Source organism: Neoarius graeffei, chromosome 1 (genome assembly GCF_027579695.1).
Source record: "Neoarius graeffei isolate fNeoGra1 chromosome 1, fNeoGra1.pri, whole genome shotgun sequence".
Lineage (NCBI taxonomy): Eukaryota > Metazoa > Chordata > Actinopteri > Siluriformes > Ariidae > Neoarius > Neoarius graeffei.
The window spans coordinates 114,278,484-115,431,916 of record NC_083569.1 but is presented as its reverse complement, the minus strand read 5'-3'; the positions used below and the strand labels follow the sequence as shown (position 1 = coordinate 115,431,916).

The 1,153,433-nt window shown below is 42.3% G+C and overlaps 6 protein-coding genes, 3 long non-coding RNA genes and 9 pseudogenes across 11 annotated transcripts; 3 read left to right on the top strand and 15 right to left on the bottom strand.

The window, feature by feature from the left end:
- Window positions 1-31,220: 31,220 nt before the first annotated feature.
- LOC132885990 (titin-like) lies at window positions 31,221-206,279 on the bottom strand (annotated as a pseudogene).
- LOC132897923 (U2 spliceosomal RNA) lies at window positions 65,036-65,149 on the bottom strand (annotated as a pseudogene).
- Window positions 177,595-177,713, bottom strand: LOC132898018 (U2 spliceosomal RNA; annotated as a pseudogene).
- A 20,337-nt stretch (window positions 206,280-226,616) lies between the features above and the next one.
- On the top strand, window positions 226,617-236,424 carry LOC132885982 (uncharacterized). The gene is made up of 13 exons (XM_060920522.1): window positions 226,617-226,877; window positions 229,030-230,863; window positions 231,420-231,611; window positions 231,727-231,817; window positions 232,364-232,473; window positions 232,727-232,837; window positions 232,999-233,055; window positions 233,149-233,217; window positions 233,474-233,635; window positions 234,558-234,614; window positions 235,022-235,245; window positions 235,868-236,027; window positions 236,137-236,424. The coding sequence occupies exons 2-13, from the start codon at window positions 229,099-229,101 to the stop codon at window positions 236,280-236,282; spliced, it is 3,144 nt and encodes a 1,047-aa protein (XP_060776505.1). The 5' UTR covers window positions 226,617-226,877; window positions 229,030-229,098; the 3' UTR covers window positions 236,283-236,424.
- A 10,930-nt stretch (window positions 236,425-247,354) lies between these two features.
- On the bottom strand, window positions 247,355-266,948 carry LOC132885977 (B-cell receptor CD22-like). The gene is made up of 8 exons (XM_060920513.1): window positions 266,759-266,948; window positions 264,746-265,012; window positions 262,782-263,072; window positions 255,769-256,041; window positions 250,652-250,909; window positions 249,714-249,962; window positions 249,369-249,485; window positions 247,355-247,407 (listed from the first exon to the last, which is right to left on the bottom strand). Exons 1-8 carry the CDS (start codon window positions 266,946-266,948, stop codon window positions 247,355-247,357), a joined length of 1,698 nt encoding a protein of 565 aa, XP_060776496.1.
- LOC132897927 (U2 spliceosomal RNA) lies at window positions 254,193-254,336 on the bottom strand (annotated as a pseudogene).
- Window positions 266,949-398,448: 131,500 nt separating the features above from the next.
- On the bottom strand, window positions 398,449-600,466 carry LOC132882153 (Fc receptor-like protein 5). The gene is made up of 18 exons (XM_060915425.1): window positions 600,436-600,466; window positions 600,051-600,086; window positions 595,822-596,088; window positions 523,099-523,434; window positions 513,694-513,951; window positions 512,763-513,011; window positions 477,666-477,701; window positions 435,593-435,847; window positions 432,249-432,296; window positions 413,240-413,497; window positions 412,334-412,592; window positions 412,125-412,246; window positions 411,651-411,743; window positions 411,421-411,471; window positions 409,488-409,562; window positions 405,699-405,788; window positions 399,950-400,005; window positions 398,449-399,514 (listed from the first exon to the last, which is right to left on the bottom strand). Exons 1-18 carry the CDS (start codon window positions 600,464-600,466, stop codon window positions 399,512-399,514), a joined length of 2,523 nt encoding a protein of 840 aa, XP_060771408.1. The 3' UTR covers window positions 398,449-399,511.
- On the bottom strand, window positions 429,899-430,012 carry LOC132897903 (U2 spliceosomal RNA; annotated as a pseudogene).
- LOC132882388 (uncharacterized) lies at window positions 467,335-470,152 on the top strand. Its single transcript, XR_009654208.1, has 3 exons — window positions 467,335-467,381; window positions 469,683-469,709; window positions 470,111-470,152. It is a non-coding gene; the product is annotated as an uncharacterized LOC132882388 (long non-coding RNA).
- On the top strand, window positions 495,195-739,207 carry LOC132882167 (uncharacterized). Of its 2 annotated transcripts, none has more exons than XM_060915445.1 (4): window positions 495,195-497,828; window positions 497,945-498,035; window positions 498,582-498,691; window positions 739,198-739,207. In XM_060915445.1, exon 1 carries the CDS (start codon window positions 495,231-495,233, stop codon window positions 497,472-497,474), a length of 2,244 nt encoding a protein of 747 aa, XP_060771428.1. In that variant the 5' UTR covers window positions 495,195-495,230; the 3' UTR covers window positions 497,475-497,828; window positions 497,945-498,035; window positions 498,582-498,691; window positions 739,198-739,207. The 2 variants fall into 2 exon arrangements, with proteins under 2 accessions (XP_060771428.1, XP_060771420.1); XM_060915437.1 differs by lacking the exon at window positions 739,198-739,207 and adding an exon at window positions 498,945-499,014.
- LOC132897846 (U2 spliceosomal RNA) lies at window positions 521,945-522,101 on the bottom strand (annotated as a pseudogene).
- On the bottom strand, window positions 722,758-904,261 carry LOC132882146 (obscurin-like). Its single transcript, XM_060915420.1, has 22 exons — window positions 904,231-904,261; window positions 901,341-901,376; window positions 898,643-898,921; window positions 884,520-884,855; window positions 874,547-874,804; window positions 873,604-873,852; window positions 810,765-810,800; window positions 806,263-806,529; window positions 803,037-803,312; window positions 779,556-779,846; window positions 763,310-763,582; window positions 762,851-763,186; window positions 743,431-743,688; window positions 742,157-742,405; window positions 741,938-742,051; window positions 741,464-741,556; window positions 741,223-741,273; window positions 737,227-737,301; window positions 733,438-733,527; window positions 727,684-727,739; window positions 723,395-723,500; window positions 722,758-723,164 (listed from the first exon to the last, which is right to left on the bottom strand). Exons 1-22 carry the CDS (start codon window positions 904,259-904,261, stop codon window positions 723,118-723,120), a joined length of 3,807 nt encoding a protein of 1,268 aa, XP_060771403.1. The 3' UTR covers window positions 722,758-723,117.
- Window positions 758,355-758,468, bottom strand: LOC132897942 (U2 spliceosomal RNA; annotated as a pseudogene).
- Window positions 855,697-861,363, bottom strand: LOC132882350 (uncharacterized). 2 transcript variants are annotated; one of them, XR_009654205.1, is made up of 3 exons: window positions 861,299-861,363; window positions 855,897-855,995; window positions 855,697-855,783 (listed from the first exon to the last, which is right to left on the bottom strand). It is a non-coding gene; the product is annotated as an uncharacterized LOC132882350 (long non-coding RNA). The 2 variants fall into 2 exon arrangements; XR_009654204.1 differs by lacking the exon at window positions 861,299-861,363 and adding an exon at window positions 856,627-856,894.
- Window positions 880,348-880,482, bottom strand: LOC132898059 (U2 spliceosomal RNA; annotated as a pseudogene).
- A 31,601-nt stretch (window positions 904,262-935,862) lies between the features above and the next one.
- On the bottom strand, window positions 935,863-1,152,733 carry LOC132882162 (sialoadhesin-like). The gene is made up of 16 exons (XM_060915433.1): window positions 1,152,703-1,152,733; window positions 1,150,334-1,150,369; window positions 1,146,257-1,146,523; window positions 1,105,981-1,106,316; window positions 1,092,655-1,092,912; window positions 1,091,716-1,091,964; window positions 1,017,374-1,017,409; window positions 1,011,915-1,012,191; window positions 1,010,858-1,011,111; window positions 978,832-979,122; window positions 947,710-947,823; window positions 947,251-947,343; window positions 947,022-947,072; window positions 943,174-943,263; window positions 939,156-939,211; window positions 935,863-938,717 (listed from the first exon to the last, which is right to left on the bottom strand). Exons 1-16 carry the CDS (start codon window positions 1,152,731-1,152,733, stop codon window positions 938,715-938,717), a joined length of 2,442 nt encoding a protein of 813 aa, XP_060771416.1. The 3' UTR covers window positions 935,863-938,714.
- LOC132882410 (uncharacterized) lies at window positions 1,054,345-1,055,296 on the bottom strand. The gene is made up of 2 exons (XR_009654210.1): window positions 1,055,070-1,055,296; window positions 1,054,345-1,054,592 (listed from the first exon to the last, which is right to left on the bottom strand). It is a non-coding gene; the product is annotated as an uncharacterized LOC132882410 (long non-coding RNA).
- Window positions 1,104,832-1,104,988, bottom strand: LOC132898105 (U2 spliceosomal RNA; annotated as a pseudogene).
- Window positions 1,152,734-1,153,433: the final 700 nt, after the last annotated feature.

Here is a 1,153,433-nt window from a genome sequence, read left to right as displayed (position 1 = left end):
CATCATACCTTCAAAAATGTTCATCATAGTGTGGCACTGTATTATCTAATTCTCACTGCTTATAACTATACACCTACCCGGTGGAGATGAGCTGGGAAACTGAAGACTGAAGGAGCAGTATTGAAAAGTATTTTTCCAGTCTCACCTGTGAAAGGTAATCCTATGTGATCCCGTTTGGATGGTAAACCTGTTGGTACAGTTAAACGCAGCACATGAATGAGGCATCTTTATTCTCGGCTTTCTCGGCTACTGTCTAGATGCTATACCAGAGACGGTTGAAGAATCTCCACTTTGCCACATCCAATATGGCGGCGAGGATGACGTATGATTCTACGCAGAATGCGGCGTCTATGTTTATATGTCTATGTCCGCATCCATCTCACCTCAGAAACTGAGCAGATCGAACGCAACTTTGCCGTGCTTCAAAGTGATGTAAGCACGTTAGGGCAAGCCCCCCTGGAACCCATAGAGCTTGCATTGAAGTGTCAGTCAGGAGAAAAAAAACTATATTAACATGGGACTCTATCAGTGAACTCTTGGGCGATTTTCAACGTGATTGAAATCGCCCCAAAAGGGGCAGTACTCTAGAAGCAAGACCACCCTGATTGGACAATGATACCCAGAGACAGATTAAAACGGCCTCGGGCAGCACTGGTGAAAATTTGTTTTAAAAAAAGAAAAAAAACTTTTTTTTTTTTTTTCCGTTTTGGCAGTGTGTCGCCCAATCGCCCTTATGCACCAGCCGCCCTTGCATCTTTCTCTCCTTGGTTCACTTGTTCTGACGTCTTTTTAAAGTGTGTATTAAAGTGTATTATATACTTCTCCATCAGTATCTAAATCAATACTCTAACACTAGCATACACTTGTACACTATAGTACTGACTAAATGAAACTAATAGCATAACGACTGTGACAGTAGCATTAAGCTTTACCTCACTCAAATATTACACAAAATTGGCAGTATACTGGTACATGTCAGATTACATGTTACATATGGTATGGCTCTGCTGATATTTTCAGTGCTCACTGGTGAAGGTACCTTTTTAGTATTAACAACACGGGATGCACACCGATGTCGGCCAAACATTCATATCGATCAAATTATTTTAAATACCTGTATTGATCAAGCATTTCACAATTGATGTATCCCTAACAACACATTTTCCACAGTAAAATGTTAATACTGAGATTTGACATTTTTCAAACATTTACATTCTCAAGATTATAACAATAATAGATAACACAGCAATTTAATATCTCCATCACATTTTGTACTATTAACTGTAACTATATCAGTAGCATTAATATTACTGCTTCAAACCACCTCAGAAATCAGTAACTTTGGCTCTGGGCCCTGCTTCCACCGAACCCAGTTACATGCAGGTCGTACAGGGCCCCACACACAATTAGCAAAATATTACTAGTTTACTGAAATAGATGGAGAAGGAAAAACAGGACTTTCCAAACTCCAGGTCACCTCAACACATGTCAGTGATCTGCTGTTTTGACTAGTCCGCTTGTAAATACTTTTTTTTTTTTTTTTAACCTTTTACTTTGAACTTTCTCATCACAAGCACATCATCTCTCTGTCTCTCACACAGATCTGATCATGCAGATGCATCATGACCTGTCAATCATGTTCAATTAAGGCAGGACCTGACCAACTATGTGCTCTGAGTGGCTGATCATCTCTCTGTTGGGTCAGATGAGAAAACAGTAAAACTATATGGCTGATCATCTCTCTTACTGTGTGACACAGAAAACAGGAACATTATATTAATACATCATTAACATTTTTAACCCTTTATTGTCACTGGGTTACATGAGCTCCGTATTTCACTGTAGGAATAATAAACAGAAAAAAAGACACAATGTTTTGAAACAAATTTCTTTATTTTACTTCAGCATATATTATTCAACAATAAACCAAGTGAATTCTCACAAAGTATTCCTGAAGTGCTTTAACACGTGTATTCAGCACTATGAGCAGCTTGAAATGAAAGTCCCACTGCACACTCAGAATTGAGGTATGAAAATAACACCATGGTCTTCAAATCCACAGGTTTAGATGCAGGATTAAACTGGCCATTATAATGAGCTACAATCATTATAGAGCCTCACACTTTATAAATTTATATTCACGCAATAAGCTTTCTGATTTTTGCAGAAAAGAATGAGTTGTCGGAAATCTGATGCTACAAAGCAGACTAACCAATCACAGTTGTTGCGGCCTACATTAACCAGGGTGTCCGTGGAGTCTAAAGTCTAAAATTACACATTTTCAATTTTAGGCCTAAAAAAATCTAAAATACAGAGATATTTTGCACTGTTGGTCTAAAATCTCATTTGGGTAATTTAAGACCTAGGTTACGTGCAGAATTATTCTGCACGTAGAAAATCTTCCCGGAAGTTCCTTTCAGCACCTAGATGTCACCCGGGATTGGTTGGCATCTCGGTGCTGAAAGGAACTTCCGGGAAGATTTTCTAGTTTCGGTTGTGTTGCCAGATTGGGCGGTTTTAAGTGCGTTTTGGCGGGTTTTGAACATATTTTGGGCTGGAAAACGTCAGCAGTATCTGGCAACACTGCCGGCGGGAAGATTTCCTGGTTCCGGTTTACAGCGCTGACTCAGTTCGTGCAATCGCTGGTGTTGCGTAGGCTACCGTGTAAGCTCTGTCAATTTCAGCGACACATTAAAAATGGAAGCGGACGAATTGGTTCCTAAAAGAACTAGTAAGGGGTCAGTCACCTGGCATTTTTTTGGATATCGCGAGGAGGATGTGGAACAGCAAATGCCAATTTGTAAAGTGTGCAAAAAAACCTGTCATCATGAAAGGCAGCAGCACGACAAATATGTTCCATCACCTGAAACTCACCCAGTACAGTATGAAGAGTCTCTTAAACTCCGAACTACTTATCCACGAGCTAAACAAATGACCATAGTGGCCTCGTTCTCCAAAGCCATCTCATATGAGAAAATGAGTCAGAGACAGAGAGCTATAACGGATGCAATCACTAACTTCATTGCCGAAGACACGATCCCAATTAGTATAGACCCCTTTCACATGATGTCACCGCGCCGTGAGATTTTGTTAGGCACCATATTGGAAGACCAAGTACATGCACTCACAATATAAAACAAAGTACGAGCGAGAGTAAAGTGACACGATGGATGATAATTCTGGTTATGTGAGTACATTACCAGTTGCAGAAAGGGCACGGTATGTGCAGAAACTGGCTGTGATTGATGGGTTTGACCCATATGATAAGACTCGGGGCAAGGGAGAATGGAAACATAAGGAGGACCGGACACCAATTCTGTTTGCTACCCAGACATTGTAAACTATTTGTTGTTTGCACCCAGTGCCTACACTCAGTGTTTGAACTATGCCGATATTTTCGGGGGGCCCCTTTTTTCCCCTTGGGGGTGTGTGTGCTTGCGCTTGTCTCGGAGCGCGGATCTCCAAACACATGAGAAGCCTACCTTACGCACATATCACGCGGACTCCACACCTCCACACACGCCTCGCGTCTGAAGTCATAACTCATCAGGGGAAATCGTGTCCGCATTGGCATGTTCAAAAAACAACCTCGCGTCAACAATGATGCCACACGCAAGAAAAAAAAAAAGTCAGGCTACTCAACAACCAACCTGGCAGCAGCGAGCAAGCCCCAAACCATCCTTTATTATTATTATTATTATTATTACATTGTAGAAGTCTGGGAGGCTTTCTCCTCATACAGTTATCAACTTGGGGCCAATTTAGCATGTTTTAAATCTGAATTTCTTGCGTTTGCTTACCTCAGTGTCCACAGATCATGCACAGACTTATCCATTATATCCACAGTTTTTTGCCAAGTCTCACACAGGTTTCTTTCAAGTCTACTGTTGGGCCAATAAATCATAAATAAAACAGCTCAGATTTGTTTAAGTCGTTTGCCACTCCACTTTATTCTCGTGGGTTCACATACCGCTGCCGTTATTATCCCCTTATCACGAGTTTGTTGGTCTTCCAAAATAGCGCAGGGTCTGTTTACTTCCGGTTTTGGGTGACGTCAGTGAAAGGGGTCTATAGTGGAAAAACCAGGCTTCCAAAAATTACTAAACGCACTCAATCCCAAACATGAGTTGCCTGGTCGCAGACATTTTACAGAGAAGGCAATACCGGAATTATACACATCTGAGAGGCAGAGCCAGAAAACATTCAGTTCAAAAGTGTGCAAAGAGAGAAATTGTTTTGCAGATCTCTCTCTTCTCTCTCTCTCTCTATTGTGAATGTTCCAGTGGTTCTCAGTAGTCAGGTTAATAGCTTGGAGATCTACCTCTATTTTTTTTTTTTTTAAATAATTTAATGAATGAACACTTTTCTTATTTAGGCTAAATGTCTTTCTCAGTGTTGAGCTTGCACTGATTTGAGCTCTGAGCAGCTCTGTATTGTATTGCCCCTTTGTTGCAATTTTCAAGATGGTTTTTGCAGTTTGTGCCACACCTTTGTTGAATAAAAATAGTCTTATTTCAATTCAATTGTGATTAATCACCAACATGAAAATTTAAAATGTGTTGTTGAAAACCACATGTAAAGTTAACCAAGAATGTTATTTCATCTGCAGGGATTGTAGTGAAAAACAGTAAAGAGTAAAAGTTAGATTATATGGGGTCCTTTAGAGGAGATTTAAATATATCGAGATATCGTGAAATGGAGAAAATGTATCGGGATATTCATTTTTTTTCCCATATCGCACAGCCCTATTGTCACGGTTTGTAGCAAAATGGGCAAATGCAAGTTTAACGACTGCTGGCTTGAACGCAATGATTTCGTAGACTGGTTAAAATGTGTACCAAACAATCCGTTTGAGGCGTACTGCACATTGTGCAAAAGAACACTCAAACTCAGCATCCTGGGTGTAAAGGCACTGGAATCGCACGCGAAAGCGGAGAAGCACCAGGCTGCCTATAAAAGTTTGCAACAATCGCATGCCATCACTCAATTTTGTTCACCGTTGTCAGGTCGAAGCACATCTCGAGACGGTGTATCAGCTAACTCTGTGCGAACTGTAATGCTACAACACGCAAACCATACGGAATCGAATGCCTCATCCTCAAGTGATTTGCTGGATGTCTTTGGCTCCACTGCAACTTAGTTCCTCATTAATGCAAGAGCGCACCCTAGGGATGTAATGAGTTCATTGGTGAATGATAATTTTTGTTATTTCGAAAGTAATTCAGCCTCTCCCAATTTTCTTTATTTTTTTTGTGCGGCATACGTCTTAAATTTAACCTGTTATGGTCTTAAAAAGTCTTAAATTGAACTTGTTCAAGCCTGCAGACACCCTGATTAACACAGTATGTTGCTAGATTTCTGGAGAGGTGTACATCAAGCTAGGATTTGACACAGAATTATAAATTGGTCTTTTTTTCTTTCCTGGCCAAGCATTAATTATTTCTAGTCCCTTCTTTCCTCTGCTTTTGTCCTGCCTTTCCTTTCAGTTCTTTTTCAAATGTGTTTTTTAATTTTTATTTCCATTTTTTGTTTTCCCATTATAACCTTTCCTTGGGCAAAGACCTGACATACCATACTAGTCACCTCTCTACAAAGGCATGACAGATGGCTGTGTGAAAGGCTGGCTTTAAGTATCCTGCTTGGCAGGTACAGGCAATTCAGGATCATCAACCTGGAGAATTCTGGGTAACTGAGTTCTCCTGAATGGTCTCTCTCACGGTGTGCCGCTGTTCCCCTCTGCTGGCTGCCGGTGGTGTAGCATGACCTCTGACAGTAACAAAATGGAATAAATGTTTATTTAGATATTAAAATATGCATGAAACTATTTTCTTGTTACAATTTTCCCTTGGAAGAAGTGTGATGGTCTTCCCTGCAGACACCTTTCAAAAATTCTCCCCAGTTGTGTAGACTGTGTTCGTGCTCATATACAGCATTGATTTTGATACAAGCTTGATTCACAAACCTCTAATCTTGACTGTTTAATTCCTCTGCCAGGACTGGGAAGTTATCTAGCAGGGTTTAACGGTGAAACCTTGTAATTCACTTCATGAGGAGCTTTGATTGTCTGAATCACTGCTGCTGCTGTAATGTTAATGTCCTGTGTTGTGGACATTTTCAGTGTGATGTTGTTCCTGTACATCAGTGTAGCAGTATGTAGACATGCAGTAAGAGTAATAACACTTCTCTTTGATTCCTCATTTAGTCCTGAACTTTACTGCACTGAGATCCTCTACTTACACTGAATAATACTGCAGGGTCCAGTTCCTGTATCTGCTTTTAAGAGAACACTTTATTAATCCCATGTGGGAAATCCCAGTGTTACAGCAGGAGACAACAAAGACAATGAAAAGACAACGATACAGCAGCAGAAGGGTGTTTAAAACGTGAAATAAAAGAAATTGAAATAAAGTAGACATTGTCTTGTGAGGCGGCACGGTGGTGTAGTGGTTAGTGCTGTCGCCTCACAGCAAGAAGGTCTGGGTTTGAGCCCCGGGGCCGGCAAGGGCCTTTCTGTGTGGAGTTTGCATGTTCTCCCCGTGTCCGCGTGGGTTTCCTCCGGGTGCTCCGGTTTCCCCCACAGTCCAAAGACATGCAGGTTAGGTTAACTGGTGACTCTAAATTGACTGTAGGTGTGAATGTGAGTGTGAATGGTTGTGTGTCTATGTGTCAGCCCTGTGATGACCTGGCGACTTGTCCAGGGTGTACCCCGCCTTTCGCCCGTAGTCAGCTGGGATAGGCTCCAGCTTGCCTGCGACCCTGTAGAAGGATAAAGCGGCTAGAGATAATGAGATGAGATTGTCTTGGTGAAATTTTATTATTTTGGCTCAGTAAATGTTTTAATGCCAGTACATCATTGTATAAAAATACAAAATAGTAAAAATGCTGATATTGGCAAAGGCACAAGAGTTTTCTCAGTGTATTGCTTCATATGATGCATGATTGCGAGTAGGTTAATAATTCAGTCTGTTGATTTATGATGCATTTATTTAATTGATCATTTCATCCACAAATCTCCTCACACAACTACAATTAAACTTCACACAGCTGAAAAGTCAAACAAAATATAACAGTATCTAACAGAGATTGTAAGTCTACTCCTCATAATTCATCTAGAGCTAATCTCACACAGAAATAGAAGAAAACACAGCAGGACAAATACAGTAGTGGAAGAACTAATAGTGAGAACACAATGTTAGTTCCCCACCATGTTTCCGATAAGTCAATTAACTTGTTTTTATTTTGCAGACACACAAAGCTTCACTTATTAACTCCAGTATCACTGGACTTTTCACCAACCGCCCTATTAAAATTAACATTAAAATGACAAATCAGGAATCTTTTAAAATCCTCAGAAAACCCTAAAGAAGACATGATGAAATTATTTCAGTAAATTCATCCTCTTTTTATTGATGAACTTTGCTCACTCCTCTATGACTGCATTCTCAATTCTCTCTTCAACAGTGTGAGCTGTGAAAGACATTAAAAAATTCATTTAATTCATTTCATAGTTTATTTCAGGTGTTTATGGCAGAAAGTTAACCAAACTGTATTTGATCTCCCCTTAAACACAGTTTAAAGGGTGTTTTGTTTTAAGGTTTATTAATGACTGTGAAGTGAAAAGTGACATCTGTGTATGAAACACTCTCTTCTGGATGATTTTTTTAAATAAATTGTACTTGATATACTTTATTAATGAAGTGAAAATGTAACTCCACTTGAAGCATCTGTCCCATGTAAATTCACTCTCAGAAACAGATGTGCTGTGTTTTATATCAAACTTACATTTAAATCTTATTGTAAGAGCATTTTCAAACAAGTGCTTTAACACTGAAGTCTGGATTTTTGCTTTTAAAATGAAAAGTGAGTCAAATAATTTCTAATTTTCTGAAGGTGAAAATGTTTTCCCCCTCACACTACTCAAAGTTAGTATGATCATGATGTGAAACATACTGAAAGAGTTCTTACTTCGAGCTCTGTAACATTTGACCAGCAGAATGATGGTCGCCAGCAGATACGGAGAGGCCGTTACGACACTGCAGATCAGCATGAGCACTGAGAATGGAGCTTCTGCACGTGATGGACCTGATGATGATGAATAAAGTAACTTTTATTTTTGAAGTGTTTGGATGTTTTAGTTCAAGCTGCAGTAAAAATAAATTAATTTATACCTGTGTGAACAAGTGTAACAGCATATTGTACACAGACTTAGAAAAACTAAGCCCTATCAATCACACCATATAAAGATACTGTGTTCAACACAAAGTCACAGTTGTATTAAAGTGAATATTTAAAAGGTTTCTCACGTTTGACGGAGACCCAGCTTTTCAGTGACTCTCCTCTGTCTGGGTGTTTACAACCTTCATCTGACTTTGAGACCTTCTGGATGATCATCTCTCCTGTAGTGTCTGTCTGGAGGACTGATCCATCTTTATAGAAATCAGCTCGGAGGTTTGAGGGCTTCGGGTTTCGATATAAACAGCGTAGAGTCAGAGGATGTCCCTCAATCACAGGATGGACAGGACTCTCCAGGATCACAGCACCATCTACAACACAGAAAACCACGTTTACAAAATAAATATTTTCTCTCATTCATCAATATTGAATGTGTAAATCTGTATACAAACAGAAGATGCAATTATTTATGGCAGCACAAAGTTATCTGTGAGAGTGAACAGTGAAGAGAGTGTGTAGAGAAACTGTCACACATGACAGCACTGAGCCATGTACACTTCCTTTCCCCTCGCTCCACACCGTCTACACTTCACTTGTGAGTGAAGGTGAAATTCACAGCGCATTTCTAATCACCAAACTCACTGATATGACTCAGGTTGCCACCTTGCACACTCTATTACACTGTTTTAATACCAGAACATATTAATCAGAAATCAAGCACAATGAGTTCAGTGCACACAGCAGCAATCAACATAAACAGAGAGAAATAAAATGCTTTGTGACATCCCTGATTGATTAATACTCAATAAAATACTCATTTCATTATCAGTGTGGGTATCTGTAAGCATGAACTCGTACTCAGTCTGGAAAGTAACAGCATAAACATATCCATACTCACACCCGGATCACCACACAGGCTTCATATGGATTCAGCCTAGGGGCCCCTATGCCCCCTGCCTCGCAGGGGGGCCCCCAATTGGTCAAAAGAAAAAAAAACCTTCATATTCATTGGCTCAAAATGAATATTTAAATAAACGGACGCTGATTGGGTGAGGCAAATCCGCCTTCCATATATAAACATTAGATGTCACGCACGACGTCACTCCACAGTTGAACAGTGAACATGTGTGACAGAAAATACGAGAGTGGTGCTCAAAAGCGCAAGGCGCAACGGCAAAAAGCCCAACGTGACAAAGCTCTATTGAGCAATATACCAAAACTAACAGGGTTTTTTAAAACCTAATGAAACCCAACTGGCAAGTGCAAGTCATCATGACACTAGCGTAGCAAACGTTATGTTAGCTGCAGCTGCAGCCAGTAGTACTACTAGCTCTGGTGAGGGTGAAGGACCATCCCTTTCAGACCCCGTCCCATTTGTGGATGAATGTGCCACTGCCACTAGTTTGCCACTAGGAGGACAAACTTTTAAGAATGATACTGGTTGTTGATCATTAGTTTACTTTGTCTTTATTGCCTTTCATTATAGCCTCTTCATCATGTACTTGAGAGGTTCAGTTGCCTAAAAGGCCTACAGGCACATTCAATTGACAGTTGCATAAGTTTGTGATAAGTTGTTGTCAATCTAAACCTTATAGTTTTTGGTGTTCTGTTTTTGCTGGCCCAGCTGTACAAAGTTTAATAATGAAAAAAAAAACTTTAAAATGTAGAAAATAGACCGTTCTTTACAAGTAGATGGGATAAGATGGTGGTGGCCGGGGGGCTACAGCAACTTGTAGCCTAGGGGCCCCTGGCCATGTTAATCTGGCCTTGTCCATACTCAGAATTACAGAAATTACAGGGAATGTACTGAGAGAAAAAATTCCAGATGTTTTTGTCTTCTTGAACAGTTTTTCCCAGTTGGAAACTCAGAGTTCTGAATATTCTGTAATGAAACATTTCCCTTTTCCTTGAATAATAAACACACTACATGAAGACTCACCCTGCACTGTGATGTTAACAGGATTCCTGTTTTCTCCAGATTCAGAGTGACACCAGTAAACTCCAGTGTAGGATGCGGAGAGGGAGCTGATTTTACATGGAGAACAATCTAACACTCCCTCACTGTGTGTGTATCGTCTCACTGTCCATCCAGTAGAACGACTCTGGTCAGTAGAGTTACAGCTCAGTGAGAGAGAGTCAGAAGTAAAGTGTTGAGTTCTGTTGGGATTGATGATCAGAGAGACTGGAGGAGATTCACCTTAAACAGAGAAGAGAGTCATGTAAATAAGAATAAGTGCAATATGCAATAAGGATATACAGTAAGTGCATGTGTGTTCAGAATTCTGTTTATTAATCCAGTAATTAAAGCCACAGTCCATAAAAGTTTAACCCCAGATAATCCATAAACACTGCAAAAAGGTAAAGGTCAAAACCAAGAGACAAAATTAAAACTGGGATGAGGAGCACAGGAAAGTCTTACAATTGCTGCAAAGGGACAAAACAAATGATCAGAGACACAGGACAGCAGGGCAATGCCTCCTCACCACCAGAGGGCACTATCATCTCAGTATTAGCTGAGCTCTAACACACCACCTCCAGATCACTTCCTCATTGTAGATTACATTCGACCAGCACCAGTGGCGGATTTAGCAAATTGGGGGCCCACTCATCTGATCCGAAACAAAAAAAAAACAATGTACCGACTGCATGGTGGATAGGCAGGTAAAGCTAATCTATAGGGAAGTAAAGGTTGGAGAGGAGAAAAAAAACATTCCCCTTTAAACCCTGCATACACTTCTTTACTCCAAAATGAAGATGGAAAGCAGAGAACACACAAAGTGTAGCACTACACAAACTAATAGTCATGATGGAACCCAACAGAGAACAAGATTTCAGATAACATCTGTCTTTGCCAAAATGCCAGGAAAACCAGCACTGTTTATTTTTTTTAAAGATCAGAACATTTCAAACATTCTATAAATAAAACTATGTATATGATTGTGTGTGTTTGTGTGTGTGTGAGTGTTTCTCTGTGTGTGTCAGTGTGTGAGAGTGAGTGTGAGTGAGTCAGTGAGTGTTTGTGTGTGTATGTGTGTGTGTGAGTGAGTGAGGGGAGGTAAGAAGTGTGGACTAAGGAGAGATGAGGTGGCATTTGGCTCTAAGCAACTCCATATCCATGTGAATGTATGTGTCAGTGAGTGAGTGAGAGAGAATGAGACAGTGTGAGAGAGAGAGAGTGTTCTCTGTGTGTGAGACAGAGAGGGTGAGTGAATGAATGAGTCTATGAGAGAGAAAAGAGAGATTGTTCTCCACATCACAGAGTCCTACTTGTTGATGTCTTCTCACAGGTCTTCACACGTACATGATGCACAGCCAGATGTAGGAAAATGTAAAATAATAATAATAAAAAACATTGTCACCAACTAACAGTATGGTCATTATCATCGGTGTCAAAATGGCCATCACTGGATAACTCTTCCACCTCATTTGTGTCAACGTTGACACTGTCGGTGATGGAAGGTGGCAACAATGTGTCTTGCTTGATGTTATCCTCCTCAGCTAGTGCCACTTCACAGCAGCTAGCTGCTGCTGCTGTACCGGCATCATGTTCAACATTTTGAATGACGTTGACGTTGTTGTCGCGGTCACTATTGCTAACAGTAGTTGTAAAAAAGTTTCCCAACTTAGGCAGCATTGTCACATATTTCTCAGCGTCTTTTCCCTTTTTTTTTTTGATCCGCTTGGGTAACTCCTTTTCATTTTCGCGTTGTTCAGACTCTGGTCACTCTGTGTTTACCTTTCGTGCTGCGCTGCGCAGCGTTATGGACTAGTCCATTTCATTGTGAAAGCATGGGGTGTATGTGTAGGGACAGATAACCATGAACTGGACATTTTAACTACTACTTCAATGTATTTCTTAGGAATATTAGTAAAATGTACCATACTTTTGAAGTGTTCATGAATCATGATAAGGGGCTTTTTCTTTTTTTTTTTTGAGGTTGGTTGGGGGCCCCCCTACTACGACCGCTGGTGGGGGGCCCCAAGCAGCCGCCTACCTATGCTTCTATGGTAAGACCGCGCCTGACCAGCACATACATTTACACAGTGCAAAGTTCAGAGCCATGTTTAGTTTGTGATTGCCATTGCTGTGTTTAGACCCTTTGCTTTTGATGACTCTTTTGGATTTTCCCTCTGGTCTTATATTGTACTTTACTGTGTCGGACTCTTACCTGTTTTCCAGCTCTGCTATTTGTATTGTGTTTAATAACAGTCTAACATCATGACATCATCTGTAACTGTGTGGTTCTCTGAATATCCATATCTGTGTTTGTATTAGTGTTTAAACCTGAAGTATTTATGGGTCTGTCTTTCTGAAAAGTTTTCTGAAAACAAACAAACAAAACAACCCCAGAATCTTGTGCCTCTTGTTAACATCTTTGTATCTGTTAAGAACAAATGATCAGGGGTGGGTTTTCCAGTAATGCTGCCTTTTAGAGCTAAAGAGCGTGTTGAGAGACTGAACTCACTTGTAAGAAGGAATCTGAAGAGCATCTTTGTAATGCGCGTCCCTGATATAGGCATTAGTAGTTGCTAAATCCAGTCGATAAGGTCACATAGCATTAGTTTTTAACCAAAATCTAATGAAATATAAAGTGTTTAAAATAAGAGAATATATAGTATCATCTGGAAGCATTACATATATAATCTCATCATCTCTAGCCGCTTTATCCTGTTCTACAGGGTCGCAGGCAAGCTGGAGCCTATCCCAGCTGACTACGGGCAAAAGGCGGGGTACACCCTGTACAAGTCGCCAGGTCATCACAGGGCTGACATATAGACACAGACAACCATTTACACCAGGGGTCACCAAACTTTTTTCTCTGGGGGCCACATTGTCGTTCCTGACTGTGATGGGGGGCCCGGGTCGGGTCAGCTATATAACAGAATTGTATGACCCAGACAAATATGACCACCAGCAGGCCTCATTGTGTAGTAGAGATTACTGGCCTGGCACAGCCATCCCCACTACTATATCCACACTACTATATCAACACTTGATTCCTGGCACATATTTGTTTATCTTTACTAGTGGTTTGCAAAAGTAGTAATCGAGTCTTCACACTTGGTTTTAATTTGAAATACCACAGATATTCCATTTATTTATTTTCTAATAAAAATAACGGGCGGCACGGTGGTGTAGTGGTTAGCGCTGTCGCCTCACAGCAAGAAGGTCCTGGGTTCGAGCCCCGGGGCCAGCGAGGGCCCTTCTGTGCGGAGTTTGCATGTTCTCCCCGTGTCCGCGTGGGTTTCCTCCGGGTGCTCCGGTTTCCCCCACAGTCCAAAGACATGCAGGTTAAGGTTAACTGGTGACTCTAAATTGAGCGTAGGTGTGAATGTGAGTGTGAATGGTTGTCTGTGTCTATGTGTCAGCCCTGTGATGACCTGGCGACTTGTCCAGGGTGTACCCCGCCTTTCGCCCGTAGTCAGCTGGGATAGGCTCCAGCTTGCCTGCGACCCTGTAGAAGGATAAAGCGGCTAGAGATAATGAATGAATGAATAATAAAAATAACATCAAAGCTGTCAAGGTAAGAAACATCTGCCTAGTTGAGGAGATTGACACTGGCAAAGGTGAGTGGAAAATTATAAATTGTAGGTAGGCCTGTTGATACTGTTAATAATATTAATAATAATTGTGTGCAGCACTTAATAAAGGTCAAATAAATAGGCCTATAAAATAAATACATTTAAAAAAACCAGTGAAATTATAATAATATGACCAATAGATCACAGCAGTTGTGCTGTGTCCTGCATGTCATTGCTCTCATCCATGGCCAAAGCAAAAAAACTCAAATTCTGACGCTTTCTCATTCAGCTGGTCATACACGTTGTCCCCCAAATCTTCGGTTCGCCTGGTCATAGTAGGTGCGGAGAGACTCACTGCGTTGAGCGCATCCTTCTTGTCAGGACACACCTCCTTGGCCACAGCAAGCATGCATACTTTAACAAAGTCCCCATCAGTAAACAGCTTTCCATGGGTAGCTAGTAGGTGAGCTACTTTATAGCTAGCTCGGACAGCAGCCTGGTTGATCTGGGTGTGGCAGTGGGGGCGTGGTCAAGCTTCGGTCTGTAACCGGAGGGCAGAGTCAGGGAAGGTAAGTGGCAGAATCACTACACCTGATGTGAATTAACCTGTGTTTGTGTGTCTTCCCAGCAACCACGTCCTATATAAGGAGAGAGAAGGCAGAGGAAGGGAGCTCTCCCGAACCAGATGGCTTATGTGTGTGTGCATGCGTGTGGCTAGGAGAGTGCACGTGTGTGTCACTGAAAAGTGCAAAAATAAAGAGTTTTTGGAACTTAGTTCTGGCCTGCCGCCCTTCTGTGCTCCACCCACCCGCTCTGACTTCTACAGTAGTGCTGAAACCCGGGATCCGAGCACAGACGAGAACAGCCCCATGGAGTCCTCCCCCTTTGCGGACCTGATCCATGCCCTCACCACGGCCCAACAGAGCCAGCACCAGGCGCTGCTTGCCCTCCGAAAGGAGCAAGAACAACAGTTCGAGGCCCTGGTGCTGGCGCAACAGGAAGATCGTCAGGCGCTCCGGCACCTCCTCGCATCGGTGGGGTCCACCGCAAAGATGGACACAAACATTTGCAGCTGTCGCGTTTGTCTCGGCTTCAGCCTTTATTTCACTCAAGTAAGTATGACTTCTGGAACAAAACTAAATAGATACTCTAGTCAAAAGATAATTTGTCATTATTTTTTACATTTACAAGTCAAAATATTCTGTTAATAGCAAACATTTCTTAAATCTCTTTAAAAATGCTACTAGCCTCAATCACATATGCTATAACAAATAACTGACACATACATCACAAAAACATAACGGCAAAAACAATATATCATTTAATTCTCATGTCAGAAAAAAAAGGACTTGGAGATGCTGCTGAGGAGGAGGCTTTCTTTCTTTTTTAGATCCCAAAGTTTCACCCTCAGGTTCCAGAAGCATTCGTGCTCTGTATGTGAATTAGATCAAACAATAAGTTAGACAATCTCTATCGCAAATTAAAAAAAAAGAGCTGTCCACCACTTTTACCTTGATGCAAGAGAGCTAACATTATTCCTACATAGCTAGCGATAACTTTCAGCTAAGTATGTTTGCAAAAACCACTGCTAGTTAGCTAAATCCCATTCAGTTTCTATGGATCGGTGATTAGGTAACCACAGTTTACACTTAGGTCTTGTCTCTCTTTTTCTTTGCTCCACTGCCGTTGAGACGCTGCCATCTTTGTTGAAAATTTCAGAAGCTCTCAGGTGGTCGTGTGATTCGCTGCTAGCACTCTGATTGGATGATCTTAAAGTTGCCCGAAATTATCAAAATTGTTCAGATAGAAATTATGTTGCCCAATCTCAGTGGGAAAGGTGTCGGTCTCCCTGGCAACAGATTTGCTCTTATCTGATTGGTTGTTACCAATTGTCTGTTGCCCTAATTAGTTGCTCGGTGTCTCACCTGGTTGCCTGTTGCTGGGAACACTGCCCAAAAAGTTGCCCCATGTATCATCACCTGAAGAGATGCTCCTTTGTATAAGTCTGATGGCCATGTTGAACTTGGAGGAACTCATAGTTGAGAATTCACAACCAGGAATTTCAAGTTGAGGGGATGTTTTATGACCTGTAGGCAAATGCAGCAGATCTGAAATAGCCACTCTGAACAGAAACACATCTCACAACACACACACACACACACACACAAAACAAAACAAAAAAACTGTGAATACTTTTGGCAGATGGGCCACAACAGCAGAAGATCAGTCCTGTCAGCCAAGAAAAGGAATCTGACCCTAGAGTGGGCACAGGCCCACCCAAACTGGGTGTTTGGAAATTGGACTCCTGATTTTTGCTGCATGATGCAGATACTAGGTTCAGAATTTGGCCTCAACAACATGAATCCCTGCAACATGCAAATATTTTCAGTTTGGACAACTTTTGGCTTTAAAACAAAACAATAAGTGTCAGTGGGGTTACAGTTGAAAAGTTATAAGTCAGTTATTGCTTTAACAAAACCATCTTCACACCTCCCCCCTGCTGAACTGATGTCACTGAATTAAAAAAAAAAGAAGAAGAAGAAGCAAAACCACAACTGTCAACTTGTGTCTGTTCTCTGAAATGGTCACTGCCTTGTGTGTGTGTGTGTGTGTGTGTGTGTGTGTGTGCGTGTGAGTGTGTGTGTGAACAAGGCTAATGAGACATGTTTATTTCTGCATAACTGCTTTTGTAGTTTTACACAAATAAGTAAAGAATGATTGATTATTATTCAAACACACACACACACACACACACACACACACTAGTGTGTATTATAATGAACTTGCTGTAGTAAGGTATTTCCCTGCTCAGGAACACAAACGGAACTTTGGTATTGAGTTATAAGGCATTTTCTCAGTAAGTCCGGTAAATGCAAACATGGTTTTGTTAAAGCTTCTCTGTTCACAGTAAAGTCCACCAGTTACAAAGTTAAACGTTAGTTCTTGCTTTCACATGTCCACTTTCACACCTCCCCCCTTCTTCACAGCTGAATTTGCACCTTGATATTAAAATAGAAAATAAACCACATCCTTGAACTGGTTTCTGCTCTCAGGCCTCTCACACGGTCACTGCCCTGTGTGTGTACAGGACTAATGAGAAATGTTTGTTTCTGCTCTTATTTTCTATTAATTTTCACAGAAAGGTAAATAATGATTAGTGATTATTGGGGGGAAAAAAGTTCTGTGCATTACTGTGTATTATAATGAACTTCCTGTGGTAAGATGTTTCCCTGCACAGACCATAATAGGAACAAAAATGGAAACTCGGCATTTAGTTCTACTGCATTTTCTCAGTAAGTCTAGTTAATGCTAACATGATTTTGTTAAAACCTTTCTGTGCACAAGAAAGACCACCAGAGTCTCACCACAGCAGCTAAAGAAATCAGTTCATCACAACCATGACTTCCACTGATGAAAGTACAAACACCATCCAGTCATTTTCTTTTAGGAGATCAAATAATCATGAGAGGTTGTCACTGAACAGCAGATGACAGCAGGACACAGAAGATCAGGAACAGATTCCAACAATACAGACTCGTTTACACTCATTAGATTATTTAAACCCTGTGTTTTAAACTTGGTCTACTTGTACTCTTACCTGTTGATCTATCATCGTTACTGAGAGTAGTTACACATCAAACTAAACCCATCTCATAAGAGATATGGATACACTGATCCACCTGAGCAGTCATGCTGAAGTACACACAATGTCCTAATGACACAATAAACTCATCACTCAGGACATTCAGACTGCAGATGAAGAACTTTATACCCCACCACTCACTCTAATGAAGACACAAAGAGAACATTTGTGACCCCTCACCGAATCCAGGGACACATGTCAGCTGAAATGAATCAGAGATAATCGCAAAAGAAGCATTTTTTTTCGAAAATTGTGATTTTTGTTTTTTTCCATCATGTGCAAGTTGAGATCTTGAAGAATGCAATCAGTATTTCAGATAATAGATTGTTTTGTTGGAAAAGCATACATTTTTTGTTGCAAATTGTCTCGTTTTTGTCAGGACTGTAGCCTGCTGGGGTGTGTGGGTAAATTACCATATGGGCCATTCACATGATGATTTAAGTCTTTTGTTTTTTTTTTTCCGCGAATCAGCTGTATGATACGGGCTGAGCGCATGGCTACTTAACTGCATACAGGCGTGTGATTTCACTATGGAATGAGTTACTAAACAGAGCGCAGAGGAGCTGACACACCACGAAGCAAACAGACACACGGTATTTACATTGGAGATAAGCATTTCTAGCAAAAAAAACCGCAACCTCGTTTTCCAGATTGAATGGAATACTTGAATGATCGGATGATACATGGACCGTTCTAGGACTACATTCCATCGGAGGCATTGGTGTGTGCAAGGCGCCGTTTCTCTTTCTGATGGGGTAAGTTTATTAATCTAAGGCTGTGTGGTTATTTTTGCATGTAACGGAGAGTGTTGTGGTTTGGTTAAGCCTAGGTCACAACCGGACGTACGATTTTTTGGCCATGTGATTTTTGGCGTTTCCCAAATCGCTGCGTTTTTTTTTTTGTTCACGGAGAAAGACGCGCGTTGGCCGTAAGTTTGTCTTGCAACCTGAAAAAAATGTAAGCGCCCGTAGAGTTTGTTTGACATGACAAAGAACCTCTGCGGCCGGTCTGCGGCTCGAAAATCAGCACATCACGCGCGCTCTCGTGCGTTTCATGCGCGCTCTCCGTGTGTTTCTTGCGTTTTTTGCATGTAGACCGGCTGTAGGAGCGCGTACCGTATGGCCGGTTGTGACCGAGGCTTTACATGAAACTAGTGTTGTGTTAGTTGTGTCATCATCGTGCTATCTTTCTTTCTTACGGTGTGAGTAATTTTTCAACCACAAAACGTTAAAGTATACTTTAGGACTTATTTTTGTACTTCATAATTGTGTTGGGCATACTGTGCATGGAAGGAAAATTGACGTGGTGATCTTTGTTTACATGAAAGTAGTATCGTGCTAGCTAGTAGGAGGTCGAGCTTTCCTTAATGTTATGCAAATGAGCACCATTATGTGCCCGCCCTGCACCCAGAGTAACTGAGAAAGAAAACTTTGAGGGCGATTTTCTCCCTTTCCTGTTTTAAGAGGTATAGACTTTCAAAAGGCCACACATTCTTCAAATATTGTCAGATCTCCACATGGAAGGCATCATTGGAAAGCTTAGAAACTGTACTTTCTGAATCTGTCAATAACTCAAAATGCCCCCGGGCAGACATGTGTCCCTGGATTCTGTGATCTGCCACATTTACTCACAGAGCATCACAGGGAGTGGACTGAGCTCCATCCTGTGACTCTAATGACTGACTGACAGAGCAGTGGTGTGTTAAAGCCTTACCACTTCCTGTGACAGACAGAGAGAGAGAGTGTATGTATGTCAGTTTGATATATTAGAGTTGACACAGACATGGTTGCTCCTGTCCCTTTATTTTTGACATTAAGCCTGTTTTAAGGCTAACACTGTAAAATCCATTGTTTTATTTTGCTGGAATTAAAATAATTTGTACTCAAGAATAACACACTGAATAGCAGTGCTGTAAATAGGCAAAATATTAAATATTTATCATATTCACACTGTCCACTTTATTAGGAACACCTATGCACGTGCTGATTCATGCAGTTATCCAATCAGCCAATTATGTGGCAGCAACACAATGCATTAACTCATGGAGTGATAGAACATTTCTCGGAAGTCGTTTTATATTTTCATTTGCATTAAAGAAGCTATCGCTCCTGTGAAGGACGGCCCCATGAGGACAGTTGAGGGTTATAGCTGGAGGACGCTCTGGACTCTTATAGTAATGCTTTTATGGCTGAGGACTACAGTTGACTTGCTAACTTTAGGACTGCAGTTGTCATGAACAGTTTTGCACTCAAGTTTCCATCAATGAAGAGTTATAACATCAACGAAACTGTCTTAATGTTAAAACTGTTAATGTTATAGTCATGCTGTCTGTTGTTGCCCAAATGAGGATGGGTTCCCTTTTGAGTCTGGTTCCTCTCGAGGTTTCTTCCTCATGTCGTCTGAGGGAGTTTTTCCTTGCCACCGTCGCCACAGGCTTGCTCATTGGGGATAGATTAGGGATAAAATTAGCTCATGTTTTTAGCCATTCAAACTCTGTAAATCTGCTTTGCGACAATGTTTATTGTTAAAAGCGCTATACAAATGACTTGACTAGAGGTCATCTGCTAAGGTATATGTCTGCAAAAATACTACACGGGACTGATCACTCTCTCTCTCCCTCGCTCTCACTGTTTCCCACTCGCACATTTCACTTGCGAGTGGGAGGAGCCACCAGAACCAGCGGCAGCGCGAGTGAGTGACTGTAGCTCATTATAATGGCCAGTTTAATCCCGCATCTAAACCTGTGGATTTAAAGACCATGGTGTTATTTTCGTACCTCATTCCTGAGTGTGCAGTGGGACTTTCATTTCAAGCTGCTCATAGTGCTGAATACAGATGTGTTAAAGCACTTCAGGAATACTTTTAGTGAGAATTCATTTGGTTTATTGTTGAATAATATATGCTCAAGTAAAATATAAGGAACTTTGTTTCAAAACAACATTCTGTCTGTTGTTTTCCGTTTATTATTCCTACAGTGAAATATGGAGCTCATGTAACCCAGTGACAATAAAGGGTTAAAAATGTTAATGATGTATTAATATAATGTTCCTGTTTTCTGTGTCGAACAATAAGAGAGATAATCAGCCAAATAGTTTTACTGTTTTTTCATCTGACCCAACAGATCAGCCACTCAGAGCGCATAGTTGGTCAGGTCCTGCCTTAATTGAACATGATTGACAGGCCATAACGCATCTGCGTGATCAGATCTGTGTGTGAGACAGAGAGATGATGTGCTTGTGATGAGAGAGTTAAAAGTAAAGGTTAAAAAAAAGTATTTCCAAGCTGATTAGTCAAAACAGCAGATCACTGACATGTGTCGAGGTGACCTGGAGTTTGGAAAGTCCTGTTTTTCTCTCTCCATCTATTTCAGTAAACTAGTAATATTTTGCTAATTGTGTGTGTGGCCCTGTACGACCTGCATGTAACTGAGTTTGGTGGAAGCAGGGTCCAGAGCCAAAGTTACTGATTTCTGAGGTGGTTTGAAGCAGTAATATTAATGCTACTGATATAGTTACAGTTCATAGTACAAAATGTGAGGGAGATATTAAATTGCTATGTTTATTGCGGCTACCAGATCCAACTAACCAAATGTTCAGAAGCCGCGGTGGGCTAAGCAAGGGAAACAATTGTCTTACGTGCACTGAATGATCCAACAATGATGCAACAAAAGGGCTGATTCCCCAAATATGGAAGAGCTCCACTATAATACCATTAGCTAAATTAAATAAACCTAAGGAGCTGAAAGACTTTAGACCTGTAGCTCTTACATCCTTGGTGATGAAGAATTTTGAAAAAATCCTCAAAAATGAAATTTTGTCCTTGGTCACTGGGAAGCTGGATCCACTACAGTTTGCATATCAAACAGGCAGAAGTGTGGATGATGCAAAACTTTTTATTTTAGATAAAATATATAAACACTTGGAGAAACCTGGCTCCCATGCCAGGCTTTTATTTGCAGATTTTTCTTCTGCTTTCAATAAAATGCAGCCGCATATTTTGATTGAGAGACTGAAAAATGACTTTCAATTACCAAATCAATTACTGCTTTTGATTTTAAATTTCTTAATAGATAGAAGTCAGAGAGTCTTAGTAAATGGTCATTTGTCTCAACCAACACTTCAAATACTTCAAATAAAAAATAAGGATGTGTACTCTCTCCCCTGCTATTTATTCTATATACAGACAGCTGTAGGTCTTCCCAGCAAGGAAGCTACCTGGTTAAGTTTTCAGATGACACTGCACTGCTATCCCTGTTCCAAGGTCCACATTCCACTCATGGGCCAACACTGACATCATTTGTGAAGTGGTGCGACGATAACTTTCTAGACTTGAACGTAGATAAAACAAAGGAGCTCATAATAGATTTTAGGAGAGCGAAGGCCGAATCAAAGGCAAGTGTCATACATGGGGGGGAAGTTGAAATAGTTGATTCTTACAAATACTTAGGCACAATATTTGATAGTGACCTGAACTTTCATTTAAATGCAGAGACAATTGTTAAAAAGGGACAGCAGAGAATTCATCTACTGAGGAAGCTTAACTCCTTCAGTGTCTCTAAAACCATTTTGTGTAATTTTTATCAGTCTTTTATTGAAAGTCTTTTAACGTTTTCTTTTTTATGTTGGTTTAACACTTTATCAGTCAAAGACAAAAACAGTCTTAGTAGTATTGTTAACACCTCATCAAGGATTATTGGAACACACCTTAACGGTTTGAGCGCTCTGTTTAACAAACAGGCAGTCCAAAAGGCTAGAAGTATCATTAGCCAACCTGACCATGTGTTAAGTGGTCAGTTTTCTTTAATGCCCTCTGGGAGGCGCTATTACTCGGTCAGAGCGAAAACAAATAGGTACTCAAATTCTTTCATCCCTGTAAGTATTAGATTATTAAATAAGATGGTAGGGATAGAGTACACCAATGAGAACTTGATTTTTTAAATGCTGGCTATCACTGTCAGGGTAGGGTGTGATGTTTGACTGGATGTGTGTATATTGGATGTATGTGTATATGTCTTGTGTTCTCTTAATTATTTTTAATTTATTGTTGTCTGATGGAGACTGAGCTGTAAACTAAATTGCCCATTGATGGGACAAATAAAGTAATCTTGAACTTGAACTTGAACTTGATCCAATGTCCACACAATTACTCCCGTTTCTGTAGTTTATTGCTCTCCATTTCATTTAGACTCCAGTAGTCTTTCCACGTGCAAGGCAGAGCAAAAACATCCAAACAAACAGAAGTTTTAGGTGAGTCCATGCGATGTGCTATGTGCGGTACACAAAAGATAGCCTTACTGTGGAAAATGTGTTATTAGGGATGCATCAATTGTGAAATGCTTGATCAATACTGGTATTTAAAATAATAATTTGACCGATACGAATGTTTGGCTGACACCGGTGTGCATCCCTAGTTGTTAATACTAAAGGTACCTTCACCAGTGAGCACTGCAAATATCAGCAGAGCCATACCATATGGAACATGTAATCTGGCATGTATACTTCCAATTTTTTGTAATATTTGAGTGAGGTAAAGCTTAATGCTACTGTCACAGTAGCTATGCTATTAGTTTTGTTTAATCAGTACTATAGTGTACAAATGTATGCTAGAAGTATATAATACACTTTAATACACACTTTAAAAAGATGCCAGAACAAGTGAACCAAGGAGAGAAAGATGAAGTGAAACCTGGGAAGAGAGAGAGTTTTGACAGAGGAAGAAAAGGAAAAAAGCGGTGAAAGGCCAAGAAATCTTTCACAAGAAAAGCCACAAGCTGAAAGAGAAAGAAAACAGGTAAAAAATGAATGAATAGAAATGATGAGTTGTAGGAATTTAATTCTAAATAGTGATGTTGCCGTGGACTTTGGTGAAATGGTGCTCCGCATTACATCTTTTACTGATGGGCACGCTGGCACCGCAGATCAGACACACACTTGTTTTTGTTGTTAGTTTGCACTTTTTGTTTACAAAGGTCCTAACTGGCAGTTTGTTTTCCCTGTCTGAGCCTAATGTTTAATATCTTTTAAGGGCAATTTTGTTACAGAGACTTAATCATCCATTTTATTTATTGTTTTGGTTGTGTTTGATTTTTATTCAAGTGCAGTTTTTTGTTAAGTCCTTGCTGTAAGCCAGACTACATTAGGCTATTCTTATGTTAACAAGTCCATTTTATTTAGGCCTATTTTTGGTTGTCTTGCAGTTCCTGTGTTAAATGTTCTTTAGAAAGTAAAGTTTATTGATCTTTGAAAGGGTGTATTTGCATTATTATTCCATTATCATTATATTAGTTGAAAATGGTCTTAAAATGTCAATATTATCGGTTATCGCAATAATTTCTTGGTCAATTAATCGTCCAGCAAAATCTGTTATCGTTACAGGCCTATTTGGACCAACAGGAATGGCTGACATGCCCTTGAGCAAGACACCAAACCCCCAACTGCTCCTCAGGCTGCTCTGGGTATGTTGTAAGTCACTATGGATAAGAGCATCTGCAAAATTATTGGAATGTAATTATGAAGTATATTTAACAAGATAAACATGGCCAATGAATAGTCAGAGATAAACAAGTATCTTCATCAACAATCTTGATTTAAATACACATAGAGATTGCAAAGATTGAAACGGGGTTCTCCACGAGGGGTTTTAGAGGGGCAGGCCGCCCCCCCCTTTCTGTGATTCCCGCCCCCGTTTAATTTCTGCCACGCCTTTACAAAAGGAAGAGACGTCCCTTTGTTTTCTTTGTGACAGATAGCCTTTCTCTGTTGGAGTACCGGCAATGTGACAACACCCGAGTGTGAAACTCATTTACCAGCAATTAGTTTAGTCAGTCTGACGATTATAGTCTAAGAAAAGCATTTCACACTTCGGCATTTTTGACACATTGTTCTTGCGCCGGGAGATAACACACCTTTATAATAACATGTGAATCGACACTAGGGCTGAACGATCTATCGTTTTCGACCGAAAATCGCGATTTCAGACAACACAATTTTGGGATCGTCAAAGCTGCGGTTTTTCTCAGTGCTCCTAAACTGACCCATGTTTTGTTTCATCAATAAATTGTCCATTTTTTACAGTACAGACAAAAAAAATTACATCACTGTGTTCAAGAAAGCCTTATGGCGCTCAATGTGAAAGAATTTTGTGAATATCTCCTTCCGTTTTCGTGTAAATCCCCGTTGTTTGGAGGGAGCACTCTGAGGAAAAAGTGCGCTTTCTGTGTGCTACTCTGTCTCTGCACTCAGCGTGCGGGTGGGGAGGGGATGCTCGCTCTCTCTCTCTCTCTCTCTCTCACACACACACACACACACACACAGGAGGGAGGGGCTGCTCCCTCTCTGAGAGACACAGGCTTGTAGCATCAGGGCAAGTCACACATTCACACAGTACAGCTCAGCTCCTGCAATAGCGGCTGCTGTGCGCACTGCATCACTCTCACAATTTCCCACAGGGGAATTGTTGGCTCTAGTTATAATTTATAATGCTTATGTACATTCTTTTACAAAAGTGCAATATTTTGATGCTGCTGAGCCATTGATCAACCTTTTTTTTATGTCTGATATGTTGTAGATGGGAAAAGTAAAAGAAGCAAAAGTTTACTTAAGAAAGATGGCCCTCTCTTTATTTTAAGTTATTATAACTTGTTCCTCAGGCACTCAATGTTAATAAACAGACCTACATTTGAAATCTGTTGACCTCAGTTTTCATTCTTGCATTAGCTTTATGGAATTCATTGTATTAATTAATTTGCATTGAAGTGTGCAAATTAATTAATACAATGAATTCATGTGTAAGTGTGTAATGTTTGATGTATGATGTGTTTTGTACCAGTCCAATTGATTCCTCTATTCTAAATGATTACTATTTGAGAGTATTTTATGCAAATTTTATGCAAATGACATATGTAAATTTGTGCAAATCTGTTTCAAGGTCATCCAATTGACCCCCACTCCCCTATATTTTCAATCCATGGAGAACCCTGTTGAAACACTATTCCAGAGTTTGGGAGCGATGCAACACAAACATTTCCACCAACTAAGCGGCCCTTGAGATTAACCTGCTGGATGGAGTATACTGCTTTTCAAAGAAGGTATACCAAAGTGAAACAACTTTGTAGTCATTGTAGAATTTAAAATCTTGCCAAACTAGATTGAGTAAGAATGGAATAATATGCTCACTTTGTTCTTTTCTCATAAGGACTAGCTGAGGCTTTCTAAAAGAGACAACACCACAGCCAGTTATTTATACTTTATGCAATAATTAAGTCTAGAAGTTACGAGAGTCTTTATACAACAAGGTGACATTAGTTCAAGAAAAGGTTCTGTTCATTGAAGCTTTGACATATTTTGTTTAGCCTTTCATTTTGCATAGCTGTGCAGTTAAATCCAGTCAAACATTACTTTTTAGTGCTGCTGTACTGAACAGTCATCCCATTACACCATGTTGGGCAAAATGGTCCCCAGCTGGAGGCAGGCTGCCCCTTTCCATGGCCCAACTGGAAGTCCAGATACTGTACAAGCACCCATACAATGACAAACTTGGCATAAGAGATGGGTAATGAATTGCTCAAATAATATCTGTTCAGCCACCTTCTGTGGTTTCCTGGGGTTGGGCCTCAGAAAACAAATCACAACTGAATAAAGAACCTCTTTGGTCAGGAAAGCTTCTTAGGCAAGTCACACTCTCCTGGGATTTCACCCTAATAAGAGCAAGGAAGCCCATTGATGGGATGCTAGGGCATTAAACCAGGCATGAAAACGGGTCAGGGGTGAAAAAGGTGAGAAGGGTGTGCGAGTGGTGACATGGCCTCTGGTGTTGTTTTGTTTGGGGGGGTCCTCCCCCAGAATAAATATTATAGCCTCCTTACTAAGTATACTATATTGACATTTGCACAAGGACATACAGTACAAATACAAATTCAAATACATGTAGTTATAGTGAAATTATGCCCTGGGAAAAAAGCAAATAATAGAACGAAGAAAGTGGAGAACACACAAGGAATAGTGATCATTTTTTCCTTTTATTTGCCTGGACCACCAGTGTCTCCATGGCCCACTTTCGCTGAGTTGCCACATGTTTCAGCCTTGCTCACTTCTCTCCTTCAGCATTCTGTTTCTTGGCCTGCTGAGCACTGCAAGTTGCTTGAGAGCCATACTTGCTCTGCTGCTGCTGCTGCTTTTCTTCCTTGTTCACCCTCTGCTGGTGTTTGTATGTGGCTGCTGCAGAGTTAATGTTCTTGCACAATGTTCTGTCCACTTCCCCAAACTTCATGTCCTCCCTTCTAAAGAGCTGCATAGCTGTCTTCCCCCTGGACATCAGCGTGTACTTGACCGTCTGTATTGCATTAAATGTTTCCACATTCATGTTGCCACTCCTTTGATCACTTACATCATTCATCAGACTAAATGAGGACTCGACTCTAGGTCCATGAAAGATGGAGAGGCAACACTTAACCAGTGCACCCAGGGAGGGGTACTTGTCTGGTTTGTCGAAGACATGACCCCACCACTCCACGATGCTTTCTCCCTCCTCGAAGCTGGGGATAGTCAGGTCAACACTGAACCGCACAAGTTCCCTCTGGATATCCTGGTCTGCTGGCAAGAGGTGCCCCAGCATACCACTCAGCCTGCCAAGATATGGAAGTAAAAAGCTTTCAGTTCATTTTAACCCATTAACACCGGATGCTGCATCGCGCAACATTGCCCCTAGCGCCAGTTGTTGCATAACGCAACATTGCCCCAAATGTCAGTTGCTGCATAACGCAGCATTGTTGATTTGTCATTATTTTCAAGATGCATGCGGCATGTAATGCACAATCATTGGTTCAAATACACATGTGGTGGGTGTTTTCAATTTAAGACCATGTGACCAAAAATTTGTGTGATTTGTCGACAATAACGTCAATCAATCAGCCATACTCGCTGTTCTGCACACGTGCGTTTGTTTAGCTATTTGACACCCGCGAAAATGGCTGCGGTTACTGTGGAGACATGCTGTGACAGCGATGGAAGTGATGTGGAGTTGGAGGGGGTGAACAGATTTTAATTGAGGAAGAGATAGAGGGAGATGTGCCAGAAGACCCCTTAGATAGAGAGCAGGAGTGGGATTTGTTTCGAGAGGATGAGGAGGAGGAGGAATTCCAAGGCTTCCAAGTGGACTGGCAGTCAGATGGATTTTGCCCCCCACGTCAACAAAAGTTCACTCGGACACCTGGGCTGAAGGTGCCGATATCTGAAGATGCAAGCCCTTTAGATGTATTTTCGAATATTTTCACTGAGGAAGTTTGGGATATGTTGGTGACACAGACAAATGTATATGCTGATCAGACGCGTGGCCACACACCATCAAACTTAAAGTGGAGCCCCGTCTCAAAACAGGAGATGAAATCGTTCATCGGTCTCTGCATAACTTTTGGGATAATAAAACTACCAACTCGCCGGGATTACTGGAGACAGAGCAAGTGGCTGTATCAGACAAATGTCCCCCGAGTGATGGCACGAGATCGCTTCGACATGATCTGGAGGTAATTATTTATTCTTGCGCTCTCTTCTGACGACTTCTGTGTCTTATTGCGTGGCGTTACCCTTATGAAAAAAAAACCCTCGGCGAATTACTGCAGTATGAAAACTATGAAAACTAGAATTTTTTAACTAGTGTTACTGCAGTATACAGTATAATTGCATAATGCAAGACATACGATGCAGGTTTTTATTTATTTATTTATTATTATTATTTTGCAATGACGTCTCCATCATGGCCAGTAATGTACCCGAAGTGGTGTTAGAGCCTTCTACTAGGCCTACTACTACTACTACTACTAATAATAATAATAATAGTAATAATAATAGTGATTATGCTTTAGTTATAGTATAGTAACAGTATATAGCAATAGTAATAGTAGTATAATAAATAGCAGTATTGGGCAGTAACTTTACTTTATCCTGAATCGTAAAGCAAAACTACATGTCCCAAATACCTAAATGTCCCAAATGTCCAACATTGATAAATAGTAATACAATTATAAATAAATAACTTAAATAACAATACATATGGAATAGATAAATAAATTCATAAGCATAGCACAATACACAAAAATAAAAACAATAATGGCCAACACGTGCACGTCATAAGTTTACATGGACACCAAACATCATAAAGAAATCCAGCCAGCAAAAACTTTTTGAATTTTGAATCTTGAATCATGTTTTTTAGATATCTACATCTCCAAGACAACACTGACCCTGCAGTGGACAAATCGGACAGGCTATGGAAACTGCGGTGCTTCTTGGACCTCCTCCTGAACCAATACCAGGCCCTTTATGAAGTTAATGGTATCGTGACCGTGGACGAGTCCATGGTCAAGTACAAAGGGCGGCTGGCGTTCTGGCAGTACCTCCCCATGAAGCCAGTAAAATGGGGAGTGAAGGTATGGGTGATGGCTGAAAGTACAACTGGCTACATCACCAGCTTTCACGTGTATACTGGGGCCACAGAGGGCAAGGTGGAGATCAACCTGGCGCACCGCATCGTCACCGACCTGGCCAGCCCATACTACAGATCACACCTGTCTGTTTACATGGATAACTTTTACACAAGCGTGCCCTTGCTGGTTTACCTGAAGGCAAGGGGAATTCAGGCTTGTGGGACTGTGCGTGCAAACGGAAGGGGCCTACCGAAGACCAAGGAGCTCAGCAAGCAGGCTGGCATGACCAGGCATCAGTATCAGGTGGCTCAACAGGATGAGCTGACCTTGTGCGTGTGGCAGGACACCAAGGCAGTGATGGTCCTGTCCAACCACCATGACCCCATGGCTTTGGGGTCAGTGAAAAGGAAGGTCGAGGATCAGCGTCAGGAGGAGGTCGAGGTGCCAGCCTGCCTTGCTGACTACCAGCAACATATGAAGGGTGTAGACCTGCTCGACCAGATGGTGGGGTACTACCAAATCGATCACAGGTCTTTGAAGTGGTGGAGGAGGCTGTTTTTTTTTTTTTTGTCTCTGCCGTGCTACAATGCATTTGTGGCTGCCAGATCTGCTGGTGGAGATGAATGGAAGTACAGGAAGAGTGGCTACAAAGCCTGGTTGGAAGACTTAACAATGGAGCTGTGCATCCCAGTAACCAAGAGAAGTGCTCCCCACCAGATGCTCCCCACCAGCCTATCTGGAGCTTCAGCTGGGCATGATCTGGCCCAGATCAACAACAAGAGAAAGACCTGCAGGGACTGTGCCAAAAAGCACACTGGCACCAATGTGCGCCCGGGGTCTACACTGATGGGATGCAGGCAGTGCAATATTCCCCTGCACCGCGAGTGCTTCATGCACCACGTTCTACAACAGTAGTGTATATGGGTGTGTGTGAAGTCAGTGTCAGTCTTTGGAAATTTGTTCCTCCGGTCGTTTCCCCCGGTCATTTCCTCCAGTTCCTCCTCAGGACTTTCACCACCTCTCCTCACTCCTTTCCCACCTTTCTCCCATGACAAAGTGCCTTGTTCCATGTTAGATGAATTAATCTATGTGTTGACATGTTTTTAGATCAATTGATCTGTGTTGATATGTCGTTCTTTATATGAATGAATCATATAATACTTATTTTTACTCATCTGACTGAGATTTGTTTTTTTATAAAAATGTGTTAGTGTTAATGCTGAATGAGCATGATCCAATAAAAACAGAGAATTTTATCTTTTAAACGCAACTTATTTCATGTCTTTATGTGCTTCCGAGGCTGAGATATTGAATTTTTCATAGGCGTTTTCAATTAATTATTTTTATTTCAGAAAACCCTCAGGCAGATGGGGACCTTTTCTAAAAACTGGCTTAGGCATTTGCAGACATTTTTTTGCAGGTGTTTCAGGCGTCAATGGGTTAAATCAAGGCGGAATACTTTCTTCTTTGCTGCTGTCTTTTATTAAATCAAATTTGAGACTTTTAATTTGACTTCTTTCAGCACGGACAGCACTACAAAATGGCGTCTCCACTATACAGTGCCCTATATAGTGAGTAGCAAGCAATTTCGGACACAGGGATTGTCAAAAGGCGCGCACCCTCTTTCGAATGCTGACGTAATCAAGCCGGACGTTTTGTTTGTTTTGATAACAATCAGGAAAGTTTGAAAAAAGTAGGAAATTCAGTCCGATGACTCAATCCAGCTTCTGGTGGTCTGGTCTGCACTCTGACTGATGCGTGCACGCTCTGGCCAGCAGGAGAAGAGGTGCAAAATGATGCTGCTTGCCCTTTGCAGCGAGATGTACTCGTCGCTATGGCATCAATATCAAAGCAGGAGGAGGAGGCGCAAACTGGCATGAACTGTCTATAGGTGTGTTGGGTTTCTTCACCTCTTGCCCTCAGCTGGAGCGATTACACCATCTCGAGATCAGTCCCCCCGTGTCGCCCAGAGCCGCTCTGGGGTGAGTCGCGAAAAAAGACAGGAACCCCATAAGTTCGCAATCTTTATTCACAAGTCCCCAACGAGGCAAGAAAATACAGGGGATTTTATGTGTCTGTTATCTGTGTGGATGAAGTGACATCACTGCAGATGTGTGTGTGTGTATATGGGGGGAGGGTGTGAGTGAGTGAGTGACATCATTTTGATATCTGTGTCTATGCGTGTGTGTGTATGACATCATTGCATGCTTCAGAGACTGTAGGAAACCTTGGTCTGAGCAGGTCACATCTTAACTACATCACTGTTCTGATGGAATGTTCAGATGTGTGTGTATGTGTGTGTGTGAGAGTGAAGGTGTGACATCACTGAAGACCTTGGCGCTGTGTGTAAATCTTGAATCAAACATAATGACACATTTCTGATCAATAAACAAAATGTTCTGATATGATATGATAGCAATGTGCAGACAGAATGGAATTTTTAAACAAAGATACTGTGTCTAGCTGAGACAGAAGGTCTGTCATTTTAAACAAAAATACTGAAGAGGGTCACAGACTAAATCCTTTACAATTAAGAATAAATCCTTACAATTTATCCTTACAAAGGAATAAATCTTTTACAATTCCCCTCTTTGATACTAGAGATTACAACTAGTATCACACCCCGGTATTCTGATCATATATGTGATTACATCAAGAATTAGGATTAGATGTATGAGTTAATCCTTGCTCTTCTTGACGTGTATTGGTGCTCAGAGGGCAGGCATGCCCTATCAGCCCTCGTCCCACCTCACCGGAGCTTAGAGAAACTCAAAACCTCTTAATTTGTCCCAAATACACGCTATTTCCTTCAGAGTAATTTGTTCTAAAATGGTGAGGGAAAATGAAATTAGAGGGCATATCAACCTGCAGAGTAGTGAGAACAGAGTCCTGTAAGAATAGAGCTTCAGAACAGAGGCAAAGGTGGACGTGTAATAATAGTAGAAGGCGGCATCAGATGACAGACATAACTTCCATTCGTGTGCGCTCGTGCAGTCCAGTTAGCAAATTGCCAAAAGATGTTGTCTCGAGGTCCAGCTTGAGCGGGTAACCCTGCTTCGAGCAGCAGTAGAGTGGTCACGAAACTCGTGATGAGGACTTTCACGGTTGTAGTGAGGGTGATTGGTCCCAGACAGGGCGTGAGATCCCCTCTTTGTTCACAACGTCTTGCAGGGAGTAATCTGAGGATTCTCAGTCGGCCAGGGCTGCACAAATGTCACGTCAAATCTATGTAGAGCTCAGAGATAGAAAGAGAACAGAGACTGGATAGGGACACGGAGAAAACATTAATAGCAAACTTGTCATTGTAACACAGCTTTGTTATGGAGCCTTCTTCAATCGCGTGGCATGGATCCACTGTGGAAAAAGATCAGTTAAAACAGCAGTACAAGTAATGGCGACTATTTCTGAGCGTTTACCTCATGCACAATATCAGGCAGTGAACACACAGAGTAACTACAGAGGAAAACACCATCTGAGGGTTTAGAACAAGAACCATCAACAAAGAATACTTCCCCCACCCCTAGAGGGCTGGAGGAGAGATCGGGCCTGATACTAGTAGTATGTACGATTTCAGACAGACAATCAATGTCACCCAGAGTGTCATCCCGAGAATTAAGGAGGCGTGCGAGAGCATGACCTACAGTATCAAAAGAGGATGTGGCGCTGTGCAGTCATATGTTGGGTCTGTAAATTTTGCAACACCTGTTTAACTTGATGTGATGAGTGCAAGATCAGTGAGTGAGACAAAACCAATTTTTCCGCATCTAAAACCATCAAAGCACATGCGGAGACAGCCCTTAGACACGCAGGTAAGCCTTGAGCAACAGTGTCTTACGTTTTAGATAAAAACTGCACAAGGACGCATCCCCCCCCCCGCTCCTGGGCCAACACCGCAGAGGCTGTGCCTTGGTGTTCACAGGCATAGGGATGGAAGGGCTTGGAGTAGTCGGGTAAACCCAGGGCCGGGGCGGAACAAAGAGCGCTTCTGAGGGAGTGATAAGTGTCCACCATAGCGTTAGTCCAGGTCAAAGGGTGTTGCAGTGGATCGTGATGAGAGATTGAAAAACGGAGAATCTTGTCATATAAAGAGCAGTCAGGGATACATTGTCTGCAGTAATTGATAAAGTTCAAACCCCAAATACTTAAGTGTCCATGCAATATTGCAGCTTGGTCCTGGAAACCTTAAAGCCCTCGTGCGCCAGATGTTGGAGCAGGCGTAAGGAGGCGTCTTGGCAGATTTCTGGTGACTCAGCAGATACCAGAAGATTGTCTGCATACTGCAGGACCACAGAGCCCTGGGGGAGGTCACAGAGTGCGTTATGAATTACGGTTGAGAAAGCAGCAGGATAATCAATAAAACCTTGAAGCAAACGTGTCCAAGTATACTGTCTCCCCCTGTGCGTGACAAAGGCAGAACAGAGATCAATAACAGAAAAACAGCAATAATGAGCAGGAACCTGTGACATTACAGAAGAAATGTCAGGTACAATGGGTGCAACAGGGACAATCAATTCATTAATCTTACATAAATCCTGTGTAAAATGCCAGGTGCCATCAGGTTTAGGTACTGGATTGACAGGTGTATTGTACGAGCTGGTACACGGTCTCACCACGCCTTGCTCGAGAAGAGACTGTAGGATGACATCAATAAAGAGAGAGAGGGTACTGCTTAACATAAACAGGATGTAAGCAATAAGTTTAAAGAAAGAAAGGGAGATATAAAACAGGGCAAATTGAAATGACAAACAATTTCACTGAATGTAATTTGAATAAAATTGAATAGCTGATAAGCACTTTTTGTTGGATTCGATATGTGACAGACTCAATACATTTTTAATTCAATTAAAAATAATGGAAATGAGGGGGTTGGTTGCCTTGGACATTGACTTTATGTATATGGAATTTACCTAGTAATATAAAGAGATTAATTATGTTAAATGTATTATTGTGTGAGAAAGTGCTAAAAAATCTGTGGCTGCCCATTTATATCTGTGTGTCCTTGTCTGCTGTGCTTGCATGGATGGTTGTTTTGTTTATATTGCTTATCTGTAACTGGGTCAGTCTGTTTTTCTTAATGGTTAAATAAAGATAAACCCAAGTCTCCAATTTATAAACACCACTGGAAGGACAAAAATTTTTTTTCAACATTCTTCAAGTAAACGTTTGTTAACTTTGTTTCTTGCTGAAAAAATTATGGTTAACTAAACATTAAAGGCCTATCCATTCCATATCCTCCATGGGTTTTTAAATGCAAAAGTATGGAGGTTTAAAATTCAGCAAACAGTTAATCAGAACATTTCATATCAATAGTTCAAAATTGTTCAAAATTAGGAGGAACATGAATGAACTAAAATGAAGAAAACAAATTTTAGATTTAGCAGATTACACTTACTTATTGACTCATTCATTCTTCTAACCCGCTTGAAACACACTTCGTAAGCATGCCTTTTAACAGGTGCCATTTTGGGGATCCTTTTACGTACACACGAATGTACTGTAATATAATGTTGAAGCACAGTACGTATAGACATTACAGTCAGGCAGTCTTGTAGACTGCTCAGGGGTCCTGTTACGAGGACCGTAATGCTCGGAATATCCATTGAGCGAAGCGGCTTTGTTGCTTGCCAAAGTCGTACTTACACATTGACAAATTTTTGAGCGCATTGTACCACATAAAATCGGTCAGTAAGCACAACAAGTAATCATACATAAGGTGCGCTGGATTATAAGGCGCACTGTCAAATTTTGAGAAAATTTAAGGATTTTAAGTACGGCTTATAGTCCCAAAAATACGGTAATAAGAATGATGAAATTACAGGCCCATTTGTTTGCCGTTAAAAACAAGATTGGATAAATTTAACTTTCTAATAATGTTACAAAACATATGCTAGCTTATCTTGAAAATGCTGACTACATTTGTAGATCACCTCACGGACCACTCGTGACTTTACTGGTATCTTTCCAGTTACAAGTTTCGGACTATCGACACACAGTGAATATAAAATAAAATACAGATGATCTACTCACCAAACGCTGAAACTAATTGATTAAGAAGCAGATTTTTCCTCTGACAATTCCATTCTGTATTGAGGGAGGAGGATCTCTCTCTCTCCTTCAGTAACAGTGATGAGATTCACAAACGATTCGGATCTTTTTCGAAACGAAACATAAAAATGACTCGATCGAGCGACTCGATACAGACGCATACGAGTTTGTTCTAAATTCAGTGAAGCTTTCGTTGAGATTATAACGCACACCCATGTCAACCTATACAGAATGTCCATATTTTATACGGATTTGATTCAATAAACGTAGTATACGGGCGTACAAATAGTTATACGGATTCTTTAAAAAAACCTTCAATATTTATTTAGAGCTATAATCAATTCCCACGATGATAAGAGAGTACAATTCAGAACATTAGAGTGACACTGTGTTTTTGTCAAACATTGGAGCTTTGTATTCATTCTGAAGGTTTATTGTTATCAATATTGAATAAAAAGTAACTGGGATATATCATTGTTAATTATCACTTTAGGTAAATGATACAATGGTATCATTTGGTACAAATTTTAGGTAAATTATTTTAATTTGCATCTTATAAGGATTTTATAAGGGAAATAAGGATTTTGGAATTTGGTTATACAGGTTTGATTGACCAAAGGTTGACATGTATGAAACATAGTTCTAACTGTTCATGTCCAGAGTACTGATTTGTTGTTTCATTATTTTGTGCATATCCAGTAATGCCATATATAAATGCTGAAACAATTAAAAAATAAAATATACATTACACAGCTCCTAGAGATTGCAAATGCCTGCACAAGGATAAATCAAAACTGAGGCTGGGATTCAATCCAGCCGGCCAGATTGTCTAGAATTTGTGTAGAATGCTAAACCACAGTGATTCATCCAATCCCGTGGGGTTTCCTCGGGGTCTACTCTGAGTACCTTAACGCAATTTCCCCCCATGGTGACACGAGAGAATAGTCTCAAGATTAATTATTCTGTGTTAACTCACACAGATGCGCGCGCTCTAATCGTCCCATGAAACTATTCACAGGGATAAACAAATCGGCCCGTGGCAACTCGCACACGGAGATAACTGGGTTTTCGGATACTACCAACCAGGCGGAAGTCCCTTAAAATACCTTAAGGTTCTTACCTGATTCGGAGTATCCCAGACGAGCCCCCAAAAAACTGTTAGGTTTCTTCACCTCTTGACCTCAGCCTCAGCCAGAGCGATTACACCATCTCGAGATCAGTCCCCCCGTGTCACCCAGAGCCGCTCTGGGGTGAGTCGCAAAAAAAGACAGGAACCCCATAAGTTCGCAATCTTTATTCACAAGTCCCCAACGAGGCAAGAAAATACAGGGGATTTTATGTCTCTGTTACCTGTGTGGATGAAGCGACATCACTGCAGATGTGTGTGTGTGTGTGTATATGGGGGGGGGGGTGTGAGTGAGTGACATCATTTTGATGTCTGTGTGTGTGTATGACATCATTGCATGCTTCAGAGACTGTAGGGAAACCTTGGTCTGAGCAGGTCACATCTTAATTACATCAGTGTTCTGATGGAATGTTCAGATGTGTGTGTGTGTGTGTGTGTGTGTGTGTGTGTGTGTGTGTGTGAGTGAAGGTGTGACATCACTGAAGACCTTGGCGCTGTGTGTGTAAATCTTGAATCAATCATAAACATAATGACATTTCTGATCAATAAACAAAATGTTCTGATGATATATGATAGCAATGTGCAGACAGAATGGAATTTTTAAACAAAGATACTGTGTCTAGCTGAGACAGAAGGCCTCGGTCATTTTAAACAAAAATACTGAACAGAGGATCACAGACTAAATCCTTTACAATTAAGAATAAATCCTTACAATTTATCCTTACAAAGGAATAAATCTTTTACAGGGTGCGAAGCGACCTCCTTGCCCTTTGGGTCAATATCAAAACCCCCACTCCCCCAATTTTTTTTCTCATCGGATCTACACAATTCACGTAGGTCACCCATTTTGGTTTCAAAACGGCGAATTTCGCCGAAAGGTGAGGGATTTTCATGCATGTTAAACTCTTCAGACTGACTTGATCCATGGCCTGAACTTCTGTTATTTACACACATCTCCAGTAAGAGCCTGATGTTTTGGCTTCTGCAGGTTCATCAGAGCATGGTTGATATGAGCAAGTTCTCAAAATTGCTGGCAGGTTTGGCATTATCCAAGCTTAGACCATAACAATAGCAGTTTAAAGCTAACAGCTGAGCATTTTGGGAAGAAACAGAAGACAGACACAATTAACAGTTTTCCACTGATCTGTTTGATGACTGTCACTTCATCAGCATGCACAGACTCACAGCTCACTGCAGAGAGAGAAAGGGCTTGCATAAGTATTTTTAGAAATACATTTCTCCTGATATTGACATCAATGGTGGTACAAACTACTAAACAGTTTGAAGCAATGACCACAGCAACAATTTAGGAAGTTATGAGGCTTGTTCGTAAGTTCATAGTGAACTATGATGTGACTGACCAAGCAGAATGAGATGATGGAAAGTTGCCTAGATAGCAACTAAACTAACACAGATGAACTCTTCCAGTCACCATAGATTCTGAGAGGCAGGTTTTTGTGGACATGGATATGAGGGTCAAGGAGAAACATGAACACAATATTTTTGTTGTCACCTCATAACTGCTTGTGGTCAAATTCTGCCCAATGAGCACCCACCTTTAAACATGTTTTTTACCTCATGGTGTTTGGATTGTCTTTTAGGCATTATAAATGTCATGAGTTTTACCTTCATGTTCTGCTGAAGCTCTGAGTATACAGTATCCTCAGCCAGACTGGCTCTCTCTAGTTGGGAACAAGAACCAAATCCTTGATTAATTTCCTGAATAAAACTCCAGCTCATCTAAACTGCTTAAGGGGGGAAAAAAAGAAGACAAGAAACACCCGACCCAAAAATAGAGATGACCTGAAGGCTGCTGTCAGAGCAACCATGGCTTCGGTAACACCTTAGCAGTGATCACCTCCATGCCACGCCACATTGATGCAGTAATTCATGGTAAAGGAGCCCCCACCAAATATTGAATGTAGAAATGAACATACTTTTCAAAAGTTGGACATTTCTGTATTGTAAATCATTTTTGATTGATCTTAAGAAATATTCTAATAATTTGAGATACTGGATTTCTGATTTTCATGAGCTGCAAGCCGTGATGGATTTGGATTTAATGTATGTGAACACCAAGGATGCATATAGCTCATCACCCCTCCCCCCGCTGGGCTGTTCTGACCACAATCTGGTTCACTTGTCCCCTACATACATACCTATGGTGAATAAACAACCACCCACCAAGAGGTATGTAAGGAGCTGGTCTGAGGAGACCAGTATGGCACTGAGGGACTGCTTTGACACCACGGACTGGGATGTGTTGTGTGAACCTCACGGGGATGACATTGATAGCCTGACAACCTGCATCACGGATTACATTAATTTCTGTGTTAACACTATGCCAGTCAGGAAGGTACGGTGTTTTCCCAACAATAAACTTTGGGTGACCTCTGAACTAAAAGCCCTAATAACGAGAAGAGGGTTTTTAAATCTGGCAACAAGGAGGAGAGTGCAGAGGGAGCTGAAGAGGGGGATAACGAGATGCAAGGACAGCTACAGGAGGAAGCTGGAGGAGCAACTCAAGGGGAGCAACACCGGAGAGGTATGGAGAGGCCTGAAAACCATCTCTGGCCACACAAAGGACAGTGGGATGGGGCATGTATCTGGGGCCAGGACTGGGCAAATGAGCTGAATCTCTTTTTTTTTTTCAACAGATTTGACTGTGCCACCCCACCCTCCCCCACTCACCATAGTCCTGACCTGTCTGTGATATCACTTCACCCCCCCCATAATACCTCTGACACCAACAGCTCCCTCCTCACACCACATCACCCCCCTCCGCTCCCTGCCAGACCAATCCACACACTCCACCTCCGACCTCACTCTACAGGAGTCACACCTTGGCTACACCCCTCGCCTCTCCATAACAGATGATCAGGTGTTGAAGGAGCTGAGGAGGATCAAGACGAGGAAAGCTGCTGGCCCTGATGGTATCAGCTCCAGACTGCTTAAGGACTATACAGATCAACTCTGTGGGATTCTTCTGTACATTTTTAACCTGAGCCTCAGTCTGGAGAAAGTTCCACTTCTGTGGAAAACATCATGTGTGGTTCCAGTTTCCAAGACTGCGCACCCCAGGGAGCTCAACCACTTTTGGCCAGTAGCTTTAACGTCTCACCTAATGAAGATCATGGAGAGGATTGTTCTCTCCCACCTCCGACACCTGGTGAACAGCAAGATGGACCCCCTGCAGTTCGCATATCGACCGGGCATTGGTGTGGATGACGCTGTCATTTACCTGCTCCACCAGTCACTTTTGCACCTGGAGGGCACTGGGAGCACTGTGAGAATCATGTTCTTTGACTCCTCCAGTGCTTTCAACACAATCCAGCCATCACTGCTTAGGGCAGGGGTGTCCAAACTGATCCATAAAGGGCCGTGTGGCTGCAGGTTTTCATTCCAGCCATGCAGCAGCACACCTGACTTGGCTCATTCAATCAACTGAACTGTCTTCACACAGTTAAATACTTGCAGCCACACCCACCCTTGATTAAAGGGTGGGTGTGTCAGTTGATTGAATAAGCCAAATCAGGTGTGCTGCTGCATGGCTGGAATGAAAACCTGCAGCCACACGGCCCTTTACGGATCAGTTTGGACACCCCTGGCTTAGGGGGAAGCTGGAGGGAGCTGGTGTCGACTGCCACCTGGCTGCATGGATCATCGACTACCTCATTAATAGACCACAGTATGTGAGGCTCTGTGACTGTGTCTCTGATGTGGTAGTCTACAGCACAGGGGCTCCCCACAGGGTACAGTGCTGTCTCCTTTCCTCTTTACACATCTGACTTCAGCTACAACATGGACAGCTGCCACCTCCAGAAGTTCTCAGCTGATACAGCCATCGTTGGACGTGTGTCAGAGGGGGACAATCTGGAGTACAGAGAGGTCATCACCAACTTTGTCACCTGGTGCGAACTGAACCACCTGTGCATCAACGCCAGCAAGACGAAGGAGGTGGTGATCGATTTCAGAAGGACTGCTCCTCAAATTGCACCAGTGAACATCCAGGGTTTGGACATTGAGATCGTGGAGGAGTACAAATACCTGGGTGTTCACCTCAACAACAAACTAGACTGGACTAACAACACACATGTCCTGTACAAGAAGAGCCAAAGTAGTCTCCACCTGTTGAGAAGACTGAGGTCTTTTGGTGTGTGCAGGACACTGCTTAGGACTTTTTATGACTCTGTGGTAGCATCACTGATTTTCTATGCTGTGGTCTGCTGGGGCTGTGGAAGTTCAGAGAGGGACAGGAAGAGACTTAATAAACTGGTCAGAAGGGCTGGCTCAGTCTTGGACTGTCCTCTGGACTCCATTGAGGTGGTGGGTGAGAGGAGGATGTTAGCCAAGCCGACATCAATCATGGATAATCCCTCTTACCCCCTACATGAGGCTGTGGGGGCTTTAAGCAGCTCTTTTAGTAGTAGACTGCTACACCCACAGTGTAAGAAGGAAAGATACCGCAGGTCATTCATACCTGCTGTTGTCAGACTGTATAACACCCACAACTTGTAATGTAGCACCAATAACCTGTTTGTCGTTATACTTGCACTACTTCACCACTACTACCTCTGCCATCTCTCATCGATGCAATTATGTGCAATAATATAGGCCTTAAACTATTTTTATGCATACATATATATTACACGCAGAGTCTACCTGTAATGTGCAATTTTTCCGAGCCTCTCAATAAGGCAATTTTTCTATACTTTTTCACGGTAGATAATGCAAATAGCCCTCTGTATTTAAAGGATATGGGACATGAAACATAAAAGCACGCTATATCAGTTTCTTTCCATTAAAAATATGAATTAATTGCATCAACAAATACAAAATAATCTATTAAATTCAGCAAAATCATTATATTCGTGATGATTATATGGCATTTCTGCTCGACTTCCGATATGCATTTTTTGCAACCGGAAGAGCCGCTGTCACGTGATCATACGTCACAAAAACTTTCGGGCACAGCACAAGCGGGTAGATGAATGGAGAAGTGGATGACAAGAAAATTGTTTTTATAGTCTTTAAAGTACATTGGACATCATACATTGGACATCATGGTGTATTGTGCTGCTTATGGTTGCAATAATTCCAATGGGAAATGCCCTGGAGTAAGTTTTTTTGCATTCCCCAAGGACCCGAAGCTGAGGAAAGTGTGGGCTCACCTGCGCATGCGCAGTAGGCTTCGCGCATGCGCAGTAGGCTTGGTAGGACAACTTTACAGAACACCTGTTGAAAAAAACTTTGCACCTACTGTTTCCCACAAACTGTATTCGGACCATTTCACTGAGGATTCTTTCAACATTAATACTCAGGTACTGAGCGATATTAATTCATGAAACAGGAAGCATAAGGATGAGAAAAAAAAAAAAAAAACAGTTCAAATCGGGAAGCCGCGCACACCTGCGCCAGGCTGCACAAATGCGCGCAGCTTCCCGACCCAAACCGCCTCTCTCTCATCCTTACACTTCATGCCTCATGTTCCATGAACCAACATCGCTATTTTTATTTTTTTTAAATCGGATCTGCGCGATTCAGCCGTGAAAAAGGCGGCATCCGCCGAAAGGCACGCTGGATGCATCCCTGTTTGCATCCGTGACGGAGGCCAGGGGACAGGGCAGGAATATTTTTGTTGATATGAGTGATCCGGTGCGATTTCGCGACCCCCCTGTTGAAGACCTCTGCGCTAAGCGACTGAAAGCCGAGGTAAGGATTAGTATTATAATTTTGGGTGTATCAATTATTGATTATCATAATTCTGATTCGTTTCGCCATTTTGAATGTTTTCATCTCGGACTCTGGAAGCATTGTATCTCAATCAATCTCGAAAAATATCAGCAAAAAAAAAAACTAGCTTGCAACGGACTTTAGCTAGATCTATGATGAACTTTCAATGTATGATACAAAAATAATACTTCTTTCAACAGATCATTAGCCTTTGAGCAGAATTGTTTTTAACTTACCAGGAAGTGTTATCCAGCTGACCGCTTTCAGTTTCATGAGGGCTGAATGAACTAACTCTCTCAGAATCATCTGACCCGTCAGAGTAAAGACAAGATCCATGTTCATGTGAATTTCCAGCTATCGGTTCAAATTGATAGGGTCTAACTTCACATCTCTGTGAAACATCGGGAATGTCACTGTCGATGGTGTCCATTTCGGTAACCTGTTTACATTAGATTCCCAAGCGCTGGCTCCTTGGAAAGTTTTTGTGACGTCACGGGTCACGTGACCACCTAGCTCATTAATGAATCCTTGTTTTACGCTGATGTATAGAAAAACTTGAATAATGTGATGATTTTCACATTTTTGATGCCCTGCAGTGATTTAGATGGCATTTCTTATGTCCTTTATACATAATTATGCCCAGGTAAAAATCCATGTCCCATATCCTTTAATCTTTCGTTTGCCTTATTTTTATTTCAGTGTTATTTATCTGTATGACATTTTCTTGCTACTGTAACACATGAATTTCCCCGATGTGGGATGAATAAAGTGAAATCTAATCTAATAATCATCAAAATTAAAACAAAAAAAAAGGCTTGAAATATTTCACTTTGTGTAATGAATATAGATATGAAAGTTTACCTTTTTGAATTCAATTATTAAAAAAAATGAACTTTTTCACAGTATTCTAATTGTTTGAGCTGCATTAGTATTATGTCAATAGTAAACCTAATATTGAATTATTTTATGATAACGGGCTGCCTAGCCAAGCCTTTTGGGTTAATCAATTCTCACTGCCTCTGTCAAAGTTGGTGTCATGTTCACGCACGTGCACTGTAACGGATGTCAGATTAAACTTGGGTTCCAATCCTCTCCTCAGCATCGACTGAAAATGCAGCAAAAAGTGCACTGTCTGCTGGTTTATTCTGTTACTTTTCAGTCCACCACATTCAGTCCACCACATTCAGTCTGCCACTTAGTACTGTATCACTTTCAATATTAAAGTGCACATGAACACCAGACCACTCTTGTGAGATTGCTACCTTTGAAAATTCAACCCAGAGGTGGGCAAAACCGTGCCAGGTTGACACTGGTATGATAAAAAAAACAAAAAAAACAACCACAGCTACCTGTACAACTAATAAAATTGAAAATGGGTATGTTAGATTTATGGTAGATATGCAAACGATCAATCATCAACAACAGTCAATAGTATCAGCGGTGCCGAGGTGGTGGGGGCCCCAAATCAAAATCTGCTTAGGGCCCCATAAAATCTTGGCCTGGCCCTGGGGGAATAAAACCCTCAGGGATGTGCTATTATAGGAAATGAAAATCCACTACTTCACACTATCCTGTTCTTGATGTTTCCCTGTAACAGCACATCAGTGACTGTTTTGTTCGTGACATCATAGCATGAAACAAGAGTAGTGTGCAGATGATCCATGATACAAAATACATTTTCATTATTTCACTCTACCTTTTACTTTCTTCGATTTTTTTGGTGGTTTTAGTTCAATCTCAGCATAAGTCACATCACCAACACCTGCACCTTGTTCAGCATCAGCACCTGGAGTAGCAGAGAACAAAACCATCCCAGTGACCTTTAGCCGTGTAATACATCACTCATAAACAGAAACACAAGTCATGATCCATCTCTGGCTAAATCTACACTGAACACGAGCTGCTTTTTTAGAGAGTAAATCTTTAAAGGGACAGTCCACCGTACTTCCATAATGAAATATGTTCTTCTCTGGATTGAGACGAGCTGATCCGTACCTCTCCGAGCTTTGCGCGACCTCCCTGTCAGTCAGACGCGCTGTCACTCCTGTTAGCAATGTAGCTAGGCTCAGCATTGCCAATGGTATTTTTTGGGGCTGTAGTTAGATGCGACCAAACTATTCCACGTTTTTCCTGTTTACATAGGTTTATATGACCAGTGAAATGAACAAAGTTCAGTTACACAAATTGAAACGTGGCGATTTTATATGCTCTGGAAAGTCCGCACTATAATGACAGGCGTACTAACACCTTCTGCGCGCTTCAACAGCGCATTGAAGGTATCAATGCGCTGTCGAAGCGTGCAGAAGGTGTTAGTACGCCTGTCATTATAGTGCGGACTTTCCAGAGCATATAAAATCGCCACGTTTCAATCTGTGTAACTGAACTTTGTTCATTTCACTGGTCATATAAACCTATGTAAACAGGAAAAACGTGGAAGAGTTTGGTCGCATCTAACTACAGCCCCAAAAAATACCATTGGCAATGCTGAGCCTAGCTACATTGCTAACAGGAGTGACAGTGCGTCTGACTGACAGGGAGGTCACGCAAAGCTCGGAGAGGTACGGATCAGCTCGTCTCAATCCAGAGAAGAACATATTTCATTATGGAAGTATGGTGGACTGTTCCTTTAAACTCTTTTAGTTTCCTTTATCATTCAGTTTGTGGCATCTTTTTAATGTGCGATATCTTTATGACTTGTACTCGGTAGATCATATCACTGCTTTTAATGGAGCCTGTGATGGAACTGATTCTTCTGATCTGGAGGAAAAATGCAGACCCTGGATCCTGATATGTTTATGTATTAAATTATTGAATGTGCTGAAAATTTCAGGTGTTATTTGCTGACTTTGTTTCTCAACAAATGCATGAAATGTCCCAGCATTAAAAACACTCTACCATTGTTCCTGTTTGCCTTCTTTTTCTTCGTGACCTTTGCGTAAGTGGCTTCGCTGCTCTCAGTTGCAGCTTCACCTGAACACAGTGCAGTGTGTTAATCACAAGACACTTCTGTACTTTACTGTATCAAGTTAATCTACAGTTAAGTCACCTAATGTAAGAGGAAATGTCTGATATGAAATAAAGCTACATTGGTGCTTGAAAGTTTGTGAACCCTTTAGAATTTTCTATATTTCTGCATTAATATGACCTCAAACAATCAGATTTTCACACAAGTCCTAAAAGTAGATAAAGAGAACCCAGTTAAACAAATGAGATTAAAATATTATACTTGGTCGTTTATTTATTGAGGAAAATGATCCAATATTACATATCTGCGAGTAGCAAAAGTATGTGAACCTCTAGGATTAGCAGTTAATTTGAAGGTGAAATTAGAGTCAGGTGTTTTCAATCAATGGGATGACAATCAGGTGTGAGTGGGCACCCTGTTTTATTTAAAGAACAGGGATCTAGCAAAGTCTGATCTTCACAACACATTTGTGGAAGTGTATCATGGCACAAACAAAGGAGATTTCTGAGGACCTCAGAAAAAGCATTGTTGATGCTCATCAGGCTGGAAAAGCTTACAAAACCATCTCTAAAGAGTTTGGACTCCACCAATCCACAGTCAGAAAGATTGTGTACAAATGGAGGAAATTTAAGACCATGGTTACCCTCCCCAGGAGTGGTCGACCAACAAAGATCACTCCAAGAGCAAGGCGTGTAATAGTCGGCGAGGTCACAAAGGACCCCAGGGTAACTTCTAAGCAACTGAAGGCCTCTTTCACATTGGCTAATGTTCATGAGTCCACCATCAGGAGAACAATGAACAACAATGGTGTGCATGGCAGGGTTGCAAGGAGAAAGCCACTGCTCTCCAAAAAGAACATTGCTGCTCATCTGCAGTTTGTTAAAGATCATGTGGACAAGCCAGAAGGCTATTGGAAAAATGTTTTGTGGATGGATGAGACCAAAATAGAACTTTTTGGTTTAAATGAGAAGGGTTATGTTTGGAGAAAGGAAAACACTGCATTCCAGCATAAGAACCTTATCCCATCTGTGAAACATGGTGGTGGTAATATTATGGTTTGGGCCTGTTTTGCTGCATCTGGGCCAGGACGGCTTGCCATCATTGATGGAACAATGAATTCTGAATTTTACCTGCAAATTCTAAAGGAAAATGCCAGGACATCTGTCCATGAACTGAATCTCAAGAGAACGTGGGCCATGCAGCAAGACAATGACCATAAGCACACAAGTCGTTCTACCAAAGAATGGTTAAAGAAGAATAAAGTTAATGTTTTGGAATGGCCAGGTCAAAGTCCTGCCCTTAATCCAATTGAAATGTTGTGGAAGGACCTGAAGCGAGCAGTTCATGTGAGGAAACCCACCAACATCCCAGAGTTGAAGCTGTTCTGTACAGAGGAATGGGCTAAAATTCCTCCAAGCCGGTGTGCAGGACTGATCAACAGTTGCGGGAAACGTTTAGTTGCAGTTATTGCTGCACAGGGGGGTCACACCAGATACTGAAAGCAAAGGTTCACATACTTTTCCCACTCACAGATATGTAATATTGGATCATTTTTCTCAATAAATAAATGACCAAGTGAAATATTTTTATCTCATTTGTTTAACTGGGTTCTCCTTGTCTACTTTTAGGACTTGTGTGAAAATCTGATGATGTTTTAGCTCATATTTATGCAGAAATATAGAAAATTCTAAAGGGTTCACAAACTTTCAAGCACCACTGTACCTGTTCCACTCGTATCTGCCTGAGCCACAGTGTCGTAAATGTGTTCAGTTCCTACAGAAAAAAGAACAAAGATTCAGTGAATTTGTTATAAATGTGATTGTAGATTACAAAACATAACAGATTTCAAACAAATAAAATGTTTTATTATTATGAGATTATAATTTTACAATGGATTTCAAAGAAAGATGTGAGTTTCTATGAATAAATGTAGAAATAAACAGTCACTGAGACAGTGTCTGACCAGCCTGAAGTGGTGTGTGTCCTGCCTGAGAGTCTTCAGCTCCTGACCGCCTCTGATTCTGATCTGATGTCTGATTGGTTTTCTGCTGCTTTTCTATAGAGGGAGACAGATTCTACATCTGAACAGGGTGTAAATAGGAACAGAAACACTTTATTTTACACAGCCCTGATTACAGCGTAATGAACAGGGAGAGTATGATATAATTCTAATAACAATATGGAGTTAGAGGAGTGAAACTACATGTATGAACTGCACAACCTGTAGTAAAGTCATATTTACAACTAAACTTAATGATTTAACAAAAACCCAGATTCTATTATGAAACCAGGTTCAGTATGACAGATCTCACACCCACAATAATTACTGAGAATTTGCCCAAAACAATCAAACTATTATGTGATGCCTCATAATTTTCTTTATTCTTTAGAAATTCTGATGATATTCAACATAAAATCGCTAAATCAGTTATCAGACCTTTCTTTCTTTTGTAGGACCACAGTAGGATCATTAAGATCAGTAACGCAATGAACAAAAATCCCAAACCCACAGCCACTCCTACTGTTCCACCACTGGATCTAAATCCTGGGACTGAGGAGAGAAAGAGAGCAGAATTTAAGCTTTAAACACTGTACAACTAAACCATGTTATTAAAACTAGAATCAAATACAGATAAATTCACACAAGGTTTCTCACGTCTGACTGAGACCCAGCTTTTCAGTGACTCTCCTCTCTCTGGGTGTTTACAGTGGTAGAAACCTTCATCTGACTTTGAGACCTTATGGATGATCATCTCTTTTGTAGTCTGTGTCTGGAGGACTGATCCATCTTTATAGAAATCAACTCGGAGGTTTGAGGGCTTTGGGTTTCGATATAAACAGCGTAGAGTCAGAGGATGTCCCTCAGCCACAGGATGGACAGGACTCTCCAGGATCACAGCACCATCTACAACACAGAAAACCACATTTACAAAATAAATAAATATTTTCTCTCATTGATCGATATTGAATGTATAAATAACCTGTATACAAACAGACGGTAGAGAAACTGTCACACATGACAGCACTGAGCACTGAGCCATGTACACTTCCTTTCCCCTCGCTCCACAACGTCTACACTTTACTGGTGAGTGAAGGTGAAATTCACAGCACATTTCTCATCACCAAACTCACTGATATGACTCAGGTTGCCACCTTGCACTCTCTATTACAAACACTTTTAATACCAGAACATATTAATCAGAAACCAAGCACAATGAGTTCACTGCACACAGCACCAATCAACATAAACAGACAGAAATAAAATGCTTTGTGACATCCCTGATTGATTAATACTCAATAAAATACTTGTTTCATTATCATTATCAGTGTGGGTATCTGTAAGCATGGACTCGTACTCAGTCTGGAAAGTAACAGCATAAACATATCCATACTCAGAATTACAGAAATTACAGGGAATGTACTGAGAGAAGGGCGGCATGGTGGTGTAGTGGTTAGTGCTGTCGCCTCACAGCAAGAAGGTCCGGGTTCGAGCCCCGTGGCCGGCGAGGGCCTTTCTGTGCGGAGTTTGCATGTTCTCCCTGTGTCCGCGTGGGTTTCCTCCGGGTGCTCCGGTTTCCCCCGCAGTCCAAAGACATGCAGGTTAGGTTAACTGGCGACTCTAAATTGACCGTAGGCGTGAATGTGAGTGTGAATGGTTGTCTGTGTCTATGTGTCAGCCCTGTGATGACCTGGCGACTTGTCCAGGGTGTACCCTGCCTTTCACCCGTAGTCAGCTGGGATAGGCTCCAGCTCGCCTGTGACCCTGTAGAACAGAATAAAGCGGCTAGAGATAATGAGATGTACTGAGAGAAAAAATTCCAGATGTTTTTGTCTTCTTGAACAGTTTTTCCCAGCTGGAAACTCAGAGTTCTGAATATTCTGTAATGAAACATTTCCCTTTTCCTTTAATAATAAACACACTGCATGAAGACTCACCCTGCACTGTGATGTTAACAGGATTCCTGTTTTCTCCCGATTCAGAGTGACACCAGAAAACTCCAGTGTAGGATGTGGAGAGGGAGCTGATTTTACATGGAGAACAATCTAACACTCCCTCACTGTGTGTGTATCGTCTCACTGTCCATCCAGTAGAACGACTCTGGTCAGTAGAGTTACAGCTCAGTGAGATAGAGTCAGAAGTAAAGTGTTGAGTTCTGTTGGGATTGATGATCAAAGAGACTGGAGGAGATTCACCTTAAACAGAGAAGAGAGTCATGTAAATAAGAATCAGTGCAACATGCAATAAGGATATACAGTAAGTGCATGTGTTCAGAATTCTGTTTATTAATCCAGTAATTAAAGCCACACAGTCCATAGCATGGGTCATAACACAGAAAAGTTTAACCCCAGATAATCCTTCCTCATTGTAGATTACATTCGACCAGCACATACATTTACATAGTGCAAAGTTCAGAGCCATGTTTAGTTTGTGATTGCCATTGCTGTGTTTAGACCCTTTTGGATTTTGCCTATTTGTATTGTGTTTAATAACAATCTAACATAATGACATCATCTGAAGAAAGAAACCTTTATTTGTCACATGCACACTTCAAGCACAGTGAAATTCATCCTCTGCATTTAACCCATCTAAAGCAGTGAACACGCGCACACACACGCACACACGCACACACACACACACAGCAGTGGGCAGCCCAGAGTGCAGTCAGGGGTTCATTACCTTGCTCAAGGGCACCTCAGCCCAAGGCTGTCCCACATCAACCTAACTGCATGTCTCTGGATTGTGGGGGAAACCAGAGCACCCAGAGGAAACCCACACAGACATGGGGAGAACATGCAAACTCCACACAGAAAGGCCCTCGCTGGCCGCTGGGTTCAAACCCAGAACCTTCTTGCTGTGAGGCGACTGTGCTAACCACTACACCACCATGCCCTGTACCTGCAAGGTCCTCTGAATATCCATATCTGTGTTTGTATTATGGGGCTTTTCCACTACCAACGCGGCTGAGTTGGGCTGAGCCGTGCGGTGCTGAGTCGAGCTGGGTGGGGCTGTTGGGGTTGCATTTCGACTACAACCGTGCTGAACCGTGCTGGCTGGAAGTGGGTGGACACATTGGGTGGAGTTAGCGAAAGTGGGTGGACGTCACGTGATGTCGTTAGGCGGCGCAAACAGTGACATCAGTGACCTTTTAAGTGGTAGTCTCACGACCCAGATCATAAACAATAAACATGGAGGACATGGAGTCGTTAGTGTTGCTGGTCTTGGTGCTAGTTTTCTGATCTTCTTCTTCTTCTTTGTCGTAATTTTTCTTCTTCCGGGTTTACGGTGTTTACAGATGGTGGTTAAAGATCCCAGCGTGCTCGCGGGGCATGTGAGGACACTCCTCCTCACTAATCAGTGCACAGGGGAGTGTCTCCTCACGCCCCTAGCCCCACTCGGCTCGGTTGGGCTCACTTCAGCCTCACTCCAAAACCGTGCGAGTTTTGGGTGCTGAGTAAGGCTGAAGTGAGCTCAGTCGTGCTGCTCTGAGGTAGTTGAAACGCGAGCCTGTTAGGACTGGGACTGTTTTGGCCTCTAGAGGCCGCTGTTATGTTTATCTTGTCATGTTTGTTTTGGCCTCTAAAGGTCGCCACTGTGTTTTGTGTTTGTCTTGATTGCCTGTTTCCTGCCCCGCCCTGTTCCTTAATTAGTTTGTGTATAAATACCCCTCTGTTTGTTCCCTTGTCACGGAGTCTTTATGCTATGCTGTCTAGTGCTAGTTTCCTCTGTCCCATGTATCTTGCCTGTGCCCTTGTGTTTTTGATATTTTTGCTTTCTTTGGACTTTGTACCTTTTTGATCTTCTGAGCGTTCAGCATTTTGTCTTTCCTTTTGTTTTTGGACATTTAACCTTTGGATATTTTTATTTTTGGTTTATCTTCTGAACTTTTGGATTTTCTTTTTGTTTTTTCCATTGGATTGTAAATAGTGTAAATAAACTGTTTTTTGATACTCTACTTTCGCTTCACGCCTCTGCACTTGAGTCATCCCCCTGGTGGCCTAGTGGGGGTTTGCTGGATTATCACACCAATGACCTGGGTTCGAATCCCAGCAAAACCCTAACAGAAAGACTCCGTCATGACTGACTCAACAGAGGCTGCTTCAACTGTCTACCCAGCCAACCTTCAGGGAATTATGGCAGCTTCGGAGCGACCATGAGCCTTGCTCGCCATGAGGTACTGCTTCAGCAGATTGGGAAAACCCTGGCACAGCTGACTCCTTTGCCCGCATCTCCTGATCCGGCTCGTGCTCCACCATCTGCTCCCGCTCCAGTGCCTCCCGCCATGCTGCCTCCTTCACCTCACGAACCCAGCCTTCCTGCACCACAGAGGTATGATGGCAAGCACAGTGAGTGCCGGGAGTTCCTTACCCAATGCCAACTCACCTTTGAGCTTCAGCCTACCACCTACACTATGGATCGCCGCAAGATTGCCTTTGTGATAACCTTGTTAGCTGGTAAGGCTTGGGCAATGGCCATTTGGCAGAGACAGGGACCTGAGTGCTCTGATTTCAAGCTGTTTATGGTGGAGATGCTTCGTGTCTTCGATCAGGCAGACACCAGTAAAGATGCAGCCAGGAAGCTCATGTCCATCTGGCAAGAAGGAAGCGTCGCAGACTACACCATCGCGTTCCGGATGCTTGCAGCAGTCAGCGGATGGAACGAAGCAGCCCTGGTTTCAGCCTTTCACCATGGTTTGTCTGACCCCATCAAAGACGGCCTGGCCTCTATCGGATGCCCAAGTGACCTCGAAACTCTGATCTCACATTCTACTCGTCTTGACAACAGGATTAGAGAGCGCCGCCGAGTCCTGAGCTTCCCCGGCCTCACTGCCTCGACCTGGAGCCCGTCTACCTCCTCCAGTGACTGTCCAGAGCCCATGCGAGTTGGCCGTACTCGTCTCTCCGCAGCTGAAAGGGAGCAGAAGGAGGGACAAGTGCTGCATCTACTGTGGCAAGCCTGGCCATTTCCAAGCTCTTGGGAAAAGGACCGCCCGTCCAGCCGAGGGAGGGTTGTGACGGGGCCTACCCTCTCTCCCGAACTCCCTGGCCAAGGAGTCTACATTCCGGTCTCCATCTCCTGGGGTGAGTCTGTCCACTCTTGTCAGGCCTTGTTAGACTCCGGGGCGGCTGGAAACTTTATGGATGTTCACTTCGCCCAAAGTATCAATGTCCCGACTGCACCTCTTGAAGTCCCACTGTCTGTGTCTGCCCTGGATGGCCAAGCCTTAGGTGACAGAAGAGTCACCCAAGTAACTCCTCCAGTCTCAAGGTCACAAGGAAGAAATATCCCTGCACCTGATTCCTTCACCAGAGTTCCCAGTTATTCTAGGTCTTCCTTGGCTTACCCACCACAACCCTCGTATAGACTGGGTCACTAGCCAGGTTGTGGAGTGGGGTCCTGCTTGCTATGCCTCTTGTCTGCTCTCTAGCTCTACTGTGTCTCCTGCCGAGCCTCCTGATCTCACTGAGTTATCTCAAGTTTCCACAGAGTACTGGGATCTCAAGGAAGTTTTCAGCAAGAGCAGGGCTGCCGTTCTTCCTCCGGACTGTGCCATCGACTTGCTCCCTGGGACTACCCCTCCTCGTGGCAGACTGTTTTCCCTCTCTCAGCTAGAACGCAAGGCCATGGAGGAGTACATCAAGGAAGCCTTGGCCTCTGGGTTCATTCGACCCTCCACCTCACCCACTGGTGCCGGCTTCTTCTTTGTCGGAAAGAAGGATGGGGGGCTCCGGCCATGTATTGATTACAGGGGTCTGAACAAGATCACTGTACACAACCGCTATCCCCTTCCGCTGATGTCCACAGCGTTCGATCTGCTCCAAGGTGCCACTGTCTTCACCAAATTGGACTTACGGAACGCATACCACCTCATCCGTATCCGTCAGGGAGACGAGTGGAAGACTGCCTTTAACACCCCGTCTGGGCACTACGAGTACCAGGTGATGCCCTTCGGACTCACCAATGCACCAGCTGTTTTTCAGGCCCTAATCAACGACGTCTTGAGGGACATGATTAACCAGTACGTTTTTGTCTACCTCGATGACATCCTAATCTTTTCCAAGACCATGCAGGAGCACCGCCACCATGTCCGCCAGATTCTCCAGAGGCTGCTACAGAACAATCTGTTCGCTAAGGCCCAGAAATGCGAATTTCATGTTCCCAAGGTCTCCTTTCTGGGTTTTATTATACGGACAGGCCAACTCCAGATGGATCCAGCCAAGACCCTGGCCGTCCGGGACTGGCCCACCCCCAAGTCCGTCAAAGAGGTTCAGCGGTTCTTAGGATTTGCTAACTTCTACCGCAAGTTTATCAGGAACTTTAGTTCTGTAGCAGCGCCCATATCGGACTTCACCAAAGGGACAGGTGGATCGTATGTCTGGTCTCCTCAGGCGGAAAAGGCGTTCAAAGACCTCAAGCACTGCTTCTGCACGGCACCCATTCTGGTCCTCCCGGACCCTTCGCAACCCTTCATCGTCGAGGTGGACGCCTCGGACAGCGGCGTCGGCGTGGTCCTCTCTCAATGCTCGGAAGGAAGGCTGCACCCCTGCGCATACTTCTCCCACCGCCTGAGTTCTGCGGAGTCCCGGTATGATGTGGGGGATCGAGAACTGCTAGCAGTTAAACTGGCCCTTGAGGAGTGGAGGCACTGGCTGGAGGGAGCGCAACATCCATTTTTGGTCTGGATGGACCACAAGAACCTGGAGTACCTCCAGCAAGCAAAGAGACTCAATCCACGACAGGCTAGGTGGGCCTTGTTTTTCAGTCAGTTCAACTTTACCCTATCATACCGCCCCAGCGGTAACCAAAAACACCAAACCTGACGCGCTTTCCAGGCTGTTCGCTCCCACCAACAGGGAGAGCGAAGTTGGGCCTATTATCCCTGTGTCCCGGATTGTGGCCCCTGTCCGCTGGGGTATTGAGGAGGCCATCTGACGAGCCCAACGCCAGGACCCCGGTCCTGGGACAGGGCCACTGGGCCTCTTGTACGTCCCACATCAAGCCCGGGCCAAGGTTCTCCAGTGGGGTCACTCGTCCCCTCTCACCACCCACCTGGGAGCTCGAAGGACCCTGGACTTTTTGAGAAGACGCTTCTGGTGGCCAAGCATGGAGAAGGAAGTGAGGTCATTTGTCCTTTCCTGCGAGGTGTGCACCAGAAGCAAGAACCCACGACAGCATCCCCAGGGCCTCCTGCATCCTCTGACCATTCCCCGGCGTCCCTGGTCCCACGTGGCAGTCGACTTCATCATGGGTCTCCCTGAGTCACAAGGTAACACTGTCATTTTTGTCATAGTTGACAGATTCTCCAAGGCCTGCCACTTTATACCACTGTGCAAGCTCCCTTCTGCTCTTGAAACAGCTAAACTATTGTTTGATCACGTCTTGCGAGTCTTTGGTCTCCCACAGGATATCGTCTCTGACCAGGGGCCCCAGTTCTCCTCTCGAGTGTGGCACGGGTTTTGCAAGCTCATCGGAGCCACTGCCAGCCTCTCCTCTGGGTTCCACCCACAGTCCAATGGCCAGACGGAGAGGCTCAACTAGGACCTGGAAACCACCCTGCGAGGCCTGGCTATGGATAACCCGACACCTGGCTGCCATGGGCAGAGTACACCCACAACACCCTGCAGTCATCGGCCACCAAGCTGTCGCCATTCCAGTGCCAATTCGGGTTCCAGCCACCTCTGTTCCCGGACCAGGAGGAGGATGCGGGGGTGCCCTCGGTCAATCAATATGTGAGATGGTGTCGCAAGACCTGGAGCAAGGTCAGGAGGACCCTCATCCAGACCTCCAGAACCAACCAGACTCAGGCCAACCGCCATAGAAGACCTGCCCATGCTTTCCGCCCTGGGCAGCGGGTTTGGCTGTCCACCAAGGACCTTCCGCTGTGGGTGGAGAACCGCAAGCTTGCTCCTCGCTACATTGGCCCCTTCAAGGTGGTGCGCAGGGTGAACCCTGTCGCCTACCAGCTCCAGTTGCCCCGGACTCTGAGGATCAACCCCACATTCCATGTTTCCCTGTTGCGGCCCGTACTGACGTCCATGTATGCCCCTGCCCCTAGGAATCCCCCACCCCCCCGCATCTTCCAGGGTCAGACTGTGTTCACTGTGCATCACCTGCTTGACTTCCGCCGAGTCTGCGGCAGGCTTCAATATCTGGTAGACTGGGAGGGCTATGGCCCTGAGGAACGCTGTCCCCGCCTGGGACATTTTAGATAAAGGACTTTGTCAGAACTTCCATTCAGCCCATTCGGATCGCCCTGGGAACGTCAGGAGACGCTCCTGGGGGGGGGGGGGGGGGGGGGGGGGGGGGGTCCTGTTAGGACTGGGACTGTTTTGGCCTCTAGAGGCCGCTGTTATGTTTATCTTGTCATGTTTGTTTTGGCCTCTAGAGGCCGCCACTGTGTTTTGTGTTTGTCTTGATTGCCTGTTTCCTGCCCCGCCCTGTTCCTTAATTAGTTTGTGTATAAATACCCCTCTGTTTGTTTCCTTGTCACGGAGTCTTTAGGCTATGCTGTCTAGTGCTAGTTTCCTCTGTCCCACGTATCTTGCCTGTGCCATTGTGTTTTTGATATTTTTGCTTTCTTTGGACTTTGTACCTTTTTGATCTTCTGACCGTTCAGCATTTTGTCTTTCCTTTTGTTTTTGGACATTTAACCTTTGGATATTTTTATTTTTGGTTTATCTTCTGAGCTTTTGGATTTTCTTTTTGTTTTTTCCATTGGATTGTAAATAGTGTAAATAAACTGTTTTTTGATACTCTACTTTCGCTTCACGCCTCTGCACTTGAATCATCCCCCTGGTGGCCTAGTGGGGGTTTGCTGGATTATCACACCAACGACCTGGGTTCGAATACCAGCAAAACCCTAACAGAGCTGTGTTGGGCTGAAAAAGGGTAGTGGAAAAGGTCCATTAGTGTTTAAACCTGAAGTATTTATGGGTTTGTCTTTCTGAAAAGTTTCCTGAAAACAAACAAAACAACCCCAGAATTTTGTGCCTCCTGTTAACATCTTTGTATCTGTTAAGAACACATGATCGGGGTGGGTTTCCCAGTAATGTTGCCCTTTAGAGCTAAAGAGCGAGTTGAGAGACTGAACTCACTCGTAAGAAGGAATCTGAAGAGCATCTTTGTAATGCGCATCCTCGATACAGGCATTAGTAGTTGCTAAAGGCAATTGTACTGTCGTTGCTGAAGGCATTAGTAGTTGCTAAATCCAGTAGATAAGGTCACATAGCATTCATTTTTAACCAAAATCTAATGAAATATAAAGTGTTTAAAATAAGAGAATTTGGCAGCAGGGGCGTGGCCAAGCATCGGTCTGTGACCGGAGGGCGGAGTCAGGGAAGGTAAGTGGCAGAATCACTGCACCTGAGGTAAGTGGCAGAATCACTGCACCTGAGATTGATTAATGAGGTTGATTCTCTCTCTCTCTCTCTCTCTCCTCCTGTGTCTCATCCTCGCCCCGTTCCCCCACCGCAGAGGCGGGGGCCGGCCCCAGCCGGCCCACCGCACCCATGGTGCCCTCCTGTTTCTCCCTTCTGTGTCTGTCTCCCCCCCCCCCCCCCCCCCCCCCCAGGTGAGTGAGCCCCAGAGCACCAGTGCAGAGAGGAAGCCCGGGCCGGTTTGCTGGTGCTGCGGGGAGCCGGGCCATCCCCAACAGCAGTGCTCAGTAATGGAGGTGGGCGCAGTGGTTCGGATCCCCAATGCGCCAGGAGCCGCCCTCGATCGGGCCGGAGCGTATCGCATACCGGTGAGTATCCAAGGGGATACACATCAGGCGTTGGTGGATTCTGGTTGTACTAATCAGACCTCAATCCACCAAAACCTGGTGCAAGACGAGGCATTGGGGAGAGCACAATTGGTGAAGGTGTTGTGTGTGCACGGGGATGTTCACAACTACCCTTTAGTGTCGGTCCACATTTTTTTTCGAGGGGAAAAATTTATAGTGAAGGCGGCGGTTAATCCTCACCTTACCCACTCGATAATTTTGGGGATGGATTGGCTGGGATTTGGGGAATTAATGAGTCACCTAGTGAAGAGTGGGTCCTGCCGTAGTTTAATAACGGGAGGTCCCGGTGTCGTGTTGGCGGGAGCAGCTGTCACAGAGCCGTCTACGTCATCTCCGTGTCAGAGTGAGGAGCTGCCAGCTCCTCCTCTCTCTATTGGGGAATCCCTCACGGATTTTCTATTAGAGCAGCCGCGAGACGAGACTCTGCGGCATGCATTTGACCAAGCGAGAGTAATCGATGGTCAAATGCTCCAGCCAAACACCACCCCGTCCTTCCCCTACTTCGCAATTATGAAGGATAGATTATACTGAGTGATGCAGGACACTCAGACTAAAAGAGCAAGTCATGCAGCTTTTGATTCCGAAGAGACACCGGGAATTCATATTCCAGGCGGCTCACTTTAATCCCATGGCTGGACACTTAGGGCAGGATAAAACACTAGCCGGAATAATGGCCCGGTTCTATTGGCCAGGGATTCGCGGCGATGTCCGTAGGTAGTGTACGACATGCCGCGAATGCCAGTTAGAAAATCCAGTGGCCATTCCAAAAGCGCCTTTGCGCCCTCTCCCATTAATCGAGACCCCGTTCAAAAGAATTGGGATGGATCTTGTCGGTCAACACGAGGGTACCGCTTTATATTAGTTCTGGTGGACTATGCAACGTGATACCCGGAAGCAGTGCCTCTTCGCAATATCTCAGCACACAGTATTGTGGAGGTGCTCTTCTGCGTTATCTCCCGAGTGGGAATCCCGAAAGAGATTCTGACTGTCCAAGGCACCTCGTTTATGTCAAGTACACTAAATGAACTGTATAGGTTGTTGGGTATTAAGCCGATCCGCACCAGCGTGTATCACCCACAAATGGACGGTTTAGTTGAATGGTTCAATTGCACCCTCTAGAATATAATTAAAAAATTCATAAGTGAGGATGCACATAATTGGGATAAGTGGCTTGAACCCTTGTTGTTTTCAGTGCGAGAGGTCCCCCAAGCCTCCACGGGGTTCTCCCCATTTGAATTGTTATATGGGCGTAAGCCGTGCGGCATTCTAGATGTGCTGCGGGACAATTGGGAGGAGTGATCTTCACCAAGTAAAAATGAAATCCAATACATTATTGACCTGCATGCAAAACTCCACACACTCACCCACCTAACCCAGGAGAATTTGCGGCAGGCCCAAGAATGACAAACCCGCCTGTACGACAAGGGTACGCGTCTCAGGGAGTTCACACAGGGAGATAAAGTACTCGTACTGTTGCCCACATTGAGCTCCAAATTAGTTGCCAAGTGGCAAGGACCCTTTGAGGTCACACGGCGAGTTGGGAATGTTGACTATGAGGTGAGGCGAATGGACAGGGGTGGGGCGTTACAGGTTTACCACCTCAATCTGCTCAAACTCTGGAATGAGGAGGTCCCCGTGGCATTGGTGTCGGTGGTTCCGGAGAAGGCAGAGCAGGGGCCGGAGGTTCAAAAAGGAGCATTGGCATCACGTACCTCTCCAGTCCCCTGTGGAGACCACCTCTCCCCGACCCAACTCGCAGAGGTTGCCCAGTTGCAGACCGAGTTTTCGGACGTATTCTCGCCCCTGCCCGGCCGCACCAACCTCATAGAGCACCACATGGAGATGCCCCCGGGGGTGGTAGTGCGTAGCCGCCCTTACAGGCTACCCAAACACAAGAAAAAGGTGGTTTGGGAAGAACTCGAGGCCATGCTCGAAATGGGCATCGTCGAGGAGTCCCACAGTGACTGCAGCAGCCCGTTGCTCTTGGTACCCAAGGCCAACGGGTTGGTCCGGTTCTGTGTAGACTATAGGAAAGTCAACGTGGTGTCTAAATTCGACGCGTACCGAATGCCTCATATTGATGAGTTACTCGATCAACTAGGCACAGCTCGCTTTTACTCAACACTGGATTTAACAAAGGGTTATTGGCAGATCCCCTTGACTCCATTATCCCGAGAAAACACGGCCTTTTCCACACCGTTCGGCTTACACCAGTTTGTCACACTTCCTTTTGGGCTGTTTGGGGTGCCCGCTATGTTTCAGCGGCTGATGGATAGGGTCCTCCGCCCCCACGCCACCTATGTGGCAGCCTACCTCGATGATATCATTATCTATAGTAATGACTGGCCGAGGCACCTCCAACATCTGAGGGCCGTCCTTAGGTCGCTGAGGCGAGCGGGTCTCACAGCCAACCCCAGGGATGAGAATGAAAAATATTTAAAAAGTCTGAAAAAACCAGGGCGGGGCCCATGGCCCAGGGGGGTGGGGCCCAGGGGTTCCAGGGACTAATGATTTTTGGCTATTTTATTTATTTATGTACTTATTTATTTTCTTTATTATTAGACAGGGAGATTATTATTAGACAGGGAGATTATTAGACAGGGAGATTATTAGACAGGGAGATTATTATTAGACAGGGAGATTATTAGACAGGGAGATTATTAGACAGGGATATTATTATTAGACAGGGAGATCATTATTAGACAGGGAGATCATTATTAGACAAGGATATTATTAAACAGGGAGATTATTATTAGACACGGAGATTATTATTAGACAGGGAGATTATTATTAGACGGAGATTCTTTTGTGTAATCTGAGCTGAAGTGGGTTTTACGCTTTGGTTTTTTGGGGCGCACGCATGCTCTCTCTGCCATGCCGATCCTGTAGGCTGCACTGACTCAGCTGAAAACTCCGGTCCTCGAGAAAAGAGATAAAAGCCCACCCACACTGAAAGCTGATTGGCTTATTTTGCTGAGTAACCCAATCAGGATGCTCTTTGTCTGGCATGCGCTACATGAACAAGCACACAGTCTCCCTCGCGCGCGCACATTCTAAGATGCGTGATGCAGACCTTAATTTCGTGCGCGCACTCTCAAAAACGATCATTTTGGTCTGAAAAATTCGGAAATCCGCCGATCGGTGGAAAATTCTCATCCCTGCAAACCGAAGAAGTGTGCGATTGGGCAGGTGGAAGTACGGTATCTGGGCTTCCACTTGGGCAGCGGGCAGGTGCGTCCCCAAATTAACAAGACAGCGGCAATTGTGGCCTGCCCGAGGCCCAAGACCAAAAAGGGGGTGAGACCATTCCTGGGGCTGGCTGGCTATTATCGTAGGTTTATACGTAACTATTCGGACGTCACCAGCCCGCTGACTGATCTGACTAAAAAGGGGGCACCAGATCCGGTCCAGTGGACAGAGCAATGCCAGCGGGCTTTTTCTGAGGTAAAGGCTGCACTGTGTGGGGGGCCACTTTTACACTCCCCTGACTTTTCTCTCCCCTTTATGTTACAGACGGATGTGTCGGACAGAGGGCTGGGGGCGGTTTCGTCCCAGGAGGTGGAGGGGGAGGACTGCCCAGTGTTGTATATCAGTAGGAAGCTGTCGGTGCGTGAGGGGCGCTACAGCACCATTGAAAAGGAGTGCCTAGCGATCAAGTGGGTGGTCCTCACCCTCCATTACTACCTGCTGGGACGCCCTTTCACCCTCTGTTCAGACCACGCGCCCCTCCAGTGGCTCCACCGCATGAAGGATGCCAACGCACGGATCACCCGTTGGTATCTGGCACTCCAACCCTTCAACTTCAAGGTGATCCACAGGCCGGGGGCGCAGATGGCCGTGGCGGACTTCCTCTCCCGTCGGGGGGGGGGAGTTGGCTGGAGGCCGGACAGCCGCCCGGCCTGAGTCGGGCGGTGGGGGTATGTGGCAGCGGGGGCATGGCCAAGTGTCGGTCTATGACCGGAGGGCGGAGTCGGGGAAGGTAAGTGGCAGGATCACTGCACCTGAGGTTGATTAATGTGTTTGTGTGTCTTCCCCAGTGACCGTGCCCTATTTAAGGAAGAGAGCGAGAGCAGAGAGGGCTCTCTCCCCAACCAGACGACGGGAGTGTGTGTGTGTGTGTGTGTGTGTATAGTTAAGGCTGAAAAGCTAAAATAAATGGGTTTGTGAACTCAGTTCTGGCCTGCCATCCCTCTGTGCTCCACCCACCCATCCGAACGGCTACAATATAGTATCATCTGGAAGCATTACAAATATAATGTGGTAATTAAATAATGAAACCATTTTATGTTTTTGGGCAGTATTTTTATTCCAAGTGTGTTTTTAATTAAATGAACAAACGTTCACACGAAAGAATGAGCAAATAATAAGCTAAATAATTTAGTCAATGTGTTCCCCATGCTCACTCATTTCACTGTTACCCCCTGATCATGCAGTCAGGATTATTTCAACTGTTATCCACAGTGCTGAGTGGGCAATGATCTCCTTTATAAGTGCACACAGAGAGAGAGAGAGAGAGAGAGAGAGAGGTTTTGATCTGTGTGTAGTGTGTACCTAAGGAAGTTGTACTGACCTCCTTATATATAAATTGACCTCCTAATCTGTCTATAAATATATATATATATATATATATATATATATATATATATATATATAATCTCATTATCTCTAGCCGCTTTATCCTGTTCTACAGGGTCGCAGACAAGCTGGAGCCTATCCCAGCTGACTACGGGCGAAAGGCGTGGTACACCCTGGACAAGTCGCCAGGTCATCACAGGGCTGACACATAGACACAGACAACCATTCACACTCACACCTACGGTCAATTTAGAGTCACCAGTTAACCTAACCTGCATGTCTTAAGGGGAAACCGGAGCAAACCCATGCGGACACAGGGAGAACATGCAAACTCCACACAGAAAGGCCCTCGCCGGCCACAGGGTTCGAACCCGGACCTTCTTGCTGTGAGGCGACAGCGCTAACCACTATGCCACCCCATTTTATATATATATATATATATATATATATATATATATATATATATATATATAAAAAGGAGGTCAATTCAACCTCCTTTGGTACACATTACACACAGGTCAAAACCTCTCTCTCTCTCGGGGACACACACACACACAATGTTAGAGGTGCAGAAATGTGTCTCATTTATGACACTAAATTAGTGAATCACTCGCCTAATGGAGTTACATTTGATTAAAATGTGGCGATATCAATGTGACATTATGATATCCATATATAATTCCATAACATATTGAAATATACAGTATTCATAAAGTTTTGCTTATTTATTTAAGAATTAACTGGATGTACTTGCACCAGAAAAATAATTAAAAGAAAAATAATTTAACACAGGCAGCAGATTCAACACCAATTTCCCCTGTTGACTGTGAGCGTCCCTCTACAGTGCATGCGCAGTCGGTGTATTCGGCTGTGAGAGAGTCGCTCTTTGTTTTGAACGAGTAGTCTGGGTCTCTCATAAATTTCGAGCAACTAAAGGACTACTTAGGCAACGATGTTGTTCGGGAAAGCCACATTAGCTTGACGATGGCTCTTAAAAGGTAATTTAAAGGTGGAGTATGAGATTTTTTTCAGGAGTATTTTTTACCATATTGCTTGAAAAGCTCCTCACACCCATGTTGCAAGCAGTACAATAGAAGGTTTGACCCAAAAATGAAATATTTTAATCCAGTCTACAGTGTAAAATAAAGGAAAAATGCCATCCAATCATATCGAGGTACCACCTCAAAATGATTGGATACTGACACGTCAATCAGACTGAAGCCCGAGCAGCCCGTCCCTTCTGTGTGTGTGAGAGAGAGAGAGAGAGAGAGAGAGAGCAGTGTCACACAGAGCGCAGGATTCTCTCAGTGCGCTTCCTCCAAACAATGGGGATTTACACGAAAACGGAAGGAGATATTCACAAAATTATTTGACACTGAGTGCCACAAGGATCTCTTGAACAAACTGGTGTAATGTTTTTGTCTGTAGTGTAAAAAATGAGGTCACTAGAGCGAGTTAAAAACGAGTGACTTTTCTGCCAAGTTTATAATGGCAGTCTATGGGGCTGGGCGGCTGTGCTCTCCTCACTTTCAGGCTTCTCATTCAAAAACTGCAAGTCCTATCGTGTAGGTAGACACATTGTGTAAATCAGGACAAGCGTGGCTACTACTTTTGAGAAAATTACAGTGGGGCAAAAAAGTATTTAGTCAGCCACCAATTGTGCAAGTTCTCCCACTTAAAAAGATGAGAGAGGCCTGTAATTTTCATAATAGGTACACTTCAACTATGAGAGACAGAATGGGGGGAAAGAATCCAGGAAATCACATTGTAGGATTTTTAATGAATTAATTGGTAAATTCCTCGGTAAAATAAGTATTTGGTCACCTACAAACAAGCAAGATTTCTGGCTCTCACAGACCTGTAACAACTTCTTTAAGAGGCTCCTCTGTCCTCCACTCGTTACCTGTATTAATGGCACCTGTTTGAACTCGTTATCAGTATAAAAGACACCTGTCCACAACCTCAAACAGTCACACTCCAAACTCCACTATGGCCAAGACCAAAGAGCTGTCAAAGGACACCAGAAACAAAATTGTAGACCTGCACCAGGCTGGGAAGACTGAATCTGCAATAGGTAAGCAGCTTGGTGTGAAGAAATCAACTGTGGGAGCAATTATTAGAAAATGGAAGACATACAAGACCACTGATAATCTCCCTCGATCTGGGGCTCCACGCAAGATCTCACCCCGTGGGGTCAAAAAGATCACAAGAACGGTGAACAAAAATCCCAGAACCACACAGGGGGACCTAGTGAATGACCTGCAGAGAGCTGGGACCAAAGTAACAAAGGCTACCGTCAGTAACACACTACGCTGCCAGGGACGCAAATCCTGTAGTGCCAGACGTGTCCCCCTGCTTAAGCCAGTACATGTCCAGGCCCGTCTGAAGTTTGCTAGAGAGCATTTGGATGATCCAGAAGAGGATTAGGAGAATGTCATATGGTCAGATGAAACCAAAATAGAACTTTTTGGTAAAAACTCAACTTGTCGTGTTTGGAGGAGAAAGAATGCTGAGTTGCATCCAAAGAACACCATACCTACTGTGAAGCATGGGGGTGGAAACATCATGCTTTGGGGCTGTTTTTCTGCAAAGGGACCAGGACAACTGATCCATGTAAAGGAAAGAATGAATGTGGCCATGTATCGTGAGATTTTGAGTGAAAACCTCCTTCCATCAGCAAGGGCATTGAAGATGAAACGTGGCTGGGTCTTTCAGCATGACAATGATCCCAAACACACCGCCCGGGCAATGAAGGAGTGGCTTCATAAGAAGCATTTCAAGGTCCTGGAGTGGCCTAGCCAGTCTCCAGATCTCAACCCCATATAAAATCTTTGGAGGGAGTTGAAAGTCTGTGTTGCCCAGCGACAGCCCCAAAACATCACTGCTCTAGAGGAGATCTGCGTGGAGGAATGGGCCAAAATACCAGCAACAGTGTGTGAAAACCTTGTGAAGACTTACAGAAAACGTTTGACCTCTGTCATTGCCAACAAAGGGTATATAACAAAGTATTGAGATGAACTTTTGTTATTGACTAAATACTTATTTTCCACCATAATTTGCAAATAAATTCTTTAAAAATCAGACAATGTGATTTTCTGGATTCTTTCCCCCCATTCTGTCTCTCATAGTTGAGGTATACCTATGATGAAAATTACAGGCCTCTCTCATCTTTTTAAGTGGGAGAACTTGCACAATTAGTGACTGACTAAATACTTTTTTGCCCCACTGTATGTGTGTGGAGTGAAAATTGGGGCTAAAAACACAGTTTAAATGAGAAAGTTTGAGCTATTTTTCCAAGCTCTCTACACTCTGCTCTAAGGGGGAGGAGGGTTGGAGATGCGCGGGGGGGGGGGGGGGGAGCATGGCGAGGGCGGGCGTGTTTCTTTTCAAAATATGGCTTGCAGGAACCGTTATTCCAAAATTTCATACCCCACCTTTAAGAGACTTTCGGGAAACCCACCCCTGTTCATTCTAAATAATATATTCATATTCAGTTACATCTCTAGTGTTGACCTGCTCTGGCTTTCTGGATTTTATAATAAAACCCTCCAGCCCATAGATCCTCAATCATCTCCTTCATTCTCTTTATTTCAGGGAAAATAAACCAATGACAAAATGAGGAGCAGAGACGGCACAAAAATACAGCACATGGCTCTTGTCATCAAACTCAACCAGCATTCAGAAGAAGAAGAAGAAGACGACGAAGAAACCTTTATTTGCCACATGCATGTTCAAGCACCGTGAAATTCATTTTCTGCATTTAACCCATCTGAAGCAGTGAACACATGCACACACACCCAGAGCAGTGGGCAGCCATACTACAGCACCCGGGGAGCAGCTAGGGGTTGGGTTAGGTACCTTGCTCAAGGGCACTTCAGCCCATGGCTGCCCCATGTTTACCTTACCATATGTCTTTGAACTGTGGGGCAACCGGAGCACCCTCAGGAAACCCATGCAGACACGGGGAGAACATGCAAACTCCACACAGAAAGGCCCCCCATCGGCCACTGGGCTCGAACCCAGAACCTTCTTGTTGTGAGGCGACAGTGCTAAACGCTACACCACCGTGCTGCCCAAAAACTTGCTCATTTAGAGAACATATCAGATATTAAACTGATAAGAACAAATACTACACTTGATCTTAGCCAAAAGGCTGAGAAGTGAAGGGTTCTTTAACTGCCTTATACATATTAATAAATGTTGAATTAATCTCAACTGACATTCACACCACCATAACGTCCTCTATTTAACGGTGCTGACTGCAAAGTGATCTGAAATGTTCAGTTTTTTTCCATGCATGGCATTTTCCTACATCTCACAAGAACAATATAATGCTGACAAGATGTGATCATTTTGATGTTCCGAGGGTCACTTTTCTCTGTTATGGGACCATTTTCCTCCCTCTTAAGGTATACGGTACGGCCCTACAGAAACAGGAAACAGCTGAATGTGGGGAGCTTTAACTAATTACCATAACTATGGAACTGCGTCACACCAGGATGATGACGCGCAGAAAACATTGTGACTCTGCATCAACCTCGGAGAGTTCTGAGTCACAGGGATGTAATTTGTGGTTGACCTTCATGAATAGATCCATGAAAAAAAAGACAAATATATATTTTCTCTGTTACTGCTTTTGTGTTATCATTTCTTTCTTTATAAGATCAAAACATTAGGTGTATGGAGCACTTGCATGTGACGTCACAGCCGATCCAGATTGTGACAGACGCCATCTTGTCAGTCAAATGCCATATTTCTGCCTTCTACTTCTGGTTCTACTTCTGCTTTTACTTCTACCTTTTCTTCTGGAAAACCCTACTATATACAATTCTACTATAACGGCTGCGGCTACAAGCTTTCCCTACCTGTGCACGTTTGTTATGTTTTTTGTGTGTATTTTTGCGTGTTGTTTGTCTGTACCGGACTTCAATATCCACTACAACCATATGGACTTACTGGACATTGGTTTCCAGCAGAAAATGACGGTTTGTAGCGATTTCCATCGCATGCACAACATTCCGGACAAGATAGCGAGACCAGCGGGGTCTCCGTGGATTGTTATCGGAAGCAAAGCGAAGGAGGCGGCGCCGGGAGTGGAAGCAAAAGTGAGGCTGCAGAGCCGGCCTGTTGACTAAGCTCAGAAAACAGCCACTCAAACCTCCACTGCTAAGCCTCTATCTCTCCAACGCCAGATCCATGGTAAACAAGACGGACGATTTGGAATTACAGCTGGAATTACCTTATTCTATTCTATAATCGGCTGGTCAGTGCTATACTCAATACTTAAGTGACTTACCCATCCAATGAGGATTGTTATTTTCTTGTTTACAAGATGCCACATCTGAGTTGCTGACAAATCCTGAATTTCTGTAAAGATAACTGTCCAGAGATTTATAAGCACACAGTGCTTCACCACTGAACAGCGAGGGAAAGTTGATGAGGTAATTATACACGTCCGGGTATTCCGCTGGCAGTTCAATATCCACTGACACGGTCCTGAAAACTCTGTCCGGTAAGCCATAAGGGTCACTAATCTGTAGATCGTTTATTTTAGACATATATCTAGTTATCTGTTCATTAGAAAAATGAGCCGTGTAGTCCGTCGGTTGAAATTGATCCATTCTGTACACGAGTGCAGCAGTATTCAGCGGTGTTTTTTACCAACAAGATGGCGGCTGTGTACTTTCCGGTCATGTGACTGCAAGATCTCTATAACTCCATAGACACTACCGTGGAGTCGAGCTCATGGGTTCTAAGGCTAAGATAGCAAAACGCTAGCTAGAAAGATTTAGTTATCTGTCCAGAAAAATGACATGTCATCTAACCTTGCTCTATCTTGCAGTCACACTCACTAGGCAGGCTTTCCTTTTCATTTACACTGGCTTTTAGCTGGCAGGAGAGCCGAGTCCATCATGTTTGCCCACACTGACTTGTTTTGGTTAAAAGTAGGCAGGGCTCTACATTAACTTTTGAAACCACTTGTCCTGTCGGGCAAGTTGAAAGGAAATTTACTTGTCCGAATGTGAAGTTGACTTGTCTGAAGAAATATTTGAGAAAAAAAAAACAATTTGTAACCCAACAATCTTTATTGCATTTGTTGCATTTGCATCACACCGCTTGTGGCTTGTACTCTTGCCATGAGACACTAGAATGTCTCGCCTATATGAAGCTGTACCTTTAAACATGCTGCTCGAGACATCAGCATAAGTAGGATGCGATATGCACAGAACATTGCATTCCATCTCCGGTGTCTTGGACCCATTCAAATTCATCCTTCCAAGAATTGAGAAATTTCCGCTCTCTCTTGCTTTCATAGTTCTGCTGTGATTGTTTCCTCTTCTTTTCAGCACCAGATGCTTCGGATTCACTAGACTTCTTTGTGAAGCCGAACTTCAGGAGGGACATTTTCTAAATGTCTAAATTTTTATCATGAACACCATCAACAACAATTCAAAGATTTGGAAATTACCACATACTCAACGTAAATATACAGTTGAATAATGATCCCACCAACAGAAATGTCAACAAATCCATGTGTATGACATGATTAAAACCAATCATAAATGACTGTTTACTTTTCAGCTCAAATACACGAAGCGGTATTGGCCGGTTTCGCAAGTGGAATATTCAGTCCCCCCAGGATTTCGCGGGCCTTTTTTGTGATTGTTGTGGGCTAAAATGTCTGATGTTGTGGGGGGTTTTCCAAAAAATTGCAATGAAAGTTGCGGTGTTTTTTCAGTTTTTGTTGCGATTACATTGCGGGAGGAAGTGAAAGTTGCGAAAAATTGTTGCAATTTTCTCTTTTTGTGATTAAAATTGAGTGATATGTTAAATATTAAGTTATTACTGAAAAACTATTGATTAAAAAAACAAAGACACTGAGAAATGGTCCTATAAACAACTTTACCAATATAAAAGATTACCAGGACTACAAAAATGCAGAAAAAATAGGCTTTACTTATCCAAATGCACCTGTTGGTTCAAAAGTTAAAGTGCATAGAACCTCACAGCACAACATGAAGTTACCTTAAAATATAATATAATTGCCTCAGCTTTCATGCAAGAAAAAAAAAACTATTAATACGAGTACTGTGTGCAGGCAGTCTCTCCTGAAGACTAAATTAAACAATAATTATAAACTAATAAAATAAATGGCTCAGGTTTCAAAGAAGAAAAAAAAAACAATTTGAACAGGATCTCACAGTATGATACTGAAGCTGCCTAAACAATGGAAAATTAAATACCTTTTTGGTAAAAATGTTGGCATCCATTAATTTCTTGTCTCATCTCATTATCTCTAGCTGCTTTATCCTGTTCTACAGGGTTGCAGGCAAGCTGGAGCCTATCCCAGCTGACTACGGGCGAAAGGCAGGGTACACCCTGGACAAGTCGCCAGGTCATCACAGGGCTGACACATAGACACAGACAACCATTCACACTCACATTCACACCTCCGGTCAATTTAGAGTCGCCAGTTAACCTAACCTGCATGTCTTTGGACTGTGGGGGAAACCGGAGCACCCGGAGGAAACCCATGCGGACACGGGGAGAACATGCAAACTCCACACAGAAAGGCCCTCGTTGGCCATGGGGCTCGAACCCGGACCTTCTTGCTGTGAGGTGACAGCGCTAACCACTACACCACCGTGCCACCCGCTTAATTTCTTGTATTAAGTAAAAAAATAAAGTGCACACAGTCCTTCACCGTAAACATAACACACTTTCAGTAACAGAATTTAAGCCTATATAAACACTGACTCGCACATGCTGCTTCTCTTGAACGTATACACAGAAGTAAGGCGGAAGGTATTTTGTCGACGTCACCTCAAGACGACGCCAACGATTGGTCAAATTTGCAGGAAAGTTGTCGTGATTGGATAAAATTGCAACACCGCCCTGAATTCGCGGGGATTGGTTGAATTTGCGTTGAAGTTGCAAATCACAACATCGCGAAATCCTGGAGGGTCTGAATATTGCGCATGCGCACATCGCTCTTTCCAAATAGAAACATCCGGCGATTCATCAAAACAATATGTCGAGTGAGATGCTTCGGAAATCATGTGAATAAACTGATAAATTTGATATGTAACCCGATTATCGGCGTATTTTGGCACTTGTCCGATCGGACAAGTAACAGACGATGAACTTGTCCGACATAAAGGATCACTTGTCCCGGACAAGCGGACAACTGTTAATGTCAAGCCCTGGCATTATCTTGCAGTTACACTCACTAGGCAGGCTTTCCTTTTCATTTCCACTGGATTTTAGCTGGCAGGAGAGCCGAGTCCGCCATGTTTGCCCACACTGACTTGTTTTGGTTAAAAGTAGGTCCAACACGCCCCACAGTGGTCATGTGATATTGTTGCACACTTGCTTCAGCGATCTCCGGAATCGTAAAATGTGGGACGTATTTTATCTCGGCAAAATATTTACACATAGGAGACACAGTGTGTGCAGCAACAAAGCATCTCAAAATTCCAACAGCAATAGAAATAGAACATTTTACCCAGAATTCAACTTTGCAGTCAGAAACTTTAACCCAAACCCATTGTTAATGTTCCTCACCAGTGATCCATAGAGGCTGTGGATTGCTGTACTGTGTGTGAAAGGCTGGTTCTCCTCTCTCTCCTCTGCACATATAAATTCCTGTGTGATTCAGAGCAGCAGGACTGAGAGTGTATTTGCCTTCAGATCCTCTGCTGCTGTTTGAGAGGAGCTCCACAGACATGTTATAGCCACGACTATTTGTTATTTGAGTTAATCCGGATCTGTAGGGAACAGTTGTGTACCAGCTGAATGTCCAGTCTGTAGAGGAGCCTGTAACCTCACAGCTTAGAGTCACTGAGTCTCCTTCAGTCAGCCAGCTCTGTGGAGATATACTCAGTACTGCCCGTGGTCTCTCTGTTACACAGGAAACACAAAACTAGGGTTTATTTTCTGAGATTTATTTAATACACAGTAAGAAGTTTTTCATGTATGTCTAATTGTACATTTTCAAAAAAAAAAATCATCTTCCACACTCACCGGATACAGTCAGTGTAACAGCATCACTGAAGTGTGATGAGCGTGAGCCTCCTCTCTCTGCTCCTCTACAGGTGTAGTTACCTGTGTGGGTCACTTTAACACCACTGATTGTGTACACCTGTTCACTACTGACATGACTGTGTGAAGGATCTTTATACCAGCTGTACTGCCAGCTAGAGACACTTTCATCCTGTATGTCACATCTCAGAGTGACGGCGTCTCCACTGAACACCTGTTTATCAGGATTCACGGATGCCACTGGTTTAGGTCTTACTGTAGAAAAATGATAAAATATCAAAGCTATCATTATTAATTCATCATCATTCATATACAGTGGGTACGGAAAGTATTCAGACCCCTTTAAATTTTTCACTCTTTGTTTCATTGCAGCCATTTGCTAAAATAAAAAAAGTTCATTTTATTTCTCATTAATGTACACTCAGCACCCCATCTTGACAGAAAAAAAACAGAAATGTAGAAATTTTTGCAAATTTATTAAAAAAGAAAAACTGAAATATCACATGGTCATAAGTATTCAGACCCTTTGCTGTGACACTCATATTTAACTCACATGCTGTCCATTTCTTCTGATCCTCCTTGAGATGGTTCTACTCCTTCATTGGAGTCCAGCTGTGTTTAATTAAACTGATTGGACTTGATTAGGAAAGGCACACACCTGTCTATATAAGACCTTACAGCTCACAGTGCATGTCCGAGCAAATGAGAATCATGAGGTCGAAGGAACTGCCCAAGGAGCTCAGAGACAGAATTGTGGCAAGGCACAGATCTGGCCAAGGTTACAAAAGAATTTCTGCAGCACTCAAGGTTCCTAAGAGCACAGTGGCCTCCATAATCCTTAAATGGAAGAAGTTTGGGACGACCAGAACTCTTCCTAGACCTGGCCGTCCAGCCAAACTGAGCAATCGTGGGAGAAGAGCCTTGGTGAGAGAGATAAAGAACTCAAAGATCACTGTGGCTGAGCTCCAGAGATGCAGTAGGGAGATGGGAGAAAGTTCCACAAAGTCAACCATCACTGCAGCCCTCCACCAGTCGGGCCTTTATGGCAGAGTGGCCCGACGGAAGCCTCTCCTCAGTGCAAGACATGTGAAAGCCCGCATAGAGGTTGCCAAAAAACACATGAAGGACTCCCAGACTATGAGAAATAAGATTCTCTGGTCTGATGAGATGAAGATTGAACTTTTTGGCATTAATTCTAAGCGGTATGGAGAAAACCAGGCACTGCTCATCACCTGCCCAATACAATCCCAACAGTGAAACATGGTGGTGGCAGCATCATGCTATGGGGGTGTTTTTCAGCTGCAGGGACAGGACGACTGGTTGCAATTGAAGGAAAGATGAATGCGGCCAAGTACAGAGATATCCTGGAAGAAGACCTCTTCCAGAGTGCTCAGGACCTCAGACTGAGCCGAAGGTTCACCTTCCAACAAGACAATGACCCTAAGCACACAGCTAAAATAACAAAGGAGTGGCTTTGGAACAACTCTGTGACCATTCTTGACTGGCCCAGCCAGAGCCCTGACCTAAACCCAATTGAGCATCTCTGGAGAGACCTGAAAATGGCTGTCCACCAACGTTCACCATCCAACCTGACGGAACTGGAGAGGATCTGCAAGTAAGAATGGCAGAGGATCCCCAAATCCAGGTGTGAAAAACTTGTTGCATCATTCCCAAGAAGACTCATGGCTGTACTAGCTCAAAAGGGTGCTTCTACTCAATACTGAGCAAAGGGTCTGAATACTTATGACCACGTGATATTTCAGTTTTTCTTTTTTAATAAATTTGCAAAAATTTCTACATTTCGGGTTTTTTCTATCAAGATGGGGTGATGAGTGTATATTAATGAGAAATAAAATGAACTTTTTTTGATTTTAGCAAATGGCTGCAATGAAACAAAGAGTGAAAAGTTTAAAGGGGTCTGAATACTTTCCGTACCCACTGTATAAAGATTATTTCAGAACAGTGGAAATTATGTTTATCATCTAATTTACAAAGACATATTTTTGAGAAACTAAAAAAAAAAAAAAATCTACATTTTTCAATGAATTTATGAACAGGCATCATCTGTTTCCAAACTGAACTGGATAATGTCGGCTGTAGTCTTTATGAACCATATACATTATGATTCATTCTTACACACTCGTCTTTCTGTCACTGGTAAAAGGAAGCAGAACAGGGCTGTGAAAAACAGCTATATCAGCAATAAGTGGTGATCGTGATGTGAGCAGTTCCATTTTGTGTGAATGTGATTAAAGTGATTTGTCAGCAGTTATGGTTTCTTACAGAAACACTTTATTTTACAAAGCCCTGGTTACAGAGTCACAGAGTAACTACAAAAGACCAAATACACAGTCAGGAAAAGTTATAAATAATTCATAATTACACCAAGACGTTAGATGAGTGGAACTACACATCTGAGTTTAAGGGTGTTTTCACACCTGGTCCCCTTTAAAGGAATCAGACTCAGTCCTCTTTAAGTGGACCAAAAAGTGGACCAACAGAAAAAGAACTCTGTTCTTTTTGTGCTCACACTGTGAATTTATTACAAAGAGGACTGGGTTCTCTTTCTGGTCCAGTTAAGCTTTGATGGGGCCTCAGTCCTCTTTCTGTTCACACCAGGTCCTCTAGAGCCCTCAGACCCCCAGTGCACGGAATTCTGGGTAATTTTCTCTTGAATCAAAATGTCTGCTGCCATGCTTGCCCTGCTGTATTCTTTGATCAAAATAGTGTGGATTAAGGAAAAAAAAAAAAAAAAAAAAATATATATATATATATATATATATATATATATAAAATATAGTTATATTATTGTGGCCGACTCGTCAGTCAGTAAGTTCAGAGAACTGTAAAGCGGCTGTGGTAAGTTCCAAAAGGAAGTTGAGTTTCCCTGCTACAGTCACGTGACCAACTATGGCAAACGAAGAAGGTTAAACTACAGTGAAAAAGGCGAAGTGAACCCGGTGCGCTTTTTGTTCACAATGCGCAGATTAGGCGAACCGTACTGCTGATTTTTAGCAAACCGTACTGAGACCACCTCCTGAGGTGGTCTCAGTTCGGTTCGCTTTAAAGGGGTCTGGGTACGGTTGGAGTGTTCACATATGCGCAAAAAATGCTGAGTCATCGATCTGAGTTCGGTTAGATGGCTGAAAGGGACCAAGTGTGAAAACACCCTAAGTGATATTTACAACTAAATAACAATAATTTGGAAGAATTTGCAAAAGTTGAAATGAAATATTCTGATTCAGATTACATCTTCAACCAGGTATAGGTGTACTATTTTTATTTAAACACATTAAAGGAACAGTCCACCGTACTTCCATAACGAAATATGCTCTTATCTGAATTGAGACGAGCTGCTCCGTACCTCTCCAAGCTTTGCGCAACCTCCCAGTCAGTCAGACGCAGTCAGACGCGCTGTCACTCCTGTTAGCAATGTAGCTAGGCTCAGTATGGCCAATGGTATTTTTTGGGGCTGTAGTTAGATGCGACCAAACTCTTCCATGTTTTTCCTGTTTACATAGGTTTATATGACCAGTGATATGAAACAAGTTCAGTTACACAAATTGAAACGTAGCGATTTTCTACGCTATGGAAAGTCCGCACTATAATGACAGGCGTACTAACACCTTCTGCGCGCTTCGGCAGCGCATTGATATCTGAGCTCCATATCAATGCGCTGCCTAAGCGCGCAGAAGGTGTTAGTATGCCTGTCATTATAGTGCGGACTTTCCATAGCATAGAAAATCGCCACGTTTCAATTTGTGTAACTGAACTTGTTTCATATCACTGGTCATATAAACCTATGTAAACAGGAAAAACATGGAAGAGTTTGGTCGCATCTAACTACAGCCCCAAAAAATACCATTGGCCATACTGAGCCTAGCTACATTGCGAACAGGAGTGACAGCGCGTCTGACTGCGTCTGACTGACTGGGAGGTTGCGCAAAGCTTGGAGAGGTACGGAGCAGCTCGTCTCAATTCAGATAAGAGCACATTTCATTATGGAAGTACGGTGGACTGTTCCTTTAAACCCATGTTTTCATTACAGTGAATTTGTGTTTAACTCTCATTATCTTTTGTATCATAGTTTATGAAAATTGCTTTATTCAACAAAATAAATGTGACTTTACAACACTTGATGGAGGTCAGATGTTTAGTTAGAAACATCATATTATAATGTTATATAACCAACCCCAAATCAAGTTCAGAAATGGAAAATGCAAATAAAAAACAAATCAGTGATTTCTAAATTTACTTTGACTTGTAATTCATTGCAAAGAGAATGAACCCAAGATATTTCATGTTTTGTTGGTTAACTTCATTTCATTTGTTAATATACATCCATCCATTCCTGTGTTTCAGGCCTGCAACACATTCCAAAAAAAGTTGGGATGAGGCAATTTAGGGCTAGTAACGAGGGAAAACAATTCAATAATGATGTGATTTGAAACAAGTGATGTCAACAGGTGATTGTAATCATGATTTGGGACAAAACTAGTATCCACGAAAGGGTCTTCTTTGAGGAGCAAAGATGGGCTGAGGATCTCCAGTTTGTCAAGAAATGTGTGAGAAAATGACTGAAATGTTTCAAAACAATGTTTCTCAAAGAAAGACAGAAAGGGATTTTGATATTTCACCCTCTATGTTGCATATCATCATTAAATGAGTCAATGAATCTGGAGGAATTTTGGTGCATAAAGGGTAAGGGCTCAAGCCTAATCTGAACACCCGCGATCTCCGATCCCTCAGACAGCACTGCATCAAGAACTGCCATTCATCTGTCGCTGATAGAACCACATGGGCTCAGGATTACTTTGGCCAACCTTTGTAAAGCTACAATACAGAGTTACATTCACAAATACCAGTTACAATTTCACTGTGCAAAAAGGAAGCCTTAGATTAACTGTGTCCAGAAGAGCCGTTGACTTCTCTGGGCTCGGAGGCATCTGCAATGGACCATCACACAGTGGAAACATGTATTGTGGTCAGATGAATCAGTGTTCCAGGTCTTTTTTGGAAGAAATGGAGACTGTGTGCTCTGGACCATCCAGATTGTTACCAGGAACAAGTCCAAAAGCCAGGGTGTGTCATGGTATGGGGTTGTGTCAGTGCCCTTGACAAAGGTAACTTACACTTCTGTGATGGAGCATTAATGCAGAAAAGTACACTGAGATTTTGGAGCAACATCTGCTGCCTTCAAGACAAAATTTTTTTCCAGGGAAATTTCAACAAGACAATGCAAAACCATATTCTGCTCACATTACAAAGGCGTGGCTGTGGAAGAAGAGGGCGTGTCCCCTCTGTCCCCAATAGAGAATGTGTGGAGAATTTAGAAATGGAAATTATGCCAGTGATGACTCCGTACTGTTACACACCTTAAGACCTGTTTGCAGGAAGAATGGGACAAAATAACACCTGAAACACTTCATTACTTGGAGTCTTCATTCCTTAAACATCTTAAGTTTTGAGAGAAAGAATGGCAACATTACAAAGTGGTAAATGCTTTACTGTCCCAAATTTTTGGACATGTGTTGCAAAAATCAAAATTGAAATAAGTGTTTATTTTGAAAAATAAATAAGTAAATAAATAAATCAATAAATAAAAATTAATGAGTGAAAAACTCAAATAATGTGCTGTTGTTTGGTTTTGAGTGTAATGCAGACCAAAATTATTTACAAATCATTGTTTTCAGTTTTAATTTCAATTTCAACACGCCGTCCCAACATTTTCTGACCTGGGTTTGTATTAATTACTGTGTATTTACATCTAGAGTATTTATAAGTTATTTATTGTCCAATCTATGTTGTATTTACACTGTAAATCAAGTGAAGATGATTTCTTACATTTCTCATATTTGAGACTTCTAGTTTCAGAGACAGTGTATTATACTGTACATGTACACTTAAGGAATAAATCACACCATGTTGTGTTGTTCCAGAAAAATAATCAGTGACGAGATGGAGTTTGTGTTACTACAGATGATTATTTCCTGATAACATCATGCACCAAAGTGTTTCATTCCTCCGATACTAAAGCAATTTGCCAATGATTACCATTTTTTAATTTTTTATTGAACAACATCGCACTTATCAATTTGTAGTTACCATTTATGTTGTGGAGCATCAACAAAACAAGCATGTCCCTGTTATCACATGCGTTATATTGTAGCTATAAACAGGTATTTCCTCACCAGCCTTGATTTGTTTCTCTCTCATTTAGTTAATAAGGCAAAAAATCAGCTTGTCCTATTACAGATAAACTGCAAAGCATGAACTCCTCTGTCCTTTTCAAAAAACTTAAAGCATATACGCAGAGCCATGTCCTCACTTTCGTTTATAAATGCCTTGAGACCTCGAGAATGGCACAGGAATAGTTTTAAAGGATATGGGACATGGATTTTTACCTGGGCATAATTATGTATAAAGGACATAAGAAATGCCATCTAAATCACTGCAGGGCGTCAAAAATGTGAAAATCATCACATTATTCAAGTTTTTCTATACATCAGCGTAAAACAAGGATTTGTTAATGAGCTAGGTGGTCACGTGACCCGTGACATCACAAAAACTTTCCAAGGAGCCAGCGCTTGGGAATCTAATGTAAACAGGTTACCGAAATGGACACCATCGACAGTGATATTCCCGATGTTTCACAGAGATGTGAAGTTAGACCCTATCAATTCGAACCGATAGCTGGAAATTCACATGAACATGGATCTTGTCTTTACTCTGACGGGTCAGATGATTCTGAGAGTGAGAGTTCATTCAGCCCTCATGAAACTGAAAGCGGTCAGCTCGATAACACATCCTGGTAAGTTAAAAACAATTCTGCTCAAAGGCTAATGATCTGTTGAAAGAAGTATTATTTTTGTATCATACATTGAAAGTTCATCATAGATCTAGCTAAAGTCCGTTGCAAGCTAGTTTTTTTTTTGTTGATATTTTTCGAGATTGATTGAGATGCAATGCTTCCAGAGTCCGAGATGAAAACATTCAAAATGGCGAAACGAGTCAGAATTATGATAATCAATAATTGATACACCCAAAATTATAATACTAATCCTTACCTCGGTTTTCAGTCGCTTAGCGCAGAGGTCTTCAACAGGGGGGTCGCGAAATCGCACCGGATCACTCATATCAACAAAAATATTCCTGCCCTGTCCCCTGGCCTCCGTGCAGGGATGCAAACAGCACGCCTTTCGGCGGATGCCGCTTTTTTCACGGCTGAATCGCGCAGATCCGATTTTAAAAAAATAGCGATGTTGGTTCATGGAGCATGAGGCATGAAGTGTAAGGATGAGAGAGAGGCGGTTTGGGTCGGGAAGCTGCGCGCATTTGTGCAGCCTGGCGCAGGTGTGCGCGGCTTCCCGATTTGAACTGTTTTTTTTTTTCTCATCCTTATGCTTCCTGTTTCATGAATTAATATCGCTCAGTACCTAAGTATTAATGTTGAAAGAATCCTCAGTGAAATGGTCCGAATACAGTTTGTGGGAAACAGTAGGTGCAAAGTTTTTTTCAACAGGTGTTCTGTAAAGTTGTCCTACCAAGCCTACTGCGCATGCGCAGGTGAGCCCACACTTTCCTCAGCTTCGGGTCCTTGGGGAATGCAAAAAACTTACTCCAGGGCATTTCCCATTGGAATTATTGCAACCATAAGCAGCACAATACACCATGATGTCCAATGTATGATGTCCAATGTACTTTAAAGACTATAAAAACAATTTTCTTGTCATCCACTTCTCCATTCATCTACCCGCTTGTGCTGTGCCCGAAAGTTTTTGTGACATATGATCACGTGACAGTGGCTCTTCCGGTTGCAAAAAATGCATATCGGAAGTCGAGCAGAAATGCCATATAATCATCACGAATATAACGATTTTGCTGAATTTAATAGATGATTTTGTATTTGTTGATGCAATTAATTCATATTTTTAATGGAAAGAAACTGATATAGCATGCTTTTATGTTTCATGTCCCATATCCTTTAAGCATTAATAATAAATCTAATATAGTAATTTTTATGATTAAAGTGATTCATATAGGTAGCGGTCTAAGTGAAAGACCTTGACGTCCATAACGTCACAGCAGGAAGTCTATTGGTCTCATCACCACTTCCGCTATCCTAAAACACAGATCTGACTGCAACTCTGATCCTCCATTTTGAGCTAATTTATCGCCATGACATGTAGATGTGTTGCTGCACCTGCCAGCAACACGACAGAAGGTGGATTTACATTGCATTCATGGTCCAAGAATGTTCAAAATGCAAAGATTTGGACGCGTTTTGCGAGAAGTTCACGGGCACATTGGTCTCTCCTCTGCTCTGCAGATTTTACTGAAGACTCGTACGAAAACTCTGATCTGTTGAGGAGCGTTGGCTATAAGCCCGTATTGAAAGAGGGTGCAGTATCAACAATTAAAGAAAAAGAAAACTACAAGAAAAGGAAAGTATTTATTTTGTTTATTTTTTTAAAAAAGCAAAGTTCAGTTGCACCAGTCCTCCCGGGGTGAGCCGAAGGTTGTTGCTAAAACCCGGGATGGAATGGGACGTGACATATCGCTCGGGCAGTGACCTCCCCGCAGTTGTTGCTAAAACCGTTGATGTCCTGTTCCATCCCGGGTTTTAGTAATTGCCTGAGCCGAGCAGTAATTGTGGAATACACCATATGGACAAAATAGAGAATGAGTGGAGCAGCCGTCTTATTTCTGCACTGGATATTGTTGCCATCTCGCCCTTACGTGGAAGAAGTGAAAGAACGGAGAACTGAACGAACAACTGAAAGTCAGATTGTTTCAAAACACTCGGCCACAAGATCGGCCTTCAAGAAGTGAGTACACAGACGGGTAAGCTCCGACTCTCATTTGGATACAAAACAACAAAAACAGCATGTTGTTTACCTGCATTTAGATTAATACATGTAACTTGTATTGTGTGTTTCAGTTACCGGTATAAGATTATTTAATTTGCTTCAGAATGTGATTGTCTCAGTTCATCTGATTATTTAATTAGCCTTTTACGTTTTATCAGTGAAAATGCATGCATGTACATGTATGTTGCATAAGTTGTAACACCTAATTTCCCTGAGGGAACCCGCCCAAAGAGATCAATAAAGTTTTATCTAATCTAATCTAATCTAATCTAATCTAATCTAATATAATATAATATAATATAATATAATATAATATAATGTAATATAATGTAATATAATATAATATAATATAATATATCCTGTTTTAATGAGAGTCAACCCACAATCAATGAAGTCAAATCAGTCTTAGTTGGGCAAGTTGGTCATGGTATTTCTTACTTTCACCATAAATTTTTATTTATATGACTGGTCTATAGCTGTCAAAGGCCTCGGCCTTAAAACCGGTTACCGCTGTGACGTCACACACTCAGGGCTGGCTGGCTCAGCAGGGCAGCTCGAATACCAATTTTGTGGTCGATTTTAATTCTCAAAAAAATATATATATTTTTTTATTCCCATTTATACAGCATGCAAGAGTCAAGGATGGAGATACTATCCACTCAGAAATGTATTTAAAAATAAAGGTTCTGCGTCTCTCCTTTAAAGCTACATCTTTAGCTCTGACTGTTTCAAAGCGCTGACACTGGAGACTCCTTCCATAAATTAAATTAATTTAAATAAACATCTTCGAACAGAAAACTTCACCATATCAACAATTATACACTTTTTTGTAGTTTTGTTAAATTAGATGTTTTTAATCTCTTTATCTTTGGGTTTAGATTATGTGAAGCATCCACCATACAAGTCCCTCTGAATGAGCTGTTACTATAGAAACAGTACCATATTAGGATGAGTGTGGCACACCTAAAATAGGGTGACCACATTTAGGTGGTAAGACTCCTTTAATTAGTATTATAATTATTTTTGTTCATGTATACATTTATGTTTTGAATTAGAAGTCGTATATTGCCTTGAGGTGCTTCGCTTATGTTGGAAATGGGAGGGGCGGAACGTTTGTGTTGTCACTAGTTGCTCCGGGGAACAGTAAGGGAGCGGAACTGACGCTGTTTCCTCAGAAGCAATCTGGGAAGGAAACAAGGCGCACTGTGTCCTCATTCCTCTGCTTTATACAGGTCAGTAAACGGTTAATGCACCATGAAATGTTATGTTATTCTAACAGACCATATTAGCGTGAGTGTGCATGTAGAGTCTGTGACATGCTTTAATGAGTTATTTCTGTTTAAACGACATTAATAAGTGGGAAAGTTTGCCCGCGCGGACGCCATTTTGTGCCGAGCGCGACTGCAGTTGCACTAGTTAAAGTGGGAATAAGTGACATTAGAGCTCCTGTACATGATGCATTTCCAGCTAGTTATGATTTGTGTGTGTTTACTGTGAACGTCATTGTTAAAATGTAAATATTTCAGTTTACAAGTGTTTCCCCGCCTGTTTCCTGGTAAATATAAGTTTAAACTGTAACACAAGCACTTTGCTAGTCACACATTTCAGTGCTGTTTTACAGAAGCAAGGTTTGGAGTCTGCTGTATTTAAAGGGGTCTGACACACTACTGTAAAATTACACTACATGGAAATAGTGTTTTGAACCAGTTTATACTGGGAAAGGGAAAAGGAAAAATGTAATGTATTTACAGAAACTGTTTATTGATCTAAATTATAGATGTGTTGATTAGAAAACAGAAGGTGAGAGAAAATGTGTTATTGAGATCAAAGAATTGATTTAAGTGAGATAAAGGACTGAACTGGGAAAATGTGAAATTGAACAGCATAAAACTGAAATGAGGTAAACATATGTTGTACTTATGAGACTGTTATAATCCATGTTAAATAAATCATACAGAGAAGCGACTCTCTCCCTGATAAACACACACTCAACTGTTTTACTGACTTTACTGAGCCTTGTTCGACCTCACTGACCACAAATAACACCTACCTTTTAAAACTTATTTCAAGATTATTTAAAACATTATAGAATAACAAGGAATTGCAATAATTATGCAGTATTTTTATTCACACCCCTCCTAACTTCAAACCTGTTGAAAAAAGTGAAAATTTTATGATGTACCTCTTACTGTAATCCTGACTTCATTACTGTAGGCTGTGTAGTAGACTGTGTTTGTCCATGTGCCATGCCTGTGTGCTCCACACAGATACACGGTTTCTCCTGCAGTATCAACTGTCACTCTGAGTGTGTTGGTGTTTGTAGCTCCAATGTTCACATACTGCGAATTCGGATTCTTTTTGTACCAGAGAAACTCCCATCCAGTCTCCTGCTGCAGCTCACAGCTCAGAGTGATGGTGTCTCCAGTGTAGACGGAGCTCACAGTCAGTTTGGGTTTTTCTGTTGGTATGAAATGATGGTGTCAGAGCTGCTTTTCACTTCACAACAGAAGCAATAGATTCACTGTGTTCATTAAATGCTTTCAGAAATATTTCTAACAAACATGTCAAATAAACATTTATATTTAACATTTGATTATACTGTAAACATATTATAAAACCCAGAGACTTCTGCAAAAGACATGATGATGATTCTTGTGAAAGAAATTGATGCCGACGAGACAAACTAAACAAACAGGGACTCAGTTACTGACAGCTCAAAATCTGAACCCTAAAAAATAATGGAAACATATTAAATTAAAACAAAACCCCCACAGACTGACCTGATACAGTGTACCAGCATCACCAAGCACAGCACCAAACACTCCTCACAGTAATGAACAATGCTGTCCAGATCACTTCGACATCTACAGAATCCCCTCTGAATATATACCGTGTGCACTGACTATCAGCATCAATACTTTACAGCAAATTGTGAGCTACACATGGTTAAAATGGCTCTTGTGCAATATACTGACTGACTTGTGCAGTACTACCTGGGCAATACTCACATGTACAATTCCACCTACATAATACACTTGTGTTAACTATATTTCTGCAAACCTGTTATTTATACAAATTAAGGTTTTTTTTTCTCTCTAAATTTTGTAGTTTATTTCCTATATATAATATCCTTTATTGTATACTTGGTATTTTTGCACTACTCCTTCACTGCCTTATCTTTTTCTCTTTATATATTTTGCTGCTGTAAGCCAGTGTTGAGGTTACTTTAGAAAAGTAATTCGTTACAGTTACAAGTTACCCTGTTTAAAATGTAATAGTAGTGTAACTATTTCAATTACTATATCTGAGTAATGTAACTAATTACTTTTTGATTACTTTTCTAATTTTTGAATGAGTATTCTGTGCCGTTAACCATTTTTCAAATTTTTTTAAACCTGGCAATGTTAAGCTCAAAACAATACTAAACACTGTCTACTGAACCCCTTTTAATGCATGAATTAACATATCTTTTATAAAGATAATATAATAATAACCACCACAAGGTCAGACTTCAAGACACATTTTACTGTAAAATCAATCTGAGTTGACATACAAAGTCACAACCAGGCCTGGAATTTTTGTCATTTTAGGGGCAAGGCCACTTGGCCTTTTGTGCTGTCAATTTTTTTGAGGGCACGAAGGCCAAAAGCCAGGGCACAGAGGCCATAAAATAAAACAATGATTATGAATTCACATCTATAATAAATTTAATTTAAGGACTAATGACTCTTCTGAGGAAGATTGGAGTCCCAGTCGAAACTATCAAGCAGGTAAAGAAGCATCTACACTTATGTCTGAAGATAAGAAAATATTGAACACATCTAAACTTATCAATCCATCACTCACTTCAAAAATTGTAAAACTTATTAAACCTATATCCTCCCATAATTTTTGTTCAATTGACACCAAATGTGCAAGAGCATCTTCAGACTGTACTACTACGCAGATTTTTGATTAATCAAAATTGAGCCTGGAGTTCATCAAAATGTTTGACTGTAAATGGAACATATACTAGCATGCAGGCTACTGATTAACCCATAAGAGCCCACACCGATTTCTCAATCAAGGACAATTATTGAGGAAATAAAATGAACTAAATAGACGACAAAGAAAACATTTCTGACCTTTTATTTTTTTAAATAGCACGTTCATGTCTCAAGATCTGAAATTGCAAATTTGCAGAACACTGCAACACAACTTGTCTTGAGTTTTGAGCCGATCACAGCAGGGCAGCACTGTGGCCTGAGGTAAAACATGATAGTTTAAGTTTGTTTAAATTACGAAAATGAGTACACCCAATGACTGTTAACCCGAAAGTTTATTCTATACAAACAGTTTGAGTAAATACCACTTTTAAGGATTATTTTTATTGCATTACTTAAACAGTATGAGTATATGAAGAGTATATGAGACAGTCATTGGGTGTACTCATTTTTGTAATTTAAACAAACTAAAACTATCATGTTTTACCTCAGGCCACAGTGCTGCCCTGTTGTGATTGGCTCAAGACAAGTCTGTGCTTGTCCGTTGACGGCTACAGAGGAAGTTGCGCCATTTTCTAATTTACACAGAGCAATTTAAGGTCTTTGCACTTTTGACAGCAAGCTAATTAGCATATTAGCGCCAACAGTCGGTACTCGGCACGTTAAAAGTGGGTCAATGTTGTAACGACATAACGTTACTGTACAAGCAATGCTTATTTAATGGTAACAAACCTAAGCCCTATATGTTGAAATTCCGCTCTTATTCATTCGTTAATTTATCACACAGTCTTACCTCAGTCAATTTCTTCCCTCCTTCTGTGAAAATTCAACGTCTCAGACGCGGACACGAGTGGGCGGGGGATGCGTTTAAGTCTCCTGATTGGCTGGTGATAGATTGGTGGGCGGGGGATGCGTTTGATTAAGTCTCCTGATTGGCTGGTGATAGACTGATGTCATTATAGCGCGTCAGAGCGGTTCATGCCAGGCTCGAGTCCGAGCCACCACTGATGAGTTGCCCAATAAGAATCCAGAATGTCAGCAGAAGATGTATTTTTTCCTCAATAGACGCAGGTGATGTTAAAGCCTATTGGCAGTCACGAGGCAGACTACAAAACCACAGGGCATCAAGGACACTGTGGCCTTATGGCAGATATTTTTTTTTTCCCAAGGGCACAAGGCCAAATTGAGAGGGCGGCCATGGCCCTCGCGAAATTCTTGCCTTCTTCAGATGTAATTCAAATTGTAATTCTGAATATTTTCGTAAGTAACTGTAATTGAATTACACATTTTTCTCCAGTAACTAATATATTACTGTTACATGTATTTTGTAATTAAATTATGTAACGCCGTTACATGTATCTCGTTACTCCCCAACACTGGCTGTAACAATGTAAATTTCCCCTTGTGGTATAATAAAAGGCTATCTTATCACTGATCTCTGAATCCTGTCCTCTGCAGGTGTAGGAACCACGGTCAGAGTTACCAACAGACCAGAGAAACAACTCCTGGTTTGTGTGGACTCTGTAGACTACGTCAGACCCTCCAGGATTTCGCGATGTTGCGATTTGCAACTTCAATGCAAATTCAACCAATCCCCGTGAATTCAGGGCGGTGCTGCAATTATATCCAATCGCCGCAACTTTCCCGCAAATTTGACCAATCGTTGGCGTCGTCTTGAGGTGATGTCGGTAAACTACCTTCCGCCTTACTTCTGTGTATACGTTCAAGAGAAGCAACATGTGCGCAGTGTTGCCAGATTGGGCAATTTTAAGTGCATTTTGGCGGGTTTTGAACATATTTTGGGCTGGACAACGTCAGTAGTATCTGGCAACACTGCATGTGCGAGTCAGTGTTTATATAGGCTTAAATTCTGTTACTGAAAGTGTTATGTTTACAGTGAAGGACTGTGTGCACTTTATTTTTTTACTTAATACAAGAAATTAATGGATGCCAACATTTTTGCCAAAATGGTATTTTATTTTCCATTGTTTAGGCAGCTTCAGCATCATACTGTGAGATTCTGTTCAAATTGGTTTTTTTTTCTTCTATGAAGCCTGAGCCATTTATTTTATTAGTTTATAATTATTGTTTAATTTAGTCTTCAGGAGAGACTGCCTGCACACAGTACTAGTATTAGTTTTTTTTTTCTTACATGAAAGCTGAGGCATTTATATTGTATTTTAAGGTAACTTCATATTGTGCTGTGAGGTTCTATGCACTTTAACTTTTGAACCAACAGGAGCATTTGTATAAGTAAAGCCTATTTTTCTGCATTTTTGCAGTCCTGGTAATCTTTTATATTGGTAAAGTTGTTTATAGGACCATTTCTCAGTGTCTGTTTTTTAATCAATAGTTTTTCAGTAACTTAATATTTAACATATCACTCAATTTAAATCACAAAAAGAGAAAATCGCAACAATTTCTCGCAACTTTCACTTCCTCCCGCAATGTAATCGCAACAAAAACCTAAAAAACACCGCAACTTTCATCGCAATTTTTTGGAAAACCCCCGCAACATCAGACATTTTAGCCCGAAACAATCACAAAAAAGACCCACGGAATCCTGGGGGGACTGATATATGTCCTCCCTCTGTGGAGAGTGGATCTTTGTTTTTATACCAGCTGTATGAGCTCTGAGAATCTCCTCCTTCCTGTGCGTTACATCTGAGAGTAACACACTCTCCAATGAACACGTGTATCAGGATTTATGGACACCACAGCTTTAGGTCTCTCTGTAACAAAATATGTACGTGTAGGTAGGTTTAAAAAAAAAAAAAAAGACATATAGTAATTCCCAAGTGTACAGAGGTGGAAAGAGACATTTTAAACACTATAAATAATTTTGCAAACTATAGATGCATCAATGACATTTTTTTTTCAGACTGAGTATGAGTAAATAGTTTTGGTACTTCTTGATACAGACATGAAAATTTGGTACTTTGTTAGTATTGAACCAAATGTTCACAAGTTTTTTAGGCAAATGGATGTTGTGATTTTTCTGCACCTGCAAGCTTTAACCACCCAATATTTCAAAAATAGCTAATATAATGTTGGCAAAGCAATTCTTTGTCAGTTTAAGTTGAAATTAAACCACAGTAAAACATTCTTGCCAAAAGCATCTTTTTTTTTCTGTCATTCATCCAGATATCCTCCTCTGAATCATCTGAACTTCTGTAAGGATTTAATTACAGTGTATGTTTCATTTGTAGAAATGAAATCACACAGATTCGATAGATTAGCAATACATTCCAAAAAAGTTGGGACAGCGGCAACAAAAGAGAGGGACGGATGTGGAGTGTTCCCAAAAAAAAACCCCCTCCTGCCTGGAACATTCTACAGGTAAAGAGGTGAACTCAATTGGAAAGGCTCCATCATTCACAAGCAAGGATGGGGCGAGGTTCACTACATTGTGAAAAACTGCATGGACAAACAGTCCAACAGTTTAAGAATGTATGTTGAGAAACAATCGCAAGGAATTTTGGGATTTCACCATAGACAATCCATATCATCAAAAGGTTCAGAGACTCCAAAGAAATCTCTGTAAGTAAGGGGCAAGGCTGAAAACTAATATACAACCCTGTGACCTTTGATTCCTTGGGTGGCAAGACATTAAAAACCAGCATGATTGAATAAAGGATATGACTACACAGCAAATTCCCCAGTGTTGAATTAACACCTTCAGAGTTCATTTGTGTATATATGTATAATATTTATATTATATATAAAATGCATGCACTGTGGCAGTGTTGTAGTACTCGAGACCACTTTTTTGAAGGTCTCGTCTCGGAATCGACTGCATTTTTACTCGGTCTTGTCTCGGTCTCGGACAAAGTGGACTCGGGATTTTATTTCAAGACCACAACTGTGGGGATATCAATAAATTGCCTGTGCATTTTTGGATTTACTTGTTAATATCATTGCTGTGATTTTGCATAAATCTTATTGCTTCGAGTACAACCAATAACTTGACTCATTTATCATTTGAAATTGTCACCGTTAACAGCTGTCACCCCTCCCGCCCCCTTTCACACGCCCCCCACAAACGTGCATGGGGAGTGACAGGAGAAGAGGCCGTGTGAAGATGTCAGCCAACTCGTCTGTAATAAAATTTGGTTACCTGAACCACAAAGAGTTTTTTTTTTTTTTGCACAACTACAACCAAAAGAGAAAACAGCGCAACATATAAATTTTGTAAAGCAACGCTAACGGAGATGGCTGGGACCACGTCCAACTTTTATCGGCACTTGGAGAGAGCATAAAGAAAGGTAAGCCAAGTGTAAGTGAGATTTAGTGAATACTAGCTAAACACGTTTGCTAACCATGTGTATACAGTATGTTTCAGGACACCGGTTTCATTGGCTTGCCGGTTATTTACCCCCTAGCTAGGTGCGCAAGCATATTGGCACATTACCTCACTGCATCAGATAACTTAATGTTACAATGGATGTAACATTAAGTTAGCTAAATGTAGTGTTAACTTTGTGTGAGAGTGAGGGGTCAGGACATGTCTTATTCCTACGTTACTTTTTTTATGTGATAAAAATGACGAGACAGGTGACGTAAAGCTATGTAGCTAATGTGTATATAGTTATGTTACATCAACGTCAACTCTGACGTAAACGATACACGCCGCGCTCCCTCTCCTGGGTGAGAGAGCTAGAGTCAGCAGTCTCCAGAGTGGAGACAGGGTAACATTAATGCTCCACTTCTATGAAGTTACGCATTAAATATGCTTTGCCTGGCTATACATAGAATAGAATAGAATAGAAAGCCTTTGTCATTATACAAGTACAATGAGATTTAAAGCTTCACCATACAGTGCACACACGCATACTAAAATAGACATAGGAAAATATGTACAATGAAACTAATATAAAACTACTACTAAAAAAAAACTACTGACAACTATACATAAACTTGTGCAAGTCCCTGAAGGAACACAAGTGCATAACAGTAACAGGGTTGAGAATAAAGTGACAAGCTGCATTAAGTGATAGAGGTAGCATTGGCATGTACAGATGCCTATTTTCAGTATGTAGGCAACCCCCCCAAAAAAATCACATACTTAGAGTGCTAATTTGGGGGTCACATACACAAATATATAACTTTATGCAGTCAAACACTAGAGCTTGTGTGTGTAAGTAAGTCTGCATGGATTAAAGTTTTCCATCGCTACGACGGATTTCCATCAACTGGGAGCGCTAAAGGTCAGTAATGAGAGTGATGCAGATCCGAGGGGAAAAAAGGGGGGGGGTAGGCCCATAGGTCTGACACCGATGATTTAGAACTTCACCAAACTGCTGTGATTGCCTGTTGTTGAACCCTTTCTTGTGCTATGTTTGAGTATATGTAAAGGAATAAGTTGTTGCGCTAGATAGGCATAAATAAATAAATACAGCCTCCACTACTGTCTAGTCCCGGAGAGGCTCGGCGTAGGCCACTGATGAAACTATTTGGCTGTCCTACTACTAGGCAACTAGGCTACTTGTCTACTACTAATACCAGGCCTTTTTGTAGTAGCAGTAATAATGATATTTGCCTATTGAAAGGTGATCAGGTGAAAAGTTGAAGCCGCAGCAAGACCTTTGCTATTAAGCGTTTTGTAGGCTTCGGCAGACAACGTTCTGGAAAGGCTGTATTTTTCTTTGGTTTGATCAGCCTACGATTTAATCTTTAAACATCATGGTTTCAGCAGTTCGCTTAAACATTGGAGGCTGCAGAGTCGGGCTGCAAGATTTCCCGACACTTGTTTAAGATGCCAAACTTCAGGAGAAAATAATTCCACAGTATTTACTGCCTCGTCAGTCTCAAAAATTAATAGTGAAGGAGCAACGCGAATTAAGTCCCAAAAAAAATCTCATAGGCCTATATTTTACATTTTCAAAAAAGTCCGGAATTGGAAGTCGGTCAGTGGAGTGTAATGAAGTGTCTCATTCACCAAGCACAAAAGGTCAGAAAACAGTGGAGAAAACAGCGATTGCTTAAATAGGCTACGAATGTTTTACATTAGTAATTTAATGTATGTGACAAATTCATTGATTAAATAGATAAAGAAGCCAATACTCCGAAGCTCAAAATTCAGGAAAGTGGCTCCGGTGTCGCAAGTGCACAAGAACAGTTATTTGAAAGTTAACCTGATGAATTTGCGCGTGCGATTTCATGAAGAACCGGGACAATTGGCATTCGGTGAAAGATTCACACCTATGACTCATTATATTCGCGCGCGCCCTCTCGCCCACTGTTGCTTCGTTTTCCCGATTTACACGCGTGTCTGAAGATGGAGTTTTCAGAAATCTCCACTCTGCCCAGAGTTTGCGAAAGTAGCTGTTTTCAGTGACTGAAACCTCCGTATAGGTGTGAATGAGCGGTGCAACCGAATAAATAAATATGCGTCTTTTTTATCCGGCTACATGTAGCCTATCACTGCGCAAAGCCTCTTATGTTGAAATGGTAGTAATATTTGTTAAAATAATAGTAGGCTAACTTCCACATTAATCGGTAAAATGGCACAAGGGATGTGATGGGGGGGATGGCCGTTTTATAAGGGGAATGATTTGAGATTTTTATTTCAGAAGGGGGATGCCTCCCCCTACACCCCCCCCCCCCCCCCAACTCGAGTACTGCGTATAAGGCCACCGGATATAGGCCCTTCGATTTCCATCACTAGAGCGCGTCAAATTACTTTCGGTTTTGCCAGCATGGACGCGCTTCTTTTAAATGAAAGCACAGATGTGTCAGACATCGACAAAACGGTAAAGAATAAGTGGAGATGGGCTTGGCTAAATGAAATGGGCGATAATGGCAAGCCATTTAGTTCATGGTGCAAAAAGATGAAAATGGCAGGTGTGTGCTTTTGTGTAGTTTGCCATAAAGTCTATGGAAGCAATGGCAAAAAACTAGATGCCTTTGGCTTCACTGCGAAGAAGCAGAAAAAGTGAACTTTCACTTTACTTTTAGTTCTTTCTGTTCCACTCTTTTGAAAGCATGGTTCAAGTTCAACTGCACTTGCACTTTTCTCTTAACCACTGTTGTGCATTACTAAAGTATTGTTGAAATAAATTTGCACTTTGCGCTGAAAACTTGATGTTTCATCATTTATAGCCAGTAATGACAATGGTAAAGTCTTGCTTTAGTCATTGTTAAAATTATGTAAATGCACTATAAGTAGGGGCCGAGGGGATAATGGACAACACGGTGTTTAAAATTTGACGCATCGCTGATGTGGTAGGGGCCAATGACAAGGAGCTTTTTTTTTTTCAGTCAGATTTTTTTTTTTTTTGCTTTAATCCATGAGTCTGGCTCGCTCAATCACTCATCACATCTGTCCCTTTTTCCCTTTTTTAGTATTATCCAGGGAAAGAAATGGTAAAAAAAAAAGTCCTTACATAGTCAAAGTTGAATTATGGTTTTAATCCTGTCATTGTGTATTTGTTTGTTTTTCAGACACTTTGTTGTCAGAGGTGGAGAACATGATCGACAGTGAAGGAGATGCAACTGACTCTGGGGCCATGAATGTGGATTCATCTAGAGATTCACCACCAGTCAAATGCCCACGCCTTCTGTCCCGCTACAAGGCTCACAAGAAGTGCAACTCAGCCCTGGATTCAAGTGTTATAATAAAGATAAGCAAATACTTCGATGCCATCAATGACTCTGACACTGACAATGCACTGATCTTCTGGGCCAAAAACCATGACCCATTCTCACAACTCCACAAGTTGGCACTGAAGGTGCTGTCAGTCCCTGCCTCCTCAGCACCAGTGGACAGGGTTTTTAGTAGAGGGGGCATCATAATGAGACCCCATCGTGCACGTTTAGGTCACAGAATGTTGCAGTCTCTGATATTTCTAAAATGCAACCAAACTCTAAAGTCCACGTTTTTGTGGTCTTTCACAATGTCCATATCATGTGTTTATCATTCGTGGTACGCATGGACTTAAATGTTTCAGCACTGCAGTTTGTTCTGGTTTGGCATATGATGTCATGATTTTTGAAACTACTTGCACAAAAAAATTGTACTGTATTAGATGGATGGTAAATCATTCAGTACAGTGTTAAAGATGGTTAAGTTGATTTCAGCTTAGGAAAGTTCCCACACATGAAACTCATCTCTGCAGTGCCTTTTGATTATTTTATCAAGACATTTCATTATACAGACATATAATATAGGTCAACAAAAGAGGTGAATGAACAAGAATCTTCATTTGTTTTCTGTGGGTGTTTTTATGGGAATGTGGATTACTTACAGGTCTATTTGAGGGGTGCCTATGGTTTGCACGTTCCACATTTTATCATAAGTGTATCATGCAGTTTGGGACACTGGTCTGGTCTTGGTCTTGTCTCGGTCTCGACCCCTCAAAGTCTTGGTCTTGATACACTGTGGTCTTGTCTTGGTCTCGGTTTAGGCAGTCTTGACTAGAACACTGTGCTGTGGTCTGACAAGAACTGTTTTTAGAAATCATGGATGTTACGTCCTGCAGGCTGAAGAGGATAAGGACCATCCAGACTGTTACTAGCACAATGTTCAAAAGCCAACAGCTGTGATGATATGGGGATGTTAGTGCTTGACTAAAGTTTGTCGGTGAACGAATGAACAAAGACTACCAGTGGAACTGGTTCACTGCACAAAGTGGATGGAATAATTAAGGAGGACTACCTCAGAATTCTTCAGCATAACCTCAGATCATCAGAAGCTTGAACAGAGTTGGGTGTTCCAACAGGACAATGACCCCAAACACACATCAGATCTGGTTGTGGAACGGATAAAGCAAGCTAACATTAAGCTTTAAGCAAGTCCTGACCTCAACCCTCTCAAAAATATATTTCAAAGTTGGGTTTTTGCTGGAAACATACAAAGCAACTTGAACTCAACCAATTCTGCCAGGAAGAGTGGTCAAATATCCAACCAGAATTCTGCCAGAAGCTTGTTGATGGCGACCAAAAGTGTCTGATCAAGGTGAAACTTGCTCAGGGACATTTAACCAAATATGAGGGTGTTGTGTGTCTATATATTTTTGACTGCGTGTTGATTTCAGAAATCCCCAAATAAATTAAAAGTAGTGCACCAAATAATTTTTTCTATGAAAGTTATACAATCATTCTGCCACAGAAAAAGAAAAGGTCTTTTGTAAAATTCTGACCACAACTTCATTTCTAATAAAGTGGCTGGGAATTGTATAGGTTTTTACAGTGCTCTGTGTGTGTGTGCGCGCACCAGAGGTATGCACTCTGCCGAGCGCCTTTCTAGTTTATTTTTAATGACTTGGGTGAAATGATTCGTATTCAGAAATTAATCAGCAGGGTTTTTTCTGCATGTTTCCAGAATTAATGCTGAACATTAAGTGGTTTTCACACAGTGCCTATTGTATTACTTAGTGTATGCATTAGAAATAATTTAATCTTAACATTAACATTTGAAAAATAAAGAATACACACTCTACTTGTCTTTGCTATGTGTTACAAATGTGTTTTATTTGTATTCTTAGAAAACATTTACAGAAAAAAGATGACATTTCAAAAATTTCCATTATTTGAACCAATAAAATCCAATGCATTCCTGGGATTTTCATACAAAACCAAACTAATGGACTTGGCAGTGTGATGCCACTCGGAGCCTGCTGTGGAAGTTAGTGAAACTAAAGTGTTGATGGTGCTTACACTATAGCCAGTGTTCATAAATGTACCAGCTCATAGACCAGGTCACTGCTGCCAGGCTGAAACTGAGCTTGGTTTAAATAATGGAAATTTATCAGACTTTGCAGTGCAAAACTGAACAGAAACAGGCCAGAGAAGAAAGAGAGATAAGGAAGAATAATCTTACTACACTGGATAATGAAAATAACCAGCGAGAGCACAGATATGAGCTGAGGTCTGGTGTTCAACTTTCCTCCTGACCCTGATAAATGTTGAAGTCATTCAGTTCAATGATGATGATGATTTTCTGTACTTTCAAGCAACACTTTAATTGTACACTGCTTTTGATATGAATAACGGTGCCATGAAAATTCCAATATAGAAATACAAAATCACCATCCTTTTCCTTAACATAGCTCAATCTGGCAACCCAATCATTGGGGGGTGAGAGAGAGAAATCTGTGCCTCAGTGCTTGTTGCAGTTCCTATTTTTAACCAGTAGGTGCAATAATAACTGTAATCCAGCCACTGGGGGTGCATAAGCATACTCTTGGTGCTGATCCCAAGCCTGAATAAATGGAGATTGTTTCATAAGATCTTCGAGAATGAGAAAATGCTGAATGAATGGAGAAAGAGTGTGCTCGTCCCAATATACAAGAATAAGGGAGATGTGCAGAGCTGCGGTAATTACAGAGGGATAAAATTGATGAACCACACCATGAAGTTATGGGAAAGGGTATTGGAGGTGAGACTGAGAAGAGAGGTAGCAATCTGTGAAAACAGCAGTACAGGTTTATGCCAAGGAAGAGCACATCGGATGCAATTTTTGCTTTAAGAATGTTAATGGAGAAGAGAAAGCTACGTTGTGTTTTGTAGACCTGGAGAAAGCATACGATAGAGTGCCGAGAGATGAGTTATGGAATTGTATGAGAAAGTGTGGAGTGAATGAGAAGTATATTAGAGTGGTGCAAGACATGTATGAGAACAGTGAAATAGCAGTGAGGTGTGCAGTTGGAACGACTGAATGGTTCAAGGTGAAGATGGGACTTCATCAAGGATCTGCTTTGAGTCCTTTCTTGTTTGCTTGATGGACGAAGTGAGGCAAGAGTCACCATGGAACATGATGTTTGCGGATGATAGTGATATGTGGTGAAAGTAGAAAGGAGGTTGAGCTGGGTTTGGAGAGATGGAGGTATGCACTGGAACGAAGAGGAATGAAGTTGAGCAGTAGCAAAACAGAATACATGTGCATCAGTGAGAATGGGGATGAGAGTGTAGTGAAGATGAAAGGAGTAGATGTAAAGAAAGTTGGTGAATTCAAGTACCTGGGATCAACTGTGCAGGAAAATGGGGGCTGCGATAGTGAGGTGAGAAAGGGAGTGCAGGCAGGGTGGAGAAGTTGGAGAAGGATTTCGGGAATCATTTGTGATGGGAAAGTCCCAGCAAAAGTGAAAGGTAAGATGTATAAGACCGTGAGACAGCTGTGATGTATGGATTGGAGACCAGACCCTTAACGAAGAGACAGGAGGCAAAGTTGGAGGTGGCGGAGTTGAGGATGTTGAGGTTTGTGATGGGAGTGACAAGGTTGGACAGGATAAGGAACGAACACATCAGGGGGACAGCACATGTGGAGAGCTTGGGAATTAAGCTAAGAGAGATGAGACTGAGATGGTATGGGCACATCCTGAGAAGAGATGCAGAGCATGTTGGAAGGAGAATGTTGATGGAGCTGCCAGGCACACGAAAACAAGGAAGGCCAAAGAGGAGATGCCGTGCTCAGCGTAAATGAATACACCCCCTTTGAAAAGCAACATTTTAAACAACATCTCGATGAACACAAACAATTTCCAAAATGTTGACAAGACAAAGTTTAATATAACATCTGTTTAACTTATAACATGAAAATGTAAGGTTAATGATATAACTTAGATTACACATTTTTCAGTTTTAATCAAATTAGGGTGGTGCAAAAATGAGTACACCCCACAACAAAAACTACTTCATCTAGTACTTTGTATGGCCTCCATGATTTTTAATGACGGCACCAAGTCTTCTAGGCATGGAATGAACAAGTTGGCAACATTTTGCAACATCAATCTTTTTCCATTCTTCAGCAATGACCTCTTTTAGTGACTGGATGCTGGATGGAGAGTGATGCTCAACTTGTCTCTTCAGAATTCCCCAAAGAAAATAATTTATTTCCACCACAAAGGTGAAGGCTACAAGAAGATCAGGAAAGCTTTACTCATCAGTCAGAATACTGTAGCAAAAGTGGTACAAAAATTTAAGAAAGATGGAACTGCAACCATCTCACAGAGACGTCCAGGTCATCCACGGAAGTTAACACCTCGACAGGAACGTCTTCTGATGAGAAGGGCTGAAGAAAATCGACATGCAAGCTCACTGCAGTTATCTAAAGAAGTAGAAAGCCAAACTGGGGTGACTATGTATGTATTTCCCGTGACACAATACGGTGTACACTGCAGAGGAATGGCATGCATGGATGCCGTCCACGAAAGAAGCCTCTCCTAATGCCCAGGCACAAAAAAGCCCACCTAGAGTTTTCCAGGGCCCATGCTGACAAAGATGAAGACTACTGGGACTCTATATTCTGGAGTGATGAGACCAAGATAAATGTTTTTGGAACTGATGGCTTCAAAACTGTATGGCGTCGCAAAGGTGAGGAATGCAAAGAAAAATGCATGGTGCCTACGGTGAAACATGGTGGTGGCAGTGTCCTTATGTGGGGCTGCATGAGTGCTGCTGGTGTCAGGGAGCTGCATTTCATTGATTGCATCATGAACTCACAGACGTATTGCTCTATACTGAAAGAGAAGATGCTACCATCACTCTGTGCTCTTGGTCGTTGTGCACTTTTCCAACATGACAATGATCCTAAACACACATCTAAGGCCACTGTTGGATTTCTGAAGAAGAACAGGGTGAAAGTGATTCAGTGGCCAAGTATGTCTCCTGATCTGAACCCAATCGAACACCTATGGGGAATTATGAAGAGACAAGTTGAGCATCACTCTCCATCCAGCATCCAGTCACTAAAAGAGGTCATTGTTGAAGAATGGAAAAAGATTGATGATGCAAAATGTCACCAACTTGTTCATTCCATGCCTAGAAGACTTGGTGCTGTCATTAAAAATCATGGAGGCCATACAAAGTACTAGATGTAGTAGTTTTTGTTGTGGGGTGTACTCATTTTTGCACCACTCTAATTTGAGTAAAACTGAAAAATGTGTGATCGAAGTTATATTATTAACCTTACTTTTTCCCGTCATAAGTTAAACAGATGTTATATTAAACTTTGTCTTGTCAACATTTTGGAAATTGTTTGTGTTCATTGAGATGATTTAAAATGTTACTTTTCAAAGGGGGTGTACTCATTTATGCTGAGCACTGTACATGGATGTGGTGAGAGAGGACATGAAAGTGGCAGGTGTGGTAGAGAAGGATGCGGAAGACAGGGAGCAATGGAGACGAAAGATCCGCTGTGGTGACTCCTAATCGGGAGCAGCCAAAAGAAGAAGGTGCAATAATAACTGTATTTAATCAAACTAATGAAATTGGCCAAATGAATCTTATCCCAGTCAGTAGATACCACTCCGGAAGTCCAGAAAGACCATGAGTTATTTATTCTTTTCTCAATTCTGTTATCTTGATATAATGACTTTCTTGATTTTGAAATAACAAAAGGTATTTTCTTCGGAACTTATTTTTTCTCATGATATCAAAATGTACAGTGAAGCCTCACTCACAACCTGCTGTAAGTGTTTTGGACACGCACGGGCCACAGGGTTTGGTAGCTCACAGCCGTGCCGCAGGGTCGCGGTGAACCCAGGGGAAAGTTTGGGGGAGGAGTACGGGCAAAGTACTTGTCAAGTACAGGTTGCACACCTGACTTCCTCGAGGCGTGGGAAAAATTGTGCCGTTACCCCATGGAACGTGTATATCTGACGCGTGTGATCAGTGCGTGTTCAGTGAGGGTGGAGTGTATGAGACTTGCATTTTACCAGTTTCCTGCGCTCCGAGTTCGGGCCGCATTTGTGAAGCGCGTGTGATGCATGTGATTAGCATATTACAATCACTCATAACTTGCGTGTGACGCAAGCCAGGAGTGGGTATAAAACCACTCCTGCAGCATTCTGCATCTGTCTTTCGACTGAAGAACATTGGATATTTTGTGGGAAAAATTTAATTTTCAGTTTAAAGTTTACACTAGATAGAACTCGACGCTAACGGCGTCGATGGGGATGTCTCCGCCTGGTAGACTACACACCTTATTAAGTTGTGACTTGGGGATGGACATTTGACCTCTCAGTAATCTTGACCTGGTGAAATTACTTGTATTAGCCTTGGAGATAGTGTTCACAAGATTTTCGGACAGACATTTGACTTCACAGTGACCTTGACCTTAGACCTTTTGATCTCAAAATCTAATCAGTTTATCCTTGTCCCCAAATGCACAAATCGTGAAAGTTTGGTGAAATTCCTTTCATCTGCCTTGGAGATAGTGTTCTCAAGGTTTTCAGACAGACATTTGACTTCACAGTGACCTTGACCTTTTGATCTCAAAATCTAATCAGTTGATGTTTGTCCCAAAGTGCACGAAAGTTTGGTGAAATTCCTTTGATTAGCCCTTGAGATATCACGTTCACAAGGTTTCGGGATGGACGCACGCACGGACAGACGGACAACCCGAAAACATAATGCCTTCTGCACCTTACGGTGGCGGAGGCATAAAAATGGGACCCAAGAAGAAGCGAGCAAAAGTGAAGTAACCCAGCCTGAAACAGCAGAGGGGGAGGAAGAGTTTGATGATGATGGTAGCAGCACCGGTGAGCCCTGCACGGACAGGGAGAAGTTTGCCTTCAAGCTGGCAGAAGGCACAGCACCCCGCCAGAGGGATTTTCACAGGTAAATACACATGCTTTAAACATTCATTTCAGTATCTATATGCTTATGTAATTAATATTATATATGCTGATTTTCATGTATGTTTCAGCTAACGATGCTCAGAAGTGAGGACACTGCAATCCCATCATCGCTGTCAGGCCATCGTGCCATGCTCAGTGATGAGGACAAGGACATCCAGACACCCCGTCCCACCACTCAGCAGGAGTAGGAGCAGGACAGCAGCTCAGAGTCCAAGTGTGTTTCAGTGCCCAAACTGTTGGGCTATTTAGTTGGGATTTTTTACAATGTAATAAAATGCATTATTCCCTTATGTTTTATTATTTGACATTTGCATGGTAAATTAATATATACTCAAAAACAGCAAATGAGGTGGTCTTCTTCCCTTCTACAATGCTACTGCAGTGTTTCCCACAGACCAGGTAGCAATTTGTGGTGCTCCACTGTGCTGATTAGGGAATCGTGCGCGGCGGTCGGTGGAGTCGGTCATTGGGGTGTATGCAAAGTGTTTACAGCGGGCGGTGTTCAAACACACAGTATTTTTCTTCAGAGTCACCTGCTGGGACTATTTTAAAGCTACAAGAAGCATTTGAGATCATTCAGTTCAATCTAAATTCTTTTAAGTTCTCTAGACAGCTAAAACAATTTTTACCAGAACCCTGCCTGTTTTCATGCCTTGACCCAACTTTACATTACAGGGAAGGCCATTAGTTTGCTGGGCTTGATGTTGGTGGAAAACCTGTCTTTTAAATTTATGAAAATTACTCACCAAAACTGAAGTTAAAGTTTAGTTTTTACTTGAGATGCACCGATTGCAATTTTTTTGGGCCGATTCCGATTTCCGATGGAGTGTGACCTGCCGATACCGATTTTGGCCGATTCCGATTTCATTTTTTCAAACCACTTCACAGCACACACAAAGACTATTTTCTTTTTATCTTTTCTTTAATAGAACATTCTGCCAGATTTTCAGTAATAAATTTAACACCTCAAAGGTTGAAAACAAACAAAAAGACATTGTTCTTTGTAAAATCTTTCTTCGTGTTTGGTATTAACACATTAATTCCTGAAATAGGAAATTCACACAAACATTTTTTTCTTTTCCCATCCAATATTTGGCACAAAAACAACTTCCCCCTCATATATTATTTGCCTATGGAACACACTTTCATAAGCCTATTTAGATCTGAAAACTTATGCCTTATAGAACAACCCATTTCTTCATTCAGTATCAAAATACAAAAATAATTTCCAGTCATACTTGTACCATAGCCATTCTATCATCTTTGTCAAATGTGTATTTCTAGAGTAATTTCCAGTGGAATCAAATGCAACCAAGGTCGTAAAACAAACAAAAAGGCATTTTTTTCTCTCTCTCTCTTTGTACAAATCTAACTAGATGTTTGGTAATAGGCTAACATTCCTGTAATGGGAAATTCACACAACCACAAACGTTTTCTTCTTTTCACATCCAATATCTGGCACAAAAAAAATTCTCTATGTGGATATCCAAATATAGTTAGGATGCAGTGCTGCAGCACAGCAACCTATGGGCTCCCCTAGGGGAGCCCATAGGTTGCAGTGCAAAGCACTGCAACTATTGTTCTTCTACGTATTTCTTCTTCTTCTTCTTCTTCTTCTTCCTCCTACGCAAATTTTGATTTCGAATAACTCAATAACCGTACGTTGCACACAGACAAACAATATATCAAAACGTGCGGCTCGATCGGACTCGCTATGCTATTACTTTTCTCTACAGAATACGATTTTTTCGCGACGTAGTCGCGAAAAAATCGTCCAAAAAAACCCCATTCATTTCTATGGAATTAATTGAAAAAAAAGCACTTTTTCAACGTTTTTCAAACATCCGCTGCTCTGGCATGCTTTCACCTAGAGACGTGATTCAAACTCTAAAACGTAGGAAAACTTCTCCTCTGTGGATCTGGCATTCAACTTTTCTGCTAGGTTCTACACTTTCGGATCAGTCCCGGCTCAAACGCCATGTGGGTTCCGGGAGAAAATCCGGCTTTTGAATGGGTGTCTATTGCGTTACACACCAGTGAGGGTCGTTAAGCTTAGAGTGCAGACAGTTTGAAAAAAAAGCTCAAACTTTCTCGCTTAAACTGTGTTTTCAGCCACAAATTTCACTCTACAGACATGATTTTCTCAAAAGTAGTAGGAAAACTTGTCCTGATTCACACAGTGAATCACACAGTCTACCTAAACGATAGGACTTACGGTTTTTGAATGAGAAGCCTCAAAGTGAGGAGAGCACAGGTGAGCGGCCTCATTGACTTCCATTATAAACGTGGCTGAAAAGTCACTCGTTTTTAACTCCCTGTAGCGTCCTCATTTTTAACAATACAGACAAAAAAATTACATCAGTCTATTCAGGAGACCCTTCTAGCGCTCACTGTGAAAGAATTTTGTGAATAGCTGCTTTCGTTGTCGAGTTATTTGTGATTGTTCGAGGCCTACTCCTTAGCAAAACACAGCAGACACCTGACAAAATCTTGTGTGTGTGTCTTAACTCTCCTGTTCAGGCCCGTCACCATGCCGATTGGGGCCAGTGACGGGGCAGAGGGAAAAGCTGTCTCAAGCACACACACAAATCATGCTCAAAATTTCAAACTTAAACTGTGTTTTCAGCCACAAATTTCACACTACAGACATAATTTTCTCAAAAGTAGTAGTCACACTTGTCCCAAAAAAAACCCCATTCATTTCTATGGAATTAATTGGAAAAAAAAGCACTTTTTCAAACATCCGCTGCTCTGGCATGCTTTCACCTAGATACGTGATTCAAACTCTAAAACGTAGGAAAACTTCTCCTCTGTGGATCTGGCATTCGACTTTTCTGCTAGGTTCTACACTTTCAGATCAGTCCCGGCTCAAACTCCATGTGGGTCCCGGGAGAAAATCCGGCTTTTGAATGGGTGTCTATTGCGTTACACACCAGTGGAGCTCGTTTAGTTAGTGTAGACAGCTTGAAAATAAGGTCAAACTTTCTCGCTTAAACTGTGTTTTCTGCCACAAATTTCACTCTACAGACATGATTTTCTCAAAAGTAGTAGTAAAACTTGTCCTGATTCACACAATGTGTCTACCTAAACGATAGGATTTACAGTTTTTGAATGAGAAGCCTCAAACTGAGAAGAGGGCAGCCGACAGGCCTCACCTTAGCCGCCCACTTTATTAGGAACACTTCTGTTCGTACATACAAACTACAAACACTCTTCTTAGAGTTTATTTTATTTTTAAAAGGGACAGTGCACAAATTAAACATTATCCTTGTGGTAAGGACAGATGTCTGTCCCAGGTTATAGCAGTACATGCTAATTTCCGCCTGTAGTCACTTTGTTTATCCTCTTGAAAAGCTCTTCTTCATGACGGCTGCTGTCTCAAGCACACACATAATCATTGCATTGAAACATCATTGCGGGTCACACATTCACGGCCAGCAAACATGCGTGACCGAATTGCTTCGCGCACTGCATCCTCTCACAATTTCCCCCGGGGAATTGTCCGGTCTAGTGAATTTTGTTGTTGTTAACGGCGCACGCGCCGGAGCTCGTTAGGCGCGCAGGACTGACACTGTTCTGCGCAAGCGCAACACAGTCGCACTAGAAAGCATGTTCAAGCTGCCAGTGGAGCTGCAGTCTTTTTAGTTGCGAATTACGAGTATTTCCACTTTCATCTCTATGTGATACACGAGTTTTGATCGGCAGAAAATCGGCATATTTTAATTTTGACCGGCCGGTCGCCGGTCATGGCCGATCACGGGAAAATCGGCCGATTCCGATCAGCAGCTGGTCAATCGGTGCATCTCTGGTTTTTACCTTAGTTTTTTGCCTTTTTGGTGGCAATCATTCAATCATTCTTTAGTTGACATTCAAGGAATAAATTGCAAAAAACAAGCTGGAGGTTTTTATTTTAAATACTGAGCTCAACACTTACCTCAACCAACACTAAAATGAAATAAATAGTATAATGTAACAAAATAATAATAAAATAAAATATCATAATTAGATGCAAGAAACCACTTAAGGTAACACCAAGGCAACTAACAATAATGAAAAAGCATTACCCTAATTGGTGCAAAGCCTGCATGCCCTATTTAATTCTGCGTGGCTTCCTGAAAAAAAAAAACAACAACTCCAGTGCCCTATCGTAAGGGAAGTGATTTCTTAAACGGGATAATGCAATAAGGCCGGTTCCTCGCGTCAAGCTGCTACTGTATGCATCAAAATTGGTTTATAGCCTGACTCAGGGATGTCCGTTTCCTGTAAGCCAAGAAGGCTATGATGAAGCTCATCACGAGCACGACGTAGGCTACCTTGCGTTATTTTTAATTAGCCTAACAGGCCTACCTGCAGTCCGGGTATAGACCCTTTTCACGTGACGTCACGACAAACGCGGCCGCCATTTTGGACATGTACTACCAGTAGTTTACCACAGCCAGCATTGAGGAACGGCAGCAAAGAAAGTGTTTATTTTCAGCAAGACTTCCATCATGCCACTATATTGTTGTGCACCTGGATGTAGTAACCATCAACAAACAAGGCAAGGGTTATCATTTTATTGGATCCCGGTAGATGCTGACCGACGGAGAAGATGGATAGCGGCACACCAACGCTTGTGTAGTGACCACTTTGTTGGCGGTAAGACGAATAAAATTGGCCAGAAAAGGCATTACATTGCTGTTAACATTCTGTGGCGGCGAGTGTGTAACCAAATAGGCTAAAATAACCCATTGTAACCTCTTTGTTCTTCTGTAGTAGCTATTAGCTAACGACATTAGCTAGCGTTGTGTTCCTTTGCTGTTGGTAGACTGTAGGACAGATCAGAGGCAGTGTCCTACAAACAGCGCTTAATTTGAGGGGGAGCAAGCCGGAGCGCGCTCTGGAACCTCGGCCGTTGGCTCCGGCAGCTATTTACACTGGATCCGGTGATCCGACACCTCTTTTGACTATGTAACAAAAAAAAAAAAAAAACAACCCAAATAATTAAATTTAAAAAATGCAAGTTTATTTAGTGTTAATGTCTGATTTTGATATCTGTCTTGCTGGTGATTTCTCTCATGAAACGACATCCACAAAATATCTGCAGATGAACTTAATTTGCAGTGTTATTACAAAACATGCCCAGAAGCGCAGCGCCGTGCCCCCCTCCCCCCCTCTTTTTTTCCGCACCGGAGCCGCTCATCCTCTGCGCTCCGGGACCTCCCACTTTACAAATTAAGCACTGCCTACAAATAAGTGTTCAAAATAAGAGGAACATGTATTTGTCTCTTAAATCCAGGCCGTTCCCTGTAATCTGTAACAACGGTTGGAGAAAGTAATGGCAAATAATGAGTGCACAAACCATAGAAGGGAAACTGTACACAGCGCCAGGGCAGTGTGATGGTATGTCTACTTTTAGATTGTGTTAGCTTATCAATGAACACTCGTCACTTGATGAGTTTCACGTCTTTACGACAGATACTTAAATGTGTGCTAGGTATTAATTTTGCAGTCTAAGCAATCATTGTAGCAGCTAGATGAGCGAGAACCTAAAGGGTCTGTGGCATAAACCGTTATTTCTGTATGGCGTTGCTAATGTGTCGTTACTGTTGTTATTTCTCCCTCTGCTCGCCCTGTAAATGCCCTACGTCGCTGGATAGCGAAGGTGTTTTCTGCATCTCGCTCCTTTTTCTTGTATGTTCTCCGTTTGTCGCCTTCCTCGCATTCAAACCAATTCGAGCCGAAGTCTGCTACATGTCCAAAATGGTGGTCGCGTTTACGAAGGTCACGTGACTGAAAAGGGTCTATATGCGCACCGGCAGGCCTGTGGACACGCCTCTCCATCTCTCTCTCTGTGTGCGCGCGCATGAACAAGAAGAGCGAGCACTATGAATGAACGGAACGATACGCAACGGATTTTTTTTTTCAAAATCGCGAGTCTGATTGTGTGGCGCTAGGAATCCATTGTGTGGCGCTGTGCCACACAATGGTCTATGTATGGGAAACCCTGTACTTACTACATGATTGGTTCCTTGGTTCCTCCCCACTATACAGTTAGGTCCATACATATTTGGACAGAGACATTTTTCTAATTTTGGTTCTGTACATTACCACAATGAATTTTGAAAACAATTCAGATGCAGTTGAAGTTCAGACTTTCAGCTTTAATTCAGTGGGTTGAACAAAATGATTGCATAAAAATGTGAGGAACTAAAGCATTTTTTAAGCACAATCCCTTCATTTCAGGGGCTCAAAAGTAACTGGACAAATTAAATAATTGTAAATAAAATGTTCATTTCTAATACTTGGTTGAAAACCCTTTGTTGGCAATGAATGCCTGAAGTCTTGAACTCATGGACATCACCAGACGCTATGTTTCCTCCTTTTTAATGCTCTGCCAGGCCTTTACTGCAGCGGTTTTCAGTTGCTGTTTGTTTGTGGGCCTTTCTGTCTGAAGTTTAGTCTTTAACAAGTGAAATGCATGCTCAATTGGGTTGAGATCAGGTGACTGACTTGGCCATTCAAGAATATTCCACTTCTTTGCTTTAATAAACTCCTGGGTTGCTTTGGCTTTGTTTTGGGTCATTGTCCATCTGTATTATGAAACGCCGACCAATCAGTTTGGCTGGATTTGAGCACACAGTATGTCTCTGAATACCTCAGAATTCATCCGGCTGCTTCTGTCCTGGTCACCTCTTCAATAAACACTAGTGAACCAGTGCCACTGGCAGCCATGCATGCCCAAGCCATCACACTGCCTCCGTCATGTTTTACAGATGATGTGGTATGCTTTGGATCATGAGCTGTACCACGCCTTCGCCATACTTTTTTTTCTTTCCATCATTCTGGTAGAGGTTGATCTTGGTTTCATCTGTCCAAAGAATGTTCTTCCAGAACTGTGCTGGCTTTTTTAGATGTTTTTTAAGCAAAGTCCAATCTAGCCTTTTTATTCTTGGGGCTTATGAGTGGCTTGCACCGTGCAGTGAACCCTCTGTATTTACTTTCACACAGTCTTCTCTTTATGGTAGATTTGGATATTGATACGCCTACCTCCTGGAGAGTGTTGTTCACTTGGTTGGCTGTTGTGAAGGGGTTTCTCTTCACAATGGAAATTATTCTGCGTTCATCCACCACTGTTGTCTTCTGTGGCTGTCCAGGTCTTTTAGCATTGATGAGTTCACCAGTGCTTTCTTTCTTTCTCAGGATGTACCAAACTGTAGATTTTGCCACTCCTAATATTGTAGCAATTTCTCGGATGGGTTTTTTCTGTTTTCGCAGCTTAAGGATGGCTTGTTTCACCTGCATGGAGAGCTCTTTTGACCGCATGTTTTCTTCACAGCAAAATCTTCCAAATGCAAGCACCACACCTCAAATCAACTCCAGGCCTTTTATCTGCTTAATTAAGAATGATATAATGAAGGAATTGCCCACACCTGCCCATGAAATAGCCTTTGAGTCAATTGTCCAATTACTTTTGGTCCCTTTAAAACAGGGTGGCACATGTTAAGGAGCTGAAACTCCTAAACCCTTCATCCAATTTTAATGTGGATACCCTCAAATGAAAGCTGAAAGCCTGGACTTTATCCATTATATAACTATAACCTGAATATGTTTCAGTAAACAGGTAAAAAAAAAAAAGAAAATTTGTGTCAGTGTCCAAAGATACATGGACCTAACTGTATATACCCAGAGTCTTGCCCCTCATGTCGCATGCGCACACCACACATAGGGGTAGAAAGTGAGATGTACTTCTGTCTTGCAGGCCGCACAAATAGCAAGTGTGGAATACTTATGTAGTACTTCTGAGGCACGTCACTCATACAATGACCGTGTGTCACTCATGCGTCTGACTAGTATCCACTAAAAGAGAAGCTGAAGACATAAACACATCTCTCTCTCTGAAGATTTCAGCTCTGACAGCGCTCACTGACTCACCGTTGGAAGCGGTTCTCTTCTACACGTCCTCTGTCTTTGTCAGAAAACTTAAAGCTACAGTTTTACCTCTGACTGTTACAGTGAGCTGACACTGGAGACTCCTTCTTTAAGTTAAATAAACAAACATCTTCCGACAGAAAACTTCACCATAACAATTATACAATTTTTTGTTGTTTTGTTAAATTACATGTTTTTAATCTATCATCGGGCTTAGATTATGTGACTCATCAACCGTACAAGTCCCTCTGAAACAGCTGTTACTATAGAAACAGTACCATATTAGAATGAGTGCACTGTCAGAGCTGCTGTTATAGAAAATTAATCAACACCTTTTGACCAATCAGAATCCAGAATTCAACAGTTACATGGAATAATGTTATAGTGAGTATTTCTGCATTTCTCTGTTTCCATACAGGTATAAACACCTTTATAAGAGATTAGGAATGTGTTCATCCTTCTCATCATCACTGAATGGTTTATTATAATAATATTTTGTGAAATAAAAGTTTTATCACCTGTATCCACCAGTCTGTATCTCACATATGAGAGTGAATCTCTCCCTGATAAACACACACTCAACTGTTTTACTGACTTTACTGAGCCTTGTTCGACCTCACTGACCACAAATGACACCTACCTTTTAAAACTTATTTCAATATTATTTAAAACATTATAGAATAACAAGGAATTGCTATAATTATGCAGTATTTTTATTCACACCCCTCCTAACTTCAAACCTGTTGGAAAAAGTGAAAAATTTATGACGCACCTTTTGCTGTAATCCTGACTTCATCACTGTAGGCTGTGTAGTAGTCTGTGTTTGCCCATGCGTTCCGCCTGCGCGCTCCACACCGATACCCGGTTTCTCCTGCAGTATCAACTGTCACATTGAGTGTGTTGGTGTCTGTAGCTCCAGTGTTCACAAACTGCCAATACGGATTCTTTTTCTCCCAGAGAAACTGCCATCCAGCCCCCTGCTGCAGCTCACAGCTCAGAGTGATGGTGTCTCCAGTGTAGACGGAGCTCTGAGGATTCACTCTCACAGTCGCTTTGGGTTTTTCTGTTGGTATGAAATGATGAAGGTGTCAGAGCTGCTTTTCACTTCACTGCAGAAGCAATAGATTCACTGTGCTCATTAAATGCTTTCAGAAATATTTCTAACAAACATTTATATTTTTTTCGCGGTCCAAATCCTGCGCTCTGATTGGCTGGCGAGCGGGTCTGCATCCTAAATGTTTGGCAGCATTTCTCAGGAGAATAGCATTAATTTTACAGCATGGATAGCGATAACGACAGTGTTCACAGCGAGAGCGAGTTTCACTACCCTGAGGAAGAAGAAATAAAATAAAACATTTCAGCAGAAAGCTAAAAACCTCTAACTTGCTCACAGTTTGATCTCATTAGTTAATGAGGCCCATTTTGGACCATGTTATCCTCATACATAATATTACGTTCGGTAAAAACTTTAAACCAGTATAATCTCTTCTTCAAAGTTTCACCAAATGGCTTTATTTATGCAATATAAAGGTCATAATACTGGATAACTTTGGTCGAGCAAAAACATGGCTGAATCCTGAATGACTCCTATTTGTATAAATAGGGCACTACATAGGCGGCAGAATGTAGTGTTTTTCCTGCCATGGAAGTGCACTTGTATACCGAGGAGGAAGCCATTTGCATTACAGGCGTGAATGAGGATTCAAAATGGCGGCTCGGCTCGGTTTCCCCTTTCAGGCGCTCTCGCTTTCTGTTAGAATTTGGGAAAGAAAAATAAATAAATATATTAAGAAGGAAATTGGTGCCGACGAGACAAACTAAACAAACAGGGACTCAGTTACTGACAGCTCAAAATCTGAACCCTAAAAAATAATGGAAACATATTAAATTAAAACAAAACCCCCACAGACTGACCTGATACAGTCAGTGTAACAGCATCACTGATCTCTGAATCCTGTCCACTGCAGGTGTAGGAACCACCGACAGAGTCACCAACAGCCCAGATACTGAACTCCTTTGAGGCTAGATATCTTCCGTCTTTGTAGAGATATGGCCACTGAGTGTCTCCTCCTCCCTGTGTGTCACATGTGAGAGTAACACGCTCTCCAATGAACACATGTGTATCAGGCTGAATGGACACCACAGCTTTAACTCTCCCTGTAATAATAATAATAAAACGGAGTATATTACATTATCTTTATTTTGTTTTCTACAGCAGTCTCACATAACATTTTGTTAAAGTGCCATTCCACCATTGGATGTATTCTTTGGCATAAAATACAATATATTTTATGACAACATGACTAGACAGAGAAATCTTTTAGCTTCAAAATGATATATCAAACATAATTTTTTGACAACGACAAGTATATTAATTTTGCGACCAAAGTCACCTACCCTTTTAATTTCCGCGTGGTAGTGAAACGTGATGTCATCGGCAGGTTCCCCTTCTCGTGTACCACGTGTCGGTCTATTTTTAGACCAGGAAACCCCCAAAGTGAGAGAGTCATTTCTCCTCGTATATGGGGGCCAAAAAATTGCGAAAAATTTTGAGTTAATCTTTCAGTTAGCTAGATTTATTGGTATTAGCTAGATTTATTGGTATTATTTTTATCGCGTTCTATCCGCCATTGCTGATAATATGTGCCACGTCACACATCACGTGGTACACAAGAAGGGGAACCTGCCGATGACATCACACGCGGAAATTAAAAGGGTAGGTGACTTTGGTCGCAAAATTAATATACTTGTCATTGTCAAAAAATTATGGTTGATATATCATTTTGAAGCTAAAAGATTTCTCTATGGCGGCACGGTGGTGTAGTGGTTAGCGCTGTCGCCTAACAGCAAGAAGGTCCTGGGTTCGAGCCCCGGGGCCGGCGAGGGCCTTTCTGTGTGGAGTTTGCATGTTCTCCCCGTGTCCGCGTGGGTTTCCTCCGGGTGCTCCGGGTTCCCCCACAGTCCAAAGACATGCAGGTTAGGTTAACTGGTGACTCTAAATTGACCGTAGGTGTGAGTGTGAATGGTTGTCTGTGTCTATGTGTCAGCCCTGTGATGACCTGGCGACTTGTCCAGGGTGTACCCCGCCTTTCGCCCGTAGTCAGCTGGGATAGGCTCCAGCTTGCCTGCGACCCTGTAGAAGGATAAAGCGGCTAGAGATAATGAGATGAGATTTCTCTATCTAGTGATACCATTTATATATGTTGTCAAAATATATTGTATTTTATGCCAAAGAATACATCCAATGGTGGAATGGCACTTTAAGGGCCTTGAGGAAATTGGTTCCGGGGGGAAAGTGACCATGGGGGAGGAGAAAAGAGGAACACGGGGAGAGAGGAGAAAAAGACGTGAGAGGAGTGAAGAAGTTGTATGCAAGTGTTCGGTCTGCAATAAACTGAATTTCTGTAAACCACCTGTAGCCCGTTTATTCCATGCCCCGGTAAGGAGGACGAGAGTTTCCACGCACTTGCGCCAACTTTTAGGGTTACAGGCTGGTGTCAGCGGTGTTTTCGTTGTTATTGGAAGATTCGTGGGGTTTTTTTCGACCGAGCAGTGGGCTAAGTTACTGGGGCTAGCTGAGTTTGACAGTGAGTGCATTTTGGATGAACATTGCTAATCACTGAGTGCTTATGCAAGTCACAACGTTTATCAGCTGCTAGTCTTCCGATCTCAGGCGACGAAACATGAGCTCCTATGAGGAAGTTGTGCTGTTTGCCCCACAAAATGCATCTACAACTGAAGCAAATAGGAGCGAGGATGCTGCTAATGTTAGGCTGGGTGAGTCTACTGCTGGGGACCAATGTAATTCAATAAAAAAAAACCTTTTTGTCACATGCACACTTCATGAACAATGAAATTCATCCTCTGCATTTAACCCATCTGAAGCAGTGAACACATGCACACACACCCAGAGCAGTGGGCAGCCACACACAGTGCCCGGGGTGCAGTCAGGGGTTCGGTACCTTGCTCAAGGGTACTTCAGCCCCAGGCCGCCCCACGTTAACCTAACTGCATGTCTTTGGACTGTGGGGGAAACCGGAGCACCTGGAGGAAACCCACGCAGACACGGGGAGAACATGCAAACTCCACACAGAAAGGCCCTCACTGGCCACTGGGTTTGAACCCGGAACCTTCTTGCTGTGAGGCGACTGTGCTAACCACTACACCACCGTGCTGCCCACGGTGACAGTAAGGACAAAGAAAGTTTTTCTCTGTGTAAAGCCAGATTAGAGCTCGCTGTACGAGCGTGTCCTGCGTCTCAGCAACAGAATTTAGCTACCATTTTGCCAACTAGGCTAAGTGGCGATGCCTTAGCATACTGGTTATCACTGCCACCCGCCACACAGAAGGACTATGATGCGTGTGTTTCCCGACTGACTGATGTTTTTGGCAGCAAGCAGTTTTTGCAACATTTTCAGACTTTTGTGAATGCCCGTCAGCGCATGCTGAAGGACCCACTTGAAGTTTTTGCTGCAGAGATAACTAGGCTAGTTTTTGAAACGTTTCCAAATTATGGAAAGCTGGCTATAACTATTTAGCAGTTCTGACGATTTGTTGCTGGACTAGACCCAGTTTTGCAAGTGAAGTGCCACAAACATGGGGCTACCACGTTGGAGGAGGCCCTAGCAGTGGCGTGTAAGTGGGAGCGAGCACAGGAAGCACTTCGGCTTGCACAACCACAGAATGCAGCCACCACTATTTCAAGTTCTAACACCGGCTCACAACCAGTTGCAAACCTCACAGCAATGGTGTCCACCAAAGCAGCAGCATGCTCAGACCAAACCCCTGATGTATTATCAGCCATCAAACAACTGTCAGCGGAAGTCCAGACCTTGAGGTTGGCGGTGACCGACTTAAAACGACACAAGTCTTCACCATCCAGGCATGAGGACTTCAGGCAGCACCAGCGCTCACCAGAATGGTCCCCTCATCAGCGGGGAAGAGCAGCTTCACGCTTCTTTCCGCATGCATCACTGCAGAGATATCAACATTATGCTGGGTCACCAAGGTGTGGCTTCTCGCCGGAGCAGGGGTATTCTCACCGCCATCAATCCCCAGACCAAAGGGGACGACGCTACCCCAGCTCACCCCCATCTTCGCCACGTCAAGGACCCCAGCGTTTCTCCAGTAGCCGGGACAGCTACAATAGCCATCAGAGCCCGGAACCAATTTCCTCAAGGCCCTTAACAAAATGTTATGTGAGACTTCTGTATAAAACAAAATACAAACAAAATAAAGGTAATGTAATATACTCTGTGACAATAATAATAATAATAATAATGATTTGTTAAAATATACTAAAGTAATTCCCAAGTGTGCAGAGGTGGAAATAGTTATTTTAAATAACACTATGAATTATTTAATTAGACATAAACTAGAGATGCATCAATGCCATTTTTACAGACTGAGTATGAGTAAATAGTTTTGGCACCTCTTGATACACACAATAAAATTTGTTACCTTGTTAGTATTGAACCAAATGTTGACAATTTTTTTTTTATTTGGGGGGGGGGTAAATGGACATTATGAATTTTCTGCACCTGCAAGCTTTAACCACCCAATAATTTAAAAAATATCCAGATTTAGAATTTAGACCGACTGTAACATTGAAACATTTTATTACATCAGTAACATGTTCATGTGTAACATATCTGAGTAAAAACCACAGAAATATTCCGTGTCCTGACTTACCAGGCAAGTGAGAAGTGCTGTTATAGAAAAAATAAAAATAAAAAACTCTGGTGTGGTGTGATTTGGCCTGGTGTGAAGCAGAGGGCTCTGATTTATACTTTGTACCTTCAGATGCAGCAGCACACTCACTGTGTATCTTATGGACATCCAGAACATTTAAAAACAACATGCACGAGATACAAGAGCCAAAAAATCTCTGTCAAGTTTCCAAGTCAAACTGTAAAATGTTTAATGTCACTGTGCATAAAAATCCCTAAACACACTGATGCACTCTGTCTCTAAGGGAACTTTCCTCTGCTGTCGTGATTATTGTCATGAGCTGCATCTCAAATCTAAAATTCAGACCTTATATTCAAAAGTATTTACTAATCTAGAAAATCTTGATGGCTGGTACACAAATCAGACCTTTTGACCTTCCCAAGCTACTTTGATTGTTTGCTAAGATCATACAGTCAATTAAAAAAAATTGCTTTGAAATTTTGCTCATGTTATCTGCCTTGGTTTATCCCATCGCTTCATTCACTCATAGTTATAATGTCAGTACAATAAGCTCGCTTAGACATCAGAATGAGCAACATACTGAAAAACTGCAGAGAATTTCCTGCTGAGGGTCTGTTAGAAGAGTTTACAGCAGAACAGGACATGACTTTGCTACAGAACTGTAAAGAGATTCAGGTGTGTGTTGGAAAGTGAATGTGTGTTCATGAGGCTCGATTGTCATGTCCAAAACTGTCAATCAGCTCATCAACCACACCCTGTTTTATCACCAAATAACACCAATAAAATTCATTGATCATGAGATAAGATTTTGAGGTCAATCTCAGGGTCCATTTATAAAAATGACAGCACTTTTGCTGAAAATAATTGGGGTGAGATGTAACTTAAAATGGAAGTTTGACACTTTTCCCATAGAGTAACATAGAAATGGGCGGGGTTACAACTGTACTGCAGCCAGCCACGAGAAGGCCTCAGAGACAATTTTGGCTTTACTTTTGAATCCCTGTTACTATGACAACCCATATATACAGTCACTGGTTTTGCTGGGATCATAGTTTGTGAAGTACGTCCACATCATTGTTGTTTTGTGTCGTCTGTTCATTAGTGCAACAGCATACACTAAGCTCATGTCACATGGGATCACCTGGCTTTGTCTGTTCATACTGGAGCATTTTTAGTACCAGTATTGATGCATCTCTAAAGTAAAGGGATTTTTATGTCAAATTAAAGAATCACAGTGAAACTCATATAAAACTATGTATTCACGTCAGAATTTTTGTTGGTCATTGTTTTCTTATTTTATTACCATTATTTATCTGAAATGAACATAATTCTTCTGAATGATTATTAAACAACGAGTAACAAATTCTACACAACCTTTATAGCCCCATTAGAAAGAAGAAATTTACACAATATAAAGGATCAAGTGTATACAGTATAAATCACCTTGAACATGGGCCACTGGTATCAGTGAGACCAGCACTAAAAAGGGAACAGAAACAGAAAACATGTCGTAAATCTGAAAATTATTCAGTCTGTTCATGGAAACAGCACACTGTAGACACAAAAGATTCAATCTTATTCAGAAAATCTAAACTACCAGCTGTAAGAAATACAAAAGTCAATATTCTGCTCATTAATGCCTTTATTTAATGAAAATTACTTTATTTAAAGCAAATATTATGATTAAAAGTGTGATAATCTCAGCACTGGGACATAAACCCATGTCCTAATGACACAAACTCATCACTCAGGACATTCAGACTGCAGATGGAGAACTTTATACCCCACCACTCACGCTAATGAAGACACAAAGAGAACATTTACTCACAGAGCATCACCGGGAGTGGACTGAGCTCCATCCTGTAACTCTAATGACTGACTGAATGAGGTGTGGTGTGTGTTCAAGTCTCAACACTTCCTGTGGTTTCTCGCTTTCAATCACACTACAAGGAAAGAAAGAGAGGATGAGTGTATCCCAGATCTTTAACTTCTCTTTTAGTGTGTACAGGCACTGTATCTGCTCTTCCTTCCTCTTTCCTGAAAAATCTTCAATACTTTTTGTTTTTCTCAAACTCTCACATACAAAAAAGAGCGCACAGTAGAGACTCCACTGCATTAAATCAAGAGAAGCTTAAAGCTTTACAAGTTACAATTTCAAGGTTGCTCATCTTTCATCCAACTTCAAGCTCCTTTGAGTTTAGTGTTTAATTTTCAAAGCATTACTGGGATATTTATGAATGTTAGTTTCAAAATGATGTGGCCATCTAAGTCAATCCATCCATTATCTGTAGCTGCTTATCCTGTGCAGGGTCACGGGCAAGCTGGAGCCTATCCCAGCTGACTATGGGTGAGAGGTGGGGTACACATTCAAACATAATAACATTCATAAATTATTCAAAACCTAGATGTTTTTGGACTGTAGGGGAAACCGGAGCACCCGGAGGAAAGTCACACAGTGAGAACATGCAAACTCCACACAGAAAGGCCCCCATCAGCCATTGGGCTCGAACCCAGAACCTTCTTGCTGTGAGGCGATAGTGCTAACCACTACACCACCATGCCAGGCTATCCAAGTGTGAAAGATATTTATTTCTGTACATAGTTTCTCAGAAGCCCAATTCATGTGTGTATTATTATTGTTCTTCTGTGTTGGTTTATAAATAGAGTAGTAAATATCAAAACAGTTCAACTGAAAGAAAAAGTGGAAATAAAGTAAGAGTGTCTGTTTAAGCATAAATGTCTAAGACAGATCACTTGTGAGAGGGAGGTAATACATAAACTCACAGAACACTTTACAGACATCCCAACTTGCCAAAATTCATTTCAGGGACACCCCCCGCCCAGAAAATTTTGGATTTGGTTGATGTGATTTCCTGCATTCTGGTGGATTTTGGGGTGGCCTTTTGGAGATGAACAATACCCGAATTCACTCAATTCACTCAGATTCATAGCTGACACCCTGGCTTGGGGACTTAGCTGCCCCCAACCCATAAACTATGATAATTACAATGTGCCATATATTAAGCTCCTTACTGATGCCCCTTTTCCACCAAATCAGTTCTAGGGCTGGTTTGGGGCCAGTGCTGCTGCAGGTTCACAACTCGTTCAACTTGCGAGCCAGCTGAGAACCAGTTTGCTTTTCCATTGCTCGGGGTGCTAAGGGGAGCCACGTCATTACGTCACTGTATGTCAGTTACGTCGCTGCGTTTGCATAAACCTTGGCACAAACATCGAAGCAACAACACCACGGAGAAGAAGAAGCAGCAACAACAACAACAATGGATGACTTCACGTTTGTACAGCTGCTGCTTCTGGCTTTACGGTGCTTCATTGGGATCATAAAACGGCAGATCCAATGTGTTTGTGTTGATCGACAGGTTTTGATTGGATGGTGATTACGTTCTAGGAGACAGGTAATAACCTAATAACGTTTTGACTCTTACTTACACTGAATGTGAGATGGTTATGTTAGCCTTTGTTATGAGCTAACGTTAGCCGGTGTTATGTCCCTGCTGGAATCATCACAAATTCACAAACATATTACTGGCGATTTTTAAGTTGCCGCTCATATCTACCACAGCAGTAGATATGAGGATGCTTAGCTCTGTAATGAACTTAACTGACTGAAGTGAATGTAAACAAACTGCATGGAAATACAAGTGAATGATTTATGTTTAACCTCGTTTCTTTAACCCTTATGCCTCACTAAGGATATTTTTGGCTTGTCAGTTGTTAATTTTCTTTATTATTTCTGTGTTCATACATATAGAAATATAATAAGGTCAATAGAATATAAAGTATGGCAAATGTGCTGTACATTAACGCCATAAGTAAATGTAACACTTATGTTTCCAACACTCACACATGCACATTTATTTCTCAATACACATCCCACTCTAATCTAAGGGGAAAAAGAGGCACAAGGGTTAAGTACCATGATGAATATTTGTTTGAGTATTGATGACTCTCCACACAACATGTTTATTTACCTATACATTTTTCTCTTTACAGGTAATCTTGCGACTGATGGCAAGGCGGAGATCCCATGTTGTCTGGGCACACCCAAGATCTCGCTACTGGTGGGACACAATTGTTCCTGATTTCACCTCTCACCAGTTCGTGCAGAATTTCCGTGTGTCCCGAGAGTCATTTGAGTATATCTGCAGTCGGGTGAGGCATGTCTTGGGGAGAAGGAACACAAATTACCGTTTGTGTCCCCCAAACCAGAAGCGGGTGGCTATTGCCATCTGGAAGCTGGCCACTGGCGGTGAATACAGGACCATCAGCCATCTTTTTGGAGTAGGCATGAGCACCGTCTTTAATTGCATTCAGAATTTCTGTAACACAGTCATCAAGGTGCTGCTCCCTGCCCACATTACATGCCCTGATGCTGAGAGGTTACTGGAAATGGCTGCTCTCTTTCAGAGTCGTTGGAGAGTGCCACAGTGTGTTGGTGCAATAGATGGAAGCCACATTCCCATTATAGCACCAGAACAGTATCCCTGAGACTACTACAACCGGAAGGGATGGCATTCAGTTGTTCTGCAAGCAGTTGTAGATGGCAGAGGATTTTTTCTGGGATGTGTGTGTTGGCTTTCCAGGGAGTGTGCATGACGCAAGAGTCCTAAAACAGTCACATTTGTGGGAAGTCCTAAGTGACGGGGAATTTCTAGGTCAAAGCAAAGTGACCATCTCTGGCTGTGAGGTTGGACATTACCTGATAGGTGATCCAGCCTACCCCATGCAGAACTGGCTGATGAAACCCTTTTCTGACAGTGGCAGATTGACCCCTGAACAACACACCTACAATTACAGACTCAGCAGTGCACGATCAGTTGTGGAAATGGCATTTGGGAGACTGAAAGGACGGTGGAGGTGCCTACTAAAAAGAAATGACTGCAAGCTGGAACTGTGCAAGAAAATGGCGCTGACCTGCTGTGTCCTTCGTAACATCTGTGAGGAACATGGCGACAATTTCACTGAGGAGCACCAAGACAGACATGCCAACATCCAGCCTCCTCTTCAGGCATTACCTGAACATGGCAGTCAAGAAGGGGCTGACATTAGAGCCGCTTTAATGGCCTACTTTAACAGAGGGAACAAGTAATTTGTTTGGTTATTTTGCTATTTACTTCATGTCAATGTTGTTTAATTGTTCAGTTCGATAAGTTCATAGAAATGAGTCATTTATTTGTAAATAAAGTGACTGAAAAAGGTAGCTTGTTGAGTTCTTTCATTACATGTTTTCACAAGCTCTAACCAGCTTTACTTGTACTTATTACACAGTTAAAATAATTTTACATCACTAGTGAAAACATATACAAGCAGACATGTCTCTTTAGAAAAAACATTTATTTACATAGTGCATAGAAACACAACATAAAGTGACATGAACAGTGCAAAGGTGCAAAACAAGAAAAGTGGCGTGATTATTTTCTGGCTTGCGCCTCCATTACAGACACTATGCGCCCCATTATACTGAGGAACGCACTGTTGTCTGCCTCCAGCTTGTGCAGCAAGGTATCGTTCATTTCCTTGCTGTGCTGCAGGAACTTCTCGTCCGCCCGCTCAAGGTATTCCAGGAGCTCAGTGTTGCTGTCTTGCTTCCTCTTAGCTGTGTACAAGAACAGAATAATGAGTTTAAAAGTTTTTATTAAGTCATAAGTAGATTAACACAGGTTCAGCAATACAATATAAGAAACATGTCAGCTCAGCAATAAGAGCATTAGTTAACTGTTTACGGTTGGTAGGGGATTTTATATGAATGACTGGTCACTTATTACAGCATGTATTTATATTATAAAGTCACACTATTAGGTATATATCCATGTTTGCATAGTATCCAGTGAGACAGACTACTGGATACTCAGCACAACAACTGACCAGGTCTGGTCTGCTACGATTGTCCTGAGCTGCTGGATGATGCAGGAGAGCTGCAGTGGCGTGGAGACATCAGGTCCTCGTCCCCGATGGTGGACAACTCTATAAACCACATAAAAACAGCCAGTGTTGGGAAAGTTCACTTTCTACATAAATTATTTCAAAGTTCAGTTCACAAATTTTAAAATGAGCTAGTTCAGTTCATACCGTAGTTCATAATGAAAAATTTGGAACTAAGTTCACAGTTACAAAAATGAACTAGTGAATGAAACTATGCGTCAGATTTCATTATAACATTATACAAACAAACATTAACTGAAGTAACTAAAACTTTATGCAAGGCGAAAATGTTTGAAAAGAAACTTACCAGGCTCTGATTGCGGCACCATCACCTCCAGCATCGCCGTCGCTGAATTTAAGGCTCCGGTGGCGTTATTTGCCGGTCTATCGCTGAGGACCGAGTCCAGAATATCGAAGGCGTTCTTCCTCGGCCGCCCGTTGCCGCTTCGACCGAGGTCCTTTTTTGGTCCCTGTAGTCTTTCTTCAGCTTCTTTAATTTGTTGCCGATCTGCTCAAGAGTACGTTCGTACCCCGCCGCAGCCATCTCTTTTTGTATTTGGTGTAATACGGGCTTGGTCCGCGTAGCACCCTCCAGTTTCGCCTGGACTTCATCTGTGGACCATATCGCTAGGAGACAGATTGTCTCCTCCACAGACCACTGCTGCTTTACTGCATCCATGATATCTCGTTGCTTAAAAATGGCGACCTTTCACAGTCTTGTTATTGTTGTTGGTCTTAACAACTCCACCCCGCCGCTGACGTAAGCGGTTCTTTCCTCTGGCCCAGTAAAGAGTTGGTGCTAGCCTGGAACCGGTTTTTCTGGCCCCAGAGCCAGTTCTTTGTCAGTGGAAACAGAAAACCCGGTTCCAAACTAAGCACTGGCCCCGAACCAGCCCTGGAACTGATTTGGTGGAAAAGGGTGAATCTGGACACCCCGCCCTCCATAAATAAGGAAGGATGACCAGGATGGATGGATGGATGGATAGATAGATATTTCACCACAGAACATTCCTTTACTTAGATACCAAAACACAGATGAATATAACAGAACAATGAATGAATTGCATGAATGACAATGAATCTAATTGTACATGTAGGCCTAGGCCTAATGGGCTCTTTCCTTTCCTCTGTTCTGTTCTATGCCTGTTCCTTTTGCAAGCTTTCATTGTATTTAGAGGCTGCTTGCTTTGCAGATTTGAGCAATTTTCCAGACACCTCCACCTCATAGCACTCTTTGTCAATAAACTTGTGAATCTGATGTCTCATCTCATCTCATTATCTCTAGCCGCTTTATCCTGTTGTACAGGGTCACAGGCAAGCTGGAGCCTATCCCAGCTGACTACGGGCAAAAGGCGGGGTACACCCTGGACAAGTCGCCAGGTCATCACAGGGTTGACACATAGACACAGACAACCATTCACACTCACGGTCAATTTAGAGTCACCACTTAACCTAACCTGCATGTCTTTGGACTGTGGGGGAAACCGGAGCACCCGGAGGAAACCCACGCGGACACGGGGAGAACATGCAAACTCCGCACAGAAAGGCCCTCGCCGGCCACGGGGCTCGAACCCGGACCTTCTTGCTGTGAGGCGACAGCGCTAACCACTACACCACCGTGCCGCCCTGAAGCTGATGTCTTGCAAGATTAACAAGTATTTGGTAAGACATCTGACCCCTAAATTCTGTCTTGATGTGACGCACCATGTCGAATGCCCTTTCCCCGTCACAGTTAGAATTTGGCAGCACCAATAGCAGCTTCATCAGCTGATAGAGCTCCCTGAATCTCAACAGCCCTGAGCTCACAGATGTGACTTTGGACAGCTTCCCCTAGCACTCATCAACTGGTACATTCTTATAATTTGGTGCCAGTGCTTCCAGGTTAGATGACACATAATCCAGGACTTCTATGGAGCTGTTCTCTGGCATCTGCCTTCATTACATTTGGAAATCTTTCTGCCAAAATCAAAATCTGCTCTGGTTTCACATCATCATGGTTCTCAGGATTGACCACTGACAGATTCATCAAGATTTGATCTCTCACTGGGAATTTTTCCTTTATTTTTTGAAAGATTCTGACAAAGAATGCTCTCGCATCTCTGTAGAATTGCTTTGTCTTGTGAGTGGAGAGTGCTGATTTTCACATCGGAAAATCACATATTTGATGGAAGATGGGTATGATGTGTTAACAGTACCTGAAGATACAGTATTAATTGAACAGCGGACATTTTGCTCATGTTGTGAGAGAATCTCTTTCAGAGCCTATAAACACAGAAAAACCCGATGAGTTAGTTGAGAGAGATAACAAGATGGCGTGTCCATTCATTTTGACTGTAGATGGCTCTGGCAAAACCAGAGGTGGAGGTTTGTGCATTTATATAACTAGAGCTTGGTGTACAAACTCTGTTGTTGTCGAGAGACACTGCTCACCTATCGCAGAGTTTCTCATGGTTAAATGTAGACCTTTTTATCTCCCAAGAGAACTCACATCAGTTATAGTTACTGCTGTATATACACACCACCAGACGCTAATGCTAAGCTTGCAATGGGAGAATTGCATGCAGCCATTAGCAAACAGCAGGAAATGCACCAAGAGGCTGCCTTTATTTTTGCGGGTGACTTTAATCACTCCAACTTGAAGACAGTACTTCCCAGACTGCATCACCATGCTACCTGCCACACAAGAGAAAATAAGACACTGGACCATGTTTTTTCAGTGGACAAAAAGGCAATGACAAGACTCAGAAATATACAGGGAAGTTGATCACAGAGTGATAAATTATAAATTAATCTTGTAATGGCTTATTCCTTCGTGCTAATCCCGTGATTATTGTAGGGACTTGACCTTAAAATTTCAAAAAGGTTCAATTCACCTGAAAATCAGCCCTCTGTAAAGGGACACCGCAAGAAGATCATAGGCTTTGGAATTTTGAAAAAAATATATTTTATGGTTGCAGAGATATGATGATTTTAGTAAAAAATAAAAATAAAAAATAATGGTAATTTCGCACTGACCCCCAACACACACACACACACACACACACACACCTCTACTTAACGTCGTAGCACAAAATAGAAAGGGTGTATATGGTCCTAATTGGCTCTGTTAGAACCAGAAAAGTTTGTAGTTTTATGAGCGACTTAGTTTTGGAGGTGAATCCGAACAAATTCTTGCCTGTTGCGGGACACCTGCTCCTGCCGCTCCAGCACTGTAAAATGAAAGTAATTTATTGCCATTATTTAGCCTTGTGCCTAGGAAGTGAGCTTACAAAGATGACAATTACAAAGAGACACTGCTTTATCATAACTGTGAAAGTTGAACACAAAAAAACCCAACAATAATGATTTGTACCATGTATTAATTTCCTGGGGTGGCACGGTGGTGTAGTGGTTAGCACTGTCGCCTCACAGGAAGAAGGTCCGGGTTCGAGCCCCGTGGCTGGTGAGAGCCTTTCTGTGCGGAGTTTGCATGTTCTCCCCATGTCCACATGGGTTTCCTCCGGGTGCTCCGGTTTCCCCCACAGTCCAGAGACATGCAGGTTAGGTTAACTGGTGACTCTAAATTGACCGTAGGTGTGAATGTGAGTGTGAATGATTGTCTGTGTATATGTGTCAGCCCTGTGATGACCTGGCGACTTGTCCAGAGTGTACTCCGACTTTCGTCTGTAGTCAGCTGGGATAGGCTCCAGCTTGCCTGCGACCCTGTAGAACAAGATAAAGCAGCTAGAAATAATGAGATGAGATGAGATTAATTTCCTGGGTTCCAGAAAATGGCTGGAGCAGCTGTTACTCTTCTTCATGCTCTATGCACTGACTGACTGGTCGAAAGGTTTGGGATGAAGCTTGCTCGCTTGCTCTAGATTCCGTGAGATTGTATGTAATGTGCGGGCATCAGGGAGCCGCTATCAATATGCGGGAGACTCCTGGAACTTCCGGGAGACTTGGGATGTCTGAGTTTATGAGGAAAACCTGCTCATTCATGCAATTATCCATCATCCAATCAAGTGACAGTAGCACAGTGTATTAAATCATGCAGATACAGGTGGGGCCACAGCTAGGAATTCTGGGCTCCTCTGGAAGAATAGTGCAGTCGGACTAATGAACAAATATACAGAGAAGTTCAATAGGGGAAAATGTGTTCTTAGAGATTTTAAAGTAATTTCCTCATTAACACTGTGTGCTCTCAGTTCACAGTTCATACTTGAAACTACTAATAGTACCTACTATTATTTGCATGATCATGCCCAGCACATAAGACGAGCCAGCTAACCTCATTGACTTGCTTTTTAAAGCTAGGGTAGGTAATTTTTGAGAAACCAGATTTTGAAAGTATTCAACTGAAAAATCCCACCCCCTCCCTTTAGCCCTCCCTCCAAAAACACATGAAAGTTCACTGTAATCAGATCAGAGTCCAGCTCAGAATGAAACATGGACTGTGGAACACATTTTGAATTGGTCAGGCCCATCAGTTCCCCAACCAATAAAATTAAATATTTTTAGTGAATTTGATTGGCTTATAGAGCAGTCACATTAATACAAATGTTTCTTTGTTTGTTTCTTTATTTCTAATCACATTTTCCTTTGCAACTGATTCGAAGACACACTGGCGAAATGGTGGATTTCTCAGGTATGTTTATAACTTATAATTTCTCCTTTTCTACCTTTATCATTTGCTTAATGTGTGAAGATTCTTGAAAATAAATACAGATATATAAATACAGATATATCTGCCATTTCGCATGTGAATTTCTTTCGGCGGTGACCAACTTGAGTTGAAAAAAAATCTCTTTTATGGCCAATGATTCACTGTAACTTACGACAGAAGTTAAAACCACCAACTTTTTCCAAGTACACACAAAAATGCGGGTCAAAAAAGACAGTAGAAATGGTAAAAACAGCTATTATAGAAATGGATTGCTTCGCATCACCAGTCAAACTATTATGGTTGTCAAGGAAATTCAAGTTAGCTTGCCCACCACAGGCTTGTTGCCATGGAGAAAATTGACAATTCCTGCAAATGGCCTATTGGATCAGACTCCAGCTCAGAATGAAACATGGACTGTGGAACACATTTTGAATTGGTCAGGCCCAATAGTTCCCCAACCAATAAAATTAATTATTTTTTTCATGGTCTGGTTTCCATCAAATCATGCGCTCCGATTGGCTCGCGAGCGGTCCAGAATCCTCTGATATGGACCCTGGTTATAGACCTTTGGAGACTCGCTCGTTCACAACAACAAACATAGTAGCAATTTTTGGCAATGTTTATTTTTGCATTTCTCAGTATAATAGCATTAATTTTACAGCATGGATAGCGATAATGACAGTGTTCACAGTGAAAGCGAGTTTTACTACCCTGATGAAGACAAAATAAAACATTTCAGGAGAAAGCTGAACACCTGTAACTGTTGCTAACGCCGAGCAAAAACATGGCTGTCTCCTGAATGACTCAATTTTGCATAAATAGAGGACTACATAGGCGGCAAAATGTTTTTGTTTTTTTTTTCCTGCCATGGAAGTGCACTTGTATACCCAGGAGGAAGCCATTTGCATTACAGCCGTGAATGAGGATTCAAAATGCCGGCTCGCCTTGGCTTTGTTTTCCCTTTCGGTCGCTCTCATTTTCTGTGAGAATTTGGGAAAGAAAAAAATAAATATATTATTTACCAGCTTAAGGTCGGTCTGTATGGTGAAATACCATGACCTCGGCCTTGAAAATACTGACCTCGGCCCAGAGGGATTCGGTCAGTATTTTCAAGCCCTCGGTCACGGTATTTCACGATATGGACCTCCCAGCTGGTAAATAATATATATATGGGTCCGTCTCAGAAACTGGTCTCTCATTTGGGACATTCTAATCAAAAAATTAATTTTCTAATTTTACTTTTTTTTTTTTTGCATTTACCTAACACTCAATGTTTCTTTTGTCATGTTGAATAAGAACAAATATCATATGCTTTATCTGGCCTCCACTGTGGAAATTTTTTTTGATTACAATCCAAATGCTTTTGTAAAATTTATTTCCATATAAAATAAATACATCATGAAGAATTAAAGCCCCTCCTTCACAGATGAGTGAAAATATTGAATAAATTTTCTCTTTTTGATTGCTTGGGTTAAAAATGCCAAGTTATGATGACGGAATTGATTATTCACTTAAATATGAATAATATGATACATTTTGGGTATTTGATATGGCGAAATAGGACAATAGGACACAATGGAAAAATCAAGAACACACCGTAAAGATGAGAATAATGGCGGTGGTAAAAGAACAGCGACTGGACCGGCTAAAGGTCGCACGGGTCTCTGCTGCGGCGCGCGAGCAACGGGACATCACTACCGCACCGGATGGAGCCCGAGGCGGGGGTGGGGCAAAATGGCTGGCCGTAGATTCTATCAAAAGTTTGATCCAAATTGATCATCGTTGCAAAATATTGGCCAAAAATATGCAAACACTATGAAATATGAAAGTAAGAAGAAAAAGAAACATTCTATTGCCTTATACTGCAAGACTAAAACAAAATAAAACTGTCAAAACTCACCTTTTCAGTGATAACGTCCGAACAGATCACTCGCGTAAAAGAAAGACCGCAAATGGAAGCACGATCAATTTCTAACTGTTGGAGTGGAAAATTCCATTCTACACATGCAAATTATTAATGTGTGTCCTTCCCCGCACACAAATAACACGTTACGGTACAAAATAGACCACAACTCATTTCATAGCTCAGAAATTCGTACAAGACCAGCTACTATCGTAACATATTCTAGAAGAAACATATTCTATACCTAACTTTCAGCTTTCATTTTAAAAAACAAAATCGCAGATTTATAACTAAATTTTTATATGGCGTAGTGATTTTAATTTACTATTTTCGGTGAGGTAGTGACCTTGACCCTGAGGCTTTCCTATCATGAATTGTATTTTAAGTTGTAACTTTATACACCTAAAGATTGGTGTGCTCACAGAATAGTCATAACCATAATAAAACATCATGCAAAATATTTGATCACCATTGTAACTCCATTTTCCGCATACGCAATACGATCGTATGTTTTGATCTAAACAGTAGACTTCTCAGTGGACTACAACCATTTTAAGGGAATGCGATGTAGTCAACCATTTATCATGTCCCAGATCAAGCCGCCATTTTTCCACAAATTTGCAGAATTTTTGCCAAATTCTGAATATTCACATCAAAGATTTAGTTTTATCTGTATTATTTCTTTCATCATTTTATTTCAAATTAAACCCAACATCACCATTCAAAACTGTATAGTTTATTGACTGAGTATATTTAATGGGGTATCCCCACAGTACCCAGTTTCTGAGAAAGACCCATATATAGATATAAGTGAACTTTGATTGGCTTATAGAGCAGTCACATGAATTCAAATGTATGTTTGTTTCTTTATTTCTTTGTTTCAAATCAAATTTTCCTTCACAACAGATTCGAAGACACATTGCCCATGAGAGGAAAGGACAGTGAGAAGGGAGAGCAGTTGCTATAAAAAATATTCATTCCCCTAAGTCGAGCCCTACCGTTTCCATGGTCCATGATATGAAAAGTCATCTACCACACTATCTATTCAGTAAAAGAACTAACACACACTTAGTTCACTGCTTAGATGTTTGTTTGAGAACCAAAACTGTTGTGAAAAGTCCTAAATAAGCAGTAAACTGTTTCTGAGAACATTTAGCTGTGAGAGCACAGGTGCACACAAATATCAGGACAAACACCAAACCGATACGACTGCCTGGGCACTTCACAAAGATATTTTTAGCAATGTTCAAATAAAATAACACTAACCAGTCACCTTAGCGGCGGCACGGTGGTGTAGTGGTTAGCGCTGTCGCCTCACAGCAAGAAGGTCCGGGTTCGAGCCCCATGGCCAGCGAGGGCCTTTCTGTGCAGAGTTTCCATGTTCTCCCCGTGTCCGCGTGGGTTTCCTCCGGGTGCTCCAGTTTCCCCCACAGTCCAAAGACATGCAGGTTAGGTTAACTGGTGACTCTAAATTGACCGTAGGTGTGAATGTGAGTGTGAATGGTTGTCTGTGTCTATGTGTCAGCCCTGTGATGACCTGGCGACTTGTCCAGGGTGTACCCCGCCTTTCACCCGTAGTCAGCTGGGATAGGCTCCAGCTTGCCTGCGACCCTGTAGAACAGGATAAAGCGGCTAGAGATAATGAGATGAGATGAGTCACCTTAGCCAGAGATGTTCCTCTCAGAAAATCTCTGCCCTAACATCAGAAACAAGATAAAAGTAGCCCAACTTTAGCAGGTTTGGAAATTGTAATGTGTTTCATCAAAGCTGATGGTCTTGCTTAAATTCTGTTTCAATCAGCGTGATTTACTGAATCATGCACACAACAATTCAGTGATAACAAGGAGCCTGTGAACTACTGGAATGCAGTGGGTCCTTATCATTGTCACCACCATTCACTTCACCAGCAGCAGCCCAGGATACAGGTCAAGATCTTCAGTTAATGTTCACATCAAACATCATAATGAGAAAAACTGTGATCTCAGTCACTTTGACTGTGATATGGTTGCAGGCAGTGTCTAGACTTTACACAGAAATGGAGGGAGGGGGGACCCATACAACCCAACAGGTAGAAATGCCTTGTTGATGAGAGAGGTCAGAGAAGAATGGCCTGACAGTAAAGTTACAGGAATTCTACATTCGACTGACCTCAGAAAAGTTAAATTAGAGATCGGAATGACATCATTTTAACCTCCACTGATTCAAAGTACAGAGGGGGAAAACATGGGTGCCTCCATCTTCATCTTTTGTTAGCCTTCCTTCTCAATACAACAAACTGTATGATCAGTGTTGTAGACTTCACTAAAGCAAATCCTTTTTATATACAGCATAACTCACTGAAAAGTAAAGGTGATGATACACAGGGCAACATTTTCGGCAATGTTGCTGGGCAACTGCACTTCAACACTTTCCCACTGAGATTGGGCAACATAATTTCTATCTGAACAATTTTGATTATTTCGGGCAACTTTTTAAGATCATCCAATCGGAGTGCTAGCAGCGAATCACACGACCACCTGAGAGCTTCTGAAATTTTCAACAAAGATGGCAGCGTCTCAACGGCAGTGGAGCAAAGAAAAAGAGAGACAAGAGCTAAGTGTAAACTGCGGTTACCTAAACACTGCTCCATAGAAACTGAATGGGTTTTGGCTAACTAGCAGTGTTTTTTGCGAATATACTTAGCTGAAAGTTATCGCTAGCTATGTAGGAATAATGTTAGCTCTCTTGCATCAAGGTAAAAATGGTGGGCAGCTCATTTAAAAAAAAAAAATTGTGATAGAGATTGTCTAACTTATTGTTTGGTGTAATTCACATACAGAGCACGACTGCTTCTGGAACCTGAGGGTGAAACTTTGGGATCTAAAAAAGAAAGAAAGCCTTTCAGGGGCTCTGTCACCCCTTTTCCTCCTCAGCAGCATCTCCTGGTCCCAGTCCTTTTTTTTTTGCCAAGATGAGAATTAAATGATATTGTTTTTGCCGTTATGTTTTTGTGATGTATGTGTCAGTTATTCGTTATAGCATATGCGATTGAGACTAGTAGCATTTTTAAAGAGATTTAAGAAATGTTTGTGATTAACAGAATATTTTGACTTATAAATGTAAAAATAATGACAAATTCTCTTTTGACCAGACTGTCTATTCACTTTTGTTCCAGAAGTAATACGGACTTGAGCGAAAAAAAGGCTGAAGCCGAGACAAAAGTGACAGCTGCAAATGTTTGTGTCCATCTTTGCATGTCTGTCTCACTGACAAACAGATTTGCTCTTATCTGACTGGTTGTTACCAATTGTCTGTTGCCCTAATTAGTTGCCCAGTGCCTCACCTGTTTGCCTGTTGCTGGGAACACTGCCCAGCAACATTGCCTAAAAATCATCACCTTTAGAGATGCTCCTTTGTGTAAGTCTGATTGCCATGTTGAACTTGGAGGAACTCGTAGTTGAGAGTTCACAAGTAGGAATTTTGAGTTGAGGAGGCATTTTATGACCTGTAAGCAAATGCAGCAGATCTGAAATAGCCACTCTGAACAGAAATACATCTCACAACACACACACACACAAAAAAAAAAAAAAAACACAGTGAAATCTTTTGGCAGATGGGCCACAACAGCAGAAGATCAGTCCTGTTAGCCAAGAAAAGGAATCTGACCCGAGAGTGGGCACAGGCCCACCCAAACTGGGTGTTTGGAAATTGGACACCTGGTCTAATACACCTTGATTTTTGCTGCATGATGCAGGTGGGAGGTTCAGAATTTGGCCTCAACAACATGAATCCATGCAACATGCAAATATTTTCAGTTTGGACAACCTTTGGCTTTAAAACAACAATAAGTGTCAGTGGGGTTACAATTGAAAAGTTATAAGTCAGTTATTGCTTTAGCACAACCGTCTTCACACCTCCACCCCTTCTTCACTGCTGAACTGACATCACTGAATTAAAAAAAGAAGAAGCGAAACCACAACTGCCAACTTGTGTCTGTTCTCTGAAATGGTCACTGCCTTGTGTGTGTGTGTGTGTGTGTGTGTGTGTGTGTGTGTGTGTGTGTGTGTGTGAGTGAACAAGGCTAATGAGACGTTTATTTCTGCATGACTGCTTTTGTTGTTGTTGTTTTACACAAATAAGTAAAGAATGATTATTATTCCAACACACACACACACACACACACACACACACACACACACGCACAACTTGCTGTAGTAAGGTATTTCCCTGCTCAGGAACACAAATGGAACTTAGGTATTGAGTTATAAGGCATTTTCTCAATAAGTCCAGTTAATGCAAACATGGTTTTGTTAAAGCTTCTCTGTTCACAGTAAAGTCCACCACTTACAAAGTTAAAAGTTAGTTCTTGCTTTCACACGTCCTCTTTCACACGTCCCTCCTTCACAGAAAATAAACCACATCCTTGAACTGGTCTCTGCTCTCAGGCCTCTCACATGGTCACTGCCCTGTGTGTGTACAGGACTAATGAGAAATGTTTGTTTCTGCTCTTATTTTCTATTATTTTTAACAGAAAGGTAAGTAATGATTCATGATTATTGGAAAAAAAAAGTTCTGTGCATTAGTGTGTATTATAGTGAACTTCCTGTGGTAAGATGTTTCCCTGCACAGACCATAATAGTAAAAAAAAACTAGAGTCGACAATTCCCCTGCGGGAAATCGTGAGAGGATGCAGTGTGCGAAGCAATTTGGTCACGCATGTTTGCTGGCCGTGAATGTGTGACCTGCTACGATGCTACAATGCTGTGATTATGTGTGTGCTTGAGACAGCAGCCCCTCCCCTCTCTGCCAGGGGCGCTTTATCAACACCCGTGGCCCAGGGGCTACTGGGTTTTTTGAGGCCCCTCATAGGCTACCTGTCAACCCTACCCTTACCGTTGGCCAGGAAAACACCCTTATTTTATTTGCAATACGTGTCAAGCATTTACAGTGTAAGCACGTAATTAGCCTAGAAGCCTACGATAGGTTACGTTTGGCTCAGCGTAGCTGCGCAAGGCCCACGCTCACATCGCTCAACACATCTGACCACAGAGGGAGAGAAGAACGCACGCGTTATCATTACAGAGCCGGTTCTGATTATTACCACGGACAGGACAGTGATACTGCGTAACTTTCACACAGGGGCATGGCCAGAGATAACCACACAAGCATGCGTGCGCTATAATGTAGACCTATGTAAACATAAAACACACACACCTACAGACAAGTCCTTTTAAAAAATAAAATACATAAAAATAGCTCAGCGGCATGAAAACAAACATTCACTGCAAGTCAAGGTACTTGGCTCGGCGGCCACATGAAACGTAAACACCATGGACAGCGGCCAAAATCATAACTCTACAGACCGAAATACACGAAACCAAGTCCTACTAGGGTCTATTTTACCGATCTGTGTTCAAGCATCATGCAAGTCTTCCTTCTCCTTTGACATGACTGCATCGAAATACCACTTGCAACAATATTTCACGCACTCCATCAAGAAAAAAGTTAAACATGATGAACACGGGCATACTGTTTTGAGCATACGATTTTAAAAAAAGAAACTAGCTACATCAAAGTCCTTCAATAAACACATCCTTTAGCGCAAATGAGCTTAACCTAGTTCAAAGCATGACGCTAGCAGTAGCTGCATAAGGCAAAATCATGTGGGCCTTTCGTCAACAACAAGCCACGGCGGGGAAACATTAATAATCAAGTGTCCTTACCTTGGGACTTCCGGGGTGACGTTGGTCTGTGATGCACGTGTAGCTTACCAGCTCTTCCTCGACAAAACCCTAACTACATTATTCTTCCATAAATTCACCCAATTTTCGTCACTAAAACAGGCAGTATGGCACAGGGAAAAGTTGGAGCCAAACGAGAGGGCGATAGCATGTCGCCACTGAAGAAAAAACCCATGGTAACTATGTCGAAGGAAGACATCGAGGACGCAATCGCTTCTGCTGTCAAAATGGCTCTACAGGAACAACAGAGCGCGCTAAATGTGCTAATTCAGGCAGCTGTGAAAGATGCTATCAGCAGCATCCTAATCCCACAGTTAAACGAACTAAAATTGCAGCTGACTGACGCGGAGACAACTTTGGGACTGCTAACCCAAGACGTGGATTCCTCACAGAAAAGTATTCAAAATAATACGACCAAAATTGATTCTCTCCAGGCGGCACTAAGAGCTAGCAAGCACCAGGCTAATGCTCTACACATGGAGGTGAATGAACTGAAGCTAAAGCTAACCCAGATGGAAGATCACAGCCGAATGTCAAACCTAAGATTAGTAGGTCTGAAAGAAGGAGAAGAAGGATCGAATGCGATTGTCTTTTTAACAACACACCTCCCGAAATGGATCCCGTCTCTGAAAGACAGAAGCATTCGCATAGAGCGAGCCCACAGAGTCTACAGCCCCAAACAGGAGGAAAACGCTCGCCCTCGAACTTTAATCTTCAAGCTACTCGACTATGCGGACCGCCAGGCGATTCTGAAGGGAGCCAGACAACAGCGGATCAAACACGGGGACCTGGAACTGCTGTTTTTCCCCGATTACAGCCAGGACACCACAAACAAGAGGAAGGCTTTCACTCCAGTATACAAGAAGATGACATCAGCCGGATTGCAGCCCTTTCTGCGCTACCCTGCTCAACTTAAAATTACCCACTGTGGACGGAGCGTGGAGTTCAGCAGTCCAGCCGAAGCAGAGGACTTTCTCCGCTCTCTACAGATGCCATCCATCGCTAAGGTTCATGCCGCCGCCCCCACGTCGGATCCGGCTACGGAGATGATGGACGACACTCCTCAACAGACAACCTCCAGCTAGGTAGTCACATCCTGCGATCTGATATATTTAGTGTCACGACTTATTTGCTTTTGTAACTTTCTGGCTAACTAACAAAAATCACTTGGGGTTGGGACTGTGTTTACATGACTGAATTATTGGCTCTATGGACTGTCATCGCATTTCATATATTACGTTCTGACAGACTGACGGATTGGTCAGCCTAGGTTGTCAGATAAGCTGTCTGAGACTTGTATCCTCACTTCTCTCCTCATATTATATTATTTTTTCCACTTAGTTCTCCGTTTCATAACGCGCTTGGCAAATTTTCAGAAAATGGGACTGAATGCTTACGTTGAGCAGACAGCTATAAAGGATAATGCCGCGTCTCGTACATGGGGGGAAAGGGGGGGGCAAGGAGAAAAAGGGGAAAAAGAAATAAAGGGAGAAAAAAACAAAAAACCGTGGACTGTTTACCATGGCTCGCCTAATAGGCTTTCACGTAACGACTTCTGCCTTGTTTAAATATTTTCTTCATTTTTTCATATTACTTTTTTGGGTGACTTATGATCGCTCAATATCATCAGTAATATAATGGACTTTTCAGTTTGGAGAGCGATATAACGGGAAACAGGGTGGTTGAGCACTGCCTCGCAGAACCACACATCCGGAATGTATAACTCAACTGTGTTGATGCAATCCTTGGGCTCTGCGGGAGCCTGGCGGATTGCTCTTTTGTATATAGTTTTGTTGCGCATGTTAAAGTGCGTCACATTTATTCTCCAGACAGTACAATGTATGCCATGCATTCCCTTTTGGACGTTATGTGTTTGTTATTTTGTGTCTTTTTGTATCCTATGTTTTTTTTATTTTTTATTTTTTTTATTTTTTTATTTTTTTTTTTTTATTATTATTATTATTATTTTGGATCTTTTCATATGCCTTTCTACACATCTCTCCTACCTAAATGGCTGACTTAAATGTAATAACTTGGAATGTAAGAGGGCTAAACTCACCCATTAAGCGTACCAGGTGCCTGGAATTTCTTCACCGTAAAAGAGCATCATTGGCATGTATCCAGGAGACACACTTGACAGAGTCCAGTGTTCAACGTTTTCAAAACAAACATTATAAAGTAATAGCTCATTCTTGCGCCACTTCCAAGACAAGGGGTGTGCTTATCCTGGCTGATAGGAAACTACAATTGGCCATACTGGATAAGGGTAGTGATCAGCTAGGTAGATTTGTTTATGTTTTACTTTCTGTTAATTATTCCAAGGTCTTACTTGCTAATATATATGCTCCCAATACGCATGAAGATGACTTCCTGCCATCCATTAGTAACTCCTTATTGAAATACCACGACTGCCATTGTATTGTAACAGGTGACTTCAATGCAACTTTATGCCCTGGCCAGGATCGGTCGACTGTGCCACCTGGTACACTGCCTCTCTCATCATTGTCACTAAAGAGGTTTGTTACTGATCTAAATTTAGTGGATATCTGGCGCCTCCAGAATACAGATGTCAAAGCATATACCTTCCACTCAGGTCGGCATGGCACTTCCTCCCGAATCGATTATATATTTCTCAGTTCCTCCTTGATCAACAACGCGAGTCAGGTGAACATACTCTCCATATTAATCTCTGATCATGCCCCTGTTACTTGCACACTAACACCTATTGTTAACCATCCGAAAGTGCAGAGGTGGAGATTTAACACCACTCTCCTCAGTAACGAAAAATTCATCTCACAAATGAAAAAACAGCTGGACGAATTTATCAGTCAGAATAAAGAAAGTGCTTCTAATGCACAAACCATGTGGGAGGCAACTAAATGCTTTATTAGAGGTGTATGCATTGGGTTTTCCTCCAAATTAAAAGCTGACCGAAATAATCGACTCAACGACATAGAAAAGCAAATAGAACAAATAGAAGCAGGTCAAACAAAGAAGTCTCAGGGGACAAACACAAGTTTACTCACTGCACTTAGAGGGGAATATAAAAATCTTTCAATAGAAAAAGCAGAATTTATAATACATAGAACAAAACAAAAATATTACTTCGAAGGTGACCGGCCGAGCAGACTACTGGCACTTAGATTGAAGCAATGTGAGTCTAAAGCAATGATCAATGCGATTCGAACAACTGAGGGCAAGGTTGTAACACAACCCAATGATATTAACAACGTATTCAAAGCCTTTTACAGCAATCTATATAAGACAGACAGTAATATTAATATTGAGGATTGCAACACATTTCTTCAAAGTATGACATTGCCTACTTTGGATGAAGAAGACAGAAATGATCTGGGATCGCCTGTAACAATAACAGAGCTGGAATCAGCTGTGAAATCTCTGAATGCAGGCAAGTCACCTGGTCTTGACGGTCTACCGCCAGAATTCTATTTAACATTTTGGGAACAGGTAGGCCCACTGATATTAGACTCTATTAACTACGCTCATGAAGAAGGATCATTTCATAGAGACCAATGCAATGCACTAATTACTGTTCTTCTCAAAAAAGGTAAAGACCCACTAGAATGTGCCAGCTACCGGCCCATTTCCCTTATCTGTGGAGACATGAAAATCTATTCTAAAGTCCTAGCCACCCGATTAGAAACAGTAGTTGATAAACTCATACACTTTGACCAAACTGGATTCATCAAAGGCAGATTTGCTTCAGATAATATTAGAAGACTCATGCATATCATCGAGGCAGCTGACACACTTAAAGAAGACTCTGCAGTATTTTCATTAGATGCGGAAAAAGCGTTCGACCTCCTGGAATTGCGCTACCTATGGATGGTCCTAGGGAGATTTGGTTTTGGTGAAAAATTCATATCTATGTTACAAACGTTGTACAGTGGGGCAACTGCTTCAGTCATCACAGGCTCTGTCCGATCACCTTCATTTGCACTGAAGAGAGGAACAAGGCAGGGAGATCCGTGCTCACCACTATTGTTCGCCCTATCTCTAGAACCTCTGGCACAGGCTATCAGAGAAAGTAAGGTCATCTCCCCCATAACTGTTGGCCTTTCAAGACACCACGTTTCATTGTATGCTGATGACTGCCTTCTATTTTTCTCCAACATTCAGAAGTCTTTAACCAACCTGCTCACTCTCTTTCATGAGTTTCATAAGGTATCTGGTTACAAAATAAATTGGACTAAATCTGCTCTTCTTCCCCTCAACACAGCAGCTAAAAATACTCCTCTACCACCTAATATCCCTATCTGCACATCTTTTACTTATCTAGGTATAAAGATTTTCCCTAGCATAAATAGAATCATAAAAGAAAACTACTATGGAGCAAAAAAGAACATAGAATTGGATCTTAGGAGATGGGGTTCTCTTCAAGTATCAATGCAAGGTAGAATATCCACTATTAAAATGAATATTTTACCACGTATTAATTTTCTATTTTTTATGATCCCTGCTGCAGTGCCCCCTAAATATATTTCTGAAATGCACTCCATTATATCAAAATTTATGTGGGGAGGGAAACGAGCACGAATCAGACTAACAACACTGCAAAGAAGCAAACTCGAAGGGGGATTGGCTGTTCCGAATCTACATTTTTACTATCTTGCTTTTCAAATAAGATCTCTACAAGTATGGAGGCGCCCAGATTCCAAAGTCTCATGGAGGGCTATAGAAGCAGAAAAAGTTAAGCCACATAGATTAGAAGATTTATTGTATACAGGAATAGGACTCAAGAATGTACATTTAAGGTATGGGAGTATTATATCCAACTCACTTAATACTTGGAGAAAAACTGAGAAAGAACTAGATATTACATGCTTATTTCATAAAACTTCTCCTCTGTGGAATAACTACCGCTTTCAGTCAGGTGGGGCACCCTTTGTTTTCCCTCCATGGTCACAAAAAGGGGTTGCTGTTTTTGGTGATCTTTTTGATCAGAAAGCCCTCTGCACTTTCCTAGATATAAAGTCTGCTTTCAGCTTACCTGGTACATCATACTTTCTATACCTTAGACTAAGATCAGCCATGAAGGCTTATGGGGTACCCTGGGATCAGCCACTCCCTGACCATCCAATGGAGCGATGGATAAATCCTATGCAATGTTCAAGGGGAACAGTGAGTAAAATTTACAATGCTTTAATTGCTTATAAATCAAAAATCCTACCTATAGAAAAGATATGGGAAAGAGAATTAAGCTCATTTGGAGTAGAGATAGAATGGGAAAACATCTGGGAAAATATTTGTGACTCCTCAAAGAACTTAGCACATCAACTAATACATTATAAACTGATACATAAAGCTTATGCTACCCCTTTAAAACGTTTTCAGATGAAACTAGTGCCGAGTTCGGAGTGCACTCTCTGTCAAGATCATAAAGTGGGAACGACGATACACATGTTCTGGGAGTGCACCCCAATCCGGGAACTCTGGACAGAAGTCTTATGTGTTTTATCAGAATTACTTGGCATCAAAATACAACCCAATCCATGTCTCTGCCTTCTTAATGATGACTCTGAGCTATCCCTTAATCTCACTCAACGTAAATTACTAATGGCAGGATTCACAGCAGCAAAAAAAGCTATTTTGAAACGCTGGTATCTCCCCTCACTACCTTTGAAAGAATACTGGCTCACCTCTTATCAGTATGTATTAGCATTGGAGCGCACAACTGCACGTCTCAACAAGGCCAAACCAAGAACTGTACAGGCATGGTCATACATGCTACAATCCATTCAAGACATTCTGAAAGAGATTAAGACCCGTGGTTAAATTTCATTTGTTTTACTCCCTTTTTTTTTTTTTTTTTTTTTTTTTTTGGTTTGCCTTTTTTCTCCCCCCCCCCCCGGGGAATGCCATTATTTTGATTTGACATTCTGTAGTAGCATACGCTTACTTCAGCAGAATTTGTACTATTTGTACTGTCAAAAAGATTTTCAATAAAATAAAAATGTTAATCTCAAAAAAGTGTCCTTACCTTAAAATGTTGTCTTGACCACAGAACTTCTCAAGTATTTCACTTAAATCCACACGGGTTAACAACACACCCAACACAGCTAGCGAGAAATGTGGATATGCGCTAGCTTTGTATTGCTATTCCCCTCAGTATTGCTTACTCTGTCTGCTGCCCGAACTGTGAAAATTATAGGCTACAATCTTTTCATCAATTTCTTCAGTAGATGCCGTTTTAGACATTTTATTATCCCCATCATCCCTCCTCCTCACTGTTTCATTTGAGCAGTTGACACCCTCCTCTTCCTCAGCACAGTTCCAGTTTGTCTCATCTGCCTCGCTGACTTGGTTCTCCTCCACCTTCACAAACGTAAAAAACAGTAGCTATCTTAACGTAATAATATGCTATCCGTTACCTCATAGCATATCTAGCCTAGCTACACATAGCCTAGCTGCTGGTACGGCTGATAACTGATAAGTAGCTGATATTCTGAACAGATTGGTGATCCTTACCTTTAAAAAGTCTGTGACTTTAAGCAACGATTCTATCATTACCTGCATCTCTCTCTTTTTTTCCTTTTATGCGCCCCGCTAACATGTGAACGCTTCATCTTTCAAAGCCTCTAAATTTGTGTCTCAGTAGTCTGTAGTCTGCAGTCTTTGGCGCGCTTTCATGTGTGACGTTACATTTTGTTACATTTTATTCTGGTACAGTTGTGGGTGTTCGTTTCGCGAACCACATCCACCATGTCTCTTACAGCAGGCTACCGTGTGCTCATTTATTTCTAACCTTATTTCTATCCGTACATTAATGGAGGCCCATGATTCCGACAGTTTATTATTTTATTAATATTACAAGGCCCCTTTACGAGGCCCCTGATTGGCTGTGGCCCAGGGGATTGAGCCCCCCGAAGCACCCCCCTTAAAGTGCAGGTGCTCTCTGCTCCCTCACTGGCCCCAGTCGGCATGGCGACGGGCCTGAGCAGGAGCGCTGAGTCACACAAGATCTTGTCAGTTTTCTGCTGTTTTTGCTCAGGAGCAGGCCTCGAACAACGACGAATAACTCAAAACCGAAAGCAGCTATTCACAAAATTCTTTCACAGTGAGCGCTACAAGGGTCTCCTGAACACATAGATGTAATTTTTTTGTCACTAGTGTAAAAAATTAGGACACTAGAGCGAGTTAAAAACGAATGACTTTTTTGCCAGGTTTATAATGGGAGTCAGTGAGGCAGACTTGCTGTCCTCTCGTTACTTTGAGGCATCTCATTCAAAAACTGTAAATCCTATCGGTTAGGTAGACACATTGTGTGAATCAGGACAAGTGTGACTACTACTTTTGAGAAAATCATGTCTGTAGAGTGAAATTTGTGGCTGAAAACACAGTTTAAGCGAGAAAGTTTGAGCTATTTTTTCAAGCTCTCTACACTCCTAACTAAACGAGCTCCACTGGTGTGTAACGCAGTAGACACCCATTATAAAGCCGGATTTTCTCCCGGAACCCACATGGCATTTGAGCCGGGACTGATCCAAAAGTGTAGAACCTAGCAGAAAAGTCGAATGCCAGATCCACAGAGGAGAAGTTTTCCTATGTTTTAGAGTTTGAATCATGTCTCTAGGCGAAAGCATGCCAGAGCAGTGGAGGTTTGAAAAAGTGCATTGTTTTTCAATTAATTCCAGAGATATGAATGGGAAATTTTGGACGATTTTTTCGCGACCACGTCGTGAAAAAATCATAGAATAACAAACAAAGTAATAGCACACCGAGTCCGATCGAGCCGCACGTTTTGATATATTGCTTGTCTGTGTGCGACGTACGGTTATTGAGTTATTAATCAAAATTTGTACGGAAGATGGGGTTTTTTGGACCTGCGACTTTGAGCTGTTGGTGGCGCTAGACAGTTTAAGGTGGTGACTCAAAACTTGCTGAGAAGAACCTTGAGTTTGTCAAGAAGCAGTGTGCAAAATTGCAGAACTTTTCCAGAATATGATGTCAAGATATGAGATAAAGGACACTTTTCCCAGCTGTAGCGCCCCCTAGCGGCCAACTTGTTCCACTTTTTTTGTGGGCCTTCGTGGAGGGGTGGCGCATAAGGCCACCAAGTTCTGTTAAGATACGCCAAAGCGCGGCCGAGATATGAGCACACTTCCTGTTTCGCGTCTGCGCAGCCAAATTTGATTGTCTGCCACGGCCAAACGCTTATGAAATTCTAAAATCCGGGAATGTCTTTTGTGCAGCTTAGTCCAAAGTTGGCATGTACCAAGTTTGGGAGAAATTGGTCAAAAATTGAGGGAGGAGAAGCATTTTAATTGATTTTCACAAAATTCAAAATGGCGGGAAAACTTTCCCGGGTTGAAAATTACGTCATAGGATGCACTGGATTCGGCTTGGCCCAAGGATTCCAGGGATACCAAGTTTTTGAAAATTGGACCAACGGTTCAAAAGTTACAAACAGAAATGTACCTGTGACTTTGAGCTGTTGGTGGAGCTAGAGAGTTTAAGATGGTGACATGAAACTTGCTGAGAAGAACCCTGAGGTTGTCAAGAATCAGTGTGCAAAATTTCACAACTTTGCGCCAGACCGTTCTAGGGGTAGCTATAAATATGTGTAGCTTTTCAAATAATTCCATATAAATGAATGGGAAATTTTGGGTGATTTTTTCGAGACTATGTCGCGAAAAAGCATTTTTGGAGGCCCATATTTTTTGTTCTAAGGGGAATATAGACCTGTAAATTGCTATATCTATGTATTCTGGCCCTGTCTATCAGATTCTGCACCTAAAAATAGCACAGGTTTACTAACTTTATAGATATTAACCCCTTAAAAGTGGATTTTTTAATGACAAATTTTTTTTGACATTTTGGGGGTCCATATCTTGGAAAGGTTTTATGTAGATGGGGTTTCAACTGATTTATCATCATATTTGGGAACTCTACTGTGTACTTAGAGAGTTTCAGGGCACTCAGAGGTTTGGTAGGGGTACAGGAGGGCCCAAAATATGGCTTCGGGACAAAATTACCATTTGGTATGCCCTACTTCAGGCCATTAGTTGGCCATGTGGGCACATGATGACTGGAATGAACCTTTAACCCTATCAACAGACACCTTTTATCAAACTTTTAAGCCAATAAAAACTTTGATTATCCAACTCCTTCAATATAAACTAAGCATTTGTATATGGTACTCATGTGGGGAAAATTAGCATATCAATTAGTAAAAAAGGATATATATATATATATATATATATATATATATATATATATATATATATATATATATACACTGATGAGTCTAGGTTTAACTTCCAGATCGGATGTCAGAACAAATGTAGTAAAGCAACCAGGATGTTTTTCTTGGGATCATCCCCTTGTTTGCATCTTTCCCTTTCTTGTTTGAAAGATGCATTTAACTATTAAGTGTATAGTGGTCAGAGTTTGGTTGGATACAGGGAAAGGTGTCAAATGTAAAAATACCAGCATCGTGAAACAGCCGGGAAAGGGTTTATCCCTTGTAATTGTCAATATAACTAATGGGGTATTGGGTATAAATAATCTTCCCATAGATTAAAATCACTATATGGGTGTGCTTTTACTACCTTAAACATGAATAGGCAGTCAAAACAACAGTTGACCTTTCCGGACTTAGGATTTTTCAGAAAATATGCAAAAATAGTACCATATACAAATACTTGGTTTATATTGAAGGAGTTGGATAATCAAAGTTTTTATTGGCTTAAAAGTTTGATAAAAGGTGTCTGTTGATAGGGTTAAACGTTCATTCCAGTCATCATGTGCCCACATGGCCAACTAATGGCCTGAAGTAGGGCGTACCTAATGGTAATTTTGTCCCGAAGCCATATTTGGGGCCCTCCTGTACCCCCACCAAACTTCTGAGTGCCCTGAAACACTCCAAGTACACAGTAGAGTTCAAAAATATGATGATAAATCAGTTGAAACCCTATCAACACAAAAACTTTCCAAGATATGGACCGCTGAAATGTCAAAAAAAAATTTGTCATTAAAAAAATCCACTTTTAAGGGGTTAATATCTCTAAAGTTAGTAAACTTGTGATATTTTTAGGTGCAGAATCAGATAGACAGGGCCAGAATACATAGATATAGCAATTTACAGGTCTATATTCCCCTTAGAACAAAAGATATGGGCCTCCAAAAATGCTTGCAAATTAAGTGTACAATTCCCAGACCCCAAAAGTGGGCGCGGCACCCAAACTTTGAAGGGCCAAAATTCAAAAACCGTTCCAGCTAGGAAGCTAAAATTTTGGATTCTTTCTTTTGACATCATAAGGCACTAATAAAATAAATATCAGGCAAATTGAAGAGGTGTCACTGGGGAGGGTGTGTGAATTGACATGGAATGACCCATTTGCATGATCATGCCCAGTACAAAAGACGAGCCAGCTAACCTCATTGACTTGCTATTTAAAGCTAGGGTAGGTAATTTTTGAGAAACCAGATTTTGAAAGTATTCAACTGAAAAATCCCACCCCCTCCCTTTAGCCCTCCCTCCAAAAACACATGAAAGTTCACTGTAATCAGATCAGAGTCCAGCTCAGAATGAAACATGGACTGTGGAACACATTTTGGATTGATCAGGCCCATCAGTTCCCCAACCAATAAAATTAAATATTTTTAGTGAATTTGATTGGCTTATAGAGCGGTCACATGAATTAAAATGTTTCTTTGTTTGTTTCTTTATTTCTAATCACATTTTCCTTTGCAACTGATTTGAAGACGCATTGGCGAAATGGTGGATTTCTCAGGTATGTTCATCTCATCTCATCTCATTATCTCTAGCCGCTTTATCCTGTTCTACAGGGTCGCAGGCAAGCTGGAGCCTATCCCAGCTGACTACGGGCGAAAGGCGGGGTACACCCTGGACAAATCGCCAGGTCATCACAGGGCTGACACATATGGCCCTTTTCCACTACCCTTTTTCAGCTCACTTCAGCTCGCTTCAGCTCACTTCAGCCCGACACGGCTCGCGTTTCGACTACCAAAGAACAGCACGACTCGGCTCGCTTCAGCCCTGCTTAGCCCCTAAAACTCGCACCGTTTTGGAGTGGGGCTGAAGCGAGCCAAAGCGAGCCGAGTGAAGCTGGGGGCGTGAGCAGACACTCCCCTGTGCACTGATTGGTGAGGAGGAGTGTCCTCACATGCCCACACACGCCCCGCAAGCACGCTGGGATCTGTAAACACCGCAAACCCGGAAGAAGAAGAATTACAAATTACGAGAATTTCTGAAGCCTTATGCGCCTCGCCTCATCTATATGCTCTTGCCAGTATCTGTTGGCATTGTCGGTGACAACAAGCCACAGCACCAAGACCAGCAACACTAACGACTCCATGTCCTCCATGTTTATTGTTTACTATTCGGGTCGTGAGACTACCGCTTAAAAGCTCACTGATGTCACTGTTTGCGCCGCCTAATGACATCACGTGACGTCCACCCACTTTCGCTAACTCCACCCAATGTGTCCATCCACTTCCAGCCAGCACGGTTCAGCGCGGTTGTAGTCGAAATGCAACACCAACAGCCCCGCTCAGCTCGACTCAGCACGGCACGGCTCAGCCCAACTAAGCCGCGTTGGTCGTGGAAAAGCAGCAATAGACACAGACAACCATTCACACTCACATTCACACCTACGGTCAATTTAGAGTCACCAGTTAACCTAACCTGCATGTCTTTGGACTGTGGGGGAAACCGGAGCACCCAGAGGAAACCCACGCGGACACGGGGAGAACATGCAAACTCCGCACAGAAAGGCCCTTGCCGGCCACGGGGCTCGAACCAGGACCTTCTTGCTGTGAGGCGACAGCGCTAACCACTACACCACCGTGCCGCCCTCAGGTATGTTTATAACTTATAATTTCTCATTTTCTACCTTTATCATTCGCTTAATGTGTGAAGATTCTTGAAAATAAATACAGATATATAAATGCAGATACATCCGCCATGTCGCATGTGAATTTCTTTCGGCGGTGACCAACTTGAGTTGAAAAAACTCTCTTTTATGGCCATTGATTCACTTTAACTTAAGACAGAAGTTAAAACCACCAACTTTTTCCAAGTACACACAAAAATGCGGGTCAAAAAATACAGTAGAAAAGGTAAAAACAGCTATTATAGAAATGGATTGCTTCGCATCGCCAGTCAAACTCTCATGGTTGTCAAGGAATGTCAAGGTAGCTTGCCCACCACAGGCTTGTTGCCATGGAGAAAATTGACACGTGACCAATTCCTGCAAATGGCCTATTGGATCAGACTCCAGCTCAGAATGAAACATGGACTGTGGAACACATTTTGAATTGGTCAGGCCCAACAGTCCCCAACCGTCTCGTCTCGTCTCGTCTTCTTCCGCTTTATCCGGGACCGGGTCGCGGAGGCAGCAGTCTAAGCAGGGAAGCCCAAACTTCCCTTTCCCCAGACACCTCGGCCAGCTCCTCGGGAAGAACACCGAGGCGTTCCCAGGCCAGCCGAGAGACATAGTCCCTCCAGCGTGTCCTGGGTCTTCCCCGGGGCCTCCTCCCGGGGGGACATGCCTGGAACACCTCCCCAGGGAGGCGTCCAGGAGGCATCCGAAAAAGATGCCCGAGCCACCTCAGCTGATTCCTCTCGATGTGGAGCAGCAGCGGCTCTACTCCGAGCTCCTCCCGAGTGACTGTGCTTCTCACCCTATCTCTAAGGGAGCGCCCAGCCACCCTGCGAAGGAAACTCATTTCGGCCGCTTGTATCCGCGATCTTGTCCTTTCGGTCATTACCCAAAGCTCATGACCATAGGTGAGAGTCGGAACGTAGATCGACCGGTAAATTGAGAGCTTCGCCTTTTGGCTCAGCTCCTTCTTCACCACAACGGACCGGTAAAGCGACCGCATCACTGCGGAGGCTGCACCGATCCACCTGTCGATCTCACGCTCCATCCTTCCCTCACTCGTGAACAAGATCCCGAGATACTTAAACTCCTCCACTTGAGGCAGAACTTCTCCACCAACCTGGAGAGGGCAAGCCACCCTTTTCCGGTCGAGAACCATGGCCTTGGACTTGGAGGTGCTGATTCTCATCCCAGCCGCTTCACACTCGACTGCAAACCGCCCCAGTGCATGCTGAAGGTCCTGGTTTGAAGAAGGTACTGGAGAGGAGAATTCGACCAATAGTCGAACCTTGGATCCAGGAGGAACAATGCGGTTTTCGTCCTGGTCGCGGAACACTGGACCAGCTCTATACCCTTCATAGGGTGCTCGAGGGTTCATGGGAGTTTGCCCAACCAGTCCACATGTGCTTTGTGGATCTGGAGAAGGCATTCGACCGTGTCCCCCGTAGTATTCTGTGGGGGGTGCTTCGGGAGTATGGGGTTCGGGGCTCTTTGCTAAGGGCTGTCCGGTCCCTGTACGAACGGAGCAGGAGTCTGGTTCGCATTGCCGGCAGTAAGTCAGACCTGTTCCCAGTGCATGTTGGACTCCGGCAGGGCTGCCCTTTGTCACCGGTTCTGTTCATAATTTTTATGGACAGAATTTCTAGGCGCAGCCAGGGGCCAGAAGGAATCCTGTTTGGGAACCACAGGATTTCATCTCTGCTTTTTGCGGATGATGTTGTCCTGTTGGCTTCTTCAGTCCCCAACCAATAAAATTAATTATTTTTTTCGTGGTCTGGTTTCCATCAAATCATGCGCTCTGATTGGCTCGCGAGCAGTCCAGAATCCTCTGATATGGACCCTGGTTACGGACCTTTGGAGACTCGCTCGTTCACAACAAACATAGTAGCAATTTTTGGCAATGTTTATTTTCGCATTTCTCAGTATAATAGCATTAATTTTAAAGCATGGATAGCGATAATGACAGTGTTCACAGCGAAAGCAAGTTTTACTACCCTGATGAAGACAAAATAAAAACCATTTCAGGAGAAAGCTGAAAACCTGTAACTGTTGCTAACGCCGAGCAAAAACATGGCTGAATCCTGAATGACTCAATTTTGTATAAATAGGGGACTACATAGGCGGCAAAATGTTTTGGTTTTTTTTCCTGCCATGGAAGTGCACTTGTATACCCAGGAGGAAGCCATTTGCATTACAGCCGTGAATGAGGATTCAAAATGCCGGCTCGCCTTGGCTTTGTTTTCTCTTTCAGGCGCTCTCATTTTCTGTGAGAATTTGGGAAAGAAAAAAATAAATATATTATTTACCAGCTTAAGGTCGGTCTGTATGGTGAAATACCATTACCTCGGCCTTGAAAATACTGACCTCAGCCCAGAGGGACTCGGTCAGTATTTTCAAGACCTCGGTCACCTCCCAGCTGGTAAATTATATATTTGGGTCCGTCTCAGAAACTGCTCTCTCATTTGGGACATTCTGGTCAAAAAATAAATTTTCTAATTTTATTTATTTTTTTTGCATGTTTCTTTTGTCATGTTTAATAAGAATAAAGATAGCATCTTGCTTCATCTGGCCTACACTGTGGAAATTTTTTTTTATTACAATCCAAATGCTTTTGTAAAATTGATTTACATATAAAATAACTACATCATGAAGAATTAAAGCCCCTCCTTCACAGATGAGTGAAAATATTGAATAAATTTTCTCTTTTTGATTGCTTGGGTTAAAAATGCCAAGTTATGATGACGGAATTGATTATTCATTTAAATATGAATAATATGATACATTTTGGGTATTTGATATGGCGAAATAGGACAATAGGACACAATGGAAAAATCAAGAACACACCGGAAAGATGAGAATAACGGCGGTGGTAAAAGAACAGCGACTGGACCGGCTGAAGGTCGCGCGGGTCTCTGGTGCGGCGCGTGAGCAACGGGACATCACTACCGCACTGGATGGAGTGCGAGGTGGGGGCGGGGCAAAATGACTGGCCGTAGATTCTATCAAAAGTTCGATCTAAATTGACCATGGTTGCAAAATATTGGCCAAAAATATGCAAACACTACGAAATATGAAAGTAAGATGACAAAGAAACATTCGATTGCCTTATACTGCAAGACTAAAACAAAATAAAACTGTCAAAACTCACATTTTCAGTGATAATGTCCAAACAGATCACCCACGTCACAGAAAGACCGCAAATGGAAGCACGATCAATTTCTAACTGCTGGAGTGGAAAATTCTATTCTACACATGCAAATTATTAATGTGTGTCCTTCCCCGCACACAAATAACACACCACGGTAAAAAATAGACCACAACTCATTTTATAGCTCAGAAATTCGTACAAGACCAGCTACCATTGTAACATATGAAGAGCTCTTTTCCAAAACGCGATAAACGCCAAATTAAAAAAAAAAAAAACGAGTTCGTCGTGCTATTCTGCTGTGTACTGAGCCTATTCACTGCTCCATTAATGTTTCATGCCAAATCGCTATATTTCCTTGTTTATATGTGCTGCAAATTGTAGTTTCTCTCCAAAACGCGATAGGCGCTACACCTGTTTTTTTGGCTGAGTGCGACATTTCCTTGAGACCAATCAGAGTTCGGTCAGTGTTCTACACTATCCCACATGGCAGTGCCCTGAAGCGAGGAGTTTTGTTTGCTTGTGCAGCTTCTTGAGCACAAATAACTTTTGCAAATGGTGGTTGTGAATACTTTTTGATGGTTCTGAAGAACATCCGAGACCTACACCAGGTGGTAGAAGACGCCGTTTAAACAAAGATCACCATGAACGAGAGCAAACGAAGAAAATTCGCTATGCTGGTGGCGGGCTGATTATTGTTATTTAATTAGTGGTTTTGTCATGCTATTTAAGGTGACACTTTGAATGGATTGCATTTAAAAAATTGAACTAACTGGCCATTTGTTATTTAGTTAGTTGTTTTCTGTGGTGGACAGTCTTAAAATGTAAGGTTAAACATAAATGAATGTTATTTAAGTGTTTATATAATTTATTTGATTTTATTATAAATTGTATGATGAAAGTTCTTGATATTATATATCTACAGCATGTTCTCTTGTTTTAAAAACAAAGACAGAAAAAAATGAGTGGATTTATAGTGTTTTGAAAAAAAAATATAATAAACTTTGGAGTTATAATCAATAATTGTTGTTAGATTTGTCAATTATTATTGAAAATGTTCAGACTGAACCAACTATCTATTATAACAGGATAAACTAAATATTTGCAAAATTTATGGGTCTGGGTAAATGTCATTTTTCTGAAAACAATCAAAATGGATTTATAGCATTTTGGAAAGAGCTCTACATATTCTGTCAGAAACATTCTATACCTAACTTTCAGCTTTCGTTTTAAAAAACAAAATTGCAGATTTATAACTAGATTTTTATATGGCGTAGTGATTTTTAGTTACTACTTTTGGTGAGGTAGTGAGCTTGACCTTGAGGCTTTCCATTTAGATCAAAACACACGATCGTACTGGGTATGCGGAAAATGGAGTTACAACAGTGATCAAATATTTTGCATGATGTTTTATTATGGTTATGATTATTCTGTGAGTGCACCAATCTTTAGGTGTATAAAGTTACAACTTAAAATATAATCAGTGATAACTGTAGACTTTTCAGTGGACTACAACCTTTTTAAGGGAATGCGATACAGTCAACCTTTTATCATGTCCCAGATCAAGTTGCCATTTTTCTACAAATTTGCAGAATTTTTGGCAAATTCTGAATATTCACATCAAAGATTTAGTTTTATCTATATTATTTATTATGTAGTGAAAGTTCATTATGTCTAATTATTATAACTATTCTTAAAGTTCGTTTCTTAAGATACGTATTTTTTAGGATGTTACCTCGTTTGTTGACAGTTTCGGCGAACACTTCCGCCTTCTTCAAAACAGTCACCAGATGTCGAGTGGTGACGTGCCTTATCAGCTGATGTACTCTATGGAGGCATGAATGTCCTGCCCAATTTGACAGGTAGTCCACGCCTCCTGCTGTCAGGTCCACGGGCGCAGATAGAGGGGGGGACGGGGGGATTCGTCCCGCCCAGATTTAAATTCACCTCGTTCGGTCCCCCCCACTTATAGGGAGGAAAAAACGTCTATGCTGTCTTTCTTTGCATAAGGCAAACCTCACGGAAAAATCAAAAGACTAATTACCATTCGGTTTATTGAGGTACACAGCAGCACATACATAGTTGCAACTGCGCAGACTGCACAGGTTGCGAGCTCGAGCTTGGTTGCTATGGTTACCCATAACAAGTTTGACAGGCATATCAGGGACAGCTCCTAGTTCAGGACCCCAACACGGCATGATAAAGGGTGCCAAAAGGCAGAAAACGATTGCATTGTTTTAAAAAAAAAAATGACTGTAAGTAAACTGTGCCTTACTTTATCATATCACCTTGCAATTTTTTGATAGTCTGTTCAAAGTAATGTCGAAGTGAAAGTAAAATCGTACGGAGTAGAGATGCCTTTCTGGTAGCCTCCTTCTTTCGGTGGCAGCCTGTAGATACAGTGCTCAGAAGGCAGTTTTAATGTTTAATCTGGTGTTCCCTGCCATAATTTCAGCGAGCATATTGTTTCATAAGGAAACTTTGCAAAGAGTTGTTGACTGACTGCCGCTCACGCAACACACAGGCATAGTTAGAAAGTCAGGATGCACTGGTTTACACTTTACACACACACACGTAGCCCAGCCTCTCGCTATGTTTAACAGTTGGAACTTAGCGGTTTTAAAACTAGTTTTGCAGTTTCTGTGCGTGATGATAATGTGTAAACTTTGGATTTCCATAGGCTATGTTAAAATGTTATCATTGTCCTGGCCTGCAGGTAATTCCTGGTGATGGCAGTGAGGGAGGTGAAATAACATGTATACACACTACCATTCAAAAGTTTGGGGTCACCCAGACAATTTTGTGTTTTCCATGAAAAGTCACACTTTTATTTACCACCACAAGTTGTAAAATGAATAGAAAATATAGTCAAGACATTTTTCTGGCCATTTTGAGCATTTAATCGACCCCACAAATGTGATGCTCCAGAAACTCAATCTGCTCAAAGGAAGGTCAGTTTTATAGCTTCTCTAAAGAGCTAAACTGTTTTCAGCTGTGCTAACATGATTGTACAAGGGTTTTCTAATCATCCATTAGCCTTCTGAGGCAATGAGCAAACACATTGTACCATTAGAACACTGGAGTGATAGTTGCTGGAAATGGGCCTCTATACACCTATGGAGATATTGCACCAAAAACCAGACATTTGCAGCTAGAATAGTCATTTACCACATTAGCAATGTATAGAGTGGATTTCTGATTAGTTTAAAGTGAACTTCATTGAAAAGAACAGTGCTTTTCTTTCAAAAATAAGGACATTTCAAAGTGACCCCAAACTTTTGAATGGTAGTGTGTGTATATATATATATATATATATATAAAATATACAAAATGGAATCATTTGCTGACAGCTCAGTCCCCCCCAGTTCAAAAATCCTATCTGCGCCCCTGGTCAGGTCGCTGCCCCAGGACTGCGCTCCAGGTGTGTGACAGCGCGTACGCTCCCTTATCCCGGTTCATAGTCCTCTGTGCCCGCTTACGTATCTCCACTGCCTCCAAAATCCAACGCTGGTATCTATTCTCTTCAGCGCGAATGACTCTGGCCTCTTCCCAATTCATAATATGATTTTGCCGTTTGCAGTGGTCTGAAATGGCTGATTTTAAGTTTTCTTGGTTTGCTTTTTCTTTTTCGGATCTTGTGAGTCTTTTTGTTGTTTCTTTTTCACGTTCTAATTGGTGTTCTTTCCTGCGAGTGTGGAAGCATCTGCCCGTTTCACCAATATAGACTTTATTGCATGAACGGCAAGGGATTTCATATATGACGTTACATTTATTGTCCAGTTGTATTTTGTCTTTGGGGTGAACTAGCAGCTGTCGGAGGTTCTTGTATGGTTTGACCGGGGTGTTGATGTGGTATTTCCTCATGGATCGTTGGATGCGTTCTGTAACTCCTTTTATGTATGGTAGTGACAGCAGGAGGCGTGGACTACCTGTCAAATTGGGTGGGACGTTCACGCCTCCATAGAGTACATCAGCTGATAAGGCACGTCACCACTCGACATCTGGTGACTGTTTTGAAGAAGGCGGAAGTGTTCGCCGAAACTGTCAACAAACGAGGTAACATCCTAAAAAATACGTGTCTTAAGAAACGAACTTAAAGAATAGTTATAATAATTAGACATAATGAACTTTCACTACATATTAAAAATAAGTTATGGAGAAGATTGTGCCAAAGAGGTACGCTACCTGGAAAAACTAAAGAAAAAACTGGCGCGACAAAGAAACCATCTCCGCTTTAATCTCCACTGCCGGGACGAAGGCATCATTCCAGCAAGCCTCTACATAAAAAAATCCAATTCCAACAAGAAACGCGGAAAGGACCATCGAAAGAGCGCGAATGACTCTGGTAAGAGAAAGAATTAGATGCACGACAAACAAAATCAACAACTTAAATACAGAAATAACACAAAGAACACAAGATTTCAAACGCCGGTTCAAACTCAGCAGTGACATGGAAAAAAGTATGGAAGAACATCTAAATGCAATCCAAGAACAAGAATTCTCAAAAACAAAAACACGCCATATTAAAAAACTAAATAGGCTTATCAAAAAGAAACAAAATAAATGCAAGGACAAGCAAATAAATGAAAAATGGATTTGCAACCTGTCTAAACACACACTAACAACAGCAGAACGCACTATACTCTCATGGGGACTAAATTATGCCATCACACCAAATAAAATCCCGAATGAAGAATTCATACTGGCTACAGAACTAGCATGCAACATGTTACAGGACCAAGGACAGAAGGCTGCATTAAGGAACGAAATAGCAGGCATCCTCACCTCAGCTAAACCGCCACCCAGAAACACAACTAAACAGGAAATGGAAGCCATCAGAACACTCACAAAGAACAAGAAAATAACAATACTACCGGCTGATAAAGGGAGGACCACAGTTATCATGGATACTAATCAATATGAAAAACAAATGAATGAAATGCTCAAGGACCCAAACACATACGAAATACTCAAAAAAGACCTGACAGAGGAAAAGAAAAAAAGACTAAAACTATTACTCAAACCGTTAATGGACGACAACAAAATCGATAAACAAACATACAACCACCTCATCCCCACAGCAGACATCACCCCCCGGATATACGGCACACCAAAAATTCATAAACCCAGAGCACCACTAAGACCCATAGTAGACAGTATAGGATCAGTTACTTACAACCTTTCCAAGACACTGGCAGACATAATTAAACCACTCCTCGGACTCACGGAATACCACTGCAAAAACTCAAAACAACTGTCGAAAGAACTAAAGGAAATCAAGATAAAAAAGGATGAGATCTTTGTATCACATGATGTCATATCCCTCTTTACAAAAACACCAGTCACAAACACTCTCAACATAGTAGAAAACCGGTTAAAAGCAGACAGAACCTTGAAAAAACGTACAAAACTCACAGCACAGGACATAACAAAACTATTACATTTCATTTCCACGTCCACATATTTCCAATTCAGAGGTACAATCTACAGACAAAAAGAGGGATTTACAATGGGGGACCCGCTATCTGCCACTCTATGCAACTTTTTTATGGAGGATCTGGAAACCCGAGCCATAGAAACAGCACCGGACGAATGCAAACCTATCTTCTGGAAAAGATACGTTGATGACATTCTTGAAATAACCAAAACAGGCCACACACAACAACTCACGGATCATTTAAACTCCATAGACAAGACAGGCAACATCAAATTCACACACGAAAAGGAAACGGACAAGACAATAGCATTTCTGGACCTAAAAATACACCACACAAAAGAAGGTAATATCAGAATTACAACATACAGAAAACCTACACATACCAACCAATATCTTCTCTGGACATCTGAACATCCCATAGCACATAAAATGTCAGTAATCAGAACACTATACGACCGAACACAGAACATCACGGAGGAGAAAGACAGACAGGAGGAGGAACAACACATCCAACAGGCATTAAAAAACTGCCAATATCCACCGTGGGCAATTTGAAAAGGAAAATTACAGACACAAAAAAAGGAAAAAAACAAACAAACAAGAAAAAACACAGAAAAAACAAACCGGGGGTTTGTCACACTACCATACATAAAAGGAGTTACAGAACGCATCCAACGATCCATGAGGAAATACCACATCAACACCCCGGTCAAACCATACAAGAACCTCCGACAGCTGCTAGTTCACCCCAAAGACAAAATAAAACTGGACAATAAATGCAACGTCATATATGAAATCCCTTGCCGTTCATGCAATAAAGTCTATATTGGTGAAACGGGCAGATGCTTCCACACTCGCAGGAAAGAACACCAATTAGAATGTGAAAAAGAAACAACAAAAAGACTCACAAGATCCGAAAAAGAAAAAGCAAACCAAGAAAACTTAAAATCAGCCATTTCAGACCACTGCAAATGGCAAAATCATATTATGAATTGGGAAGAGGCCAGAGTCATTCGCGCTGAAGAGAATAGATACCAGCATTGGATTTTGGAGGCAGTGGAGATACGTAAGCGGGCGCAGAGGACTATGAACCGGGATAAGGGAGCGTACGCGCTGTCACACACCTGGGGCAGCGACCTGACAGCAGGAGGTGTGGACTACCTGTCAAATTGGGCGGGACGTTCACGCCTCCATAGAGTACATCAGCTGATAAGGCACGTCACCACTCGACATCTGGTGACTGTTTTGAAGAAGGCGGAAGTGTTTGCCGAAACTGTCAACAAACGAGGTAACATCCTAAAAAATATGTGTCTTAAGAAACGAACTTAAAGAATAGTTATATTATTTATTTCATCATTTTATTTCAAATTAAAACCAACATCACCATTCAAAACTGTATAGTTTATTGACTGTGAGTATATTTAGTGGGGTACCCCCACAGTACCCAGTTTCTGAGACAGACCCATCTCATTATCTCTAGCCGCTTTATCCTGTTCTACAGGGTCGCAGGCAAGCTGGAGCCTATCCCAGCTGACTACAGGCAAAAGGCGGGGTACACCCTGGACAAGTCGCTAGGTCATCACAGGGCTGACACATAGACACAGACAACCATTCACACTCAATTTAGAGTCACCAGTTAACCTAACCTGCATGTCTTTGGGGGAAACCGGAGCACCCGGAGGAAACCCACGTGGACAACATGCAAACTCTGCACAGAAAGGCCTTCGCCGGCCACGGGGCTCAAACCGGGACCTTCTTGCTGTGAGGCAACAGCCCTAACCACTACACCACCATGCCGCCCATGAGACAGACTCATATATATATATATATATATATACATATAAAATAAGTGAACTTTGATTGGCTTATAGAGCAGTCACATGAATTCAAATGTATGTTTATTTCTTTGTTTCAAATCACATTTTCCTTCGCAACTGATTCGACGACACATTGCCCATGAGAGGAAAGGACAGTGAGAAGGGAGAGCAGTCACTATAAAAAATATTCATTCCCGTAAGTCGAGCCCTACCGTTTTCATGGTTCATGATATGAAAAGTCATCTACCACACTATCTATTCAGTAAAAGAACTAACACACACTTATGTCACTGCTTAGATGTTTGTTTGAGAACCAAAACTGTTGCGAAAAGTCCTAAATAAGCAGTAAACTGTTTCTGAGAACATTTAGTTGTGAGAGCACAGGCGCACACAAATATCAGGACAAACACCAAACCGATACGACTGCCTGGGCACTTCACAAAGATATTTTCAGCAATGTTCAAATAAAATAACACTAACCAGTCACCTTAGCCAGAGATGTTCCTCTCAGAATATCTCTGCCTTAACATCAGAAACAAGATAAAAGTAGCCCGACTTTAGCAGGTTTGGAAATTGTAATTTGTTTCAACAAAGCTGCATGGTCTTGCTTAAATTCTGTTTCAGTCAGTGTGATTTACTGAATCATGCACACAACAATTCAGTGATAACAAGGAGCCTGTGAACTACTGGAATGCAGTGGGTCCTTATCATTGTCACCACCATTCACTTCGCCAGCAGCAGCCCAGGATGCAGGTCAAGATCTTCAGTTAATGTTCACATCAAACATCATAATGAGAAAAACTGTGATCTCAGTCACTTTGACTGTGACATGGTTGCAGGCAGTGTCTAGACTTTACACAGAAATGGGGGGAGGGGGGACCCATACAACCCAACAGGTAGAAATGCCTTGTTGATGAGAGAGTTCAGAGAAGAATGGCCTGACAGTAAAGTTACAGGAATTCTACATTCAACTGACCTCAGAAAAGTTAAATTAGAGATCGGAATGACATCATTTTAACCTCCATTGATTCAAAGTACAAAGGGGGAAAACATGGGTGCCTCCATCTTCATCTTTTGTTAGCCTTCCTTCTCAATCCAATAAACTGTATGATCAGTGTTATAGACTTTGCTAAAGCAAATCCTTTTTATATACAGCATAACTCACTGAAAAGTAAAGGTGATGATACACGGGGCAACATTTTGGGCAATGTTGCTTGGCAACTGTACTTCAACACTTTCCCACTGAGATTGGGCAACATAATTTCTATCTGAACAATTTTGATCATTTCGGGCAACTTTTTAAGATCATCCAATCAGAGTGCTAGTAGCGAATCACACGACCACCTGAGAGCTTCTGAAATTTTCAACAAAGATGGCAGTGTCTCAACGGCAGTGGAGCAAAGAAAAAGAGAGACAAGAGCTAAGTGTAAACTGCAGTTACCTAAACACCGCTCCATAGAAACTGAATGGGTTTTGGCTAACTAGCAGTGTTTTTTGCAAATATACTTAGCTGAAAGTTATTGCTAGCTATGTAGGAATACTGTTAGCTCTCTTGCATCAAGGTAAAAGTGGTGAGCAGTTAATTTTAAAAAAAAAATTGCGATAGAGATTGTCTAACTTATCGTTTGATCTAATTCACATACAGAGCACGACTGCTTCTGGAACCTGAGGGTGAAACTTTGGGATCTAAAAAAGAAATTAAGCCTTTCAGGGGCTCTGTCACTCCTTTTCCTCCTCAGCAGCATCTCCTGGTCTAGGTCCTTTTTTTTTTTTTGCCGACATGAGAATGAAATGATTTTGTTTTTGCCGTTATGTTTTTGTGATGTATGTGTCAGTTATTCGTTATAGCATATGTGATTGAGGCTAGTAGCATTTTTAAAGAGATTTAAGAAATGTTTGCTTTTAACAGAATATTTTGACTTATAAAAATAATGACAAATTATCTTTTGACCAGAGTATCTATTCACTTTTGTTCCAGAAATGATACTGACTTGAGCGAAATAAAGGCTGAAGCAGAGACAAAAGTGACAGCTGCAAATGTTTCAGTGTCCATCTTTGCGTGTCTGTCTCCCTGGCAACAGATTTGCTCTTATCTGATTGGTTGTTACCAATTGTCTGTTGCCCTAATTAGTTGCCCGGTGTCTCACCTGGTTGCCCGTTGCTGGGAACACTGCCCAGCAACATTGCCCAAAAAGTTGCACCTGAAGAGATGCTCCTTTGTGTAAGTCTGACTGCCATGTTGAACTTGGAGGAACTCGTAGTTGAGAGTTCACAAGTCGGAATTTCGAGTTGAGGGGGTGTATTATGACCTGTAGGCAAATGCAGCAGGTCTGAAATAGCCACTCTGAACAGAAACACATCTCACAACACACACACATGCAAACAAACAAAAAAACATGAAATCTTTTGGCAGATGGGCCACAACAGCAGAAGATCAGCCCTGTCAGCTAAGAAAAGGAATCTGACCCTCGAGTGGGCACAGGCCCACCCAAACTGGGTGTTTGGAAATTGGACACCTGGTCTAATGCACCTTGATTTTTGCTGCATGACGCAGGTGGTAGATTCAGAATTTAGCCTCAACAACAAGAATCCATGCAACATGCAAATATTTTCAGTTTGGACAACTTTTGGCTTTAAAACAAAACAATAAGTGTCAGTGGGGTTCCAGCTGAAAAATTACAAGTCAGTTATTGCTTTAACACAACCATCTTCACACCTCCCCCTTCTTCACTGCTGAACTGACATCGCTGAATTAAAAAAAAAGAAGAAGAAGCTAAACCACAACTGCCAACTAGTGTCTCTCTCTGAAATGGTCACTGCCTTGTGTGTGTGTGTGTGGGGGGTGAACAAGGCTAATGAGACATGTTTATTTCTGCATAACTGCTTTTGTTGTTGTTTTACACAAATAAGAATGATTATTATTCAAACACACACACACACACAAGACATTAGTGTGTATTATAGTGAACTTGCTGTAGTAAGGTATTTCCCTGCTCAGGAACACAAATGGAAATTAGGTATTGAGTTATAAGGCATTTTCTCAGTAAGTCCAGTTAATGCAAACATGGTTTTGTTAAAGCTTCTCTGTTCACAGTAAAGTCCACCAGTTACAAAGTTAAAAGTTAGTTCTTGCTTTCACACGTCCACGTTCACACCTCCCTCCTTCTTCACAGCTGAATTTGCACCATGATATTAAAATAGAAAATAAACCACATCCTTGAACTGGCCTCTGCTCTCAGGCCTCTCACATGGTCACTGCCCTGTGTGTGTACAGGACTCATGAGAAACATTTGTTTCTGCTCTTATTTTCTATTATTTTAAACAGAAAGGTAAATAATGACTGATGATAATTGGAACAAAAAGTTCTGTGCATTAGTGTGTATTATAGTGAACTTCCTGTGGTAAGATGTTTCCCTGCACAGACCATTATAGTAAAAAAGAAAAAAAAAGGAAACTAGGCATTTAGTTCTACGGCAATTTCTCAGGAAGTCTAGTTAATGCTAACATGGTTTTGTTAAAACCTTTCTGTGCACAAGAAAGACCACCAGAGTCTCACCACAGCAGCTAAAGACATTTCAGTTCATCACAACCATGACTTCCACTGATGAAGGTACAAACACCATCCAGTCATTTTCAGATCAAATGATCATGAGAGGTTGTCACTGAGCAGCAGATGACAGCAGGACACAGAAGATCAGGAACAGATTCCAACAATACAGACTCATTTACACTCATGAGATTATTTAAACCCTGTGTATTAAACTTGCTCTACTTGTACTCTTACCTGTTGATCTATCATTGTTGATCTGAGAGTTGTTACACATCAAACTAAACCCTTCTCATAACAGATATGGATACACTGATCCATCTGAGCAGTCATGCTGAAGTACACACAATGTCCTAATGACACAATAAACTCATCACTCAGGACATTCACACTGCAGAATAACAACTTTATACCCCACCACTCACTCTAATGAAGACACAAAGAGAACATTTACTCACAGAGCATCACAGGGAGTGGACTGAGCTCCTTCCTGTAAGTCTAATGACTTACTGACTGACTGACAGAGTAGCGGTGTGTGTTAAAGCCTTAGCACTTCCTGTGACAGAGAGAGGGAGGGTCTATGTATGTCAGTTTTATATTTTAGTTGACACAGACATGGTCGCTCCTGTCTCTTTATTTTTGACATTAAGCCTGTTTTAAGACTCACACTGTAAAATCTATAATGTTTCACTTTACTGGAATTAAAATAATTTGTGCTCAAGAATAACACTCTGAATAGCAATGCTGTAAATAGGCAAAATATTAAGTGTTCATCATATTCACACTGTCCACTTTATTAGGAACACCTATGCACCTGCTGATTCATGCAGTTATCCAATCAGCCAATCATGTGGCAGCAACACAATGCATTAACTCATGCAGTAACTTGTACTTCAGAATGTCCTTGGATTTTCACACACAACAGTGTGTATAGATTTCACAAAGAAAAAGACAAAAAGAAACACCTTGTTGATGAGAGAGGTCAGAGGAGAATGACCAGACTGGATCACACTGACAGGAAGGCTACAGTAACTCAGTATGTGGTGGCCAGTGATTGAAAAGTGAAAATAAATTGTCTTTGACTCCCTCTAGTGGTAACTGTAGTATAATTTTAATCCTGACCTCCTTCAGACTGGAATGGGTTTAACCAGAGGCCAGTAAATGGGATTTCTGCCTGTTTTGGGGGTGCCTGGGTTCAGTATTGAATATATTTGTCATGTCACACTCCACAGTAGTGGTTCTGAGTGGACACGCTGAGCTTTAAGGATCTACAGTGTATCATAAGATTTAAAAAAATATATATATATTTATTTATTGTTTTAGTAAATGGTGGTCGTCAAATTTCAGCTCTTTGGGATGCCCAAAGTACTTGTCCATCTGAATCTCAAATTTGATGGAGTTATCTTCAACTCCTAAAATTCTGTGTAAGTTTCTCCAAACACAGGCAAAAACATCTCCAAATGGCACCAAATCTCTTCACCTGAAGGCAGGACCATGAAGGAGAAAGGTGAGTTTCCTCAGAAATTTCCTGAAAAGGAAATCCCTGTAAATATTTTATAAAAGCTGAACCTATCAGGCACTATGCTGTACAAAAGATCTAAATATTTAGAGCAATGCAGTTTTAACTTATAGCATCATTTGCTTGCTTGTTTATTTATTTATTGTTGATTGATTGATTGATTGATTGTAATGAATGCCATGTTGGGTAATGTCATTATCTTCCACCAGCACTGTGTTCTAAAATGTCAGGGAGCTGCTTTAACAACAATGCATTGTGGGTAATGTAGTCCTGGAGAAATAAGGGAAAAGGGGAAAAATGTGCTGCAAAGCAGACATTTGTTTACAGCTGCATTTGTTTAATGTCAATAAAGCCACTCAAAACAAAGTATTAGCTTTGGCTACCTGCACACAGATGCTCCCATGTATCTCTTGACCACAGTTGGGGGAAGAACATGGGAAAGGTATCAACTGTGGTGTTAATGGTTCAATATTAGCTTGTGTTAGTGACTTTAGCAGTGTTGCTAATGCAGTGAGTCATGAGGATATAATAGTCACTGATTATCCCATTCAAGTTTGTTTTTTTTTAAATGACGTCTAACTTCAGGGGTGGCACGGTGGTGTAGTGGTTAGCGCTGTCGCCTCACAGCAAGAGCATCTGGGTTCGAGCCCCGTGGCTGGCGACGGCCTTTCTGTGTAGAGTTTGCATGTTCTCCCCGTTTCCTCCGGGTGCTCCGGTTTCCCCCAAAGACATGCAGGTTAGGATAACTGGCGACTCTAAATTGAGTGTGAATAGTTGTTCGTGTGTCAGCCCTGTGATGACCTGGTGACTTGTCCAGGGTGTACCCTGCCTTTCGCCTGTAGTCAACTGGGATAGGCTCCTGCGACCCTGTAGAACAGGATAAAGCGGCTAGATATGATGAGATTTTATTTACTTTATTATTTCCAGGTTGGTACAATAACTTTTCACACATGTCGTCATCTCCAGTAATAAACAGTAGTTTCCCTGATGTCACGTTTGTAACCCTGTTGAAATGTGTTCATGAGAATATAAATGAATAAGTTCATAGTTGAATAAATAGAATTTAAGGTTAAAATGTTAAGATTCACTGACCAGCAATGAAGTAATGATGTTGCGCAATGAGAGAAATGCATACTGTATTGGGTAATGTTAATGTTTCACTGAATACAGCATTTAATATGTTAAATATTTGTTGTGCAATAATATATGTGAAAATGCTTTAAATATGCCTGTCAGAATAGGAAGAAGGAGTTAAACAAATGTTTTGTGGGGTTTTTTTTTACGAAGCGGGTTTTTTCAGTTATTTATTTGAGGTGAACTTTTTTATTTTTTTTAAAAAAACCCCTTATTTTATAGTGAAAGCGTTTTGTTTGAGTTTTATATTGTGGTTTGTTTTCGTCAGAATTGTGAATTAACGTGTGTTGGAAGCGGCGCGTGCGTGTGTGCTGGGTGTATTTCTCTCCTGAGGGATTTTCGGTTGTCATGACAACAGTTTGCCTGAAGTAGCTGTGAGCTCATGGTTTTGCTGACTGACTTCACAATCCGTTTATTTCCGGAACTTTGGTGAATGAGCCAATCACATTCGAGGTCAGAGGAGCCGGAAGTGAGAGAAACGGATGTGGAAGAGCGAGACGGGGAGCGGAAAGAGAGTGGCGACCGAGCAAGCCGTGAGAAGCGTGTTGTCTGATATGGAGTGAAACACGAAGTTTTAAGCGATTTCTACACCATTTATAGTGGAAGTGTTCAGCCAGGACTCTGAGAGAAACTTTAATGGTGCTAGTTCTGTCAGTGTGAGTGAAATGCTCATCACAAGAAGACAGAAAGAAGTTTAAGTGAGCTGCTGACTTAGTGGCGAGTATTTTTGCCCGGACTTTGCTAACAAGCAGCGACCTCGACTGGTAAAGCCGGTGTGGAGCGACTGCGGACACAAAGACCCCGACGGAGCCGGCTAGCGCTGCCAAATGGTGGACTTTGCCAAGATGCTCAACTGCGTGAGTCTTCTCTTCAGCACTGTGAATATTCTCTTCATCCACGCGTTTCTTCTCGCCATCTCTCCTCCTGCTCCTGCTGCCTTGGACCCTGCGTGTATAAGGCTACATTCCAGTTGAGTAAAGGTAGCATGTGTGTGTTTTTGCCTGCACGGTGAAGCAGCCATTTTGTTTAAGGTTACGTCGCACACGAGCTGCATTCAGGCTGCACCTTTTGAACTGGGGGTTCGAAATTAGGCTGCTTTATTGCCGGCTATTTTCTTTTCTTGGGCCCTGTTTTTCCCCCTTTCTTTTTCGATGTGCCTGTGAATGCCAATTGAAGAGAGATTTGAAAAGCCTTTAAATGCTTAAATCTTTCATATGTTGTTCTAAAACAGTTGCACTGACTACTCAGTTGATATTTTAAGTTAAGTAAGACAAGTAGTAATTTTGTTCAAGCTAAAAAGAGTATTTAAAGGGTAAGTGTTAATTAAGAAGGGAAGTAATTACAAATACATTTTAGTTAATGGTAACGTGTTAGAACTGATGCTTAAATGGTGATTTAAGTGTAAGACATTTAAATGCATGGTTTAGATTAATAATTCCTGTAGACACTGGTTAAAAGTAAGTGTTTCCTTTAAAAAGAGTAGTCATACACGCATTACGTTGACACTAATAAGTTGATTATATATTTTAAAGAACATAGGTTAACCACCTGTAGTGATTAGCGCTGTCGCCTCACAGCAAGAAGGTCCTGGGTTCGAGCCCCGTGGCCGACAAGGCCCTTTCTGTGCGGAGTTTGCATGTTCTCCCCGTGTATGCGTGGGTTTCCTCCGGGTGCTCCGGTTTCTCCCACAGTCCAAAGACATGCAGGTTAGGTTAACTGGTGACTCTAACGCTACGTTCACACTGCAAGGCTTAATGCTCAATTCCGATTTTTTTGTGAAATCCGATTTTTTTGTGAGGTCGTTCACATTAACAAATATATGCGACTTGTATGTGATCCTCCGTATGAACGAAAAGCGACCTAAAAGTGTTCCACATGTGCATTGCAGGATACGACGACGTCACACGCAGTGAGCATGGCCAGTGTTTACGGAAGTAAAACCGCCCAGTTGCGGTATGACCCATCCAATCTAGCTTGAATAGCTGCATCCCCCCAAATGGAAATCAGCTCCCTAACCTCTGCGTCCTTCCATTGAGAAGATTCAGAACCTTCACAGCCCAAAGCGTCCCTCGCATTGATGTCATGCGCAGGGGCACATATACGTTTTTTTAACTGGGGGGGACAAAAAACTGGGGGGGACAAAGCTGCCAGCAAACCAACCCCAACCCCGATATGCCTGTCAAACTCGTTGTGGGTTACCATAGCAACCAAGCTCGAGCTCGCAACCTGTGCAGTCTGCGCAGCTCAACCAACCAAATATCAGTCTTTGTTTTGTTTTATGTGAGTTGTTGCAACTATGTATACACTGCCGTGCACCTCAATAAACCAAATGGTAATTAGTCTTTTGATTTTTCCGTGAGGTTTGCCTTATGCAAAGAAAGACAGCATAGGCGTTTTTTCCTCCCTATAAGTGGGGGGGACCGAGCGAGGTGAATTTAAATCTGGGTGGGACAAGTCCCACCTTCTATCTGCGCCCGTGATTATGCGCCATGTTGTTGTAACTTTTTTTCAGAGACCCGCCGCCTACTTCAGCGCAGAATAGTGACGTTTGTGGCTTGTTGATGACGTGTAAGTCGGATGAATGCGACCTGGCGGTTCAGACTGAAGTCGCATATGAAAAGATCGGATAGGAATCGGAATTAGGACCACATATCCAAACGGCCTGGGTCGGATTTGAAAAAATCGGATCTGTGTCGTTCATATTGTGAATAAAAGATCGGATACAGGTCACATATGGGCGAAAAGATCGGATTTGAGTCACTTCAGCCTGCAGTGTGAACGTAGCCTAAATTGACCATAGGTGTGAATGGTCGTCTGTGTCTATTGGCCCTTTTCCACTACCCTTTTTCAGCTCACTTCAGCCCGACATGGCTCACGTTTCGACTATCTCAGAGCAGCATGACTCCGCTCGCTTCAGCCCTGTTTAGCACCCAAAACTCGCACCGTTTTTGAGTGGGGCTGAAGCGAGCCAAACCGAGCCGAGTGGGGCTAGGGGCATGAGGAGACACTCCCCTGTGCACTGATTGGTGAGGAGCAGTGTCCTCACACGCCCACAAATGCCCCGCGAGCATGCTGGGATCTGTAAACACCGTAAACCCGGAAGAATAATAATTACGAATTACGAGAATTTCTGAAGCCTTATGCGCCTCGCCTCATCTATACGCTCTTGCCAGTATCTGTTGGCATTGTCAGTGACAACAAGCCACAGCACCAAGACCAGCAACACTAACGACTCCATGTCCTCCATGTTTATTGTTTACTATCCGGGTCGTGAGACTACCGCTTAAAATATCACTGATTGTCACTGTTTGCGCCGCCTAACGACATCATGTGACGTCCACCCACTTTCGCTAACTCCACCCAATGTGTCCACCCACTTCCAGCCAGCACGGTTGTAGTCGAAATGCAACTCCAACAGCCCCACTCAGCTTGACTCAGCACGGCACGGCTCAGCCCAACTCAGCCGCGTTTGTAGTGGAAAAGCGGCATATGTGTCAGCCCTGTGATGACCTGGCGACTTGTCCAGGGTGTACCCCGCCTTTCTCCCGTAGTCAGCTGGGATAGGCTTCAGCTTGCCTGCGATGCTGTAGAACAGGATAAAACGGCTAGAGATGATAAGATGAGGTTAACCACTGGCGGCATGGTGGTGTAGTGGTTAGCGCTGTTGCCTCACAGCAAGAAGGTCCGGGTTCGAGCCCAGTGGCCGGCAAGGGCCTTTCTGTGCGGAGTTTGCATGTCGTCCACGTGGGTTTCCTCTGGGTGCTCCGGTTTCCCCCACAGTCCAAAGACATGCAGGTTAGGTTAACTGGTGACTCTAAATTGACCGTAGGTGTGAATGTGAGTGGTTGTCTGTGGCAGCTGTATGATGTCCAGGGTGTATCCTGCCTTTCGCCCGTAGTCAGCTGGGATAGGCTCCAGCTTGCCTGTGACCCTGTAGAACAGGATAAAGTGGCTAGAGATAATGAGATGAGGTTAGCCACCTCTCACATTAGTCAGTACATGCTAAAGAGGCACTACATTTCCTTTTCTTCCTCTGTCAAAACTCTTTCTCTTCCTGGTTTTCACTTCATCTTTCTCTCCTTGGTTCACTTGTTCTGACATCTTTTTAAAGTTTGTATTAAAGTGTATTATATACTTCTCCATCAGTATCTAAATCAATACTCTAACACTAGCATACATTTGTACACTTTTGTACTGATTAAACAAAACTAATAGCATAGCTACTGTGACAGTAGGGCAATTCCATGTAAATGTCAACCTCACCATGCAAAAATAAAGCAACATGTAATACATCAAAACCACTCCCAGAGATATCACCTAGGCCTGTATTTTACAGATGTGAATAAGTTGAACCAGTTTGTCACAAGAAGTGTTCCCTTCGCCTTAATATGTCAGTCTTTCTTTCTTATAATGTAAAACCCAAGCTAAAATCAACTTTGATCATGTACAATTCTATATTATTGCCACAAGCCACAGAAATGTATGCTAAAATCCACAAAACAGCAAAACAATAGCCATCCTAAATATTATTTAAGAACTTTGATAGTTTTAGCTGATATTTAGAGTGTTTTTCAAAGGGTTATGGTGGTTAAATTGCTGATTTTCTAAACATATGCCATGTCCATTTCAGACGCGTCACATCCATAACGGAATTTCGTCACATCCATAACGCTGACTTTTCCTTCCGAAACTCTGCATGAAATACAAAATATTTTAAACAAAGATTTTTTAATATTCACCTTGGACCCCTCTATCAAATGGATATCTCCATTTCGACATTAGGTTTACAATTTCACAGAGTTTGATAAAAATGTACAGTCACCCAAGAAAAGTGGTACTTTTTCTGTCACATCCATAACGCATCTTTTATTGGCATTTTCTGGCATGCCCTAGCTGTACTATGGGAATTGTTCTTGTTCTGTCACTTCTCCAGTATGGTACAGCCTTAAAATATGCAACACCTGTTTAAATACTGGGAGACAATAAAACATGCACTGGGTCATTTGTTGCCATTTTGAGTTCAAGTGTCACGTCCATAACGCTGGAATTGCTCAGTAGCATGAAGCTTTACCTCACTCAAATATTACAAAAAATCGGCAGTATACATGTCAGATTACATGTTCCATACAGTATGGCTCTGCTGATATTTGCAGTGCTCACTGGTGAAGGTACCTTTAGTATTAACAACTAGGGATGCACACCGGTGTCGGCCAAACATTCATATTGGTCAAATTATTATTTTAAATACCGCTATTGATCAAGCATTTCACAATTGATGTATCCCTAATAACACATTTTCCACAGTAAAATGTTAATACTGAGATTTTACATTTTTCTAACATTTACATCCTCAAGATTATAACAATAATAATAGACAACATAGCAATTTAATATCTCTCACATTTTGTACTATTAACTGTAACTATATCAGTAGCATTAATATTACTGCTTCAAACCACCTCAGAAATCAGTAACTTTGGCTCTGGGCCCTGCTTCCACCAAACTCAGTTACATGCAGGTCGTACAGGGCCACACACACAATTAGCAAAATATTACTAGTTTACTGAAACAGATGGAGAGAGAAAAACAGGACTTTCCAAACTCCAGGTCACCTCAACACATGTCAGTGATCTGCTGTTTTGACTAATCAGCTTGTAAATACTTTTTTTTTTTAACCTTTTTATTTTACTTTTAACTTTCTCATCACAAGCACATCATCTCTCTGTCTCACACACAGATCTGATCATGCAGATGTGTCATGACCTGTCAATCATGTTCAATTAAGGCAGGACCTGACCAACTATGCGCTCTGAGTGGCTGATCATCTCTCTGTTGGGTCAGATGAGAAAACAGTAAAACTATATGGCTGATCATCTCTCTTTGTTCGACACAGAAAACAGGAACATTATATTAATACATTTACATTTTTTAACCCTTTGTTGTCACTGGGTTACATGAGCTCCATATTTCACTGTAGGAATAATAAACAGAAAATAACACACACTGTTGTTTTGAAACAAATTTCCTGATATTTTACTTGAGCATATATTATTCAACGATAAACCAAGTGAATTCTCACTAAAAGTATTCCTGAAGTGCTTTAACACATCTGTATTCAGCACTATGAGTAGCTTGAAATGAAAGTCCCACTGCACAGTCAGGAACTAGTTACGAAAATAATGCCACAGTCTTTAAATCCACAGGTTTAGATGCAGGATTAAACTGGACATTATAATGAGCTACAATCATTATAGAGCCTCACACTTTTAAGCTTATTTTCATGCAATAATATAAGCTTTCTGATTTTTGCAGAAAAGAATGAGTCGTCGGAAATGTGATGCTACGAAGCAGACCAACCAATCACAGTTGTTGCGGCCTACATTAACGCACTATGTTGCTAGATTTCTGGAGAGGTGCGCACCAAGCTCGGATTTACAGTATAAATTGGTCTTTTTCTTTCTGGGCCAAGCATTAATTATTTCTAGTCCCTTCTTTCTTCCTGCCTTTCCTTTCAGTTCCTTTTCAAATATGTTTTCATTTTTATTTCCATTTTTTGTTTTCCCCTTTTAACCTTTCCTTGGGTAAAGACCTGACATACCATGCCAGACACCTCTCTACAAAGGGATGACAGATGGCTGTGTGAAAGGCTGGCTTTAAGTATCCTGCCTGGCAGGTGCAGGTAATCCAGGATCATCAACCTGGAGAATTTTGGGTAACTGAATTCTCCTGAATGGTCTGTGTGCTGCTATTGCCCTCTGCTGGCTGCTGGTGGTGTAGCATGACTTCTTCCAGTAACAAAAGGGAATAAATGTTTATTCAGACAGTAAAATATGCATGAAACTATTTTCTTGTTGCAATTTTCTCTTGGAGGAAGTGTGAGATTGTCTTCCCTGCAGACACCTTTCAAAAATTCTCCCCAGTTGTGTAGACTGTTTGTGCTCATATACAGCATTGCTTTTGATACAAGCTTGATTCACAAACCTCTAATCCTGACAATTTAATTCCTCTGCCAGGACTGGGAAGTTATCTAGCAGGGTTTAACAGTGAAATCTTGTAATTCACTTCATGAGTAGCTTTAATTGTCTGAATCACTGCTGCTGCTGTAATGTTAATTTCCTGTGTATAGAGATGCAGTCAGAGTAATAACACTTCTCTTTGATTCCTCATTTAGTCCTGAACTTTACTGCACTGAGATCCTCTGCTTACACTGAATAATACTGCAGGGTCCAGTTCCTGTATCTGCTTTTGAGAGAACACTTTATTAATCCCATGTGGGAAATTCCAGTGTTACAGCAGGAGACAACAGACACTATAAGACAATGAAAAGACACCGATACAGCAGCAGAAGGGGGTTTAAAACATGAAATAAAAGCAATTGAAATAAAGTAAACATTGTCTTGGTGAAAATTTTTATTATTTTGGCTCAGTAAATGTTTTAATGCCAGTACATCACTGTATAAAAATACAAAATAGTAAAAATGCTGATATTGGCAAAGGCACAAGAGTTTTCTCAGTGTATTGCTTCATATGATACATGATTGCTAGCAGGTTAGTAATTCAGTGCATTGATAATGATGCATTTATTTAATTGATCAAATTTCATCCACAAATCTTCTCAAACAACGACAATTAAACTTCACACAGCTGAAAAGTCAAACAAAATATAACAGTATCTAACAGATTGTAAGTCTACTCCTCGTAAGGCCAAAAAAAGTGTTTTTCCAGTTACCCGACCGACCCTAATCCGTACCGCCCGACCCTAAACTTTTTTTTCGTTTTTTTCCCAGTCGCGACTTTTACATATAACCCAACCGCGTGAACCGGAAGTTTTTGTCACTCACTGGGAAAATCAGGGCTTTCCACAAGCGCCGGCTGCCGGCCATACAGCCGACTACACAATTAAGTCCAGCCGGCTACTTTAATGACTTATTTGTAGCCCACAGGCTCTAAATATTAATTTTCGATTTTAATAAAATTAAATGTTTATCTAACGGACCGACAATAATGTCAAACTGAACCACACTCATTTAAGTTGTAATTCGCGCTGTTTGTACTGATAATAACCACAAATTCCCCGCTGACTTCGTTGATCAGGGGAGAGTAACTCATCCGCGGCCCCGACATACGGTGTGCGCGCGCACTCGGCGGAGGCAGTAGTGTGTCGGGGCCGGCGGAGGGAACAGAAGCAGAGAGAACGCTTATTTTGTCTTTCACCTAGAGACATGATTCAAACTTTAAAACGGAGACAAAATTCTCCTGTGTGGATCTGGCATTCAACTTTTTTGCTGGGTTCTATACTTTTTGATCAGTCACAGATCAAACACCATGAGCAAATATGGAGAAATTCAGACTTTATAATGGGGGTCTATGGCATTTATTTAGAGTGTAGGCAGCTTGAAAAAAAAAGCTCTAATTTTCTCATTTAAACTGTTTTCTCAGCCACAATTTTCACTCTACACACACAACTTTCTCAAAAGTTGTAGTCACACATTGTGTGAATCAAGACAAGTGTCTCCCTGAGCGATAGGATTTACAGTTTTTGAATGAGAAGCCTGAAAGTAAGGAGAGGACAGCCGTGCTCTCCCATAGACTCCCGTTATAAACGTGGCAGTGCTTTTACTGCAAAATCAGAAAAGTCACTTGTTTTTAACTCACTCTAGTGTCCACATTTTTTACACTAGGGACAAAAAAAATACATTAATGTGTTCATGGGAGCCTTGTAGCACTCAATGTGAAAGAATTTTATGAATAGCTCCTTTCGTTTCCGTGTAAATCAGCGTTGTTCGAGGAGAGGGAACTCTGAGAAAAAGCGCTCTTTGCTTGTTATATTGTGCCTTTTCCCTGCACCGTTACCAAGGCGACGAGCTGCACTCAGGGAGCAGAGAGGGGCGGGGCTGCTCTCTCTCATGGTGTATTGAGCTGTTATATTTACAGAAAAATTCATGTTAAAAGGTGTCTCATGCTGCATCAGATTCATCAGAAGGTGGTAACTCAGGTGACCTGCAAAGAAATTCATTATATTTTGTGAAATTATTCCTGTCTAAATATAGGTTATGGCAGCCATCTTGAAAAAAAAAATTCAAAAAAAAAAGCCTGCCTACCGACCCTAGTTTTGAAACCTACGTAACCGGAAACACACTTTTTTTTTTTTTTTTTGGCCTAATTCATCTAGAGCAGTGTTTCCCAACCTTTTTTGTCTTGAGTACCCCCTGAGCCTTCTTGTCACACCACGAGTACCCCCTCACACATGCACGTTGATTCTCCAAAAGTAGAGCATAATACAGTGGTTATTACATGAAAATCATTTTATTTAATCTCCTTAACGTGAACATAAAATTCTCAGGCTTTCTCTCTCTCTCTGTTTTTAACCTCAACTTAATTCAACATAAGAATAAAGAATATGTTTTCTTGGAATATAAATAATTTACCAAAATAGTATAAATACTAAATCAAAATAACCTTCCTTTTGTTATATCTAACTTTAACAAGTAACATTTCTCTTTTTTTTTTTTTTTTTTTAAGAGTACATTAACATAACTCATGTAACATTCATCACAAAACTGGAGTGTCCTCCATAAACAGTCTTCCATAAACAGGCATTTTTATTGTTTAATATCTGAAACAAAACCTTTCTCAAAATACTCACTACTGTAGTATAATCTGGTCTTTAGTGAGACACTTGAGCTTGCTTGTCTTTCATCAGCTTTGCTAGATCTGGGGACAGTATGGAAACAGCTGCTAGCAGGCTGTTCTCCACATCCAGCCTGTTCCTCTTATTTGTTTTTGTGTGTGTCAGAGCTGAGAATGTCACCTCACACATGTATGTTGATCCAAAAGGTAAAAGTTCAATCATTGCATGTTTTCCCAATTCAGGATATTCCTTCTCCACATTACACCAAAACTCTGTCAATGTCTTTTCTCTATGTGCCACTTTCAGGCCCCGGTCAGGAGACACATCCAGCAGCTGCTCCTGCAGCCTTGCAGGAAGCTTGTTGCTGCTCTCAGTTGCAGTGAATGGGTCCCTCACCCAATCCAGGCTTTCTGACTTTTTGTCAATATCCTGAAAGTACTGGTTAAAGTCTGAGTTGAGTTTGGATAGATGTTCTTCCACCTGTTTCACCACTGGAGCCCTGGTGACATCAGTAGTGGCAAGATGTGCATGAAGTAATGGGAAGTGGCTCATATCACCCTCCTCACATTTCCTTTGCCACAGATTGAGCTTTTTTGTGAACCCTTCCACTTTCTCGTACATCCTCAGGTTGTGTGACTCCTTGCCCTGGAGTGAGAGGTTGAGCTCGTTGAGTTTGGTAAACACATCAGCGAGATATGCCAGGCGTGCCACCCAATTGGCATCCTCAAACACCACAGCAAGAGGGTGCAGCTGCTCCTTCAAAAACGCAAAAACTTCACTGCGAAGTTCATAAAGCCTCAGTAGCGTTTTTCCACGAGACAGCCAGCGGACATCTGTGTGAAGCAGTAGCTGGTCGTGTTGCGCGCTGCTCTCATGGCAAAGAGTTTCGAACAGTCTGTGATTCAGTGGCCGGGATTGGATGAAGTTTCTCATCTTCACAGCGTCATCCATAACAGCATTTAGATCAGGGCTCATTCTCTTACTAGCCAGAGCTTCCCGATGAATAATACAATGCATCCATTTAATGTCGGGGTTTACCTTTTTCACTTGTCCGAACAGTCCCTTCACGCTCCCCGTCATTGCAGCCGCACCATCAGTACAGATGTGGCTGCATTGTTTCCACTGTATATCGTGTTCTTTGAAAAAACTGTCAATAACCTGGAACATTTTTCCCCCGGTTGTCTTTCCTGGCAGTCTTTTGCAAAACAAAATATGCTCGTTTATGTCCGACACATCTTTGTAACGAACGAAGGCCAGGAGCTGCGCTTCTCCACTCACATCTGTCATTTCATCCAGCTGCAAAGCGAACTGACCGACTTGTTTTATTTTGCCCACGACTTGTCCCACAATATCAAGAGCCATATCATCAATCCAACAGGCCACAGTGTTGTTTGACAGGGGAACTTTCTTGAATGTATTTGCTGCTTTTTTGTCTATCATAATTCCAGCCATACGAGTCGCTGCAGGGAGAATTAGTTCTTCAACAATTGAATGAGGATTTTTTTGTTTGTGCCACAAGCAGCGAGACGGCGTAAGATGCCTCCAGGGCTTTGCTCCACACATTTGTGGTTTTCATCATTGTATTCTGACAGCTTTCGTTTGTAGTACTCTTCAGTTTTCCCTACTTTTGCAGGGTGCTTGGTGCTCTGGTGTCGCTGCAAATGGGCTGGCTTCATTGTGCTGTTAGCCAGAATTTCACCACAGAAGAAACACTGAGGCTGCGGTAGTTCCGAAGACGTAGACGTGGTGAAACCACACAAAATGTAGTTTTCATTGTACTGCCTAGGTTTAGCTTTGGCCTCTTTCTTGTGTTTCTCTGCTGTCTCCTCCAAACCCCCTCCTGGATCCAGAGAAACTGGACATTTTAACCATTTATCCATCTGCAGGTAGCAGCCAGACTTTTTGTAGACATTATCGGTTGCTATGTTTTTGTATTTTGTGTCACAGGTCATTGTCTTCCCGGGGAAATGAGTTGTAGCGCAAACATACCATTTTATTGATGAGCTCGACATGACACATTGCTGAGAATATTTATCATCTTGGAAATTTTATTAAATAAATAGCCTATTACTAAATTCCACAGCAGACATTCTGTTGTCCACATATTACGAGTTAGCTGAGTTATTGGGACTACACTTTTTTGTGTGACGCCTTAAAAAAAAAAATCTCCCCGTGCGCCGCGTACCCCCGGTTGGGAAACACAGATCTAGAGCTAATCTCACACAGAACACAGCAGGACAAATACAGTAGTGGGAGAACTAATACTGGGAACTAGGGCTGAACGATCTATCGTTTTCGACCGAAAATCGCGATCTCGGACAACACGATTTTGGGATCGTCAAAGCCGCGGTTTTTCACAGTGCTCCTAAACTGACCCATGTTTTGTTTCGTCAATAAATTGTCCTCATTTTTTTACACTACAGACAAAAATTACATCTATGTGTTCAGGAAAGCCTTGTGGCACTCAGTGTGAAAGAATTTTGTGAATATCTCCTTCCGTTTTCGTGTAAATCCCCGTTTGGAGGGAGCGCTCGGAGAGAATCCTTCACTTTGTGTCTCTAAGCGCAGCGTGCGGGTGGGGGAGGGGATGCTCGCTCTCCCTCTCTCTCTCACACACACACACACGAGGGAGGGGCTGCTCCCTCTCAGAGAGACACAGGCTTGTAGCATAATGGCAAGTCACACATTCACATAGTACAGTGCAGCTCCTGCAATAGCCACTGCATCACTCTCACAATTTCCCACAGGGGAATTGTTGGCTCTAGTTATAATTTATAATGCTTATGTACATTCTTTTACAAAAGTGCAATATTTTGATGCTGCTGAGCCATTGATCAACCTTTTATGTCTGATATGTTGTAGATGGGAAAAATAAAAGAAGCAAAAGTTTAAGAAAGATGGCTCTCTTTTTATTTTAAGTTATTATAACTTGTTCCTCAGGCACTCAATGTTAATAAACAGGCCTACATTTGAAATCTGTTGACCTCAGTTTTCATTCTTGCATTAGCTTTATGGAATTCATTGTATGAATTAATTTGCACTGAAACTTGATTTAAAGAAAAAAAAAAATCGTGGTTGAAATCGAAATCGCAATATCTGCCAGAAAAATCACAATTCAATGTTTTCTTAAAATCGTTCAGCCCTACTGGGAACATAAAACACAATGTTAGTTCCCCACCATGTTTCAGATAAGTCAATTAACTAGTTTTTATTTTGCAGATACACAAAGCTTCACTTATTTTAACTCCAGTATCACTGGGCTTTTCACCAACTGCTCTGACTTTAGCCAGCTATTAAAATTAACATTTAAAATGACAAATCAGGATTCTTTTAAAATCCTCAGAAAACCCTGAAGAAGACATAATTATTTTACAGTAAATGCATCCTCTTTTTATTGATGAACTTTGCTCACTCCTCTATGACTGCATTCTCAATTCTCTCTTCAACAGTGTGAGCTGTGAAAGACATTAAAAAATTCATTTAATAGTTTTTGTGTTTATGGCAGAAAATTAACAAAACTATTTGATCTCATCTTAAACACAGTTTAAAGGGTGTTTGTTTTAATGTTTATTAATGACAGTGAAGTGAAAAGTGACATCTGCATATGAAACACTCTTCTGCACTATTTTATTTATTCATAATGTACTTTATTAATGAAGTGAAAATGTAACTCCACTTGAAGTATCTGTCATGTAAATTCACTCTCAGAAACAGATGTGCTTGTTTGATATCAAACTTACATTTAAATCTTATTGTTCGAGCATTTTAGAACAAGTGCTTTAACACTCAAGTGTGGATTTTTGCTTTTAAAATGAAAAACAGTGAGTCAAATAATTTTTGTGAAAGTGAAAATGTTGTTCTCGACTACTCAAAGTTAGTCTGATCATGATGTGAAACATACTGAAAGAGTTCTTACCTCGAGCTCTGTAACATTTGACCAGCAGAATGATGGTCGCCAGCAGATACGGAGAGGCTGTCACGACACTGCAGATCAGCATGAGCACTGAGAATGGAGCTTCTACACGTGATGGACCTGCCCATAAATAAAATAATTATAATGTTTTATTCTTGAAATGTTTGTATGTTTTATTTCAATCTGAAGTATAAATAAATTAACACCTGTGTGAACAAGTGTAACAGCATATTGTACACAGACTTCGATAAACTAAGCCCGATAGATTACATGATATAAAGATACTGTGTTCAACACATTAGGTCACAGTTGTATTAAAGTGAATATTTAAAAGTTTCTCACATCTGACTGAGACCCAGCTTTTCAGTGACTCTCCTCTCTCTGGGTGTTTACAGTGGTAGAAACCTTCATCTGACTTTGAGACCTTCTGGATGATCATCTCTCCTGTAGTCTGTGTCTGGAGGACTGATCCATCTTTATAGAAATCAGCTCGGAGGTTTGAGGGCTTTGGGTTTCGATATAAACAGCGTAGAGTCAGAGGATGTCCCTCAGTCAGAGGATGGACAGGACTCTCCAGGATCACATCACCATCTACAACACAGAAAACCACATTTACAAAATAAATATTTTCTCTCACTGATCGATATTGAATGTGTAAATCTGTATACAAACAGAAGGTGCCATTAGTTATGGCAGCACAAAGTTATCTGTGAGAGTGAACAGTGAAGAGAGTGTGTAGAGAAACTGTCACACATGACAGCACTGAGCCATGTACACTTCCTTTCCCCTCGCTCCACACCGTCTACACTTTACTTGAGTGAAGGTGAAATTCACAGGACATTTCTAATCACCAAACTCACGGATATGACTCAGGTTGCCACCTTGCACTCTCTATTACAAACACTGTTTTAATACCAGAACATATTAATCAGAAACCAAGCACAATGAGTTCACTGCACACAGCAGCAATCAACATCGAGAGAAATAAAATGCTTTGTGACATCCCTGATTGATTAATACTCAATAAAATACTCATTTCATTATCAGTGTGGGTATCTGTAAGCATGGACTCGTACTCAGTCTGGAAAGTAACAGCATAAACATATCCATACTCAGAATTACAGAAATTACAGGTGTAGCCCGGTCTTAAAAGATTTCAGTTAAGACGGAGACAAAGAAATGTGTAAATAATTAAATAAGCTTTAATGTTTAAAAAGTCACTCTGATAAAAAAAAACACGTTCAGTAAAACAGTTAAATACAGTTAAATAATTAAAATCATTATAAGCTGATCGATTCATCTTTGTCATATTGTTTGATGTAATTCAGGTCACTGGAGAAAGTTTGTTTGATTTGCACATAGAAAGCGTGTTAGGTACAACCCAGCCTTGCAGGGAATAAGGTTGACAATCTTGGGTTTATTCAATCACACTGGTTGTTTATTCGTTGATTAGCCAGTAAGAGGTGCATAGAGGCGCGATATAGAGGAAACCCCATCCTGTGAATAACAGGGCTCAGTCAGGGGTAAACAGACGAGCTGTAGAAGACAGTGGAAACGTGGATGGATGCAGAGTCTCATTAAGCTGTATCAGACATCATATCTCTTGCCGAAGGTAAAACTAACCTTTGTGTATATTGTGTAATGTTTCGTTTTGATCTATGCTGTCAATAGAGATAATGACATCTATCAGACTGTGGACCAGGAAGTCATCCTTGGACCCTTTTGGATGGGTAGATGTGCTTCGTGCCAAGTTTGCCTTAGTGAACTGGGTTGCCAGTACCCCCGGTATCATCGTTACCCCCTCTCTCATCATCTAGCCAGTTTCAGCCCTCTTTTTCCCTTTATCCTCTCCAAGACTTGTGAGTAATTAACTATAGATTAGTGCACTGCTATTTTCTTTTGCTTGTGTTGTACAAGTGAAGCGGCCATTTTGTTTTAGGTCTCCACGCTCCCAAGCAACAACTCAGGCCTGCAACGGGTTTTTATTTTTTTGCTTTTTCAAAGAGAGACATTATTTCATTTTGTTGCAGAGTGTGTGTGAGTGGTGGGCCTGTTAGGTAAGACTAAAGGTGTAAAAAGTGGTAAATTAACAAGAACAATAATTTCTGAGAAATTCTAAAGGTAAGCTCATTCAGGTCTATTCAACATTTTTGTACTATCTTTAATTGTTATTATTTACATTTGTGTTAACTAAATTCACAATTTGGATTTAAAGTGTGTGTGTGTCATGTGTATATTTGATGAAGGGGTGTTTGAGTAAAAAGGGTAATAAGTTAACATAATTCTTAGTGGGATTCAAAATAGGTGAAAACTTATTGTATTTTTCTGCTAAGTGGAGGCACCGCCAAATAATTCAGCATTTCATTATCAAGTTAACCATTCAGAACACTGGTAAGTTCATTTCATTTGTCCCTTTCATGTTAAACCACAGATATATGTACCCAGGACCTCGCCCATAGTACTACAACACTAGATATATCCAATTAGCTACATGGGACGGGTGTTACACAGGGAATGTACTGAGAGAAAAAATTCCATATGTTTTTTGTCGTCTTGAACAGTTTTTCCCAGTTGGAAACTCAGAGTTCTGAATATTCAATGAAACATTTCCCTTTTCCTTTAATAATAAACACACTACATGAAGACTCACCCTGCACTGTGATGTTAACAGGATTCCTGTTTTCTCCAGATTCAGAGTGACACCAGTAAACTCCAGTGTAGGATGTGGAGAGGGAGCTGAATTTACATGGAGAACAATCTAACACTCCCTCACTGTGTGTGTATCGTCTCACCGTCCATCCAGTAGAACGACTCTGGTCAGTAGAGTTACAGCTCAGTGAGAGAGAGTCAGAAGTAAAGTGTTGAGTTCTGTTGGGATTGATGATCAGAGAGACTGGAGGAGATTCACCTTAAACAGAGAAGAGAGTCATGTAAATAAGAATCAGTGCAATATGCAATAAGGATATACAGTAAGTGCATGTGTGTTCAGAATTCTGTTTATTAATCCAGTAATTAAAGCCACAGTCCATAGCATGGGTCATAACACAGAAAAGTTTAACCCCAGATAATCCAGAATCATAAACACTGCAAAAAGGTAAAGGTCAAAACCAAGAGACAAAATCAAAACTGGGATGAGGAGCACAGGAAAGTCTTACAATTGCTGCAAAGGAATAAAATGATCAGACACAGGACAGCAGGGCAATGCCTCCTCACCACCAGAGGGCACCATCATCTCAGTATGAGCTGAGCTCGAACACACCACCTCCAGATCACTTCCTCATTGTAGATTACATTCGACCAGCACATACATTTACACAGTGCAAAGTTCAGAGCCATGTTTAGTTTGTGATTGCCATTGCTGTGTTTAGACCCTTTGCTTTTGATGACTCTTTTGGATTTTCCCTCTGGTCTTATATTGTACTTTACTGTGTCGGACTCTTACCTGTTTTACAGCTCTGCTATTTGTATTGTGTTTAATAGCAGTCTAACATCATGACATCATCTGTAACTGTGTGGTCCTCTGAATATCCATATCTGTGTTTGTATTAGTGTTTAAACCTGAAGTATTTATGGGCCTGTCTTTCTGAAAAGTTTTCTGAAAGCAAACAAACAAACAACCCCAGAATCTTGTGCCTCCTGTTAACATCTGTGTATCTGTTAAGAACACATGATCAGGGGTGGGTTTTCCAGTAATGTTGCCCTTTAGAGCTAAAGAGTGAGTTGAGAGACTCTTAAGCAACGAACATTGTCTCTGTACATGGTTTTACTGAGCTCACTCGTAAGAAGGAATCTGAAGAGCATCTTTGTAATGTGCGTCCCTGATACAGGCATTAGTAGTTGCTAAAGGCAATTGTACTGTCATTGCTGAAGGCATTAGTAGTTGCCAAATCCAGTCGATAAGGTCACATGGCATTCGTTTTTAACCAAAATCTAATGAAATATAAAGTGTTTAAAATAAGAGAATATATAATATCATCTGGAAGCATTATAAATATAATGTGGTAATTAATTAATGAAATAATTTTGTTTTTGGGCAGTATTTTTATTCCAAGCGTGTTTTTAATTAAATGAACAAGCGTTCACATGAAAGAATGAGCAAATAATAAGCTAAATAATTAAGTAAATGTGTTCTCCGTGCTCGCTCATTTCACTGTTACCCCCCGATCATGCAATCAGGATTATTTCAACTGTTATCCACAGTGCAGAGTGGGCAATGATCTCCCTGAGACGTGCACACACAGAGAGAGAGAGAGGTTTTGACCTGTGTGTAGTGTGTACCTAAGGAAGTTGTATTGACCTCCTTATCTATCTATCTATCTATCTATGGAGGTCAAGTCAACCTCCTTTGGTACACACTACACACAGGTCAAACCCCCTCTCTCTCTCTCGTACACACACACACACACACACACACACAATGTTAGAGGCAGGGCTTTGAACCGGTTCAAGGAACGAAAACAAAACCGGGAACTTTTTTCTATTTCACATGGAACAGAAACGAAACCAGAAACGTTATTATTTTTTATGTTCCAGAACAGAAACGCTTATTAAAAATAATGGTAACCGGTTAATACCGGTTTTTATTTCGTTCCTCAAAGTTTCCGTAGCCTACAAATAAAAAAGTCATTCTTCTCCTGCGCAAGTTTCTATGACCCGCTGGGGTTCACTTCCTGTGTGACGTTCGCTGACTGAATGGAGAGAGCGGGAGGGTGGACTACTATCACGTCTCCACATCTTAAATAAGAGGTAAATATTGCAGTCTATCGTTATTCAAAAACGTCAATTTCAAACACGATATCAATATATTTGTCCACGTTAATGAGAGGCTCGCGAACATTAAATGACGTTAACCTCTGTTAGCCTATCAACGCATAGGGCCTGACTAGCCTTTGGTAACACACGAAATGAATTATCTTTCATTTTTGGCACTTTTTCTGTTTGTGTAGATGGGAAGACATACTGAGAATCCAAATCGCAAACATTTGAAATAATAATTGTTTTGAATTATTTCTTGTCTTATTTAAAGAAGGTTGTAATAGAATTAGCCTACATTTGGCTTAAGCTGGATGAGACAGAGACATAATTTTATAGCCACTTGTTAAACAGCTGACAGGGAACGTAATTAACCATTCCGGGAACGAAATTTTTTTTGTTCTAACCGGTTCGGGAACGTCTATTTAATGGTGGAACCCAAAACCGGAAACATTAAAATTCCGTTTCTGTTCGGAACGAACCAATAGGAAAAAAATTCTGGTTCAAAGCCCTGGTTAGAGGTGCAGAAATGTGTCTCATTTATGACACTAAATTAGTGAATCACTCGCCTAATGGACTTACATTTGATTAAAATGTGGCGATATCAATGTGACATTAAGATGTCCATATGTAACTTCATAATATTTTGAAATATATTCATAAAGTTTTGCTTATTTATTTAATAATTAACTGGATGTACTTGCACCAGAAAGTGAAGAAAAATAATAACAAGAAAAATAATTTAACACGGGCAGCAGATTCAACACCAGTTTCCCCCGCTGACTGTGAGCGTCCCTCTACAGCGCATGCGCAGTCTGTGTATTTGGCTGTGAGAGAGTCGCTCTTTGTTTTGAACGAGTGGTCTGGGTCTCTCATAAATTTCAAGCAACTCAAGGACTAGTTAGGCAACGAAGTTGTTTGGGAAAGCTATATTAGCTTGACGATGGCTCTTTCGAGGTAATTTAAGACTCTCTTGGCCTTAAGAGGCTTTTGGGAAACCCACCCCTGTTCATTCTAAATAATATATTCATATTCAGTTACATCTCTAGTGTTGACCTGCTCTGGCTTTCTGGATTTTATAATAAAACCCTCCAGCCCATAGATCCTCAATCATCTCCTTCGTCCTCTTTATATCAGGGAAAATAAACGAATGACAAAATGAGGAGCAGAGACGGAACAAAAAGACAGCACATGGCTCTTGTCACCAAACTCGACCAGCATTCAGAAGAAGAAGAAGCCTTCATTTACCACATGGACACTTAAGCACAGTGAAATTCATCCTCTGCATTTAACCCATCTGAAGCAGTGAACACATGCACACACACCCAGAGCAGTGGGCAGCCATATTACAGCACCCAGGGAGCAGCTAGGGGTTGGGTTAGGTACCTTGCTCAAGGGCACTTCAGCCCAAGGCTGCCCCATGTTAACCTGACTTCCTGTCTTTGAACTGTGGGGCAACCGGAGCACCTGGAGGAAACCCTTGCAGACACGGGGAGAACATGCAAACTCCACACAGAAAGGCCCCCCATCGGCCTCAGGGCTCGAACCCAGAACCTTCTTGCTGTGAGGCTACAGTGCCAAACCATGCTGCCCAAAAACTTGCTCATTTAGAGAACATATCAGATATTAAACTGATAAGAACAAATACTACACTTGATCTTAGCCAAAAGGACGAGAAGTGAAGGGTTCTTTAACTGCCTTATACATATTAATAAATGTTGAATGAATCTTAACTGACATTCACACCACCATATCATACTCTATTTAATGGTGCTGACTGCAAAGTGATCTGAAATTTTCAAAAAAATTTTCCATCCATGGCATTTTCCTACATCTCGCAAGAACAATATCATGCTGACAAGATGTGATCATTTTGATGTCCTGAGGGTCGCTTTTCTCTGTTATGGGACCATTTTCCTCCCTCTTAAGGTATACGGTACGGCCCTACAGAAACAGGAAACAGCCGAATGCAGGGAGCTTTAACCAGTTAGCATAACTATGGAACTGCGTCACACCAGGATGATGATGCGCAGAAAACATTGTGACTCTGCATCGACCTCGGAGAATTTTGAGTCACAGGGATGTAATTTGTGGTTGACCTTCACGAATAGATCAGTGAAAAAATGACAAATATATATTTTCTATGTTACTGCTTTTGTGTTATTGTTTCTTTCTCTGTAAGATCAAAACATTAGGTGCATGACTCCATACATTCTACCGTGGAGTCGAGCTCATGGGTTCTAAGGCTAAGATAGCTAAACGCTAGCTAGAATGATTTAGTTATCTGTCCAGAAAAATGACACATCATCTAACCTTGCTCTATCTTGCAGTTACACTCACTAGGCAGGCTTTCCTTTTCATTTCCGCTGGATTTTAGCTGGCAGGAGAGCCGAGTCCACCATGTTTGCCCACACCGACTTGTTTTGGTTAAAAGTAGGTCCAACACACCCCACGGTGGTCATGTGATATTGTTGCTCACTTGCTTCAGCGATCTCCGGAATCGTAAAATGCGGGACGTATTTTATCTCGGCAAAACATTTACACATCGGAGACACAGTGTGTGCAGCAACAAAGCATCTCAAAATTCCAACAGCAATAGAAATAGAACATTTTACCCAGAATTCAACTTTGCAGTCAGAAACTTTAACCCAAACCCATTGTTCATGTTCCTCACCAGTGATCCATAGAGGCTGTGGATTGCTGTACTGTGTGAGAGAGGCTGGTTCTCCTCTCTCTCCTCTGCACATATAAACTCCTGTGTGTTTCAGAGCAGCAGGACTGAGAGTGTATTTGCCTCCAGATCCTCTGCTGCTGTCTGAGAGGAGCTCCACAGACATGCTATAGCCACGACTATTTGTTATTTGAGTTAATCCGGATCTGTAGGGAACAGTTGTGTACCAGCTGAATGTCCAGTCTGTAGAGGAGCCTGTAACCTCACAGCTTAGAGTCACTGAGTCTCCTTCAGTCAGCCAGCTCTGTGGAGATGCACTCAGTACTGCCCGTGGTCTCTCTGTTACACAGGAAATACAAAATTGTTAATTTGTAGGTTTATTTAATAATGAGAATCTAAGAATATCTAATTGCACATTTTAATGTCTCACTCAAGCAAACTCACACACCCACATCTTCCAGTGTAACAGCATCACTGAAGTGTGATGAGCGTGAGCCTCCTCTCTCTGCTCCTCTACAGGTGTAGTTACCTGTGTGAGTCACTTTAACACCACTGATTGTGTACACCTGTTCACTACTGACACCACTGTGTGAAGGATCTTTATACCAGCTGTACTGCCAGCTAGAGACACTTTCATCCTGTATGTCACATCTCAGAGTGACGGCGTCTCCACTGAACACCTGTTTATCAGGATTCACGGATGCTATAGGTTTCGAGCTCGCTGTAGAACAATAATACAAGATCTAAACTATCATGATGATTTCAGAACAGTGGAACATTTATCATCTAATCTCCAAAACATGTTTTTATCAACAACAAAATAATTTTTTTTTAAATGTATATTTATGAACAGGTATGATCTGTTTCCACACTGAACTGGATAATGTCGGCTGGAGTCTTTATGAACCATATACATTATGATTCATTCTTACACACTCATGTTTCTGTCACTGGTAAAAGGAAGCAGAACAGGGCTGTGAAAAACAGCTATATCAGCAATAAGTGGTGATCGTGATGTGAGCAGTTCCAGTTTGTGTGAATGTGATGAAAGTGATTTGTCAGTAGTTATGGTTTCTTACAGAAGCACTTTATTTTACAAAGCCCTGGTCACCGAGTCACAGAGTAACTACAAAAGACCAAATACACAGTCAAGAAATGTTATAAATAATTACGAATTACATCAAGATGTTAGATGAGTGGAACTACACATCTGAGTTTCTGTGATATATGCAACATCATCAGAATAATATTGAAGAATTTACAAACGTTGAAACAAAATGAAATATTCTGATTCAGATGATATCTTGGACCAGGTACAGAGGTACTATTTTTATTTAAATACAATAATTTGGAAGAATCTGCAAAAAGTTGAAATGAAATAATCTGATTCCGATTACATCTTGGGCCAGGTACAGAGGTATGATTTTTATTTAAAACACATTAAACCCATGTTTTCATTACAGTGAATGTGTTTAACTCTCATTACCTTTTCTATCATAGTTTATGAAAATTGCTTTATTCAACAAAATCAATATGACTTTACAACACTTGATGGAGTTCAGATGTTTGTTTATAAACATATATACTGCATATTATAACGTGACATATCCAACCCCAAATCTGAAAAAAAAGTTGGAAAATGCAAATTAAAAAAAAAATCAGTGATTTCTAAATTTACTTTGTCTTGTATTTCATTGCAGACAGAATGAACCCAAGATATTTCATGTTTGCTTGGCCAACTTCATTTAATTTGTTAATATAAATCCATTCCTGTGTTTCAGGCCTGCAACACATTCCAAAAAAGTTGGGAGGAGGCAATTTAGGGCTAGTAATGAGGTAAAATAATTCAATAATGATGTGATTTGAAACAGGTGATGTCAACAGGTGATTGTAATCATGATTTGGGACAAAACCAGTATCCAGGAAAGGCCGAGTATTTGAGGAGCAAAGATGGGCCGAGGATCTCTAGTTTGTAAAGGAATGTGTGAGAAAATGACTGAAATGTTTCAAAACAATGTTTTTCAAAGGAAGACAGGAAGGGATTTTGATATTTCACCCTCTATGGTGCATCATATCATTAAATGAGTCAATGAATCTGGAGGAATTTTGGTGCGTAAAGGGTAAGGGCTCAAGCCTATCCTAAACACCCGTGATCTCCGATCCCTCACACAGCACTGCATCAAGAACTGCCATTCATCTGTTGCTGATAGAACCACATGGGCTCGGGATTACTTTGGCAAACCTTTGTCAAGCTACAATACAGAGTTACATTCACAAATACCAGTTAAAATTTCACTGCCCAAAAAGGAAGCCTTATGTTAACTGTGTCCAGAAGAGCCATCAACTTCTCTGGGCTCAAAGGTGTCTGGGATGGACCATCACACAGTGGAAATGTGTATTGTGGTCAGACAAATCAGTCTTCCAGGTCTTTTTTGAAAGAAATGGAGACTGTGTGCTCTGGACCATCCAGATTGTTACCAGGAACAAGTCCAAAAGCCAGGGTGTGTCATGGTATGGGGTTGTGTCAGTGCCCTTGACAAAGGTAACTTACACTTCTGTGATTGAGCATTAATGCTGAAAAGTACACTGAGATTTTGGAGCAAAATCTGCTGCCTTCAAGACGACATCTTTTCCAGGGAGATTTCAACAAGACAATACAAAACCACATTCTGCTCACATTACAAAGGCGTGGCTATGGAAGAAGAGGGTGTGTCCCCTCTGTCCCCAATAGAGAATGCGTGGAGAATTTAGAAGTGGAAAGTATGACAGTGACGACCCTGTACTGTTGCACATCTTAAGACCTGTTTGCAGGAAGAACAGAACAAAATAACACCTGAAACGCTTCATCACTTGGTGTCTTCCATCCATAAACATCTTGTAAGTGTTGAGAGAATGAATGGCAACATTACAAAGTGGTAAATGCTTTACTGTCCCAAATTTTTGGACGTGTTCCACAAATCAAAATAAGTGTTTATTTTGAGGAAAAACAAACAATAATAATAAATGTGCTTTTGTTTCGTTTCAAGTGCAATGCAGGTCAAATTTATTTACAAATTATTGTTTTGTTTTAATTTCAATTTCAACATTCCGTCCCAACATTTTCTGACTTGGTGTATTTACAGCTAGAGTATCCATCCACCCATTATCTGCAGCCGCTTATCCTGTCCTACAGGGTTGCAGGCAAGCTGGAGCCTATCCCAGCTGACTATGGGCGAGAGGCGGGGTGCACCCTGGACAAGTCGCCAGATCATCGCAGGTCACAGACAACCATTCACACTCACGGTCAATTTAGAGCCACCAATTAGCCTAACCTGCATGTCTTTGGACTTTGGAGCACCCGGAGGAAACCCACGCAGACACAGGGAGAACATACAAACTCCACACAGAAAGGCCCTCGCCGGCTGCTGGGTTCAAACCCAGAACCTACTTGCTGTGAGGCGACTGTGCTAACCAGTACACCACCGTGCCGCCCGTGTATCACGTAGTATATTCAACCTATGTAATACACTTATGTTAACTATATTTCTGCAAACCTGTTAATTTATACAAATTAAATTTTTTTCTCTCTAAATTTTGTAGTTTATTTCCTATATATAATATCCTTTTTTGTATACTTGGTACTTTTGCACTCCTTCTTCACTGCCTTATCTTTTTCTCTTTATATATTTTGCTGCTGTAACAATGTAAATTTCCCCTTGTGGGATAATAAAAGGCTATCTTATCTCATCACTGATCTCTGAATCCTGTCCTCTGCAGGTGTTGGAACCACGGTCAGAGTCACCAACAGACCAGAGAAACAACTCTGGGTTTGTGTGGACTCTGTAGACTACATGTCCTCCCTCTGTGGAGAGTGGATCTTTGTTTTTATACCAGCTGTATGACCTCTGAGAATCTCCTCCTTCCTGTGTGTTACATCTGAGAGTAACACACTCTCCAATGAACACGTGTATCAGGATTTATGGACACCACAGCTTTAGGTCTCTCTGTAATAAAATATGTACGTGTATGTAGGTAGGTTAAAAAACAAAGGACGTAGTAATTCTCAAGTGTACAGAGGTAGAAAGAGACATTTTAAACACCACTATAAATAATTTTATTTGACAAACTATAGATGCATCAATGCCATTTTTTCAGACTGAGTATGAGTAAATAGTTTTGGTACTTCTTGATACAGACATGAAAATTTGGTACTTTGTTCGTATTGAACCAAATGTTCACAAATTTTTTTTAGGGAAATGAATATTATGATTTTTCTGCAGCTGCAAGCTTTAACCACCCAATATTTCAAAAATAGCTAATATAATGTTGGCAAAGCAATTCTTTGTCAGTTTAAGTTTAAATTAAACCACAGTAAAACATTCTTGCCAAAGGCATCTTTTTTTCTGTCATTCATCCAGATATCCTCCTCTTAATCATCTGAACTTCTGTAAGGATTTAATTACAGTGTATGTTTCATTTGTAGAAATGAAATCACACAGATTTACAGATTCAATAGATTAGCAATACATTCCAAAAAAGTTGGGACAGTGGCAACAAAAGAGAGGGACAGATGTGGAGTGTTCCAAAAAAAAAAAACCCTCCTGCCTGGAACACAAGCAAGGATGGGGCGAGGTTCACCACTTTGTGAAAAACTGCATGGACAAACAGTCCAACAGTTTAAGAATATTTCTCAACATACAATCGCAAGGAATTTCGGGATTTCACCATAGACAATCCATATTTTTTTTCAGCTTTATTGGGAACATTAACTGTATGAAATACATAATAAATTACACAAAAAAATTTACAATAATTTACAAAAAAGAAAAAAAGGTAATGTCACCCAAAGGGGTCAGCACGAACGGGAAAACCCATGCGAGGTACCGCCCACTTTTAACAATAAAAAAGTGAAATCATGAAACTATTATTCACAACACATATTTATCATAAATGTATGATTTATAATAAAGTCAGTGCGCTAAGTTTGATGGCACGCGCAAGATCGGACGGCGGACCAGGTGCACGGTCTCTCTATATCGTAGCAGGTTTTGAGTAGTTTACACAGAAATCCTACAACATAGTTTCTAAAAGAGTTCGGGCTGCTGAAAATATCATCATCAAAAGGTTCAGAGACTCCAGAGAAATCTCTGTAAGTAAGGGGCAAGGCCGAAAACCAATATAAAACCCTGTGACCTTTGATCCCTCGGGCGGCACAACATTAAAAACCAGCATGATTGAATAAAGGATATGACTACACAGCAAATTCCCCAGTGTTGAATTAACACTTTCAGAGTTCATTTGTGTCTAATTGGACATACATACATATACATGCTGTGGTCTGACAAGAACTGTTTTTAGAAATCATGGATGTTACGTCCTGCAGGCTGAAGAGGATTAGGACCATCCAGACTGTTACTAGCACAATGTTCAAAAGCCAACAGCTGTGATGATATGGGGATGTTAGTGCTTGACTAAAGTTTGTAGGTGAACGAATGAACAAAGACTACCAGTGGAACTGGTTCACTGCACAAAGTGGATGGAATAATTAAGGAGGACCTCAGAATTCTTCAGCATAACCTCAGATCATCAGAAGCTTGAACAGAGTTGGGTGTTCCAACAGGACAATGACCCCAAACACACATCAGCTCTGGTTGTGGAACGGATAAAGCAAGCTAACATTAAGCTTTAAGCAAGTCCTGACCTCAACCCTCTCAAAAATATATTTAAAAGTTGGGTTTTTGCTGGAAACATACAAAGCAACTAGAACTCAACCAATTCTGCCAGGAAGAGTGGTCAAATATCCAACCAGAATTCTGCCACAAGCTTGTTGATGGCGACCAAAAGTGTCTGATCAAGGTGAAACTTGCTAAGGGACATTTAACCAAATATGAGGGTGTTGTGTATATATATTTTTGACTGCGTGTTGATTTCAAAAATCCCCAAATAAATTAAAAGTAGTGCACCAAATAATTTTTTTTCTATGAAAGTTATACAATCATTCTGCCACAAAAAAAGAAAAGGTCTTTTGTAAAATTCTGACCACAACTTCATTTCTAATAAAGTGGCTGGGAATTGTATAGGTTTTACAGTGCAAGTCTATACATGTGTGCGCGCGCGCTAGAGGTATGCACTCTGCCGAGCGCCTTTCTAGTTTATTTTTAATGACTTGGATGAAATGATTCATACTCAGGAATTAATCAGCAGGGTTTTTTCTGCATGTTTCCAAAATTAATGCTGAACATTAAGTGGTTTTCACACAGTGCCTATTGTGTTACTTAGTGTATGTATTAGAAATTATTTAATCTTAACATTACTAACATTTGAAAAATTAAGAACATGCACACTCTACTTGTCTTAGCTACGTGTCTGCATGGAGTCTGTGGCGCATGCGCGAGCGGCGACACGGTCTGTTGTGCGTCTCCTCTTACCTGTTTTGTTTGTTTTAAATCGTGTGTCTTTTATACGCAACAAAAACAGCAACCATTTAAGTTCCTGAACCGTCAGCATGTAAGCTACAAAATGAAACTGAACTCAGTCGTTCTACTGGTGAGCTTGATCACTTTTCTAGTTGTTGTCAGACATGCAGTTGGCTACAACTCAAATACGCATGATGGCCGAGCAAATCGCATCACCTACACAAGGGAATTTCTGCTGAATCTCAGACCATCTCTTGCACTCCCTCACTTGGATGACACATCGCTGCTATCACTCGATTGTGTCAAAAGTAAGAACTCTAAAGCAAGGAAACGCGGAAGGAAAGGTGGTATCCGGGGTTGGATTAAAAGGCAACCCTACCGACAACCACTTCCATCGATCATGCTGGGCAATGTCCAAAGATTAAGGAACAAGGTGGATGAGCTGTGAGCCAGCAGCCAATACCTTTCGGACTACCGGCAATCCTGCCTCATCTGCTTGACTGAGAGCTGGCTCACGGACGCGGACCCCGACTCATCAGTTGACCTGGAGGGCTTCATGCTGGTGGGAATGGACTGCAATCAAAACTCCGGGAAAAAGAGAGGTGGGGGCGTGTGTGTTTGTGAACAATAAGTACTGTTACCCTGCACACATAACAACAAAGCACAAAGTTTGCACAGACATTGAATTGCTTTCGCTGTGCCTGAGGCCCGATCACTTGCCTCGGGAAATACACCAAATTAGACTTTTTCTATTGCGCCCTCAGCCGACACACAGGCTGCTGCCACTCTGCTTCATGAACTGGTGTCGCAGGCAGAGACAGAGGCTCCTGATGCGGCTAATTTCATAATGGGAGACTTCAACCTTTGCACTCTAAAGGAACTTTTACCCACGTACCAGCAATATGTCACTTGTCCCACTCGTGATAAAACCTGCCTTGACCACTGTTATGGTAACATACTGGATGCCTTTTACTCTAAAGCACTACCCGGTCTAGGGAACTCGGACCATAATATGATTAAATTAAGCCCTGCCTATGTACCCAGGCTCAGGCATGAGAAAGTTAAAAAACTGGACGTTAAATGCTGGACTGCTACCGCGACTGGCGCACTTCAGGATTGCCTTGCGAGCACGGATTGGAATGTAATAACAGATGGAACAGAAGACGTCAACGATGTGGCGTTTGCCATTGCCAGACATATACAATTCTGTGAGGACACAATCATACCCAAAAAGACTATTAAAATGTTCCCCAATAATAAACCCTGGGTGACTCCAGAATTAAAGCAACTTCTCAATCAGAAGAAGAGTCTATTTAAATCGGGTGGAACTAGAGAAGACAAAAAAAAAAAAAAAAAACTGTACAGAAAAAGATCAAAAACCTGATTAAAGACTGTAAATCCGCATATAAATGCAAACTTGAAGGTTTTTTTCAACAGTGACCCTAGAAGAGCATGGCAGGGGGTACAGACAATTACAGGTTACAAGCCTAAGAACCATCTGATGGCAGTAGACAATGAGCTCGACATGGCCAATGAGTTAAATGATTTTTATTGTAGGTTTGACACATATGTAGGTTTTATTGTAGGTTTTTTTTTTTTCATTTCCATTTCCGGTTGAGAGTACGTCGTGCATATTCTGACTGCCGCTTCTCACCAGAGCTTTTGTATTGTATTTTTATTTTATTTTTTAATTTTTATTTATTTATTTTTTCTGTGTTTGTGTAGTTTGATGTTTGTTTGTGTGTTTTGTCCGCCGGTGGTGGTGTAGCTCCGGACCCAGTTTTGGGCGTCGGTTCCCTCCAGGCCTTGGTTCGCTGTGGGCGATGCCTGCGCTCCCAGCTGTGGACTGCAGTGAGCTCGTTGCTCATTTAGCATTCATGGTTGTCCAGCGCTCTGCGCTTTAATGCTTGGCGTGATGTTCCAAGCGATGTTGCTCGGTGGCGTCGCGGCGGCTGTGCAGGCGGTTTGGGACATACCAGCGCTCTGCGTGGCGGAGCTTCTCTGCTCACTTTGTGGATCCACGGCGTGGTGTTTGAGCGATGTGGCTGGTGGCGGCACGGCAGCTGTGCTGGAGATGTGGGACTCGTTTTCATGCGCCTTTCGGTGGGACTGTGGCTGCTACACCATGGGAATTACATCCTTACCCCTACTTGGTGGACTTTTTACTTTTTATTATTTATTCATTTATTTATTATTTTTTTCCCTTTATTTATTTATTTGTCTATTATTGTAAAGCGTCCTTGGGTTTCTTGAAAGGCGCTATATAAATGAAACTTATTATTACATGATTTTAAAACAGAGCAGCATTTGATTAGCATGGAAGTGAGGGGTATGGAGGGTGCAAGTATGGACATTTCTGTTGATAAGGTAAAATCCTTTTTTAGACGCATAAATCCACGTAAGCCTACTGGGCCTGATGGTATCAGCAACAGAACTTTTAAAATGTGTGCAAATGAGCTGGCACAGCCCTTCCAAAGGCTTTTCCAATGGCCCCTTGACACTGGTGTGGTCCCCAGTCTTTGGAAACGATCTTTAATAGTGCCAGTGCCTAAAAACAACAGACCCAGGGAACTTAATGACTTGCGCCCTGTTGCACTCACATCCACTGTAATGAAGTGTTTTGAAAAAATCGTTCTAAACCAACTTCTCTCTGAAGTATCACATTCTTTAGACCCCAATCAGTTTGCTTACTGTGCCAAGAGGGGGGGGGGGGGGTCGAAGATGCGCTCCTTACCTTGACCAACAATGTGTATGAGCATCTTGAACACCCAAGGAGTCTGGTAAAAATTGTTTTTATTGATTTTAGCAGTGCTTTTAACACAATACAACCACATTTGATGGTGAGAAAGCTTTTACACCTAGGAGTAAATCCCAGACTCATACTGTGGATTAATGTTTTTTTAACTGAACGCAGTCAGCAAGTAAGATTTAACTCCCACATCTCCTCACTGAAAACAATTAATACTGGAGCACCGCAAGGTTGCGTTCTCTCACCAATTTTATACACGCTGTACACCAATGACTGCCAGGCATCCTCCCCAGCTCATACCTTTAAGTACGCCGATGACACAGCACTGGTGGGCTTCCTACATTGACACCTTATCCGTTGAAGGTTTTGAAAGGGAGGTTCAGGGTTTTATTAGGTGGTGTACAGACAACTTTTTATTGGTCAATGTTAAAAAGACAAAGGAAATGGTGATAGACTTTAGCAAAAAAGGAATACCTATCTCCCCATCCAAGATTAATGGCGAACAGATAGAGCGGGTCTCATCTTACAAGTATTTGGGAATAGAGATAGACGACAGATTGTGTTTTAACCAGTGTGCACAGACCAAATGTAAGAAGCTACAACAGAGGATGTTCTTTCTTAGGAAACTCAAAGATTTTAGATTAGACTGCAGTATTCTCCAATTGTTTTATAAATCACTTTTACAGAGTATTTTATCATTTGGGCTAATCTGCGTCTATGGAAATATGCACGTACAGGACCACAAAAAATTGCAGCGCATCATTAAATCAGTCAGCCAGGTTATTGGTGTGGACCAGACATCTGCAGTTGAGCTGTACAATGAGCTTATTTTAAGAAAGATGGATCAAATTTTAACTGACCCAACACATCCTCTGTTCCCAAAGTTTTTAAGAAGCACCAGGTCTAATAACAGATTTCTGCAGAGGCCAATCAGGGCAGCAAGATACTACAAATCATTTGTACTCACAGCAATAAGACTATACAATAACATACCAAAAACATCTGCTGCACTTTAGTTTACTTATCTGTACAAATGTCCTTTTATGCATTTTATTTATTTTATCTAGCGCACAGTTTTTATCTCTTATTGTTTTTATCTTACATCACACCTTTTATCACAGATTTATTTTAATGTGGTATGTCTATTGTCTGTCTGTCTATATGTCTTTGGTATGTTTTGAGGAGATGTGCAATATGGACCACTTGAGTTTCCCCCTGGGGGATAATAAAGTTTATCTTGACTCTTGACTTGTGTTACAAATTGTTTTATTTGTACTCTTAGAAAACATTTCCAGAAAAAAGATGACATTTAAAAAATTTCCATTATTTGAACCAATAAAATCCAATGCATTCCTGGGATTTTCATACAAAACCAAACTAATGGACTTGGCAGTGTGATGCCACTCGGAGCCTGCTGTGGAAATTAGTGAAACTAAAGTGTTGATGGTGCTTACACTATAGCCAGTGTTCATAAATGTACCAGCTCATGGACCAGGTCACTGCTGCCAGGCTGAAACTGAGATTGGTTTAAATAATGGAAATTTGTCAGACTTTGCAGTGCAAAACTGAACAGAAACAGGCCAGAGAAGAAAGAGAGACAAGGAAGAATAATCTTACTACACTGGATAATGAAAATAACCAGCGAAAACACAGATATGAGCTGAGGTCTGGTGTTCAACTTTCCTCCTGATCCTGATGAATGTTGAAGTCGTTCAGTTAAATGATGATGATGATTTTCTGTACTTTCAAGCAACGCTTTAATTGTATACTGCTTTTGATATGAATAACAGTGTCATGAAAATTCCAATATAGAAATACAAAATCACTATCCTTTTCCTTAACCTAGCTCAATCTGGCAACCCAACCATTGGGGGGGTGAGAGAGAAAGAGAAATCTGTGCCCCAGTGCTTGTTGCAGTTCCTATTTTTAACAAGTAGGTGCAATAATAACTGTAATCCAGCCACTGGGGGTGCATAAGCGTACTCTTGGTGCTGGTCCCAAGCTTGGATAAATGGAGATTGTTTAATAAGATCCTAGAGAATGAGAAAATGCTGAATGAATGGAGAGAGTGTGCTAGTCCCAATATACAAGAATAAGGGAGATGTGCAGAGCTGCAGTAATTACAGAGGGATAAAACTGATGAACCACACCATGAAGCTATGGGAAAGGGTATTGGAGGTGAGATTGAGAAGAAGCAAGCTGTGAACAGCAGTACGGGTTTATGCCAAGGAAGAGCACGTCGGATGCAATTTTTGCTTTAAGAATGTTAATGGAGAAGTACAGGGAAGGCCAGAGAAAGCTACGTTGTGTGTTTGTAGACCTGGAGAAGGCATACGATAGAGTGCCGAGAGAGGAGTTATGGTATTGTATGAGAAAGTGTGGAGTGAATGAGAAGTATATTAGAGTGGTGCAAGACATGTATGAGAACAGTGAAACAGCAGTGAGGTGTGCAGTTGGAACGACTGAATGGTTCAAGGTGAAGATGGGACTTTATCAAGGATCTGCTTTGAGTCCTTTCTTGTTTGCCATAGTGATGGATAGCTTGATGGACAAAGTGAGGCAAGAGTCACCGTGGAACATGATGTTTGTGGATGATATTGTGATGTGGTGAAAGTAGAAAGGAGATTGAGCTGGGTTTGGAGAGATGGAGGTATGCACTGGAACGAAGAGGAATGAAGGTGAGCAGTAGCAAAACAGAATACATGTGCATCAGTGAGAATGGGGATGAGAGTGTAGTGAAGATGCAAGAAGTAGACGTAAAGAAAGTTGGTGAATTCAAGTACCTGGGATCAACTGTGCAGGAAAACGGGGGCTGCAAGAGTGAGGTGAGAAAGAGAGTGCAGGCAGGGTGGAGCAGTTGGAGAAGGATTTTGGGAGTCATTTGTGATAGGAAAGTCCCAGCAAAAGTGAAAGGTAAGATGTACAAGACAGTAGTGAGACCAGCTGTGATGTATGGATTAGAGACCGTACCCTTAACGAAGAGACAGGAGGCAAAGTTGGAGGTGGCGGAGTTGAGGATGTTAAGGTTTGTGATGGGAGTGACAAGGTTGTACAGGATAAGGAACGAACACATCAGAGGGACGGCGCATGTGGAGAGCTTGGGAATTAAGCTAAGAGAGATGAGACTGAGATGGTATGGGCACATCCTGAGAAGAGATGCAGAGCATGTTGGAAGGAGAATGTTGAGGATGGAGCTGCCAGGTACATGAAAACAAGGAAGGCCAAAGAGGAAATACAGTGCTCAGCGTAAATGAGTACACCCCCTTTGAAAAGCAACATTTTAAACAATATCTCAATGAACACAAACAATTTCCAAAATGTTGACAAGACAAAGTTTAATATAACATCTGTTTAACTTATAAGGGGAAAAAGTAAGGTTAATAATATAACAGATTACACATTTTTCAGTTTTACTCAAATTAGGGTGGTGCAAAAATGAGTACACCCCGCAACAAAAACTACTACATCTAGTACTTTGTATGGCCTCCATGATTTTTAATGACAACACCAAGTCCTCTAGGCATGGAATGAACAAGTTTGCAACATTTTGCAACATCAATCTTTTTCCATTCTTCAACAATGACCTCTTTTAGTGACTGGATGCTGGATGGAGAGTGATGCTCAACTCGTCTCTTCAGAATTCCCCAAAGAAAATAATTTCTTTCCACCACAAAGGTGAAGGCTACAAGAAGATCAGCAAAGCTTTACTTATCAGTCAGAATACTGTAGCAAAAGTGGTCCAAAAATTTAAGAAAGATGGAACTGCAACCATCTCACAGAGACATCCAGGTCGTCCACGGAAGTTAACACCTCGACAGGAGTGTCTTCTGATGAGAAGGGCTGAAGAAAATCGACATGCAAGTTCCCTGCAGTTATCTAAAGAAGTAGAAAGCTTCGAGGAAACCCACGCAGACACATGTCACTTCCTCTGGCGGGAAATTTCGGAAAGGCAGTGAGGTGAGGAAAGGACTCTCCAAACATTTTACCGAATTGGATGGCTTTATTGGTGAATTATGCCACCAAAAAAGAACTTTACAGCCGAGGAAGGCGAGGATATTAAAAAGTCACTCGACTTTCTGGCAGAAGAGGTTTCTGTTATTAAACAGCAACAGAAAACCATCATTGAGCTGGTGACGGAAGTAATGTCGCTCAGGCCGCAGAACGCCGAGAAGGACCGGCGTCTCGCCCACCTGGAGAGCAGAGTTGCTGATTTTGAACAGTACACCAGGATGAACGACGTCATCGTCACTGGGATCCAGATTAAACCCCAGTCATATGCAAAAGCAGTGACAGGGGAGGGGGAATCTGATGAACTGGGCAGCAACTCCGTGGAGCAACAAGTGTCGGCATTCCTACAATCAAAGGGAATCGATATTGATTGTAACAACGTCGAGGCCTGCCACATTCTACCCAGGAGAGACAAGGAGAACACCGCCGTCATCATGAGATTCATCAGCCGGAAACATAAAGCTACACTACTGAAACAAGGAAGGAAACTGAAAGGGACAAACGTCTACATCAATGAGCACCTGACAAAATGCAATGCTGACATCGCCAGAAAAGCACGACAACTGAAGAAAGAAAATAAAATTCAAACTACATGGATCACCAACTGCAAAGTTTTCATCAAGCTGAACGGGACACCGGAGGAGGTGAGAGTTCTGGTCATACGGAACATCGAGGACTTGGACAAACACCAGTGATGACTATCAGGACTGTACAGTAATCAATACCGACGTGACACTACACCAAATCCAACGATGACATACACCGAAATAACTCCTTCATCCATTACTCGGAACACTACTCGGCTCACGCAAATGCTTGTTGATTATGAAAACCTGGAACTGAAACCACATGAATTCACTGACCATAAACTACTGGATACAGAAAATGACAGACCCGGAAAATAACTTTTTTTCAACCATTAAGGACAATTGCCACTATTACACAGAGGAAGAGTACAATCAGTCCACTAAGGCCGTGGGAAAATTATCAATACACTTCAACAGCAGAAGCATGTACGCTAACTTCAAACACATCAAGAAATACTTAAGTCAGTTTACTCATCCATTCAACATAATTGCCATCTCAGAGACCTGGATTGACATGAAGAAAGGAGTGGATTTCGAACTGGCTGGATATGAATTTAATTATATAAACAGGAAAAATAAAGGTGGAGGAGGAGTGGCGGTGTATGTGGACTGTAATTTGAATTATAAGTGAATAGATGGCATGACAACTGTGATTGATAACTTATTAGAATGTTTAACAATCAAAATTAATATTGAAAAAAGTAGAAATGTATTAATTAGCTGTATATATCGAGCGCCAGAAACTAGTATAGAGGCGTTTAAGGACTGGGTAGAAAAGACATTTACAGTAGACAAAGTTTTCATTTGTGGGGATACAAATATTGATCTGTTGAACCCTAATAAGTACAGTATGACTGAGAAATTTATTAATACAATGTACAGTATGAGTCTCTCTAAATTGACCGTAGGTGTGAATGTAAGTGTGAATGGTTGTCTGTGTCTATGTGTCAGCCCTGTGATGACCTGGCGACTTGTCCAGGGTGTACCCCGCCTTTCGCCCGTAGTCAGCTGGGATAGGCTCCAGCTTGCCTGCGACCCTGTAGAAGGATAAAGCGGCTAGAGATAATGAGATGAGTATGAGTCTCCACCCAAAAATTACCAGACCCACCAGAATTACTGACCATAGTGCTACCTTAATAGATAATATATTTACCAATGATATAGAGAATAACATTATAAGTGGAATATTAATCAATGATATTAGTGATCATCTACCAGTTTTTACAATTTATGACTGTAATCATAAGAGAAATGTGACAGACCATAAACTTAAGTATAGAAGAGTTAGGACTGAGGAGGCCATGTTTGCATTAAATAATGATTTATTAATACAAGACTGGGAATCGGGCGGCACGGTGGTGTAGTGGTTAGCGCTGTCGACTCACAGCAAGAAGGTCCTGGGTTCGAGCCCCGGGGCCGGCGAGGGCCTTTCTGTGTGGAGTTTGCATGTTCTCCCCGTGTCCGTGTGGGTTTCCTCCGGGTGCTCCGGTTTCCCCCACAGTCCAAAGACATGCAGGTTAGGTTAACTGGTGACTCTAAATTGACCGTAGGTGTGAATGTGAGTGTGAATGGTTGTCTGTGTCTATGTGTCAGCCCAGTGATGACCTGGCGACTTGTCCAGGGTGTACCCCGCCTTTCGCCCGTAGTCAGCTGGGATAAGCTCCAGCTTGCCTGCGACCCTGTAGAACAGGATAAAGCGGCTAGAGATAATGAGATGAGATGAGAAGACTGGGAATCAGTTTATATAGAGAATAGCATTGATGGAGCATATGATAACTTTTTAAGTATATTCAAATTATTATATGATAAAAATTGCCCACTGAAGCAACATAGTACAAAACTATAATGACCAACCTTGGATTACTAAGGGATTACAAAATGTCTGTAAGAAGAAAAACACTCTATATAGAGAATTTATTAAATTAAGAAGCAAAGAGGCAGAAAATAAATATAAAAAAATATAAAAACAAGTTAACAAGTATCATAAGGAGATGTAGGAAGGATTATTATGGTAAATTAATATATAATAAAAATAATATTAAAGGAATATATTAAATAGTATTATTAAAGATGGTTCTTGACACATTACCCTAAATACTTTAATGACAAAGGTATCAAAAATTATAACATGGATGTAGTTGCTAATAGTTTTAATAATTTTTTTGTTAATGTTGGACCAAGATTAGCTCAAAATATCTCTGATCCAGTAACAAATGATTGTATAGATAATTTTATAAAGAGGAATTCTTGTTCTATGTTTTTTTTACACCAGTAGATGAGAAGGAAATTATTGACATAGTCAATAAATGTAGTAATAAAATATCCACAGACTGTAATGATATTGATATGAAACTAGTGAAAACTATTATTGGGGGGATTTCTAAACCATTAACATACATCTGTAACTTGTCATTTCAAACCGGTACATTTCCAACCAATATGAAAATGGCAAAAGTAATTCCAATGTATAAATCTGGGGACAAACACAACTTCACAAATTACAGACCTGTTTCTTTACTTCCTCAATTCTCCAAAATTCTTGAAAAACTATTCAATAACAGATTAGATAAAGTCATTGAAAAATACAAACTACTCAGTGATAGTCAATATGGATTTAGAGCAAATAGATCAACAGAGATGGCACTAATGGATTGAAGAAATCAGTAACTCTATAGATAAGAAATATGTCGCTGGGATATTTATTGATCTTCAAAAATCTTTTGATACTATTAATCACGATATATTAATTAATAAGATGGAACAATATGGGATAAGAGGAGTTCTATTAAATTGGATAAAAAGTTATTTGAGCAACAGGACACAATTTGTGAAGTTGGGTGACTCTATCTCAACTCGTTTGAATATTGATTGTGGTGTCCCTCAGGGGTCAGTATTGGGTCCAAAACTGTTTATTCTTTATATAAATATGTGCAATGTATCAAAGATATTTAAGATGGTATTATTTGCAGATGAGACAAATATGTTTTGTTCTGGAACAAATTTACATGAGTTAGAAAACAATCTCTTCAGAATTGTGCAGGTTAAAAAGTTGGTTTGTTCGAAATAAATCATTATTAAATCTGTCTAAAACAAAAATCACGTTATTTAATAATTATAAAATAAATAGGGTAATAAATGTAAAGGTAGATGGTGCTGATGTTGAAAGAGTTTCTAATAATAAATTTCTTGGGGTAATAATAGATGATAGAATTAATTGGAAATCACATATAAAATACATACTAATGAAACTATCAAGAAGCATATATGTGTTGAGTAAAGCTAAGCACGTCCTGGACTATAATTCACTCAGCATTCTTTACTGTTCCCTGGTTTTACCGTACTTAAATTACTGCTCAGTGGTGTGGGGAAATACGTATAACATATTCATGCAATAACTATACTTCAAAAAAGAGCTACAAGAATAATTCATAGTGCTGGTTACCGAGATCATACTAATTCACTATTCTTAAATTCAAAATGTTTAAAATTCAGGGATATTATAGAATTTAAAACTGCCTTAGTAATGTACAAAGTAAGGAATTATAATGCACCAAGGAATATCCAAATAATGTTCTCAGATAGAGAGGGGGGCTATAATTTAAGGGGGAAATTTAAATTAAAATTTGCAGTGCTAGGACAACGCTAAAAATGTTCAGTATTTCTATTTGTGGAGTAAAGCTTTGGAACAGTTTGAAGTGGAGCTCTTCTATACATGTATGTGTGTATATATGCGTAGCATAAGTATTTGTATATATGATTTGATTTGGTCAATATTATACCATGTTGGTATGTCGGTATGTTATTTTTTTTTGTTGATTTTGTTTTCTTTTGTATATACAGTTTATTATGGTGGAAAGTGACGTTTGATTAACGGTGGTATAGAGGGTTAGGATTTGATAAGTTATTTACTTCTTCCTAATCCTTTCCGAACATTATTATGTTATTGCCTTGTGGCTACGCTATTCTGGTTATGACGATGTTTTGATGATTGCATTTTTATTTTTTGTTGGTTTTTATATCTTCTTTACTGTTCGGAATAAAATCAATCAATCAATCAATCAAAAAAAAAAGCCAAACTGGGGTGACTATTTCCCGTGACACAATACGGCGTACACTGCAGAGGAATGGCATGCATGGATTCCGTCCACGAAAGAAGCCTCTCCTAAAGCTCAGGCACAAAAAACCCTGCCTAGAGTTTGCCAGGACCCATGCTGACAAAGATGAAGACTACTGGGACTCTATACTCTGGAGTAATGAGACCAAGATGTTTTTGGAACTGATGGCTTCAAAACTGTATGGCGTCGCAAAGGTGAGAAATACAAAGAAAAATGCATGGTGCCTACAGTGAAACATGGTGGTGGCAGTGTCCTTATGTGGGGCTGCATGAGTGCTGCTGGTGTCAGGGAGCTGCATTTCATTGATGGCATCATGAATTCACAGACATATTACTCTATACTGAAAGAGAAGATGCTACCATCACTCTGTGCCCTTGGTCGTTGTGCACTTTTCCAAAAGGACAATGATCCTAAACACACATCTAAGGCCACTGTTGGATTTCTGAAGAACAGGGTGAAAGTGATTCAGTGGCCAAGTATGTCTCCTGATCTGAACCCAATCGAACAACTATGAGGAATTCTGAAGAGACAAGTTGAGCATCACTCTCCATCCAGCATACAGTCACTAAAAGAGGTCATTGTTGAAGAATGGAAAAAGATTGATGTTGCAAAATGTCACCAATTTGTTCATTCCATGCCTAGAAGACTTGGTGCCGTCATTAAAAATCATGGAGGCCATACAAAGTACTAGATGTAGTTGTTGTTGTTGTGGGGTGTACTCATTTTTGCACCACTCTAATTTGAGTAAAACTGAAAAATGTGTAATCGAAGTTATATTATTAACCTTACTTTTTCCCGTTATAAGTTAAACAGATGTTCTATTAAACTTTGTCTTGTCGACATTTTGGAAATTGTTTGTGTTCATTGAGATATTGTTTAAAATGTTAATTTTCAAAGGGGGTGTACTCATTTACGCTGAGCACTGTACATGGATGTGGTGAGAGAGGACATGAAAGTGGCAGGTGTGGTAGAGAAGGATGCGGAAGACAGGGAGCAATGGAGACGAAAGATCCGCTGTGGTGACTCCTAATCGGGAGCAGCCAAAAGAAGAAAAAGAAGAAGGTGCAATAATAACTGTATTTAATCAAACAAATTAAATTAGCCAAATGAATCTTATCCCAGTCAGTAGATATCACTCCGGAAGTCCAGAAAGACCATGAGTTATTTATTTATTCTTTTCTCAATTCTGTTATCTTGATATAATGACTTCCTTGATTTTGAAATAACAAAAGGTATTTTCTTCAGAACTTATTTTTTCTCATGATATCAAAATGTACAGTTAAGCCTCACTCACAACCCGCCATAAGTGTTTTGGACACGCACGAGTCGCAGGGTTTGGTAGCTCGCAGGCGTGCCGCAGGGTCATGGTGAACCCGGGGGAAAGTTTGGGGGAGGAGTACGGGCAAAGTACTTGTCAAGTATAGGTTGCACACCTGACTTCCTCGAGGCGTGGGAAAAATTGTGCCGTTACCCCGTGGAAAGTGTATATCTAACGCATGTGATCAGTGTGTGTGGAGTGTGTGAGACTTGCATTTTACCAGTTTCCTGCGCTCCGAGTTCAGGTCGCATTTGTGAAGCGCGTGTGATGCATGTGATTAGCACGTTACAATCACTCATAACTTGCGTGTGACTCAAGCCAGGAGTGGGTATAAAACCAGCGTGTCTGCAGCATCTGTCTTTCGACTGATGAACAGTGGATATTTTGTGGGAAAAATGTAATTTTCAGTTTAAAGTTTAGAAAATGGGACCCAAGAAGAAGCGAACAAAAGTGAAGTAACCCAACCTGAAACAGCAGAGGGGGAGGAGGAGGAAAAGTTTGATGATGGTAGCAGCACCGGCGAGCCCTGCACGGACAGAGAGAAGTTTGCCTTCAAGCCAGCAGAAGGCACAGCACCCCGCCAGAGGGATTTTCACAGGTAAATACACATGCTTTAAACATTCATTTCAGTATCTATATGCTTATGTAATTAATATTATATACAGTGGTGCTTGAAAGTTTGTGAACCCTTTAGAATTTTCGATATTTCTGCATAAATATGAGCTAAAACATCATCTGATTTTCACACAAGTCCTAAAAGTAGATAAAGAGAACCCAGTTAAACAAATGAGATAAAAATATTAAACTTGGTCATTTATTTATTGAGGAAAATGATCCAATATTACATATCTGTGAGTGGCAAAAGTATGTGAACCTCTCGGATTAGCAGTTAATTTGAAGGTGAAATTAGAGTCAGGTGTTTTCAATCAATTGGTATGACAATCAGGTGTGAGTGGGTGGGCGCCCTGTTTTATTTAAAGAACAGGGATCTATCAAAGTCTGATCTTCACAATACATGTTTCTGGAAGTGTATCATGGCACGAACAAAGGAGGTTTCTGAGGACCTCAGAAAAAGCGTTGTTGATGCTCATCAGGCTGGAAAAGGTTACAAAACCATCTCTAAAGAGTTTGGACTCCACCAATCCACAGTCAGATTGTGTACAAATGGAAGAAATTCAAGACCATTGTTACCCTCCCCAGGAGTGGTCGACCAACAAAGATCACTCCAAGAGCAAGGCGTGTAATAGTTGGCGAGGTGACAAAGGACCCCAGGGTAACTTCTAAGCAACTGAAGGCCTCTCTCACATTGGCTAATGTTAATATTTATGAGTCCACCATCAGGAGAACACTGAACAACAAATGGTGTGCATGGCAGGGTTGCAAGGAGAAAGCCACTGCTCTCCAAAAAGAACCTTGTTGCTCGTCTGCAGTTTGCTAAAGATCACATGGACAAGCCAGAAGGCTATTGGAAAAATGTTTTGTGGATGGATGAGACCAAAATAGAACTTTTTGGTTTAAATGAGAAGTGTTATGTTTGGAGAAAGGAAAACACTGTATTCCAGAATAAGAACCTTATCCCATCTGTGAAACATGGTGGTGGTAGTATCATGGTTTGAGCCTGTTTGGCTGCATCTGGGCCAGGACAGCTTGCCATCATTGATGGAACAATGGATTCTGAATTATACCAGCAAATTCTAAAGGAAAATGTCAGGACATCTGTCCATGAACTGAGTTTCAAGAGACATTGGGTCATGCAGCAAGACAACGACCCTAAACACACAAGTCGTTCTACCAAAGAATGGCTAAAGAAGAATAAAGTTCATGTTTTGCAATGGCCAAGTCAAAGTCCTGACCTTAATCCAATCGAAATGTTGTGGAAGGACCTGAAGCGAGCAGTTCATGTGAAGAAACCCACCAACATCCCAGAATTGAAGCTGCTCTGTACAGAGGAATGGGCTAAAATTCCTCCAAGCTGGTGTGCAGGACTGATCAACAGTTACCGGAAACGTTTAGTTGCAGTTATTGCTGCACAAGGGGGGTCACACCAGATACTGAAAGCAAAGGTTCACATACTTTTGCCACTCACAGATATGTAATATTGGATCATTTTCCTCAATAAATAAATGACCAAGTATAATATTTTTGTCTCATTTGTTTAACTGGGTTCTCTTTATCTACTTTTAGGACTTGTGTGAAAATCAGATGATGTTTTAGCTCATATTTATGCAGAAATATCGAAAATTCTAAAGGGTTCACAAACTTTCAAGCACCACTGTATGCTGATTTTCATGCATGTTTCAGCTAACGATGCCCAGAAGTGAGGACACTGCAATCCCATCATCGCTGTCAGGCCATTGTGCCATGCTCAGTGATGAGGACAAGGACATCCCAGCACCCCGTCCCACCACTCAGCAGGACTAGGAGCCGGACAGCAGCTCGGAGTCAAAGTCTGTTTCAATGCCCAACTGTTGGGCTATTTAGTTGGGATTTTTTACAATGTAATAAAATGCGTTATTCCCTTACGTTTTATTATTTGACATTTGCATGGTAAATTAATACATACTCAAATAAAAACAGCAAATGAGGTGGTCTTCTTGCCTTCTACAATGCTACTTGCTACATGATTGGTTCCTTGGTTCCTCCCCAATATACTGTATATACCCAGAGTCTTGCCCCTATGGAATTTTTATGTCAGTTATTCATATCAAAAGCAGTATATAATGACAAAGTGTTGCCTGAAAGTACAGAAAATCATCATCGTTTAACTGAACGACTTCAACATTTATCAGTGTCAGGAGGAAAGTTGAACGCCAGACCTCAGCTCATATCTGTGTTCTTGCTGGTTATCTTCATTATCCAGTGTAGTAAGATTATTGTTCCTTGTCTCTCTTTCTTCTCTGGCCTGTTTCTGTTCAGTTTTGCACTGCAAAGTCTGACAAATTTCCATTATTTAAACCAAGCTCAGTTTCAGCCTGGCAGCAGTGACCTGGTCCATGAGCTGGTACATTTATGAACACTGGCTATAGTGTAAGCACCATCAACACTTTAGTTTCACGAATTTCACCAGCAGGCTCCGAGTGGCATCACACTGCCAAGTCCATTAGTTTGGTTTTCTATGAAAATCCCAGGAATGCATTGGATTTTATTGGTTCAAATAATGGAAATTTTTGAAATGTCATCTTTTTTCTGCGAACGTTTTCTAAGAGTACAAATGAAACAATTTGTATCGCATAGCTAAGACAAGTAGGGTGTGTTTTTTATCTTTCAAATGTTAGTAATGTTAAGATTGAATAATTCCTAATGCATACACTAAGTAACACAATAGGCACTGTGTGAAAACCACTTAAATGTTCAGTATTAATTTTGGAAACAAAATTTTATGGAAATTATTCTGCGATCATCCACCACTGTTGTCTTCTGTGGGCGTCCAGGTCTTTTTGCATTGATGAGTTCACCAGTGCTTGCTTTCTTTCTCAGGATGTACCAAACTGTAGATTTTGCCACTCCTAATATTGTCGCAATTTCTCGAATGGGTTTTTTCTGTTTTCGCAGCTTAAGGATGGCTTGTTTCACCTGCATGGAGAGCTCCTTTGACCGCATGTTTTCTTCACAGCAAAATCTTCCAAATGCAAGCATCACACCTCAAATCAACTCCAGGCCTTTTATCTGCTTAATTGAGAATGACATAACGAAGGAATTGCCAACACCTGCCCATGAAATAACCTTTGAGTCAATTATCCAATTACTTTTGGTCCCTTTAAAGGTCCCATGGCATGAAATTTTCACTTTCTGAGGTTTTTTAAATGTTAAAATGAGTTCCTCTGACCTTCTTAAGTCACCCCAGTGGCTAGAAATTTCATAATGTGTAAACAAAACTATGCCCAATATTTGAGAATGGCGCGTCAAAACGGCGCGTTGAGAAGCTCTTCCCTTGCCGACGTCAGCAAGGGAGATGATCCCCATGCCCCCCCTCTGGATTCCCACCCACTGTATGGATTGCTCGCCCAGCTCAAAAGTTGCCACCAAACATGGAAGTTGCACTGTACATGGATGTGACAACACAGAAAGGAGTCTGTTTTTACTGCCGACGGGAGAGCCCCTGAAGACGCAGCGGCTTAATTTTATTTACTTCAATAATACGCCGTCAAGTCTACCTAAGACGGTGTATGTTTGTCGGAAGCATTTTCCTGATGAATGTTTCCACAACTTGGGACAGTACAGGGCAGGTTTTGCACATCAACTGTCACTGAAGCCTGGGTCCGTACCAAGCATCCCTGCCGCATCAGCCACAAACAGCGAACAAGTAAGTGTATAACTGTTAAGTCGTTTTGCCGTGTTTTAAAATCGGTGCCACGTTAGCCTTGCAATGGCTACATTAGCTGTGCAGCTAACCGCTCCCTGCAGTTAGCCAGGTACTCTGCACTACAAAACCAAAAAAGCATGCAGCATGCTCTGTTATAATAGCCAATCAAAACAGTTTTTACAAAGACACCCACATTCTTTTTTTTAAGTCACTCGTTCATTTTATTTGTTTGTTTGTTCAGTAAAAACCCAAACATTTGTTGAATTTATTTTATTTCCTCGCGTCGCACCTTAATGACGTCAGCGCGCGGTATTTTTCCCTTCGCGGTTTGTTCCTTCTCTCTCGCCATAGTAAGACACCCACATCCGCTTGTTCTGACCCACTGGAGGTAGCGTCACAGTGCTGTTAGCCAATCAGAGGTAACACGTTTACATGTCATGAATATTAATGATAAGACCCGCCCCCACCCTCTACCCTTCCCCGCCTCCTGCTTCTCATTAGCAAAACGATGCACTGGGAAAAGCGCTGAAATGGGGCTTTCTCCCAGGAGGCTATATCTATGTGCCGAGGGTTCATTTCAAGAAAGGCTGCGGATATAACATCCGGAAACCTCCACAAGCCCGTTTAAAGCATCAACAAACCACCATGCCATGGGACCTTTAAAAACAGGGTGGCACATGTTAAGGAGCTGAAACTCCTAAACCCTTCATCCAATTTTAATGTGGATACCCTCAAATGAAAGCTGAAAGTCTGGACTTTGTCCATTATATAACTATAACCTGAATATGTTTCAGTAAACAGGTAAAAAAACAAAATTTGCGTCAGTGTCCAAATATATATGGACCTAACTGTATATACCCAGAGTCTTGCCCCTCATGTCACGTGCGCTGCGTGCACACCACACATAGGGGTAGAAAGTGAGATGTACTTCTGTCTTGCACAAATAGCAAGTGTGGAATACTTATGTAGTACTTCTGAGGCACGTCACTCATACAATGACCGTGCGTCACTCATGCGACTGACTTGTATCCACTAAAAGAGAAGCTGAAGACATAAACACACATCTCTCTCTCTCTCTCTCTCTCTGAAGATTTCAGCTCTGACAGCGCTCACTGACTCACCGTTGTAAGCGGTTCTCTTCTACATGTCCTCTGTCTTTGTCAGAAAACTTAAAGCTAGAGTTTTACCTCTGACTGTTACAGTGAGCTGACACTGGAGACTCCTTCCTTAAGTTAAATCAACAAACATCTTCCGACAGAAAACTTCACCATAACAATTATACACTTTTTTGTTGTTTTGTTAAATTACATGTTTTTAATCTCTTTATCATCGGGCTTAGATTATGTGACTCATCCACCGTACAAGTCCCTCTGAAAGAGCTGTTACTATAGAAACAGTACCATATTAGAATGAGTGCACTGTCAGAGCTGCTGTTATAGAAAATTAATCAACACCTTTTGACCAATCAGAATCCAGAATTCAACAGTTACATGGAATAATGTTATAGTGAGTATTTCTGCACTTCCCTCTTCCCATACAGGTATAAACATCTTTATAAGACATTAGGAATGTGTTCATCCTTCTCATCATTACTGAATGGATAATAATAATAATAATAATAATAATAATAATAATAATAATAATAATAATAATAATATTTTGCTCAATAAGAGTTGTATCACCTGTATCCACCAGTCTGTATCTCACATATTTGAGTGAATCTCTCCCTGATAAACACACACTCAACTGTTTTACTGACTTTACTGAGCCTTGTTCGACCTCACTGACCACAAATAACACCTACCTTTTAAACCTTATTTCAAGATTATTTAAAACATTATAGAATAACATGGAATTGCTATAATTATGCAGTATTTTTATTCACACCCCTCCTAACTTCAAACCTGTTGGAAAAAGTGAAAAATTTATGCTGTACCTCTTACTGTAATCCTGACTTCATCACTGTAGTCTGTGTAGTAGTATGTGTTCCGCCTGCGCGCTCCACACCGATACCCGGTTTCTCCTGCAGTATCAACTGTCACATTGAGTGTGTTGGTGTCTGTAGCCACAGTGTTCACAAACTGCGAATCCTGATTATATTTGTACCAGAAAAACTGCCATCCAGCCCCCTGCTGCAGCTCACAGCTCAGAGTGATGGTGTCTCCAGTGTAGACGGAGCTCTGAGGATTCACTCTCACAGTCGCTTTGGGGTTTTCTGTTGGTATGAAATGATGAAGGTGTCAGAGCTGCTTTTCACTTCACAACAGAAGCAATAGATTCACTGTGCTCATTAAATGCTTTCAGAAATATTTCTAACATAAACGTTTATATATTTTTCGCGGTCCAAATCCTGCGCTCTGATTGGCTGGCGAGCGGGTCTGTATCCTAAATGTTTGGCAGCATTTCTCAGGAGAATAGCATTAATTTTACAGCATGGATAGCGATAACGACAGTGTTCACAGCGAGAGCGAGTTTCACTACCCTGAGGAAGAAGAAATAAAATAAAACATTTCGGCAGAAAGCTAAAAACCTCTAACTTGCTCACAGTTTGATCTCATTAGTTAATGAGGCCCATTTTGGACCATGTTATCCTCATACATAATATTACGTTCGGTAAAAACTTTAAACCAGGACAATCTCTTCTTCAGGGCGGCACGGTGGTGTAGTGGTTAGCGCTGTCGCCTCACAGCAAGAAGGTCCTGGGTTCGAGCCCCGGGGCCGGCGAGGGCCTTTCTGTGTGGAGTTTGCATGTTCTCCCCGTGTCCGCGTGGGTTTCCTCCGGGTGCTCCGGTTTCCCCCACAGTCCAAAGACATGCAGGTTAGGTTAACTGGTGACTCTAAATTGACCGTAGGTGTGAATGTGAGTGTGAATGGTTGTCTGTGTCTATGTGTCAGCCCTGTGATGACCTGGCGACTTGTCCAGGGTGTACCCCGCCTTTCGCCCGTAGTCAGCTGGGATAGGCTCCAGCTTGCCTGCGACCCTGTAGAAGGATAAAGCGGCTAGAGATAATGAGATGAGATGAGATCTCTTCTTCAAAGTTTCACCAAATGGCTTTATTTATGCAATATAAAGGTCATAATACTGGATAACTTTGGTCGAGCAAAAACATGGCTGAATCCTGAATGACTCCTATTTGTATAAATAGGGCACTACATAGGCGGCAGAATGTAGTGTTTTTCCTGCCATGGAAGTGCACTTGTATACCGAGGAGGAAGCCATTTGCATTACAGCCGTGAATGAGGATTAAAAATGGTGGCTCGGCTCGGTTTCCCCTTTCGGGCGCTCTCGCTTTCTGTTAGAATTTGGGAAAGAAAAATAAATAAATATATTAAGAAGGAAATTGGTGCCGACGAGACAAACTAAACAAACAGGGACTCAGTTACTGACAGCTCAAAATCTGAACCCTAAAAAATAATGGAAACATGTTAAATTAAAACAAAACCCCCACGGGCGGCACGGTGGTGTAGTGGTTAGCGCTGTCGCCTCACAGCAAGAAGGTCCTGGGTTCGAGCCCCGGGGCCGGCGAGGGCCTTTCTGTGCGGAGTTTGCATGTTCTCCCCGTGTCCGTGTGGGTTTCCTCCGGGTGCTCCGGTTTCCCCCACAGTCCAAAGACATGCAGGTTAGGTTAACTGGTGACTCTAAATTGACTGTGAATGGTTGTCTGTGTCTATGTGTCAGCCCTGTGATGACCTGGCGACTTGTCCAGGGTGTACCCTGCCTTTCGCCCATAGTCAGCTGGGATAGGCTCCAGCTTGCCTGCGACCCTGTAGAAGGATAAAGCGGCTAGAGATAATGAGATGAGATGAGACAAAACCCCCACAGACTGACCTGATACAGTCAGTGTAACAGCATCACTGATCTCTGAATCCTGTCCTCTGCAGGTGTAGGAACCACCGACAGAGACAGCAACAGGCCTGATATTTAACTCCTTTGAGGTTATATATCTTCTCTCTGTGTAGAGTCTATTATTGTTCTTATACCAGCTGTATGGCCGCTGAGTGTCTCCTCCTCCCTGTGTGCCACATCTGAGAGTAACATACTCTCCAATGAACACATGTGCATCAGGCTGAATGGACACCACAGCTTTAACTCTCTCTGCAATAATAATAATAAAAACAGAGTATATTACATTATCTTTAATTTGTTTGTATTTTGTTTTGTACAGCAGTCTCACATAACATTTTGTTAAGGGCCTTGAGGAAATTGGTTCCGGGGGGAAAGTGACCATGGGGGAGGAGAAAAGAGGAACACGGGGAGAGAGGAGAAAAAGACGTGAGAGGAGTGAAGAAGTTGTACGCAAGTGTTCGGTCTGCAATAAACTGAATTTCTGTAAACCGCCTGTAGCCCGTTTATTCCACGCCCCGGTAAGGAGGACGGGAGTTTCCACGCACTTGCGCCAACTTTTAGGGTTACAGACTGGTGTCAGCGGTGTTTTCGTTGTTATTGGAAGATTCGTGGGTTTTTTCGACCGAGCAGTGGGCTAAGTTACTGGGGCTAGCTGAGTTTGACAGTGAGTGCATTTTGGATGAACATTGCTAATCACTGAGTGCTTATGCAAGTCACAACGTTTATCAGCTGCTAGTCTTCCCATCTCAGGCGACGAAACATAAGCTCCGATGAGGAAGTTGTGCTGTTTGCCCCACAAAATGCATCTACAACTGAAGCAAATAGGAGCGAGGACGCTGCTAATGTTAGGCTGGGTGAGTCTACTGCTGGGGACCAATGTAATTCAATAAAAAAAAACTTTTTATTTGTCACATGCACACTTCATGAACAGTGAAATTCATCCTCTGCATTTAACCCATCTGAAGCAGTGAACACATGCACACACACCCAGAGCAGTGGGCAGCCACACACAGCGCCCGGGGTGCAGTCAGGGGTTCGGTACCTTGCTCAAGGGCACTTCAGCCCAAGGCCGCCCCACGTTAACCTAACTGCATGTCTTTGGACTGTGGGAGAAACCGGAGCACCCGGAGGAAACCCACGCAGACACGGGGAGAACATGCAAACGCCACATAGAAAGGCCCTCACTGGCCGCTGGGTTTGAACCCGGAACCTTCTTGCTATGAGGCGACTGTGCTAACCACTACACCACCGTGCTGCCCACGGTGACAGTAAGGACAAAGAAAGTTTTTCTCTGTGTAAAGCCAGATTAAAGCTCGCTGTACGAGCGTGTCCTGCGTCTCAGCAACAGGATTTAACTACCATTTTGCCAGCTAGGCTAAGCGGCGATGCCTTAGCATACTGGTTATCACTGCCACCCGCCACACTGAAGGACTATGATGCGTGTGTTTCCCGACTGACTGATGTTTTTGGCAGCAAGCAGTTTTGCAACATTTTCAGACTTTTGTGAATGCCCGGCAGCGCATGCCAAAGGAGCTGCTTGAAGTTTTTGCTGCAGAGATAACTAGGCTAGTTTTTGAAGTGTTTCCAAATTATGAAAAGACGGCTATAACTATGGAGTGGTTCTGATGATTTGTTGCTGGACTAGACCCAGTTTTGCAAGTGAAGTGCCACGAACATGGGGCTACCACGTTGGAGGAGGCCCTAGCAGTGGCATGTAAGTGGGAGCGAGCACAAGAAGCACTTCGGCTTGCACAACCACAGAATGCAGCCACCACTATTTCCAGTTCTAACACCGGCTCACAACCAGTTGCACACCTCACAGCAATGGTGTCCACCAAAGCAGCAGCATCCTCAGACCAAACCCCTGATGTATTATCAGCCATCAAACAACTGTCAGTGGAAGTCCAGACTTTGAGGTTGGCGGTGACCGACTTAAAACGACACAAGTCTTCACCATCCAGGCATGAGGACTTCAGGCAGCGCCAGCGCTCACCAGAATGGTCCCCTCATCAGCGGGGAAGAGCAGCTTCACGCTTCTTTCCGCATGCATCACCGCAGAGATATCAACATTATGCTGGGTCACCAAGCGTGGCTTCTCGCCGGAGCAGGGGTATTCTCACCACCATCAATCCCCAGACCAAAGGGGAAGATGCTACCCCAGCTCACCCCCATCTTCGCCACGTCAAGGACCCCAGCATTTCTCCAGTAGGCGGGACGGCTACAACAGCCATCAAAGCCCGGAACCAATTTCCTCAAGGCCCTTAACAAAATGTTATGTGAGACTGCTGTATAAAACAAAATACAAACAAAATAAAGGTAATGTAATATACTCTGTTACAATAATAATAATAATAATAATAATAATAATAATAATAATAATAATGATTTGTTAAAATATACTAAAGTAATTCCCAAGTGTGCAGAAGTGGAAATAGTCATTTTAAACAACACTGTGAATTATTTAATTAGACATAAACTAGAGATGCATCAATGCCATTTTTACAGACTGAGTATGAGTAAATAGTTTTGGCACCTCTTGATACACACAATAAAATTTGTTACCTTGTTAGTATTGAACCAAATGTTGACAAATTTTTTTTTGGGGGGGGGGCAAATGGACATGATGAATTTTCTGCACCTGCAAGCTTTAACCACGCAATACTTTAAAAAATATCCAGGTTTAGAATTTAGACCGACTGTAACATTGAAACATTTTATTACATCAGTAACATGTTCATGTGTAACATATCTGAGTAAAAACTACAGAAATATTTCCTGTCCTGACTTACCAGGCAAGTCAGAAGTGCTGTTATGGAAAAAATAAAAAACTCTGGTGTGGTGTGGTTTGGCCTGATGTGAAGCAGAGGGCTCTGGTTTATACTTTGTACCTTCAGAAGTGGCGGCACGGTGGTGTAGTGGTTAGCGCTGTCGCCTCACAGCAAGAAGGTCCGGGTTCGAGCCCCGTGGCCGGCGAGGGCCTTTCTGTGTGGAGTTTGCATGTTCTCCCCGTGTCAGCGTGGGTTTCCTCCGGGTGCTCCGGTTTCCCCCACAGTCCAAAGGCATGCAGGTTAGGTTAAGTGGTGACTCTAAATTGACCGTAGGTGTGAATGTGAGTGTGAATGGTTGTCTGTGTCTATGTGTCAGCCCTGTGATGACCTGGCGACTTGTCCAGGGTGTACCCCGCCTTTCGCCCGTAGTCAGCTGGGATAGGCTCCAGCTTGCCTGCGACCCTGTAGAACAGGATAAAGCAGCTAGAGATAATGAGATGAGACCTTCAGAAGCAGCAGCACACTCACTGTGTATCTTACGTACATCCAGAACATCTAAAAACAACTTACACAAGATACAAGAGCCAAAAAATCTCTGTCAAGTTTCCTAGTCAAACTGTAAAATGTTTAATGTCACTGTGCATAAAAATCCCTAAACACACTGATGCACTTTGTCTCTAAGGGAACTTTCATCTGCTGTCGTGATTATTGTCATGAGCTGCGTCTCAAATCTAAAATTCAGACCTTATATTCAAAAGTATTTATTAATCTAGAAAATCCTGATGGCTGGTACACAAATCAGAACTTTTGACCTTCCCAAGCTACTTTGAGTGTTTGCTAAGATCATACAGTCAATTAAAAAAAAAATTGCTTTGAAATTTTGCACGTGTTATCTGCCTTGGTTTATCCCATCGCTTCATTCACTCATGTTTGCTAGTTATAATGTCAGTACAATAAGCTCGCTTAGACATCAGAATGAGCAACATACTGAAAAACTGCAGAGAATTTCCTGCTGAGGGTCTGTTAGAAGAGTTTACAGCAGAACAGGACATGACTTTGCTGCAGAACTGTAAAGAGATTCAGGTGTGTGTTGGAAAGTGAATGTGTGTTCATGAGGCTCGATTGTCATGTCCAAAACTGTCAATCAGCTCATCAACCACACCCTGTTTTATCACCAAATAACACCAATAAAATTCATTGATCATGAGAAGATTTTGAGGTCGATCTCAGGGTCCATTTATAAAAATGACAGCACTGTTGCTGAAAATAATTGGGGTGAGATGTAACTTAAAATGGAAGTTTGACACTTTTCCCATAGAGTAACATAGAAATGGGTGGGGTTACAACTGTACTGCAGCCAGCCACGAGAAGGCCTCAGAGACAATTTTGGCTTTACTTTTGAATCCCTGTTACTATGACAACCCATATATACAGTCACTGGTTTTGCTGGGATCATAGTTTGTGAAGTACGTCCACATCATTGTTGTTTTGTGTTGTCTGTTCATTAGTGCAATAACATACACTAAGCTCATGTCACATGGGATCACCTGGCTTTGTCTGTTCATACTGGAGCATTTTTAGTACCAGTATTGATGCATCTCTAAAGGGATTTTTATGTTAAATTAAAGAACCACAGTGAAACTCATGTAAAACTATGTATTCCCATCAGAATTTTTGTTGGTCATTGTTGTCTTATTTTATTACCATTATTTATCTGAAATGAACATAATTCTTCTGAATGATTATTAAACAACGAGTAACAAATTCTACACAACCTTTATAGCCCCATTAGAAAGAAGAAATTTACACAATATAAAGGATCAAGTGTATACAGTATAAATCACCTTGAACATGGGCCACTGGTATCAGTGAGACCAGCACTAAAAAGGGAACAGAAACAGAAAACATGACGTAAATCTGAAAATTATTCAGTATGTTCATGGAAACAGCACACTGTAGACACAAAAGATTCAATCTTATTCAGAAAATCTAAACTACCAGCTGTAAGAAATTCAAAAGTGACTATTCTGCTCATTAATGCCTTTATTTAATGAAAATTGCTTTATTTAAAGCAAATATTATGATTAAAAGTGTGATAATCTCAGCACTGGGACATAAACCCATGTCCTAATGACACAAACTCATCACTCAGGACATTCAGACTGCAGATGGAGAACTTTATACCCCACCACTCACTCTAATGAAGACACAAAGACAACATTTACTCACAGAGCATCACCGGGAGTGGACTGAGCTCCATCCTCTAACTCTAATGGCTGACTGAGTGAGGTGTGGTGTGTGTTCAAGTCTCAACACTTCCTGTGGTTTCTCGCTTTCAATCACACTACAAGGAAAGAAAGAGAGGATGAGTGTATCCCAGATCTTTAATTTCTCTTTTAGTGTGTACAGGCACTGTATCTGCTCTTCCTTCCTCTTTCCAGAAAAATCTTCAATACTTTTTGTTTTTCTCAAACTCTCACATACAAAAAAGAGCACACAGTAGAGACTCCACTGCATTAAATCAAGAGAAGCTTAAAGCTTTACAAGCTACAATTTCTAGCTTGCTCATCTTTCATCCAACTTCAAGCTCCTTTGAGTTTTGTGTTTAATTTTCAAAGCATTGCTGGGATATTTATGAATGTTAGTTTCAAAATGATGTGGCCATCTAAGTCAATCCATCCATCCATTATCTGTAGCTGCTTATCCTGTGCAGGGTCGCGGGCAAGCTGGAGCCTATCCCAGCTGACTATGGGTGAGAGGTGGGGTACACATTCAAACATAATAACATTCATAAATTATTCAAAACCTAGATGTTTTTGGACTGTAGGGGAAACTGGAGCACCCGGAGGAAACCCACACAGACAGAACATGCAAACTCCACACAGAAAAGCCCCCATCAGCCATTGGGCTCGAACCCAGAACCTTCTTGCTGTGAGGCAATAGTGCTAACCACTACACCACCATGCCAGGCTAGCCAAGTGTGAAAGATATTTATTTCTGTACGTAGTTTCTCAGAAGCCCAATTCATGTGTGTATTATTATTGTTCTTCTGTGTTGGTTTATAAATAGAGTAGTAAATATCAAAACAGTTCAACTGAAAGAAAACATGGAAATAAAGTAAGAGTGTCTGTTTAAGCATAAACGTTTAAGACAGATCACTTGTGAGAGGGAAGTAATACATAAACTCACAGAACACTTTACAGACATCCCAACCTGCCAAAATTCATTTCAGGGACACCCCCCGCCCAGAAAATTTTGGATTTGGTTGATGTGATTTCCTGCATTCTGGTGGATTTTGGGGTGGCCTTTTGGAGATGAACAATACCCGAATTCACTCAATTCACTCAGATTCATAGCTGACACCCTGGCTTGGGGACTTAGCTGCCCCCAACGCATAAACTATGATAATTACAATGTGCCATATATTAAGCTCCTTACTGATGCCCCTTTTCCACCAAATCAGTTCTAGGGCTGGTTTGGGGCCAGTGCTGCTGCGGGTTCACAACTCGTTCAACTTGCAAGCCAGCTGAGAACCAGTTTGCTTTTCCATAGCTCGGGGTGCTAAGGGGAGCCACGTCATTACGTCACTGCGTTTGCATAAACCTTGGCACAAACATCGAAGCAACAACACCACGGAGAAGAAGAAGCAGCAACAACAACAATAATGGATGACTTTACGTTTGTACAGCTGCTGCTTCTGGCTTTACGGTGCTTCATTGGGATCAGAAAATGGCAGATCCAATGTGTTTGTGTTGATCGACAGGTTTTGATTGGATGGTGATTACGTTCTAGGAGACAGGTAATAACCTAATAACGTTTTGACTCTTACTTACACTGAATGTGAGATGGTTATGTCAGCCTTTGTTATGAGCTAACGTTAGCCGGTGTTATGTCCCTGCTGGAATCATCACAAATTCACAAACATATTACTGGCGATTTTTAAGTCGCCACTCATATCTACCACAGCGGTAGATATGAGGATGCTTAGCTCTGTAATGAACTTAACTGACTGAAGTGAATGTAAGCAAACTGCATGGAAATACAAGTGAATGATTTATGTTTAACCTCGTTTCTTTAACCCTTATGCCTCACTAAGGACATTTTTGGCTTGTCAGTTGTTAATTTTCTTTATTATTTTGACTGTGTTCATACATATAGAAATATAATAAGGTCAATAGAATATAAAGTATGGCAAAGTGCTGTACATTAACTCCACAAGTAAATGTAACACTTACATAGGCACCAACTTCATGTCAACATTGGGGGGTCAGAATTATGTTCTTGCACTGTGACGTCATGACATCGGCAGTGTATGTAGTTGAATATCAAAGACTCAGTTGTAAGTCATTTTCATTCATTACTATTCACCATTGCAAGTGGGAAGCGCCCATTTTAACGATAACTTATTATGATGCATTAAAAAAATCTCACGACTTTAAACATTGTATGAAACACAATTTATTCAATAAACAAATTTAGTTTCATGCAATTTTCTTTGAGATGAATTCGGCAGACAACTGTACATGAATGTAGTTTCTGTTAAGAGTTAATGGATATGACAAAGTTAATTTTAATCTTACTTACAAACTTTAACAACACATCTCTTTCATGGCCACGGAAATTAACAAGTAGGCAGTGAGAAAATCATATTCATGAACATGAGAAAATCATATTCACCCTAATAGCCCATCAGCCCTAAAACTTCACAAAAACATCACTCCTTCTGTCACAAGCGCTGAACTCATTGGTAATTTTTTTCAAATCAATGTGCTCTGTATGTTCCTTGTGTGTGTAAAGAACAGCCAAGTAATTCAGTCTCGGAGCAGTCATGGTGCTCCGCAGGTAGGTCTTAAGTCTGCGCAAAGCACTAAAGGACGTGTAAATTTTGCGGCGTGCAACCTGTCAATCACTCACTGCCAACCATTGGAATATTGCAAGCGGAAAAGGGGGCGGGTCATGTCCGATCATAACATTTTAGGTGACGTTTCTATAGATTACTTATTTTGCATTCAAAGCTAGGCTATTTGTTTAGGTGGTTTCAATCGTCAGTTAACATGAGTTCATCTGTACTGTTTACTACTTTTTTCATTATTGGGGTGTTTTTGCCCCCCCAACTTTATCTTTGGGGGGTCAAAAAGGTCCGTGCCCCCCCCAGATGGCGCCAGTGAACACTTATGTTTCCAACACTCATACATGCACATTTATTTCTCAATACACATCCCACTCTAATCTAAGGGGAAAAAGACGCACAAGGGTTAAGTACCATGATGAATATTTGTTTGAGTATTGATGACTCTCCACACAACATGTTTATTTACCTATACATTTTTCTCTTTACAGGTAATCTTGCGACTGATGGCAAGGTGGAGATCACATGTTGTCTGGGCACACCCAAGATCTCGCTACTGGTGGGACACAATTGTTCCTGATTTCACCTCTCACCAGTTCGTGCAGAATTTCCGTGTGTCCCGAGAGTCATTTGAGTATATCTGCAGTCGGGTGAGGCATGTCTTGGGGAGAAGGAACACAAATTACCGTTTGTGTCCCCCAAACCAGAAGCGGGTGGCTATTGCCATCTGGAAGCTGGCCACTGGCGGTGAATACAGGACCATCAGCCATCTTTTTGGAGTAGGCATGGGTTTAATTGCGTTCAGAATTTCTGTCACACAGTCATCAAGGTGCTGCTCCCTGCCCACATTACATGCCCTGATGCTGAGAGGTTAGTGGAAATGGCTGCTCTCTTTCAGAGTCATTGGAGAGTGCCACAGTGTGTTGGTGCAATAGATGGAAGCCATATTCCCATTATAGCACTAGAACAGTATCCCTGAGACTACTACAACCGGAAGGGATGGCATTCAGTTGTTCTGCAAGCAGTTGTAGATGGCAGAGGATTTTTTCTGGGATGTGTGTGTTGGTTTTCCAGGGAGTGTGCATGACGCAAGAGTCCTAAAATAGTCACATTTGTGGGAAGTCCTAAGTGACGGGGAATTTCTAGGTCAAAGCAAAGTGACCATCTCTGGCTGTGAGGTTGGACATTACCTGATAGGTGATCCAGCCTACCCCATGCAGAACTGGCTGATGAAACCCTTTTCTGACACTGGTAGATTGACCCCTGAACAACACACCTACGATTACAGATTCAGCAGTGCACGATCGGTTGTGGAAATGGCATTTGGGAGACTGAAAGGACGGTGGAGGTGCCTACTAAAAAGAAATGACTGCAAGCTGGAACTGTGCAAGAAAATGGCGCTGACCAACTGTGTCCTTCGTAACATCTGTGAGGAACATGGCGACAATTTCACTGAGGAGCACCAAGACAGACATGCCAACATCCAGCCTCCTCTTCAGGCATTACCTGAACATGGCAGTCAAGAAGGGGCTGACATTAGAGCCGCTTTAATGGCCTACTTTAACAGAGGGAACAAGTAATTTGTTTGGTTATTTTGCTATTTACTTCATGTCAATGTTGTTTAATTGTTCAGTTCGATAAGTTCATAGAAATGAGTCATTTATTTGTAAATAAAGTGACTGAAAAAGGTACCTTGTTGAGTTCGTTCATTACATGTTTTCACAAGCTCTAACCAGCTTTACTTGTACTTATTACACAGGTAAAATAATTTTACATCACTAGTGAAAACATATACAAGCAGACATGTCTCTTTAGAAAAAATATTTATTTACATAGTGCATAGAAACACAACATAAAGTGACGTGAACAGTGCAAAGGTGCAAAACAAGAAAAGTGGTGTGATTATTTTCTGGCTTGTGCCTCCATTACAGACACTATGCGCCCCATTATACTGAGGAACGCACTGTTGTCTGCCTCCAGCGTGTGCAGCAAGGCATCGTTCATTTCCTTGCTGTGCTGCAGGAACCTCTCGTCCGCCTGCTCAAGGTATTCCAGGAGCTCAGTGTTGCTGTCTCGCTTCCTCTTAGCTGTGTACAAGAACAGAATAATGAGTTTAAAAGTTTTTATTAAGTCATAAGCAGTGTTGGGCACGTTACTTTCAAAATGTAATTAGTTATAGTTACTAGTTACTTTTCCCAAAAAGTAACTGAGTTAGTAACGGAGTTACTTTGTCATAAAAGTAACTAATTACCAGGGAAAGTAATTATTCCGTTACATTTTGTCCCCCCCCCAAAAAAAAAAAAAAAAAATTCAATTAGTGTAATCATAATAAAAGTAAATGTTAAATGTGTATGTGTTTAATGACTGAAATGGACACTTAACAGAACCAGTTAGTAACGTTATCTACACTACATTAATATTTTTGTGGGACAATGTGAGATAAGACATCTATCAAATTTAATATATTTTTGTAGTTATTAAAATTGTTACTAATTACTGGCCACTGACGAGGACAAACGCTTTGTTCCTCGACATAATGTGCATTGCACGTAGACATTTTTGCCTTTTATTTCAAGTAATGAAAAGTAATGGCTGTATTTCCAGTTTGAAAGCGCAGTGTTGGACTGACCGCTCGCCATCGCTGTGTCTTCTGATTGAAAGTGTGTGCAGTAGGCGGAGCCTACCTACGTATGTTGTCCAAATCTACTCTGATTGGCTTACTGTGCCGTTGTCTCGCGTCTCCCCGCCCCACACGAAAGCAGAGTAAAGAAAGGCTGAACGAGCAGCGTGCCAGATGAGAACAGCTTTAATAAAGTAACGCATAGTATTTTATTGTAAGTAACGGGAACGGCGTTATAACGATGTAAAAAGTAATTAGTTAGATTACTCGTTACTAAAAAAAGTAACGCCGTTAGTAACGCCGTTTATTTCTAACGCGGTTATTCCCATCACTGGTCATAAGTAGATTAACACAGGTTCAGCAATACAATATAAGAAACATGTCAGCTCAGCAATAAGAGCATTAGTTAACTGTTTACGGTTGGTAGGGGATTTTATATGAATGACTGGTCACTTATTACAGCATGTATTTATATTATAAAGTCACATGATTAGGTATATATCCATGTTTGCATAGTATCCGGTGAGACAGACTACTGGATACTCAGCACAACAACTTACCAGGTCTGGTCTGCTGCGATTGTCCTGAGCTGCTGGATGCTGCAGGAGAGCTGCAGTGGCGTGGAGACATCAGGTCCTCATCCCCGATGGTGGACAACTCTATAAACCACATAAAAACAGCTAGTGTTGGGAAAGTTCACTTTCTACATGAACTATTTCAAAGTTCAGTTCACAAATTTTAAAATGAGCTAGTTCAGTTCATACCGTAGTTCATAATGAAAAATTTTGAACTAAGTTCACAGTTACAAAAATGAACTAGTGAATGAAACTATGCGTCAGATTTCATTATAACATTATACAAACAAACATTAACTGAAGTAACTAAAACTTTATGCAAGGCGAAAATGTTTGAAAAGAAACTTATCAGGCTCTGATTGCGGCACCATCGCCTCCAGCATCGCCGTCGCTGAATTTAAGGCTCTGGTGGCGTTATTTGCCGGTCTATCGCTGAGGACCGAGTCCAGAATATTGAAGGGGTTCTTCCTCGGCCTCCTGTTGCCGCTTCAACCGAGGTCCTTTTTTTGGTCCCTGTAGTCTTTCTTCAGCTTCTTTAATTTGTTGCTGATCTGCTCAAGAGTATGTTCGTACCCCGCCGCAGCCATCTCTTTTTGTATTTGGTGTAATACGGGCTTGGTCGGCACCCTCCAGTTTCGCCTGGACTTCATCTGTGGACCATATCGCTAGGAGACAGATTGTCTCCTCCACAGACCACTGCTGCTTTACTGCATCCATGATATCTCGTTGCTTAAAAATGGCGACCTTTCACAGTCTTGTTATTGTTGTTGGTCTTAACAAATCCGCCCCCCCCCCCGCTGACGTAAGCGGTTCTTTCCTCTGGCCCAGCAAAGAGTTGATGCTAGCCTGGAACCGGTTTTTCTGGCCCCAGAGCCAGTTCTTTGTCAGTGGAAACAGAAAACCCGGTTCCAAACTAAGCATTGGCCCCGAACCAGCCCTGGAACTGATTTGGTGGAAAAGGGTGAATCTGGACACCCCGCCCTCCATAAATAAGGAAGGATGACCAGGATAGATAGATATTTCACCACAGAACATTCCTTTACTTAGATACCAAAACACAGATGAATATAACAGAACAATGAATGAATTGCATGAATGACAATGAATGTAATTGTACATGTAGGCCTAGGCCTAAAGGGCTCTTTCCTTTCCTCTGTTCTATGCCTGTTCCTTTTGCAAGCTTTCATTGTATTTAGAGGCTGCTTGCTTTGCAGATTTGAGCAATTTTCCAGACAATTTTCCAGATGTCTTGCAAGATTAACAAGTGTTTGGTGAGACATCTGACCCCTAAATTCTGTCTTGATGTGACGCACCATGCTGAATGCCCTTTCCCCGTCACAGTTAGAATTTGGCAGCACCAATAGCAGCTTCATCAGCTGACAGAGCTCCCTGAATCTCAACTGCCCTGGTATCTGGCATCTGCCTTCATTACATTTGGAAATCTTTCTGCCAAAGTCAAAATCTGCTCTGGTTTCACATTATCATGGTTCTCAGGATTGACCACTGACAGATTCATCAAGATTTGATCTCTCACTGGGAATTTTTCCTTTATTTTTTGAAAGATTCTGACAAAGAATGCTCTCGCATCTCTGTAGAATTGCTTTGTCTTGTTACTGGAGAGTGCTGATTTTTACATCGGAAAATCACATATTTAATGGAAGATGGATCTGATGTGTTAATAGTACCTGAAGATACAGTATTAATCGAACAGTGGACATTTTGCTCATGTTGTCAGAGAATCTCTTTCAGAGCCTATAAACACAGAAAAACCCGATGAGTTAGTTGAGAGATATAACAGGATGGCGTGTCCATTCATTTGGACTGTAGATGGCTCTGGCAAAACCAGAGGTGGAGGTTTGTGCATTTATATAAATAGAGATTGGTGTACAAACTCTGTTGTCGCCGAGAGACACTGCTCACCTAACGCAGAGTTTCTCATGGTTAAATGTAGACCTTTTTATCTCCCAAGAGAACTCACATCAATTATAGTTACTGCTGTATTTACACACCACCAGACACTAACGCTAAGCTTGCAATGGGAGAATTGCATGCAGCTATTAGCAAACAGCAGGAAATGCACTCAGAGGCTGCCTTTATTTTTGCGGGTGACTTTAATCACTCCAACTTGAAGACGATACTTCCCAGACTGCATCAACATGTTACCTGCCACACAAGAAGAAATAAGACACTGGACCATTATTTTTCAGTGGACAAAAAGGCAACGACAAGATTCAGAAATATACAGGGACGCAATACGATCGTGTGTTTTGATCTAAACGGTAGACTTTTCAGTGGACTACAACCTTTTTAAGGGAATGCGATGTAGTCAACCATTTATCATTTCCCAGATCAAGCTGCCAATTTTCCACAAATTTGCAGAATTTTTGCCAAATTCTGAATATTCACATCAAAGATTTAGTTTTGTCTGTATTATTTCTTTCATCATTTTATTTCAAATTAAAACCAATATCACCATTCAAAGCTGTATAGTTTATTGACTGAGTATATTTAATGGGGTATCCCCACAGTACCCAGTGTCTGAGACAGACCCATATATATACCGTAAGTGAACTTTGCTTGGCTTATAGAGCAGTCACATGAATTCAAATGTATGTTTGTTTCTTTATTTCTTTGTTTCAAATCACATTTTCCTTCGCAACTGATTCGAAGATGCATTGCCCATGAGAGGAAAGGACAGTGAGAAGGGAGAGCAGTCGCTATAAAAAATATTCATTCCCCTAAGTCGAGCCCTACCGTTTCCATGGTCCATGATATGAAAAGTCATCTACCACACTATCTATTCAGTAAAAGCACTAACACACACTTAGTTCACTGCTTAGATGTTTGTTTGAGAAACAAAACTGTTGCGAAAAGTCCTAAATAAGCAGTAAACTGTTTCTGAGAACATTTAGCTGTGAGAGCACAGGCGCACATAAATATCAGGACAAACACCAAACCGATACGACTGCCTGGGCACTTCACAAAGATATTTTCAGCAATGTTCAAATAAAATAACGCTAACCAGTCACCTTAGCCAGAGATGTTCCTCTCAGAATATCTCTGCCTTAACATCAGAAACAAGATAAAAGTAGCCCGACTTTAGCAGGTTTGGAAATTGAAATTTGTTTCATCAAAGCTGATGGTCTTGCTTAAATTCTGTTTCAATTAGTGTGATTTACTGAAGCATGCACACAACAATTCAGTGATAACAAGGAGCCTGTGAACTACTGGAATGCTGTGGGTCCTTATAATTGTCACCAGCATTCACTTCACCAGCAGCAGCCCAGGATACAGGTCAAGATCTTCAGTTAATGTTCACATCAAACATCATAATGAAGAAAAACTGTGATCTCAGTCACTTTGACTGTAATATGGTTGCAGGCAGTGTCTAGACCTTACACAGAAATGGGGGGAGGGAGGGACCCACACAACCCAATAGGTGGAAATGCCTTGTTGATGAGAGAGGTCAGAGAAGAATGGCCTGACAGTAAAGTTACGGGAATTCTGCATTCGACTGACCTCAGAAAAGTTAAATTAGAGATCGGAATGACATCATTTTAACCTCCACTGATTCAAAGTACAAAGGGGGAAAACATGGGTGCCTCCATCTTCATCTTTTGTTAGCCTTCCTTCTCAACACAACAAACCGTATGATCAGTGTTATAGACTTCACTAAAGCAAATCCTTTTTATATACAGCATAACTCACTGAAAAGTAAAGGTGATGATACACGGGGGAACTTTTCAGGCAATGTTGCTAGGCAACTGCACTTCAACACTTTCCCACTGAGATTGGGCAACATAATTTCTATCTGAACAATTTTGATCGTTTCGGGCAACTTTTTAAGATCATCCAATCAGAGTGCTAGCAGCGAATCACACGACCACCTGAGAGCTTCTGAAATTTTCAACAAAGATGGCAGCGTCTCAACGGCAGTGGAGCAAAGAAAAAGAGAGACAAGAGCTAAGTGTAAACTACGGTTATCTAAACACCGCTCCATAGAAACTGAATAGGATTTAGCTAACTTACGGTGGTTTTTGCGAGCATACTTAGCTGAAAGTTATCGCTAGCTATGTAGGAATAATGTTAGCTCTCTTGCATCAAGGTAAAAATGGTGGGCAGCTCATTTTTAAAAAAAAATTTGCGATAGAGATTGTCTAACTTATTGTTTGATCTAATTCACATACAGAGCATGACTGCTTCTGGAACCTGAGGGTGAAACTTTGGGATCTAAAAAAGAAAGAAAGCCTTTCAAGAGCTCTGTCACCCCTTTTCCTCCTCAGCAGCATCTCCTGGTCCCAGTCCTTTTTTTTTTGCTGACATGGGAATTAAATGATTTTATTTTTGCCATTATGTTTTTGTGATGTATGTGTCAGTCATTCGTTATAGCATATGTGATTTTGACTAGTAGCATTTTTAAAGAGATTTAAGAAATGTTTGCTTTTAACAGAATATTTTGACTTATAAATGTAAAAAATAATGACAAATTATCTTTTGACCAGAGTATCTATTCACTTTTGTTCCAGAAGTGAGACTGACTTGAGCGAAATAAAGGCTGAAGCCGAGACAAAAGCGACAGCTGCAAATGTTTCAGTGTCCATCTTTGCATGTCTGTCTCCCTGGCAACAGATTTGCTCTTATCTGATTGGTTGTTACCAACTGTCTGTTGCCCTAATTAGTTGCCCAGTGTCTCACCTGGTTGCCCGTTGCTGGGAACACTACCCAGCAACATTGCCCAAAAAGTTGCCCCATGTATCATCACCTGAAGAGATGCTCCTTTGTGTAAGTCTGATGGTCATGTTGAACTTGGAGGAACTCGTAGTTGAGAGTTCACAAGTCGGAATTTCGAGTTGAAGGGGCGTTTTATGACCTGTAGGCAAATGCAGCAGATCTGAAATAGCCACTCTGAACAGAAATACATCTCACAACACACACACACACAAAAAAAAAAATCATGAAATCTTTTGGCAGATGGGCCACAACAGCAGAAGATCAGTCCTGTCAGCCAAGAAAAGGAATCTGACCCTCGAGTGGGCACAGGCCGACCCAAACTGGGTGTTTGAAAATTGGACACCTGGTCTAATGCACCTTGATTTTTGCTGCATGATGCTGGTGGTAGGTTCAGAATTTGGCCTCAACAACATGAATCCATGCAACATGCAAATATTTTCAGTTTGGACAACCTTTGGCTTTAAAACAACAGTAAGTGTCAGTGGGGTTCCAGCTGAAAAATTACAAGTCATTACAAGTTGCTTTAACACATTCATCTTCACACCTCCATCTTCACACCTACCCCCCTTCTTCACTGCTGAACTGACATCACTGAATTAAAAAAAGAAGAAGCGAAACCACAACTGCCAACTTGTGTCTGTTCTCTGAAATGGTCACTCCCTTGTGTGTGTGTGTGTGTGTGTGTGTGTGTGTGTGTGTGTGTGTGTGTGTGTGTGTGTGTGTGAGTGAACAAGGCTAATAAGACGTTTATTTCTGCATAACTGCTTTTGTTGTTGTTTTACACAAATAAGTAAAGAATGATTATTATTCAAACACACACACACACACACACACACACACACACACACACACACACACAAGACATTAGTGTGTATGATAGTGAACTTGCTGTAGTAAGGTATTTCCCTGCTCAGGAACACAAATGGAAATTAGGTATTGAGTTATAAGGCATTTTCTCAGTAAGTCCAGTTAATGCAAGCATGGTTTTGTTAAAGCTTCTCTGTTCACAGTAAAGTCCACCAGTTACAAAGTTAAAAGTTAGTTCTTGCTTTCACACGTCCACTTTCACACCTCCCTCCTTCTTCACTACTGAATTTGCACCTTGATATTAAAATAGAAAATAAAGCACATCCTTGAACTGGTCTCTGCTCTCAGGCCTCTCACACAGTCACTGCCCTGTGTGTGTACAGGACTAATGAGAAATGTTTGTTTCTGCTCTTATTTTCTATTATTTTAAACAGAAAGGTAAATAATGATTGATGATTATTGGAACAAAAAGTTCTGTGCATTAGTGTGTATTATAGTGAACTTCCTGTGGTAAGATGTTTCCCTGCACAGACCATTATAGTAAAAAAGAAAAAAAAAAGGTAACTAGGCATTTAGTTCTACAGCATTTTCTCAGGAAGTCTAGTTAATGCTAACATGGTTTTGTTAAAACCTTTCTGTGCACAAGAAAGACCACCAGAGTGGTCTCACCACAGCAGCTAAAGACATTTCAGTTCATCACAACCATGACTTCCACTGATGAAAGTACAAACACCATCCAGTCATTTTCTTTTCGCAGATCAAATGATCATGAGAGGTTGTCACTGAGCAGCAGATGACAGCAGGACACAGAAGATCAGGAACAGATTCCAACAATACAGACTCGTTTACACTCATTAGATTATTTAAACCCTGTGTTTTAAACTTGCTCTACTTGTACTCTTACCTGTTGATCTATCATCGTTGATCTGAGAGTCGTTACACATCAAACCAAATCCTTCTCATAAGAGATATGGATACACTGATCCACCTGAGCAGTCATGCTGAAGTACGCACAATGTCCTAATGACACAATAAACTCATCACTCAGGACATTCACACTGCAGAATAACAACTTTATACCCCACCACTCACTCTAATGAAGACACAAAGAGAACATTTACTCACAGAGCATCACAGGGAGTGGACTGAGCTCCATCCTCTAACTCTAATGACTGACTGACTGACAGAGCAGCGGTGTGTGTTAAAGTCTTACCACTTCCTGTGACAGAGAGAGGGAAGGTCTATGTATGTCAGTTTTATATTTCAGTTGACACAGACATGGTCGCTCCTGTCTCTTTATTTTTGACATTAAGCCTGTTTTAAGACTCACACTGTAAAATCTATAATGTTTCACTTTACTGGAATTAAAATAATTTGTGCTCAAGAATAACACACTGAATAGCAGTGCTGTAAATAGGCAAAATATTAAGTGTTCATCATATTCACACTGTTCATTTTATTAGGAACACCTACGGTATGCGCCTGCTCATTCATGCAGTTATCCAATCAGCCAATCATGTGGCAGCAACACAATGCATTAACTCATGCAATAACTTGAACTTCAGAATGTCCTTCGATTTTCACACACAACAGTGTGTATAGATTACACAAAGAAAAAGACAAAAAGAAACACCTTGTTGATGAGAGAGGTCAGAGGTGAATGACCAGACTGGATCACACTGACAGGAAGGCTACAGTAACTCAGTATGTGGTGGCCAGTGATTGAAAAGTGAAAATAAATTGCCTTTGACTCCCTCTCGTGGTAACTGTAGTATAATTTTAATCCTGACCACCTTCAGACTGTAATGGGTTTAACCAGAGGCCAGTAAATGGGATTTCTGCCTGTTTTGGGGTGCCTGGGTTCAGTATTGAATATATTTGTCATGTCACAATCCAGTGGTTCTGAGTGGACACTCCGAGCTTTAAGAATCTACAGTGTATCAGAAGATTTTTAAAAAATTTTATTTATTTTATTTATTTTTTTAGTAAATGGTGATCGTCAAATTTCAGCTCTTTGGGGTGCCCAACGTACTTGTCCATCTGAATCTCAAATTTGATGGAGTTATCTTCAACTCCTAAAATTGAATGAATGAATGAATTTTTTTTTATTTTGAACATGTATAAAAAAAGTATGTAACTATTTGTACATACAAAAGAAAGACAACAAGAAAGTGACAAAAAATAACTAAATAAAATAACATAAAGAGCTAAGACATTACAATACACCGCACATTGTTCGAAAAAGGAGTGGGAAGATTCTGTCTAAGTTTCTCCAAACACAGGCAAAAACATCTCCAAATGGCACCAAATCTCTTCACCTGAAGGCAGGACCATGAAGGAGAAAGGTGAGTTTCCTCAGAAATTTCCTGAAAAGGAAATCCCTGTAAATATTTTATAAAAGCTGAACCTACCAGGCAATATGCTGTACAAAAGATCTAAATATTTAGAGCAATGCAGTTTTAACTTATAGCATCATTTGCTTGCTTGCTTATTTATTGTTGATTGATTGATTGTAATGAATGCCATGTTGGGTAATGTCATTATCTTCCTTCCTAGCCTGGCAAGCCAGACTAAATGTGAATATTTAGTCTGGCCTCGATCTGTAGACATTTCCGACGGGTGTGGGAGGAACACCTTTCAAACTACAGTGTATCAGTGTACAGTGTAGTCTTTCAAACTGTCTCTGTGCGTATACGCCAACGCTCTGACCAATCAGCACAACAGTGACTGTGACGTAGTCAGAGTGACAGAAAGCAGTGGGGGAGACCTTGAAATAAATAATTTTTCAAAATGCGTATTAATTAATAAACACGTTCTAGATATTAAGAAGTTTGGAGATAATGACCACAAGTTTGGAGTCTGTACCACATAACTTTTTTTTTTTTCAAGTGTTTTTCAAGGGTTTGCTTAAACTGTTTTTGAGAGTTTTTATTTTTATTTAGTGGTGTTTGGTGAAATAATTTCCCTTAAATTTAAAATAATAGGAAAATAAGAAACAATCAAAAAGTAATGTTTCAAAGCTGTTTATTAATTCTTCATACTGCACAAACTAGCCCCATCCTTTTGGCTACGAGCGGAGCCAGCTGGTAGATCAGACTTTTGCCATAGATGGTCGGCAAAACAGCAAAAACTTCCTTCTTGAAAAGGAATGAGCGGAGAGCCTCTTCCTGCTCATGTTTCAACGAAAACTCCAAGTCTAATTCTTCTAAAACTGATTCCAAAGCGGAGTCAAACGCGCGCTGTTCACTAGCGGTAGCCATCTTTCCTGTTGTGCTTTCTCCAGCGTCGCGCAGCTTTGTCGTCACTTCTGCAAAAGCCCGCCCAAAGAATCCAAACAAAAACCTTGCGTTGTGATTGGCGGGCACGATTTGATGTCCGGTGTGTTTTGTTTATATGGTGCGAGGCTAGACCCACTCGCTAGGCAAAAATATTTTTGGCCGCTAGGCGGGTGGGTCTAGTTTACTAGGCTACTTCCTTCCAGCACTGGGTTGTAAAATGTAGGGGAGCTGCTTTAACAACAATGCATTGTGGGTAATGTAGTCCTGGAGAAATAAGGGAAAAAAGTGCTGTAAAGCAGACATTTGTTTTCAGCTGCATTTGTTTAATGGCAATAAAGCCACTCAAAACAAAGTATTAGCTTTGGCTACCTGCACACAGATGCTCCGATGTATCTCTTGACCACAGTCGGGGGAAGAACATGGGGAAGGTATCAACTGTGGTGTTAATGGTTCAATATTAGCTTGTGTTAGTGACTTTAGCAGTGTTGCTAATGCAGTGAGCCATGAGGATATAATAGTCACTGATTATCCCATTCAAGTTTAAGTTTTTTTTTTAAAAATGACGTCTAACTTCATAACAAAAGGCCTTTCCCATGATAGAGTCAAAAATGCAGTGTGCTATGTTGATGATATTTAAGAGTTTTGTTAAACATCACTGGATTTAACACAACTAAAATGACCTTGTGTGATGAGAGATGAAAAATAATATATTCTTTCTATTAAATGCTAATGCTCATTTTATTTACATTATTATTTCCAAGTTGGTACAATAATTTTTCACACGTGTCGTCATCTCCAGTAATAAACAGTAGTTTCCCTGATGTCACGTTTGTGACCCTGTTGAAATGTGTTCATGAGAATATAAATGAATAAGTTCATAGTTGAATAAATAGAATTTAAGGTTAAAATGTTAAGATTCATTGACCAGCAATGAAGTAATGATGTTGCGCAATGAGACCCAGCTAGCATGTATATAGTGGACCACTGGTGGCTTTTGGACGGCAAGCCGTCGGTGGTATGCCAGCCGTGGTCCGAAGTCGGGCCGCTGCCTAGCACAAATCACAGCTCGGGGCGTGAGTGGCTTTTGGTTGGCGCCCCGCGATGGTGCGCGAGGATTCGAATCCACTGCGCAAGACAGTGGCGGCTCGCCATCCTTGGACCGCTGAAGGACCGCTACCCATAGACGACAACGGACGGAAGAACCAGCCACAACTTAATAGGACTAGGTAAGTACACCATCTTCTTATCTCTTCTAAAATTATCATATACAAAAACTATAGTAAACGTAATGCTAGCCTACACTTCAAAACTTCGTGAACTGTTGTGGTATGACGTTTCTGACAGCAAGACAGAGACAAACTCATTCATTAGGACTCGTTCAGAAAACGGACATGATGGCTTACCATAGTTTGACATAATTAGCCAACGAAGGATAAATAAAGTAGCCTACATATCACCCTCGTATATGCACCTGGGGTGAAGTGTTTTTATTCACATATGAGAAAGGGGGGAAATTACTTTGGCTATCCGAAAGTGTACTCGCCTGTATTAAGACACCCTCTGCCCCTTGGCTGTGCCTAGAAATTCTATCCACGAAACTTTACTTAATTACACTAAACTTCACCTCAATAATGGTAACCTCTACCTCAGTAACTCTCCTTTACCTCAGTAAGGCTAAACTTTACCTCATTCTAACCTTTATGAAATAACACTTTTTTTGCCTCAGTAACACTAACATTTACCTCAGTAATGCTGTGTTATCTTAATGCTAACTTTTATTTAATAACACTAATTTTTACCTCAGTAACACTAACCTTTACTCAATAACACCATTTACCTCAGTAATGCTAAGTGTTATCTTAATGCTAACCTTTATTTAATAACACTAATTTTTACCTCAGTAACACTAACCTTTACTCAATAACACCAACATTTACCTCAGTAATGCTAAATGTTATCTTAATAATGCTAACCTTTATTTAATAACACTAACTTTTACCTCAGTAACACTAACCTTTACTCAATAACACCAACATTTACCTCAGTAATGCTAAGTGTTATCTTAATAATGCTAACCTTTATTTAATAACACTAACTTTTACCTCAGTAACACTAACCTTTACTCAATAACACCAACATTTACCTCAGTAATGCTAAGTGTTATCTTAATAATGCTAACCTTTATTTAATAACACTAATTTTTACCTCAGTAACACTAACCTTTACTCAATAACACCAACATTTACCTCAGTAATGCTAAGTGTTATCTTAATAATGCTAACCTTTATTTAATAACACTAATTTTTACCTCAGTAACACTAACCTTTACTCAATAACACCATTTACCTCAGTAATGCTAAGTGTTATCTTAATAATGCTAACCTTTATTTAATAACACTAATTTTTACCTCAGTAACACTAACCTTTACTCAATAACACCAACATTTACCTCAGTAACGCTAATCTCTAATTTATTAACACTAAACTTACTAATTCTTCATTACCCTAACTGACAATCAGTTTTGCATGTAGATTGATGTAGCCTTTGCTAGGCAAACCTGTCCGACTTTTTAAAAATGAAGGCAACTTTATTGGTTAATAGATGACAGATGGGGTTTAACATTTGTCCTGTGACAAAAAAAAAAGTTTCAGGTCAGCACAGCAACTTTCCTCGCCTTGGCTGTCCATGGTTGTTAGCCTAGCTATCATAGCTATCGCCCCAATATTGTTTTGTTTCTGGAGTTCATGTCTGCATCCGCTGGTGTTTTGAGGCAGCTACTGCAACTGATGTGTAGACAACATCGGGGTTCCCGCGGGGTCTTAAAAACCCTTAAAACATTGAATTGAAGCGTTTGGAAATGATACAAATGCCAGCCAGTGTCAGTGTATTGCCAGCAGTGATTTGTTCTACAGGCTACTAGACGTGAACGAGTATAAAATTATAAAGAAGGAAGAACAGGACTAGGCATGTAAACCTGTTCACTTTACCACAGAAATTTTAAGGAATAATAGGGCTGTGACTTTACTCACTCCTTACACCAACTCTTCTTCAATGTCGTGCACCGAAATATCACAGTATCACAGTATCAATATTTCAGGTAGGCCTTCTTCTACCGGCAGTTATGCAGTAAGCTGTAACCAAAACACGACATATGTATTTGACAGAATTTAAAATATACGCCACTCAACATGATCCCAAATGCTGATTCACATATTTAATGTTTATGAACGTAGTAAAAAGAAACGTATAAAAAACATTTTGTGAACCTAGGTGATGAGAGAGTGTGTGTGAGAGAGAGAGAGAGAGAGAGAGAGAGAATGTTGATGCAGCTTTGTAATAAGACAGATGGTGATATGTTGTCTCTTTTCCCTTTACAGGTCACCAAGAGTACAAGTCTGTAAGGTAATTTGGGGTAATTTAAGGTAATAGGCAACACTTGTGGCGCAATGTCTAGTTACTGGAGTAAGAGAAGAAGGATTGCTAAAGGCGTTGAATCAGACTTACTGAGTATAGGCCTAACTTCTTCAGCAGAGTGTGGGGGGGAAGGGGTGTCATATGAAGTGACTGAGGTCCAATTTACTCATGGGGGCAGTGGGGTAGAACCCCTACCAGGACATAGTGCCCATTCAGGACAGAGCAGTGGTGGAGTTAGTGAGCAGGTCCATTCAGGACAGAGCAGTGGTGGAGTGAGTGAGCAGGTCCATTCAGGACAGAGCAGTGGTGGAGTGAGTGAGCAGGTCCATTCAGGACAGAGCAGTGGTGGAGTGAGTGAGCAGGTCCATTCAGGACAGAGCAGTGGTGGAGTGAGTGAGGATGAACAGTCCAGTGAACATGCACATGACAGTGATGGCAGTGAGGAAATCTGTTCTTCAGGCGAAGACACACGAAGTCACCTTGCTCAATGGGCAGTTAGGAGAAGGATAAGCCATGCTGCTTTGGCAGATTTATTATCTTTTCTCTCTGGAAAATTGCATGGCTTGCCAAAAAATCCTAGAACGTTACTAAAAACAAAAACCAAGTATCATGTTAAAAATATTTCAGGCGGTAGCTACTATCATTTTGGCTTCGATCATGGCATTTCCTCTCATCTTGCTAACAAAAAAACTCCTTTGACTTGCCCGTCTTTAACAATCCAAGTGAACATAGATGGCCTGCCCCTCTATAAAAGCTCAAATGCACAGTTCTGGCCTATTTTAGGGCTCATTGAGTGTTTTGAGAATCGGGTACAGACAAACAGGGAGCCATTTGTTATCGGGATCTACTTTGGAAATCAGAAACCTACAACACTAGAGTTTCTAGATGAGTTTGTCAGTGACGCACGTGTTCTTGAGAGAGATGGCTTTTTTTACCAGGGTGCTTCTATCGCTATAGCATTGTCAGCAGTGGTCTGTGACGCGCCTGCACGGGCATTTATCCGAAGGTCAAAGGGACACACTGGGTTCTACAGTTGTCACAAATGCCATCAAAAGGGAGTGACATACCAAGGAAGAATGACCTTTCCACAATCAGATGCACCACCTAGACTGGACAGCGAAACATTTGATGAGTTTAGTGATGAGCAGCATTTCACAGGATTTAGTCCATTCAATCTTTTGTCAGTTGGAATAGTCACACAGTTTCCTCATGACTATATGCATGTGGTGTGCTTAGGGGTAGTGCGGAAACTGTTATACTTCTGGATGAGGAAGCCATTGCACACTCGAGTAGGTACAGCTGTCGTGCAGGAGGTGTCAACTACGCTTTTGGGTTATCGCTCATATTTCCCCATTGAATTCAACCGGAAGCCCCGAACTCTTACTGATTTTGAGAGGTGGAAAGCTACTGAGCTTCGCTCATTCCTGCTATACACTGGGCCAGCTTGCTTAAAGGGCAGAGTACCAGCAGCAATTTACAACAACTTCATGTTGCTGTCTGTGGCCATGACTATTTTACTTAGTGTATCTTTAGTGGGAGATTATGCTGACTATGCACACAGTCTACTCTTGGCATTTGTGAAACACTGCAACCAACTGTATGGTAGGGAGTACATTGGGTACAATATGCATGCCTTACTCCACCTCAGTGAGGAAACAAAGACATATGGAGCGTTAGACAACATATCCTGCTTCCCTTTCGAAAATTTCCTCGGCCAGCTAAAAACAACGATCCGGAAACCCAACAAGCCCCTAGAGCAGATCATTCGTCGCTTGTCTGAAAAAAGGTTTAAGTCCAGTGAGTGTCTAAGTATCGAGTCAGGCCTAACAATGGAACATTACAGTGGCCCTGTACCACCGCATCTTACTGCCATAAAACAATTTAAAAGAATGCATGTTCAGAGGGTCATCATTCAGGTCTCAACAAGTGACAGTTGTGTGGAGTTAGCGGGGGGAAGGATAGTGGTCATCGAAAACATCATAGTTGACAACAAGGCAGAAGTGCACATAGTGTTTAGGTCCTTCTCAAAGCTCTGCAACCTCTTTGACTACCCACTCGAGTCATCTGAAGTTGGCATCTACCATCTGTCTGCCCTGACACCTCAACTGCATCACACTCTAGCTGCACACATAGAGAGAAAATATGTCCTCCTTCCAGTTAAGGATGGCTTTGCTGGGCTACCAATGTTGCATCAGTAGGATTGCTGTTTTTTATGTTGGTGTAAGTGTTCAAATCACAATTTTGTTCAGGTGATATATTCAGGTTTCCCATCTCATTTAGGAAATGCTGTAGCTGTAGGAATTAAGATGCCTTGGCAAGCCCACTTAAGTGTAACTATTTCTTCTTTCCACAGAAATGTATGTAGTCATTTCCTTCCCCGCGGAGGGCTTGTTTTTTGTGGTGCCTGTTTCATGGCTCATAGAAGATAAATGTTACTGGCCTCCCTTTAAAACACTGGACAAGGTAAAAAAGGCTGCCCTACAAAATGAAACCCCTGACCCCAACTGTTGGACACTTCATCCAGTTGAGGTGCTTAAAGTTAAAGGTAGGCTCGGTTGTATATTTAAATATCATAATGCAGCATTTTGATTTGGGAGAAAAGGAGACAATTCAACTATTTGAATTTTGCTTGTTTGCTATTGTTGTTTTTTTTTATGTAGACACATACGAAAAGGCCCACGGCCACTACCTTAAAGCAAAAAGAGGAGAGAAGCTGGAGACAGATGAGGAGACCATGAAAAGAAAAAGAAAGTAAGATAATATTTGCATCATACTAGTCACTAATATATAAACGGAGGTAGATTGACTGAATTACATAGGCAGCATGTGATCTAGACAGGTTTGACACAATCTACCAAATAACTACTGAATTACTCACAAATATATCAAAATATGCATAAATACTAAGTCAACTCAATCAATACAACAATATTTAATTACTTTGGTCATTTATGCAAAGAAATACTGGATTCGCTTAGATGAGGTAACAAACTTCTCAAAGTGAGGTGAAGCTGAATCATGGCATCTGAGTAAGTAACCAACATGCAGGAGCCTCCTGTTCGATGTTCTACATCGACCTACATTGCTTGGCAGACATGAGGTCATATCCTGAAACTAGAAATATCAACATAAGGGTTCTTCAAGGTGAACTAAGGAAGTGGACTATATAAACCAGACTACTTGTCTGGTTTATATAGCCTTTTCTATATTTTTAACTAACCATAAATATTATTTGTACCAATGATATTGCCCTCAATGTCACATTCTTTAACATTTTGTAACTTGTGTAATCTCTAGGCCAAACATGAAATTCATCCAATCCAGTGATGAAGAAGATGACCGTCCCTATTTCCCTCCGGCTCCAAAAATTCGGCGACTGCCAGAGAAAATTTCTGTACCAAATTCAGGTTAGTGATATCTCTGAAAAGAAATTCATTTTTCTTTTTTCATGGTCTCTGTTACTTTTCATTTTGTGTTGCCTTACATTTCATGCACCCACATTTGACACAGGCCTTCTGCATATCTTCCTTTGTTTATTTTTTATGTTGCATTTGGACAAAAGTGTCAGTTAAGTATAATGTCATACCATTGCATTAAGTGTAATCATAGCATTGTATCATCTCACTAAACACGCCTTTTCATTTCCAATCTATTCAACAGAGTTTACCAGTCAGGCACCACAGGTCCCAACCACCACCACCCTGCCTCTACCACCACCACCACAACTCCTACCTCTACCACCACTACCGCAGCGCCCACCCAGCCATGAAGGTAAATGGGTCAATGTCATTGTCAATGTTATTTATTGTGCTCTGATATCAGGTGGTACAACCACTGCTAATGCTCATAAATTAATTAGTAATTGGTAATTAATGTACTGCAATGAATATGCTTCTTAGATAACCATTTAAGTCTTAATCTCTTTCAAACAGTGTACAGTCAATCACACAGAACCCCTTCAGTCACCAGGACCAGTACTTACCCTGCAGGTAATATTGGCCACTGTGTACTTAGTACCATGATTTGGTCTTCTAATTACCATGAATACTTGTATATCATGTGTCTTTTCACTCTGTTTGCAGTGTTGTCCAACCAAGCAGCCAGTCCCCCGTTGGAAACCTCACATCTTTTTCTGACATCCAGCCATGGAGGTATACACATAATACATTGGCTATTGAAAGTCTACACCCCTGTTCAAATGCCAGGTGTTCATGATGTAAAAAAAAATGACAAAAAGGAACTATTTAACGTCATGACAACCTGGCACTTGAACAGGGGTATGTAAACTCATATGTGTACTTTATAAGTTGCTTTGGGTTTGGACAAAAGTTGCAGTAATAATCAATAATAATCATTGCCGTAATAATCTCACTAAACACGCCTTTTCATTTCCAATCTGTTCAACAGAGTTTACCAGTCAGGCACCACAGCTCCCCACCACCACCACCCTGCCTCTACCACCACCATCACCTCTACCACCACTACCACAGCTTCCAACGATTTCACCTCTGCCAGCACCACCACAGCTTCCATCGAAGTCACCTCTTTTTCGAACATCCAGCCATGGAGGTAAATACATAATACAGTGCCTATTGAAAATGTTCACACCCCTGTTCAAATGCCAGGTGTTCATGATGTAAAAAAATGACAAAAAAGACAAACTATTTTATGTCATGAACCTGGCATTTGAACAGGGGTATGTAAACTTATCATACCCACTGTACACTGCGTTCCAAATTATTATGCAAATGACATTTTTCACTGGTTTTCCTAAATAAATAACTAGATGACAAGTCATCATAATTTTCAAGTCATCAACCGTTAGAGTACAAAGCAAATATTTTTGAACGAACCTTCCAATGATAACGGTATTTTTTTAAAAATTGAAAAACTGAAAATGCACTGTTCCAAATTATTATGCAAAGCAGAGTTTCAAAAGATGTTGTTCTTGTAAAGAACTGAAAATGGCCATTTATGAAATTTGAAGCATTAGCAGGTGATAATTACTGGAATCAAAACCTAGTTCAATCAAAAAATCTTACAGTTCAAGTTGCATTACTGGATGTGTAGCTGATTCAGAGCGCACACAGGTTTGTGCAGATAAAGGCACATTAAGAAAGGTTCTTCCAGATAAATACATCAGAACAAGAGAGTAAATGATAAAATACTATTACAAAGCAACAAACAAGTCACTTTTGAAGCTGCGAGTTGGAAGGTTCGTTCAAAAACATTTGCTTTGTACTCTAACGGTTGATGACTTGGAAAATTATGATGACTTGTCATTTAGTTATTTATTTTGGAAAACCAGTGAAAAATGTCATTTGCATAATAATTTGGAACGCAGTGTATGTTACTTTGTTCATTTTCTATTTTATAAGTTGCTTTGGACAAAAGTATCAGTTAAGTATAATGCCATAACATTGCATTCAGTGTAATCATAGCATTGCACCATCTCACTATTTACTAACCACATTTCCAATCTGTTCAACAGAGTTTACCAGTCAGGCACAGCATCATCCATCAAATCAGCAAATCAGCATCCAGCAAGGTAGAACTGAATTATCATTCATCTGGCACCAATATTAAAGGAGAAGCAGACTAACCCCTTAAGATACAGCCCCTGTTATAAATTAGCTGAATAGCTGTTACCAGAATGGCAATGACCAAGTCGTAATGTATTACTAAAGGCCCTATGCACTGTCATAGTGGTACTATGGCAGTAAAGTTTTTCTCAGTGGCCATTACAGCGTCCTTTTGGTGGAATGGCGTGTGTTAAGGGGCTACGAAAGTTTTGTTTGTTTTTGTTTTGAGGACACCATACATTCATCCTTGATTATGTCAATTTCAGTAACACAGATGTTGATGTTGTTTGAAAGCTGTGTAAATGGAAACTAAGTATCTGAATTACTACATCTATACTTATACCATTTCTAATCTGTTGTCTTTGATTCATAGATTTTTGCAGACTTGTTCTGCAGCACCTCCGGACGATTGAGGAGGAGGTTAAGGAGGTTAAGCAGCAGGTGGCTGCAAATACGGCCATTCTGCAGAAGCTAGGGGGTGCTGGTGTGGCAGACCTTTGCCTCGTCCAGGAAACCAACATGCCCCTCAGTAACCTGGAGGAACTGGAGGAGCTGGAGAGGCAGCTTGGGTCTGACATTGACCTGAAAAACCAACTGGTAAGTCTGGATTTTAAAATGTTGCAATATGAATTTGAAGGCATACAAGTCTTAACCTGGCTCTCGTGACGAATGTTGCTCTGAGTTGCTCCACAAACATTTATCTGTAACTATGGCTGTAGTGCGCTTAGCCAAAGTTCCTGTCTTAAAATACCGTCTCTGGCTTAGCTCTCCAAATGTTTTATTAAAAATCCTTGCACATGATTGGAAAAACCACTTGTCTGACAATTAAAGCACTACTGTAACATTTCTGGAAATGAGTTCATTTTACACCTCTCCCTGAATTAAGTGATTTGTCGACAATGTTACATCTATGAAAGCCCTGCGAGCCGGATTGGTCAGGCTGCCTGGGTAAATCTGAAAATCCACCCAGATCCACGAGTAGCTCATAAAGCTGTGCGGAAACACACAGATCTGGCGAGAGCCAGGTGATCCCACTGATTGAGCATTGCTAAAATTGATCCCATTCCCAAGGGGAGCGATGTGTGCACAATAAATCATATATATGTTTCCAATTTTCAACATCATACCCACTGTATTTGAAGGTTACAGATGAACTATCAAACAGCTAAGATGTTTGACTGAATGTTATGCCATTGTAATTTTGGTCTTTGTATTCCAGGTGAACATACTTGCTGTTTTGGGGGGGAAAACCACCAAAGACGCGGTGAAGAGGATGTTGGGCCGTATTTTGAGGAAGTCCCTGGCGCTTCAAATAAATTGGACTGGTGCTGGAGGAAAGGTGGCGTTCAAGTCTTTACACCTGAAGAATGTGTTGCACAGTAAGCTAAAAAAAAAACTTTTTTTTTTACATTTTGAATCATTATTGTGAAGTATTTACAACCCCTGGCAAAAGCATTTTTTTCTTACTTACTCCTTGTTTTACAACAGGAGCTGTTAGGAGAGTGGTGCACACAGCAACAGAAGAGGACCTGCAAAAAGAAGTTGCGAAGTACCTAAAGGGGGCGGCTGACCGAGAGGGAGGGAGAAAAGACAGGCAGAAAAAAGTGGGCAATGGGGAGATGGGGAATATTTGAACTAGTCATTTTATATTTATGTATTATATATTTATTATAAATTGTTCATATTTATTTATTTACTTACTTCAAACTGTAAAAACATAAAAAAAATATTGAACCTGGCTGATCTTTAAATGTGACGTTGTTAATTGTTATTTATTTGTTTGTTTGTTTATTTATTTATTTAAAACCGTAGACACATTGAAAAAAACAAAAATGTATTGAACCTGGCTGGTCTTTAAATGTGATATTATAAATTATTAATTGTTATTTAGTTATTTATTTATTCATATAAAAACCGTTAACACATTAAAAATAAACAAAATGTATTGAACCTTATGTGTGGTCAGTCTGTGGGATAATATGTTTACATGTATACATTTATATTAATTTAGATCATAAATTGAATTCCATTTATATTCATTTTAATGCCTTGTTTGAATTATATGGCCATAATAAGGCTATTAAAAAAATGGTGGGTAACAATCGGTAAAAAGGCGGCCCTTTATCTGAAACCGCTTTTGAGCCGCCGGCGGACCGCCAAAGAACCGATGAGCAAAACGCCAGTGGGCCACTGGTGGGAGCCGCCATTGGACCGACAACTCTGCCACTGGTGGGCCGCCAGTGGGCCACTGACCTATTGCTATCTGGGGAGAAATGCATACTGTATTGGGTAATGTTAATGTTTCACTGAATACAGCATTTAATATGTTAAATATTTGTTGTGCAATAATATATGTGAAAATGCTTTAAATATGCCTGTCAGAATAGGAAGAAGGAGTTAAACAAATGTTTTGTGGGGTTTTTTTTACGAAGCGGGTTTTTTCAGTTATTTATTTGAGGTGAACTTTATTTTTTTTTTCCAAAAAACCCCTTATTTTATAGTGAAAGCGTTTTGTTTGAGTTTTATATTGTGGTTTGTTTTCGTCAGAATTGTGAATTAACGTGTGTTGGAAGCGGCGCGTGCGTGTGTGCTGGGTGTATTTCTCTCCTGAGGGATTTTCGGTTGTCATGACAACAGTTTGCCTGAAGTAGCTGTGAGCTCATGGTTTTGCTGACTGACTTCACAATTCGTTTATTTCCGGAACTTTGGTGAATGAGCCAATCACATTCGAGGTCAGAGGAGCCGGAAGTGAGAGAAACGGATGTGGAAGAGCGAGACGGGGAGCGGAGAGAGAGTGACGACCGAGCAAGCCGTGAGAAGCGTGTTGTGTGATATGGAGTGAAACACGAAGTTTTAAGCGATTTCTACACCATTTATAGTGGAAGTGTTCAGCCGGGACTCTGAGAGAAGCTTTAATGGTGCTAGTTCTGTCAGTGTGAGTGAAATGCTCATCACAAGAAGACAGAAAGAAGTTTAAGTGAGCTGCTGACTTAGTGGCGAGTATTTTTGCCCGGACTTTGCTAACAAGCAGCGAGCAGCGACCTCGACTGGTAAAGCCGGTGTGGAGCGAGTCTGGATCTGCCGTTTTCTGATCCCAATGAAGCACCGCAAAACCAGAAGCAGCAGCTGTACAAACGCGAAGTCATCCGTTGTTGTTGTTGCTGCTTCTTCTTCTCTGTGGTGTTCTTGCTTCGATGTTCGCACCAAGGTTGATGCAAACGCAGCAACGTAACTGATGTATACAGTGACCTAATGACGTGGCTCCCCTTAGCACCCCGAGCTATGGAAAAGCAAACTGGTTCTCAGCTGGCTCGCAAGTTGAACGAGTTGTGAACCAGCACCAGCACTGGCCCCGAACCAGCCCTGGAACTGATTTGGTGGAAAAGGGGCATCAGTAAGGAGCTTAATATATGGCACATTGTAATTATCATAGTTTATGGGTTGGGGGCGCGACTGCGGACACAAAGACCCCGACGGAGCCGGCTAGCGCTGCCAAATGGTGGACTTTGCCAAGATGGTCAACTGCATGAGTCTTCTCTTCAGCACTGTGAATATTCTCTTCATCCACGCGTTTCTTCTCGCCATCTCTCCTCCTGCTCCTGCTGCCTTGGACCCTGCGTGTATAAGGCTACATTCCAGTTGAGTAAAGGTACCATGTGTTTGTTTTTGCCTGCACGGTGAAGCAGCCATTTTGTTTAAGGTTACACCGCACACGAGCTGCATTCAGGCTGCACCTTTTGAACTGGGGATTCGAAATTAGGCTGCTTTATTTCCGGTGTGTAGTGGTTAGCGCTGTCGCCTCACAGCAAGAAGGTCCGGGTTCGAGCCCCATGGCCGTTGAGGGCCTTTCTGTGTGGAGTTTGCATGTTCTCCCCGTGTCCGCGTGGGTTTCCTCCGGGTGCTCCGGTTTCCCCCACAGTCCAAAGACATGCAGGTTAGGTTAACTGGTGACTCTAAATTGACCGTAGGTGTGAACGTGAGTGTGAATGGTTGTCTGTGTCTATGTGTCAGCCCTGTGATGACCTGGTGACTTGTCCAGGGTGTACCCCGCCTTTCGCCCGTAGTCAGCTGGGATAGGCTCCAGCTTGCCTGCGACCCTGTAGAACAGGATAAAGCATCTAGAGATAATGAGATGAGGTTAGCCACCTCTCACATTAGTCAGTACACGCTAGAGAGGCACTACATTTCCTTTTCTTCATCTGTCAAAACTTTCTCTTCCTGGTTTTGACTTCATCTTTCTCTCCTTGGTTCACTTGTTCTGACATCTTTTTGAAGTTTGTATTAAAGTGCATTATATACTAATCCATCAGTATCTAAATCAATACTCTAACACTAGCATACATTTGTACACTAAAGTACTGATTAAACAAAACTAATAGCATAGCTACTGTGACAGTAGCATTAAGCTTTACCTCACTCAAATATTACAAAAAATTGGCAGTATACATGTCAGATTACATGTTCCATAGGGTATGGCTCTGCTGATATTTGCAGTGCTCACTGGTAAAGGTATCTTTAGTATTAACAACTAGGGATGCACACCGGTGTCAGCCAAACATTCATATCGGTCAAATTATTATTTTAAAGGTTTCATTGCAGGATTTCAGCTCTTACTCATTAATATTCATGACATGTAAACGTGTTACCTCTGATTGGCTAACAGCAATCAGTAAACGTGTTACCTCTGATTGGCTAACAGCACTGTGACGCTACCTCCAGTGGGTCAGAACAAGCGGATGTGGGTGTCTTTGTAAAAACTGTTTTGATTGGCTATTATGGTCTCGACATCAATGTTTTGACCAATAACAATGTAGATAACACAAATTTTACATCACATTCAACGAGATTTAAATGAGACTAAAGATGGCAACTTACAAATAATGTGTAAACATCATTGGACTTAATAAAGTTTGAACAGCATGAAGGAACATACCCCAACCCCCCGAAATTAATAAAGAATAAATTCTCAACGGATTTGGCATAATATAAAAAGGTCGTTTTTTTTTTACTCAGAAAAAGCGGAAATCTGCCGAAAAGCGGAAAACTCTCATCCCTGCCTAGCTTGTGACCGTGTCATGCATGCTAACATGGAGCATATGAACATGCTATTTTGTAACAAAAACCTTCGAACAGAAAGTTCATGTATTACTTACAGCTTGTGAGCTGGTGGTCGATCGTCTTGACGGTACAGATCCAGGTATTAAAAACAACCTCGAAGCAAAACCACTACTAAAGGCACCGAAGTTTGAAAAGTCACTGTGGTTGAAATGATCAGAACACAGTACCTTGCATTATACTTCGCTGGTGGTGTTCCAAAGATAAATTCCAACCACTTCTTTTTCAGCTCTTCTATCTTGGGCAAGAAATGCAACGGTGATGTGTTACTGCCACAAATAACACAGGCACGAACTTGTTCAGCCATGTTTTCAACTTGCTGTTAGGTCCTTTTCGTTAGCTACTGACGAGATGGGCTCTGCTATCTCTCCTCGCGCTTAAATCCGAACTTTCTTCCCGTGGGCGGTCGCAAGCCAAGGTGGGCGAGGCCATGAATACTAATTTTCGAAGTGACGTAAGTTTGTAGGGTTTTTACAGATTCTCTTGTTTTTCTGGCTATTTTCTTTCATAACCTAATACAGGGAATGGGAGTAGAATTACATTTTCACATGCAGCATGCATATGCAAATCGGAGTGAACTATGGTATTTCAAAAAGAGCCAGTATTAAACATTTTTGGTGGAAGAACACCTTTAAATACCGGTATTGATCAAGCATTTCACAATTGATGTATCGCTAATAACACATTTTCCACAGTAAAATGTTAACACTGAGATTTGACATTTTTCAAACATTTACATTCTCAAGATTATAACAATAATAGACAACATAGCAATTTAATATCTCCATCACATTTTGTACTATTAACTGTAACTATATCAGTAATGTAGGTATCATGCCGCCATCTTGTGTCTAAGAACTACAACTCCCAGCCAACTTCCGCGTTGACTACGTCACGCCTGGGCGGGATCACGTACATCACATTCCTCAGGAATTCAACAAAGGGCTTGGAAACCCAGCCATCTTTGCTCTTTCGCGTCGGACTCCAAGCGAGACTGACCAGAAGAAGAGTACTCACCATCAGACATCTAAACCGCACGTTTTCTTCTCTATCTAACCCTGATCAAGTTAGATTTCGGAAACACGCGATCATCAACTCAAGCGAGTTATTAAACTGGTTTGCAAGTATTATTTTTCTTTTAAAGCATACGCAACTGCGAGCGAAAGCAGTTTCTTTCTTTTAAATCCGTGCACGGTACTGAACAAAGACTGTTCGTCTCATCAACTACGAAGATCTCCAGAGAAAACTTCTCTCTTCCTCACCGAAACGCAAACTTCCTCTCCTAAGAGCCACTTCTCCAGTAAGACTGTGCTTCCTACAAAAGGCAAGACTTTTTGCAGTAAGAAAGGCATTGGGCAAACAGAAGTTTAAGTCTTAGGAATTAGTTATTCACTTAATGTGAAGTTATATGAAGTTAAATGAAGTGTACACTGAATTTTGGTTCTCTATCATTTGTTTGTTGATTTAAAATTGGTTAATCCATAAGTTTGTGCATGTCTCTCTCTCTCTCTCTTATTCCTTACTAAAATCCTCAATTTCATTCTTAACATACATTTTGACCTTATTAAGATTTCAGTGAGTTTGATAATGTTATGAGTGTGGAATTCCTTTGTTACTTAGAAAACACGTGCTCACTAAATCATGAGGATTCACACACATACCAAGATTGCAGATAACAAACACACTTTAGCTAGGCCATAGGGCCTCCCCCCCACACACACACACACCCACACACACATATACACACACCTCACTGTATGTATTCCAACTGATTATCCATTTTTGATCTTTGTATAATAAATTCATTTATTATCAAAGCTGTGTGTATTCATCTGCTGTTTCGATACTTTGAAGTGGCCCAATCGCAAAGAATTCAAGGAAACGTGTAGATAATTTGTAATACGGTAAGTGATCAATAATAATTTGGAAGATACCATTTTAGCTGTCTGGTAATTTACCAGGATTAATGGTATGATTCACTAAATGATTCACTGATTCACTAAATGATTCACTGACTCGATTCACTGACTCGATTCATTGAATGATTCACTTCAAACGATTCAAATGAGACTGATTCTATGGTATGATTCAATTCAAATGAGTCAAATTAAACGATTCAATAGGATTGATTCATTTTAATTATTAACCTTCAAATTTAATGAGACTGATTTCATGTAATTATTAAAGATTGATCACTTATCCAATCCTAAATACACAAAATCATTAATTACACCTACAGTAGCATTCATATTACTGCTTCAAACCACCTCAGAAATCAGTAACTTTGGCTCTGGGCCCTGCTTCCACCGAACTCAGTTACATGCAGGTCGTACAGACACAATTAGCAAAATATTACTAGTTTACTGAAATAGATGGAGAGGGAAAAACAGGACTTTCCAAACTCCAGGTCACCTCGACACACGTCAGTGATCTGCTGTTTTGACTAGTCAGCTTGGAAATACTTTTTTGTTTTTTAACCTTTTTATTTTACTTTTAACTTTCTCATCACTGTTGGGTCAGATGAGAAAACAGTAAAACTATATGGCTGATCATCTCTCTCATTGTTCGACACAGAAAACAGGAACATTATATTAATACATCAATAACATTTTTAACCCTTTATTGTCACTGGGTTACATGAGCTCCATATTTCACTGTAGGAATAATAAACAGAAAAAAACAGACACAATGTTGTTTTGAAACAAATTTCCTTGTATTTTACTTCAGCATATATTATTCAATGATAAACTAAGTGAATTCTCACAAAGTATTCCTGAAGTGCTTTAACGCATCTGTATTCAGCACTATGAGCAGCTTGAAATGAAACTGTAGCTCATTATAATGGCCAATCACTATAGAGCCTCACACTTCAGTGTTTCCCACACATTGAGGAGACTATGGCGCCCCGCCATAGTCTAATTTGGGCCACCATAGTCTCAGTCTGCGCCCGCACGCATTTACACGCACACACGGTGACACTGATGCACCCGGCCTGACATTGCGCGCGTTGCCTATCTGAGACAGCGCGAGGAGACAACTCTAAGCTACATCCTGTCTGCATCTACATGTTAAGGTAAGTTTATACAACTTTATGTAGCCTTTGACACGATTGAGAAGGTGACATTTAGGCTACGCTATTGTGCTTTATAGGCGTATGGAGAGCGCATTGATGGATGACGTTAAGTGTATTGTTTCAGTAAAATTACTTTGTCCATTTCGTACTGGCAAACCTACCTTTTCTGTAAGGCAACAGTAGGCTATTTTGAGGCAATATTAGTTAGCCCTACGTTGTTATCTAATTCATCAAATTAACTATCATCCTACCAGGATCAGGTCGTTTCCAAATTCACCAGCGAAGTGCTTCCCACTTGACATTGTTTGTGCGCAGTCTATCCAAGTGATGGAGACGTGAAGTAACAGCAGTGATGAACTAATCTAGGTCTGCATGTACATGTTAAAAGGGAAAAGTAGTCTATTCTAACAGAGAGCGAACTTCGATGCTACTTTTGAGAATTAGTGCTAGTAGCCTTAACGCGATTTGTTACTGGTGAGACAGAAGACGTTAAATTATTTTTAGCCTTTCCTCATAGGCTACCTTCTAAAGGTGAAGCTATTAGGCCACATAATTAAGGGAATGTAATGTTAGTTACCTATTTAATTAAATTAACTTCTTGACTCGAATTTGATCGTTTTTGTGATGTGAATCTCAATTGATTGTTTTTGATTCACCAGTGATGTGAATTTCAATTTACATTTACCCATTGTTTTAATGCTCAAATCCCACCTAAGTTCAATCTCACTTTCACTTAATTAAATATTTCAGAGTGAGCTCTACAATCACATGACTCATTGTAGTAACAAGTTGTTTGCCATTTTAGGTCAAAACAGACCTTCAGAACAGACTGCAAGGACAGCACCTGGCCGCCTGCTTGAGGATTTCCATTAACGGGCCACAACCAGAAGATATAAATTATGAAAGGGCACTCGAACTCTTTTTCTCTAAGCCAAGAAAAATCAAATGCACAAGTGCAGGGTGTGGTCTTTGTAAATAGGGCAGGCATTTGTCAGGGTCACTTTTGACATACACATGGATTAAAGCAAAAAAAAAAAATCATCTGACTGAAAAAAAAAGCTCCATGTTGTTGGCCCCTACCACGGCAGCGATGCGTCAAATTTTAAATGCCGTGTTGTCCATTATCCCCTTGGCCCCTACTTATAGTACATTTACGTAATTTTAACAATGACTAAAGCTAAGGCAAGACTTTACCATTGTCATTATTGGCTATAAATGATGAAATATCAAGTTTTTAGTGCAAAGTGCAAATTTATTTCAACAATACTTTAGTAATGCACAACAATGGTTAAGAGAAAAGTGCAAGTGCAGTCAAACTTGAACCATGCTTTCAAAAGAGTGGAACAGAAAGAAAAATAAGAAAATCTGTTGACATAAAACCAGGAAACAAGAAAAGTAAAGTGAAAGTTCACTTTTTCTGCTTCTTCGCAGTGAAGCCAAAGGCATCTAGTTTTTTGCCATTGCTTCCATAGACTTTTTTTTTTATGGCAAACTACACAAAAGCACACACCTGCCATTTTCATCTTTTTGCACCATGAACTAAATGGCTTGCCATTATCGCCCATTTCATTTAGCCAAGCCCATTTCCACTTATTCTTTACTGTTTTGTTGATGTCTGGCACATCTGTGTCTTCATTTAAAAGAAGCGCGTCCATGCTGGCAAGACCGAAAGTAATTTGACGCACTCTAGAGATTAAAAAAGACGCATATTTATTTATTCAGTTGCACCTCTCATTCACACCTATATGGAGGTTTGTCACTGAAAACAGCTACTTTTGCAAACTCGGGGCAGAGTGGAGATTTCTGAAAACTCCATCTTCAGACACTCGTGTAAATCGGGAGAAGCAACAGTGGGCGAGAGGGCGCACGCGAATATAATGAGTCATAGGTGTGAATCTTTCACCGAATGCCAATTGTCCCGGTTCTTCATGAAATCACATGTGGACGCACAAATTCATTAAGTTAACTTTCAAATAACTGTTCTTGTGCACTTACGACAACGGAGCCACTTTCCTGAATTTTGAGCTTCAGAGTATTGGCTTCTTTATCTATTTAATCAATGAACTTATTTGTCACATACATTAAATTACTACTGTAAACCATTAGTAGCCTATTTAAGCAATAGCTGTTTTCTCCACTGTTTTCCGACCTTTTGTGCTTAGTGAATGAGACACTTCATTACACTCCACTGACCGACTTCCAATTCCGGACTTTTTTGAAAATGTAAAATATAGGCCTACAAGATGTTTTTTTGGGACTTAATTCGCGTTGGTCCTTCACTATTAATTTTTGAGACTGTTTAATTACATTGTGAAGTCAGACACTTATACAGACACTGTAAAATGTCCAAACTACATTGCGATTCATACATTCAGAGACATTACACAAAATATGACAGATTGGAAAAAAATTAAATTATATCCATAAAACTCTCTAAAAAGCTCAAAAACTGTTTCATTTAGTATACATTAAGAAATTTTCATTGACTGACTTCTTATAATAGTTTCCTATTTTCTAAATAGCCCTGCCCCACCCCTCAAATGGTTTAATACTTGATTTAATACTTGTCATTTTTAGGGCATACCTAACAATGTGTTTTCTTTCTCTCTCTCTCTCCCCCCCCCCCATCTGTCCCTCTGAGTTACATGTTGATCCTGGGATTGAGATGCTGGCCTCTTCTGCCCCTCGGACCTGCTTGATCCATCCTGGTGCCCTGTGTCTGGTCGGAGTTTTATCGCCCCACTCCTGTGAAGGACGGCCCCATGAGGACAGTTGAGGGTTATACCTGTTAAAACTGTTAATATTATAGTCAGGCTGTCTGTTGTTGCCCAAATGAGGATGGGTTCCCTTTTGAGTCTGGTTCCTCTCGAGGTTTCTTCCTCATGTCGTCTGAGGGAGTTTTTCCTTGCCGCTGTCGCCACAGGCTTGCTCATTGGGGATAGATTAGGGATAAAATTAGCTCATGTTTTAAGTCGTTCAAATTCTGTAAAGCTGCTTTGCGACAATGTTTATTGTTAAAAGCGCTGTACAAATAAACTTGATTTGATTTGAAACTTGATTTGAGACTGGCGAGGCAGTAAATACTGTGGAATTATTTTCTCCTTACTATGAAGTTTGGCATCTTAAACAAGTGTCGGGAAAACTTGCAGCCCGACTCTGCAGCCTCCAATGTTTAAGCGAACTGCTGAAACCATAAATGTTTAAAGATTAAATCGTAGGCTGATCAAACCAAAGAAAAACACAGCCTTTCCAGAACGTTGTCTGCCAAAGCCTGTTTAACCTACAAAAGGCTTAATAGCAAAGGTCTTGCTGCAGCTTCAACTTTTTCATCTGATCACCTTTCAATAGGCAAATATCGTTATTACTACTACTACAAAAGGCCTAGTATTAGTAGTAGACAAGTAACCTAGTTGCCTAGTAGTAGGACAGCCAAATAGTTTCATCAGTGGCCTACGCCGAGCCTCCCCGGGACTAGACAGTAGCGGAGGCTGTATTTATTTATTTATGCCTATCTAGCGCAACAACTTATTCCTTTACATATACTCAAACATAGCACAAGAAAGGGTTCAACAACAGGCAATCACAGCAGCTTGGTGAAGTTCTAAATCACATTGGTGTCAGACCTATGGGCCTACCCCCCCTTTTTTTTCTTCCTCGGATCTGCATCAATCTCATTATTGACCTTTAGCGCTCCCAGTTGACGGAAATCCGTCGTAGCGATGGAAAACTTTAATCCATGCATACAGCAGAGCTAGAAGTCCTTGTTTTGTAGACTTTTTGTAGGAGTTCAGGGTGTGAAGTATTGTAGGATTTTTGGTTTGGTTGCTATCTGTAGGATGTTCTTCTTGTAGGACTGCCCTCTGTAGCAACATGCTAAAATAAAATGCAAGGTGCATAACCAATACCAACAAATTTGTTCTTTGTTAGTCTAAGTTTAGTAGGCTAAACAACCCCCCGCGCACCCCTGCAATTCAACCGGACATGCCCCCCCCCCCCCGGGCTGCCCCCATAGTCTCCAAAATTTCTGTGGGAAACACTGCACTTTATACATTTATATTCACACAATAATGTAAAATTTTTTCAGATTTTTGCAGAAAAGAATGAGTCATTGGAAATGTGATGCTACGAAGCAGACTAACCAATCACAGTTGTTGCGGCCTACGCGCTATGTTGCTAGATTTCTGGAGAGGTGCCCATCAAGCTAGGATTTGATGCAGAATTATAAATTGGTCTTTTTTCTTTCCTGGCCAAGCATTAATTATTTCTAGTTCCTTCTTTCCTCTGCTTTCTTCCTGCCTTTCCTTTCAGTTCTTTTTCAAATGTGTTTATTTCCATTTTCCCATTATAACCTTTCCTTAGACAAAGACCTGATATACCATACCAGTCACCTCTCTACAAACGCATGACAGATGGCTGTGTGAAAGGCTGGCTTTAAGTATCCTGCCTGGCAGGTGCAGGCAATCCAGAATAATCAACCTGGAGAATTCTGGGTAACAGGGTTCTCCTGAATGGTCTCTCTCACTGTGTGCTGCTGTTGCCCTCTGCTGGCTGCTGGTGGTGTAGCATGACCTCTGAGAGTAACAAAAGGGAATAAATGTTTATTCAGACAGCAAAATATGCATGAAACTATTTTCTTGTTACAATTTTCCGTTGGAGGAAGTGTGTGATGGTCTTCCCTGCAGACACCTTTCAAAAAATTGCCCCAGTTGTGTAGACTGTGTTCGTGCTCATATACAGCATTGATTTTGATACAAGCTTGATTCACAAACCTCTCATCCTGACTATTTAATTCCTCTGCCAGGGCTGGGAAGTTATCTAGCAGGGTTTAACAGTGAAACCGTATAATTCAATTCATGAGGAGCTTTGATTGTCTGAATCACTGCTGCTGCTGTAATGTTAATTTCCTGTGTTGTGGACATTTTCAGTGTGATGTTAGTCCTGTACATCAGTGTAGCAGTGTGTAGACATGCAGTAAGAGTAATAACACTTCTCTTTGATTCCTCATTTAGTCCTGAACTTTACTGCACTGAGATCCTCTGCTTACACTGAATAATACTGCAGGATCCAGTTCCTGTATCTGCTTTTAAGAGAACACTTTATTAATCCCATGTGGGAAATTCCAGTGTAACAGCAGGAGTCAACAGACAATATAAGACAATGAAAAGACAACGATACAGCAGCAGAAGGGGGTTTAAAACATGAAATAAAAGAAATTGAAATCAAGTAAACATTGTCTTGGTGAAAATTTATTATTTTGGCTCAGTAAATGTTTTAATGCCAGTACATCACTGTATAAAAATACAAAATAGTAAAAATGCTGATGTTGGCAAAGGCACAAGAGTTTTCTCAGTGTATTGCTTCATATGATACATGATTGTGAGCAGGTTAATAATTCAGTGCATTAATGATGCATTTATTTAATTGATCAAATATCTTCATCCACAAATCCCCTCACACAACTACAATTAAACTTCACACAGCTGAAAAGTCAAACAAAATATAACAGTATCTGAGACTGAGGGAGTTTTTCCTTGCCACCTTCACCACAGGCTTGCTCATTGGGGATAGATTAGGGATAAAATTTCCTCATGTTTTAAGTCGTTCAAATTCTGTAAAGCTGCTTTGCGACAATGTTTGTTAAAAGCGCTATACAAATAAACTTGACTGTAAGTCTACTCCTTGTAATTCATCTAGAGCTAATCTCACACAGAAATAGAACACAGCAGGACAAATACAGTAGTGGGAGAACTAATACTGAGAACATAAAACACAATGTTAGTTCCCCACCATGTTTCAGATAAGTCAATTAACTAGTTTTTATTTTGCAGACACACAAAGCTTCACTTATTTTAACTCCAGTATCACTGGGCTTTTCACCAACCGCTCTAATTAACATAAAAACAACAAATCAGGATTCTTTTAAAATCCTCAGAAAATCCTAAAGAAGACATGATGAAATTTTACAGTAAATGCATCCTCTTTTTACTGATGAACTTTGCTCACTCCTCTATGACTGCATTCTCAATTCTCTCTTCAACAGTGTGAGCTGTGAAAGACATTAAAACATTCATTTAATTCATTTCATAGTTTATTTCAGGTGTTTATGGCAGAAAATTAACCAAACTGTATTTGATCTCATCTTAAACACAGTTTAAAGGGTGTTTGTTTGTTTTAATATTTATTAATGACAGTGAAGTGAAAAGTGCCATCTGCGTATGAAACTCTTCTGCACTATTTATTATTTGTTCATAATGTACTTTATTAATTATGTGAAAATGTAACTCCACCTGAAGTATCTGTCACATGTAAATTCACTCTCAGAAACAGATGTGCTGTGTTTTATATCAAACTTGCATTTAAATCTTATTGTAAGAGCATTTTAGAACAAGTGCTTTAACACTCAAGTGTGGATTTTTGCTTTTAAAATGAAAGTGAGTCAAATGATTTCTACTTTTGTGAAAGTGAAAATGTTGTTCTCGATTACTCAAAGTTAGTATGATCATGATGTGAAACATACTGAAAGAGTTCTTACTTCGAGCTCTGTAACATTTGACCAGCAGAATGATGGTCGCCAGCAGATACGGAGAGGCCGTCACTACACTGCAGATCGGCATGAGCACTGAGAATGGAGCTTCTACACATGATGGACCTGACGATGAATAAAATAAAAATGATGTTTTATTTTTTAAATGTTTGGATGTTTTAGTTCAATCTGCAGTAAAAAATAAATTAATTTACACCTGTGTGAACAAGTGTAACAGCACATTGTACACAGACTTAGATAAACTAAGCCCTATAGATTACATCATAGAAAGATACTGTGTTCAACACATTAAGTCACAGTTGTATTAAAGTGAATATTTAAAAAGTTTCTCACGTCTGACTGAGACCCAGCTTTTCAGTGACTCTCCTCTCTCTGGGTGTTTACAGTGGTAGAAACCTTCATCTGACTTTGAGACCTTAAGGATGATCATCTCTCGTGTAGTCTGTGTCTGGAGGACTGATCCATCTTTATAGAAATCACCTCGGAGGTTTGAGGGCTTTGGGTTTCGATATAAACAGTGTAGAGTCAGAGGATGTCCCTCAGTCACAGGATGGACAGGACTCTCCAGGATCACAGCACCATCTACAACACAGAAAACCACATTTACAAAATAAATATTTTCTCTCACTGATCGATATTGAATGTGTAAATCTGTATACAAACAGAAGGTGCCATTAGTTATGGCAGCACAAAGTTATCTGTGAGAGTGAACAGTGAAGAGAGTGTGTAGAGAAACTGTCACACATGACAGCACTGAGCCATGTACACTTCCTTTCCCCTCGCTCCACACCGTCTACACTTTACTTGTGAGTGAAGGTGAAATTCACAGCACATTTCTAATCACCAAACTCACTGATGTGACTCAGGTTGCCACCTTGCACTCTCTATTACAAACACTGTTTTAATACCAGAACATATTAATCATAAACCAAGCACAATGAGTTCACTGCACACAGCAGCAATCAACATAAACAGAGAGAAATAAAATGCTTTGTGACATCCCTGATTGATTAATACTCAATAAAATACTCATTTCATTATCAGTGTGGGTATCTGTAAGCATGGACTCGTACTCAGTCTGGAAAGTAACAGCATAAACATATCCATACTCAGAATTACAGAAATTACAGGGAATGTACTGAGAGAAAAGATTCCATGTTTTTTTGTCTTCTTGAACAGTTTTTCCCAGTTGGAAACTCAGAGTTCTGAATATTCTGTAATGAAACATTTCCCTTTTCCTTTAATAATAAACACACTACATGAAGACTCACCCTGCACTGTGATGTTAACAGGATTCCTGTTTTCTCCAGATTCAGAGTGACACCAGTAAACTCCAGTGTAGGATGTGGAGAGGGAGCTGATTTTACATGGAGAACAATCTAACACTCCCTCACTGTGTGTGTATCGTCTCACTGTCCATCCAGTAGAACGACTCTGGTCAGTAGAGTTACAGCTCAGTGAGAGAGAGTCAGAAGTAAAGTGTTGAGTTCTGTTGGGATTGATGATCAGAGAGACTGGAGGAGATTCACCTTAAACAGAGAAGAGAGTCATGTAAATAAGAATCAGTGCAATATGCAATAAGGATATACAGTAAGTGCATGTGTGTTCAGAATTCTGTTTATTAATCCAGTAATTAAAGCCACAGTCCATAGCATGGGTCATAACACAGAAAAGTTTAACCCCAGATAATCCATAATCATAAACACTGCAAAAAGATAAAGGTCAAAACCAAGAGACAAAATCCAAACTGGGATGAGAAGCACAGGAAAGTCTTACAATTGCTGCAAAGGAACAAAAAAAAAAAAAAAAAGAAGATCAAAGACACAGGACAGCAGGGCAATGCCTCCTCACCACCAGAGGGCACCATCATCTCAGTATGAGCTGAGCTCGAACACACCGCCTCCAGATCACTTCCTCATTGTAGATTACATTCACCAGCACATACATTTACACAGTGTAAAGTTCAGAGCCATGTTTAGTTTGTGATTGCCATCGCTGTGTTTAGACCCTTTGCTTTTGATGACTCTTTTGGATTTTCCCTCTGGTCTTATATTGTACTTTACTGTGTCGGACTCTTACCTATTTTACAGCTCTGATATTTGTATTGTGTTTAATAACAGTCTAACATCATGGCATCATCTGTAACTGTGTGGTCCTCTGAATATCCATATCTGTGTTTGTATTAGTGTTTAAACCTGAAGTATTTATGGGCCTGTCTTTCTGAAAAGTTTTCTGAAAGCAAACAAACAAAACAACCCCAGAATCTTTAGACTGGTACCAAAATTCAAAAAAGTGCTTATTTTTTTCTTTGTTGTTTGTTTTTTGTAAAGGCTTTACCCCGTTTAAAACAAAACAAACAACAAAGAAAAAAACTCTCATATATACTAACCCTGATTAACCTGTATACCCCCACATTTTGTATGCTGCTGAATCTGTCCTTTTTTCAGTCGCTTTGTATAAACAATAACCGCTAAATGTAATGCAATGTTATGTAAGGTGATCGCCTAGGCATTCTCATTGTGAAAAGTAAGTCACATGTACATGGACTGGCATTTATTTGTTTATTGTCTGTTCATATTCTTTTGGGGGAGTAAAGTCAGTTTAAAAATGCCGTTAAATGCATAGGCCTATAGGCCAAGTTTAATGACCTTGAGGTTATCAGAGGTCATATGTCGTTTTACAAATGAAAAATGAATTCAGCACCCAAACATTTAACAAACAAGGCCATTTGCTAACTTCACTAATCATTTTAGTACATTTCATTCCTTAGAAAGCTGAGAAACTGGGTTCAGCTGAGACGTTTACAGGCCCAAAGTTCAATGACCTCTAGAGGTCAACAGAGGTTAGATAGAGCTCAGCATATTGCAGATTTGAATTTGGCACACCCAAATTGACAAAATAAGACTGTTTGCCGACTTTGTCTCAAAAATGCCTTTGGGTGTCACAATTCTGGATTTTGGTACCAGCCTACTTGTGCCTTTTGTTAACATCTTTGTATCTGTTAAGAACACATGATCAGGGGTGGGTTTTCTAGTAATGTTGCCCTTTAGAGCTAAAGAGCGAGTTGAGAGACTCTTAAGCAATGAACATTGTCTCTGTACATGGTTTTCCCGAACTCACTCGTAAGAAGGAATCTGAAGAGCATCTTTGTAATGCGCGTCCCTGATACAGGCATTAGTAGTTGCTAAAGGCAATTGTACTGTCATTGCTGAAGGCATTAGTAGTTGCCAAATCCAGTCGATAAGGTCACATGGCATTCGTTTTTAACCAAAATATCATGAAATATAAAGTGTTTAAAATAAGAGAATATATAGTATCATCTGGAAGCATTACAAATATAATGTGGTAATTAATTCATGAAACCATTTTATGTTTTGGGGCAGTATTTTTATTCCAAGCGTGTTTTTAATTAAATGAACAAATGTTCACATCATGAAAGAATGAGCAAATAATAAGCTAAATAATTAAGTAAATGTGTTCTCTGTGCTCGCTCATTTCACTGTTACCCCCCGATCATGCAATCAGGATTATTTCAACTGTTATCCACAGTGCAGAGTGGGCAAAGAGCTCCCTGAGACGTGCACACACACACAGAGAGAGAGAGAGAGAGAGAGAGAGAGGTTTTGACCTGTGTGTAGTGTGTACCTAAGGAAGTTGTATTGGCCTCCTTATCTATCTATCTATGGAGGTCAATTCAACCTCCTTTGGTACACACTACACACAGTTCAAAACCCCTCTCTCTCTCCTACACACACACACACACACACAGTGTTAGAGGTGCAGAAATGTGTCTCATTTATGACGCTAAATTAGTTAATCACTCGCCTAATGGACTTAAATTTGATTAAAATGTGGTGATATCAATGTGACATGATGATATCCATATGTAACTCCATAACATTTTGAAATATATTCATAAAGTTTTGCTTATTTATTTAATAATTAACTGGATGTACTTGCACCAGAAAGTGAAGAAAAATAATTAAAAGAAAAATAATTTAACACGGGCAGCAGATTCAACACCAGTTTCCCCCGTTGACTGTGAGCATCCCTCTACAGCGCATATGCAGTCTGTGTATTTGGCTGTGAGAGAGTCGCTCTTTGTTTTGAACGAGTGGTCAGGGTCTCTCATAAATTTCAAGCAACTCAAGGACTACTTTAGGCAACGATGTTGTTTGGGAAAGCTACATTAGCTTGACGATGGCTCTTTCGAGGTAATTTAAGACTCTCTTGGCCTTAAGAGGCTTTCGGGAAACCCACCCCTGTTCATTCTTAATAATATATTCATATTCAGTGACATCTCCAGTGTTGTTGACCTGCTCTGGCTTTCTGGATTTTATAATAAAACCCTCCAGCCCATAGATCCTCAATCATCTCCTTCATCCTCTTTATATCAGGGAAAATAAACCAATGACAAAATGAGGAGCAGAGACGGAACAAAAAGACAGCACATGACTTTTGTCACCAAACTCAACCAGCATTCAGAAGAAGAAGAAGCGGCCTTTATTTGCCACATGCACGTTCAAGCACAGTGAAATTCATCCTCTGCATTTAACCCATCTGAAGCAGTGAACACATGCACACACACCCAGAGCAGTGGGCAGCCATATTACAGCACCTGGGGAGCAGCTAGGGGTTGGGTTAGGTACCTTGCTCAAGGGCACTTCAGCCCAAGGCTGCCCCATGTTAACCTGACTTCATGTCTTTGAACTGTGGGGCAACTGGAGCACCCGGAGGAAACCCATGCAGACACGGGGAGAACATGCAAACTCCACACAGAAAGGCCCTCCATCAGCCACGGGGCTCGAACCCAGAACGTTCTTGCTGTGAGGCGACAGTGCTAAACACGACACCACCGTGCTGCCCAAAAACTTGCTCATTTAGAGAACATATCAGATATTAAACTGATAAGAACAAATACTACACTTGATCTTAGCCAAAAGGCCGAGAAGTGAAGGGTTCTTTAACTGCCTTATACATATTAATAAATATTGAATGAATCTCAACTGACATTCACACCACCATATCATACTCTGTTTAACGGTGCTGACTACAAAGTGATCTGAAATTTTCAAAAACATTTTCCATGCATGACATTTTCCTACATCTCGCAAGAACAATATCAGGCTGACGAGATGTGATCATTTCGATGTCCTGAGGGTCGCTTTTCTCTGTTATGGGACCATTTTCCTCCCTCTTAAGGTATACGGTACGGCCCTACAGAAACAGGAAACAGCTGAATGCAGGGAGCTTTAACCAGTTAGCATAACTATGGAACTGCGTCACACCAGGATGGTGACGCGAAGAAAACATTGTGACTCTGCATCGACCTCGGAGAGTTTTGAGTCACAGGGATGTAATTTGTGGTTGACCTTCATGAATAGATCCGTGAAAAAAAGACAAATATATATTTTCTCTGTTACTGCTTTTGTGTTATTGTTTCTCTGTAAGATCAAAACATTAGGTGTATAACTCCATACACGCTACCGTGGAGATGAGCTCATGGCTTCTAAGGCCAAGATAGCTAAACGCTAGCGAGAATGATTTAGTTATCTGTCCAGAAAAATGACACGTCATCTAACCTTGCTCTATCTTGCAGTTACACTCACTAGGCAGGCTTTCCTTTTCATTTCCGCTGGATTTTAGCTGGCAGGAGAGACGAGTCCACCATGTTTGCCCACACCGACTTGTTTTGGTTAAAAGTAGGTCCAACACGCCCCACAGTGGTCATGTGATATTGTTGCTCACTTGCTTCAGCGACCTCCGGAATCATAAAATGCGGGACGTATTTTATCTCGGCAAAATATTTACACATAGGAGACACAGTGTGTGCAGCAACAAAGCATCTCAAAATTCCAGCAGCAATAGAAATAGAACATTTTACCCAGAATTCAACTTTGCAGTCAGAAACTTTAACCCAAACCCATTGTTAATGTTCCTCACCAGTGATCCATAGAGGCTGTGGATTGCTGTACTGTGTGTGAAAGGCTGGTTCTCCTCTCTCTCCTCTGCACATATAAACTCCTGTGTGATTCAGAGCAGCAGGACTGAGAGTGTATTTGCCTCCAGATCCTCTGCTGCTGTCTGAGAGGAGCTCCACAGACATGTTATAGCCACGACTATTTGTTATTTGAGTTAATCCGGATCTGTAGGGAACAGTTGTGTACCAGCTGAATGTCCAGTCTGTAGAGGAGCCAGTAACCTCACAGCTTAGAGTCACTGAGTCTCCTTCAGTCAGCCAGCTCTGTGGAGATGCACTCAGTACTGGCGGTGGTCTCTCTGTTACACAGGAAACACAAAATGGTTAATTTGTAGGTTTATTTAATAATGAGAATCTAAGAATATCTAATTGCACATTTTAATGTCTCACTCAAGCAAACTCACACACCCACACCTTCCAGTGTAACAGCATCACTGAAGTGTGATGAGCGTGAGCCTCCTCTCTCTGCTCCTCTACAGGTGTAGTTACCTGTGTGGGTCACTTTAACACCACTGATTGTGTACACCTGTTCACTACTGACACCACTGTGTGAAGGATCTTTATACCAGCTGTACTGCCAGCTCGAGACACTTTCATCCTGTTGGTCACATCTCACAGTGACGGCGTCTCCACTGAACACCTGTTTATCAGGATTCACAGATGCTATAGGTTTTGATTTCACTGGAGAAATATAATAAATTGTCTAAACTATCATGGTAAATTTGTCATCATTCATATATAATGGTTTAAAAACAGTCGAAAAGCTGTCATCTAACTTCTTTCCAAAGATTTTTTTTTCTTTTTTAAACTACAAAATCTACAATATTTTCAATGTATTTATGAACAGGTATCATCCGTTTCCAAACTGAACTGGATAATGTCGGCTGTAGTCTTTATGAACCATATACATTATGATTCATTCTTACACACTCATGTTTCTGTCACTGGTAAAAGGAAGCAGAACAGGGCTGTGAAAAACAGCTGTATCAGCAATAAGTGGTGATCGTGATGTGAGCAGTTCCATTTTGTGTGAATGTGATGAAAGTGATTTGTCAGCAGTTATGGTTTCTTACAGAAACACTTTATTTTACAAAGCCCTGGTTACAGAGTCACAGAGTAACTACAAAAGCCCAACTACACAGTCAGGAAAAGTTACACATAATTACTAATTACACCAAGATGTTAGATGAGTGAAACTACACATCCAAGTTTAAGTGATATTTACAACTAAATCAAAATAATTTGGAAGAATTTGCAAAAGTTGAAATGAAATATTCTGATTGAGATTACATCTTGGGCCAGGTACAGGTGTACTATTTTTATTTAAAACACATTAAACCCATGTTTTCATTTCAGTGAATTTGTATTTAACTCTCATTATCTTTTCCATCATAGTTCATGAAATTGCTTTATTCAACAAAATAAATATGACTTTACAACACTTGATGGAGTTCAGATGTTTAGTTAGAAACATCATATTATAATGTGACATATCCAACCCCAAATCAAGTTCAGAAATGGAAAATGCAAATAAAAAACAAAAGCAGTGATTTCTAAATTTACTTTGACTTGTAATTCATTGCAAACAGAATGAACCCAAGATATTTCATGTTTTGTTGGTTAACTTCATTTCATTTGTTAATATACATCCATTCCTGTGTTTCAGGCCTGCAACACATTCCAAAAAAAGTTGGAACGAGGCAATGTAGGGCTAGTAATGAGGTAAAACAATTCAATAATGATGTGATTTGAAACAGGTGATGTCAACAGGTGATTGTAATCATGATTTGGGACAAAACTAGTATCCAGGAAAGGCCGAGTATTTGAGGAGCAAAGATGAGCCGAGGATCTCCAGTTTGTCAAGAAATGTGTGAGAAAATGACTGAAATGTTTCAAAACAATGTTCCTCAAAGAAAGACAGAAAGGGATTTTGATATTTCACCCTCTATGTTGCATATCATCATTAAATGAGTTAATGAATCTGGAGGAATTTTGGTGTGTAAAGGGTAAGTATTTTGGAGCAACATCTGCTGCTTTCAAGACAAAATCTTTTCCAGGGAGATTTCAACAAGACAATGCAAAACCACATTCTGCTCACATCACAAAGGCCTGGCTGTGGAAGAAGAGGGCATGTCCCCTCTGTCCCCAATAGAGAATGTGTGGAGAATTTAGAAATGGAAAATATGCCAGTGACGACCCCGTACTGTTACACACCTTAAGACCTGTTTGCAGGAAGAACGGGACAAAATAACACCTGAAACGCTTCATCACTTGGAGTCTTCATTCCTTAAACATCTTAAGTGTTGAGAGAAAGAATGGCAACATTACAAAGTGGTAAATGCTTTACTGTCCCAAATTTTTGGACATGTGTTGCAAGAATCAAAATTAAAAAGTGTTTATTTTGAAAAAGAAATAAGTAAATAAATAAATTAATGAAGAAATAAAAATTAATGAGTGAAAAACTCAAATAATGTGCTGTTGTTTGGTTTTGAGTGCAAGGCAGATCAAAATTATTTACAAATCATTGTTTTCAGTTTTAATTTCAATTTCAACAGGCCGTCCCTACATTTCCTGACCTGGGTTTGTATTAATTACTGTGTATTTACATCTAGAGTATTTATAAGTTATTTATTGTCCAATCTATGTTGTCTTTACACTGTAATCAAGTGAAGATGATTTCTTACATTTCTCATATTTGAGACTTCTAGTTTCAGAGACACTGTATTATACTGTACATGCACACTTAAGGAATAAAATCACACCATGTTGTGTTGTTCCAGAAAAATAATCAGTGATGAGATGGAGTTTGTGTTACTACAGATGATTATTTCCTGATAACATCATGTACCGAAGTGTTTCATTCCTCCGATACTAAAGCCATTTGTCAATGATTACCATTTTTTAATTTTTTATTGAACAACATCGCACTTTTTATCCATTTGTAGTTACCATTTAATGTTGTGGCGCATCAACAAAACAAGTGTGTCCCTGTTATCACATGCGTTATATTGTAGCTATAAACAGGCATTTCCTCACCAGCCTTGATTTGTTTCTCTCTCATTTAGTTAATAAGGCAAAAAAGCAGCTTGTCCTATTACAGATAAACTGCAAAGCATGAACTCCTCTGTCCTTTTCAGAAAACTTAAAGCATATACGCAGAGCCATGTCCTCACTTTCGTTTATAAATGCCTTGAGACCTCAAGAATGGCACAGGAATAGTTTTAAGCGTTAACAATAAATCTAATATAGTCATTTTTATGATTAAAGTGATTTATATAGGTAGCAGTCTAAGTGAATGACCTTGACGTCCATAACGTCACAGCAGGAAGCCTATCGGTCTCATCACCATTTCCGCTATACTAAAACACAGAGCTGGCTGCAACTCCGATCCTCCATTTTGAGCTAATTTATCGCCATGCCACGTAGATGTGTTGCTGCACCTGCCAGCAACATGACAGAAGGTGGATTTACGTTGCATTCATGGTCCAAGAATGTTCAAACTGCTAAAACCCGGGACGGAACAGGACGTCACCGGTTTTAGCAAGAACTGCGGGGAGGTCACTGCCCGAGCGATATGTCACGTCCCATTCCATCCCGGGTTTTAGCAACAACCTTCGGCTCACCCTGGGAGGACTGGTGCAACTGAACTTTGCTTTTTTTTTTAATAAATAAACAAAATAAATACTTTCCTTTTCTTGTAGTTTTCTTTTTCTTTAATTGTTGATACTGCACCCTCTTTCAATATGGGCTTATAGCCAATGCTCCTCAGCAGATCAGAGGTTTCGTACGAGTCTTCAATAAAACGTGCAGAGCAGAGACCACTTCATAGGCGCCCAATGTGCCAGTGAATGTCTAGCAAAACGCGTCCAAATCTTTGCAATTGCCTGAGCCGAGCAGTAATGGTGGAATACTCCATATGGACAAAATAGAGAATGAGTGGAGCAGCCATCTTATTTCTGCGCTGGATATTGCTGCCATCTCGCCCTTATGTGGAAGAAGTGAATGAACGGAGAACTGAACGAACAACTGAAAGTCAGATTATTTCAAAACAATCGGCCACAAGATCAGCCTTCAAGAAGCGAGAACACAGACGGGTAAGCTCCGACTCTCATTTGGATACAAAACAACAAAAACAACACGTTGTTTGCCTGCATTTAGATTAAATACATGTAACTTGTATTGTGTGTTTCAGTTACCGGTATAAGATTATTTAATTTGCTTCAGAATGTGATAGTCTCAGTTCATCTGATTATTTAATTAGCCTTTTACATTTTATCAGTGAAAATGCATGCATGTACATGTATGTTGCATAAGTTATAACACCCATCCTGTTTTAATGAGAGTCAACCCACAATCAATGAAGTCAAACCAGTCTTAGTTGAGCAAGTCGGTAACGTTTTTTCTTACTTTCACCATAAATTTTTATTTATATGACTTTGGTCTATAGCTGTAAAAGGCCTTAAAACCGGTTACTGCAGTGACGTCATGCACTCAGGGCTGGCTGGCTCAGCTCGAATGCCAACTTTGTGGTCGATTTTAACTCTCAAAAAATATATTTTTTTTTATTCCCATTTATACAGCATACAAGAGTCAAGGATGGAGATACTATCCACTCAGAAATGCATTTAAAAATAAAGGCTCTGCATCTCTCCTTTAAAGCTACATCTTTAGCTCTGACTGTTTCAAAGTGCTGACACTGGAGACTCCTTCCATAAATTAAATTAATTTAAATAAACATCTTCGAACAGAAAACTTCACCATAACAATTATACACTTTTTTTATAGTTTTGTTAAATTACATGTTTTTAATCTCTTTATCTTTGGGCTTAGATTATGTGAAGCATCCACCATACAAGTCCCTCTGAATGAGCTGTTACTATAGAAACAGTACCATATTAGAATGAGTGTGTGGCACACCTAAAATAGGGTGACCACATTTAGGTGGTAAGACTCCTTTAATTAGTATTATAATTATTTTTGTTCATGTATACATTTATGTTTTGAATTAGAAGTCGTATATTGCCTTGAGGTGCTTCGCTTATGTTGGAAATGGGAGGGGCGGAATGCTTGTGTTGTCACTAGTTGTTCCGGGGAACAGTAAGGGAGCGGAACTGACGCTGTTTCCTCAGAAGCAATCTGGGAAGGAAACAAGGTGCACTGTGTCCTCATTCCTCTGCTTTACCTGCTTTATACAGGTCATGTATTTGTTACCGCAGTCTCCCATCCCTGGGACCCGTAACAAGTGCACTGTCAGAGCTGCTGTTATAGAAAATTAATCAACACCTTTTGACCAATCAGAATCCAGAATTCAACAGTTACATGGAATAATGTTATAGTGAGTATTTCTGCACTTCTCTGTTTCCATACAGGTATAAACACCTTTATAAGAGATTAGGAATGTGTTCATTCTTCTCATCATAATTGAATGGCTTAATAATAATAATAATAATAATAATAATAATAATAATAATAAATTATTATTATATTTTGTGAAATAACAGTTGTATCACCTGTATCCACCAGTCTGTATCTCACATACGAGATATGTGTCTTACTTAAATCTTTTTTATTTTCCACCCTGAACATGGGCAAAATGCACCATTGAGAGTAATATGTTTTCTATAAACATATTAACACACATACACTCAACATATTTTTACCCAACATAGGCTCTTGATAAACACACACTCAAGGGTCATTCCACGTCAATTCAACCGGGGCCCGCGCACTTAGGTCTCAAAAAATTCTGAAAAAAAAAAAAAATCACCAGATGTGCCCATGTTACCTTGGAGAAACACTGTAAATTTATTTGAATGTAAGATGTATACTTTCCATGTTACAGCCAGTTTTACTGGGGGAGGGGGTGTCTATTTTGTTCAGACTCTTTTTTTGTCAAAGTTCACAAGCCCATAGCTCAAGAACTAAACCATGTAGGAGGCTCAAATTTTGCATGCTGGTACATAAATAGGAATAGTATGTAGCAAAACTGTCATTTTGGGTCTGGATGGTCCTGCATGGTCATAACACTCCCTCAAAGATGATCAAAATTTTATTGGAGTTTTTGGCTGTGCTCTGTTTAGGCCTTCAGAAGACATATTTTTACCCAACATAGGCTCTTGATTTTTTTCCCTTATTGAGATAAGTAGAAACACACACAAAAAAAAGCAATAAACAGAAAGGAAACTCTATCAGTGTTTGAACAGAAGACCTCACAAGTCTGACAAATCATTTTGGATGTCATTTTCAGAGCACCGTAACACCTTGTGGGAATGTGCTCAGATTTTTTAAAATATTTTTTTCTTTATTCTCCATGATACCTTCTTTTTAAAAACACCAATTTGGCTTGTCTTACTTGAATCTTTCTTTTTTATTTTCCACCCTGAACATGGGCAAAATGCACCATTGAGAGCAATATGTTTTCTATAACATTAATGTAAAGAGTAAATAACCAAAGGCCAATTTTGCCCTGACATGATCACTGGAGAGTGCCTGTGCAGGGGTGGAGGGATCAATATTGAGAGTAAACACAGATGCCCCTAAAATCACTGAATCACTGAAATTGAAAAGGATCCCTCCACCCCTGCACAGGCACTCTCAGGTGATCATGTCAGGGCGAAATTGGCCTTTGGTTATTTACTCTTTGGTTATTTACCCACAAGGTGTTACGATGCTCTGAAAATGACATCCAAAATGATTTGTCAGACTTGTGAGGTCTTCTGTTCAAACACTGATAGAGTTTCCTTTTTTTTTATTGCTTTTTTTTTGAGTGTTTCTCTACTTACTTATCTCAATAAGGGAAAAAAATCAAGAGCCTATGTTGGGTAAAAATATGTCTTCTGAAGGCCTAAACAGAGCACAGCCAAAAACTCCAATAAAATTTTGATCATCTTTGAGGGAGTGCTATGACCATGCAGGACCATCCAGACCCAAAATGACAGTTTTGCTACATACTATTCCTATTTATGCACCAGCATGCAAAATTTGAGCCTCCTACATGGTTTAGTTCTTGAGCTATGGGCTTGTGAACTTTGACAAAAAAAAGGAGTCTGAACAAATTAGACACCCCCTCCCCCAGTAAAACTGGCTGTAACATGGAAAGTATACATCTTACATTCAAATAAATTTACAGTGTTTCTCCCAGGTAACATGGGCACATCTGGTGATTTTTTTCAGAATTTTTTGAGACCCAAGTGCGCGGGCCCTGGTTGAATTGACGTGGAATGACCCTCAACTGTTTTACTGACTTTACTGAGCCTTGTTCGACCTCACTGACCACAAATAACACCTACCTTTTAAAACTTATTTCAAGATTATTTAAAACATTATAGAATAACATGGAACTGCTATAATGATGCAGTATTTTTATTCACACCCCTCCTAACTTCAGACCTGCTGAAAAAAGTGAAAATTTTATGCTGTACCTCTTACTGTAATCCTGACTTCATCACTGGAGTCTGTGTAGTAGTCTGTGTTTGTCCGTGCGTTCCGCCTGTGTGCTCCACACAGATACCCGGTTTCTCCTGCAGTATCAACTATCACTCTGAGTGTGTTGGTGTCTGTAGCTCCAGTGTTCACAAACTGCGAATCCTGATTATATTTGTCCCAGTGAAACTGCCATCCAGCCCCCTGCTGCAGCTCACAGCTCAGAGTGATGGTGTCTCCAGTGTAGACGAAGCTCTGAGGATTCACTCTCACAGTCGCTTTGGGTTTTTCTGTTGGTATGAAATGATGAAGGTGTCAGAGCTGCTTTTCACTTCACAACAGAAGCAATAGATTCACTGTGCTCATTAAATGCGTTAATAAATATTTCAAAAATAAACATTTATATTTTTTTTCGCGGTCCAAATCCTGCGCTCTGATTGGCTGGCGAGCGGGTCTGTATCCTAAATGTTTGCCAGCATTTCTCAGGAGAATAGCATTAATTTTACAGCATGGATAGCGATAACGACAGTGTTCACAGCGAGAGCGAGTTTCACTACCCTGAGGAAGAAGAAATAAAATAAAACATTTCAGCAGAAAGCTAAAAACCTCTAACTTGCTCACAGTTTGATCTCATTAGTTAATGAGGCCCATTTTGGACCATGTTATCCTCATACATAATATTACGTTCGGTAAAAACTTTAAACCAGTACAATCTCTTCTTCAAAGTTTCACCAAATGGCTTTATTTATGCAATATAAAGGTCATAATACTGGATAACTTTGGTCGAGCAAAAACATGGCTGAATCCTGAATGACTCCTATTTGTATAAATAGGGCACTACATAGGCGGCAGAATGTAGTGTTTTTCCTGCCATGGAAGTGCACTTGTATACCGAGGAGGAAGCCATTTGCATTACAGCCGTGAATGAGGATTCAAAATGGCGGCTCGGCTCGGTTTCCCCTTTCGGGCGCTCTCGCTTTCTGTTAGTGCCCTGTCACACTACGACGTTCTCACCAGCATTCGAGTAACGTGTTGCGAAACGCAGAGGAACGTCGAGAACGTTAGAAAAAAGTTACAAGAAAGTTAGACGAGCGTCGGCAAACATTGGGGAACGTCGAGGGACGTCGGCGAACGCTGAGGGTGAAAAATAGTTTTGGGTGTGCACAAAAATTCAGGACGTTCTATGAAAACGCTATTTACACGTTAGAGGAACGTTACACGAAAGTTTGCGGGCGTTACTCGAACGTTACTCGAAAGTCAGGACGTTCCCTGGACGCTAGGCGGACGCCGGCCCATCAGGGTCGAGTGTCCAGCGCGTGCCTAGCGCTTGGGTAACGCTTGCCTAACGCCTGTGTAACGTCCATCGAACGTCTGTCCAGCGTGTCGCCAACGTTTTTCAGCGTTCGTCAGCGTTCACCGAGCGTTCTTAACGCTCATGTAACGCTCTTTCAACATCTTTCTAACGTCTGTCAGCGTTCTGAATTTTTCCAGCGTCTGTGTAACGTCCAGAACATTACCTGGACGCAAGGCAGACGCTACCCAAACGCTATGATAATGCTATCAAAGCGCTGTGGACGCTATGAGAACGCTAGGCTTTGCTGCTATTTTGGACCACAAACGTCGCCTGACACTGAGGGAACGTTGGCTGAGCGTTACCCAAGCGTTACAAGACATCGTTGACCTAGAAACTTAATTTGAAGAACGTCGACGTTCCCCGGCGTTTCTCAAATTTTTAAAAACGCAACCAAACGTTGAACAAAACGCTATAGTATGACAGGGCCATTAGAATTTGGGAAAGAAAAAGAAAGAAAGAAAGAAAGAAAGAAAGAAAGAAAGAAAGAAAGAAATTGGTGCCGACGAGACAAACTAAACAAACAGGGACTCAGTTACTGACAGCTCAAAATCTGAACCCTAAAAAATAATGGAAACATATTAAATTAAAACAAAAACCCCACAGACTGACCTGATACAGTCAGTGTAACAGCATCACTGATCTCTGAATCCTGTCCACTGCAGGTGTAGGAACCACCGTCAGAGTCACCAACAGACCAGATACTAAACTCCTTTGAGGTTATAGATCTTCTGTCTGTGGAGAGTCTATTATTATTCTTATTCCAGCTGTATGGCCACTGAGTGTCTCCTCCTCCCTGTGTGTCGCATCTGAGAGTAAGACGCTCTCCAATGAACACATGTGCATCAGGCTGAATGGACACCACAGCTTTAACTCTCCCTGCAATAATAATAATAAAAAAAGAGTATATTACATTATCTTTATTTTGTTTGTATTTTGTTTTGTAAAGCAGTATCACATAACATTTTGTTAAGGGCCTTGAGGAAATTGGTTCCGGGGGGAAAGTGACCATGGGGAGGAGAAAAGAGGAACACGGGGAGAGAGGAGAAAAAGACGTGAGAGGAGTGAAGAAGTTGTATGCAAGTGTTCGGTCTGCAATAAACTGAATTTCTGTAAACCGCCTGTAGCCCGTTTATTCCACGCCCCGGTAAGGAGGACGGGAGTTTCCATGCACTTGCGCCAACTTTTAGGGTTACAGGCTGGTGTCAGCGGTGTTTTCGTTGTTATTGGAAGATTCGTGGTTTTTTTTCGACCGAGCAGTGGGCTAAGTTACTGGGGCTAGCTGAGTTTGACAGTGAGTGCATTTTGGATGAACATTGCTGATCACTGAGTGCTTATGCAAGTCACAACGTTTATCAGCTGCTAGTCTTCCAATCTCAGGCGACGAAACATGAGCTCCGATGAGGAAGTTGTGCTGTTTGCCCAACAAAATGCATCTACAGCTGAAGCAAATAGGAGCGAGGATGCTGCTAATGTTAGGCTGGGTGAGTCTACTGCTGGGGACCAGCGTATGTCCAGTGTAATTCAATCAAAAAAACCTTTTTATTTGTCACATCCACACTTCATACACAGTGAGATTCATCCTCTGCATATAGCCCATCTGAAGCAGTGAACACATGCACACACACCCAGAGCAGTGGGCAGCCACACACAGCGCCCAGGGTGCAGTCAGGGGTTCGGTACCATACTCAAGGGCACTTCAGCCCAAGGCCGCCCCACGTTAACCTAACTGCATGTCTTTGGACTGTGGGGGAAACCGGAGCACCCGGAGGAAACCCACGCAGACACGGGGAGAACATGCAAACTCCACACAGAAAGGCCCTCACTGGCCACTGGGTTTGAACCAGGAACCTTCTTGCTATGAGGCAACTGTGCTAACCACTACACCACCGTGCTGCCCACGGTGACAGTAAGGACAAAGAAAGTTTTTCTCTGTGTAAAGCCAGATTAGAGCTCGCTGTACGAGCATGTCCTGCGTCTCAGCAACAGAATTTAGCTACCATTTTGCCAACTAGGCTAAGCGGTGATGCCTTAGCATACTGGTTATCACTGCCACCCGCCACACAGAAGGACTATGATGCGTGTGTTTCCCGACTGACTGATGTTTTTGGCAGCAAGCAGTTTTTGCAACGTTTTCAGACTTTTGTGAATGCCCGTCAGTGCATGCTGAAGGACCCACTTGAAGTTTTTGCTGCAGAGATAACTAGGCTAGTTTTTGAAATGTTTCCAAATTATAGAAAAACGGCTATAACTATGGAGCAGTTCTGACGATTTGTTGCTGGACTAGACCCAGTTTTGCAAGTGAAGTGCCATGAACATGGGGCTACAACGTTGGCGGAGGCCCTAGCAGTGGCGTGTAAGTGGGAGCGAGCACAAGAAGCACTTCGGCTTGCACAACCACAGAATGCAGCCACCACTATTTCCAGTTCTAACACTGGCTCACAACCAGTTGCACACCTCACAGCAATGGTGTCCACCAAAGCAGCAGCATCCTCAGACCAAACCCCTGATGTATTATCAGCCATCAAACAACTGTCAGCAGAAGTCCAGACCTTGAGGTTGGCGGTGACCGACTTAAAACGACACAAGTCTTCACCATCCAGGCATGAGGACTTCAGGCAGCACCAGCGCTCACCAGAATGGTCCCCTCATCAGCGGGGAAGAGCAGCTTCACGCTTCTTTCCGCATGCATCACCGCAGAGATATCAACATTATGCTGGGTCACCAAGGTGTGGCTTCTCGCCAGAGCAGGAGTATTCTCACCGCCATCAATCCCCAGACCAAAGGGGACGACGCTACCCCAGCTCACCCCCATCTTCGCCATGTCAAGGACCCCAGCGTTTCTCCAGTAGCGGGGACAGCTACTACAGCCATCAGAGCCCGGAACCAATTTCCTCAAGGCCCTGAACAAAATGTTATCTGGGACTGCTGTATAAAACAAAATACAAACAAAATAAAGATAATGTAATATACTCTGCTACAATAATAATAATGATTTGTTAAAATATACTAAAGTAATTCCCAAGTGTGCAGAGGTGGAAAGAGTCATTTTAAACAACACTATGAATTATTTAATTAGACATAAACTAGAGATGCATCAATGCCATTTTTACAGACTGAGTATGAGTAAATAGTTTTGGCACCTCTTGATACACACAATAAAATTTGTTACCTTGTTAGTATTGAACCAAATGTTGACAATTTTTTTTTTTTTTTGGGGGGGGGCAAATGGACATTATGAATTTTATGCACCTGCAAGCTTTAACCACCCAATACTTTAAAAAATATTCAGGTTTAGAATTTAGACCGACTGTAACATTGAAACATTTAATTACATCAGTAACATGTTCATGTGTAACATATCTGAGTAAAAACCACAGAAATATTCCCTGTCCTGACTTACCAGGCAAGTGAGAAGTGCTGTTATAGAAAAAATAAATAAATAAATAAAAATAAAAAACTCTGGTGTGGTGTGATTTGGCCTGATGTGAAGTAGAGGGCTCTGGTTTATACTTTGTACCTTCAGAAGCAGCAGCACACTCACTGTGTATCTTATGGACATCCAGAACATTTAAAAACAACATTCACAAGATACAAGAGCCAAAAAAATCTCTGTCAAGTTTCCAAGTCAAACTGTAAAATATTTAATGTCACTGTGCATAAAAATCCCTAAACACACTGATGCACTCTGTCTCTAAGGGAACTTTCCTCTGCTGTCGTGATTATTGTCATGACCTGCGTCTCAAATCTAAAATTCAGACCTTATATTCAAAAGTATTTACTAATCTAGAAAATCCTGATGGCTGGTACACAAATCAGACCTTTTGACCTTCCCAAGCTACTCTGAGTGTTTGCTAAGATCATACAGTCAATAAAAAAACAACTGCTTTGAAATTTTGCTCATGTTATCTGCCTTGGTTTATCCCATCACTTCATTCACTCATGTTTGCTAGTTATAATGTCAGTACAATAAGCTCGCTTAGACATCAGAATGAGCAACATGCTGAAAAACTGCAGAGAATTTCCTGCTGAGGGTCTGTTAGAAGAGTTTACAGCAGAACAGGACATGACTTTGCTGCAGAACTGTAAAGAGATTCAGGTGTGTGTTGGAAAGTGAATGTGTGTTCATGAGGCTTGACTGTCATGTCCAAAACTGTCAATCAGCTCATCAACCACACCCTGTTTTATCACCAAATAACACCAATAAAATTCATTGATTATGAGATAAGATTTTGAGGTAGATCTCAGGGTCCATTTATAAAAATGACAGCACTGTTGCTGAAAATAATTGGGGTGAGATGTAACTTAAAATGGAAGTTTGCCACTTTTCCCACTGATTAACATAGAAATGGGTGGAGTTACAACTGTACTGCAGGCAGCCACTAGAAGGCCTCAGAGACAATTTTGGCTTTACTTTTGAATCCCTGTTACTATGACAACCCATATATACAGTCACTGGTTTTGCTGGGATCATAGTTTGTGAAGTACGTCCACATCATTGTTGTTTTGTGTTGTCTGTTCATTAGTGCAATAACATACACTAAGCTCATGTCACATGGGATCACCTGGCTTTGTCTGTTCATACTGGAGCATTTTTAGTACCAGTATTGATGCATCTCTAAAGTAAAGGGATTTTTATGTCGAATTAAAGAACCACAGTGAAACTCATGTAAAACTATGTATTCACGTCAGAATTTTTGTTGGTCATTGTTTTCTTATTTTATTACCATTATTTATCTGAAATGAACATAATTCTTCTGAATGATTATTAATCAGATAGTAACAAATTCTACACAACCTTTATAGCCCCATTAGAAAGAAGAAATTTACACAATATAAAGGATCAAGTGTATACAGTATAAATCACCTTGAACATGGGCCACTGGTATCAGTGAAACCAGCACTAAAAAGGGAACAGAAACAGAAAATATGACATAAATCTGAAATTATTCAGTATGTTCATGGAAACAGCACACTGTAGACACAAAATATTCAATCTTATTCAGAAAATCTAAACTACCAGCTGTAAGAAATACAAAAGTCACTATTCTGCTCATTAATGCCTTTATTTAATGAAAATTGCTTTATTTAAAGCAAATATTATGATTAAAAGTGTGATAATCTCAGCACTGGGACATAAATCCATGTCCTAATGACACAAACTCATCACTCAGGACATTCAGACTGCAGATGGAGAACTTTATACCCCACCACTCACTCTAATGAAGACACAAAGAGAACATTTACTCACAGAGCATCACCGGGAGTGGACTGAGCTCCATCCTGCAACTCTAATGACTGACTGAATGAGGTGTGGTGTGTGTTCAAGTCTCAACACTTCCTGTGGTTTCTTGCTTTCAATCACACTACAAGGAAAGAAAGAGAGGATGAGTGTATCCCAGATCTTTAACTTCTCTTTTAGTGTGTACAGGCACTGTATCTGCTCTTCCTTCCTCTTTCCAGAAAAATCTTCAATACTTTTTGTTTTTCTCAAACGCTCACATACAAAAAAGAGCACACAGTAGAGAGTCCACTGCATTAAATCAAGAGAAGCTTAAAGCTTGACAAGCTACAATTTCTAGGTTGCCCATCTTTCATCCAACTTCAAGCTCCTTTGAGTTTAGTGTTTAATTTTCAAAGCATTGCTGGGATATTTATGAATGTTAGTTTCAAAATTATGTGGCCATCTAAGTCAATCCATCCATCCATTATCTGTAGTTGCTTATCCTGTGCAGGGTCGCGGGCAAGCTGGAGCCTATCCCAGCTGACTATGGGTGAGAGGTGGGGTACACATTCAAACATAATAACATTCATAAATTATTCAAAACCTAGATGTTTTTGGACTGTAGGGGAAACCAGAGCACCCGGAGGAAACCCACACAGACACAGGGAGAACATGCAAACTCCACACAGAAAGGCCCCCATCAACCATTGGGCTCAAACCCAGAACCTTCTTGCTGTGAGGCGATAGTGCTAACCACTACACCATCATGCCAGGCTAGCCAAGTGTGAAAGATATTTATTTCTGTATGTAGTTTCTCAGAAGCCCAATTCATGTGTGTATTATTATTGTTCTTCTGTGTTGGTTTATAAATAGAGTAGTAAATATCAAAACAGTTCAGCTGAAAGAAAAAGTGGAAATAAAGTAAGAGTGTCTGTTTCAGCATAAACGTTTAAGACAGATCACTTGTGAGAGGGAGGTAATACATAAACTCACAGAACACTTTACAGACATCCCAACCTGCCAAAATTAATTTCAGGGACACCCCCCACCCAGAAAATTTTGGATTTAGTTGATGTGATTTCCTGTATTCTGGTGGATTTTGGGGTGGCCTTTTGGAGATGACCAAGACCTGAATTCACTCAATTCACTCAGATTCATAGCTGACACCCTGACTTGGGGACTTACAGTAGCTGCCCCCAACCCATAAACTATGATAATTACAATGTGCCATATATTAAGCTCCTTACTGATGCCCCTTTTCCACCAAATCAGTTCTAGGGCTGGTTCGGGGCCAGTGCTGCTGCTGGTTCACAACTCGTTCAACTTGCGAGCCAGCTGAGAACCAGTTTGCCTTTCCATAGCTCGGGGTGCTAAGGGGAGCCACGTCATTACGTCACTGTATACGTCATATACGTCGCTGTGTTTGCATAAACCTTGGCGCGAACATTGAAGCAACAACACCATGGAGAAGAAGAAGCAGCAACACCAACAACAACAATGGATGACTTCGCGTTTGTACAGCTGCTGCTTCTGGCTTTACAGTGCTTCATTGTGATCAGAAAACGGCAGATCCAATATGTTTGTGTTGATCGACAGGTTTTGATTGGACGGTGATTACGTTCTAGGAGACAGGTAATAACCTAATAACGTTTTGACTCTTACTTACACTGAATGTGAGATGGTTATGTTAGCCTTTGTTATGAGCTAACGTTAGCCCGTGTTATGTCCCTGCTGGAATCGTCACAAATTCACAAACATATTACTGGCGATTTTTAAGTCGCCGCTCATATCTACCACAGCGGTAGATATGAGGATGCTTAGCTCTGTAATGAACTTAACTGACTGAAGTGAATGTAAACAAACTGCATGGAAATATGAGTGAATGATTTATGTTTAACCTCGTTTCTTTAACCCTTATGCCTCACTAAGGACATTTTTGGCTTGTCAGTTGTTAATTTTCTTTATTATTTTGACTGTATTCATACATATAGAAATATAATAAGGTCAATAGAATATAAAGTATGGCAAATGTGCTGTACATTAACTCCACAAGTAAATGTAACACTTATGTTTCCAACACTCACACATGCACATTTATTTCTCAATACACATCCCACTCTAATCTAAGGGGAAAAAGAGGCACAAGGGTTAAGTACCATGATGAATATTTGTTTGAGTATTGATGACTCTCCACACAACATGTTTATTTACCTATAGATTTTTCTATTTACAGGTAATCTTGCGACTGATGGCAAGGCGGAGATCACATGTTGTCTGGGCACACCCAAGATCTTGCTACTGGTGGGACACAATTGTTCCTGATTTCACCTCTCACCAGTTCGTGCAGAATTTCCGTGTGTCCCGAGAGTCATTTGAGTATATCTGCAGTCGGGTGAGGCATGTCTTGGGGAGAAGGAACACAAATTACCGTTTGTGTGTCCCAAACCAGAAGCGGGTGGCTATTGCCATCTGGAAGCTGGCCACTGGCGGTGAATACAGGACCATCCTTTTTGTAGTAGGCATGAGCACCGTCTTTAATTGCATTCAGAATTTCTGTCACACAGTCATCAAGGTGCTGCTCCCTGCCCACATTACATGCCCTGATGCTGAGAGGTTAGTGGAAATGGCTGCTCTCTTTCAGAGACATTGGAGAGTGCCACAGTGTGTTGGTGCAATAGATGGAAGCCACATTCCCATTATAGCACCAGAACAGTATCCCCAAGACTACTACAACCAGAAGGGATGGCATTCAGTTGTTCTGCAAGCAGTTGTAGATGGCAGAGGTTTTTTCTGGGATGTGTGTGTTGGCTTTCCAGGGAGTGTGCATGATGCAAGAGTCCTAAAACAGTCACATTTGTGGGAAGTCCTAAGTGACGGGGAATTTCTAGGTCAAAGCAAAGTGTGGCTCTGGCTGTGAGGTTGGACATTACCTGATAGGTGATCCAGCCTACCCCATGCGGAACTGGCTGATGAAACCCTTTTCTGACAGTGGCAGATTGACCCCTGAACAACACACCTATGATTACAGACTCAGCAGTGCACGATCGGTTGTGGAAATGGCATTTGGGAGACTGAAAGGACAGTGGAGGTGTCTACTAAAAGAAATGACTGCAAGCTGGAACTGTGCAATAAAATGGCGCTGACCTGCTGTGTCCTTCATAACATCTGTGAGGAACATGGCGGCAATTTCACTGGGGAGCACCAAGACAGACATGCCAACATCCAGCCTCCTCTTCAGGCATTACCTGAACATGGCAGTCAAGAAGGGGCTGACATTAGAGCCGCTTTAATGGCCTACTTTAACAGAGGGAACGAGTAATTTGTTTGGTTATTTTACTATTTACTTCATGTCAATGTTGTTTAATTGTTCAGTTCGATAAGTTCATAGAAATGAGTCATTTATTTGTAAATAAAGTGAGTGAAAAAGGTAGCTTGTTGAGTTCTTTCATTGTTTTCACAAGCTCTAACCAGCTTTACTTGTACTTATTACACAGTTAAAATAATTTTACATCACTAGTGAAAACATATACAAGCAGACATGTCTCTTTAGAAAAAACATTTATTTACATAGTGCATAGAAACACAACATAAAGTGACGTGAACAGTGCAAAGGTGCAAAACAAGAAAAGTGGTGTGATTATTTTCTGGCTTGTGCCTCCATTACAGACACCATGCGCCCCATTATACTGAGGAATGCACTGTTGTCTGCCTCCAGCTTGTGCAGCAAGGCATCGTTCATTTCCTTGCTGTGCTGCAGGAACCTCTCGTCCACCCGCTCAAGGTATTCCAGGAGCTCAGTGTTGCTGTCTCACTTCCTCTTAGCTGTGTACAAGAACAGAATAATGAGTTTAAAAGTTTTTATTCATAAGTAGATTAACACAGGTCCAGCAATACAATATAAGAAACATGTCAGCTCAGCAATAAGAGCATTAGTTAATTGTTTACGGTTGGTAGGGGATTTTATATGAATGACTGGTCACTTATTACAGCATGTATTTATATTATAAAGTCACACTATTAGGTATATATCCATGTTTGCATAGTATCCAGTGAGACAGACTACTGGATACTCAGCACAACAACTTACCAGGTCTGGTCTGTGGCGATTGTCCTGAGCTGCTGGATGATGCAGGAGAGCTGCAGTGGCGTGGGGACATCAGGTCCTCGTCCCCGATGGTGGACAACTCTATAACCCACATAAAAACAGCCAGTGTTGGGAAAGTTCACTTTCTACATGAACTATTTCAAAGTTCAGTTCACAAATTTTAAAATGAGCTAGTTCAGTTCATAGTTCATAATGAAAAATTTTGAACTAAGTTCACAGTGACAAAAATTAACTAGTGAATGAAAGTATGCGTCAGATTTCATTATAACATTATACAAACAAACATTAACTGAAGTAACTAAAACTTTATGCAAGGCGAAAATGTTTGAAAAGAAACTTACCAGGCTCTGATTGCGGCACCATCGCCTCCAGCATCGCCGTCGCTGAATTTAAGGCTCCGGTGGCGTTATTTGCCGGTCGATCGCTGAGGACTGAGTCCAGAATATCGAAGGGGTTCTTCCTTGGCCTCCCGTTGCAGCTTGGACCGAGGTCCTTTTTTTGGTCCCTGAAGTCTTTCTTCAGCTTCTTTAATTTGTTGCTGATCTGCTCAAGAGTATGTTCGTACCCCGCCGCAGCCATCTGTTTTTGTCTCATCTCATCTTATTATCTCTAGCCACTTTATCCTTCTACAGGGTTGCAGGCAAGCTGGAGCCTATCCCAGGTGACTACGGGCGAAAGGTGGGGTACACCCTGGACAAGTCGCCAGGTCATCACAGGGCTGACACATAGACACAGACAACCATTCACACTCACATTCACACCTACGGTCAATTTAGAGTCACCAGTTAACCTAACCTGCATGTCTTTGGACTGTGGGGGAAACCGGAGCACCCGGAGGAAACCCACACGGACACGGGGAGAACATGCAAACTCCGCACAGAAAGGCCCTCGCCGGCCACAGGGCTCGAACCTGGACCTTCTTGCTGTGAGGCAACAGCGCTAACCATTACACCACCGCGCCGCCCCCCATCTCTTTTTGTATTTGGTGTAATATGGGCTTGGTCCAGGTAGCACCCTCCAGTTTCGTCTGAACTTCATCTGTGGACCATATTGCTCGGAGACAGGTTGTCTCCTCCACAGACCACTGCTGCTTTACTGCATCCATGATATCTCGTTGCTTAAAAATGGCCACCTTTAGCGGTCTTGTTATTGTTGTTGGTCTTAACAACTCCGCCCCGCCGCTGACGTAAGCGGTTCTTTCCTCTGGCCCAGCAAAGAGTTGGTGCTAGCCTGGAACCGGTTTTTCTGGCCCCAGAGCCAGTTCTTTGTCAGTGGAAACAGAAAACCCAGTTCCAAACTAAGCACTGGCCTGGAACTGATTTGGTGGATGTGGGTGCAATCAGTTAATTATTGATATTAAGTGATCAATCTTGTTAAATCAGTCTCATTAAATTTTGAAGGTTAATAATTAAAATGAATCAATCCCATTGAATTGTTTACTTTGACTCCTTTGAATTGAATCATACCATAGAATCACTCTCATTTGAAGTGAATCGTTCAATGAATCATTTAAGGAATTGTTCAATGAATCATTTAGGGAATCGTTCAATGAATCATTTAGTGAATCATACCATTAATCCTGGTGCTTAATAATAAATTACCAAACAGCTAAATTATGGTATATTTCCAAATTATTACGATCACTTACCATATTACATAACTTGTATATGCACCCTTTTGAATTCGAGGGAGACTGGGGACTTCATATTGTTCACACAAATAAACACAGCTTGTTTAATAAATGAATTTATTATAACAAAGATAAAAATAATAAACCAATATATACAAGCAGTGAGGTGTGTGTGTGTGTGTGTGTGTAGGACTTGACCATGTGTTTAGCCTCGTGTAGCTAACTACACGTGGTGGAGGCCTAGCTTGTTGGTAGCTAAACAAAAGAATGTTATCTAAACAGAACAAAGGATTAGCTCTGTGTTTAGCCTTGTGTTGCTAGTGTGAGTTTGCTAAAGGCCCTATGGCCTAGCTAAAGTGTGTTTGTTAGGCCTGGTGAGGCCTACTGAGCACGTGTTGCTAAAGACAAGGGTATTAGCCGTAGCTAACTAAAAGCTAACTTGTGGATTTCTAGCTGAGGTGTGGTTTATCAGGCCTGATGGCCTGCTGAGCACATGGTAGGCCTTGATTAGCTTTGTGTTGCTAAGCAGACAAAAGGGAAGCTGTAGCTAACCCACTAGCTCATAACCATACTGAATCCACTGAAATCTTAATGACATCAAGATGTATAATAATGAAATTATAATGTTAGTAAGAATAAAAAAGAGAGAAGCATGTGCAGCCTATCTATTAAACAATTGAGAGAACATAGAACCAAAATAAATCAACACGCTGCGTGTCTAACAGTGTAACAGATAAACCTGGGTTTAAATTCACACTATTTCAATAAAAGCAAATTCCTAAGACTATCCTAATTATGCCCAAATGCCAAAATCTTACTTAATCCTGCCTTTAGCAAGATATGAAGAACTATTCGCCGGTGTAGTTTCAGGCCTCGCCGTGGGAGCACGTGAGCCGCTCGTGATGGAGGCGTAGAAAACTTTCGGGTCCAGCGGAGCACTGGGGTGGTTCCCGTGGAAAGCAGAGGATTCTTGGTCCGAACCTCAGCGTTCGTGAGGAAAAGTCTCTTTGCCAAGGGTAAGAAGATCGCGCTGAGTGATGGATCTTGCAAGAAAGAAGACGTCTTTTTGGGGTGGAGAGCGCCTCTTTATACGTCCAGATTCATCGGGAGCGAGACGTGAGAGACCAAGATGGAAGCGTTGTCCCATTGTTTTATGTTTCCTTGTATGATGACGTAGATGATCCCGCCCACGTGTGACGTAGGTCACACGGAAGTGGACTGGGAATTGTAGTTCTGACACAAGATGGCGGCATGATACCTACAGTCCCCCTTTTGGTCTCAGGGGTATGACGGAGTCGTAGCACTGAGAGCACCGTATCGTATCATCGCCATGTCCATAGTCCTTGAGGTAGACTTGTCCTGTGCAGTCCATGGTGTCCTGTGAAGACTGTAAACTTGTGAGTTCCAGTAAGACAGTTGGAGACAGAGGCATTTTGGGCATAATATAATCACTATGGGCATTTTGGGCATATAATCACTATCTAACTAACTAGATCAAAACCACATCAAAAAAAAATTAAACATGGAACATGAAACATGTAGTGTTCAATTTCTTATGCATAAAAAAAACAAGAAAAGAGAAGAAATGAAGGAAGGAAAGAAGTATTAGTGTTTGGGTTGGCAAACCTAATCTTCTGGGAAGGTGATAGCAGTGGGGGGTCTGGCTAGAAAGCGTGTGCTACTGCGGCTAGCTGTCGGGGACACAGACCATCTTATCTAGCTAGGTGTGTAGTGTTATGTATGGGTTGCCTGGGCAGACCCAGTGGATGTCTTTCATGAAGGTGCACATCTCTAAGTTTTGTGGATTCACAAAAGTGAGGATAGCACTGCCAAGACTATATGCCAGGTGTATTTGCGATGAATACACACTAGTAATAATAGCGGATTTTAGTATTTATCTACCATGTTATTCTGAAGGGTTATTACTTCATTGGGTTGGTGAAGTCTGACCGGGAATGTTAGTGCACGCTTATGGTTGAGTGATGCGTACAAGCTAGGTGGACATGATGGGCCTAGCTGTCGTCCACCCCCTTTTGGAGTGAGAACTGTTCAAAAGGTTTGATTCGATTATCATGGAAATCGATATGAAAGCGTTTGATTAGGCCTAGATGTCCTAATGTGATACGCGACGGGGAACGGTTTTCCCACGATCGAAAGGTCTTGACCAGGGTGGTAGGAACTTCTCTGAGATTCGGGCGTAGTAGGCTTTATGTCCTTCTACTCTCGAATTGAGATTCCTTTGGGCACCTGTAAAGGTCGACTGTAGGTGGCATCGTAGGTCGGCGACATGATGTGCGGTGTATGCAATCGCGACGCTCATGGCCTCTGGTTTGTATAGGAGATGCGGGGGAAGAACCGACTCTCGCCCAGTCATCATCCCAAAGAGTGTGACTTCAGTGGCGCAATGAGGGGTGGACCGAATGGCCCTTAGCACCAAGGGAAGTTTCACGTCCCAAATTTTACCATGGTTTGTGATATACTCTCACAGCATGCTCACAATGGCTTGAATGGCTCGTTCAGCCTGACCAGAGAATTGAGGGTGGTACGCGATATTGAATTTCACCTCGACGCCTAACATGTTCCACAGCGCAGCCATTACACCAGCAGTGAAATGGGTGTCTGTGTCTGAGTCGATGGCTAGAGGGAGATTTTTGCCACTAGGGGGAGTCGCAATGTCGGGTGTTTCGACATCGAACTCGGTGTGCAAAGACATGAACTGAGGTTCATACGAAATTTGATCTCGCGTGGCGCTTGGTTGATCAGTGTTCGCACTAATCTCATCACAACTAGTTTGTGCATGTTTTGTGGGATCCAACGACTGTGGGGTTTTGTTTTGTGTAAAGCTGACTAAGTTTATGTCGCAGGGCTTGATTGGGATTGGGTCGCCTTGTGAGAGCAAAGTGTCTGAGAGATGGTGGTGAAGACTTTAGCGCACATGAGAGGTGCGTCTTGTGTGTTTGCCTTCGCCACCAGGGGGGGCCCTACATCCTGACCCTCGCCTGCTGTTTCAGAGGGATCTCCTCCCCCTTTCACGAGATATACCCGTGGTTCCTGGCCTAGTCATGCCAGCAAATAGCTTTTTGCCATTTTTCTTGGGCTCTTTTGTTTTCTCTGTTGAGGGGTCTGACGTCTCCTGTAACAGTTCTTTAATCTCAGCCAACTGGGCTTTTAAAGAGTCCAGCTCTGAGTGGAACTCACCAGGTTGGTCTGAGTCACTGCGTTGGTCGTCTCTACCCTTACGTTTAGAGCTACGGTCGGAACGCTTCTGCCGTTTCTGGTCAGAGCAGGGATGACGGTTTTGCTGCCAACCGTTTTGTTCCCTACGACCCTTTTCAGGTGATGGGCGATTGCCATAGTCACTGTGGACTCGCCCTCGGTCCCTCCTGGCCTTACCTTGTCGATTTTTCCACTCACCCTTGTGATGGCTCGGCAAGGATCGGGCTGGACCGGAATTTTTCCAGGTGGGTCCCCCTTTCGGTGCTTCACCTCCTTCTAAGGTTAGCGGGGGCTTGTCCTCACCCTGGAGACTAAGGACTCTGGGTTCATCATCATTTCCGTTTGCGGTTTTGACAATGGTCTCCCAGGTCATTTGGGCTAGTCGCCTAGTTTCCCTCATCGAATAGCGACCTTGTCGACACGTCAGTGTGACATGGGTACGCACGCTTGGGTGGAGGTTATGTAAGAAGAGAGATATGAAACCTCTATCTTCTTCCAACCCTGGTGCGCTACTACCTTGGAAATAGGCGGTACGTAGCCGTCTGTAATATTCACGAGGCGCCTCAGACCGTTTTTGTTTGACTTGTAATGCACACAATATCGCGGAGGTTTCGTCCGTGTATGGCGCATATTCTTCCCTCATGTAATTGCGAAGTTTCGAGTAAGTATCGCGAATGTTTGGGGGTAGTGTCTCTAAAAAGGCACGAACGCTACTACTGGAGGTCTTCCAGATTAGTCTAAGTTTTTCACGTGTGGTGGCGTTCGGCAGGTCCATCAGGCATCGATCAATTTCTCGTAAATAGTTATTTACATTAGTTCTTTGATTGTCGGGATCGAATTGTTCGATATCTTGGGCAAGTAGGTCAATTTGCCGTAGGCGGAGGGCTTGGTGCGCGTCCTTACGCGACTCCTTTTGCTCTCCTGAGTACTCACTGTCTGAGCTACTCTGGAATCGCTCCCGCTTCGCACGAGATGCGTGGTCTGATTCATCTGGAGATGTATCAGGGAAACTGAAGCGCACTGACCTAGGTGTGCTACGGGCCTGGGCTCGGGATGAGCGCAGGGCGGCTCCATCCTGGCTAGACGACAACGGAGTCGAGTAGCGAGTTGATGGAGTTTGGCGGGGTGTCTGGTCCTCGACCAGATCATTTACGGTGTCCGGTTCGGACGCCTCTTCCCGCTCTGAGCTTTGGCGCATTGTTGGGGGTCTTTCACGCCCCTCGCGCTGCTCATGGGGGGTCTGCTCCTGGGCAGCCCTCTTAGCAACTATTTCGGCTTTCTCTAGCCGTTTGGTGCAATTATCAAGGGAGGTCTTCAAGAGCTCACACTCCCTATGTAAATCATTATGATCGGCTGTCAGCTTGGCGTTGCTGGTGGTCAGCCTTTCAACCTCTCCGCGAAGGCGTCTGATTTCTGAATCAGCATTTTGGAAGTATGATAGGAATAGAATACCTAGTGCCGCTTGGACACTAATAGTTGTTCTTTTTGGATCTCTCATATGTTTGTTTGAATTGTCTATGTTGTTTTGGCATTCACTCTCACTCGTGCTCTTAATGTTTGCCTTTCCGGAGGCAGAGCAGTGAAGGAGGTCTGCGATGACCTCATGGAGAGACACGTCTTGAGCATTGTCTTCCATTTTTGAGACATGAGGGGATGCCATTTTACTTAGGCTGGATACTAGATAATTAATCAAGTTAATTATTAATTTAATCATTATTAATTAACTATGTAATTAATTAAGGTTTATTTGGAAATGCTCTTATCCTAAGTTGAATAGGTTATGAGTATTTGTGATAGGATTATCACGCTACTGTTAACCGTTTTAACACACCTGGGGATATACCTTAGCAGTTGCTGAATCAACTGATAGTTTATTTGTTGTTGAACAATATTTCAAGAAGTCAACAAACCAATCTGCCTCACATGGGGCACCAATTTAACTGTGGGTGCAATCAGTTAATTATTGATATTAAGTGATCAATCTCGTTAAATCAGTCTCATTAAATTTTGAAGGTTAATAATTAAAATGAATCAATCCCATTGAATCGTTTACTTTGACTCCTTTGAATTGAATCATACCATAGAATCACTCTCATTTGAAGTGAATCGTTCAATGAATCATTTAAGGAATTGTTCAATGAATCATTTAGGGAATCGTTCAATGAATCATTTAGTGAATCATACCATTAATCCTGGTGCTTAATAATAAATTACCAAACAGCTAAATTATGGTATATTTCCAAATTATTACGATCACTTACCATATTACATAACTTGTATATGCACCCTTTTGAATTCGAGGGAGACTGGGGACTTCATATTGTTCACACAAATAAACACAGCTTGTTTAATAAATGAATTTATTATAACAAAGATAAAAATAATAAACCAATATATACAAGCAGTGAGGTGTGTGTGTGTGTGTGTGTGTAGGACTTGACCATGTGTTTAGCCTCGTGTAGCTAACTACACGTGGTGGAGGCCTAGCTTGTTGGTAGCTAAACAAAAGAATGTTATCTAAACAGAACAAAGGATTAGCTCTGTGTTTAGCCTTGTGTTGCTAGTGTGAGTTTGCTAAAGGCCCTATGGCCTAGCTAAAGTGTGTTTGTTAGGCCTGGTGAGGCCTACTGAGCACGTGTTGCTAAAGACAAGGGTATTAGCCGTAGCTAACTAAAAGCTAACTTGTGGATTTCTAGCTGAGGTGTGGTTTATCAGGCCTGATGGCCTGCTGAGCACATGGTAGGCCTTGATTAGCTTTGTGTTGCTAAGCAGACAAAAGGGAAGCTGTAGCTAACCCACTAGCTCATAACCATACTGAATCCACTGAAATCTTAATGACATCAAGATGTATAATAATGAAATTATAATGTTAGTAAGAATAAAAAAGAGAGAAGCATGCGCAGCCTATCTATTAAACAATTGAGAGAACATAGAACCAAAATAAATCAACACGCTGCGTGTCTAACAGTGTAACAGATAAACCTGGGTTTAAATTCACACTATTTCAATAAAAGCAAATTCCTAAGACTATCCTAATTATGCCCAAATGCCAAAATCTTACTTAATCCTGCCTTTAGCAAGATATGAAGAACTATTCGCCGGTGTAGTTTCAGGCCTCACTGTGGGAGCATGTGAGCCGCTCGTGATGGAGGCGTAGAAAACTTTCGGGTCCAGCGGAGCACTGGGGTGGTTCCCGTGGAAAGCAGAGGATTCTTGGTCCGAACCTCAGCGTTCGTGAGGAAAAGTCTCTTTGCCAAGGGTAAGAAGATCGCGCTGAGTGATGGATCTTGCAAGAAAGAAGACGTCTTTTTGGGGTGGAGAGCGCCTCTTTATACGTCCAGATTCATCGGGAGCCAGACATGAGAGACCAAGATGGAAGCGTTGTCCCATTGTTTTATGTTTCCTTGTATGATGACGTAGATGATCCCGCCCACGTGTGACGTAGGTCACACGGAAGTGGACTGGGAATTGTAGTTCTGACACAAGATGGCGGCATGATACCTACAGTGGAAAAGGGTGAATCTGGACACCCCGCCCTCCATAAATAAGGAAGGATGACCAGGATAGATAGATATTTCACCACAGAACATTCCTTTACTTAGATACCAAAACACAGATGAATCTAACAGAACAATGAATGAATTCCATGAATGACAATGAATCTAATTGTACATGTAGGCCTAGGCCTAAAGGGCTCTTTCCTTTCCTCTGTTCTATGCCTGTTCCTTTTGCAAGCTTTCATTGTATTTAGAGGCTGCTTGCTTTGCAGATTTGAGCAATTTTCCAGACACCTCCACCTTGTCGCACTCTGTGTCAATAAACTTGTGAATCTGATGTCTTGCAAGATTAACAAGTGTTTGGTGAGACATCTGACCCCTAAATTCTGTCTTGATGTGACGCACCATGCTGAATGCCCTTTCCCCATCACAGTTAGAATTTGGCAGCACCAATAGCAGCTTCATCAGCTGATAGAGCTCCCTGAATCTCAACTGCCCTGAGCTCACAGATGTTACTTTGGACAGCTTCCCCCAGCACTCATCAACTGGTAAATTCTTATAATTTGGTACCAGTGCTTCCAGGTTAGAGGACACATAATCCAGGACTTCTAAATGGAGCTGTTCTCTGGCATCTGCCTTCATTACATTTGGAAATCTTTCTGCCAAAGTCAAAATCTGCTCTGGTTTCACATTATCATAGTTCTTAGGATTGACCACTGACAGATTCATCAAGATCTGATCTCTCACAGGGAATTTTTCCTTTATTTTTTGAAAGATTCTGACAAAGAATGCTCTCGCATCTGTAGAATTGCTTTGTCTTGTGACTGGAGAGTGCTGATTTTCACATCGGAAAATCACATATTTGATGGAAGATGGATATGATGTGTTAACAGTACCTGGAGATACAGTATTAATTGAACAGCGGACATTTTGCTCATGTTGTGAGAGAATCTCTTTCAGAGCCTATAAACACAGAAAAACCTGATGAGTTAGTTGAGAGAGATAACAGGATGGCATGTCCATTCATTTGGACTGTAGATGGCTCTGGGAAAACCAGAGGTGGAGGTTTGTACATTTATATAAATAGAGCTTGGTGTACAAACTGTTGTTGCCGAGAGACACTGCTCACCTAACACGGAGTTTCTCATGGTTAAATGTAGACCTTTTTATCTCCCAAGAGAACTCACATCAGTTATAGTTACTGCTGTATATACACACCACCAGACGCTAATGCTAAGCTTGCAATGGGAGAATTGCATGCAGCCATTAGCAAACAGCAGGAAATGCACTCAGGGGCTGCCTTTATTTTTGCGGGTGACTTTAATCACTCCAACTTGAAGACAGTACTTCCCAGACTGCATCAAGATGTTACCTGCCACACAAAAGGAAATAAGACACTGGACCATGTTTTTTCAGTGGACAAAAAGGCAACGACAAGATTCAGAAACATACAGGGAAGTTGATAACAGAGAGATAAATTATAAATTAATCTTGTAATGGCTTTTTCCTTCGCGCTAATTCCTTGATTATTGTAGGGACTTTACCTTAAAATTTCAAACAGGTTCAATTCACCTGAAAATCAGCTCCCTGTAAAGGGACACCACAAGATCATAGGTTTTGGAATTTTGAAAAATATATATTTTATGGTTGCAGAGATATGATGATTTTAGTAAAAACATAAATAAATAAATAAATAAATAATGGTAATTTCGCACTGACCCTCAACACAGACACACACACACACCTCTACTTAACGTCGTAGCATAAAATAGAAAGGGTGTATATGGTCCTAATTGGTTCTGTTAGAACCAGAAAAGGTTGTAGTTTTATGAGCGACTTAGTTTTGGAGGTGAATCCGAACAAATTCCTGCCTGTTGCGCGACACCTGCTCCTGCCGCTCCAGCACTGTAAAATGAAAGTAATTTATTGCCATTATTTAGCCTTGTGCCTAGCAAGTGCGCTTACAAAGATGACAATTACAAAGAGACACTGCTTTATCATAACTGTGAAAGTTGAACACACAAAAAAAACAACAATAACGATGATTTGTACCATGTATTAATTTCCTGGAGTGGCACGGTGGTGTAGTGGTTAGTGCTGTCGCCTCACAGCAAGAAGGTCCGGGTTCAAGCCCCGTGGCCGGCGAGGGCCTTTCTGTGTGGAGTTTGCATGTTCTCCCTGTGTCCACATGAGTTTCCTCTGGGTGCTCCAGTTTCCCCCACAGTACAAAGACATGCAGGTTAGGTTAACTGGTGACTCTAAATTGACTGTAGGTGTGAATGTGAGTGTGAATGGTTGTCTGTGTCTGTGTGTCAGCCCTGTGATGACCTGGCGACTTGTCCAGGGTGTACTCCGCCTTTCGCCCGTAGTCAGCTGGGATAGGCTCCAGCTTGCCTGCGACCCTGTAGAACAAGATAAAGCAGCTAGAGATAATGAGATGAGATTAATTTCCTGGGTTCCAGAAAATGGCTGGAGCAGCTGTTACTCTTCTTCATGCTCTATGCACTGACTGACTGGTCGAAAGGTTTGGGATGAAGCTTGCTCGCTTGCTCTAGATTCCGTGGGATTGTATGTAATGTGCAGGCATCAGGGAGCCGCTATCAATATGTGGGAGACTCCTTGAACTTCCGGGAGACTTAGGATGTCTGAGTTTATGAGGAAAACCTGCTTATTCATGCAATTATCCATCATCCAATCAAGTGACAGTAGCACAGTCACTTGTCAATCATGCAGATACAGGTGGGGTCACAGCTAGGAATTATGGGCTCCTCTGGAACAATAGTGCAGTCAGACTAATGAACAAATATACAGGGAAGTTCAACAGGGGAAAATGTGTTCTTAGAGATTTTAAAGTCATTTCCTCATTAACACTGTGTGCTCTCAGTTCACAGTTCATACTTGAAACTACTAATAGTACCTACTATTATTTGCATAATCATGCCCAGTACATAAGACGAGCCAGCTAACCTCATTGGCTTGCTATTTAAAGCTAGGGTAGGTCATTTTTAAGAAACCAGATTTTGAAAGTATCCAACTGAAAAATCCCACCCCATCCCTTTAGCCCTTCCTCCAAAAACACATGAACGTGCACTGTAATTAGATCAGACTCCAGCTCAGAATGAAACATGGACTGTGGAACACATTTTGAATTGGTCAGGCCCATCAGTTCCCCAACCAATAAAATTAAATATTTTTAGTGAATTTGATTGGCTTATAGAGCAGTCACATGAATTCAAATGTTTCTTTGTTTGTTTCTTTATTTCTAACTACATTTTCCTTTGCAACTTATTTGAAGACATACTGGCAAAATGGTGGATTTCTCAGGTATGTTTATAACTTATAATTTCTCCTTTTCTACCTTTATCATTTGCTTAATGTGTGAAGATTCTTGAAAATAAATACAGATATATAAATACAGATATATTCGCCATTTTGCACGTGAATTTTTTTCGGCGACAACCAACTTGAGTTGAAAAAACGCTCTTTTATGGCCAATGATTCACTTTAACTTACGACAGAAGTTAAAACCACCAACTTTTTCCAAGTACACACAAAAATGCGGGTCAAAAAAGACAGTAGAAAAGGTAAAAACAGCTATTATAGAAATTGATTGCTTCGCATCACCAGTCAAACTATTATGGTTGTCAAGGAATGTCAAGTTAGCTTGCCCACCACAGGCTTGTTGCCATGGGGAAAATTGACAATTCCTGCAAATGGCCTATTGGATCAGACTCCAGCTCAGAATGAAACATGGACTGTGGAACACATTTTGAATTGGTCAGGCCCAACAGTTCCCCAACCAATAAAATTTATTATTTTTTTCGTGGACTGGTTTCCATCAAATCATGTGCTCTGATTGGCCCGCGAGCAGTCCAGAATCCTCTGATATGGACCCTGGTTATAGACCTTTGGAGACTCGCTCGTTCACAACAACAAACATAGTAGCAATTTTTGGCAACATTTATTTTCGCATTTCTCAGTATAATCGCATTAATTTTACAGCATGGATTGCGATAACAACAGTGTTCACAGCGAAAGCGAGTTTTACTACCTTGATGAAGATGAAATAAAAGAAAACATTTCAGGAGAAAGCTGAAAACCTGTAATTGTTGCTAACGCCGAGCAAAAACATGGCTGTCTCCTGAATGACTCAATTTTGCATAAATAGAGGACTACATAGGCAGCAAAATATATATATATATTTTTTTCCTGCCATGGAAGTGCACTTGTATACCCAGGAGGAAGCCATTTGCATTACAGCCGTGAATGAGGATTCAAAATGCCGGCTCGCCTTGGCTTTGTTTTCCCTTTCGGGCACTCTCATTTTCTGTGAGAATTTGGGAAAGAAAAAAATAAATATATTATGTACCAGCTTAAGGTCGGTCTGTATGGTGAAATACTATGACCTCGGCCTTGAAAATACTGACCTCGGCCCAGAGGGATTCGGTCAGTATTATCAAGACCTCGGTCACGGTATTTCACGATATGTACCTCCCAGCTGGTAAATAATATATATATGGGTCCATTTCAGAAACTGGTCTCTCATTTGGGACATTATGAAAAAGAAAATAAATTTTCTAATTTTACTCTTTTTTTTGCATTTACCTAACACTCAATGTTTATTTTATGTTGAATAAGAACAAAGATAGCATATGCTTCATCTGGCCTCCACTATGGAATTTTTTTTTGATTACAATTCAAATGCTTTTGTAAAATTTATTTCCATATAAAATAACTACATTATGAAGAATTAAAGCCCCTCCTTCACAGATGAGTGAAAATATTGAATAAATTTTCTCTTTTTGATTGCTTGGGTTAAAAATGGCAAGTTATGATGAAGGAATTGATTATTCACTTAAATATGAATAATATGATACATTTTGGGTATTTGATATGGCAAAATAGGACAATAGGACACAATGGAAAAATCAAGAACACACTGGAAAGATGAGAATAACGGCGGTGGTGAAAAATAAACATTCTATTGCCTTATACTGCAAGACTAAAACAAAATAAAACTGTCAAAACTCACCTTTTCAGTGATAACGTCTGAACAGATCACTCGCGTAACAGAAAGACTGCAAATGGAAGCACGATCAATTTCTAACTGTTGGAGTGGAAAATTCCATTCTACACATGCAAATTGTTAATGTGTGTCCTTCCCCGCACACAAATAACATGCTACAGTAAAAAATAGACCACAACTCATTTTATAGCTCAGAAATTCGTACAGGGCGGCACGGTGGTGTAGTGGTTAGCGCTGTTGCCTCACAGCAAGAAGGTCCGGGTTTGAGCCCCGTGGCCAGCGAGGGCCTTTCTGTGCAGAGTTTGCATGTTCTCCCTGTGTCCGCGTGGGTTTCCTCCGGGTGCTCCAGTTTCCCCCACAGTCCAAAGACATGCAGGTTAGGTTAACTGGTGACTCTAAATTGACCGTAGGTGTGAATGTGAGTGTGAATGGTTGTCTGTGTCTATGTGTCAGCCCTGTGATGACCTGGCAACTTGTCCAGGGTGTACCCTGCCTTTCGCCCATAGTCAGCTGGGATAGGCTCCAGCTTGCCTGCGACCCTGTAGAAGGATAAAGCGGCTAGAGATAATGAGATGAGATGAGATGAGAAATTCGTACAAGACCAGCTACCATTGTAACATATTCTGTAAGAAACATATTCTATACCTAACTTTCAGCTTTCATTTTAAAAAAACAAAATCGCAGATTTATAACTAAATTTTTATATGGCGTAGTGATTTTAAGTTACTACTTTCGGTGAGGTAGTGACCTTGACCCTGAGGCTTTCCTATCACGAATTGTATTTTAAGTTGTAACTTTATACACCTAAAGATTGGTGTGCTCACAGAATAATCATAACCATAATAAAACATCATGCAAAATATTTGATCACCGTTGTAACTCCATTTTCCGCATACGCAATACGATCGTGTGTTTTGATCTAAACGGGAGACTTTTCAGTGGACTACAACCTTTTTAAGGGAATGTGATGTAGTCAACCATTTATCATGTCCCAGATCAAGCCGCCATTTTTCCACAAATTTGCAGAATTTTTGCCAAATTCTGAATAGAGTATTCACATCAAAGATTTAGTTTTATCTATATTATTTCTTTCATCATTTTATTTCAAATTAAAACCAACATCACCATTCGAAACTGTATAGTTTATTGACTGAGTATATTTAATGGGGTACCCCCACAGTACCCAGTTTCTGAGACACACCCATATATATATATATATATATATATATATATATATATAAGTGAACTTTGATTGGCTTATAGAGCAGTCACATGAATTCACATGTATGTTTGTTTCTTTATTTCTTTGTTTCAAATCACATTTTCCTTCGCAACTGATTCGAAGACGCATTGCCCATGAGAGGAAAGGACAGTGAGAAGGGAGAGCAGTCGCTATAAAAAATATTCATTCCCCTAAGTCGAGCCCTACCGTTTCCATGGTCCATGATATGAAAAGTCATCTACCACACTATCTATTCAGTAAAAGAACTAACACACACTTATTTCACTGCTTAGATGTTTGTTTGAGAACCAAAACTGTTACGAAAAGTCCTGAATAAGCAGTAAACTGTTTCTGAGAACATTTAGCTGTGAAAGCACAGGCACACACAAATATCAGGACAAACACCAAACCGATACGACTGCCTGGGCACTTCACAAAGATATTTTCAGCAATGTTCAAATAAAATAACGCTAACCAGTCACCTTAGCCAGAGATGTTCCTCTCAGAAAATCTCTGCCCTAACGTCAGAAACAAGATAAAAGTAGCCCGACTTTAGCAGGTTTGGAAATTGTAATTTGTTTCATCAAAGCTGATGGTCTTGCTGAAATTCTGTTTCAATTATTGTGATTTACTGAATCATGCACACAACAATTCAGTGATAACAAGGAGCCTGTGAACTACTGGAATGCTGAGGGTCCTGATAATTGTCACCACCATTCACTTCACCAGCAGCAGCCCAGGATACAGGTCAAGATCTTCAGTTAATGTTCACATCAAACATCATAATGAGAAAAACTGATCTCAGTCACTTTGACTGTGATATGGTTGCAGGCAGTGTCTAGACTTTACACAGAAATGGGGGGAGGGAGGGACCCACACAACCCAACAGGTGGAAATGCCTTGTTGCTGAGAGAGGTCAGAGAAGAACGGCCTGAAAGTAAAGTTACAGGAATTCTACATTCGACTGACCTCAGAAAAGTTAAATTAGAGATCGGAATGACATCATTTTAACCTCCACTGATTCAAAGTACAAAGGGGGGAAACATGGGTGCCTCCATCTTCATCTTTTGTTAGCCTTCCTTCTCAATACAACAAACTGTATGATCAGTGTTATAGACTTCACTAAAGCAAATCCTTTTTATATACAGCATAACTCACTGAAAAGTAAAGGTGATGATACACGGGGCAACTTTTCAGGCAATGTTGCTGGGCAACTGCACTTCAACACTTTCCCACTGAGATTGGGCAACATAATTTCTATCTGAACAATTTTGATCATTTTGGGCAACTTTTTAAGATCATCCAATCAGAGTGCTAGCAGCGAATCACACAACTACATGAGAGCTTCTGAAATTTTCAACAAAGATGGCAGCGTCTCAACGGCAGTGGAGCAAAGAAAAAGGGAGACAAGACCTAAGTGTAAACTGGGGTTACCTAACCACTGCTCCATAGAAACTGAATGGGATGTAGCTAACTAGCGGTGGTTTTTGCGAGCATACTTAGCTGAAAGTTATCGCTAGCTATGTAGGAATAATGTTAGCTCTCTTGCATCAAGGGAAAAGTGGTGGGCAGCTCATTTTTAAAAAAGATTTGAGATAGAGATTGTCTAACTTATTGTTTGATCTAATTCACATACAGAGCACGAATGCTTCTGGAACCTGAGGGTGAAACTTTGGGATGTAAAAAAGAAAGAAAGCCTTTCAGGAGCTCTGTCACCCCTTTTCCTCCTCAGCAGCATCTCCTGGTCCCGGTCCTTTTTTTTTTTTGCCGAGATGAGAATTACATGATTTTGTTTTTGCCGTTATGTTTTTGTGATGTTTGTGTCAGTTATTTGTTATAGCATATGTGACTGAGGCTAGTAGCATTTTTAAAGAGATTTAAGAAATGTTTGCTATTAACAGAATATTTTGACTTGTAAAAATAATGACAAATTATCTTTTGACCAGAGTATCTATTCACTTTTGTTCCAGAAGTCATACGGACTTGAGTGAAATAAAGGCTGAAGCCGAGACAAAAGCGACAGCTGCAAATGTTTCAGTGTCCATCTTTGCATGTCTGTCTCCCTGGCAACAGATTTGTTCTTATCTGATTGGTTGTTACCAACTGTCTGTTGCCCTAATTAGTTGCCCAGTGTCTCACCTGGTTGCCTGTTGCTGGGAACACTGCCCAGCAACATTGCCCAAAAAGTTGCCCCATGTATCATCACCTGAAGAGATGCTCCTTTGTGTACGGTAAGTCTGATTGCCATGTTGAACTTGGAGGAACTCGTAGTTGAGAGTTCACAAGTAGGAATTTTGAGTTGAGGGGGTGTTTTATGACCTGTAGACAAATGCAGCAGATCTGAAATAGCCACTCTGAACAGAAACACATCTCCAGCAGAACAACTCCCCACACGCTCTGTCCAAAAGGGTTCAAAATGTTCTCTTCCTTTTTAGTCCCTTTATCCCCTCCCCGGCTTGTGGCTTCCGCTCACGATCTAGGAGTCCAAGCTCCACTTAAACATCAGTGCTCCCCCCACTGGGAGGGAGTGTGTGTGTGTGTGTGTGTGTGTGTGTGTGTGTGTGTGTGTGTGTGTGTGTGTGTGTGTGTGTGCGCGCGCGCATATCAGTAAATGGGTTTATGTGCGTTGGAATAAACAAAAATCATCAATATTACACCCGGTCACACCAATAATAATAATAATAATAATAATAATAATAATATATTTAATAACGTGGTATTAAAATCCCCCCCGCCCATGATATGATCGTCCATCACGATGTTTGCACTGTAAACATCGTCGATGCCAATTAAGGGGACCTCGCACAGCCCTAATTGTAGCTATAAACAGGCATTTCCTCACCAGCCTTGATTTTTTTCTCTCCCATTTAGTTAATAAGGCAAAAAAGCAGCTTGTCCTATTACAGAGAAACTGCAAAGCATGAACTCCTCTGTCCTTTTCAGAAAACTTAAAGCATATACGCAGAGCCATGTCCTCACTTTTGTGTATAAATGCCTTGAGACCTCAAGAATGGCACAGGAATAGTTTTAAGCGTTAACAATAAATCTAATATAGTCATTTTATGATTAAAGTGATTTATATAGGTAGCGGTCTAAGTGAATGACCTTGACGTCCATAACGTCACAGCAGGAAGCCTATCGGTCTCATCACCATTTCCGCTATACTAAAACACAGAGCTGGCTGCAACTCCGATCCTCCATTTTGAGCTAATTTATCGCCATGCCACGTAGATGTGTTGCTGCACCTGCCAGCAACATGACAGAAGGTGGATTTACAACACACACACACACACAACACACACAAAACAAACAAACAAAAAAAAAACATGAAATCTTTTGGCAGATGGGCCACAACAGCAGAAGATCAGTCCTGTCAGCCAAGAAAAGGAATCTGACCCGAGAGTGGGCACAGGCCCACCCAAACTGGGTGTTTGAAAATTGGACACCTGGTCTAATACACCTTGATTTTTGCTGCATGATGCAGGTGGTAGGTTCAGAATTTGGCCTCAACAACATGAATCCATGCAACATGCAAAATTTTCAGTTTGGACAACCTTTGGCTTTAAAACAACAATAAGTGTCAGTGGGGTTACAATTGAAAAGTTATAAGTCAGTTATTGCTTTAGCACATCCAACTTCACACCTCCCCCCCTTCTTCACTGCTGAACTGACATCACTGAATTAAAAAAAAGAAAAAGCAGAAGCAAAACCACAACTGCCAACTTGTGTCTGTTTTCTGAAATGGTCACTGCCTTGTGTGTGTGTGTGTGTGTGTGTGTGTGTGTGTGTGTGTGTGTGTGTGTGTGTGTGTGTGTGTGAGTGAACAAGGCTAATGAGACGTTTATTTCTGCATAACTGCTTTTGTTGTTGTTTTACACGAATAAGTAAAGAATGATTATTATTCCAACACACACACACACACACACACACACACACACACACACACACACACACACACAACTTGCTGTAGTAAGGTATTTCCCAGCACAGGAACACAAATGGAAATTAGGTATTGAGTTATAAGGCATTTTCTCAGTAAGTCCAGTAAATGCAAACATGGTTTTGTTAAAACTTCTCTGTTCACAGTAAAGTCCACCAGTTACAAAGTTAAAAGTTAGTTCTTGCTTTCACATGTCCACTTTCACACCTCCCCCCTTCTTCACAGCTGAATTTGCACCTTGATATTAAAATAGAAAATAAACCACATCCTTGAACTGGTCTCTGCTCTCAGGCCTCTCATATGGTCACTGCCCTGTGTGTGTACAGGACTAATGAGAAATGTTTGTTTCTGCTCTTATTTTCTATTATTTTTTAACAGAAAGGTAAATAATGATTCGTGATTATTGGAAAAAAAAGTTCTGTGCATTAGTGTGGTATTAGTGTGTATTATAGTGAACTTCCTGTGGTAAGATGTTTCCCTGCACAGACCATAATAGTAAAAAAAAAAAAGGAAACTAGGCATTTAGTTCTACGGCAATTTCTCAGGAAGTCTAGTTAATGCTAACATGGTTTTGTTAAAACCTTTCTGTGGACAAGAAAGACCACCAGGGTCTCACCACAGCAGCTAAAGACATTTCAGTTCATCACAACCATGACTTCCACTGATGAAAGTACAAACACCATCCAGTCATTTTCTTTCCGCAGATCAAATGATCATGAGAGGTTGTCACTGAGCAGCAGATGACAGCAGGACACAGAAGATCAGGAACAGATTCCAACAATACAGACTCGTTTACACTCATGACATTATTTAAACCCTGTGTTTTAAACTTGCTCTACTTGTACTCTTACCTGTTGATCCATCATTGTTACTAACAGTCGTTACACATCAAACTAAACCCTTCTCATAAGAGGTATGGATACACTGATCCACCTGAGCAGTCATGCTGAAGTACACACAATGTCCTAATGACACAATAAACTCATCACTCAGGACATTCACACTGCAGATGAAGAATTTTATACCCCACCACTCACTCTAATGAAGACACAAAGAGAACATTTACTCAAAGAGCATCACAGGGAGTGGACTGAGCTCCATCCTGTAACTCTAATGACTGACTGACTGACTGACTGACTGACTGACTGACAGAGCAGTGGTGTCTGTTAAAGCCTTACCACTTCCTGAGAGAGAGAGAGAGAGAGAGAGAGAGTGTATGTACATCAGTTTTATATTTTAGTTGACACAGACATGGTTACTCCTGTCCCATTATTTTTGACATTAAGCCTGTTTTAAGGCTCACACTGTAAAATCCATTGTTTCATTTTGCCAGAATTAAAATAATTTGTACTCAAGAATAACACTCTGAATAGCAGTGCTGTAAATAGGCAAAATATTAAAGGGCTGATGACACGAACATGACTCTATGCAATTTCTTAAATAACCTATACAACATGGCAAACATGTTAGATTTCTGTTATAATTACGTGAAAAGAAGCTGTTGTTACGCGAATATCCAACTTTTAATTGCACAGCGCAAGAAAACTGGGTCCATGGCTCACAGCCATGCTGTGACGTCAGCGGAAGAACACGCTGCGGTTCACTGGCTGTTCTACTCAATGGAAATGGCGCATGACAACGCTGGTGAACTCTCTAGTGCTAGCTCTTCCTCTGAACAAAAGAACAACCAAATGTTGGTACTTTAAGCAGTGATCATGATGGCATGATTTTATCTGATTTTAAATAAATGAGATTGATAATAATGTGAATGTTCACAACTAGTACATACAAACTCTGCAGCTTCTGATTCAGCAGCTGCGTCATACTCCGCAAAAACATCAGCAAGAACCTACAATATAAATGGAAATGCAATACACTAAGCTCAAATGACTTTCGGAAAGTATAATTTCAAAATTTTTTCTACATATTCTTGAAGTCGGTCATCGGGGTACTTGCTACCATTCCCTAACAACGCATGGCAAAGGGTAAAGTGTAGTCTTGCTACGAGTACTTGCTAAAGCCTCCGGTGGAAGATCCTCGATGTGCTGATAATACATACAGTTCTATATGACACACAAGTGTCACGATAATCACAAAACAGATGCAAATTGTTAAAATACCTAATTTTTAAGCAATCATGTGTTAATCTCTTCCGAATAGAATCTATGATAGCCTACCCTCTTTACCCTTTGCCTCTCGTTGCTAGGCGGCAGTTACATGAAAGCCGCAAGCTTTCACAAGCAAATACATGACTGATATCACGCCGACTTTATGATTACATTTATGATTATCATGAATGTGTACTCTATGATGTGTACTCTATGAGCGCTCTGGAGCGAGTCACTTCCAAGATGGCCGCGCAGACCGCAGTGTTACTATTTTTAGCATCATCTCGGAGCACTCTATAGCTCTACGTACCTTTATCTTATGTCATTTCACAACACATGTTCTGACAGGAGGACTGTCTTTGGAGGAGTCGCCTTGTCCCAGGTGACTGCTGGATCCGGCATAGCTACTAGTAGACCCCCTCCGGAATACTGTAGGCACTGCTGATGGTAGTAACACAAGTTTGTGCTGAGCTGCACACCCAAGAGATTCTTTTAAGCTGGGAAGGGTGTCAAAACAATCCAAATCGAAGTGTTCAGAGCACAGGATGGATGTTGGTGAGGGCTCCCACTTGTCACGAGTGCGCCTGACTTGCTTCACCCACTTCGCATGCAGCTCGGGATCTCTGGGAAACTTGAATAAACTTACCCCATCCTTGTGGGTTTTGGAGCAAAAGCCGGCAACACAACGCGAAGGCATAATATATATATATATATATATATATATATATATATATATATATATATATATATATATATATATATTTATGTATAATAATAATACTAATAATGATAAACTGAACACCTGTCGCATCAACAACAAACTGGTAAGTTAGGAGGAAGATTCTTTCGCTGACGTCATATAGCCCCTCCTCCTCATTCGGCTCCTGGGTGCTGTAGCCCCATCAAATTTGCCCAAATAACCGCGTTTTTTATCATAACTTGTAAAATAGGCGCCTTCGTGAATTAATATATGGATCATCGGGAATGACTTTTTATGTTATAAAACATCGCCAAAGATGTCAAAAACGTGTCATCAGCCCTTTAAGTGTTCATCATATTCACACTGTCCACTTTATTAGGAACACCTATGCACCTGCTCATTCATGCAGTTATCCAATCAGCCAATCAACAGCAACACAAAGCATTAACTCATGCAGTAACTTGGATTTCAGAATGTCCTTGGATTTTCACACACAGCAGTGTGTATAGATTACACAAAGAAAAAGACAAAAAGAAACACCTTGTTGGTGAGAGAGGTCAGAGGTGAATGACCAGACTGGATCACACTGAAAGGAAGGCTACAGTAACTCAGTATGTGGCGGCCAGTGATTGAAAAGTGAAAATAAATTGCCTTTGGCTCCCTCTAGTGGTAATTGTAGTATAATTTTAATCCTGACCTCCTTCAGACTGTAATGGGTTTAACCAGAGGCCAGTAAATGGGATTTCTGCCTGTTTTGGGGTGCCTGGGTTCAGTATTGAATATATTTGTCATGTCACACTCCACAGTAGTGGTTCTGAGTGGACACTCCGAGCTTTAAGAATCTACAGTGTATCAGAAGATTAAATTTTAAATAATTCATTCATTCATTCATTCATTCATTCATTCATTTATTTTTAACCTCACCTAGTTGGGGCAATATATGCAGTGAAAAGTTCCAAAAAATTGAGTATTTCACTTTTTTTTAAGGAAATGGTGATCGTCACATTTCAGCTCTTTGGGATGCCCAAAGTACTTGTCCATCTGAATCTCCAATTTGATGGAGTTCTGTTCAACTCCTAAATTCTCTGCAAGTTTCTCCAAACACAGGCAAAAACATCTCCAAATGGCACCAAATCTCTTCATCTGAAGGCAGGACCATGAAGGAGAAAGGTGAGTTTCCTCAGAAATTTCCTGAAAAGGAAATCCCTGTAAATATTTTATAAAATCTGAAATCTGAGGCAATATGTTGTATAATAGATTTTTCAGATTTATTTATTTCACACACACCATTATTTAACTTTCAATTGTATGTAATGAAAAAATTTGACAGCATGGGGAAAAGGGTCCCCAAGTGAAGCTAAGAATAAGCTTATAAGCTGGGGCCCATGGTACAGTAAGTAATAGGTATTACAGCAAAGAAAAATAGTCAGGCATACAATATGCAAAACAGTTATGACAACCTGCATTTACTCATCACCGTATGACATATCTAGGTCCATAAGACATTTGGCTAGGGTGACCAGATTTCCCTAGTCTGAAACCGGGACACTTTTGCGCACGACCATGCTCGTGCACGCACACCTTTTTTTTATGTAAACGTGACACTCAGAGAGGTGCTCTTATCATTTTGTTGAAGCTCACATTTATCAACATCTCACATGAAATAAAACAAACAGGCATTTTATTATCTAGTAGCATAGTGGTATATAGATCAGTTAAATTATGGTCAGTCAACAGATTTTGTAATGGCTGAGAATAGGCCAGGCTATGTCCATAGGCCAAATTTAAACTGATTTATTTCACCTGTTTGTGAGAACACCAAGAAGAATGCATATGCACATGTAGGCTATATCTCTAAAAATGTATGCAGTATACAGTAGCATGAACTTAAAAAGTAGATATATGACCTCAACATAGCCTAGGTCAGAATCAACCTTACTAACCATTCCCCACAACTGAATGAATAAAGCAAGAAGATGTGTACAAAAGTGAACACTTTAATGGAAGGTGCAACAAGCTGTTCAACACATTATGGCCAAACTGTCAGAATGGTATGTTAAACAGAAACAAAAAAGAGACAAGTGATTTGAGAATATACACTCAAACAAAACAGCAATAAAGGAGGAGAGGGGCGACAGCCCGAGGAAAGCCCCCACAGGAGCGCAAAGCATTTGCAACATATGCTACCCAACTCAGTACAAGAACAAAGCACAGGAACAAAGCTAAGGCAACTGTCAATCCACCCACCCTAAACAAAATGCATTAGCCTACGTATATTTACAAGAAGAGTTTTAATGTGATCCTGTATATCGGCGTTACCACCGTGGGCTACCAAGAAGGAACACTTACAGTGTGTGCAGTAGGCTTCGTGCGCATTGTTCTGCACCTCTCGGAGGAAGGGATAGGTGCCCTGTAAATCTTTGGAAAGGGTACATTTTCTTTTCGCCATAATTGCTGTGGCATTACTGCTGCTAGCTGCTAGACAAAGAACATTCACGCCAGTTAATGTTTATTTTATTGTTGCATGGCAACACGTTCTGTTGTCTGGAATAATGTGGCTAAATAAACACCCATGCCACAGGGCCAGGGGGCAGTAACCAGGAAAGTTTGCGATTCCTGTCAATTCATCAAAATAGTAAATGCAGACATTTCTCCGCTAATGATTCCCACGCTGCTCAGTCGCAAACGTCGCGAGTGGCGAAAACCGGGACATATCCATGTCCCAACAGACTTTTGTCGGGACTCGGGAAACACAACCCCAAATCGGGACTGTCCCAGTAAAACCAGGATGTCTGGTCACCCTACATTTGGCACAATTATGAAATACAAAACCATCCACATACACCCACAACCACACCCACACATACACCCACAACATACACGCACAGACACACAGGTAGACATTCACATGCATACACACAGACACTCAACCCAGCTAACCATGGAAAAGGAAATTTTAGCTATAGGTTTGTAATAGATGACTAAGATGATCTAAATAGATGGTTAATAGATGAATAATAGATGATCTAAATATTTAGAGCACTGCAGTTTGAACTCAGAGCATAATTTGTTTGTGTATTCATTCATTTCATTTATAACAAATGCCATGTTGGGTAATGTCATTATCTTCCACCTGAACTGTGTTGTAAAATGTAGGGGAGCTGCTTTAACAACAATGCATTGTGGGTAATGTAGTCCTGGAGAAATAAGGGAAAAGGGGAAAAAGTGCTTCAAAGCAGACATTCGTTTTCAACTGTATTTGTTTAATGGCAATAAAGCCACTCAAAACAAAGTAATATATCGATTTACCGTACACACTGAATAAAAGCGGAGCTCCCATCTGTTTCTGGGTTGAAGAATTTTCTTATCATAGCCAGCCTCTTTTGTTTTATTTCTTTACCAAATACTGGCCACTAGGTGGTGTGTCTCATCTCATCTCATCTCATCTCATCTCATCTCAACTCATCTCATCTCATCTCATTATCTCTAGCCGCTTTATCCTTCTACAGGGTCGCAGGCAAGCTGGAGCCTACCCCAGCTGACTACGTGCGAAAGGCAGGGTACACCCTGGACAAGTCACCAGGTCATCACAGGGCTGACACATAGACACAGACAACCATTCACACTCACATTCACACGTACGGTCAATTTAGAGTCACAAGTTAACCTAACCTGCATGTCTTTGGACTGTGGGGGAAACCGGAGCACCCGGAGGAAACCCACGCGGACATGGGGAGAACATGCAAACTCCACACAGAAAGGCCCTCGCCAGCCATGGGGCTCGAACCCGGACCTTCTTGCTGTGAGGTGACAGTGCTGACCACTACACCACTGTGCCGCCTATGATGATTTTAGTAAAAAATAAATAAATAAATAAATAAAAATAACGGTAATTGCGCATTGACCTCCAACACACACCTCTACTTAACATTGTAGCACAAAATAGAAAGGGTGTGTATGGTCCTAATTGGTTCTGTTAGAACTAGAAAAGGTTGTAGTTTTATGAGCGACTTAGTTTTGGAGGTGAATCCGAACAAATTCCTTCCTGTTGCGCAACGCCTGCTCCTGCCACTCCAGCACTGTAAAATGAAAGTAATTTATTGCCATTATTTAGCCTTCTGCCTAACAAGTGAGCTTACAAAGATGACATTTACAAAGAGACACTGCTTTATCATAACTGTGAAAGCTGAACACCAAAAAAAACCAAAAAAAAACAAACGATGATTTGTACCATGTATTAATTTCCTGGGTTCCAGAAAATGGCTGGAGCAGCTGTTACTCTTCTTCATGCTCTATGCACTGACTGACTGGTCGAAAGGTTTGGGATGAAGCTTGCTCACTTGCTCTAGATTCCGTGAGATTGTTTGTAATGTGCGGGCATCAGGGAGCCGCTATCAATATGCGGGAGACTCCTGGAACTTCCGGGAGACTTGGGATATCTGAGTTTATGAGGAAAACCTGCTTATTCATGCAATTATCCATCATCCAATCAAGTGACAGTAGCACAGTGTATTAAATCATGCAGATACAGGTGGGGTCACAGCTAGGAATTCTTGGCTCCTCTGGAAGAATAGTGCAGTTGGACTAATGAACAAATATACAGGGAAGTTCAATAGGGGAAAATGTGTCCTTAGAGATTTTAAAGTAATTTCCTCATTAACACTGTGTGCTCTCAGTTAGCAGTTCATACTTGAAACTACTAATAGTACCTACTATTATTTGCATGATCATGCCCAGTACATAAGACGAGCCAGCTAACCTCGTTGACTTGCAATTTAAAGCTAGGGTAGGTAATTTTTGAGAAACCAGATTTTGAAAGTATCCAACTGAAAAATCCCACCCCCTCCCTTTAGCCCTCCCTCCAAAAAGACATGAAAGTGCCCTGTAATTGGATCAGACTCCAGCTCAGAATGAAACATGGACTGTGGAACACATTTTGAATTGGTCAGGCCCAACAGTTCCTCAACCAATAAAATTAAATATTTTTAATGAATTTAATTGGCTTTTCGAACAGTCACATGAATTCAAATGTTTCTTTGTTTGTTTCTTTATTTCTAATCACATTTTCCTTTGCAACTGATTCGAAGACGCATTGGTGAAATGGTGGATTTCTCAGGTATGTTTATAACTTATAATTTCTCCTTTTCTACCTTTATCATTCACTTCATGTGTGAAGATTCTTGAAAATAAATACAGATATATACTGTAAATACAGATACCGGTATAGCCGCCATTTCGCATGTGAATTTCTTTCAGCGGCGATCAACTTGAGTCCAAAAAACTCTTTTGTGACCAATGATTCACTTTAACTTACAACAGAAGTTAAAACCACAAACTTTTTCCAAGTACACACGAAAATGCAGGTAAAAAAAGACAGTAGAAAAGGTAAAAACAGCTATTACAGAAATGGATTGCTTCGCATCGCCAGTCAAACTCTTGTGGTTGTCAAGGAATATCAAGTTAGCTTGCCCACCATGGGCTTGTTGCTATGTGGAAAACTGATGCGTGACCAATTCCTGCAAATGGCCTATTGGATCAGACTCCAGCTTAGAATGAAACATGGACTGTGGAACACATTTTGAATTGGTCAGGCCCAACAGTTCCCCAACCAATAAAATTAATAATTTTTTCGTGGTCTGGTTTCCATCAAATCATGTGCTCTGATTGGCTCGCAAGCGGTCCAGAATCCTCTGATATGGACCCTGGTTACGGACCTTTGGCGACTCGCTCGTTCACAACAACAAACAAAGTAGCAATTTTTGGCAACATTTATTTTCACGTTTCTCACTATAATCGCATTAATTTTACAGCATGGATAGCGATAACAACAGTGTTCACAGCGAAAGCGAGTTTCACTACCCTGATGAAGATGAAATAAAAGAAAACATTTCAGGAGAAAGCTGAAAACCTGTAACTGTTGCTAACACCGAGCAAAAAGATGGCTGAATCCTGAATGACTCAATTTTGTATAAATAGAGGACTACATAGGCAGCAACATATTTTTTTGTTTTTTTTTCCTGCTATGGAAGTGCACTTGTATACCCAGGAGGAAGCCATTTGCATTACAGCCATGAATGAGGATTCAAAATGCCGGCTTGCCTTGGCTTTGTTTTCCCTTTCGGGCGCTCATATTTTCTGTGAGAATATGGTAAAGAAAAAAAATAAATATATTATTTACCAGGTTAAGGTTGGTCCATATCGTGAAATACCGTGACCTCAGCCTTGAAAATACTGGCCTCTGCCCAGAGGCCTCGGTCAGTATTTTCAAGACCTTGGTCACGGTATTTCATGATATGGACCTCCCAGCTGGTAAATAATATATATTTTAGTGAAATTTGACTGGCTAATAGAGCAGTCACATGAATTCAAATGTTTGTTTCTGTATTTCTTTGTTTCAAATCACATTTTCCTATGCAACTGATTCGAAGATGCATTGCCCATGAGAGGAAAGGACAGTGAGAAGGGAGAGAAGTCGCTATAAAAAAATATTCATTTCCCGAAGTAGAGCCCTACCATTTCCATGGTCCGTGATATGAAAAAAGTCATCTACCACACTCTCTATTCAGTAAAAGAACTACCACACACTTATTTCACTGCTTAGATGTTTGTTTGAGCACAGAAACCGTTGTGAAAAGTGCTAAGCAGTAAACTGTTTCTGAGAACATTTAGCTGTGAGAGCACAGGCGCACACAAATACTGGATCAGGACAAACACCAAACCGATACGACTGCCTGGGCACTTCACAAAGATATTTTCAGCAATGTTCAAATAAAATAACGCTAACCAGTCACTTTAGCCAGAGATGTTCCTCTCAGAATATCGCTGCCTTAACATTAGAAACAAGATAAAAGTAGCCCGACTGTAGCAGGTTTGGAAATTGAAATTTGTTTCATCAAGGGTGATGGTCTTGCTTAAATTCTGTTTCAATTAGTGTGATTTACTGAATCATGCACACAACAATTCAGTGATAACAAGGAGCCTGTGAACTACTGCAATGTTGTGGGTCCTTATAATTGTCACCACCATTCACTTCGCCAGCAGCAGCCCAGGATACAGGTCAAGATCTTCAGTTAATGTTCACATCAAACATCATAATGAGAGAAACTGATCTCAGTCACTTTGACTGTGATATGGTTGCAGGCAGTGTCTAGACTTTACACAGAAATGGGGAGAGGGGGGATCCACACAACCCAATAGGTCGAAATGCCTTGTTGATGAGAGAGGTCAGAGAAGAATGGCCTGAAAGTAAAGTTACAGGAATTCTACATTTGACTGACCTCAAAAAAGTTAAATTAGAGATCGGAATGACATCATTTTAACCTCCATTGATTCAAAGTACAAAGGGGGAAAACATGGGTGCCTCCATCTTCATCTTTTGTTAGCCTTCCTTCTCAATACAACAAACTGTATGATCAGTGTTATAGACTTCACTAAAGCAAATCCTTTTTATATACAGCATAACTCACTGAAAAGTAAAGGTGATGATACACGGGGCAACTTTTCAGGCAATGTTGCTGGGCAACTGCACTTCAACACTTTCCCACTGAGATTGGGCAACATAATTTCTATCTGAACAATTTTGATCATTTTGGGCAACTTTTTAAGATCATCCAATCAGAGTGCTAGCAGCGAATCACATGACCACCTGAGAGCTTCTGAAATTTTCAACAAAGATGGCAGCATCTCAGCGGCAGTGGAGCAAAGAAAAAGGGAGACAAGACCTAAGTGTAAACTGGGGTTACCTAACCACTGCTCCATAGAAACTAAATGGGATTTAGCTAACTAGCGGTGGTTTTTGCGAACATACTTAGCTGAAAGTTATCGCTAGCTATGTAGGAATAATGTTTGCTCTCTTGCATTAAGGTAAAAGTGGTGGGCAGCTCATTTTTTTTTTAAATTTGCGATAGAGATTGTCTAACTTATCATTTGATCTAATTCACATACAGAGCACGAATGCTTCTGGGACCTGAGGGTGAAATTTTGGGATGTAAAAAAGAAAGAAAGCCTTTCAGGAGCTCTGTCACCCCTTTTCCTCCTCAGCAGCATCTCCTGGTCCCAGTCCTTTTTTTTTTTTGCCGACATGAGAAATAAATGATTTTGTTTTTGCCATTATGTTTTTGTGATGTATATGTCAGTTATTCGTTATAGCAAATGTGATTGAGGCTAGTAGCATTTTTAAAGAGATTTAAGAAATGTTTGCTATGAACAGAATATTTTTATTTATAAATGCAAAAATAATGACACATTATCTTTTGACCAGAGTGTCTATTCAGTTTTATTCCAGAAGTGATACTGACTTGAGCGAAATAAAGGCTGAAGCCGAGACAAAAGTGACAGCTGCAAATGTTTCAGTGTCCATCTTTGCGGTGTCTGTCTCCCTGGCAACAGATTTGCTCTTATCTGATTGGTTGTTGTCAATTGTCTCTTGCCCTAATTAGTTGCCTGGTGTCTCACCTGGTTGCCCATTGCTGGGAACACTGCCCAGCATCATTGCCCAAAAAGTTGCCCCATGGATCATCACCTGAAGAGATGCTCCTTGGTGTAAGTCTGATGGCCATGTTGAACTTGGAGGAACTCGTAGTTGGGAGTTCACAAGCAGGAATTTCAGGTTGAGGGGGTGTTTTATGACCTGTAGACAAATGCAGCAGATCTGAAATAGCCACTCTGAACAGAAACACATCTCAAAAAAAAAAAAAACGTGAAAACTTTTGGCAGATGGGCCACAACAGCAGAAGATCAGTCCTGTCAGCCAAGAAAAGGAATGTGAGACTAGAGTGGGCACAGGCCCACCTAAACTGGGTGTTTGAAAATTGGACACCGGGTCTAATACACCTTGATTTTTGCTGCATGATGCTGGTGGTAGGTTCAGAACACCATGAATCCATGCAACATGCAAATATTTTCAGTTTGGACAATTTTTGGCTTTAAAACAACACAATAAGTGTCAGTGGGGTTACAGCTGAAGAGTTACAAGTCATTTATTGCTTTAACAAATCCATCTTCACACCTCCCCCCTTCTTCACTGCTGAACTGACATCACTGAATTAAAAAAAAAGAAGCTAAACCACAACTGCCAACATGTCTCTGTTCTCTGAAATGGTCACTGCCTTGTGTGTGTGTGTGTGTGTGTGTGTGTGTGTGCGCAAGGCAAATGAGACGTTTATTTCCGCATAAGTGCTTATTTTTGCACAAATGAGTAAAGAATAACTATTTTAAAACACACACACACGCGAGACATTAGTGTGTATTATAGTGAACTTGCTGTAGTAAGGTATTTCCCTGCTCAGTCAAAAAAAATGGAAATTAGGTATTGAGTTATAAGGCATTTTCTCAGTAAGTCCAGTAAATGCAAACATGGTTTTGTTAAAACTTCTCTGTTCACAGTAAAGTCCACCAGTTACAAAGTTAAAAGTTAGTTCTTGCTTTCACATGTCCACTTTCACACCTCCCCCCTTCTTCACAGCTGAATTTGCACCTTGATATTAAAATAGAAAATAAACCACATCCTTGAACTGGTCTCTGCTCTCAGGCCTCTCACACAGTCACTGCCCTGTGTGTGTACAGGACTTATGAGAAATGTTTGTTTCTGCTCTTATTTTCTATTATTTTTAACAAAAAGGTAAATAATGAATAGTGATTATTGAAAAAAAAAGTTCTGTGCATTAGTGTGGTATTAGTGTGTATTATAGTGAACTTCCTTTGGTAAGATGTTTCCCTGCACAGACCATAATAGGAACAAAAATGGAAACTAGGCATTTAGTTAATGCTAACATGGTTTTGTTAAAATCTTTCTAACCACAAGAAAGACCTCCAGAGTCTCACCACAGCAGCTAAAGACATTTCAGTTCATCACAACCATGACTTCCACTGATGAAAGTACAAACACCATCCAGTCATTTTCTTTGAGCAGATCAAATGATCATGAGAGGGTGTCACTGAGCAGCAGATGACAGCAGGACACAGAAGTTCAGGAACAGATTCCAACAATACAGACTCATTTACACTCATGAGATTATTTAAACCCTGTGTTTTAAACCCGCTCTACTTGTACTCTTACCTGTTGATCCATCATCGTTACTGAGAGTCGTTACACATCAAACTAAACCCTTCTCATAACAGATATGGATACACTGATCCACCTGAGCAGTCATGCCAAAATACACACAATGTCCTAATGACACAATAAACTCATCACTCAGGACATTCAGACTGCAGATGAAGAACTTTATACCCCACCACTCACTGTAATGAAGACACAAAGAGAACATTTACTCACAGAGCATCACAGGGAGTGGACCGAGCTCCATCCTGTAACTCTAATGACTGACTGACTGACAGAGCAGTGGTGTGTGTTAAAGCCTTACCACTTCCTGTGACAGACAGACAGAGAGAGGGGGAGGATGTATGTACGTCAGTTTTGTATTTTAGTTGACACAGTCATGGTCGCTCCTGTCCCTTTATTTTTTACATTAGGCCTGTTTTAAGACTTGCACTGTAAAATCTATAATGTTTCATTTTGCTGTAATGAAAATAATTTGTACTCAAGAATAACACACTGAATAGCAGTGCTGTAAATAGGCAAAAATATTAAATGTTTATCATATTCACACTGTCCACTTTATTAGGAACACCTCTGCACCTGCTCATTCATGCAGTTATCCAATCAGCCAACCATGTGGCAGCAGCACAATGCATTAACTCATGCAGTAACTTGTACTTCAGAAATGTCCTTGGATTTTCACACACAACAGTGTGTATTGATTACACAAAGAAAAAGACAAAAAGAAACACCTCGTTGATGAGAGAGGTCAGAGGAGAATGACCAGACTGGATCACACTGACAGGAAGGCTACAGTAACTCAGTATGCCAGTGATTGAAAAGTGAAAATAAATTGCCTTTGACTCCCTCTAGTGGTAACTGTAGTATAATTTTAATCCTGACCTCCTTCAGACTGTCATGGGTTTAACCAGAGGCCAGTAAATGGGATTTCTGCCTGTTTTGGGGTGCCTGGGTTCAGTATTGAATATATTTGTCATGTCACAATCCACAGTAGTGGTTCTGAGTGGACACTCGAGCTTTAAGAATCTACAGTGTATCATAAGATTTTTAAAAATTTTATTTATTTATTTATTTTTAGTAAATGGTGATCGTCAAATTTCAGCTCTTTGGGATGCCCAACGTACTTGTCCATCTGAATCTCCAATTTGATGGAGTTATGTTCAAGTCCTAAAATTCTGTGCAAGTTTCTCCAAACACAGGCAAAAACATCTCCAAATGGCACCAAATCTCTTCACCTGAAGGCAGGACCATGAAGGAGAAAGGTGAGTTTCCTCAGAAATGTCCTGAAAAGGAAATCCCTGTAAATATTTTATAAAAGCTGAACCTATCAGGCAATATGTTGTATAAAAGATCTAAATATTTTGAACACTGCAGTTTTAACTTATAGCATCATTTGCTTGCTTGCTTGCTTGCTTATTTATTTATTGTTGATTTATTGTAATGAATGCTATGTTGGTTAATGTCATTATTTTCCACCTGCACTGTGTTGTAAAATGTTGGGGAGCTGCTTTAACAACAATGCATTGTGGGTAATGTAGTCCTGGAGAAATAAGGGAAAAGGGGAAAAAGTGCTGCAAAGCAGACCTTTGTTTTCAGCTGCATTTGTTTAATGGTAATAAAGCCACTCAAAACAAAGTATTATCTTTGGCTACCTGCACACAGATGCTCCCATGTATCTCTTGACCACAGTCGGGGGAAGAACATGGGAAAGGTATCAACTGTGGTGTTAATGGTTCAATATTAGCTTGTGTTAGTGACTTTAGCTGTGTTGCTAATGCAGTGAGCCATGAGGATATAATAGTCACTGATTATCCCATTCAAGTTTAAGTTTTTTTTTTTTTAAATGACATTTAACTTCATAACAAAAGGCCTTTCCCATGATAGAGTCAAAAATGCAGTGTGCTATGTTGCTGATATTTAAGAGTTTTGTTAAACATCACTGGATTTAACACAACTAAAATGACCTTGTGTGATGAGAGATGAAAAATAATATATTCTTTCTATTAAATGCTAATGCTCATTTTATTTACATTATTTCCAGTGTAGTAGTCATGAATAAAATATCTCTTTAGTGAACTTCCCCAAATCTGTACTGTATTGTATATAGGTTAAGATGCTGTGGTTATTGTTTCTGATGGGGCGGTAATTAGTGTAACACCTGAGAACTTCCCCACAGTTTGGGAAGTCTTGGAAGGGGTAAGGTGGTTTTATGATTCCTCCATGAATAAAACTTGTTAATATTGTTTATTTTCTATATTATGTGTGAGTTTTGTTTATTTTCTTATGTGATAATATTCTGTGATACTTAGGTTACGTTCCGATGTCGAATATACAAATTAGCGTAATTAAACCCGTGTAAAAGACGATTGTTTTTCTAGCCACTAAGCGGGTGTTAAGTGGGCGCTAACTGGTGCATTATGTTGTAGGAATACCACTATTTTGTCCCATCCAAGTGTGTGAATGCCCACCCTGTCATCTGTGTTGCAGGTAACATTATGTTTGCCTGTGCAAAGTTAATAAGATGTGTATTTCTTTTTCACTTATTTCATTTACTGTAATATGAATGCCTTGATACTTTTATTTAACACAGTATAGGCCTACTATACTGGCTAGTTTAGTTCAGGTATTTTGTCACACAGTCTGGGAAGTCTTGGAAGGGGAATACCACCATTTTGTCCCATCCAAGTGTGTGAATGCCCGCCCTGTCATCTGTGTTGCAGAAATAAATGCCATGGATTAAGACCCCAACTCCTCTGCTTAATCTCTACCCTCCACAAAGACTGTTAGTTTTATTATTAATGTAGCTGACCAGTTAAAGGCTGCTACATAAACTGGTGCCGTGACCTTTCAAGGATTCAACCGATCAGCCACAGCCAATTACCAGGGTCCAGCAGCCTGCAGAGTGGAGGTATTGTGTGCACGGTGCAGAGACCAGTGGATCCTCGTCATTGTCACCAACAAAGATTTCAGTTAATTGATGTTTCTTGCATAAGTGCTTACTATTTCATTTAATTTTCACTTATTTTGCTAAAGAGGTGAATGGAGTAATTTCATTTTTTTTAATGTGTAGTGTATATATTTAGTTATCAAGTTTATCAAGACCACTTATATGGCTAGTGGTATTGAAAAAGACAGTTTTGAAACTCCAGTAGTTGGGAGAGGTAGGGGCAGAGGCTTTTATTTTCTCAAGGGGGATGAAGTTAAAAAGTTATCTTTCACAGACACATTGGGAGTGGGTGGTGCTATGGCTACACACCATGTAGGTTCTACATTTTTCCCACATCCACATACTAGCTATGGGGAGGGGGATTTGACAGTGAGGGTAGAGGTAGCAGTTACACCCACTGGAGGGCCCACATCCTCCATGCCCATTTTAGCTCCCAGTAGCAGTGATCCTACAGCTGAGCTCCATGATTTAATTACTGAATTAGGGAACTGAATTGGAGATTCAATAGCCAGCCGGCTGTTCACCACAACTCAGCCCATCTCGCCGACATGTGACCCAGTCTCCCCAGTAGTAGCAGACAGGCATGATCACCCCAGCAGCATCAGCAGCACTCTTGATCTCACCAAAGTTAATGTGGTAGTGAAGCCAGATGTTCGTGAGCCTGCTGTGTTCAGAGGAGAGGAGTCTGATAAGTGCACGGTGCAAGAATGGATAGAGCTGATGGAAGTGTATTTGTGGAAAAAGAACTGTCCAGCCCCAGATCAAACTGATGAGATCCTGAGTCATTTGATGGGGAGGTCTAAGAAAATAGTGAAGGTGGGGTTAAAGAGTAGCTTGACACCAGACAAAGCAGTTCAGCCTGACATGATTTATGATATCCTGAGGCGATATTTCAGTGAGAGTCCTGCATCATGCTTACCGTTGGCGGATTTTTATGCCACCCAACCCAGTGCAGGTGAGAATCCAGTGGATTATTGGGTGTGGTTGAATACAGCGACTGAGCAGGCAGATCGTCATCTGAAAAAGCAGGGCAGGAAATTGGAAAACATGAGTGCTGAAATTTCAATGATGTTCATTAGGAACTGCAATGATCCTGAGTTGTCCAGTGTGTTTAAGAGCAAGCCTATGAGCAGGTGGACTTCAACTGAGGTACAGGAAGCAATTGATGAGTATCAAAGGGAGTGCCTGTCCAAGAAGAAGTCAGGGGGCATTAAACCACTCCAAGTAACAGCAGCTGCTGCCTACTCCATGCCAGATGTTAGGGAGGAAGTGAGTGCTTGCGTGCCTAGTTTGACTAGCCCATCCAGACCCAGTGAGCCTTCAGGTGTGGAGGGGGGTGCATTTGAGTGTGTCCTGTGTATGCTAGAGAGAGTGCTGGAGAAGACAAACTGGGCTTCTCCACCTGGTGTCTCACAGCCAGGCCAGTGGGTTCGTGTCACTCCCTGTCGCATCTGTAGTGACGCTGCTCACGCCACGAGATCTCACTGCATGAGAGAAAAGAGATGCCTTGCATGCTTTGAAATTGGCCATCAGAGAAGAGAATGCCCAGTGCGCGGCACAAAACCCAACCCCATTGTGCCCCCTCAGGGAAACTAAGCCACCCACATGTGGGAGGGGACAATGTGGGTGCATTTAGTCAGTCCCTCAGTTTAGATGATATGCTATCTGTTTATGAAGAAAGTTGCAAGTGTGCCCCTAGTGGATGTATGATTGTGTACCAGAATGTGCACAAGTTAGCTAAATCTGATAGTCTCTTTTATATTGATGTTGCTGTGAAGAATCAAGTTTCGTTGCATGCACTAATTGACAGCGGGTCCATGGCCTGTACAATGAATGAAGAGGCCGAACAGAAACTACAGAGTGTTGGCTTATGTCCTGAAAGCAGCAATCTGGGCACTAACATTGTACTAGTCGGGTGTGGCGGAGTGCAAGTTAAACCTAAATGCATTTATCAGTTGGAAATGAATGTATATGGACAAGAAGTGAGTGTTCCTATGCTGGTCGTGCTAGGACAATGTGATGAATTGATTCTGGGCTCAAATGTGATAAAGCATCTGATTCACCAGCTGAAACAAAACTCCTGTTACTGGTGCGTGATGGGAAAGCCTGACTCAACGAATGACCCGGGAATTGAACATTTTCTGAATATGTTATCTGGAATTAACAGATGGAAGGGGGATGTGATTCCTGACATCATAGGCACGGCTAAGCTGACACAAGCTGTAACGTTGCTGCCACATCATGAACATCTTGTGTGGGGAAGGCTTCCAGCGAACTCGCCTGTTTCAGTGGGAAGTGCTGTACTCGTAGACGCTCCAAGTTCCTACACACATAAGAATATCATGGTGGGGAGAGCTGTGGCTACAATGTCAGGTGACGGATGGGTGCCAGTCAAAATCATCACTCCAAGTGACAAGCAGGTGACATTGAGGCGGAATGCTAAATTATCCGATGTTTTTCCTTGTGTTGCATTGGAAGATTTGGATGTGAATGTTCCCCATTCCCCTCAAAAAGATCTCTGATCTCACAGTCAGAGCATGCATGATGCTGGTGGTCTCCTCTCATCGCCTTCCACCACCAACTTTAGTGATGCTTTGAGGCAACTTCGATTGAGTGACATTGATTCATGTGATGTTTCGTGTTATTGGAAAGGTCAGTTATGCAACTTGATTAAAAAGTATGAAGGTCTGTTTTCCAGAAACAAGTTAGACTGTGGTGAAGCCACTGACTTTGTTCATCGAATCCACCTGACTGATTCTCGCCCATTCAGACTGCCGTATCGCCGTGTTCCACCTGGGCATTACCAAAAGCTGAGATAGGTGCTGTCTGAGATGGAGGAAAAATAAATTATCCGAAAGTCTTCCAGTGAGTGGGCATCACCCCTGGTATTCGTATGGAAGAAGAACGGTGATTTGAGAGTCTGTGTGGATTATCGATGGCTGAATTCTAGGACTGTCAAAGATGCCCATCCATTGCCACATCAGGCAGACTGCCTGGCTGCTCTTGGAGGAAGTGCGTTCTTCAGCACCATGGACTTAACATCAAGATATTATAACATCCCCATGTGTGAAGAAGACAAGAAGCTGACTGCCTTTACTACGCCCATGGGGCTGCATGAGTTCAGTCGCATGCCCCAGGGCCCATGTAATGGTCCAGCTAGTTTCATGTGCTTCATGACCAACATATTTGGTGACCAGAATTTTTTGATACTGCTGTGCTATTTAGATGACCTCCTGGTCTTTGCACTTGATGAAGGTGAGGCTCTGAAGCAGCTTGATGCAGTGTTTAGCAGACTGAGTGCACACGGATTGAAGCTCACACCTAAAAAGTGCCATTTTCTTCGGTGAAGTTTGAAGTTTCTTGGTCATATTGTTGATGAAAGTGGCGTGTCAACCGATCCGGAAAAGGTAGAAGCAATTGCTGCCATGACTGAAGAAGCGCTAATGCTGGATGATGGTGTCACTCCTTCTCTGAGGAAAATAAAGTCGTTTCTAGGCATGGTGATGTATTATCAGCGCTTCATTCAAAACTGTTCGAGCATTGCTAAGCCTCTTTTTGCCCTAACAGCAACACCAAAAAAGAACAGAGGTCAGACTGCCTTTAAGAAGCTCAAGCCTAGTGACTGGACAAGTGACCAATGGAAATCTTTTGAACAACTTAAGTCAGCCTTACTCGAGTCAGTGGTCTTAGCTCATCCAGATTTCAGCCATCCCTTTATCCTGTCAACAGATGTGTCATTAGATGGGCTGGGTGCAGTCATCTCCTAAGTTCCAGAAGGTGAGAGAAAGGCCCGTCCGATCGCTTTCACAAGCAAGTCTCTGACGCATGCCCAGACAAAGTACCCAGCGCACCAGCTGGAGTTTTTAGCCCTTAAGTGGGCAGTCTGTGATAAATTTAGCCATTGACTAAAGGGTCACCAGTTTGTTGTCTGGACGGATAATAATCCATTAACATACATATTTACCAAGCCAAAGTTGGACGCATGCGAACAGAGATGGGTCACAAAATAAGCCCCGTACAACTTCAGTATCAAGTACATTCCTGGCAGTAAAAATGTTGTGGTGGATGCCCTCAGCAGACAGCCCTTTGTCCAGAGTTGTGTCAGTAAGAGGCTGGTGTCTAAGCCGTACGGAGCATTACTTGAGGAGGCACAACAGATTAAAGACAACGTTATACAGGAGGTCTTTAGGCTGAGTGCCAATAAACAAGAGGTCAGTTGTTGCACAAACACCACTCGGCTGGAACATCTTTCACATGACTGTGATGAAGTGAAAGCCATGTTCGAGGGTCATGTTGAGTGGGAGATGGGGCCGGATGGGTGAGCCATCTCTTGGCTTGTCCATGATGTGCAGCAACTGGCTCCTACTGGCCAGAGCCCCTTACCTGTGTTTTCTATCCAGGAGCTGCAAGGCAAACAGCAGCAAGACAGTTCTCTTTCCAGAGTCCTCTTTTATGTCATGCGTGGTAGGCAGCCGTCAAGGAGGGAAAGGGCTCATGAATTGGGCAGTGTCTTGAAAATGTTAAAGCAGTGGGACAAGCTCAAGATCCTTGATGGGTTACTTTACAGAGTGAACAAAGACTCATTGACTAGCAAGAAAAGGTACCAGTATGTGGTTGCTGCTTCTTTGGCTAGGCAAGCACTGCAGGGCATCCATGATGACGCAAGCCATCAGGGGCAGCACAGAACATTATATCTGGCGAGGCAGAGGTTATTCTGGGATGATATGGAATAGGATGTCTGAGAATATGTGAAAACCTGCAAGCAATGTGTGGTCAGCAAGACTTCTGAACCAGAAGCTAGAGCTCCTCTTGAAAGCATTAGGACCACAAGTCCACTGGAACTGGTGTGTATTGATTTTTGGTCCGCGGAGGACTTGAATGGGAAAAGCGTGGACGTGTTAGTGGTCACTGACCATTTTACTAAAATGGCCCATGCCTACACCTGCCACGACCAGTCTGCAAAACAAGTTGCACGCCAGCTCTGGGACAAATATTTTTGTGTGTATGAGTTCCCTGAAAGAATTCACTTGGACCAGGGTGCCAATTTTGAAAGTGAACTGATCTGAGAATTGTTGCAAGTTGCTGGAGTTAAGAAGTCCAAAACCACGGCGTACCACCCCATGGGAAATGGGAATGTTGAACGGTTCAATAGGACTTTGGGCAGCATGATCAGAACCCTTCCTCCTAGAGCGAAGCAGAAATGGCCACAGATGTTACAGACCTTAGCATTTGCATACAACTGCACTGCACATGAATCGATGAGTTATGCACCCTTCTATTTAAAGTACGGCAGAGCACCATGTCTACCAGTCGATGTTATGTTTCAAAATGCTGAAAGGGACTGTGATATTGTGGACTATGATCAGTATGTTGCTAGGATGAGGCAAGATCTGAAGGAGGCTCTGTCAGCTGCTCAGGCCAATGCTGTCACAAGCCAAGAACACCAAGCAGACTTGTACAATAGGAAAATGAAGAGGCACATCATTGCTGAAGGCGACCGGGTCTTGCTGGCGAACAAGGGTGCACGGGGATGCAGGAAGTTAGCAGACAGGTGGGGGTCCACTCCATACATCGTCGTCTCCACTGACCCCAGGTGCCATACTTACCATGTCAGGAACACAAGTAATAGTCAGGAGAGGATTGTTCACTGCAATTTGCTCCTCTTGGCTAATTTTTTGCCAATTGAGATGGACAGTGATGCCCATGAGTCAATCCTGAGTGAGATGTGTGAGTCGGGGGATGAACAGGATGACTTATATTTGGAGGATTCGCTTGCTGCTAGTGTTGCTTTCGTCAACGAAAATTTTGACTAAATATTGTCATCAACGAACCTTTATCATGTGACAAAAACGAGACGAGACTAGACGTAAATGTTGGTCTTGTGACGATAACTATAATTAAATATATAATGCAATATAGATGACGAATAAAAACAAGATGAAATGTGGCTTAAGAAATAAAAACATTGCTAAAATGTCTCTTAGTTTTTGTTGACAAAAATGAAATGAGACGTTATTTCATCTCTTTTAGGCACATTATTATTTTTTGCTGTAGGCGTGCTTGTGTAGTTAGGGACTGCAGACACAGGTTTACTCATCCCCCTTGCGGCATTATTTAAAACTATGCAGAGCTGGCCATCCAGCCGGGGATCTTTGGACGAAAGAGAAGAGAAGACATTTGGGCAAACTTTCTGTACAATGAAGTGGAGAACAAGACCGAATGTGTGGTAGACAAAGACGGGCAGAAATGCAGTCACAAAATCGCTGGAAAAAACACTACGAATTTAAAAAGACATCTAAAAGCATTCCACAATGAAATTCAGGTAAGCCACGAACACGTTACTCTCTAAACTATTTAAGAAAGCGTAGCCTATGCTTGTTTGTTTGTATGTTTCACAAGAATCTGTTATTTTCTTTGGGATGAATAATGTCTACCCTAAAGGTTATTGTAAGGTGTTGGCTAAATTTAGACATTAGCTTTACAAGTTAACACACTGCCTGTTTGCTACTTGTCTAAGGTAGGCTGTAGCTTGCTAATGCCTCTATCTACAACTCGATAGTCTCCCCTTTATCCACTATCTTATCAGAATCACATTTCTTAGATGCCTGAGTGTCCATGCGTATTCAATATTATTTCTCCAAAATGAAATATATCTAGCTCCACGACGTAATGTAACTCGGGCAACATGTTAACTTGTTCGCGTTACGTCATGGGCTAGAGACATGGGGCGCTTTGGAGAAATAATATTACTTATGCATGGATACTTAGCGATCTTTGCAAAAATCCTGTCTGATAACATGGCATTGGTGGATAAATGCTCAAACTTTGAAGGTACAAAGCGTTTGGTATGAAGGGCAGTTTAGATGGTTAGCAAACAGAGAACAGGTTGTTTGTAATATTCGTCTAGAGTGATCTTGAATGCATCGCGGTGGTCTATGCTTCCAAGCTTTCATTACAACCGAGCTACTGGTTTTAGGAATGTGTCTGAGGCTCTGCATCTCGTGGCCTTGTATTTTTTAAAAATGTTAATAGCCTACTTAAAAAAAACTCCGTACACGTGTACAAGGATAGGCAGTGGTTTTGTTCTTTTTGCTGTGCTTAATCATGCAAGTCAATAACAAGCCTGAAAATGGAACAGGCAAGAAAAAAACTTGCTCTCGTGTAGCCTATCCTGTTTCACTTCTTTTAAGAGTAAAATTGAAACAGATCTGTACTACTATTTAGGTCAGGGCTTTTCAAAGTGTGGGGCATGCCTCCCCTGGGGGACGCCAGAGTTCTTCGGGAGGGGGAGGGGGGGGGGGCGCAATGTGAGGAAAATAAACCAGAATAAGTTACTATTGCAGACATTTAGTGAACTTCAGCTAGCCTTTACCAGAGACAAAATGGATCGATTTTTAGTACCTAAAGCTGCAGTGAGTGAGGAGACAGAGTCTGGGCCAAGCAAAAAAAACAGAGCCTCCAGGATGTTGCGATTTGCAAATTCAACCAATCCCCACGAATTCAGGGCGGTGTTGCAATTATATCCAATCACCGCAACTTTCCCGCAAATTTGACCAATCGTTGGTGTCGTCTTGAGGTGATGTTGACAAACTACCTTCTGCCTTACTTCCGTGTATACGTTCAAGAGAAGCAGCATGCATGCAGTGTTGCCAGATTGGGCGGTTTCAAGTGCATTTTGGCGGGTTTTGAACATATTTTGGACTGGAAAACGTCAGCAGTATCTGGCAACATTGCATGATGTGCGAGTCAGTGTTTATGTAGGCTTAAATTATGTTACTGAAAGTGTGTTATGTTTACAGTGAAGGACTGTGTGCACTTTATTTTTTTTTTACTTAATACAAGAAATTAATGGATGCCAACATTTTTGCCAAAATGGTATTTTATTTTCCATTGTTTAGGCAGCTTCAGCATCATACTGTGAGATTCTGTTCAAATTGTTTTTTTTTTCTTCTATGAAGCCTGAGCCATTTATTTTATTAGTTTATAATTATTGTTTAATTTAGTCTTCAAGAGAGACTGCCTGCACACAATACTAGCATTAATAGATTTTTTTTCTTACATGAAAGCTGAGGCATTTATATTATATTTTAAGGTAACTTCATGTTGTGCTGTGAGGTTCTATGCACTTTAAATTTTGAACCAACAGGTGCATTTGGATAAGTAAAGGCTATTTTTCTGCATTTTTGTAGTCCTGGTAATCTTTTATATTGGTAAAGTTGTTTATAGGACCATTTCTCAGTGTCTTTGTTTTTTTAATCAATAGTTTTTCAGTAATAACTTAATATTTAACATATCACTCAATTTTAATCACAAAAAGAGAAAATCGCAACAATTTCTCGCAACTTTCACCTCCTCCCACAATGTAATCGCAACAAAAACCTAAAAAACACCACAACTTTCATCGCAATTTTTTGGAAAACCCCCCACAACATCAGACATTTTAGCCCGCAACAATCACAAAAAAGGCCTGCGGAATCCCGGGGGGACTGAAAAAAGAAGGAAGTATGACCACGATTATTTAAAGTTTGGATTTTCATTGACTGGATCTGAAGATGCTCCACTGCCACAGTGTGTTGTCTGCCAAGAGGTGCTAGCTAACGATGCTATGAGATGTTTAAAATGTGTAAAACAAGATGTTTTAAAAAGCACAGATGTTTAAAATGTGAAAAATAAAAAAATAAAAATCTGTACAACAACCATTTTTTAAAAATACGAATGGAACATTAAGTATAGCAACAACAAAAATTGTAAGGGGGGGGGGGGGGGGGGCGCTGTTGTTTATTTGCTCTCCGAGGGGGGCTGACTCTCCCACACTTTGAAAACCCCTGATTTAGGTGATCAACCTATGGTCAGTGTGGAGTTAAATTAAATATGCCAAATGCTAGAACTAATTACGTTTTGTGGAAAGGATGTTGGTAAATGATTAAGAGCACTATGCATATTTTGAATGTCATGCCTTATGGTCTTGTCATGCCTATTTTTTTTCTAAAACAATCATAGCTGAAAATAAACATAGCCAAATCACAACCAATAGTTAGTCATTGAGGGGAATGTCAAATAGTAAAGATTTATGCCACTTAGTACAACAGATTTTCCAGGGGCCTGCCTCTGTCCTGACATTGTATCTATTCCTGTGCTAGATTCCAGAAAGGACATTAATGAAACATGTCCAGCCCAAGAAGATTGACAAACCAACTAGTGCTCAAGATTTCTTTGCCACAAGGAGATACAGCGACAACTCTCCAGAGCAACATACCAAGGAAGAAGGGATAGTGCAGTGGATAGGCTGCACAGGACTCCCAGCACGAATTGTTGAAGACAATTTTGTCACTATGATGACAAAAATGGACAAAAAGTTCAAAGTGCCAAAAAGACATAAAATTTTAAACTTGATTGAAAAAATGTACAAAGAAGAGAAAGACAAAATCAAACAAAACCTTGCCACAGCACGCAGAATAACTATAGGGTTGGATATTTGGACCAAAAAGGGACTTACCGCATCCTTTCTGGGAGTGAGCGCCTGTTACTTCAACCCTGAGAACAACAAAGCTGAACACAAACTCCTGAACCTGAAGGAGATGGTTCATCCTCACACCACAGAGTCAATTAGTACACTTGTAGAGGAGTCAATGGAAGAGTGGGGGCTACCCAGAGAGAAGGTCCTCACAACAATCACTGACAATGGCAGCAACATGGTGGCTTCATTCCACACACATGCAGAAGTTGCCACAACTTCTGAAGAGGACTCAGATGCAGAGCCCGACAATGCCAGTGATGACGATGAGCAGCAAGAAGGGGAGGATTACAGGTCAGTATGTGTATGAAACCATTAATTCATTCAATATTTATGTAACTAGTCATATCTTTATTAATGAATAAAAAGTAATGCTATAGAAAGTTGAAAGATTAAAAATAATGCTTTTCATTAAGTATTTGTGAAACTGGTCACGATTTAATACATATACATAAAAACTAAATAAGTTCATATGACGTTAACTATTAGAACTACTGTATTCAGTTCAATAATGTAAGGGCTAAAATGTTTAAAAAGCTTTTATAAAAAAAAAATATCTCCTTCTCACCCCCGGCGGGGGGGTGGTATCCATGTCATCCTCAAGCTCAGGTCCTCTACCAGAGGCCTGGGAGTTTGAGGGTTCTGCGCAGTATCTTTGATGTTCCTAGGACTGCACTCTTCTGGACTGAGGCTTCAGATGTTGTTCCTGGGATTTGCTGGAGCCACTCTCCCAGTTTGGGGGTTACTGCCCCAAGTGCCCCCACTACCACGGGGACCACGCAACCCTTGACCTTCCACATCCGTTCCAGCTGCTCTTTCAACCCTTGATACTTCTCAAGTTTCTCATGTTCCTTCTTCCTGATGTTGGCGTCAGCTGGGATCGCCACATCTATCACCACCACCCTCTTCTGCTCTTTGTCCACCACCACTATGTCCGGTTGGTTAGCCAGGATCTGTTTGTCAGTCTGGAAGCTGAAGTCCCACAGAACCTTGGCCCTGTTGTTCTCAGCCACCTTCTGTGGTACTGTATGGCCCATTGGGACTTGGGTACTTCTATTCCATACTGGTTGCAGATGTTCCTGTATACTATCCCAGCCACTTGGTTGTGCCTCTCCATGTACACTGATCCAGCTAGCATCTTACACCCTGCTACTATGTGCTGGACTGTTTCAGGGGCTTCTTTGCACAGTCTGCATCTTGGGTCTGATCTACTCTGGTAGATCCTGGCCTCTATGGCTCTTGTGCTTATGGCCTGTTCTTGTGCTGCCATGATTAGTGCCTCTGTGCTGTCTGTCAGTCCTGCATTATCCAGCCACTGGTAGAATTTCTTGATATCAGCCACTTCCTCTATCTGACGGTGGTACATGCCATGTAGGGGTTTGTCCCTCCAGGTTGTCTGTTCCTCCTCCTCTGCTCTCTCATCAGGGTTCTGCTGCCTGAGACATTCACTTAGCAGTTCATCCTTTGGGGCCATCTTTCTGATGTAATCTCGGATTTTCGATGTTTCATCCTGGACCATGGTCTTGATGCTCACTAGCCCTCGGCCTCCCTCTTTCCGCTTAGTGTATAGTCTCAGGGTGCTGGACTTGGGGTGGAACCCTCCATGCATGGTGAGGAGCTTTCTAGTCTTGATATCTGTGGCTTCTATCTCCTCCTTTGGCCAGTTTATGATACCAACGGGGTATCTGATGACTGGTAGTGCATACATGTTGATGGCTTGGACCTTGTTCTTACCATTCAGCTGACTTTTCAGGACCTGCCTTACTCTCTGGAGGTATTTGGCTGTGGTTGACTTCCTTGTGGCCTCTTCATGGTTTCCATTAGCCTGTGGGATGCCAAGGTACTTGTAGCTGTCTTGGATATCACCTATGTTGCCCTCTGGTAGGTCAATCCCCTCAGTCCGGATCATCTTGCCTCTCTTTGAGACCATCCGGCCACACTTGTCCAATCCAAATGACATCCCTACGTCATCGCTGTAGATCCGGGTGGTGTGGATCAGTGAGTCTATTTCTCGCTCATTCCTGGCATACAGCTTGATGTCATCCATGCAGAGCAGGTGGCTGATTGTTGCCCCACTACGGAATTGGTACCCGTAGCCGCTCTTCGTGATGATCCGACTGAGGGGGTTCAGGCCTATGCAGAACAGCAGTGGTGATAGCGCATCCCCTTGGTATATGCCGCACTTGATGTTGACTTGGGCAATGGGTTTTGAGTTGGCCTCTAGGGTTGTCTTCCACATTTCCATTGAGTTCTGGATGAAGGTCCTTAGGTTCCTGTTGATCTTATACAGTTCCAGACAATCCAGTATCCATGTGTGTGGCATTGAGTCATACAGTAGGAGCCTTCTACTTTTTTCCTCTCCGTGCGGATACTGTGCGGATTCCTGCCGTCTCCCATGTGGTTTTCATGAACCCCCCTTGTTCTATGCAAAGTCTAAACATGCCCAAACATGCTCATTCATTGCATTACATAGTGTCGCCATTAGAGGGCGCTCCTCTCACATGAAAACCAGAGCCGTGTATACACCCATTCAGGACGGGAACAATAACAAAGCCCCTAAGGTCGATTGATCCCAGGCATACTTTCAGTGAAACTTAAACAACAGTCAGCTGTACCCTACATGAGCATTTTTTTTCTGCTGCATGGTCTACATTTCCTTGTTGTTGGTCATGTAGTCATTTACCAATTCTGGCAACATGTGGTTGAAGTAAAATTTACAAAGATGCTGAATTTGTTGGTTTGTGTAATTTGGGTGAAATGGTATGTCCATTTCCAAGTAGGGGGAGAGCCTGGACGAATGAAACACTTTTTACTTAACGGTTATTTTCAAAGATAATGAAGCAGATGAAAATTACTTTGTCATAGATCATACAACCCACATGTGTATTCTATTAGTTGCAGATGTAATTTCACACAGCCGTTAAGGTATCACGCTGATTTTAACTTTGAACGCAACATGTTGTTCGTTTCAACTGTCCCGCACTGTCGGGACAATTGAAACACGTATGCGGGACGAATGAAACATCGTGTTGTAAACAGAAACCATTCACTGTACTCTATTTTTTATGAAACAAACCTGACAGCATACTACTATACTTGTCATGGGTAAAATTGTATGTAATTTCTCAAACTATAAATGGAATACTGCCCATCACTCAGACAATGTATATCACATCTTGGCCGACCCAGCTTTGACACAATATAAAATGTGTGCATTTCACTGTTGTGCCTTCAGTAGACTGCTGTATTGAACAGACTATTGAGACCGGCCCTTTTCACACCTAAAAGCACTGCTTGTTAACGTGTTCGCCATCCAAGCTGGACCACTGACACACCCCATCACACCCCCACCCCCCTCCCTGTCAATATAATATGACTGCACTTAGATCCAGTACAACAAAAATATGACGAGCATCAGCAGAGAGAGTTCCCAACAGATTCGTGCAATGAGGCGAGAAGGAAAGTCCACACAAGAAATAAGAAAAAGTTTGGCATGCCGTGGAATTAAGGTTACAATGCAAGCTGTGAGATATCACTACAAAGAGAGGCCACCCCGTCAGTCTGGTCCAAGGAAATTGCATACATAAGTATCCAACCCGTGAAATGGCTTAAGAAGGCCACTTATAGCCTACCATTAGACTTTCCAACCTAACGTGTTTCATTTTATTTTCACAGCAATGTCCTCTCTGCAATCGACGAGATGACTAAAGCCAACACTGAAATGAATGCCCTGGCTGTTCAACAAAGAATCAAGGCCGATTTTGGTATTGAACTGAGCTTAACAAGCATACGCCACGCTCGCAGACGAATGGGTTGGAAATTTTCCTCCACCCGTTTCTGTCCAATGCTGAAGGAACGCAACAAAGAGGCAAGGTTGCGACAAGCTTCTGAGTGGAAGGAGGAGGGGGAGTTGTTTGACAATGTGCTATTCACTGACGAAACAACAGTCGCATTGGAACACTTTGCAAGACAAAGTTTCCATAAAAAGGGACACTTCGTCTCAAAGCCACGACCAAAACACCCACTGAAGCTGCATGCATGGAGAATGATTTCCCGATATGGAGCAGGTCCCCTTGTCATTTTTGAGGGAATAATGGACAGAGAATATTTTGAGGAGACCATCATAAAAGAATTTGCAGCACCATACATCAGGGAATATTTTGGGACTGATCACTGCTTTTTCCAGGACAATGACCCAAAGCACACCGTAGCTGCGGCTTACTTAGCATCAGAGGGCATCAACTGGGTTAAAACTCCAGCAGAATCACCAGACTTGAATCCAATCGAACTGGTTTGGCACGCCATGAAGGACTATATCCGCAAAGATGCAAAGCCAGGTACAAAGCAGGAGCTTATCAAAGCCATGCAAGTGTTCTGGAACACAAAAGTGACTGTGGATTTCTGCAACAGACTTATATCAGGTTTATCAAATGTAATCAATCTGGTTATTAGCAACAAAGGAGGGTATAGCGGGAAATGATACCTTGTCTTCAAATAGCGTACTCAGTTGAAATTTGTGATTTGTGATTTAAGATTTGTGATTACATGTGCACCTTTTTAATAAAAAAAAAGGCACGAACGTCTCTATTCTTGTTTTTAACTGTATGCCTATGTTGTAACATCGTTGTGCAGTCATGGAATAGCGCTGACCGGTGAACGGTCTGCGTTGTTTATTTCACTGTGTATTTTCAACCTAATGCCTCACTGCCGCCATGGTTCCCTACGAAAAAAACAAGACCACTTATGCCGATAGAGTTATTGAGTCTCTTACTTAATCAATTACATAATTACATAAATCTGACTCCAAACTGACACTTATGGCCCTTTTCCACTACCCTTTTTCAGCTCACTTCAGCCCGACACGGCTCACGTTTCGACTACCTTAGAACAGCCCGACTCAGCTCGCTTCAGCCCTGCTTAGCACCCAAAACTCGCACGGTTTTGGAGTGGGGCTGAAGCGAGCCAAACCGAGCTGAGTGAGGCTGGGGGCATGAGCAGACACTCCCCTGTGCACTGATTGGTGAGGAGGAGTGTCCTCACATGCCCACACACGCCCCGCGAGCACACTGGGATCTGTAAACACCGCAAACCTGGAAGAAGAATAATTACGAATTATGAGAATTTCTGAAGCCTTATGCGCCTCGCCTCATCTATACGCTCTTGCCAGTATCTGTTGGCGTTGTCGGTGACAACAAGACACAGCACCAAGACCAGCAACACTAACGACTCCATGTCCTCCATGTTTATTGTTTACTATCCGGGTCGTGAGACTACCGCTTAAAAGATCACTGATGTCACTGTTTGCGCCGCTTAACGACATCACGTGACGTCCACCCACTTTCGCCAACTCCACCCAATGTGTCCACCCACTTCCAGCCAGCACGGTTCAGTGCGGTTGTAGTCGAAATGCAACTTCAATAGCCCCGCTCAGCTCAACTCAGCCCAACTCAGCACGGCACGGCTCAGCCCGACTCAGCCGCGTTTGTAGTGGAAAAGCGGCAAAAGTGACGTGGCAACTGGCCCCCCATGTCCCCCCCCCAATTAGGAGAGGCTTTCAGATGTAAATGTCAGTGCTCTGAGCTAAACAAATGCAAATCTGGGGAACAGTTTTACTAGTCTTTTAGAAATGTGTCGCGTTCAACAGTTGTGTTGTGTTGAACGCAACACATTTCTAAAATACAGAACGAACGTGAATTTTTCAAATTATGAGGCATGACCGACGAACATGAAGATGAATGAAACATGAACGAAACGTTCATGTTGATTCGAGTGAAATTAGTGCCTGAAATTAGTTTCTGACTGATTCAGTGGCGTGTCGTAATGGAAGCCAGGGGAATCCTGGCTTACTCGAAAATTTAAAATTACAATAACAAACAAACATATTCAATGATCAAATACGTCAAGTAGGCCTACGTTATAGAAATATAGAAAATATACGCAACATTGCTTGCATTACGACTGCACATATTCACTTCTCTAAACATTTAATTCATTTCTCATGCCTTTTTCACTGAAAACATGATAAAGTAATGGACTGCAATTAATATTTGGCTCTACTACCTTGCATTCCAGGGTAACAAAGACTGTGCAGATCAGGATATCCAGATCCAGATATATTTTTTACTGCTTTGCTTTGATTATGAAGACATACGGTTTTTCACCTTGATGCGGTTTTTCACCTCCACCACCATACGACAACATTTTGAACCCATCCACTCTTGAAAAAAGATAGTTATCCATATTTGTGTAGGCGTTATACTGCCCTTTGGCATAACTACCTGCACTGGTGTTATTTCATCAGCTATGTTCCTAATGTCTTAGACTACAGGCTTTTATTATGAATGACAGTAGAAAGGTGTTTTCATTTGTGCATTTTATTAGCTAGTGCAAACTTGACAGCAAAATTGGAATGGGAAAAAGGTATAAAAATGGTTGATGTCACTGGGGGGACATGTGCACAAAAGCACTTTTCGTTTTAACAAGACAAGTACTGTAGCCTAAAAAACCAAGATGTCAGTGGCCAATTCGTTCTGCCTCAGGGTCTACTTTTCGGGGGCTTCGCAGTCTTTCGTTGATCCGGTTTTGGATTTTGACCCAGTTGTCCGGAGACAAATCAGGAAAACTTTCTGTGGTTAATTGATGCACTTTTTTCTTTAGATTGTGCGGCAAGGTGGCCTTGCCTTGTGATCCACTCCAATGAACCATTTTCCCCCACCGCTGATACTCTTCGAATGGCGTCAGAGCCATGAACACATTCGCGGCATAAATGTCTGGCCTGTGCTGGCCTCTTTGTTGGCTCTGCCTGAACAGGTAATCGTCTCGCTCAGCAGAGAGGACCCTGAGCTCAATGTCCGGCAGGGGAGTTCCAGCCGGGACCCTGGGTCCAAGGGTTGGTGGGGTGGCATTGAAAGACAATTGCCGTCTAGCACTAGCAGTTGCGTGCAGTGCTGGTGGTTGTGCTGGTGTGGCCTGGTGAGCTGTGGGCTGCGCTGCCGTGGCCTGGTGAGCTGTGAGCTGCGCTGCCGCAGGTGGGGGGTTAACCAGCTGCTGCAGAAGTTCCTCCACCTTCTTGAAGCGTTCCTCTGCCTTCGCACGGTCCTCCACTGCCTTGTTAAGACATTCCTCCACAGCCTTTCTAAACTGCCTCTCCACCTCCAATTATCTCCACACTGTCTTCAAGCAGTTGTCCATGTCATCTAGCCGCTTTTTCATAATCCTAATCTCTTCCTTGTAAAGTCCAGAGCAGTCTGTTCTGCTGCTGGCTGTTGCCACTGTCACAGCCTAAATGAAAATGATAGATGTGAGTCACAATTCATAAACATTAAAAGATAGGCCTATAAATTATATGCACAATGGCTTCATTAGGGTCATTTATTTGGATGGTCTTAACTCAGACAACTTACCGATTTCTTCCTTACAAGGCGCACTTTGGATTTTGCAGGAGTGCCAGCTGGCCTAGCAGACCCCCGTTTTTGGCAGCGTGTTGCAAGGGCTGTGCTGTCTAGAAGAAGCAAAGCAATATTTAGTTTAGAATAGCATAGGTTACTGGAGTCCTGGATGTCCTAAACTGGATGTTTTTTTTTTAACTAGAAACTAGAATTTTTTTGCAGTGCATAGAAAGTTGCGCACATGAACTTACTTTGGATACAAGACGTTTTGGTCTGTCGACAGTCCGTGCCATGTAGAACTCAGCAGTCTCCATTGTCACCAAAGAAATTTGTTGTCCTATACCAAAATGCTGAAATAAATCAAATGGGCAACGTATTTATCACAAATGGACAGGTTTTGTGGGAGGTCCAGCTTGAGGTGAGAATGGTCTGGAATGTGAACATTTAGTGGGGGATTCCAGCCTAATGTATTACAAAAGGCGAGCTGAATTCAAGAACACGTCCTCAACAAAGAAAACAAATTTTAAAACAATACATGAAAATGGGATTCCTGATGAGCTTTATGCCTTACAAAAGGTGCTGAATTCAAGAACATGTCTTTTAACAATGAATGTGTAAACAGCTAAATCAATTTTTAGAAAGATACATGAAAATGGGATTCAATACCATGAGTTAATCTGTAGGCAAGTCGAGAATCTTCACAGAGGGGGTATATTGCTTACGCCTATCGGAATCAATGTAACACGCCCAATAATGACAGAATAAAGGTTGTGTATGTATGTTGTATGTAGGTTGTATGTTTCATATATATCAGGAAAAGTAGTTATATGTTTAAATGCCCAGTCAATATGAAACAAATCTTACCTCAAAGTGTTTTTTTCCATGGCGATTTTCCGCTGCATATCAAAGACGTGTACTTCTGGACGTGACAGACTTCCCTGTTGTTTTTTTTATCAAGTAGCGAATAGCATGGGAGCAGGCAATGTACCAGCATTTTTTGCTAAATCTAATCCCTCTCTCCTTGGTCTACTTGTTTTGTTTTTTTTTGGTCTTTTTTTGGCTCTCCCCATGTAGGCTATAGTTGTGAAAGTGTTCACTCATCTTTATTCAGTTGTTGCTAAATCTAATCCCCCTCTCCTTGGTCTACTTTTTTTTTTGTCTAAACAGTTAGGGATCTATGGCAGCAATTGTAATATTTCCTTTGTGTAGCACACTAGCTCTATACAACAGTCTGCAACCGTCTGGGTACTGAGGAGACAAGTTTCTCAAATAACAGTCGCCAATAAAATAACAGCTCAAATAAAATAAAATAACAGCTCAAATAACCCGATGTTGATACATTGCCCAACACAAAGGGAAAGTCATGCCAGTTTTGTAGGAAACCAGGAACATGTTGAAGTGGATGTTTTGAGAAGTGTTTATGTTTGTATTGTTTTCCCCACGCGATGCCTGAATAATCCACGTCAACTGTCTGTCTGTTATAACAAATGAATGACAGACATTACAAGGCCGTACAGCTAACTAATATTGCATAGTTAATCATCGGGACTCAGTGTAAACAAATCAGCATTATTGAACAAACGAATAACAACCCAGATATACCACCAACGTTTAGAGCAATGCGCCGTATTGGCGTAATATCGCCTCAGCTCAAGTCAGGTTTTGGACATGGTAAGCGAGAAAACTGCACTTCTTTCAACGGGACTTAAACTCTGGTTTATTGCCATCCTCTTCAGAAATGTTGATCTGGCTTGTCAATGCAACTTCACAAATCACTGCTCCTCCCCGTGGAAAAAAATGGTATTGCAGCTGTGTTTTTTAAGGGGCGTTGCCAGTGCAGGCTTCATCAACACATCATGTGTGGGGGATTACGACACGGAAACAGGCAAACAAATGAATGGCTTCTACTGTAGGCTTTCTTGTAGTCAATCCAGGCAGTGCACAGGTTGGTCTGTCTCTTCTTACAGTCTCGGGCGACTGTTCTATCGACCAGTAGCTGGTGCTTGGCTCCTCTGGTGTTACTGCCAATTCCTTTCTGTGCCTCGTTCATGTATTGAGCCACATGCTTACTCATTTTTGCCACAATGATGCCTGACAGGGCCTTCCATGTTGTGCAGAGACAGGTAATTGGCTGGTAGTTGGATGGGATGGGTCCCTTCTGGGGGTCCTTCATGATTAGGACTGTCCTGCCTTGGGTTAGCCATTCTGGGTGGGTCCCATCCCTCAGCAGCTGGTTCATCTGTGCTGCTAGGCGTTCATGGAGTGCAGTTAGCTATGGATCATATCGGGGCCTGGTGCTGTCCAGCTCTTCATCTTTGACACTCTTTCTTGGACGTCTGCCATTGCAATGGTTACTGGTTCTTGTTCTGGGAGGTTGCTGTGGTCAGCTGTTAGGTTGAGCACATTTGGGCATCGGTGTTGTGTGATGCCTTTCTTTCCCATATGTCTTTCCAGTATTCCACTTCAGCTCTTAGTGGGTCTGACCGGTTGTTGTTCCCCTGCCACTGAGAGTACACCTTGGCTGGTTCAGTGGAGAACAGCTTGTTTATTCTCCTGGCCTCTCCCTCCTTGGTGTATCTCCTCAACCGGGTGGCCAGAGCTGTTAGTCGCTGTTTGGCAGTTTCGAGTGCCTCTGGTATGGAGAGTGAGTTGTACTTCCTGGGTGCCCCTTTATTCACCATGTTCCCTTTCAGCTAGCTGGCTAACTTCTCTCCATGCTGCCTTTATCTTGGCCTTATCTCTTCCATGGTGGATACTGTTTGTTATGTCCCGAGCCCACCTTATGTCCAAGCATCTCCATGATTACTGTTGCTGTACTGTGTATCAGCTTGTTGGTCTCAGTGATGGTTCTTGTGGAGATTGTCTTCAGAACAGCATTCACATCTACTAGTAGATCTTCTGAAGGTACTTGGCAACTCAGCTTCGGTATTCGTCGGGGGCTCCAGGTTTCCAATTGGGTCACGATCTTCCTTCTCAGGTCAGCAGCTCTTGTGTTGAGGTTGGTAGCTGTTGGGGCTTGGTACCCAATCTCTGGTTGTGGGGATGATGATGACATCTCCCCGCTGACCTGTCTTCCTGGCTCCCTTTTGCCATAGCATCGATTACGGATGTTGGAACACTGGGCTAATAGCTGTTTCTTTGTTTCGAAGTATCCAATGGTCCCACATTCGCTGGATGTATCCCCTCTCTCTGGGATTGCTTGTATAGTAGCATTCCAGCAAATCTGTATTTTCTGTCCTCGTCCATCTCATGTCTTGTTCCAGTAGCCCATTTCTCATCAGTTTGCCCTGGTTCCCTAGCAACTGACGCAGACCTTGTTGACCCGGGCGACGTCTGAGCCGGTATGACTCTATCAGTTATGTCTTCACTCATTCCTGAGGTAGGCTGATATATCATGAGGGGTCCTGCCTAAGGACCCTTACTGGATGATGTTTTTCCCCGACCGGGATTCGAACCCCGATTTCCCGCATCGTAGTCAGTGAGCATTACCACTGTACTATCCAGCTGATATATATATTATTTCCATGTAGATATGATTATGGAGCCATAGAGAGGACCCCGTGTGTAGTTCACACGATTCAGCTGGTTGTGAACATGGTCCAGAAGGAACCCCCAATCCGAAGGCAGTTGGAGAAAGTGAGACACTTGCTGAACAAGTTCAGGAAGTCCTCTGTCGCCACAGAGCGACTGCTGCAGAAGTGTGCACTCGTTCTGATAAAAGATTGTCCCACCAGGTGGTCAAGTTGCTTTGCTATGATTTCACGCTGCCTTGAAGTCAAGGAACATGTTTCAGCTGTGGCTGAGTCCATGGGCTGGGACAGCCTGCAGCCCAGTGAGTGGCAGAAGATTGGGATGCTGAGAGACCTCCTTCTTCCATTTGCGGAGCACACCAAGTCACTTGAAAGTGACACTCAATCACTTTCCCTTGTTGTACCAGCACTCATGGATCTCAAAAACCACCTGTCAGAGTTCTTGCTTGATCATGGAAGAACCTACAAAGATGCTGCTACTCTGGCTCATAAGATGCTTTCTAGCATGGACAGGCGCTTTAGTGTGTTTCTTGACATAGCAGCTGACAACTTCTCACCACTTCCTGCTGCAGCTTGCCTTGTGGACCCTTGTGTAGCTGAAACCCTTCTGGAAAATGATGACAACGAAGTACAGAATCTTGTCAGAAAGGCAGAGGACTACATAGCTCATCTTGTGCCACAGAGACTGCAAGTCCAAGAAGAGCAGTTGACCGATGATGAGCAAGATACCAATGAGAGTGCAGAGGCACCAGGGGCAACCCCTGCAAAACGGCGCAGATTTAAGTTCTTCAGTGCCAGTCGTCCATTGAGGCCCAAGACAGCCAAGACAACAAATATTAGACAGGAGATTTTGAAATATAAAGAGGGACTGTCCGAGTTCCACTATGCTGCTGCTACTAGTGCTGAGGGTGAGGAATCTGGCATCGAGTATTGGTTAACTCAGTGTTCTACTTCAGTTCCAACACTGAAACCTCTGGCCTTGGACCTCCTGGCGATGCCAGCCTCTCAGGCATTTACAGAGAGGGTCTTTAGTGTAACTGGTGTAGGGATCATGCGCCATTTTGTGTCTAAGAACTACAACTCCCAGCCAACTTCAGCATTGACTACGTCACGCCTGGGTGGGATCACTCACATCTTCTCCTCCATGACCCATCTTCTTTAAAAAGGAGCTGGAACCCAGCCATCTTGCTCTTTCACGTCGGACTCCAAGCGAGACTGACCAGATAAAGAGAACTCACCATCAGACGTCTAAATAGCACGTTTTCTTCTTTATCTAACCCTGATCAAGTTAGATTTCGGAAACACGCGATCATCAACTCAAGCGAGTTATTAAACAGGTTTGCAAGTATTATTTTTCTTTTAAGACGTACGCAACTGCGGAAAAGCAGCCTTATTTGTGCTTAGAAAAGCAGCTGGCCCTCTTTTCTTGAGTCCGTGCACAGCGCTGAAAAGACTCTTTTCCTCATCAGCTATGAAGGTCTTCAGAGAAAAACTCTCTCTCTACCGAAGCGCAAACTTCCTCCGCGAACTCTACTTCCTACAGAAGACGAGACTTTTTGCAGTAAGAAAAGCATTGGGCAGAAGTTTAAGTCTGAGGGATTAGTTTATATCACTTAATGTGAAGATATATAAGACATAACTGGTAAATCCGTATTTTCTGTCCTCATCCATCAATGTCTTGTTCCAGTAGCCCATTTCTCATCAGTTTGCCCTGGTTCCCTAGCAACTGACGCAGACCTTGTTGACCTGGGCGACGTCTGAGCCGGTATGACTCTATCAGTTATGTCTTCACTCATTCCTGAGGTAGGCTGATATATCATGAGGGGTCCTGCCTAAGGACCCTTACTGGATGATGTTTTTCCCCGACCGGGATTCGAACCCCGATTTCCCGCATCGTAGTCAGTGAGCATTACCACTGTACTATCCAGCTAATTAAAATATATATATATATATATATGGCTTCAAATGTAGGCACAGGAGAATTTGCTATAAAAGGTTGAATTGAAAACAATACTTATGATTTTGTCTAAGATTGAGACAAAGAGTCTCGGTCTTAAACCTAGTGGGTGAGGGACACGTGCTTCCTTTGTAGAACAAAGGAATTTAGCTCTCTTGCTAGCTAAAACATGTGTGAAGCCCAGATGTGTGAGTAATGAATTAGAATGTTAAGGAAGAGAGAGAAAGAGCATGCAAGACCTTATGGATTAACCAATTTTAAATCAACAAATAAATGATAGAGAACCAAAATTCAGTGTGCACACATTCCTGAATATATCTTCACATTAAGTGAAATAAACTAATCCCTCAGACTTAAACTTCTGCCCAATGCTTTTCTTACTGCAAAAAGTCTCGTCTTCTGTAGGAAGTAGAGTTTGCGGAGGAAGTTTGCGCTTCGGTAGAGAGAGAGAGAGTTTTTCTCTGAAGATCTTCGTAGCTGATGAGGAAAAGAGTCTTTTCAGCGCTGTGCACGGACTCAAGAAAAGAGGGCCAGCTGCTTTTCTAAGCACAAATAAGGCTGCTTTTCCGCAGTTGCGTACGTCTTAAAAGAAAAATAATACTTGCAAAACCTGTTTAATAACTCGCTTGAGTTGATGATCGCGTGTTTCCGAAATCTAACTTGATCAGGGTTAGATAAAGAAGAAAACGCGCTATTTAGACGTCTGATGGTGAGTTCTCTTTATCTGGTCAGTCTCGCTTGGAGTCCGACGTGAAAGAGCAAGATGGCTGGGTTCCAGCTCCTTTTTAAAGAAGATGGGTCATGGAGGAGAAGATGTGAGTGATCCCACCCAGGCGTGACGTAGTCAATGCTGAAGTTGGCTGGGAGTTGTAGTTCTTAGACACAAAATGGCGCATGATCCCTACACCAGTTACACTAAAGACCCTCTCTGTAAATGCCTGAGAGGCTGGCATCGCCAGGAGGTCCAAGGCCAGAGGTTTCAGTGTTGGAACTGAAGTAGAACACTGAGTTAACCAATACTCGATGCCAGATTCCTCACCCTCAGCACTAGTAGCAGCAGCATAGTGGAACTCGGACAGTCCCTCTTTATATTTCAAAATCTCCTGTCTAATATTTGTTGTCTTGGCTGTCTTGGGCCTCAATGGACGACTGGCACTGAAGAACTTAAATCTGCGCCGTTTTGCAGGGGTTGCCCCTGGTGCCTCTGCACTCTCATTGGTATCTTGCTCATCATCGGTCAACTGCTCTTCTTGGACTTGCAGTCTCTGTGGCACAAGATGAGCTATGTAGTCCTCTGCCTTTCTGACAAGATTCTGTACTTCGTTGTCATCATTTTCCAGAAGGGTTTCAGCTACACAAGGGTCCACAAGGCAAGCTGCAGCAGGAAGTGGTGAGAAGTTGTCAGCTGCTATGTCAAGAAACACACTAAAGCGCCTGTCCATGCTAGAAAGCATCTTATGAGCCAGAGTAGCAGCATCTTTGTAGGTTCTTCCATGATCAAGCAAGAACTCTGACAGGTGGTTTTTGAGATCCATGAGTGCTGGTACAACAAGGGAAAGTGATTGAGTGTCACTTTCAAGTGACTTGGTGTGCTCCGCAAATGGAAGAAGGAGGTCTCTCAGCATCCCAATCTTCTGCCACTCACTGGGCTGCAGGCTGTCCCAGCCCATGGACTCAGCCACAGCTGAAACATGTTCCTTGACTTCAAGGCAGCGTGAAATCATAGCAAAGCAACTTGACCACCTGGTGGGACAATCTTTTATCAGAACGAGTGCACACTTCTGCAGCAGTCGCTCTGTGGCGACAGAGGACTTCCTGAACTTGTTCAGCAAGTGTCTCACTTTCTCCAACTGCCTTCGGATTGGGGGTTCCTTCTGGACCATGTTCACAACCAGCTGAATCGTGTGAACTACACACGGGGTCCTCTCTATGGCTCCATAATCATATCTACATGGAAATAATATATATATCAGCTGGATAGTACAGTGGTAATGCTCACTGACTACGATGCGGGAAATCGGGGTTCGAATCCCGGTCGGGGAAAAACATCATCCAGTAAGGGTCCTTAGGCAGGACCCCTCATGATATATCAGCCTACCTCAGGAATGAGTGAAGACATAACTGATAGAGTCATACCGGCTCAGACGTCGCCCGGGTCAACAAGGTCTGCGTCAGTTGCTAGGGAACCAGGGCAAACTGATGAGAAATGGGCTACTGGAACAAGACATCGATGGATGAGCAAATACAGATTTGCTGGAATGCTACTATACAAGCAATCCCAGAGAGAGGGGATACATGTGGTACATGTGTATCCATTGGATACTTCGAAATCCACAATCAAGGCTAACAGCTAACAGAAACAGCTATTAGCCCAGTGTTCCAACATCTGTAATTGAAATCTACTATCACAACTAGAGATTAATGAAATACAACAACGATGCTACGGCAAGAACCATCAGTGAGACCAACAAGCTGATACACAGTACAGCAACAGTAATCATGGAGATGCTTGGACACAAGGTGGGCTCGGGACATAACAAACAGTATCCACCATGGAAGAGACGATTAGAGGCCAAGATAAAGGCAGCACAGAGAGAAGTTAGCCAGCTAGCTGAACTACAGAAAGGGAACATGGTGAATAAAGGGGCACCCAGGAAGTACAACTCACTCTCCATACCAGAGGCACTCGAATCTGCCAAACAGTGACTAACAGCTCTGGCCACCCAGTTAAAGAGATACACCAAGGAGGGAGAGGCCAGAAGAATAAACAAGCTGTTCTCCACTGAACCAGCCAAGGTGTACTCTCAGTGGCAGGGGAACAACAACCGGTCAGACCCACCAAGAGCTGAGGTGGAAAAATACTGGAGAGACATATGGGAAAGAAAGGCATCACACAACACCGATGCCCAATGGTTAGTGGATCTAAGAGCTGACCACAGCAACCTCCCAGAACAAGAACCAGTAACCATACAGAACACCTAGCAGCACAGATGAACCAGCTGCTGAGGGATGGGACCCACCCAGAATGGCTAACCCAAGGCAGGACAGTCCTAATCATGAAGGACCCCCAGAAGGGACCCATCCCATCCAACTACCGGCCAATTACCTGTCTCTGCACAACATGGAAGGCCCTTTCAGGCATCATTGTGGCAAAAATGAGTAAGCATGTGGCTCAATACATGAGCGAGGCACAGAAAGGGATTGGCAGTAACACCAGAGGAGCCAAGCACCAGCTACTGGTCAATAGAAGAGTTGCCCGAGACTGTAAGAAGAGACAGACCAACCTGTGCACTGCCTGGATTGACTACAAGAAAGCCTACGACGCAATGCCACACACATGGATACTGGAATGTCTGGAACTGTATAAGATGAACAGGAACCTAAGGACCTTCATCCAGAACTCAATGGAAATGTGGAAGACAACCCTAGAGGCCAACTCAAAACCCATTGCCCAAGTCAACATCAAGTGCGGCATATACCAAGGAGATGCGCTATCACCACTGCTGTTCTGCATAAGCCTGAACCCCCTCAGTCGGATCATCACAAAGAGCGGCTACGGGTACCGATTCCGTAGTGGGGCAACAATCAGCCACCTGCTCTACATGGATGACATCAAGCTGTATGCCATGAATGAGCGAGAAATAGACTCGCTGATCCACACCACCCGGATCTACAGTGATGACATAGGGATGTCATTCAGATTGGACAAGTGTGCCGGATGGTCTCAAAGAGAGGCAAGATGATCTGGACTGAGGGGATTGACCTACCAGAGGGCAACATAGGTGATATCCAAGACAGCTAGAAGTACCTTGGCATCCCACAGGCTAATGGAAACCATGAAGAAGCCACAAGAAAGTCAACCACAGCCAAATACCTCCAGAGAGTAAGGCAGGTCCTGAAAAGTCAGCTGAATGGTAAGAACAAGGTCCGAGCCATCAACATGTACGCACTACCAGTCATCAGATACCCCGCTGGTATCATAAACTGGCCAAAGGAGGAGATAGAAGCCACAGATATCAAGACTAGAAAGCTCCTCACCATGCATGGAGGGTTCCACCCCAAGTCCAGCACCCTGAGACTATACACTAAGCGGAAAGAGGGAGGCCGAGGGCTAGTGAGCATCAAGACCATGGTCCAGGATGAAACATCGAAAATCCGAGAATACATCAGAAAGATGGCCCCAAAGGATGAACTGCTAAGTGAATGTCTCAGGCAGCAGAACCCTGATGAGAGTGCAGAAGAGGAGGAGGAGGAACAGACAACCTGGAGAGACAAACCCCTACATGGCATGTACCACCGTCAGATAGAGGAAGTGGCTGATATCAAGAAATCCTACCAGTGGCTGGATAATGCAGGACTGACAGACAGCACAGAGGCACTAATCATGGCAGCACAAGAACAGGCCATAAGCACAAGAGCCATAGAGGCCAGGATCTACCAGAGTAGATCAGACCCAAGATGCAGACTGTGCAAAGAAGCCCCTGAAACAGTCCAGCACATAGTAGCAGGGTGTAAGATGCTAGCTGGATCAGTGTACATGGAGAGGCACAACCAAGTGGCTGGGATAGTATACAGGAACATCTGCAACCAGTATGGAATAGAAGTACCCAAGTCCCAATGGGCCATACAGTACCACAGAAGGTGGCTGAGAACAACAAGGCCAAGGTTCTGTGGGACTTCAGCTTCCAGACTGACAAACAGATCCTGGCTAACCAACCGGACATAGTGGTGGTGGACAAAGAGCAGAAGAGGGTGGTGGTAATAGATGTGGCGATCCCAGCTGACGCCAACATCAGGAAGAAGGAACATGAGAAACTTGAGAAGTATCAAGGGTTGAAAGAGCAGCTGGAACAGATGTGGAAGGTCAAGGGTTGCGTGGTCCCCGTGGTAGTGGGGGCACTTGGGGCAGTAACCCCCAAACTGGGAGAGTGGCTCCAGCAAATCCCAGGAACAACATCTGAAGCCTCAGTCCAGAAGAGCGCAGTCCTAGGAACATCGAAGATACTGCGCAGAACCCTCAAACTCCCAGGCCTCTGGTAGAGGACCCGAGCTTGAGGATGACATGGATACCCCCCCCCCACCGGGGGTGAGAAGGAAATTATTATTATATACCACGGATGACCGTTTGAATGTATTTTAATTGTTAACTTTAGCTTTTAACACACGTGGCCTACTAGGCCTGAAGAAGCATATGCTAGCCAGCATCTCTTTGTCTGGTTAGTCACAGAGCTAACCACGTAGCTACACATAGGGCAGCTAGCATTCCTGTATCTGATTAGCCACAAAGCTAATTCTTTTACACGCACACACATCACACACACACACACACACACCCACACACACACACACACACACACACACTGTTTACAGAAGATTCAATTCTGCTGCTATTAAATTGTTCAATATTATTTTTTCCTTTTCTTTTTATTAATTTTATTATCTCTGTTATAATAAACTCCATTATTATTGAAATTGTGTGTGGTGTCTATCTACTGTTTCGATACTTTGAAGTTGCCCAATCTCCCAAAGAATTCATAAAGGTGCAGATGATTTATGTAATATGGTAAGTGATCAATAATAATTTGGAAGATACCATTTTAGCTGTTTGGTAATTTATTATTATTAAGTACCAGGATTAATGGTATGATTCATTTGAATGATTCACTTCAAACGATTCAATGAGACTGATTTCATGTAATTATTAAAGATTGATCACTTATCCCATCCTAAATACACAAAATCATTAATTACACCTACATAATTGGTGCCCCGTGTGAGGCGATTGGTTTGTCGACTTCTTGAGTATTGTTGCAGCAGATAAACTACCAGTTGATTCAGCAACTGCTAAGGTATATCCCCAGGTGTGTTAAAACGGTTAACAGGAGTGTGATAACCATATGTGACCCCTCACCAAATCCAGGGACACATGTCGGCCGAAACGAATCCGAGATAATCGCAAAAGAAGCATTTTTTTTCAAAATTTGTGATTTTTGTTTTTTTCCATCATGTGCAAGTTGAGATCTTGAAGAATGCAATCAGTATTTCAGATAATAGATTGTTTTGTTGGAAAAGCATACATTTTTTGTTGTAAATTGTCTCGTTTTTGTCAGGACTTTAGCCTGCTGGGGGGTGTGGGTAAATTACCATATGGGCCATTCACATGATGATTTAAGTCTTTTTTTTTTTCGCGAATCAGCTGCATGATGCGAGTTGAGCTCGTGGCTACTTAACCTGCATACAGGCATGTAATTTCCCTATGGAATGAGCAAGCTAAACAGAGTGCAGAGGAGCTGACACACGGTATTTACATCAGAGATAACCATTTCTAGCAAAAAAAAAACACAACCTCATTTTCCAGATTGAATGGAATACTTGAATGATCGGATGATACACGGACCGTTCTAGGATTACATTCCATCGGAGGCATTGGTGTGTGCAAGGCGCCATTTCTCTTTCTGATGGGGTAAGTTTATTAATCTAAGGCTGTGTGGTTATTTTTGCATGTAACGGAGAGTGTTGTGGTTTGGTTAAGCCTAGGTCATAACCGGACGTATGATTTTTTGGCCGTGCGATCTTTGGCGTTTCCCAAATCGCTGCGGTTTTTTTTTTTCACGGAGAAAGTCGCGCATTGGCCATAAGTTTGTCTTGCAACCTGAAAAAAACGCAAGCGCCCGTAGAGTTTGTTTGACATGACAAAGAACCTCTGCGGCCGGTCTGTGGCTCGAAAATCAGCGCATCACACGTGCGTTCTCGTGCGTTTCATGTGCGCTCTCATGCGTTTCTTGCGTTGTATGTAGACCGGCTGTAGGAGCACGTACTGTACGGCTGGTTGTGACCGAGGCTTTACATGAAATTAGTGTTGTGTTAGTTGTGTCATCATTGTGCTATCTTTCTTTCTTACGGTGTGAGTAATTTTTCAACCACAAAATGTTAAAGTATACTTTAGGACTTATTTTTGTACTTCATAATTGTGTTGGGCATACTTTGCATGGAAGGAAAATTGACATGGTGATCTTTGTTTACATGAAAGTAGTATTGTGCTAGCTAGTAGGGGGTAGAGCTTTCCTTAATGCCATGCAAATGAGCACCATTATGTGCCCGCCCTACACCCAGAGTAGCTGAGATGGAAAACTTTGAGGGCGATTTTCTCCCTTTTCTGTTTTAAGAAGTATACACTTTCAAAAGGCCACACATTCTTCAAATATTGTCATATCTCCACATGGAAGGCATCATTGGAAAGCTTAGAAACTGTACTTTCTGAATCTGTCAATAACTCAAAATTCCCCTGGGCAGACATGTGTCCCTGGATTCTGTGATCTGACACATATCACAAATTCTAACAACCTATTGATAACTTAGGATAAGAGAACATCTCCAAACAAACAAACCTTGTTAATTAATTAATTACATGGTTAATATTAATTAATAATAATTAATTAATAATTTACTCATTGATTGGTTAATTACCCAATACCCAATCTAAATAAAATGGCATCCCCTCGTGTCTCAGAGACTGAAAACAATGAGCAAGACGTGTCCCTTTTTGAGGTCATCGCAGACCTCATTCACTGCTCTGACTCCAATACGGCAACCATTAGGGGCATGAGTAGGCATGAGTGCCAAGCTAGCATAATCAACTCAATAACACAAATGAGAGATCCAAAGAGAACAACAATCAGTGTCCAAGATGCACTAGGTAAACTATTCCTGTTACACTTCCAAGATGCTGATCAACAGATCAGATCCCTCCGCAGAGAAGTTGATAGACTGGCCTCCAGCAACGCCGAGCTGACAGCCGAGGTCAATGATTTATCTAGGGAGCGTAGCCTCTTGAAGAACTCCCTTGATGAGTGCGCCGAAAGGATAGAGAAGGCCGAGAAAGGCGCCAGAAGGGCTGCCAAGGAGCAGAACCCCAAAGAAGGGCGCGAGGGGCACGAGAGACCCCCAACCATGCGTCAAAGTTTAGAGCAGGAAGAGGCGTCCGAACTGGACACCGAGGATTACCTGGTCGAGCATCAGGCGTCCCGCCAACCTCCATCAACTCACTACATGACTCCGTCGTTGTCTAGCCAGGGTGGAGTCACCCTGCGCTCATCCTGAGCCCAGGCCCGTAGCACACCTAGGTCAGTGCGCTACAGCTTCCCTGATCCGCCTTCGGGTGAATCAGACTACGACTCTCATGCGGAATGGGAGCAATTCCAGAGTAGCTCAGATAGTGAGCACTCAGGAGAGTGAAGGGGGTCGCGTAAGGACGTGCACCAAGCCCTCCGCATGTGGCAAATTCACCTACTTGCCAAAGATATCGAGCGATTCGATCCCGATAATAAAAGAACCAACATAAATGATTATTTACGAGAAACTGACCGATGCCTGATGGACCTACCAAGAGCCACAACGCGAGAGAAGCTTAAACTGGTCTGGAAGACCTCCAGTAGTAGCGTCCGTCCCTTTTTAGAGACACTACCCCCAGGTGTTCGCAATAGTTATTCGAAACTTCTCAATTACATGAGGGAAGAATATGCGCCGTACATGGATGAAACCTCCGTGACATTGTGTGCAATACAAATCAGGCAGAAACGGTCTGAGGCACCTCGTGAGTATTATAGACGGCTACGTAGCGCCTACTTCCAGGGTAGCAATGCACTAGGTTTAGAAGAAGATAGGGGCTTTAAATCCCTTTTCTTACATAACCTCCACCCATGCGCGCGGAATCAAGTCACACTGATGTGTCGGCAACATGGCTACTCGATGAAGAACACTAGGCAACTAGCCCAAATGACCTGGGAGACCATCGTTAAACCCGCAAATGGGAATGACGATGATCCCAGAGTCCTTAGTCTCCAGGGTGCAAACGGGCCCCCGCTAACCTTAGAAGGAAGGGAAGCTCCAAAAAGGGGACCCAATCGGAGAAATCCCGGTCCGAACCGCCCTTCACTGAACCATCATAAGGGTGAAGGGAAGAAACAGCAAGGTAAGGCTCAGAAGGACAGAGGGCAAGGCCATAGTGACTATGGCAACCGCTCCTCATACGGAAAGAATCATAAGAAACAAGGCGGTAAGTGGCAAGATTGTAACCCCCGCTCCGGCCAGAAATGGCAGGAGCGTTCCGACCGTAACACTCCACGTAGGGGCAAAGGTAGCTGACACAGTGACTCAGACCAACCTGATGAGTCCCACTCAGAACTGGACTCTTTGAAGGCCTGCTTGGCTGAATTTAGGAAACTGTTACAAAACCAGTCAAATTCCTCAACCAACAAAACAAAAGAGCCCAAGAAGGATGGCGAAGTCCGCCCGTTGGCATGACTAGGCCGAGAACCACGAGTATATCTCGTGAAATGGGGAGAAGATTTCTGTGAAACAGCAGGTGATGGTCCGGATGCAGAGCCCCCCCTGGTGGTGGAGGCACACCCACAAAATGTACCTCTGATGCAGTTCTTAGGTGATCTGGTCAGAAAGGGCAATGCTAAGCGCATTTACACCACCGTGGTGGTCGAGGGTATAACCACCCTCCATGCCCTCCTGGATACTGGATCGGAGATCATGATCATGTGTGCTAAAGTCATCGCCACCATCTCTCAGACACGGCTCTCACAAGGTGACCCAATTCCAACACAGACCTGCAATATAAACTTAATCAGCTTCACACAGAACAAAGCCCCAGTAACACGAATGGCATGGTTGAGACTCACATTCCAAGGTGTGTCAATCATACATCCCACCTATGTCAGCTCTGTGGGTACGGAAAAACTACTGATTGGCCAAGACCTACTTGATAGGTTGGCACCACTCATTGATTGTCGTCGCAGTCAATTGTGTGCCCAAATCACGACCCACCAGTCAGTGAGTTCCTCAAAACAGGCACGAGCCCGCTGCGATGAGATCCGTGCAGACACCGATCAACCAGGCGCCACGGGAGACCAAATTCCCGACGAACTTCAGTTCATGTCTTTGTACACAGAGTCTGGTGTCGGAACACCAGACATCGTGACTCCTCCTAGTGGCCACAACTCTCTGGAAAACCACACTTCCTTCCTTTGCTCCTTGAGCAACTCAAACTCAGCTATATACTGCCCTATTCTATCGGGTGAAGTGCGAGTCAACGGAACCACGGTCCTTAATGCAGCTATGACGCTTTGGTCTGAGAAATCAGCCATCAGCCAGACTTTGTTGACATTTCTTGAGCGTGGTCCCTCAACTCTCCAATCCACTCTTCATTGGAGCAGACATTCTGGTTAGGCTAGGAATCCAGATAGACATGGTGAACCAGGTAATCTGGACTCAAGCCAACATCAACAAACATCCACTCCTCGCTGACCTTGAGCGCATGCTCTCTGGACAAACCATCCCTCAGGCATGCCAGGTAGCTAGTGAGTTTGCTGTTGTCATTCCTGCTAGGACGGCCGGTTTTCCCCTTAAGTTAGTCATTCTGAAAGGTCAAGAGCTCCCATCATCAGAGGCTTACTTCCAGCCTCTGCCCCCATTCTTGGAACGCAACTTAACAGTTTGTGGTACTCCTCTGCTTAAGCTGAACCATCGTTCCTCTTACATCCTGGTGCAAAACTTGACCAACTCTCCTGTCACCGTGCCTGCGCGCCGTCCCCTAGGTCTGTTGATAGACAGATCATTCCATGACTTTGAACTAACGATTCCAGTCATAGGCGAACTGCCTCTTTCTTTGGTCGGACCAGAAGACGGTAGGACTAGCTTCTTTACTGTCCCCCATAACATGATTCGCATCAAGCTACACAATATGCTGTGCGATGACAGAGTTTTCATGGCTAAAGTTGACACCGAACAGGGCATGACGATATATGCACTTTCCTCTCAGCCAGATGAAAACACCCCTGCGTCAGACGCTGTAGATCCCTCAATAGGCGAACCGTATCCCGGGTTCGACCTGGAGGTCCAACAACAGCTTACTAAGACTGATAGCCTAACCTCGGACTCTCAGAAACAACAACTCCGCCAGTTGTTTTATGACTTCAAAGACACTTGGTCACGGGACTCTAACGACTGCGGAGTCACCGACCTCCACACCGTATGGATCCCCACGGATCCAGATGCACAACCAATGTTTGTGCGCCAGTACAAAATTCCTCTAGCAGCTTATGACTCTATCCAAGAGCTCATAAACACTTTGCTAGAGAAGCAGATCATTCGAGAATGTAATTCCACATACAATTCTCCCTTGTGGCCTGTGCTGAAACCTAACGGCAAATGGCGCCTCACCATTGACTACAGACAGTTGAATAAGCAAGTCCCTTTGTCAAGATGGCCAATGATCCATCTCGACCAGGAACTCGCCAAGGTGAGAGGCGCTAAGTTTTTCTCCACCGCCGACGTGGCCAGTGGATTCTGGACGATGAAAGTCAATCCTAAAGACCAGTATAAACTGGCATTCTCTTTTGCAAATCAACAGTTCACCTGGAACCGATGCCCTTTTGGGTACTCCAACTCACCAGCGGAATTTAACATATTCCTACACAAGGCCATGAGCGATGCTGCTGCTTGCGGAAACTTGATTTATGTTGACGACATTCTGATCCGATCACAAATGTTCGAAGCTCATTTAATGGAGATTCGACATGTCCTTACTCAACTTGCTAACGCTGGAGCCAAACTCTCCATTACTAAGGGCCAGTGGTGTCGCACAAAAGTTTAATACGTTGGCCTGCTCGTGGGGCCTGATGGCATCGAACCCCAGTCTGGGAGGATCCGAGCCATCCAAAACATTCAAGCCCCCACTAATGTGTCAGAACTTAGGAGCTTTCTAGGCATCTGCAATTACTCCAGGCAGTTCATTGAGGACTACGCAGAAATTGCGAGACCACTTACCGAGCTTCTCTGAAAGGATAAGAAGTTCCAGTGGGACGGTCCTCAAGAACAGGCTTTCAGAGAAATGAAGCAGAAGTTGTGCTCCGCCCCCTGCCTTGCTTATCCAAACAAGGACAAAGCATTTTACCTTGAAGCCAGCTTCTCCACTCACTGCCTAAGTGCTGCCTTATCACAGCAGTATGATAAGGACAGGCAAGTCATCGCATACACTAGCCGTTCACTTAGTAGTGTGGAGCTTAAATTCTCAAACTGCGAGAAAGCCCTCTTAACCACCGTTTGGGCCGTCGAACATTTCCGCAGTTACACTGGTGGTCAGAAAGTGGTGATAGAGACATCTCACCAACCTGTCTCTTTCTTGAACAGTCAAAGACTAAGAGACAGAAGGGTGTCCAATAGCTGCATCATGGCATGGATGATGGCCTTACAGGGCTACGACATTGAGGTGAAATATGCCCAAAACCATAAGATGGCACTGGGCCAAGGCTTAGCCGACTGCCAACACTGCGATTGCAAAAAGGAGGCAGAACAGAATCCTGTCCTCTTAACAACACCCTCCCTTCCATCGGATCACCACTATTATGACGATAACTCGTGCAAAGACCTTCCCGTGGTCTACGTGGATGGTTGTTCCTCCCATCATGAGAATAAACTGCGAGCCGGCGTTGGTATTGTTTGGACAACAGGTCCTCTGGAAGGACAATACCAATACCAAATCGGAGCTAGGACAAGCCAATATGCAGAGATAGCGGCAGTGCTCATCACTTTGCAACAAGCCAGCGAAGTGGGCATTGAGCAACTAGTCATCTGCTCTGACTCCAACTATGCCCGTCACAGTTTCATTTCTCACTTCCCCACATGGAAACTAAATGACATGAAAAATGCTAGAGGAAAAGTAGTGAAACACTCTGAACTTTTCCTGGCATGTGACAAACTGGTGGCAGGCAAAGGAATGACTGTGTATTGGAAAAAGGTGAAAGGGCACTCTCAAGTCTCTGGACCCGATAAAATTGGCAACGATGAGGCTGACTGCCTCGCCAAAGCGGGTGCTGTGAACGGCCCCCCCTGGGAGTTCCAGGAGGGATCCCTGAGATCCCTGAGAAATCGTGTCATGTTGTGAACGCCATTACTCGCCGACAGGCTAGAGACAGGCGCGAAGACCTAACACCCCAGTCGTTGACCGTCCATTTAGGTTGACAACCAGGCGATGCAGACCTGGTAACTATGCAGGAAAGGGACCCAAATATCAGTCAGATTCGCAACTTTCTTACAGACCCAAAGGCATTCCCCATATCAGAAGTGGCGCTAAAACAGTCAAAAGACCTAAAACACCTTTATAACCTCCAGCACTGCCTGGAGTTTGAAAAAGGGCTCCTGGTGTACGTGCCTCGTGGCCAAGGACCACCCTGCTGGGTCGTCCCAATGGACCACAGGGGGATCGTCTTGCAATATGCTCATGACAGCCCATGTGGAGGCCATAGGAGAGCTAGGGCCACCTATAAGACCCTCCAGACAATAGTCTATTGGCCTCTCATGATCAAAGACATAACAGAGTATGTCAGAGGATGCCTGATCTGTTGTCAATTTCGCCCATCCCAACCGCTAAATAGAGCTCCCCTGCAAAGTCACGGAATTACCTTTCCCTGGTCCAACCTCCAAATGGACTGGATTGGTCCGGTCCCAAAGTCTTCCCGGGGTAACAAATACCTCCTTACCATCACATGCGCTTTCACAAAATGGATAGAATGTCTACCAGCCCCTAATGATACCGCAGAGACTACTGCTCTCCTTCTCATGAACCATGTGTTCAGTCGCTGGGGCCTTCCTCTATCCATCGACTCAGACAAGGGCACCCATTTCACTGCTGGTGTAATGGCTGCGCTGTGGAACATGTTAGGCGTTGAGGCGAAATTCCATATCGCGTACCACCCTCAATTCTCTGGTCAGGTTGAACGAGCCAATCAAACCATTGTGAGAATGCTGAGAAAGTATGTCACCCACCATGGTAAAGATTGGGATGTGAAACTTCCCTTGGTGCTAATGGCCATCAGGTCCACCCCTCATCGCACCACTGGAGTCACACCTTTTGAGATGATGACTGGGCGAGAAATGGTTCTCCCACTGCATCTTCTATACAGACCAGAGGACATGAGCGTCGCCACCGCATACACCGCACATCAATATGTCAGCGATCTACAACGCCACCTGCAATCCACCTTTGCATGGGCCCAAAAGAATCTCGAAACGAGCGTGAAGGGACAAAAGGCCTACTACGATCGAAAAGTCTCCCATCACGAATACCAAATAGGCGACAAAGTCCTCTACTTCAATTTTACCAAGCCGGTAGGCATCTCAAAGAAGTTCCTACCACACTGGTCAGGACCTTTTGAAATCGTGGGAAAACTGTCCCCCGTCACGTACCACATTAGGACATCCAGGCCTAATCAGACGCCCTCCTACCGATGGGTTCATAGCAATCAAATCAAACCTTTTGAACAGCCCTCATTCCAAAAGGGGGTGGATGATAATTAGGCCATCCAGTCCGCCCAGCTTGTATGCATCACTTATCTTTAAGCATATACTAACACTCCCGATCACATTTACCAACCCAATAAAATAAAAAAAAACCCTTCTGTATGTTACAGAATGGACTCCCTCGGAATCCTGTGCATCCTCCTCACCCTACCGTACAACTGAGTCAGTCAAGTGAGGTGGTGGAGCCTGGCCCCCCAGCTGGCATCATCCTGCAGGAGGCTCCTGGGCTCCTTCTTACAATCTGTCGCATCCACACTCAACGAGTATATGCCTGGCTAGACCCATGGGTCGTATACCGCGACCACTTCAAGGCACTGCTACCTTCGACCGATAATAATGGACCAAAGGGCGAGATATCTAACGCAGTTGAACACGCTAAATGCACCACTACCCACATGCTAGAACAGTTACAAAAATTCATAGTCACCGAGGAAGAACTGAGCAGTAAAACATGTCAGAAAAGGTTCCTTGGGGGTTTAATTATCGGTGCATCTGCCATTGGATCCTTGTTCTCTATTGGTCTCTCTGCAGCCAACACAGTCAGTTTGAATATGCTGAAAAGAGAAGTTAGCATTCTGCAAAAGGAAATGCCAGAGATCTGAGAGAAACTGCTTGCCCAACAAGAAGAGCTGCAGGGCTTAGGCAAATCCCTGCAGGGAACTATATTAACTGTTAACATGCATACTGATCTAATCTATAACACTATGCAGACTGTAGACAAATTGGCCGAAATAATCAAGAACGAGATAAAATACGTCAGAGTAGTAAGGGATTTAATGCAAGACCTGCTTAGATAAGTTGGTGACTCGATCAGTTCCCTGAGTAGTGGCAAGGTCCCATCGTATCTCACACCCCTTGACATGGTAGAGAATATACTAAAATTCACCACTACTAGAGACGTGCATTCCTCGCAAATACACCTGGCCTATAGTCTTGGCAATGCTATCCCCATTTTTGTGAGTCCACAAGATTTAGAGATAGGTTTCATACTAAATCTACCCATCATTGAGAGAAACAACATATATAGACTCAAGTCTGTCCTCAATGTGGGTTTCTGGAAAAACAATGTTCGCATACACATAAAGACACCACCCATGGTAGCATACCATGACGACAACCCCTCTGTCTATTTTATTCCCAACGTAGAGATGTGCACCTCCACTAAAGACATCCACTGGGTCTGCCCAAGCAACCCATTTATTAGAGACACTACGGATCACCTGTGCGGTCTGAGGGCGAAAGCGCCCGAACAAAAGTGTGTAGGTCAAATGTCTGCAAAGGACGAGGATATGGAAACTAGAGTAGAGAGAGCTGGTAGTCGGTGGGTTGTTAACACTCCAAAAACTGAAATCTTGATGTCATACAACCAGCACCACACAGCCACAAGAATGAAAATCCCAAACCAAATGGTGTTCCTTAGTGTACCACAGGGAGCCACCATTCACATAGGTGACATCACCCTACACCATCTTAGTACTGACAGGTACGATTTGGAGATTGAGATGATAGACGCATTCGAAGGTTATGACCTTGAGATTGGTAACACCCTCCAACAGCAATTGCTGGTTGAAGGGACCAAAATGGTGAAATTTAGTGTAGATCAGAATGGAATTTCAACCATAGTCTCCCAAACCCAGGTCAGAGAGTCACTTGACCTAGGATCTGCCCTAAGTCTGATTGTTTTGGGACTTCTTCTCTGTGGCTGGGTCTTTTCTGCTGGTATCACATGCATGCTACACAAACAAATAGCGACTCTATACGCCAAGCTGGATAAAGGGGTCTGCGTTCCTGACAGCTTTGGCCATAGTAGCGCACGCTTTCTGGCCAAACCACCTGTTGCCGTTACCTTGCCAGAAGATTAGGTTAACACCCTAAACACTAACACTTCTTGTCTCTACTCCACTTCCTCTCTTTTCTTGTTTTATTATTTTCTTTGAGTAGGAAATGAAGTATATATGTAGTCTTCATTGAAATGAAGTATATGTGGCAGATCACAGAATCCAGGGACACATGTCTGCCTGGGGGCATTTTGAGTTATTGACAGATTCAGAAAGTACAGTTTCTAAGCTTTCCAATGATGCCTTCCATGTGGAGATCTGACAATATTTGAAGAATGTGTGGCCTTTTGAAAGTGTATACTTCTTAAAACAGAAAAGGGAGAAAATCGCCCTCAAAGTTTTCCATCTCAGCTACTCTGGGTGTAGGGCGGGCACATAATGGTGCTCATTTGCATGATATTAAGGAAAGCCCTACCCCCTACTAGCTAGCACGATGCCACTTTCATGTAAACAAAGATCACCACGTCAATTTTCCTTCCATGCAAAGTATGCCCAAAACAATTATGAAGTACAAAAATAAGTCCTAAAGTATACTTTAACGTTTTGTGGTTGAAAAATTACTCACACTGTAAGAAAGAAAGATAGCACGATGATGACACAACTAACACAACACTAGTTTCATGTAAAGCCTCAGTCACAACCAGCCATACAGTACGTGCTCCTACGGCCGGTCTACATGCAAAAAACGCAAGGAACACACGGAGAGCGCACATGAAACGCACGAGAGCGCACGTGTGATGCGCTGATTTTCGAGCCACAGACTGGCCGCAGAGGTTCTTTGTCATGTCAAACAAACTCTACGGGCGCTTATGTTTTTTTCAGGTTGCAAGACAAACTTACGGCCAACGCGTGTCTTTCTCCATGAACAAAAAAAAAAACGCAGCGATTTGGGAAACGCCAAAAATCACATGGCCAAAAAATCGTACGTCCGGTTGTGACCTAGGCTTAACCAAACCACAACACTCTCCGTTACATGCAAAAATAACCACACAGCCATAGATTAATAAACTTACCCCATCAGAAAGAGAAACGGTGCCTTGCACACACCAATGCCTCTGATGGAATGTAGTCCTAGAATGGTCCATGTATCATCCGATCATTCAAGTATTCCATTCAATCTGGAAAACGACACTTGTTTCATTTACTGTACAACCCCAATTCCAAAAAAGTTGGGACAAAGTACAAATTGTAAATAAAAACGGAATGCAATAATTTACAAATCTCAAAAACTGATATTGTATTCACAATAGAACATAGACAACATATCAAATGTCGAAAGTGAGACATTTTGAAATTTCATGCCAAATATTGGCTCATTTGAAATTTCATGACAGCAACACATCTCAGAAAAGTTGGGACAGGGGCAATAAGAGGCTGGAAAAGTTAAAGGGACAAAAAAAGGAACAGCTGGAGGACCAAATTGCAACTCATTAGGTCAATTGGCAATAGGTCATTAACTTGACTGGGTATAAAAAGAGCATCTTGGAGTGGCAGCGGCTCTCAGAAGTAAAGATGGGAAGAGGATCACCAATCCCCCTAATTCTGCACCGACAAATAGTGGAGCAACATCAGAAAGGAGTTCGACAGTGTAAAATTGCAAAGAGTTTGAACATATCATCTACAGTACAGTGCATAATATCATCAAAAGATTCAGAGAATCTGGAAGAATCTCTGTGCGTAAGGGTCAAGACCAGAAAAACATACTGGGTGCCCGTGATCTTCAGGCCCTTAGACGGCACTGCATCACATACAGGCATGCTTCTGTATTGGAAATCACAAAATGGGCTCAGGAATATTTCCAGAGAACATTATCTGTGAACACAATTCACTGTGCCATCCGCCGTTGCCAGCTAAAACTCTATAGTTCAAAGAAGAAGCCGTATCTAAACATGATCCAGAAGTGCAGACGTCTTCGCAGGGCCAAGGCTCATTTAAAATGGACTGTGGCAAAGTGGAAAACTGTTCTGTGGTCAGGCGAATCAAAATTTGAAGTTCTTTATGGAAATCAGGGACGCCGTGTCATTCAGACTAAAGAGGAGAAGAACGACCCAAGTTGTTATCAGCGCTCAGTTCAGAAGCCTGCATCTCTGATGGTATGGGGTTGCATTAGTGCATGTGGCATGGGCAGCTTACACATCTGGAAAGACACCATCGATGCCGAAAGGTATATCCAGGTTCTAGAGCAACATATGCTCCCATCCAGATGACGTCTCTTTCAAGGAAGACCTTGCATTTTCCAACATGACAATGCCAAACCACATACTGCATCAATTACAACATCATGGCTGCGTAGAAGAAGGGTCTGGGTACTGAACTGGCCAGCCTGCAGTCCAGATCTTTCACCCATAGAAAACATTTGGCGCATCATAAAATGGAAGATATGACAAAAAAGACCTGAGACAGTTGAGCAATTAGAATCCTACATTAGACAAGAATGGGTTAACATTCCTATCCCTAAACTTGAGCAACTTGTCTCCTCAGTCCCCAGACATTTACAGACTGTTGTAAAGAGAAAAGGGACTGTCTCATAGTGGTAAACATGGCCTTGTCCCAACTTTTTTGATATGTGTTGTTGTCATGAAATTTAAAATCACCTAATTTTTCTCTTTAAATGATACATTTTCTCAGTTTAAACATTTGATATGTCATCTATGTTCTATTCTGAATAAAATATGGAATTTTGAAACTTCCACGTCATCGCATTCTGTTTTAATTTACAATTTGTACTTTGTTCCAACTTTTTTGGAATCGGGGTTGTAATACGAATGCTTTGATACTTTTATTTAACACAGCATAGGCCTACTATACTGGCTAGTTTAGTTCAGGTATTTTGTCACACAGTCTGGGAAGTCTTGGAAGGGGAATACCACCATTTTGTCCCATCCAAGTGTGTGAATGCCCATCCTGTCATCTGTGTTGCAGAAATAAATGCCATGGATTAAGACCCCGACTCCTCTGCTTTATCTCTACCCTTCACAAAGACTGTTAGTTTTATTATTAATGTAGCTGACCAGTTAAAGGCTGCTACACCAGGTTGGTACAATAACTTTTCACACATGTTGTCATCTCCAGTAATAAACAGTAGTTTTCCTGATGTCACATTTGTAACCCTGTTGAAATTTGTTCATGAGAATATAAATGAATAAGTTCACAGTTGAATAAGTATGAGTAAGTGAGTATTTAAGGTTAAAATGTTAAGATTCATTGACCAGCAATGTAGTAATGATGTTGCACAATGAGAGAAATGCATACTGTATTGGGTAATGTTAATGTTTTAGTGAATACAGCATTTAATATGTTACATATTTGTTGTCAATAATATATGTGAAAATGCTTTAAATATGCCTGTCAGAATAGGAAGAAGGAGTTAAACAAATGTTTGTGGTTTTTTTAGCGAAGCGGGTTTTTTCAGTTATTTATCTGAGGCGAACTTTTTTTTCCAACCCCCCCCCCCTTATTTTATAGTTAAAGTGTTTTGTTTGAGTTTTATATTGTGGTTTGTTTTCGTCAGAATTGTGAATTAACGTGTGTTGGAAGCGGCGCGTGCGTGTGTGCTGGGTGTATTTCTCTCCTGAGGGATTTTCGGTTGTCATGACAACAGTTTGCCTGAAGTAGCTGTGAGCTCATGGTTTTGCTGACTGACTTCACAATTCGTTTATTTCCGGAACTTTGGTGAATGAGCCAATCACATTCGAGGTCAGAGGAGCCGGAAGTGAGTGGAGAAAAGTGAAAGAAACGGATGTGGAAGAGCGAGATGGGAAGAGAGTGACGACCGAGCAAGCCGTGAGAAAGCTAGAGGCAAAGAAAGATTATCCAAATCAAAAGAGTTTTGCATTATTTTGCAAACAGTACTTGACTTCTTCATTCTATGGATATCTCCAAATTTATACTGATGGATCAAAAGATGTATTAAGTGGTAAATGTAGCATTGGAATTTATATTCCAGAATTAAAAAAAACCCAAAAACATATGGCTATAGACTGAATAATTTCCTATCAGTTTACTCAATTGAAATGGTTGGAATTCTTTCTGCATTAAGATGGATTGAAGAAATTAAACCACTCAAGTCAGTTATATGTACAGATTCAATGTCAGTTTTGCAAAGTTTTTTTATCAGGTAACTCAACAAGGGAAGACTTAGTAATTGAAGTTAAACATCTCTTAGCTCACATAAGGAATATGGGACTTACTATTGAGTTTTGTTGGATACCAGCCCATATAGGAATTAAAGGCAATGAAATAGCAGACCACATAGCCAAAGAATCCATTGATAAAGAACAGATAGACATTCATATTCCACTGGGAAAAGGAGAAGCTAAAGCTTTAATTAAAACAGAGATTATGAAAAGATGGCAAAAAGAGTGGGAAACAGAATCCAAAGGTAGACAATACTTTAATATGCAGAGTCAGGTATGGGGGAAAAGAATAACGTCAATGGGATTTTACAGAAATGAGGAGGTAGTATATACAAGATTAAGACTGGGACACACAGGTCTTAATGCAACATTACAGATATTAGATAAAAGTGATGGTCTTTGTCAAGGATGTAGAGTTAAGGAAGATGTTGAGCATGTTTTATTTCATTGTAGTAAATACAGTTATCAAAGACAGAAATGGTTGGAGCTTGAAGCAGGTTCAGACATTCACAACATACTAAAGGAAGAAGGAATACAGCGAAATAGAATTAAAGCACTAATCATTTATCTTAATGATACAGGTCTAATGAAAAGAATATAATATATTTTTTTGTAGCCTAGTAATCTGACAGAATCTGTCCAGTCCCTTTACACACTCCTGTACAGTAGGTGGCGGTATACACAGATTGTGATAATCTGCCATTAAAAGAGAAGAAGAAACCGTGAGAAGCGTGTTGTCTGATATGGAGTGAAACACGAAGTTTTAAGCGATTTCTACACCATTTACAGTGGAAGTGTTCAGCCAGGACTCTGAGAGAAACTTTAATGGTGCTAGTTCTGTCAGTGTGAGTGAAATGCTCATCACAAGAAGACAGAAAGAAGTTTAAGTGAGCTGCTGACTTAGTGGCGAGTATTTTTGCCCGGACTTTGCTAACAAGCAGCGAGCAGCGACCTCGACTGGTAAAGCCGGTGTGGAGCGACTGCGGACACAAAGACCCCGACGGAGCCGGCTAGCGCTGCCAAATGGTGGACTTTGCCAAGATGGTCAACTGCGTGAGTCTTCTCTTCAGCACTGTGAATATTCTCTTCATCCACGCGTTTCTTCTCGCCATCTCTCCTCCTGCTCCTGCTGCCTTGGACCCTGCGTGTATAAGGCTACATTCCAGTTGAGTAAAGGTAGCATGTGTGTGTTTTTGCCTGCACGGTGAAGCAGCCATTTTGTTTAAGGTTACACCGCACACGAGCTGCATTCAGGCTGCACCTTTTGAACTGGGGATTCGAAATTAGGCTGCTTTATTGCCGGCTATTTTCTTTTCTTGGGCCCTGTTTTTTCCCCCCTTTCTTTTTCGATGTGTCTGTGAATGCCAATTGAAGAGATTTGAAAAGCCTTTAAACGCTGAACTATTTTCTAAGTAAATCTTTCATATGTTCTAAAACAGTTGCACTGACTACTCAGTTGATATTTTAAGTTAACTAAGACAAGTAGTAATTTTGTTCAAGCTAAAAAAGTATTTAAAGGGTAAGTGTTAATTAAGAAGGGAAGTAATTACAAATACATTTTAGTTAATGGTAAAATGTTAGAACTGATGCTTAAATGGTGATTTTAAGTGAAAGACATTTAAATGCATGGTTTAGATTAATAATTCCTGTTAACACTGGTTAAAAGTAAGAGTATTTTGTTTAAAAAGAAAGTAGTCATATACATTCAGTTGACATAAGTTGATATATATTTTAAAGAACACAGGTTAGCCACTGGTGGTGTAGTGGTTAGCGCTGATGCTTCACAGCAAGAAGGTCCGGGTTCGAGCCCCGTGGCCGGCGAGGGCCTTTCTGTGCGGAGTTTGCATGTTCTCCCTGTGTCCGCGTGGGTTTCCTCCGGGTGCTCTGGTTTCCCCCACAGTCCAAAGACATGCAGGTTAGGTTAACTGATGACTCTAAATTGACCGTAGGTGTGAGTGTGAATGGTTGTCTGTGTCAGCCCTGTGATGACTTGTCCAGGGTGTACCCCGCCTTTGGCCTGTAGTCAGCTGCGATAGGCTCCAGCTTGTCTGTGACCCTGTAGAACAGGATAAAGCGGCTAGAGATAATGAGATGGATGAGGTTACATTAGTCAGTACACACTAGATAGGCACTACATTTCCTTTTCTTCCTCTGTTAAAGCTTTCTCTTCCTGGTTTTCACTTCATCTTTCCAGTGGTGGCTCCTGAATTTTTTTTCAGGGGGGTGATTTTCCCCCGTTATGTCTACACGGACCATAAATGTCCACAGGACTGAAGTAAATTGACCTAGGTAGCAAGTCAATAGTCAACCAAACCCAGAAAAACACCACGGTGACTAGAGCCCTCAGTTTCGTCTTTGCCTCGTAGAGCTAACTCGAACACTCCACAAAATTTCACGCATTGGGTGAGCCGGTTTAATATGTGCCTGTTCTTGCTCGCCTCATCGTTGTGGCGGCAAACTGCTAGCCTGTAGCCCTCATCCGGTTGTGTAGCGATGTTCACTCTCCCAAAAGCCAAAAATTTCAGGCAGCTGCCCATGTGACTCTTTGATGACTCATGTTTTTTTATTTTCTCTGACAAATGATGCATGTCCGAAACTCCAGTGACAGTCCAAGCAGTGTTGTCCGTGGAGCCCCTCCAGGGTGGAAAAGTAAGCAGGGGTAGCAGAAAACCGCTGAGGCGTTCTTGCAGCCAGCTCGCCAGGATTTGCGCTGGGACCATGTTGAAGTAAAACCTTGAGTATATGATTCCCCCCTTGTTGAAATTTGTTTTATGTTTAGATTTGGTCGAGGGGGGTATAGCTTGTTTTGTTGCCAATTTAGCTCGATTTGATCGCTGACGAAATGGAACTTCTTTTAAGGACCGTATTGAATTGCTTTCCGCATCCATAGACATATAAACATAGACGCTGCATTGAGCTGGTGGCCCGTTGCTGGGATACGTCAGTGTGTCTGCCATATTTGATGTGGCAAATCTTCCCCATAAACCAATGCAAGTAAATGGACTGAACTTCATGAAGCCCCTTTCTACAATAATATTTAACTCGATGCCTTTTATTCACCCATTAAGAGAGACACGTATATTTGGGAAACAAACAGGCATCAAAACAACACATATAACTTGTAATGTGATGGTTATAAATAGTGTGCGAAATACCCTGTACACTGCAAACTAGCGACAGATACGTGATAGATAGCTCAGGTAAGCTAATCAGTCAGCATACCGTAGCAAGCTACCAAAACCTGAGGCCGCAATAACCAACCTACAAGACTGAATATGATAAATGATGGAAATAGTGGAAAAACTGGAAATAGTGAACGAAAATAAAAATGTACTGTTTTATTTATTGAGTCACCACACAGACCTACTCTCGTTGAATAAAGTGAGCTGAATGACCGCCAAACTGAGTTCGGCCAGGTTCTAACGTCATACCAAAACAAAATACATCACTGATTCCTTCACATTCAGAAAGGTTAAAAACATTCATCATACCTTCAAAAATGTTCATCATAGTGTGGCACTGTATTATCTAATTCTCACTGCTTATAACTATACACCTACCCGGTGGAGATGAGCTGGGAAACTGAAGACTGAAGGAGCAGTATTGAAAAGTATTTTTCCAGTCTCACCTGTGAAAAGTAATCCTATGTGATCCCGTTTGGACGGTAAACCTGTTGGTACAGTTAAACGCAGCACATGAATGAGGCATCTTTATTCTCGGCTTTCTCGGCTACTGTCTAGACGCTATACCAGAGACGGTTGAAGAATCTCCACTTTGCCACATCCAATATGGCGGCGAGGATGACGTATGATTCTACGCAGAATGCGGCGTCTATGTTTATATGTCTATGTCCGCATCCATCTCACCTCAGAAACTGAGCAGATCGAACGCAACTTTGCCGTGCTTCAAAGTGATGTAAGCACGTTAGGGCAAGCCCCCCTGGAACCCATAGAGCTTGCATTGAAGTGTCAGTCAGGAGAAAAAAAAATATATTAACATGGGACTCTATCAGTGAACTCTTGGGCGATTTTCAACGTGATTGAAATCGCCCCAAAAGGGGCAGTACTCTAGAAGCAAGACCACCCTGATTGGACAATGATACCCAGAGACAGATTAAAACAGCCTCGGGCAGCACTGGTGAAAGTTTGTTTTAAAAAAAGAAAAAAAACTTTTTTTTTTTTTCCGTTTTGGCAGTGTGTCGCCCAATCGCCCTTATGCACCAGCCGCCCTTGCATCTTTCTCTCCTTGGTTCACTTGTTCTGACGTCTTTTTAAAGTGTGTATTAAAGTGTATTATATACTTCTCCATCAGTATCTAAATCAATACTCTAACACTAGCATACACTTGTACACTATAGTACTGACTAAATGAAACTAATAGCATAACGACTGTGACAGTAGCATTAAGCTTTACCTCACTCAAATATTACACAAAATTGGCAGTATACTGGTACATGTCAGATTACATGTTACATATGGTATGGCTCTGCTGATATTTTCAGTGCTCGCTGGTGAAGGTACCTTTTTAGTATTAACAACACGGGATGCACACCGATGTCGGCCAAACATTCATATCGATCAAATTATTTTAAATACCTGTATTGATCAAGCATTTCACAATTGATGTATCCCTAACAACACATTTTCCACAGTAAAATGTTAATACTGAGATTTGACATTTTTCAAACATTTACATTCTCAAGATTATAACAATAATAGATAACATAGCAATTTAATATCTCCATCACATTTTGTACTATTAACTGTAACTATATCAGTAGCATTAATATTACTGCTTCAAACCACCTCAGAAATCAGTAACTTTGGCTCTGGGCCCTGCTTCCACCGAACTCAGTTACATGCAGGTCGTACAGGGCCACACACACAAATGAGCAATTCCAGCGTTATGGATGTGACATTTGGACTCAAAATGGCAACAACTGACCTAGTTAATTTTTATTCCTTTCCAGTATTTTAAAATTTGTTGTATATTTTTAAGACCTCTCATATTGGAGAAGTCATGGGAAAAAAAGAATTCCCATAGTACATTTAGAAGTCTAGAAAATGCCAAAAAAGACATGCGTTATGGATGTGACAGAAAAAATACCCCATTTCCAGGGTGACTACACATATTCATCAAACTCTGTGAAATTGCAAACATAATATCCAAATGCAGGCATGCATTTAATAAAGGAGTCTTAGCTGAAAATAAAAAAAGCCTTTGTTTAAAATATTTTCTATTTCAAGCAGAATCTAGGAAGAAAAAATCAGCGTTATGGATGTGACATAATTCCGTTATGGATGTGACACGTCTGAAATAGACATGGCATATGTTTAGAAAATCAGCAATTTAACCACCATAACCCTTTGAAAAACTCTCTAAATATCAGCTAAAACTATCAAAGTTCTTAAATAATATTTAGGATGGCTATTGTTTTGCTGTTTTGTGGATTTTAGCATACATTTCTGTGGCTTGTGGCAATAATATAGAATTGTACATGATCAAAGTTGATTTTAGCTTGGGGTTTACATTATAAGAAAGAAAGACTGACAGTGACATATTAGGTTGGTTACAAATTGGTTCAACTTATTCACATCTGTAAAATACAGGCCTAAGTGATATCTCTGGGAGTGGTTTTGATGTATTACATGTTGCTTTATTTTTGCATGGTGAGGTTGACATTTACATGGAATTGCCCAATTAGCAAAATATTACTAGTTTACTGAAATAGATGGAGAAGGAAAAACAGGACTTTCCAAACTCCAGGTCACCTCAACACATGTCAGTGATCTGCTGTTTTGACTAGTCCGCTTGTAAATACTTTTTTTTTTTTTTTTTTTAACCTTTTACTTTGAACTTTCTCATCACAAGCACATCATCTCTCTGTCTCTCACACAGATCTGATCATGCAGATGCATCATGACCTGTCAATCATGTTCAATTAAGGCAGGACCTGACCAACTATGTGCTCTGAGTGGCTGATCATCTCTCTGTTGGGTCAGATGAGAAAACAGTAAAACTATATGGCTGATCATCTCTCTTACTGTGCGACACAGAAAACAGGAACATTATATTAATACATTTACATTTTTAACCCTTTGTCACTGGGTTACATGAGCTCCGTATTTCACTGTAGGAATAATAAACAGAAAAAAAGACACAATGTTTTGAAACAAATTTCTTTATTTTACTTCAGCATATATTATTCAACAATAAACCAAGTGAATTCTCACAAAGTATTCCTGAAGTGCTTTAACACGTGTATTCAGCACTATGAGCAGCTTGAAATGAAAGTCCCACTGCACACTCAGAATCGAGGTATGAAAATAACACCATGGTCTTCAAATCCACAGGTTTAGATGCAGGATTAAACTGGCCATTATAATGAGCTACAATCATTATAGAGCCTCACACTTTATAAATTTATATTCACGCAATAAGCTTTCTGATTTTTGCAGAAAAGAATGAGTTGTCGGAAATGTGATGCTACAAAGCAGACTAACCAATCACAGTTGTTGCGGCCTACATTAACCAGGGTGTCCGTGGAGTCTAAAGTCTAAAATTACACATTTTCAATTTTAGGCCTAAAAAAATCTAAAATACAGAGATATTTTGCACTGTTGGTCTAAAATCTCATTTGGGTAATTTAAGACCTAGGTTACGTGCAGAATTATTCTGCACGTAGAAAATCTTCCCGGAAGTTCCTTTCAGCACCTAGATGTCACCCGGGATTGGTTGGCATCTCGGTGCTGAAAGGAACTTCCGGGAAGATTTTCTAGTTTCGGTTGTGTTGCCAGATTGGGCGGTTTTAAGTGCGTTTTGGCGGGTTTTGAACATATTTTGGGCTGGAAAACGTCAGCAGTATCTGGCAACACTGCCGGCGGGAAGATTTCCTGGTTCCGGTTTACAGCGCTGACTCAGTTCGTGCAATCGCTGGTGTTGCGTAGGCTACCGTGTAAGCTCTGTCAATTTCAGCGACACATTAAAAATGGAAGCGGACGAATTGGTTCCTAAAAGAACTAGTAAGGGGTCAGTCACCTGGCATTTTTTTGGATATCGCGAGGAGGACGTGGAACAGCAAATGCCAATTTGTAAAGTGTGCAAAAAAACCTGTCATCATGAAAGGCAGCAGCACGACAAATATGTTCCATCACCTGAAACTCACCCAGTACAGTATGAAGAGTCTCTTAAACTCCGAACTACTTATCCACGAGCTAAACAAATGACCATAGTGGCCTCGTTCTCCAAAGCCATCTCATATGAGAAAATGAGTCAGAGACAGAGAGCTATAACGGATGCAATCACTAACTTCATTGCCGAAGACACGATCCCAATTAGTATAGACCCCTTTCACATGATGTCACCGCGCTGCGAGATTTTGTTAAGGCACCATATTGGAAGACCAAGTACATGCACTCACAATATAAAACAAAGTACGAGCGAGAGTAAAGTGACACGATGGATGATAATTCTGGTTATGTGAGTACATTACCAGTTGCAGAAAGGGCACGGTATGTGCAGAAACTGGCTGTGATTGATGGGTTTGACCCATATGATAAGACTCGGGGCAAGGGAGAATGGAAACATAAGGAGGACCGGACACCAATTCTGTTTGCTACCCAGACATTGTAAACTATTTGTTGTTTGCACCCAGTGCCTACACTCAGTGTTTGAACTATGCCGATATTTTCGGGGGGCCCCTTTTTTCCCCTTGGGGGTGTGTGTGCTTGCGCTTGTCTCGGAGCGCGGATCTCCAAACACATGAGAAGCCTACCTTACGCACATATCACGCGGACTCCACACCTCCACACACGCCTCGCGTCTGAAGTCATAACTCATCAGGGGAAATCGTGTCCGCATTGGCATGTTCAAAAAACAACCTCGCGTCAACAATGATGCCACACGCAAGAAAAAAAAAAAAGTCAGGCTACTCAACAACCAACCTGGCAGCAGCGAGCAAGCCCCAAACCATCCTAAATTATTATTATTATTATTATTATTATTATTATTATTACATTGTAGAAGTCTGGGAGGCTTTCTCCTCATACAGTTATCAACTTGGGGCCAATTTAGCATGTTTTAAATCTGAATTTCTTGCGTTTGCTTACCTCAGTGTCCACAGATCATGCACAGACTTATCCATTATATCCACAGTTTTTTGCCAAGTCTCACACAGGTTTCTTTCAAGTCTACTGTTGGGCCAATAAATCATAAATAAAACAGCTCAGATTTGTTTAAGTCGTTTGCCACTCCACTTTATTCTCGTGGGTTCACATACCGCTGCCGTTATTATCCCCTTATCACGAGTTTGTTGGTCTTCCAAAATAGCGCAGGGTCTGTTTACTTCCGGTTTTGGGTGACGTCAGTGAAAGGGGTCTATAGTGGAAAAACCAGGCTTCCAAAAATTACTAAACGCACTCAATCCCAAACATGAGTTGCCTGGTCGCAGACATTTTACAGAGAAGGCAGTACTGGAATTATACACATCTGAGAGGCAGAGCCAGAAAACATTCAGTTCAAAAGTGTGCAAAGAGAGAAATTGTTTTGCAGATCTCTCTCTTCTGTCCCTCAATCTCTCTCTCTCTATTGTGAATGTTCCAGTGGTTCTCAGTAGTCAGGTTAATAGCTTGGAGATCTACCTCTATTTTTTTTTTTTAAATAATTTAATGAATGAGCACTTTTCTTATTTAGGCTAAATGTCTTTCTCAGTGTTGAACTTGCACTGATTTGAGCTCTGAGCAGCTCTGTATTGTATTGCCCCTTTGTTGCAATTTTCAAGATGGTTTTTGCAGTTTGTGCCACACCTTTGTTGAATAAAAATAGTCTTATTTCAATTCAATTGTGATTAATCACCAACATGAAAATTTAAAATGTGTTGTTGAAAACCACCTGTAAAGTTAACCAAGAATGTTATTTAATCTGCAGGGATTGTAGTGAAAACAGTAAAGAGTAAAAGTTAGATTTCATGGGGTCCTTTAGAGGAGATTTAAATATCGAGATATCGTGAAATGGAGAAAATGTATCGGGATATTCATTTTTTTTTCCCATATCGCACAGCCCTATTGTCATGGTTTGTAGCAAAATGGGCAAATGCAAGTTTAACGACTGCTGGCTTGAACACAATGATTTTGTAGACTGGTTAAAATGTGTACCAAACAATCCGTTTGAGGCGTACTGCACATTGTGCAAAAGAACACTCAAACTCAGCACCCTGGGTGTAAAGGCACTGGAATCGCACGCGAAAGCGGAGAAGCACCAGGCTGCCCATAAAAGTCTGCAACAATCGCATGCCATCACTCAATTTTGTTCACCGTTGTCAGGTCCAAGCACATCTCGAGACAGTGTATCAGCTAACTCCGTGCGAACTGTAACGCTACAACACGCAAACCATACGGAATCGAACGCCTCATCCTCAAGTGATTTGCTGGATGTCTTTGGCTCCACTGCAACTTGGTTCCTCATTAATGCAAGAGCGCACCCTAGGGATGTAATGAGTTCATTGGTGAATGATCATTTTTGTTCTTTCGAAAGTAATTCAGCCTCTCCCAATTTTCATTTTTTTTTGTGCGGCATAAGTCTTAAATTTAACCTGTTATGGTCTTAAAAAGTCTTAAATTGAACTTGTTCAAGCCTGCAGACACCCTGATTAACACAGTATGTTGCTAGATTTCTGGAGAGGTGTACATCAAGCTAGGATTTGACACAGAATTATAAATTGGTCTTTTTTTTCTTTCCTGGCCAAGCATTAATTATTTCTAGTCCCTTCTTTCCTCTGCTTTTGTCCGGCCTTTCCTTTTGGTTCTTTTTCAAATGTGTTTTAATTTTTATTTCCATTTTTTGTTTTCCCATTATAACCTTTCCTTGGGCAAAGACCTGACATACCATACTAGTCACCTCTGTACAAAGGCATGACAGATGGCTGTGTGAAAGGCTGGCTTTAAGTATCCTGCCTGGCAGGTGCAGGCAATCCAGGATCATCAACCTGGAGAATTCTGGGTAACTGAGTTCTCCTGAATGGTCTCTCTCACGGTGTGCCGCTGTTCCCCTCTGCTGGCTGCCGGTGGTGTAGCATGACCTCTGACAGTAACAAAATGGAATAAATGTTTATTTAGACAGTAAAATATGCATGAAACTATTTTCTTGTTACAATTTTCCCTTGGAAGAAGTGTGATGGTCTTCCCTGCAGACACCTTTCAAAAATTCTCCCCAGTTTTGTAGACTGTTTGTGCTCATATACAGGATTGATTTTGATACAAGCTTGATTCACAAACCTCTAATCTTGACTGTTTAATTCCTCTGCCAGGGCTGGGAAGTTATCTAGCAGGGTTTAACAGTGAAACCTTGTAATTCACTTCATGAAGAGCTTTGATTGTCTGAATCACTGCTGCTGCTGTAATGTTAATTTCCTGTGTTGTGGACATTTTCAGTGTGATGTTAGTCCTGTACATCAGTGTAGCAGTATGTAGACATGCAGTAAGAGTAATAACACTTCTCTTTGATTCCTCATTTAGTCCTGAACTTTACTGCACTGAGATCCTCTGCTTACACTGAATAATACTGCAGGGTCCAGTTCCTGTATCTGCTTTTAAGAGAACACTTTATTAATCCCATGTGGGAAATCCCAGTGTTACAGCAGGAGACAACAAAGACAATGAAAAGACAACGATACAGCAGCAGAAGGGGGTTTAAAACGTGAAATAAAAAATTGAAATAAAGTAGACATTGTCTTGGTGAGGCGGCACGGTGGTGTAGTGGTTAGCGCTGTCGCCTCACAGCAAGAAGGTCTGGGTTCGAGCCCCGGGGCCGGCAAGGGCCTTTCTGTGTGGAGTTTGCATGTTCTCCCTGTGTCCGCGTGGGTTTCCTCCGGGTGCTCCGGTTTCCCCCACAGTCCAAAGACATGCAGGTTAGGTTAACTGGTGACTCTAAATTGACCGTAGGTGTGAGTGTGAATGGTTGTCTGTGTCTATGTGTCAGCCCTGTGATGACCTGGTGACTTGTCCAGGGTGTACCCCGCCTTTCGCCCGTAGTCAGCTGGGATAGGCTCCAGCTTGCCTGCGACCCTGTAGAACAGTTGGAGCCCAAGAGCCACAATTCTTACTGTGTTATGGCAAAGAGCCACATCGGCACATGAACATGGGCACACAAATATTACCCTTCCTTCTGCACGCGCGGACACACACACACACACACAGCCACATTGATGTCACACTCCAACTTAACCAATGCCCCACACCAGCATGATGATACATTTACTGCAGTGCCAAGACCACAGGCCAGTCATTTTCAACAGTGGCGACTGGTGAAGAAAATTGTAGGTGGGGCACAAAGGCAGACATTGTTTACATGTGGGGATTCCCCCCATTGGGGGGGTTCCGGGGGGCCTCCCCCGAAAAATTTTGGATTTCTTAGATGCAATTTCCTGTATTCTAGTGCATTTTGGAGTTACCTGTTTAACATCGAAAATGCAAAAGCCATTTTGATTCAGCTTGAATTCTCAATTGCATGACCTGCACAAGACCTGCATTCAAATAAATAAGTATTCAAATAAATACAGTAAGTCAGAAAATGGAAATTACAAAGTGCTAATTTAATTTCCTCAAACAGTATGTTACTGTCTCTGTTTTGTAAATTTTTTTTGAAGAGCTGTACCTGCTTTTGTGATTGACTTTTTAACGTGATTAACTTGTGTTTACGAAGTTCACTCCCTTTCGGAAAGTCCTGGTCGATTTTAGCATGTAGTGAGCTGAAGTGACGCTGAAGATTTGAAGCCTTGAAATGTGACAATGACGACTGACATAGAAGGCAGAATGGCTTGCCATAACGTTCAACGAAAAAATATAAATCCTCCCACTCTGTTAAAACGTCCTGTTTTCATCTTCATATTTTCTTTTTGAAGTGCATTTTTTTCCCTGCCATTTTGAGATCTGAAATTTAGCATATCATCTCACGCACCTGCGCATTTGTCATGATGTGAAAATACCATAATGAAACTAAGCGAAGCACCTTTAATAAAATAACCGTAATTAACTGCAGTGAAGCGAAAACGCACATAAAACCACAAACGAACACCAACTTGGATGTGAAGGTGAGAGCCGCATGACACCAGGCAAAGAGCCGCATGCGGCTCGCGAGCTGCGGGTTGGCCACCTATGCTGTAGAAGGATAAAGCGGCTAGAGATAATGAGATGAGATGAGATTGTCTTGGTGAAATTTTATTATTTTGGCTCAGTAAATGTTTTAATGCCAGTACATCATTGTATAAAAATACAAAATAGTAAAAATGCTGATATTGGCAAAGGCATAAGAGTTTTCTCAGTGTATTGCTTCATATGATGCATGATTGCGAGTAGGTTAATAATTCAGTCTGTTGATTTATGATGCATTTATTTAATTGATCATTTCATCCACAAATCTCCTCACACAACTACAATTAAACTTCACACAGCTGAAAAGTCAAACAAAATATAACAGTATCTAACTGAGATTGTAAGTCTACTCCACGTAGTTCATCTAGAGCTAATCTCACACAGAAATAGAAGAAAACACAGCAGGACAAATACAGTAGTGGAAGAACTAATACTGAGAACACAATGTTAGTTCCCCACCATGTTTCCGATAAGTCAATTAACTTTTTATTTTGCAGACACACAAAGCTTCACTTATTAACTCCAGTATCACTGGACTTTTCACCAACCGCCCCATTAAAATTAACATTAAAATGACAAATCAAGAATCTTTTAAAATCCTCAGAAAACCCTAAAGAAGACATGATGAAATTATTTTCCAGTAAATGCATCCTCTTTTTATTGATGAACTTTGCTCACTCCTCTATGACTGCATTCTCAATTCTCTCTTCAACAGCGTGAGCTGTGAAAGACATTAAAAAATTCATTTAATTCATTTCATAGTTTATTTCAGGTGTTTATGGCAGAAAGTTAACCAAACTGTATTTGATCTCCCCTTAAACACAGTTTAAAGGGTGTTTTGTTTTAAGGTTTATTAATGACTGAAGTGAAAAGTGACATCTGTGTATGAAACACTCTCTTCTGGATGATTTTTTTTTAAATAATTTGTACTTGATATACTTTATTAATGAAGTGAAAATGTAACTCCACTTGAAGCATCTGTCCCATGTAAATTCACTCTCAGAAACAGATGTGCTGTGTTTTATATCAAACTTACATTTAAATCTTATTGTAAGAGCATTTTCAAACAAGTGCTTTAACACTTAAGTCTGGATTTTTGCTTTTAAAATGAAAAGTGAGTCAAATAATTTCTAATTTTCTGAAGGTGAAAATGTTTTTCCCCTCACACTACTCAAAGTTAGTATGATCATGATGTGAAACATACTGAAAGAGTTCTTACTTCGAGCTCTGTAACATTTGACCAGCAGAATGATGGTCGCCAGCAGATTAACGACACTGCAGATCAGCATGAGCACTGAGAATGGAGCTTCTGCACGTGATGGACCTGATGATGAATAAAGTAACTTTTATTTTTGAAGTGTTTGGATGTTTTAGTTCAAGCTGCAGTAAAAATAAATTAATTTACACCTGTGTGAACAAGTGTAACAGCATATTGTACATAGACTTAGAAAAACTAAGCCCTTTCAATCACACCATATAAAGATACTGTGTTCAACACAAAGTCACAGTTGTATTAAAGTGAATATTTAAAAGGTTTCTCACGTTTGACGGAGACCCAGCTTTTCAGTGACTCTCCTCTGTCTGGGTGTTTACAACCTTCATCTGACTTTGAGACCTTCTGGATGATCATCTCTCCTGTAGTCTGTGTCTGGAGGACTGATCCATCTTTATAGAAATCAGCTCGGAGGTTTGAGGGCTTCGGGTTTCGATATAAACAGCGTAGAGTCAGAGGATGTCCCTCAGTCACAGGATGGACAGGACTCTCCAGGATCACAGCACCATCTACAACACAGAAAACCACGTTTACAAAATAAATATTTTCTCTCATTCATCAATATTGAATGTGTAAATAATCTGTATACAAACAGAAGATGCAATTATTTATGGCAGCACAAAGTTATCTGTGAGAGTGAACAGTGAAGAGAGAGTGTAGAGAAACTATCACACATGACAGCACTGAGCCATGTACACTTCCTTTCCCCTCGCTCCACGCCGTCTACACTTTACTTGTGAGTGAAGGTGAAATTCACAGCGCATTTCTAGTCACCAAACTCACGGATATGACTCAGGTTGCCACCTTGCACTCTCTATTACACTGTTTTAATACCAGAACATATTAATCAGAAACCAAGCACAATGAGTTCAGTGCACACAGCAGCAATCAACATAAACAGAGAGAAATAAAATGCTTTGTGACGTCCCTGATTGATTAATACTCAATAAAATACTCATTTCATTATCAGTGTGGGTATCTGTAAGCATGGACTCGTACTCAGTCTGGAAAGTAACAGCATAAACATATCCATACTCACACCCGGATCACCGCACAGGCTTCATATGGATTCAGCCTAGGGGCCCCTATGCCCCCTGCCTCGCAGGGGGGCCCCCAATTGGTCAAAAGAAAAAAGAAACCTTCATATTCATTGGCTCAAAATGAATACTTAAATAAACGGACGCTGATTGGGTAAGGCAAATCCGCCTTCCATATATAAACGTTAGATGTCACGCATGACGTCACTCCACAGTTGAACAGTGAACATGTGTGACAGAAAATATGAGAGTGGTGCTCAAAAGCGCAAGGCGCAACGGCAAAAAGCCCAACGTGACAAAGCTCTATTGAGCAATATACCAAAACTAACAGGGTTTTTTAAAACCTAATGAAACCCAACTGGCAAGTGCAAGTCATCATGACACTAGCGTAGCAAACGTTATGTTAGCTGCAGCTGCAGCCAGTAGTACTACTAGCTCTGGTGAGGGTGAAGGACCATCCCTTTCAAACCCCGTCCCATTTGTGGATGAATGTGCCACTGCTACTAGTTTGCCACTAGGAGGACAAACTTTTAAGAATGATACTGGTTGTTGATCATTAGTTTACTTTGTCTTTATTGCCTTTCATTATAGCCTCTTCATCATGTACTTGAGAGGTTCAGTTGCCTAAAAGGCCTACAGGCACATTCAATTGACAGTTGCATAAGTTTGTGATAAGTTGTTGTCAATCTAAACCTTATAGTTTTTGGTGTTCTGTTTTTGCTGGCCCAGCTGTACAAAGTTTAATAATGAAAAAAAAAAAACCTTTAAAATGTAGAAAATAGACCGTTCTTTACAGGTAGATGGGATAAGATGGTGGTGGCCGGGGGGCTACAGCAACTTGTAGTCTAGGGGCCCCTGGCCATGTTAATCTGGCCTTGTCCATACTCAGAATTACAGAAATTACAGGGAATGTACTGAGAGAAAAAATTCCAGATGTTTTTGTCTTCTTGAACAGTTTTTCCCAGTTGGAAACTCAGAGTTCTGAATATTCTGTAATGAAACATTTCCCTTTTCCTTGAATAATAAACACACTACATGAAGACTCACCCTGCACTGTGATGTTAACAGGATTCCTGTTTTCTCCAGATTCAGAGTGACACCAGTAAACTCCAGTGTAGGATGTGGAGAGGGAGCTGATTTTACATGGAGAACAATCTAACACTCCCTCACTGTGTGTGTATCATCTCACTGTCCATCCAGTAGAACGACTCTGGTCAGTAGAGTTACAGCTCAGTGAGAGAGAGTCAGAAGTAAAGTGTTGAGTTCTGTTGGGATTGATGATCAGAGAGACTGGAGGAGATTCACCTTAAACAGAGAAGAGAGTCATGTAAATAAGAATCAGTGCAATATGCAATAAGGATATACAGTAAGTGCATGTGTGTTCAGAATTCTGTTTATTAATCCAGTAATTAAAGCCACAGTCCATAAAAGTTTAACCCCAGATAATCCATAAACACTGCAAAAAGGTAAAGGTCAAAACCAAGAGACAAAATTAAAACTGGGATGAGGAGCACAGGAAAGTCTTACAATTGCTGCAAAGGGACAAAACAAATGATCAGAGACACAGGACAGCAGGGCAATGCCTCCTCACCACCAGAGGGCACTATCATCTCAGTATTAGCTGAGCTCTAACACACCACCTCCAGATCACTTCCTCATTGTAGATTACATTCGACCAGCACCAGTGGCGGATTTAGCAAATTGGGGGCCCCCTCATCTGATCCGAAACAAAAACAAAACAATGTACCGACTGCATGGTGGATAGGCTAGGTAAAGCTAATCTATAGGGAAGTAAAGGTTGGAGAGGAGAAAAAAAACATTCCCCTTTAAACCCTGCATACACTTCTTTACTCCAAAATGAAGATGGAAAGCAGAGAACACACAAAGTGTAGCACTACACAAACTAATAGTCATGATGGAACCCAACAGAGAACAAGATTTCAGATAACATCTGTCTTTGCCAAAATGCCAGGAAAACCAGCACTGTTTATTTTTTTTTAAAGATCAGAACATTTCAAACATTCTATAAATAAAACTATGTACATGATTGTGTGTGTTTGTGTGTGAGTGAGTGTTTCTCTGTGTGTGTCAGTGTGTGAGAGTGAGTGAGTCAGTGAGTGTATGTGTGTGTGTGAGTGAGTGAGGGGAGGTAAGAAGTGTGGACTGAGGAGAGATGAGGTGGCATTTGGCTCTAAGCAACTCCATATCCATGTGAATGTATGTGTCAGTGAGTGAGTGAGAGAGAATGAGACAGTGTGTGAGAGAGAGAGAGAGAGAGTGTTCTGTGTGTGTGAGACAGAGAGGGTGAGTGAATGAATGAGAGCGTCTATGAGAGAGAAAAGAGAGATTGTTCTCCACATCACAGAGTCCTACTTGTTGATGTCTTCTCACAGGTCTTCACACGTACATGATGCACAGCCAGATGTAGGAAAATGTAAAATAATAATAATAAAAAACATTGTCACCAACTAACAATATGGTCATCATCATCGGTGTCAAAATGGCCATCACTGGATAACTCTTCCACCTCATTTGTGTCAACGTTGACACTATCAGTGATGGAAGGTGGCAACAATGTGTCTTGCTTGATGTTATCCTCCTCAGCTAGTGCCACTTCACAGCAGCTAGCTGCTGCTGCTGTACCGGCATCATGTTCAACATTTTGAATGACGTTGACGTTGTTGTCGCGGTCTCTATTGCTAACAGTAGTTGTAAAAAGTTTCTCAACTTAGGCAGCATTGTCACACATTTCTCAGCGTCTTTTCCCTTTTTTTTTGATCCGCTTGGGTAACTCCTTTTCATTTTCGCGTTGTTCAGACTCCGGTCACTCTGTGTTTACCTTTCGTGCTGCGCTGCGCAGCGTTATGGACTAGTCCATTTCATTGTGAAAGCATGGGGTGTATGTGTAGGGACAGATAACCAGGAACTGGACATTTTAACTACTACTTCAGTGTATTTCTTAGGAATATTAGTAAAATGTACCATACTTTTGAAGTGTTCATGAATCATGATAAGGGGCTTTTTCTTTTTTTTTTTTTTGAGGTTGGTTGGGGGCCCCCCTACTATGACCACTGGTGGGGGGCCCCAAGCAGCCGCCTACCTATGCCTCTATGGTAAGACCGCGCCTGACCAGCACATACATTTACACAGTGCAAAGTTCAGAGCCATGTTTAGTTTGTGATTGCCATTGCTGTATTTAGACCCTTTGCTTTTGATGACTCTTTTGGATTTTCCCTCTGGTCTTATATTGTACTTTACTGTGTCGGACTCTTACCTGTTTTACAGCTCTGCTATTTGTATTGTGTTTAATAACAGTCTAACATCATGACATCATCTGTAACTGTGTGGTTCTCTGAATATCCATATCTGTGTTTGTATTAGTGTTTAAACCTGAAGTATTTATGGGTTTGTCTTTCTGAAAAGTTTTCTGAAAACAAACAAACAAAATAACCCCAGAATCTTGTGCCTCTTGTTAACATCTTTGTATCTGTTAAGAACAAATGATCAGGGGTGGATTTTCCAGTAATGCTGCCTTTTAGAGCTAAAGAGCGTGTTGAGAGACTGAACTCACTTGTAAGAAGGAATCTGAAGAGCATCTTTGTAATGCGCGTCCCTGATATAGGCATTAGTAGTTGCTAAATCCAGTCGATAAGGTCACATACGGTAGCATTAGTTTTTAACCAAAATCTAATGAAATATAAAGTGTTTAAAATAAGAGAATATATAGTATCATCTGGAAGCATTACATATATAATCTCATCATCTCTAGCCGCTTTATCCTGTTCTACAGGGTCGCAGGCAAGCTGGAGCCTATCCCAGCTGACTATGGGCAAAAGGCGGGGTACACCCTGGACCAGGGGCGCAGATAGGATTTTTGAACTGGGGCGGACTGAGCTGTCAGCAAATGATTCCATTTTGTGTGTAATATATATATGTGTGTGTGTGTGTGTGTGTATATATGTGTGTGTATATGTGTGTATATATATATATATATATATATATATATATATATATATATATATATATATACTACCGTTCAAAAGTTTGGGGGCACTTTGAAATGTCCTTATTTTTGAAAGAAAAGCACTGTTCTTATCAATGAAGATCACTTTAAACTAATCAGAAATACACTCTATACATTGCTAATGTGGTAAATGACTATTCTAGCTGCAAATGTCTGGTTTTTGGTGCAATATCTCCATAGGTGTATAGAGGCCCATTTCCAGCAACTCTCACTCCAGTGTTCTAATGGTACAATGTGTTTGCTCATTGCCTCAGAAGGCTAATGGATGATTAGAAAACCCTTGTACAATCATGTTAGCACAGCTGAAAACAGTTTAGCTCTTTAGAGAAGCTATAAAACTGACCTTCCTTTGAGCAGATTGAGTTTCTGGAGCATCACATTTGTGGGGTCGATTAAATGCTCAAAATGGCCAGAAAAATGTCTTGACTATATTTTCTATTCATTTTACAACTTATGGTGGTAAATAAAAGTGTGACTTTTCATGGAAAACACAAAATTGTCTGGGTGACCCCAAACTTTTGAACAGTAGTGTGTATACATGTTATTTCACCTCCCTCACTGCCATCACCAGGAACTACCTGCAGGCCAGGACAATGATAACATTTTAACATAGCCTATGGAAATCCAAAGTTTACACATTATCATCACGCACAGAAATTGCAAAACTGCAAAACTAGTTTTAAAACCGCTAAGTTCCAACTGTTAAACATAGCGAGAGGCTGGGCTACGTGTGTGTGTGTGTGTGTGTGTAAAGTGTAAACCAGTGCATCCTGACTTTCTAACTATGCCTGTGTGTTGCGTGAGCGGCAGTCAGTCAACAACTCTTCGCAAAGTTTCCTTATGAAACAATATGCTCGCTGAAATTATGGCAGGGAACGCCAGCATAGGCGGTTTTAAACGGGGGCCAGGGGGGGCCAGTGCCCCTGTAAAATTGCTCCTGGCCCCTGTTGTGGCCCCTGTGCTGAACAGATAATAAGCTTTATTAATTCCGACATGCGCTGGCTCGAAGATCGGAACTGACATGACGGAGTGTTCTACACGGACTCCTTAAAGCGCTGCACGCACACTGTTACCTGCAGCAGAAAGACCAGCAGCAGCACGAATTGTAAACTTCGGACGTGAGAGATAACAGCTGCAGCCCTGCAAGGACTAGGCTACTGCAAAGAGGCGAAGGTAAGGAAAATTATTCAATTTCGTAACGTCAGTGTTTGCACATATCCGTGTTTTACTGTTGTTGTTCACTACAATAATAAATCCGTTTTATTGCGCTTTCTTAAAAGTGCGTTGCACAGCAATAAGTAGCCTAACTTAATATTTTTGGGAAATGGGTAAAATAACCGACAGTGTTTAACCTTCTTGTAAAACTTGAATGGCCTTGTGATATGTAGAGGCTACATTCCTCTCCGTTTACTTTTTAGTATAGGCCTACTGTAGGCTATCATCATGAAAAGGAGCAAGAAGGACATTATGTCCTTTTTTGCCCCTGTTGGCAAAAAGCAACATAGAGAGAGTAAGGAAGATGAAGATTATGAAAGAGAAGAGAGAGCCAGAGGTGGAGAGAGAGCCAGAGGTAGTGGTTGGAGAGGTGGAAAGTGAGGCATCTGAAAGGCAATCCGAGAGTGAGGATGAAGACATTCAGGATCAGATTGAGGGACAGAATGAGGGACAACCCAACGAGTCATTGGGACAACCAGATTCACCATGCATATCAAGTACAGCACCATCAGGTTTGTGATGTTGAATAAATGTGTGTGTGTGTGAGCAGTGTCGGCCTATAGCCTACCCTGAAAGTGTGAAGTCTGAATAATAATTAATAAATATAAAATAAAAATAATAGATATAATAATAAACTAATAAATGAATAATGATAAATAAATGAATAATGATAAATAAATGTTGTTCTCAGTCGCACTCTCATATTTACTGTATTCATCTTTCTCCAGATATCAGCAAGTGCTTGGATGACACTCCAGTGCAGCCACAGCTGAAGAAAAGGTTCATTGTGTGCAAAAATAGAAATCTTATTTTACAAAAAAGAGAAACATGGTTTTAAGATTTATTGAGCACAATTTATTTTATGTTTAGGCTATTGAGGTATTTCACCTGACATCACAGGGTCACGTGACGCCCCGGTGTCTGCCATTTTGAAGGTCAAGCTAGCTAATGTCAACAACATAGTAGCTAGTATGTTACTGTAGCAATGTTTACGTTCAGTCATTTGGATGACTGTTAAAACCTTTCAGTCTCAAGTTTTTCCTTTACTGTATTTACTAGTTTACTGTAATTATGATCCGGCAGCTATTTACACCGGATCCAGTGTAAATAGCTGCCGGAGCGCGCTCCGGCTTGCTCCCCCTCAAATTAAGCAGCGCGCTCCGGCTTGCTCCCGGAGTGCTCCGGCCGAGGTTCCGGAGCGCGCTCCGGCTTGCTCCCCCTCAAATTAAGCAGCACGCTCCGGCTTGCACCCGGAGTGCGCTGCTTAATTTGAGGGGGAGCAAGCCGGAGCGCGCTCCGTCAGCTATTTACACTGGATCTGGTGTAAATAGCTGCCGGATCATAATTACAGTCAACTAGTAAATACAGTAAAGGAAAAACTTGAGACTGAAAGGTTTTAACAGTCATCCAAATGACTGAACGTAAACATTGCTACAGTAACATACTAGCTACTATGTTGTTGACATTAGCTAGTGCTAACAGCTAGCTGCTAGTACACTGCTACAACACAGACACCGACCCTAATAATACAGTTCTTGGTCATTGCCTGGTAACAGCAAATTTATAACGGGCCATGTCTCAACAGACTAAGAAGTTATTTCAATGACATTTAATAACATTTTGTTTATCCTGAGGACCGAAAGTAAATGAAAATGTGAAAAAACCTTAGCTGTAATAAGATGGCGACCACCAGCTCCAGGGACGACCCACTGATGTAGGCATGTTACCCAGCCTGACACAAAATATTTGTAGGCATCCAAACTCTTATACGCTTTCAGATCAATACCTGTGTATGGCAATGGGTTTTTAACGACATAGGTATACAGATCATGTGGGCCGAAGTCAGGTAAAGATGAGGGCTTCGTGTACTTCCGTACGTCAGTGAACAATCCTGGTGGAAGCAGGTAAACATCGTTCTCTAAGCCTGCTAACCTCAATTTTTGCAAATACCTCTCCCTCTGCTCGCCCTGTAAATGCCCTACGTCGCTGGATAGTGAAGGTGTTTTCTGCATCTCGCTCCTTTTTCTTTTATGTTTTTTGTTTGTCGCCTTCCTCGCATTCAAACTGATTCAAGCTGTGACGTCCAAAATGGCAGCCTCACATGACTTGGTCATGTAGGTGAAAAACCTCAATTGAGACAGAATGTTTCTCATTGTATTTATGCTCAATGTATTTTGTTTTGGTTTTAAATAAACTAAACAAAAATTTTGAATGCTTAAATATTGCCATGTTTTGTCCATATGTGCCCCCCTGAAAAAACACTGGCCCCACCTTGGCCCCCTAGTAATTTTGGTCTAGAACCGCCACTGAACACCAGATTAAACATTAAAACTGCCTTCTGAGCACTGTGTCTACAGGGTACCACCGAAAGAAGGAGGCTACCAGAAAGGCATCTCTACTCCGTACGATTTTACTTTCACTACGACATTACTTTGAACAGACTATCAAAAAATTGCAAGGTGATATGATAAAGTAAGGCACAGTTTACTTACAGTCGTTTTTTGAAAAAACAATGCAATCGTTTTCTGCCTTTTGGCACCCTTCATCATGCCGTGTTGGGGTCCTGAACTAGGAGGCGCTGTCCCCGATATACCTGTCAAACTTGTTGCGGGTAACCCTAGCAACCAAGCTCGAGCTCGCAACCTGTGCAGTCTGCGCAGTTGCAACTATGTATGTATTTCGAGGACCACAATGGAAATAAGTATTTTTACTTTTTGTGTTATCCTCCGCAATATTTATATGTTCACATGTTATGTATATGTTTCTATTGCGAAATAAATCAATCAAAAAAAATGTACTGCTGTGCACCTCAATAAACCGAATAGTAATTAGTCTTTTGATTTTTCCGTGAGGTTTGCCTTATGCAAAGAAAGACAGCATAGACGTTTTTTCCTCCCTATAAGTGGGGGGGACCGAACAAGGTGAATTTAAATCTGGGTGGGACGAATCCCCCCCGTCCCCCCCTCTATCTGCGCCCGTGCCCTGGACAAGTCGCCAGGTCATCACAGGGCTGACATATAGACACAGACAACCATTTACACCAGGGGTCACCAAACTTTTTTCTCTGGGGGCCACATTGTCGTTCCTGACTGTGATGGGGGGCCGGGGTCGGGTCAGCTATATAACAGAATTGTATGACCCAGACAAATATGACCACCAGCAGGCCTCATTGTGTAGTAGAGATTACTGGCCTGGCACAGCCATCCCCACTACTATATCCAGACTACTATATCAACACTTGATTCTTAGCACATATTTGTTTATCTTTACTAGTGGTTTGCAAAAGTAGTAATCAAGTCTTCACACTTTGTTTTAATTTGAAATACCACAGATATTCCATTTATTTATTTTCTAATAAAAATAACATCAAAGCTGTCAAGGTAAGAAACATCTGCCTAGTTGAGGAGATTGACACTGGCAAAGGTGAGTGGAAAATTATAAATTGTAGGTAGGCCTGTTGATATTATTAATAATGTTAACAATAATTGTGTGCAGCACTTAATAAAAGGTCAAATAAATAGGCCTATAAAATAAATACATTAAAAAACCCAGTGAAATTATAATAATATGACCAATAGATCAATAGATCACAGCAGTTGTGCTGTGTCCTGCACGTCATTGCTCTCATCCATGGCCAAAGCAAAAAACTCAAATTCTGACGCTTTCTCATTCAGCTGGTCATACACGTTGTCCCCCAAATCTTCGGTTCGCCTGGTCATAGTAGGTGCGGAGAGACTCACTGCGTTGAGCGCATCCTTCTTGTCGGGACACACCTCCTTGGCCACAGCAAGCATGCATACTTTAACAAAGTCCCCATCAGTAAACAGCTTTCCATGGGTAGCTAGTACTGTAGGTGAGCTACTTTATAGCTAGCTTGGACAGCAGCCTGGTTGATCTGGGTGTGGGAGTGGGGGCATGGTCAAGCTTCGGTCTGTGACCGGAGGGCGGAGTCAGGGAAGGTAAGTGGCAGAATCACTACACCTGATGTGAATTAACCTGTGTTTGTGTGTCTTCCCAGCAACCACGCCCTATATAAGGAGAGAGAAGGCAGAGGAAGGGAGCTCTCCCGAACCAGATGGCTTATGTGTGTGTGCATGCGTGTGGCTAGGAGAGTGCACGTGTGTGTCACTGAAAAGTGCAAAAATAAAGAGTTTTTGGAACTTAGTTCTGGCCTGCCGCCCTTCTGTGCTCCACCCACCCGCTCTGACTTCTACAGTGGTGCTGAAACCCGGGATCCGAGCACAGACGAGAACAGCCCCATGGAGTCCTCCCCCTTTGCGGACCTGATCCATGCCCTCACCACGGCCCAACAGAGCCAGCACCAGGCGCTGCTTGCCCTCCGAAAGGAGCAAGAACAACGGTTCGAGGCCCTGGTGCTGGCGCAACAGGAAGATCGTCAGGTGTTCCGGCACCTCCTCGCGTCGGCGGGGTCCACCGCAAAGATGGACACAAACATTTGCAGCTGTCGCATTTGTCTCGGCTTCAGCCTTTATTTCACTCAAGTCAGTATGACTTCTGGAACAAAACTGAATAGATACTCTAGTCAAAAGATAATTTGTCATTATTTTTTACATTTACAAGTCAAAATATTCTGTTAATAGCAAACATTTCTTAAATCTCTTTAAAAATGCTACTAGCCTCAATCACATATGCTATAACAAATAACTGACACATACATCACAAAAACATAACGGCAAAAACAATATATCATTTAATTCTCATGTCAGAAAAAAAAGGACTTAGACCAGGAGATGCTGCTGAGGAGGAGGCTTTCTTTCTTTTTTAGATCCCAAAGTTTCACCCTCAGGTTCCAGAAGCATTCGTGCTCTGTATGTGAATTAGATCAAACAATAAGTTAGACAATCTCTATCGCAAATTAAAAAAAAAGAGCTGTCCACCACTTTTACCTTGATGCAAGAGAGCTAACAGTATTCCTACATAGCTAGCGATAACTTTCAGCTAAGTATGTTTGCAAAAACCACTGCTAGTTAGCTAAATCCCATTCAGTTTCTATGGATCGGTGATTAGGTAACCACAGTTTACACTTACCGTAGGTCTTGTCTCTCTTTTTCTTTGCTCCACTGCCGTTGAGACGCTGCCATCTTTGTTGAAAATTTCAGAAGCTCTCAGGTGGTCGTGTGATTCGCTGCTAGCACTCTGATTGGATGATCTTAAAGTTGCCCGAAATTATCAAAATTGTTCAGATAGAAATTATGTTGCCCAATCTCAGTGGGAAAGGTGTCGGTCTCCCTGGCAACAGATTTGCTCTTATCTGATTGGTTGTTACCAATTGTCTGTTGCCCTAATTAGTTGCTCGGTGTCTCACCTGGTTGCCTGTTGCTGGGAACACTGCCCAAAAAGTTGCCCCATGTATCATCACCTGAAGAGATGCTCCTTTGTATAAGTCTGATGGCCATGTTGAAGTTGGAGGAACTCATAGTTGAGAATTCACAACCAGGAATTTCAAGTTGAGGGGATGTTTTATGACCTGTAGGCAAATGCAGCAGATCTGAAATAGCCACTCTGAACAGAAACACATCTCACAACACACACACAAAACAACAAAAAAAAAAAACAGTGAAAACTTTTGGCAGATGGGCCACAACAGCAGAAGATCAGTCCTGTCAGCCAAGAAAAGGAATCTGACCCTAGAGTGGGCACAGGCCCACCCAAACTGGGTGTTTGGAAATTGGACTCCTGATTTTTGCTGCATGATGCAGATGGTAGGTTCAGAATTTGCCCTCAACAACATGAATCCATGCAACATGCAAATATTTTCAGTTTGGACAACTTTTGGCTTTAAAACAGAACAATAAGTGTCAGTGGGGTTACAGTTGAAAAGTTATGTCAGTTATTGCTTTAACAAAACCATCTTCACACCTCCCCCCTGCTGAACTGATGTCACTGAATTAAAAAAAAAAAGAAGAAGAAGAAGCAAAACCACAACTGTCAACTTGTGTCTGTTCTCTGAAATGGTCACTGCCTTGTGTGTGTGTGTGTGTGTGTGTGTGTGTGTGTGTGTGTGTGTGTGTGTGTGTGTGTGTGAACAAGGCTAATGAGACATGTTTATTTCTGCATAACTGCTTTTGTAGTTTTACACAAATAAGTAAAGAATGATTGATTATTATTCAAACACACACACACACACACTAGTGTGTATTATAGTGAACTTGCTGTAGTAAGGTATTTCCCTGCTCAGGAACACAAACGGAACTTTGGTATTGAGTTATAAGGCATTTTCTCAGTAAGTCCAGTAAATGCAAACATGGTTTTGTTAAAGCTTCTCTGTTCACAGTAAAGTCCACCAGTTACAAAGTTAAAAGTTAGTTCTTGCTTTCACATGTCCACTTTCACACCTCCCTCCTTCTTCACAGCTGAATTTGCACCTTGATATTAAAATAGAAAATAAACCACATCCTTGAACTGGCCTCTGCTCTCAGGCCTCTCACACGGTCACTGCCCTGTGTGTGTACAGGACTAATGAGAAATGTTTGTTTCTGCTCTTATTTTCTATTAATTTTCACAGAAAGGTAAATAACGATTAGTGATTATTGGGGGGGGAAAAAGTTCTGTGCATTAGTGTGTATTATAATGAACTTCCTGTGGTAAGATGTTTCCCTGCACAGACCATAATAGGAACAAAAATGGAAACTAGGCATTTAGTTCTACTGCATTTTCTCAGTAAGTCTAGTTAATGCTAACATGATTTTGTTAAAACCTTTCTGTGCACAAGAAAGACCACCAGAGTCTCACCAGAGCAGCTAAAGACATCAGTTCATCACAACCATGACTTCCACTGATGAAAGTACAAACACCATCCAGTCATTTTCTTTTAGGAGATCAAATAATCATGAGAGGTTGTCACTGAACAGCAGATGACAGCAGGACACAGAAGATCAGGAACAGATTCCAACAATACAGACTCGTTTACACTCATTAGATTATTTAAACCCTGTGTTTTAAACTTGCTCTACTTGTACTCTTACCTGTTGATCTATCATCGTTACTGAGAGTAGTTACACATCAAACTAAACCCTTCTCATAACAGATATGGATACACTGATCCACCTGAGCAGTCATGCTGAAGTACACACAATGTCCTAATGACACAATAAACTCATCACTCAGGACATTCAGACTGCAGATGAAGAACTTTATACCCCACCACTCACTCTAATGAAGACACAAAGAGAACATTTGTGACCCCTCACCGAATCCAGGGACACATGTCGGCTGAAACGAATCCGAGATAATCGCAAAAGAAGCATTTTTTTTTGAAATTTGTGATTTTTGTTTTTTTCCATCATGTGCAAGTTGAGATCTTGAAGAATGCAATCAGTATTTCAGATAATAGATTGTTTTATTGGAAAAGCATACATTTTTTGTTGCAAATTGTCTCGTTTTTGTCAGGACTGTAGCCTGCTGGGGGGTGTGGGTAAATTACCATATGGGCCATTCACATGATGATTTAAGTCTTTTTTTTTTTTTCCGTGAATCAGCTGTATGATACGGGCTGAGCGCATGGCTACTTAACTGCATACAGGCGTGTGATTTCACTGTGGAATGAGTTACTAAACAGAGCGCAGAGGAGCTGACACACCACGAAGCAAACAGACACACGGTATTTACATCGGAGATAAGCATTTCTAGCAAAAAAAAACGCAACCTCGTTTTCCAGATTGAATGGAATACTTGAATGATCGGATGATACATGGACCGTTCTAGGACTACATTCCATCGGAGGCATTGATGTGTGCAAGGCGCCGTTTCTCTTTCTGATGGGGTAAGTTTATTAATCTAAGGCTGTGTGGTTATTTTTGCATGTAACGGAGAGTGTTGTGGTTTGGTTAAGCCTAGGTCACAACCGGACGTACGATTTTTTGGCCGTGTGATTTTTGGCGTTTCCCAAATCGCTGCGTTTTTTTTTGTTCACGGAGAAAGACGCGCATTGGCCGTAAGTTTGTCTTGCAACCTGAAGAAAACGTAAGCGCCCGTAGAGTTTGTTTGACATGACAAAGAACCTCTGCGGCCGGTCTGCTGCTCGAAAATCAGCACATCACGCGCGCTCTCGTGCGTTTCATGCGCGCTCTCCGTGTGTTTCTTGCATTTTTTGCATGTAGACCGGCTGTAGGAGCGCGTACCGTACGGCCGGTTGTGACCGAGGCTTTACATGAAACTAGTGTTGTGTTAGTTGTGTCATCACCGTGCTATCTTTCTTTCTTATGGTGTGAGTAATTTTTCAACCACAAAACGTTAAAGTATACTTTAGGACTTATTTTTGTACTTCATAATTGTGTTGGGCATACTTTGCATGGAAGGAAAATTGACGTGGTGATCTTTGTTTACATGAAAGTAGTATCGTGCTAGCTAGTAGGGGGTAGGGCTTTCCTTAATGTCATGCAAATGAGCACCATTATGTGCCCGCCCTACACCCAGAGTAGCTGAGATGGAAAACTTTAAGGGCGATTTTCTCCCTTTCCTGTTTTAAGAGGTATACACTTTCAAAAGGCCACACATTCTTCAAATATTGTCAGATCTCCACATGGAAGGCATCATTGGAAAGCTTCGAAACTGTACTTTCTGAATCTGTCAATAACTCAAAATGCCCCCGGGCAGACATGTGTCCCTGGATTCTGTGATCTGCCACATTTACTCACAGAACATCACAGGGAGTGGACTGAGCTCCATCCTGTGACTCTCATGACTGACTGACAGAGCAGTGGTGTGTTAAAGCCTTACCACTTCCTGTGACAGACACAGACAGAGAGAGAGAGAGAGAGTGTATGTATGTCAGTTTGATATATTAGAGTTGACACAGACATGGTTGCTCCTGTCCCTTTATTTTTGACATTAAGCCTGTTTTAAGGCTAACACTGTAAAATCCATTGTTTCATTTTGCTGGAATTAAAATAATTTGTACTCAAGAATAACACACTGAATAGCAGTGCTGTAAATAGGCAAAATATTAAATATTTATCATATTCACACTGTCCACCTTATTAGGAACACCTATGCACCTGCTGATTCATGCAGTTATCCAATCAGCCAATTATGTGGCAGCAACACAATCCATTAACTCATGCAGTGATAGAACATTTCCCGGAAGTCGTTTTTTTTTTTCATTTGCATTTAAGAAGCTATCGCTCCTGTGAAGGACGGCCCCATGAGGACAGTTGAGGGTTATAGCTGGAGGATGCTCTGGACTCTTATAGTAATGCTTTTATGGCTGAGGACTACAGTTGACTTGCTAACTTTAGGACTGCAGTTGTCATGAACGGTTTTGCACTCAAGTTTCCATCAATGAAGAGTTATAACATCAACAAAACTGTCTTAATGTTAAAACTGTTAATGTTATAGTCATGCTGTCTGTTGTTGCCCAAATGAGGATGGGTTCCCTTTTGAGTCTGGTTCCTCTCGAGGTTTCTTCCTCATGTCGTCTGAGGGAGTTTTTCCTTGCCACCGTCGCCACAGGCTTGCTCATTGGGGATAGATTAGGGATAAAATTAGCTCATGTTTTAAGCCGTTCAAACTCTGTAAATCTGCTTTGCGACAATGTTTATTGTTAAAAGCGCTATACAAATGACTTGACTAGAGGTCATCTGCTAAGGTATATGTCTGCAAAAATACTACACGGGACTGATCACTCTCTCTCTCCCTCGCTCTCACTGTTTCCCACTCGCACATTTCACTTGTGAGTGAGAGGAGCCACCAGAACCAGTGAGTGACTGTAGCTCATTATAATGGCCAGTTTAATCCCGCATCTAAACCTGTGGATTTAAAGACCGTGGCGTTATTTTCGTACCTCGTTCCTGTGTGCAGTGGGACTTTCATTTCAAGCTGCTCATAGTGCTGAATACAGGTGTGTTAAAGCACTTCAGGAATACTTTTAGTGAGAATTCATTTGGTTTATCGTTGAATAATATATGCTCAAGTAAAATATAAGGAACTTTGTTTCAAAACAACATTCTGTCTGTTGTTTTCCGTTTATTATTCCTACAGTGAAATATGGAGCTCATGTAACCCAGTGACAAAGGGTTAAAAATGTTAATGATGTATTAATATAATGTTCCTGTTTTCTGTGTCGAACAATAAGAGAGATAATCAGCCAAATAGTTTTACTGTTTTTTCATCTGACCCAACAGATCAGCCACTCAGAGCACATAGTTGGTCAGGTCCTGCCTTAATTGAACATGATTGACAGGCCATGACGCATCTGCGTGATCAGATCTGTGTGTGAGACAGAGAGATGATGTGCTTGTGATGAGAGAGTTAAAAGTAAAGGTTAAAAAAAAGTATTTCCAAGCTGATTAGTCAAAACAGCAGATCACTGACATGTGTCGAGGTGACCTGGAGTTTGGAAAGTCCTGTTTTTCTCTCTCCATCTATTTCAGTAAACTAGTAATATTTTGCTAATTGTGTGTGTGGCCCTGTACGACCTGCATGTAACTGAGTTTGGTGGAAGCAGGGTCCAGAGCCAAAGTTACTGATTTCTGAGGTGGTTTGAAGCAGTAATATTAATGCTACTGATATAGTTACAGTTCATAGTACAAAATGTGAGGGAGATATTAAATTGCTATGTTTATTGCGGCTACCAGATCCAACTAACCAAATGTTCAGAAGCTGCGGTGGGCTAAGCAAGGGAAACAATTGTCTTACGTGCACTGAATGATCCAATGTCCACACGATTACTCCCGTTTCTGTAGTTTATTGCTCTCCATTTCATTTAGACTCCAGTAGTCTTTCCACGTGCAAGTCAGAGCAAAAACATCCAAACAAACAGAAGTTTTAGGTGAGTCCATGCGATGTGCTATGTGCGGTACACAAAAGATAGCCTTACTGTGGAAAATGTGTTATTAGGGATGCATCAATTGTGAAATGCTTGATCAATACTGGTATTTAAAATAATAATTTGACCGATATGAATGTTTGGCTGACACCGGTGTGCATCCCTAGTTGTTAATACTAAAGGTACCTTCACCAGTGAGCACTGCAAATATCAGCAGAGCCATACCATATGGAACATGTAATCTGGCATGTATACTTCCAATTTTTTGTAATATTTGAGTGAGGTAAAGCTTAATGCTACTGTCACAGTAGCTATGCTATTAGTTTTGTTTAATCAGTACTACATATAGTGTACAAATGTATGCTAGAAGTATATAATACACTTTAATACACACTTTAAAAAGATGCCAGAACAAGTGAACCAAGGAGAGAAAGATGAAGTGAAACCTGGGAAGAGAGAGAGTTTTGACAGAGGAAGAAAAGGAAAAAAGCGGTGAAAGGCCAAGAAATCTTTCACAAGAAAAGCCACAAGCTGAAAGAGAAAGAAAACAGGTAAAAAAAGAATGAATAGAAATGATGAGTTGTAGGAATTTAATTCTAAATAGTGATGTTGCCGTGGACTTTGGTGAAATGGTGCTCCACATTACATCTTTTACTGACGGGCACGCTGGCACCGCAGATCAGACACACGCTTGTTTTTGTTGTTAGTTTGCACTTTTTGTTTACAAAGGTCCTAACTGGCAGTTTGTTTTCCCTGTCTGAGCCTAATGTTTAATATCTTTTAAGGGCAATTTTGTTACAGAGACTTAATAATCCATTTTATTTATTGTTTTGGTTGTGTTTGATTTTTATTCAAGTGCAGTTTTTTGTTAAGTCCTTGCCGTAAGCCAGACTACATTAGGCTATTCTTATGTTAACAAGTCCATTTTATTTAGGCCTATTTTTGGTTGTCTTGCAGTTCCTGTGTTAAATGTTCTTTAGAAAGTAAAGTTTATTGATCTTTGAAAGGGTGTATTTGCATTATTATTCCATTATCATTATATTAGTTGAAAATGGTCTTAAAATGTCAATATTATCGGTTATCGCAATAATTTCTTGGTCAATTAATCGTCCAGCAAAATCTGTTATCGTTACAGGCCTATTTGGACCAACAGGAATGGCTGACATGCCCTTGAGCAAGACACCAAACCCCCAACTGCTCCTCAGGCTGCTCTGGGTATGTTGTAAGTCACTATGGATAAGAGCATCTGCAAAATTATTGGAATGTAATTATGAAGTATATTTAACAAGATAAACATGGCCAATGAATAGTCAGAGATAAACAAGTATCTTCATCAACAATCTTGATTTAAATACACACGTAGAGATTGCAAAGATTGAAACGGGGTTCTCCACGAGGGGTTTTAGAGGGGCAGGCCGCCCCCCCCTTTCTGTGATTCCCGCCCCCGTTTAATTTCTGCCACCCCTTTACAAAAGGAAGAGATGTCCCTTTGTTTTCTTTGTGACAGATAGCCTTTCTCTGTTGGAGTACCGGCAATGCGACAACACCCGAGTGTGAAACTCATTTACCAGCAATTAGTTTAGTCAGTCTGACGATTATAGTCTAAGAAAAGCATTTCACACTTCGGCGTTTTTGACACATTGTTCTTGCGCCGGGAGATAACACACCTTTATAATAACGTGTGAATCGACACTAGGGCTGAACGATCTATCGTTTTCGACCGAAAATCGCGATTTCAGACAACACAATTTTGGGATCGTCAAAGCTGCGGTTTTTCTCAGTGCTCCTAAACTGACCCATGTTTTGTTTCATCAATAAATTGTCCATTTTTTACAGTACAGACAAAAAAAATTACATCACTGTGTTCAAGAAAGCCTTATGGCGCTCAATGTGAAAGAATTTTGTGAATATCTCCTTCCGTTTTCGTGTAAATCCCCGTTGTTTGGAGGGAGCACTCTGAGGAAAAAGTGCGCTTTCTGTGTGCTACTCTGTTTCTGCACTCAGCGCACGGGTGGGGGAGGGGATGCTTGCTCTCTCTCTCTCTCTCTCTCTCTCTCTCTCTCTCTCTCACACACACACACACACACAGGAGGGAGGGGCTGCCCTCTCTGAGAGACACAGGCTTGTAGCATCAGGGCAAGTCACACATTCACACAGTACAGCTCAGCTCCTGCAATAGCGGCTGCTGTGCGCACTGCATCACTCTCACAATTTCCCACAGGGGAATTGTTGGCTCTAGTTATATTTTATAATGCTTATGTACATTCTTTTACAAAAGTGCAATATTTTGATGCTGCTGAGCCATTGATCAACCTTTTTTTTTATGTCTGATATGTTGTAGATGGGAAAAGTAAAAGAAGCAAAAGTTTACTTAAGAAAGATGGCCCTCTCTTTATTTTAAGTTATTATAACTTGTTCCTCAGGCACTCAATGTTAATAAACAGGCCTACATTTGAAATCTGTTGACCTCAGTTTTCATTCTTGCATTAGCTTTATGGAATTCATTGTATTAATTAATTTGCACTGAAGTGTGCAAATTAATTAATACAATGAATTCAAGTGTAAGTGTGTAATGTTTGATGTATGATGTGTTTTATACCAGTCCAATTGATTCCTCTATTCTAAATGATTACTATTTGAGAGTATTTTATGCAAATTTTATGCAAATGACATATGTAAATTTATGCAAATCTGTTTCAAGGTCATCCGATTGACCCCCACCCCCCTATATTTTCAATCCATGGAGAACCCTGTTGAAACACTATTCCAGAGTTTGGGAGCGATGCAACACAAACATTTCCACCAACTAAGCGGCCCTTGAGATTAACCTGCTGGATGGAGTATACTGCTTTTCAAAGAAGGTATACCAAAGTGAAACAACTTTGTAGTCATTGTAGAATTTAAAATCTTGCCAAACTAGATTGAGTAAGAATGGAATAATATGCTCACTTTGTTCTTTTCTCATAAGGACTAGCTGAGGCTTTCTAAAAGAGACAACACCACAGCCAGTTATTTATACTTTATGCAATAATTAAGTCTAGAAGTTACAAGAGTCTTTATACAACAAGGTGACATTAGTTCAAGAAAAGGTTCTGTTCATTGAAGCTTTGACATATTTTTTTAGCCTTTCATTTTGCATAGCTGTGCAGTTAAATCCAGTCAAACATTACTTTTTAGTGCTGCTGTACTGAACAGTCATCCCATTACACCATGTTGGGCAAAATGGTCCCCAGCTGGAGGCAGGCTGCCCCTTTTCATGGCCCAACTGGAAGTCCAGATACTGTACAAGCACCCATACAATGACAAACTTGGCATAAGAGATGGGTAATGAATTGCTCAAATAATATCTGTTCAGCCACCTTCTGTGGTTTCCTGGGGTTGGGCCTCAGAAAACAAATCGCAACTGAATATAGAAAAGCTCTTAGTGCTGCGAGATCAACATATTTCTCCTCCCTAATAGAAGATAACAAAAATAATCCTAGATTCCTATTTAATACTGTAGCAAAATTAACCAGGAATAAGTCCACTATCAACACATGCACACATGCAGTATGTAGTAGCAACGACTTCATGAATTTTTTTTTTTAATGACAAAATTGAGAATATCCGAAAAAAAATTCAAACTACTAATTTAAGGTTAGACAATGAAAGTGACCTTGTAGTTAACAATATAACTGTATCAGATCATCAGTTAGAATGTTTTACTCCCCTAAAAGAAACTGAATTACTTTCATTAATCTCTACATCAAAAGCCTCAACTTGCGTACTAGATCCCTTACCGACACATCTATTCAAACAGATAATGCCTGGAGTAATTGAACCGCTTCTAAAAATAATAAATTATTCTCTTATGATTGGCTATGTACCCAAATCCTTTAAACTAGCAGTTATCAAACCCCTGATTAAAAAACCTGACCTTGATCCCTGTCAGCTGTCCAATTATCGGCCAATATCAAATCTCCCCTTTATCTCCAAGATCCTTGAAAAAGCTGTGGCACAGCAGTTATGCTCATATTTACATAGGAATAACATCCATGAAATGTATCAGTCAGGATTTAGACCTCATCATAGCACAGAGACAGCACTGGTTAAAGTAGTAAATGACCTACTGTTGGCGTCTGATCAGGGCTGTGTCTCACTACTTGTGTTGCTTGACCTTAGTGCAGCATTTGATACCATTGATCATTCCATTCTTCTGGATAGACTAGAAAATGTTGTGGGAGTTAAGGGAATGGCCCTCTCCTGGCTCAGGTCTTATCTAACTGATCGTTATCAGTATGTTGATATAAATGGTGATATTTCTAGACATACCGAGGTAAAGTTTGGTGTTCCACAAGGTTCTGTCTTGGGTCCACTGCTTTTTTCTCTATATATGTTACCTCTGGGTGATATTATTCGTAAACATTGTATTAGTTTCCACTGTTATGCTGATGACACACAGTTGTATGTCTCTGCAAAACCTGATGAGAGACACCAGCTTAATAAAATTGAGGAATGTGTTAAGGACATTAGACACTGGATGCTTATAAATTTCCTTCTGCTTAACTCTGACAAGACTGAAGTACTTGTGCTAGGACCACATACAGCTAGAAGTAAGTTTTCTGATTACACAGTAACTCTGGATGGCCTTTCTGTTTCTTCACGTGCAGCAGTAAAAGACCTCGGAGTGATTATTGACCCAAGTCTTTCATTCGAAACTCACATTGATAACATCACCCGGATAGCTTTCTTTCATCTCAGAAATATTGCAAAGATAAGAAATTTAATGTCATTGCATGATGCAGAAAAACTAGTCCATGCTTTCATTACCTCCAGGTTGGATTATTGTAATGCCTTACTGTCTGGATGTTCCAATGAGTGCATAAACAAGCTCCAGTTAGTTCAAAATGCCGCAGCAAGAGTCCTTACTAGAACTAGAAAATATGACCACATCACACCTGTCTTATCCACACTGCATTGGCTCCCAATCAAATTTCGTATTGATTATAAAATACTACTATTGACCTTTAAAGCACTAAATGGTCTTGCACCACAGTACCTGAGTGAACTTCTGCTCCTCTATGACCCTCCACGCCTACTTAGATCAAAAGGTGCAGGCTATCTGCTGGTACCTCGTATAGTGAAGGCTACATCAGGGGGCAGAGCCTTTTCTTACAAAGCCCCACTGTTATGGAACAGCCTTCCAAGTAATGTTCGGGAATCAGACACAGTCTCAGCATTTAAGTCTAGGCTGAAAACATATCTGTTTAGTCAAGCCTTTTGTTAATGGTGTTTATGAGGTAAAGGAGTAGATCTGGAGGGTCCTCAGACATAGAGTGTTTTGGTAAACTGGGATGTATGGATGCTGTCAGTCCCCACTCGCTTGCTCACTCGAGTTTGTTGACGGTGTAGTGGCTGGCTGCTTTATGTCCCGGGGCTCCCTCATGCCTGTGTTACCTTCTGGCTCTCTCCTTTTAGTTATGCTGTCATAGTTAGTTGCCGGAGTCCCTGCTTGTACTCAGTGCAATATGTATACTGTTCCTACTTATTCAGGTGACATTGGGCATACCTAACCACCTGTGTTTTCTTTCTCTCCCCCCCACCCCAAATCTGTCCCTCTGAGTTACATGGAGTCAACAGGAAATCTTTTGTTGGAGACGGTGGGGACCTCGACTGGCTATCGTAGCCTGCAGGGAATCGGCCATCAGACATTCTGTCGCATGTCCCAGACCCGGTGAAATGTAACTGAATTGTCTTGGCCAGGCCTAAGGGTCCCATCTGCATCTCATCATTGCTGAGGAGTGTGCTCCCATCACCCAATCAAGCATCCAGCCAGAGCAGGTCATGATATACTTTTTACCATATTAACATGCCATTGTTGTGTGTTATGCCTGATGTAAAGACTCTTGTCTCTGCGAGCCTACCACACAGATTTAATACTTGTCATTTTTAGGGCATACCTAACAACGTGTTTTCTTTCTCTCTCTCTCTTCCCCCCCCATCTGTCCCTCTGAGTTACATGTTGATCCTGGGATTGAGATGCTGGCCTCTTCTGCCCCTCATACTTGCTTGATCCATCCTGGTGCCCTGTGTCTGGTCGGAGTTTTATCGCCCCACTCCTGTGAAGGATGGCCCCATGAGGACAGTTGAGGGTTATACCTGTTAAAACTGTTAATATTATAGTCAGGCTGTCTGTTGTTGCCCAAATGAGGATGGGTTCCCTTTTGAGTCTGGTTCCTCTCGAGGTTTCTTCCTCATGTCGTCTGAGGGAGTTTTTCCTTGCCACCGTCGCCACAGGCTTGCTCATTGGGGATAGATTAGGGATAAAATTAGCTCATGTTTTAAGTCGTTCAAATTCTGTAAAGCTGCTTTGCGACAATGTTTATTGTTAAAAGCGCTGTACAAATAAACTTGATTTGATTTGATTTGATTTGATTTGATTTGATTTGATTTGAATAAAGAACCTCTTTGGTCAGGAAAGCTTCTTAGGCAAGTCACACTCTCCTGGGATTTCACCCTAATAAGAGCAAGGAAGCCCATTGATGGGATGCTAGGGCATTAAACCAGGCATGAAAACAGGTCAGGGGTGAAAAAGGTGAGAAGGGTGTGTGAGTGGTGACATGGCCTCTGGTGTTGTTTTGTTTGGGGGGGTCCTCCCCCAGAATAAATATTATAGCCTCCTTACTAAGTATGCTATATTGACATTTGCACAAGGACATACAGTACAAATACAAATTCAAATACATGTAGTTATAATGAAATTATGCCCTGGGAAAAAAGCGAATAATAGAATGAAGAAAGTGGAGAACACACAAGGAATAGTGATCATTTTTTCCTTTTATTTGCCTGGACCACCAGTGTCTCCATGGCCCGCTTTCGCTGAGTTGCCACATGTTTCAGCCTTGCTCACTTCTGTCCTTCAGCATTCTGTTTCTTGGCCTGCTGAGCACTGCAAGTTGCTTGAGAGCCATACTTGCTCTGCTGCTGCTGCTGCTTTTCCTCCTTCTTCACCCTCTGCTGGTGTTTGTATGTGGCTGCTGCAGAGTTAATGTTCTTGCACAATGTTCTGTCCACTTCCCCAAACTTCATGTCCTCCCTTCTAAAGAGCTGCATAGCTGTCTTCCCCCTGGACATCAGCGTGTACTTGACCGTCTGTATTGCATTAAATGTTTCCACATTCATGTTGCCACTCCTTTGATCACTTACATCATTCATCAGACTAAATGAGGACTCGACTCTAGGTCCATGAAAGATGGAGAGGCAACACTTAACCAGTGCACCCAGGGAGGGGTACTTGTCTGGTTTGTCGAAGACATGACCCCACCACTCCACGATGCTTTCTCCCTCCTTGAAGCTGGGGATAGTCAGGTCAACACTGAACCGCACAAGTTCCCTCTGGATATCCTGGTCTGCTGGCAAGAGGTGCCCCAGCATACCACTCAGCCTGCCAAGATATGGAAGTAAAAAGCTTTCAGTTCATTTTAACCCATTAACACCGGATGCTGCATCGCGCAACATTGCCCCTAGCGCCAGTTGTTGCATAACGCAACATTGCCCCAAATGTCGGTTGCTGCATAACGCAGCATTGTTGATTTGTCATTATTTTCAAGATGCATGCGGCATGTAATGCACAATCATTGGTTCAAATACACGTGGTGGGTGTTTTCGATTTAAGACCATGTGACCAAAAATTTGTGTGATTTGTCGACAATAACGTCAATCAATCAGCCATACTCGCTGTTCTGCACACGTGCGTTTGTTTAGCTATTTGACACCGGCGAAAATGGCTGCGGTTACTGCGGAGACATGCTGTGACAGCGATGGAAGTGATGTGGAGTTGGAGGGGGGTGAACAGATTTTAATTGAGGAAGAGATAGAGGGAGATGTGCCAGAAGACCCCTTAGATAGAGAGCAGGAGTGGGATTTGTTTCGAGAGGATGAGGAGGAGGAGGAATTCCAAGGCTTCCAAGTGGACTGGCAGTCAGATGGATTTTGCCCCCCACGTCAACAAAAGTTCACTCGGACACCTGGGCTGAAGGTGCCGATATCTGAAGATGCAAGCCCTTTAGATGTATTTTCGAATATTTTCACTGAGGAAGTTTGGGATATGTTGGTGACACAGACAAATGTATATGCTGATCAGATGCGTGGCCACACACCATCAAACTTAAAGTGGAGCCCCGTCTCAAAACAGGAGATGAAATCGTTCATCGGTCTCTGCATAACTTTTGGGATAATAAAACTACCAACTCGCCGGGATTACTGGAGACAGAGCAAGTGGCTGTATCAGACAAATGTCCCCCGAGTGATGGCACGAGATCGCTTCGACATGATCTGGAGGTAATTATTTATTCTTGCGCTCTCTTCTGACGACTTCTGTGTCTTATTGCGTGGCGTTACCCTTATGAAAAAAAAAACCTCGGCGAATTACTGCAGTATGAAAACTATGAAAACTAGAATTTTTTTAACTAGTGTTACTGCAGTATACAGTATAATTGCATAATGCAAGACATATGATGCAGGTTTTTATTTATTTATTTATTATTATTATTTTGCAATGACGTCTCCATCATGGCCAGTAATGTACCCGAAGTAGTGTTAGAGCCTTCTACTAGGCCTACTACTACTACTACTACTACTAATAATAGTAATAATAATAGTGATTATGCTTTAGTTATAGTATAGTAACAGTATATAGCAATAGTAATAGTAGTATAATAAATAGCAGTATTGGGCAGTAACTTTACTTTATCCTGAATCGTAAAGCAAAACTACATGTCCCAAATACCTAAATGTCCCAAATGTCCAACACTGATAAATAGTAATACAATTATAAATAAATAACTTAAATAACAATACATATGGAATAGATAAATAAATTCATATGCATAGCACAATACACAAAAATAAAAACAATAATGGCCAACACGTGCACGTCATAAGTTTACATGGACACCAAACATCATAAAGAAATCCAGCCAGCAAAAACTTTTTGAATCTTGAATCATGTTTTTTAGATATCTACATCTCCAAGACAACACTGACCCTGCAGTGGACAAATCGGACAGGCTATGGAAACTGCGGTGCTTCTTGGACCTCCTCCTGAACCAATAACAGGCCCTTTATGAAGTTAATGGTATCGTGACCGTGGACGAGTCCATGGTCAAGTACAAAGGGCGGCTGGCGTTCTGGCAGTACCTCCCCATGAAGCCAGTAAAATGGGGAGTGAAGGTATGGGTGATGGCTGAAAGTACAACTGGCTACGTCACCAGCTTTCATGTGTATACTGGGGCCACAGAGGGCAAGGCGGAGATCAACCTGGCGCACCGCATCGTCACCGACCTGGCCAGCCCATACTATAGATCACACCTGTCTGTTTACATGGATAACTTTTACACAAGCGTGCCCTTGCTGGTTTACCTGAAGGCAAGGGGAATTCAGGCTTGTGGGACTGTGCGTGCAAACGGAAGGGGCCTACCGAAGACCAAGGAGCTCAGCAAGCAGGCTGGCATGGCCAGGCATCAGAATCAGGTGGCTCAACAGGATGAGCTGACCTTGTGCGTGTGGCAGGACACCAAGGCAGTGATGGTCCTGTCCAACCACCATGACCCCATGGCTTTGGGGTCAGTGAAAAGGAAGGTCGAGGATCAGCGTCAGGTGGAGGTCGAGGTGCCAGCCTGCCTTGCTGACTACCAGCAACATATGAAGGGTATAGACCTGCTCGACCAGATGGTGGGGTACTACCAAATCGATCACAGGTCTTTGAAGTGGTGGAGGAGGCTGTTTTTTTTTTTTTTTTTTTGTCTGTGGCGTGCTACAATGCATTTGTGGCTGCCAGATCTGCTGGTGGAGATGAATGGAAGTACAGGAAGAGTGGCTACAAAGCCTGGTTGGAGGACTTAACAATGGAGCTGTGCATCCCAGTAACCAAGAGAAGTGCTCCCCACCAGATGCTCCCCACCAGCCTATCTGGAGCTTCAGCTGGGCATGATCTGGCCCAGATCAACAACAAGAGAAAGACCTGCAGGGACTGTGCCAAAAAGCACACTGGCACCAATGTGCGCCCGGGGTCTACACTGATGGGATGCAGGCAGTGCAATATTCCCCTGCACCGCGAGTGCTTCATGCACCATGTTCTACAACAGTAGTGTGTGTGTGTGTGTGTGTGTGTGTGTAAGATGGGTGTGTGTGAGGTCAGTGTCAGTCTTTGGAAATTTGTTCCTCCGGTCGTTTCCCCCGGTCATTTCCTCCAGTTCCTCCTCAGGACTTTCACCACCTCTCCTCACTCCTTTCCCACCTTTCTCCCATGACAAAGTGCCTTGTTCCATGTTAGCTGAATTAATCTATGTGTTGACATGTTTTTAGATCAATTGATCTGTGTTGATATGTCGTTCTTTATATGAATGAATCATATAACACTTATTTTTACTCATCTGACTGAGATTTGTTTTTTTATAAAAATGTGTTAGTGTTAATGCTGAATGAGCATGATCCAATAAAAACAGAGAATTTTATCTTTTAAATGCAACTTATTTCATGTCTTTATGTGCTTCAGAGGCTGAGATATTGAATTTTTCATAGGCATTTTCAATTAATTATTTTTATTTCAGAAAACCCTCAGGCAGATGGGGACCTTTTCTAAAAACTGGCTTAGGCATTTGCAGACATTTTTTTGCAGGCGTTTCAGGCGTCAATGGGTTAAATCAAGGCTGAATACTTTCTTCTTTGCTGCTGTCTTTTATTAAATCAAATTTGAGACTTTTAATTTGACTTCTTTCAGCACGGACAGCACTACAAAATGGCGTCTCCACTATACAGTGCCCTATATAGTGAGTAGCAAGCATTTTCAGACACAGGGATTGTCAAAAGGCGCGCACCCTCTTTCGAATGCTGACGTAATCAAGCCGGACGTTTTGTTTGTTTTGATAACAATCAGGAAAGTTTGAAAAAAGTAGGAAATTCAGTCCAATTACTCAATCCAGCTTCTGGTGGTCTGGTCTGCACTCTGACTGATGCGTGCATGCTCTGGCCAGCAGGAGAAGAGGTGCGAAATGATGCTGCTTGCCCTTTGCAGCGAGATGTACTCGTCGCTATGGCGTCAATATCAAAGCAGGAGGAGGAGGCGCAAACTGGCACGAACTGTCTATGGGTGTGTTGGGTTTCTTCACCTCTTGCCCTCAGCTGGAGCGATTACACCATCTCGAGATCAGTCCCCCCGTGTCGCCCAGAGCCGCTCTGGGGTGAGTCGCGAAAAAAGACAGGAACCCCATAAGTTCGCAATCTTTATTCACAAGTCCCCAACAAGGCAAGAAAATACAGGGGATTTTATGTGTCTGTTATCTGTGTGGATGAAGTGACATCACTGCAGATGTGTGTGTGTGTATATGGGGGGAGGGTGTGAGTGAGTGACATCATTTTGATATCTGTGTCTATGCGTGTGTGTATGACATCATTGCATGCTTCAGAGACTGTAGGAAACCTTGGTCTGAGCAGGTCACATCTTAATTACATCACTGTTCTGATGGAATGTTCAGATGTGTGTGTGTGTGAGTGAAGGTGTGACATCACTGAAGACCTTGGCGCTGTGTGTGTAAATCTTGAAACAAACATAATGACACATTTCTGATCAATAAACAAAATGTTCTGATATGATATGATAGCAATGTGCAGACAGAATGGAATTTTTAAACAAAGATACTGGGTCTAGCTGAGACAGAAGGTCTGTCATTTTAAACAAAAATACTGAAGAGGGTCACAGACTAAATCCTTTACAATTAAGAATAAATCCTTACAATTTATCCTTACAAAGGAATAAATCTTTTACAATTCCCCTCTTTGATACTAGAGATTACAACTAGTATCACACCCCGGTATTCTGATCATACATGTGATTACATCAAGAATTAGGATTAGATGTATGAGTTAATCCTTGCTCTTCTTGACGTGTATTGGTGCTCAGAGGGCAGGCATGCCCTATCAGCCCTCGTCCCACCTCACCGGAGCTTAGAGAAACTCAAAACCTCTTAATTTGTCCCAAATACACGCTATTTCCTTCAGAGTAATTTGTTCTAAAACGGTGAGGGAAAATGAAATTAGAGGGCATATCGACCTGCAGAGTAGTGAGAACAGAGTCCTGTAAGAATAGAGCTTCAGAACAGAGGCAAAGGTGGACGTGTAATAATAGTAGAAGGCGGCATCAGATGACAGACATAACTTCCATTCGTGTGCGCTCGTGCAGTCCAGTTAGCAAATTGCCAAAAGATGTTGTCTCGAGGTCCAGCTTGAGCGGGTAACCCTGCTTCGAGCAGCAGTAGAGTGGTCACGAAACTTGTGATGAGGACTTTCACGGTTGTAGTGAGGGTGATTGGTCCCAGACAGGGCGTGAGATCCCCTCTTTGTTCACAACGTCTTGCAGGGAGTAATCTGAGGATTCTCAGTCGGCCAGGGCTGCACAAATGTCACATCAAATCTATGTAGAGCTCAGAGATAGAAAGAGAACAGAGACTGGATAGGGACACGGAGAAAACATTAATAGCAAACTTGTCATTGTAACACAGCTTTGTTATGGAGCCTTCTTCAATCGCGTGGCATGGATCCACTGTGGAAAAAGATCAGTTAAAACAGCAGTACAAGTAATGGCGACTATTTCTGCAGGCCCACTATATCCAGGTTCTCCCAATTGTCCAAATCGTTTAAAAAGTCACACCAGCACCTTGTCTCCCACGTAGAAGGAGTGTGTGGGTGCTGCTGGTGAAGACAATATTGTACTATTGACCTTGGCACAAATTTTATGCAACTTATCTATAAGGGCTGCAGAATACTCATCCATATGTGTTCTCAAATCAGAGGTACCCAGAGACGGAGTTCCCTTCTTCCAGGGGAGAGGGAAAGGTCTTCCAAAAATTATTTCATAGGGGTAGTATCCCCCTAGCCTAGGTCTTGGTGTCATACGAATTTCAGCCAGAGTGGCTGGCAATAAGTCTACCCAATTTTTTGAACCTGTGGCCTGCATGGCCTTAGTTTGTCTTTCAATGTTCGATTAGTATGTTCTACGATAGCAGAGGATTGAGGGTGGTACGGAATGTGAAAACACCAGTTTAGTGAGAGATACTTACAAAGGTCTTGTGTGACTTTTGAGGTAAAAGGGGTACCTTTGTCTGAGTCTATGGCGTCTGGAACTCCATAACTATAACTAATTATTATTATTATTATTGATTTCTTATTATTTTATTATTTTATTCTGCTTTTATTGTTTGTTTGTTTTTTACTGTTCAATGTCCTTGGGTACCTTGAAAGGCGCTTATAAATAAAATGTATTATTATTATTATTATTATTATTATAACTAGGTATTATTTATTTTGCCAGAATACAAGTAACTACCGTCGTGTTCTCTCGAGAACAGGGAAAAGCTTCTACCCATTTAGAGAATTTGTCCACAATCACCAGGAGATATTTAAACGGACAAAATACAGGCAGCAATACGGACAAATTACAACTCAGCTGCTTGAGCCAAGGAGAAAGGAAGAGCGTATACCTCATGCACAATATCAGGCAGTGAACACACAGAGTAACTACAGAGGAAAACACCATCTGAGGGTTTAGAACAAGAACCATCAACAAAGAATACTTCCCCCATCCCTAGAGGGCTGGAGGAGAGATCGGGCCTGATACTAGTAGTATGTATGATTTCAGACAGACAATCAATGTCACCCAGAGTGTCATCCCGAGAATTACGGAGGCGTGCGAGAGCATGACCTACAGTATCAAAAGAGGATGTGGCGCTGTGCAGTCATATATTGGGTCTGTAAATTTTGCAACACCTGTTTAACTTGATGTGATGAGTGCAAGATCAGTGAGTGAGACAAAACCAATTTTTCCGCATCTAAAACCATCAAAGCACATGCGGAGATGGCCCTTAGACACGCAGGTAAGCCTTGAGCAACAGTGTCTTACGTTTTAGATAAAAACCGCACAAGGACGCACCACCCCCCCCCCCCCGCTCCTGGGCCAACACCGCAGAGGCTGTGCCTTGGTGTTCACAGGCATAGGGATGGAAGGGCTTGGAGTAGTCGGGTAAACCCAGGGCCGGGGCGGAACAAAGAGCGCTTCTGAGAGAGTGATAAGTGTCCACCATAGCGTCAGTCCAGGTCAAAGGGTGTTGCAGTGGATCGTGATGAGAGATTGAAAAATGGAGAATCTTGTCATATAAAGAGCAGTCAGGGATACATTGTCTGCAGTAATTGATAAAGTTCAAACCCCAAATACTTAAGTGTCCATGCAATATTGCAGCTTGGTCCTGGAAACCTTAAAGCCCTCGTGCGCCAGATGTTGGAGCAGGCGTAAGGAGGCGTCTTGGCAGATTTCTGGTGACTCAGCAGATACCAGAAGATTGTCTGCGTACTGCAGGACCACAGAGCCCTGGGGGAGGTCACAGAGTGCGTTATGAATTACGGCTGAGAAAGCAGCAGGATAATCAATAAAACCTTGAAGCAAACGTGTCCAAGTATACTGTCTCCCCCTGTGCATGACAAAGGCAGAACAGAGATCAATAACAGAAAAACAGCAATAATGAGCAGGAACCTGTGACATTACAGAAGAAATGTCAGGTACAATGGGTGCAACAGGGACAATCAATTCATTAATCTTACATAAATCCTGTGTAAAATGCCAGGTGCCATCAGGTTTAGGTACTGGATTGACAGGTGTATTGTACGAGCTGGTACACGGTCTCACCACGCCTTGCTCGAGAAGAGACTGTAGGATGACATCAATAAAGAGAGAGAGGGTACTGCTTAACATAAACAGGATGTAAGCAATAAGTTTAAAGAAAGAAAGGGAGATATAAAACAGGGCAAATTGAAATGACAAACAATTTCACTGAATGTAATTTGAATAAAATTGAATAGCTGATAAGCACTTTTTGTTGGATTCGATATGTGACAGACTCAATACATTTTTAATTCAATTAAAAATAATGGAAATGAGGGGGTTGGTTGCCTTGGACATTGACTTTATGTATATGGAATTTACCTAGTAATATAAAGAGATTAATTATGTTAAATTTATTATTGTGTGAGAAAGTGCCAAAAAATCTGTGGCTGCCCATTGCAGATATCTGTGTGTCCTTGTCTGCTGTGCTTGCATGGATGGTTGTTTTGTTTATATTGTTTATCTGTAACTGGGTCAGTCTGTTTTTCTTAATGGTTAAATAAAGATAAACCCAAGTCTCCAATTTATAAACACCACTGGAAGGACAAAATTTTTTTTTCAACATTCTTCAAGTAAACGTTTGTTAACTTTGTTTCTTGCTGAAAAAATTATGGTTAACTAAACATTAAAGGCCTATCCATTCCATATCCTCTGTGGGTTTTTAAACGCAAAAGTATGGAGGTTTAAAATTCAGCAAACAGTTAATCAGAACATTTCATATCAATAGTTCAAAATTGTTCAAAATTAGGAGGAACATGAATGAACTGAAATGAAGAAAACAAATTTTAGATTTAGCAGATTACACTTACTTATTGACTCATTCCTTCTTCTAACCCGCTTGAAACACACTTCGTAAGCATGCCTCTTAACAGGTGCCATTTTGGGGGTCCTTTTACGTACACACGAATGTACTGTAATATAATGTTGAAGCACAGTACGTATAGACATTACAGTCAGGCAGTCTTGTAGACTGCTCAGGGGTCCTGTTACGAGGACCGTAATGCTCGGAATATCCATTGAGCGAAGCGGCTTTGTTGCTTGCCAAAGTCGTACTTACACATTGACAAATTTTTGAGCGCATTGTACCACATAAAATCAGTCAGTAAGCACAACAAGTAATCATACATAAGGTGCGCTGGATTATAAGGCGCACTGTCAAATTTTGAGAAAATTTAAGGATTTTAAGTGCGGCTTATAGTCCCAAAAATACGGTAATAAGAATGATGAAATTACAGGCCCATTTGTTTGCCATTAAAAACAAGATTGGATAAATTTAACTTTCTAATAATGTTACAAAACATATGCTAGCTTATCTTGAAAATGCTGACTACATTTGTAGATCACCTCACGGACCACTCGTGACTTTACTGGTATCTTTCCAGTTACAAGTTTCGGACTATCGACACACAGTGAATATAAAATAAAATACAGATGACCTACTCACCAAACGCTGAAACTAATTGATTAAGAAGCAGATTTTTCCTCTGACAATTCCATTCTGTATTGAGGGAGGAGGATCTCTCTCTCTCCTTCAGTAACAGTGATGAGATTCACAAACGATTCGGATCTTTTTCGAAACGAAACATAAAAATGACTCGATCGAGCGACTCGATACAGACGCATACGAGTTTGTTCTAAATTCAGTGAAGCTTTCGTTGAGATTATAACGCACACCCATGTCAACCTATACAGAATGTCCGTATTTTATACGGATTTGATTCAATAAACGTAGTATACGGGCGTACAAATAGTTATACGGATTCTTTAAAAAAACTTCAATATTTATTTAGAGCTATAATCAATTCCCACGATGATAAGAGAGTACAATTCAGAACATTAGAGTGACACTGTGTTTTTGTCAAACATTGGAGCTTTGTATTCATTCTGAAGGTTTATTGTTATTAATATTGAATAAAAAGTAACTGGGATATATCATTGTTAATTATCACTTTAGGTAAATGATACAATGGTATCGTTTGGTACAAATTTTAGGTAAATTATTTTAATTTGCATCTTATAAGGATTTTATAAGGGAAATAAGGATTTTGGAATTTGGTTATACAGGTTTGATTGACCAAAGGTTGACATGTATGAAACATAGTTCTAACTGTTCATGTCCAGAGTACTGATTTGTTGTTTCATTATTTTGTGCATATCCAGTAATGCCATATATAAATGCTGAAACAATTAAAAAATAAAATATACATTACACAGCTCCTAGATATTGCAAATGCCTGCACAAGGATAAATCAAAACTGAGGCTGGGATTCAATCCAGCCGGCCAGATTGTCTAGAATTTGTGTAGAATGCTAAACCACAGTGATTCATCCAATCCCGTGGGGTTTCCTCGGGGTCTACTCTGAGTACCTTAACACAATTTCCCCCCATGGTGACACGAGAGGATAGTCTCGAGATTAATTATTCTGTGTTAACTCACACAGACGCGCGCACTCTAATCGTCCCGTGAAACTATTCACGGGGATAAACAAATCGGCCCGTGGCAACTCGCACACGGAGATAACTGGGTTTTCGGATACTACCAACCAGGCGGAAGTCCCTTAAAATACCTTAAGGTTCTTACCTGATTCGGAGTATCCCAGACGAGCCCCCAAAAAACTGTTAGGTTTCTTCACCTCTTGCCCTCAGCCTCAGCCAGAGCAATTACACCATCTCGAGATCAGTCCCCCCGTGTCACCCAGAGCCGCTCTGGGGCGAGTCGCGAAAAAAGACAGGAACCCCATAAGTTCGCAATCTTTATTCACAAGTCCCCAACGAGGCAAGAAAATACAGGGGATTTTATGTGTCTGTTACCTGTGTGGATGAAGCGACATCACTGCAGATGTGTGTGTGTGTGTGTGTGTGTGTGTGTGTGTGTGTGTGTATATATGGGGGTGTGTGAGTGAGTGACATCATTTTGATGTCTCTGTGTGTGTATGACATCATTGCATGCTTCAGAGACTGTAGGGAAACCTTGGTCTGAGCAGGTCACATCTTAATTACATCAGTGTTCTGATGGAATGTTCAGATGTGTGTGTGTGTGTGTGTGTGTGTGTGTGTGTGTGTGTGTGTGTGTGTGAGTGAAGGTGTGACATCACTGAAGACCTTGGCGCTGTGTGTGTAAATCTTGAATCAATCATAAACATGACACATTTCTGATCAATAAACAAAATGTTCTGATGATATATGATAGCAATGTGCAGACAGAATGGAATTTTTAAACAAAGATACTGTGTCTAGCTGAGACAGAAGGCCTCAGTCATTTTAAACAAAAATACTGAACAGAGGATCACAGACTAAATCCTTTACAATTAAGAATAAATCCTTACAATTTATCCTTACAAAGGAATAAATCTTTTACAGGGTGCGAAGCGACCTCCTTGCCCTTTGGGTCAATATCAAAACCCCCGCCCCCCCCAATTTTTTTTCTCATCGGATCTACACGATTCACGTAGGTCACCCATTTTGGTTTCAAAACGGCGAATTTCGCCTAAAGGTGAGGGATTTTCATGCATGTTAAACTCTTCAGACTGACTTGATCCATGGCCTGAACTTCTGCTATTTACACACATCTCCAGTAAGAGCCTGATGTTTTGGCTTCTGCAGGTTCATCAGAGCATGGTTGATATGAGCAAGTTCTCAAAATTGCTGGCAGGTTTGGCATTATCCAAGCTTAGACCATAACAATAGCAGTTTAAAGCTAACAGCTGAGCATTTTGGGAAGAAACAGAAGACAGACACAATTAACAGTTTTCCACTGATCTGTTTGATGACCGTCACTTCATCAGCGTGCACAGACTCACAGCTCACTGCAGAGAGAGAAAGGGCTTGCATAAGTATTTTTAGAAATACATTTCTCCTGATATTGCCATCGATGGTGGTACAAACTACTAAACAGTTTGAAGCAATGACCACAGCAACAATTTAGGAAGTTATGAGGCTTGTTCGTAAGTTCATAATGAACTATGATGTGACTGACCAAGCAGAATGAGATGATGGAAAGTTGCCTAGATAGCAACTAAACTAACACAGATGAACTCTTCCAGTCACCATAGATTCTGAGAGGCAGGTTTTTGTGGACATGGATATGAGGGTCAAGGAGAAACATGAACACAATATTTTTGTTGTCACCTCATAACTGCTTGTGGTCAAATTCTGCCCAATGAGCACCCACCTTTAAACATGTTTTTTACCTCATGGTGTTTGGATTGTCTTTTAGGCATTATAAATGTCATGAGTTTTACCTTCATGTTCTGCTGAAGCTCTGAGTATACAGTATCCTCAGCCAGACTGGCTCTCTCTAGTTGGGAACAAGAAACAAATCCTTGATTAATTTCCTGAATAAAACTCCAGCTCATCTAAACTGCTTAAGGGGGGAAAAAAGAAGACAAGAAACACCCGACCCAAAAATAGAGATGACCTGAAGGCTGCTGTCAGAGCAACCATGGCTTCGGTAACACCTTAGCAGTGATCGCCTCCATGCCACGCCACATTGATGCAGTAATTCATGGTAAAGGAGCCCCCACCAAGTATTGAATGTAGAAATGAACATACTTTTCAGAAGTTGGACATTTCTGTATTGTAAATCATTTTTGAATCGATCTTAAGAAATATTCTAATAATTTGAGATACTGGATTTCTGATTTTCATGAGCTGCAAGCCATAATGGATTTGGATTTAATGTATGTGAACACCAAGGATGCATATAGCTCATCACCCCTCCCCCCGCTGGGCTGTTCTGACCACAATCTGGTTCACTTGTCCCCTACATACATACCTATGGTGAATAAACAACCACCCACCAAGAGGTATGTAAGGAGCTGGTCTGAGGAGACCAGTATGGCACTGAGGGACTGTTTTGACACCACGGACTGGGATGTGTTGTGTGAACCTCACGGGGATGACATTGATAGCCTAACAACCTGCATCACGGATTACATTAATTTCTGTGTTAACACTATGCCAGTCAGGAAGGTACGGTGTTTTCCCAACAATAAACTTTGGGTGACCTCTGAACTAAAAGCCCTAATAACGAGAAGAGAGTTTTTAAATCTGGCAACATGGAGGAGAGTGCAGAGGGAGCTGAAGAGGGGGATAACGAGATGCAAGGACAGCTACAGGAGGAAGCTGGAGGAGCACCTCAAGGGGAGCAACACCGGAGAGGTATGGAGAGGCCTGAAAACCATCTCTGGCCACACAAAGGACAGTGGGAGGGGGCATGTATCTGGGGCCAGGACTGGGCAAATGAGTTGAATCTCTTTTTTTTTTCAACAGTTTTGACTGTGCCACCCCACCCTCCCCCACTCACCATAGTCCTGACCTGTCTGTGATATCACTTCACCCCCCCATAATACCTCTGACACCAACAGCTCCCTCCTCACACCACATCACCCCCCTCCGCTCCCTGCCAGACCAATCCACACACTCCACCCCCGACCTCACTCTACAGGAGTCACACCTCGGCTACACCCCTCGCCTCTCCATAACAGCTGATCAGGTGTTGAAGGAGCTGAGGAGGATCAAGACGAGGAAAGCTGCTGGCCCTGATGGTATCAGCTCCAGACTGCTTAAGGACTGTACAGATCAACTCTGTGGGATTCTTCTGTACATTTTCAACCTGAGCCTCAGTCTGGAGAAAGTTCCACTTCTGTGGAAAACATCATGTGTGGTTCCAGTTTCCAAGACTGCGCACCCCAGGGAGCTCAACCACTTTTGGCCAGTAGCTTTAACGTCTCACCTAATGAAGATCATGGAGAGGATTGTTCTCTCCCACCTCCGACACCTGGTGAACAGCAAGATGGACCCCCTGCAGTTCGCATATCGACCGGGCATTGGTGTGGATGACGCTGTCATTTACCTGCTCCACCGGTCACTTTTGCACCTGGAGGGCACTGGGAGCACTGTGAGGATCATGTTCTTTGACTCCTCCAGTGCTTTCAACACAATCCAGCCATCACTGCTTAGGGCAGGGGTGTCCAAACTGATCCATAAAGGGCCGTGTGGCTGCAGGTTTTCATTCCAGCCATGCAGCAGCACACCTGACTTGGCTCATTCAATCAACTGAACTGTCTTCACACAGTCAAATACTTGCAGCCACACCCACCCTTGATTAAAGGGTGGGTGTGTCAGTTGATTGAATAAGCCAAATCAGGTGTGCTGCTGCATGGCTGGAATGAAAACCTGCAGCCACACGGCCCTTTACGGATCAGTTTGGACACCCCTGGCTTAGGGAGAAGCTGGAGGGAGCTGGTGTCGACTGCCACCTGGCTGCATGGATCATCGACTACCTCATTAACAGACCACAGTATGTGAGGCTCTGTGACTGTCTCTGATGTGGTAGTCTACAGCACAGGGGCTCCCCACAGGGTACAGTGCTGTCTCCTTTCCTCTTTACACATCTGACTTCAGCTACAACATGGACAGCTGCCACCTCCAGAAGTTCTCAGCTGATACAGCCATCGTTGGACGTGTGTCAGAGGGGGACAATCTGGAGTAAAGAGAGGTCATCACCAACTTTGTCGCCTGGTGCGAACTGAACCACCTGTGCATCAACGCCAGCAAGACGAAGGAGGTGGTGATCGATTTCAGAAGGACTGCTCCTCAAATTGCACCAGTGAACATCCAGGGTTTGGACATTGAGATCGTGGAGGAGTACAAATACCTGGGTGTTCACCTCAACAACAAACTAGACTGGACTAATAACACAGATGTCCTGTACAAGAAGAGCCAAAGTAGTCTCCACCTGTTGAGAAGACTGAGGTCTTTTGGTGTGTGCAGGACACTGCTTAGGACTTTATATGACTCTGTGGTAGCATCACTGATTTTCTATGCTGTGGTCTGCTGGGGCTGTGGAAGTTCAGAGAGGGACAGGAAGAGACTTAATAAACTGGTCAGAAGGGCTGGCTCAGTCTTGGACTGTCCTCTGGACTCCATTGAGGTGGTGGGTGAGAGGAGGATGTTAGCCAAGCCGACATCAATCATGGATAATCCCTCTTACCCCCTACATGAGGCTGTGGGGGCTTTAAGCAGCTCTTTTAGTAGTAGACTGCTACACCCACAGTGTAAGAAGGAAAGATACCGCAGGTCATTCATACCTGCTGCTGTCAGACTGTATAACACCCACAACTTGTAATGTAGCACCAATAACCTGTTTGTCGTTATACTTGCACTACTTCACCACTACTACCTCTGCCATCTCTCATCGATGCAATTATGTGCAATAATATAGGCCTTAAACTATTTTTATGCATACATATATATTACACGCAGAGTCTCCCTGTAATGTGCAATTTTTCCGAGCCTCTCAATAAGGCAATTTTTCTATACTTTTTCACGGTAGATAATGCAAATATCCCTCTGTATTTAAAGGATATGGGACATGAAACATAAAAGCACGCTATATCAGTTTCTTTCCATTAAAAATGTGAATTAATTGCATCAACAAATACAAAATAATCTATTAAATTCAGCAAAATCATTATATTCGTGATGATATGGCATTTCTGCTCGACTTCCAATATGCATTTTTTGCAACCGGAAGAGCCGCTGTCACGTGATCATACGTCACAAAAACTTTCGGGCACAGCACAAGCGGGTAGATGAATGGAGAAGTGGATGACAAGAAAATTGTTTTTATAGTCTTTAAAGTACATTGGACATCATACACTGGACATCATGGTGTATTGTGCTGCTTATGGTTGCAATAATTCCAATGGGAAATGCCCTGGAGTAAGTTTTTTTGCATTCCCCAAGGACCCGAAGCTGAGGAAAGTGTGGGCTCACCTGCGCATGCGCAGTAGGCTTGGTAGGACAACTTTACAGAACACCTGTTGAAAAAAACTTTGCACCTACTGTTTCCCACAAACTGTATTCGGACCATTTCACTGAGGATTCTTTCAACATTAATACTCAGGTACTGAGCGATATTAATTCATGAAACAGGAAGCATAAGGATGAGAAAAAAAAACAGTTCAAATCGGGAAGCCGCGCACACCTGCGCCAGGCTGCACAAATGCGCGCAGCTTCCCGACCCAAACCGCCTCTCTCTCATCCTTACACTTCATGCCTCATGTTCCATGAACCAACATCGCTATTTTATTTTTTTTTAAATCGGATCTGCGCGATTCAGCCGTGAAAAAGGCGGCATCCGCCGAAAGGCACGCTGGATGCATCCCTGTTTGCATCCCTGCATGGAGGCCAGGGGACAGGGCAGGAATATTTTTGTTGATATGAGTGATCCGGTGCGATTTCGCAACCCCCCTGTTGAAGACCTCTGCGCTAAGCGACTGAAAGCCGAGGTAAGGATTAGTATTATAATTTTGGGTGTATCAATTATTGATTATCATAATTCTGACTCGTTTCGCCATTTTGAATGTTTTCATCTCGGACTCTGGAAGCATTGTATCTCAATCAATCTCGAAAAATATCAGCAAAAAAAAACTAGCTTGCAACGGACTTTAGCTAGATCTATGATGAACTTTCAATGTATGATACAAAAATAATACTTCTTTCAACAGATCATTAGCCTTTGAGCAGAATTGTTTTTAACTTACCAGGAAGTGTTATCCAGCCGACCGCTTTCAGTTTCATGAGGGCTGAATGAACTCTCTCTCTCAGAATCATCTGACCCGTCAGAGTAAAGACAAGATCCATGTTCATGTGAATTTCCAGCTATCGGTTCGAATTGATAGGGTCTAACTTCACATCTCTGTGAAACATCGGGAATGTCACTGTCGATGGCGTCCATTTCGGTAACCTGTTTACATTAGATTCCCAAGCGCTGGCTCCTTGGAAAGTTTTTGTGACGTCACGGGTCACGTGACCACCTAGCTCATTAACGAATCCTTGTTTTACGCTGATGTATAGAAAAACTTGAATAATGTGATGATTTTCACATTTTTGACGCCCTGCAGTGATTTAGATGGCATTTCCTATGTCCTTTATACATAATTATGCCCAGGTAAAAATCCATGTCCCATATCCTTTAATCTTTCGTTTGCCTAATTTTTATTTCAATGTTATTTATCTGTATGACATTTTCTTGCTACTGTAACACATGAATTTCCCCGATGTGGGATGAATAAAGTGAAATCTAATCTAATAATCATCAAAATTAAAACAAAAAAAAGGCTTGAAATATTTCACTTTGTGTAATGAATATAGATATGAAAGTTTACCTTTTTGAATTCAATTATTTAAAAAAATGAACTTTTTCACAGTATTCTAATTGTTTGAGCTGCATTAGTATTATGTCAACAGTAAACCTAATATTGAATTATTTTATGATAACGGGCTGCCTAGCCAAGCCTTTTGGGTTAATCAATTCTCACTGCCTCTGTCAAAGTTGGTGTCATGTTCACGCACGTGCACTGTAACGGATGTCAGATTAAACTTGGGTTCCAATCCTCTCCTCAGCATCGACTGAAAATGCAGCAAAAAGTGCACTGTCTGCTGGTTTATTCTGTTACTTTTCAGTCCACCACATTCAGTCTGCCACTTAGTACTGTATCACTTTCAATATTAAAGTGCACATGAACACCAGACCACTCTTATGAGATTGCTACCTTTGAAAATTCAACCCAGAGGTGGGCAAAACCGTGCCAGGTTGACACTGGTATGATAAAAAAAAAACAACAACCACAGCTACCTGTACAACTAATAAAATTGAAAATGGGTATGTTAGATTTATGGTAGATATGCAAACGATCAATCATCAACAACAGTCAATAGTATCAGCGGTGCCGAGGTGGTGGGGGCCCCAAATCAAAATCTGCTTAGGGCCCCATAAAATCTTGGCCTGGCTCTGGGGGAATAAAACCCTCAGGGATGTGCTATTATAGGAAATGAAAATCCACTACTTCACACTATCCTGTTCTTGACGTTTCCCTGTAACAGCACATCAGTGACTGTTTTGTTCGTGACATCATAGCATGAAACAAGAGTAGTGTGCAGATGATCCATGATACAAAATACATTTTCATTATTTCACTCTACCTTTTACTTTCTTCGATTTTTTTGGTGGTTTTAGTTCAATCTCAGCATAAGTCACATCACCAACACCTGCACCTTGTTCAGCATCAGCACCTGGAGTAGCAGAGAACAAAACCATCCCAGTGATCTTTAGCCGTGTAATACATCACTCATAAACAGAAACACAAGTCATGATCCATCTCTGGCTAAATCTACACTGAACACGAGCTGCTTTTTTAAAGAGTAAATCTTTAAAGGGACAGTCCACCGTACTTCCATAATGAAATATGTTCTTCTCTGGATTGAGACGAGCTGATCCGTACCTCTCCGAGCTTTGCGCGACCTCCCTGTCAGTCAGACGCGCTGTCACTCCTGTTAGCAATGTAGCTAGGCTCAGCATTGCCAATGGTATTTTTTGGGGCTGTAGTTAGATGCGACCAAACTCTTCCACGTTTTTCCTGTTTACATAGGTTTATATGACCAGTGAAATGAACAAAGTTCAGTTACACAAATTGAAACTTGGCGATTTTATATGCTATGGAAAGTCCGCACTATAATGACAGGCATACTAACACCTTCTGCGCGCTTCGACAGCGCATTGATACCTTCACTCAGGAGTGAAAGTATCAATGCGCTGTCGAAGCGCGCAGAAAGTGTTAGTACGCCTGTCATTATAGTGCGGACTTTCCATAGCATATAAAATCGCCACGTTTCAATTTGTGTAACTGAACTTTGTTCATTTCACTGGTCATATAAACCTATGTAAACAGGAAAAACGTGGAAGAGTTTGGTCGCATCTAACTACAGCCCCAAAAAATACCATTGGCAATGCTGAGCCTAGCTACATTGCTAACAGGAGTGACAGCGCGTCTGACTGACAGGGAGGTCGCGCAAAGCTCGGAGAGGTACGGATCAGCTCGTCTCAATCCAGAGAAGAACATATTTCATTATGGAAGTACGGTGGACTGTTCCTTTAAACTCTTTTAGTTTCCTTTATCATTCAGTTTGTGGCATCTTTTTAATTTGATGCATAAGCTATCGAACTCCCACTAATGCATAACATGGGTCTAAATAGACCCGCATTCATTTCCAATGTAATTCCAAGCATTAATGTTATATTCACTCTCACAACTTCTAAAACCAATACAATTAATCCCATTATACTTATAAAAGTAATTATTTAGGTACTCCTTAATGTAAGGAAAGTGATTTTTTATTTTTCTACATGGATTTGGAATTACTACACTAATTTCTAGACATGGGTCTAAAAAGACCCGCATTCATTTATAATGGAAATGTAAGTTGTTGTTGTTTTTTTCCAGTTACAACTTCCACAATTATTATATTTTAAATAGGAAATGGATTAAAATGTCATAAATTAGGTAGTTTTCTATGTACAACACTATTATTTATTTTATATATTATAAACAAGCACAGACAAATAATTGATCTATTATTGCAGACATGGATCTAAAGTGACTCACATTAGGAACTAAAATATATTTGCAACTGTTTCCAGTCAGGAACACAAATACTGCGGACCACTGTTGATCACTGTTGACCTGTTGATTGTGAAGAATCAGAACTTCAAAACTCCAAAATGACATGCCAGAGGTCATACAGTACTACAATAAAACCAAAGGAGGCGTGGATCTCATGGACCAAATGGTCCAAACATACACATCAAAGCGGCGAACAAGGAGGTGGCCTATGGTGCTCTGGCAAAATGTGGTCGATGTTGCTGCTCTGAACGCATTCACTGTTTTTACAGCACATCACCCTGATTATATGGGTGGTGTGCCAAATGCCCGGCGCCTCTTCATCAAGGAATTGGCTCAAGAGCTAATCATGCCTCACATGAGGAGGCGACTGGAGACCAGTCTCCATCTGCAGAAGCATGTCATTCAGGCAATGGAGATGTGTGGCTTACAGAGGCAGTTCATCCAGCCACAGGAGCCAAACCGTGTCTTGCAGAGTAAGAGAAAGAGGTGCAGCCTGTGTCCCTATGCGCGAGACAAAAAAAGTGTCTCACTCATGCTCCCGATGTGCACGGCCTGTGTGCAAAGAACACAAATTCACTCAGGTGATTTGTGAAATGTGCAAGAACTGAGAAAGCTGTAACAATGTAGGTCAATACTGACCTTTTCCCATGATTATATGCAGTTTTACTTAGTGTATTTACATACCAGGTCCGTTTTATAGTGGTTCACTGACATTATCAATTTACTGTTTAGTATTCATATTTTACAATCTCAGTCACAGTCATTTTACTGTTTTACATGTTTTATGTAAAACATTCAGAATTCATTCAGAATTCATTCAGAATTATAGAATCAGAATTATATTCATTCAGAATTATTTCTGAATATGTCATTCAGAAAATAAGTTCTTGTTACAGTAAGTCTTTGAATAAACTCTTTTCATGCAATGCTCCGAATCAATGTATTGTTTTATACTTTTAAATAATTTAAATATCATAAGTCAGATATGAAATAATTGTAATTTTGAATGATTTAGAAGTCCCAGACAGGGGCCATTTGGCCTTTTTACCTAGAAAACCCACAAGAGGGCCAATTGGCCCCAAGTCCTCCCTGTAGACATTCATTTTGTTATGGAAATGTGGCTGTTAGTTACCTTACAGCTTAGAAATGAAATCTTACAATGCCTGTTGAATGTTGAATCTCTGCATCTTCGTTCCTTGGAGAGGAGCTTCTTTCACCACAAAATTCTTGAGGGAACTGAAGCGATAGTCCATGTGCACTGAGTTATTTATCCATCAAACAATTGTCTGGTTGCAGTCACATGAGTCGTTATGGTCACATGGGACATTCACATGTTCACATTTTAGAATAGAATGTGTTTTTATTCCTCATTCTCACATTCACACAGAAGTAGCCAACATGACTTCACCACTGAAGTGTGAAGTGTGTGAAATGTGACCTCCTCACCCCACACACTGCCACTAACAGCCTCATTACCATAACAAAATGAGTGATTAGTGTATTGGGGAAAAGCGGTCGGGCCAAATGGCCCCTATGTGGGTCTTCTAGGTAGACAGAAAAATGCTGGGACTGCTATACATTTTTGCCAAAGAAAATACTGCAAAGAACTGATCCTTGAACAGTATTACATAGAAAATGAAAGCGGGTCTTTTTAGATCCATGTGTCTAAATAATACATAATTATGTAAAATGTCTTCTACTTCAAAGAGTAACCATAAAGTATGAAAATTAAGTATTGGTGCTGGGAATAAATACTCCATAAATCATAAAAAGATGCATTATTGCATGAGGAATCAAGATCATTTTACAATATAGCTAAGAAAAACTAAGCCTTTGGTGAAATTGCATAGAAAATGAATACGGGTCTTTTTAGACCCATGTTATGCATTAAAGGGGTATTAACAAAAAAGGTATTTTTACGTAAAATGCAATGATGCCAAAAATGAAATGAAGCTTTCTAAGGGACATAAACAAGTCAATTGAGGAATTAATGGAGTATTGAGCAAAAAAAATGTATTATGATAAAGATATAGAAAATTTTAAACTCTGCCGGGTCTATTTAGACCCATCTTATGCACTAAAGGGTTTTAATGTGCGATATCTTTATGACTTGTACTCGGTAGATCACATCACTGCTTTTAATGGAGCCTGTGATGGAACTGATTCTTCTGATCTGGAGGAAAAATGCAGACCCTGGATCCTGATATGTTTATGTATTAAATTATTGAATGTGCTGAAAATTTCAGGTGTTATTTGCTGACTTTGTTTCTCAACAAATGCATGAAATGTCCCAGCATTAAAAACACTCTACCATTGTTCCTGTTTGCCTTCTTTTTCTTCGTGACCTTTGCGTAAGTGGCTTCGCTGCTCTCAGTTGCAGCTTCACCTGAACACAGTGCAGTGTGTTAATCACAAGACACTTCTGTACTTTACTGTATCAAGTTAATCTACAGTTAAGTCACCTAATGTAAGAGGAAATGTCTGATATGAAATAAAGCTACATTGGTGCTTGAAAGTTTGTGAACCCTTTAGAATTTTCTATATTTCTGCATTAATATGACCTCAAACAATCAGATTTTCACACAAGTCCTAAAAGTAGATAAAGAGAACCCAGTTAAACAAATGAGATTAAAATATTATACTTGGTCATTTATTTATTGAGGAAAATGATCCAATATTACATATCTGCGAGTAGCAAAAGTATGTGAACCTCTAGGATTAGCAGTTAATTTGAAGGTGAAATTAGAGTCAGGTGTTTTCAATCAATGGGATGACAATCAGGTGTGAGTGGGCACCCTGTTTTATTTAAAGAACAGGGATCTAGCAAAGTCTGATCTTCACAACACATTTGTGGAAGTGTATCATGGCACAAACAAAGGAGATTTCTGAGGACCTCAGAAAAAGCGTTGTTGATGCTCATCAGGCTGGAAAAGCTTACAAAACCATCTCTAAAGAGTTTGGACTCCACCAATCCACAGTCAGAAAGATTGTGTACAAATGGAGGAAATTCAAGACCATGGTTACCCTCCCCAGGAGTGGTCGACCAACAAAGATCACTCCAAGAGCAAGGCGTGTAATAGTCGGCGAGGTCACAAAGGACCCCAGGGTAACTTCTAAGCAACTGAAGGCCTCTTTCACATTGGCTAATGTTCATGAGTCCACCATCAGGAGAACAATGAACAACAATGGTGTGCATGGCAGGGTTGCAAGGAGAAAGCCACTGCTCTCCAAAAAGAACATTGCTGCTCGTCTGCAGTTTGTTAAAGATCATGTGGACAAGCCAGAAGGCTATTGGAAAAATGTTTTGTGGACGGATGAGACCAAAATAGAACTTTTTGGTTTAAATGAGAAGGGTTATGTTTGGAGAAAGGAAAACACTGCATTCCAGCATAAGAACCTTATCCCATCTGTGAAACATCTCATCTCATCTCATTATCTCTAGCCGCTTTATCCTTCTACAGGGTTGCAGGCAAACTGGAGCCTATCCCAGCTGACTACGGGCGAAAGGCGGGGTACACCCTGGACAAGTCGCCAGGTCATCACAGGGCTCTGTGAAACATGGTGGTGGTAATATTATGGTTTGGGCCTGTTTTGCTGCATCTGGGCCAGGACAGCTTGCCATCATTGATGGAACAATGAATTCTGAATTTTACCTGCAAATTCTAAAGGAAAATGCCAGGACATCTGTCCATGAACTGAATCTCAAGAGAACGTGGGCCATGCAGCAAGACAATGACCATAAGCACACAAGTCGTTCTACCAAAGAATGGTTAAAGAAGAATAAAGTTAATGTTTTGGAATGGCCAAGTCAAAGTCCTGCCCTTAATCCAATTGAAATGTTGTGGAAGGACCTGAAGCGAGCAGTTCATGTGAGGAAACCCACCAACATCCCAGAGTTGAAGCTGTTCTGTACAGAGGAATGGGCTAAAATTCCTCCAAGCCGGTGTGCAGGACTGATCAACAGTTGCGGGAAACGTTTAGTTGCAGTAATTGCTGCACAGGGGGTCACACCAGATACTGAAAGCAAAGGTTCACATACTTTTCCCACTCACAGATATGTAATATTGGATCATTTTTCTCAATAAATAAATGACCAAGTGAAATATTTTTGTCTCATTTGTTTAACTGGGTTCTCCTTGTCTACTTTTAGGACTTGTGTGAAAATCTGATGATGTTTTAGCTCATATTTATGCAGAAATATAGAAAATTCTAAAGGGTTCACAAACTTTCAAGCACCACTGTACCTGTTCCACTCGTATCTGCCTGAGCCACAGTGTCGTAAATGTGTTCAGTTCCTACAGAAAAAAGAACAAAGATTAAGTGAATTTGTTATAAATGTGACTGTAGATTACAAAATGTAACAGATTTCAAACAAATAAAATATTATATTATAATTTTACAATGGATTTCAAAGAAAGATGTGAGTTTCTGTGAATAAATGTAGAAATAAACAGTCACTGAGACAGTGTCTGACCAGCCTGAAGTGGTGTGTGTCCTGCCTGAGAGTCTTCAGCTCCTGACCGCCTCTGATTCTGATCTGATGTCTGATTGGTTTTCTGCTGCTTTTCTATAGAGGGAGACAGATTCTACATCTGAACAGGGTGTAAATAGGAACAGAAACACTTTATTTTACACAGCCCTGATTACAGCGTAATGAACAGGGAGAGTATGATACAATTCTAATAACAATATGGAGTTAGAGGAGTGAAACTACATGTATGAACTGCACAACCTGTAGTAAAGTCATATTTACAACTAAACTTAATGATTTAACAAAAATCCAGATTCTGTTATTAAACTGGGTTCAGTATGACAGATCTCACACCCACATTAATTACTGAGAATTTGCAAAAAACAATCAAACTATTATGTGACGCATCATAATTTTATTTTTTCTTGAGAAATTCTGACTATATTCAACATAAAATCGCTAAATCAGTTATCAGACCTTTCTTTCTTTTGTAGGACCACAGCAGGATCATTAAGATCAGTAACGCAATGAACAAAAATCCCAAACCCACAGCCACTCCTGCTGTTCCAACACTGGATCTAAATCCTGGGACTGAGGAGAGAAAGAGAGCAGAATTTAAGCTTTAAACACTGTACAACTAAACCATGTTATTAAAACTAGAATCAAATAAAAATAAATTCACACCAGGTTTCTCACGTCTGACTGAGACCCAGCTTTTCAGTGACTCTCCTCTCTCTGGGTGTTTACAGTGGTAGAAACCTTCATCTGACTTTGAGACCTTCTGGATGATCATCTCTCCTGTAGTCTGTGTCTGGAGGACTGATCCATCTTTATAGAAATCAGCTCGGAGGTTTGAGGGCTTTGGGTTCCAATATAAACAGCGTAGAGTCAGAGGATGTCCCTCAGTCACAGGATGGAAAGGACTCTCCAGGATCACAGCACCATCTACAACACAGAAAACCACATTTACAAAATAAATAACTGTTTTCTCTCATTGATCGATATTGAATTTATAAATAACCTGTATACAAACAGACGGGAGAGAAACTGTCACACATGACAGCACTGAGCACTGAGCCATGTACACTTGCTTTCCCCTCGCTCCACACCGTCTACACTTTACTTGTGAGTGAAGGTGAAATTCACAGCACATTTCTAAATCACCAAACTCACTGATATGACTCAGGTTGCCACCTTGCACTCTCTATTACAAACACTGTTTTAATACCAGAACATATTAATCAGAAACCAAGCACAATGAGTTCACTGCGCACAGCAGCAATCAGCATAAACAGAGAGAAATAAAATGCTTTGTGACATCCCTGATTGATTAATACTCAATAAAATACTCATTTCATTATCAGTGTGGGTATCTGTAAGCATGGACTCGTACTCAGTCTGGAAAGTAACAGCATAAACATATCCATACTCAGAATTACAGAAATTACAGGGAATGTACTGAGAGAAAAAAATCCAGATGTTTTTGTCTTCTTGAACAGTTTTTCCCAGTTGGAAACTCAGAGTTCTGAATATTCGGTAATGAAACATTTCCCTTTTCCTTTAATAATAAAACACACTACATGAAGACTCACGCTGCACTGTGATGTTAACAGGATTCCTGTTTTCTCCAGATTCAGAGTGACACCAGTAAACTCCAGTGTAGGATGTGGAGAGGGAGCTGATTTTACATGGAGAACAATCTAACACTCCCTCACTGTGTGTGTATCGTCTCACCGTCCATCCAGTAGAACGACTCTGGTCAGTAGAGTTACAGCTCAGTGAGAGAGAGTCAGAAGTAAAGTGTTGAGTTCTGTTGGGATTGATGATCAGAGAGACTGGAGGAGATTCACCTTAAACAGAGAAGAGAGTCATGTAAATAAGAATCAGTGCAATATGCAATAAGGATATACAGTAAGTGCATGTGTGTCCAGAATTCTGTTTATTAATCCAGTAATTAAAGCCACAGTCCATAGCATGGGTCATAACACAGAAAAGTTTAACCCCAGATAATCCTTCCTCATTGTAGATTACATTCGACCAGCACATACATTTACACAGTGCAAAGTTCAGAGTCATGTTAAGTTTGTGATTGCCATTGCTGTGTTTAGACCCTTTGCTTTTGATGACTCTTTTGGATTTTCCCTATTTGTATTGTGTTTAATAACAGTCTAACATCATGGCATCATCTGTATCTAGAAGGTCCTCTGAATATCCATATCTGTGTTTGTATTAGTGTTTAAACCTGAAGTATTTATGGGCCTGTCTTTCTGAAAAGTTTCCTGAAAGCAAACAAACAAAACAACCCCAGAATCTTGTGCCTCCTGTTAACATCTTTGTATCTGTTAAAGTGGCATTCCACCATTGGATGTATTTTTTTGGCATAAAATACAATATATTTTATGACAACATGACTAGACAGGGGCGGCACGGTGGTGTAGTGGTTAGCGCTGTCGCCTCACAGCAAGAAGGTCCTGGGTTCGAGCCCCGGGGCCGGCGAGGGCCTTTCTGTGCGGAGTTTGCATGTTCTCCCCGTGTCTGCGTGGGTTTCCTCCGGGTGCTCCGGTTTCCCCCACAGTCCAAAGACATGCAGGTTAGGTTAAGTGGTGACTCTAAATTGAGCGTAGGTGTGAATGTGAGTGTGAATGGTTGTCTGTGTCTATGTGTCAGCCCTGTGATGACCTGGCGACTTGTCCAGGGTGTACCCCGCCTTTCGCCCGTAGTCAGCTGGGATAGGCTCCAGCTTGCCTGTGACCCTGTAGAAGGATAAAGCGGCTAGAGATAATGAGATGAGATGACTAGACAGAGAAACCTTTTAGCTTCAAAATGATATATCAAACATAATTTTTTGACAACAAGTATATTAATTTTGCAACCAAAGTCACCTACCCTTTTAATTTCCGCGCGGTAGTGAAACGTGATGTCATCGGCAGGTTCCCCTTCTTGTGTACCATGTGTCGGTCTGTTTTTAGACCAGGAAACCCCCAAAGTCTCGTCTCGCCTCGTCTTCTTCCGCTTATCCAGGACCGGGTCGCGGAGGCAGCAGTCTAAGCATGGAAGCCCAAACTTCCCTTTCCCCAGACACCTCGGCCAGCTCCTCGGGAAGAACACCGAGGCGTTCCCAGGCCAGCCGAGAGACATAGTCCCTCCAGCGTGTCCTGGGTCTTCCCCGGGGCCTCCTCCCGGGGGGACATGCCTGGAACACCTCCCCAGGGAGGCGTCCAGGAGGCATCCGAAAAAGATGCCCGAGCCACCTCAGCTGGTTCCTCTCGATGTGGAGGAGCAGCGGCTCTACTCCGAGCTCCTCCCGAGTGACTGTGCTTCTCACCCTATCTCTAAGGGAGCGCCCAGCCACTCTGCGAAGGAAACTCATTTCAGCCGCTTGTATCCGCGATCTTGTTCTTTCTGTCATTACCCAAAGCTCATGACCATAGGTGAGAGTCGGAACGTAGATCGACCGGTAAATTGAGAGCTTCGCCTTTTGGCTCAGCTCCTTCTTCACCACGACGGACCGGTAAAGCGACCGCATCACTGCGGAGGCTGCACCGATCCGCCTGTCGATCTCACGCTCCATCCTTCCCTCACTCGTGAACAAGATCCCGAGATACTTAAACTCCTCCACTTGAGGCAGGACTTCTCCACCAACCTGGAGAGGGCAAGCCACCCTTTTCCGGTCGAGAACCATGGCCTCGGACTTGGAGGTGCTGATTCTCATCCCAGCCGCTTCACACTCGACTGCAAACCGCCCCAGTGCATGCTGAAGGTCCTGGTTTGAAGAAGCCAACAGGACAACATCATCCGCAAAAAGCAGAGATGAAATCCTGTGGTTCCCAAACAGGATTCCTTCCGGCCCCTGGCTGCGCCTAGAAATTCTGTCCATAAAAATTATGAACAGAACCGGTGACAAAGGGCAGCCCTGACGGAGTCCAACATGCACTGGGAACAGGTCTGACTTACTGCCGGCAATGCGAACCAGACTCCTGCTCCGTTCGTACAGGGACCGGACAGCCCTTAGCAAAGAGCCCCGAACCCCATACTCCCGAAGCACCCCCCACAGAATACCACGGGGGACACGGTCGAATGCCTTCTCCAGATCCACAAAGCACATGTGGACTGGTTGGGCAAACTCCCATGAACCCTCGAGCACCCTATGAAGGGTATAGAGCTGGTCCAGTGTTCCGCGACCAGGACGAAAACCGCATTGTTCCTCCTGGATCCGAGGTTCGACTATCGGTCGAATTCTCCTCTCCAGTACCCTGGAGTAAACTTTCCCTGGGAGGCTGAGAAGTGTGATTCCCCTATAATTGGAGCACACTCTCCGGTCCCCTTTCTTAAAAAGAGGGACCACCACCCCAGTCTGCCACTCCAGAGGCACTGTCCCCGACCGCCACGCGATGTTGCAGAGGCGTGTCAACCAAGACAGCCCCACAACATCCAGAGACTTGAGATACTCAGGGCGGATCTCATCCACCCCCGGTGCCTTGCCACCGTGGAGCTTGCAAACCACCTCAGTGACTTCGGCTTGGGTAATGGACGAGTCCACCTCTGAGTCATCAGCCTCAGTCTCCTCAGTGGAAGACATGACGGTGGGATTGAGGAGATCCTCAAAGTATTCCTTCCACCGCCCGACAATGTCCCCAGTCGAGGTCAACAGCTCCCCACCCGCACTGTAAACAGTGTTGGCAGAGTACTGCTTCCCCCTCCTGAGGCGCCGGACGGTTTGCCAGAATTTCTTCGAGGCCGACCGATAGTCCTTCTCCATGGCCTCCCCGAACTCCTCCCAGTTCCGAGTTTTTGCCTCCGCAACTGCCCGAGCTGCAGCACGCCTGGCCTGCCGATACCCGTCGGCTGCCTCAGGAGTCCCGGAGGTCAACATGGCCCGATAGGACTCCTTCTTCAGCTTGACGGCATCCCTTACTTCCGGTGTCCACCACCGGGTTCGGGGATTGCCGCCACGACAGGCACCGGAGACCTTGCGGCCACAGCTCCGAACAGCTGCGTCCACAATGGAGGTAGAGAACATGGTCCACTCAGACTCAATGTCCCCCGCCTCCCTCGGAAGCTGGGAAAAGCTCTCCCGGAGGTGGGAGTTAAAGACCTCCCCAACAGAGTGCTCGGCCAGACGTTCCCAGCAGACCCTCACCATACGTTTGGGCCTGCCAGGTCTGTCCAGCTTCCTCCTCCGCCAGCGGATCCAACTCACCACCAGGTGGTGATCAGTTGACAACTCAGCCCCTCTCTTCACCCGAGTGTCCAAGACATAGGGTCGGAGATCAGATGACACGACTACAAAGTCGATCATCGACCTCCGACCTAAGGTGTCCTGGTGCCACGTGCACTTATGGACACCCCTATGCTCGAACATGGTGTTCGTTATGGACAAACTGTGACTAGCACAGAAGTCCAATAACAAAACACCACTCGGGTTCAGATCGGGGAGGCCGTTCCTCCCAACCACGCCCCTTCAGGTGTCACTGTCATCGCCCACGTGAGCATTGAAGTCCCCCAGTAGCACAATGGAGTCCCCAGTCTGAGCACCCCTCAGTACCTCTCCCAGGGACTCCAAGAAGGCCGGATACTCTATACTGCTATTTGGCCCGTAGGCACAAACAACAGCAAGAGCCCTCTCCCCAATCCGAAGGCGCAGAGAGGCGACCCTCTCGTTCACTGGGGTAAACTCCAACACATGGCGGCTGAGCTGGGGAGCTATAAGGAAGCCCACACCAGCCCGCCGCCGCTCACCACGGGCGACTCCAGAGAAGTGGAAAGTCCAGCCCCTCTCGAGGAGCTGGGTTCCAGAGCCCAAGCTGTGCGTGGAGGTGAGCCCGACTATCTCTAGCCGGTACCTCTCAACCTCCCGCACAAGCTCAGGCTCCTTCCCCCCCAGCGAAGTGACATTCCATGTCCCAACAGCCAGCCGCTGTGTCCGGGGATCAGGTCGTCGAGGCCCCTGCCTTCGACTGCCACCCAATCCACACTGCACCAAACCCCTACTGCTACCTCTGTGGGTGGTGAACCCACAGGAGGTCGGGCCCACGTCGCCTCTTCGGGCTGAGCCCGGCCGGGCCCCATGGGCAAAGGCCCGACCACCAAGCGCTCGCATACGAGCCCCAACCCCAGGCCTGGCTCCAGGGTGGGGCCCCGGCTGCGTCCTACCGGGCGACGTCACGGTCCTGGATTTTTTCTCCATAGGGGTTTTTTTGGTGAACTGCTCTTGGTCTGGCCTGTCACCTAGGACCTGTCTGCCTTGGGAAACCCTAACAGGGGCATAATGCCCCCGACAACATAGCTCCTAGGATCATTCAAGCACACAAACCCCTCCACCACAATAAGGTGGCAGTTCTAGGAGGGGACCCCCAAAGTGAGAGAGTCATTTCTCCTCGTATATGAGGGCCAAAAAAAATTGCGAAAAATTTTGAGTTAATGTAGCGCCCCCATGCCTACATTACTGGCATGACATCCAAACATCTAAAACCAACCTTCCAACTTTGGGGCGCCCTGAGTTCTTATCATTTATGGTGATAAAACAGCAGTAGTTTTTATCGGATTGGTTATGAGTAGTGTTACCTATTACCTTGTAAATACACTGTAAATATACCTTTTAGACTGATTTAAACCAGTAAAATGTCACCATGAAATAATGAAATTCAAATGACATGTCTTTTTACCTTTTACTAGAAAATAGATTATTTACAATCAAATTACAAATGAATAAAGCATGAAATGAAACTCCCTTGTTGTTGTTTGTTAATAAACTGAAAAGACACACTCTCAGAGCTAGTTACCACTTAAAAGTAAACTTAGAATTGCTCTTATAACAAATAAGACAGTAATATTGTCACCTTATCACAATAACCTTCAAAGGGAAAAAGTTCTCCTTTAGATTTCACAGTTCCCCTTTAAAATGAAAAATCACCCTTTAAACTCAAAGTCCTTAGAGTCAACGTCGCTCTTTCAAATGCAATAGGAAATGAAATAGGAAACCCAAGGAAATGCAATCGAACTGCAAATGTCTCAGTCACATGTAAATGCCCTAAACTATGCCGGCTTTAAAATAACTAAAGAGACTCAAAATATACCCAGTTGCAGGCCTGAACGTCGCTTGGGTGCGTTGGGGCCTGGAAAATAAACACTGGCCGCTTCACTCGGCGAGCTAAATAAAATGAAAATGATCTGTACCTGATCGTTGAGACAAAAAGTAGAAGAAGCAGTTGCGAGTGTTCACTTGCTCACTGCATGTAGCGCAGCTGAAGCATGGGCCCAGTCGTGGCGTGTTCCTAGCTGATCACGTGCCTCCCGCATGGATAACAGCAGCGTTGAATGTCCCGTCTCCCCACCGCGTTTGCTGGTTTTGACCGTCTTGTCTAAACGAATCCCAACTCCTCCGGTGTACCGGACAATTCTAGCACTTAGTAGTTTCACAAACACAGCCAACGGGTAGCACAATAACGTTGAAGCAACCCTTCTAACTGTAACTGAAACTAGTGTGCGTTTGCTCTGGTCACTAACGGCTTTCCACGACAGTCGGTCATTAAAACTCACATAGAATCTCAAAAGGAAAGTGTCCCGTCTCACACAGCAAAGCCCCCTGCTTCATTAATGCTCTAGCCGAACACTTGGCAGCAGAAATCTTCCCCAAAGCCTGGGAAAGTTCAGACTTTAGCATAGCTAACAGGAATAGACAAACTACCCGACTGTCCCCTTCACTATCCTCCAACGAGCTGAATACGTTGTGTTGCGCTCTCTACTTCCTACTCTGCAACAGTTCAGGGGTCACAATTCTTGACCAATCAGAAGTTAGGAAAATAATTCGTCACATTATTAGAAACAGAAATGAAATACAAATTCTTAGAAACAAAAACATATTGGCATAGGACATTTACAAGTTCCAGCACTTCCACTTTCAAACGTTCTCTCTCATTTTACATTTTAACCCTTTAATAACTCCCATGAATTTAAACCTTCCAATGAACTGAATCTAAACATAGCACAGGGCTACACTCTCCCCCACTTAAATGGGTTACATGTCCCCATGAAACGTAGTTCCCATGAAACATGAATGAAACACAAAATCAAATGAAACAAGAGATTAAATGAAAAATTCCTTCTAGCCAATCTTTATGACCACACCCCTATGCACTATGGTCAAAGGCTGGTCTTTAGGCTTCCCTGCCTCTTCATATGTTAGTCTGATAACTGGCTTAATAGCCCTCTTTTCACATCTAGGGGAAGTTCTCTGGGGTTGGACTTCCTTGTCCACTCGTATGGGAGAATGTTTTGCAGGTTCTGCTCTACACATTGGTTCAATAGGCGCTTCTACCTCATCGGCAGCATCAGCCGCTTCATCACTAGTGTCTGCAATGATATCTGATATCACATCACAATCATTCTCTTCATCATGATCAGACACACTGTCCTGCTCATCAGCAGTGTTCTGTACTTCTATCTCTTGATCTCTCTCAGAGATAGGATCTTCAAGATCGTCAGGTTCTGATCTCCATCTTAGCATAGGCTGGTAGTCAGACTCAGAGTCACTAGATTCTTCACCCAGCGAATAACCTGCATTGTCTTGAGACCTCTTGACATGTGATTGACGTGTCCCTGACTCCCTCTGACTCCTAGTCATAGGTCTTGTGATTCGTTCTTGAACATCTGACTCCTTGGAGATTCTCACCAAACTCCCAATTGGCAAAATGTTGTCCCTGTGAATAGTCCTCAGCTTCCCCATCCCCGTCTCAGGCTTCACCCTGTATACAGGCAAATCAGGGAGCTTTTCCACTATCACGTAGGGTAAAGAGTTCCACCTACTCTGCAGTTTATGTTTCCCCTTCAACCCCAAGTTCTTCAAGAGCACTCGATCACCCTTGGCTAAGACTTGGTTGCGTAAAACTCGCTCATAGTTCTTCTTGTTTCTCAAGTGAACTTGAGTTGCAGACTTGGCAGCTAACTCGTAAGCACTCTTTAAGTCTCTTTTTAGATCTTCCACATAACGTGAATGAGTGATTGGTTCATGCTCACCAGTACCAAAGCACACATCAATAGGCAATCTTGCTTCTCTGCCAAACATGATGTAGTACGGCGAAAACCCTGTGGCATCGTTCTTGGTACTATTGTAAGCGTGTACTAACTGACTCACATAACGACTCCACTGGCGCTTGTGGGTATCTCTCAAAGTTCCCAACATAGATAACAGTGTTCTGTTAAAGCGCTCAGGTTGAGGGTCTCCTTGAGGGTGGTAGGGTGTCGTCCGTGACTTACGGATTCCCAAAGTCTTCAGTAGTTCCTGGATCAACCGGCTTTCGAAATCACGACCTTGGTCTGAGTGAATTCGAGCTGGGAGACCATAGTGAACAAAGAACTTCTCGACCAATACCTTGGCGACAGTGACTGCTCGTTGATCTTTAGTAGGGTAGGCTTGCGCATAGCGACTGAAATGATCGGTCACCACAAGAACATTGGCAAATCCACCTGAGTCGGGCTCTAGAGAAAGAAAATCAATACACACAAGCTCCATAGGTCCTGTGGAGGTGATCTGATGTAACGGAGCGGCTCGTGGACATGGACTTTTCCACGTGACACACTTCCCACAGTTGCCTATGTATGTCTCGACAGTCTGACTCATTTTCGGCCAGTAGAACCTTTCCCTTATCAGTTCTATAGTCCTCTCCACTCCCAAGTGTCCCATATCATCATGCAAAGCACGACACACCTGCATTCTTAACTCCTTGGGTAGTAGTAACTGGCGGTGTTCTTTACCAGAATCTTTGGTTCTCACTCGGTAAAGTAATCCATTCTCAAGTCTCAATCTTGCACTCTCGCGTTTCAGCAAAGATACATCTCCGTCAGTAGCGTTGGAAGGCCAGTGGCCGGTGTTCAAGGCCTCTGCAACTACTTTCAGAGTTGTGTCCCTGAGCTGAGCTCTCCGCAGGTCTTCTTGGGAAAACTGCTCTAACTGCCCAACATTCAGATGAGTTGCAAGAGAATAGAGCTCAGGAATGCCCTCTGCAGGAACTCCTAGTCTTTCAGCCATACACACATCTTGCGCGCTCACCTGACTACAGAGCGTTTTCACATCAGCCTGACACAGCTTCTTCCACGGCTCTGCATCAACATCAGACCAGTTGCGAGATAGTAAATCAGCGTCAATATTCACCTTCCCAGGGCGATATTTGACTTCAAAGTCATACGTGGCCAGTGCAGCAAGCCATCGGTGACCTGTTGCGTTGAGTTTCCCGGTGGTCAGCACATATGTGAGCGGATTATTGTCGGTCATCACCGTGAATTTCACACCATATAGGTAATCGTGGAATTTGTCTACCACTGCCCACTTGAGTGCTAGAAACTCGAGCTGATGGATGTGATACTTTTGTTCCGCAGCAGTCAATCCTCTGCTGGCGAATGCAACGGGACGGAGACCTTCAGGATGAACCTGGTTTAAAACTGCTCCCAGGCCTTTTAGACTTGCGTCGATGTGCAGCACGTAGCGCTTGTTTGGATCGGCGAACGCTAACACAGGCGTGTTGGTAAGGCGTCTGATGATCTCACGGAAGGCTTTTGTGCATGCATCAGTCCAGCGTGGGCCAAAAGGCTCAGCCTCCTTAAAGTATTGCTGATTTTTTGTGACAGTTGGCTTCTTGCCTTTCCTCACAGGGGGATACCCTTTAGTTAGGTCTGTTAACGGCTTGACAATGGAGGAGTAGTTTGCGACAAATCTGCGGTAATAACCACAGAAGCCGAGGAATGACCTCAATGACTTGAGGTCAGTAGGCTGTGGCCACTGTGTTACAGCTTCGACTTTAGCTGGGTCTGTCGCAATCCCGTCAGCAGAGACGATATGGCCAACATATTTGACTCTAGGCTGACAGAACTGGCATTTGTCCAAAGACACTTTTAGGCCTACTTCCTCGAGACGATCCAAGACTTTCATTAGTCTCTCCTCGTGTTCTTCCAACGTAGCACCAAACACTATTACATCATCAAGATAAACGAGGACTTGTAGCAAATTCATGTCCCCAACGGCCTTCTCCATCAAACGTTGAAACGTCGCAGGGGCTCCCATCACTCCCTGTGGCATCCGTTCAAATTGGTAGAAGCCAAGTGGACAAATGAATGCGGTCTTGTCTTTGTCTTCTTCCGCCATCGCTATTTGGTAGTAACCACTACGGAGGTCTAAGACAGAGAACCAGCGACTTCCTGCTAAACAGTCCAATGCATCGTCGATGCGTGGGGTGGTATACTGATCGGGTATTGTCCTGCTATTCAGAGTCCTGTAGTCTATGCACATACGCACGTTGCCGTTCTTCTTTCGTGCTACCACGATAGGTGATGCGTACGGACTCCTAGACTCCTTTATCACTCCAGTGTCTAACAGCTCTTGGAGATGTTTACGCACATCCTCGATGTCCGCAGGCGCTAAACGTCTGGACCTCTCACGAAACGGACGGGGATCGGTAAGATGAATGTTGTGCTCAACGCCTTTAGCTAAGCCAACCTCCCACTCGTGGAGTGAGAACACGTTGCGTCGATGACATAGCTTTCTCCTGAGTCTCTCTTTCCATTCATTAGGAATAGGTGAATCTCCAAAGTCAATCAAACTTGGATCTATTCCTTCAGCTTTCTGGCTTTTCACGACCGAACTGACCAATTCAGCTGACTGAACCATACCCAGGGGTGTGCCTCGGGGGATTGTAACTTCCTTCTTTGTCTCGTTCTGAATCAACAGATTGAAGCAATTAGGGTCAATGGCAGAAGCAGGAGCAACAACAGGCTGGAACATAACACCATGTGGTAAGGGCACGGCGTCACTCGTCTCCACCACGATTATGCCTTTAGGTACTGGCTGGCAGAAGTCCAGTTGACACGGAACACAACGACTCTCCTCAGGGGTAAGGATGAACTCGTCAGGGCCCGTAAACTTCACTATGCCCAGACAATTTCCAGGGCTGTCATCAGTGACATTAGGCCACACCAGGTCTCTTTTAGGTCCAGCATCACTGACTTTCATGGCCCGTGCTAGAGCCTTACTCTTCGGATTTCCACACAGGTCAGCGAGTCGGTGGAACAAGTTAGCGTTAGTGCCTAAAATCACCGGGACCTGATCTGGTGTGTTAGGCCCAGGGCAAATCAATGCCAACACTGACAGTGTCTCTGACTTCCCAGTTAGCTCCTTTGGAAACTGCATGTCAACTACAACGTATCCTGAGTAGGGATAACTTGTATCACTTAGTCCCCAAATGGCTAAGCCAGACACTGGTTGGATGGGTACATCGGACAAGTGTTTCTCATAAAACTTCTCAAAGATGATGGTCACTTGGGACCCACTATCCAATATGGCTGTACATGGGTTACCGTCCACTTTCACCCGCACTGTAGAAGGTGGACCAATGAGACCTTTAGGAAGAGGAGCATTTATATTGTTGCTTACTTCCTGTTTATTGGAGGAACAGTTAGTGACCTCACTGTTTTGTTTTCCCTCATTAGCCTGCCTGCCTTTAGCTTTGTTAAGAGAAGCTATGAGTCTCTTGATTACTCTTTTCTCATTTTCAGCAGATGAACACTTGGTGGCGATATGGCCATCCTCTCCGCATCTATAGCAGAAGCGTTCACCACCTCCCGAACCTTGTGGTTGCCTAGAACCTTGACCTTGGTTCCTGGTCCCGACAGCAGCTACGGTAGCTGAAGGCTCAGGTGCCTTGCCTCCTTTGGACTTCAACTTATTGCTTAATCTCTTAACTTTCTTTCGCAAAGCAGCAGTTTCTGACTTGTCATTGTCTAAGTGACTCGGATTAGGCATAGCTGTATGAGCACTAGCTCCTTCGCCAGCTGAACTCTTACGCAACTCAAACACTTGAGTTTTCAAAGCTTTAAAATCAGCTTTTAGCACTTCTATGTCTACGTCTTCATCAACTGAGTCATCACAAACAGCGACACTCCGAATACGGGCATTCACTTTCTTCCGTGTTTGTTGGTATTCCTCCTCTGTTCTGATTTCAGACAGTAAGTCAAGAAAATTGGGGGGATTCCTACGTCTTTCTTTCAAGCGCAGCTGTAGCAGCATTAAGTCAGAGTCAATTGCGCCACGAAGCAACTGTTCTACTCTCACTCTGTCTTTATCACTTGCCGAGACACCTCCTTTCTTCACCACTTTGGCCAGAAAAGGTTCAATTCTCCGAACATAATCTGACAGCTTCTCACCAAACTTCTGTTGAATGAGACGGAAAGAGAAGTACAGGTCTTCAGCCGACTCAGCGGAACCAAATGCACTGTCCAGCGCATCAAGAAACTCTTGGGCGGTGGCTCCTTGTTTACTGAGGCGTAGTGACTTGACAATTTCAAGGGCTGGGCCTCTCAAGCACTCCAGGATTCGTCGTCTCTTCTCTTGTTCAGTGAGCTCACTCTCTTGAACCATTAACATTGCCTGTTCTAGCCAATATTCTAGAGATTCCTCCCCAGCAGGGGTGGGAGTGATTCCTGAAAAGATTCGCAGGCGGCGATATCCATGGCTCTCAGCTTGACTTTTAGTAGTGCGGCTGACTACATCTACCATGGCACGTAAGACTGACTCATCAGTGGTAGACAAGGTTTGAATATCGGCCAATGTTTTTCCCTCTGACATAAGAAAGCGTTGCAACTTAGCTGAAAAGTCATCAGACGGAACAGGAGGAGTGGGTTGTTGGGCAGTAATGATCTTCCAAACAACGCCATCGGTAGATCGGACTTCAGGAGGTACTACAAGTGGATTGATGACTTCTTTGCATTCACACAGAACTAATAAACCATTACTATCATCATAAGGCTTGATCCCCCTTACTCTCACTCGACCCCAGCATCGTACTGTATGCAGCTCTTCTTCAATTTTAGCCACTTCAAGACCTTCGCCCACCCCCACTACTAATATGGCATGAGTAACATCAACAGTAGCACTGTCACACCACTCAATAAGCTCTTTCTGTAGCTTACTATCTGCCATGATAGAAAATGAAAATTTCAAAATCCGGCAAAAATGTTCAAAACACACTAGTACAAAAGAAAAGCGTTACAAATTTATCATAATCCCAGCGGTGCCTCCATTTTGTGTAGCGCCCCCATGCCTACATTACTGGCATGACATCCAAACATCTAAAACCAACCTTCCAACTTTGGGGCGCCCTGAGTTCTTATCATTTATGGTGATAAAACAGCAGTAGTTTTTATCGGATTGGTTATGAGTAGTGTTACCTATTACCTTGTAAATACACTGTAAATATACCTTTTAGACTGATTTAAACCAGTAAAATGTCACCATGAAATAATGAAATTCAAATGACATGTCTTTTTACCTTTTACTAGAAAATAGATTATTTACAATCAAATTACAAATGAATAAAGCATGAAATGAAACTCCCTTGTTGTTGTTTGTTAATAAACTGAAAAGACACACTCTCAGAGCTAGTTACCACTTAAAAGTAAACTTAGAATTGCTCTTATAACAAATAAGACAGTAATATTGTCACCTTATCACAATAACCTTCAAAGGGAAAAAGTTCTCCTTTAGATTTCACAGTTCCCCTTTAAAATGAAAAATCACCCTTTAAACTCAAAGTCCTTAGAGTCAACGTCGCTCTTTCAAATGCAATAGGAAATGAAATAGGAAACCCAAGGAAATGCAATCGAACTGCAAATGTCTCAGTCACATGTAAATGCCCTAAACTATGCCGGCTTTAAAATAACTAAAGAGACTCAAAATATACCCAGTTGCAGGCCTGAACGTCGCTTGGGTGCGTTGGGGCCTGGAAAATAAACACTGGCCGCTTCACTCGGCGAGCTAAATAAAATGAAAATGATCTGTACCTGATCGTTGAGACAAAAAGTAGAAGAAGCAGTTGCGAGTGTTCACTTGCTCACTGCATGTAGCGCAGCTGAAGCATGGGCCCAGTCGTGGCGTGTTCCTAGCTGATCACGTGCCTCCCGCATGGATAACAGCAGCGTTGAATGTCCCGTCTCCCCACCGCGTTTGCTGGTTTTGACCGTCTTGTCTAAACGAATCCCAACTCCTCCGGTGTACCGGACAATTCTAGCACTTAGTAGTTTCACAAACACAGCCAACGGGTAGCACAATAACGTTGAAGCAACCCTTCTAACTGTAACTGAAACTAGTGTGCGTTTGCTCTGGTCACTAACGGCTTTCCACGACAGTCGGTCATTAAAACTCACATAGAATCTCAAAAGGAAAGTGTCCCATCTCACACAGCAAAGCCCCCTGCTTCATTAATGCTCTAGCCGAACACTTGGCAGCAGAAATCTTCCCCAAAGCCTGGGAAAGTTCAGACTTTAGCATAGCTAACAGGAATAGACAAACTACCCGACTGTCCCCTTCACTATCCTCCAACGAGCTGAATACGTTGTGTTGCGCTCTCTACTTCCTACTCTGCAACAGTTCAGGGGTCACAATTCTTGACCAATCAGAAGTTAGGAAAATAATTCGTCACATTATTAGAAACAGAAATGAAATACAAATTCTTAGAAACAAAAACATATTGGCATAGGACATTTACAAGTTCCAGCACTTCCACTTTCAAACGTTCTCTCTCATTTTACATTTTAACCCTTTAATAACTCCCATGAATTTAAACCTTCCAATGAACTGAATCTAAACATAGCACAGGGCTACATTAATCTTTTAGTTAGCTAGATTTATTGGTATTATTTTTATCGCGTTCTATCCGCCATTGCTGATAATATGTGCCACGTCACTCGTCACGTGGTACACAAGAAGGGGAACCTGCCGATGACATCACGTTTCACTACCACGCGGAAATTAAAAGGGTAGGTGACTTTGGTTGCAAAATGAATATACTTGTCGTCAAAAAATTATGTTTGATATATCATTTTGAAGCTAAAAGATTTCTCTGTCTAGTCATGTTGTCATAAAGCATATTGTATTTTATGCCAAAAAAATACATCCAATGGTGGAATGCCACTTTAAGAACACATGATCAGGGGTGGGTTTTCCAGTAATGTTGCCCTTTAGAGCTAAAGAGTGAGTTGAGAGACTCTTCAGCAACGAACATTGTCTCTGTACATGGTTTTCCTGAACTCACTCGTAAGAAGGAATCTGAAGAGCATCTTTGTAATGCGCGTCCCTGATACAGGCATTAGTAGTTGCTAAAGGCAATTGTACTGCCGTTGCTGAAGGCATTAGTAGTTGCTAAATCCAGTCTATAAGGTCACATGGCATTCGTTTTTAACCAAAACCTAATGAAATATAAAGTGTTTAAAATAAGAGAATATATAATATCATCTGAAAGCATTACAAATATAATGTGGTAATTAATTAATGAAACCATTTTATGTTTTTGGGCAGTATTTTTATTCCAAATGTGTCATCTCATCTCATTATCTCTAGCCGCTTTATCCTTCTACAGGGTCGCAGGCAAGCTGGAGCCTATCCCAGCTGACTACGGGCGAAAGGCAGGGTACACCCTGGACAAGTCGCCAGGTCATCACAGGGCTGACACAGACACAGACAACCATTCACACTCACATTCACACCTACGGTCAATTTAGAGTCACCAGTTAACCTAACCTGCATGTCTTTGGACTGTGGGGGAAACCGGAGCACCCGGAGGAAACCCACGCGGACACGGGGAGAACATGCAAACTCCACACAGAAAGGCCCTCGCCGGCCCCGGGGCTCGAACCCAGGACCTTCTTGCTGTGAGGCGACAGCGCTAACCACTATACCACCGTGCCGCCCATTCCAAATGTGTTTTTAATTAAATGAACAAACGTTCACATGAAAGAATGAGCAAATAATAAGCTAAATATTTAAGTAAATGTGTTCCCCGTGCTCACTCATTTCACTGTTACCCCCCGATCATGCAGTCAGGATTATTTCAACTGTTATCCACAGTTGATCCGTGTGTAGTGTGTACCTAAGGAAGTTGTATTGACCTCCTTATATATAAATTGACCTCCTAATCTCATCTCATCTCATTATCTCTAGCCGCTTTATCCTGTTCTACAGGGTCTCAGGCAAGCTGGAGCCTATCCCAGCTGACTATGGGCGAAAGGCGGGGTACACCCTGGACAAGTCGGCAGGTCATCACAGGGCCGACACATAGACACAGACAACCATTCACACTCACACCTACGGTCAATTTAGAGTCACCAGTTAACCTAACCTGCATGTCTTTGGACTGTGGGGGAAACCGGAGCACCCGGAGGAAGCCCACGCGGAGAACATGCAAACTCTGCACAGAAAGGCCCTCGCCGGCCATGGGGCTCGAACCCAGACCTTCTTGCTGTGAGGCAACAGCGCTAACCACTACACCACCGTGCCGCCCCATACATACATACACATATACACACACACACACACACACACACATATACACATATATATATATATATATATATATATATATATATATATATATATATATATATATATATATATATATATATATATATATATATATAAAATAAATAAATAAATAAATAATCAAAGGAGGAGGTCAATTCAACCTCCTTTGGTACACACTACCAGGTACACACAGGTCAAAACCTCTCTCTCTCTCGTACACACACACACACACACACACAATGTTAGAGGTGCAGAAATGTGTCTCATTTATGACACTAAATTAGTGAATCACTCGCCTCATGGAGTTAAATTTGATTAAAATGTGGCCACCCCTGTTCATTCTAAATAATATATTCATATTCAGTTACATCTCCAGTGTTGACCTGCTCTGGCTTTCTGGATTTTATAATAAAACCCTCCAGCCCATAGATCCTCAATCATCTCCTTCATCCTCTTTATATCAGGGAAAATAAACCAAATGACAAAATGAGGAGCAGAGACGGAACAAAAAGACAGCACATGGCTTTTGTCACCAAACTCAACCAGCATTCAGAAGAAGAGGAAGAAGCCTTTATTTGCCACATGCACGTTCAAGCACAGTGAAATTCATCCTCTGCATTTAACCCATCTGAAGCAGTGAACACATGCACATACACCCAGAGCAGTGGGCAGCCATACTACAGCACCCGGGGAGCAGCTAGGGGTTGGGTTAGGTACCTTGCTCAAGGGCACTTCAGCTCAAGGCTGCCCCATGTTAACCTTACTTCATGTCTTTGAACTGTGGGGCAACTGGAGCACCCGGAGGAAACCCATGCAGACACGGGGAGAACATGCAAACTCCACACAGAAAGGCCCCCCATCGGCCACGGGGCTCGAACCCAGAACCTTCTTGCTGTGAGGCAGCAGTGCTAAACACTACACCACCGTGCTGCCCAAAAACTTGCTCATTTAGAGAACATATCAGATATTAAACTGATAAGAACAAATACTACACTTGATCTTAGCCAAAAGGCCGAGAAGTGAAGGGTTCTTTAACTGCCTTATACATATTAATAAATATTGAATGAATCTCAACTGACATTCACACCACCATATCATACTCTGTTTAACGGTGCTGACTGCAAAGTGATCTGAAATTTTCAAAAAAATTTTCCATGCATGGCATTTTCCTACATCTCGCAAGAACAATATCAGGCTGACGAGATGTGATCATTTTGATGTCCTGAGGGTCGCTTTTCTCTGTTATGGGACCATTTTCCTCCCTCTGAAGGTATACAGTACGGCCCTAGAGAAACAGGAAACAGCCGAATGCGGGGAGCTTTAACCAGTTAGCATAACTATGGAACTGCGTCACACCAGGATGGTGATGCGCGGAAAACATTGTGACTCTGCATCGACCTCGGAGAGTTTTGAGTCACAGGGATGTAATTTGTGGTTGACCTTCACGAATAGATCCGTGAAAGGGCAATTCCATGTAAATGTCAACCTCACCATGCAAAAATAAAGCAACATGTAATACATCAAAACCACTCCCAGAGATATCACCTAGGCCTGTATTTTACAGATGTGAATAAGTTGAACCAGTTTGTCACAAGAATTGTTCCCTTCGCCTTCACTACTTTAGCTAATGACACTAATAACTTTGATCATGTACAATTCTATATTATTGCCACAAGCCACAAAAATGTATGCTAAAATCCACAAAACAGCAAAACAATAGCCATCCTAAATATTATTTAAGAACTTTGATAGTTTTAGCTGATATTTAGAGAGTTTTTCAAAGGGTTATGGTGGTTAAATTGCTGATTTTCTAAACATATGCCATGTCTATTTCAGACGCGTCACATCCATAACGGAATTTCGTCACATCCATAACGCTGACTTTTCCTTCCGAAACTCTGCATGAAATACAAAATATTTTAAACAAAGATTTTTTAATATTCACCTTGGACCCCTCTATCAAATGGATATCTCCATTTCGACATTAGGTTTACAATTTCACAGAGTTTGATAAAAATGTACAGTCACCCAAGAAGTGTGATACTTTTTCTGTCACATCCATAACGCATCTTTTATTGGCATTTTCTGGCATGCCCTAGATGTACTATGGGAATTGTTCTTGTTCTATCACTTCTCCAGTATGGTACAGCCTTAAAATATGAAACACCTGTTTAAATACTGGGAGACAATAAAACATGCACTGGGTCATTTGTTGCCATTTTGAGTTCAAGTGTCACGTCCATAACGCTGGAATTGCTCGGAAAAAAAAAAGACAAATATATATTTTCTCTGTTACTGCTTTTGTGTTATTGTTTCTTTCTCTGTAAGATCAAAACATTAGGTGTATAACTCCATACACGCTACCGTGGAGTTCATGGGTTCTAAGGCTAAGATAGCTAAACACTAGCCAGAATGATTTAGTTATCTGTCCAGAAAAATGACACGTCATCTAACCTTGCTCTATCTTGCAGTTACACTCACTAGGCAGGCTTTCCTTTTCATTTCCGCTGGCTTTTAGCTGGCAGGAGAGCCAAGTCCACCATATTTACCCACACCGATTTGTTTTGGTTCAAAGTAGGTCCAACACGCCCCATGGTGGTCATGTGATATTGTTGCTTACTTGCTTCAGCGATCTCCGGAATCGTAAAATGTGGGACGTATTTTATCTCGGCAAAACATTTACACATAGGAGACACAGTGTGTGCAGCAACAAAGCATCTCAAAATTCCAACAGCAATAGAAATAGAACATTTTACCCAGAATTCAACTTTGCAGTCAGAAACTTTAACCCAAACCCATTGTTAATGTTCCTCACCAGTGATCCATAGAGGCTGTGGATTGCTGTACTGTGTGTGAAAGGCTGGTTCTCCTCTCTCTCCTCTGCACATATAAACTCCTGTGTGATTCAGAGCAGCAGGACTGAGAGTGTATTTGCCTCCAGATTTTCTGCTGCTGTCTGAGAGGAGCTCCACATACATGTTATAGACACGACTATTTGTTATTTGAGTTAATCCGGATCTGTAGGGAACAGTTGTGTACCAGCTGAATGTCCAGTCTGTAGAGGAGCCTGTAACCTCACAGCTTAGAGTCACTGAGTCTCCTTCAGTCAGCCAGCTCTGTGGAGATACACTCACTACTGGCGGTGGTCTCTCTGTTGCACAGGAAACACAAAATGGTTAATTTGTAGGTTTATTTAATAATGAGAATCTAAGAATATCTAATTGCACATTTTAATGTCTCACTCAAGCAAACTCACACACCCACATCTTCCAGTGTAACAGCATCACTGAAGTGTGATGAGCGTGAGCCTCCTCTCTCTGCTCCTCTACAGGTGTAGTTACCTGTGTGGGTCACTTTAACACCACTGATTGTGTACACCTGTTCACTACTGACACCACTGTGTGAAGGATCTTTATACCAGCTGTACTGCCAGCTAGAGACACTTTCATCCTGTATGTCACATCTCAGAGTGACGCCGTCTCCACTGAACACCTGTTTATCAGGATTCACGGATGCTACAGGTTTCGAGCTCGCTGTAGAACAATAATACAAGATCTAAACTATCATGATGAATTTGTCATCATTCATATATCATGATGATTTCAGAACAGTGGAACATTTATCATCTAATCTCCAAAACATGTTTTTATCAACAACAAAATTAATTTTTTAAAAATGTATATTTATGACCAGGTATCATCTGTTTCCAAACTGAACTGGATAATGTCGGCTGTAGTCTTTATGAACCATATACATTATGATTCATTCTTACGCACTCGTGTTCCTGTCACTGGTAAAAGGAAGCAGAACAGGGCTGTGAAACACAGCTATATCAGCAATAAGTGGTGATCGTGATGTGAGCAGTTCCAGTTTGTGTGAATGTGATGAAAGTGATTTGTCAGCAGTTATGGTTTCTTACAGAAGCACTTTATTTTACAAAGCCCTGGTCACCGAGTCACAGAGTAACTACAAAAGACCAAATACACAGTCAGGAAATGTTATAAATAATTACGAATTACATCAAGATGTTAGATGAGTGGAACTACACATCTGAGTTTCTGTGATATATGCAACATCATCAGAATAATATTGAAGAATTTACAAACGTTGAAACAAAATGAAATATTCTGATTCAGATGATCTCTTGGACCAGGTACAGAGGTACTATTTTTATTTAAACACAATAATTTGGAAGAATCTGCAAAAGTTGAAATGAAATATTCTGATTCCGATCACATCTTGGGCCAGGTACAGAGGTATGATTTTTATTTAAAACACATTAAACCCATGTTCTCATAACAGTGAATCTGTGTTTAACTCTCATTACCTTTTCTATCATAGTTTATGAAAATTGCTTTATTCAACAAAATCAATATGACTTTACAACACTTGGAGTTCAGATGTTTGTTTATAAACATATATACTGCATATTATAACGTGACATATCCAACCCCAAATCTGAAAAAAAAGTTGGAAAATGGAAAATGCAAAAAAAAAAAAAAACAAATCAGTGATTTCTAAATTTACTTTGTCTTGTATTTCATTGCAGACAGAATGAACCCAAGATATTTCATGTTTGCTTTGCCAACTTCATTTAATTTGTTAATATACATCCATTCCTGTATTTCAGGCCTGCAACACATTCCAAAAAAGTTGGGATGAGGCAATTTAGGGCTAGTAATGAGGGAAAACAATTCAATAATGATGTGATTTGAAACAGGTGATGTCAACAGGTGATTGTAATCATGATTTGGGACAAAACCAGTATCCAGGAAAGGCCGAGTATTTGAGGAGCAAAGATGGGCCGAGGATCTCTAGTTTGTAAAGAAATGTGTGAGAAAATGACTGAAATGTTTCAAAACAATGTTTCTCAAAGGAAGACAGGAAGGGATTTTGATATTTCACCCTCTATGGTGCATCATATCATTAAATGAGTCAATGAATCTGGAGGAATTTTGGTGTGTAAAGGGTAAGGGCTCAAGCCTATCCTAAACACCCGTGATCTCCGATCCCTCACACAGCACTGCATCAAGAACTGCCATTCATCTGTCGCTGATAGAACCACATGGGCTTGGGATTACTTTGGCAAACCTTTGTCAAGCTACAATACAGAGTTACATTCACAAATACCAGTTAAAATTTCACTGCCCAAAAAGGAAGCCTTATGTTAACTGTGTCCAGAAGAGCCATCAACTTCTCTGGGCTCAAAGGTGTCTGGGATGGACCATCACACAGTGGAAACGTGTATTGTGGTCAGATGAATCAGTCTTCCAGGTCTTTTTTGAAAGAAATGGAGACTGTGTGCTCTGGACCATCCAGATTGTTACCAGGAACAAGTCCAAAAGCCAGGGTGTGTCATGGTATGGGGTTGTGTCAGTGCCCTTGACAAAGTTAACTTACACTTCTGTGATTGAGCATTAATGCTGAAAAGTACACTGAGATTTTGGAGCAAAATCTGCTGCCTTCAAGACGACATCTTTTCCAGGGAGATTTCAACAAGACAATGCAAAACCACATTCTGCTCACATTACAAAGGCGTGGCTATGGAAGAAGAGGGAGTGTCCCCTCTGTCCCCAATAGAGAATGCGTGGAGAATTTAGAAGTGGAAAGTATGACAGTGACGACCCTGTACTGTTGCACACCTTAAGACCTGTTTGCAGGAAGAACAGAACAAAATAACACCTGAAACGCTTCATCACTTGGTGTCTTCCATCCATAAACATCTTGTAAGTGTTGAGAGAATGAATGGCAATATTACAAAGTGGTAAATGCTTTACTGTCCCAAATTTTTGGACGTGTTCCACAAATCAAAATAAGTGTTTATTTTGAGGAAAAACAAACAATAATAATAAATGTGCTTTTGTTTCCTTTCAAGTGCAATGCAGGTCAAATTTATTTACAAATTATTGTTTTGTTTTAATTTCAACATACCATCCCAACATTTTCTGACTTGGGTTTGTATTAATTACTGTGTATTTACAGCTAGAGTATCCATCCATCCATCCATCCATTATCTGCAGCCGCTTATCCTGTCCTACAGGGTTGCAGGCAAGCTGGAGCCTATCCCAGCTGACTATGGGTGAGAGGCGGGGTGCACCCTGGACAAGTCGCCAGATCATCGCAGGTCACAGACACAGACAACCATTCACACTCACGGTCAATTTAGAGCCACCAATTAGCCTAACCTGCATGTCTTTGGACTTTGGAGCACCCGGAGGAAACCCACGCAGACACAGGGAGAACATGCAAACTCCACACAGAAAGGCCCTCGCCGGCTGCTGGGTTCGAACCCAGAACCTTCTTGCTGTGAGGCGACTGTGCTAACCACTACGCCACCGTGCCGCCCGTGTATCACGTAGTATATTCAACCTATGTAATACACTTATGTTAACTATATTTCTGCAAACCTGTTAATTTATACAAATTAAATTTTTTTCTCTCTAAATTTTGTAGTTTATTTCCTATATATAATATCCTTTTTTGTATACTTGGTACTTTTGCACTCCTCCTTCACTGCCTTATCTTTTTCTCTTTATATATTTTGCTGCTGTAACAATGTAAATTTCCCCTTGTGGGATAATAAAAGGCTATCTTATCTCATCACTGATCTCTGAATCCTGTCCTCTGCAGGTGTAGGAACCACGGTCAGAGTCACCAACAGACCAGAGAAACAACTCCGGGTTTGTGTGGACTCTGTAGACTACATGTCCTCCCTCTGTGGAGAGTGGATCTTTGTTTTTATACCAGCTGTATGACCTCTGAGAATCTCCTCCTTCCTGTGTGTTACATCTGAAAGTAACACACTCTCCAATGAACACATGTGTATCAGGCTTTATGGACACCACAGCTTTAGGTCTCTCTGTAATAAAATATGTACGTGTATGTAGGTAGGTTAAAAAACAAAGGACGTAGTAATTCTCAAGTGTACAGAGGTAGAAAGAGACATTTTAAACACCACTATAAATAATTTTATTTGACAAACTATAGATGCATCAATGCCATTTTTTCAGACTGAGTATGAGTAAATAGTTTTGGTACTTCTTGATACAGACATGAAAATTTGGTACTTTGTTAGTATTGAACCAAATGTTCACAAATTTTTTTTAGGGAAATGAATATTATGATTTTTCTGCAGCTGCAAGCTTTAACCACCCAATATTTCAAAAATAGCTAATATAATGTTGGCAAAGCAATTCTTTGTCAGTTTAAGTTGAAATTAAGCCACAGTAAAACATTCTTGCCAAAGGCATCTTTTTTTCTGTCATTCATCCAGATATCCTCCTCTTAATCATCTGAACTTCTGTAAGGATTTAATTACAGTGTATGTTTTATTTGTAGAAATGAAATCACACAGATTTACAGATTCAATAGATTAGCAATACATTCCAAAAAAGTTGGGACAGTGGCAACAAAAGAGAGGGACAGATGTGGAGTGTTCCAAAAAAAAAACCTCCTGCCTGGAACGTTCTACAGGTAAAGAAGTGAACTCATAATTGGAAAGGCTCCGTCATTCACAAGCAAGGATGGGGCGAGGTTCACCACTTTGTGAAAAACTGCAAGGACAAACAGTCCAACAGTTTAAGAACATTTCTCAACATACAATCGCAAGGAATTTCGAGATTTCACCATAGACAATCCATATTTTTTTTTCAGCTTTATTGGGAACATTAACCGTATAAAATACATAATAAATTACACAAAAAAATTACAATAATTTACAAAAAGGAAAAAAGGTAATGTCACCCAAAGGGGTCAGCACGAACGGGAAAACCCATGCGAGGTACCGCCCACTTTTAACAATAAAAAAGTGAAATCATGAAACTATTATTCACAACACATACATTTATGATAAATATGATTTATAATAAAGTCAGTGCGCTAAGTTTGATGGCACGCGGAAGATCGGACGGCGGACCAGGTGCACGGTCTCTCTATATCGTAGCAGGTTTTGAGTAGTTTACACAGAAATCCTACAACATAGTTTCTAAAAGAGTTCGGGCTGCTGAAAATATCATCATCAAAAGGTTCAGAGACTCCAGAGAAATCTCTGTAAGTAAGGGGCAAGGCCGAAAACCAATATAAAACCCTGTGACCTTTGATCCCTCGGGCGGCACAACATTAAAAACCAGCATGATTGAATAAAGGATATGACTACACAGCAAATTCCCCAGTGCTGAATTAACACCTTCAGAGTTCATTTGTGTCTAATTGGACATACATACATATACATGCTGTGGTCTGACAAGAACTTTTTTTAGAAATCATGGATGTTACGTCCTGCAGGCTGAAGAGGATTAGGACCATCCAGACTGTTACTAGCACAATGTTCAAAAGCCAACATCTGTGATGATATGGGGATGTTAGTGCTTGACTAAAGTTTGTAGGTGAACGAATGAACAAAGACTACCAGTGGATGGAATAATTAAGGAGGACTACCTCAGAATTCTTCAGCATAACCTCAGATCATCAGAAGCTTGAACAGAGTTGGGTGTTCCAACAGGACAATGACCCCAAACACACATCAGATCTGGTTGTGGAACGGATAAAGCAAGCTAACATTAAGTTTTAAGCAAATCCTGACCTCAACCCTATCAAAAATATATTTAAAAGTTGGGTTTTTGCTGGAAACATACAAAGCAACTTGAACTCAACCAATTCTGCCAGGAAGAGTGGTCAAATATCCAACCAGAATTCTGCCACAAGCTTGTTGATGGCGACCAAAAGTGTCTGATCAAGGTGAAACTTGCTAAGGGACATTTAACCAAATATGAGGGTGTTGTGTATATATATTTTTGACTGCGTGTTGATTTCAAAAATCCCCAAATAAATTAAAAGTAGTGCACCAAATAATTTTTTTTTCTATGAAAGTTATACAATCATTCTGCCACAAAAAAAGAAAAGGTCTTTTGTAAAATTCTGACCACAACTTAATTTCTAATAAAGTGGCTGGGAATTGTATAGCTTTTACAGTGCAAGTCTATACGTGTGCGCGCGCGCGCACGCCAGAGGTATGCCCTCTGCCGAGTGCCTTTCTAGTTTATTTTTAATGACTTGGGTGAAATGATTCATACTCAGGAATTAATCAGCAGGGTTTTTTCTGCACGTTTCCAAAATTAATGCTGAACATTAAGTGTTTTTCACACAGTGCCTATTGTGTTACTTAGTGTATGTATTAGAAATTATTTAATCTTAACATTACTAACATTTGAAAAATTAAGAACACGCACACTCTACTTGTCTTAGCTACGTGTCTGCATGGAGTCTGTGGCGCATGCGCGAGCGGCGACACGGTCTGTTGTGCGTCTCCTCTTACCTGTTTTGTTTGTTTTAAATCGTGTGTCTTTTATACGCAACAAAAACAGCAACCATTTAAGTTCCTGAACCGTCAGCGTGTAAGCTACAAAATGAAACTAAACTCAGTCGTTCTACTGGTGAGCTTGATCACTTTTCTAGTTGTTGTCAGACATGCAGTTGGCTACAACTCAAATACGCATGATGGCCGAGCAAATCGCATCACCTACACAAGGGAATTTCTGCTGAATCTCAGACCATCTCTTGCACTCCCTCGCTTGGATGACACATCGCTGCTATCACTCAATTGTGTCAAAAGTAAGAACTCTAAAGCAAGGAAACGCAGAAGGAAAGGTGGGATCCGGGAGCGGATTAAAAGGCAACCCTACCGACAACCACTTCCATCGATCATGCTGGGCAATGTCCAAAGATCAAGGAACAAGGTGGATGAGCTGTGAGCCAGCAGCCAATACCTTTCGGACTACTGGCAATCCTGCCTCATCTGCTTGACTGAGAGCTGGCTCACGGACGCGGACCCCGATTCATCAGTTGACCTGGAGGGCTTCATGCTGGTGAGAATGGACTGCAATCAAAACTCCGGGAAAAAGAGAGGTGGGGGCGTGTGTGTTTGTGAACAATAAGTACTGTTACCCTGAACACATAACAACAAAGCACAAAGTTTGCACAGACATTGAATTGCTTTCACTGTGCCTGAGGCCCAATCACTTGCCTCGGGAAATACACCAAATTAGACTTTTTCTATTGCGCCCTCAGCCGACACACAGGCTGCTGCCACTCTGCTTCATGAACTGGTGTCGCAGGCAGAGACAGAGGCTCCTGATGCGGCTAATTTCATAATGGGAGACTTCAACCATTTGCACTCTAAAGGAACTTTTACCCACGTACCAGCAATATGTCACTGTGGCAGCGGGGGCGTGGTCAAGCGCCGGTCTGTGACAGGAGGGCGGAGTCAGGGAAGGTAAGTGGCAGAATCACTTCACCTGAGAGCAATTAACCTGTGTTTGTGTGTCTTCCCAGCAACCACGCCCTATATAAGGAGAGAGAGAGAGCAGAGGAAGTGAGCTCTCTCCTGCACCAGACGACTTGTGTGTGTATGTGTCTGGGTGACTGGGAGTGTGTGTGTTTAACTGAAAAGGAACACAATAAATAGTTTTTTTGAACTCAGTTCTGTCCTGCCGTACTTCTGTGCTCTACCCACCTGCTCTGACCTCTACAGTGGTGCCGAAACCCGGGATCTGGAGCACAGCAGCCTCTCAGCCCCATGGAGTCCTCCCCGTTTGCTGAACTGGTCCACGCCCTTGCCACGGCCCAGCAAAGCCAGCACCAGGCGCAACTCACCCTCCGAAAGGAGCAAGAAGAGCGGTTCGAGGCCCTGGTGTTGGCCCAACAAGAAGATCGACAGGCATTCCGGCACCTCCTCGCGTTGGCGGGGTCCACCAGCGCTCCTGCCGCGGGCCCGTCTCCCCTCACTGTCACCAAGATGGGCCCGCAGGATGACCCCGAGGCGTTCATCACGCTCTTTGAGCAAGTCGCCGAAGCCTCGGGGTGGCCGATGGAGCAGCGCGCGGCGCGCCTCCTCCCCCTGCTCACGGGAGAAGCACAGCTGGCCGCGCTACAGCTCCCCGCCGACCACCGGCTGGCCTACGCGGACCTCCGCTGGGCCGTCCTCCAGCGCGTGGGGCGCACTCCAGAACAGCAGCGCCAGCGCTTCCGCGCACTGCGCTTGGAGGAAGTCGGCCGGCCGTTCGCGTTTGGCCAGCAGCTCCGGGACGCCTGCTGGTGGTGGCTGAGGGCCAACAACCGCGACGCCGAAGGAATCCTCGACCATGTGGCGCTGGAACAGTTCGTCGCTCACTTGCCAGCAGGAACTGCGGAGTGGGTCCGGTGCCATCGCCCGGCGTCGCTGGATCAGGCAGTCGAGCTGGCGGAGGACCATTTGGCAGCTGTCCCGGCAGCAGGACGGCAGACTGTAGAGGTCAGAGCAGGTGGGTGGAGCACAGAAGTACGACAGGACAGAACTGAGTTCAAAAAAACTATTTATTGTGTTCCTTTTCAGTTAAACACACACACTTCCAGTCACCCAGACACACACACACACACAAGTCGTCTGGTGCAGGAGAGAGCTCACTTCCTCTGCTCTCTCTCTCCTTATATAGGGCGTGGTTGCTGGGAAGACACACAAACACAGGTTAATTGCTCTCAGGTGAAGTGATTCTGCCACTTACCTTCCCTGACTCCGCCCTCCTGTCACAGACCGGCGCTTGACCACGCCCCCGCTGCCACATACCCCCACCGCCCGACTCAGGCCGGGCGCCCGTCCGGCCTGCAGCCGACTCCCCCCCCCCCCCCCCCCCCTTGACGGGAGAGGAAGTCCGCCACGACCATCTGCGCCCCCGGCCTGTGGACCACCTTGAAGTTGAAGGGTTGGAGTGCCAGATACCAACGGGTGATCCGCGCGTTGGCATCTTTCATGCGGTAGAGCCACTGGAGGGGCGCGTGGTCCGAACAGAGGGTGAAAGGGCGCCCCAGCAGGTAGTAACGGAGGGCGAGGACCGCCCACTTGATCGCCAGGCACTCCTTCTCAATCGTGCTGTAGCGCCCCTCACGCACTGACAGCTTCCGACTGATGTACAGGACCGGGCGGTCCTCCCCCTCCACCTGCTGGGACAAAACGACCCCCAGCCCTCTGTCCGACGCATCCGTCTGTAACGTAAAAGGGAGAGAGAAGTCAGGGGAGTGTAAAAGTGGCCCCCCACACAGTGCAGCCTTTACCTCAGAGAAAGCCCGCTGACACTGCTCCGTCCACTGGACCGGATCTGGCGCCCCCTTTTTAGTGAGGTCAGTCAGCGGGCTGGTGACGTCCGAATAATTAGGTATAAACCTACGATAGTAGCCAGCCAGCCCCAGGAACTGTCTCACCCCCTTTTTGGTCTTGGGCCTCGGGCAGGCCGCAATCGCTGCTCTTATTAATTTGGGGACGCACCTGCCCGTTGCCCAAGTGGAAGCCCAGATACCGTACTTCCACCCGCCCAATCGCACACTTCTTTGGGTTGGCAGTGAGTCCCGCCTGCCTCAGCGACCTAAGGACGGCCCTCAGGTGTTGCAGGTGCCGCTGCCAGTCATTACTATAAATGATATCATCATGTAAATACGCAGCCGCATAGGTGGCGTGGGGCCGGAGGACCCTGTCCATCAGCCGCTGAAATGTAGCGGGCGCCCCAAACAGCCCAAACGGAAATGCAACGAACTGGTGTAAGCCGAACGGTGTGGAAAAGGCCGTTTTCTCCCGGGATAATGGAGTCAAGGGGATCTGCCAATATCCCTTCGTCAAATCCAGTGTCGAGTAAAAGCGAGCCGTGCCTAGTCGATCGAGCAGCTCATCAATACGAGGCATTGGGTACGCGTCGAATTTAGACACCGCGTTGACTTTTCTATAGTCCACACAGAACCGGACCGAGCCGTTGGTCTTGGGAACCAAGACCACCGGGCTGCTCCAGTCACTGTGGGATTCCTCGACGATGCCCATTTCGAGCATGGCCTGAAGTTCTTCCCGAACCACCTTTTTTTTGTGTTTGGGTAGCCTGTAAGGGCGGCTACGCACTAGCACCCCCGGGGGCGTCTCTATGTGGTGTTCTATGAGGTTAGTGCGACCGGGCAGGGGCGAGAACACATCCGAAAACTCGGCCTGCAACTGGGCGACCTCCGTGAGTTGGGTCGGGGAGAGGTGGTCTCCACAGGGGACCGGAGAGGTACGTGATGCCAATGTCCCTTTTTGAACCTCCGGCCCCAGCTCCACCTTCTCCGGAACTACCGAAACCAATGCCACGGGGACCTCCTCGTTCCAGAGTTTTAGCAGATTGAGGTGGTAGATCTGTAGCGCCCCACCCGTCTGTTCGCCTCACCTCATAGTCGACGTCCCCGACTCGCCGTGTGACCTCAAAGGGCCCTTACCACTTGGCAATCAATTTGGAGCTCGACGTGGGCAACAGTACGAGTACTTTATCTCCCGGTGTGAACTCTCTAAGGCGCGTACCCTTGTTGTACAGGCGGGCTTGCCGTTCCTGGGCCTGCCGCAAATTCTCCTGAGTTAGGTGGGTGAGCGTGTGGAGTTTTGCGCGCAGGTCCATAACGTACTGAATTTCGTTCTTACTTTGTGAAGGTCCCTCCTCCCAATTTTCCCGCAGCACATCCAGGATGCTGCGCGGCTTACGCCCATATAATAATTCGAACGGGGAGAACCCCGTGGAGGCTTGGGGGACCTCTCGCACTGAGAACAGCAAGGGTTCGAGCCACTTATCCCAATTACGTGCGTCCTCACTTACGAATTTTTTAATAATATTCTTGAGGGTGCGGTTGAACCGTTCCACTAAACTGTCCGTTTGTGGGTGATATATGCTGGTGCGGATTGGCTTAATCCCCAATAACCCATACAGCTCGCGCAGTGTTCGTGACATAAACGTAGTGCCTTGGTCAGTCAGAATCTCTTTCGGGATTCCAACTCGGGAGATGACACGGAAGAGTGCCTCTGCAATACTGCGTGCTGAGATATTACGCAGAGGCACTGCTTCCGGGTATCACGTTGCATAGTCCACCAGAACTAATATAAAGCGGTACCCTGGTGCTGACCGATCTAATGGCCTGATGAGATCCATCCCAATTCTCTCAAACGGGGTCTCGATTAACGGTAGAGGGCGCAAAGGCGCTTTTGGAATGGCAGCTGGATTTACTAACTGGCATTCATGGCATGCCTTACACCACCTACGGACATCGCCGCGAATCCCCGGCCAATAGAATCGGGCCATTATTCGGGCTAGTGTTTTATCCTGCCCTAAGTGTCCAGCCATGGGATTAAAGTGAGCCGCCTGGAATACCAATTCCCGGCGGCTCTTTGGAATCAAAAGCTGCGTGACTCGCTCTTTAGTTTGAGTGTCCTGCGTCACTCGGTATAATCTATCCTTCATAATCGCGAAGTAGGGGAAGGACGGGGTGGCGTTCGGCGGGAGCATTTGACCATCGATTACTCTCACTTGGTCAAACGCATGCCGCAGAGTCTCGTCTCGCGACTGCTCTAATGGGAAATCCGCGAGGGATTCCCCAATAGAGAGAGGAGGGGCCAGCGGCTCCTCACTCTGACGTGGAGATGACGTAGACGGCTCTGTGACAGCTGCTCCCGCCAAAGCGACACCGGGACCTCCCCCTGTCAACTGGCAGGACCCACTCTCTACTAGGCGCGTCATTAAACCCCGAAATCCCGGCCAATCAGTCCCCAAAATTAAAGAGTGGGTAAGGCGAGGATTAACCGCCGCCTTCACTATAAATTTTTCCCCTCTGAAAATAATGTGGACCGACACCAAAGGGTAGTGGTGAACATCCCCAGACACACACACACACACACACACACACACACACACAAGTCGTCTGGTGCAGGAGAGAGCTCACTTCCTCTGCTCTCTCTCTCCTTATATAGGGCGTGGTTGCTGGGAAGACACACAAACACAGGTTAATTGCTCTCAGGTGAAGTGATTCTGCCACTTACCTTCCCTGACTCTGCCCTCCTGTCACAGACCGGTGCTTGACCACGCCCCCGCTGCCACAGTCACTTGTCCCACTCGCGATAAAACCTGCCTTGACCACTGTTATGGTAACATACCGGATGCCTTTTACTCTAAACAGGGTTCCTACAGATATTTTATGTTGAATTTACTACCTTTTTACTACCTTCACAATTTTTTTTACTACCACAGCGACAATTTGGATTTGGACATTTTCTCACAATTTAACAAGGTAATCTTTGAGTGTATGTGTTAGTCCAAGTGAATGTGCTACATATAAGTTAGTGACAACTCTACCCAAAGAGTTGGACTGATGAGACAAGATAGAAAGAAAATCTGAACGTACCGGTAGTGTAACTCTTTCCCTTTGGACGCATAATAGAACCTCCCATTGCTAGGGCTACACATGGAGTAATGCATATTTGTATAAAAGAAAACAAACTTCCACATATAAGTTATAACTTTATTGAACTGTGAAACTGTGGCCCATAACCTCTTAACGAGTACACAGATTTGCACTAAACCTTGTGTGTCAACACTTCACATTAGGTACAAGATCTGATTACAGTGGGGCAAAAAAGTATTTAGTCAGCCACCAATTGTGCAAGTTCTCCCACTTAAAAAGATGAGAGAGGCCTGTAATTTTCATCATAGGTACACTTCAACTATGAGAGACAGAATGGGGGGAAAGAATCCAGGAAATCACATTGTAGGATTTTTAATGAATTAATTGGTAAATTCCTTGGTAAAATAAGTATTTGGTCACCTACAAACAAGCAAGATTTCTGGCTCTCACAGACCTGTAACAACTTCTTTAAGAGGCTCCTCTGTCCTCCACTCGTTACCTGTATTAATGGCACCTGTTTGAACTCATTATCAGTATAAAAGACACCTGTCCACAACCTCAAACAGTCACACTCCAAACTCCACTATGGCCAAGACCAAAGAGCTGTCAAAGGACACCAGAAACAAAATTGTAGACCTGCACCAGGCTGGGAAGACTGAATCTGCAATAGGTAAGCAGCTTGGTGTGAAGAAATCAGCTGTGGGAGCAATTATTAGAAAATGGAAGACATACAAGACCACTGATAATCTCCCTCGATCTGGGGCTCCACGCAAGATCTCACCCCGTGGGGTCAAAATGATCACAAGAACGGTGAGCAAAAATCCCAGAACCACACGGGGGGACCTAGTGAATGACCTGCAGAGAGCTGGGACCAAAGTAACAAAGGCTACCATCAGTAACACACTACGCTGCCAGGGACTCAAATCCTGCAGTGCCAGACGTGTCCCCCTGCTTAAGCCAGTACATGTCCAGGCCCATCTGAAGTTTGCTAGAGAGCATTTGGATGATCCAGAAGAGGATTGGGAGAATGTCACATGGTCAGATGAAACCAAAATAGAACTTTTTGGTAAAAACTCAACTTGTCGTGTTTGGAAGAGAAAGAATGCTGAGTTGCATCCAAAGAACACCATACCTACTGTGACGCATGGGGGTGGAAACATCATGCTTTGAGGCTGTTTTTCTGCAAAGGGACCAGGACGACTGATCCGTGTAAAGGAAAGAATGAATGGGGCCATGTATCGTGAGATTTTGAGTGAAAACCTCCTTCCATCAGCAAGGGCATTGAAGATGAAACGTGGCTGGGTCTTTCAGCATGACAATGATCCCAAACACACCGCCCAGGCAACGAAGGAGTGGCTTCGTAAGAAGCATTTCAAGGTCCTGGAGTGGCCTAGCCAGTCTCCAGATCTCAACCCCATAGAAAATCTTTGGAGGGAGTTGAAAGTCCGTGTTGCCCAGCGATAGCCCCAAAACATCACTGCTGTAGAGGAGATCTGCATGGAGGAATAGGCCAAAATACCAGCAACAGTGTGTGAAAACCTTGTGAAGACTTACAGAAAATGTTTGACCTCTGTCATTGCCAACAAAGGGTATATAACAAAGTATTGAGATGAACTTTTGTTATTGACCAAATACTTATTTTCCACCATAATTTGCAAATAAATTCTTTAAAAATCAGACAATGTGATTTTCTGGATTTTTTTTTCTCATTTTGTCTCTCATAGTTGAGGTGTACCTATGATGAAAATTATAGGCCTCTCTGATCTTTTTAAGTGGGAGAACTTGCACAATTAGTGACTGACTAAATACTTTTTTGCCCCACTGTACATTTTGTCAGCCAACACTTTCAAGATGGCCAACCTTTTGTTTGTGGAATAATCTTTTGAACAGGTGAACAGATTTGCACAAAAAATCTTATGTGCTTAGCACGGGCGATTGCTCTAAGACAACGAGGGAGGCTCAACCTCCTCTAAAAATGACGAACATCGTATAGGATGAATTGCGCTAGGCTTATGTTATAGCCGACCTTATAACATTGCTATTTCAGATCCAGAATCATAGAAATATATGTGCTCAACCCACTACAGTGCGAAATCATTCCATTATAACTTTCCCCAGTTCACCTAATGTGCGCGTGAGTTTCTCCCCCTCGTGACAGCACGATGCAGCCCAGCCTCAGTGGATTGGGAGCTATGCGCTTGTCAATCTCAAAATGCAAGACGATTATTGGACAAATACTGCGAAAATGCCCACCCACGGAGTCTCACGGACTCCCAGCCTCAATGGACTTCAACGGCATTTGAGAGCTATGCGCTTTTCAATCTCAAAATGCAAGATGGTTATTGGACAAATACTGCGAAAATGCTCGCCCACGGACTCCGAGCCTCACATGGGAGGGACATGGCAGTTTCCGCGAGGAGACTGGTGATTGGTGAAAGCGGCCGGATATTTTCTTTGATTGACAGCTCATTTCAACTATAGACAGGCAGCGGACAGTGTTGCCAGATTGGTCGATTTCCCTCCCAATTGGGCGGTTTTAAGTGCATTTTGGCGGGTTTTGAACATATTTTGGGCTGGATATCGTCAGCAGTATCTGGCAACATCAGTTCAGTCCCATGCGGAATCGCAAGTGCTGTGGTGTATTGTAAGAGATCAGCTTACATTTCGATTTCATTCATTACATACGGTTTCTACCAGCTTTTTTAGTTTGTATATATTTTCATTGTAAATAAAGTGTAAATATAGTGTTGTCAAGTTTGCTATCTTAGTTCCAGAAATGTCGTTTGAGTGACTGAACTTGAACTTGAGGAGGCTAGTCAGCTAGCAAGAAAGCTGCGCACGGATGCCAAGTATTGCTGATTTAATTTTGCCGAAGCCATTTGCCAGTCTTCCTTTCGAGGAAAAAATTAAAATTAAAGAGCAGGGTAGACCAACGCCTCAAATTGACTTGGTGAAAAAGGTAGGGAATAATACTCGTTCCTTTCAGCTCTCCTGGTACGAGAAAGTGAATTGGCTAACAGCAAGTGACCCACATCAACAACAGTAAATAGGCTACTTTAGTAATATGTCGTCATGGATGGACCAGAAATATAGAAACTATTTAAAATGTTTATGCTGAGTATATTATATTGGAATATATGTTTTTCTGGATATGAATTAAACACCACTACAATTTGGAAAACATTTTTAAACAAAAACACAGCCGAGGTCAATTTTTAAACAACATGCCACAATTTTAAAATGTAAAAGGTTAAAATATAAACACCCCCCCCAACACCACCATCATGTATATTGGACAGTAGGCTAATGGGCCAAAAGAACCTGTTATTTCACAGTTTGTGACGCTGCCAACAATCAGCCAGATCAGAGGCAAGAGTATGGGCAAAATTGATGTTTTTTCTTTTAAAATCTGGAAATATCGTAACCGACCAGCCTCCCCTGTTTGAAAGACTACCAGCCGCCACTGGTGCTCAGGTACATCAACTCATTACATTTAAATCAGGTCAAATGGCAAACACGAACCCACACACACACAAAGCGCACCAGGCGCACGCACACATGGGTGCACACACACACATGACAAAGACAAGACACACACCCTAAAGATACAAAACACACATAACCCAAGCCCTATTTCGGCAGTCTCTCAACACATCGCCAAGTTTGCTTAAGACAGTCATTTGCACCAGTCCTGTAGTCGTGAAGGCCCGTGGGCAGAGTCAACACATTCCTCCCAGAGATCAGTGTTTTAGAGGGTTAATCATTTGAACAGTTCAACAGATTTGCTCATCACATTTTGGATGCCTCAAATGGCGTGCACACAATGCACCAGGCGCGCGCGCACACACAACGCACCAGGCACACACAACGCATTACATGTGCCTCAGTTGTTTGACCTTTTCTTCGATCAACTTTTCAATGAACGCCTCTCGCCGATTGCCATCTACCGCCTTTAGCCAGTCTTTAAAATCAGGTTCCTCCAGCCAGAGGTCTGAAAATTTGCATTTCCCCATTGTTTAATTCTCGTGCAGATGTCGCCAGTCGGGTTAACAGATAGATTCGACTAGAGCCGTATAAACAAAGTCAGTCTCGTACTAAACAATCTCTGGTATAAATTTATACTGGATTCGACTGTTATTGGAATTCAATGCGCATGCGCCACCAACTCCTCACTGCGGTCCTCCTCGATACATAAAAATAAATTCGCCCAAATGTAGTAATTTATGGATATTATGGCATGCAGGTTAATTAAACGAATTAGAAAAAACATAGGCCCAGTTGGATGGGGGTCAAAAAAATTTACTACCACGTCAGATTACGTTTACTACCTTTTACTACTTTTTACTGGCCATAATTTAGCCTATTTTAATTAACTACCTTTTACTACCTTTTAAAACCCCGCGGGAACCCTGCTAAAGCACTACCCGGTCTAGGGAACTCGGACCATAATATGATTAAATTAAGCCCTGCCTATGTATCCAGGCTCAGGCGTGAGAAAGTTAAAAAACTGGACGTTAAATGCTGGACTGCTACCGCGACTGGCGCACTTCAGGATTGCCTTGTGACCACGGATTGGAATGTAATAACAGATGGAACAGATGACGTCAACGATGCGGCGTTTGCCATTGCCAGACATATACAATTCTGTGAGGACACAATCATACCCAAAAAGACTATTAAAATGTTCCCCAATAATAAACCCTGGGTGACTCCGGAATTAAAGCAACTTATCAATCAGAAGAAGAGTCTATTTAAAATCGGGTGGAACTACAGAAGACAAAAAAAAAAAAAAAACTGTACACAAAAAGATCAAAAACCTGATTAAAGACTGTAAATCCGCGTATAAACGCAAACTTGAAGGTTTTTTTCAACAGTGACCCTAGAAGAGCATGGCAGGGGGTACAGACAATTACAGGTTACAAGCCTAAGAACCATCTGATGGCAGTAGACAATGAGCTCGACATGGCCAATGAGTTAAATGATTTTTATTGTAGGTTTGACACACGTAGGTTTTATTGTAGGTTTTTTTTTTCTTCATTTCCGTTTCCGGTTGAGAGTATGTCGTGCGCATTCTGGCTGCCGCTTCTCACCAGAGCTTTTGTATTTTATTTTTATTTTCTTTTTTAATTTTTATTTTTTTTTCTGTGTTTGTGTAGTTTGATGTTTGTTTGTGTGTTTTGTCCACTGGTGGTGGTGTAGCTCCGGACCCAGTTTTGGGCGTCGGTTCCCTCCAGGCCTTGGTTCGCTGTGGGCGATGCCTGCGCTCCCAGCTGTGGACTGCAGTGAGCTCGTTGCTCATTTAGCATTCGTGGTTGTCCAGCGCTCTGCGCTTTAATGCTTGGCGTGATGTTCCGAGCGATGTTGCTCGGTGGCGTCGCGGCAGCTGTGCAGGCGGTTTGGGACATACCAGCGCTCTGCGTGGCGGAGCTTCTCTGCTCACTTTGTGGATCCACGGCGTGGTGTTCGGGCGATGTGGCTGGCGGCGGCGCGGCGGCTGTGCTGGAGATGTGGGACTCGTTTTCATGCGCCTTTCGGTGGGACTGTGGCTGCTACACCATGGGAATTACATCCTTACCCCTACTTGGTGGACTTTTTACTTTTTATTATTTATTAATTTATTCTTTTTTTTCCCCTTTATTTATTTATTTGTCTATTATTGTAAAGCGTCCTTGGGTTTCTTGAAAGGCGCTATATAAATTAAACTTATTATTACATGATTTTAAAACAGAGCAGCATTTGATTAGCATGGAAGTGAGGGGTATGGAGGGTGCAAGTATGGACATTTCTGTTGATAAGGTAAAATCCTTTTTTAGACGCATAAATCCACGTAAGGCTACTGGGCCTGATGGTATCAGCAACAGAACTTTTAAAATGTGTGCAAATGAGCTGGCACAGCCCTTCCAAAGGCTTTTCCAATGGCCCCTTGACACTGGTGTGGTCCCCAGTCTTTGGAAACGATCTTTAATAGTGCCAGTGCCTAAAAACAACAGACCCAGGGAACTTAATGACTTGCGCCCTGTTGCACTCACATCCACTGTAATGAAGTGTTTTGAAAAAATCGTTCTAAACCAACTTTTCTCTCTGAAGTATCACATTCTTTAGACCCCAATCAGTTTGCTTACCGTGCCAAGGGGGGGGGGGGGGGGGGGGGAGAGAGAGAGAGAGAAATCTGTGCCCCAGTGCTTGTTGCAGTTCCTATTTTTAACCAGTAGGTGCAATAATAACTGTAATCCAACCACTGGGGGTGCATAAGCGTACTCTTGGTGCTGGTCCCAAGCCCAGATAAATGGAGATTGTTTAATAAGATCCTAGAGAATGAGAAAATGCTGAATGAATGGAGAAAGAGAGTGTGCTAGTCCCAATATACAAGAATAAGGGAGATGTGCAGAGCTGCAGTAATTACAGAGGGATAAAATTGATGAACCACACCATGAAGCTATGGGAAAGGGTATTGGAGGCGAGATTGAGAAGAAGCAATCTGTGAAAACAGCAGTACGGGTTTATGCCAAGGAAGAGCACGTCGGATGCAATTTTTGCTTTAAGAATGTTAATGGAGAAGTACAGGGAAGGCCAGAGAAAGCTACGTTATGTGTTTGTAGACCTGGAGAAGGCATACGATAGAGTGCCGAGAGATGAGTTATGGTATTGTATGAGAATGAGACGTATATTAGAGTGGTGCAAGACATGTATGAGAACAGTGAAACAGCAGTGAGGTGTGCAGTTGGAACGACTGAATGGTTCAAGGTGAAGATGGGACTTCATCAAGGATCTGCTTTGAGTCCTTTCTTGTTTGCCATAGTGATGGATAGCTTGATGGACAAAGTGAGGCAAGAGTCACCGTGGAACATGATGTTTGTGGATGATATTGTGATGTGGTGAAAGTAGAAAGGAGATTGAGCTGGGTTTGCAGAGATGGAGGTATGCACTGGAACGAAGAGGAATGAAGGTGAGCAGTAGCAAAACAGAATACATGTGCATCAGTGAGAATGGGGATGAGAGTGTAGTGAAGATGCAGGAAGTAGACGTAAAGAAAGTTGGTGAATTCAAGTACCTGGGATCAACTGTGCAGGAAAACGGGGGCTGCGAGAGTGAGGTGAGAAAGAGAGTGCAGGCAGGGTGGAGCAGTTGGAGAAGGATTTTGGGAGTCATTTGTGATAGGAAAGTCCCAGCAAAAGTGAAAGGTAAGATGTATAAGACAGTAGTGAGACCAGCTGTGATGTATGGATTAGAGACCATACCCTTAACGAAGAGACAGGAGGCAAAGTTGGAGGTTGCGGAGTTGAGGTTTGTGATGGGAGTGACAAGGTTGGACAGGATAAGGAACGAACACATCAGGGGGACGGCGCATGTGGAGAGCTTGGGAATTAAGCTAAGAGAGATGAGATTGAGATGGTATGGGCACATCCTGAGAAGAGATGCAGAGCATGTTGGAAGGAGAATGTTGAGGATGGAGCTGCCAGGTACATGAAAACAAGGAAGGCCAAAGAGGAGATACAGTGCTCAGCGTAAATGAGTACACCCCCTTTGAAAAGCAACATTTTAAACAATATCTCAATGAACACAAACAATTTCCAAAATGTTGACAAGACAAAGTTTAATATAACATCTGTTTAACTTATAAGGGGAAAAAGTAAGGTTAATAATATAACTTAGATTACACATTTTTCAGTTTTACTCAAATTAGGGTGGTGCAAAAATGAGTACACCCCACAACAAAAACTACTACATCTAGTACTTTGTATGGCCTCCATGATTTTTAATGACAGCACCAAGTCCACTAGGCATGGAATGAACAAGTTGGCGACATTTTGCAACATCAATCTTTTTCCATTCTTCAACAACGACCTCTTTTAGTGACTGGATGCTGGATGGAGAGTGATGCTCAACTCATCTCTTCAGAATTCCCCAAAGAAAATAATTTCTTTCCACCACAAAGGTGAAGGCTACAAGAAGATCAGCAAAGCTTTGCTTATCAGTCAGAATACTGTAGCAAAAGTGGTCCAAAAATTTAAGAAAGATGGAACTGCAACCATCTCACAGAGACGTCCAGGTCGTCCACGGAAGTTAACACCTCGACAGGAGTGTCTTCTGATGAGAAGGGCTGAAGAAAATCGACATGCAAGTTCCCTGCAGTTATCTAAAGAAGTAGAAAGCTTCGAGGAAACCCACGCAGACACATGTCACTTCCTCTGGCGGGAAATTTCAGAAAGGCAGTGAGGTGAGGAAAGGACTCTCCAAACATTTTACCGAATTGGATGGCTTTATTGGTGAATTATGCCACCAAAAAAGAACTTTACAGCCAAGGAAGGCGAGGACATTAAAAAGTCACTCGACTTTCTGGCAGAAGAGGTTTCTGTTATTAAACAGCAACAGAAAACCATCATGGAGCTGGCGATGGAAGTAAAGTCACTCAGGCTGCAGAACACCGAGAAGGACCGGGGTCTCGCCCACCTGGAGAGCAGAGTTGCTGATTTAGAATAGTACACCAGGATGAACGACATCATCGTCACTGGGATCCAGATTAAACCCCGGTCATATGCAAAAGCAGTGACAAGGGAGGGGGAATCTGATGAACTGGGCAGCAACTCCGTGGAGCAACAAGTGTCGGCATTCCTACAATCAAAGGGAATCGATATTGGTTGTAACAACGTCGAGGCCTGCCACATTCTACCCAGGAGAGACAAGGAGAACACCGCCGTCATTTATGAGATTCATCAGCCGGAAACATAAAGCTACACTACTGAAACTAGGAAGGAAACTGAAAGGGACAAACATCTACATCAATGAGCACCTGACAAAATGCAATGCTGACATCGCCAGAAAAGCACGACAACTGAAGAAAGAAAATAAAATTCAATCTACATGGATCACCAACTGCAAAGTTTTCATCAAGCTGAACGGGACACCGGCGGAGGCGAGAGTTCTGGTCATACGGAACATCGAGGACTTGGACAAATACCAGTGATGACTATCAGGACTGTATGGTAATCAATACCGACGTGACACTACACCAAACCCAACCATGACATACACCGAAATAACTCCTTCATCCATTACTCGGAACACTACTCGGCCCACGCAAATGCTTGTTGATTATGAAAACCTGGAACTGAAACCACATGAATTCACTGACCATAAACTACTGGATACAGAAAATGACATAGACCCGGACAATAACTTTTTTTCAACCATTAAGGACAATTGCCACTATTACACAGAGGAACAGTACAATCAGTCCACTAAGGCCGTGGGAAAATTATCAATACACTTCAACAGCAGAAGCATGGACGCTAACTTCAAACACATTAAGAAATACTTAAGTCAGTTTACTCATCCATTCAACATAATTGCCATCTCAGAGACCTGGATTGACATGAAGAAAGGAGTGGATTTCGAACTGGCTGGATATAAATTTAATTATATAAACAGGAAAAATAAAGGTGGAGGAGGAGTGGCGGTGTATGAGGACTGTAATTTGAATTATAAGTTAATAGATGGCATGACAACTGTGATTGATAACTTATTAGAATGTTTAACAATCGAAATTAATATTGAAAAAAGTAGAAATGTATTAATTAGCTGTATATATTGAGCGTCAGAAACTAGTATAGAGGCGTTTAAGGACTGGGTAGAAAAGACATTTACAGTAGACAATAAAGTTTTCATTTGTAGGGATACAAATATTGATCTGTTGAACCCTAATAAGTACAGTATGACTGAGGAATTTATTAATACCATGTACAGTATGAGTCTCCACCCAAAAATTACAAGACCCACCAGAATTACTGACCATAGTGCTACCTTAATAGATAATATATTTACCAATGATATAGAGAATAACATTATAAGTGGAATATTAATCAATGATATTAGTGATCATCTACCAGTTTTTACAATTTATGACTGTAATCATAAGAGAAATGTGACAGACCATAAACTTAAGTATAGAAGAGTTAGGACTGAGGAGGCCATGTTTGCATTAAATAATGATTTATTAATACAAGACTGGGAATCAGTTTATATAGAGAATAGCATTGATAGAGCATATGATAACTTTTTAAGTATATTCAAATTATTATATGATAAAAATTGCCCACTGAAGCAATATAGTACAAAACAAAACTATAATGACCAACCTTGGATTACTAAGGGATTACAAAATGCCTGTAAGAAGAAAAACACTCTATATAGAGAATTTATTAAATTAAGAAGCAAAGAGGCAGAAAATAAATATAAAAAATATAAAAACAAGTTAACAAGTATCATAAGGAGATGTAGGAAGGATTATTATGGTAAATTAATATATAATAAAAATAATATTAAAGGAATATATTAAATAGTATTATTAAAGATGGTTCTTGACACATTACCCTAAATACTTTAATGACAAAGGTATCGAAAATTATAACATGGATGTAGTTGCTAATAGTTTTAATAATTTTTTTGTTAATGTTGGACCAAGATTAGCTCAAAATATCTCTGATCCAGTAACAAATGATGATTGTATAGATAATTTTATAAAGAGGAATTCTTGTTCTATGTTTTTTTACACCAGTAGATGAGAAGGAAATTATTGATATAGTCAATAAATGTAGTAATAAAATATCCACAGACTGTAATGATATTGATATGAAACTAGTGAAAACTATTATTGGGGGGATTTCTAAACCATTAACATACATCTGTAACTTGTCATTTCAAACCGGTACATTTCCAACCAATATGAAAATGGCAAAAGTAATTCCATTGTATAAATCTGGGGACAAACACAACTTCACAAATTACAGACCTGTTTCTTTACTTCCTCAATTCTTCAAAATTATTGAAAAACTATTCAATAACAGATTAGATAAATTCATTGAAAAATACAAACTATTCAGTGATGGTCAATATGGATTTAGAGCAAATAGATCAACAGAGATGGCACTAATGGATTGAAGAAATCAGTAACTCTATAGATAAGAAATATGTCGGTGGGATATTTATTGATCTTCAAAAATCTTTTGATACTATTAATCACGATATATTAATTAATAAGATGGAACAATATGGGATAAGGGGAGTTGTATTAAATTGGATAAAAAGTTATTTGAGCAACAGGACACAATTTGTGAAGCTGGGTGACTCTGTCTCAACTCGTTTGAATATTGATTGTGGTGTCCCTCAGGGGTCAGTATTGGGTCCTAAACTGTTTATTCTTTATATAAATATGTGCAATGTATCAAAGATATTTAAGATGGTATTATTTGGAGATGAGACAAATATGTTTTGTTCTGGAACAAATTTACATGAGTTAGAAAACAATCTCTTCAGAATTGTGCAGGTTAAAAAGTTGGTTTGCTCGAAATAAATTATCATTAAATCTGTCTAAAACAAAAATCACGTTATTTAATAATTATAAAATAAATAAGGCAATAAATGTACAGGTAGATGGTGCTGATGTTGAAAGAGTTTCTAATAATACATTTCTTGGGGTAATAATAGATGATAGAATTAATTGGAAATCACATATAAAATACATACTAATGAAACTATCAAGAAGCATATCTGTGTTGAGTAAAGCTAAGCACGTCCTGGACTATAATTCACTCCGCATTCTTTACTGTTCCCTGGTTTTACCGTACTTAAATTACTGCTCAGTGGTGTGGGGAAATACGTATAAAATGTTCACTTCATGCAATAACTATACTTCAAAAAAGAGCTACAAGAATAATCCATAGTGCTGGTTACCGAGATCATACTAATTCACTATTCTTAAATTCAAAATGTTTAAAATTCAGGGATATTATCGAATTTAAAACTGCCTTAGTAATGTACAAAGTAAGGAATTGTAATGTACCAAGGAATATCCAAACAATGTTCTCGGATAGAGAGGGGGGCTATAATTTAAGGGGGAAACTGAAATTTAAAATTCGCAGTGCTAGGACAACGTTAAAAATGTTCAGTATCTCTATTTGTGGAGTAAAGCTTTGGAACAGTTTGAATGTGGAGCTCTTATATACATGTATTGTATATGTGTATATATGCGTAGCATAAGTATTTGTATATATGATTTGGTCAACATTATACCATGTTGGTATGTCGGTATGTTATTTTTTTTGTTGATTTTGTTTTCTTTTGTATATATAGTTTATTATGGTGGAAAGTGACGTTTGATTAACGGTGGTATAGAGGGTTAGGATTTGATAAGTTATTTACTTCTTCCTAATCCTTTCCGAACATTATTATGTTATTGCCTTGTGGCTACGCTATTCTGTTTATGACGATGTTTTGATGATTGCATTTTTATTTTTTGTTGGTTTTTATATCTTCTTTACTGTTCGGAATAAAATCAATCAATCAATCAATCAATAAAAAAAAAGCCAAACTGGCGTGACTATTTCCCGGGACACAATATGGCGTACACTGCAGAGGAATGGCATGCATGGATTCCGTCCATGAAAGAAGCCTCTCCTAAAGCTCAGGCACAAAAAACCCTGCCTAGAGTTTGCAAGGACCCATGCTGACAAAGATGAAGACTACTGGGACTCTATACTCTGGAGTAATGAGACCAAGATGTTTTTGGAACTGATGGCTTCAAAACTGTATGGCGTCGCAAAGGTGAGGAATACAAAGAAAAATGTATGGTGCCTACAGTGAAACATGGTGGTGGCAGTGTCCTTATGTGGGGCTGCATGAGTGCTGCTGGTGTCGGGGAGCTGCATTTCATTGATGGCATCATGAATTCACAGACGTATTACTCTATACTGAAAGAGAAGATGCTACCATCACTCTGTGCCCTTGGTCGTTGTGCACTTTTCCAACAGGACAATGATCCGAAACACACATCTAAGGCCACTGTTGGATTTCTGAAGAACAGGGTGAAAGTGATTCAGTGGCCAAGTATGTCTCCTGATCTGAACCCAATCGAACAACTATGGGGAATTCTGAAGAGACAAGTTGAGCATCACTCTCCATCCAGCATCCAGTCACTAAAAGAGGTCATTGTTGAAGAATGGAAAAAGATTGATGTTGCAAAATGTCGCCAATTTGTTCATTCCATGCCTAGAAGACTTGGTGCTGTCATTAAAAATCATGGAGGCCATACAAAGTACTAGATGTAGTTGTTTTTGTTGTGGGGTGTACTCATTTTTGCACCACTCTAATTTGAGTAAAACTGAAAAATGTGTAATCGAAGTTATATTATTAACCTTACTTTTTCCCGTTATAAGTTAAACAGATGTTATATTAAACTTTGTCTTGTCAACATTTTGGAAATTGTGTTCATTGAGATATTGTTTAAAATGTTAATTTTCAAAGGGGGTGTACTCATTTACGCTGAGCACTGTACATGGATGTGGTGAGAGAGGACATGAAAGTGGCAGGTGTGGTAGAGAAGGATGCGGAAGACAGGGAGCAATGGAGACAAAAGATCCGCTGTGGTGACTCCTAATCGGGAGCAGCCAAAAAAAGAAGAAGGTGCAATAATAACTGTATTTAATCAAACAAATTAAATTGGCCAAATGAATCTTATCCCAGTCAGTAGATACCACTCCGGAAGTCCAGAAAGACCATGAGTTATTTATTTATTCTTTTCTCAATTCTGTTATCTTGATATAATGACTTTCTTGATTTTGAAATAACAAAAGGTATTTTCTTCAGAACTTATTTTTTCTCATGATATCAAAATGTACAGTTAAGCCTCACTCACAACCCCCCATAAGTGTTTTGGACACGCACGGGTCGCAGGGTTTGGTAGCTCGCAGCCGTGCCGCAGGGTCGTGGTGAACCCGGGGGAAAGTTTGGGGGAGGAGTACGGGCAAAGTACTTGTCAAGTATAGGTTGCACACCTGACTTCCTCGAGGCGTGGGAACAATTGTGCCGTTACCCCGTGGAAAGTGTATATCTAACACATGTGATCAGTGTGTGTGGAGTGTGTGAGACTTGCATTTTACCAGTTTCCTGCGCTCCGAGTTCAGGTCGCATTTGTGAAGCGCGTGTGATGCATGTGATTAGCACGTTACAATCACTCATAACTTGCGTGTGACTCAAGCCAGGAGTGGGTATAAAACCAGCGTGTCTGCAGCATCTGTCTTTCGACTGACGAACAGTGGATATTTTGTGGGAAAAATGTAATTTTCAGTTTAAAGTTTAGAAAATGGGACCCAAGAAGAAGCGAACAAAAGTGAAGTAACCCAACCTGAAACAGCAGAGGGGGAGGAGGAGGAAAAGTTTGATGACGGTAGCAGCACCGGCGAGCCCTGCACGGACAGGGAGAAGTTTGCCTTCAAGCCGGCAGAAGGCACAGCACTCCGCCAGAGGGATTTTCACAGGTAAATACACATGCTTTAAACATTCATTTCAGTATATATATATGCTTATGTAATTAATATTATATACAGTGGTGCTTGAAAGTTTGTGAACCCTTTAGAATTTTCGATATTTCTGCATAAATATGAGCTAAAACATCATCAGATTTTCACACAAGTCCTAAAAGTAGATAAAGAGAACCCAGTTAAACAAATGAGATAAAAATATTAAACTTGGTCATTTATTTATTGAGGAAAATGATCCAATATTACATATCTGTGAGTGGCAAAAGTATGTGAACCTCTCGGATTAGCAGTTAATTTGAAGGTGAAATTAGAGTCAGGTGTTTTCAATCAATTGGTGTGACAATCAGGTGTGAGTGGGCGCCCTGTTTTATTTAAAGAACAGGGATCTATCAAAGTCTGATCTTCACAATACATGTTTGTGGAAGTGTATCATGGCACGAACAAAGGAGGTTTCTGAGGACCTCAGAAAAAGCGTTGTTGATGCTCATCAGGCTGGAAAAGGTTACAAAACCATCTCTAAAGAGTTTGGACTCCACCAATCCACAGTCAGATTGTGTACAAATGGAAGAAATTCAAGACCATTGTTACCCTCCCCAGGAGTGGTCGACCAACAAAGATCACTCCAAGAGCAAGGCGTGTAATAGTTGGCGAGGTGACAAAGGACCCCAGGGTAACTTCTAAGCAACTGAAGGCCTCTCTCACATTGGCTAATGTTAATATTTATGAGTCCACCATCAGGAGAACACTGAACAACAATGGTGTGCATGGCAGGGTTGCAAGGAGAAAGCCACTGCTCTCCAAAAAGAACATTGCTGCTCGTCTGCAGTTTGCTAAAGATCACATGGACAAGCCAGAAGGCTATTGGAAAAATGTTTTATGGATGGATAAGACCAAAATAGAACTTTTTGGTTTAAATGAGAAGTGTTATGTTTGGAGAAAGGAAAACACTGTATTCCAGAATAAGAACCTTATCCCATCTGTGAAACATGGTAGTGGTAGTATCATGGTTTGAGCCTGTTTGGCTGCATCTGGGCCAGGACAGCTTGCCATCATTGATGGAACAATGGATTCTGAATTATACCAGCGAATTCTAAAGGAAAATGTCAGGACATCTGTCCATGAACTGAGTCTCAAGAGACATTGGGTCATGCAGCAAGACAATGACCCTAAACACACAAGTTGTTCTACCAAAGAATGGCTAAAGAAGAATAAAGTTCATGTTTTGCAATGGCCAAGTCAAAGTCCTGACCTTAATCCAAACGAAATGTTGTGGAAGGACCTGAAGCAAGCAGTTCATGTGAAGTAACCCACCAACATCCCAGAACTGAAGCTGTTCTGTACGGAGGAATGGGCTAAAATTCCTCCAAGCTGATGTGCAGGACTGATCAACAGTTACTGGAAACTTTTAGTTGCAGTTATTGCTGCACAAGGGGGTCACACCAGATACTGAAAGCAAAGGTTCACATACTTTTGCCACTCACAGATATGTAATATTGGATCATTTTCCTCAATAAATAAATGACCAAGTATAATATTTTTGTCTCATTTGTTTAACTGGGTTCTCTTTATCTACTTTTAGGACTTGTGTGAAAATCAGATGATGTTTTAGCTCATATTTATGCAGAAATATCGAAAATTCTAAAGGGTTCACAAACTTTCAAGCACCACTGTATGCTGATTTTCATGTATGTTTCAGCTAACGATGCCCAGAAGTGAGGACACTGCAATCCCATCATCGCTGTCAGGCCATTGTGCCATGCTCAGTGATGAGGACAAGGACATCCCAACACCCCGTCCCACCACTCAGCAGGACTAGGAGCCGGATAGCAGCTCGGAGTCAAATGGCCCTTTTCCACTACCCTTTTTCAGCTCACTTCAGCTCGCTTCAGCTCACTTCAGCCCGACACGGCTCGCGTTTCGACTACCAAAAAACAGCACGACTCGGCTCGCTTCAGCCCTGCTTAGCCCCTAAAACTCGCACCGTTTTGGAGTGGGGCTGAAGCGAGCCAAAGCGAGCCGAGTGAGGCTAGGGGCGTGAGCAGACACTCCCCTGTGCACTGATTGGTGAGGAGGAGTGTCCTCACATGCCCACACACGCCCCGCGAGCACGCTGGGATCTGTAAACACCGCAAACCCGGAAGAAGAAGAATTACGAGAATTTCTGAAGTCTTATGTGCCTCGCCTCATCTATACGCTCCTGCCAGTATCTGTTGGCGTTGTCGGTGACAACAAGCCACAGCACCAAGACCAGCAACACTAACAACTCCATGTCCTCCATGTTTATTGTTTACTATTCGGGTCGTGAGACTACCGCTTAAAAGCTCACTGATGTCACTGTTTGCGCCGCTTAACGACATCACGTGACGTCCACCCACTTTCGCTAACTCCACCCAATGAGTCCACCCACTTCCAGCCAGCACGGTTCAGCGCGGTTGTAGTCGAAATGCAACTCCAACAGCCCCGCTCAGCTCGACTCAGCTCGACTCAGCACGGCACAGCTCAGCCGCGTTTGTAGTGGAAAAGCGGCAAAAGTGTGTTTCAATGCCCAAACTGTTGGGCTATTTAGTTGGGATTTTTTACAATGTAATAAAATGCGTTATTCCCTTACGTTTTATTATTTGACATTTGCATGGTAAATTAATACATACTCAAATAAAAACAGCAAATGAGGTGGTCTTCTTCCCTTCTACAATGCTACTTGCTACATGACTGGTTCCTTGGTTCCTCCCCAATATACTGTATATACCCAGAGTCTTGCCCCTATGGAATTTTTATGTCAGTTATTCATATCAAAAGCAGTATATAATGACAAAGTGTTGCCTGAAAGTACAGAAAATCATCGTTTAACTCAGGGGTGTCAAACCTGATCCATAAAGGGCCGTGTGGCTGCAGGTTTTCATTCCAGCCATGCAGCAGCACCCTGATTTGGCTTATTCAATCAACTGACACACCCACCCTTTAATCAAGGGTGGGTGTGGCTGCAAGTATTTGACTGTGTGAAGACAGTTCAGTTGATTGAATGAGCCAAGTCAGGTGTGCTGCTGCATGGCTGGAATGAAAACCTGCAGCCACAAGGCCCTTTATGGATCAGGTTTGACACCCCTGGTTTAACTGAACGACTTCAACATTTATCAGGGTCAGAAGAAAATTTGAACACCCGAGCTCAGCTCATATCTGTGTTCTTGCTGGTTATCTTCATTATCCAGTGTAGTAAGATTATTCTTCCTTGTCTCTCTTTCTTCTCTGGCCTGTTTCTGTTCAGTTTTGCACTGCAAAGTCTGACAAATTTCCATTATTTAAACCAAGCTCAGTTTCAGCCTGGCAGCAGTGACCTGGTCCATGAGCTGGTACATTTATGAACACTGGCTATAGTGTAAGCACCATCAACACTTTGGTTTCACTAATTTCACCAGCAGGCTCCGAGTGGCATCACACTGCCAAGTCCATTAGTTTGGTTTTGTATGAAAATCCCAGGAATGCATTGGATTTTATTGGTTCAAATAATGGAAATTTTTGAAATGTCATCTTTTTTCTGTGAACGTTTTCTAAGAGTACAAATAAAACAATTTGTATCGCATAGCTAAGACAAGTAGGGTGTGTGTTTTTTATCTTTCAAATGTTAGTAATGTTAAGATTGAATAATTCCTAATGCATACACTAAGTAACACAATAGGCACTGTGTGAAAACCACTTAAATGTTCAGTATTAATTTTGGAAACAAAATTTAATGGAAATTATTCTGCGATCATCCACCACTGTTGTCTTCTGTGGGCGTCCAGGTCTTTTTGCATTGATGAGTTCACCAGTGCTTTCTTTCTTTCTCAGGATGTACCAAACTGTAGATTTTGCCACTCCTAATATTGTCGCAATTTCTCGGATGGGTTTTTTCTGTTTTCGCAGCTTAAGGATGGCTTGTTTCACCTGCATGGAGAGCTCCTTTGACCGCATGTTTTCTTCACAGCAAAATCTTCCAAATGCAAGCCCCACACCTCAAATCAACTCCAGGCCTTTTATCTGCTTAATTGAGAATGACGTAACAAAGGAATTGCCCACACCTGCCCATGAAATAACCTTTGAGTCAATTATCCAATTACTTTTGGTCCCTTTAAAGGTCCCATGGCATGAAATTTTCACTTTCTGAGGTTTTTTAATGTTAAATTGAGTTCCTCTGACCTTCTTAAGTCACCCCAGTGGCTAGAAATTTCATAATGTGTAAACCAAACTATGCCCAATATTTGAGAATGGCGCGTCAAAACGGCGCGTTGAGAAGCTCTTCCCTTGCCGACGTCAGCAAGGGAGATGATCCCCATGCCCCCCCTCTGGATTCCCACCCACTGTATGGATTGCCCGCCCAGCTCAAAAGTTGCCACCAAACATGGAAGTTGCGCTGTACAAGGATGTGACAACACAGAAAAGAGTCTGTTTTTACTGCCGACGGGATAGCCCCTGAAGACGCAGCGGCTTAATTTTATTTACTTCAATAATACGCCGTCGAGTCTACCTAAGACGGTGTATGTTTGTCGGAAGCATTTTCCTGATGAATGTTTCCACAACTTGGGACAGTACAGGGCAGGTTTTGCACATCAACTGTCACTGAAGCCTGGGTCAGTACCAAGCATCCCTGCCGCATCAGCCACAAACAGCGAACAAGTAAGTGTATAACTGTTAAGTCGTTTTGCCGTGTTTTAAAATCGGTACGTTAGCCTTGCAATGGCTACATTAGCTGTGCAGCTAACCACTTCCTGCAGTTAGCCAGGTACTCTGCGCTACAAAACCAAAAAGCATGCAACATGCTCTGTTAAACTGAGTTTAGTCTGGAAATTGACTGTAACTTATGAGCTTATGTTTTGCCGTGTTTTAAAATTGGTGCCACGTTAGCCTTGCAATGGCTACATTAGCTGTGCAGCTAACCGCTCCCTGCAGTTAGCCAGGTACTCTGCGCTACAAAACCAAAAAGCATGCAGCATGCTCTGTTATAATAGCCAATCAAAACAGTTTTTACAAAGACACCCACATTCTTTTTTTTAAGTCACTCGTTCATTTTATTTGTTTGTTTGTTCAGTAAAAACCCAAACATTTGTTGAATTTATTTTATTTCCTCGCATCGCACCTTAATGATGTCAGCGCGCGGTATTTTTCCCTTCGCGGTTTGTTCCTTCTCTCTCGCCATAGTAAGACACCCACATCCGCTTGTTCTGACCCACTGGAGGTAGTGTCACAGTGTTGTTAGCCAATCAGAGGTAACACGTTTACATGTCATGAATATTAATGATAAGACCCGCCCCCACCCTCTACCCTTCCCCGCCTCCTGCTTCTCATTAGCAAAACGACGCACTGGGAAAAGCGCTGAAATGGGGCTTTCTCCCAGGAGGCTATATCTACGTGCCGAGGGTTCATTTCGAGAAAGGCTGCGGATGTAACATCCGGAAACCTCCACAAGCCCATTTAAAGCATCAACAAACCACCATGCCATGGGACCTTTAAAACAGGGTGGCACATGTTAAGGAGCTGAAACTCCTAAACCCTTCATCCAATTTTAATGTGGATACCCTCAAATGAAAGCTGAAAGTCTGGACTTTGTCCATTATATAACTATAACCTGAATATGTTTCAGTAAACAGGTAAAAAAAACAAAATTTATGTGTCCAAATATATATGGACCTAACTGTATATACCCAGAGTCTTGCCCCTCATGTCACGTGCGCTGCGTGCACACCACACATAGGGGTAGAAAGTGAGATGTACTTCTGTCTTGCGGGCCACACAAATAGCAAGTGTGGAATACTTATGTAGTACTTCTGAGGCACGTCACTCAAACAATGACCGTGTGTCACTCATGCATCTGACTTGTATCCACTAAAAGAGAAGCTGAAGACATAAACACACATCTCTCTCTCTCTCTCTCTCTCTCTCTGAAGATTTCAGCTCTGACAGCGCTCACTGACTCACTGTTGGAAGCGGTTCTCTTCTACACCTCCTCTGTCTTTGTCAGAAAACTTAAAGCTACAGTTTTACCTCTGACTGTTACAGTGAGCTGACACTGGAGACTCCTTCCTTAAGTTAAACAAACATCTTCCGACAGAAAACTTCACCATACCAATTATACCCTTTTTTTGTTGTTTTGTTAAATTACATCTTTTTAATCTCTTTATCATCGGGCTTAGATTATGTGACTCATCCACCGTACAAGTCTCTCTGAAAGAGCTGTTACTATAGAAACAGTACCATATTAGAATGAGTTCACGGTCAGAGCTGCTGTTATAGAAAATTAATCAACACCTTTTGACCAATCAGAATCCAGAATTCAACAGTTACATGGAATAATGTTATAGTGAGTATTTCTGCACTTCTCTGTTTCCATACAGGTATAAACACCTTTATAAGAGATTAGGAATGTGTTCATCCTTCTCATCATCACTGAATGGATAATAATAATAATAATAATAATAATAATAATAATAATATTATTATTATTATTATTATTTTGTGAAATAAGAGTTGTATCACCTGTATCCACCAGTCTGTATCTCACATATGAGAGTGAATCTCTCCCTGATAAACACACACTCAACTGTTTTACTGACTTTACTGAGCCTTGTTCGACCTCACTGACCACAAATAACACCTACCTTTTAAAACTTATTTCAAGATTATTTAAAACATCATAGAATAACATGGAATTGCTATAATTATGCAATATTTTTATTCACACCCCTCCTAACTTCAAACCTGTTGAAAAAAGTGAAAATTTTATGCTGTACCTCTTACTGTAATCCTGACTTCATCACTGTAGTCTGTGTCGTAGTCTGTGTTTGCCCATGCGTTCCGCCTGTGTGCTCTACACCGATACCCGGTTTCTCCTGCAGTATCAACTGTCACTCTGAGTGTGATGGTGTCTGTAGCTCCAATGTTCACATATGGATTATATTTGACCCAGTGAAACTGCCATCCAGCCCCCTGCTGCAGCTCACAGCTCAGAGTGATGGTGTCTCCAGTGTAGACGGAGCTCTGAGGATTCACTCTCACAGTCGCTTTGGGGTTTTCTGTTGCTATGAAATGATGGTGTCAGAGCTGCTTTTCACTTCACAACAGAAGCAATAGATTCACTGTGCTCATTAAATGCTTTCAGAAATATTTCTAACAAACATTTATATTCTTTTTGCGGTCCAAATCCTGCGCTCTGACTGGCTGGCGAGCGGGTCTGTATCCTAAATGTTTGGCAGCATTTCTCAGGAGAATAGCATTAATTTTACAGCATGGATAGCGATAACGACAGTGTTCACAGCGAGAGCGAGTTTCACTACCCTGAGGAAGAAGAAATAAAATAAAACATTTCAGCAGAAAGCTAAAAACCTCTAACTTGCTCACAGTTTGATCTCATTAGTTAATGAGGCCCATTTTGGACCATGTTATCCTCATACATAATATTACGTTCGGTAAAAACTTTAAACCAGTACAATCTCTTCTTCAAAGTTTCACCAAATGGCTTTATTTATGCAATATAAAGGTCATAATACTGGATAACTTTGGTCGAGCAAAAACATGGCTGAATCCTGAATGACTCCTATAGATAGCAGAGGGACGTTGAAACGGCGCCGATTCCTGGTCAGAATGGTCGGTTTCCGTTGTAAGTCAGAAAATCAACGCTGAAACAGCGCCGTGAAACGTCGATTTCTCCGCCGTCGGAGAAGGTCGATTTATCACTGTTGAATCACCGTGGGTAAAGGTTGATCTGTCGACCGTCAGAGAAGGTCGAATATACGATGTTGAACCATCGTCACTTTTGCCGGCCAGTTTTCAACATTGGTAGGATATGAGCAACTAATTGTTCAGAATATAAATTGCCACTGTTTGTCTTATCCTGCTTACACATAGATACGAGTAAATGATATAAGTATAAGTGATAATGATAAGTAAATGATAAAAAAAGAACAAAAACCAGTTTACTTTCTTAACTCAGCAATGGATTTGACCTTCTATCTTTGAAAGTTTTTTTGCAAATAACTTAACATTTCCAAGATGATCATAAATTAATTCTGGTGTGACCGGGTGTAATATTGATGATTTTTGTTTATTTCAACGCATATAAACCCATTTACTGATACACACACTCCCTCCCAGTGGGGGGAGCACTGATGTTTAAGTGGAGCTTGGACTCTTAGATCGTGAGCGGAAGCCACAAGCAGGGGAGGGGATGGGACTAAAAAGGAAGAGAACATTTTGAACCCTTTTGGACGGAGCGTGTGGGGAGTTGTTCTGCTGGTAGCCTAAGGCTAATTTTAGGCCGAGCTGACTCGAGCATGGCTCATACGTGTAGCTCCTTGGTCACTGGGTGTGTTTTGACTGCAAAGAGGCGAATATTGAGGCGAGCCCGTGCTCAGCAGGCACCCCACCGCGAGGAAAGAGGCGAATATTGAGGCGAGCTCGTGCTCAGCAGGCACCCCACCGCGAGGAAAGAGGCGAATATTGAGGCGAGCCCGCGCTCAGCAGGCGCCCCACCGCGAGGAAAGAGGCGAATATTGAGCGAATCCGTACTCAACCGGCGCCTCACTGCGAGGGAACAACTGAGAGAATTAGGGACAGGCTCGCGTACGTACTGGCCTCTGTGAACATCACGCCATCAAGGAGTAGCTCCGTAGGACCACCAGTGTACCAGGTCGTTGGATGTCCCATGCTGTCCCATAATGCAGTGCGATTACCACTGCTGTTTACTGGATGATGTCATTTTCGTATATACCTGGGTGCACATGAAACTCCCACACCACTCGGTTGGATCGCGACTCTCTTGTGGATCGGCCTGCTGTTACACTTGGACTATTGAGAAAAACACTGGACCACGCTACATCTTCATTCATCCCTGGACATCTGGTACGTACCATTATTCAGTCACTATTAATAAAGGGAATTTCGAATACAATTTCAAGCAGTTTAAGAAGTTATGATGAACTTCAGTCATATCACGCGTTGGAGAAATTTCCCTCAACTAGTATCCATTTGAAACAACAACAATGCAGATGTATTATTCAATCGAAAAACGAGTCGAAGTAGTTGTCTTGTTGGAGTGAAAACTTAGCGTTGGAGTGAAAACTTAGTGTTTAAATCGAGCATGTAGGCCTAGGTCGCATGTCGTTTTGAGCTGACCTGTTCTTTTGTGTAGCCATGGGTCGCGCCTCGCGGCCATGAACTTTAAAGATTATCCAGGCTACCAACGCTTCTGTAGTGACCACTTTGTTTGAGGTACCACGAACAAAATTGCTTATATCCCCTCAACTAATACAATAAACATGCAGATGCATTGTTTAGTCGAAAACTAGTCAAAGTAGTGGTCTTGATGGAGTGAAAACAAAGCATTTCAATCGAGTATATAGGCCGTGGTTATAACCAGTAGCTATACCCGGCTTGAGGGGGCTGGGCTTTGTAACGCTGTAGGCCTATTGAGGTATTTCACCTGACGTCACAGGGTCACGTGACGCCCCGGTGTCCACCATTTTGGACGGCAAGCTAGCTAATGTCAACAACATCGTAGCTGGTATGTTACTGTAGCAATATTTACGTTCAGTCATTTGGATGACTGTTAAAACCTTTCAGTCTCAAGTTTTTCCTTTACTGGATTTACTAGTTTACTGAGCTAGCACGCGATGGCTCCCGGCTCGGCCGGCGAGCGCGCGATGGCTCCCGGCCCGGCCGGAGAGCGCGCGATGGCTCCCGGCCCGGCCGGAGAGCGCGCGATGGCTCCCGGCCCGGCCGGAGAGCGCGCGATGGCTCCCGGCCCGGCCGGAGAGCGCGCGATGGCTCCCGGCCCGGCCGGAGAGCGCGCGATGGCTCCCGGCCCGGCCGGAGAGCGCGCGATGGCTCCCGGCCCGGCCGGAGAGCGCGCGATGGCTCCCGGCCTGGCCGGAGAGCGCGCGATGGCTACCGGTTTGGCCGAGCGCGCTAGCTCAGTAAACTAGTAAATCCAGTAAAGGAATAACTTGAGACTGAAAGGTTTTAACAGTCATCCAAATGACTGAACGTAAATATTGCTACAGTAACATACCAGCTACGATGTTGTTGACATTAGCTAGTGCTAACAGCTAGCTGCTAGTACACTGCTACAACACAGACACCGACCCTAATAATACAGTTCTTGGTCATTGCCTGGTAACAGCAAATTTATAACGGGCCATGTCTCAACAGACTAAGAAGTTATTTCAATGACATTTAATAACATTTTGTTTATCCTGAGGACCGAAAGTAAATGAAAATGTGAACAAACCTTAGCTGTAATCAGATGGCGACCACCGGCTCCAGGGATGACCCACTGATGTAGGCATGTTACCCAGCCTGACAAAATATTTGTAGGCATCCAAACTCTTATACGCTTTCAGATCAATACCTGTGTATGGCGATGGGTTTTTAACGACATAGGTATACAGATCATGTGGGCCGAAGTCAGGTAAAGACGAGGGCTTCGTGTACTTCCGTACGTCAGTGAACAATCCTGGTGGAAGCAGGTAAACATCGTTCTCTAAGCCTGCTAACCTCAATTTTTGCAAATACCTCTCCCTCTGCTCGCCCTGTAAATGCCCTACATTGCTGGATAGTGAAGGTGTTTTCTGCATCTCGCTCCTTTTTCTTTTATGTTTTTCGTTTGTCGCCTTCCTCGCATTCAAACTGATTCGAGCCGTGCCGTCCAAAATGGCAGCATCACATGACTTGGTCACGTGAGTGAAATACCTCAATACTGCCCTACAAAGCCAAAAGACCTTAACTCATCAGACTCATTACAGGCTTCTGCCTTGGTTTTCCCTTTGCTTTTGGAAGTTACAGTAAAAACGATGTCTTATTGTTACCAGAAAAAAACAGAAATGACTCGAAATAATTCATCACATGATACAACTGATGTCCTCTGTTCCAAAAATGGCAATAACTCATGTTGACCTTAAGTGATATTAAGGTCTTTTGGCTTTGTAGGGCAGTATGGGTCGCAGCCATTAGAACATGACTCCAGACATTGTTAAAACATTGTTGGTATTAAAACAGAACTTTCTATAAAACAATTGTTTGAACTGTGTGTGTGTGTGTGTGTGTGTGTGTGTGTGTGTGTGTGTGTGTAAGGTTATTTCAAATGTAATGACGTAAATGTTGTTGTCTTTGTTCCCCCCATGTTTACCTCAATGGAACCTGAAGACCACTACCCCGTCATTCCCTCAAAAGGTACTGCAGACATTTATTTCTTTAGGGGAGAGAACATGGCTTCTTATTGGTCAAAAAGAAGACGTGTTGTGACAGCTACTGAAATGTCAGAAAGGCAGATTCTGTCCGATTTTGAGTCAGCTCTGGGTAATCCTGCTGCTCAAGTCTCTCCTTCAATTGCATCACCCAGGCCTGCATCATCAATGGGTTTAGATGAGGATGGTGGGGATTCTGTTGAGTTGGGAGGGTGCAGTAATGCAGAGTCTGACAGCAGTAGCATGTCTTCAGAGGGTGACACACACAAAGAAACACATCTTTACTTATGCATTAGAAGGAATCTGGACAGTTGGAGTACTCCAGCTGGATGGCAGGCACTAACTATCCTTTCCATGGAGTACTTTTTTTTATTTTTTTTATTATAGATGGCACAGATTTGGAAAGTTGTGGAATTCCAAGACCGGAGTGCAGCAGTTGTGCCGTCCAGCTAGGTGGCAGATGTTGACGGAGAAGTGGGATGCTACTGGCCACCCTTTGGCGGAAACAAAGCTGTGAAGGCCGCCATGAACTGCACCCCCCTGGGACAAAGATGGCGATTCCATCAAAAAATAAGGGTGCTGGCAACCTGTGGTGAGCTGCATAGCTACTTCATTAAACCAATGACAATACTTCAATACTGCATTAAGCCAATTTCATTAAGACTGCCTTCCCTTTCAGGCACCTTTGCCAAAGCAAGACGTTACCTGACCCGATCGCTTGAGGAAGGCTGCCTTACAGCAGACCTGCAATCGGATGATGGTGAGATGGGGCCAAGGAAAAGACGGTAAAAGTGTTTTCTTTTTTAAATCACAACTTGCAGTTAAGTTCAATTACGGTTTCGTTTGTGTTTTGAGCTGTGTCAGTAAGGTCCTGGGTTTATTTTAAAGACCAAACAAAAGGTATTTGGAGGAGGACAGCGAGGAGGAGGCAGGACCAAGCCGTAGGGGGAGGAGGCCACCATCTATTGACGCCACTCAGCTGGACAGCGAGTGGCAATTCCCCTCCCTTAATGAAGGTGACTATCTGTACCACTTGTTGTTGTTGTTCTACTAAAGACCTAGAAGTTGTCTGAAATAATAATGCTTTCATTTCCGTCTTCAGACACCCAGCCAGGCCTGTTTCTTCACAGCCAGCCATTAACTCATGGTAACTATGCATTTCCTTTATTTATGCCAGAAATTAAAATACCAATGAGTAAGTGAAGATATGTTTTGATCAACTGACTGCTTACTATTTTTCAGATTCACCGTCGTCAGAAACCCCGCCAGGCCCTTTCCTTCACAGCCAGCCACTAACCCATGGTAACTATGCATTGCCTTGATTTATGCCATAAATGACTAAAAAACCAAAACAAAACAACAAACAAATATCTATGTAGATGCGTTTTGATCAACTGACTATACAATTTTTCAGATTCACCCCAGCCACGTCACCGCTTCCATGGTAAGTCAAAGAGGAAATAAATCAATCAATCAACATGAAAATTGTGAATTTAGAACAGAAATTAAATTAAGGCGCACCTTGAAGTGAACTAAATTGTACTCTCTGATATTTCAGCCACACCTCTGCCATCGCAACAGTGGAACAATCAGTTGCTGCGTGGTGAGTCCACAACTGTAATCACTGGTCATAAATGACCAGCAATATAAAATAAAAGTCCTAATGTTTGGTGTTACTTAACAGACATGGGCATCAGCACCGTCATTGCTCTCCTTGGCCAGCTGAGGGAGGAAAACTGACTGCTTACTATTTTTCAGATTCACCGTCTTCAGAAACCCTGCCAGGCCCTTTCCTTCACAGCCAGCCACTAACCCATGGTAACTATGCACTGCCTTTATTTATGCCAAAAACGACAAAAAAAACAACAAAATGACAAACAAATATCTATGTAGATGCATTTTGATCAACTGACTATACAATTTTTCAGATTCACCCCAGCCACGTCACCGCTTCCATGGTAAGTCAAAGAGGAAATAAATCAATCAATCAACATGAAAATTGTGAATTTAGAACAGAAATTAAATTAAGGCGCACCTTGAAGTGAACTAAATTGTACTCTCTGATATTTCAGCCACACCTCTGCCATCGCAACAGGGGAACAATCAGTTGCTGCGTGGTGAGTCATCAACTGTAATCACTGTTCAAAAATGACCAGCAATATGAAATAAAAGTCCTAATGTTTGGTGTTACTTAACAGACATGGGCATCAGCACAGTCATCGCTCTCCTTGGCCAGCTGAGGGAGGAAAACAGGGAGCTGAAGGGGGAAGTAGGAAGGCTGGCGCAAGAGGTCAGGGCCCTAAGGAGAGAGATGGGGAGACAAGACACACCCCAGACATCGCCCCTAATCAAGCTCCCACTCTCCACTATGGAGGAGTTTTTGGCAGCAGAGGCCCATTTTATGATTTATAAATAAATCATAAAATGTTTCTAAGAACTTGTTCAAGTGTGTCCTGTTCCTTATAAATGTTAAAAGTTATGCCTCATTCGATAGCTTGACAAACATTAGGAGAGGTGCATTGTTGCATGCATTTTTATATCCTGTTGTACATAAAACAGGACGTAGCCTACGCACATTGATATAAATTAAGTTTCACTTTCATGGTTGAAGTATGCATGTGTGTGTTCATCCTAGGCAAGAGCCCTGATGCTTTATTGTTAGCTAGTTTAATTTAGCCTGTTTTGCTTAATTTGTAGCCTTCCTGTTGTACATAAAACAGGAAGTAAAGTTGGATGAATCATCGCCGAAAATTAAACTATAAATCGACCGAAATCCGTAGTTGAATAAAGGGTGAAAGGGGGTCTATTCTCTGTCGGCCACCATCCACTTTTCAACGTCGTTTCAACGCAAACTCGTATGAGCAAAGCGGTGTTGAATCAACGCCGGTGATCCACGATGATTCGACGGCGTATGGTCGAAGAACATGCTGATGATTCCCCGTCGAATCAACGCCCTTTTGCTATCTGGGCTATTTGTATAAATAGGGCACTACATAGGCGGCAGAATGTAGTGTTTTTCCTGCCATGGAAGTGCACTTGCATACCGAGGAGGAAGCCATTTGCATTACAGCCGTGAGTGAGGATTCAAAATGGCGGCTCGGCTCGGTTTCCCCTTTCGGGCGCTCTCGTTTTCTGTGAGAATTTGGGAAAGAAAAATAAATAAATATATTAAGAAGGAAATTGGTGCCGACGAGACAAACTAAACAAACAGGGACTCAGTTACTGACAGCTCAAAATCTGAACCCTAAAAAATAATGGAAACATATTAAATTAAAACAAAACCCCCACAGACTGACCTGATACAGTCAGTGTAACAGCATCACTGATCTCTGAATCCCGTCCACTGCAGGTGTAGGAACCACCGTCAGAGTCACCAACAGACCAGATATTGAACTCCTTTGTTCCTCCGGCTGTGTAGAGTCTATTATTATTCTTATTCCAGCTGTATGGCCGCTGAGTGTCTCCTCCTCCCTGTGTGCCACATCTGAGAGTAACACGCTCTCCAATGAACACATGTGTATCAGGCTGAATGGACACCACAGCTTTAACTCTCCCTGCAATAATAATAATAATAATAATAATAAAAACAGAGTATATTACATTATCTTTATTTTGTTTGTATTTTGTTTTGTACAGCAGTCTCACATAACATTTTGTTAAGGGCCTTGAGGAAATTGGTTCCGGGGGGAAAGTGACCATGGGGGAGGAGAAAAGAGGAACACGGGGAGAGAGGAGAAAAAGACGTGAGAGGAGTGAAGAAGTTGTATGCAAGTGTTCGGTCTGCAATAAACTGAATTTCTGTAAACCACCTGTAGCCCGTTTATTCCATGCCCCGGTAAGGAGGACGGGAGTTTCCACGCACTTGCGCCAACTGTTAGGGTTACAGACTGGTGTCAGCGGTGTTTTCGTTGTTATTGGAAGATTCGTGTTTTTTTTTTTTTCGACCGAGCAGAGGGCTAAGTTACTGGGGCTAGCTGAGTTTGACAGTGAGTGGATTTTGGATGAACATTGCTAATCACTGAGTGCTTATGCAAGTCACAACGTTTATCAGCTGCTAGTCTTCCGATCTCAGGCGACGAAACATGAGCTCCGATGAGGAAGTTGTGCTGTTTGCCCCACAAAATGCATCTACAACTGAAGCAAATAGGAGTGAGGACGCTGCTAATGTTAGGCTGGGTGAGTCTACTGCTGGGGACCAGCGTATGTCCAGTGTAATTCAATAAAAAAAACCTTTTTATTTGTCACATGCACACTTCATACACAGTGAAATTCATCCTCTGCATATAACCCATCTGAAGGAGTGAACACATGCACACACACCCAGAGCAGTGGGCAGCCACACACAGCGCCCAGGGTGCAGTCAGGGGTTCGGTACCTTGCTCAAGGGCACTTCAGCCCAAGGCCGCCCCACGTTAACCTAACTGCATGTCTTTGGACTGTGGGGGAAACCGGAGCACCTGGAGGAAACCCACGCAGACATGGGGAGAACATGCAAACTCCACACAGAAAGGCCGTCACTGGCCGCTGGGTTTGAACCCGGAACCTTCTTGCTATGAGGCGACTGTGCTAACCACTACACCACCGTGCTGCCCACGGTGACAGTAAGGACAAAGAAAGTTTTTCTCTGTGTAAAGCCAGATTAAAGCTCACTGTACGAGCGTGTCCTGAGTTTCAGCAACAGGATTTAACTACCATTTTGCCAGCTAGGCTAAGCGGCGATGCCTTAGCATACTGGTTATCACTGCCACCCGCCACACTGAAGGACTATGATGCGTGTGTTTCCCGACTGACTGATGTTTTTGGCAGCAAGCAGTTTTGCAACATTTTCAGACTTTTGTGAATGTCCGGCAGCGCATGCCGAAGGAGCTGCTTGAAGTTTTTGCTGCAGAGATAACTAGGCTAGTTTTTGAAGCGTTTCCAAATTATGAAAAGACGGCTATAACTATGGAGCAGTTCTGACGATTTGTTGCTGGACTAGACCCAGTTTTGCAAGTGAAGTGCCACAAACATGGGGCTACCACGGTGGAGGAGGCCCTAGCAATGGCATGTAAGTGGGAGCGAGCACAAGAAGCACTTCGGCTTGCACAACCACAGAATGCAGCCACCACTATTTCCAGTTCTAACACCGGCTCACAACCAGTTGCACACCTCACAGCAATGGTGTCCACCAAAGCAGCAGCATCCTCAGACCAAACCCCTGATGTATTATCAGCCATCAAACAACTGTCAATGGAAGTCCAGACTTTGAGGTTGGCGGTGACCGACTTAAAACGACACAAGTCTTCACCATCCAGGCATGAGGACTTCAGGCAGCACCAGCGCTCACCAGAATGGTCCCCTCATCAGCAGGGAAGAGCAGCTTCACGCTTCTTTCCGCATGCATCACAGCAGAGATATCAACATTATGCTGGGTCACCAAGGCGTGGCTTCTCACCGGAGCAGGGGTATTCTCACCACCATCAATCCCCAGACCAAAGGGGACGACGCTACCCCAGCTCACCCCCATCTTCGCCACGTCAAGGACCCCAGCATTTCTCCAGTAGGCGGGACGGCTACAACAGCCATCAAAGCCCGAAACCAATTTCCTCAAGGCCCTTAACAAAATGTTATGTGGGACTGCTGTATAAAACAAAATACAAACAAAATAAAGATAATGTAATATACTCTGTTACAATAATAATAATAATAATAATAATAATAATAATAATGATTTGTTAAAATATACTAAAGTAATTCCCAAGTGTGCAGAAGTGGAAATAGTCATTTTAAACAACACTGTGAATTATTTAATTAGATATAAACTAGAGATGCATCAATGCCATTTTTACAGACTGAGTATGAGTAAATAGTTTTGGCACCTCTTGATACACACAATAAAATTTGTTACCTTGTTAGTATTGAACCAAATGTTGACAAATTTTTTTTTTTTGGGGGGGGGGGGCAAATGAACATGATGAATTTTCTGCACCTGCAAGCTTTAACCACGCAATACTTTAAAAAATATCCAGGTTTAGAATTTAGACCGACTGTAACATTGAAACATTTTATTACATCAGTAACATGTTCATGTGTAACATATCTGAGTAAAAACCACAGAAATATTCCCTGTCCTGACTTACCAGGCAAGTCAGAAGTGCTGCTATAGAAAAAATAAAAAACTCTGGTGTGGTGTGATTTGGCCTGATGTGAAGCAGAGGGCTCTGGTTTATACTTTGTACCTTCAGAAGTGGCGGCATGGTGGTGTAGTGGTTAGCGCTGTTGCCTCACAGCAAGAAGGTCCAGGTTCGAGCCCCGGGGCCGGCGAGGGCCTTTCTGTGTGGAGTTTGCATGTTCTCCCCGTGTCAGCGTGGGTTTCCTCCGGGTGCTCCGGTTTCCCCCACAGTCCAAAGACATGCAGGTTAGGTTAACTGGTGACTCTAAATTGACCGTAGGTGTGAATGTGAGTGTGAATGGTTGTCTGTGTCTATGTGTCAGCCCTGTGATGACCTGGCGACTTGTCCAGGGTGTACCCCGCCTTTCGCCCATAGTCAGCTGGGATAGGCTCCAGCTTGCCTGCGACCCTGTAGAACAGGATAAAGCAGCTAGAGATAATGAGATGAGACCTTCAGAAGCAGCAGCACACTCACTGTGTATCTTACGTACATCCAGAACATTTAAAAACAACTTACACAAGATACAAGAGCCAAAAAATCTCTGTCAAGTTTCCAAGTCAAACTGAAAAATGTTTAATGTCACTGTGCATAAAAATCCCTAAACACACTGATGCACTTTGTCTCTAAGGGAACTTTCCTCTGCTGTCGTGATTATTGTCATGAGCTGCGTCTCAAATCTAAAATTCCGACCTTATATTCAAAAGTATTTACTAATCTAGAAAATCCTGATGGCTGGTACACAAATCAGAACTTTTGACCTTCCCAAGCTACTTTGAGTGTTTGCTAAGATCATACAGTCAATTAAAAAAAAAATTGCTTTGAAATTTTGCGTGTGTTATCTGCCTTGGTTTATCCCATCGCTTCATTCACTCATGTTTGCTAGTTATAATGTCAGTACAGTAAGCTCGCTTAGACATCAGAATGAGCAACATACTGAAAAACTGCAGAGAATTTCCTGCTGAGGGTCTGTCAGAAGAGTTTACAGCAGAACAGGACATGACTTTGCTGCAGAACTGTAAAGAGATTCAGGTGTGTGTTGGAAAGTGAATGTGTGTTCATGAGGCTCGATTGTCATGTCCAAAACTGTCAATCAGCTCATCAACCACACCCTGTTTTATCACCAAATAACACCAATAAAATTCATTGATCATGAGAAGATTTTGAGGTCGATCTCAGGGTCCATTTATAAAAATGACAGCACTGTTGCTGAAAATAATTGGGGTGAGATGTAACTTAAAATGGAAGTTTGACACTTTTCCCACTGAGTAACATAGAAATGGGCGGGGTTACAACTGTACTGCAGCCAGCCACGAGAAGGCCTCAGAGACAATTTTGGCTTTACTTTTGAATCCCTGTTACTATGACAACCCATATATACAGTCACTGGTTTTGCTGGGATCATAGTTTGTGAAGTACGTCCACATCATTGTTGTTTTGTGTCGTCAGTTCATTAATGCAACAGCATACACTAAGCTCATGTCACATGGGATCACCTGGCTTTGTCTGTTCATACTGGAGCATTTTTAGTACCAGTATTGATGCATCTCTAAAGGGATTTTTATGTCAAATTAAAGAACCACAGTGAAACTCATGTAAAACTATGTATTCCCATCAGAATTTTTGTTGGTCATTGTTTTCTTATTTTATTACCATTATTTATCTGAAATGAACATAATTCTTCTGAATGATTATTAAACAACGAGTAACAAATTCTACACAACCTTTATAGCCCCATTAGAAAGAAGAAATTTACACAATATAAAGGATCAAGTGTATACAGTATAAATCACCTTGAACATGGGCCACTGGTATCAGTGAGACCAGCACTAAAAAGGGAACAGAAACAGAAAACATGACGTAAATCTGAAAATTATTCAGTATGTTCATGGAAACAGCACATTGTAGACACAAAAGATTCAATCTTATTCAGAAAATCTAAACTACCAGCTGTAAGAAATACAAAAGTCACTATTCTGCTCATTAATGCCTTTATTTAATGAAAATTGCTTTATTTAAAGCAAATATTATGATTAAAAGTGTGATAATCTCAGCACTGGGACATAAACCCATGTCTTAATGACACAAACTCATCACTCAGGACATTCAGACTGCAGATGGAGAACTTTATACCCCACCACTCACTCTAATGAAGACACAAAGAGAACATTTACTCACAGAGCATCACCGGGAGTGGACTGAGCTCCATCCTGTAACTCTAATGACTGACTGAGTGAGGTGTGGTGTGTGTTCAAGTCTCAACACTTCCTGTGGTTTCTCGCTTTCAATCACACTACAAGAAAAGAAAGAGAGGATGAGTGTATCCCAGATCTTTAATTTCTCTTTTAGTGTGTACAGGCACTGTATCTGCTCTTCCTTCCTCTTTCCAGAAAAATCTTCAATACTTTTTCTTTTTCTCAAACTCTCACATACAAAAAAGAGCACACAGTAGAGACTCCACTGCATTAAATCAAGAGAAGCTCAAAGCTTTACAAGCTACAATTTCTAGGTCGCTCATCTTTCATCCAACTTCAAGCTCCTTTGAGTTTAGTGTTTAATTTTCAAAGCATTGCTGGGATATTTATGAATGTTAGTTTCAAAATGATGTGGCCATCTAAGTCAATCCATCCATCCATTATCTGTAGCTGCTTATCCTGTGCAGGGTCGCGGGCAAGCTGGAGCCTATCCCAGCTGACTATGGGTGAGAGGTGGGGTACACATTCAAACATAATAACATTCATAAATTATTCAAAACCTAGATGTTTTTGGACTGTAGGGGAAACCAGAGCAAACCCACGCAGACAGAACATGCAAACTCCACACAGAAAAGCCCCCATCAGCCATTGGGCTTGAACCCAGAACCTTCTTGCTGTGAGGCGATAGTGCTAACCACTACACCACCATGCCAGGCTATCCAAGTGTGAAAGATATTTATTTCTGGACGTGGTTTCTCAGAAGCCCAATTCATGTGTGTATTATTATTGTTCTTCTGTGTTGGTTTATAAATAGAGTAGTAAATATCAAAACAGTTCAACTGAAAGAAAAAGTGGAAATAAAGTAAGAGTGTCTGTTTAAGCATAAACGTTTAAGACAGATCACTTGTGAGAGGGAGGTAATACATAAACTCACCAAACACTTTACAGACATCCCAACCTGCCAAAATTCATTTCAGGGACACCCCCCACTCAGAAAATTTTGGATTTGGTTGATGTGATTTCCTGCATTCTGGTGGATTTTGGGGTGGCCTTTTGGAGATGAACAATACCCGAATTCACTCAATTCACTTAGATTCATAGCTGACACCCTGGCTTGGGGACTTAGCTGCCCCCATCCCATAAACTATGATAATTACAATGTGCCATATATTAAGCTCCTTACTGATGCCTCTTTTCCACCAAATCAGTTCTAGGGCTGGTTTGGGACCAGTGCTGCTGCGGGTTCACAACTCGTTCAACTTGCAAGCCAGCTGAGAACCAGTTTGCTTTTCCATAGCTCGGGGTGCTAAGGGGAGCCACGTCATTACGTCACTGTATGTCAGTTACGTCGCTGCGTTTGCATAAACCTTGGCGCGAACATCGAAGCAACAACACTACGGAGAAGAAGAAGCAGCAACAACAACAACAATGGATGACTTCACGTTTGTACAGCTGCTGCTTCTGGCTTTACGGTGCTTCATTGGGATCAGAAAACGGCAGATCCAATGTGTTTGTGTTGATCGACAGGTTTTGATTGGATGGTGATTACGTTCTAGGAGACAGGTAATAACCTAATAACGTTTTGACTCTTACTTACATTGAATGAGAGATGGTTATGTCAGCCTTTGTAATATGAGCTAACGTTAGCCGGTGTTATGTCCCTGCTGGAATCATCACAAATTCACAAACATATTACTGGCAATTTTTAAGTCGCCGCTCATATCTACCACAGCAGTAGATATGAGGATGCTTAGCTCTGTAATGAACTTAACTGACTGAAGGGAATGTAAACAAACTGCATGGAAATACAAGTGAATGATTTATGTTTAACCTCGTTTCTTTAACCCTTATGCCTCACTAAGGATATTTTTGGCTTGTCAGTTGTTCATTTTCTTTATTATTTTGACTGTGTTCATACATATAGAAATATAATAAGGTCAATAGAATATAAAGTATGGCAAATGTGCTGTACATTAACTCCACAAGTAAATGTAACACTTATGTTTCCAACACTCACACATGCACATTTATTTCTCAATACACATCCCACTCTAATCTAAGGGGAAAAAGAGGCACAAGGGTTAAGTACCATGATGAATATTTGTTTGAGTATTGATGACTCTCCACACAACATGTTTATTTACCTATACATTTTTCTCTTTACAGGTAATCTTGCGACTGATGGCAAGGCGGAGATCCCATGTTGTCTGGGCACACCCAAGATCTCGCTACTGGTGGGACACAATTGTTCCTGATTTCACCTCTCACCAGTTCATGCAGAATCTCCGTGTGTCCCGAGAGTCGTTTGAGTATATCTGCAGTCGGGTGAGGCATGTCTTGGAGAGAAGGAACACAAATTACCGTTTGTGTGTCCCAAACCAGAAGCGGATGGCTATTGCCATCTGGAAGCTGGCCACTGGCGGTGAATACAGGACCATCAGCCATCTTTTTGGAGTAGGCGTGAGCACCGTCTTTAATTGTGTTCAGAATTTCTATAACACAGTCATCAAGGTGCTGCTCCCTGCCCACATTACATGCACTGATGCTGAGAGGTTAGTGGAAATGGCTGCTCTCTTTCAGAGTCATTGGAGAGTGCCACAGTGTGTTGGTGCAATAGATGGAAGCCACATTCCCATTATAGCACCAGAACAGTATTCCCGAGACTACTACAACCGGAAGGGATGGCATTCGGTTGTTCTGCAAGCAGTTGTAGATGGCAGAGGTTTTTTCTGGGATGTGTGTGTTGGCTTTCCAGGGAGTGTGCATGACGCAAGAGTCCTAAAACAGTCACATTTGTGGGAAGTCCTAAGTGATGGGGAATTTCTAGGTCAAAGCAAAGTGACCATCTCTGGCTGTGAGGTTGGACATTACCTGATAGGTGATCCAGCCTACCCCATGCAGAACTGGCTGATGAAACCCTTTTCTGACACTGGCAGATTGACCCCTGAACAACACACCTACGATTACAGATTCAGCAGTGCACGATCGGTTGTGGAAATGGCATTTGGAAGACAGAAAGGACGGTGGAGGTGCCTACTAAAAAGAAATGACTGCAAGCTGGAACTGTGCAAGAAAATGGCGCTGACCTGCTGTATCCTTCATAACATCTGTGAGGAACATGGTGACAATTTCACTGAGGAGCACCAAGACAGACATGCCAACATCCAGCCTCCTCTTCAGGCATTACCTGAACATGGCAGTCAAGAAGGGGCTGACATTAGAGCCGCTTTAATGGCCTACTTTAACAGAGGGAACGAGTAATTTGTTTGGTTATTTTGCTATTTACTTCATGTCAATGTTGTTTAATTGCTCAGTTTGATAAGTTCATAGAAATGAGTCATTTATTTGTAAATAAAGTGACTGAAAAAGGTAGCTTGTTGAGTTCTTTCATTACTTGTTTTCACAAGCTCTAACCAGCTTTACTTGTACTTATTACACAGTTAAAATAATTTTACATCACTAGTGAAAACATATACACGCAGACATGTCTCTTTAGAAAAAACATTTATTTACATAGTGCATAGAAACACAACATAAAGTGACGTGAACAGTGCAAAGGTGCAAAACAAGAAAAGTGGTGTGATTATTTTCTGGCTTGTGCCTCCATTACAGACACTATGCGCCCCATTATACTGAGGAACGCACTGTTGTCTGCCTCCAGCTTGTGCAGCAAGGCATCGTTCATTTCCTTGCTGTGCTGCAGGAACCTCTCGTCCGCCTGCTCAAGGTATTCCAGGAGCTCAGTGTTGCTGTCTCGCTTCCTCTTAGCTGTGTACAAGAACAGAATAATGAGTTTAAAAGTTTTTATTAAGTCATAAGCAGTGTTGGGCACGTTACTTTCAAAAAGTAATTAGTTATAGTTACTAGTTACTTTTCCCAAAAAGTAACTGAGTTAGTAACGGAGTTACTTTGTCATAAAAGTAACTAATTACCAGGGAAAGTAATTATTCCGTTACATTTTGTCCCCCCCCCCCCAAAAAAAAAAAAAAAAAAAAAAATTTCAATTAGTGTAATCATAATAAAAGTAAATGTTAAATGTGTTTAATGACTGAAATGGACACTTAACAGAACCAGTTAGTAACGTTATCTACACTACATTAATATTTTTGTGGGACAATGTGAGATAAGACATCTATCAAATTTAATATATTTTTGTAGTTATTAAAATTGTTACTAATTACTGGCCACTGACGAGGACAAACGCTTTGTTCCTCGACATAATGTGCATTGCACGTAGACATTTTTGCCTTTTATTTCAAGTAATGAAAAGTAATGGCTGTATTTCCAGTGTGAAAGCGCAGTGTTGGACTGACCGCTCGCCATCGCTGTGTCTTCTGATTGAAAGTGTGTGCAGTAGGCGGAGCCTACCTACGTATGTTGTCCAAATCTACTCTGATTGGCTTACTGTGCCGTTGTCTCGCGTCTCCCCGCCCCACACGAAAGCAGAGTAAAGAAAGGCTGAGCGAGCAGCGTGCCAGATGAGAGCAGCTTTAATAAAGTAACGCATAGTATTTTATTGTAAGTAACGGGAACGGCGTTATAACGATGTAAAAAGTAATTAGTTAGATTACTCGTTACTAAAAAAAGTAACGCCGTTAGTAACGCCGTTTATTTCTAACGCGGTTATTCCCATCACTGGTCATAAGTAGATTAAGACAGGTTCAGCAATACAATATAAGAAACATGTCAGCTCAGCAATAAGAGCATTAGTTAACTGTTTACGGTTGGTAGGGGATTTTATATGAATGACTGGTCACTTATTACAGCATGTATTTATATTATAAAGTCACATGATTAGGTATATATCCATGTTTGCATAGTATCCGGTGAGACAGACTACTGGATACTCAGCACAACAACTTACCAGGTCTGGTCTGCTGCGATTGTCCTGAGCTGCTGGATGCTGCAGGAGAGCTGCAGTGGCGTGGAGACATCAGGTCCTCATCCCCGATGGTGGACAACTCTATAAACCACATAAAAACAGCTAGTGTTGGGAAAGTTCACTTTCTACATGAACTATTTCAAAGTTCAGTTCACAAATTTTAAAATGAGCTAGTTCAGTTCATACTGTAGTTCATAATGAAAAAATTTGAACTAAGTTCACAGTTACAAAAATGAATTAGTGAATGAAAGTATGCGTCATATTTCATTATAACATTATACAAACAAACATTAACTGAAGTAACTAAAACTTTATGCAAGGCGAAAATGTTTGAAAAGAAACTTACCAGGCTCTGATTGCGGCACCATCGCCTCCAGCATCGCCGTCGCTGAATTTAAGGCTCTGGTGGTGTTATTTGCTGGTCTATCACTGAGGACCGAGTCCAGAATATTGAAGGGGTTCTTCCTCGGCCTCCCGTTGCCGCTTCGACCGAGGTCCTTTTTTTGGTCCCTGTAGTCTTTCTTCAGCTTCTTTAATTTGTTGCTGATCTGCTCAAGAGTATGTTCGTACCCCGCCGCAGCCATCTCTTTTTGTATTTGGTGTAATACGGGCTTGGTCGGCGTAGCACCCTCCAGTTTCGCCTGGACTTCATCTGTGGACCATATCGCTAGGAGACAGATTGTCTCCTCCACAGACCACTGCTGCTTTACTGCATCCATGATATCTCGTTGCTTAAAAATGGCGACCTTTCACAGTCTTGTTATTGTTGTTGGTCTTAACAACTCCGCCCCCCCCCCCGCTGACGTAAGCAGTTCTTTCCTCTGGCCCAGCAAAGAGTTGGTGCTAGCCTGGAACCAGTTTTTCTGGCCCCAGAGCCAGTTCTTTGTCAGTGGAAACAGAAAACCCGGTTCCAAACTAAGCATTGGCCCTGAACCAGCCCTGGAACTGATTTGGTGGAAAAGGGTGAATCTGGACACCCCGCCCTCCATAAATAAGGAAGGATGACCAGGATAGATAGATATTTCACCACAGAACATTCCTTTACTTAGATACCAAAACACAGATGAATATAACAGAACAATGAATGAATTGCATGAATGACAATGAATGTAATTGTACATGTAGGCCTAGGCCTAAAGGGCTCTTTCCTTTCCTCTGTTCTATGCCTGTTCCTTTTGCAAGCTTTCATTGTATTTAGAGGCTGCTTGCTTTGCAGATTTGAGCAATTTTCCAGACAATTTTCCAGATGTCTTGCAAGATTAACAAGTGTTTGGTGAGACATCTGACCCCTAAATTCTGTCTTGATGTGACGCACCATGCTGAATGCCCTTTCCCCGTCACAGTTAGAATTTGGCAGCACCAATAGCAGCTTCATCAGCTGACAGAGCTCCCTGAATCTCAACTGCCCTGGTATCTGGCATCTGCCATCATTACATTTGGAAATCTTTCTGCCAAAGTCAAAATCTGCTCTGGTTTCACATTATCATGGTTCTCAGGATTGACCACTGACAGATTCATCAAGATTTGATCTCTCACTGGGAATTTTTCCTTTATTTTTTGAAAGATTCTGACAAAGAATGCTCTCGCATCTCTGTAGAATTGCTTTGTCTTGTTACTGGAGAGTGCTGATTTTTACATCGGAAAATCACATATTTAATGGAAGATGGATCTGATGTGTTAATATTACCTGAAGATACAGTATTAATTGAACAGTGGACATTTTGCTCATGTTGTCAGAGAATCTCTTTCAGAGCCTATAAACACAGAAAAACCCGATGAGTTAGTTGAGAGATATAACAGGATGGCGTGTCCATTCATTTGGACTGTAGATGGCTCTGGCAAAACCAGAGGTGGAGGTTTGTGCATTTATATAAATAGAGATTGGTGTACAAACTCTGTTGTCGCCGAGAGACACTGCTCACCTAACGCGGAGTTTCTCATGGTTAAATGTAGACCTTTTTATCTCCCAAGAGAACTCACATCAATTATAGTTACTGCTGTATTTACACACCACCAGACACTAACGCTAAGCTTGCAATGGGAGAATTGCATGCAGCTATTAGCAAACAGCAGGAAATGCACTCAGAGGCTGCCTTTATTTTTGCGGGTGACTTTAATCACTCCAACTTGAAGACGATACTTCCCAGACTGCATCAACATGTTACCTGCCACACAAGAAGAAATAAGACACTGGACCATTATTTTTCAGTGGACAAAAAGGCAACGACAAGATTCAGAAATATACAGGGACGCAATACGATCGTGTGTTTTGATCTAAACGGTAGACTTTTCAGTGGACTACAACCTTTTTAAGGGAATGCGATGTAGTCAACCATTTATCATTTCCCAGATCAAGCTGCCAATTTTCCACAAATTTGCAGAATTTTTGCCAAATTCTGAATATTCACATCAAAGATTTAGTTTTGTCTGTATTATTTCTTTCATCATTTTATTTCAAATTAAAACCAATATCACCATTCAAAACTGTATAGTTTATTGACTGAGTATATTTAATGGGGTATCCCCACAGTACCCAGTGTCTGAGACAGACCCATATATATACCGTAAGTGAACTTTGCTTGGCTTATAGAGCAGTCACATGAATTCAAATGTATGTTTGTTTCTTTATTTCTTTGTTTCAAATCACATTTTCCTTCGCAACTGATTCGAAGACGCATTGCCCATGAGAGGAAAGGACAGTGAGAAGGGAGAGCAGTCGCTATAAAAAATATTCATTCCCCTAAGTCGAGCCCTACCGTTTCCATGGTCCATGATATGAAAAGTCATCTACCACACTATCTATTCAGTAAAAGCACTAACACACACTTAGTTCACTGCTTAGATGTTTGTTTGAGAAACAAAACTGTTGTGAAAAGTCCTAAATAAGCAGTAAACTGTTTCTGAGAACATTTAGCTGTGAGAGCACAGGCGCACATAAATATCAGGACAAACACCAAACCGATACGACTGCCTGGGCACTTCACAAAGATATTTTCAGCAATGTTCAAATAAAATAACGCTAACCAGTCACCTTAGCCAGAGATGTTCCTCTCAGAATATCTCTGCCTTAACATCAGAAACAAGATAAAAGTAGCCCGACTTTAGCAGGTTTGGAAATTGAAATTTGTTTCATCAAAGCTGATGGTCTTGCTTAAATTCTGTTTCAATTAGTGTGATTTACTGAATCATGCACACAACAATTCAGTGATAACAAGGAGCCTGTGAACTACTGGAATGCTGTGGGTCCTTATAATTGTCACCAGCATTCACTTCACCAGCAGCAGCCCAGGATACAGGTCAAGATCTTCAGTTAATGTTCACATCAAACATCATAATGAAGAAAAACTGTGATCTCAGTCACTTTGACTGTAATATGGTTGCAGGCAGTGTCTAGACCTTACACAGAAATGGGGGGAGGGAGGGACCCACACAACCCAATAGGTGGAAATGCCTTGTTGATGAGAGAGGTCAGAGAAGAATGGCCTGACAGTAAAGTTACGGGAATTCTGCATTCGACTGACCTCAGAAAAGTTAAATTAGAGATCGGAATGACATCATTTTAACCTCCACTGATTCAAAGTACAAAGGGGGGAAACATGGGTGCCTCCATCTTCATCTTTTGTTAGCCTTCCTTCTCAACACAACAAACCGTATGATCAGTGTTATAGACTTCACTAAAGCAAATCCTTTTTATATACAGCATAACTCACTGAAAAGTAAAGGTGATGATACACGGGGGAACTTTTCAGGCAATGTTGCTAGGCAACTGCACTTCAACACTTTCCCACTGAGATTGGGCAACATAATTTCTATCTGAACAATTTTGATCGTTTCGGGCAACTTTTTAAGATCATCCAATCAGAGTGCTAGCAGCGAATCACACGACCACCTGAGAGCTTCTGAAATTTTCAACAAAGATGGCAGCGTCTCAACGGCAGTGGAGCAAAGAAAAAGGGAGACAAGAGCTAAGTGTAAACTACGGTTATCTAAACACCGCTCCATAGAAACTGAATAGGATTTAGCTAACTTACGGTGGTTTTTGCGAGCATACTTAGCTGAAAGTTATCGCTAGCTATGTAGGAATAATGTTAGCTCTCTTGCATCAAGGTAAAAGTGGTGGGCAGCTCATTTTTTAAAAAAAAATTTGCGATAGAGATTGTCTAACTTATTGTTTGATCTAATTCACATACAGAGCACGACTGCTTCTGGAACCTGAGGGTGAAACTTTGGGATCTAAAAAAGAAAGAAAGCCTTTCAAGAGCTCTGTCACCCCTTTTCCTCCTCAGCAGCATCTCCTGGTCCCAGTCCTTTTTTTTTTTTTTTTGCTGACATGGGAATTAAATGATTTTATTTTTGCCATTATGTTTTTGTGATGTATGTGTCAGTCACTCGTTATAGCATATGTGATTTTGACTAGTAGCATTTTTAAAGAGATTTAAGAAATGTTTGCTTTTAACAGAATATTTTGACTTATAAATGTAAAAAATAATGACAAATTATCTTTTGACCAGAGTATCTATTCACTTTTGTTCCAGAAGTGAGACTGACTTGAGCGAAATAAAGGCTGAAGCCGAGACAAAAGCGACAGCTGCAAATGTTTCAGTGTCCATCTTTGCATGTCTGTCTCCCTGGCAACAGATTTGCTCTTATCTGATTGGTTGTTACCAACTGTCTGTTGCCCTAATTAGTTGCCCAGTGTCTCACCTGGTTGCCCGTTGCTGGGAACACTACCCAGCAACATTGCCCAAAAAGTTGCCCCATGTATCATCACCTGAAGAGATGCTCCTTTGTGTAAGTCTGATGGTCATGTTGAACTTGGAGGAACTCGTAGTTGAGAGTTCACAAGTCGGAATTTCGAGTTGAAGGGGCGTTTTATGACCTGTAGGCAAATGCAGCAGATCTGAAATAGCCACTCTGAACAGAAATACATCTCACAACACACACACACACAAAAAAAAAAATCATGAAATCTTTTGGCAGATGGGCCACAACAGCAGAAGATCAGTCCTGTCAGCCAAGAAAAGGAATCTGACCCTCGAGTGGGCACAGGCCGACCCAAACTGGGTGTTTGAAAATTGGACACCTGGTCTAATGCACCTTGATTTTTGCTGCATGATGCTGGTGGTAGGTTCAGAATTTGGCCTCAACAACATGAATCCATGCAACATGCAAATATTTTCAGTTTGGACAACCTTTGGCTTTAAAACAACAGTAAGTGTCAGTGGGGTTCCAGCTGAAAAATTACAAGTCATTACAAGTTGCTTTAACACATTCATCTTCACACCTCCATCTTCACACCTACCCCCCTTCTTCACTGCTGAACTGACATCACTGAATTAAAAAAAGAAGAAGCGAAACCACAACTGCCAACTTGTGTCTGTTCTCTGAAATGGTCACTCCCTTGTGTGTGTGTGTGTGTGTGTGTGTGTGTGTGTGTGTGTGTGTGTGTGTGTGTGTGTGTGTGTGTGAGTGAACAAGGCTAATAAGACATGTTTATTTCTGCATAACTGCTTTTGTTGTTGTTTTACACAAATAAGTAAAGAATGATTATTATTCAAACACACACACACACACACACACACACACACACACACACACACACAAGACATTAGTGTGTATGATAGTGAACTTGCTGTAGTAAGGTATTTCCCTGCTCAGGAACACAAATGGAAATTAGGTATTGAGTTATAAGGCATTTTCTCAGTAAGTCCAGTTAATGCAAGCATGGTTTTGTTAAAGCTTCTCTGTTCACAGTAAAGTCCACCAGTTACAAAGTTAAAAGTTAGTTCTTGCTTTCACACGTCCACTTTCACACCTCCCACCTTCTTCACTACTGAATTTGCACCTTGATATTAAAATAGAAAATAAACCACATCCTTGAACTGGTCTCTGCTCTCAGGCCTCTCACACAGTCACTGCCCTGTGTGTGTACAGGACTAATGAGAAATGTTTGTTTCTGCTCTTATTTTCTATTATTTTAAACAGAAAGGTAAATAATGATTGATGATTATTGGAACAAAAAGTTCTGTGCATTAGTGTGTATTATAGTGAACTTCCTGTGGTAAATGTTTCCCTGCACAGACCATTATAGTAAAAAAGAAAAAAAAAAGGTAACTAGGCATTTAGTTCTACAGCATTTTCTCAGGAAGTCTAGTTAATGCTAACATGGTTTTGTTAAAACCTTTCTGTGCACAAGAAAGACCACCAGAGTGGTCTCACCACAGCAGCTAAAGACATTTCAGTTCATCACAACCATGACTTCCACTGATGAAAGTACAAACACCATCCAGTCATTTTCTTTTCGCAGATCAAATGATCATGAGAGGTTGTCACTGAGCAGCAGATGACAGCAGGACACAGAAGATCAGGAACAGATTCCAACAATACAGACTCGTTTACACTCATTAGATTATTTAAACCCTGTGTTTTAAACTTGCTCTACTTGTACTCTTACCTGTTGATCTATCATCGTTGATCTGAGAGTCGTTACACATCAAACCAAATCCTTCTCATAAGAGATATGGATACACTGATCCACCTGAGCAGTCATGCTGAAGTACGCACAATGTCCTAATGACACAATAAACTCATCACTCAGGACATTCACACTGCAGAATAACAACATTATACCCCACCACTCACTCTAATGAAGACACAAAGAGAACATTTACTCACAGAGCATCACAGGGAGTGGACTGAGCTCCATCCTGTAACTCTAATGACTGACAGAGCAGCGGTGTGTGTTAAAGTCTTACCACTTCCTGTGACAGAGAGAGGGAAGGTCTATGTATGTCAGTTTTATATTTCAGTTGACACAGACATGGTCGCTCCTGTCTCTTTATTTTTGACATTAAGCCTGTTTTAAGACTCACACTGTAAAATCTATAATGTTTCACTTTACTGGAATTAAAATAATTTGTGCTCAAGAATAACACACTGAATAGCAGTGCTGTAAATAGGCAAAATATTAAGTGTTCATCATATTCACACTGTTCATTTTATTAGGAACACCTACGGTATGCGCCTGCTCATTCATGCAGTTATCCAATCAGCCAATCATGTGGCAGCAACACAATGCATTAACTCATGCAATAACTTGAACTTCAGAATGTCCTTCGATTTTCACACACAACAGTGTGTATAGATTACACAAAGAAAAAGACAAAAAGAAACACCTTGTTGATGAGAGAGGTCAGAGGTGAATGACCAGACTGGATCACACTGACAGGAAGGCTACAGTAACTCAGTATGTGGTGGCCAGTGATTGAAAAGTGAAAATAAATTGCCTTTGACTCCCTCTCGTGGTAACTGTAGTATAATTTTAATCCTGACCACCTTCAGACTGTAATGGGTTTAACCAGAGGCCAGTAAATGGGATTTCTGCCTGTTTTGGGGTGCCTGGGTTCAGTATTGAATATATTTGTCATGTCACAATCCAGTGGTTCTGAGTGGACACTCCGAGCTTTAAGAATCTACAGTGTATCAGAAGATTTTTAAAAAATTTTATTTATTTTATTTATTTTTTTTAGTAAATGGTGATCGTCAAATTTCAGCTCTTTGGGGTGCCCAACGTACTTGTCCATCTGAATCTCAAATTTGATGGAGTTATCTTCAACTCCTAAAATTGAATGAATGAATGAATTTTTTTTTATTTTGAACATGTATAAAAAAAGTATGTAACTATTTGTACATACAAAAGAAAGACAACAAGAAAGTGACAAAAAATAACTAAATAAAATAACATAAAGAGCTAAGACATTACAATACACCGCACATTGTTCGAAAAAGGAGTGGGAAGATTCTGTCTAAGTTTCTCCAAACACAGGCAAAAACATCTCCAAATGGCACCAAATCTCTTCACCTGAAGGCAGGACCATGAAGGAGAAAGGTGAGTTTCCTCAGAAATTTCCTGAAAAGGAAATCCCTGTAAATATTTTATAAAAGCTGAACCTACCAGGCAATATGCTGTACAAAAGATCTAAATATTTAGAGCAATGCAGTTTTAACTTATAGCATCATTTGCTTGCTTGCTTATTTATTGTTGATTGATTGATTGTAATGAATGCCATGTTGGGTAATGTCATTATCTTCCTTCCTAGCCTGGCAAGCCAGACTAAATGTGAATATTTAGTCTGGCCTCGATCTGTAGACATTTCCGACGGGTGTGGGAGGAACAACTTTCAAACTACAGTGTATCAGTGTACAGTGTAGTCTTTCAAACTGTCTCTGTGCGTATACGCCAACGCTCTGACCAATCAGCACAACAGTGACTGTGACGTAGTCAGAGTGACAGAAAGCAGTGGGGGAGACCTTGAAATAAATAATTTTTCAAAATGCGTATTAATTAATAAACACGTTCTAGATATTAAGAAGTTTGGAGATAATGACCACAAGTTTGGAGTCTGTACCACATAACTTTTTTTTTTCAAGTGTTTTTCAAGGGTTTGCTTAAACTGTTTTTGAGAGTTTTTATTTTTATTTAGTGGTGTTTGGTGAAATAATTTCCCTTAAATTTAAAATAATGGGAAAATAAGAAACAATCAAAAAGTAATGTTTCAAAGCTGTTTATTAATTCTTCATACTGCACAAACTAGCCCCATCCTTTTGGCTACGAGCGGAGCCAGCTGATAGATCAGACTTTTGCCATAGATGGTCGGCAAAACAGCAAAAACTTCCTTCTTGAAAAGGAATGAGCGGAGAGCCTCTTCCTGCTCATGTTTCAACGAAAACTCCAAGTCTAATTCTTCTAAAACTGATTCCAAAGCGGAGTCAAACGCGCGCTGTTCACTAGCGGTAGCCATCTTTCCTGTTGTGCTTTCTCCAGCGTCGCGCAGCTTTGTCGTCACTTCTGCAAAAGCCCGCCCAAAGAATCCAAACAAAAACCTTGCGTTGTGATTGGCGGGCACGATTTGATGCCCGGTGTGTTTTGTTTATATGGTGCGAGGCTAGACCCACTCGCTAGGCAAAAATATTTTTGGCCGCTAGGCGGGTGGGTCTAGTTTACTAGGCTACTTCCTTCCAGCACTGGGTTGTAAAATGTAGGGGAGCTGCTTTAACAACAATGCATTGTGGGTAATGTAGTCCTGGAGAAATAAGGGAAAAAAGTGCTGTAAAGCAGACATTTGTTTTCAGCTGCATTTGTTTAATGGCAATAAAGCCACTCAAAACAAAGTATTAGCTTTGGCTACCTGCACACAGATGCTCCGATGTATCTCTTGACCACAGTCGGGGGAAGAACATGGGGAAGGTATCAACTGTGGTGTTAATGGTTCAATATTAGCTTGTGTTAGTGACTTTAGCAGTGTTGCTAATGCAGTGAGCCATGAGGATATAATAGTCACTGATTATCCCATTCAAGTTTAAGTTTTTTTTAAAAAAATGACGTCTAACTTCATAACAAAAGGCCTTTCCCATGATAGAGTCAAAAATGCAGTGTGCTATGTTGATGATATTTAAGAGTTTTGTTAAACATCACTGGATTTAACACAACTAAAATGACCTTGTGTGATGAGAGATGAAAAATAATATATTCTTTCTATTAAATGCTAATGCTCATTTTATTTACATTATTATTTCCAAGTTGGTACAATAATTTTTCACACGTGTCGTCATCTCCAGTAATAAACAGTAGTTTCCCTGATGTCACGTTTGTGACCCTGTTGAAATGTGTTCATGAGAATATAAATGAATAAGTTCATAGTTGAATAAATAGAATTTAAGGTTAAAATGTTAAGATTCATTGACCAGCAATGAAGTAATGATGTTGCGCAATGAGACCCAGCTAGCATGTATATAGTGGACCACTGGTGGCTTTTGGACGGCAAGCCGTCGGTGGTATGCCAGCCGTGGTCCGAAGTCGGGCCGCTGCCTAGCACAAATCACAGCTCGGGGCGTGAGTGGCTTTTGGTTGGCGCCCCGCGATGGTGCGCGAGGATTCGAATCCACTGCACAAGACAGTGGCGGCTCGCCATCCTTGGACCGCTGAAGGACCGCTACCCATAGACGACAACGGACGGAAGAACCAGCCACAACTTAATAGGACTAGGTAAGTACACCATCTTCTTATCTCTTCTAAAATTATCATATACAAAAACTATAGTAAACGTAATGCTAGCCTACACTTCAAAACTTCGTGAACTGTTGTGGTATGACGTTTCTGACAGCAAGACAGAGACAAACTCATTCATTAGGACTCGTTCAGAAAACGGACATGATGGCTTACCATAGTTTGACATAATTAGCCAACGAAGGATAAATAAAGTAGCCTACATATCACCCTCGTATATGCACCTGGGGTGAAGTGTTTTTATTCACATATGAGAAAGGGGGGAAATTACTTTGGCTATCCGAAAGTGTACTCGCCTGTATTAAGACACCCTCTGCCCCTTGGCTGTGCCTAGAAATTCTATCCACGAAACTTTACTTAATTACACTAAACTTCACCTCAATAATGGTAACCTCTACCTCAGTAACTCTCCTTTACCTCAGTAAGGCTAAACTTTACCTCATTCTAACCTTTATGAAATAACACTTTTTTTGCCTCAGTAACACTAACATTTACCTCAGTAATGCTGTGTTATCTTAATGCTAACTTTTATTTAATAACACTAATTTTTACCTCAGTAACACTAACCTTTACTCAATAACACCATTTACCTCAGTAATGCTAAGTGTTATCTTAATGCTAACCTTTATTTAATAACACTAATTTTTACCTCAGTAACACTAACCTTTACTCAATAACACCAACATTTACCTCAGTAATGCTAAGTGTTATCTTAATAATGCTAACCTTTATTTAATAACACTAACTTTTACCTCAGTAACACTAACCTTTACTCAATAACACCAACATTTACCTCAGTAATGCTAAGTGTTATCTTAATAATGCTAACCTTTATTTAATAACACTAACTTTTACCTCAGTAACACTAACCTTTACTCAATAACACCAACATTTACCTCAGTAATGCTAAGTGTTATCTTAATAATGCTAACCTTTATTTAATAACACTAACTTTTACCTCAGTAACACTAACCTTTACTCAATAACACCAACATTTACCTCAGTAATGCTAAGTGTTATCTTAATAATGCTAACCTTTATTTAATAACACTAATTTTTACCTCAGTAACACTAACCTTTACTCAATAACACCAACATTTACCTCAGTAATGCTAAGTGTTATCTTAATAATGCTAACCTTTATTTAATAACACTAATTTTTACCTCAGTAACACTAACCTTTACTCAATAACACCAACATTTACCTCAGTAACGCTAATCTCTAATTTATTAACACTAAACTTACTAATTCTTCATTACCCTAACTGACAATCAGTTTTGCATGTAGATTGATGTAGCCTTTGCTAGGCAAACCTGTCCGACTTTTTAAAAATGAAGGCAACTTTATTGGTTAATAGATGACAGATGGGGTTTAACATTTGTCCTGTGACAAAAAAAAAAGTTTCAGGTCAGCACAGCAACTTTCCTCGCCTTGGCTGTCCATGGTTGTTAGCCTAGCTATCATAGCTATCGCCCCAATATTGTTTTGTTTCTGGAGTTCATGTCTGCATCCGCTGGTGTTTTGAGGCAGCTACTGCAACTGATGTGTAGACAACATCGGGGTTCCCGCGGGGTCTTAAAAACCCTTAAAACATTGAATTGAAGCGTTTGGAAATGATACAAATGCCAGCCAGTGTCAGTGTATTGCCAGCAGTGATTTGTTCTACAGGCTACTAGACGTGAACGAGTATAAAATTATAAAGAAGGAAGAACAGGACTAGGCATGTAAACCTGTTCACTTTACCACAGAAATTTTAAGGAATAATAGGGCTGTGACTTTACTCACTCCTTACACCAACTCTTCTTCAATGTCGTGCACCGAAATATCACAGTATCACAGTATCAATATTTCAGGTAGGCCTTCTTCTACCGGCAGTTATGCAGTAAGCTGTAACCAAAACACGACATATGTATTTGACAGAATTTAAAATATACGCCACTCAACATGATCCCAAATGCTGATTCACATATTTAATGTTTATGAACGTAGTAAAAAGAAACGTATAAAAAACATTTTGTGAACCTAGGTGATGAGAGAGTGTGTGTGTGAGAGAGAGAGAGAGAGAGAGAGAGAGAGAGAGAGAGAATGTTGATGCAGCTTTGTAATAAGACAGATGGTGATATGTTGTCTCTTTTCCCTTTACAGGTCACCAAGAGTACAAGTCTGTAAGGTAATTTGGGGTAATTTAAGGTAATAGGCAACACTTGTGGCGCAATGTCTAGTTACTGGAGTAAGAGAAGAAGGATTGCTAAAGGCGTTGAATCAGACTTACTGAGTATAGGCCTAACTTCTTCAGCAGAGTGTGGGGGGGAAGGGGTGTCATATGAAGTGACTGAGGTCCAATTTACTCATGGGGGCAGTGGGGTAGAACCCCTACCAGGACATAGTGCCCATTCAGGACAGAGCAGTGGTGGAGTTAGTGAGCAGGTCCATTCAGGACAGAGCAGTGGTGGAGTGAGTGAGCAGGTCCATTCAGGACAGAGCAGTGGTGGAGTGAGTAAGCAGGTCCATTCAGGACAGAGCAGTGGTGGAGTGAGTGAGCAGGTCCATTCAGGACAGAGCAGTGGTGGAGTGAGTGAGCAGGTCCATTCAGGACAGAGCAGTGGTGGAGTGAGTGAGCAGGTCCATTCAGGACAGAGCAGTGGTGGAGTGAGTGAGGATGAACAGTCCAGTGAACATGCACATGACAGTGATGGCAGTGAGGAAATCTGTTCTTCAGGCGAAGACACACGAAGTCACCTTGCTCAATGGGCAGTTAGGAGAAGGATAAGCCATGCTGCTTTGGCAGATTTATTATCTTTTCTCTCTGGAAAATTGCATGGCTTGCCAAAAAATCCTAGAACGTTACTAAAAACAAAAACCACGTATCATGTTAAAAATATTTCAGGCGGTAGCTACTATCATTTTGGCTTCGATCATGGCATTTCCTCTCATCTTGCTAACAAAAAAACTCCTTTGACTTGCCCGTCTTTAACAATCCAAGTGAACATAGATGGCCTGCCCCTCTATAAAAGCTCAAATGCACAGTTCTGGCCTATTTTAGGGCTCATTGAGTGTTTTGAGAATCGGGTACAGACAAACAGGGAGCCATTTGTTATCGGGATCTACTTTGGAAATCAGAAACCTACAACACTAGAGTTTCTAGATGAGTTTGTCAGTGACGCACATGTTCTTGAGAGAGATGGCTTTTTTTACCAGGGTGCTTCTATCGCTATAGCATTGTCAGCAGTGGTCTGTGACGCGCCTGCACGGGCATTTATCCGAAGGTCAAAGGGACACACTGGGTTCTACAGTTGTCACAAATGCCATCAAAAGGGAGTGACATACCAAGGAAGAATGACCTTTCCACAATCAGATGCACCACCTAGACTGGACAGCGAAACATTTGATGAGTTTAGTGATGAGCAGCATTTCACAGGATTTAGTCCATTCAATCTTTTGTCAGTTGGAATAGTCACACAGTTTCCTCATGACTATATGCATGTGGTGTGTTTAGGGGTAGTGCGGAAACTGTTATACTTCTGGATGAGGAAGCCATTGCACACTCGAGTAGGTACAGCTGTCGTGCAGGAGGTGTCAACTACGCTTTTGGGTTATCGCTCATATTTCCCCATTGAATTCAACCGGAAGCCCCGAACTCTTACTGATTTTGAGAGGTGGAAAGCTACTGAGCTTCGCTCATTCCTGCTATACACTGGGCCAGCTTGCTTAAAGGGCAGAGTACCAGCAGCAATTTACAACAACTTCATGTTGCTGTCTGTGGCCATGACTATTTTACTTAGTGTATCTTTAGTGGGAGATTATGCTGACTATGCACACAGTCTACTCTTGGCATTTGTGAAACACTGCAACCAACTGTATGGTAGGGAGTACATTGGGTACAATATGCATGCCTTACTCCACCTCAGTGAGGAAACAAAGACATATGGAGCGTTAGACAACATATCCTGCTTCCCTTTCGAAAATTTCCTCGGCCAGCTAAAAACAACGATCCGGAAGCCCAACAAGCCCCTAGAGCAGGTCATTCGTCGCTTGTCTGAAAAAAGGTTTAAGTCCAGTGAGTGTCTAAGTATCGAGTCAGGCCTAACAATGGAACATTACAGTGGCCCTGTACCACCGCATCTTACTGCCATAAAACAATTTAAAAGAATGCATGTTCAGAGGGTCATCATTCAGGTCTCAACAAGTGACAGTTGTGTGGAGTTAGCGGGGGGAAGGATAGTGGTCATCGAAAACATCATAGTTGACAACAAGGCAGAAGTGCACATAGTGTTTAGGTCCTTCTCAAAGCTCTGCAACCTCTTTAACTACCCACTCGAGTCATCTGAAGTTGGCATCTACCATCTGTCTGCCCTGACACCTCAACTGCATCACACTCTAGCTGCACACATAGAGAGAAAATATGTCCTCCTTCCAGTTAAGGATGGCTTTGCTGGGCTACCAATGTTGCATCAGTAGGATTGCTGTTTTTTATGTTGGTGTAAGTGTTCAAATCACAATTTTGTTCAGGTGATATATTCAGGTTTCCCATCTCATTTAGGAAATGCTGTAGCTGTAGGAATTGATTATTAAGATGCCTTGGCAAGCCCACTTAAGTGTAACTATTTCTTCTTTCCACAGAAATGTATGTAGTCGTTTCCTTCCCCGCGGAGGGCTTGTTTTTTGTGGTGCCTGTTTCATGGCTCATAGAAGATAAATGTTACTGGCCTCCCTTTAAAACACTGGACAAGGTAAAAAAGGCTGCCCTACAAAATGAAACCCCTGACCCCAACTGTTGGACACTTCATCCAGTTGAGGTGCTTAAAGTTAAAGGTAGGCTCGGTTGTATATTTAAATATCATAATGCAGCATTTTGATTTGGGAGAAAAGGAGACAATTCAACTATTTGAATTTTGCTTGTTTGCTATTGTTGTTTTTTTTTTATGTAGACACATACGAAAAGGCCCACGGCCACTACCTTAAAGCAAAAAGAGGAGAGAAGCTGGAGACAGATGAGGAGACCATGAAAAGAAAAAGAAAGTAAGATAATATTTGCATCATACTAGTCACTAATATATAAACGGAGGTAGATTGACTGAATTACATAGGCAGCATGTGATCTAGACAGGTTTGACACAATCTACCAAATAACTACTGAATTACTCACAAATATATCAAAATATGCATAAATACTAAGTCAACTCAATCAATACAACAATATTTAATTACTTTGGTCATTTATGCAAAGAAATACTGGATTCGCTTAGATGAGGTAACAAACTTCTCAAAGTGAGGTGAAGCTGAATCATGGCATCTGAGTAAATAACCAACATGCAGGAGCCTCCTGTTCGATGTTCTACATCGACCTACATTGCTTGGCAGACATGAGGTCATATCCTGAAACTAGAAATATCAACATAAGGGTTCTTCAAGGTGAACTAAGGAAGTGGACTATATAAACCAGACTACTTGTCTGGTTTATATAGCCTTTTCTATATTTTTAACTAACCATAAATATTATTTGTACCAATGATATTGCCCTCAATGTCACATTCTTTAACATTTTGTAACTTGTGTAATCTCTAGGCCAAACATGAAATTCATCCAATCCAGTGATGAAGAAGATGACCGTCCCTATTTCCCTCCGGCTCCAAAAATTCGGCGACTGCCAGAGAAAATTTCTGTACCAAATTCAGGTTAGTGATATCTCTGAAAAGAAATTCATTTTTCTTTTTTCATGGTCTCTGTTACTTTTCATTTTGTGTTGCCTTACATTTCATGCACCCACATTTGACACAGGCCTTCTGCATATCTTCCTTTGTTTATTTTTTATGTTGCATTTGGACAAAAGTGTCAGTTAAGTATAATGTCATACCATTGCATTAAGTGTAATCATAGCATTGTATCATCTCACTAAACACGCCTTTTCATTTCCAATCTATTCAACAGAGTTTACCAGTCAGGCACCACAGGTCCCAACCACCACCACCCTGCCTCTACCACCACCACCACAACTCCTACCTCTACCACCACTACCGCAGCGCCCACCCAGCCATGAAGGTAAATGGGTCAATGTCATTGTCAATGTCATTTATTGTGCTCTGATATCAGGTGGTACAACCACTGCTAATGCTCATAAATTAATTAGTAATTGGTAATTAATGTACTGCAATGAATATGCTTCTTAGATAACCATTTAAGTCTTAATCTCTTTCAAACAGTGTACAGTCAATCACACAGAACCCCTTCAGTCACCAGGACCAGTACTTACCCTGCAGGTAATATTGGCCACTGTGTACTTAGTACCATGATTTGGTCTTCTAATTACCATGAATACTTGTATATCATGTGTCTTTTCACTCTGTTTGCAGTGTTGTCCAACCAAGCAGCCAGTCCCCCGTTGGAAACCTCACATCTTTTTCTGACATCCAGCCATGGAGGTATACACATAATACATTGGCTATTGAAAGTCTACACCCCTGTTCAAATGCCAGGTGTTCATGATGTAAAAAAAAATGACAAAAAGGAACTATTTAACGTCATGACAACCTGGCACTTGAACAGGGGTATGTAAACTCATATGTGTACTTTATAAGTTGCTTTGGGTTTGGACAAAAGTTGCAGTAATAATCAATAATAATCATTGCCGTAATAATCTCACTAAACACGCCTTTTCATTTCCAATCTGTTCAACAGAGTTTACCAGTCAGGCACCACAGCTCCCCACCACCACCACCCTGCCTCTACCACCACCATCACCTCTACCACTACTACCACAGCTTCCAACGATTTCACCTCTGCCAGCACCACCACAGCTTCCATCGAAGTCACCTCTTTTTCGAACATCCAGCCATGGAGGTAAATACATAATACAGTGCCTATTGAAAATGTACACACCCCTGTTCAAATGCCAGGTGTTCATGATGTAAAAAAATGACAAAAAAGACAAACTATTTTATGTCATGAACCTGGCATTTGAACAGGGGTATGTAAACTTATCATACCCACTGTACACTGCGTTCCAAATTATTATGCAAATGACATTTTTCACTGGTTTTCCTAAATAAATAACTAGATGACAAGTCATCATAATTTTCAAGTCATCAACCGTTAGAGTACAAAGCAAATATTTTTGAACGAACCTTCCAATGATAACGGTATTTTTTTAAAAATTGAAAAACTGAAAATGCACTGTTCCAAATTATTATGCAAAGCAGAGTTTCAAAAGATGTTGTTCTTGTAAAGAACTGAAAATGGCCATTTATGAAATTTGAAGCATTAGCAGGTGATAATTACTGGAATCAAAACCTAGTTCAATCAAAAAATCTTACAGTTCAAGTTGCATTAATTTGGAACGCAGTGTATGTTACTTTGTTCATTTTCTATTTTATAAGTTGCTTTGGACAAAAGTATCAGTTAAGTATAATGCCATAACATTGCATTCAGTGTAATCATAGCATTGCACCATCTCACTATTTACTAACCACATTTCCAATCTGTTCAACAGAGTTTACCAGTCAGGCACAGCATCATCCATCAAATCAGCAAATCAGCATCCAGCAAGGTAGAACTGAATTATCATTCATCTGGCACCAATATTAAAGGAGAAGCAGACTAACCCCTTAAGATACAGCCCCTGTTATAAATTAGCTGAATAGCTGTTACCAGAATGGCAATGACCAAGTCGTAATGTATTACTAAAGGCCCTATGCACTGTCATAGTGGTACTATGGCAGTAAAGTTTTTCTCAGTGGCCATTACAGCGTCCTTTTGGTGGAATGGCGTGTGTTAAGGGGCTACGAAAGTTTTGTTTGTTTTTGTTTTGAGGACACCATACATTCATCCTTGATTATGTCAATTTCAGTAACACAGATGTTGATGTTGTTTGAAAGCTGTGTAAATGGAAACTAAGTATCTGAATTACTACATCTATACTTATACCATTTCTAATCTGTTGTCTTTGATTCATAGATTTTTGCAGACTTGTTCTGCAGCACCTCTGGACGATTGAGGAGGAGGTTAAGGAGGTTAAGCAGCAGGTGGCTGCAAATACGGCCATTCTGCAGAAGCTAGGGGGTGCTGGTGTGGCAGACCTTTGCCTCGTCCAGGAAACCAACATGCCCCTCAGTAACCTGGAGGAACTGGAGGAGCTGGAGAGGCAGCTTGGGTCTGACATTGACCTGAAAAACCAACTGGTAAGTCTGGATTTTAAAATGTTGCAATATGAATTTGAAGGCATACAAGTCTTAACCTGGCTCTCGTGACGAATGTTGCTCTGAGTTGCTCCACAAACATTTATCTGTAACTATGGCTGTAGTGCGCTTAGCCAAAGTTCCTGTCTTAAAATACCGTCTCTGGCTTAGCTCTCCAAATGTTTTATTAAAAATCCTTGCACATGATTGGAAAAACCACTTGTCTGACAATTAAAGCACTACTGTAACATTTCTGGAAATGAGTTCATTTTACACCTCTCCCTGAATTAAGTGATTTGTCGACAATGTTACATCTATGAAAGCCCTGCGAGCCGGATTGGTCAGGCTGCCTGGGTAAATCTGAAAATCCACCCAGATCCACGAGTAGCTCATAAAGCTGTGCGGAAACACACAGATCTGGCGAGAGCCAGGTGATCCCACTGATTGAGCATTGCTAAAATTGATCCCATTCCCAAGGGGAGCGATGTGTGCACAATAAATCATATATATGTTTCCAATTTTCAACATCATACCCACTGTATTTGAAGGTTACAGATGAACTATCAAACAGCTAAGATGTTTGACTGAATGTTATGCCATTGTAATTTTGGTCTTTGTATTCCAGGTGAACATACTTGCTGTTTTGGGGGGGAAAACCACCAAAGACGCGGTGAAGAGGATGTTGGGCCGTATTTTGAGGAAGTCCCTGGCGCTTCAAATAAATTGGACTGGTGCTGGAGGAAAGGTGGCGTTCAAGTCTTTACACCTGAAGAATGTGTTGCATAGTAAGCTAAAAAAAAAAACTTTTTTTTTTACATTTTGAATCATTATTGTGAAGTATTTACAACCCCTGGCAAAAGCATTTTTTTCTTACTTACTCCTTGTTTTACAACAGGAGCTGTTAGGAGAGTGGTGCACACAGCAACAGAAGAGGACCTGCAAAAAGAAGTTGCGAAGTACCTAAAGGGGGCGGCTGACCGAGAGGGAGGGAGAAAAGACAGGCAGAAAAAAGTGGGCAATGGGGAGATGGGGAATATTTGAACTAGTCATTTTATATTTATGTATTATATATTTATTATAAATTGTTCATATTTATTTATTTATTTACTTACTTCAAACTGTAAAAACATAAAAAAAATATTGAACCTGGCTGATCTTTAAATGTGACGTTGTTAATTGTTATTTATTTGTTTGTTTATTTATTTATTTATTTAAAACCGTAGACACATTGAAAAAACAAAAATGTATTGAACCTGGCTGGTCTTTAAATGTGATATTATAAATTATTAATTGTTATTTAGTTATTTATTTATTCATATAAAAACCGTTAACACATTAAAAATAAACAAAATGTATTGAACCTTATGTGTGGTCAGTCTGTGGGATAATATGTTTACATGTATACATTTATATTAATTTAGATCATAAATTGAATTCCATTTATATTCATTTTAATGCCTTGTTTGAATTATATGGCCATAATAAGGCTATTAAAAAAATGGTGGGTAACAATCGGTAAAAAGGCGGCCCTTTATCTGAAACCGCTTTTGAGCCGCCGGCGGACCGCCAAAGAACCGATGAGCAAAACGCCAGTGGGCCACTGGTGGGAGCCGCCGTTGGACCGACAACTCTGCCACTGGTGGGCCGCCAGTGGGCCACTGACCTATTGCTATCTGGGGAGAAATGCATACTGTATTGGGTAATGTTAATGTTTCACTGAATACAGCATTTAATATGTTAAATATTTGTTGTGCAATAATATATGTGAAAATGCTTTAAATATGCCTGTCAGAATAGGAAGAAGGAGTTAAACAAATGTTTTGTGGGGTTTTTTTTACGAAGCGGGTTTTTTCAGTTATTTATTTGAGGTGAACTTTTTTATTTAAAAAAAAAAACCCTTATTTTAAAGTGAAAGCGTTTTGTTTGAGTTTTATATTGTGGTTTGTTTTCGTCAGAATTGTGAATTAACGTGTGTTGGAAGCGGCGCGTGCGTGTGTGCTGGGTGTATTTCTCTCCTGAGGGATTTTCGGTTGTCATGACAACAGTTTGCCTGAAGTAGCTGTGAGCTCATGGTTTTGCTGACTGACTTCACAATCCGTTTATTTCCGGAACTTTGGTGAATGAGCCAATCACATTCGAGGTCAGAGGAGCCGGAAGTGAGAGAAACGGATGTGGAAGAGCGAGACGGGGAGCGGAGAGAGAGTGACGACCGAGCAAGCCGTGAGAAGCGTGTTGTCTGATATGGAGTGAAACACGAAGTTTTAAGCGATTTCTACACCATTTATAGTGGAAGTGTTCAGCCAGGACTCTGAGAGAAGCTTTAATGGTGCTAGTTCTGTCAGTGTGAGTGAAATGCTCATCACAAGAAGGCAGAAAGAAGTTTAAGTGAGCTGCTGACTTAGTGGCGAGTATTTTTGCCCGGACTTTGCTAACAAGCAGCGAGCAGCGACCTCGACTGGTAAAGCCGGTGTGGAGCGAGTCTGGATCTGCCGTTTTCTGATCCCAATGAAGCACCGCAAAACCAGAAGCAGCAGCTGTACAAACGCGAAGTCATCCGTTGTTGTTGCTTCTTCTTCTCTGTGGTGTTGTTGCTTCGATGTTCGCACCAAGGTTGATGCAAACGCAGCGACGTAACTGATGTATACAGTGACGTAATGACGTGGCTCCCCTTAGCACCCCGAGCTATGGAAAAGCAAACTGGTTCTCAGCTGGCTCGCAAGTTGAACGAGTTGTGAACCAGCACCAGCACTGGCCCCGAACCAGCCCTGGAACTGATTTGGTGGAAAAGGGGCATCAGTAAGGAGCTTAATATATGGCACATTGTAATTATCATAGTTTATGGGTTGGGGGCGCGACTGCGGACACAAAGACCCCGACGGAGCCGGCTAGCGCTGCCAAATGGTGGACTTTGCCAAGATGGTCAACTGCATGAGTCTTCTCTTCAGCACTGTGAATATTCTCTTCATCCACGCGTTTCTTCTCGCCATCTCTCCTCCTGCTCCTGCTGCCTTGGAACCTGCGTGTATAAGGCTACATTCCAGTTGAGTAAAGGTACCATGTGTTTGTTTTTGCCTGCACGGTGAAGCAGCCATTTTGTTTAAGGTTACACCGCACATGAGCTGCATTCAGGCTGCACCTTTTGAACTGGGGATTCGAAATTAGGCTGCTTTATTGCCGGTGTGCCGGTTAGCGCTGTCGCCTCACAGCAAGAAGGTCCGGGTTCGAGCCCCATGGCCGTTGAGGGCCTTTCTGTGTGGAGTTTGCATGTTCTCCCCGTGTCCGCGTGGGTTTCCTCCGGGTGCTCCGGTTTCCCCCACAGTCCAAAGACATGCAGGTTAGGTTAACTGGTGACTCTAAATTGAGCGTAGGTGTGAATGTGAGTGTGAATGGTTGTCTGTGTCTATGTGTCAGCCCTGTGATGACCTGGTGACTTGTCCAGGGTGTACCCCGCCTTTCGCCCGTAGTCAGCTGGGATAGGCTCCAGCTTGCCTGCGACCCTGTAGAACAGGATAAAGCATCTAGAGATAATGAGATGAGGTTAGCCACCTCTCACATTAGTCAGTACACGCTAGAGAGGCACTACATTTCCTTTTCTTCATCTGTCAAAACTTTCTCTTCCTGGTTTTGACTTCATCTTTCTCTCCTTGGTTCACTTGTTCTGACATCTTTTTGAAGTTTGTATTAAAGTGCATTATATACTAATCCATCAGTATCTAAATCAATACTCTAACACTAGCATACATTTGTACACTAAAGTACTGATTAAACAAAACTAATAGCATAGCTACTGTGACAGTAGCACTAAGCTTTACCTCACTCAAATATTACAAAAAATTGGCAGTATACATGTCAGATTACATGTTCCATAGGGTATGGCTCTGCTGATATTTGCAGTGCTCACTGGTAAAGGTATCTTTAGTATTAACAACTAGGGATGCACACCGGTGTCGGCCAAACATTCATATCGGTCAAATTATTATTTTAAAGGTCTCATTGCAGGGCGGCACGGTGGTGTAGTGGTTAGCGCTGTCGCCTCACAGCAAGAAGGTCCTGGGTTCGAGCCCCGGAGCCGGCGAGGGCCTTTCTGTGCGGAGTTTGCATGTTCTCCCTGTGTCCATGTGGGTTTCCTCCGGGTGCTCCGGTTTCCCCCACAGTCCAAAGACATGCAGGTTAGGTTAACTGGTGACTCTAAATTGACCGTAGGTGTGAATGTGAGTGTGAATGGTTGTCTGTGTCTATGTGTCAGCCCTGTGATGACCTGGCGACTTGTCCAGGGTGTACCCCGCCTTTCGCCCATAGTCAGCTGGGATAGGCTCCAGCTTGCCTGCGACCCTGTAGAAGGATAAAGCGGCTAGAGATAATGAGATGAGATGAGGTCTCATTGCATCGTTTTTTCATTAATTGTGTGGTGGTCTCTAGTATGAATGAATGCCCTGTGAGCTGGTTTTGGTGAAAAATATGCTGTGGTTCCCCTGTTTCAGGCTGTTCTAGTTTGGTGGAGGAGTGGGTGGGGAGAGAACGACAGGATTTCAGCTCTTACTCATTAATATTCATGACATGTAAATGTGTTACCTCTGATTGGCTAGCAGCAATCAGTAAACGTGTTACCTCTGATTGGCTAACAGCACTGTGACGCTACCTCCAGTGGGTCAGAACAAGCGGATGTGGGTGTCTTTGTAAAAACTGTTTTGATTGGCTATTATGGTCTCAACATCAATGTTTTGACCAATAACAATGTAGATAACACAAATTTTACATCACATTCAACGAGATTTAAATGAGACTAAAGATGGCAACTTACAAATAATGTGTAAACATCGTTGGACTTAATAAAGTTTGAACAGCATGAAGAAACATACCCCAACTCCCCGAAGTTAATAAAAAATAAATTCTCAACGGATTTGGCATAATATAAAAAGGTGGGTTTTTTTTACTCAGAAAAAGCAGAAATCTGCCGAAAAGCGGAAAACTCTCATCCCTGCCTAGCTTGTGACAGTGTCATGCATGCTAACATGGAGCATATGAACATGCTATTTTGTAACAAAAACCTTCGAACAGAAAGTTCATGTATTACTTACAGCTTGTGAGCTGGTGGTCGATCGTCTTGACGGTACAGATCCAGGTATTAAAAACAACCTCGAAGCAAAACCACTACTAAAGGCACCGAAGTTTGAAAAGTCACTGTGGTTGAAATTATCAGAACACAGTACATTGCATTATACTTCGCTGGTGGTGTTCCAAAGATAAATTCCAACCATTTCTTCTTCAGCTCTTCTATCTTGGGCAAGAAATGCAACGTTGATGTGTTACTGCCACAAATAACACAGGCACGAACTTGTTCAGCCATGTTTTCAACTTGCTGTTAGGTCCTTTTCGTTAGCTACTGACGAGATGGGCTCTGCTATCTCTCCTCGCGCTTAAATCCGAACTTTCTTCCCGTGGGCGGTCGCAAGCCAAGGTGGGCGAGGCCATGAATACTAATTTTTGAAGTGACGTAAGTTCGTAGGGTTTTTTCAGATTCTCTTGTTTTTCTGGCTATTTTCTTTCATAAGCTAATACAGGGAATGGGAGTAGAATTACATTTTCACATGCAGCATGCATATGCAAATCGGAGTGAACTATGGTATTTCAAAAAGAGCCAGTATTAAACATTTTTGGTGGAAGAGCACCTTTAAATACCGGTATTGATCAAGCATTTCACAAATGATGTATCCCTAATAACACATTTTCCACAGTAAAATGTTAATACTGAGATTTGACATTTTTCAAACATTTACATTCTCAAGATTATAACAATAATAGACAACATAGCAGTTTAATATCTCCCTCACATTTTGTACTATTAACTGTAACTATATCAGTAGCATTAATATTACTGCTTCAAACCACCTCAGAAATCAGTAACTTTGGCTCTGGGCCCTGCTTCCACCGAACTCAGTTACATGCAGGTCGTACAGGGCCACACACACAATTAGCAAAATATTACTAGTTTACTGAAATAGATGGAGAGGGAAAAACAGGACTTTCCAAACTCCAGGTCACCTCGACACATGCTGTTTTGACTAGTCAGCTTGTAAATACTTTTTTTTTAAAAAAAAACCTTTACTTTTAACTTTCTCATCACAAGCACATCATCTCTCTGTCTCACACACAGATCTGATCATGCAGATGCGTCATGACCTGTCAATCATGTTCAATTAAGGCAGGACCTGACCAACTATGCGCTCTGAGTGGCTGATCATCTCTCTGTTGGGTCAGATGAGAAAACAGTAAAACGATATGGCTGATCATCTCTCTCATTGTTCAACACAGAAAACAGGAACATTATATTAATACATCAACATTTTTAACCCTTTATTGTCACTGGGTTACATGAGCTCCATATTTCACTGTAGGAATAATAAACAGAAAAAAACAGACACAATGTTGGTTTGAAACAAATTTCCTTGTATTTTACTTCAGCATATATTATTCAATGATAAACTAAGTGAATTCTCACTAAAAGTATTCCTGAAGTGCTTTAACACATCTGTATTCAGCACTATGAGCAGCTTGAAATGAAACTGTAGCTCATTATAATGGCCAATCACTATAGAGCCTCACACTTCAGTGTTTCCCACACATTGACGAGACTATGGCGCCCCGCCATAGTCTAATTTGGGCCGCCATAGTCTCAGTCTGCGCGCGCACACACACGGCGACACTGATGCACCCGGCCTGACATTGCGCGTGTTGCCTATCTGAGACAGCGAGAGGAGACAACTCTAAGCTACATCCTGTCTGCATCTACATGTTAAGGTAAGTTTATACAACTTCATGTAGCCTTTGACACGATTGAGAAGGTGACATTTAGGCCGAATCCCATTTCACCCCTTGGACCAACCCCTTAGCCCTTCCCCTCCATTTTGCGCGTTCACGTGAAGGGGTAGGGGCATCCCAATCCCAGTTAATGCGGAGTGGTAGGGGAAGGCGTAGGGCTTCTGTACCCCTCCAAACGGAGATTTTCCTGGAGCAGACTCCGAACGAAGGGGTTTGAGTGATTTCCCACAATGCCATGCGGATTTCAGCGAGATTTCATGCGGATTTCAGAAAGATGGCGGTTCCCGCGGCGAAAGATTGTCATAAATGTATTTTCTCCATTATTTACGTGTTTTAAGTTGTTATCCAGAGGAAACACGCCGCTTGATTTGCTTTCGAGCTGAGAATGAGCAGCGATTTCTGAAATCCAAGCTGCTGCTAATAAGCTTTGGGAGTGAGTATTGTTTTCGGTTGCTTGACTGCGTACGTTTTGTTCTGTTATTCTCGCTTTTATTGTTTACATGAGTGTTCTGACACCTCATTCTGTCGGATGTGGTGCACGAAGCGCCAAAGATATCCCATTCAGTGGTGTTAGTTAACAAATCACACCCTGCCAGCAGAGATTTCTGCCTCTGGCTCTGACTGTAGCGGCTGGTCGCAGCCAATGACGCGTCGCGTTTTGCTAACGTAAACGCTGACGGAGGTACGCGATGACGTATGCGATCGTTGAAGGGCTATCCCAATACGTAAGGGTTGAATTTCAAGCCCTATCCCTTGTAGCTCAGTTTCAAGGGGAAGGGCCAAGGGGAAGGCGGAGGGGAAGGGGGAGGGGTAGGGGTAGAAATTAGAATTGGGATTGGGCCTTAGGCTACGCTATTGTGCTTTATAGGCGTATGGAGAGCGCATTGATGGATGACGTTAAGTGTATTGTTTCAGTAAAATTACTTTGTCCATTTCGTACTGGCAAACCTACCTTTTCTGTAAGGCAACAGTAGGCTATTTTGAGGCAATATTAGTTAGCCCTACATTATCTAATTCATTAAATTAACTATCATCCTACCAGGATCAGGTCGTTTCCAAATTCACCAGCGAAGTGCTTCCCGCTTGACATTGTTTGTGCGCAGTCTATCCAAGTGATGGAGACGTGTAGTAACAGCAGTGATGAACTAATCTAGGTCTGCATGTACATGTTAAAAGGGAAAAGTAGTCTATTCTAACAGAGTGAACTTCGAAGCTACTTTTGAGAATTAGTGCTAGTAGCCTTAACGCGATTTGTTACTGGTGAAACGGAAGATGTTAAATTATTTTTAGCCTTTTCTAATAGGCTAGAAGCTATTAGGCCACATAATTAAGGGAATGTAATGTTATTTACCTATTTAATTAAATTAACTTCTTGACTCGAATTTGATCGTTTTTGATTGTGATGTGAATCTCAATTGATCGTTTTTGATTCACCAGTGATGTGAATTTCAATTTACATTTACCCATTGTTTTAATGCTCAAATCCCACCTAAGTTCAGTCTCACTTTCACTTAATTAAATATTTCAGAGTGAGCTCTACAATCACATGACTCATTGTAGTAACAAGTTGTTTGCCATTTTAGATCAAAACAGACCTTCGTAACAGACTGCAAGGAGAGCACCTGGCCGCCTGCTTGAGGATTTCCATTAACAGGCCACAACCAGAAGATATAAATTATGAAAGGGTACTCAAACTCTTTCTCAAAGCCAAGAAAAATCAAATGCACAAGTGCAGGGTGTGGTCTTTGTAAATAGGGCAGGCATTTGTCAGGGTCACTTTTGACATACCGCAGAGCTAGAAGTCTTTGTTTTGTAGACTTTTTGTAGGAGTTTAGGGTGTGAAGTATTGTAGGATTTTTGGTTTGGTTGCTATTTGTAATATGTTCTTGTAGTTCTGCCCTCTGTAGCAACATGCTAAAATAAAATACAAGGTGCATAACCAATACCAACGAATTTGTTCTTTGTTAGTCTTAGTTTAGTAGTATTAGTAGGCTAAACAACCCCCGCAATTCAACTGGACATGCCCCCCCGGGCTGCCCCCATAGTCTCAAATTTCTGTGCACTTTATAAATTTATATTCACACAATAATGTAAAAAGTTTTCAGATTTTTGCAGAAAAGAATGAGTCATTGGAAATGTGATGCTACGAAGCAGACTAACCAATCACAGTTGTTGCAGCCTACGTTAACGCACTATGTTGCTGGATTTCTGGAGAGGTGCGCATCAAGCTAGGATTTGATGCAGAATTATAAATTGGTCTTTTTTCTTTCCTGGCCAAGCATTAATTATTTCTAGTTCCTTCTTTCCTCTGCTTTCTTCCTGCCTTTCCTTTCAGTTCTTTTTCAAATGTGTTTTTTATTTCCATTTTCCCATTATAACCTTTCCTTAGACAAAGACCTGATATACCATACCAGTCACCTCTCTACAAACGCATGACAGATGGCTGTGTGAAAGGCTGGCTTTAAGTATCCTGCCTGGCAGGTGCAGGCAATCCAGGATAATCAACCTAGAGAATTCTGGGTAACTAAGTTCTCCTGAATGGTCTCTCTCTGTGTGCTGCTGTTGCCCTCTGCTGGCTGCCGGTGGTGTAGCATGACCTCTTCCAATAACAAAAGGGAATAAATGTTTATTCAGACAGCAAAATATGCATGAAACTATTTTCTTGTTACAATTTTCTGTTGGAGGAAGTGTGATATTGTCTTCCCTGCAGACACCTTTCAAAATTTTGCCCCAGTTGTGTAGACTGTGTTCATGCTCATATACAGCATTGATTTTGATACAAGCTTGATTCACAAACCTCTAATCCTGACTATTTAATTCCTCTGCCAGGACTGGGAAGTTATCTAGCAGGGTTCAACAGTGAAACCTTGTAATTCACTTCATGAGGAGCTTTGATTGTCTGAATCACTGCTGCTGCTGTAATGTTAATTTCCTGTGTTGTGGACATTTTCAGTGTGATGTTAGTCCTGTACATCAGTGGAGCAGTGTGTAGACATGCAGTAAGAGTAATAACACTTCTCTTTGATTCCTCATTTAGTCCTGAACTTTACTGCACTGAGATCCTCTACTTACACTGAATAATACTACAGGGTCCAGTTCCTGTATCTGCTTTTAAGAGAACACTTTATTAATCCCATGTGGGAAATTCCAGTGTGACAGCAGGAGTCAACAGACAATATAAGACAATGAAAAGACAACGATACAGCAGCAGAAGGGGGTTTAAAACATGAAATAAAAGAAATTGAAATAAAGTAAACATTGTTTTGGTGAAAATTTATTATTTTGGCTCAGTAAATGTTTTAATGCCAGTACATCACTGTATAAAAATACAAAATAGTAAAAATGCTGATATTGGCAAAGGCACAAGAGTTTTCTCAGTGTATTGCTTCATATGATACATGATTGCGAGCAGGTTAATAATTCAGTGCATTGATGATGCATTTATTTAATTGATCAAATAACTTCATCCACAAATCCCCTCACACAACTACAATTAAACTTCACACAGCTGAAAAGTCAAACAAAATATAACAGTGTCTGAGACTGTAAGTCTACTCCTTGTAATTCATCTAGAGCTAATCTCACACAGAAATAGAACACAGCAGGACAAATACAGTAGTGGGAGAACTAATACTGAGAACATAAAACACAATGTTAGTTCCCCACCATGTTTCAGATAAGTCAATTAACTAGTTTTTATTTTGCAGACACACAAAGCTTCACTTATTTTAACTCCAGTATCACTGGGCTTTTCACCAACCGCTCTAATTAACATAAAAACAACAAATCAGGATTCTTTTAAAATCCTCAGAAAATCCTAAAGAAGACATGATGAAATTTTATAGTAAATGCATCCTCTTTTTACTGATGAACTTTGCTCACTCCTCTATGACTGCATTCTCAATTCTCTCTTCAACAGTGTGAGCTGTGAAAGACATTAAAACATTCATTTAATTCATTTCATAGTTTATTTCAGGTGTTTATGGCAGAAAATTAACCAAACTGTATTTGATCTCATCTTAAACACAGTTTAAAGGGTGTTTGTTTGTTTTAATGTTTATTAATGACAGTGAAGTGAAAAGTGCCATCTGCGTATGAAACACTCTTCTGCACTATTTATTATTTGTTCATAATGTACTTTATTAATGATGTGAAAATGTAACTCCACCTGAAGTATCTGTCACATGTAAATTCACTCTCAGAAACAGATGTGCTGTGTTTTATATCAAACTTACATTTAAATCTTATTGTAAGAGCATTTTAGAACAAGTGCTTTAACACTCAAGTGTGGATTTTTGCTTTTAAAATGAAAGTGAGTCAAATAATTTCTACTTTTGTGAAAGTGAAAATGTTGTTCTCGATTACTCAAAGTTCGTCTGATCATGATGTGAAACATACTGAGAGTTCTTACCTCGAGCTCTGTAACATTTGACCAGCAGAATGATGGTCGCCAGCAGATACGGAGAGGCCGTCACTACACTACAGATCAGCATGAGCACTGAGAATGGAGCTTCTACATGTGATGGACCTGATGATGAATAAAATAAAAATGATGTTTTATTTTTTAAATGTTTGGATGTTTTAGTTCAATCTGCAGTAAAAAATAAATTAATTTACACCTGCGTGAACAAGTGAAACAGCACATTGTACACAGACTTACATAAACTAAGCCCTATAGATTACATCATCGAAAGATACTGTGTTCAACACATTAAGTCACAGTTGTATTAAAGTGAATATTTAAAAGGTTTCTCACATCTGACTGAGACCCAGCTTTTCAGTGACTCTCCTCTCTCTGGGTGTTTACAGTGGTAGAAACCTTCATCTGACTTTGAGACCTTCTGGATGATCATCTCTCCTGTAGTCTGTGTCTGGAGGACTGATCCATCTTTATAGAAATCACCTCGGAGGTTTGAGGGCTTTGGGTTTCGATATAAACAGCGTAGAGTCAGAGGATGTCCCTCAGTCACAGGATGGACAGGACTCTCCAGGATCACAGCACCATCTACAACACAGAAAACCACATTTACAAAATAAATATTTTCTCTCATTGATCGATTTTGAATGTATAAATAATCTGTATACAAACAGAAGAAGCAATTATTTATGGCAGCACAAAGTTATCTGTGAGAGTGAACAGTGAAGAGAGTGTGTAGAGAAACTGTCACACATGACAGCACTGAGCCATGTACACTTCCTTTCCCCTCGCTCCACACCGTCTACACTTTACTTGTGAGTGAAGGTGAAATTCACAGCACATTTCTAATCACCAAACTCACTGATATGACTCAGGTTGCCACCTTGCACTCTCTATTACAAACACTGTTTTAATACCAGAACATATTAATCATAAACCAAGCACAATGAGTTCACTGCACACAGCAGCAATCAACATAAACAGAGAGAAATAAAATACTTTGTGACATCCTTGATTGATTAATACTTGATAAAATACTCATTTCATTATCAGTGTGGGTATCTGTAAGCATGGACTCGTACTCAGTCTGGAAAGTAACAGCATAAACATATCCATACTCAGAATTACAGGGAATGTATCGAGGGAAAGATTCCAGATGTTTTTGTCTTCTTGAACAGTTTTTCCCAGTTGGAAACTCAGAGTTCTGAATATTCTGAAATGAAACATTTCCCTTTTCCTTTAATAATAAACACACTGCATGAAGACTCACCCTGCACTGTGATGTTAACAGGATTCCTGTTTTCTCCAGATTCAGAGTGACACCAGTAAACTCCAGTGTAGGATGTGGAGAGGGAGCTGATTTTACATGGAGAACAATCTAACACTCCCTCACTGTGTGTGTATCGTCTCACTGTCCATCCAGTAGAACGACTCTGGTCAGTAGAGTTACAGCTCAGTGAGAGACAGTCAGAAGTAAAGTGTTGAGTTCTGTTGGGATTGATGATCAGAGAGACTGGAGGAGATTCACCTTAAACAGAGAAGAGAGTCATGTAAATAAGAATCAGTGCAATATGCAATAAGGATATACAGTAAGTGCATGTGTGTTCAGAATTCTGGTTATTAACCCGGTAATTAAAGCCACAGTCCATAGCATGGGTCACAACACAGAAAAGTTTAACCCCAGATAATCCATAATCATAAACACTGCAAAAAGGTAAAGGTCAAAACCAAGAGACAAAATCAAAACTGTGATGAGGAGCACAGGAAAGTCTTACAATTGCTGCAAAGGATTAAAACAAATGATCAAAGACACAGGACAGCAGGGCAATGCCTCCTCACCACCAGAGGGCACCATCATCTCAGTATGAGCTGAGCTCTAACACACCACCTCCAGATCACTTCCTCATTGTAGATTACATTCACCAGCACATACATTTACACAGTACAAAGTTCAGAGCCATGTTTAGTTTGTGATTGTCATTGCTGTGTTTAGACCCTTTGCTTTTGATGACTCTTTTGGATTTTCCCTCTGGTCTTATATTGTACTTCACTGTGTCGGACTCTTACCTGTTTTACAGCTCTGCTATTTGTATTGTGTTTAATAACAGTCTAACATCATGACATCATCTGTATCTGTAACTGTGTGGTCCTCTGAATATCCATATCTGTGTTTGTATTAGTGTTTAAACCTGAAGTATTTATGGGCCTGTCTTTCTGAAAAGTTTTCTGAAAGCAAACAAACAAAACAACCCCAGAATCTTGTGCCTTTTGTTAACATCTTTGTATCTGTTAAGAACACATGATCAGGGGTGGGTTTTCCAGTAATGTTGCCCTTTAGAGCTAAAGAGCGAGTTGAGAGAGTCTTAAGCAACGAACATTGTCTCTGTACATGGTTTTCCTGAACTCACTCGTAAGAAGGAATCTGAAGAGCATCTTTGTAATGCGTGTCCCTGATATAGGCATTAGTAGTTGCTAAAGGCAATTGTACTGTCATTGCTGAAGGCATTAGTAGTTGCCAAATCCAGTCGATAAGGTCACATGGCATTCGTTTTTAACCAAAATATAATGAAATATCAAGTGTTTAAAATAAGAGAATATATAATATCATCTGGAAGCATTACAAATATAATGTGGTAATTAATTAATGAAATAATTGTATGTTTTTGGGCAGTATTTTTATTCCAAGCGTGTTTTTAATTAAATGAACAAGCGTTCACATGAAAGAATGAGCAAATAAAAAGCTAAATAATTAAGTAAACGTGTTCTCCGTGCTCGCTCATTTCACTGTTACCCCCCGATCATGCAGTCAGGATTATTTCAACTGTTATCCACAGTGCAGAGTGGGCAATGATCTCCCTGAGACGTGCACACAGAGAGAGAGAGAGAGAGAGAGAGAGAGAGAGGTTTTGACCTGTGTGTAGTGTGTACCTAAGGAAGTTGTATTGACCTCCTTATCTATCTATGGAGGTCAATTCAACCTCCTTTGGTACACACTACACACAGGTCAAAACCCCTCTCTCTCTCCTACACACACACACACACACAGACAATGTTAGAGGTGCAGAAATGTGTGTCTCATTTATGACACTAAATTAGTGAATCACTCGCCTAATGGACTTAAATTTGATTAAAATGTGGTGATATCAATGTGACATTAAGATGTCCATATGTAACTCCATAACATTTTGAAATATATTCATAAAGTTTTGCTTATTTATTTAATAATTAACTGGATGTACTTGCACCAGAAAGTGAAGAAAAACAACAAGAAAAATAATTTAACACGGGCAGCAGATTCAACACCAGTTTCCCCCGCTGACTGTGAGCGTCCCTCTACAGCGCATGCGCAGTTGGTGTATTCGGCTGTGAGAGAGTCGCTCTTTGTTTTGAACTAGAGCCCTGCACTCCCGCGGGAGTCCCGCGGGACTCGCGGGACCCGCCGCAAAGCATTGCGGCGCGGGACAAATTTTGAAAGCTCATTGCAAGCACGGGCGGGACCGGAAGTGCACATATGCGCGCGCGGGCGGGAGCGGGAGTGCACATATGAGGCGCGGGCGGGAGCGGTGATAAGCTGCAGTCCCGCTAACTAAAAACGTGTTTGAAATAAAATTTATAAATTATTAATTTATGTCTATCATATATAATTTGTGCTGGATATTTTATTTGGCATTAATAAAAACATTTTAAGATGCCTAAATTTGCAGAGAGAGTCAGATTGCCAGATTGAGTGAGGAATGGCATCTTAAATTTGCCATTGATCACCCTAACGGGAAATCCTTTAATCACTCTAATGACTCGCCGTTCACACCCAGCCTCCAGTGACCCACACTAACATGATGCCTCAATGACACCTTAGATGAGCTGGTCATCAGAATTCTGATTCTGATCCAGGAGAGGATAAATATCTCTCGTTCGTTTCTCGATTCTTTTCCTCTTCCGTGTTTGAGATCTCCGATCATGGCAGAAGAGCAGAGCTCCTTTACTGAATCTCACAGTGCTTCAAAAGTAAGTGCTGGTTTAAAAAGAGGTACATTTACCGTTAAAAAGTCAAGAATACTGAAATCGGACATTTGGAAGTCGTTCTCACTCGTGTACGACGCAGATGGAAATCAGCTGCCCTTTGCTTGCTGTGATAAGTGCCAAAAGGTTCTGACATACAACGGCCATAAATCAGGTACATCAGACCTGTCATCACATATGCGTGTGCGCAACGCCTAGACGCACTGCTGTCACCAAGTCACCTTGTCCCAAATGGAATTGACATGCTGTATAAAGTAGCAACTTTCCTTACTCCAAAGCTGTGTCATCTTAGGATGATCAATGCAAATGAAAGACAATACGTGACGGAAGCTGTGAAAGAGATGACCGAGGAGTTGGGGTTTGATGTCCAAACTGATGAAAGCGCGGCGCCACCTCCACCTAAAAAGGTCACTTTTCGTGAGTTTGAGGAATGGGAGGATGTCGGTGCTACGGGTGCTGAATCGAAGTCTGTAAACTCCGAGATTGATGATTATCTGAAAGTGAAACTCATTGGATCCGAATCACACCAATCTAAAGATATCCTGCTGTGGTGGAAAAAATCACTGCTATGACTTTCCCATACTTGCCAAACTGGCACGGCATGTGCTGGCCATTCCAGGTTCCAGCGCACAATCCGAGCGCGCGTTCAGCATATGTGGTCGCATACTGGAGGAAAGGTGCAGTATGTTGAAGCCCTCAACAGTGAACAATTTGCTGTTTCTCCATAGCTGTTCAAAGAACCCGATATCCTAAGCAATAGGCTTAGTTGTTTCATTTACCTGCGTTTGATTTTCTCATTTTTCTTATTCATATTCAAACAAGGTCAGCTATGTTATATTGAGTTTAACACTTGCATGGAGGCTCAAGCCCAAATAGTTTCAGAAATGTGCAACCATAGCCCTATAATGTCTCCAGTAGCCTATGGAGCACTTGCATGTGACGTCACAGCCGATCCAGATTGTGACAGACGCCATCGTGTCGGTCAAACGCCATATTCCGCCTTCTACTTCTGGTTCTACTTCTGCTTTTACTTCTACCTTTTCTTCTGGAAAACCCTACTATATACAATTCTACTACAACGGCTGCGGCTACAAGCTCTCCCTGCCTGTGCACGTTTATGTTTTTTGTGTGTATTTTTGCATGCTGTTCGTCTGTACCGGACTTCAATATCCACTACAACCGTATGGACTTACTGGACATTGGTTTCCAGCAGAAAATGACGGTTTGTAGCGATTTCCATCGCATGCACAACATTCCGGACGAGAAAAAAAAAATATAACAACATTCCGGGCGAGACCAGCGGGGTCTCCGTGGATTGTTATCGGAAGCAAAGCGAAGGAGGCGGCGCCGGGAGCAGAAGCAAAAGCGAGGCTACAGGCAGAGCCGGCCTGTTGACTAAGCTCAGAAAACAGCTACTCAAACCTCCACTGCCAAGCCTCTACCTCTCCAATGCCAGATCCATGTAAACAAGACGGACGATTTGGAATTACCTTATTCTATTCTATAATCAGCTGGTCAGTGCTATACTCAATACTTAAGTGACTTACCCATCCAGTGAGGATTGTTATTTTCTTGTTTACAAGATGCCACATCTGAGTCGCTGACAAATCCTGAATTTCTGTAAAGAAAACTGTCCAGAGATGTATAAGCACACAGTGCTTCACCACTGAACAGCGAGGGAAAGTTAATGAGGTAATCATACACGTCCGGGTATTCCGCTGACAGTTCAAAATCCGGTCGTGAAAACTCCGTCCGGAAAGCCATAAGGGTCACAAATCTGTAGATCGTTTATTTTAGACATATATCTAGTTATCTGTTCATTAGAAAAATGAGCCATGTAGTCCGTCGGTTGAAATTGATCCATTCTGTACATGAGTGCAGCAGTATTCAGCGGTGTTTTTGACCGACAAGATGGGGGTTGTGTACTTTCCGGTCACGTGACTGCAAGATCTCTATACTGTCGATTTTTTGTTGTTGTAGGCTAGGACTGTGTTTTAACATTTATATATGCTATGCTTATAGGGTGTTCTATAGGATATTCTAGTTAGAAATGCTTAACAAATGTAAACTGGGTTAGCCTAATGTTTTGTATGGCTGAACAATAAATATACCAAATTTCCACTTGGAATTACGTGCTCGCCTGTCTTTTATTATTATTATTATTAGTGCTGTAAAAAATGTCGCATTATTATCATGTTAACTTGACTCAATTTTAACGGCGATAATTTTTTTTATCGCGAGATTAACGCTCTGTGACATGATGTAGGTTTTTCATAAGCTTTTGAAACTAGTAGAGATGGGATTTATGGCTCTTTGATGGGATCCGCATCTTTGTGATCCGTTCTTTGAAAAGAGCCATTCAAAAGACTGGCTCATTTGGCTCTTTTTAAATATTTATTCAGTTTTAAGAAGACAGCGTCTGTAAACTCAATGCTATCCCAGAAATCCTTCCTGTAATATGCAAATTTGGCCGCCTGTGATTGGACAGCGCGACGCATCAACAGGCAGAAAAAGTGTAAAAGTACGAAATGTGTTAAATGAGATGAAACAGTAAAGATCAGATTCAATGCAATATTTATCAACGAACAACTTAAAGTTAATATAATAGTGTACTTTATATTATAATCAAGCATGTCAAGCCTACCATCACTGTGTAACCTGTCTCTCTGATTAAAGTTGTAGACTAACTCAAGCAGTAAATCACTTCACTGAGTGAAGTGGAAGAAGAGTGAAGTTCACTCCTCTTACTAGCTCTGCTTTGCAATAAAAAAAAAAACACCATTGGTACAAAGCAAGCCCATTCACTTTTTTATGCTGATCAGAGAATTACAATGGTTTCTCATGTGATAAAAATGTGCGATTCGCGATTAAATATTTTAATCGCTTGACAGCATTAATTATTATTATTAGAGACACTACATGCTGAATTCAGAAACAAGGTAAATAATAACAAACGTGAACGTGAGCTGTAGATATTTATGCTCAAATCCACTCAAAGTAGGGGGCGGGGCACCATCACGCTGTGTCAAGACAAGAACTTTCCTGAGAAATAATGCGAACGTCTGCATCATGCGGGATTTGGGGGTGGGACAAAATATGGCAGGCGCGGGCGGGAGCGGGACTGAAAATCATAATTCTTTGCAGGCGCAGGCGGGAGCGTGACTGCACAATGCGGGCGCGGGCGGGAGCGGGACTGAAAAATCCGACCCGCGCAGACCTCTATTTTGAACGAGTGGTCTGGGTCTCTCAAATTTCAAGCAACTCAAGGACTACTTTAGGCAATGATGTTGTTTGGGAAAGCCACGTTAGCTTGACGATGGCTCTTTCGAGGTAATTTAAGACTCTCTTGGCCTTAAGAGGCTTTTGGGAAACCCACCCCTGTTCATTCTAAATAATATATTCATATTCAGTTACATCTCCAGTGTTGACCTGCTCTGGCTTTCTGGATTTTATAATAAAACCCTCCAGCCCATAGATCCTCAATCATCTCCTTCATCCTCTTTATTTCAGAGAAAATAAACAAATGACAAAATGAGGAGCAGAGACGGAACAAAAAGACAGCACATGGCTTTTGTCACCAATCTCGACCAGCATTCAGAAGAAGAAGCAGCTTTCATTTATCACATGCACACTTAAGCACAGTGAAATTCATCCTCTGCATTTAACCCATCTGAAGCAGTGAACACATGCACACACACCCAGAGCAGTGGGCAGCCATATTACAGCACCCGGGGAGCAGGTAGGGGTTAGGTACCTTGCTCAAGGGCACTTCAGCCCAAGGTTGCCCCATGTTAACCTTACTTCATGTCTTTGAACTGTGGGGCAACCGGAGCACCCAGAGGAAACCCATGCAGACACAGGGAGAACATGCAAACTCCACACAGAAAGGCCCCCCCCATCGGCCACGGGGCTCGAACCCAGAACCTTCTTGCTGTGAGGCTACAGTGCTAAACACTACACCACCGCAGTGTTTCCCATAGACCAGGTAGCAATTTGTGGTGATCCACTGTGCCGATGAGGGTATCGTGCGCGGTGGTGTCGTGGCGGTCGGTGGATTCGGTCATTGGGGTGTATGCAAAGTGTTTACGGCGGGGAGTGTTCAAGCACACAGTATTTTTCTTCAGAGTCACCTGCTGGGACTATTTTAAAGCTACAAGAAGCATTTGAGATTATTCAGTTCAATCTAAATTCTTTCAATTTCTTTTAGAGAAGACAGCTAAAACAATTTTTACCAGAACCCTGCCTGGTTTCATTCCTTGACCCAACTTTACATTACAGGGCAGGCCATTAGTTTGCTGGGCTTGATGTTGGTGGAAAACCTGTCTTTTAAATTTATGAAAATTACTCACCAAAACTGAAGTTTTTTACCTTCGTTTTTTTGCCTTTTTGGTGGCGATCTTTCAATCATTCTTTAGTTGACATTGAAGTAATAAATTGCAAAAAAACAAGCTGGAGGTTTTTATTTTAAAAATTGAACTCAACACTTACCTCAACCAATACTAAAATGAAATAAATAGTATAATGTAACAACAAAATAATAATAAAATATCATAATTAGATGTAAGAAACCACTTAAGGTAACACCAAGGCAACTAACAATAATGAAAAAGCATTACCCTAATTGGTGCAAAGCCTGCATGCCCTATCAGAACATTTTATTCTGCGTGGCTTCCTGAAAAAAACTCAAGTGCCCTATCGTAAGGGAAGTCACTGGGTTCGAGACCATTTATGGATATTCGTAAGCAGGCTGCCAGGTGTGTTCCCCTTGGAGCCTATTCCTGAGGTCTGTTTTAATCTATGGATAAAAAAAGTACATTTTCTTCATCAAAGCACTAAAAATTTTCATTACATCAAAAAAATAAACAAAGGAATACTGAATTTCTATGTGCTTTCCCTATTCATAGCTGAGAAATCCCGCTCGCAATTCAGAAAAAAACTTTTCAATACTCATCTGGGATAAAGCAGCAAACATTGAGAGTCAATGAAATTATAATAGTCAAATAAATACGAAGTTATTATTAGCCTATGGGCATCCTACAGTAGCCTCTCTCAACTACCGTATTGTTTCTTAAAATATTCAGATTTTATGCTTCAGACAGCATCAACTAGGCATCCCCGCGAGTATAACAACATTTTATTTAGGCTAGTGGGAAATCCTTATTTATTGTGAATGTCAAGCCACTATTAATAACTTGCATGAATGCTGAAGCGGGATAATGCAATAAGGCCGGTGTCACGGTCTGAATTTACCACCAGTCTAGACTTCCCGGAAGTTGACCGGGAAAAAAAAAATCTGTCTGCACATGTGCATGGTAAATTTATACCAGCGCATGATCAGACCATGACACCGGGTACATGCGCAACGGCAGACCTGTGTACACGCCTCTCCGTCGCTCTTTGTGTGCGCGCGTGTGAACGAGAAGAGCACTATGAATGAACGGAACGATGCGCAACGGAATTTTTTTTTCTTTTTCAAAATCGCGAGTCTGATTATGTGGCGATAGGAATCCATTGTGTGGCGCTGCACCACACAATGGTCTGTATGGGAAACCCTGCACCGTGCTGCCCAAAAACTTGCTCATTTAGAGAACATATCAGATATTAAACTGATAAGAACAAATACTACACTTGATCTTAGCCAAAAGGCAGAGAAGTGAAGGGTTCTTTAACTGCCTTATGCATATTAATAAATGTTGAATGAATCTCAACTGACATTCACACCACCATATCATACTCTATTTAACGGTGCTGACTGCAAAGTGATTTGAAATGTTCAAAAATTTTTTCCATGCATGGCATTTTCCTACATCTTGCAAGAATAAGGTCATGCTGACGAGATGTGATCATTTTGATGTCCTGAGGGTCGCTTTTCTCTGTTATGGGACCATTTTCCTCCCTCTTAAGGTACCGTATGCGGTACGGCCCTACAGAAACAGGAAACAGCAGAATGCAGGGAGCTTTAACCAGTTAGCATAACTATGGAACTGTGTCACACCAGGATGGTGACGCGCGGAAAACATTGTGACTCTGCATCGACCTCGGAGAGTTTTGAGTCACAGGGATGTAATTTGTGGTTGACCTTCACGAAAAGATCCATGAAAAAAAAGACAAATATATCTTTTTTATGTTACTGCTTTTGTGTTATTGTTTCTTTCTCTGTAAGATCAAAACATTAGGTGCATAACTCCATACATTCTACCGTGGAGTCGAGCTCATGGGTTCTAAGGCTAAGATAGCTAAACGCTAGCTAGAATGATTTAGTTATCTGTCCAGAAAAATGACACGTCATCTAACCTTGCTCTATCTTGCAGTTACACTCACTAGGCAGGCTTTCCTTTTCATTTCCGCTGGCTTTTAGCTGGCAGGAGAGCCGAGTCCACCATGTTTGCCCACACCGACTTGTTTTGGTTAAAAGTAGGTTCAATACGCCCCATGGTGGTCATGTGATATTGTTGCTCACTTGCTTCAGCGATCTCCGGAATCGTAAAATGTGGGACGTATTTTATCTTGGCAAAACATTTACACATAGGAGACACAGTGTGTGCAGCAACAAAGCATCTCAAAATTCCAACAGCAATAAAAATAAAACATTTTACCCAGAATTCAACTTTGCAGTCAGAAACTTTAACCCAAACCCATTGTTAATGTTCCTCACCAGTGATCCATAGAGGCTGTGGATTGCTGTACTGTGTGTGAAAGGCTGGTTCTCCTCTCTCTCCTCTGCACATATAAACTCCTGTGTGTTTCAGAGCAGAAGGACTGAGAGTGTATTTGCCTCCAGATCCTCTGCTGCTGTCTGAGAGGAGCTCCACAGACATGCTATAGCCACAACTATTTGTTATTTGAGTTAATCCGGATCTGTAGGGAACAGTTGTGTACCAGCTGAATGTCCAGTCTGTAGAGGAGCCTGTAACCTCACAGCTTAGAGTCACTGAGTCTCCTTCAGTCAGCCAGCTCTGTGGAGATGCACTCAGTACTGGCGGTGGTCTCTCTGTTGCACAGGAAACACAAAATGGTTAATTTGTAGGTTTATTTAATAATGAGAATCTAAGAATATCTAATTGCACATTTTAATGTCTCACTCAAGCAAACTCACACACCCACATCTTCCAGCGTAACAGCATCACTGAAGTGTGATGAGCGTGAGCCTCCTCTCTCTGCTCCTCTACAGGTGTAGTTACCTGTGTGGGTCACTTTAACACCACTGATTGTGTACACCTGTTCACTACTGACACGACTGTGTGAAGGATCTTTATACCAGCTGTACTGCCAGCTAGAGACACTTTCATCCTGTACGTCACATCTCAGAGTGACGGCGTCTCCACTGAACACCTGTTTATCAGGATTCACGGATGCTATAGGTTTCGAGCTCGCTGTAGAACAATAATACAAGATCTAAACTATCATGATGAATTTGTCATCATTCATATATCATGATGATTTAAGAACAGTGGAATATTTATCATCTAATCTCCAAAAAATGTTTTTATCAACAATTTTTTTTAAAAATGTATATTTATGAACAGGTATCATCTGTTTCCAAACTGAACTGGATAATGTCGGCTGTAGTCTTTATGAACCATATACATTATGATTCATTCTTACGCACTCGTGTTTCTGTCACTGGTAAAAGGAAGCAGAACAGGGCTGTGAAAAACAGCTATATCAGCAATAAGTGGTGATCGTGATGTGAGCAGTTCCATTTTGTGTGAATGTGATGAAAGTGATTTGTCAGCAGTTATGGTTTCTTACAGAAACACTTTATTTTACAAAGCCCTGGTTACAGAGTCACAGAGTAACTACAAAAGACCAAATACACAGCCAGGAAAAGTTAGACATAATTATTAATTACATCAAGATGTTAGATGAGTGAAACTACACATCCATGTTTAAGTGATATTTACAACTAAATAGCAATAATTTGGAAGAATTTGCCAAAGTTGAAATGAAATATTCTGATTCAGATTACATATTCAACCAGGTACAGGTGTACTATTTTTATTTAAACACATTAAACCCATGTTTTCATTTCAGTGAATGTTTGTTTAACTCTCATTATCTTTTCTATCATAGTTTATGAAAATTGCTTTATTCAACAAAATAAATATGACTTTACAACACTTGATGGAGTTCAGATGTTTAGTTAGAAACATCATATTATAATGTTAGATACCAACCCCAAATCAAGTTCAGAAATGGAAAATGTAAATAAAAAACAAAAATCAGTGATTTCTAAATTTACTTTGACTTGTAATTCATTGCAAAAAGAATGGACCCAAGATAGTTCATGTTTTGTTGGTCAATTTCATTTCATTTGTTAATATACATCCATTCCTGTGTTTCAGGCCTGCAACACATTCCAAAAAAGTTGAGATGAGGCAATTTAGGGCTAGTAATGAGGTAAAATAATTCAATGATGATGTGATTTGAAACAGATGATGTCAACAGGGGATTGTAATCATGATTTGGGACAAAACTAGTATCTAGTAACTAGAGGAGCAAAGATAGGCTGAGGATCTCCAGTTTGTCAAGAAATGTGTGAGAAAATGACTGAAATGTTTCAAAACAATGTTCCTCAAACAAAGGCAGAAAGGGATTTTGATATTTCACCCTCTATGGTGCATAATATCATTAAATGAGTCAATGAATCTGGAGGAATTTTGGTGCTTAAAGGGTAAGGGCTCAAGCCTAATCTGAACACCCGCAATCTCCGATCCCTCAGACAGCATTGCATCAAGAACTGCCATTCATTTCAACAAGACAATGCAAAACCACATTCTGCTCACATTACAAAGGCGTGGCTGTGGAAGAAGAGGGTGTGTCCCCTCTGTCCCCAAAAGAGAATGTGTGGAGAATTTAGAAATGGAAAATATGCCACTGACGACCCCGTACTGTTAGACACCTTAAGACCTGTTGACAAAATAACACCTGAAACACTTCATCACTTGGAGTCCTCAGTCCTTAAACATCTTTTAAGTGTTGAGAGAAAGAATAGCAACATTACAAAGTGGTAAATGCTTTACTGTCCCAAATTTTTGGACGTGTTGCAATAATCAAAATTGAAACAAGTGTTTATTTTGAAAAATAAATAAGTAAATAAATAAATCAATGAATAAATAAAATTAATGAGTGAAAAACTCAAATAATGTGCTGTTTGGTTTTGAGTGCAATGCAGATCAAAATTATTTACAAATAATTGTTTTCAGTTTTAATTTCAATTTCAACACGCCATCCCAACATTTTCTGACTTGGGTTTGTGTTAATTACTGTGTATTTACATCTAGAGTATTTATAAGTTATTTATTGTCCAATCTATGCTGTATTTACACTGTAATCAAGTGAAGATGATTTCTTACATTTCTCATATTTGAGACTTCTAGTTTCAGAGACACTGTATTATACTCTACATGTACACTTAAGGAATAAATCACACCATGTTGTGTTGTTCCAGAAAAATAATCAGTGACGAGATGGAGTTTCTGTTACTACAGATGATTATTTCCTGATAACATCATGCACCGAAGTGTTTAATTCCTCCAGTACTAAAGCAATTTGTCAATGATTACCATTTTTTAAATTTTTTATTGAACAACATCGCACTTTTTATCCATTTGTAGTTACCATTTAATGTTGTGGAGCATCGACAAAACAAGTGTGTCCCTCTTATCACATGCGTCATATTGTCGCTAAAAATAGGCATTTCCCCACCAGCCTTGATTTGTTTCTCTCTCATTTAGTTAATAAGACAAAAAAGCAGCTTGTCCTATTACAGATAAACTGCAAAGCATGAACTCCTCTGTCCTTTTCAGAAAACTTAAAGCATATACGCAGAGCCATGTCCTCACTTTCGTTTATAAATGCCTTGAGACCTCAAGAATGGCACAGGAATAGTTTTAAGCGTTAACAATAAATCTAATATAGTAATTTTTACGATTAAAGTGATTTATATAGGTAGCGGTCTGAGTGAATGACCTTGACGTCCATAATGTCACAGCAGGAAGCCTATCGGTCTCATCGCCACTTCCGCTATACTAAAACACAGAGCTGACTGCAACTCCGAGCCTCCATTTTGAGCTAATTTATCGCCATGCCACGTAGATGTGTTGCTGCACCTGCCAGCAACATGACAGAAGGTGGATTTACGTTGCATTCATGGTCCAAGAATGTTCAAACTGCAAAGATGTGAACGCATTTTGTGAGTAGTTCACGGGCACATTGGGCGCCTATGAAGTGGTCTCTCCTCTGCTCTGCACATTTTACTGAAGTCTCGTACGAAACTTCTGATCTGTTGAGGAGTGTTGGCTATAAGCCCATATTGAAAGAGGGTGCAGAATCAACAATTAAAGAAAAGGAAAACTACAAGAAAAGGAAAGTATTTATTTTGTTTATTTATTTAAAAAAAAAAAAAGCAAAGTTCAGTTGTACCAGTCCTCCCAGAGTGAGCCGAGGGTTGTTGCTAAAACCCGGGACGGAACAGGACGCGACACATGGGCGGATCTACCGGGGTGGCATAGGGTGGCAAATGCCACCCTAAAAGAAAGCCTTGCCACCCCTGCTGCCACCCCAGTTGGCAGCGACGAATTCAAAGAAAAATTACGGCCAATTTGACGTGTGCGAATTTCCAATGTCCGACTGCGGCAAATGCAGCGCGAGATAACGCCAGAGACTGGTTGTTTTGGAAAATTGAGACGCGCGAAGCGAGGGAGCCAGGAGTCGTGAGGAAAGGAGACACGGGAGGAAAGAGGTAAAAGCTGAGGCGCGAAGCGAGGGAGCCAGGAGTCGCGAGGAAAGGAGACACGGGAGGAAAGAGGTAAAAGCTGAGGCACGAAGCAAGGGAGCCAGGAGTCGCGAGGAAAGGAGACACGGGAGGAAAGAGGTAAAAGCTGATTAACTATCAAGAAATGAAATTACAATGAATGAACAGTGCTAGCGTAGTTGCGATGCTGATTTTGAGAGGATAAAAATCAGGTTGGAGAACGTTATTTAGCTAACTATACATGTAAATGTTAGCTAGGTCTGACATTAGTTTTGTGTAAAGTCGGCCACAAAAGTTAATATTGATTCAACATCTGTCAAGGAAACATTGTAAAGTTACTTTGAATCCTACATAAATGAAGAGGAAAGGAAACATACATAGTTTTTTCTCACCAAAGAGAAAGGCAAGAGAAATAGAAAATCAACTGAGCAAGGTAGATGGAGAAGACCAGATGGAAGGAGAGAGAAAAGAAGTCCAGGTGGAAGGAGAGAGAAAAGGGCAACAGGACAGTGACAGAGATACAATACAAGGCCAAGGTGACCAGGGACAGGAGGAGGTGGGAGAACACGGCAGTGAAGATATGGAGGGAGAGCATCACCAAGATGAGGAGCAGGGAGAAAGCAAGAAACAAGACAAAGTGCAGGGTTCAGACAGTGAAAGGGAAAGAGTGCCTGAGACATCACCAGCGGTCTCCAGTCGAGCTGGTCCACATGGTATGGAGATTGTTACTGCATAGTATAATAAGTTACATAGTATAATAAGTGATGAGATGGGGATAGACTTTTAATATTTTGTGTATAATGTATTTTATATCTATTGCTGAGATAAAATTCCAACAAATTAACCTAAAACTACTCTTCTGGGCTAAAATGTTAGTGTGTGTTAAGACAGTCTGATGGTTATAACTAATCATTGACAGTTCAAAATTGAATATGTTTTTACTAGTTGTTATATTGTATAATTAGTTCTGATGGGGTTTTTTTTGTCTTATTTGTGTTTTAACAAATCTTATGGTCTTTGTTTTATGGTTTGCTGTCTCATTACAATCATACTTGTGTTGTAAAGCACTTTGGGCCAACTCTGTTGTTTTTAAATGTGCTATATAAATAAAATGATTTGACTTGAAAATGTAATGCAGTTTGAATCTTTCCTCCCCTCTATCTTCTAGACATATCCAAGTCCGGGTGTGAGGTGCCAGCGCAGCCAATGCATGAAAGTTTCCCTAAGAGCCTCCAGGGAGGAGCCAGGAGAAGCTTCCGCAGTGACTGGTACAAATGTCATCCCTGGCTAGAATATTCACAATCCAAAGATGCAGCGTACTGTTTTCCTTGTAGGCATTTTTCCCTCCCTGATGCTCCAAGGACTGTTTTCACCTCATTCGAGGGTTATCATAACTGGAAAAAGGCAACAATGAAAGACAGTGGTTTCTGTTCTCATGCCAGATCTGAAGGCCATGTAAATGCAATGTTTGCATGGACAGAGAACAAGAATTATGGATAAAAATACCTCAATGTTTGGACTAATGGATGAGCAAAAAAAGAAGCAGGTGGCTGAAAATCAATACTACGTTAAAACATTAGCTGAAATTTTAGTTCTAACAGCCACAGAAAACATAGCACAGCGGGGTCACAGTAGGGCTGGGTATCACCAGATACCTCACGATACGATACTATGGCAATATTTTGCCCACGATAATGATAATATCACGGTACAGCGATTCTGCGATAATCGATATATTGCAAGAAATTTCAACCACATCACAATATCTGTGTCACTGAAGAAAATCAGAATTTATTAACCACTGTAAAATTACATTTCACATACATAACTACACACTCTTGCCAGACATGTATTTGTCTCTATTCTACTGCTGGCAAAACCAAGAGTTGCTTCACTACAACATACAGAAAATTCCCATTTCTGTGCTAGTATTATCAACTTTTCTGTAAGCATGGACACATCAGTGCTGCTTTAACAAGCAGAATCAAATTGTTTTATGAAAACTTAAAACTTGCACTGCAGACTGCACATACATTTCAGTGCTAACACTAATATCAATTTGTTCTTTGTAAACTTGAGAACATATACCTGAGAACATTTAACTTGTGCTTATTTTGCAGGAACAATGCACTGTCTGAAACACATTGAAAAGTGCAGTGGGCATCTTAATTGGAGCATCTTAATTTAATTGGAGCGAAACAGGTTTTGCAAAGTGCATTCTCTTTGTCCGGCTCACTGTTTTTTTCCTCCTTTCCTTTGGAATCCAAAGTGCCTCCAAACATCTGCCTTAAAGTTCGGCGGCGTCTCTAGGTTTACGTTAACAGCCATGCTTGCCTGTTTTTTTTCCTCACTGCAACCGCCGGGGAAAAAAGAGAAGACGAAGAGTGCCTTGCAGTGAGGTAGCGGCACAGCGACACCTCGCGGAGCGGAGGTGCGTTAGTCGTACTGGATTTACAACCCGTCTGAAACATGATTTTATTATTTGAAAAAATATCGATATTCAAATTTTGAGTATCGATATTGAATCGGAAGACAAAGTATCGCGATATCGATATTTTTGCACACCCCTAGGTCACAGGGAGTCTCTTGACTCTGAAAAAAGGGTGTTTTTCTTTCTATGTTAGACTTGCTGGGTAACCATAACCCCATCATTAAAAAAAGACTTGAACAACAAGCTAAAAATGCAAAATACACAAGTAAAACAATACAGAATTAAATACTTGAGTGCTTGGCTGCAATGGTCAAAGAGGAAATCATCCAGGAAGTTAAAATGAGCAAGCAGTTTTCAGTTATTGTTGATGAAACTAAAGATGTTCAGAAAAAAGAGCAAATGTCATTTGTTCTGAGATATTTTTACAATGGTGTGGTTCATGAAAGCTTTCTGGAGTTTGAAGTGGCAGAACATCTGGATGCCACCGCCTTAAGTGACAAGATTATATGCTTCCTTGAGAAACATGGGCTGGAGTACAAGAAAAACCTTGTAGGACAGGGCTACGATGGCGCAGCAGTGATGCGTGGGGCACATGCAGGTGTTCAAGCAAAAATAAAAGAAGTAGCCAAACATGCCTTCTATGTTCACTGTAGCGCACACTGCTTGAACTTAGTTATAGTAGACGCTGTAAAAAGTGTGGCAGATGCAGGAAACAACTTCTCATTATTGGAACGACTGTATGCATTCATCTCTGGGTCTTATGTACATAACAAATGGCTGGAAGTCCAGCAGGAGATGTTTGATGGTGCACCAAGGGAACTCCAACAGCTAAGTGATACACGTTGGGCCTGTAGGCACAAAGCATGTCGCAATGTTATGGACAGGTTGCCTGCAATAGTACAGGTGCTTGAAGAGATCGCATCTGAGAACCATCCACAAAGAGCTGTTGAAGCAAGAGGGATATTGGCTCAAATTGATCTGAATTTTGCTGGATCACTTGTTCTGTTCAGAAAGGTCCTGAGTGACTCCAAATTTTTATCAGACATGCTCCAGTCTAAAACAGTGGACTATGCTAAGGCTGTTGAACTTATTGAAGCACTTAAAAAGACACTGGTCCAGTACCGTAGTCAAGCCTCTTTTGAGGAAATGTGGAGTGAAACACTTGATTTATGTCAACAAAGTAACATTGATACCACTCAGCAAAAACCAAAGAGGCCAAGACAGACAACAAAGGTGCTTCAGGATACTGTCATCCACTCCACCTTGGGACAGCATGTAGTTCCAGATAGCAAACACACTTTTTGTGTCTCTGTGTACTATCCAGTTCTGGATAACATGATTGGAGAAATAGGAAGAAGATTTTCGAACACGAATTGTAACATTATGCAGGGTGTCCAGGCACTAAATCCATCAAGTCCAACTTTTTTGAGAGAGGAGGCTGTTCTGCTATTGGCTGAAGCTTATGATTCAAATATTGAGAATCTTAAACATGAGTTACATCAGACAAGGAGAGTACTAGACAGAAAAAAGGGGGAACAGGAGAGTCCTACCACTGTCATGGAGTTCACTCAGTTTTTGGACCCATACCAAGATGTTTTTTTTTTTTTTGAGTTGTTCAGGTTGTGTAAAATAGCGGTTGTCTTGCCTGTGAGCAGTGCATCCTGTGAACGAAGTTTTTCATCTCTCAGGCTCATAAAGACTTATTTGCAGTTGACTATGACAGAAAAGAGACTATCAAGTTTGGCTGTACTCAGCATTGAATCAAAGTGCACAAAAGCATTAGATCTTGATAAATTTGTGAAGCGTTTTGCTGAGCAACATGGAAATTGCCGCATTCAGCTGTTGTAGGCATGACAAGTTCATGTTATGCTCACTGGTGAGCCTTTACAAAGCGTGAGAAAAAATAACTATAAAATGTGACACTGGTGTAAATGGTTTAAATCATGCTGAACTTGAAGCAGTGTTGTTATTGTTGTTGTTTTTTAGTGTCTGTTCTTTTGCATATACAGTATAAAACTGTCCAGAAATGGTATAGACCTCATCTGAGAATGTGTGTTCTTCGTGAACAATAAAAGCATGAGATTAAGTTTGTCTGTATGAGTTTGTAAATGGCAGCCCGTGCCCTTTTGTAGTGTGTACATACTATTTGTCATCAAACTGTGATAACTGTGATTAAATTCAGTATATATACACGTCTGTAATACATTGCCACCCCTCAAAAATTCCTGTCCCCCCTCTTGCCACCCCATAAATATTTTTCTAGATCTGCCCCTGACGTGACATATTGCTCGGGCAGTGACCTCCCTCCCCGCAGTTGTTGCTAAAACCAGTGATGTCTTGTTCCATCCTGGGTTTTAGTAATTGCCTGAGCCGAGTAGCAATGGTGGAATACTCCGTATGGACAAAATAGACACCTAGAAAAGCACTCTGAGAGCGCAGACCTCCGCCAAGAATCCTTTAAAAAAATCTGGGATCCAGAAGGTGATCCGGATCACCGCCAAAATTTAATGGATTGTTACTTGTGCCCAGTCACACCTCTGGAAAAAATTTCAGAGCAATCCGTTCGTAACTTTTTCTGTAATGTTGCTAACAGACAAACCAACCAAACAAACAAACCAACGCTACTGAATACCTCCGCCAAGGATGTTAGGTTATGAGTGGAGCAGCCATCTTCTTTCTGCACTGGATATCGCTGCCATCTCGCCCTTATGTGGAAGAAGTGAATGAACGGAGAACTGAACGAACAACTGAAAGTCAGATTGTTTCAAAACAAATCGGCCACAAGATCGGCCTGCAAGAAGCAAGAACACAGACAGGTAAGCTGCGACTCTCATTTGGATACAAAACAACAAAAACTAGAAAAACACTCGGACAGCGCAGACCTCCGCCAAGAGTCCTTTAAAAAAATCCAGGATCCAGAAGGTGATCCGGATCACCACCAAAATTTAATGGATTGTTACTTGTGCCCAGTCACACCTCTGGAAAAAAATTTCAGAGCAATCCGTTCATAACTTTTTCCGTAATGTTGCTAACAGACAAACCAACCAACCAACCAACCAACCAACCAACAAACAAACAAACAAACCAATACTACCAAAAACGTAACCTCCTTGGCGGAGGTAACAACACGTTGTTTACCTGCATTTAGATTAATACATGTAACTTGTATTGTGTGTTTCAGTTATTTAATTTGATTTTAATAAATCAGATTATTCAATTTGCTTGAGAATATGATTGTCTCAGTTCATCTGATTATTTAATTAGCCTTTTATGTTTTATCAGTGAAAATGCATGCATGTATATGTATGTTGCCTAAGTTATAACACCTATCCTGTTTTAATGAGAGTCAACCCACAATCAATGAAGTCAAACCAGTCTTAGTTGAGCAAGCTGATAACGGTATTTCTTACTTTCACCATAAATTTTTATTTATATGACTTTGGTCTATAGCTGTCAAAGGCCTCGGCTTTAAAACCGGTTACTGCTGTGATGTCATGCACTCAGGGCTGGCTGGCTCAGCGGGGCAACTCCAATGCCAACTTTGTGGTCGATTTTAACTCTCAAAAATATATACAGTTAGGTCCATATTTGGACACTGACACAAATTTTCTTTTTTTTACCTGTTTACTGAAACATATTCAAGTTATAGTTACATAATGGACATGGGCATAAAGTCCAGACTTTCAGCTTTCATTTAAGGGTCTCTGCATTAAAATTGGATGAAGGGTTTAGGAGTTTCAGCTCCTTAACATGTGCCACCCTGTTTTTAAAGGGACCAAAAGTAATTGGACAATTGACTCAAAGGTTATTTCATGGGCAGGTGTGGGCAATTCCTTCGTTATGTCATTCTCAATTAAGCAGATAAAAGGCCTGGAGTTGATTTGAGGTGTGGTGCTTGCATTTGGAAGATTTTGCTGTGAAGAAAACATGCGGTCAAAGGAGCTTTCCATGCAGGTGAAACAAGCCATCCTTAAGCTGCGAAAACAGAAAAAAAAACATCCGAGAAATTGCTACAATATTAGGAGTGGCAAAATCTACAGTTTGGTACATCCTGAGAAAGAAAGAAAGCACTGGTGAACTCATCAATGCAAAAAGACCTGGACGCCCACAGAAGTCAACAGTGGTGGATGATCGCAGAATAATTTCCATGGTGAAGAGAAACCCCTTCACAACAGCCAACCAAGTGAACAACACTCTCCAGGAGGTAGGCGTATCAATATCCAAATCTACCATAAAGAGAAGACTGTATGAAAGTAAATACAGAGGGTTCACTGAACGGTGCAAGCCACTCATAAGCCTCAAGAATAAAAAGGCTAGATTGGACTTTGCTAAAAAACATCTAAAAAAGCCAGCACAGTTCTGGAAGAACATTCTTTGGACAGATGAAACCAAGATCAACCTCTACCAGAATGATGGAAAGAAAAAAAGTATGGCGAAGGCGTGGTACAGCTCATGATCCAAAGATGGACCTAACTGTATATTTTTTATTCCCATTTATGCAGCAAACAAGAGTTAAGGATGGAGATACTATCCACTCAGAAATGTATTTAAAAATAATGGCTCTGTGTATCTCCTTTAAAGCTACAGCTTTAGTTCTGCCTGTTACAAAGTGCTGACACTGGAGATTCCTTCCATAAATTAAATTAATTTAAATAAACATCTTTGAACAGAAAACATCACCATATCAACAATTATACACTTTTTTTGTAGTTCTGTTAAATTACATGTTTTTAATCTCTTTATCTTTGGGCTTAGATTATGTGAAGCATCCACAATACAAGTCCCTCTGAATGAGCTGTTACTATAGAAACAGTACCATATGAGGATGAGTGTGTGGCACACCTAAAATAGGGTGACCACATTTAGGTGGTAAGACTCCTTTAATTAGTATTATAATTATTTTTGTTCATGTATACATTTATGTTTTGAATTAGAAGTCGTATATTGCCTTGAGGTGCTTCGCTTATGTTGGAAATGGGAGGGGCGGAACATTTGTGTTGTCACTAGTTGCTCCGGGGAACAGTAAGGGAGCGGAACTGACGCTGTTTCCTCAGAAGCAATCTGGGAAGGAAACAAGGCGCACTGTGTCCTCATTCCTCTGCTTTACCTGCTTTATACAGGTCATGTATTTGTTACCGCAGTCTCCCATCCCTGGGACCCATAACAAGTGCACTGTCAGAGCTGCTGTTATAGAAAATTAATCAACACCTTTTGACCAATCAGAATCCAGAATTCAACAGTTACATGGAATAATGTTATCGTGAGTATTTCTGCACTTCTCTGTTTCCATACAGGTATAAACACCTTTATAAGAGATTAGGAATGTGTTCATTCTTCTCATCATTACGGAATATGTTACTCATAATAATTATTATATTTTGTGAAATAAGTTGTATCACCTGTATCCACCAGTCTGTATCTCACATATGAGAGTGAATCTCTCCCTGATAAACACACACTCAACTGTTTTACTGACTTTACTGAGCCTTGTTCGACCTCACTGACCACAAATAACACCTACCTTTTAAAACTTATTTCAAGATTATTTAAAACATTATAGAATAACAAGGAAATGCAATAATTATGCAATATAATATTTATTCACACCTCTCCTAACTTCAAACTTGTTGAAAAAAGTGAAAAAAATTTATGACGCACCTCTTGCTGTAATTCTGACTCCATCACTTCAACTTCATTTCTAATAAAGTGGCTGGGAATTGGATAGGTTTTACAGTGCAAGTCTGTGTGTGTGTGTGTGTGTGTGTGTGTGTGTGCCCGCCAGAGGTATGCACTCCGCCGAGTGCCTTTCTAGTTTATTTTTAATGACTTGGGTGAAATGATTCATATTCAGAAATTAATCAGCAGGGTTTTTTTCCTGCATGTTTCCAAAATTAATGCTGAACATTAAGTGGTTTTCACACAGTGCCTATTGTATTACTTAGTGTATGCATTAGAAATTATTTTATCTTAACATTACTAACATCTGAAAAATAAAGAACACACACTCTACTTGTCTTAGCTACGTGTTACAAATTGTTTTATTTGTACTCTTAGAAAACGTTTACAGAAAAAAGATGACATTTCCAAAATTTCCATTATTTGAACCAATAAAATCTAGTGCGTTCCTGGGATTTTCATACAAAACCAAACTAATGCAGAGGCTCCAACTCTCCCGCCGTGGATGGGAGATCTCCCGCTTCAGGGAACATTTAGAAAATCCTCCCGACCTCCCGCTGACAACATAAAAATCTCCCACCCACCCTTACTTCACATGATTAGTTATATATATATATATATATATATATATATTTCAGCTGGATAGTACAGTGGTAACGCTCACTGACTATGACGCAGGAGATTGGGGTTCGAATCCCGGTCGGGGCAAAACATCATCCAGTAAGGGTCCTTAGGCAAAAACCCCTCATGATATATCAGCCTACCTCAGGAATGAGTGAAGACATAACTGATAGAGTCATACCAGCTCAGACATCGCCCGGGTCAACAAGGTCTGCATCAGTTGCTAGGGAACCAGGGCAAACTGATGAGAAATGGGCTACTGGAACAAGACATCGATGGACGAGGACAGAAAATACGGATTTGCTGGAATGCTACTATACAAGCAATCCCAGAGAGAGGGGATACATGCAGCAAATGTGGGACCATTGGATACTTCAAAACCCACAATCAAGGCTAACAAAGAAACAGCTATTGGCCCAGTGTTCCAACATCCGTAATCGAAATCTACTATCACAACTAGAGATTAATGAAATACAACAACGATGCTACGGCAAGGGGGAGCCAGGAAGACAGGTCAGCGGGGAGATGTCATCATCCCCACAACCAGAGATTGGGTACCAAGCCCCAACAGCTAACAGCCTCAACACAAGAGCTGCTGACCTGAGAAGGAAGATCGTGACCCAACTGGAAACCTGGAGCCCCCGACGAATACCGAAGCCGAGTTGCCAAGTACCTTCAGAAGATCTACTAGAAGATGTGAATGCTGCTCTGAAGACAATCTCCACAAGAACCATCACTGAGACCAACAAGCTGATACACAGTACAGCAACAGTAATCATGGAGATGCTTGGACACAAGGTGGGCTCGGGACATAACAAACAGTATCCACCATGGAAGAGATAAGGCCAAGATAAAGGCAGCATGGAGAGAAGTTAGCCAGCTAGCTGAACTACAGAAAGGGAACATGGTGAATAAAGGGGCACCCAGGAAGTACAACTCACTCTCCATACCAGAGGCACTCGAAACTGCCAAACAGCGACTAACAGCTCTGGCCACCCGGTTGAAGAGATACACCAAGGAGGGAGAGGCCAGGAGAATAAACAAGCTGTTCTCCACTGAACCAGCCAAGGTGTACTCTCAGTGGCAGGGGAACAACAACCGGTCAGACCCACCAAGAGCTGAGGTGGAAAAATACTGGAAAGACATATGGGAAAGAAAGGCATCACACAACACCGATGCCCAATGGTTAGTGGACCTAAGAGCTGACCACAGCAACCTCCCAGAACAAGAACCAGTCACCATCTCAATGGCAGACGTCCAAGAAAGTGTCAAAGATGAAGAGCTGAACAGCACCAGGCCCCGATATGATCCATACGTACTGGCTGAAGAAGCTAACTGCACTCCATGAACGCCTAGTAGCACAGATGAACCAGCTGCTGAGGGATGGAACCCACCCAGAATGGCTAACCCAAGGCAGGACAGTCCTAATCATGAAGGACCCCCAGAAGGGACCCATCCCATCCAACTACCGGCCAATTACCTGTCTCTGCACAACATGGAAGGTCCTGACAGGCATCATTGCGGCAAAAATGAGTAAGCATGTGGCTCAATACATGAGCGAGGCACAGAAAGGAATTGGCAGTAACACCAGAGGAGCCAAGCACCAGCTACTGGTCAATAGAACAGTTGCCCGAGACTGTAAGAAGAGACAGACCAACCTGTGCATTGCCTGGATTGACTACAAGAAAGCCTACGACTCAATGCCACACACATGGATACTGGAATGTCTGGAACTGTATAAGATCAACAGGAACCTAAGGACCTTCATCCAGAACTCAATGGAAATGTGGAAGACAACCCTAGAGGCCAACTCAAAACCCATTGCCCAAGTCAACATCAAGTGCGGCATATACCAAGGAGATGCGCTATCACCACTGCTGTTCTGCATAGGCCTGAACCCCCTCAGTCGGATCATCATGAAGAGCGGCTACGGGTACCGATTCCGTAGTGGGGCAACAATTAGCCACCTGCTCTACATGGATGAAATCAAGCTGTATGCCAGGAACGAGCGAGAAATAGACTCGCTGATCCACACCACCCGGATCTACAGCGATGACAAAGGGATGTCATTCGGATTGGACAAGTGTGGCCGGATGGTCTCAAAGAGAGGCAAGATGATCCGGACTGAGGGGACTGACCTACCAGAGGGCAACATAGGTGATATCCAAGACAGCAACAAGTACCTTGGCATCCCACAGGCTAATGGGAACCATGAAGAAGCCACAAGGAAGTCAACCACAGCCAAATACCTCCAGAGAGTAAGGCAGGTCCTGAAAAGTCAGCTGAATGGCAAGAACAAGGTCCGAGCCATCAACATGTATGCACTACCAGTCATCAGATACCCCGCTGGTATCATAAACTGGCCAAAGGAGGAGATAGAAGCCACAGATATCAAGACTAGAAAGCTCCTCACCATGCATGGAGGGTTCCACCCCAAGTCCAGCACCCTGAGACTATACACTAAGCGGAAAGAGGGAGGCCGAGGGCTAGTGAGCATCAAGACCATGGTCCAGGATGAAACATCGAAAATCCGAGAATACATCAGAAAGATGGCCCCAAAGGATGAACTGCTAAGTGAATGTCTCAGGCAGCAGAACCCTGATGAGAGTGCAGAGGAGGAGGAGGAGGAGGAGGAACAGACAACCTGGAGAGACAAACCCCTACATGGCATGTACCACTGTCAGATAGAGGAAGTGGCTGATATCAAGAAATCCTACCAGTGGCTGGATAATGCAGGACTGACAGACAGCACAGAGGCACTAATCATGGCAGCATAAGAACAGGCCATAAGCACAAGAGCCATAGAGGCCAGGATCTACCAGAGTAGATCAGACCCAAGATGCAGACTGTGCAAAGAAGCCCCTGAAACAGTCCAGCACATAGTAGCAGGGTGTAAGATGCTAGCTGGATCAGCGTACATGGAGAGGCACAACCAAGTGGCTGGGATAGTATACAGGAACATCTGCAACCAGTATGGAATAGAAGCACCCAAGTCCCAATGGGCCATACCACAGAAGGTGGCTGAGAACAACAGGGCCAAGGTTCTGTGAGACTTCAGCTTCCAGACTGACAAACAGATCCTGGCTAACCAACCGGACATAGTGGTGGTGGACAAAGAGCAGAAGAGGGTAGTGGTGATAGATGTGGCGATCCCAGCTGACGCCAACATCAGGAAGAAGGAACATGAGAAACTTGAGAAGTATCAAGGGTTGAAAGAGCAGCTGGAACAGATGTGGAAGGTCAAGGGTTGCATGGTCCCCGTGGTAGTGGGGGCACTTGGGGCAGTAACCCCCAAACTGGGAGAGTGGCTCCAGCAAATCCCAGGAACATCTGAAGCCTCAGTCCAGAAAAGCGCAGTCCTAGGAACATCGAAGATACTGCACAGAACCCTCAAACTCCCAGGTCTCTGGTGGAGGACCCGAGCTTGAGGATGACATGGATACCACCCCCCTGCCGGGGGTGAGAAGGAGATTTTTTTTATATAAAACTTGATACGTTTCTGTTGACGAAAATTAATAGTTGATGTAGAATTATACCGGGTGGGTGGAACACGGCAAGCCAGAACTGAGCTCTCAATAACTCTTTATTTTAGCTTTTCAGCTTTTATATTCACTCACATACATACATGTGTGTATATGTATGTATATATATATATATATATATATATATATATATATATATATATATAAAAAATAGTGAATATACACACATGCGCGTTCTGGTGGGGAGAGCTCCCTTCCTCTGTGCTCACTCTCCTCTTATAGGGCGCGGTCACTGGGGAAGACACACAAACACAGGTTAATTCCTATCAGGTGCAGTGATTCTGCCACTTACCTTCCTTGACTCCGCCATCCCTTCACAGACCAACGCTTGACCACGCCCCCGCTGCCACATACCCCCACCACCCGACTCAGGCCGGGCAGCCGTCCGGCCTGCAGCCGACCCCCCCCGACGGGAGAGAAAGTCCGCCTTGACCATCTACGCCCCCGGCCTGTGGACCACCTCAAACTTAAACGGCTGGAGCACCAGATACCAACGGGTGATCCGCATGTTGGCATCCTTCATGCGGTGGAGCCACTGCAAGGGTGCGTGGTCCGACCAAAGCATGAAAGGGTGCCCCAGCAGGTAGTAGCGGAGGGCGAGGACCGCCCACTTGATGGCAAGGCATTCCTTCTCTATGGTGCTGTACCTGCCCTCACGCACCGACAGCTTGCGGCTGATGTACAGCACTGGACGGTCCTCCCCCTCCACCTCCTGGGACAGAACAGCCCGCAGCCCTCTGTCTGATGCGTCTGTCTGCAAAACAAAGGGGAGAGAAAAGTCAGGGGAGTGTAATAGTGGCCCCCCACACAGTGCAGCCTTTACCTTAGAGAAATCCTGCTGGCATTGCTCTGTCCACTGGACCGGATCTGGTGCCCCCTTTTTAGTGAGATCAGTCAGCGGGCTGGTGACGTCTGAATAATTAGGTATAAACCTACGCTAGTAGCGAGCCAGCCCCAGGAACTGTCTCACCCCCTTTTTGGTCTTGGGCCTCGGGCAGGTCACAAATCGCTGCTGTCTTATTGATTTGGGGATGCACCTGCCCATTGCCCAAGTGGAAGCCCAGATACCATACTTCCACCCGCCCAATCGCACACTTCTTCAGGTTGGCTGTGAGCCCCGCTTGCCTCAGCGACCTAAGGACGGCCCTCAGGTGTTCTAGGTGCCGTGGCCAGTCCTTACTATAAATAATTAATCTCGTCCAGGTATGCAGCCGCATAGGTGGCGTGGGGGTGGAGGACCCTATCCATAAGCTGCTGGAACATAGCGGGCGCCCCAAACAGGTGGGATGGTGGGAATGCATGAATCCAAGATGGCAGCATGTCTATTGTCCTTGTGTTAGTGTTTGTTCATGTTTTGTTTGTAATTATATATTTATTTGTTTTTAGTAGTTGTTAGTACCTTTGAGTGATTGAAGTTTTCATTTTTTATTTAAATGTGGGTTTTGTTTGAAGAACAAAACTTTTTGTCTTTGCCTGGGATTGCAGCAGTTTAACTATACTACTGCTGTGCTAAATGAGCTAAATTGACCAGGCAAGGCCCAGGACATCCAGGCCCTAGCTAGCTATATCTAGGCCCCAGTAGTTTGCCAGCTATAACCAGGCTCCAGTCAGTTACATCCAGACTCCAGCCTGTAACATCAGGCCCCAACAACCTGCCAGCTACATCCAGGCTCTAGACTGCATCATCAGGCCCCAACAATCTGCCAGCTACCTCCAGGCTCCAGCCTGCAACACCAGGCTTTAACAGCCTGCCAGTTACATCCAGGCTCTAGCCTGTAACACCAGGCCCCAACAGCCTGTCAGCTACATCCAGGCTCTAGCCTGCAACACCAGGCCCTGATAGCCTGTCAGCTATATCCAGGCTCCAGCCTATAACATCAGGCTTCAGCAGCCTGTTAGCTATATCCAGGCTCTAGCCTGCAACACCAGGCCTCAGCAGCCTGCCAATTACATCCAGGCTCCAGCCTGTAACACCAGGCCCCAGCAGCCTGCCAGCAACATCTAGGCTCTAGTAGCCTGTTAGCTACACCTAGATTACCATCTACTAGGCTTGGTGAAATGGCGCTTCTTGTGATTTTGCTTTGTGCATTCTCTATGTGGAGTCTACAAGCAAACAACCCGGCTTCTGTCGTGAGTACACTGGATAATGTTTGCATCTTACTGGATTTTACTTATGGATCTTGGACTCACTCAATGGAGACTATACAAAATGTGCAAGCTCCAAAGCAGTTGGCATTTGACTTGAATGTGTCTTGGCATGTTTTAGATGCTTTACCTCGTTTTCAGAGCTTGCTGGTTTTAAATAACTGCTTTATATCCAAACAGATACTTCATTTGGACTCATGTGACTTGCCTAATGACTCTTGTATGGCTAAACAGAAATGGTTGATTCTTTTATTATTATTTATGTCTGGTAATGTGGAACCTAATCCTGGTCCTGAGCTGCACTGTATTTCAATGCCAGCTGATTTTAAACATCTGTCTGGCTTAAGTATCATTCATCTTAATGTGCGCAGCCTGTTATCAAAGATCGATATGGTTCGTATATGGGTTAATTCAACTGGTGCTGACATTGTTGTGATTTCTGAAACTTGGCTATCGAAATTAGTCACTGATATTGATATTAACATTGATGGATACAATGTTTATCGTTGTGACAGACCAAAGAAAGGAGGAGGTGTTGCCATTTTTGTCAGATCTAGCTTGCGCACTAAGGTTGTTTTGTCTGAATCAATCTATAAGCACTTAGAATTCATGGCTTTAAATGTGGAAGTTGCCAACAATGTCAACATAACAGTTGTTGGCTGTTACAGGCCACCATCAGCCCCAAAGGAAGCATTGCATACTTTATCATATTTTTTATCCAGACTTAAATATAATGAACTTGTTTTAGCTGGTGATTTGAATTGGGATTGGCTAAAGCCAGTATCTGATGAATTCAAATCCTTTTGTGATTCTGTGAATCTGACCCAGCTGATTAATTCGCCTACTCGTCCAAATCTTAAATGCATGGAAAAGTCCACTCTAATTGATTTAATTCTTACAAATGTTCCTTATAAATTTTCAGCTGTCGGTGTATTTTGTAATGATCTAAGTGATCATTGTGTTGTTGCTGCCTTAAGGAACACTAAGGTTTCTAAACAAAAGTCACGAACCATTTGTAAGAGGAATCTTAAATTTTTTAATGAGCAGGGATTTTATCATGATTTGTATCACTTTGATTGGAGTAGAATTGAGCTGATCCCTGATGTGGAGACAGCCTGGAACTTTTTTAAAGATGAGTTCACACATATTATTAACACTCATGCTCCTTATAGGAGATACAGAGTAAAAGGTCGTGATAACCCCTGGTTCTCCTCTGAAGTAGCAGACTTTGTTCATGAGCGTAACTCGGCCTGGGCAAAGGCTAGGGCAACGGGTTGTACCTCAGACTGGCTTGTTTTTAGACAACTAAGAAATAGATGTTCTTCCCTTTTAAGGAAAGCCAAATCAGAATTTTACCTGTCTGTTACCACTGAGAGTTTAAATGACCCAAGGAGGTTTTGGAAAATGATAAAATCACTCTCTGTGGAAAAAACTGCTCATGTTCTACCTACTTGTGTTATGAAAGATGCTATTGCTGTTCATGACAAGATGGAGATTTTGAATTGTTTTAATGAGCATTTTATATCTTCTGGCTCCTTGTTTGATACTGTTCATTCTAAATCTGAGAGTTTCTGTGCTGAAGTTACAGTGAATACTGGGGAAGTGTTCAACTTTGTACCTTTTTCTGTGCAGGAAGTTTGTAAAGCCTTGAAGGGTGTGGATCCTAGAAAAGCACCAGGGCCTGATCTTATTGAGCCATACTTCCTGAGACTGGCATCAGATTTTATTTCGAGGCCTTTAACCTATATTTTTAATCTTTCTATAGAAACCAAGGTTGTTCCTAAATTGTGGAAGTCTGCTTTTGTCCTGCCTTTATGGAAGGGAGGTGATCCAGCCTGTTTGAATAATTATAGGCCAATATCAAATCTCTCAGTTTTGGCCAAAATACTTGAAACTCTGGTTAGTAGTCAGCTAAAGGAGTTTCTTTTCAACAATGATGTTCTTTCTACTTATCAGTCAGGTTTTAGGAAGAAGCACAGCACCATCACTGCTGGCTTGAAGGTAGTAAATGACATCTTGATTGCACTTGATAGGAAACAGCACTGTGCGTCACTTTTTGTTGATTTATCTAAAGCTTTCGACACCATTGACCACAGTGTCTTAAAGATTAGACTTCTTAATTCAGGACTTTCAGAGCAAGCAGTAGCATGGTTCTCAGATTATCTAAATGACAGATCTCAATGTATTAAATATGATGATCTTTGTTCAAAATTTGTATCCATTTATAAGGGTGTTCCACAGGGTTCTGTCTTAGGTCCGCTTTTATTTACTTTATATATAAATGACCTAGGACAAAATGTGCCAAATGCAAATTTTCATTTTTATGCTGACGACACGGTAATTTATTCTTGTGCCTCTACTGTTATTTTGGCCATTGAACACCTGCAAAATGCATTTAATGCTTTTCAGGATACTCTAATCCAGTTGAAGCTTGTTCTTAATGCTGAAAAGACAAAATGTATGATCTTCAGCAATTCAAAGACTAGACCACAAACCTCTGCTGTGGTTACTCTGGATGGAAGATGCATAGAAACGGTCAGCTCTTATAAATATTTGGGGGTTTTAATTGATGAGTCTGTCACTTTTAAGGCACATGTGCTCCAGCTAGTGAAAAAGCTGAAACTTAAACTGGGTTTTTATTTTCGCAATAAGTTATGTTTTTCTTTTGAGGTTAAGAAGAGACTTGTTGCTGCTACTTTTTTATCTGTTTTAGATTATGGAGATCTGTTGTACAGAAACACATCTGCTCAGTATCTCCATAAGATTGATTCCGTGTATCATGCTGCCTTGAGATTTATAACGAATGCAAAAGGCTTGACTCATCATTGTGACCTCTATTCTCGGGTGGGATGGCCTTCTTTGGCCACTCGCAGGCTCCATCATTGGTATGCCTTTATATATAAGGCCATTTTGGGTTTGCTTCCACCTTATTTGTGTGTTTTCATGGTGCCAAAGACTATGGGACAATATTCCTTGCGTTCCCTTGATCATTATCTGCTTTTAGTCCCAAATGTCCGTACTGAGTTTGGTAAAAAGGCCTTTGCTTATTCAGCTCCTATGGCATGGAACAACCTGCAAAATGTGTTTAAATTAGATTGTCTAGTTACTCTAAACGAATTTAAAGCTAAACTGAAGGATCTAGAGATGACTTCTTTAAGATGTCGGTGTTTTTAATGTAAAACTTTGATTTTAATGTTGTAATATTGTCTCTATGTATTTAATGATTTTTTATAATGTATGTCTGTAACAGTTTTCAATGTTGCCTATCTTGGCCAGGTCTCCCTTGAAAAAGAGATTTTTTAATCTCAATGGGACTTCCTGGTTAAATAAAGGTTAAAGAAAAACAGCCCAAAAGGAAGTGTGACGAACTGGTGTAAGCTGAACGGTGTGGAAATGGCCGTTTTCTCTCGGGATAGCGGAGTCAAGGGGATCTGCCAATATCCCTTTGTCAAATCCAGTGTCGAATAAAAGTGAGCCGTGCCTAGTTGAGCGAGCAACTCGTCAATACGAGGCATTGGGTATGTGTCAAATTTAGACACCTCATTGACTTTTCTATAGTCCACACAGAACCAGACAGACCCGTTAGCCTTGGGAACCAAGACCACCGGGCTGCTCCAGTTACTGTGGGACTCCTCGCCGATGCCCATTTTGAGCATGGCCTCGAGTTCTTCCTGAACTACCTTTTTCTTGTGTCCGGGCAGTCTGTAAGGGCGACTGCGCACTACCACCCCCGGGGGCGTCTCAATGTGGTGTTCTATGAAGTGGGTGCAGCCAGGCAGGGGCGAGAACGCGTCAGAAAATTCTGGTTGCAACTGGGCTACCTCCGTGAGCTGGGTCGGGGAGAGGTGGTCTCCACAGGGGACCGGAGCGGTGGGCGATGTCAATTTTCCCTTTTGAACCTCTGGCCCCAGCTCCACCTTCTCTGGAACCATCGACATCAACGCCACAGGGACCTCCTTGTTCCAAAGTTTTAACAGGTTGAGGTCGTAAATCTGTAATGCCCCACCCCTGTCCGTTCACCTCACCTCATAGTCGACATCCCCGACTCGCCGTGTGACCTCAAAGGGTCCTTGCCACCTGGCGATTAATTTGGAGCTCGATGTGGGCAACAGCACGAGTACTTTATCTCCCGGTGTGAACTCCCTAAGGCGCGTGCCCCTGTCGTACAGTCGGACTTGACATTCTTGGGCCTGCCGCAGATTCTCCTGGGTTAAATGCGTGAGGGTGTGGAGTTTGGTGCGCAGGTCGATAACGTACTGAATTTCATTTTTACTTGTTGAAGGTCCCTCCTCCCAATTTTCCCGCAGCACATCTAGAATGCCACGCAGCTTACACCCATATAATAATTCGAATGGGGAGAACCCCGTGGATGCTTGTGGGACCTCTCACAGTGCGAATAACAGGGGCTCGAGCCATTTATCCCAATTGTGTGCGTCCTCGCTTTCAAATTTTTTAATTATGGTTTTGAGGGTGCGGTTGAACCGTTTGACTAAGCCGTCCGTTTGTGGGTGATAAACGCTGGTGCGGATAGGCTTAATTCCCAGTAACCCATACAGTTCGCACAGTATGCGTGACATAAATGAGGTGCCTTGATCAGTCAGAATCTCTTTGGGGATTCCGACTCAGGAGATGATGCGGAAGAGCACTTCTGCAATACTATGTGCTGAGATATTGCAAAGAGGCACTGCTTCCGGGTATCGTATTGCATAGTCCACCAGAACTAAAATAAAGCGATACCCTCGTGTTGACCGATCTAATGGCCCGAGGAGATCCATCCCAATTCTTTCGAACGGGGTCTCGATTAATGGTAAAGGCGCTTTTGGAATGGCCGTTGGATTTACTAACTGGCATTCGCGGCATGCCATGCACCACCTATGGACATCGCCGCGAATCCCTCGCCAGTAGAACCAGGCCATTATTCGGGCTAGTGTCTTATTCTGCCCCAAGTGTCCGGCCATGGGATTTAAGTGAGCCGCCGGGAATATAAATTCCCGGCGGCTCTTTGGGATTAAAAGCTGTGTGATCTGCTCCATAGTCTGAGTGTCCTGCGTCACTCGGTATAATCTATCCTTAAAAATGGAGAAATAGAGGAAGGATGGGGTGGCGTTTGGCTGGAGCGTTTGACCATCGATTACTCTCACTTGGTCAAACGCATGCCGCAGAGTCTCATCTCGCGACTGTTCTAACGGGAAATCTGCGAGGGATTCCCCAAGAGAAGGAGGAGGAGCCTGCGGCTCCTCGCTCTGACGCAGTGATGACGTAGACGGCTCTGTGACAGCTGCTCCCGCCAAAGCCACACCAGGACCTCCCCCTGCTGAACTACGGCAGGACCCACTCTTCACTAAACGTGTCATTAATTCCCCGAATCCCAGCCAATCCGTCCCCAAAATTATCGAGTGGGTGAGGCGAGGACTAACCGCTGCCTGTACTCTAAATTTCTCCCCTTGAAATAGAATTTGGACCAACACTAAAGGGTAGTTGTGAACATCCCCATGCACACACACAACACCTTCACCAATTGTGCTCTCCCCAATGCCTCATCTTGCACCAGGCTTTGGTGAATTGAGGTCTGATTACAGCCGGAGTCCACCAAAGCCTGATACGTATCCCCTTGGATACTCACCGGTATGCAATACACTCCGGCCCAATCGAGGGCGGTCCCTGGCACGTTGGGGATCCGGACCACCGCGCCCACCTCCATCACCGAGCACTGATGCTGGGGGTGCCCTGGCTCCCTGCAGCGCCAGCAAACCGGCACAGGTTCTCTCTCTGCACCGGTGTTCCAGAGATCACTCACCTAAGGGGGAGAAGACACAGACATGGAAATAGGAAACGGTAGGACACTGCGGGTGCGGCGGGCCGGCTGGGGTGGAGCCGGCCCCCGCCTCTGCGGTGGGGGAATGGGGCGAGGAACAGAAGGGGGGAGAGAGAGGGGAGAAGGGGAGACACGCTGTCCTGCCATCGGAACAGCCACCATATGGTCCTCCACCAGCTCGATGGCCTGATCCAGCGACGCCGGGCAATGGCACTGGACCCACTCCGCGGTTCCTTCCGGAAGTCGAGCGACGAATTGCTCCAGCGCCACCAGATCGATGATTCCCTTGGCGTCGCAGTTGTCGGCCCTCAGCCACCGCTAGCAGGCGTCCCGGAGTTGCTAGGCAAACGCAAATGGCAGGCCGACCTCCTCCAGGTGCAGTGCGTGGAAGCGCTGCCACTGCTGCTCCGGGGTGCGACCCACGTGCTGGAGGACGGCCCTGCGGAGGTCCGCGTAGATCAGCCGGCTGTAGGCGGGGAGCTGTAGCGCGGCCAGCGGCGCCTCGCACGTTAGCAAGGGGAGGAGGCGCACCGCGCGCTGTTCCACCGGCCAACCCCACGCCTCGGCTGCCTGCTTGAAAAGAGCAAGGAAGGCTTCGGGGTCGTCCTGCGGACCCATCTTCGTTAGGGAGAGGTGGGGCGGGTCCGCAGCGGTGGTGATCGGGGCCCCTACCGATGCGAGCAGGTGCCAGAATGCCTGGCGATCTTCCTGTTGCGCCAGCACCAGGGCTTCGAAGCGCTGTTCTTGTTCCTTCCGGAGGGCGATCAGTGCCTGGTGCTGGCTCTGTTGGGCTGTGGCGAGGGCATGGACCAGGTCCTGAAAAGGGGAGGACTCCATGTGGCCGTTCCCCTCTGCAATATCCCGGGTTTCGGCACCACTGTAGAATTATACCGGGTAGGTGGAGCACAGAAGCACGGCAGGCCAGAACTGAGTTCTCAATAACTATTTTAGCTTTTCAGCTTTTATATTCACTCTCATTCATATATAAAATATATATACTGTGTGTGTTCTGGTCGGGAGAGCTCCTTTCCTCTGCGCTCACTCTCCTCTTATAGGGCACGGTCACTGGGGAAGACACAGAAAGGTTAATTCCTGTCAGGTGCAGTGATTCTGCCACTTACCTTCCCTGACTCCTCCCTCCCTTCACAGACCAACGCTTGACCATGCCCCCGCTGCTACAGTTGACTTTCCGCTTTTCGTGTCTCTGACATTCTATGGGTGGACTCAAGTGTGTACCCCGCGGTATACGCCGATTCCCCGGTCGGTACACCGATCGCCGTAACGGAGGGATTGGAGTGAATGCCGGAGGCATGTGCGCGCAGATCAAGCACACATATGAATTGAGCGGAATTTGGTATGCCGCGGGGTCACACTGAGCCACCCAACATCTGAGCAGTTACCGATAAAGTATAGAGATGGCGCTATTAATGATACATGCGAGAGAACGAGAAAACCAGTGACACTCAACTATTTTGTTTGTTTTCTCGTGTCTGCATTTCGTCTGCATTTATCGCCTGCTCGTCTTTAACTTTATGTTCTCTTGAATGAGATAATGAAGCGAAGTTCCATTGGTGGAAATGGTGAAAGCCAAACTATGAAGAAAAAAAAAATCAGAAAATCACCAAGATAAATTTCGGATTGCACGTCACGATGGTCGCCAGGGACGAATGGTGGACTATTTTGGACGGCAGCAAGATGACCCTATATCTGACAAGGTTAGATCACCAGACCAGATGTTAGATTCTAACGAACTTGTCTGACTTTTACTAACTTAGACATAGAATATTATGAGAACAACATCAGAGGGTCTACCACTGGCAATTTATAATAGTCATTGACATTAACATTGACTTTAGGCATATTAAAGTTTGGTCTATAGTCACTGAATCTATCTAGATCTGTTATTATTAATAAGATTGAATTGACACGAAATGTGGTGAATCATTCGTATGGGTCATTCCATGTAAAATCAGATTTTCCAAAATCTTCCCGGGTCACCGACTCAGGTTCTCATGATCTTTTTTTTTTTACACAAGTACCCACGTGTCTGATGAACACATGCAAAATATTTCTGCTTAATTCCAAGTAGTTTTTTTAGATATAATTTTTTTTAAATCCGGGTACCCACAATCCTATTTTACACTTGCGAATGCATTTTGAGCTTTTTTTCATTTTTAAAAGGCATTATCTCAGCTAGAAATGCAGATATAAAGCTCAAATTTGGAATACACCCTATTTGGGCACTCCAGATACAGCAGTAAATTTCAAAAATGGGATACAGAACTAATTTTTTTATTCTGTAGCCTCACAAAAATGGCAGTTTGTCCATTCTCGCAAAAAATTACAAAATTTCAAAGAGCTGTACTAAAGAAGGGATTCAATGGATAATCTTCATATTGTAGAATACACATATCTGGGGTACTAGTTATATGTGTATAAAACATTGTGGTCATAACTTGAAGGGTTTTTGAATTATTGACTCTTGAAAATGGAACATGATCATAGAATGTCAAAAATAGGCCTCCAGTCTCTTTATGATTTGACCATGTGGGCAAGTGCTCAGCCACTTCATAATTTTTTTTTTGTGGAGAGCATATTGATATACTAACTTTGTCAATTTTTTTTTTATCTAGCTCAAATGCCTTCAGAGTGAAAAAAATTTGCAAAGTAGGCTACCGTAACATGGCGCGAACCAATTTTGAACCTGTATTTGCATATTCAGAAAGCAATATATCAGCTCTGAATGGAAGCATAAAGCTCAAATTTGGTATTTACAATATTTGGCACCCCAAAATAATGGATCAACTTTGAAAGACAGATTCAAAAGTTGAGCTTATTTTTTTCTTTCATGGCATCATAAATTTAGCAATTCAGTCATCATTGCAATATTCAATTGATATTATCGAAACAATATGCCTGGTAAAAAGAAAATATTTTTATTCTACAATTAGCATAAAATAAACATTAATAACCATCATCAGATTTACTTTGTATAATTACAAAAAAGAAGAAATACAAAGTTTTTAACAGTACTTGACAGTACTTAAAATTCTTCAGCTTCAAATCCATATATATGAGAGAGCGAGAGAGAGTTCTATACCTATATATGTATTATATATACACATGTACATGTATATCATGTGTCTAATGGGAAGATTTTTCCAAGAATTTCACAGTAGTTTTCAACTTTTGAATTTCAGAAAAATATCTTTAACTTTTTTTAAGTCTGTTTCAGCAAGCTTGTATCACCTGCCACTAGCGTCAGCTATCAGTGGTGCTTCTACGGGGCACATAATATGCTGGAATGGCACCCAGCACTCGTCCTTTTGGTTTTCTGGAGGCCAAGAAAATTTGTTTCCTCTGTGTTCTTTCATAAAGTTAACATAAACATCTGTTCATCATCATTCCTTTGCATGACGTTTCCTATATACCAACTATTATCATAAATACAAGCAATGTATCTTCCAGGTTGGTAAAGATTAACATCAACAGGCAGAGTGGCAGGCTGATCTTGTGTCTGCTGGCTGGTTGACTGTTCAATTTCTGACCCTATGTAATATGAAGTGTACATATCATCTCCAGATACTCTCCTCATTTCCATTTTATTAGCAGATTGGGGTATGAAGGAGTGATGTGATTGAGTACCTGCTACCTTCTTTGTCGAGCTGAAGCGCTCGTCAAGTGAAAGATGAAGCATTGTCCTGAATATTCTGAGTCATGACAAAGAAAAAATGTTTTTTGTCCACATTGTTGGCTGCCCAGTTGCACATTCCCTCAGCTGTAAGAATTCCAGCATATTATGTGCCCCGTAGAAGCACCAATGATAGCTGACGCAAGTGGCAGGCGATACAAGCTTGCTGAAAGACTTAAAAAAAAGTTAAAGATATTTTCCTGAAATTTAAAAGTTGAAAACTACTGTGAAATTCGTGGAAAAATCTTCCCATTAGACACATGATATACATGTACATATAATAATACATATATAGGTATAGAACTAATATATATCAGTGCGTCAAGTACTGTTAAAAATTTTGTATTTCTGCTGTTTTTTGTAATTATACAAAGTAAATCTGATGGTTATTAATGTTTATTTTATGCTAATTCAGTATGTTGATATAAATGGTGATATTTCTAGACGTACCGAGGTAAAGTTTGGTGTTCCACAAGGTTCTGTCTTGGGTCCACTGCTTTTTTCTCTATATATGTTACTGTGGCAGCGGGGGCGTGGTCAAGCGCCGGTCTGTGACGGGAGGGCGGAGTCAGGGAAGGTAAGTGGCAGAATCACGTCACCTGAGAGCAATTAACCTGTGTTTGTGTGTCTTCCCAGTGACTGCGCCCTATATCAGGAGGGAGAGCGAGAGCAGAAGGAGCTGATCCCTGAACCAGACGCCGGTTGTGTGTGTGTCTGCACGAATAATTATTGTTAAACTGAAAAGTGTGGCAATAAAGCCGAATTATAAAACCTGATCTCTGTCCTGCCGTCCTCTGTGCTCCACCCACACGTAGGGAGTTTTACAGTGGTGCTGAAACCCGGGACAGTGGAGCACCAAACCAGCAGCCCCATGGAATCCTCCCCGTTCGCCGATCTGGTCCACGCCCTCGCCATGGCTCAGCAAAGCCAGCACCAGGCACTCGTCATGCTCCGAAAGGAGCAGGAGCGGCGCTTCGAAGCCCTGGTGCTGGCCCAGCAGGAAGATCGTGAGGTGTTCCGGCATCTCCTCGCGTCGGTGGGGTCCACCAGCGCTCCGGCCGCGGGCCCGTCTCCCCTCATTGTCACCAAGATGGGCCCGCAGGACGACCCCGAGGCGTTCATCACGTTGTTTGAACAGGTCGCCGAAGCCTCGGGGTGGCCGATGGAGCAGCGCGCGGCGCGCCTCCTCCCGCTGCTCACGGGAGAGGCGCAGCTGGCCGCGCTACAGCTCCGCGCCGACCGCCGGCTGGCCTACGCGGACCTCCGCCGGGCCGTCCTCCAGCGTGTGGGGCGCACACCGGAGCAACAGCGCCAGCGCTTCCGCGCGCTGCGACTGGAAGAAGTCGGCCGGCCGTTCGCGTTCGGCCAGCAGCTCCGGGACGCCTGCTGGCGGTGGCTGAGGGCCAACAATCGCGACGCCGAGGGAATTGTCGACCAGGTGGTACTGGAACAATTCGTCACCCGCTTACCAGCCGGAACCGCGGAGTGGGTCCAGTGCCACCGCCCGGCGTCGCTGGATCAGGCAGTCGAGCTGGCGGAAGATCATCTGGCGGCTGTCCCGGCGGCAGGACAGCAGATGGCATCGTCTCTTCTCTCCTCTTCTCTCTCTCTCTCTCTCTCTCTCTCTCCCTCTCCTCCTGTGTCCCGTCCTCGCCCCATTCCCCCACCGCGGAGGCGGGGGCCGGCACCACCCCAGCCGGCCTGCCGCACCCGCGGTGCCCTCCCGTTTCTCCCTTCTGTGTCTGTCTCTCCCCCACCTCAGGTGAGTGAGCCCCAGATCACTGGTGCAGAGGGAAAGCCCGGGCCGGTTTGCTGGCGCTGCGGGGAGCCGGGCCACCTTCATCAGCAGTGCACAGCAATGGAAGTGGGCGTGGTGGTTCGGATCCCCGATGCGCCAGAGGCCGCCCTCGATCGGGCCGGAGCGTATCGCATACCGGTGAGTATCCAAGGGGCTACATATCAGGTGTTGGTGGATTCTGGTTGTAATCAGACCTCAATTCGCCAAAGCCTGGTTCAAAACGAGGCATTGGGGGGAGCACAGGGGGTGAAGGTATTGTGTGTGTGCACGGGGATGTTCACAGCTACCCTTTGGTGTCGGTCCACATTATTTTCAGAGGGGAAAAATTTATAGTGAAGGCGGCGGTTAATCCTCGCCTTGCCCACTCTCTAATTTTGGGGACTGATTGGCCGGGATTTCGGGGTTTAATGACACGCCTAGTCGAGAGTGGGTCCTGCCATTTGACAGGGGGAGGTCCCGGTGTCGCTTTGGCGGCAGCAGCTGTCACAGAGCCGTCTACGTCATCTCCGCGTCAGAGTGAGGAGCCGCCGGCTCCTCCTCTCTCTATTGGGGAATCCCTCGCGGATTTCCCATTAGAGCAGTCGCGAGACGAGACTCTGCGGCATGCGTTTGACCAAGTGAGAGTAATCGATGGTCAAACGCTCCAGCCGAACGCCACCCCGTCCTTCCCCTACTTCGCGATTATGAAGGATAGATTATACCGAGTGACGCAGGACACTCAAACTAAAGAGCGAGTCACGCAGCTTTTAATTCCAAAGAGCCGCCGGGAATTGGTATTCCAGGCGGCTCACTTTAATCCCATGGCTGGACACTTGGGGCAGGATAAAACACTAGCCCGAATAATGGCCCGTTTCTATTGGCCGGGGATTCACGGTGATGTCCGTAGGTGGTGTACGGCATGCCGCGAATGCCAGTTAGTAAACCCAGCGGCCATTCCAAAAGCGCCTTTGCGCCCTCTACCGTTAATCGAGACCCCGTTTGAGAGAATTGGGATGGATCTCGTCGGGCCATTAGATCGGTCAGCACGAGGGTACCGCTTTATATTAGTTCTGGTGGACTATGCAACGCGATACCCGGAAGCAGTGCCTCTGCGCAATATCTCAGCACGCAGTATTGCAGAGGCACTCTTCCGCGTCATCTCCCGAGTTGGAATCCCGAAAGAGATTCTGACTGATCAAGGCACTATGTTTATGTCACGAACACTGCACGAACTGTATGGGTTATTGGGGATTAAGCCGATCTGCACCAGCGTGTATCACCCACAAACGGACGGTTTAGTGGAACGATTCAACTGCACCCTCAAAAATATTATTAAAAAATTCGTAAGTGAGGACGCACGTAACTGGGATAAGTGGCTCGAACCCTTGCTGTTCTCAGTGCGAGAGGTCCCCCAAGCCTCCACGGGGTTCTCCCCGTTCGAATTATTATATGGGCGTAAGCCACGCGGCATCCTGGACGTGCTGCGGGAAAATTGGGAGGAGGGACCTTCACAAAGTAAGAATGAAATTCAGTACGTTATGGACCTGCGCGCAAAACTCCACACGCTCACCCACCTAACTCAGGAGAATTTGCAGCAGGCCCAGGAATGGCAAGCCCGCCTGTACAACAAGGGTACGCACCTTAGAGAGTTCACTCCGGGAGATAAAGTACTCGTACTGTTGCCCACATCGAGCTCCAAATTGATCGCCAAGTGGCAAGGACCCTTTGAGGTCACACGGCGAGTCGGGGATGTCGACTATGAGGTGAGGCAAACGGACAGGGGTGGGGCGCTACAGATTTACCACCTCAACCTGCTTAAACTCTGGAACGAGGAGGTCCCCGTGGCGTTGGTGTCAGTAGTTCCGGAGAAGGCGGAGCTGGGGCCGGAGGTTCAAAAAGGGACATTGGCATCCCCTACCTCTCCGGTCCCCTGTGGAGACCACCTCTCCCCGACCCAACTCACGGAGGTCGCCCAGTTGCAGACCGAGTTTTCGGATGTGTTCTCGCCCCTGCCCGGTCGCACTAACCTCATAGAGCACCACATAGAGACGCCCCCGGGGGTGGTAGTGCGTAGCCGCCCTTACAGGCTACCCGAACACAAAAAAAAGGTGATTCGGGAAGAACTTCAGACCATGCTCTCGTCGAGGAGTCCTACAGTGACTGGAGCAGCCCGGTGGTCTTGGTACCCAAGGCCAACGGGTCGGTCCGGTTCTGTGTGGACTATAGAAAAGTCAACACGGTGTCTAAATTCGACGCGTACCCAATGCCTCGTATTGATGAGTTGCTCGATCGACTCGGCACTGCTCGCTTTTATTCGACACTGTATTTGACGAAGGGATATTGGCAGATCCCCTTGACTCCACTATCCCGAGAAAAAACGGCCTTTTCCACACCGTTTGGTTTACACCAATTCATCACCCTTCCGTTTGGGCTGTTTGGGGCGCCTGCGACGTTTCAGCGGCTGATGGACAGAGTCCTCCGCCCTCACGCCACGTATGCGGCAGCATATTTATATGACATAATCATCTATAGCAATGACTGGCAGCGGCACCTCGAACATCTGAGGGCCGTCCTTAGGTCGCTGAGGCGAGCGGGGCTCACAGCCAACCCAAAGAAGTGTGCGATTGGGCGGGTGGAAGTACGGTATCTGGGCTTCCACTTGGGCAACGGGCAGGTGCGTCCCCAAATTAATAAGACCGCAGCAATTGCGGCCTGCCCGAGGCCCAAGACCAAAAAGGGGGTGAGACAGTTCCTGGGGCTGGCTGGCTATTATCGCAGGTTTATACCTAATTATTCGGACGTCACCAGCCCGCTGACTGATCTCACTAAAAAGGGGGCACCAGATCCGGTCCAGTGGACGGAGCAGTGCCAGCGGGCTTTCTCAGAGGTAAAGGCTGCACTGTGTGGGGGGCCACTTCTACACTCCCCTGACTTTTCTCTCCCTTTTATGTTGCAGACCGATGCGTCGGACAGAGGGCTGGGGGCGGTTTTGTCCCAGGAGGTGGAGGGGGAGGACCGCCCTGTCCTGTATATCAGCAGGAAGTTGTCGGTGCGTGAGGGGCGCTACAGCACCATAGAGAGTGTCTGGCCATCAAGTGGGCGGTTCTCGCCCTCCGGTACTACCTGCTGGGGCGCCCTTTTACCCTCTGTTTGGACCACGCACCCCTCCAGTGGCTCCACCGCATGAAAGATGCCAACGCGCGGATCACCCGTTGGTATCTGTCGCTCCAACCCTTCAATTTCAAGGTGGTCCACAGGCCGGGGGCGCAGATGGTCGTGGCGGACTTCCTCTCCTGTCGGGGGGGGGGAGTCGGCTGCAGGCCGGACGGCTGCCCGGCCTGAGTCGGGCGGTGGGGGTATGTGGCAGCGGGGGCGTGGTCAAGCGCCGGTCTGTGACAGGAGGGCGGAGTCAGGGAAGGTAAGTGGCAGAATCACGTCACCTGAGAGCAATTAACCTGTGTTTGTGTGTCTTCCCAGTGACTGTGCCCTATATCAGGAGGGAGAGCGAGAGCAGAAGGAGCTGATCCCTGAACCAGACGCCGGTTGTGTGTGTGTCTGCACGAATAATTATTGTTAAACTGAAAAGTGTGGCAATAAAGCCGAATTATAAAACCTGATCTCTGTCCTGCCGTCCTCTGTGCTCCACCCACACGTAGGGAGTTTTACAGTTACCTCTGGGCGATATTATTCATAAACACTGTATTAGTTTCCACTGTTATGCTGAGGACACACAGTTGTATGTCTCTGCAAAACCTGATGAGAGACACCAGCTTAATAGAATTGAGGAATGTGTTAAGGACATTAGACACTGGATGCTTATTAATTTCCTTCTGCTTAACTCTGACAAGACTGAAGTACTTGTGCTAGGACCACATACAGCTAGAAGTAAGTTTTCTGATTACACAGTGACTCTGGATGGCCTTTCTGTTTCTTCACGTGCAGCAGTAAAAGACCTCGGAGTGATTATTGACCCCAGTCTTTCATTCGAAACTCACATTGATAACATCACCCGGATAGCTTTCTTTCATCTCAGAAATATTGCAAAGATAAGAAATTTAATGTCATTGCATGATGCAGAAAAACTAGTCCATGCTTTCGTTACCTCCAGGTTGGATTATTGTAATGCCTTACTGTCTGGATGTTCCAATAAGTGCATAAACAAGCTCCAGTTAGTTCAAAATGCAGCAGCAAGAGTCCTTACTAGAACTAGAAAATATGACCACATCACACCTGTCTTATCCACACTGCATTGGCTCCCAATCAAATTTCGTATTGATTATAAAATACTACTATTGACCTTTAAAGCACTAAATGGTCTCGCACCACAGTACCTGAGTGAACTTCTGCTCCTCTATGACCCGCCACGCCTACTTAGATCAAAAGGCGCAGGCTATCTGCTGGTACCTCGTATAGTGAAGGCTACATCAGGGGGCAGAGCCTTTTCTTACAAAGCCCCACAGTTATGGAACAGCCTTCCAAGTAATGTTCGGGAATCAGACACAGTCTCAGCATTTAAGTCTAGGCTGAAAACATATCTGTTTAGTCAAGCCTTTTGTTAATGGTGTTTATGAGGTAAAGGAGTAGATCTGGAGGGTCCTCAGACATAGAGTGTTTTGGTAAACTGGGACGTATGGATGCTGTCAGTCCCCACTCGCGTTTGCTGACGGTGTAGTGGCTGGCTGCTTTATGTCCTGGGGCTCCCTCATGCCTGTGTTACCTTCTGGCTCTCTCCTTTTAGTTATGCTGTCATAGTTAGTTGCCGGAGTCCCTGCTTGTACTCGGTGCAATATGTATACTGCTCCTACTTATTCAGGTGACATTGGGCATACCTAACAACCTGTGTTTTCTTTCCCTCCCCCCCACCCCAAATCTGTCCCTCTGAGTTACATGGAGTCAACAGGAAATCTTTTGGTGGAGAGGGTGGAGACCTCGACTGGCTATCGTAGCCTGCAGGGAATCGGCCGTCAGACATTCTGTCACATGTCCCAGACCCAGTGAAATGTAACTGAATTGTCTTGGCCAGCCCTAAGGGTCCCATCTGCATCTCATCATTGCTGAGGAGTGTGCTCCCATCACCCAATCAAGCATCCAGCCAGAGCAGGTCATGATATTTTTTACCATATTAACATGCCATTGTTGTGTGTTATGCCTGATGTAAAGACTCTCATCTCTGCGAGCCTACCACACAGCCTACACACAATACTTGTCATTTTTAGGGCATACCTAACAACCTGTTTTCTTTCTCTCTCTCTTCCACCCCCCAATCTGTCCCTCTGAGTTACATGTTGATCCTGGGATTGAGATGCTGGCCTCTTCTGCCCCTCGGACCTGCTTGATCCATCCTGGTGCCCTGTGTCTGGTTGGAGTTTTATCGCACCGCTCCTGTGAAGGACGGCCCCATGAGGACAGTTGAGGGTTATACCTGTTAAAACTGTTAATATTATAGTCAGGCTGTCTGTTGTTGCCCAAATGAGGATGGGTTCCCTTTTGAGTCTGGTTCCTCTCAAGGTTTCTTCCTCATGTCGTCTGAGGGAGTTTTTCCTTGCCACCGTCGCCACAGGCTTGCTCATTGGGGATAGATTAGGGATAAAATTAGCTCATGTTTTAAGTCGTTCAAATTCTGTAAAGCTGCTTTGCGACAATGTTTATTGTTAAAAGCGCTATACAAATAAACTTGATTTGATTTGATTAATTGTAGAATAAAAACCCTTTCTTTTTACCAGGCATATTGTTTCTATAATTTCAATTGAATATTGCGATGATGACTGAATTGCTAAATTTATGATGCCATGATAGAAGAAATAAGCTCAGTAAGTTATGGGAAAGGGTATTGGAGGTGAGCTTGAGAAGAAGCAATCTGTGAACAGCAGCATGGGTTTATGCCAAGGAAGAGCACATCGGACGCAATTTTTGCTTTAAGAATGTTGATGGAGAAGTACAGGGAAGGCCAGAGAAAGCTACGTTATGTGTTTGTAGACCTGGAGAAGGCATACGATAGAGTGCCGAGAGATGAGTTATGGTATTGTATGAGAAAGTGTGGAGTGAATGAGACGTATATTAGAGTGGTGCAAGACATGTATGAGAACAGTGAAACAGCAGTGAGGTGTGCAGTTGGAACGACTGAATGGTTCAAGGTGAAGATGGGACTTCATCAAGGATCTGCTTTGAGTCCTTTCTTGTTTCCCATAGTGATGGATAGCTTGATGGACGAAGTGAGGCAAGAGTCACCATGGAACATGATGTTTGCGGATGATATTGTAATATGTGGTGAAACATACATGTCAACCTATACGGAATGTCCATATTTTATACGGATTTGATTCAATAAATGTAGTATACAGGTGTACAAATAAAGTTATATGGATTCTTTAAAAAAACTTCAATATTTATTTAGAGCTATAATCAATTCCCACGATGATAAAAGAGCGCATAACATTTACAAACGTACTGTACACCACAGAAAGCACAGACAGCCAGTAAAGAGTATTATGAAATCGCGCGTTATCTTGTGGTAGCGAGACTTCGTTCCACTTTTGATCATGCGCACACCGCATTGCGAGAATCCCGGCAACCGGGAAATAACATTTTGTTTGAAAGGCGTATTTCCACCTGAGCGACTTTCAATAGCAACTGAAAAGATTCTGAATGCGCACTCCGGCAAAGAAATTCAAAACACAATACAGCGGTAGGTTTCTCCCTGTGTAAAGTCAAACTGGTTTTTAAATGGTGTTTGTTTACATTTGGCAAACACAGGGGAAAAATGTGTTTAGAAAACTGGAAAAAAGTGTGTGTTTGAAAGTGAGATCACTGCAACTCAGCTGATTGACTGGAACGAGCATTGCTAGTTAGCCGATTATCAATTGCAGCTGGGCTCGTTGCAGCTGAGTGTGAGCTGCAAACTGAAGGCTCATAGGTGTGTTAAATCAGCTGATTAGTTGTGGGGTGGTGGGAGACTAGTAAGAGTTACTCTAACGCTACGTTCACACTGCAAGGCTTAATGCTCAATTCCGATTTTTTTGTGAAATCCGATTTTTTTGTGAGGTCGTTCACATTAACAAATATATGCGACTTGTATGTGATCCTCAGTATGAACGAAAAGCGACCTAAAAGTGTTCCGCATGCGCATTGCAGGATATGACGACGTCACACGCAGTGAGCATGGCCAGTGTTTACGGAAGTACAACCGCCCGGTTGCGGTATGACCCATCCAATCTAGCTTGAATAGCTGTATCCCCCCAAACGGAAAATCAGCTCCCTAACCTCTGCGTCCTTCCATTGAGAAGATTCAGAACCTTCACAGCCCGAAGCGTCCCTCGCATTGATGTCATGCGCAGGGGCGCAGATACGTTTTTTGAACTGGGGGGGACAAAGCTGCCAGCAAACCAACCCCAATATGCCTGTCAAACTTGTTGTGGGTTACCATAGCAACCAAGCTCGAGCTCGCAACCTGTGCAGTCTGCGCAGCTCAACCAACCGAATATCAGTCTTTGTTTTGTTTTATGCGAGTTGTTGCAACTATGTATACACTGCCATGCACCTCAATAAACCGAATGGTAATTAGTCTTTTGATTTTTCCGTGAGGTTTGCCTTATGCAAAGAAAGACAGCATAGACGTTTTTTCCTCCCTATAAGTGGGGGGGGACTGAACGAAGTGAATTTAAATCTGGGTGGGACGAATCCCACCCGTCCCACCCTCTATCTGCGCCCGTGATTATGCGCCATGTTGTTGTAACTTTTTTTGAGAGACCCGCCGCCTACTTCAGCGCAGAATAGTGACGTTTGTGGCTTGTTAATGACGTGTAAGTCGGATGAATGCGACCTGGCGGTTCAGACTGAAGTCGCATATGAAAAGAGCGGATAGGAATCGGAATTAGGACCACGTATCCAAACGGCCTGGGTCGGATTTGAAAAAATCGGATCTGTGTCATTCATATTGTCAATAAAAGATCGGATACAGGTCACATATGGGCGAAAAGATCGGATTTGAGTCACTTCAGCCTGCAGTGTGAACGTAGCCTAAAACTGTTGTGCTTCTGACCTACTTGAGCTAACACTGTGCAAATGTGGCATTTGGGAAACTGGAGAGGCAGCCGGTAAGCATTTGTATTTTGTTCTGCTTTATTGAATGTTGAAATTTATTGTGCTGCATCTCTGTGTTTGGTATTTGCTTTGACAATGCGTGGCCATGCAACAGTGTTGGGTGTTGGGCTTTCTATTTGAATACACGCAGTGCAGTGTTTGTACTCCATTGTTGGTGTCTCGTTGTTGTGTGGTTAAGTATAAACCTGGGCACAGATTCCTTCATTGCAATATTTATCTGCATTATATGGTACTGGTAGTTGCAGTGGATTTGTGGGCTACTTAAAGCAGCTGTGAATGGCCAAATTGAGCGTACTGCTATGGCTTGTGTGGTTGTATTGGTTCTTCTGGTAGTTTATTTCCTTGTGATTTTAATGTGTATACGAAGTAGTTAAATCTTATTTTTCTACAGTCATATTTATCTGGTTTGTAGTTTAAAATATTTATTCTCATATGTCTATTTTGCATAAGTATTTAAGGCGTATTTGCATAGTGCATTTCGACATGCGTATTTTGCACAGAAGCACTGCATTTTTGTATTTTAACTGTTAATAATTGTTGTGGTGGTTTTTCTATTTTTATATTTTCAAAAGGTTTTTCACCTAAAGAGAAAATTAAAGACAAAGCTAAAGGAAAAAAGTGTTAAGAGCTAAAGAGAGAATTAAAGACTTGAGCTAAAGACCCGTTAACTGTTTCTACCATCTACCTGCCATTGCAATTTTATGGATGTGCCTTGAACTTTAATAAAAAGAGAAAAAAAAAGAGGAAACAGTAGCAGTTGTCTTGTCGAATCCTTTGACTGAAGTCCAATTACCCTAAACCTCCACCAGATGCCACAATCCTTTATTCAAGTTGGGGAAATTGCACAGAAATAACCAAACAAAACTGACATGACTTGACACCCTGAATGGAAGGACCTTTTCAAATGGCATAATCCAACCGGCAGCCTCCAAAAACGACGAATACGCACACTGCACACTGTGTGTGCGCGTGACATCAAAGTTGCAGCATCGGGAGTGTATGATGTGAAAGAACATTTCAAATCGAAACTAAACATCAGCGGAATGCAAGCCAAAGGCAAAATCAGGCATTGATGACAGTATTTGCGCACTCAAAAACTGATATGCCAACAACTGGAAAAGACAGAAAACACAAGGTAGTGGGCGTTTTAGTTCAAGTTAGGCAGTGCTCTGTTTACCCCACAGTAATGCTGACTGTGAGAGAGTTTTCTCGCAAGTCAGGAAGATACACACAGAGAGCAGAAAGAACCTGAATGCAGACACACTGACCTGGCCTACTGCAGTGCAAGATCAACACAGACACTTGCTGTGACATGCAGCCTAGTGAGGTATTGGTGCAGAGTGCTAAAAAAGCTGTCATGGAGTACAATTCAGAACATTAGAGTGACAATGTGTTTTTGTCAAACATTGGAGCTTTGTATTCATTCTGAAGGTTTATTGTTATTAATATTGAATAAAAAAGTAACTGGGATATATCTGTTAATTATCATTCAAATTTTAGGTAAATTATTTTAATTTGCATCTTATAAGGATTTTATAAGGGAAATAAGGATTTTGGAGGTTGGTTATACAGATTTGATTGACCAAAGGTTGACATGTATGGGTGAAAGTAGAAAGGAGGTTGAGCTGGGTTTGGAGAGATGGAGGTATGCATTGGAACGAAGAGGAATGAAGGTGAGCAGTAGCAAAACAGAATACATGTGCATCAGTGAGAATGGGGATGAGAGTGTAGTGAAGATGCAAGAAGTAGACGTAAAGAAAGTTGGTGAATTCAAGTGCCTGGGGTCAACTGTGCAGGAAAATGGGGGCTGCGATAGTGAGGTGAGAGAGAGTGCAGGCAGAGTGGAGCAGTTGGAGAAAGATTTCGGGAGTCATTTGTGATAGTAAAATCCCAGCAAAAGTGAAAGGTAAGCTGTATAAGACAGTAGTGAGACCAGCTGTGATGTATGGATTGGAGACCGTACCCTTAACGAAGAGAGAGGAGGCAAAGTTGGAGGTGGCGGAGTTGAGGATGTTAAGGTTTGTGATGGGAGTGACAAGGTTGGACAGGATAAGGAACGAGCACATCAGAGGGACAGTACATGTGGACAGCTTGGGAATTAAGCTAAGAGAGAGGAGACTGAGATGGTATGGGCACATCCTGAGAAGAGATGCAGAGCACGGTGGAAGGAGAAATGTTGAGGATGGAGCTGCCAGGCACACGAAAACAAAGAAGGCCAAAGAGGAGATACATGGATGTGGTGAGAGAGGACATGAAAGTGGTAGGTGTGGTAGAGAGCTGTGGTGACCCCTAATCGGGAGCAGCCAAAAGAAGAAAAAGAAGGTGCAATAATAACTGTATTTAATCAAACTAATGAAACTGGCCAAATGAATCTTATCCCAGTCAGTAGATATCACTCCGGAAGTCCAGAAAGACCATGAGTTATTTATTTATTCTTTGCTAAATTCTGTTATCTTGATATAATGACTTTCTTGATTTTGAAATAACAAAAAGGTATTTTCTTCAGAACTTACTTTTTCTCATGATATCAAAATGTACAGTTAAGCCTCACTCACAACCCGCCATAAGTGTTTTGGACACGCATGGGTCGCAGGGTTTGGTAACTCGCAGCCATGCTGCAGGGTCACGATGAACCCGGGGGAAAGTTTGGGGGAGGAGTACGGGCAAAGTATTTGTCAAGTACAGGTTGCACACCTGACTTCCTCGAGGCGTGGGAAAAAATTGTGCCGTTAGCCTGTGGAAAGCATATATCTGACGCGTGTGTTCAGTGTTGGGTGGAGTGCGTGAGACTTGCATTTTACCAGTTTCCTGCGCTCCGAGTTCGGGCCGTATTTGTGAAGCGTGTGTGATGCATGTGATTAGCACGTTACAATCACTCATAACTTGCGTGTGACGCAAGCCAGGAGTGGGGATAAAATCACCGTGTCTGCAGCATTCTGCATCTGACTTTTGACTGAAGAACATTGGATATTTTGCGGGAAAAAATTAAACATTTTCAGTTTAAAGTTTAGAAAATGGACCCCAAGAAGAAGCGAGCAAAAGTGAAGTAACCCAGCCTGAAACAGCAAAGGGGGAGGAAGAGTTTGATGATGGTAGCAGCACCGGCGAGCCCTGCACGGACAGGGAGAAGTTTGCCTTCAAGCTGGCAGAAGGCACAGCACCCCGTCAGAGGGATTTTCACAGGTAAATGCACATGCTTTAAACATTCATTTCAGTATCTATATGCTTATGTAATTAATATTATATATGCTGATTTTCATGTATGTTTCAGCTAACGACGCCCAGAAGTGAGGACATTGCAATCCCATCATCGCTGTCAGGCCATTGTGCCATGCTCAGTGATGAGGACAAGGACATCCCGACACCCCGTCCCACCACTCAGTAGGATTAGGAGCAGGACAGCAGCTCAGTCAGTGTGTTTCAATGTCCAAACTGTTGGGCTATTTAGTTGGGATTTTTTACAATGTAATAAAACGCGTTATTCCCTTATGTTTTATTATTTGACGTTTGCATGGTAAATTAATACATACTCAAACAGCAAATGAGGTGGTCTTCTTCCCTTCTACAATGCTACTTGCTACATGATTGGTCCCTTGGTTCCTCCCCAATATACAGTTAGGGCCATAAATATTTGGACAGAGACAATTTTTCTAATTTTGGTTCTGTACATTACCACAATGAATTTTGAACAAAACAATTCAGATGCAGTTGAAGTTCAGACTTTCAGCTTTAATTCAGTGGGTTGAACAAAATGATTGCATAAAAATGTGAGGAACTAAAGCATTTTTTAAACACAATCCCTTCATTTCAGGGGCTCAGAAGTAATTGGACAAATTAAATAATTATAAATAAAATGTTCATTTCTAATACTTGGTTGAAAACCCTTTGTTGGCAATGAATGCCTGAAGTTTTGAACTCATGGACATCACCAGACGCTGCGTTTCCTCTTTCTTAATGCTCTGCCAGACCTTTACTGCAGCAGTTTTCAGTTGCTGTTTGTTTGTGGGCCTTTCTGCCTGAAGTTTAGTCTTTAACAAGTGAAATGCATGCTCAATTGGGTTGAGATCAGGTGACTGACTTGGCCATTCAAGAATATTCCACTTCTTTGCTTTAATAAACTCCTGGATTGCTTTGGCTTTATGTTTTGGGTCATTGTCCATCTGTATTATGAAACGCCGACCAATCAGTTTGGCTGGATTTGAGCACACAGTATGTCTCTGAATACCTCAGAATTCATCCGGCTGCAAAAACTGTAGATTTTGCCACTCCTAATATTGTAGCAATTCCTCGGATGTTTTTTTTCCTGTTTTCGCAGCTTAAAGGAACAGTCCACCGTACTTCCATAATGAAATATGCTCTTATCTGAATTGAGACGAGCTGCTCCGTACCTATCCGAGCTTTGCGCGACCTCCCAGTCAGTCAGACGCAGTCAGACGCGCGGTCACTCCTGTTAGCAATGTAGCTAGGCTCAGTATGGCCAATGGTATTTTTGGGGGCTGTAGTTAGATGTGACCAAACTCTTCCGCGTTTTTCCTGTTTACATAGGTTTATATGACCAGTGATATGAAACAAGTTCAGTTACACAAATTGAAACGTAGAGATTTTCTATGCTATGGAAAGTCCGCATTATAATGACAGGCGTACTAACACCTTCTGCGCGCTTCGACAGCTCATTGATACCTTCACCTCTCGGAGCTCCGTATCAATGCGCTGCCGAAGCACGCAGAAGGTGTTAGTATGCCTGTCATTATAGTGCGGACTTTCCATAGCATAGAAAATCGCTACGTTTCAATTTGTGTAACTGAACTTGTTTCATATCACTGGTCATATAAACCTATGTAAACAGGAAAAACGCAGAAGAGTTTGGTCGCATCTAACTACAGCCCCAAAAAATACTATTGGCCATACTGAGCCTAGCTACATTGCTAACAGGAGTGACAGCGCGTCTGACTGACTGGGAGGTCGTGCAAAGCTCGGAGAGGTACGGAGCAGCTCGTCTCAATTCAGATAAGAGCATATTTCATTATGGAAGTATGGTGGACTGTTCCTTTAAGGATGGCTTGTTTCACCTGCATGGAGAGCTCCTCTGACCGCATGTTTTCTTCACAGAAAAATCTTCCAAATGCAAGCACCACACCTCAAATCAACTTCAGGCCTTTTATCTGCTTAATCGAGAATGACATAACAAAGGAATTGCCCACACCTGCCCATGAAATAGCCTTTGAGTCAATTGTCCAATTACTTTTGGTCCCTTTAAAAACAGGGTGGCACATGTTAAGGAGCTGAAACTCCTAAACCCTTCCTCCAATTTTAATGTGGATACCCTCAAATGAAAGCTGAAAGTATGGACTTTATGTCCATTATGTAACTATAACTTGAATATGTTTCAGTAAACAGGTAAAAAAAATTGTCAGTGTCCAAATATAATATATGGACCTAACTGTATATACCCAGAGTCTTGCCCCTCGTGTTGCGTGTGCTGCGTGCACACCACACATAGGGGTAGAAAGTGAGATGTACTTCTGTCTTGCGGGCCGCACAAATAGCAAGTGTGGAATACTTATGTAGTACTTCTGAGGCACGTCACTCATACAATGACTGTGCATCACTCATGCGACTGATTTGTATCCACTAAAAGAGAAGCTGAAGACAAACACACATCTCTCTCTCTGAAGATTTCAGCTCTGACAGCGCTCACTGACTCACCGTTGGAAGCGGTTCTCCTCCTCTATCTTTGTCAGGAAACTTAAAGCTACAGTTTTACCTCTGACTGTTACAGTGAGCCGACACTGGAGACTCCTTCCTTAAGTTAAACAAACAAACAAAAACATCTTCCGACAGAAAACTTCACCATACCAATTATACCCTTTTTTTCTTCTCATCTCATTATCTCTAGCCACTGTATCCTGTTCTACAGGGTCGCAGGCAAGCTGGAGCCTATCCCAGCTGACTACGGGCGAAAGGCGGGGTACACCCTGGACAAGTCGCCAAGTCATCACAGGGCTGACACATAGACACAGACAACCATTCACACTCACACCTATGGTCAATTTAGAGTCACCAGTTAACCTAACCTGCATGTCTTTGGACTGTGGGGGAAACCGGAGCACCCGCAGGAAAACCACGCGGACGCGGGGAGAACATGCAAACTCCACACAGAAAGGCCCTCGCCGGCCACGGGGCTCGAACCCGGACCTTCTTGCTGTGAGGCGACAGCGCTAACCACTACACCACCGTGCCACCCAGGGGCATATCAAGCTTTCCAAAAGTGGGGGTGTTCTGGAATGGGGAAGCCATATCATTAGAAATCGGTTTATGGCTATATACACGCCCGGCGTGTACACTGTGATGTACTGTCAATGACCGATATGGAACTTTTTCATCCCCATGGTCCATGGATGCAAATGAAAGGGAGGACAGCAGAAAGCCTATAAATCCAGTTGACTCCAGCCAAGTTCTGCATTTCATGCAGAGATCTATCATGTTGGGTTTTGGTGTTGTTACTGCCAGGGCTATGTAATTATTCAGTAAGTGAAGGCAAAAAGTATTGAGTGATAATTCTAGGTAACAGGATACTGTTCTATAACAGAGATGTCAGTATTGCTGCCTACACTGGTATACACTGATATAAACAAAACCAAAAACTTCACAAAGCCCAAGAAGTCATACACAGTGTATAGATCATACACCATCATGCATAACAGTGTGGACTGGGATCGCTTTGTGTGAGCAGGAGGCCTGGCTAATCAGTTCATGTTGGAGAAGCGCAGCATCCTGGAAGGACCTCTTTAGTATAGCATTCAAATAAGACGGAGCAGTTCCTGCTTTTAATGTCTAATTATTCAAACTTGTGTACAAAACTTGTTTGCATCATGCATTACATCAGGTTTAATGCATAAAATTTGAAAATGATACAATAGACTACACATACAACAAACACTTAATGGCCAAATAGCATTACTGTACAACAATTATTGAACATTCATTCGATTTGAAATGCTTTTAAATCTCAATTAACACAATCTTTTAGGGCATGGCACCTGGGACAACTGTTTGAACGACGGCATCGCAAGCGCTTTGAGAAGGGTCTGTGTGCAGAGCCGCAGAGCCAGGCACAGTAAGCACCGCATGCGACGTCAAACCTGGAACGGTGAATCAGGAGCGGTAAAACTGGTGTTGGCTCTGCAGCCAGATACTGTATTATTGAGCGCTTTCGGCACGCTACACAAACTGGCTATTATATTCACGCAACTGCTGATTGGTCGGGTGAGAAAAACTGTTTTGAGTCCGTTGCGTGGCTGTTTTTTGTCTAACATTATGGCATAGACCGTGGAACGCATTTGAACAAAGGGGGGGCCACAATCACAAGAGGGTGTCACCGAAATGTTAGGTCGGACATGATGCATATAGGCTACATTATACACGGACACGCACGTAATGCTATCAGTCATGACAGCCAGCACAGAACCGCGCAGATTAAAATGCACAAGAAAAGCACCTCGGTGGTCGGTGGTAACTCAACTTAAACTGCTTGCTTGTACCAGTACTAAAGCACTATAGAGAGAAACACTGAACACAGAGAAGTGCACTCGGCAGTGCTCAGTCAGAGGAAAGTATGGGAATATGCCTGCAGTTTTGTCAGAGCTGCGTGTGTGTCCACACGCGAGTGCGCGTCTGTGTGTGTGTGCACGCGTGTGTGCGTTTCCACAATATGCCAGCACATAACTGCGCAGAATAAAATGCCAAAACAGCCAACACTAATAACCCCAACATCAGTTATGACTTTAGTCCACAATATGCCAGCACAGAAGGCTATACATAGATTAATCTTGGCGTATCAGGTATAAATATTCTTTCCCCCCCCCTTGATTTTGAATCCAAGTACACTCATTATTTGAATGCGGTGTAGCTCCTTGTCCTAGGCTACGGCAGCTCAATCCACTAGCACTAGGTGTCACTCAAGCACTTCAACTGGTTCAAATGAAAAACCAAACGGTGATGGGCAACGAGGACGCTGAACATTGATGACGCTGAATGATGAACGGACGGATAAAAACATGATTCCCCGCGTAATTTCCTTTGGATTTAAAGAATACTCCAATACAAATAGCAAACGCATTGCTACGTGCAGAACATGTGGAGCCACAATTTCGGACAGCCAGTCAACCACATCAAACTTCGTTCGTCACCTGAGGCTGCATAAGGAAAAGTAAGTAACAAAGCTAGGCTACAGCTAGCAAGAATCTGTACAGGCTAGTTGGTGGCTAGAAGTGGAATGTGTTAATGTATTAACGCTGTCAAGGATTTGTTTTGCTTTGCTGAATATAAAATAGTGAAGTAGATTTTTTTATTGGATTGCTTTTGTGTTCAGTCTAGTGTTAGATTATGTGGGCTAGGCTACCAGTTAACACACATTGGGAAGGCATAGCCAGAAGGTGGTGATTTGGTCAGAGCAGAGAACGTTTACAAGATTGTTATAAAGGCTCTGGTCAGAACGACACAGACTTATGATAAGAACCGGACAGCAAAGGATAAAACGTGAATCAAATAAACAGTTACCCAGGCTGCAAACTAAGTATGTAAAACAGAAGTTCGCTCTTTGCAATGGGAAAGTCAGTGCTTGTCATGAAAGGCATTTAAACCACTGAGACGAGATGGCTAGCAATGCAAGTTAAACCAGGCGTTTAACTGTTTGCTACGTACTGCACCAAGTCGTGGACGCTGTGCGATGTGTGTTATTAGTGCTGGGATTACGTGTCATCAGAGACGTTCAATTCTATTCTCTTCCTCTCTCTGGTGTCATGTAGGCAATGTGAATAATGGGCCATTTGGGCTATGTAAAATGTAAGCTCAGCTGACGTTTTATAGCGCAGTACATCCCGACAGATTGGAGTGTAGCCTACTCCGACGCGAAGCATTATCCCACAGTCTTACCCAAACGACAGGGCACACAATGCCTCTACATAGCGTGGCTTTACCAGTGCATTTATTAGTCTCTGGCGAGAAACCAAATTCGCCAAAAGCACGCAACTTGGATCTGGAGGATTCTACTGAACATTCTGAAATTCACAACAACTGTTTATTCTACTTTATTATACGGCTCTCTAGAATGTTGCCAGGGCTTCATTCTCACATTCTGGCCAGAGCCCTAGAGGACTCTGATTCTGGCTACATCGTCACAACGTTCTGTGTTTACTGAGGCTACCGGTATTTTAGCGAGTGTTTAGTGAATGCATTGTGGTCTAGCTAAACTGCATCCTGGCTGGCTTGTATTAAACATTATACTGTGTATAAACAAATATGTTCAGATTAAATGAACTCAGACTTTGATATTGAAAATGATAAAAACATGTTAATGTCTACATGATTAAAAACAGAAAACAAGTAGGCCTACTAATTTTACATTTTTTTTTCTTGTTTAGATTTGCAGAATATCTGAAGAACAAGATCATCCCAAGTGAGACAGAGCAGCCGTCCATTTCTGGATTCCTTACTGCAAAAGATAGACAGTACAATGCTACCCACCCACAACAAAAAGCCATCACAAATTCAATACTAACAGATTTGGTCATTGGGTGCAACATCCCTCTCTCAGTAGTGGAGAACAGATATTTCCGGAATTTTTTGTCAGTTAGTTGGTCTCTCTCACACACACAAACGTACTCAAGTCACGTTGTATTGTGTTAAAGGCATGTCATGTTGTATGTTGGGACAGTGCCTAACTTCAGAAGGAAAACCATTCTTTGATTCTAAAAGTACACAGATCATCTGTTAGCTTGGACTTTGAGTTTCATGTCTTAAAATGCACATGAAAAGCATTTTTATGTGAAAAATGACATGAATGAAATGAAAAGAAAATGATTTTTGTTACACAGTACCAGTACTAGTTTTGTTTAGAATTTTGTTTTAATTTCTCACTAATTTTCCAATAAAAAATTAAAGGAAATGGTCATACTTTCACTCACTCATTCTCACACCCTTAGCCTCAGATGTACACTGACTCACTCAAACTAAACTCACTGAAAATTTAGGATGCTTTACTAACGTTAACTAATTAATCATTGTCTCCTCTGAGATTCTTTGATTGTCTTGGGGCACAAGCTCTAAAACATTTTAAAATGGAAAAGAATGGGTGTACTGTAGTTACTTGTGCTGACTCTATGAATCATTGACATTACATTACATTTAGCAGACATTTTTATCCAAGGTGACTGGAAAAGGAGGACATACACTGCAGTGTGGAGAGGTAATACATTTGTGATCAAAAATGTGTTGATTGCCTGTAGAATAAATGGTGACTTGTTAGGGACTTGGACTTGGACTCGACTTGGGTAGGACTTGGACTTGACTTGGTCAAAAGTGCCTTGACTTGTGACTTGACTCGGACTTGAGTGGTAGGACTTGAGACTTACTTGTGACTTCCACATTAGTGACTTTGTCCCACCTCTGGTTCTTGGTCATTGCCTGGTAACAGCAAATTTATAACGGGCCATGTCTCAACAGACTAAGAAGTTATTTCAATGACATTTAATAACATTTTGTTTATCCTGAGGACCGAAAGTAAATGAAAATGTGAACAAACCTTAGCTGTAATAAGATGGCGACCACCGGCTCCAGGGACGACCCACTGATGTAGGCATATTACCCAGCCTGACACAAAATATTTGTACGCATCCAAACTCTTGTACGCTTTCAGATCAATACCTGTGTATGGCGATGGGTTTTTAATGACATAGGTATACAGATCATGTGGGCCGAAGTCAGGTAAAGACGAGGGCTTCGTGTACTTCCGTACGTCAGTGAACAATCCTGGTGGAAGCAGGTAAACGTCGTTCTCTAAGCCTGCTAACCTCAATTTTTGCAAATACCTCTCCCTCTGCTCGCCCTGTAAATGCCCTACATCACTGGATAGTGAAGGTGTTTTCTGCATCTCGCTCCTTTTTCTTTTATGTTTTTCATTTGTCGCCTTCCTCGCATTCAAACCGATTCGAGCCGAAGTCCACTACATGTCCAAAATGGCGGTCGCATTTACTAAGGTCTGAAAAGGGTCTATAGAAGTAACCAATGACTTACCCTTAAAACTTCCCAAAGGCCTGCCTGCGTCTGTCATTGGCCTGCACGAACTCCTTTGCGATGGCTGTCATGTCAGTTTGTTCCAGAATGTCACGGTGAATATGGCAGTTCATCAAGTCATTCAGTCTCTTTTGTGTCATTGTGGATCGGAGGTATGATTTCAGTCGACGAAGTGTGGAAAACGAACGCTCTGCTGATGCCGAGGGCACGAAGGCCAAAAGCCAGGGCACCGAGGCCATAAAATAAAACAATGATTTTAAGTTCATGTCTATAATGAATTTAATTTAAGGACTAATGACTCTTCTGAGGAAGATTGGAGTCCCGGTCAAAACTATCAAGCAGGTAAAGAAACATCTACAATATTATGCCTGAAGATAAGAAAATATTGAACACATCTAAATTTATCAATCCATCACTCACTTCAAAAATTGTAAAACTTATTAAACCTATATCCTCCCATAATTTTTGTTCAATTGACACCAAATGTGCAAGATCATCTTCAGACTGTACTACTACGCAGATTTTTGATTAATCAAAATTGAGCCTGGAGTTCATCAAAATGTTTGACTGTAAATGGAACATATACTAGCATGCAGGCTACTGATTAACCCATAAGAGCCCAGACCGATTTCTCAATCAAGGAAAATTATTGAGGAAATAAAATGAACTAAATAGATGACAAAGAAAACATTTCTGACCTTTTATTTTTTTAAATAGCACTTTCATGTCTCAAGATCTGAAATATTAAATTGCAAATTTGCAGAACACTGCAACACTATTACACTGTTAACCCCAAAGTTCATTCTATGCAAAAGGTTTGAGTGAATACCACTTTTAAAGATTAGTTTTATTGCATTACTTAAACAGTATGAGTATATGAAGAGTATGAGACAGTCATTGGGTTACTCATTTTTGTAATTTAAACAAACTAAAACTATTATGTTTTACCTCAGGCCACAGCACTGCCCTGTTGTGATTGGCTCAAAACTCAAGACAAGTTGAGTTGATGGCTACAGAGGAAGTTGCACCATTTTCTAATTTACGCAGAACAATTTAAGATCTTTGCACTTTTGACAGCAAGCTAATTAGCATGTTAGCGGCTACAGTCGGTACTTGGCACGTTAAAAGTGGGTCAATGTTGTAACAACATAACGTTACTGTACAAGCAATGCTTATTTAATGCTAACAAACTTAAGCCCTATATGTTGAAATTCCTCTCTTATTCGTTCGTTAATTTATCACACAGTCTTACCTCAGTCAATTTCTTCCCTCCTTCAGTGAAAATTCAATGTCTCTCAGACGCGGACACAAGTGGGCGGGAGATGCATTTGATTAAGTCTCCTGATTGGCTGGTGATAGATTGGTGTCATTATAGCTCGTCGGAGCAGTTCATGTCAGGCTTGAGTCCGCTCAACGTCAAAAAATATTGGTTTAGCCTATTTTTTAAATAATTTTCAAAAAGTTACCCGGGCCAGGGCCCCCCTGGCCTGGGCGGTTCTGCGGTCTATGCTTATGGCAATAGTTTACTTCCTTGTTACACATTTTATAGTAGCTGTATAATTTTCATAATGATGTCATTTTAATCTGACAAAAGTGCGGGGGATGAAATTGTGTTTCAACAAAAGTGGGGGGGATGAAATTGTGTTTCAACAAAAGTGGGGGGGATGAAACGTACGCATCCCCCGCGGGTGATACGCCCCTGGTGCCACCCCTGGTGTTCAGAATTGCGGTGCCAGGTCTTAATTATTTTGACCTTTAAAAGTAGTAAACAGGCACCCTTGTCAGACATAGTGGCTCCCAACTCGTTAGTTGTCAGGGCATGTTACAACATGCCAACTTCAGACACCCTGGCGCCACTGTCCATCACACGCCAACTTCAGACACCCTGGCGCCACTGTCCATCACACTGTGCTGCGTGGACTATATAAGATGCGCACAAACATCGAAGAAAACACAGCACACATCAGACGGGGACTCCATGCAACACCTGCTTCTCATCAGTGAATATTTGGATCCGTTTCTCTCTTTCTTTCTCGGTTTCATTTCTTTCTTGCTTTCTGTCTTTCTATCGCGGACGTGTCAGGATCCAACGTCCATCATTTGTGCCGTGTGAGCATTCCGTGCGTCCTTGAATGCAAGTTGTTTATTGTTGCGTAGCTACTGTGTTATGTGTGTACTCGTTATCTGTAACTGTTACATGTGGCGGTAAGGCTAGCGAGTATTTCTTCTCTTATTCTCTCATCCTGTGTCTGTCTATTTTCTTACGTGTTTGTTCTGTTCTGTTCAGTAGCCATGTAATGATAGCGCTTGTTTTCTCGACCACGGTTTGTTACGGGAGCACATTTCATTATTAGCTATTGCCGTGTTGGGAGTGTAGTGGTGGTATGTACAGTTCATAACCGCGCCACATATTCTAACCTTCTATGCGCAATACAGCGCGGGGCAGCGCTTAAAGGAGCCATGCTCCCCTTCATTCAGCCGACACACTCTGTGTCTTCATGCGGGTGTGACTCGCTGTAAGCAGTTGCACCACGCACCTTGGTAATGATAGCTGCTGTAGGCAGCTATCCTCATCCTCCGTGTACGTTGTACACATTGTACATATTGTGTACATATCGTGTATATAGTCAGTATCTAGTGTGTTGTGTTATTTATTATAGGGTGTAAGTAGCATTCATTGGGCTTTACATTGTTTTACTTATATAGTATTCATTTGTGTGTTTTACATTTGTATTACATTGTATATAATTATTATTCATTTGTGTTAATATATATTTAATGTGATGTGTATTTGTATTTATATCATTGTTATTATTTACATTATTGCTTGTGTGTATATTATTGCTCATGTCTTGTGTATTTGTATTTTATTCTGTTTTCTAGTAAAACCACGGTTTACACGGTTTCTCGTGAGTGGACATCCATTAATTCCTGTTCTAACCGGACAGCCTGTGTAGCTTGCTGTATACCTGATCCAGTGTCCCTCTTATACAGTCCTTTACCCTGTCCATCACCGGACACCCATTTTTATATGGTCCTTCGAGCCGGATACAGCATTCTACACAGTCAGGATGTCCACTCATGATGGCAGTGCCCGTCCTCGCCGTGAGCACCACCACCCCAGGCACCTGGATGACTACGTGGTGACCCATTTTTATATGGTCCTTCGAGCCGGATACAGCATTCTACACAGTCAGGATGTCCACTCATGATGGCAGTGCCCGTCCTCGCCGTGAGCACCACCACCCCAGGCACCTGGATGACTACGTGGTGACCCAGGCTCAGCGACGGCTGCCACAGGACGGCGCACACACCCAGGATGATTCTTCCCACGTGGGAGACAGCAGGCCCCGGGAGCCATCACACACTCCCCCTGCTGGGCAGACTCCCCTGGACACGTCAGCAGCTATCCTCCTCGCCCTTCAGCAGATACGGGAGGACAGTCGGCAGCTGCAGCGGGATGTGCAGTACCTGTTGCAACAACACTATGCATCACCTCCACGCACTCCAGCGAGGGACATCCAGGTTCCAGCCGTCACGCCTGGAACCCCCCCAGCAGTCTTATCATCACCACTGCAGCATGACAGAACATACAGCCCTGCTGACTCAACCAGTGGACATCGCCGCGCCCCGGTGGCAGAGCAGTTGTCACCTCTACCTCGGCCACACATCGCAGGAGCTGAGGCAGCGACGTCCACACCGCCACACGGAGGAGCTCCCCATCTGCCAACACCACTGATGGCAGAGCTGACAGAGCACCTGAGGAGCATGAATCTGCCACGGGGTCACTCATTCACGTCATCCTCACCCTTTCCTGCCACCCCACAGTACTCAGCGCCATTCAGCCCACGGAGCCCTTCGTCTGCTCAGAGACAGCGGACGTCATCACCGGTGTCGGCCGGTCAGAGGGCAGTGGCACCAGATCATCACAGGCTGTCACCTGTCCCACAGCGACTGACATCTCTTCCCCCTCAGGAGCTGACCTACCGCGGGCCCAAGATGAGAATCCCAGCATTCACCGAGGACGACCCACGGCAGTTCAACAGGATGCAGCTGGCGCTCGACAACGTCCTACCACCCGACGCGACAGAGCGCTTCAAATATCAGATCCTGCTGGACCACCTGAAGCTAGAGGATGCTGTCCTGGTAGCGGATGCTTACTGCCACAGCAGCTACCCCTACAGTGATACGATGGCAGCCCTCACGAAGCTCTTTGGGCAGCCCCGCAAACTGGCACTCAGGCAGATCAACCAGGTCTTGGCTGAGCCCCCTGTCAGGAGCGGTGACCAGAGAGGCTTCAGGAACTTCGCCCTGAAGGTGCAGTCCTTGGTGGGGATGCTGGATAAGATGGGGACCCAGGAACAGCTTGAGCTACGGTGTGGTTCGCATGTGTCTCGGTTGCTGCCCAAGCTGCCTCACGAGCTGCGTACTGCCTTCAGGCGGTACATCGACCCAGACCGTGTGCCTGTCCCCACACTCCTGGACTTCGCCGCATGGTTACAGCACGAGGTTGGTGTGCAGCTGGACGAGACCAACGACCCGCCGAAGGCAACAGTGAGCCAGGCAGAGCGGCAGCGGAGCACCAGAGGCAAGCAGCCGGCAGCCACACGCTCCACCACGGTCCTGCTGGTAGACCCCCCAACCAAGTCAACTCAGCAGCCATCAAAGTCAGCTCCACGTACACCCGCCAAGGTGGAGCCTCCAAAGAAGTACTGCCCCTTCTGCAACAGCACGGAGCACTACTTCAACCAGTGCACTGCGTTCAAGAGTATGTCACTGGAACCAAGGCTCCAGTGGATCAAGACCGGGAAGAAGTGCTGGAGGTGTGGACGCGACCATCAAGCAGCTCAGTGCTACCTCAAGGCACGGTGCCCGAAGTGCAATCGCCTGCACCTCGAGGTACTGCATGAGGTGAATGCACAAAGCAGGCCGGAGACTGCAACACTGTCTTCACCCAGCCAGCCATCCACCTACTACCTCGACCCAGCACGGAGAGGTAGTTGTGTGCTGCTGAAGATGGTGAAGGTGCTCCTTCATTACGGGGGCAAGAAGATGGAGACCTACGCCATCCTCGATGACGGGTCAGAGCGCACCATGCTCCTCCCCCAAGCAGCGCAGCAGCTTGGCCTCAAAGGACAGAGTGAGAACCTGGCCCTCCGCACCATCCGTCATGACATCAGAACGGTGCCGGGGAGGTCAGTGTCCTTCTCTGTGTCATCCCTCAGTCAACCGCAGCAGCGGTACAAGATACAGCGGGCTTTCACATCACCCGAACTGGGACTGTCCCCTCATTCACACCCAGTTGAGGCTCTCCAAAGGACCTACCGCCACCTCAGAGGGCTGCCTCTTCACTCCTTTACTCAGGCCCGTCCGCTGCTCCTCATTGGATCTGACTACCCAGACCTCCTCATCCCCATCGAGCCTGTGCACATAGGCCCACCAGGTGGACCCATTGCCCTGAAGACACGCCTTGGGTGGACACTTCAAGGCCCCGCCAAGGCTGTCAAGCGTCGGTCTTCCACCCCAGCGTGCCTGTTCATCAGTGCACCGTCACCATCAGTGGAGCTGCTGCAGGATGCCACCGAGCTGCGGAAGTCCCAGTTCTGCGGCCACATCACCGTGACCTCTGACCCTGCGTTGCCTGATGCAGGGAACTTCAGTCAATATCCAGAGCTGCTGGAGGCCACAGTCAGAGCGCGTCACGGGGCGGCCACATCCGCCATCACAGCTGAGGACTACAGGCAAGCGGAGATGGCACTCCTCAGGAAGGCACAGAGTGACTCCTTCCCCGAAGACCTCACCCTGCTCTCAGAGGGGAAGCCAGTCTCCACTGACAGCAGGATCCTCACATTGTCCCCGGAGTACGACGCTGAGACACAGCTGATCCGGGTCGGAGGTCGTCTGCGCAGGTGTGACACGGTTGAGGAGGAGACTCTACACCCCATCCTGCTTGACCCTCAGCACCCCATCACACAGCTCATCATCCGAGACTTCGACAGCCACCTGGCGCACCCAGGACCAGAGCGAGTGTTTGCTGAGCTGCGCCGGCGGTACTGGATCATGCGTGGGAGAGCGGCTGTCAAGAAACATCAGCACAGCTGTCCAGAGTGTCAGAAGTGGCGAGGCACACCAGTGATCCCCAGAATGGCTGACTTGCCACCATCAAGTCTGCGCTTGCACAAGCCAGCCTTCTATTCCACTGGAATGGATTGTTTCGGGCCGTACCTCATCAAGATCGGCCGACGCACTGAGAAACGGTGGGGCATCGTTTTCAAGTGCCTGACAATCCATGCAGTGCATCTAGACCTCCTCACCAGCATGGACACTGATGCTTTCTTGATGGCCCTGCGGCGCTTCATCGCACGCCGAGGGAAGCCACATGAGCTGCTCTCTGACCAAGGCACCAATTTCAGAGGGGGTCAGTCTGAACTGCAGGAGACGTTCAAAGCCCTCAGCCCAGAGCTACAGTCCCACTTAGCCAGTCAACAGATTGACTTCAAGTTCAATCCTCCACATGCTCCGCACTTCGGTGGTTCCTGGGAACGGGAGAGCCGTTCCATCAAAGCTGCCCTACACACTACACTCGATGCACAGACAGTCACTGAGGAGGTGTTGAGGACAGTGCTGATCGAGGTGGAAGGCATCATCAACTCCAAGCCCTTGGGTTACACCTCGTCAGACATCGCAGATCCAGATCCCATCACTCCAAACATGCTGCTGATGGGGCGGCACGACCCCTCCATACCACAAGTGGTCTACACCGACTCCGACATCCTGGGCAGGCGCAGGTGGAGACAGTGCCAGGCCCTTGCGGACCAATTCTGGGCTAAGTTCATCAGGAACTACCTGCCCTCTCTTCAAACCCGCTCCAAGTGGCAACGAGACCGGGAGGACCTCATCGTTGACAGCATCGTGATGATTGTCGACCCTCAGCTCCCACGTGCCCTGTGGCCTGTGGGCAAGGTCACTGCTGTCACCCCTGGAGCAGATGGCAGGGTACGTACTGCACAGGTGCAGGTCAAGGACCGGACCTACACACGCCCAGTCTCACGCCTGGTGAGACTCCCTTCACTCCCTCAGGACACCTCTGCCTGACATCATGGACACAACTTTGTTCCACAAAGTTGGGGGCGGCTGTTCAGAATTGCGGTGCCAGGTCTTAATTATTTTGACCTTTAAAAGTAGTAAACAGGCACCCTTGTCAGACATAGTGGCTCCCAACTCGTTAGTTGTCAGGGCATGTTACAACATGCCAACTTCAGACACCCTGGCGCCACTGTCCATCACACGCCAACTTCAGACACCCTGGCGCCACTGTCCATCACACTGTGCTGCGTGGACTATATAAGATGCGCACAAACATCGAAGAAAACACAGCACACATCAGACGGGGACTCCATGCAACACCTGCTTCTCATCAGTGAATATTTGGATCCGTTTCTCTCTTTCTTTCTCGGTTTCATTTCTTTCTTGCTTTCTGTCTTTCTATCGCGGACGTGTCAGGATCCAACGTCCATCATTTGTGCCGTGTGAGCATTCCGTGCGTCCTTGAATGTAAGTTGTTTATTGTTGCGTAGCTACTGTGTTATGTGTGTACTCGTTATCTGTAACTGTTACATGTGGCGGTAAGGCTAGCGAGTATTTCTTCTCTTATTCTCTCATCCTGTGTCTGTCTATTTTCTTACGTGTTTGTTCTGTTCTGTTCAGTAGCCATGTAATGATAGCGCTTGTTTTCTCGACCACGGTTTGTTACGGGAGCACATTTCATTATTAGCTATTGCCGTGTTGGGAGTGTAGTGGTGGTATGTACAGTTCATAACCGCGCCACATATTCTAACCTTCTATGCGCAATACAGCGCGGGGCAGCGCTTAAAGGAGCCATGCTCCCCTTCATTCAGCCGACACACTCTGTGTCTTCATGCGGGTGTGACTCGCTGTAAGCAGTTGCACCACGCACCTTGGTAATGATAGCTGCTGTAGGCAGCTATCCTCATCCTCCGTGTACGTTGTACACATTGTACATATTGTGTACATATCGTGTATATAGTCAGTATCTAGTGTGTTGTGTTATTTATTATAGGGTGTAAGTAGCATTCATTGGGCTTTACATTGTTTTACTTATATAGTATTCATTTGTGTGTTTTACATTTGTATTACATTGTATATAATTATTATTCATTTGTGTTAATATATATTTAATGTGATGTGTATTTGTATTTATATCATTGTTATTATTTACATTATTGCTTGTGTGTATATTATTGCTCATGTCGTGTGTATTTGTATTTTATTCTGTTTTCTAGTAAAACCACGGTTTACACGGTTTCTCGTGAGTGGACATCCATTAATTCCTGTTCTAACCGGACAGCCTGTGTAGCTTGCTGTATACCTGATCCAGTGTCCCTCTTATACAGTCCTTTACCCTGTCCATCACCGGACACCCATTTTTATACCTGGTTTATTATTATCATTTTTTTGTGAAATAAGAGTTTTAATCACCTGTATCCACCAGTCTGTATCTCACATATGAGAGTGAATCTCTCCCTGATAAACACACACTCAACTGTTTTACTGACTTTACTGAGCCTTGTTCGACCTCACTGACCACAAATAACACCTACCTTTTAAAACTTATTTCAAGATTATTTAAAACATTATAGAATAACAAGGAAATGCAATAATTATGCAATATTTTTATTCACACCCCTCCTAACTTCAAACCTGTTGAAAAAAGTGAACAACTTATGACGTACCTCTTACTGTAATGCTGACTTCATTACTGTAGGCTGTGTAGTAGTCTGTGTTTGTCCGTGCGTTCCGCCTGTGTGCTCCACACAGATACCCGGTTTCTCCTGCAGTATCAACTGTCACTCTGAGTGTGTTGGTGTCTGTAGCCACAGTGTTCACAAACTGCCAATACTGATTATATTTGTACCAGAGAAACTGCCATCCAGCCCCCTGCTGCAGCTCACAGCTCAGAGTGATGGTGTCTCCAGTGTAGACGGAGCTCTGAGGATTCACTCTCACAGTCGCTTTGGGTTTTTCTGTTGGTATGAAATGATGAAGGTGTCAGAGCTGCTTTTCACTTCACAACAGAAGCAATAGATTCACTGTGCTCATTAAATGCTTTAATAAATATTTCTAACATAAATGTGTCTAAACTAAACATTTATATTTAACATTTGATTATTACTGTAGACTGCAAACACATTATAAAGCCCAGAGGCTTCTGCAAAAGACATGATGATGATTCTTGTGAAAGAAATTGGTGCCAATGAGACAAACTAAACAAACAGGGACTCAGTTACTGACAGCTCAAAATCTGAACCCTAAAAAATAATGGAAACATATTAAATAATAAAAAAAAAAAAAAAACACACAGACTGACCTGATACAGTCAGTGTAACAGCATCACTGTTACACTGACTCCTTCCTCCCTACTGCTGTGAGACTGTACAACCGGCACCTCACCAAGCACAGCACCAGACACTCCTCATAGTAATCAACAAGACTGTCCACCAGATCACTTCGACAGGCACAGAAACCCCTCTGAACGTATACTATGTGCACTGACTATCAGCATCAATACTTTACAGCGAACTGCGAGCTACACATGGTTAAAATGGCTCTTGTGCAATATACCGATTTACTTGTGCAATACTACCTGTGCAATACTCACATGTGCAATTCCACCTACGTAATACATTTATGTTAACTATATTTCTGCAAACCTGTTAATTTATACAAATAATTTTTATCTCTAAATTTTGTAGTTTATTTCCTTTCTATATATCCTTTTTTGTATACTTCGTACTTTTGCACTCCTCCTTCACTGCCTTATCTTTTTCTCTTTATATATTTTGCTGCTGTAACAATGTAAATTTCCCCTTGTGGGATAAGAAAAGGCTATCTTATCTTATCACTGATCTCTGAATCCTGTCCTCTGCAGGTGTAGGAACCACGGTCAGAGTCACCAATAGACCAGAGAAACAACTCCTGGTTTGTATGGACTCTGTAGACTACATGTCCTCCCTCTGTGGAGAGTGGATCTTTGTTTTTATACCAAAGGTGTGACCTCTGAGAATCTCCTCCTTCCTGTGTGTTACATCGGAGAGTAACACACTCTCCAATGAACAATGTGTATAAGGCTTTATGGACACCACAGCTTTAGGTCTCTCTGTAATAATAATATATAAGGAATTGGGGGGGGGGGGGGGGGGGCAGAACTGGGCTCTCATGAAGTTGCGATTATTTTATTTCATTTCAAAATGTGTTGATTTGGGGGAGAAATGTGCTATATTTGCATTCAATAAAATTATTTCTAGATCTTTTGCGTTTATTGTCTTTGAAAAAGGCGTCAAGAACCCCCTACCACCCCTAATGCAAAAATGGTTTGGTCTGACTTTGATTAAGGGGAAAAAAACGACATCGTTCGATCATAGCGCTTCGACAATCAGCGTGCGTGCTATTTGCCAACATGCACAAGTCAGGAGCACAGAAAAGAAAAGAAAAGAGAAAAAAGAGAGGAAGAAACCAAGAGACTCAGGGGCTCACTGCATAAATATTTTAAAAAAGATTCGGATGATGCAGCAGGTACTAGCAAAGGCAGTGGGGCAGCTGAGCCAGGTAAGACACAGCCAACTTTTTCCAGCCCTGTAAAGTAACCCCAAGCAGCACGCAATTCATGTTACAAATGAGGGGAGAGCAAGTCACACTGAACACCATATCAAACGCACAGGGCATTGAATCATTTCATAACCACAACGGCTTAATAACATTGTGTTTCATATATCTGATTGAAGCTAAGAATATTCACATTAGCCCGCAATCATATCCCGCCATTTCTCGAGCGGTGTGTTCTTCTCTGCTTTTCACACTGGACAGTACGCACGCACAGTATACTTACAGTATGTGGCAGCAGGGGCATGGTCAAGCGCCGGTCTGTGACAGGAGGGCGGAGTCAGGGAAGGTAAGTGGCAGAATCACTACACCTGACGTTAATTAACCTGTGTTTGTGTGTGTCTTCCCAGTGACCGCGCCCTATTTAAAGAGGGAGAGCAGAGAGTATCTGCCCCGAACCAGACGCCGGTTGTGTGTGTGTGGCTGTCTGTGTGTTTGATTAAAGTGTTCGCTGAAAAGTGTGACAATAAAACAGTTATCAACCTGAGCTTTGTCCTGCCGTCTTCGGTGCTCCGCCCATACACGAGAACTGCCACAACTATGTTCGCCCCCAGCCCTGCCTGAAATCCCCCGTCCATTGCTGCTCCTTCAAGAGCACCCCAATCATATGATTATAGTAGACTATCCACGAGTTTAGGAAGGCATTGTGGGGGCTGTCGCATGCAGGCTTGGGGTGTAACGGAATACATTTAATGGCGTTCGGTTAAAGGATACAAAATAACAGTCACCACTTATTCTGTTACAGCACAGGGGCGAAAGATTCAGTGAAATTGGGGATTACTTCACAGGATCACAATGTGTGTGAGGTTGCTGGTTTTGGGCTTTTTAACCCTGTCATTTAAGGGTTGGAGTGGGTAGAGACTGGGATAAGAGAGGTGAGAGGGTGTGTGTGGGTTGGCCGGGGGGGGGCATTCAGAGCATTTTGTCCCGGGCCCAGCCAAAGCTGTCAGCGGCCCTGTGTGTGTGTATATATATATTAGTGCTCAGCATAAATGAGTACACCCCCTTTGAAAAGTAACATTTTAAACAATATCTCAATGAACACAAACAATTTCCAAAATGTTGACAAGACCAAGTTTAATATAACATCTGTTTAACTTATAATGGGAAAGCAAGGTTAATAATATAACTTAAATGCAGAAAGGAAATTTCACAAGTGTGTAGATTTAGATTTAACATTTAGATTTAATTTTTATATTTATATTTAAATTTTACATATATATTTACATTTAGGTTTAACATTTAATATTTATTTGTAACATTTAACATTTAGATATAACTATTTAAAATATCTCTAAGATGACAAATATTGTTATAAATGTGCAAAAAGGGGAGTCTGAAAAATTCACACCGTTTTTAAAACACTGTTTTATACGGAAGCGTACGGAAGCGTATTAGGGCCACTTGGAGAAAATATTTTTTTTCTAAATTCCGAGATTAAAAGTCGGAAATTTCAAGAAAAAACTCGAAATTCCGAGATTAAAAGTCGGAATTGGAGAAAAAAAGTCGAAATCTTCGAGAAAAAAAAAAAAAGTTGAAATTATGACATACAAAGAACGCATGCTCTAACTGCTGCCATGGCAACGAATGGCCACCGGAAAGGGAAGTCGTGGAAAGTGGCTGCCAACCGGCCTGGCCCTGAACATGTGAACTTAGCGACATTGACTCCTGAATGCAAGACACAAGGGATGCAGTTGAAAGGTAAGATTATCATTCTGTCTGTTTGATGTTACATTGCATTGCGGATATGGTTAAGGGTACGTAATATCAATTAGGATCAGAAGCGACACTTACTACCATGCAGGCTGCATGCTACAACCACAAGCCGTACTGCTAGTTTAGAAACCTGGCAGCCACTTTCCACGACTTCCCTTTCCGGTGGCCATTTGTTGCCATGGCAGCAGTTAGAGCATGCGTTCTTTGTATGTCATAATTTCGACTTTTTTTTTCTCAAAAATTTCGACTTTTTTTCTCGAAGATTTCGACTTTTTTTCTCGAAGATTTCCGAAGTCCACTGTAACTGTCAGTTACAGTGGACTACACATGTTGCATCTGTCTGCTCAAAGATCTGTCAACGGTTGCACTTCCTAAGAAGACTTAGGGTGCATGGTGTTGATGAAAGCATCATGCTCTTGTTTTATAGGGCCACTATTGAATCTGTTATCCGTTATGGCATTACAACATGGTTTGGGAACTTAAGTGTAAAAGGCAGAACACAACTGCAGACTCTTGTGAAGAGGGCAGGGAAAATAATGGGCACACAGCCCCCATGCTCTTTGCAAGTAATATTTGAAGAGACAGTCAGGAGGCAGGGTTAAAAATTTCTGCTGATCCAACACATGTGTTACACTAGGAGTATGAGCTTCTGCCTTCTGGCAGAAGGTATAGGATGCCAGTATGCAAGTTTAACAGATACAAATTCTCCCTGGTACCCATGTCCATCAAATTAATTAACAACAAGTTGAATAGATAGAGAGAGGGTGTTTGCAGGTGACAAGATAATAGAGCAATGGTCTTGTAGGGGATACTTATTTATTTTAACAGGATGTGCAATATTGGTAGAAAGGTGCACATGTCAATTGGCAACTGTGCAAGGGGATGGTGGGGGTATTTATTATTATTTAGAGGGGTGTGCAATATTTAGAGAAACGTGCAATAAGTTTATTATCTTTAGAAGGGGATTGTGCGATGCAGGGAAAGTGTGCAATATGCTGTGTATTTCTGAGTGCTGCTTGTTGCCTATGTGAAGGTATTTGACTAAACATTTGGAGGAGAATTGTGCAATAACTGTTGGACTGAGGTTTTTTATGGGTGTGTGTAGGGAGTGGACAGTGTGTGTGTGTGTGGGGGGGGGGGGTATTTGTTATCTGTGATGATGTTATATGTTGTTGTGTTATATGTGCTATGTGTGATGCCAATGCCCTGTAAGCCCAAGACAAATTTCTCTGCATAGAGACAATAAAGATCAATCAATCAATCAATTAATCTCGGAATTTAGAAAAAAATATTTTCTCCAAGTGGCCCTAATACGCTTCCGTAGGTTTTACGCTAAATGTGACAAAATGTTGCTGAAATTTTCAGCACGGACATGCTTTACAAACGGCGCCCCATAGTTGTGCTTTCTTTCTTTTTTTTTTTCTTTCAACCATTGGGGGGTTAGAGAGAGAAATCTCTGCCTCAGTGCTTGTTGCAGTTCATATTTTTAACCACTAGGTGCAATAACTGTAATCCAGCCACTGGGGGGCATAAGCGTACTCTTTATACAATCTTTATACACTCTCAATGTGCAATATAATGTGCAATACCTCTCCTGCTGGACCTTTTTTCCCCCATATCATATTTATGTATGTATATGTAAATACTTAATTTATCTAGAAGTTTTCTCTATTTTCTATTCTCTGTTTATCCTGTAATGATGCTGCTGGAATTTTAATTTCCCTGAGGGAACCCTCCCAAAGGGATCAATAAAGTTCTATCTAATCTAATCTAATCTAATCTTGGTGCCGGTCGCAAGACTTCATCAAGGATCTGCTTTGAGTCCTTTCTTGTTTGCCATAGTGATAGATAGCTTGATGGACGAAGTGAGGCAAGAGTCACCATGGAACATGTTTGCAGATGATATTGTGATATGTGGTGAAAGTAGAAAGGAGGTTGAGCTGGGTTTGGAGAGATGGAGGTATGCACTGGAACGAAGAGGAATGAAGGTGAGCAGTAGCAAAACAGAATACATGTGCATCAGTGAGAATGGGGATGAGTGTAGTGAAGATGCAAGAAGTAGACGTAAAGAAAGTTGGTGAATTCAAGTACCTGGGGTCAACTGTGCAGGAAAATGGGGGCTGCGAAAGTGAGGTTAGAAAGAGAGTGCAGGCAGGGTGGAGCAGTTGGAGAAGGATTTCGGGAGTCATTTGTGATCGGAAAGTCCCAGCAAAAGTGAAAGGTAAGATGTATAAGACAGTAGTGAGACAGCTGTGATGTATGGATTGGAGACCAGACCCTTAACGAAGAGACAGGAGGCAAAGTTGGAGGTGGCAAAGTTGAGGATGTTGAGGTTTGTGATGGGAGTGACAAGGTTGGACAAGATAAGGACCGAACACATCAGGGGGACAGCACACGTGGAGAGCTTGGGAATTAAGCTAAGAGAGAGGAGACCGAGATGGTATGGGCACATCCTGAGAAGAGATGCAGAGCATGTTGGAAGGAGAATGTTGAGGATGGAGCTGCCAGGCACACGAAAACAAGGAAGGCCAAAGAGGAGATGCCGTGCTCAGCGTAAATGAGTACACCCCCTTTGAAAAGCAACATTTTAAACAATATCTCAATGAACACAAACAATTTCCAAAATTTTGAAAAGACAAAGTTTAATATAACATCTGTTTAACTTATAATGTGAAAGTAAGGTTAATAGTATAACTTTGATTACACATTTTTTTAGTTTTACTCAAATTAGGGTGGTGCAAAAATGAGTACACCCCACAACAAAAACTACTACATCTAGTACTTTGTATGGCCTCCATGATTTTTAATGACAGCACCAAGTATTCTAAGCATGGAATGAACAAGTTGGCGACATTTTGCAACATCAATCTTTTTCCATTCTTCAACAACGACCTCTTTTAGTGACTGGATGGAGAGTGATGCTCAACTTGTCTCTTCAGAATTCCCCAAAGAAAATAATTTCTTTACACCACAAAGGTGAAGGCTACAAGTAGATCAGCAAAGCTTTACTTATCAGTCAGAATACTGTAGCAAAAGTGGTCCAAAAATTTAAGAAAGATGGAACTGCAACCATCTCACAGAGACGTCCAGGTCGTCCACGGAAGTTAACACCTCGACACGAGCGTCTTCTGATGAGAAGCGTTGAAGAAAATCGGCATGCAAGTTCACTGCAGTTATCTAAAGAAGTAGAAAGCCAAACCGGGGTGACTATTTCCCGTGACACAATACAGCGTACACTGCAGAGGAATGGCATGCATGGATGTCATCCACGAAAGAAGCCTCTCCTAAAGCCCAGGCACAAAAAAGCCCGCCTAGAGTTTGCCAGGGCCCATGCTGACAAAGATGAAGACTACTGGGACTCTATACTCTGGAGTGATGAGGCCAAGATAAATGTTTTTGGTAGGGGTCGACTGATAATCGGCCTGGCCGATATATCGGGCCGATATTCTGCATTTTTAGGGTTATCGGTACCGGCCATAATTTCCACCGATATGCCGATAACATGCCTTTTTGCAGCCATTTCGTTCCTAACGCGACTGTCACTGAACGTCCTTTCCTGCACTCGCCTCTCTGAGTTCAAGAACACGGTCCCACCCACCACAACATCTGATTTGTTTGGCACAAGGGATACAGCCAATCAACACGCGTAGCTAACCGCTGTGAACTGTTTCAAGGCGGCCGTATGGGCACTCGGGCAGAAGCAGATCCCACTTCAAGGTAAGGACACGCTGCTTTTGCCGCAATAAATCACAAACACACAAGTTGCAAAAGCACAGCAGCATTATACGTTTACATTCTTCATCTGCTACTCGTTAAAATTGTCCATTTGCATCTGTGTAGCCAGGCAAACTTAGCTTACGGAAGGAAGCACTTGAATTAGCCTACAACCAACTAGTCTTGCTGAAACTACATGTAATGTTGTCCATAAGCATAATGTAGGCTGCAGTCATTTTTAAATCCCCATCTGGAAACGTTGTGAATGTGTCAGTAGTTCTACTCGAACAGTAGAATGACAGCCATACAGAGAGGTGGTCAAGAGAAGACAAAATAAAACGTAGTGTTTGTGTTCTGTAGGCTAGCGCAAGCTTACTGGCTATTTGTTATGGTGATGAGTAAACTTCATGACGTGACTCGTGCTCAAAAAGCGCATTGCACTTGTATATGTTAGGTAACTTTATAAAGCGCTATTTGAACATTTAAACAAGCCAGGTGTGATATGGTGCTAGCAGGCTGTGTAATACTGTAGGGGAGAGCGGGGTAAGATGAGCCACTTTTTACATTTTTCATCATAACTACATGTTAAAGCCATTTTTGCTTCCAGTCTACACACCATACCAAATTTCAAAGTGTACTGTTACTATCTGAGCAAAAAATAATTGATAAGCTCTTATGGTTAGAGTGATATTACCTCTTGAAAAAAAAATGTCAAGTGGCTCAACTTACCCCATGCACGGGGTAAGATGAGCCACTGTGTGGGGTAAATTGAGCCAACACAAAACATGTTAGGTTAACAAAGTAAACAACTTTTATTATTAGAAATGCAATCAGTGAATCAAGTCAATCAAGTGGGGGATAGGGCCGTTGCATAGAGAAGGGGAGATGAAGAGAGAGGTGATAGAACGAGATGGGATAGGGAGGGATAGATAGATGGATAGAGAGAGAGATATGCGTAGATAGATAGAAAGAGGGATGGTTAGAGAGGGAATGAGAGATATACTATATTATAGAAATTACTAAAACAGTAGAACAGTGCCAAAAAATCTTATTTCTTTCAGTAGGTTAAAACATTGCTAAAACATGCAGCAATCATTCCATCAATCATTTCATCATTATTCAATGTTCCAAGCGTTCAAATTGCAAGGGAACACCATTTGCCTCTCCCTCCGTGCTGTCCCCCCAACAGTAAAGGGGCGGGGCAATTTTTTCACAATATCCTGTCTTGACAGGACAGCCTCATCTTTCTCTTTGAAGACAAAGGTTGGCTTTCTTGCAGAGCCATGGCATGACCGGCTTCTTTTGAGAAATCTTGCCTCTATTTCGAAGACATCCAATTTGATTATCTGGCCAATGAAGAAATGCACTTTCTTCTTCCCCGTGAATTTTGCCACAACATAATCCCCCACATCTAACAACTGGTCTTCCTCATCTGATGTCATATATATGTTGTTGTCATATATGACCAGTAAATGTGAAAACTTAAGTGTCACCCATATTGGGTAAGCTCAGCCACCAATGGGGTAAGTTGAGCCAGTGTCTCAACTTGCCCCACATCTAATGGCTCATCTTACCCCGTGGCCACCATTTTGTAGAAAAATGCTAATAAAGGAGCATTATATTGTAGTGAAGGAAGCACAGTTGCTCTGCATGTTAAAAGCTCTGGTTAAAAGGAGCGGCTGCTCCTTTAAGAGTATATCGCTTTCCGAATCAGAAGCGCTAGCAAGGAGAATCACTTGCGCAAGAATTATAAATACTAGTGGAGTACATTACAGCGCAATGTGTGTTTAGGATCATTGTCATGTTGGAAAAGTGCACAACGACCAAGGGCACGGAGTGATGGTAGCATCTTCTCTTTCAGTCGAGAGCAATACGTCTGTGAATTCATGATGCCATCAATGAAATGCAGCTCCCCGACACCAGCAGCACTCATGCAGCCCCACATAAGGACTAAAGATTAAAGATTAAAGATTAGCCTAATAAAGGCTAATCAAAATTATTTTTATTAGCATTCATATCATAGCTTAGAAAGCCACTAACTTAACCCTAATGTGTCTAAATATTATTCTACTTTTGTCTTCTCTAAATCATCTTCACTGTGGACAAACATGGAATTGACTTAGAAAGCACGAAAACACATTTTTATAAATATCTCCCTCACCTAGTTTGACATGTGGTGCTCCTCTCCACAAGTGTAAGTAAATGGTCCCGCCCCCTTTGAATGTGGTCACATGGTCACATTTGTTTACTGTTTCTTAGAAACAGGGGGTGGCTCATCTTACCCCGCTCTCCCCTAGGGAGTTTGTCAGGACGCTTGTTGTGAGCTCAGTAATTAATTGTGTCGTGGATGCGCACTTGCTTGGATAAACGCTAATGAACGAAATACATCAATTAAACTCTTGACTTAAATGTTCTTATGCTACTTCACATTGCGCTGTAATGTACTCCACTAGTATTTATAATTCTTGCGCAAGTGATTCTCCTCGCTAGCGCTTCTGATTCGGAAAGCGATATACTCTTAAAGGAGCAGCCGCTCCTTTTAACCAGAGCTTTTAACATGCAGATCAACTGTGCTTCCTTCACTACAATATAATCCTCCTAAATTGGGAATATTAGGCTTGGGCATTAAAAGCATTAGAATGTAGATGGTTACTTGTTAAGTTGTTACATTATAGGGAGTGATAGCCGACTTTATGTTTGATTTTACTTTTTAAAAAATGCTGCAGGCAGCTCCCTACACTTGATTTGTTATTTAAAAAATACTTGAAGTTGGTCTTACTTAGTTCTTAGTGTAAAAGAATACAGAGTGTATTTTCATTTATTTTCCACTGAAAATGGTGAGCTGTAATATAGTAGGGAGTAATTTATTTTTTTCTTGGTGAATATTTATTTTATTATTTTATTTCTCATTTTATTCTAACTAATGTTTGACTTTATTGTACAAATGCTGCTGGCATCTCCCTGCACAAAATTTCATGTTCAATTTTACAATTAAACATACATTTCATGGATATGAAGGTCTGTGTCAGTGTGTGCTATGTTTAATTTCATGTGAATTATAATGTTTACATTTATCGGTTGCACATATCAGTTCTCGGCATCCCAGTTCCATAATAATCGGTATCGGCCCTGAAAAAAAACACATCGGTCGATCCCTAGTTTTTGGAACTGATGGCTTCAAAACTGTATGGCGTCGCAAAGGTGAGGAATACAAAGAAAAATGCATGGTGCCTACAGTGAAACATGGTGGTGGCAGTGTCCTTATGTGGGGCTGCATGAGTGCTGCTGGTGTCGGGGAGCTGCATTTCATTGATGGCATCATGAATTCACAGACGTATTGCTCTCGACTGAAAGAGAAGATGCTACCATCACTCCGTGCCCTTGGTCGTTGTGCACTTTTCCAACATGACAATGATCCTAAACACACATCTAAGGCCACTGTTGGATTTCTGAAGAAGAACAGGATGAAAGCGATTCGGTGGCCAAGTACGTCTCCTGATCTGAACCCAATCGAACACCTATGGGGAATTCTGAAGAGACAAGTTGAGCATCACTCTCCATCCAGCATCCAGTCACTAAAAGAGGTCATTGCTGAAGAATGGAAAAAGACTAATGCTGCAAAATGTCGCCAACTTGTTCATTCCATGCCTAGAAGACTTGGTGCTGTCATTAAAAATCATGGAGGCCATACAAAGTACTAGATGTAGTAGTTTTTGTTGTGGGGTGTACTCATTTTTGCACCACTCTAATTTGAGTAAAACTGAAAAAAGTGTAATCTAAGTTATATTATTAACCTTACTTTTTCCCGTCATAAGTTAAACACATGTTATATTAAACTTTGTCTTGTCAACATTTTGGAAATTGTGTTCATTGAGATATTGTTTAAAATGTTACTTTTCAAAGGGGGTGCACTCATTTACTCTGAGCACTGTACATGGTTGTGGTGAGAGAGGACATCAAAGTGGCAGGTGTGGTAGGGAAGGATGCGGAAGACAGGGAGCAATGGAGATGAAAGATCCGCTGTGGTGACTCCTAATCGGGAGCAGCCAAAAGAAGAAGGTGCAATAATAACAACTGTATTTAATCAAACTAATGAAATTGGCCAAATGAATCTTATCCCAGTCAGTAGATACCACTCCGGAAGTCCAGAAAGACCATGAGTTATTTATTTATTCTTTGCTCAATTCTGTCATCTTGATATAATGACTTTCTTGATTTTGAAATAACAAAAGGTATTTTCTTCAGAATTTTTTTCTCATATCATCAAAATGTACAGTTAAGCCTCACTCACAACCCCCCATAAGTGTTTTGGACACGCACGGGTCGCATGGCTTGGTAGCTCGCAGCCGTGCTGCAGGGTCGCGGTGAACCTGGGGGAAAGCTTGGGGAAAGAGTACAGGCAAAGTACTTGTCAAGTACAGGTTGCACACCTGGCTTCCTCGAGGCGTGGGAAAAATTGTGCCATTAGCCCGTGGAAAGTGTATATCTAACGCATGTGATCAGTGTGTGTTCAGTGTTGGGTGGAGTGTGTGAGACTTGCATTTTACCAGTTTCCTGTGCTCCGAGTTCGGGCCGCACTTGTGAAGCGTGTGTGATGCATGTAATTAGCACGTTACAATCACTCATAGCTTGTGTGTGATGCAAGCCAGGAGTGGGTATAAAACCAGCATCTGCAGCATTCTGCATCTGTCTTTCGACTGAAGAACATTGGATATTTTGCGGGAAAATTTTAATTTTCAGTTTAAAGTTTAGAAAATGGGACCCAAGAAGAAGCGAGCAACAGTGAAGTAACCCAGCCTGAAACAGCGGACGAGGAGGAAGAGTTTGATGATGATGGTAGCAGCACCGGTGAGCCCTGCACGGACAGGGAGAAGTTTGCCTTCAAGCCGGCAGAAGGCACAGCACCCCGCCAGTGGGATTTTCACAGGTAAATACACATGCTTTAAACATTCATTTCAGTACCTATATGCTTATGTAATTAATATTATATATGCTGATTTTCATGTATGTTTCAGCTAACGACGCCCAGAAGTAAGAACACTGCAATCCCATCATCGCTGTCAGGCCATTGTGCCATGCTCAGTGATGAGGACAAGGACATCCTGACACCCCGTCCCACCACTCAGCTGGAGTAGGAGCAGGACAGCAGCTCGGAGTCAGTGTGTTTCAATGCCCAAACTGTTGGGCTATTTAGTTGGGATTTTTTACAATGTAATAAAATGCATTATTCCCTTGTGTTTTATTATTTGACGTTTGCATGGTAAATTAATACATACTCAAAAACAGCAAATGAGGTAGTCTTCTTCCCTTCTACAATGCTACTTGTTACATGATTGGTTCTTTGGTTCCTCCGCAATATACTGTATATACCCAGAGTCTTGCCCCTCATGTCGCGTGCGCTGCGTGCACACCACACATAGGGGTAGAAAGTGAGATGTACTTCTCTCTTGTGGGCCGCACAAATAGCAAGTGTGGAATACTTATGTAGTACTTCTGAGGCACGTCACTTATACAATGACCGTGCGTCATTCATGCGTCTGACTTGTATCCACTAAAAGAGAAGCTGAAGACAAACACACATCTCTCTCTCTCTGAAGATTTCAGCTCTGACAGTGCTCACTGACTCACCGTTGGAAGCGGTTCTCCTCCTCTGTCTTTGTCAGAAAACTTAAAGCTACAGTTTTACCTCTGACTGTTACAGTGAGCTGACACTGGAGACTCCTTCCTTAACTTAAATAAACATATCTTCCGACAGAAAACTTCACCATACCAATTATACACTTTTTGTTTTGTTAAATTACGTTTTTAATCTCTCTATCATTGGGCTTAGATTATGTGACTCATCCACCGTACAAGTCCCTCTGAAAGAGCTGTTACTATAGAAACAGTACCATATTAGAATGAGTGCACTGTCAGAGCTGCTGTTATAGAAAATTAATCAACACCTTTTGACCAATCAGAATCCAGAATTCAACAGTTACATGGAATAATGTTATAGTGAGTATTTCTGCACTTCTCTGTTTCCATACAGGTATAAACACCTTTATAAGAGATTAGGAATGTGTTCATCCTTCTCATCATCACTGAATGGTTTATTATAATAATATTTTGTGAAATAAGAGTTGTATCACCTGTACACAGCAAAATCCTCAGTGTTGAATTAACACCCTACTGTGTTTATATAGGTTCAATTGGACACAAATTAACTCTGAAAGTGTTAATTCAACACTGAGGAATTTGCTGTGTATCCACCAGTCTGTATCTCACATGAGAGTGAATCTCTCCCTGATAAACACACTCAACTGTTTTACTGACTTTACTGAGCCTTGTTCGACCTCACTGACCACAAATAACACCTACCTTTTAAAACTTATTTCAAGATTATTTAAAACATTATAGAATAACATGGAATTGCTATAATTATGCAGTATTTTTATTCACACCCCTCCTAAATTCAAACCTGTTGAAAAAAAGTGAAAAATTTATGACGCACCTTTTGCTGTAATTCTGACAAAATCACTGTAGTCTGTGTAGTAGTTGTAGTCTGTGTTTGTCCGTGCGTTCCGCCTGTATGCTCTACACCGATACCCGGTTTCTCCTGCAGTATCAACTGTCACTCTGAGTGTGTTGGTGTTTGGAGCTCCAGTGTTCACAAACTGCGAATACTGATTCTTTTCCTCCCAGTAAAACTGCCATCCAGCCCCCTGCTGCAGCTCACAGCTCAGAGTGATGGTGTCTCCAGTGTAGACGGAGCTCTGAGGATTCACTCTCACAGTCGCTTTGGGTTTTTCTGTTGGTATGAAATGATGAAGGTGTCAGAGCTGCTTTTCACTTCACAACAGAAGCAATAGATTCACTGTGCTCATTCAATGCTTTCAGAAATATTTCTAACAAACATTTATATATTTTTCGCGGTGCAAATCCTGCGCTCTGATTGGCTGGCGAGCGGGTCTGTATCCTAAATGTTTGGCAGCATTTCTCAGGAGAATAGCATTAATTTTACAGCATGGATAGCGATAACGACAGTGTTCACAGCGAGAGCGAGTTTCACTACCCTGAGGAAGAAGAAATAAAATAAAACATTTCAGCAGAAAGCTAAAAACCTCTAACTTGCTCACAGTTTGATCTCATTAGTTAATGAGGCCCATTTTGGACCATGTTATCCTCATACATAATATTACGTTCGGTAAAAACTTTAAACCAGGACAATCTCTTCTTCAAAGTTTCACCAAATGGCTTTATTTATGCAATATAAAGGTCATAATACTGGATAACTTTGGTCGAGCAAAAACATGGCTGAATCCTGAATGACTCCTATTTGTATAAATAGGGCACTACATAGGCGGCAGAATGTAGTGTTTTTCCTGCCATGGAAGTGCACTTGTATACCGAGGAGGAAGCCATTTGCATTACAGCCGTGAATGAGGATTCAAAATGGCGGCTCGGCTCGGTTTCCCCTTTCGGGCGCTCTCGCTTTCTGTTAGAATTTGGGAAAGAAAAATAAATAAATATATTAAGAAGGAAATTGGTGCCGACGAGACAAACTAAACAAAGAGGGACTCAGTTACTGACAGCTCAAAATCTGAACCCTAAAAAATAATGGAAACATATTAAATTAAAACAAAACCCCCACAGACTGACCTGATACAGTCAGTGTAACAGCATCACTGATCTCTGAATCCCGTCCTCTGCAGGTGTAGGAACCACCGTCAGAGTCACCAACAGACCTGATATTTAACTCCTTTGAGGCTGGATATCCTCCAGCTGTGTAGAATCTATTATTGTTCTTATACCAGCTGTATGGCCGCTGAGTGTCTCCTCCTCCCTGTGTGTCACATCTGAGAGTAACATCCTCTCCAATGAACACATGTGCATCAGGCTGAATGGACACCACAGCTTTAACTCTCCCTGCAATAATAATAATAAAAACAGAGTATATTACATTATCTTTATTTTGTTTGTATTTTGTTTTGTACAGCAGTCTCACATAACATTTTGTTAAGGGCCTTGAGGAAATTGGTTCCGGGGGGAAAGTGACCATGGGGGAGGAGAAAAGAGGAACACGGGGAGAGAGGAGAAAAAGACGTGAGAGGAGTGAAGAAGTTGTATGCAAGCGTTCGGTCTGCAATAAACTGAATTTCTGTAAACCGCCTGTAGCCCATTTATTCCACGCCCCGGTAAGGAGGACGGGAGTTTCCACGCACTTGCGCCAACTTTTAGGGTTACAGACTGGTGTCAGCGGTGTTTTCGTTGTTATTGGAAGATTCGTGGGTTTTTTCGACCGAGCAGTGAGCTAAGTTACTGGGGCTAGCTGAGTTTGACAGTGAGTGCATTTTGGATGAACATTGCTAATCACTGAGTGCTTATGCAAGTCACAACGTTTATCAGCTGCTAGTCTTCCGATCTCAGGCGACGAAACATGAGCTCCGATGAGGAAGTTGTGCTGTTTGCACCACAAAATGCATCTACAACTGAAGCAAATAGGAGCGAGGACGCTGCTAGGCTGGATGAGTCTACTGCTGGGGACCAATGTAATTCAATAAAAAAAACTTTTTTATTTGTCACATGCACACTTCATGCACAGTGAAATGCATCCTCTGCATTTAACCCATCTGAATCAGTGAACACATGCACACACACCCAGAGCAGTGGGCAGCCACACACAGCGCCCGGGGTGCAGTCAGGGGTTCGGTACCTTGCTCAAGGGCACTTCAGCCCAAGGCTGCCCCACGTTAACCTAACTGCATGTCTTTGGACTGTGGGGGAAACTGGAGCACCCGGAGGAAACCCACGCAGACACGGGGAGAACATGCAAACTCCACACAGAAAGGGCCTCACTGGCCGCTGGGTTTGAACCCGGAACCTTCTTGCTATGATGCGACTGTGCTAACCACTACACCACCGTGCTGCCCACGGTGACAGTAAGGACAAAGAAAGTTTTTCTCTGTGTAAAGCCAGATTAAAGCTCACTGTACGAGCGTGTCCTGCGTCTCAGCAACAGGATTTAACTACCATTTTGCCAGCTAGGCTAAGTGGCGATGCCTTAGCATACTGGTTATCACTGCCACCCGCCACACAGAAGGACTATGATGCGTGTGTTTCCCGACTGACTGATGTTTTTGGCGGCAAGCAGTTTTGCAACATTTTCAGACTTTTGTGAATGCCCGGCAGCGCATGCCGAAGGAGCCACTTGAAGTTTTTGCTGCAGAGATAACTAGGCTAGTTTTGAAGCGTTTCCAAATTATGGAAAGCCGGCTATAACTATGGAGCGGTTCTGACGATTTGTTGCTGGACTAGACCCAGTTTTGCAAGTGAAGTGCCACGAACATGGGGCTGCCACGTTGGAGGAGGCCCTAGCAGTGGCATGTAAGTGGGAGCGAGCACAAGAAGCACTTCGGCTTGCATAACCACAGAATGCAGCCACCACTATTTCCAGTTCTAACACTGGCTCACAACCAGTTGCACACCTCACAACAAGGGTGTCCACCAAAGCAGCAGCATCCTCAGACCAAACCCCTGATGTATTATCAGCCATCAAACAACTGTCAGCGGAAGTCCAGACCTTGAGGTTGGCGGTGACCGACTTAAAACGACACAAGTCTTCACCATCCAGGCATGAGGACTTCAGGCAGCACCAGAATGGTCCCCTCATCAGCGGGGAAGAGCAGCTTCACGCTTCTTTCCGCATGCATCACCGCAGAGATATCAACATTATGCTGAGTCACCAAGGTGTGGCTTCTCACCGGAGCAGGGGTATTCTCACCGCCATCAATCCCCAGACCAAAGGGGACGACGCTACCCCAGCTCACCCCCATCTTCGCCACGTCAAGGACCCCAGCGTTTCTCCAGTAGCCGGGACAGCTACAACAGCCATCAGAGCCCGGAACCAATTTCCTCAAGGCCCTTAACAAAATGTTATATGAGACTGCTGTATAAAACAAAATACAAACAAAATAAAGATAATGTAATATACTCTGTTACAGTAATAATAATAATGATTTGTTAAAATATACCAAAGTAATTCCCAAGTGTGCAGAGGTGGAAATAGTTATTTTAAACAACACTATGAATTATTTAATTAGACATAAACTAGAGATGCATCAATGCCATTTTTACAGACTGAGTATGAGTAAATAGTTTTGGCACCTCTTGATACACACAATAAAATTTGTTACCTTGTTAGTATTGAACCAAATGTTGACAATTTTTTTTTTTTTTTTTTTGGGGGGGGGCAAATGGACATTATGAATTTTATGCACCTGCAAGCTTTAACCACCCAATACTTTAAAAAATATTCAGGTTTAGAATTTAGACCGACTGTAACATTGAAACATTTTATTACATCAGTAACATGTTCATGTGTAACATATCTGAGTAAAAACCACAGAAATATTCCCTGTCCTGACTTACCAGGCAAGTGAGAAGTGCTGTTATAGAAAAAATAAATAAATAAAAATAAAAAACTCTGGTGTGGTGTGATTTGGCCTGGTGTGAAGCAGAGGGCTCTTGTTTATACTTTGTACCTTCAGAATCAGCAGCACACTCACTGTGTATCTTATGGACATCCAGAACATTTAAAAACAATATTCACGAGATACAAGTGCCAAAAAAATCTCTGTCAAGTTTCCAAGTCTAACTGTAAAATATTTAATGTCACTGTGCATAAAAATCCCTAAACACACTGATGCACTCTGTCTCTAAGGGAACTTTCCTCTGCTGTCGTGATTCTTGTCATGAGCTGTGTCTCAAATCTAAAATTCAAACCTTATATTCAAAAGTATTTACTAATCTAGAAAATCTTGATGGCTGGTACACAAATCAGACCTTTTGACCTTCCCAAGCTACTTTGAGTGTTTGCTAAGATCATACAGTCAATAAAAAAACAACTGCTTTGAAATTTTGCTCATGTTATCTGCCTTGGTTTATCCCATCACTTCATTCACTCATGTTTGCTAGTTATAATGTCAGTACAATAAGCTCGCTTAGACATCAGAATGAGCAACATACTGAAAAACTGCAGAGAATTTCCTGCTGAGGGTCTGTTAGAAGAGTTTACAGCAGAACAGGACATGACTTTGCTGCAGAACTGTAAAGAGATTCAGGTGTGTGTTGGAAAGTGAATGTGTGTTCATGAGGCTCGACTGTCATGTCCAAAACTGTCAATCAGCTCATCAACCACACCCTGTTTTATCACCAAATAACACCAATAAAATTCATTGATCATGAGATAAGATTTTGAGGTAGATCTCAGGATCCATTTATAAAAATGACAGCACTGTTGCTGAAAATAATTGGGGTGAGATGTAACTTAAAATGGAAGTTTGACACTTTTCCCATAGAGTAACATAGAAATGGGCGGGGTTACAACTGTACTGCAGCCAGCCACTAGAAGGCCTCAGAGACAATTTTGGCTTTACTTTTGAATCCCTGTTACTATGACAACCCATATATACAGTCACTGGTTTTGCTGGGATCATAGTTTGTGAAGTACATCCACATCATTGTTGTTTTGTGTCGTCTGTTCTTTAGTGCAACAACATACACTAAGCTCATGTCACATGGGATCACCTGGCTTTGTCTGTTCATACTGGAGCATTTTTAGTACCAGTATTGATGCATCTCTAAAGTAAAGGGATTTTTATGTGGAATTAAAGAACCACAGTGAAACTCATGTAAAACTATGTATTCCCATCAGAATTTTTGTTCGTCATTGTTTTCTTATTTTATTACCATTATTTATTTGAACTGAACATAATTCTTATGAATGATTATTAATCAGCTAGTAACAAATTCTACACAACCTTTATAGCCCCATTAGAAAGAAGAAATTTACACAATATAAAGGATCAAGTGTATACAGTATAAATCACCTTGAACATGGGCCACTGGTATCAGTGAAACCAGCACTAAAAAGGGAACAGAAACAGAAAATATGACGTAAATCTGAAAATTATTCAGTATGTTCATGGAAACAGCACACTGTAGACACAAAAGATTCAATCTTATTCAGAAAATCTAAACTACCAGCTGTAAGAAATACAAAAGTCACTATTCTGCTCATTAATGCCTTTATTTAATGAAAATTGCTTTATTTAAAGCAAATATTATGATTAAAAGTGTGATAATCTCAGCACTGGGACATAAATCCATGTCCTAATGACACAAACTCATCACTCAGGACATTCAGACTGCAGATGGAGAACTTTATACCCCACCACTCACTCTAATGAAGACACAAAGAGAAGATTTACTCACAGAGCATCACCGGGAGTGAACTGAGCTCCATCCTGCAACTCGAATGACTGACTGAATGAGGTGTGGTGTGTGTTCAAGTCTCAACACTTCCTGTGGTTTCTCGCTTTCAATCACACTACAAGGAAAGAAAGAGAGGATGAGTGTATCCCAGATCTTTAACTTCTCTTTTAGTGTGTACAGGCACTGTATCTGCTCTTCCTTCCTCTTTCCTGAAAAATCTTCAATACTTTTTGTTTTTCTCAAACTCTCACATACAAAAAAGAGCACACAGTAGAGAGTCCACTGCATTAAATCAAGAGAAGCTTAAAGCTTGACAAGCTACAATTTCTAGGTCGCTCATCTTTCATCCAACTTCAAGCTCCTTTGAGTTTAGTGTTTAATTTTCAAAGCATTGCTGGGATATTTATGAATGTTAGTTTCAAAATTATGTGGCCATCTAAGTCAATCCATCCATCCATTATCTGTAGTTGCTTATCCTGTGCAGGGTCGCGGGCAAGCTGGAGCCTATCCCAGCTGACTATGGGTGAGAGGTGGGGTACACATTCAAACATAATAACATTCATAAATTATTCAAAACCTAGATGTTTTTGGACTGTAGGGGAAACCAGAGCACCCGGAGGAAACCCACACAGACACAGGGAGAACATGCAAACTCCACACAGAAAGGCCCCCATCAACCATTGGGCTCAAACCCAGAACCTTCTTGCTGTGAGGCGATAGTGCTAACCACTACACCACCATGCCAGGCTATCCAAGTGTGAAAGTTATTTATTTCTGTATGTAGTTTCTCAGAAGCCCAATTAATGTGTGTATTATTATTGTTGTTCTGTGTTGGTTTATAAATAGAGTAGTAAATATCAAAACAGTTCAGCTGAAAGAAAAAGTGGAAATAAAGTAAGAGTTTCTGTTTAAGCATAAACATTTAAGACAGATCACTTGTGAGAGGGAGGTAATACATAAACTCACAGAACACTTTACAGACATCCCAACCTGCCAAAATTCATTTCAGGGACACCCCCCGCCCAGAAAATTTTGGATTTGGTTGATGTGATTTCCTGCATTCTGGTGGATTTTGGGGTGGCCTTTTGGAGATGACCAAGACCTGAATTCACTCAATTCACTCAGATTCATAGCTGACACCCTGACTTGGGGACTTACAGTAGCTGCCCCCAACCCATAAACTATGATAATTACAATGTGCCATATATTAAGCTCCTTACTGATGCCCCTTTTCCACCAAATCAGTTCTAGGGCTGGTTCGGGGCCAGTGCTGCTGCTGGTTCACAACTCGTTCAACTTGCGAGCCAGCTGAGAACCAGTTTGCTTTTCCATAGCTCGGGGTGCTAAGGGGAGCCACGTCATTACGTCACTGTATACATCATATACGTCGCTGCGTTTGCATAAACCTTGGCGCGAACATTGAAGCAACAACACCATGGAGAAGAAGAAGCAGCAACAACAACAACAACAATGGATGACTTTGCGTTTGTACAGCTGCTGCTTCTGGCTTTACAGTGCTTCATTGGGATCAGAAAACGGCAGATCCAATATGTTTGTGTTGATCGACAGGTTTTGATTGGACGGTGATTACGTTCTAGGAGACAGGTAATAACCTAATAACGTTTTGACTCTTACTTACACTGAATGTGAGATGGTTATGTTAGCCTTTGTAATATGAGCTAACATTAGCCGGTGTTATGTCCCTGCTGGAATCGTCACAAATTCACAAACATATTACTGGCGATTTTTAAGTCGCCGCTCATATCTACCACAGCGGTAGATATGAGGATGCTTAGCTCTGTAATGAACTTAACTGACTGAAGTGAATGTAAACAAACTGCATGGAAATATGAGTGAATGATTTATGTTTAACCTCGTTTCTTTAACCCTTATGCCTCACTAAGGACATTTTTGGCTTGTCAGTTGTTAATTTTCTTTATTATTTTGACTGTGTTCATACATATAGAAATATAATAAGGTCAATAGAATATAAAGTATGGCAAATGTGCTGTACATTAACTCCACAAGTAAATGTAACACTTATGTTTCCAACACTCACACATGCACATTTATTTCTCAATACACATCCCACTCTAATCTAAGGGGAAAAAGAGGCACAAGGGTTAAGTACCATGATGAATATTTGTTTGAGTATTGATGACTCTCCACACAACATGTTTATTTACCTATACATTTTTCTCTTTACAGGTAATCTTGCGACTGATGGCAAGGCGGAGATCACATGTTGTCTGGGCACACCCAAGATCTTGCTACTGGTGGGACACAATTGTTCCTGATTTCACCTCTCACCAGTTCGTGCAGAATTTCCGTGTGTCCCGAGAGTCATTTGAGTATGTCTGCAGTCGGGTGAGGCATGTCTTGGGGAGAAGGAACACAAATTACCGTTTGTGTGTCCCAAACCAGAAGCGGGTGGCTATTGCCATCTGGAAGCTGGCCACTGGCGGTGAATACGGGACCATCCTTTTTGTAGTAGGCATGAGCACCGTCTTTAATTGCGTTCAGAATTTCTGTAACACAGTCATCAAGGTGCTGCTCCTTGCCCACATTACATGCCCTGATGCTGAGAGGTTAGTGGAAATGGCTGCTCTCTTTCAGAGTCATTGGAGAGTGCCACAGTGTGTTGGTGCAATAGATGGAAGCCACATTCCCATTATAGCACCAGAACAGTATCCCCAAGACTACTACAACCAGAAGGGATGGCATTCAGTTGTTCTGCAAGCAGTTGTAGATGGCAGAGGTTTTTTCTGGGATGTGTGTTGGCTTTCCAGGGAGTGTGCATGATGCAAGAGTCCAAAAACAGTCACATTTGTGGGAAGTCCTAAGTGACGGGGAATTTCTAGGTCAAAGCAAAGTGTGGCTCTGGCTGTGAGGTTGGACATTACCTGATAGGTGATCCAGCCTACCCCATGCAGAACTGGCTGATGAAACCCTTTTCTGACAGTGGCAGATTGACCCCTGAACAACACACCTATGATTACAGACTCAGCAGTGCACGATCGGTTGTGGAAATGGCATTTGGGAGACTGAAAGGACAGTGGAGGTGCCTACTAAAAGAAATGACTGCAAGCTGGAACTGTGCAAGAAAATGGCGCTGACCTGCTGTGTCCTTCATAACATCTGTGAGGAACATGGCGACAATTTCACTGAGGAGCACCAAGACAGACATGCCAACATCCAGCCTCCTCTTCAGGCATTACCTGAACATGGCAGTCAAGAAGGGGCTGACATTAGAGCCGCTTTAATGGCCTACTTTAACAGAGGGAACGAGTAATTTGTTTGGTTATTTTGCTATTTACTTCATGTCAATGTTGTTTAATTGTTCAGTTTGATAAGTTCATAGAAATGAGTCATTTATTTGTAAATAAAGTGAGTGAAAAAGGTAGCTTGTTGAGTTCTTTCATTAATTGTTTTCACAAGCTCTAACCAGCTTTACTTGTACTTATTACACAGTTAAAATAATTTTACATCACTAGTGAAAACATATACAAGCAGACATGTCTCTTTAGAAAAAACATTTATTTACATAGTGCATAGAAACACAACATAAAGTGACGTGAACAGTGCAAAGGTGCAAAACAAGAAAAGTGGTGTGATTATTTTCTGGCTTGCGCCTCCATTACAGACACCATGCGCCCCATTATACTGAGGAACGCACTGTTGTCTGCTTCCAGCTTGTGCAGCAAGGCATCGTTCATTTCCTTGCTGTGCTGCAGGAACCTCTCGTCCACCCGCTCAAGGTATTCCAGGAGCTCAGTGTTGCTGTCTCACTTCCTCTTAGCTGTGTACAAGAACAGAATAATGAGTTTAAAAGTTTTTATTCATAAGTAGATTAACACAGGTCCAGCAATACAATATAAGAAAAATGTCAGCTCAGCAATAAGAGCATTAGTTAATTGTTTACGGTTGGTAGGGGATTTTATATGAATGACTGGTCACTTATTACAGCATGTATTTATATTATAAAGTCACACTATTAGGTACATATCCATGTTTGCATAGTATCCAGTGAGACAGACTACTGGATACTCAGCACAACAACTTACCAGGTCTGGTCTGTGGCGATTGTCCTGAGCTGCTGGATGATGCAGGAGAGCTGCAGTGGCGTGGAGACATCAGGTCCTCGTCCCCGATGGTGAACAACTCTATAAACCACATAAAAACAGCCAGTGTTGGGAAAGTTCACTTTCTACATGAACTATTTCAAAGTTCAGTTCACAAATTTTAAAATGAGCTAGTTCAGTTCATAGTTCATAATGAAAAATTTTGAACTAAGTTCACAGTTACAAAAATGAACTAGTGAATGAAAGTATGCATCAGATTTCATTATAACATTATACAAACAAACATTAACTGAAGTAACTAAAACTTTATGCAAGGCGAAAATGTTTGAAAAGAAACTTACCAGGCTCTGATTGCGGCGCCATCGCCTCCAGCATCGCCGTCGCTGAATTTAAGGCTCCGGTGGTGTTATTTGCCGGTCTATCGCTGAGGACTGAGTCCAGAATATCGAAGGGGTTCTTCCTTGGCCTCCCGTTGCAGCTTCGACCGAGGTCCTTTTTTTGGTTCCTGAAGTCTTTCTTCAGCTTCTTTAATTTGTTGCTGATCTGCTCAAGAGTATGTTCATACCCCGCCGCAGCCATCTCTTTTTGTCTCATCTCATCTCATCTCATTATCTCTAGCCACTTTATCCTTCTACAGGGTTGCAGGCAAGCTGGAGCCTATCCCAGGTGACTACGGGCGAAAGGTGGGGTACACCCTGGACAAGTCGCCAGGTCATCACAGGGCTGACACATAGACACAGACAACCATTCACACTCACATTCACACCTACGGTCAATTTAGAGTCACCAGTTAACCTAACCTGCATGTCTTTGGACTGTGGGGGAAACTGGAGCACCCGGCGGAAACCCACACGGACACGGGGAGAACATGCAAACTCTGCACAGAAAGGCCCTCGCCGACCACAGGGCTCGAACCTGGACCTTCTTGCTGTGAGGCAACAGCGCTAACCACTACACCACCGCGCCGCCCCCCATCTCTTTTTGTATTTGGTGTAATATGGGCTTGGTCCAGGTAGCACCCTCCAGTTTCGTCTGAACTTCATCTGTGGACCATATTGCTCGGAGACAGGTTGTCTCCTCCACAGAGCACTGCTGCTTTACTGCATCCATGATATCTCATTGCTTAAAAATGGCCACCTTTCGCGGTCTTGTTATTGTTGTTGGTCTTAACAACTCCGCCCCGCCGCTGACGTAAGCGGTTCTTTCCTCTGGCCCAGCAAAGAGTTGGTGCTAGCCTGGAACCGGTTTTTCTGGCCCCAGAGCCAGTTCTTTGTCAGTGGAAACAGAAAACCCAGTTCCAAATTAAGCACTGGCCCCGAACCAGCCCTGGAACTGATTTGGTGGAAAAGGGTGAATCTGGACACCCCGCCCTCCATAAATAAGGAAGGATGACCAGGATAGATAGATATTTCACCACAGAACATTCCTTTACTTAGATACCAAAACACAGATGAATATAACAGAGCAATGAATGAATTCCATGAATGACAATGAATCTAATTGTACATGTAGGCCTAGGCCTAAAGGGCTCTTTCCTTTCCTCTGTTCTATGCCTGTTCCTTTTGCAAGCTTTCATTGTATTTAGAGGCTGCTTGCTTTGCAGATTTGAGCAATTTTCCAGACACCTCCACCTTGTAGCACTCTGTGTCAATAAACTTGTGAATCTGATGTCTTGCAAGATTAACAAGTGTTTGGTGAGACATCTGACCCCTAAATTCTGTCTTGATGTGACGCACCATGCTGAATGCCCTTTCCCCATCACAGTTAGAATTTGGCAGCACCAATAGCAGCTTCATCAGCTGATAGAGCTCCCTGAATCTCAACTGCCCTGAGCTCACAGATGTTACTTTGGACAGCTTCCCCCAGCACTCATCAACTGGTAAATTCTTATAATTTGGTACCAGTGCTTCCAGGTTAGAGGACACATAATCCAGGACTTCTAAATGGAGCTGTTCTCTGGCATCTGCCTTCATTACATTTGGAAATCTTTCTGCCAAAGTCAAAATCTGCTCTGGTTTCATATTATCATAGTTCTTAGGATTGACCACTGACAGATTCATCAAGATCTGATCTCTCACAGGGAATTTTTCCTTTATTTTTTGAAAGATTCTGACAAAGAATGCTCTCGCATCTGTAGAATTGCTTTGTCTTGTGACTGGAGAGTGCTGATTTTCACATCGGAAAATCACATATTTGATGGAAGATGGATATGATGTGTTAACAGTACCTGAAGATACAGTATTAATTGAACAGCGGACATTTTGCTCATGTTGTGAGAGAATCTCTTTCAGAGCCTATAAACACAGAAAAACCTGATGAGTTAGTTGAGAGAGATAACAGGATGTCATGTCCATTCATTTGGACTGTAGATGGCTCTGGGAAAACCAGAGGTGGAGGTTTGTGCATTTATATAAATAGAGCTTGGTGTACAAACTCTGTTGTTGCCGAGAGACACTGCTCACCTAACGCGGAGTTTCTCATGGTTAAATGTAGACCTTTTTATCTCCCAAGAGAACTCACATCAGTTATAGTTACTGCTGTATATACACACCACCAGACGCTAATGCTAAGCTTGCAATGGGAGAATTGCATGCAGCCATTAGCAAACAGCAGGAAATGCAGCCAGGGGCTGCCTTTATTTTTGCAGGTGACTTTAATCACTCCAACTTGAAGTACTTCCCAGACTGCATCAACATGTTACCTGCCACACAAAAGGAAATAAGACACTGGACCATGTTTTTTCAGTGGACAAAAAGGCAACGACAAGATTCAGAAACATACAGGGAAGTTGATAACAGAGTGATAAATTATAAATTAATCTTGTAATGGCTTTTTCCTTCGCGCTAATTCCGTGATTATTGTAGGGATTTTACCTTAAAATTTCAACCAGGTTCAATTCACCTGAAAATCAGCTCCCTGTAAAGGGACACCACAAGATCATAGGTTTTGGAATTTTGAAAAATATATATTTTATGGTTGCAGAGATACGATGATTTTAGTAAAAAAAAAATAAATAAATAAATAATGGTAATTTCGCACTGACCCTCAACACACACACACACACACACACACACACACACACACACACACACCCCTCTACTTAACGTCGTAGCACAAAATAGAAAGGGTGTATATGGTCCTAATTGGTTCTGTTAGAACCAGAAAAGGTTGTAGTTTTATGAGCGACTTAGTTTTGGAGGTGAATCCGAACAAATTCCTGCCTGTTGCGCGACACCTGCTCCTGCCGCTCCAGCACTGTAAAATGAAAGTAATTTATTGCCATTATTTAGCCTTGTGCCTAGCAAGTGCGCTTACAAAGATGACAATTACAAAGAGACACTGCTTTATCATAACTGTGAAAGTTGAACACACAAAAAAACCCCAACAATAACGATGATTTGTACCATGTATTAATTTCCTGAAGTGGCACGGTGGTGTAGTGGTTAGTGCTGTCGCCTCACAGCAAGAAGGTCCGGGTTCAAGCCCCGTGGCTGGCGAGGGCCTTTCTGTGTGGAGTTTGCATGTTCTCCCTGTGTCCACATGAGTTTCCTCCGGGTGCTCCGGTTTCCCCCACAGTCCAAAGACATGCAGGTTAGGTTAACTGGTGACTCTAAATTGACTGTAGGTGTGAATGTGAGTGTGAATGGTTGTCTGTGTCTGTGTGTCAGCCCTGTGATGACCTGGCGACTTGTCCAGGGTGTACTCCGCCTTTTGCCCGTAGTCAGCTGGGATAGGCTCCAGCTTGCCTGCGACCCTGTAGAACAAGATAAAGCAGCTAGAGATAATGAGATGAGATTAATTTCCTGGGTTCCAGAAAATGGCTGGAGCAGCTGTTACTCTTCTTCATGCTCTATGCACTGACTGACTGGTCGAAAGGTTTGGGATGAAGCTTGCTCGCTTGGTCTAGATTCTGTGGGATTGTATGTAATGTGCGGGCATCAGGGAGCCGCTATCAATATGTGGGAGACTCCTGGAACTTCCGGGAGACTTAGGATGTCTGAGTTTATGAGGAAAACCTGCTTATTCATGCAATTATCCATCATCCAATCAAGTGACAGTAGCACAGTCACTTGTCAATCATGCAGATACAGGTGGGGTCACAGCTAGGAATTCTGGGCTCCTCTGGAACAATAGTGCAGTCAGACTAATGAACAAATATACAGGGAAGTTCAATAGGGGAAAATGTGTTCTTAGAGATTTTAAAGTCATTTCCTCATTAACACTGTGTGCGAGCGGCACGGTGGTGTAGTGGTTAGCGCTGTCGCCTCACAGCAAGAAGGTCCTGGGTTCGAGCCCCGGGGCCGGCGAGGGCCTTTCTGTGTGGAGTTTGCATGTTCTCCCCGTGTCCGCGTGGGTTTCCTCCGGGTGCTCCGGTTTCCCCCACAGTCCAAAGACATGCAGGTTAGGTTGACTGTTGACTCTAAATTGACCGTAGGTGTGAATGGTTGTCTGTGTGTCAGCCCTGTGATGACCTGGTGACTTGTCCAGGGTGTACCCCGCCTTTCGCCCGTAGTCAGCTGGGATAGGCTCCAGCTTGCCTGTGACCCTGTAGAAGGATAAAGCGGCTAGAGATAATGAATGAATGAATGAATGAATGAACACTGTGTGCTCTCAGTTCACAGTTCATACTTGAAACTACTAATAGTACCTACTATTATTTGCATAATCATGCCCAGTACATAAGATGAGCCAGCTAACCTCATTGGCTTGCTATTTAAAGCTAGGGTAGGTCATTTTTAAGAAACCAGATTTTGAAAGTATCCAACTGAAAAATCCCACCCCATCCCTTTAGCCCTTCCTCCAAAAACACATGAACGTGCACTGTAATTAGATCAGACTCCAGCTCAGAATGAAACATGGACTGTGGAACACATTTTGAATTGGTCAGGCCCATCAGTTCCCCAACCAATAAAATTAAATATTTTTAGTGAATTTGATTGGTTTATAGAGCAGTCACATGAATTCAAATGTTTCTTTGTTTGTTTCTTTATTTCTAACTACATTTTCCTTTGCAACTTATTTGAAGACATACTGGCGAAATGGTGGATTTCTCAGGTATGTTTATAACTTATAATTTCTCCTTTTCTACCTTTATCATTTGCTTAATGTGTGAAGATTCTTGAAAATAAATACAGATATATAAATACAGATATATTCGCCATTTTGCACGTGAATTTTTTTCGGCGACAACCAACTTGAGTTGAAAAAACGCTCTTTTATGGCCAATGATTCACTTTAACTTACGACAGAAGTTAAAACCACCAACTTTTTCCAAGTACACACAAAAATGCGGGTCAAAAAAGACAGTAGAAAAGGTAAAAACAGCTATTATAGAAATGGATTGCTTCGCATCACCAGTCAAACTATTATGGTTGTCAAGGAATGTCAAGTTAGCTTGCCCACCACAGGCTTGTTGCCATGGGGAAAATTGACAATTCCTGCAAATGGCCTATTGGATCAGACTCCAGCTCAGAATGAAACATGGACTGTGGAACACATTTTGAATTGGTCAGGCCCAACAGTTCCCCAACCAATAAAATTTATTATTTTTTTCGTGGTCTGGTTTCCATCAAATCATGTGCTCTGATTGGCCCGCGAGCGGTCCAGAATCCTCTGATATGGACCCTGGTTATAGACCTTTGGAGACTCGCTCGTTCACAACAACAAACATAGTAGCAATTTTTGGCAACATTTATTTTCGCATTTCTCAGTATAATCGGATTAATTTTACAGCATGGATTGCGATAACAACAGTGTTCACAGCGAAAGCGAGTTTTACTACCCTGATGAAGACGAAATAAAAGAAAACATTTCAGGAGAAAGCTGAAAACCTGTAATTGTTGCTAACGCCGAGCAAAAACATGGCTGAATCCTGAATGACTCAATTTTGCATAAATAGAGGACTACATAGGCAGCAAAATATTTTTGGTTTTTTTTTCCTGCCATGGAAGTGCACTTGTATACCCAGGAGGAAGCCATTTGCATTACAGCCGTGAATGAGGATTCAAAATGCCGGCTCGCCTTGGCTTTGTTTTCCCTTTCGGGCACTCTCATTTTCTGTGAGAATTTGGGAAAGAAAAAAATAAATATATTATTTACCAGCTTAAGGTCAGTCTGTATGGTGAAATACCATGACCTTGGCCTTGAAAATACTGACCTCGGCCCAGAGGGATTCGGTCAGTATTATCAAGACCTCGGTCACGGTATTTCACGATATGTACCTCCCAGCTGGTAAATAATATATATATGGGTCCGTCTCAGAAACTGGACTCTCATTTGGGACATTATGAAAAATAAATAAATTTTCTAATTTTACTCTTTTTTTTGCATTTACCTAACACTCAGTGTTTCTTTTATGTTGAATAAGAACAAAGATAGCATATGCTTTATCTGGCCTCCACTATGGAAATTTTTTTTATTACAATTCAAATGCTTTTGTAAAATTGATTTCCATATAAAATAACTACATTATGAAGAATTAAAGCCCCTCCTTCACAGATGAGTGAAAATATTGAATAAATTTTCTCTTTTTGATTGCTTGGGTTAAAAATGCCAAGTTATGATGACGGAATTGATTATTCACTTCAATATGAATAATATGATACATTTTGGGTATTTGATATGGTGAAATAGGACAATAGGACACAATGGAAAAATCAAGAACACACCGGAAAGATGAGAATAACGGCGGTGGTAAAAGAACAGCGACTGGACTGGCTGAAGGTCGCGTGGGTCTCTGGTGCGCCGCACGAGCAACGGGACATCACCACCGCACCGGGTGGAGCGCGAGGCGGGGGCGGGGCAAAATGACTGGCCATAGATTCTATCAAAAGTTCGATCTAAATTGGCCATGGTTGCAAAATATTGGCCAAAAATACGCAAACACTACGAAATATGAAAGGGAGAAGAAAAAGAAACATTCTATTGCCTTATACTGCAAGACTAAAACAAAATAAAACTGTCAAAACTCACCTTTTCAGTGATAACGTCTGAACAGATCACTCGCGTAACAGAAAGACTGCAAATGGAAGCACGATCAATTTCTAACTGTTAGAGTGGAAAATTCCATTCTACACATGCAAATTGTTAATGTGTGTCCTTCCCCGCACACAAATAACATCTCATCTCATCTCATTATCTCTAGCCGCTTTATCCTTCTACAGGGTCGCAGGCAAGCTGGAGCCTATCCCAGCTGACTACGGGCGAAAGGACAAATAACATGCTACAGTAAAAAATAGACCACAACTCATTTTATAGCTCAGAAATTCGTACAGGGCGGCACGGTGGTGTAGTGGTTAGCGCTGTCGCCTCACAGCAAGAAGGTCCGGGTTCGAGCCCCGTGGCCAGCGAAGGCCTTTCTGTGCAGAGTTTGCATGTTCTCCCTGTGTCCGCGTGGGTTTCCTCTGGGTGCTCCGGTTTCCCCCACAGTCCAAAGACATGCAGGTTAGGTTAACTGGTGACTCTAAATTGACCGTAGGTGTGAATGTGAGTATGAATGGTTGTCTGTGTCTATGTGTCAGCCCTGTGATGACCTGGCGACTTGTCCAGGGTGTACCCTGCCTTTCGCCCATAGTCACCTGGGATAGGCTCCAGCTTGCCTGTGACCCTGTAGAAGGATAAAGCGGCTAGAGATAATGAGATGAGATGAGAAATTCGTACAAGACCAGCTACCATTGTAACATATTCTGTAAGAAACATATTCTATACCTAACTTTCAGCTTTCATTTTAAAAAAACAAAATCACAGATGTATGACTAAATTTTTATATGGCGTAATGATTTTAAGTTACTACTTTCGGTGAGGTAGTGACCTTGACCCTGAGGCTTTCCTATCACGAATTGTATTTAAAGTTGTAACTTTATACACCTAAAGATTGGTGCGCTCACAGAATAATCATAACCATAATAAAACATCATGCAAAATATTTGATCACCGTTGTAACTCCATTTTCCACATACGCAATACGATCGTGTGTTTTGATCTAAACGGGAGACTTTTCAGTGGACTACAACCTTTTTAAGGGAATGTGATGTAGTCAACCATTTATCATGTTCCAGATCAAGCCGCCATTTTTCCACAAATTTGCAGAATTTTTGCCAAATTCTGAATAGAGTATTCACATCAAAGATTTAGTTTTATCTATATTATTTCTTTCATCATTTTATTTCAAATTAAAACCAACATCACCATTCAAAACTGTATAGTTTATTGACTGAGTATATTTAATGGGGTACCCCCACAGTACCCAGTTTCTGAGACACACGCATATATATATATATATATATATATATATATATATATATATATATATATATATATATATATATATAAGTGAACTTTGATTGGCTTATAGAGCAGTCACATGAATTCAAATGTATGTTTGTTTCTTTATTTCTTTGTTTCAAATCACATTTTCCTTCGCAACTGATTCGAAGACGCATTGCCCATGAGAGGAAAGGACAGTGAGAAGGGAGAGCAGTCGCTATTAAAAATATTCATTCCCCTAAGTCGAGCCCTACCGTTTCCATAGTCCATGATATGAAAAGTCATCTACCACACTATCTATTCAGTAAAAGAACTAACACACACTTATTTCACTGCTTAGATGTTTGTTTGAGAACCAAAACTGTTGCGAAAAGTCCTAAATAAGCAGTAAACTGTTTCTGAGAACATTTAGCTGTGAAAGCACAGGCACACACAAATATCAGGACAAACACCAAACCGATACGACTGCCTGGGCACTTCACAAAGATATTTTCAGCAATGTTCAAATAAAATAACGCTAACCAGTCACCTTAGCCAGAGATGTTCCTCTCAGAAAATCTCTGCCCTAACATCAGAAACAAGATAAAAGTAGCCCGACTTTAGCAGGTTTGGAAATTGTAATTTGTTTCATCAAAGCTGATGGTCTTGCTGAAATTCTGTTTCAATTAGTGTGATTTACTGAATCATGCACACAACAATTCAGTGATAACAAGGAGCCTGTGAACTACTGGAATGCTGAGGGTCCTGATAATTGTCACCACCATTCACTTCACCAGCAGCAGCCCAGGATACAGGTCAAGATCTTCAGTTAATGTTCACATCAAACATCATAATGAGAGAAACTGATCTCAGTCACTTTGACTGTGATATGGTTGCAGGCAGTGTCTAGTGTCTCATTTTTTTTTAAATTTGCGATAGAGATTGTCTAACTTATCATTTGATCTAATTCACATACAGAGCACGAATGCTTCTGGAACCTGAGGGTGAAACTTTGGGATGTAAAAAAGAAAGAAAGCCTTTCAGGAGCTCTGTCACCCCTTTTCCTCCTCAGCAGCATCTCCTGGTCCCGGTACTTTTTTTTTTTGCCGAGATGAGAATTACATGATTTTGTTTTTGCCATTATGTTTTTGTGATGTATGTGTCAGTTATTCATTATAGCATATGTGATTGAGACGAGTAGCATTTTTAAAGAGATTTAAGAAATGTTTGCTTTTAACATAATATTTTGACTTATAAATGTAAAAATAATGACAAATTATCTTTTGACCAGAGTATCTATTCACTTTTGTTCCAGAAATCATACGGACTTGAGTGAAATAAAGGCTGAAGCCGAGACAAAAGCGACAGCTGCAAATGTTTCAGTGTCCATCTTTGCATGTCTGTCTCCCTGGCAACAGATTTGTTCTTATCTGATTGGTTGTTACCAACTGTCTGTTGCCCTAATTAGTTGCCCAGTGTCTCACCTGGTTGCCTGTTGCTGGGAACACTGCCCAGCAACATTGCCCAAAAAGTTGCCCCATGTATCATCACCTGAAGAGATGCTCCTTTGTGTACGGTAAGTCTGATTGCCATGTTGAACTTGGAGGAACTCGTAGTTGAGAGTTCACAAGTAGGAATTTTGAGTTGAGGGGGCGTTTTATGACCTGTAGACAAATGCAGCAGATCTGAAATAGCCACTCTGAACAGAAACACATCTCACAACACACACACACACAAAACAAACAAACAAACAAACAAACAAACAAAAAAAAACGTGAAATCTTTTGGCAGATGGGCCACAACAGCAGAAGATCAGTCCTGTCAGCCAAGAAAAGGAATCTGACCCGAGAGTGGGCACAGGCCCACCCAAACTGGGTGTTTGAAAATTGGACACCTGGTCTAATACACCTTGATTTTTGCTGCATGATGCAGGTGGGAGGTTCAGAATTTGGCCTCAACAACATGAATCTATGCAACATGCAAAATTTTCAGTTTGGACAACCTTTGGCTTTAAAACAACAATAAGTGTCAGTGGGGTTACAATTGAAAAGTTATGTCAGTTATTGCTTTAGCACATCCATCTTCACACCTCCCCCCCTTCTTCACTGCTGAACTGACATCACTGAATTAAAAAAAAGAAAAAGAAGAAGCAAAACCACAACTGCCAACTTGTGTCTGTTTTCTGAAATGGTCACTGCCTTGTGTGTGTGTGTGTGTGTGTGTGTGTGTGTGTGTGTGAACAAGGCTAATGAGACGTTTATTTCTGCATAACTGCTTTTGTTGTTGTTGTTTTACACGAATAAGTAAAGAATGATTATTATTCCAACACACACACACACACACACACACACACACACACACACACACACACACACACAACTTGCTGTAGTAAGGTATTTCCCAGCACAGGAACACAAATGGAAATGGAAATTAGGTATTGAGTTATAAGTCATTTTCTCAGTAAGTCCAGTAAATGCAAACATGATTTTGTTAAAGCTTCTCTGTTCACAGTAAAGTCCACCAGTTACAAAGTTAAAAGTTAGTTCTTGCTTTCACACGTCCACTTTCACACCTCCCACCTTCTTCACTACTGAATTTGCACCTTGATATTAAAATAGAAAATAAACCACATCCTTGAACTGGTCTCTGCTCTCAGGCCTCTCATACGGTCACTGCCCTGTGTGTGTACAGGACTAATGAGAAATATGTTTGTTTCTGCTCTTATTTTCTATTATTTTTTTAACAGAAAGGTAAATAATGATTCGTGATTATTGGAAAAAAAAAAGTTCTGTGCATTAGTGTGGTATTAGTGTGTATTATAGTGAACTTCCTGTGGTAAGATGTTTCCCTGCACAGACCATAATAGTAAAAAAAAAAAAAAAAGGAAACTAGGCATTTAGTTATAAGGCATTTTCTCAGGAAGTCTAGTTAATGCTAACATGGTTTTGTTAAAACCTTTCTGTGGACAAGAAAGACCACCAGAGTCTCACCACAGCAGCTAAAGACATTTCAGTTCATCACAACCATGACTTCCACTGATGAAAGTACAAACACCATCCAGTCATTTTCTTTCCGCAGATCAAATGATCATGAGAGGTTGTCACTGAGCAGCAGATGACAGCAGGACACAGAAGATCAGGAACAAATTCCAACAATACAGACTCATTTACACTCATGAGATTATTTAAACCCTGTGTATTAAACTTGCTCTACTTGTACTCTTACCTGTTGATCTATCATTGTTGATCTGAGAGTCGTTACACATCAAACTAAACCCTTCTCATAACAGATATGGATACACTGATCCATCTGAGCAGTCATGCTCAGATGAAGTCACTCATTGTACACACAATGTCCTAATGACACAATAAACTCATCACTCAGGACATTCACACTGCAGAATAACAACTTTATACCCCACCACTCACTCTAATGAAGACACAAAGAGAACATTTACTCACAGAGCATCACAGGGACTGGACTGAGCTCCTTCCTGTAAGTCTAATGACTTACTGACTGACAGAGCAGCGGTGTGTGTTAAAGCCTTACCACTTCCTGTGACAGAGAGAGGGAGGGTCTATGTATGTCAGTTTTATATTTTAGTTGACACAGACATGGTTACTCCTGTCCCATTATTTTTGACATTAAGCCTGTTTTAAGGCTCACACTGTAAAATCCATTGTTTCATTTTGCCAGAATTAAAATAATTTGTACTCAAGAATAACACTCTGAATAGCAGTGCTGTAAATAGGCAAAATATTAAAGGGCTGATGACATGAACATGACTCTATGCAATTTCTTAAATAACCTATACAACATGGCAAACGTTAGATTTCTGTTATAATTACGTGAAAAGAAGCTGTTGTTACGCGAATATCCAACTTTTAATTGCACAGCGCAAGAAAACTGGGTCCGTGGCTCGCGGCCATGCTGTGACGTCAGCGGAAGAACACGCTGCGGTTCACTGGCTGTTCTACTCAATGGAAATGGCGCATGACAACGCTGGTGAACTCTCTAGTGCTAGCTCTTCCTCTGAACAAAAGAACAACCAAATGCTGGTACTTTAAGCAGTGATCATGATGGCATGATTTTATCTGATTTTAAATAAATGAGATTGATAATAATGTGAATGTTCACAACTAGTACATACAAACTCTGCAGCTTCTGATTCAGCAGCTGCGTCATACTCCGCAAAAACATCAGCAAGAACCTACAATATAAATGGAAATGCAATACACTAAGCTCAAATGACTTTCGGAAAGTATAATTTCTAAATTTTTTCTACATATTCTTGAAGTCGGTCATCAGGGTACTTGCTACCATTCCCTAACAACGCATGGCAAAGGGTAAAGTGTAGTCTTGCTACAAGTACTTGCTAAAGCCTCCGGTGGAAGATCCTCGATGTGCTGATAAGACATACAGTTCTATATAACACACAAGTGTCACGATAATCACAAAACAGATGCAAATTGTTAAAATACCTAATTTTTAAGCAATCATGTGTTAATCTCTTCCGAATAGAATCTATAATAGCCTACCCTCTTTACCCTTTGCCTCTCGTTGCTAGGCGGCAGTTACATGAAAGCCGCAAGCTTTCACAAGCAAATACATGACTGATATCACGCCAACTTTATGATTACATTCATGATTATCATGAATGTGTACTCTATGATGTGTACTCTATGAGCGCTCTGGAGCGAGTCACTTCCAAGATGGCCGCGCAGACCGCAGTGTTACTATTTTTAGCATCATCTCGGAGCACTCTATAGCTCTACGTACCTTTATCTTATGTCGTTTCACAACACATGTTCTGACAGGAGGACTGTCTTTGGAGGAGTCGCCTTGTCCCAGGTGACTGCTGGATCCGGCATAGCTACTAGTAGACCCCCTCCGGAATACTGTAGGCACTGCTGATGGTAGTAACACAAGTTTGTGCTGAACTGCACACCCAAGAGATTCTTTTAAGCTGGGAAGGGTGTCAAAACAATCCAAATCGAAGTGTTCAGAGCACAGGATGGATGTTGGTGAGGGCTCCCACTTGTCACGAGTGCGCCTGACTTGCTTCACCCACTTTGCATGCAGCTCGGGATCTCTGGGAAACTTGAATAAACTTACCCCATCCTTGTGGGTTTTGTAGCAAAAGCCGGCAACACAACGCGAAGGCATAATAACTATATATATATATATATATATATATATATATATATATATATATATATATATATATATATATATACACAGTGGCGCTTGAAAGTTTGTGAACCCTTTAGAATTTTCTATATTTCTGCATAAATATGACCTAAAACATCATCAGATTTTCACACAAGTCCTAAAAGTAGATAAAGAGAACCCAGTTAAACAAACGAGATAAAAATATTATACTTGGTCATTTATTTATTGAGAAAAATGATACAATATTACATATCTGTGAGTGGCAAAAGTATGTGAACCTCTAGGATTAGCAGTTAATTTGAAGGTGAAATTCGAGTCAGGTGTTTTCAATCAATGGGATGACAATCAGGTGTGAGTGGGCATCCTTGTTTTATTTAAAGAACAGAGATATATCAAAGTCTGATCTTCACAACACATGTTTGGGGAAGTGTATCATGGCACGAACAAAAGAGATTTCTGAGGACCTCAGAAAAAGCGTTGTTGCTGCTCATCAGGCTGGAAAAGGTTACAAAACCATCTCTAAAGAGTTTGGACTCCACCAGTCCACAGTCAGACAGATTGTGTACAAATGGAGGAAATTCAAGACCATTGTTACCCTCCCCAGGAGTGGTTGACCAACAAAGATCACTCCAAGAGCAAGGCGTGTAATAGTTGGCAAGGTCACAAAGGACCACACGGTAACTTCTAAGCAACTGAAGGCCTCTCTCACATTGGCTAATGTTAATGTTCATGAGTCCACCATCAGGAGGACACTGAACAACAATGGTGTGCATGGCAGGGTTGCAAGGAGAAATCCAGTGCTCTCCAAAAAGAACATTGCTGCTCATCTGGTTTGCTAAAGATCACATGGACAAGCCAGAAGGCTATTGGAAAAATGTTTTGTGGATGGATGAGACCAAACTAGAACTTTTTGGTTTAAATGAGGAGTGTTATGTTTGGAGAAAGGAAAACACTGCATTCCAGCATAAGAACCTTATCCCATCTGTGAAACATGGTGGTGGGAGTATCATGGTTTGGGCCTGTTTTGCTGCATCTGGGCCAGGGCGGCTTGCCATCATTGATGGAACAATGAATTCTGAATTATACCAGCAAATTCTAAAGGAAAATGTCAGGACATCTGTCCATGAACTGAATCTCAAGAGAAGGTGGGTCATGCAGCAAGACAATGACCCTAAGCACACAAGTCATTCTACCAAAAATGGTTAAAGAAGAATAAAGGTAATGTTTTGGAATGGCCAAGTCAAAGTCCTGACCTTAATCCAATGGAAATGTTGTGGAAAGACCTGAAGCGAGCAGTTCATGTGAGGAAACCCACCAACATCCCAGAGCTGAAGCTGTTCTGTACGGACGAATGGGCTAAAATTCCTCCAAGCCGGTGTGCAGGACTGATCAACAGTTACCAGAAATGTGTAGTTGCAATTATTGCTGTACAAGGGGGTCACACCAGATATTGAAAGCAAAGGTTCACATACTTTTGCCACTCACAGATATGTAATATTGGATCATTTTCCTCAATAAATAAATGACCAAGTATAATATTTTTGTCTCATTTGTTTAACTGGGTTCTCTTTATCTACTTTTAGGCCTTGTGTGAAAATCTAATGATGTTTTAGGTCATATTTATGCAGAAATATAGAAAATTCTAAAGGGTTCACAAACTTTCAAGCACCACTGTATATATATAATGTATAATAATAATACTAATAATGATAAACTGAACACCTGTCGCATCAACAACAAACTGGTAAGTTAGGAGGAAGATTCTTTCGCTGACGTCATATAGCCCCTCCTACTCATTCGGCTCCTGGGTGCTGTAGCCCCATCAAATTTGCCCAAATAGCCGCGTTTTTTATCATAACTTGTAAAATAGGCGCCTTCATGAATTAATATATGGATCATCGGGAATTACTTTTTATGTTATAAAACATCGCCAAAGATGTCAAAAACGTGTCATCAGCCCTTTAAGTGTTCATCATATTCACACTGTCCACTTTATTAGGAACACCTATGCACCTGCTCATTCATGCAGTTATCCAAACAGCCAATCAACAGCAACACAAAGCATTAACTCATGCAGTAACTTGGATTTCAGAATGTCCTTGGATTTTCACACACAGCAGTGTGTATAGATTACACAAAGAAAAAGACAAAAAGAAACACCTTGTTGGTGAGAGAGGTCAGAGGTGAATGACCAGACTGGATCACACTGACAGGAAGGCTACAGTAACTCAGTATGTGGCGGCCAGTGATTGAAAAGTGAAAATAAATTGCCTTTGACTCCCTCAAAGTAGCAATTTTTGGCAACATTTATTTTCACGTTTCTCAGTATATCGCATTAATTTTACAGCATGGATAGCGATAACAACAGTGTTCACAGCGAAAGTGAGTTTTACTACCCTGATGAAGATGAAATAAAAGAAAACATTTCAGGAGAAAGCTGAAAACCTGTAACTGTTGCTAACGCCGAGCAAAAAGATGGCTGAATCCTGAATGACTCAATTTTGTATAAATAGAGGACTACATAGTTTTTTTGTTTTTTTTCCTGCTATGGAAGTGCACTTGTATACCCAGGAGGAAGCCATTTGCATTACAGCCATGAATGAGGATTCAAAATGCCGGCTTGCCTTGGCTTTGTTTTCCCTTTCGGGCGCTCATATTTTCTGTGAGAATTTGGTAAAGAAAAAAAATAAATATATTATTTACCAGGTTAAGGTTGGTCCATATCGTGAAATACCGTGACCTCAGCCTTGAAAATACTGGCCTCTGCCCAGAGGCCTCGGTCAGTATTTTCAAGACCTTGGTCACGGTATTTCATGATATGGACCTCCCAGCTGGTAAATAATATATATTTTATTGAAATTTGACTGGCTAATAGAGCAGTCACATGAATTCAAATGTTTGTTTCTGTATTTCTTTGTTTCAAATCACACTTCACAAAGATATTTTCAGCAATGTTCAAATAAAATAACGCTAACCAGTCACCTTTGCCAGAGATGTTCCTCTCAGAATATCGCTGCCTTAACATTAGAAACAAGTTTGATGTTCATAGTTTCCTATGCAACTGATTCGAAGATGCATTGCCCATGAGAGGAAAGGACAGTGAGAAGGGAGAGAAGTCGCTATAAAAAAATATTCATTTCCCGAAGTAGAGCCCTACCATTTCCATGGTCCGTGATATGAAAAAAGTCATCTACCACACTCTCTATTCAGTAAAAGAACTACCACACACTTATTTCACTGCTTAGATGTTTGTTTGAGCACAGAAACCATTGTGAAAAGTGCTAAGCAGTAAACTGTTTCTGAGAACATTTAGCTGTGAGAGCACAGGCGCACACAAATACTGGATCAGGACAAACACCAAACCGATACGACTGCCTGGGCACTTCACAAAGATATTTTCAGCAATGTTCAAATAAAATAACGCTAACCAGTCACCTTAGCCAGAGATGTTCCTCTCAGAATATCGCTGCCTTAACATTAGAAACAAGATAAAAGTAGCCCGACTGTAGCAGGTTTGGAAATTGAAATTTGTTTCATCAAGGGTGATGGTCTTGCTTAAATTCTGTTTCAATTAGTGTGATTTACTGAATCATGCACACAACAATTCAGTGATAACAAGGAGCCTGTGAACTACTGCAATGTTGTGGGTCCTTATAATTGTCACCACCATTCACTTTGCCAGCAGCAGCCCAGGATACAGGTCAAGATCTTCAGTTAATGTTCACATCAAACATCATAATGAGAGAAACTGATCTCAGTCACTTTGACTGTGATATGGTTGCAGGCAGTGTCTAGACTTTACACAGAAATGGGGAGAGGGGGGATCCACACAACCCAATAGGTCGAAATGCCTTGTTGATGAGAGAGGTCAGAGAAGAATGGCCTGAAAGTAAAGTTACAGGAATTCTACATTTGACTGACCTCAAAAAAGTTAAATTAGAGATCGGAATGACATCATTTTAACCTCCATTGTTTCAAAGTACAAAGGGGGAAAACATGGGTGCCTCCATCTTCATCTTTTGTTAGCCTTCCTTCTCAATACAACAAACTGTATGATCAGTGTTATAGACTTCACTAAAGCAAATCCTTTTTATATACAGCATAACTCACTGAAAAGTAAAGGTGATGATACACGGGGCAACTTTTCAGGCAATGTTGCTGGGCAACTGCACTTCAACACTTTCCCACTGAGATTGGGCAACATAATTTCTATCTGAACAATTTTGATCATTTTGGGCAACTTTTTAAGATCATCCAATCAGAGTGCTAGCAGCGAATCACATGACCACCTGAGAGCTTCTGAAATTTTCAACAAAGATGGCAGCATCTCAGCGGCAGTGGAGCAAAGAAAAAGGGAGACAAGACCTAAGTGTAAACTGGGGTTACCTAACCACTGCTCCATAGAAACTAAATGGGATTTAGCTAACTAGCGGTGGTTTTTGCGAACATACTTAGCTGAAAGTTATCGCTAGCTATGTAGGAATAATGTTTGCTCTCTTGCATTAAGGTAAAAGTGGTGGGCAGCTCATTTTTTTTTAAATTTGCTATAGAGATTGTCTAACTTATCATTTGATCTAATTCACATTCAGAGCACGAATGCTTCTGGGACCTGAGGGTGAAACTTTGGGATGTAAAAAAGAAAGAAAGCCTTTCAGGAGCTCTGTCACCCCTTTTCCTCCTCAGCAGCATCTCCTGGTCCCAGTCCTTTTTTTTTGCTGACATGAGAAATAAATGATTTTGTTTTTGCCATTATGTTTTTGTGATGTATTTGTCAGTTATTCGTTATAGCAAATGTGATTGAGGCTAGTAGCATTTTTAAAGAGATTTAAGAAATGTTTGCTATGAACAGAATATTTTTATTTATAAATGCAAAAATAATGACACATTATCTTTTGACCAGAGTGTCTATTCAGTTTTATTCCAGAAGTGATACTGACTTGAGCGAAATAAAGGCTGAAGCCGAGACAAAAGTGACAGCTGCAAATGTTTCAGTGTCCATCTTTGCGGTGTCTGTCTCCCTGGCAACAGATTTGCTCTTATCTGATTGGTTGTTGTCAATTGTCTCTTGCCCTAATTAGTTGCCCGGTGTCTCACCTGGTTGCCCATTGCTGGGAACACTGCCCAGCATCATTGCCCAAAAAGTTGCCCCATGGATCATCACCTGAAGAGATGCTCCTTGGTGTAAGTCTGATGGCCATGTTGAACTTGGAGGAACTCGTAGTTGGGAGTTCACAAGCAGGAATTTCAGGTTGAGGGGGTGTTTTATGACCTGTAGACAAATGCAGCAGATCTGAAATAGCCACTCTGAACAGAAACACATCTAAAAAAAAAAAACGTGAAAACTTTTGGCAGATGGGCCACAACAGCAGAAGATCAGTCCTGTCAGCCAAGAAAAGGAATGTGAGACTAGAGTGGGCACAGGCCCACCTAAACTGGGTGTTTGAAAATTGGACACCTGGTCTAATACACCTTGATTTTTGCTGCATGATGCTGGTGGTAGGTTCAGAATTTGGCCTCAACAACATGAATCCATGCAACATGCAAATATTTTCAGTTTGGACAATTTTTGGCTTTAAAACAACACAATAAGTGTCAGTGGGGTAACAGCTGAAGAGTTACAAGTCATTTATTGCTTTAACAAATCCATCTTCACACCTCCCCCCTTCTTCACTGCTGAACTGACATCACTGAATTAAAAAGAAATTCAAAAGAAGCTAAACCACAACTGCCAACATGTCTCTGTTCTCTGAAATGGTCACTGCCTTGTGTGTGTGTGTGTGTGTGTGTGTGTGTGTGTGTGTGTGTGTGTGTGTGTGTGTGTGTGTGTGTGTGCAAGGCAAATGAGATGTTTATTTCCGCATAAGTGCTTATTTTTGCACAAATGAGTAAAGAATAACTATTTTAAAACACACACACACACACACACACACACACACGAGACATTAGTGTGTATTATAGTGAACTTGCTGTAGTAAGGTATTTCCCTGCTCAGTCAAAAAAAATGGAAATTAGGTATTGAGTTATAAGGCATTTTCTCAGTAAGTCCAGTAAATGCAAACATGGTTTTGTTAAACCTTCTCTGTTCACAGTAAAGTCCACCAGTGACAAAGTTAAAAGTTAGTTCTTGCTTTCACATGTCCACTTTCACACCTCCCCCCTTCTTCACAGCTGAATTTGCACCTTGATATTAAAATAGAAAATAAACCACATCCTTGAACTGGTCTCTGCTCTCAGGCCTCTCACACGGTCACTGCCCTGTGTGTGTACAGGACTTATGAGAAATGTTTGTTTCTGCTCTTATTTTCTATTATTTTTAACAGAAAGGTAAATAATGAATAGTGATTATTGAAAAAAAAGTTCTGTGCATTAGTGTGGTATTAGTGTGTATTATAGTGAACTTCCTGTGGTAAGATGTTTCCCTGCACAGACCATAATAGGAACAAAAATGGAAACTAGGCATTTAGTTAATGCTAACATGGTTTTGTTAAAATCTTTCTAACCACAAGAAAGACCACCAGAGTCTCACCACAGCAGCTAAAGACATTTCAGTTCATCACAACCATGACTTCCACTGGTGTACAAACACCATCCAGTCATTTTCTTTGAGCAGATCAAATGATCATGAGAGGGTATCACTGAGCAGCAAATGACAGCAGGACACAGAAGTTCAGGAACAGATTCCAACAATACAGACTCATTTACACTCATGAGATTATTTAAACCCTGTGTTTTAAACTTGCTCTACTTGTACTCTTACCTGTTGATCCATCATCGTTACTGAGAGTCGTTACACATCAAACTAAACCCTTCTCATAACAGATATGGATACACTGATCCACCTGAGCAGTCATGCCAAAATACACACAATGTCCTAATGGCACAATAAACTCATCACTCAGGACATTCAGACTGCAGATGAAGAACTTTATACCCCACCACTCACTGTAATGAAGACACAAAGAGAACATTTACTCACAGAGCATCACAGGGAGTGGACTGAGCTACATCCTGTAACTCTAATGACTGACTGACTGACAGAGCAGTGGTGTGTGTTAAAGTCTTACCACTTCCTGTGACAGACAGACAGAAAGAGGGGGAGGATGTATGTACGTCAGTTTTATATTTTAGTTGACACAGTCATGGTCGCTCCTGTCCCTTTATTTTTTACATTAGGCCTGTTTTAAGACTTGCACTGTAAAATCTATAATGTTTCATTTTGCTGTAATGAAAATAATTTGTACTCAAGAATAACACACTGAATAGCAGTGCTGTAAATAGGCAAAAATATTAAATGTTTATCATATTCACACTGTCCTCTTTATTAGGAACACCTCTGCACCTGCTCATTCATGCAGTTATCCAATCAGCCAACCATGTGGCAGCAGCACAATGCATTAACTCATGCAGTAACTTGTACTTCAGAAATGTCCTTGGATTTTCACACACAACAGTGTGTATTGATTACACAAAGAAAAAGACAAAAAGAAACACCTCGTTGATGAGAGAGGTCAGAGGAGAATGACCAGACTGGATCACACTGACAGGAAGGCTACAGTAACTCAGTATGCCAGTGATTGAAAAGTGAAAATAAATTGCCTTTGACTCCCTCTAGTGGTAACTGTAGTATAATTTTAATCCTGACCTCCTTCAGACTGTCATGGGTTTAACCAGAGGCCAGTAAATGGGATTTCTGCCTGTTTTGGGGTGCCTGGGTTCAGTATTGAATATATTTGTCATGTCACAATCCACAGTAGTGGTTCTGAGTGGACACTCCGAGCTTTAAGAATCTACAGTGTATCATAAGATTTTTAAAAAATTTATTTATTTATTTATTTTTAGTAAATGGTGATCGTCAAATTTCAGCTCTTTGGGATGCCCAAAGTACTTGTCCATCTGAATCTCCAATTTGATGGAGTTATGTTCAAGTCCTAAAATTCTGTGCAAGTTTCTCCAAACACAGGCAAAAACATCTCCAAATGGCACCAAATCTCTTCACCTGAAGGCAGGACCACGAAGGAGAAAGGTGAGTTTCCTCAGAAATGTCCTGAAAAGGAAATCCCTGTAAATATTTTATAAAAGCTGAACCTATCAGGCAATATGTTGTATAAAAGATCTAAATATTTAGAACACTGCAGTTTTAACTTATAGCATCATTTGCTTGCTTGCTTGCTTATTTATTTATTGTTGATTGATTGTAATGAATGCTATGTTGGTTAATGTCTTTATTTTCCACCTGCACTGTGTTGTAAAATGTTGGGGAGCTGCTTTAACAACAATGCATTGTGGGTAATGTAGTCCTGGAGAAATAAGGGAAAAGGGGAAAAAGTGCTGCAAAGCAGACCTTTGTTTTCAGCTGCATTTGTTTAATGGTAATAAAGCCACTCAAAACAAAGTATTATCTTTGGCTACCTGCACACAGATGCTCCCATGTATCTCTTGACCACAGTCGGGGGAAGAACATGGGAAAGGTATCAACTGTGGTGTTAATGGTTCAATATTAGCTTGTGTTAGTGACTTTAGCAGTGTTGCTAATGCAGTGAGCCATGAGGATATAATAGTCACTGATTATCCCATTCAAGTTTAAGTTTTTTTTTAAATGACGTTTAACTTCATAACAAAAGGTCTTTCCCATGATAGAGTCAAAAATGCAGTGTGCTATGTTGCTGATATTTAAGAGTTTTGTTAAACATCACTGGATTTAACACAACTAAAATGACCTTGTGTGATGAGAGATGAAAAATAATATATTCTTTCTATTAAATGCTAATGCTCATTTTATTTACATTATTTCCAGTGTAGTAGTCATGAATAAAATATCTCTTTAGTGAACTTCCCCAAATCTGTACTGTATTGTATATAGGTTAAGATGCTGTGGTTATTGTTTCTGATGGGGCGGTAATTAGTGTAACACCTGAGAACTTCCCCACAGTTTGGGAAGTCTTGGAAGGGGTAAGGTGGTTTTATGATTCCTCCATGAATAAAACTTGTTAATATTGTTTATTTTCTATATTATGTGCGAGTTTTGTTTATTTTCTTATGTGATAATATTCTGTGATACTTAGGTTACGTTCCGATGTCAAATATACAAATTAGCGTAATTAAACCCGTGTAAAAGACGATTGTTTTTCTAGCCACTAAGCGGGTGATAAGTGGGCGCTAACTGGTGCATTATGTTGTAGGAATACCACTATTTTGTCCCATCCAAGTGTGTGAATGCCCACCCTGTCATCTGTGTTGCAGGTAACATTATGTTTGCCTGTGCAAAGTTAATAAGATGTGTATTTCTTTTTCACTTATTTCATTTACTGTAATATGAATGCCTTGATACTTTTATTTAACACAGTATAGGCCTACTATACTGGCTAGTTTAGTTCAGGTATTTTGTCACACAGTCTGGGAAGTCTTGGAAGGGGAATACCACCATTTTGTCCCATCCAAGTGTGTGAATGCCCGCCCTGTCATCTGTGTTGCAGAAATAAATGCCATGGATTAAGACCCCAACTCCTCTGCTTAATCTCTACCCTCCACAAAGACTGTTAGTTTTATTATTAATGTAGCTGACCAGTTAAAGGCTGCTACATAAACTGGTGCCGTGACCTTTCAAGGATTCAACCGATCAGCCACAGCCGATTACCAGGGTCCAGCTGCCTGCAGAGTGGAGGTATTGTGTGCACGGTGCAGAGACCAGTGGATCCTCGTCATTGTCACCAACAAAGATTTCAGTTAATTGATGTTTCTTGCATAAGTGCTTACTATTTCATTTAATTTTCACTTATTTTGCTAAAGAGGTGAATGGAGTAATTTCATTTTTTTTAATGTGTAGTGTATATATTTAGTTATCAAATTTATCAAGACCACTTATATGGCTAGTGGTATTGAAAAAGACAGTTTTGAAACTCCAGTAGTTGGGAGAGGTAGGGGCAGAGGCTTTTATTTTCTCAAGGGGGATGAAGTTAAAAAGTTATCTTTCACAGACACATTGGGAGTGGGTGGTGCTATGGGTACACACCATGTAGGTTCTACATTTTTCCCACATACACCACATCCACATACTAGCTATGGGGAGGGGGATTTGCCAGTGAGAGTAGAGGTAGCAGTTACACCCACTGGAGGGCCCACATCCTCCATGCCCATTTTAGCTCCCAGTAGCACTGATCCTACAGCTGAGCTCCGTGATTTAATTACTGAATTAGGAAACTGAATTGGAGATTCAATAGCCAGCCGGCTGTTCACCACAACTCAGCCCATCTCGCCAACATGTGACCCAGTCTCCCCAGTAGTAGCAGACAGGCATGATCACCCCAGCAGCATCAGCAGCACTCTTGATCTCACCAAAGTTAATGTGGTAGTGAAGCCAGATGTTCGTGAGCCTGCTGTGTTCAGAGGAGAGGAGTCTGATAAGTGCACAGTGCAAGAATGGATAGAGCTGATGGAAGTGTATTTGTGGAAAAAGAACTGTCCAGCCCCAGATCAAACTGATGAGATCCTGAGTCATTTGATGGGGAGGTCTAAGAAAATAGTGAAGGTGGGTTTAAAGAGTAGCTTGACACCAGACAACGCAGTTCAGCCTGACATGATTTATGATATCCTGAGGCGATATTTCAGTGAGAGTCCTGCATCATGCTTACCGTTGGCGGATTTTTATGCCACCCAACCCAGTGCAGGTGAGAATCCAGTGGATTATTGGGTGTGGTTGAATACAGCGACTGAGCAGGCAGATCGTCATCTGAAAAAGCAGGGCAGGAAATTGGAAAACATGAGTGCTGAAATTTCAATGATGTTCATTAGGAACTGCAATGATCCTGAGTTGTCCAGTGTGTTTAAGAGCAAGCCTATGAGCAGGTGGACTTCAACTGAGGTACAGGAAGCAATTGATGAGTATCAAAGGGAGTGCCTGTCCAAGAAGAAGTCAGGGGGCATTAAACCACTCCAAGTAACAGCAGCTGCTGCCTACTCCATGCCAGATGTTAGGGAGGAAGTGAGTGCTTGTGTGCCTAGTTTGACTAGCCCGTCCAGACCCAGCAAGCCTTCAGGTGTGGAGGGGGGTGCATTTGAGTGTGTCCTGTGTATGCTAGAGAGAGTGCTGGAGAAGACAAACTGGGCTTCTCCACCTGGTGTCTCACAGCCAGGCCAGTGGGTTCGTGTCACTCCCTGTCGCATCTGTAGTGACGCTGCTCACGCCACGAGATCTCGCTGCATGAGAGAAAAGAGATGCCTTGCATGCTTTGAAATTGGCCATCAGAGAAGAGAATGCCCAGTGCGCAGCACAAAACCCAACCCCATTGTGCCCCCTCAGGGAAACTAAGCCACCCACATGTGGGAGGGGACAATGTGGGTGCATTTAGTCAGTCCCTCAGTTTAGATGATATGCTATCTGTTTATGAAGAAAGTTGCAAGTGTGCCCCTAGTGGATGTATGATTGTGTACCAGAATGTGCACAAGTTAGCTAAATCTGATAGTCTCTTTTATATTGATGTTGCTGTGAAGAATCAAGTTTCGTTGCATGCACTAATTGACAGTGGGTCCATGGCCTGTACAATGAACGAAGAGGCTGAACAGAAACTACAGAGTGTTGGCTTATGTCCTGAAAGCAGCAATCTGGGCACTGACATTGTACTAGTCGGGTGTGGCGGAGTGCAAGTTAAACCTAAATGCATTTATCAGTTGGAAATGAATGTATATGGACAAGAAGTGAGTGTTCCTATGCTGGTCGTGCTAGGACAATGTGATGAATTGATTCTGGGCTCAAATGTGATAAAGCATCTGATTCACCAGCTGAAACAAAACTCCTGTAACTGGTGCGTGATGGGAAAGCCTGACTCAACGAATGACCCGGGAATTGAACATTTTCTGAATATGTTATCTGGAATTAACAGATGGAAGGGGGATGTGATTCCTGACATCATAGGCACGGCTAAGCTGACACAAGCTGTAACGTTGCTGCCACATCATGAACATCTTGTGTGGGGAAGGCTTCCAGCGAACTCGCCTGTTTCAGTGGGAAGTGCTGTACTCATAGACGCTCCAAGTTCCTACACACATAAGAATATCATGGTGGGGAGAGCTGTGGCTACAATGTCAGGTGACGGATGGGTGCCAGTCAAAATCATCACTCCAAGTGACAAGCAGGTGACATTGAGGCGGAATGCTAAATTATCCGATGTTTTTCCTTGTGTTGCATTGGAAGATTTGGATGTGAATGTTCCCCATTCCCCTCAAAAAGATCTCTGATCTCACAGTCAGAGCATGCATGATGCTGGTGGTCTCCTCTCATCGCCTTCCACCACCAACTTTAATGATGCTTTGAGGCAACTTGGATTGAGTGACATTGATTCATGTGATGTTTTGTGTTATTGGAAAGGTCAGTTATGCAACTTGATTAAAAAGTATGAAGGTCTGTTTTCCAGAAACAAGTTAGACTGTGGTGAAGCCACTGACTTTGTTCATCGAATCCACCTGACTGATTCTCGCCCATTCAGACTGCCGTATCGCCGTGTTCCACCTGGGCATTACCAAAAGCTGAGATAGGTGCTGTCTGAGATGGAGGAAAAATAAATTATCCGAAAGTCTTCCAGTGAGTGGGCATCACCCCTAGTATTCGTATGGAAGAAGAACGGTGATTTGAGAGTCTGTGTGGATTATCGATGGCTGAATTCTAGGACTGTCAAAGATGCCCATCCATTGCCACATCAGGCAGACTGCCTGGCTGCTCTTGGAGGAAGTGCGTTCTTCAGCACCATGGACTTAACATCAGGATATTATAACATCCCCATGTGTGAAGAAGACAAGAAGCTGACTGCATTTACTACGCCCATGGGGCTGCATGAGTTCAGTCGCATGCCCCAGGGCCTATGTAATGGTCCAGCTAGTTTCATGTGCTTCATGACCAACATATTTGGTGACCAGAATTTTTTGACACTGCTGTGCTATTTAGATGACCTCCTGGTCTTTGCACTTGATGAAGGTGAGGCTCTGAAGCAGCTTGATGCAGTGTTTAGCAGACTGAGTGCACACAGATTGAAGCTCACACCTAAAAAGTGCCATTTTCTTCGGTGAAGTTTGAAGTTTCTTGGTCATATTGTTGATGAAAGTGGTGTGTCAACCGATCCGGAAAAGGTAGAAGCAATTGCTGCCATGACTGAAGAAGCGCTAATGCTGGATGATGGTGTCACTCCTTCTCTGAGGAAAATAAAGTCATTTCTAGGCATAGTGATGTATTATCAGCGCTTCATTCAAAACTGTTCGAGCATTGCTAAGCCTCTTTTTGCCCTAACAGCAACACCAAAAAAGAACAGAGGTCAGACTGCCTTTAAGAAGCTCAAGCCTAGTGACTGGACAAGTGACCAATGGAAATCTTTTGAACAACTTAAGTCAGCCTTACTCGAGTCAGTGGTCTTAGCTCATCCAGATTTCAGCCGTCCCTTTATCCTGTCAACAGATGTGTCATTAGATGGGCTGGGTGCAGTCATCTCCTAAGTTCCAGAAGGTGAGAGAAAGGCCCGTCCGATCGCTTTCACAAGCAAGTCTCTGACGCATGCCCAGACAAAGTACCCAGCGCACCAGCTGGAGTTTTTAGCCCTTAAGTGGGCAGTCTGTGATAAATTTAGCCATTGACTACAGGGTCACCAGTTTGTTGTCTGGACAGATAATAATCCATTAACATACATATTTACCAAGCCAAAGTTGGACGCATGCGAACAGAGATGGGTCGCAAAATAAGCCCCGTACAACTTCAGTATCAAGTACATTCCTGGCAGTAAAAATGTTGTGGTGGATGCCCTCAGCAGACAGCCCTTTGTCCAGAGTTGTGTCAGTAAGAGGCTGGTGTCTAAGCCGTACGGAGCATTACTTGAGGAGGCACAACAGATTAAAGACAACATTATACAGGAGGTCTTTAGGCTGAGTGCCAATAAACAAGAGGTCAGTTGTTGCACAAACACCACTTGGCTGGAACATCTTTCACATGACTGTGATGAAGTGAAAGCCATGTTCGAGGGTCATGTTGAGTGGGAGATGGGGCCGGATGGGCGAGCCATCTCTTGGCTTGTCCATGATGTGCAGCAACTGGCTCCTACTGGCCAGAGCCCCTTACCTGTGTTTTCTATCCAGGAGCTGCAAGGCAAACAGCAGCAAGACAGTTCTCTTTCCAGAGTCCTCTTTTATGTCATGCGTGGTAGGCGGCTGTCGAGGAGGGAAAGGGCTCATGAATCGGGCAGTGTCTTGAAAATGTTAAAGCAGTGGGACAAGCTCAAGATCCTTGATGGGTTACTCTACAGAGTGAACAAAGACTCATTGACTGGCAAGAAAAGGTACCAGTACGTGGTTGCTGCTTCTTTGGCTAGGCAAGCACTGCAGGGCATCCATGATGACGCAGGCCATCAGGGGCAGCACAGAACATTATATCTGGCGAGGCAGAGGTTATTCTGGGATGATATGGAACAGGATGTCTGAGAATATGTGAAAACCTGCAAGCGATGTGTGGTCAGCAAGACTTCTGAACCAGAAGCTAGAGCTCCTCTTGAAAGCATTAGGACCACAAGTCCACTGGAACTGGTGTGTATTGATTTTTGGTCCGCGGAGGACTTGAATGGGAAAAGCGTGGACGTGTTAGTGGTCACTGACCATTTTACTAAAATGGCCCATGCCTACACCTGCCGCGACCAGTCTGCAAAACAAGTTGCACGCCAGCTCTGGGACAAATATTTTTGTGTGTATGAGTTCCCTGAAATAATTCACTTGGACCAGGGTGCCAATTTTGAAAGTGAACTGATCTGAGAATTGTTGCAAGTTGCTGGAGTTAAGAAGTCCAGAACCACGGCGTACCACCCCATGGGAAATGGGAATGTTAAAAGGTTCAATAGGACTTTGGGCAGCATGATCAGAACCCTTCCTCCTAGAGCGAAGCAGAAATGGCCACAGATGTTACAGACCTTAGCATTTGCATACAACTGCACTGCACATGAATCAATGAGTTATGCACCCTTCTATTTAAAGTACGGCAGAGCACCATGTCTACCAGTCGATGTTATGTTTCAAAATGCTGAAAGGGACTGTGATATTGTGGACTATGATCAGTATGTTGCTAGGATGAGGCAAGATCTGAAGGAGGCTCTGTCAGCTGCTCAGGCCAACGCTGTCACAAGCCAAGAATGCCAAGCAGACTTGTACAATAGGAAAATGAAGAGGCACATCATTGCTGAAGGCGACCGGGTCTTGCTGGCGAACAAGGGTGCACGGGGATGCAGGAAGTTAGCAGACAGGTGGGGGTCCACTCCATACATCGTCATCTCCACTGACCCCAGGTGCCATTCTTACCGTGTCAGGAACACAAGTAATAGTCAGGAGAGGATTGTTCACTGCAATTTGCTCCTCTTGGCTAATTTTTTGCCAATTGAGATGGACAGTGATGCCCATGAGTCAATCCTGAGTGAGATGTGTGAGTCGGGGGATGAACAGGATGACTTATATTTGGAGGATTCGCTTGCTGCTAGTGTTGCTTTCGTCAACGAAAATTTTGACTAAATATTGTCATCAACGAACCTTTATCATGTGACAAAAACGAGACGAGACTAGACGTAAATGTTGGTCTTGTGACGATAACTATAATTAAATATATAATGCAATATAGATGACGAATAAAAACAAGATGAAATGTGGCTTAAGAAATAAAAACATTGCTAAAATGTCTCTTAGTTTTTGTTGACAAAAATGAAATGAGACGTTATTTCATCTCTTTTAGGCACATTATTATTTTTTGCTGTAGGCGTGCTTGTGTAGTTAGGGACTGCAGACACAGGTTTACTCATCCCCCTCGCGGCATTATTTAAAACTATGCAGAGATGGCCATCCAGCCGGGGATCTTTGGACGAAAGAGAAGAGAAGACATTTGGGCAAACTTTCTGTACAATGAAGTGGAGAACAAGACCGAATGTGTGGTAGACAAAGACGGGCAGAAATGCAGTCACAAAATCGTTGGAAAAAACACTACGAATTTAAAAAGACATCTAAAAGCATTCCACAATGAAATTCAGGTAAGCCACGAACACGTTACTCTCTAAACTATTTAAGAAAGCGTAGCCTATGCTTGTTTGTTTGTATGTTTCACAAGAATCTGTTATTTTCTTCGGGATGAATAATGTCTACCCTAAAGGTTATTGTAAGGTGTTGGCTAAATTTAGACATTAGCTTTACAAGTTAACACACTGCCTGTTTGCTACTTGTCTAAGGTAGGCTGTAGCTTGCTAATGCCTCTATCTACAACTCGATAGTCTCCCCTTTATCCACTATCTTATCAGAATCACATTTCTTAGATGCCTGAGTGTCCATGCGTATTCAATATTATTTCTCCAAAATGAAATATATCTAGCTCCACGACGTAATGTAACTCGGGCAACGTGTTAACTTGTTCGCGTTACGTCATGGGCTAGAGACGTGGGGCGCTTTGGAGAAATAATATTACTTATGCATGGATACTTAGCGATCTTTGCAAAAATCCTGTCTGATAACATGGCATTGGTGGATAAATGCTCAAACTTTGAAGGTACGAAGCGTTTGGTATGAAGGGCAGTTTAGATGGTTAGCAAACAGAGAACAGGTTGTTTGTAATATTCATCTAGAGTGATCTTGAATGCATCGCGGTGGTCTATGCTTCCAAGCTTTCATTACAACCGAGCTACTGGTTTTAGGAATGTGTCTGAGGCTCTGCATCTCGTGGCCTTGTATTTTTTAAAAATGTTAATAGCCTACTTAAAAAAAACTCCGTACACGTGTACAAGGATAGGCAGTGTTTTTGTTCTTTTTGCTGTGCTTAATCATGCAAGTCAATAACAAGCCTGAAAATGGAACAGGCAAGAAAAAAACTTGCTCTCGTGTAGCCTATCCTGTTTCACTTCTTTTAAGAGTAAAATTGAAACAGATCTGTACTACTATTTAGGTCAGGGCTTTTCAAAGTGTGGGGCACGCCTCCCCTGGGGGACGCCAGAGTTCTTCGGGGGGGGGGGGGCGCAATGTGAGGAAAATAAACCAGAATAAGTTACTATTGCAGACATTTAGTGAACTTCAGCTAGCCTTTACCAGAGACAAAATGGATCGATTTTTAGTACCTAAAGCTACAGTGAGTGAGGAGACAGAGTCTTGGCCAAGCAAAAAAAGCAGAGCCTCCAGGATGTTGCAATTTGCAAATTCAACCAATCCCCGCGAATTCAGGGCAGTGTTGCAATTATATCCAATCACCGCAACTTTCCCGCAAATTTGACCAATCGTTGGTGTCGTCTTGAGGTGACGTTGACAAACTACCTTCTGCCTTACTTCCGTGTATACGTTCAAGAGAAGCAGCATGCGTGCAGTGTTGCCAGATTGGGCGGTTTCAAGTGCATTTTGGCGGGTTTTGAACATATTTTGGACTGGAAAACGTCAGCAGTATCTGGCAACATTGCATGATGTGCGAGTCAGTGTTTATGTAGGCTTAAATTCTGTTACTGAAAGTGTGTTATGTTTACAGTGAAGGACTGTGTGCACTTTATTTTTTTTTTACTTAATACAAGAAATTAATGGATGCCAACATTTTTGCCAAAATGGTATTTTATTTTCCATTGTTTAGGCAGCTTCAGCATCATACTGTGAGATTCTGTTCAAATTGTTTTTTTTTCTTCTATGAAGCCTGAGCCATTTATATTATTAGTTTATAATTATTGTTTAATTTAGTCTTCAGGAGAGACTGCCTGCACACAGTACTAGCATTAATAGATTTTTTTTTCTTACATGAAAGCTGAGGCATTTATATTATATTTTAAGGTAACTTCATGTTGTGCTGTGAGGTTCTATGCACTTTAAATTTTGAACCAACAGGTGCATTTGGATAAGTAAAGCCTATTTTTCTGCATTTTTGTAGTCCTGGTAATCTTTTATATTGGTAAAGTTGTTTATAGGACCATTTCTCAGTGTCTTTGTTTTTTTAATCAATAGTTTTTCAGTAATAACTTAATATTTAACATATCACTCAATTTTAATCACAAAAAGAGAAAATCGCAACAATTTCTCGCAACTTTCACCTCCTCCCACAATGTAATCGCAACAAAAACCTAAAAAACACCGCAACTTTCATCGCAATTTTTTGGAAAACCCCCCGCAACATCAGACATTTTAGCCTGCAACAATCACAAAAAAGGCCTGCGGAATCCCGGGGGGACTGAAAAAAGAAGGAAGTATGACCACGATTATTTAAAGTTTGGATTTTCATGGACTGGATCTGAAGATGCTCCACTGCCACAGTGTGTTGTCTGCCAAGAGGTGCTAGCTAACGATGCTATGAGATGTTTAAAATGTGTAAAACAAGATGTTTTAAAAAGCACAGATGTTTAAAATGTGAAAAAGAAAAAAAGAAAAATGTGTACAACAACCATTTTTTAAAAATATGAATGGAACATTAAGTATAGCAACAACAAAAATTGTAAGGGGGGGGGGGCGCTGTTGTTTATTTGCTCTCCGAGGGGGGCTGACTCTCCCACACTTTGAAAACCCCTGATTTAGGTGATCAACCTATGGTCAGTGTGGAGTTAAATTAAATATGCCAAATGCTAGAACTAATTACGTTTTGTGGAAAGGATGTTGGTAAATGATTAAGAGCACTATGCATATTTTGAATGTCATGCCTTATGGTCTTGTCATGCCTATTTTTTTTCTAAAACAATCATAGCTGAAAATAAACATAGCCAAATCACAACCAATAGTTAGTCATTGAGGGGAATGTCAAATAGTAAAGATTTATGCCACTTAGTACAACAGATTTTCCAGGGGCCTGCCTCTGTCCTGACATTGTATCTATTCCTGTGCTAGATTCCAGAAAGGACATCAATGAAACATGTCCAGCCCAAGAAGATTGACAAACCAACTAGTGCTCAAGATTTCTTTGCTACAAGGAGATACAGTGACAACTCTCCAGAGCAACATACCAAGGAAGAAGGGATAGCGCAGTGGATAGGCTGCACAGGACTCCCAGCACGAATTGTTGAAGATGAGGAGTTTGTCACTATGATGACAAAAATGGACAAAAAGTTCAAAGTGCCAAAAAGACATAAAATTTTAAACTTGATTGAAAAAATGTACAAAGAAGAGAAAGACAAAATCAAACAAAACCTTGCCACAGCACGCAGAATAACTATAGGGTTGGATATTTGGACCAAAAAGGGACTTACCGCATCCTTTCTGGGAGTGAGCGCCTGTTACTTCAACCCTGAGAACAACAAAGCTGAACACAAACTCCTGAACCTGAAGGAGATGGTTCATCCTCACACCACAGAGTCAATTAGTACACTTGTAGAGGAGTCAATGGAAGAGTGGGGGCTACCCAGAGAGAAGGTCCTCACAACAATCACTGACAATGGCAGCAACATGGTGGCTTCATTCCACACACATGCAGAAGTTGCCACAACTTCTGAAGAGGACTCAGATGCAGAGCCCGACAATGCCAGTGATGACGATGAGCAGCAAGAAGGGGAGGATTACAGGTCAGTATGTGTATGAAACCATTAATTCATTCAATATTTATGTAACTAGTCATATCTTTATTAATGAATAAAAAGTAATGCTATAGAAAGTTGAAAGATTAAAAATAATGCTTTTCATTAAGTATTTGTGAAACTGGTCACGATTTAATACATATACATAAAAACTAAATAAGTTAATATGACGTTAACTATTAGAACTACTGTATTCAGTTCAATAATGTAAGGGCTAAAATGTTTAAAAAGCTTTTATAAAAAAAAATCTCCTTCTCACCCCCGGCGGGGGGGTGGTATCCATGTCATCCTCAAGCTCAGGTCCTCTACCAGAGGCCTGGGAGTTTGAGGGTTCTGCGCAGTATCTTCGATGTTCCTAGGACTGCGCTCTTCTGGACTGAGGCTTCAGATGTTGTTCCTGGGATTTGCTGGAGCCACTCTCCCAGTTTGGGGGTTACTGCCCCAAGTGCCCCCACTACCACGGGGACCATGCAACCCTTGACCTTCCACATCCATTCCAGCTGCTCTTTCAACCCTTGATACTTCTCAAGTTTCTCATGTTCCTTCTTCCTGATGTTGGCGTCAGCTGGGATCGCCACATCTATCACCACCACCCTCTTCTGCTCTTTGTCCACCACCACTATGTCTGGTTGGTTAGCCAGGATCTGTTTGTCAGTCTAGAAGCTGAAGTCCCACAGAACCTTGGCCCTGTTGTTCTCAGCCACCTTCTGTGGTACTGTATGGCCCATTGGGACTTGGGTACTTCTATTCCATACTGGTTGCAGATGTTCCTGTATACTATCCCAGCCACTTGGTTGTGCCTCTCCATGTACGCTGATCCAGCTAGCATCTTACACCCTGCTACTATGTGCTGGACTGTTTCAGGGGCTTCTTTGCACAGTCTGCATCTTGGGTCTGATCTACTCTGGTAGATCCTGGCCTCTATGGCTCTTGTGCTTATGGCCTGTTCTTGTGCTGCCATGATTAGTGCCTCTGTGCTGTCTGTCAGTCCTGCATTATCCAGCCACTGGTAGAATTTCTTGATATCAGCCACTTCCTCTATCTGACGGTGGTACATGCCATGTAGGGGTTTGTCCCTCCAGGTTGTCTGTTCCTCCTCCTCTGCTCTCTCATCAGGGTTCTGCTGCCTGAGACATTCACTTAGCAGTTCATCCTTTGGGGCCATCTTTCTGATGTAATCTCGGATTTTCGATGTTTCATCCTGGACCATGGTCTTGATGCTCACTAGCCCTCGGCCTCCCTCTTTCTGCTTAGTGTATAGTCTCAGGGTGCTGGACTTGGGGTGGAACCCTCCATGCATGGTGAGGAGCTTTCTAGTCTTGATATCTGTGGCTTCTATCTCCTCCTTTGGCCAGTTTATGATACCAACAGGGTATCTGATGACTGGTAGTGCATACATGTTGATGGCTTGGACCTTGTTCTTACCATTCAGCTGACTTTTCAGGACCTGCCTTACTCTCTGGAGGTATTTGGCTGTGGTTGACTTCCTTGTGGCCTCTTCATGGTTTCCATTAGCCTGTGGGATGCCAAGGTACTTGTAGCTGTCTTGGATATCACCTATGTTGCCCTCTGGTAGGTCAATCCCCTCAGTCCGGATCATCTTGCCTCTCTTTGAGACCATCCGGCCACACTTGTCCAATCCAAATGACATCCCTACGTCATCGCTGTAGATCCAGGTGGTGTGGATCAGCGAGTCTATTTCTCGCTCATTCCTGGCATACAGCTTGATGTCATCCATGTAGAGCAGGTGGCTGATTGTTGCCCCACTACGGAATCGGTACCCGTAGCCGCTCTTCGTGATGATCCGACTGAGGGGGTTCAGGCCTATGCAGAACAGCAGTGGTGATAGCGCATCCCCTTGGTATATGCCGCACTTGATGTTGACTTGGGCAATGGGTTTTGAGTTGGCCTCTAGGGTTGTCTTCCACATTTCCATTGAGTTCTGGATGAAGGTCCTTAGGTTCCTGTTGATCTTATACAGTTCCAGACAATCCAGTATCCATGTGTGTGGCATTGAGTCGTACAGTAGGAGCCTTCTACTTTTTTCCTCTGCGTGCGGATACCGTGCGGATTCCTGCCGTCTCCCATGTGGTTTCCATGAACCCCCCCTTGTTCTATGCAAAGTCTAAACACGCCCAAACATGCTCATTCATTGCATTACATAGTGTCGCCATTAGAGGGCGCTCCTCTCACATGAAAACCAGAGCCGTGTATACACCCATTCAGGATGGGAACAATAACAAAGCCCCTAAGGTCGATTGATCCCAGGCATACTTTCAGTGAGACTTAAACAACAGTCAGCTGTACCCTACATGAGCATTTTTTTTTCTGCTGCATGGTCTACATTTCCTTGTTGTTGGTCATGTAGTCATTTACCAATTCTGGCAACATGTGGTTGAAGTAAAATTTACAAAGATGCTGAATTTGTTGGTTTGTGTAATTTGGGTGAAATGGTATGTCCATTTCCAAGTAGGGGGAGAGCCTGGATGAATGAAACACTTTTTACTTAACGGTTATTTTCAAAGATAATGAAGCAGATGAAAATTACTTTGTCATAGATCATACAACCCACATGTGTATTCTATTAGTTGCAGATGTAATTTCACACAGCCATTAAGGTATCACGCTGATTTTAACTTTGAACGCTACATGTTGTTCATTTCAACTGTCCCGCACTGTCGGTACAATTGAAACACGTATGCGGGACGAATGAAACATCGTGTTGTAAACAGAAACCATTCACTGTACTCTATTTTTTATGAAACAAACCTGACAGCATACTACTATACTTGTCATGGGTAAAATTGTATGTAATTTCTCAAACTATAAATGGAATACTGCCCATCACTCAGACAATGTATATCACATCTTGGCCGACCCAGCTTTGACCCAATACAAAATGTGTGCATTTCACTGTTGTGCCTTCAGTAGACTGCTGTATTGAACAGACTGTTGAGACCGGCCCTTTTCACACCTAAAAGCACTGCTTGTTAACGTGTTCGCCATCCAAGCTGGACCACTGACACACCCCATCACACCCCCACCCCCCTCCCTGTCAATATAATATGACTGCACTTAGATCCAGTACAACAAAAATATGACGAGCATCAGCAGAGAGAGTTCCCAACAGATTCGTGCAATGAGGCGAGAAGGAAAGTCCACACAAGAAATAAAAAGTTTGGCATGCCGTGGAATTAAGGTTACAATGCAAGCTGTGAGATATCACTACAAAGAGAGGCCACCCCATCAGTCTGGTCCAAGGAAATTGCATACATAAGTATCCAACCCGTGAAATGGCTTAAGAAGGCCACTTATAGCCTACCATTAGACTTTCCAACCTAACGTGTTTCATTTTATTTTCACAGCAATGTCCTCTCTGCAATCGACGAGATGACTAAAGCCAACACTGAAATGAATGCCCTGGCTGTTCAACAAAGAGTCAAGGCTGATTTTGGTATTGAACTGAGCTTAACAAGCATACGCCGCGCTCGCAGACGAATGGGTTGGAAATTTTCCTCCACCCGTTTCTGTCCAATGCTGAAGGAACGCAACAAAGAGGCAAGGTTGCGACAAGCTTCTGAGTGGAAGGAGTCGGGGGAGTTGTTTGACAATGTGCTATTCACTGATGAAACAACAGTCGCATTGGAACACTTTGCAAGACAAAGTTTCCATAAAAAGGGACACTTCGTCTCAAAGCCACGACCAAAACACCCACTGAAGCTGCATGCATGGGGAATGATTTCCCGATATGGAGCAGGTCCCCTTGTCATTTTTGAGGGAATAATGGACAGAGAATATTTTGAGGAGACCATCATAAAAGAATTTGCAGCACCATACATCAGGGAATATTTTGGGACTGATCACCGCTTTTTCCAGGACAATGACCCAAAGCACACCGCAGCTGCGGCTTACTTAGTATCAGAGGGCATCAACTGGGTTAAAACTCCAGCAGAATCACCAGACTTGAATCCAATCGAACTGGTTTGGCACGCCATGAAGGACTATATCCGCAAAGATGCAAAGCCAGGTACAAAGCAGGAGCTTATCAAAGCCATGCAAGTGTTCTGGAACACAAAAGTGACCGTGGATTTCTGCAACAGACTTATATCAGGTTTATCAAATGTAATCAATCTGGTTATTAGCAACAAAGGAGGGTATAGCGGGAAATGATACCCTGTCTTCAAATAGCGTACTCAGTTGAAATTTGTGATTTGTGATTTAAGATTTGTGATTACATGTGCACCTTTTTAATAAAAAAAGGCACGAACGTCTCTATTCTTGTTTTTAACTGTATGCCTATGTTGTAACATCGTTGTGCAGTCATGGAATAGTGCTGACCGGTGAACGGTCTGCGTTGTTTATTTCACTGTGTATTTTCAACCTAATGCCTCACTGCCGCCATGGTTCCCTACGAAAAAAACAAGACCACTTATGCCGATAGAGTTATTGAGTCTCTTACTTAATCAATTACATAATTACATAAATCTGACTCCAAACTGACACTTATGGCCCTTTTCCACTACCCTTTTTCAGCTCACTTCAGCTCGCTTCAGCTCACTTCAGCCCGACACGGCTCACGGTTCGACTACCTTAGAACAGCCCGACTCAGCTCGCTTCAGCCCTGCTTAGCACCCAAAACTCGCACGGTTTTGGAGTGGGGCTGAAGTGAGCCAAACCGAGCTGAGTGAGGCTGGGGGCGTGAGCAGACACTCCCCTGTGCACTGATTGGTGAGGAGGAGTGTCCTCACATGCCCACACACGCCCCGCGAGCACACTGGGATCTGTAAACACCGCAAATCCAGAAGAAGAATAATTACGAATTACGAGAATTTCTGAAGCCTTATGCGCCTCGCCTCATCTATACGCTCTTGCCAGTATCTGTTGGCGTTGTCGGTGACAACAAGACACAGCACCAAGACCAGCAACACTAACGACTCTATGTCCTCCATGTTTATTGTTTACTATCCGGGTCGTGAGACTACCGCTTAAAAGATCACTGATGTCACTGTTTGCGCTGCTTAACGACATCACGTGACGTCCACCCACTTTCGCCAACTCCACCCAATGTGTCCACCCACTTCCAGCCAGCACGGTTCAGCGCGGTTGTAGTCGAAATGCAACTTCAATAGCCCCGCTCAGCTCAACTCAGCCCAACTCAGCACGGCACGGCTCAGCCCGACTCAGCCGCATTTGTAGTGGAAAAGCGGCAAAAGTGACGTGGCAACTGGCCCCCCATGTCCCCCCCCCAATTAGGAGAGGCTTTCAGATGTAAATGTCAGTGCTCTGAGCTAAACAAATGCAAATCTGGGGAACAGTTTTACTAGTCTTTTAGAAATGTGTCGCGTTCAACAGTTGTGTTGTGTTGAACGCAACACATTTCTAAAATACAGAACGAACGTGAATTTTTCAAATTATGAGGCATGAGCGACGAACATGAAGATGAATGAAACATGAACGAAACATGTTGATTCGAGTGAAATTAGTGCCTGAAATTAGTTTCTGACTGATTCAGGGGCGTGTCATAATGGAAGCCAGGGGAATCCTGGCTTACTCGAAAATTTAAAATTACAATAACAAACAAACATATTCAATGATCAAATACGTCAAGTAGGCCTACGTTATAGAAATATAGAAAATATACGCAACATTGCTTGCATTACGACTGCACATATTCACTTAACTAAACATTTAATTCATTTCTCATGCCTTTTTCACTGAAAATATGATAAAGTAATGGACTGCAATTAATATTTGGCTCTACTACCTTGCATTCCGGGGTAACAAAGACTGTGCAGATCAGGATATCCAGATCCAGATATATATTTTTACTGCTTTGCTTTGATTATGAAGACATACGGTTTTTCACCTTGATGCGGTTTTTCACCTCCACCACCATAGGACAACATTTTGAACCCATCCACTCTTGAAAAAAGATAGTTATCCATATTTGTGTAGGCGTTATACTGCCCTTTGGCATAACTACCTGCACTGGTGTTATTTCATCAGCTATGTTCCTAATGTCTTAGACTACAGGCTTTTATTATGAACGACAGTAGAAATGTGTTTTCATTTGTGCATTTTATTAGCTAGTGCAAACTTGACAACAAAATTGGAATGGGAAAAAGGTATAAAAATGGTTGATGTCACTGGGGGGACATGTGCACAAAAGCACTTTTCGTTTTAACAAGACAAGTACTGTAGCCTAAAAAACCAAGATGTCAGTGGCCAATTCGTTCTGCCTCAGGGTCTAGTTTTCGGGGGCTTCGCAGTCTTTCGTTAATCCGGTTTCGGATTTTGACCCAGTTGTCCGGAGACAAATCAGGAAAACTTTCTGTGGTTAATTGATGCACTTTTTTCTTTAGATTGTGCGGCAAGGTGGCCTTGCCTTGTGATCCACTCCAATTAACCATTTTCCCCCACCGCTGATACTCTTCGAATGGCGTCAGAGCCATGAACACCTTTGCGGCATAAATGTCTGGCCTGTGCTGGCCTCTTTGTTGGCTCTGCCTGAACAGGTAATCGTCTCGCTCAGCAGAGAGGACCCTGAGCTCAATGTCCGGCAGGGGAGTTCCAGCCGGGACCCTGGGTCCAAGGGTTGGTGGGGTGGCGTTGAAAGACAATTGCCGTCTAGCACTAGCAGTTGCGTGCAGTGCTGGTGGTTGTGCTGGTGTGGCCTGGTGAGCTGTGGGCTGCGCTGCCGTGGCCTGGTGAGCTGTGAGCTGCGCTGCCGCAGGTGGGGGGTTAACCAGCCGCTGCAGAAGTTCCTCCACCTTCTTGAAGTGTTCCTCTGCCTTCCCACGGTCCTCCACTGCCTTGTTAAGACATTCCTCCACAGCCTTTCTAAACTGCTTCTCCACCTCCAATTCTCTCGACACTGTCTTCAAGCAGTTGTCCGTCATCTAGCCGCTTTTTCATAATCCTAATCTCTTCCTTGTAAAGTCCAGAGCAGTCTGTTCTGCTGCTGGCTGTTGCCACTGTCACAGCCTAAATGAAAATGATAGATGTGAGTCACAATTCATAAACATTAAAAGATAGGCCTATAAATTATATGCACAATGGCTTCATTAGGGTCATTTATTTGGATGGTCTTAACTCAGACAACTTACCGATTTCTTCCTTAAAAGGCGCACTTTGGATTTTGCAGGAGTGCCAGCTGGCCTACCAGACCCCCGTTTTTGGCAGCGTGTTGCAAGGGCTGTGCTGTCTAGAAGAAGCAAAGCAATATTTAGTTTGGAATAGCATAGGCTACTGGAGTCCTGGATGTCCTAAACTGGATGTTTTTTTTTTTTAACTAGAAACTAGAATTTTTTTGCAGTGCATAGAAAGTTACGCACATGAACTTACTTTGGATACAAGACGTTTTGGTCTGTCGACAGTCCGTGCCATGTAGAACTCAGCAGTCTCCATTGTCACCAAAGAAATTTGTTGTCCTATACCAAAATGCTGAAATAAATCAAATGGGCAACATCTTGCTATTTATCACAAATGGACAGGTTTTGTGGGAGGTCCAGCTTGAGGTGAGAATGGTCTGGAATGTGAACATTTAGTGGGGGATTCCAGCCTAACGAGCTGTATGCATTACAAAAGGCGAGCTGAATTCAAGAACACGTCCTCAACAAAGAAAACAAATTTTAAAACGATACATGAAAATGGGATTCCTGATGAGCTTTATGCCTTACAAAAGGTGCTGAATTCAAGAACATGTCTTTTAACAATGAATGTGTAAACAGCTAAATCAATTTTTAGAAAGATACATGAAAATGGGATTCAATACCATGAGTTAATCTGTAGGCAAGTCGAGAATCTTCACAGAGGGGGTATATTGCTTACGCCTATCGGAATCAATGTAACACGCCCAATAATCACAGAATAAAGGTTGTGTATGTATGTTGTATGTAGGTTGTATGTTTCATATATATCAGGAAAAGTAGTTATATGTTTAAATGCCCAGTCAATATGAAACAAATCTTACCTCAAAGTGTTTTTTTCCATGGCGATTTTCCGCTGCATATCAAAGACGTGTACTTCTGGACGTGACAGACTTCCCTGTTGTTTTTTTTTATCAAGTAGCGAATAGCATGGGAGCAGGCAATGTACCAGCATTTTTTGCTAAATCTAATCCCTCTCTCCTTGGTCTACTTGTTTTTTTTTTTTTGGTCTTTTTTTGGCTCTCCCCATGTAGGCTATAGTTGTGAAAGTGTTCACTCATCTTTATTCAGTTGTTGCTAAATCTAATCCCCCTCTCCTTGGTCTACTTTTTTTTTTGTCTAAACAGTTAGGGATCTATGGCAGCAATTGTAATATTTCCTTTGTGTAGCACACTAGCTCTATTGAGGTATTTCACTCATGTGACCAAGTCATGTGACGCTGCCATTTTGGACGGCACGGCTTGAATCAGTTTGAATGCGAGGAAGGCGACAAACGAAAAACATAAAAGAAAAAGGAGCGAGATGCAGAAAACACCTTCACTATCCAGCGACGTAGGGCATTTACAGGGCGAGTAGAGGGAGAGGTATTTGCAAAAATTGAGGTTAGCAGGCTTGGAGAATGACGTTTACCTGCTTCCACCAGGATTGTTCACTGACAGCTAAGATTTGTTCACATTTTCATTTACTTTCAGTCCTCAGGATAAACAAAATGTTATTAAATGTCATTGAAATAACTTCTTAGTCTGTTGAGACATGGCCCGTTAGAAGTTTTTCCTTTACTGTATTTATTAGTTTACTGAGCGTGCTCCGGGGCGGGCTGGCTGGCTGGCTAGCTAGCGCTCCGGGGCCGGCTGGCTAGCGCTTCGGAGCCGGCTGGCTGGCTAGCTAGCGCTCCGGGGCCGGCTGGCTGGATGGCTAGCTAGCTAGCGCTCCGGGGCGGGCTGGCTGGCTGGCTAGCGCTCCGGGGCCGGCTGGCCGGCTAGCGCTCCGGGGCCGGCTGGCTAGCTGGCTAGTGCTCCGAGGCCGGCTGGCTAGCTGGCTAGCGCTCCGGGGCCGGCTGGCTAGCTGGCTAGCGCTCCGGGGCCGGCTGGCTAGCTGGCTAGCGCTCCGGGGCCGGCTGGCTAGCTGGCTAGCGCTCCGGGGCCGGCTGGCTAGCTAGCTAGTGCTCCGGGGCTAGCTAGCGTTCCGGGGCCGGCTGGCTAGCGCTCCGGGTCCGGCTGGCTGGCTAGCTAGCGCTCCGGGTCCGGCTGGCTAGCGCTCCGGGGCCGGCTGGCTAGCGCTCAGGGGCTGGCTGGCTGGCTAGCTGGCTAGCACTCCGGGGCCGGCTGGCTGGCTAGCTAGCTAGCGCTCCGGGGCCGGCTAGCTAGCGCTCCGGGGCCGGCTGGCTAGCGCTCCGGGGCCGGCTGGCTGGCGCTCCGGGGCCGGCTGGCTGGCACTCCGGGGCCGGCTGGCTGGCTAGCTAGCTAGCGCTCCGGGGCCGGCTGGCTGGCTAGCTAGCTAGCGGTCCGGGGCCGGCTAGCTAGCGCTCCGGGGCCGGCTGGCTAGCGCTCCGGGGCCGGCTGGCTGGCGCTCCGGGGCCGGCTGGCTGGCACTCCGGGGCCGGCTGGCTGGCTAGCTAGCTAGCGCTCCGGGGCCGGCTGGCTCAGTAAACTAGTAAATCCAGTAAAGGAAAAACTTGAGACTGAAAGGTTTTAACAGTCATCCAAATGACTGAACGTAAACATTGCTACAGTAACATACCAGCTACTGTTGTTGACATTAGCTAGCTTGCCGTCCAAAATGGCGGACACTGGGGTGTCACGTGACCCTGTGACGTCAGGTGAAATACCTCAATACAACAGTCTGCAACCGTCTGGGTACTGAGGAGACAAGTTTCTCAAATTTAGAAATAGGAATGCTGTCCCATTCTTGTCTAATACAATGTGTCTCGCTGGGAAGGGCTGATTTTCGGCTGCGTCGCAGGAAACTAACATGCCTGAAAAATCAGCTCTTCCAAGACAAAGAAAAGGAGACGTCCGGTTTTCACCACTGCAGTAGGATTACGCCGTTATATTAAGCCTTCCTGATCGGTCTTCCTTCCTCACCCACCAATAAAAACACAGGAGATTCGAGATCACATGCTTTCTGTTTATTTTTTCCATCATTAAAATATGATGTCCATCGTTGAATCACTTCCTGTAGGAGATAAAAACTGTAGCCTAAGCATGTAAATGCAAATAACTATTGGCATGAAAGCGTGTCTATTGCACAGTTTTGCAACTTCATCTCCCGGGAATAGCCCCGGATCTCTCGGCCGTCATTTGAAAAAAAAAAAAGTGAATATTATATTTGCTTGTACACAAGACTTTGAGCAGTGGCTGTGGCCACAACGCTCTGGCCAGGACAGCAATAATGCAACTTCGTAACCAGCGAAGACCGCAGATTCTGGTGTGCTCATGGCCACCTTCTGAATAATTTGTCACAAAATGTTACAAAGTTAAAATCGGTATTCTTGATGCTCAATGCGGAATGGTTTCACATTATATATAGATTTGGAATGACATCAACCAGTGAGCGCGTAATGTTTCGCTCATTCCAGGTTAGTGAAAAGCAGTCGTGTTGCGGACTTTAGTGGTCTTGCTGCTGTCTCGTCAGCCAGCTACAATACGCACTTCACTTTCCCAGGACACCCTGCTGCACCCTGTGCTAAGAAACAGACCAATTGTGCTGTAGATTATTATGATGTTACCAGTAGCAAGCTATGATTTTTGAGATTGTTTGAGATAAAGATTTTTTAAAGATGAAAACAGAAACATAGCCAGTGCAAGCGCTGAGCCCCAGCAGGAGCCAGCTGCAGCTATTTACTGTTACTTATCTTGTTCTTGCATTAATCAGAATATGCACAGCTGCGTCTGTGCAGCTCCCCTCCCCTCTCTCCGTTTGCTTATGGAGAAGTGCTTCTAAATTGCCAGCTTAGCTCGGAGCAAACTTCGTGTGACATAATGACAAAATCAATCCGCATTTAATAAAATGAAATAACTGGTGAATATAATGGGAATGCGCAAACAGAAAAGGGAAGTAAGAACACATTATTTTATCGTTGTACTCCACATATGCGCAGCGCCAGATGTAGGCAAACAGTCGCCAATAAAATGAGCAACAGCTCAAATAACCCGATGTTGATACATTGCCCAACACAAAGGGAAAGTCATGCCAGTTTTGTAGGAAACCTGGAACATGTTGAAGTGGATGTTTTGAGAAGTGTTTATGTTTGTATTGTTTTCCCCACGTGATGCCTGAATAATCCACGTCAACTGTCTGTCTGTTATAACAAATGAATGACAGACATTACAAGGCCGTACAGCTAACTAATATTGCATAGTTAATCATCGGGACTCAGTGTAAACAAATCAGCATTATTGAACAAACGAATAACAACCCAGATATACCACCAACGTTTAGAGCAATGCGCCGTATTGGCGTAATATCGCCTCAGCTCAAGTCAGGTTTTGGACATGGTAAGCGAGAAAACTGCACTTCTTTCAACGGGACTTAAACTCTGGTTTATTGCCATCCTCTTCAGAAATGTTGATCTGGCTTGTCAATGCAACTTCACAAATCACTGCTCCTCCCCGTGGAAAAAAATGGTATTGCAGCTGTGTTTTTTAAGGGGCGTTGCCAGTCCAGGCTTCATCAACACGTCATGTGTGGGGGATTACGACATGGAAACAGGCAAACAAATGAATGGCTTCTACTGTAGGCTTTCTTGTAGTCAATCCAGGCAGTGCACAGGTTGGTCTGTCTCTTCTTACAGTCTCGGGCGACTGTTCTATCGACCAGTAGCTGGTGCTTGGCTCCTCTGGTGTTACTGCCAATTCCTTTCTGTGCCTCGTTCATGTATTGAGCCACATGCTTACTCATTTTTGCCGCAATGATGCCTGACAGGGCCTTCCATGTTGTGCAGAGACAGGTAATTGGCTGGTAGTTGGATGGGATGGGTCCCTTCTGGGGGTCCTTCATGATTAGGACTGTCCTGCCTTGGGTTAGCCATTCTGGGTGGGTCCCATCCCTCAGCAGCTGGTTCATCTGTGCTGCTAGGCGTTCATGGAGTGCAGTTAGCTATGGATCATATCAGGGCCTGGTGCTGTCCAGCTCTTCATCTTTGACACTCTTTCTTGGACGTCTGCCATTGCGATGGTTACTGGTTCTTGTTCTGGGAGGTTGCTGTGGTCAGCTGTTAGGTTGGGCACATTTGGGCATCGGTGTTGTGTGATGCCTTTCTTTCCCATATGTCTTTCCAGTATTCCACCTCAGCTCTTAGTGGGTCTGACCGGTTGTTGTTCCCCTGCCACTGAGAGTACACCTTGGCTGGTTCAGTGGAGAACAGCTTGTTTATTCTCCTGGCCTCTCCCTCCTTGGTGTATCTCTTCAACCGGGTGGCCAGAGCTGTTAGTCGCTGTTTGGCAGTTTCGAGTGCCTCTGGTATGGAGAGTGAGTTGTACTTCCTGGGTGCCCCTTTATTCACCATGTTCCCTTTCTGTAGTTCAGCTAGCTGGCTAACTTCTCTCCATGCTGCCTTTATCTTGGCCTTATCTCTTCCATGGTGGATACTGTTTGTTATGTCCCGAGCCCACCTTGTGTCCAAGCATCTCCATGATTACTGTTGCTGTACTGTGTATCAGCTTGTTGGTCTCAGTGATGGTTCTTGTGGAGATTGTCTTCAGAACAGCCTTCACATCTACTAGTAGATCTTCTGAAGGTACTTGGCAACTCAGCTTCGGTATTTGTCGGGGGCTCCAGGTTTCCAATTGGGTCACAATCTTCCTTCTCAGGTCAGCAGCTCTTGTGTTGAGGCTGTTAGCTGTTGGGGCTTGGTACCCAATCTCTGGTTGTGGGGATGATGATGACATCTCCCCGCTGACCTGTCTTCCTGGCTCCCCCTTGCCATAGCATCGTTGTTGTATTGCATTAATCTCTAGTTGTGATAGTAGATTTTGATTACGGATGTTGGAACACTGGGCTAATAGCTGTTTCTTTGTTTCGAAGTATCCAATGGTCCCACATTCGCTGCATGTATCCCCTCTCTCTGGGATTGCTTGTATAGTAGCATTCCAGCAAATCTGTATTTTCTGTCCTCGTCCATCGATGTCTTGTTCCAGTAGCCCATTTCTCATCAGTTTGCCCTGGTTCCCTAGCAACTGATGCAGACCTTGTTGACCCGGGCGACGTCTGAGCCAGTATGACTCTATCAGTTATGTCTTCACTCATTCCTGAGGTAGGCTGATATATCATGAGGGGTCTTGCCTAAGGACCCTTACTGGATGATGTTTTGCCCCGACCAGGATTCAAACCCCGATCTCCCGCATCGTAGTCAGTGAGCATTATCACTGTACTATCCAGCTGATATATATATATATATATTTCCATGTAGATATGATTATGGAGCCATAGAGAGGACCCCGTGTGTAGTTCACACGATTCAGCTGGTTGTGAACATGGTCCAGAAGGAACCCCCAATCTGAAGGCAGTTGGAGAAAGTGAGACACTTGCTGAACAAGTTCAGGAAGTCCTCTGTCACCACAGAGCGACTGCTGCAGAAGTGTGCACTCGTTCTGATAAAAGATTGTCCCACCAGGTGGTCAAGTTGCTTTGCTATGATTTCACGCTGCCTTGAAGTCAAGGAACATGTTTCAGCTGTGGCTGAGTCCATGGGCTGGGACAGCCTGCAGCCCAGTGAGTGGCAGAAGATTGGGATGCTGAGAGACCTCCTTCTTCCATTTGCGGAGCACACCAAGTCACTTGAAAGTGATACTCAATCACTTTCCCTTCTTGTACCAGCACTCATGGATCTCAAAAACCACCTGTCAGAGTTCTTGCTTGATCATGGAAGAACCTACAAAGATGCTGCTACTCTGGCTCATAAGATGCTTTCTAGCATGGACAGGCTCTTTAGTGTGTTTCTTGACATAGCAGCTGACAACTTCTCACCACTTCCTGCTGCAGCTTGCCTTGTGGACCCTTGTGTAGCTGAAACCCTTCTGGAAAATGATGACAACGAAGTACAGAATCTTGTCAGAAAGGCAGAGGACTACATAGCTCATCTTGTGCCACAGAGACTGCAAGTCCAAGAAGAGCAGTTGACCGATGATGAGCAAGATACCAATGAGAGTGCAGAGGCACCAGGGGCAACCGCTGCAAAACGGCGCAGATTTAAGTTCTTCAGTGCCAGTCGTCCATTGAGGCCCAAGACAGCCAAGACAACAAATATTAGACAGGAGATTTTGAAATATAAAGAGGGACTGTCCGAGTTCCACTATGCTGCTGCTACTAGTGCTGAGGGTGAGGAATCTGGCATCGAGTATTGGTTAACTCAGTGTTCTACTTCAGTTCCAACACTGAAACCTCTGGCCTTGGACCTCCTGGCAATGCCAGCCTCTCAGGCATTTACAGAGAGGGTCTTTAGTGTAACTGGTGTAGGGATCATGCGCCATTTTGTGTCTAAGAACTACAACTCCCAGCCAACTTCAGCATTGACTACGTCACGCCTGGGTGGGATCACTCACATCTTCTCCTCCATGACCCATCTTCTTTAAAAAGGAGCTGGAACCCAGCCATCTTGCTCTTTCACGTCGGACTCCAAGCGAGACTGACCAGATAAAGAGAACTCACCATCAGACGTCTAAATAGCGCGTTTTCTTGTTTATCTAACCCTGATCAAGTTAGATTTCGGAAACACGTGATCATCAACTCAACCGAGTTATTAAACAGGTTTTGCAAGTATTATTTTTCTTTTAAGACGTACGCAACTGCGGAAAAGCAGCCTTATTTGTGCTTAGAAAAGCAGCTGGCCCTCTTTTCTTGAGTCCGTGCACAGCGCTGAAAAGACTCTTTTCCTCATCAGCTATGAAGATCTTCAGAGAAAAACTCTCTCTCTCTCTACCGAAGCGCAAACTTCCTCCGCGAACTCTACTTCCTACAGAAGACGAGACTTTTTGCAGTAAGAAAAGCATTGGGCAGAAGTTTAAGTCTGAGGGATTAGTTTATTTCACTTAATGTGAAGATATATTCAGGAATGTGTGCACACTGAATTTTGGTTCTCTATCATTTATTTGTTGATTTAAAATTGGTTAATCCATAAGTTCTTGCATGCTCTTTCTCTCTCTTCCTTAACATTCTAATTCATTACTCACACATCTGGGCTTCACACGTGTTTTAGCTAGCAAGAGAGCTAAATTCCTTTGTTCTACAAAGGAAGCACGTGTCCCTCACCCACTAGGTTTAAAACCGAGACTCTTTGTCTCAATCTTAGACAAAATCATAAGTATTGTTTTCAATTCAACCTTTTATAGCAAATTCTCCTGTGCCTACATTTGAAGATATATATATATATATATATATATATATATATATATATATATATTAATTAGCTAGATAGTACAGTGGTAATGCTCACTGACTACGATGCGGGAAATCGGGGTTCGAATCCCGGTTGGGGAAAAACATCATCCAGTAAGGGTCCTTAGGCAGGACCCCTCATGATATATCAGCCTACCTCAGGAATGAGTGAAGACATAACTGATAGAGTCATACCGGCGTCGCCCGGGTCAACAAGGTCTGCGTCAGTTGCTAGGGAACCAGGGCAAACTGATGAGAAATGGGCTACTGGAACAAGACATCGATGGATGAGGACAGAAAATACGGATTTGCTGGAATGCTACTATACAAGCAATCCCAGAGAGAGGGGATACATGTGGGACCATTGGATACTTCGAAACCCACAATCAAGGCTAACAAAGAAACAGCTATTAGCCCAGTGTTCCAACATCTGTAATCGAAATCTACTATCACAACTAGAGATTAATGAAATACAACAACGATGCTATGGCAAGGGGGAGCCAGGAAGACAGGTCAGCGGGGAGATGTCATCATCCCCACAACCAGAGATTGGGTACCAAGCCCCAAGACCTAACAGCCTCAACACAAGAGCTGCTGACCTGAGAAGGAAGATCATGACCCAACTGGAAACCTGGAGCCCCTGACGAATACCGAAGCTGAGTTGCCAAGTACCTTCAGAAGATCTACTAGTAGATGTGAATGCTGTTCTGAAGACAATCTCCACAAGAACCATCAGTGAGACCAACAAGCTGATACACAGTACAGCAACAGTAATCATGGAGATGCTTGGACACAAGGTGGGCTCGGGACATAACAAACAGTATCCACCATGGAAGAGACGATTAGAGGCCAAGATAAAGGCAGCACAGAGAGAATTTAGCCAGCTAGCTGAACTACAGAAAGGGAACATGGTGAATAAAGGGGCACCCAGGAAGTACAACTCACTCTCCATACCAGAGGCACTCGAAACTGCCAAACAGTGACTAACAGCTCTGGCCACCCGGTTAAAGAGATACACCAAGGAGGGAGAGGCCAGAAGAATAAACAAGCTGTTCTCCACTGATCCAGCCAAGGTGTACTCTCAGTGGCAGGGGAACAACAACCGGTCAGACCCACCAAGAGCTGAGGTGGAAAAATACTGGAGAGACATATGGGAAAGAAAGGCATCACACAACACCGATGCCCAATGGTTAGTGGACCTAAGAGCTGACCACAGCAACCTCCCAGAACAAGAACCAGTAACCATCTCAATGGCAGACGTCCAAGAAAGAGTGTCAAAGATGAAGAGCTGGACAGCACCAGGCCCTGATATGATCCATACGTACTGGCTGAAGAAGCTAACTGCACTCCATGAACACCTAGCAGCACAGATGAACCAGCTGCTGAGGGATGGAACCCACCCAGAATGGCTAACCCAAGGCAGGACAGTCCTAATCATGAAGGACCCCCAGAAGGGACCCATCCCATCCAACTACCGGCCAATTACCTGTCTCTGCACAACATGGAAGGCCCTTTCAGGCATCATTGCGGCAAAAATGAGTAAGCATGTGGCTCAATACATGAGCGAGGCACAGAAAGGGATTGGCAGTAACACCAGAGGAGCCAAGCACCAGCTACTGGTCGATAGAACAGTTGCCCGAGACTGTAAGAAGAGACAGACCAACCTGTGCACTGCCTGGATTGACGACAAGAAAGCCTACGACTCAATGCCACACACATGGATACTGGAATGTCTGGAACTGTATAAGATCAACAGGAACCTAAGGACCTTCATCCAGAACTCAATGGAAATGTGGAAGACAACCCTAGAGGCCAACTCAAAACCCATTGCCCAAGTCAACATCAAGTGCGGCATATACCAAGGAGATGCGCTATCACCACTGCTGTTCTGCATAGGCCTGAACCCCCTCAGTCGGATCATCACGAAGAGCGGCTACGGGTATCGATTCCGTAGTGGGGCAACAATCAGCCACCTGCTCTACATGGATGACATCAAGCTGTATGCCAGGAATGAGCGAGAAATAGACTCGCTGATCCACACCACCCGGATCTACAGCGATGACATAGGGATGTCATTCGGATTGGACAAGTGTGCCGGATGGTCTCAAAGAGAGGCAAGATGATCTGGACTGAGGGGATTGACCTACCAGAGGGCAACATAGGTGATATCCAAGACAGCTACAAGTACCTTGGCATCCCACAGGCTAATGGAAACCATGAAGAAGCCACAAGAAAGTCAACCACAGCTAAATACCTCCAGAGAGTAAGCCAGGTCCTGAAAAGTCAGCTGAATGGTAAGAACAAGGTCTGAGCCATCAACATGTACGCACTACCAGTCATCAGATACCCCGCTGGTATCATAAACTGGCCAAAGGAGGAGATAGAAGCCACAGATATCAAGACTAGAAAGCTCCTCACCATGCATGGAGGGTTCCACCCCAAGTCCAGCACCCTGAGACTATACACTAAGCGGAAAGAGGGAGGCCGAGGGCTAGTGAGCATCAAGACCATGGTCCAGGATGAAACATCGAAAATCCGAGAATACATCAGAAAGATGGCCCCAAAGGATGAACTGCTAAGTGAATGTCTCAGGCAGCAGAACCCTGATGAGAGTGCAGAGGAGGAGGAGGAACAGACAACCTGGAGAGACAAACCCCTACATGGCATGTACCACCGTCACATAGAGGAAGTGACTGATATCAAGAAATCCTACCAGTGGCTGGATAATGCAGGACTGACAGACAGCACAGAGGCACTAATCATGGCAGCACAAGAACAGGCCATAAGCACAAGAGCCATAGAGGCCACGATCTACCAGAGTAGATCAGACCCAAGATGCAGACTGTGCAAAGAAGCCCCTGAAACAGTCCAGCACATAGTAGCAGGGTGTAAGATGCTAGCTGGATCAGCGTACATGGAGAGGCACAACCAAGTGGCTGGGATAGTATACAGGAACATCTGCAACCAGTATGGAATAGAAGTACCCAAGTCCCAATGGGCCATACAGTACCACAGAAGGTGGCTGAGAACAACAGGCCCAAGGTTCTGTGGGACTTCAGCTTCCAGACTGACAAACAGATCCTGGCTAACCAACCGGACATAGTGGTGGTGGACAAAGAGCAGAAGAGGGTGGTGGTGATAGATGTGGCGATCCCAGCTGACGCCAACATCAGGAAGAAGGAACATGAGAAACTTGAGAAGTATCAAGGGTTGAAAGAGCAGCTGGAACAGATGTGGAAGGTCAAGGGTTGCGTGGTCCCCGTGGTAGTGGGGGCACTTGGGGCAGTAACCCCCAAACTGGGAGAGTGGCTCCAGCAAATCCCAGGAACAACATCTGAAGCCTCAGTCCAGAAGAGTGCAGTCCTAGGAACATCGAAGATACTGCGCAGAACCCTCAAACTCCCAGGCCTCTGGTATAGGACCCGAGCTTGAGGATGACATGGATACCACCCCCCCCACCCCCCCCAACCCTGCCGGGGGTGAGAAGGAAATTATTATTATATACCACGGATGACCGTTTGAATGTATTTTAATTGTTAACTTTAGCTTTTAACACACGTGGCCTACTAGGCCTGAAGAAGCATATGCTAGCCAGCATCTCTTTGTCTGGTTAGTCACAGAGCTAACCACGTAGCTACACATAGGGCAGCTAGCATTCCTGTATCTGATTAGCCACAAAGCTAATTCTTTTACACGCACACACATCACACACACACACACACACACACACACACACACACACACACTGTTTACAGAAGATTCAATTCTGCTGCTATTAAATTGTTCAATATTATTTTTCCTTTTCTTTTTATTAATTTTATTATCTCTGTTATAATAAACTCCATTATTATTGAAATTGTGTGTGGTGTCTATCTACTGTTTCGATACTTTGAAGTTGCCCAATCTCCCAAAGAATTCAAAAAGGTGCAGATGATTTAATGATCAATTTAGTGATCAATAATAATTTGGAAGATACCATTTTAGCTGTTTGGTAATTTATTATTATTAAGTACCAGGATTAATAGTATGATTCATTTGAATGATTCACTTCAAATGATTCAATGAGACTGATTTCATGTAATTATTAAAAATTGATCACTTATCCCATCCTAAATACACAAAATCATTAATTACACCTACATAATTGGTGCCCCGTGTGAGGCGATTGGTTTGTCGACTTCTTGAGTATTGTTGCAGCAGATAAACTACCAGTTGATTCAGCAACTGCTAAGGTATATCCCCAGGTGTGTTAAAACGGTTAACACGAGTGTGATAACCATATGTGACCCCTCACCAAATCCAGGGACACATGTCGGCCGAAACGAATCCGAGATAATCGCAAAAGAAGCATTTTTTTTCAAAATTTGTGATTTTTGTTTTTTTCCATCATGTGCAAGTTGAGATCTTGAAGAATGCAATCAGTATTTCAGATAATAGATTGTTTTGTTGGAAAAGCATACATTTTTTGTTGCAAATTGTCTCGTTTTTGTCAGGACTTTAGCCTGCTGGGGGGTGTGGGTAAATTACCATATGGGCCATTCACATGATGATTTAAGTCTTTTTTTTTTTTCGCGAATCAGCTGCATGATGCGAGTTGAGCTCGTGGCTACTTAACCTGCATACAGGCATGTAATTTCACTATGGAATGAGCAAGCTAAACAGAGCGCAGAGGAGCTGACACACGGTATTTACATCAGAGATAACCATTTCTAGCAAAAAAACCCACAACCTCATTTTCCAGATTGAATGGAATACTTGAATGATCGGATGATACACGGACCGTTCTAGGATTACATTCCATCGGAGGCATTGGTGTGTGCAAGGCGCCGTTTCTCTTTCTGATGGGGTAAGTTTATTAATCTAAGGCTGTGTGGTTATTTTTGCATGTAACGGAGAGTGTTGTGGTTTGGTTAAGCCTAGGTCACAACCGGACGTATGATTTTTTGGCCGTGCGATCTTTGGCGTTTCCCAAATCGCTGCATTTTTTTTTTCACGGAGAAAGACGTGCATTGGCCATAAGTTTGTCTTGCAACCTGAAAAAAACGCAAGCGCCCGTAGAGTTTGTTTGACATGACAAAGAACCTCTGCGGCCAGTCTGTGTCTCGAAAATCAGCGCATCACACGTGCGCTCTCGTGCGTTTCATGTGCGCTCTCATGCGTTTCTTGCATTGTATGTAGACCAGCCGTAGGAGCACGTACTGTATGGCTGGTTGTGACCGAGGCTTTACATGAAACTAGTGTTGTGTTAGTTGTGTCATCATTGTGCTATCTTTCTTTCTTACGGTGTGAGTAATTTTTCAACCACAAAACGTAAAAGTATACTTTAGGACTTATTTTTGTACTTCATAATTGTGTTGGGCATACTTTGCATGGAAGGAAAATTGACGTGGTGATCTTTGTTTACATGAAAGTAGTATCGTGCTAGCTAGTAGGGGGTAGAGCTTTCCTTAATGTCATGCAAATGAGCACCATTATGTGCCCGCCCTACACCCAGAGTAGCTGAGATGGAAAATTTTGAGGGCGATTTTCTCCCTTTTCTGTTTTAAGAAGTATACACTTTCAAAAGGCCACACATTCTTCAAATATTGTCATATCTCCACATGGAAGGCATCATTGGAAAGCTTAGAAACTGTACTTTCTGAATCTGTCAATAACTCAAAATTCCCCTGGGCAGACATGTGTCCCTGGATTCTGTGATCTGACACATATCACAAATTCTAACAACCTATTGATAACTTAGGATAAGAGAACATCTCCAAACAAACAAACCTTGTTAATTAATTAATTACATGGTTAATATTAATTAATAATAATTAATTAATAATTGACTCATTGATTGGTTAATTACCCAATCTAAATAAAATGGCATCCCCTCGTGTCTCAGAGACTGAAGACAATGAGCAAGACGTGTCCTTTTTTGAGGTCATCGCAGACCTCATTCACTGCTCTGACTCCAATAGGGCAACCATTAGGGGCATGAGTAGGCATGAGTGCCAAGCTAGCATAATCAACTCAATAACACAAATGAGAGATCCAAAGAGAACAACAATCAGTGTCCAAGATGCACTAGGTAAACTATTCCTGTTACACTTCCAAGATGCTGATCAACAGATCAGATCCCTCCGCAGAGAAGTTGATAGACTGGCCTCCAGCAATGCCGAGCTGACAGCCGAGGTCAATGATTTATCTAGGGAGCGTAGCCTCTTGAAGAACTCCCTTGATGAGTGCGCCGAAAGGCTAGAGAAGGCCGAGAAAGGCGCCAGAAGGGCTGCCAAGGAGCAGAACCCCAAAGAAGGGTGCGAGGGGCACGAGAGACCCCCAACCATGCGTCAAAGTTTAGAGCGGGAAGAGGCGTCCGAACTGGACACCGAGGATTACCTGGTCGAGCATCAGGCGTCCCGCCAACCTCCATCAACTCGCTACATGACTCCGTCGTTGTCTAGCCAGGGTGGAGTTGCCCTGCGCTCATCCTGAGCCCAGGCCCGTAGCACACCTAGGTCAGTGCGCTACAGCTTCCCTGATCCGCCTTCGGGTGAATCAGACTACGACTCTCGTGCGGAATGGGAGCAATTCCAGAGTAGCTCAGATAGTGAGCACTCAGGAGAGTGAAGGGGGTCGCATTAGGACGTGCACCAAGCCCTCCGCATATGGCAAATTGACCTACTTGCCAAAGATATCGAGCGATTCGATCCCGATAATAAAAGAACCAACATAAATGATTACTTACGAGAAACTGACCGATGCCTGATGGACCTACCAAGAGCCACAACGCGAGAGAAGCTTAAACTGGTCTGGAAGACCTCCAGTAGTAGCGTCCGTCCCTTTTTAGAGACACTACCCCCAGGTGTTCGCGATAGTTATTCGAAACTTCGCAATTACATGAGGGAAGAATATGCGCCGTACATGGATGAAACCTCCGTGACATTGTGTGCAATACAAATCAGGCAGAAACGGTCTGAGGCACCTCGTGAGTATTATAGACGGCTACGTAGCACCTACTTCCAGGGTAGCAATGCACTAGGTTTAGAAGAAGATAGGGGCTTTAAATCCCTTTTCTTACATAACCTCCACCCATGCGTGTGGAATCAAGTCACACTGATGTGTCGGCAACATGGCTACTCGATGAAGAACACTAGGCAACTAGCCCAAATGACCTGGGAGACCATCGTTAAACCCGCAAATGGGAATGACGATGATCCCAGAGTCCTTAGTCTCCAGGGTGCAAACGGGCCCCCGCTAACCTTACAAGGAAGGGAAGCTCCAAAAAGGGGACCCAATCGGAGAAATCCCAGTCCGAACTGCCCTTCACTGAACCATCATAAGGGTGAAGGGAAGAAACAGCAAGGTAAGGCTCAGAAGGACAGAGGGCAAGGCCATAGTGACTATGGCAACCGCTCCTCATACGGAAAGAGTCATAAGAAACAAGGCGGTAAGTGGCAAGATTGTAACCCCCGCTCCGGCCAGAAATGGCAGGAGCGTTCTGACCGTAACACTCCACGTAGGGGCAAAGGTAGCCGACACAGTGACTCAGACCAACCTGATGAGTCCCACTCAGAACTGGACTCTTTGAAGGCCTGCTTGGCTGAATTTAGGAAACTGTTACAAAACCAGTCAAATTCCTCAACCAACAAAACAAAAGAGCCCAAGAAGGATGGCGAAGTCCGCCCGTTGGCATGACTAGGCCGAGAACCACGAGTATATCTCGTGAAATGGGGAGAAGATTTCTGTGAAACAGCAGGCGATGGTCCGGATGCAGAGCCCCCCCGGTGGTGGAGGCACACCCACAAAACGTACCTCTGATGCAGTTCTTAGGTGATCTGGTCAGAAAGGGCAATGCTAAGCGCATTTACACCACCGTGGTGGTCGAGGGTATAACCACCCTCCACGCCCTCCTGGATACTGGATCGGAGATCATGATCATGTGTGCTAAAGTCATCGCCACCATCTCTCAGACACGGCTCTCACAAGGTGACCCAATTCCAACAAAGACCTGCAATATAAACTTAATCAGCTTCACACAGAACAAAGCCCCAGTAACACGAATGGCATGGTTGAGACTCACATTCCAAGGTGTGTCAATCATACATCCCACCTATGTCAGCTCTGTGGGTATGGAAAAACTACTGATTGGCCAAGACCTACTTGATAGGTTGGCGCCACTCATTGATTGTCGTCGCAGTCAATTGTGTGCCCAAATCACGACCCACCAGTCGGTGAGTTCCTCAAAACAGGCACGAGCCCGCTGCGACGAGATCCGTGCAGACACCGATCAACCAGGCGCCACGGGAGACCAAATTCCCGACGAACTTCAGTTCATGTCTTTGTACACAGAGTCTGGTGTCGGAACACCAGACATCGTGACTCCTCCTAGTGGCCACAACTCTCTGGAAAACCACACTTCCTTCCTTTGCTCCTTGAGCAACTCAAACTCAGCTATATACTGCCCTATTCTATCGGGTGAAGTGCGAGTCAACAGAACCACGGTCCTTAATGCAGCTATGACGCTTTGGTCTGAGAAATCGGCCATCAGCCAGACTTTGTTGACATTTCTTGAGCGTGGTCCCTCAACTCTCCAATCCACTCTTCATTGGAGCAGACATTCTGGTTAGGCTAGGAATCCAGATAGACATGGTGAACCAGGTAATCTGGACTCAAGCCAACATCAACAAACATCCACTCCTCGCTGACCTCGAGCGCATGCTCTCTGGACAAACCATCCCTCAGGCATGCCAGGTAGCTAGTGAGTTTGCTGTTGTCATTCCTGCTAGGACGGCCGGTTTTCCCCTTAAGTTAGTCATTCTGAAAGGTCAAGAGCTCCCATCATCAGAGGCTTACTTCCAGCCTCTGCCCCCATTCTTGGAACGCAACTTAACAGTTTGTGGTACTCCTCTGCTTAAGCTGAACCATCGTTCCTCTTACATCCTGGTGCAAAACTTGACCAACTCTCCTGTCACCGTGCCTGCACGCCGTCCCCTAGGTCTGTTGATAGACAGATCATTCCATGACTTTGAACTAACGATTCCAGTCATAGGCGAACTGCCTCTTTCTTTGGTCGGACCAGAAGACAGTAGGACTAGCTTCTTTACTGTCCCCCATAACATGATTCGCATCAAGCTACACAATATGCTGTGCGATGACAGAGTTTTCATGGCTAAAGTTGACACCGAAGAGGGCATGACGATATATGCACTTTCCTCTCAGCCAGATGAAAACACCCCTGTGTCAGACGCTGTAGATCCCTCAAAAGGCGAACCGTATCCCGGGTTCGACCTGGAGGTCCAACAACAGCTTACTAAGACTGATAGCCTAACCTCGGACTCTCAGAAACAACAACTCCGCCAGTTGTTTTATGACTTCAAAGACACTTGGTCACGGGACTCTAACGACTGCGGAGTCACCGACCTCCACACCGTACGGATCCCCACGGATCCGGATGCACAACCAATGTTTGTGCGCCAGTACAAAATTCCTCTAGCAGCTTATGACTCGATCCAAGAGCTCATAAACACTTTGCTAGAGAAGCAGATCATTCAAGAATGTAATTCCACATACAATTCTCCCTTGTGGCCTGTGCTGAAACCTAACGGCAAATGGCGCCTCACCATTGACTACAGACAGTTGAATAAGCAAGTCCCTTTGTCAAGATGGCCAATGATCCATCTCGACCAGGAACTCGCCAAGGTGAGAGGCGCTAAGTTTTTCTCCACCGCCGACGTGGCCAGTGGATTCTGGACGATGAAAGTCGATCCTAAAGACCAGTATAAACTGGCGTTCTCTTTTGCAAATCAACAGTTCACCTGGAACCGATGCCCTTTTGGGTACTCCAACTCACCAGCGGAATTTAACATATTCCTACACAAGGCCATGAGCGATGCTGCTGCTCGCGGAAACTTGATTTATGTTGATGACATTCTGATCCGATCACAAATGTTCGAAGCTCATTTAATGGAGATTCGACATGTCCTTACTCAACTTGCTAACGCTGGAGCCAAACTCTCCATTACTAAGGGCCAGTGGTGTCGCACAAAAGTTTAATACGTTGGCCTGCTCGTGGGGCCTGATGGCATCGAACCCCAGTCTGGGAGGATCCGAGCCATCCAAAACATTCAAGCCCCCACTAATGTGTCAGAACTTAGGAGCTTTCTAGGCATCTGCAATTACTCCAGGCAGTTCATTGAGGACTACGCAGAAATTGCGAGACCACTTACCGAGCTTCTCTGAAAGGATAAGAAGTTCCAGTGGGACGGTCCTCAAGAACAGGCTTTCAGAGAAATGAAGCAGAAGTTGTGCTCCGCCCCCTGCCTTGCTTATCCAAACAAGGACAAAGCATTTTACCTTGAAGCCAGCTTCTCCACTCACTGCCTAAGTGCTGCCTTATCACAGCAGTATGATAAGGACAGGCAAGTCATCGCATACACTAGCCGTTCACTTAGTAGTGTGGAGCTTAAATTCTCAAACTGCGAGAAAGCCCTCTTAACCACCGTTTGGGCCGTCAAACATTTCCGCAGTTACATTGGTGGTCAGAAAGTGGTGATAGAGACATCTCACCAACCTGTCTCTTTCTTGAACAGTCAAAGACTAAGAGACAGAAGGGTGTCCAATAGCTGCATCACGGCATGGATGATGGCCTTACAGGGCTACGACATTGAGGTGAAGTATGCCCAAAACCATAAGATGGCACTGGGCCAAGGCTTAGCCGACTGCCAACACTGCGATTGCAAAAAGGAGGCAGAACAGAATCCTGTCCTCTTAACAACACCCTCCCTTCCGTCGGATCACCACTATTATGACGATAACTCGTGCAAAGACCTTCCCGTGGTCTACGTGGATGGTTGTTCCTCCCATCATGAGAATAAACTGCGAGCCGGCGTTGGTATTGTTTGGACAACAGGTCCTCTGGAAGGACAATACCAATACCAAATCGGAGCTAGGACAAGCCAATATGCAGAGATAGCGGCAGTGCTCATCACTTTGCAACAAGCCAGCGAAGTGGGCATTGAGCAACTAGTCATCTGCTCTGACTCCAACTATGCCCGTCACAGTTTCATTTCTCACTTCCCCACATGGAAACTAAATGACATGAAAAATGCTAGAGGAAAAGTAGTGAAACACTCTGAACTTTTCCTGGCATGTGACAAACTGGTGGCAGGCAAAGGAATGACTGTGTATTGGAAAAAGGTGAAAGCGCACTCTCAAGTCCCTGGACCCAATAAAATTGGCAACGATGAGGCTGACTGCCTCACCAAAGCGGGTGCTGTGAACGGCCCCCCCTGGGAGTTCCAGGAGGGATCCCTGAGATCCCTGAGAAATCGTGTCATGTTGTGAACGCCATTACTCGCCGACAGGCTAGAGACAGGTGCGAAGACCTAACACCCCAGTCGTTGACCGTCCATTTAGGTTGACAACCAGGCGATGCAGACCTGGTAACTATGCAGGAAAGGGACCCAAATATCAGTCAGATTCGCAACTTTCTTACAGACCCAAAGGCATTCCCCATATCAGAAGTGGCGCTAAAACAGTCAAAAGACCTAAAACACCTTTATAACCTCCAGCACTGCCTGGAGTTTGAAAAAGGGCTCCTGGTGTACGTGCCTCGTGGCCAAGGACCACCCTGCTGGGTCATCCCAATGGACCACAGGGGGATCGTCTTGCAATATGCTCATGACAGCCCATGTGGAGGCCATAGGAGAGCTAGGGCCACCTATAAGACCCTCCAGACAATAGTCTATTGGCCTCTCATGATCAAAGACATAACAGAGTATGTCAGAGGATGCCTGATCTGTTGTCAATTTTGCCCATCCCAACCGCTAAATAGAGCTCCCCTGCAAAGTCCCGGAATTACCTTTCCCTGGTCCAACCTCCAAATGGACTGGATCGGTCCGGTCCCAAAGTCTTCCCGGGGTAACAAATACCTCCTTACCATCACATGCGCTTTCACAAAATGGATAGAATGTCTACCAGCCCCTAATGATACCGCAGAGACTACTGCTCTCCTTCTCATGAACCATGTGTTCAGTCGCTGGGGCCTTCCTCTATCCATCGACTCAGACAAGGGCACCCATTTCACTGCTGGTGTAATGGCTGCACTGTGGAACATGTTAGGCGTTGAGGCGAAATTCCATATCGCATACCACCCTCAATTCTCTGGTCAGGTTGAACGAGCCAATCAAACCATTGTGAGAATGCTGAGAAAGTATGTCACCCACCATGGTAAAGATTGGGATGTGAAACTTCCCTTGGTGCTAATGGCCATCAGGTCCACCCCTCATCGCACCACTGGAGTCACACCTTTTGAGATGATGACTGGGCGAGAAATGGTTCTCCCTCTGCATCTTCTATACAGACCAGAGGACATGAGCGTCGCCACCGCATACACCGCACATCAATATGTCAGCGATCTACAACACCACCTGCAATCCACCTTTGCATGGGCCCAAAAGAATCTCGAAATGAGCGTGAAGGGACAAAAGGCCTACTACGATCGAAAAGTCTCCCATCACGAATACCAAATAGGCGACAAAGTCCTCTACTTCAATTTTACCAAGCCGGTAGGCATCTCAAAGAAGTTCCTACCACACTGGTCAGGACCTTTCGAAATCGTGGGAAAACTGTCCCCCGTCACATACCACATTAGGACATCCAGGCCTAATCAGACGCCCTCCTACCGATGGGTTCATAGCAATCAAATCAAACCTTTTGAACAGCCCTCATTCCAAAAGGGGGTGGATGATAATTAGGCCATCCAGTCCGCCTAGCTTGTATGCATCACTTATCTTTAAGCATATACTAACACTCCCGATCACATTTACCAACCCAATAAAATAAAAAAAACCCTTCTGTATGTTACAGAATGGACTCCCTCGGAATCCTGTGCATCCTCCTCACCCTACAACTGAGTCAGTCAAGTGAGGTGGTGGAGCCTGGCCCCCCAGCTGGCATCATCCTGCAGGAGGCTCCTGGGCTCCTTCTTACAAACTGTCGCATCCACACTCAACGAGTATACGCCTGGCTAGACCCATGGGTCATATACCGCGACCACTTCAAGGCACTGCTACCTTCGACCGATAATAATGGACCAAAGGGCGAGATATCTAACGCAGTTGAACACGCTAAACGCACCACTACCCACATGCTAGAACAGTTACAAAAATTCATAGTCACCGAGGAAGAACTGAGTGGTAAAACACGTCAGAAAAGGTTCCTCGGGGGTTTAATTATCGGTGCATCTGCCATTGGATCCTTGTTCTCTATTGGTCTCTCTGCAGCCAACACAGTCAGTTTGAATATGCTGAAAAGAGAAGTTAGCATTCTGCAAAAGGAAATGCCAGAGATCCGAGAGAAACTGCTTGCCCAACAAGAAGAGCTGCAGGGCTTAGGCAAATCCCTGCAGGGAACTATATTAACTGTTAACATGCATACTGATCTAATCTATAACACTATGCAGACTGTAGACAAATTGGCCGAAATAATCAAGAACGAGATAAAATACATCAGAGTAGTAAGGGATTTAATGCAAGACCTGCTTAGAGAAGTTGGTGACTCGATCAGTTCCCTGAGTAGTGGCAAGGTCCCATCGTATCTCACACCCCTTGACATGGTAGAGAATATACTAAAATTCACCACTACTAGAGACGTGCATTCCTCGCAAGTACACCTGGCCTATAGTCTTGGCAGTGCTATCCCCATTTTTGTGAGTCCACAAGATTTAGAGATAGGTTTCATACTAAATCTACCCATCATTGAGAGAAACAACATATATAGACTCAAGTCTGTCCTCAATGTGGGTTTCTGGAAAAACAATGTTCGCATACACATAAAGACACCACCCATGGTAGCATACCATGACGACAACCCCTCTGTCTATTTTATTCCCAACGTAGAGATGTGCACCTCCACTAAAGACATCCACTGGGTCTGCCCAAGCAACCCATTTATTAGAGACACTACGGATCGCCTGTGCGGTCTAAGGGCGAAAGCGCCCGAACAAAAGTGTGTAGGTCAAATGTCTGCAAAGGACGAGGATATGGAAACTAGAGTAGAGAGAGCTGGTAGTTGGTGGGTTGTTAACACTCCAAAAACTGAAATCTTGATGTCATACAACCAGCACCACACAGCCACAAGAATGAAAATCCCAAACCAAACGGTGTTCCTTAGTGTACCACAGGGAGCCACCATTCACATAGGTGACATCACCCTACACCATCTTAGTACTGACAGGTACGATTCGGAGATTGAGATGATAGACGCATTCGAAGGTTATGACCTTGAGATTGGTAACACCCTCCAACAGCAATTGCTGGTTGAAGGGACCAAAATGGTGAAATTTAGTGTAGATCAGAATGGAATTTCAACCATAGTCTCCCAAACCCGGGTCAGAGAGTCACTTGACCTAGGATCTGCCCTAAGTCTGATTGTTTTGGGACTTCTTCTCTGTGGCTGGGTCTTTTCTGCTGGTATCACATGCATGCTACACAAACAAATAGCGACTCTATACGCCAAGCTGGATAAAGGGGTCTGCGTTCCTGACAGCTTTGGCCATAGTAGCGCACGCTTTCTGGCCAAACCACCTGTTGCCATTACCTTGCCAGAAGATTAGGTTAACACCCTAAACACTAACACTTCTTGTCTCTACTCCACTTCCTCTCTTTTCTTGTTTTATTATTTTCTTTGAGTAGGAAATGAAGTATATATGTAGTCTTCACTGAAATGAAGTATATGTGGCAGATCACAGAATCCAGGGACACATGTCTGCCTGGGGGCATTTTGAGTTATTGACAGATTCAGAAAGTACAGTTTCTAAGCTTTCCAATGATGCCTTCCATGTGGAGATCTGACAATATTTGAAGAATGTGTGGCCTTTTGAAAGTGTATACTTCTTAAAACAGAAAAGGGAGAAAATTGCCCTCAAAGTTTTCCATCTCAGCTACTCTGGGTGTAGGGCGGGCACATAATGGTGCTCATTTGCATGATATTAAGGAAAGCCCTACCCCCTACTAGCTAGCACGATGCCACTTTCATGTAAACAAAGATCACCACGTCAATTTTCCTTCCATGCAAAGTATGCCCAAAACAATTATGAAGTACAAAAATAAGTCCTAAAGTATACTTTAACGTTTTGTGGTTGAAAAATTACTCACACCGTAAGAAAGAAAGATAGCACGATGATGACACAACTAACACAACACTAGTTTCATGTAAAGCCTCGGTCACAACCAGCCGTACAGTACGTGCTCCTAGGGCCGGTCTACATGCAAAAAACGCAAGAAACACACGGAGAGCGCACATGAAACGCACGAGAGCGCGCGTGTGATGCGCTGATTTTCAAGCCACAGACCGGCCGCAGAGGTTCTTTGTCATGTCAAACAAACTCTACGGGCGCTTATGTTTTTTTCAGGTTGCAAGACAAACTTACGGCCAACGCGTGTCTTTCTCCATGAACAAAAAAAATAAAAACGCAGCGATTTGGGAAACGCCAAAAATCACATGGCCAAAAAATCGTACGTCCGGTTGTGACCTAGGCTTAACCAAACCACAATACTCTCCGTTACATGCAAAAATAACCACACAGCCTTAGATTAATAAACTTACCCCATCAGAAAGAGAAACGGCACCTTGCACACACCAATGCCTCTGATGGAATGTAGTCCTAGAATGGTCCATGTATCATCCGATCATTCAAGTATTCCATTCAGTCTGGAAAACGACACTTGTTTCATTTACTGTACAACCCCAATTCCAAAAAAGTTGGGACAAAGTACAAATTGTAAATAAAAATGGAATGCAATAATTTACAAATCTCAAAAACTGATATTGTATTCACAATAGAACATAGACAACATATCAAATGTCGAAAGTGAGACATTTTGAAATTTCATGCCAAATATTGGCTCATTTGAAATTTCATGACAGCAACACATCTCAAAAAAGTTGGGACAGGGGCAATAAGAGGCTGGAAAAGTTAAAGGGACAAAAAAAGGAATAGCTGGAGGACCAAATTGCAACTCATTAGGTCAACTGGCAATAGGTCATTAACATGACTGGGTATAAAAAGAGCATCTTGGAGTGGCAGCGGCTCTCAGAAGTAAAGATGGGAAGAGGATCACCAATCCCCCTAATTCTGTGCCGACAAATAGTGGAGCATCATCAGAAAGGAGTTCGACAGTGTAAAATTGCAAAGAGTTTGAACATATCATCTACAGTACAGTGCATAATATCATCAAAAGATTCAGAGAATCTGGAAGAATCTCTGTGCCTAAGGGTCAAGGCCAGAAAAACATACTGGGTGCCCGTGATCTTCGGGCCCTTAGACGGCACTGCATCACATACAGGCATGCTTCTGTATTGGAAATCACAAAATGGGCTCAGGAATATTTCCAGAGAACATTATCTGTGAACACAATTCACTGTGCCATCCGCCATTGCCAGCTAAAACTCTATAGTTCAAAGAAGAAGCCGTATCTAAACATGATCCAGAAGCGCAGACATCTTTGCAGGGCCAAGGCTCATTTAAAATGGACTGTGGCAAAGTGGAAAACTGTTCTGTGGTCAGGCGAATCAAAATTTGAAGTTCTTTATGGAAATCAGGGACGCCGTGTCATTCAGACTAAAGAGGAGAAGAACGACCCAAGTTGTTATCAGCGCTCAGTTCAGAAGCCTGCATCTCTGATGGTATGGGGTTGCATTAGTGCGTGTGGCATGGGCAGCTTACACATCTGGAAAGACACCATCGATGCTGAAAGGTATATCCAGGTTCTAGAGCAACATATGCTCCCATCCAGACGACGTCTCTTTCAAGGAAGACCTTGCATTTTCCAACATGACAATGCCAAACCACATACTGCATCAATTACAACATCATGGCTGCGTAGAAGAAGGGTCTGGGTACTGAACTGGCCAGCCTGCAGTCCAGATCTTTCACCCATAGAAAACATTTGGCGCATCATAAAATGGAAGATATGACAAAAAAGACCTGAGACAGTTGAGCAATTAGAATCCTACATTAGACAAGAATGGGTTAACATTCCTATCCCTAAACTTGAGCAACTTGTCTCCCCAGTCCCCAGACATTTACAGACTGTTGTAAAGAGAAAAGGGGATGTCTCACAGTGGTAAACATGGCCTTGTCCCAACTTTTTTGATATGTGTTGTTGTCATGAAATTTAAAATCACCTAATTTTTCTCTTTAAATGATACATTTTCTCAGTTTAAACATTTGATATGTCATCTATGTTCTATTCTGAATAAAATATGGAATTTTGAAACTTCCACATCATTGCATTCTGTTTTAATTTACAATTTGTACTTTGTTCCAACTTTTTTGGAATCGGGGTTGTAATACGAATGCCTTGATACTTTTATTTAACACAGTGTAGGCCTACTATACTGGCTAGTTTAGTTCAGGTATTTTGTCACAGTCTGGGAAGTCTTGGGCCCAATCCCAATTCCTACCCCTCCGCCTTCCCCTCCTCCTTCCCCTTGGCCCTTCCCCTTGAAACTGAGCTACAAGGGATAGGGCTTGAAATTCAACCCTTACGTATTGGGATAGCCCTTCAACGATCGCATACGTCATCGCGTACCTCCGTCAGCGTTTACGTTAGCAAAACATGACCAAATGCGTCATTGGCTGTGACCAGCCGCTACAGTCAGAGCCAGAGGCAGAACCAGAAATCTCTGCTGGCAGGGTGTGATTTGTTAACTAACACCACTGAATGGGATATTTGGCGCTTTGTGCACCACATCCGACAGAATGAGGTGTCAGAACACTCATGTAAACAATAAAAGCAAGAATAACAGAACAAAACGTACGCAGTCAAGCAACCGAAAACAATACTCACTCCCAAAGCTTTTTAGCAGCAGCTTGGATTTCAGAAATCGCTGCTCATTCTCAGCTCGAAAGCGAATCAAGCGGCGTGTTTCCTCTGGATAACAACTTAAAACATGTAAATAATGGAGAAAATACATTTATGACAATCTTTCGCCGCGGGAACTGCCATCTTTCTGAAATCCTCATGAAATCTCACTGAAATCCGCATGGCATTGTGGGAAATCACTCAAACCCCTTCGTTCAGAGTCAGCTCCAGGAAAATCTCCGTTTGGAGGGGTACAGAAGCCCTACCCCTTCCCCTACCCCTCCGCATTAACTGGGATTGGGATACCCCTACCCCTTCACGTGAACGTGCAAAATGGAGGGGAAGGGCCAAGGGGTTGGTCCAAGGGGTGAAATGGGATTCGGCCTTGGAAGGGGAATACCACCATTTTGTCCCATCCAAGTGTGTGAATGCCCATCCTGTCATCTGTGTTGCAGAAATAAATGCCATGGATTAAGACTCCGACTCCTCTGCTTTATCTCTACCCTTCACAAAGACTGTTAGTTTTATTATTAATGTAGCTGACCAGTTAAAGGCTGCTACACCAGGTTGGTACAATAACTTTTCACACATGTTGTCATCTCCAGTAATAAACAGTAGTTTTCCTGATGTCACATTTGTAACCCTGTTGAAATTTGTTCATGAGAATATAAATGAATAAGTTCACAGTTGAATAAATAGTATTTAAGGTTAAAATGTTAAGATTCACTGACCAGCAATGTAGTAATGATGTTGCACAATGAGAGAAATGCATACTGTATTGGGTAATGTTAATGTTTTAGTGAATACAGCATTTAATATGTTAAATATTTGTTGTGCAATAATATATGTGAAAATGCTTTAAATATGCCTGTCAGAATAGGAAGGAGTTAAACAAATGTTTGTGGTTTTTTTAACGAAGCGGGTTTTTTTTCAGTTATTTATCTGAGGTGAACTTTTTTTTTCCAACCCCCCCTTATTTTATAGTGAAAGCGTTTTGTTTGAGTTTTATATTGTGGTTTGTTTTCGTCAGAATTGTGAATTAACGTGTGTTGGAAGCGGCGCGTGCGTGTGTGCTGGGTGTATTTCTCTCCTGAGGGATTTTCGGTTGTCATGACAACAGTTTGCCTGAAGTAGCTGTGAGCTCATGGTTTTGCTGACTGACTTCACAATCCGTTTATTTCCGGAACTTTGGTGAATGAGCCAATCACATTCGAGGTCAGAGGAGCCGGAAGTGAGAGAAACGGATGTAGAAGAGCGAGACGGGGAGCGGAGAGAGAGTGACGACCGAGCAAGCCGTGAGAAAGCTAGAGGCAAAGAAAGATTATCCAAATCAAAAGAGTTTTGCATTATTTTGCAAACAATACTTGACTTCTTCATTCTATGGATATCTCCAAATTTATACTGATGGATCAAAAGATGTATTAAGTGGTAAATGTAGCATTGGAATTTATATTACAGAATTAAAAAAAAACAAACAAACATATGGCTATAGACTGAATAATTTCCTATCAGTTTACTCAATTGAAATGGCTGGAATTCTTTCTGCATTAAGATGGATTGAAGAAATTAAACCACTCAAGTCAGTTATATGTACAGATTCAATGTCAGTTTTACAAAGTTTTTTTATCAGGTAACTCAACAAGGGAAGACTTAGTAATTGAAGTTAAACATCTCTTAGCTCACATAAGGAATATGGGACTTACTATTGAGTTTTGTTGGATACCAGCCCATATAGGAATTAAAGGCAATGAAATAGCAGACCACATAGCCAAAGAATCCATTGATAAAGAACAGATAGACATTCATATTCCACTGGGAAAAGGAGAAGCTAAAGCTTTAATTAAAACAGAGATTATGAAAAGATGGCAAAAAGAGTGGGAAACAGAACCCAAAGGTAGACAATACTTGAATATGCAGAGTCAGGTATGGGGGAAAAGAATAACGTCAATGGGATTTAACAGAAATGAGGAGGTAGTATATACAAGATTAAGACTGGGACACACAGGTCTTAATGCAACATTACAGATATTAGATAAAAGTGATGGTCTTTGTCAAGGATGTAGAGTTAAGGAAGATGTTGAGCATGTTTTATTTCATTGTAGTAAATACAGTTATCAAAGACAGAAATGGTTGGAGCTTGAAGCAGGTTCAGAGATTCACAACATACTAAAGGAAGAAGGAATACAGCAAAATAGAATTAAAGCACTAATCATTTATCTTAATGATACAGGTCTAATGAAAAGAATATAATATATTTTTTTGTAGCCTAGTAATCTGACAGAATCTGTCCAGTCCCTTTACACACTCCTGTACAGTAGGTGGCGGTATACACAGATTGTGATAATCTGCCATTAAAAGAGAAGAAGAAGCCGTGAGAAGCGTGTTGTCTGATATGGAGTGAAACACGAAGTTTTAAGCGATTTCTACACCATTTATAGTGGAAGTGTTCAGCCAGGACTCTGAGAGAAGCTTTAATGGTGCTAGTTCTGTCAGTGTGAGTGAAATGCTCATCACAAGAAGACAGAAAGAAGTTTAAGTTAGCTGCTGACTTAGTGGCGAGTATTTTTGCCCGGACTTTGCTAACAAGCAGCGAGCAGCGACCTCGACTGGTAAAGCCGGTGTGGAGCGACTGCGGACACAAAGACCCCGACGGAGCCGGCTAGCGCTGCCAAATGGTGGACTTTGCCAAGATGCTCAACTGCGTGAGTCTTCTCTTCAGCACTGTGAATATTCTCTTCATCCACGCGTTTCTTCTCGCCATCTCTCCTCCTGCTCCTGCTGCCTTGGACCCTGCGTGTATAAGGCTACATTCCAGTTGAGTAAAGGTAGCATGTGTGTGTTTTTGCCTGCACGGTGAAGCAGCCATTTTGTTTAAGGTTACACCGCACACGAGCTGCATTCAGGCTGCACCTTTTGAACTGGGGATTCGAAATTAGGCTGCTTTATTGCCGGCTATTTTCTTTTCTTGGGCCCTGTTTTTTCCCAATTTCTTTTTCGATGTGTCTGTGAATGCCAATTGAAGAGATTTGAAAAGCCTTTAAACGCTGAACTATTTTCTAAGTAAATCTTTCATATGTTCTAAAACAGTTGCACTGACTACTCAGTTGATATTTTAAGTTAAGTAAGACAAGTAGTAATTTTGTTCAAGCTAAAAAGAGTATTTAAAGGGTAAGTGTTAATTAAGAAGGGAAGTAATTACAAATACATTTTAGTTAATGGTAAAATGTTAGAACTGATGCATGGTGATTTTAAGTGAAAGACATTTAAATGCATGGTTTAGATTAGGGGTGGGCAATTATTTTTTCCATGGGGCCACATGAGAAACAGAAAATTTTGTGGAGGGCTGGACCAAAAGGCTGAACTAAATTCTGCATAATATTAATTGTATTTCTTTATATAAAACAATAAATAATATTGTTTTTACAACCTGCTAAGACTGGTAAGAGTATGGAAGAAACGAGGTTGCCTTACAAAAAAAAGTCATTTATTCAATCAAATGTCCCAAAACAATGGTTAACAAAATGTGAACGTTTGTACCATTTTTTTTTTTTTCAGTCACATTCACCCCAAAAAAACACAATAAAGACATCACAATATTGTCTTTCTATTCCAAATATCAAGCAAGATACATCATATTATAATAATGATGCCCACATTTGTAGTCTAATCACCTCATTTGGTGTTTTTCAGTTTTTTATTTGTTCATTGAGAGAAATCTAGTCTCTGTTGGTCTTTGAGTGCATCAGAGTCGGGTTGAATGTCTGAGGTGGAGATGCGAAGCACAGCTGACAGATGATCAGTCGACTCGGTGTAGGTATCAGATCTACAGATCGGCTCCGGCACCTGCTGGTGACGTCACACTGTGATTTGGCTGGACCGTTTGAAGGATGACGTACAAGTTTGTGGTTGGTCTGGACAAATTACGGAAGTAGTTATCGCGGGATTAGGTTTCGTGGGATTTCATGTCATGTTCATGCGTTTTTGTTGAACACAACTTCAAAATAAAAGCAATGCACATTCAGTCCATTCATGAGGTAAAATTAGAAAATATGTTTATTTTGTAATTTCTAATTAATCTTACGCGGGCCGGTCAGAATGAACCAAAGGGCCGGATGCGGCCCGCGGGCCGTAAAATGCCCAGGTCTGGTTTAGATTAATAATTCCTCTTAACACTGGTTAAAAGTAAGAGTATTTTGTTTAAAAAGAAAGTAGTCATACACATTCAGTTGACACTAATAAGTTGATCTATATTTTAAAGAACACAGGTTAGCCACTGGTGGTGTAGTGGTTAGCGCTGATGCTTCACAGCAAGAAGGTCCGGGTTTGAGCCCCGTGGCCGGCAAGGGCCTTTCTGTGCGGAGTTTGCATGTTCTCCCTGTGTCCGCGTGGGTTTCCTCCGGGTGCTCTGGTTTCCCCCACAGTCCAAAGACATGCAGGTTAGGTTAACTGATGACACTAAATTGACCGTAGGTGTGAGTGTGAATGGTTGTCTGTGTCAGCCCTGTGATGACTTGTCCAGGGTGTACCCTGCCTTTGGCCTGTAGTCAGCTGCGATAGGCTCCAGCTTGTCTGTGACCCTGTAGAACAGGATAAAGCGGCTAGAGATAATGAGATGGATGAGGTTACATTAGTCAGTACACACTAGATAGGCACTACATTTCCTTTTCTTCCTCTGTTAAAGCTTTCTCTTCCTGGTTTTCACTTCATCTTTCCAGTGGCGGCTCCTGAATTTTTTTTCGGGGGGGCAATTTTCCCCCGTTATGTCTACACGGACCATAAATGTCCACAGGACTGAAGTAAATTGACCTAGGTAGCAAGTCAATAGTCAACCAAACCCAGAAAAACACCACGGTGACTAGAGCCCTCAGTTTCGTCTTTGCCTCGTAGAGCTAACTCGAACACTCCACAAAATTTCACACATTGGGTGAGCCGGTTTAATATGTGCCTGTTCTTGCTCGCCTCATCGTTGTGGCGGCAAACTGCTAGCCTGTAGCCCTCATCCGGTTGTGTAGCGATGTTCACTCTCCCAAAAGCCAAAAATTTCAGGCAGCTGCCCATGTGACTCTTTGATGACTCATGTTTTTTTATTTTCTCTGACAAATGATGCATGTCCGAAACTCCAGTGACAGTCCAAGCAGTGTTGTCCGTGGAGCCACCTCCAGGGTGGAAAAGTAATCAGGGGTAGCAGAAAACCGCTGAGGCGTTCTTGCAGCCAGCTCGCCAGGATTTGCGCTGGGACCATGTTGAAGTAAAACCTTGAGTATATGATTCCCCCCTTGTTGAAATTTGTTTTATGTTTAGATTTGGTCGAGGGGGGTATAGCTTGTTTTGTTGCCAATTTAGCTCGATTTGATCGCTGACAAAATGGAACTTCTTTTAAGGACCGTACTGAATTGCTTTCCGCATCCATAGACATATAAACATAGACGCTGCATTGAGCTGGTGGCCCGTTGCTGGGATACGTCAGTGTGTCTGCCATATTTGATGTGGCAAATCTTCCCCATAAACCAATGCAAGTAAATGGACTGAACTTCATAAAGCCCCTTTCTACAATAATATTTAACTCGATGCCTTTTATTCACCCATTAAGAGAGACACGTATATTTGGGAAACAAACAGGCATCAAAACAACACATATAACTTTTAATGTGATGGTTATAAATAGTGTGCGAAATACCCTGTACACTGCAAACTAGCGACAGATACGTGATAGATAGCTCAGGTAAGCTAATCAGTCAGCATACCGTAGCAAGCTACCAAAACCTGAGGCCGCAATAACCAACCTACAAGACTGAATATGATAAATGATGGAAATAGTGAACGAAAATAAAAATGTACTGTTTTATTTATTGAGTCACCACACAGACCTACTCTCGTTGAATAAAGTGAGCTGAATGACTGCCAAACTGAGTTCGGCCAGGTTCTAACGTCATACCAAAACACAATACATCACTGATTCCTTCACATTCAGAAAGGTTAAAAACATTCATCATACCTTCAAAAATGTTCATCATAGTGTGGCACTGTATTATCTAATTCTCACTGCTTATAACTATACACCTACCCGGTGGAGATGAGCTGGGAAACTGAAGACTGAAGGAGCAGTATTGAAAAGTGTTTTTCCAGTCTCACCTGTGAAAGGTAATCCTATGTGATCCTGTTTGGACGGTAAACCTGTTGGTACAGTTAAACGCAGCACATGAATGAGGCATCTTTATTCTCGGCTTTCTCGGCTACTGTCTAGACGCTATACCAGAGACGGTTGAAGAATCTCCACTTTGCCACATCCAATATGGCGGCGAGGATGACGCATGATTCTACGCAGAATGCGGCGTCTATGTTTATATGTCTATGTCCGCATCCATCTCACCTCAGAAACTGAGTAGATCGAACGCAACTTTGCCGTGCTTCAAAGTGATGTAAGCACGTTAAGGCAAGCCCCCCTGGAACCCATAGAGCTTGCATTGAAGTGTCAGTCAGGAGAAAAAAAACTATATTAACATGGGACTCTATCAGTGAACTCTTGGGTGATTTTCAACGTGATTGAAATCGCCCCAAAAGGGGCAGTACTCTAGAAGCAAGACCACCCTGATTGGACAATGATACCCAGAGACAGATTAAAACGGCCTCGGGCAGCACTGGTGAAAGTTTGTTTTAAAAAAAGAAAAAAAACTTTTTTTTTTTTTTTCTGTTTTGGCAGTGCGTCGCCCAATCGCCCTTATGCACCAGCCGCCCTTGCATCTTTCTCTCCTTGGTTCACTTGTTCTGACGTCTTTTTAAAGTGTGTATTAAAGTGTATTATATACTTCTCCATCAGTATCTAAATCAATACTCTAACACTAGCATACACTTGTACACTATAGTACTGACTAAATGAAACTAATAGCATAACGACTGAGACAGTAGCATTAAGCTTTACCTCACTCAAATATTACACAAAATTGGCAGTATACTGGTACATGTCAGATTACATGTTACATATGGTATGGCTCTGCTGATATTTTCAGTGCTCACTGGTGAAGGTACCTTTTTAGTATTAACAACACGGGATGCACACCGATGTCGGCCAAACATTCATATCGATCAAATTATTTTAAATACCTGTATTGATCAAGCATTTCACAATTGATGTATCCCTAACAACACATTTTCCACAGTAAAATGTTAATACTGAGATTTGACATTTTTCAAACATTTACATTCTCAAGATTATAACAATAATAGATAACATAGCAATTTAATATCTCCATCACATTTTGTACTATTAACTGTAACTATATCAGTAGCATTAATATTACTGCTTCAAACCACCTCAGAAATCAGTAACTTTGGCTCTGGGCCCTGCTTCCACCGAACTCAGTTACATGCAGGTCGTACAGGGCCACACACACAATTAGCAAAATATTACTAGTTTACTGAAATAGATGGAGAAGTCAAAACAGGACTTTCCAAACTCCAGGGTCACCTCAACACGTCAGTGATCTGCTGTTTTGACTAGTCCGCTTGTAAATCCTTTTTTTTTTTTTTTTTTTTTAACCTTTTACTTTGAACTTTCTCATCACAAGCACATCATCTCTCTGTCTCACACACAGATCTGATCATGCAGATGCATCATGACCTGTCAATCATGTTCAATTAAGGCAGGACCTGACCAACTATGTGCTCTGAGTGGCTGATCATCTCTCTGTTGGGTCAGATGAGAAAAAAGTAAAACTATATGGCTGATCATCTCTCTTACTGTTCGACACAGAAAACAGGAACATTATATTAATACATCATTAACATTTTTAACCCTTTATTGTCACTGGGTTACATGAGCTCCATATTTCACTGTAGGAATAATAAACAGAAAAAATGACACAATGTTTTGAAACAAATTTCTTTATTTTACTTCAGCATATATTATTCAACAATAAATCAAGTGAATTCTCACAAAGTATTCCTGAAGTGCTTTAACACGTGTATTCAGCACCATGAGCAGCTTGAAATGAAAGTCCCACTGCACACTCAGGAACGAGGTATGAAAATAACACCATGGTCTTCAAATCCACAGGTTTAGATGCAGGATTAAACTGGCCATTATAATGAGCTACAATCATTATAGAGCCTCACACTTTATAAATTTATATTCACGCAATAAGCTTTCTGATTTTTGCAGAAAAGAATGAGTTGTCGGAAATGTGATGCTACAAAGCAGACTAACCAATCACAGTTGTTGCGGCCTACATTAACCAGGGTGTCCGCGGAGTCTAAAGTCTAAAATTACACATTTTCAATTTTAGGCCTAAAAAAGTCTAAAATACAGAGATATTTTGCACTGTTGGTCTAAAATCTCATTTGGGTAATTTAAGACCTAGGTTACGTGCAGAATTATTCTGCACATAGAAAATCTTCCTGGAAGTTCCTTTCAGCACCTAGATGTCACCCGGGATTGGTTGGCATCTCAGTGCTGAAAGGAACTTCCGGGAAGATTTTCTAGTTTCGGTTGTGTTGCCAGATTGGGCGGTTTTAAGTGCGTTTTGGCAGGTTTTGAACATATTTTGGGCTGGAAAACGTCAGCAGTATCTGGCAACACTGCCGGCGGGAAGATTTCCTGGTTCCGGTTTACAGCGCTGACTCAGTTCGTGCAATCGCTGGTGTTGCGTAGGCTACCGTGTAAGCTCTGTCAATTTCAGCGACACATTAAAAATGGAAGCGGATGAATTGGTTCCTAAAAGAACAACTAGTAAGGGGTCAGTCACCTGGCATTTGTTTGGATATCGCGAGGAGGACGTGGAACAGCAAATGCCAATTTGTAAAGTGTGCAAAAAAACCTGTCATCATGAAAGGCAGCAACACGACAAATGTTCCATCACCTGAAACTCACCCGGTACAGTATGAAGAGTCTCTTAAACTCCGAACTACTTATCCACGAGCTAAAACCCCCCACGAGCTAAACAAATGACCATAGTGGCCTCGTTTTCCAAAGCCACCCCATATGAGAAAATGAGTCAGAGATAGAGAGCTATAACGGATGCAATCACTAACTTCATTGCCGAAGACACGATCCCAATTAGTATAGACCCCTTTCACATGACGTCACCATGCCGCGAGATTTTGTTAGGCACCATATTGGAAGACCAAGTACATGCACTCACAATATAAAACAAAGTACGAGTGAGAGTAAAGTGACACGATGGATGATAATTCTGGTTATGTGAGTACATTACCAGTTGCAGAAAGGGCACGGTATGTGCAGAAACTGGCTGTGATTGATGGGTTTGACCCATATGATAAGACTTGGGGCAAGGGAGAATGGAAACATAAGGAGGACCGGACACCAATTCTGCCATCTGTTTGCTACCCAGACATTGTAAACTATTTGTTGTTTACACCCAGTGCCTACACTCAGTGTTCGAACTATGCTGATATTTTCGGGGGACCCCTTTTTTCCCCTTGGGGTGTGTGTGCTTGCGCTTATCTCGGAGCGCGGATCTCCAAACACATGAGAAGCCTATCTTACGCACATATCACGCGGACTCCACACCTCCACACACGCATCGCGTCTGAAGTCATAACTCATCAGGGGAAACCGTGTCCGCATTGGCATGTTCAAAAAACAACCTCGCGTCAACAATGATGCCACACGCAAGAAAGAAAAAAAAAGTCAGGCTACTCAACAACCAACCTGGCAGCAGCGAGCAAGCCCCAAACCATCCTTTATTATTATTATTATTATTATTATTATTATTAAATTGTAGAAGTCTGGGAGGCTTTCTCCTCATACAGTTATCAACTTGGGGCCAATTTAGCACGTTTTAAATCTGAATTTCTTGCGTTTGCTTACCTCAGTGTCCACAGATCATGCACAGACTTATCCATTATATCCACAGTTTTTTGCCAAGTCTCACACAGGTTTCTTTCAAGTCTACTGTTGGGCCAGTAAATCATAAATAAAACAGCTCAGATTTGTTTAAGTCGTTTGCCACTCCACTTTATTCTCGTGGGTTCACGTACCGCTGCCATTATTATCCCCTTATCACGAGTTTGTTGGTCTTCCAAAATGGCGCAGGGTCTGTTTACTTCCGGTTTCGGGTGACGTCAGTGAAAGGGGTCTATAGTGGAAAAACCAGGCTTCCAAAAATTACTAAATGCACTCAATCCCAAACATGAGTTGCCTGGTCGCAGACATTTTACAGAGAAGGCAGTACTGGAATTATACACATCTGAGAGGCAGAGCCAGAAAACATTCAGTTCAAAAGTGTGCAAAGAGAGAAATTGTTTTGCAGATCTCTCTCTTCTGTCCCTCAATCTCTCTCTCTCTATTGTGAATGTTCCAGTGGTTCTCAGTAGTCAGGTTAATAGCTTGGAGATCTACCTCTATTTTTTTTTTTTAAATAATTTAATGAATGAGCACTTTTCTTATTTAGGCTAAATGTCTTTCTCAGTGTTGAACTTGCACTGATTTGAGCTCTGAGCAGCTCTGTATTGTATTGCCCCTTTGTTGCAATTTTCAAGATGGTTTTTGCAGTTTGTGCCACACCTTTGTTGAATAAAAATAGTCTTATTTCAATTCAATTGTGATTAATCACCAACATGAAAATTTAAAATGTGTTGTTGAAAACCACCTGTAAAGTTAACCAAGAATGTTATTTAATCTGCAGGGATTGTAGTGAAAACAGTAAAGAGTAAAAGTTAGATTTCATGGGGTCCTTTAGAGGAGATTTAAATATCGAGATATCGTGAAATGGAGAAAATGTATCGGGATATTCATTTTTTTTCCCATATCGCACAGCCCTATTGTCATGGTTTGTAGCAAAATGGGCAAATGCAAGTTTAACGACTGCTGGCTTGAACGCAATGATTTTGTAGACTGGTTAAAATGTGTACCAAACAATCCGTTTGAGGCGTACTGCACATTGTGCAAAAGAACACTCAAACTCAGCACCCTGGGTGTAAAGGCACAGGAATCGCACGCGAAAGCGGAGAAGCACCAGGCTGCCCATAAAAGTCTGCAACAATCGCATGCCATCACTCAATTTTGTTCACCGTTGTCAGGTCCAAGCACATCTCGAGACGGTGTATCAGCTAACTCCGTGCGAACTGTAACGCTACAACACGCAAACCATACGGAATCGAACGCCTCATCCTCAAGTGATTTGCTGGATGTCTTTGGCTCCACTGCAACTTGGTTCCTCATTAATGCAAGAGCGCACCCTAGGGATGTAATGAGTTCATTGGTGAATGATCATTTTTGTTCTTTCGAAAGTAATTCAGCCTCTCCCAATTTTCATTTTTTTTTGTGCGGCATAAGTCTTAAATTTAACCTGTTATGGTCTTAAAAAGTCTTAAATTGAACTTGTTCAAGCCTGCAGACACCCTGATTAACACAGTATGTTGCTAGATTTCTGGAGAGGTGTACATCAAGCTAGGATTTGACACAGAATTATAAATTGGTCTTTTTTTCTTTCCTGGCCAAGCATTAATTATTTCTAGTCCCTTCTTTCCTCTGCTTTTGTCCGGCCTTTCCTTTTGGTTCTTTTTCAAATGTGTTTTAATTTTTATTTCCATTTTTTGTTTTCCCATTATAACCTTTCCTTGGGCAAAGACCTGACATACCATACTAGTCACCTCTGTACAAAGGCATGACAGATGGCTGTGTGAAAGGCTGGCTTTAAGTATCCTGCCTGGCAGGTGCAGGCAATCCAGGATCATCAACCTGGAGAATTCTGGGTAACGGAGTTCTCCTGAATGGTCTCTCTCACGGTGTGCCGCTGTTCCCCTCTGCTGGCTGCCGGTGGTGTAGCATGACCTCTGACAGTAACAAAATGGAATAAATGTTTATTTAGACAGTAAAATATGCATGAAACTATTTTCTTGTTACAATTTTCCCTTGGAAGAAGTGTGATGGTCTTCCCTGCAGACACCTTTCAAAAATTCTCCCCAGTTTTGTAGACTGTTTGTGCTCATATACAGGATTGATTTTGATACAAGCTTGATTCACAAACCTCTAATCTTGACTGTTTAATTCCTCTGCCAGGGCTGGGAAGTTATCTAGCAGGGTTTAACAGTGAAACCTTGTAATTCACTTCATGAAGAGCTTTGATTGTCTGAATCACTGCTGCTGCTGTAATGTTAATTTCCTGTGTTGTGGACATTTTCAGTGTGATGTCATTCCTGTACATCAGTGTAGCAGTATGTAGACATGCAGTAAGAGTAATAACACTTCTCTTTGATTCCTCATTTAGTCCTGAACTTTATTGCACTGAGATCCTCTGCTTACACTGAATAATACTGCAGGGTCCAGTTCCTGTATCTGCTTTTAAGAGAACACTTTATTAATCCCATGTGGGAAATCCCAGTGTTACAGTAGGAGACAACAAAGACAATGAAAAGACAACGATACAGCAGCAGAAGGGGGTTTAAAACGTGAAATAAAAAATTGAAATAAAGTAGACATTGTCTTGGTGAGGCGGCACCGTGGTGTAGTGGTTAGCGCTGTCGCCTCACAGCAAGAAGGTCTGGGTTCGAGCCCCGGGGCCGGCAAGGGCCTTTCTGTGTGGAGTTTGCATGTTCTCCCTGTGTCCGCGTGGGTTTCCTCCGGGTGCTCCGGTTTCCCCCACAGTCCAAAGACATGCAGGTTAGGTTAACTGGTGACTCTAAATTGACCGTAGGTGTGAATGTGAGTGTGAATGGTTGTCTGTGTCTATGTGTCAGCCCTGTGATGACCTGGTGACTTGTCCAGGGTGTACCCCGCCTTTCGCCCGTAGTCAGCTGGGATAGGCTCCAGCTTGCCTGCGACCCTGTAGAACAGGGGTGGCCAACCAGTTGGAGCCCAAGAGCCACAATTCTTACTGTGTTATGGCAAAGAGCCACATCGGCACATGAACATGGGCACACAAATATTACCCTTCCTTCTGCACGCGCGGACACACACACACACACACACACACACACACACACAGCCACATTGATGTCACACTCCAACTTAACCAATGCCCCACACCAGCATGATGATACATTTACTGCAGTGCCAAGACCACAGGCCAGTCATTTTCAACAGTGGCGACTGGTGAAGAAAATTGTAGGTGGGGCACAAAGGCAGACATTGTTTACATGTGGGGATTCCCCCCATTGGGGGGGTTCCGGGGGGCCTCCCCCGAAAAATTTTGGATTTCTTAGATGCAATTTCCTGTATTCTAGTGCATTTTGGAGTTACCTGTTTAACATCGAAAATGCAAAAGCCATTTTGATTCAGCTTGAATTCTCAATTGCATGACCTGCACAAGACCTGCATTCAAATAAATAAGTATTCAAATAAATACAGTAAGTCAGAAAATGGAAATTACAAAGTGCTAATTTAATTTCCTCAAACAGTATGTTACTGTCTCTGTTTTGTAAATTTTTTTTGAAGAGCTGTACCTGCTTTTGTGATTGACTTTTTAACGTGATTAACTTGTGTTTACGAAGTTCACTCCCTTTCGGAAAGTCCTGGTCGATTTTAGCATGTAGTGAGCTGAAGTGACGCTGAAGATTTGAAGCCTTGAAATGTGACAATGACGACTGACATAGAAGGCAGAATGGCTTGCCATAACGTTCAACGAAAAAATATAAATCCTCCCACTCTGTTAAAACGTCCTGTTTTCATCTTCATATTTTCTTTTTGAAGTGCATTTTTTTTCCCTGCCATTTTGAGATCTGAAATTTAGCATATCTCATGCACCTGCGCATTTGTCATGATGTGAAAATACCATAATGAAACTAAGCGAAGCACCTTTAATAAAATAACCGTAATTAACTGCAGTGAAGCGAAAACGCACATAAAACCACAAACGAACACCAACTTGGACGTGAAGGTGAGAGCCGCATGACACCAGGCAAAGAGCCGCATGCGGCTCGCGAGCCGCGGGTTGGCCACCTATGCTGTAGAAGGATAAAGCGGCTAGAGATAATGAGATGAGATGAGATTGTCTTGGTGAAATTTTATTATTTTGGCTCAGTAAATGTTTTAATGCCAGTACATCATTGTATAAAAATACAAAATAGTAAAAATGCTGATATTGGCAAAGGCATAAGAGTTTTCTCAGTGTATTGCTTCATATGATGCATGATTGCGAGTAGGTTAATAATTCAGTCTGTTGATTTATGATGCATTTATTTAATTGATCATTTCATCCACAAATCTCCTCACACAACTACAATTAAACTTCACACAGCTGAAAAGTCAAACAAAATATAACAGTATCTAACTGAGATTGTAAGTCTACTCCACGTAGTTCATCTAGAGCTAATCTCACACAGAAATAGAAGAAAACACAGCAGGACAAATACAGTAGTGGAAGAACTAATACTGAGAACACAATGTTAGTTCCCCACCATGTTTCCGATAAGTCAATTAACTTTTTATTTTGCAGACACACAAAGCTTCACTTATTAACTCCAGTATCACTGGACTTTTCACCAACCGCCCCATTAAAATTAACATTAAAATGACAAATCAAGAATCTTTTAAAATCCTCAGAAAACCCTAAAGAAGACATGATGAAATTATTTTCCAGTAAATGCATCCTCTTTTTATTGATGAACTTTGCTCACTCCTCTATGACTGCATTCTCAATTCTCTCTTCAACAGCGTGAGCTGTGAAAGACATTAAAAAATTCATTTAATTCATTTCATAGTTTATTTCAGGTGTTTATGGCAGAAAGTTAACCAAACTGTATTTGATCTCCCCTTAAACACAGTTTAAAGGGTGTTTGTTTTAAGGTTTATTAATGACTGTGAAGCGAAAAGTGACATCTGTGTATGAAACACTCTCTTCTGGATGATTTTTTTTAATAATTTGTACTTGATATACTTTATTAATGAAGTGAAAATGTAACTCCACTTGAAGCATCTGTCCCATGTAAATTCACTCTCAGAAACAGATGTGCTGTGTTTTATATCAAACTTACATTTAAATCTTATTGTAAGAGCATTTTCAAACAAGTGCTTTAACACTCAAGTCTGGATTTTTGCTTTTAAAATGAAAAGTGAGTCAAATAATTTCTAATTTTCTGAAGGTGAAAATGTTTTTCCCCTCACACTACTCAAAGTTAGTATGATCATGATGTGAAACATACTGAAAGAGTTCTTACTTCGAGCTCTGTAACATTTGACCAGCAGAATGATGGTCGCCAGCAGATTAACGACACTGCAGATCAGCATGAGCACTGAGAATGGAGCTTCTGCACGTGATGGACCTGATGATGAATAAAGTAACTTTTATTTTTGAAGTGTTTGGATGTTTTAGTTCAAGCTGCAGTAAAAATAAATTAATTTACACCTGTGTGAACAAGTGTAACAGCATATTGTACATAGACTTAGAAAAACTAAGCCCTTTCAATCACACCATATAAAGATACTGTGTTCAACACAAAGTCACAGTTGTATTAAAGTGAATATTTAAAAGGTTTCTCACGTTTGACGGAGACCCAGCTTTTCAGTGACTCTCCTCTGTCTGGGTGTTTACAACCTTCATCTGACTTTGAGACCTTCTGGATGATCATCTCTCCTGTAGTCTGTGTCTGGAGGACTGATCCATCTTTATAGAAATCAGCTCGGAGGTTTGAGGGCTTCGGGTTTCGATATAAACAGCGTAGAGTCAGAGGATGTCCCTCAGTCACAGGATGGACAGGACTCTCCAGGATCACAGCACCATCTACAACACAGAAAACCACGTTTACAAAATAAATATTTTCTCTCATTCATCAATATTGAATGTGTAAATAATCTGTATACAAACAGAAGATGCAATTATTTATGGCAGCACAAAGTTATCTGTGAGAGTGAACAGTGAAGAGAGAGTGTAGAGAAACTGTCACACATGACAGCACTGAGCCATGTACACTTCCTTTCCCCTCGCTCCACGCCGTCTACACTTTACTTGTGAGTGAAGGTGAAATTCACAGCGCATTTCTAGTCACCAAACTCACGGATATGACTCAGGTTGCCACCTTGCACTCTCTATTACACTGTTTTAATACCAGAACATATTAATCAGAAACCAAGCACAATGAGTTCAGTGCACACAGCAGCAATCAACATAAACAGAGAGAAATAAAATGCTTTGTGACGTCCCTGATTGATTAATACTCAATAAAATACTCATTTCATTATCAGTGTGGGTATCTGTAAGCATGGACTCGTACTCAGTCTGGAAAGTAACAGCATAAACATATCCATACTCACACCCGGATCACCGCACAGGCTTCATATGGATTCAGCCTAGGGGCCCCTATGCCCCCCGCCTCGCAGGGGGGCCCCCAATTGGTCAAAAGAAAAAAGAAACCTTCATATTCATTGGCTCAAAATGAATATTTAAATAAACGGACGCTGATTGGGTAAGGCAAATCCGCCTTCCATATATAAACGTTAGATGTCACGCACGACGTCACTCCACAGTTGAACAGTGAACATGTGTGACAGAAAATATGAGAGTGGTGCTCAAAAGCGCAAGGCGCAACGGCAAAAAGCCCAACGTGACAAAGCTCTATTGAGCAATATACCAAAACTAACAGGGTTTTTTAAAACCTAATGAAACCCAACTGGCAAGTGCAAGTCATCATGACACTAGCGTAGCAAACGTTATGTTAGCTGCAGCTGCAGCCAGTAGTACTACTAGCTCTGGTGAGGGTGAAGGACCATCCCTTTCAAACCCCGTCCCATTTGTGGATGAATGTGCCACTGCTACTAGTTTGCCACTAGGAGGACAAACTTTTAAGAATGATACTGGTTGTTGATCATTAGTTTACTTTGTCTTTATTGCCTTTCATTATAGCCTCTTCATCATGTACTTGAGAGGTTCAGTTGCCTAAAAGGCCTACAGGCACATTCAATTGACAGTTGCATAAGTTTGTGATAAGTTGTTGTCAATCTAAACCTTATAGTTTTTGGTGTTCTGTTTTTGCTGGCCCAGCTGTACAAAGTTTAATAATGAAAAAAAAAAAACCTTTAAAATGTAGAAAATAGACCGTTCTTTACAGGTAGATGGGATAAGATGGTGGTGGCCGGGGGGCTACAGCAACTTGTAGTCTAGGGGCCCCTGGCCATGTTAATCTGGCCTTGTCCATACTCAGAATTACAGAAATTACAGGGAATGTACTGAGAGAAAAAATTCCAGATGTTTTTGTCTTCTTGAACAGTTTTTCCCAGTTGGAAACTCAGAGTTCTGAATATTCTGTAATGAAACATTTCCCTTTTCCTTGAATAATAAACACACTACATGAAGACTCACCCTGCACTGTGATGTTAACAGGATTCCTGTTTTCTCCAGATTCAGAGTGACACCAGTAAACTCCAGTGTAGGATGTGGAGAGGGAGCTGATTTTACATGGAGAACAATCTAACACTCCCTCACTGTGTGTGTATCGTCTCACTGTCCATCCAGTAGAACGACTCTGGTCAGTAGAGTTACAGCTCAGTGAGAGAGAGTCAGAAGTAAACTGTTGAGTTCTGTTGGGATTGATGATCAGAGAGACTGGAGGAGATTCAACTTAAACAGAGAAGAGAGTCATGTAAATAAGAATCAGTGCAATATGCAATAAGGATATACAGTAAGTGCATGTGTGTTCAGAATTCTGTTTATTAATCCAGTAATGAAAGCCACAGTCCATAAAAGTTTAACCCCAGATAATCCATAAACACTGCAAAAAGGTAAAGGTCAAAACCAAGAGACAAAATTAAAACTGGGATGAGGAGCACAGGAAAGTCTTACAATTGCTGCAAAGGGACAAAACAAATGATCAGAGACACAGGACAGCAGGGCAATGCCTCCTCACCACCAGAGGGCACTATCATCTCAGTATTAGCTGAGCTCTAACACACCACCTCCAGATCACTTCCTCATTGTAGATTACATTCGACCAGCACCAGTGGCGGATTTAGCAAATTGGGGGCCCCCTCATCTGATCCGAAACAAAAACAAAACAATGTACCGACTGCATGGTGGATAGGCTAGGTAAAGCTAATCTATAGGGAAGTAAAGGTTGGAGAGGAGAAAAAAAACATTCCCCTTTAAACCCTGCATACACTTCTTTACTCCAAAATGAAGATGGAAAGCAGAGAACACACAAAGTGTAGCACTACACAAACTAATAGTCATGATGGAACCCAACAGAGAACAAGATTTCAGATAACATCTGTCTTTGCCAAAATGCCAGGAAAACCAGCACTGTTTATTTTTTTTTAAAGATCAGAGCATTTCAAACATTCTATAAATAAAACTATGTACATGATTGTGTGTGTTTGTGTGTGAGTGAGTGTTTCTCTGTGTGTGTCAGTGTGTGAGAGTGAGTGAGTCAGTGAGTGTATGTGTGTGTGTGAGTGAGTGAGGGGAGGTAAGAAGTGTGGACTGAGGAGAGATGAGGTGGCATTTGGCTCTAAGCAACTCCATATCCATGTGAATGTATGTGTCAGTGAGTGAGTGAGAGAGAATGAGACAGTGTGAGAGAGAGAGAGAGAGAGAGAGTGTTCTGTGTGTGTGAGACAGAGAGGGTGAGTGAATGAATGAGAGCGTCTATGAGAGAGAAAAGAGAGATTGTTCTCCACATCACAGAGTCCTACTTGTTGATGTCTTCTCACAGGTCTTCACACGTACATGATGCACAGCCAGATGTAGGAAAATGTAAAATAATAATAATAAAAAACATTGTCACCAACTAACAATATGGTCATCATCATCGGTGTCAAAATGGCCATCACTGGATAACTCTTCCACCTCATTTGTGTCAACGTTGACACTATCAGTGATGGAAGGTGGCAACAATGTGTCTTGCTTGATGTTATCCTCCTCAGCTAGTGCCACTTCACAGCAGTACTGTTGCTGCTGTACCGGCATCATGTTCAACATTTTGAATGACGTTGACGTTGTTGTCGCGGTCTCTATTGCTAACAGTAGTTGTAAAAAGTTTCCCAACTTAGGCAGCATTGTCACACATTTCTCAGCGTCTTTTCCCTTTTTTTTTTGATCCGCTTGGGTAACTCCTTTTCATTTTCGCGTTGTTCAGACTCCGGTCACTCTGTGTTTACCTTTCGTGCTGCGCTGCGCAGCGTTATGGACTAGTCCATTTCATTGTGAAAGCATGGGGTGTATGTGTAGGGACAGATAACCAGGAACTGGACATTTTAACTACTACTTCAGTGTATTTCTTAGGAATATTAGTAAAATGTACCATACTTTTGAAGTGTTCATGAATCATGATAAGGGGCTTTTTCTTTTTTTTTTTTTTGAGGTTGGTTGGGGGCCCCCCTACTATGACCGCTGGTGGGGGGCCCCAAGCAGCCGCCTACCTATGCCTCTATGGTAAGACCGTGCCTGACCAGCACATACATTTACACAGTGCAAAGTTCAGAGCCATGTTTAGTTTGTGATTGCCATTGCTGTATTTAGACCCTTTGCTTTTGATGACTCTTTTGGATTTTCCCTCTGGTCTTATATTGTACTTTACTGTGTCGGACTCTTACCTGTTTTACAGCTCTGCTATTTGTATTGTGTTTAATAACAGTCTAACATCATGACATCATCTGTAACTGTGTGGTTCTCTGAATATCCATATCTGTGTTTGTATTAGTGTTTAAACCTGAAGTATTTATGGGTTTGTCTTTCTGAAAAGTTTTCTGAAAACAAACAAACAAAATAACCCCAGAATCTTGTGCCTCTTGTTAACATCTTTGTATCTGTTAAGAACAAATGATCAGGGGTGGATTTTCCAGTAATGCTGCCTTTTAGAGCTAAAGAGCGTGTTGAGAGACTGAACTCACTTGTAAGAAGGAATCTGAAGAGCATCTTTGTAATGCGCGTCCCTGATATAGGCATTAGTAGTTGCTAAATCCAGTCGATAAGGTCACATACGGTAGCATTAGTTTTTAACCAAAATCTAATGAAATATAAAGTGTTTAAAATAAGAGAATATATAGTATCATCTGGAAGCATTACATATATAATCTCATCATCTCTAGCCGCTTTATCCTGTTCTACAGGGTCGCAGGCAAGCTGGAGCCTATCCCAGCTGACTATGGGCAAAAGGCGGGGTACACCCTGGACCAGGGGCGCAGATAGGATTTTTGAACTGGGGCGGACTGAGCTGTCAGCAAATGATTCCATTTTGTGTGTAATATATATATGTGTGTGTGTGTGTGTATATATGTGTGTGTATATGTGTATATATATATATATATATATATATATATATATATATATATATATATATATATATATACTACCGTTCAAAAGTTTGGGGGCACTTTGAAATGTCCTTATTTTTGAAAGAAAAGCACTGTTCTTATCAATGAAGATCACTTTAAACTAATCAGAAATACACTCTATACATTGCTAATGTGGTAAATGACTATTCTAGCTGCAAATGTCTGGTTTTTGGTGCAATATCTCCATAGGTGTATAGAGGCCCATTTCCAGCAACTCTCACTCCAGTGTTCTAATGGTACAATGTGTTTGCTCATTGCCTCATGTAACAGTGAGAAGAAAAACCTGCACTTACATTTTTATTTTCTCATTTTCAGTCATATGTGACAACTTCTTTTGTGTTGGTGTTTGTTTCACCAAAATCCTTTTTCTGTATGTAGTTTTGAATTCGCTGGTATTGGGAGTTGTATTGTGAGTTATGTTGTATTTTTGGGGGTAATAGCGCCCTCTTGTGGTGTACGCGAATGGTGTTTTGCGCAGCTTGCGTCCTCCCGCCAGATTCATTCAACTTTGCTGGGAGAGGTACGTACTTTAAGGCAGCTGCAAATATATTAAGTAATCCCTGTGTTGTAATGCCACTGAAGTCGAACTTTTTGTTTCTTATATGAATATTATAACAAGTGTATGTAAAAACCGTTGTTGGGGGTTTCCCATTTCGTTTGTAATGTGAATTTTGAGAGCACAGAATAGCAAAGCTAATCATTTTGCCGAGGCACTGACTAGCCCTTTGTCCTCGAGTCTGGAGTCTGTGTATTTCATTGTGTATTTTTTGATGTTAGGCATGTGGGACAGCGTGAACGAAGTGCCTCTTCCCATTTTGTGCTGTTTTCTATTCATTTGAAGGTATGTACTCCCAATACCACAAAGTGTTCATGTGTTTACATGTTCAATGTTGTTTTCTATGAATGACCATGTAGTCTGATTGTAGGGCACTACTACATGGATCTTATTCTGAGACATGGTTCATTTATATGATGAGACATTAATATGATGACAGTATATACTGAGGGTTATTTTAATACTGTAGTTTTAATTTTCTATATAATTTTATACTTTTTTTATCTACAACAGTGTAATATGTTAAAATGTTAAAGGAGATTCATTCAACTTTGCTGGGAGAGGCATGTGGGACAGCGTGAACGAAGTGCCTCTTCCCATTTTGTGCTGTTTTCTATTCATTTGAAGAAAATAAAAGACAGTCGGTTGGAAATTAACGGTGTCAGCGTCCCTTCATCATTGGTGGCACCGGAACACAACGCAGAGGGTAGTCGGGCAGCAGGCCGCTTCCGGCTACACTCAGAAGGCTAATGGATGATTAGAAAACCCTTGTACAATCATGTTAGCACAGCTGAAAACAGTTTAGCTCTTTAGAGAAGCTATAAAACTGACCTTCCTTTGAGCAGATTGAGTTTCTGGAGCATCACATTTGTGGGGTCGATTAAATGCTCAAAATGGCCAGAAAAATGTCTTGACTATATTTTCTATTCATTTTACAACTTATGGTGGTAAATAAAAGTGTGACTTTTCATGGAAAACACAAAATTGTCTGGGTGACCCCAAACTTTTGAACAGTAGTGTGTATACATGTTATTTCACCTCCCTCACTGCCATCACCAGGAACTACCTGCAGGCCAGGACAATGATAACATTTTAACATAGCCTATGGAAATCCAAAGTTTACACATTATCATCACGCACAGAAATTGCAAAACTGCAAAACTAGTTTTAAAACCGCTAAGTTCCAACTGTTAAACATAGCGAGAGGCTGGGCTACGTGTGTGTGTGTAAAGTGTAAACCAGTGCATCCTGACTTTCTAACTATGCCTGTGTGTTGCGTGAGCGGCAGTCAGTCAACAACTCTTCGCAAAGTTTCCTTATGAAACAATATGCTCGCTGAAATTATGGCAGGGAACGCCAGCATAGGCGGTTTTAAACGGGGGCCAGGGGGGGCCAGTGCCCCTGTAAAATTGCTCCTGGCCCCTGTTGTGGCCCCTGTGCTGAACAGATAATAAGCTTTATTAATTCCGACATGCGCTGGCTCGAAGATCGGAACTGACATGACGGAGTGTTCTACACGGACTCCTTAAAGCGCTGCACGCACACTGTTACCTGCAGCAGAAAGACCAGCAGCAGCGCGAATTGTAAACTTCGGACGTGAGAGATAACAGCTGCAGCCCTGCAAGGACTAGGCTACTGCAAAGAGGCGAAGGTAAGGAAAATTATTCAATTTCGTAACGTCAGTGTTTGCACATATCCGTGTTTTACTGTTGTTGTTCACTACAATAATAAATCCGTTTTATTGCGCTTTCTTAAAAGTGCGTTGCACAGCAATAAGTAGCCTAACTTAATATTTTTGGGAAATGGGTAAAATAACCGACAGTGTTTAACCTTCTTGTAAAACTTGAATGGCCTTGTGATATGTAGAGGCTACATTCCTCTCCGTTTACTTTTTAGTATAGGCCTACTGTAGGCTATCATCATGAAAAGGAGCAAGAAGGACATTATGTCCTTTTTTGCCCCTGTTGGCAAAAAGCAACATAGAGAGAGTAAGGAAGATGAAGATTATGAAAGAGAAGAGAGAGCCAGAGGTGGAGAGAGAGCCAGAGGTAGTGGTTGGAGAGGTGGAAAGTGAGGCATCTGAAAGGCAATCCGAGAGTGAGGATGAAGACATTCAGGATCAGATTGAGGGACAGAATGAGGGACAACCCAACGAGTCATTGGGACAACCAGATTCACCATGCATATCAAGTACAGCACCATCAGGTTTGTGATGTTGAATAAATGTGTGTGTGTGAGCAGTGTCGGCCTATAGCCTACCCTGAAAGTGTGAAGTCTGAATAATAATTAATAAATATAAAATAAAAATAATAGATATAATAATAAACTAATAAATGAATAATGATAAATAAATGAATAATGATAAATAAATGTTGTTCTCAGTTGCACTCTCATATTTACTGTATTCATCTTTCTCCAGATATCAGCAAGTGCTTGGACGACACTCCAGTGCAGCCACATCTGAAGAAAAGGTTCATTGTGTGCAAAAATAGAAATCTTATTTTACAAAAAAGAGAAACATGGTTTTAAGATTTATTGAGCACAATTTATTTTATGTTTAGGCTATTGAGGTATTTCACCTGACGTCACAGGGTCACGTGACGCCCCGGTGTCTGCCATTTTGAAGGTCAAGCTAGCTAATGTCAACAACATAGTAGCTAGTATGTTACTGTAGCAATGTTTACGTTCAGTCATTTGGATGACTGTTAAAACCTTTCAGTCTCAAGTTTTTCCTTTACTGTATTTACTAGTTTACTGTAATTATGATCCGGCAGCTATTTACACCGGATCCAGTGTAAATAGCTGCCGGAGCGCGCTCCAGCTTGCTCCCCCTCAAATTAAGCAGCGCGCTCCGGCTTGCTCCCGGAGTGCTCCGGCCGAGGTTCCGGAGCGCGCTCCGGCTTGCTCCCCCTCAAATTAAGCAGCACGCTCCGGCTTGCACCCGGAGTGCGCTGCTTAATTTGAGGGGGAGCAAGCCGGAGCGCGCTCCGTCAGCTATTTACACTGGATCTGGTGTAAATAGCTGCCGGATCATAATTACAGTCAACTAGTAAATACAGTAAAGGAAAAACTTGAGACTGAAAGGTTTTAACAGTCATCCAAATGACTGAACGTAAACATTGCTACAGTAACATACTAGCTACTATGTTGTTGACATTAGCTAGTGCTAACAGCTAGCTGCTAGTACACTGCTACAACACAGACACCGACCCTAATAATACAGTTCTTGGTCATTGCCTGGTAACAGCAAATTTATAACGGGCCATGTCTCAACAGACTAAGAAGTTATTTCAATGACATTTAATAACATTTTGTTTATCCTGAGGACCGAAAGTAAATGAAAATGTGAAAAAACCTTAGCTGTAATAAGATGGCGACCACCGGCTCCAGGGACGACCCACTGATGTAGGCATGTTACCCAGCCTGACACAAAATATTTGTAGGCATCCAAACTCTTATACGCTTTCAGATCAATACCTGTGTATGGCAATGGGTTTTTAACGACATAGGTATACAGATCATGTGGGCCGAAGTCAGGTAAAGATGAGGGCTTCATGTACTTCCGTACGTCAGTGAACAATCCTGGTGGAAGCAGGTAAACGTCGTTCTCTAAGCCTGCTAACCTCAATTTTTGCAAATACCTCTCCCCCTGCTCGCCCTGTAAATGCCCTACGTCGCTGGATAGTGAAGGTGTTTTCTGCATCTCGCTCCTTTTTCTTTTATGTTTTTTGTTTGTCGCCTTCCTCGCATTCAAACTGATTCAAGCTGTGACATCCAAAATGGCAGCCTCACATGACTTGGTCATGTAGGTGAAAAACCTCAATTGAGACAGAATGTTTCTCATTGTATTTATGCTCAATGTATTTTGTTTTGGTTTTAAATAAACTAAACAAAAATTTTGAACGCTTAAATATTGCCATGTTTTGTCCATATGTGCCCCCCTGAAAAAACCCTGGCCCCACCTTGGCCCCCTAGTAATTTTGGTCTAGAACCGCCACTGAACACCAGATTAAACATTAAAACTGCCTTCTGAGCACTGTGTCTACAGGGTACCACCGAAAGAAGGAGGCTACCAGAAAGGCATCTCTACTCCGTACGATTTTACTTTCACTACGACATTACTTTGAACAGACTATCAAAAAATTGCAAGGTGATATGATAAAGTAAGGCACAGTTTACTTACAGTCGTTGTTTTTTGAAAAAACAATGCAATCGTTTTCTGCCTTTTGGCACCCTTCATCATGCCGTGTTGGGGTCCTGAACTAGGAGGCGCTGTCCCCGATATACCTGTCAAACTTGTTGCGGGTAACCCTAGCAACCAAGCTCGAGCTCGCAACCTGTGCAGTCTGCGCAGTTGCAACTATGTATGTATTTCGAGGACCACAATGGAAATAAGTATTTTTACTTTTTGTGTTATCCTCCGCAATATTTATATGTTCACATGTTATGTATATGTTTCTATTGCGAAATAAATCAATCAAAAAAAATGTACTGCTGTGCACCTCAATAAACCGAATAGTAATTAGTCTTTTGATTTTTCCGTGAGGTTTGCCTTATGCAAAGAAAGACAGTATAGACGTTTTTTCCTCCCTATAAGTGGGGGGGACCGAACAAGGTGAATTTAAATCTGGGTGGGACGAATCCCCCCCGTCCCCCCCTCTATCTGCGCCCGTGCCCTGGACAAGTCGCCAGGTCATCACAGGGCTGACATATAGACACAGACAACCATTTACACCAGGGGTCACCAAACTTTTTTCTCTGGGGGCCACATTGTCGTTCCTGACTGTGATGGGGGGCCGGGGTCGGGTCAGCTATATAACAGAATTGTATGACCCAGACAAATATGACCACCAGCAGGCCTCATTGTGTAGTAGAGATTACTGGCCTGGCACAGCCATCCCCACTACTATATCCACACTACTATATCAACACTTGATTCTTAGCACATATTTGTTTATCTTTACTAGTGGTTTGCAAAAGTAGTAATCAAGTCTTCACACTTTGTTTTAATTTGAAATACCACAGATATTCCATTTATTTATTTTCTAATAAAAATAACATCAAAGCTGTCAAGGTAAGAAACATCTGCCTAGTTGAGGAGATTGACACTGGCAAAGGTGAGTGGAAAATTATAAATTGTAGGTAGGCCTGTTGATATTATTAATAATGTTAACAATAATTGTGTGCAGCACTTAATAAAAGGTCAAATAAATAGGCCTATAAAATAAATACATTAAAAAACCCAGTGAAATTATAATAATATGACCAATAGATCAATAGATCACAGCAGTTGTGCTGTGTCCTGCACGTCATTGCTCTCATCCATGGCCAAAGCAAAAAACTCAAATTCTGACGCTTTCTCATTCAGCTGGTCATACACGTTGTCCCCCAAATCTTCGGTTCGCCTGGTCATAGTAGGTGCGGAGAGACTCACTGCGTTGAGCGCATCCTTCTTGTCGGGACACACCTCCTTGGCCACAGCAAGCATGCATACTTTAACAAAGTCCCCATCAGTAAACAGCTTTCCATGGGTAGCTAGTACTGTAGGTGAGCTACTTTATAGCTAGCTTGGACAGCAGCCTGGTTGATCTGGGTGTGGGAGTGGGGGCATGGTCAAGCTTCGGTCTGTGACCGGAGGGCGGAGTCAGGGAAGGTAAGTGGCAGAATCACTACACCTGATGTGAATTAACCTGTGTTTGTGTGTCTTCCCAGCAACCACACCCTATATAAGGAGAGAGAAGGCAGAGGAAGGGAGCTCTCCCGAACCAGATGGCTTATGTGTGTGTGCATGCGTGTGGCTAGGAGAGTGCACGTGTGTGTCACTGAAAAGTGCAAAAATAAAGAGTTTTTGGAACTTAGTTCTGGCCTGCCGCCCTTCTGTGCTCCACCCACCCGCTCTGACTTCTACAGTGGTGCTGAAACCCGGGATCCGAGCACAGACGAGAACAGCCCCATGGAGTCCTCCCCCTTTGTGGACCTGATCCATGCCCTCACCACGGCCCAACAGAGCCAGCACCAGGCGCTGCTTGCCCTCCGAAAGGAGCAAGAACAACGGTTCGAGGCCCTGGTGCTGGCGCAACAGGAAGATCGTCAGGTGTTCCGGCACCTCCTCGCGTCGGCGGGGTCCACCGCAAAGATGGACACAAACATTTGCAGCTGTCGCATTTGTCTCGGCTTCAGCCTTTATTTCACTCAAGTCAGTATGACTTCTGGAACAAAACTGAATAGATACTCTAGTCAAAAGATAATTTGTCATTATTTTTTACATTTACAAGTCAAAATATTCTGTTAATAGCAAACATTTCTTAAATCTCTTTAAAAATGCTACTAGCCTCAATCACATATGCTATAACAAATAACTGACACATACATCACAAAAACATAACGGCAAAAACAATATATCATTTAATTCTCATGTCAGAAAAAAAAGGACTTGGACCAGGAGATGCTGCTGAGGAGGAGGCTTTCTTTCTTTTTTAGATCCCAAAGTTTCACCCTCAGGTTCCAGAAGCATTCGTGCTCTGTATGTGAATTAGATCAAACAATAAGTTAGACAATCTCTATCGCAAATTAAAAAAAAAGAGCTGTCCACCACTTTTACCTTGATGCAAGAGAGCTAACAGTATTCCTACATAGCTAGCGATAACTTTCAGCTAAGTATGTTTGCAAAAACCACTGCTAGTTAGCTAAATCCCATTCAGTTTCTATGGATCGGTGATTAGGTAACCACAGTTTACACTTACCGTAGGTCTTGTCTCTCTTTTTCTTTGCTCCACTGCCATTGAGACGCTGCCATCTTTGTTGAAAATTTCAGAAGCTCTCAGGTGGTCGTGTGATTCGCTGCTAGCACTCTGATTGGATGATCTTAAAGTTGCCCGAAATTATCAAAATTGTTCAGATAGAAATTATGTTGCCCAATCTCAGTGGGAAAGGTGTCGGTCTCCCTGGCAACAGATTTGCTCTTATCTGATTGGTTGTTACCAATTGTCTGTTGCCCTAATTAGTTGCTCGGTGTCTCACCTGGTTGCCTGTTGCTGGGAACACTGCCCAAAAAGTTGCCCCATGTATCATCACCTGAAGAGATGCTCCTTTGTATAAGTCTGATGGCCATGTTGAACTTGGAGGAACTCATAGTTGAGAATTCACAACCAGGAATTTCAAGTTGAGGGGATGTTTTATGACCTGTAGGCAAATGCAGCAGATCTGAAATAGCCACTCTGAACAGAAACACATCTCACAACACACACACAAAACAACAACAAAAAAAACAGTGAAAACTTTTGGCAGATGGGCCACAACAGCAGAAGATCAGTCCTGTCAGCCAAGAAAAGGAATCTGACCCTAGAGTGGGCACAGGCCCACCCAAACTGGGTGTTTGGAAATTGGACTCCTGATTTTTGCTGCATGATGCAGATGGTAGGTTCAGAATTTGCCCTCAACAACATGAATCCATGCAACATGCAAATATTTTCAGTTTGGACAACTTTTGGCTTTAAAACAAAACAATAAGTGTCAGTGGGGTTACAGTTGAAAAGTTATAAGTCAGTTATTGCTTTAACAAAACCATCTTCACACCTCCCCCCTGCTGAACTGATGTCACTGAATTAAAAAAAAAAAAAGAAGAAGAAGAAGCAAAACCACAACTGTCAACTTGTGTCTGTTCTCTGAAATGGTCACTGCCTTGTGTGTGTGTGTGTGTGTGTGTGTGTGTGTGTGTGTGTGTGTGTGAACAAGGCTAATGAGACATGTTTATTTCTGCATAACTGCTTTTGTAGTTTTACACAAATAAGTAAAGAATGATTGATTATTATTCAAACACACACAAACACACACTAGTGTGTATTATAGTGAACTTGCTGTAGTAAGGTATTTCCCTGCTCAGGAACACAAACGGAACTTTGGTATTGAGTTATAAGGCATTTTCTCAGTAAGTCCAGTAAATGCAAACATGGTTTTGTTAAAGCTTCTCTGTTCACAGTAAAGTCCACCAGTTACAAAGTTAAAAGTTAGTTCTTGCTTTCACATGTCCACTTTCACACCTCCCTCCTTCTTCACAGCTGAATTTGCACCTTGATATTAAAATAGAAAATAAACCACATCCTTGAACTGGCCTCTGCTCTCAGGCCTCTCACACGGTCACTGCCCTGTGTGTGTACAGGACTAATGAGAAATGTTTGTTTCTGCTCTTATTTTCTATTAATTTTCACAGAAAGGTAAATAACGATTAGTGATTATTGGGGGGGAAAAAGTTCTGTGCATTAGTGTGTATTATAATGAACTTCCTGTGGTAAGATGTTTCCCTGCACAGACCATAATAGGAACAAAAATGGAAACTAGGCATTTAGTTCTACTGCATTTTCTCAGTAAGTCTAGTTAATGCTAACATGATTTTGTTAAAACCTTTCTGTGCACAAGAAAGACCACCAGAGTCTCACCACAGCAGCTAAAGACATCAGTTCATCACAACCATGACTTCCACTGATGAAAGTACAAACACCATCCAGTCATTTTCTTTTAGGAGATCAAATAATCATGAGAGGTTGTCACTGAACAGCAGATGACAGCAGGACACAGAAGATCAGGAACAGATTCCAACAATACAGACTCGTTTACACTCATTAGATTATTTAAACCCTGTGTTTTAAACTTGCTCTACTTGTACTCTTACCTGTTGATCTATCATCGTTACTGAGAGTAGTTACACATCAAACTAAACCCTTCTCATAACAGATATGGATACACTGATCCACCTGAGCAGTCATGCTGAAGTACACACAATGTCCTAATGACACAATAAACTCATCACTCAGGACATTCAGACTGCAGATGAAGAACTTTATACCCCACCACTCACTCTAATGAAGACACAAAGAGAACATTTGTGACCCCTCACCGAATCCAGGGACACATGTCGGCTGAAACGAATCCGAGATAATCGCAAAAGAAGCATTTTTTTTCGAAATTTGTGATTTTTGTTTTTTTCCATCATGTGCAAGTTGAGATCTTGAAGAATGCAATCAGTATTTCAGATAATAGATTGTTTTGTTGGAAAAGCATACATTTTTTGTTGCAAATTGTCTCTTTTTTGTCAGGACTGTAGCCTGCTGGGGGGTGTGGGTAAATTACCATATGGGCCATTCACATGATGATTTAAGTCTTTTTTTTTTTTTCCGTGAATCAGCTGTATGATACGGGCTGAGCGCATGGCTACTTAACTGCATACAGGCGTGTGATTTCACTGTGGAATGAGTTACTAAACAGAGCGCAGAGGAGCTGACACACCACGAAGCAAACAGACACACGGTATTTACATCGGAGATAAGCATTTCTAGCAAAAAAAACCGCAACCTCGTTTTCCAGATTGAATGGAATACTTGAATGATCGGATGATACATGGACCGTTCTAGGACTACATTCCATCGGAGGCATTGGTGTGTGCAAGGCGCCGTTTCTCTTTCTGATGGGGTAAGTTTATTAATCTAAGGCTGTGTGGTTATTTTTGCATGTAACGGAGAGTGTTGTGGTTTGGTTAAGCCTAGGTCACAACCAGACGTACGATTTTTTGGCCGTGTGATTTTTGGCGTTTCCCAAATCGCTGCGTTTTTTTTTGTTCACGGAGAAAGACGCGCATTGGCCGTAAGTTTGTCTTGCAACCTGAAGAAAACGTAAGCGCCCGTAGAGTTTGTTTGACATGACAAAGAACCTCTGCGGCCGGTCTGCGGCTCGAAAATCAGCACATCACGCGCGCTCTCGTGCGTTTCATGCGCGCTCTCCGTGTGTTTCTTGCATTTTTTGCATGTAGACCGGCTGTAGGAGCGCGTACCGTACGGCCGGTTGTGACCGAGGCTTTACATGAAACTAGTGTTGTGTTAGTTGTGTCATCACCGTGCTATCTTTCTTTCTTATGGTGTGAGTAATTTTTCAACCACAAAACGTTAAAGTATACTTTAGGACTTATTTTTGTACTTCATAATTGTGTTGGGCATACTTTGCATGGAAGGAAAATTGACGTGGTGATCTTTGTTTACATGAAAGTAGTATCGTGCTAGCTAGTAGGGGGTAGGGCTTTCCTTAATGTCATGCAAATGAGCACCATTATGTGCCCGCCCTACACCCAGAGTAGCTGAGATGGAAAACTTTGAGGGCGATTTTCTCCCTTTCCTGTTTTAAGAGGTATACACTTTCAAAAGGCCACACATTCTTCAAATATTGTCAGATCTCCACATGGAAGGCATCATTGGAAAGCTTCGAAACTGTACTTTCTGAATCTGTCAATAACTCAAAATGCCCCCGGGCAGACATGTGTCCCTGGATTCTGTGATCTGCCACATTTACTCACAGAACATCACAGGGAGTGGACTGAGCTCCATCCTGTGACTCTCATGACTGACTGACAGAGCAGTGGTGTGTTAAAGCCTTACCACTTCCTGTGACAGACACAGACAGAGAGAGAGAGAGAGAGAGAGAGAGTGTATGTATGTCAGTTTGATATATTAGAGTTGACACAGACATGGTTGCTCCTGTCCCTTTATTTTTGACATTAAGCCTGTTTTAAGGCTAACACTGTAAAATCCATTGTTTCATTTTGCTGGAATTAAAATAATTTGTACTCAAGAATAACACACTGAATAGCAGTGCTGTAAATAGGCAAAATATTAAATATTTATCATATTCACACTGTCCACCTTATTAGGAACACCTATGCACCTGCTGATTCATGCAGTTATCCAATCAGCCAATTATGTGGCAGCAACACAATCCATTAACTCATGCAGTGATAGAACATTTCCCGGAAGTCGTTTTTTTTTTTCATTTGCATTTAAGAAGCTATCGCTCCTGTGAAGGACGGCCCCATGAGGACAGTTGAGGGTTATAGCTGGAGGATGCTCTGGACTCTTATAGTAATGCTTTTATGGCTGAGGACTACAGTTGACTTGCTAACTTTAGGACTGCAGTTGTCATGAACGGTTTTGCACTCAAGTTTCCATCAATGAAGAGTTATAACATCAACGAAACTGTCTTAATGTTAAAACTGTTTGTAACGACCCTACGTGTGGGTGGAGCACAGAGGACGGCAGGACAGAGATCAGGTTTTATCAACTGGCTTTATTGCCACACTTTTCAGTCTAACAATACTTTTTACAGAGACACACACAACTGGCGTCTGGTTCAGGGTTGCGCCCCCTCTGCTCTCGCTCTCCCTCCTGATATAGGGCGCAGTCACTGGGAAGACACACAAACAGGTTAATTGCTCTCAGGTGACGTGATTCTGCCACTTACCTTCCCTGACTCCGCCCTCCTGTCACAGACCGGCGCTTGACCACGCCCCCGCTGCCACATACCCCCACCGCCCGACTCAGGCCGGGCGGCCGTCCGGCCTGCAGCCGACTCCCCCCCCCCTTGACGGGAGAGGAAGTCCGCCACGACCATCTGCGCCCCCGGCCTGTGGACCACCTTGAAATTAAAGGGTTGGAGCGCCAGATACCAACGGGTGATCCGCGCGTTGGCATCCTTCATGCGGTGGAGCCACTGGAGGGGCGTGTGGTCCGAACAGAGGGTGAAAGGGCGCCCCAGCAGGTAGTACCGGAGGGCGAGAACCGCCCACTTGATGGCCAGACACTCTTTCTCTATGGTGCTGTAGCGCCCCTCACGCACCGACAGCTTCCTGCTGATATACAGGACAGGGCGGTCCTCCCCCTCCACCTCCTGGGACAAAACCGCCCCCAGCCCTCTGTCCGACGCATCGGTCTGCAACATAAAAGGGAGAGAAAAGTCAGGGGAGTGTAGAAGTGGCCCCCCACACAGTGCAGCCTTTACCTCTGAGAAAGCCCGCTGGCACTGCTCCGTCCACTGGACCGGATCTGGTGCCCCCTTTTTAGTGAGATCAGTCAGCGGGCTGGTGACGTCCGAATAATTAGGTATAAACCTGCGATAATAGCCAGCCAGCCCCAGGAACTGTCTCACCCCCTTTTTGGTCTTGGGCCTCGGGCAGGCCGCAATTGCTGCCGTCTTATTAATTTGGGGACGCACCTGCCCGTTGCCCAAGTGGAAGCCCAGATACCGTACTTCCACCCGCCCAATCGCACACTTCTTTGGGTTGGCTGTGAGCCCCGCTCGCCTCAGTGACCTAAGGACAGCCCTCAGATGTTCGAGGTGCCGCTGCCAGTCATTACTATAGATGATTATGTCATCTAAATATGCTGCTGCATACGTGGCGTGAGGGCGGAGGACTCTGTCCATCAGCCGCTGAAACGTCGCGGGCGCCCCAAACAGCCCAAACGGAAGGGTGACGAATTGGTGTAAACCAAACGGTGTGGAAAAGGCCGTTTTTTCTCGGGATAGTGGAGTCAAGGGGATCTGCCAATATCCCTTCGTCAAATCCAGTGTCGAATAAAAGCGAGCAGTGCCGAGTCGATCGAGCAACTCATCAATACGAGGCATTGGGTACGCGTCGAATTTAGACACCGCGTTGACTTTCCTATAGTACACACAGAACCGGACCGACCCGTCGGCCTTGGGTACCAAGACCACCGGGCTGCTCCAGTCACTGTAGGACTCCTCGACGATGCCCATTTCGAGCATGGTCTGAAGTTCTTCCCGAACCACCTTTTTTTTGTGTTCGGGTAGCCTGTAAGGGCGGCTACGCACTACCACCCCCGGGGGCGTCTCTATGTGGTGCTCTATGAGGTTAGTGCGACCGGGCAGGGGCGAGAACACATCCGAAAACTCGGTCTGCAACTGGGCGACCTCCGTGAGTTGGGTCGGGGAGAGGTGGTCTCCACAGGGGACCGGAGAGGTACGCGATGCCAATGTCCCTTTTTGAACCTCCGGCCCCAGCTCCGCCTTCTCTGGAACTACCGACACCAACGCCACGGGGACCTCCTCGTTCCAGAGTTTAAGCAGGTTGAGGTGGTAAACCTGTAGCGCCCCACCCCTGTCCGTTCGCCTCACCTCATAGTCGACGTCCCCGACTCGCCGTGTGACCTCAAAGGGTCCTTGCCACTTGGCGATCAATTTGGAGCTCGACGTGGGCAACAGTACGAGTACCTTATCTCCCGGAGTGAACTCTCTAAGGCGCGTACCCTTGTTGTACAGGCGGGCTTGCCGTTCCTGGGCCTGCCGCAAATTCTCCTGAGTTAGGTGTGTGAGTGTGTGGAGTTTTGCGCGCAGGTCCATAACGTACTGAATTTCGTTCTTACTTTGTGAAGGTCCCTCCTCCCAACTTTCCCGCAGCACGTCCAGGATGCCGCGCGGCTTACGCCCATATAATAATTCAAACGGGGAGAACCCCGTGGAGGCTTGGGGGACCTCTCGCACTGAGAACAGCAAGGGTTCGAGCCACTTATCCCAGTTACGTCCGTCCTCACTTACGAATTTTTTAATAATATTTTTGAGGGTGCGGTTGAATCGTTCCACTAAACCGTCCGTTTGTGGGTGATACACGCTGGTGCGGATCGGCTTAATCCCCAATAACCCATACAGTTCGCGCAGTGTTCGTGACATAAACGTAGTGCCTTGATCAGTCAGAATCTCTTTCGGGATTCCAACTCGGGAGATGACGCGGAAGAGTGCCTCGGCAATACTGCGTGCTGAGATATTGCGCAGAGGCACTGCTTCCGGGTATCGCGTTGCATAGTCCACCAGAACTAATATAAAGCGGTACCCTCGTGCTGACCGATCTAATGGCCCGACGAGATCCATCCCAATTCTCTCAAACGGGGTCTCGATTAACGGTAGAGGGCGCAAAGGCGCTTTTGGAATGGCCGCTGGGTTTACTAACTGGCATTCGCGGCATGCCGTACACCACCTACGGACATCGCCGCGAATCCCCGGCCAATAGAAACGGGCCATTATTCGGGCTAGTGTTTTATCCTGCCCCAAGTGTCCGGCCATGGGATTAAAGTGAGCCGCCTGGAATACTAATTCCCGGCGGCTCTTCGGAATTAAAAGCTGCGTGACTCGCTCTTTAGTTTGAGTGTCCTGCATCACTCGGTATAATCTATCCTTCATAATCGCGAAGTAGGGGAAGGACGGGGTGGCGTTCGGCGGGAGCGTTTGACCATCGATTACTCTCACTTGGTCAAACGCATGCCGCAGAGTCTCGTCTCGCGACTGCTCTAATGGGAAATCCGCGAGGGATTCCCCAAGAGAGAGAGGAGGAGCCGGCGGCTCCTCACTCTGACGCGGAGATGACGTAGACGGCTCTGTGACAGCTGCTCCCGCCAAAGCGACACCGGGACCTCCCCCTGTCAAATGGCAGGACCCACTCTCGACTAGGCGTGTCATTAAACCCCGAAATCCCGGCCAATCAGTCCCCAAAATTAGAGAGTGGGTAAGGCGAGGATTAACCGCCGCCTTCACTATAAATTTTTCCCCTCTGAAAATAATGTGGACCGACACCAAAGGGTAGCTGTGAACATCCCCGTGCACACATAACACCTTCACCCCTTGTGCTCCCCCCAATGCCTCGTTTTGAACCAGGCTTTGGCGAATTGAGGTCTGATTACAACCAGAATCCACCAAAGCCTGATATGTAGCCCCTTGGATACTCACCGGTATGCGATACGCTCCGGCCCGATCGAGGGCGGCCTCTGGCGCGTCGGGGATCCGAACCACCGCGCCCACTTCCGTTGCCGTGCACTGCTGTTGAAGGTGGCCCGGCTCCCCGCAGCGCCAGCAAACCGGCCCGGGCTTTCCCTCTGCACCGGTGATCTGGGGCTCACTCACCTGAGGTGGGGGAGAGACAGACACAGAAGGGAGAAACGGGAGGGCACCGCGGGTGCGGCGGGCCGGCTGGGGGGGTGCCGGCCCCCGCCTCCGCGGAGGGGGAATGGGGCGAGGACAGGACACAGGAGGAGGGGGAGAGAGAGAGAGAGAAGAGGAGAGAAGAGAAGATGCCATCTGCTGTCCTGCCGCCGGGACAGCCGCCAGATGATCCTCCGCCAGCTCGACTGCCTGATCCAGCGACGCCGGGCGGTGGCACTGGACCCACTCCGCGGTTCCGGCTGGTAAGCGGGCGATGAACTGTTCCAGTACCACCTGGTCGACGATTCCCTCGGCGTCGCGATCGTTGGCCCTCAGCCACCACCAGCAGGTGTCCCGGAGCTGCTGGCCGAACGCGAACGGCCGGCCGACTTCCTCCAGTCGCAGCGCGCGGAAGCGCTGGCGCTGTTGCTCCGGTGTGCGCCCCACGCGCTGGAGGACGGCCCGGCGAAGGTCCGCGTAGGCCAGCCGGCGGTCGGCGGGGAGCTGTAGCGCGGCCAGCTGTGCCTCTCCCGTGAGCAGGGGGAGGAGGCGCGCCGCGCGCTGCTCCATCGGCCACCCCGAGGCTTCGGCGACCTGTTCAAACAACGTGATGAACGCCTCGGGGTCGTCCTGCGGGCCCATCTTGGTGACAATGAGGGGAGACGGGCCCGCGGCCGGAGCGCTGGTGGACCCCGCCGACGCGAGGAGATGCCGGAACGCCTCGCGATCTTCCTGCTGGGCCAGCACCAGGGCTTCGAAGCGCTGCTCCTGCTCCTTTCGGAGCGTGACGAGTGCCTGGTGCTGGCTTTGCTGAGCCGTGGCGAGGGCGTGGATCAGATCGGCGAACGGGGAGGATTCCATGGGGCTGCGGGTTTGGTGCTCCACTGTTCCCGGGTTTTCGGCACCACTGTACGACCCTACGTGTGGGTGGAGCACAGAGGACGGCAGGACAGAGATCAGGTTTTATCAACTGGCTTTATTGCCACACTTTTCAGTCTAACAATACTTTTTTCAGAGACACACACAACTGGCGTCTGGTTCAGGGTTGCGCCCCCTCTGCTCTCGCTCTCCCTCCTGATATAGGGCGCAGTCACTGGGAAGACACACAAACAGGTTAATTGCTCTCAGGTGACGTGATTCTGCCACTTACCTTCCCTGACTCCGCCCTCCTGTCACAGACCGGCGCTTGACCACGCCCCCGCTGCCACACTGTTAATGTTATAGTCATGCTGTCTGTTGTTGCCCAAATGAGGATGGGTTCCCTTTTGAGTCTGGTTCCTCTCGAGGTTTCTTCCTCATGTCGTCTGAGGGAGTTTTTCCTTGCCACCGTCGCCACAGGCTTGCTCATTGGGGATAGATTAGGGATAAAATTAGCTCATGTTTTAAGCCGTTCAAACTCTGTAAATCTGCTTTGCGACAATGTTTATTGTTAAAAGCGCTATACAAATGACTTGACTAGAGGTCATCTGCTAAGGTATATGTCTGCAAAAATACTACACGGGACTGATCACTCTCTCTCTCCCTCGCTCTCACTGTTTCCCACTCGCACATTTCACTTGTGAGTGAGAGGAGCCACCAGAACCAGTGAGTGACTGTAGCTCATTATAATGGCCAGTTTAATCCCGCATCTAAACCTGTGGATTTAAAGACCGTGGCGTTATTTTCGTACCTCGTTCCTGTGTGCAGTGGGACTTTCATTTCAAGCTGCTCATAGTGCTGAATACAGGTGTGTTAAAGCACTTCAGGAATACTTTTAGTGAGAATTCATTTGGTTTATCGTTGAATAATATATGCTCAAGTAAAATATAAGGAACTTTGTTTCAAAACAACATTCTGTCTGTTGTTTTCCGTTTATTATTCCTACAGTGAAATATGGAGCTCATGTAACCCAGTGACAAAGGGTTAAAAATGTTAATGATGTATTAATATAATGTTCCTGTTTTCTGTGTCGAACAATAAGAGAGATAATCAGCCAAATAGTTTTACTGTTTTTTCATCTGACCCAACAGATCAGCCACTCAGAGCACATAGTTGGTCAGGTCCTGCCTTAATTGAACATGATTGACAGGCCATGACGCATCTGCGTGATCAGATCTGTGTGTGAGACAGAGAGATGATGTGCTTGTGATGAGAGAGTTAAAAGTAAAGGTTAAAAAAAAGTATTTCCAAGCTGATTAGTCAAAACAGCAGATCACTGACATGTGTCGAGGTGACCTGGAGTTTGGAAAGTCCTGTTTTTCTCTCTCCATCTATTTCAGTAAACTAGTAATATTTTGCTAATTGTGTGTGTGGCCCTGTACGACCTGCATGTAACTGAGTTTGGTGGAAGCAGGGTCCAGAGCCAAAGTTACTGATTTCTGAGGTGGTTTGAAGCAGTAATATTAATGCTACTGATATAGTTACAGTTCATAGTACAAAATGTGAGGGAGATATTAAATTGCTATGTTTATTGCGGCTACCAGATCCAACTAACCAAATGTTCAGAAGCTGCGGTGGGCTAAGCAAGGGAAACAATTGTCTTATGTGCACTGAATGATCCAATGTCCACACGATTACTCCCGTTTCTGTAGTTTATTGCTCTCCATTTCATTTAGACTCCAGTAGTCTTTCCACGTGCAAGTCAGAGCAAAAACATCCAAACAAACAGAAGTTTTAGGTGAGTCCATGCGATGTGCTATGTGCGGTACACAAAAGATAGCCTTACTGTGGAAAATGTGTTATTAGGGATGCATCAATTGTGAAATGCTTGATCAATACTGGTATTTAAAATAATAATTTGACCGATATGAATGTTTGGCTGACACCGGTGTGCATCCCTAGTTGTTAATACTAAAGGTACCTTCACCAGTGAGCACTGCAAATATCAGCAGAGCCATACCATATGGAACATGTAATCTGGCATGTATACTTCCAATTTTTTGTAATATTTGAGTGAGGTAAAGCTTAATGCTACTGTCACAGTAGCTATGCTATTAGTTTTGTTTAATCAGTACTACAGTGTACAAATGTATGCTAGAAGTATATAATACACTTTAATACACACTTTAAAAAGATGCCAGAACAAGTGAACCAAGGAGAGAAAGATGAAGTGAAACCTGGGAAGAGAGAGAGTTTTGACAGAGGAAGAAAAGGAAAAAAGCGGTGAAAGGCCAAGAAATCTTTCACAAGAAAAGCCACAAGCTGAAAGAGAAAGAAAACAGGTAAAAAATGAATGAATAGAAATGATGAGTTGTAGGAATTTAATTCTAAATAGTGATGTTGCCGTGGACTTTGGTGAAATGGTGCTCCACATTACATCTTTTACTGACGGGCACGCTGGCACCGCAGATCAGACACACGCTTGTTTTTGTTGTTAGTTTGCACTTTTTGTTTACAAAGGTCCTAACTGGCAGTTTGTTTTCCCTGTCTGAGCCTAATGTTTAATATCTTTTAAGGGCAATTTTGTTACAGAGACTTAATAATCCATTTTATTTATTGTTTTGGTTGTGTTTGATTTTTATTCAAGTGCAGTTTTTTGTTAAGTCCTTGCCGTAAGCCAGACTACATTAGGCTATTCTTATGTTAACAAGTCCATTTTATTTAGGCCTATTTTTGGTTGTCTTGCAGTTCCTGTGTTAAATGTTCTTTAGAAAGTAAAGTTTATTGATCTTTGAAAGGGTGTATTTGCATTATTATTCCATTATCATTATATTAGTTGAAAATGGTCTTAAAATGTCAATATTATCGGTTATCGCAATAATTTCTTGGTCAATTAATCGTCCAGCAAAATCTGTTATCGTTACAGGCCTATTTGGACCAACAGGAATGGCTGACATGCCCTTGAGCAAGACACCAAACCCCCAACTGCTCCTCAGGCTGCTCTGGGTATGTTGTAAGTCACTATGGATAAGAGCATCTGCAAAATTATTGGAATGTAATTATGAAGTATATTTAACAAGATAAACATGGCCAATGAATAGTCAGAGATAAACAAGTATCTTCATCAACAATCTTGATTTAAATACACACGTAGAGATTGCAAAGATTGAAACGGGGTTCTCCACGAGGGGTTTTAGAGGGGCAGGCCGCCCCCCCCTTTCTGTGATTCCCGCCCCCGTTTAATTTCTGCCACCCCTTTACAAAAGGAAGAGATGTCCCTTTGTTTTCTTTGTGACAGATAGCCTTTCTCTGTTGGAGTACCGGCAATGCGACAACACCCGAGTGTGAAACTCATTTACCAGCAATTAGTTTAGTCAGTCTGACGATTATAGTCTAAGAAAAGCATTTCACACTTCGGCGTTTTTGACACATTGTTCTTGCGCCGGGAGATAACACACCTTTATAATAACGTGTGAATCGACACTAGGGCTGAACGATCTATCGTTTTCGACCGAAAATCGCGATTTCAGACAACACAATTTTGGGATCGTCAAAGCTGCGGTTTTTCTCAGTGCTCCTAAACTGTCCCATGTTTTGTTTCATCAATAAATTGTCCATTTTTTACAGTACAGACAAAAAAAATTACATCACTGTGTTCAAGAAAGCCTTATGGCGCTCAATGTGAAAGAATTTTGTGAATATCTCCTTCCGTTTTCGTGTAAATCCCCGTTGTTTGGAGGGAGCACTCTGAGGAAAAAGTGCGCTTTCTGTGTGCTACTCTGTTTCTGCACTCAGCGCACGGGTGGGGGAGGGGATGCTCGCTCTCTCTCTCTCTCTCTCTCTCTCTCTCTCTCTCTCTCACACACACACACACACACACAGGAGGGAGGGGCTGCCCTCTCTGAGAGACACAGGCTTGTAGCATCAGGGCAAGTCACACATTCACACAGTACAGCTCAGCTCCTGCAATAGCGGCTGCTGTGCGCACTGCATCACTCTCACAATTTCCCACAGGGGAATTGTTGGCTCTAGTTATAATTTATAATGCTTATGTACATTCTTTTACAAAAGTGCAATATTTTGATGCTGCTGAGCCATTGATCAACCTTTTTTTTATGTCTGATATGTTGTAGATGGGAAAAGTAAAAGAAGCAAAAGTTTACTTAAGAAAGATGGCCCTCTCTTTATTTTAAGTTATTATAACTTGTTCCTCAGGCACTCAATGTTAATAAACAGGCCTACATTTGAAATCTGTTGACCTCAGTTTTCATTCTTGCATTAGCTTTATGGAATTCATTGTATTAATTAATTTGCACTGAAGTGTGCAAATTAATTAATACAATGAATTCAAGTGTAAGTGTGTAATGTTTGATGTATGATGTGTTTTATACCAGTCCAATTGATTCCTCTATTCTAAATGATTACTATTTGAGAGTATTTTATGCAAATTTTATGCAAATGGAATATGTAAATTTATGCAAATATGTTTCAAGGTCATCCGATTGACCCCCACCCCCCTATATTTTCAATCCATGGAGAACCCTGTTGAAACACTATTCCAGAGTTTGGGAGCGATGCAACACAAACATTTCCACCAACTAAGCGGCCCTTGAGATTAACCTGCTGGATGGAGTATACTGCTTTTCAAAGAAGGTATACCAAAGTGAAACAACTTTGTAGTCATTGTAGAATTTAAAATCTTGCCAAACTAGATTGAGTAAGAATGGAATAATATGCTCACTTTGTTCTTTTCTCATAAGGACTAGCTGAGGCTTTCTAAAAGAGACAACACCACAGCCAGTTATTTATACTTTATGCAATAATTAAGTCTAGAAGTTACAAGAGTCTTTATACAACAAGGTGACATTAGTTCAAGAAAAGGTTCTGTTCATTGAAGCTTTGACATATTTTTTTAGCCTTTCATTTTGCATAGCTGTGCAGTTAAATCCAGTCAAACATTACTTTTTAGTGCTGCTGTACTGAACAGTCATCCCATTACACCATGTTGGGCAAAATGGTCCCCAGCTGGAGGCAGGCTGCCCCTTTCCATGGCCCAACTGGAAGTCCAGATACTGTACAAGCACCCATACAATGACAAACTTGGCATAAGAGATGGGTAATGAATTGCTCAAATAATATCTGTTCAGCCACCTTCTGTGGTTTCCTGGGGTTGGGCCTCAGAAAACAAATCGCAACTGAATATAGAAAAGCTCTTAGTGCTGCGAGATCAACATATTTCTCCTCCCTAATAGAAGATAACAAAAATAATCCTAGATTCCTATTTAATACTGTAGCAAAATTAACCAGGAATAAGTCCACTATCAACACATGCACACCTGCAGTATGTAGTAGCAACGACTTCATGAATTTTTTTTTTAATGACAAAATTGAGAATATCCGAAAAAAAATTCAAACTACTAATTTAAGGTTAGACAATGAAAGTGACCTTGTAGTTAACAATATAACTGTATCAGATCATCAGTTAGAATGTTTTACTCCCCTAAAAGAAACTGAATTACTTTCATTAATCTCTACATCAAAAGCCTCAACTTGCGTACTAGATCCCTTACCGACACATCTATTCAAACAGATAATGCCTGGAGTAATTGAACCGCTTCTAAAAATAATAAATTATTCTCTTATGATTGGCTATGTACCCAAATCCTTTAAACTAGCAGTTATCAAACCCCTGATTAAAAAACCTGACCTTGATCCCTGTCAGCTGTCCAATTATCGGCCAATATCAAATCTCCCCTTTATCTCCAAGATCCTTGAAAAAGCTGTGGCACAGCAGTTATGCTCATATTTACATAGGAATAACATCCATGAAATGTATCAGTCAGGATTTAGACCTCATCATAGCACAGAGACAGCACTGGTTAAAGTAGTAAATGACCTACTGTTGGCATCTGATCAGGGCTGTGTCTCACTACTTGTGTTGCTTGACCTTAGTGCAGCATTTGATACCATTGATCATTCCATTCTTCTGGATAGACTAGAAAATGTTGTGGGAGTTAAGGGAATGGCCCTCTCCTGGCTCAGGTCTTATCTAACTGATCGTTATCAGTATGTTGATATAAATGGTGATATTTCTAGACATACCGAGGTAAAGTTTGGTGTTCCACAAGGTTCTGTCTTGGGTCCACTGCTTTTTTCTCTATATATGTTACCTCGGGGTGATATTATTCATAAACATTGTATTAGTTTCCACTGTTATGCTGATGACACACAGTTGTATGTCTCTGCAAAACCTGATGAGAGACACCAGCTTAATAAAATTGAGGAATGTGTTAAGGACATTAGACACTGGATGCTTATAAATTTCCTTCTGCTTAACTCTGACAAGACTGAAGTACTTGTGCTAGGACCACATACAGCTAGAAGTAAGTTTTCTGATTACACAGTAACTCTGGATGGCCTTTCTGTTTCTTCACGTGCAGCAGTAAAAGACCTCGGAGTGATTATTGACCCAAGTCTTTCATTCGAAACTCACATTGATAACATCACCCGGATAGTTTTCTTTCATCTCAGAAATATTGCAAAGATAAGAAATTTAATGTCATTGCATGATGCAGAAAAACTAGTCCATGCTTTCATTACCTCCAGGTTGGATTATTGTAATGCCTTACTGTCTGGATGTTCCAATAAGTGCATAAACAAGCTCCAGTTAGTTCAAAATGCCGCAGCAAGAGTCCTTACTAGAACTAGAAAATATGACCACATCACACCTGTCTTATCCACACTGCATTGGCTCCCAATCAAATTTCGTATTGATTATAAAATACTACTATTGACCTTTAAAGCACTAAATGGTCTTGCACCACAGTACCTGAGTGAACTTCTGCTCCTCTATGACCCTCCACGCCTACTTAGATCAAAAGGTGCAGGCTATCTGCTGGTACCTCGTATAGTGAAGGCTATATCAGGGGGCAGAGCCTTTTCTTACAAAGCCCCACTGTTATGGAACAGCCTTCCAAGTAATGTTCGGGAATCAGACACAGTCTCAGCATTTAAGTCTAGGCTGAAAACATATCTGTTTAGTCAAGCCTTTTGTTAATGGTGTTTATGAGGTAAAGGAGTAGATCTGGAGGGTCCTCAGACATAGAGTGTTTTGGTAAACTGGGATGTATGGATGCTGTCAGTCCCCACTCGCTTGCTCACTCGAGTTTGTTGACGGTGTAGTGGCTGGCTGCTTTATGTCCCAGGGCTCCCTCATGCCTGTGTTACCTTCTGGCTCTCTCCTTTTAGTTATGCTGTCATAGTTAGTTGCCGGAGTCCCTGCTTGTACTCGGTGCAATATGTATACTGTTCCTACTTATTCAGGTGACATTGGGCATACCTAACCACCTGTGTTTTCTTTCTCTCCCCCCCACCCCAAATCTGTCCCTCTGAGTTACATGGAGTCAACAGGAAATCTTTTGTTGGAGACGGTGGGGACCTCGACTGGCTATCGTAGCCTGCAGGGAATCGGCCATCAGACATTCTGTCGCATGTCCCAGACCCGGTGAAATGTAACTGAATTGTCTTGGCCAGGCCTAAGGGTCCCATCTGCATCTCATCATTGCTGAGGAGTGTGCTCCCATCACCCAATCAAGCATCCAGCCAGAGCAGGTCATGATATACTTTTTACCATATTAACATGCCATTGTTGTGTGTTATGCCTGATGTAAAGACTCTTGTCTCTGCGAGCCTACCACACAGATTTAATACTTGTCATTTTTAGGGCATACCTAACAACGTGTTTTCTTTCTCTCTCTCTCTTCCCCCCCCCATCTGTCCCTCTGAGTTACATGTTGATCCTGGGATTGAGATGCTGGCCTCTTCTGCCCCTCATACTTGCTTGATCCATCCTGGTGCCCTGTGTCTGGTCGGAGTTTTATCGCCCCACTCCTGTGAAGGATGGCCCCATGAGGACAGTTGAGGGTTATACCTGTTAAAACTGTTAATATTATAGTCAGGCTGTCTGTTGTTGCCCAAATGAGGATGGGTTCCCTTTTGAGTCTGGTTCCTCTCGAGGTTTCTTCCTCATGTCATCTGAGGGAGTTTTTCCTTGCCACCGTCGCCACAGGCTTGCTCATTGGGGATAGATTAGGGATAAAATTAGCTCATGTTTTAAGTCGTTCAAATTCTGTAAAGCTGCTTTGCGACAATGTTTATTGTTAAAAGCGCTGTACAAATAAACTTGATTTGATTTGATTTGATTTGATTTGATTTGATTTGAATAAAGAACCTCTTTGGTCAGGAAAGCTTCTTAGGCAAGTCACACTCTCCTGGGATTTCACCCTAATAAGAGCAAGGAAGCCCATTGATGGGATGCTAGGGCATTAAACCAGGCATGAAAACAGGTCAGGGGTGAAAAAGGTGAGAAGGGTGTGTGAGTGGTGACATGGCCTCTGGTGTTGTTTTGTTTGGGGGGGTCCTCCCCCAGAATAAATATTATAGCCTCCTTACTAAGTATGCTATATTGACATTTGCACAAGGACATACAGTACAAATACAAATTCAAATACATGTAGTTATAGTGAAATTATGCCCTGGGAAAAAAGCGAATAATAGAATGAAGAAAGTGGAGAACACACAAGGAATAGTGATCATTTTTTCCTTTTATTTGCCTGGACCACCAGTGTCTCCATGGCCCGCTTTCGCTGAGTTGCCACATGTTTCAGCCTTGCTCACTTCTGTCCTTCAGCATTCTGTTTCTTGGCCTGCTGAGCACTGCAAGTTGCTTGAGAGCCATACTTGCTCTGCTGCTGCTGCTGCTTTTCCTCCTTCTTCACCCTCTGCTGGTGTTTGTATGTGGCTGCTGCAGAGTTAATGTTCTTGCACAATGTTCTGTCCACTTCCCCAAACTTCATGTCCTCCCTTCTAAAGAGCTGCATAGCTGTCTTCCCCCTGGACATCAGCGTGTACTTGACCGTCTGTATTGCATTAAATGTTTCCACATTCATGTTGCCACTCCTTTGATCACTTACATCATTCATCAGACTAAATGAGGACTCGACTCTAGGTCCATGAAAGATGGAGAGGCAACACTTAACCAGTGCACCCAGGGAGGGGTACTTGTCTGGTTTGTCGAAGACATGACCCCACCACTCCACGATGCTTTCTCCCTCCTTGAAGCTGGGGATAGTCAGGTCAACACTGAACCGCACAAGTTCCCTCTGGATATCCTGGTCTGCTGGCAAGAGGTGCCCCAGCATACCACTCAGCCTGCCAAGATATGGAAGTAAAAAGCTTTCAGTTCATTTTAACCCATTAACACCGGATGCTGCATCGCGCAACATTGCCCCTAGCGCCAGTTGTTGCATAACGCAACATTGCCCCAAATGTCGGTTGCTGCATAACGCAGCATTGTTGATTTGTCATTATTTTCAAGATGCATGCGGCATGTAATGCACAATCATTGGTTCAAATACACGTGGTGGGTGTTTTCGATTTAAGACCATGTGACCAAAAATTTGTGTGATTTGTCGACAATAACGTCAATCAATCAGCCATACTCGCTGTTCTGCACACGTGCGTTTGTTTAGCTATTTGACACCGGCGAAAATGGCTGCGGTTACTGCGGAGACATGCTGTGACAGCGATGGAAGTGATGTGGAGTTGGAGGGGGGTGAACAGATTTTAATTGAGGAAGAGATAGAGGGAGATGTGCCAGAAGACCCCTTAGATAGAGAGCAGGAGTGGGATTTGTTTCGAGAGGATGATGAGGAGGAGGAATTCCAAGGCTTCCAAGTGGACTGGCAGTCAGATGGATTTTGCCCCCCACGTCAACAAAAGTTCACTCGGACACCTGGGCTGAAGGTGCCGATATCTGAAGATGCAAGCCCTTTAGATGTATTTTCGAATATTTTCACTGAGGAAGTTTGGGATATGTTGGTGACACAGACAAATGTATATGCTGATCAGATGCGTGGCCACACACCATCAAACTTAAAGTGGAGCCCCGTCTCAAAACAGGAGATGAAATTGTTCATCGGTCTCTGCATAACTTTTGGGATAATAAAACACCCAACTCGCCGGGATTACTGGAGACAGAGCAAGTGGCTGTATCAGACAAATGTCCCCCGAGTGATGGCACGAGATCGCTTCGACATGATCTGGAGGTAATTATTTATTCTTGCGCTCTCTTCTGACGACTTCTGTGTCTTATTGCGTGGCGTTACCCTTATGAAAAAAAAAACCTCGGCGAATTACTGCAGTATGAAAACTATGAAAACTAGAATTTTTTTAACTAGTGTTACTGCAGTATACAGTATAATTGCATAATGCAAGACATATGATGCAGGTTTTTATTTATTTATTTATTATTATTATTTTGCAATGACGTCTCCATCATGGCCAGTAATGTACCCGAAGTAGTGTTAGAGCCTTCTACTAGGCCTACTACTACTAATAATAATAATAATAATAGTAATAATAATAGTGATTATGCTTTAGTTATAGTATAGTAACAGTATATAGCAATAGTAATAGTAGTATAATAAATAGCAGTATTGGGCAGTAACTTTACTTTATCCTGAATCGTAAAGCAAAACTACATGTCCCAAATACCTAAATGTCCCAAATGTCCAACACTGATAAATAGTAATACAATTATAAATAAATAACTTAAATAACAATACATATGGAATAGATAAATAAATTCATATGCATAGCACAATACACAAAAATAAAAACAATAATGGCCAACACGTGCACGTCATAAGTTTACATGGACACCAAACATCATAAAGAAATCCAGCCAGCAAAAACTTTTTGAATCTTGAATCATGTTTTTTAGATATCTACATCTCCAAGACAACACTGACCCTGCAGTGGACAAATCGGACAGGCTATGGAAACTGCGGTGCTTCTTGGACCTCCTCCTGAACCAATACCAGGCCCTTTATGAAGTTAATGGTATCGTGACCGTGGACGAGTCCATGGTCAAGTACAAAGGGCGGCTGGCGTTCTGGCAGTACCTCCCCATGAAGCCAGTAAAATGGGGAGTGAAGGTATGGGTGATGGCTGAAAGTACAACTGGCTACGTCACCAGCTTTCATGTGTATACTGGGGCCACAGAGGGCAAGGCGGAGATCAACCTGGCGCACCGCATCGTCACCGACCTGGCCAGCCCATACTATAGATCACACCTGTCTGTTTACATGGATAACTTTTACACAAGCGTGCCCTTGCTGGTTTACCTGAAGGCAAGGGGAATTCAGGCTTGTGGGACTGTGCGTGCAAACGGAAGGGGCCTACCGAAGACCAAGGAGCTCAGCAAGCAGGCTGGCATGGCCAGGCATCAGAATCAGGTGGCTCAACAGGATGAGCTGACCTTGTGCGTGTGGCAGGACACCAAGGCAGTGATGGTCCTGTCCAACCACCATGACCCCATGGCTTTGGGGTCAGTGAAAAGGAAGGTCGAGGATCAGCGTCAGGTGGAGGTCGAGGTGCCAGCCTGCCTTGCTGACTACCAACAACATATGAAGGGTATAGACCTGCTCGACCAGATGGTGGGGTACTACCAAATCGATCACAGGTCTTTGAAGTGGTGGAGGAGGCTGTTTTTTTTTTTTTTTTTTTTGTCTGTGGCGTGCTACAATGCATTTGTGGCTGCCAGATCTGCTGGTGGAGATGAATGGAAGTACAGGAAGAGTGGCTACAAAGCCTGGTTGGAGGACTTAACAATGGAGCTGTGCATCCCAGTAACCAAGAGAAGTGCTCCCCACCAGATGCTCCCCACCAGCCTATCTGGAGCTTCAGCTGGGCATGATCTGGCCCAGATCAACAACAAGAGAAAGACCTGCAGGGACTGTGCCAAAAAGCACACTGGCACCAATGTGCGCCCGGGGTCTACACTGATGGGATGCAGGCAGTGCAATATTCCCCTGCACCGCGAGTGCTTCATGCACCATGTTCTACAACAGTAGTGTGTGTGTGTGTGTGTGTGTGTAAGATGGGTGTGTGTGAGGTCAGTGTCAGTCTTTGGAAATTTGTTCCTCCGGTCGTTTCCCCCGGTCATTTCCTCCAGTTCCTCCTCAGGACTTTCACCACCTCTCCTCACTCCTTTCCCACCTTTCTCCCATGACAAAGTGCCTTGTTCCATGTTAGATTAATTAATCTATGTGTTGACATGTTTTTAGATCAATTGATCTGTGTTGATATGTCGTTCTTTATATGAATGAATCATATAACACTTATTTTTACTCATCTGACTGAGATTTGTTTTTTTATAAAAATGTGTTCGTGTTAATGCTGAATGAGCATGATCCAATAAAAACAGAGAATTTTATCTTTTAAATGCAACTTATTTCATGTCTTTATGTGCTTCAGAGGCTGAGATATTAAATTTTTCATAGGCGTTTTCAATTAATTATTTTTATTTCAGAAAACCCTCAGGCAGATGGGGACCTTTTCTAAAAACTGGCTTAGGCATTTGCAGACATTTTTTTGCAGGCGTTTCAGGCGTCAATGGGTTAAATCAAGGCTGAATACTTTCTTCTTTGCTGCTGTCTTTTATTAAATCAAATTTGAGACTTTTAATTTGACTTCTTTCAGCACGGACAGCACTACAAAATGGCGTCTCCACTATACAGTGCCCTATATAGTGAGTAGCAAGCATTTTCAGACACAGGGATTGTCAAAAGGCGCGCACCCTCTTTCGAATGCTGACGTAATCAAGCCGGACGTTTTGTTTGTTTTGATAACAATCAGGAAAGTTTGAAAAAAGTAGGAAATTCAGTCCAATTACTCAATCCAGCTTCTGGTGGTCTGGTCTGCACTCTGACTGATGCGTGCATGCTCTGGCCAGCAGGAGAAGAGGTGCGAAATGATGCTGCTTGCCCTTTGCAGCGAGATGTACTCGTCGCTATGGCGTCAATATCAAAGCAGGAGGAGGAGGCGCAAACTGGCACGAACTGTCTATGGGTGTGTTGGGTTTCTTCACCTCTTGCCCTCAGCTGGAGCGATTACACCATCTCGAGATCAGTCCCCCCGTGTCGCCCAGAGCCGCTCTGGGGTGAGTCGCGAAAAAAGACAGGAACCCCATAAGTTCGCAATCTTTATTCACAAGTCCCCAACAAGGCAAGAAAATACAGGGGATTTTATGTGTCTGTTATCTGTGTGGATGAAGTGACATCACTGCAGATGTGTGTGTGTGTATATGGGGGGAGGGTGTGAGTGAGTGACATCATTTTGATATCTGTGTCTATGCGTGTGTGTATGACATCATTGCATGCTTCAGAGACTGTAGGAAACCTTGGTCTGAGCAGGTCACATCTTAATTACATCACTGTTCTGATGGAATGTTCAGATGTGTGTGTGTGTGAGTGAAGGTGTGACATCACTGAAGACCTTGGCGCTGTGTGTGTAAATCTTGAAACAAACATAATGACACATTTCTGATCAATAAACAAAATGTTCTGATATGATATGATAGCAATGTGCAGACAGAATGGAATTTTTAAACAAAGATACTGGGTCTAGCTGAGACAGAAGGTCTGTCATTTTAAACAAAAATACTGAAGAGGGTCACAGACTAAATCCTTTACAATTAAGAATAAATCCTTACAATTTATCCTTACAAAGGAATAAATCTTTTACAATTCCCCTCTTTGATACTAGAGATTACAACTAGTATCACACCCCGGTATTCTGATCATACATGTGATTACATCAAGAATTAGGATTAGATGTATGAGTTAATCCTTGCTCTTCTTGACGTGTATTGGTGCTCAGAGGGCAGGCATGCCCTATCAGCCCTCGTCCCACCTCACCGGAGCTTAGAGAAACTCAAAACCTCTTAATTTGTCCCAAATACACGCTATTTCCTTCAGAGTAATTTGTTCTAAAACGGTGAGGGAAAATGAAATTAGAGGGCATATCGACCTGCAGAGTAGTGAGAACAGAGTCCTGTAAGAATAGAGCTTCAGAACAGAGGCAAAGGTGGACGTGTAATAATAGTAGAAGGCGGCATCAGATGACAGACATAACTTCCATTCGTGTGCGCTCGTGCAGTCCAGTTAGCAAATTGCCAAAAGATGTTGTCTCGAGGTCCAGCTTGAGCGGGTAACCCTGCTTCGAGCAGCAGTAGAGTGGTCACGAAACTTGTGATGAGGACTTTCACGGTTGTAGTGAGGGTGATTGGTCCCAGACAGGGCGTGAGATCCCCTCTTTGTTCACAACGTCTTGCAGGGAGTAATCTGAGGATTCTCAGTCGGCCAGGGCTGCACAAATGTCACATCAAATCTATGTAGAGCTCAGAGATAGAAAGAGAACAGAGACTGGATAGGGACACGGAGAAAACATTAATAGCAAACTTGTCATTGTAACACAGCTTTGTTATGGAGCCTTCTTCAATCGCGTGGCATGGATCCACTGTGGAAAAAGATCAGTTAAAACAGCAGTACAAGTAATGGCGACTATTTCTGCAGGCCCACTATATCCAGGTTCTCCCAATTGTCCAAATCGTTTAAAAAGTCACACCAGCACCTTGTCTCCCACGTAGAAGGAGTGTGTGGGTGCTGCTGGTGAAGACAATATTGTACTATTGACCTTGGCACAAATTTTATGCAACTTATCTATAAGGGCTGCAGAATACTCATCCATATGTGTTCTCAAATCAGAGGTACCCAGAGACGGAGTTCCCTTCTTCCAGGGGAGAGGGAAAGGTCTTCCAAAAATTATTTCATAGGGGTAGTATCCCCCTAGCCTAGGTCTTGGTGTCATACGAATTTCAGCCAGAGTGGCTGGCAATAAGTCTACCCAATTTTTTGAACCTGTGGCCTGCATGGCCTTAGTTTGTCTTTCAATGTTCGATTAGTATGTTCTATGATAGCAGAGGATTGAGGGTGGTACGGAATGTGAAAACACCAGTTTAGTGAGAGATACTTACAAAGGTCTTGTGTGACTTTTGAGGTAAAAGGGGTACCTTTGTCTGAGTCTATGGCATCTGGAACTCCATAACTATAACTAATTATTATTATTATTATTGATTTCTTATTATTTTATTATTTTATTCTGCTTTTATTGTTTTTTTTTTTACTGTTCAATGTCCTTGGGTACCTTGAAAGGCGCTTATAAATAAAATGTATTCTTATTATTATTATAACTAGGTATTATTTATTTTGCCAGAATACGAGTAACTACCGTCGTGTTCTCTCGAGAACAGGGAAAAGCTTCTACCCATTTAGAGAATTTGTCCACAATCACCAGGAGATATTTAAACGGACAAAATACAGGCAGCAATACGGACAAATTACAACTCAGCTGCTTGAGCCAAGGAGAAAGGAAGAGCGTATACCTCATGCACAATATCAGGCAGTGAACACACAGAGTAACTACAGAGGAAAACACCATCTGAGGGTTTAGAACAAGAACCATCAACAAAGAATACTTCCCCCATCCCTAGAGGGCTGGAGGAGAGATCGGGCCTGATACTAGTAGTATGTATGTATGATTTCAGACAGACAATCAATGTCACCCAGAGTGTCATCCCGAGAATTACGGAGGCGTGCGAGAGCATGACCTACAGTATCAAAAGAGGATGTGGCGCTGTGCAGTCATATGTTGGGTCTGTAAATTTTGCAACACCTGTTTAACTTGATGTGATGAGTGCAAGATCAGTGAGTGAGACAAAACCAATTTTTCCGCATCTAAAACCATCAAAGCACATGCGGAGATGGCCCTTAGACACGCAGGTAAGCCTTGAGCAACAGTGTCTTACGTTTTAGATAAAAACCGCACAAGGACGCACCCCCCCCCCCCCCCCCCCCCCCCCGCTCCTGGGCCAACACCGCAGAGGCTGTGCCTTGGTGTTCACAGGCATAGGAATGGAAGGGCTTGGAGTAGTCGGGTAAACCCAGGGCCGGGGCGGAACAAAGAGCGCTTCTGAGAGAGTGATAAGTGTCCACCATAGCGTCAGTCCAGGTCAAAGGATGTTGCAGTGGATCGTGATGAGAGATTGAAAAACGGAGAATCTTGTCATATAAAGAGCAGTCAGGGATACATTGTCTGCAGTAATTGATAAAGTTCAAACCCCAAATACTTAAGTGTCCATGCAATATTGCAGCTTGGTCCTGGAAACCTTAAAGCCCTCGTGCGCCAGATGTTGGAGCAGGCGTAAGGAGGCGTCTTGGCAGATTTCTGGTGACTCAGCAGATACCAGAAGATTGTCTGCGTACTGCAGGACCACAGAGCCCTGGGGGAGGTCACAGAGTGCGTTATGAATTACGGCTGAGAAAGCAGCAGGATAATCAATAAAACCTTGAAGCAAATGTGTCCAAGTATACTGTCTCCCCCTGTGCATGACAAAGGCAGAACAGAGATCAATAACAGAAAAACAGCAATAATGAGCAGGAACCTGTGACATTACAGAAGAAATGTCAGGTACAATGGGTGCAACAGGGACAATCAATTCATTAATCTTACATAAATCCTGTGTAAAATGCCAGGTGCCATCAGGTTTAGGTACTGGATTGACAGGTGTATTGTACGAGCTGGTACACGGTCTCACCACGCCTTGCTCGAGAAGAGACTGTAGGATGACATCAATAAAGAGAGAGAGGGTACTGCTTAACATAAACAGGATGTAAGCAATAAGTTTAAAGAAAGAAAGGGAGATATAAAACAGGGCAAATTGAAATGACAAACAATTTCACTGAATGTAATTTGAATAAAATTGAATAGCTGATAAGCACTTTTTGTTGGATTCGATATGTGACAGACTCAATACATTTTTAATTCAATTAAAAATAATGGAAATGAGGGGGTTGGTTGCCTTGGACATTGACTTTATGTATATGGAATTTACCTAGTAATATAAAGAGATTATGTTAAATTTATTATTGTGTGAGAAAGTGCCAAAAAATCTGTGGCTGCCCATTGCAGATATCTGTGTGTCCTTGTCTGCTGTGCTTGCATGGATGGTTGTTTTGTTTATATTGTTTATCTGTAACTGGGTCAGTCTGTTTTTCTTAATGGTTAAATAAAGATAAACCCAAGTCTCCAATTTATAAACACCACTGGAAGGACAAAAAATTTTTTTCAACATTCTTCAAGTAAACGTTTGTTAACTTTGTTTCTTGCTGAAAAAATTATGGTTAACTAAACATTAAAGGCCTATCCATTCCATATCCTCTGTGGGTTTTTAAACGCAAAAGTATGGAGGTTTAAAATTCAGCAAACAGTTAATCAGAACATTTCATATCAATAGTTCAAAATTGTTCAAAATTAGGAGGAACATGAATGAACTGAAATGAAGAAAACAAATTTTAGATTTAGCAGATTACACTTACTTATTGACTCATTCCTTCTTCTAACCCGCTTGAAACACACTTCGTAAGCATGCCTCTTAACAGGTGCCATTTTGGGGGTCCTTTTACGTACACACGAATGTACTGTAATATAATGTTGAAGCACAGTACGTATAGACATTACAGTCAGGCAGTCTTGTAGACTGCTCAGGGGTCCTGTTACGAGGACCGTAATGCTCGGAATATCCATTGAGCGAAGCGGCTTTGTTGCTTGCCAAAGTCGTACTTACACATTGACAAATTTTTGAGCGCATTGTACCACATAAAATCAGTCAGTAAGCACAACAAGTAATCATACATAAGGTGCGCTGGATTATAAGGCGCACTGTCAAATTTTGAGAAAATTTAAGGATTTTAAGTGCGGCTTATAGTCCCAAAAATACGGTAATAAGAATGATGAAATTACAGGCCCATTTGTTTGCCATTAAAAACAAGATTGGATAAATTTAACTTTCTAATAATGTTACAAAACATATGCTAGCTTATCTTGAAAATGCTGACTACATTTGTAGATCACCTCACGGACCACTCGTGACTTTACTGGTATCTTTCCAGTTACAAGTTTCGGACTATCGACACACAGTGAATATAAAATAAAATACAGATGACCTACTCACCAAACGCTGAAACTAATTGATTAAGAAGCAGATTTTTCCTCTGACAATTCCATTCTGTATTGAGGGAGGAGGATCTCTCTCTCTCCTTCAGTAACAGTGATGAGATTCACAAACGATTCGGATCTTTTTCGAAACGAAACATAAAAATGACTCGATCGAGCGACTCGATACAGACGCATACGAGTTTGTTCTAAATTCAGTGAAGCTTTCGTTGAGATTATAACGCACACCCATGTCAACCTATACAGAATGTCCGTATTTTATACGGATTTGATTCAATAAACATAGTATACGGGCGTACAAATAGTTATACGGATTCTTTAAAAAAACTTCAATATTTATTTAGAGCTATAATCAATTCCCACGATGATAAGAGAGTACAATTCAGAACATTAGAGTGACACTGTGTTTTTGTCAAACATTGGAGCTTTGTATTCATTCTGAAGGTTTATTGTTATTAATATTGAATAAAAAGTAACTGGGATATATCATTGTTAATTATCACTTTAGGTAAATGATACAATGGTATCGTTTGGTACAAATTTTAGGTAAATTATTTTAATTTGCATCTTATAAGGATTTTATAAGGGAAATAAGGATTTTGGAATTTGGTTATACAGGTTTGATTGACCAAAGGTTGACATGTATGAAACATAGTTCTAACTGTTCATGTCCAGAGTACTGATTTGTTGTTTCATTATTTTGTGCATATCCAGTAATGCCATATATAAATGCTGAAACAATTAAAAAATAAAATATACATTACACAGCTCCTAGATATTGCAAATGCCTGCACAAGGATAAATCAAAACTGAGGCTGGGATTCAATCCAGCCGGCCAGATTGTCTAGAATTTGTGTAGAATGCTAAACCACAGTGATTCATCCAATCCCGTGGGGTTTCCTCGGGGTCTACTCTGAGTACCTTAACACAATTTCCCCCCATGGTGACACGAGAGGATAGTCTCGAGATTAATTATTCTGTGTTAACTCACACAGACGCGCGCGCTCTAATCGTCCCGTGAAACTATTCACGGGGATAAACAAATCGGCCCGTGGCAACTCGCACACGGAGATAACTGGGTTTTCGGATACTACCAACCAGGCGGAAGTCCCTTAAAATACCTTAAGGTTCTTACCTGATTCGGAGTATCCCAGACGAGCCCCCAAAAAACTGTTAGGTTTCTTCACCTCTTGCCCTCAGCCTCAGCCAGAGCAATTACACCATCTCGAGATCAGTCCCCCCGTGTCACCCAGAGCCGCTCTGGGGCGAGTCGCGAAAAAAGACAGGAACCCCATAAGTTCGCAATCTTTATTCACAAGTCCCCAACGAGGCAAGAAAATACAGGGGATTTTATGTGTCTGTTACCTGTGTGGATGAAGCGACATCACTGCAGATGTGTGTGTGTGTGTGTGTGTGTATATATGGGGGTGTGTGAGTGAGTGACATCATTTTGATGTCTCTGTGTGTGTATGACATCATTGCATGCTTCAGAGACTGTAGGGAAACCTTGGTCTGAGCAGGTCACATCTTAATTACATCAGTGTTCTGATGGAATGTTCAGATGTGTGTGTGTGTGTGTGTGTGTGTGTGTGTGTGTGTGTGTGTGTGTGTGTGTGTGTGAGTGAAGGTGTGACATCACTGAAGACCTTGGCGCTGTGTGTGTAAATCTTGAATCAATCATAAACATGACACATTTCTGATCAATAAACAAAATGTTCTGATGATATATGATAGCAATGTGCAGACAGAATGGAATTTTTAAACAAAGATACTGTGTCTAACTGAGACAGAAGGCCTCAGTCATTTTAAACAAAAATACTGAACAGAGGATCACAGACTAAATCCTTTACAATTAAGAATAAATCCTTACAATTTATCCTTACAAAGGAATAAATCTTTTACAGGGTGCGAAGCGACCTCCTTGCCCTTTGGGTCAATATCAAAACCCCCGCCCCCCCCCAATTTTTTTTCTCATCGGATCTACACGATTCACGTAGGTCACCCATTTTGGTTTCAAAACGGCGAATTTCGCCGAAAGGTGAGGGATTTTCATGCATGTTAAACTCTTCAGACTGACTTGATCCATGGCCTGAACTTCTGCTATTTACACACATCTCCAGTAAGAGCCTGATGTTTTGGCTTCTGCAGGTTCATCAGAGCATGGTTGATATGAGCAAGTTCTCAAAATTGCTGGCAGGTTTGGCATTATCCAAGCTTAGACCATAACAATAGCAGTTTAAAGCTAACAGCTGAGCATTTTGGGAAGAAACAGAAGACAGACACAATTAACAGTTTTCCACTGATCTGTTTGATGACCGTCACTTCATCAGCGTGCACAGACTCACAGCTCACTGCAGAGAGAGAAAGGGCTTGCATAAGTATTTTTAGAAATACATTTCTCCTGATATTGCCATCGATGGTGGTACAAACTACTAAACAGTTTGAAGCAATGACCACAGCAACAATTTAGGAAGTTATGAGGCTTGTTCGTAAGTTCATAATGAACTATGATGTGACTGACCAAGCAGAATGAGATGATGGAAAGTTGCCTAGATAGCAACTAAACTAACACAGATGAACTCTTCCAGTCACCATAGATTCTGAGAGGCAGGTTTTTGTGGACATGGATATGAGGGTCAAGGAGAAACATGAACACAATATTTTTGTTGTCACCTCATAACTGCTTGTGGTCAAATTCTGCCCAATGAGCACCCACCTTTAAACATGTTTTTTACCTCATGGTGTTTGGATTGCCTTTTAGGCATTATAAATGTCATGAGTTTTACCTTCATGTTCTGCTGAAGCTCTGAGTATACAGTATCCTCAGCCAGACTGGCTCTCTCTAGTTGGGAACAAGAAACAAATCCTTGATTAATTTCCTGAATAAAACTCCAGCTCATCTAAACTGCTTAAGGGGGGAAAAAAGAAGACAAGAAACACCCGACCCAAAAATAGAGATGACCTGAAGGCTGCTGTCAGAGCAACCATGGCTTTGGTAACACCTTAGCAGTGATCGCCTCCATGCCACGCCACATTGATGCAGTAATTCATGGTAAAGGAGCCCCCACCAAGTATTGAATGTAGAAATGAACATACTTTTCAGAAGTTGGACATTTCTGTATTGTAAATCATTTTTGAATCGATCTTAAGAAATATTCTAATAATTTGAGATACTGGATTTCTGATTTTCATGAGCTGCAAGCCATAATGGATTTGGATTTAATGTATGTGAACACCAAGGATGCATATAGCTCATCACCCCTCCCCCCGCTGGGCTGTTCTGACCACAATCTGGTTCACTTGTCCCCTACATACATACCTATGGTGAATAAACAACCACCCACCAAGAGGTATGTAAGGAGCTGGTCTGAGGAGACCAGTATGGCACTGAGGGACTGTTTTGACACCACGGACTGGGATGTGTTGTGTGAACCTCACGGGGATGACATTGATAGCCTAACAACCTGCATCACGGATTACATTAATTTCTGTGTTAACACTATGCCAGTCAGGAAGGTACGGTGTTTTCCCAACAATAAACTTTGGGTGACCTCTGAACTAAAAGCCCTAATAACGAGAAGAGAGTTTTTAAATCTGGCAACATGGAGGAGAGTGCAGAGGGAGCTGAAGAGGGGGATAACGAGATGCAAGGACAGCTACAGGAGGAAGCTGGAGGAGCACCTCAAGGGGAGCAACACCGGAGAGGTATGGAGAGGCCTGAAAACCATCTCTGGCCACACAAAGGACAGTGGGAGGGGGCATGTATCTGGGGCCAGGACTGGGCAAATGAGTTGAATCTCTTTTTTTTTTCAACAGTTTTGACTGTGCCACCCCACCCTCCCCCACTCACCATAGTCCTGACCTGTCTGTGATATCACTTCACCCCCCCATAATACCTCTGACACCAACAGCTCCCTCCTCACACCACATCACCCCCCTCCGCTCCCTGCCAGACCAATCCACACACTCCACCCCCGACCTCACTCTACAGGAGTCACACCTCGGCTACACCCCTCGCCTCTCCATAACAGCTGATCAGGTGTTGAAGGAGCTGAGGAGGATCAAGACGAGGAAAGCTGCTGGCCCTGATGGTATCAGCTCCAGACTGCTTAAGGACTGTAGAGATCAACTCTGTGGGATTCTTCTGTACATTTTCAACCTGAGCCTCAGTCTGGAGAAAGTTCCACTTCTGTGGAAAACATCATGTGTGGTTCCAGTTTCCAAGACTGCGCACCCCAGGGAGCTCAACCACTTTTGGCCAGTAGCTTTAACGTCTCACCTAATGAAGATCATGGAGAGGATTGTTCTCTCCCACCTCCGACACCTGGTGAACAGCAAGATGGACCCCCTGCAGTTCGCATATCGACCGGGCATTGGTGTGGATGACGCTGTCATTTACCTGCTCCACTGGTCACTTTTGCACCTGGAGGGCACTGGGAGCACTGTGAGGATCATGTTCTTTGACTCCTCCAGTGCTTTCAACACAATCCAGCCATCACTGCTTAGGGCAGGGGTGTCCAAACTGATCCATAAAGGGCCGTGTGGCTGCAGGTTTTCATTCCAGCCATGCAGCAGCACACCTGACTTGGCTCATTCAATCAACTGAACTGTCTTCACACAGTCAAATACTTGCAGCCACACCCACCCTTGATTAAAGGGTGGGTGTGTCAGTTGATTGAATAAGCCAAATCAGGTGTGCTGCTGCATGGCTGGAATGAAAACCTGCAGCCACACGGCCCTTTACGGATCAGTTTGGACACCCCTGGCTTAGGGAGAAGCTGGAGGGAGCTGGTGTCGACTGCCACCTGGCTGCATGGATCATCGACTACCTCATTAACAGACCACAGTATGTGAGGCTCTGTGACTGTCTCTGATGTGGTAGTCTACAGCACAGGGGCTCCCCACAGGGTACAGTGCTGTCTCCTTTCCTCTTTACACATCTGAATTCAGCTACAACATGGACAGCTGCCACCTCCAGAAGTTCTCAGCTGATACAGCCATCGTTGGACATGTGTCAGAGGGGGACAATCTGGAGTAAAGAGAGGTCATCACCAACTTTGTCGCCTGGTGCGAACTGAACCACCTGTGCATCAACGCCAGCAAGACGAAGGAGGTGGTGATCGATTTCAGAAGGACTGCTCCTCAAATTGCACCAGTGAACATCCAGGGTTTGGACATTGAGATCGTGGAGGAGTACAAATACCTGGGTGTTCACCTCAACAACAAACTAGACTGGACTAATAACACAGATGTCCTGTACAAGAAGAGCCAAAGTAGTCTCCACCTGTTGAGAAGACTGAGGTCTTTTGGTGTGTGCAGGACACTGCTTAGGACTTTATATGACTCTGTGGTAGCATCACTGATTTTCTATGCTGTGGTCTGCTGGGGCTGTGGAAGTTCAGAGAGGGACAGGAAGAGACTTAATAAACTGGTCAGAAGGGCTGGCTCAGTCTTGGACTGTCCTCTGGACTCCATTGAGGTGGTGGGTGAGAGGAGGATGTTAGCCAAGCCGACATCAATCATGGATAATCCCTCTTACCCCCTACATGAGGCTGTGGGGGCTTTAAGCAGCTCTTTTAGTAGTAGACTGCTACACCCACAGTGTAAGAAGGAAAGATACCGCAGGTCATTCATACCTGCTGCTGTCAGACTGTATAACACCCACAACTTGTAATGTAGCACCAATAACCTGTTTGTCGTTATACTTGCACTACTTCACCACTACTACCTCTGCCATCTCTCATCGATGCAATTATGTGCAATAATATAGGCCTTAAACTATTTTTATGCATACATATATATTACACGCAGAGTCTGCCTGTAATGTGCAATTTTTCCGAGCCTCTCAATAAGGCAATTTTTCTATACTTTTTCACGGTAGATAATGCAAATATCCCTCTGTATTTAAAGGATATGGGACATGAAACATAAAAGCACGCTATATCAGTTTCTTTCCATTAAAAATGTGAATTAATTGCATCAACAAATACAAAATAATCTATTAAATTCAGCAAAATCATTATATTCGTGATGATTATATGGCATTTCTGCTCGACTTCCAATATGCATTTTTTGCAACAGGAAGAGCCGCTGTCACGTGATCATACGTCACAAAAACTTTCGGGCACAGCACAAGCGGGTAGATGAATGGAGAAGTGGATGACAAGAAAATTGTTTTTATAGTCTTTAAAGTACATTGGACATCATACATTGGACATCATGGTGTATTGTGCTGCTTATGGTTGCAATAATTCCAATGGGAAATGCCCTGGAGTAAGTTTTTTTGCATTCCCCAAGGACCCGAAGCTGAGGAAAGTGTGGGCTCACCTGCGCATGCGCAGTAGGCTTGGTAGGACAACTTTACAGAACACCTGTTGAAAAAAACTTTGCACCTACTGTTTCCCACAAACTGTATTCGGACCATTTCACTGAGGATTCTTTCAACATTAATACTCAGGTACTGAGCGATATTAATTCATGAAACAGGAAGCATAAGGATGAGAAAAAAAAAAACAGTTCAAATCGGGAAGCCGCGCACACCTGCGCCAGGCTGCACAAATGCGCACAGCTTCCCGACCCAAACCGCCTCTCTCTCATCCTTACACTTCATGCCTCATGTTCCATGAACCAACATCGCTATTTTATTTTTTTTTAAATCGGATCTGCGCGATTCAGCCGTGAAAAAGGCGGCATCCGCCGAAAGGCGCGCTGGATGCATCCCTGTTTGCATCCCTGCACGGAGGCCAGGGGACAGGGCAGGAATATTTTTGTTGATATGAGTGATCCGGTGCGATTTCGCAACCCCCCTGTTGAAGACCTCTGCGCTAAGCGACTGAAAGCCGAGGTAAGGATTAGTATTATAATTTTGGGTGTATCAATTATTGATTATCATAATTCTGACTCGTTTCGCCATTTTGAATGTTTTCATCTCGGACTCTGGAAGCATTGTATCTCAATCAATCTCGAAAAATATCAGCAAAAAAAAACTAGCTTGCAACGGACTTTAGCTAGATCTATGATGAACTTTCAATGTATGATACAAAAATAATACTTCTTTCAACAGATCATTAGCCTTTGAGCAGAATTGTTTTTAACTTACCAGGAAGTGTTATCCAGCCGACCGCTTTCAGTTTCATGAGGGCTGAATGAACTCTCTCTCTCAGAATCATCTGACCCGTCAGAGTAAAGACAAGATCCATGTTCATGTGAATTTCCAGCTATCGGTTCGAATTGATAGGGTCTAACTTCATATCTCTGTGAAACATCGGGAATGTCACTGTCGATGGCGTCCATTTCGGTAACCTGTTTACATTAGATTCCCAAGCGCTGGCTCCTTGGAAAGTTTTTGTGACGTCACGGGTCACGTGACCACCTAGCTCATTAACGAATCCTTGTTTTACGCTGATGTATAGAAAAACTTGAATAATGTGATGATTTTCACATTTTTGACGCCCTGCAGTGATTTAGATGGCATTTCTTATGTCCTTTATACATAATTATACCCAGGTAAAAATCCATGTCCCATATCCTTTAATCTTTCGTTTGCCTAATTTTTATTTCAGTGTTATTTATCTGTATGACATTTTCTTGCTACTGTAACACATGAATTTCCCCGATGTGGGATGAATAAAGTGAAATCTAATCTAATAATCATCAAAATTAAAACAAAAAAAAGGCTTGAAATATTTCACTTTGTGTAATGAATATAGATATGAAAGTTTACCTTTTTGAATTCAATTATTTAAAAAAATGAACTTTTTCACAGTATTCTAATTGTTTGAGCTGCATTAGTATTATGTCAACAGTAAACCTAATATTGAATTATTTTATGATAACGGGCTGCCTAGCCAAGCCTTTTGGGTTAATCAATTCTCACTGCCTCTGTCAAAGTTGGTGTCATGTTCACGCACGTGCACTGTAACGGATGTCAGATTAAACTTGGGTTCCAATCCTCTCCTCAGCATCGACTGAAAATGCAGCAAAAAGTGCACTGTCTGCTGGTTTATTCTGTTACTTTTCAGTCCACCACATTCAGTCTGCCACTTAGTACTGTATCACTTTCAATATTAAAGTGCACATGAACACCAGACCACTCTTATGAGATTGCTACCTTTGAAAATTCAACCCAGAGGTGGGCAAAACCGTGCCAGGTTGACACTGGTATGATAAAAAACAAACAACAACCACAGCTACCTGTACAACTAATAAAATTGAAAATGGGTATGTTAGATTTATGGTAGATATGCAAACGATCAATCATCAACAACAGTCAATAGTATCAGCGGTGCCGAGGTGGTGGGGGCCCCAAATCAAAATCTGCTTAGGGCCCCATAAAATCTTGGCCTGGCTCTGGGGGAATAAAACCCTCAGGGATGTGCTATTATAGGAAATGAAAATCCACTACTTCACACTATCCTGTTCTTGACGTTTCCCTGTAACAGCACATCAGTGACTGTTTTGTTCGTGACATCATAGCATGACACAAGAGTAGTGTGCAGATGATCCATGATACAAAATACATTTTCATTATTTCACTCTACCTTTTACTTTCTTCGATTTTTTTGGTGGTTTTAGTTCAATCTCAGCATAAGTCACATCACCAACACCTGCACCTTGTTCAGCATCAGCACCTGGAGTAGCAGAGAACAAAACCATCCCAGTGATCTTTAGCCGTGTAATACATCACTCATAAACAGAAACACAAGTCATGATCCATCTCTGGCTAAATCTACACTGAACACGAGCTGCTTTTTTAAAGAGTAAATCTTTAAAGGGACAGTCCACCGTACTTCCATAATGAAATATGTTCTTCTCTGGATTGAGATGAGCTGATCCGTACCTCTCCGAGCTTTGCGCGACCTCCCTGTCAGTCAGACGCGCTGTCACTCCTGTTAGCAATGTAGCTAGGCTCAGCATTGCCAATGGTATTTTTTGGGGCTGTAGTTAGATGCGACCAAACTCTTCCATGTTTTTCCTGTTTACATAGGTTTATATGACCAGTGAAATGAACAAAGTTCAGTTACACAAATTGAAACTTGGCGATTTTATATGCTATGGAAAGTCCGCACTATAATGACAGGCGTACTAACACCTTCTGCGCGCTTCGACAGCGCATTGATACCTTCACTCAGGAGTGAAAGTATCAATGCGCTGTCGAAGCGCGCAGAAAGTGTTAGTACGCCTGTCATTATAGTGCGGACTTTCCATAGCATATAAAATCGCCACGTTTCAATTTGTGTAACTGAACTTTGTTCATTTCACTGGTCATATAAACCTATGTAAACAGGAAAAACGTGGAAGAGTTTGGTCGCATCTAACTACAGCCCCAAAAAATACCATTGGCAATGCTGAGCCTAGCTACATTGCTAACAGGAGTGACAGCGCGTCTGACTGACAGGGAGGTCGCGCAAAGCTCGGAGAGGTACGGATCAGCTCGTCTCAATCCAGAGAAGAACATATTTCATTATGGAAGTACGGTGGACTGTTCCTTTAAACTCTTTTAGTTTCCTTTATCATTCAGTTTGTGGCATCTTTTTAATTTGATGCATAAGCTATCGAACTCCCACTAATGCATAACATGGGTCTAAATAGACCCGCATTCATTTCCAATGTAATTCCAAGCATTAATGTTATATTCACTCTCACAACTTCTAAAACCAATACAATTAATCCCATTATACTTATAAAAGTAATTATTTAGGTACTCCTTAATGTAAGGAAAGTGATTTTTTATTTTTCTACATGGATTTGGAATTACTACACTAATTTCTAGACATGGGTCTAAAAAGACCCGCATTCATTTATAATGGAAATGTAAGTTGTTGTTGTTTTTTTCCAGTTACAACTTCCACAATTATTATATTTTAAATAGGAAATGGATTAAAATGTCATAAATTAGGTAGTTTTCTATGTACAACACTATTATTTATTTTATATATTATAAACAAGCACAGACAAATAATTGATCTATTATTGCAGACATGGATCTAAAGTGACTCACATTAGGAACTAAAATATATTTGCAACTGTTTCCAGTCAGGAACACAAATACTGCGGACCACTGTTGATCACTGTTGACCTGTTGATTGTGAAGAATCAGAACTTCAAAACTCCAAAATGACATGCCAGAGGTCATACAGTACTACAATAAAACCAAAGGAGGCGTGGATCTCATGGACCAAATGGTCCAAACATACACATCAAAGCGGCGAACAAGGAGGTGGCCTATGGTGCTCTGGCAAAATGTGGTCGATGTTGCTGCTCTGAACGCATTCACTGTTTTTACAGCACATCACCCTGATTATATGGGTGGTGTGCCAAATGCCCGGCGCCTCTTCATCAAGGAATTGGCTCAAGAGCTAATCATGCCTCACATGAGGAGGCGACTGGAGACCAGTCTCCATCTGCAGAAGCATGTCATTCAGGCAATGGAGATGTGTGGCTTACAGAGGCAGTTCATCCAGCCACAGGAGCCAAACCGTGTCTTGCAGAGTAAGAGAAAGAGGTGCAGCCTGTGTCCCTATGCGCGAGACAAAAAAAGTGTCTCACTCATGCTCCCGATGTGCACGGCCTGTGTGCAAAGAACACAAATTCACTCAGGTGATTTGTGAAATGTGCAAGAACTGAGAAAGCTGTAACAATGTAGGTCAATACTGACCTTTTCCCATGATTATATGCAGTTTTACTTAGTGTATTTACATACCAGGTCCGTTTTATAGTGGTTCACTGACATTATCAATTTACTGTTTAGTATTCATATTTTACAATCTCAGTCACAGTCATTTTACTGTTTTACATGTTTTATGTAAAACATTCAGAATTCATTCAGAATTCATTCAGAATTATAGAATCAGAATTATATTCATTCAGAATTATTTCTGAATATGTCATTCAGAAAATAAGTTCTTGTTACAGTAAGTCTTTGAATAAACTCTTTTCATGCAATGCTCCGAATCAATGTATTGTTTTATACTTTTAAATAATTTAAATATCATAAGTCAGATATGAAATAATTGTAATTTTGAATGATTTAGAAGTCCCAGACAGGGGCCATTTGGCCTTTTTACCTAGAAAACCCACAAGAGGGCCAATTGGCCCCAAGTCCTCCCTGTAGACATTCATTTTGTTATGGAAATGTGGCTGTTAGTTACCTTACAGCTTAGAAATGAAATCTTACAATGCCTGTTGAATGTTGAATCTCTGCATCTTCGTTCCTTGGAGAGGAGCTTCTTTCACCACAAAATTCTTGAGGGAACTGAAGCGATAGTCCATGTGCACTGAGTTATTTATCCATCAAACAATTGTCTGGTTGCAGTCACATGAGTCGTTATGGTCACATGGGACATTCACATGTTCACATTTTAGAATAGAATGTGTTTTTATTCCTCATTCTCACATTCACACAGAAGTAGCCAACATGACTTCACCACTGAAGTGTGAAGTGTGTGAAATGTAACCTCCTCACCCCACACACTGCCACTAACAGCCTCATTACCATAACAAAATGAGTGATTAGTGTATTGGGGAAAAGCGGTCGGGCCAAATGGCCCCTATGTGGGTCTTCTAGGTAGACAGAAAAATGCTGGGACTGCTATACATTTTTGCCAAAGAAAATACTGCAAAGAACTGATCCTTGAACAGTATTACATAGAAAATGAAAGCGGGTCTTTTTAGATCCATGTGTCTAAATAATACATAATTATGTAAAATGTCTTCTACTTCAAAGAGTAACCATAAAGTATGAAAATTAAGTATTGGTGCTGGGAATAAATACTCCATAAATCATAAAAAGATGCATTATTGCATGAGGAATCAAGATCATTTTACAATATAGCTAAGAAAAACTAAGCCTTTGGTGAAATTGCATAGAAAATGAATACGGGTCTTTTTAGACCCATGTTATGCATTAAAGGGGTATTAACAAAAAAGGTATTTTTACGTAAAATGCAATGATGCCAAAAATGAAATGAAGCTTTCTAAGGGACATAAACAAGTCAATTGAGGAATTAATGGAGTATTGAGCAAAAAAAATGTATTATGATAAAGATATAGAAAATTTTAAACTCTGCCGGGTCTATTTAGACCCATCTTATGCACTAAAGGGTTTTAATGTGCGATATCTTTATGACTTGTACTCGGTAGATCACATCACTGCTTTTAATGGAGCCTGTGATGGAACTGATTCTTCTGATCTGGAGGAAAAATGCAGACCCTGGATCCTGATATGTTTATGTATTAAATTATTGAATGTGCTGAAAATTTCAGGTGTTATTTGCTGACTTTGTTTCTCAACAAATGCATGAAATGTCCCAGCATTAAAAACACTCTACCATTGTTCCTGTTTGCCTTCTTTTTCTTCGTGACCTTTGCGTAAGTGGCTTCGCTGCTCTCAGTTGCAGCTTCACCTGAACACAGTGCAGTGTGTTAATCACAAGACACTTCTGTACTTTACTGTATCAAGTTAATCTACAGTTAAGTCACCTAATGTAAGAGGAAATGTCTGATATGAAATAAAGCTACATTGGTGCTTGAAAGTTTGTGAACCCTTTAGAATTTTCTATATTTCTGCATTAATATGACCTCAAACAATCAGATTTTCACACAAGTCCTAAAAGTAGATAAAGAGAACCCAGTTAAACAAATGAGATTAAAATATTATACTTGGTCATTTATTTATTGAGGAAAATGATCCAATATTACATATCTGCGAGTAGCAAAAGTATGTGAACCTCTAGGATTAGCAGTTAATTTGAAGGTGAAATTAGAGTCAGGTGTTTTCAATCAATGGGATGACAATCAGGTGTGAGTGGGCACCCTGTTTTATTTAAAGAACAGGGATCTAGCAAAGTCTGATCTTCACAACACATTTGTGGAAGTGTATCATGGCACAAACAAAGGAGATTTCTGAGGACCTCAGAAAAAGCGTTGTTGATGCTCATCAGGCTGGAAAAGCTTACAAAACCATCTCTAAAGAGTTTGGACTCCACCAATCCACAGTCAGAAAGATTGTGTACAAATGGAGGAAATTCAAGGCCCTGTCCACACGGCAACGGATTCAGGTGACTCCGATACAATTGCTTATCGTTTAGGCCTGGCGTCCACACGGCGCCGGCGTTTTGGGTGCCCAAAACGCAATCTTTTTGAGAACGGGTTCCAGAGTGGAAAGATCTGGCAACGTTGCCGTTGTGAAGTCGTCTGGATGAGTAAAACGGATTTGTTTACGATGACGTCACAACCACATGACTGTGAATGCTTCACGCCGGGTAGAAGTGTAACGAATATCACCAGGAAAAAGCCTTACAGAGCACTAGTGAGAGTGAAACATGAGCTTGGATATTATTATTATTATTATTATTATTATTATTATGTTCAGTGTTAGTTCACAGTAGTAATGCAAGAAGCAGAATAGTGACAGTAATAGTGAAGCAAAAACATGCAATTGTACAAACACTGCAGCTCTACAGCAAAATATTCATTTATAAAATGGTCTGATTCTTAACACCAGTAGTGCCAATGATCTCATTGCGATGCGATGCGAGTTGTCAAGAAATCCTATAACTTGGTTCATGAAACGCGCTTACAAAATATTTTCACTGTGAATATTTATTGTGTAATGCCTGGTGCAAAGTGAGAGAGAGAATAGCCCTTAGGGCAGAGTCAATCCCGCCAGCAAAAATAAGGGGAAAAAAGGAGCGATCTCACCTCTTCAGATGATGGTTTAAGTCCTACAATACATTCCTCAAAAAAGGGCGTAGAAAAGCAAATTAATCCATCAACGTGTATCATTCAATTTATTCCGGACAATTAAAGACGCCGCCTTCCGCGTACGTCATCCTCGTCGCCATTTTGGAAAGGTCAAAGCGGAGAATAAAGATTAGCTGCGTTTAACTGTACCAACAGGTTTACCGTCCAAAGGAGATCACATGGGATTACCTTTCACAGGTGAGAAACAGCAAATTAATCCATCAACGTGTAGTATTCAATTTATTCCGGACCATTAAAGACGCCGCCTTCCGTGTACGTCATCCTCGCCGCCATATTGGAAAGGTCAAAGCGGAGAATAAAGATTAGCTGCGTTTAACTGTACCAACAGGTTTACCGTCCAAACGAGATCACATGGGATTACCTTTCACAGGTGAGACTGGAAAAATACTTTTCATTGTATTTGGTCATTATAATGTAATTTTACGAACAGATTTTCCTGACTTTGTGGCTAATATGAAGTCTCGCGCATAATAGTTTATGCGCATGCGTCCTTACTTCTATTCCCATACGAAAAAGAACAGTAAAGAACTTATAAGAGTTTACCACTGTCTTAGTAGTAAATCCTTATAAATATAAGGATAAATCCTTATAAGGATTTATAAATAAATATATATGCCATGTATGATTTACTCCTGAAAGTGGCCCATTTTGCATTTTCCTCATACAAATTTTTTATGAAAATCTAGTATGTATGAAGTGAACATTGTGCATGTTTTTTACAGATAATGTGTATGATGAATTACACCGTCTTTGTATGCTTCATGTAATGTTTGTAGTTTTAAATTATATTTTACAGTTTAAAATGTATATGCCTTTTATATGTAAATCCACATATGTTTGTGTTGGATTTACATATAAAAGGCATGTACATTTTAAACTGTAAAATATAATTTAAAACTACAAACATTACATGAAGCATACAAAGACAGTGTAATTCATCATACACATTATCTGTAAAAACCATGCACAATGTTCACTTCATACATACTAGATTTTCATAAAAAATTTGTATGAGGAAAATGCAAAATGGGCCACTTTCAGGAGTAAATCATACATGGCATATATATTTATTTATATTTATAAGGATTTACTACTAAGACAGTGGTAAACTCTTATAAGTTCTTTACTGTTCTTTTTCGTATGGGTTGTTCTGGTGTGTCCGAAGGGACCGTCTTACAGCGCCCCTAGAGGTGTGGCATGTGTATTGCATCGTTTTCAGCAAGCGTTGCGTTGCCATATGGACCTGATTTCTACTGATCGTTGCCCATTTGGAGGCGATATTTTTTTTAAATAACATCACGTTGCCGTTGTCGTGTGGATGTGGCCCAAGACCATGGTTACCCTCCCCAGGAGTGGTCGACCAACAAAGATCACTCCAAGAGCAAGGCGTGTAATAGTCGGCGAGGTCACAAAGGACCCCAGGGTAACTTCTAAGCAACTGAAGGCCTCTTTCACATTGGCTAATGTTCATGAGTCCACCATCAGGAGAACAATGAACAACAATGGTGTGCATGGCAGGGTTGCAAGGAGAAAGCCACTGCTCTCCAAAAAGAACATTGCTGCTCGTCTGCAGTTTGTTAAAGATCATGTGGACAAGCCAGAAGGCTATTGGAAAAATGTTTTGTGGACGGATGAGACCAAAATAGAACTTTTTGGTTTAAATGAGAAGGGTTATGTTTGGAGAAAGGAAAACACTGCATTCCAGCATAAGAACCTTATCCCATCTGTGAAACATCTCATCTCATCTCATTATCTCTAGCCGCTTTATCCTTCTACAGGGTTGCAGGCAAACTGGAGCCTATCCCAGCTGACTACGGGCGAAAGGCGGGGTACACCCTGGACAAGTCGCCAGGTCATCACAGGGCTCTGTGAAACATGGTGGTGGTAATATTATGGTTTGGGCCTGTTTTGCTGCATCTGGGCCAGGACAGCTTGCCATCATTGATGGAACAATGAATTCTGAATTTTACCTGCAAATTCTAAAGGAAAATGCCAGGACATCTGTCCATGAACTGAATCTCAAGAGAACGTGGGCCATGCAGCAAGACAATGACCATAAGCACACAAGTCGTTCTACCAAAGAATGGTTAAAGAAGAATAAAGTTAATGTTTTGGAATGGCCAGGTCAAAGTCCTGCCCTTAATCCAATTGAAATGTTGTGGAAGGACCTTAAGCAAGCAGTTCATGTGAGGAAACCCACCAACATCCCAGAGTTGAAGCTGTTCTGTACAGAGGAATGGGCTAAAATTCCTCCAAGCCGGTGTGCAGGACTGATCAACAGTTGCGGGAAACGTTTAGTTGCAGTTATTGCTGCACAGGGGGTCACACCAGATACTGAAAGCAAAGGTTCACATACTTTTCCCACTCACAGATATGTAATATTGGATCATTTTTCTCAATAAATAAATGACCAAGTGAAATATTTTTGTCTCATTTGTTTAACTGGGTTCTCCTTGTCTACTTTTAGGACTTGTGTGAAAATCTGATGATGTTTTAGCTCATATTTATGCAGAAATATAGAAAATTCTAAAGGGTTCACAAACTTTCAAGCACCACTGTACCTGTTCCACTCGTATCTGCCTGAGCCACAGTGTCGTAAATGTGTTCAGTTCCTACAGAAAAAAGAACAAAGATTCAGTGAATTTGTTATAAATGTGATTGTAGATTACAAAACATAACAGATTTCAAACAAATAAAATGTTTTATTATTATGAGATTATAATTTTACAATGGATTTCAAAGAAAGATGTGAGTTTCTATGAATAAATGTAGAAATAAACAGTCACTGAGACAGTGTCTGACCAGCCTGAAGTGGTGTGTGTCCTGCCTGAGAGTCTTCAGCTCCTGACCGCCTCTGATTCTGATCTGATGTCTGATTGGTTTTCTGCTGCTTTTCTATAGAGGGAGACAGATTCTACATCTGAACAGGGTGTAAATAGGAACAGAAACACTTTATTTTACACAGCCCTGATTACAGCGTAATGAACAGGGAGAGTATGATATAATTCTAATAACAATATGGAGTTAGAGGAGTGAAACTACATGTATGAACTGCACAACCTGTAGTAAAGTCATATTTCCAACTAAACTTAATGATTTAACAAAAACCCAGATTCTATTATGAAACCAGGTTCAGTATGACAGATCTCACACCCACAATAATTACTGAGAATTTGCCCAAAACAATCAAACTATTATGTGATGCCTCATAATTTTCTTTATTCTTTAGAAATTCTGATGATATTCAACATAAAATAGCAAAATCAGTTATCAGACCTTTCTTTCTTTTGTAGGACCACAGTAGGATCATTAAGATCAGTAACGCAATGAACAAAAATCCCAAACCCACAGCCACTCCTACTGTTCCACCACTGGATCTAAATCCTGGGACTGAGGAGAGAAAGAGAGCAGAATTTAAGCTTTAAACACTGTACAACTAAACCATGTTATTAAAACTAGAATGAAATACAAATAAATTCACACAAGGTTTCTCACGTCTGACTGAGACCCAGCTTTTCAGTGACTCTCCTCTCTCTGGGTGTTTACAGTGGTAGAAACCTTCATGTGACTTTGAGACCTTATGGATGATCATCTCTTTTGTAGTCTGTGTCTGGAGGACTGATCCAACTTTATAGAAATCAACTCGGAGGTTTGAGGGCTTTGGGTTTCGATATAAACAGCGTAGAGTCAGAGGATGTCCCTCAGTCACAGGATGGACAGGACTCTCCAGGATCACAGCACCATCTACAACACAGAAAACCACATTTACAAAATAAATAAATATTTTCTCTCATTGATCGATATTGAATGTATAAATAACCTATATACAAACAGACGGTAGAGAAACTGTCACACATGACAGCACTGAGCACTGAGCCATGTACACTTCCTTTCCCCTCACTCCACAACGTCTACACTTTACTGGTGAGTGAAGGTGAAATTCACAGGACATTTCTCATCACCAAACTCACTGATATGACTCAGGTTGCCACCTTGCACTCTCTATTACAAACACTTTTAATACCAGAACATATTAATCAGAAACCAAGCACAATGAGTTCACTGCACACAGCAGCAATCAACATAAACAGAGAGAAATAAAATGCTTTGTGACATCCCTGATTGATTAATACTCAATAAAATACTCGTTTCATTATCATTATCAGTGTGGGTATCTGTAAGCATGGACTCGTACTCAGTCTGGAAAGTAACAGCAAAAACATATCCATACTCAGAATTACAGAAATTACAGGGAATGTACTGAGAGAAGGGCGGCATGGTGGTGTAGTGGTTAGCGCTGTCGCCTCACAGCAAGAAGGTCCGGGTTCGAGCCCCGTGGCCGGCGAGGGCCTTTCTGTGCGGAGTTTGCATGTTCTCCCTGTGTCCATGTGGGTTTCCTCCGGGTGCTCTGGTTTCCCCCGCAGTCCAAAGACATGCAGGTTAGGTTAACTGGCGACTCTAAATTGACCGTAGGTGTGAATGTGAATGGTTGTCTGTGTCTATGTGTCAGCCCTGTGATGACCTGGCGACTTGTCCAGGGTGTACCCCGCCTTTCACCCGTAGTCAGCTGGGATAGGCTCCAGCTCGCCTGTGACCCTGTAGAACAGAATAAAGCGGCTAGAGATAATGAGATGTACTGAGAGAAAAAATTCCAGATGTTTTTGTCTTCTTGAACAGTTTTTCCCAGCTGGAAACTCAGAGTTCTGAATATTCTGTAATGAAACATTTCCCTTTTCCTTTAATAATAAACACACTGCATGAAGACTCACCCTGCACTGTGATGTTAACAGGATTCCTGTTTTCTCCAGATTCAGAGTGACACCAGGAAACTCCAGTGTAGGATGTGGAGAGGGAGCTGATTTTACATGGAGAACAATCTAACACTCCCTCACTGTGTGTGTATCGTCTCACTGTCCATCCAGTAGAACGACTCTGGTCAGTAGAGTTACAGCTCAGTGAGAGAGAGTCAGAAGTAAAGTGTTGAGTTCTGTTGGGATTGATGATCAAAGAGACTGGAGGAGATTCACCTTAAACAGAGAAGAGAGTCATGTAAATAAGAATCAGTGCAACATGCAATAAGGATATACAGTAAGTGCATGTGTTCAGAATTCTGTTTATTAATCCAGTAATTAAAGCCACACAGTCCATAGCATGGGTCATAACACAGAAAAGTTTAACCCCAGATAATCCTTCCTCATTGTAGATTACATTCGACCAGCACATACATTTACATAGTGCAAAGTTCAGAGCCATGTTTAGTTTGTGATTGCCATTGCTGTGTTTAGACCCTTTTGGATTTTGCCTATTTGTATTGTGTTTAATAACAATCTAACATAATGACATCATCTGAAGAAAGAAACCTTTATTTGTCACATGCACACTTCAAGCACAGTGAAATTCATCCTCTGCATTTAACCCATCTAAAGCAGTGAACACGCGCGCACACACACACACAGCAGTGGGCAGCACAGTCAGGGGTTCATTACCTTGCTCAAGGGCACCTCAGCCCAAGGCTGTCCCACATCAACCTAACTGCATGTCTCTGGATTGTGGGGGAAACCAGAGCACCCAGAGGAAACCCACACAGACATGGGGAGAACATGCAAACTCCACACAGAAAGGCCCTTGCTGGCCGCTGGGTTCAAACCCAGAACCTTCTTGCTGTGAGGCGACCGTGCTAACCACTACACCACCGTGCCCTGTACCTGTAAGGTCCTCTGAATATCCATATCTGTGTTTGTATTATGGGGCTTTTCCACTACCAATGCCGCTGAGTTGGGCTGAGCCGTGCGGTGCTGAGTCGAGCTGGGTGGGGCTGTTGGGGTTGCATTTCGACTACAACCGTGCTGAACCGTGCTGGCTGGAAGTGGGTGGACACATTGGGTGGAGTTAGCGAAAGTGGGTGGACGTCACGTGATGTCGTTAGGCGGCGCAAACAGTGACATCAGTGACCTTTTAAGCGGTAGTCTCACGACCCAGATCGTAAACAATAAACATGGAGGACATGGAGTCGTTAGTGTTGCTGGTCTTGGTGCTAGTTTTCTGATCTTCTTCTTCTTCTTTGTCGTAATTTTTCTTCTTCCGGGTTTACGGTGTTTACAGATGGTGGTTAAAGATCCCAGCATGCTCGCGGGGCATGTGAGGACACTCCTCCTCACTAATCAGTGCACAGGGGAGTGTCTCCTCACGCCCCTAGCCCCACTCGGCTCGGTTGGGCTCACTTCAGCCTCACTCCAAAACCGTGCGAGTTTTGGGTGCTGAGTAAGGCTGAAGTGAGCTCAGTCGTGCTGCTCTGAGGTAGTTGAAACGCGAGCCTGTTAGGACTGGGACTGTTCTGGCCTCTAGAGGCCGCTGTTATGTTTATCTTGTCATGTTTGTTTTGGCCTCTAAAGGTCGCCACTGTGTTTTGTGTTTGTCTTGATTGCCTGTTTCCTGCCCCGCCCTGTTCCTTAATTAGTTTGTGTATAAATACCCCTCTGTTTGTTCCCTTGTCACGGAGTCTTTATGCTATGCTGTCTAGTGCTAGTTTCCTCTGTCCCATGTATCTTGCCTGTGCCCTTGTGTTTTTGATATTTTTGCTTTCTTTGGACTTTGTACCTTTTTGATCTTCTGAGCGTTCAGCATTTTGTCTTTCCTTTTGTTTTTGGACATTTAACCTTTGGATATTTTTATTTTTGGTTTATCTTCTGAACTTTTGGATTTTCTTTTTGTTTTTTTCCATTGGATTGTAAATAGTGTAAATAAACTGTTTTTTGATACTCTACTTTCGCTTCACGCCTCTGCACTTGAGTCATCCCCCTGGTGGCCTAGTGGGGGTTTGCTGGATTATCACACCAATGACCTGGGTTCGAATCCCAGCAAAACCCTAACAGAAAGACTCTGTCATGACTGACTCAACAGAGGCTGCTTCAACTGTCTACCCAGCCAACCTTCAGGGAATTATGGCAGCTTCGGAGCGACCATGAGCCATGCTTGCCATGAGGTACTGCTTCAGCAGATTGGGAAAACCCTGGCACAGCTGACTCCTTTGCCCGCATCTCCTGATCCGGCTCGTGCTCCACCATCTGCTCCAGTGCCTCCCGCCACGCTGCCTCCTTCACCTCACGAACCCAGCCTTCCTGCACCACAGAGGTATGACGGCAAGTGCAGTGAGTGCCGGGAGTTCCTTACCCAATGCCAACTCACCTTTGAGCTTCAGCCTACCACCTACACTACGGATTGCCGCAAGATTGCCTTTGTGATAACCTTGTTAGCTGGTAAGGCTTGGGCAACGGCCATTTGGCAGAGACAGGGACCTGAGTGCTCTGATTTCAAGCTGTTTAGGGTGGAGATGCTTCATGTCTTCGATCAGGCAGACGCCAGTAAAGATGCAGCCAGGAAGCTCATGTCCATCTGGCAAGAAGGAAGCATCGCAGACTACACCATCGTGTTCCAGATGCTTGCAGCAGTCAGCGGATGGAACGAAGCAGCCCTGGTTTCAGCCTTTCACCATGGTTTGTCTGACCCCATCAAAGACGGCCTGGCCTCTATCGGATGCCCAAGTGACCTCGAAACTCTGATCTCACATTCTACTCATCTTGACAACAGGATTAGAGAGCGCCGCCACGTCCTGAGCTTCCCCGGCCTCAATGCCTCGACCTGGAGCCCGTCTACCTCCTCCAGTGACTGTCCAGAGCCCATGCGAGTTGGCCGTACTCGTCTCTCCGAAGCTGAAAGGGAGCAGAAGGAGGGACAAGTGCTGCATCTACTGTGGCAAGCCTGGCCATTTCCAAGCTCTTGGGAAAAGGACCGCCCGTCCAGCCGAGGGAGGGTTGTGACGGGGCCTACCCTCTCTCCCGAACTCCCTGGCCAAGGAGTCTACATTCCGGTCTCCATCTCCTGGGGTGAGTCTGTCCACTCTTGTCAGGCCTTGTTAGACTCCGGGGCGGCTGGAAACTTTATGGATGTTCACTTCGCCCAAAGTATCAATGTCCCGACTGCACCTCTTGAAGTCCCACTGTCTGTGTCTGCCCTGGATGGCCAAGCCTTAGGTGACAGAAGAGTCACCCAAGTAACTCCTCCAGTCTCAAGGTCACAAGGAAGAAATATCCCTGCACCTGATTCCTTCACCAGAGTTCCCAGTTATTCTAGGTCTTCCTTGGCTTACCCGCCACAACCCTCGTATAGACTGGGTCACTAGCCAGGTTGTGGAGTGGGGTCCTGCTTGCTATGCCTCTTGTCTGCTCTCTAGCTCTCCTGTGTCTCCTGCCGAGCCTCCTGATCTCACCGAGTTATCTCAAGTTCCCACAGAGTACTGGGATCTCAAGGAAGTTTTCAGCAAGAGCAGGGCCACCGTTCTTCCTCCGGACTGTGCCATCGACTTGCTCCCTGGGACTACCCCTCCTCGTGGCAGACTGTTTTCCCTCTCTCAGCTAGAATGCAAGGCCATGGAGGAGTACATCAAGGAAGCCTTGGCCTCTGGGTTCATTCGACCCTCCACCTCACCCACTGGTGCTGGCTTCTTCTTTGTCGGAAAGAAGGATGGGGGGCTCCGGCCATGTATTGATTACAGGGGTCTGAACAAGATCACTGTACACAACCGCTATCCCCTTCCGCTGATGTCCACAGCGTTCGATCTGCTCCAAGGTGCCACTGTCTTCACCAAATTGGACTTACGGAACGCATACCACCTCATCCGTATCCGTCAGGGAGACGAGTGGAAGACTGCCTTTAACACCCCGTCTGGGCACTACGAGTACCAGGTGATGCCCTTCGGACTCACCAATGCACCAGCTGTTTTTCAGGCCCTAATCAACGTCGTCTTGAGGGACATGATTAACCAGTACGTTTTTGTCTACCTCGATGACATCCTAATCTTTTCCAAGACCGTGCAGGAGCACCGCCACCATGTCCGCCAGATTCTCCAGAGGCTGCTACAGAACAATCTGTTCGCTAAGGCCCAGAAATGCGAATTTCATGTTCCCAAGGTCTCCTTTCTGGGTTTTATTATACGGACAGGCCAACTCCAGATGGATCCAGCCAAGACCCTGGCCGTCCGGGACTGGCCCACCCCCAAGTCCGTCAAAGAGGTTCAGCGGTTCTTAGGATTTGCTAACTTCTACCGCAAGTTTATCAGGAACTTTAGTTCTGTAGCAGCGCCCATATCGGACCTCACCAAAGGGACAGGTGGATCGTATGTCTGGTCTCCTCAGGTGGAAAAGGCGTTCAAAGACCTCAAGCACCGCTTCTGCACGGCACCCATTCTGGTCCTCCCGGACCCTTCGCAACCCTTCATCGTCGAGGTGGATGCCTCGGACAGCGGCGTCGGCGTGGTCCTCTCTCAATGCTCGGAAGGAAGGCTGCACCCCTGCGCATACTTCTCCCACCGCCTGAGTTCTGCGGAGTCCCGGTATGACGTGGGGGATCGAGAACTGCTAGCAGTTAAACTGGCCCTTGAGGAGTGGAGGCACTGGCTGGAGGGAGCGCAACATCCATTTTTGGTCTGGACGGACCACAAGAACCTGGAGTACCTCCAGCAAGCAAAGAGACTCAATCCATGACAGGCTAGGTGGGCCTTGTTTTTCAGTCGGTTCAACTTTACCCTATCATACCGCCCCAGCTCCAAAAACACCAAACCTGACGAGCTTTCCAGGCTGTTCGCTCCCACCAACAGGGAGAGCGAAGTTGGGCCTATTATCCCTGTGTCCCGGATTGTGGCCCCTGTCCGCTGGGGTATTGAGGAGGCCATCCGACGAGCCCAACGCCAGGACCCCGGTCCTGGGACAGGGCCACTGGGCCTCTTGTACGTCCCACATCAAGCCCGGGCCAAGGTTCTCCAGTGGGGTCACTCGTCCCCTCTCACCACCCACCTGGGAGCTCGAAGGACCCTGGACTTTTTGAGAAGACACTTCTGGTGGCCAAGCATGGAGAAGGAAGTGAGGTCATTTGTCCTTTCCTGCGAGGTGTGCACCAGAAGCAAGAACCCACGACAGCATCCCCAGGGCCTCCTGCATCCTCTGACCATTCCCCGGCGTCCCTGGTCCCACATGGCAGTCGATTTCATCACGGGTCTCCCTGAGTCACAAGGTAACACTGTCATTTTTGTCATAGTTGACAGATTCTCCAAGGCCTGCCACTTTATACCACTGTGCAAGCTCCCTTCTGCTCTTGAAACAGCTAAACTATTGTTTGATCACGTCTTGCGAGTCTTTGGTCTCCCACAGGATATCGTCTCTGACCAGGGGCCCCAGTTCTCCTCCCGAGTGTGGCACGGGTTTTGCAAGCTCATCGGAGCCACTGCCAGCCTCTCCTCTGGGTTCCACCCACAGTCCAATGGCCAGATGGAGAGGCTCAACTAGGACCTGGAAACCACCCTGCGAGGCCTGGCTATGGATAACCCGACACCTGGCTGCCATGGGCAGAGTACGCCCACAACACCCTGCAGTCATCGGCCACCAAGCTGTCGCCATTCCAGTGCCAATTCGGGTTCCAGCCACCTCTGTTCCCGGACCAGGAGGAGGACACGGGCGTGCCCTCGGTCAACCAATATGTGAGACGGTGTCGCAAGACCTGGAGCAAGGTCAGGAGGACCCTCATCCAGACCTCCAGAACCAACCAGACTCAGGCCAACCGCTATAGAAGACCTGCCCACGCTTTCCACCCTGGGCAGCAGGTTTGGCTGTCCACCAAGGACCTTCCGCTGTGGGTGGAGAACCGCAAGCTTGCTCCTCGCTACATTGGCCCCTTCAAGGTGGTGCGCAGGGTGAACCCTGTTGCCTACCAGCTCCAGTTGCCCCGGACTCTGAGGATCAACCCCACATTCCATGTTTCCCTGTTGCGGCCCGTACTGACGTCCATGTATGCCCCTGCCCCTAGGAATCCCCCACCCCCCTGCATCTTCCAGGGTCAGACTGTGTTCACTGTGCATCACCTGCTTGACTTCCGCCGAGTCTGCGGTGGGCTTCAATATCTGGTAGACTGGGAGGGCATTGGCCCTGAGGAACGCTGTTGGGTCCCCGCCTGGGACATTTTAGATAAAGGACTTTGTCAGGACTTCCATTCAGCCCATTCGGATCGCCCTGGGAACGTCAGGAGACGCTCCTGGGAGGGGGTGTCCTGTTAGGACTGGGACTGTTTTGGCCTCTAGAGGCCGCTGTTATGTTTATCTTGTCATGTTTGTTTTGGCCTCTAGAGGCCGCCACTGTGTTTTGTGTTTGTCTTGATTGCCTGTTTCCTGCCCCGCCCTGTTCCTTAATTAGTTTGTGTATAAATACCCCTCTGTTTGTTCCCTTGTCACGGAGTCTTTAGGCTATGCTGTCTAGTGCTAGTTTCCTCTGTCCCACGTATCTTGCCTGTGCCCTTGTGTTTTTGATATTTTTGCTTTCTTTGGACTTTGTACCTTTTTGATCTTCTGAGCGTTCAGCATTTTGTCTTTCCTTTTGTTTTTGGACATTTAACCTTTGGATATTTTTATTTTTGGTTTATCTTCTGAGCTTTTGGATTTTCTTTTTGTTTTTTCCATTGGATTGTAAATAGTGTAAATAAACTGTTTTTTGATACTCTACTTTCGCTTCACGCCTCTGCACTTGAATCATCCCCCTGGTGGCCTAGTGGGGGTTTGCTGGATTATCACACCAACGACCTGGGTTTGAATCCCAGCAAAACCCTAACAGAGCTGTGTTGGGCTGAAAAAGGGTAGTGGAAAAGGCCCATTAGTGTTTAAACCTGAAGTATTTATGGGTTTGTCTTTCTGAAAAGTTTCCTGAAAACAAACAAAACAACCCCAGAATTTTGTGCCTCTTGTGAACATCTTTGTATCTGTTAAGAACACATGATCGGGGTGGGTTTCCCAGTAATGTTGCCCTTTAGAGCTAAAGAGCGAGTTGAGAGACTGAACTCACTCGTAAGAAGGAATCTGAAGAGCATCTTTGTAATGCGCATCCTCGATACAGGCATTAGTAGTTGCTAAAGGCAATTGTACTGTCGTTGCTGAAGGCATTAGTAGTTGCTAAATCCAGTAGATAAGGTCACATAGCATTCATTTTTAACCAAAATCTAATGAAATATAAAGTGTTTAAAATAAGAGAATGTGGCAGCAGGGGCGTGGCCAAGCGTCAGTCTGTGACCGGAGGGTGGAGTCAGGGAAGGTAAGTGGCAGAATCACTGCACCTGAGGTAAGTGGCAGAATCACTGCACCTGAGATTGATTAATGAGGTTGATTCTCTCTCTCTCTCTCTCTCTCTCTCTCCCTCTCCTCCTGTGTCTCATCCTCGCCCCGTTCCCCCACCGCAGAGGCGGGGGCCGGCCCCAGCCGGCCCACCGCACCTGTGGTGCCCTCCTGTTTCTCCCTTCTGTGTCTGTCTCTCCCCCCCCCCCCAGGTGAGTGAGCCCCAGAGCACCAGTGCAGAGAGGAAGCCCGGGCCGGTTTGCTGGTGCTGCAGGGAGCCGGGCCATCCCCAACAGCAGTGCTCGGTAATGGAGGTGGGCGCAGTGGTTTGGATCCCCGATGCGCCAGGAGCCGCCCTCGATCGGGCCGGAGCGTATCGCATACCGGTGAGTATCCAAGGGGATACACATCAGGCGTTGGTGGATTCTGGTTGTAATCAGACCTCAATCCACCAAAACCTGGTGCAAGACGAGGCACTGGGGAGAGCACAATTGGTGAAGGTGTTGTGTGTGCACGGGGATGTTCACAACTACCCTTTAGTGTCGGTCCACATTTTTTTTCGAGGGGAAAAATTTATAGTGAAGGCGGCGGTTAATCCTCACCTTACCCACTCGATAATTTTGGGGACGGATTGGCCGGGATTTGGGGAATTAATGAGTCACCTAGTGAAGAGTGGGTCCTGCCGTAGTTTAATAACGGGAGGTCCCGGTGTCGTGTTGGCGGGAGCAGCTGTCACAGAGCCGTCTACATCATCTCCGTGTCAGAGTGAGGAGCTGCCAGCTCCTCCTCTCTCTATTGGGGAATCCCTCGCGGATTTTCTATTAGAGCAGCCGCGAGACGAGACTCTGCGGCATGCATTTGACCAAGCGAGAGTAATCGATGGTCAAATGCTCCAGCCAAACGCCACCCCGTCCTTCCCCTACTTTGCAATTATGAAGGATAGATTATACCGAGTGATGCAGGACACTCAGACTAAAAGAGCAAGTCATGCAGCTTTTGATTCCGAAGAGACACCGGGAATTCGTATTCCAGGCGGCTCACTTTAATCCCATGGCTGGACACTTAGGGCAGGATAAAACACTAGCCCGAATAATGGCCCGGTTCTATTGGCCAGGGATTCGCGGCGATGTCCATAGGTAGTGTACGACATGCCGCGAATGCCAGTTAGAAAATCCAGTGGCCATTCCAAAAGCACCTTTGCGCCCTCTCCCATTAATCGAGACCCCGTTCAAAAGAATTGGGATGGATCTTGTCGGTCAACACGAGGGTACCGCTTTATATTAGTTCTGGTGGACTATGCAACGTGATACCCGGAAGCAGTGCCTCTTCGCAATATCTCAGCACACAGTATTGTGGAGGTGCTCTTCCGCGTTATCTCCCGAGTGGGAATCCCGAAAGAGATTCTGACTGTCCAAGGCACCTCGTTTATGTCAAGTACACTAAATGAACTGTATAGGTTGTTGGGTATTAAGCCGATCCGCACCAGCGTGTATCACCCACAAATGGACGGTTTAGTTGAACGGTTCAATTGCACCCTCTAGAATATAAGTAAAAAATTCATAAGTGAGGATGCATATAATTGGGATAAGTGGCTTGAACCCTTGTTGTTTTCAGTGTGAGAGGTCCCCCAAGCCTCCACGGGGTTCTCCCCATTTGAATTGTTATACGGGCGTAAGCCGTGCGGCATTCTAGATGTGCTGCGGGACAATTGGGAGGAGTGATCTTCACCAAGTAAAAATGAAATCCAATACATTATTGACCTGCATGCAAAACTCCACACACTCACCCACCTAACCCAGGAGAATTTGCGGCAGGCCCAAGAACGACAAACCCGCCTGTACGACAAGGGTACGCGTCTCAGGGAGTTCACACAGGGAGATAAAGTACTCATACTGTTGCCCACATTGAGCTCCAAATTAGTTGCCAAGTGGCAAGGACCCTTTGAGGTCACACGGCGAGTTGGGAATGTTGACTATGAGGTGAGGTGAACGGACAGGGGTGGGGCGTTACAGGTTTACCACCTCAATCTGCTCAAACTCTGGAATGAGGAGGTCCCCGTGGCATTGGTGTCGGTGGTTCCGGAGAAGGCGGAGCAGGGGCCGGAGGTTCAAAAAGGAGCATTGGCATCACGTACCTCTCCGGTCCCCTGTGGAGACCACCTCTCCCCGACCCAACTTGCAGAGGTTGCCCAGTTGCAGACCGAGTTTTCGGACGTATTCTCGCCCCTGCCTGGCCGCACCAACCTCATAGAGCACCACATTGAGATGCCCCCGGGGGTGGTAGTGCGTAGCCGCCCTTACAGGCTACCCAAACACAAGAAAAAGGTGGTTCGGGAAGAACTCGAGGCCATGCTCGAAATGGGCATCGTCGAGGAGTCCCACAGTGACTGCAGCAGCCCATTGGTCTTGGTACCCAAGGCCGATGGGTTGGTCTGGTTCTGTGTAGACTATAGGAAAGTCAACGCGGTGTCTAAATTCGACGCGTACCGAATGCCTCATATTGATGAGTTACTCGATCAACTAGGCACAGCTCGCTTTTACTCAACACTGGATTTAACAAAGGGTTATTGGCAGATCCCCTTGACTCCATTATCCCGAGAAAACATGGCCTTTTCCACACCGTTCGGCTTACACCAGTTTGTCACACTTCCTTTTGGGCTGTTTGGGGCGCCCGCTATGTTTCAGCGGCTGATGGATAGGGTCCTCCGCCCCCACGCCACCTATGTGGCAGCCTACCTCGATGATATCATTATCTATTATTAATGACTAATAATATTATATTATTAATGACTGGCCGAGGCACCTCCAACATCTGAGGGCCGTCCTTAGGTCGCTGAGGCGAGCGGGTCTCACAGCCAACCCCAGGGATGAGAATGAAAAATATTTAAAAAGTCTGAAAAAACCAGGGCGGGGCCCATGGCCCAGGGGGGTGGGGCCCAGGGGTTCCAGGGACTAATGATTTTTGGCTATTTTATTTATTCATGTATTTATTTATTTTCTTTATTATTAGACAGGGAGATTATTATTAGACAGGGAGATTATTAGACAGGGAGATTATTATTAGACAGGGAGATTATTAGACAGGGATATTATTATTAGACAGGGAGATTATTATTAGACAGGGAGATTATTAGACAGGGAGATTATTAGACAGGGAGATTATTATTAGACAGGGAGATTATTAGACAGGGAGATCATTATTAGACAAGGATATTATTAAACAGGGAGATTATTATTAGACACGGAGATTATTATTAGACAGGGAGATTATTATTAGATGGAGATTCTTTTGTGTAATCTGAGCTGAAGTGGGTTTTACGCTTTGGTTTTTTGGGGCGCACGCATGCTCTCTCTGCCATGCCGATCCTGTAGGCTGCGCTGACTCAGCTGAAAACTCCGGTCCTCGAGAAAAGAGATAAAAGCCCACCCACACTGAAAGCTGATTGGCTTATTTTGCTGAGTAACCCAATCAGGATGCTCTTTGTCTGGCATGCACTACATGAACAAGCACACAGTCTCCCTCGCGTGCGCACATTCTAAGATGCGTGATGCAGACCTTAATTTCGTGCGCGCACTCTCAAAAACGATCATTTTGGTCTGAAAAAGTCGGAAATCCGCCGATCGGCGGAAAATTCTCATCCCTGCAAACCGAAGAAGTGTGCGATTGGGCAGGTGGAAATACGGTATCTGGGCTTCCACTTGGGCAGCGGGCAGGTGCGTCTCCAAATTAACAAGACAGCGGCAATTGTGGCCTGCCCGAGGCCCAAGACCAAAAAGGGGGTGAGACCGTTCCTGGGGCTGGCTGGCTATTATCGTAGGTTTATACCTAACTATTCGGACGTCACCAGCCCGCTGACTGATCTGACTAAAAAGGGGGCACCAGATCCGGTCCAGTGGACAGAGCAATGCCAGCGGGCTTTTTCTGAGGTAAAGGCTGCACTGTGTGGGGGGCCACTTTTACACTCCCCTGACTTTTCTCTCCCCTTTATGTTACAGACGGATGTGTCGGACAGAGGGCTGGGGGCTGTTTTGTCCCAGGAGGTGGAGGGGGAGGACCGCCCAGTGTTGTATGTCAGTAGGAAGCTGTCGGTGCGTGAGGGGCGCTACAGCACCATTGAAAAGGAGTGCCTAGTGATCAAGTGGGTGGTCCTCACCCTCCATTACTACCTGCTGGGATGCCCTTTCACCCTCTGTTCAGACCACGCGCCCCTCCAGTGGCTCCACCGCATGAAGGATGCCAACGCACGGATCACCCGTTGGTATCTGGCACTCCAACCCTTCAACTTCAAGGTGATCCACAGGCCGGGGGCGCAGATGGCCGTGGCGGACTTCCTCTCCCGTCGGGGGGGGAGTCGGCTGGAGGCCGGACAGCCGCCCGGCCTGAGTCGGGCGGTGGGGGTATGTGGCAGTGGGGGCATGGCCAAGCATCGGTATTTGACCGGAGGGCGGAGTCGGGGTAGGTAAGTGGCAGGATCACTGCACCTGAGGTTGATTAATGTGTTTGTGTGTCTTCCCCAGTGACCGTGCCCTATTTAAGGAAGAGAGCGAGAGCAGAGAGGGCTCTCTCCCCAACCAGACGACGGGAGTGTGTGTGTGTGTATAGTTAAGGCTGAAAAGCTAAAATAAATGGGTTTTGTGAACTCAGTTCTGGCCTGCCGTCCCTCTGTGCTCCACCCACCCATCCGAACGGCTACAATATAGTATCATCTGGAAGCATTACAAATATAATGTGGTAATTAAATAATGAAACCATTTTATGTTTTTGGGCAGTATTTTTATTCCAAGTGTGTTTTTAATTAAATGAACAAACGTTCACACGAAAGAATGAGCAAATAATGAGCTAAATAATTTAGTCAATGTGTTCCCCATGCTCACTCATTTCACTGTTACCCCCTGATCATGCAGTCAGGATTATTTCAACTGTTATCCACAGTGCTGAGTGGGCAATGATCTCCTTTATAAGTGCACACAGAGAGAGAGAGAGAGAGAGAGAGAGAGGTTTTGATCTGTGTGTAGTGTGTACCTAAGGAAGTTGTACTGACCTCCTTATATATAAATTGACCTCCTAATCTGTCTATAAATAAATAAATAAATAAATAAATCATCTCATTATCTCTAGCCACTTTATCCTGTTCTACAGGGTCGCAGACAAGCTGGAGCCTATCCCAGCTGACTATGGGCGAAAGGCGTGGTACACCCTGGACAAGTCGCCAGGTCATCACAGGGCTGACACATAGACACAGACAACCATTCACACTCACACCTACGGTCAATTTAGAGTCACCAGTTAACCTAACCTGCATGTCTTTGGGGGAAACCGGAGCAAACCCACGCGGACACGGGGAGAACATGCAAACTAAATTAGTGAATCACTCGCCTAATGGAGTTACATTTGATTAAAATGTGGCGATATCAATGTGACATTATGATATCCATATATAATTCCATAACATATTGAAATATACATCACATTATCTCTAGCCGCTTTATCCTTCTACAGGGTCGCAGGCAAGCTGGAGCCTATCCCAGCTGACTACGGGCGAAAGGCGGGGTACACCCTGGACAAGTCGCCAGGTCATCACAGGGCTGACACATAGACACAGACAACCATTCACACTCACACCTACGGTCAATTTAGAGTCACCAGTTAACCTAACCTGCATGTCTTTGGGGGAAACCGGAGCAAACCCACGCGGACACGGGGAGAACATGCAAACTAAATTAGTGAATCACTCGCCTAATGGAGTTACATTTGATTAAAATGTGGCGATATCAATGTGACATTATGATATCCATATATAATTCCATAACATATTGAAATATACAGTATTCATAAAGTTTTGCTTATTTATTTAATAATTAACTGGATGTACTTGCACCAGAAAAATAATTAAAAGAAAAATAATTTAACACAGGCAGCAGATTCAACACCAATTTCCCCTGTTGACTGTGAGCGTCCCTCTACAGTGCATGCGCAGTCGGTGTATTCGGCTGTGAGAGAGTCGCTCTTTGTTTTGAACGAGTAGTCTGGGTCTCTCATAAATTTCGAGCAACTAAAGGACTACTTAGGCAACGATGTTGTTCGGGAAAGCCACATTAGCTTGACGATGGCTCTTAAAAGGTAATTTAAAGGTGGAGTATGAGATTTTTTTCAGGAGTATTTTTTACCATATTGCTTGAAAAGCTCCTCACACCCATGTTGCAAGCAGTACAATAGAAGGTTTGACCCAAAAATGAAATATTTTAATCCAGTCTACAGTGTAAAATAAAGGAAAAACGCCATCCAATCATATCAAGGTACCACCTCAAAATGATTGGATACTGACACGTCAATCAGACTGAAGCCCGAGCAGCCCGTCCCTTCTGTGTGTGTGTGAGAGAGAGAGAGAGCAGTGTCACACAGAGCGCAGGATTCTCTCAGTGCGCTTCCTCCAAACAACGGGGATTTACACGAAAACGGAAGGAGATATTCACAAAATTATTTGACACTGAGTGCCACAAGGATCTCCTGAACAAACTGGTGTAATGTTTTTGTCTGTAGTGTAAAAAATGAGGTCACTAGAGCGAGTTAAAAACGAGTGACTTTTCTGCCAAGTTTATAATGGCAGTCTATGGGGCTGGGCGGCTGTGCTCTCCTCACTTTCAGGCTTCTCATTCAAAAACTGCAAGTCCTATCGTGTAGGTAGACACATTGTGTGAATCAGGACAAGCGTGGCTACTACTTTTGAGAAAATTATGTGTGTGGAGTGAAAATTGGGGCTAAAAACACAGTTTAAATGAGAAAGTTTGAGCTATTTTTCCAAGCTCTCTACACTCTGCTCTAAGGGGGAGGAGGGTTGGAGATGCGCGGGGGGGGGGCATGGCGAGGGCGGGCGTGTTTCTTTTCAAAATATGGCTTGCAGGAACCGTTATTCCAAAATCTCATACCCCACCTTTAAGAGACTTTCGGGAAACCCACCCCTGTTCATTCTAAATAATATATTCATATTCAGTTACATCTCTAGTGTTGACCTGCTCTGGCTTTCTGGATTTTATAATAAAACCCTCCAGCCCATAGATCCTCAATCATCTCCTTCATTCTCTTTATTTCAGGGAAAATAAACCAATGACAAAATGAGGAGCAGAGACGGCACAAAAATACAGCACATGGCTCTTGTCATCAAACTCAACCAGCATTCAGAAGAAGAAGAAGAAGACGATGAAGAAACCTTTATTTGCCACATGCATGTTCAAGCACCGTGAAATTCATCTTCTGCATTTAACCCATCTGAAGCAGTGAACACATGCACACACACCCAGAGCAGTGGGCAGCCATACTACAGCACCCGGGGAGCAGCTAGGGGTTGGGTTAGGTACCTTGCTCAAGGGCACTTCAGTCCATGGCTGCCCCATGTTTACCTTACCATATGTCTTTGAACTGTGGGGCAACCGGAGCACCCTCAGGAACCCCATGCAGACACGGGGAGAACATGCAAACTCCACACAGAAAGGCCCCCCATCGGCCACTGGGCTCGAACCCAGAACCTTCTTGTTGTGAGGCGACAGTGCTAAACACTACACCACCGTGCTGCCCAAAAACTTGCTCATTTAGAGAACATATCAGATATTAAACTGATAAGAACAAATACTACACTTGATCTTAGCCAAAAGGCTGAGAAGTGAAGGGTTCTTTAACTGCCTTATACATATTAATAAATGTTGAATTAATCTCATCTGACATTCACACCACCATAATGTCCTCTATTTAATGGTGCTGACTGCAAAGTGATCTGAAATGTTCAGTTTTTTTCCATGCATGGCATTTTCCTACATCTCACAAGAACAATATCATGCTGACAAGATGTGATCATTTTGATGTTCCGAGGGTCACTTTTCTCTGTAATGGGACCATTTTCCTCCCTCTTAAGGTATACGATACGGCCCTACAGAAACAGGAAACAGCTGAATGTGGGGAGCTTTAACTAATTACCATAACTATGGAACTGCGTCACACCAGGATGATGACGCGCAGAAAACATTGTGACTCTGCATCAACCTCGGAGAGTTCTGAGTCACAGGGATGTAATTTGTGGTTGACCTTCATGAATAGATCCATAAAAAAAAGACAAATATATATTTTCTCTGTTACTGCTTTTGTGTTATCATTTCTTTCTCTATAAGATCAAAACATTAGGTGTATGGAGCACTTGCATGTGACGTCACAGCCGATCCAGATTGTGACAGACGCCATCTTGTCGGTCAAATGCCATATTTCTGCCTTCTACTTCTGGTTCTACTTCTGCTTTTACTTCTACCTTTTCTTCTGGAAAACCCTACTATATACAATTCTACTATAATGGCTGCGGCTACAAGCTTTCCCTACCTGTGCACGTTTGTTATGTTTTTTGTGTGTATTTTTGCGTGTTGTTTGTCTGTACCGGACTTCAATATCCACTACAACCGTATGGACTTACTGGACATTGGTTTCCAGCAGAAAATGACGGTTTGTAGCGATTTCCATCGCATGCACAACATTCTGGACAAGATAGCGAGACCAGCGGGGTCTCCGTGGATTGTTATCGGAAGCAAAGCAAAGGAGGCGGCGCCGGGAGTGGAAACAAAAGTGAGGCTGCAGAGCCGGCCTGTTGACTAAGCTCAGAAAACAGCCACTCAAACCTACACTGCTAAGCCTCTATCTCTCCAACGCCAGATCCATGGTAAACAAGACGGACGATTTGGAATTACAGCTGGAATTACCTTATTCTATTCTATAATCGGCTGGTCAGTGCTATACTCAATACTTAAGTGACTTACCCATCCAATGAGGATTGTTATTTTCTTGTTTACAAGATGCCACATCTGAGTTGCTGACAAATCCTGAATTTCTGTAAAGATAACTGTCCAGAGATTTATAAGCACACAGTGCTTCACCACTGAACAGCGAGGGAAAGTTGATGAGGTAATTATACACGTCCGGGTATTCCGCTGGCAGTTCAATATCCACTGACACGGTCGTGAAAACTCTGTCCGGTAAGCCATAAGGGTCACTAATCTGTAGATCGTTTATTTTAGACATATATCTAGTTATCTGTTCATTAGAAAAATGAGCCGTGTAGTCCGTCGGTTGAAATTGATCCATTCTGTACACGAGTGCAGCAGTATTCAGCGGTGTTTTTTACCAACAAGATGGCGGCTGTGTACTTTCCGGTCATGTGACTGCAAGATCTCTATAACTCCATAGACGCTACCGTGGAGTCGAGCTCATGGGTTCTAAGGCTAAGATAGCGAAACGCTAGCTAGAATGATTTAGTTATCTGTCCAGAAAAATGACACGTCATCTAACCTTGCTCTATCTTGCAGTCACACTCACTAGGCAGGCTTTCCTTTTCATTTACACTGGCTTTTAGCTGGCAGGAGAGCCGAGTCCATCATGTTTGCCCACACTGACTTGTTTTGGTTAAAAGTAGGCAGGGCTCTACATTAACTTTTGAAACCACTTGTCCTGTCGGGCAAGTTGAAAGGAAATTTACTTGTCCGAATGTGAAGTTGACTTGTCTGAAGAAATATTTGAGAAAAAAAAACCAAACTATTTGTAACCCAACAATCTTTATTGCATTTGTTGCATTTGCATCACACCGCTTGTGGCTTGTACTCTTGCCATGAGACACTAGAATGTCTCGCCTATATGAAGCTGTACCTTTAAACATGCTGCTCGAGACATCAGCATAAGTAGGATGCGATATGCACAGAACATTGCATTCCATCTCCGGTGTCTTGGACCCATTCAAATTCATCCTTCCAAGAATTGAGAAATTTCCGCTCTCTCTTGCTCTCATAGTTCTGCTGTGATTGTTTCCTCTTCTTTTCAGCACCAGATGCTTCGGATTCACTAGACTTCTTTGTGAAGCTGAACTTCAGGAGGGACATTTTCTAAATGTCTAAATTTTTATCATGAACACCATCAACAACAATTCAAAGATTTGGAAATTACCACATACTCAACGTAAATATACAGTTGAATAATGATCCCACCAACAGAAATGTCAACAAATCCATGTGTATGACATGATTAAAACCAATCATAAATGACTGTTTACTTTTCAGCTCAAATACACGAAGCGGTATTGGCCAGTTTCGCAAGTGGAATATTCAGTCCCCCCAGGATTTCGCGGGCCTTTTTTGTGATTGTTGTGGGCTAAAATGTCTGATGTTTTGGGGGGTTTTCCAAAAAATTGCAATGAAAGTTGCGGTGTTTTTTCAGTTTTTGTTGCGATTACATTGCGGGAGGAAGTGAAAGTTGTGAAAAATTGTTGCGATTTTCTCTTTTTGTGATTAAAATTGAGTGATATGTTAAATATTAAGTTATTACTGAAAAACTATTGATTAAAAAAACAAAGACACTGAGAAATGGTCCTATAAACAAATTTACCAATATAAAAGATTACCAGGACTACAAAAATGCAGAAAAAATAGGCTTTACTTATCCAAATGCACCTGTTGGTTCAAAAGTTAAAGTGCATAGAACCTCACAGCACAACATGAAGTTACCTTAAAATATAATATAATTGCCTCAGCTTTCATGCAAGAAAAAAAAAACTATTAATACGAGTACTGTGTGCAGGCAGTCTCTCCTGAAGACTAAATTAAACAATAATTATAAACTATTAAAATAAATGGCTCAGGTTTCATAGAAGAAAAAAAAACAATTTGAACAGGATCTCACAGTATGATACTGAAGCTGCCTAAACAATGGAAAATTAAATACCATTTTGGTAAAAATGTTGGCATCCATTAATTTCTTGTCTCATCTCATTATCTCTAGCTGCTTTATCCTGTTCTACAGGGTTGCAGGCAAGCTGGAGCCTATCCCAGCTGACTACGGGCGAAAGGCAGGGTACACCCTGGACAAGTCGCCAGGTCATCACAGGGCTGACACATAGACACAGACAACCATTCACACTCACATTCACACCTCCGGTCAATTTAGAGTCGCCAGTTAACCTAACCTGCATGTCTTTGGACTGTGGGGGAAACCGGAGCACCCGGAGGAAACCCATGCGGACACGGGGAGAACATGCAAACTCCACACAGAAAGGCCCTCGTTGGCCATGGGGCTGTGAGGTGACAGCGCTAACCACTACACCACCGTGCCACCCGCTTAATTTCTTGTATTAAGTAAAAAAATAAAGTGCACACAGTCCTTCACCGTAAACATAACACACTTTCAGTAACAGAATTTAAGCCTATATAAACACTGACTCGCACATGCTGCTTCTCTTGAACGTATACACAGAAGTAAGGCGGAAGGTAGTTTGTCGACGTCACCTCAAGACGACGCCAACGATTGGTCAAATTTGCAGGAAAGTTGTCGTGATTGGATAAAATTGCAACACCGCCCTGAATTCGCGGGGATTGGTTGAATTTGCATTGAAGTTGCAAATCACAACATCGCGAAATCCTGGAGGGTCTGAATATTGCGCATGCGCACATCGCTCTTTCCAAATAGAAACATCCGGCGATTCATCAAAACAATATGTCGAGTGAGATGCTTCGGAAATCATGTGAATAAACTGATAAATTTGATATCTAACCCGATTATCGGCGTATTTTGGCACTTGTCCGATCGGACAAGTAACAGACGATGAACTTGTCCGACATAAAGGATCACTTGTCCCGGACAAGCGGACAACTGTTAATGTCGAGCCCTGGCATTATCTTGCAGTTACACTCACTAGGCAGGCTTTCCTTTTCATTTCCACTGGATTTTAGCTGGCAGGAGAGCCGAGTCCGCCATGTTTGCCCACACTGACTTGTTTTGGTTAAAAGTAGGTCCAACACGCCCCACAGTGGTCATGTGATATTGTTGCACACTTGCTTCAGCGATCTCCGGAATCGTAAAATGTGGGACGTATTTTATCTCGGCAAAATATTTACACATAGGAGACACAGTGTGTGCAGCAACAAAGCATCTCAAAATTCCAACAGCAATAGAAATAGAACATTTTACCCAGAATTCAACTTTGCAGTCAGAAACTTTAACCCAAACCCATTGTTAATGTTCCTCACCAGTGATCCATAGAGGCTGTGGATTGCTGTACTGTGTGTGAAAGGCTGGTTCTCCTCTCTCTCCTCTGCACATATAAATTCCTGTGTGATTCAGAGCAGCAGGACTGAGAGTGTATTTGCCTCCAGATCCTCTGCTGCTGTCTGAGAGGAGCTCCACAGACACGTTATAGCCACGACTATTTGTTATTTGAGTTAATCCGGATCTGTAGGGAGCAGTTGTGTACCAGCTGAATGTCCAGTCTGTAGAGGAGCCTGTAACCTCACAGCTTAGAGTCACTGAGTCTCCTTCAGTCAGCCAGCTCTGTGGAGATATACTCAGTACTGCCCGTGGTCTCTCTGTTACACAGGAAACACAAAACTAGGGTTTATTTTCTGAGATTTATTTAATACACAGTAAGAAGTTTTTCATGTATGTCTAATTGTACATTTTCAAAAAAAAAAATCATCTTCCACACTCACCGGATACAGTCAGTGTAACAGCATCACTGAAGTGTGATGAGCGTGAGCCTCCTCTCTCTGCTCCTCTACAGGTGTAGTTACCTGTGTGGGTCACTTTAACACCACTGATTGTGTACACCTGTTCACTACTGACATGACTGTGTGAAGGATCTTTATACCAGCTGTACTGCCAGCTAGAGACACTTTCATCCTGTATGTCACATCTCAGAGTGACGGCGTCTCCACTGAACACCTGTTTATCAGGATTCATGGATGCCACTGGTTTAGGTCTTACTGTAGAAAAATGATAAAATATCAAAGCTATCATTATTAATTCATCATCATTCATATACAGTGGGTACGGAAAGTATTCAGACCCCTTTAAATTTTTCACTCTTTGTTTCATTGCAGCCATTTGCTAAAATCAAAAAAGTTCATTTTATTTCTCATTAATGTACACTCAGCACCCCATCTTGACAGAAAAAAAACAGAAATGTAGAAATTTTTGCAAATTTATTAAAAAAGAAAAACTGAAATATCACATGGTCATAAGTATTCAGACCCTTTGCTGTGACACTCATATTTAACTCACATGCTGTCCATTTCTTCTGATCCTCCTTGAGATGGTTCTACTCCTTCATTGGAGTCCAGCTGTGTTTAATTAAACTGATTGGACTTGATTAGGAAAGGCACACACCTGTCTATATAAGACCTTACAGCTCACAGTCCATGTCCGAGCAAATGAGAATCATGAGGTCGAAGGAACTGCCCAAGGAGCTCAGAGACAGAATTGTGGCAAGGCACAGATCTGGCCAAGGTTACAAAAGAATTTCTGCAGCACTCAAGGTTCCTAAGAGCACAGTGGCCTCCATAATCCTTAAATGGAAGAAGTTTGGGACGACCAGAACTCTTCCTAGACCTGGCCGTCCAGCCAAACTGAGCAATCGTGGGAGAAGAGCCTTGGTGAGAGAGGTAAAGAACCCAAAGATCACTGTGGCTGAGCTCCAGAGATGCAGTAGGGAGATGGGAGAAAGTTCCACAAAGTCAACCATCACTGCAGCCCTCCACCAGTCGGGCCTTTATGGCAGAGTGGCCCAACGGAAGCCTCTCCTCAGTGCAAGACATGTGAAAGCCCGCATAGAGTTTGCCAAAAAACACATGAAGGACTCCCAGACTATGAGAAATAAGATTCTCTGGTCTGATGAGATGAAGATTGAACTTTTTGGCATTAATTCTAAGCGGTATGGAGAAAACCAGGCACTGCTCATCACCTGCCCAATACAATCCCAACAGTGAAACATGGTGGTGGCAGCATCATGCTATGGGGGTGTTTTTCAGCTGCAGGGACAGGACGACTGGTTGCAATTGAAGGAAAGATGAATGCGGCCAAGTACAGAGATATCCTGGAAGAAGACCTCTTCCAGAGTGCTCAGGACCTCAGACTGAGCCGAAGGTTCACCTTCCAACAAGACAATGACCCTAAGCACACAGCTAAAATAACAAAGGAGTGGCTTTGGAACAACTCTGTGACCATTCTTGACTGGCCCAGCCAGAGCCCTGACCTAAACCCAATTGAGCATCTCTGGAGAGACCTGAAAATGGCTGTCCACCAACGTTCACCATCCAACCTGATGGAACTGGAGAGGATCTGCAAAGAAGAATGGCAGAGGATCCCCAAATCCAGGTGTGAAAAACTTGTTGCATCATTCCCAAGAAGACTCATGGCTGTACTAGCTCAAAAGGGTGCTTCTACTCAATACTGAGCAAAGGGTCTGAATACTTATGACCATGTGATATTTCAGTTTTTCTTTTTTAATAAATTTGCAAAAATTTCTACATTTCGGGTTTTTTCTATCAAGATGGGGTGATGAGTGTATATTAATGAGAAATAAAATGAACTTTTTTTGATTTTAGCAAATGGCTGCAATGAAACAAAGAGTGAAAAGTTTAAAGGGGTCTGAATACTTTCCGTACCCACTGTAAAAAGATTATTTCAGAACAGTGGAAATTATGTTTATCATTTAATTTACAAAGAAATATTTTTGAGAAACTAAAAAAAAAAAAATCTACATTTTTCAATGAATTTATGAACAGGCATCATCTGTTTCCAAACTGAACTGGATAATGTCGGCTGTAGTCTTTATGAACCATATACATTATGATTCATTCTTACACACTCGTGTTTCTGTCACTGGTAAAAGGAAGCAGAACAGGGCTGTGAAAAACAGCTATATCAGCAATAAGTGGTGATCGTGATGTGAGCAGTTCCATTTTGTGTGAATGTGATTAAAGTGATTTGTCAGCAGTTATGGTTTCTTACACAAACACTTTATTTTACAAAGCCCTGGTTACAGAGTCACAGAGTAACTACAAAAGACCAAATACACAGTCAGGAAAAGTTATAAATAATTCATAATTACACCAAGACGTTAGATGAGTGGAACTACACATCTGAGTTTAAGGGTGTTTTCACACCTGGTCCCCTTTAAAGGAATCAGACTCAGTCCTCTTTAAGTGGACCAAAAAGTGAACCAACAGAAAAAGAACTCAGTTCTTTTTGTGTTCACACTGTGAATTTATTACAAAGAGGACTGGGTTCTCTTTCTGGTCCACTTAAGCTTTGATGGGGCCTCAGTCCTCTTTCTGTTCACACCAGGTCCTCTAGAGCCCTCAGACCCCCAGTGCACGGAATTCTGGGTAATTTTCTCTTGAATCAAAATGTCTGCTGCCATGCTTGCCCTGCTGTATTCTTTGATCAAAATAGTGTGGATTAAGGAAAATAAATAAATAAATATATATATATATATAAAATATAGTTATATTATTGTGGCCGACTCGTCAGTCAGTAAGTTCAGAGAACTGTAAAGCGGCTGTGGTAAGTTCCAAAAGGAAGTTGAGTTTCCCTGCTACAGTCACGTGACCAACTACAGCAAACGAAGAAGGTTAAACTACAGTGAAAAAGGCGAAGTGAACCCGGTGCGCTTTTTGTTCACAATGCGCAGATTAGGCGAACCGTACTGTTGATTTTTAGCAAACCGTACTGAGACCACCTCCTGAGGTGGTCTCAGTTCGGTTCGCTTTAAAGGGGTCTGGGTACGGTTGGAGTGTTCACATATGCGCAAAAAATGCTGAGTCATCGATCTGAGTTCGGTTAGATGGCTGAAAGGGACCAAGTGTGAAAACACCCTAAGTGATATTTACAACTAAATAACAATAATTTGGAAGAATTTGCAAAAGTTGAAATGAAATATTCTGATTCAGATTACATCTTCAACCAGGTATAGGTGGACTATTTTTATTTAAACACATTAAAGGAACAGTCCACCGTACTTCCATAATGAAATATGCTCTTATCTGAATTGAGACGAGCTGCTCCGTACCTCTCCAAGCTTTGCGCAACCTCCCAGTCAGTCAGACGCAGTCAGATGCGCTGTCACTCCTGTTAGCAATGTAGCTAGGCTCAGTATGGCCAATGGTATTTTTTGGGGCTGTAGTTAGATGCGACCAAACTCTTCCATGTTTTTCCTGTTTACATAGGTTTATATGAACAGTGATATGAAACAAGTTCAGTTACACAAATTGAAACGTAGCGATTTTCTATGCTATGGAAAGTCCGCACTATAATGACAGGCATACTAACACCGTCTGCGCGCTTTGGCAGCGCATTGATATCTGAGCTCCGTATCAATGCACTGCCGAAGCGCGCAGAAGGTGTTAGTACGCCTGTCATTATAGTGCGGACTTTCCATAGCATAGAAAATCGCTACGTTTCAATTTGTGTAACTGAACTTGTTTCATATCACTGGTCATATAAACCTATGTAAACAGGAAAAACATGGAAGAGTTTGGTCGCATCTAACTACAGCCCCAAAAAATACCATTGGCCATACTGAGCCTAGCTACATTGCTAACAGGAGTGACAGCGCGTCTGACTGCGTCTGACTGACTGGGAGGTTGCACAAAGCTTGGAGAGGTACGGAGCAGCTCGTCTCAATTCAGATAAGAGCACATTTCATTATGGAAGTACGGTGGACTGTTCCTTTAAACTCATGTTTTCATTACAGTGAATTTGTGTTTAACTCTCATTATCTTTTGTATCATAGTTTATGAAAATTGCTTTATTCAACAAAATAAATGTGACTTTACAACACTTGATGGAGGTCAGATGTTTAGTTAGAAACATCATATTATAATGTTATATAACCAACCCCAAATCAAGTTCAGAAATCGAAAATGCAAATAAAAAAACAAATCAGTGATTTCTAAATTTACTTTGACTTGTAATTCATTGCAAAGAGAATGAACCCAAGATATTTCATGTTTTGTTGGTTAACTTCATTTCATTTGTTAATATACATCCATCCATTCCTGTGTTTCAGGCCTGCAACACATTCCAAAAAAAGTTGGGATGAGGCAATTTAGGGCTAGTAACGAGGGAAAACAATTCAATAATGATGTGATTTGAAACAAGTGATGTCAACAGGTGATTGTAATCATGATTTGGGACAAAACTAGTATCCACGAAAGGGTTTTCTTTGAGGAGCAAAGATGGGCTGAGGATCTCCAGTTTGTCAAGAAATGTGTGAGAAAATGACTGAAATGTTTCAAAACAATGTTTCTCAAAGAAAGACAGAAAGGGATTTTGATATTTCACCCTCTATGTTGCATATCATCATTAAATGAGTCAATGAATCTGGAGGAATTTTGGTGCATAAAGGGTAAGGGCTCAAGCCTAATCTGAACACCCGCGATCTCCGATCCCTCAGACAGCACTGCATCAAGAACTGCCATTCATCTGTCACTGATAGAACCACATGGGCTCAGGATTACTTTGGCCAACCTTTGTAAAGCTACAATACAGAGTTACATTCACAAATACCAGTTACAATTTCACTGTGCAAAAAGGAAGCCTTAGATTAACTGTGTCCAGAAGAGCCGTTGACTTCTCTGGGCTCGAAGGCATCTGGAATGGACCATCACACAGTGGAAACATGTATTGTGGTCAGATGAATCAGTGTTCCAGGTCTTTTTTGGAAGAAATGGAGACTGTGTGCTCTGGACCATCCAGATTGTTACCAGGAACAAGTCCAAAAGCCAGGGTGTGTCATGGTATGGGGTTGTGTCAGTGCCCTTGACAAAGGTAACTTACACTTCTGTGATGGAGCATTAATGCAGAAAAGTACACTGAGATTTTGGAGCAACATCTGCTGCCTTCAAGACAAATTTTTTTCCAGGGAAATTTCAACAAGACAATGCAAAACCACATTCTGCTCACATTACAAAGGCGTGGCTGTGGAAGAAGAGGGCGTGTCCCCTCTGTCCCCAATAGAGAATGTGTGGAGAATTTAGAAATGGAAAGTATGCCAGTGATGACTCCGTACTGTTACACACCTTAAGACCTGTTTGCAGGAAGAACGGGACAAAATAACACCTGAAACACTTCATTACTTGGAGTCTTCATTCCTTAAACATCTTAAGTTTTGAGAGAAAGAATGGCAACATTACAAAGTGGTAAATGCTTTACTGTCCCAAATTTTTGGACATGTGTTGCAAAAATCAAAATTGAAATAAGTGTTTATTTTGAAAAATAAATAAGTAAATAAATAAATCAATAAATAAAAATTAATGAGTGAAAAACTCAAATAATGTGCTGTTGTTTGGTTTTGAGTGTAATGCAGATCAAAATTATTTACAAATCATTGTTTTCAGTTTTAATTTCAATTTCAACACGCCGTCCCAACATTTTCTGACCTGGGTTTGTATTAATTACTGTGTATTTACATCTAGAGTATTTATAAGTTATTTATTGTCCAATCTATGTTGTATTTACACTGTAAATCAAGTGAAGATGATTTCTTACATTTCTCATATTTGAGACTTCTAGTTTCAGAGACAGTATATTATACTGTACATGTACACTTAAGGAATAAATCACACCATGTTGTGTTGTTCCAGAAAAATAATCAGTGACGAGATGGAGTTTGTGTTACTACAGATGATTATTTCCTGATAACATCATGCACCAAAGTGTTTCATTCCTCCGATACTAAAGCAATTTGCCAATGATTACCATTTTTTAATTTTTTATTGAACAACATCGTACTTATCAATTTGTAGTTACCATTTATGTTGTGGAGCATCAACAAAACAAGCGTGTCCCTGTTATCACATGCGTTATATTGTAGCTATAAACAGCTATTTCCTCACCAGCCTTGATTTGTTTCTTTCTCATTTAGTTAATAAGGCAAAAAATCAGCTTGTCCTATTACAGATAAACTGCAAAACATGAACTCCTCTGTCCTTTTCAAAAAACTTAAAGCATATACGCAGAGCCATGTCCTCACTTTCGTTTATAAATGCCTTGAGACCTCGAGAATGGCACAGGAATAGTTTTAAAGGATATGGGACATGGATTTTTACCTGGGCATAATTATGTATAAAGGACATAAGAAATGCCATCTAAATCACTGCAGGGCATCAAAAATGTGAAAATCATCACATTATTCAAGTTTTTCTATACATCAGCGTAAAACAAGGATTTGTTAATGAGCTAGGTGGTCACGTGACCCGTGACGTCACAAAAACTTTCCAAGGAGCCAGCGCTTGGGAATCTAATGTAAACAGGTTACCGAAATGGACACCATCGACAGTGATATTCCCGATGTTTCACAGAGATGTGAAGTTAGACCCTATCAATTCGAACCGATAGCTGGAAATTCACATGAACATGGATCTTGTCTTTACTCTGATGGGTCAGATGATTCTGAGAGTGAGAGTTCATTCAGCCCTCATGAAACTGAAAGCGGTCAGCTCGATAACACTTCCTGGTAAGTTAAAAACAATTCTGCTCAAAGGCTAATGATCTGTTGAAAGAAGTATTATTTTTGTATCATACATTGAAAGTTCATCATAGATCTAGTTAAAGTCCGTTGCAAGCTAGTTTTTTTTTTGCTGATATTTTTCGAGATTGATTGAGATGCAATGCTTCCAGAGTCCGAGATGAAAACATTCAAAATGGCAAAACGAGTCAGAATTATGATAATCAATAATTGATACACCCAAAATTATAATACTAATCCTTACCTCGGCTTTCAGTCGCTTAGCGCAGAGGTCTTCAACAGGGGGGGTCGCGAAATCGCACCGGATCACTCATATCAACAAAAATATTCCTGCCCTGTCCCCTGGCCTCCGTGCAGGGATGCAAACAGCACGCCTTTCGGCGGATGCCGCCTTTTTCACGGCTGAATCGCGCAGATCCGATTTAAAAAAAATAGCGATGTTGGTTCATGGAGCATGAGGCATGAAGTGTAAGGATGAGAGAGAGGCGGTTTGGGTCGGGAAGCTGCGCGCATTTGTGCAGCCTGGCGCAGGTGTGCGCGGCTTCCCGATTTGAACTGTTTTTTTTTTTCTCATCCTTATGCTTCCTGTTTCATGAATTAATATCGCTCAGTACCTGAGTATTATTAATGTTGAAAGAATCCTCAGTGAAATGGTCCGAATACAGTTTGTGGGAAACAGTAGGTGCAAAGTTTTTTTCAACAGGTGTTCTGTAAAGTTGTCCTACCAAGCCTACTGCGCATGCGCAGGTGAGCCCACACTTTCCTCAGCTTCGGGTCCTTGGGGAATGCAAAAAAACTTACTCCAGGGCATTTCCCATTGGAATTATTGCAACCATAAGCAGCACAATACACCATGATGTCCAATGTATGATGTCCAATGTACTTTAATGACTATAAAAACAATTTTCTTGTCATCCACTTCTCCATTCATCTACCCGCTTGTGCTGTGCCCGAAAGTTTTTGTGACATATGATCACGTGACAGTGGCTCTTCTGGTTGCAAAAAATGCATATCGGAAGTCGAGCAGAAATGCCATATAATCATCACGAATATAACGATTTTGCTGAATTTAATAGATGATTTTGTATTTGCTGATGCAATTAATTCATATTTTTAATGGAAAGAAACTGATATAGCGTGCTTTTATGTTTCATGTCCCATATCCTTTAAGCATTAATAATAAATCTAATATAGTAATTTTTATGATTAAAGTGATTCATATAGGTAGCGGTCTAAGTGAAAGACCTTGACGTCCATAACGTCACAGCAGGAAGTCTATTGGTCTCATCACCACTTCCGCTATCCTTAAACACAGATCTGAGTGCAACTCTGATCCTCCATTTTGAGCTAATTTATCGCCATGACATGTAGATGTGTTGCTTTCTTTTTCTCTCCTCCTGTGTAAAGTCCACAAGCGGAGGCCATCTGATCTGCTTTAATATCAACAGATCTTCATTTAAGGTACGTGAATCTTTTCATCATGGCACACCTTCAGCCTGTTCAGTGTGCTGAGTGCAGGATGTTTAGTCATTCTTCCTCCGTCACTAGCGATAGCTCTATTAGCTTTACTTGTGATAAGTGCAGATTAGTTAGCTCTCTGACGGAGAAGATTTCAGTGCTAGAAGCGCGTGTCCAGGCTTTAGAGCAGGTTAGTGAGCGTGAGAACAGTGTAGTTTCTGTTAGGGAAAGTCTGGACGCCCTAGGTGGAGTTAGCAATCCCCCAACTCCGGCATTAGAGCCCTTACAGCGGGGCGAATGGGTGACGGCTCGGCGGCATAAGCGTAGAGCCAAAGCTACCGCTGAGGCTCGCCCATGGGAGCACCACTCCTCTCCGCGTCACGTGTCGAACAGGTTTGCTCTCCTTAGTGATGCACCCACTGAGAAACCTGAAAGAGCTCTGGTTATAGGGGACTCTATCATACGGCATGTGAAATTAGCTCAGCCTTTAGGGGCACCAGCAGCTTTAGTCAGGTGTATACCGGGAGCCAGGGCGCCGGACATAGCAGGTAATCTTAGGGTCCTAGGCAAGCACAGGTTCTCAAAGATAGTTATCCATGCAGGAGCTAATGATATACGCCTTCGTCAGTCTGAGGTTACTAAGAGTAACTTTGTAGAGGTGTTTAAATTAGCGAAGGCGATGTCCGATGCTGTAGTATGCTCTGGCCCCATCCCAATGCGGCGTGGCGATGTAGCTTACAGCAGGTTATGGTCGCTGAACTGCTGGCTGTCCAGGTGGTGCTCTGAAAACAGTGTGGGCTTTATAGATAATTGGGCTAATTTTGAGGGCACTGCTGGCCTGTTAGGGCGGGACGGTATCCATCCCACTCGGGAAGGTGCTGCTCTCATTTCCTGCAGCATAGGTCATAGTCTCAGAACAGGCCTAGTTAATTTCTGACAATCCAGAGCCAAGGCCAGGGAGCAGACGAACAGGCTAAATCGACTGTCTGCTAGCTGCACAGAGTCGTCACTCAGGGCCCACTACATCGAGACTGTGTCTGTTCCCCGAGCTCAACAAAAAGGTAGAAATTTTCAGAGAGTTTGTTCCAGTAACCTAATCAATATAAAATTAGATCAGACTGACTGTACAGCTGCTGCCAGCACCTTTGATCTAAAGGTGGGGCTATTAAATATTAGATCTCTTACATCTAAAGCGCTAATGGTTAATGAACTCATTACTGATCAGGAGTTTAATGTACTGTGTTTAACAGAAACATGGATTAAGCCAAATGAATATATAGCATTAAATGAAGCGAGTCCTCCTGGATACAGTTATATACACCAGCCTCGTCTAACTGGCAGAGGAGGAGGCGTCGCGGTTATTTATAACGATTATCTAGGTGTAACACACAAACCTGGTTATAAATTTAATACATTTGAAGTTCTTCATACTCATATAATGTATGTAGCCTCGAAAAATAAGTCTACCCAGTTAATTCCATTGCTTATTATTTACAGGCCCCCGGGGCCATATTCTGAGTTTCTTTCTGAATTTGCAGATTTTATCTCAGATTTGGTTATTTCCTTAGACAAAGCTTTAGTTGTCGGAGATTTTAATATTCACTTTGATAACCCAGAAGACCCTTTAAAAACAGCGTTTGTGTCCATCTTAGATTCAGTCGGGATTAAGCAGAATGTCATAGGACCGACCCATAATGGTGGTCACACCCTTGATCTAATACTAACATTCAGATTAAACGTAGACAATATAGTCATACTTCCACAGTCTGAAGTTATCTCAGATCATTGTCTCATCTCATTCAAAATATGTCTGAGTAATAATATATGCACCTCACCACGCTACTGTATTAAACGTACTTTCACGTCAACTACTGCACAGAGCTTTATAAATGATCTCCCAGAGCTGTCAACTTTGATTGGGTCACTGTCAGCCCCTGCAGAACTCGATCAGGCAACTGAATGCTTAGAGTCAACATTCCGCCATACTTTAGATAATGTAGCTCCTCTAAAAAGGAAAATGATCAGAGACAAAAAATTAGCACCCTGGTACAATGATGACACTCGCACTTTAAAACAGACCACTCGAAAATTGGAACGTAAATGGCGTCAAACAAAATTGGTAGTGTTCAAATTGGCGTGGAAGGAGAGCTTCCTGAAGTATAGAAAAGCTCTTAGTGCTGCGAGATCAACATATCTCTCCTCCCTAATAGAAGATAACAAAAATAATCCTAGATTCCTATTTAATACTGTAGCAAAATTAACCAGGAATAAGTCCACTATAGACAGATGCACACCTGCAGTATGTAGTAGCAACGACTTCATGAATTTTTTTAATGACAAAATTGAGAATATCCGACAAAAAATTCAAACTACTAATTTAAGGTTAGACAATGAAAGTGACCTTGTAGTTAACAATATAACTGTATCAGATCATCAGTTAGAATGTTTTACTCCCCTAAAAGAAACTGAATTACTTTCATTAATCTCTACATCAAAAGCCTCAACTTGCGTATTAGATCCCTTACCGACACATCTATTCAAACAGATAATGCCTGGAGTAATTGAACCGCTTCTAAAAATAATAAATTCTTCTCTTATGATTGGCTATGTACCCAAATCCTTTAAACTAGCAGTTATCAAACCCCTGATTAAAAAACCTGACCTTGATCCCTGTCAGCTGTCCAATTATCGGCCAATATCAAACCTCCCCTTTATCTCCAAGATCCTTGAAAAAGCTGTGGCACAGCAGTTATGCTCATATTTACATAGGAATAACATCCATGAAATGTATCAGTCAGGATTTAGACCTCATCATAGCACAGAGACAGCACTGGTTAAAGTAGTAAACGACCTACTGTTGGCGTCTGATCAGGGCTGTGTCTCGCTGCTTGTGTTGCTTGACCTTAGTGCAGCATTTGATACCATTGATCATTCCATTCTTCTGGATAGACTAGAAAATGTTGTGGGAGTTAAGGGAATGGCCCTCTCCTGGCCCAGGTCTTATCTAACGGATCGTTATCAGTATGTTGATATAAATGGTGATATTTCTAGACGTACCGAGGTAAAGTTTGGTGTTCCACAAGGTTCTGTCTTGGGTCCACTGCTTTTTTTTCTATATATGTTACCTCTGGGCGATATTATTCGTAAACATTGTATTAGTTTCCACTGTTATGCTGATGACACACAGTTGTATGTCTCTGCAAAACCTGATGAGAGACACCAGCTTAATAAAATTGAGGAATGTGTTAAGGACATTAGACACTGGATGCTTATAAATTTCCTTCTGCTTAACTCTGACAAGACTGAAGTACTTGTGCTAGGACCACATACAGCTAGAAGTAAGTTTTCTGATTACACAGTAACTCTGGATGGCCTTTCTGTTTCTTCACGTGCAGCAGTAAAAGACCTCGGAGTGATTATTGACCCCAGTCTTTCATTCGAAACTCACATTGATAACATCACCCAGATAGCTTTCTTTCATCTCAGAAATATTGCTAAGATAAGAAATTTAATGTCATTGCATGATGCAGAAAAACTAGTCCATGCTTTCGTTACCTCCAGGTTGGATTATTGTAATGCCTTACTGTCTGGATGTTCCAATAAGTGCATAAACAAGCTCCAGTTAGTTCAAAATGCCGCAGCAAGAGTCCTTACTAGAACTAGAAAATATGACCACATCACGCCTGTCTTATCCACACTGCATTGGCTCCCAATCAAATTTCGTATTGATTATAAAATACTACTATTGACCTTTAAAGCACTAAATGGTCTCGCACCACAGTACCTGAGTGAACTTCTGCTCCTCTATGACCCGCCACGCCTACTTAGATCAAAAGGTGCAGGCTATCTGCTGGTACCTCGTATAGTGAAGGCTACATCAGGGGGCAGAGCCTTTTCTTACAAAGCCCCACAGTTATGGAACAGCCTTCCAAGTAGTGTTCGGGAATCAGACACAGTCTCAGTGTTTAAGTCTAGGCTAAAAACATATCTGTTTAGTCAAGCCTTTTGTTAATGGTGTTTGAGGTAAAGGAGTAGATCTGGAGGGTCCTCAGACATAGAGTGTTTTGGTAAACTGGGATGTATGGATGCTGTCAGTCCCCACTCGCTTGCTCACTCGAGTTTGTTGACGGTGCAGTGGCTGGCTGCTTTATGTCCCGGGGCTCCCTCATGCCTGTGTTACCTTCTGGCTCTCTCCTTTTAGTTATGCTGTCATAGTTAGTTGCCGGAGTCCCTGCTTGTACTCGGTGCAATATGTATACTGTTCCTACTTATTCAGGTGACATTGGGCATACCTAACCACCTGTGTTTTATTTCTCCCCCCCACACTCCAAATCTGTCCCTCTGAGTTACATGGAGTCAACAGGAAATCTTTTGGTGGAGACGGTGGGGACCTCGACTGGCTATCGTAGCCTGCAGGGAATCGGCCGTCAGACGTTCTGTCGCATGTCCCAGACCCGGTGAAATGTAACTGAATTGTCTTGTCCAGGCCTAAGGGTCCCATCTGCATCTCATCATTGCTGAGGAGTGTGCTCCCATCACCCAATCAAGCATCCAGCCAGAGCAGGTCATGATATATATTTTTTTTACCATATTAACATGCCATTGTGTGTCATGCCTGATGTAAAGACTCTCGTCTCTGCGAGCCTACCACACAGATTTAATACTTGTCATTTTTAGGGCATACCTAACAACATGTTTTCTTCCCCCCCCCCCCCCCCCCATCTGTCCCTCTGAGTTACATGTTGATTCTGGGATTGAGATGCTGGCCTCTTCTGCCCCTCGGACCTGCTTGATCCATCCTGGTGCCGTGTCTGGTCGGAGTTTTATCGCCCCACTCCTGTGAAGGACGGCCCCATGAGGACAGTTGAGGGTTATACCTGTTAAAACTGTTAATATCATAGTCAGGCTGTCTATTGTTGCCCACATGAGGATGGGTTCCCTTTTGAGTCTGGTTCCTCTCGAGGTTTCTTCCTCATGTCGTCTGAGGGAGTTTTTCCTTGCCACCGTCGCCACAGGCTTGCTCATTGGGGATAGATTAGGGATAAAATTAGCTCATGTTTTAAGTCGTTCAAATTCTGTAAAGCTGCTTTGCGACAATGTTTATTGTTAAAAGCGCTGTACAAATAAACTTGATTTGATTTGAAACTTGATGTGTTGCTGCACCTGCCAGCAACACGACAGAAGGTGGATTTACATTGCATTCATGGTCCAAGAATGTTCAAAATGCAAAGATTTGGACGCGTTTTGCGAGAAGTTCACGGGCACATTGGTCTCTCCTCTGCTCTGCACATTTTACTGAAGACTCGTACGAAAATTCTGATCTGTTGAGGAACGTTGGCTATAAGCCCGTATTGAAAGATGGTGCAGTATCAACAATTAAAGAAAAAGAAAACTGCAAGAAAAGGAAAGTATTTATTTTGTTTATTTTTTTAAAAAAGCAAAGTTCAGTTGCACCAGTCCTCCCGGGGTGAGCCGAAGGTTGTTGCTAAAACCCGGGATGGAATGGGACATGACATATCGCTCGGGCAGTGACCTCCCCGCAGTTGTTGCTAAAACCATTGATGTCCTGTTCCATCCCGGGTTTTAGTAATTGCCTGAGCCGAGCAGTAATTGTGGAATACTCCATATGGACAAAATAGAGAATGAGTGGAGCAGCCGTCTTATTTCTGCACTGGATATTGTTGCCATCTCGCCCTTATGTGGAAGAAGTGAATGAACGGAGAACTGAACGAACAACTGAAAGTCAGATTGTTTCAAAACATTCGGCCACAAGATCGGCCTTCAAGAAGTGAGTACACAGACGGGTAAGCTCCGACTCTCATTTGGATACAAAACAACAAAAACAGCATGTTGTTTACCTGCATTTAGATTAATACATGTAACTTGTATTGTGTGTTTCAGTTACCGGTATAAGATTATTTAATTTGCTTCAGAATGTGATTGTCTCAGTTCATCTGATTATTTAATTAGCCTTTTACGTTTTATCAGTGAAAATGCATGCATGTACATGTATGTTGCATAAGTTGTAATACCTAATTTCCCTGAGGGAACCCGCCCAAAGAGATCAATAAAGTTTTATCTAATATAATATAATATAATATAATATAATATAATATAATATAATATAATATAATATAATATAATATATCCTGTTTTAATGAGAGTCAACCCACAATCAATGAAGTCAAATCAGTCTTAGTTGGGCAAGTTGGTCATGGTATTTCTTACTTTCACCATAAATTTTTATTTATATGACTGGTCTATAGCTGTCAAAGGCCTCGGCCTTAAAACCGGTTACCGCTGTGACGTCATGCACTCAGGGCTGGCTGGCTCAGCAGGGCAGCTCGAATACCAATTTTGTGGTCGATTTTAATTCTCAAAAATATATATATATTTTTTATTCCCATTTATACAGCATACAAGAGTCAAGGATGGAGATACTATCCACTCAGAAATGTATTTAAAACTAAAGGTTCTGCGTCTCTCCTTTAAAGCTACATCTTTAGCTCTGACTGTTTCAAAGTGCTGACACTGGAGACTCCTTCCATAAATTAAATTAATTTAAATAAACATCTTCGAACAGAAAACTTCACCATATCAACAATTATACACTTTTTTGTAGTTTTGTTAAATTAGATGTTTTTAATCTCTTTATCTTTGGGCTTAGATTATGTGAAGCATCCACCATACAAGTCCCTCTGAATGAGCTGTTACTATAGAAACAGTACCATATTAGGATGAGTGTGGCACACCTAAAATAGGGTGACCACATTTAGGTGGTAAGACTCCTTTAATGAGTATTATAATTATTTTTGTTCATGTATACATTTATGTTTTGAATTAGAAGTCGTACATTGCCTTGAGGCGCTTCGCTTATGTTGGAAATGGGAGGGGCGGAACGTTTGTGTTGTCACTAGTTGCTGCGGGGAACAGTAAGGGAGCGGAACTGACGCTGTTTCCTCAGAAGCAATCTGGGAAAGAAACAAGGCGCACTGTGTCCTCATTCCTCTGCTTTATACAGGTCAGTAAACGGTTAATGCACCATGAAATGTTATGTTATTCTAACAGACCATATTAGCGTGAGTGTGCTTGTAGAGTTTGTGACATGCTTTAATGAGTTATTTCTGTTTAAACGACATTAATAAGTGGGAAAGTTTGCCCGCGCGGACGCCATTTTGTGCCGAGCGCGACTGCAGTTGCACTAGTTAAAGTGGGAATAAGTGACATTAGAGCTCCTGTACATGATGCATTTCCAGCTAGTTATGATTTGTGTGTTTACTGTGAATGTCTTATTGTTAAAATGTAAATATTTCAGTTTAGAAATGTTTCCCCGCCTGTTTCCTGGTAAATATAAGTTTAAACTGTAACACAAGCACTTTGCTAGTCACACATTTCAGTGCTGTTTTACAGAAGCAAGGTTTGGAGTCTGCTGTATTTAAAGGGGTCTGATACACTACTGTAAAATTACACTACATGGAAAGTGTTTTGAACCAGTTTATACTGGGAAAGGGGAAAAGGAAATGTAATGTATTTACAGAAACTGTTTATTGATCTAAATTATAGATAAGTGTTGATTAGAAAACAGAAGGTGAGAGAAAATGTGTGATTGAGATCAAAGTATTGATTTAAGTGAGATAAAGGACTGAACTGGGAAAATGTGAAATTGAACAGCATAAAACTGAAATGAGGGAAACATATGTTGTACTTATGAGACTGTTATAATCCATGTTAAATAAATCATACAGAGAAGCGACTCTCTCCCTGATAAACACACACTCAACTGTTTTACTGACTTTACTGAGCCTTGTTCGACCTCACTGACCACAAATAACACCTACCTTTTAAAACTTATTTCAAGATTATTTAAAACATTATAGAATAACAAGGAATTGCAATAATTATGCAGTATTTTTATTCACACCCCTCCTAACTTCAAACCTGTTGAAAAAAGTGAAAATTTTATGATGTACCTCTTACTGTAATCCTGACTTCATTACTGTAGGCTGTGTAGTAGTCTGTGTTTGTCCATGCGCCACGCCTGTGTGCTCCACACAGATACACGGTTTCTCCTGCAGTATCAACTGTCACATTGAGTGTGTTGGTGTTTGTAGCTCCAGTGTTCACATACTGCGAATTCGGATTCTTTTTGTACCAGTGAAACTCCCATCCAGTCCTCTGCTGCAGCTCACAGCTCAGAGGGATGGTGTCTCCAGTGTAGACGGAGCTCTGAGGATTCACGCTCACAGTCAGTTTGGGTTTTTCTGTTGGTATGAAATGATGGTGTCAGAGCTGCTTTTCACTTCACAACAGAAGCAATAGATTCACTGTGTTCATTAAATGCTTTCAGAAATATTTCTAACAAACATGTCAAATAAACATTTATATTTAACATTTGATTATACTGTAAACATATTATAAAACCCAGAGACTTCTGCAAAAGACATGATGATTCTTGTGAAAGAAATTGATGCCGACGAGACAAACTAAAACAGGGACATAGTTATTGATAGCTCAAAATCTGAACCCTTAAAAATAATGGAAACATATTAAATTAAAACAAAACCCCCACAGACTGACCTGATAGTCAGTGTACCAGCATCACCAAGCACAGCACCAAACACTCCTCACAGTAACGATCAATACTGTCCAGATCACTTCGACATCTACAGAATCCCCTCTGAATGTATACTGTGTGCACTGACTATCAGCATCAATACTTTACAGCAAATTGTGAGCTACACATGGTTAAAATGGCTCTTGTGCAATATACTGACTGACTTGTGCAATACTACCTGGGCAATACTGGGAATATTACCTGTGCAATACTCACATGTGCAATTCCACCTACATAATACACTTGTGTTAACTATATTTCTGCAAACCTGTTATTTATACAAATTAAGGTTTTTTTTTCTCTCTAAATTTTGTAGTTTATTTCCTATATATAATATCCTTTATTGTATACTTGGTATTTTTGCACTACTCTTTCACTGCCTTATCTTTTTCTCTTTATATATTTTGCTGCTGTAAGCCAGTGTTGAGAAGGTTACTTTAGAAAAGTAATTCGTTACAGTTACAAGTTACCCTGTTTAAAATGTAATAGTAGTGTAACTATTTCAATTACTATATCTGAGTAATGTAACTAATTACTTTTCAATTACTTTTTGATTACTTTTCTAATTTTTGAATGAGTATTCTGTGGCGTTAACCATTTTCAAATTTTTAAACCTGGCAATGTTAAGCTCAAAACAATACTAAACACTGTCTACTGAACTTCTTTTAATGCATGAATTGACATATCTTTTATAAAGATAATATAATAATAACCACCACAAGGTCAGACTTCAAGACACATTTTACTGTAAAATCAATCTGAGTTGACATACAAAGTCACAACCAGGCCTGGAATTTGTCATTTTAGGGGCAAGGCCACTTGGCCTTTTGTGCTGTCAATTTTTTTGAGGGCACGAAGGCCAAAAGCCAGGGCACAGAGGCCATAAAATAAAACAATGATTGAGTTCACATCTATAATGAATTTAATTTAAGGACTAATGACTCTTCTGAGGAAGATTGGAGTCCCAGTCGAAACTATCAAGCAGGTAAAGAAGCATCTACACTATGTCTGAAGATAAGAAAATATTGAACACATCTAAACTTATCAATCCATCACTCACTTCAAAAATTGTAAAACTTATTAAACCTTTATCCTCCCATAATTTTTTTCAATTGACACCAAATGTGCAAGAGCATCTTCAGACTGTACTACTACGCAGATTTTTGATTAATCAAAATTGAGCCTGGAGTTCATCAAAATGTTTGACTGTAAATGGAACATATACTAGCATGCAGGCTACTGATTAACCCATAAGAGCCCAGACCCATTTCTCAATCAAGGAAAATTATTGAGGAAATAAAATGAACTAAATAGACGACAAAGAAAACATTTCTGACCTTTTATTTTTTTTAAAATAGCACTTTCATGTCTCAAGATCTGAAATATTAAATTGCAAATTTGCAGAACACTGCAACACAACTTGTTTTGAGCCAATCACAGCAGAGCAGCACTGTGGCCTGAGATAAAACATGATAGTTTAAGTTTGTTTAAATTACAAAAATGAGTACACCCAATGACTGTTAACCCGAAAGTTCATTCTATACAAACAGTTTGAGTAAATACCACTTTTAAAGATTTTTATTGCATTACTTAAACAGTATGAGTATATGAAGAGTATATGAGACAGTCATTGGGTGTACTCATTTTTGTAATTCAAACAAACTATCATGTTTTACCTCAGGCCACAGTGCTGCCCTGTTGTGATTGGCTCAAGACAAGTCTGTGCTTGTCCGTTGATGGCTACAGAGGAAGTTGCGCCATTTTCTAATTTACACAGAGCAATTTAAGGTCTTTGCACTTTTGACAGCTTGACAGCAAGCTAATTAGCATATTAGTGGCTACAGTCGGTACTCGGCACGTTAAAAGTGGGTCAATGTTGTAACGACATAACATTACTGTACAAGCAATGCTTATTTAATGGTAACAAACCTAAGCCCTATATGTTGAAATTCCTCTCTTATTCATTCGTTAATTTATCACACAGTCTTACCTCAGTCAATTTCTTCCCTCCTTCTGTGAAAATTCAACGTCTCAGACGCGGACACAAGTGGGCGGGGGATGCGTTTAAGTCTCCTGATTGGCTGGTGATAGATTGGTGTGCGGGGGGTGCGTTTGATTAAGTCTCCTGATTGGCTGGTGATAGATTGGTGTCATTATGGCGCGTCAGAGCGGTTCATGCCAGGCTCGAGTCTGAGCCACCACTGATGAGTTGCCCAATAAGAATCCAGAATGTCAGCAGAAGACGTATTTTTTCCTCAATAGACGCAGGTGATGTTAAAGCCTATTGGCAGTCACGAGGCAGACTACAAAAGCGCAGGGCATCAAGGCCACTGTGGCCTTATGGCAGTTTTTTTTTTTTTTTTTTTCTTCCAAGGGCACAAGGCCAAATTGAGAGGGCGGCCATGGCCCTCGCGAAATTCTTGCCTTCTTCAGATGTAATTCAAATTGTAATTCTGAATATTTTCGTAAGTAACTGTAATTGAATTACACATTTTTCTCCAGTAACTGTAATATTACTGTTACATTTATTTTGTAATTAAATTACGTAACGCCGTTACATGTATCTCGTTACTCCCCAACACTGGCTGTAACAATGTAAATTTCCCCTTGTGGGATAATAAAAGGCTATCTTATCTTATCACTGATCTCTGAATCCTGTCCTCTGCAGGTGTAGGAACCACGGTCAGAGTTACCAACAGACCAGAGAAACAACTCCTGATTTGTGTGGACTCTGTAGACTACATCAGACCCTCCCAGGATTTCGCGATGTTGCAATTTGCAACTTCAACGCAAATTCAACCAATCCCCGCGAATTCAGGGCGGTGCTGCAATTATATCCAATCGCCGCAACTTTCCCGCAAATTTGACCAATCGTTGGCATCGTCTTGAGGTGACGTCGACAAACTACCTTCCACCATACTTCTGTGTATATGTTCAAGAGAAGCAGCATGTGCGCAGTGTTGCCAGATTGGGCAGTTTTAAGTGCATTTTGGCGGGTTTTGAACATATTTTGGGCTGGACAACGTCAGTAGTATCTGGCAACACTGCATGTGCGAGTCAGTGTTTATATAGGCTTAAATTCTGTTACTGAAAGTGTGTTATGTTTACAGTGAAGGACTGTGTGCACTTTATTTTTTTTACTTAATACAAGAAATTAATGGATGCCAACATTTTTGCCAAAATGGTATTTTATTTTCCATTGTTTAGGCAGCTTCAGCATCATACTGTGAGATTCTGTTCAAATTTTTTTTTTTCTTCTATGAAGCCTGAGCCATTTATTTTATTAGTTTATAATTATTGTTTAATTTAGTCTTCAGGAGAGACTGCCTGCACACAGTACTAGTATTAGTTGTTGTTTTTTTTCTTACATGAAAGCTGAGGCATTTATATTGTATTTTAAGGTAACTTCATATTGTGCTGTGAGGTTCTATGCACTTTAACTTTTGAATCAACAGGAGCATTTGTATAAGTAAAGCCTATTTTTCTGCATTTTTGTAGTCCTGGTAATCTTTTATATTGGTAAAGTTGTTTATAGGACCATTTCTCAGTGTCTTTTTTTTTTTTTTTTAATCAATAGTTTTTCAGTAACTTAATATTTAACATATCACTCAATTTAAATCACAAAAAGAGAAAATCGCAACAATTTCTTGCAACTTTCACTTCCTCCCGCAATGTAATCGCAACAAAAACCTAAAAAACACCGCAACTTTCATCGCAATTTTTTGGAAAACCCCCGCAACATCAGACATTTTAGCCCGCAACAATCACAAAAAAGACCCATGGAATCCTGGGGGGACTGATATATGTCCTCCCTCTGTGGAGAGTGGATCTTTGTTTTTATACCAGCTGTATGAGCTCTGAGAATCTCCTCCTTCCTGTGTGTTACATCTGAGAGTAACACACTCTCCAATGAACACGTGTATCAGGATTTATGGACACCACAGCTTTAGGTCTCTCTGTAACAAAATATGTACGTGTAGGTAGGTTTAAAAAAAAAAGGACATATAGTAATTCCCAAGTGTACAGAGGTGGAAAGAGACATTTTAAACACTATAAATAATTTTGCAAACTATAGATGCATCAATGGCATTTTTTCAGACTGAGTATGAGTAAATAGTTTTGGTACTTCTTGATACAGACATGAAAATTTGGTACTTTGTTAGTATTGAACCAAATGTTCACAAATATTTTTAGGGAAATGGATATTATGATTTTTCTGCAGCTGCAAGCTTTAACCACCCAATATTTCAAAAATAGCTAATATAATGTTGGCAAAGCAATTCTTTGTCAGTTTAAGTTGAAATTAAACCACAGTAAAACATTCTTGCCAAAAGCATCTTTTTTTCTATCATTCATCCAGATATCCTCCTCTTAATCATCTGAACTTATGTAAGGATTTAATTACAGTGTATGTTTCATTTGTAGAAATGAAATCACACAGATTTACAGATTCGATAGATTAGCAATACAGTCCAAAAAAGTTGGGACAGCGGCAACAAAAGAGAGGGACAGATGTGGAGTGTTCCCCAGAAAAAAAACCCCCTCCTGCCTGGAACATTCTACAGGTAAAGAGGTGAACTCAATTGGAAAGGCTCCATCATTCACAAGCAAGGATGGGGCGAGGTTCACCACATTGTGAAAAACTGCATGGACAAACAGTCCAACAGTTTAAGAATGTTGAGAAACAATCGCAAGGAATTTCGGGATTTCACCATAGACAATCCATATCATCAAAAGGTTCAGAGACTCCAGAGAAATCTCTGTAAGTAAGGGGCAAGGCTGAAAACTAATATAGAACCCTGTGACCTTTGATTCCTCGGGCGGCAATACATTAAAAACCAGCATGATTGAATAAAGGATATGACTACACAGCAAATTCCCCAGTGTTGAATTAACACCTTCAGAGTTCATTTGTGTGTGTGTATATATATATATATATATATATATATATATATATATATATATATATATATATATATATGCATGCACTATGGCAGTGTTGTAGTACTCGAGACTAGGGGTGTGCATTGGCACAGCCCTCACGATTCGATTACTACAACACTTTATTGTTGTTTATTGTTGAACAACGTTTTATTGGCTGTTGTGTGTATCACTCCTGTTTTAAACAAAATAAAATTGAATGTTAGAGTTTTTCAAATATGAAAAAGAAAACAAATTACAGCTTTTTAGTGCTTTGAATGAGACCAGATCTTTCTTTTTTACACACAGGTCTTGTCTACTTTCCCATCAACTTCGTAGAATCTAAAATGTGCCCAGATGTCAGCTTTCCAAGCTTTGGGTGCGTTAATAATAACATGTCTCTCGCAGTCCTCTTCCTCCGCCTCAGCCATCTTCCTAAGCTAGTGCTCTCTCGACTGGCGTGCAGCTACAGACTGCGCATATCTGTGATGTTGCTCCGGAAATGCCCACGGAAGTTTTTTTTTTTAAATACGCTGAATCGATCTGGCATGTTGCCGAATCGATGCTGAATCGTCCATGCCCCGCATTGCGATGCATTGCCGAATCGATTATTGTTGACACCATAGGCGGTTTTAAACGGGGGCCAGGGGGGCCAGTGCCCCTGTAAAATTGCTCCTGGCCCCTGTGCTGAACAGGTAACAAGATTTATTAATTTTGACATGCGCTGGCTCAAAGATCGGAACTGACATGACGGAGTGTTCTACACGGACTCCTTAAAGCGCTACACGCACACTGTTACCTGCAGCAGAAAGACCCGCAGCAGCACGAATTGTAAACTTCGGACGTGAGAGATAACAGCAGCTGCAGCCCTGCAAGGACTAGGCTACTGCAAAGAGGCGAAGGTAAGGAAAATTATTCAATTTCGTAACGTCAGTGTTTGCACATATCCGTGTTTTACTGTTGTTGTTCACTACAATAATAAATCCATTTTATTGCGCTTTCTTAAAAGTGCGTTGCACAGCAATAAGTAGCCTAACTTAATATTTTTGGGAAATGGGTAAAATAACCGACAGTGTTTAACCTTCTTGTAAAACTTTAATGGCCTTTTGATATGTAGAGGCTACATTCCTCTCCGTTTACTTTTTAGTATAGACCTACTGTAGGCTGTCATCATGGAAAGGAGCAAGAAGGACATTGTCCTTTTTTGCCCCTGTTGGCAAAAAGCAACATAGAGAGAGTAAGGAAGATGAAGATTATGAAAGAGAAGAGAGAGCCAGAGGTGGAGAGAGAGCCAGAGGTGGTGGTTGGAGAGATGGAAAGTGAGGCATCTGAAAGGCAATCTGAGAGTGAGGATGAAGACATTCAGGATCAGATTGAGGGACAGAATGAGGGACAACCCAACGAGTCACTGGGACAACCAGATTCACCATGCATATCAAGTACAGCACCATCAGGTTTGTGATGTTGAACAAATGTATGTGTGTGAGCAGTGTCGACCTACAATTCATATAGCCTACCCTGAAAGTGTGAAGTCTGAATAATAATTAATAAATATAAAATACAAATAATAGATATAATAATAAATTAATAAATAATGATAAATAAATGTTGTTCTCAGTCGCACTCCCATATTTACTGTAATCATCTTTCTCCAGATATCAGCAAGTGCTTGAACAACACTCCAGTGCAGCCACGTCTGAAGAAAAGGTTCATTGTATGCAAAAATAGAAATCTTATTTTACAAAAAAGATAAACATGGTTTTAAGATTTACTGAGCACAATTTATTTTATGTTTAGGCTATTGAGACAATGTTTATCTAATTGTATTTATGCTCAATGTATTTTGTTTTGGTTTTAAATAAACTAAACAAAACATTTTGAACGCTTAAATATTGCCATGTTTTGCCCATATGTGCCCCCCTGAAAAAACACTGGCCCCACCTCGGCCCCCCTAGTAATTTTGGTCTAGAACCGCCACTGGTTGACACCACTACTCGAGACCACTTTTTTGAAGGTCTCGTCGCGAAATCGACTGCATTTTTTACTCGGTCTTGTCTCGGTCTCGGAGAAAGTGGGCTCGGGATTTTATTTCAAGACCGGTCAAGACCACAACTGTGGGGATATCAATAAATTGCCTGTGCATTTTTGGATTTACTTGTTAATATCATTGCTGTGATTTTGCGTAAATCTTATTGCTTCGAGTACAACCAATAACTTGACTCATTTATCATTTGAAATTGTCACCGTTAACAGCTGTCACCCCTCCCACCCCCTTTCACACGCCCCCCACAAACGTGCATGTGAGTGACAGGAGAAGAGGCCGTGTGAAGATGTCAGCCAACTCGTCTGTAATAAAATTTGGTTACCTGAACCACAAAGAGGTTTTTTTTTTGCACAACTACAACCAAAAGAGAAAACAGCGCAACATATACATTTTGTAAAGCAACGCTAACGGAGATGGCTGGGACCACCACGTCCAACTTTTATCGGCACTTGGAGAGGAAGCATAAAGAAAGGTAAGCTAAGTGTAAGTGAGATTAGTGAATACTAGCTAAACACGTTTGCTAACCATGTGTATACAGTATGTTTCAGGGCACCGGTTTCATTGGCTTGCCGGTTATTTACCCCCTAGCTAGGTGCGCAAGCATATTGGCACATTACCTCACTGCATCAGATAACTTAATGTTACAATGGATGTAACATTAAGTTAGCTAATGTAGTGTTAACTTTGTGTGAGAGTGAGGGGTCAGGACATGTCTTATTCCTACGTTACTTTTTTATGTGATAAAAATGACGAGACAGGTGACGTAAAGCTATGTAGCTAATGTGTATATAGTTATGTTACATCAACATCAACTCTGACGTAAACGATACACGCCGCGCTCTCTCTCCTGGGTGAGAGCGCTAGAGTCAGCAGTCTCCAGAGTGGAGACAGAGTAACATTAATGCTCCACTTCTATGAAGTTACACATTAAATATGCTTTGCCTGGCTATACATAGAATAGAATAGAAAGCCTTTGTCATTATACAAGTACAATGAGATTTAAAGCTTCACCATACAGTGCACACACAAATACTAAAATAGACATAGGAAAATATGTACAATGAAACTAATATAAAACTACTACTAAAAAAAAAAACTACTGACAACTATACGTAAACTTGTGCAAGTCCCTGAAGGAACACAAGTGCATAACAGTAACAGGGTTGAGAATAAAGTGACAAGCTGCATCAAGTGATAGAGGTAGCATTGGCATGTACAGATGCCTATTTTCAGTATGTAGGCAACCCCCCCAAAAAAATATCACATACTTAGAGTGCTAATTTGGGGGTTACATACACAAATATATAACTTTATGCAGTCAAACACTAGAGCTTGTGTGTGTAAGTGAGTAAGTCTGCATGGATTAAAGTTTTCCGTCGCTACGACGGATTTCCATCAACTGGGAGCGCTAAAGGTCAGTAATGAGAGTGATGCAGATCCGAGGGAAAAAAGGGGGGGGGGTAGGCCCATAGGTCTGACACCGATGATTTAGAACTTCACCAAACTGCTGTGATTGCCTGTTGTTGAACCCTTTCTTGTGCTATGTTTGAGTATATGTAAAGGAATAAGTTGTTGCGCTAGATAGGCATAAATAAATAAATACAGCCTCCACTACTGTCTAGTCCCGGGGAGGCTCGGCGTAGGCCACTGATGAAACTATTTGGCTGTCCTACTACTAGGCAACTAGGTTACTTGTCTACTACTAATACCAGGCCTTTTTGTAGTAGTAGTAATAATGATATTTGCCTATTGAAAGGTGATCAGGTGAAAAGTTGAAGCCGCAGCAAGACCTTTGCTATTAAGCGTTTTGTAGGCTTCGGCAGACAACGTTCTGGAAAGGCTGTGTTTTTCTTTGGTTTGATTAGCCTACGATTTAATCTTTAAACATTATGGTTTCAGCAGTTCGCTTAAACATTGGAGGCTGCAGAGTCGGGCTGCAAGATTTCCCGACACTTGTTTAAGATGCCAAACTTCATAGTAAGGAGAAAATAATTCCACAGTATTTACTGCCTCGTCAGTCTCAAAAATTAATAGTGAAGGAGCAACGCGAATTAAGTCCCAAAAAAAATCTCATAGGCCTATATTTTACATTTTAAAAAAAGTCTGGAATTGGAAGTCGGTCAGTGGAGTGTAATGAAGTGTCTCATTCACTAAGCACAAAAGGTCAGAAAACAGTGGAGAAAACAGCGATTGCTTAAATAGGCTACAAATGTTTTACATTAGTAATTTAATGTATGTGACAAATTCATTGATTAAATAGATAAAGAAGCCAATACTCCGAAGCTCAAAATTCAGGAAAGTGACTCCGGTGTCGCAAGTGCACAAGAACAGTTATTTGAAAGTTAACCTGATGAATTTGCACGTGCGATTTCATGAAGAACCGGGACAATTGGCATTTGGTGAAAGATTCACACCTATGACTCATTATATTCACGCGCGCCCTCTCGCCCACTGTTGCTTCGTTTTCCCGATTTACATGCGTGTCTGAAGATGGAGTTTTCAGAAATCTCCACTCTGCCCCGAGTTTGCGAAAGTAGCTGTTTTCAGTGACTGAAACCTCCGTATAGGTGTGAATGAGCGGTGCAACTGAATAAATAAATATGCGTCTTTTTTATCCGGCTACATGTAGGCTATCACTGCGCAAAGCCTCTTATGTTGAAATGGTAGTAATATTTGTTAAAATAATAGTAGGCTAACTTCCACATTAATCGGTAAAATGGCACAAGGGATGTGATGGGGGGATGGCCGTTTTATAAGGGGAATGATTTGAGATTTTTATTTCAGAAGGGGGATGCCTCCCCCTACATCCCCCCCCCCCCCAACTCGTGTACTGCGTATAAGGCCACTGGACAGGCCCTTCGATTTCCATCACTAGAGCGCGTGAAGTTACTTTCGGTTTTGCCAGCATGGACGCGCTTCTTTTAAATGAAAGCACAGATGTGTCACACATCGACAAAACAGTAAAGAATAAGTGGAGATGGGCTTGGCTAAATGAAATGGGCGATAATGGCAAGCCATTTAGTTCATGGTGCAAAAAGATGAAAATGGCAGGTGTGTGCTTTTGTGTAGTTTGCCATAAAAAGTCTATGGAAGCAATGGCAAAAAACTAGATGCCTTTGGCTTCACTGTGAAGAAGCAGAAAAAGTGAACTTTCACTTTACTTTTAGTTCTTTCTGTTCCACTCTTTTGAAAGCATGGTTCAAGTTCAACTGCACTTGCACTTTTCTCTTAACCACTGTTGTGCATTACTAAAGTATTGTTGAAATAAATTTGCACTTTGCGCTGAAAACTTGATGTTTCATCATTTATAGCCAGTAATGACAATGGTAAAGTCTTGCCTTAGCTTTAGTCATTGTTAAAATTATGTAAATGCACTATAAGTAGGGGCCTAGGGGATAATGGACAACACGGTGTTTAAAATTTGACGCATCGCTGATGTGGTAGGGGCCAATGACATGGAGCTTTTTTTTTTTCAGTCAGATTTTTTTTTTTTGCTTTAATCCATGAGTCTGGCTCGCTCAATCACTCATCACATCTGTCCCTTTTTCCCTTTTTTAGTATTATCCAGGGAAAGAAATGGTAAAAAAAAAAGTCCTTACACAGTCAAAGTTGAATTATGGTTTTAATCCTGTCATTGTGTATTTGTTTGTTTTTCAGACACTTTGTTGTCAGAGGTGGAGAACATGATCGACAGTGAAGGAGATGCAGCTGACTCTGGGGCCATGAATGTGGATTCATCTCGAGATTCGCCACCAGTCAAATGCCCACGCCTTCTGTCCCGCTACAAGGCTCACAAGAAGCGCAACTCAGCCCAGGATTCAAGTGTTATAACACAGATAAGCAAATACTTCGATGCCATCAATAACTCTGACAATGCACTCACCTTCTGGGCCAAAAACCATGACCCATTCTCACAACTCCACAAGTTGGCACTGAAGGTGCTGTCAGTCCCTGCCTCCTCAACACCAGTGGAGAGGGTTTTTAGTAGAGGGGGCATCATAATGAGACCCCATCATGCACGTTTAGGTCACAGAATGTTGCAGTCTCTATTTCTAAAATGCAACCAAACTCTACTTTAAAGTCCACGTTTTTGTGGTCTTTCACAATGTCCATATCATGTGAATGAACAAGAATCTTCATTTGTTTTCTGTGGGTGTTTTTATGGGAATGTGGATTACTTACAGGTCTATTTGAGGGGTGCCTATGGTTTGCACGTTCCACATTTTATCATAAGTGTATCATGCAGTTTGGGACACTGGTCTGGTCTTGTCTCGGTCTCGACCCCTCAAAGTCTTGGTCTTGATACACTGTGGTCTTGTCTTGGTCTCGGTTTAGGCAGTCTTGACGACAACACTGTGCTGTGGTCTGACAAGAACTGTTTTTAGAAATCATGGATGTTACGTCCTGCAGGCTGAAGAGGATAGGGACCATCCAGACTGTTACTAGCACAATGTTCAAAAGCCAACAGCTGTGATGATATGGGGATGTTAGTGCTTGACTAAAGTTTGTCGGTGAACGAATGAACAAAGACTACCAGTGGAACTGGTTCACTGCACAAAGTGGATGGAATAATTAAGGAGGACTACCTCAGAATTCTTCAGCATAACCTCAGATCATCAGAAGCTTGAACAGAGTTGGGTGTTCCAACAGGACAATGACCCCAAACACGCATCAAATCTGGTTGTGGAATGGATAAAGCAGGCTAACATTAAGCTTTAAGCAAGTCCTGACCTCAACCCTCTCAAAAATATATTTCAAAGTTGGGTTTTTGCTGGAAACATACAAAGCAACTTGAACTCAACCAATTTTGCCAGGAAGAGTGGTCAAATATCCAACCAGAATTCTGCCAGAAGCTTGTTGATGGTGACCAAAAGTGTCTGATCAAGGTGAAACTTACTAAGGGACATTTAACCAAATATGAGGATGTTGTGCGTCTATATATTTTTGACTGCGTGTTGATTTCAGAAATCCCCAAATAAATTAAAAGTAGTGCACCAAATAATTTTTTCTATGAAAGTTATACAATCATTCTGCCACAGAAAAAGAAAAAGTCTTTTGTAAAATTCTGACCACAACTTCATTTCTAATAAAGTGGCTGGGAATTGTATAGGTTTTTACAGTGCGAGTGTGTGTGTGTGCACCAGAGGTATGCACTCCACCGAGTGCCTTTCTAGTTCATTTTTAATGACTTGGGTGAAATGATTCGTATTCAGAAATTAATCAGCAGGGTTTTTTCTGCATGTTTCCAAAATTAATGCTGAACATTAAGTGGTTTTCACACAGTGCCTATTTGTATTACTTAGTGTATGCATTAGAAATAATTTAATCTTAACATTAACATTTGAAAAATAAAGAACACACACTCTACTTGTCTTTGCTATGTGTTACAAATTTGTTTTATTTGTACTCTTAGAAAACATTTACAGAAAAAAGATGACATTTCAAAAATTTCCATTATTTGAACCAATAAAATCCAATGCATTCCTGGGATTTTCATACAAAACCAAACTAATGGACTTGGCAGTGTGATGCCACTCGGAGCCTGCTGTGGAAATTAGTGAAACTAAAGTGTTGATGGTGCTTACACTATAGCCAGTGTTCATAAATGTACCAGCTCATGGACCAGGTCACTGCTGCCAGGCTGAAACTGAGCTTGGTTTAAATAATGGAAATTTGTCAGACTTTGCAGTGCAAAACTGAACAGAAACAGGCCAGAGAAGAAAGAGAGTTAAGGAAGAATAATCTTACTACACTGGATAATGAAAATAACCAGCGAGAGCACAGATATGAGCTGAGGTCTGGTGTTCAACCTTCCTCCTGACCCTGATAAATGTTGAAGTCGTTCAGTTAAACGATGATGATGATTTTCTGTACTTTCAAGCAACACTTTAATTGTACACTGCTTTTGATATGAATAACAGTGCCATGAAAATTCCAATATAGAAATACAAAATCACCATCCTTTTCCTTAACATAGCTCAATCTGGCAACCCAACCATTGGGGGGGGAGAAATCTCTGCCCCAGTGCTTGTTGCAGTTCCTATTTTTAACCAGTAGGTGCAATAATAACTGTAATCCAGCCAGTGGGGGTGCATAAGCATACTCTTGGTGCTGAGCCCAAGCCTGGATAAATGGAGATTGTTTCATAAGATCTTAGAGAATGAGAAAATGCTGAATGAATGGAGAAAGTGTGCTCGTCCCAATATACAAGAATAAGGGAGATGTGCAGAGCTGCGGTAATTACAGAGGGATAAAATTGATTAACCACACCATGAAGTTATGGGAAAGGGTATTGGAGGTGAGATTGAGAAGAGAGGTAGCAATCTGTGAAAACAGCAGTACGGGTTTATGCCAAGGAAGAGCACGTCGGATGCAATTTTTGCTTTAAGAATGTTAATGGAGAAGTACAGGGAAGGCCAGAGAAAGCTACGTTGTGTTTTGTAGACCTGGAGAAAGCATACGATAGAGTGCCGAGAGATGAGTTATGGTATTGTATGAGAAAGTGTGGAGTGAATGAGAAGTATATTAGAGTGGTGCAAGACATGTATGAGAACAGTGAAACAGCAGTGAGGTGTGCAGTTGGAACGACTGAATGGTTCAAGGTGAAGATGGGACTTCATCAAGGATCTGCTTTGAGTCCTTTCTTGTTTGCTTGATGGACAAAGTGAGGCAAGAGTCACCATGGAACATGATGTTTGCGGATGATATTGTGATATGTGGTGAAAGTAGAAAGGAGGTTGAGCTGGGTTTGGAGAGATGGAGGTATGCACTGGAACGAAGAGGAATGAAGTTGAGCAGTAGCAAAACAGAATACATGTGCATCAGTGAGAATGGGGATGAGAGTGTAGTGAAGATGAAAGGAGTAGATGTAAAGAAAGTTGGTGAATTTAAGTACCTGGGATCAACTGTGCAGGAAAATGGGGGCTGCGATAGTGAGGTGAGAAAGAGAGTGCAGGCAGGGTGGAGAAGTTGGAGCAGGATTTCGGGAGTCATTTGTAATGGGAAAGTCCCAGCAAAAGTGAAAGGTAAGATGTATAAGACAGTAGTGAGACCAGCTGTGATGTATGGATTGGAGACCGGACCCTTAACGAAGAGACAGGAGGCAAAGTTGGAGGTGGCGGAGTTGAGGATGTTGAGGTTTGTGATGGGAGTGACAAGGTTGGACAGGATAAGGAACGAACACATCAGGGGGACAGCACATGTGGAGAGCTTGGGAATTAAGCTAAGAGAGATGAGACTGAGATGGTATGGGCACATCCTGAGAAGAGATGCAGAGCATGTTGGAAGGAGAATGTTGATGGAGCTGCCAGGCTCACGAAAACAAGGAAGGCCAAAGAGGAGATGCCGTGCTCAGCGTAAATGAGTACACCCCCTTTGAAAAGCAACATTTTAAACAACATCTCAATGAACACAAACAATTTCCAAAATGTTGACAAGACAAAGTTTAATATAACATCTGTTTAACTTATAACATGAAAATGTAAGGTTAATAATATAACTGAGATTACACATTTTTCAGTTTTACTCAAATTAGGGTGGTGCAAAAATGAGTACACCCCACAACAAAAACTACTTCATATAGTACTTTGTATGGCCTCCATGATTTTTAATGACAGCACCAAGCCTTCTAGGCATGGAATGAACAAGTTGGCAACATTTTGCAACATCAATCTTTTTCCATTCTTCAGCAATGACCTCTTTTAGTGACTGGATGCTGGACAGAGAGTGATGCTCAACTTGTCTCTTCAGAATTCCCCAAAGAAAATAATTTATTTCCACCACAAAGGTGAAGGCTACAAGATCATCAGGAAAGCTTTACTCATCAGTCAGAATACTGTAGGAAAAGTGGTACAAAAATTTAAGAAAGATGGAACTGCAACCATTTCACAGAGATGTCCAGGTCGTCCATGGAAGTTAACACCTCGACAGGAACGTCTTCTGATGAGAAGGGCTGAAGAAAATCGACATGCAAGCTCATTGCAGTTATCTAAAGAAGTAGAAAGCCAAACTGGGGTGACTATTTCCCGTGACACAATACAGTGTACACTGCAGAGGAATGGCATGCATGGATGCCGTCCACGAAAGAAGCCTCTCCTAATGCCCAGGCACAAAAAAGCCCACCTAGAGTTTTCCAGGGCCCATGCTGACAAAGATGAAGACTACTGGGACTCTATACTCTGGAGTGATGAGACCAAGATAAATGTTTTTGGAACTGATGGCTTCAAAACTATATGGCATTGCAAAGGTGAGGAATACAAAGAAAAATGCATGGTGCCTACGGTGAAACATGGTGGTGGCAGTGTCCTTATGTGGGGTTGCATGAGTGCTGCTGGTGTTGGGGAGCTGCATTTCATTGATGGCATCATGAACTCACAGACGTATTGCTCTATACTGAAAGAGAAGATGCTACCATCACTCCGTGCTCTTGGTCGTTGTGCACTTTTCCAACATGACAATGATCCTAAACACACATCTAAGGCCACTGTTGGATTTCTGAAGAACAGGGTGAAAGTGATTCAGTGGCCAAGTATGTCTCCTGATCTGAACCCAATCGAACACCTATGGGAAATTATGAAGAGACAAGTTGAGCATCACTCTCCATCCAGCATCCAGTCACTAAAAGAGGTCATTGTTGAAGAATGGAAAAAGATTGATGATGCAAAATGTCGCCAACTTGTTCATTCCATGCCTAGAGGACTTGGTGCTGTCATTAAAAATCATGGAGGCCATACAAAGTACTAGATGTAGTAGTTTTTGTTGTGGGGTGTACTCATCTTTGCACCACCCTAATCTGAGTAAAACTGAAAAATGTGTGATCGAAGTTATATTATTAACCTTACTTTTTCCCGTCATAAGTTAAACAGATGTTATATTAAACTTTGTCTTGTCAACATTTTGGAAATTGTTTGTGTTCATTGAGATTATTTAAAATGTTACTTTTCAAAGGGGGTGTACTCATTTATGCTGAGCACTGTACATGGATGTGGTGAGAAAGGACATGAAAGTGGCAGGTGTGGTAGAGAAGGATGCGGAAGACAGGGAGCAATGGAGACGAAAGATCCGCTGTGGTGACTCCTAATCGGGAGCAGCCAAAAGAAGGTGCAATAATAACTGTATTTAATCAAACTAATGAAATTGGCCAAATGAATCTTATCCCAGTCAGTAGATACCACTCCGGAAGTCCAGAAAGACCATGAGTTATTTATTTATTTATTCTTTTCTCAATTCTGTTATCTTGATATAATGACTTTCTTGATTTTGAAATAACAAAAGGTATTTTCTTCAGAACTTATTTTTTCTCATGATATCAAAATGTACAGTGAAGCCTCACTCACAACCTGCTGTAAGTGTTTTGGACACGCACGGGCCGCAGGGTTTGGTAGCTTGCAGCCGTGCCGCAGGGTCGCGGTGAACCCGGGGGAAAGTTTGGGGGAGTACGGGCAAAGTACTTGTCAAGTACAGGTTGCACACCTGACTTCCTCGAGGCGTGGGGAAAATTGTGCCGTTACCCCATGGAAAGCGTATATCTGACGCGTGTGATCAGTGCGTGTTCAGTGAGGGTGGAGTGTATGAGACTTGCATTTTACCAGTTTCCTGCGCTCCGAGTTCAGGCCGCATTTGTGAAGCGCGTGTGATGCATGTGATTAGCATGTTACAATCACTCATAACTTGCGTGTGACGCAAGCCAGGAGTGGGTATAAAACCACTCCTGCAGCATTCTGCATCTGTCTTTCGACTGAAGAACATTGGATATTTTGTGGGAAAAATTTAATTTTCAGTTTAAAGTTTAGACTAGCCCTGTGATGACCTGGCGACTTGTCCAGGGTGTACCCCGCCTTTCGCCCGTAGTCAGCTGGGATAGGCTCCAGCTTGCCTGCGACCCTGTAGACGGATAAAGCGGCTAGAGATAATGAGATGAGATGAAGTTTAGACTAGATAGAACTCGACGCCAACGGTGTCGATGGGGATGTCTCCGCCTGGTAGACTACACGCCTTATTAAGTTGTGACTTGGGGATGGACATTTGACCTCTCAGTAATCTTGACCTGGTGAAACTACTTGTATTAGCCTTGGAGATAGTGTTCACAAGATTTTCGGACAGACATTTGACTTCACAGTGACCTTGACCTTAGACCTTTTGATCTCAAAATCTCATCAGTTTATCCTTGTCCCCAAATGCACAAATCGTGAAAGTTTGGTGAAATTCCTTTCATCTGCCTTGGAGATATTGTGTTCTCAAGGTTTTCAGACAGACATTTGACCTCACAGTGACCTTGACCTTTGACCTTTTGATCTCAAAATCTAATCAGTTTTTGTCCCAAAGCGCACAAATGGTGAAAGTTTGGTGAAATTCCTTTGATTAGCCCTTGAGATATCGCGTTCACAAGGTTTCGGGATGGACGCACGCATGGACAGACGGACAACCCGAAAACATAATGCCTTCTGCACCTTACGGTGGCGGAGGCATAAAAATGGTACCCAAGAAGAAGTGAGCAAAAGTGAAGTAACCCAGCCTGAAACAGCAGAGGGGGAGGAAGAGTTTGATGATGATGGTAGCAGCACTGGTGAGCCCTGCACGGACAGGGAGAAGTTTGCCTTCAAGCTGGCAGAAGGCACAGCACCCCGCCAGAGGGATTTTCACAGGTAAATACACATGCTTTAAACATCCATTTCAGTATCTATATGCTTATGTAATTAATATATGCTGATTTTCGTGTATGTTTCAGCTAACGATGCCCAGAAGTGAGGACACTGCAATCCCATCATCGCTGTCAGGCCATCGTGCCATGCTCAGTGATGAGGAGAAGGACATCCCGACACCCCGTCCCACCACTCAGCAGGAGTAGGAGCAGGACAGCAGCTCGGAGTCCAAGTGTGTTTCAGTGCCCAAACTGTTGGGCTATTTAGTTGGGATTTTTTACAATGTAATAAAATGCATTATTCCCTTATGTTTTATTATTTACGTTTGCATGGTAAATTAATATATACTCAAAAACAGCAAATGAGGTGGTCTTCTTCCCTTCTACAATGCTACTGCAGTGTTTCCCACAGACCAGGTAGCAATTTGTGGTGCTCCACTGTGCCAATGAGGGAATCGTGCGCGGTGGTGTCGTGGTGGTCGGTGGAGTCAGTCATTGGGGTGTATGCAAAGTGTTTACAGCGGGCGGTGTTCAAACACACAGTAATTTTATTCAGAGTCACCTGCTGGGACTATTTTAAAGCTACAAGAAGCATTTGAGATTATTCAGTTCAATCTAAATTCTTTTAAGTTCTCTAGACAGCTAAAACAATTTTTACCAGAACCCTGCCTGGTTTCATGCCTCGACCCAACTTTACATTACAGGGCAGGCCATTAGTTTGCTGGTCTTGATGTTGGTGGAAAACCTGTCTTTTAAATTTATGAAAATTACTCACCAAAATTGAAGTTAAAGTTTAGTTTTTACTTGAGATGCACCGATTGCAATTTTTTGGGCCGATTCCGATTTCCGATGGAGTGTGACCTGCCGATACTGATTTTGGCTGATTCCAATTTCGTTTTTTCAAACCACTTCACAGCACACACAAAGACTATTTTCTTTTTCTTTAATAGAACATTCTGCCAGATTTTCAGTAATAAATTTAACACCTCAAAGGTTGAAAACAAACAAAGACATAGATTTTACAAAGAACATTCTTCATGTTTGGTATTAACATATTAATTCCTGAAATAGGAAAGTCACACAAACATTTTTTTTCTTTTCCCATCCAATATTTGGCACAAAAACAACTTCCCCCTCATATATTATTTGCCTATGGAACACACTTTCATAAGCTTATTTAGATCTGAAAACTTATGCCTTATAGAACAACCCATTTCTTCATTCAGTATCAAAATACAAAAATAATTTCCAGTCATACTTATACCGTAGCCATTCTATCATCTTTGTCAAATGTGTATTTGTAGAGTAATTTCCAATGGAATCAAGTGCAACCAAGGTCGTAAAACAAACAAAAAGGCATTTCTCTCTCTCTCTCTTTGTACAAATCTAACTAGATGTTTGGTAATAGGCTAACATTCCTGTAATGGGAAATTCACACAACCACAAACGTTTTCTTCTTTTCACATCCAATATCTGGCACAAAAAAAATTCTCTATATGTGGATATCCAAATATAGTGAATTTTGTTGTTGTTAACCGCGCACGCGCCGGAGCTCGTTAGGTGCGCAGGACTGACACTGTTCTGCGCAAGCGCAACACAGTCGCACTAGAAAGCATGTTCAAGCTGCCAGTGTAGCTGCAGTCTTTTTAGTTGCGAATTACGAGTATTTCCACTTTCATCTCTATGTGATACACGAGTTTTGATCGGCAGAAAATCGGCATATTTTAATTTTGACCGGCCGGTCATGGCCGATCACGGGAAAATCGGCCGATTCCGATCAGCAGCTGGTCAATCGGTGCATCTCTGGTTCTGACCTTAGTTTTTTGCCTTTTTGGTGGCAATCTTTCAATCATTCTTTAGTTGACATTCAAGGAATAAATTGCAAAAAACAAGCTGGAGGTTTTTATTTTAAATACTGAGCTCAACACTTACCTCAACCAAAACTAAAATGAAATAAATAGTATAATGTAACAACAAAATAATAAAATATCATAATTAGATGCAAGAAACCACTTAAGGTAACACCAACGCAACTAACAATAATGAAAAAGCATTACCCTAATTGGTGCAAAGCCTGCATGCCCTATTTAATTCCGCGTGGCTTCCTGAAAAAAAAAAAAAACAACTCCAGTGCCCTATCGTAAGGGAAGTGATTGCTTAAACGGGATAATGCAATAAGGCCGGTTCCTCGCATCAAGCTGCTACTGTATGCATCAAAATTGGTTTATAGCCTGACTCAGGGATGTACGTTTCCTGTAAGCCAAGAAGACTATGATGAAGCTCATCACGAGCACGACGTAGGCTACCTTGCGTTATTTTTAATTAGCCTAACAGGCGCACCGGCAGGCCTGTGGACACGCCTCTCCGTCTCTCTCTCTGTGTGCGCGCGCATGAACGAGAAGAGCGAGCACTATGAATGAACGGAACGATACGCAACGGATTTTTTTTTTTTTTTTTTCAAAATCGCGAGTCTGATTGTGTGGCGCTGCGCCACACAATGGTCTATGTATGGGAAACCCTGTACTTACTACATGATTGGTTCCTTGGTTCCTCCCCACTATACAGTTAGGGCCATAAATATTTGGACAGAGACATTTTTCTAATTTTGGTTCTGTACATTACCACAATGAATTTTGAAAACAATTCAGATGCAGTTGAAGTTCAGACTTTCAGCTTTAATTCAGTGGGTTGAACAAAATGATTGCATAAAAATGTGAGGAACTAAAGCATTTTTTAAGCACAATCCCTTCATTTCAGGGGCTCAAAAGTAACTGGACAAATTAAATAATTGTAAATAAAATGTTCATTTCTAATACTTGGTTGAAAACCCTTTGTTGGCAATGAATGTCTGAAGTCTTGAACTCATGGACATCACCAGACGCTGTGTTTCCTCCTTTTTAATGCTCTGCCAGGCCTTTACTGCAGCGGTTTTCAGTTGCTGTTTGTTTGTGGGCCTTTCTGTCTGAAGTTTAGTCTTTAACAAGTGAAATGCATGCTCAATTGGGTTGAGATCAGGTGACTGACTTGGCCATTCAAGAATATTCCACTTCTTTGCTTTAATAAACTCCTGGGTTGCTTTGGCTTTGTTTTGGGTCATTGTCCATCTGTATTATGAAACGCCGACCAATCAGTTTGGCTGGATTTGAGCACACAGTATGTCTCTGAATACCTCAGAATTCATCTGGCTGATTCTGTCCTGGTCACATCTTCAATAAACACTAGTGACCCAGTGCCACTGGCAGCCATGCATGCCCAAGACATCACACTGCCTCCGCAGTGTTTTACAGATGATGTGGTATGCTTTGGATCATGAGCTGTACCACGCCTTCGCCATACTTTTTTTCTTTCCATCATTCTGGTAGAGGTTGATCTTGGTTTCATCTGTCCAAAGAATGTTCTTCCAGAACTGTGCTGGCTTTTTTAGATGTTTTTTAAGCAAAGTCCAATCGAGCCTTTTGATTCTTGAGGCTTATGAGTGGCTTGCACCGTGCAGTGAACCCTCTGTATTTACTTTCACACAGTCTTCTCTTTATGGTAGATTTGGATATTGATACGCCTACCTCCTGGAGAGTGTTGTTCACTTGGTTGGCTGTTGTGAAGGGGTTTCTCTTCACAATGGAAATTATTCTGCGATCATCCACCACTGTTGTCTTCTGTGGCTGTCCAGGTCTTTTTGCATTGATGAGTTCACCAGTGCTTTCTTTCTTTCTCAGGATGTACCAAACTGTAGATTTTGCCACTCCTAATATTGTAGCAATTTCTCGGATGGGTTTTTTCTGTTTTCGCAGCTTAAGGATGGCTTGTTTCACCTGCATGGAGAGCTCTTTTGACCGCATGTTTTCTTAACAGCAAAATCTTCCAAATGCAAGCACCACACCTCAAATCAAATCCAGGCCTTTTATCTGCTTAATTAAGAATGACATAATGAAGGAATTGCCCACACCTGCCCATGAAATAGCCTTTGAGTCAATTGTCCAATTACTTTTGGTCCCTTTAAAACAGGGTGGCACATGTTAAGGAGCTGAAACTCCTAAACCCTTCATCCAATTTTAATGTGGATACGCTCAAATGAAAGCTGAAAGTCTGGACTTTGTCCATTATATAACTATAACCTGAATATGTTTCAGTAAACAGGTAAAAAAACAAAATTTGTGTCAGTGTCCAAAGATACATGGACCTAACTGTATATACCCAGAGTCTTGCCCCTCGTGTCGCATGCGCTGCGTGCACACCACACATAGGGGTAGAAAGTGAGATGTACTTTTGTCTTGCAGGCCGCACAAATAGCAAGTGTGGAATACTTATGTAGTACTTCTGAGGCACGTCACTCATACAATGACTGTGCGTCACTCATGCGTCTGACTTGTATCCACTAAAAGAGAAGCTGAAGACATAAACACATATCTCTCTCTCTCTCTCTGAAGATTTCAGCTCTGACAGCGCTCACTGACTCACCGTTGGAAGCGGTTCTCTTCTACACCTCCTCTGTCTTTGTCAGAAAACTTAAAGCTAAAGTTTTACCTCTGACTGTTACAGTGAGCTGACACTGGAGACTCCTTCCTTAAGGTAAATAAACAAACATCTTCCGACAGAAAACTTCACCATAACAATTATACACTTTTTTATTGTTTTGTTAAATTACATGTTTTTAATCTCTCTATCATCGGGCTTAGATTATGTGACTCATCCACTGTACAAGTCCCTTTGAAAGAGCTGTTACTATAGAAACAGTACCATATTAGAATGAGTGCACTGTCAGAGCTGCTGTTATAGAAAATTAATCAACACCTTTTGACCAATCAGAATCCAGAATTCAACAGTTACATGGAATAATGTTATAGTGAGTATTTCTGCACTTCTCTGTTTCCATACAGGTATAAACACCTTTATAAGAGATGAGGAATGTGTTCATTCTTCTCATCATCACTGAATGGTTTATAATAATAATAATAATAATATTTTGTGAAATAAAAGTTGTATCACCTGCATCCACCAGTCTGTATCTCACATATGAGAGTGAATCTCTCCCTGATAAACACACATTCAACTGTTTTACTGACTTTACTGAGCCTTGTTCAACCTCACTGACCACAAATAACACCTACCTTTTAAAACCTATTTCAAGATTATTTAAAACATCATAGAATAACATGGAATTGCTATAATTATGCAGTATTTTATTCACACCCCTCCTAATTTAACCTGTTGAAAAAAGTGAAAATTTTATGCTGTACCTCTTACTGTAATCCTGACTTCATCACTGTAGTCTGTGTCGTAGTCTGTGTTTGCCCATGCGTTACGCCTGCGTGCGATACACCGATACCCGGTTTCAGTATCAACTGTCACATTGTGTGTGTTGGTGTTTGTCGCTCCAGTGTTCACATACTGATAATTTTTGTCCCAGTGAAACTTCCATCCAGCCCCCTGCTGCAGCTCACAGCTCAGAGTGATGGTGTCTCCAGTGTAGACGGAGCTCTGAGGATTCACTCTCACAGTCGCTTTGGGTTTTTCTGTTGGTATGAAATGATGAAGGTGTCAGAGCTGGTTTTCACTTCACAACAGAAGCAATAGATTCACTGTGCTCATTAAATGCTTTCAGAAATATTTCTAACATAAACATTTATATTTTTTTCGCGGTGCAAATCCTGCGCTCTGATTGGCTGGCGAGCGGGTCTGTATCCTAAATGTTTGCCAGCATTTCTCAGGAGAATAGCATTAATTTTACAGCATGGATAGCGATAACGACAGTGTTCACAGCGAGAGCGAGTTTCACTACTCTGAGGAAGAAGAAATAAAATTAAAGCCGCAAGCGGCCTCGACGGGCCCTCGCGCCAGCGGCCAAGGGGGGCGGGGGCATGCGTCCCCGCGAAATACCTTCCACAGCTTCTTCGGCAAGAGACATTACCACAAGGTAGTGGTGTGAAGGAAAAGCATTATGGAATTATTTACCAAAAACCCGTTTTGGAGCAATTGCGTCGGCCAAAAACAGCGCCCCCCATGGACGAAAATTTCCAAAATGTGGTATACATGACATGGGAGGTAGTAAGAGGGTGGCCGTGAAGTTTGACCAAATTTGAGGAAAGATTGGAATTTTTGCCCAAAAATAGCGCCCCCAGTGGCGAAATATCACAGAAATTGGGAAACATGTCAGAAGCCCAATGAGTGATTTGCGTGTGAAGTATGAGCAGTTTTGAGCAATTAGAAGATTTGTAATGAATTTTTAAGCATGTAAAATTTTGCAGTGAAAATTGATTGACGTATAACTTCTGAACGGTTTATCCTATGTGAAACGTATTTAGAAACTTTTGTCAGCCATGTCTGTAGATCTAGTGTATCAATTTTTGGTGACATTCCTATGAACGGTCAAGGAGGAGTTGCGCCGTGTTCGTGGCCATGCATTTCGCACAAAAGTGAAATTACCTCACTTCCTGTTGGGCGTGGCTAATGCATTGGCATTACATTTTTGTCCGCCTTAGAGAGATACATATGCGTACCAAATGGCATGCCACTACTACAAACTACACGGCAACCAGGCACCTTAATGCGGGAGGCCAAAATCACAACGAGTTAGGGGGCGCTATAGAGGCCCTGAGGCCCGCCTGGATCTGGGCTTCTGGTTCTCAGTAGCGGTGGCAGTCTAAGAAAAAGGAGCCAAGTTTCGTGCGTTGTCGACCATGGCAAGCGCGCCAATAAGGGTCTTGTAAAGAGTTTGCTTGGCAAGTTTGACAAATCAGAAGCTGCAATATCATTTTAGCCATAACCAGGACCCCCAGGGGCGAAAGTGCACAAAATTTGGTGTAGATGTCAGGTGAGCTATGAAGAGTTTGCGTATGAAGTTTGATGACAATTGAGTAAATAGAAGATGAGATATAGATTTTTGAAGAATAAATTTTTTGGTTTTTCCCATGTCAGTAGGTGGCGCTATGCTGTACATGAGCGATTATGAGTTGGAAAAATAAGTGTCTACAACAGCAACGTACTATCACAAGGTAGTGGTGTGAAGGAAAAGCATTATGGAATTATTTACCAAAAACCCGTTTTGGAGCAATTGCAACGGCCAAGAACAGCGCCCCCCATGGACGAAAATTTCCAAAATGTGGTAGACATGACATGGGAGGTAGTAAGAGGGTGGCCGTGAAGTTTGACCAAATTTGAGGAAAGATTGGAATTTTTGCCCAAAAATAGCGCCCCCAGTGGCGAAATATCACAGAAATTGGGTAACGTGTCAGAAGCCCAATGAGTGATTTGCGTGTGAAGTATGAGCAGTTTTGAGCAATCAGAAGATTTGTTATGAATTTTTAAGCATGTAAAATTTTGCAGCGAAAATTGATTGACGTATAACTTCTGAACGGCTTATCCTACGTGAAACGTATTTAGTAACTTTTGTCAGCCATGTCTGTAGATGATGTGTATCAATTTTGGTGACATTCCTATGAACGGTGTAGGAGGAGTTGCGCCGTCTTCGTGGCCATGCATTTCGCACAAAAGTGAAATTACCTCACTTCCTGTTGGGCGTGGCTAATGCATTGGCATTACATTTTTGTCCGGCTTAGTGAGATACATATGCCTACCAAATGGCATGCCACTACTACAAACTACATGGCACCCAGGCACCTTAATGCGGGAGGCCAAAATCACAACGAGTTAGGGGGCGCTATAGAGGCCCGGAGCCCCGGCCAAGTTTGGGCTTCAGGTTCTGAGTAGCTGTGGCAATTCTCGGAACTGGTGCCAAATTTCGTGCGTTTTCGCCCATGGCAAGCGCCCCGAAAATGGCCCAACAGCGGAGAAAAATAAAGAAGAAGAAGAAGACGGAAGAAGAAGAAGAAGAAGACGGAAGAAGAATAATAATAGTGAACTCTTACAAGAACAATAGGGCCTTCGCCCATAGGGCTCGGGCCCTAATAAAACATTTCAGCAGAAAGCTAAAAACCTCTAACTTGCTCACAGTTTGATCTCATTAGTTAATGAGGCCCATTTTGGACCATGTTATCCTCATACATAACATTACGTTCGGTAAAAACTTTAAACCAGTACAATCTCTTCTTCAAAGTTTCACCAAATGGCTTTATTTATGCAATATAAAGGTCATAATACTGGATAACTTTGGTCGAGCAAAAACATGGCTGAATCCTGAATGACTCCTATTTGTATAAATAGGGCACTACATAGGCGGCAGAATGTAGTGTTTTTCCAGCCATGGAAGTGCACTTGTATACCGAGGAGGAAGCCATTTGCATTACAGCTGTGAATGAGGATTCAAAATGGCGGCTCGGCTCGGTTTCCCCTTTCGGGTGCTCTCGTTTTCTGTTAGAATTTGGGAAAGAAAAATAAATATTAAGAAAGAAACTGGTGCCGACGAGACAAACTAAACAAACAGGGACTCAGTTACCGACAGCTCAAAATATGAACCCTAAAAAATAATGGAAACATTAAATTAAAACAAAACCCCCACAGACTGACCTGATACAGTCAGTGTAACAGCATCACTGATCTCTGAATCCTGTCCTCTGCAGGTGTAGGAACCACCGACAGAGACACCAACAGACCAGATACTGAACTCCTTTGAGGTTATATATCCTCCAGCTGTGGAGAGTCTATTATTGTTCTTATCCCAGCTGTATGACCACTGAGTGTCTCGTCCTCCCTGTGTGTCACATCTGAGAGTAACATGCTCTCCAATGAACACATGTGCATCAGGCTGAATGGACACCACAGCTTTAACTCTCCCTGCAACAATAATAATAAAAACAGAGTATATTACATTATCTTTATTTTGTTTGTATTTTGTTTTGTAAAGCAGTCTCACATAACATTTTGTTAAGGGCCTTGAGGAAATTGGTTCCCGGGGAAAAGTGATCAAGGGGGAGGAGAAAAGAGGAACACGGGGAGAGAGGAGAAAAAGACGTGAGAGGAGTGAAGAAGTTGTATGTAAGTGCAATAAACTGCAATAAACTGAATTTCTGTAAACCACCTGTAGCCCGTTTACTCCACGCCCCGGTAAGGAGGACGGGAGTTTCCACGCACTTGCGCCAACTTTTAGGGTTACAGGCTGGTGTCAGCAGTGTTTTCGTTGTTATTGGAAGATTCGTGGGGTTTTTTTTGACCGAGCAGTGGGCTAAGTTACTGGGGCTAGCTGAGTTTCACAGTGAGTGCATTTTGGATGAACATTGCTAATCACTGAGTGCTTATGCAAGTCACAACGTTTATCAGCTGCTAGTCTTCCGATCTCAGGCGACGAAACATGAGCTCCGATGAGGAAGTTGTGCTGTTTGCCCCACAAAATGCATCTACAACTGAAGCAAATAGGAGCGAGGACGCTGCTAATGTGAGGCTGGGTGAGTCTACCGCTGGGGACCAGCGTATGTCCAGTGTAATTCAATAAAAAAACCTTTTTATTTGTCACATGCACACTTCATGCACAGTGAAATTCATCCTCTGCATTTAACCCATCTGAAGCAGTGAACACATGCACACACAGCGCCCGGGGTGCAGTCAGGGGTTCGGTACCTTGCTCAAGGGCACTTCAGCCCAAGGCCGCCCCACGTTAACCTAACTGCATGTCTTTGGACTGTGGGGGAAACCGGAGCACCCGGAGGAAACCCACGCAGACACCGGGAGAACATGCAAACTCCACACAGAAAGGCCCTCACTGGCTACTGGGTTTGAACCCGGAACCTTCTTGCTATGAGGCAACTGTGCTAACCACTACACCACCGTGCTGCCCACGGTGACAGTAAGGACAAAGAAAGTTTTTCTCTGTGTAAAGCCAGATTAAAGCTCGCTGTACGAGCGTGTCCTGCGTCTCAGCAACAGGATTTAGCTACCATTTTGCCAACTAGGCTAAGCGGCGATGCCTTAGCATACTGGTTATCACTGCCACCCGCCACACTGAAGGACTATGATGCGTGTGTTTCCCGACTGACTGATGTTTTTGGCAGCAAGCAGTTTTTGCAACATTTTCAGACTTTTGTGAATGCCCGGCAGCACATGCTGAAGGACCCACTTGAAGTTTTTGCTGCAGAGATAACTAGGCTAGTTTTTGAAACGTTTCCAAATTATGGAAAGCCGGCTATAACTATGGAGCGGTTCTGACGATTTGTTGCTGGACTAGACCCAGTTTTGCAAGTGAAGTGCTACAAACATGGGGCTACCACGTTAGAGGAGGCCCTAGCAGTGGCGTGTAAGTGGGAGCGAGCACAAGAAGCACTTCGGCTTGCACAACCACAGAATGCAGCCACCACTATTTCAAGTTCTAACACCGGCTCACAACCAGTTGCAAACCTCACAGCAATGGTGTCCACCAAAGCAGCAGCATCCTCAGACCAAACCCCTGATGTATTATCAGCCATCAAACAACTGTCAGCGGAAGTCCAGACCTTGAGGTTGGCGGTGACCGACTTAAAACGACACAAGTCTTCACCATCCAGGCATGAGGACTTCAGGCAGCGCCAGCGCTCACCAGAATGGTCCTCTCATCAGCGGGGAAGAGCAGCTTCATGCTTCTTTCCGCATGCATCACCGCAGAGATATCAACATTATGCTGGGTCACCAAGGTGTGGCTTCTCGCCAGAGCAGGGGTATTCTCACTGGCATCAATCCCCAGACCAAAGGGGACGACGCTACCCCAGCTCACCCCCATCTTCGCCACGTCAAGGACCCCAGCGTTTCTCCAGTAGCCGGGACGGCTACAACAGCCATCAGAGCCCGGAACCAATTTCCTCAAGGCCCTTAACAAAATGTTATGTGAGACTGCTGTATAAAACAAAATACAAACAAAATAAAGATAATGTAATATACTCTGTGACAATAATAATAATAATAATAATAATAACTAGACAGGGACACTCTAACGAGTGCAAACCCCGCCTTTTCCCTATTAAAATACATTGGGTGAAAATTTCGAAGTTCTGCCATGACCTTGACCTTTGACCTTTGACCTCCAAAATGTAATGGTTTCCTTCCTGGGTGATTGGCAACACATGTACAAAATTTGGTCCAAATCAATCCATTGGTTCTTGAGATATCTTGCAGACAGACAGACAGACAGACAGACAGATACACACACACACTGACGCAGGTGAAAATAATAACCCCTCCGACTACTGTCGGCGGGGTTAATAATGATTTGTTAAAATATACTAAAGTAATTCCCAAGTGTGCAGAGGTGGAGAGTCATTTTAAACAACACTATGAATTATTTAATTAGACATAAACTAGAGATGCATCAATGCCATTTTTACAGACTGAGTATGAGTAAATAGTTTTGGCACCTCTTGATGCACACAATAAAATTTGTTACCTTGTTAGTATTGAACCAAATGTTGACAAATTTGTTGGGGGGCAAATTGACATTATGAATTTTCTGCACCAGCAAGCTTTAACTTTAAAAAATATCCAGGTTTAGAATTTAGACCGACTGTAACATTGAAACATTTTATTACATCAGTAACATGTTCATGTGTAACATATCTGAGTAAAAACCACAGAAATATTCCCTGTCCTGACTTACTAGGCAAGTGAGAAGTGCTGTTATAGAAAAAATAAAAATAAAAAACTCTGGTGTGGTGTGATTTGGCCTGATGTGAAGCAGAGGGCTCTGGTTTATACTTTGTACCTTCAGAAGCAGCAGCACACTCACTGTGTATCTTATGGACATCCAGAACATTTAAAAACAACATTCACGAGATACAAGAGCCAAAAAATCTTTGTCAAGTTTCCAAGTCAAACTGTAAAATATTTAATGTCACTGTGCATAAAAATCCCTAAACACACTGATGCACTCTGTCTCTAAGGGAACTTTCCTCTGCTGTCGTGATTATTGTCATGACCTGCGTCTCAAATCTAAAATTCAGACCTTATATTCAAAAGTATTTACTAATCTAGAGAATCCTGATGGCTGGTACACAAATCAGAACTTTTGACCTTCCCAAGCTACTGTGAGTGCTTGCTAAGATCATACAGTCAATTAAAAAAAATTGCTTTGAGATTTCGCGAGTGTTATCTGCCTTGGTTTGGTTTATCCCATCGCTTCATTCACTCATGTTTGCTAGTTACAATGTCAGTACAATAAGCTCGCTTAGACATCAGAATGAGCAACATACTGAAAAACTGCAGAGAATTTCCTGCTGAGGGTCTGTTAGAAGAGTTTACAGCAGAACAGGACATGACTTTGCTGCAGAACTGTAAAGAGATTCAGGTGTGTGTTGGAAAGTGAATGTGTGTGCATGAGGCTCGACTGTCATGTCCAAAACTGTCAATCAGCTCATCAACCACACCCTGTTTTATCACCAAATAACACCAATAAAATTCATTGATCATGAGAAGATTTTGAGGTAGATCTCAGGGTCCATTTATAAAAATGACAGCACTGTTGCTGAAAATAATTGGGGTGAGATGAAACTTAAAATGGAAGTTTGACACTTTTCCCATTGAGTAACATAGAAATGGGCGGGGTTACAACTGTACTGCAGGCAGCCACGAGAAGGCCTCAGAGACAATTTTGGCTTTACTTTTGAATCCCTGTTACTATGACAACCCATATATACAGTCACTGGTTTTGCTGGGATCATAGTTTGTGAAGTACGTCCACATCATTGTTGTTTTGTGTCGTCTGTTCATTAGTGCAACAACATACACTAAGCTCATGTCACATGGGATCACCTGGCTTTGTCTGTTCATACTGGAGCATTTTTAGTACCAGTATTGATGCATCTCTAAAGTAAAGGGATTTTTATGTCGAATTAAAGAACCACAGTGAAACTCATGTAAAACTATGTATTCACGTCAGAATTCTTGCTGGTCATTGTTTTCTTATGTTATTACCATTATTTATCTGAACTGAACATAATTCTTGTGAATGATTATTAATCAGCTAGTAACAAATTCTACACAACCTTTATAGTCCCATTAGAAAGAAGAAATTTACACAATATAAAGGATCAAGTGTATACTGTATAAATCACCTTGAACATGGGCCACTGGTATCAGTGAAACCAGCACTAAAAAGGGAACAGAAACAGAAAGCATGACGTAAATCTGAAAATTATTCAGTCTGTTCATGGAAACAGCACATTGTAGACACAAAAGATTCAATCTTATTCAGAAAATCTAAACTACCAGCTGTAAGAAATACAAAAGTCATTATTCTGCTCATTAATGCCTTTATTTAATGAAAATTGCTTTATTTAAAGCAAATATTATGATTAAAAGTGTGATAATCTCAGCACTGGGGCATAAACCCATGTCCTAATGACACAAACTCATCACTCAGGACATTCAGACTGCAGATGGAGAACTTTATACCCCACCACTCACTCTAATGAAGACACAAAGAGAACATTTACTCACAGAGCATCACCGGGAGTGGACTGAGCTCCATCCTGTAACTCTAATGACTGACTGAATGAGGTGTGGTGTGTGTTCAAGTCTCAACACTTCCTGTGGTTTCTCACTTTCAATCACACTACAAGGAAAGAAAGAGAGGATGAGTGTATCCCAGATCTTTAACTTCTCTTTTAGTGTGTACAGGCACTGTATCTGCTCTTCCTTCCTCTTTCCAGAAAAATCTTCAATACTTTTTGTTTTTCTCAAACTCTCACATACAAAAAAGAGCGCACAGTAGAGACTCCACTGCATTAAATCAAGAGAAGCTTAAAGCTTGACAAGCTACAATTTCTAGGTTGCTCATCTTTCATCCAACTTCAGGCTCCATTGAGTTTAGTGTTTAATTTTCAAAGTATTGCAGGGATATTTATGAATGTTAGTTTCAAAATTATGTGGCCATCTAAGTCAATCCATCCATCCATTATCTGTAGCTGCTTATCCTGTGCAGGGTCACGGGCAAGCTGGAGCCTATCCCAGCTGACTATGGGTGAGAGGTGGGGTACACATTCAAACATAACATTCATAAATTATTCAAAACCTAGATGTTTTTGGACTGTAGGGGAAACCGGAGCACCCGGAGGAAACCCACACAGACACAGGGAGAACATGCAAACTCCACACAGAAAGGCCCCCATCAGCCATTGGGCTCGAACCCAGAACCTTCTTGCTGTGAGGTGATAGTGCTAACCACTATCTATATATCTATATATCTATCCAAGTGTGAAAGATATTTATTTCTGTACGTAGTTTCTCAGAAGCCCAATTCATGTGTGTATTATTATTGTTCTTCTGTGTTGGTTTATAAATAGAGTAGTAAATATCAAAACAGTTCAGCTGAAAGAAAAAGTGGAAATAAAGTAAGAGTGTCTGTTTAAGCATAAACGTTTAAGACAGATCACTTGTGAGAGGGAAGTAATACATAAACTCACAGAACACTTTACAGACATCCCAACCTGCCAAAATTCATTTCAGGGACACCCCCCGCCCAGAAAATTTTGGATTTGGTTGATGTGATTTCCTGCATTCTGGTGGATTTTGGGGTGGCCTTTTGGAGATGAACAATACCCGAATTCACTCAATTCACTCAGATTCATAGCTGACACGCTGACTTGGGGACTTAGCTGCCCCCAACCCATAAACTATGATAATTACAATGTGCCATATATTAAGCTCCTTACTGATGCCCCTTTTCCACCAAATCAGTTCTAGGGCTGGTTCGGGGCCAGTGCTGGTTCACAACTCGTTCAACTTGTGAGCCAGCTGAGAACCAGTTTGCTCTTCCATAGCTCGGGGTGCTAAGGGGAGTCACGTCAGTACGTCACTGTATACGTCAGTTACATCGCTGCGTTTGCATAAACCTTGGCATGAACATCGAAGCAACAACACCATGGAGAAGAAGAAGCAGCAACAACAACAATAGATGACTTTGCGTTTGTACAGCTGCTGCTTCTGGCTTTATGGTGCTTCATTGGGATCAGAAAATGGCAGATCCAATATGTTTGTGTTGATCGACAGGTTTTGATTGGACGGTGATTACGTTCTAGGAGATAGGTAATAACCTAATAAAATTTTGACTCTTATACTTACACTGAATGTGAGATGGTTATGTTAGCCTTTGTTATGAGCTAACATTAGCCGGTGTTATGTCCCTGCTGGAATCATCACAAATTCACAAACATATTACTGGCGATTTTTAAGTCGCCGCTCATATCTACCACAGCGGTAGATATGAGGATGCTTAGCTCTGTAATGAACTTAACTTACTGAAGTGAATGTAAACAAACTGCATGGAAATACAAGTGAATGATTTATGTTTAACCTTGTTTCTTTAACCCTTATGCCTCACTAAAAACATTTTTGGCTTGTCAGTTGTTCATTTTCTTTATTATTTTGACTGTGTTCATGCATATAGAAATATAATGAGGTCAACAGAATATAAAGTATGGCAAATGTGCTGTACATTAACTCCACAAGTAAATGTAACACTTATTTTTCCAACACTCACACATGCACATTTATTTCTCAATACACATCCCACTCTAATCTAAGGGGAAAAAGAGGCACAAGGGTTAAGTACCATGATGAATATTTGTTTGAGTACTGATGACTCTCCACACAACATGTTTATTTACCTATACATTTTTCTCTTTACAGGTAATCTTACGACTGATGGCAAGGCGGAGATCACATGTTGTCTGGGCACACCCAAGATCTCGCTACTGGTGGGACACAATTGTTCCTGATTTCACCTCTCACCAGTTCATGCAGAATCTCTGTGTGTCCCGAGAGTCGTTTGAGTATATCTGCAGTCGGGTGAGGCATGTCTTGGAGAGAAGGAACACAAATTACCATTTGTGTGTCCCAAACCAGAAGCAGATGGCTATTGCCATCTGGAAGCTGGCCACTGGCGGTGAATACAGGACCATTAGCCATCTTTTTGTAGTAGGCATGAGCACCGTCTTTAATTGCATTCAGAATTTCTGTAACACAGTCATCAAGGTGCTGCTCCCTGACCACATTACATGCCCTGATGCTGAGAGGTTAGTGGAAATGGCTGCTCTCTTTCAGAGTCGTTGGAGAGTGCCACAGTGTGTTGGTGCAATAGATGGAAGCCACATTCCCATTATAGCACCAGAACAATATTCCCGAGACTACTACAACCGGAAGGGATGGCATTCGGTTGTTCTGCAAGCAGTTGTAGATGGCAGAGGTTTTTTCTGGGATGTGTGTGTTGGCTTTCCAGGGAGTGTGCATGATGCAAGAGTCCTAAAACAGTCACATTTGTGGGAAGTCCTAAGTGACGGGGAATTTCTAGGTCAAAGCAAAGTGACCATCTCTGGCTGTGAGGTTGGACATTACCTGATAGGTGATCCAGCCTACCCCATGCAGAACTGGCTGATTGACCCCTGAACAACACACCTACAATTACAGACTCAGCAGTGCACGATCAGTTGTGGAAATGGCGTTTGGGAGACTGAAAGGATGGTGGAGGTGCCTACTAAAAAGAAATGACTGCAAACTGGAACTGTGCAATAAAATGGCGCTGATCTGCTGTGTCCTTCATAACATCTGTGAGGAACATGGTGACAATTTCACTGAGGAGCACCAAGACAGACATGCCAACATCCAGCCTCCTCTTCAGGCATTACCTGAATATGGCAGTCAAGAAGGAGCTGACATTAGAGCCGCTTTAATGGCCTACTTTAACAGAGGGAACAAGTAATTTGTTTGGTTATTTTGCTATTTACTTCATGTCAATGTTGTTTAATTGTTCAGTTCGATAAGTTCATAGAAATGAGTCATTTATTTGTAAATAAAGTGACTGAAAAAGGTAGCTTGTTGAGTTCTTTCATTACTTGTTTTCACAAGCTCTAACCAGCTTTACTTGTACTTATTACACAGTTAAAATAATTTTACATCACTAGTGAAAACATATACACGTAGACATGTCTCTTTAGAAAATAAAACATTTATTTACATAGTGCATAACATAAAGTGACGTGAACAGTGCAAAGGTGCAAAGCAAGAAAAGTGGTGTGATTATTTTCTGGCTTGCGCCTCCATTACAGACACCATGCGCCCCATTATACTGAGGAACGCACTGTTGTCTGCCTCCAGCTTGTGCAGCAAGGCATCGTTCATTTCCTTGCTGTGCTGCAGGAACCTCTCGTCCGCCCGCTCAAGGTATTCCAGGACCTCAGTGTTGCTGTCTCGCTTCCTCTTAGCTGTGTACAAGAACAGAATAATGAGTTTAACAGTTTTTATTAAGTCATAAGTAGATTAACACAAGTTCAGCAATACAATATAAGAAACATGTCAGCTCAGCAATAAGAGCATTAGTTAACTGTTTATGGTTGGTAGGGGATTTTATATGAATGACTGGTCACTTATTACAGCATGTATTTATATTATAAAGTCACACTATTAGGTATATATCCATGTTTGCATCGTATCCGATGAGACAGACTACTGGATACTCAGCACAACAACTGACCAGGTCTGGTCTGCTCTGATTGTCCTGAGCTGCTGGATGATGCAGGAGAGCTGCAGTGGAGTGGAGACATCAGGTCCTCGTCCCCGATGGTGGACAACTCTATAAACTACATAAAAACAGCCAGTGTTGGGAAAGTTCACTTTCTACATGAACTATTTCAAAGTTCAGTTCACAAATTTTAAAATGAGCTAGTTCAGTTCATAGTTCATAATGAAAAAATTTGAACTAAGTTCACAGTTGCAAAAATGAACTAGTGAATGAAACTATGCGTCAGATTTCATTATATTATACAAATAAACATTAACTGAAGTAACTAAAACTTTATGCAAGGCGAAAATGTTTGAACAGAAACTTACCAGGCTCTGATTGTGGCACCATCGCCTCCAGCATCGCCGTCGCTGAATTTAAGGCTCTGGTGGCATTATTTGCCGGTCTATCGCTGAGGACCGAGTCCAGAATATCAAAGGGGTTTTTCCTCGGCCGCCTGTTGCCGCTTCGACCGAGGTCTTTTTTTTTTTGGTCCCTGTAGTCTTTCTTCAGCTTCTTTAATTTGTTGCTGATCTGCTCAAGAGTATGTTCATACCCCGCCACAGCCATCTCTTTTTGTATTTGGTGTAATACGGGCTTGGTCCGCATAGCACCCTCCAATTTCGCCTGGACTTCATCTGTGGACCATATCACTAGGAGACAGGTTGTCTCCTCCACAGACCACTGCTGCTTTACTGCATCCATATCTCGTTGCTTGAACATGGCGAACTTTCATGGTCTTGTTATTGTTGTTGGTCTTTCCTCTGGCCCAGCACAGAGTTGGTGCTCACCTGGAACTGGTTTTTCTGGCCCCAGAGCCAGTTCTTTGTCAGTGGAAAAAGAAAACCCGGTTCCAAACTAAGCACTGGCCCCGAACCAGCCCTGGAACTGATTTGGTGGAAAAGAATGAATCTGGACACCCCGCCCTCCATAAATAAGGAAGGATGACCAGGACAGATAGATATTTCACCACAGAACATGTTAGGGTTTTGCTGGGATTCAAATCTGGTTCGCTGGTGTGATAATCCAGCAAACCCCCACTAGGCCACCAGGGGAATGACTCAAGTGCAGAGGCGTGAGGCGGAAGTAGAAAAGTAACAAAAAGTTTATTTACAATATTTACAGTCCCAAAAAATATATAATCCAAAAAATGCTCAGAAGATGAAGGGAAAAATAAAATATCCAAAAGTTCAAAGTCAAATACAAAAGCCAAAAAGCTAGAAAAGAAAAGGCAAAAATACCAACGCTCAGAAGATCCAAAAAACAGTAAATACAAAGTCCAAAAAGTCCAAAAAGCAAAGCAAAGTGCAAAACCAAAAAGACAAAGGCAAGGAACATGGAACAGAGGTAACTGGAGCTAAACATAACAGCACAAAGACTCCGTGACAAGAGGACTGAACTCAGGGGTATAAATACACAAACTAATTAAGGACACGGTGGGGCAGGAAACAGGCAATAAGACAAAAACAAAACACAGAACACAGTGGTGACCTCTAGAGGCCCAAAACAAACATGACCAGAAAAGGAAATAACAATGGCCTCTAGAGGCCAAAACAGTCCCAGTCCTAACAGGACCCCCCCCCCCCCCCCCCCCAGGAGCGTCTCCTGACGTTCCCAGGATGATCAGGATGGGCCGAATGGAAGTCCCGACAACGTTCTTTATCAAGTATGTCCCGAGCTGGGACCCAGCAGCACTCCTCAGGGCCATAGCCCTCCCAGTCCACAAGATATTGGAGGCCCCCACGAACCCGGCGGGAGTCCAGCAGGCGGCGCACGGTGAACACAGTCTGACCCTGGAAGATGCGGGGGGGTGGGGGGTTCCTAGGGGCAGGGGCATACATGGACATCAGTACGGGCCGCAACAGGGAAACATGGAATGTGGGGTTGATCCTTAGCGTACGTGGTAACTGGAGCCGGTAGGAGACAGGGTTAACTCTGCGTACAACCTTGAAGGGGCCAATGTAGTGAGGAGCAAGCTTGCGGTTCTCCACCCGCAGCGGAAGGTCCTTGGTGGACAGCCAAACCTGCTGCCCAGAGCGGAAAGTGTGGGCAGGTCTCCTATGGCGGTTGGCCTGAGTCTGGTTGGTACTGGAGGTCTGGATGAGTGTCCTCCTGACCTTGCTCCAGGTCTTGCGACACCGTCTCATGTAATGGTTGACCGAGGGCACCCCAGCGTCCTCCTCCTGGTCTGGGAACAGAGGTGGCTGGAACCCGAATTGGCACTGGAACGGCGACAGCTTGGAAGCCGATGACTGCAGGGTGTTGTGGGCGTACTCTGCCCATGGCAGCCAGGTGCTCCATGATGTCGGGTTATCCATAGCCATGCCTCGCAGGGTGGTTTCCAGGTCCTGGTTGAGCCTCTCCGTCTGGCCGTTGGACTGGGGGTGGAACCCAGAGGAGAGGCTGGCAGTGGCCCCAATGCTCTTGCAGAAGCCGTGCCATACTCGAGAGGAGAACTGGGGCCCCCCGGTCAGAGACGATGTCCTGAGGGAGACCAAAAACTCAGAAGACATGAGTGAACAACAATTTAGCAGTGTCAAGGGCAGAGGGGAGTTTGCACAGTGGAATAAAGTGGCAGGCCTTGGAGAATCTGTCCACTATGACCAATATGACAGTGTTACCTTGAGACTCAGGGAGACCCATGATGAAGTTGACCACCACGTGGGACCAGGGATGCCGGGGAATAGGCAGAGGATGCAGGAGACCCTGGGGACGCTGTCGTGGGTTCTTGGTTCTGGTGCAGACCTCACAGGACAGGACAAATGACCTTACTTCCTTCTCCATGTAAGGCCACCAGAAGTGTCTTTTCAGGAAGTCCAGGGTCCTCCGAGCTCCCGGGTGGGCAGTGAGAGGGGAAGAGTGACCAAACTGGAGAACCTTGGCCCGGGCTTGACAAGGGACATACAGGAGGCCCGATGGCCCCGTCCCAGGATCAGGGTCCCGGCGTTGAGCTTGTCAAACGGTCTCCTCAATACCCCAGCGGACAGGAGCCACAATCCGGGATATAGGGATGATAGGCCCAACTTCACTCTCCCTGTTGTTGGGCAAGAACAGCCTGGAGAGCGCATCCAGTTTGGTGTTCTTAGAGCCCGGGCGGTATGATAGGGTGAAGCTGAAACGGCTGAAAAACAAAGCCCACCTAGCCTGTCGTGGGTTCAGCCTCTTGGCTTGCTGGATGTACTCCAGGTTCTTATGGTCCGTCCACACCAGGAATGGATGTTGCGCTCCCTCCAGCCAGTGCCTCCACTCCTCAAGGGCTCGTTTGACCACTAGCAGTTCCCGATCCCCCACATCATAGCGGGACTCCGCAGGGCTCAGGCGGTGGGAGAAGTAAGCACAGGGGTGCAGCTTCCCTTCTGAGCGTTGAGAGAGCACCGCGCCGACACCACTGTCTGAGGCATCCACCTCCACGATGAATGGTTGGGAGGTGTCCGGGAGAACCAGAATGGGTGCCATGCAAAAGCGGTGTTTTAGGTCATTAAACGCCTCTTCCGCCTGAGGGGACCAGACAAAGGAGCCACCAGTCCTTTTGGTGAGGTCCGACATAGGTGCAGCTATGGAACTGAAGTTCCTGATGAACTTGCGGTAGAAGTTAGCAAATCCTAAGAACCGCTGAACCTCCTTAATGGACTTGGGAGTAGACCAGTCTCAGACGGCCAGGGTCTTGGCTGGGTCCATTTGGAGTTGCCCTGTTCGTACGATAAATCCCAGGAAGGAGACCTCGGGGACATGAAACTCACATTTCTGGGCTTTAGCAAACAGATTATTCTGCAAGAGTCTCTGGAGGACTTGGCGGACATGGTGGCGGTGTTCCTGTAAGGTCTTGGAGAATATAAGGATGTCGTCGAGGTAGACCAAAACATATAGATTAATCATATCCCTCAAGACGTCATTGATAAGGGCCTGAAAAACAGCTGGTGCATTGGTGAGTCCGAAGGGCATCACCTGGTACTCGTAGTGCCCTGACGGGGTGTTAAAGGCGGTCTTCCACTCGTCTCCCTGTCAGATACGGACGAGGTGGTATGCGTTCTGTAAGTCCAACTTGGTGAAGATGGTGGCGCCTTGGAGCAGGTTGAATGCTGTGGACATCAGCGGAAGGGGATAGCAGTTGCGCACGGTGATCTTGTTCAGGCCCCTATAATCAATACATGGCCGGAGACCCCCATCCTTCTTGCCGACAAAGAAGAAGCCGGCACCAGCGGGTGAGGTGGAGGGTCGAATGAACCCAGAGGCCAAGGCTTCCTTGATGTACTCCTCCATGGCCTTGCGTTCTGGCTGAGAGAGGGAGAACAGATGGCCCCGAGGAGGAGTAGTCCCAGGGAGCAAGTCGATGGCACAGTCGTAGGCACGGTGCGGAGGAAGAACGGCGGCCCTGCTCTTGCTGAAGACCTCTTTGAGATCCCAGTACTCTGTGGGAACTTGAGATAACTCGGTGAGATCAGGGGGCTCGGCAGGAGACACAGGAGAGCTAGAGAGCAGACAAGAGGCATGGCATGCAGGGCCCCATTCCACAATCTGGCTTGTTACCCAGTCTATGCGAGGGTTGTGGCGAATAAGCCAAGGAAGGCCTAGAATAACTGGGAACTCTGGTGAATGAATAAGGTGCAGGGATATTTCTTCTTTGTGACCTTGAGACTGGAGAAAGACTGGAGAAGTAACTTGGGTGACTCTTCCATCACCTAACGCTTGGCCATCGAGGGCAGACACAGACAGTGGGACTTCAAGAGGTGCAGTCGGGACATTGATGCTTTGGGCGAAGTGGATATCCATAAAGTTTCCAGCCGCCCCGAGTCTAACAAAGCTTAACAAGAGTGGACGGACTCACCCCAGGAGATGGAGACTGGGATGTAGATTCCTTGGCCAGGGAGTCTGGGAGAGAGGGTAGGCCCCGTCACAACCCTCCCTCAGCTGGAGGGGGCGGTCCTTTTCCCGAGAGTTCAGGACATGATGCTCGGAAGTGACCAGGCTTGCCACAGTAGATGCAGCACTTGTCCCTCCTTCTGAGCTCCCTCTCAGATGCAGAGAGGCGAGTACGACCCACTTGCATGGGTTCTGGACAGTCACTGGAGGAGGTAGACGGGCTCCAGGTAGAGGCAGGGAGGCCGGGGAGGCTCAGGACTTGTCAGTGTTCTCTCATCCTGTTGTCCAGACAAGTAGAATGTGAGATCAGTGTTTCGAGGTCACTTGGGCATCCGATAGAAGCCAGACCTTCTTTGATGGGGTCAGACAGACCATGGTGGAAGGCTGACACCAGGGCAGTCTCGTTCCATCCACTTACTGCTGCGAGCATCCGGAACGAGATGGCGTAGTCTGCGATGCTTCCCCCTTGCCGGATGGACATGAGCTTTCTGGCTGCGTCTTTACTGATGTCTGCTTGATCAAAGACACGCAGCATCTCCTCAGTAAACAGCTGGAAATCAGAGCACTCAGGTCTCTGTCTCTGCCAGATAGCAGTAGCCCAGGCTCGCGCCTTACCAGCCAACAAGGTTATCACAAAGGCAATCTTGCGGTGATCTGTAGTGTAGGTGGTAGGCTGAAGCTCAAAGGTGAGTTGACACTGGGTAAGGAACTCTCGACACTCACTGTGCTTGCCGTCATACCTCTGTGGTGCAGGAAGGCTGGGTTCGTGAGGTGAAGAAGGCAGCATGGCAGGAGGCACTGGAGCAGGAGCGGATGGTGGAGCAGGAGCAGAATCAGGCGGAGGAGATGGGGGCAGAGAAGTCAGCTGTGCCAGGGTTCTCCCAATCTGCTGAAGCAGTACCTCGTGGCGAGCAAGGGTCTCACGTTGGCTTGCGAGAGTCCATCCATGAGTGTCCATGGTGGATCCGAGGCATGTTAACGCAGCCATCATTCCCTGAAGGTTGGCTGGGTAGACAGATGAAGAAGCCTCTGCTGAGTCGGTCATGACGGAGTCTTTCTGTTAGGGTTTTGCTGGGATTCAAACCTGGTTCGCTGGTGTGATAATCCAGCAAACCCCCACTAGGCCACCAGGGGAATGACTCAAGTGCAGAGGCGTGAGGCGGAAGTAGAAAAGTATCAAAAAGTTTATTTACAATATTTACAGTCCCAAAAAATATATAATCCAAAAAACGCTCAGAAGATGAAGGGAAAAATAAAATATCCAAAAGTTCAAAGTCAAATACAAAAGCCAAAAAACTAGAAAAGAAAAGGCAAAAATACCAACGCTCAGAAGATCCAAAAAAGTCCAAAAAGCAAAGCAAAGTGCAAAACCAAAAAGACAAAGGCAAGGAACACGGAACAGAGGTAACTGGAGCTAAACATAACAGCACAAAGACTCCGTGACAAGAGGACTGAACTCAGGGGTATAAATACACAAACTAATTAAGGACAGGGCGGGGCAGGAAACAGGCAATAAGACAAAAACAAAACACAGAACACAGTGGTGACCTCTAGAGGCCCAAAACAAACATGACCAGAAAAGGAAATAACAGTGGCCTCTAGAGGCCAAAACAGTCCCAGTCCTAACAGAACATTCCTTTACTGAGATACCAAAACACAGATGAATATAACAGAACAATGAATGAATTGCATGAATGACAATGAATGTAATTGTACATGTACAGTAGGCCTAGGCCTAAAGGGCTCTTTCCTTTCCTCTGTTCTATGCCTGTTCCTTTTGCAAGCTTTCATTGTATTTAGAGGCTGCTTGCTTTGTAGATTTGAGCAATTTTCCAGACACCTCCACCTCGTAGCACTCTGTGTCAATAAACTTGTGAATCTGATGTCTTGCAAGATTAACAAGTGAGACATCTGACCCCTAAATTCTGTCTTGATGTGACGCACCATGCTGAATGCCCTTTCCCCATCACAGTTAGAATTTGGCAGCACCAATAGAGATCTTGCAGTCACGTGACCGGAAAGTTAACAGCCGCCATTTTGTCGGTAAAAAACACAGCTGAATACTGCTGCAATCGTGTACAGAAGGGATCAATTTCAACCGACAGACTACACGGCTCATTTTTCTAATGAACAGATAATTAGATATATGTCTAAAATAAACGATCTACAGATTAGTGACCCTTATGGCTTACCGGACGTAGTTTTCATGACCGTGTCAGTGGATTTTGAACTGCCAGAGGTGGAATACCCAGACGTGTATAATTACCTCATCAACTTTCCCTCGCTGTTCAGTGGTGAAGCACTGTGTGCTTATAAATCTCTTGACAGTTATCTTTACAGAAATTCAGGATTTGTCAGCGACTCAGCTGTGGCATCTTGTAAACAAGAAAATAACAATCCTCATTGGACAGGTAAGTCACTTAAGTATTACTAGTACTGACACTAGATATATCAGTAGTATCTAGTATAGCACTGACCAGCCGATTATAGAATAGAATAGAATAGAATAGAATAGAATAGAATAGAATAAGGTAATTCCAGCTGTAATTCCAAATCATCTGTCTTGTTTACCATGGATCTGGCGTTGGAGAGGTAGAGGATTGGCAGTGGAGATTTGAGTGGCTGTTTTCTGAGCTTAGTCAACAGGCCGGCTCTGCCTGCAGCCTCGCTTTTGCTTCCGCTCCCGACGCCGCCTCCTTTGCTTGCCCGATAACAATCCATGGAGACCCCGCTGGTCTCGCTATCTCGTCCGGAATGTTGTGCATGCGATGGAAATCGCGACAAACCGTCATTTTCTGCTGGAAACCAATGTCCAGTAAGTCCATACGGTTGTGGTGGACATTGAAGTCCGATACAGACGAACAACACGCAAAAATACACACAAAAAACATAAAAAACGTGCACAGGTAGGGAGAGCTTGTAGCCGCAGCCATTGTAGTAGACTTACGTAGTAGGGTTTTCCAGAAGAAAAGGTTGAAGTAGAAGCAGAAGTAGAACCAGAAGTAGAAGTAGAAGGCGGAAATATGGCGTTTGACCGACAAGATGGAGTTTGTTACAATCTGGATCAGCTGTGACATCACATGCAAGATCTCTATAGCAGCTTCATCAGCTGATAGAGCTCCCTGAATCTCAACTGCCCTGAGCTCACAGATGTGACTTTGGACAGCTTCCCCTAGCACTCATCAACTGGTAAATTCTTATAATTTGGCATCAGTGCTTCCAGGTTAGATGACACATAATCCAGGACTTCTATGGAGCTGTTCTCTGGCATCTGCCTTCATTACATTTGGAAATCTTTCTGCCAAAGTCAAAATCTGCTCTGGTTTCACATTATCATGGTTCTCAGGATTGACCACTGACAGATTCATCAAGATTTGATCTCTCACTGGGAATTTTTCCTTTATTTTTTGAAAGATTCTGACAAAGAATGCTCTTGCATCTCTGTAGAATTGCTTTGTCTTGTGACTGGAGAGTGCTGATTTTCACATCGGAAAATCACATATTTGATGGAAGATGGATATGATGTGTTAATAGTACCTGAACATACAGTATTAATTGAACAGCAGACATTTTGCTCATGTTGTGAGAGAATCTCTTTCAGAGCCTATAAACACAGAAAAACCTGATGAGTTAGTTGAGAGAGATAACAAGATGGCGTGTCCATTCATGTGGACTGTAGATGGCTCTGGCAAAACCAGAGGCGGAGGTTTGTGCATTTATAGAAATAGAGCTTGGTGTACAAACTCTGTTGTCGCTGAGAGACACTGCTCACCTAACGCAGAGTTTCTCATGGTTAAATGTAGACCTTTTTATCTCCCAAGAGAACTCACTTCAGTGATAGTTACTGCTGTATATACACACCACCAGACTCTAATGCTAAGCTTGCAATGGGAGAATTGCATGCAGCCATTAGCAAACAGCAGGAAATGCACGCAGAGGCTACCTTTATTTTTGTGGGTGACTTTAATCCCTCCAACTTGAAGACAGTACTTCCCAGACTGCATCAACATGTTACCTGCCACACAAGAGGAAATAAGACACTGGACCATGTTTTTTCAGTGGACAAAAAGGCAACGACAAGATTCAGAAATATACAGGGAAGGTGATCACAGAGTGATAAATTAATCTTGTAATGGCTTTTTCCTTTGCGCTAATTCCATGATTATTGAAAGGACTTTACCTTAAAATTTCAAACAGGTTCAATTCACCTGAAAATCAGCCCTCTGTAAAGGGACACCTCAAGAAGATCATAGGCTTTGGAATTTTGAAAAAAATATATATTTTATGGTTGCAGAGATATGATGATTTTAGTAAAAAATAAATAAATTAAAAAAATGGTAATTTCGCACTGATCCCCAACACACACACACACACACACACACACACACACACACAACTCTACTTAACATCGTAGCACAAAATAGAAAGGGTGTACAACCCCGATTCCAAAAAAGTTGGGACAAAGTACAAATTGTAAATAAAAACGGAATGCAATAATTTACAAATCTCAAAAACCGATATTGTATTCACAATAGAACATAGACAACATATCAAATGTCGAAAGTGAGACATTTTGAAATTTCATGCCAAATATTGGCTCATTTGGAATTTCATGACAGCAACACATCTCAAAAAAGTTGGGACAGGGGCAATAAGAGGCTGGAAAAGTTAAAGGTACAAAAAAGGAACAGCTGGAGGACCAAACTGCAACTCATTAGGTCAATTGGCAATAGGTCATTAATATGACTGGGTATAAAAAGAGCATCTTGGAGTGGCAGCGGCTCTCAGAAGTAAAGATGGGAAGAGGATCACCAATCCCCCTAATTCTGCACCGACAAATAGTGGAGCAATATCAGAAAGGAGTTTGACAGTGTAAAATTGCAAAGAGTTTGAACATATTATCATCCACAGTGCATAATATCATCAAAAGATTCAGAGAATCTGGAAGAATCTCTGTGCGTAAGGGTCAAGGCAGGAAAACCATACTGGGTGCCCGTGATCTTCGGGCCCTTAGACGGCACTGCATCACATACAGGCACAACGGCAGCGCTTCCGCGCTTTGCACTCGGAGGAAGTCAGCCGGCCGTTCGCGTTTGGCCAGCAACTCCGGGACGCCTGCGGGCAGTGGTTGAGGGCCGACAACCGCGACACCAAGGGGATCATTAACCAGGTGGTGCTGGAGCAGTTCATCGTGCGTCTACCAGCCGGAGCTGCAGAGTGGGTCCAGTGCCACCGCCCGGCATCACTGGATCAGGCAATCGAGCTGGCGGAGGACCATTTGGCAGCTGTCCTGATGGCAGGACAGCAGACAACCTCTTCTCCCCTCTCCTCTCTCTCTCTCTCTCTCTCTCTCTCTCTCCCTCTCCTCCTGTGTCTCATCCTCGCCCCGTTCCCCCACCGCAGAGGTGGGGGCCAGCCCCACCCCAGCCGGCCCGCCGCATCTGCGGTGCCCTCCCGTTTCTCCCTTCTGTGTCTGTCTCTTCCCCCCCTCAGGTGAGTGAGCCCCCGAGCACCAGTGCAGAGAGGAAGCCCGGGCCGGTTTGCTGGCGCTGCGGGGAGCTGGGCCACCTCCAACAGCAGTGCTCGGTAATGGAGGTGGGCGCAGTGGTTCGGATTCCTGATTCACCAGGAGCCGCCCTCGATCGGGCTGGAGCGTATTGCATACCGGTGAGTATACCAAGGGGATACACATCAGGCGTTGGTGGATTCTGGTTGTAATCAGACCTCAATCCACCAAAACCTGGTGCAAGATGAGGCATTGGGGGGAGCACAATTGGTGAAGGTGTTGTGTGTGCACGGGGATGTTCACAACTACCATTTAGTGTCGGTCCACATTTTTTTTCGAGGTGAAAAATTTATAGTGAAGGCGGTGGTTAATCCTCGCCTTACCCACTCGATAATTTTGGGGACGGATTGGCTGGGATTTGGGGAATTAATGAGTCACCTAGTGAAGAGTGGGTCCTGCCGTAGTTTAATAAGGGGAGGTACTGGTGTTGCGTTGGCGGGAGCAGCTGTCACAGAGCCATCTACGTCAGCTCTGCATCAGAGTGAGGAGCCGCCGGCTCCTCCTCTCTCTATTGGGGAATCCCTCGCGGATTTTCCATTAGAGCAGTCACGAGATGAGACTCTGCGGCATGCATTTGACCGCGTGAGAGTAATCGATGGTCAAATGCTCCAGCGAAACACCACCCCGTTCTTCCCCTACTTCGCAATTATGAAGGATAGATTATACCGAGTGATGCAGGACACTCAAACCAAAGAGTAATTCACGCAGCTGTTGATTCCGAAGAGCCACCGGGAATTGGTATTCCAGGCGGCTCACTTTAATCCCATGGCTGGACACTTAGGGCAGGATAAAACACTAGCCTGAATAATTATTGAATGGTTCTATTGGCCAGGGATTCGCAGCGATGTCCGTAGGTGGTGTACGGCGTGCCGCAAATGCCAGTTAGTAAATCCAGCGGCCATTCCAAAAGCGCCTTTGCGCCCTCTCCCATTAATTGAGACCCCGTTCGAAAGAATTGGGATGGATCTCGTCGGGCCATTAGATTGGTCAACACGAGGGTACCACTTTACATTAGTTCTGGTGGACTAACGCGATACCCGGAAGCGGTGCCTCTTCGCAATATCTCAGCACGCAGTATTGCAGAAGCGCTCTTCCGCGTTATCTCCCGAGTTGGAATCCCAAAGAGATTCTGACTGACCAAGGCACCTCGTTTATGTCACGTACACTAAATGAACTGTATAGGTTGTTGGGTATTAAGCCGATCCGCACCAGCATGTATCACCCCCAAACGGATGGTTTAGTTGAACGGTTCAATCGCACCCTCAAGAATATAATTAAAAAATTCGTAAGTGAGGACGCACGTGATTGGGATAAGTGGCTCGAACCCTTGTTGTTTTCAGTGCGAGAGGTCCCCCAAGCCTCCACGGGGTTCTCCCCGTTTGAATTGTTATACGGGCGTAAGCTGCGTGGCATTCTAGATGTGCTGTGGGAAAATTGGGAGGAGGGACCTTCACCAAGTAGAAATGAAATTCAATACGTTATTGACCTGCACGCAAAACTCCACACACTCACGCACCTAACCCAGGAGAATTTGCGGCAGGCCCAAGAATGACAAACCCGCCTGTATGACAAGGGTACGTGCCTCAGGGAGTTTGCACTGGGAGATAAAGTACTCATACTGTTGCCCACATCGAGCTCCAAATTAGTCGCCAAGTGGCAAGGACCCTTGGAGGTCACACGGCGAGTCAGGGACGTTGACTATGAGGTGAGGTGAACGGACAGGGGAGGGGCGCTACAGGTTTACCACCTCAATCTGCTCAAACTCTGGAACGAGGAGGTCCCCTTGGCGTCGGTGTCGGTGGTTCCGGAGAAGGCGGAGCTGGGGCCGGAGGTTCAAAAGGGAACATTGCCATCACGTACCTCTCCGGTCCCCTGTGGAGACCACCTCTCCCTGACCCAACTCACGGAGGTTGCCCAGTTGCAGACCGAGTTTTTGGACGTATTCTTGCCCCTGCCCAGCCGCACCAACCTCATAGAGCACCACATTGAGACGCGCCCGGGGGTGGTAGTGCGTAGCCACCCTTACAGGCTGCCCGAACACAAGAAAAAAGTGGTTCGGGAAGAACTTGAGGCTATGCTCGAAATGGGCATCGTGGAGGAGTCCCACAGTGACTGGAGCAGTCCGGTGGTCTTGCTTCCCAAGGCTGATGGGTCGGTCCGGTTCTGTGTAGACTATAGGAAAGTCAACGTGGTGTCTAAATTTGACGCGTACCCAATGCCTCGTATTGATGAGTTGCTCAATCAACTAGGCACGGCTCGCTTTTACTTGACACTGGATTTAACAAAGGGTTGTTGGCAGATCCACTTGACTCCATTATCCCGAGAAAAAATGGCCTTTTCCACACTCTTCGGCTTACACCAGTTTGTCACACTTCCTTTTGGGCTGTTTGGGGCACCCACTACATTTCAGCGGCTGACGGATAGGGTCCTCCGCCCCCACGCCACCTATGCGGCTGCCTATCTTGACAATATCATTATCTATAGTAATGACTGGCCGAGGCACCTCCAACATCTGAGGGCCGTCCTTAGGTCGCTGAGGCGAGCGGGTCTCACAGCCAACCCAAAGAAGTGTGCGATTGGGCAGGTGGAAGTATGGTATCTGGGCTTTCACTTGGGCAACGGGCAGGTGCGTCCCCAAGTTAACAAGACAGTGGCAATTGCGGCCTGCCCGAGGCCCAAGACCAAAAAGGGGGTGAGACAGTTCCTGGGGCTGGCTGGCTATTATCGTAGGTTTATACCTAACTATTCGGACGTCACCAGCCCGCTGACTGATCTGACTAAAAAGGGGGCACCAGATCCGGTCCAGTGGACGGAGCAATGCCAGCGGGCTTTTTCTGAGGTAAAGGCTGCACTGTGTGGGGGGCCACTTTTACACTCCCCTGACTTTTCTCTCCCCTTTATGTTACAGACGGATGCGTCGGACAGAGGGCTGGGGGCTGTTTTGTCCCAGGAGGTGGAGGGGGAGGACCGCTGTTGTATATCAGTAGGAAGCTGTTGGTGCGTGAGGGGCGCTACAGCACCATTGAAAAGGAGTGCCTAGCAATCAAGTGGGCAGTCCTCGCCCTCCGTTACTACCTACTGGGACGCCCTTTCACCCTCTGTTCGGACCACGCGCCCCTCCAGTGGCTCCACCGCATGAAGGATGCCAACGCGCGGATCACCCATTGGTATCTGGCACTCCAACCCTTCAACTTCAAGGTGATCCACAGGCCGGGGGCGCAGATGGCCGTGGCGGACTTCCTCTCCCATCAAGGGGGGGGAGTCGGCTGCAGGCCGGACGGCTGCCCAGCCTGAGTCGGGCGGTGGGGGTATGTGGCAGCGGGGGCATGGCCAAGCATTGGTCTGTGACCGGAGGGCAGAGTCGGGGAAGGTAAGTGACAGAATCACTGCACCTGAGGTTGATTAATGTGTTTGTGTGTCTTCCCCAGTGACTGCGCCCTATTTAAGGAAGAGAGCGAGAGCAGGGGGGGGTCTCTCCCCAACCTGACCACAACAGATGTGTGTGAGTGAGTGAAAGTGTGAGTGAAAGAAAGCTGAAAAGCAAGCTGAAAAGCTATAATAAACGGGTTTTGTGAACTCAGTTCTGGCCTGCTGTCCTTCTGTGCTCCACCCACCCATCTGAACTGCTACAAGTACCTACTATTATTTGCATGATCATGCCCAGTACATAAGATGAGCCAGCTAACCTCATTGACTTGCTATTTAAAGCTAGGGTAGGTCATTTTTGAGAAACCAGATTTTGAAAGTATCCAACTGAAAAATCCCACCCCTTCCCTTTAGCCCTTCCTCCAAATACACATGAAATTGCACTGTAATTAGATCAGAGTCCAGCTCAGAATGAAACATGGACTGTGGAACACATTTTGAATTGGTCAGGCCCATCAGTTCCCCAACCAATAAAATTAAATATTTTTAGTGAATTTGATTGGCTTATAGAGCAGTCACATGAATTCAAATGTTTCTTTCTTTGTTTCTTTATTTCTAATCACATTTTCCTTTGCAACTTATTCGAAGACGTATTGGCGAAATGGTGGATTTCTCAGTTACGTTTATAACTTATAATTTCTCCTTTTCTACCTTTATCATTCGCTTAATGTGTGAAGATTCTTGAAAATAAATACAGATATATAAATACAGATACATCCGCCATTTCGCACGTGAATTTCTTTCGGTGGCGACCAACTTGAGTTGAAAAAACTCTCTTTTATGGCCAATGATTCACTTTAACTTACGACAGAAGTTAAAACCACCAACTTTTTCCAAGTACACACAAAAATGCGGGTCAAAAAAGACAGTAGAAAAGGTAAAAACCGCTATTATAGAAATGGATTGCTTCACATCACCAGTCAAACTCTTATGGTTGTCAAGGAATGTCAAGTTAGCTCGCCCACCACAGGCTTGTTGCCATGGAGAAAATTGACAATTCCTGCAAATGGCCTATTGGATCAGACTCCAGCTCAGAATGATACATGGACTGTGGAACACATTTTGAATTGCTCAGGCCCAACAGTTCCCCAACCAATAAAATTAATTATTTTTTTCGTGGTCTGGTTTCCATCAAATCATGCACTCTGATTGGCTCATGAGCGATCCAGAATCCTCTGATATGGACCGTGGTTATAGACCTTTGGAGACTCGCTTGTTCACAACAACAAACATAGCAGCAATTTTTGGCAACATTTATTTTTGCATTTCTCAGTATAATCGCATTAATTTTAGAGCATGGATTGCAATAACAACAGTGCTCACAGCGAAAGCGAGTTTTACTACCCTGATGAAGATGAAATAAAAGAAAACATTTCAGGAGAAAGCTGAAAACCTGTAATTGTTGCTAACGCCGAGCAAAAACATGGCTGTCTCCTGAATGACTCAATTTTGCATAAATAGAGGACTACATAGGCGGCAAAATTTTTTTGTTTTTTTTTCCTGCCATGGAAATGCACTTGTATACCCAGGAGGAAGCCATTTGCATTACAGCCGTGAATGAGGATTCAAAATGCTAGCTCGCCTTGGCTTTGTTTTCCCTTTCAGGCGCTCTCATTTTCTCTGAGAATTTGGGAAAGAAAAAAACAAATATATTATTTACCAGCTTAAGGTTGGTCTGTATGGTGAAATACCATTACCTCGGCCTTGAAAATACTGACCTCGGCCCAGAGGGATTCGGTCAGTATTTTCAAGACCTCGGTCACGGTATTTCACGATATGGACCTACCAGCTGGTAAATAATATATATATATATATATATATATATATATATATATATATATATATATATATATATGGGTCCATCTCAGAAACTGGTCTCTCATTTGAGACCTTATAATCAAAAAATAAATTTTCTAATTTTACTATTTTTTTTTTTGCATTTACCTAACACTCAATGTTTCTTTTGTCATGCTGAATAAGAACAAAGATATCATATGCTTTATCTGGCCTCCACTGTGGAAATTTTTTTTTTTATTACAATTCAAATGCTTTTGTAAAATTGATTTCCATATAAAATAACTACATCATGAAGAATTAAAGCCCCTCCTCCACACATGAGTGAAAATATTGAATACATTTTCTCTTTTTGATTGCTTGGGTTAAAAATGCTAAGTTATGATGACGGAATTGATTATTCACTTAAATATGAATAATATGATACATTTTGGGTATTTGAGATGGCGAAATAGGACAATAGGATACAATGGAAAAATCAAGAACACACCGGAAAGATGAGAATAACGGCGGTGGTAAAAGAACAGCGACTGTACCGGCTGAAGGTCGCGCGGGTCTCTGGTACGGCGCGCGAGCAACGGGACATCACTACCGCACCAGTTGGAGTGCGAGGCAGGGGCGGGGCAAAATGACTGGTCGTAGATTCTAGCAAAAGTTCGATCTAAATTGACCGTGGTTGCAAAATATTGGCCAAAAAAATGCAAACACTACGAAATATGAAAGGAAGAAGAAAAAGAAACATTCTATTGCCTTATACTGAAAGACTAAAGCAAAATAAAACTGTCAAAACTCACCTTTTCAGTGATAACGTCCGAACAGATCACTCGCGTAACAGAAAGACGGCAAATGGAAGCATGATCAACTTCTAACTGTTGGACTGGAAAATTCCATTCTACACATGCAAATTGTTAATGTGTGTCCTTCCACGCACACAAATAACACGCTACGGTAAAAAATAGACCACAACTCATTTCATAGCTCAGAAATTCGTACAAGACCAGCTACCATTGTAACATATTCTGGAAGAAACATATTCTATACCTAACATTCAGCTTTCATTTTAAAAAACAAAATCGCAGATTTATAACTAAATTTTTATATGGCGTAGTGAATTTAAGTTACTACTTTCGGTGAGGTAGTGACCTTTACCCTGAGGCTTTCCTGTCACAAATTGTATTTTAAGTTGTACCTTTATACAAATAAAGATTGGTGCGCTCACAGAATAATCATAACCATAATAAAACATCATGCAAAATGTTTGATCACCATTGTAACTCCATTTTCTGCATATGCAATACGATCGTGTGTTTTGATCTAAATGGTAGACTTTTCAGTGGACTACAACCTTTTTAAGGGAATGCGATGTAGTCAACCATTTATCATGTCCAAGATCAAGCCGCCATTTTTCCATGAAGTTGCAGAATATTTTGCCAAATTCTGAATAGAGTATTCACATCAAAGATTTAGTTTTATCTGGATTATTTCTTTCATCATTTTATTTCAAATTAAAACCAACATCACCATTCAAAACTGTACAGTTTATTGACTGAGTATATTTAATGGGGTACCCCCACAGTACCCAGTTTCTGAGACACACCCATATATAGATACAGTATAAGTGAACTTTCATTGGCTTATAGAGCAGTCACATGAATTCAAATGTATGTTTGTTTCTTGATTTCTTTGTTTCAAATCACATTTTCCTTCTCAACTGATTCGAAGACACATTGCCCATGAAAGGAAAGGACAGTGAGAAGGGAGAGCAGTCTCTATAAAAAATATTAATTCCCCTAAGTCGAGCCTTACCGTTTCCATGGTCCATGATATGAAAAGTCATCTACCACACTATCTATTCAGTAAAAGAACTAACACACACTTATTTCACTGCTTAGATGTTTGTTTGAGAACCAAAACTGTTGTGAAAAGTCCTAAATAAGCAGTAAACTGTTTCTGAGAACATTTAGCTGTGAGAGCACAGGCACACACAAATATCGGACAAACACCAAACCGATACGACTGCCTGGCCACTTCACAAAGATATTTTCAGCAATGTTCAAATAAAATAACGCGAACCAGTCACTTTAGCCAGAGATGTTCCTCTCAGAAAATCTCTGCCTTAACATCAGAAACAAAAAAAGTAGCCCAACTTTAGCAGGTCTGGAAATTGTAATTTGTTTCATCAAAGCTGATGGTCTTGCTTAAATTCTGTTTCAATCAGTGTGATTTACTGAATCATGCACACAGCAATTCAGTGATAACAAGGAGCCTGTGAACTACTGGAATGCTGTGGGTCCTTATAATTGTCACCACCATTCACTTCACCAGCAGCAGCCCAGGATACAGGTCAAGATCTTCAGTTAATGTTCACATCAAACATCATAATGAGAAAAACTGTGATCTCAGTCACTTTGACTGTGATATGGTTGCAGGCAGTGTCTACTTTACACAGAAATTGGGGGGGGGGGGGACCCACACAACCCAATAGGTGGAAATGCCTTGTTGATGAGAGAGGTCAGAGAAGAATGGCCTGACAGTAAAGTTACAGGAATTCTACATTCGACTGACCTCAGAAAAGTTAAATTAGAGATCAGAATGACATCATTTTAACCTCCACTGATTCAAAGTACAAAGGGGGAAAACATGGGTGCCTCCATCTTCATCTTTTGTTAGCCTTCCTTCTCAATACAACAAACTGTATGATCAGTGTTATAGACTTCACTAAAGCAAATCCTTTTTATATACAGCATAACTCACTGAAAAGTAAAGGTGATGATACATGGGGCAACTTTTCAGGCAATGTTGCTGGGCAACTGCACTTCAACACTTTCCCACTGAGATTGGGCAACATAATTTCTATCTGAACAATTTTGATCATTTTGGGCAACTTTTTAAGATCATCCAATCAGAGTGCTAGCAGCGAATCACACGACCACCTGAGAGCTTCTGAAATTTTCAACAAAGATGGCAGCGTCTCAACGGCAGTGGAGCAAAGAAAAAGAGAGACAAGAGCCAAGTGTAAACTGCGGTTACCTAAACACCGCTCCATAGAAACTGAATGGGATTTAGCTAACTAGCGGTGTTTTTTGCGAGCATACTTAGCTGAAAGTTATCGCTAGCTATGTAGGAATAATGTTAGCTCTCTTGCATCAAGGTAAAAGTGTTGGGCAGCTCATTTTTTTAAAAAAAAATTTGAGATAGAGATTGTCTAACTTATTGTTTGATCTAATTCACATACAGAGCACGACTGCTTCTGGAACCTGAGTGTGAAACTTTGAGATCTAAAAAAGAAAGAAAGCCTTTCAGGACCTCTGTCACCCCTTTTCCTCCTCAGCAGCATCTCCTGGTCCCGGTCCTTTTTTTTTTTTTGCCGACATGAGAATTAAATGATTTTGTTTTTGCCGTTATGTTTTTGTGATGTATGTGTCAGTTATTAGTTATAGTATGTGATTGAGACTAGTAGCATTTTTAAAGAGATTTAAGAAATGTTTGCTTTTAACAGAATATTTTGACTTATAAATGTAAAAATAATGACAAATTATCTTTTGACCAGAGTATCTATTCAGTTTTGTTCCAGAAGTCATACGGACTTGAGCGCTGAAGCCGAGACAAAAGTGACAGCTGCAAATGTTTCAGTGTCCATCTTTGCGTGTCTGTCTCACTGGCAACATATTTGCTCTTATCTGATTGGTTGTTACCAATTGTCTGTTGCCCTAATTAGTTGCCCGGTGTCTCACTTGGTTGCCCGTTGCTGGGAACACTGCCCAGTAACATTGCCCAAAAAGTTGCCCCATGTATCATCACCTGAAGAGATGCTCCTTTGTGTAAGTCTGATTGCCATGTTGAACTTGGAGGAACTCGTAGTTGAGAGTTCACAAGTCGGAATTTCGAGTTGAAGGGGCGTTTTATGACCTGTAGGCAAATGCAGCAGATCTGAAATAGCCACTCTGAACAGAAATACATCTCACAACACACACACACACACACAAAAAAAAAACACCGTGAAATCTTTTGGCAGATGGGCCACAACAGCAGAAGATCAGTCCTGTTAGCCAAGAAAAGGAATCTGACCCGAGAGTGGGCACAGGCCCACCCGAACTGGGTGTTTGGAAATTGGACACCTGGTCTAATACACCTTGATTTTTACTGCATGATGCAGGTGGGAGTTTCAGAATTTGGCCTCAACAACATGAATCCATGCAACATGCAAATATTTTCAGTTTGGACAACCTTTGGCTTTAAAACAAAACAATAAGTGTCAGTGGGGTTACAGTTAAAAAGTTATAAGTCAGTTATTGCTTTAGCACAACCGTCTTCACACCTCCCCCCCTTCTTCACTGCTGAAATGACATCACTGAATTAAAAAAAAGAAGAAGTGAAACCACAACTGCCAACTTGTGTCTGTTCTCTGAAATGATCACTGCCTTGTGTGTGTGTGTGTGTGTGTGTGTGTGTGTGTGTGTGTGTGTGTGTGTGTGTGTGTGAGAACAAGGTTAATGAGACGTTTATTTCTGCATAACTGCTTTTGTTGTTGTTGTTTTACACAAATAAGTAAAGAATGATTATTATTCAAACACACACACACACACACACACACACACACACACACACACACACACACACACACAACTTGCTGTAGTAAGGTATTTCCCTGCTCAGGAACACAAATGGAAATTAGGTATTGAGTTATAAGGCATTTTCTCAGTAAGTCCAGTTAATGCAAACATGGTTTTGTTAAAGCTTCTCTGTTCACAGTAAAGTCCACCAGTTACAAAGTTAAAAGATAGTTCTTGTTTTCACACGTCCACTTTCACACCTCCCCCCTTCTTCACTACTGAATTTGCACCATGATATTAAAATAGAAAATAAACCACATCCTTGAACTGGTCTCTGCTCTCAGGCCTCTCACACGGTCACTGCCCTGTGTGTGTACAGGACTAATGAGAAATGTTTGTTTCTGCTCTTATTTTCTATTATTTTAAACAGAAAGATAAATAATGATTCGTGATTATTGGAAAAAAAAGTTCTGTGCATTAGTGTGGTATTAGTATGTATTATAGTGAACTTCCTGTGGTAAGATGTTTCCCTGCACAGACCATAATAGTAAAAAAAAAAAAGGGAACTAGGCATTTAGTTCTACGGCATTTTCTCAGTCAGTCTAGTTAATGCTAACATGGTTTTATTCAAACCTTTCTGTGGACAAGAAAGACCACCAGAGTCTCACCACAGCAGCTAAAGACATTTCAGTTCATCACAACCATGACTTCCACTGATGAAAGTACAAACACCATCCAGTCATTTTCTTTTAGCAGATCAAATGATCATGAGAGGTTGTCACTGAGCAGCAGATGACAACAGGACACAGAAAATCAGGAACAGATTCCAACAATACAGACTCGTTTACACTCATGACATTATTTAAACCCTGTGTTTTAAACTTGCTCTACTTGTACTCTTACCTGTTGATCTATCATCGTTACTGAGAGTCGTTACACATCAAACTAAACCCTTCTCATAAGAGATATGGATACACTGATCCACCTGAGCAGTCATGCTGAAGTACACACAATGTCCTAATGACACAATAAACTCATCACTCAGGACATTCACACTGCAGAATAACAACTTTATACCCCACCACTCACTCTAATGAAGACACAAAGAGAACATTTACTCACAGAGCATCACAGGGAGTGGACTGAGCTCCATCCTGTAACTCTAATGACTGACTGACTGACTGACAGAGCAGTGGTGTGTGTTAAAGCCTTACCACTTCCTGTGACAGAGAGAGGGAGGGTGAATGTACGTCAGTTTTATATTTTAGTTGACACAGACATGGTTGCTCCTGTCCCATTATTTTTGACATTAAGCCTGTTTTAAGGCTCACACTGTAAAATACATTGTTTCATTTTGCCAGAATTAAAATAATTTGTGCTCAAGAATAACACTCTGAATTGCAGTGCTGTAAATAGGCAAAATATTAAGTGTTCATCATATTCACACTGTCCACTTTATTAGGAACACCTATGTACCTGCTCATTCATGCAGTTATCCAATTAGCCAATCATGTGGCAGCAACACAAAGCATTAACTCATGCAGTAACTTGTACTTCAGAATGTCCTTGGATTTTCAGACACAACAGTGTGTATAGATTACACAAAGAGAAAGACAAAAAGAAACACCTTGTTGATGAGAGAGGTCAGAGGAGAATGACCAGACTGGATCACACTGACAGGAAGGCTACAGTAACTCGGTATGTGGTGGCCAGTGATTGAAAAGTGAAAATAAATTGTCTTTGACTCCCTCTAGTAGTAACTGTAGTATAATTTTAATCCTGACCTCCTTCAGACTGTAATGGGTTTAACCAGAGGCCAGTAAATGGGATTTCTGCCTGTTTTGGGGTGCCTGGGTTCAGTATTGAATATATTTGTCTTGTCACACTCCACAGTAGTGGTTCTGAGTGGACACTCCGAGCTTTAAGGATCTACAGTGTATCATAAGATTTTTTTTTTTTTAAAGAAAATGGTGATTGTCACATTTCAGCTCTTTGGGATGCTTGTCCATCTGAATCTCAAATTTGATGGAGTTCTGTTCAACTCCTAAATTCTGTGTAAGTTTCTCCAAACACAGGCAAAAACATCTCCAAATGGCACCAAATCTCTTCATCTGAAGGCAGGACCATGAAGGAGAAAGGTGAGTTTCCTCAGAAATTTCCTGAAAAGGAAATCCCTGTAAATATTTTATAAAATCTGAAATCTGTGAGGCAATATGTTGTATAATAGATCTAAATATTTAGAGCACTACAGTTTTAACTTATAGCATAATTTGTTTGTGGATTCATTCATTCATTTCATTGATAACAAATGCCATGTTGGGTAATGTCATTATCTTCCACCTGCACTGTGTTGTAAAATGTAGGGGAGCTGCTTTAACAACAATGCATTGTGGGTAATGTAGTCCTGGAGAAATAAGGGAAAAGGGGGAAAAAGTGCTTCAAAGCAGACATTTGTTTTCAACTGTGTTTGTTTAATGGCAATAAAGCCACTCAAAACAAAGTAATATATCGATTTACGCACTGCCTACAAGCGGAGCTCCCATCTGTTTCTGGGTTGAAGAATTTTCTTATCATAGCCAGCCTCATCTCATCTCATCTCATCTCATCTCATCTCATCTCATCTCATTATCTGTAGCCGCTTTATCCTGTTCTACAGGGTCGCAGGCAAGCTGAAGCCTGTCCCAGCTGACTACGGGCGAAAGGCGGGGTACACCCTGGACAAGTCGCCAGGTCATCACAGGGCTGACACATAGACACAGACAACCATTCACACTCACATTCACACCTACGGTTAATTTTAGAGTCACCAGTTAACCTAACCTGCATGTCTTTGGACTGTGGGGGAAACCGGAGCACCCGGAGGAAACCCACGCAGACACGGGGAGAACATGCAAACTCCACACAGAAAGGCCCTTGCGGGCCACGGGGCTCGAACCCGCACCTTCTTGCTGTGAGGCAACAGCGCTAACCACTACGCCACCGTGCCGCCTATGATGATTTTAGTAAAAAATAAATGAATAAAAATAACGGTAATTGCGCATTGACCCCCAACACACACCTCTACTTAACGTTGTAGCACAAAATAGAAAGGGTGTATATGGTCCTAATTGGCTCTGTTAGAACCAGAAAAGGTTGTAGTTTTATGAGCGACTTAGTTTTGGAGGTGAATCCGAACAAATTCCTGCCTGTTGCGCGACACCTGCTCCTGCCGCTCCAGCACTGTAAAATGAAAGTAATTTATTGCCATTATTTAGCCTTGTGCCTAGCAAGTGAGCTTACAAAGATGATAATTACAAAGAGACACTGCTTCATCATAACTGTGAAAGCTGAACACCAAAAAAAACCAAAAAACAATGATTTGTACCATTTATTCAGTGCTTAATTTGTGAAGTGGGAGGTCCCGGAACGCCAAATATTTTCAAATACATTTTCGTGAGAGCCATATATAAAAAGTGACACTGAATATAACTAAAATGCATTTTTACGTATGACCAACAATTTGAGTGTAATATATTCTTTTTCATAATGAAGAGGCTCTTGACATGCCGTCTTCCTCCTGTCCCCCGCTGAATATTTTGACGCAAACGTAGCTTGGCGTGTTTCGAAGTGCCGCTTTATTTCATTGTTTCATTGATGCAATCTTGTCATTGTATAGGCCTATTGGACACAAAGCAGAACCCTCTCACCCCACAAAGGCGAATTCCTCTGTCCATTCCTGTTGAAATGTACGGTAGCCTACCAGTCACCTTTTTTTCCCTTTTCGCCATGTTCTTTGTCAAAAGGCTTTGCTTTGCAGACAGCTAACTGACTTTTTCATTAAACGGAGGTGTACTTCTTGATCTCAATGTGAACTGATTAATCTGCGAGCCAGATGCAGTCACCAAAAGAGCCACATCTGGCTCCCGAGCCATTGCAGACCCCTGCGTTAAGGCAACAACTGGATCAACAATTAACAAATCAAACACAGGTTACAATATATTGATGGTCATAATAAAACACAGCAGAGTAAAGACTTAATCTTGCTTATGTATCTGACTGAGATTATAAAGAAAGTAAATAAATAAAACGGTCCTGGCACTTGCACCCACAACGCAGCCCCATAGACCGTAGAACACATCTGAACAATAGACCTACCACGTGTCGACCGACCCGGCAGTGGCCCCGCTTGGCAAAAAAATAAAAAATAAATAATATCAGACATTATGATCTTAGAAAACACTTTAGTGATGAACAGTTACAGACAGTAATATGTTGTGATATTATGTTATAAAATATTATTTTTTATTAGCCTATATATTAAATTATATATTAAATTTATCTTCTAAAATAACAGACTGTACTCATATCACAACCGGTTTATTTCACCATTGGAGATCAGATCACACAAGACATGAGTTAAATGACTCATTTTAAGGCTTTAAGTAGGGTATTTAAAAGCATAGCCTAGGATTTCAAGCATATTTCAAGTTTAAAAGCAGTGCCAGCAAACATAAGTGCCAGCAAACATAAGTGCAATCAATTCAAGTAATAGTTAAGAAATAAAGGATTTACAAAACAAGTTGGAGAGTTCATTTTAAGGATTCAAGTTTTACTATATTCCAAGGATTCAAGTAGCAGCCATAAGTGCAATCGATTCAAGTAATGGGTAAGTAATAACGGGTTTTTAAAAAGTGACGTGAACCATTTTTTCTTTTTCTTTTTCAAGTAACACTGTTATGGTAATTCTTTTCTTAAGTAATAACGAGTTGACATGTAACCAGGGCTTAATTGAGCCGGAACATGACGGAACAAGATCCGGAACCTCCGTCGTCGGATCCGGCAGCTATTTTCATTTCATTCGGTGTTCCGGCAACTATTTAAGTGGATCAGATCACCTCCGTGACCATCACAAAGGGAAAAAAAATCAAACAATAAATTAAATAAATAAGTAAATAAAAATGTGTTTAGTGTTCGGTTTTGATTTTGATATCTGTTGTTGATTTCTCTCCTATGACATCCACAAAATCTATGCGGAAGGGGAAGGGGGGGGCATGGGGTGTATACTTCCACTCAATAGAACACTGGGTTTTTTGTAGCCGTTAGCTTGCGCTGTGGAAAAAATGGCAAAAAACCAAGAAAGGTAGGCGGATCGCTCGTCTCGTCTCGTCTCGTCTCGTCTCGTCTTCTTCCGCTTATCCAGGACCGGGTCGCGGAGGCAGCAGTCTAAGCATGGAAGCCCAAACTTCCCTTTCCCCAGACACCTCGGCCAGCTCCTCGGGAAGAACACCGAGGCGTTCCCAGGCCAGCTGAGAGACATAGTCCCTCCAGCGTGTCCTGGAGGCGGATCGCTGCCCTGAAAAAAAAAAAAACCTTACATGTCAACTCGTTATTACTTAAGAAAAGTATTAACCGTGTTACTTGAAAAAGAAAAAGAAAAAATGTTCACGTCACTTTTTAAAAACCCGTTATTACTTACCCATTACTTGAATTGATTGCACTTATGGCTGCTACTTGAATCCTTGGAATATAGTAAAACTTGAATCCTTAAAATGAATTCTCCAACTTGTTTTGTAAACCCTTTATTTCTTAACTATTACTTGAATTGATTGCACTTATGTTTGCTGGCACTTATGTTTGCTGGCACTGCTTTTAAACTATCTAAATACAGTTTTACTGATATCTGAAAATTATATCACTTACCATGAAATTTGATTTCTCTCCGCTGCGTTGCTGATATGTGATCCACAGTGGATATTTGTATATCCCCATTGTCAAGCCAGTCCATAGCAAGAATAGAAATGTAACTTTGCACCATCTGGTGGTTATTTTGGGTAAAACAGGCCGGGGGCGTATTACCCCACTCTACTCTATTAATTTCCTGGGTTCCAGAAAATGGCTGGAGCAGCTGTTACTCTTCTTCATGCTCTTTGCACTGACTGACTGGTCGAAAGGTTTGGGATGAAGCTTGCTCGCTTGGTCTAGATTCCGTGAGATTGTATGTAATGTGCGGGCATAAGGGAGCCACTATCAATATGCGGGAGACTCCTGGAACTTCCGGGAGACTTGGGATGTCTGAGTTTATGAGGAAAACCTGCTCATTCATGCAATTATCCATCATCCAATCAAGTGACAGTAGCACAGTGTATTAAATCATGCAGATACAGGTGGGGTCACAGCTAAAGTAAAGTAATTTCCTCATTAACACTGTGTGCTCTCAGTTCACAGTTCATACTTGAAACTACTAATGCCGCTTTTCCACTACAAACGCGGCTGAGCTGTGCCGTGCCGAGTCGAGCTGAGTCGGGCTGAGCGGGGCTGTTGGAGTTGCATTTCGACTACAACCGCGCTGAACCGTGCTGGCTGGAAGTGGGTGGACACATTGGGTGGAGTTAGCGAAAGTGGGTGGACGTCATGTGATGTCGTTAAGCAGCGCAAACAGTGACATCAGTGACAGTGGCGGAACAAGTCAGAGCCGGGCCGGGGGCGGGGCAAATGACCGGGCCCTTTATTAAAGCTTATCATAACATCATTTTAGGCTACAAAATGTCCGCAACTGCGGTGTTTACCAATTTCAACACTACCGGGTGCAACTATGTTATTTAGTACATCAAGTCCTTCAAACGAACATGTAACTCAGAAACAAAAAACATTAGGATACTGTACATGGCTCATAATAAAACATCAATAGCCTATACTGCGCACATTATTTGAAGGGCATACGAATGAGCGCTCAGAGGTTGCAACGGTGACAGGAAGAGTCAGAAATAAAAGGAGGGCGGTGCAAACCTCACTGAATGCACTGTGTTTACCAATTTCAACACTATGGGGTGCAACTATGTTATTTTGTACATTAAGTCCTTCAAACGAACATGTAACTCAGAAACAAAAAAACATTAGGCGACATACTGTACATGGCTCATAATAAAACATCAATAGCCTACTGCGCGCATTATTTGAAGGGCATACAACGAGCCTTGCGCTCCGCGAACTCGTCCACGATGCTCTGTATGTCACTGATTCAGTGAGCTTTTAAGCGGTTGTTAGGTTTATATAAGTATTAATTCTTGGCCAAGAATTCAGCAAAATTATTCTGTGTCAAAATTATATTAGTTGAAACGACCTTAGGTCCAGCTGGACATTGTTTGGGAACATTTTGTTTATGAAATGTGTATTTTGAACAGAGAAGTGTCTGAAGGTCTGTTTTGGTGTCAGATCGACTCACACACACCCTGAAATGGTAGAATTAAAGTTCATGTTTATGTTAATCCATTCAGTTGAAACTTAGGTCATAGCTTCATAAAAGCTATGAAATATACTGAAATATATTGAAATATACTATGGTAGTGATTTGGATCCCGTAATTAATGAATGCATTCCGTGATTAATGTTAGTTTTATAGTTTTAGATTAGTTTCATAATGGCATTATAATTATAGTTAAGATCTTATGATTCTAAGGGTTTTTAGTTTAAAAGCATTAACCTAATTTAGTTATGAGTTTAATCCTGTTAGTTGTTTAATTGTTCTCTCTCTTTCAGACATATTCTCATTGTTCTTGTGGTTAAGTTGTTCTTATTTTTAATGTTTATTTTCTTATAACATTCTTTGTTTTAGCATTGTTTTAGACATATTGTTATTTGTTATTTTGCTTATGTTGATGAAATCAAGATGTAATTTACTGACTTAACACACATTTATGTGTTAAGGAGTTATGTTAAATTATTAGATCCTTTCTGTGCAAACGTGTCTTTGACCTTCTCTGAATAGACTCCGTAGACTAGACATTCTGTGTTTAGACATTCCATGCTGATATCTATCTGTACCTTACTGTCATCAGAAATATGTTTTTATATTATGATTGATTCAAGATCATTACACACTTCCACATAGACACACACCCATTACACACACACACACACACACACACGAAGACAAAACATAAACACAGAAACACTATAAGACGTTTCCAAAGATGTTTTCATTTTGACGAAGTGACTGTGCGAATAAACTGACATGTGAATCTCTGATTCTGATTGTCTGTTTCTCTCGACCTGATCATTCTCGTCCTCGGCTGAGGGTGGCCCACGAAGGAATCGGGGTCTCTTTCTGGGTGAACCCAACAATTTGGTGTCAGAAGTGGGATACTGCCAACCAGGTGAGTAAATTATTTGAATTTTATAATTGGTTATTGATTGGTCACCGCCTGGTTGGTAGTAATTTCAAAAAAAAAAAAAAAAATAGAGACCCAGTAAATTCAGGTAAACCTCATGTGGAGGCACGGGACGTAAGGAACCTCGTAGACTGAAGATTAGATTAGACACCTTTATTTATTTTAGACTCTTGTTTACGGGACGAGACGGGGCTGGTAGAGCCACGGGATTGGGCTGGTAAACCTCATAATTTGTTTACGGGACGGTGAGCCTCGTGAAGACACTTCAAGGAGGAGAACTGTCACGAGAAGAGCGCGCTTTTAATCTTTGATTCCTTCGTGCAGCCACCATGGGGGGAAAAATTGTATTATAAAAATTGTATTATATTAATTGTATTATATTAATTGTATTATATTAATTGTATTATTGTATTAAGGTACCCGGACCCCGAGAAAAAAAACCCACGGGATTGGATGTGGTTTAGCATTCTACACAGATTCTAGACAATTTGGCCGGCTCAGTTTTGATTTATCCTCATCCAGGTATTTGCAATCTCTAGGAGCTGTGCAATGTATCTTTAATTGTTTTAGCATTTATATAAGGCATTACTGGATATGCACAAAATAATGAAACAACAAATCAGTACTCTGGACATGAACAGTCAGAACTGTGTTCCTGGTGTGCATAAATGTCAAACCTTTGGTCAATCAAACCTGTATAACCAACTTCCAAAGTCCTTATTCCCTTTATAAAGTCCTTATAAGATGCAAATTAAAATGATTTACCTAAAATTTGAATGATAATTAACAATGATATATCCCAGGTACTTTTTAATAATAAACTTTAAGAATGAATACAAAGCTTCAATGTTTGACAAAAAACTACAAAGTGTAAATGTTATGTGCTCTTTTATCATTGTGGGAATTGATTATAGCTCTAAATAAATATTGAAGTGTTTTTTGTTAAAAAGAATCCGTATAACTTTATTTGTACGCCTGTATACTATGTTTATTGAATCAAATCCGTATAAAATCCGGACATTCTGTATTGTGCATTATGATCTCAACGAAAGCTTTACTGAATCGATTCTTTAGAACAAACTCGCATGCGTGTGAATCAATTTACTTGATTCACTCTTGATTCTTCAGAAACTACGGAAACCTTATTTGTATTCCTGTTTTCAAATTGTAAACAATAATCACACTTTCATGCTGCATGAAATTAAAGTATGAACTTTCCTCAACCCATTACGTGTGCATGAACTCAACAAATGCAGTCCATGCGTCTGTATCGATTCGCTCGATCGAGTCATTTATGTTTCCCGAAGAAGATCCGAATCGTTTATGAATCTCATCACTGTTAGAAACCCAAGAGAAGAGATCCTCTTCCCTTAACATCATCAGAGGAAAAATCTGCTTCTTAATCAATTAGTTTCAGCGTTTGGTGAGTAGATCATCTGTATTTTATTTTATATTCATTGTGTGTTGATAGTCCGAAACTTGTAACTGGAAAGTTATCAGGAAAGTCGCGAGTGGTCTGTGAGGTGATCTCTGAACAGGTCCGCGAACACTCTACAGACTATTAATGTTTTAATAATTAATAGTGCAGCTATTAATGCAGTTTCATGTCTTAATGAATGAATGATTAATACGAAGTTTTCAAAATTATGAGAACTCCAGTTCCCATGATGCTTGTGAACTGGGCATGCGCACTGGATGAAAGAAAAAGCAGCTCTTTTGGGCAATTATGCATTCAGACCTTAAATAATGAAATAACTGTACAAGCAAATACAACACAAAAAACATTTTTAAAACATTCACTTAAATTAAACAGACATGGTAAAAAACAGAAGAAATATATTTAAGGCCAAATCAAATATCACTTTCAGATTTGAAGATATTTATCAGGAATCATTTTTAAAATATCGAGTATTATACCACTTCCTGTTTAAAGGTATAATAAAAGGCACCAAATATATTTACCCTACGTGTGAAGGGAAATGCCGAAAAGTTTAATGTTTAACCTAATGTTTAATGATGATCTAAAACATTTTAAAACTGATCGTGTGGTGGTCTAGTGGTTAGGATTCGGCGCTCTCACCGCCGCTGGTGTAGTGGGATTTTTTATTAATCATATGTAATTCTAACCTTTAAATATCCTATATACTCCTGTTTCTGACGCGTTTTAGCGAACTTGTCTTGTCTGGGAAGCATGCAACTAGTTCAACAGCGAGCTAACCCGCTTTTTACTTCATTTTTGACATTTTTTGAATAATTGTCGTCATAATATTTAATATAAATAATATTTGAATAATTGTTCCGTAGCAATATGCTCTGTCTCTTTCTCAGTGAACATTGAGATAAGGACTCCCAGACTGTTACAGAGAGCTATAATATAAACAACTCATGCAAGAACAGCAGGCAAGGACACAGAAATCTGCAATGGGCAGAGAAAATCATTATTTTTGGCGCTTTCTCACAATAATAAATTTAATAAGTAATCTCTTTATATTATTAGGTAAATTCCATATACATAAAGTCAAAATGTCCAATACAACCAATTCTCATTCCCATTAATACTGTTAATTGAATTAAAAATGTATCTTCAGTCTCTGTCACATATCGAATCCAACAAAGAGTGCTTATCAGCTATTCAATTTTATTCAAATTACATTCAGTGAAATTGTTTGTCATTTCAATTTGCCCCGTTTTTTTAATTTATTTATCTCCTTATCTTTCTTTAAACTACTTGCTACTTATGAGGCTAAGCTTAACTATGTTCCTCCTAATTTCGAACTATTGATATGAAATGCTCTGATTAACTGTTTGCTCCATACTTTTGCCTTTAAAAACCACAGAGGATATGGAATGGATAGGTTAATGTATTTAGTTAACCATAATTTCTTTCAGCAAGAAACAGTTAACAAACGTTTACTTGAATAACTTTTTGTTTATAAATCGGAGACTTGGGTTTATACATTAAGTATTCATTGTCCTTGAACCTTTCCACACTTAAATTGACATGAAACTACACAAAATATGATTTAATAAGCAATACCTCTCTCTCTGGATCCATGTCATCCTACAGTCTCTTCTCGAGCAAGGCGTGGCGAGACACTTTACACAAGATTTACGCAAGATTAATGAATTGATTGCTTCTTCTGTAATATCACAGGTTCCTGCCATTAATGATCTCTGTTCTGTCTTTTTTTTTTCCACGCACATGAGGAGATAGCGTTTGGACTCAAGGTTTCATTTGACTCTCCTGCTGTTTTTTTTTTTTCCAGCTGTAATTCATAACGTGCTCTGTGACCTTCTCCCTCCCTCAGGACTCTGTGGTCTGTGTGTTCTGGTGTCTGCTGAGTCACCAGAAATCTGCCAAGACACTGACACTTACGCCTGCTCCAACATCTGGTGCATAAGGGCTTCCAGAACTAAGCTGCAATATTGCATGGACACTTAAGTTTTGAACTTTCTCAAGGCTGTCATTCTAGACACAAAACCTCCTCCACTGCAACATCCTTTGACCTGGACTGACGCTATGGTGGTCGCTTATCACTCCCTCAGAAGCACCCTTTGTTCCGCCCCTGGGTCACCTGCTCACTTCAAGCCCTTCCACCTCTGTGCCTGTGGACACCGGGGCACAGCCTCTGGGGAACGTGAGGGGGGGGAAATGCATCATTGTGCGTTTTTATCCAAAACATTAGACATTGTTGCTCAAGGCTTACCTGTGCGTCTGGGGGCTGTCTCCGCATGTGCTTTGATGGTTTGATGGTAAAATTTACAGACCCATTAAATTAATTAATCAGTAATTTAATAGATAATTAAATTAACATATGACTATTTATTCTCTGTTCTACTAACAATCTCGAAATTCGTGTCACATCCTCTTTTGATAATGTAGGTCGCGCTCTCGCACGCCTCCTTAATTCTCGGGATGATACTTGGGATGACTGATATTGTCTGTCTAAAAATCGTACATACTACTAGTATCAGGTCTGATCTCTTCCCTCCAGCCCTCTAGGGATCTTTGTTAATGGTTCTTGTTCTAAACCCTCAGACGGTTCTTGTTTTATAATTTATAATATCACACCTCTGTGGTTATTCTGTGTTCAATCAATATATCAGCCTGATATTCTGCATGAGACATACGCTCTTTCTTTCTCATTTGATTTTTGTCATCTTGATTGTGGACAAATTCTCTAAATGGGTAGAAGTTTTTCCCTGTTTTCGAGAGAACACGAAGGTAGTTACTCGTTTTAATTTTATTTATAAGTGCCTTTCAAAGTACCTAAGAACACTGGACAGTAAAAAAGAAAGACAAACAATAAAAGCAGAACAACAAAACAACTACAATAAAATAATAAGAAATCAATAATAATAATTATTGTTATAGTTATGGGGTTTCAAATGCCATAGACTCAGACAAGGGTACCCGTTTTACCTCAAAAGTCACACAAAACCTTTGTAAGTATCTCTAAACTAAACTGGTGTTTTCACACTCCTAAATCCTCTGGTATCGTAGAACGTACTAATCGAACATTGAAAGACAAATTAAGGTCATGCAGGACACAGGTTTGGTTCTGTAATCCATAATTCATTCTGGCTGAAATTCGTGTGACACCAAGAAATTATTCTCCCCTGGAAGAACTCCGGCTCCGGGTACCTCTGATTTGAAAATGCATATGGATGAGTATTCTGCAGCCCTTATAGATAAGTTGCATAAAATTTGTACCAAGGTCAATAATACAATATTATCTCCACCACACACCCCTTTCGCGTGGGAGACAGGTGCTGGTGTGATCTTTTTTTAAAGTAATGATTTGGACAATTGGGAAAACAATATAATGGGCCTGCAGACATAGTCGCCATTACTTTTGCTGCTGTTTTAACTGATCTTTTTCCACAGTGGATCCATGCCACTCGATTGAAGAAGGCTCCATAACAAAGTTGTGTTACAATAACAAGTTTGCTGCTATTAACGCTTTTTGTGTCCCTATCTAGTCTCTCTCTGGCCAGTTTTCTCTCTCTCTCTCTCTCTCTCTCTCTCTATTTCTGAGCTCTACACAGATTTGACTGAGAATCCTCAAGATGTTGTGAACAAAGAGGGGAAGAGATCTTGCGCCCCATTTGGAACCAATCAACCTCACTACAACCATGACAGTCCTCATCACGGGTTTCGTGACTTCATTGTTGCTCGGGGCAGGGCTACCCGCCCGAGCCTTCATGACTTCATTATTGCTCGGAGCAGGGTTACCCGCTCGAGCTGGACTTCGAGACAACATCTTCTGGACTAATTCACTAACTGGACCACACGAATGTGTTATGTCTTTCATCTGATGCCGTTTTCTACTATTATTACATCTCTATGCTCTAAAACTCTGTATTCTTACAGGACTCTGTTCTCACTATAGGTCGATATGCCTTCTAATTTCATTTTTCCCTCACTGTTTTAGAACAAATTACTCTGAAGGAAGTAGCGTGTATCTGGGAATTAAGAGGTTTTGAGTTTCTCTAAGCTCCGGTGAGGTGGGACGAGGGCTGATTGGGCATGCCCGCCCTCTGAGTACCAATATACGTCAAGAAGGGCAAAGATTAACTCAGAATTAATTCTCGATGTAATCACATATATGATCATGAGGTGATAATGATCAAATAGGTGATAATGATCAAATAGGATGCTAGGATTTGATAATAGTGATACTATTATCAAAGGGGGGGATTGTTAGGTTTATATAAGTATTAATTCTTGGCCAAGAATTCAGCAAAATTATTCTGTGTCAAAATTATATTAGTTGAAACGACCTTAGGTCCAGCTGGACATTGTTTGGGAACATTTTGTTTATGAAATGTGTATTTTGAACAGAGAAGTGTCTGAAGGTCTGTTTTGGTGTCAGATCGACTCACACACACCCTGAAATGGTAGAATTAAAGTTCATGTTTATGTTAATCCATTCAGTTGAAACTTAGGTCATAGCTTCATAAAAGCTATGAAATATACTGAAATATATTGAAATATACTATGGTAGTGATTTGGATCCCGTAATTAATGAATGCATTCCGTGATTAATGTTAGTTTTATAGTTTTAGATTAGTTTCATAATGGCATTATAATTATAGTTAAGATCTTATGATTCTAAGGGTTTTTAGTTTAAAAGCATTAACCTAATTTAGTTATGAGTTTAATCCTGTTAGTTGTTTAATTGTTCTCTCTCTTTCAGACATATTCTCATTGTTCTTGTGGTTAAGTTGTTCTTATTTTTAATGTTTATTTTCTTATAACATTCTTTGTTTTAGCATTGTTTTAGACATATTGTTATTTGTTATTTTGCTTATGTTGATGAAATCAAGATGTAATTTACTGACTTAACACACATTTATGTGTTAAGGAGTTATGTTAAATTATTAGATCCTTTCTGTGCAAACGTGTCTTTGACCTTCTCTGAATAGACTCCGTAGACTAGACATTCTGTGTTTAGACATTCCATGCTGATATCTATCTGTACCTTACTGTCATCAGAAATATGTTTTTATATTATGATTGATTCAAGATCATTACACACTTCCACATAGACACACACCCATTACACACACACACACACGAAGACAAAACATAAACACAGAAACACTATAAGACGTTTCCAAAGATGTTTTCATTTTGACGAAGTGACTGTGCGAATAAACTGACATGTGAATCTCTGATTCTGATTGTCTGTTTCTCTCGACCTGATCATTCTCGTCCTCGGCCGAGGGTGGCCCACGAAGGAATCGGGGTCTCTTTCTGGGTGAACCCAACAGCGGTAGTCTCACGACCCGAATAGTAAACAATAAACATGGAGGACATGGAGTCGTTAGTGTTGCTGGTCTTGGTGCTGTGGCTTGTTGTCACCGACAACGCCAACAGATACTGGCAAGAGCGTATAGATGAGGCGAGGCGCATAAGGCTTCAGAAATTCTCGTAATTCGTAATTCTCCTTCTTCCGGGTTTGCGGTGTTTACAGATCCCAGCGCGCTCGCGGGGCATGTGTGGGCATGTGAGGACACTCCTCCTCACCAATCAGTGCACAGGGGAGTGTCTGCTCACGCCCCCAGACTCAGTCGGCACGGTTTGGCTCGCTTCAGCCCCACTCCAAAACGGTGCGAGTTTTAGGGGCTAAGCAGGGCTGAAACGAGCTGAGTCGTGCTGGTTTTTGGTAGTCGAAACGCGAGCCGTGTCGGGCTGAAGTGAGCTGAAGCGAGCTGAAGTGAGCTGAAAAAGGGTAGTGGAAAAGGGCCATAATAGTACCTACTATTATTAGCATGAGCATGCCCAGTACATAGGACAAGCCAGCTAACCTTATTGACTTGCAATTTAAAGCTAGGGTACGGTAGGTCATTTTTGAGAAACCAGATTTTGAAAGTATCCAACTGAAAAATCCCACCCCCTCCCTTTAGCCCCTCCTCCAAAAACACATGAAAGTGCGCTGTAATTGGATCAGACTCCAGCTCAGAATGAAACATGGACTGTGGAACACATTTTGAACTGGTCAGGCCCATCAGTTCCCCAACCAATAAAATTAAATATTTTTAGTGAATTTGATTGGCTTATCGAGCAGTCACATGAATTCAAATGTTTCTTTGTTTGTTTCTTTATTTCTAATCACATTTTCCTTTGCAACTTATTCGAAGACGTATTGGCGAAATGGTGGATTTCTCAGGTATGTTTATAACTTAGAATTTCTCCTTTTCTACCTTTATCATTTGCTTAATGTGTGAAGATTCTTGAAAATAAATACAGATATATAAATGCAGATACATCCGCCATTTCGCACGTGAATTTCTTTCAGCGGTGAGCAACTTGAGTTGAAAAAACTCTCTTTTATGGCCAATGATTCACTTTAACTTACAACAGAAGTTAAAACCACAAACTTTTTCCAAGTACACACAAAAATGCAGGTCAAAAAATACAGTAGAAAAGGTAAAAACAGCTATTATAGAAATGGATTGCTTCGCATCGCCAGTCAAACTCTTATGGTTGTCAAGGAATGTCAAGTTAGCTTGCCTACCACGGGCTTGTTGCCATGGGGAAAATTGGCACGTGACCAATTCCTGCAAATGGCCTATTGGATCAGACTCCAGCTCAGAATGAAACATGGACTGTGGAACACATTTTGAATTGCTCAGGCCCAACAGTTCCCCAACCAATAAAATTAATTATTTTTTTCATGGTTTGGTTTCCATCAAATCAGGCGCTCTGTTTGGCTCGTGAGCGATCCAGAATCCTCTGATATGGACCCTGTTTATAGACAGAGTGCAAGGTGGGGGTGGGGCAAAATGACTGGCCGCAGATTCTATCAAAAGTTCGATCTAAATTGACCATGGTTGCAAAATATTGGCGAAAAATACGCAAACACTACGAAATATGAAAGTAAGATGAAAAAGAAACATTCTATTGCCTTATACTGCAAGACTAAAACAAAATAAAACTGTCAAAACTCACCTTTTCAGTGATAACGTCCGAACAGGTCACTCGCGTAACAGAAAGACCGCAAATGGAAGCACGATCAACTTCTAACTGTTGGAGTGGAAAATTCCATTCTACACATGCAAATTGCTAATGTGTGTCCTTCCCCGCACACAAATAACATGCTACAGTAAAAAATAGACCACAACTCATTTTATAGCTCAGAAATTCATACAAGACCAGCTACCATCGTAACATACGAAGAGCTCTTTTCCAAAACGCGATAAACGCCAAATTAAAAAAAAAAAAAACGAGTTTGTCGCACTATTCTGCTGTGTACTAAGCCTATTCACTGCTCCATTAATGTTTCATGCTAAATCGCTATATTTCCTTGTTTATATGTGCTGCAAATTGTAGTTTCTCTCCAAAATGTGATACACGCTACACCTGTTTTTTGGCTGAGTGCAACATTTCCTCTAGACCAATCAGAGTTCGGTCAGCATTCTACATGCATGGCGGCGCCCTGAAGCGAGGAGTTTTGTTTGGTTGCGTAGCTTCTTGAGCACAAATAACTTTTGCAAATGGTAGTTGTGAATACTTTTTGATGGTTCTGAAGAACATATGAGACCTACACCAGGTGGTAGAAGACGTCGTTTAAACAAAGATCACCATGAACGAGAGCAAACGAAGAAAATTCGCTATTCTGGTGGCGGGCTGATTATTGTTATTTAATTAGTGGTTTTGTCATGCTATTTAAGGTGGCACTTTGAATGGATTGCATTTAAAAAATTGAACTAACTGGCCATTTGTTATTTAGTTAGTTGTTTTCTGTGGTGGACAGTCTTAAAATGTAAGATTAAACATAAATGAATGTTATTTAAGTGTTTATATAATTTATTTGATTTTATTATAAATTGTATGATGAAAGTTCTTGATATTATATATCTACAGCATGTTCTCTTGTTTTAAAACCAGAAAGACAGAAAAAAATGAGTGGATTTATAGTGTTTTGAAAAAAATATATAATAAACTTTAGATTTATAATCAATAACATTGTTGTTAGATTTGTCAATTATTATGAAAAATGTTCAGACTGAATCAACTATCTATTGTAACAGGATAAATTAAATATTTGCAAAATTTATGGGTCTGGGTAAATGTCATTTTTCTGAAAACAATCAAAATGGATTTATAGCATTTTGGAAAAGAGCTCCACAGATTCTGTCAGAAACATATTCTATACCTAACTTTCAGCTTTCGTTTTAAAAAAAAAACAAAATTGCAGATTTATAACTAAATTTTTATATGGCATTGTGATTTTTAGTTACTACTTTTGGTGAGGGCGGCACGGTGGTGTAGTGGTTAGCACTGTTGCCTCACAGCGAGAAGGTCCGGGTCCGAGCCCCGTGGCCGGCGAGGGCCTTTCTGTGCGGAGTTTGCATGTTCTCCCCGTGTCCACGTGGGTTTCCTCCGGGTGCTCCGGTTTCCCCCACAGTCCAAAGACATGCAGGTTAGGTTAACTGGTGACTCTAAATTGACCGTAGGTGTGAGTGTGAATGGTTGTCTGTGTCTATGTGTCAGCCCTGTGATGACCTGGCGACTTGTCCAGGGTGTACCCCGCCTTTCGCCTGTAGTCAGCTGGGATAGGCTCCAGCTTGCCTGCAACCCTGTAGAACAGGATAAAGTGGCTAGAGATAATGAGATGAGATGAGATGAGATGAGATGAGATGAGATGAGATGAGATGAGACTTTTGGTGAGGTAGTGACCTTGACCCTGAGGCTTTCCATTTAGATCAAAACACACGATCGTATTGGGTATGCGGAAAATGGAGTTACAACGGTGATCAAATATTTTGCATGATGTTTTATTATGGTTATGATTATTCAGTGAGTGCACCAATCTTTAGGTGTATAAAGTTACAACTTAAAATACAATTAGTGATAACTGTAGACTTTTCAGTGGACAACAACCTTTTTAAGGGAATGCGATGTAGTCAACCTTTTATCATGTCCAGATCAAGCTGCCATTTTTCCACAAATTTGCAGAATTTTTGCCAAATTCTGAATATTCACATCAAAGATTTAGCTTTATCTATGTTATTTCTTTCATCATTCTATTTCAAATTAAAACCAACATCACCATTCAAAACTGTATAGTTTATTGACTGTGAGTATATTTAGGGGCGGCACGGTGGTGTAGTGGTTAGCGCTGTCGCCTCACAGCAAGAAGGTCCTGGGTTCGAGCCCCGGGGCCGGCGAGGGCCTTTCTGTGTGGAGTTTGCATGTTCTCCCCGTGTCCGCGTGGGTTTCCTCCGGGTGCTCCGGTTTCCCCCACAGTCCAAAGACATGCAGGTTAGGTTAACTGGTGACTCTAAATTGACTGTAGGTGTGAATGTGAGTGTGAATGGTTGTCTGTGTCTATGTGTCAGCCCTGTGATGACCTGGCGACTTGTCCAGGGTGTACCCCGCCTTTCGCCCGTAGTCAGCTGGGATAGGCTCCAGCTTGCCTGCGACCCTGTAGAAGGATAAAGCGGCTAGAGATAATGAGATGAGATGAGTATATTTAGTGGGGTACCCCCACAGTACCCAGTTTCTGAGACAGACCCATCTCATTATGTCTAGCCATTTTATCCTGTTCTACAGGGTCGCAGGCAAGCTGGAGCCTATCCCAGCTGACTACGGGCAAAAGGCGGGGTACACCCTGGACAAGTCGCCAGGTCATCACAGGGCTGACACATAGACACAGACAACCATGCACACTCAATTTAGAGTCACCAGTTAACCTAACCTGCATGTCTTTGGGGGAAACCGGAGCACCTGGAGGAAACCCACGCGGACAACATGCAAACTCCGCACAGAAAGGCCTTCGCCAGCCACAGCGCTCGAACCCAGACCTTCTTGCTGTGAGGTGACAGCCCTAACCACTACACCACCATGCCGCCCATGAGACAGACTCATAAATATATAAATATATATATGTTTAAAAAAATAAGTGAACTTTGATTGGCTTATAGAGCAGTCACATGAATTCAAATGTATGGTTGTTTCTTTATTTCTTTGTTTCAAATCACATTTTCCTTCGCAACTGATTCGAAGACGCATTGCCCATGAGAGGAAAGGACAGTGAGAAGGGAGAGCAGTCACTATAAAAAATATTCATTCCCCTAAGTCGAGCCCTACCGTTTCCATGGTCCATGATATGAAAAGTCATCTACGGTACCACACTATCTATTCAGTAAAAGAACTAACACACACTTATTTCACTGCTTAGATGTTTGTTTGAGAACCAAAACTGTTGTGAAAAGTCCTAAATAAGCAGTAAACTGTTTCTGAGAACATTTAGCTGTGAGAGCACAGGCGCACACAAATATCAGGACAAACACCAAACTAGGGTTGCCAACTCCCTGAACCCCAAAAGAGGGACACTTTCAACCCAAATGCAGGACTTTTTTTTCCCAGGCCTATCCGCATTGCCCCATGACGGAAATCATAACATTTCCTTATCCAGACCACAATCCTACTAATTTCAGTATAATTTTGGTAAATTAATACTGCACGAGCAAATCTGTATTGTGTTTAAGTAATAGTCAAAACAATCATTAGGCCTACAAGTGTCTCTCAAATTTCTCAAACTCTGAAAAGCTTTAGGCCTAAACCAACCATTGTCATAGTTATTCTATTTGAGGGGCATATCTTGAAGGAAAAGCAAAGACAGAAATGTATGCAAGTTTTTTAAACTATTTATTAAAACTTAAGAGAATATGTTGTTGGTCTGCATCTTTTCAGTATGGCATGGGCCTCCTCTTATCCTGCAATAAATAAGAGAAAGAAAGGATATTTAGATTGAGAAATAGCCTACTGCCATCCCATGAACTTGTGTGTGTAATAAGATGTTTATATGGACATTCAAATGAAGGCTCACCAGTTACTTCTTCCATGGCTATTCCAGATTCCAGCATCTCCTCATCCTTCTGCACAGCCCAAACTATTTACAGAACAGTGGCATGGACATCCTCTTATCCTGCAGTAAATAAGAAAAAAACAAATGATATTTAGATTGAGAAATACTGCCACCCAATGAACCTTTTATCATGTCCAGATCAAGCTGCCATTTTTCCACAAATTTGCAGAATTTTTGCCAAATTCTGAATATTCACATCAAAGATTTAGTTTTATCTATATTATTTCTTTCATCATTCTATTTCAAATTAAAACCAACATCACCATTCAAAACTATTTGTTTCATCAAAGCTGATGGTCTTGCTTAAATTCTGTTTCAATCAGCGTGATTTACTGAATCATGCACACAGCAATTCAGTGATAACAAGGAGCCTGTGAACTACTGGAATGCTGTGGGTCCTTATAATTGTCACCACCATTCACTTCGCCAGCAGCAGCCCAGGATACAGGTCAAAATCTTCTTGTTTATGTGTGTGTTGCATAAACAAGATACATAGACAAATTAAAATGATATTTAGATTGAGAAATACTGCCACCCCATGAAGTTATATGTGTGTGGGCTGCATAAAAAAGATACAACATAGACAAATTAAAATTATATTTAGATTGAGAAATACTGCCACTCCATGTTATAGTGGAAGTGTGTGGGTTGCATAAATAAGATATACAGACAAATTCAAATGAAGGCTCACCAGTTACTTCTTCCATGGCTATTCAAGTTTCCAGCATCTCCTGTGTGCGAGTCTGTGTCTTCATGACGGGATAAGTCATGCTTGCCACCATGGCCAATAGATATCTCTCGGCGGCATCATGTACAAAATGCTCTCCTAGCGTCTGTGGTGGCTTTAACCCACGACCTTTTTGCTTCCCATTCCTTGTTGTAGCTGCAAAGCCTCTTTTTCTTATCAGGTTCATCCATTTTCACTGACTTGTTCACGAGCAGAGAACCACTGACTGAACTGAACTCATCAACCATCTCCCACAACAACGTTTGCATGAGTTTTGGCGCCTTATCACAGTAACCTATCAAAGATCCCTGTTCAGAATGTGTCATCAATCACCAGTCTGCTACTATTGGACAAAATATTTCATCCATATTTCATCAAAAACTGCGACTGCAATTGGAATACGGGACGGGAACTGTTCCTCATGAGACAAATTAAATTCACCTAAAATTCGGGACATCCCGGGCAAATCGGGACAGTTGGCAACCCTACGCCAAACCGATACGACTGCCTAGGCACTTCACAAAGATATTTTCAGCAATGTTCAAATAAAATAACGCGAACCAGTCACCTTAGCCAGAGATGTTCCTCTCAGAATATCTCTGCCTTAACATCAGAAACAAGATAAAAGTAGCCCGACATTAGCAGGTTTGGAAATTGTAATTTGTTTCATCAAAGCTGATGGTCTTGCTTAAATTCTGTTTCAATCAGCGTGATTTACTGAATCATGCACACAGCAATTCAGTGATAACAAGGAGCCTGTGAACTACTGGAATGCTGTGGGTCCTTATAATTGTCACCACCATTCACTTCACCAGCAGCAGCCCAGGATACAGGTCAAAATCTTCAGTTAATGTTCACATCAAACATCATAATGAGGAAAAACTGTGATCTCAGTCACTGCGACATGGTTGCAGGCAGTGTCTAGACTTTACACAGAAATGGGGGGAGGGGGGACCCACACAACCCAACAGGTAGAAATGCCTTGTTGATGAGAGAGGTCAGAGAAGAATGGCCTGACAGTAAAGTTACAGGAATTCTACATTCGACTAACCTCAGAAAAGTTAAATTAGAGATCAGAATGACATCATTTTAACCTCCATTGATTCAAAGTACAGAGGGGGGAGAACATGGGTGCCTCCATCTTCATCTTTTGTTAGCCTTCCTTCTCAACACAACAAACTGTGTGATCAGTGTTATAGACTTCACTAAAGCAAATCCTTTTTATATACAGCATAACTCACTGAAAAGTAAAGGTGATGATACATGGGGCAACTTTTTGGGCAATGTTGCTGGGCAACTGCACTTCAACACTATCCCACTAAGATTGGGCAACATAATTTCTATCTGAACAATTTTGATCATTTCGGGCAACTTTTTAAGATCATCCAATCAGAGTGCTAGCAGCGAATCACACGGCCACCTGAGAGCTTCTGAAATTTTCAACAAAGATGGCAGCGTCTCAACGGCAGTGGAGCAAAGAAAAAGAGAGACAAGAGCTAAGTGTAAACTGCGGTTACCTAACCACCGCTCCATAGAAACTGAATGGGATTTAGCCAACTAGCGGTGGTTTTTGCAAACATACTTAGCTGAAAGTTATCGCTAGCTATGTACAGTAGGAATAATGTTAGCTCTCCTACATCAAGGTAAAAGTGGTGAGCAGCTCATATTTAAAAAAAAATTGCTATAGAGATTGCCTCACTTATTGTTTGATCTAATTCACATACAGAGCACGACTGCTTCTGGAACCTGAGGGTGAAACTTTGGGATCTAAAAAAGAAAGAAAGCCTTTCAGGAGCTCTGTCACCCCTTTTCTTCCTCAGCAGAATCTCCTGGTCTAGGTCCTTTTTTTTTTGCCAACATGAGGATTAAATGATTTTGTTTTTGCCGTTATGTTTTTGTGATGTATGAGTCAGTTATTTGTTATAGCATGTGTGATTGAGGCTCATAGCATTTTTAAAGAGATTTTAGAAATGTTTGCTATTAACAGAATATTTTGACTTATAAATGTAAAAATAATGACAAATTATCTTTTGACAAGAGTATCTATTCAGTTTTGTTCCAGAAGTCATACTGGCTTGAGCGAAATAAAGGCTGAAGCCGAGACAAAAGCGACAGCTGCAAATGTTTCAATGTCCATCTTTGCGTGTCTGTCTTACTGGCAACATATTTGCTTTTATCTGATTGGTTGTTACCAATTGTCTGTTGCCCTAATTAGTTACTCAGTGTCTCGCCTGGTTGCCTGTTGCTGGGAACACTGCCCAGCAACATTGCCCAAAAAGTTGCCCCATGTATCATCACCTGAAGAGATGCTCCTTTGTGTAAGTCTGATTGCCATGTTGAACTTGGAGGAACTCGTAGTTGAGAGTTCACAAGTAGGAATTTCGAGTTGAGGGGGCATTTTATGACCTGTAGGCAAATGCAGCAGATCTGAAATAGCCACTCTGAACAGAGACACATCTCACAACACACACGGGCACACACACAAAAAACAACCATGAAATATTTTGGCAGATGGGCCACAACAGCAGAAGATAAGTCCTGTCAGCCAAGAAATGAAATCTGACCCTAGAGTGGGCACAGGCCCAACCATACTGGGTGTTTGGAAATTGGACACCTGGTCTAATACACCTTGATTTTTGCTGCATGATGCAGGTGGTAGGTTCAGAATTTGGCCTCAACAACATGAATCCATGCAACATGCAAATATTTTCAGTTTGGACAACTTTTGGCTTTAAAACAAAACAATAAGAGTCAGTGGGGTTCCAGCTGAAAAATTGCAAGTCAGTTATTGCTTTAACACATTCATCTTCATGCCTCCATCTTCACACCTCCCCCCCTTCTTCACTGCTGAACTGACATCACTGAATTAAAAAAAAAGAAGAAGAAGAAGAAGAAGAAGAAGAAGAAGAAGAAGAGGCTAAACCACAACTGCCAACTTGTGTCTGTTCTCTGAAATGGTCACTCCCTTGTGTGTGTGTGTGTGTGTGTGTGTGTGTGTGTGTGTGTGTGTGTGTGTGTGTGTGTGTGTGTGTGTGTGAACAAGGCTAATGAGATCTTTATTTCTGCAAAACTGCTTTTGTTGTTGTTTTACACAAGTAAAGAATGATTATTATTCAAACACACACACACACACACACACACACACACACACACACACACACACACACACACACACACACACAAGACATTAGTGTGTATGATAGTGAACTTGCTGTAGTAAGGTATTTCCCTGCTCAGGAACACAAATGGAAATTAGGTATTGAGTTATAAGGCATTTTCTCAGTAAGTCCAGTAAATGCAAACATGGTTTTGTTAAAACTTCTCTGTTCACAGGAAAGTCCACCAGTTACAAAGTTAAAAGTTAGTGCTTGCTTTCACACGTCCACTTTCACACCTCCCTCCTTCTTCACTACTGAATTTGCACACTGATATTAAAATAGAAAATAAACCACACCCTTGAACTGGTCTCTGCTCTCAGGCCTCTCACATGGTCACTGCCCTGTGTGTGTACAGGACTAATGAGAAATGTTTATTTCTGCTCTTATTTTCTATTATTTTAAACAGAAAGGTAAATAATGATTGATGATTATTGGAACAAAAAGTTCTGTGCATTAGTGTGTATTATAGTGAACTTCCTGTGGTAAGTTGTGTCCCTGCACAGACAATTAGAGTAAAAAAAAAAGGAAACTAGGCATTTACCGTAGTTCTATGGCATTTTCTCAGTAAGTCTAGTTAATGCTAACATGGTTTTGTTAAAACCTTTCTGTGCACAAGAAAGACCACCAGAGTCTCACCACAGCAGCTAAAGACATTTCAGTTAATCACAACCATGACTTCCACTGATGAAAGTACAAACACCTCATCTCATCTCATTATCTCTAGCCGCTTTATCCTTCTACAGGGTCGCAGGCAAGCTGGAGCCTATCCCAGCTGACTACGGGCGAAAGGCGGGGTACACCCTGGACAAGTCGCCAGGTCATCACAGGGCTGACACATAGACACAGACAACCATTCACACTCACGTTCACACCTACGGTCAATTTAGAGTCACCAGTTAACCTAACCTGCATGTCTTTGGACTGTGGGGGAAACCGGAGCACCCGGAGGAAACCCACGCGGACACGGGGAGAACATGCAAACTCCACACAGAAAGGCCCTCGCCGGCCCCGGGGCTCGAACCCAGGACCTTCTTGCTGTGAGGCGACAGCGCTAACCACTACACCACCGTGCCGCCCAGTACAAACACCATCCAGTCATTTTCTTTTCGCAGATCAAATGATCATGAGAGGTTGTCACTGAGCAGCAGATGACAGCAGGACACAGAAGATCAGGAACAGATTCCAACAATACAGACTCATTTACACTCATTAGATTATTTAAACCCTGTGTTTTAAATGTGCTATACTTGTACTCTTACCTGTTGATCTATCATCGTTACTGAGAGTAGTTACACATCAAACTAAACCCTTCTCATAACAGATATGGATACACTGATCCACCTGAGCAGTCATGCTGAAGTACACACAATGTCCTAATGACACAATAAACTCATCACTCAGGACATTCAGACTGCAGATGAAGAACTTTATACCCCACCACTCACTCTAATGAAGACACAAAGAGAACATTTACTCACAGAGCATCACAGGGAGTGGACTGAGCTCCATCCTGTAACTCTAATGACTTACTGACTGACTGACTGACTGACTGACTGACTGACAGAGCAGCGGTGTGTGTTAAAGCCTTACCACTTCCTGTGACAGACACAGACAGAGAGAGAGAGAGAGAGAGAGAGAGAGAGAGGGAGGGTGTATGTACGTCAGTTTGATATATTAGAGTTGACACAGACATGGTCGCTCCTGTCCCTTTAGTTTTGACATTAAGCCTGTTTTAAGGCTCACACTGTAAAATCCATTGTTTCATTTTGCCAGAATTAAAATAATTTGTTCTCAAGAATAACACACTGAATAGCAGTGCTGTAAATAGGTAAAATATTAAATATTTATCATATTCAAACTGTCAAACTGTCCACTTTATTAGGAACACCTATGCACCTGCTGATTCATGCAGTTATCCAATCAGCCAATCATGTGGCAGCAACACAATGCATTAACTCATGCAGTAATTTGTACTTCAGAATGTCCTTGGATTTTCACACACAACAGTGTGTATAGATTACACAAAGAAAAAAGACAAAAAGAAACACCTTGTTGATGAGAGAGGTCAGAGGAGAATGACCAGACTGGATCACAGTGACAGGAAGGCTACAGTAACTCAGTGTGTGGTGGCCAGCGATTGAAAAGTGAAAATAAATTGTCTTTGACTCCCTCTAGTAGTAACTGTAGTATAATTTTAAACCTGACCTCCTTCAGACTGTAATGGGTTTAACCAGAGGCCAGTAAATGGGATTTCTGCCTGTTTTGGGGTGCCTGGGTTCAGTATTGAATATATTTGTCATGTCACACTCCACAGTAGTGGTTCTGAGTGGACACTCTGAGCTTTAAGGATATACAGTGTATCAGAAGATTTTTTTTTTTTAAATAAATGGTGATTGTCACATTTCAGCTCCTTGGGATGCCCAAAGTACTTGTCCATCTGAATCTCAAATTTGATGGAGTTCTGTTCAACTCCTAAATTCTGTGTAAGTTTCTCCAAACACAGGCAAAAACATCTCCAAATGGCACCAAATCTCTTCAGTTGAAGGCAGGACCATGAAGGAGAAAGGTGAGTTTCCTCAGAAATTTCCTGTAAAGGAAATCCCTGTAAATATTTTATAAAATCTGAAACCTATGAGGCAATATGTTGTATCATCGATCTAAATATTTAGAGCAATGCAGTTTTAACTTATAGCATCATTTGTTTGTGTATTAATTCATTCATTTATTTATAACAAATGCCATGTTGGGTAATGTCATTATCTTCCACCAGCACTGTGTTGTAAAATGTAGGGGAGCTGTTTTAACAACAATGCATTGTGGGTAATGAAATAAGGGAAAAGGGAAAAAAGTGCTGGATAGCAGACATTTGGTTTCCACTGCATTTGTTTAATGGCAATAAAGCCACTCAAAACAAAGTATTAGCTTTGGCTACCTGCACACAGATGCCCCATGTATCTCTTGACCACAGTTGGGGGAAGAACATGGGAAAAGTATCAACTGTAGTGTTAATGGTTCAATATTAGCTTGTCTTTGTGACTTTAGCAGTGTTGCTAATGCAGTGATCCATGAGGATATAATAGTCACTGATTATCCCATTCAAGTTTAATTTTTTTTTAAATGACGTCAAACTTCATAACAAAAGGCCTTTCCCATGATAGAGTCAAAAATGCAGTGTACTATGTTGATGATATTTAAGAGTTTTGTTCAACATCACTGGATTTAACACAACTAAAATGACCTTGTGTGATGAGAGATGAAAAATAATGTATTCTTTCTATTAAATGCTAATGCTCATTTTATTTACATTATTATTTCCGGTGTAACCTGTTGGAAAAAAGGGAAGAGAAACCTAACTGTTAAATTAGTTCTGTAGCCTGTTGAGAAGGGAAAAAAAGAGTGTTACAACACTTAGAAATATTTTTTCTTTCATCAGACCATCCAGGATGTTGCGATTTGCAAATTCAACCAATCCCCGTGACTTCAGGGCGGTGTTGCAATTATATCCAATCACCGCAACTTTCCCGCAAATTTGACCAATCGTTGGCGTCATCTTGAGGTGACGTCGACAAACTACCTTCCGCCTTACTTCCGTGTATACGGTCAAGAGAACGCAGTGTTGCCAGATTGGGCAGTTTTAAGTGCCTTTTGGCGGGTTTTGAACATATTTTGGGCTGAAGAACGTCAGCAGTATCTGGCAACATTGCCTGATGTGCGAGTCAGTCTTTATATAGGCTTAAATTCTGTTACTGAAAGTGTGTTATGTTTACAGTGAAGCACTGTGTGCACTTTATTTTTTTTACTTAATACAAGAAATTAATGGATGCCAACATTTTTGCCAAAATGGTATTTTATTTTCCATTGTTTAGGCAGCTTCAGCATCATACTGTGAGATTCTGTTCAAATTGTTTTTTTTTTCTTCTATGAAGCCTGAGCCATTTATTTTATTAGTTTATAATTATTGTTTAATTTAGTCTTCAGGAGAGACTGCCTGCACACAGTACTAGTATTAATAGTTTTTTTTAATTATTATTTTCTTACATGAAAGCTGAGGCATTTACTGGGGCATGTTATTTCCAGATACAAATTTGTCTGTGACAGGGCCTGACATTTTAGCAGTGAACTATGCTTTAAAATGTGTTTTATAAGAGTATAAAAACTTGCTGAGATGGTACGATAGGCATTTCTCACAGTTTAACATGTCCTTAATGTGACTACATGTTCAATCAACAAATAAAATATATATTTTCTACAGATTTTTGAAAGTGAAAATGTACGTTTCTGGGAGAATGTCCCCGCTATGTTGATGATATTTAAGAGTTTTGTTAAACATCACTGGATTTAACACAACTAAAATGACCTTGTGTGATGAGAGATGAAAAATAATATATTCTTTCTATTAAATGCTAATGCTCATTTTATTTACATTATTATTTCCAGTGTAACCTGTTGGAAAAAAGGGAAGAGAAACCTAACTGTTAAATTAGTTCTGTAGCCTGTTGAGAAGGGAAAAAAAGAGAGTTACAACATTTAGAAATATTTTTTTTCATTGAGCATTATTTTCCTTTAATTCCTAATCACAGTCTTTGTTTAATGTATGAATTCATTTTATCCCAGAGGTCTGTTCCCACTTCAGCAGCGGCTCTGTGAGGAAAAAGTGATTTCATTCGTTCATCGTGGTGTAGCTGAATTGCTATTGGTGAACACAACTCATGTCCCGCCTCTTTGGCGCAGGTTAGTGAGGCGCGTTGTGAGAGCTGCACAGAGCGACAGCAGGAGGAGCAGAAACAGGGAGCTGCAGTGCAAAACTCGCTCAAACACTCGATATTGTGCAAACTGTTAAAAACAAGAGGAAGGAACTGTTCGAGCTCATCCGTGAGTGTCCGGTGAAGCGACCCTGGGAACCTGAGCTGTGTGTATTCTTTTCTTTTCTCGGTGAGGACTGTGAAGCATAAGGAGTTAGCCCCGCGAGTTAGCATCACCTCGGGGTGTGTTAGCCTCCGAGCTGCAGCATAAACTCAGTGTTGTGTTAATTTTCTTGTGATAGGAGAGAAAAACGTGTGTGAGTAGAGAGAGACATCATTAAGATGAGGGTCATGGGCTGTGAGACTGCTTCATTCTTCTGTGTAGCACTGTGCTGTTATCAGGGTTGTGAAACAAACTTACAGCAAATTCATAATACACTATTTTACTGACCTTAATCCAGTGTGAGTAATTACTGCTGAACTGTGAGTGGGTTTATAATCATTTACATATGGGTTTCTTGTTTGTTTATCAGTCAGTTAATGCTTTTATTTTCATTATAAAAATCTGTGAGGCTGATATTTCATATGCTGTCACTAATGCAGCAGTTATCTTTTCTAAGTTAACAGTTAAATGTTGTTGTATTACACATTGATGTAGATCATAGTTAGAAACTGTACAGTGAAAAAAAGAAGTGAGTGGATTTATTTAAGCCTGTTATATGGTACAGGCTGGGTTTTTTGGATACCCTGGATTTTGGATGGAACTGGATTCTCTCCCTGACGAGGGGGATGGCGAGCCAACCGTGTGAACATCTGGACTGAAGATGACCCTGTCCTCTTTCATCTGTCGTCCTGTCGGTGTGGTAGCAGGGTTCCCGCGGGTCCTTAAAAAGTCTTAAATACAACTTTCGGTTTTCAAGGCCTAAAAATGTCTTAAATTGTTTGGAATGACTGGAATTTTCGAAAGGGAGGTATTAAATTTAATATTGGACCAAACGAGTGAAATGTCTCCATCCGGTTTGGGGTATTTTTTTAACCGTAATTTTAAAAGTGACCAGCGTACCTTTTGGGGGCAGCATTGGTTCTGTGTGTTCTGTGCATTCCGTAGATCAAGAACTAACATTAGGAGGCTACTGGAGGCAGTGTGGTGCGGTGCGGTGGTTGTGAAGAGTGAGAGATGCGCAGGTAGCTTACGTGGGTGCTAGAAAGCGTTGATAATTATGGGAAGATGTCTGTTTAACGACAAGTGGTTGGGGGATGACAAATACCCCCAAAATAAGAAGAATCGTTTGCGATAAAAAGCGCTGGATCGCACAAATGTGTTTAAAGACGGTACCGCAGCGCTGGGGACACGGCGGACTGGGAAACTGGTTTTTTCACGGACATGAGGCGCGCACGTGTGTGTTGGAGGTCAAGCGCTCTGGAGTGAAACGCAGGGGGGTTCGCGCATGCGCACAAGAGTCAGGTGGAAAATGGGACTTATAGGAAATACTACTACTACTAATAATAATAATAATGATTAGCATCATTTTTTTACATAATTAACATTGTTTATTGTACTAAGTTTAATATAAATATATAAGCAACCTTTATTTCAAAACTCAATTAAAAAGAACTACAGAAAATACAGTAATTCTAAATATAGTACAATATAAATAATTTGCACAAAAAGCTTTTTAGTTTTATTACTTATCGTCTACAACAGTGTTTTTAATATAATAATAAGAATAATATTAACAACCGCTAATAATAATTAGTAGTAATAGTAATTATTGATTATTAATCATTACTACTTATGAATTAGTGATTAATAAGTACTAGGGCTTGGGTGGCCAACCCGCGGCTCGCGAGCCACATGCGGCTCTTTGCCCGGTGTCATGCGGCTCTTACGTTCATATCGAAGTTTGTGTTTGTGGGTTTTTTTTTATGTGCGTGTGCGCTTTGCTTGAGTTCAGTATGGTATTTTCGTCAAATGCATCTTCGCTTTGCTTGGGTATATTACGGTATTTTCAGGTCATGTCAAATGCGCACATGCGTGAGATAATCGCTAAGTTTTTGGGCAAGGTGTATCTTGTGTCAAGTAGCCTCTCAAAATGGCAATGAAAAAATGCACAGCAAAACGAAAATATGAAGACGAACATAGGACATTTTTAACAGAGTGGGAGAGTTTATACTTTTTTGTTGAACGTAATGGCACGCCATTCTGCCTTATATGTCAGTCGTCATTAGCTCATTTCAAAGCTTCCCGCCTCCCTGAATAAGCAAGGAGCCAGATATGCAACACTAATTGAAAACCTGCACGAAAGCTTTGTAACCCGGTTCTGTGATGTACAACTGAAAAGGCCACAGGTTACGTTCCTCGTCGACCCATTCAATGCGGAGATGGACTGTTTGAAAGCCCGGCTTGTCACAGATGAGGCTGCGGCTGAGTTGGAGATGATCGATCTTCGTGAGGAAGACCAACTGAAACCTGTTTTGAGGGAAGGCACCATTGAGTTTTAGAAAAGTGTGCCATTTGAAAAATACCCGAATGTGAAACGGGCTGCGCTTAAGATACTGTCAATGTTTGGGTCAACATACGTCTGCGAGTCTGTGTTCTCTACCATGAAACATGTGAAGTCAAAGCATCGTTCTGTTCTGACTGAAACCCATGTGAAAGAACTGCTTCGAGTGGCAACGACGGAATACGAGCTAGATTTGAAGAGGATTGTTCAAGGCAAGGAATGTCAGAAGTCCCACTAAGCAACATGCATAGTAAGTGCACACAATATTGATTGCTGTAAATGACTGGCCTGTGGTATTAGTACTGACTGAAGGAGTAAATTTCTCTCATGTTGGCGTGTGACAGTTACTATTAATCTGGCTGAGCAGAGGTGCGTGAGCGTGTGTGTCTGTGAGAGAGAGAGAGAGAGAGAGCGAGGAGGGGGGGGCGATGTTCATGTGCGGTCATGTGTATGGTGCGGCTTTTTTTTTTGTAATGCCATGAGTCCCACTAAGCTGCATGCATAGTAAGTGCACACAATGTTCATTGTTAAAAATGACTGGCCTCAGCCTGTGGTCTTAGTACTGTAGGAGAAAATATGTTGGTGTGTGACATTTACTATTAATCTGGCTGAGCAGAGGTGTGTGTGTGTGTGTGTGTGTGTGTGTGTGTGTGTGTGTGTGTCAGAGAGAGAGAGGAAGGGATGGGTGATGTTCGTGTGCCCATGTGTATGATGTGGCTCTTTGCGGTAATACAGTAAAAAATGTGGCTCTTGGTCTCCAACTGGTTGGCCACCCCTGTACTAGGGATTATTAAATGTTATAAAATTGAGTTATTAAAAATTATTAAAAATAATTATTAAAAAGTAGTAATTGGTAGAATACAAACAAATACTCATGGATTATAGATAATTTTTTTTTTTTAATAGTGAACATTGATATAAAATTACTACTACTAATAATAATAACAATAAACAATAATACTACTAGTAATACTTGTTAATGTTATTATTATCAGTTCAGTTATCAATGTTCACTATTAAAAACAAATTATCTATAATCCATGAATAATTGTTTGTATCACTACTAATAATAATAACTACTTTTTTTAATAATAATTTTAACTAATCTTATAACTCAATTTTATAGCATTTTAATAATCACTACTTATTTATTAGTATAATTTAGTAGTTGATAATTACTAATTATTAAATTACATTTTGATAATCACTGCTTATTAATTAAGTAGTAATAATACTGAATTATAATAATTGCTATGCTATTCATTATTAATTAATATAGCTAATAAGTAGTGATTATTAAAATGTTATAAAATTTAGTTATTTTTTTAATTATTATTAAAAAATAGTTTATTATTATTAGTAGTAGTAGTAGTAATACACACATTCATGGATTATAGATAATAATTAATGATTATTTTTGAATAATGAACATTGATATAACAATTGCACTGATGATAATTAGTTTAGTTATTACAACACATTGATTAATATTGATAATGGTTATGAAAGGTGACAGTTGTTTTTCTGTGTTTAATGTAACGCTCTGATGATTGTATGACTGCATAAACAGGTTTACGCTGTTACCTGCTATAATGCAGAAGATACTCGAGAACTTCCTCAGCCAGCTGTATACTGTACGACACTCAGACTGATTTTGCTGTCAGACACAAAATCACACATCATCAAAGATAATCTTTGGGGATTGAAATAATGCCATTTATTGTTTTCGTTTTTGAAATGATTCATGGTGTTTTCTCCAGTAAACACCCGTCTTCTCCTTGCTGTTACAGTAGTTCTGCAGGCCCAAAACACACGACTTTGCTTCAGCTGTTTGCATGTCTAACAGTTGCCATTGATGCACCCTGTTGTTCACCAATTGTGTGCATTCTTCTTAAGGTTCGTAAAAAAACTATTGCAGAAAAGTTTTAAGTTGTCATATTTATCATTTTCTTTGTCATGGTACAGTCTTAATTTTTCCATTTAGAGGTCTTGAAAAGGTTTTAAAAGTCTTTAAATTTGTACTTGAAAAATGTGCAGATACCCTGGGTAGGACCGAGAAAGACTTACAGAAATTGAGAGGAACTATTCTTTTTTTTATCATTTTCGGAAAAGAAGAGACAATTTATTGCACCTAATTTAAAAGACACTTTAAAAGAAAACAAACTGAAAGCCGGCTGTATTTGTAAAAGTGCTTTATTTTGTAATGTGCTAATACATTGATCTTGTTCAAACTTACCTCTGTGTCTTTCCTGTTACTCAATTGGTGTCAAATCCTATCCTCCATCACTTCTCCCTGTGAATCCAGAGAATTCTGGTCCAGTGGTCACTTACCTGCCAGGTGGGTCACACCAGGTTGGTACAATAACTTTTCGCATGTGTTGTCATTTCCAGTAATAAACAGTATTTTTCCTGATGTCACATTGAACATTGTTTAGGTGCTGAAATGTATGAGTGACAGTGAATCTGAACTGGCTTTTAATGGTATATTCCAGATTAAGGTAAGCAGTTAATAGCTCACTACATTTTCCACCTTATGCTAACTAGTGTGTTTAACTTGCATTTGCTAATCAACACAATACTGATAAACTAGTTAGCTAGTGATGGTGACAATCAGGGCTCCATGAACATGGTCATTTTATAATATTTTAAAGTATATCTAAATTATCCCACTTATTTCAAGGAGAAACAGCTATGTAGGTCAGATCTGTAACAGGAGCAGATTCCATTCTCGGGTAACAGAACCCCTGTTTCTTGTTGCACATGAGTACATTCACAGTGATTAGTGATGATTAGCACTGCTCTTACACTACTGTCCTGTGTACAAATTTATACCCAACCACCCACTCTGATGAAGAGACACAGAGAAATTTTACTCACAGAGCTAATAACAATGACGCGGTCAATGTCCAAATATTGATGTACTTGGCCTTGTTTTAAACTGCATCTAAATAAATAATGCATGGCAAATTGTCTTTTTTGCTGGTGTTAATTTATAGTGTGCATTCTATTGAACAAGGAAGGAAAAAGGGCCTAGATTACACAAAAAGATGTGAAATATATCATATATATTTGTTGTTGTTTCCAGTTATAATCCATATGTGTAACGTGCACAGTAGAGCAAAAAGCACATTGTCTTTTATGCCTGCTGTAGCACACAGGGTCTAAATAAGGGGTCCAAAAGGGACTCGTGATTGCTAATAACTGTCAGTGTGAAGCCTGAATTAAGGTGACTGAATTATTATATATTTTTTTGTCACTGCTGACATTATATGTAAACTCAGAGGAGCCAGAGCTGAGTTGGAGGATGAAGCATGTTGAGCTTTAGTTGAACCCAGAGCAAGTTTTCCTCACTGAATATCACTTCAGTTGCCTTTATAACACAAGCTAATGACATTCAACAGCCACCTGTTCTTTTGAGCAGACCTGAGTTTTAAAATCTTATACATAAGTGTTATGGTAATTTTTAATGGGATGTTTCAGTGAGGATCCAACTGCAGACTGAAATCTTCTGCTTGATTATAAATAAATGTGAAAGTAGGGTTTATATATGGCTGAAATAAAAGGTAAGGGGCAGGGTTTGGTGCCACCTTGGTGTTAAAAGTTCATCACTTTTGATGATGATGGCAGGAAGTCAGACAAGGACTGAGATTTTGTCTTTGCTCAAGTGAACGACTTGTTCAGGGTGTCCAGAAGTGTGATGAAGAATACAGTCATTTGCATACAGAGATCAGAGAAGTGGTACTTGATGGAAAAATCAGGGGAGTGCTCCATCATGCTGTTCAGCCAGTAGTCAACTGCAACATTGAAGAGGTTCATTGTGGCGAGACAGCACTTTTGGACTCCAGAGGTGGTCAGGAAGGGGTCTGACATTTTGCCCTCTGCAAGTACCCTGCAGGTATTGTTGGTGTCAGAGGCCCGAAGAATGATGATTTATTCGGGGAAGACTCGGACACCTTGGAGAAGGAGCTGGAGAGCATTCCTGTCCAACTATGTAGGCCATGGACAATGACTGGCAGTACTCCCTCCATTGTTGTACCAGGACTCTTGGAGCAAGGATGCAATCTGTGCTGGAGCACCTCATTGTGAAGCTGGCTTGTTGGGGTCAGCACTTGGCTAGAAGTAGAAGCTGAATTTGCCTGAGAACAATGGCCATAGCAATCTTGGAGAGCTCAGAGAGAAGCAAGATGGGATGATAAATGGAGGTACTCTGTTGACCACACTTGTTCTTGTAAAATAAAAGGATGATGCCTGATATATCAAGACTGATATAGTCTGGGCCAACTGTGGCATTCATGTCCCCATGCATGATGGAGAGATCATCCTGGGAGACCCGCTGGAGCTCACCCTTCAGAGCTGCCTGTATGCTACCTTGTGAACAAAGACCGTTTCTGTGCCAGTGTGGGCCAGGTCTTTTGTCATCTAATGTTCGCAACAGTAGGTTAATAAGGGGGTTGGTTTGCTAGCCTCATGAAGCACTGCACCCGTGCCCAAATGCAGATGCTGGGAGTCACCTTTTGGGATCAAAGTGGGGGTCCATGTTCCACCTTTTCCATCAGAGGCTGCCCCAGCCAATGACCCCAGTTGGGAAAAAGGTGGGAAAACCAAACAGATGGCATACTCAAAAGAATCTTTTTACTAAACCAGCACAAATAAAATATCAAAATGAGAAGAGGTTCCAGCAATGTAGAATTCTTCAGGGAGTAGTTTGTGTATATGTATGTAGCCAAGAATAATTTTAAAGTTTTAGCTTTCTCTTCTTCTCAATTGTGTCTTTGATTGATTGGTGACTTAAACAGAAAATAACATGGACAATATGTTGTCTTGAAATAACTTTCCTGATATTTGTATTCCTTTTAGTCCTTATATTTTAATAAAATGTTGTTTAATTAGAAATCAAGTGATTTCTCACTGAAGACAATGAAAAGACAATGATACAGCAGCAGAAAGGGGTTTAAAACATGAAATAAAATAAATTGAAATAAAAGTAGACATTGTCTTGGTGAAATTTTTTTTAAATTATTATTTTGGTTCAGTAAATGTTTTAATGCCAGTACATCACTGTATAAAAATACAAAAATAGTAAAAAATGCTGATATTGGCAAAGGCACAAGAGTTTTCTCAGTGTATTGCTTCATATGATACATGATTGCGAGCAGGTTAATAATTCAGTGCATTGATGATGCATTTATTTAATTGATCAAATCATTTCATCCACAAATCTCACACAACTACGATTAAACTTCACACAGCTGAAAAGTCAAACAAAATATAACAGTATCTAACAGATTGTAAGTCTACTCCTTGTAATTCATCTAGAGCTAATCTCACACAGAAATAGAAAAACACGGCAGTACAAATACAGTAGTGGAAGAACTAATACTGAGAAAACACAAAACACAATGTTAGTTCCCCACCATGTTTCAGGTAACACTCAATTCACTTGTTTTTATTTTGCAGACACACAAAGCTTCACTTATTTTAACTCCAGTATCACTGGGCTTTTCACCAACCGCTCTGACTTTAGTCAGCTATTAAAATTAACAGGAAAATGACAAATCAGGATTCTTTTAAAATCCTCAGAAAACCCTGAAGAAGAAGACATGATGAAATTATTTTACAGTAAATGCATCCTCTTTTTATTGATGAACTTTGCTCACTCCTCTATGACTGCATTCTCAATTCTCTCTTCAACAGTGTGAGCTATGAAAGACATTAAAACATTCATTTGAATCATTTCATAGTTTATTTCAGGTGTTTATGGCAGAAAATTAACCAAACTGTATTTGATCTCATCTTAAACATAGGTTAAAGGGTGTTTGTTTGTTTTAATGTTTATTAATGACAGTGATGTGCAAAGTGACATCTGTGTATGAAACACTCTTCTGCACTATTTTTTTTTTATTTGTTCATAATATACTTTATTAATGAAGTGAAACTGTAACTCCACTTGAAGCATCTGTCATGTGTAAATTCACCCTCAGAAACAGATGTGCTGTGTTTTATATCAAACTTACGTTTAAATCTTATTGTAAGAGCATTTTTGGACAAGTGCTTTAACACTCAAGTCTGGATTTTTGCTTTGAAAATGAAAACAGTGAGTCAAACAATTTCTACTTTTGTGAAAGTGAAAATGTTCTCGACTACTCAAAGTTAGTATGATCATGATGTGAAACATATTGAAAGAGTTCTTACCTCGAGCTCTGTAACATTTGACCAGCAGAATGATGGTCGCCAGCAGATACGGAGAGGCCGTCACTACACTACAGATCAGCATGAGCACTGAGAATGGAGCTTCTACACATGATGGACCTGACAATGAATAAAATAATAATAACAATAATGTTTTATTCTTGAAATGTTTGTATGTTTTAGTTCAATCTGCAGTAAAAAATATTAATTTACACCTGTGTGAACAAGTGTAACAGCATATTGTACACAGACTTAGAAAAACTAAGCCCTATCAATCACACCATATAAAGATTGTGTTTAACACAGTGTCACAGTTGTATTAAAGTGAATATTTAAAAGGTTTCTCACATCTGACTGAGACCCAGCTTTTCAGTGACTCTCCTCTCTCTGGGTGTTTACAGTGGTAGAAACCTTCATCTGACTTTGAGACCTTATGGATGATCATCTCTCCTGTAGTCTGTGTCTGGAGGACTGATCCATCTTTATAGAAATCAGCTTGGAGGTTTGAGGGCTTCGGGTTTCGATATAAACAGCGTAGAGTCTGAGGATGTCCCTCACTCACAGGATGGACAGGACTCTCCAGGATCACATCACCATCTACAACACAGAAAACCACATTTACAAAATAAATAAATATTTTCTCTCATTGATCGATTTTGAATGTATAAATAATCTGTATACAAACAGAAGATGCAATTATTTATGGCAGCACAAAGTTATCTGTGAGAGTGAAGAGTGTAGAGAAACTGTCACACATGACAGCACTGAGCCATGTACACTTCCTTTCCCCTCGCTCCACACCGTCTACACTTTACTTGTGAGTGAAGGTGAAATTCACAGCACATTTCTAAATCACCAAACTCACTGATATGAATCAGGTTGCCACCTTGCACTCTCTATTACAAACACTGTTTTAATACCAGAACATATTAATCATAAACCAAGCACAATGAGTTCACTGCACACAGCAGCAGTCAACATAAACAGAGAGAAATAAAATGCTTTGTGACATCCCTGATTGATTAATACTCAATAAAATACTCATTTCATTATCATTATCAGTGTGGGTATCTGTAAGCATGGACTCGTACTCAGTCTGGAAAGTAACAGCATAAACATATCCATACTCAGAATTACAGAAATTACAGGGAATACTGAGAGAAAAATTTCATATGTTTGTTTTTTGTCTTCTTGAACAATTTTTCCCAGTTGGAAACTCAGAGTTCTGAATATTCTGTAATGAAACATTTCCCTTTTCCTTTAATAATAAACACACTGCATGAAGACTCACCTTGCACTGTGATGTTAACAGGATTCCTATTTTCTCCAGATTCAGAGTGACACCAGTAAACTCCAGTGTAGGATGTGGAGAGGGAGCTGATTTTACATGGAGAACAATCTAACACTCCCTTACTGTGTGTGTATCGTCTCACTGTCCATCCAGTAGAACGACTCTGGTCAGTAGAGTTACAGCTCAGTGAGAGAGAGTCATTAGTAAAGTGTTGAGTTCTGTTGGGATTGATGATCAGAGAGACTGGAGGAGATTCACCTTAAATAGAGAAGAGAGTCATGTAAATAAGAATCAGTGCAGCATGCAATACGGATATACAGTAAGTGCATGTGTGTTCAGAATTCTGTTTATTAATCCAGTAATTAAAGCCACAGTCCATAGCATGGGTCATAACACAGAAAAATTTAACCCCAGATAATCCATAATCATAAACATTGCAAAAAGGTAAAGGTCAAAACCAAGAGACAAAATCAAAACTGGGATGAGGAGCACAGGAAAGTCTTACAATTGCTGCAAAGGAATAAAATAAATGATCAAAGACACAGGACAGCAGGGCAATGCCTCCTCACCACCATCTCAGTATGAGCTGAGCTCTAACGCAACAGCTCCAGATCACTTCCTCATTGTAGATTACATTCAACCCGCACATACATTTACATGGTGCAAAGTTCAGAGCCATGTTTAGTTTGTGATTGCCATTGTTGTGTTCAGACCCTTTGCTTTTGATTACTCTTTTGGATTTTCCCTCTGGTCTTATATTGTACTTTACTGTGTTGGACTCTTACCTGTTTTTCAGCTCTGATATTTGTATTGTGTTTAATAACAGTCTAACATCATGACATCATCTGTATCTGTGTGGTCCTCTGAATATCCATATCTGTGTTTCTATTAGTGTTTAAACCTGAAGTATTTATGTTATTGTGAAATGTCTCAATGCTTCCAGTGAACCCTTTTGTAAAAGTAAATGTAAGGTACCTAACATCAGACCTGGGTGGAATGAGTTTGTGGCTGAGCAGTATGCTGAGGCAAGGAGGGCTGTTAGACTCTGGTCAGAGGCAGGTAGGCCTAGACAAGGGGTATTGCTAGATATGAAAAAATGCACCAATGCTAGATTTAAGTATGCACTCCGTTTTATTAAGAGAAATGAAAACACAATGAGAGGAGACTCACTTGCCTGAAAGCTACAGAATAACAACCTTACTGAATTCTGGAAAGAGGTCAAAGCCATGAATAACAATAAAACTCCCCTACTGTCTGACATTGAAGGTGTTAGTAGTCCAGAAAAAATAGCTGAGCTTTGGCGCGAGCACTACTGTAACCTTTTTAATTGTATTAAAAGTAATTCTGTTACAATCAATTATGAACATACTGGTCTCTCTGCAGATATGATAGTTAGGGCAGCAGATGTCTGTGATGCCACTCACATGTTGGATAACAACAAAGCCTATGGTATGGACTGCATCACTCCAGAACATCTAAAATATGCCAGCTATAAGCTTTGCCCTTTGCTTTCCATGTGCTTTACTGGGTGTCTGGTTCATGGGGTCCTGCCCAACTTCATTATGTCTGTAATACTAGTGCCTGTGCTTAAAGACAAGGTGGGTAAGCTGAATAGCATTGACAATTATCGACCTATTGCATTAGCCAGCATCTTGTCTAAAGTACTGGAGAGAATACTGTTAACAAAGCTAGAAATGTATGTTCTTACTTCTGACAACCAGTTTGGCTTTAAAAGAAAACATGGAACTGACCTGTGTATCTATGCTCTTAAAGAGATTGTATTTAAGTACACAAGCCTGAACTCATCTGTATTTTTATGTTTCATTGATGCATCAAAGGCATTTGATAGAATTAATCATGAAAAATCTCATCTCATTATCTCTAGCCGCTTTATCCATTTATAAAATTGCGAGATAGAGGTGTCCCTAAATTCTTAGTGAGAATTTTAGTGTTTTGGTATGCCCATCAAACATTTCAGGTTAAATGGGACAATGTGGTATCTGCACCATTCTGTGTCAGTAATGGTGTGCGGCAAGGAGGAATTTTGTCTCCTATTTTATTTAATGTCTGTATGGATGAATTATCAGATCAGTTAAATAGGTTAAAAACTGGTTGCCTTGTGGGCAACATTACTGTTAGTCATCTTATGCAGATGACTTGGTCCTGCTTTGTCCATATAGTGCTGGGCTGCAGCAGATGTTGAAGGTGTGCTCTCAGTATGGACTTGATCATGACAAAGTATAACACTAAGAAAAGCCACATAATGATAGTTAGAAGTGCTGGGGATAGGAAATCAACTTTTCCCACCTTTTATTTGGCAGACAGTCCCCTTGCTGTGTGTGAGGAAATTAAATACCTAGGTCATGTCATATCTGATGACTGGACAGATGACAAAGACCTATATCGACAGCGTTGTAAAATTTATTCTCAAGCTAACATGCTTATTAGGAAGTTTTCTATGTGTTCTCACTCTGTGAAGTGTTCCCTGTTCAGAACTTATATCACACCATTATATACTGCCCAATTGTGGTCTAACTATAAGAAAAAGACAATGCAGAGGCATACATGTCAACCTATACGGAATGTCCGTATTTAATATGGATTTGATTCAATAAACGTAGTATACGGGCGTATAAATAAAGTTATACGGATTTTTTAAAAAAAACTTCAATATTTATTTAGAGCTATAATCAATTCCCATGATGATAAAAGAGCACATAACATTTACAAACGTACTGTACAGCACAGACAGCCAGTAAAGAGTCTTATGAAATTGCGCGTTATCTTGTGGTAGCAAGACTTCGTTCCACTTTTGATCATGCGCACACCGCATTGCGAGAATCCTGCCAACCGTGAAGTCATAGACATATAAACATAGACCCCGCCTTCTGCGTAGAATCATACGGCATCCTCGCCGCCATATTGGATGTGGCAAAGTGGAGATTCTTCAACCGTCTCTGGTATAGCGTCTAGACAGTAACCAAGAATAAAGATGCCTCATTCATGTGCTGCGTTTAACTGTACCAACAGGTTTACCGTCCAAACGAGATCACATGGGATTACCTTTCACAGGTGAGACTGGAAAAATACTTTTCATTGTATTTGGTCATTATAACGTAATTTTACGAACAGATTTTCCTGACTTTGTGGCTAATATGAAGTCTCGCGCATAATAGCCGCTCGGTGAAACCTGTCTCCAAACAACGAAGTATTTCCTTCGTAACTACGCTGATAACACTTTGTGTTTTTGTCAAACATTGGAGCTTTGTATTCATTCTGAAGGTTTATTGTTATTAATATTGAATAAAAAGTAACTGGGATATATCATTGTTAATTATCATTCAAATTTAAGGTAAATTATTTTATTTTGCATCTTATATGGATTTTATAAGGGAAATACGGATTTTGGAGGTTGGTTATACAGGTTTGATTGACCAAAGGTTGACATGTATGCAGAGGCTCAAGGTAGCATACAATGATACAGTGAGGTTGCTGCTTTGTCCCTAGGTGGCATAGTGCCAGTCAATTGTTTGTGTTCAGTAGAGTGCCTACCTGTGAGGCACTCTTAAGACAGCTGATGTTTAGTTTTATGTGTTGCCTGGACAAGTCAGAGAACCACATAATTGAAGCCCTAGTCAGCCCGTTGAAAAGCTGCTATAGATTCACTTCTAGGCTAAGGTGGCATTGATGCAATAGCCTGTATATCTTGTAATTTGCACATTTTTTGTATTTTTGTACTTCCTTATTATACTATTTATACTGTATGATGTGTTATATGGACCTGTGTCTGCAAAAAAGCTTTAACTATGGGCCTGTCTTTCTGAAAAGTTTTCTGAAAGCAAACAAACAAAATAACCCCAGAATCTTGTGTCTCCATCTTTGTATCTGTTAAAAACACATGATCAGGGGTGGGTTTTCCAGTAATGTTGCCCTTTAGAGCTAAAGAGCGAGTTAAGAGACTCTTAAGCAATGAACATTGTCTCTGTACATGGTTTTCCCGAACTCACTCATAAGAAGGAATCTGAAGAGCATCTTTGTAATGCGCGTCCCTGATATAGGCATTAGTAGTTGCTAAAGGCAATTGTACTGTCATTGCTGAAGGCATTAGTAGTTGCTAAATCCAGTCGATAAGGTCACATAGCATTCGTTTTTAACCAAAATCTAATGAAATATAAAGTGTTTAAAATAAGAGAATATATAGTATCATCTGGAAGCATTGCATATATAATGTGGTAATTAATTAATGAAACTATTTTATGTTTTTGGGCAGTATTTTTATTCCAAGCATGTTTTTAATTAAATGAACAAATATTCACACAAAAGAATGAGCAAATAATAAGCTAAATAATTAAGTAAATGTGTTCTCCGTGCTCGCTCATTTTACTGTTACCCCCCGATCATGCAGTCAGGATTATTTCAACTGTTATCGACAGTGCATAGTGGGCAATGATCTCCTTTATAAGTGCACAGAGAGAGAGAGAGGTTTTGACCTGTGTGTAGTGTGTACCTAAGGAAGTTGTATTGACCCCTTATATATAAATTGACCTCCTTATCTATCTATCTATCTATCTATCTATCTATCTATCTATCTATCTATCTATCTATCTATCTATCTATCTATCTATCTATCTATCTATCAAAAGGTCAATTCAACCTCCTTTGGTATACACTACACACAGGTCAAAACCTCTTTCCCTCACACACACACACACACACACACACACACACACACACACACACACACACACACACACACAATGCTAGAGGTGCAGAAATGTGTCTCATTTATGACACTAAATTAGTGAATCACTCGCCTAATGGAGTTAAATTTGATTAAAATGTGGCGACATCAATGTGACATGACGATATGCATATGTAATTCCATAACATATTGAAATATATTCATAAAGTTTTACTTATTTATTTAATAATTAACTGGATGTACTTGCACCAGAAAGTGAAGAAAAATGATTACAAGAAAAATAATTTACCACGGGCAGCAGATTCAACACCAGTTTCCCCCGTTGACTGTGAGCGTCCCTCTCCAGCGCATGTGCAGTCTGTATATTCGGCTGTGAGAGAGTTGCTGTTTGTTTTGAACGAGTGGTCTGGGTCTCTCGTAAATTTCGAACAACTAAAGGACTACTTAAACAATGATGTTGTTCGGGAAAACCATGTTAGCTTGACGATGGCTCTTATGAGGTAATTTAAGACTCTCTTGGCCTTAAGAGGCTTTCAGGAAACCCACCCCTGTTCATTCTAAATAATATATTCATATTCAGTTACATCTCTAGTGTTGACCTGCTCTGGCTTTCTGGATTTTATAATAAAACCCTCCAGCCCATAGATCCTCAATCATCTCCTTCGTCCTCTTTATATCAGGGAAAATAAACCAATGACAAAATGAGGAGCAGAGATGGAACAAAAAGACAGCACATGGCTTTTGTCACCAAACTCGACCAGCATTCAGAAGAAGAAGAAGAAGAAGCCTTTATTTGCCACATGCACACTCAAGCACACTGAAATTCATCCTCTGCATTTAACCCATCTGAAGCAATGAATACATGCACACACACACAGAGCAGTGGGCAGCCATACTTCAGCACCCGGGGAGCAGCTAGGGGTTGGGTTAGGTACCTTGCTCAAGGGCACTTCAGCCCAAGGCTGCCCCATGTTTACCTTACCGCATGCCTTTGAACTGTGGGGGAAACCAGAGCACCTGGAGGAAACCCACACAGACACATGCAAACTCCACACAGAAAGGCCCTCCATCGGCCACTGGGCTCGAACCCAGAAACTTCTTGGTGTGAGGCGACAGTGCTAAACACAACACCACCATGCCGCTCAAAAACTTGCTCATTTAGAGAGCATATCAGATATTAAACTGATAAGAACAAATACTACACTTGATCTTAGCCAAAAGGACGAGAAGTGAAGGGTTTTTTAACTGCCTTATACTTATGTATAAATGTTGAATGAATCTCAACTGACATTCACACCACCATAACATACTCTATTTAACAGTGCTGACTGCAAAGTGATCTGAAATTTTCAGTTTTTTTCCATGCATGGCATTGTTCTACATCTCACAAGAACAATATCATGCTGACGGGATGTGACCATTTTGATGTCCTGAGGGTCGCTTTTCTCTCTTATGGGACCATTTTCCTCCCTCTTGAGGTAAATAGTACGGCCCTACAGAAACAGGAAACAGCCGAATGTGGGGAGCTTTAGCTAATTATCATAACTATGGAACTGTGTCACACCAGGATGGTGACGCGCAGAAAACATTGTGACTCTGCATCGACCTCGGAGACTTTTGAGTCACAGGGATGTAATTTGTGGTTGACCTTCATGAATAGATCCGTGAAACAAAATACAAATACAACCCCGATTCCAAAAAAGTTGGGACAAAGTACAAATTGTAAATAAAAACGGAATGCAATAATTTACAAATCTCAAAAACTGATATTGTATTCACAATAGAACATAGACAACATATAAAATGTCGAAAGTGAGACATTTTGAAATTTCATGCCAAATATTGGCTCATTTGAAATTTCATGACAGCAACACATCTCAAAAAAGTTGGGACAGGGGCAATAAGAGGCTGGAAAAGTTAACGGTACAAAAAAAGGAACAGCTGGAGGACCAAATTGCAACTCATTAGGTCAATTGGCAATAGGTCATTAACATGACTGGGTATAAAAAGAGCATGTTGGAGTGGCAGCAGCTCTCAGAAGTAAAGATGGAAAGAGGATCACCAATCCCCCTAATTCTGTGCTGACAAATAGTGGAGCAATATCAGAAAGGAGTTCGACAGTGTAAAATTGCAAAGAGTTTGAACATATCATCTACAGTGCATAATATCATCAAAAGATTCAGATAATCTGGAAGAATCTCTGTGCGTAAGGGTCAAGGCCGGAAAACCATACTGGGTGCCCATGATCTTCGGGCCCTTAGACGGTACTGCATCACATACAGGCATGCTTCTGTATTGGAAATCACAAAATGGGCTCAGGAATATTTCCAGAGAACATTATCTGTGAACACATGCGTGTGGCATGGGCAGCTTACACATCTGGAAAGACACCATCAATGCTGAAAGGTATATCCAGGTTCTAGAGCAACATATGCTCCCATCCAGACAACATCTCTTTCAGGGAAGACCTTGCATTTTCCAACATAACAATGCCAAACCACATACTGCATCAATTACAGCATCATGGCTGCATAGAAGAAGGGTCCGGGTACTGAACTGGCCAGCCTGCAGTCCAGATCTTTCACCCATAGAAAACATTTGGCGCATCATAAAATGGAAGATACAACAAAAAAGAAGACAGTTGAGCAACTAGAATCCTACATTAGACAAGAATGGGTTAACATTCCCATCCCTAAACTTGAGCAACTTGTCTCTTCAGTCCCCAGACGTTTACAGACTGTTGTAAAGAGAAAAGGGGATGTCTCACAGTGGTAAACATGGCCTTGTCCCAACTTTTTTGAGATGTGTTGTTGTCATGAAATTTAAAATCACCTAATTTCTCTTTAACCTTCATCCTACCAAGTGGGGTCCATCTGGACCCCGCACCTATATGTTTGTTTGCCATTTTAAAAATATGTGACATACTGCCTCACCGTTTTATGAATTTGTCGGAATTTGTGTCTTAATTAAAACACTAAAGCACCGGAAGATCAGCTTTTTGCATTGTGAAGGTATAATTAATTTGTTACTGGGGTCCAACCGGACCCCAGAGTAAAGTTTATCTGTCTTTCATTTTATAATTGAATAGCACACTGAAAGTTAACTTCTTTTATTTCTTTTATGTTCCATAATGAAACTACCAAGGCATTCCTTCTTGGGGTCCGTGTGGACCCCAGTGCTGCAATAAGCACAGGCTGCAAAACAAAAGCCCTAAATTATTTTACAATTACTTTTTTGTTTTAAATTATGTAAGAAAAGACCTAAGTTGTAATCCAGAATGTTTTACAGCTGCATGAGCTGCAAAAATCATGTATATAATGCCAATTTTTTTTGTGGCGCTATAATTTGCTACATGTATGCTAGTTATTGCAATATTATTGCAATGTTATTGCATTTATAATACATCATTGATATTCAGCCATAGCAGATTTTGTTCTTCAATAAAGTTATGTCTGTTTGCTGCATTGAATTGGTTCTTACTGCATTGATTTCAAGGTATTCCCTCCTGGGGTCCATACGGACCCCGCCTGGTAGTTTGTGTATGTAAAATTGGCTGGTAGGATGAAGGTTAAGTGTGTTCTTTATGCCTTGGGCCCTTTAGTGTATTGCTGTTATTAATACAAGATGTTCTGAACAAAACTTATCTGGTGATTTTGTCTTTATAAGCTTTAATTTTAAAGAAAAGTATTGGGGTCCAAACGGACCCCACATGGTAAGATTAAGGTGTAAAATAGCATGGTAGGATGAGGGTTAAATGATACATTTTCTCAGTTTAAACATTTGATATGTCATTTATGTTATATTCTGAATAAAATATGGAATTTTGAAACTTCCACATCATTCCATTCCGTTTTTATTTACAATTTGTACTTTGTCCCAACTTTTTTGGAATCGGGGTTGTATATACACTGGCAGTCAATGAAAAAGTCCAGGTCAATAATTCAACATATTATGCAATACGGAGTTGGGGAAATGTTTGTTTTGAGATGTTTCTATTGAATAGCGTGCACAGAAGTCATTAATGAGTTCTCCTCAATCCAAACATTTTTCAATAGTCTTCAGGGAGTGGTCTTTAGGAATCAGCTCAAAGTGCTGTTTTGGAGAAAAACAAAAATTTGTACACGGTTGAAAGGATGGGTTGGATAGCCTTTATTAAGGCCATGAAAAAGCCGACTTTTGTATTCCTTATGTCCAAGATGCCACGGTTAAATCCAGATGACAGATGGCGGGCCCTCGGCATGGTGCAAGCCGGCCTAAGTTTTTCAGAAGTTGGGCGTCGATTGAATGTCCAAACCCTGCCATGGCCTGCGTATTCACCTGATCTCAATCCCATTGAGCATTTATGGGATCACCTTGGTGTTCAGATCCAGAACCGTGTTCCTCGTCCCATGAACAGAGGTCAACTGATCCAGGCTCTTCAAGAGGAGTGGCAGGCCATTCCACAAGACAGGATTCGCCGTTTGATATGCAGTATGCGTCGCAGACTGACGGCTTGTATTGCTGTTGGTGGGGACAATACTCGGTACTGAAGCTGCAACTTTCCAATTACAGGGTATCCATTTTGTTCGGACTGTACATTATCAAAGCTCACAACAATTGTGATTTTTTGTTTATTCATCTCGAGTTAAATGTCAGTATATTGATCTGTAAGCTTCTAGTACATGATTTCATAGCTTATGAATAAAATTATTTTCATAAATGTCACCTGGACATTTTCATTGACTGTCAGTGTATTTTCTCTGTTACTGCTTTTGTGTTATTGTTTCTTTCTCTGTAAGATCAAAACATTAGGTGTATAACTCCATACACGCTACCGTGGAGTCAAGCTCATGGGTTCTAAGGCTAAGATAGCTAAATGCTAGCTAGAATGATTTAGTTGTCTGTCCAGAAATATGACACTTCATCTAACCTTGCTCTATCTTGCAGGTACACTCACTAGGCAGGCTTTCCTTTTCATTTCCACTGGCTTTTAGCTGGCAGGAGAGCCGAGTCCGCCATGTTTGCCCACACTGACTTGTTTTGGTTAAAAGTTGGTCCAACATGCCCTACGGTGGTCATGTGATATTGTTGCTCACTTGCTTCAGTGATCTCCGGAATAGTAAAATGCGGGATGTATTTTATCTCGGCAAAAACATTTACACATAGGAGACACAATGTGTGCAGCAACAAAGCATCTCAAAATTCCAACAGCAATAGAAATCGAACATTTTACCCAGAATTCAACTTTGCAGTTAGAAACTTTAACCCAAACCCATTGTTAATTTTCCTCACCAGTGATCCATAGAGGCTGTGGATTGCTGTACTGTGTGTGAAAGGCTGGTTCTCCTCTCTCTCCTCTGCACATATAAACTCCTGTGTGATTCAGAGCAGCAGGACTGAGAGTGTATTTGCCTCCAGATCCTCTGCTGCTGTCTGAGAGGAGCTCCACAGACATGTTATAGCCATGAATATTTGTTATTTGAGTTAATCCGGCTCTGTAGGGAACAGTTGTGTACCAGCTGAATGTCCAGTCTGTAGAGGAGCCTGTAACCTCACAGCTTAGAGTCACTGAGTCTCCTTCAGTCAGCCAGCTCTGTGGAGATACACGCAGTACTGGCGGTGGTCTCTCTGTTACACAGGAAACACAAAATGGTTAAATCGTAAATTTATCGAATAAACAATTGGAATCTAAGAATGACCAATTGCACATTTTTAATGTCTCACGAAAGCAAGCTTACACACACACACACACACACACACACACACACCCCTTCCAGTGTAACAGCATCACTGAAGTGTGATGAGTGTGAGCCTCCTCTCTCTGATGCGGACCCATCACACCCTGGTCACAAACTGTTTAAACTTCTCCCCTCAGGGAGGCGATATAGATCACTATATGCAAAAACAACCAGACACAAGAATAGTTTCTTCTCTCAGGCTGTCTCTGTGATGAACAGCTAAAATCCGGATTCATATATCAGTAATATCACTTGCAAAATATCTGCACACTCATACTGTCATTCTGTGCTCACTGTTACTTATATTATATTTATACTTATTTATATTTACTATTTCATCTTTGCACTATGCACCATATTGCACCAAAAGGGAAAATCCTTTCTGTGATGAACAGCTAAAATCCAGATTCTTATATCAGTAATATCACTTGTAAAAAATATCTGCACACTCATACGGTCATTCTGTGCACACTGTATACTTTATATTTATTTATCTATTTCATACTTGACCTACCTGGATTACTTTGGACTATGCACCTATTGCACCATTTTTTTTTTGTGTGTGTGTATATGCTTTTTATCTGTTTTGTACTATGAGAGCTAAGTGAAACCGGAGTCAAATTCCTCGTGTGTGTCCACATACCTGACAATAAAAGTTTTTCTGATTCTGATTCTGCTCCTCTACAGGTGTCGTTACCTGTGTGGGTCACTTACACTACGTTCAGACTGCAACCTGAAACGACCCATATCCGATTTGTTGTGAAATCCGATTTTTTTTGTTAAGCCTTTCACATTACCAATTATATGAGACTTGTATGCGATCTCCAATATGAACGGAAAACGACCCAAAAGTGTCCCGCATGCGCAAATTGACACGTAATAAGCACATCTAAGTAATACGTAAACAAAAAAAAGCGCACTCTTCAAGTTTGCAAGTAAGGCATGGAGATGAGGCGAGACCTGGCGATGTGGTTTTTGTGGTGGCAGCGGAACTCACACAATAATCTGATTAATGTGGGCAGCAGACTAATGAGACCGAAGGTGTCAAATTACTGGAAATTTCCAGAACAATCTTATAATCTTGTAATATAGGATGGTTTAAATTATAAATCAGTTATAGAAACTGTTTTATTTAATCAGGCTAACAGATCAACATCCAGGTCCCTACCAAATCCACCATTAGCTTGATCAATTCTATAAAAGTCTATTTAAATTCTGAAAACTGTACAAATGTTGTTGTTTTCCACCAAAGAGGCGGGATTAGCCAACGCAGAATAGTGACGTTTGTCTCTTGTTGATGACATGTAGGTCGCATGAATGCGATCTGTCCGGTCAGACTGCAGTCGCATGTGAAAATAACGGATATGCATTGGAATTAGGACCACATATCCAAGCGGCCTGGGTCGCATGTGAAAAAAATTGGATCTGTGTCGTTCAGATTGTCAATAACAAATCGGATACAGGTCGCATATGGGCAAAAAAATCGGATATGGGTCGTTTCAGGGTGCAGTCTGAACGTAGTCTTTAACACCACTGTACACCTGTTCACTACTGACATGACTGTGTGAAGGATCTTTATACCAGCTGTACTGCCAGCTAGAGACACTTTCATCCTGTATGTCACATCTCAGAGTGACGGCGTCTCCACTGAACACCTGTTTATCAGGATTCATGGAAGCTGTCGGGTTTGAGTTCACTGGAGAAATAGAATAAATTGTCGAAACTATCATGATAAATTAGTCAACAATGGAAACAATGGAAAACAATGGAAAATCTGTCATCTAAATTCTTTACACAGATTTTTTTTTTTAATAAACTACAAAATTGACAATATTTTCAATGTATTTATGAACAGGTATCATCTGTTTCCAAACTGAACTGGATAATGTCAGCTGTAGTCTTTATGAACCATATACAGTACATTATGATTCATTCTTACACACTCATGTTTCTGTCACTGGTAAAAGGAAGCAGAACAGGGCTGTCAAAAACAGCTGTATCAGCAATAAGTGGTGATCGTGATGTGAGCAGTTCCATCCATCCATTATCTGTAGCCACTTATCCTGTTCTACAGGGTCACAGGCAAGCTGGAGCCTATCCCAGCTGACTATGGGCAAGAGGCGGGGTACACAGAGGTGGGGTTTACATTAGACCGTATCAGCAGATCATCAGATTAATGTTTTTAAAATGATTAGTGTGCACACAGCAACACCAATACACGATTCACGTGCACACAGCAACACCAATACACGGATACACTCGGCTCCGCAGGCATCCTGCGCTCCAAATCACTCCGCCCTGAACAGTGAGTGCCCTCTGGAGGGTGCGCACTCCGGCCCTGCGCAGCTCACAGAGCGCGCGAGTGAAGTGCACAAGCAGTGATTCGGGACTGAGCCGCTGTGTGTGTGATCCCAGCGCATATCACTTACCACTTGCAAGTGGAAGGATGGCAAGCCTAAAGACAATCATAACTACACAATGGCCAGTATTTGCATCAGTATTTGCAGTATTTTCATACTTTTATACTCTTTAATGAAAGGTGATACAAGGTGGAAGTCCGCGCCGTTTTTCAGCAGTTGCGTCACATGACCAACGCCAGCGAATCAGGAAGGTGGATGTCACAGTGACATTGTCCAATGACGACGCCAGCTAGAGCTCAGCACAGCGTATCCGCACAGCGTATCAGCACAGCACCGGACCAGACACGATCTGGATTGAATATGTGGACCCTGGCGGATTCCCATTTCCCGGCGTTTTAATGTAAATGGACAGTGCATCCGCGAAGAAAACGAGACAGATACGGTCTAATGTAAACTTGGCCAGAAACAAACAACCATTCACACCTATGGTCAATTTAGAGCCACCAATTAGCCTAACCTGCATGTCTTTGAACTGTGGGGGAAACCGGAGCACCCGGAGGAAACCCACGCAGACAGCATGCAAACACCACACAGAAAGACCCTCATCGGCCGCTGGGCTCGAACCCAGGACCTTCTTGCTGTGAAGCGACAGTGCTAACCACGATACCACCGTGCCACCCGTGAGCAGTTCCATTTTGTGTGAAAAAATAAGATATCATCTGAATCAGAATATTTCATTTCATGTCAACTTTTGCAAATTCTTGGAAATTATTTTGATTTAGTTGCATATATCACTTAAACTCAGATGTGTAGTTCCACTCATCTAACATTTTGGTGTAATTAGTAATTATTTGTAATTTTTCCTGACTGGGTATTTGGTCTTTTGTAGTTACTCTGTGACTCTGTAACCAGGGCTTTGTAAAATCAGATGTTTCTGTAAGAAACCATAACTGCTGACAAGTCACTTTAATCACAGTTAGGAAAAGTGACTTTTTTTTAATTACTAATTCATTTTTATCACCATCGGTACCATTCACCACTCACTGTATATACATATTGTTGTTGAAATTATTATCATAATGTTATTTATCCATTGTACACTTTTGTCATTTTTTTTCACGAAGGACATCAATGGAAATAAGTCCCGTAATGGACTTTTGAGTTATCCTTGGTATTAATTTTGCAGTACTACTTTTAACTCATTATTTACTATTGTATTACCAATGGTGCTTTATGTGTTATACTCCGATTTTTATACCAAATAAAATAAATCAAATCAACCATTTAATGCTCTGGAGCACTGACAAAACAAGTGTGTCCCTGTTCTCACATGCGTTAAATTGCTGCTAAAAATAGGCATTTTCTCATCAGCCTTGATTTCTCTCTTTCTCTCTCTCTCTCTCTTAGTTAATAAGGCAAAAACAGCAGCTTGTCCTATTACAGATAAACTGCAAAGCATGAACTCCTCTGTCCTTTTCAGAAAACTTAAAGCTACAGCTTTAGCTCTGACTGTTACGAAGTGCTGACACTGGAGACTCCTTCCATCAATTAAAGTTAATCAAACATCTTTGAACAGAAAACTTCACCATATCAACAATTATACACACTTTTTGTAGTTTTGTTAAATTAAATGTTTTTAATCTCTTTATCTTTGGGCTTAGATTATGTGAAGCATCCACCATACAAGTTCCTCTGAATGAGCGGTTACTATAGAAACAGTACCATATTAGGATGAGTGTGTGGCACACCTAAAATAGGGTGACCACATTTAGGTGGTAAGACTCTTTAATTAGTATTATAATTATTTTTGTTCATGTATACATTTATGTTTTGAATTAGAAGTCGTATATTGCCTTGAGGCGGCACGGTGGTGTAGTGGTTAGCGCTGTCGCCTCACAGCAAGAAGGTCCTGGGTTCAAGCCCCGGGGCCGGCGAGGGCCTTTCTGTGCAGAGTTTGCATGTTGTCCGCGTGGGTTTCCTCCGGGTGCTCCGGTTTCCCCCACAGTCCAAAGACATGCAGGTTAGGTTAACTGGTGACTCTAAATTGACCGTAGGTGTGAATGTGAGTGTGAATGGTTGTCTGTGTCTATGTGTCAGCCCTGTGATGACCTGGCGACTTGTCCAGGGTGTACCCCGCCTTTCGCCCATAGTCAGCTGGGATAGGCTCCAGCTTGCCTGCGACCCTGTAGAAGGATAGAGCGGCTAGAGATAATGAGATGAGATATTGCCTTGACGCGCTTCGCTTATGTTGGAAATGGGAGGGGCGGAACGTTTGTGTTGTCACTAGTTGCTCCGGGGAACAGTAAGGGAGCGGAACTGACGCTGTTTCCTCAGAAGCAATCTGGGAAGGAAACAAGGCGCACTGTGTCCTCATTCCTCTGCTTTGTACAGGCACTATGCACTATGAAATGCACTATGAAATGTTATGTTATTCTAACAGACCATATTAGCGTGAGTGTGCATGTAGAGTTTGTGACATGCTTTAATGAGTTATTTCTGTTTAAACGACATTAATAAGTGGGAAAGTTTGCACGCGCGGACGCCATTTTGTGCCGAGCGCGACTGCAGTTGCACTAGTTAAAGTGGGAATAAGTGACATTAGAGCTCCTGTACATGATGCATTTCCAGCTAGTTATGATTTGTGTGTGTTTACTGTGAATGTCTTATTGTTAAAATGTAAATATTTCAGTTTACAAATGTTTCCCCGCCTGTTTCCTGGTAAATATAAGTTTAAACTGTAACACAAGCACTTTGCTAGTCACACATTTCAGTGCTGTTTTACAGAAGCAAGGTTTGGAGTCTGCTGTATTTAAAGGGGTCTGATACACTACTGTAAAATTACACTACATGGAAATAGTGTTTTGAACCAGTTTATACTGGGAAAGGGAAATGTAATGTATTTGCAGAAACTGTTTATTGATCTAAATTATAGATAAGTGTTGATTAGAAAACAGAAGGTGAGAGAAAATGTGTTATTGAGATCGAAGTATTGATTTAAGTGAGATAAAGGACTGAATTGGGAAAATGTGAAATTGAACACCATAAAACTGAAATGAGGGAAACAGATGTGTTGTACTTATGTGACTTATAATCTATGATAAATTCAGACTGTGCTCACTCTAGGACCCAAATTGTTTTAGCGAAAAGTGCTAAAGACTCAAATTTTTCTTTAGCAATTTGCAATTTTGCTTAGCAAGAAATGCTAAAAGAACAATTTTCTTTTTAGCAAAGTAATTTTTTTAGCAAGATTTGTTATACTTCTAAATGTTTCTTGCACTGACATAATATTGAAAAATGAATTGTTATTGTAGTTTGTTGGTGTTTCAATAGTGTTTGCAAGCTTGTTTCCTGCCTTTGTCTTTCCATGTTCTTGATTTATGTTCATAGCATGCTTATTTATTCTTGAATCCTCTTATTTTGATCATTTCATCAACTGTATATATGTAATGAAATTGTGTGTTTAATTTAACCCGCTTAATCTGGTTTACGGAGTCCATATTTTTCATTATAATTATATCTAACATCTGGTGTGATGTGCTTTGCATTCTTTGCTATCTATGCACCTTTTAGCCCTTAAGGCCAATTTATGCTGACAACCCAGTCCTCGTAGATGGTGTCTGCGTAGCCCCCCCCACCTTCGCAGACGCTCTGCATGCACCTCCCAAAAATTGTGACCACCGCAGAAGCCTCACAGACAAGAGGGCTCTGATTGGTCCACTCTACATCCGCTGTACACGCACTTTCGCTTCCCTACTTTCCCGATTTGTTTTGTTTTCACGACCGCCATTTTTAAAAACACGAGCGAAGATGGAGCAGCACGAAGAGTGGTTGATCGAGGAAGTGAGGAAGTACGTACATCTATACGACTCCAGTTCTAGTCATTATAAGTAACCGGAGGATAAACACTCCACTAACCACACCCACCAACTACTCCTAGCGACTTCGCGCCCCCTTGCGTTGTGGTGGTGAATAACATCGTGCACGCCTATTACTCCCCGTTCAACGATAAATTACAGCTGTCTGCGAAAGCCTTGTCGCAAGAGCATGCAGAGGCCCTTAGTCACCCTCTGTAGTATGCTGACTGGCCTGTGTGGGTATGTGTGTGTGTATTGAGGTTTTTCATCCACGTGACCAAGTCATGTGAGGCTGCCATTTTGGACGTCACGGCTCGAATCAGTTTGAATGCGAGGAAGGCGACAAACGAAAAACATGTTATTAAATGTCATTGAAATAACTTCTTAGTCTGTTGAGACATGGCCCGTTATAAATTTGCTGTTACCAGGCAATGACCAAGAACTGTATTATTAGGGTCGGTGTCTGTGTTGTAGCAGTGCACTAGCAGCTAGCTGTTAGCACTAGCTAATGTCAACAACATCATAGCTGGTATGTTACTGTAGCAATGTTTACGTTCAGTCATTTGGATGACTGTTAAAACCTTTCAGTCTCAAGTTTTTCCTTTACTGTATTTACTAGTTTACTGTAATTATGATCCGGCAGCTATTTACACCGGATCCAGTGTAAATAGCTGCTGGAGCGCGCTCCGGCTTGCTCCCCCTCAAATTAAGCAGCGCGCTGAGCAAGCCGGAGCGCGCTGCTTAATTTGAGGGGGAGCAAGCCGGAGCGTGCTCCGGAACCTCGGCCGGAGCACTCCGGGAGCAAGCCGGAGCGCGCTCCGGAACCTCGGCCGGAGCACTCCGGGAGCAAGCCGGAGCGCGCTCTGGAACCTCGGCCGGAGCACTCCGGGAGCAAGCCGGAGCGCGCTCCGGAACCTCGGCCGGAGCACTCCGGGAGCAAGCCGGAGCGCGCTCCGGAACCTCGGCCGGAGCACTCCGGGATCAAGCCGGAGCGCGCTCTGGAACCTTGGCCGGAGCACTCCGGGAGCAAGCCGGAGCGTGCTCCGGAACCTCGGCCGGAGCACTCCGGGAGCAAGCCGGAGCGCGCTGCTTAATTTGAGGGGGAGCAAGCCGGAGCGCGCTCCGGCAGCTATTTACACTGGATCTGGTGTAAATAGCTGCCGGATCATAATTACAGTAAACTAGTAAATACAGTAAAGGAAAAACTTGAGACTGAAAGGTTTTAACAGTCATCCAAATGACTGAACGTAAACATTGCTACAGTAACATACCAGCTATGATGTTGTTGACATTAGCTAGCTTGACCTTCAAAATGGCGGACACCGGGGCATCACGTGACCCTGTGACGTCAGGTGCAAAACCTCAATAATTGGGATCCGTGTGTGTGTTTCGGGGGAGGGGGTGTCTTTATGGGTAGGATGAAGGGAGCTCAGTGAGTTAAAATCAATGGTTGTTTCTTGTAAATTAATCTCATAACCCAAATATAACGATATTCACCATTAATTTCTCAAGTGAAACTTGCAGTCAAAACTTTGAACCATGTGCGTCAAAACGCTCTGAAAACAAGGTACACTTGGTCGATATATCCTGGTTCATCTGTGAGTTCTTCCAAAGTTCTGTCAGGGTTGATATAGAAAATACGTCTTTAGAATGGTTATATCGTGTTTTTATCCCTAACTGAGAAAGCTAACAGAATATTCTAATGTTATCTCACTTTTTAGATAAGTTTTTGTCATACGTAAAGTCGGATAATTTATTTTAAACAAACCTCGCTATAATCTTGTTCACTAATGAGCGAGAATTGGCGACATTATCAGCGCAACTCGGAAATTGATCATTTTATATGTAAGCTCCGATGCTATTGGAAGACGTAATTTGCGGTCAACCAATAAGAAGCTTCGAAACTCGGGGGGCGTTGGTTATAAATCAAAACATCGAAGATGGACATGAAAGGCAGGGCCTGAATTTCATTTTTCAGAATGGGGGGTAATTCCCCCCCTCAGTGACTCAAATGGGGGGGATTTACAGTTTGGGGGGGATTTATACAGTTTGTGGGGAACGCTACTTGTGGGCTTAAATAGCTTAGGTCTTACCTTCTGCCACTACTCAGATTGAAGATCTCTACAGGTATGTAACCTTTTGTCACCATTTGAGGTATCCTTTTTAGTAGACTTCATTTTGATATCTCCAAATTTGGATAGCATTGTCAGACAAAGGGTGGATAAATGCAAGTATTATTCCCACCAGCCGTCTAAGATATGGACTGTTCAGTTTCGGGTGGAGGGTAGAAAACCACCACAAAATGAAAGGGATCCTTTACAGCATGACATTGCTGACTGACTGTTATGCCATCAAACACCAATAGCCTTTTTCTAGCAGTGCAAGTAAGGCTCTAGGAAGAGTTTGGAAGGTTGTGTGCCTTTTAGTTAAGCTAATTTTACAACCTCTTTAGTGTTGCTTTACACAGCTGCTTCTTCCTCATCTTCATGCACTATTCTTTAAGTGTCACTGCTTCGTTTAATTATAAAAAAAAGAAAAAAATCAGTCTGTTCTTAATAGCACTCAATGAATTTATTGACACAACAAGTCTAACTTAAAATCTAACTTAAACCAGTCTGCTGACTTTTCAGGATTCTCTTAATAGTGGAGCAGATAACTAAAAAAATCCTTCAAATGGTGACACAAGCATGAAATTTTGCACAAATACCCTCCTGGATATACTCTTTCAGATTAGGATCCTGGCCACGTGAAAATTCAAGATGGCGACCTTTTTTCAAGATGGCCACCATCAGTATCTGGCAATCTCACACCGAGACCATATATCTGTTGAAATAAACATGCTTTTTCCATTTAAATGAACTTTAAATCATGGGATTGTGATCATGAACTGTTTCCCACAATCTACCATGTCATTCAAGATTTAAACAAAGAAGACCTCCAAGTCCAACCTAAACTATCGGAGCTAGGAGAGCCCAGCTCTGCCTGCTCCGTATCCAGCCACAGACCAGCAGTGGCACTGGGCACAGCCCAGTTATCATGGGGCCACCAAACCAGGCGAACCTGGCTCCAGCCCCAGAGAACATAAAGAAGAGAAGAAAATGTTGTTCTATTATGCACAATCAGCAAAGACATCCAACAAAAAAAAATTAATTGCATTGAACTGCATTGAAAAGAAAGCAACAGGATTCGATTTGTTTTACTTACAGTGACATCTATAACTTCTATGTTATCTTATCTCGTATCTGTTACTGCCCTCTAGTGTTATCTTAATATCTACATTAGTAATACTGTTACACAATCTTATACATATCTTATAACTATAAAACACTTATGACTAACTTAACTCTAACACTTAACTCTAAAACACACTTAACTCTAACACACACTTAACTCTAAAACACACTCAACTCTAACACACACTCAACTCTAACACACACTCAACTCTAACACACACTTAACTCTAAAACACACTCAACTCTAACACACACTCAACTCTAAAACACACTCAACTCTAAAACACACTCAACTCTAACACACACTCAACTCTAACACACACTCAACTCTAACACACACAACTCTAACACACACTCAACTCTAACACACACTCAACTCTAAAACACACTCAACTCTAACACACACTCAACTCTAACACACACTCAACTCTAACACACACTCAACTCTAACACACACTCAACTCTAAAACACACTCAACTCTAACACACACTCAACTCTAACACACACTCAACTCTAAAACACACTCAACTCTAACACACACTCAACTCTAACACACACTCAACTCTAAAACACACTCAACTCTAACACACACTCAACTCTAACACACACTCAACTCTAAAACACACTCAACTCTAAAACACACTCAACTCTAACACACACTCAACTCTAACACACTCAACTCTAAAACACACTCAACTCTAAAACACACTCAACTCTAACACACACTCAACTCTAACACACACTCAACTCTAACACACACTCAACTCTAACACACACTCAACTCTAAAACACACTCAACTCTAAAACACACAACTCTAACACACACTCAACTCTAACACACACTCAACTCTAAACACTTATGACTAATTTAACTCTAACTTATTTGCAACTATATAAAAAACCTTTAGGCTGTAGGAAGTCACAATAATCCCAAAAGTGATGGTCTGACAACGCATGCCATCCACCAAAAGACAAACAAAATCAATGCGCAAAATTTATCTACAGTTCACATTTGCAGGAGCAGAGTGCTGTGCACACAAGGCCCAGCCTGAAGCACTTGCATCTACCACGGCAGCTGATTTTGCAACCACATTTGGTCAGTTGCTCACAGCTCTTGGCTATGGGAGCATTGGCCGTCCAGAAAACGTGCCACTGTTCACCAGACTTCTGCCATCCCCAGTCAGCAGGACTCTCAGGTTCAGGCTGACACAGGGTTGCCTGGCCCCACACACAACCGGCCTGGTAGGCAGCACGCTTGGTATGTTATAGAAGAGCGGCTTTTGTTGGCGGGATGGCCTCATAAGGTCGTTGTTTCCTGGCAAATAATTTGAGCCTCGCCTCATCTACAGTGGCAGCCGTGCTGGATCTGTCATACATAAATATGACAAACTTCTCCAGGATGTCAAGGTCGCTCTGTTGCACTGTGAGAGGGTACTGACTCAGTTTGGAGAACACAGGGGAGACTTCTGGGAAGATATAGGTCTGCCAGGCAGTCTTCTTTCCCTTGTTTCTGAAAGCTGACACTACACTGAAGGCTAACCTTCTTAAATTTATATCAGAGACAACAAAATCTGTAAAATTAGCATATAAGAGCATAAACATGGTTCACTTGGAAAATTAAATTAAGAAAAGAGGGAAAATAACAAAAAATTGTCACAATCGGGCAGCCATCTTGGAAAATGACGGCCATCTTGAATTTTTGGCGTGGCCAGGACCCTTTTCTAAAAGAGAGGACATTAAAGCATATTTGTGGAGAATTTCATGCTTGTGTCACCATTTGAAGGATTCTTATGAAATATGCAATTTACCGCTGCACTATAACTATGTTTGTGTTATTTGTCTCTTCTTTTAGTGGCCATCTCTTTAATCAGTGACCTTTGCTTTTTCCTTTTATAACATTTTATATCATCTTTTTTTATCAACTTTTATATCATTTTTCTATTCTCATGTCTGATCTGATCATCCCTGTCCTCTGTTTAATGTCTACAATTAAAATAAGAAAACACTATCAAACTGTTCTTAACACTGAATGAATTTACAAACTTTGTTTCAGTCCACATATAGAACGTTAACATGACAACAGTCTTTGTTGACTTTTCAGGATTCTCTTATACCATATAGCCCTGTCTCCTGTGTCATATGCCATCTTTAATTTTAAAAAAATCAAATTCTCAACACTGAACAATTCATCTTTGCTGAGTGCAGGATTCATGTACATATGTAGTCTTTCCTACCTTTTCTCCTAGTGGTCATCCCTTTTGTCAGCATCAGTGTCCTTTGCTTTTCCTTGTAAATACTTTTTTCTTATAGCCATGCTCTGATCTAATCCCCTTTGCAACGTCGACGTTAATGTTAGCTGTCTCGTCCTGTGTGTTCTCAGCAGTATTCTCAACGGTATCACTAACACTGCTATTACCATCATCGGATTCAGGAGTTTTTCTCTTAGCAGGGGAAACTTCTGCCACTGCACTTGTATGTTTTAGCCAGCGGTCCAGGTTTGTTTTACAGCGAAAGTCCGAGAGAGGAAGAGTGCGCGCGCTGTATCTGTGTGTGTGTGAACTGTCTGTGTCTGCTGTTTTTTTTTTTTTTCTGAGTAGGCTACGAGGGGAGAGGTGGGTCAGTCAGTAAAAGGAGGGTTAAATTCAAGTAACCTTGAGAACAGAAGGTGGTCGCACATTCACACTGATCCATTATTAGATTGACATTGTCAGGCAATGCAGTAATGTGTGCGGGAATCTCTCGCATTAGAATCGTTAAAGGTGTGGGAATTAAAAAAAATATGCGTGATACCCGCAATCCCGCGCCCAAATTCAGGCCCCGAAAGGTACTGTTTATCTTGAGAAATCGCAATTGTTTGATGGATTTTGCTTAAACTTTAAATGACTTTCGCATAAAATGCGAATACAGATGATTTTCTTTTCGCGAATTGGAATAAAACTTTGCAATTTGCGGACGTGCGAGCGGCTAGCGTGAGCCCAGACAGAGAAGCGATCTGGAAAAGAAACAAGGTGCACTGGGTCCTCATTCCTCTGCTTTACCTGCTTTATACAGGTCATGTATTTGTTACCGCGGTTTCCCATCCCTGGGACCCGTAACAAGTGCACTGTCAGAGCTGCTGTTATAGAAAATTAATCAACACCTTTTGACCAATCAGAATCCAGAATTCAACAGTTACATGGAATAATGTTATAGTGAGTATTTCTGCACTTCTCTGTTTCCATACAGGTATAAACACCTTTATAAGAGATTAGGAATGTGTTCATTCTTCTCATCACTGAATGGATTATTATTATTATTATTATTATTATTATTATTATTATTATTATTATTAATTATATTTTGCTCAATAAAAGTTTTCATCTGTATCTACCAGTCTGTATCTCACATATGAGAGTGAATCTCTCCCTGATAAACACACACTCAACTGTTTTACTGACTTTACTGAGCCTTGTTCGACCTCACTGACCACAAATAACACCTACCTTTTAAAACTTATTTCAAGATTATTTAAAACATGAAAGAAAAACAAGGAAATGCAATAATTGTGCAATATTTTTATTCACACCCTTCCGAACATCAAACCTGTTAAAATGTGAAAAATTCATGACGTACCTCTTGCTGTAATCCTGACTTTATTACTGTAGTCTGTGTCGTAGTCTGTGTTTGTCCGTGCGTTCCGCCTGCGTGCTCGACACCGATACACGGTTTCTCCTGCAGTATCAACTGTCACTCTGAGAGTGTTGGTGTCTCTAACTTCAGTGTTCAGATGTTGCAAACGCTGATTGTATTTGTCCCAGAGAAACTGCCATCCAGCCCCCTGCTGCAGCTCACAGCTCAGAGTGATGGTGTCTCCAGTGTAGACGGAGCTCTGAGGATTCACTCTCACAGTCGCTTTGGGTTTTTCTGTTGGTATGAAATGATGAAGGTGTCAGAGCTGCTTTTCACTTCACAACAGAAGCAATAGATTCACTGTGTTCATTAAATGCTTTAATAAATGTTTCTAATGTAAACATGTCTAAAATAAACATTTATATTTAACATTTGATCATTATACTGCAAACACATTACAAAAGCCAGAGGCTTCTGCAAAAGACATGATTCTTGTGAATGAAGTTGGTGCCAACGAGTCAAACTAAACAAACAGGGACTCAGTTACTGACAGCTCAAAATCTGAACCCTAAAAAATAATGGAAACACATTAAATTAAAACAAAACCCCCACAGACTGACCTGATACAGTCAGTGTAACAGCATCACTGATCTCTGAATCCTGTCCACTGCAGGTGTAGGAACCACCGTCAGAGGCACCAACAGACAAGAGAAACAACTCCTGGTTTGTCTGGACTCCGAAGGCTACATGTTCTCCCTGTGATAATCTGGAATTATTCTTATACCAGCTGTATGGCTGCTGAGTGTCTCGTCCTCTCTGTGTGTCACATCTGAGAGTAACATGCTCTCCATTGAACACATGTGTATCAGGCTGAATGGACACCACAGCTTTAACTCTCCCTGTAATAATAATAATGATAAGTTAAAAATGTACGTAAAGTAATTCCCAAGTATACAGAGGTGGAAAGAGTCATTTTAAATAACACTGAATAATTTAATTAGACATAAACTATTTTTACAGACTGAGTATGAGTAAATAGTTTTGGCATCTCTTGATACAGATACGAAAATGTTACCTTGTTAGTATTGAACCAAATGTTGACATTTTTTGGGTGGCAAATGGACATTATGAATTTTCTGCACCTGCAAGCTTTAAAGTGCATATCATGGGTAAATTCAGGAGCAGGATCAATGTCATTCTCCAATTTTATATTCAACTTTGGTCAAATATCTGTCATTTTGCATTTTGTGCAATTTTTTTACCTTGTGCAATACCAGAAAAATTCAGTTGAAATCAAGCCATTTGAGGCGAATTGGTCCGCCTCTTAAAAAAACTTGGCATTTGGATTTCCCGGGAAACATTGATTTTCATGACGTTGCGTGCGGGATGCCTCCCTCTGAATCCTACGTCAGCGCTGGTTTGTTTATGAGAAAACGACCTGGTGATTTTCTGCAAATTTCTTCAACGTTATCACGTAATTATTAAAATGGTTAACAGATGTATCGTAGGAGGGTGTAGCAACACCAATCATGATGGGATTAGTACTCATCGTTTTCCAAAAGCCCGGACAACGAGAGAGAAATGGTCTACACAGGCTGTGCGCTTAAACCATGCAAGCTTGCGCAGCCTGCTGGCGCTTCCGTAGGTAACGTCACGAATCAGGCTCGAGACTCCCTTGGGATTTTTCCAGACGTGTTTTATTTGAATTTTTTCTGCTGTAGACAGATGGCCGTCTGCAAAATTACCCTTCTGGATGAGTGTCAAGGGACATACTTTCATATATAAAAAAAAATGAAACTGGTCCAGGATATGCCCTTAAACTACCCAATACTTTAAAAATATCCAGATTTAGAATTCAGACTGACTGTAACATTTAAAAATTTTATTCCATCAGTAACATGTTCATGTGTAACATATCTGAGTAAAAACCACAGAAATATTCCTTGTATACCAGTCAAGTGAGAAGTGCTGTTATAGGAAGAAAAAATAATCTCCTCTGGTGTGGTGTGATTTGGCCTGATGTGAAGCAGAGGGATCTGGTTTATACTTTGTACCTTCAGAAGCAGCAGCAACAGCACACTCACTGTGTATCCTATGTACATCCAGAACATTTAAAAACAACATACACGAGATATAAGAGCCAAAAATCTGTCCAAGTTTCCAAGTCATACTGTAAAATGTTTAATGTCACTGGGCATAAAAATCCCTAAACACACTGATGTACTCTGTCTCTAAGGGAACTTTCCTCTGCTGTCGTGATTCTTGTCATGAGCTGCGTCTCAAATCTAAAATTCAGACCTTATATTCAAAAGTATTTACTAATCTAGAAAATCCTGATGGCTGGTACACAAATCAGACCTTTTGACCTTCCCAAGCTACTGTGAGTGTGTTATCTGCCTTGGTTTATCCCATCACTTCATTCACTCATGTTTGCTAGTTATAATGTCAGTACAATAAGCTCGCTTAGACATCAGAATGAGCAACATACTGAAAAACTGCAGAGAATTTCCTGCTGAGGGTCTGTTAAAAGAGTTTACAGCAGAACAGGACATGACTTCGCTGCAGAACTGTAAAGAGATTCAGGTGTGTGTTGGAAAGTGAATGTGTATTCATGAGGCTCGACTGTCATGTCCAAAACTGTCAATCAGCTCATCAACCACACCTTGTTTTATCACCAAATAGCACCAATAAAATTAATTAATCATGAGACAAGATTGAGGTCGCTATCAGGGTCCATTTATAAAAATGACAGAACACGCTGAAAATAATTGGGGTTAGATGCAACTTAAAATGGAAGTTTGACACTTTTCCCATTGAGTAACATAAAAATGGGCGGGATTACAACTGTACTGCAGCCAGCCACTAGAAGGCCTCAGAGACAAGTTTGGCTTTACTTTTGAATCCCTGTTACTATGACAACCCATATATACAGTCAGTGGTTTTGCTTGGATCATAATTTGTCCACATTGTTGTTTTGTGTCGTCTGTTCATTAGTGCAACAACATACACTAAGCTCATGTCACATGGGATCACCTGGCTTTGTCTGTTCATACTGGAGCATTTTTAGTACCAGTATTGATGCATCTCTAAAGTAAAGGGATTTTTATGTCGAATTAAAGAACCACAGTGAAACTCATATAAAACTATGTATTCAAGTCAGAAGTTTTGTTGGTCATTGTTATTACCATCTGAAATGAACATAATGGTTGTGAATGATTAATAATAAGCTAGTAACAAATTCTACACAACCTTTATAACCCCATTAGAAAGAAGAAATTTACACAGTATAAAGGATGAAGTGCATACAGTATAAATCACCTTGAATATGGGCCACTGGTATCAGTGAAACCAGCACTAAAAAGGGAACAGAAACAGAAAACATGACGTAAATCTGAAAATTATTCAGTATGTTCATGGAAACAGCACACTGTAGACACAAAAGATTCAGTCTTATTCAGAAAATCAAAACTACCAGCTGTAAGAAATACAAAAGTCACTATTCTGCTCATTAATGCCTTTATTTCATGAAAATTGCTTTATTTAAAGCAAATTATGAGTAGCACACTGTGTGAGCACAATCGCTATCAAGTGCGTTAAAATGTAAATAACTTTTCTAGAATTTCACCAAAACTCATTGATTTTTCAGCATTGTAAGAGAACTCCCTAAAGTATTATTCAGCAAAACCCACAAATCTAGAATTTTTAACAGAATTTTAGTTCTTAAAATTTAACGTGATTATGGACGTCACACGTAACATTTACACCCGTGAAAAATCACTTTGAATGCTGTTTTGAAAGTTTTGATCAAATATTCTCTATAATAAAAAATTGCTTAAATATTATAAACACAGTCTTTTAATGTATCAAAAATTTATTTTGATGAAGCAAGGAAATTTGGAAGAAAATCTTTTGCTTGTTGTGCGCGTCATGCTACCAAAATCTAACTAACCCTTTCATGAACAATTCCAACTTTCATGGACTTGTAGCGCGAATAAAACTTTCAAAAAAATATATATAATACTTCTCACCCAGTAAATTAGAATCCTAGTTATTTATATCCTCATAGCTTCAGTAGATCTAGAGATTTAGTCAATTTAGTAAATCCCAAATGCTGTGAAACACGCCAGCCATCTATGGTGAGAAGTGCTGCTGTAGTTGAGAAACTCTCATTTCTCCTGCTTCCAACTAACTCCATGACCCATACCAAAATAACAATGTCACGCTCATCACTTAAAGGAACAGTCCACCATACTTCCATAATGAAATATGCTCTTATCTGAATTGAGACGAGCTGCTCCGTACCTCTCCGAGCTTTGCGCGACCTCCCAGTCAGTCAGACGCAGTCAGACGCGCTGTCACTCCTGTTAGCAATGTATCTAGGCTCAGTATGGCCAATGGTATTTTTTGGGGCTGTAGTTAGATGTGACCAAACTCTTCCGCATTTTTCCTGTTTACATAGGTTTATATGACCAGTGATATTAAACAAGTTCAGTTACACAAATTGAAACGTAGCGATTTTCTATGCTATGGAAAGTCCGCACTATAATCACAGGCGTACTAACACCTTCTGCGCGCTTCGGCAGCGCATTGATATCTGAGCTCCGTATCAATGCGCTGTCAAAGCGCACAGAAGGTGTTAGTACGCCTGTCATTATAGTGCGGACTTTCCATAGCATAGAAAATCGCTACATTTCAATTTGTGTAACTGAACTTGTTTCATATCACTGGTCATATAAACCTATGTAAACAGGAAAAATGCGGAAGAGTTTGGTCGCATCTAACTACAGCCCCAAAAAATACCATTGGCCATACTGAGCCTAGCTACATTGCTAACAGGAGTGACAGCGCGTCTGACTGCGTCTGACTGACTGGGAGGTCGCGCAAAGCTCGGAGAGGTATGGAGCAGCTCGTCTCAATTCAGATAAGAGCATATTTCATTAAGAAAGTACGGTGGACTGTTCCTTTTAAGGATGATTTATGCCAAGTTTCACGGAAAAATACAGTGAAATAAACTTGCTAGAAGCATTTTTCAAAATCCCAAACATTATGAAACATTTCTTGTAGGGTTTCAGGTTACAAATTTCGAGAATAGAGAAATTGTGGCGCAAAAGTTTGCCACTAAACTTGCGAAAATACTCCATCCTAGCGAGTTTCACAATCGAACTAGGCTACGTGACAGTCCGTGACCACCCAGGAATGTTCTAGAAGGTATGCTTCTAGGCACATGCGATCGAGAAAGACGCCATGTGAAGGTAGTAAAGGTAGTATTTCCACTGTCTTATGACGTTTTACCGCGAGAAACAATGCATTATGGGTAATCATTAAAATGCTGATTTCAAGGTTAAAATGGGTAAAAACAACTAACTTATATAGATATTGTAAAAATTGTGCCTAATAGTTATTTCAGTACTGTTAGATTTAAAGCCATGATTTAAGTTAGTTTTATAGCTACACGTGATTTAGGATTGTTAAGACTTTATGATTTAATATTTTAGAGCTTTTTAAGATCCTTTATTATAACAGTGATTTTAAACTATCCCTGTGTAACCTGACCTTCCTCCAGTGAAGAAGACACGCACTTCTTTGCTAAGACTAAACATAGTAGAATTGTCGTAAAAACATTTCGCGCTTTGACGTGCATAAATGCTGAAATTGCTGAAACATCCGTTGATATGAAATATTATTTTGCTTATGATTGAAGGTTTCATTTACTTACACACACACACTAATGGAATTAAGGAACTCCATGATTGTTGAATTAGCACAAGATATCCTTTTCAAACACACACACACACACACACATCCTACACCCACCCATCTACACGCATGTACATAGCCAAGGCCACACACACACATTTTACACACACCCTTGCATTATGGGTAATCATTAAAATGCTGATTTCAAGGTTAAAATGGGTAGAAACAACCAACTTTTATATAGATGTTGTAAAAATTGTGCCTAATAGTTATTTCAGTACATAAAATCAAAACCTGAATTTTTAACTTTTTTCCCTATGTTACACCATTGTGCATCTATAGCATGCTACTCATCAAATATTATTATTAAAAGTGTGATAATCTCAGCACTGGGGCATAAACCCATGTCCTAATGACACAAACTCATCACTCAGGACATTCAGACTGCAGATGGAGAACTTTATACCTCACCACTCACTCTAATGAAGACACAAAGAGAACATTTACTCACAGAGCATCACCGGGAGTGGATTGAGCTCCATCCTGTAACTCTAATGACTGACTGAGTGAGGTGTGGTGTGTGTTCAAGTCTCAGCACTTCCTGTGGTTTCTCGTGGTCAGATTACACTACAAGAAAAGAAAGAGAGGATAAGTGTATCCCAGATCTTTAACTTCTCTTTTAGTGTGTACAGGCACTGTATCTGCTCTTCCTTCCTCTTTCCAGAAAAATCTTCAATACTTCTTGGTTTTCTCAAACTCTCACATGCAAAAGAGCACGCAGTAGAGACTCCACTGCATTAAATCAAGAGAAGCTTAAAGCGTGACAAGCTACAATTTCAAGGTCACTCATCTTTCATCCAACTTCAAGCTCCTTTCAGTTTAGTGTTTAATTTTCAAAGTATTGCTGGGATATTTATGAATATGTTAGTTTCAAAATTATGTGGCCATCTAAGTCAACCCATCCATCCATTATCTGTAGCCGCTTATCCTGTGCAGGGTCACGGGCAAGCTGGAGCCTATCCCAGCTGACTGTGGGTGAGAGGTGGGGTACACCCTGGACAAGTCGCCAAATCATTGCAGGGCTGCTATTGCATTGAGACAAACAAAAATTCACTCACCTTCGCACCTACAGTCAATTTAGAGCCACCTATTATTCAAAACCTGGATGTTTTTGGACGGTGGGGGAAACCGGAGCACCCGGAGGAAACCCACACGGACACAGGGAGAACATGCAAACTCCACACAGAAAGGCTCCCATCAGCCATTGGCCACTGGGCTCCAACCCAGAACCTTCTTGCTGTGAGGTGATAGTGCTAACCACTACACCAACATGCCAGGCTATCCAAGTGTGAAAGATATTTATTTCTGTATGTAGTTTCTCAGAAGCCCAATTCATGTGTGCATTATTCTTGGTCTTCTGTGTTGGTTTATAAATAGAGGAGAAAATACATCAAAACAGTTCGGCTGAAAGAAAAAGTGGAAATAAAGTAAGAGTGTCTGTTTAAGCATAAACGTTTAAGACAGCTCACTTGTGATCTCATTTCATTATCTCTAGCCGCTTTATCCTGTTCTATAATTACTCCAGAGGGAGGTAATACATAAACTCACAGAACACTTTACAGACATCCCAATCTGAAAAAATTCATTTCAGGTCCCTCCTGCCCAGAAAATTTTGAATTTGGTTGATGTGATTTCCTGCATTCTGGTGGATTTCGGGGTGGCCTTTTGGAGATGAACAATAGCTGAATTCACTCAATTCGCTCAGATTCATAGCTGACACCCTGACTTGGGGACTTAGCTGCCCCGACCCATAAACTATGATAACTATAATGTGCCATATATTAAGCTCCTTAGTGATTGAATCTGGACACCCTGCCTTCCATAAATAAGGAAGGATAACCAGGATAGATATTTCACCACAGAATATTCCTTTACTTAGATACAAAAACACAGATGAATATAACAGAACAATGAATGAATTTCATGAATGCAATTACACGTAGGCCGAGACCTAAAGGGCACTTTCCTTTCCTCTGTTCTATGCCTGTTTCTTTTGCAAGCTTTCATTGTATTCAGAGGCTGCTTGCTTTGCAGATTTGAGCAATTTTCCAGACACCTCCACCTCATAGCACTCTGTGTCAATAAACTTGTTAATCTTGCAAGACATTAGATTCACAAGTGTTTGGTGAGACTTCTGACTCCTAAATTCTGTCTTGATGTGACGCACCATGCTGAATGCCCTTTTCCTATCACAGTTAGAATTTGGCAGCACCAATAGCAGCTTCATCAGCTGACAGAGCTCCCTGAACTCACAGATGTGACTTTGGACAGCTTCCCCCAGAACTTATCAACTGGTAAATTCTTATAATTTGGCACCAGTGCTTCCAGGTTAGATGACACATAATCCAGGACTTCTAAATGGAGCTGTTCTCTGGTATTTGCCTTCATTACATTTGGAAATCTTTCTGCCAAAATCAAAATCTGCTCTGGTTTCACATCATCCTGGTTCTTAGGATTGACCACTGACAGATTTGTCAAGATTTGATCTCTCACTGGGAATTTTTCCTTTATTTTTTGAAAGCTTCTGACACAGAATGCTCTCGCATCTCTATAGAATTGCTTTGTCTTGTGAATGGAGAGTGCTGATTTTCACATCGGAAAATCACATATTTGATGGAAGATGGGTATGATGTGTTAATAGTACCTGAAGATACAGTATTAATTGAACAGCGGACATTTTGCTCATGTTGTGAGAGAATCTCTTTCAGAGCCTATAAACACAGAAAAACCCGATGAGTTAGTTGAGAGAGATAACAGGATGGCGTGTCCATTCATTTGGATTGTAGATGGCTCTGGCAAAACCAGAGGTGGAAGTTTGTGCATTTATATAAATAGACAGGGCTCTATATTAACTTTTGAAACCACTTGTCCTATCAGGCAAGTTGAAAGGAAATTTACTTGTCCGAATGTGAAGTTGACTTGTCCGAAGAAAAATTTGAGAAAAAAAAAAACGCAAAAACTATTTGTAATAAACTAATTTCACCAGAATTATTTTAACACAATCTATTCACTGCAGAAAAAAATGGACTCCATCAATCAATTTATTTATGAGAAATTGAAAACCAGAAAATTAAAATTATACAGTATATTTTCATTTTTAAATTATTAACTTTGAATATATATCCTCCACTGATTAATTGTTGTTGTCTAATTATTCACTGTGGCTCCTGTATGGTATTTAATGGTTGCGATGAAAGTTGCAGTGTTTTTTAGGTTTTTGTTGCAATTACATTGCGGGAGGAAGTGAAAGTTGCGAGAAATTGTTGCGATTTTCTCTTTTTGTGATTAAAATTGACTATGTTAAATATTAAGTTATTACTGGAAAACTATTGATTAAAAAAACAAAGACACTGAGAAATGGTCCTATAAACAACTTTACCAAAATAAAAGATGACAAGGACAACAAAAATGCAGAAAAATAGGCTTTACTTATCCAAATGCACCTGTTAGTTCAAAAGTTAAAGTGCATAGAACCTCACAGCACAACATGAAGTTACCTTAAAATATAATATAAATGGCGCAGCTTTCATGTAAGAAAAAAAACTCTTAATACTAGTACTGTGTGCAGGCAGTCTCTCCTGAAGACTAAATTAAACAATAATTATAAACTAATAAAATAAATGGCTCAGGCTTCATAGAAGAAGAAAAAAACAATTTGAACAGAATCTCACAGCATGATGCTGAAGCTGCCTAAACAATGGAAAATAAAATACCATTTTGGCAAAAATGTTGACATCCATTAATTTCTTGTATTAAGTAAAAAATAATGTAAAGTACACACAGTCCTTCACTGTAAACATAACACACTTTCAGTAACAGAATTTAAGCCTACATAAACACTGACTCGCACATGCTGCTTCTCTTGAATGGAAACACAGAAGTAAGGCGGAAGGTAGTTTGTCAACGTCACCTCAAGACGATGCCAACGATTGGTCAAATTTGCGGGAAAGTTGCGGTGATTGGATATAATTGCAACACCGCGCTGAATTCACGGGGATTGCTTGAATTTGCGTTGAAGTTGCAAATCGCAACATCACGAAATCCTGGACGGTCTGGTAAATGACCGTTTACTTTTCAGCTCAAATACACTAAGCGGTATTGGCCGGTTTCGCAAGTGGAATATTGTGCATTCGCACATCGCTCTTTCTGAAGAGAAACATCCGGTGATTCATCAAAATAATATGTCGAGTGAGATGCTTCGGAAATCATGTGAATAAACTGATAAACCCGAATATCGGCGTATTTTGGCACTTGTCCGAGCGGACAAGTAACTGAGACGATGAACTTGTCCGACATAAAGGATCACTTGTCCTGGACAAGCGGACAACTGTTAATGTCGAGCCCAGATAGAGCTTGATGTACAAACTCTGTCACTGAGAGACACTGCTCACCTAACGTGGAGTTTCTCATGATTAAATGTACTAGTGCATCTCAAAAAATTAGAATATTGTGAAAAAGTTCAATATTTTCCATCAGTTATTTAAGAAAGTGAAAATGTTATATATTATAGGCTCGTTACACAAACTAAAATGTTTCAAGCATTTTTCTATTTTAATTTTAATCAGTATGGCATACAGTACAAAAACATAAAAAAAACATCTCAAAATATTAGAATATTTCATTTCAAGTTTGAGTAAAACAGTATGAACACAGTGTATCTCTCGGTCTAGTTCAGTACACACAACCACAATCATGGGGAAGACTGCTGACTTGACTGTTGTCCAGAAGATGATCACTGATGCCCTCCACAAGGAGGGTAAGCCACAAAAGGTCATTGCTGAAAAGGGTGGCTGGAAAAGGTGCACAAGCAACAGGGATGGCCGCAGTCTTGAGAGGATTGTCAAGAAAAGTTGATTCAAGAACTTGGGAGAGCTTCACAAGGAGTGGACTGAGGCTGGTGTCAGTGTATCAAGACCCATCACGAACAGACATCTTCAAGAAAGGGGATACAACTTTTGCATTCCTAATATCAAGCTACTCCTGAGCCAGAGACAATGTCAGAAGTGTCTTATCTGGGCTAAGGAGAGAAAGAAATGGACTGTTGCTCAGTGATCCAAAGTCCTCTTTTCAGATGAAAGTACATTTTGCATTTAATTTGGAAATCATGGTTCTAGAGTCTGGAGGAAGAGTGGAGAGGCACAGAATCCAAGGTGTTTGAAGCCCAGTGTGAAGTTTCCAGTCTGTGATGATTTGGGGTGCCATGCCATCTGCTGGTGTTGGTCCACTGTATTTTATCAAGTCCAAAGTCAACACAGCCATCTACCAGGAGATTTTGGAGCACTTCATGCTTCCATCTGCTGACGAGCTTTTTGGAGATGCTGATTTCCTTTTCCAGCAGAACTTAGCACCTACCCACAGTGCCAAAACTACTACCAAATGGTTTGCTGACCATGGCCAGCCAATTTGCCTGACCTGAACCCCATAGAGAATCTATGGGGTATTGTCAAGAGGAAGATGAGAAACACCTGACCCAAAAATACAGATACGCTGAAGGCCACTATCAAAGGAACCTGGGCTTCAATAACACCTCAGCAGTGCCACAGACTGATCACCTCCATGCCACACCGCATTGATACAGTAATTCATGGTAAAGGAGCCCCAACCAAGTATTGAGTGTATAAATGAATATGCTTTTCAGAAGTTGGACATTTCTGTATTGTAAATCCTTTTTTTGATTGTTCTTAGGGAATATTCTAATAATTTAAGATACTGGATTTCTGATTTTCATGAGCTATAAGCCATAATCATCAAAATTAAAACAAAAAAGGCTTTAAATATTTCACTTTACATGTAATGAATATAGAATACATGAAAGTTTACCTTTTTGAATTAAATTATGAAAAAAAGGTAATTTTTCATGGTATTCTAATTTTTTGAGATGCACTAGTATACCTTTTTATCTCCCAAGAGAACTCACATCAGTTATAGTTACTGCTGTATATACACCACCAAACGCTAAGCTTGCAATGGGAGAATTGCATGCAGCTATTTGCAAACAGCAGGGAATGCACTCAGAGGCTGCCTTTATTTTTGCAGGTGACTTTAATCACTCTGGCGGCACGGTGGTGTAGTGGTTAGCGCTGTTGCCTCACAGCAAGAAGGTCCGGGTTCGAGCCCCGTGGCCGGCGAGGGCCTTTCTGTGCGGAGTTTGCATGTTCTCCCTGTGTCCGCACGGGTTTCCTCTGGGTGCTCCGGTTTCCCCCACAGTCCAAAGACATGCAGGTTAGGTTAACTGGTTACTCTAAATTGACCATAGGTGTGAGTGTGAATAGTTGTCTGTGTCTATGTGTCAGCCCTGTGATGACCTGGTGACTTGTCCAGGGTGTACCCCGCCTTTCGCCCGTAGTCAGCTGGGATAGGCTCCAGCTTGCCTGCAACCCTGTAGAACAGGATAAAGCGGCTAGAGATAATGAGATGAGACTTTAATCACTCCAACTTGAAGACAGTACTTCCCAGACTGCATCAACATGTTACCTGCCACACAAGAGGAAATAAGACACTGGACCATGTTTACTCCAACATAGCTGGAGCTTACAAAAGTTCCACCTCTCCCCCATATAGGACAGTCAGATCACCTTTTTCTGTTTCTCACCCCTAAGTACTCACCACTTATCCAACATGTGAAACCCATAGTGAAGACAATAAAAGTGTGGCCACATGGGACAGACTCTGTGCTGCAGGACCAGTTCAAACACACAGACTGGAATATGTTTGCCATTCAAGCAACTGGTCACTCCCATACAGACATTGAGAGCTACGCTTCCTCTGTACTGGACTACATCTCCACCACCATAGACAGAGTCACCACCCAGAAATTGATCACCTTGTACCCAAATTAGAAACCCTGGATGAACAGAGATGTCCGTCTACTGCTGAAAGCCCACTGCCTTCAGATCAGGAGATGTACAGCCAGAGCTGACCTGGAGCATGGCATATAGTCCAGTACAAAAGGCCAAGCACTGCTACAAACAGAAGGCTGAGGAGCATTTCTCCAACTCCAACCCCCGACGTATGTGGCAAGGCATTTAGGTCACCAGTGACTACAAGTCCAACAACCCTTCCCTCCCATCCTCTGATATCTCCTTTCTCAACAAGCTCAACAATTTCTATGCTCGGTTTGAGAAGGACAACCAGGAGTCTGCATCCAGGGCAAGGCTGACTATAGACCACCAACCCCTAACACTCTCCCCCACTGAGGTCAAAGCAGTGCCAAGCAGGATCAATCCACACAAAGCAGGCACTGATGGCATCCCCGGACATGTGCTCAGAGCATGTGCTGGGGAGCTGGCAGGGGTCCTGACAGACTTATTCAACATGTCTTTTGCCCATGCTGTTGTTCCAACCTGCTTCAAGACCACCTCCATCGTGCCAGTACCAAAACACTCCACTCCAGCATGTCTCAATGACTACCGTCCAATAGCACTCACCCCCATCATTACAAAGTGTTTAGAGCAGCTGGTCCTAGCACATCTCAAATCCTGTCTCCCCCCCCACCCTGGACCCCCACCAGTTTGCCCATCGCAAGAACAGGAGCACAGAAGATGCAGTCTCCATAGCACTGCACTCTGTCCTCTTGCACCTGGACAATGGCAACACATATGCCAGAATGCTGTTCATAGACTTCAGTTCAGCATTTAACACTGTCATCCCCTCTAAGCTGATCACCAAACTCACAGATCTGGGCATCAGTGCTCCCAACTGCAACTGGCTGTTGGATTTTCTTACCAACAGGCCCCAACATGTTCATTTAGACCAGGAGTGTCAAACATACGGCCCACGGGCCGGATCCGGCCCGCCAGATGGTTTAATCTGGCCCCAGACTTGTAGAGAGAGAATTTCTAAGGATGTCAAAAAAAAAAGTAAATCTCTAGCCCATTCCTGTGACGACTTCATCTCCTCTCATCTCATTATCTCTAGCCGCTTTATCCTGTCCTACAGGGTCGCAGGCAAGCTGGAGCCTATCCCAGCTGACTATGGGCGAAAGGCGGGGTACACCCTGGACAAGTCGCTAGGTCATCACAGGGCTGACACATAGACACAGACAACCATTCACACTCACATTCACACCTACGGTCAATTTAGAGTCACCAGTTAACCTAACCTGCATGTCTTTGGACTGTGGGGGAAACCGGAGCACCCAGAGGAAACCAACGCGGACACGGGGCGAACATGCAAACTCCGCACAGAAAGGCCCTCGCCGGCCACAGGGCTCGAACCCGGACCTTCTTGCTGTGAGGCGACAGCGCTAACCACTACACCACCGTGCCGCCCCCTGTAACGACTTATGGATTTTTAAAGAAATAACCAAAATGCTCAATTCAGCCGCTAGGGGCAGCCAAAAACAGCAGCATTGACATAAGAGATCAGGAAATAAACAGCACATTTTAGCAACGTGCCCAGATATGCTGTCTGATTCCATGCATGGCAGTCTTGCCTCACCACTATTAAGTTGCTATCAAAATTATCAAGAGTGATACCCCCATTACCAAAATGTCTTTGTCAAAAAGAAGAAAAGTTGATGTAGAGTGCAGAGTTTTCCAGGAAAAATGGACTGAGTATTATTTATTCACAGAGGTGAATACAAAACCAGTGTGCTTGTAATCAACAGGTTGCAGTGCTCAAAGAATATAATATTCGGCACCACTGTGAGACTCATCATAAAGAAAAAATTCACAATTTGTCTGGACAGTTAAGAAAAGAGAAGATAAATGAATTGTTAGCTGGTCTGAAGCAACAGCAGTCTGTATTTACTCGCAGCCGTGAGGTCAATGATGGAGCAGTGAAAGCTAGCTTCCTTATTGCAAATGAGTTGGTGCAAGCATCCAAGCCATTTTCTGATGGTGAACTCGTGAAAAAATGCATGCTGAAGGCTGCAGAAGTTGTGTGCTCTGAAAAGCAATCTGCCTTTGCCAGCGTTAGTCTATCGAGGAACACTATTGCAGATAGGGTTGAAGATCTCTCACGAGACTTGGGCAGCCAAATGAATGACAAAATCAAGTAATTTATTGCATTTTCGGTTGCAATTGATCAGAACACCGATGTCACAGATGTTGCACAACTGTGCATATTTATTCGTGGTGTTGATGAGACTTTGACCGTCACTGAGGAGTTCCTTGAGTTGGTGCCTATGAAGGACACTACAACAGCGAATGACATTCAGCTCTCTCGTTAGAGCGCTGGACAAGGTTGGAGTGGACTGGTCCCGTGCTGTCAGTTTGGCTACAGATGGTGCCCCATCAATGGTCGGGAGAAAGGCAGGCGCTGCAACAAAATTCAGAGAGAAAGTGCAGGCTTGTAAATTTCATCAGAGCGCAAGGTCTGAATCACAGTCAGTTTGACTGTTTTCTCAGTGCTGATTACATTCCGGCTGGCACCACACTGAAGTACGGTGGTTAAGCCGAGGTGCCGTACTCAAGCGTTTCTTTGAACTACGAGAGGAAATTGGACAGTTCATGGAGAAAAAGGGCAGACCAATAGAGGAATTTAAATGCCCGGAATGGGTGCAGGATCTGGCCTTTATGGTGGATATTACACAGCACCTGAATAATCTTAACAAAATCTTAACGATAGACTAACGCAAGGCCGCAGAAAAGTTGTCACTCAGTTTTACAATAACGTATGTGCATTCAAGTTGAAACTGTCACTCTGGGAGACACAGCTATCTAACGGTGACACCTCTCATTTCCCATTGCTCACAGCTATGCATGCGACCAAACATAATGCTGATTTGGATCAATACAAAGACAAGATAACAGAATTGCTGCAGGAGTTCGAGTAGAGATTTCAGGTTTTCAGTGAACTTGAGGACAAATTTGCCTTTTTTCGCTCGCCATTTACAGTCAATGCTTTTGATATGCCTGCTGACATCCAACTTGAGATAATTGACTTGCAATGTGATTCCGATATGAAGCAGAAATTTGCGTCGGTGGGCTTAGACACGTTTTATCAATATCTCTTGCCAGGATACCCCAAATTAACATCCCTGGCTGCAAAGGTTTTATCCATGTTTGGGACTACCTATCTTTGTGAACAGGCATTCTCTGTTATGAACCTCAATAAAACAAAGCACCGCTCAAGGTTATCAAACGCACACTTGAACGACATTGTGAAATGTGCTGCTACTCAGGATTTGAAACCTGATATTGATGCCCTCGTGAAGGCTAAAAGATGCCAAGTGTCAGGAGCCAGCAGCAGCCAATAGACTTGGTGAGAGAAAGCGGGGAGGGAGGTTAATCAGCAATAAGGCCTGGGCCTAATTCTTGTAATGTTCACAAATGTTTGCAGTCTGAAGAATGCAGTTCTTTGAAAATAAGATTACTCTGATTTCACTTTAAAAGACAATGAATATTGTGCAGTATATCATTCTCAGCTTCAGTAGGCCTAGCCTACAAAATAGTTTGATCTGATGTAGCCTAATCATATTGCTCATGCACTGCTATAACTTTTATGTTTGTTAATTTAATTTTATTTTTCATAAATTTGCACATTTACATTTTTAGGCAGGATGTTTAGGCTACTTTCTTTATAGCTCCCACTTGAGTTTAGTGTGGGGAGTTGGTTCAGGTTGTCAGATGTAAAAATGTATTCACTCAACTGAATAAAAATAAACCAGTTGTTTGAGAGTGAAATGCATTTTATTTCAAATCCATTGACCTCTCTGTGAATAAATGTGTAATAATCTAGATCCCTTGTGATCAGTGATTATGTAGGCTACAAATGTAGGCTGAAGCATAAAGCATAGCCTACTGAAAAAACAATGCTAAAGATTTGGAGTTGACAAAGGTTATTTTGCAATTATTTTACTGGTCCGGCCTACTTGAGATCAGATGGGCTGTATGTGGCCCCTGAACCAAAATGAGTTTGAGACCCCTGATTTAGACCATCACTACTCCTCATCCTAAACACTGGTGTATCATAAGGCTGTGTGATGAGCCCGTTCCTCTCCTCCCTTTTTACTCATGACTGCAGACCTGTACATTACACTAACACTATCATCAAGTTTGCGGATGACACCACAGTGATAGGCCTCATCAAGGACAACGATGAGTCAGCCTACAGGGAGGAGGTGGACTGCCTGGCTGCGTGGTGCAGTGAGAACAACCTGCTGCTCAACACCAGTAAGACCAAGAAGCTCATCATGGACTTCAGGAGGAATGGTGACACACACACACACACACACATACACACCCATCCACATCAATGGTGCAGCAGTGGGGCGTGTGACCAGCTTCAAATTCCTGGGGATCCACATTTTGCAGGACCTCACCTGGACAACCAACTGCTCCAACCTGGTCAAGAAGGCTCACCAGCGTCTCTTTTTCTTGAGGACTCTGAAGAAAAAACACCTCTTTTCAGACATCCTGGTGAACTTCTACCACTGTACCATCGAGAGCATCCTAACCAACTGTATTACAGTCTGGTATGGGAACTACTCTGTCTCAGACTGGAAGGCACTGCAGAGGGTGGTGAAAATCGCCCAGTGTGTCGTGGGAGCCTCACTTCCTGCTATTGAGGACATCTACAGGAAGCGATGTCTCAGGAGAGCCATAAACATCAACAAAGACTCCTGCCACCCAGCACACAAACTGTTCACTCTCCTGCCCTCTGGAAGGTGCTACAGGAGCCTTCTGACCAAAACCACCAGGTTCAGGAACAGTTTATTTTCCTTCAGCTGTCTCACTGCTGAAACCCCCCCCCACACACACACACACTTTCAACAACCCCCAGAACAAACTGAATTGACTTGAACTGACTTCACTGCACCATCACCATTTGCACTACTGTTTATTCATACCCTGTTTTGTATATACTGCAAATATCTATATCATACCATTGCACTATAGTTCATTCACATTGCACATACTGTAAATATCTATCATATCATTATTCCATTCCATACCCTGTAATTCCTGTACATTTATATTTGTATATTACACTTGTTATTTACTGCTATGCACTTCTGGTTAGATGCAATCTGCATTTCAAGGTCGTCAAGGTTTTTTTGTTTGCCATTTGTGCATAAACCAACAGTTCAGACACATTGGAATTTTTGTGCTGGGCTCTCTCAGTCAGCAGATTAGAAAATAAAACACTATAGTAAAAATATAAACTTTCGAAACACTATACAATACGTGGGGGGGGGGGGGGAGGAAAAAAAAGGTTATGCACAAAATTTTAAATACAAGTATTGGAGAGGGCAAATGTTAAATAACATATTAATAAAATAAAAGGTTAGTCCTGAGTGCTGTTCCTGGATTATTAAAAGAGGGGAAAGTTATATGGAAATATTGCACATTTTGGGAGGGGAATGAAAGTTATATGGGGATATTGCACAGTTAAAAATATTGCACATTTATCAAGGGGAATATGACACATAATCCTGTTTCACAGACAGTGATATATCACATATTGCATATGACAAGTGAAGTGAGGTAATGGTTATTCTTACGCTTATTCAATAATTTTGTTTTGCCATCAGTCTGACTGTGGCAGGGAAGAAGCTGTTGAAGAACCGTGTTCTATGAGTGATGATGCTGTCCAGTCTGCTGTGTCTCAGGTTGGACGTGCAGTGTTTGTGTATTGTGTCTTTCGTTGCCTTGTACCTGTGACAGTTGAATCTAATCTAATTTGATACTGAAATCATATTTTTAGATGCAATATAACATCACACGTGTTTCAGTGGACAAAAAGGCAATGACAAGATTCAGAAATATACAGGGAAGTTTATCACAGAGTGATAAATTATAAATTAATCTTGTCATGGCTTTTTCCTTCGCACCAATTCTGTGATTATTGTAGGGACTTTACCTTAAAATTTAAAACAGGTTCAATTCATCTTAAAATCAGCTCTCTGTAAAGGGACACCACAAGATCATAGGTTTTGGAATTTAAAAAATATTTTATGGTTGCAGACATACGATGATTTTAGTAAAATAAATAAACAAACGTAATTGCGCGCTGACCCCCAACACACACACCTCCTACTCAGTGGTGTAGTCTACTTTTTTGCAGTGGGTATACTCAGTGCTTGACATGCAACGCCCCCCCGGGAAAAAAATTTATACTCACACACACACACACACATAAAAAAATCTCCTTCTCACCCCCGGCGGGGGGGGGTGGTATCCATGTCATCCTCAAGCTCGGGTCCTCTACCAGAGGCCTGGGAGTTTGAGGGTTCTGCGCAGTATCTTCGATGTTCCTAGGACTGCGCTCTTCTGGACTGAGGCTTCAGATGTTGTTCCTGGGATTTGCTGGAGCCACTCTCCCAGTTTGGGGGTTACTGCCCCAAGTGCCCCCACTACCACGGGGACCACGCAACCCTTGACCTTCCACATCCGTTCCAGCTGCTCTTTCAACCCTTGATACTTCTCAAGTTTCTCATGTTCCTTCTTCCTGATGTTGGCGTCAGCTGGGATCGCCACATCTATCACCACCACCCTCTTCTGCTCTTTGTCCACCACCACTATGTCCGGTTGGTTAGCCAGGATCTGTTTGTCAGTCTGGAAGCTGAAGTCCCACAGAATCTTGGCCCTGTTGTTCTCAGCCACCTTCTGTGGTATGGCCCATTGGAACTTGGGTATTTCTATTCCATACTGGTTGCAGATGTTCCTGTATACTATCCCAGCCACTTGGTTGTGCCTCTCCATGTACGCTGATCCAGCTAGCATCTTACACCCTGCTACTATGTGCTGGACTGTTTCAGGGGCTTCTTTGCACAGTCTGCATCTTGGGTCTGATCTACTCTGGTAGATCCTGGCCTCTATGGCTCTTGTGCTTATGGCCTGTTCTTGTGCTGCCATGATTAGTGCCTCTGTGCTGTCTGTCAGTCCTGCATTATCCAGCCACTGGTAGGATTTCTTGATATCAGCCACTTCCTCTATCTGACGGTGGTACATGCCATGTAGGGGTTTGTCTCTCCAGGTTGTCTGTTCCTCCTCCTCCTCTGCGCTCTCATCAGGGTTCTGCTGCCTGAGACATTCACTTAGCAGTTCATCCTTTGGGGCCATCTTTCTGATGTATTCTCGGATTTTCGATGTTTCATCCTGGACCGTGGTCTTGACGCTCACTAGCCCTCGGCCTCCCTCTTTCCGCTTAGTGTATAGTCTCAGGGTGCTGGACTTGGGGTGGAACCCTCCATGCATGGTGAGGAGCTTTCTAGTCTTGATATCTGTGGCTTCTACCTCCTCCTTTGGCCAGTTTATGATACCAGCGGGGTATCTGATGACTGGTAGTGCGTACATGTTGATGGCTCGGACCTTGTTTTTACCATTCAGCTGACTTTTCAGGACCTGCCTTACTCTCTGGAGGTATTTGGCTGTGGTTGACTTCCTTGTGGCCTCTTCATGGTTTCCATTAGCCTGTGGGATGCCAAGGTACTTGTAGCTGTCTTGGATATCACCTATGTTATATCGTATATATATATATATATATATATATATATATATATATATATATATATATATATATATATATATATATACGTGTGTGTTGTGGCTATACTGTTATACTTGTACCCATCCATCTTGTAACTGTCCGATAACCTCCTGAAAGCAACACCTCATGAGCACCGTCACTGCCTAATGCATAGTAATATGCATCTTGAAACTGGTTTTGTGTACAGATCTACTGTATGCAAAACAAATGTGGTTTAAATGTACAAAATTTATACAATTTTGATTCACCGTTCAACTTAAGATAAGTGGGCTTTTCCATCATTGTTTTTTTTTCATGTATCAAGAAAATTTGACATATTGACATGTAAATTAAACACATATCACACAATACTATATTTTTAACATATTAAATGCATTTCTTATTTCTTATCTATTCAGCACATCAGCTTAAATGAACAAGAAAACATCTTAGATGTGCTAAAACAAATGTTTGCTTCAAAGAAGAATTAATTTAATTAACAAATACGCAATGCCCTTCAGTGTGTTAGTCCACAAGCCCTGCGAAAAAGGTCTACAGGACTTTACAGGTGTTTTTATATTCTGGCATTTGAGGTCTGCATTGCCTCCTTGGTTTGTTTTCGTTTCATGATTTCGTATCAAGGCAACAGGCATCAAACTACGTAGCTTCGTACGACCTGTATGCTTTCCTCTCTATTCTGACCTCATTTGACTGGCTACATACACGGCAAGTGCAGACGGCTGGCTTGACTGACATAGCAACAGTTGCTACGGGGGGCGGAGCTCCCGGAAGGGTCAATTCTCTGCTCTTGGATCAACTCGCAACGCCTTGAGTGCCGAGTCGGCTCTGTCAGCGTCTAATAAATGAAGCCCATAGGATTTGAATTGAAGAGGCGCTTGTAGCGCTAAAGCGCGTTTGGTGGACACAGGCATCTAGGAATGGAACTGTGGAACATTCATCTGACAATGTTGACGTTGGTTTGGCCAGTTCAAATAATGAATATATTTTTCGGTAGGCGTATGCGCATACGCAAATCACTGAGCTCTTCAGTGCAGGGCCGGTTCTGCCCTAATCTGGACCCGGGTGCAACATCGCGCAACCCCCCCCCCCCCCCCCAAAAAAAAAAACCACACACACACACACACCAGTCTAAATCAGGACAACCATCACATAACTATAACTATAAACATTTTATATCAACTATTTTAACTAAATGGGCTATAATAAATAAGCCTGCAGCCATGGCGGGCTGCCTTAAAAAGTAACCATTCAATGACACAACTGACAGCCTGCGCAGCCACGGCGGGCTGCCTTAAAAAGTAACCATCCCTGTGTCCTCGATTTCTTCTGTTCGTCTACTAAGCCAAGAAGTATATACTCGTTTTGCATTTTCTGCCTCCTTTTTTGTATTTTCGACCCTGCGTTTATTTTCTTTCCTTTTCTGAAAACCCGATTTGTGTCCAGACATTTTGTTCTGCTACCAACGAACTAACTCGTCAGGTCTCGTCTCTTGAGCCCGCGATGATTCCTGTGGGAAGGGCAACAATTGATACATTTTTACAAACAACCAATAAACAGCCAATAGGGAGGTTACAACGTTCAGGCTCTCCTTTGCTCAGAGACACTCAGTAATGCACTTATTCAGGAACAGAGAGAACTCTTTATTTTTTATTTTATCTTATTTTTTGGGGCCCCTCTCCACACCAGTCCCGGGTGCAAATGCTACCGTTGCTACCCCTCCAGAACCGGCCCTGCTTCAGTGAGTATACGGAAATCGCTGAGCTTTTCCAGTGGGCATACGGCGTATACCTGCGTATCACATAGACTACACCACTGCTCCTACTTAACGTTGTAGCACAAAATAGAAAGGGTGTATATGGTCCTAATTGGTTCTGTTAGAACCAGAAAAGGTTGTAGTTTTATGAGCGACTTAGTTTTGGAGGTGAATCCGAACAAATTCCTGCCTGTTGCGCGACACCTGCTCCTGCTGCTCCAGCACTGTAAAATGAAAGTAATTTATTGCCATTATTTAACGGCAGTGGTAAAAGAACAGCGACTGTACCGGCTGAAGGTCGTGCGGGTCTCTGCTGCGGCGCGCGAGCAACGGGACATCACTACCGCACCGGATGGAACGCAAGGCGGAGGCGGAGCAAAATGACTGGCCATAGATTCTATCAAAAGTTCGATCTAAATTGACCATGGTTGCAAAATATTGGCCAAAAATACGCAAACACTGCGAAATATGAAAGTAAGAAGAAAAAGAAACATTCTATTGCCTTATACTGCAAGACTAAAACAAAATAAAACTGTCAAAACTCACCTTTTCAGTGATAACGTCCGAACAGATCACCCGCGTAACAGAAAGACCACAAATGGAAGCACGATCAACTTCTAACTGTTGGAGTGGAAAGTTCCATTCTACACAGGCAAATTGTTAATGTGTGTCCTTCCCCGCACACAAATAACACGCTACGGTAAAAAAAAAATAGACCACAACTTATTTCATAGCTCAGAAATTCATACAAGACCAGCTTCCATTGTAACATATTCTGTAAGAAACATATTCTATACCTAACTTTCAAAGTTTTCGTTTTAAAAAACAAAATCGCCGATTTATAACTAAATTTTTATATGGCGTAGTGATTTTAAGTTACTACTTTTGGTGAGGCAGTGACCTTGACCCTGAGGCTTTCTGTTTAGATCAAAACACTTGATTGTATTGGTTTTGGGTATGCGGAAAATGGAGTTACAATGGTGATCAAATATTTTGCATGATGTTTTATTATGGTTTTGATTATTCTGTGAGTGCACCAATCTTTAGGTGTATAAAGTTACAACTTAAAATACAATTAGTGATAACTGTAGACTTTTCAGTGGACTACAACCTTTTTAAGGGAATGTGATGTCAACCATTTATCATGTTCCAGATCAAGCCGCCATTTTTCCACAAATTTGCAGAATTTTTGCCAAATTCTGAATATTCACATCAAAGATTTAGTTTTATCTGTATTATTTCTTTCATCATTTTATTTCAAATTAAAACCAACATCACCTTTCAAAACCGTATAGTTTATTGACTGTGAGTATATTTAGTGGGGTACCCAGTACCCCAGTACTGTACCTATATAAGTGAACTTTGATTGGCTGATAGAGCAGTCACATGAATTCAAATGCATGTTTGTTTCTTTATTTCTTTGTTTCAAATCACATTTTCTTACGCAACTGATTCAAAGACGCATTGCCCATGAGAGGAAAGGACAGTAAGAAGGGAGAGCAGTCGCTATAAAAATATTCATTCCCCTCAGTTGACCCCTACCGTTTCCATGGTTCATGATATGAAAAGTCATCTACCACACTATCTATTCAGTAAAAGAACTAACACACACTTATTTCACTGTTCAGATGTTTGTTTGAGAACAGAAACTGTTGTGAAAAGTCCTAAATAAGCAGTACACTGTTTCTGAGAACATTTAGCTGAGAGAGCACAGGCACACACACATCAGGACAAACACCAAACTGATACGACTGCCTGGGCACTTCACAAAGATATTTTCAGCAATGTTCAAATAAAATAACGCTAACCAATCACCTTAACCAGAGATGTTCCTCTCAGAATATTTCTGCCTTAACATCAGAAATGAGATAAAAGTAGCCCAACTTTAGCAGGTTTGGAAATTGTAATTTGTTTCATCAAAGCTGCATGGTCTTGCTTAAATTCTGTTTCAACGAGTGTGATTTACTGAATCATGCACAGAACAATTCAGTGATAATAAGGAGCCTGTGAACTACTGCAATGCTGTGGGTCCTTATAATTGTCACCACCATTCACTTCACCAGCAACAGCCCAGGATACAGGTCAAGATCTTCAGTTAATGTTCACATCAAACATCATAATGAGGAAAACTGTGATCTCAGTCACTCTGACTGTGATATGGTTGCAGGCAGTGTCTAGACTTTACACAGAAATGGGGGGGACCCACACAACCCAACAGGTGGAAATGCCTTGTTGATGAGAGAGGTCAGAGAAGAATGGCCTGACAGTAAAGTTACAGGAATTCTACATTTGACTGACTTCAGAAAAGTTAGAGATCGGAATGACATCATTTTAACCTCCACTGATTCAAAGTACAAAGGGGGAAAAACATGAGTGCCTCCATCTTCATCTTTTGTTACCAATAATCTCGTCAGCTAACTGTGATGAGTGATGTATAGATCTACTAAAGCAAATCCTGTTAATATACAGCATAACTCACTGAAAAGTAAAGGTGATGATACACGGGGCAACTTTTTGGGGAATGTTGCTGGGCAACTGTACTTCAACACTTTCCCACTGAGATTGGGCAACATAATTTCTATCTGAACAATTTTGATCATTTCGGGCAACGTTTTAAGATCATCCAATCAGAGTGCTAGCAGTGAATCACACGACCACCTGAGAGCTTCTGAAATTTTCAACAAAGATGGCAGCGTCTCAACAGCAGTGGAGCAAAGAAAAAGAGAGACAAGAGCTAAGTGTAAACTGCAGTTACCTAACCACCGCTCCATAGAAACTGAATGTGATTTAGCTAACTAGCAGTGGTTTTTGCGAACATACTTAGCTGAAAGTTATCGCTAGCTATGTAAGAATAATGTTAGCTCTCTTCCATCAAGGTAAAAGTGGTGGACAGCTCTTTTTTTAATTTGCTCTAGAGATTGTCTAACTTATCGTTTGATCTAATTCACATACAGAGCACGACTGCTTCTGGAACCTGAGGGTGAAACTTTGGGATCTAAAAAAGAAAGAAAGCCTTTCAGGAGCTCTGTCACCCCTTTTCCTCCTCAGCAGCATCTCCTGGTCCAAGTCCTTTTTTTTGCTGACATGAGAATTAAATGATATGTTGTTTTTGCCGTTATGTTTTTGTGATGTATGTGTCAGTTATTTGTTATAGCATATGTGATTGAGGCTAGTAACATTTTTAAAGAGATTTAAGAAATGTTTGCTATTAACAGAATATTTTGACTTATAAATGTAAAAATAATGACAAATTATCTTTTGACCAGAGTATCTATTCAGTTTTGTTCCAGAAGTCATACTGACTTGAGTGAAATAAAGGCTGAAGCCGAGACAAAAGTGACAGCTGCAAATGTTTGTGTCCATCTTTGCAGTGTCTGTCTCCTGGGCAACAGATTTGCTCTTATCTGATTGGTTGTTACCAATTGTCTGTTGCCCTAATTAGTTGCTCGGTGTCTCACCTGGTTGCCTGTTGCTGGGAACACTGCCCAAAAAGTTGCCCCATGTATCATCACCTTAAGAGATGCTCCTTTGTGTAAGTCTGATGGCCATGTTGAACTTGGAGGAACTCGTAGTTGAGAGTTCACAACCAGGAATTTCAAGTTGAGGGGATGTTTTATGACCTGTAGGCAAATGCAGCAGATCTGAAATAGCCACTCTGAACAGAAACACATCTCACAACACACACACACAAAAAAAAAAAAACTATGAAAACTTTTGGCAGATGGGCCACAACAGCAGAACATCAGTCCTGTCAGCCAAGAAAAGGAATCTGACCCTAGAGTGGGCACAGGCCCACCCAAACTGGGTGTTTGGAAATTGGACTCCTGATTTTTGCTATATGATGCAGGTGGTAGGTTGAGAATTTGGCCTCAACAACATGAATCCATGCAACATGCAAATATTTTCAGTTTGGACAACTTTTGGCTTTAAAACAAAACAATTAGTGTCAGTGGGGTTCCAGCTGAAAAAATTACAAGTCAGTTATTGCTTTAACAAAACCATCTTCACACCTCCCCCCTGCTGAACTCAGGTCACTGAATTAAAAAAAAAAGAAGAAGAAGAAGCAAAACCACAACTGTCAACTTGTCTGTTCTCTGAAATGGTCACTGCCTTGTGTGTGTGTGTGTGTGTGTGTGTGTGTGTGTGTGTGTGTGTGTGTGTGTGAACAAGGCTAATGAGACATGTTTATTTCTGCATAACTGCTTTTGTAATTTTACACAAATAAGTAAAGAATGATTGATTATTATTCAAACACACACACACACACACACACACACACACACACACACACAAGACATTAGTGTGTATTATAGTGAACTTGCTGTAGTAAGGTATTTCCCTGCTCAGTAACACAAACGGAACTTAGGTATTGAGTTATAAGGCATTTTCTTAGTAAGTCCAGTTAATGCAAACATGGTTTTGTTAAAACTTCTCTGTTCACAGGAAAGTCCACCAGTTACAAAGTTAAAAGTTAGTTCTTGCTTTCACATGTCCACTTTCACACCTCCCTCCTTCTTCACTACTGAATTTGCACCATAATATTAAAATAGAAAATAAACCACATCCTTGAACTGGTCTCTGCTCTCAGGCCTCTCACACGGTCACTGCCCTGTGTGTGTACAGGCCTAATGAGAAATGTTTGTTTCTGCTCTATTTTCTATTAATTTTAACAGAAAGGTAAATAATGATTAGTGATTATTGGGGGGGAAACGTTCTGTGCATTAGTGTGTATTATAATGAAATTCCTGTGGTAAGATGTTTCCCTGCACAGACCATAATAGGAACAAAAATGGAAACTAGGCATTTAGCTCTACGGCATTTTCTCAGTAAGTCTAGTTAATGCTAACATGATTTTGTTAAAACCTTTCTGTGCACAAGAAAGACCACCAGAGTCTCACCACAGCAGCTAAAGACATTTCAGTTCATCATAACCATGACTTCCACTGATGAAAGTACAAACACCATCCAGTCATTTTCTTTTCACAGATCAAATGATCATGAGAAGTTGTCACTGAGCAGCAGATGACAGCAGGACACAGAAGATCAGGAACAGATTCCAACAATACAGACTCGTTTACACTCATTAGATTGTTTAAACCCTGTGTTTTAAACTTGGTCTACTTGTACTCTTACCTGTTGATCTATCATCATTACTGAGAGTAGTTACACATCAAACTAAACCCTTCTCATAACAGATATGGATACACTGATCCACCTGAGCAGTCATGCTGAAGTACACACAATGTCCTAATGACACAATAAACTCATCACTCAGGACATTCAGACTGTAGATGAAGAACTTTATACCCCACCACTCACTCTAATGAAGACACAAAGAGAACATTTACTCACAGAGCATCACAGGGAGTGGACTGAGCTCCATCCTGTAACTCTAATGACTGACTGACTGACTGACAGAGCAGTGGTGTGTGTTAAAGCCTTACCACTTCCTGTGACAGAGAGAGAGAGAGAGAGGGTGTATGTATGTCAGTTTGATATAGAGTTGACACAGACATGGTTGCTCCTGTCCCTTTATTTTTGACATTAAGCCTGTTTTAAGGCTCACACTGTAAAATCCATTGTTTCATTTTGCCGGAATTAAAATAATTTGTACTCAAGAATAACACACTGAATAGCAGTGCTGTAAATAGGCAAAATTTTAAATATTTATCATATTCACACTGTCCACTTTATTAGGAACACCTATGCACCTGCTGATTCATGCAGTTATCCAATCAGCCAATTATGTGGCAGCAACACAATGCCTTAACTCATGCAGTAACTTGTACTTCAGAATGTCCTTGGATTTTCACACACAACAGTGTGTATAGATTACACAAAGAAAAAAGACAAAAAGAAACACCTTGTTGGTGAGAGAGGTCAGAGGAGAATGACCAGACTGGATCACACTGACAGAAAGGCTACAGTAACTCAGTGTGTGGTGGCCAGTGATTGAAAAGTGAAAATAAATTGTCTTTGACTCCCTCTAGTGGTAACTGTAGTATAATTTTAATCCTGACCTCCTTCAGACTGTAATGGGTTTAACCAGAGGCCAGTAAATGGGATTTCTGCCTGTTTTGGGGTGCCTGGGTTCAGTATTGAATATATTTGTCATGACACACTCCACAGTAGTGGTTCTCAGTGGACACTACGAGCTTTAAGGATCTACAGTGTATCAGAAGATATATATATATATATATTTTTTTTTTTTTTTAAGTAAATGGTGATCGTCAAATTTCAGCTCTTTGGGATGCCCAAAGTACTTGTGCATCTGAATCTCAAATTTGATGGAGTTATGTTCAACTCCTAAAATTCTGCGCAAGTTTCTCCAAACACAGGCAAAAACATCTCCAAATGGCACCAAATCTCTTCACCTGAAGGCAGGACTATGAAGGAGAAAGGTGAGTTTCCTCAGAAATTTCCTGAAAAGGAAATCCCTGTAAATATTTTATAAAAGCTGAACCTATCAGGTAATATGTTGTACAAAAGATCTAAATATTTAGAGCACTGCAGTTTTAACTTATAGCATCATTTGCTTGCTTGCTTGCTTATTTATTTATTGTTGATTGATTGATTGTAATGAATGCCATGTTGGGTAATGTCATTATCTTCCACCAGCACTGTGTTGTAAAGTGTCGGGGAGCTGCTTTAACAACAATGCATTGTGGGTAATGTAGTCCTGGAGAAATAAGGGGAAAAAGTGCTATAAAGCAGACATTTGTTTTCAACTGTATTTTTTAAATGGCAATAAAGCCACTCAAAACAAAGTATTAGCTTTGGCTACCTGCACACAGATGCTCCCATGCAGAGATTAAATTGGGCGGAGCCCTCCGGAGCTCAGCTCCGCCTCCTCAGTCCAGCCAGCAGGAGCTGAGCTCCCTCTGCTTCAGTGCTTATAATAATATAAAATACTTTTATTCATTTTCATCTATTCTAAAAGCACTATCAGTATGAGAGTTCGTCAATAATGATTTAGACAACAAAAAACAAGCTAAAGTGAATTACACCCATCAATTTAAAAGAAAACATTTTCATTCGAATTATCATTGATTGCGCATGCGCTGCGAGAATGCGTGACGTCACACAGCATCATCATACGTTTAATGTTGACGTTAATGGAGTTCAGCTGGAGAAACTGGCGCCGCTGGTTTCTATCAGTCCGTCATACTTTATATTTTATGAGGATTTATGTCGTACGAAGTTGTAACTATGTGCTCAACACGATGCCTTAGCAAAGTAGCCCGAGGTAAGTGATGGTTGTTTTGTGTTGAGTTGAGCAGCTTTCTCAGGTAAAGTCTCCGAGTGCAGCAGCAGCAGCAGCAGCGTTAGCTAACACTGACAGACAGGATGCTAGCCGAAACATTCGCGCCTCCGTTTGCTGAAGTTCAGATCTTTTTGTCTGTAGTTCTGTCACTGTATCTTCATTTCCTAAGCTGTAGCTGTGTTGTGTTTTTAGCTTTGAGGTAAATATCAGAAAGTTGAGTTGCTAATGTAATGGAAGCCGCTAAGCTGTGCGCGCGCGCGGAACGCTAGCAAACCGCCTCTGATAGTGAGAACTGCAGCCTGGACTTTTCCACTGGCGCGCGCGCTCCGCTCCCAATCCAGTGCTGCTGCTCGGCCAGAGTGATGCGGCTGCTGTGGGCGCTGAGACTGGACTACACAGCACAGTGACCCGGTTCCGACAGCCCGAATCTCCCGGATTCAGACAGTGATCCTCGCACGCCCGCCAGTGATAAAACATTTCCCGGAAGTCGCTTTTTTTCATTTGCATTAAAGAAGCTATCGCTTTAAAGACGAAATGATTTGATGAGAGAGATGGAGGTCATCTGCTAAGGTATACGTCTGCAAAAATACTACACGGGACTGATCTCTCTCACTTGCTGCTTTTCCACTACCAACGCGGCTGAGTGGGGCTGTTGGCGTTGCATTTCGACTACAACCGCGCTGAACCGTGCTGACTGGAAGTGGGTGGACACATTGGGTGGAGTTAGTGAAAGTGGGTGGACGTCACATGATGTCGTTAGGCGGTGCAAACAGTGACATCAGTGAGCTTTTAAGCGGTAGTCTCACGACCTGGATAGTAAACAATAAACATGGAGGACATGGAGTCGTTAGTGTTGGTGGTCTTGGTGCTGTGGCTTGTTGTCACCGACAACGCCAACAGATACTGGCAAGAGCATATAGATGAGGCGAGGTGCATAAGGCTTCAGAAATTCTCGTAATTCTTCTTCTTCCGGGTTTACGGTGTTTACAGATCCCAGCGTGCTTGCGGGGCGTGTGTGGGCATGTGAGGACACTCCTCCTCACCAATCAGTGCACAGGGGAGTGTCTCCTCATGCCCCTAGCCCCACTCGGCTCGGTTTGGCTTGCTTCAGCCCCACTCCAAAACCGTGCGAGTTTTGGGTGCTGAGTAGGGCTGAAGCGAGCTGAGTCATGCTGCTCTGAGGTAGTCGAAACGCGAGCCGTGTCAGGCTGAAGTGAGCTGAAAAAGGGTAGTGGAAAAGGGCCAACTGTTTCCCACTCGCACATTTCACTTGCGAGTGGGAGGAGCTGCCAGAAGCAGCGGCAGCGCGAGTGAGTGACTGTAGCTCATTATAATGGCCAGTTTAATCCTGCATCTAAACCTGTGGATTTAAAGACCGTGGCGTTATTTTCATACCTTGTTCCTGAGTGTGCAGTGGGACTTTCATTTCAAGCTGCTCATAGTGCTGAATACAGATGTGTTAAAGCACTTCAGGAATACTTTTAATGAGCATTCACTTGGTTTATCGTTGAATAATATATGCTTAAGTAAAATATAAGGAAATTTGTTTCAAAACAACATAGTGTCTGTTATTTTCTGTTTATTATTCCTACAGTGAAATATGGAGCTCATGTAACCCAGTGACAAAGGGTTAATGTTAATGTATTAATATAATGTTCCTGTTTTCTGTCGAACAATAAGAGAGATGATCAGCCATATAGTTTTACTGTTTTTTTTTTCGTTTTTTTTTTTTTTTTTTCATCTGACCCAACAGACAGCTGATCAGCCACTCAGAGCACATAGTTGGTCAGGTCCTGCCTTAATTGAACATGATTGACAGGTCATGATGCATCTGTGTGTGAGACAGAGATGATGTGCTTGTGATGAGAAAGTAAAGTAAAGGTTAAAAAAAGTATTTACAAGCTGCCTAGTCAAAACAGCAGATCACTGATGTGTTGAGGTGACCAGGGCCCTGTACTACGAACGGAGGTCAACCTACCCAGAAGTAACCCAGAGTTCCCCCGCTAAACCGGGGTTGACAAAACCTGGCTATCTTGTTTGGGGTTAAACGGTACTACGACGCCAGTTATGAAGTTGATTTGTTGAACCTGTGTTAACCTAATCAGGGTTAATGCGCATTCACGTTAAAGGGGAGGTTATCGGCGCAAATCACCACTGTTCACAATGGCACGGTCGCCGTACTTCAGGGAGGAAGAATGCGCTGTCATAATGCAAAGCTATGAGGAGTTCAAAACAACATTAAGAGCAAAATCTAACACAGCGGCTGCCAATAAGGAGCGGCAAGCATGTTGGCAACGAATTGCCGATCGGGTAAATGCGTAAGTACATTCTCCCTTCTACATGTTCCAGAACAGAAGTATAGGATGAGAGAAAGCTTCATGATCAATCACAAGTCACAGAAAATGGTCCTTCGACGTGGCTCCAGTCATATATAGCTTGTTTAATGTCCGAAAAATCCTGAATAAAATTTGGTATGGTAAATTCATGGAGTAGCCTACTTAAGCTGATATGTGCACAGAGTCACATGAATTAGGATGACTGACTGTTCAGTCCCTTTGACTAAGTTGGTGTATGTCCTGTGAACATTTCAGAGGCAACAGCAGTGCCAAACGCACCTGGCAACAGGTGAAAATGAAATATAAAAACATCATTCATAATGGTGTGTGCACGCGCGTGCAAGCAAGCATTCATTTGCCTTTTATTCAAGTTTTATCTGTTTGCCTAATAGTTCAAATTGTTTTGTATATAGTTTATAATGTTGTGTGATAATGATAATATTGTGGGAAAACTACTTTGCACGGACGTTCATTTAATTTATTCTATCGTCATTTTGTTTGTTCTATTTTTGTGTATTTTATTTGTTTGTCTAGTTGTATCTATTTTTCTAATATATTTTTTGCATTAATAGTTTTTTTTCCTAGCCCTGTGATGACCTGGCGACTTGTCCGGGGTGTACCCCGCCTTTCGCCCGTAGTCAGCTGGGATAGGCTCCAGCTTGCCTGCGACCCTGTAGAAGGATAAAGCGGCTAGAGATAATGAGATGAGTTTTTTTTTTTTCCTATTAAAATAATCTTGTGTTCTTAACTTTATCTATTTATCTGACTGTTTAGTTGTATCTATTTTTGTTACAATTTCAATATTTTTAATGTAGAAAGTTTGTTTTTTTCTATTAAAATGTTCTTGTGTGATAACTAGTTCTTGTGTTATATTTATTGTAGTTGTATCTATTTTGTATCTCAGACTTAAATATTTTTGTAAAGCAAGTGTGTTTCTATAAAATATTCTTGCGTTCTTGATAACTGTTCTTGAGTGGATTTTTTTTTTTTTTTACAGAAAAGCCGTTCTGCATGGACATTCATTGAAGCCCTCATTGTTTTTTAATGGTTATTTATGAGCGCTTAAGGGTTACAGTAATGTGAGTCGAGGTTGCTTAATATAAAAGGTATGTCCAGAAATATTGATGTCACTGTCTAAGCAGAGGGATCTGGCTTCTTTAGACGCTGTCTTCTTAAAACTGAATAAATATTTAAAAAGAGCCAAATGAGCCAGTCTTTTGAACGGCTCTTTTCAAAGAACGGATCACAAAGATGCGGATCCCACCAAAGAGCCATAAATCCCATCTCTAATCTGCGCTCCGATATCGCACGGGTCATCCAGGTACGCTGGGATTGTCTTGAGAGGAAATGTCGGTGGAGAGGTGGTGTTTAAAAAGGGTGTGGTTAATCGGAAACCTCGGGTTAACCAAGAACATAACCTGAGACGAGCAGGTTTGAGATGCAGCGTAAATTGCCATGGCAGCATACCTCGGTTTGAACATAGCCAACTTTCGTAGTATGGGTTAATCGGGAAGTTACGCTGCACGTGATCAAGTTACTCTCGAAGTTACCCTGGTAAGCCAGAAAACCCGCTTCGTAGTACAGGGCCCTGGAGTTTGGAAAGTCCTGTTTTTCCCCCTCCATCTATTTCAGTAAACTAGTAATATTTTGCTAATTGTGTGTGTGTGGCCCTGTACGACCTGCATGTAACTGAGTTTGGTGGAAGCAGAGCCAAAGTTACTGATTTCTGAGGTGGTTTGAAGCAGTAATATTAATGCTACTGATATAGTTACAGTTCATAGTACAAAATGTGAGGGAGATATTAAATTGCTATGTTGTCTATTATTGTTATCTTGAGACTGCCAAATCTCAGTAACATTTTACTGTGGAAAATGTTATTAGGGATACATCAATTGTGAAATGCTTGATCAATACTGGTATTTAAAGTAATAATTTGACCGATATGAATGTTTGGCCGACACCGGTGTGCATCCCTAGTTGTTAATACTAAAGGTACCTTCCCCAGTGAGCACTGCAAATATCAGCAGAGCCATACTGTATGGAACATGTAATCTGGCATGTATACTTCCAATTTTTTGTAATATTTGAGTGAGGTAAAGCTTAATGCTACTGTCACAGTAGCTATGCTATTAGTTTTGTTTAATCAGTACTATAGTGTACAAATGTATGCTAGAAGTATATAATACACTTTAATACACACTTTAAAAAGATGTCAGAACAAGTGAACCAAGGAGAGAAAGATGAAATGAAACCTGGGAAGAGAGTGTTTTGACAGGGGAAGAAAAGGAAAGAAGCGGTGAAGGAGCAAGAGAAAGGCCAAGAAATCTTTCACAAGAAAACAGGTAAAAAAACGAATGAATAGAAATGATGAGTTGTAGGAATTTAATTCTAAATAGTGATGTTGACTTTGAAGTCACTGCGAAATCCTTCGGGATCTGACAAGTTGACCTGAATCCACTCAGTGTTTTTCATGAATCGTCTGTCTTTTGTTTTCAAAACATTTTGCTATAAATCCCTAAAGCACACTGTAGTTTATAGTAATAAAAAGAATATACATGTGTGTTTGGAGAAATTTATCTTCTCATGATAAATTTGAAAAACATCAAAGTCCATCATCTGCTGCATGTTTGTTTTCATTTGAATGGAAGCTCTGCTATTCAGCAGGACTTCATTTTATATTTTATTTAACCGACCCCTGTCTGATGTGTATTTCATATTTGGTTCACGCAGAGATGATGATGCCACTTCAGGCTGATTAAGACGCATTGTGATTGGTCAGAACTTTGGCGCTCGTGTGGTCATTGTGTCATCGATTTTTATTGGTCACAAGCACGCACTCATTGTTTCCACTCTGGCTTCCCGAATTCTCTTCACTGGGGTTGGATTTCAGCAAATGGAGGGATTTCTATAAAAGAGGACTTATGACAATGACACACATTCGTCACCGTGACGACTGCTAGTAATTTTCTCTTCGTCATTGATGGATTATGCTCGTCAGTGACTAGTGTGACGAGCGCCAGCAGGAACCCTGGCCATTATAGCGGAGCTTGGCCTGTGCGAGCGGAGCCCCATAGGAATAGTGTGGATACATAAAGAAACCCATCAAGTTGTTTTCTGATGATTTCAGTCCTGTGCGGGCCTTCCACCATACCAGTGTTGGTAATTGCCAGTCATACACACCACCTACAAATGGACCAAGAAGTTGTAAGCAATTTATGCAATTATTTTGGATTCTGGTTGCTGATAATTGTAGATAATACTTGCAAATTACATAATCATGGAAAGGGAAAAAAAAAACCCTAAAAAAAAAAAAGTTCAGGTTTTTTTTTTTTTTAAGCAAATATTTGTCCTGGGAAATAAAAGTTCAGTTTTTGATAGTGATGTTAATTCTCCACAGGTCCTTGGGCCACCTTTTATAGAACTTTTGTGTATGATCAGATTTAAATTAGATTGGTTTTGAAGCTGATGAAATTCTTGTAAGTACGGAACATAAGTAATGAATTATGATTTTTATTTAATGTAGGCTATAGATTTAACAAGACTACAAACTTTAAAACTGACAGATGCACAAATATTCACACAAATACATTAAGTAACCAATTTGATAAGAAAAACCTATCTTTTGTATGATGATCTACAAAATCATATAGATGTTTGATATTGATGATAAAAGATTAAAAAGGGCAATAATTGTTTACAACTAAACTCACTGCAGTTTGTTTTCTTATTTGTTCCACATAAAATAACATTGCTTTAACTTTTTTTTTTATGTGAACTTGGAACCAAAGAATGCTTGTTGCAATTGTAAAAAAAAAAAAACTGCAATGACTTAACTATAAATGTATACTACTAGTAATAATGGGGAAGCCTAAAGGCTAGAGAACAGGGCTCTACATTAACTTTTGAAACTACTTGTCCTGTCGGGCAAGTTGAAAGGAAATTTACTTGCCTGAATATGAAGTTGACTTGTCCAAAGAAATATTTGAGGGAAAAAAAACACAAACTATTTGTAACCCAACAATCTTTCTGGCATTTGTTTCCAAGTTCACAACATATGCATAATATCTATGAATCAAAAGTAATCAATACTTGATATACTGAGGCAAAAGTTCGAAAATATAGTAAAACAGACTGATACCATAATTCACCACTTATTATGCTGAAGTTCAGAAGCAATATATTCCAATAGAGTAGAAATTATGAACATAAAATTTTAAGAACAAAATAACTATACTATGAGATCCAGAAACACTAACCATTTTATTTATATATATATATATATATACACACAGATCAGTACTCTGCAGTTCAGTAACAAATAACACAAAAAGTAACATCAAAATTTATGACTTGAGATCACTAGTTTGGACAAGAGAAACAAACAATGCTACAAATAAAAACAACTGATAACAAAATTGACTAATACTGTAAATCACTTATACACTGATCTAGTTATCAAATGACAAGATAATATATCTTGTTATGAAAACCTCCACACCTCTATTGACTCACAGATGAATGGATACAAAGTTTCTATTCAGCTTCATCTATCAACCCTTGAGTTCTGCTCCATCAATTGGACTCCATCAATCATTAATTTATTTGAGAAATTGAAAACCAGAAAATTAAATTTATATATATATTTTCGTTTTTAAATTAATTTTGAATATATATCCTCCACTGATTAATTGTTGCCTAATTATTCAATGTGGCTCCTGTATGGCATTTAATGGTTAAAAAAAAAAGAGAATTTCAAATAATCCATAATTATATCTAAATTATAGAGCCCTATGTTTCAAATCCCTAAACTCCCATTACTAATTAGTTAATACAGCCAGTAACCTAATTAGCAGCCATTTGACAGCTTGGTATTTCATAGATACCAAGTCCGATCAGACAAGTGCCAAAATATGCCGATATTCGGGTTACATATCAAATATTTCTTCGGACAAGTCAACTTCACATTTCCCCACTCCTACCTCACTCCCTGTCAATCCACACGCATGCAGGCGCACATTCCCCGCCAGCACATGCTCAGCTATATAACGAACACCATCAACAACAATTCAAAGATTTGGAAATTACCACATACTCAACGTAAATATACAGTTGAATAATGATCCCGCCAACAGAAATGTCAACAAATCCACGGGTATGACACGAGTAAAACCAATCATAAACGACCGTTTACTTTTCAGCTCAAATACATGAAGCGGTATTGGCCGGTTTCGCAAGTGGAATATTGTGCATGCACACATCGCTCTTTCCGAATAGAAACATCCGGCAGTTCATCAAAACAATATGTCGAGTGAGATGCTTCGGAAATCATGTGAATAAACTGATAAATTTGATATGTAACCCAAATATTGGCATATTTTGGCACTTGTCCGATCGGACAAGTAACTGAGACGATGAACTTGTCTGACATTAAGTATCACTTGTCCCAGACAAGCAGACAACCGTTAATGTCGAGCCCTGGAGAAGCAGCTTTGGGACCAAAAGTTTGTCAATTCGATTCTTTGGACCAGCAGGAATGGCTGACATGCCCTTGAGCAAGACACCAAACCCCCAACTGCTCCTCAGGCTGCTCTGGGTATGTTGTAAGTCACTATGGATAAGAGCATCTGCAAAATTATTGAAATGTAATTATAAAGTATATTTAACAAGATAAGCATGGACCTTCATCAACAATCTTGATTTAAATACACGCAGAGAGATTGCAAAGATTGAAACACTATTCCAGAGTTTGGGAGCAATGCAACACAAACATTTCCACCAACTAAGCAGCCCTTGAGATTAACCTGCTGGGATGGAATATACTGCTTTTCAAAGAAGCAGAGACTCAGATTGTTTTGCAGGTCAAGGGGCCCACAGGGGCCCATTTCTACAATGGGGGGGCCCAGTGATTATCCTTCAGTTGAAGCGAACCTAGTGAGTGAAGCGAGCTCAATGAACAGCTGGGGCAGCCCAGGGGCTGTTTTTTTTCTTCTCAATTCTGTTTTTTTTTTTTGGTATTACAAGCCATATGAAGCAATGTAGATGACAAAAATCAATGCTTCAACCAAATATACTGAGATATTGTTTAATCAGTGGCAATATTTTGGAATTCAACCACAGGCCACTATATATCACATCAATAGTATTATCTCCGGCGGCACGGTGGTGTAGTGGTTAGCGCTGTCGCCTCACAGCAAGAAGGTCCTGGGTTTGAGCCCCGGGGCCGGCGAGGGCCTTTCTGTGTGGAGTTTGCATGTTCTCCCCGTGTCCGCGTGGGTTTCCTCCGGGTGCTCCGGTTTCCCCCACAGTCCAAAGACATGCAGGTTAGGTTAACTGGTGACTCTAAATTGACCGTAGGTGTGAATGTGAGTGTGAATGGTTGTCTGTGTCTTTGTGTCAGCCCTGTGATGACCTGGCGACTTGTCCAGGGTGTACCCCGCCTTTCGCCCATAGTCAGCTGGGATAGGCTCCAGCTTGCCTGCGACCCTGTAGAAGGATAAAGCGGCTAGAGATAATGAGATGAGTATTATCTCCTCCTTGTAAATTATAGCACAAGAATGGGTTTGTTTTTTGCATGCTGTGACGGTCTAATTCTGCTTGTCTCTAATCATCTCTACTTCTAATTTCAGAGAATCAGATGGGATGCTGAATCTTCAATCCTGGGTTCAAATTCAGGCTATGAAGTTTGAAAATTAATTATGTCTGATACTAATGATACAACAGTTGTAAATCTAGTATGACTAATTACCTTGGGTATCAGGGGTATCAGGTTTTTCAGGTGAATGTACTCTCTGCTGAAGAATGACAAAATAGATGTATTTTTCTTTTTTATCCATGCTTTCTTGTCTCTTTCAAATATTTGTACATACACTGTAAGACGCCACCTAGCGAAAGACTTGGATCAGGTTTTACTCGCTTGGGACGCTACAAACGGGGCGGCGTAAATACACGAACGGGTCCGACGTATATTCAATATGGCGGCGGTCAAAACAAATTCATCCGATGCTGAAATCTGTTGAATATCCAGATAATTATGTTGGAAGTTGCATATTTGTGCAAGATTTTCGATATTGAGACCATGAAGTCAAGTAATACCAGTGTAGGAAATTCATGGAAAATATCAGCCAGACCACAGGGCAGGCAACTCTGAAAAGTTGTCTGCCCTGCTCAAAAGTTGCCTGCCCCAATTTCAACTATAATCTGCCGTAATATCGCATAATTTTCGAAAGATTGTAAAAGAGGCAATGCATGTAATGTTGTATCATGCATGTAATGTCATATATTCAATTTAGTTTTATGATTTATTACTGGTGTTTATGTATATTAAATGTATATGTGACCTATGTTGCTTGAGATCAGCCAAACCATCATGCTTCAGATTGATAGAACCAGTGACAAAAGCTCCATTGGCATATTTCCGAAGTCTATCTGGGGTTTTTCGTTTAGACAAGGGCCCATATGCAGCTCTACACACCTTACAGTAGATAGTTTGTTTGTCATCAGATACCAGCCAGTCAAACTCCTTGCTTCCAACTGCCCACAACAGTTCTCCTTCTCTTATCTTTATCATATTTTTGTTGTGCTTTCTTTCTCTCTTCAGTTTGTTTTCGTTTTTGAGAAGTCTTTGGTTCAGGTGGTTTTATCCCAAGATAGTCATACAACATTTTCAGATATTTGGAACAATTAACAATCAATTTTCTGTGATATTTTGACAAAACTCATGGTAGGATGCTGGTTTTCAAAGTCACAGACATAGATGTGACTTGGGGTGGATTTCACTGAGCTGTGTGTATCAAGCTCTCTGATTGGCTGTACCTCCGAAGCAACAGCCAATCAGAGCGCTCGTTTCATTTCTAAGCGAAAACAATATGGCCGCACCCACGTCAGTAAACAAACCAACAGAATCTAGTGAAAAATGTCTTGAAAAGTCCTTCAATATGATGAAATATCGAGAGAACAATGAACCCCCTCAAAGAGGGACCGCCCGTGGGGCTGGCAACTTATAAATTCATTCCGCCCTTGCTGCAAACTGACCGCGACGGGCGGTGGGGCGGGCACCCATTTCCTACACTGGTAATACGCCACGAAACGTTCCAAATAGGGTATAAAATGCTCGCGTCCATATTGGCCCCTGCCCCTCTTGACAGTGCGTTCATTATTCTAAATAGTGCGTCTTGGACACGGGCGCGCCAACAATCTGAGTCTCTGAAGAAGGTATGCCAAAGTGAAACAACTTTGTAGTCATTGTAGAATTTAAAATCTTGCCAAACTAGATTAAGAATGGAATAATATGCTCACTTTGTTCTTTTCTCATAAGGACTAGCTGAGGCTTTCTAAAAGAGACAACACCACAGCCAGTTATTTATACTGTATGCAATAGTTAAGTCTAGAAGTTACGAGAGTCTTTATACATCAAGGTGACATTAGTAGTTCAAGAAAAGGTTCTGTTCATTGAAGCTTTGACATATTTAGTTTAGCCTTTCATTTTGCATAGCTGTGCAGTTAAATCCAGTCAAACATTCCTTTTTAGTGCTGCTGTACTGAACAGTCATCCCATTACACCATGTTGGGCAAAATGGTCCCCAGTTGTAGGCAGGCTGCCCTTTTCCATGGCCCAACTGGAAGTCCAGATACTGCACAAGCACCTATACAATGACAAACTTAGCATAAAAGATGGGTAATGAATTGCTCAAATAATATCTGTTCAGCCACCTTCTGTGGTTTCCTGGGGTTGGGCCTCAGAAAACAAATCGCAACTGAATGAAGAACCTCTTTGGTCAGTAAAGCTTCTTAGGCAAGTCACACTCTCCTGGGATTTCACCCTAATAAGAGCAAGTAAGCCCATTGATGGGATGCTAGGGCATTAAACTCTTCAGACTGCCTTGATCCATGGCCTGAACCTCTGTTATTTACACATGTCTCCAGTAAGAGCCTGATGTTTTGGCTTCTGCAGGTTCATCAGAGCATGGTTGATATGAGCAAGTTCTCAAAATTGCCGGCAAGTTTGGCATCATCCAAGCTTAGACCATAACAACAGCAGTTTAAAGCTAACAGCTGAGCATTTTAGGAAGAAACAGAAGACAGACACAATTGAGTTTTCCAATGATCTGTTTGATGACTGTCACTTCGTCAGCGTGCACAGACTCAGCTCACTGCAGAGAGAGAAAGGGCTTGCATAAGTATTTTTAGAAATACATTTCTCCTGATATTGCCATCGATGGTGGTACAAACTACTAAACAGTTTGAAGCAATGACCACAGCAACAATGTAGTAAGTTATGAGACTTGTTCGTAAGGTCATAGTGAACTATGATGTGACTGACCAAGCAGAATGAGATGATGGAAAGTTGCCTAGATAGCAACCAAACTAACATGGATGAACTCTTCCAGTCACCATAGATTCTGAGAGGCAGGTTTTTGTGGACATGGATAGGAGGGTCAAGGAGAAACATGAACATTTTAATATTTTTGTTGTCACCTCATAACTGCTTGTGGTCAAATTCTGCCCAATGAGCACCCACCTTTAAACATATTTTTTACCTCATGGTGTTTGGATTGTCTTTTAGGCATTATAAATATCATGAGTTTTACCTTCCTGTTCTGTTGAAGCTCTGAGTATACAGTATCATCACCCAGACTGGCTTTCTCTAGTTGGGAACAAGAAACAAATCCTTGATTAATTTCCTGAATAAAACTCCAGCTCATCTAAACTGCTTAAGTGGGGGGAAAAAAAAAGACAAGAAACACCCGACCCAAAAATAGAGATGACCTGAAGGCTGCTGTCAAAAGCAACCATGGCTTTGGTAACACCTTAGCAGTGATCGCCTCCATGCCATGCCACATTGATGCAGTAATTCATGGTAAAGGAGCCCCCACCAAGTATTGAGTGTAGAAATGAACATACTTTTCAGAAGTTGGACATTTCTGTATTGTAAATCATTTTGATTGATCTTAGGAAATATTCTAATAATTTGAGATACTGGATTTCTGATTTTCATGAGCTGCAAGCCATAATGGCTTTGGATTTAATGTATGTGAACACCAAGGGTGCATATAGCTCATCACCCCTCCCCCCACTGGGCCGTTCTGACCACGATCTGGTTCACTTGTCCCCTACATACATACCTATGGTGAATAAACAACCACCCACCAAGAGGTATGTAAGGAGCTGGTCTGAGGAGACCAGTATGGCACTGAGGGACTGCTTTGACACCACACACTGGGATGTGTTGTGTGAACCTCACTGGGATGACATTGATCGCCTGACAACCTGCATCACGGATTACATTAATTTGTGTTGAAAACACTGTGCCAGTCAGGAAGGTACGGTGTTTTCCCAACAATAAACCCTGGGTGACCTCTGAACTAAAAGCCCTAATAACGAGAAGAGGGTTTTTAAATCTGGCAACAAGGAGGAGAGTACAGAGGGAGCTGAAGAGGGGGATAAGGAGAGGCAAGGACAGCTACAGGAGGAAGCTGGAGGAGCACCTCAAGGGGAGCAACACCGGAGAGGTATGGAGAGGCCTGAAAACCATTTCTGGCCACACAAAGGACAGTGGGAGGGGCCCTGTATCTGGGGACCAGGACTGGGCAAATGAGTTGAATCTCTTTTTCAACAGATTTAACTGCCACCCCACCCTCCCCCCACTCACCATAGTCCTGACCTGTCTGTGATATCACTCCACCCCCCCCATAATACCTCTGACACCAACAGCTCCACTCTAAATTGACCGTAGGTGTGAATGTGAGTGTGAATGGTTGTCTGTGTCTATGTGTCAGCCCTGTGATGACCTGGCGACTTGTCCAGGGTGTACCCCGCCTTTCGCCCGTAGTCAGCTAGGATAGGCTCCAGCTTGCCTGTGACCCTGTAGAAGGATAAAGCGGCTAGAGATAATGAGATGAGATGAGACCAACAGCTCCCTCCTCACACCACATCACCCCCCTCTGCTCCCTGCCAGACCAATCCACACACTCCACCCCCGACCTCACTCTACAGGAGTCACACCTCGGCTACACCCCTTGTCTCTCCATAACAGCTGATCAAGTGTTGAAAGAGCTGAGGAGGATCAAGACGAGGAAAGCTGCTGGCCCTGATGGTATCAACTCCAGACTGCTTAAGGACTGTGCAGATCAGTTCTGTGGGATTCTTCTGTACATTTTCAACCTGAGCCTCAGTCTGGAGAAAGTTCCACTTCTGTGGAAAACATGTGTCGTTCCAGTTCCCAAGACTGCGCACCCCAGGGAGCTCAACCACTTTCGGCCAGTAGCTTTAATGTCTCACCTAATGAAGATCATGGAGAGGATTGTTCTCTCCCACCTCCGACACCTGGTGAACAGCGAGATGGACCCCCTGCAGTTCGCATATCGACCGGGCATTGGTGTGGATGACGCTTTCATTTACCTGTTGCACCTGGAGGGCACTGGGAGCACTGCAAGAATCATGTTCTTTGACCTCTCCAGTGCTTTCAACACAATCCAGCCATCACTGCTTAGGGGGAAGCTGGAGGGAACTGGTGTCAACTGCCACCTGGCTGCATGGATCATTGACTACCTCATTAACAGACCGCAGTATGTGAGGCTTCGCGACTGTGTATCTGATGTGGTAGTCTGCAGTACAGGGGTTCCACAGGGTACAGTGCTCTCTCCTTTCCTCTTTACACATATGATTTCAGCTACAACACAGACAGTTGCCACCTCCAGAAGTTCTCAGATGATACAGCCATCGTTGGGCGTGTGTCAGAGGGGGACAATCTGGAGTACAGAGAGGTCATCACCAACTTTGTCGCCTGGTGCGAACTGAACCACCTGTGCATCAACGCCAGCAAGACAAAGGAGGTGGTGATCGATTTCAGAAGGACTGCTCCTCAAATTGCACCAGTGAACATCCAGGGTTTGGACATTGAGATCGTGGAGGAGTACAAATACCTGGGTGTTCACCTCAACAACAAACTGGACTGGACTAACAACACAGATGTCCTGTACAAGAAGGGCCAAAGTCATCTCCACCTGTTGAGAAGACTGAGGTCTTTTGGTGTGTGCAGGACACTGCTTAGGACTTTTTATGACTCTGTGGTGGCATCAGCGATTTTTCTATGCTGTGGTCTGCTGGGGCTGTGGAAGTTCAGAGAGGGACAGGAAGAGACTTAATAAACTTGTCAGAAGGGCAGGCTCAGTCTTGGACTGTCCTCTGGACTCCATTGAGGAGGTGGGTGAGAGGAGGATGTTAGCCAAGCTGACATCAATCATGGGTAACCCCTCTCACCCCCTACATGAGGCTGTGGGGGCTTTAAGCAGCTCTTTTAGTAGTAGACTGCTACACCCACAGTGTAAGAAGGAGAGATACCGCAGGCCATTCATACCTGCTGCTGTCAGACTGTATAACACCCACAACTTGTAATGTAGCACCAATAACCTGTTTGTCGTTATTTTTGCACTACTTCACCACTACTACCTCTGCCATCTCTCATCGATGCAATAATGTAGGCCTTAAACAATTTTTATGCATACTTGTATATATTATACACAGAGTCTACCTGTAATGTGCAATTTTTCCAAGCCTCTCAATAAGGCAATTTTTCTATACTTTTTCACGGTAGATAATGCAAATAGCCCTCTATATTTAATCTTTCATTTGTCCAATTTTTCAGTTTTATTTGTTATCTGTATGACATTTTCTTGCTACTGTAACACATGAATTTCCCCGATGTGGGATGAATAAAGTGAAATATAATCATCAAAATTAAAACAAAAAAAGGCTTGAAATATTTCACTTTGTGTAATGAATATAGATATGAAAGTTTACCTTTTTGAATTCAATTATAAAAAATGAACTTTTTCACGATATTCTAATTGTTTGAGCTGCATTAGTATTATGTCAATAGTAATCATAAAATAATTCAATATTATGTTAACGGGCTGCCTAGCCAAGCCTTTTGGGTTAATCAATTCTCACTGTCTCTGTCAAAGTTGGTGTCATGTTCATGCACATGTGCACTGTAACGGATGTCAGATTAAATTTAGGTTCCAATCCTCTCCTCAGCATCGACTGAAAATGCAGCCAAAAGTGCACTGTCCTGCTGGTTTATTCTGTTACTTTTCAGTCCACCACATTCAGTCTGCCACTTAGTACTGTATCACTTTCAATATTAAAGTGCACATGAACACCAGACCACTCTTGTGAGATTGGTACCTTTTGAAAATTCAACCCAGAGGTGGGTAAAACCGTGCCAGGTTGACACTGGTATGATTAAAAAAAAATACGCAGCTACCTGTACAACTAATTAAATTGAAAATGGGTGTGTTAGATTTATGGTAGATATGTGAACGATCAATCAACAATAGTCAATAGTATCAGCGGTGCCGAGGTGGTGGGGGCCCCAAATCAAAATCTGCTTAGGGCCCCATAAAATCTTGGCCTGGCCCTGGGGGAATAAAACCCTCAGGGATGTGCTATTATAGGGAATGAAAATCCACTACTTCACACTATCCTGTTCTTGATGTTTCCCTGTAACAGCACATCACTGACTGTTTTGTTCGTCACATCATGGCATGAAACAAGAGTAGTGTGCAGATGATCCATGATACAAAATACATTATCATTTCACTCTACCTTTTACTTTCTTCAGTTTTTTTGTTTGTTTTAGTTCAATCTCAGCATAAGTCACATCACCAACACCTGCACCTTGTTCAGCATCAGCACCTGGAGTAGCAGAGAACAAAACCATCCCAGTGATCTTTAGCCGTGTAATACATCACTCATAACTCATAAACAGAAACATAAGTCATGATCCATCTCTGGCTAAATCTACACTGAACATGAGCTGCTTTTTTAGAGAGTAACTCTTAGTTTCCTTTATCATTCAGTTTGTGGCATCTTTTTAATGTGCGATATCTTTGATTTGTGCTCGGTAGATCACATCACTGCTTTTTAATGGAGCCTGTGATGGAATGGATTCTTCTGATCTGGAGGAAAAATACAGACCCCAGATCCTGATACGTTTATGTATTAAATTATTGAATGTGCTGAAAATTTCAGGTGTTATTTGCTGACTTTGTTTCTCAACAAATGCATGAAATGTCTCAGCACTCTACCATTGTTCCTGTTTGCCTTCTTTTTCTTTGTGACCTTTGTGTAAGTGGCTTCGCTGCTCTCAGTTGCAGCTTCACCAGAACACAGTGCAGTGTGTTAATCACAAGCCCCTTCTGTACTTTACTGTATCGAGTTAATCTACAGTTAAGTCACCTAATGTAAGAGGAAATGTCTGATATGAAATAAAGCTGCATTGGTGCTTGAAAGTTTGTGAACCCTTTAGAATTTTCTATATTTCTGCATAAATATAACCTCAAACATAATCAGATTTTCACACAAGTCCTAAAAGTAGATAGAGAACCCAGTTAAACAAATGAGATTAAAATATTATACTTGGTCATTTATTTATTGAGGAAAATGATCCAATATTACATATCTGTGAGTAGCAAGAGTATGTGAACCTCTAGGATTAGCAGTTAATTTGAAGGTGAAATTAGAGTCAGGTGTTTTCAATCAATGGTATGACAATCAGGTGTGAGTGGGCACCCTGTTTTATTTAAAGAACAGGGATCTATCAAAGTCTGATCTTCACAACACATTTGTGGAAGTGTATCATGGCACAAACAAAGGAGATTTCTGAGGACCTCAGAAAAAGCGTTGTTGATGCTCATCAGGCTGGAAAAGGTTACAAAACCATCTCTAAAGAGTTTGGACTCCACCAATCCACAGTCAGACAGACTGTGTACAAATGGAGGAAATTCAAGACCATGGTTACCCTCCCCAGGAGTGGTCGCCCAACAAAGATCACTCCAAGACCAAGGTGTGTAATAGTCGGCGAGGTCACAAAGGACCCCAGAGTAACTTCTAAGCAACTTAAGTCTCTTACATTGGCTAATGTTCATGAGTCCACCATCAGGAGAACACTGAACAACAATGGTGTGCATGGCAGGGTTGCAAGGAGAAAGCCACTGCTCTCCAAAAAGAACATTGCTGCTCATCTGCAGTTTGCTAAAGATCATGTGGACAAGCCAGAAGGTTATTGGAAAAATGTTTTGTGGACGGATGAGACCAAAATAGAACTTTTTGGTTTAAATGAGAAGCATTATGTTTGGAGAAAGGAAAACACTGCAATCCAGTATAACAACCTTATCCCATCTGTGAAACATGGTGGTGGTAATATTATGGTTTGGGCCTGTTTTGCTGCATCTGGGCCAGGACGGCTTGCCATCATTGATGGAACAATGAATTCTGAATTTTACCAGCGAATTCTAAAGGAAAATGTCAGGACCTCTGTCCATGAACTGAATCTCAAGAGAAGATGGGTCATGCAGCAAGACAATGACCCTAAGCACACAAGTCGTTCTACCAAAGAATGGTTAAAGAAGAATAAAGTTAATGTTTTGGAATGGCCAGGTCAAAGTCTTGACCTTAATCCAATCGAAATGTTGTGGAAGGACCTGATGCGAGCAGTTCATGTGAGGAACCCCACCAACATCCCAGAGCTGAAGCTGTTCTGTACAGAGGAATTGGCTAAAATTCCTCCAAGCCGGTGTGCAGGACTGATCAACAGTTACCGGAAACGTTTAGTTGCAGTTATTGCTGCACAAGAGGGTCGCACCAAATACTGAAAGCAAAGGTTCACATACAACCCCGATTCCAAAAAAGTTGGGACAAAGTACAAATTGTAAATAAAAATGGAATGAAATGATGTGGAAGTTTCAAAATTCCATATTTCATTCAGAGTAGAACATAGATGACATATACCAAATGTTTAAACTGAGAAAATGTATCATTTAAAGAGAAATTAGGTGATTTTTTTTTTTTTTTTTTTAATTTCATGACAACACATCTCAAAGTTGGGACAAGGCCATGTTTACCACTGTGAGACATCCCCTTTTCTCTTTACAACAGTGTGTAAATGTCTGGGGACTGAGGAGACAAGTTGCTCAAGTTTAGGGATAGGAATGTTAACCCATTCTTGTCTAATGTAGGATTCTAGTTGCTCAACTGTCTTAGGTCTTTTTTGTCGTATCTTCCATTATATGATGCGCCAAATGTTTTCTATGGATGAAAAATCTGGACTGCAGGCTGGCCAGTTCAGTTCCCGGACCCTTCTACGCAGCAGTGATGCTGTAATTGATGCAGTATGTGGTTTGGCATTGTCGTTGGAAAATGCAAGGTCTTCCCTGAAAGAGACGTCATCTGGATGGGAGCATATGTTGCTGTAGAATCTGGATATACCTTTCAGCATTGATGGTGTCTTTCCAGATGTGTAAGCTGGCCATGCCACACGCACTAATGCAACCCCATACCATCAGAGATGCAGGCTTCTGAACTGAACGCTGATAACTTTGGTCGTCCTTCTCCTCTTTAGTCCCAATGATACGGCGTCCCTGATTGCCATAAAGAACTTCAAATTTTGATTCGTTTGACCACAACACTTTTCCACAGTCCATTTTAAATGAGCCTTGGCCCAGAGAAGACGTCTGCGCTTCTGGATCATGTTTAGATACGGCTTCTTTGAACTATAGAGTTTTAGCTGGCAATGGCGGATGGCACGGTGAATTGTGTTCACAGATAATGTTCTCTGGAAATATTCCTGAGCCCATTTTGTGATTTCCAATACAGAAGCATGTCTGTATGTGATGCAGTGCCGTCTAAGGGCCCGAAGATCACAGGCACCCAGTATGGTTTTCCGGCCTTGACCCTTACGCACAGAGATTCTTCCAGATTCTCTGAATCTTTTGATATTATGCACTGTAGATGATATGTTCAAACTCTTTGCAATTTTACACTGTTGAACTCCTTTCTGATATTGCTCCACTATTTGTTGGCCCAGAATTAGGGGATTGGTGATCCTCTTCCCATCTTTACTTCTGAGAGCCTCTGCCACTCCAAGATGCTCTTTTTATACCCAGTCATGTTAATGACCTATTGCCAATTGACCTAATGAGTTGCAATTTGGTCCTCCAGCTGTTCCTTTTTTGTACCTTTAACTTTTCCAGCCTCTTATTGCCCCTGTCCCAACTTTTTTGAGATGTGTTGCTGTCATGAAATTTCAAATGAGCCAATATTTGGCATGAAATTTCAAAATGTCTCACTTTCGACATTTGATAGGCTGTCTCTGTTCTGTTGTAAATACAATATGTTTTTGAGATTTGTAAATTATTTTATTCCATTTTTATTTACAATTTGTACTTTGTCCCAACTTTTTTTTTTGGAATTGGGGTTGTACTTTTGCCATTCAGATATGTAATATTGGATCATTTTCCTCAATAAAGAAATGACCAAGTGAAATTTGTCTCATTTGTTTAACTGGGTTCTCTCTGTCTACTTTTAGGACTTGTGTGAAAATCTGATGATTTAGCTCATATTTATGCAGCAATATAAATTCTAAAGGGTTCACAAACTTTCAAGCACCACTGTACCTGTTCCACTCGTATCTGCCTGAGTCACAGTGTCATAAATGTGTTCATTTCCTACAGAAAAAAGAACAATTAAGTGAATGTTATAAATGTGACTGTAGATTACAAAACAAGATTTCAAACAAATAAAATGTTTTATTATGAGATTATAATTTTACAATGGATTTCGAAGAAAGATGTGAGTTTCTGTGAATAAATGTAGAAATAAACAGTCACTGAGACAGTGTCTGACCAGCCTGAAGTGGTGTATATCCTGCCTGAGTCTCTTCAGCTCCTGACCGCCTCTGATTCTGATCTGATGTCTGATTGGTTTTCTGCTGCTTTTCTATAGAGAGAGACAGATTCCTCATCTGAACAGGGTGTAAATAGGAACAGAAACACTTTATTTTACACAGCCCTGATTTACAGTGTAATGAACAGGGAGAGTATGATATAATTCTAATAACAATAGGGAGTTAGGAGTGAAACTACATGTATGAACTGCACAACCTGTAGTAAAGTCATATTTACAACTAAACTTAATGATTTAACAAAAACCTAGATTCTGTTATTAAACCAGGTTCAGTATGACAGATCTCACACCCACATTAAGTACTGAGAATTTGCAAAAAAACAATCAAACTATTATGTGACACATTTTCTTTATTCTTGAGAAATTATGATTATATCATCACTAAATTAGCTATCAGACCTTTCTTTCTTTTGTAGGACCACAGCAGGATCATTAAGATCAGTAACGCGATGAACAAAAATCCCAAACCCACAGCCACTCCTACTGTTCCACCACTGGATCTAAATCCTGGGACTGAGGAGAGAAAGAGAGCAGAATTTAAGCTTTAAAACACTCTACAACTAAACCGTGTTATTAAAACTAGACTCAAATTCACCCAAGGTTTCTCACGTCTAACTGAGACCCAGCTTTTCAGTGACTCTCCTCTCTCTGGGTGTTTACAGTGGTAGAAACTTTCATCTGACTTTGAGACCTTATGGATGATCATCTCTCCTGTAGTCTGTGTCTGGAGGACTGATTCATCTCTATACAACTCAGCTTGGAGGTTTGAGGGCTTTGGGTTTTGCTATAAACAGCGTAGAGTCAGAGGATGTCCCTCAGTCACATGACTTCTCTTCCCTCCATTCAGGACATTGCACCAAGGCGTTGCATGTCTCGAGCCAGAAACAACATCAGTGACCCCTCACACCCTCATGATGGACTGTTTTCCCCTCTGGCCTCTGGAAAGGGGTTCTGCAACAGTAGGTGCAGGACCACCAGGTTCTGTAACAGCTTTTTCCCCCAGGTCACTAGACTGCTGAACTCCAAACCCAAACTCTAAACTTCTATTTATAACTTGAGCATTCCAAATTCCACAGGTCACTTTATACTGTTGCACTTTAATATTTTTGCTGCTGCATAATTTAATTTAATTCACTTCATATTTATTTTTGTGCTGAGCCAAACTGCAACGAAATCTCGTTTGGTGTACACTTGTTGCATACTGAATGACGACAAAGGTTGTCTAAGTCTTGTCTCAGTCTTTTTATTGCCATCAGTGCCATTCACCACTCATTTTATCTAACTATTGTTGTTGTTAATATTATAATCATTTTATTTACCCATTGTACACTAGGGATGGCGAAAACTAAAAAAAAATCTTGACCGACTGTCCTGTCTTCTTATAAGACAGTTCTTTGACGCCGTAGGTGTTTTTAAATAAAGCTGACGATTTATTCCAATAACATAAAGGCGATTCTTCATTAAACGTTGTCACAAATCAACATAAAGTCAAATAAGTCCTTGAATAACCAAAACAAACATTAACCATCAAGTTGTTATTTTTGCTCTTTCTGGTTTAAAAACCTTTGTGCCTGCTGGCGTCTCTACGTTCCACAGTCCACCATTTCCAGCAAGTGCCTTGTCTAAACCTGTGCTCCTAATTAAGCACAGGTGCGTTAATTACACCCTTCCTGCACCGGGCTCCACTCAAGGTCAAGCCATGGTTCCAACATGTATTCTACCTTTTGGCCAGCAGGTGTAAAACAGAAAGTAAAGAAATGGCTCCTACATACCGGCCCTCTTACTGGTACCGGGCAAAGGTACAATAACAACAAACAAAACATGTAGTCCGGGAGCCATGGGGTCGGACCCGGAATTTTTGGTTAAAGTTTTTTTTTTTGCTTTATCTTATGGATTTGAGGTAGCTCTTCAAGATTTAAGAGGGTGCCCGGTGATATCCCTTGGGCAATTTAATATATTAACCCTTTAATGCCCTATATGCCCAAATAATGGAAGAAAATACAAAAAAAAATAATATCAGTGTAAATACTGATATTAAATGCACCAAGTTGGCTGTATCTGATAGGTATTCACATTTTTCTCTATATTTGTCATTCAAATACATCAAATGTGGATTAATTAACCCTTTCATAACTTTTCCAAATTAGCGATTTTTATACAAGTATTACATAAACTCTACAGTTAATACAAAATAATGATCAATATCTATGTAAGAACTATACAGCATGCAAAAGAACTATATACAGCATGCACACACACACACACACTAATGACCAATAACTATGTAAAAGAACTATATACAGCATGCATAAGGGGCGGCACGGTGGTGTAGTGGTTAGCGCTGTCGCCTCACAGCAAGAAGGTCCTGGGTTCGAGCCCCGTGGCCGGCGAGGGCCTTTCTGTGTGGAGTTTGCATGTTCTCCCCGTGTCCGCGTGGGTTTCCTCCGGGTGCTCCGGTTTCCCCCACAGTCCAAAGACATGCAGGTTAGGTTAACTGGTGACTCTAAATTGACCGTAGGTGTGAGTGTGAATGGTTGTCTGTGTCTATGTGTCAGCCCTGTGATGACCTGGCGACTTGTCCAGGGTGTACCCCGCCTTTCGCCCGTAGTCAGCTGGGATAGGCTCCAGCTTGCCTGCGACCCTGTAGAAGGATAAAGCGGCTAGAGATAATGAGATGAGATGAGATGAGACAGCATGCATACACTCACACCAATGATCCACTATGTAAACGAACTATATACAGCATGTATACACTCACACCAGTGATCCACTATGTAAAAGAACTACAGCATGCAATAGAACTATATACAGCATGCATACACTCACACCAGTGATCCACTATGTAAAAGAACTACTGTATATACAGCATGAAATAGAAATATATACAGCATGCATATACATTCACACCAGTGATCCACTATGTAAAAGAACTATATACAGCATGCAATAGAACTATATACAGCATGCATATACACTCACACCAGTGATCCACTATGTAAAACTACAGTATGCAATATATCAAGCATGCAAAATGGCATATACAGCATGCGCACACACACACACAAGAATAGCAAAAGATACTGATTTTCAATTAACCAAATTGGCTGTACAGTATTCACACTTTACTGTCATTCAAATTAGTCAAACATGTAATTGACCCTTTCATAAATTTGCAAAATTAACAAGTTTGATACAAGAACTACAGTACATAAAGCATGTACGTGCATGCATGCATGCACACGCACACACATACACATGCACACACACTAATGAGCAATAATTATGTAAAATAATTACATACAGTATGCAAACACACACACAAAACACAAACTATTTAAGGAAAGAACTATGAGTTCAGATGAAAAAAAAAAAACCTCTAAACCCTTTGCCATTGCTTAGTGTCTGTAAAAATATGCTTATGTACTGGATGCCAGCTAGTACAGAGGAGAATGTTAAGTAAACCTTACTCCCCAACATTTTAAAAGTCGTGCTAGTCAGTGGAAGAGCAGTGTGGTTTGGAGTGGGGGTGAATCGGGGACAATGCCCTGAATTTTACTAGGGAACCAGGAACATTACTATTTCAACAGTTAATATCGTAAAAATAAGCAATCTATTAGCTTAATGTATTAGCTTAAGGAAACCTTACTGCCCAACGTTTTAAAAGTCGTGCTAGTCAGTGGACTGGCTAGTGCACATGACTCTCAGTCTACAAGCAGTGTGGTTTGGAGTGGGGGTGAGGGTAAGGTTAACAGACTTTTGAGATGATAATCGGGGACAATGCCCTGAATTTTCCTAGGGAACCAGGGACATTACTATTTCAACAATCAATATCGTTAAAATAAGCAATCTGTTAGCTTAATGTATTAGCTTAAAAAAAATCAGTGACTAGCATTTACTAGGTGAGAGTTGGGTGTGCTAGCCAGTGTTGTGAAACTATGGGTCTAGTTCACTGGTGAGCAGTGAGTACATGTCACTGCTCTTTCATGATTACAGTCAAATAGCTTCTCTGCTTAGCTTATGCGTGCTGTGATCTTTTGGGGGCAGTGTGATTGACAGAGTTAGCAAGATAGCTCCACAAGTTGGCTTGAATTAGCTAATTGTGTCCCTCATATGCCCCTGCAGAAGTAAACACAAGGATGACAATGGAGTGTATGCCTAATAATTTAAGGCTCGCATTAACAACCAAAGTAATAGAGTAATAAAGGGCTTTTTGGTATAAGCCCCGCCCCCAATTGCATGGCCACACCCCCAACCATGGCTGGAACCCCACCCCCAGGCCTTAAACTCATCCTATTATGTTAACAAACACAAAAATAAGTATGATATATAGACTTTGGTGAACATAAAGTGAAGAATGTCAAAATGTCAGAATTTAGGCTATGACTGCAGCACATCCAACAATAAAGGGCCAATATCCGGAATTGCCCAAGGGATATCACCGGGCACCCTCTCTTATCTTAATGAGTAGACCTTGGACAACAACAAACAGCAAAAAAAAAACCTTTAACCGACGAAGCCAGGTTCAGCCAAATTTGGGCCTTTGGCTTCCGGACTAATGGAGCCATACCACAGAAGAATTCATCAACTCAAATCATCATATTGCACAACAAACATCAGTTTCTCTCCAACAACACTTTTTTTTTGTGCCCCCTTTTTTTTTTTTTTTACAAAAATTCGTTTCAAATGTCCATGACTGCAATGTCCTTTCAAGAGCTCATATACATGAGTACTTCTTGTAAAGCATTTGAACACAGTTCATGTGTCATAAGAGGCATGGTAGCGAGTCCATTGTGTATGTTCTGCATGTGTATGTATACGACACTCGTGTGCACGAATAGATCCATAGATCAGTCCATGTGCGCTTGTGAAGACTGAAGCCATCAATATAGGCCGTAAGGTGAACCCCGAAAAGTCTTTCAGAAACAAGATTCCGCTCCGACGTCTCCGAACTACATAATATCCAATTCTTAAAAATGGATGTATTATGAAATGATGTCATCAAAAAGTTCTCACCTTGTAATGCTGTCAATTTTTCGCACGAAGGCTTGAAAAAGCGAACTAATGTCATCGGCGCGGAATGATATTTTGGCACCGCAGAATAAGATTTCGCTACAGAACAGGTTTCACGGTTGCTGACGTAGCCCCATTTTGTAAACAAGAGACCAACATGGCAGCCGCCACAGCCTCGTCTAGCAGCAGTGGAGGAGAGGAAAGTTTGGAAATAACGGCAAAAAGGAGAAAACTTCTTGCACGTAAGCAGTGCTATATGCATATAGCTTCTGTGAAGCACGGAGTGACCCAGGAATTTACCTTCAAACGGTGGAATACATACCGGGAATACATACCCCCCCTCCGAAGCTGGCCCCTCAACATCGGGCAGCACTAAGAGTCTTAGATCCAGGTCAGCACTGCCTATGTCCAGCTCAGGTCCCGTCCTTCCTGCCCTGTGCATTATATGTCTCATCTCATCTCATCTCATTATCTGTAGCCGCTTTATCCTGTTCTACAGGGTCGCAGGCAAGCTGGAGCCTATCCCAGCTGACTACGGGCGAAAGGCGGGGTACACCCTGGACAAGTCGCCAGGTCATCACAGGGCTGACACATAGACACAGACAACCATTCACACCTACGGTCAATTTAGAGTCACCAGTTAACCTAACCTGCATGTCTTTGGACTGTGGGGGAAACCGGAGCACCCGGAGGAAACCCACGCGGACACGGGGAGAACATGCAAACTCCACACAGAAAGGCCCTCGCCGGCCACGGGGCTCGAACCCGGATCTTCTTGCTGTGAGGCGACAGCGCTAACCACTACACCACCGTGCCGCCCTGCATTATATGTAAAAAAAAAAAAACCCTCAAATTCGTCTTAAAGGGAGGCAAATGACAAAAGGAAGCTCTTTCAAAAGCTGAGACCTTAACAGCAGGTAAGCAAACCCACCCACACACACACACACACACACACACACACACAAAGGGTCACAATCACTGATCAACCCACCAACCCCCCTGCCCCCACACACACAAAGGGTCACTATCACTGATGACTATCTACAGTGCTATCTCCCTCTGCAAGTGTGTTTGCATGCATGGATGTTATGTTTCAATGTTTGTATGCATGTAACATATGTGTGCCTTTATGTGAATATGCTACTGGCAAACTTAAATTCCTATGTGGTAATAAGCATGTCTTTCTGTCTGGCAAGGCAAGTTGCAGACTGCTGCTGAGACTAAAGATGACCACAGTATTCTGGTACACATTAAGGACAAAGACTGTGTGGCTCTGGAGGTGCAGTACCACAAGAGCTGCTACCAGCAGTACACCAGATTTCTGAATGAGCCTGCTAGACAAGAGAAGGACAAGTAAGCCATGTACTAACTTCTCATACATGACCATAGAATGCTACTTGCTACTGTTCAATGTGAAGACAATTAGTCACAGCACTGTGTGTGTGTGTGTGTGTGTCTTCCCCCCCTCTCTCTTTCTCTGTCACTGACACCTAGGTCATTGCCTGGATGCTGACCCCTGCCTTTTTGCACCGTGCCACAGGACTTTTTATATATATATATATATATATATATATATATATATATATATATATATATATATATAGTGTATATATAAATTTGCATTTGTAATGTGTATATATCACTGTTTTGTTGTTTACATTTTCTATTAAAGTTTGCAATTTGCCACATAGTTCTGTTGTGTGATGTATGATGACTAAGTCTTGCATCTTCTTTGTTGCCGCTGCTGCAGGTGCATAGTGCTGCCTAGTGCGTTTACCTACCTCTACTGTGCCGCTGCATAGGTAGTGAATACTTGAATCCCTGCCATTGTGCCTCTGAACTGAGTAATAGAACTGCAATATTATATATAGGTTGTATTATTATTATTGTGTATTATTATTCCTATGGACTCTTCTCCTTCCTGCACAATTTCTTAAATCTTGATCTGAAATCACACGCATTGCCTATATATTATATATGCCATATGGCTAATCCATGGTGTGTATAGCCCACAATGACGAGTCAATACTCTATTCCATTACTGCCTGTGTAACATTGTAGGTCTGTTTTTCAAGCAAATTGTTTTATGGTTGATCAGTACTTTATAGTTAATAACCTAAGAGAATGAATACATGAATGGTCCTAGTCATAGACCATTACACCATATTTTGTACTATAATAATGGTGATAATAAAAATTATTTTTATTCTAATAATAATATAAACACTTCAATATACCACATATATGCAATATTGTCTTAGTGATGTATTTAAAGCACTATTTAGGACTTAAAAGACATTTCACCCACTTTGGAGGGTGTTTGAGACTTTCTACTAATGTGACTGTAATTACTCAAGTTGTCAGCTGATCTGTGGTCAAAAATCGGCAACGCGATTGGTCCAGACCGGTCACGTGATGTCCCGACACGTCATTTTTAGAGGAAAATAGTCCGCCACGCGATCGCTCGGTGCGAGGAATTGACAGGATTATAAGGTGAGAACTTTTTTCGCCACACTTTCTAGTACTCATTCTTAATTTTAAAATAAATATTTCGTAGTTCGGAGACGTCAGAGCGAGATGAAACGAAAACGGGGTTCACCTTACGGCCTAATATACATGTCAGTCCATACAATGATTCCAAGTACTTGGTCAATCATTTTTGCATTCATTCATGTTATTCACATGTCACATTATTCATGTTTACATGTCATTCTCAAACAACAAACAAATCTTTGTGATAGGTCTTTCAATGACATTTGTTTTTGTTTTCAGGGTCACGCTATGTACCACCCCCTTTGAATCTTTCTTTGTGTCAATAACCCTCCCCAACATCCAAGATGCCCTAGGGGCAATAGGGTCAGCAACTAACACATCACCACACATGTAATTGTGTTTCTTTTTCAACCATTTCTGCCTTTCTTGTAAGGTAGGAAGATATTCCCTAACCCATCGTTTCCAGAATATATCTGACAAGTATTGTACTTGTTTCCATCTGCGTTTACTGTAGGTATCTGATTTCTGAAACACACCAGGAGATAGTGTGGGTTGACCTTTTGAGAAGTAAGAGGTGGTTTGGTGTTAAAGGTTCAAGGCCATTATGACTGTCTGAGACGGTGGTAAGTGGACGACTATTAAGGATGGCTTCTACTTCACAAAGGAATGTGTGAAGGGATTCATCATCTAGTGTTTGATCTTTGGTCAAGGCTAGAAGTGTTTGTTTCACCTGTTTTATTAACCTTTCCCAGACCCCTCCATAGTGTGAGGCGGCAGGTGGGTTATAAATCCATTCTATGCCCTTCTGCTGTAGAGCGACGTGAAGTTGGTGACTTTTGTTCCATTCTTTTATGGCGGTCTTAAGTTCACGGTCAGCTGAAATCAGGTTGCTTCCATTGTCTGACCTTATTCTGTTGCACCTGACCTCTTCTGCTCACAAACCTACGGACTGCATTGATACATGAGTCAGTGTCAAGTGACTTGGCTATTTCTAAATGAACTGCTCTGGTTGTGAGGCATGTGAAAATAACACCGTATCTTTTTACTTTACTGCGTCCCCGTTTCACTATGAGGCAACAGTTTATTTCTATTGGTGTTCATAAATCATCCACTGCTACTGTTGCTCAAGGTGTGCCTCAGGGTTCTGTCCTTGGTCCCCTTCTTTTTATATTATGTGTTTCTCCTATAGGCCAGATTATTCGTAATCATGGCCTTAACTTTCATTGTTATGCTGATGATATTCAAATCTACATCACTATCACCCCTTCCATAGCCTCTGTTCAGCTACTAAGGTCTTGCATCACTGACCTTAAGCAATGGCTGTATAAGAACTGCCTTATACTTAATGCTGGCAAAACGGAGGTTCTATTAGTAGGTACCGAAAGACAGGTTCAGAATTTCTCCAGTTTTACTATTGATGTAGATGGTGTGTCTATTCATCCTTCCCAAGTTATAAAAAACCTTGGAGTTATCTTTGACTCCACCCTTACGTTTGAACCCCATCTTAAACTAATTACTAAGAATGCTTTCTTTCACCTCCGCAATATTGCTCGTCTCCGCCCTTTTCTTTTGGAAACTGATGCCAATATGTTGGTCAATGCATTTTTTTTTCTCGTCTTGACTATTGCAATTCTCTCTCTTATGGTCTCCCTGCCACATTGCTCAATCGCCTGCAGTACATTCAAAACTCAGCAGCAAGAATCCTCACACTCACTAAGCGCACTGCTCACATCAGTCCTGTTTTACAGCAACTGCATTGGTTGCCAGTTATCTCCCGGATCAAATACAAAATCTTGCTGTTAACCTATAAAGTTCTTCATGGTTTCGCTCCTTGCTATCTCTGTGAGCTAATTCATTTGTACTGTCCCTCCCGCTCCCTTAGATCTTCTGTCTGTGGACTTCTGACTGTTCCTTGTTTTAAATTGGCATCTATGGGTGGCAGATCATTTAGTGTTGCTGCTCCTAAACTTTGGAATTCGTTACCACAATCGCTTTGTGACTGTTCCAGACTCTCTTCCTTCAAAGCCAACTTGAAAACTTTTCTCTTTACCTCACACTATTCTTCCTAATTTTTTTTTTTGGTGGTAACTCTTTTGTAAAGCGTCCTTGGGTTTGTGAAAGGCGCTATATAAATTTAACTTTATTATTATTATTATTATTATTATTGGGCCGAAGTAATCTACTCCAGCATAGGTAAAGGGCGGTGAATCTGGAGTTACCCTTTCCTTTGGCAGGTCTGCCATCTTTTGCTCTCCTAGGTGTGAATGTTGTCGTCTGCAGAACACATATTCTGGTCTGATCCTTCTGGCCAGAGAGTTTGCTGATGGTATCCAGTATTGCTGTCTTAGTTTGGCTAACATGTGGTTCGTTCCACAGTGCCCTAAATGTTCATGAATGTGTTTTAACAACATCTTGGACACATGGTGGTTCTTTGGGAGGATCACAGGGTGTTTCTGACACTCTGGCATGGCCATTCTGTGTAACCTTCCCCCTGTAAGAAGCAGCCCATCTTGCAGCATTGGATCTAGCTTACGAATGTGGCTTTGACGACTCACATGAGCATTTTCCATTTGTAGGGTTTCCATTTCATCAGGAAACGCTTCCAGTTGGGTATAATGTATGATTGCCTTTTCTGCTCTTTTGAGGTCATTCAATGTTATAGGTTGTACGGTCATGTATTTCCTCACCATTTTCATTTTCCTTTCCAACAGGTATTCCCTTTCAGGTGCGGGGCTCTTCATGGTGAGGTTGGTAAGTATTTATTTTCTCTTTTGACTTAGGTTTAGGAGCAAGTCTTTCAGCTTAAGAAGCCATGCCACTGCTCTGGTAAGTTTGTTCCAATTTGAATGATGGTAAATGAATTCACGAGTAGGATTGGTTTGCTCCTTCACCAGTGTGTTCATGACCAGGATATCCCTTTTCACTTCCACATCATCCTCTTCAACTTATTTCTGTAAGACAAGTTCGGACTTAGGCCAGTTAGTTTTCTGGCCTTTGAGGAATTCTGGGCCATTTAGCCAAGTGTTTGAATTCAGGAGTGCGCTTGCCTTAAGACCACGAGATGCACAATCTGCTGGATTCTGCTTTGTGTTTATATATCTCCATTGTTTGATGCTAGTCATCTCTCTGATTGTGTTCACTCGGTTGGCGACGAATGTTTTGAACCTTTTGTTCTCATTCTGAATGTACTTCAATGTTGATATACTATCAGTCCAAAATGTGCAACTTTCCAGTTGAATTTGCAGTTCTGCTTTGAGCAGTCTGTCCATGCGTACTGCGAGGACTGCTGCAGTGAGTTCCATTCTCGGCATTGTGGTTTGTTTTAAAGGTGCAACTCTCGACTTTGCCATCATGAATGAGGTGTGTACTTCATGTTTTGCATTAGTGAGACGGAGGTATGTGACACATCCATAGCCACTTTCTGAAGCATCGCTAAAATGATGAAGCTGAGCAGATGTTAGTGCACCAAAGTTCTGGGGCTTGAGGCACCTGTCAACAATGAGCTCTCCAATGGAGCTTAATCCGGTCATCCATTCTTGCCACGATTGGATGTAGTAGTCTGGCAATTCTTTGTCCCAGGCATAGTTATGCTTGCAAAGATCCTGAAGGATGTTTTTGGCAGTGAGAATGAAGGGACAGATGAATCCAAGAGGGTCATACACTGAAGAGATGATGGAGAGTATTCCCCTGCGAGTATATGGCTGATTTTTCAGGCTAACTGAGAAGGTAAGTTTGTCACTCTGAATTTGCCACTGTATGCCAAGAGTTCTTTCTGTTGGCAGCTCGCTGGAATCCAAGTCCAGATCTTTGACCTCTTTAGCCCTATCTGCTTGTGGAATGGACATCAGGACTGCTGTATTGTTACTAATCCATTTATGCAATCGAAAGCCTCCCATTGAGCAAGCTACTTCAAGCTCTTTGCACAATTTCACGGCACCAGTTTCTGTAGGCACCGATTTTAAGCAGTCATCTATGTAGTAGTTAGACTTGATTGTGTTGATGGTTTCAGGCATAAAGAGTTCTTTGAAATCTTCAGCACATTGTCTGAGAGCAAAGGATGCACAACTGGGTGAAGATGATGCTCCAAACAGATGCACAGTCAGCCTGTGTTCCTTTAATGGTTGGCTCAGGTCACCGTTCGGCCACCATAGGAACCTCAGAAAGTTCACATGATTCTCCATTACTTTCACCTGGTGAAACATGCTTTCTATGTCTGCCATAAAGGCAATTTGCTCTTGTCGAAAGCGCAACAGGATGCCTACCAGGTTACTGGTGAGGTTTGGGCCTTGAATCAGCTTGTTGTTCAAGGATGTTCCCTGGAAGGATGCTGAACAGTCAAATACTACCCTCAGGGAGCCTTTCTTTGGGTGATGTACTCCATGGTGTGGAATATACCACACCTTTCCACTTTCGGTAACCAGTTCGTTGGTTGGGACCACCTCTGCATGGTTCTTTTCCAACATCCCCTCCAAGAAGGCTGTGTATTCTGTGGTACTGTTCATTCTTTTCAAATTTTCTTTTCAGAGACATAACGTGCTGATGGGCCTGTTCATAGTTGTTTGGCATTGTTACATTTTCTTTGAATGGCAAGGGAAAGTAATAATGTCCATTTCTAAGTTCCTTTGACTTTTCCATTGTTGCCATAAACTGTTTGTCTTCAACTGACATTTCTGATCTCTCCTCAGCTGACAGTTCTGGGAAATCAAGGTGATATTGTTTTATTAAGTCATTCACATCCCTTATGGATATGCGGTTCGCTGATATACATGAGTGAGTTCCTTGCCTTTGACAAGTTGCTTCTTGCATAAGGCCATTCACGACCCACCCTAGGGGTGTTCTAACAGCATATGGCCCATTGCCTCTACTGTTTATAATCTCCCAGGGCTCCATTAGCTGTGCAGCATTTGTGCCTATTAGCAACTCTATATCAGCATCCAAATGTGGAATCTTCACGTCATGTATGTATGTCCATTTGTCCAGAAATTCTTGTGTTGGTATGTGGTGTTTTGCGACAGGTAGGTATGTTTGTGTATAGACCGGTGGAAGTTGGTGGTATTGCACTCCTTCCATGTTGCTTACTTCCAGGCCAGAGACTACACTGCTGTGCACTCTTTTCTCCTGTCCCATTGTACAGAGCATGATCGTGGTGTTTTTGCCAGGGATGTTCAACTTTCTTTTCAGCGAGTCTGTACAAAATGTAGCTGAGCTACCGGGGTCTAAGAATGCATGAGTTGATATCACTTGGTCACTAGTTGACATCTTCACCTTCACAGGTACGATAGTGAGAGTACATTGGCCTGATTCACCTGCCCCCATTGGGTCACTCTCGTTCACAGACACCATGGCATTACTCAAACTGGTGTCAGTCGTAATATCATCTTTGCCCTTTGCAGTATGGATGTGAAGGACTGTTGGATGAGGCAAAGAACAGGTCTCGCATTTCAATCTGTTTTTGCAGGTTTTGCCCATATGGCCCCTCGTAAGGCAACCAAAGCACATACCCTGGGCTTTCAGGTATTGTATCTTCTCTGCATTGGCCTTAGCCTTAAACATTTCACAATTTTCCAGTTTGTGATTGCCTTTGCAGAATATGCAGGAGTTGTCATTAGCAGATGGTTTCTGTTTATGTGCAGGCTGCAGACCATTCCCTTGAGCAACAGGTACTGTAACTGTGGTGGCAAAGCTGGAGCTACCACTAGGCTTGGCTTTCCTTGGTAGCTTAGATTTGTATGCTACTTTGGTGTCAGTAGGGTTCTGTATGTCACCGAAAACTGGATCGAGCAGAGCCCTAGCTTGCCTTTCAATAAACTCTACCAAATCCTTGAAAGTTGCCCTGTGGTTCTTGGTTTCTTCCATGTTGCACACATTTGCACGCCATTTATCGCGGAGATTAAATGGAAGTTTTGACACGATTAGCCTTAAATTGCTAGAGTTTTTGAGCTCTTTTAGTGCAGCAATGTCTGACATGGTGTTATAACAGCTGCGCAAAAATAGCGCATATGACCGCAGGTCATTGCCATTTTCTGGCTTGATAGCTGACCAGCTCAAAGCCTTATTCATATAGGCTGCAGCTATTTTGTATCCATTCCCAAAATTGTACTCCAACTGTTCTTTGGCTTGTTTGTATACGACAGTGGGGTCCATGTGCATAAAGCTGGTGACAAGACTTCTGGGCTCATTTTTAGTGTACTGTTGTAAGTAGTACAGTCGGTCATCCATGCTGTCAGTCTTTCTCTCCACGAACTGCTCGAATGCTTTAATGAATGTTCTGTACTGAAGAGGGTCACCATCGAATACAGGAATTTGTCTATCGGGCAGCAGAGCAAGTGCTTGTTGCTTTGCTAGCAAGGTGGTGATCTCTGTATGTCTCTTCAATACTTCTGTGACACTTCCGTCATTATCATTTGCAACTGCATTATCTACTCTGGCTATTTGAGTGCTATGAGCAGTATTTTGTGGCACAGTTTGACTTTGCGGAGTGGCTTGTGGCCTCTTTGGTTTTTGTACTGTAGCGGGAGCATTATATTCGGTTGGCTTGCCGAATTTATATAAGCCAGACAATGAGCGCTGCTCTTCAGCGTTTTTATAAACTTGCAGCTTTGCTTCAGCAACAGTGAGCTCGGAATCCAAAGCGAGTTTTTCTCTGCGCGCTTTAAATTTTGCCATAACAGTGGCTTCCTCTACGTCAAGTTCGAGTTTTTGGCTCATCGCTTGCATCTTTGCTTTCGCAGCAGCACACTGAGCTTTAGCTTCCAATTGCACGCTAGAGGTCCGAGACGCGTGACTGACAGCGCTTCCTGCTTTAATGCTTTTGGCTGTTTGTGACACGCTATCTTGTGGTTTAACATTGGGGGATTCACTCCGTTTCTCATCCTCGTCGTCATCCTCCTCACACTGCTCGCTCCTAATCCATTTTAAAATGCCATCAGTAAAGTCCTTATATAACTGATATTTCAGTTCATACCAGTCTCTCTGATCTGCTTCCTTTTTGTATTCATCTGTCATCAAACTCTGCGCTGATGCATGTATATTACAGAATTCAACTAAACACTTATCGAATAACTGAAGTTGATTATCAACAATGCGTTTGTCCTGGCCAGATTCAATAAGGCTGTTGATTTCATTTCGTTTGCGCGTTAGGACGCCAAGCTTTCCTCTGCGAGATGCAATCAACTTAAATAGTTCTCGCTCGTTTGAGAAATCACCTTCAGTCCCTTCATCGGCCATTTTGCACGCTTAATTTCAAAAATATTCAACACAAAGTTCGTCTCTTAACATAAAAGTTCAACACAACGCAGTATCAGCAGTAGGAAAGGCCAAACTAGCACAGTTCAGTTCAGTTTCTAACGTGAGCACGGCGGCTCATATGACAAAAGTCTCATACTCACGAACCAGAAGTAGGTTACTCAGTCTCACGAACCAAGAAGTCAGTAAATCCACACGAGGGTAAATCCACAAGCGAGTCCAGTAAATCCACAAACTCCCAACAGGTAGCTTGATCCACAACAGGTAGGCTGTCCGCGAACAAGCGACGACAGAGCTTCAAACTTTCCAGGCTCCCATGCGCAGTGGCTCTTGCATCGCTTCCCAACTTCGAGGTGTCCCAATCTTCCACAGCTTCGAGGTGTCCCAATCTTCCATGACTTTGAAGTGTTCCAATCTTCCAACTTGCAGGTGTTTTCTGGACTTCAGGCTTGCTTCTGGCTCGGGCGGATTTTCTTTCCAGGCGATTTTAACTTGCAGAAAGGGTTTTACCTTTTTTGCCAGATTTTCAGTAATAAATTTTCAACACCTCAAATGTTGAAAACAAACAAAAAGACATTGTTCTTTGTAAAATCTTTCTTCATGTTTGGTATTAACATATTAATTCCTGAAATAGGAAATTCACACAAACTTTTTCTTTTCCCATCCAATATCTGGCACAAAAACAACTTCCCCCTCATATATTATTTGCCTACTGCTATGGAACACACTTTTATAAGCCTATTTAGATCTGAAAACATATGCCTTATAGAACAACCCATTTCTTCATTCAGTATCAGAATACAAAAATAATTTCCAGTTATACTTGTACCATAGCCATTCTATCATCTTTGTCAAATGTGTATTTGTAGAGTAATTTCCAATGGAATCAAGTGCAACCAAGGCTGTAAAACAAACAAAGACATTTTTTTTTTCTTTCTCTCTTTGTACAAATCTAACTAGATGTTTGGTAATTGGCTAACGTATTAATTCCTGTAATGGGAAATTCACACAACCACAAATGTTTTCTTCTTTTCACATCCAATATCTGGCACAAAAAAAAATTCACTATCGTGATTTTTTTTTTTTTTGTTAACGGCGCGCGCGCCGGAGCTCGTTAGGCACGCAGGACTGACACTGTTCTGCGCAAGCGCAACACAATCGCACTAGAAAGCATGTTCAAGCTGCCAGTGTAGCTGCAGTCTTTTTAGTTGCGAATTATGAGTATTTCCACTTTCATCTCTGTGATACACAAGTTTTGATCGGCAGAAAATAGGCATATTTTAATTTTGACCGGCCGGTTGCCGGTCATGGCCGATCACGTGAAAATCGTCCGATTCTGATCGGCAGCCAGTCAATCGGTGCATCTCTGGTTTTTACCTTAGTTTTTTGCCTTTTTGGTGGCAATCTTTCAATCATTCTTTAGTTGACATTCAAGGAATAAATTGCAAAAAACAAGCTGGAGGTTATTTTAAATATTGAACTCAACACTTATCTCAACCAAAACTAAAATGAAATAAATAGTATAGTGTAACAACAAAATAATAAAATATGATAATTAGATGTAAGAAACCACTTAAAGGGATAGTTTGGGATTTTTGACATGAATCTGTATGGCATCCCCATCAATAGTGTCATGCAAACACACTGACTTACCCCTGACAGCATCCTGTGAGTCCAGTTCTTGTCCAGTTTTGGTCCAGACGAAAGTAGTCCGGCAAGTTTGTTGGGGTCACGAAAGTAAAACGTTTTTCGTCTCAAAACAGTATGTGTTCAAAAGAGTGATATATTTGCATCACAAAACCGTTGCCAAATAAAAAGTCAGACCTCGAAATCGCTTGGCACTATTTTCTCTCCCTTCTCTCACTCTCTGTGTGTGTGTGTGTGCGCAAGCGAACGAGAAGAAAGAGCACTATGAATGAGCGGAACGATACGCAATGGAATTTTTTTTTTTTCAAAATCGCGAGTCTGATTGTGTGACGATAGGAATCCATTGTGTGGCGCAGCGCCACACAATGGTCTATGTATGGGAAACCCTGAACATAAAGGCGGTTCTTCATGAAACATTGTCACAAATCAACATAAAGTCAAATAATAAGTCCTTGAATAACCAAAACAAACATTAACCATCAAGTTGTTATTTTTGCTCTTTCCAGTTTAAAAACCTTTGTGCCTGCTGGCGTCTTTATGTTCCACAGTCCACCATTTCCAGCAAGTGCCTTGTCTAAACCTGTGCTCCTAATTAAGCACAGGTGCGTTAATTACACCCTTCCTGCACCAGGCTCCACTCAAGGCCAAGCCATGGTTCCAACATGTATTCTACCTTTTGGCCAGCAGGTGTAAAACAAAGTAAAGAAATGGCTCCTACACCGACCACCGAGCCTCATTAGCCAGTTAAAGTCGGTTAACCTATGAGTTTAAACAGGGATGCAAACAGCGCGCCTTTTGGCGGATGCCGCCTTTTTCACGGCTGAATCGTGCAGATCCGATTTTATTTATTTATTTTTTTTTTTAGGGGTGGCGTTGGAGTGTCTGAATAATTTCATCAGAGTAAATTCTGTATTAAAATTACTAAATAAGCAAATGCCATTACAGTCCATGAAACATAGGAAGTATGAGAAGAAAACAGTAAATCAGAAAGCTGCGCACGTTTGCACAGCTTCATAGGAAGTATGAGAAGAAAACAGTAAATCAGAAAGCTGCGCATGTTTGTGCAGCTTCATAGGAAGTATGAGAAGAAAACAGTAAATCAGAAAGCTGCACACGTTTGCGCGGAAGCTGCGCACATTTGCGCAGCTTTCTGATTTACTGTTTTCTTCTCATACATGACTGAATGGGTGTTTCTGATTTGTCAGCTGTCATCCTTACACCGCATGGCATGCCCCAAGCGTTTACAACACAGAATTCCAGGTTCTCCGCTCCAAAATCGGCAGCTTCAAAATGATTTTTTTTTTTTTCACCGACAACCAAAAAAAAATTAACCGGTTGACGTTGATTCGGTCAACCACCGGTCAAATGGTCATCGGTTAACATCCCTATTGTACACCTTTTGTATTTATTTATTTATTTTTTCATGAAGGATCTCAATGGGAATAAGTCCCCTATTGGACTTTCACACTGATAACATTATTCGGATAGTTTTCTTTCATCTCAGAAATATTGCTAAGATAAGAAGTTTAATGCTACTACATGACATGGAAAAACTAGTTCATGCTTTTGTTACCTCCAGGTTGGATTATTGTAATGCCTTACTGTCTGGATGTTTTAACAAGTGCATAAACAAGCTCCAGTTAGTTCAAAATGCAGCAGCAAGAGTCCTTACTATAACTAGAAAATATGACCACATCACCCCTGTCTTATCCACACTGCATTGGGAGTCAATCAAATTTTGTATTGATTATAAAATACTACTATTGACCTTTAAAGCACTGAATGGTCTCGTGCCACAGTACCTGAATGAACTTCTGGTCCTCTATGACCTGCCACACCTACTTAGATCAAAAGGTGCAGGCTATCTGCTGGTACCTCACATTGTGACTGCTAAATCGGGGGCAGAGCCTTTTCTTACAAAACCCCAGTTATGGAACAGCCTTCCAAATAATGTTCGAGAATCAGACGCAGTCTCAGCATTTAAGTCTAGGCTGAAAACATATCTGTTGAGTCAAGCCTTTTGTTAATGGTGTTTATGAGGTAAAGGAGTAGATCTGGAGGGTCCTCAGACATCGTTGTGGCAGTGGGGGCGTGGTCAAGTGTCGGTCTGTGACCGGAGGGCAGAGTCAGGGAAGGTAAGTGGCAGAATCACTGCACCTGATGTTGGTTAATCTGTGTTTGTGTGTCTTCCCCAGTGATGATGCCCTATATGAGGAGAGAGAGAGCAGAGAAAGGAAGCTCTCTCCCTGACCTGACGACTCATGTGTGTGTGGGTGTCTGAGAAAGTGAATATAGTTATAGAAAAGTACTAAATAAAAAGAGTTTTTCTTGTGGAACTTAATTCTGGCCTGCCGTCTTTTCTGTGCTCCACCCCTACAAACTGCTACAGTGGTGCCGAAACCCGGGAATCAAGCACAGGAAAAAGAACAGCCCTATAGAGTCCTCCCCCTTCGCAGACCTGGTCCACGCCCTCGCCATGGCCCAGCAGAGCCAGCACCAGGCGCTAGTCACCCTCCGAAAGGAGCAGGAGCACCGGTTCGAGGCCCTGGTGCTGGCGCAGCAATAAGACCGACAGGCGTTCCGGCACCTCCTCGCATCGGCGGGGTCCACCACCTCCACCGCCACGGGCCCTTCTCCCCTCGCCCTCACTAATATGGGCCCGCATGACTACCCCGAGGCCTTCATCACGCTCTTCGAGCAGGCAGCAGAAGCCTCAGGCTGGCCGGTGGAACAGCGCGCGGCGCGCCTCCTCCCCCTGCTAACAGGCGAGGCGCAGCTGGCCGCGCTACAGCTGACCGCCGGCTGGCCTACGCGGACCTTCGCCGGGCCGTCCTCCAGCAGGTGGGGCACACCCCTGAACAACAAAGTCAGCGCTTCCACGCTCTGCATCTGGAGGAAGTCGGCCGCCCGTTCGCGTTAGGCCAGCAGCTCCGGGACGCTTGCTGGCGGTGGTTGAGAATTGGTATTCCAGGTGGCTCACTTTAATCCCATGGCTGGACACTTAGGGCAGGATAAGACACTAGCCCGACTAATGGCCCGGTTCTATTGGCTAGGGATTTGCGGCGATGTCCGTAGGTGGTGTACAGCGTGCCGCGAATGCCGGTTAGTAAATCCGGTGGCCATTCCAAAAGCGCCTTTGCGCCCCCTCCCATTAATCGCGACCCCGTTCAAAAGAATTGGGATGGATCTCGTCGGGCCATTAAATCGGTCAACACGAGGGTACCGCTTTATTTTAGTTCTGGTAGACTATACAATGCGATACCCGGAAGCAGTGCCTCTCTGCAATATCTTAGCACGCAGTATTGCGGAAGTGCTCTTCCGCGTCATCTCCCGAGTTGGAATCCTGAAAGAGATTCTGACTGACCAAGGCACCTCATTTATGTCACGTACACTGAACGAACTATATGGGTTATTAGGTATTAAGCCGATCTGCACCAGCGTTTATCACCCACAAACGGACGGTTTAGTTGAATGGTTTAATCGCACCCTCAAAAATATAATTAAATTCGTAAGTGAGGATGCACGTAATTGGGATAAATGGCTTGAACCCTTGTTGTTTGCAGTGCGAGAGGTCCCCCAAGCCTTTCACGGGGTTCTCCCCATTCGAATTGTTATATGGGCGTAAGCCGCGCGGCATTCTAGATGTGCTGCGAGAAAATTGGTAGGAGGAACCTTCGCCCAGTAAAAATCAAATTCAATACGTTATTGACCTGTGCACAAAACTCCACACACACACACACACACACACACACACACACACACACACACACACACACACACACACACACCTAACCCAGGAGAATTTACAGCAGGCCCAAGAACGGCAAACCCGCCTGTATGACAGGGGTATGCGCCTTAGGGAGTTTGCACCAGGAGATAAAGTTCTCATTCTATTGCCCACAGCGAGCTCCAAATTAATTACCAAGTGGCAAGGACCCTTTGAGGTCACATGGCGAGTCGGGGACGTCAACTACGAGGTGAGGCGAACGGACAGGGGTGGGGCGCTACAGGTTTACCGCCTCAATCTGCTCAAACTCTGGAACGAGGAGGTCCCTGTGGCGTTGGTGTCAGTGGTTCTGGAGAAGGCGGAGCTGGGGCTGGAGGTTCAAAAGGGAACATTGGCATCGCGTACCTCTCCGGTCCCCTGTGGAGACCACCTCTCCCCGACCCAACTCGCGGAGGTCGCCCAGTTGCAGACCGAGTTTTCGGACGTGTTCTCGCCCCTGCCCAGCCGCACCGACCTCATAGGGCACCACATTGAGACGCCCCCGGGGGTGGTAGTGCGTAGCCGCCCTTACAGGCTACCCGAACACAAGAAAAAAGTGGTTCGGGAAGAACTCGAGGCCATGCTCGAAATGGGCATCGTTGAGGAGTCCCACAGTGACTGGAGCAGCCTGATGGTCTTGGTACCCAAGACCGACGGGTCGGTCCGGTTCTGTGTGGACTATAGAAAAGTCAACGCGGTGTCTAAATTCGACGCGTACCCAGTGCCTCGTATTGATGAGTTGCTCAATCGACTAGGCACGGCTCGCTTTTGCTCGACACTGGATTTGACAAAGGGTTATTGGCAGATCCCCTTGACTCCATTATCCCAAGAAAAAACGGCCTTTTCCACACCGTTCGGCTTACACCAGTTTGTCACACTTCCTTTTGGGCTGTTTGGGGCGCCCACTACGTTCCAGCGACTGATGGATAGGGTCCTCCGCCCCCACGCCACCTATGCGCTCGCGTACCTAGACGATATCATTATTTATAGTAATGACTGGCTGCGGCACCTACAACACCTGAGGGCCGTCCTTAGGTCGCTGAGGCGAGCGGGTCTCACAGCCAACCTGAAGAAGTGTGCGATTGGGTGGGTGGAAGTACGGTATCTGGGCTTCCACTTGGGCAACAGGCAGGTGCGTCCCCAAATTAACAAGGCAGCAGCGATTGCGGCCTGCCCAAGGCCCAAGCCCAAAAAGGGGGTGAGAGAGTTCCTGGGGCTGGCTGGCTACTATTGTAGGTTTATACCTAATTATTCGGACGTCACCAGCCCGCTGACTGATCTGACTAAAAAGGGGGCACCAGATCCGGTCCAGTGGATGGAGCAATGCCAGCGGGCTTTCTCTGAGGTGAAGGCTGCACTGTGCGGGGGGCCACTGTTACACTCCCCTGACTTTTCTCTCCCCTTTACGTTGCAGACGGACGCGTTGGACAGAGGGCTGGAGGCCGTTCTGTCCCAGGAGGTGGAGGGGGAGGACCGTCCAGTCCTGTACATAAGCAGGAAGCGGTCGGTGCATGAGGGGCGCTACAGCACCATCGAAAAGGAGTGCCTGGCGATCAAGTGGGTGGTCCTCACCCTCCGCTACTACCTCCTGGGGTGCTCTTTCACCCTCTGTTCAGACCACACGCCCCTCCAGTGGCTCCACTGCATGAAGGATGCCAACGCGTGGATCACCCATTGGTATCTGGCACTCCAGCCCTTTAATTTCAAGGTGGTCCACAGGCCGGGGGTGCAGATGGGTGTGGCGGACTTCCTCTCTCGTCAGGGGTGGGGGAGTCTGCTGCAGGCTGGACGGCTGCCCGGCTTGAGTCGGGCGATGGGGGTATGTGGCAGTGGGGGCGTGGTCAAGCGTCAGTCTGTGACCGGAGGGCGGAGTCAGGGAAGGTAAGTGGCAGAATCACTGCACCTGATGTTGGTTAATCTGTGTTTGTGTGTCTTCCCCAGTGACGATGCCCTATATAAGGAGAGAGAGAGCAGAGGAAGGAAGCTCTCTCCCTGACCTGACGACTCATGTGTGTGTGGGTGTCTGAGAGAGTGAATATAGTTACTGAAAAGTACTAAATAAAAAGAGTTTTTCTTGTGGAACTTAATTCTGGCCTGCCGTCTTTTCTGTGCTCCACCCCTACGAACTGCTACAATCGTGTTTTGGTAAACTGGGATGTATGGATGCTGTCAGTTCCCCACTCGCTTGCTCACTCAAGTTTGTTGACGGTGTAGTGGCTGGCTGCTTTATGTCCCAGGGCTCCCTCATGCCTGTATTACCTTCTGGCTCTCCCCTTTTAGTTATGCTGTCATAGTTAGTTTTGCCGGAGTCCCTGCTTGTACTCCGTGCAATATGTATACTGTTCCTACTCATTCAGGTGACATTGGGCATACCTAACAACCTGTGTTTTCTCCCCCCCCCCCCCCAATCTGTCCCTCTGAGTTGCATGTCGGTCCTGGGATCGAGATGCTGACCTCTTCTGCTCCCGGACTTGCCTGATCCATCCTGGTGCCCTGTGTCTGGTTGGAGTCTCATCGCATCACTCCTGTGGAGGACGACCCCATGTAGACAGTTGAAAGTCACACTTGGAAGATGCTCTGGACACTTACAGTAATGTTTTTATGGCTGAGGACTACAGCTGATTTGTTAACATTAGGACTGCAGTTGTCATGAACAGTTTTGCACTCAAGTTTCCATCAATGAAGAGTTTATAACATCAACGAAACAGACTTCATGTTAAAACTGTTAATGTTCTAGTCATGTTGTCTGTTGTTGCCCAAATGAGGATGGGTTCCCTTTTAGTCTGGTTCCTCTCGAGGTTTCTTCCTCATGTCGTCTGAGGGAGTTTTTCCTTGCCACTGTCGCCACAGGCTTGCTCATTGGAGATAGATTCGGGATAAAATCAGCTCATGTTTTAAGTCGTTCAAATTCTGTAAAACTGCTTTGTGACAATCTTTATTGTTAAAAGCGCTACACAAACTTGACTTGATTTTGAGTTATCCTTGGTATTAATTTTGTAGTACTACTTTTAACTCATTATTTACTATTGTATGACCAATGGTGCTTAAAGTGTTTATATTCCAATTTTTATACCAAATAAAAATCAATCAACCTTTAATGTTGTGGAGCATCGACAAAACAAGTGTTTCAATGTTATCACATGCATTATATTGCAGCTATAAAAAGGGATTTCCTCACCAGCCTTGATTTGTTTCTCTGTCTCTTATTTTGTTAATAAGCAAAAAAAAAAAAAAGCAGCTTGTCCTATTACAGATAAACTGCAAAGCATGAACTCCTCTGTCCTTTTCAGAAAACTTAAAGCTACAGCTTTAGTTCTGACTGTTACAAAGCAGTGGTGGCAGTGGGGGGGGGGGGGGGGGGGGGCAGCAACCGCCCCCCCCCCCCAAAAAAAAGTTATGATGGCGACTTGTCCAGGGTTGACTACTTACAAGGAATAAAAGGAGAGAGTAGTGTGAATAAACAGCCCACTGCGCACCTTTGTTTTCCCTTATTAAATCCCGCTGCATACCTTCATCCCGGCGCCATCCCTTTGTACTGTAGGTTGGTAGCACCCATTTGCACCAAAACCGATGCAAATTAGCCTGGCCCTGATGTCACCGATTGCCTCCGCTTTCTGGGATTTTCCTTATATGGCTTACGCAGAACTGCAAAACCCATCACTTTTAGTAGACAAGCTGATTTATGAATATTCTGTGGACTAATTAACCTGTTGCTGTGGCAACTGTCTAGACATGTCTGGTCTTCTTGGGTACTTGTGCCAAAGCAGGGACCCTGTGACAGCAAGGCTATGACAGTGTCGCTACATTTGTATCTGACTGATAACTCATGTCCTGTCCGAATGGGGAGATAGCGTTCATGAGGTGTACAAGCAGTTTTGGGCGCCCAAAACTTGATGCTGCTCTAGATCTACATGAATTCGCTTGCTGCCCTGGCCACTCACTGAAAATCAGTATGAAGAGGAGTTTCAGACAGGTATCCATTGCAAACTTTTTGGGCTCGACAAAGGCACCCAAGTTGCTTGATGAGAACGAGGTAAGTTTTTAGTATAATTTTTTTTTTTTTTTAAACATCCCAAGTCAAATTTTGCAAACCAAGAAATGAATGACCGTTTACTCGCACTGAAGACTAAAGGAGAGACAGTTATTTGTGCTCTTGCTTTATACCACATAGCTGAGCAGGTATATACATCTATTAGCTCTTTAATTCAACAAGGACATTGAGGACAAATTTTCTCGTGTTTTGTTTGTGTGTGTGTGTGTGTGTGTGTGTGTTGGGGGGGGAATCCATGAGAAAACTAAGGGAATGTAGTTTTTACAATTTACTGATACAGCCCCATATGTCAGTCATTCATACATGCTTCAATACACCAATATCACACAGTTTTGATTTGAAAAATATTCATTCGCACCCGATCTGGGATCACAACCGGTCATTACCAGTCAGTTAGAGTTCCTGGGAGCTGACAGCGGTCATTGAAGGATTGGGAATATTACTTTCACGGGCTTATTCCTCGGTCAAAACAGGATTGCCGAGAGATGTGATCGGTTTTTAGGTATTATGTGTTTATTCAAAATTTCTAAGGCTATTTGACCTAATCATTGAAATATCTGACTAGTACTGTGTGAAGTTTCATCATGGTACGTGTTCACAGCAACCCATGGTAAGAGGATGTTATCCTCTCGATACTAAGAAGACATAATTACATTATAGTATCATTGGTTCTGCTTCATATAGAAAAAAAAATACATGGACAAAATGTACTCTGAGACATTAAACTTAGCTTTACTCCACCAAAATTTGCTTCTCAAAATGTGGGAAGTAGCATTTTAGAGGGTTAAAAATTCCAAAATTTCCTGGGGAGGCATGCACCTGGACCCCCCTAGATTTGGCGCACCTTCGGCATACGACATCGCCCCCCATCCAAAACTTCCTGCCTCTGCCTCTGCAAAGTGCTGACACTAGAGACTCCTTCCATAAATTAAAGTTAAATAAACATCATCTTACAGAAAACGTCACCATATAAACAGTTACACACATTTTTTGTAGTTTTGTTAAATTACACGTTTTTAATCTCTATCTTTGGGCTTAGATTATGTGAAGCATCCACCATACAAGTCCCTCTGAATGAGCTGTTACTATAGAAACAGTACCATATATTTTCAAGATGGCGGCGCGCAAGGATGCAGCAGCTCTGAGCTCTCGGATTCGGTGTATGGTTTTCGTAATGGCATAGATGTTTTTGTGTGTACAAGTGTGTGTGAGTGAGATAAAACAAATCTACACCCCAGCTATGTTGAGGAAGGTGGGATTCTCGTGTCGTGTGGACATTACGACGGATTACCAGCAGCTCTACAATATTCCGCTGGACATAGCGAGATCGCCGGGCACACCCTGGATTGTTGTCGGGCCAAAGAGATGCCGGAGGCGGCGCAGAGAGCAGAGGCAGAAGCGGGGCTGCAGGGGCAGCCTACTAGCACGGCTAAGAAAACAGCCCTACAAATCCCCGCTACCAAGCATCTTCCTCACAAATGCTAGGTCCATCATCCACAAAATTGATGAACTGGAGTTACTGATGGCACACAACCGGAACATTCGTGACTGCAGTGTGATGATTATCACAGAAACCTGGCTACATCCGCTCATCCCGGACTCGGCCGTTCAGCTAACCGGCCACTCCATGCACCGCTTCGATAGGAATAAAGGCTCCGGTAAGAGCAGAGGAGGGGGGCTCTGTATTCATGTTCATATGGACTGGTGTACAAACAGTAGGGTCATACACACACACTGCTCTCCTGACCTGGAAGTAATGACTGTGCAGTGTAGACCCTTTTACATGCCCAGAGAGCTGACAACAGTGATCATTGCTGCTGTGTATATCCCACCAGATGCTAATGTTAGCACAGTGCGCTCTCAGCTGTACACCACTGTTAATAAACAAATGCAGGCCCATCCAAAGGGAGCTTTTATTGTTGCTGGGGACTTCAACCAAGCTTGCCTTAAGACTGTGCTCCCTAATTTCGTACGGTACGTACAGTGCTCCACCAGAGGGAAGAACACATTAGACCATGTTTATTCCAACCTTAGGCAAGCCTACAGAGCAGTACCCCTCCCTCACCTGGGCATGTCAGACCATCTTTCACTGCTCTTGGTCCCTGCATACTGGTACACCTCCCTCAGGAAGAAATCCAAACCTGTCACAAAGAACATTAAAACCTGGCCTGAAGGAGCACTCTTCCAGCTTCAAGATTGCTTTGAGTGCACTGAGTGGAGCATATTTGAACATCTTGACCTACAGGAGCACACAGAGACTGTTCTGTTCTACATAAAGAACTGCACTGACAGTGTTACTGTGGTGAAGCGCATCCGGATCTACCCCAACCAAAAACCATGGATGACCTCGGATGTCCGGACACTCCTGAGAAACCAAAACTCTGCCTTCAAGTCAGGTGACAGAGAACAGTACAGCGTGGTGAGGGTAGAGCTGCGGAGAGGCATCAAAGCTGCTAAGGCTGCTCATAAGAGGAAAGTGGAGGACCATCTCGCTAACAATAACCCGTGGCTGGTGTGGCAGGGGCTACAGAGCTTCACCAGCTACAAAGGCTCCACACCCATCACTACCATCACTGATGTATTGCTGTCTGAGGAATTAAACAGTTTCTTCTCCCACTTCAAAGCAGAGGCTCCACACACAGCTGCACGACCACCATAGGCGCCAACTTCATGTCAACATTGGGGGGTCAGAATTATGTTCTTGCACCGTGACGTCATGACATCGGCAGTGTATGTAGTTGAATATCAAAGACTCAGTTGTAAGTCATTTTCATTCATTACTATTCACCATTGCAAGTGGGAAGCGCCCATTTTAACGATAACTTATTATGATGCATTAAAAAAATCTCATGACTTTAAACATTGTATGAAACACAATTTATTCAATAAACAAATTTAGTTTCATGCAATTTTCTTTGAGATGAATTCGGCAGACAACTGTACATGAATGTAGTTTCTGTTAAGAGTTAATGGATATGACAAAGTTAATTTTAATCTTACTTACAAACTTTAACAACACATCTCTTTCATGGCCACGGAAATTAACAAGTAGGCAGTGAGAAAATCATATTCATGAACATGAGAAAATCATATTCACCCTAATAGCCCATCAGCCCTAAAACTTCGCAAAAACATCACTCCTTCTGTCACAAGCGCTGAACTCATTGGTAATTTTTTTCAAATCAATGTGGTCTGTATGTTCCTTGTGTGTGTAAAGAACAGCCAAGTAATTCAGTTTCGGAGCAGTCATGGTGCTCCGCAGGTAGGTCTTAAGTCTGCGCAAAGCACTAAAGGACGTGTAAATTTTGCGTAGTGCAACCTGTCAATCACTCACTGCCAACCATTGGAATATTGCAAGCGGAAAAGGGGGCGGGTCATGTCCGATCATAACATTTTAGGTGACGTTTCTATAGATTACTTATTTTGCATTCAAAGCTAGGCTATTATTTGTTTAGGTGGTTTCAATCGTCAGTTAACATGAGTTCATCTGTACTGTTTACTACTTTTTTCATTATTGGGGTGTTTTTGCCCCCCCAACTTTATCTTTGGGGGGTCAAAAAGGTCCATGCCCCCCGCAGATGGTGCCAGTGACGACCACCACAGACCTCCAGTCACAGCACACTCACACTCTAGGAACACCAGGTGAGGTAGGTGCTGAAGACTGTGAATATCAGGAAAGCAGCCGGACCAGATGGTGTACTCAGAAAAGTACTCTGCGCCTGTGCTGACCAGCTGGGGGGAGTCCTGACCAGGTTGTTCAACCTCTCACTGTCACAGGCTACTATCCCCCAGTGCCTGAAATCAGCTATCACCATCCCTGTCCCAAAGACTCCTGCCCCAAAGTGTCCCAATGACTACAGACCTATTGCCTTAACATCAGTAGTCATGATGAGGTTTGAGAGGCTCAGTAGTCATGATGAGCTTTGAGAGGCTCAGTAGTCATGATGAGCTTTGAGAGGCTGATCCTTCACCACATCAAGGACTGTCTCCCCTCAAACCTGGACCCACATCAGTTCACCTACAGAGCTAACAGATTGACGGAGGACGCCATCGCTATAGCTCTGCACACAGCACTCAGCCACCTCGAGCAGCCAGGGAACTACGTCAGGATGCTATTCATATGCCGCTTTTCCACTACAAACGCGGCTGAGCCGTGCCGTGCTGAGTCGAGCTGAGTCGAGCTGAGCGGGGCTGTTGGAGTTGCATTTCGACTACAACCGCGCTGAACCGTGCTGGCTGGAAGTGGGTGGACACATTGGGTGGAGTTAGCAAAAGTGGGTGGACGTCACGTGATGTCGTTAAGCAGCGCAAACAGTGACATCAGTGACAGTGGCGGAACAAGTCAGAGCCGGGCCGGGGGCGGGGCAAATGACCGGGCCCTTTATTAAAGCTTATCATAACATCATTTTAGGTTACAAAATGTCCGCAACTGCGGTGTTTACCAATTTCAACACTACCGGGTGCAACTATGTTATTTAGTACATCAAGTCCTTCAAACGAACATGTAACTCAGAAACAAAAAACATTAGGATACTGTACATGGCTCATAATAAAACATCAATAGCCTATACTGCGCACATTATTTGAAGGGCATACGAATGAGCGCTCAGAGGTTGCAACGGTGACAGGAAGAGTCAGAAATAAAAGGAGGGCGGTGCAAACCTCACTGAATGCACTGTGTTTACCAATTTCAACACTACGGGGTGCAACTATGTTATTTTGTACATTAAGTCCTTCAAACGAACATGTAACTCAGAAACAAAAAAACATTAGGCGACATACTGTACATGGCTCATAATAAAACATCAATAGCCTACTGCGCGCATTATTTGAAGGGCATACGACGAGCCTTGCGCTCCGCGAACTCGTCCACGATGCTCTGTATGTCACTGATTCAGTGAGCTTTTAAGCAGTAGTCTCACGACCCGAATAGTAAACAATAAACATGGAGGACATGGTGTCGTTAGTGTTGCTGGTCTTGGTGCTGTGGCTTGTTGTCACCGACAACGCCAACAGATACTGGCAAGAGCGTATAGATGAGGCGAGGCGCATAAGGCTTCAGAAATTCTTGCAATTCGTAATTCTTCTTCTTCCGGGTTTGCGGTGTTTACAGATCCCAGCGCGCTCGCGGGGCGTGTGTGGGCATGTGAGGACACTCCTCCTCACCAATCAGTGCACAGGGGAGTGTCTGCTCATGCCCCCAACCTCACTCGGCATGGTTTGGCTCGCTTCAGCCCCACTCCAAAACGGTGCGAGTTTTAGGGGCTAAGCAGGGCTGAAACGAGCTGAGTCGTGCTGGTTTTTGGTAGTCGAAACGCGAGCCGTGTCGGGCTGAAGTGAGCTGAAGCGAGCTGAAGTGAGCTGAAAAAGGGTAGTGGAAAAGGGCCAATAGACTTCAGCTCAGCATTTAACACCATTATTCCTGACATCTTGGTGGAAAAGCTGACTAACATCGCTCTCTCCCCTTCCATCTGTGCCTGGATCAAAAACTTCCTGACTGACCGCCCTCAAATGGTTAAGGTAGGCACCACCTGCTCCTCCACCCTGACCCTCAGCACAGGCTCTCCTCAGGGCTGTGTGCTGAGCCCTCTCCTGTATTCCCTGTATACGCTTGACTGCACACCCATCCACCCCTCCAATACCATCATTAAATTTGCGGATGACACTACGGTCATCGGCCTTATCAGCGGAGGGGATGAGACTGCGTACAGGGATGAGGTCAACATGCTGGCAGGTTGGTGTTCTGCACACAACCTGCTGCTCAACACCAGCAAAAGTAAGGAGATGGTGATTGACTTCAGGAAACAGGGGGGATCCAGCCCCACTGAGCATCAACGGGGACTGTGTCCAGCGGGTGTCCTCCTTCAGGTTCCTTGGGACACACATAGCCAAGGACCTCTCCTGGACTGCCAACACATCCATGGTGGTAAAAAAGGCCCGACAGCGACTCCACTTCCTAAGGATACTCAGAAGGAACCATCTGGAGGAGAAACTCTTAGTGGCCTTTTACCGCAGCACCATCGAGAGTGTCCTGACGTACTGCATTACAGCTTGGTACGCCAACTGCTCTGTGGCAGAAAGAAAGAACCTGCAGAGGGTCATTAAAACTGCACAACACATCACTGGCAGTCCCCTCCCCTTGCTAGAAGACATCGTTAGCACACGGTGTCTCAGGAGAGCGAGGGCAATCACTGCTGACCCCTCACACCCGGGACAGCACCTGTTTACCCTCATGCCCTCTGGCAGGAGATACAAGTGCCTCAAAAGCAGGACAAACGGACTTAAAAACAGTTTCTTTCCCTGGGCCATCAGGTCCCTGAACTCATAAGAGAGTGTATGCTAGTATAATGTGTAAATGATGTAAATATGCATTCCTTTCTTATTTCTGTTTTACTCCTTTCTTATTTTACTGTTTTAATATTTTACTGTTTTTTTTAAATATTTATTATGCACCGGCCAGAGAAGCACTGCAGTTACATTGTATACCTGATGTGCAATGACACAGATTCTATTCTATTCTATTCTATTCTATTCTATTCTATTCTATTCTAGGTTGAGTGTGTGGCATACCTCAAACAGGGTGACCACATTTAGGTGGTAAGGCTCCTTTAATTAGTATTATAATTATTTTTGTTAATGTCTACATTTATTTTGCCCGTAGTCAGCTGGGATAGGCTCCAGCTTGCCTGCGACCCTGTAGAACAGGATAAAGCGGCTAGAGATAATGAGATGAGATGTATATATTTATATTTGTTACCGCGGTCTCCCATCCCTAGAACCTAAAACAAGTGTACTGTCAGAGCCGCTGTTATAGAAAATTAATCAACACCTTTTGAGCAATCAGAATCCAGAATTCAACAGTCACATGGAATAATGTTATAGTGAGTATTTCTGCACTTCTCTGTTTCCATACATGTATAAACACCTTTATAAGAGATTAGGAATGTGTTCGTTCTTCTCATCACTGAATGGTTTATTATTATTATTATTATTATTATTATTATTGTTATTTATTTATTTATTTATTTATTTATTTTTGTGAAATAAGAGTTTTAATCACCTGTATCCACCAGTCTGTACCTCACGAGAGTGAATCTCTCCCTGATAAACACACACTCAACTGTTTTACTGACTTTACTGAGCCTTGTTCGACCTCACCGACCACAAATAACACCTACCTTTTAAAACTTATTTCAAGATTATTTAAAACATTATAGAATAACAAGGAATTGCTATAATTATGCAATATTTTTATTCACACCCCTCCTAACTTCAAACCTGTTGAAAAAGTGAACAACTTATGACGTACCTCTTACTGTAATGCTGACTTCATCACTGTAGGCTGTGTAGTAGTCTGTGTTTGTCCGTGCGTTACGCCTGTGTGCTCCACACAGATACACGGTTTCTCCTGCAGTATCAACTGTCACTCTGAGTGTGTTGGTGTCTGTAGCTCCAATGTTCACAAACTGCGAATTCGGATTCTTTTTGTACCAGAGAAACTTCCATCTAGTCTCCTGCTGCAGCTCACAGCTCAGAGTGATGGTGTCTCCAGTGTAGACAGAGCTCTGAGGATTCACGCTCAGAGTCAGTTTGGGTTTTTCTGTTGGTATGAAATGATGGTGTCAGAGCTGCTTTTCACTTCACAACAGAAGCAATAGATTCACTGTGTTCATTAAATGCTTTAATAAATATTTCGAACATAAATGTGTCTAAACTAAACATCTATATTTAACATTTGATCATTAGACTGCAAACACATTATAAAACCCAGAGGCTTCTGCAAAAGACATGATGATTCTTGTGAAAGAAATTGGTACTGATGAGACAAACGAAACAAATGGACTCAGTTACTGACAGCTCAAAATCTGAACCCTAAAAAATAATGGAAACATATATTAAATAATAAAACCACAGACTGACCTGATACAGTCAGTGTAACAGCATCACTGTTACACTGACTCCTTCCTCCCTACTGCTGTACAACTGTACTCACCTGTACAACTGGCACCTCACCAAGCACAGCACCAGACACTCCTCATAGTAATCAACAATACTGTCCAACAGATCACTTCGACATCCACAGAAACCCCTCTGAATGTATACTATGTGCACTGACTATCAGCATCAGTACTTTACAGCTAACTGCGAGCTACACATGGTTAAAATGGCTCTTGTGCAATATATCCTTTTTTGTATACTTGGTACGGTACTTTTGCACTACTCCTTCACTGCCTTATATTTTTCTCTTTATATATTTTGCTGCTGTAACAATGTAAATTTCCCCTTGTGGGATAATAAAAGACTATCTTATCACTGATATCTGAATCCTGTCCTCTGCAGGTGTAGGAGCCACGGTCAGAGTTACCAACAGACCAGAGAAACAACTCCTGGTTTGTGTGGACTCTGTAGACTACATGTCCTCCCTCTGTGGAGAGTGGATCTTTGTTTTTATACCAAAGTTAGGACCTCTGAGAATCTCCTCCTTCCTGTGTGTTACATCGGAGAGTAACACACTCTCCAGTGAACACATGTATCAGGTTTTATGGACACCACAGCTTTAGGTCTCTCTGTAATAATAATAATATACACACACAGTGCTCAGTGTAAATGAGAACACCCCCTTTGAAAAGTAACATTTTAAACAATATCTCAATGAACACAATTTCTAAAATGTTAACAAGACCAAGTTTAATATAACATCTGTTTAATTTATAATGGGAAAGTAAGGTTAATAATATAACTTAGATTACACATTTTTTCAGTTTTACTCAAATTAGGGTGGTGCAAAAATGAGTACACCCCACAACAAAAACTACTATATCTAGTACTTTGTATAGCCTTCATGATTTGTAATGACAGCACTAAGTCTTCTAGGTATGGAATGAACAAGTTGGTGACATTTTGCAACATCAATCTTTTTCCATTCTTCAACAATGACCTCTTTTAGTGACTGGATGCTGGATGGAGAGTGACGCTCAACTTGTCTCTTCAGAATTCCTCAAAGAAAATAATTTATTTACACCACAAAGGTGAAGGCTACAAGTAGATCAGCAAAGTTTTACTTATCAGTCAGAATACTGTCGCAAAAGTGGTACAAAAATTTAAGAAAGATGGAACTGCAACCATCTCACAGAGACGTCCAGGTCATTCACGGAAGTTAACACCTCGACAGGAGCGTCTTCTGATGAGAAGGGTTGAAGAAAATCAGCATGCAAGTTCACTGCAGTTATCTAAAGAAGTAGAAACTCAAACTGGGGTGACTATTTTCCATGACACAATACGGCGTACACTGCAGAGGAATGGCATGCATGGATGCTGTCCACGAAAGAAGCCTCTCCTAAAGCCCAGGCACAAAAAAGCCTGCCTGGAGTTTGTCAGGGCCCATGCTGACAAAGATGAAGACGACTGGGACTCTATAGTCTAGAGCAGGGGTTTTCAAAGTGTGGGAGAGTCAGCCCCCCCTCGGAGAGCAAATAAACAACAGCGCCCCCCCTTACAATTTTTGTTGTTGCTATACTTAATGTTCCATTCGTATTTTTAAAAAATGGTTGTTGTACACATTATTTTTTTCTTTTTCACATTTTAAACATCTGTGCTTTTTAAAACATCTTGTTTTACACATTTTAAACATCCCATAGCATCGTTAGCTAGCATCTCTTGGCAGACAACACACTGTGGCAGTGGAGCATCTTCAGATCCAGTCCATGAAAATCCAAACTTTAAATAATCGTGGTCATACTTCCTTCTTTTTTCAGTCCCCCAGGATTCCACGGGCCTTTTTTGTGATTGTTGTGGGCTAAAATGTCAGATGTTGCGGGGGGTTTTCCAAAAAAATTGCGATGAAAGTTGCAGTGTTTTTTAGGTTTTTGTTGCGATTACATTGCGTGAGGAAGTGAAAGTTGCGAGAAATTGTTGCGATTTTCTCTTTTTGTGATTAAAATTGAGTGATATGTTAAATATTAAGTTATTACTGAAAAACTATTGATTAAAAAAAACAAAGAGAAATGGTCCTATAAACAACTTTACCAATATAAAAGATTACCAGGACTACAAAAATGCAGAAAAATAGGCTTTACTTATCCAAATGCACCTGTTGGTTCAAAAGTTAAAGTGCATAGAACCTCACAGCACAACATGAAGTTACCTTAAAATATAATATAAATGCCTCAGCTTTTATGTAAGAAAAAAAAAAACTATTAATACTAGTACTGTGTGCAGGCAATCTCTCCTGAAGACTAAATTAAACAATAATTATAAACTAATAAAATAAATGGCTCAGGCTTCATAGAAGAAAAAAACAATTTGAACAGAATCTCACAGTATGATGCTGAAGCTGCCTAAACAATGGAAAATAAAATACCCTTTTGGCAAAAATGTTGGCATCCATTAACTTCTTGTATTAAGTAAAAAAAAAATAAAGTGCACAGTCCTTCACTGTAAACATAACACACTTTCAGTGTTGCCAGATACTGCTGACGTTTTCCAGTCCAAAATATGTTCAAAACCCGCCAAAATGCACTTGAAATCGCCCAATCTGGCAACACGACGCGCATGCTGCTTCTCTTGAACACACGGAAGTAAGGCGGAAGGTAGTTTGTCGACGTCACCTCAAGACGACGCCAACGATTGGTCAAACTTGCGGGAAAGTTGCGGTGATTGGATATAATTGCAACACCGCCCTGAATTCGCGGGGATTGGTTGAATTTGCAAATCGCAACATCCTGGAGGCTCTGTTTTTTTGCTTGGCCCAGACTTTGTCTCCTCACTCACTGTAGCTTTAGGTACTAAAAACCGATCCATTTTGTCTCTCACGTTGCGCCCCCCCTGAAGAACTCTGGCGCCCCCCAGGGGGGGCGCGCCCCACACTTTGAAAAGCCCTGGTCTAGAGTGATGAGACCAAGGTAAATGTTTTTGGAACTGATGGCTTCAAAACTGTATGGCGTCGCAAAGGTGAGGAATACAAAGAAAAATGCATGGTGCCTACAGTGAAACATGGTGGTGGCAGTGTCCTTATGTGGGGCTGCATGAGTGCTGCTGGTGTCGGGGAGCTGCATTTCATTGATGGCATCATGAATTCACAGATGTTTTGCTCTATACTGAAAGAGAAGATGCTACCATCACTCCATGCCCTTGGTCGTCGTGCACTTTTCCAACATGACTAAACACACATCTAAGGCCACTGTTGGATTTCTGAAGAAGAACAGGGTGAAAGTGATTCAGTGGCCAAGTATGTCTCCTGATCTGAACCCAATTGAACACCTATGGGGAATTCTGAAGAGACAAATCTGCCCGACATGATTGAAGTGGTGGGCAGAGCTGTCGGCACTTAGACTGTGGCTATTCAGAACTTTTAGCCGCTCTGTGGATTCATCTAGGAGAAGTTGATGGCTTTGCAGAGAGAAATGGTTTTTAGGGACCAGAATGGATGAGCGGGGTAGTCTGCCACGTCTATCCGTTTCAAGCCTAAACAAATTCCCATCTTATCTTCGGCTCTCTCAGCCAGCACTGCCTTGGTCAAGGTCGTTGCTGGAGCAACAATCTTCCCCTGAAGATCACTGGAGTTAGACACACTCTCTGTATTCCCTATTATTCCCGACTATTACCATTTCTTTGTTTTTGTTTGTTTGTTTTGTGTATATGCTTTTATCTGTGTTGTACTATGAAAGCTAAGTGGTACCGGAGTCAAACTCCTCGTGTGTTCGCATACTTGGCAATAAAAGTGATTCTGATTCTGAAGTTGAGCATCACTCTCCATCCAGCATCCAGTCACTAAAAGAGGTCATTGTTGAAGAATGGAAAAAGATTGATGATTCAAAATGTCGCCAACCTGTTCATTCCATGCCTAGAAGACTTGGTGCTGTCATTAAAAATTATGGAGGCCATACAAAAGTACTAGATGTAGTAGTTTTTGTTGTGGGGTGTACTCATTTTTGCACCACCCTAATTTGAGTAAAACTGAAAAAAATGTGTAATCTAAGTTATATTATTAACCTTACTTTTACGTTATAAGTTAAACAGATGTTATATTAAACTTTGTCTTGTCAACATTTTGAAAATTGTGTTCATTGAGATGTTGTTTAAAATGTTACTTTTCAAAGGGGGTGTACTCATTTACGCTGTAGGTAGGTGTTAAAAAAAAATAAAAAGGACATGTAGTAATTCCCAAGTGTACAGAGGTGGAAAGAGACACACTATAATTTTTTTTTGACAAACTGGAGATGCCTCAATGCCATTTTTTCAGACTGCGTATGAGTAAATAGTTTTGGTACTTCTTGGTACAGACATGAAAATGTGTTACTTCATTAGTATTGAACCAAATATTCACAAAATTTTTTAGGCAAATGGATATTATGATTTTTCTGCACCTGCAAGCTTTAACCACCCAATATTTCAAAAACAGCTAATATAATGTTGGCAAAGCAATTCTTTGTCAGTTTAAGTTGAAGTTAAACCACAGTAAAACATTCTTGCCAAAAGCATCTTTTTTCTGTCATTCATCCATATATCCTCCTCTTAATCATCTGGACTTCTGTAAGGATTTAATTCTAGTGTAATGTTTAATTTGTAAAAATAAAATCAGAGATTTACAGATTGGATAGATTAGCAGTACATTCCAAAAAAGTTGGGACAGCGGCAACAAAAGAGAGGGACAGATGTGGAGTGTTCAAAAAAAAAAAAACCTCCTGCCTGGAACGTGGCAGAGAAAAAATGGCAGAGAAAGAGGTTAACTTGTAATTGGAAAGGCTCCATCATTCACAAGCAAGGATGGGGCAAGGTTCACCACTGTAAAAAACTGCATGGACAAACAGTCCAACAGTTTAAGAATGTTTGTTTGTTTGTTTGTTTGTTTGTTTGTTTGTTTGTTTGTTTGTTTTTCTCCACATACAATCGCAAGGAATTTAGGGATTTCACCATCGACAATCCATATCATCATCAAAAGGTTCAGAGACTCCAGAGAAATCTCTTTAAGTAAGGGGCAAGGCCAAAAACCAGTATTGAACCCCGTGACCTTTGATCCCTCAGGTGGCACGACATTAAAAATCAGCATGATTGAATAAAAGTTTTCACCCAAACCCTTATGGATAATAATAGATCAAGGACCGTGATGTCGCCCGGTATGGCGCAGCCGGGGCCCTACCCTGGAGCCAGGCCCGGGGTTGGGGCTCGTATGCGAGTGCTTGGTGGCTGGGCCTTTGCCCACAGGGCACGGCCGGGCTCAGCCCGAAGCGGTGACGTGGGCCTGACCTCCTGTGGGCTCACCACCCACAGAGGTAGTCGTAGGGGGTCGGTGCAGTGTGGATTAGGCGGCAGTCGAAGGCAGGGGCCTCGACGACCTGATCCCCGAACACAGCGGCTAGCTGTTGGGACATGGAATGTCACTTCGATGGGGGGGGAGCCTAAGCTTGTGTGGGAGGTTGAGCGGTACCGGCTAGAGATAGTTGGGCTCACCTCCACGCACAGCTTGGGCTCCAGGACCCAGCTCCTCGAGAGGGCCTGGACTCTCCACTTCTCTGGAGTCGCCCATGGTGAGCGGCGGCGGGCTGGTGTGGGCTTGCTTATAGCTCCCCAGCTCAGCTGCCATGTGTTGGAGTTTAACCCAGTGAATGAGAGGGTCACCTCTCTGTGCCTTCAGATCGGGGAGAGGGCTCTTGCTGTTGTTTGTGCCTACCAGCCGAATAGCAGTATAGAGTATCCGGCCTTCTTGGAGTCCCTGGGAGAGGTACTGAGAGGTGCTCAGACTGGGGACTCCATTGTTCTACTAGGGGACTTCAATGCTCACGTGGGCGATGACAGTGACACCTGGAGGGGCGTGATTGGGAGGAACGGCCTCCCCGATCTGAACCCGAGTGGTGTTTTGTTATTGGACTTCTGTGCTAGTCACGGTTTGTCCATAACGAACACCATGTTCGAGCATAGGGGTGTCCATAAGTGCACGTGGCACCAGGACACCCTAGGTCGGAGGTCGATGATCGACTTTGTTGTTGTTTCATCTGATCTCCGGCCCCATGTCTTGGACACTCAGGTGAAGAGAGGGGCTGAGCCGTCAACTGATCACTACCTGGTGGTGAGTTGGATCCGCTGGCGGAGGAGGAAGCCGGACAGACCTGGCAGGCACAAACGTATGGTGAGGGTCTGCTGGGAACGTTTGGCCAAGCACTCTGTCAGGGAGGTCTTTAACTCTCACCTCTGGGAGAGCTTCTCCCAGCTTCCGAGGGAGGCGGGGGACATTGAGTCTGAGTGGACCATGTTCTCTACCTCCATTGTAGATGCGGCTGTTTGGAGCTGTGGCCGCAAGGTCTCCGGTGCCTGTCATGACGGCAATCCCCGAACCCGGTGGTGGACACCGGAAGTAAGGGATGCCATCAAGCTGAAGGAGTCCTATCAGGCCATGTTGGCCTCCGGGACTCCTGAGGCAGCTGATGGGTATCGGCAGGCCAGGCGTGCCGCAGCTCGGGCAGTTGCGGAGGCAAAAACTCAGAACTGGGAGGAGTTCGGTGATGCCATGGAGAAGGACTATCGGTCGGCCTCGAAGAAATTCTGGCAAACCATCCGGTGCCTCAGGAGGGGGAAGCAGTACTCTGCCAACACTGTTTACAGTGTGGATGAGGAGCTGTTGACCTCAACTGGGGACATTGTCGGGTGGTGGAAGGAATACTTTGAGGATCTCCTCAATCCCACAGTCACGTCTTCCATTGAGGAAGCGGAGGCTGATGACTCGGAGGTGGACTCGTCCATTACCCAAGTCGAAGTCACTGAGGTGGTTCGCAAGCTCTTCGGTGGCAAGGCTGAGTATCTCAAGTCTCTGGATGTTGTGGGGCTGTCTTGGCTGACACGCCTCTGCAACATCGCGTGGCGATCAGGGACAGTGCCTCTGGAGTGGCAGACTGAGGTGGTGGTCCCTCTTTTTAAGAAAGGGGACCGGAGAGTGTGCTCCAATTATAGGGGAATCACACTTCTCAGCCTCCCCGGGAAGGTTTACTCCAGGGTACCAGAGAGGAGAATTCGGTCAATAGTTGAACCTCGGATCCAGGAGGAACAATGCGGTTTTTGTCCTGGTTGCGGAACACTGGACCAGCTCTATACCCTTCATAGGGTGCTGGAGGGTTCATGGGAGTTTGCCCAACCAGTCCACATGTGCTTTGTGGATCTGGAGAAGGCATTCGACCGTCTCCCTCGTGGTATTCTGTGGGGGGTGCTTCGGGAGTATGGGGTTCGGGGCTCTTTGCTAAGGGCTGTCCGGTCCCTATACGAACGGAGCAGGAGTCTGGTTCACATTGCCGGCAGTAAGTCAGACCTGTTCCCAGTGCATGTTGGACTCCGGCAGGGCTGCCCTTTGTCACCGGTTCTGTTCGTAATTTTTATGGACAGAATTTCTAGGCACAGCCAGGGGCCAGAAGGAATCCTGTTTGGGAACCACAAGATTTCATCTCTGCTTTTTGCGGATGATGATGTCCTGTTGGCTTATTCAAACCAGGGCCTTCAGCATGCACTGGGGCAGTCTGCAGTCGAGTGTGAAGCGGCTGGGATGAGAATCGGCACCTCCAAGTCCGAGGCCATGGTTCTTGACCGGAAAAGGGTGGCTTGCCCTCTCCAGGTTGGTGGAGAAGTCCTGCCTCAAGTGGAAGAGTTTAACTATCTTGGGATCTTGTTCACGAGTGAGGGAAGGATAAAGCGTGAGGTCAACAGGTGGATCGGTGCAGCCTCCGCAGTGATGTGTTCGCTTTAAAAAAAAAAAGTCAAAGTAAACTTTATTATCCCAGAAGGGAAATTCAAGTGGTCAAGGTGCTTACATGTACAGACAAGACGTAAGACGAAGTCGACAAAACTTAAGAACAGATAAATAAATGAAAAATAAAAAGATAGATAAATACCCCCCTCTAATTCTATTCCCCTACATACCACACATACATACACGTGCGCACACACACACACACACACACACACACACACACACACACACACACACACACACACATCACAGTATCAAGTCCTCTGCAAGGAACTGTGGCCTTCATTAACAATTCTAATTGCAGAGGGGACAAATGACCTGCTGAACCTAGTTGTTCTTATTTTTCTATGTAGTAATCTCCCCTTACCACATTTACTTAACTGAAATCTATCATGTAAAGGGTGGGTAGTATCTCCAATAATACTTTCAGCCTTATGTCGTATTATATCTTGAAACAGCTGAGCAGCTGATGTTAGATTGCATCCAATTATCCTACTAGCTGTTTTAATAATACGTTGCAATTTATCCTGATCTTGTTTCCGCATACTACCAAAGACACAGACCAGGCCAAAGGACAAGACACTCTGAAGTACAGACTTATAAAATAACTCTAAAATGCAGGTGTCAACATTAAAACTACATAGTTTCCTTAAAAAAAACATTTGCTGAAGTTTCTTTACTTTGACAGCGGCACATTTGTCAAACCTCAACTGATCATCAATCTCAACCCCCAAATATTTGTAGGTGTTAACTCTGTCTATCACTGTATTATTGACGACTGTATTTGGTACTACTTCTGTAATACGTCTGAAATCGATAACCATTTCTTTTGTTTTGCTTGCATTAACATTAAGAAAATTGTCAGAACACCATTTTATAAAGCTCTCTACTTCCTCTTCAAAGCTGGCCATTGATGCCTCCCCTGTTTTTAAGAACCCCACCAGGGCAGTGTCGTCTGCATACTTAAAGTAGGAGTGTGTAGTCTCAAGAGCACAACACTCGTTGGTGTAAAGTGTATAGAGTATGGGGGACAACACACATCCCTGGGGAGCCCCAGTATTAATGACCTTAGCTGTTGAGATAGCCTGATTAAATCTAACCTGCTGAGTCCGGTTTAACAGAAAGTTGTTAATCCATGTGATAAGCCTTGGGTTAACACCTAACTTGATCAGTTTGTCTACTAGTAGGTGGGGTTGGATGCACTGCTGAAGTCAATGAAATGAATCAGGATTCCAACGTACGCATTTTAGCCAGAGAGGATCGTTGGTATGAGCGAGGAGTTAAAGAAGCCATTTTTGTCAACCTGGAATGGCCATCACTGAACAGAGGTGGGGGTCTAAGACATAATTTATCAGCCACCTACAATGCAGTCCTTGGCACACTTCCCAGACAACTGAATGCACACCAAAACCCAGCTGTTTTCAGTGGCTCACAGGAGGACAGAGAGAATCAGCATTCCATTGATCACCTTAACAGGCAATCCATTGATCACCCTAACGACTCTCGAGGCCATTCACATTCAGCCCCCAGTGACCCACACCAACAGGATGACTCAACGACACCTTAGATGAGCTTTTCATCCATGAGAGGATAAATACCTGATACTCCCTACCAGTCAGACAGAACTGAAGAAGCCTTTCGGATGAGAGGTGAAACGTCTTCAAGAATCTTCAAGCAAGTCCAGTTGCTCTCTTTTACCACCCATAGTTACTATGACCTGGATGACTGAGAATATTCACAGACATGTTTCAATATAATTTTCTCCAAGCATTTCATGGGCACTGAGGTTAATGCAACAGGTCTCAGATCATTCATCTCTTTGGGCCTGTTATTCTTAGGTACCGGTACAATCAGAGACTGTTTCCACTGCACAGGGATTAATCCTGTTTCTACTGACTTCTGAAACAGTATTTGAAAAGGAAAAGCAAGAGAATGGGCACATGTACGCAGCAACTTGCAGCTAATACCATCTGGACCTTGGGACTTATTAATATTAACACGTAAAAACAGTTCTTTAACCTCCTCAGTGCTGATTTGTATGTCACGAAATTGCATAGTTCTGACAGCATCCATTGCCAGTTCCTGCTGAGTTGAGTAGTCGACATTGTCAAACCTACAATAAAAAGTGTTTAAATCATCTGAAAAAGCATTGTCATCTAAAACAGTCAAGTTCTGCATTTTAGGTTTATATCCAGTCATAATTTGTAATCCCTGCCAAGCCTTTCTAGCGTCATGGTTGAAAAATGACTGAATCTTGTTCTTATAAGCAGTCTTGCAGTCCAGTATTTTCTTTTTAATATTTTTCTGTACCGATCTAATGTCCTCCTTTGAGCCTCCAGATTTGAACAGCCTCTTTTTATGGTTTAATAGTTCTTTAAGTTCAGGAGTAATCCATGGTTTATTATTTGGATAAAATTTCACGATCTTTTTTGGCACAATAATGTCCTCGCAAAAGTGAATGTATCCTGAAACTGCCAGCGCGGCATCATTAATGTCCGACGAAGCGTCAATCAGAAGTTCCCAATCAGTGCAGTCTAGACAGTCTCTTAAAATATTACATGCATCAGTGGTCCAACACTTTACCTCTTTTTTCTTTATTTTCTCTCTGCGCAACAGAGGTTGATACGTTGGTGTTAGACGGATCATGTTGTGGTCCGACTTTCCGAGTCCCGGCAGGGCCGTCGCGTAGTAGGCTTTCTCCAGGTTGCCATAACATAGGTCTAGGCACACCCCCTCCCGTGTGGGGCATGACACGTATTGATGGTAAGCGGGTAGAATCTCCGCCAGACAACAAAGATTAAAATCCCCAAGTATCAGTTTTGCAGTGTCGGGTGCTTTTGCTTCGGTCAATGTCACTAGTTCATGTATAATGTTGCCAGCTTCCTTAATGTCCGCCGAAGGTGCAATGTAAACAATAAAAAGGCAAATCTGATGTATTTCACGGGGCATATAGTAAGGTCTTAGATTTACCGATAGCAGTTCAATATCTTTAGTACAAAGTTTATGTTTCACGGTGATGTGCGCTGGGTTGCAGTACCTGTTATTAATGAACACGCACACTCCTCCACCTTTTGTCTTCCCGGAGTTTGAGTCACGGTCTGCCCTCAACAGCGTGAAGCCTTCAAGTTCAACAGATGAATCGGGATCCGACTCAGTCAGCCAGGTTTCTGATAAACAAATCAGGCATGATTGCCGGTAGTCAGCCAGGTGTTGCGCACAGGCACGAAGTTCGTCGGTTTTATTACGAATGCTTTGTACAGTCCCAAACATAATGGTCGGCAAAGGTGGCCTGAATGGCCTCCTTTTAAGTCGAGCTCGCACTCCCCCTTTCCGCCCATGTTTTCGCCTTGGTTTGTTGCCTGGAGAAGATGGTGTCGGTAATCCAATAAGTTCATCTCGGGGAAGAGAGGGAACCACTTCTCTGATGTTTAGCAAGGCCTCTCGACTGTAGGTGATTTTAAGTTGAACACTCTCTGAAAGCCCAGTCGCCAGCACCGTCGCCAGCACCGTGTAGTCCAGGAAGCACAATATTAAAACTAAAAGAAGAAACACTTCAATGTTTCGCCTCATCTTAAAATAATGTGAATGTTATACTCAATTCACACGGTTTAAAACACAAACTAAGTCAAACAAAACGAGCAGACATACTACAAACAAGATGTACACCTGACCGTGTCGCTGCAACGAGCATGCGCCAATGAGCCTCCAGTCAGCTGGGATAGGCTCCGGTCCATTGTGGTGAAGGAGCTGAGCCAAAAGGCAAAGCTCTTGATACTGGTCGATCTACATTCTGACTCTCACCTATGGTCATGAGCTCTGGGTATTGACCGAAAGAACAGGATCGCGGATATCAAATCAAATCAAATCAAATCAAGTTTATTTGTACAGCGCTTTTAACAATAAACATTGTCGCAAAGCAGCTTTACAGAATTTGAACGACTTAAAACATGAGCTAATTTCATCCCTAATCTATCCCCAATGAGCAAGCCTGTGGCGACGGTGGCAAGGAAAAACTCCCTCAGACGACATGAGGAAGAAACCTCGAGAGGAACCAGACTCAAAAGGGAACCCATCCTCATTTGGGCAACAACAGACAGCCTGACTATAATATTAACAGTTTTAACAGGTATAACCCTCAACTGTCCTCATGGGGCCGTCCTTCACAGGAGTGGGGCGATAAAACTCCGACCAGACACAGGGCACCAGGATGGATCAAGCAGGTCCGAGGGGCAGAAGAGGCCAGCATCTCAATCCCAGGATCAACATGTAACTCAGAGGGACAGATGGGGGGGGAGAGAAAGAAAACACGTTGTTAGGTATGCCCTAAAAATGACAAGTATTAAATCTGTGTGGTAGGCTCGCAGAGACGAGAGTCTTTACATCAGGCATGACGCACAATGGCATGTTAATATGGTAAAAAATATATCATGACCTGCTCTGGCTGGATGCTTGATTGGGTGATGGGAGCACACTCCTCAGCAATGATGAGATGCAGATGGGACCCTTAGGCCTGGCCAAGACAATTCAGTTACATTTCACCGGGTCTGGGACATGCGACAGAACGTCTGACGGCCGATTCCCTGCAGGCTACGATAGCCAGTCGAGGTCCCCACCGTCTCCACCAAAAGATTTCCTGTTGACTCCATGTAACTCAGAGGGACAGATTTGGGGTGGGGGGGGGGGGAGAGAAAGAAAACACAGGTGGTTAGGTATGCCCAATGTCACCTGAATAAGTAGGAACAGTATACATATTGCACCGAGTACAAGCAGGGACTCCGGCAACTAACTATGACAGCATAACTAAAAGGAGAGAGCCAGAAGGTAACACAGGCATGAGGGAGCCCCGGGACATAAAGCAGCCAGCCACTGCACCGTCAACAAACTCGAGTGAGCAAGCGAGTGGGGACTGACAGCATCCATACATCCCAGTTTACCAAAACACTCTATGTCTGAGGACCCTCCAGATCTACTCCTTTACCTCATAAACACCATTAACAAAAGGCTTGACTAAACAGATATGTTTTCAGCCTAGACTTAAATGCTGAGACTGTGTCTGATTCCCGAACATTACTTGGAAGGCTGTTCCATAACAGTGGGGCTTTGTAAGAAAAGGCTCTGCCCCCTGATGTAGCCTTCACTATACGAGGTACCAGCAGATAGCCTGCACCTTTTGATCTAAGTAGGCGTGGCGGGTCATAGAGGAGCAGAAGTTCACTCAGGTACTGTGGTGCGAGACCATTTAGTGCTTTAAAGGTCAATAGTAGTATTTTATAATCAATACGAAATTTGATTGGGAGCCAATGCAGTGTGGATAAGACAGGCGTGATGTGGTCATATTTTCTAGTTCTAGTAAGGACTCTTGCTGCGGCATTTTGAACTAACTGGAGCTTGTTTATGCACTTATTGGAACATCCAGACAGTAAGGCATTACAATAATCCAACCTGGAGGTAATGAAAGCATGGACTAGTTTTTCTGCATCATGCAATGACATTAAATTTCTTATCTTTGCAATATTTCTGAGATGAAAGAAAGCTATCCGGGTGATGTTATCAATGTGAGTTTCGAATGAAAGACTGGGGTCAATAATCACTCCGAGGTCTTTTACTGCTGCACGTGAAGAAACAGAAAGGCCATCCAGAGTTACTGTGTAATCAGAAAACTTACTTCTAGCTTTATGTGGTCCTAGCACAAGTACTTCAGTCTTGTCAGAGTTAAGCAGAAGGAAATTTATAAGCATCCAGTGTCTAATGTCCTTAACACATTCCTCAATTTTATTAAGCTGGTGTCTCTCATCAGGTTTTGCAGAGACATACAACTGTGTGTCATCAGCATAACAGTGGAAACTAATACAATGTTTATGAATAATATCGCCCAAAGGTAACATATATAGAGAAAAAAGCAGTGGACCCAAGACAGAACCTTGTGGAACACCAAACTTTACCTCGGTACGTCTAGAAATATCACCATTTATATCGACATACTGATAACGATCAGTTAGATAAGACCTGAGCCAGGAGAGGGCCATTCCCTTAACTCCCACAACATTTTCTAGTCTATCCAGAAGAATGGAATGATCAATGGTATCAAATGCTGCACTAAGGTCAAGCAACACAAGTAGCGAGACACAGCCCTGATCAGACGCCAACAGTAGGTCGTTTACTACTTTAACCAGAGCTGTCTCTGTGCTATGATGAGGTCTAAATCCTGACTGATACATTTCATGGATGTTATTCCTATGTAAATATGAGCATAACTGCTGTGCCACAGCTTTTTCAAGGATCTTGGAGATAAAGGGGAGGTTTGATATTGGCCGATAATTGGACAGCTGACAGGGATCAAGGTCAGGTTTTTTAATCAGGGGTTTGATAACTGCTAGTTTAAAGGATTTGGGTACATAGCCAATCATAAGAGAAGAATTTATTATTTTTAGAAGCGGTTCAATTACTTCAGGTATTATCTGTTTGAATAGATGTGTCGGTAAGGGATCTAGTACGCAAGTTGAGGCTTTTGATGTAGAGATTAATGAGAGTAATTCAGTTTCTTTTAGGGGAGTAAAACATTCTAACTGATGATCTGATACAGTTATATTGTTAACTACAAGGTCGCTTTCATTGTCTAACCTTAAATTAGTAGTTTGAATTTTTTGTCGGATATTCTCAATTTTGTCATTAAAAAAATTCATGAAGTCGTTGCTACTACATACTGCAGGTGTGCATGTGTTGATAGTGGACTTATTCCTGGTTAATTTTGCTACAGTATTAAATAGGAATCTAGGATTATTTTTGTTATCTTCTATTAGGGAGGAGAGATATGTTGATCTCGCAGCACTAAGAGCTTTTTTATACTTCAGGAAGCTCTCCTTCCACGCCAATTTGAACACTACCAATTTTGTTTGACGCCATTTACGTTCCAATTTTCGAGTGGTCTGTTTTAATGGATACAAGCGGCCGAAATGAGTTTCCTTCACAGGGTGGCTGGGCGCTCCCTTAGAGATAGGGTGAGAAGCACAGTCACTCGGGAGGAGCTCGGAGTAGAGCCACTGCTCCTCCACATCGAGAGGAATCAGCTGAGGTGGCTCGGGCATCTCTTTCGGATGCCTCCTGGACGCCTCCCTGGGGAGGTGTTCCAGGCATGTCCCCCTGGGAGGAGGCCCCGGGGAAGACCCAGGACATGCTGGAGGGACTATGTCTCTCGGCTGGCCTGGGAACGCCTCGGTGTTCTTCCCGAGGAGCTGGCCGAGGTGTCAGGGGAAAGGGAAGTTTGGGTTTCCATGCTCAGACTGCTGCCTCCGCGACCCGGCCCCGGATAAGCAGACGAAGACAAGACGATGATTGAATAAAGGATATGACTACACAGCAAATTCTCCAGTGTTGAATTAACACCTTCAGAGTTCATTTGTGTCTAATTGGACATATATTTGCTGTGGTCTGACAAGAACTGTTTTTAGAAATCATGGATGTTATGTCCTGCAGGCTGAAGAGGATTAGGACCATCCAAACTGTTACTAGCACAATGTTCAAAAGCCAACATCTGTGATGATATGGGGATGTTAGTGCTTGACTAAGGTTTGTGGGTGAACGAATGAACAAAGACTACCAGTGGAACTGGTTCACTGCACAAAGTGGATGGAATAATTAAGGAGGACTACCTCAGAGTTCTTCAGCATAACCTCAAACCATCAGAAGCTTGAACGGAGTTGGGTGTTCCAACAGGACAATGACCCCAAACACACATCAGATCTGGTTGTGGAATGGATAAAGCAGGCTAACATTAAGCTTTAGCAAGTCCTGACCTCAACCCTATCAAAAATATATTTAAAAGTTGGCTTTTTGCTGGAAACATACAAAGCTAATTGTACTCAACCAATTCTGCCAGGAAGAGTGGTCAAATATCCAAACAGAATTCTGCCACAAGCTTTTTGATGGCAACCAAAAGTGTCTGATCAAAGTGAAACTTGCTAAGGGACATTTAACCAAATACGAGGGTGTTGTGTATTTTTATTTTTGACTGTGTGTTGAGTTCAGAAATCCCCAAATAAAAAAGTAGTGCACCAATTAATTTTTTTTTCTATGAAAGTTATACAATCTTTCTCCCACAGAAAAAGAAAAAGTATTTTGTAAAATTCTGACCACAACTTAATTTCTAATAAAGTGGCTGGGAATTGTATCGGTTTTACAGTGCAAGTCTATACTTGTGTGTGTGTGTGTGTGTGTGTGTGTGTGTGTGTGTGTGTGTGTGTGTGTGTGAGCGCGCCAGAGGTATGCACTCCACCGAGTGCCTTTCTACTTTATTTTTAATGACTTGGGTGAAATGATTCATATTCAGGAATTAATCAGCAGGAGTTTTTTCTGCATGTTTCCAAAATTAATGCTGAACATTAAGTGGTTTTCACACAGTGCCTATTGTGTTACTTAGTGTATGCATTAGAAATTATTTAATCTTAACATTACTAACATTTGAAAGATAAAGAACACACACTACTTTTCTTCGCTACAGGTTACAAATTGTTTTAGAAAATGTTTACAGAAAAAAAGAGGACATTTCAAAAATTTCCATTATTTGAACCAATAAAATCCAATGCATTCCTGGGATTTTCATACAAAACCAAACTAATGGACTTGGCAGTGTGGTGCCACTCAGAGCCTGCTGTGAAAATTAGTGAAACTAAAGTGTTGATGGTGCTTACACTATAGCCAGTGTTCATAAATGTACCAGCTCATGGACCAGGTCACTGCTGCAGGCTGAAACTCATCTCATCTCATTATCTCTAGCCGCTTTATCCTTCTACAGGGTCGCAGGCAAGCTGGAGCCTATCCCAGCTGACTACGGGCGAAAGGCGGGGTACACCCTGGACAAGTCGCCAGGTCATCACAGGGCTGACACATAGACACAGACAACCATTCACACTCTCATTCACACCTACGGTCAATTTAGAGTCACCAGTTAACCTAACCTGCATGTCTTTGGACTGTGGGGGAAACCGGAGCACCCGGAGGAAACCCACGCGGACACGGGGAGAACATGCAAACTCCACACAGAAAGGCCCTTGCCGGCCCCGGGGCTTGAACCCAAGACCTTCTTGCTGTGAGGCGACAGCGCTAGCCACTACACCACCGTGCCACCTTACTTTCAATCTACCCTTTGTAATTATATACTGCTTTTGATATGAATAACAGTGACATAAAAATTCCAATATAGAAATACAAATCACCATCCTTTTCCTTAACCTAGCTCAATCTTGCAATCCAACTGGCATGGTGGTGTAGTGGTTAGCACAGTCGCCTCACAGCAAGAAGGTTCTGGGTTTGAACCCAGCGGCTGGCGAGGGCCTTTCTGTGTGGAGTTTGCATGTTCTCCTCGTGTCTGCGTGGGGGTGCTCCGGTTTCCCCCACAGTTTAAAGACATGCAGTTAGGTTAATATGGGACAGCCTTGGACTGAGGTGCCCTTGAGCAAGGCTCCCAACTGCTCCCCGGGCGCTGTTAGCATGGCTGCCCACTGCTCTGGGTATGTTTGTGCTCATTGCCCACGTGTGCATGTGTGTGTTCACTGCTTCAGATGGGTTAAATGCAGAGAGGAAATTTCACAAGTGTATGATAAATAAAGTTGTGCTTCTTTCTTTCTTTCTTTCTTTCTTTCTTTCTTTCTTTCTTTCTTTCTTTTTTCAACCATTGGGGGGTTAGAGAGAGAAATCTCTGCCCCAGTGCTTGTTGCAGTTCCTATTTTTAACCACTAGGTGCAATAATAACTGTAATCCAGCCACTGGGGGTGCATAAGCGTTAGCCTGGGCCCACCCATCCTAAGTGTGATGCAACATGAGGGCCTGTTGCGAGCTTAGTCTGGCAAGGCAAGCTATCTACAGCTCTTCCAAGCTCCCAAAAAATCGGGAGCCAATCAACTTTGAGCATCTCCAACGGCCCTGGGTAGAGGCGTGTTCAAGGCACTGACGTAGTAGAACTGCAACCGGAAGCCATAGATTGTTTACAGAATCTATGCTGGAAGCGCTTCATTCACTAGAAACATTACGAACATGGAGCAAGTTCTCATTGAAAATGGAGCAAAGAGCAGCCCTGGAGGTATTTATTGAAAGGAAGGACATTTTCGCCTTGCTCCCGACCGGCTTCGGTAAGAGTTTAATCTACCAGTTAGCCCTGTCGCATCACATACATCAGAGGAAAGAGTGATGTGATTGGTTTAAGCTTCGTCACAGCCTTTTCTGGCTTCGACCAGTAGCAAACTGAGGCATTTCAGGGAGGCGGGTCAGCCACGCACTTTGGGAAACAGTTGGGCTTAATATCTTTGCCAGACCAAATGCTCGCAGAGCTTTGAAGTCGCGTTAGCCAGACTACATAGCGTACTCTTTATACAATCTTTATACACTCTGTGTGCAATATAATGTGCAATACCTCTCCTGCTGGACCTCTTTTCCCCCATATCTTATTTATATATGTAAATCCTTAATTTAATTTATCTAGAAGTTTTCTCTATTTTCTATTCTCTGTTTATCCTGTAATGATGCTGCTGGAATTTTAATTTCCCTGAGGGAACCCTCCCAAAGGGATCAATAAAGTTCTATCGAATCGAATCGAATCTAATCTAATCTTGGCGCCGGTCCCAAGCCTGGATAAATGGAGACTGTTTAATAAGATCTTAGAGAATGAGAGTTCTAGTCCCAGTGTACAAGAATAAAGGAGATGTACAGAGCTGCAGTAATTACAGAGGGATGAGCCACACCATGAAGTTATGGGAAAGGGTATTGGAGGCGAGACTGAGAAGAGAGGTAGCAATCTGTGAACAGCAGTACGGGTTTATGCCAAGGAAGAGCACGTCGGATGCAATTTTGCTTTAAGAATGTTAATGGAGAAGTACAGGGAAGGCCAGAGAAAGCTACGTTGTGTGTTTTGTAGACCTGGAGAAGGCATATGATAGAGTGCCGAGAGAGGAGTTATGGTATTGTATGAGAAAGTGTGGAGTGAATGAGAAGTATATTAGAGTGGTGCAAGACATGTATGAGACCAGTGAAACAGCAGTGAGGTGTGCGGTTGGAACAACTGCATGGTTCAAGGTGAAGATGGACTTCATCAAGGATCTGCTTTGAGTCCTTTCTTGTTTGCCATAGTGATGGATAGCTTGATGGATGAAGTGAGGCAAGAGTCACCATGGAACATGATGTTTGCAGATGATATTGTGATATGTGGTGAAAGTAGAAAGGAGGTTGAGCTGGGTTTGGAGAGATGGAGGTATGCACTGGAACGAAGAGGAATGAAGGTGAGCAGTAGCAAAACAGAATACATGTGCATCAGTGAGAATGGGGATGAGAGTGTAGTGAAGATGCAAGGAGTAGACGTAAAGAAAGTTGGTGAATTCAAGTACCTGGGGTCAACTGTGCAGGAAAATGGGGGCTGCGAGAGTGAGGTGAGAAAGAGAGTGCAGGCAGGGTGAAGCAGTTGGAGAGAGATTTTGGGAGTCATTTGTGAGAGGAAAGTCCCAGCAAAAGTGAAAGGTAAGATGTATAAGACAGTAGTGAGACCAGCTGTGATGTATGGATTAGAGACCGTACCCTTAACGAAGAGACAGGAGGCAAAGTTGGAGGTGGCAAAGTTGAGGATGTTAAGGTTTGTGATGGGAGTGACAAGGTTGGACAAGATAAGGAACGAACACATCAGGGGGACAGCACACGTGGAGAGCTTGGGAATTAAGCTAAGAGAGAGGAGACCGAGATGGTATGGGCACATCCTGAGAAGAGATGCAGAACATGTTGGAAGGAGAATGTTGAGGATGGAGCTGCCAGGCACACGAAAACAAGGAAGGCCAAAGAAGAGATATAGGGTCATTCCATGCCAAATCAACAAGAGGTTATGCTTGACCATCTCAGATTTCAATGAAATTTGGAGGGCTCAGAGATACTATTAAATTAAGTTAATCCCCCAAACTTGAGCTTCCTATCACCAATAGTTTCAGAGATGCAGGCATTTGAACTTTTTGATTTTTTTGTTTTTTGCTCAAAACATACATATTTCAAAGTGCAATATAATCTTTATTATGCAAGATAGAAACCTAAAATTTTGCACAGAGAGACTCAATGTCTTGTACTACAAGCTTCAACTTAGAATTTCAATAGTCATTGTATATTAGATGGTGATTTTAACAAGGAAATTAAAAAGACAAATTTGCATTTTTTTTGCATTTTTAACTCATTCTGGAAGCTTGTCTGTGGCAGTAATGCTTAAACTAAGAATGTTATTCAAATCTACACAGAAATATCTACCAATTTCAGTTTTACCAAGTCTCCACTATTCCTAGTTTGTCTGTAATAGGGTTTTGAAATTTGCCGATTTCTAAAACATGCCATTTTCAGTAGCAAGAAATCCAGTGTGGGATAGCAGTTAGGAACTTGTAAATTTTTTTCAGTAATCCCCAAGACCCATATTTTATATTTCCAAATTTTTGTTCTGTGTCTCTCAAGTATTTTTAAACTACAGGGGTTTAAAAAATCCATTTTCACCAAATTCGAATTTTTGATATATTTTCATATAACTGATATTTGAGGGTTGATAAATGCTTCAATAAGGCTCAAGTAGGTTAGGAGACATGTTTCTTCCTCAATTTTAAATAAAATTTCAATTAATGCTCAGTATTAATTATTTGTAAATTGATTTTAATCTAAGACTGTGTAACATTAGCAATCAATGACCAGCTATTGTGTACCAGTCAACAGCCAGCCTTATCAATATCAACACAGCACAATAGGTGACCTTTGATACCAGAACAGGTGGCTCATATCTTATAGTTTTAGAGTCTGTAAACTGCATACTTGTTCAGATAACATTATATTGCTTGGATTATATTAAATACATTGTAATACAGAGCACTGAGAAAATTTACCAATGTTATTAACTGAATGTGTTTCTTTGCAAGGATTGGATATTTTCAATAGTTGACTAGGGAATTTAATTGTAGTTGCTTTCAATTTGAGATCAGTATAAATGAGTTTGTTCTTAGACATCTAGAAATGGCTGAACTTCCTCCCTGTTCTATAGGAATTGGACTAAAGAAAGATTCTGACTGCCATAAACTAACATACAACAGAAATTGTAAGTTAAATACACTCTCTCAGTATAGTTTGGAGCAAATTTCATTAATTAAACAGAGAACTGAACTTGAGAACATTTCAAGCACAGACACAGTATGTCTGCATCATGAGAAACTGTTTCTGATGAAATATGAAGAGCTACAGAAAAGTTGTTGTGATCCATATGAAAGGCACAAGAAAAAAGTTAAAACAGAATTACGTTCAATTCTTCCTGAAACAGCAGATTCACTTTCAAAACTGATAAATAAAAATATTAAACCTGGACAAAAATTGTGTTCTAAATGTTCAGAGAGTGAAAGAACATTTAAGCCAAGCAGATTCAGCAGGTTCTACAGAATCAGAACAAGAGAGCATGTGTATAGATGTGGATCCAACATACACTGGTGAGGTAGCTGAATCACTTGACAAAAGCCTTGTCAATTGGTTGCTCTCCACTGAAATTGCCAAGTATAGCCACAAACAGAAAGCTGCATATGGCAAAGCAAAGCTGCAACGAGTAGAAGAAACTTTACGTTCTAAAATGAAATTTTATTAATTAATGAAATTTGCTCCAAACTATACTGAGAGAGTGTATTTAACTTACAATTTCTGTTGTATGTTAGTTTATGGCAGTCAGAATCTTTCTTTAGTCCAATTCCTATAGAACAGGGAGGAAGTTCAGCCATTTCTAGATGTCTAAGAACAAACTCATTTATACTGATCTCAAATTGAAAGCAACTACAATTAAATTCCCTAGTCAACTATTGAAAATATCCAATCCTTGCAAAGAAACACATTCAGTTAATAACATTGGTAAATTTTCTCAGTGCTCTGTATTACAATGTATTTAATATAATCCAAGCAATATAATGTTATCTGAACAAGTATGCAGTTTACAGACTCTAAAACTATAAGATATGGGCCACCTGTTCTGGTATCAAAGGTCACCTATAGAGATCTTGCATGTGACGTCACAGCCGAGCCAGGTTGTGACAGACGCCATCGTGTCGGTCAAACGCCATATTCCGCCTTCTACTTCTACTTCTGGTTCTACTTCTGCTTTTACTTCTACCTTTTCTTCTGGAAAACCCTACTATATACAATTCTACTACAACGGCTGTGGCTACAAGCTCTCCCTACCTGTGCACGTTTTTTATGTTTTTTGTGTGTATTTTTGCGTGTTGTTCGTCTGTACCAGACTTCAATATCCACTACAACCGTATGGACTTACTGGACATTGGTTTCCAGCAGAAAATGACGGTTTGTAGCGATTTCCATCACATGCACAACATTCCGGACGAGAAAAAAAAAAAACATTCCGGACGAGATAGCGGGGTCTCCGTGGATTGTTATTGGAAGCAAAGCGAAGGAGGCGGCGCCGGGAGCAAAAGCGAGGCTGCAGGCAGAGCCGGCCTGTTGACTAAACTCAGAAAACAGCCACTCAAATCTCCACTGCTAAGCCTCTACCTCTCCAACGCCAGATCCATGTAAACAAGACGGACGATTTGGAATTACCTTATTCTATTCTATAATCGGCTGGTCAGTGCTATACTCAATACTTAAGTAACTTACCCATCCAATGAGGATTCTTGTTACAAGATGCCACATCTGAGTCGCTGACAAATCCTGAATTTCTGTAAAGATAACTGTCCAGAGATTTATAAGCATGCAGTGCTTCACCACTGAACAGCGAGGGAAAGTTGATGAGGTAATCATACACGTCCGGGTATTCCGCTGGTAGTTCAAAATCCGGTCGTGAAAACTCCGTCCGGTAAGCCATAAGGGTCACAAATCTGTAGATCGTTTATTTTAGACATATATCTAGTTATCTGTTCAGTAGAAAAATGAGCCGTGTAGTCCGTCGGTTGAAATTGATCCATTCTGTACACGAGTGCAGCAGTATTCAGCTGTGTTTTTGACCGACACGATGGCGGTTGTGTCCTTTCCGGTCACGTGACTGCAAGATCTCTATTGTGCTGTGTTGATATTGATAAGGCTGGCTGTTGACTGGTACACAATAGCTGGTCATTGATTGCTAATGTTACACAGTCTTAGATTAAAATCAATTTACAAATAATTAATACTGAGCATTAATTGAAATTTTGTTTAAAATTGAGGAAGAAACATGTCTCCTAACCTACTTGAAGCATTTATTAACCCTCAAATATCAGTTATATGAAAATATATCAAAAATTCGAATTTGGTGAAAATGGATTTTTTAAACCCCTGTAGTTTAAAAATACTTGAGAGACACAGAACAAAAATTTGGAAATATTAAATATGGGTCTTGGGGATTACTGAAAAAAATTTACAAGTTCCTAACTGCTATCCCACATTGGATTTCTTGCTACTGAAAATGGCATGTTTTAGAAATCAGCGAATTTCAAAACCCTATTACAGACAAATTAGGAATAGTGGAGACTTGGTAAAACTGAAATTGGTAGATATTAGGGTTGGGCGGTATTACGGTAAGAAGGTATCCCGAGGTATCCAAAAGTACCAACGGTATCGGTCTCATTACCGTCATTTTAAAAAAATATATAATATCTAAATAAATATGGAGTACATGAGGTCATAATATAAAATAATAAATTGAAGATCATCCCGAATAACTGTGTGATCGTATTTTCACTAATTCTATCAATTTCCTAAAGAAGTTCTCATCGCGTGCAGGGTTGTTTATGTCGTTACCATGGCAACCCTGCGTGACATTTGGAGTCTGACAGAAAGCTTCGCAAGAGACTGAGACCGGGGGTGTCATGGCTCAGATGGCTAAGGCACCGTACCATAAATCCAGGGACCCTGGTTCGATTCCGACCCGAGGTTATTTCCCGATCCCGTCTCTCTCTCCCCCGCTCATTTCCTGTCTCTCTATACTGTCCTATCTAAAAAAAAAAAAAAAAGAGACTGAGACCGCGGTTGAAAGATGGCAAGTCAAGATAATGAGTTAGTGGCAAAAAAAAAATACAACATCGGCAGTGTGGCAGTATTTTGGTTTCAAACCAAACGAAAAATCTAATATGTCCCCTAAGGCACACCATAGCCTGGGGTACTCCACTTCCACGAGATCTCTCCAATGAGTTGTGTTTTGAGTAGGTTACATGAGTAACAACAAGGTAAAATAATATAACGTATGACATTTGGGATGTGGGTAATAAACGTTTGAAATGTCATCTACTGAAGAAACGGAAGAAAACATCGTAGCGTAAACTGTTAGGTTTCTGGTGGGAATTAGCAATGCGCTTGCTATCTTTGTTGGGTGTGTTAAACCGTATGGATTTAAGTGGAATAACTGTAAGGAGTTATGTGATCAAGACAAAGTTTTAAGCAAGGTAAGGCCATTTGATTATTAATTTCCCCGCCATGGCATGACGTGGGCCCATATGATTTTGCCTTGTGCAGCTATCACGCATTTGAATTAGGTTCGCCTCATTTGCGCTGAAGAATATGGTTTATCGCGCAGTCTAAACGGACTTGGGTGTTGGTTGATTCTTTTTCTTTTTTTTATTTCCCATGCTTGAAAGGGTATGATCCTGCTCATCGTGTCCTTTTTTTTGATGGAGTAGGTGAAATAGTGCTGCAAATGGCGTTTCAACGCAGACGTGTAAACGACAGTTGAATGCTATTTTCAAGATGAAGGAAGAGTTGCGTGATGCTTTGAAATATCTCTTAATCCATTCATCAATGCACAAAATTCGCTTTGCTGCTTAATCCATACCACAATGCACACAATTCGCTATGCTGCTTTTAAATAGTACATTTGAGGCATAGGCGCACGTTACACAGTAGGCCGAAACAAAATATTTTTTTCTCGGTAATACCGTATACCCCGGGAAAACACAGAGACAGTTTAAAGGTATCAAAATTTGGATACCGCCCAACCCTAGTAGATATTTCTGTGTAGATTTGAATAACATTCTTAGTTTAAGCATTACTGCCACAGGCGAGCTTCCAGAATGAGTTAAAAATGCAAATTTGTCTTTTTCATTTCCTTGTTAAAATCACCATCTAATATACAATGACCATTGAAATTCTAAGTTGAAGCTGGTAGTACAAGACATTGAGTCTCTCTGTGCAAAATTTTAGGTTTCTATCTTGCAAAATAAAGATTATATTACACTTTGAAATACGTATGTTTTGAGCAAAATGCAAAAAAATCGAAAAAATTCAAATGCCTGTATCTCTGAAACCGTTGGAGACAGGAAGCTCAAATTTTGGGGATTAACTTCTTTTAATAGTATCTCTGAGCACTCCAAATTTTATTGAAATCTGAGATGGTCGAGCATAAATTTGTCAGATATTTGTTGATTTGGCATGGAATGACCCTATAGTGCTCATTGTAAATGAGTACAACGCCTTTGAAAAGCAACATTTTAAACAATATCTCAATGAACACAAACAATTTCCAAAATTTTGACAAGACAAAGTTTAATATCACATCTGTTTAACTTATAATGTGAAAGTAAGGTTAATAGTATAACTTCGATTACACATTTTTTAGTTTTACTCAAATTAGGGTGGTGCAAAAATGAGTACATCCCACAACAAAAACTACTACATCTAGTACTTTGTATGTCCTCCATGATTTGTAATGACAGCACCAAGTATTCTAGGCATGGAATGAACAAGTTGGCGACATTTTGCAACATCAATCTTTTTCCATTCTTCAACAATGACCTCTTTTAGTGACTGGATGCTGGATGGAGAGTGATGCTCAACTTGTCTCTTCAGAATTCCCCAAAGAAAATAATTTCTTTCCACCACAAAGGTGAAGGCTACAAGAAGATCAGCAAAGCTTTACTTATCAGTCAGAATACTGTAGCAAAAGTGGTACAAAAATTTAAGAAAGATGGATCTGCAGCCGGGCGGCACGGTGGTGTAGTGGTTAGCGCTGTCGCCTCACAGCAAGAAGGTCCTGGGTTCGAGCCCCGGGGCCGGCGAGGGCCTTTCTGTGTGGAGTTTGCATGTTCTCCCCGTGTCCGCGTGGGTTTCCTCCGGGTGCTCCGGTTTCCCCCACAGTCCAAAGACATGCAGGTTAGGTTAACTGGTGACTCTAAATTGACCGTAGGTGTGAATGTGAGTGTGAATGTGAATGGTTGTCTGTGTCTATGTGTCAGCCCTGTGATGACCTGGCGACTTGTCCAGGGTGTACCCCGCCTTTCGCCCGTAGTCAGCTGGGATAGGCTCCAGCTTGCCTGCGGCCCTGTAGAAGGATAAAGCGGCTAGAGATAATGAGATGAGATGAGGGATCTGCAGCCATCTCACAGAGACATCCAGGTTGTCCACGGAAGTTAACACCTCGACAGGAACGTCTTCTGATGAGAAGGGTTGAAGAAAATCGGCATGCAAGTTCACTGCAGTTATCTAAAGAAGTAGAAAGCCAAACTGGGGTGACTATGTCCCGTGAGACAATACAGCGTACACTGCAGAGGAATGGCATGCATGGATACCGTCCACGAAAGAAGCCTCTCCTAAAGCCCAGGCACAAAAAAGCCCGCCTAGAGTTTGCCAGGGCCCATGCTGACAAAGATGAAGACTACTGGGACTCTATACTCTGGAGTGATGAGGCCAAGATAAATGTTTTTGGAACTGGTGACTTCAAAACTGTATGGCGTCGCAAAGGTGAGGAATACAAAGAAAAATGCATGGTGCCTACAGTGAAACATGGTGGTGGCAGTGTCCTTATGTGGGGCTGCATGAGTGCTGCTGGTGTCGGGGAGCTGCATTTCATTGATGGCATCATGAATTCACAGACGTATTGCTCTCGACTGAAAGAGAAGATGCTACCATCACTCCGTGCCCTTGGTCGTTGTGCACTTTTCCAACATGACAATAATCCTAAACCAAGGGCGGGTGGTGCATAAGGGCGATTGGGTGACGCACTGCCAAAACGAAAAAAAAAGTTTTTTTCTTTTTTTTTTTTTTTAAAACTTTCACCAGTGCTGCTCTAGGCCGTTTTAATCTGTCTCTGGCTATCATTGTCCAATCCGGGTGGTCTTGCTTCTAGAGTATCGCCCCTTTTGGGGCAATTTCAGTCACGTTGAAAATCGCCCAAGAGTTCACTGATAGAGTCCCATGTTAATATATTTTTTTTCTCCTAACTGACACTTCAGTGCAATCTCTATGGGTTCCGGGGGGGCTTGCACTAACGTGCTTATGTCACTGCGAAGCGCGGCAAAGTTGCGTTCGATCCGCTCAGTTTCTGAGGTGAGATGGATGCGGAAAGCAATTCAGTGCGGTCCTTAAAGGAAGTTCCATTTAGTCAGCAATCAAATCGAGCTAAATTGGCAACAAAACAAGCTGGACCCCCTCGACCAAATCTAAACATAAAACAAATTTTGACAAAGGGGGGGAAATCATATACTCGAGGTTTTACTTCAACATGGTACCAGCGCAAATCCTGGCAAGCTGGCTGCAAGGACGCCTCAGTGGTTTTCTGCTCCCCCTGCTTACTTTCCCACCCTGGAGGTGGCTCCACGGACAACACTGCTTGGACGGTCACTGGAGTTTCGGACATGCATCATTTGTTGGAGAAAAAAAAACCATGAGTCATCAAAGTTTCACATGGGCAGCTGCCTGAAATTTTCGGCTTTTGGGAGAGTGAACATCGCTACAGAACTGGATGAGGGCTACAGGCTAGCAGTTTGCCGCCACAACGATGAGGTGAGCAAGAGCAGGCACATATTAAACCGGATCATCCAACGCGTGAAATTTTGTTTAGTGTTCGAGTTAGCTCTACGAGGCAAAGACAAAACTGAGGGCTCCAGTCACCGTGGTGGTTTTCTGGGTTTGGTTGACTTCGTGACACACACACAGCGCGCGCACACAGAGTCACAGAATCCATTCACTTTTGATGTTTTCAATGTGCATTTTTATATTTGCCACACTTTGCTCTGAGAGTTAGCACTTTGGTAATATCCTTGGTAAATACCAGTAATTGCAAGATCTAAAGATCCACTCATCTATTTATTCAACTGCTATTGTTATGTTAGCCAACAATTTACACTGTTTTGTTACAGTAAGTGCACTTTCCTGTTGTCCTTAAGTTGCACAATCTGTAAAATTCTTGCTGGTCATGGAGTTTGAAGTACAAAATCTATTTACAGAACATTCTGTAGAACAGTACTTTCAAGATTGGCAAATAAATATGTATTATTTTTTAAAAATATGGTTTCCTTTCTTATTTAGTTGTTGGACATATCTTTATAAAAAGATATCATTCTTGGCTATTTCACATCATACAATATTGAAATAATGTGAATAGTAAATAGGACATAATTGGAATTGGTCATTATGGAGCCAAACTATTCTTCGATTGTGAATGTTATTTGCAACTTTACACCACAGCCTATAGCTGAGGTAGCAACAGGGAAAAGATTTCTGTACTGTGCTCCCATCTAGTGGACAGAAGTGGCATGGAACTGTGATATGCAGAGAGAAAACAAAAAAAATTCAATAATGTCTGGCTACTGATAATGTACCTGTTGAATGAGTCACCTTATGACATTATTGGATAATTTGCCCCTCCTGAGAAAATTTTTAGGACCCGCCACTGTCCTAAACACACATTTAAGGCCACTGTTGGATTTCTGAAGAACAGGGTGAAAGTGATTCAGTGGCCAAGTATGTCTCCGGACCTGAACCCAATCGAACACCTATGGGGAATTCTGAAGAGACAAGTTGAGCATCACTCTCCATCCAGCATCCAGTCACTAAAAGAGGTCATTGTTGAAGAATGGAAAAAGATTGATGTTGCAAAATGTCGCAAACTTGTTCATTCCATGCCTAGAAGACTTGGTGCTGTCATTAAAAATCATGGAGGCCATACAAAGTACTAGATGATGTTGTAGTTTTTGTTGTGGGGTGTACTCATTTTTGCACCACTCTAATTTGAGTAAAACTGGAAAATGTGTAATCTAAGTTATATTATTAACCTTACTTTTTCCCGTCATAAGTTAAACAGATGTTATATTAAACTTTGTCTTGTCAACATTTTGGAAATTGTGTTCATTGAGATATTGTTTAAAATGTTACTTTTCAAAGGGGATGTACTAATTTATGCTGAGCACTGTACATGGATGTGGTGAGAGAGGACATGAAAGTGGCAGGTGTGGTAGAGAAGGATGCGGAAGACAGGGAGCAATGGAGACGAAAGATCCGCTCCTAATCGGGAGCAGCCAAAAGAAGAAGGTGCAATAATAACAACTGTATTTAATCAAACTAATGAAATTGGCCAAATGAATCTTATCCCAGTCAGCAGATACCACTCCGGAAGTCCAGAAAGACCATGAGTTATTTATTTATTCTTTGCTCAATTCTGTCATCTTGATATAATGACTTTCTTGATTTTGAAATAACAAAAGGTATTTTCTTCAGAATTTTTTTTCTCATGATATCAAAATGTACAGTTAAGCCTCACTCACAACCCGCCGTAAGTGTTTTGGACACACACGGGTCGCAGGGTTTGGTAGCTCTCAGCCGTGCCGCAGGGTCGCGGTGAACCCGGGGCATGGTTTGAGGAAAGGGTACAGGCAAAGTACTTGTCAAGTACAGGTTGCACACCTGACTTCCTTGAGGCGTGGGAAAAATTGTGCCGTTAGCCCGTGGAAAGCGTATATCTGACCCATGTGATCAGTGCGTGCTCAGTGAGGGTGGAGTGTGTGAGACTTGCATTTTACCAGTTTCCTGCGCTCCAAGTTCGGGCCGCATTTGTGAAGCGTGTGTGATGCATGTGATTAGCACGTTACAATCACTCATAGCTTGTGTGTGACTCAAGCCAGGAGTGAGTATAAAACCAGCATGTCTGCAGCATTCTGCATCTGTCTTTCGACTGAAGAACATTGGATATTTTGTGGGAAAAATTTAATTTTCAGTTTAAAGTTTAGAAAATGGGACCCAAGAAGAAGCGAGCAAAAGTGAAGTAACCCAGCCTGAAACAGCAGAGGGGGAGGAAGAGTTTGATGATGATGGTAGCAGCACCGGTGAGCCCTGCACGGACAGGGAGAAGTTTGCCTTCAAGCCGGCAGAAGGCACAGAACCCCGCCAGTGGGATTTTCACAGGTAAATACACATGCTTTAAACAGTCATTTCAGTATCTATATGCTTATGTAATTAATATTATATGCTGATTTTCATGTATGTTTCAGCTAACGATGCCCAGAAGTGAGGACATTGCAATCCCATCATCGCTGTCAGGCCATTGTGCCATGCTCAGTGATGAGGACAAGGACATTCCGACACCCCGTCCCACCACTCAGTAGGAGCAGGACAGCAGCCCGGAGTCAAAGTGTGTTTCAATGCCCAAACTGTTGGGCTATTTAGTTGGGATTTCTTACAATGTAATAAAATGCGTTATTCCCTTATGTTTTGTTATTTGACCACTGCATGGTAAATTAATACATACTCAAATAAAAACAGCAAATGAGGTGGTCTTCTTCCCTTCTACAATGCTACTTGCTACATGATTGGTTCCTTGGTTCCTCCCCAATATACTGTATATACCCAGAGCCTTGCCCCTCATGTCGCATGCTCTGCATGCACACCACACATAGGGTTAGAAAGTGAGATGTACTTCTGTCTTGCGGGCCGCACAAATAGCAAGTGTGGAATACTTATGTAGTACTTCTGAGGCACGTCACTCATACAATGACCGTGCGTCACTCATGCGTCTGACTTGTATCCACTAAAAGAGAAGCTGAAGACATAAACACACATATCTCTCTCTCTCTCTCTGAAGATTTCAGCTCTGACAGCGCTCACTGGCTCACCGTTGGAAGTGGTTCTCTTCTACACGTCCTCTGTCTTTGTCAGAAAACTTAAAGCTACAGTTTTACCTCTGACTGTTACAGTGAGCTGACACTGGAGACTCCTTCCTTAACTTAAATAAACAAACATTTTCCAACAGAAAACTTCACCATACCAATTATACACTTTTTGTTTTGTTAAATTACATTTTTAATCTCTCTATCATCGAGCTTAGATTATGTGACTCATCCACCGTACAAGTCCCTCTTAAAGAGCTGTTACTATAGAAACAGTACCATATTAGAATGAGTGCACTGTCAGAGCTGCTGTTATAGAAAATTAATCAACACATTTTGACCAATCAGAATCCAGAATTCAACAGTTACATGGAATAATGTTATAGTGAGTATTTCTGCACTTCTCTGTTTCCATACAGGTATAAACACCTTTATAAGAGATTAGGAATGTGTTCATCCTTCTCATCATCACTGAATGGATGATTATAATAATATTTCGTGAAATAAAAGTTGTATCACCTGCATCCACCAGTCTGTATCTCACATATGAGAGTGAATCTCTCCCTGATAAACACACACTCAACTGTTTTACTGACTTTACTGAGCCTTGTTCGACCTCACTGACCACAAATAACACCTACCTTTTAAAACTTATTTCAAGATTATTTAAAACATTACAGAATAACATGGAATTGCTATAATTATGCAGTATTTTTATTCACACCCCTCCTAACTTCAAACCTGTTGAAAAAAGTGCAAATTTTATACTGTACCTCTTGCTGTAATCCTGACTTCATTACTGTAGTCTGTATCGTAGTTTGTGTTTGCCCATGCGTTACGCCTGCGTGCGATACACTGATACACGGTTTCAGTATCAACTGTCACATTGAGTGTGTTGGTGTTTGTCGCTCCAGTGTTCAGATACTGATAATTTTTGACCCAGAGAAACCTCCATCCAGCCCCCTGCTGCAGCTCACAGCTCAGAGTGATGGTGTCTCCAGTGTAGACGGAGCTCTGAGGATTCACTCTCACAGTCGCTTTGGGTTTTTCTGTTGGTATGAAATGATGAAGGTGTCAGAGCTGCTTTTCATTTCACAGCAGAAGCAATAGATTCACTGTGCTCATTAAATGCTTTCAGAAATATTTCTAAAATAAACATTTATATCTTTTTCGCGGTCCAAATCCTGCGCTCTGATTGGCTGGCGAGCGGGTCTGTATCCTAAATGTTTGCCAGCATTTCTCAGGAGAATAGCATTAATTTTACAGCATGGATAGCGATAACGACAGTGTTCACAGCGAGAGCGAGTTTCACTACCCTGAGGAAGAAGAAATAAAATAAAACATTTCAGGAGAAAGCTAAAAACCTCTAACTTGCTCACAGTTTGATCTCATTAGTTAATGAGGCCCATTTTGGACCATGTTATCCTCATACATAATATTACGTTCGGTAAAAACTTTAAACCAGTACAATCTCTTCTTCAAAGTTTCACCAAATGGCTTTATTTATGCAATATAAAGGTCATAATACTGGATAACTTTGGTCGAGCAAAAACATGGCTGAATCCTGAATGACTCCTATTTGTATAAATAGGTATACCGAGGAGGAAGCCATTTGCATTACAGCCGTGAATGAGGATTCAAAATGGCAGCTCGGCTCGGTTTCCCCTTTCGGGCGCTCTCGTTTTCTGTTAGAATTTGGGAAAGAAAAATAAATAAATATATTAAAAAAGAAATTGGTGCCGACGAGACAAACTAAACAAACAGGGACTCAGTTACTGACAGCTCAAAATCTGAACCCTAAAAAATAATGGAAACATATTAAATTAAAACAAAACCCCCACAGACTGACCTGATACAGTCAGTGTAACAGCATCACTGATCTCTGAATCCTGTCCTCTGCAGGTGTAGGAACCACCGACAGAGTCACCAACAGACCAGATATTGAACTCCTTTGTTCCTCCGGCTGTGTAGAGTCTATTATTGTTCTTATACCAGCTGTATGGCCGCTGAGTGTCTCCTCCTCCCTGTGTGTCACATCTGAGAGTAACATCCTCTCTAATGAACACATGTGTATCAGGCTGAATGGACACCACAGCTTTAACTCCCCCTGCAATAATAATAATAAAAACAGAGTATATTACATTATTTTGTTTGTATTTTGTTTTGTAAAGCAGTCTCACATAACATTTTGTTAAGGGCCTTGAGGACATTGGTTCCGGGGGAAAAGTAACCATGGGGGAGGAGAAAAGAGGAACACGGGGAGAGAGGAGAAAAAGACGTGAGAGGAGTGAAGAAGTTGTATGCAAGTGTTCGGTCTGCAATAAACTGAATTTCTGTAAACCGCCTGTAGCCCGTTTATTCCACGCCCCGGTAAGGAGGACGGGGGTTTCCACGCACTTGCGCCAACTTTTAGGGTTACAGGCTGGTGTCAGCGGTGTTTTCGTTGTTATTGGAAGATTCGTGGGGTTTTTTTCGACCGAGCAGTGGGCTAAGTTACTGGGGCTAGCTGAGTTTGACAGTGAGTGGATTTTGGATGAACACTGCTAATCACTGAGTGCTTATGCAAGTCACAATGTTTATCAGCTGCTAGTCTTCCGATCTCAGGCGACGAAACATGAGCTCCGATGAGGAAGTTGTGCTGTTTGCCCCACAAAATGCATCTACAACTGAACCAAATAGGAACGAGGACGCTGCTAATGTTAGGCTGGGTGAGTCTACTGCTGGGGACCAATGTCTCATCTCATCTCATTATCTCTAGCCGCTTTATCCTTCTACAGGGTCGCAGGCAAGCTGGAGCCTATCCCAGCTGACTACGGGCAAAAGGCGGGGTACACTCTGGACAAGTCGCCAGGTCATCACAGGGCTGACACATAGACACAGACAACCATTCACACTCACATTCACACCTACGGTCAATTTAGAGTCACCAGTTAACCTAACCTGCATGTCTTTGGATTGTGGGGGAAACTGGAGCACCCGGAGGAAACCCACGCGGACACGGGGAGAACATGCAAACTCCACACAGAAAGGCCCTCGCCGGCCCCGGGGCTCGAACCCAGGACCTTCTTGCTGTGAGGCGACAGCACTAACCACTATACCACCGTGCCGCCCGGGGACCAATGTAATTCAATAAAAAAAAACTTTTTTATTTGTCACATGCACAGTGAAATTCATCCTCTGCATTTAACCCATCTGAAGCAGTGAACACATGCACACACACCCAGAGCAGTGGGCAGCCACACACAGCACCCGGGGTGCAGTCAGGGGTTCGGTACCTTGCTCAAGGGCACTTCAGCCCAAGGCCGCCCCACGTTAACCTAACTGCATGTCTTTGGACTGTGGGGGAAACCGGAGCACCCGGAGGAAACCCACGCAGACACGGGGAGAACATGCAAACTCCACACAGAAAGGCCCTCACTGGCCACTGGGTTTGAACCCGGAACCTTCTTGCTATGAGGCGACTGTGCTAACCACTACACCACTGTGCTGCCCACGGTGACAGTAAGGACAAAAAGTTTTTCTCTGTGTAAAGCCAGATGAGAGCTCGCTGTACGAGCGTGTCCTGCATCTCAGCAACAGAATTTAGCTACCATTTTGCCAACTAGGCTAAGCGGCGATGCCTTAGCATACTGGTTATCACTGCCACCCGCCACACAGAAGGACTATGATGCGTGTGTTTCCCGACTGACTGATTTTTTTGGCAGCAAGCAGTTTTTGCAACATTTTCAGACTTTTGTGAATGCCCGTCAGCGCATGCTGAAGGACCCACTTGAAGTTTTTGCTGCAGAGATAACTAGGCTAGTTTTTGAAACGTTTCCAAATTATAGAAAAATGGCTATAACTATGGAGCGGTTCTGATGATTTGTTGCTGGACTAGACCCAGTTTTGCAAGTGAAGTGCCACAAACATGGGGCTACCACGTTGGAGGAGGCCCTAGCAGTGGCATGTAAGTGGGAGTGAGCACAGGAAGCACTTCGGCTTGCACAACCACAGAATGCAGGCACCACTATTTCAAGTTCTAACACCGGCTCACAACCAGTTGCAAACCTCACAGCAATGGTGTCCACCAAAGCAGCAGCATCCTCAGACCAAACCCCTGACGTATTATCAGCCATCAAACAACTGTCAGCGGAAGTCCAGACCTTGAGGTTGGCGGTGACCGACTTAAAACGACACAAGTCTTCACCATCCAGGCATGAGGACTTCAGGCAGCACCAGCGCTCACCAGAATGGTCCCCTCATCAGCGGGGAAGAGCAGCTTCATGCTTCTTTCCGCATGCATCACCGCAGAGATATCAACATTATGCTGGGTCACCAAGGCGTGGCTTCTCGCCAGAGCAGGGGTAGTCTCACCGCCATCAATCCCCAGACCAAAGGGGACGACGCTACCCCAGCTCACCCCCATCTTTGCCACGTCAAGGACCCCAGCGTTTCTCCAGTAGCCAGGACGGCTACAACAGCCATCAGAGCCCGGAACCAATTTCCTCAAGGCCCTTAACAAAATGTTATGTGAGACTGCTGTATAAAACAAAATACAAACAAAATAAAGACAATGTAATATACACTGTTACAGTAATAATAATAATAATAATGATTTGTTAAAATATACTAAAGTAATTCCCAAGTGTGCAGAGGTGGAAATAGTTATTTTAAACAACACTATGAATTATTTAATTAGACATAAACTAGAGATGCATCAATGCCATTTTTACAGACTGAGTATGAGTAAATAGTTTTGGCACCTCTTGATACACACAATAAAATTTGTTACCTTGTTAGTATTGAAACAAATGTTGACAATTTTTTTTTTTTTTTTTGGGGGGGGGGGGGGGGGGGGGGGGGAATGGACATTATGACTTTTCTGCACCTGCAAGCTTTAACCACCCAATACTTTAAAAAAATATCCAGGTTTAGAATTTAGACTGACTGTAACATTGAAACATTTTATTACATCAGTAACATGTTCATGTGTAACATATCTGAGTAAAAACCACAGAAATATTCCCTGTCCTGACTTACCAGGCAAGTGAGAAGTGCTGTTATAGAAAAAATAAAAATAAAAAACTCTGGTGTGGTGTGATTTGGCCTGATGTGAAGCAGAGGGCTCTGATTTATACTTTGTACCTTCAGAAGCAGCAGCACACTCACTGTGTATCTTATGTACATCCAGAACATTTAAAAACAACATACACGAGATACAATTGTCAAAAAATCTCTGTCAAGTTTCCAAGTGAAACTGTAAAATGTTTAATGTCACTGTGCATAAAAATCACTAAACACACTGATGCACTCTGTCTCTAAGGGAACTTTCCTCTGCTGTCGTGATTATTGTCATGAGCTGCGTCTCAAATCTAAAATTCAGACCTTATATTCAAAAGTATTTACTAATCTAGAAAATCCTGATGGCTGGTACACAAATCAGACCTTTTGACCTTCCCAAGCTACTTTGAGTGCTTGCTAAGATCATACAGTCAATTAAAAAAAATTGCTTTGAGATTTTGCTCATGTTATCTGCCTTGGTTTATCCCATCACTTCATTCACTCATGTTTGCTAGTTATAATATCAGTACAATAAGCTCGCTTAGACATCAGAATGAGCAACATACTGAAAAACTGCAGAGAATTTCCTGCTGAGGGTCTGTTAGAAGAGTTTACAGCAGAACAGGACATGACTTTGCTGCAGAACTGTAAAGAGATTCAGGTGTGTGTTGGAAAGTGAATGTGTGTTCATGAGGCTCGACTGTCATGTCCAAAACTGTCAATCAGCTCATCAACCACACCCTGTTTTATCACCAAATAACACCAATAAAATTCATTGATCATGAGAAGATTTTGAGGTAAATCTCAGGGTCCATTTATAAAAATGACAGCACTGTTGCTGAAAATAATTGGGGTGAGATGTAACTTAAAATGGAAGTTTGACACTTTTCCCATTGAGTAACATAGAAATGGGCGGGGTTACAACCAGTGTTGGGCACGTTACTTTCAAAAAGTAATTAGTTATAGTTACTAGTTACTTTTCCCTAAAAGTAACTGAGTTAGTAACGGAGTTACTTTGTCATAAAAGTAACTAATTACCAGGGAAAGTAATTATTCCATTACATTTTGTTCCCCCTGAAAAAAAATCAAATTCAATTAGCGTAATCATAATAAAAGTGAATGTTAAATGTGTTTAATGACTGAAATGGACACTTAACAGAACCAATTAGTAACGTTATGTACACTATATTAATATTTTTGTGGGACAATGTGAGATAAGACATCTATCAAATGTAATATATTTTTGTAGTTATTAAAATTATGTTACTAATTACTGGCCACTGACGAGGACAAACGCTTTGTTCCTCGACATAATGTGCATTGCATGTAAACACTTTTGCCTTTTATTTCAAGTAATAAAAAGTCCTGGCTGTATTTCCAATGTGAAAGCGCAGTGCTGGGCTGACCGCTCGCCATCGCTGTGTCTTCCGATTGAAAGAGCGCGCAGTAGTGCAGTAGGCGTGGCCTACCTACGTATGTTGTCCAAATCTACTCTGATTGGCTTACTGTGCCGTTGTCTCGTGTCTCCCCGCCCCACACGAAAGCAGAGTAAAGAAAGGCTGAACGAGCAGCGTGCCAGATGAGAACAGCTTTAATAAAGTAACGCATAGTATTTTATTGTAAGTAACGGGAACGGCGTTATAACGATGTAAAAAGTAATTAGTTAGATTACTCGTTACTAAAAAAAGTAACGCCGTTAGTAACGCCGTTTATTTGTAACGCCGTTATTCCCATCACTGGTTACAACTGTACTGCAGCCAGCCACGAGAAGGCCTCAGAGACAATTTTGGCTTTACTTTTGAATCCCTGTTACTATGACAACCCATATATACAGTCACTGGTTTTGCTGGGATCATAGTTTGTGAAGTATGTCCACATCATTGTTGTTTTGTGTCGTCTGTTCATTAGTGCAATAACATACACTAAGCTCATGTCACATGGGATCACCTGGCTTTGTCTGTTCATACTGGAGCATTTTTAGTACCAGTACTGATGCATCTCTAAAGTAAAGGGATTTTTATGTCGAATTAAAGAACCACAGTGAAACTCATGTAAAACTATGTATTCACGTCAGAATTCTTGCTGGTCATTGTTTTCTTATGCTATTACCATTATTTATCTGAAATGAACATAATTCTTGTGAATGATTATTAATCAGCTAGTAACAAATTCTACACAACCTTTATAGCCCCATTAGAAAGAAGAAATTTACACACTATAAAGGATGAAGTGTATACAGTATAAATCACCTTGAACATGGGCCACTGGTATCAGTGAAACCAGCACTAAAAAGGGAACAGAAACAGAAAGCATGACGTAAATCTGAAAATTATTCAGTCTGTTCATGGAAACAGCACATTGTAGACACAAAAGATTCAATCTTATTCAGAAAATCTAAACTACCAGCTGTAAGAAATACAAAAGTCACTATTCTGCTCATTAATGCCTTTATTTAATGAAAATTGCTTTATTTAAAGCAAATATTATGATTAAAAGTGTGATAATCTCAGCACTGGGGCATAAACCCATGTCCTAATGACACAAACTCATCACTCAGGACATTCAGACTGCAGATGGAGAACTTTATACCCCACCACTCACTCTAATGAAGACACAAAGAGAACATTTACTCACAGAGCATCACCGGGAGTGGACTGAGCTCCATCCTGTAACTGTAATGACTGATTGAGTGAGGTGTGGTGAGTGTTCAAGTCTCAACACTTCCTGTGGTTTCTCGCTTTCAATCACACTACAAGGAAAGAAAGAGAGGATGAGTGTATCCCAGATCTTTAACTTCTCTTTTAGTGTGTACAGGCACTGTATCTGCTCTTCCTTCCTCTTTCCAGAAAAATCTTCAATACTTTTTGTTTTTCTCAAACTCTCACATACAAAAAAGAGCACACAGTAGAGAGTCCACTGCATTAAATCAAGAGAAGCTTAAAGCTTGACAAGCTACAATTTCTAGGTTGCTCATCTTTCATCCAACTTCAAACTCCATTGAGTTTAGTGTTTAATTTTCAAAGTATTGCTGGGATATTTATGAATGTTAGTTTCAAAATTATGTGGCCATCTAAGTCAATCCATCCATCCATTATCTGTAGTTGCTTATACAGTGCAGGGTCGCGGGCAAGCTGGAGCCTATCCCAGCTGACTATGGGTGAGAGGTGGGGTACACATTCAAACATAATAAAATTCATAAATTATTCAAAACCTAGATGTTTTTGGACTGTAGGGGAAACCGGAGCACCCGAAGGAAACCCACCCAGATACAGGGAGAACATGCAAACTCCACACAGAAAGGCCCCCATCAGCCATTGGGCTCGAACCCAGAACCTTCTTGCTGTGAGGTGATAGTGCTAACCACTATCTATATATCTATCCAAGTGTGAAAGATATTTATTTCTGTACGTAGTTTCTCAGAAGCCCAATTCATGTGTGTATTATTATTGTTCTTCTGTGTTGGTTTATAAATAGAGTAGTAAATATCAAAACAGTTCAGCTGAAAGAAAAAGTGGAAATAAAGTAAGAGTGTCTGTTTAAGCATAAACGTTTAAGACAGATCACTTGTGAGAGGGAAGTAATACATAAACTCACAGAACACTTTACAGACATCCCAACCTGCCAAAATTCATTTCAGGGACACCCCCCGCCCAGAAAATTTTGGATTTGGTTGATGTGATTTCCTGCATTCTGGTGGATTTTGGGGTGGCCTTTTGGAGATGAACAATACCCGAATTCACTCAATTCACTCAGATTCATAGCTGACACGCTGACTTGGGGACTTAGCTGCCCCCAACCCATAAACTATGATAATTACAATGTGCCATATATTACGCTCCTTACTGATGCCCCTTTTCCACCAAATCATTTCTAGTGCTGGTTCGGGGCCAGTGTTGGTGCTGGTTCACAACTCGTTCAACTTGCGAGCCAGCTGAGAACCAGTTTTCTCTTCCATAGCTTGGGGTGCTAAGGGGAGCCACGTCATTACGTCACTGTATACGTCAGTTACATTGCTGCATTTGCATAAACCTTGGTGCGAACATCGAAGCAACAACACCATGGAGAAGAAGAAGCAGCAACAACAACAACAGATGACTTCGCGTTTGTACAGCTGCTGCTTCTGGCTTTACGGTGCTTCATTGGGATCAGAAAACGGCAGATCCAATATGTTTGTGTTGATCGACAGGTTTTGATTGGACGGTGATTACGTTCTAGGAGATAGGTAATAACCTAATAACATTTTGACTCTTATACTTACACTGAATGTGAGATGGTTATGCTAGCCTTTGTTATGAGCTAACATTAGCCGGTGTTATGTCCCTGCTGGAATCGTCACAAATTCACAAACATATTACTAGCGATTTTTAAGTCGCCGCTCATATCTACCACAGCAGTAGATATGAGGATGCTTAGCTCTGTAATGAACTTAACTTACTGAAGTGAATGTAAACAAACTGCATGGAAATACAAGTGAATGATTTATGTTTAACCTTGTTTCTTTAACCCTTATGCCTCACTAAAGACATTTTTGGCTTGTCAGTTGTTCATTTTCTTTATTATTTTGACTGTGTTCATGCATATAGAAATATAATAAGGTCAATAGAATATAAAGTATGGCAAATGTGCTGTACATTAACTCCACAAGTAAATGTAACACTTATGTTTCCAACACTCACACATGCACATTTATTTCTCAATACACATCCCACTCTAATCTAAGGGGAAAAAGAGGCACAAGGGTTAAGTACCATGATGAATATTTGTTTGAGTATTGATGACTCTCCACACATGTTTATTTACCTATACATTTTTCTCTTTACAGGTAATCTTACGACTGATGGCAAGGCAGAGATCACATGTTGTCTGGGCACACCCAAGATCTCGCTACTGGTGGGACACAATTGTTCCTGATTTCACCTCTCACCAGTTCATGCAGAGTCTCCGTGTGTCCCGAGAGTCGTTTGAGTATATCTGCAGTCGGGTGAGGCATGTCTTGGAGAGAAGGAACACAAATTACCATTTGTGTGTCCCAAACCAGAAGCGGATAGCTATTGCCATCTGGAAGCTGGCCACTGGCGGTGAATACAGGACCATTAGCCATCTTTTTGGAGTAGGCATGAGCACCGTCTTTAATTGCGTTCAGAATTTCTGTAACACAGTCATCAAGGTGCTGCTCCCTGCCCACATTACATGCCCTGATGCTGAGAGGTTAGTGGAAATGGCTGCTCTCTTTCAGAGTCGTTGGAGAGTGCCACAGTGTGTTGGTGCAATAGATGGAAGCCACATTCCCATTATAGCACCAGAACAGTATTCCTGAGACTACTACAACCGGAAGGGATGGCATTCAGTTGTTCTGCAAGCAGTTGTAGATGGCAGAGGTTTTTTCTGGGATGTGTGTGTTGGCTTTCCAGGGAGTGTGCATGATGCAAGAGTCCTAAAACAGTCACATTTGTGGGAAGTCCTAAGTGATGGGGAATTTCTAGGTCAAAGCAAAGTGACCATCTCTGGCTGTGAGGTTGGACATTACCTGATAGGTGATCCAGCCTACCCCATGCAGAACTGGCTGATGAAACCCTTTTCTGACACTGGCAGATTGACCCCTGAACAACACACCTACAATTACAGACTCAGCAGTGCACGATCAGTTGTGGAAATGGCGTTTGGGAGACTGAAAGGATGGTGGAGGTGCCTACTAAAAAGAAATGACTGCAAGCTGGAACTGTGCAATAAAATGGCGCTGATCTGCTGTGTCCTTCATAACATCTGTGAGGAACATGGTGACAATTTCACTGAGGAGCACCAAGACAGACATGCCAACATCCAGCCTCCTCTTCAGGCATTACCTGAATATGGCAGTCAAGAAGGAGCTGACATTAGAGCCGCTTTAATGGCCTACTTTAACAGAGGAAATGAGTAATTTGTTTGGTTATTTTGCTATTTACTTCATGTCAATGTTGTTTAATTGTTCAGTTTGATAAGTTCATAGAAATGAGTCATTTATTTGTAAATAAAATGACTGAAAAAGGTAGCTTGTTGAGTTCTTTCATTACTTGTTTTCACAAGCTCTAACCAGCTTTACTTGTACTTATTACACAGTTAAAATAATTTTACATCACTAGTGAAAACATATACAAGCAGACATGTCTCTTTAGAAAAAAAACCATTTATTTACATAGTGCATAGAAACACAACATAAAGTGACGTGAACAGTGCAAAGGTGCAAAGCAAGAAAAGTGGTGTGATTATTTTCTGGCTTGCGCCTCCATTACAGACACCATGCGCCCCATTATACTGAGGAACGCACTGTTGTCTGCCTCCAGCTTGTGCAGCAGGCATCGTTCATTTCCTTGTTGTGCTGCAGGAACCTCTCATCCGCCCGCTCAAGGTATTCCAGGAGCTCAATGTTGCTGTCTCGCTTCCTCTTAGCTGTGTACAAGAACAGAATAATGAGTTTAAAAGTTTTTATTAAGTCATAAGTAGATTAACACAAGTTCAGCAATACAATATAAGAAACATGTCAGCTCAGCAATAAGAGCATTAGTTAACTGTTTACGGTTGGTAGGGGATTTTATATGAATGACTGGTCACTTATTACAGCATGTATTTATATTATAAAGTCACACTATTAGGTATGTATCCATGTTTGCATAGTATCCGGTGAGACAGACTACTGGATACTCAGCACAACAACTGACCAGGTCTGGTCTGCTCCGATTGTCCTGAGCTGCTGGATGATGCAGGAGAGCTGCAGTGGAGTGGAGACCTCAGGTCCTCGTCCCCGATGGTGGACAACTCTATAAACCACATAAAAACAGCCAGTGTTGGGAAAGTTCACTTTCTACATGAACTCTTTCAAAGTTCAGTTCACAAATTTTAAAATGAGCTAGTTCAGTTCATAGTTCATAATGAAAAAATTTGAACTAAGTTCACAGTTACAAAAATGAACTAGTGAATGAAACTATGCATCAGATTTCATTATATTATACAAACAAACATTAACTGAAGTAACTAAAATTTTATGCAAGGCGAAAATGTTTGAAAAGAAACTTACCAGGCTCTGATTGTGGCACCATCGCCTCCAGCATCGCCATCGCTGAATTTAAGGCTCTGGTGGCATTATTTGCCAGTCTATCGCTGAGGACCGAGTCCAGAATATCAAAGGGGTTTTTCCTCGGCCACCTGTTGCCACTTCGACCGAGGTCTTTTTTTTTGGTCCATGTAGTCTTTCTTCAGCTTCTTTAATTTGTTGCTGATCTGCTCAAGAGTACGTTAGTACCCCGCCACAGCCATCTCTTTTTGTATTTGGTGTAATACGGGCTTGGTCCGCGTAGCACCCTCCAATTTCACCTGGACTTCATCTGTGGACCATATCGCTAGGAGACAGGTTGTCTCCTCCACAGACCACTGCTGCTTTACTGCATCCATATCTCGTTGCTTAAAAATGGCGAACTTTCATGGTCTTGTTATTGTTGTTGGTCTTAACAACTCCACCCCCCCGCTGATGTAAGCGGTTCTTTCCTCTGGCCCAGCACAGAGTTGGTGCTCACCTGGAACTGGTTTTTCTGTCCCCAGAGCCAGTTCTTTGTCAGTGGAAACAGAAAACCCGGTTCCAAACTAAGCACTGGCCCCGAACCAGCCCTGGAACTGATTTGGTGGAAAAGGGTGAATCTGGACACCCCGCCCTCCATAAATAAGGACGGATGACCAGGACAGATAGATATTTCACCACAGAACATGTTAGGGTTTTGCTGGGATTCAAATCTGGTTCACTGGTGTGATAATCCAGCAAACCCCCACTAGGCCACCAGGGGAATGACTCAAGTGCAGAGGCGTGAGGCAGAAGTAGAAAAGTATCAACAAGTTTATTTACAATATTTACAGTCCCAAAAAATATATAATCCAAAAAACGCTCAGAAGATGAAGGGAAAAATAAAATATCCAAAAGTTCAAAGTCAAATACAAAAGCCAAAAAACTAGAAAAGAAAAGGCAAAAATACCAACGCTCAGAAGATCCAAAAAACAGTAAATACAAAGTCCAAAAAGTCCAAAAAGAAAAGCAAAGTGCAAAACCAAAAAGACAAAGGCAAGGAACACAGAACAGAGGTAACTGGAGCTAAACATAACAGCACAAAGACTCCGTGACAAGAGGACTGAACTCAGGGGTATAAATACACAAACTAATTAAGGACAGGGCGGGGCAGGAAACAGGCAATAAGACAAAAACAAAACACAGAACACAGTGGTGAGCTCTAGAGGCCCAAAACAAACATGACCAGAAAAGGAAATAACAGTGGCCTCTAGAGGCCAAAACAGTCCCAGTCCTAACAGAACATTCCTTTACTGAGATACCAAAACATAGATGAATATAACAGAACAATGAATGTATTGCATGAATGACAATGAATATAATTGTACATGTACAGTAGGCCTAGGCCTAAAGGGCGCTTTCCTTTCCTCTGTTCTATGCCTGTTCCTTTTGCAAGCTTTCATTGTATTTAGAGGCTGCTTGCTTTGTAGATTTGAGCAATTTTCCAGACACCTCCACCTCGTAGCACTCTGTGTCAATAAACTTGTGAATCTGATGTCTTGCAAGATTAACAAGTGTTTGGTGAGACATCTGACCCCTAAATTCTGTCTTGATGTGACGCACCATGCTGAATGCCCTTTCCCCGTCACAGTTAAAATTTGGCAGCACCAATAGAGATCCTGCAGTCACGTGACCGGAAAGTTAACAGCCCCCATCTTGTCGGTAAAAAACACAGCTGAATACTGCTGCACTCGTGTACAGAAGGGATCAATTTCAACCGACAGACTACACGGCTCATTTTTCTAATGAACAGATAATTAGATATATGTCTAAAATAAATGATCTACAGATTAGTGACCCTTATGGCTTACCGGACATAGTTTTCATGACCGTGTCAGTGGATTTTGAACTGCCAGAGGTGGAATACCCAGACGTGTATAATTACCTCATCAACTTTCCCTCGCTGTTCAGTGGTGAAGCACTGTGTGCTTATAAATCTCTGGACAGTTATCTTTACAGAAATTCAGGATTTGTCAGCGACTCAGATGTGGCATCTTGTAAACAAGAAAATAACAATCCTCATTGGACAGGTAAGTCACTTAAGTATTACTAGTACTGACACTAGATATATCAGTAGTATCTAGTATAGCACTGACCAGCTGATTATAGAATAGAATAGAATAAGGTAACTCCAGCTGTAATTCCAAATCGTCTGTCTTGTTTACCATGGATCTGGCGTTGGAGAGATAGAGGATTGGCAGTGGAGATTTGAGTGGCTTTCTGAGCTTAGTCAACAGGCCGGCTCTGCCTGCAGCCTCGCTTTTGCTTCCACTCCCGACGCCGCCTCCTTCGCTTGCCCGATAACAATCCACGGAGACCCCGCTGGTCTCGCTATCTCGTCCGGAATGTTGTGCATGCGATGGAAATCGCTACAAACCGTCATTTTCTGCTGGAAACCAATGTCCAGTAAGTCCACACGGTTGTAGTGGACATTGAAGTCTGATACAGACGAACAACACGCAAAAATACACACAAAAAACATAAAAAACGTGCACAGGTAGGGAGAGCTTGTAGCCGCAGCCATTGTAGTAGACTTGTATATAGTAGGGTTTTCCAGAAGAAAAGGTTGAAGTAGAAGAAGAAGTAGAAGGCGGAAATATGGCGTTTGACCGACAAGATGGCGTTTGTTACAATCTGGATCGGCTGTGACGTCACATGCAAGATCTCTATAGCAGCTTCATCAGCTGATAGAGCTCCCTGAATCTCAACTGCCCTGAGCTCACAGATGTGACTTTGGACAGCTTCCCCTAGCACTCATCAACTGGTAAATTCTTATAATTTGGTACCAGTGCATCCAGGTTAGATGACACATAATCCAGGACTTCTATGGAGCTGTTCTCTGGCATCTGCCTTCATTACATTTGGAAATCTTTCTGCCAAAGTCAAAATCTGCTCTGGTTTCACATTATCATGGTTCTCAGGATTGACCACTGACAGATTCATCAAGATTTGATCTCTCACTGGGAATTTTTCCTTTATTTTTTTAAAGATTCTGACAAAGAATTCTCTCGCATCCCTGTAGACTTGCTTTGTCTTGTGACTGGAGAGTGCTGATTTTCACATCGGAAAATCACATTTGATGGAAGATGGATATGATGTGTTAATAGTACCTGAACATACAGTATTAATTGAACAGCAGACATTTTGCTCATGCTGTGAGAGAATCTCTTTCAGAGCCTATAAACACAGAAAAACCTGATGAGTTAGTTGAGAGAGATAACAAGATGGCGTGTCCATTCATGTGGACTGTAGATGGCTCTGGCAAAACCAGAGGCGGAGGTTTGTGCATTTATAGAAATAGAGCTTGGTGTACAAACTCTGTTGTCGCTGAGAGACACTGCTCACCTAACGCAGAGTTTCTCATGGTTAAATGTAGACCTTTTTATCTCCCAAGAGAACTCACATCAGTTATAGTTACTGCTGTATATACACACCACCAGAATCTAATGATAAGCTTGCAATGGGAGAATTGCATGCAGCCATTAGCAAACAGCAGGAAATGCATGCAGAGGCTACCTTTATTTTTGCGGGTGACTTTAATCACTCCAACTTGAAGACAGTACTTCCCAGACTGCATCAACATGTTACCTGCCACACAAGAGGAAATAAGACACTGGACCATGTTTTTTCAGTGGACAAAAAAGCAACGACAAGATTCAGAAATATACAGGGAAGGTGATCACAGAGTGATAAATAATAAATTAATCTTGTAATGGCTTTTTCCTTTGCGCTAATTCCGTGATTATTGTAAGGACTTTACCTTAAAATTTCAAACAGGTTCAATTCACCTGAAAATCAGCCCTCTGAAAAGGGACACCGCAAGAAGATCATAGGCTTTGGAATTTTAAAAAAAATATATTTTATGGTTGCAGAGATATGATTTTAGTAAAAAATAAATAAATAAAAAAAAATAGTAATTTCGCACTGACCCCCAACACACACACACACACACACCTCTACTTAACGTCGTAGCACAAAATAGAAAGGGTGTACAACCCCGATTACAAAAAAGTTGGGACAAAGTACAAATTGTAAATAAAAACCGAATGCAATAATTTACAAATCTGAAAAACCGATATTGTATTCACAATAGAACATAGACAACATATCAAATGTCGAAAGTGAGACATTTTGAAATTTCATGCCAAATATTGGCTCATTTGGAATTTCATGACAGCAACACATCTCAAAAAAGTTGGGACGGGGTAATAAGAGGCTGGAAAAGTTAAAGGTATAAAAAAGGAACAGCTGGAGGACAAAACTGCAACTCATTAGGTCAATTGGCAATAGGTCATTAACATGACTGGGTATAAAAAGAGCATCTTGGAGTGGCAGCGGCTCTCAGAAGTAAAGATGGGAAGAGGATCACCAATCCCCCTAATTCTGCGCCGACAAATAGTGGAGCAATATCAGAAAGGAGTTCGACAGTGTAAAATTGCAAAGAGTTTGAACATATCATCTACAGTGCATAATATAATCAAAAGATTCAGAGAATCTGGAAGAATCTCTGTGCGTAAGGGTCAAGGCCAGAAAACCATACTGGGTGCCCGTGATCTTCGGGCCCTTAGACGGCACTGCATCACATACAGGCACAACGGCAGCGCTTCCGTGCTTTGCGCTCGGAGGAAGTCAGCCGGCCGTTCGCGTTTGGCCAGCAACTCCGGGATGCCTGCGGGCAGTGGTTGAGGGCCGACAACCGCGACACCAAGGGGATCATTGACCAGGTGGTGCTGGAGCAGTTCATCGTGCGTCTACCAGCCGCAGCTGCAGAGTGGGTCCAGTGCCAATGCCCGGCGTCACTGAATCAGGCAATTGAGCTGGCGGAGGACCATTTGGCAGCTGTCCTGACGGCAGGACAGCAGACAACCTCTTCTCCCCTCCCCTCTCTCTCTCTCTCTCCCTCTCCTCCTGTGTCTCATCCTCGCCCCGTTCCCCCACCGCAGAGGTGGGGGCCAGCCCCACTCCAGCTGGCCTGCCGCACCCGCGGTGCCCTCCCGTTTCTCCCTTCTGTGTCTGTCTCTTCCCCCCCTCAGGTGAGTGAGCCCCTGAGCACCAGTGCAGAGAGGAAGCCCGGGCTGGTTTGCTGGCACTGCGGGGAGCTGGGCCACCTCCAACAGCAGTGCTCGGTAATGGAGGTGGGCGCAGTGGTTCGGATCCCTGATGCGCCAGGAGCCGCCCTCGATCGGGCTGGAGCGTATTGCATACCGGTGAGTATCCAAGGGGATACACATCAGGTGTTGGTGGATTCTGGTTGTAATCAGACCTCAATCCACCAAAACCTGGTGCAAGACGAGGCATTGGGGGGAGCACAATTGGTGAAGGTGTTGTGTGTGCACGGGGATGTTCACAACTACCCTTTAGTGTCGGTCCACATTTTTTTCGAGGTGAAAAATTTATAGTGAAGGCGGTGGTTAATCCTCGCCTTACCCACTCAATTTTGGGGATGTATTGGCCGGGATTTGGGGAATTAATGAGTCATCTAGTGAAGAGTGGGTCCTGCCGTAGTTTAATAAGGGGAGGTCCTGGTGTTACATTGGCAGGAGCAGCTGTCACAGAGCCATCTACGTCAGCTCTGCATCAGAGTGAGGAGCCGCTGGCTCCTCCTCTCTCTATTGGGGAATCCCTCGCGGATTTTCCATTAGAGCAGTCGCGAGACGAGACTCTGCGGCATGCATTTGACCGAGTGAGAGTAATCGATGGTCAAATGCTCCAGCCAAACACCACCCCGTCCTTCCCCTACTTCGCAATTATGAAGGATAGATTATACCGAGTGACGCAGGACACTCAAACCAAAGAGTAAGTTACGCAGCTGTTGATTCCGAAGAGCCACTGGGAATTGGTATTCCAGGCGGCTCACTTTAATCCCATGGCTGGACACTTAGGGCAGGATAAAACACTAGCCCAAATAATTCTTGAATGGTTCTATTGGCTAGGGATTCGCAGCGATGTCCGTAGGTGGTGTACGGCGTGCCGCGAATGCCAGTTAGTAAATCCAGCGGCCATTCCAAAAGCGCCTTTGCACCCTCTCCCATTAATTGAGACCCCGTTCGAAAGAATTGGGATGGATCTCATCGGGCCATTAGATCGGTCAACACGAGGGTACCGCTTTACATTAGTTCTGGTGGACTATGCAACGCGATACCCGGAAGCGGTGCCTCTTCACAATATCTCAGCACGCAGTATTGCAGAAGCGCTCTTCCGCGTTATCTCCCGAGTTGGAATCCCAAAGAGATTCTGACTGACCAAGGCACCTCGTTTATGTCACATACACTAAATTAACTGTATAGGTTGTTGGGTATTAAGCCAATCCACACCAGCGTGTATCACCCCCAAACGGACGGTTTAGTTGAACGGTTCAATTGCACCCTCAAGAATATAATTAAAAAATCCGTAAGTGAGGACGCCACTTTAGTCGCCAAGTGGCAAGGACCCTTTGAAGTCACACGGCGAGTCAGGGACGTTGACTATGAGGTGAGGCGAACGGACAGGGGAGGGGCGCTACAGGTTTACCACCTCAATCTGCTCAAACTCTGGAACGAGGAGGTCCCCGTGGCGTTGGTGTCGGTGGTTCCGGAGAAGGCGGAGCTGGGGCCGGAGGTTCAAAAGGGAACATTGCCATCACGTACCTCTCCGGTCCCCTGTGGAGACCACCTCTCCCTGACCCAACTCGCGGAGGTTGCCCAGTTGCGGACCGAGTTTTTGGACGTATTCTTGCCCCTGCCCAGCCGCACCAACCTCATAGAGCACCACATTGAGATGCCCCCGGGGGTGGTAGTGTGTAGCCACCCTTACAGGCTGCCCGAACACAAGAAAAAAGTGGTTCAGGAAGAACTTGAGGCCATGCTCGAAATGGGCATCATGGAGGAGTCCCACAGTGACTGGAGCAGCCCGGTGGTCTTGGTTCTCAAGGCCGACGGGTCGGTCCGGTTCTGTGTAGATTATAGGAAAGTCAACACGGTGTCTAAATTCGACGCGTACCCAATGCCTCGTATTGATGAGTTGCTCGATCGACTAGGCACGGCTCGCTTTTACTCGACACTGGATTTAACAAAGGGTTATTGGCAGATCCACTTGACTCCATTATCCCGAGAAAAAATGGCCTTTTCCACACTGTTCGGCTTACACCAGTTTGTCACACTTCCTTTTGGGCTGTTTGGGGCACCCACTACGTTTCAGCGGCTGATGGATAGGGTCCTCCGCCCCCACGCCACCTATGTGGCTGCCTATCTTGACAATATCATTATCTATAGTAATGACTGGCCGAGGCACCTCCAACATCTGAGGGCCGTCCTTAGGTCGCTGAGGCGAGCGGGTCTCACAGCCAACCCGAAGAAGTGTGCGATTGGGCGGGTGGAAGTATGGTATCTGGGCTTCCACTTGGGCAATGGGCAGGTGCGTCCCCAAGTTAACAAGACAGCGGCAATTGCAGCCTGCCCGAGGCCCAAGACCAAAAAGGGGGTGAGACAGTTCCTGGGGCTGGCTGACTATTATCGTAGGTTTATACCTAACTATTCGGACGTCACCAGCCCGCTGACTGATCTGACTAAAAAGGGGGCACCAGATCCGGTCCAGTGGACGGAGCAATGCCAGCGGGCTTTTTCTGAGGTAAAGGCTGCACTGTGTGGGGGGCCACTTTTACACTCCCCTGACTTTTCTCTCCCCTTTATGTTACAGATGGATGCGTCGGACAGAGGGCTGGGGGCTGTTTTGTCCCAGGAGGTGGAGGGGGAGGACTGGTGTTGTATATCAGTAGGAAGCTGTCAGTGCGTGAGGGGCACTACAGCACCATTGAAAAGGAGTGCCTAGCGATCAAGTGGGCAGTCCTCGCCCTCCGTTACTACCTACTGGGATGCCCTTTCACCCTCTGTTCGGACCACACGCCCCTCCAGTGGCTCCACCGCATGAAGGATGCCAACGTGCGGATCACCCATTGGTATCTGGCACTCCAACCCTTCAACTTCAAGGTGATCCACAGGCCGGGGGCGCAGATGGCCGTGGCGGACTTCCTCTCCCATCAAAGGGGGGGGGGGGGGGGGGAGTCGGCTGCAGGCCGGACGGCTGCCCGGCCTGAGTCGGGCGGTGGGGGTATGTGGCAGCGGGGGTATGGCCAAGCGTTGGTCTGTGACCGGAGGGCAGAGTCGGGGAAGGTAAGTGGCAGAATCACTGCACCTGAGGTTGATTAATGTGTTTGTGTGTCTTCCCCAGTGACTGCGCCCTATTTAAGGAAGAGAACGAGAGCAGAGGGGGGTCTCTCCCCAACCTGACCACAACAGATGTGTGTGAGTGAGTGAAAGTATGAGTGAAAGAAAGCTGAAAAGCAAGCTGAAAAGCTATAATAAACTGGTTTTGTGAACTCAGTTCTGGCCTGCCGTCCTTCTGTGCTCCACCCACCCATCTGAACTGCTACAAGTACCTACTATTATTTGCATGATCATGCCCAGTACATAAGACGAGCCAGCTAACCTCATTGACTTGCTATTTAAAGCTAGGGTAGGTCATTTTTGAGAAACTAGATTTTGAAAGTACCCAACTGAAAAATCCCACCCCTTCCCTTTAGCCCTTCCTCCAAAAACACATGAAAGTGCACTGTATTTAGATCAGAGTCCAGCTCAGAATGAAACATGGACTGTGGAACACATTTTGAATTGGTCAGGCCCATCAGTTCCCCAAGCAATAAAATTAAATATTTTTAGTGAATTTGATTGGCTTATAGAGCAGTCACATGAATTCCAATGTTTTTTTTTGTTTGTTTATTTCTAATCACATTTTCCTTTGCAACTTATTCGAAGACGTATTGGCGAAATGGTGGATTTCTCAGTTATGTTTATAACTTATAATTTCTCCTTTTCTACCTTTATCATTCGCTTAATGTGTGAAGATTCTTGAAAATAAATACAGATATATCCGCCATTTCGCACGTGGATTTCTTTCGGCGGCGACCAACTTGAGTTGAAAAAACTCTCTTTTATGGCCAATGATTCACTTTAACTTACGACAGAAGTTAAAACCACCAACTTTTTCCAAGTACACACAAAAATGCGGGTCAAAAAAGACAGTAGAAAAGGTAAAAACAGCTATTATAGAAATGGATTGCTTCACATCACCAGTCAAACTCTTATGGTTGTCAAGGAATGTCAAGTTAGCTTGCCCACCACAAAACTGACAATTCCTGCAAATGGCCTATTGGATCAGACCAGGGGCGCAGATAGGATTTTTGAACTGGGGGGGACTGAGCTGTCAGCAAATGATTCCATTTTGTATATATATATATATATATATATATATATATATATATACACACACACACACCACCGTTCAAAAGTTTGTGGTCACTTTGAAATGTCCTTATTTTTGAAAGAAAAGCACTGTTCTTTTCAATGAAGATCACTTTAAACTAATCAGAAATACACTCTATACATTGCTAATGTGGTAAATGACTATTCTAGCTGCAAATGTCTGGTTTTTGGTGCAATATCTCCATAGGTGTATAGACCCTTTTCAGTCACGTGACCTTCGTAAACGCGACCACCATTTTGGACATGTAGCGGACTTCGGCTCGAATTGGTTTGAATGCGAGGACGGCGACAAACGGAGAACATGCAAGAAAAAGGAGCGAGATGCAGAAAACACCTTCGCTATCCAGCGACGTAGGGCATTTACAGGGCAAGCAGAGGGAGAAATAACAGTAACGACACATTAGCAACGCCGTACAGAAATAACGGTTTATGGCACAGACCCTTTCGGTTCTCGCTCATCTAGCTGCTACAATGACTGCTTAGACTGCAACAATACACTGAAAAAATGGGAAATGGCAGGTCTTTGAATTTACCCGTGAAAAGTAAATAGATGCAAAACAATTCAATAACATTCCTTGAGTAAACGTGATTTCATCACATCAGGATAATTTGTTCATGGAGAACACTGAATTTACATGTTTCTCACGCCTTGAATGAATGTGATTAAGTCGTGTCTGAGGGTGGCCTCTAGTGCGCCACTAAAAAGACGAGAAGAAGCCATAGAGACTTTTGCCTGAAGCCATTCTCCTCAACTCTGTCGTCGCATGGATTTCACGAGAAGACTGACACGAAATTAAGTAATTCAAGTATGTTATTCTTGGTGGCGTGCGCGCACTGTACGTATGACTTAATTGTGTGGAAATTTGTGTGAAATATGAAGTTAGGCCCGTTCTCACTACATTTAACAACGCATTGCATTTTACCCTTGCATTGACGTTAACGCTAACAATCAGGACCCTTACAACGTGGTAGGGGTATCAGGTGAATTTCGAAAAATTGCACATGTAAGCCTACTAACGGACGGCTGGCTAGCTTGTTTTAGTAGAGATACTGTTTATATACCATACCAGCCGTTCTTTATGTCTGTTAGAGCAACAACTAACTTTTTTGTGCGAAGGCGGGAAGGTCTTTCCTCGCTATGGGGAAGGGGTGGGGGGCATGCCCAGACAGTGCACGCCTTGCATGGGTTCCATCCGTTGACAATGGTTCCATCGCAGTGGGATGGTGTCGTTTTCCGTAGTTCTATGTGTGCTGATGAAGCCAAATGCTCACTTCTGACTCACCTCAAGTATTTAATGCACACATCCACGTTTCGTTTGCTTTATTTTATTTTTATTTTATTTTTTTATACCGGAGCTTAGTCAAAAGTGTTTATCGCAGTGCATTGTAGCTATTAGGTGGCAGCAAACATGGGTTACCTCCTTGCCAACCCAACAACAAAAAGACCCTCTCAGGAAAAAAAATAAATCCGAAGTAGTCATGCCTTGGCAAAGTCGGGCACAGAGACTAGTGTTAATTTCGTCTGAAGAGGAGAGATTAAAAAAACGTTTTTTTTTTTTTTTGGGGGGGGGGGTTACCATGACGAAGCCACGTGTATGTGCAGCCATGAAGCAGTGGTGCTGTCAGGTCTGTCTCCCACAGTAACCAACAGCTTTCTCTGCTGTGTTTTACATGTCATGGAGCTGCATCGTCTCCTCCACTCCCTTTGGGCTGAAAAGCCCAAATATATAACAATATAGATTGTTATAACAATCTGTCCATTCAGATGTGACTATTGCTTCAAGATTAGAGTAACATAATCTCATTTTCTTGCAGAGGGTGTTCATTTAGTGAAGTACAGTGTGTGTTAACGACGTCCAAATATCCAGCTGATTTTAACACTACCCAATTATATGAATACATGTGTTCAGCATTTTCAAAAGATGGGAATGTGTGTTTGTATATGGCTAAAACAATCTACTTAAATGTTCACCAAGTCTACACTTTTTTTTTCTTATGTAGAACTATCACCCTACTTGTAGAACATTGAAAGACATTACAGAGGTAAGTGCGGTTTCATTTACCTTACCTTATTGAATGTAGACCTGCTATTTTAGATGAACTAAACAGAATACATTTCTTAATGGATGGTTGTTTTAAAGTCTATGTAGTAGTGCCTCTAAAGATGATTCAATATTTACTCGTGTCGATTACAGTATGGAATTTTCATACTGTAATTAATGATAAACTTTGTGTTTGTTACAGGTTTTTTGCGGGGAATGTGGACCTGTAAAGGGTGCCAGAAATCGTTAGGAAGTAGGTCTGACCTTTTAAATCACTATAAATTAAAACATCCTCATTTTGGACGTACTTCAAAATTTCCGTGCACATATGATCACTGCCCATGCACGTTTAAGATATGGAACGCACTTATTGTTCACCAGAGTAAAGTACACTCCACAGGGATCACTCAAACAGAATGCGATATTCACTTGCCACCTTTGTGAATGTAATTCTTTAACATCAGAAAGGGATTATTTTTCGCATATTAATTCCCATCTCAAAAGAAATGAGACTGTCACGTGTATGTTTTTAGGCTGCAATTTTAAGACCAACATTTATTGTACATTTAAATCGCATAAAAATCGAAAACATTGCAGTCACACTTTGATTGATTTTAAACCTGGAGTCGTTTTAACTACCAAGACATCTTTTCAGAGTGAATGTGAAGCTAGTTCAGAGTTTGAAGAGCAGTTAGACACTCATATTCCTGTCAATTGTAACTCCCATACTGAGGACTTGCAGAAATCCATAGAGCAGAGATTTGCAGCTGCTCTGCTCAAACTGGAGCATTTGGTTCATGTACCAAGCACAGCTGTAGATGTGTTTTTAGGTGAACTCCATCACTTGATTTCTGATGCACCTGTCCCTTTGTCCTCTGATGTTGTTAGTGACATTTTTCAAAAGAGAAACCTCCCTGTTCATGAATCTGTAATTAGGGAAACGGTTGCTGCAATTTGCTCTGGTAATCCGGTGCAAAGATCCATACAAAAAGGGGGCCCTCTTAGCACTGTGCATCTGCGTAAGCAATATTATAAAGATAATTTCAGTGTTGTAGAACCAGTTGAATACATTCTTAATGCAAAAAAACGCCACAGTTTCCAGTATGTCCCAATACTGAAGTCCTTGCAACAATTGTTGAATAGAAAAGATGTCCTTGATCAAGTGTTAGAGAGCCACCAAGCACACAAGGGCACATACCAATCCTTAAGAGATGGCTCTCTTTTTAAAGACAATGCTTTCCTTGTTGGCGAAAAGCCCAGGATCATTTTAAACTTTTATGTTGATGATTTTGAAACATGTAACCCCCTTGGGACGTCAAGAAAGATACATAAACTTTGTGCAGTTTATTGGGTGTTGGCTAACTTGGCACCGGGGCTTACTTCCTCATTGTCATCCATCTATCTATCAGTTTTATGCAAAACGAATGATGTTAAAACCTATGGGTTTGATGAAATCTTTAAACCTCTTGTACAGGATTTGAAAACTTTGGAAGACCAGGGTGTCTATGTCCCATTGTTGGGTGAGTCAGTGAAGGGTACAGTGTTTAGTGTAGTGGCTGATAACCTGGGGGCACGTAGTGTTGCAGGATTTTTGGAGAGTTTTTCAGGGGAAAACTATTGCAGGTTTTGCACAGGAAACAAAGGGAATATACAGCTATATTCGGTTGCATCTGGTGCTTTCAGTTTGAGAAACAAGGAGCTTCACAAGGCCCATGTCAAACAAGCCCAAGATACAGGTTCAGCTTGTTGCGGAGTGAAAAAGGAATGCATCTTCACAAAAAATCTGTCACATTTTCATGTCATTTTTGGCTATCCACCTGATCTTGCCCATGATGTTTTAGAGGGTATAATCCCAGTAGAACTAGCTCTTTGCCTGTCAGTTCTCATTTCAAGAAAGTTCTTCACATTGGTGGATCTGAACAATTCCATTCTGAAGTTCCCTTACAAATGGGCTGATAAGACCAAAAAACCACACGTAGTGGTGCAAAATTTCGCTTCCAGGAGAACAGTGGGGGGAAACGCTCACGAGAATTGGAGCTTGCTCCGTTTCTTACCTTTTTTGATTGGATCTCTTGTACCTGAAAATGAGCCTGCTTGGCTCGTTCTTATGGACCTTAAGGACATCACAGAGCTTGTAGTTTCCCCTGTGCATAGTGAAGAGTCACTGGCTTTTTTAGAAAGTAAAATCGTCGAACACAGACAGAGATTAAAAGAGTTGTTCCCTGATATTCAGCTGCGACCAAAACATCATTATTTGGAGCATTATCCCCAGATGATTAGGCGTTTTGGTCCACTTGTCGGGCAGTGGACCATGCGTTTTGAAGCTAAGCATAGCTTTTTTAAGAAAGTTGTCAGACATACCAGTTGCTTCAAGAATTTGCCTCTCTCATTAGCCTCAAAGCATCAGATGATGATTGCTTACCATGTGAGCTCTCCACATCTGAGCAAGTCTGATCTTGAGGTTTCAACTATATCGACTCTACCAGTAGACTTACTTAAAGAGGAGATATCGCAAGTTATCAGGCAAAGGTTCGCAGACATTTCAGAGGTTCACCTTGCAGAGTGTGTCACAACCACGGGTATAACCTATAAGAAGGGCATGATACTGGCCCACAGGACATCTGGTGGATTACCTGATTTCAGTGAAATTTACCAAATCTGCATTGCACGTGACAGTGTATTCTACATTGTCAAAGAGCTCTGTGGATGGTACAGAGAACATTATAGAGCATTTGAACTCAGCCCAGCACCCACAAGAACACACACACTTGTAGCACCCAGTGAACTCCTTGATACTTACCCACTTGCTGCGTACGAGATTGGATCAGCCCGCATGGTTACTTTGAAAAGATACATTGTAAAAGAAGGTACGTTAAAACGCCAAACTATTGCTTTACACTCTAAAGCCCTATTTGGACGGGACTAGTTTCATGTATAGATGTAGGATAGTGTGATTTTCATCTCAGAACGTTGGTAATAGAAATGACCGATTCAGACGGAATTAAAACATCTCTGTGAAAGAACAAAAATGGAAGGATATGCACTGTTGTCACAGTCTTGTCGTCATTTGCATGCCATCTCCTCAATATTATTGATTTTTGAGCATTTATTATGAATCTATTGAGGCATTTGGTCCCGTTGAGCATTTCCAATAATTACCTGCTGGTTTACTATCCCGTGGTTGAAAATGTGATTGTAGTGTACTCAACTTAGTCCGAAAAGCAAGTTCCCTACCTAGGGTCCATAGTAGAGCTGGGGTCAGCATCCATAGTGGCACAGAGAGAGGTATAGGCAGCATCCATAGTAAAACACACACATACACCGAGACATACACCTATGCACGCACGTGCGCACACACACACAGACACACACACACACACTAGTAGTGGAGGTAGTTGTTATCTTGTATTCTTGTATATCTTGTACTCCGTGAAGAGATTCTGGGAGATTGTTCTAATTTGAAGGAGTCCTTCAGCTGCAGGTAGATCAGTGTGTATCTGAGAGGGGTGGGGGGTGGTAGGTTCATGCAACTGAGAGGGGTAAGGGGTTGTAGGTTCATGCAGTCCAGTCCAGAAGGGTGTGGGGTGGGGCAGTCACCAATGATGATCTCTTTTTGTGTATCTTTCTGTACCTTTCTTTGTGGTGTTGAAGAGCTGGATTGCCCTGGGGACAAATGACTTTTGTAGTCTGTCTGTCCGGCATGGGATGGCACAGAGTCTGTAGCTGAATAGGCTCCTCTGGTTGTCAAAAAAACGGGTGCAGGTGGTGACTGTCGTTGTCCAGTATGGAGTCCAGTCTGCTCAGGGTCCTCTTATCAGATATTGTGGTGAGCTGTGGTGGGCATGGAAGTGGAGACGCTCACTACAATATCTGAGAAGAGAGAAGTGTTGGTCTGTCTCATATGGGAAAGATGTACTAAACTAATGTACTTAAACAAGCATGTTTTAATAATCTTTTCAAACTTATATTCAGTAATATTAAGTTATTAACTGGTATTAAGATCAGATCAGACTCTTGTTAAGATCACACTGTTTTACAAGTGTTTTAAAGCTCAATTTCAAAAATTAAATTCACACTTGTTTTCTGTGTATTTTTTTCCTGTGTAGAGTAAACCGTTCAGAAGATGGGGACTCCTATGATTCTCAAAATCGTCATGCCTGATGGCAGCTCTCAGAGGTTAACCCTCTCCTACGGACTCCCTGCATCAATCGATGATCTCAGGGTTGAAGTAAAGAAACAGTGTGGACTTCGGAGTGACTTTAAACTTGAATTCATGGATTCCTTGTTCGGAAACGAATTCCTTAACCTTACTTCAATGTCAGAGGTGAAAGACAAAGGAACATTAAGAGTCACTGAGCTGCTCAGGCCCACCACTTCACAGTATGAAGGGAGTTCTGCTGTTGGACTGGACCCCCAAGTACTCAGTCCCTTCTCAGTCCACAGCGACTCATCGTCCCTGTCAGGTTCTACTGTGGATACAGATATACTGTCATCCAGCCCCGAGTCTACAAGCTCAAAGTCCTTGTGGTCTGCCATGTTTCATGTACCAAAGTTCTCCTACGACGCAGAAATAAAACTTCAGCGGGCCAACTTAGCTTACCAAACGGATGGCACTGTGCTGTTTCCAGATCCCAAATTGAAATCCACCATCCTTGAAGGATTACTGCAGGAAATCGTACAGTACAAAGTGTACGTCACTGATAAAGAAGTGGAACAGGTCGCCCGGTCTCTCATCCACAAGCATCCATGCCTAACAGAGAAGGCATCCCCCAATGGATGTGCTGGCTGGAAGAATAGTTTGAAGTACAAATTGTCCAACTACCGTACACACCTCAGGAAACTGGGATGTCCTGAAGTTACCGTGAATTCACTACACAACAAACCCGCAGACAGGCGCAACGCAGCTTTTGGGGTCAAGAAAGCCAAGAGAGCCGAGGTGAACTTTTGCCCAGTTTATCCACCCACAGAAAGTGAGGACAGCATGGAAGCTATGCGGACAGCACTCCTCCCGGACGTAAAGAAGAGGAACAAGGAGAACGTTAAAGTGAAAATGGACAGAACATTCGCACATAGACGACTCGAAGTGGTACGAGACGCCCCCTCCGTAGAGACTCTAATGGCACGGTGGCCTGCCCTGTTTGAAGCCAGTGAGGTAAGGCATTCAATGAATAGTTTTTATCTACTTCATGGACTCTTCTGGTTGACTTTGTGTGATGGATTTGCCTCTGATGTTTATTTGATTTTCAATCCTTTTGTGCTTTTTATTTGTTTTCAGATCAATGCTGAATTCAAACGAACAACAACAGTACCGCTACAATCAAAATTCTTCTCCCAGCTGGATTTCTACTCGGGCAACCTTGCGAAGCTGTTCCAAAAAAGAGGAGGACAGCTCGGGGAGAGGCTGAAGGCTATCATAGCTGAATTAGCTGATGTAAGTATCTGTCTTGATGGTTCCTGAGCTAAAAGCGAGAGATGTGCCATTAGAATAAAATATAAAGCATTTATTGTCATTGTATACAGTATTGTGAGATTTAAAGAAACAATGCATACTTAAAGGTGGACTGTGTAATATATTATTAGTAGTTTATGTCCAGAATTCATACTGGCCATTCAGAAATGTGACTTTTTCGTGAGTACTTACCACAACCATCAAATTCTAAATTCAAAGTATTCATTATGACTGGGAAAATTGCATTTTTCATACATGAAACGATGGATCTTGTCCATGTATGCCATTTTGACTTTCCAGAAATGGACATCATCCATGCATGAACATCCATGAAAAGATCAAATTTGGCAATAGGCAGCGCAGTTTCAATGAGCAGCATAGTAACAATACCTACTCTGGCCTACACAGTGCACCTCTTAAAGGAACAGTGTTTCCATAATAAAGTATGTTCTTCACTGATCTGAGATGCGTTGTCTTCTGGCTGTGCGCAGGTCAGTCAGGCACGCCGTAACGTTAGCAGTAGCAGGGCTCAGCTTTGGCTACGGGTTCATTTTGTTTTTAAGTTAAAAGTGACCAAGCGTTTCCACGTGTTCCCTAATTAAACACGCTTGCACGACTAGCTAAACGATCCACGTGCAGTTGCACAAAGTAAAGTAGTAGTTAACTCAAGGGGAGGTGTAAAATGAGCTTATTTCCAGACATGGTGGGGTATTGCTTTAAAGTAAAGTACAATGACTCAATAAAAGCAATAATCAAGAAAATGTCTTTCAGTGTGATGATGTCGATGCTGGACGGGAGTGCATCATCAAGGGACTCTGTATCTACATGGGTGAAGATCCAGAAAACCTCATACATGAATATATGGTATGTTCTTGATTCAGTGTTCATTTTTTTCATCTTCAACTGTTCTATTGTTCTCTTATTTGATAACCTGGGCAGAGATGATTCATTGATTAATATAAAAGTACAGTAGTTTGTGCAAATTAGGGGTGGGTGATATACATGGTCTGCGATATCATTGCGAAAGCTGTTTTGACGATGTGTCATTCTTCAATATTTTTTTTTATAAACTCGCCAAAGCCAATAAAGCACGTAGTGCGGTGACAGCGCTTCTGATTCTTGAGCTCCTCATCATGGCAACAGCCAACAGAAAGTAGGACCAACACAATGGTACGAAAAACATCCACATATCATGATGCTTGCACCACCATTGTGTACGCAAAATTGGTCTTTTTGGCTCTAAGGGTCACAGACAGTTTGTCAGTCATCCTGCAAACACAGAATTCAAGCCATAGTACACAGTTGAGACAGTTAAGCATGGTGGTGTAAGCATTGAGATATGGGGATGTTTTTCGTAATATTTTTTTGTGCTGGTCCTGTTAACTGCATACCAGGGATTCACTGTAAAAAATGTCCGTAATAATAACGGTGAAATGTTGTAAAATAGCAACATTTAAAAACCGTAAAAGGTGTAACACCGAAACATTGTAAACTTAACAGTATAATTTAGTGAAATGTAATACCAAATTTAACTGTAATTTTGACTGAAACATTGTTTTTTGAACACATTTTTGTTGTTGAAAATACATATTATTGACACAAATAGGCATAGGCTACTGCAAATACAAAGTGATAGGCCTACATATAAATTGCAATACAATTAGGCCTATAATGTTAGAATTAGGCTTACAATTAGGCTAAATATAGCCTACACTTTGTCTAAAAAGCTAATAGGCGAATAAATAACATAATAATCAATAAATAATTAAACGAAATGGTATAATGGGGGTATAAGCCTTGTCTGGAATTGCATTGCCTTGGCGGAGGTCTGCGCTCTCTGAGCGCTTTTCAAGTTATTTATTATTATTCATCTCAAAGTTAACCATGGAGCAGATTTCACAAAGTGTTCGCAAAGTTGTAGGGGGCAGTTGAAGCAGATCACCTTGGGAACACTGAAGAAAGTTGGAGGAGCCAATAAGTGTCTGGTAAGTAGACTATCCTACATAGTTAACAAAATTTGTTTTTCTCTGCTTCTGCTTCGGATATCCTAGTGTAGCGTCGTTCATGAATTGTTCCTTGAGAACGTGTTTTTTGAGTCAGTCAAGTCAGCCAGCCTGTTCGTTTTATGCTGCTAGCTAGTTCCAGAGCTTTAGCTTTTACATTCTTTCCCATGTGCTAATACCATATCAGGACGTTGAACACCACTGTGGCGAATTTAAAGGGGGAGGGGAATACCCATTGCAATTGCATAATAATAGGCTACTTAAAAAATAATCCAATACTAAATGCAGTCTTCTGCTACTGGCGTTATTTATGCAGAACTGGCATTATAGTTGGATTCGCTGGTTGCCATAGACTCGTTGTCAAGACGAGTAAAAATCCCGGATGTCTTCGAATGTGCTCTGGTTAGATCTCTGCGTGAGCTCATTCTCTCTGTCAGCGCGCCCTCCGCAGACACATTGTGGTGTAGTCTAGTGAAGAACGTTTTGTGAAAAACTTCGATTTTAATTGTTATTACGACTTGCACATGCATTTATGCATGTAGCCTACATACTTCCAGCTATCACTGTAAGTCTGTCTATGTTTGGTTATGTTCGCTATGTGATGTTGTTTGATGTCCTTTCTGTGGCAGTTTAGCACAAGCTAAAATGGTTGTCTGTCGGTTTTGCAACCGAACTTTTGCTAGCTTTAAAGGTTATGTACTACACTGTCGAATTCACAGAAATGAACCCCGTTGTGTTTTTAAATGTGAATACGACACGTGCAAGCAGACATTTTGTACTTATTCGGCGTTTAGGGGTCATTTCTATCGCCACCACAATTTACCCGCTCTTGCCATTTGTCGGCCGTCACCCATTGTTTCAAAATTTGCTTGCGCTGTTGCACTGTGCGCGCGCCAATTTCAGACCGTTAGGGAACTTTTGTCCCACTTGAAAGAACATTTTGTGGAAGGGAGACCTGTGGCATGTCCAGTAAGAGGCTGCAAAAGTACGTTCACATTAAAGTCATCCTTTACTGCGCACATGTCCAGGAAACATAGGGAGTGTTCAGCTAGTGACATAAATGAAATCTATAAGGAGGTTTCACCGCAGTCCCCCTCTGAGACTGTGTTTAACAACACCCCCCAGAATCCAGCCACTGATGATGTAACAAATGGTTTGACTGAGAATTTCAGTGAGACTTTTCTTAGAAATATGTGCATGTTCTATCTTAAATTGCAAGGCCAGCTCCTCCTTCCGTCTTCAACCATACAAATAATTGTTGAAGAAATGCAGAATTTGCATGAAATGGGACAGGAATACACTATAAGTAAACTGCATACACTTTTGAGAGAGGAACTGAGTTTGACAGAAGATGCCATTGATAAAGTTGCAGCCTGTGTTAGGGATTCTGACCTCTTCTCCAGCTCTCACCAGGGCCCACTAAGGTCAATATATTCAAGGGCACAGACATTCAAAAGCATGTTCCGGCACATAGAACCTACAAAGATTACATTAGGAAGCGATGAAAATTTGACACAGATGTTTGCTTATTACATTCCAGTGAAGCAGACATTGGCCAACTTATTAGAATCTGAATTCTGGAAAACTGCAATTTCACAACAGTCTTGTCACTCCGGTACAGATGTGCTTTGTGATATAGAAGATGGTAAAATATGCAAGTCAAACAAGTTCTTCAAAGAAAATCCAGGGTCTTTGAAGCTTATTCTGTACCAGGATGCATTTGAAATCGTAAATCCTCTTGGCTCTGCAAAGAAAAAACACAAACTTGTAGCAGTCTACTGTTCTGTTGCTAACTTGCCTGTTCATGTGAGGTCCAACACTGATCACATGTCCCTGGTCTTACTATGTGGTGAGAATGATTTTAAACAATTTGGACCTGGTAAGATCTTTTCAGAGCTGTTGGATGATTTAAAAGATCTGGAAGAAAATGGGATTACTGTTGGTGGTGAAACAGTCAAAGGGGCTTTGTATTGTGTTGCTGGTGACAATTTGGGATCACACAGCATTGGAGGGTTTACAGAAAATTTCAGCCAATCCCAGTGCTTCTGCAGATACTGTGAAATAACTCGGCATGATTTTCATGATGACCCCCTTGTTTGTGGTCCACAGCGGAACCCAGATAACTACAAGGCAGCTCTTGCACGCCTACAAGAAGAAGGCATTCGAGACGTGAAGGGAATTAAGGTAAATTCCGTTTTCAATGACTTGGAATCTTTTCATGTATGTCAACCGGGTCTTCCACCTTGCTTGGGCCATGACTTGTTTGAGGGCATTGTATCCTATGACGTTGCACTGTTCTTGAAGTATTTCATTAAAACAAAGAGATGGTTTACATACTCAGTTTTGAATCGGCGAATCAAACAATTCAAATACAAAGGATCTGATGCCCTCACAAAGCCATGCAGTGTCAACCCTGATGCAGGTAAACTCTCTGGTCAGGCGGTGCAAAATTGGAATTTTTTGAGGTTGTTGCCTGTGCTGATTGGTGATAAAGTGCAAGATCCAGATGATGCTGTGTGGCAGTTAACACTACATCTTAAAGATGTTGTGGATTTGGTTTGTGCTCAAAACATTTCCATGCCACAGGTAGCTTACCTTGAGATAACAATCCAAGATTATTTGGATTCAAGAAAGGACTTGTTTCCTGAGAGTAAACTGAAGCCTAAACATCATTACTTACGACACTATCCTGCACTTATTCTAAAATTTGGCCCACTTATCAGATTATGGACAATGTGATTTGAAAGCAAGCATGCCTATTTCAAAAGGTGCGCAAGGCATTTGAAAAACTTTAAAAACATATGTCTCACTTTGTCTGAAAGACACCAAATGTTTCAGGCATATCTATCAGCTGGATTAGGATGCAGTCAGTTGTTACAGGTGAAAAACTGTTGTTCTTTTGTCCCCAGCCTTTACAGTGATGCCATTAAGGGTGCTGTTGCTGGTTTTGGATTTTCAGAAAATGACACGTGTCTCCACAGACATCCAGTATAAGGGCACATCATACAAAAAGGGAGATTTCCTCATTACAAAAAAATGATGAGTCCATTGAGTTTGGAGAGATTGCTATCATTTTAATCCAACATAATGCAAATGTTCATTTTGTGTTGGACATGCATTCATCTGCATATCACAATGAATATCACCTGCACTCTGTGACAAAATTGACTGCACAGTTGCTTTGCCTTCACATTGCTAATTTGGTAGATTTCTATCCCTTAAAGTCATACATCATCAACGGGCACCGTGTCATTCCATTAAAGCACAGTGTATTGTCACAGTGAAGTTTTTCACACACTATACTATCTGCAGCATGCCACCAGACACAATGTGCCAACCAGTAAGGCTTGACTTGTTATAGCTATCCCAATTTATAGTTTATAGGTGAACTTGTATATAGTTAATATGCTTGGTAGAAATCTCACACACTATACTGTAAATAGAATATCCATCTACAGCATGCTAATCACACAATGTGCCAACCAGTAAGGCCTGACTTGTTATAGGTATCCCACTTTGTAGTTTATAAGTGAAGATGTATATAGTTAATATGCTTGATATAAATTTGAACGTATGAGCGGTCCAGACATTCAGAAATCTCTAACCCTGACTTAAAATGCAAATCTGTGACATTTTAATGCCTGCTTGTCCAAATGGGGTTTGTGTACTTATATAATTGTTGGATACATGCAATCATCAAACATTAATTGTAATCGAAAAGTTGTCCACTGCATTGGCTTGTGGAACCCCTCTGATTTCACTTGTTCTTCTTTGATTACAGAAAGTATGGATTTGACAAAAACGTTTCTAAGAACGTCAATCGATGAAGTCTTGTCTGACCTCCCTGAGATGTCAAAGCAAATGCTTGAAGAGACCTTACAGTCCCTTGGTGTGGAGACATCTGAAGACTTTCGGTTCATACAGGAGGCGGATTTGCTCCCAGCACTGAGGCCAATTCAAGCCCGGAAAGCCGTTGCAGCTTGGAAGCTGACATGTAAGTCAGTAAATGCAGTTATAGGATTCAACCTGTTCTTCTAGTTGAAACATACCATACTTGGAAGTATTGAAATTAGATGTGACCTAAAGAAACATTTGTTGTGTTTGTGTCTGTCTGTGTTTGCAAGCAGTCCAGATTTCTGAAACCAGCAGCTCATCTGTTAATGCGTCACCGCAACCATCCACCTCATCTGCTTCACCCATGCAATCACCAAATAGTTCATCCTCCAACAGCCCAGGCAATGATTGGCTGGATAAGTTCGTCATCCCGTGTGAAAAGTTCCCTGAGAAACTAATGCAGTGTCTCTCTAGAGGGAAGCGTCCAAGTCCTCAGCTGAGGAGAGAAATGGTCCGGATCTTGGTCCGTGAGTTGAATCCAGAAAAGACACACATCAGTAAAAGGCACTGCGTGGAGGTTGCCAAAAAAATGGTGGGAAAATTCCCGCAATCCCTACAAGACGTTATAGAAGGAGACATCATTGGGCCTGGTTATCACTCCCTGGCGAAGCAACTACAGAACCGGATTGAAAATGTGAAGCGAAACATGACCCCAAAAATCATAAAAAGACGTCATCTCACAGCAGACTCAGACACTGATGAAATACCCCCAGAAAAAAGGGCAGCTGTCCAAGACACCTATGGGTGCATAAATTGGCATGTGAAATTTCTTCCCCTAGAAGAGACCCCTGAGACGCAGCAGGAGAAAAAAGAAAAGCTGAAGGTGATGTCTCAACAACCTGATGCAAATCCACAGGAAGTAAAAGATCTTATGAAAGCTACTTACTACACACAGAGGAAACAAGTGAACCTGGGGGAACATGTGAAGCAACTTCTTGATGAGTGGCCATTTTGGTTTGAAGAACTTGGCATGGCAGTTCATTTCAAACATTTGACCGGAATTGATCTGATAGACACTTTTTCTCGGAATGTGGATCTGAAAGGGAAACGCCTTCTGAACTACCTAAACACAGTTTGTCCGACAAAGAACAAAAGGTTCCTACAGGCCCTAACAAAGCTGAAAATGGTGAGGGGAGAGGCAATTGGTTGCTCCGAAGATCTCAAAGAGATGATCCTCCTTCTACTTTCCCACTTTGATGACCAAGAAAACTCAATGTTCTGCTATGTGGAGGACACCTGCCTAGGGCGGGAAGTAGACGTGGACCAACTCGAGATTACCCCCACAATTGTTGTGTGTGGTAAGTTTTTCTTGGTATTCTTTCATTGGGGAGGCCTGGGAAAAGTTGGCAAGCGGGGTTGCAGAGGATGACTTCAGAGTAGTATGGGCGGCAACCGGCAGGTAATGATGGATATATATACACACATGCACACACCAACACACCTGGGCATTTAGACTTGAGTGTCTAAATGCCCCGGTAGACATAGATGTCACTATCATAACCTACCAGCTTGTCAATTATTGGCCATGGAGGCATCCTCTGCACTTCCCACTTGCCACTTTTTTACATATTTGTGTACAATGCATGTATGTGCACCAATTTGTATGTGTTTGTCCAGAGAAGGAAAATACTGGGGGTGCTTAACCCTTTGGTGACTGACCCCTTGAAAATGGTTCCTCCAGGAACCATGACGTTTCAGTTGTCAAGACAACGGAAAAACTAAAATACAAATACAAGAGCATTTTGTTTTGTGCACAAGAGCATTGTGACGTATCTTTCTGTTTTTGTATTTTAGTTTTTCCGTTGTCTTGACAACTGAAACGTCATCGTTCCTGGAGGAACCATTTTCAAGGGGTCAGTCACCAAAGGGTTAAGCATAGCAAAGGAGTTATACCACACAAGCATTTCAATTTTTCACAAAATGACCTGTCTAGATGTTTTAATGGTAATAAACATCACTAGCCTTAAATGTGGGCCAAAAGCATATCTTGTCATTGCATTCTGCAATGTTTCAGGAACAATCAAGTAGACTTAAGTCATAGGCAATTGGACTACTTTTCGTAGCTTGAAGACACTTCGTTTGCATCTCTAACATACTACTTCTGCTCCAATTCTGAATGGGGGTGAGAAGGTACTGCTTACTTTACCTCTGGACAGTGGACTTGTTAGGCCAACCCACATGATACTCAAAATTTGAAATGGACAAAATATCTTCAAGCTTCAAAAAGATATCGATTTGCCCACAACTTGCCTCTTTTGACTAAGATTTTCTGGATAAACAAGAATGTTAACATGTTTTTTTTTTTTATTTAGGCTAAACTGTCATGATGTTCTCGTTTTAGGGCGGTCCTGCTTTTCCTCGAAGAGGTACATGTTGAGTGTGGACAAACAAATAGTGAATGACAATATCCCCTCCTTCATGACTGCAGTCTGCCTGATGTTCGGGAGCTATTATTGCTTCAACATTCACTATCCAGAAGAGCTTGCGTCAATCCTGGAGTTTCTGCAGAGGTATGTTCATTTGGCTTGCAAGCAACACATTAACCCTTTTTTGCCTAGTGCCTGGTGTAATTTTTGCATGAAGAAGGTGAAATCTCCCACTACTCGGGGTACGTGCAACGCTTTAAAAAAAAAAATGAAATTACTGCAAAATTATCAGTTCCTCTGATTTTACTACTTCAGTGTAGTAAGACACTTTTATTTAATTTTATAAATGACTGACATTTAAAAAAAATGAGAGATGGTCATGACTCTCCAACAGATTTCTGCATGTCTGTTGTGCCCTCCCCCTTTAAGGTGCTTCTTCTCCATTAACCCCGAGAAGGGAACAAAGGTGGTGAAGACCTCTTCCCGGCTACAGGTCAACCCTCGTGTCCTCACGCTAATTCAAGACCTGGCAGATCACGAATGGTGCAATGCCTGAACATGGTAGGTTAGACAACCGAGTTTGAAAAGTGTTCTACATAAGTACAACACAATGTTTTCAGGGTAGACTGGCTGAACACATGTATGCAATCTGCACAGGCAATTTGAACTACCCCATGGGTAAACACCACGTGGAACATCATAAGAATGACCCATATATCTTGATTTGCTTGTTTGTATGATTGAATGGCTAATGCAGTCATTATTTGATTGCCAACTGGTTGAGCAGCAAGGCATATGCAATATGTGACATAATTGCTGCATTAAAATGCATTAATACCTAAAATTAGATAAATTAAATTTGATTCTGTTAATTTTTGTTCTCATGTAGCCTAAAACCATTTGAGAGTAGAGGGACTACTCACACTTTTTTTTTTATTTTAGGTCTGTATGGTTTCAGGTTTGTATACCATTGTAAATATTTTGTTTTGATGTCCACCATTCAGGAAGATGAACCTCTCCTTGGCCCCTCTGGAAAGACTTGAAGCAAGAGCTAAGACACACGGCACATCACTTGCGTCTCTCTCTCTCTCTCTGCATTTACATATCTCTCTCTCTCTTCTCATGCGTGCACGCGCTACCAACCTTTTGAAGTGTTTTTATGTTTTGTGTACTCTCTACACACATTTGGCAATTCTTCAAAACATGTTTGATTATAAGAACCAATGTGAACTGCTCGATTAACCAATGTTCCTGTTACGTTTACCAATTCTGTGGCAGTCTTGTGATTACCAAAACTTGGTTATGTATCTCCATTGTTTTTTTACAAAGCCACCCACACATGCATGTGGCCTGTTTGATTTTGTTGCTGTGAACATGACTGATCCACAAAACATGTTTGACTCTGATGTTGTGAGAACCAATGACCTTAAAGAACCATTGAGCCCTTATTTATGTAGTGTAAAATACCATGTTCTACTAACCTATGGTGGTTTGTGTAATTTGGAACACTTCTAAAGATATTGGGTTGGGTGATATTGATTGATATCCATGACAAAATATTTTTTTATTAGTTGTGATATGGGCGGCACGGTGGTGTAGTGGTTAGCGCTGTCGCCTCACAGCAAGAAGGTCCTGGGTTCGAGCCCCGGGGCCGGCGAGGGCCTTTCTGTGTGGAGTTTGCATGTTCTCCCCGTGTCTGCGTGGGTTTCCTCCAGGTGCTCCAGTTTCCCCCACAGTCCAAAGACATGCAGGTTAGGTTAACTGGTGACTCTAAATTGACCGTAGGTGTGAATGTGAGTGTGAATGGTTGTCTGTGTCTATGTGTCAGCCCTGTGATGACCTGGCGACTTGTCCAGGGTGTACCCCGCCTTTCGCCCGTAGTCAGCTGGGATAGGCTCCAGCTTGCCTGCGACCCTGTAGAAGGATAAAGCGGCTAGAGATAATGAGATGAGATGAGTTGTGATATGATTGCATTAATAATGTGTAGTAAATGGTTTTGGTTTGAAACATTGGGGTTATGTGGAAAATTTGAGTGTCCTGAAGGCCGATTGTGATGACATCAATTCAAGATGGTGCAGCCATTCAATCATTTGTCTCCATCTTAGACTACCAAAATTGTTTTCCCCACATTCACTACACACTATTAGTACCCTCGTATCATAATTAATATGTAAAAATAATGTATTTAGTGCATGCATTTACAGTACTTATCTGTACGAATGGCATGTCATTTGTATCACCAAACCCAATACCTTTGTAAGTGCTCCAAATTACACACAACGACCATGGCTGAGTAAAGCCCAGTATTTTACACCATGAATATGGACCCAATAGCAAAAAACAACAGTCTTTTTCCTTATATATATATATATATATATATATATATATATATATATATATATATATATATATTTTTTTTTTTTTTTCCTTTAATATGGTTATGACTTTTCATTATTACAATAAAATCTGTGATTAATTGAATGCCTGTGACATGCCTTGATTTCTATTCTAGTATAGTGGTCCTGTTTAACAATTTGAGACTTTGGATTGAAGTAATGTTTATTCTTTTTAGTGAAATTAGATGGATTTTCATATGCAATAAAAATGTTATTTTAACGGAAAAAAACTGGCAGCTGGGGTCACCAGAACAATTCTGTAAAATAAACTGCAAAAAAAAGTAATTGCTTTAACTATGCAACATGTACATTAGACTGTTGAAACCTGCATATAACACACAGAAGTTCTGTCATATATGCTGGTTTTAACTGTAAAATGTACATGTTGTGGTAAAATCAATTGCAGTTTTACTGTATGTTTTACAGAAAAAGGTAGCTAAAGTAACCAGAAAAAAATGTAAAATATACAGCAAAATGGTAATTGCTTTTACAGCACAGCATGTACATTTTACAATTTAAAAGTATCTAATATTACAGAAGTCCAGTGTTTTATATGCTGAATTTAGCTGTAATACGTACAAGCTGTACCGTAAAAGCAATTACCATTGTGCTGTATATTTTACGGTTTTTTTCTGGTGACTCCAGCTGCCAGTTTTTTTCCGTAAAAACAACAGTATTTTTTTTACAGTGTATGGATCAGTTTGAGTACACCAGGATACTGGAAGAGGGTCATGTTGTCATGTGTTACTACATTTTGTTACTATGCTAAACAGTGTTACGAGTATGGGCTGAGGTAGGGGTGTGCGATATGACGATATAAAACCATGAAGAATAAGAACAAGTACAACCCCGATTCCAAAAAAGTTGGGACAAAGTACAAATTGTAAATAAAAACGGAATGCAATAATTTACAAATCTCAAAAACTGATATTGTATTCACAATAGAACATAGACAACATATCAAATGTCGAAAGTGAGACAATTTGAAATTTCATGCCAAATATTGGCTCATTTGAAATTTCATGACAGCAACACATCTCAAAAAAGTTGGGACAGGGACAATAAGAGGCTGGAAAAGTTAAAGGTACAAAAAAGGAACAGCTGGAGGACCAAATTGCAACTCATTAGGTCAATTGGCAATAGGTCATTAACATGACTGGGTATAAAAAGAGCATCTTGGAGTGGCAGCGGCTCTCAGAAGTAAAGATGGGAAGAGGATCACCAATCCCCCTAATTCTGCGCCGACAAATAGTGGAGCAATATCAGAAAGGAGTTCGACAGTGTAAAATTGCAAAGAGTTTGAACATATCATCATCTACAGTGCATAATATCATCAAAAGATTCAGAGAATCTGGAAGAATCTCTGTGCGTAAGGGTCAAGGCCAGAAAACCATACTTGGTGCCTGTGATCTTCGGGCACTTAGGCTACGTTTACATTAGACCGTATCTGTCTCGTTTTCTTCGCGGATGCACTGTCCGTTTACATTAAACCACCTGGAAAAGCTGGGAAACGGGAATCCGCCAGCGTCCACGTATTCAATCTAGATCGTATCTGGTCCGGTGCTGTGTAAACATTGAGATACGCGAATACGCTGTGCTGAGCTCTAGCTGGCGTCCTCATTGGACAACGTCACTGTGACATCCACCTTCCTGATTCGCTGGCGTTGGTCATGTGACGCGACTGCTGAAAAACGGCGCGGACTTCCGCCTTGTATCACCTTTCATTAAAGAGTATAAAAGTATGAAAATACTGCAAATACTGATGCAAATACTGCCCTTTGTGTAGTTATGATTGTCTTTAGGCTTGCCATCCTTCCACTTGCAAGTAGTAAGTGATATGCACTGGGATCACACACACAGCGGCTCAGTCCCGAATCGTGGCTTGTGCACTTCACTCGCGCGCTGTGTGAGCTGCGCAGGGCCGGAGTGCGCACCCTCCAGAGGGCACTCGCTGTTCAGGGCGGAGTGATTTGGAGCGCAGGATGCCTGCGGAGCCGAGCGTATCCGTGTATTGGTGTTGCTGTGTGCACGGCTAACGGTTTTAGTGTAAACGTGAATCGTTTTAAGAACGTTAATCTGATGATCCGCTGATTCGACGTAATGTAAACGTAGCCTTAGACGGCACTGCATCACATACAGGCATGCTTCTGTATTGGAAATCACAAAATGTGCTCAGGAATATTTCCAGAGAACATTATCTGTGAACACAATTCACCGTGCTATCCGCTGTTGCCAGCTAAAACTCTATAGTTCAAAGAAGAAGCCGTATCTAAACATGATCCAGAAGTGCAGACGTCTTCTCTGGGCCAAGGCTCATTTAAAATGGACTGTGGCAAAGTGGAAAACTGTTCTGTGGTCAGACGAATCAAAATTTGAAGTTCTTTATGGAAATCAGGGACGCCGTGTCATTTGGACTAAAGAGGAGAAGGATGACCCAAGTTGTCATCAGCGCTCAGTTCAGAAGCCTGCGTCTCTGATGGTATGGGGTTGCATTAGTGCGTGTGGCATGGGCAGCTTACACATCTGGAAAGACACCGTCAATGCTGAAAGGTATATCCAGGTTCTAGAGCAACATATGCTCCCATCCAGACGACGTCTCTTTCAGGGAAGACCTTGCATTTTCCAACATGACAATACCAAACCACATACTGCATCAATTACAGCATCATGGCTGCGTAGAAGAAGGGTCCGGGTACTGAACTGGCCAGCCTGCAGTCCAGATCTTTCACCCATAGAAAACATTTGGCGCATCATAAAACGGAAGATACGACAAAAAAGACCTAAGACAGTTGAGCAACTAGAATCCTGCATTAGACAAGAATGGGTTAACATTCCTATCCCTAAACTTGAGCAACTTGTCTCCTCAGTCCCCAGACGTTTGCAGACTGTTGTAAAGAGAAAAGGGGATGTCTCACAGTGGTAAACATGGCCTTGTCCCAACTTTTTTGAGATGTGTTGTTGTCATGAAATTTAAAAAATCACCTAATTTTTCTCTTTAAATGATACATTTTCTCAGTTTAAACATTTGATATGTCATCTATGTTCTATTCTGAATAAAATATGGAATTTTGAAACTTCCACATCATTGCATTCCATTTTTATTTACAATTCGTACTTTGTCCCAACTTTTTTGGAATCGGGGTTGTAGAAGATTGACGACAATCTGCCTAAGTGGAGAAATCGTATAGATCATGTAGATCCTTAGTTTATCAGAGTGATGTTTACTTACCTACTTACCTACTGTTGTTGTCCTCACTTTTATTTTTTTATTCCAATAGAGCACTTTATCAGTGTGTTGACATTTACAGCCCTAAAATGCATGTTATTTCCCCATTGGATGGATCGTGATTAAAAATCGAAATCAAGATTTCATGTTAAAAAATCGTGATATGACATTTTTGCCATATTGCCCACCCCTAGGCTGAGGCCAATGTAACTCCCACTCATACAACAGAATATGTTCAGGCACATTTAAGCTGTCATGAATGTTGGACATTTGCTTTTTGGGTATTAAGTGTGTGCATGTACAGTAGCCTTTTTTAATTTAAAAAAAAAAAAAAAGAACATTCAGTTCAGCCCGCAGGATTTTAACAAGATCACAGGGCTGGTGTGAATTGCTTGAGGTGTTCACACATTCCAGAGTGTGAGGTGTGTGCGTATTTGCTCTGAACATGTTTTGTTTATTTACTTGTGTTTGTTTCGAATAGGGCATGGATGAACTGGAAGTGGAAGAAGCCATTGAGGGCATCACAATTGGCATTTGTGTGCGAAAAGAAGACCGGGCATCCCAATCTGACGTTGCAGTTGTGATTGAAGGAAACAAGGCAGTGGAAGGGCTGGAAAGTGTGGCTTTGGCTGTAGCCCTGCTGTTTGGCCTAATGTATGCCATCAATTTGAGCTACCCAGCTATACACCTTCGAGGTTATCCAGAAGATTTTCATGGAATTGGACCCTGGAAGACTGTCTAAGAAAGCCCAGGCTCTGAAGAGCAGGCTCCAGCACCATTAACAATAGAACCTTGGAAGTGTTGGCATCAGTACCAGCTGGATTAGAGAACTCTCAGGTTTTCAGTGCCTCAGATTGTATTACTGTGACTTTTTGGGTCTCTCCCCGTTGGGTGTCCCAGTCCCATGTTGTGTTCCACAGTCTATGTTTTATGTTGCTCACAAAGCACTGGGTATGATGGTGGCTTGAGTAAGTTTGCAACTATGCTGCCTCTTGCCAAATTCAATCTTTTTTGGTTAATGTTTAGTAACTAATAAACTAATATAGAATTGGATAATTGGTAAGTATTTGAGAAAAAAGATTATATTATATATATAAAGAGAGAAAATATGCCTTTTTTTAAAATTGTGTTACTGAATACAGTTTTACATTTTGTGAAATACAATACATTTTCTTACAGAACTCTGGCTGCCATTTTGTTATCTTTTGTGTTTGCACATGCTTCAACATCTAATTGGAATCTACAACACATTTGTTTAGAACGAGTATGAGAACATTTGAATGTCACTGAAATGTATGTAATTCAAGTCATTCCATAACCTTCAATTTACTCCATTTTAATGTGTACATCGGTCCCACACAATCCAATTCAGTAAAGTTAAAGTGGTTTCATCACCTTTGATTAAGGTGAATGTAGCTTTCCCTAGGTGTGGGTGGAGCACAGAGGACGGCAGGACAGAGATCAGGTTCAACAAACAGTTTTATTGTTTCACTTTTCAGGGAACACAATAGGTTTAACGCAGACACACACACATCAGGTGTCTGGTTCGGGAGAGATCTCCTCTGCTCTCGCTCTCCCTCCCTAAATAGGGCGCGGTCCCTGGGAAGACACACAAACACAGGTTAATTGCTCTCAGGTGAAGTGAATCTGCCACTTACCTTCCCCGACTCCGCCCTCCTGTCACAGACCGGTGCTTGACCACGCCCCCGCTGCCACAGTGAAATAAACACTTTCAGACTATTTATAAAAATCACATAGTTCCAACACGTTTTATTGTTACTGGAACATCAATGCATTGTGTAAGGTTGAAGTGATTTTATCACCTAGGATTAAGGTGAAGTAAACATTTTCGGACTACTTATAAAAAACACGTTGTTCCAACACATTTTAAATGTACTGGAACTCAAATGCATTGTGTAAGGTTGAAGTGATTTCTTCACGTCTGATTTAGGTGATAAAATCACTTCAAACTTGCACAATAAAATCATGGGGATGAAATCACTTTAAGCTTATACAATTTGATTGTGTGGGACCGATGTACGCATTAAAATAGAGTAAATCCAATGACTTTTTTTTTTTCAGTGTAATACCTAACACACATTTAAGTATCCGTCGTAAAGACGTGAAACTCATCGAGTGACGAGTGTGTTCATTGATAAGCTAACACAATCTAAAAGTAGACATACCATCACACTGCCCTGGCGCTGTGTACAGTTTCCCTTCTATGGTTTGTGCACTCGCTATTTGCCATTACTTTCTCCAACCGCTGTTTGAGATTACAGGGAACGGCCTGGATTTAAGAGACAAATACATGTTCCTCTTATTTTGAACACTTAGCCCATGTTTACATTAGACCGTATCAGCGGATCATCAGATTAACGTTTTTAAAAGCGATTCGTCTGCACACAGCAACACCAATACACGGAAACGCTCGGCTCCGCAGGCATCCTGCGCTCCAAATCACTCCGCCCTGAACAGCGAGTGCCCTCTGGAGGGTGCGCACTCCGGCCCTGCGCAGCTCACACAGCGCGCGAGTGAAGTGCACGAGCCACGATTCGGGACTGAGCCGCTGTGTGTGTGATCCCAGCGCAGATCACTTACCACTCGCAAGTGGAAGGATGGCAAGCCTGAAGACAATCGTTTTGTTTTTTTGTTTTTTTTGTTACATAGTCAAGAGAGGTGTCGGATCACTGGATCCAGTGTAAATAGCTGCCGGAGCCAACGCCCGAGGTTCCGGAGCGCGCTCCGGCTTGCTCCCCCTCAAATTAAGCGCTGTTTGTAGGACACTGCCTCTGATCTGTCCTACAGTCTACCAACAGCAAAGGAACACAACGCTAGCTAATGTCGTTAGCTAATAGCTACTACAGAAGAACAAAGAGGTTACAATGGGTTATTTTAGCCTATTTGGTTACACACTCGCCGCCACAGAATGTTAACAGCAATGTAATGCCTTTTCTGGCTAATTTTATTCGTCTTACCTCCAACAAAGTGGTCACTACACAAGCACTGGTACGCCGAGGGCTGCCAATCTTTCCTGTTTATGGCCGCTATCCATCTTCTCCGTCGGGATCCGATAAAATGATAACCCTTGCCTTGTTTGTTGATGGTTACTACATCCAGGTGCACAACAATATAGTGGCATGATGGAAGTCTTGCTGAAAATAAACACTTTCTTTGCTGCCGTTCCTCAATGCTGGCTGTGGTAAACTACTGGTAGTACACGTCCAAAATGGCGGCCGCGTTTGTCGTGACGTCACGTGAAAAGGGTCCATAGAGGCCCATTTCCAACAACTCTCACTCCAGTGTTCTAATGGTACAATGTGTTTGCTCATTGCCTCAGAAGGCTAATGGATGATTAGAAAACCCTTGTACAATCATGTTAGCACAGCTGAAAACAGTTTAGCTCTTTAGAGAAGCTATAAAACTGACCTTCCTTTGAGCAGATTGAGTTTCTGGAGCATCACATTTGTGGGGTCGATTAAATGCTCAAAATGGCCAGAAAAATGTCTTGACCATATTTTCTATTCATTTTACAACTTATGGTGGGAAATAAAAGTGTGACTTTTCATGGAAAACACAAAATTGTCTGGGTGACCCCAAACTTTTGAACGGTGGTGTGTATACATGTTATTTCACCTCCCTCACTGCCATCACCAGGAACTACCTGCAGGCCAGGACAATGATAACATTTTAACATAGCCTATGGAAATCCAAAATTTACACATTATCATCACGCACAGAAATTGCAAAACTGCAAAACTAGTTTTAAAACCGCTAAGTTCCAACTGTTAAACATAGCGAGAGGCTGGGCTACGTGTGTGTGTGTGTGTGAAGTGTAAACTAGTGCATCCTGACTTTCTAACTATGCCTGTGTGTTGCGTGAGCGGCAGTCAGTCAACAACTCTTCGCAAAGTTTCCTTATGAAACAATATGCTCGCTGAAATTATGGCAGGGACCGCCAGATTAAACATTAAAACTGCCTTCTGAGCACTGTATCTACAGGCTACCACCGAAAGAAGGAGGCTACCAGAAAGGCTTCTCTACTCCGTACGATTTTACTTTCACTACGACATTACTTTGAACAGACTATCAAAAAATTGCAAGGTGATATGATAAAGTAAGGCACAGTTTACTTACAGTCGGGATTTTTTTTTTTTGAAAAAATGATGCAATCGTTTTCTGCCTTTTGGCACCCTTCTTCATGCCGTGTTGGGGTCCTGAACTAGGAGGCGCTGTCCCCGATATGCCTGTCAAACTTGTGGGTAACCATAGCAACCAAGCTCGAGCTCACAACCTGTGCAGTCTGCGCAGTTGCAGCTACGTCTGTACTGCTGTGCACCTCAATAAACCGAATGGTAATTAGTCTTTTGATTTTTACATGAGGTTTGCCTTATGCAAAGAAAGACAGCATAGATGTTTTTTCCTCCCTATAAGTGGGGGGGACCAAACGAGGTGAATTTAAATCTGGGTGGGACGAATCCCCCCCGTCCCCCCCTCTATCTGCGCCCGTGGATCAGACTCCAGCTCAGAATGATACATGGACTGTGGAACACATTTTGAATTGCTCAGGCCCAACAGTTCCCCAACCAATAAAATTAATTATTTTTTTCATGGTCTGGTTTCCATCAAATCATGCACTCTGATTGGCTCGCGAGCGGTCCAGAATCCTCTGATATGGACCGTGGTTATAGACCTTTGGAGACTCGCTCGTTCACAACAACAAACATAGCAGCAATTTTTGGCAACATTTATTTTTGCATTTCTCAGTATAATCACATTAATTTTACAGCATGGATTGCGATAACAACAGTGTTCACAGCGAAAGCGAGTTTTACTACCCTGATGAAGACGAAATAAAAGAAAACATTTCAGGAGAAAGCTGAAAACCTGTAATTATTGCTAACGCCGAGCAAAAACATGGCTGTCTCCTGAATGACTCAATTTTGCATAAATAGAGGACTACATAGGCGGCAAAAAGTTTTTGTTTTTTTTTTCCTGCCATGGAAGTGCACTTGTATACCCAGGAGGAAGCCATTTGCATTACAGCCATGAATGAGGATTCAAAATGCTAGCTCGCCTTGGCTTTGTTTTCTCTTTCAGGCACTCTCATTTTCTGTGAGAATTTGGGAAAGAAAAAAATAAATATATTATTTACCGGGCGGCACGGTGGTGTAGTGGTTAGCGCTGTCGCCTCACAGCAAGAAGGTCCAGGTTCGAGCCCCGTGGCCGGCGAGGGCCTTTCTGTGTGGAGTTTGCATGTTCTCCCCGTGTCCGCGTGGGTTTCCTCCGGGTGCTCCGGTTTCCCCCACAGTCCAAAGACATGCAGGTTAGGTTAACTGGTGACTCTAAATTGGCCGTAGGTGTGAATGTGAGTGTGAATGGTTGTCTGTGTCTATGTGTCAGCCCTGTGATGACCTGGCGACTTGTCCAGGGTGTACCCCGCCTTTCGCCCGTAGTCAGCTGGGATAGGCTCCAGCTTGCCTGCGACCCTGTAGAACAGGATAAAGCGGCTACAGATAATGAGATGAGATGAGATATTATTTACCAGCTTAAGGTCGGTCTGTATGGTGAAATACCGTGACCTCGGCCTTGAAAATACTGACCTCGGCCCAGAGGGATTCGGTCAGTATTTTCAAGACCTCGGTCACGGTATTTCACGATATGGACCTACCAGCTGGTAAATTATATATATATATATATATATATATATATATATATATATATATGGGTCCGTCTCAAAAACTGGTCTCTCATTTGGGACCTTATAATCAAAAAATAAATTTTCTAATTTTACTATTTTTTTTTTGCATTTACCTAACACTCAATGTTTCTTTTGTCATGTTGAATAAGAACAAAGATATCATATGCTTTATCTGGCCTCCACTGTGGAAATTTTTTTTTATTACAATTCAAATGCTTTTGTAAAATTGATTTCCATACAAAATAACTACATCATGAAGAATTAAAGCCCCTCCTTCACACATGAGTGAAAATATTGAATACATTTTCTCTTTTTGATTGCTTGGGTTAAAAATGCCAAGTTATGATGACAGAATTGATTATTCACTTAAATATGAATAATATGATACATTTTGGGTATTTGAGATGGCGAAATAGGACAATAGGACACAATGGAAAAATCAAGAACACACCGGAAAGATGAGAATAATGGCGGTGGTAAAAGAACAGTGACTGTACTGGCTGAAGGTCGCGCGGGTCTCTGGTGCGGCGTGCGAGCAACGGGACATCACTACCACACTGGATGGAGTGCGAGGCAGGGGTGGGGCAAAATGACTGGCCGAAGATTCTAGCAAAAGTTCGATCTAAATTGACCGTGGTTGCAAAATATTGGCCAAAAATACGCAAACAATACGAAATATGAAAGGAAGAAGAAAAAGAAACATTCTATTGCCTTATACTGAAAGACTAAAGCAAAATAAAACTGTCAAAACTCACCTTTTCAGTGATAACGTCCGAACAGATCACTCACGTAACAGAAAGACCGCAAATGGAAGCACGATCAATTTCTAACTGTTGGAGTGGAAAATTCCATTCTACACATGCAAATTGTTAATGTGTGTCCTTCCCCGCACACAAATAACACGCTAAGGTAAAAAATAGACCACAACTCATTTCATAGCTCAGAAATTCGTACAAGACCAGCTACCATTGTAACATATTCTCGAAGAAACATATTCTATACCTAACATTCAGCTTTCATTTTAAAAAACAAAATCGCAGATTTATAACTAAATTTTTATATGGCGTAGTGAAATTAAGTTACTACTTTCGGTGAGGTAGTGACCTTGACCCTGAGGCTTTCCTATCACAAATTGTATTTTAAGTTGTAACTTTATACAACTAAAGATTGGTGTGCTCACAGAATAACCATAACCATAATAAAACATCATGCAAAATGTTTGATCACCGTTGTAACTCCATTTTCTGCATATGCAATACGATCGTGTGTTTTGATCTAAACGGTAGACTTTTCAGTGGACTACAACCTTTTTAAGGGAATGCGATGTAGTCAACCATTTATCATGTCCAAGATCAAGCCGCCATTTTTCCATGAATTTGCAGAATTTTTGCCAAATTCTGAATAGAGTATTCACATCAAAGATTTAGTTTTATCTGTATTATTTCTTTCATCATTTTATTTCAAATTAAAACCAACATCACCATTCAAAACTGTACAGTTTATTGATTGAGTATATTTAATGGGGGTACCCCCACAGTACCCAGTTTCTGAGACAGACCCATATATAGATACAGTATAAGTGAACTTTGATTGGCTTATAGAGCAGTCACATGAATTCAAATGTATGTTTGTTTCTTGATTTCTTTGTTTCAAATCACATTTTCCTTCGCAACTGATTCAAAGACACATTGCCCATTAGAGGAAAGGACAGTGAGAAGGGAGAGCAGTCGCTATAAAAAATATTCATTCCCCTAAGTCGAGCCCTACTGTTTCCATGGTCCATGATATGAAAAGTCATCTACCACACTATCTATTCAGTAAAAGAACTAACACACACTTATTTCACTGCTTAGATGTTTGTTTGAGAACCAAAACTGTTGTGAAAAGTCCTAAATAAGCAGTAAACTGTTTCTGAGAACATTTAGCTGTGAGAGCACAGGCGCACACAAATATCAGAACAAACACCAAACCGATACGACTGCCTGGGCACTTCACAAAGATATTTTCAGCAATGTTCAAATAAAATAACGCGAACCAGTCACTTTAGCCAGAGATGTTCCTCTCAGAAAATCTCTGCCTTAACATCAGAAACAAGTTAAAAGTAGCCCAACTTTAGCAGGTTTGGAAATTGTAATTTGTTTCATCAAAGCTGATGGTCTTGCTTAAATTCTGTTTCAATCAGTGTGATTTACTGAATCATGCACACAACAATTCAGTGATAACAAGGAGCCTGTGAACTACTGGAATGCTGTGGGTCCTTATAATTGTCACCACCATTCACTTCACCAGCAGCAGCCCAGGATACAGGTCAAGATCTTCAGTTAATGTTCACATCAAACATCATAATGAGAAAAACTGTGATCTCAGTCACTTTGACTGTGATATGGTTGCAGGCAGTGTCTAGACTTTACACAGAAATGGGGGGAGGGAGGACCCACACACCCCAATAGGTGGAAATGTCTTGTTGATGAGAGAGGTTAGAGAAGAATGGCCTGACAGTAAAGTTACAGGAATTCTACATTCGACTGACCTCAGAAAAGTTAAATTAGAGATCGGAATGACATCATTTTAACCTCCACTGATTCAAAGTACAAAGGGGGAAAACATGGGTGGCTCCATCTTCATCTTTTGTTAGCCTTCCTTCTCAATACAACAAACTGTATGATCAGTGTTATAGACTTCACTAAAGCAAATCCTTTTTATATACAGCATAACTCACTGAAAAGTAAAGGTGATGATACATGGGGCAACTTTTCAGGCAATGTCGCTGGGCAACTGTACTTCAACACTTTCCCACTGAGATTGGGCAACATAATTTCTATCTGAACAATTTTGATCATTTCGGGCAACTTTTTAAGATCATCCAATCAGAGTGCTAGCAGCGAATCACACGACCACCTGAGAGCTTCTGAAATTTTCAACAAAGATGGCAGCGTCTCAACGGCAGTGGAGCAAAGAAAAAGAGAGACAAGAGCTAAGTGTAAACTGCGGTTACCTAACAACCGCTCCATAGAAACTGAATGGGATTTAGCTAACTAGCGGTGGTTTTTGCGAGCATACTTAGCTGAAAGTTATCGCTAGCTATGTAGGAATAATGTTAGCTCTCTTGCATCAAGGTAAAAGTGTTGGGCAGCTCATTTTTAAAAAAAAAATTTGCGATAGAGATTGTCTAACTTATTGTTTGATCTAATTCACATACAGAGCACGAATGCTTCTAGAATCTGAGGGTGAAACTTTGGGATCTAAAAAAGAAAGAAAGCCATTCAGGAGCTCTGTCACCCCTTTTTCTCCTCAGCAGCATCTCCTGGTCCCGGTCCTTTTTTTTTTTTTGCCGACATGAGAATTAAATGATATTGTTTTTGCCGTTATGTTTTTGTGATGTATGTGTCAGTTATTCGTTATAGTATGTGATTGAGACTAGTAGCATTTTTAAAGAGATTTAAGAAATGTTTGCTTTTAACAGAATATTTTGACTTATAAATGTAAAAATAATGACAAATTATCTTTTGACCAGAGTGTCTATTCACTTTTATTCCAGAAGTCATACGGACTTGAGCGCTGAAGCCGAGACAAAAGCGACAGCTGCAAATGTTTCAGTGTCCATCTTTGCGTGTCTGTCTCACTGGCAACATATTTGCTCTTATCTGATTGGTTGTTACCAATTGTCTGTTGCCCTAATTAGTTGCCCAGTGTCTCACCTGGTTGCCCGTTGCTGGGAACACTGCCCAGTAACATTGCCCAAAAAGTTGCCCCATGTATCATCACCTGAAGAGATGCTCCTTTGTGTAAGTCTGATTGCCATGTTGAACTTGGAGGAACTCGTAGTTGAGAGTTCACAAGTAGGAATTTCGAGTTGAAGGGGCGTTTTATGACCTGTAGTCAAATGCAGCAGGTCTGAAATAGCCACTGTGAACAGAAATATATCTCACAACACACACACACACAAAAAAAAAACACTGTGAAATCTTTTGGCAGATGGGCCACAACAGCAGAAGATCAGTCCTGTTAGCCAAGAAAAGGAATCTGACCCGAGAGTGGGCACAGGCCCACCCGAACTGGGTGTTTGGAAATTGGACACCTGGTCTAATACACCTTGATTTTTACTGCATGATGCAGGTGGTAGGTTCAGAATTTGGCCTCAACAACATGAATCCATGCAACATGCAAATATTTTCAGTTTGGACAACCTTTGGCTTTAAAACAAAACAATAAGTGTCAGTGGGGTTACAATTAAAAAGTTATAAGTCAGTTATTGCTTTAGCACAACTGTCTTCACACCTCCCCCCCCCCCCTTCTTCACTGCTGAACTGACATCACTGAATTAAAAAAAAGAAGAAGAAGCGAAACCACAACTGCCAACTTGTGTCTGTTCTCTGAAATGGTCACTGCTTTGTGTGTGTGTGTGTGTGTGTGTGTGTGTGTGTGTGTGTGTGTGTGTGTGTGTGTGTGTGAACAAGGCTAATAAGACGTTTATTTCTGCATAACTGCTTTTGTTGTTGTTGTTTTACACAAATAAGTAAAGAATGATTATTATTCAAACACACACACACACACACACACACACACACACACACACACACACACAAGAACTTGTTGTAGTAAGGTATTTCCCTGCTCAGGAACACAAATGGAAATTTGGTATTGAGTTATAAGGCATTTTCTCAGTAAGTCCAGTTAATGCAAACATGGTTTTGTTAAAGCTTCTCTGTTCACAGTAAAGTCCACGAGTTACAAAGTTAAAAGTTAGTTCTTGCTTTCACATGTCCACTTTCACAACTTCCTCCTTCTTCACAACTGAATTTGCACCATGATATTAAAATAGAAAATAAACCACATCCTTGAACTGGCCTCTGCTCTCAGGCCTCTCACACGGTCACTGCCCTGTGTGTGTACAGGACTAATGAGAAATGTTTGTTTCTGCTCTTATTTTCTATTATTTTAAACAGAAAGGTAAATAATGATTCGTGATTATTGGGAAAAAAAAGTTCTGTGCATTAGTGTGGTATTAGTGTGTATTATAGTGAACTTCCTGTGGTAAGATGTTTCCCTGCACAGACCATTATAGTAAAAAAGAAAAAAAAAAGGAAACTAGGCATTTAGTTCTACAGCATTTTCTCAGGAAGTCTAGTTAATGCTAACATGGTTTTGTTAAAACCTTTCTGTGCACAAGAAAGACCACCAGAGTCTCACCATAGCAGCTAAAGACATTTCAGTTCATCACAACCATGACTTCCACTGATGAAAGTACAAACACCATCCAGTCATTTTCTTTTAGGAGATCAAATGATCATGAGAGGTTGTCACTGAGCAGCAGATGACAGCAGGACACAGAAGATCAGGAACAGATTCCAACAATACAGACTCGTTTACACTCATTAGATTATTTAAACCCTGTGTTTTAAACTTGCTCTACTTGTAGTCTTACCTGTTGATCTATCATCGTTGATCTGAGAGTCGTTACACATCAAACCAAACCCTTCTCATAAGAGATATGGATACACTGATCCACCTGAGCAGTCATGCTGAAGTACACACAATGTCCTAATGACACAATAAACTCATCACTCAGGACATTCACACTGCAGAATAACAACTTTATACCCCACCACTCACTCTAATGAAGACACAAAGAGAACATTTACTCACAGAGCATCACAGGGAGTGGACTGAGCTCCATCCTGTAACTCTAATGACTGACTGACTGACAGAGCAGCGGTGTGTGTTAAAGTCTTACCACTTCTTGTGACAGAGAGAGGGAGGGTCTATGTATGTCAGTTTTATATTTCAGTTGACACAGACATGGTCGCTCCTGTCTCTTTATTTTTGACATTAAGCCTGTTTTATGACTCACACTGTAAAATCTATAATGTTTCACTTTACTGGAATTAAAATAATTTGTGCTCAAGAATAACACACTGAATAGCAGTGCTGTAAATAGGCAAAATATTAAGTGGTCATCATATTCACACTGTCCACTTTATTAGGAACACCTATGCACCTGCTCATTCATGCAGTTATCCAATCAGCCAATCATGTGGCAGCAACACAATGCATTAACTCATGCAATAACTTGTACTTCAGAATGTCCTTCGATTTTCACACACAACAGTGTGTATAGATTACACAAAGAAAAAGACAAAAAGAAACACCTTGTTGTGAGAGAGGTCAGAGGAGAATGACCAGACTGGATCACACTGACAGGAAGGCTACAGTAACTCAGTATGTGGTGGCCAGCGATTGAAAAGTGAAAATAAATTGCCTTTGACTCCCTCTAGTAGTAACTGTAGTATAATTTTAAACCTGACCTCCTTCAGACTGGAATGGGTTTAACCAGAGGCCAGTAAATGGGATTTCTGCCTGTTTTGGGGTGCCTGGGTTCAGTATTGAATATATTTGTCATGTCACACTCCACAGTAGTGGTTCTGAGTGGACACTCCGAGCTTTAAGAATCTACAGTGTATCAGAAGATTTTTTAAAAATTTTATTTATTTTTTTAGTAAATGGTGATTGTCAAATTTCAGCTTTTTGGGATGCCCAACGTACTTGTCCATCTGAATCTCAAATTTGATGGAGTTATCTTCAACTCCTAAAATTGAATGAATGAATGAATGAATGAATGAATGAATTTATTTTTATTTCGAACATGTATAAAAAAATGTATGTAACTATTTATACATACAAAAGAAAGACAATGAGAAAGTGACAAAAAATAACGAAATAAAATAACATAAAGAGCTAAGACATTACAATACACCGCACATTGTTCGAAAAAGGAGTGGGAAGATTCTGTGTAAGTTTCTCCAAACACAGGCAAAAACATCTCCAAATGGCACCAAATCTCTTCACCTGAAGGCAGGACCATGAAGGAGAAAGGTGAGTTTCCTCAGAAATTTCCTGAAAAGGAAATCCCTGTAAATATTTTATAAAAGCTGAACCTATCAGGCAATATGCTGTACAAAAGATCTAAATAGAGCAATACAGTTTTAACTTATAGCATCATTTGCTTGCTTGCTTATTTATTGTTGATTGATTGATTGTAATGAATGCCATGTTGGGTAATGTCATTATCTTCCTTCCTAGCCTGGCAAGCCAGACTAAATGTGAATATTTAGTCTGGCCTCGATCTGTAGACATTTCCGACAGGTGTGGGAGGAACAACCTGCTGTCTTTCAAACTGTCTCTGTGCGTATTGAGCTAGCGTACTGCGCTAGCTCAGTAAACTAGTAAATCCAGTAAAGGAAAAACTTGAGACTGAAAGGTTTTAACAGTCATCCAAATGACTGAACGTAAACATTGCTACAGTAACATACCAGCTACTGTTGTTGACGTTAGCTAGCTTGCCGTCCAAAATGGTGGACACCGGGGCGCCACGTGACCCTGTGACGTCAGGTGAAATACCTCAATAGGCCAACTCTCTGACCAATCAGCGCAACAGTGACTGTGACGTAGTCAGAGCGACAGAAAGCAGTGGGGGAAACCTTGAAATAAATAATTTTTCAAAATGCGTATTAATTAATAAACAGGTTCTAGATATTAAGAAGTTTGGAGATAATGACCACAAGTTTGGAGTCTGTACCACATAACTCTTATTTTTTTTCAAGTGTTTTTCAAGGGTTTGCTTAAACTGTTTTTGAGAGTTTTTATTTTTATTTAGTGGTGTTTGGTGAAAGAATTTCCATTAAATTTAAAATAACGGGAAAATAAGAAACAATCAAAAAGTAATGTTTCAAAGCTGTTTATTAATTCTTCGTACTGCGCAAACTAGCCCATCCTTTTGGCTACGAGCGGAGCCAGCTGGTAGATCAGACTTTTGCCTTAGACGGTTGGCAAAACAGCAAAAACCTCCTTCTTGAAAAGGAATGAGCGGAGAGCCTCTTTCTGCTCATGTTTCAACGAAAACTCCAAGTCTAATTCTTCTAAAACTGATTCCAAAGCGGAGTCAAATGCACGCTGTTCACTAGCGGTAGCCATCTTTCCTGTTGTGCTTTCTCCAGCGTCGCGCAGCTTTGTCGTCACTCCTGCAAAAGTCCGCCCAAAGAATCCAAACAAAAACCTTGCGTTGTGATTGGCGGGCACGATTTGATGCCCGGTGTGTTTTGTTTATATGGTACGAGGCTAGACCCACTCGCTAGGCAAAAATATTTTTGGCCGCTAGGCGGGTGGGTCTAGTTTACTAGGCTACTTCCTTCCAGCACTGGGTTGTAAAATGTAGGGGAGCTGCTTTAACAACAATGCATTGTGGGTAATGTAGTCCTGGAGAAATAAGGGGAAAAGGTGCTGCAAAGCAGACATTTGTTTTCAGCTGCATTTGTTTATTGGCAATAAAGCCACTCAAAACAAAGTATTAGCTTTGGCTACCTGCACACAGATGCTCCGATGTATCTCTTGACCACAGTCGGGGGAAGAACATGGGAAAGGTATCAACTGTGGTGTTAATGGTTCAATATTAGCTTGTGTTAGTGACTTTAGCAGTGTTGCTAATGCAGTGAGCCATGAGGATATAATAGTCACTGATTATCCCATTCAAGTTTAAGTTTTTTTTAAAAAAAATGACGTCTAACTTCATAACAAAAGGCCTTTCCCATGATAGAGTCAAAAATGCAGTGTGCTATGTTGATGATATTTAAGAGTTTTGTTAAACATCATTTAACACAACTAAAATGACCTTGTGTGATGAGAGATGAAAAATAATATATTCTTTCTATTAAATGCTAATGCTCATTTTATTTCCATTATTATTTCCAGGTTGGTACAATAATTTTTCACACGTGTCGTCATCTCCAGTAATAAACAGTAGTTTTCCTGATGTCACATTTGTAACCCTGTTGAAATTTGTTCATGAGAATATAAATGAATAAGTTCATAGTTGAATAAATAGAATTTAAGGTTAAAATGTTAAGATTCATTGACCAGCAATGAAGTAAGGATGTTGCGCAATGAGAGAAATGCATACTGTATTGGGTAATGTTAATGTTTCACTGAATACAGCATTTAATATGTTAAATATTTGTTGTGCAATAATATATGTGAAAATGCTTTAAATATGCCTGTCAGAATTGGAAGAAGGAGTTAAACAAATGTTTTGTGGGTTTTTTTTTTTACGAAGCGGGTTTTTTCAGTTATTTATTTGAGGTGAACTTTATTTTTTCTCCAAAAAACTCCTTATTTTATAGTGAAAGCGTTTTGTTTGAGTTTTATATTGTGGTTTGTTTTCGTCAGAATTGTGAATTAACGTGTGTTGGAAGCGGCGCGTGCGTGTGTGCTGGGTGTATTTCTCTCCTGAGGAATTTTCGGTTGTCATGACAACAGTTTGCCTGAAGTAGCTGTGAGCTCATGAGCCAATCACATTCGAGGTCAGAGGAGCCGGAAGTGAGTGGAGAAAAGTGAGAGAAACGGATGTGGAAGAGCAAGACGGGGAGCGGAAAGAGAGTGACGACCGAACAAGCCGTGAGAAGCGTGTTGTCTGATATGGAGTGAAACATGAAGTTTTAAGCGATTTCTACACCATTTATGGTGGAAGTGTTCAGCCAGGACTCTGAGAGAAACTTTAATGGTGGTAGTTCTGTCAGTTTGAGTGAAATGCTCATCACAAGAAGACAGAAAGAAGTTTAAGTTAGCTGCTGACTTAGTGGCGAGTATTTTTGCCCGGACTTTGCTAACAAGCAGCGAGCAGCGACCTCGACTGGTAAAGCCGGTGTGGAGCGAGTCTGGATCTGCCGTTTTCTGATCCCAATGAAGCACCACAAAACCAGAAGCAGCAGCTGTACAAACGCGAAGTCATTCGTTGTTGTTGCTGCTTCTTCTTCTCCGTGGTGTTGTTGCTTCGATGTTCGCACCAAGGTTGATGCAAACGCAGCGACGTAACTGATGTATACAGTGACATAATGACGTGGCTCCCCTTAGCACCCCGAGCTATGGAAAAGCAAACTGGTTCTCAGCTGGCTCGCAAGTTGAACGAGTTGTGAACCAGCACCAGCACTGGCCCGAACCAGCCCTGGAACTGATTTGGTGGAAAAGGGGCATCAGTAAGGAGCTTAATATATGGCACATTGTAATTATCATAGTTTATGGGTTGGGGGCGCAACTGCGGACACAAAGACCCCGACGGAGCCGGCTAGCACTGCCAAATGGTGGACTTTGCCAAGATGGTCAACTGCGTGAGTCTTCTCTTCAGCACTGTGAATATTCTCTTCATCCACGCGTTTCTTCTCGCCATCTCTCCTCCTGCTCCTGCTGCCTTGGAACCTGCGTGTATAAGGCTACATTCCAGTTGAGTAAAGGTACCATGTGTGTGTTTTTGCCTGCACGGTGAAGCAGCCATTTTGTTTAAGGTTACACCGCACACGAGCTGCATTCAGGCTGCACCTTTTGAACTGGGGATTCGAAATTAGGCTGCTTTATTGCCGGTGTGTAGTGGTTAGCACTGTCGCCTCACAGCAAGAAGGTCCGGGTTCAAGCCCCGTGGCCGGTGAGGGCCTTTCTGTGCGGAGTTTGCATGTTCTCCCCGTGTCCGCGTGGGTTTCCTCCGGGTGCTCCTGTTTCCCCCACAGTCCAAAGACATGCAGGTTAGGTTAACTGGTGACTCTAAATTGACCGTAGGTGTGAATGTGAGTGTGAATGGTTGTCTGTGTCTATGTGTCAGCCCTGTGATGACCTGGTGACTTGTCCAGGGTGTACTCCGCCTTTTGCCCGTAGTCAGCTGGGATAGGCTCCAGCTTGCCTGCGACCCTGTAGAACAGGATAAAGCAGCTAGAGATAATGAGATGAGGTTAGCCACCTCTCACATTAGTCAGTACATGCTAGAGAGGCACTACATTTCCTTTTCTTCATCTGTCAAAACTTTCTCTTCCTGGTTTTGACTTCATCTTTCTCTCCTTGGTTCACTTGTTCTGACATCTTTTTGAAGTTTGTATTAAAGTGTATTATATACTAATCCATCAGTATCTAAATCAATACTCTAACACTAGCATACATTTGTACACTAAAGTACTGATTTAAACAAAACTAATAGCATAGCTACTGTGACAGTAGCATTAAGCTTTACCTCACTCAAATATTACAAAAAATTGGCAGTATACATGTCAGATTACATGTTCCATAGGGTATGGCTCTGCTGATATTTGCAGTACTCACTGGTAAAGGTATCTTTAGTATTAACAACTAGGGATGCACACCGGTGTCGACCAAACATTCATATCGGTCAAATTATTATTTTAAAGGTCTCATTGCATCGTTTTTTCATTAACTGTGTGGTGGTCTCTAGTATGAATGAATGCCCTGTGAGCTGGTTTTGGTGAAAAATATGCTGTGGTTCCCCTGTTTCAGGCTGTTCTAGTTTGGTGGAGGAGTGGGTGGTGGGAGAATGACAGGATTTCAGCTCTTACTCATTAATATTCATGACATGTAAACGTGTTACCTCTGATTGGCTAACAGCAATCAGTAAATGTGTTACCTCTGATTGGCTAACAGCACTGTGACGCTACCTCCAGTGGGTCAGAACAAGCGGATGTGGGTGTCTTTGTAAAAACTGTTTTGATTGGCTATTATGGTCTCGACATCAATGTTTTGACCAATAACAATGTAGATAACACAAATTTTACATCACATTCAACGAGATTTAAATGAGACTAAAGATGGCAACTTACAAATAATGTGTAAACATCGTTGGACTTAATAAAGTTTGAACAGCATGAAGGAACATACCCCAACCCCCCGAAATTAATAAAAAATAAATTCTCGACGGATTTGGCATAATATAAAAAGGTCGTTTTTTTTACTCAGAAAAAGCGGAAATCTGCTGAAAAGCAGAAAACTCTCATCCCTGCCTAGCTTGTGACCGTGTCATGCATGCTAACATGGAGCATATGAACATGCTATTTTGTAACAAAAACCTTCGAACAGAAAGTTCATGTATTACTTACAGCTTGTGAGCTGGTGGTCGATCGTCTTGACGGTACAGATCCAGGTATTAAAAACAACCTCGAAGCAAAACCACTACTGAAGGCACCGAAGTTTGAAAAGTCACTGTGGTTGAAATGATCAGAACACAGTACATTGCATTGTACTTTGCTGGTGGTGTTCCAAAGATAAATTCCAACCATTTCTTCTTCAGCTCTTCTATCTTGGGCAAGAAATGCAACGTTGATGTGTTACTGCCACAAATAACACAGGCACGAACTTGTTCAGCCATGTTTTCAACTTGCTGTTAGGTCCTTTTCATTAGCTACTGACGAGATGGGCTCTGCTATCTCTCCTCGCGCTTAAATCCGAACTTTCTTCCCATGGGCGGTCGCAAGCCAAGGTGGGCGAGGCCATGAATACTAATTTTCGAAGTGACGTAAGTTTGTAAGGTTTTTACAGATTCTCTTGTTTTTCTGGCTATTTTCTTTCATAACCTAATACAGGGAATGGGAGTAGAATTACATTTTCACATGCAGCATGCATATGCAAATCGGAGTGAACTATGGTATTTCAAAAAGAGCCAGTATTAAACATTTTTGGTGGAAGAACACCTTTAAATACCGGTATTGATCAAGCATTTCACAATTGATGTATCCCTAATAACACATTTTCCACAGTAAAATGTTAACACTGAGATTTGACATTTTTCAAACATTTACATTCTCAAGATTATAACAATAATAGACAACATAGCAATTTAATATCTCCATCACATTTTGTACTATTAACTGTAACTATATCAGTAATGTAGGTATCATGCCGCCATCTTGTGTCTAAGAACTACAACTCCCAGCCAACTTCCGCGTTGACTACGTCACGCCTGGGCGGGATCACGTACATCACATTCCTCAGGAATTCAACAAAGGGCTTGGAAACCCAGCCATCTTTGCTCTTTCGCGTCGGACTCCAAGCGAGACTGACCAGAAGAAGAGTACTCACCATCAGACATCTAAACTGCACGTTTTCTTCTCTATCTAACCCTGATCAAGTTAGATTTCGGAAACACGCGATCATCAACTCAAGCGAGTTATTAAACTGGTTTGCAAGTATTATTTTTCTTTTAAAGCATACGCAACTGCAAGCAAAAGCAGTTTCTTTCTTTTAAATCCGTGCACGGTACTGAACAAAGACTGTTCGTCTCATCAACTACGAAGATCTCCAGAGAAAACTTCTCTCTTCCTCACCGAAGCGCAAACTTCCTCTCCTAAGAACCACTTCTCCAGTAAGACTGTGCTTCCTACAAAAGGCGAGACTTTTTGCAGTAAGAAAGGCATTGGGCAAACAGAAGTTTAAGTCTTAGGAATTAGTTATTCACTTAATGTGAAGTTATATGAAGTTAAATGAAGTGTACACTGAATTTTGGTTCTCTATCATTTGTTTGTTGATTTAAAATTGGTTAATCCATAAGTTTGTGCATGTCTCTCTCTCTCTCTTATTCCTTACTAAAATCCTCAATTTCATTCTTAACATACATTTTGACCTTATTAAGATTTCAGTGAGTTTGATAATGTTATGAGTGTGGAATTCCTTTGTTACTTAGAAAACACGTGCTCACTAAATCATGAGGATTCACACACATACCAAGATTGCAGATAACAAACACACTTTAGCTAGGCCATAGGGCCTTCCCCCACGCACACACACATACCAAGATTGCAGATAACAAACACACTTTAGCTAGGCCATAGGGCCTCCCCCCCCCACACACACACACCCACACACACATATACACACACCTCACTGTATGTATTCCAACTGATTATCCATTTTTGATCTTTGTATAATAAATTAATTTATTATCAAAGCTGTGTGTATTCATCTGCTGTTTCGATACTTTGAAGTGGCCCAATCGCAAAGAATTCAAGGAAACGTGTAGATAATTTGTAATATGGTAAGTGATCAATAATAATTTGGAAGATACCATTTTAGCTGTCTGGTAATTTACCAGGATTAATGGTATGATTCACTAAATGATTCACTGATTCACTAAATGATTCACTGATTCACTAAATGATTCACTGATTCGATTCACTGACTCGATTCATTGAATGATTCACTTCAAACGATTCAAATGAGACTGATTCTATGGTATGATTCAATTCAAATGAGTCAAATTAAACGATTCAATAGGATTGATTCATTTTAATTATTAACCTTCAAATTTAATGAGACTGATTTCATGTAATTATTAAAGATTGATCACTTATCCAATCCTAAATACACAAAATCATTAATTACACCTACAGTAGCATTAATATTACTGCTTCAAACCACCTCAGAAATCAGTAACTTTGGCTCTGGGCCCTGCTTCCACTGAACTCAGTTACATGCAGGTCGTACAGACACAATTAGCAAAATATTACTAGTTTACTGAAATAGATGGAGAGGGAAAAACAGGACTTTCCAAACTCCAGGTCACCTCGACACACGCCAGTGATCTGCTGTTTTGACTAGTCAGCTTGGAAATACTTTTTTGTTTTTTAACCTTTTTATTTTACTTTTAACTTTCTCATCACTGTTGGGTCAGATGAGAAAACAGTAAAACTATATTGCTGATCATCTCTCTCATTGTTCGACACAGAAAACAGGAACATTATATTAATACATCAATAACATTTTTAACCCTTTATTGTCACTGGGTTACATGAGCTCCATATTTCACTGTAGGAATAATAAACAGAAAAAAACAGACACAATGTTGTTTTGAAACAAATTTCCTTGTATTTTACTTCAGCATATATTATTCAATGATAAACTAAGTGAATTCTCACTAAAAGTATTCCTGAAGTGCTTTAACGCATCTGTATTCAGCACTATGAGCAGCCTGAAATGAAACTGTAGCTCATTATAATGGCCAATCACTATAGAGCCTCACACTTCAGTGTTTCCCACACATTGACGAGACTATGGCACCCCGCCATAGTCTAATTTGGGCCACCATAGTCTCAGTCTGCGCCTGCACGCATTCACACGCACGCACGGTGACACTGATGCACCCGGCCTGACATTGCACGCGTTGCCTATCTGAGACAGCGCGAGGAGACAACTCTAAGCTACATCCTGTCTGCATCTACATGTTAAGGTAAGTTTATACAACTTTATGTAGCCTTTGACACGATTGAGAAGGTGACATTTAGGCTACGCTATTGTGCTTTATAGGCGTATGGAGAGCGCATTGATGGATGACGTTAAGTGTATTGTTTCAGTAAAATTACTTTGTCCATTTCATACTGGCAAACCTACCTTTTCTGTAAGGCAACAGGCGGCTATTTTGAGGCAATATTAGTTAGCCCTACGTTGTTATCTAATTCATCAAATTAACTATCATCCTACCAGGATCAGGTCGTTTCCAAATTCACCAGCGAAGTGCTTCCCGCTTGACATTGTTTGTGCGCAGTCTATCCAAGTGATGGAGACATGAAGTAACAGCAGTGATGAACTAATCTAGGTCTGCATGTACATGTTAAAAGGGAAAAGTAGTCTATTCTAACAGAGAGCGAACTTCGATGCTACTTTTGAGAATTAGTGCTAGTAGCCTTAACGCGATTTGTTACTGGTGAGACGGAAGACGTTAAATTATTTTTAGCCTTTCCTCATAGGCTACCTTCTAAAGGTGAAGCTATTAGGCCACATAATTAAGGGAATGTAATGTTAGTTACCTATTTAATTAAATTAACTTCTTGACTCGAATTTGATCATTTTTGATTGTGATGTGAATCTCAATTGATTGTTTTTGATTCACCAGTGATGTGAATTTCAATTTACATTTATCCATTGTTTTAATGCTCAAATCCCACCTAAGTTCAATCTCGCTTTCACTTAATTAAATATTTAAGAGTGAGCTCTACAATCACATGACTCATTGTAGTAACAAGTTGTTTGCCATTTTAGGTCAAAACAGACCTTCAGAACAGACTGCAAGGAGAGCACCTGGCCGCCTGCTTGAGGATTTCCATTAACGGGCCACAACCAGAAGATATAAATTATGAAAGGGCACTCGAACTCTTTTTCTCAAAGCCAAGAAAAATCAAATGCACAAGTGCAGGGTGTGGTCTTTGTAAATAGGGCAGGCATTTGTCAGGGTCACTTTTGACATACACATGGATTAAAGCAAAAAAAAAAAAAATCATCTGACTGAAAAAAAAAGCTCCATGTTGTTGGCCCCTACCACGGCAGCGATGCGTCAAATTTTAAATGCCGTGTTGTCCATTATCCCCTTGGCCCCTACTTATAGTACATTTATGTAATTTTAACAATGACTAAAGCTAAGGGAAGACTTTACCATTGTCATTACTGGCTATAAATGATGAAACATCAAGTTTTTAGTGCAAAGTGCAAATTTATTTCAACAATACTTTAGTAATGCACAACAATGGTTAAGAGAAAAGTGCAAGTGCAGTCAAACTTGAACCATGCTTTCAAAAGAGTGGAACAGAAAGAAAAATAAGAAAATCTGTTGACATAAAACCAGGAAACAAGAAAAGTAAAGTGAAAGTTCACTTTTTCTGCTTCTTCGCAGTGAAGCCAAAGGCATCTAGTTTTTTGCCATTGCTTCCATAGACTTTTTTTTATGGCAAACTACACAAAAGCACACACCTGCCATTTTCATCTTTTTGCACCATGAACTAAATGGCTTGCCATTATCGCCCATTTCATTTAGCCAAGCCCATCTCCACTTATTCTTTACTGTTTTGTTGATGTCTGACACATCTGTGTCTTCATTTAAAAGAAGCGCGTCCATGCTGGCAAGACCGAAAGTAATTTGACGCACTCTAGAGATTAAAAAAGACGCATATTTATTTATTCAGTTGCACCTCTCATTCACACCTATATGGAGGTTTCAGTCACTGAAAACAGCTACTTTTGCAAACTCGGGGCAGAGTGGAGATTTCTGAAAACTCCATCTTCAGACACTCGTGTAAATCGGGAAAACGAAGCAACAGTGGGCGAGAGGGCGCGCGCGAATATAATGAGTCATAGGTGTGAATCTTCCACCGAATGCCAATTGTCCCGGTTCTTCATGAAATCACACGTGGATGCACAAATTCATTAGGTTAACTTTCAAATAACTGTTCTTGTGCACTTACAACACCGGAGCCACTTTCCTGAATTTTGAGCTTCAGAGTATTGGCTTCTTTATCTATTTAATCAATGAACTTATTTGTCACATACATTAAATTACTAATGTAAACCATTAGTAGCCTATTTAAGCAATAGCTGTTTTCTCCACTGTTTTCCGACCTTTTGTGCTTAGTGAATGAGACACTTCATTACACTCCACTGACCGACTTCCAATTCCGGACTTTTTTGAAAATGTAAAATATAGGCCTACGAGATGTTTTTTTGGGACTTAATTCGCGTTGGTCCTTCACTATTAATTTTTGAGACTGGCGAGGCAGTAAATACTGTGGAATTATTTTCTCCTTACTATGAAGTTTGGCATCTTAAACAAGTGTCGGGAAATCTTGCAGCCCGACTCTGCAGCCTCCAATGTTTAAGCGAACTGCTGAAACCATAAATGTTTAAAGATTAAATCGTAGGCTGATCAAACCAAAGAAAAACACAGCCTTTCCAGAACGTTGTCTGCCGAAGCCTGTTTAACCTACAAAAGGCTTAATAGCAAAGGTCTTGCTGCAGCTTCAACTTTTTCATCTGATCACCTTTCAATAGGCAAAGATCGTTATTACTACTACTACAAAAGGCCTAGTATTAGTAGTAGACAAGTAACCTAGTTGCCTAGTAGTAGGACAGCCAAATAGTTTCATCAGTGGCCTACGCCGAGCCTCCCCGGGACTAGACAGTAGCGGAGGCTGTATTTATTTATTTATGCCTATGTAGCGCAACAACTTATTCCTTTACATATACTCAAACATAGCACAAGAAAGGGTTCAACACCAGGCAATCACAGCAGCTTGGTGAAGTTCTAAATCACATTGGTGTCAGACCTATGGGCCTACCCCCCCTTTTTTTTCTTACTCGGATCTGCATCAATCTCATTATTGACCTTTAGCGCTCCCAGTTGACGGAAATCCATCATAGCGATGGAAAACTTTAATCCATGCATACAGCAGAGCTAGAAGTCCTTGTTTTGTAGACTTTTTGTAGGACTTCAGGGTGTGAAGTATTGTAGGATTTTTGGTTTGGTTGCTATCTGTAGGATGTTCTTCTTGTAGGACTGCCCTCTGTAGCAACATGCTAAAATAAAATACAAGGTGCATAACCAATACCAACAAATTTGTTCTTTGTTAGTCTAAGTTTAGTAGGCTAAACAACCCCCCGCGCACCCCTGCAATTCAACCGGACACGCCCCCCCCAGGCTGCCCCCATAGTCTCCAAAATTTCTGTGGGAAACACTGCACTTTATAAATTTATATTCACGCAATAATGTAAAAATTTTTCAGATTTTTGCAGAAAAGAATGAGTCATTGGAAATGTGATGCTACGAAGCAGACTAACCAATCACAGTTGTTGCGGCCTACGCGCCATGTTGCTAGATTTCCGGAGAGGTGCCCATCAAGCTAGGATTTGATGCAGAATTATAAATTGGTCTTTTTTCTTTCCTGGCCAAGCATTAATTATTTCTAGTTCCTTCTTTCCTCTGCTTTCTTCCTGCCTTTCCTTTCAGTTCTTTTTCAAATGTGTTTTTTATTTCCATTTTCCCATTATAACCTTTCCTTAGACAAAGACCTGATATACCATACCAGTCACCTCTCTACAAACGCATGACAGATGGCTGTGTGAAAGGCTGGCTTTAAGTATCCTGCCTGGCAGGTGCAGGCAATCAAGAATAATCAACCTGGAGAATTCTGGGTAACAGAGTTCTCCTGAATGGTCTCTCTCACTGTGTGCTGCTGTTGCCCTCTCCTGGCTGCCGGTGGTGTAGCATGACCTCTGAGAGTAACAAAAGGGAATAAATGTTTATTCAGACAGCAAAATATGCATGAAACTATTTTCTTGTTACAATTTTCCGTTGGAGGAAGTGTGTGATGGTCTTCCCTGCAGACACCTTTCAAAAAATTGCCCCAGTTGTGTAGACTGTGTTCGTGCTCATATACAGCATTGATTTTGATACAAGCTTGATTCACAAACCTCTCATCCTGACTATTTAATTCCTCTGCCAGGACTGGGAAGTTATCGAGCAGGGTTTAACAGTGAAACCGTATAATTCACTTCATGAGGAGCTTTGATTGTCTGAATCACTGCTGCTGCTGTAATGTTAATTTCCTGTGTTGTGGACATTTTCAGTGTGATGTTAGTCCTGTACATCAGTGTAGCAGTGTGTAGACATGCAGTAAGAGTAATAACACTTCTCTTTGATTCCTCATTTAGTCCTGAACTTTACTGCACTGAGATCCTCTACTTACACTGAATAATACTGCAGGATCCAGTTCCTGTATCTGGTTTTAAGAGAACACTTTATTAATCCCATGTGGGAAATTCCAGTGTGGGTGCAATCAGTTAATTATTGCTATTAAGTGATCAATCTCGTTAAATCAGTCTCATTAAATTTGAAGGTTAATAATTAAAATGAATCAATCCCCTTGAATCATTTACTTTGACTCACTTGAAGTGAATCATACCATAGAATCAGTCTCATTCAGTGAATCATTTAGTGAATCGTTCAATGAATCGTTTAGTGAATCATACCATTAATCCTGGTGCTTAATAATAAATTACCAAACAGCTAAATTATGGTATATTTCCAAATTATTACGATCACTTACCACATTACATAACTTATATGCACCCTTTTTGAATTCTTTGAGAAGATTGGGGACTTCAGATATTGTTGTTCACACAAATAAACACAGTTTGTTTAATAAATGAATTTATTATACAAAGATAAAAAGATAAAATAATAAATCAATATATACAAGCAGTGAGGTGTGTGTGTAGGACTTGACCATGTGTTTAGCCTCGTGTAGCTAACTACACGTGGTGGAGGCCTAGCTTGTTGGTAGCTAAACAAAAGAATGTTATCTAAACAGAACAAAGGATTAGCTCTGTGTTTAGCCTTGTGTTGCTAGTGTGAGTTTGCTAAAGGCCCTATGGCCTAGCTAAAGTGTGTTTGTTAGGCCTGGTGAGGCCTACTGAGCACGTGTTGCTAAAGACAAGGGTATTAGCCATAGCTAACTAAAAGCTAGCTTGTGGATTTCTAGCTGAGGTGTGGTTTATCAGGCCTGATGGCCTGCTGAGCACATGGTAGGCCTTGATTAGCTTTGTGTTGCTAAGCAGACAAAAGGGAAACTGTAGCTAACCCACTAGCTCATAACCATACTGAATCCACTGAAATCTTGAGATCAAGATGTATAATAAGAGAACTATATGTCAGTAGTAAAGAAAAGCATGCACAGCCTATCTATTAAAAAAAACAATTGAGAGAACATAGAACAAAATAAATCAACACGCTGCATGTCTAACAGTGTAACAGATAAACCTGGGTTTAAATTCACACTATTTCAATAAAAGCAAATTCCTAAGACTATCCTAATTATGCCCAAATGCCAAAATCTTACTTAATCCTGCCTTTAGCAAGATATGAAGAACTATTCGCCGGTGTAGCTTCAGGCCTCGCCGTGGGAGCACGTGAGCCACTCGTGATGGAGGCGCAGAAAACTTTCAGGTCCAGCAGAGCACTTGGGTGGTTCCCGTGGAAAGCAGAGGGTTCTTGGTCCGAACCTCAGCGTTCGTGAGGAAAAGTCTCTGATCAGAACAAGATGCACAGCGCTTTTGAGTTAAAAAGGATTCAATCGCTTCTTAACTTTTAACTGCCTGGGCTGCAGTCGTGACATCACTTCTAATGCAAGTAAACCGGTTGTAACTCAGGTTGAGTTTAAAGATCGCGCTATTCTAGAGTTTACCTTTGCCAAGGGTAAGTAAGAAAATCGCGCTGAGTGATGGATCTTGCAAGAAAGAAGACGTCTTTTTAATGGAGAGCGCATCTCTTTATACGTCCGGATTCATCGGAAGCCAGACGCGAGAGACAAAATGGAAGAGCTTCCGCTTGGATTTATGCGGGCATGTTGGACTGACGTAGATGATCCCGCCCACGCGTGACGTGGGTCACACGGAAGTTGCCTGGGAATTGTAGTTCTGACACAAGATGGCGGCATGATACCTACAGTCCCCCTTTTGGTCTCAGGGGTATGACGGAGTCGTAGCACTGAGAGCACCGTATCATATCATCGCCGTGTCCATAGTCCTTGAGGTAGCCTTGCTCTGCACAGTCCATGGCGTCCTGCGAAAACTGTGTAAACTTGAGTTCCAGTAAGACAGTTGGAGACAGAGGCATTTTGGGCATATAATCACTATGGGCATTTTGGGCATATAATCACTAATTAACTAGATCAAAACCACATAAAAAAAAATTAAACATTGAACATGAAACATGTAGTGTTCAATTTCTTATGCATAAAAAAAACAAGAAAAGAGAAGAAATGAAGGAAGGAAAGAAGTATTAGTGTTTGGGTTGGCAAACCTAATCTTCTGGGAAGGTGATAGCAGTGGGTGGTCTGGCTAGAAAGCGTGCACTACTGAGGCTAGCTGTCGGGGACACAGACCATCTTATCTAGCTAGGCGTGTAGTGTTATGTATGGGTTGCCTGGGCAGACCCAGTGGATGTCTTTAGTGAAGGTGCACATCTCTAAGTTTTGTGGATTCACAAAAGTGAGGATAGCACTGCCAAGACTATATGCCAGGTGTATTTGCGATGAATACACACTAGTAATAATAGCGGATTTTAGTATTTTATCTACCATGTTATACTGAAGGGTTACTTCATTGGGTTGGTGAAGTCTGACCGGGAATGTTAGTGTACGCTTATGGTTGAGTGATGCGTACAAGCTAGGTGGACAGGATGGGCCTAGCTGTCGTCCACCCCCTTTTGGAGTGAGGACTGTTCAAAAGGTTTGATTCGATTATCGTGGAAATCGATATGAAAGCGTTTGATTAGGCCTAGATGTCCTAATGTGATATGCGACGGGGAACAGTTTTCCCACGATTGAAAGGTCTCGACCAGGGTGGTAGGAACTTCTCTGAGATTCGGGCGTAGTAGGTTTTGTGTCGCCCTACTCTCGAATCGAGATTCTTTTGGGCACCTGTAAAGGTTGACTGTAGGTGGCGTCGTAGGTCGGCGACATGTTGATGTGCGGTGTATGCAATCGCGACACTCATGGCCTCTGGTTAGTATAGGAGATGCGGGGGAAGAACCGACTCTCGCCCAGTCATCATCCCAAAGGGTGTGACTTCAGTGGCGCAATGAGGGGTGGACCAAATGGCCCTTAGCACCAAGGGAAGTTTCACGTCCCAAATTTTACCATGGTTTGTGATATACTTTCGCAGCATGTTCACAATGGCTTGAATGGCTCGTTCAGCCTGACCAGAGAATTGAGGGTGGTACGCGATATGGAATTTCACCTCAACGCCTAACGTTCCACAGCACAGCCATTACACCAGCAGTGAAATGGGTGTCTGTGTCTGAGTCGATGGATAGAGGGAGATTTTTGCCACTAGGGGGAGTCGCGATGTCGGGTGTTTCGACACCAAACTCGGTGTGCAAAGACATGAACTGAGGTTCATACGAAATTTGATCTCGTGTGGCGCTCGGTTGATCGGTGTTCGCACTAATCTCGTCGCAACGGTTTTGTGTATATTTTGTGGGATCCAACGACTGTGGGGTTTTGTTTTGTGTGAAGTTGACTAAGTTTATGTCGCAGGGCTTGGTTGGGATTGAATCGCCTTGTGAGAGCCGTGTGTCTGAGAGATGGTGGTGAAGACTTTAGCGCACATGAGAGGTGCATTTTGTGTTTGCCTTCGCTACCGGGGGGGGGGGGGGGGCCTACATCCTGACCCTCGCCTGCTGTTTCAGAGGGACCTCCTCCCCCTTTCACGAGATATACCCGTGGTTCCTGGCCTAGTCATGCCAGCGAATGGTCTTTTGTCATTTTTCTTGGGCTCTTTTGCTTTATCTGTTGAGGGGTCTGACGTCTCCTGTAACAGTTCTTTAATCTCAGCCAACTGGGCTTTTAAAGAGTCCAGCTCTGAGTGGAACTCACCAGGTTGGTCTGAGTCACTGTGTTGGTCGTCTCTACCCTTGCGTTTAGAGCTACGGTCGGAACGCTTCTGCCGTTTCTGGTCAGAGCGGGGATGACGGTTTTGCTGCCAACCGTTTTGTTCCCTACGACCCTTTTCATGCAATGGGCGATTGCCATAGTCACTGTGGACTCGCCCTCGGTCCCTCCTGGCCTTACCTTGTCGATTTTTCCACTCACCCTTGTGATGGTTCGGCAAGGATCGGGCTGGACCGGAATTTTTCCAGGTGGGTCCCCCTTTCGGTGCTTCACCTCCTTCTAAGGTTAGCGGGGGCTTGTCCTCACCCTGGAGGCTAAGGACTCTGGGTTCATCATCATTTCCGTTTGCGGTTTTGACAATGGTCTCCCAGGTCATTTGGGCTAGTCGCCTAATTTCCCTCATCGAATAGCGACCTTGTCGACACGTCAGTGTGACATGGGTCCGCACGCTTGGGTGGAGGTTATGTAAGAAGAGAGATATGAAACCTCTATCTTCTTCCAACCCTGGTGCGCTACTACCTTGGAAATAGGCAGTACGTAGCCGTCTGTAATATTCACGAGGCGCCTCAGACCGTTTTTGTTTGATTTGTAATGCACACAATATCGCGGAGGTTTCGTCCGTGTATGGCGCATATTCTTCCCTCATATAATTGCGAAGTTTCGAATAACTATCGCGAATGTTTGGGGGTAGTGTCTCTAAAAAGGCACGAACGCTACTACTGGAGGTCTTCCAAATTAGTCTAAGTTTTTCACGTGTTGTGGCGTTCGGCAGGTCCATCAGGCATCGGTCAATTCCTCGTAAATAATCATTTACGTTAGTTCTTTGATTGTCGGGATCGAATTGTTCGATATCTTTGGCAAGTAGGTCAATTTGCCGTAGGCGGAGGGCTTGGTGCGCGTCCTTACGCAACTCCTTTTGCTCTCCTGAGTACTCACTGTCTGAGCTACTCTGGAATCGCTCCCGCTTCGCACGAGATCAAATCAAGTTTCAAATCAAGTTTATTTGTACAGCGCTTTTAACAATAAACATTGTCGCAAAGCAGCTTTACAGAATTTGAACGACTTAAAACATGAGCTAATTTTATCCCTAATCTATCCCCAATGAGCAAGCCTGTGGCGACGGTGGCAAGGAAAAACTCCCTCAGACGACATGAGGAAGAAATCTCGAGAGGAACCAGACTCAAAAGGGAACCCATCCTCATTTGGGCAACAACAGACAGCCTGACTATAATATTAACAGTTTTAACAGGTATAACCCTCAACTGTCCTCATGGGGCCGTCCTTCACAGGAGTGGGGCGATAAAACTCCGACCAGACACAGGGCACCAGGATGGATCAAGCAGGTCCGAGGGGCAGAAGAGGCCAGCATCTCAATCCCAGGATCAACATGTAACTCAGAGGGACAGATGGGGGGGGGGAGAGAGAGAGAGAAAGAAAACACGTTGTTAGGTATGCCCTAAAAATGACAAGTATTAAATCTGTGTGGTAGGCTCGCAGAGACGAGAGTCTTTACATCAGGCATGACGCACAATGGCATGTTAATATGGTAAAAAATATATCATGACCTGCTCTGGCTGGATGCTTGATTGGGTGATGGGAGCACACTCCTCAGCAATGATGAGATGCAGATGGGACCCTTAGGCCTGGCCAAGACAATTCAGTTACATTTCACCGGGTCTGGGACATGCGACAGAATGTCTGACGGCCGATTCTCTGCAGGCTACGATAGCCAGTCGAGGTCCCCACCGTCTCCACCAAAAGATTTCCTGTTGACTCCATGTAACTCAGAGGGACAGATTTGGGGTGGGGGGGGGAGAGAAAGAAAACACAGGTGGTTAGGTATGCCCAATGTCACCTGAATAAGTAGGAACAGTATACATATTGCACCGAGTACAAGCAGGGACTCCGGCAACTAACTATGACAGCATAACTAAAAGGAGAGAGCCAGAAGGTAACACAGGCATGAGGGAGCCCCGGGACATAAAGCAGCCAGCCACTGCACCGTCAACAAACTCGAGTGAGCAAGCGAGTGGGGACTGACAGCATCCATACATCCCAGTTTACCAAAACACTCTATGTCTGAGGACCCTCCAGATCTACTCCTTTACCTCATAAACACCATTAACAAAAGGCTTGACTAAACAGATATGTTTTCAGCCTAGACTTAAATGCTGAGACTGTGTCTGATTCCCGAACATTACTTGGAAGGCTGTTCCATAACAGTGGGGCTTTGTAAGAAAAGGCTCTGCCCCCTGATGTAGCCTTCACTATACGAGGTACCAGCAGATAGCCTGCACCTTTTGATCTAAGTAGGCGTGGCGGGTCATAGAGGAGCAGAAGTTCACTCAGGTACTGTGGTGCGAGACCATTTAGTGCTTTAAAGGTCAATAGTAGTATTTTATAATCAATACGAAATTTGATTGGGAGCCAATGCAGTGTGGATAAGACAGGCGTGATGTGGTCATATTTTCTAGTTCTAGTAAGGACTCTTGCTGCGGCATTTTGAACTAACTGGAGCTTGTTTATGCACTTATTGGAACATCCAGACAGTAAGGCATTACAATAATCCAACCTGGAGGTAACGAAAGCATGGACTAGTTTTTCTGCATCATGCAATGACATTAAATTTCTTATCTTTGCAATATTTCTGAGATGAAAGAAAGCTATCCGGGTGATGTTATCAATGTGAGTTTCGAATGAAAGACTGGGGTCAATAATCACTCCAAGGTCTTTTACTGCTGCACGTGAAGAAACAGAAAGGCCATCCAGAGTTACTGTGTAATCAGAAAACTTACTTCTAGCTGTATGTGGTCCTAGCACAAGTACTTCAGTCTTGTCAGAGTTAAGCAGAAGGGAATTTATAAGCATCCAGTGTCTAATGTCCTTAACACATTCCTCAATTTTATTAAGCTGGTGTCTCTCATCAGGTTTTGCAGAGACATACAACTGTGTGTCATCAGCATAACAGTGGAAACTAATACAATGTTTACGAATAATATCGCCCAGAGGTAACATATATAGAGAAAAAAGCAGTGGACCCAAGACAGAACCTTGTGGAACACCAAACTTTACCTCGGTACATCTAGAAATATCACCATTTATATCGACATACTGATAACGATCAGTTAGATAAGACCTGAGCCAGGAGAGGGCCATTCCCTTAACTCCCACAACATTTTCTAGTCTATCCAGAAGAATGGAATGATCAATGGTATCAAATGCTGCACTAAGGTCAAGCAACACAAGTAGCGAGACACAGCCCTGATCAGACGCCAACAGTGGGTCGTTTACTACTTTAACCAGTGCTGTCTCTGTGCTATGATGAGGTCTAAATCCTGACTGATACATTTCATGGATGTTATTCCTATGTAAATATGAGCATAACTGCTGTGCCACAGCTTTTTCAAGGATCTTGGAGATAAAGGGGAGGTTTGATATTGGCCGATAATTGGACAGCTGACAGGGATCAAGGTCAGGTTTTTTAATCAGGGGTTTGATAACTGCTAGTTTAAAGGATTTGGGTACATAGCCAATCATAAGAGAAGAATTTATTATTTTTAGAAGCGGTTCAATTACTCCAGGCATTATCTGTTTGAATAGATGTGTCGGTAAGGGATCTAGTACGCAAGTTGAGGCTTTTGATGTAGAGATTAATGAGAGTAATTCAGTTTCTTTTAGGGGAGTAAAACATTCTAACTGATGATCTGATACAGTTATATTGTTAACTACAAGGTCACTTTCATTGTCTAACCTTAAATTAGTAGTTTGAATTTTTTGTCGGATATTCTCAATTTTGTCATTAAAAAAATTCATGAAGTCGTTGCTACTACATACTGCAGGTGTGCATGTGTTGATAGTGGACTTATTCCTGGTTAATTTTGCTACAGTATTAAATAGGAATCTAGGATTATTTTTGTTATCTTCTATTAGGGAGGAGAGATATGTTGATCTCGCAGCACTAAGAGCTTTTTTATACTTCAGGAAGCTCTCCTTCCACGCCAATTTGAACACTACCAATTTTGTTTGACGCCATTTACGTTCCAATTTTCGAGTGGTCTGTTTTAATGTGCGAGTGTCATCATTATACCAGGGTGCTAATTTTTTGTCTCTGACCATTTTCCTTTTTAGAGGAGCTACATTATCTAAAGTATGGCGGAATGTTGACTCTAAGCATTCAGTTGCCTGATCGAGTTCTGCAGGGGCTGACAGTGACCCAATCAAAGTTGATAACTCTGGGAGATCATTTATAAAGCTCTGTGCAGTAGTTGACGTGAAAGTACGTTTAATACAGTAGCGTGGTGAGGTGCATATATTATTACTCAGACATATTTTGAATGAGATGAGACAATGATCTGAGATAACTTCAGACTGTGGAAGTATGACTATATTGTCTACGTTTAATCTGAATGTTAGTATTAGATCAAGGGTGTGACCACCATTATGGGTCGGTCCTATGACATTCTGCTTAATCCCGACTGAATCTAAGATGGACACAAACGCTGTTTTTAAAGGGTCTTCTGGGTTATCGAAGTGAATATTAAAATCTCCGACAACTAAAGCTTTGTCTAAGGAAATAACCAAATCTGAGATAAAATCTGCAAATTCAGAAAGAAACTCAGAATATGGCCCCGGGGGCCTGTAAATAATAAGCAATGGAATTAACTGGGTAGACTTATTTTTCGAGGCTACATACATTATATGAGTATGAAGAACTTCAAATGTATTAAATTTATAACCAGGTTTGTGTGTTACACCTAGATAATCGTTATAAATAACCGCGACGCCTCCTCCTCTGCCAGTTAGACGAGGCTGGTGTATATAACTGTATCCAGGAGGACTCGCTTCATTTAATGCTATATATTCATTTGGCTTAATCCATGTTTCTGTTAAACACAGTACATTAAACTCCTGATCAGTAATGAGTTCATTAACCATTAGCGCTTTAGATGTAAGAGATCTAATATTTAATAGCCCCACCTTTAGATCAAAGGTGCTGGCAGCAGCTGTACAGTCAGTCTGATCTAATTTTATATTGATTAGGTTACTGGAACAAACTCTCTGAAAATTTCTACCTTTTTGTTGAGCTCGGGGAACAGACACAGTCTCGATGTAGTGGGCCCTGAGTGACGACTCTGTGCAGCTAGCAGACAGTCGGTTTAGCCTGTTCGTCTGCTCCCTGGCCTTGGCTCTGGATTGTCAGAAATTAACTAGGCCTGTTCTGAGACTATGACCTATGCTGCAGGAAATGAGAGCAGCACCTTCCCGAGGGGGATGGATACCGTCCCGCCCTAACAGGCCAGCAGTGCCCTCAAAATTAGCCCAATTATCTATAAAGCCCACACTGTTTTCAGAGCACCACCTGGACAGCCAGCAGTTCAGCGACCATAACCTGCTGTAAGCTACATCGCCACGCCGCATTGGGATGGGGCCAGAGCATACTACAGCATCGGACATCGCCTTCGCTAATTTAAACACCTCTACAAAGTTACTCTTAGTAACCTCAGACTGACGAAGGCGTATATCATTAGCTCCTGCATGGATAACTATCTTTGAGAACCTGTGCTTGCCTAGGACCCTAAGATTACCTGCTATGTCCGGCGCCCTGGCTCCCGGTATACACCTGACTAAAGCTGCTGGTGCCCCTAAAGGCTGAGCTAATTTCACGTGCCGTATGATAGAGTCCCCTATAACCAGAGCTCTTAAATCAGACCACGAGATGCGTGGTCTGATTCATCTGGAGATGGATCAGGGAAACTGAAGTGCACTGACCTAGGTGTGCTACGGGCCTGGGCTCGGGATGAGCGCAGGGCAGCTCCATCTTGGCTAGACGACGACGACGTGTAGCAAGTTGGAGTTTGGCAGGATGTCTGGTCCTCGACCAGATCATTTACGGTGTCCGGTTCGGATGCCTCTTCCCACTCTGAGCTTTGGCGCATTGTTGGGGGTCTTTCATGCCCCTCGCGCTGCTCTTGGGGGGTCTGCTCCTGGGCAGCCCTCTTAGCAACCATTTCGGCTTTCTCTAGCCGTTCGGTGCAATCATCAAGGGAGGTCTTCAAGAACTCACACTCCCTATGTAAATCATTATTATCGGCTGTCAGCTTGGCGTTGCTGGTGGTCAGCCTTTCAACCTCTCCGCGGAGGCATCTGATTTCTGAATCAGCATCTTGGAAGTATGATAGGAATAGCTTACCTAGTGCCGCTTGGACATTAAAAGTTGTTCTTTTTGGATCTCTCATATGTTTGTTTGAGTTATCCAAGTTGTTTTGGCATTCACTCTCACTTGTGTACCTAATGTTTGCCTTTTCGGAGGCAGAGCAGTGAATGAGGTCTGCGATGACCTCAAGGAGAGACACGTCTTGAGCGTTGTCTTCCATTTTTGAGACACGAGGGGATGCCAATTTACTTAGGCTGGATACTAGATAATTAATCAATGAGTTAATTATTAATTTAATCATTATTAATTAACTATGTAATTAATTAATAAGGTTTATTTGGAAATGCTCTCTTATCCTAAGTTAAATAGGTTATGAGTATTTGTGATATGGTTATCATACTACTGTTAACCGTTTTAACACACCTGGGGATATACCTTAGCAGTTGCTGAATTAAACTGATAGTTTATTTGTTGTTGCAACAATATTTCAAGAAGTCAACAAACCAATCTTCCTCACACGGGGCACCAATTTAACTGTGGGTGCAATCAGTTAATTATTGCTATTAAGTGATCAATCTCGTTAAATCAGTCTCATTAAATTTGAAGGTTAATAATTAAAATGAATCAATCCCATTGAATCATTTACTTTGACTCACTTGAAGTGAATCATACCATAGAATCAGTCTCATTCAGTGAATCATTTAGTGAATCGTTCAATGAATCGTTTAGTGAATCATACCATTAATCCTGGTGCTTAATAATAAATTACCAAACAGCTAAATTATGGTATATTTCCAAATTATTACGATCACTTACCACATTACATAACTTATATGCACCCTTTTTGAATTCTTTGAGAAGATTGGGGACTTCAGATATTGTTGTTCACACAAATAAACACAGTTTGTTTAATAAATGAATTTATTATACAAAGATAAAAAGATAAAATAATAAATCAATATATACAAGCAGTGAGGTGTGTGTGTGTGTAGGACTTGACCATGTGTTTAGCCTCGTGTAGCTAACTACACGTGGTGGAGGCCTAGCTTGTTGGTAGCTAAACAAAAGAATGTTATCTAAACAGAACAAAGGATTAGCTCTGTGTTTAGCCTTGTGTTGCTAGTGTGAGTTTGCTAAAGGCCCTATGGCCTAGCTAAAGTGTGTTTGTTAGGCCTGGTGAGGCCTACTGAGCACGTGTTGCTAAAGACAAGGGTATTAGCCGTAGCTAACTAAAAGCTAGCTTGTGGATTTCTAGCTGAGGTGTGGTTTATCAGGCCTGATGGCCTGCTGAGCACATGGTAGGCCTTGATTAGCTTTGTGTTGCTAAGCAGACAAAAGGGAAGCTGTAGCTAACCCACTAGCTCATAACCATACTGATTCCACTGAAATCTTGAGATCAAGATGTATAATAAGAGAACTATATGTCAGTAGTAAAGAAAAGCATGCACAGCCTATCTATTAAAAAAAACAATTGAGAGAACATAGAACAAAATAAATCAACACGCTGCATGTCTAACAGTGTAACAGATAAACCTGGGTTTAAATTCACACTATTTCAATAAAAGCAAATTCCTAAGACTATCCTAATTATGCCCAAATGCCAAAATCTTACTTAATCCTGCCTTTAGCAAGATATGAAGAACTATTCGCCGGTGTAGCTTCAGGCCTCGCCGTGGGAGCACGTGAGCCGCTCGTGATGGAGGCGCAGAAAACTTTCAGGTCCAGCAGAGCACTTGGGTGGTTCCCGTGGAAAGCAGAGGGTTCTTGGTCCGAACCTCAGCGTTCGTGAGGAAAAGTCTCTGATCAGAACAAAATGCACAGCGCTTTTGAGTTAAAAAGGATTCAATCGCTTCTTAACTTTTAACTGCCTGGGCTGCAGTCGTGACGTCACTTCTAATGCAAGTAAACCGGTTGTAACTCAGGTTGAGTTTAAAGATCGCGCTATTCTAGAGTTTACCTTTGCCAAGGGTAAGTAAGAAAATCGCGCTGAGTGATGGATCTTGCAAGAAAGAAGACGTCTTTTTAATGGAGAGCGCATCTCTTTATACGTCCGGATTCATCGGAAGCCAGACGCGAGAGACAAAATGGAAGAGCTTCCGCTTGGATTTATGCGTGCATGTTGGACTGACGTAGATGATCCCGCCCACGCGTGACGTGGGTCACACGGAAGTTGCCTGGGAATTGTAGTTCTGACACAAGATGGCAGCATGATACCTACACCAGTGTGACAGCAGGAGTCAACAGACAATATAAGACAATGAAAAGACAACGATACAGCAGCAGAAGGGGGTTTAAAACATGAAATAAAAGAAATTGAAATCAAGTAAACATTGTCTTGGTGAAAATTTATTATTTTGGCTCAGTAAATGTTTTAATGCCAGTACATCACTGTATAAAAATACAAAATAGTAAAAATGCTGATGTTGGCAAAGGCACAAGAGTTTTCTCAGTGTATTGCTTCATATGATACATGATTGCGAGCAGGTTAATAATTCAGTGCATTAATGATGCATTTATTTAATTGATCAAATAACTTCATCCACAAATCCCCTCACACAACTACAATTAAACTTCACACAGCTGAAAAGTCAAACAAAATATAACAGTATCTGAGACTGAGGGAGTTTTTCCTTGCCACCGTCACCACAGGCTTGCTCATTGGGGATAGATTAGGGATAAAATTACCTCATGTTTTAAGTCGTTCAAATTCTGTAAAGCTGCTTTGCGACAATGTTTGTTAAAAGCGCTATACAAATAAACTTGACTGTAAGTCTACTCCTTGTAATTCATCTAGAGCTAATCTCACACAGAAATAGAACACAGCAGGACAAATACAGTAGTGGGAGAACTAATACTGAGAACATAAAACACAATGTTAGTTCCCCACCATGTTTCAGATAAGTCAATTAACTAGTTTTTATTTTGCAGACACACAAAGCTTCACTTATTTTAACTCCAGTATCACTGGGCTTTTCACCAACCGCTCTAATTAACATAAAAACAACAAATCAGGATTCTTTTAAAATCCTCAGAAAATCCTAAAGAAGACATGATGAAATTTTACAGTAAATGCATCCTCTTTTTACTGATGAACTTTGCTCACTCCTCTATGACTGCATTCTCAATTCTCTCTTCAACAGTGTGAGCTGTGAAAGACATTAAAACATTCATTTAATAGTTTATTTCAGGTGTTTATGGCAGAAAATTAACCAAACTGTATTTGATCTCATCTTAAACACAGTTTAAAGGGTGTTTGTTTGTTTTAATGTTTATTAATGACAGTGAAGTGAAAAGTGACGTCTGCGTATGAAACACTCTTCTGCACTATTTTTATTTGTTCTTAATGTTCTTTATTAATGAAGTGAAAATGTAACTCCACTTGAAGCATCTATCACGTGTAAATTCACTCTCAAAAAGATGTGCTGTGTTTTATATCAAACTTACATTTAAATCTTGCTGTAAGTGCATCTTAGAACAAGTGCTTTAACACAAATGTGGATTTTTGCTTTTAAAATGAAAACAGTGAGTCAAATAATTTCTTTTCTGAAAGTGAAAATGTTGTTCCCGACTACTCAGTTAGTCTGATCATGTGAAACATACTGAGAGTTCTTACCTCGAGCTCTGTAACATTTGACCAGCAGAATGATGGTCGCCAGCAGATACGGAGAGGCCGTCACTGCACTACAGATCAGCATGAGCACTGAGAATGGAGCTTCTACACGTGATGGATCTGACGATGAATAAAATAATGTTTTATTCTTGAAGTGTTTGTTTTAGTTCAATCTGGAGTAAAAATAAATTAATTTACACCTGTGTGAACAAGTGTAACAGCATATTGTACACAGACTTGGATAAACTAAGCCCTCTAGATTACATCATAGAAAGATATTGTGTCCAACACATAAAATCACAGTTGTATTAAAGTGAATATTTAAAAGGTCTCTCACGTCTGACGGAGACCCAGCTTTTCAGTGACTCTCCTCTCTCTGGGTGTTTACAGTGGTAGAAACCTTCATGTGACTTTGAGACATTATGGATGATCATCTCTCCTGTAGTCTGTGTCTGGAGGACTGATCCATCTTTATAGAAATCAGCTCGGAGGTTTGAGGGCTTTGGGTTTCGATATAAACAGTGTAGAGTCAGAGGATGTCCCTCAGTCACAGGATGGACAGGACTCTCCAGGATCACAGCACCATCTACAACACAGAAAACCACATTTACAAAATAAATAATTGTTTTCTCTCATTGATCGATATTGAATGTGTAAATCTGTATACAAACAGAAGGTGCCATTAGTTATGGCAGCACAAAGTTATCTGTGAGAGTGAACAGTGAAGAGAGTGTGTAGAGAAACTGTCACACATGACAGCACTGAGCCATGTACACTTCCTTTCCCCTCGCTCCACACTGTCTACACTTTACTTGTGAGTGAAGGTGAAATTCACAGCGCATTTCTAATCACCAAACTCACTGATATGACTCAGGTTGCCACCTTGCACTCTCTATTACACTGTTTTAATACCAGAACATATTAATCAGAAACCAAGCACAATGAGTTCACTGCACACAGCAGCAATCAACATAAACAGGGAGAAATAAAATGCTTTGTGACATCCCTGATTGATTAATACTCAATAAAATACTCATTTCATTATCAGTGTGGGTATCTGTAAGCATGGACTCGTACTCAGTCTGGAAAGTAACAGCATAAACATTCTCCATACTCAGAATTACAGAAATTACAGGGAATGTACTGAGAGAGAAAATTCCAGATGTTTTTGTCTTCTTGAACAGTTTTTCCCAGTTGGAAACTCAGAGTTCTGAATATTCTGTCATGAAACATTTACCTTTTCCTTTAATAATAAACACACTACATGAAGACTCACCCTGCACTGTGATGTTAACAGGATTCCTGTTTTCTCCAGATTCAGAGTGACACCAGTAAACTCCAGTGTAGGATGTGGAGAGGGAGCTGATTTTACATGGAGAACAATCTAACACTCCCTCACTGTGTGTGTATCGTCTCACTGTCCATCCAGTAGAACGACTCTGGTCAGTAGAGTTACAGCTCAGTGAGAGAGAGTCAGAAGTAAAGTGTTGAGTTCTGTTGGGATTGATGATCAGAGAGACTGGAGGAGATTCACCTTTAACAGAGAAGAGAGTCATGCAAATAAGAATCAGTGCAATATGCAATAAGGATATACAGCAAGTGCATGTGTGTTCAGAATTCTGTTTATTAATCCAGTAATTAAAGCCACAGTCCATAGCATGGGTCATAACACAGAAAAGTTTAACCCCAGATAATCCATAATCATAAACACTGCAAAAAGGTAAAGGTCAAAATCAAGAGACAAAATCAAAACTGGGATGAGAAGCACAGGAAAGTCTTACAATTGCTGCAAAGGAACAAAAAAATGATCAAAGACACAGGACAGCAGGGCAATGCCTCCTCACCACCAGAAGGCACCATCATCTCAGTATGAGCTGAGCTCGAACACACCGCCTCCAGATCACTTCCTCATTGTAGATTACATTCGACCAGCACATACATTTACACAGTGCAAAGTTTAGAGCCATGTTTAGTTTGTGATTGCCATTGCTGTGTTTAGACCCTTTGCTTTTGATGACTCTTTTGGATTTTCCCTCTGGTCTTATATTGTACTTTACTGTGTCGGACTCTTACCTGTTTTACAGCTCTGCTATTTGTATTGTGTTTAATAACAGTCTAACATCATGGCATCATCTGTAACTGTGTGGTCCTCTGAATATCCATATCTGTGTTTGTATTAGTGTTTAAACCTGAAGGATTTATGGGCCTGTCTTTCTGAAAAGTTTTCTGAAAGCAAACAAACAAAACAACCCCATAATCTTGTGCCTCCTGTTAACATCTTTGTATCTGTTAAGAACACATGATCAGGGGTGGGTTTTCCAGTAATGTTGCCCTTTAGAGCTAAAGAGTGAGTTGAGAGACTCTTAAGCAACGAACATTGTCTCTGTACATGGTTTTCCTGAACTCACTCGTAAGAAGGAATCTGAAGAGCATCTTTGTAAAGCGCGTCCCTGATACAGGCATTAGTAGTTGCTTAAGGCAATTGTACTGTCATTGCTGAAGGCATTAGTAGTTGCTAAATCCAGTCTATAGACCCTTTTCACTCACGTGACCTTTGTAAGCGCGACCGCCATTTTGGACATGAAGAAATAATGGTTTATGGCACAGACCCTTTTGGTTCTCGCTCATCTAGCTGCTAGACTGCAACAATAATACCTAACACACATTTAAGTATCCGTCGTAAAGACGTGAAACTCGTCGAGTGATGAGTGTGTTCATTGATAAGCTAACACAATCTAAAAGTAGACATACCATCACACTGCCCTGGCGCTGTGTACAGTTTACCTTCTATGGTTTGTGCACTCACTATTTGCCATTACTTTTTCCAACCCAGTGTTCGAACTATGCCGATATTTTCGGGGGGTCCCTTTTTTTCCCTTGGGGGTGTGTGTGCTTGCACTTGTCTCAGAGCGCGGATCTCCAAACACATGAGAAGCCTATCTTACGCACATATCACGCGGACTCCACACCTCCACACACGCATCACGTCTGAAGTCATAACTCATCAGGGGAAATCGTGTCCGCATTGGCATGTTCAAAAAACATCCTCGCGTCAACAATGATACCACACGCAAGAAAAAAAAAAAACAGTCAGGCTACTCAACACATCTGATCCACAGCAGCACCAAAGCATCACTGGAAATCATGTCAACAACCAATCTTCCATTTCAACACGCGTCAACAAACAAATGGCACCACAAACATGAACGAATCGGTCAGGCTACCGATTCCAAACCCACAGCAGACGAATAATTAAATGCATCTTACCTTAAAGCAGAATCGACCATAAAGGAAGTGTGTTGGCACTGCTGGCACACTTCCTTTCTACTAGTTTGTGTCCCCAACCTGGCAGCAGCAGTCGTTGTCATATCGGTTTATTTTATCTTTGATGTAAACACAACACTTCGGATATGCAAATGCTTCCCGTTACACATGATTGCTATGTCAATAAACATCATTTTGCCAATATTTTAGAGACCATCCATCTTCTCCGTCGGTCAGCATCTGTCGGGATCCGATAAAATGATAAATCTTGCCTTGTGTGTTGATGGTTACTACATCCAGGTGCACAACAATATAATGGCATGATGGAAGTCTTGCTGAAAGTAAAAACTTTCTTTGATGGCTATATTCCTTTCGATGCTTCGCCGTCATTCCTCATTGTTGGCTGTGGTAGACTACTGGTAGTTCATGTCCAAAATGGCGGCTGCGTTTGTCGTGACGTCATGTGAAAAGGGTCCATAAGGTCACATGGCATTCGTTTTTAACCAAAATATAATGAAATATCAAGTGTTTAAAATAGGAGAATATATAGTATCATCTGAAAGCATTACAAATATAATGTGGTAATTAATTAATGAAATAATTGTATGTTTTTGGGCAGTATTTTTATTCCAAGCGTGTTTTTAATTAAATGAACAAACGTTCACATGAAAGAATGAGCAAATAATAAGCTAAATAATTAAGTAAATGTGTTCTCTGTGCTCGCTCATTTCACTATTACACCCCGATCATGCAGTCAGGATTATTTCAACTGTTATCCACAGTGCAGAGTGGGCAATGATCTCCCTGAGACGTGCACACACAGAGAGAGAGCGGTTTTGACCTGTGTGTAGTGTGTACCTAAGGAAGTTGTATTGACCTCTGTGACGCCTGCGAGTGTTTCAGGGGCGGTGCCTCTGTTGACAGCGCGGAGCTGGAAGTTGATTGTGCTGAATGTCGCCAGCTGCGAAGCCTTCACCTGGGCCTATTAATAGGACTTTGTTTGTGGGTGATGTGCGCCGTGAGCGTTAGGCTTCACGTTGGCCATGGGTTTGGGCTTGGTAATTTGTATTTGTTAAAATTGTATGAATTCCAGTAAAGAGCATGATTTTCTGTTTTGAGTGCCTTATTTTGGGTTTGGGGTTATTTGTTTGAGTCAGAATGTAACATAATGGGGGCTCGTCTAATTGCGATTTTGATTAGTTTCTGTTTAGTTTATTTAGCCTAATTAAATAGATTGGGTGAGTATAGGGTTAGTGGGTCCTTATTGGAGTAAGTCTCAAAAGGTAAATAAACTGTGTGCAAATGAATGTGATTTCCCCCTGGTAGGTATAGCGGCGTGTTTCATTTTGAGACACGTCGGATTTGTTTGTTTGGTTTATTTATATATTTTTTTTTTATAGTGTTGTGGTGAAGGCGAGTAGAAGCAACGCTCGGGAGCACGCCGCGGTTTCGCCTGTCGTTGCTGATTGCCAGTCGCGGCAGGCTTTCTGCTGGTAACAGTGCATAAGTACCCCTCGCTTGTAACTGCATGAAGACTAGGCATACCGTAAGTAGGGTTTTTTTGGGTTGCAGTTAGTCGGGGGGGGGGGGGGTCACGTTTTATTTGTACTGGTTTATGCGTGTTCTCCAGCATGGATGCAAAGTCATTTTTTGAGACTCCACGCGAGTCATATTTGGACAGTTGCACGAAGGAAACATTACTGGAAATTGCCTCCCATTATAAGGTTTCTATTCCAGACAAGGAGCACAAATTGAAAGAGAGGGTTAAACTGTTCCTGACAGAAGCTTTGCATGAGCAGGGAATTTTGCTTGAGGAGCCTGGCCCTAAGCCCGTTTTAGTTGAGGAAAATAAAACTGAGGGATTGACGTTTGAACAGAGAATGGAATTGTTACAGCTGCAGATAGAGCAAGAAAAACTGAGGAGGGATTCAGAGAACAGCCGTATTGCGTTAGAGAAGGCAAAACTGGACCTAGAGTTCCTTAGGCTTGATTTAATTAAGGATGGGAAATTGGTTATGGAGGGTTCGAAGGAGGTGTCCTCTAGCCTACGTTTAGTTCCGCAGTTTAATGACCATGATCCGGATGTGTTTTTTACCTTATTTGAACGTGTAGCAGACACCAGAAACTGGGCGGATGAGCACAGGTGTTTATTGCTGCAGTGTGTTTTGCAGGGGAAAGCGCAAGAGGCATACTCATCGTTGCCCTCGGGTGATTCAAAAGTCTACTCTAAAGTAAAAGCTGCCGTTTTGCGAGCATACGAGCTCGTACCAGAGGCGTATCGCTTGAGATTCCGGCAGGCAAAAAAGGAAGTAGGGCAGACTCATCTGGAGTTGGCAAGGGAATTGCACAAACATTTCACACGATGGTGCTCTGCTAGCAAAGTCAAAACCTTTGATGACTTGTTTGATTTAATGTTACTTGAGCAGTTTAAATCTGCTATTTCTGAACGTGTAGCTATTTACATCTCTGAGCTTAAGGCTAAAATATCTGAAAAAGCAGCGGAATTGGCAGATGAGTTTACATTAATACATAAGAGCAGTTTGCAATCTGTTGGTAAATCTGGGGTTAATATAGCACAGGGGTGGAATCGACTATTTCCGGTGTCTTCTACGTCATTGCAAAATTCGGCATCGGACGTGTGCAATTATTGTCACGAAATTGGGCATTGGAAGGTAGATTGCCCCGCCTTAAAGAAAAGACCAACGCGCTCGAGTGATAAATATGTTAAACCGAATGTATTAGCGGGGCCTTTCCATTCCATCGAGTCAACTAAGCATAGTTTGGGGGAGGGCCGAGGTGTCGCTAATGCCAAGGATTGTTTGCTTTCATATTTGCCCTTCATTACTGACGGTTGTTTCTTTCCAAGGTCAACCCACTGTGCCTGTAAAAATCCTGCGAGACACGGGCGCGATGGATTCGTTCATCTTGCAGTCTGTGCTGCCATTTAATAAGCAGTCTTATACTGGTGAAAGTGTTCTGATCCGTGGCATTGGTTTGAATACTCTCTCTGTTCCCCTTCACAGGCTTTACATCCAATCTGATTTCGTGCAGGGGGAAATTATCATTGGTGTCCGTCCTGCTCTTCCAGTAGATGGGGTTCATGTTATACTGGGAAATGCAATTGCGGGGTGTCGTGTTTGGGGGGATGTGCCTGCACCTGTTGTATGTGATTCACCAATTGCAGCAGATTGGGCCCCAAGTAATGAGGAGTTGAGCTTCTCCTGTGCAGTTACTAGGTCAATGAGTGCCGCTGAACCAGTGGTGCCATTTGATGAGCGGGGGGAGAGTTTTAGCTCTGTGCTTGGGGTTCCTGACTTGTCTGACCTACCTTTTCCTTTGTCAGGGGAGGAGTTAAGTAGGGAGCAGGCTGCTGACCCAGGGTTGGATGGTTTGTTTAAAAACGTTTTGTCCCCCACAGACACACTGGGAGCAGCGAGGGGATACTTCATGGAAAATGGGGTGCTCTTCCGTAAATGGATGCCACAAGGGGAAGATTTTGTGGGGGACGCTTATGTCCAGGTGGTGATCCCTGCTAAATTTCGAGATTCTGTATTACAGGTTGCGCATGACCGGTGTGGGCATGGGGGTGTGAGGAAGACCTATGACCGTGTCCTCCGAACCTTCTTTTGGCCGCACATTAAAAGGGATGTCTGCATATATAAAGTCATGTCATACCTGTCAGGTCACCGGTAAGCCTAATCAAACTCTCAAACCTGTTCCCTTGCGTCCGATTGTAGCCGTGGGCGAACCTTTTGAGCATATGACGCGGTACGCGGTGGTCCGGACTACCGTTGTGGTCCGGACCACGCCGTTTTCAGGTGTGGTCCGGACCACCAAGTTCAGAAGACAAATAAATTTTAAATTTTCAGCTACTTCTTCCCCTAATTTAGAATAAATTCTTTCCTTTGCCCTTTCTTCTGTTGCTTTGTAGTCTCTAGCACATTTTTTCTTATTCCTTAGAAGCTGTTCATAACCACCCTGAGACATAATGACGAAAGTTGGTAAAATTATTTTTCACTTCCCTCGTGGCAGCTCCCGCTTTTTTACATGCGTTAGAACTGGTATCTTTTATTGCGCGTGTGTTTTACGCATGCATTTCTCTTCCGGTTTGAGAAAAAATAACAAATGATGTACGACTTTGTAAAAAAAACTCGTATTAAATGACAAACACAGTATGATTTTGGTAAGTTTTTATTTATATCGTAATATAATACAGCATACGGTGAACCGGACCACAATCCAGGAAAAATAATTAATTAATGCCCTCGTTTTGTATGGAAAATACGGTGATCCGGACCACCGCGTACCGCGTCATATTGTTATCGATTGCGTAGGCCCACTGCCAAGGTCAAAGAATGGCAGTAATTATATTTTTACGTTAATGTGCCTGAACACTCGCTACCCCTTTGCTTTTCCGCTGCGCACCATCTCTGCGAAGGCGGTTCTGCGGGCTTTGGTTCAGTTTATGTCCGTTTTCGGTATCCCAAGATTTGTGCAAAGTGACCGTGGGTCTAATTTTACTTCCCGCGTTTTTGAGGGCGTTTTAAAACAACTGCGCATACAACATCTCACATCCACACCGTACCATGCTCAATCGCAGGGTTCAATCGAAAGATTTCACCAATCTATGAAGTCTCTCTTGCGTGCCTATTGCGTGCAGCTGGATGCGGACTGGGAAGAGTCTTTACCGTGGCTCATGCTGGCTGCATGCGAAGTGGTGCAAGAGAGCACTGGGTTTAGCCCAAATGACTTGGTTTTTGGACACAAAGTGCGGGGACTTTTGTCAGTTTTGGGGGACGTGGGTAGATCGGTTGTTCCGCCCTCCAACGTTGAAGGTTATGTACTCGGTTTCAAAGACAGGCTGGCAAGGGCGCGGGATGTAGCAAGAACAAATTTGGAGGGTTCTCAAAAGAAAATGAAACGCCTGTATGATCGATCCATAGAGCGTAGATCCTTTGAAGTCGGTGACCAAGTGCTTGTGCTTTGTCAGTTAGGTGGGTCACCATTAGAGTCCAAATTTGAGGGTCCCTATTCCATTATCCGCCGGATCTCCAATGAAAATTATTTAGTGGCAACTCCATCCCGTCGAAAAAAATCTACACTGTATCACGCCAATTCAATGAAGCCCTATTATGAATCTTCGTATCCCCACCCAGTTTTAGCCTCTGCTCCGGATTTGACTGGGGAAAGTGGGCATGAAATTCTTGATCCAAATGATGGCGTTCTTCGGGGGCGTTTGAAAAATTCAGAGTGTTTGTCAAAATTGGATGGGATACTGGCGTATTTGACAGAGCCTAAACGAGAGGATTTAATTCGCCTCGTACGTGCATTTCCTGCTTTGTTTGGGGATACTCCATCTCGAACCACTTGGATCGAGCACAATATTGATGTTAGTGATTCGGCCCCGGTGCGGCAACGCTTTTATCGCGTGTCACCAGAAAAATGTCGAGTGCTGGAGTCGGAAGTGCGATATTTGCTGGATAATAATCTGGCAGTCCCGTCGTTTTCAGAATGGGCGTCCCCGTGCATTTTGGTAGAGAAGCCAGACAAAACGGTTAGGTTTTGCACAGATTTTCGAAAGGTGAACAGTGTCACTAAAGGGGACAGTTTCCCGTTACCTCGAATCGAGGATTGTATCGACTCTGTGGGGTCTGCCAAATATGTAATGAAACTTGATCTCTTAAAGGGATATTGGCAGGTGCCGTTAACTTCAAGGGCTATGGAAGTCTCCTCCTTTATTACCCCATTCGGTCTGTACTCTTATACCGTCATGAGTTTCGGCTTGAGAAATGCGCCGGCAACTTTTCAGCGGCTTATGAATCGGGTAATTGCGGGTTTAGAGGGCTGTGCCGTTTATTTGGGTGATTTGATTCTGGTCAGCGACACTTGGGAATCGCATCTGCAGAGGCTCAAATCGGTGTTTGAAAGTTTGACTGAGGCGCAGCTGACTGTGAACCTCGCAAAATGCAAATTTGCTAGGGGGACGGTGACTTATCTTGGTAGAGTTGTCGGTAATGGGGAAGTGCGTCCGATTGATGCGAAAATTTCGGCTGTCCAGCAATATCCACTTCCCGCTACAAAAAAAGATCTGCGTCGATTTTTGGGCTTAGTGGGTTTTTACAGATGTTTTTGTAGGAATTTTGCCACCGTGGTAACCCCATTGACAAATCTTTTGAGGGATGGGGAGAAATGTGTGGGGTGCTGACTGCCAAACGGCGTTCGAAAATGTTAAGTCACTACTTTGTTTTGCGCCTGTTCTGTCTGCTCCATGCTTTGATAAGCCCTTTGTATTACAGGTTGATGCCAGCAACGTCGGAGCGGGTGCTGTTCTGATGCAGGCTGATACGCACAATATTTACCATCCTGTGTGTTTCTTTTCAAAAAAATTTTGTTCGTACCAATGACACTATTCTGTGGTGGAGAAAGAGACATTGGCCTTAATATGGGCTTTGCAGTACTTTTTGGTCTACATCAGTTCTGCCGTGTCCTTGACTGTTTTTTTCTGACCACAACCCTTTAGTTTTCTTAAATTCGCTGAAGTGTCCAAACCAGCGCTTAGTGCGTTGGTCTTTATATTTGCAGTCATACTGTTTGGATATTAGGCACATAAAAGGGTCAGAAAACATTGTGGCAGATGCATTATCCCGTGTCTGATCATTTGCTGGTTTTGTATTTTTTGTTCCCCTGTCTCTCTTTTGCTCTCTCTATAGGAATCTGTGGAGGACTGCGATTTTAGGCTCTGCGTTTTCCAAAAAAAAAAAAAAGGGGGGGCGTGTGACGCCTGCGAGTGTTTCGGGGGCGGTGCCTCTGTTGACAGCGCGGAGCTGGAAGTTGATTGTGCTGAATGTCGCCAGCTGCGAAGCCTTCACCTGGGCCTATTAATAGGACTTTGTTTGTGGGTGATGTGCGCCGTGAGCGTTAGGCTTCACGTTGGCCATGGGTTTGGGCTTGGTAATTTGTATTTGTTAAAATTGTATGAATTCCAGTAAAGAGCATGATTTTCTGTTTTGAGTGCCTTATTTTGGGTTTGGGGTTATTTGTTTGAGTCAGAATGTAACACCTCCTTATCTATCTATCTATGGAGGTCAATTCAACCTCCTTTGGTACACACTACACACAGGTCAAAACCCCTCTCTCTCTCCTACACACACACACACACACACACACACACAGACAATGTTAGAGGTGCAGAAATGTGTCTCATTTATGACACTAAATTAGTGAATCACTCGCCTAATGGACATAAATTTGATTAAAATGTGGTGATATCAATGTGACATTAAGATGTCCATATGTAACTCCATAACATTTTGAAATATATTCATAAAGTTTTGCTTATTTATTTAATAATTAACTGGATGTACTTGGACCAGAAAGTGAAGAAAAATAATAACAAGAAAAATAATTTAACACGGGCAGCAGATTCAACACCAGTTTCCCCCGTTGACTGTGAGCGTCCCTCTACAGCGCATGCGCAGTCTGTGTATTTGGCTGTGAGAGAGTCGCTCTTTGTTTTGAACGAGTGGTCTGGGTCTCTCGTAAATTTCAAGCAACTCAAGGACTACTTTAGGCAACGAAGTTGTTTGGGAAAGCTATATTAGCTTGACGATGGCTCTTTCGAGGTAATTTAAGACTCTCTTGGCCTTAAGAGGCTTTTGGGAAACCCACCCCTGTTCATTCTTAATAATATATTTATATTCAGTTACATCTCCAGTGTTGACCTGCTCTGGCTTTCTGGATTTTATAATAAAACCCTCCAGCCCATAGATCCTCAATCATCTCCTTCATCCTCTTTATTTCAGGGAAAATAAACCAATGACAAAATGAGGAGCAGAGACGGAACAAAAAGACAGCACATGGCTCTTGTCACCAAACTCGACCAGCATTCAGAAGAAGAAGAAGCCTTCATTTACCACATGCACACTTAAGTACAGTGAAATTCATCCTCTGCATTTAACCCATCTGAAGCAGTGAACACACGCACACACACCCAGAGCAGTGGGCAGCCATATTACAGCACCCGGGGAGCAGCTAGGGGTTGGGTTAGGTACCTTGCTCAAGGGCACTTCAGCCCAAGGCTGCCCCATGTTAACCTGACTTCATGTCTTTGAACTGTGGGGCAACCGGAGCACCCAGAGGAAACCAATGCAGACACGGGGAGAACATGCAAACTCCACACAGAAAGGCCCCCCATCGGCCACGGGGCTCGAACCCAGAACCTTCTTGCTGTGAGGCTACAGTGCTAAACACTACACCACCGCAGTGTTTCCCATAGACCAGGTAGCAATTTGTGGTGATCCACTGTGCCGATGAGGGAATCGTGCGCGGTGGTGTCGTGGCGGTCGGTGGAGTCGGTCATTGGAGTGTATGCAAAGTGTTTACGGTGGGCGGTGTTCAAGCACACAGTATTTTTCTTCAGAGTCACCTGCTGGGACTATTTTAAAGCTACAAGAAGCATTTGAGATTATTCGGTTCAATCTAAATTCTTTCAATTTCTTTTAGAGAAGACAGCTAAAACAATTTTTACCAGAACCCTGTCTGGTTTCATTCCTCGACCCAACTTTACATTACAGGGCAGGCCATTAGTTTGCTGGGCTTGATGTCGGTGGAAAACCTGTCTTTTAAATTTATGAAAATTACTCACCAAAATTGAACTTTTTTTACCTTAGTTTTTTGCCTTTTTGATAGTAATCTTTCAATCATTCTTTAGTTGACATTCAAGGAATAAATTGCAAAAAACAAGCTGGAGGTTTTTATTTTAAATATTGAACTCAGCACTTACCTCAGCCAATACTAAAATGAAAAATAGTATAATGTAACAACAAAATAATAAAATATCATAATTAGATGTGGCGGCACGGTGGTGTAGTGGTTAGCGCTGTCGCCTCACAGCAAGAAGGTCCAGGTTCGAGCCCCGTGGCCGGCGAGGGCCTTTCTGTGTGGAGTTTGCATGTTCTCCCCGTGTCCGCGTGGGTTTCCTCCGGGTGCTCCGGTTTCCCCCACAGTCCAAAGACATGCAGGTTAGGTTAACTGGTGACTCTAAATTGACTGTAGGTGTGAATGTGAGTGTGAATGGTTGTCTGTGTCTATGTGTCAGCCCTGTGATGACCTGGCGACTTGTCCAGGGTGTACCCCGCCTTTCGCCCGTAGTCAGCTGGGATAGGCTCCAGCTTGCCTGCGACCCTGTAGAACAAGATAAAGCGGCTAGAGATAAATGAGATGAGAATGAGATAATTAGATGTAAGAAACCACTTAAGGTAACATCAAGGCAACTAACAATAATGAAAAAGCATTACCCTAATTGGTGCAAAGCCTGCATGCCCTATCAGAACATTTAATTCTGCGTGGCTTCCTGAAAAAAACTCAAGTGCCCTATCGTAAGGGAAGTCACTGGGTTCGAGACCATTTATGGATATTCGTAAGCAGGCTGCCAGGTGTGTTCCCCTTGGAGCCTATTCCTGAGGTCTGTTTTAATCTATGGATAAAAAAGTACATTTTCTTCATCAAAGCACTAAAAATTTTCATTACATCAAAAAAACATACAAACGAATACTGAATTTCTATGTGCTTACCCTATTCATAGCTGAGAAATCCCGCTCGCAATTCAGAAAAAAAACTTTTCAATACTCATCTGGGTTAAAGCAGCAAACATTGAGAGTCAATGAAATTATAATAGTCAAATAAATACTAAGTTATTATTAGCCTATGGGCATCCTCCAGTAGCCTCTCTCAACTACTGCATTGTTTCTTAAAATATTCAGATTTTATGCTTCAGATAGCATCAACTAGGCATCCCCGCGAGTATAACAACATTTTATTTAGGCTAGTGGGAAATCCTTATTTATTGTGAATGTCAAGCCACTATTAATAACTTGCATGAATGCTGAAGCGGGATAAGCGGGATAATGCAATAAGGCCGGTGTCATGGTCTGAATTTACCACCAGTCTAGACTTCCCGGAAGTTGACCGGGAAAAAAAATCTGTCTGCGCATGCGCATGGTCAATTTATACCAGCACACGATCAGACCGTGACACCGGGTACGTGCACAACGGCAGACCTGTGTACATGCCTCTCCGTCGCTCTCTCTCTCTTTGTGTGCGCGCGTGAACGAGAAGAGCACTATGAATGAATGGAACGATACGCAACGGAATTTTTTTTTTCAAAATCGCGAGTCTGATTATGTGGCGATAGGAATCCATTGTGTGGCGCTGCACCACACAATGGTCTGTATGGGAAACCCTGCACCGTGCTGCCCAAAAACTTGCTCATTTAGAGAACATATCAGATATTAAACTGATAAGAACAAATCTTACACTTGAGCTTAGCCAAAAGGCCGAGAAGTGAAGGGCTCTTTAACTGCCTTATACATATTAATAAATGTTGAATGAATCTCAACTGACATTCACACCACCATATCATACTCTATTTAACGGTGCTGACTGCAAAGTGATCTGAAATTTTCAAAAATTTTTTCCATGCATGGCATTTTCCTACATCTCGCAAGAACAATATCAGGCTGACGAGATGTGATCATTTTGATGTCCTGAGGGTCACTTGTCTCTGTTATGGGACCATTTTCCTCCCTCTTAAGGTATACGGTACGGCCCTACAGAAACAGGAAACAGCCGAATGCGGGGAGCTTTAACCAGTTAGCATAACTATGGAACTGCGTCACACCAGGATGGTGACGCGAAGAAAACATTGTGACACTGCATCGACCTCGGAGAGTTTTGAGTCACAGGGATGTAATTTGTGGTTGACCTTCACGAAAAGATCCGTGAAAAAAAAGACAAATATATCTTTTCTATGTTACTGCTTTTGTGTTATTGTTTCTTTCTCTGTAAGATCAAAACATTAGGTGCATAACTCCATACACACTACCGTGGAGTCGAGCTCATGGGTTCTAAGGCTAAGATAGCTAAACGCTAGCTAGAATGATTTAGTTATCTGTCCAGAAAAATGACACGTCATCTAACCTTGCTCTATCTTGCAGTTACACTCACTAGGCAGGCTTTCCTTTTCATTTACGCTGGCTTTTAGCTGGCAGGAGAGCCGAGTCCACCATGTTTGCCCACACCGACTTGTTTTGGTTAAAAGTAGGTCCAACACGCCCCATGGTGGTCATGTGATATTGTTGCTTACTTGCTTCAGCAATCTCCGGAATCGTAAAATGTGGGACGTATTTTATCTCGGTAAAACATTTACACATAGGAGACACAGTGTGTGCAGCAACAAAGCATCTCAAAATTCCAACAGCAATAGAAATAAAACATTTTACCCAGAATTCAACTTTGCAGTCAAAAACTTTAACCCAAACCCATTGTTAATGTTCCTCACCAGTGATCCATAGAGGCTGTGGATTGCTGTACTGTGTGTGAAAGGCTGGTTCTCCTCTCTCTCCTCTGCACATATAAACTCCTGTGTGATTCAGAGCAGCAGGACTGAGAGTGTATTTGCCTCCAGATCCTCTGCTGCTGTCTGAGAGGAGCTCCACAGACATGTTATAGCCACGACTATTTGTTATTTGAGTTAATCCGGATCTGGAGAGAACAGTTGTGTACCAGCTGAATGTCCAGTCTGTAGAGGAGCCTGTAACCTCACAGCTTAGAGTCACTGAGTCTCCTTCAGTCAGCCAGCTCTGTGGAGATACACTCAGTACTGGCAGTGGTCTCTCTGTTGCACAGGAAACACAAAATGGTTAATCTGTAGGTTTATTTAATAATGAGAATCTAAGAATATCTAATTGCACATTTTAATGTCTCACTCAAGCAAACTCACACACCCACACCTTCCAGTGTAACAGCATCACTGAAGTGTGATGAGCGTGAGCCTCCTCTCTCTGCTCCTCTACAGGTGTAGTTACCTGTGTGGGTCACTTTAACACCACTGATTGTGTACACCTGTTCACTACTGACACCACTGTGTGAAGGATCTTTATACCAGCTGTACTGCCAGCTAGAGACACTTTCATCCTCTATGTCACATCTCAGAGTGACGGCGTCTCCACTGAACACCTGTTTATCAGGATTCATGGATGCTATAGGTTTCGAGCTCGCTGTAGAACAATAATACAAGATCTAAACTATCATGATGAATTTGTCATCATTCATATATCATGATGATTTCAGAACAGTGAAACATTTATCATCTAATCTCCAAAACATGTTTTTATCAACAACAAAATAATTTTTTTTTAAATGTATATTTATGAACAGGTATCATCTGTTTCCAAACTGAACTGGATAATGTCGGCTGTAGTCTTTATGAACCATATACATTATGATTCACTCTTACACACTCATGTTTCTGTCACTGGTAAAAGGAAGCAAAACAGGGCTGTGAAAAACAGCTATATCAGCAATAAGTGGTGATCGTGATGTGAGCAGTTCCAGTTTGTGTGAATGTGATGAAAGTGATTTGTCAGTAGTTATGGTTTCTTACAGAAGCACTTTATTTTACAAAGCCCTGGTCACCGAGTCACAGAGTAACTACAAAAGACCAAATACACAGTCAGGAAATGTTATAAATAATTACGAATTACATCAAGATGTTAGATGAGTGGAACTACACATCTGAGTTTCTGTGATATATGCAACATCAGAATAATATTGAAGAATTTACAAACGTTGAAACAAAATGAAATATTCTGATTCAGATGATATCTTGGACCAGGTACAGAGGTACTATTTTTATTTAAACACAATAATTTGGAAGAATCTGCAAAAAGTTGAAATGAAATATTCTGATTCCGATTACATCTTGGGCCAGGTACAGAGGTATGATTTTTATTTAAAACACATTAAACCCATGTTTTCATTACAGTGAATTTGTGTTTAACTCTCATTACCTTTTCTATCATAATTTATGAAAATTGCTTTATTCAACAAAATCAATATGACTTTACAACACTTGATGGAGTTCAGATGTTTGTTTATAAACATATATACTGCATATTATAACGTGACATATCCAACCCCAAATCTGAAAAAAAAGTTGGGAAATGGAAAATGCAAATAAAAAAAAAAAAAAATCAGTGATTTCTAAATTTACTTTGTCTTGTATTTCATTGCAGACAGAATGAACCCAAGATATTTCATGTTTGCTTGGCCAACTTCATTTAATTTGCTAATATACCCGTAAATCCATTCCTGTGTTTCAGGCCTGCAACACATTCCAAAAAAGTTGGGATGAGGCAATTTAGGGCTAGTAATGAGGTAAAATAATTCAATAATTATGTGATTTGAAACAGGTGATGTCAACAGGTGATTGTAATCATGATTTGGGACAAAACCAGTATCCAGGAAAGGCCGAGTATTTGAGGAGCAAAGATGGGCCGAGGATCTCAAGTTTGTAAAGAAATGTGTGAGAAAATGACTGAAATGTTTCAAAACAATGTTTTTCAAAGGAAGACAGGAAGGGATTTTGATATTTCACCCTCTATGGTGCATCATATCATTAAATGAGTCAATGAATCTGGAGGAATTTTGGTGCGTAAAGGGTAAGGGCTCAAGCCTATCCTAAACACCCGTGATCTCCGATCCCTCACACAGCACTGCATCAAGAACTGCCATTCATCTGTCGCTGATAGAACCACATGGGCTCGGGATTACTTTGGCAAACCTTTGTCAAGCTACAATACAGAGTTACATTCACAAATACCAGTTAAAATTTCACTGCCCAAAAAGGAAGCCTTATGTTAACCGTGTCCAGAAGAGCCATCAACTTCTCTGGGCTCAAAGGTGTCTGGGATGGACCATCACACAGTGGAAACGTGTATTGTGGTCAGACGAATCAGTCTTCCAGGTCTTTTTTGAAAGAAATGGAGACGGTGTGCTCTGGACCATCCAGATTGTTACCAGGAACAAGTCCAAAAGCCAGGGTGTGTCATGGTATGGGGTTGTGTCAGTGCCCTTGACAAAGGTAGCTTACACTTCTGTGATTGAGCATTAATGCTGAAAAGTACACTGAGATTTTGGAGCAAAATCTGCTGCCTTCAAGACGACATCTTTTCCAGGGAGATTTCAACAAGACAATACAAAACCACATTCTACTCACATTACAAAGGCGTGGCTATGGAAGAAGAGGGAGTGTCCCCTCTGTCCCCAATAGAGAATGTGTGGAGAATTTAGAAGTGGAAAGTATGACAGTGACGACCCTGTACTGTTGCACACCTTAAGACCTGTTTGCAGGAAGAACAGAACAAAATAACACCTGAAACGCTTCATCACTTGGTGTCTTCCATCCATAAACATCTTGTAAGTGTTGAGAGAATGAATGGCAACATTACAAATGCTTTACTGTCCCAAATTTTTGGACGTGTTCCACAAATCAAAATAAGTGTTTATTTTGAGGAAAAACAAACAATAATAATAAAATGTGCTTTTGTTTCGTTTCAAGTGCAATGCAGGTCAAATTTATTTACAAATTATTGTTTTGTTTTAATTTCAATTTCAACATACCGTCCCAACATTTTCTGACTTGGTGTATTTACAGCTAGAGTATCCATCCATCCATTATCTGCAGCCGCTTATCCTGTCCTACAGGGTTGCAGGCAAGCTGGAGCCTATCCCAGCTGACTATGGGCGAGAGGCGGGGTGCACCCTGGACAAGTCACCAGATCATCGCAGGTCACAGACAACCATTCACACTCACGGTCAATTTAGAGCCACCAATTAGCCTAACCTGCATGTCTTTGGACTTTGGAGCACCCGGAGGAAACCCACGCAGACACAGGGAGAACACGCAAACTCCACACAGAAAGGCCCTCGCCGGCTGCTGGGTTCGAACCCAGAACCTTCTTGCTGTGAGGCGACTGTGCTAACCACTACATCACCGTGCCGCCCGTGTATCACGTAGTGTATTCAACCTATGTAATTCACTTATGTTAACTATATTTCTGCAAACCTGTTAATTTATACAAATTAAATTTTTTTCTCTCTAAATTTTGTAGTTTATTTCCTATATATAATATCCTTTTTTGTATACTTGGTACTTTTGCACTCCTCCTTCACTGCCTTATCTTTTTCTCTTTATATATTTTGCTGCTGTAACAATGTAAATTTCCCCTTGTGGGATAATAAAAGGCTATCTTATCTCATCACTGATCTCTGAATCCTGTCCTCTGCAGGTGTAGGAACCGCGGTCAGAGTTACCAACAGACCAGAGAAACAACTCTGGGTTTGTGTGGACTCTGTAGACTATATGTCCTCCCTCTGTGGAGAGTGGATCTTTGTTTTTATACCAGCTGTATGACCTCTGAGAATCTCCTCCTTCCTGTGTGTTACATCTGAGAGTAACACACTCTCCAATGAACACATGTGTATCAGGCTTTATGGACACCAGAGCTTTAGGTCTCTCTGTAATAAAATGTATACGTGTATGTAGGTAGGTTAAAAAACAAAGGACGTAGTAATTCTCAAGTATACAGAGGTAGAAAGAGACATTTTAAACACCACTATAAATAATTTTATTTGACAAACTATAGATGCATCAATGCCATTTTTTCAGACTGAGTATGAGTAAATAGTTTTGGTACTTCTTGATACAGACATGAAAATTTGGTACTTTGTTAGTATTGAACCAAATGTTCACAAATTTTTTTTAGGGAAATTAATATTATGATTTTTCTGCAGCTGCAAGCTTTAACCACCCAATATTTCAAAAATAGCTAATATAATGTTGGCAAAGCAATTATTTGTCAGTTTAAGTTGAAATTAAACCACAGTAAAACATTCTTGCCAAAGGCATCTTTTTTCTGTCATTCATCCAGATATCCTCCTCTTAATCATCTGAACTTCTGTAAGGATTTAATTACAGTGTATGTTTAATTTGTAGAAATGAAATCACACAGATTTACAGATTCAATAGATTAGCAATACATTCCAAAAAAGTTGGGACAGTGGCAACAAAAGAGAGGGACAGATGTGGAGTGTTCCAAAAAAAAAAAAACCTCCTGCCTGGGACGTTCTACAGGTAAAGAAGTGAACTCATAATTGGAAAGGCTCCGTCATTCACAAGCAAGGATGGGGCGAGGTTCACCACTGTGAAAAACTGCATGGACAAACAGTCCAACAGTTTAAGAACGTTTCTCAACATACAATCGCAAGGAATTTCAGGATTTCACCATAGACAATCCATATTTTTTTTCCAGCTTTATTGGGAACATTAACCATATGAAATACATAATAAAATTACACAAAAAAATTACAATAATTTACAAAAAGGAAAAAAGGTAATGTCACCCAAAGGGGTCAGCACGAACGGGAAAACCCATGCGAGGTACCGCCCACTTTTAACAATAAAAAAGTGAAATCATGAAACGAGGGTTATGTATATAACCGCGGTTCTATGAGTTTCGGATGACCGCCAGAGGCGGTGCTTTCAGCACATGGATATCCATCACACGAACGTGCAGGTCGAGTAATAGTAACAACAAAGTCACGTGTGACCTGGGTGACGTCACCCCGTGACCCCGGCATAAAAGACCGGTAAACCCAGGAAGTGACCTCTTGGCAAATCTTCTCGTGTACACTCCGAGTGACTGCCAAGCTCTGGCGGTCATCCGAAACTCATAGAACCGCGGTTATATACATAACCCTCGTTCTATTTCGTTTCTACTGACCGCCAGAGGCGATGCTTTCAGCACATGGATGACTAATACCAACCAGGTCATGAGGAGTGCCTACCCGTACCCAGTGCTGCTGCGACGGGCCTGGAATGACAGCCGTCGCCACAGGATTATGTGGGACGACATTAAGACGGTAAAACCTGGTGAAGGTGCAGCTGGAAGCCCAGGAGGCTGCGCTGCATATGTCTGAAAGGGGCACGCCCTTCAGTGATGCCCATGAGGCCACCACGCCCCGTGCAGAGTGCGCCCTGACAGCCGGAGGAATCGGGAAGCCACTGTGCCTGTAGGCATGTAATATGGCCTCGACTATCCACTTGGATAGCCTCTGCTTAGAGAGCGCCAGACCCCTCGTCGGTCCTGTGTGGCACAGAAACAGGGCGTCACTCCTACGGAAGCCCTCTGTACGCGACACGTACACCCTGAGGGCGCGAACTGGGCACAAAAGTTCCGACCTCTCACCATGGCCCGCCTCGAACGCCGCAAGGCTAAGGGGCTGGTTGACGAAGGTAGCAGAGAGGGTCTTCGGGAGGAAAGAGGGGTTAGGCCACAGGGTGACCCCACTGTCGCCGGAGTGCCACTGCAGGCACTCCCCACTGACTGACAGCGCGTGTAGTTCCCCGATGCGCCTCGTCGATGTAATGGCCAGAAGAAAAGCAGTCTTCAGGGAGAGCCATGAAATGTCTGCCGTGAGCAGGGGCTCAGAACGGTGCGTCGCAGAGAGCCTGCAGCACCAATGAAGGTCCCATGTGGGTACCCGGCTCCGTTGGGGGGGTCTCAACCGGAGAGCACCCTTCAAGAAACGTGCCACCAAGGCGTGGGACCCCACGGTCCTTCCCCCAACTCTGGCATGCTGAGCAGAGATGGCAGCTGCATAGACCTTGATGGTGGCAGGGGTAAGACCCTTATCAAAGCAGAGACTGGCGGAACAGTCGAATGGTCGGCAGGGGGCAGCATGTAGGCTCCTCCCCCCGAGTTAAGCACCAGTTGGAGAAAAGCCTCCATCTGTTGGCATAGAGGGCATTGGTGGGGGGTGCCCGAGAGCTTGCAATGGTGTTGACCACTGCCGGCTCACAAGGACCTCGCAGGGGGTCCGGCCCTTCAGCGGCCATACCCAGAGCTGCAGACGGGCTGGATCCGGGTGCCAGATCTGCCCTCCCAGCTGTGATAGCAGGTCAGTCCTCACTGGCAGGCACCAGGGGTCGCCGTTCAGAAGTTGCAGCAACTTGGGAACCACACTCGGCCCGGCCACCGGGGGGGCGACAAGCAGCAGCCCGTGGTGGTCCATCGCAACCCTGTGTAGGGTTGGCACGATCAGCAGCAGAGGGGGGGAGGCATACAGCAGTTGCCTCGGCCAAGCATGCGCCAGCGCATCCTGGCCCAGGGGACTGGGGCCGTGGAGGCTGAACCACAGAGGGCAGTGTGTCGACTCCTGGCAGGCAAAGAGGTCCACCTCTGCCCTGCCAAAACGTTCCCAGATGGCGAGAACCACCGCTGGGTTGAGTCTCCATTCCCCGGGATCGGGGTCCTGGCGGGACAGCAGATCTGCTGCCCTGTTGGCAGTGCCTGGCAAGTACATGGCACGCAGGCTCAAGAGATGTCGATGGGCCCACCGCAGAAGTTGGCCAGCCACTTCCAAGCACTGGAGGGACTTTGTGCCTCCCTGGTGGTTGATGTAGTACACTACCGTAGCGTTGTCCGTCCGCACCAGAACGTGTCTGCCGGTCAGGCCTGGGAGGAAGTGCTGTAGGCCGAGGAACACAGCCCGTAGCTCCAGCCTGTTGATGTGCTGCGCCCGTGCAGCACCGGGTGGAGGTGGAGACCGTTGAACCACCTCTGAAGCGGCGTAAGTCCAGAAGTCCCAGCGGGACCAGAGAGGAGGCTGCCGTAAGCATGCCCAGCAGGCGCTGAAAGGTCTTCAGGGCGAGTGACCTACCCCGTCCGAAGCGGCCAAGCAGTAGGCGGATGTTGTGGATCCTGGTCTGGGAGGGAGTTACCATCAACGACCTCGAATCCAGGTGCATGCCCAAGAAAGTCGTCTCCTGGCTGGGCACCAGCGAGCTCTTCTTGTAATTCACCCTGAGCCCCAGCTCTACGACATGCGAGAGCACAGTCGCGATGTTGGTGCGGGCCTGAGCTGCTGACCGTGAACAGACAAGCCAGTCGTCCAGGTAAGGCAGGACACGCAAACCCCTTGCCTGAAGTAGTGCCGATGCCGCTGCCGCACACCCGGTGAACACACGGGGTGCCAGCGATATCCCAAAGGGCAGAACATTGAACTCGAAAGCCTGGCCCTCGAAGGCAAACCGCAGGAACTGCCTGTGGTGTGGCACAATGGGAGCATGGAAGTAGGCGTCTTTCAGGTCGAAGGTGACAAACCAGTCGCCCGCCTGGATGTGGTGTAAGACATCCACTGTACGCAGCATGCGGAATCTCATGGTCCTCAAGTGGGAATTGAGGGACCTCAGGTCGAGGATCGGGCGGATACCGCCGTCCTTCGGAACCAGAAAATACCTGGAGTAGAACCCACCTTGCTGTCTCTGCCTGTCGACGGGAGAGACTGCTCCTTTCTCCAGGAGGGTGGCGATTTCCTGCCGGGGGACGAGGGACTTCCCCGGATGGCTCACGGTGGTGTGTTTGACCCCATGAAACGTGGTGGACGGCGGCAGAACTGGATGCGGTAACCCTCGGTGAGGGTCACCAGCACCCAGGGGTCAACGCTCTCCAGCTTTGGAGCTGTTCGCTGGAAAAGCGGCCGACCGCCGGCGCGCTGATGTCAGCGCCGTCCAGAGCGCCCCCGTCGGTCACCATGGGGGTGACGAGGAGTGGACTGGGTGTAGGGGGCGGCACCGCGGGTCCGGGAGGTGGTGGGGCGGTGAAAGTCATCAACCCGTCTGGTCTCCTGGCGGGTGCGTGGCCGAGACAGAGTCGTTGTGGGCCCCCTGAAGGACTGGGCAGCATTGCCATGGTGGTGGGCCTGGCGGGGGCCAGCGAACTGCTGTTACGCCTAGATGACCTGGGCACTCCGATCCAGGGCTTGCTGAGTGGCTTCGCCAAACAGCTCCCCGGGGACAACAGGGAGAGAGTGCAGCACACGCCGGTCGGGCTCGGCCAGAGGGGACTGTGCCCGCCATATCTGCTGGCGGCCGAGGGTGAGATACGACATCAGCCGGCCCAGTTCCCGCGATGAGTAGGCAAAGGCCTGGAGCCGCGTCACACAGCTCCCGTGATGCCGCGCTCGTCCCCTCCAGCGTCTGGGGGTCCATGACACCTGGCTGGCAGAAGGGAACTTAAATAGGGCGAGAACGCTCCAAGTAAGTAGCCCAAAATAAACTATCAGGCGGAAATAAAAAATAAACGACCGGGCGAACACACCCGTGGTCGGGAATATTAACAAGGATGGCGCCGTGCGCTACAGAACTGATAAACAGCGGCGAGAAACACCGCTTTAATTTAAATGAATGAAAACCGCTTACCTGAGCGACAACAAACCGGCCTCCAGCAGCGAGGACACGCCTCGGAGGGCTAGTCAGCTAACTCCACCGAGCGAGAGCGCTCAGCTTAACGGAGTAACAAACAATACGAATATAACACACAAGACAGCCGGCCCGTGAGCAGGCCGGAGACAAGGCTACACAAAACAAGCGGTTGATAATATTAACAAGGATAGGCACTGTGCGCCACAGAACTGATAAACAGCGGTGAGAAACACCGCTTTAATTTAAATGAATGAAAGCTGCTTCTCAATGTTGGGCATCTGCAGGAGGCCATAGGTAGGGGTGTCCTGCATTGCCGCCAGGGCCCTGCAGTCACTAGGGAGGTGGGAAGGCATCTAGGGTCCGCCCAACACCTCTGTAACTCCTCGATGTATGAGGCCGAGGGCGGAACAGACAACGAGGAAGGCTATGTGGGACCTCTGAAGAAAGCGCTCTGATGCTGGGCCACCGGGGCGTGTCCAACCCCAGACGGGCCAATGCAGCCCTCAGCGTTGGCTGGATGGATGAGCATCCGCCTTCCGACGCTGCCACGGTGCCATGGCTGGTGGCCTGGGAACCGGCCGGAGAGGTGGAGCCGTGACCATCGGACCCACCGCAGTCAAAGCTCTCCGAAGCCCGGATCGACAGTTCATCCAGGCCGCGTGCATCAACGGCCGGTGACAGAAGCGGTGGTGATGGTGAACAGTCGGGCTGCCAGGCAGAAGGGGTGGCTGCGGGAACACTGCCCCCTGTGGCGGAGGCTGAAGATTCGCCAGCAGGGCCTTCATCTCCTCCAGCTCGGTGGACATCACCTCCACCTTCTGAGCCAAATCGCCCGAGCGCTTCTTTTTCGCCTTAGAAGCGAAGACGTGTGGGGGAGCCCACGGTGCTTGCTGGGCCCCGCTGCTGCAGCCGACACCGTGTCCTGTCCCCCCGAGGCCCGGGGGATGTCAGACGGAGAATCCAGCCGAGCCAGCCTGGCAGTCCGCGCAGCCACGCTCAGGCACATGCAGTCTGCGCAGGCCATGTCCGTCAGCCCCTGCCGCAGGTGATCAATACCCAGGCATGAGGGGCACTCGCGGTGGCCGTCCTCCGGTTCGAGGGGGACCGGCAGTTGGCGCAGCGAGAGAAGAGGTCCATGACGCCTGGCTGGCAGAAGGTAACTTAAAAAATAGGGCGAGAACACCCCAAGTAAGCAGCCCAAAATAAACAATCAGGCGGTAATGAAAAACGACCGGGCGAACACACCCGTGGTCGGGAATATTAACAAGGATAGGCGCCGTGCGCCACAGCACTGATAAGCAGCGGCGAGAAACACCGTTTTAATTTAGATGAATGAAAACCGCTTACCTGGGCGACAACAAGCCAGCCTCCAGCGGCGAGGACACCGCCCCGGAGGGCTAGTCAGCTAACTCCACCGAGCGAGAGCGCTCAGCTTAACGGAGTAACAATACGAATACAACCCACAAGACCGCCGGCCTGTGCGCAGGCCGGAGACAAGGCTACACAAAATAAGGCGGTTAATAATATTAACAAAGATAGGCGCAGTGCGCCACAGAACTGATAAACAGCGGCGAGGAACACCGCTTTAAATTAAATAAATGAAAACCGCTTACCTGAATGAGGACAAGCCGGCCTCCAGCGGTGAGGACGCCGCCCCGGAGGACTAATCAGCTAACTCCACCGAGCGAGAGCGCTCAGCTTAACGGAGTAACAAACAATACAACACACAAGACCGCCGGCCTGTGAGCAGGCCGGAGACAAGGCTACACAAAATAAGGCGGTTAATAATATTAACAAAGATAGGCGCAGTGCGCCACAGAACTGATAAACAGCGGCGAGAAACACCGCTTTAAATTAAATGAATGAAAACCGCTTACCTGAATGAAGACAAGCCGGCCTCCAGCGGTGAGGACACCGCCCCGGAGGGCTAATCAGCTAACTCCACCGAGCGAGAGCGCTCAGCTTAACGGAGTAATAAACAATACAACACACAAGACAGCCGGCCTGTGAACAGGCCGGCGGCGAGGCTACACAAAACAAGGTGGTTAATAATATTAACAAGGATAGGCGCCGAGCGCCGCAGAACTGATAAACAGCGGCGAGAGGAACGCCGCTTTAATTTAAATAAATGAAACCCGCTTACCTGAAGCGAAAACAAGCCGGCCTCCAGCGGTGAGGACACCGCCCCGGAGGGCTAATCAGCTAACTCCACCGAGCGAGAGCGCTCAGCTTATGGAGTAATAAATCAATATGAATATAACGACAAGAAGAAAAGAGTTGGTGGACTTAGCGCAGTTTCTTGGAGGGTGCATAAGCACAGCCCCAACCCTACGGGTAACGAAACTACCACAGCGCTTTGTCCAAATTTCAATCCAACTCGCAACCTGCAAACGCGAGAAGATGTAAGAGGTCACTTCCTGGGTTTACCGGTCTTTTATGCCGGGGTCACGGGGTGACGTCACCCAGGTCACACGTGACTTTGTTGTTACTATTACTCGACCTGCACGTTCGTGTGATGGATATCCATGTGCTGAAAGCACCGCCTCTGGCGGTCAGTAGAAACGAAATAGAACTATTATTCACAACACATACATTTATGATAAATATGATTTATAATAAAGTCAGTGCGCTAAGTTTGATGGCACGCGCAAGATCGGACGGCGGACCAGGTGCACGGTCTCTCTATATCGTAGCAGGTTTTGAATAGTTTACACAGAAATCCTACAACATAGTTTCTAAAAGAGTTCGGGCTGCTGAAAATATCATCATCAAAAGGTTCAGAGACTCCAGAGAAATCTCTGTAAGTAAGGGGCAAGGCCGAAAACCAATATAAAACCCTGTGACCTTTGATCCCTCGGGCGGCACAACATTAAAAACCAGCATGATTGAATAAAGGATATGACTACACAGCAAATTCCCCAGTGTTGAATTAACACCTTCAGAGTTCATTTGTGTCTAATTGGACATACATACATATACATGCTGTGGTCTGACAAGAACTGTTTTTAGAAATCATGGATGTTACATCCTGCAGGCTGAAGAGGATTAGGACCATCCAGACTGTTACTAGCACAATGTTCAAAAGCCAACATCTGTGATGATATGGGGATGTTAGTGCTTGACTAAAGTTTGTAGGTGAACGAATGAACAAAGACTACCAGTGGATGGAATAATTAAGGAGGACCTCAGAATTCTTCAGCATAACCTCAGATCATCAGAAGCTTGAACAGAGTTGGGTGTTCCAACAGGACAATGACCCCAAACACACATCAGATCTGGTTGTGGAACGGATAAAGCAAGCTAACATTAAGCTTTAAGCAAGTCCTGACCTCAACCCTCTCAAAAATATATTTAAAAGTTGGGTTTTTGCTGGAAACATACAAAGCAACTTGAACTCAACCAATTCTGCCAGGAAGAGTGGTCAAATATCCAACCAGAATTCTGCCACAAGCTTGTTGATGGCGACCAAAAGTGTCTGATCAAGGTGAAACTTGCTAAGGGACATTTAACCAAATATGAGGGTGTTGTGTATATATATTTTTGACTGCGTGTTGATTTCAAAAATCCCCAAATAAATTAAAAGTAGTGCACTGTGGCAGCGGGGGCGTGGTCAAGCACCGGTCTGTGACAGGAGGGCGGAGTCAGGGAAGGTAAGTGGCAGAATCACTTTACCTGAGAGCAATTAACCTGTGTTTGTGTGTCTTCCCAGGGACCGCGCCCTATTTAGGGAGGGAGAGCGAGAGCAGAGGAGATCTCTCCCGAACCAGACACCTGATGTGTGTGTGTGCGTGTGTCTGTGTTAAACAGATTGTGTTCCCTGAAAAGTGGAAGCAATAAAACTATTTGTTGAACCTGATCTCTGTCCTGCCGTCCTCTGTGCTCCACCCACACCTAGGGAAAGCTACAGTGGTGCCGAAACCCGGGAAATGGAGCACCAACCCAGCAGCCCCATGGAATCCTCCCCGTTCACCGACCTGGTCCACGCCCTCGCCACGGCTCAGCAAAGCCAGCACCAGGCGCTCGTCACACTCCGAAAGGAACAAGAGCGGCGCTTCGATGCCCTGGTGCTGGCCCAGCAAGAAGATCGCAAGGCGTTCCGGCGTCTCCTCGCGTCGGCGGGGCCCACCAGCGCTCCGGCCGCGGGCCCGTCTCCCCTCACCTTAACTAAGATGGGCCCGCAGGATGACCCCGAGGCTTTCTTCACGTTATTCGAGCAGGTCGCTGAAGCCTCGGGGTGGCCGATGGAGCAGCGCGCGGCGCGCCTCCTCCCCCTCCTGACGGGAGAGGTGCAGCTGGCTGCACTACAGCTCCCCGCCGATCGCCGGCTGGCCTACGCCGACCTTCGCCGGGCTGTCCTTCAGCGCGTGGGGCGCACGCCGGAGCAGCAGCGCCAGCGCTTCCGCGCGCTGCGGATGGAGGAAGTCGGCAGCCCGTTCGCATTCGGCCAGCAGCTCCGGGACGCCTGCTGGCGGTGGCTGAGGGCCGAAGATCGCGACGCCGAGGGAATCGTCGATCAGGTGGTACTGGAACAGTTCATCGCCCGCTTACCAGCAGGAGCCGCGGAGTGGGTCCAGTGCCACCGCCCGGCGTCGCTGGATCAGGCAGTCGAGCTGGCGGAGGATCATCTGGCGGCTGTCTCGGCGGCAGGACAGCAGATGTCGACATCTCTTCTCTCCTCTTCTCTTTCTCTCTCTCTCTCCCCCCTCCTTCTGTGTCCCGTCCTCGCCCCATTCCCCCACCGCGGAGGCGGGGGCCGGCACCACCCCTGCCGGCCCGCCGCACCCGCGGTGCCCTCCCGTTTCTCCCTTCTGTGTCTGTCTCTCCCCCACCTCAGGTGAGTGAGCCCCAGAGCACCGGTGCAGAGGGGAAGCCCGGGCCGGTTTGCTGGCGCTGCGGGGAACCGGACCACCTTCAACAGCAGTGCACAGCAATGGAAGTGGGCGCGGTGGTTCGGATCCCCGACGCGCCAGAGGCCGCCCTCGATCGGGCCGGAGCGTATCGCATACCGGTGAGTATCCAAGGGGCTACATATCAGGCATTGGTGGATTCTGGTTGTAATCAGACCTCAATTCGCCAAAGCCTGGTTCAAAACGAGGCATTGGGGGGAGCACAAGGGGTGAAGGTTTTGTGTGTGCACGGGGATGTTCACAGCTACCCTTTGGTGTCGGTCCATATTATTTTCAGAGGGGAAAAATTTATAGTGAAGGCGGCGGTTAATCCTCGCCTTACCCACTCGTTAATTTTGGGGACTGATTGGCCGGGATTTCGGGGTTTAATGACGCGCCTAGTAGAGAGTGGGTCCTGCCAGTTGACAGGGGGAGGTCCCGGTGTCGTTTTGGCGGGAGCAGCTGTCGCAGAGCCGTCTACGTCATCTCCGCGTCAGGGTGAGGAGCCACCGGCTCCTCCTCTCTCTATTGGGGAATCCCTCGCGGATTTCCCATTGGAGCAGTCGCGAGACGAGACTCTGCGGCATGCGTTTGACCAAGTGAGAGTAATCGATGGTCAAACGCTCCCGCCGAACGCCACCCCGTCCTTCCCTTACTTCGCGATTATGAAGGATAGGTTATACCGAGTGACGCAGGACACTCAAACTAAAGAGCGAGTCACGCAGCTTTTGATTCCAAAGAGCCGCCGGGAATTGGTATTCCAGGCGGCTCACTTTAATCCCATGGCTGGACACTTAAGGCAGGATAAAACACTAGCCCGAATAATGGCCCGATTCTATTGGCCGGGGATTCGCGGCGATGTCCGTAGGTGGTGTACGGCATGCCGCGAATGCCAGTTAGTAAATCCAGCAGCCATTCCAAAAGCGCCATTGCGCCCTCTACCGTTAATCGAGACCCCGTTTGAAAGAATTGGGATGGATCTCGTCGGGCCATTAGATCGGTCAGCACGAGGGTACCGCTTTATATTAGTTCTAGTGGACTATGCAACGCGATACCCTGAAGCAGTGCCTCTGCGCAATATCTCAGCATGCAGTATTGCAGAGGCACTCTTCCGCGTCATCTCCCGAGTTGGAATCCCGAAAGAGATTCTGACTGATCAAGGCACTACGTTTATGTCACGAACACTACGCGAACTGTATGGGTTATTGGGGATTAAGCCGATCCGCACCAGTGTGTATCACCCACAAACGGACGGTTTAGCAGAACGGTTCAACCGCACCCTCAAAAATATCATTAAGAAATTCGTAAGTGAGGACGCACGTAATTGGGATAAGTGGCTCGAACCCTTGCTGTTCTCAGTGCGAGAGGTCCCTCAAGCCTCCACGGGGTTCTCCCCGTTCGAATTATTATATGGGCGTAAGCCGCGCGGCATCCTGGACGTGCTGCGGGAAAATTGGGAGGAGGGACCTTCACAAAGTAAGAACGAAATTCAGTACGTTATGGACCTGCGCGCAAAACTCCACACGCTCACCCACCTAACTCAGGAGAATTTGCGGCAGGCCCAGGAACGGCAAGCCCGCCTGTACAACAAGGGTACGCGCCTTAGAGAGTTCACACCGGGAGATAAAGTACTCGTACTCTTGCCCACGTCGAGCTCCAAATTAATCGCCAAGTGGCAAGGACCCTTTGAGGTCACACGGCGAGTCGAGGACGTCGACTATGAGGTGAGGCGAACAGACAGGGGTGGGGCGCTACAGATTTACCACCTCAATCTGCTCAAACTCTGGAACGAGGAGGTCCCCGTGGCGTTGGTGTCGGTAGTTCCGGAGAAGGCGGAGCTGGGGCCGGAGGTTCAAAAAGGGAATTTGGCATCACGTACCTCTCCGGTCCCCTGTGGAGACCACCTCTCCCCGACCCAACTCACGGAGGTCGCCCAGTTGCAGGCCGAGTTTTCGGATGTGTTCTCGCCCCTGCCCGGTCGCACTAACCTCATAGAACACCACATAGAGACACCCCCGGGGGTGGTAGTGCGTAGCCGCCCTTATAGACTACCCGAACACAAAAAAAAAAGGTGGTTCGGGAAGAACTTCAGGCCATGCTCGAAATGGGCATCGTCGAGGAGTCCCACAGCGACTGGAGCAGCCCGGTGGTCTTGGTTCCCAAGGCCGACGGCTCGGTCCGGTTCTGTGTGGACTATAGAAAAGTCAACGCGGTGTCTAAATTCGACGCGTACCCAATGCCTCGTATTGATGAGCTGCTCGATCGACTAGGCACGGCTCGCTTTTACTCGACACTGGATTTAAAGGCGTCACGCAGTGGCAATAAAAGTTGCATTATTCTGCACCAGAATGCTTTCAAGATTCGAAATAAATTGACCGTCGATTTTTCAAAAGCTTCCCACGGTTGTAATCGGTCCTTATTTGATCATGCCCATCACTTGAAATTTTCCGCGTTCGCAGCGCCCCCTGTCGGTCAATGGAACAGCTGCGTGACGTCATACCAGTAACCACTCGGTGCAGTTGCAATGACGGACACACCAGAAAATAGGAGCGATGCTGAGGAAATTAGCTTTGATTTTACCGATACAGAAGAAGAAAATGGCCCACAAGTAGAGATTTTGAGAGCTGAATGTCCTGGTGGTATCCAGCCTTACAGATTTGAACCTGAGTGCTCATCTTCAGAAGAAAATGAGGACAGTTCTGACGACAGAAACGAAGATGAGAATGAAGACCGGCGACTTGAAGACTTGTTTTAGTTGGTTTCTCTGACTAAATCACTACTTGTGTGTATTTTTAAAGACCATTTTCACTTGAATTAGAATGCTGTGTGATTAATCTATGATTATGTGTAATACTGATAGCAGTAGGGGGTGAAAGTATAGCTAGAAAGATTGAATTCTAGCAACTTGACAGCTTGCGATCTTGCGAAATGCAGTGGGCCTTCTGATACAGTAGACCCCTTGATATTCCAGTTTTCATCATTTTCCTTTTATTGCGGTTGATTTTAACTTGATATTCAGTATGTTATAGGCTGGGAGTATTGAGCTTTGTATTGTTTAGTAAACGTACAATCGTCAGTAATAAGTGATAATTATTAGTTAAAGGCAGCTCTGTGGCATAAATCTTTCAATTAATCTTCTGTCATCCATTTGCTAAAATTATGTGCCACGTGTTATCAAGACAACACTTCATGTGACAAAGAAAGATATGACAAATACATAAATGTATGAAAATCATTTTGTACAATTAATGATTGATACATAGAAACACTTAAAACGTGTGTGGCAGCGGGGGCGTGGTCAAGCGCCGGTCTGTGACAGGAGGGCGGAGCCAGGGAAGGCAAGTGGCAGAAATCACTACACCTGACAGTAATTAACCTGTGTTGTGTGTTTTCCCAGTAACCGCGCCCTATTTAAGGAGGCAGAGCTCATCCCGGGACAAGAACACAGTGTGTGTGTTTCGCTATCAGATTAAAACTGGCGGTTATACTGAAAAGTCTGGCAATAAAAAGCCTATTTGTATCTGAAGCGTTGTCCTGCCGTCCTCTGTGCTCCACCCACACTTCAGAGAGCTCTACAGTGGTGCCAAAACCCGGGACAAGGTGGAGCACCAACCTCGCAGCCCCATGGAATCCTCCCCGTTCGCGGACCTGGTCCACGCCCTCGCCACGGCTCAGCAAAGCCAGCACCAGGCGCTCGTCACGCTCCGAAAGGAGCAAGAGCGGCGCTTCGAAGCCCTGGTGCTGGCCCAGCAGGAAGATCGCGAGGCGCTCCGTCATCTCCTCGCGTCGGCGGGGTCCACCAGCGCCCCGGCCGCGGGCCCGTCTCCCCTCACCGTGACCAAGATGGGCCCGCAGGACGACCCCGAGGCGTTTCTCACATTGTTCGAGCAGGTCGCCGAAGCCTCGGGGTGGCCGATGGAGCAGCGCGCGGCGCGCCTCCTCCCCCTCCTGACGGGAGAGGCGCAGCTGGCCGCGCTATAACTCCCCGCCAACCGCCGCGGAGAACGGCCCGGTGAAGGTCCGCGTAGGCCAGCCGGCGGTTGGCGGGGAGTTATAGCGCGGCCAGCTGCGCCTCTCCCGTCAGGAGGGGGAGGAGGCGCGCCGCGCGCTGCTCCATCGGCCACCCCGAGGCTTCGGCGACCTGCTCGAACAATGTGAGAAACGCCTCGGGGTCGTCCTGCGGGCCCATCTTGGTCACGGTGAGGGGAGACGGGCCCGCGGCCGGGGCGCTGGTGGACCCCGCCGACGCGAGGAGATGCCGGAGCGCCTCGCGATCTTCCTGCTGGGCCAGCACCAGGGCTTCGAAGCGCCGCTCTTGCTCCTTTCGGAGCGTGACGAGCGCCTGGTGCTGGCTTTGCTGAGCCGTGGCGAGGGCGTGGACCAGGTCCGCGAACGGGGAGGATTCCATGGGGCTGCGAGGTAGGTGCTCCACCTTGTCCCGGGTTTTGGCACCACTGTAGAGCTCTCTGAAGTGTGGGTGGAGCACAGAGGACGGCAGGACAACGCTTCAGACACAAATAGGCTTTTTATTGCCAGACTTTTCAGTATAACCGCCAGTTTTAATCTGATAGCGAAACACACACACTGTGTTCTTGTCCCGGGATGAGCTCTTCTCTGCTCTGCCTCCTTAAATAGGGCGCGGTTACTGGGAAAACACACAAAACACAGGTTAATTACCGTCAGGTGTAGTGATTTCTGCCACTCGCCTTCCCTGGCTCCGCCCTCCTGTCACAGACCGGCGCTTGACCACGCCCCCGCTGCCACAATGTGTTTTTAAAAAAAATAATTTTTTTCTATCAATACCTAGCCATGACCTTGAAATCAGATCCATTGATAACAAAAGTCACAAATAGTGTTCAGTGTTCGTTGTTACAGCCAAACACAATACACCGATTAGGCATTTTGTATCACAGAATATTAATACATCATTTCATAGTGTTTTGAGTGTTCAAAACTATCCACAAACTGAATAAATCCACAAAATCCGCAATGGAAACAACTCTGGTAAACGCACGCTATAGAGAAAACATGGGGACAGGCCAGCATCACCCAAGGGAGGTTACTGGTATGACGTCACACACAAGTTGACCTAGTTAACGGCTGGCTGCCTAAATTTGGCTGTGCGCGTCAACTTTAAATGCTTGTAGCGGGCGCATCGTGACACTGAGATCGCGGGAAACCGAGGGGCTTGAATAACCCACCAAACCCGACATTTTGACACATGATATAGCCTGATTGCTGAAATTACCGCACGACGCCTTTAACGAAGGGATATTGGCAGATCCCCTTGACTCCATTATCCCGGGAGAAAACGGCCTTTTCCACACCGTTCGGCTTACACCAGTTCGTCACACTTCCGTTTGGGCTGTTTGGGGCGCCCGCTACGTTTCAGCGGCTGATGGACCGGGTCCTCCGGCCCCACGCCACCTATGCGGCCGCCTACCTGGACGACATTATCGTTTATAGTAACGACTGGCAGCGGCACCTGCAACACCTGAGGGCCGTCCTTAGGTCGCTGAGACGGGCGGGACTCACGGCCAACCCAAAGAAGTGTGCGATTGGGCGGGTGGAAGTACGGTATCTGGGCTTCCACTTGGGCAACGGGCAGGTGCGTCCCCAAATTAATAAGACAGCAGCGATTGCGGCCTGCCCGAGGCCCAAGACCAAAAAGGGGGTGAGACAGTTCCTGGGGCTGGCTGGCTACTATCGTAGGTTTATACCTAATTATTCGGACGTCACCAGCCCGCTGACTGACCTCACTAAAAAGGGGGCGCCAGATCCGGTCCAGTGGACGGAGTAGTGCCAGCGGGCTTTCTCGGAGGTAAAGGCTGCACTGTGTGGGGGGCCACTTTTACACTCCCCTGACTTCTCTCTCCCTTTTATGTTACAGACGGATGCGTCGGACAGAGGGCTGGGGGCCGTTTTGTCCCAGCAGGTGGAGGGGGAGGATCGCCCGGTCCTATACATCAGCCGGAAGCTGTCAGTGCGTGAGGGGCGCTACAGCACGATTTAAAAGGAGTGCCTGGCGATCAAATGGGCGGTCCTCGCCCTCCGGTACTACCTGCTGGGGCGCTCTTTCACCCTCTGTTCGGACCACGCGCCCCTCCAGTGGCTCCACCGCATGAAAGATGCCAACGCGCGGATCACCCGTTGGTATCTGGCACTCCAACCCTTTAATTTCAAGGTGGTCCACAGGCCAGGGGCGCAGATGGTCGTGGCGGACTTCCTCTCCCGTCAAGGGGGGGGGGGGGGGGGGGGAGTCGGCTGCGGGCCGGACGGCTACCCGGCCTGAGTCGGGCGGTGGGGGGTATGTGGCAGCGGGGGCGTGGTCAAGCACCGGTCTGTGACAGGAGGGCGGAGTCAGGGAAGGTAAGTGGCAGAATCACTTCACCTGAGAGCAATTAACCTGTGTTTGTGTGTCTTCCCAGGGACCGCGCCCTATTTAGGGAGGGAGAGCGAGAGCAGAGGAGATCTCTCCCGAACCAGACACCTGATGTGTGTGTGTGCGTGTGTCTGTGTTAAACAGATTGTGTTCCCTGAAAAGTGGAAGCAATAAAACTATTTGTTGAACCTGATCTCTGTCCTGCCGTCCTCTGTGCTCCACCCACACCTAGGGAAAGCTACATGCACCAAATAATTTTTTTTTCTATGAAAGTTATACAATCATTCTGCCACAAAAAAAGAAAAGGTCTTTTGTAAAATTCTGACCACAACGTCATTTCTAATAAAGTGGCTGGGAATTGTATAGGTTTTACAGTGCAATTCTATACGTGTGCGCACATGCCAGAGGTATGCCCTCTGCCGAGTGCCTTTCTAGTTTATTTTTAATGACTTGGGTGAAATGATTCATACTCAGGAATTAATCAGCAGGGTTTTTTCTGCACGTTTCCAAAATTAATGCTGAACATTAAGTGGTTTTCACACAGTGCCTATTGTGTTAGTGTATGTATTAGAAATTATTTAATCTTAACATTACTAACATTTGAAAAATTAAGAACACGCACACTCTACTTGTCTTAGCTACGTGTCTGCATGGAGTCTGTGGCGCATGCGCGAGCGGCGACACGGTCTGTTGTGCGTCTCCTCTTACCTGTTTTGTTTGTTTTAAATCGTGTGTCTTTTATACGCAACAAAAACAGCAACCATTTAAGTTCCTGAACCGTCAGCGTGTAAGCTACAAAATGAAACTGAACTCAGTCGTTCTACTGGTGAGCTTGATCACTTTTCTAGTTGTTGTCAGACATGCAGTTGGCTACAACTCAAATACGCATGATGGCCAAGCAAATCGCATCACCTACACAAGGGAATTTCTGCTGAATCTCAGACCATCTCTTGCACTCCCTCGCTTGGATGACACATCGCTGCTATCACTCGATTGTGTCAAAAGTAAGAACTCTAAAGCAAGGAAACGCGGAAGGAAAGGTGGTATCCGGGGTTGGATTAAAAGGCAACCCTACCGACAACCACTTCCATCGATCATGCTGGGCAATGTCCAAAGATTAAGGAACAAGGTGGATGAGCTGTGAGCCAGCAGCCAATACCTTTCGGACTACCGGCAATCCTGCCTCATCTGCTTGACTGAGAGCTGGCTCACGGATGCAGACCCCGACTCATCAGTTGACCTGGAGGGCTTCATGCTGGTGGGAATGGACTGCAATCAAAACTCCGGGAAAAAGAGAGGTGGGGGCGTGTGTGTTTGTGAACAATAAGTACTGTTACCCTGCACACATAACAACAAAGCACAAAGTTTGCACAGACATTGAATTGCTTTCGCTGTGCCTGAGGCCCGATCACTTGCCTCGGGAAATACACCAAATTAGACTTTTTCTATTGCGCCCTCAGCCGACACACAGGCTGCTGCCACTCTGCTTCATGAACTGGTGTCGCAGGCAGAGACAGAGGCTCCTGATGCGGCTAATTTCATAATGGGAGACTTCAACCTTTGCACTCTAAAGGAACTTTTACCCACGTACCAGCAATATGTCACTTGTCCCACTCGCGATAAAACCTGCCTTGACCACTGTTATGGTAACATACTGGATGCCTTTTACTCTAAAGCATTACCCGGTCTAGGGAACTCGGACCATAATATGATTAAATTAAGCCCTGCCTATGTACCCAGGCTCAGGCGTGAGAAAGTTAAAAAACTGGACGTTAAATGCTGGACTGCTACCGCGACTGGCGCACTTCAGGATTGCCTTGCGACCACGGATTGGAATGTAATAACAGATGGAACAGATGACGTCAACGATGCGGCATTTGCCATTGCCATACAATTCTGTGAGGACACAATCATACCCAAAAAGACTATTAAAATGTTCCCCAATAATAAACCCTGGGTGACTCCGGAATTAAAGCAACTTCTCAATCAGAAGAAGAGTCTATTTAAATCGGGTGGAACTACAGAAGACAAAAAAAAAAAAAAAAAAAAGTACAGAAAAAGATCAAAAACCTGATTAAAGACTGTAAATCCGCGTATAAACGCAAACTTGAAGGTTTTTTTCAACAGTGACCCTAGAAGAGCATGGCAGGGGGTACAGACAATTACAGGTTACAAGCCTAAGAACCATCTGATGGCAGTAGACAATGAGCTCGACATGGCCAATGAGTTAAATGATTTTTATTGTAGGTTTGACACATATGTAGGTTTTATTGTAGATTTTTTTTTTCATTTCCGTTTCCGGTTGAGAGTACGTCGTGCGCATTCTGGCTGCCGCTTCTCACCAGAGCTTTTGTATTGTATTTTTATTTTATTTTTTAATTTTTATTTATTTTTTCTGTGTTTGTGTAGTTTGATGTTTGTTTGTGTGTTTTGTCCGCCGGTGGTGGTGTAGCTCCGGACCCAGTTTTGGGCGTCGGTTCCCTCCAGGCCTTGGTTCGCTGTGGGCGATGCCTGCGCTCCCAGCTGTGGACTGCAGTGAGCTCGTTGCTCATTTAGCATTCGTGGTTGTCCAGCGCTCTGCGCTTTAATGCTTGGCGTGATGTTCCGAGCGATGTTGCTCGGTGGCGTCGCGGCGGCTGTGCAGGCGGTTTGGGACATACCAGCGCTCTGCGTGGCGGAGCTTCTCTGCTCACTTTGTGGATCCACGGCGTGGTGTTTGAGCGATGTGGCTGGCGGCGGCACGGCGGCTGTGCTGGAGATGTGGGACTCGTTTTCATGCGCCTTTCGGTGGGACTGTGGCTGCTACACCACGGGAATTACATCCTTACCCCTACTTGGTGGACTTTTTACTTTTTATTATTTATTCATTTATTTATTATTTTTTTCCCTTTATTTTTTATTTATTTGTCTATTATTGTAAAGCGTCCTTGGGTTTCTTGAAAGGCGCTATATAAATTAAACTTATTATTACATGATTTTAAAACAGAGCAGCATTTGATTAGCATGGAAGTGAGGGGTATGGAGGGTGCAAGTATGGACATTTCTGTTGATAAGTTAAAATCCTTTTTTAGACGCATAAATCCACGTAAGGCTACTGGGCCTGATGGTATCAGCAACAGAACTTTTAAAATGTGTGCAAATGAGCTGGCACAGCCCTTCCAAAGGCTTTTCCAATGGCCCCTTGACACTGGTGTGGTCCCCAGTCTTTGGAAACGATCTTTAATAGTGCCAGTGCCTAAAAACAACAGACCCAGGGAACTTAATGACTTGCGCCCTGTTGCACTCACATCCACTGTAATGAAGTGTTTTGAAAAAATCGTTCTAAACCAACTTCTCTCTGAAGTATCACATTCTTTAGACCCCAATCAGTTTGCTTACCGTGCCAAGGGGGGGGGGGGGGGGGGTCGAAGATGCGCTCCTTACCTTGACCAACAACGTGTATGAGCATCTTGAACACCCAAGGAGTCTGGTAAAAATAGTTTTTATTGATTTTAGCAGTGCTTTTAACACAATACAACCACATTTGATGGTGAGAAAGCTTTTACACCTAGGAGTAAATCCCAGACTCATACTGTGGATTAATGCTTTTTTAACTGAACGCAGTCAGCAAGTAAGATTTAACTCCCACATCTCCTCACTGAAAACAATTAATACTGGAGCACCGCAAGGTTGTGTTCTCTCACCAATTTTATACACGCTGTACACCAATGACTGCCAGGCATCCTCCCCAGCTCATACCTTTAAGTACGCCGATGACAGCACTGGTGGGCTTCCTACATTGACACCTTATCCGTTGAAGGTTTTGAAAGGGAGGTTCAGGGTTTTATTAGGTGGTGTACAGACAACTTTTTATTGGTCAATGTTAAAAAGACAAAGGAAATGGTGATAGACTTTAGCAAAAAAGGAATACCTATCTCCCCATCCAAGATTAATGGCGAACAGATAGAGCGGGTCTCATCTTACAAGTATTTGGGAATAGAGATAGACGACAGATTGTGTTTTAACCAGTGTGCACAGACCAAATGTAAGAAGCTACAACAGAGGATGTTCTTTCTTAGGAAACTCAAAGATTTTAGATTAGACTGCAGTATTCTCCAATTGTTTTATAAATCACTTTTACAGAGTATTTTATCATTTGGGCTAATCTGCGTCTATGGAAATATGCACGTACAGGACCACAAAAAATTGCAGCGCATCATTAAATCAGTCAGCCGGGTTATTGGTGTGAACCAGACATCTGCAGTTGAGCTGTACAATGAGCTTATTTTAAGAAAGATGGATCAAATTTTAACTGACCCAACACATCCTCTGTTCCCAATGTTTTTAAGAAGCACCAGGTCTAATAACAGATTTCTGCAGAGGCCAATCAGGGCAGCAAGATACTACAAAATCATTTGTACTCACAGCAATAAGACTATACAATAACATACCAAAAACATCTGCTGCACTTTAGTTTACTTATCTGTACAAATGTCCTTTTATGCATTTTATTTATTTTATCTAGCGCACAGTTTTTATCTCTTATTGTTTTTATCTTACATCACACCTTTTATCACAGATTTATTTTAATGTGGTATGTCTATTGTCTGTCTATATGTCTTTGGTATGTTTTGAGGAGATGTGCAATATGGACCACTTGAGTTTCCCCCTGGGAGATAATAAAGTTTATCTTGACTCTTGACTTGTGTTACAAATTGTTTTATTTGTACTCTTAGAAAACATTTCCAGAAAAAAGATGACATTTAAAAAATTTCCATTATTTGAACCAATAAAATCCAATGCATTCCTGGGATTTTCATACAAAACCAAACTAATGGACTTGGCAGTGTGATGCCACTCGGAGCCTGCTGTGGAAATTAGTGAAACTAAAGTGTTGATGGTGCTTACACTATAGCCAGTGTTCATAAATGTACCAGCTCATGGACCAGGTCACTGCTGCCAGGCTGAAACTGAGATTGGTTTAAATAATGGAAATTTGTCAGACTTTGCAGTGCAAAACTGAACAGAAACAGGCCAGAGAAGAAAGAGAGACAAGGAAGAATAATCTTACTACACTGGATAATGAAAATAACCAGCGAAAACACAGATATGAGCTGAGGTCTGGTGTTCAACTTTCCTCCTGATCCTGATGAATGTTGAAGTCGTTCAGTTAAATGATGATGATGATTTTCTGTACTTTCAAGCAACGCTTTAATTGTATACTGCTTTTGATATGTATAACAGTGTCATGAAAATTCCAATATAGAAATACAAAATCACTATCCTTTTCCTTAACCTAGCTCAATCTGGCAACCCAACCATTGGGGGGGGGGGGGGGGGGGGGTGAGAGAGAAAGAGAAATCTGTGCCCCAGTGCTTGTTGCAGTTCCTATTTTTAACCAGTAGGTGCAATAATAACTGTAATCCAGCCACTGGGGGTGCATAAGCGTACTCTTGGTGCTGGTCCCAAGCTTGGATAAATGGAGATTGTTTAATAAGATCCTAGAGAATGAGAAAATGCTGAATGAATGGAGAAAGAGAGTGTGCTAGTCCCAATATACAAGAATAAGGGAGATGTGCAGAGCTGCAGTAATTACAGAGGGATAAAACTGATGAACCACACCATGAAGCTATGGGAAAGGGTATTGGAGGTGAGATTGAGAAGAAGCAAGCTGTGAACAGCAGTACGGGTTTATGCCAAGGAAGAGCACGTCGGATGCAATTTTTGCTTTAAGAATGTTAATGGAGAAGTACAGGGAAGGCCAGAGAAAGCTACGTTGTGTGTTTGTAGACCTGGAGAAGGCATACGATAGAGTGCCGAGAGAGGAGTTATGGTATTGTATGAGAAAGTGTGGAGTGAATGAGAAGTATATTAGAGTGGTGCAAGACATGAGAACAGTGAAACAGCAGTGAGGTGTGCAGTTGGAATGACTGAATGGTTCAAGGTGAAGATGGGACTTTATCAAGGATCTGCTTTGAGTCCTTTCTTGTTTGCCATAGTGATGGATAGCTTGATGGACAAAGTGAGGCAAGAGTCACCGTGGAACATGATGTTTGTGGATGATATTGTGATGTGGTGAAAGTAGAAAGGAGATTGAGCTGGGTTTGGAGAGATGGAGGTATGCACTGGAACGAAGAGGAATGAAGGTGAGCAGTAGCAAAACAGAATACATGTGTATCAGTGAGAATGGGGATGAGAGTGTAGTGAAGATGCAAGAAGTAGACGTAAAGAAAGTTGGTGAATTCAAGTACCTGGGATCAACTGTGCAGGAAAACGGGGGCTGCGAGAGTGAGGTGAGAAAGAGAGTGCAGGCAGGGTGGAGCAGTTGGAGAAGGATTTTGGGAGTCATTTGTGATAGGAAAGTCCCAGCAAAAGTGAAAGGTAAGATGTATAAGACAGTAGTGAGACCAGCTGTGATGTATGGATTAGAGACCGTACCCTTAACGAAGAGACAGGAGGCAAAGTTGGAGGTGGCGGAGTTGAGGATGTTAAGGTTTGTGATGGGAGTGACAAGGTTGGACAGGATAAGGAACGAACACATCAGGGGGACGGCGCATGTGGAGAGCTTGGGAATTAAGCTAAGAGAGATGAGACGGAGATGGTATGGGCACATCCTGAGAAGAGATGCAGAGCATGTTGGAAGGAGAATGTTGAGGATGGAGCTGCCAGGTACATGAAAACAAGGAAGGCCAAAGAGGAAATACAGTGCTCAGCGTAAATGAGTACACCCCCTTTGAAAAGCAACATTTTAAACAATATATCAATGAACACAAACAATTTCCAAAATGTTGACAAGACAAAGTTTAATATAACATCTGTTTAACTTATAAGGGGAAAAAGTAAGGTTAATAATATAACTTAGATTAGATTACACATTTTTCAGTTTTACTCAAATTAGGGTGGTGCAAAAATGAGTACACCCCACAACAAAAACTACTACATCTAGTACTTTGTATGGCCTCCATGATTTTTAATGACAGCACCAAGTCCTCTAGGCATGGAATGAACAAGTTGGCGACATTTTGCAACATCAATCTTTTTCCATTCTTCAACAATGACCTCTTTTCGTGACTGGATGCTGGATGGAGAGTGATGCTCAACTCGTCTCTTCAGAATTCCCCAAAGAAAATAATTTCTTTCCACCACAAAGGTGAAGGCTACAAGAAGATCAGCAAAGCTTTGCTTATCAGTCAGAATACTGTAGCAAAAGTGGTCCAAAAATTTAAGAAAGATGGAACTGCAACCATCTCACAGAGACATCCAGGTCGTCCACGGAAGTTAACACCTCGACAGGAGTCTTCTGATGAGAAGGGCTGAAGAAAATCGACATGCAAGTTCCCTGCAGTTATCTAAAGAAGTAGAAAGCTTCGAGGAAACCCACGCAGACACATGTCACTTCCTCTGGCAGGAAATTTCGGAAAGGCAGTGAGGTGAGGAAAGGACTCTCCAAACATTTTACCGAATTGGATGGCTTTATTGGTGAATTATGCCACCAAAAAAGAACTTTACAGCCGAGGAAGGCGAGGATATTAAAAAGTCACTCGACTTTCTGGCAGAAGAGGTTTCTGTTATTAAACAGCAACAGAAAACCATCATGGAGCTGGTGACGGAAGTAAAGTCGCTCAGGCTGCAGAACGCCGAGAAGGACCGGCGTCTCGCCCACCTGGAGAGCAGAGTTGCTGATTTAGAACAGTACACCAGGATGAACGACATCATCGTCACTGGGATCCAGATTAAACCCCGGTCATATGCAAAAGCAGTGACAAGGGAGGGGGAATCTGATGAACGGGGCAGCAACTCCGTGGAGCAACAAGTGTTGGCATTCCTACAATCAAAGGGAATCGATATTGATTGTAACAACTTCGAGGCCTGCCACATTCTACCCAGGAGAGACAAGGAGAACACCGCCATCATCATGAGATTCATCAGCCGGAAACATAAAGCTACACTACTGAAACAAGGAAGGAAACTGAAAGGGACAAACGTCTACATCAATGAGCACCTGACAAAATGCAATGCTGACATCGCCAGAAAAGCACGACAACTAAAGAAAGAAAATAAAATTCAATCTACATGGATCACCAACTGCAAAGTTTTCATCAAGCTGAATGGGACACCGGAGGAGGTGAGAGTTCTGGTCATACGGAACATCGAGGACTTTGACAAATACCAGTGATGACTATCAGGACTGTACAGTAATCAATACCGACGTGACACTACACCAAACCCAACCATGACATACACCGAAATAACTCCATCCATTACTCGGAATACTACTCGGCCCACGCAAATGCTTGTTGATTATGAAAACCTGGAACTGAAACCACATGAATTCACTGACCATAAACTACTGGATACAGAAAATGACAGACCCAGACAATAACTTTTTTTCAACCATTAAGGACAATTGCCACTATTACACAGAGGAACAGTACAATCAGTCCACTAAGGCCGTGGGAAAATTATCAATACACTTCAACAGCAGAAGCATGGACGCTAACTTCAAACACATCAAGAAATACTTAAGTCAGTTTACTCATCCATTCAACATAATTGCCATCTCAGAGACCTGGATTGACATGAAGAAAGGAGTGGATTTCGAACTGGCTGGATATGAATTTAATTATATAAACAGGAAAAATAAAGGTGGAGGAGGAGTGGCGGTGTATGTGGACTGTAATTTGAATTATAAGTTAATAGATGATATGACAACTGTGATTGATAACTTATTAGAATGTTTAACAATCGAAATTAATATTGAAAAAAGTAGAAATGTATTAATTAGCTGTACATATCGAGCGCCAGAAACTAGTATAGAGGCGTTTAAGGACTGGGTAGAAAAGACATTTACAGTAGACAATAAAGTTTTCATTTGTGGGGATACAAATATTGATCTGTTGAACCCTAATAAGTACAGTATGACTGAGGAATTTATTAAACCATGTACAGTATGAGTCTCCACCCAAAAATTACCAGACCCACCAGAATTACTGACCATAGTGCTACCTTAATAGATAATATATTTACCAATGATATAGAGAATAACATTATAAGTGGAATATTAATCAATGATATTAGTGATCTAGTGATTACCAGTTTTTACAATTTATGACTGTAATCATAAGAGAAATGTGACAGACCATAAACTTAAGTATAGAAGAGTTAGGACTGAGGAGGCCATGTTTGCATTAAATAATGATTTATTAATACAAGACTGGGAATCAGTTTATATGGAGAATAGCATTGATAGAGCATATGATAACTTTTTAAGTATATTCAAATTATTATATGATAAAAATTGCCCACTGAAGCAATATAGTACAAAACAAAACTATAATGACCAACCTTGGATTACTAAGGGATTACAAAATGCCTGTAAGAAGAAAAACATTCTATATAGAGAATTTATTAAATTAAGAAGCAAAGAGGCAGAAAATAAATATAAAAAATATAAAAACAAGTTAACAAGTATCATAAGGAGATGTAGGAAGGAGTATTATGGTAAATTAATATATAATAAAAATAATATTAAAGGAATATATTAAATAGCATTATTAAAGACGGTTCTTGACACATTACCCTAAATACTTTAATGACAAAGGTATCGAAAATTATAACATGGGTGTAGTTGCTAATAGTTTTAATAATTTTTTTGTTAATGTTGGACCAAGATTAGCTCAAAATATCTCTGATCCAGTAACAAATGATGATTGTATAGATAATTTTATAAAGAGGAATTCTTGTTCTATGTTTTTTTACACCAGTAGATGAGAAGGAAATTATTGATATAGTCAATAAATGTAGTAATAAAATATCCACAGACTGTAATGATATTGATATGAAACTAGTGAAAACTATTATTGGGGGGGGGGGGGGGATTTCTAAACCATTAACATACATCTGTAACTTGTCATTTCAAACCGGTACATTTCCAACCAATATGAAAATGGCAAAAGTAATTCCATTGTATATATCTGGGGACAAACACAACTTCACAAATTACAGACCTGTTTCTTTACTTCCTCAATTCTCCAAAATTCTTGAAAAACTATTCAATAACAGATTAGATAAAGTCATTGAAAAATACAAACTACTCAGTGATAGTCAATATGGATTTAGAGCAAATAGATCAACAGAGATGGCACTAATGGATTGAAGAAATCAGTAACTCTATAGATAAGAAATATGTCGCTGGGATATTTATTGATCTTCAAAAATCTTTTGATACTATTAATCATGATATATTAATTAACAAGATGGAACAATATGGGATAAGGGGAGTTGTATTAAATTGGATAAAAAGTTATTTGAGCAACAGGACACAATTTGTGAAGTTGGGTGACTGTCTCAACTCGTTTGAATATTGATTGTGGTGTCCCTCAGGGGTCAGTATTGGGTCCTAAACTGTTTATTCTTTATATAAACATGTGCAATGTATCAAAGATATTTAAGATGGTATTATTTGCAGATGAGACAAATGTGTTTTGTTCTGGAACAAATTTACATGAGTTAGAAAACAATCTCTTCAGAATTGTGCAGGTTAAAAAGTTGGTTTGTTCGAAATAATTTATCATTAAATCTGTGTAAAACAAAAATCACGTTATTTAATAATTATAAAATAAATAGGGCAATAAATGTACAGGTAGATGGTGTTGATGTTGAAAGAGTTTCTAATAAATTTCTTGGGGTAATAATAGATGATAGAATTAATTGGAAATCACATATAAAATACATACTAATGAAACTATCAAGAAGCATATCTGTGTTGAGTAAAGCTAAGCACGTCCTGGACTATAATTCACTCCGCAGTCTTTACTGTTCCCTGGTTTTACTGTACTTAAATTACTGCTCAGTGGTGTGGGGAAATACGTATAAAATGTTCATGCAATAACTATACTTCAAAAAAGAGCTACAAGAATAATCCATAGTGCTGGTTACCGAGATCATACTAATTCACTATTCTTAAATTCAAAATGTTTAAAATTCAGGGATATTATAGAATTTAAAACTGCCTTAGTAATGTACAAAGTAAGGAATTATAATGTACCAAGGAATATCCAAATAATGTTCTCAGATAGAGAGGGGGGCTATAATTTAAGGGGGAAATTGAAATTTAAAATTTGCAGTGCTAGGACAACGTTAAAAATGTTCAGTATTTCTATTTGTGGAGTAAAGCTTTGGAACAGTTTGAATGTGGAGCTCTTATATACATGTATTGTATGTGTGTATATATGCGTAGCATAAGTATTTGTATATATGATTTGATCAATATTATACCATGTTGGTATGTCGGTATGTTATTTTTTTTTGTTGATTTTGCTTTCTTTTGTATATATAGTTTATTATGGTGGAAAGTGACGTTTGATTAACGGTGGTATAGAGGGTTAGGATTTGATAAGTTATTTACTTCTTCCTAATCCTTTCCGAACATTATTATGCTATTGCCTTGTGGCTACGCTATTCTGTTTATGACGATGTTTTGATGATTGCATTTTTATTTTTTTGTTGGTTTTTATATCTTCTTTACTGTTCAGAATAAAATCAATCAATCAATTAATCAATCAATCAATCAAAAAAAAAAGCCAAACTGGGGTGACTATTTCCCGGGACACAATACGGCGTACACTGCAGAGGAATGGCATGCATGGATTCCGTCCACGAAAGAAGCCTCTCCTAAAGCTCAGGCACAAAAAACCCTGCCTAGAGTTTGCCAGGACCCATGCTGACAAAAGATGAAGACTACTGGGACTGTATACTCTGGAGTAATGAGACCAAGATGTTTTTGGAACTGATGGCTTCAAAACTGTATGGCATCACAAAGGTGAGGAATACAAAGAAAAATGCATGGTGCCTACAGTGAAACATGGTGGTGGCAGTGTCCTTATGTGGGGCTGCATGAGTGCTGCTGGTGTCGGGGAGCTGCATTTCATTGATGGCATCATGAATTCACAGACGTATTGCTCTATACTGAAAGAGAAGATGCTACCATCACTCCGTGCTCTTGGTCGTCGTGCACTTTTCCAACAGGACAATGATCCTAAACACACATCTAAGGCCACTGTTGGATTTCTGAAGAACAGGATGAAAGTGATTCAGTGGCCAAGTATGTCTCCTGATCTGAACCCAATCGAACAACTATGGGGAATTCTGAAGAGACAAGTTGAGCATCACTCTCCATCCAGCATCCAGTCACTAAAAGAGGTCATTGTTGAAGAATGGAAAAAGACTGATGTTGCAAAATGTCACCAATTTGTTCATTCCATGCCTAGAAGACTTGGTGCTGTCATTAAAAATCATGGAGGCCATACAAAGTACTAGATGTAGTTGTTTTTGTTGTGGGGTGTACTCATTTTTGCACCACTCTAATTTGAGTAAAACTGAAAAATGTGTAATCGAAGTTATATTATTAACCTTACTTTTTCCCGTTATAAGTTAAACAGATGTTATATTAAACTTTGTCTTGTCAACATTTTGGAAATTGTTTGTGTTCATTGAGATATTGTTTAAAATGTTACTTTTCAAAGGGGGTGTACTCATTTATGCTGAGCACTGTACATGGATGTGGTGAGAGAGGACATGAAAGTGGCAGGTGTGGTAGAGAAGGATGCGGAAGACAGGGAGCAATGGAGACAAAAGATCCGCTGTGGTGACTCCTAATCGGGAGCAGCCAAAAGAAGAAGGTGCAATAATAACTGTATTTAATCAAACTAATGAAATTGGCCAAATGAATCTTATCCCAGTTAGTAGATACCACTCCGGAAGTCCAGAAAGACCATGAGTTATTTATTTATTCTTTTCTCAATTCTGTTATCTTGATATAATGACTTCCTTGATTTTGAAATAACAAAAAGTATTTTCTTCAGAACTTATTTTTTCTCATGATATCAAAAAGTACAGTTAAGCCTCACTCACAACCCCCCATAAGTGTTTTGGACACGCACGGGTCGCAGGGTTTGGTAGCTTGCAGGCGTGCCGCAGGGTCGTGGTGAACCCGGGGGAAAGTTTGGGGGAGGAGTACGGGCAAAGTACTTGTCAAGTACAGGTTGCACACCTGACTTCCTCGAGGCGTGGGAAAAATTGTGCCGTTACCCCGTGGAAAGTGTATATCTAATGCATGTGATCAGTGTGTGTGGAGTGTGTGAGACTTGCATTTTACCAGTTTCCTGCGCTCCGAGTTCAGGTCGCATTTGTGAAGCGCGTGTGATGCATGTGATTAGCACGTTACAATCACTCATAACTTGCATGTGACTCAAGCCAGGAGTGGGTACAAAACCAGCGTGTCAGCAGCATCTGTCTTTCGACTGACGAACAGTGGATATTTTGTGGGAAAAATTTAATTTTCAGTTTAAAGTTTAGAAAATGGGACCCAAGAAGAAGCGAACAAAAGTGAAGTAACCCAACCTGAAACAGCAGAGGGGGAGGAGGAGGAAAAGTTTGATGATGGTAGCAGCACCGGCGAGCCCTGCACGGACAGAGAGAAGTTTGCCTTCAAGCCGGCAGAAGGCACAGTACCCCGCCAGAGGGATTTTCACAGGTAAATACACATGCTTTAAACATTCATTTCAGTATATATATGCTTATGTAATTAATATTATATACAGTGGTGCTTGAAAGTTTGTGAACCCTTTAGAATTTTCGATATTTCTGCATAAATATGAGCTAAAACATCATCAGATTTTCACACAAGTCCTAAAAGTAGATAAAGAGAACCCAGTTAAACAAATGAGATAAAAATATTACACTTTGTCATTTATTTATTGAGGAAAGTGATCCAATATTACATACTGTATCTGTGAGTGGCAAAAGTATGTGAACCTCTCGGATTAGCAGTTAATTTGAAGGTGAAATTAGAGTCAGGTGTTTTCAATCAATTGGTATGACAATCAGGTGCGAGTGGGAGCCCTGTTTTATTTAAAGAACAGGGATCTATCAAAGTCTGATCTTCACAATACATGTTTGTGGAAGTGTATCATGGCACGAACAAAGGAGGTTTCTGAGGACCTCAGAAAAAGCGTTGTTGATGCTCATCAGGCTGGAAAAGGTTACAAAACCATCTCTAAAGAGTTTGGACTCCACCAATCCACAGTCAGATTGTGTACAAATGGAAGAAATTCAAGACCATTGTTACCCTCCCCAGGAGTGGTCGACCAACAAAGATCACTCCAAGAGCAAGGCGTGTAATAGTTGGCGAGGTGACAAAGGACCCCAGGGTAACTTCTAAGCAACTGAAGGCCTCTCTCACATTGGCTAATGTTAATATTTATGAGTCCACCATCAGGAGAACAATGAACAACAATGGTGTGCATGGCAGGGTTGCAAGGAGAAAGCCACTGCTCTCCAAAAAGAACATTGCTGCTCGTCTGCAGTTTGCTAAAGATCACATGGACAAGCCAGAAGGCTATTGGAAAAATGTTTTGTGAATGGATGAGACCAAAATAGAACTTTTTGGTTTAAATGAGAAGTGTTATGTTTGGAGAAAGGAAAACACTGTATTCCAGAATAAGAACCTTATCCCATCTGTGAAACATGGTGGTGGTAGTATCATGGTTTGAGCCTGTTTGGCTGCATCTGGGCCAGGACAGCTTGCCATCATTGATGGAACAATGGATTCTGAATTATACTAGCGAATTCTAAAGGAAAATGTCAGGACATCTGTCCATGAACTGAGTCTCAAGAGACATTGGGTCATGCAGCAAGACAACGACCCTAAACACACAAGTCGTTCTACCAAAGAATGGCTAAAGAAGAATAAAGTTCATGTTTTGCAATGGCCAAGTCAAAGTCCTGACCTTAATCCAATCGAAATGTTGTGGAAGGACCTGAAGCGAGCAGTTCATGTGAAGAAACCCACCAACATCCCAGAATTGAAGCTGCTCTGTACAGAGGAATGGGCTAAAATTCCTCCAAGCTGGTGTGCAGGACTGATCAACAGTTACCGGAAACGTTTAGTTGCAGTTATTGCTGCACAAGCGGGTCACACCAGATACTGAAAGCAAATGTTCACATACTTTTGCCACTCACAGATATGTAATATTGGATCATTTTCCTCAATAAATAAATGACCAAGTATAATATTTTTGTCTCATTTGTTTAACTGGGTTCTCTTTATCTACTTTTAGGACTTGTGTGAAAATCAGATGATGTTTTAGCTCATATTTATGCAGAAATATCGAAAATTCTAAAGGGTTCACAAACTTTCAAGCACCACTGTATGCTGATTTTCATGCATGTTTCGGCTAACGATGCCCAGAAGTGAGGACACTGCAATCCCATCATCGCTGTCAGGCCATTGTGCCATGCTCAGTGATGAGGACAAGGACATCCCAGCACCCCGTCCCACCACTCAGCAGGACTAGGAGTCGGACAGCAGCTCGGAGTCAAAGTGTGTTTCAATGCCCAACTGTTGGGCTATTTAGTTAGGATTTTTTACAATGTAATAAAATGCGTTATTCCCTTACGTTTTATTATTTGACATTTGCGTGGTAAATTAATTCATACTCAAAAACAGCAAATGAGGTGGTCTTCTTCCCTTCTACAATGCTACTTGCTACATGATTGGTTCCTTGGTTCCGCCCCAATATACTGTATATACCCAGAGTCTTGCCCCTATGGAATTTTTATGTCAGTTATTCATATCAAAAGCAGTATATAATGACAAAGTGTTGCCTGAAAGTACAGAAAATCATCATCGTTTAACTGAACGACTTCAACATTTATCAGGGTCAGAAGGAAAGTTGAACACCAGACCTCAGCTCATATCTGTGTTCTTGCTGGTTATCTTCATTATCCAGTGTAGTAAGATTATTCTTCCTTGTCTCTCTTTCTTCTCTGGCCTGTTTCTGTTCAGTTTTGCACTGCAAAGTCTGACAAATTTCCATTATTTAAACCAAGCTCAGTTTCAGCCTGGCAGCAGTGACCTGGTCCATGAGCTGGTACATTTATGAACACTGGCTATAGTGTAAGCACCATCAACACTTTAGTTTCACTAATTTCCACAGCAGGCTCTGAGTGGCATCACACTGCCAAGTCCATTAGTTTGGTTTTGTATGAAAATCCCAGGAATGCACTGGATTTTATTAGTTCAAATAATGGAAATTTTTGAAATGTCATCTTTTTTCTGTGAACGTTTTCTAAGAGTACAAATAAAACAATTTGTATTGCATAGCTAAGACTAGTAGGGTGTGTGTTTTTTATCTTTCAAATGTTAGTAATGTTAAGATTGAATAATTCCTAATGCATACACTAAGTAACACAATAGGCACTGTGTGAAAACCACTTAAATGTTCAGTATTAATTTTGGAAACAAAATTTTATGGAAATTATTCTGCGATCATCCACCACTGTTGTCTTGTGTGGGCGTCCAGGTCTTTTTGCATTGATGAGTTCACCAGTGCTTTCTTTCTTTCTCAGGATGTACCAAACTGTAGATTTTGCCACTCCTAATATTGTCGCAATTTCTTGGATGGGTTTTTTTCTGTTTTCGCAGCTTAAGGATGGCTTGTTTCACCTGCATGGAGAGCTCCTTTGACCGCATGCTTTCTTCACAGCAAAATCTTCCAAATGCAAGCACCACACCTCAAATCAACTCCAGGCCTTTTATCTGCTTAATTGAGAATGACATAACGAAGGAATTGCCCACACCTGCCCATGAAATAACCTTTGAGTCAATTATCCAATTACTTTTGGTCCCTTTAAAGGTCCCATGGCATGAAATTTTCACTTTCTGAGGTTTTTTAAATGTTAAAATGAGTTCCTCTGACCTTCTTAAGTCACCCTAGTGGCTAGAAATTTCATAATGTGTAAACAAAACTATGACCAATATTTGAGAATGGCGCATCAAAACGGCGCGTTGAGAAGCTCTTCCCTTGCCGACGTCAGCAAGGGAGATGATCCCCATGCCCCCCCTCTGGATTCCCACCCACTGTATGGATTGCTCGCCCAGCTCAAAAGTTGCCACCAAACATGGAAGTTGCACTGTACATGGATGTGACAACACAGAAAGGAGTCTGTTTTTACTGCCGACGGGAGAGCCCCTGAAGACGCAGCGGCTTAATTTTATTTACTTCAATAATACGCCGTCGAGTCTACCTAAGACGGTGTATGTTTGTCGGAAGCATTTTCCTGATGAATGTTTCCACAACTTGGGACAGTACAGGGCAGGTTTTGCACATCAACTGTCACTGAAGCCTGGGTCCGTACCAAGCATCCCTGCCGCATCAGCCACAAACAGCGAACAAGTAAGTGTATAACTGTTAAGTCGTTTTGCCGTGTTTTAAAATCGGTGCCACGTTAGCCTTGCAATGGCTACATTAGCTGTGCAGCTAACCGCTCCCTGCAGTTAGCCAGGTACTCTGCGCTACAAAACCAAAAAAGCATGCAGCATGCTCTGTTATAATAGCCAATCAAAACAGTTTTTACAAAGACACCCACATTCTTTTTTTTAAGTCACTCGTTCATTTTATTTGTTTGTTCAGTAAAAACCCAAACATTTGTTGAATTTATTTTATTTCCTCGCATCGCACCTTAATGACGTCAGCGCGCGGTATTTTTCCCTTCGCGGTTTGTTCCTTCTCTCTCGCCATAGTAAGACACCCACATCCGCTTGTTCTGACCCACTGGAGGTAGCGTCACAGTGCTGTTAGCCAATCAGAGATAACACGTTTACATGTCATGAATATTAATGATAAGACCCGCCCCCACCCTCTACCCTTCCCCGCCTCCTGCTTCTCATTAGCAAAACGATGCACTGGGAAAAGCGCTGAAATGGGGCTTTCTCCCAGGAGGCTATATCTATGTGCCGAGGGTTCATTTCGAGAAAGGCTGCGGATATAACATCCGGAAACCTCCACAAGCCCGTTTAAAGCATCAACAAACCACCATGCCATGGGACCTTTAAAAACAGGGTGGCACATGTTAAGGAGCTGAAACTCCTAAACCCTTCATCCAATTTTAATGTGGATACCCTCAAATGAAAGCTGAAAGTCTGGACTTTGTCCATTATATAACTATAACCTGAATATGTTTCAGTAAACAGGTAAAAAAACAAAATTTGCGTCAGTGTCCAAATATATATGGACCTAACTGTATATACCCAGAGTCTTGCCCCTCATGTCACGTGCGCTGCGTGCACACCACACATAGGGGTAGAAAGTGAGATGTACTTCTGTCTTGCGGGCCGCACAAATAGCAAGTGTGGAATACTTATGTAGTACTTCTGAGGCACGTCACTCAAACAACGACCGTGCGTCACTCATGCGACTGACTTGTATCCGCTAAAAGAGAAGCTGAAGACATAAACACACCTCTCTCTCTCTCTCTGAAGATTTCAGCTCTGACAGCACTCACTGACTCACCGTTGGAAGCGGTTCTCTTCTACACGTCCTCTGTCTTTGTCAGGAAACTTAAAGCTACAGTTTTACCTCTGACTGTTACAGTGAGCTGACACTGGAGACTCCTTCCTTAAGTTAAACAAACATCTTCCGACAGAAAACTTCACCATACCAATTATACCCTTTTTTTGTTGTTTTGTTAAATTACATCTTTTTAATCTCTTTATCATCGGGCTTAGATTATGTGACTCATCCACCGTACAAGTCCCTCTGAAAGAGCTGTTACTATAGAAACAGTACCATATTAGAATGAGTGCACTGTCAGAGCTGCTGTTATAGAAAATTAATCAACACCTTTTGATCAATCAGAATCCAGAATTCAACAGTTACATGGAATAATGTTATAGTGAGTATTTCTGCACTTCTCTGTTTCCATACAGGTATAAACACCTTTATAAGAGATTAGGAATGTGTTCATTCTTCTCATCACTGAATGGATTATAATAATAATATTTTGTGAAATAAGAGTTGTATCACCTATATCCACCAGTCTGTATCTCACATATGAGAGTGAATCTCTCCCTGATAAACACACACTCAACTGTTTTACTGACTTTACTGAGCCTTGTTCGACCTCACTGACCACAAATAACACCTACCTTTTAAAACTTATTTCAAGATTATTTAAAACATTATAGAATAACAAGGAATTGCAATAATTATGCAGTATTTTTATTCACACCCCTCCTAACTTCAAACCTGTTGAAAAAAGTGAAAATTTTATGCTGTACCTCTTACTGTAATGCTGACTTCATCACTGTAGTCTGTGTAGTAGTCTGTGTTTGTCCGTGCGTTCCGCCTGCGCGCTCCACACTGAAACCCGGTTTCTCCTGCAGTATCAACTGTCACATTGAGTGTGTTGGTGTCTGTAGCCACAATGTTCACAAACTGCGAATCCTGATTATATTTGTCCCAGAGAAACTGCCATCCAGCCCCCTGCTGCAGCTCACAGCTCAGAGTGATGGTGTCTCCAGTGTAGACGGAGCTCTGAGGATTCACTCTCACAGTCGCTTTGGGTTTTTCTGTTGGTATGAAATGATGAAGGTGTCAGAGCTGCTTTTCACTTCACAACAGAAGCAATAGATTCACTGTGCTCATTAAATGCTTTCAGAAATATTTCTAAAATAAACATTTATTTTTTTTCGCGGTCCAAATCCTGCGCTCTGATTGGCTGGCGAGCGGGTCTGTATCCTAAATGTTTGGCAGCATTTCTCAGGAGAATAGCATTAATTTTACAGCATGGATAGCGATAACGACAGTGTTCACAGCGAGAGCGAGTTTCACTACCCTGAGGAAGAAGAAATAAAATAAAACATTTCAGCAGAAAGCTAAAAACCTCTAACTTGCTCACAGTTTGATCTCATTAGTTAATGAGGCCCATTTTGGACCATGTTATCCTCATACATAATATTACGTTCGGTAAAAACTTTAAACCAGGACAATCTCTTCTTCAAAGTTTCACCAAATAGCTTTATTTATGCAATATAAAGGTCATAATACTGGATAACTTTGGTCGAGCAAAAACATGGCTGAATCCTGAATGACTCCTATTTGTATAAATAGGGCACTACATAGGCGGCAGAATGTAGTGTTTTTCCTGCCATGGAAGTGCACTTGTATACCGAGGAGGAAGCCATTTGCATTACAGCCGTGAATGAGGATTCAAAATGGCGGCTCGGCTCGGTTTCCCCTTTCGGGCGCTCTCGCTTTCTGTTAGAATTTGGGAAAGAAAAATAAATAAATATATTAAGAAAGAAACTGGTGCCGACGAGACAAACTAAACAAACAGGGACTCAGTTACTGACAGCTCAAAATCTGAACCCTAAAAAATAATGGAAACATATTAAATTAAAACAAAACCCCCACAGACTGACCTGATACAGTCAGTGTACCAGCATCACTGATCTCTGAATCCTGTCCTCTGCAGGTGTAGGAACCACCGTCAGAGTCACCAACATACCAGATATTTAACTCCTTTGAGGTTATAGATCCTCCAGCTGTGTAGAGGCTATTATTATTCTTATACCAGCTGTATGGCCGCTGAGTGTCTCCTCCTCCCTGTGTGTCACATCTGAGAGTAACATGCTCTCCAATGAACACATGTGCATCAGGCTGAATGGACACCACAGCTTTAACTCTCCCTGCAATAATAATAATGATAATAATAAAAACAGAGTATATTACATTATCTTTATTTTGTTTGTATTTTGTTTTGTACAGCAGTCTCACATAACATTTTGTTAAGGGCCTTGAGGAAATTGGTTCCGGGGGGAAGTGACCATGGGGAGGAGAAAAGAGGAACACGGGGAGAGAGGAGAAAAAGACGTGAGAGGAGTGAAGAAGTTGTATGCAAGTGTTCGGTCTGCAATAAACTGAATTTCTGTAAACCGCCTGTAGCCCGTTTATTCCACGCCCCGGTAAGGAGGACGGGAGTTTCCACGCACTTGCGCCAACTTTTAGGGTTACAGGCTGGTGTCAGCGGTGTTTTCGTTGTTACTGGAAGATTCGTGGTTTTTTTTGACCGAGCAGTGGGCTAAGTTACTGGGGCTAGCTGAGTTTGACAGTGAGTGCATTTTGGATGAACACTGCTAATCACTGAGTGCTTATGCAAGTCACAACGTTTATCAGCTGCTAGTCTTCCAATCTCAGGCGACGAAACATGAGCTCCGATGAGGAAGTTGTGCTGTTTGCTCCACAAAATGCATCTACAACTGAAGCAAATAGGAACGAGGACGCTGCTAATGTTAGGCTGGGTGAGTCTACTGCTGGGGACCAATGTAATTCAATTAAAAAAACCTTTTTATTTGTCACATGCACACTTCATGAACAGTGAAATTCATCCTCTGCATTTAACCCATCTGAAGAAGTGAACACATGCACACACACTCAGAGCAGTGGGCAGCCACACACAGCGCCCAGGGTGCAGTCAGGGGTTCGGTACCTTGCTCAAGGGCACTTCAACCCAAGGCCACCCCACGTTAACCTAACTGCATGTCTTTGGACTGTGGGGGAAACCCACGCCAACACGGGGAGAACATGCAAACTCCACACAGAAAGGCCCTCACCGGCCACTGGGTTTGAACCCGGAACCTTCTTGCTATGAGGCGACTGTGCTAACCACTACACCACCATGCTGCCCACGGTCACAGTAAGGACAAAGAAAGTTTTTCTCTGTGGAAAGCCAGGTTAGAGCTCACTGTACAAGCGTGTCCTGCGTCTCAGCAACAGAATTTAGCTACCATTTTGCCAACTAGGCTAAGCGGCGATGCCTTAGCATACTGGTTATCACTGCCACCCGCCACACTGAAGGACTATGATGCGTCTGTTTCCCGACTGACTGATGTTTTTGGCGGCAAGCAGTTTTGCAACATTTTCAGACTTTTGTGAATGCCCGTCAGCGCATGCCGAAGGAGCTGCTTGAAGTTTTTGCTGCAGAGATAACTAGGCTAGTTTTTGAAGCGTTTCCAAATTATGGAAAGCCGGCTATAACTATGGAGCGGTTCTGACGATTTGTTGCTGGACTAGACCCAGTTTTGCAAGTGAAGTGCCACGAACATGGGGCTACCACGTTGGAGGAGGCCCTAGCAGTGGCGTGTAAGTGGGAGCGAGCACAAGAAGCACTTCGGCTTGCACAACCACAGAATGCAGCCACCACTATTTCCAGTTCTAACACTGGCTCACAACCAGTTGCACACCTCACAACAAGGGTGTCCACCAAAGCAGCAGCATCCTCAGACCAAACCCCTGATGTATTATCAGCCATCAAACAACTGTCAGCGGAAGTCCAGACCTTGAGGTTGGCGGTGACTGACTTAAAACGACACAAGTCTTCACCATCCAGGCATGAGGACTTCAGGCAGCACCAGCGCTCACCAGAATGGTCCCCTCATCATCGGGGAAGAGCAGCTTCACGCTTCTTTCCGCATGCATCACCGCAGAGATATCAACATTATGCTGGGTCACCAAGGTGTGGCTTCTCGCCGGAGCAGGGGTATTCTCACCACCATCAATCCCCAGACCAAAGGGGAAGACGCTACCCCAGCTCACCCCCATCTTCGCCACGTCAAGGACCCCAGCGTTTCTCCAGTAGCCGGGACGGCTACAACAGCCATCAGAGCCGGGAACCAATTTCCTCAAGGCCCTTAACAAAATGTTATGTGAGACTGAGTATGAGTAAATAGTTTTGGCACCTCTTGATGCACACAATAAAATTTGTTACCTTGTTAGTATTGAACCAAATGTTGACAAATTTGTTGGGGGGCAAATTGACATTATGAATTTTCTGCACCTGCAAGCTTTAACTTTAAAAAATATCCAGGTTTAGAATTAAGACCGACTGTAACATTTAAACATTTTATTACATCAGTAACATGTTCATGTGTAACATATCTGAGTAAAAACCACAGAAATATTCCCTGTCCTGACTTACCAGGCAAGTGAGAAGTGCTGTTATAGAAAAAATTAAAATAAAAAACTCTGGTATGGTGTGATTTGGCCTGGTGTGAAGCAGAGGGCTCTGATTTATACTTTGTACCTTCAGATGCAGCAGCACACTCACTGTGTATCTTATGTACATCCAGAACATTTAAAAACAACATTCACAAGATACAAGAGCCAAAAAATCTTTGTCAAGTTTCCAAGTCAAACTGTAAAATGTTTAATGTCACTGTGCATAAAAATCCCTAAACACACTGATGCACTCTGTCTCTAAGGGAACTTTCCTCTGCTGTCGTGATTGTCATGACCTGTGTCTCAAATCTAAAATTCAGACCTTATATTCAAAAGTATTTACTAATCTAGAGAATCCTGATGGCTGGTACACAAATCAGACCTTTTGACCTTCCCAAGCTACTTTGAGTGCTTGCTAAGATCATACAGTCAATTAAAAAAAATTGCTTTGAGATTTTGCTCATGTTATCTGCCTTGGTTTATCCCATCGCTTCATTCACTCATGTTTGCTAGTTATAATGTCAGTACAATAAGCTTGCTTAGACATCAGAATGAGCAACATACTGAAAAACTGCAGAGAATTTCCTGCTGAGGGTCTGTTAGAAGAGTTTACAGCAGAACAGGACATGACTTTGCTGCAGAACTGTAAAGAGATTCAGGTGTGTGTTGGAAAGTGAATGTGTGTTCATGAGGCTCGATTGTCATGTCCAAAACTGTCAATCAGCTCATCAACCACACCCTGTTTTATCACCAAATAACACCAATAAAATTCATTGATCATGAGATAAGATTTTGAGGCCGATCTCAGGGTCCATTTATAAAAATGACAGCACTTTTGCTGAAAATAATTGGGGTGAGATGTAACTTAAAATGGAAGTTTGACACTTTTCCCATAGAGTAACATAGAAATGGGCGGGGTTACAACTGTACTGCAGCCAGCCACGAGAAGGTCTCAGAGACAATTTTGGCTTTACTTTTGAATCCCTGTTACTATGACAACCCATATATACAGTCATATATATATATAATAAATATAATAAATATATATATATATATATATATATATATATATATATATATATATATATATATAACTGGTTTTGCTGGGATCATAGTTTGTGAAGTACGTCCACATCATTGTTGCTTTGTGTCGTCTGTTCATTAATGCAATAACATACACTAAGCTCATGTCACATGGGATCACCTGGCTTTGTCTGTTCATACTGGAGCATTTTTAGTACCAGTATTGATGCATCTCTAAAGTAAAGGGATTTTTATGTCAAATTAAAGAACCACAGTGAAACTCATGTAAAAGTATTCCCATCAGAATTTTTGTTGGTCATTGTTTTCTTATTTTATTACCATTATTTATCTGAAATGAACATAATTCTTCTGAATGATTATTAAACAACGAGTAACAAATTCTACACAACCTTTATAGCCCCATTAGAAAGAAGAAATTTACACAATATAAAGGATCAAGTGTATACAGTATAAATCACCTTGAACATGGGCCACTGGTATCAGTGAAACCAGCACTAAAAAGGGAACAGAAACAGAAAACATGACGTAAATCTGAAAATTATTCAGTATGTTCATGGAAACAGCACATTGTAGACACAAAAGATTCAATCTTATTCAGAAAATCTAAACTACCAGCTGTAAGAAATACAACCCCGATTCCAAAAAAGTTGGGACAAAGTACAAATTGTAAATAAAAACGGAATGCAATAATTTACAAATTTCAAAAACTGATATGGTATTCACAATAGAACATAGACAACATACCAAATGTCGAAAGTGAGACATTTTGAAATTTCATGCCAAATATTGGCTCATTTGAAATTTCATGACAGCAACACATCTCAAAAAAGTTGGGACAGGGGCAATAAGAGGCTGGAAAAGTTAAAGGTACAAAAAAGGAACAGCTAGAGGACCAAATTGCAACTCATTAGGTCAATTGGCAATAGGTCATTAACATGACTGGGTATAAAAAGAGCATCTTGGAGTGGCAGCGGCTCTCAGAAGTAAAGATGGGAAGAGGATCACCAATCCCCCTAATTCTGCACCGACAAATAGTGGAGCAATATCAGAAAGGAGTTCGACAGTGTAAAATTGCAAAGAGTTTGAACATATCATCTACAGTGCATAATATCATCAAAAGATTCAGAGAACCTGGAAGAATCTCTGTGCATAAGGGTCAAGGCCGGAAAACCATACTGGGTGCCCGTGATCTTCGGGCCCTTAGACAGCACTGCATCACATACAGGCATGCTTCTGTATTGGAAATCACAAAATGGGCTCAGGAATATTTCCAGAGAACATTATCTGTGAACACAATTCACCGTGCCATCCGCCGTTGCCAGCTAAAACTCTATAGTTCAAAGAAGAAGCCATATCTAAACATGATCCAGAAGCGCAGACGTCTTCTCTGGGCCAAGGCTCATTTAAAATGGACTGTGGCAAAGTAGAAAACTGTTCTGTGGTCAGACGAATCAAAATTTGAAGTTCTTTATGGAAATCAGGGACGCCGTGTCATTCGGACTAAAGAGGAGAAGGACGACCCAAGTTGCTATCAGCGCTCAGTTCAGAAGCCTGCATCTATGATGGTATGGGGTTGCATTAGTGCGTGTGACATGGGCAGCTTACACATCTGGAAAGACACCATCAATGCTGAAAGGTATATCCAGGTTCTAGAGCAACATATGCTCCCATCCAGACGACGTCTCTTTCAGGGAAGACCTTGCATTTTCCAACATGACAATGCCAAACCACATACTGCATCAATTACAGCATCATGGCTGCGTAGAAGAAGGGTCCGGGTACTGAACTGGCCAGCCTGCAGTCCAGATCTTTCACCCATAGAAAACATTTGGCGCATCATAAAACGGAAGATACGACAAAAAAGACCTAAGACAGTTGAGCAACTAGAATCCTACATTAGACAAGAATGGGTTAACATTCCTATCCCTAAACTTGAGCAACTTGTCTCCTCAGTCCCCAGACATTTACAGACTGTTGTAAAGAGAAAAGGGGATGTCTCACAGTGGTAAACATGGCCTTGTCCCAACTTTTTTGAGATGTGTTGTTGTCATGAAATTTAAAAATCACCTAATTTTTCTCTTTAAATGATACATTTTCTCAGTTTAAACATTTGATATGTCATCTATGTTCTATTCTGAATCAAATATGGAATTTTGAAACTTCCACATCATTGCATTCCATTTTTATTTACAATTTGTACTTTGTCCCAGGCGGCACGGTGGTGTAGTGGTTAGCGCTGTCGCCTCACAGCAAGAAGGTCCTGGGTTCGAGCCCCGGGGCCGGCGAGGGCCTTTCTGTGCGGAGTTTGCATGTTCTCCCCGTGTCCACGTGGGTTTCCTCCAGGTGCTCCGGTTTCCCCCACAGTCCAAAGACATGCAGGTTAGGTTAACTGGTGACTCTAAATTGACAGTAGGTGTGAGTGTGAATGGTTGTCTGTGTCTGTGTCAGCCCTGTGATGACCTGGCGACTTGTCCAGGGTGTACCCCGCCTTTCGCCCGTTGTCAGCTGGGATAGGCTCCAGCTTGCCTGCGACCCTGTAGAAGGATAAAGCGGCTTGAGATAATGAGATGAGATGAGACTTTGTCCCAACTTTTTTGGAATCGGGGTTGTACAGAAGTCACTATTCTGCTCATTAATGCCTTTATTTAATGAAAATTGCTTTATTTAAAGTAAATATTATGATTAAAAGTGTGATAATCTCAGCACTGGGACATAAACCCATGTCCTAATGACACAAACTCATCACTCAGGACATTCAGACTGCAGATGGAGAACTTTATACCCCACCACTCACTCTAATGAAGACACAAAGAGAACATTTACTCACAGAGCATCACCGGGAGTGGACTGAGCTCCATCCTGTAACTCTAATGACTGACTGAATGAGGTGTGGTGTGTGTTCAAGTCTCCACACTTCCTGTGGTTTCTCGCTTTCAATCACACTACAAGGAAAGAAAGAGAGGATGAGTGTATCCCAGATCTTTAACTTCTCTTTTAGTGTGTACAGGCACTGTATCTGCTCTTCCTTCCTCTTTCCAGAAAAATCTTCAATACTTTGTTTTTCTCAAACTCTCACATACAAAAAAGAGCGCACAGTAGAGACTCCACTGCATTAAATCAAGAGAAGCTTAAAGCTTGACAAGCTACAATTTCTAGGTTGCTCATCTTTCATCCAACTTCAAGCTCCTTTGAGTTTAGTGTTTAATTTTCAAAGCATTGCTGGGATATTTATGAATGTTAGTTTCAAAATGATGTGGCCATCTAAGTCAATCCATCCTTCCATTATCTGTAGCTGCTTATCCTGTGCAGGGTCGTGGGCAAGCTGGAGCCTATCCCAGCTGACTATGGGTGAGAGGTGGGGTACACATTCAAACATAATAACATTCATAAATTATTCAAAACCTAGATGTTTTTGGACTGTAGGGGAAACCGGAGCACCTGGAGGAAACCCACACAGACAGAACATGCAAACTCCACACAGAAAAGCCCCCATCAGCCATTGGCCTCGAATCCAGAACCTTCTTGCTGTGAGGCGATAGTGCTAACCACTACACCACC

Coding starts and splice junctions, on each gene's coding strand:
- LOC132885982 (XM_060920522.1), top strand. CDS start 229,099: ATGTCTAGTTACTGGAGTAAGAGAAGAAGGATTGCTAAAGGCGTTGAA. Junction 231,818..232,363: donor ACCATGAAAAGAAAAAGAAA/GTAAGATAATAT, acceptor TGTAATCTCTAG/GCCAAACATGAAATTCATCC. Junction 233,218..233,473: donor TCTGACATCCAGCCATGGAG/GTATACACATAA, acceptor TCTGTTCAACAG/AGTTTACCAGTCAGGCACCA.
- LOC132885977 (XM_060920513.1), bottom strand. CDS start 266,948: ATGGGGGTGAGCTGGGGTAGCGTCGTCCCCTTTGGTCTGGGGATTGAT. Junction 265,013..266,758: donor GACCATTCTGGTGAGCGCTG/GTGCTGCCTGAA, acceptor TTATTATTGCAG/GGAGAGTTAAAGCTGTGGTG. Junction 256,042..262,781: donor AGTCAGGATTACAGTAAGAG/GTACAGCATAAA, acceptor ATATTTCTCCAG/TGAAATCAAAACCTATAGCA.
- LOC132882167 (XM_060915445.1), top strand. CDS start 495,231: ATGTCTAGTTACTGGAGTAAGAGAAGAAGGATTGCTAAAGGCGTTGAA.
- LOC132882153 (XM_060915425.1), bottom strand. CDS start 600,466: ATGGAGCTCAGTTCACTCCCGGTGATGCTCT. Junction 435,848..477,665: donor ACCAGTGGCCCATGTTCAAG/GTGATTTATACT, acceptor ATTTTATTACAG/AGAGACCTAAAGCTGTGGTG. Junction 400,006..405,698: donor AAAATCGAAGAAAGTAAAAG/GTAGAGTGAAAT, acceptor GTTCCCAACTAG/AGAGAGCCAGTCTGGCTGAG.
- LOC132882146 (XM_060915420.1), bottom strand. CDS start 904,261: ATGGAGCTCAATCCACTCCCGGTGATGCTCT. Junction 803,313..806,262: donor TGTTACACTGACTGTATCAG/GTCAGTCTGTGG, acceptor TCATACCAACAG/AAAAACCCAAAGCGACTGTG. Junction 743,689..762,850: donor ACAGCCTCTATGGATCACTG/GTGAGGAACATT, acceptor TCTCTGTTTAAG/GTGAATCTCCTCCAGTCTCT.
- LOC132882162 (XM_060915433.1), bottom strand. CDS start 1,152,733: ATGGAGCTCAGTCCACTCCCGGTGATGCTCT. Junction 1,017,410..1,091,715: donor AAGCTGGGTCTCCGTCAGAC/GTGAGAGACCTT, acceptor TTCCCTTTTTAG/TGCTGGTTTCACTGATACCA. Junction 947,073..947,250: donor ATATACACCACTTCAGGCTG/GTCAGACACTGT, acceptor TTTTTTCTGTAG/GAAATGAACACATTTATGAC.